At 45.9% G+C, this 1153433-nt stretch overlaps 2 protein-coding genes, 1 long non-coding RNA gene and 9 pseudogenes across 9 annotated transcripts in view; 8 read left to right on the top strand and 4 right to left on the bottom strand.

Moving 5' to 3' along the window:
- The window catches only part of STARD8 (StAR related lipid transfer domain containing 8), a 443153-nt gene extending 382307 nt beyond the window's left edge, over positions 1 to 60846 (top strand). For all 6 annotated transcript variants that reach the window (XM_063937082.1, XM_063937080.1, XM_063937081.1 and 3 more), the window contains 6 exons: positions 18565 to 18775; positions 19169 to 19283; positions 21534 to 21755; positions 54209 to 54426; positions 57976 to 58152; positions 58720 to 60846. In XM_063937082.1, the coding sequence (XP_063793152.1) occupies positions 18565 to 18775; positions 19169 to 19283; positions 21534 to 21755; positions 54209 to 54426; positions 57976 to 58152; positions 58720 to 58837 (1061 nt within the window). In that variant the 3' untranslated portion in view covers positions 58838 to 60846. The remainder of the gene's footprint in view (positions 1 to 18564; positions 18776 to 19168; positions 19284 to 21533; positions 21756 to 54208; positions 54427 to 57975; positions 58153 to 58719) is intronic.
- Positions 60847 to 62378: 1532 nt separating this feature from the next.
- Positions 62379 to 555787, bottom strand: LOC134948838 (relaxin receptor 1-like). Of its 2 annotated transcripts, XM_063937086.1 has the most exons (16): positions 555697 to 555787; positions 554433 to 554538; positions 554110 to 554181; positions 552772 to 552843; positions 551933 to 552004; positions 461341 to 461412; positions 460814 to 460888; positions 456651 to 456716; positions 283692 to 283763; positions 136562 to 136633; positions 127245 to 127316; positions 124017 to 124088; positions 97615 to 97844; positions 83850 to 84260; positions 65266 to 65481; positions 62379 to 63220 (listed from the first exon to the last, which is right to left on the bottom strand). In XM_063937086.1, exons 1-16 carry the CDS (start codon positions 555728 to 555730, stop codon positions 63033 to 63035), a joined length of 1902 nt encoding a protein of 633 aa, XP_063793156.1. In that variant the 5' UTR covers positions 555731 to 555787; the 3' UTR covers positions 62379 to 63032. The 2 variants fall into 2 exon arrangements, with proteins under 2 accessions (XP_063793156.1, XP_063793157.1); XM_063937087.1 differs by lacking the exon at positions 283692 to 283763.
- Positions 355812 to 356252, bottom strand: LOC134948839 (uncharacterized). Its single transcript, XR_010183043.1, has 2 exons — positions 356097 to 356252; positions 355812 to 355913 (listed from the first exon to the last, which is right to left on the bottom strand). It is a non-coding gene; the product is annotated as an uncharacterized LOC134948839 (long non-coding RNA).
- On the top strand, positions 400609 to 400726 carry LOC134950070 (5S ribosomal RNA; annotated as a pseudogene).
- LOC134950931 (5S ribosomal RNA) lies at positions 402235 to 402354 on the bottom strand (annotated as a pseudogene).
- Positions 402593 to 402712, bottom strand: LOC134952124 (5S ribosomal RNA; annotated as a pseudogene).
- Positions 406728 to 406847, top strand: LOC134952136 (5S ribosomal RNA; annotated as a pseudogene).
- On the top strand, positions 407086 to 407205 carry LOC134950943 (5S ribosomal RNA; annotated as a pseudogene).
- On the top strand, positions 413265 to 413384 carry LOC134952148 (5S ribosomal RNA; annotated as a pseudogene).
- Positions 413623 to 413742, top strand: LOC134950956 (5S ribosomal RNA; annotated as a pseudogene).
- A 570936-nt stretch (positions 555788 to 1126723) lies between the features above and the next one.
- On the top strand, positions 1126724 to 1126843 carry LOC134953120 (5S ribosomal RNA; annotated as a pseudogene).
- An 11556-nt stretch (positions 1126844 to 1138399) lies between these two features.
- Positions 1138400 to 1138519, top strand: LOC134953132 (5S ribosomal RNA; annotated as a pseudogene).
- The last annotated feature ends 14914 nt before the right edge of the window (positions 1138520 to 1153433 follow it).

Consider the following 1153433-nt stretch of genomic DNA (forward strand, 5'->3'; position numbering starts at 1 on the left):
TAATGTGTATAATCTGCTCTACGCTGTGGCATAATGTGTATAATCTGTTCTACGGTGTAGCATAATGTATATGTGTATAATCTGCTCTATGGTGTGGCATAATGTGTATAATCTGCTCTACGCTGTGGCATAATGTGTATAATCTGTTCTACGGTGTAGCATAATGTATATGTGTATAATCTGCTCTATGGTGTGGCATAATGTGTATGATCTGCTCTACGGTGTGGCATAATGTGTATGATCTGCTCTAAAGTGTGGAATAATGTGTCAGTAGCTGCTGTGCATGGGGACATGTGTCACAAGCTAGTGAGCATGGGGAGATATATGATAAATGCTGGTGTCCTGCGGAGGAGGAGTCTGTTGGGATACAGAATGCGTAATTTATCTTAAACTTTACTTTTGTTCTTATATTAAAACCAAAATACACAGTGTCCCAAATCTTCAGAATTTTTCAGAGTGGCCCTCTCAAAATCTTAATTCAATAGCCCTTCTATAGAGGCACGCTAGTTACCAACATATAGTCATCTGATCAGGTAACGGAAGTCTGTCCTCATAGTGATTGAGCGGGGGGCCCAAAGCATATTTTTGCACCTGGGCCCATCACTCGCTAGTTCTGCCACTGGGTGTGGTATGATATGTCGACATCCACAAATGTCAACATTTTACTTGTTGAGGTCAGAATGTAGGCATAACTTTTTTTTTTATGTGTTACTTAATCTTAATGTAAATATAACACTAAAATTTATTGTTGACATTTTGGTGTTGACATTCTGACCAGACACCATCAGGGGATGGACACTCTTCCCCATCCAGGCACCCAGAGACAAGCATCCTGGTTTGAAAAATTAGTCCATTGTTTCAAATGATTCAGCCTCTTAGATGTTTAACATAATAGTAAGGTCCCCTTTTTTGATACAGTAATTTGTCTAATTGCCAAATGGTATACACATTTTCTCTGGCTGGGTCCACAGGATAACATTGGGATATGGTTGAGCGACAGCGGAAATGGCACCAACACGGTCACGAGCTTTCTGGCCTCCCAGGATGCATCGGTGCCTTCACCATATAGTCCCGCCCACTGACTCAGTCAAATCCGTTTTTTGCTTGGTGCGGCAGGAAGCCGCATGGTCACAGGGCTGCTGAGATAAAGCAGCCTGAAGCTTTTATTATTTTATTTTTATAGACTTACTATGTTTTTTTGAGCGACTTTTCTTAACAGCGTCTTAAACGCATACTGGAAAGAGTCGCTCCAACAACTCCCCACCGGGTCGCAACAACGCTTACCTTCGCGGTAATAGTGATGTCTCGACGGGCGTCTGTGTCGGATGTTCTAGCAGGTCCAGCAGACGTAACCAGGCTGTGGCTGGAGCATGGGGGGACGGTAAGTCTATGGATTTCCTCTTACTAGGGGGGTCCGGACACAGCTACACTGTATTGGTGGAGACTACAAACAGTGTGTTGATGCGCCGAACATCTTGAGTGCGACAGCGCTACGCTCCATTGATCATAGGCGCCAGGACTAGGTAGAGGCCGCGATCCTTAGAGTTTAAGTCAACAGGGGGATTCAGACGCTCTCCTGGCCGCCCCTCCTCCGAGTTCATGACCAGTTTCCGCGCGTCTCCCGTCCATGAACTGGGGGTACTCGTCGCAGCTTAGACGCTGCGGTTGTGTACACTAGTGTACATTAGCGTCTGCATACACGTGGAAGTCGCTGAGCGTCCGTGTCCGTCAGTGAGTGACTGTGTCCGTTATCAGTTACAGGAGCGGTAGTGTACATCAGTAGCGTCTGAATCCACTCAGCGTCTTACGAACGCATTTGCTTGGATATGGAAGTGTGGTGAGTCTCCATGTATCCCACTCTACAGAGGAAGGGTATACAGTACTAAAAATTCTCTCTACTTGTTAGTATGAATTGTTAATTTTTAGTACATATTGCATATGAGATCTGTATATTACTGTGTTTTCTGCATGTTATGTTGAAAAAGAACCAGTTAAAAACAGAAGTACAATTTTCCTACTTACTTGTAAGTTGTTATGGGGGTTGTATTCTCATATGACAATGTCTAATGCTTTAACATGTGACTGACTGCTAGTCTGTGTGCTGACTTTTCTATGTAATGTCAGTCCTGTTCTGACCCTCAATTCAGGTGCACTGTGGTCAGATTGATCTCGCGTCTATATACTCATATATAGGTGATTTTCAGTCACAAATTGTGTAGTCATTAACAGATTTTCTCTGACGTCCTAGTGGATGCTGGGTACTCCGTAAGGACCATGGGGAATAGATGGGCTCCGCAGGAGACTGGGCACTCTTAAAAGAAAGATTAGGTACTATATCTGGTGTGCACTGGCTCCTCCCTCTATGCCCCTCCTCCAGACCTCAGTTAGAATCTGTGCCCGGCCAGAGCTGGATGCACCTAGTGGGCTCTCCTGAGCTTACTAGAAAAGAAAGTATTTGTTAGGTTTTTTATTTTCAGTGAGATCTGCTGGCAACAGACTCACTGCTACGAGGGACTGAGGGGAGAGAAGCAAACCTACCTGCTTGCAGCTAGCTTGTGCTTCTAAGGCTACTGGACACCATTAGCTCTAGAGGGATCGAACACAGGGCCCGATCGTCCGTTCCCGGAGCCACGCCGCCGTCCCCCTTGCAGAGCCAGAAGACGGAAGAACCAGGAGAAAATCGGCGGCTGAAGACTCCGGTCTTCAATAAGGTAGCGCACAGCACTGCAGCTGTGCGCCATTGCTCACACAGCACACCACACGCTCCGGTCACTGGTGGATGCAGGGCGCTGGGGGGGCGCCCTGGGCTGCAATAAGTATACCTTTTGGCACAAAAAGCACATAATACAGTGTGTAACACTGTATATGTGCAGAAACCTCCGCCATTATCATTATAAAAAGCGGGAGAAGCCCGCCGCTGAAGGGGCGGGGCTATCTTCCTCAGCACACCGGCGCCATTTTCTCTTCACAGCTCCGCTGGAAGGACGCTCCCCAGGCTCTCCCCTGCAGTATACACTACAAAAAGGGTAAAAAAGAGAGGGGGGGAACATAAATTTAGGCGCAAAAGGTGATATAAGCAGCTATTGGGGGAAAATTCACTTTGTCTTAGTGTAAATCCCTCTGTTATATAGCGCTCTGGTGTGTGCTGGCATACTCTCTCTCTGTCTCCCCAAAGGACTTTGTGGGGTCCTGTCCTCAGTCAGAGCATTCCCTGTGTGTGTGTGCGGTGTGTCGGTACGGCTGTGTCGACATGTTTGATGAGGACGCTTACGTGGAGGCGGAGCAGGAGCCGATAAGTGTGATGTCGCCCCCTGCGGGGCCGACACCTGAGTGGATGGATATGTGGAAGGTATTAACCGACAGTGTCAACTCCTTGCATAAAAGGTTCGATGATGTAACAGCTTTGGGACAGCCGGCATCTCAGCCCGCGCCTGCCCAGGCGTCTCAGAGGCCATCAGGGGCTCAAAAACGCCCGCTACCTCAGATGGCAGACACAGATGTCGACACGGAGTCTGACTCCAGTGTAGACGAGGATGAGACAAATGTACAGTCCACAAGGGCCATCCGATGCATGATTACGGCAATGAAAAATGTGTTGCACATTTCTGACATTAACCCGGTTACCACTAAAAAGGGTATTATGTTTGGGGAGAAAAAGCAGCCAGTGACTTTTCCCCCATCTGATGAGTTAAATGACTTGTGTGAAGAAGCGTGGTGTTCCCCAGATAAGAAATTAGTGATTTCTAAGAGGTTACTGATGGCGTACCCTTTCCCGCCAACGGACAGGTTACGTTGGGAAACATCTCCTAGGGTGGACAAGGCGTTCACACGCTTATCAAAAAAGGTGGCACTGCCGTCTCAGGATACGGCCGCCTTAAAGGAGCATGCAGATAGAAAGCAGGAGGCTATCCTGAAGTCTGTATATACACACTCAGGTACTATACTGAGACCTGCAATTGCTTCAGCATGGATGTGTAGTGCTGCAGCTGCTTGGTCTGATTCCCTGTCAGATAACATTGATTCCCTTGACAGGGATACTATTTTGCTAACCATAGAGCATATTAAAGACGTCGTCTTATATATGAGGGACATTTGCCGGCTGGCATCTAGAATTAATGCAATGTCCATTTCTGCCAGGAGAGTATTATGGACTCGGCAGTGGACAGGTGATGCTGATTCTAAAAGGCACATGGAGGTTTTGCCTTATAAGGGTGAGGAATTGTTTGGGGACGGTCTCTCGGACCTCGTATCCACAGCAACAGCTGGGAAGTCGACTTTTTTTACCTCAGGTTCCCTCACAGCCTAAGAAAGCACCGTATTATCAAGTACAGTCCTTTCGGCCTCAGAAAGGCAAGCGGGTCAGAGGCGCGTTCTTTCTGCCCAGAGGCAGGGGTAGAGGGAAAAAGCTGCACCAGACAGCCAGTTCCCAGGAACAAAAATCCTCCCCTGCTTCCACTAAGTCCACCGCATGACGCTGGGGCTCCACAGGTGGAGCCAGGTGCGGTGGGGGCGTGTCTCCGGAACTTCAGCGACCAGTGGGTTCGCTCACAGGTGGATCTCTGGGTTCTACAAGTGGTATCTCAGGGATACAAGCTGGAGTTCGAGGCGTCTCCCCCTCGCCGTTACCTCAAATCAGCCTTGCCAGCTGCTCCCAAGGAAAGGGAGGTAGTACTAGCGGCAATTCACTATCTGTACCTTCAGCAGGTGATAATCAAAGTTCCCCTCCTTCAACAGGGACGGGGTTACTATTCCACAATGTTTGTGGTACCGAAACCAGACGGTTCGGTGAGACCCATTCTAAATTTGAAATCCTTGAACACTTATATAAGGAAGTTCAAGTTCAAAATGGAATCGCTCAGGGCGGTTATTGCAAGCCTGGAAGAGGGGGGGATTTTATGGTGTCACTGGACATCAAGGATGCTTACCTACATGTCCCCATAAACCCCCCTCACCAGGAGTACCTCAGGTTTGTGGTACAGGACTGTCATTACCAATTCCAGACGTTGCCGTTTGGTCTGTCCACGGCACCGAGGGTATTTACCAAGGTAATGGCCGAAATGATGATACTCCTTCGAAAGAAGGGAGTTATAATTATCCCGTACTTGGACGATCTCCTTATAAAGGCGAGGTCCAAGGAGCAGTTGTTAGTCGGAGTAGCACTATCTCGGGAAGTGCTACAACAGCACGGCTGGATTCTGAATATCCCAAAGTCGCAGCTGATTCCTACGACGCGTCTGCTGTTCTTGGGCATGATTCTGGACACAAAACAGAAGAAGGTGTTTCTCCCGGAGGAGAAGGCCCAGGAATTGTCATCTCTGGTCAGGGACCTCCTGAATCCAAAACAGGTGTCGGTGCATCACTGCACGCGAGTCCTGGGAAAGATGGTAGCTTCTTACGAAGCAATTCTCTTCGGCAGGTTCCATGCAAGAATCTTTCAGTGGGGTCTGTTAGACAAGTGGTCCGGATCGCATCTTCAGATGCATCGGTTGATCACCCTGTCCCCGAGGGCCAGGGTGTCTCTGCTGTGGTGGCTGCGGAGTGCTCATCTTCTCGAGGGCCGCAGATTCGGCATTCAGGACTGGGTCCTGGTGACCACGGATGCAAGCCTCCGAGGTTGGGGGGCAGTCACTCAGGGAAGAAACTTCCAAGGACAGTGGTCGAGTCAGGAGACTTCCCTACACATAAATATTCTGGAACTAAGGGCCATTTACAATGCCCTGAGTCAAGCAGTAACCCTGCTTCAAAACCAGCCGGTGCTGATTCAGTCAGACAACATCACGGCGGTCGCCCATGTAAACCGACAGGGCGGCACAAGAAGCAGGATGGCGATGGCAGGAGCCACAAGGATTCTTCAATGGGCGGAGAATCACGTGCTAGCACTGTCAGCAGTGTTCATTCCGGGAGTGGACAACTGGGAAGCAGACTTCCTCAGCAGGCACGACCTCCACCCGGGAGAGTGGGGACTTCATCCAGAAGTCTTCAAGCTGATTGTAAATCGTTGGGAAAGGCCACAGGTGGACATGATGGCGTCCCGCCTCAACAAAAAGCTAAAAAGATATTGCGCCAGGTCAAGGGACCCTCAGGCGATAGCTGTGGACGCTTTAGTGACACCGTGGGTGTACCAGTCGGTTTATGTGTTACCTCCTCTTCCTCTCATACCAAAGGTACTGAGGATAATAAGAAAGAGAGGAGTAAGAACTATACTCATCGTTCCGGATTGGCCAAGAAGAACTTGGTACCCGGAACTACAAGAAATGATCTCAGAGGACCCTTGGCCTCTGCCGCTCCGACAGGACCTGCTACAGCAGGGGCCATGTCTGTTCCAAGACTTACCGCGGCTGCGTTTGACGGCATGGCGGTTGAACGCCGGATCCTAATGGAAAAGGGCATTCCGGATTAAGTCTTTCCTACGCTGATTAAAGCTAGGAAAGATGTGACAGCAAAACATTATCACCGCATATGGCGAAAATATGTTGCTTGGTGTGAGGACAGGAAGGCCCCAACAGTGGAATTTCAGCTGGGTCGATTTCTGCACTTCCTACAGTCAGGAGTGACTATGGGCCTAAAATTGGGATCCATTAAAGTCCAGGTTTCGGCCCTGTCTATTTTCTTTCAAAAAGAACTGGCTTCACTGCCTGAAGTTCAGACGTTTGTTAAGGGAGTGCTGCGTATTCAGCCCCCTTTTGTGCCTCCAGTGGCACCTTGGGATCTCAACGTTGTGTTGGATTTCCTAAAATCACATTGGTTTGAGCCACTTCAGACCGTGGAGTTAAAGTATCTCACGTGGAAGGTAGTCATGCTGTTGGCCTTGGCCTCAGCTAGGCGTGTGTCAGAATTGGCGGCTTTGTCCTGTAAAAGCCCATATCTGATTTTCCATATGGACAGGGCAGAATTGAGGACTCGTCCCCAATTTCTCCCAAAGGTGGTATCAGCGTTTCATTTGAACCAACCTATTGTGGTGTCTGCGGCTACTCGGGACTTGGAGGACTCCAAGTTGCTGGACGTAGTCCGGGCCCTGAAAATCTATGTTTCCAGGACGGCTAGAGTCAGAAAAACTGACTCGCTGTTTATACTGCATGCACACAACAAGCTGGGTGCTCCTGCTTCAAAGCAGACTATTGCTCGCTGGATCTGCAGCACGATTCAACTTGCACATTCTGCGGCTGGACTGCCGCATCCTAAATCAGTAAAAGCCCATTCCACGAGGAAGGTGGGCTCTTCTTGGGCGGCTGCCCGAGGGGTCTCGGCTTTACAACTTTGCCGAGCTGCTACTTGGTCGGGATCAAACACTTTTGCAAAATTCTACAAGTTTGATACCCTGGCTGAGGAGGACCTTGAGTTTGCTCATTCGGTGCTGCAGAGTCATCCGCACTCTCCCGCCCGTTTGGGAGCTTTGGTATAATCCCCATGGTCCTTACGGAGTACCCAGCATTCACTAGGACGTCAGAGAAAATAAGAATTTACTCACCGGTAATTTTATTTCTCGTAGTCCGTAGTGGATGCTGGGAGCCCGTCCCAAGTGCGGACTTTCTGCAATACATGTATATAGATATTGCTTAAGTATAGGGTTATTGTTATGAGCCATCTGTTGAATGAGGCTCAGTTGTTGTTCATACTGTTAACTGGGTATAGTTATCACGAGTTGTACGGTGTGATTGGTGTGGCTGGTATGAGTCTTACCCTGGATTCCAAATCCTTTCCTAGTAATGTCAGCTCTTCCGGGCACAGTTTCCCTAACTGAGGTCTGGAGGAGGGGCATAGAGGGAGGAGCCAGTGCACACCAGATATAGTACCTAATCTTTCTTTTAAGAGTGCCCAGTCTCCTGCGGAGCCCGTCTATTCCCCATGGTCCTTACGGAGTACCCAGCATCCACTACGGACTACGAGAAATAGAATTACCGGTGAGTAAATTCTTATTATTACCATGTCTGTGAGCTGCAAAAGTGACAAGGAGAATTTATCAAGCACTCCTACATCCCTAACATGCTTATCTTGTAAGACAGGGTTAATTGGTATGGACCAATTGGTCACTTATGAGGGCTTGTGTGCGAACTGTTTTGCTTTTCAGCAAAGTAAAAAACAGGAGTTAGTTCAGCCACCAACAGAGCCACCATGGAATATGTTCGCAAAGACTTTATCTTCAATAGCGGACAGGTTAACTCCGGTAGCACCACCTCAAGGGTTAGGTTACACTATTAACCCATACATGCAGCTCCCTTCCTACGGCTTGGTTCCAGTAGCCTCTACAAGCAACTAAGGGACAGGTAAGACTAAGACAGATGCAGACTACACAAGATGTGGTAGACTACATAAGATGATACAACAACAGATGATGATACAGTATATTCAAATATTCCGTATGATGATCAGTCGCAGAGTTTTAGTTCAGAAGATGTAGCTGAACTTATTATGCTGTGAAGGCTGTTCTCTCCTTGGAAGATCCAGCCAAGACAGTGTTAAAATCTAAAGCGCCTGTGTTTAAACGAACAAAATCAGTTAAAACTGAATTCCCAGCGTCAGATGAGCTGACGGAAATGATGACGGAAATGATGGATGAGTCTTGGGCAACGCCCAGTAAAAAGTATAAGATTCCGAAAAGATGGGATGCTTATTATCCATTTCCAGCTGTGGATTGTTCGAAAAGAGAAGTTCCTCCAAAAGTAGATGCACATGTACTGCGACTTGTGCATAAATCTGCTTTACCACTGTCATCTACCTCACTAAATGATGTCACAGACAGAAGGGTAGATAGTTTTTTGAAAAATTTATTTTCTCTAGTAGGAGCAGTGGTAAGACCTGCTATGGCTTCGGCCTGGGTAGCAAAGGCAATGGGCGAATGGATAGAGGAACTAGAGAATGACATCTCTTCTCCTACTAGGGAGCAGGAGTATCATTTAAGCCGTTTAAGACAATCTGCCCAATACTTGGAAGAAGCAGCAATAGATATGGGTACAGTTGCTTCTAAAGCTTCAGCCTTGACAGTAGCCGCTCGCAGAGCAGTTTGGTTACGTACCTGGAAAGCAGATGCGAAATCCAAGAAAGAATTGGAAGCATTGCCTTTTTAGCGAAAGCTAAAGAGGAGTCTAAGCAACCCCAGTTCAAAACCAGGGGTAGGAAGCAGTGGGCTAGCAAAAAGCCAGCTTCCAAGCCTGAACAGAAACCATCAACCTGAAGAGACGGGCCTCCGCCTGGAGGATTCCAGGGTTGGGGGCCGACTCCTTCATTTTGCACACATATGGCAACAGTCGACAACAGATGCTTGGGTGCAGAAGGTGGTATCTCAGGGGTATGGGTTCCCATTCAGGAGGCAGCCTCCTCAAAGATTTTTTTGCACCAGCCCGTCTCGTATAGAGTCGAAGGCCAATGCCCTGCAAGAAGCAGTCCAAAAATTGCTGCAGTCAGGTGTGATTGTCCCAGTACCTCCATCACAAAAGGGACAGGGGTTTTACTCCAATCTATTTCTAATCCAGAAGCCAAATGGGTCATATCGACCAATTCTCAATTTGAAAATGTTGAACAAATACATTTGGATTCCAAGGTTCCACATGGAGACGTTACGCTCCATAATGTTGGCTATGGAACTGGGAGATTACATGGTATCTCTGGATGTACGGGATGCTTACCTACATGTGCCTATAGCACTGTCTCATCAGTGTTACCTCAGGTTTGCCATCCTCCAGGAACATTTTCAGTTCCAAGCCTTGCCCTTCGGGCTAGCAACAGCACCCAGGGTGTTTACCAAAATGATGGTGGTTGTGGCAGCTTGTCTGCGCAAACAAGGGATAAGAATATTCCCATACCTCGACGACCTGTTAATCTTAGCACATTCGCAAGATTTACTTTTGAGCCATCTTCAACAGACAATAGTTTGTTTACAGAGACACGGGTGGCTCATAAATTGGGAAAAGTCGTCTCTGAATCCGTCACAGTGGATGGTTCATTTGGTGGGCATATTGGATTCAGACCTACAGAAAGTTCTCTTACCAGAGGAAAAGATAGTCAAGGCGCAGGTCATGGCTCAGGAAGCGTTGCACGCCCAGACAATGTCAGTCCATGCAGCAGTGCGACTGTTGGGTCTGATGGTATCAACCTTCGACATGGTGGAATATGCGCAATTCCACTCCAGACCATTGCAGCACCTTATTCTGACCAAATGGAACGGAAATCATCAGACGATAAAAAAGGTCTCTAGCGTGGTGGCTACAGACAGACCATTTAAACAAGGGGAGACCCTTTTGGATAAAAGAGTGGCAAGTCCTGACAACAGATGCCAGCCTGCAAGGCTGAAGTGCGGTACTCGGAAGCCTGTGGTTCCAGGGAAAATGGACCGCAAGGGAAAGTCGCCTGCCAATAAATCTGTTGGAAATAAGGGCCATTTACTTGGCTCTAGTTCAGGCAAATGACAGTCTGCAAGGAATACCGGTCCAGATTCGCTCAGACAATGCGACAGCAGTAGCGTACCTCAATCATCAAGGAGGAACTCACAGCAAGAGTCTGATGGAGGAGGTAACCCCCATTCTAAGATGGGCAGAACTCCATCTCCCAGGATTGGGGGTAATTCTGAGTTGATCGCAGCAGGAACTTTGTTAGCAGTTGGGGAAAAACCATGTGCACTGCAGGGGAGGCAGATATAACATGTGCAGAGAGAGTTAGATTTGGGTGGGTTATTTTGTTTCTGTGCAGGGTAAATACTGGCTGCTTTATTTTTACACTGCAATTTAGATTGCAGATTGAACACACCACACCCACATCTAACTCTCTCTGCACATGTTATATCTGCCTCCCCTGTAGTGCACATGGTTTTGCCCAACTGCTAACAAAGTTCCTGCTGCGATCAACTCAGAATTACCTCCATTGTCAGCAGTGTTTGTCCCAGGTGTACTGAACTGGAAAGCGGATTTTCTCAGTCGACACACCATTCAGGAAACCGAATGGGCATTACACCCAGAAGTGTTTCAGGCAATAGTGAACAGATGGGGTCTACCAGAGATAGACCTCATGGCGTCTCGTCTAAACAATAAAGTTCCAAGGTACGGATCGAGAACAAAGGATCCCGGAGCGGTCCTTGTAGACGCACTGTCAGTAGAATGGAAATTTCATCTGGCATATCTGTTCCCTCCAATATCTCTGTTACCCAGAGTAGTGAGAAAAATAAAGCAAGCAAAGGGAGCAATAATTCTAATAGCTTCAGCTTGGCCAAGAAGGCATTGGTATACAGATCTACTGAGGATGTCCGTGGAAGCACCAATACTGCTCCCTCAACGTCCAGATCTGCTAATGCAGGGTCCTTGTTGTCACAGCCATCTGGATCGCCAGTCTTTGACGGCGTGGCTGTTGAAACCTCTATCTTAGAAGCTAGAGGATTCTCAAAACAAGTAATCCAAACTATGCTTAGAGCAAGAAAGCCTTCTTCAAGCTTGTGTGTATCATAGACTATGGCAAGCCTATATTCATTGGTGTACTGGAAAAATTCTTAATCCAAGATCTTTCAAAGTATCCAGGATTTTGGATTTCCTTCAAGCAGGATTGGATAAAGGTTTGAAAGTTGCTTCCTTGAGAGTTCAAGTATCAGCATTAACTGTATGGTTTCAGCGAAAGATTGCTGATTTATAGGATGTACGTACTTTCCTTCAGGGAGTTGTACATATTCAACCTCCATTTGTTCCTCCTGCAGCTCCCTGGGATTTGAATTTAGTTCTTAAATTCCTCCAGGGTCCTCCGTTTGAACCACTTAAGAGAGCAGATCTTAAATGGTTAACGGCTACTTTCTCTTACGTCCTAGAGGATGCTGGGGACTCCGTAAGGACCATGGGGTATAGACGGGCTCCGCAGGAGACATGGGCTCTATAAAGAACTTTTAGTATGCGTGTGCACTGGCTCCTCCCGCTATGCCCCTCCTGCAGACCTCCGTTAGATTTTGTGCCCAGAGGAGATAGGGTGCATTACAGAGGAGCTCTACAGAGTTTCTCTAAATAAAGAATTTTGTTAGGTTTTTTATTTTCAGGGAGCACTGCTGGCAACAGGCTCCCTGCATCGTGGGACTGAGGAGAGAGCGCAGACCTACTTAAATGATAGGCTCTGCTTCTTAGGCTACTGGACACCATTAGCTCCAGAGGGAGTCTGAACGCTGGGCTCACCCCGCCGTTCGTCCCAGAGCCGCGCCGCCCCGCCGTCCTCCTCGCAGAGCCAGAAGATTGAAGCCGGGTGAGTATAAGAAGAAAAGAAGACTTCAAGGCGACAGAAGACTTCAGATCTTCATTGAGGTAAGCTGCGCGCCATTGCTCCCACACACTACACACACAGTACAGGCACTGATGGGTGCAGGGGGGGCGCCCTGGGCAGCAATAAACCTCGGGTATGGCATATCAGGAGGCATTAGGCTGCGGAGGCAGTAAATGGAGAAATCCCCCGCCATTTTTTACATATTGAAGCGGGACCGAAGCCCTCTGCACTAACAGCGCCATTTTCTCCACAGAACGCTGCAGAGAAGCTGGCTCCCCGGACTCTCCCCTGTTGAACTCGGTGACAGAGGGCTGGAAAGGGGGGGTGGGGGGGGGCATTTTCAAGGTGCAGTGAGTGTATTACACATTGATTGGTGATAAAAGCGCTATCTGGGTTATTTTCCAGTGTCTGTAGGTGCTGGGTGTGTGCTGGCATACTCTCTCTCTGTCTCTCCAAAGGGCCTTGTTGGGGAATCCAAGGAGGAGGTGGAGCGAATGAGTGGTGTGTCTCCGTCGGCAACGCCGACTCATGAATGGATGGACATGTGGCATATGTTAAATGCAAGTGTGGCCTCATTACATAAGAGACTGGACCCGGCAGAGTCCAGGGAAAGAGCTAGGGATCAATCCACTGATTGGGCTGGGTCACAGGGCCCGTCGGGGTCTCAAAAACGTCCCCTATCCCAAATAGCTGACACTGATACCGACACGGATTCTGATTCCAGTGTCGATTATGATGATGCAAGATTGCACCCAAGGGTGGCAAAGGGTATTCAGTGTATGATTATTGCAGTGAAAGAGGTTTTGCATATCACGGATGACCCCTCTGTCCCTGACACAAGGGTGCGCATGTATAACGAGAAGAAACCTGAGGTAACCTTTCCCCCTTCTCATGAGCTGAACGAGTTGTTTGAAAAAGCTTGGGAAACTCCAGATAAAAAACTGCAGATTCCCAAAAGGATTCTTATGGCATATCCTTTCCCTGCTCAGGACAGGGTGCGTTGGGAATCCTCTCCCAGGGTGGACAAGGCTTTGACGCGCCTGTCCAAGAAGGTGGCGCTACCGTCTCCGGACACGGCAGCCCTCAAGGATCCTGCTGATCGCAGACAGAAGACTACTTTAAAGTCTATTTATGCGCATACAGGTGTTTTGCTCAGACCGGCAATAGCATCGGCATGGATATGTAGCGCAGTTGCAGCATGGACAGATACCTTGTCAGAGGGCCTTGATACCCTAGACAGGGATACCATTTTATTAACATTAGCCCACATTAAAGACGCAGTCTTATTTATGAGGGACGCTCAAAGAGACGTTGGGCTGCTGGGTTCCAGAGCCAATGCGATGGCTATTTCTGCGAGGCGAGCTCTATGGACCCGCCAATGGACGGGTGACGCAGACTCCAAGAAACATATGGAGGTTTTACCTTACAAGGGTGAAGTGTTGTTTGGGGAGGGGCTCGCGGACCTGGTTGCCACAGCTACCGCGGGTAAATCTACATTTTTACCTTTTGTTCCCCAACAGCAAAAGAAAACTCCACAATATCAGATGCATTCCTTTCGGTCGCATAAGGCCAGAAGAGATCGGGGCTCCTCTTTCCTTGCCAGAGGTAAGGGTAAAGGGAAAAGAACACCTGCGTTGGCTAGCTCCCAGGAGCAAAAGTCCTCCCCGGCTTCTAAAAAATCCACCGCATGACGCTGGGGCTCCCCTAAGGGAGTCCGCACCGGTGGGGGCACGTCTTCGACTTTTCAGCCAAATCTTTCAGAAGTGGATCCTTGGGCAATCGAAATTGTTTCCCAGGGCTACAAGCTTGAATTCGAAGAGGTGCCCCCCCCGCCGATTTTTCAAGTCGGCCTTGCCAGCTTCGCCACCGGAAAGGGAGGTGGTGTTAGCTGCAATTCAAAAGCTGTGTCAACAGCAAGTGATGGTCAAGGTTCCCCTGGTTCAACAGGGAAAAGGGTATTATTCAACCCTGTTTGTGGTCCCGAAGCCGGATGGTTCGGTCAGACCCATTTTAAATCTGAAATCCCTAAACCTGTACTTAAAAAAGTTCAAATTCAAGATGGAATCGCTCCGAGCGGTCATATCCAGCCTGGAAGGGAGGGATTTTATGGTGTCACTAGACATAAAGGATGCATACCTTCATGTCCCCATATACCCTCCTCATCAGGAATACCTGAGATTCGCTGTACAGGGCTGTCATTACCAGTTTCAGACGTTGCCGTTTGGGCTTTCCACGGCCCCGAAGATTTTCACCAAGGTAATGGCAGAGATGACTGTGCTCCTGCGCAGGTAGGGAGTCACAATTATCCCATACTTGTACAATCTCCTGATAAAGGTGAGATCGAGAGACAAATTGCTGGAGAGCGTGTCGCTCTCCTTGAAAGTGCTGCAACAGCACGGTTGGATTCTCAATCTGCCAAAGTCACAATTGGTTCCAACGACTCGGCTATCGTTCCTAGGCATGATTCTGGACACGGAACAAAAGCAGGTTTTTCTCCCATTGGAAAAAGCCCAGGATCTCCAGAACATGGTCAGAGACCTGCTAAAACCAAAAAGAGTGTCTGTTCATCAATGCACTCGAGTTCTGGGAAAAATGGTGGCAGTCTACGAGGCCATCCCCTTCGGCAGGTTTCATGCGAGGACTTTTCAGTGGGAACTTTTGGACAAGTGGTCCGGGTCTCATCTACAAATACATCAGAAAATAACCCTGTCCCCCAGGGCCAGGGTGTCTCTCCTGTGGTGGCTGCAGAGTGCTCACCTTCTAGAGGGTCGCAGGTTCGGAATTCAAGACTGGGTTCTGGTGACCACAGATGCGAGCCTCCGGGGATGGGGAGCAGTCACACAAGGAAGAAATTTTCAAGGTATATGGTCAAGCCAGGAGGCTTGCCTACACATCAACATACTGGAATTGAGGGCCATATACAACGGCCTGCAACAAGCGGAGACTCTTCTTCGGGGCCTCCCGGTACTGATTCAATCAGACAACGTCACAGCCGTGGCTCATGTAAACCGCCAAGGCGGGACAAGGAGCAGAGTGGCGATGGCGGAAGCCACCAGGATTCTTCGCTGGGCGGAAAATCACGTAAGCGCTCTGTCAGCTGTCTTCATTCCGGTAGTGGACAACTGGGAAGCAGACTTCCTCAGCAGACACGATCTCCATCCAGGAGAGTGGGGACTTCATCAAGAAGTTTTTACAGAGATAACAGGTCTTTGAGGAATTCCTCAAATAGACATGATGGCATCACGCCTCAACAAGAAGCTTCGGAGGTATTGTGCCAGGTCACGGGACCCTCAGGCAGTAGCAGTAGACGCCCTAGTGACACCATGGGTGTTTCGGTCGGTCTATGTGTTTCCTCCTCTTACTCTCATCTCAAAGATATTGAGACTCATAAGACTAAAGAGAGTGCAGGCAATACTCATTGTCCCAGATTGGCCTCGAAAGGCCTGGTACTCAGATCTTCAGGAAATGCTCACAGAAGATCCGTGGCCTCTTCCTCTCAGGGAGGACCTGTTACAGCAGGGGCCATGTGTGTTCCAAGACTTACCGCGGTTACGTTTGACGGCATGGCGGTTGAACGCCGGATCCTAGCTGAGAAAGGTATTCCGGAGGAAGTCATCCCTACTCTCATCAAGGGTAGGAAGGAGGTGGCGGCTAAGCATTCTCACCGTATCTGAAGGAAGAATGTATCTTGGTGTGAAGCCAAGAATGCTCCTACGGATTATTTCCATTTGGGCCAATTTCTCCACTTTCTACAGACAGGAGTGGATATGGGCCTGAAGTTAGGCTCCATTAAGGTACAGATTTCGGCCCTATCTATCTTCTTTCAGAGGGAATTGGCTTCTCTCCCAGAAGTCCAGACGTTTGTGAAGGGAGTGCTGCATATCCAGCCCCCCTTTGTGCCCCCAGTGGCACCGTGGGACCTTAACGTGGTCTTAAAATTCCTGAGTTCTCACTGGTTTGAACCTCTTCAAACAGTTGAATTAAAATTTCTCACGTGGAAGGTGGTCATGTTATTGGCCTTGGCATCTGCAAGGCGGGTGTCAGAATTGGCGGCCTTGTCCCACAAGAGCCCCTATTTGAATTTCCATGTGGATAGAGCTGAGTTGAGGACGCGTCCTCAATTTTTGCCTAAGGTGGTTTCTTCTTTTCATATGAACCAACCTATTGTGGTGCCTGTGGCTTCGGGGGGACTGGGAGGACTCCAGGTCCCTGGATGTAGTCAGGGCCTTAAAGATTTATGTAGCCAGGATGGCTAGGGTTAGGAAAAGAGAGGCTCTGTTTGTCCTGTATGCAGCCAACAAGGTTGGCGCTCCTGCTTCTAAGCAGACTATTGCTCGCTGGATCTGTAACACGATTCAGCAGGCTCATTCTACGGCTGTATTGCCGTTACCAAATTCCGTAAAAGGCCCACTCCACTAGGAAGGTGGGCTCTTCTTGGGCGGCTGCCCGAGGTGTCTCGGCATTACAGCTTTGCCGAGCAGCAACTTGGTCGGGTTCAAACACCTTTGCAAAATTCTATAAGTTTGATACCCTGGCTGAGGAGGACCTTGCGTTTGCTCAGTCGGTGCTGCAGAGTCATCCGCACTCTCCCGCCCGGTTTAGAGCTTTGGTATAAACCCCATGGTCCTTACGGAGTCCCCAGCATCCTCTAGGACGTAAGAGAAAATAAGATTTTAAACCTACCGGTAAATCTTTTTCTTCTAGTCCGTAGAGGATGCTGGGCGCCCGTCCCAGTGCGGACTAAATCTGCAAGACTTGTATATAGTTATTGCTTGCTTAAGGGTTATGTTACAGTTTTGATCGGTCTTTGACTGATGCTGTTTGTTTCATACTGTTGACTGGTTCGTATAGTCCGGGTTATACGGTGTGGATGGTGTGGGCTGGTATGAATCTTGCCCTTGGATTAATATCCTTTCCTCATATTGTCCATCTCCACTGGGCACAGTGCTCTAACTGAGGTCTGGAGGAGGGGCATAGAGGGAGGAGCCAGTGCACACCCATACTTAAAGTTCTTTATAGTGCCTATGTCTCCTGCGGAGCCCGTCTATACCCCATGGTCCTTACGGAGTCCCTAGCATCCTCTATTGGACTAGGAGAAAAAGATTTACCGGTATGTTTAAAATCTTATTTTTTCTACTGGCAATGGCGTCAGCCAGAAGAGTGTCAGATTTAGGAGCGTTATCGTGTAAGTCTCCTTTCCTAAGTTTTTTTCCAGACAGAGCAGTTCTCAGAACGAGATCTGGTTATCTTCCAAAGGTGGTTTCAAGGTTTCACCTGAATGAAGAGATTGTAGTCCCAGCTTTTCAGGTATCGGGACTATCTGCAGGAGAAGCGTCGCTGGACGTAGTCCGAGCTTTAAGAATCTACATAGATCGTACTAGTGCCATCAGGAAAACAGATTCTCTCTTCATCCTCTACGGATTTCATAGAAGAGGATGGCCTGCTAGTAAACAGACGCTGGCGAGATGGCTCCGAATGGTAATATCAGAAGCTTATTCTCATGCAGATCTCCCTACTCCGGCTAATGTCTCTGCTCACTCTACACGTAAGTTAGGTCCTTCATGGGTAGCATAACAGGGTGCTTCAGCAGAACAGATTTGTAGGGCAGCCACATGGTCTTCCATAAACACATTCATTAGACATTATGTCTTGGATACTTTTGCCTCTCATGACGCAGACTTCGGGCGAAAGGTCCTCCTGTGTAATCAGGAGCGTCCCCACCACTAAAATTGGCTTTGGGAATCCCAATGTTATCCTGTGGATAATCCTGTGGACCCAGCCAGAGAAATAGACGTTATGGTAAGAACTTACCGTTGATAACGTGATTTCTCTTATGTCCACAGGGATCCCACCCTGACGCACCTGATTTGAGGATCTTGACAATCACTAAACCTCTTCCTTCTTGTATGGAAGGGTGTGCATGTGTGTTCTTAGCGCCTAAACAAGTCTCTACCTGATGCTCCTGCCTAAATCGCTGTGGAAAGAACTGATTTGACTGAGTCAGTGGGCGGGACTATATGGTGAAGGCCCCGATGCATCCTGTTCTGTTCTGTTCCTGATATCGCGGTATCCAATTAGAGGCTGCATTTGCGCCTCCAGTGGTCCCTTATTGCGGATTATGCTTCGGGTGCCTGAGGCACCCGAAGCATAATCCCTGATAAGTGCCAGCATCGGGCCTAATAGAATAGCCCCTGGCGATCCTATTGGCAGTGGGAAAGTACCGCTGCTAATAAGATACCGCCCTGTATAGTATACATACAAAAAAAATTTGAGAGAAATCTTTTTAACAGCATTGAGAGCCTCTACTTTCAAATCAACTTCTTCTTTGTCCACCTTTTTCAGATGTTCCCAAGGACCATAGGCTGCGTGCTGTGCAGGCCGCAATCCTGCTGATGCCAGATGAAAATAGAGAAGTTTTACAAACATTACTGTATTTTCTGAGTGACATCTCCTCTGCTCAGGAGAACCAGATGACCCCTGGGAACCTTGCTGTGTGTCTGGCTCCATCTGTTTTCCATCTCAACATCTCCAAGAAAGAGACCACTTCACCACGGTACGACCTGCTCAAATAGTAGCAACTCGAGGACTCTTCACACGCTAAGTTTATTGGTTGACTCTACTATGACTAGACCACTTAATTTATATTTGTCAGATGTCCCTGATGCTAAGAATTTGGAGTATTAGAAAATTACTATCTTTTGGTGTGTGCGTTGAGTATCAGGCATGGCCTATGCTGCAACTGCATAATCTGATTAAATACTATGCCTAGCTGCAAAATGTCCCTGAGTAGTGTGTTGACCTGTTAATGTAGCCTGCCTCTTCTTTCAAAAGGCTGCTTGAGATCTTGCACTGCACAGCTCCCTGTCGCATCACAAGCTTGTCTAAAACACTTTATGTAAGCTTCTCAGTAGCAGCTACAAGATAATTACGTTGGATCTTCCTGCAGGATCATGCAGAAGAGAGGAGCATCTGGAAAGCCAGATCATAAGGACCTCAGTGAGAACCTGGCCGCAACACAAGGGTTGCTCCACATGATCACAGAATGCAAGAAACTTTTCCAGGTGAGTGTGTGGAAGCACCCAACCATTTCAATGTAGGCAGCTCTTTCCTTCAAATATATGTGTTCCCCATGTTTTTGCAAAATATACAATACTGTGCAAAAGTTTTAGGAAGGTGTGGAAAGAAATGCTGCGTAAGAATGCTTTCAAAACTAGAAGTGTTAATAGTTTATTTTTATCAATTAACAAAATGCAAAGTGAAAGCACAGAAGAGAAATCAAATCAATATTTGGTGTGACCACCCTTCAAAACAGCATTTGATTTGATTTAGATTTCAGACCGTTTGTTCCCGTGCAACTTGTTAAACAGCCCTTTTTATGCGACTTTTTCACATTGAAATGCGTCTTATTAGCATAATGATGTGATTTTACTATCCTATGATGTACAAGCAGTTTTTGCTGATTAAAATGATACTGTATCTGCATATGAAATGCTACGCTACAGTGTTTCCTAGAAAACACTGTAACATAGCATTTCCTATGCAGATACAGGCGCAGTGGCAAACAATATAGACATGCTGCATATCATTTTATTCAGCAGAGTCCGCGTGTGCCTCTTATTCGCAATCGATGCGAATAAGACGATTTTTTTGCAAAAAAAAGACTCTTGTCCACCTCGCCTGTATCTGCATAGGAAATGCTATGTTACAATGTTTACTATGAAACACTGTAGCATAGCATTTCATATGCAGATATCATTTTAATTAGCAAAAACTGCTTGTACATCATAGGATAGTCAAATCGCATCATTTTGCTAATAAGACTCATTTTAATGTGAAAAAGTCGCACAAAAAGACGCTCAGCACTACCAAGTCATGTCACAGCATGGCGTAACTAGAAGGGCTGTTTACCAGGAGGCTACATGTATATGTACACATCTGTATATGCTGGTAGGATATTGGAAAATATTTAGTTGATTTTAATTTTCATTTGCAGAACTGTTGCGGTAACATGGTTTTTCGTTTGCTGCTTTTGTACTATGAGGTCATATGATAGTGCTAGCAGTTCTTTCAAAATAAACTTAGGGGAATATTTAGCAGTGCTTTGAGAGAGATACCAACCAATCCGTTCCTAACGGTCATGTTTTAAACACCGCTTATAAAATGACAGAAGCTGATTGGTTGGTACTTTATCTCTCTCCAAGAGACATCCCCCACTTAATGAGAATATTCTCTTGAACTTCATGTCTTTGTAAAAAGCATTTGATGAAAAATTTTAAAAGTTCCACCATGCTTGGTGCTGTGTGTAAAAAATCTGCTTTATTTTACTCACTGATACCCCTTTCAGACATGATCCTAAAACCAAGGTTTTTGAGTATGAACACGCATCGACCCAGGTCCAACATTCTGAAATGGTCTACCCGGGTTGAGAGTCCCGGGTCCGTGACCCTGTTTGCCAGCAAGGGTTTTCCCGGGATTTGCAACCCGGGTAGATGACCCCGGCTCAGGTCTGAAAGGTGTGACCCGGCTCGTGATGACCCGGGTAATGCCTAACAGAAAATGATTGGCTGGGGACGGTAGCAGGAGATTGGAGATGTGATCATGAGATCACCGGGTTTGGTGTGAAGGGGGACAACCTGGGAATAAACCGGGTCGTCACCCATGTATGAAAGGAGTAGCTCCGGCATCAACCCTTGCTCTATGTCCTGGGTCCAAACTGGGTTGAAGCCAGGATTTTATGTCTGAAAGTGGTATGAGTGACCATACACAGGAATGACAGACCTCGAGGCATGTAAATGAAAATTCTTAGTTATCCAAATGTACAGGTCCTCTTTCTAACTAAAGGGTTTATGTATAAAGCAGTGAAAAGAGAGAAGTAGAACAGTGGAGAAGTTGCCCATAACAACCAATCAGTATTTACCTATAATTTTATACTTTATAAAAGAGTCCTCAAAACAGATTGGTTGCTATGGGCAACATCTCCACTGGTCCACTTCTCCACTCTTTTCACTGCCTGATACATCAACCCCTAAATCTGTTGCTTTCATAGGAGACTTGTTTAGAACTTCAATAGTCTTCATGCTAATAGTGTTTTATAAAAAACACTACATATATTACATAAATATTCCTAAAACATGTATGTATAGATAAGGGAGCTACTGTCATATTAGACCTGATTCAGAATGGACGCAGTTTGCACAGCAGCTGCATCTTTGAAAAATCTGCAAAAGCATCAGAAAGTGTCATATTGTCCTCCAGTTATCTGGAGAGCCAGGGATGCATAATCACATTACTATGTATTATCTTTTCTATAGATCCCTCATGATATGATGCTCCAGTCCCGGAACTCCTATGTAGCTGCTGATGCTCAGCCTTTGTCTCTGGAGGATCTCTGTGCAGGCTCAGTAGGAGAAGCCGGGAACGTCTCTCCTCTTCTGGACAACACCATCCAAGGTTTTCTCCAGGAGTCTGCAGAACGCTTTAAAGGTTGGATAACCATGCCTGGCTCTGAGAACACAGAGCTGTCATGCAGGAAGGTGACTTACCTAGTTCTATTGCTGTAAACTGTTTATATCTCTTTGTACAGTATGTGGGTTCTCGTTGTTATTAGAGATGAGCGCCTGAAATTTTTCGGGTTTTGGTTTTGGGTTCGGTTCCGCGGCCGTGTTTTGGGTTCGAACGCGTTTTGGCAAAACCTCACCGAATTTTTTTTGTCGGATTCGGGTGTGTTTTGGATTCGGGTGTTTTTTTCAAAAAACACTAAAAAACAGCTTAAATCATAGAATTTGGGGGTCATTTTGATCCCAAAGTATTATTAACCTCAAAAACCATAATTTACACTCATTTTCAGTCTATTCTGAATACCTCACACCTCACAATATTATTTTTAGTCCTAAAATTTGCACCGAGGTCGCTGTGTGAGTAAGATAAGCGACCCTAGTGGCCGACACAAACACCGGGCCCATCTAGGAGTGGCACTGCAGTGTCACGCAGGATGTCCCTTCCAAAAAACCCTCCCCAAACAGCACATGACGCAAAGAAAAAAAGAGGCGCAATGAGGTAGCTGTGTGAGTAAGATTAGCGACCCTAGTGGCCGACACAAACACCGGGCCCATCTAGGAGTGGCACTGCAGTGTCACGCAGGATGGCCCTTCCAAAAAACCCTCCCCAAACAGCACATGACGCAAAGAAAAAAAGAGGCGCAATGAGGTAGCTGTGTGAGTAAGATTAGCGACCCTAGTGGCCGACACAAACACCGGGCCCATCTAGGAGTGGCACTGCAGTGTCACGCAGGATGTCCCTTCCAAAAAACCCTCCCCAAACAGCACATGACGCAAAGAAAAAAAGAGGCGCAATGAGGTAGCTGTGTGAGTAAGATTAGCGACCCTAGTGGCCGACACAAACACCGGGCCCATCTAGGAGTGGCACTGCAGTGTCACGCAGGATGTCCCTTCCAAAAAACCCTCCCCAAACAGCACATGACGCAAAGAAAAAAAGAGGCGCAATGAGGTAGCTGACTGTGTGAGTAAGATTAGCGACCCTAGTGGCCGACACAAACACCGGGCCCATCTAGGAGTGGCACTGCAGTGTCACGCAGGATGTCCCTTCCAAAAAACCCTCCCCAATCAGCACATGATGCAAAGAAAAAGAAAAGAAAAAAGAGGTGCAAGATGGAATTGTCCTTGGGCCCTCCCACCCACCCTTATGTTGTATAAACAAAACAGGACATGCACACTTTAACCAACCCATCATTTCAGTGACAGGGTCTGCCACACGACTGTGACTGATATGACGGGTTGGTTTGGACCCCCCCCAAAAAAGAAGCAATTAATCTCTCCTTGCACAAACTGGCTCTACAGAGGCAAGATGTCCACCTCCTCTTCACCCTCCGATATATCACCGTGTACATCCCCCTCCTCACAGATTATCAATTCGTCCCCACTGGAATCCACCATCTCAGCTCCCTGTGTACTTTGTGGAGGCAATTGCTGCTGGTCAATGTCTCCGCGGAGGAATTGATTATAATTCATTTTAATGAACATCATCTTCTCCACATTTTCTGGATGTAACCTCGTACGCCGATTGCTGACAAGGTGAGCGGCGGCACTAAACACTCTTTCGGAGTACACACTTGTGGGAGGGCAACTTAGGTAGAATAAAGCCAGTTTGTGCAAGGGCCTCCAAATTGCCTCTTTTTCCTGCCAGTATAAGTACGGACTGTGTGACGTGCCTACTTGGATGCGGTCACTCATATAATCCTCCACCATTCTATCAATGTTGAGAGAATCATATGCAGTGACAGTAGACGACATGTCCGTAATCGTTGTCAGGTCCTTCAGTCCGGACCAGATGTCAGCATCAGCAGTCGCTCCAGACTGCCCTGCATCACCGCCAGCGGGTGGGCTCGGAATTCTGAGCCTTTTCCTCGCACCCCCAGTTGCGGGAGAATGTGAAGGAGGAGATGTTGACAGGTCGCGTTCCGCTTGACTTGACAATTTTGTCACCAGCAGGTCTTTCAACCCCAGCAGACCTGTGTCTGCCGGAAAGAGAGATCCAAGGTAGGCTTTAAATCTAGGATCGAGCACGGTGGCCAAAATGTAGTGCTCTGATTTCAACAGATTGACCACCCGTGAATCCTTGTTAAGCGAATTAAGGGCTGCATCCACAAGTCCCACATGCCTAGCGGAATCGCTCCCTTTTAGCTCCTTCTTCAATGCCTCCAGCTTCTTCTGCAAAAGCCTGATGAGGGGAATGACCTGACTCAGGCTGGCAGTGTCTGAACTGACTTCACGTGTGGCAAGTTCAAAGGGCATCAGAACCTTGCACAACGTTGAAATCATTCTCCACTGCGCCTGAGACAGGTGCATTCCACCTACTATATCGTGCTCAATTGTATAGGCTTGAATGGCCTTTTGCTGCTCCTCCAACCTCTGAAGCATATAGAGGGTTGAATTCCACCTCGTTACCACTTCTTGCTTCAGATGATGGCAGGGCAGGTTCAGTAGTTTTTGGTGGTGCTCCAGTCTTCTGTACGTGGTGCCTGTACGCCGAAAGTGTCCCGCAAATCTTCTGGCCACCGACAGCATCTCTTGCACGCCCCTGTCGTTTTTTAAAAAATTCTGCACCACCAAATTCAAGGTATGTGCAAAACATGGGACGTGCTGGAATTTGCCCATATTTAATGCACACACAATATTGCTGGCGTTGTCCGATGCCACAAATCCACAGGAGAGTCCAATTGGGGTAAGCCATTCCGCGATGATCTTCCTCAGTTGCCGTAAGAGGTTTTCAGCTGTGTGCGTATTCTGGAAAGCGGTGATACAAAGCGTAGCCTGCCTAGGAAAGAGTTGGCGTTTGCGAGATGCTGCTACTGGTGCCGCCGCTGCTGTTCTTGCGGCGGGAGTCCATACATCTACCCAGTGGGCTGTCACAGTCATATAGTCCTGACCCTGCCCTGCTCCACTTGTCCACATGTCCGTGGTTAAGTGGACATTGGGTACAACTGCATTTTTTAGGACACTGGTGAGTCTTTTTCTGACGTCCGTGTACATTCTCGGTATCGCCTGCCTAGAGAAGTGGAACCTAGATGGTATTTGGTAACGGGGGCACACTGCCTCAATAAATTGTCTAGTTCCCTGTGAACTAACGGCGGATACCGGACGCACGTCTAACACCAACATAGTTGTCAAGGACTCAGTTATCCGCTTTGCAGTAGGATGACTGCTGTGATATTTCATCTTCCTCGCAAAGGACTGTTGAACAGTCAATTGCTTACTGGAAGTAGTACAAGTGGGCTTACGACTTCCCCTCTGGGATGACCATCGACTCCCAGCGGCAACAACAGCAGCGCCAGCAGCAGTAGGCGTTACACGCAAGGATGCATCGGAGGATTCCCAGGCAGGAGAGGACTCGTCAGAATTGCCAGTGACATGGCCTGCAGGACTATTGGCATTCCTGGGGAAGGAGGAAATTGACACTGAGGGAGTTGGTGGGGTGGTTTGCGTGAGCTTGGTTACAAGAGGAAGGGATTTACTGGTCAGTGGACTGCTTCCGCTGTCACCCAAAGTTTTTGAACTTGTCACTGACTTATTATGAATGCGCTGCAGGTGACGTATAAGGGAGGATGTTCCGAGGTGGTTAACGTCCTTACCCCTACTTATTACAGCTTGACAAAGGCAACACACGGCTTGACACCTGTTGTCCGCATTTCTGGTGAAATACCTCCACACCGAAGAGCTGATTTTTTTGGTATTTTCACCTGGCATGTCAACGGCCATATTCCTCCCACGGACAACAGGTGTCTCCCCGGGTGCCTGACTTAAACAAACCACCTCACCATCAGAATCCTCCTGGTCAATTTCCTCCCCAGCGCCAGCAACACCCATATCCTCCTCATCCTGGTGTACTTCAACACTGACATCTTCAATCTGACTATCAGGAACTGGACTGCGGGTGCTCCTTCCAGCACTTGCAGGGGGCGTGCAAATGGTGGAAGGCGCATGCTCTTCACGTCCAGTGTTGGGAAGGTCAGGCATCGCAACCGACACAATTGGACTCTCCTTGTGGATTTGGGATTTCGAAGAATGCACAGTTCTTTGCTGTGCTGCTTTTGCCAGCTTGAGTCTTTTCATTTTTCTAGCGAGAGGCTGAGTGCTTCCATCCTCATGTGAAGCTGAACCACTAGCCATGAACATAGGCCAGGGCCTCAGCCGTTCCTTGCCACTCCGTGTGGTAAATGGCATATTGGCAAGTTTACGCTTCTCCTCCGACAATTTTATTTTAGGTTTTGGAGTCCTTTTTTTACTGATATTTGGTGTTTTGGATTTGACATGCTCTGTACTATGACATTGGGCATCGGCCTTGGCAGACGACGTTGCTGGCATTTCATCGTCTCGGCCATGACTAGTGGCAGCAGCTTCAGCACGAGGTGGAAGTGGATCTTGATCTTTCCCTAATTTTGGAACCTCAACATTTTTGTTCTCCATATTTTAATAGGCACAACTAAAAGGCACCTCAGGTAAACAATGGAGATGGATGGATTGGATACTAGTATACAATTATGGACGGGCTGCCGAGTGCCGACACAGAGGTAGCCACAGCCGTGAACTACCGCACTGTACTGTGTCTGCTGCTAATATATAGACTGGTTGATAAAGAGATAGTATACTCGTAACTAGTATGTATGTATAAAGAAAGAAAAAAAAACCACGGTTAGGTGGTATATACAATTATGGACGGGCTGCCGAGTGCCGACACAGAGGTAGCCACAGCCGTGAACTACCGCACTGTACTGTGTCTGCTGCTAATATAGACTGGTTGATAAAGAGATAGTATACTCGTAACTAGTATGTATGTATAAAGAAAGAAAAAAAAACCACGGTTAGGTGGTATATACAATTATGGACGGGCTGCCGAGTGCCGACACAGAGGTAGCCACAGCCGTGAACTACCGCACTGTACTGTGTCTGCTGCTAATATATAGACTGGTTGATAAAGAGATAGTATACTCGTAACTAGTATGTATGTATAAAGAAAGAAAAAAAAACCACGGTTAGGTGGTATATACAATTATGGACGGGCTGCCGAGTGCCGACACAGAGGTAGCCACAGCCGTGAACTACCGCACTGTACTGTGTCTGCTGCTAATATAGACTGGTTGATAAAGAGATAGTATACTCGTAACTAGTATGTATGTATAAAGAAAGAAAAAAAAACCACGGTTAGGTGGTATATACAATTATGGACGGGCTGCCGAGTGCCGACACAGAGGTAGCCACAGCCGTGAACTACCGCACTGTACTGTGTCTGCTGCTAATATATAGACTGGTTGATAAAGAGATAGTATACTACTAATATTATATATACTGGTGGTCAGGTCACTGGTCACTAGTCACACTGGCAGTGGCACTCCTGCAGCAAAAGTGTGCACTGTTTAATTTTAATATAATATTATGTACTCCTGGCTCCTGCTATAACCTATAACTGGCACTGCAGTAGTGCTCCCCAGTCTCCCCCACAATTATAAGCTGTGTGAGCTGAGCAGTCAGACAGATATATAATATATATAGATGATGCAGCACACTGGCCTGAGCCTGAGCAGTGCACACAGATATGGTATGTGACTGACTGAGTCACTGTGTGTATCGCTTTTTTCAGGCAGAGAACGGATATATTAAATAAACTGCACTGTGTGTCTGGTGGTCACTCACTATATAATATATTATGTACTCCTGGCTCCTGCTATAACCTATAACTGGCACTGCAGTAGTGCTCCCCAGTCTCCCCCACAATTATAAGCTGTGTGAGCTGAGCAGTCAGACAGATATATATAATATTATATATAGATAATAGATGATGCAGCACACTGGCCTGAGCCTGAGCAGTGCACACAGATATGGTATGTGACTGAGTCACTGTGTGCTGTGTATCGCTTTTTTCAGGCAGAGAACGGATTATAAATAAAACTGGTGGTCACTGGTCACTATCAGCAAAACTCTGCACTGTACTGAGTACTCCTAATGCTCCCCAAAATTAGTAAATCAAGTGTCTCTCTAATCTATTCTAAACGGAGAGGACGCCAGCCACGTCCTCTCCCTATCAATCTCAATGCACGTGTGAAAATGGCGGCGACGCGCGGCTCCTTATATAGAATCCGAGTCTCGCGATAGAATCCGAGCCTCGCGAGAATCCGACAGCGTCATGATGACGTTCGGGCGCGCTCGGGTTAACCGAGCAAGGCGGGAAGATCCGAGTCGCTCGGACCCGTGAAAAAAAACATGAAGTTCTGGCGGGTTCGGATTCAGAGAAACCGAACCCGCTCATCTCTAGTTGTTATAGGCATGATATTTATCTGCAGACATTAGAGATCTTTTGTCTGTTCATTCGATAATGCCTAAGCATTCAACCGCAACCGGTGACACCATTCACACCAGGGGCATATATAGAAATGGCAACAAGGAAAGAAAAGGGATACTCTTTTTGTTGGGGCACGCTTGGAAGAACTGAAGAATTCATGTACTTTAGTTAAAACATCAGAAAAATCTTTTATTGGTATGCATTAAAAACAGGTATGGTTTCCATACATCACGACACTTGGTGCTTTATACAGGTACACAAAAACAAGACATACAGTATATTGTGATAAACAAAACATGAATGTTGCACAGCAAGCAATCTTTTTGATATATAATGATATAGAAAAATTACATGGTATGTAACAGCCAATTTTGTGGGTGGCTCTCAATAAAAGTGTAAGTCACTCTTTTTTTTTTATGGCTGTATTTATTGGTCATGTGCCGAAAAAACATATAATAACAATGGACAAAATTACGTAAACTTTTAAAATGAGGCAAAACATCTTTTGGTTTTGGATACCTGAGTAGTTTTAATAATTATTATATAATTCCTAGATATACGATATCCCCCCCAAAAAAAAAAAAAATATATATATATATATATATTGCACAGGCAAGTCTCGATTACTGATGAACAGTGATCTGATAGTAATTTATAAATACAAGTATTATACCATATCTTCTTTAGTGTATAGTTGATATTTGAGTATAGTCTTCCCTTAAGTGGGTAGTAAATGTAGTAAATGTCAAAAACTCACTCCCAATTGTCTCTGCATCTACTGCCCATTCGTGTGTTGCAAATGAACAGTGAACGAGTGGCTGAGATTAAAAGAGGACATTTCCGGAGTAGAGTGAAAGATAGATGGAGTGCGGAGAAGCTGCTTTTAAGACCTAAAACCAGTTACCCCACCACCACCCCACTGCCCACCCAGTGGAGAAACCAGTGCAGGGGGTGTGTGCCAGCACAGTCCCAATGAGAGACCCCCTGAATTTTGTTTATCATGTTTTGTTTACCACAATACATGTCTTGTTTTTGTGTACCTGTATAAAGCACCAAGTGTCGTGATGTATGGAAACCATACCTGTTTTTTTTTTTTGTTAAAGTTTTTTTATTGACCAGTGGTATATCAAAACAGTTGTAACAGCAATATGCATCATGTGACCAATACATTATATACATTCAGTAATAATACATGTCATTATACTCCGTATAGGCTATATTGGCCCAGGAAAATATTGGCATCCGGATCGCAGAGGGTGTGTGTTTACCGCTGAAATGAAGGAGGGTTATGTCATATCTTTATCTGATGTGTATCAGTATATTATCATGGGTTCAGATGTTTAGAGGTTCAGAAGGGAGGGGGTGCGGAGTCTAGTGTCTCTTGTAGGTACCATTTCGTATCTTTGAAACATTGTCTTAGGGCTTCCTTGGTAACCTGGGGGAGGCCTTGGACATAAGGTAGCCATATTTGGAAGAATTTCTCGGTCAGTTTGTCTTTCTGTAAAGTGGTGTTGGTCCAGTCAAGGTGGAATAGATGCGAGATTCTGGGATGTAGTAAGGATATGTGGGTTGGGTCAGTGGATATCCATTGTGATAGAATCGTTTTTTTTGTGGCTGCTGCTAGTTTAGTTAAGAGAATACGTTGTCCCTTGGACAGGTCTAGGGAGTGTTGTTTTGGGAGTATGCCCCAGAACGCCCACGTCTTTGTAACGATAAATTGTAGTTGTAAGACTGTTGTGATATACGATTGGAGTGCTTGCCATAGTGTATATACCTTGGGACATGACCATAGGCAGTGCACGAGGTCTGCTTCTGAAGCAGAGCATTTAAAGCAATGGGAGGACGAGGCTGCTCCGATGAGGTGTCGTAGTTTGGGGGTAACATACGCCCTGTGTAATATTTTTTGGTGCATTTCTGAGTATGTGACTGAGCCTAATGTTTTGTCTAAGTAGGTGTTTGCCTCCAAAATTTGCTTCATTGTGAGTTCCGGGAATTCTAGCCTCCATTTCAGGAGGCCTGTTGAGCCGGTGTCTACGTCTAGTAGAGTGCGAGAGTGTGTATATATGAGTGCTGTGGAAAAGTTACCGTCATGGGTGCGTCGTAGTGTGTTGTCCAGGGCATGTGATCTATCCTGTGTGGACAATGAGGATGTAACCTTTTGTACATAGCTGCATGCTTGAAGGAAGGGGAAAAACGGGATTGGTAAGGATGGGAAGCGTGTTATGAGTTGCGAGTGTGTGAGTAAGGTTAGGGTTTCTGAATGTAAGAAATGGTGAATGAATTTCAGCCCGCCGTCATACCAAGTCTGAAATATGGGGGAGGTGTTATGAGGTTTGAATTCTGGGTTATTCCAGAGAGGTAGAAATAATGATGTATGGCGGGTTAGTTTTAATCGTGAGCGGGTTTGTCTCCATGCAAGGCAGGTGGTGGAGATAAGTATGTTGCTTGACACACTGTGTGGTATGGAGGCAGGAGTGGTGTGTAGTAAGGCTGCCAGAGCCTGGGATGGGGCAAACGATTGCTCTAATTGCGTGTTAGCGTATACGTCTCGTCCGCCAATCCAGTCCAAGGCTATCCTGTAGTTCGCGGCCAGGGCGTAAGAATAAAGGCACGGTAGATTAAGGCCTCCAAGAGAGCGGGGTTGGCGTAGTTTGAATAATGAAAATCTGGGATGTTTGTCCGCCCATATGAATTTGGACAGGGCTTTGTCCAATTGAGCTAGCACATGTTTGGGCGGGATCAGTGGGAGCATCTGTAGCACATAAAGGAAGCGAGGGAAGCTAATCATCTTATACAGGTGGCTTCTGCCAGTATACGTAAGGGGGAGATGGGACCATTTAGCGAAGTCTGTGTATGTCCTGGTCAATAATGGGGGGAAATTAAGCGAGTATATTTTGTCTGGGTGATCAGGAAATTTGATGCCTAGGTATGTGATGCAATTGTCTGTGGCCCAATGGAATGGGAACGTGTCTCCCCAACCTGTCTTTGTTGAAGGAAAGAAGGCTAATGCTTCTGTTTTGGAGGGATTAATTTTGAAGCCAGAGACTAGTTCAAAAGAGTCTAGGATGTTGAGTAGATGTGGTATGGCTTCTCGGGGGTTGCTAAAATAAAGTAGGATGTCGTCTGCAAACGCTGAGAATTTGATTTCATGGTTGGCCAGTTTTATGCCATGCCATCTGTTTTCTCTGTAGAAGTGGCGAAGAAGGGGGTCTAAGGCTAAGTTAAACAATAGGGGGGATAAGGGGCATCCCTGTCTGGTGCCCCGATGTAGGGAGATTAGTCTTGAGTTGTGGCCATTCACCGTCAGAAATGCTTGTGGCGTTTGATAGATATTATGAAATACTTTAACAAAAGCAGTGCCAAAGTTTTGTAGTTTGAGTAGTCTGTCAATGTGGGCCCATGATACTCTATCAAAGGCTTTGTCTGCGTCACAGCTTAGTACCATATTGTCCAGCTCTGATGCGTCGTGAGTTTTGTACATGGCCGCCAGTAACGAGCGAACATTGTGCACTGAGTGTTTGTGTCTCATGAATCCTGTTTGCGCAGGATGTAGTAGTTTTGGTAAAACTGCTTGAAGGCGTGTGGCAAGAATCTTTGTGAATATTTTGTAATCTTGGTTCAGCAGTGATATTGGGCGATAGGATGACACTAAAGTGTGGTCTTTGTTAGGTTTCGGAAGGATTATGACTCTGGCCGTGTTAAAATCTGTTGGGGCGGGGTGTCCCTCTAAAAGTGTGTTATACACTTGTCTAAGGTGTTCGCTTAAGTGTGGGAGAAGTAGTTTGTAGTAGGATGCTGACATACCGTCAGGTCCCGGGGATTTCCCGTTTGGAAGGGATTTGATGGTTGCTTCCAGTTCTGCTGTGGTAATAGGGCTAGTAAGAAGGTCTCTTTCATTTACTGATAATGTGGGGAGCTTCGCCTGTGTCAAGAATTCTATGCCTGCTGCAGGGTCATCAGGTGGTGCAGTGTATAATTTCTCGAAGAAGGTTAAGAAAGTATCACTAATTTGTTTTTGTGTCGTTGCGAGAGGGCCGTCTGTGTCTTTGATTGTGGGTATGTATTTCGGTGTAGTATGAGTTTTTACCATGTTAGCTAATAGCTTCCCTGGGCGATTACCCCAGCGAAAGTATTTATTAGACTGAAAGGAGAGGAATAGTTTGGCTCTCTCAGTACATAGAGTGTCATATACTGATTTAGTGTCTTTATATAGTTTCCTGTTAGACTCTGATGGATCAGCTAATAATTGTGAATAGGTCGAGGCTACCTGAAGGGACGCCCCTGTCATCCTCTCCCTAAGTTGTTTTTTCCTGGCCGTCGTGTAGGAAATAATCTGTCCTCGGAGCACAGGTTTGGAGGCCTGCCAGAAAAGGTTTGGGTTATTAATATGTTCTGCGTTGTCTTGAGAGTAGTTGAGATATGCTTGTGTTAAAAATAATTTGAAGTCTTCAGTGTGGGTGAGATATTCCGGGAATCGCCAGGTATAGGAGTGTTGTCTAGGTGTGTTTAGTTCGATTGTTAAGGTAATGGGGGCATGGTCTGATATGAGTATGGCGGCTATGGTGGAATCTAGGATTCTATGTATGGCAGGGGCCGATACTAGCCAATAGTCTAGTCTGGAGAATATTTTATGTGGATAGGAGAAGAAAGAGTATTCCCTAGCATCGGGGTGCAGAAATCTCCATGGGTCTAACAGTTGTAGGGAATCTTGCAGTAGTGACAGGGATGGTGGTGTGGTTCTATTGTATGTCAGTTGTCTGGGGCCACCTGATACGTCAAGTAGTGGGTCTGCCACGACGTTAAGGTCTCCCCCCAAGATTAAGACTCCTTCTGTCCAATCTTGCAGTTTAACGTAGATGTCTGTGAAGAAGGAGGCGTTTGGCCCCGTAGGGGCGTAAACACATGCCAGCGTAAATAGTTCTCCCTCTACCTCCACCTTCAGGAACAGAAACCTGCCCTCACTATCCACCCAGTCGTCTTTGATCTTGTAGTTTAAAGATTTGCGGAATAAGAGAAGTACTCCCCTTGTTTTAGTCGTATAGGAAGCACTCTTGAAGTCTCCCACCCAGGCATCTCTAAGTGTATTGGGGTCGTTGAGTCGCCAATGCGTCTCTTGTAAGAATACTATATCGGGGTGAAATTTTTTAAGGTGGGTCAGTACCTTTTTCCTCTTGATTGGAGTATTTAAACCCTCTACGTTCCATGAGACTAGTTTCAGGGATGTCTTTAAGCCGTCTTTAGGGGTCTTATTGTCCCCAGGGGGCATCATTATCCAATTCCCATTCTAGCGAAGCGTAGAAAGAATAACCTTAAGTGGTAGTCCCCACCCCTGTCCCAGCTCGCTTGGGGAGGACTATGGTGATGTGTAGGATAACCCAACGGAGTGAAGACATATACAAGATAACTGAGCAATGCAGTGCAAAGAGATAGCAGTAGCCAATCTAGTGAAGGCCACCAGTCATAACATTTTACAACTTTTTGAACCTGGGGGGACAGTAATAATAACCGTCTACCTGTAATAGAAGCTTTAAGTTGGTTAGTAAGGGGGGGGGGGAGAAAAGTGATAACAACCGTAAAACAACTATCAACCATGTGCTATCCATTGAATAAGGGGAGAAGATGTAACAACGGAAAGAGATACTTAGGTTTGAGAAAGTCAGTCCGCGTCATCCATTCGAGGATCGGGTTGCGGTTTTGGTAGTGATTTGAGAAAGTTACGAGCTGCATCTGGATTGTCGAAAAAATAAGGTTTGCCGCCATGATGGATTCTTAGTTTTGCCGGGTACAGGAGGGCAAATCTGATGTTTTTGGTATGAAGTTCCTTACATATTGGGGAGAACTCCCGCCGTTGTGTCGAGACTTGAAAGGAGAAGTCCTGAAACAAAAGAAGTTTGGATTCCTTGTATCGTAGACCAGGGCATTTGCGATAGGCTTCCATGATTTTGACTTTGTCCAGGTAATTAAGTAGCCTGAAAATGACTGGCCAGGGACGTGGTGAAGAAGATTGTGAAGGTTGTTTGTCAGGACCGATGCGGTGGACTCTCTCCACCAGATATGAGGTAGGGGATGATGGAAGATTGAGAGCTGAGGGGAGCCAGTGTGTGACCAAGTCCATTAGGTCTGTTTGCCTGATGGTTTCTGGCAGACCAATCATCCGCAGGTTATTCCGACGATTCCGATTTTCTAAATCTTCGATTTTATCGGCCATGGCCACGAGGGTGTTATCATGTGATTGTTGTTGGGAGTGAATAGTATGGTAGTCGTCTTCTAATGTAGATATTCGGTCTTCGGCTTCAGCCAGTCGTTGTGTGTGTTGGGTCAGTTGTGCTGCTGCCGATGTGATAGCTTCCATCAGAGGAGCTAGTTTTGCGTCCAATAAAGGAGATATAATATCTGCTATTTCTTTGGCCCTTTGTATTGAGGAAGGACTGGCTTGGGTATCGGTGGGTATCGTGTCTTCTGTGGTTTGTCTGTTTGGGGAGTAAGGGGATTCCTGTGAGATAAGGCTGGACTCTCTTTCTTTAGCCGTTGCCTTATTTTTGTTTTGGGAGTTTTTATACGTGCGTGGTGTTTTGGCCACGTATTTTTCCATGATGAGGCGTATATCCTTTAGTGTGGTAGTAGGTTTTACACGTTGTCAGGTCTCGAATTGAGAGGCAAGGAGCCACTGCATCTGCGGTGGTATGATGTGTGGTGGTAGCACTCGGTTGTGTTGCCACGGGTTGGGGGTTAGGGGTGTCTTGGGATCCAAGGGGTTAGCAGTTAACAATCGCACGTTGTCGTGTACTGCCAGGGATCCCTCAGGTAGCCGGGTCAGCACTTTCTTTGCGACCCAAGATGGCCGCCGTCATTTACTTGCACACTTGCTTGTGTGCGTTTCAGTGGGGAAGGCAATGGGTGAGGCGAGCGAGCGGATCACAATTTTAGCTTCAAGTGGCTAGTGCGGGTGTATGTGGTCTCACCCCTGCTCGGGGGTTAATGATGTGGAACACGATGTCGGGGGAGCAGGTGCCCGGCGCACTCTATCATACGCCCGCGTATTCTGGTTCAGAGGCCAGTTCCCAGTAGCAGGTGTCTGGCGCCTCACGTCAATCGGGTCTGCACCCAGTCTCCGGGTAGTGATGCTTCGGGTAGGTGTTGGTGAGCGAGTCCCCCGGGGTGCACTGCCGCTGTTTGTTTCCAGGGGAACTTCGGGATTTAGCCGCTGGACAGAGCCCCGTTCCAGGCTTCCCGCTATGTTCGCCCGCTGAGGGATTGCGTAGGTGTCAGCAGCCGGGGGAGGGGGGGTAAGTTGTTCGGGGGGTCGGCTCACCTCTGTTGCGTGGGGCCGTCAGGCCGTCTGTTCGGCGTGCTGTCTTCCCGTTCTGTGCGCTCCGAGGCTCGGGACGCCCGCTGCCTCCGGCGCTCAGGGTTGTTCGTGGTGAGCTCTGGTGGTCTCTCTTCCTTCCCGTGGAGCCGGCCGATGGGCGAGAGGGTGTGCAGGGCAGGACGGGTCCCGGGTGATACCAGCCAGTGTGTCCTGAAGGCGATCTCCGGCCCCACCGTCCGTCCGGTCCGCAGCGTCTGCTTCCCAAATCGAGGCCCCGGCTTTGTGGTGGCAGGTAGGCCGCAATCCGCGGGAGCCAGTAGACCGGCTCCCCGATTCCGCGGCTCTATCCTATCACTGTGGGTTGTACCCACGGTTAGAGGGGTTAGTTTTAGTGAGGTTCAGCTGAGCAGGGGGAGAAATAAGGGGGTTTTATGTCGTTTTTGCCACGGAGCTGCTCATGCACGCTTCCTTCCACCTCAGCTTCCAGGCCACGCCTACCATACCTGTTTTTAATGCATACCAATAAAAGATTTTTCTGATGTTTTAACTACATAAATTCTTCATTTCTGCCAAGCGTGCCCCAACAAAAAGAGTTTCCCTTTTCTTTCCTTGTAGCCAGTTACAATTATAACTGTAGGGTGTACCACCAACAGAGTTATTAGACTAACCCTTTTGGAGTGTAACCGTAGAACGCTGGTTCTTACTGTGGTACCTGATATTTCTCTAGCATCCATAAGGGATATTGGGGACACATTAGTACGATGGGTATAGACAGGGTCCAAAGGAGCCAGTGCACTAAAAATTTCTTCCACTGGGTGTGCTGGCTCCTCCCCACTATGCCCACTCCCACAGGTAGTTTAGAAAAAGGTGCCCTCAGGAGAGGATGCACACTCTGCTAGCTCCAGAGTTTTTCTTCATTTTATTTTAAACTTTTGTTAATTTCTCTTACGTCCTAGAGGATACTGGGGTTCCATTTAGTACCATGGGGTATAGATGGGTCCACTAGGAGCCATGGGCACTTTAAGAATTTGATAGTGTGGGCTGGCTCCTCCCTCTATGCCACTCCTACCAGACTCAGTTTAGAACATGTGACCGGAGGAGCCGGTCACGCTGAAGGAAGCTCCTGAAGAGTTTTCTGCATTTATTTTATATGTTTGTTATTTTCAGGCAGGGCTGGTTGGCACTAGCCTGCCTGCTTCGTGGGACTTAGGGGGGAGAACGGCCCAACCTCTTGAAGGGTTAATGGTCCCGTTCCCCGCTGACAGGACACTGAGCTCCTGAGGGAACTATTCGCAAGCCCCACCACGGCGAGCGTACATTCCCGCAGCACGCCGCCACCCCTAATAGAGCCAGAAGAATGAAGAGTGGTGAGTACTGAGCCGGCGTCCCGGTTAGCAGGACGCCGGCCATTATGGCGGCACAAGGGTACGGAGACGCACGACTTCTCAACGGGGCGGAATGCATCTTCGGACACAGTACACAACTGCGTCTCTGTACACTGAACACAGTACCCAGACTGGCAAACACAGCCTTAAAACGGTTCTGCTCCATTTTAGGCACAAAAATTACTTCAGCCAGTATAAAAAAAGCGGGAAGACCGCACGCCATTGAAGGGGTGGGGCTTAACTATGAGAGAATCCAGCAGCTCACCAGCGCCATTTCCCCTCTGCTGTGGACACAGACGCTGACTGACAGGGACACGCAGCTCCTCCAGTGTGACTCCAAATTACCTCAGCGGTACCAGGGGGTCATAGCAGGGGGAGAGTCTATTAGTATCAGGGTACTTGGTCTGCGACCCAGCTAAGCTTGGCATTAGCAGTGAGGGCGCTGTGGGAGCTGGCTCCAACAACTCTGTGTCTCCCTGAAGGGCTCTTTGTGGGTTAATTGTGCTTAACCTTTTCCTGTGTGTGTGTCACATTTACATTATGTCAGGCAAAGAGTGTGTTTCATGTACAGCGGAGTGTATTTCCTCACCAGGAGGCTCACTACTGGGCAGTGCCCTAACTAGGCATTTTAGCGCTGTGTGCAAGAAACGACAGTGGCGCCCCCCATGGAAGACAGGGGAAGTGCGCGCCGTAGGCGCGCCAAAAAAATATAGGGGCGTGGCTTCACGGGGAAGGGGCGTGGCCACAAAATAATAGCAATTCATACTACGGTGCACAGTAGTCTACATTATTCAAATGACGCTGCACAGTAGCGCCACTACACCAGGTAGAGCCCCTTTTATACATTACAGCAGACAGTCCCCCTTTTTACACATTGCGGCAGCCAGGCCCCCTTTTTCACATTGCGGCAGCCAGTCCCCCTTTTTACACATTGCGGCAGCCAGGCCCCCTCTTTACACATTGCGGCAGCCAGTCCCCCTTTTTACACATGCGGTAGCCAGTCCTCCTTTTTACACATTGCGGCAGCCAGGCCCCCTCTTTACATATTGCGGCAGCCAGTCCCCATTTTTACACATTGCGGCAGCCAGGCCCCCTTTTTACACATTGCGGCAGCCACTCCCCCTTTTTACACATTGCGGCAACCAGGCCCCCTCTTTACACATTGCGGCAGCCAATCCCCCTTTTTACACATTGCGGCAGCCAGGCCCCCTTTTTACACATTGCGGCAGCCAGGCCCCCTTTTTACACATTGCGGCAGCCAGTCCCCCTTTTTACACATTGCGGCAGACGGTGTCCCCCTGAGAGAGAGAGAGAGAGAGAGAGAGAGACATACTTACCATCTCCCTGCTGGCAGTCAGGCTCCTCGTGCAGCTCCCTCGGTGCAGGCAGTGAGGTGAGAAGGAGGAGGAGGGAGGGGGAGCAGGGAGCCGCAGCAGCGCTATGTCATTGGTAGTAAGCGCCGCTGCAGCATCCCCCTCTCCTTCCGTATTGGCTGCCCGGCGCTGCTGTGGATGCTGGGATGGAGGAACCGCATCCCAACATCCACAGCAGCGCCGGGCAGCCAATACGGAAGGAGAGGGGGATGCTGCAGCGGCGCTTACTACCAATGACATAGCGCTGCTGTGGCTCCCTGCTCCCCCTCCCTCCTCCTCCTTCTCCGCTGCCCGGCGCTGGTCTCTTCTCCCTCCACAGCGCGGCACACGGCGCACACAGCAGAGGCAGCATGTAATGAGTCAATTTGACTCATTACATGCCACTGGCCGTGCGCCCTCAGGGCAACTGCGCTGTGTGCCAAGCCCACTTGGCACACACGTAGTTACGGCCCTGCTACTGGGTACTCAGGGCAGTGCACCTTCCCAGAATAGCGGGGCTGAACCGGAGTGGGTTAATTCTCTTAAAGAAATTATCTCCACTCTTTCTACAAAATTGTCCCGCAATGAGAAAGAGACACAATACTTAAGAGACTGTGGATGAGTTTATGAACAGAGACTCGGTCCCCAAAACAAAGACTCAGCCCCCAAAACAGTGTCTCAATCCCCTCCCATTTGTCCGCAAAAGCGATCTCTGGCCCATATCCTGCAGTCTTACTCTGACAGGTATGACACAGAGGAGGGTGAGGTGGATTTGGAGGGGGGGGGGGGGGGGGGGGGGCTGCAGTTCTGTCACAGGGAATAGAGGCTCTTATAGAGGTTATCAGAGATGTTCTGCATATTTCTGATAAGGTGTCAGAGGAGTGTGAGGAATCTTTTATTTTAATGTAAAAAAGAAGTCCTCAGTTACTTTTCCTGCGTCCAAGGAATTGAATACCCTGTTTGAAGAACCATGGGTTAATCCTGATAAGAAATTTCAAATCCCTAAAAGGTTACTCTCATCTTTTCCTTTGAAAGATAGGAAAAAATGGGAAAATCCGCCCATAGTGGACGCATCGGTCTCTAGGCTGTCACAAAAGATTGTATTGCCTGTCCCTGGTGCAGTCTCCCTAAAAGACACTGCTGGGGGAAGAGAGATGCAGATGCACACTCTTAGCACTAACACTGATAATAAAAATAATTTAAATAAACCCTCACAATTAACATGGAGTATAATTGAAGTTCTTAGCACACATTTGCGCAAATATGTGGTCCCATGTACCGCGGCCAGGTGACTTCATCACATGGGTCCCTAACATCTCTAATACTATCACATTCTATAATGTTAGGGACCCATGTGATGAAGTCACCTGGCCGCGGTACATGGGCCCGCAAATTTGCGCAAATGTGTGCTAAGAACTTCAATTATACTCCATGTTAATTGTGAGGGTTTATTTAAATTATTTTTATTATCAGTGGGGGTAATTCCAAGTTGATCGCAGCAGGATTTTTGATAGCAATTGGGCAAAACCATGTGCACTGCTGGGGGGGCAGATATAACATGTGCAGAAAGAGTTAGATTTGGGAGGGTTATTTTATTTCTGTGCAGGGTAAATACTGGCTGCTTTATTTTTACACTGCAAATTAGATTGCAGATTGAACACACCACACCCAAATCTAACTCTCTCTGCACATGTTAAATCTGCCTCCCCTGCAGTGCACATGGTTTTGCCCAATTGCTAACAAAAATCCTGCTGCGATCAACTTGGAATTACCCCCAGTGTTCTTAGTGCTAAGAGTGTGCATCTGCATCTCTCCTCCCCCAGCATAGTATTAGAAGCCTCAGCATGATAGCACCTCTTGATATCTTTAGTAATAGGATGTGCAATCCAGGTTCCCCCCTTTTTTCCACTATATTTGTGTATATATTGTACACTGGAAGGCAAGGCTTCCTTCCTCTGGATTGGCACTCCAACCATTCACCCTCAGGTGTTTTAATTAGCTGGGTTCCTGCATTTCAGATCACACATTGATAAGGCCCTATTTAGAGGTAAGTCCTGTATAAATTTATAGAATGTGATAGTATTAGGGATGTTAGGGACCCATGTGATGAAGTCACCTGTCCGCGGTACATGGGCCCGCATATTTGCGTAAATGTGTGCTAAGAACTTCAATTATACTCCATGTTAATTGTGAGGGTTTATTTAAATTATCTCTAAAAGACACGGCTGATCGTAAAATTGAGACTACACTCAAATCATTGTACACATGCTGCTGGGGTGGCCCAAAGACCCACTATTGCATGTGCGTGGATCACAAAAGCCATTGCTAAATGGTCAGGTAACCTAATTGAGGGGTTAGATTCCTTGTCTAGGGGGGATGTTGTTTTATTCCTGCAGCATATACAGGACTCTGCAAACTTTATGGTGGAGGCCATAAAAGAGATAGGCTTGCTTAACGCACGCACCACCGCTATGGCAGTGACGACATGCAGAGACTTGTGGCTACGCCAGTGGACTGCTGACGTGGACTCCAGGAAAGGCATGGAAGGCCTACCATTCAAGGGAGAGGCCTTGTTTGGAGATGAACTAGACAAATGGGTCTCCAAAGCTACCGCGGGTAAGTCTACGTATCTTCCTTCTGCAGCCCACCCCCCCAACCAAGAAGACTTATTCAGCTTCTAAGTTGCAGTCCTTTCGGACGGCCAAGTTCAAGGGCAAATCCAGAGGTACTTCTACGTCCTCCAGTGGCGCAAGAGGTAAACCATGCAAACCAGCAACTGCAGGCGCTCAGGAACAGAGCTCAGGCTCTGCTTCCTCAAAGGCTTTAGCATGACGATGGAGCGTAATGCCTGGAAGGCTGTCAGGTGGGAGCCCGACTACGATTCTTCAGTCAGATCTGGTCAAGTTCGTGCGAGGATCCCTGGGTCATGGATCTTATTTCCCAGGGCTACAGACTGGAGTTCCAAGAGCTCCCACCTCCCAGATTCTTCAAATCAGGCTTACCAATTTCACAAGAGGCAAGTATAACTTTACAGCATGCCATCGAAAAACTGGTATAGACTCAAGTCATTGTTCCAGTTCCACATCATCTGCAAAACAAGGGGTATTATTCCAACCTGTTTGTAGTACCAAAGCCGGACGGTTCGGTAAGGCCGATTCTGAACCTCAAGTCGTTGAACCCATACTTACGAGTGTTCAAATTCATGATGGAGTCTCTGAGAGCGGTAATCTCAGGTCTGGAGGAGGGGGAATTCTTAGTGTCTTTGGATATCAAGGATGTGTACCTTTACTTTCCGATCTGGCCGCCTCATCAGGCTTACCTACATTTTGCACTGCAGGACTGTCACTACCAGTTCCAGGCCCTGCCATTTGGTCTCTCCACGGCACAGAGGGTGTTCACCAAGGTGATCGCAGAGATGATGTTTCTACTCCGCAAACAGGGAGTGAGCATAATGTTGTACCTGGACGATCTACTGATAAAAGTACCGTCCAGGAAAAGGTTGCAGGTCAGCATTGGTCTCTCAACAAAACTCCTTCAGGATCACGGGTGGATTCTGAACCTTCCGAAATCTCACCTGGAGCCAACACGGTGGCTTCCATTCCTGGGAATGATACTGGACACAGAGGGGTAAATTTACTAAGATTCGTAATTCTCCCGATTTGGTGGGAGAATAATCACGAATGACATCGAAAGTGTAAAACTGCAACTTTTTGAATTTGTTACGATGGATTTACTAAGCTGCCGTATTTTGCCTTTTCGGGTTTTCCGATGTCGATGTCATTCGTTTTTTTTTTTCAGTTTTTTACGGCAGTGATTAGCAAAACACTGCCGACTTTGTTACAATGAATCTCGGCCGGATCTGTGTGATCCGTGCTGGGGTTCATTTTTTTTTTTTTTTTTAAAACACTGTAAAATCCTTAAAAAAAATTGCGTGGGGTCCCCCCTCCTAAGCATAACCAGCCTCGGGCTCTTTGAGCCGATGCTGGTTGCAGAAATATGGGGGAAAAAATGACAGGGGTTCCCCCATATTTAAGCAACCAGCATCGGGCTCTGCGCCTGGTCCTGGTTCCAAAAATACGGGGGACAAAAAGAGTAGGGGTCCCCCGTATTTTTAAAACCAGCACCGGGCTCCACTAGCTGGACAGATAATGCCACAGCCGGGGGTCACTTTGATATAGTGCCCTGCGGCCGTGGTATCAAAAATCCAACTAGTCACCCCTGGCCGGGGTACCCTGGGGGAGTGGGGACCCCTTCAATCAAGGGGTCCCCCCCCCCCAGCCACCCAAGGGCCAGGGGTGAAGCCCGAGGCTGTCCCCCCCCATCCAATGGGCTGCGGATGGGGAGGCTGATAGCCTTTTGTGATAATGAAAAGATATTGTTTTCAGTAGCAGTACTACAAGGCCCAGCAAGCCTCCCCCGCATGCTGGTACTTGGAGAACCACAAGTACCAGCATGCGACGGAAAAACGGGCCCGCTGGTACCTGTAGTACTACTACTAAAAAAATACCCAAAAAAAGACAAGACACACACACCGTGAAAGTAAAGATTTATTACATACATGCACACAAACATACATACATACTTACCTTATGTTCACACGCAGGTCGGTCCTCTTCTCCAGTAGAATCCAAGGGGTACCTGTTGAATAAATTCTACTCACCAGATCGCGGGTCCCAGGGTCCTCGGGGCATCCATTTGTAATCCACGTACTTGCATAAAATAACAAAACGGAAAGCCGAGCCACGAACTGAAAGGGGCCCCATGTTTTCACATGGGACTCCTTACCCCGAATGCCAGAAACCCACTCTGACTTCTGTCTAAGTGGGTTTCTTCAGCCAATCAGGGAGTGCCACGTTGTAGCACCCTCCTGATCGGCTGTGTGCTCCTGTACTGACTGACAGGCGGCACACGGCAGTGTTACAATGTAGCGCCTATGCGCTCCATTGTAACCAATGGTGGGAACTTTCTGCTCAGCGGTGACGTCACTTTAGGTCAACCGCAGGGCAGAAAGTTCCCACCATTGGTTACAATGGAGCGCATAGGCGCTACATTGTAACACTGCCGTGTGCCGCCTGTCAGTCAGTACAGGAGCACACAGCCGATCAGGAGGGTGCTACAACGTGGCACTCCCTGATTGGCTGAAGAAACCCACTTAGACAGAAGTCAGAGTGGGTTTCTGGCATTCGGGGTAAGGAGTCCCATGTGAAAACATGGGGCCCCTTTCAGTTCGTGGCTCGGCTTTCCGTTTTGTTATTTTATGCAAGTACGTGGATTACAAATGGATGCCCCGAGGACCCTGGGACCCGCGATCTGGTGAGTAGAATTTATTCAACAGGTACCCCTTGGATTCTACTGGAGAAGAGGACCGACCTGCGTGTGAACATAAGGTAAGTATGTATGTATGTTTGTGTGCATGTATGTAATAAATCTTTACTTTCACGGTGTGTGTGTCTTGTCTTTTTTTGGGTATTTTTTTAGTAGTAGTACTACAGGTACCAGCGGGCCCGTTTTTCCGTCGCATGCTGGTACTTGTGGTTCTCCAAGTACCAGCATGCGGGGGAGGCTTGCTGGGCCTTGTAGTACTGCTACTAAAAACAATATCTTTTCATTATCACAAAAGGCTATCAGCCTCCCCATCCGCAGCCCATTGGATGGGGGGGGACAGCCTCGGGCTTCACCCCTGGCCCTTGGGTGGCTGGGGGGGGGGACCCCTTGATTGAAGGGGTCCCCACTCCCCCAGGGTACCCCGGCCAGGGGTGACTAGTTGGATTTTTGATGCCACGGCCGCAGGGCACTATATCAAAGTGACCCCCGGCTGTGGCATTATCTGTCCAGCTAGTGGAGCCCGGTGCTGGTTTTAAAAATACGGGGGACCCCTACTCTTTTTGTCCCCCGTATTTTTGGAACCAGGACCAGGCGCAGAGCCCGATGCTGGTTGCTTAAATATGGGGGAACCCCTGTCAATTTTTTCCCCATATTTCTGCAACCAGGATCGGCTCAAAGAGCCCGAGGCTGGTTATGCTTAGGAGGGGGGACCCCACGCAATTTTTTTTAATAAAATAACAACTTTCCCACCCCTTCCCACTGATATACATGCACGGATCTCATGGATCCCTGCATGCCTATCCAATCACGGGAAAAAAAAGCAGGTCTGTTTTTTTTTAGCACTTTTTTACGAGTTGTAATTTTTCACGGCAGTGTTTGTTTTTTTTTTGCTTTGCACTTCTTAGTAAATTACCGAGATTCATACTTAAACAGCCGCGTTTTGACCGATGGTGTATTCATTCGTAATTTTATTCTTGGACTTGAAAAAAATTACGAATGCCCTCATCACTGCCGTGATTATTGCTTAGTAAATTACCGAGATGACACTTTGATGAAAAAACGGCATCTCGGTCAAAATCGGGACCTTAGTAAATTTACCCCAGAGTCGCAGAAAGTGTTCATTCCGTTGGCAATCCAGTTGATGGTTCGGGATGTCCTGAAGCCAACCCAGATATCGGTGCATCTATGCATTCGCCTTCTGGGGAAAATGGTGGCCGTTTACGAGGCGCTTCAATACGGAAGGTTTCATGCAAGAACCTTCCAGCTCGATCTGTTGGACAAATGGTCCGGATCGCATCTTCACATGCACCAGAAGATCCGTCTGTCGCCAAAAGCCAGGATCTCCCTTCTGTGGTGGCTACAGACTTCTCACCTCGTCGAGGGTCGCAGGTTTGGAAGTCAGAACTGGATTCTGTTAACCACAGACGCAAGTCTCGGAGGTTGGGGAGCAGTCACTCAGGGGGTGCAGTTTCAAGGAAGATGATCAAGTCAGGAAGTCATCCTTCCAATCAACTCAGGGCCATATACAACGCCCTTCTGCAGGCCTCTTATCTTCTTCAAGATCAGGCCATTCAGGTCCAGTTGGACAATGTGACGGCGGTGACGTACATAAACAGACAGGGCAGAATGAAAAGCAGAGCAGCAATGTCGGAGGTGTCAAGAAATCTCCTCTGGGCAGAAAAAAACGCTGTGGTGTTGTCAGCCGTTCTTCATTCCGGGAGTAGACAACTGGGAAGCAGACTTCCTCAGCAGACACGACCTGCACCCGGGGGAGTGGGGCCTTCACCTGGAAGTGTTCAGGTGCTTGACACGTTGAAGGGGATATCCACGGATCGACATGATGGCCTCTTGTCTCAACAAGAAGCTCAGGCGGTATTGTTCCAGGTCGAGAGACCCACAGGCAGTGGCGGTAGATGCCATGATGACTCCATGAGTCTATCAGATGGTGTATGTGTTTCCTCCACTTCTTCTGATCCCAAGAATTCTAAAGCGAATAAAAAGGGAAAAGGTTCAAGCAATACTCATTGCTCTGGACTGGCCAAGAAGGTTCTGGTATGCGGACCTTCTGGAGATGCTCCTCGAAGATCTGTGGCCTCTACCTCTTCGCGAGGATCCTCTGCAGCAGGGCCCATTCGTCTATCAGGACTTACCGCAGCTACGTTTGATGGCATGGAAGTTGAACGGCTGATTCTAGCCAGGAAAGGGATCCCTAACAAGGTTATCCCGACTATGGGGGTAATTCCAAGTTGATCGCAGCAGGAATTTTGTTAGCAGTTGGGCAAAACCATGTGCACCGCAGGGGAGGCAGATATAACATGTGCAGAAAGAGTTAGATTTGGGTGGGTTATTTTGTTTCTTTGCAGGGTAAATACTGGCTGCTTTATTTTTACACTGCAAATTAGATTGCGGATTGAACACACCACACCCAAATCTAACTCTCTGCACATGTTAAATCTGCCTTCCCTGCAGTGCACATGGTTTTGCCCAACTGCTAACAAAATTCCTGCTGCGATCAACTTGGAATTGCCCCCAATGATCCAAGCCAGGAAGGGGGTAACGTCTAAGCATTACCATCGTATTTGGAAGAAATACGTCTCTTGGTGTGAGAGCAGAAATTATTCTGCGGTAGAATTTCATCTGGGACATTTCCTGCTTTTTCTGCAGGCAGGTGTAGATGTGGGCCTACGTCTGGGCTCCATAAAAGTCCAGATTTCGGCCTTTTCCATTTACTTTCGATTACAACTGTCTTCTCTCCCTGAGGTCCAGACGTTCTTGAAAGGTGTTCTGCACATCCAACCTCCCTTTATGCCTTCCACGGCACCTTGGGATCTCAATGTGGTGCTGCAGTTCCTCCAATCGGACTGGTTTGAACCGTTACAGGAGGTGAACGTAAAATATCTTACGTGGAAAACAGTCACACTGTTGGCCTTGGCTTCATCAAGACGTGTGTCGGAGCTGGGGGCTTTGTCTCACAAAAATCCCTATTTAATTTTCCAAGAGGACAGAGGTGAACTCGGAACTCCTCAGCAATTTCTACCTAAAGTGGTGTCTGCGTTTCACATCAACCAACCTATTGGGGTTCCGGTTGTTAGCGACACCTCTGCTACTTCAAAGTCTTTGGATGTTGTGAGGGCTTTGAAGGTATATGTAAAGCGAACAGCTCGTCACAGAAAATTGGACTCGCTGTTTGTTCTTTATGATCCCAATAAAATTGTGTGTCCTGCTTCAAAGCAGACAATTGCACGCTGGATCAGGCTTACTATCCAGCATGCTTATTCCATGGCAGGTTTGCCATGTCCAAAATCTGTACAGGCCCACTCTACTAGGTCAGTGGGTTCTTCCTGGGTGGCTGCCCGGTGTGTGTCTGCTTTACAGCTCTGCCGAGTAGCTACTTGGTCAGGTTCTAACACGTTTGCTAAGTTTTACAAGTTCGATACTTTGGCCTCTGAGGACCTTCAGTTTGGTTGATCAGTTCTGCAGGAACCTCAGCACTCTCCCACCCGGTTTGGGAGCTTTGGTACATCCCTATGGTACTAAATGGAACCCAAGTATCCTCTAGGACGTAAGAGAAAACAGGATTTTAGTTACCTACCGGTAAATCCTTTTCTTGTAGTCCGTAGAGGATACTGGGGTTCCATTTAGTATCATAGGGATGTACCAAAGCTCCCAAACCCGGTGCTTCGTTTTTCCTGCACTGTTACTTAGTTAAGTAATGTTGGTTCAGACGTTGCTGTTCCTGTTTCAATTTGGTTAGTTTGGCTTTCCTCTTGTGTGTGCTGGTTCGGAATCTCACCACTATTCTTATCTATCCTTCTCTCAAAGTATGTCCGTCTCCTCGGGCACAGTTTCCTAGACTGAGTCTGGTAGGAGGGGCATAGAGGGAGGAGCCAGCCCACACTATCAAATTCTTAAAGTGCCCATGGCTCCTAGTGGACCCGTCTGTACCCCATGGTACTAAATGGAACCCCAGTATCCTCTACGGACTACGAGAAAATTATTTACCGGTAGGTAATTAAAATCCTATTTTCGGTATCCTATTTGGGCAACAGCTTACCTGCACCATGGGAGTTAGGGGAGGGGACGGTCACCAGCCTCACAAGGTGCAGAGCCGCTTCCCCGCTGCAGGACCACCGTCCTGAGGGGTTGTTTGTTCAGCGGGGCACTGCGCCTTTGCTATCGCAACCGCAGCACGCCGCGCACCCCTAACACTGCCTGAAGGTGATCGTCTGTGGTGAGTACACACCGGGGACCCCACTAGGGGGGTCCCCCAGTTCTTTGTGTGGCAGAAGCGCGGGTGAGGCATACGGGTCCCTCCTGGGGGGGACCGGCTGTAGCCCCTGCGTGAGACTGGCTAGCGATGGCTGTACTAAACATTTATGTGAGGCTACAGCATGGTTAGGAGACAGGGCCAGTATAACTCTATATAAATAATATTATTAGTACAACATTATCCAAATAAGGTGCCCTTATAAAATAAGAAAAGAATAAACATCTATTTTAAAACCTAAAATACATTTAACATGTGCATTTCTAGGCATATATCTCCTATATATTTGCCCAGATCTGTCACTCTGTGACTGTGTGGATAACGCTGGGTGGAGTCACAACGCTGGGCGGAGTCAGAGTAAATGAGTCACAGAGTCACAGATCTGAATGCATATAGGAAAAACACACACACACGCACAGTATAATGCATATAGGGCCTTAGTGCATGTTATGGGGCCAGCTGCAATGGTGAAACGTGGGGACAGGACTTTATAACGCCGTGACAGCAAGAGTCCTCTGTGACTCCCTAAAAGAGATTGGCAATATTAATGTTAGAACCACTGTGTCAGCATTTGGTTGCGTCAGTGGATTGCAGACACTGACTCCAAATGCAATGTGGAATCTCTTCCCTTTACAGGTGAATGGCTCTTCGGAGGCGAATTGGATGCATGGATCTCCAAAGCTTCTGCTGGGAAATCCGCGTTTCTTCCCTCCGGGGCTCCGCCTGCTACACGTACCTACCCGGGACCATCTACTCAGTCCTTTCGGTCAACCAGATTTCGATCTAGGGCCAGAGGTGCATCAAATGCAGCTAGAGGCACCAGGGGTAATCCTAAGAAACCAGACGTTGCCGGCTCTCAAAAACAGAGCACCAGTTCAGCTTCCGCAAAGACCTCAGCATGACGGTGCCCACCCACCTCGGGAGGATCTCGAGGTGGGAATCCAGTTACGTCACTTCAGCCACATCTGGGAAAGTTCTTGCCAGGACACCTGGGTAAGGGACCTTATTTCTCAGGGATACAAGCTGGAGTTCGACGGTGCTCCTCCCCAATGATTTTTCAAATCGAGCTTACCAGCTTTGGAAAATATGCGTGTTACACTACTACAGGCCACCACCAAGTTGGTCCAGTCCCAAGTCATTGTTCCAGTACACCTGCAACAGCAAGGACAAGGTTACTGCTCCAGTCTGTTCGTGGTGCCAAAACCAGACAGGTCTGTGAGGCCAATTTTGAATCTGAAGTCCTTGAATCCTTTCCTAAAGGTTTTCAAATTCAAGATGGAATCTTTGAGAGCAGTGATCGCAGGCCTGGAACGTCAGGAAATCCTAGTGTGCCTGGATATCAAGGATGCCTACCTCCATATCCCAATTTGGCCTCCTCATCAGGCCTATCTGAGGTTCGCCCTGCTGAACGATCACTACCAGTTCCAGGCGTTACCCTTTGGCCTATCTACAGCTCCGAGGGTGTTCACAAAGGTGATGGCGAAAATGTTGTTCCAGCTCAGGGTCCAGGGGGTCAACGTGGTCCCTACCTGGACAATCTCCTGATAAAAGCGAGTTCCAGGGAGCTCCTATTGCTCCATATAGATCGCACTATACATCTTCTGTCACACCACGGGTGGATCCTCATTTTACAGAAGTCCCACCTGGAGCCATCTTAGCGGCTTCTGTTTCTGGGAATGCTACTGGATACTGTAGCGAACAAAGTGAGAACTCTACAGGAAATGGTTTGCATGGTTCTCAGACCAACTCGAGTCTCCATTCATCTTTGCATAAGATTGTTGGGAAAGATGGTAGCCTCGTTTGAGGCCATCCAGTATGGACGGTTCCATGCCAGACCCTTTTAGCTGGACATCATGAAGTGGTTCGGTTCTCATCTGAATGGACCGGATGATTCAACTGTCACCCCGGGCCAGGATTTCACTCCTGTGGTGGCTGCAGTCTTCGGAATTCAGGATTGGATTCTCCTCACAACGGATGGGAGGATGGGGGGGATGTCACCCAAGGAGTGCAGTTCCAGGGCAGGTGGTCTGCCCAAGAGGCCCTACTTTCTATCGACATCCTTGAACTTCGGGCTATCTACAATGCCCTGATTCAGGCCTCCCTTCTGCTCCGGGATCAAGCAATCCAGGTACAGTCAGACAACGCCACGGCTGTGGCGTACATCAATCGACAAGGAGGGACAAAAAGCAGGGCCTGCATGCGAGAAGTATCAAGAATACTCCTCTGGGCAGAAAGAAATGCACTAGCACTGTCCGCAATCTTCATTCCGGGAGTGGACAATTGGGAGGCGGACTTCCTGAGTCGCCACAATCTCCATCCAGGGGAGTAGGGCCTACATCCTCAAGTGTTTCAACAGATCATCGACCGGTGTAGTTGCCCCCAGATCGACATGATGGCGTCTCGCCTCAACAAGAAACTTCGCTCCTATTACTCGCAAACCAGAGATCCTCAGGCATGCGCAGTGGATGCACTGACATCACCTTAATCTTATCAGCTGGTCTACATATTTCATCCGATTCCGTTGACCACAAAGATGCTCAAGAGGTTCCGGCACCAAGGAGTACAAGCAATTCTGCTTGCCCCGGAGAGCGTGGATCTTCTGGACATGTCCATCGAAGACCTTTGGCCTCTACCACTCAGAAGAGATCTTCTTCAACAAGTACCATTCGTCTACCCGGACTTACGGCGTCTTCGTTTGACGGTATGGTAGTTGAGCTGAACATCCTAGCTCACAAGGGACTTTCCAACAAGGCCATTGCCACTATGGTGCAAGCCAGAAAACCTGTGACGTCAAAACACTATCATAATATCTGGCGGAGATACGTCTCCTGGTGCGAGGAACGCACGTATCCATCTGCCGATTTTCACTTGGGAAGATTTCTTCATTTCCTGCAGGCTGGAGTGGATCAAGGCTTATGTCTGGGATCCATTAAGGTTCAAATTTCAATCTTCTTCCAAAAGAAGTTGGCTATACTGCCTGAAGTTCAGACCTTCTTGCAAGGGGTGCTTTGCATCCAACCTCCGTTTGTTAGTGTTCACTCTAGGATTTGGGCAGGGCAGGGCGCTTGACTGAGAGGGGCACAAGCGTGTGCGCACGCTGCGAAAAAGGGCGTGTCCATGCAAAATAGGGGGCGTGGTCATTTTGTCTAATAAAAGTGGGCGGTTCAGCCCTCAGACGTTAAAACGGGGGCATGGGCAGCCGGCGGCGTCACTGTTGGGGGCGTGCCCAGCACCTCCAAGCTCTCTCACAGCGTGAATGGATGCCGCGCGCATGCGCACTGCATTTTTACACGCTGGGAGGGCAGGAAGTGGGCGGCTGTTCTAGCAGGGCGCCGCAGAAAGGGCAGGGCGGACTTTGCCCTTCAAAAATCGGGCAGAGCGCGGCGCCCTGCTAAAACAGCCTAGCGTGAACACTAGTTTGTGCCGCCTACGGATCCTTGGGATTTGGATGTGGTATTACGATTTCTACAGTTCTCCTGGTTTGAACCTCTGATGACTGTAGAAGACAAGTACCTCACGTGGAAGACGGTGATGTTACTGGCCCTGGCTTCTGCTAGACGTGTCTCAGGATTGGGGGCCTTATCGTATAAAAGTCCGTATTTGGTCTTTTACGAGGACAGAGCGGAGCTCTGGACTAGACATCAGTTCCTGCCGAAGGTTGTTTTCCGCATTTCATCTGAAGCAACCTATTGTGGTTCCGTACTGTTCTGACGCTTCTGCTACTCCGGAGGTATTGGATGCTGTGCGTGCCTTGAAGATCAACGTCAAGTGTACAGCTCGGATCAGAAAGACTGATTCCTTGTTCTTGTTATATGATGTGCAGAAAAAGGGTTGCCCTGCTTCAAAGCAGTCCATTGCTCGTTGGATTCGAATTACTATCCAACAGGCCTATGTGTCGGCAGCCTTACCTGTTCCTAAGTCTCTAAAGGCCCACTCTACTAGATCGGTGGGCTCGTCCGGGGCGGCTGCCCGTGGATTCTCGGCCTTGCAACTATGCCGAGGCGCGACCTGGTCGGGGAAGAAAATCTTTGTGAAGTTCTACAAGTTTGATGCCCTGGCCAAAGAGGATACCCAGTTTGGGCAGGTGGTGCTGCAGCAGTCTCCGCACATTCCCGCCCATTCTGGAAGCTTTGGGACATCTCCATCATACTAACGCGTCCCCAATATCACTTATGGATGCTCGAGAAAATAGGATTTTAAATACCTACCGGTAAATCCTTTTCTCGTAGTCCATAAGGGATATTGGGCGCCCGCCTCGGTGCGGTGACTTACTGCAGGTTCTCTGGTAGGTGTTACCTGTTCAGCCGTTGCTGTTTTCTGTTGCCAGATGTTGCTGGCCCAGTTATGTTATGGTGTGCTGCGTATAAATCTCACCACACTTCTCGTTGTTACTGTATGTTCCTTCTCTCAAGTATGTAATTTCTCCTTAGGGCACTGTTTTACCTATAACTGCCTGTGGGGGGGGCATAGAAGGGAGGAGCCAGCACACCCAGTGGAAGAAATTTAAAGTGCACTGGCTCCTTTGGACCCCGTCTATAGCCAACGTACTAATGTGTCCCCAATATCCCTCATGGACTACGAGAAAAGGATTTACCGGTAGGTATTTAAAATCCTATTTTAAATAACACTGATTTAATAAAGTGGGTAAGTGCGGACCCCCCCCTCTTGCAGTGCATATCTAGAAATGTCTTTGTCCCATACACAATTGCCAGGAAGCCCTGTGCTGTACATACCAAAATTGCAGCTCAACGCCCAATCAGTATCTAATAGGAGAGAGTTGCATTAGTAGTAAGTAGCATAATAATACAGTAGTTTCTTTTATATATGTTCTACAATATCTGTGTGTGTAGATATCTATAATTTCCTTGTGTCTGGCAGTTGCACGCTGGAGCTGACTGGAGGCCTCCCTACCCCCTCACTCATAGCTCTCAGTGGCTGCTAGCCACAGATGGATGGCAAAGAGGAAGGGTCCCAAGAGAGAGCGGGCAGGGGCCAAGTAGGCAGGGCAGAGAAAAAGGTTTTCATGAAATGTAACAAGATGGCAGAACAGGCAGGAGGGTCCCAGGATAAGGGGGGCAGGGGAGGGGGTGGGGACGGGAGGGAGTATGGTAAAGCTGTCAAAGAAGAAGGGTCAAAGAAGAGAGAACAAGGTGGCAAGGCAGAGAGGAGGGGGATCCAGAGGACAGAAAGAGGGCACAAGGTGGCAGGGCAGAGAGGAGGGGTTCCAGGGGAGAGAGAGAGAGCGCACAAGGTGGAAGGGTAGAGCGGAGGGTTTCCAGGGGAGATAGAGAGGGCACAAGGTGGAAGGGCAGAGAGGAGGGGACTCCAGGAGAGGGGACAAGGTATCAGGCCAGAGAAGATGATTCCCCAGAGAGACAAAGGAGATGGGACAAGGTAGCATTGCAGAGATGAGGATCCCAGGAGAGAATATATGAGATGGGTCTTTTCTTTTTTTTTTTAAGCCAAAATCCAGGTTAGATTTGCCACTTTACATATCACTGCTGAACAACCAAAATCTTGCCATTTGTGGCAGCTCACAGGCTATTACATTTAGCCCAATGATTCTTGAAGCCTAATAAATGAAACATAAGATTCTACCAATCTGTTAACTTTTTGGGGGGAATCCAATCAGTTGCACTGTTTGCCACGCAGGGTATAGCTCCAGGTTTTTACACAGAGTTTTTCAATAATACTGCCTTTTCCCTGAGCTAACTCATACATTCAGCATAAAAGAAAAGGCCATATGGGTTTTCCTGCGCATTATGGGGGTCATTCCGAGTTGATCGCTCGCTGACGATTTTCAAAGCGCGGCGATCAGGTGAAAAAACAGCATTTATGCGCATGCGTATGCCCCGCAATGCGCACGTGCGACGTACGGGTACAAAGCCCTTTGTGGTTGTGCTCAGGTTCTAGCGAAGTTTTTCTTCGCACTGGCGGCCGCTAGAAGATTGACAGGAAGGGGGCGTTACTGGGTATCAACTGGCCGTTTTCAGGGAGTGTTTACAAAAACACAGGCATGTCTGAAAAAAACGCAGGCGTGGCTGGGCGGGTGTATGAAGGGAAATCCGGACACGAATAGGCTGAAGTGATCGCAAGTGCTGAGTAGGTTCAGAGCTACTCTGAAATTGCACAAACTGTTTTTGCAGAGCTCGACTGCACATGCGTTCGCACTTCTGCTAAGATAAAATACACTCCCCAGTGGGTGGCAGCATAGCGTTTGCACAGCTGCTAAAACTAGCTAGCGAGCGATCAACTCGGAATGACCCCCTAAACCCCCAGACGATTCCTTTTCTTGGCGCTCCTGAAGCTGTGAGGAAAAGTAACCCTCTGTGCTTTGAGTTGCGTAAACTGGATAACTGGACTGGATTCTCCCCTTTGAGTGCATTGCACATTATTTGACATTACCTTTGATGTATACTAAGAAATTAGCTCAGCAACGTGTATTCTCTTTAATGGTAATACAATCCCTCTAATACCTCATCCTCTTTCTTTGTAGGTTGGTGATGGGAATCCTTTGCGTCTGTGGAAAGTATCCACTGAAGTAGAAGCCCCACCGAGCTCATTACTTCATCGTGTTTTACGTGAGCGCCACCTATGGGATGAAGACCTTCTGCAAAGCAAAGTGGTAGAAACCCTTGAACAGAACACAGAGCTTTTCCATTACGTGACAGATAGCATGGCTCCACACCCACGGCGGCAATTCTTAGTACTGAGGTATGGTTTTACATATTTATCATCTCATTAGTGACATTTTTTGTCTCTCCGCATGAACACTGTCCGCAATTGTTTCTCAATAAACCATATGTAGTTTATGTAGTGTTGTGTAGCCTATTGTCAAAGTATTACCAACCTTTTATGAAAAAAAAAATATATATAATGTAAATTTTGCTGTTTAGTATGCGGTCTGTGAAATTCAAGTACATTACACTAACATAATTAGTTCTTGCCATGCATTAACGCAATGATTTCAAACTGAGAGACAGCTCTATGGGAAACATCAGAGTCTGTACTGCAGAATATTGTGATTGATCTACCCCAAATTCACTGAAATATATATGTGTGTGTGTGTGGTTGTGTGTGTGTGTGTGTGTGTATATGTATGTATGTATGTATGTATTTATTTATGTAGCAGGAACAAATAAGACAGCGGCACTCCAGGGCTTCCAATGATGCAATAATCAAGATTGTGTTTTCAAAATTCACATGTCAAAAACCAATGTTTCGAGGCCCGTAGCCCCTTTGTCAAGGTGTGAAATCGTGCAATAGAAAAACCACTCACCTTATAAAGCCAGTGACCACCACTTGTGAATAGGAGCATCGCCCGGCGTCTCGCAGACATGACGTGACGCATGGTTCATAGTTACCAGTTCCGCTTCCCAATGCACTTGCACGTGGACTCTGCAAGAACACCAGTAGTATGTTCAATAGACACAGCCCCATGTCATGAAAGAAATCAGATATGACTATGAATATGTTCTCACTACATAATTTATGTGCACACATTAAAATGCTTTACAGTGGTGTGACTATATTATATTGAATCTGTGTATAAAACGAAATTATTGATATAGTTAAATGTAATAGAATATAGTTATATATATATATATATATATATATATATATATATATATATATATACATAATATTTATTTATATATAGAAGTGAATATAGAGCTAGCCATAATAATCCCACCTAGTTATGGTGAGAATGCTCAATCAATAAGTCTTGTTTTATGTAGACTTATAAATACATCTACTATGTATTTATGTATATACTATTCTGCGGAGGGCACCCGGGCATTTAACCAAGTAGGACCAGGAGTGCCGGGCATCACATCTTGATAGATAGATAGATAGATAGATAGATATAACCAAGTAGGACCAGGAGTGCCGGCATCACATCTTGATAGATATATAGATATATATATATATCCAGCATGCAGGCGGCACTCACCGCGTGGAATAAAACAACAGACGCAAGTCTGGGATGCAAAATAAACGTTTCAATGTTAAGTAAACATTTTCGTCCTGACGAAAATGTTTACTTAACATTGAAACGTTGATTTTGCATCCCAGACTTGTGTCTGTTGTTTTATTCCACGCTGTGAGTGCTGCCTGCATGCTGGATATATCATTGGACACAGCGCTTGCTGTAACCACTGGAAGGCACCGGCTATCTTGTTTATTTCAAGCCCATGTACTGGCCTGTCTCCTGGTAGCGTCTCCATGCTCTGGACACTACGCTGACAGACACAGCAAACCTTATTGCCACAGCTCGCATTGATGTGCCATCCTGGATGAGCTGCACTACCTGAGCCACTTGTGTGGGTTGTAGGGAGGTCATACAGGCACGTGGAAGCCACAGACACTACTGAACCTCATTTTGACTTGTTTTAAGGTCATTACATCAGAGTTGGATCAGCCTGTAGTGTGTTTTTCCACTTTAATTTTGAGGGTGCCTCCAAATCCAGACCTTTCCATTGATATTTTTTGTGTGATTTTGTTGTCAGCACATTCAACTATGTAAAGAACAAAGTATTTAATAAGAATATTTCATTCATTCAGATCTAGGATGTGGAATTTTAGTGTTCCTTTTATTTTTTTCAGCAGTATATATATATAATCTGGAAAGTATTCACAGCGCTTCACTTTTTCCACATTTTGTTATGTTACAGCCTTATTCCAGTTTTTTTTTTAGATATTTTTGCAAATGTATTAAAACAAAAAATCACAGGTACATAAGCATTCACAGCCTTTGCTCAATACTTTGTTGATGCACCTTTGGCAGCAATTACAGCCTCAAGTTTTTCTGAATATGATGCCACAAGCTTGGCACACCTATCTTTGGGCAGTTTCGCCCATTCCTCTTTGCAGCACCTCTCAAGCTTCATCAGGTTGTATGGGAAGCGTCGGTGGACATCCATTTTCAGATCTCTCCAGAGATGTTCAATCGAAATCAAGTCTGGGCCACTCAAGGGCAATCACAGAGTTGTCCTGAAGCCATTCCTTTGATATCTTGGCTGTGTGATTAGGGTCGTTGTCCTGCTGAAAGATGAACCGTCGCCCCAGTCTGAGGTCAAGAGCGCTCCGGAGCAGGTTTTCATCCAGGATGTCTCTGTACATTGCTGCATTCATCTTTCCCTCTATCCTGACTAGTCTCCCAGTTGCTGCCGCTGAAAAACATCCCCACAGCATGATGCTGCCACCACCATGTAGGGATGGTATTGACCTGGGGATGAGCAGTGCCTGGTTTCCTCCAAACATGACGCCTGGCATTTACGCCAAAGAGTTCAATCTTTGTCTCATCAGACCATAGAATTTTGTTTCTCATGGTCTGAGAGTCCTTCAGGTGCATTTTGTCAAACTCCAAGTGGGTTGCCATGTGCTTTTTACTAAGGAGTGGCTTCCGTCTGGCCACTCTACCATACAGGCCTGATTGGTGGATTGCTGCAGAGATGGTTGTCCGTCTGGAAGGTTTTCTCCCTCCACAGAGGAATGCTGTACCTCTGACAGAGTGACCATCGGGTTCTTGGTCACCTTCCTGACTAGGGCCCTTCTCCCCGATCGCTCAGTTTAGACGGCCGGCCAGCTCTAGGAAGAGTCCTGGTGGTACCGAACTTCTTCCATTTATGGATGATGGCCAGTTTGCTCATTGGGACCTTTAAAGTAGCAAATATTTTTCTGTACCCTGCCCCAGATTTGTGCCTCGAGACAATCATGTTTTAGAGGGCTACAGAAAATTCCTTTTGACTTCATGCTTGGTTTGTGCTCAGACATGCACTGTCAAGTGTGGGACCTTATATAGAAAGGTGTGTGCCTTTCCAAATCATGTCCAATCAACTGAATTTACCACAGGTGGACTCCAATTAAGCTTTAGAAACATCTCAAGGATGATCAGTGGAAACAGGATGTACCTGAGCTCAATTTTGAGCTTCATGGCAAAGGCTGTGAATACTTAGGTACATGTGATTTCTTCGTTTTTTATTTTTAATAAATTTGCATAAAATCTCAAAAAAACTTTTTTCACGTTGTCATTATGGAGTATTGTGTGTAGAATTTTGAGGGAAAAATCAATTTATTCCATTTTGGAATAAGGCTGTAACATAACAAAATGTGGAAAAAGTGAAGTGCTGTTAATACTTTCCGGATACACTGTGTTTGTGCGTGTGTGTGTGTGTTTTTATTTATTTATATATATATATATAAAAAATTTCTTTCATTCATATACGGTTACTCACATTTTTTTTTTCCTCTTCAATATAGAAAATGGCGCATGGATCTTCCTAGGGGTGGGTGTGTTTTGGTTTCCACATCAATCGACCATGCCACGGACCAACCTGAGGATGGTGTCCAGGCCGTGGTTATGAGCTCACAATATCTAATGGAACCTTGTGGAATGGGACGATCAAAGCTAACCTATATCTGCCGAGCAGACCTTAGGTAATTTACTTTTAAAGCCTCATTCAATACATAAATTTAACATTCTAAATCATAATCTAGATTGCCTTCTTTCTGGGGCACTCAAATGGCCTCAGATTCATTGATTCACACACTTTTAATTTTGTTTTGGGGGAATTCAATTACTTGTGATGTGTCTGCAAGCAGCGGTACTCGGCTGTGCACATGTCGGCCAGTTACAGTACCCCACAACATCACAAAGTTTTCTGCACACAGCTATGTGGTGCCATTGCAAAACAACACATCACATCCCTCCACTGAATTGAACCGCCCCCCTAGAGTCCCAACAAACTGGAAGAAACATAGAATGAGAACTAGCAACACTCTGTACTGGCACACAAAACCACTCATACCCGTGCAGTTGGCACCAGTGCTGTTAAGTAAATTAAACCTGTTTATAACCATTCATACTGTGATATAACCTTCTTTACTCAGTAAATTATTTTGCACATGATGAATTCTTGATTTTAATACTAGGACAAGCATTTCTTTTGAAATAAAATGAATAATTCCCATTTACCCACATTTTTATTTATGTTTTGTCTGCAGGGGGCGATCTCCTGACTGGTACAACAAGGTTTTTAAGCACCTCTGTGCAATGGAGGTAGTCCGTATCCGAAACTCATTCCCTCCTCTGAGTCCAGGCGGGCCAGAAACAAAGCTATAAATATGAGAAAGACTCTGAGGAGTGAATGTACTATCAGGAAACAAGATGAACTGAATAATCTCGAAGAATTACTTGTTGCTGGAGATTTCAGCTTTCCTGGACGTTTCTGACCAGATGTGTAGTGCCATACAAACTAGAGTAATAGGCTGGTTTTTGTACCGCACTCACAGTACAGTCCATCATAGAACGTGATCCTACATCACTGTGAAGAAGACAAGGAGTACCTAAGATGTTAACAATGGCCTCAAGCATCCTTCAGTTTCGTAGCAACATGCTGCTTCAAAGGATGTCACCGGTCACTGTTTCCCTGCTTGCCTGAAGGAGGCAGTATTGTGCAAGACACTAATTACACAATGTTCTTGCGCTGCTTGTCAGGAAGATGTTAACAAAGATCAGTATTATTTGTGTTCTCTGTTTTTGTATATGTTCTTTTGACTCGGTGATGCCAGTAAGCAGGTTTTTGTATGTTCATAATGAAAGACGTATAGTGTGTGGATTACCCAAGGTGCTGAACTTGGGATGAAGCTAGTGTGATGTGATGTAAATGTGTGTGTGAATATTTATAATACCTGCTTGAGAGTAGAACTGGATTGACGTTAGCGCAAAACATGAATCTGACTGTCTTGTTTAAAGGGAATCTGCATGATTTTTTACATTAAATCAGGACAGCAGGTTTGCAAAACAGATCAATGTACATCATGCTGACTGCCATATTGATTCTGTTGTGGTAACATTTCAGTGAAATATCAGAATTATTAGAGGAGGGTATATTATTATTATTTTTTTGTATTATTACAGTTAATTCTTCATGCACTCTGCCCAAATTAAAATCTAAAATTGATTCGCTGGAAGTTAATCACATAGTTTGACCAGTAGAATTAGTTTTTGATTTTAAAATGTGTACATAACATTATTCTAGGTTCTGAGAGAACAGTATGCTAGGCCTTAAGGAAAAGTGGGGTTATTACATGTTGGTGACTTGGCTGAAACACATTGACAACTGCCCCCTGCTGGCAATGCAGCATGGGTAGAGCTGCAACTGATCTTCTCTGTTAGTGTTTGTTGTCCCAAGGACAGGGTTCTACTTTCCTTGTTAGGAATAGGACCCTTTCCTGAGGGGTTATGGTTTGAATTGCCTGCATCTGGGATGCCGGCGGTCAGAATACCAACTGCGGCGACCTGGAGATTGGAATTCCGACAGTGGAAGGTAAGTATACATACCTCCTCCCCTGGCCCCAGAATCCTAACCCTCCCTCCCCCCGCAGCCTGACCCTAATCCTCCACCCCCCCTCCCCCCTTCCTCCTGCAGCCTATCCCTAACTCTCGGCGGCGGTTCTTAAACCTAACCCCCCGCAGCCTAGTTCTAACCCTCCTAAGGAGGTGCCTAACCCTAATTACCCCCCCCCCCCCTCCCCCGCATGGCTTATTTTTCCGGTTTGTCATCACCGGAATGTTGATCCTATTCCGAATAGTGTTGGGATTCTGACTGCTGGGATCCCGACAGGATCCCTCCTGTGGGACTGCTGTTTCTCTGCACTGTCTATGATGAGGGATATCCTGAAATTAAGATGGGCATAGTGTGCTCTAGAGCAATGACATAAGTGAGTATGTGTAAGGATACTGTAGACATTTCATCTTTAATGGGACCAGCCAGTGCTGCAATAAGGAGTTATAATAATACAGTAATATTTGATTCTACAGAGAGACAGTGGGCACTAGGGCCGACCTTCTCCCATATGCACAATGATGTGGTTCCATTCCACTCAGTGAATTCATAATTTAACTTCTGGACTTTGGGAACCCTTCAGTACCTCTCTGCAGTATAATATGTCTAAAGTCGATTGATGTTATATAAATATTGTACAGATTAAATTTTATAATATATTCTTTTTGTATTGTTATGTCACCAAATGACTGTGCCAGGCTCAACACAGTTTCCTATCAGTGTTTCTATTTAAGGGACGTTTTGTAATGTAATTTGCTTTTATTGAAAGAAAATATAATAAAATCCCCCAAAATAACTTGTGGTTCAGATTCTTTTTGCCTGTGTCATTAAGCATACCTCCCAACACGACCCTCTCCAGGAGGGACACAATGCTCTGCTCCTGGACTTCTCTCTAAATGCATGCTTGCCATCACCTGTGGTGAAACACCTTTCTCGTCCATTACCTGTTCGACACAGGTGTCGGCAATCATACACTGAGAGGGAAGTCCAGGAACAGAGCATTGTGTCCCTCCTGGAGAGGGTCATGTTGGGAGGTATGCATTAAGGAATTGCAACATTAGAAGACTGTAACACTTATGCTTGTGTCAATATTTATATTTGTGTGTAATTAAGTTGAATTAGGGGCCAATAATTGTGGCTTAAAAAGATTTTGTTGCCTGTTACATCACACTTTTAAACCAATGGCTCTAGCTGGATGGCATGGCATGCATGATCTATATACTGTAACTGCGGGTTTTAAAGCAGTGTTTCTCAAACTCTGTTCTCAGGACCCCACACAGCTCACATTTCCCAGGTCACCCAGCAGGGTGCACAGGTGTATTCATTACTCACTGACACATTTTAAAAGATCCACAGGTGGAGCTAATTATTTCACTTGTGATTCTGTGAGACCTGGAATGGGTTGGGGTCAGGTGGCCGGTGGTCAGGATCCCGGCCGCCAGGATGCCGATGGGGGGGTGAGCACAACAAAGCGGGAATGGCCCTAGACAGCCACGAGTGGGAATGGCCCTGTGCCCCCTGCCGGCATCCTGGTGGCTGGCTCCTGGCGTCGTTATGCTGACTGCCAGGATCCCGACCGACGGTCACCTGACTACATCCCCCTTCAACACATGAACTGTTTGGGGTCCTGAGGGTTTAAGAACCTGTGTTTTACAGGTATGTACTACAAATTTATGCCAGTTCTGCAGCCAATGGGCGTCCTACTGAGATGCCCACCAGCTGCGTCTCTAATCCATTGATACGCACATTGATCAGATTTCGGCCATTAGAGCAACCCTATGGTTGCTCAGAATGTCCGACAGTACATGGCCGTTGGTGCCAGGGGAACAGCATCCTTTAATGCAGTCCCTGACACCGACAAACCCGCCAACAGTAGCCCCCTCCCCAACACCCCCCAGTCAAAATTGAATTAATCTCTATGAAATTCCAAAACTGTATCCCCTGCCGGTAACCATCAAGATGCATGTGCAGAAGTAAAACATTGGGAGCTTGCACCCTCTGAATCGGGCCCTTTGCCTGTCTGTGTCATTTTATTACAGTACATGGTCTCTGCACTGTCTGAACAACTGGTCTGGGAGTGAAACCACCTGGTATACACAACAAGCAGCATCACTGTCATTAGAGAATTGTGCTTTTCTGATAGTTTGGGATTAGCGAGGATAATCATTATTTATGAAGCAGAATACTGCAAATAGCTCGGGCAGGACAGGCTGTGTTCCTTTTGTTCTACTGTGAACCCTTCAGAACTAAAAGAAAAGTGAACTAGAAAGTATACTATTATACACATATCGGTCAAAAATGAAAATATACCAGGGCTTGTAATAAGGAATTTATAAATATATGTACACCTATATTCCCCCTTACATCATATTGTGTATATATAGTCCATAAATCCAACTCTTAACACTTATGTTGTTATCTGTTCAAGAGTCTTCAATTCAGCAACTTCTTTCTTCACTTTTGCCAAGTAGCAATGTTCCCCTGTTTATAAGTATGGTCCATGTCATTTTACAGTGAGTCTTTTCCAATGTTATCACAGCTGTAGTGAAGGATAGCTAAGCTCCCGTCCTATAAACTTGGGTGCAGTGTGGTGTTCACCTTGCTGATATCTGTGTTGGGGAAATATATCTCATCTTCAAAGTTTGCCAAGAGTCCATTATTCACAGGTGTCTTCTGGTATTTTAATGTCCACGTTAGTAATGTGAGACAGCATCGCCATTGAAAAGTGCTATGTGCCTCTAAGCAGCATAGTCCTAAACCCTATAGTTTTAGGACTGAAAGGCACAGTCATATGTCATGAGGTGTTGCCCCTAATTCCGCCACCAGAAGATGTTGTGTTCTTGTACTCCCTCTGGACTGATAACCAGGGATTTATAAAAGGCACAACTATTAGATAATAAATCGGAACCGCAGGGGTCCAGCAAGTGTTTAAGTTATGTAGTCTCTGTGCAGTGTACAATACTGGCAGAGTCAGGCGGTGTTGGTGTTTATAGAGACCAGAGTAAAGTTTTTGCCAGAATCTTGGAGTTGGTGTCTTTTACTTTGCAGACACTGCTTGAGTTTTTCCTGAAAGGATGACGTCGTCAGTGTGTACAGGATGGGATTCAGCGCACTGTTAATTGGCAGAATGAAGATCACAACCCATGAGGTAATGGTGCCTGGAAATCAAGAGAGAACGGTTTATTTATTTTGCCTAAAAACAAGGTTACAGTTTGTCTACTTTGTAGCAGGTTAGTCTCCCTTACTGACCCCTTCCTTCAGCTCTGTGTAATCCCGAATCCCTGCATGACCGCAATCCAACCGAAATAGATTCTGGACACCAGGGGCCTGATTTGAGAGTTAGTATCCATGCATGTAAACAATTATGCATATTTAGCTATATATAGAGATGTGCGCATCCTGCATTGCGTCTACCCACTGTCTGTACTCTTGGTTTCCTACCAATTAGCACCTGTCCTATGCCCTATACTAGTTGCAAAAGATATGCCTCTAACCAGGCATATTTACACCTACATCCAACTATTCATAGCCTGCTGTCACCCTCGCTGAACATCACCTACCTGATAGTGCTCCAATATATCCTAGTTACAGCTCTTCAATCTTAAGTGTAGATTCGATATAACACTCCATATGACACAGTGCGTACGGTTCAGGAACATGCGCAGTCTGAGAACATGCATATGTATATACGTTCAACTCGCCCTCTGCCCCCATATGTTCAGTGGCATATAATCCAGAGGAATAAACAGTGAGTAGCAGAAGTAAAGTTTTTAATATGAAAAGGGCAAGGGGATTTCTAAAGGTAACTTCATAACCAAATTACAATAATATGTAGATTTGACGATTCATGATCTCTGAAAAGCTTGTCTAAAGTGCAGACTTCAGCCAGCGGTCATTAGAGACAAAGAGATTATAGTGTTTAGAACCACTAAAGCCTAAGTTAAATCGACTTTGAAAGAAAAAAATCTATCTATGTAGAGGTATATGTGTGTGTGTTTATGTATGTATATATATATATAGTAAAAAAGAGGAGAAGAACAAGCGCCTATGGTGCAGTAAGTTTTGTATGTGTTGGACAACACTGAAAATGATGTATATAAATGCGTACCAGAGATTTTCTTTAAACCACGTCAAAATAGATAGATGTCAGTCAGGATATTTCTTGCTATCAACACCATCTAGAAGTCAAAGAAGACGAGATCGCCACATGGCGCAGTATTGCAGGATAGAAGATAATTTTCCCCAAAATAAACCTTATTAGGCGTACCAGATGAAGCCTTATTTGGCGAAACGCGTTGAGACCTGAGCAGATGATCAAACTGCCACTAAGCTAAGCTTTATTTTATATTTCTTTTAAAACTTATTTATATTTACATTTGAGTGTTGTTTTATAGCCATTTAATCTAAATAAATTTTCCAGTCTTCCGACTGATTTCACAAATACCCTGTGTACTGGACTGAATGGGATCTCTCTGGACACACAATTGATAGATGTTCATGCTGATTATACATCCAAAATCTGGTACGCCTAATAAGGTTTATTTTGGGGAAAATTATCTTCTATCCTGCAATACTGCGCCATGTGGCGATCTCGTCTTCTTTGACTTCTAGATGGTGTTGATAGCAAGAAATATCCTGACTGACATCTATCTATTTTGACGTGGTTTAAAGAAAATCTCTGGTACGCATTTATATACATCATTTTCAGTGTTGTCCAACACATACAAAACTTACTGCACCATAGGCGCTTGTTCTTCTCCTCTTTTTTACTACAGAATCCATGCCATACACCTCTGGTATACTGAGGAACTGAGCTGCCGCCCTGAAGAGCGGAAGGTGCTTAATATAACTTATTCAAAGCTCACGTGACTTTGCTAGGACTTATATAAATCCTATGAAACTTTGCTACTAGCCACTTTGCGGCTATTATACCACCGACTCTACATACACGGAAACACGGAAAAAGTTTTTTACCGTGCGGTCGAATCCAGAAGAAGCGCACCAGTCTACACACATCTTCTTTTTGTATATATATATATATATATATATATATACACACACACACACACACACACACACACACACACACACACACACACACATATATATACTGTATATATAATTTTTTTTTTATTATTTTCTTTCTTTTGTAAAATTCATGAATGAATCAGAGATTAATTGATATGGTCGTATTGTACTCCACCTGGAATCTCTGCCTCGGTGAGTGACACAGCCTTCAGCAGAAATATAGGAATCCAGCAGAGGGCATCGGTGAACACTATGAAGAAGAACCTCTTGGCTATGGTGACCTCGCGGGAGAGGACGCTCCGTTCTGCTGTTTTGGCACCGGTCTTGTGAATGGAGTAGAACATGCTGCTGTAGGAGAAGACGATGGTGATAAAAGCTAACAAGTTCAGTCCTGAGAAGAAATAAAGTGGGAGTAATGCTGGTTTAGCACTATTGTACTTCTTTAGAAATGCTTCAGCATGTCAGTATTACAATCCTCTCCTTCTCGTCACACAATCATAACAAACAATACAAACTTATGGAAAGTAAGGGAAACTATATCCTCTATTGCTGCTGAGCTTTTATTATTTAATTGCTCAGTTTTCCCCTTAACAAGAACCACTCATAACAATAAAGTTTAATTTATTTACTTCCAAATGTGATTGTTTAGAAAGTTTACATATTAGCAATAGGATTCAAATATGATACTGTATAACTACACTTTCCTAAGCAAGAACTGTAACTGACTTCCATAACGCTTGGAAAATTGAGGCTTTACATGGTCTTTACTTAACGGCTGATTCAGAGGTGGCCGCTATTTCGATGTTTATGCTATTGGATTTATGATGTCACTCATAGTGCCCCATGGCTGACATGCTGCTGGTGTTTGGTGGCGGAAAATGTTACTGTCCCAGCAGCATGATTTACCCGAAGATCCCGAGTAACCGGAGAGTTACTCAGATGTCAGATGGTCATGCACTTGATCCGATGCTATGTCTACAGATGCAGCAGCAGAACAGAGAAACCGGTTGGAGGCTTCTTTTTACACAAGACAACTCCTGCAGCAGCAGCACAACTGTTCGTGCACAACTGCTGCGTACAGAGATGTGGTGACAGCAGTGTCCACCCCTGAATCTTATCCACAGTCTGTGAGGGATTATGGGCCTAATTCAAAGCTGATCGCTGCAGCAAATTAGTTAGCTAATTGGCAAAACCATATGCACTGCAGGGGGGGACAGATATAACATGTGCAGAGAGAGTTAGATTTGGGTGTGGTGTGTCCAAACTGAAATCTAAACTGCACTGTAAAAGTAAAGCAGCCAGTATTTACCCTGCACAGAAACAAAAAATAACCCACCCAAATCTAACTCTCTCTGCACATGTTATATCTGTCCACCCTGCAGTGCACATGGTTTTGCCTATTAGCTAACAAATTTGCTGCTGCGATCAGGTCTGAATTCGTCCCTATGTCATTAGATCATTAATCTACCTACAATCCACTAAAAGCAGTCTCTTGCATAGAGTCTACTCAATGAGCTACAAGTGGCTATTACCGTGGCTATTACTGACACAGGTAACTCAGTGCCTCAGACCAGCCTCTTACCTTAAATGTGCATTCTAAGGGAATGTTTCTTACAGAACATTTGCTTTTTTCTTTTGGCGCATGGACCACAAATGCTGTAACCAAGCATCTTAAATCAAGCATTATTTCAAGAAATCATTCAATAATAAAAAAAATACCAGTTAGGTAAACTACTGTAAGTTCTTTCTTCTTCCTCCATAGCAGCATTTACCAAGGGGTTAAAAAACCCCCCCACCCCTTCCTTCCCCAGAGCCAGGACGGAAAAGAGACTAGGGTTGTCTATTAATGGGCAGTGTTTGGCAACCAACGATTCACAGTCAGAGGATTAATCATCGATGGAGGTGGGTCTGATGGTAATTTGCTCTCTGTGTATTTGTGTATTGTGTTTCTACACGATCTCCTCTGCTAATGTGTGGCCATGAGCCAACGATGGGAACCATTTTGGTGGGTAACCAAAGAAGAGACACTTGGAAGGTAGATAAGACAACACCTGACTCTTGTGTCTTTTACCTGTCCTTTGTCTACAGATATACTAGGTAGTACTGTTTTAAGATCTTGTAGCGAAGCCTCTGCCAGGAACAGTGATAAGAGGATGTGAGACACACTGCTGAAGTCCTGGCACATTTGCCTTTGCAGATTACAAACTGGGGAGAGGTGGTGCTAACGTCCTCATACCAGAGATATGCCTCAGGGAGAAAGTTTGTTTGCAGGGGTGTATCTACCTATTGGCCAGGATGGCACTCGCCAGGGGCGCCAGGCAAGGAGGGGGCGCCGCCTGGCTGTGCCACCCGCGGCCAAAGGATAGAAAAGCAGTACTGTCAGACAGGGGTGTATCTACCTATTGGCCAGGATGGCACTCGCCAGGGGCGCCAGGCAAGGAGGGGGCGCCGCCTGGCTGTGCCACCCGCGGCCAAAGGATAGAAAAGCAGTACTGTCAGACTGTACCTGGTGAGAGTCTGTTACTGCTGGAGCGGCGCTGGTGTCCGGCAGCACTGCACTTGTAATAAGACTCAAAATAAGCTACAGCTTCCAGCAGCCCTTGTTGTTGGAAGCTCCAGGCAGCAAGGGCTGCTGGGAACAGTAGTTTATTGTGAGTCTGATTACAAGTGTGGTGCTGCCGGACACTAGTCTGATCACTAGTGCAGTGCAGTGCTGCCGTACACTAGTCTGATCACTAGTGCAGTGCAGTGCTGCCGGACACTGGCGCCGCACCGGCAGTAACAGACTCTCACCAGGTACACAGCAATTGTTACATAGCACAGTGCTATAGATCTATTTGTTGTTGAAGATAATAAAAAAAGTGTCAGTGTTTGGGAGAAGGGACTGTAGTACCTGGAAAACTACACGATTTTCATGCATGTTAGATGTAATGTAAGTAAGTAGTAAGTAAGCGAAAACTTTAACTTGTTGAGTGTAATAAAGAAAATACATATCTTACCTATTTCATGGGGGTGGTCTTCAGTATGCCGACTGTCGGGATCCCGGCGCACAGGATCCCGACAGCTGGCATACCGACACTTATTCTCCCTTGTGGGGGTCCACGACCCCCCTGGAGGGAGAATAAAATAGTGTGGCGCATAGCGCGCCACCGTGCCCGTAGCGTGGCGAGCGCAGTGAGCCCGCAAGGGGCTCATTTGCGCTCGCCACACTGACGGTAAGCCGGCGGTCGGGCTCCCGGCACCGGTATGCTGGTCGCCGGGAGCCCGACCGCCGGCATATCGTAGTGAACCCATTTCATGGCCATGTTTAAGGAAATGTATATCAATTAATTGTATAATTGATCATTTTATCTTGGAAGTGATGGCACCCTGATGTTTTTTCTAACAGGAAGCACTTCTACCATCCAACTAATGGTGTTTGGTTAATGGCTGGCTCCATTTGAGGCTCATCTCACAGCAGCTCATTAGCATTTCATTCAGGATGCAGTCAAGATGCCGGCGTTTGGCATCCCGGCGGTCGGAAAGCTGACGCCAGCATCCCGAAACTGCTCGGAATGCTGATGCTGGCATCCCAACATAGATAGCGATGCAGAATGCCAAAATCCGGATTGAGTTGGTGCCAAAGACTCCACTGGCAAGCCACGTAGGAGGGTTAGGGTTAGGCTGCGAGGGCGGGAGGGCTAGGGTTAGGCTGCAGGGAGGGAGATTAGGGAGGGTGCGTTAGGGTTAGGCACCACTGAAGAGGCTTTTGGGGGAGGGGGGTGGGTTAAGGTCAGGCTGTGGGAAAGGTGGGTTAGGGGGGAGGGATGGTGTAACGTGAATACGAGACACTACTGTGCGGTGTAATGTGAATGAGGGACACTACTGTGTGGCATAATTTGAATTGGAAGTACTATTGTGTCCACACCCTTCCCCCACAAGACCGTGCCCCATTTCCAATACTCACACCTTATTCCAAATGTGTGTAGTGGGGGCGCCAGCCCCTTACTTTGCCAGGGGCGCTCGGACCCCTAGATACACCCCTGTTTGTTTGGTTTATTTATTAGTAGGGATTTTTTCTGCATATATTTTATGTGTCTGTCTTCGTTCTACAGAAACTAAGGATAAAACTGCAAGGGACACAGCTGAGAAGCCAGCCAAGAAACCGGAAATCCTGAATTGTTCTGATTGCTATAAAGATCTGCCAGAGGGAATTTCTGTAAAGAGATTTACTACTTGAATTTACCAACCACCCCCCACACACACATGCCAGAGCTTATTAACTGTATAAAGTTGGCTTTAGGCAATACTTTTGATACAAGAGTTGAGGCCAGCTAAAGCCCAGAAGAGCACACACTCTAATTAGCAATGTCACTGGCGCACTTGAATTAGGTGAAGCGCAACTAGTAGAGTCTGATTTCTCTGTTGCAGAATCAGCAGTGGTCTCAGATGAATGAATCTTAAATGTGATCAAGATTAGAAGGTCATGGACATAGAAGATGTCAGATACTGTGGAAACGGCCATAACAGGATGTACTATTTAGCGGTATATTTAGATGTATAAGAAAAAAAAGTTGTAACTTTTCTCTTAATATTTTTCCAGAGTGGAAATAGCTGTGAAAAACACATTTAATACAAACAGGTTAAATTCTAATTATTATTTTGCAGCAGAATAATTTAAATTCTATCATACCCTTAACTGTTCATTAAGAGGATGCAAATTCCTTTGGAGATGTAACGGATCGGAATATAGACGGGGTGTCGAGGAAACTAAACAATTGCTGGAGCAGCATTGAGGTCTAAAAGGTGGCTATGGTCACGTTTTACAAAGCCTTTACAAAGAAGATGGGCAACAGCAGCAGAATACTAGAGATGGCCATAGATGACAGAGGTGTGATGGTTCTCCACCATGGAGACTGAGTGCAGCAATGTTTTTCTCTTTTCTTTCACTTAACGCATGGAGCACTGTACATAGCTCTGTAGTCTGTACAAATGTGTGTTTACAGTGCGCTCAACCCTGATTTCTAGTTAACAATGTATATGTATAAACAAATAATGCACTGTTTGAATACGTTGCACAATTAACGTTTATTATATTGCAATATAAGTTGTTAGTAACGAGGTTCTGAAACTCTGTTATAATAAATTGTCCAAACTGAGCATATTGAGCATGCTGTGCTGTGCTGTGCTGGGTTTAATTAAGTAGTCTGTACCCCTGGATGAACCACATAGCCATTTTCCAAGTGATGTGTTGCCGCATTGCAGGGCCGCCGTCGCAGGACTCCGGAGGGGTAAATATACTCTATGCCCTCCTTACCTGATTGCTCTGCATGTACCACTTGCCACTCAGAGTCGCTGTCTGTTACTCTGTGTGGGATTAATGATAGTTATCGATGGTACAAGCCATTAGTGGTTTCCTGCCATTGGTGTAAACCACCAATGGAACCATCGGCGTACTGTAGCGCCATTCAAAGTACCATCCCTACAGAATTCCATATCGTGTTCCAGTCCTGTCAGCAAGACCGTAACTAGGGCGTAGCAAAAAGGGCCACTGCAAGCCTTCTGGGCGGCACCACCATAGCTGTTTACCAGTGCCGTAATTAGACATTTTAGCGCTGTGTGCAAGAAATGACATTGGCGCCCCCCCTTATTTAAAATAGGGCAATCATTATAGGGGCGTGGCTTCATAGGGAAGGGACGTGGCCACAAAAAATTACCAATTCATATTACAGTGCACAGTAGTCTCCATTATTCAAATTACACCGCACAGTAGCGCCACTCTACCAGGTAGAGACCCTTTTACACATTACGGCAGGTAGAGTCCCCTTTTTACACAGTACGGCAGGTAGAGTCTCCTTTTTATACATTATGGCAGACAGAGTCCCCTTTTACACATGACGGCAGGTAGAGTCCGCTTTTTACACAGTACGGCAGGTAGAGTCCCTTTTTATACATTATGGCAGACAGAGTCCCCTTTTACACACGACGGCAGGTAGAGTCCGCTTTTTACACATTACGGCAGGCAATGCATTCAATTATAATAATACTGCTAATAATAAAAAATGCTGCTTATAAGAAAACTTAGCAAATATGTCCAGAGCAGGTACGCTCTTGTCTGCTAATATACAGATAGAGATTTTAGAAAAAAAAGTACTTTAAAATGAAAAGGATCAGGACAAGAAAATAGACATGTCATTGCATGGCAGCACTGGAGCTATAAACTTTCTGCACTCTCCCCATACACGTCCCCAGATCTATTATCTTCAGGCCTCATACAACGTGTGTAATGATAGTACTGTAGGGACACACATCTGAGCCAGGACATGTTAGTTACTGGCAGAGCAGGCTGAGAAACACGGTGCTACTGTATGTCCAAACACAGACCCCCGCCCCAGGCACAAAACTGAGTGTGTCACTGCTCCTCACCTATCCATAACCACACAGCTATTGACCGGTGGGTGGTCGGGTTGCCAGGAGCGAGGAGAAGAGCAGCTCCGGGGGCAAGGCAGGAGGAGGTGGGAGAGGGATGCTAGAGAGCCACAGCATCGTAATGAAATTGGTGGCGGCGCCGCTGTAGCTGTCCCTCTCCTTCCACATTTGGCTGGCCGCCGCCGCTGTGAATGCTGAGATGTGGGAAGTACATCCCAGTGATCACAGCGGCAGCCAGCCAATGAGGAAGGAGAGGAACAGCTGCAGTGGCGCCGCCACCAATTACATTGCGCTGCTTCGGCTCTCACGTCCCCCTCCCTCCTCCTCCTGCCCTGCCCTGGCACTGCTCTTCTCACTCCGGTGGCAGTGCACAGTGCACACAGGCAGCTTGTAATGTGTCTGTCTGACTCATTACAATGCTGCTGACTTTAGAGGATGTGGGCAGTTGCGCCCCCAGGGCGACTGCACTGTGTGCCAGGCACCGCTGGCACACAAGTAGTTACGGCCCTGCTGTTTACCACTGTCCTGTTCCTTCTTGGTGACTGACTATAACATGGATGGCTTCTATTGGCATCTCTGGTGCTTTCTGGGGGTCTTCCCTAGTCATTGTAACATTCAATGCACCCTATGCAGTTCTCAACTCTGACTGCTGTACATTCTGTTTTGCTGCACACTGTAGCAATAATAAGTAGTGGCTGGATACTCCACCCTGATACCTGCTACCGTAGGCCTGTTCCCACAAGGCCCAGAAACAATGGGTTCAAGTCCTAGATGTTTAATGGATGGGTGGGCATTGTGTATAGGTCCTATCTCCTATGTTCCATTAGAAAGCTGCATACTATATTCAATTCCACCCAGGGTTGTTTTAAGAGAGGGGGGGACCCGCGTGCAGCTTCCATTGCAGACCCCCTCCTCTTTGGCATAAAGCCAAAGCCTACTGCGAATACGCAAATCACTCGTAAATGGACACGGCGGCCATTTTCCAAGTGATGTGTTGCCGCATTGCAGGGCCGCCGTCGCAGGACTCCGGAGGGGTAAATATACTCTATGGGTGCGGTGTGCCCCCCCCATGGACCCAGGGGCCCGTGTACACCACGCACACTGCACCCGTTATAGAAACGCCTATGATTCCACCTCCCATTACAGTCTGGACTCATCAGTGGCGCTGCTTAGTAGCCTGATCCTACTAGCTGCAGTTTTTTGGGCTGCCTGTTGTGACTTCTTTCTTTATGGCCTTCTAATGCTGGTTCTAACAATGTCACCGATGTGAGGCTGCTATACAGCCCTTCTGTGTCAGTTCCCAGCTGCAACCCCTTTTCAACCATCAACTGCATTTCTCCCTTTTATCACAAAAACAAAACCTGTAGTAATATATGGAAAATGTTCTTATACAGTCACACAAACTAAGATTACTGCCTTTTTATTTATTTATTTATTTGTGCTGTCTTGGTGCATTAAGGGCCTAATTCAGTAAGAATAGCAAATCCTGATAATTAGCAGAATTTGCTATCATTTGGATCGCATGCTGGGGGCCGCCCATCGCTGGGCTAGGCTGCCCAGCATGCTGACCGCCGCCTCCCCCAGTTCAACAAGCAGAAATTGCGAACACTTCGTAATTTCTGCTTGTTAGCAGAAACTGTGGAAGCCTCCTGCTGGCGCAGGTTAGTCGCACCCGCAGGAGTCCCACCGCCATGTTCACAATCATGGTGGCTGCGTGTGATGTCACGCAGCTGCCGTGATCACCCCCCCCGACACGTCCCTGTTTGGCCGCCTCCGCCACCATTCGTGCCGCACTACCCCAGCAACGCTCCATCTCCTCCCTGGAAACGAGACGTTGCCTGTAACCCCCCCCTCCGATTGACAGGCGGAGGCGAACGCATTTTCTGCAGCCCCACCCCGCAGAAAATGCGGCTGCATGCGCAGGACGGGCGCTGCGCATGTGCCCACATCTTTTTGGATCGCTTACTGCGATCTAACCTGACTTAGGTCCTAAATTGGCTATGTGGTACTTAATATGTACAAGTAAAACGGTCCACTCCCTATAGCACAGACCTCTATCTAAAGCTGTGTGTTATGTGCCACCATCAATGGTGACTACTATTGCCCCCACCCAAAATGGAAGGGGGAGAAGTAGGAACTAGACAGTGTGCCGCTGTATCATCATTAGAACCAATAATTATTTTGCCTTATGAATATGGCTAAAAAAATTTCATCATATTCTAGACTGGAAAATTACTTTAATACTGACAAATCTTAATTCCTTCTGCTACATGCAGATGATAGGGTCAGAATTTGGTGTAAACATCGATCCATGCTGCCTGGTTTGGCATCTAATGTAAACTGTACACACTCCCCTAGGCATCACTGTCACCTATGCGTAGCTTTGAACGCTGTAGATTGCCATGTGACTCTCACCTATGTGCATCTCTGTATGATATATATTGCTGTGTCACTCTGACCTGTGCAATTCTATGTACGGTATATATTGCTGTGTCTCACACTCCTCTAGGTGTGTTCATCAGTATATATTACTGTGTCACTGTTACCTATGCATATCTCTGTAGTGTCACTGTTACCTATGCATATCTCTGTAAGCTATATATACATATTAGTATGTCTCACACTCACCTTTGTGTGGTTATTGGTATATATTGCGGTGTCACTGTCACCTATGCATGCTATAGATTGCTGTGTCGCACACTCACTTATGTGAGTTCATCAGTATATATAACTATATGTCTCTCTCTTGCAGGAGAAAAAGGGTTCCAATCCCGTAAAAAGCTCTCTGTCACATTGGGATATCGGAACAGTTACCTTACCACGGTCATCTGCCTAGTATCCAGTTGTTTACTAGGACATGGCTTGGACCCCCAGTGTTGTGTAGGATATTATAATGTACATACTCTTGTGGTGTTTGGGTCGACTCCCAAGACATGTTTTCACAAGGGGAGGGCTGTCTGTCTGTTCACATTTGTTATTTTATTTTTCTTTGTAGATTTTAATTTTATTTGTTAGTGAGGTACTCTGCGCTGCTTACAGCAGACCACAGTGTGAGTAGAGCAGCTGCGGGAGCTGTTTCAGCTTGCCGGGTGCAGCTGCACAGACGGGGAGGGTATGCTGCGGCGGGGAGGGTACGCTGCCCCTCAGCACTCCATGCATTAAGTGAAAGAGAAGAGAAAAACATTGCTGCACTCAGTCATTAAGGGTGACTACTATTGCCCCCACCCAAAATTCAAGGGAGATAAGTAGGAACTTGTGTCTGCATGTAGTGCTCAACCAGAGCACTACATTGTCTAGGTACGGCTCTGCCTGTCAGGTAAGAACAGTAAATTGAGACAATAGAGGGCACTGGCTCACCACAATGCAACAGTTGATGTGTTTCCATTAATCAACTGTTGCATTGTGGTGAGCCAGTGCCCTCTATAGTCTCAATTTACTGTTCTTATCTGAGAGGCAGGGCGGGATGTACTAATCCTTAAAAAGTGGTAATTTCATGATGATAAAGTACTAGCCAATCAGCTTCCATGTCACAGACCGTGTTTGAAAAATAAGAGTGCTGACTGGTACTTTATCACTGTGAAATTATCACTTTTCAAGGCTTAGTACATCCCGCCCTTATAGAGGGTGCAGGAGCAGCGCAAAAAACAGGTTTTGCCTTGTAAATAATTGCCGCTTTAAAAAAAGTACGAGTTTGGTTAGAATCTTGGAGCCTCGACCGTCTCGCACTGCATTACATCTGGCCCATAACTGTTAAATACTCTATTATTTATTTGCATTTATATTTTAGGGTCTGTTTATAAATGTGTCAATATTATTTGGTTGATTTTCCTCTGAATTATTGATTACTTTGTAAATCAGCACATTACTACCATCAATACTGATTTTATATCATATTATATTGAGTACTATATACCCTTCTAGGGGTCATGTTATACTGTACTCACTCAAATATACATACAGTAGCGCTAGATAAGATCTAGTCCTGACAGCATTGAAGTACCAGAAAGCATAAAAAGTTCTCTGGGAAAGGTTGCTGGTGTATGATCAAAACTCAACTGCACAGATTAAGGGGCATATTCACCATCCTTTATTTATCTAATTTTCCAGAAATATCTGCTAATGCTAAACATATATTATATGGAACATCCAAGAAGTAGCTAGAAAAATAGGATTTTAATAACCTACCGGTAAACCCTTTTCTCGTAGTCCGTAGAGGATGCTGGGGTCCATTTTAGTACCATGGGGTATAGACGGTTCCGCAGGAGCCTTTGGCACTTTAAGACTTTTTGACAGTGTGAATTGGCTCCTCCCTCTTTGCCCCTCCTCCAGACCTCAGTATAGGAACTGTGCCCGAGGAGACGGACAACTTCGAGAGAAGAATTTACCTTAAGCTAGTGGCGAGATTCACACCAGCTCACACCATACAAAACATGCCGCAAAACATGGCCTTCAACATAACCCATGCTAACGTGCATGCATAACGCAACAGCAACAGCTGTGAACATCTTAACACATGAGAACCTGTGTAAAAAAGACAAAACGTAATTGCAGGAAAAAATGAGCACTGGGCGGGTGCCCAGCATCCTCTACGGACTACGAGGAAAGGATTTACAGGTAGGTTATTAAAATCCTATTTTCTCTTACGTCCTAGAGGATGCTGGGGTCCATTTTAGTACCAAAGCTCCCAGTACGGGCGGGAAAGTGCTGATGTTCCTGCAGAACTAACTTACCAAATTGAAGGTCGTCAGCAGCCAAGGTGTCAAACTTGTAAAACTTAGCAAACGTGTTTGCACCTGACCAAGTAACTGCTCAGCAAATCTGCAATGCCGAGACACCCCGGGCCACCGCCCAAGATGAACCCACTTTCCTGGTAGAGTGGGCTTTTACCGAACTCTGTAACGGCAATCCTGCCGTGGAATGAGCGTGCTGAATGGTACCTCTGATCCAGCGCGCAACAGTCTGCTTAGACGCAGGACACCCAATCTTGTTGGGGTCATAGAGGACAAACAAAGATTCTGTTTTCCTAATCCGAGCCGTTCTTGCAACATAAGTCCTCAATGTTCTGATGACATCCAAGGACTTTGAAACGGCTGAGGTGTCAGAAGCCCCTGGCACCACTATCGGTTGGTTGATATGGAAAGAAGACACAACCTTTGGAAGAAAGTGCTGACGCGTCCGCAGTTCAGCCCTATCTTCATGAAAAATCAAATAAGGACCCTTGTGAGACAGAGCCCCTAACTCAGACACTCGTCTGCCTTAGGCCAAGGCCAACAGCATGACCACTTTCCAAGTGAGAAACTTCAACTCCACTTCTTGCAGAGGCTTAAACCAGTCCGACTTAATGAATTGCAACACCACATTAAGATCCCATGGCGCCGCAGTAGGCACAAAGGGAGGTTGGATGCGCACAACACCCTTTACGAACGTCTGAACCTCGGGAAGGGAAGCCAACTGTTTCTGAAAGAAAATGGACAAAGACGAAATTTGGACCTTGATAGATCCTAATCTCAAGCCAGCATCCACACCCGCCTGTAGAAATAGGAGAAGACGTCTTAATTGAAACTCCACCGCAGGAAACTTCTTGGATTCACACCAAGATACATATTTTCTCCAAATACGTTGGTAATGCTTGGACGTTACCCCTTTCCTGGCCAGAATAAGTGTGGGAATGACTTCATTGGGAATACCCTTACGGGCTAGGATCCGGTGCTCAACAGCCATGCCGTCAAACGTAGCCGCGGTAAGTCTTGATAAACTAGCGGCCCCTACTGAAGTAGGTCCTCGCGAAGAGGAAGAGGCCGAGGATCTTCCAGTAGTAACTCCTGAAGATCTGGATACCAAGCCCTCCTTAGCCAGTCTAGGGCAATGAGAATTGCCCGAACCTTTGTTCTTCTGATGATCTTGAGAACTTTTGGAATTAGTGAAAGTGGAGGGAATAGATACACTGACACCAGGGCATCCACTGCTATTGCTTGTGGGTCTCTCGACCTGGAACAATATTTCTGAAGCTTCTTGTTGAGACGAGAAGCCATCATGTCTACTTGAGGAACGCCCCAATGACTTGTTAACCCCGCAAAGATATCTGGGTGGAGGCCCCATTCTCCTGGATAGGGATCGTGTCTGCTGAGGAAGTCCGCTTCCCAGTTGTCCACTCCCGGAATGAAGACAGAGCTCTTGCATGTCTTTCTGCCCTGAGGAGTATTTTTGTCACCTCTGCCGTTGCCGCTCTGCTTTTCATTCCTCCCTGACGGTTTATGTATGCTACCGCCGTCACATTGTCTGTATCTGTATGGGACAACCTTGAAGAAGATGCGCCGCTTGATGAAGGCTGTTGTACACAGCTCTCAACTCCATAATGTTTATGTGAAGAAGTACTTCTAGACTTGACCATCTTCCTTGGAAGCATTCCCCTTGCGTGACTGCTCCCCAACCTCGGAGGCTTGCATCTGTGGTCACCAGGATCCAGGCCTGAATCCCGAACCTGCGTCCCTCCAGGAGGTGAGAACTTTGTAGCCACCACAGGAGTGAAATTCTGGCTTTTGTCGACAGGATTATCCTCTGATGCATGTGTAGATGCGATCCGACCACTTGTCCAGTAGGTCCCACTGGAACACCCTGGCAAGGAATCGGCCATATTGTAGAGCCTCGTAGGACGCTACCATCTTCCCCAGCAGGCGGATGCATTGATGAATCGACACGCATGCTGGTTTCAAAACTTGTTTGACCATCTTCTGGATCTCCAGAGCCTTTTCCACCGGTAGAAATACTTTCTGTACCTCGGTGTCCAGTATCATTCCCAGATATGATAACCTCATCGTCAGTTCCAAGTGTGATTTTGGAAGGTTTATGATCCAACCGTGCTGTTGAAGGACCATCAGGGATAATGCAATGTTCTGCACTAACTTCTCCCTGGACCTCGCCTTTATGAGGAGATTGTCCAGGTAAGGAATTATGTCGGCTCCTTTCTTGCGAAGGAGGACCATCATCTCCGCCATCACCTTTGTGAACACCTTCGGAGCCATGGAGAGCCCGAAAGGTAAGGTTTGGAACTGGTAGTGACAGTCTTGCACCGCAAACCTTAGGTATGCTTGATGCGGAGGGTAGATGGGAACATGCAAATAAGCATCTTTGATGTCCACTGACACCAGAAATTCCTTTTCTTCCAAGCTGGAGATCACCGCTCTTAGGGATTCCATCTTGAATTTGAACCTTTTCAAATACAGATTTAGAGACTTCAGGTTTAGAATCGGTCTGACTGAGCAATCCGGTTTCGGTACTACAAAGAGGCTTGAATAAAAACCTTTTTCCTGTTGTATCACGGGAACTAAGGAAATTACTTCATCGTGACATAATTTTTGTATTGCGTTCAGCACTTTTGTTCTGTCCTGAACAGAAACTGGTAAGGCTGATTTTAAAAATCGGCATGGAGGAAGATCTTGAAATTCCAACTTGTAACCCTGGGATACTATCTGTAATACCCAAGGATCCAGATCTGAGCGTACCCAGACCTGGCTGAAAATGAGTAGACGCGCCCCCACCCGATCGTACTCCCGCAGGGGAGCCCCAGCGTCATGCTGTGGTTTTAGCAGAAGTAGCTGTTGACTTCTGCTCCTGCGAGCCTGATGGTTTTGTAGGTTTTCTACCTCTTCCCCGCCCTCTTCCTGCATACCTTTAGCCTTTTTGTACCTGTTGGGCCAAAAGGACTGCATCGTATGAGAATGATACCCTTTACTAGGGGGAACAGCTGCTGAAGGTAAAAATGCTGACTTGTCCGATGTAGTCGTGGAAATCATGGCATCCAGCTTATCGCCAAAGAGGACCTCCCCACTGTAAGGGAGCGCCTCAATATTCCTTTTTGATTCCACATCAGCATTCCATTGGCAAATCCATAATGCCCTGCAACCGGAAATCGCCATAGCGGAGGCTCTTGAACCCAGCAAACCAATATCCTTCATAGCCTCAACAAAGTAACCTGCAGCATCTTTGATATGGATGAGAATTAGGACTATGTCATCCTTATCAACTGTGTCTATATTAAATATCAAGTTGTCTGCCCACTTTACCCATCCACGCACAAGCAATGGTGGGTCTGAGCAATGTACCGTTAGCGGTATATATAGACTTTAATGTCGTCTCTAACTTACAGGCCGGGAGGATCTTTTAATGAAGCTGACCCTGGGGCAGGCAAAACGATTTTCTTAGACAGTCTAGAAACTGAGGTGTCTACCACTGGGGGTATCTCCCATTTGCGCCTGTCTTCCTCAGGGAAAGGGTACGCTACACGCATCCTCCTGGGGTTAGACCAGGATTCCTCTAAGAATGCATTAAGATCCTTTGACGGAGGAAAAGTCACCACCTGTTTCTTATTTAATTTAAAATAATCCTTTTCCTCAGGTGCAGGTGTTGTATCGGTAAATTCTAACACCTCTTTTATAGGGACTATCATACACTGAATGCTTTTTGCTAATTTGGGGTCTACCCCTCTCAAATCCCCAGAGTCGACTTCCGTGTCGAAATCTGTGTCTGTGTCCCCCTGCATTATCTGGGCCAGAGACCTTTTCTGGGAACTGGAAGGGACCCGAGTAGATGATATGGAGGGATCAGCAAACAGTGCATCCTCCACAGACTGCCTCCAATACATAGTCTGCTGTTAAGACTCAGAGAATTTTTGTGCAAGCATGGAAATATTACTCTGCAACATTCTCACCCACTCCGGCTCCTTCTGAGAGGGAAGAACCACCATATTACCCTCTTGTGCATCTAAAATGGGTACCTCTGGGGAAGAACCCCCTCCCGATGTCTGACATGTTATATACACACACACACACACACACACACACACACACACACACACACACACACACACACACACACACACACACACCACCCTTCCCCCCTTCCCCCCTTCCCCCTCTATGACACCCTGGTACTTGTATCAACCGTGTCTTGAGGAGAAATCTGCGTCTGGATCCTCACAGTGGCGTTCTGCAGGAGAAAATGGCGCGCAGTGAGTGAACTGTAGAATCTGAGGAGAAGCTCCGCCCCCTTGCAATGGCGCGATTCTGACTCAGAATGGGGAATCTTTATACTGGCCCTGGGGGTAGCACATCCTCAGGGACCAGGGATGTGCCCTAATTTTGCCAGTGAGAATTAGGTATACCCATGCCGCTCAGAGCGCGCATGCACCCGCTGCTGAGAGATATTGGTGCGCAGCATCCCTGCCGCTGCGCTGGTACTTGAATGCCGCCAATGATGACCGGAGGATCCCCTTTCTGCAGGACTCCGGTAGTATACTCACCAGCCTTCTTTCTTCTGGCTCTGTTAGGGGGTGGCGGCAGTGCTGTGGGAGTGAGCTGCAGCCAGGCTCGAGCTGTGTTCAGTACCCTTCAGGAGCTAATGGTGTCCTGTCAGCGGAAGCAGAACCATTAACTAATGGAGAAGTTGGTTCCTACTCCCCCCTAAGTCCCACGAAGCAGGGAAGCTGTTGCCAGCAGCTTCCCTGTAAAATAAAAAACCTAACAAAGTATTTTCCAGCAGAACTCTGTAGAGCTCCACTGGTGTGCATCCAGTCTATAGGGCACATTTTCTAAACTGAGGTCTGGAGGAGGGGCATAGAGGGAGGAGCCCGTTCACACGGTTAAAAAGTCTTAAAGTGCCCAAGGCTCCTGCGGAACTGTCTATACCCCATGGTACTAAAATGGACCCCAGCATCCTCTGGGACGTAAGAGAAATAAAGGTACAAAATTACGTAGTCAAGCAAATTTCTGGTCAGGGCAGGCAACCGACAGTGCAGAGGTCACAAGATGATAGCAGATCAATACAACGTTCTTCTGGAGCATAGAAGCATAACTGAGGATGAAACTATCACTGGCAATGAAGCAGAATCCTCAATGCCTACTTAAACCACAGTAACCTAAGGGGTCTATTTACTAAGCCTTGGATGGAGATAAAGTGGATGGAAATAAGGTACCAGCCAATCAGCTCCTAACTGCCATGTCTCAGGCTGTGTTTGAAAAATGACAGGAGCTGGTTGGTTGGTACTTTATCTCCTTCCACTTAATCTCTATCCAAGGCTTAGTAAATAGACCCCTCTCAGACTGCCCACACATGTGTATGTAATGAGAAACAATTTGCAGCCATAACAACTGCACTGCATAATGATGAGTGTCCGGGTCTCTAGTTAACCACTAGAAACTGAGTAGTAAAAAGTGTTGCATCACTAGTCACAAGCCGTCACATTCTAAAAGCAGAAGAATGGCAACATTTTCTGGCAGCACATCCCGGTAGGTATATTACAATAAAAATTCTGTCCGTTTTCAAGCACACAGATGTAATAATTCCTAATTCTTCTCTAATTTCCTCTGTGGTTCTTCCGCTCCTGCTTTTCCTCCTCACCTTCAGTGTGATTTGTATACTTTCTCAGGGGGTCTGGCAGATCACCCACTATCTTGGGAATTTTTAGATGGTATTTAGGCTAAAATGTATATATATGATATGTGGAATACCTCCAAATGGAAACAGACTGCAGTCATTGGATTTAAATGTTTAAATGATTGTATTGAAAACACAGTGTATATAAACTGTGTACAGTATAAACCAGTTTAGATTCCACTTTGAGAAGACAATGCAAATAGAACACCTGCTGCAGCTCATAAAATGGAATCATTAGCTAGCCTCTGATTGGTGGATAAAGGCTGCAGCACATACAGTAACTGCTCTTTGCGGTATGTTCATTTTAGAATCCTCATAGTGCATAAACTGCTATTCAGAGTGTAATTTGAATCTGAAGCTTTAATGTTAATTTAAAATGAAGCACAATGGCCCTCATTCCGAGTTGTTCGCTCGGTATTTTTCATCGCATCGCAGTGAAAATCCGCTTAGTACGCATGCGCAATGTTCGCACTGCGACTGCGCCAAGTAACTTTACTATGAAGAAAGTATTTTTACTCACGGCTTTTTCTTCGCTCCGGCGATCGTAATGTGATTGACAGGAAATGGGTGTTACTGGGCGGATACACGGCGTTTCAGGGGCGTGTGGCTGAAAACGCTACCGTTTCCGGAAAAAACGCAGGAGTGGCCGGGGAAACGGTGGGAGTGCCTGGGCGAACGCTGGGTGTGTTTGTGACGTCAACCAGGAACGACAAGCACTGAAATGATCGCACAGGCAGAGTAAGTCTGGAGCTACTCTGAAACTGCTAACTCGTTTGTAATCGCAATATTGCGCGTACGTCGGTCGCAATTTTAAGAAGCTAAGATTCACTCCCAGTAGGCGGCGGCTTAGCGTGTGTAACTCTGCTACATTCGCCTTGCGAGCGAACAACTCGGAATGAGGGCCAATGTTCTAAGGGCTTTATCTAGATTTGTTAGCAAACCAAAAAAGTTAGCAATTGGGCAAAACCATGGTGGTCATTCCGAGTTGATCGCTCGCTGACGATTTTCGCAGCACAGCGATCAGGCAAAAATCGGCATTTCTGCGCATGCGCATGGGCCGCAGTTTGCACGCGCAAAGTACTTTCACACAAAACTATGCAGTTTTACACAAGGTCCAGTGGCACTTTTCAGTCGCACTGCTGATCGGTGAGTGATTGACAGGAAAGAGGCGTTTCTGGGAGGTAACTGACCGTTTTCTGGGAGTGTGCTAAAAAACGCAGGTGTATCAGGTACAAACGCAGGCGTGCCTGGGGAAATGGGGCAGTGGCTGGCCGAACGCAGGGCGTGTATGTGACGTCACACCAGGAACCAAACAGTCTGCAGTGATCGCAATCTAGGAGTAGGTCTGGAGCTACTCAGAAACTGCAAGAAAAGATTTTACAGCAATTCTGCTAATCTTTCATTAGCAATTCTGCTAAGCTAAGATACACTCCCAGAGGGCGGCGGCCTAGCGTGTGCATTGCTGCTAAAAGCAGCTAGCGAGCGATCAACTCGGAATGAGGGCCCATGTGCACTACAGGTGGGGCAAATGTAACATGTAGAGAGAGTTAGATTTGGGTGGGGTGTGATCAAACTGAATTCTAAATTGCAGTGTAAAAATAAAGCAGCCAGTATTTACCCTGCACAGAAACAATATAACCCACCCAAATCTAACTCTCTCTGCACATGTTACATCTGCCCTACCTGCAGTGTCCCCTGGTTTTGCCCAATTGCTAACTTTTTTGGTTTGCAAACGAATAACCCCCTATTCAGAGCTTAGCAATGCCATCTCAAAAGACATATAGTTCTGCAAACGGGATTTACTGTACAATAATAAAGTACTGTGATGTACAGCAGTGCACTGGAGGTAGAAAGATGGCAACAAGAATAGTCACTGTGGTTCATTTATCATACGGCACAGTCTTGCAGATTGTTCCTTACCTAGGAATATGCTGATAGAATATCTTCTTGCTCCAAATTTCTCTGTGCTGTCTGACTGCAATGGAAAACAAACCCCATTCCTTCCATAGAAGTTGCCAAATGTGTCATAGCTAAAGAAAGGAATGATGGTAATAAAGAAGCCGAGTACCCAAATGGCTACAAGTGTGCCTAAGGTCTGTCCACGGCCTGCTCGGAAGTGGCTGAATGGAAAGACGATGCAAAGGTACTTTTCAAGAGTCATGTATGTCAGCATCATAACTGAAACCTCAGAGGACAACATGGCCAAAGAGCCAACCAGCTTACACTCCCAACTCTCCATCCATGCCTGGGCGTGTTTGTTGTATTCTCCCTGAAACTTTATATCAAAGGCACCGAGGCAGAAAAGGTAGAATCCCATCAGGCAGTCTGCACCTGTATAAATAAAGGGTGTGTTAGAATCCAGAATGTTACAAATCACTTGGTGACAATTATAGAATACCAAATTTTGCAGGATTTGCCAGTCCATAAGACCTGTGGAGTGGTGGCAGTAAAAGCCATGGTTTTGCATTGTCCTAACACTAAAAATATATATAATGAACACCAATGGGTACAGGGCTTTATACCAGTGATGAGCAACACGTGGCTCTTCAATTGCGGTCCTCATTCTAATTTAACTTCTGCTTTATGTTCAAGAATCAGATTTTTGTTCCAACCAGAAAGATTGGACAGATAATCTTATCATGTGTGTCTTGAGTTGTGTAGTAGTACTCGCCGGCTGTCAGGATCCCTGCGCCCAGCATACCTGGAATGCCGGCAGTGGCACGGTGCCGCTCTAAGCGCGCCACACTATTTATTCTCCCTCCAGGGGTGTCGTGGACACCCCAAGAGGGAGAGTAGGTGTTGGAATCCCAGCTGTCGGGATTCTGGCGCCGGTATGCTGAACACCGGGATCCCAACAGCCGGTATATCGAGTGCTTCCCGTCTTGAGGACCATGGTTGAGAACCCCTGCTGTAGGGGTATCCAGGGGATCCTTTGAGATGTGGGGGGTCTGAGTGGAAGGTTTATATGTATGTGGGATCAATTTGGGACAAGTGGGTGATGTGGGGAAGAGGAACTTATTTTGTGCATTTTTTGTTGTTCCTAAGATCATTTCTGACCATTTTAAAGGTAACAGGTCTGCACATATACAGTATCACACAGTTTATGTATAGTGATGTACAGTGCTTTCACAGGCACTGGCGAATCTATATTGGGTGCAGTGATTGCGGTGCGTATGGACGCCTCTGGTCCAGGGAGTCCGGCGTCCACTGTACAGCCCTGTAAAAGCACAGTGAAAATGGTGCGGTGGACATTTTCACTGCCATTTTGTGCATGCGCAGTAGAGGAATCACCAGGAAAATGGCCACCATGCAATTTTCCAGGAGCCCTGTGCATGAATAATAGACTCTAGCATAGCGCTAGAGTCTACTAGCAGATGCAGGCAAGAGAGAGGGGGGCCCGGACAGAGTTTGCACACGGCCCCCCTTCTCTCTTAAAATGCCCCTGTCCACAGGTGTAGTGCTTCGCTTGTAACAGGACTCTAGACAGTTTATGAAACAATTTACTTTAGTAAACATACTGTAGGTCCACATGTCGTAGCTCGACTATCACAAGTGTTTCAGTGATGTTCAAATTCCAATTATATGGATAAATAGCTTTTGAATATTATTTAATTCAGAAAGTGTCTCTCTCTGCTGGGTTGTTGATATGTGCAATTAAGGGCTGATTAACACTGAAAGTTATCTTTTCTCTACATAGTATATAATTAAGTCCCCAGTAGGCGTCTGTCTGTTCGGGCTAATCACGAAAACCACTAGACAAGTTTTGTCAAGGAAGGTTTAGGTATATGAAATATTAATCAATTCATACCTCCCAACTGTCCCGATTTTCGCGGGACAGTCCCATTTTTTGGGGACTGTCCCGCTGTCCCGCCCGCGGGCCGCAGTGTCCCACGGTGGTGGGGTGGGGGCTGCTGGGAGGCTCTGCTTAGCAGAGCAGCGGTGAATAGACGCTGTGCGCATGCGCACAGCGTCTATCCACTGGAGTAAGAGGGAGAGGGGGCATGCCAGACCGCTGGGCATGTCCCCTCAGTGACGGAAACGGGGCGTGGCTCGCGATTGCGGGTCCTCCCGCGAGGCTGCACCCCCTTTCATTAGACCACGCCCATTTTCGGCAGCGCGTGCGGCTTCACCGCGCGTGTGTCCCTCTTTCACGATATGGAAAGTTGGGAGGTATGATCAATTACAAAAGGGAGCCAAGCAGTGACGATTTTAGTGAAGCAAGTCAAAGAAAATACGGCTGTCCAAGCGCTTTCTTGGCTTACACTGCCTAACTGTTAAAGATACTGTTTAGTACAATGATGGACTTTATTTCATACTATATAAAGATTGATAAGTATTATCTGTTTTTTTCAGAAAAATTGATGTAAAGCCCTGTTTACTGATACAATATTTCAGTTTTTCCCTTTTCCCTGTTCATATTTCATTTATGTGAAAAACAATATTTTTTTCCTCAAAGTAACATTAAATTAGAATATTTGTTTCTCTATACATTTTTCTGTTTTTTTCTATACATTTTAGCTAAAGTCAATAGTAATGAAGGTCAAAAGGTGAAGGCCAAACCAACAGAGGATGTGGACAACTGTAGGCGCATGCGCAGCTGGCCGGTGTGATAGTATACACGGCACTCACCCATAGTAAATGCGTCTGTTGTTGCATCAACACTTTTATATTTGAGGAGCTCTTTAAATAAATGTAAATATAGTATTACCATTATGCCGAGATGGAAAGTAAAAATAGGTTGTAGTACAGATGTGTCCCCATGCATCTTTGCTGCAGTCACAGCAAACAGCCCCTCTTGGCACACCAGGTCACATAAAAATGTACTAGCAAGCGTTAAAGTTGACAGAAATGCAGATAGATGTTTTTCGGCTTAGGGCACTCTATGTGTGGTGTACTGATGAATATAGGCTACGCGATATTTTTGTATGCCCTCCTTTTGTTTTTGAAAATGTTTCTGTAATGCTTCTGAATACTGCTTTGACTAATAAAAACAGTTTACACAAAAAAAAAAAAATGTACTAGCGTCAGGTGTCTTTTTTGCTGAAAACACATTGTAGTTGCAATGCAATGTGACTAGGAGATCGTGCTGATTAATTTGATATATGACACTTGTAAATCTGTGTGTGACTGAGTCTCTGATCTGTATATGAAGTGCTACAATGTAGCAGCCACAGCTTTTTTCCAATACAATTCACACACAATATACAAGTGAAATACATTGGGGATTAACCCCTGGTGTCCCCCAGCACACCGATCTGTACCTGTACCAAGACATGAAAGACTGTATATATATATATATATATATATATATACACACATATACATACAATAGAAATCCAGAGGTCTTAGTTACATACAGTTTGCAAACGTAAAATTAGCCACCATGCCCCGTCAAGGCTCTTGTGATCCTGGTGGTCCCTAATTCTAGGTCTGGGCCCGGGGTGCAGAACCCCACAAACCAGCAAAGGCCAGCTACCCCAGGGCAGCACAACGAGAAAAGGTAAAGTGTTAGCATGTGTTAATAAATGGAAAACAAAATCTATATACAAAAATTAATATACTAGTAAAAGTGTAATTAAAAGACCAGAAGGATTAATAAATGTGTTAAGAGGGTGCTAAATAAGATCTTGCAGTGTGCTACCCCAAAGCAGCCCAGCCCCTCCAATCCAGGGAGAACCTCACCCAGACCTAGAGGTAGGGACCACCAGCATCAGAGGAGCCTTGTCAGGGCCTGGTGGCTTATCATACGTTTGCAAACTGTATGTAACTAAGACCTCCGGATTTCTATTGTATGTGTATATATATATATATATATATATATATATATATATCGCTATAGTCTTTCATGTCTTGGTACAGGTACAGCTCGGTGTGCTGGGGGACACCAGGGGTCAATCCCCAATGTATTTCTAGCTCAGATTATCCCCTTCCTTTCATGCACCTGAATTGTATTTCCTAATTGATTTGAGCAACTTACATTTTGTTCTGTTAGTATGAGGGGCATGGATGGGACCAGCGTTTGGAGGGTTTGCTGGTCTCTGTAGTGCCATTTGGAGTTCCCGGGGGTATCTACAGGTAAGTTAGCTATCAACATGTATACATTTGCTCAGATGCCATTATGAGGTGGCATTATGTTATATTACCCGGAAGGGTTGTTATTATTATTATTATTAGTACCTGGGGCGGGTCTGGGGTGCGGTTCCCCCTGGATTGGTGGGGCTGGGCTGCTTTGGGATAGCACACTGCGAGATCTATTTAGCATCCCCTTAACACATTTATTTATCCTTCTGGTCTTTTAATTACACTTTCACTAGTATATTATTTTTTGTATATAGATTTTGTTTTCCTTTTATTAACACATACTAATACTTTATCTTCTCGCATTGTGCTGCCCTGGGGTAGCTGGCCTTTGCCGGTTTGTGGGGTTCTGCACCCCGGGCCCAGACCTAGAATTAGGGACCACCAGCATCACAGGAGCCTTGATGGGGCATGGTGGCTAATTATATGTTTGCAAACTGTATGTAACTAAGACCTCTGGATTTCTATTGTATGTATATGTGTGTATATATATATATATATATATATATATATATATACATACAGTCTTTCATGTCTTGGGTACAGGTACAGCTCGGTGTGCTGGGGGACACCAGGGGTTAATCCCCAATGTATTTCACTTGTATATTGCGTGTGAATTGTATTGGAAAAAAGCTGTGGCTGCTACATTGTAGCACTTCATATACAGATCAGAGACTCAGTCGCACACAGATATACAAGTGTCATATAGACCTAGAGTTAGGGACCACCAGCATCAGAGGAGCCTTGACGGGGCGTGGTGGCTTATCATACGTTTGCAAACTGTATGTACCCAAGATCTCTGGATTTCTATTGTGTGTGTATATATATATATATATATATATATATATATATATATATATTCTTTCATGTCTTGGTACAGGTACAGCTCGGTGTGCTGGGGGACACCAGGGGTTAATCCCCAATGTATTTCTAGCTCAGACTACCCCCTCCCTTTCATGCACCTGAATTGTATTTCCTAATTGATTTGAGCAATTTACATTTTGTTCTGTTTCCTTGTGAGTCCTATAATTATTGTGACTAAGAAGCATTTTTTCGGCAAAAATAGATGCCAGAAGTTAGCAGGGTTGCATAAGCGGCTTACGCAGGCATCTCGTGCTGCATGGCATATTGAGGCTGGATGTATGAGGACACATCTGTACATCGTATGCTAAAAGAATTTGCTTATCATGCAATAATGAAACTGACCAAGAAAGAGAATCTCGGTTGTCAAATGACAGAGAAAGAGTTGGTTTACAAAGAGAAAGACAGTTGTCTGCTCAGCAAAATAATTGTCTTTCTGCAGATCGAAACAGACATAATTTTCCTTCCGGCATTCACCACACAAACTGATTTTTAAAGTGGGGGCTCCTATAATAATACGTAATCTAAACCTGCTGAAGTTATGGAATGGGATACAATTGCAAATAAAAACTTTGAAAAACGTTTTGATTGCAGGGCCGGATCTAGGGGGGGGGGGGGGTGAAGGGAGCGACTGCCCCCCATAACACAGTCATAGCCACGCCCACTTTTGAGCAGAAGAGAGCTCTCCGGGGAGAGCCTGAGGCAGAACGATGTGCTGCAGCTTATACCACAGCAGCACAGAGGAGCCAGGAGAGCAAGGGTTACAGAGCATTTGCCCCTCACTTGCTGGTGTGTGGGTACTAGGGCTAACAAATACAATTACCCCATAGCACAGTCACATGTACATAGAAACAATCACAAAGCTCTATCTCAGTCTCACTCAAAAAGTTCAGTCAGAATTGAGAGAGGAGGAGTTAGGATTGCAGATGGGAGGAGTTGGGACTGTAGAGGGAGGAGTCAAGATTAAACAGTAAACGGCCCCCCCTAAAGAAAAGTCTAGATCCGTCCCTGTTTGATTGAAGCTACTATTTTAACTGGCTGTGGCACTTGAGAAACTGTTTTAAAACCAAGAATACCAAAGATTCTACTATACTTCCCGTTTCATTTCAAACAAATCTAATTCCCGTAAGATCCTGCTTTGGCATAATAATAAATAAAGCACAGGGACACGCACTTAACGTGGCTGGAGTTGACCTAAGTAGAGAATGTTTTATTCATAGATTATTATTATTATTATCCTTTATTTATATGGCGCCACAAGGGTTCCACAGCACCCAATTACAGAGTACATATGCACATAATCAAAACAGGAAAACAGTGACTTACAGTTGAAGACAATATAGGACAAGTACAGGGTAACTAAGCATATCTACACCAGTAAATGACATAGAGATGAGTTCCAGGTGGCCAAAAAACTGCAGGATTTGGGCAGTTGAGGATTATTAAAGTAAGAAAAGTATAAGCACATGAGGGAAGAGGGCCCTACTCGTGAGAGCTTACATTCTAAGGGGAGGGGTAGAAAGACAGGTGTGACACAGATGGGGTACATAGAGAGCGTGGAACAGAGGGTTAGGATGAGATTTGGCTAGATTTGGTAAAGAAATGGGTCTTAAGAGCCCGTTTGAAGTTTTCTAGAGAGGTGGAGAGTCTGAGGGGGAGAGGTAAAGAATTCCAGAGAAAGGGAGCAGCACGTGAAAAATCTTGGAGATAAGAGTGGAAGGAAGTAATCAGAAGACAGGAGAGTCGGCGTGCATTAGCAGAGCGAAGAGGATGGGTGGGAGAGTAAAGGGAGATAAGGTCAGAGATGTAAATGGGAGAGGAGTGGGTGAGTGCTTTGTAAGTGAGTGTGAGAAGTTTGAATTGGATTCTGAAAGGGAAGGGAAGCCAGTGAACGGCCTGTAGGAAAGAGGGGACGTAGTGCGTTTGGTGAGGAAGAAGAGCCGGGCAGCAGCATTGAGGATAGATTGGAGTGGAGAGAGGTAATTGTCAGGGAGGCCAGTTAGGAGGAGATTACAGTAGTCCAGTCTGGAAATAATCAGTGAGTGAATAATGATCTTAGTGGCATCCTGGGTGAGAAAAGGTCTGATCCTGGACATGTTTTTGAGATGAAAATGACAGGTTTGTGAGAGGTGCAGAATGTGTGGTTTGAAGGAGAGGGAGGAGTCAAGGATTACGCCAAGACAGCGTACTTGGAGGCTAGGGGAGATAGTCGTGCCATCAATGGATAATGAGATTGTGAGAGGTGAGGTGGTGCGGGAGGGTGGGAAGATGATCAGCTCAGTCTTAGACATGTTGAGCTTAAGAAAGCGCTGGGACATCCAGGAAGAGATAGCAGAAAGACAGTTGAAGGTACGAGTGAGGAGAGCCGTGGAGAGATCAGGGGAGGAGAGGTAGATTTGAGTGTCATCAGCATAGAGGTGGTATTGGAAGTTAAAAGAACTAATGAGCTCACCTAAAGAGGACGTATAAAGAGAGAAAAGGAGAGGACCAAGAACAGAGCCTTGAGGGACACCAACAGTTAGTGGAAGTGGGGGGGGGGGAGGTAGCATCATGAGAGGAGACAGAGAAGGAACGATCAGAGAGGTAGGAGGACAGCCAGGAGAAGGCAGTATCACGCAGACCAAGAGAGTGAAGGATTTGCAGAAGGAGAGGGTGGTCCACAGTGTCAAAAGCAGCAGAGAGGTCAAGAAGAATAAGCAGAGAGTAGTGGCCCTTAGATTTGGCTGCATGGAGTTCATTGCAGACTTTTGTGAGGGCAGTTTCAGTGGAGTGGAGAGAACGGAAACCAGACTGGAATGGGTCAAGCAGTGAATGAGAGGAAAGAAAGGCAGTGAGGCGATTATAGACAATAGGCTCAAGAAGTTTGGAGGCAAAGGGAAGGAGAGAGATGGGTCGATAGTTGGAGAGAGTGTTAGGATCAAGGGTAGGTTTTTTAAGAATAGGGGAGACGAGCATGCTTGAAGGCAGAGGGGACAGTGCCTGATGAGAGGGTGAGATTGAGAAGGTGGACAAGATGGGAACAGGCTGAAGGAGAGAGGTAGCGGAGGAGGTAGGAGGGGATAGGGTCGAGTGGAGAGGTTGTGAGGGTGGAGGAATGGATGAGGGCCAAGACTTCCTCGTCAGATACATGGGAGAAAGATGTCAGAGTTGGTAAGAGGGAAGGGGAGGGGTGGCAAGGGATGGGCGGTGGCTGGTTGCTGGTCTGGTGGGATGTGATATCCTGATGTATGGAGTCAATCTTGGATGTGAAATAAGTGGCAAAGTCAAGAGCAGACACTGAGGAAGGGAGAGGAGGTGGTGGTGGGCAGAGGAGGGAGTTAACAGTGGCAAAGAGGCGCCGGGGGTTGGAACACTGGGTAGAGATGAGGATTTTGAAGTATGATTGTTTAGCGAGGGAAAGGGCAGCACTGAAGGATGAGAGCATGAATTTGAAATGGAGGAAGTCTGCTTTAGAGTGTGATTTCCTCCACTGTCGTTCGGCAGTACGTGAGCATTTTTGTAGATATCTGGTGCATTTGTTGTGCCAGAGTTTAGGTGTTGATCTGCGAGGGTGATTAGTGGTTGGCGGAGCAACAGGGTCAAGGGCAGAAGTAAGCGATGCATTGTATAGGGATGTGGCTTGTTCAGGGCATGTGAGAGAGAGAAGAGGAGAGAAGTGAGTCAAACAGGGAGGATAGGGATGAGGTGTCAATAGCCTCAATGTTACGGTTAGTGATGGTAGCCTTAGGAGGGAGAGATGGGGAAGCAGAGATAGATAAGTTGAAAGAGAGCAAGTGGTGGTCAGAGAGGGGAAAAGGGGAATTGGAGAAATCAGAAATATCACAGCGGTGAGTGAAAACCAGATCCAGTGAGCTCCCGTTCACATGGGAGGGTGAGGTGGTCCACTGGGAGAGACCACGTGAAGAGGTGAGGTTAAGAAGTTTAGAGGCAGGTGATTTTGTGGGGTTATCGATAGGGATGTTGAAATCACCTAGAATAATGGAGGGAATGTCAGAAGAGAGGAAGTGAGGTAGCCAGGAAGCAAAGTTATCGAGGAATTTGGAGGAAATGCCAGGTGGACGGTAAATGACAGCAACTCGAAGATTAGTAGGTTGGTAGAGGCGTATTGCATGGACCTAAAATGTAGAGAATGCAAGAGATGGTTCTGGAGGTATAAGTTGGTATGTGTAGCTTGAGGGTAAAAGGATCCCAACACCATCCCCATGGCGACCCCCAGGTTGGGGCGTGTGTGAGAATGTGAGGCCCCCAGCAGAGAGGGCAGCAGGAGAAGTGGTGTCATAGGGAGTAATCCAGGTTTCTGTAATGGCCAGGAGGTGCAGGGAGTTGGAAATGAAAAGGTCATGAGTGGGGGCCAGTTTGTTGCAAACAGATCTGGCATTCCAGAGTGCACAGGATAGGGGGTATGAGTTTGTGGGAGAGATGTGAATGAGATTATCAGGATTGCTGTAGTGTTGAGGTAGGAGTAATTTGGAAGGAAGGGATAAAGAGGGTGTAATGATGGTGCTGGGGCCTTGGCTAGGAGGGAGACTGCAGGAGTGAGGCAGGGAGGGAGTGCAGTATGATACTGGTGAAGGAGAGGTGAGGTGACAGGCAGAGGAGGGAGAGAGCAGGGTTGAGTGATGGGGTATAAATGGTGTGAAGGGGCAGAAGTGAATTGCAATGGGGAAACAGAAGAGGGGAAGGGAGGCAGACAGAGGAGAGAGGATTAGATGTAGGAGACTGGGAGAGAGGTGGTACCAGGGGACAGAATAAAAGATTAGGAAAACAAGGATTAATGGGGGATGTTGCCAGCCTGGCAATAGTGTGGATCTGGGGTAAATGGTGGTAGTAAAATGAGAATAGGAGGAGGAGTGGTGGCTGAATGACAGAGCAGTGAAGTTTGCAGAAATAAATACGATTTGCAAGTATTTAAAATGTCGTTAATATCTACAGGTTAACAGTAAGTCAAATATTTGCTGATGTTAGATGGAAAACTACACAGTGTTGGCAAACTGCAAGTCAGTGTAACTTCATTAAATTTGCTTCTCAATAAAACATTTGTTTTAGAGGTATTTGCAGGGTCAGAGTAAAAGTTGCATTGCAGGTGTTTGTGCAGAAAGTGAATGTATAGTTTCCTGAGTAGATAACTTTAAGTGGCCCTTTCGCATGTCACTTCAAAATGAAATCTGTTCGCGTTGATGTCAGTAGCAAAAACGAATAATGTCATCTTCAAGGAAATCTTATAAGACCTCGGTATAAAAAGTCTATCACTGTGAAGCCAAAATTGCTCCTGTGCGAAGCCGGGGCGGGTCACTAATCAGGTATATTTCACCCCAAACAGTGCATGTTATCCAGGTCTCCTCACAGAATCTATGGGGGGAGAACCTAGGACTGCAAACCCTAATTCCAAACATAATAAGAGGTGCTATCATGCTGAGACTTGTAGTTCCATACAGAAAAAAGAAAATGCAGATGTTCACTCTATAGTGCTAAGAACTGCTAATCAGAATAATTATAAAAAAACTCTGCAATCTAACATAGAGCAAAACTGAGGTGCTTAGCATCATTTTTGGCAAAAAATATATGGGCTCACCAACCGTGACCAGGTGACCTCATCTGGTAGGTCCCTAACACTAAGGTTAAAAGTCCAGGCCATGGGACCCCCCAAGTAAGCATTGGGGCATTCGGTGCATGTGCCAGCAAGTGTGCAATGGAGGCCTGGACAGGGGCGGATCCAGAAGAAAATGATAGGGGGGGCACCATGGAAGGGGCAAGTGCATTTGCGTGCGGCTTCGGTGCATGTGAGGTGGCGCTTCTTATACAATGCCCACAGTTGTAGCACTCATTACTCATTATGCAATGTCCACTGTACTGGTAGTGCCCCTTATATAGACCCCATAGTAGTGGTGCCCCTTATGCAATGCCCGTATTGCCCCCAGTAGTAATGTTGTCTGTAGTAATGCCCCCAGTCATTTAGCGCCCTAGTAGTTATGCCCCCAGTGGTAATGCCCCTGCAGTTATGACCCCAGTAGTTTACCCCCCCTTTAGTTTAGCCTCCCAGTGGTAATGCCCCCAGTAGTTTGCCTGCTTGTAGTTTAGTCACCAGTAGTAATGCCCCCCTGTAGTTTGCCCAATTGTAGTTTATCCTCTGTAGTTATGCCCCCCTTGTAGTTTAGCCCCCAGTAGTAATGCCCCCAGTAGTTTGGCCCCTGTAGTTATCCCCCAGTAGTTTGGCCCCTGTAATTATGCCCCCAGTAGTTTGGCTCCCCTGTAGTTTAGCCCCCAAGTAGTAATGCCCCTGTAGTTACACCACCAGTAGTAATGCCCCTGTAGTTACACCGCCAGTAGTAATGCCCTCCTGTAGTTTGCCCCCAGTAGTTAGCCCCTTTGTAGTTGGCCCCCAGTAATAATGTCCCCCAGTAGTTTGCCCCCAGTAGATGCCCCCCAGTAATAATGTCCCCCAGTAGTTTGCCCCCAGTAGTTGCCCCCCAGTAATAATGTCCTCCAGTAGTTTGCCCCCAGTAGTAATGCCCCTTAGGAGTTTGCCCCCAATAGATGACCCCCCCCAGTAGTAATGCCCCCAGTTGTAATACACCGAGTAGATGCCACCAGTAATAATGTCCCCCAGTAAAAATGTCCCCCAGTAGCTGCCCCCAGTAGTAATGCCCCAATAGATGACCCCCCAGTAGTAATGCCCCCAGTAGATGCCCCCAAGTAATAATGCCCCCAGTAGTTTGCCCCCAGTTGTAATGCCCCCCCAGTAGTAATGCCCCTTGTTGATGCCCCCCAGTAGTAATGTCCCCTTGTAATTTGCCCCCAGTAGGTGCCCCCGCTGCACTAAGGAAGAAAAACATTAAATCATACTTACCGAGCCCCGTTCCCGCTTCCAGACCGCTGCAGTCCTCCTCTCTTGGCGTCCTCTCCTCAGCACTATGAGAGAGATGTCATGACTGACGTCTCTTCCATAGCGCACGCCGCACAGTGACAGCGCCGGAAGCCGGAGCTCAATACTGAGCTCCTGCCTCCGGCTTTCGGTGAGGAGAGACGGGCGCCCGCTGGTAACACAATCTCAGCGGGCGCCCGTCATCTCCCTGTGCGGGGACTGGGGGCGGAGGCCACAAATGACAGGGGGGGCACGGGCCCGAGTGCCCTCCTCCTGGATCCGCCACTGGGCCTGGACTTGGGCATTTAGTTCTACTAAAATAATAAGACATTTCATTAAATAAAAAATAAAGTAAAACTTTTAAAAAAGGGATTTTTTTAAAAATAGTTTTACTTTTGTCAAAAATATTTATTTAACTGATAAACCATTTTTCCATTGCTGACCCACTGCCTTAGATGGCAATAGTAGTAAAAGAATTGTGTCAGTACAATCCCTTTAACAGGCTATCCCATGACTGCCATGTAGAAGCTATCACCAGAAGTAGCCATCAAAGGGTAGTAATCACCAGCCGTAGGCATCTTAAATAGGGAGAAGCCCTATCGCTAATAAAAACACCAATTTAGGACTTTTTTTACCCTATAATAAATAGATCCTTTAATTCTTAACTAAGTAATAATTTATTTTGATGGGCACTATGTGCAGTTCTATGTGAGAGACCAGGGGTGGTTTAAAGGGCGTGCTGACAGGGCCATCACCTGGAGCATTGTAGCTGGAAGGGTGCAGCCACAGTCAGCCTGACCCGTATGTCTCTGCATCATTCTGCCACCCAGGCCTGGCAAAAAGAGGTGTGCAGTGCTGTCACTGCTGAAATCAGCAGGGCACAGGCATGAAAGGAGGAGGAGCCCTTTCTCCGACCTAATCACCTGGCGGCAGCACAATAAAGTTTTCCCCCAATGTTTGTGACATCATGACATTGCGCCACTGGAGGGCTGATGTGGAGCTGCAAAGATAAGAGTAGCAGTACTGCAGGCAGAAGTCCAAGAAGGTAATTTCGGGTTTGGACTGCAGTAACACCTAAGGACTGTAAATATACAAGGTGCTGGAGTGACACAGAGGTGATGGGGCTGCAGTGACATGGGGAGGGGGGGGTTTGGAGTGACACAGGGAGTGGCTGAAGTGATACAGCGGTAGATGGAGTGACACAGAGGGGGGCTGGAGTGACGCATGGGGGGGAGCTGGAGTGACAGTGGAAAGCTGGAGTTTCACTTAGAAGGTTGGAGTGGTACCGGAGAGCTGAAGTGACACAAGAGGGAGCTGAATGTCATATGGAAAACTGGAGTGACAGGAGTGAGCTGGAGTGACACAAGGGGGAGCCCGCGTTACACAGGGTGAAGCTGGAGTGACATGGGGGAACTGGAGTGACAAAAAGGGGAGCTGGAGTAACACAAGTGGAAGCTAGAGGGAGTGAGCTGGAGTGACATAAGGCGGGGCTGGAGTGACACATGGAGGTGGGCTGCAGTGACACATGGGGGAGAGGCTGGAGTGACACATGTGGAGGGCTTTAGTGACACAGTGGAGAGCTGTAGTGACACAGGGGAGAGCTGGAGTGATACAAGGGAGAGCCAGAGTGACACAAGGGGGGAGACGGAATGACAAATGGGAGGCTGGAGGGGCACAAGGAGGGAGCTGAAGTGACACAGGTAAGGCTGGAATGACACAAGGGGAATGTTGGGGTAACATAAGAGGGAAGCCAGAGTGACACATGGGGGTGGGCTTGAGTGACACGTGTATGGTTATGATTAAACTGCCCATACGAATATTTGCCCTGGGCTCCAATTGGTCTAGAACTGGCCCTGTGAGAGACCGCATCAGTGTTACACTTACAGCAAAGAGATTTGATTGACAATGCATGCTGCAAGTTTTCAGTAACTATGAAGGACCTCATGCAGATCACAAACAGGTTTCCAAAGCAGGTTACACAGGCCATAACCCAGACAAAGACCCGGAGTAAAATGTTGGCCAGCAGATTTTCAAAGGAAGAGATGCCATCGCTGTTGGGCTTGCAGCTGCGCACGTGAGGAGCATAACTACAATACTGGAACTTTTTGAAGTATCTGCAGGAAAAAGATGAAGAAGATGCAATTTATTGCAGAAGTAATGACAGTAAGTATAACAGTTACTTTTAATGTTTTGAACATAGAATTTAGTTGGTGCGCTACTTTCCTTCTCAATTAATGAATTCAAAAAAGAGTCCAAGGTAGAATAACTTGCACTTCGGTTCCACAGGGTATTCCTGTAGTTGGCAGCTCAGTCCTTCAAGGTGTCACTAGGTTTAGTGACAAATTAATCTGGAAAAAGACAAGGGGGGAGGGACAAGCGCCTAATAGTGCAGTAACTTCACAACAAATTAGGTTGTGTATGATGTCGTATCTATAGGTAATATGCGTACCAGAAGTATGATTTATAATGGGCACATCAAACGCTATAATAGCTGGTGTTTTTGCACCGCAATTGGTCCCCTGGTTAGATGTCAATATGGATGTTCTCCAAATCGTCAATTTGCAAATTCGTCGGTCTGTAAATAATCAGAGCGAGAGGCGCCTCTCATAGTGCAGAAATCACTTTATAAATATTGAAATTCATAGAAAACGATAGGTATTAAGCGTACCAGAATATAAATACCAAACAGCTTTTAAATATGGACTTTTTTGTCAAGAGCGACTTTCCTTCATGTAGTTGGAGAGTATCAGACTTCGTGTATTGCCGTGTATAAATAAATATATCACTGGCTAAAAGATATATGGGTTTTAATTCATATGGTAAAAAGAAACATAAAAAATATAATAAAAAATATTCTCAAGGAGAAAGAGAGTTCATAAAGCTTATCTGGAATAGTCCGAGATTTTCTCAGTGGTCCGGGGTATATCCACCGTATAAGTCTGTGTCAGGGGTGTTCAGAACAGGTCCTCAACGCGTTTCACCTGTAAAAGGCTTCCTCAGGAGTGTCTATAGGGACTAACCATGTTCTGACTGTTTTTATCCCCTTAACTGCAGACCGGAAGTCGCGTCTTAAAGCGACTTCCGGTCTGCAGTTAATACATTTATATTCATTACTGTTATAAAAGATTGTCTCGTTTCCTATGTCTATGATTATTCTCTGTTGTTAACTACTCCATATGTTTATAAATCGCTCCTTTGTTACCTCGGAAGAGGTTTAAAAACCGGAAGTGATTTGCATAATTGGGTGCCACCCACTTATCTCTCAAGGGGATAAAAACAGTCAGAACATGGTTAGTCCCTATAGACACTCCTGAGGAAGCCTTTTACAGGTGAAACGCGTTGAGGACCTGTTCTGAACACCCCTGACACAGACTTATACGGTGGATATACCCCGGACCACTGAGAAAATCTCGGACTATTCCAGATAAGCTTTATGAACTCTCTTTCTCCTTGAGAATATTTTTTATTATATTTTTTATGTTTCTTTTTACCATATGAATTAAAACCCATATATCTTTTAGCCAGTGATATATTTATTTATACACGGCAATACACGAAGTCTGATACTCTCCAACTACATGAAGGAAAGTCGCTCTTGACAAAAAAGTCCATATTTAAAAGCTGTTTGGTATTTATATTCTGGTACGCTTAATACCTATCGTTTTCTATGAATTTCAATATTTATAAAGTGATTTCTGCACTATGAGAGGCGCCTCTCGCTCTGATTATTTACAGACCGACGAATTTGCAAATTGACGATTTGGAGAACATCCATATTGACATCTAACCAGGGGACCAATTGCGGTGCAAAAACACCAGCTATTATAGCGTTTGATGTGCCCATTATAAATCATACTTCTGGTACGCATATTACCTATAGATACGACATCATACACAACCTAATTTGTTGTGAAGTTACTGCACTATTAGGCGCTTGTCCCTCCCCCCTTGTCTTTTTCCTACTTTTAATGTTTACTTAACAGATTCAAGATCAACCTGTAGATGCTATCAATATGTTATCTATATGATGTTAAAAAAGGAGATTTATGGTAGACTTACCATAGTTAAATCTCTTTCTGCGAGGTACACTGGTTTCCACAGGGAATAACATCGGGGTGTAGAGATGGATCTTGATCCGAGGCACCAACAGGCTAAAGCTTTGACTGTTCCCAGGATGCACTGCACCACCTCCTCTATAGCCCCGCCTCGAGGCACTGGAGCTCAGTTTTGTTAACCAGTCCAGTGCAGTAGCAGGTAAGAGAGACGGTAGATATTAGTCACAAAGAACCACATTCTCACGACAGGAAAAGGGACTAGCGGCTAATGCCATACAAACCGAAAGAAGCTAAGTGCGTCAGGGTGGGCACCCTGTGGAAACCAGTGTACCTCGCAGAAAGAGATTTAACTATGGTATGTCTACCATAAATCTCCTTTTTTGCAGCAGGATACACTGGTATTTCACAAGGAATAACATCGGGGATGTCCTTTAGCAGTTCCTCATGGGAGGGTACGCACTGTAGCGGGTACAAGAACCCAGCATCCCAAGGAAGCATCCTAGGAGGCGGAAGTATCAAAGGCATAGAACCTGATGAACGTGTTCACTGAGGACCACGTAGCCGCCTTGCACAATTGTTCAGCAGACGCGCCACAGCGAGCCGTCCAAGAAGGTCCAACAGACCGAGTAGAATGGGCAGGAGCTGGTCAACCAGTCTGTGCATAAGCATGTGCAATCACAATTCTAATCCATCTGGCCAAGGTTTGCTTATTCGCAGGCCAGCCACGTTTGTGAAAACCAAAAAGTACAAAAAGGGGATCTGACCTCCTGATGGAGGCAGTCCTCTCTACGTAAATACGGAGAGCCCGTACCACATGCAAAGACCGCTCTTTGGAGGACAAACCAGAAGAGGTGAAGGCCGGAACCACAATCTCCTGGTTAAGGTGAAAAGATGATACCACCTTAGGCAAATAGCCTGGGAGGGTTCTAAGAACAGCTCGGTCACGGTGAAAAATCAGAAAGGGTGGACAACAGGACAAAGCGCCTAGGTCCGACACCCTCCTAGCAGAGGCAATAGCAAACAGAAACACGACCTTAAGCATAAGGCATTTAAGGTCCACAGACTCAAGAGGTCCAAATGGAGACTCTTGTAGGGCATTCAGAACAACATACAGATCCCACGGAGCCACAGGAGGGACATAGGGAGGCTGAATCCGTAGAACACCCTGAGTGAAAGTGTGAACGTCAGAAAGGGATGCAATTTTTCTCTGAAACCACACCGACAAGGCAGATATATGGACCTTGAGGGAGGCCAGATGAAGGCCCAAGTCTAGGCCCTGTTGTAGAAAAGCCAAAAGTCTGGAAGTTTTGAAAGTATATGCATCATAATTCTTAGTCGCACACCAGGTGAAGTAAGAATTCCAGACCCTTTAAGAAATCCGAGCCAAAACTGGTTTACGGGCTTTCAACATAGTTTGAATGACCACCTCAGAGAACCCTTTTGCTTTCAGGAGAGATGCTTCAAGAGTCACTCCATCAAAGCCAGTCTGGCCAGGTCCGGGTAGACACAAGAGCCCTGAACGAGAAGGTCTGGGCGTTGAGGAAGTAGAAGAGGACGCTCTATCGAGAGACCCTGCAGGTCTGAGAACCAATGCCGTCTGGGCCATGCTGGAGCAACTAGAAGTAGTATTCCTCCTTCCGTTTAACCCTGGGCAGGAGTGACACTGGAGGGAACACATACGGCAGCCGAAAGTTCCATGGAAATGCCAGTGCATCCACAAACACTGCTTGAGGATCCCTTGTCCTTGCTCCAAAGACTGGAACCTTGTGATTGTGTCGAGATGCCATCAGGTCTACATCTGGTAGGCCCCACTTGTCCACTAGGAGTTGAAAGACTTCTGGATGAAGACTCAACTCTCCGGCGTGCACGTCCTGACGACTGAGGTAGTCTGCTTCCCAGTTGAGGACTCCCGGAATGAACACTTCCAATAAGGCTGGTAGATGGTGTTCCACCCATTGGAGGATTTTTTTTTTTGACACTTCCATCATTGCCATGCGGCTTCGAGTGCCGCCTTGATGATTTATGTATACCACCGTGGTGGCGTTGTCTGATTGTACTTGAACAGGCCTGTTCTGTACCAGAGGCAGGGCCAGTGTCAACGCATTGAACACTACCCGCAATTCCAGAATGTTTATTGGGAGGAGAGATTCCTCCTTGGTCCACCGAACCTGGAGAAAGTGTTGCTCTAGCACCGCGCCCCAATCCCGCAGACTGGTGTCCGTAGTCAGTATAACCCAGTTGGAGATCCAGAAAGGATGGCCCTGCTCAACTGTTAGTCCTGTAGCCACCAGCTCAGTGACAGACGAACGTCCGGAGTCAAGGAGATCATTTGAGACCTGAACCGTCTCACTTGGAAAGGATTAACCTCTGCAGAGAGCGGGAATGAAATTGAGCGTACTCCACCATGTTGAAAGCCAACACCATGAGGCCTAGTACTTGCATCGCCGAGTGTATTGACACTCTTGGGCGAGAGAGGAAGTATCTGATCCTCTCCTGAAGTTTCAGGACTTTCTCCGAAGACAAGAACAGCCTTTGGCTGTGTGTGTCCAGCAGTGCCCCCAGGTGCACCATGCTCCGAGCAAGGAACAGCGAGGACTTCTTCCAGTTGATGAGCCACCCATGGGCTTGTAGGAAGTTTACTGTCAGTCATAGATGACTGAGTAGGACCTCGTGGGAGTTTGTCAGGATCAGCAACGGAGATGAGCCGTCATCACGCCCATAATCTTGGTGAAGATCTGAGGAGCCGTGGCCAGTCCAAACGGCAGAGCCTGAAACTGATAGTGAAGGTTGCCAACAGCAAACCACAAATAGTGCTGATGCGATATTGCAATAGGTATATGCAGGTAAGCATCTTGTACAACCAGAGATTCCATATAATCTCCGGGTTCCATGGCCAGTACAATTGAGCGCAGTTTTTCCAGACGGAACTTGGATGCTCTCACAACTTTTCAGTGATTTGAGTATAAGCTGGAAAGACCCATAGGGTTTCAGTACTAGAAACAGGGTCGAATAGTATCCTTTGACTCTTTGGGATAGAGGTACCGGCACCATCACTCCTGTATCCAGGAGGGAACTCACAACCAATGTTAGAGCTTGCGCCTTTAACGGATCCGAAAGGGTAACCGTTGTGCAAAACTGGCGATGGGGACGCCTCTTAAAAGAGACTGCGTACCCATGAGAGATAGCTTGTCGTACCCATGTGTCTGAAGTGGTCATTAACCAGACATGGGTGGTTCGCAGAAGTCGTCCTCCCACCCTGGGGACCCCCAGGGGGAGACCTGTCCCATCATGCAGCAGGCTTGTCATGTTTAGAAGCAGGCTGACGGACTGCCCAGGATTATTAGGCCGTGGGCTTAGGGGTTTTTGGGAGCACGAGATATGACCTTCGCTTTCCCATGAGGCCGAAAGCAGGTAAAGGTGGTACCTTTTGCCCTCTGTGCAGAAGGATTAGCATTTGAGAGAAAGGCAGACATAGTGGCCGTCGAGCCAGACCCAATTTTTAATTAGGTCTTCCCCAAAGAGGATGTCTCTAGTACAGGGGAATACCTCCAAGGACTTTTGGATTCCAGTTTCACCGTCCATGACCTCAACCACAGAATACGGCGAGCCAGGACAGACATATTCGACGCCTTGGCAGCCGACACACCCGCCTCAGGGGACGCCTCTGGGTGTAAAGAACAGGTGGCGGTAACATTGTGAGACAGGGAATGTCTGGCATTGACAAATATATCCTCGGGCAGCACATCCTCTAATGCCTAAACCAATCACCAATATATTTTGCAGCCCCAAGAGGATGCAATCGTGATCTATGTACAACACCTGTAAGGGAGTAATAGACTTTAGGCATCCCTCCACACGCTTATCTGTCGGTTCCTACAGTGAGGGGACAGTGGTGACAGGCAGAGTGGACGACACCCTATGGGTGACACATTAGTTCACTAGCAGTGAATTATCTATTTGTTATATAACTCTGCAGGGGGAGGATATCAAGCTAATGCCCGTTGTAGACAGGGGGAATGTCTTCCCTGGATTAGACCAGAGGTCTTGTCTGATGTACACTAAATGGTCAGAATGTGGTAACAGAATTTTATTCACACTCTGACGTGTGAACATATCAGTTTGCTTAACCACAGTAGGGGAATCCTCTTATCATGATTTGTAGGATTTGCTTCCCAGTAACCACAAGGGCAGTGGTATCATTTAGCAATGGAAAATCCATGTCAGAAACACCTAATATAGATACTGACAGGACAGCATGTTCACCCTCTCTTCAGATAAAGGGGTATATTCAATTAGCAGTGATAACGGACTTTTCACGTGAAAAGTCCGGTTTTCGGGTGAAAAAACGGACTTTTCACGTGAAACGCAATTACAGGCTATTCAATTATCCTGGAAAATTTATCGGTGATCATTTTTTCACTAATTTCACTTCACCTTCTCTGAAGCAGGTGAAAAGTTGGGAAAAGTCACTATTTTAAGGTAAAAATGTTTGGATATGGTACAGAACTCCTGGGACACCCCCCTTAATGACTAATTAGGCACGTTGAAGTTTTTAATTAATTTTAATTGGCCAATAATGACGTCATTTTTGGGGTGAAAAAGTAAAAAGTAATGGAAATTGGGGTTCAAGGTATGGGACAGGTATATTGGGGTGCTTTATGAGTGGGACAGGTGTTTTTTATTCTTGCAGATGGGAGTAATCGGTCTGTTTCCACTTTTTTTTAAAGTACCCTAAAATGACCCAAATATATACTTATACCCATTTTCATGTACCCCAAATTTAATGAGAGCATTTATTTTGCTCAAAAAAACTTGCTTTCTATAATTTTTTTGCATTTTAAAAAAAATGCATATAACAGCCATTTCACACAATTTAAGTCCCCAAAAACTCTCTAATGTGATCTCTAACACACTTCTCTTCTGTTTTCCTATGTTAGTTTAGCATTTTTTGGGGTACATGCTGATTTCCCCATTTTCACCTGCACTTTTCACTGCAAGAATTTTCACGTGAAACCCGGTCGGAATTGAATAGGTCGAAAAACGGAGCGTTTTCGCGGCAATTTTTGGCCGATTGCCGCGAAAAATTGCCGCGAATTTGCGGATAATTGAATACCCTAGAAAATATCTGAGAGATTACTGGATAGGTAGGAGGGAGCAGCCATCTTAGAAGACTCAGAGCCATGAAAGTGACCTGGAATAGGGTTTTGCCTGAGCAAGGGATGAGTCATAAACGACAACCTGTGAGGAAAAATGTTCCCGTCCAAAGCGGAGTAACCATGGGGACATCAGTGACTGTAATGTTACAGGTGGTCCCATAGGGGGCATAAAGCGTTCAGTTAGAGAACCCAGTAGGTTTGAGAAGACAGCCCAGGTTGGCTTCTGATTGATTACAGGAGCTGCGGACTGACTGGGAGATGTATGAGACATATTACACAGGCCATCACACAAAACTTCCCCCTCAATTAAATCCGTTGCGCATGCCCTGCAGGATGCCCAGATTTACTGTCCTACATGGTAAACATTATACACAAATGCAACAGAGCAGAGCGGCTTAGTACGATGAAGACAGAGTACAATACCTGCGAATAAATCTGTTAGCATGTGACTGAGTACCCAGTACACAACACCTGCGAATAAATCCGGTATTATGTGACTGAGTACACAGTATAATACACATAACAGGTAAATACTGTGACGCACTATATATGCACCCAGACGCACCTAGTCCCCAGGGTACAGTATACAGTGATAGATATATCCGGAATATACCACAGTGAATTACATAGCAGATGCAGGCACACATAATCACGTTTGCAATGTAGATAATTATTTTCATGACAATAAAATTGCATTGGATTATTATATTATGAACACATATAAATAAATAAAATAAATAAATATATATATATATATATATATATATATATATATATAAAACAATGTGCGGTCTGAGACCGGATGCATATATCAGAATACTCGTACAATATATTCTGGCACAGGTACACTTGTTCTTAACTAACGCTGTCTTAATAGTGACATGTAGAATACTTAAGTGTTTGTAAAACCATGGTGCTGATGTACAGGCGGGTTTACAAAGGAGACCTTGCCCTACAGTGCCGGAGACCAGTCGCATCTATTTTAGAAAATGGCGCCTAGCGTCTCAGTCAGGGAGTGAGGGAGAGTGTGAGGCAGCTCCAGAGCGGGAACAGCAGCAGTAGATGGCGCCTAGAGCTGGGGGAGAGGCTACAGATCAAGCGCCTTATCCCCTATGCTAGTCCTCACCACCTGGTACTATGGAGCCTTATTTAAAATGGATATATAGGTATCCGACCTGTGATCCCATGCCCTGGTGGATATAGTGGGGTCCCTGCATGGCCACAGTGTCCACGCCAGTGACGTGCGGTGGGGTGAGGCAGAGCCTTTCCTGTCATACTAACGTTTGTGCCAGAGGTTTGACTGTATAAAGTATATGATAAATACAAAGAATATGTTTGAAATATCTTCTTTTCATTATTCTAAACAATTTTATAGTCAAAACTCTGGAGTAAAAAGTCTATGGCAGGTGAGGCAGTGCCTCACCTGTCTATCTTTTCCACACATCTCTGTTCAAAACTCACCAAATTTCCTGGAGTTTATATTGCTGCGCCTGTGTATAATGACCAGACGTACCCTTTGGCTCATATATTGCGTGCAAATCTGGCTTTGGTGCTAGCCAGTGCCTCCCAAGCCATTTAGCTCACCACACGTCCCTGGTCCACGCCAGCATCGCGGTCCTTCTCCTTGGACCGCGACTGGACCACCTGGGGTCCCACCTGGGGTCCCTCCTGGGGTCCCTCTTACCTCCTCCCTGATGTGCAGCCACACGATCCAGGAGAGCGGAAGCGGCAGTGTGCCTAAAAACCGGTGCGTCTACGCTGCAAGTACCCGGGAACCAGGCCGCGGGAGTATGCAGCGCCGCTGAGGGAGGTGATGAAGCCCTTGAAGTCTTCTAAAAAAGCTCTTTTCAGGGCTGCCTAGCGCAGCCCCCCTGTTAGTGACCTGCACTGCAGGCACCAGCTTACAAACTGAGCTCCAGTGCCTGGAGGCGGGGCTATAGGGGAGGCGGTGCAATGCATCCTGGGAACAGTCAAAGCTTTAGCCTGTTGGTGCCTCGGATCAAGATCCATCTCTACACCCCGATGTTATTGCCTGTGGAATACCAGTGTACCCCGCTGCAGAAATACATGAATGGCTAAACTTTAGTAACTTCTGTATAGAATGTAGATAATACAATTCTATACAAATGTGAATAAAACCAGCAAACTAAAATCTTTCATTCCTTTTAGTTCATGTTTTTCTAGCTGTATTGTCAAAAAAAAAAAAAAAAGCCATCACACAACATAATGTGATGCGGGAGCTTATCTTGAGGAAACATCACATTATAGTGGCAACCAATAAAAAATTTCATTTCGCTGGCAAAATAACATCTACAGTACCATGTATGGCTGTGTATATACAGTGAAATGAGATACAGGAAATGTAAATGATCTACAGTACAGATAAAGTGTTGTTATGGGCAGAACGTGTTTGTCATTTTAAATCTCTGCACCCGCACAGTCCAATAATTACTACACATTTACCTTCGTTAGCAAACTACAGTGGAGTTCCCTTGCCTTGCTAATGAGGCTAGCTGGAGTGTCTCAGATGAGGGATAAAGTATGAGACTTTTGAAATGTTCTTTGTTACACTGTTGGGTTGCTGTTTGGAGGTGTAGCCATTCTGTTTTTTCATGTCCCTGAACCAGAATACACGGCAGAAGATGTATTCATATATAATATACTAGCTGGAGTACCCGGCGTTGCCCGGTATTTTAAGAATGTCTGTTTACAAAAATTAATTTAAATATTAAACACACAGTATAAATAACATTGTAGATAGCTGAATACCCGTGCTTCGCTACGGGATGAGGATGGTAAATTAGAATGATAGTTGTTCGCTAATTTACGTTGGTTGGAGATCTAGTATATAGGCATATCTTGCTTCCCTGATGCACTTTGTGTAGTGGCCGGACCAGAGGCGGAACTACCGCCAGTGCAAGCAGTGCGTTGCACTGGGGCCCGCCTCTGTCCAGGGGCCCAAAGCATGTAATGAGTCAAACTGACTCATTACATGCTGCTGTGTGCTGCGGGCAACCGCTGCCCGCAGCACACAGCCGCCCGGAGAGGAGAGGAGCGCAGCGGCACGGGGGTAAGGAGGAGGAGGGAGGAGGGAGCCGCAGCAGTGCTTTGTTACTGGCGGAGGCGCTGCTGCCCCTCTGCTTCACTATAGGCTGTCTTCCGAGAACAGCCTATAGTGAAACAGAGGGGCAGCAGCAGCAGCGCCTCCACCAATAACACAGCGCTGCTGCGGCTCCCTCCTCCACCTCCCTCCTCCTCCTTCTCTCCTGCCCGGGAATCGTCAGAAGCTGCACCGAGGAGCCTGAGCCAGCGGAGAGGGTAAGTATAATTCTTCTTTCTTTCTTTCTTTCTTTCTTTCTTTCTTTCTTTCTTTCTTTCTTTCTTTCTTTCTTTCTACTGCCTGCCGCAATGTGTAAAAATGGGGAATCTGCCTGCCGCCATGTGTAAAAATGGGGAATCTGCCTGCCGCCATGTGTAAAAATGGGGAATCTGCCTGCCGCAATGTGTAAAAAGGGGGAATCTGCCTGCCGTAATGTGTAAAAAGGGGGTCGCTGTCTGCCGTAATGTGTAACAAGGGCACGCTGTCTGCCGTAATGTGTAAAAAGGGGCTCTACCTGCCGTAATGTGTAAAAAGTGTACGCTGTCTGCCGTTATGTGTAAAAAGTGTACGCTGTCTGCCGCTATGTTTAACAAGGGCACGCTGTCTGCCGTTATGTGTAAAAAGTGTACGCTGTCTGCCGCTATGTGTAACAAGGGCCCGCTGTCTGCCGTTATGTGCAAAAGGGGACGCTGTCTGCCGTAATGTGTAAAAAGGGGACGCTGTCTGCCGTAATGTGTAAAAAGAGGAATCTGTCCACCGTAAGGTGTAAAAGGGTCCCTACCTGGTGTAGTGGTGCTACTGTGCGGCGTAATTTGAATAATGGAGACTACTGTGCACCGTTTTATGAATTGGTATTATTTTGTGGCCACACCCCTTCCCCACAAAGCCACGCCACTATGTATTTTTGCGCGCGCCTACGGCGCGCACTGCCCCTGTTTTGCATGCAGGGGTGGGGCTCTGATGCCGTTTCTTGCACACAGTGCTAAAATGTCTAGTTACGGCACTGTTGCTAGGTATCCATTTCTCTGGCCCTGAGCAGGTCCCCCTCACCAGATCCTCTCCAGGGGTGAGGGGGTGGACTTCGATGGGATGGGGGGGGGGACCCAAAGCATTTTGTCGCACCTGGGCCCACAGCTCGCTAGTTCCGCCACTGGGCCGGACCCCTTTTTGGTCCACCAAGGGACCCTGCTCTTCCCACTTTACAACTCTCAGTATGTGGCTTCCTGCTGCCTCCATTCCCCTCCTCACGTTATGTCAGTGCCCCTGTGAAATTATTGTTTTTTTACAGTTTCTTATATAGCGCAGCACATTACGTATTTCCTGATATACTCTGTGCTGCTGGGGGACCGTGCTACTTCCACTATAAAACTCTCTGTGTGTGGGTTTGTGCTACCTGCATTCCCCTGCTCACATCATGTCACTGGCCCTGTCCAGGGCCGTCTTTTCGTATGGGCTCAATGGGCTCTTGCCCAAGGGCCCCAGGAGTATAAGGGCCCTAATCTGATAGCTAAGGGTCCCCTCTTTCCAGGGGTACCAGATTTTTTAAAATCGGCCCTGGGGAACTGGAGATATTCGACTTGAAAGCAGTGGTCCCCATCCAAGCCTGTTAATTGCTCTTCCCAGAAAGATATCTTGGGTTCTGTCTGAGTTAGAGTTTATCTGAGGATATACTCCAAAAGGTGGGACTGTCCCCTTTTGGAGGACATTGGCAGCTTGTCTCAATTATGCCCAGAACCAGAGATATCAGCCTTCCAGCAGCTGGTCCCTGCTCCACACGCCTAATACGCAGTTTTATATTTTTGTTGGTGGATTGCTCTGGCTCCTGAGATCTGATCTCCAAGTCCCTAGTATCTCCTGAAAGGTGGGACTCTCTAGATTTTTTTATCCCATTCAAAGCTAAGAAATCTAATTTCAGGAACTTGAGATATCTTCAGTCAAGCAAGCTGCCCTCCCTCCAGAAAATTATGAATATTAAGCCCACTCCACTATCCACCCCTCCCCTACGTATTTAACACCCCTTACCACCCTGGAAGCCATATACAGGGGCCCCTTCATTCAGCCCAATGCCCCCTTAAAGGAGTAATTAGCAGAAATTACTGCTCCAGGTCCTACATGCTGAGCAGAAGATAGAACACCCCCTACCGCCCGCGGGACATCAAAGCTGCCGCTAAGAGCACCCCCCACCCCTACCGCTGGAGGATGGGTAGGGGGCCCAGTGCATTGCTGTGCCCAGGGGCCTACACTGCTGTTAAGACGGCACTGGCCCTGTCACATGCAGCCCTGTCATCACTGACATATCATGCATGTCCTGATATAGTCTGTGTTGCTGGCCTACCCCTAGGGGTGCTAGTGGTGTGTTACCCCCACAGTGTTTGTTCCCAGAGTGTAAGTCATATGTGTAGCAAGTTTTGTGTAAATTGCTTCAGGCATTCCAGAGTTATGCTGTCTGCTAAAAAACTCTGTGCTGCTGCCTCGCCCCTATGGGTGCTAGGGGTGTCTTACCCCCTCAGTGTTTGTTTCCAGCTTGTAAGTCATATGTGTAGCAGGATTGTTGTAAATTCATCCAGGCATTCGGGAGTTATGCTGTCTCCTGAAATACTCTGTGCTGCTTTCCCACGCCTAGGGGTGCTAAGGGTGTCTAACCCCCACAGAGTTTGTTCCCAGATTGTAAGTCATATGTGTACCAAGTTTGGTGTAAGTGCTCCAGGCCTTCCAAAGTTATGCTGTCTGCTGACATACTCTGCTGCTGCCTCACCCCTAGGGGGGCTAGGGGTGTCTTCCCCCCACAGTGTTTGTTTCCAGATTGTAAGGCATATGTGTACCAATTTTGGAGTATATGGGTCCAGCGATTCCGGAGTTATGCCGTCTCCTGATATACTCTGTGCTGCTGTCCTGCCCCCTAGTGGAGCTAGGGATTTCTAATTGTTTTAGTTGCCTCCAGCGTGTTTTAATACGCTCGTATGCCAAATTTCACGATCTTCGCTTGTAAACTGTGGATTTGTATAGAAAGACAGACAGAAGGACAAATTTTCACTTTTATATAGTAGATGTTCTGGTTTTGTTAGGGTCTCCTGCCCTGTGCTGCCACGTCGTCATGGCAACCGGGAGACAAGTGCTAGCGGAGTAACCTGAGCGCAGCTGATACTCCGGTTCGGGTCTTTTGCTGTGCAGTGGTTATAGGCTCTGTGCATGGCAGGGGATCCGGTGCTGGTTTTTGTGCTCACAGTCTGTGAGGTCTGAGTGGGGCGTGGACAGCACCTGCTTTATAAGGCCTCTTTTCAGGGTAAGCAGATGCTGCTGAATCTTTGTTGGTTAGTCAGTTTCTGAAAGTTAGCCAGTACTGTGTAGCTTTGTATTTGTTTGTTGCTTACTGCAAATAGGCCTGGGGATTTGGTATTACACTCTGCCAATCCAGACCTAGCAGTAAGACTGGAGTCAGTCGTTCAGCTTGCTGGGGTTCTGTTACTACTCTGTGAACTTAGCAAGTTTGCGGCTGTATTCTAAGACTTGCCTGTCTAATCCTGTCTCACTGTGCTAGGTGTCAGGGGTCAGTTTAGTGGCAGTAAACCGAACCTGTGCACTGCAAGTGAGAATTAGGATTGTGGAGAATCTCCTTGTGTCTATCATTCCATCTCTGACCAAGGAGTTTACTGCCACACCCGTTGGTAACCCTTTAGGGTTTTGCTGTTGCCCTTAGCAACAGCATTTCGGGTTTTCTATGTATTAAAAACACAACATCTTGCTTTTCACATCTGAGCAGTTCTAATACAAGGGAGATACCCTGTTCCTTAGCCTCTGGGCTTCTCTGTTCACGTTGTGTGTATTTTGTTACCCTTCCACCTTCTGTGTACGTTATGTCATATTCCCTAGTCTGTCTGTGAGTCCATGTGTTTTGCATAACAGTTCAAACACCAGTACATTCCTGCAGGCACTGGAGTGCATAACAGTCCTGACACCAGTACTTTCCTGCAGGCACTGGTGTGCATAACATATTCAGCAGCCCAATACTCCTGTTGAAATTTTGTGGGAATATGGAGCATACCCCTCAAAATACGTTGCAACAGGTGGTTGATCAGGTGCAGGTCCTGACTCAAAAATGTAATGATTTGTCTATTAAAATGCACACCTCCCAGGCTGCTGGCGGAGCTCCCGCAGCAGCAGCACCTGCAGGGGTTAAGGAGCCGAAAGTAAATCTCCCGGATCGTTTTTCTGGAGATCGCTCGCAGTTCTTTTGTTTCAAGGAGAGCTGCAAGCTATACTTCCGGCTTAGGCCTCAGTCTTCTGGGTCGGAGATTCAGCGGGTGGGCATAGTGATTTCCTTGCTACAAGGAGACCCACAGGTCTGGGCATATGGGTTGCAGCCTGACTGTCCGTCGCTTAAAAGTGTTGATGCTTTTTTTACGGCACTGGGCATGTTGTATGATGACCCTGACAAGACGGCCTCAGCCGAGGCTCAGATTTCGATCCTTAAGCAAGGGCGAAGGCCAGTTGAGGTTTACTGTACGGAGTTTCGGAGGTTGGCCCATGATACCCAGTGGAATGACCCAGCCCTGAGACACCAGTACCGAAGAGGTCTTTCTAACCAGATAAAGGACCAACTGGTACAACATCCCTTGCCTGATAGCTTGGATCAGCTCATGCAGTTATCCATCCGGGTGGATAGACGGCTGAGAGAGCGTAGGCTTGAAAGGGAGACTGAGATTTCCTTCCTTCCCAAGGGAACCTCAGACTCTGAGGAATTTTCCGAGGAGTCTATGCAGATTGGGGCTACCCGCCTCTCCTCGCGTGAGAAGATGCGGAGGAGACAGCAGGGGTTGTGTTTGTACTGTGGGAATAAAGGTCATGTGGTAGTATCATGCCCAGAAAAGCCGGAAAACTTCAGGGCCTGAGGGTGATGGGAAATATCCTGTCAGGCCAGAAGTCAGAATTTCCCAAGAAGACTTTTATCATTCCGGTGACCTTGAAGATCCTCGGTCAAACTGTCAAGACTGAGGCCTTTGTGAACAGTGGCGCCGACGGGGTTTTTATGGACCGCCAATTCGCCCTGAAACACTCTGTTCCCTTAGTACCCTTGGCATCGGAAATTGAGATTTGTGGGTTAAACGGGGAACCATTATCCCAAGGTAAAATTACCTCTTGCACTAGCCAGATTTCTTTGTTTATTGGAGCCACACACTCTGAAAAATTGTCCTTTTATGTGACTGTCTGTACTTTTGCCCCATTGGTGTTGGGGTTACCCTGGTTAAGGGCCCACAATCCTCAATTTGACTGGGTCTCTGGGGAGATTCTTAGTTGGAGTACTGATTGTTTCAGGAGTTGCTTGAGCCTTCCAGTCAGGTTCTCGCAGCTAAGTTTGCCAGGATTGCCAGGGTGTTATGCAGATTTTGCGGACGTGTTCTCCAAAAAAGTTGCAGAGGTACTACCTCCCCATCGCTCCTATGACTGTGCCATTGATTTGTTGCCAAATGCTAAGCTTCCCAAGAGCAGGTTGTACTCCCTGTCACGTCCTGAGACTCAGGCTATGGCAGAGTACATTCAGGAGAACTTGGCTAAGGGATTTATCAGACCTTCACAGTCTCCAGTTGGGTCGGGGTTCTTCTTCGTGGGTAAAAAGGACGGTTCGTTGCGACCCTGCATCGACTTCAGGGAATTGAACCGTATCACGATTAAAAACTCATACCCACTGCCTCTCATTTCGGTCTTGTTTGACCAGCTTCGTACTGCCACCATTTTTTCTAAGATTGACCTACGCGGTGCGTACAATCTAATCCGAATAAGAGAGGGGGATGAATGGAAGACTGCCTTTAATACCCACTCGGGGCATTATGAATATTTGGTGATGCCTTTTGGGCCCTGTAATGCCCCGGCAGTCTTCCAGGATTTCATGAATGATGTGCTCAGGGAATATTTGGATAGATTCTTAGTTGTATACTTAGATGACATCCTAATCTTCTCCCATTCCCTGGAGGAACATCGGAAGCATGTACGCTTAGTCCTCCAGAAACTCAGAGACCACCGGCTTGGGGCGAAGCTGGAGAAGTGCGAATTTGAAGTTCAGCAAATCGCATTTCTAGGATATATTATCTCCCCAGAAGGTTTCCAAATGGAGGGTTCCAAGGTACAGGCAGTCCTGGATTGGGTGCAGCCCACTAGTTTGAAGGCGCTTCAGCGTTTCCTGGGCTTTGCGAATTTTTATAGACGATTTATCGCTGGATTTTCGTCTATAGTGGCGCCCTTGGTGGCACTCACTAAGAAAGGGGCGGATGTTGCTCACTGGTCTTGTGAGGCTAAAGCGGCTTTTGCCCGTCTCAAAAGGGCATTTGTTTCGGCCAAGGTGCTGCGACACCCAGATCCAGAGCGTCCTTTTGTGGTGGAGGTGGATGCCTCTGAGATGGGTATTGGGGCAGTGCTTTCTCAGATGGGAGTGTCAGATAATCGCCTTCATCCCTGTGCTTACTTTTCCCGTAAATTTTCGCCTGCCGAGATGAATTATGACGTGGGTAACCGGGAATTGTTGGCTATTAAGGATGCACTCGAGGAGTGGAGACACTGGCTTGAGGGGGCTAAGTTTGTGGTCTCAATTCTCACTGACCATAAGAATCTGGCATATTTAGAGTCAGCGAAGCGTCTCAATGCCAGGCAGGCACGATGGGCTTTGTTTTTTGCTCGCTTTAATTTTTTGATAACATATCGCCCTGGGTCAAAAAACATCAAGGCTGATGCGCTCTCGCAGAGTTTTGCTCCAATCCAGGAGACCACCGAGGAGCCGTTGCCCATTGTTTCCCCATCATGTATTAAAGTGGGCATTACCCAGGACCTCTTATCATTAGTCCTTAGAGCACAGGAGCAGGCTCCTCCAGACCTTCCGGTAGGTCTTTTGTTTGTGCCTCCTAGGTTAAGACAGCGAGTGTTCCTGGAATTCCATGCCAAGAAGTCTGCAGGTCACCCGGGTATTGCCAGAACTCGGGAGTTGCTATCTAGGGCGGTGTGGTGGCCCTCGGTGGCTAAGGATGTGGATCAGTGGGTTCGGGCATGTGACATCTGTGCCCGAAATAAGACTCCTAGAGGGGTTCCTGTTGGCCCACTACATCCACTCTCTATCCCATCTAAGCCATGGACCCACATTTCAATGGATTTTGTGGTGGACTTGCCCAAATCCTCGGGGATGACAGCCATCTGGGTTGTCGTTGACAGGTTTTCGAAGATGGCGCACTTCGTTCCACTGGTTGGGCTGCCATCGGCCAGACGCCTGTCTGAATTATTTATGCTGCATGTTGTGCGTCTCCACGGGTTGCCACTTGATGTGGTCTCTGACCGCGGATCCCAGTTTGTGGCCAAATTCTGGAGGGCATTTTGTTCCGATCTCCAGATTTCTGTCAGCTTGTCGTCGGGCTACCATCCGCAGTCTAATGGGCAGACTGAAAGGGTGAACCAGTCCTTGGAGCAGTTCCTCAGGTGTTATGTCTCCAAGTGTCAGACTGACTGGGTTGCTCATCTGTCCATGGCGGAGTTTGCCTATAACAACGCGGCTCACTCTGCTACAGGGATCTCTCCCTTCCTTTGTGTGTATGGGCATCATCCTAAGGCCAATTCTTTTGACCCCCTGGACTCCACGCCTGGTGGTTCCTCTGTGGTTTCGGTCCTTAGAGGTATTTGGCGGAAAGTGAAGAAAGCCCTTGTGTCTGTGTCATTAGTGACCAAAAGGGTTTTTGATAAGCGGAAAAGACCCTGCAGCTTCAAATTAGGAGACTTCGTCTGGTTGTCTACCAAGAATTTGAAGTTGAGACAGCCATCTCATAAGTTAGGCCCCCGGTTCATCGGCCCTTATAAGATCACCAGGGTTATCAATCCGGTGGCATTTCAGTTAGATCTGCCCCGTTCTTTGGGTATCAATAAAACATTTCATTGTTCCCTTTTAAAACGGGCGATTAGTAATCCTTCTTCCAGTGGAAGACCTTCCCCTCTTCTGATACGTGGCCAGAGGGAGTTTGTTGTTGAAAGGATTCTTGACTCCAAGGTGGTTCGGGGTCGGCTGTCATTTTTGGTGCACTGGAAGGGGTATGGCCCGGAGGAGCGGTCGTGGGTGCGCAGTTGTGATCTTCATGCCCCCAGACTGATACGCTCTTTCTTCTCGCAGTTCCCCGATAAACCCGGTGGTAGGGGTTCTTTGACCCCTCGTCAGAGGGGGGGTACTGTTAGGGTCTCCTGCCCTGTGCTGCCACGTCGTCATGGCAACCGGGAGACAAGTGCTAGCGGAGTAACCTGAGCGCAGCTGATACTCCGGTTCGGGTCTTTTGCTGTGCAGTGGTTATAGGCTCTGTGCATGGCAGGGGATCCGGTGCTGGTTTTTGTGCTCACAGTCTGTGAGGTCTGAGTGGGGCGTGGACAGCACCTGCTTTATAAGGCCTCTTTTCAGGGTAAGCAGATGCTGCTGAATCTTTGTTGGTTAGTCAGTTTCTGAAAGTTAGCCAGTACTGTGTAGCTTTGTATTTGTTTGTTGCTTACTGCAAATAGGCCTGGGGATTTGGTATTACACTCTGCCAATCCAGACCTAGCAGTAAGACTGGAGTCAGTCGTTCAGCTTGCTGGGGTTCTGTTACTACTCTGTGAACTTAGCAAGTTTGCGGCTGTATTCTAAGACTTGCCTGTCTAATCCTGTCTCACTGTGCTAGGTGTCAGGGGTCAGTTTAGTGGCAGTAAACCGAACCTGTGCACTGCAAGTGAGAATTAGGATTGTGGAGAATCTCCTTGTGTCTATCATTCCATCTCTGACCAAGGAGTTTACTGCCACACCCGTTGGTAACCCTTTAGGGTTTTGCTGTTGCCCTTAGCAACAGCATTTCGGGTTTTCTATGTATTAAAAACACAACATCTTGCTTTTCACATCTGAGCAGTTCTAATACAAGGGAGATACCCTGTTCCTTAGCCTCTGGGCTTCTCTGTTCACGTTGTGTGTATTTTGTTACCCTTCCACCTTCTGTGTACGTTATGTCATATTCCCTAGTCTGTCTGTGAGTCCATGTGTTTTGCATAACAGTTCAAACACCAGTACATTCCTGCAGGCACTGGAGTGCATAACAGTCCTGACACCAGTACTTTCCTGCAGGCACTGGTGTGCATAACAGGTTTTAGTTCTTTGCGGTAAAAATATTTCATTTTCTTAAATGTATTTAATGCATGAATATTGTGTAATGAAAGACTTTGATAAATTGAGACTGCTACTCTGAAGATAGTGACAATTCTGTTTCTTGAAATAATTCTACTGTATATACCCTTTTTTGTTTGTGTGTTTTGGTGGTTAGGTACCTCAAATATGATTAAATAGGTTTAATAATAATCCATATAAATTAAGTTAAAGTATGTTGTAAAGAATTAGAAATGCATTCAGTACCTGCATGTGCTTCAGTGCATTATAGAAGATGCATTAAATGGGTATAAATGTATGCTACAGTAGCTGCTAATAAGCTGCGTGGTACCAATGTACAGTATAAGCACCTTGTCTGCTGGATAGAAGTGTGGTAGATGGGGTAACTGCTGTATGGTGACCAGAAAGCAGTGGTGCAAGTATGCAGGTACGCTCGGGTACGGAGTACCCTTAAGAATTTGGCAGCAGGTATGCAGTGCTTCACACTGCACACTTTGCACCTGTGACTGCCATTACCGCAATTATATAATACGCTGCTGAGCAACAAGATCATGGTGTTCAGCAGCAAGACGGCGCCTCCCACTTTGTCAGGGCTACAGGAAATGCGACGGTGACGTCTATTGTAATGTGGACACTACTATATATGTCTATTGTTATGGGGCATTACTATATAATTCTATAGTAATGTGGGACACTACTATATTTGTCTATTATTATGGGGCATTACTATATAATTATATAGTAATGTGGACACTACTATATATGTCTATTATTATGGGGCATTACAAAATAATTCTATTGTAATTTGGACACTACTATATATGTCTATTATTATGGGGCATTACTATATAATTCTATTGTAATGTGGGACACTACTACATATGGCTATTATTATGGGGCATCACTATATAATTCTATTGTAATGTGGACACTACTATATATGTTTATTATTATGGTGGCATTACTATATAATTCGATTGTAATGTGGGCACTACTATATATGGCTAATATTATGGGGCATTATTATATAATTCTATTGTAATGTGGGACACTACTATATATGGCTATTATTATGGGGCATTACTATATAATTCGATTGTAATGTGGAACACTATATATGGCTATTCTTATGGGGCATTACTATATAATTCTATTGTAATGTGGACACTACCATATATGTCTATTATTATGGGGCATTACTATATAATTATATAGTAATGTGGACACTACTATATATGTTTATTATTATGGGGCATTACTATATAATTCTATGGTAATGTGGGACACTACTATATATGGCTAATATTATGGGGCATTACTATATAATTCTATTGTAATGTGGACACTACCATATATGTCTATTATTATGGGGCATTACTATATAATTCTATTGTAATGTGGGTCACTACTATATATGGCTATTATTATGGGGCATTAATATATAATTCTATTGTAATGTGGGACACTACTATATATGACTATTATTATGGGGCATTACTATATAATTCTAATGTAAAATAGACACTACTATATATGTCTATTATTATGGGGCATTACTATATAATTCTAGTATAATGTGGGACACTACTATATATGTCTATTATTATGGGGCATTACTATATAATTCTATTGTAAAATAGACACTACTATATATGTCTATTATTATGGGGCATTACTATATAATTCTAGTGTAATGTGGACACTACTATATATGGCTATTATTATGGGGCATTACTATATAATTCTATTGTAATGTGGACACTACTATATATGTCTATTATTATGGGGCATTACTATATATTTCTATTGTAATGTGGGACACTACTATATATGGCTATTATTATGGGGCATTACTATATAATTCTATTGTAATTTGGACACTACTATATATGTCCATTATTATGGGTTATTACTATATAATTCTATTGTAATTTGGACACTACTATATATGGCTATTATTATGGGGCATCACTATATAATTCTATTGTAATGTGGACACTACTATATATGTTTATTATTATGGTGGCATTACTATATAATTCGATTGTAATGTGGACACTACTATATATGGCTAATATTATGGGGCATTACTATATAATTCTATTGTAATGTGGGACACTACTATATATGGCTATTATTATGGGGCATTACTATATAATTCTATTGTAATATGGGACACTACTATATATGGCTATTCTTATGGGGCATTACTATATAATTCTATTGTAATGTGGACACTACCATATATGTCTATTATTATGGGGCATTACTATATAATTATATAGTAATGTGGACACTACTATATATGTTTATTATTATGGGGCATTACTATATAATTCTATGGTAATGTGGGATACTACTATATATGGCTAATATTATGGGGCATTACTATATAATTCTATTGTAATGTGGACACTACCATATATGTCTATTATTATGGGGCATTACTATATAATTCTATTGTAATGTGGGACACTACTATATATGGCTATTATTATGGGGCATTAATATATAATTCTATTGTAATGTGGGACACTACTATATATGACTATTATTATGGGGCATTACTATATAATTCTAATGTAAAATAGACACTACTATATATGTCTATTATTATGGGGCATTACTATATAATTCTAGTGTAATGTGGGACACTACTATATATGTCTATTATTATGGGGCATTACTATATAATTCTATTGTAAAATAGACACTACTATATATGTCTATTATTATGGGGTATTACTATATAATTCTATTGCAATGTGGACACTACTATATATGTCTATTATTACTGGGCATTACTATATAATTCTATTGTAATATGGGACACAACTATATATGGCTATTATTATGGGGCATTACTATATAATTCTATTGTAATGTGGACACTACTATATGTCTATTATTATGGGGCATTACTATATATTTCTATTGTAATGTGGGACACTACTATATATGGCTATTATTATGGGGCATTACTATATAATTCTATTGTAATTTGGACACTACTATATATGTCTATTATTATGGGTTATTACTATATAATTCTATTGTAATTTGGACACTACTATATATGGCTATTATTATGGGGCATCACTATATAATTCTATTGTAATGTGGACACTACTATATATGTTTATTATTATGGTGGCATTACTATATAATTCTATTGTAATGTGGACACTACCATATATGTCTATTATTATGGGGCATTACTATATATTTCTATTGTAATGTGGGACACTACTATATATGGCTATTATTATGGGGCATTACTATATAATTCTATTGTAATTTGGACACTACTATATATGTCTATTATTATGGGTTATTACTATATAATTCGATTGTAATGTGGACACTACTATATATGGCTAATATTATGGGGCATTACTATATAATTCTATTGTAATGTGGGACACTACTATATATGGCTATTATTATGGGGCATTACTATATAATTCTATTGTAATATGGGACACTACTATATATGGCTATTATTATGGGGCATTGCTATAAAATTCTATTGTAATGTGGACACTACCATATATGTCTATTATTATGGGGCATTACTATATAATTATATAGTAATGTGGACACTACTATATATGGCTAATATTATGGGGCATTACTATATAATTCTATTGTAATGTGGACACTACCATATATGTCTATTATTATGGGGCATTACTATATAATTCTATTGTAATGTGGGACACTACTATATATGGCTATTATTATGGGGCATTACTATATAATTCTATTGTAAAATAGAAACTACTATATATGTCTATTATTATGGGGGCATTACTATATAATTCTAGTGTAATGTGGGACACTACTATATATGTCTATTATTATGGGGTATTACTATATAATTCTATTATAATGTGGGACACTACTATATATGGCTATTATTATGGGGCATTACTGTATATTTCTATTGTAATGTGGGACACTACTATATATGGCTATTATTATGGGGCATTACTATATAATTCTATTGTAATGTGGGACACTACTATATATGTCTATTATTATGGGGCATTACTATATAATTCTATTGTAATGTGGACACTACTATATATGTCTATTATTATACGGCATTACTATATAATTCTATTGTAATGTGGACACTGCTATATATGTCTATTATTATGGGGCATTACTATATAATTCTATTGTAATTTGGACACTACTATATATGTCTATTATTATGGGTTATTACTATATAATTCTATTGTAATTTGGACACTACTATATATGGCTATTATTATGGGGCATCACTATATAATTCTATTGTAATGTGGACACTACTATATATGTTTATTATTATGGTGGCATTACTATATAATTCGATTGTAATGTGGACACTACTATATATGGCTAATATTATGGGGCATTACTATATAATTCTATTGTAATGTGGGACACTACTATATATGGCTATTATTATGGGGCATTACTATATAATTCTATTGTAATATGGGACACTACTATATATGGCTATTATTATGGGGCATTGCTATAAAATTCTATTGTAATGTGGACACTACTATATATGTCTATTATTACTGGGCATTACTATATAATTCTATTGTAATATGGGACACAACTATATATGGCTATTATTATGGGGCATTACTATATAATTCTATTGTAATGTGGACACTACTATATATGTCTATTATTATGGGGCATTACTATATATTTCTATTGTAATGTGGGACACTACTATATATGGCTATTATTATGGGGCATCACTATATAATTCTATTGTAATGTGGACACTACTATATATGTTTATTATTATGGTGGCATTATTATATAATTCGATTGTAATGTGGACACTACTATATATGGCTAATATTATGGGGCATTACTATATAATTCTATTGTAATGTGGGACACTACTATATATGGCTATTATTATGGGGCATTACTATATAATTCTATTGTAATATGGGACACTACTATATATGGCTATTATTATGGGGCATTGCTATAAAATTCTATTGTAATGTGGACACTACTATATATGTCTATTATTACTGGGCATTACTATATAATTCTATTGTAATTTGGACACTACTATATATGTCTATTATTATGGGTTATTACTATATAATTCTATTGTAATGTGGACACTACTATATATGTCTATTATTATGGGGGCATTACTATATAATTCTATTGTAATGTGGACACTACTATATATTTCTATTATTATGGGGCATTACTATGTATTTCTATTGTAATGTGGGACACTACTATATATGTCTGTTATTATGGGGCATTACTATATATCTAATTCTATTGTAAAGTGGACACTACTATATATGTCTATTATTATGGGGCATTACTGTATAATTCTATTGTAATGTGGACACTACTATATATGGGTATTATTATGGGACACTACTATATATGGCTATTATTATGGGGCATCACTATATAATTCTATTGTAATTTGGACACTACTATATATGGCTATTATTATGGGGCATCACTATATAATTCTATTGTAATGTGGACACTACTATATATGGCTAATATTATGGGGCATTACTATATAAATCTATTGTAATGTGGGACACTACTATATATGGCTATTATTATGGGGCATTACTATATAATTCTATTGTAATATGGGACACTACTATATATGGCTATTATTATGGGGCATTACTATATAATTCTATTGTAATGTGGGACACTACTATATATGGCTATTATTATGGGGCATTACTATATAATGTGGACACTACTATATATGTCTATTATTATGGGGGCATTACTATATAATTCTATTGTAATGTGGACACTACTATATATGTCTATTATTATGGGGGTATTACTATATAATTCTATTGTAATGTGGGCCACTACTATATATGTCTATTATTATGGGGTATTACTATATAATTCTATTGTAATGTGGGACACTACTATATATGGCTATTATTATGGGGCATTACTGTATATTTCTATTGTAATGTGGGACACTACTATATATGGCTATTATTATGGGGCATTACTATATAATTCTATTGTAATGTGGGACACTACTATATATGTCTATTATTATGGGGCATTACTATATAATTCTATTGTAATGTGGACACTACTATATATGTCTATTATTATACGGCATTACTATATAATTCTATTGTAATGTGGACAATGCTATATATGTCTATTATTATGGGGCATTACTATATAATTCTATTGTAATGTGGGACACTACTGTAAATACCCAATCACTTTACATTCAGGTTTAAGGGGCAGATTCATTATGAAAAATTTTTTGAAATGAGAATTTTTAATTTTCATTGCAATCTCTAACAATTTTTTCATGATTCATCATGGCCCCATCATAAAATTATCACTCCTGAAAAACTGGACTTTTTGCGAACTCAGTTTTTCGAGAAGTGATAATTTTCCCCTCTGGCTGCCCGGCTACAGAATGGAGCACTGTAGTCGTGGTACTTTAGTATGGGGAGTGTAGAAATTGTGACAAATAAAGGATACTACATATAATAATACATATTGTTTAGGTTTAGTCCCAATTTATTATGCATTTGTTGCCTGTACACAATGGAGGTCCAGCCACAATTCATGGTAATAATGCCAGCCAATTCACTCGGAAGCAGTACTGAGACGCTTAAGGTATTTTCATGAGGAATGAGAATGACCAATATGAGAAAAGAGATCCTAGTGAAATGATAACCATTTGTTTAATATCTTTATAATTTGAGATCTCAATAATTCAAGTAGATGTCCAGCCAATGTGAGCTTCAATTGTATAACAATGAATATGTACTTACATGTGTGACAGGTTTACCAGACTAGAAAACATGCGATTATGAATGTTGGGAATCTCTATATCCTCCATGATTCTAGAAGCAAGAAAAATTAACTGTGTGAAAGAAATGTTGAGAGATGTTTACATCTCGTGTATTTTATACATAACTCATTATGGATTGGGTACGAAATCCCAGCAGTCGGGATCACGACAGTCAGAAGAACAACAGCAGAATCCTGATGGATCCTGGTAAATATTTTCACCATAACCTTAAGCCTAACCCTAACCCTAGCCTCCCCTCCCACATCCAAGCCCTAATTTTTTCCTCCAGCAGCCTAATCCTAACCGGTTATGGGTTAATGGGTCAACAGTCATAAGATTGACACCAAACGGTCAACATGCACAAAGTCGACATGGTGAAAAGGTCGCCAGAGTCAAAAGGTTGACACAGAAATGGTCGTCAAATGAAAAGGTTGACATGAGGTTTTTATTTTTGTGTTAAATTTTACCTTTGTTACGGGTTGCAACCGCAGATTGCAGTCTGTTCATGTTCTGATGCTATAATCTGTTTCTATTGGATCAGTTTGCCATGTTTTCCTGCATTCTCAGTGCATTTCATATTCCTGCAGGTTCCCAGCTTCAGCTGCAGTATAGTTAGGAGTTTTGTCTGTGTGTGTAGCTGAACAGATACATTCAGTCTCCTCAGCGGAGGGCATAGTTTTCCTGGCTGCTCTGATTGGCAATTGCTCCTAATATTACCCAGCCTGCCCTGAATCTTATGCTGGTTATAGCTTCTGCCTTCCTATTCTAGCCGTGTTCTTGTCTTGAAACATGAGGATACCTTGTCTGTTAGTTTACTCTTAGCTTCCCTGAGTTTTGGGCCTAATTCAGTAAGGATAGCAAATTCTGCTAATTAGCAGAATTTGCTATCCTTTTCCTAGCATGCTGGGGGCTGCCCATCACTGGGCAAGGCCGCCCAGCATGCTGACCGGGGCCTCCTCCCTTGGATAAAGCAGAAATTGCGATCGTCTTGCAATTTCTACTTCATCAAAGAAATTAGTGATGGCTCCTGCTGGCGCAGCTTAGCTGTGCCCGCAGGAGCCCCGCCGCCGCGTTCATGATGGCTGTGGCTGCGTGTGATGTCACGCAGCTGCCGTAATCATGCCCCCGACACGGCCCCATTTGGCCGCCTCTGCCACCGTTCGCGCCACCCCGCCCCTGCAACGCTCCATCTCCTCCCTGGAAACGGAGCGTTGCCCGCCCCGCGATCACCTCTGCATGATTGACAGGCAAAGGCGATCGCATTTTCTGTGCCCCCCCCCCGCAGAAAGTGCAGGCGCATGCGCAGGAATGGCGCTGCACATGCGCCCGCGGGGCCATCGTAAAAATTCCGGTTGGATCACAATTTGCGAACCAGCCTGAATTAGCCCCTTTATCCATGTCATTACCTGCTGTATCCAGAGCTTCCCCTCTGAACAGCTACCTGCAAAATACCACCAAGCAGTGTGTTTGGAGCCTCAGCCTGTAGTCTCAGCTACTTCTATAGCAGCACCTGGAGCTTACCCTCTGAACAGCTACCTGCAGTGTTTTCACAAGCTCCAGGTTGTCTATCTGTATGTGAGCTGCTCCCAAATTCAGCATCTGGACTCTAAGTACAAACCCTGTCCCTCCAGTCTTGTCTAGTTTTAGCCTGCGTGTGTTTGTCTGTAGCATCACTTCCAGTCCTTCAGTTATTGCTCACCAGCTTCCAGAAGTAGTCCCTGGACTTTGTGTTAGTACCCTTGTCAGTGCTACCTTATCCAGTCCTGTTTCTGTTGTGTGTTCGTACTTCTGTTATTCACCAGTACCTGCCAATCGAGTTTTGTCTAGTACTTGTCCACTGTATGCCCATGTGTTTAGCCTCAACCCAATCCATGCCAGGTGGGTGTCTACTCCAGGATATTTTCCTTGCATTTGCCCAGTCTTCAAGAGTTTCCTTGTCCACATTAAGACCTGGTGGCATCTGAATACTGGGTGGACATAATCCACCTGGGAAAAGCGGCTGCTAAAGGCGAAGCTTTAATACGCAGGTGACTAAAGGATTGCTGGGCTTACGTAACAACCTTACAGCACGTGGAACTGCAATTAGTGTAATGCATCCGCTCGCCATGCTTCGGGCAAGATGCATTGCTGCACATGGATGGTACAGTATGATAAAGTTGATTTAAAAAAACCCACTCATGTTGATCATGGTCATGTTGACCATTTGAATCTTTCAACCTTTTGACCATGTCAACCAAATGCATGTCGACCATTTGTTGTTAACCTATTGGCTGTAGACCTTTTGACTGTTGACCTATGAACCGGGTACCATCCTAACCTCCCCCCAGCCATAGCCTGACCATAACCATCCCCTACTGCAGCCCAACCCTAACCGCCACCCGCCACAGCCTAACCCTAACCTCAGTCACCCCCACAGCCTAACCCTAAACCTCCCCCTAGTGCCTAACCCTCCCCCTAGTGCCTAACCGTAACCCACAGCCCTGAATTTACCTCCAGGATCCGTCTGACATTCAGAATCACAACTGCCGGGATTCTGACCGCATCCCATCGTTATGTCATATTATATAGACTGTAGGTCAGTATTTGTGATGAAACCCACCTGGACATGTCTAACATGTTGGTATGAAAGGGTTAAATAAAAACAAAACCAGCTGGTTAAACCCAAAGTTCTGCCACCACTAATATTTTGTCCAAGAGTTGACAATCTAAAAAAACCTTTTATTACTCTCTGCATAATCCCAATCTGGCATCAAACTAATCTATTCAGAGTTACTGTAAAAAACAAAGAAATTCTCCCTGCCTGTATTGTAACATTATACAAACCTAACAAATATTTTTTAAGAACAAAGTATTATTGAATGCATTTTAATATGACGGACACAATGCTTATTATTGAAAAAATAAATGCGATGATGAATGTACTACTGTTTTTTGTTGCAGATATTTTTTTTTAAGGGGGGGGGGGGGGAGTTTATAATTTGATGTCCATAGAAGTATAAATGCCGTGCAGGTGTAGGACTTGATAGTGATGATAATCTGAGAATGTTTGCTCTGGAAACATCTACATATAAAATATTTTTCATGTTGCATGTATCATTATGGTACATGTAGCTCGATATTAATCCATGGATATTTAAGTGTACAGGGGTGTTCTCCATAATCTCTGGAGATTTATCATTAATGTATCATGTGAAGCCAAAGTACTTACAGAGACTGCAGGTTGGTCAAAAAATCAAACTGGTTGTGTAGGATGTGGTTCAGGGGGTTGGAGGAAATATTCCTAAAAAAAGAAAAAGAAAACACCATTAAAAAGTAAATTCATCTATATTTTACAGTTTGTTTTCACAGTTTTAGCTGTTCAAATGGAGTGTTCCAAATGAAAGCTAGGTAGAAGTAGTGTTATACCAGTATTTTGGGATAAATTCATGTGTTCATGTAATTAAAATGAGAAATGTGCAGTGAAGGTGTTTCAGGCTAAGATACATCAACTTTTTTCCATTATGGGACCAAGGGTAGAATAAATTATATTGGAATAAATTTGAAGGGGCAAAAATATCTCTTCTTCTCTTTTCTCATTTCTCACTTTTTTTTTTATTTCTTTTGTACTGTGATTACAAACTAATTTAGTAATACAATGGTTTACCTGGTGCGAGGGCCAGCTCTTATCTGTCCAAAAGCCCCAGTGAGAGCGAAAAGTCAATGTTATACTTCTGTTATAAATGTAAACAGTATTTGTCAGACTATTGGCAACCAAATACATTACAATACAGGGGCCGATTTACAAGGGGATGTGTTTGGCATCCTGGCGATTGGGATGCTGGATTCCTGACACCTCTTCAGAGACCGGCGCCAGGACACTGATAGGTGAGTATCGGGGTGGAGGTTTGGGTTAGGCACTGGGGAGGAGGGGGTAGCCGTAGCCATCACCCCTGGATGGTTAGCCATAGCCGACACCCCTGGGGAGTTAGCCATTGCCGACACACCCGGAGGGATAGGGGAGGGGTAAAATACTTACCCCCATCTGCTGTTGGGATTCTCAATGTTGGGGTGCCATGCTCGGTCATGTGATCACCGGCATCCCGTCCGCCGGCATTTCATAACCAACCCTTTACAGGCACACGCATTAGTTCTTCGTAATGTAAGCTGTCATGAATTTGATTGGCTTTCTGTCTATAATCCAGTAACTGGGCTCTCTCTATATAGGTGACCCTGTCTCTATGATCTCTGATCTGGAACCCCTGCTTATAAAGTTTTTCAAAGGGAGATTCAGGACTGCTTAAGCAAGAAGTCTGGAGATATTAATTGATAAAGAAATTAAAAGAAATTGCTAATATGTTTAAATCTGAGTCCAAGATTTGTGGCTCATTATCATGGGGTGTATGTACTAAACCTTGGAGAGAAATAAAGTGGAGAGAGATGAAGGTCTATGGTCCAAATGTATTAAGCCTTAAAAAGTGATAAGGTGAAGACGGATAAAGAGTTATAATGCACCAGCCAACCTGCTCCTAACTGTCATTTTCCATACACATCCTGTAATATGGCAGTTAGGAAGATGATTGGCTGGTCATTTATCACACTTTTGCCCTCATTCCGAGTTGATCACTAGCTGCCGTTGTTCGCTGCGTAGAGATCAGTTAAAAAAATGGCAAAACTGCGCATGCGTATGCACCGCAATGCGCACGCACGGTGTACGGGTACAAAGAGCATCGTGGTTTTCCACAGGTTCTAGCGACGCTTTCAGTCACACAGCCGATCGCAAGGAGATTGACAGAAAGTGGGAGTTTCTGGGTGTCAATTGACCGTTTTCTGGGAGTGTTTGGAAAAACGCAGGCATGGCCGGGCGTTTGCTGGGCGGGTATCTGACGTCATTACCGTATCATTCGTTGCAGCAATCATCGCACAGAATAATAAGATTTTACTCACCGGTAAATCTATTTCTCGTAGTCCGTAGTGGATGCTGGGACTCCGTAAGGACCATGGGGATTAGCGGCTCCGCAGGAGACTGGGCACAACTAAAGAAAGCTTTAGGACTACCTGGTGTGCACTGGCTCCTCCCACTAAGACCCTCCTCCAGACCTCAGTTAGGATACTGTGCCCGGAAGAGCTGACACAATAAGGAAGGATTTTGAATCCCGGGTAAGACTCATACCAGCCACACCAATCACACCGTATAACTCGTGATACTATACCCAGTTAACAGTATGATAACAACTGAGCCTCTCAACAGATGGCTCAACAATAACCCTTTAGTTAGGCAATAACTATATACAAGTATTGCAGACAATCCGCACTTGGGATGGGCGCCCAGCATCCACTACGGACTACGAGAAATAGATTTACCGGTGAGTAAAATCTTATTTTCTCGAACGTCCTAAGTGGATGCTGGGACTCCGTAAGGACCATGGGGATTATACCAAAGCTCCCAAACGGGCGGGAGAGTGCGGATGACTCTGCAGCACCGAATGAGCAAACTCTAGGTCCTCCTCAGCCAGGGTATCAAACTTGTAGACTCTTGCAAGAGTGTTTTAACCCGACCAAGTAACAGCTCGGCAAATTTGTAAAGCCGAGACCCCTCGGGCAGCCGCCCAAGAAGAGCCCACTTTCCTCGTGGAATGGGCTTTCACAGATTTAGGGTGCGGCATTCCAGCCGCAGAATGTGCAAGTTGAATCGTGCTACAGATCCAGCGAGCAATAGTCTGCTTAGAAGCAGGAGCACCCAGCTTGTTGGGTGCATACAGGATAAATAGCGAGTCAGTTTTCCTGACTCCAGCCGTCCTGGAAACATATACTTTTCAGGGCCCTGACTACGTCCAGAAAACTTGGAATCCTCCAAGTCCCAAGTAGCCGCAGGCACCACAATAGGTTGGTTCACATGAAAAACTGATACCACCTTAGGAAGGAATTGGGAACGAGTCCTCAATTCCGCCTTATCCATATAGAATACAGATAAGGGCATTTGTATGACAAAGCCGCCAATTCTGATACACGCCTGGCCGACGCCACGGCCCACAGCATGACCACTTTCCACGTGAGGTATTGTAGCTCCACGGATTTAAGTGGCTCAACTCAATGCGACTTCAGGAAATCCAACACTACGTTGAGATCCCACGGTGCCACTGGAGGCACAAACGGGGGTTGACTATTCAGCACTCCCTTAACAAAAGTCTGAACTTCAGGCAGTGAAGCCAGTTCTATTTTGGAAGAAAATTGATAGAGCCGAAATCTGGACCTTAATGGAACCCAATTTTAGGCCCATAGTCACCTCTGACTTGTAGGAAGTGCAGAAAACGACCTAGCTGAAATTCCTCCTTTGGGGCCATACTGGCCTCACAGCACGCAACATATTTCCGCCATATGCGGTGATAATGGTTTGCATTCACTTCTTTCCTAGCTTTAAATAGCGTAGGGATAACTTCCTCCGGAATGTCCTTTTCCTTCAGGATCCGGCGTTCAACCGCCATGCCGTCAAACGCAGCCGCGGTACGTCTTGGAACAGACAGGCCCCCTGCTGCAGCAGGTCCTGTCTGAGCGGCAGAGGCCATGGGTCCTCTGAGATCATTTCTTGGAGTTCTGGGTACCAAGCTCTTCTTGGCCACCCGGAACAATGAGTATAGTTCTTACTCCTCTCCTTCTTATTATTCTCATTACCCTGGGTATGAGAGGCAGAGAAGGGAACACATACACCGACTGGTACACCCACGGTGTTACCAGAGCGTCCACAGCTATCGCCTGAGCGTCCCTTGACCTGGCGCAATATCTTTGTAGCTTTTTGTTGAGGCGGGACGCCATCCTGTCCACCTGCGGCCTTTCCCCACGGTGTACAATCATTTGGAAGACTTCTGGATGAAGTCCCCACTCTCTCGGGTGGAGGTCGTGTCTGCTGAGAAAGTCTGCTTCTCAGTTGTCCACTCCGGGAATGAACACTGCTGACAGTGCTGACACATGATTTTCCGCCCATCGGAGAATCCTTGTGGCTTCTGCCATCGCCATCCTGATTCTTGTGCCGCCCTGTCGGTTTACATGAGCGACCGCCGTGATGTTGTCTGACTGGATCAGCACCGGCCGGTGTTGAAGCAGGGGTCTAGCCTGACTTAGGGCATTGTAAATGGCCCAAAGTTCCAGAACATTTATGCGTAGGGAAGTCTCCTGACTTTTCCATAGGCCTTGGAAGTTTCTTCCCTGTGTGACTGCCCCCCAGCCTTGACAGCTGGCATCCGTGGTCACCAGGACCCAGTCCTGTATGCCGAAACTGCGGCCCCCTAGAAGATGTGCAGTCACCACCACAGCGACACCCTGGCCCTTGGAGACAGGGTTATCCGCCGATGCATCTGAGAATGTGACCCGGACCACTTGTCCAACAGATCCCACTGGAAGATCCTTGCATGGGACTTGGCGAATGGAAATTCTTCGTAAGAAGCTACCATCTTTCCCAAGGCTCGCGTGCATAGATGCACCGATACCTGTATTTGTATTAGGAGGTCTCCGTCTAGAGACGCCAACTCCTTGGACTTCTCCTCCGGGAGAAACCCTTTTTATCCTGTTCTGTGTCCAGAACCATACCCAGGAACAGTAGACGCGTCGTAGGAACCAGCTGTGACTTTGTAATATTCAGAATCCAGCCGTGCTGTTGTAGCACTTCCCGAGATAGTGCTACTCCGACGAACAACTGCTCCCTGGACCTCGCCTTTATAAGGAGATCGTCCAAGTACGGGATAAGTACTTCGGCCATTACCTTGGTAAATACCCTCGGTGCCGGGGACAGACCAACGGCAACGTCTGGAATTGGTAATGACAATCCTGTACCACAATTTTGAGGTACACCTGGTGACGAGGGTAAATAGGGACATGCAGGTAAGTATCCTTGATGTCCAGTGATACCCTGAAATTTTCCAGGCTTGCAATAATCGCCCTGAGCGATTCCATTTTGAACTTGAACCTTCGTATATAAGTGTTCAAGGATTTCAATTTTAGAATGGGTCTCACCGAACCGTCTGGTTTCGGTACCACAACATTTTGGAATAGTAACCGTGGCCTTGTTGAAAGAGGGGTACCTTGATTTCACCTGCTGGAAGTACAGCTTGTGAATTGCCGCCAGTACTACCTTTCTCCGAGGGCAGCAGGCAAGGCTGATGTGAGGCAACGGCGAGGGGGAGTCGTCTCGAAGTCCAGCCTGTATCCCTGTGATACTACTTGCAGAACCTAGGGATCCACCTGTGGGCAAGCCCACTGATCCCTGCAGTTCCCGAGACGCGCCCCCACCGCACCTGTCTCCACCTGTGGAGCCCCAGCGTCATGCGGTGGACTCAGAGGAAGCGAGGGAAGATATTTGATCCTGGAACTGGCTGACTGGTGCAGCTTTTTCCTTCTTTCCTTGTCTCTGTGCAGAAAGGAAGCGCCTTTGACCCGCTTGCTTTTCTGGAGCCGAAAGGACTGTACCTGAAAATACGGTGCTTTCTTTAGGCTTTTGTGAGGAAACCTGAGGTAAAAAATTTTCTTCCCAGCTGTTGCTGTGGATACGAGGTCCCAGAGACCATCCCCAAACAATTCCTCACCCTTATAAGGCAGAATCTCCATGTGCCTTTTAAATGCAGCATGACCTGTCCACTGCCGGGTTTCTACTACCCTCCTTGCAGAATGGACATTGCATTAATTCTGGATGCCAGCCGGCAAATATCCCTCTGTGCATCCTTTATATATAAGACAACGTCTTAAATATGCTCAATGTTAGCAAATATTATTATCCCTGTCTTAGCGTATTAATATTATCTGACAGGGTGTCAGACCACGCTGCAGCAGCACTATTTATGCTGAGGCAATTGCAGGTTTCAGTATATAACCTGAGTGTGTAAATACAGACTTCAGGATCGCCTCCTGCTTTTTATCAGCAGGTTCCTTCAAGGTGGCCGTATCCTAAGACGGCAGTGCCACCTTTTGACAAACGTGTGAGCGCCTTATCCACCCTAAGGGATATCTCCCAACGTGACCTATCCTCTGGCGGGAAAGGGTACGCCATCAGTAACTTTTTAGAAATAACCAGTTTCTTATCGGGGGAAACCACGCTTCTTTACACACTTCATTCATTCATCTGATGGGGGAACAAAACAGTGGCTGTTTTTTCTCCCCAAAAATAAAACCCCTTTTATGTGGTACTTGGGTTTATGTCAGAAAATGCATAACACATTTTTCATTGCCGAGATCATGTAACGGATGTTCCTAGTGGATTGTGTATATGTCTCAACCTCGTCGACACTGGAGTCAGACTCCGTGTCGACATCTGTGTCTGCCATCTGAGGTAACGGGCGTTGTTTTGAGCCCCTGATGGCCTTTGAGACGCCTGGGCAGACGCGGGCTGAGAAGCCGGCTGTCCCACAGCTGTTACGTCATCCAGCCTTTTATGTAAGGAGTTGACACTGTCGGTTAATACCTTCCACCTATCCATCCACTCTGGTGTCGGCCCCACAGGGGGCGACATCCCATTTATCGGCCTCTGCTCCGCCTCCACGTAACCTTCCTCATCCAACATGTCGACACAGTCGTACCGACACACCGCACACACACAGGGAATGCTCTGACTGAGGACAGGACCCCACAAAGTCCTTTGGGGAGACCGAGAGAGAGTATGCCAGCACACACCAGAGCGCTATATAATGCAGGGATTAACACTATAACTGAGTGATTTTTCCCCAAATAGCTGCTTGTATACATATATTGCGCCTAAATTTAGTGCCCCCCCCTCTCTTTTTAACCCTTTGAGCCTGAAAACTACAGGGGAGAGCCTGGGGAGCTGTCTTCCAGCTGCACTGTGAAGAGAAAATGGCGCCAGTGTGCTGAGGGAGAAGCCCCGCCCCCTTTTCGGCGGACTTTCTCCCGCTTTTTCTGTGATACTGGCAGGGGTAATTTTACATCTATATAGCCTCTGGGACTATATATGATGTATATTTTGCCAGCCAAGGTGTTATTTATTGCCCTCAGGGCGCCCCCCCCCAGCGCCCTGCACCCATCAGTGACCGAAGTGTGAGGTGTACATGAGGAGCAATGGCGCACAGCTGCAGTGCTGTGCGCTACCTTGGTGAAGACCGAAGTCTTCTGCCGCCGATTTTCCGGACCTTCTTCGTGCTTCTGGCTCTGTAAGGGGGACGGCGGCGAGGCTCCGGGATCGAACACCAAGGTCGGGTCCTGCGGTCGATCCCTCTGGAGCTAATGGTGTCCAGTAGCCTAAGAAGCCCAAACTACCACCTGTTAGGTAGGTTCGCTTCTTCTCCCCTTAGTCCCTCGCTGCAGTGAGTCTGTTGCCAGCAGGTCTCACTGTAAAATAAAAAACCTAAATATACTTTCTTTCTAGGTGCTCAGGAGAGCCCCTAGTGTGCATCCAGCTCAGCCGGGCACAGAAATCTAACTGAGGTCTGGAGGAGGGTCTTAGTGGGAGGAGCCAGTGCACACCAGGTAGTCCTAAAGCTTTCTTTAGTTGTGCCCAGTCTCCTGCGGAGCCGCTAATCCCCATGGTCCTTACGGAGTCCCAGCATCCACTTAGGACGTTAGAGAAAAGTAACTACAGGGCTGGTCTTGTTCTGCACAAAATGTGTTTGCAGCCGCTCTGCTGCACAGGCGTTCGCACTCCTGCAAAGCGAAAATACACTCCCCCGTGGGCGGCGACTATGCGTTTCCATGGCTGCTAAAAGTAACTAGCAAGCGATCAACTCGGAATGAGGGCCATTATCCATCACAACTTTATCACTTTTTAAGGCTTAATACATTTGGGTCTATGTACTAAACCTTCGAAAGATATAAAGTGAACGGAGATAAAGTAACATCCAAACAGTTCCTAACTGTCATTTTTCAAAAACAGCCCGTAACATGGCAGTTAGGAGCTGATTAGCTGGTACTTTATCTCCATCCACTTTATCTCTCTACAAGACTAAGGGATCTATTTATTAAAATTATTTTTACTAAAATAATGTGAAAAGGGTGTGAAAACACCCTTTTTCACATTATTTTAGTATCACCTGAATGTATTAAAGGGCATTTGGAGCAGTTTTCATGAAAAACTGCTCCAAACCCTTTAATTCACTTTTTTTTAGTAACCCACATTGCAATCCCCATACTTATAACGGAAAATGTCATGTGGCCGAATTTACAAAAAAAAAAATGTGAAAAAATACCGTAGTGTGCCCTGTGATAAACTCGCCAGCTTAGTCTGGCGAGATCACAGGGCAGCACTGCGAAAAGCACCGTTTTGCCCCTGGCAGAGAAAGCTGAGCGGGGACCCGGCAGAGTGATCAGCTATGAGTGTCCAATGGACACACAAGCTGATCACCGTGTAAAAATAAAAAATAAAAATTACAAAAAAACAAAAAACCATACCCACCTGTCCAGGGAGCCGGTTTCCGCTGCCGGGCGCTGGGTCCCCCATGTGCTGTAAAGTGACCCCGATGCAGTAAAGTGATGCTGCAAAGTGGCAGCGCACTTTACAGCACCGGGGGTCACCGCAGCGCACAGAATCCGGCGCCAGGCAGCCCAGCAGGAACAGCACGGACTGGCTCCCTGGACTGGTGAGTATATTGATCTTCTGGGGGAGGGTCTGCGGCACGCGCGGGTAGTCGCAACGGGGGGTCGACCGAGCAGCGGCGGTAGTGCCGATTTTGGCGGGGGCGGCGCATGCGCAGCAGGACATCGGGGTATTTTTTCCAAAAAATACCCCGATGAGGCTGCGGAGTATCATCACAGGGACAGAGCTTGACCGCAAGCTCTGTCCCTACACACGATAATTGATACATCCCTGCGATGTAGTCAATTATCGCAGTGCGAGTTGGGGCGATTTTATCACCTGTCATCCGCATCCTGGATGCGGATGGTGATAAATAGGCCCCTTAGTACAAATACCACAAAATACTAACCAACCAGCTCCTAGCTGTCATTTTTCCATCACAGTGATGTGCGGTGAGGTGAATGGCTGGGGAGGCACACATGAGGATGGGACTGATTGCTGGGAGCCTGTCTCACCCTCTACTCACTGTAACTCTCGCCTCACTACACTATGCTACAGTGTGTATTGAGTTTTCTACCTGCATTCCTGTGTCTTCTCTTGCTGCTGGTGATTGAGCTCCGACTACAGTGCGCTTCCTGGTCACATAACACATCCAAGTGTCCATCAGGGCACAATGCACACCCCCACACTCAGAGGCATACCTCTTTTAGCTCCCTTTCTGTGTAACATTACTGCCCATGGTGTGGCCCCGCCCCCAGCTCTGCAAAGCAGTGTCTGACTGTAGAACCGAGGCAGGGGTGTTGCTGCCTCATCTCTCGTCTCCCTGCATCTCCAGGGATCGCCACAAAGCTGGTGAGTGCAAGCTATAAAAAGGATTACAATAATGAGGCGTTTGAAAGAGGGTATGACAGAGGAGACTCTGCCTACCCTTACTGCACATCCTTGTTACCTGCTATATGTAAGGCACAGGCTCATTCACATTGACAACTTTCTCATCCACGTGTGGAATGGGGAAAGGGCTGTTTGAGGGCAACACTTACAGTTGTTGAAGTTCTTGCAGGTTGCTGAATAATGGCAGAGGCAGGTTCACAATCTGGTTGACAGAAAGGTCTCTTAAGGGAAAAGACAAAATAATAAAAGATTAAGTATGTCACGAGAGAATACATTTGTAATAGGGTAATCATAATGTTATCTGAAGCAAATTTAGTTTGAGATTAAGCTATCGCTGGAATGTAGTGTACTCTTGGGCCTGTATAACCTTCTACAACTCTAATGTGCCATCTCTTTTGCGTTTTGCTGCCCATTGCCTGCATCACATGGGAGCTGGCAGAAGTCTGAGCTTGGGTTAAACAAACCAAAATGTGTAAAATGAAAAACCACCCGAATAAAACTGACCATACTGTGATATAATCTACAATATTCAGGACCTCCCCCAATGTCACAGCATGTGTAGTCTTAAAATCCCCATCTTTGACCACACATCTTCTATTTTGTGGAGAAGGATCAGCCAATAGCTAGCTAGCTTCAGCTCAGGTTGCAGTGTTCCGACCACTCACAGGTTTTGTTTTTCATACTGTATATAATAGTGGGAGAATCATCAGCCAAATGTAATAGGATCTGAGTTTTCAAAATGTGCGAGTTTAGCGCTAAACTCGCACAATTTGTAAACTCAACCAATGTAATAGAGTCCAAGAACATACAAATGCCCATGTTTTTAGGACTTTCACAACTCTAATGATTTAAACTCGCATCCAGATGTTTTCCATAAGAAAACATACAACTCGGTCACTGTAATAGGGTGCGAACTTTAAACTCTCACACAAAACCTTACCAAAAACTTGCCTATAAATAGACTAGCGTTTTATAGGCGAGTTCGGCAGAGGCATGCACAGATCAGTGAGATCTGTGCGTGCTTCTGTCTGAGAAAGTTTACACATAGTCAAAAAATATTTTTAAAAAATAGATGTGCTGTCCCCAACATCCCCCAAAGCATAACCAACCCATGGCTCTTTGAGCCGGTCCTGGTTGAAATAGGACAGGGAAACAAATGGCTGAGGTCCCCCTGTATTTTAACAACCAGCACCATGCTCTTGGACCAGTCCTGGTTCCCAAAAGATGGCGGAAAAAAGAATTAGGAGACCCCCTTTATTTTTGTAACCAGACTGACTAGCTGCTGGGGTGGGGGAGGGGGACCGGGGCACCAGGACCAATATAAACGTTTCCCCAGTAATTTTTATAAACAGGACCAGTCCATGAGCCCAGTGCTGGTTGTTAAAATAAAGGGAGACTTCAGTAATTTTTCCCCCTATATTTTATTTTTAACCAGGACCGTCTCAAACGGTGCGAGGCTGGTTATGCTTTTTTTTTTTTTTTGGGTGTGTGTGCATGTACATGTGATAAGGAATATAGATTGTAAGCTCCACTGGGGCAAGGACTGATGTGAATGGCCAAATATTCTCTGTAAAGCGCTTCGGAATGTTTGCGCTACATAAATAACTGGTAATAAATAATAAAATAAATAAATTAGTGTCCCCTATTCATACTGTACAACATTAGAGTGCTCTCCAGATTCTAATTATGTCAATTACAGTGTCCCTGTTCATATTAATCCACACTATAGTGCCTCCATTTCATATTGTGCCACATTAAAATGCCCAGTTCTTATTATGTAACATTGTAGTTCCCTCCACATTACAATGTGCAGATCAGATAATGAGACATTACAGTGGCCTCCAGTTCATATTGTGAATCATTACAGTGGCCTCCCGTTCATATTGTGACACATTACAGTGGCCTCCAGTTCATGTTGTGACACTTCATGTTGTGACACATTATAGTGACCTCCAGTTCATATTGTGAGACATTACAGTGGCCTCCAGGTCATATTGTGACACATTACAGTGGCCTCCAGTTCATATTGTGACACATTACAGTGGCCTCCAGGTAATATTGTGACACATTACAGTGGCATCCAGTTCATATTGTGACACATTACAGTGGCATCCAGTTCATATTGTGACACATTACAGTGGCCTCCAGTTCATATTGTGACACATTACAGTGCCCTCCAGTTCATATTGTGACACATTACAGTGGCCTCCAGTTCATATTGTGACACACTACAGTGCTATCCAGTTCATATTGTGAGACATTACAGTGGCCTCCAGTTCAAATTATGCCACATTACAATGCCGCCTTACCATTCTAACATCCACTACACACTCGTCTCACTGAAAATGTAATGTCACACAATTCAGGCAGGGCAATGGATCAGACCCAGTTGCTTAGCAAGCAAATCTGGGATATTGGTATGCAACTTTATAAGCTGGGTTCAGGTCCCCCTAAGCCTCTGGGAGCCATAGCAATGGCACCCTTACACCTACTATAGCAAAAGGGCAAGTAACCTTGCTTCCATTTTGCAATACATGTGGTTATTTTTTGCATGTAGTGTAAATACTGTCTGCTTTTGCATGTAGCCTACAAATACTGGGCAGCTTTATTATTACACAGCAATTTGATTTGATTTGTGTTTGGACATGCCCCTTTCACATCTAAAGCCCCCCATACATCTGCAATCGGCTGGGGCAATTTGCCAATTTGCATATGATTATATAAACCTACAATGTATATTCAGACCAAAAATCGATTGGGATTGTTAAATCAGGTTGTCCAACATGTTGGATTTCACAGATCAATTGGGGCTGTATATTGCTAGTGCATGGTAACAATCAGCAGATTTGCAGACCGTTTCTAGTAAACTGATGAGCCTTTTGTTATGCACACCAGTGCCTGCAGGAAAGTACTGGTGTCAGGACTGTTATGCACTCCAGTGCCTGCAGGAATGTACTGGTGTTTGAACTGTTATGCAAAACAAATGGACTCACAGACAGACTAGGGAATATGACATAACGTACACAGAAGGTGGTAGGGTAACAAAATACACACAACGTGAACAGAGAAGCCCAGAGGCTAAGGAACTGGGTATCTCCCTTGTATTAGAACTGCTCAGATGTGAAAAGCAAGATGTTGTGTTTTAATACATAGAAAACCCGAAATGCTGTTGCTAAGGGCAACAGCAAAACCCTAAAGGGTTACCAACGGGTGTGGCAGTAAACTCCTTGGTCAGAGATGGAATGATAGACACAAGGAGATTCTCCACAATCCTAATTCTCACTTGCAGTGCACAGGTTCGGTTTACTGCCACTAAACTGACCCCTGACACCTAGCACAGTGAGACAGGATTAGACAGGCAAGTCTTAGAATACAGCCGCAAACTTGCTAAGTTCACAGAGTAGTAACAGAACCCCAGCAAGCTAAACGACTGACTCCAGTCTTACTGCTAGGTCTGGATTGGCAGAGTGTAATACCAAATCCCCAGGCCTATTTGCAGTAAGCAACAAACAAATACAAAGCTACACAGTACTGGCTAACTTTCAGAAACTGACTAACCAACAAAGATTCAGCAGCATCTGCTTACCCTGAAAAGAGGCCTTATAAAGCAGGTGCTGTCCACGCCCCACTCAGACCTCACAGACTGTGAGCACAAAAACCAGCACCGGATCCCCTGCCATGCACAGAGCCTATAACCACTGCACAGCAAAAGACCCGAACCGGAGTATCAGCTGCGCTCAGGTTACTCCGCTAGCACTTGTCTCCCGGTTGCCATGACGACGTGGCAGCACAGGGCAGGAGACCCTAACAGTACCCCCCCTCTGACGAGGGGTCAAAGAACCCCTACCACCGGGTTTATCGGGGAACTGCGAGAAGAAAGAGCGTATCAGTCTGGGGGCATGAAGATCACAACTGCGCACCCACGACCGCTCCTCCGGGCCATACCCCTTCCAGTGCACCAAAAATGACAGCCGACCCCGAACCACCTTGGAGTCAAGAATCCTTTCAACAACAAACTCCCTCTGGCCACGTATCAGAAGAGGGGAAGGTCTTCCACTGGAAGAAGGATTACTAATCACCCGTTTTAAAAGGGAACAATGAAATGTTTTATTGATACCCAAAGAACGGGGCAGATCTAACTGAAATGCCACCGGATTGATAACCCTGGTGATCTTATAAGGGCCGATGAACCGGGGGCCTAACTTATGAGATGGCTGTCTCAACTTCAAATTCTTGGTAGACAACCAGACGAAGTCTCCTAATTTGAAGCTGCAGGGTCTTTTCCGCTTATCAAAAACCCTTTTGGTCACTAATGACACAGACACAAGGGCTTTCTTCACTTTCCGCCAAATACCTCTAAGGACCGAAACCACAGAGGAACCACCAGGCGTGGAGTCCAGGGGGTCAAAAGAATTGGCCTTAGGATGATGCCCATACACACAAAGGAAGGGAGAGATCCCTGTAGCAGAGTGAGCCGCGTTGTTATAGGCAAACTCCGCCATGGACAGATGAGCAACCCAGTCAGTCTGACACTTGGAGACATAACACCTGAGGAACTGCTCCAAGGACTGGTTCACCCTTTCAGTCTGCCCATTAGACTGCGGATGGTAGCCCGACGACAAGCTGACAGAAATCTGGAGATCGGAACAAAATGCCCTCCAGAATTTGGCCACAAACTGGGATCCGCGGTCAGAGACCACATCAAGTGGCAACCCGTGGAGACGCACAACATGCAGCATAAATAATTCAGACAGGCGTCTGGCCGATGGCAGCCCAACCAGTGGAACGAAGTGCGCCATCTTCGAAAACCTGTCAACGACAACCCAGATGGCTGTCATCCCCGAGGATTTGGGCAAGTCCACCACAAAATCCATTGAAATGTGGGTCCATGGCTTAGATGGGATAGAGAGTGGATGTAGTGGGCCAACAGGAACCCCTCTAGGAGTCTTATTTCGGGCACAGATGTCACATGCCCGAACCCACTGATCCACATCCTTAGCCACCGAGGGCCACCACACCGCCCTAGATAGCAACTCCCGAGTTCTGGCAATACCCGGGTGACCTGCAGACTTCTTGGCATGGAATTCCAGGAACACTCGCTGTCTTAACCTAGGAGGCACAAACAAAAGACCTACCGGAAGGTCTGGAGGAGCCTGCTCCTGTGCTCTAAGGACTAATGATAAGAGGTCCTGGGTAATGCCCACTTTAATACATGATGGGGAAACAATGGGCAACGGCTCCTCGGTGGTCTCCTGGATTGGAGCAAAACTCCGCGAGAGCGCATCAGCCTTGATGTTTTTTGACCCAGGGCGATATGTTATCAAAAAATTAAAGCGAGCAAAAAACAAAGCCCATCGTGCCTGCCTGGCATTGAGACGCTTCGCTGACTCTAAATATGCCAGATTCTTATGGTCAGTGAGAATTGAGACCACAAACTTAGCCCCCTCAAGCCAGTGTCTCCACTCCTCGAGTGCATCCTTAATAGCCAACAATTCCCGGTTACCCACGTCATAATTCATCTCGGCAGGCGAAAATTTACGGGAAAAGTAAGCACAGGGATGAAGGCGATTATCTGACACTCCCATCTGAGAAAGCACTGCCCCAATACCCATCTCAGAGGCATCCACCTCCACCACAAAAGGACGCTCTGGATCTGGGTGTCGCAGCACCTTGGCCGAAACAAATGCCCTTTTGAGACGGGCAAAAGCCGCTTTAGCCTCACAAGACCAGTGAGCAACATCCGCCCCTTTCTTAGTGAGTGCCACCAAGGGCGCCACTATAGACGAAAATCCAGCGATAAATCGTCTATAAAAATTCGCAAAGCCCAGGAAACGCTGAAGCGCCTTCAAACTAGTGGGCTGCACCCAATCCAGGACTGCCTGTACCTTGGAACCCTCCATTTGGAAACCTTCTGGGGAGATAATATATCCTAGAAATGCGATTTGCTGAACTTCAAATTCGCACTTCTCCAGCTTCGCCCCAAGCCGGTGGTCTCTGAGTTTCTGGAGGACTAAGCGTACATGCTTCCGATGTTCCTCCAGGGAATGGGAGAAGATTAGGATGTCATCTAAGTATACAACTAAGAATCTATCCAAATATTCCCTGAGCACATCATTCATGAAATCCTGGAAGACTGCCGGGGCATTACAGAGCCCAAAAGGCATCACCAAATATTCATAATGCCCCGAGTGGGTATTAAAGGCAGTCTTCCATTCATCCCCCTCTCTTATTCGGATTAGATAGTACGCACCGCGTAGGTCAATCTTAGAAAAAATGGTGGCAGTACGAAGCTGGTCAAACAAGACCGAAATGAGAGGCAGTGGGTATGAGTTTTTAATCGTGATACGGTTCAATTCCCTGAAGTCGATGCAGGGTCGCAACGAACCGTCCTTTTTACCCACGAAGAAGAACCCCGACCCAACTGGAGACTGTGAAGGTCTGATAAATCCCTTAGCCAAGTTCTCCTGAATGTACTCTGCCATAGCCTGAGTCTCAGGACGTGACAGGGAGTACAACCTGCTCTTGGGAAGCTTAGCATTTGGCAACAAATCAATGGCACAGTCATAGGAGCGATGGGGAGGTAGTACCTCTGCAACTTTTTTGGAGAACACGTCCGCAAAATCTGCATAACACCCTGGCAATCCTGGCAAACTTAGCTGCGAGAACCTGACTGGAAGGCTCAAGCAACTCCTGAAACAATCAGTACTCCAACTAAGAATCTCCCCAGAGACCCAGTCAAATTGAGGATTGTGGGCCCTTAACCAGGGTAACCCCAACACCAATGGGGCAAAAGTACAGACAGTCACATAAAAGGACAATTTTTCAGAGTGTGTGGCTCCAATAAACAAAGAAATCTGGCTAGTGCAAGAGGTAATTTTACCTTGGGATAATGGTTCCCCGTTTAACCCACAAATCTCAATTTCCGATGCCAAGGGTACTAAGGGAACAGAGTGTTTCAGGGCGAATTGGCGGTCCATAAAAACCCCGTCGGCCCCACTGTCCACAAAGGCCTCAGTCTTGACAGTTTGACCGAGGATCTTCAAAGTCACCGGAATGATAAAAGTCTTCTTGGGAAATTCTGACTTCTGGCCTGACAGGATATTTCCCATCACCCTCAGGCCCTGAAGTTTTCCGGCTTTTCTGGGCATGATACTACCACATGACCTTTATTCCCACAGTACAAACACAACCCCTGCTGTCTCCTCCGCATCTTCTCACGCGAGGAGAGGCGGGTAGCCCCAATCTGCATAGGCTCCTCGGAAAATTCCTCAGAGTCTGAGGTTCCCTTGGGAAGGAAGGAAATCTCAGTCTCCCTTTCAAGCCTACGCTCTCTCAGCCGTCTATCCACCCGGATGGATAACTGCATGAGCTGATCCAAGCTATCAGGCAAGGGATGTTGTACCAGTTGGTCCTTTATCTGGTTAGAAAGACCTCTTCGGTACTGGTGTCTCAGGGCTGGGTCATTCCACTGGGTATCATGGGCCAACCTCCAAAACTCCGTACAGTAAACCTCAACTGGCCTTCGCCCTTGCTTAAGGATCGAAATCTGAGCCTCGGCTGAGGCCGTCTTGTCAGGGTCATCATACAACATGCCCAGTGCCGTAAAAAAAGCATCAACACTTTTAAGCGACGGACAGTCAGGCTGCAACCCATATGCCCAGACCTGTGGGTCTCCTTGTAGCAAGGAAATCACTATGCCCACCCGCTGAATCTCCGACCGAGAATGTACTGGTGTTTGAACTGTTATGCAAAACAAATGGACTCACAGACAGACTAGGGAATATGACATAACGTACACAGAAGGTGGTAGGGTAACAAAATACACACAACGTGAACAGAGAAGCCCAGAGGCTAAGGAACTGGGTATCTCCCTTGTATTAGAACTGCTCAGATGTGAAAAGCAAGATGTTGTGTTTTAATACATAGAAAACCCGAAATGCTGTTGCTAAGGGCAACAGCAAAACCCTAAAGGGTTACCAACGGGTGTGGCAGTAAACTCCTTGGTCAGAGATGGAATGATAGACACAAGGAGATTCTCCACAATCCTAATTCTCACTTGCAGTGCACAGGTTCGGTTTACTGCCACTAAACTGACCCCTGACACCTAGCACAGTGAGACAGGATTAGACAGGCAAGTCTTAGAATACAGCCGCAAACTTGCTAAGTTCACAGAGTAGTAACAGAACCCCAGCAAGCTAAACGACTGACTCCAGTCTTACTGCTAGGTCTGGATTGGCAGAGTGTAATGCCAAATCCCCAGGCCTATTTGCAGTAAGCAACAAACAAATACAAAGCTACACAGTACTGGCTAACTTTCAGAAACTGACTAACCAACAAAGATTCAGCAGCATCTGCTTACCCTGAAAAGAGGCCTTATAAAGCAGGTGCTGTCCACGCCCCACTCAGACCTCACAGACTGTGAGCACAAAAACCAGCACCGGATCCCCTGCCATGCACAGAGCCTATAACCACTGCACAGCAAAAGACCCGAACCGGAGTATCAGCTGCGCTCAGGTTACTCCGCTAGCACTTGTCTCCCGGTTGCCATGACGACGTGGCAGCACAGGGCAGGAGACTCTAACACCTTTCAAGAGAATACATAGGATATACCGGCTGTCTGGATGCCGGCTGTCAGTATCCCGACAGCGGCATCCCGACAGCCAGCATACCAGCAGAGAGTGCAGCGAGTCCTCTCGTAGGCTCACTGCGCTCGCCACGCATCGGGCCTGGTGTGGGAATACGGGGCAGCAGTCAACATTTAGCCGCCTGTCAGGATTCTGGCATCGGGATCCTGGACGCAGAGTTCCCGACAGGTGGTATATTAACCACGTACCCTTTCAAGACTGTCAGGTCTGTATTTGCTGAAAATTATCTGCATATCACTGACAAATATCTAATGTATGGGTGCAGATTGGTGGATTGGGGAATCCATACATTTTTAAAAAATATCAATCTGCAATTTTTTTTTTTTTTGTGAGTGCTGATATATGGGGGCATTCACTCTGGGTGCAGGGTGCTTATCAGTGAGGAGGGAGGTAGTGTCACTCTGGGTGCAGGGTGCTGATCAGTGAGGAGGGAGGTAGTGTCACTGTAGGTGGAGGGTGCTGATCAGTGAGGAGGGAGGTAGTGTCACTCTAGGTGGAGGGTGCTGATCAGTGAGGAGGGAGGAAGTGTCACTGTAGGTGCAGGATGCTGATCAGTGAGGAGGGAGATAGTGTCACTCTAGGTGCAGGGTGCTAATTAGTGAGGATGGAGGAAGTGTCACTCTAGGTGGAGGGTGCTGATCAGTGAGGAGTGAGATAGTGTCACTGTATGTGCAGGATGCTGATCAGTGAGGAGGGAGATAGTCTCACTCTAGGTGCAGGGTGCTAATCAGTGAGGATGGAGGAAGTGGCACTCTAGGTCGAGGGTGCTGATCAGTGAGGATGGAGGAAGTGTCACTCTAGGTGGAGGGTGCTGATCAGTGAGGAGGGAGGAAGTGTCACTGTAGGTGCAGGGTGCTAATCAGTAAGGAGGGAGGAAGTGTCACTCTAGGTGCAGGGTGATGATCAGTGAGGAGTGAGGAAGTGTCACTCTAGGTGGATAGTGCTGATCAGTGAGGAGGCAGGTAGTGTCACTCTAGGTGCAGGGTGCTGATCAGTGAGGAGGGAGGAAGTTTCACTCTAGGTGGATGGTGCTGATCAGTGAGGAGGGAGATAGTGTCACTCTAAGTGCAGGGTGCTGATCAGTGAGGAGCGAGATTAAGTGCAGGGTGCTAATCAGTGAGGAGAGAGGAAATGTCACTCTAGGTGCAGGGTGCTAATCAGTAAGGAGGGAGGAAGTGTCACTCTAGGTGCAGGATGCTGATCAGTGAGGAGGGAGATAGTGTCACTCTAGGTGCAGGGCGCTGATCAGTGAGTAGGGAGATTGGGTCACTCTAATAGCAGGGTGCTGATCAGTGAGGAGGGAGATTAAGTGCAGGATGCTGATCAATGAGGAGGGAGGAAGTGTCACTCTAGGTGCAGGGTGCTGATCAGTGAGGAGGGAGGTTAAGTCACTCTAGGTGCAGGGTACTGATCAGTGAGGAGGGAGGTTAAGTGCAAGGTGCTGATCAGTGAGGAGGGAGATAGTGTCACTCTGGGTGCAGGGTGCTGATCAGTGAGGAAGGAGATAGTGTCACTCTAGTTGCAGGGTGCTAATCAGTGAGGAGAGAGGAAGTGTCACTCTAGGTGAAGGGTGCTAATCAGTGAGGATGGAGGAAGTGTCACTCTAGGTGAAGGGTGCTGATCAGTGAGGAGGGAGGAAGTGTCACTCTAGGTGGAGGGTGCTAATCAATGAGGAGGGACTAAGTGTCACAGTAGGTGCACACTGCACAGTGCTGATCAGTGAATAGGGAGGAAGTGTCACTGTAGGTGGAGGGTACTGATCAGTGAGGAGGGAGAAAGTGTCACTCTAGGTGCAGGGTGCTAATCAGTGAGAAGGGAGGAAGTGTCACTATAGGTGGAGGGTGCTGATCAGTGAGGAGGGAGGTTAAGTCACTCGGTGCAGGGTACTGATCAGTGAGGATGGAGGAAGTGTCACTCTAGGTGGAGGGTGCTGATCAGTGAGGAGGGAGGAAGTGTCACTATAGGTGGATGGTGCTGATCAGTGAGGAGGGAGGAAGTGTCACTCTAGGTGCAGGGTGCTGGTCAGTGAGGAGGGAGATAGTGTCACTCTAAGTGCAGGATGCTGATCAGTGAGGAGGGAGATTAAGTGCAGGGTGCTGATCAGTGAGGAGGGAGATAGTGTCACTCTAGGTGCAGGGTGCTGATCAGTGAGGAGGGAGATAGTATCACTCTAGGTGCAGGGTGCTGATCAGTGAGGAGGGATATAGTGTCATTTTAGGTGCAGGGTGCTGATCAGTGAGGAGGGAGGTTAAGTGCAAGGTGCTGATCAGTGAGGAAGGAGATAGTGTCACTCTGGGTGCAAGGTGCTGATCAGTGAGGAGGGAGATAGTGTCACTCTAGGTGGAGGGTGCTGATCAATGAGGAGGGAGATAGTATCACTTTAGGTGCAGCGTGCTAATCAGTTAGGAGGGAGGAAGTGTCACTCTAGGTGGAGGGTGCTAATCAGTGAGGAGGGAGATAATGTCACTGTAGGTGCAGGGTGCTGATCAGTGAGGAGGGAGGAAGTGTCACTCTAGGTGGAGAGTGCTGATCAGTGAGGAGGGAGATAGTGTCACTCTAGGTGCAGGATGCTAATCATTGAGAAGGGAGGAAGTGTCACTCTAGGTGGAGGGTGCTGATCAGTGAGGAGGGAGGAAGTGTCATTGTAGGTGCAGGGTGCTGGTCAGTGAGGAGGAAGATAGTGTCACTCTAGGTGCAGGGTGCTGATCAGTGAGGAGGGAGATTAAGTGCAGGATGCTGATCAGTGAGGAGGGAGATAGTGTCACTCTAGGTGCAGGGTGCTGATCAGTAAGGAGGGAGATAGTGTCACTCTGCGTTTAGGGTGCTGATCAGTGAGGAGGACGAAAGTGTCACTCTAGGTGGAAGGTGCTGATCAATGAGGAGGGAAATAGTGTCAGTCTAGGTGCAGAGTGCTAATCAGTGAGGAGGGAGGAATTGTCACTCTAGGTGGAGAGTGCTAATAAGTGAGGAGAGAGGAAGTGTCATTCTAGGTGGAGGGTGCTAATCAGTGAGGATGGAGGAAGTGTCATTCTAGGTGGAGGGTGCTGATCAGTGAGGAGGGAGGAAGTGTCACTCTAGGTGGATGGTGCTGATCAGTGAGGAGGGAGGAAGTGTCACTCTAGGTGCAGGGTGCTAATCAGTGAGGAAGAAGATAGTGTCACTCTAGGTGCAGGGTGCTAATCAGTGAGGAGAGAGGAAGTGTCACTCTAGGTGGATGGTGCTAATCAGAGAGGAAGGAGATAGTATCACTCAAGGTGCAGGGTGCTAATCAGTGAGGATGGATGAAGTGGCACTCTAGGTGGAGGGTGCTGATCAGTGAGGAGGGAGGAAGTGTCACTGTAGGTGCAGGGTGCTAATCAGTGAGGATGGAGGAAATGTCACTCTAGGTGCAGGGTGCTAATCAGTGAGGAGAGAGGAAGTGTTACTCTAGGTGCAGGGTGCTGATCAGTGAGGAGGGAGGAAGTGTCACTCTAGGTGGATGGAGCTGATCAGTGAGAAGGGAGGAAGTGTCACTCTAGGTGCAGGGTGCTGGTCAGTGAGGAGGGAGATAGTGTCACTCTAGGTGCAGGGTGCTGATCAGTGAGGAGGGAGATTAAGTGCAGGAAGCTGATCAGTGAGCAGGGAGATAGTGTCACTCTAGGTGCAGGGTGCTGATCAGTGAGGAGGGAGATAGTGTCACTCTAGGTGCAGGGTGCTGATCAGTGAGGAGGGAGGTTAAGTCACTTTAGGTGCAGGGTACTGATCAGTGAGGAGGGAGGTTAAGTGCAAGGTGCTGATCAGTGAGGAGGGAGATAGTGTCACTCTGGGTGCAGGGTGCTAATCAGTGAGGAAGGAGATAGTGTCACTCTAGGTGCAGGGTGCTAATCAGTGAGGAGAGAGAAAGTGTCACTCTAGGTGGAGGGTGCTGATCAGTGAGGAGGGAGGAAGTGTCACTCTAATTGGAGGGTGCTAATCAGTGAGGAGAGAGGAAGTGTCACTCTACGTGCAGGGTGCTGATCAGTGAGGAGGGAGGAAGTTTCACTCTAGGTGGATGGTGCGGATCAGTGAGGCGGGAGGAAGTGTCACTCTAGGTGCAGGGTGCTGGTCAGTGAGGAGGGAGATAGTGTCACTCTAGGTGCAGGGTGCTAATAAGTGAGGAGAGAGGAAGTGTCATTCTAGGTGGAGGGTGCTAATCAGTGAGGATGGAGGAAGTGTCATTCTAGGTGGAGGGTGCTGATCAGTGAGGAGGGAGGAAGTGTCACTCTAGGTGGATGGTGCTGATCAGTGAGGAGGGAGGAAGTGTCACTCTAGGTGCAGGGTGCTGGTCAGTGAGGAGGGAGATAGTATCACTCTAAGTGCAGGATGCTGATCAGTGAGGAGGGAGATAGTGTCACTCTAGGTGCAGGGTGCTGATCAGTGAGGAGGGAGATAGTGTCACTCTAGGTGCAGGGTGCTGATCAGTGAGGAGGGAGATAGTGTCATTCTAGGTGGAGGGTGCTGATCAGTGAGGAGGGAGGAAGTGTCACTGTAGGTGCAGGGTGCTAATCAGTGAGGAGGGAGGAAGTGTCACTCTAGGTGCAGGGTGCTAATCAGTGAGGAGAGAGGAAGTGTCACTCTAGGTGGATGGTGCTGATCAGTGAGGAGGGAGGAAGTGTCACTCTAGGTGCAGGGTGCTGGTCTGTGAGAAGGGAGATAGTGTCACTCTAGGTGCAGGGTGCTGATCAGTGAGGAGCGAGGTTAAGTCACTCTAGGTGCAGGGTACTGATCAGTGAGGAGGGAGGTTAAGTGCAAGGTGCTGATCAGTGAGGAGGGAGATAGTGTCACTCTAGATGCAGGGTGCTGATCAGTGAGAAGGGAGGAAGTGTCACTCTAGGTGGAAGGTGCTGATCAGGGAGGAGGGATAAAGTGTCATTCTAGGTGCAGGGTGCTGGTCAGTGAGGAGGGAGATAGTGTCACTTTACGTGCAGGGTGCTAATCAGTGAGGAGGGAGGAAGTGTCACTCTAGGTGGAGGGTGCTAATCAGTGAGGAGGGAGATAATGTAACTGTAGGTGCAGGGTGCTAATCATTGAGAAGGGAGGAAGTGTCACTCTAGGTGGAGGGTGCTGATCAGTGAGGAGGGAGGAAGTGTCATTGTAGGTGCAGGGTGCTACTCAGTGAGGAGGAAGATAGTGTCACTCTAGGTGCAGGGTGCTGATCAGTGAGGAGGGAGATTAAGTGGAGGATGTTGATCAGTGTGGAGGGAGATAGCGTCACTCTAAGTGCAGGCTGCTGATCAGTGAGGAGGGAGATAGTGTCACTCTGCGTTTAGGGTGCTGATCAGTGAGGAGGGAGAAAGTGTCACTCTAGGTGGAAGGTGCTGATCAATGAGGAGGGAGATAGTGTCAGTCTAGGTGCAGGGTGCTAATCATTAAGGAGGGAGGAAGTGTCACTCTAGGTGGAGGGTGCTAATCAGTAAGCATGGAGGAAGTGTCACTAGGTGGAGGGTGCTGATCAATGAGGAGAGAGAAAGTGTCACTCTAGGTGGATGGTGCTGATCAGTGAGGAGGGAGGAAGTGTCACTCTAGGTGCAGGGTGCTGGTCAGTGAGGAGGGAGATAGTGTCACTCTAGGTGCAGGGTGCTGATCAGTGAGGAGCGAGGTTAAGTCACTCTAGGTGCAGGGTACTGATCAGTGAGGAGGGAGGTAAAGTGCAAGGTGCTGATCAGTGAGGAGGGAGATAATGTCACTCTGGGTGCAGGGTGCTTATCAGTGAGGAAGGAGATAGTGTCACTCTAGGTGCAGGGTGCTAATTATTGAGGAGGGAGGAAGTGTCACTCTAGGTGCAGGGTGCTAATCAGTGAGGAGGGAGGAAGTGTCACTCTAGGTGGAGGGTGCTAATCAGTGAGTATCTAGGAAGTGTCATTAGGAAGAGGGTGCTGATCAATGAGGAGGGAGGAAGTGTAACTCTAGGTGCAGGGTGCTGATCAGTGAGAATGGATGAAGTGTCACTCTAGTTGGAGGGTGCTGATCCGTGAGGAGGGAGATAGTGTCACTCTAGATGCAGGGTGCTGATCAGTGAGAAGGGAGGAAGTGTCACTCTAGGTGGAAGGTGCTGATCAGGGAGGAGGGAGATAGTGTCATTCTAGGTGCAGGGTGCTGGTCAGTGAGGAGGGAGGAAGTTTCATTCTAGGTGCAGGGTGCTGATCAGTGAGGAGGGAGATAGTGTCACTCTAGGTGGAGGGTGCCAATCAGTGAGGAGGGAGGAAGTGTCACTCTAGTGGATGGTGCTGATCAGTGAGGAGGGAGGAAGTGTCATTGTAGGTGCAGGGTGCTGGTCAGTGAGGAGGAAGATAGTGTCACTCTAGGTGCAGGGTGCTGATCAGTGAGGAGGGAGATTAAGTGCAGGATGTTGATCAGTGAGGAGGGAGATAGTGTCACTCTAGGTGCAGGGTGCTGATCAGTGAGGAGGGAGATAGTGTCACTCTAGGTGGAGGGTGCTGATCAGTGAGGAGGGAGATAGTGTCACTCTAGGTGGAGGGTGCTGATCAATGAGGAGGGAGATAGTGTCACTTTAGGTGCAGGGTGCTGATCAGTGAGAAGGGAGAAAGTGTCACTCTAGGTGGAGGGTGCTGATCAGTGAGGAGGTAGGAAGTGTCGCTCTAGGTGCAGGGTGCTAATCAATGATGAGGGAGAAAGTGTCACTCTAGGTGCAGGGTGCTGATCAGCGAGAAGGGAGGAAGTGTCACTCTAGGTGGAGGATGCTGATCAGTGAGGAGGGTGATAGTGTCACTCTAGGTGCAGGGTGCTGATCAGTGAGAAGGGAGGAAGTGTCACTCTAAGTGGAGGGTGCTGATCATTGAGGAGGGAGGAAGTGTCATTCTAGGTGCAGGGTGCTGATCAGTGAGGAGGGAGATAGTGTCACTCTAGGTGGAGGGTGCCAATCAGTGAGGAGGGAGGAAGTGTCACTCTACGTGGAGGGTGCTGATCAGTGAGGAGGGAGATAGTGTCACTCTAGGTGCAGGGTGCTGATCAGTGAGAAGGGAGGAAGTGTCACTCTAGGTGGAGAATGCTGATCAGTAAGGAGGGAGGAAGTGTCACTCTAGGTGGATCGTGCTGATCAGTGAGGAGGGAGGAAGAGTCATTCTAGGTGCAGGGTGCTGATCAGTGAGGATGGAGATAGTGTCACTCTAGGTGCAGGGTGCCAATCAGTGAGGAGGGAGGAAGTGTCACTCTAGGTGGAGGGTGCTGATCAGTGAGGAGGGAGATAGTGTCACTCTAGGTGCAGGGTGCTGATCAGTGAGAAGGGAGGAAGTGTCACTCTAGGTGCAGGGTGCCAATCAGTGAGGAGGGAGGAAGTGTCACTCTAGGTGCAGGGTGCCAATCAGTGAGGAGGGAGGAAGTGTCACTCTAGGTGGAGGGTGCTGATCAGTGAGGAGGGAGATAGTGTCACTCTAGGTGCAGGGTGCTGATCAGTGAGAAGGGAGGAAGTGTCACTCTAGGTGGAGAATGCTGATCAGTAAGGAGGGAGGAAGTGTCACTCTAAGTGGATCGTGCTGATCAGTGAGGAGGGAGGAAGAGTCATTCTAGGTGCAGGGTGCTGATCAGTGAGGATGGAGATAGTGTCACTCTAGGTGCAGGGTGCCAATCAGTGAGGAGGGAGGAAGTGTCACTCTAGGTGGAGGGTGCTGATCAGTGAGGAGGGAGATAGTGTCACTCTAGGTGCAGGGTGCTGATCAGTGAGAAGGGAGGAAGTGTCACTCTAGGTGCAGGGTGCCAATCAGTGAGGAGGGAGGAAGTGTCACTCTAGGTGGAGGGTGCTGATCAGTGAGGAGGGAGATAGTGTCACTCTAGGTGCAGGGTGCTGATCAGTGAGAAGGGAGGAAGTGTCACTCTAGGTGGAGAATGCTGATCAGTAAGGAGGGAGGAAGTGTCACTCTAGGTGGATCGTGCTGATCAGTGAGGAGGGAGGAAGAGTCATTCTAGGTGCAGGGTGCTGATCAGTGAGGATGGAGATAGTGTCACTCTAGGTGCAGGGTGCCAATCAGTGAGGAGGGAGGAAGTGTCACTCTAGGTGGAGGGTGCTGATCAGTGAGGAGGGAGATAGTGTCACTCTAGGTGCAGGGTGCTGATCAGTGAGAAGGGAGGAAGTGTCACTCTAGGTGCAGGGTGCCAATCAGTGAGGAGGTAGGAAGTGTCGCTCTAGGTGCAGGGTGCTAATCAATGATGAGGGAGGAAGTGTCACTCTAGGTGGATGGTGCTGATCAGTGAGAAGGGAGGAAGTGTCACTCTAGGTGCAGGGTGCTGGTCAGTGAGGAGGGAGATAGTGTCACTCTAGGTGCAGGGTGCTGATCAGTGAGGAGGGAGATTAAGTGCAGGAAGCTGATCAGTGAGGAGGGAGATAGTGTCACTCTAGGTGCAGGGTGCTGATCAGTGAGGAGGGAGATAGTGTCACTCTAGGTGCAGGGTGCTGATCAGTGAGGAGGGAGGTTAAGTCACTTTAGGTGCAGGGTACTGATCAGTGAGGAGGGAGGTTAAGTGCAAGGTGCTGATCAGTGAGGAGGGAGATAGTGTCACTCTGGGTGCAGGGTGCTAATCAGTGAGGAAGGAGATAGTGTCACTCTAGGTGCAGGGTGCTAATCAGTGAGGAGAGAGAAAGTGTCACTCTAGGTGGAGGGTGCTGATCAGTGAGGAGGGAGGAAGTGTCACTCTAATTGGAGGGTGCTAATCAGTGAGGAGAGAGGAAGTGTCACTCTACGTGCAGGGTGCTGATCAGTGAGGAGGGAGGAAGTTTCACTCTAGGTGGATGGTGCGGATCAGTGAGGCGGGAGGAAGTGTCACTCTAGGTGCAGGGTGCTGGTCAGTGAGGAGGGAGATAGTGTCACTCTAGGTGCAGGGTGCTAATAAGTGAGGAGAGAGGAAGTGTCATTCTAGGTGGAGGGTGCTGATCAGTGAGGCGGGAGGAAGTGTCACTCTAGGTGCAGGGTGCTGGTCAGTGAGGAGGGAGATAGTGTCACTCTAGGTGCAGGGTGCTAATAAGTGAGGATGGAGGAAGTGTCATTCTAGGTGGAGGGTGCTGATCAGTGAGGAGGGAGGAAGTGTCACTCTAGGTGGATGGTGCTGATCAGTGAGGAGGGAGGAAGTGTCACTCTAGGTGCAGGATGCTGATCAGTGAGGAGGGAGATAGTGTCACTCTAGGTGCAGGGTGCTGATCAGTGAGGAGGGAGATAGTGTCACTCTAGGTGCAGGGTGCTGATCAGTGAGGAGGGAGATAGTGTCATTCTAGGTGGAGGGTGCTGATCAGTGAGGAGGGAGGAAGTGTCACTGTAGGTGCAGGGTGCTAATCAGTGAGGAGGGAGGAAGTGTCACTCTAGGTGCAGGGTGCTAATCAGTGAGGAGAGAGGAAGTGTCACTCTAGGTGGATGGTGCTGATCAGTGAGGAGGGAGGAAGTGTCACTCTAGGTGCAGGGTGCTGGTCTGTGAGAAGGGAGATAGTGTCACTCTAGGTGCAGGGTGCTGATCAGTGAGGAGCGAGGTTAAGTCACTCTAGGTGCAGGGTACTGATCAGTGAGGAGGGAGGTTAAGTGCAAGGTGCTGATCAGTGAGGAGGGAGATAGTGTCACTCTAGATGCAGGGTGCTGATCAGTGAGAAGGGAGGAAGTGTCACTCTAGGTGGAAGGTGCTGATCAGGGAGGAGGGATAAAGTGTCATTCTAGGTGCAGGGTGCTGGTCAGTGAGGAGGGAGATAGTGTCACTTTACGTGCAGGGTGCTAATCAGTGAGGAGGGAGGAAGTGTCACTCTAGGTGGAGGGTGCTAATCAGTGAGGAGGGAGATAATGTAACTGTAGGTGCAGGGTGCTAATCATTGAGAAGGGAGGAAGTGTCACTCTAGGTGGAGGGTGCTGATCAGTGAGGAGGGAGGAAGTGTCATTGTAGGTGCAGGGTGCTACTCAGTGAGGAGGAAGATAGTGTCACTCTAGGTGCAGGGTGCTGATCAGTGAGGAGGGAGATTAAGTGGAGGATGTTGATCAGTGTGGAGGGAGATAGCGTCACTCTAAGTGCAGGCTGCTGATCAGTGAGGAGGGAGATAGTGTCACTCTGCGTTTAGGGTGCTGATCAGTGAGGAGGGAGAAAGTGTCACTCTAGGTGGAAGGTGCTGATCAATGAGGAGGGAGATAGTGTCAGTCTAGGTGCAGGGTGCTAATCATTGAGGAGGGAGGAAGTGTCACTCTAGGTGGAGGGTGCTAATCAGTAAGCATGGAGGAAGTGTCACTAGGTGGAGGGTGCTGATCAATGAGGAGAGAGAAAGTGTCACTCTAGGTGGATGGTGCTGATCAGTGAGGAGGGAGGAAGTGTCACTCTAGGTGCAGGGTGCTGGTCAGTGAGGAGGGAGATAGTGTCACTCTAGGTGCAGGGTGCTGATCAGTGAGGAGCGAGGTTAAGTCACTCTAGGTGCAGGGTACTGATCAGTGAGGAGGGAGGTAAAGTGCAAGGTGCTGATCAGTGAGGAGGGAGATAATGTCACTCTGGGTGCAGGGTGCTTATCAGTGAGGAAGGAGATAGTGTCACTCTAGGTGCAGGGTGCTAATTATTGAGGAGGGAGGAAGTGTCACTCTAGGTGCAGGGTGCTAATCAGTGAGGAGGGAGGAAGTGTCACTCTAGGTGGAGGGTGCTAATCAGTGAGTATCTAGGAAGTGTCATTAGGAAGAGGGTGCTGATCAATGAGGAGGGAGGAAGTGTAACTCTAGGTGCAGGGTGCTGATCAGTGAGAATGGATGAAGTGTCACTCTAGTTGGAGGGTGCTGATCCGTGAGGAGGGAGATAGTGTCACTCTAGATGCAGGGTGCTGATCAGTGAGAAGGGAGGAAGTGTCACTCTAGGTGGAAGGTGCTGATCAGGGAGGAGGGAGATAGTGTCATTCTAGGTGCAGGGTGCTGGTCAGTGAGGAGGGAGGAAGTTTCATTCTAGGTGCAGGGTGCTGATTAGTGAGGAGGGAGATAGTGTCACTCTAGGTGGAGGGTGCCAATCAGTGAGGAGGGAGGAAGTGTCACTCTAGTGGATGGTGCTGATCAGTGAGGAGGGAGGAAGTGTCATTGTAGGTGCAGGGTGCTGGTCAGTGAGGAGGAAGATAGTGTCACTCTAGGTGCAGGGTGCTGATCAGTGAGGAGGGAGATTAAGTGCAGGATGTTGATCAGTGAGGAGGGAGATAGTGTCACTCTAAGTGCAGGGTGCTGATCAGTGAGGAGGGAGATAGTGTCACTCTAGGTGGAGGGTGCTGATCAGTGAGGAGGGAGATAGTGTCACTCTAGGTGGAGGGTGCTGATCAATGAGGAGGGAGATAGTGTCACTTTAGGTGCAGGGTGCTGATCAGTGAGAAGGGAGAAAGTGTCACTCTAGGTGGAGGGTGCTGATCAGTGAGGAGGTAGGAAGTGTCGCTCTAGGTGCAGGGTGCTAATCAATGATGAGGGAGAAAGTGTCACTCTAGGTGCAGGGTGCTGATCAGCGAGAAGGGAGGAAGTGTCACTCTAGGTGGAGGATGCTGATCAGTGAGGAGGGTGATAGTGTCACTCTAGGTGCAGGGTGCTGATCAGTGAGAAGGGAGGAAGTGTCACTCTAAGTGGAGGGTGCTGATCATTGAGGAGGGAGGAAGTGTCATTCTAGGTGCAGGGTGCTGATCAGTGAGGAGGGAGATAGTGTCACTCTAGGTGGAGGGTGCCAATCAGTGAGGAGGGAGGAAGTGTCACTCTACGTGGAGGGTGCTGATCAGTGAGGAGGGAGATAGTGTCACTCTAGGTGCAGGGTGCTGATCAGTGAGAAGGGAGGAAGTGTCACTCTAGGTGGAGAATGCTGATCAGTAAGGAGGGAGGAAGTGTCACTCTAGGTGGATCGTGCTGATCAGTGAGGAGGGAGGAAGAGTCATTCTAGGTGCAGGGTGCTGATCAGTGAGGATGGAGATAGTGTCACTCTAGGTGCAGGGTGCCAATCAGTGAGGAGGGAGGAAGTGTCACTCTAGGTGGAGGGTGCTGATCAGTGAGGAGGGAGATAGTGTCACTCTAGGTGCAGGGTGCTGATCAGTGAGAAGGGAGGAAGTGTCACTCTAGGTGCAGGGTGCCAATCAGTGAGGAGGGAGGAAGTGTCACTCTAGGTGGAGGGTGCTGATCAGTGAGGAGGGAGATAGTGTCACTCTAGGTGCAGGGTGCTGATCAGTGAGGAGGGAGGCTAAGTCACTCTAGGTGCAGGGTACTGATAAGTGAGGATGGAGGTTAAGTGCAAGATGCTGATCAGTGAGGAGGAAGATAGTATCACTCTGGATGCAGGGTGCTGATCAGTGAGGAGGGAGATAGTGTCACTCTAGGTGCAGGGTGCTAATCAATGAGGAGGGAGGAAGGGTCACAGTAGGTGCAGGGTGTTGATCAGTGAGTAGGGAGGAAGTGTCACTCTAGGTGGAGGGTGCTGATCAGTGAGGAGGGAGATAGTGTCACTCTGGGTGCAGGGTGCTGATCAGTAAGGAAGGAGATAGTGTCACTCTAGGTGCAGGGTGCTAATCAGTGAGGAGAGAGGAAGTGTCACTCTAGGTGCATGGTGCTGATCAGTGAGGAGGGAGGCTAAGTCACTCTAGGTGCAGGGTACTGATAAGTGAGGATGGAGGTTAAGTGCAAGATGCTGATCAGTGAGGAGGAAGATAGTATCACTCTGGATGCAGGGTGCTGATCAGTGAGGAGGGAGATAGTGTCACTCTAGGTGCAGGGTGCTAATCAATGAGGAGGGAGGAAGGGTCACAGTAGGTGCAGGGTGTTGATCAGTGAGTAGGGAGGAAGTGTCACTCTAGGTGGAGGGTGCTGATCAGTGAGGAGGGAGATAGTGTCACTCTGGGTGCAGGGTGCTGATCAGTAAGGAAGGAGATAGTGTCACTCTAGGTGCAGGGTGCTAATCAGTGAGGAGAGAGGAAGTGTTACTCTAGGTGCAGGGTGCTAATCAATGAGGAGGGAGGAAGGCTCACAGTAGGTGCAATGTGCTGATCAGTGAGTAGGGAGGAAGTGTCACTCTAGGTGGAGGGATCAGTGAGGAGGGAGATAGTGTCACTCTGGGTGCAGGGTGCTGATCAGTGAGGAAGAAGATAGTGTCACTCTAGGTGCAGGGTGCTAATCAGTGAGGAGAGAGGAAGTGTCACTCTAGGTGGAGGGATCAGTGAGGAGGGAGATAGTGTCACTCTGGGTGCAGGGTGCTGATCAGTGAGGAAGAAGATAGTGTCACTCTAGGTGCAGGGTGCTAATCAGTGAGGAGAGAGGAAGTGTCACTCTAGGTGGAGGGTGCTAATCAGTGAGGATGGTGGAAGTGTCACTCTAGGTGGAGGGTGGTGATCAGTGAGGAGGGAGGAAGTGTCACTCTAGGTGCAGGGTGCTAATCAATGAGGAGGAGGAAGGGTCACAGTAGGTGCAGGGCGCTGATCAGTGAGTAGGGAGAAAGTGTCATTCTAGGTGCAGGGTGCTGGTCAGTGAGGAGGGAGATTGGGTCACTCTAAGTGCAGGGTGCTGATCAGTGAGGAGGGAGATTAAGTGCAGGATGCTGATCAGTGAGGAGGGAGATAATATCACTCTAGGTAGAGGGTGCTGATCAATGAGAAGGGAGATAGTGTCAGTATAGGTGCAGTGTGCTAATCAGTGAGGAGGGAGAAAGTGTCACTGTAGGTGGAGGGGTCTAATCAGTTAGGATGGTGGAATTGTCACTAGGTGGAGGGTGCTGATCAGTGAGGAGGTAGGAAGTGTCGCTCTAGGTGCAGGGTGCTAATCAATGAGGATGTAGATAGTATCACTCTAGTTGCAGGGTGCTGATCAGTGAGGAGGGAGATTAAGTGCAGGATGTTGATCAGTGAGGAGGGAGATAGTGTCACTTTAGGTGGAGGGTGCTGATCAATGAGGAGGGAGATAGTGTCACTTTAGGTGCAGGGTGCTGATCAGTGAGAAGGGAGGAAGTGTCACTCTAGGTGGAGGGTGCTGATCAGTGAGGAGGTAGGAAGTGTCGCTCTAGGTGCAGGGTGCTAATCAATGATGAGGGAGAAAGTGTCACTCTAGGTGCAGGGTGCTGATCAGCGAGAAGGGAGGAATTGTCACTCTAGGTGGAGGATGCTGATCAGTGAGGAGGGAGATAGTGTCACTCTAGGTGCAGGGTGCTGATCAGTGAGAAGGGAGGAAGTGTCACTCTAGGTGGAGGATGCTGATCAGTGAGGAGGGAGGAAGTGTCACTCTAGGTGGATCGTGCTGATCAGTGAGGAGGGAGGAAGAGTCATTCTAGGTGCAGGGTGCTGATCAGTGAGGATGGAGATAGTGTCACTCTAGGTGCAGGGTGCCAATCAGTGAGGAGGGAGGAAGTGTCACTCTAGGTGGAGGGTGCTGATCAGTGAGGAGGGAGATAGTGTCACTCTAGGTGCAGGGTGCTGATCAGTGAGAAGGGAGGAAGTGTCACTCTAGGTGGAGGGTGCCAATCAGTGAGGAGGGAGGAAGTATCACTCTACGTGGAGGGTGCTGATCAGTGAGGAGGGAGATAGTGTCACTCTAGGTGCAGGGTGCTGATCAGTGAGAAGGGAGGAAGTGTCACTCTAGGTGGAGGATGCTGATCAGTGAGGAGGGAGGAAGTGTCACTCTAGGTGGATCGTGCTGATCAGTGAGGAGGGAGGAAGAGTCATTCTAGGTGCAGGGTGCTGATCAGTGAGGATGGAGATAGTGTCACTCTAGGTGCAGGGTGCCAATCAGTGAGGAGGGAGGAAGTGTCACTCTAGGTGGAGGGTGCTGATCAGTGAGGAGGGAGATAGTGTCACTCTAGGTGCAGGGTGCTGATCAGTGAGGAGGGAGGCTAAGTCACTCTAGGTGCAGGGTACTGATAAGTGAGGATGGAGGTTAAGTGCAAGATGCTGATCAGTGAGGAGGAAGATAGTATCACTCTGGATGCAGGGTGCTGATCAGTGAGGAGGGAGATAGTGTCACTCTAGGTGCAGGGTGCTAATCAATGAGGAGGGAGGAAGGGTCACAGTAGGTGCAGGGTGTTGATCAGTGAGTAGGGAGGAAGTGTCACTCTAGGTGGAGGGTGCTGATCAGTGAGGAGGGAGATAGTGTCACTCTGGGTGCAGGGTGCTGATCAGTAAGGAAGGAGATAGTGTCACTCTAGGTGCTGGGTGCTAATCAGTGAGGAGAGAGGAAGTGTTACTCTAGGTGCAGGGTGCTAATCAATGAGGAGGGAGGAAGGGTCACAGTAGGTGCAATGTGCTGATCAGTGAGTAGGGAGGAAGTGTCACTCTAGGTGGAGGGATCAGTGAGGAGGGAGATAGTGTCACTCTGGGTGCAGGGTGCTGATCAGTGAGGAAGAAGATAGTGTCACTCTAGGTGCAGGGTGCTAATCAGTGAGGAGAGAGGAAGTGTCACTCTAGGTGGAGGGATCAGTGAGGAGGGAGATAGTGTCACTCTGGGTGCAGGGTGCTGATCAGTGAGGAAGAAGATAGTGCACTCTAGGTGCAGGGTGCTAATCAGTGAGGAGAGAGGAAGTGTCACTCTAGGTGGAGGGTGCTAATCAGTGAGGATGGTGGAAGTGTCACTCTAGGTGGAGGGTGGTGATCAGTGAGGAGGGAGGCTAAGTCACTCTAGGTGCAGGGTACTGATAAGTGAGGATGGAGGTTAAGTGCAAGATGCTGATCAGTGAGGAGGAAGATAGTATCACTCTGGATGCAGGGTGCTGATCAGTGAGGAGGGAGATAGTGTCACTCTAGGTGCAGGGTGCTAATCAATGAGGAGGGAGGAAGGGTCACAGTAGGTGCAGGGTGTTGATCAGTGAGTAGGGAGGAAGTGTCACTCTAGGTGGAGGGTGCTGATCAGTGAGGAGGGAGATAGTGTCACTCTGGGTGCAGGGTGCTGATCAGTAAGGAAGGAGATAGTGTCACTCTAGGTGCTGGGTGCTAATCAGTGAGGAGAGAGGAAGTGTTACTCTAGGTGCAGGGTGCTAATCAATGAGGAGGGAGGAAGGGTCACAGTAGGTGCAATGTGCTGATCAGTGAGTAGGGAGGAAGTGTCACTCTAGGTGGAGGGATCAGTGAGGAGGGAGATAGTGTCACTCTGGGTGCAGGGTGCTGATCAGTGAGGAAGAAGATAGTGTCACTCTAGGTGCAGGGTGCTAATCAGTGAGGAGAGAGGAAGTGTCACTCTAGGTGGAGGGATCAGTGAGGAGGGAGATAGTGTCACTCTGGGTGCAGGGTGCTGATCAGTGAGGAAGAAGATAGTGTCACTCTAGGTGCAGGGTGCTAATCAGTGAGGAGAGAGGAAGTGTCACTCTAGGTGGAGGGTGATTATCAGTGAGGATGGTGGAAGTGTCACTCTAGGTGGAGGGTGGTGATCAGTGAGGAGGGAGGAAGTGTCACTCTAGGTGCAGGGTGCTAATCAATGAGGAGGAGGAAGGGTCACAGTAGGTGCAGGGCGCTGATCAGTGAGTAGGGAGGAAGTGTCATTCTAGGTGCAGGGTGCTGCTCAGTGAGGAGGGAGATTGGGTCACTCTAAGTGCAGGGTGCTGATCAGTGAGGAGGGAGATTAAGTGCAGGATGCTGATCAGTGAGGAGGGAGATAATATCACTCTAGGTAGAGGGTGCTGATCAATGAGAAGGGAGATAGTGTCAGTATAGGTGCAGTGTGCTAATCAGTGAGGAGGGAGAAAGTGTCACTGTAGGTGGAGGGGTCTAATCAGTTAGGATGGTGGAATTGTCACTAGGTGGAGGGTGCTGATCAGTGAGGAGGTAGGAAGTGTCGCTCTAGGTGCAGGGTGCTAATCAATGAGGAGGTAGATAGTATCACTCTAGTTGCAGGGTGCTGATCAGTGAGGAGGGAGATTAAGTGCAGGATGTTGATCAGTGAGGAGGGAGATAGTGTCACTCTAGGTGGAGGGTGCTGATCAATGAGGAGGGAGATAGTGTCACTTTAGGTGCAGGGTGCTGATCAGTGAGAAGGGAGGAAGTGTCACTCTAGGTGGAGGGTGCTGATCAGTGAGGAGGTAGGAAGTGTCGCTCTAGGTGCAGGGTGCTAATCAATGATGAGGGAGAAAGTGTCACTCTAGGTGCAGGGTGCTGATCAGCGAGAAGGGAGGAAGTGTCACTCTAGGTGGAGGATGCTGATCAGTGAGGAGGGTGATAGTGTCACTCTAGGTGCAGGGTGCTGATCAGTGAGAAGGGAGGAAGTGTCACTCTAAGTGGAGGGTGCTGATCAGTGAGGAGGGAGGAAGTGTCATTCTAGGTGCAGGGTGCTGATCAGTGAGGAGGGAGATAGTGTCACTCTAGGTGGAGGGTGCCAATCAGTGAGGAGGGAGGAAGTATCACTCTACGTGGAGGGTGCTGATCAGTGAGGAGGGAGATAGTGTCACTCTAGGTGCAGGGTGCTGATCAGTGAGAAGGGAGGAAGTGTCACTCTAGGTGGAGGATGCTGATCAGTGAGGAGGGAGGAAGTGTCACTCTAGGTGGATCGTGCTGATCAGTGAGGAGGGAGGAAGAGTCATTCTAGGTGCAGGGTGCTGATCAGTGAGGATGGAGATAGTGTCACTCTAGGTGCAGGGTGCCAATCAGTGAGGAGGGAGGAAGTGTCACTCTAGGTGGAGGGTGCTGATCAGTGAGGAGGGAGATAGTGTCACTCTAGGTGCAGGGTGCTGATCAGTGAGGAGGGAGGCTAAGTCACTCTAGGTGCAGGGTACTGATAAGTGAGGATGGAGGTTAAGTGCAAGATGCTGATCAGTGAGGAGGAAGATAGTATCACTCTGGATGCAGGGTGCTGATCAGTGAGGAGGGAGATAGTGTCACTCTAGGTGCAGGGTGCTAATCAATGAGGAGGGAGGAAGGGTCACAGTAGGTGCAGGGTGTTGATCAGTGAGTAGGGAGGAAGTGTCACTCTAGGTGGAGGGTGCTGATCAGTGAGGAGGGAGATAGTGTCACTCTGGGTGCAGGGTGCTGATCAGTAAGGAAGGAGATAGTGTCACTCTAGGTGCAGGGTGCTAATCAGTGAGGAGAGAGGAAGTGTCACTCTAGGTGGATGGTGCTGATCAGTGAGGAGGAAGGAAGTGTCACTCTAGGTGCAGGGTGCTGGTCTGTGAGAAGGGAGATAGTGTCACTCTAGGTGCAGGGTGCTGATCATTGAGGAGCGAGGTTAAGTCACTCTAGGTGCAGGGTACTGATCAGTAAGGAGTGAGGTTAAGTGCAAGGTGCTGATCAGTGAGGAGGGAGATAGTGTCACTCTAGATGCAGGGTGCTGATCAGTGAGAAGGGAGGAAGTGTCACTCTAGGTGGAAGGTGCTGATCAGGGAGGAGGGATAAAGTGTCATTCTAGGTGCAGGGTGCTGGTCAGTGAGGAGGGAGATAGTGTCACTCTAGGTGGAGGGTGCTAATCAGTGAGGAGGGAGATAATGTAACTGTAGGTGCAGGGTGCTAATCATTGAGAAGGGAGGAAGTGTCACTCTAGGTGGAGGGTGCTGATCAGTGAGGAGGGAGGAAGTGTCATTGTAGGTGCAGGGTGCTGGTCAGTGAGGAGGAAGATAGTGTCACTCTAGGTGCAGGGTGCTGATCAGTGAGGAGGGAGATTAAGTGGAGGATGTTGATCAGTGTGGAGGGAGATAGCGTCACTCTAAGTGCAGGCTGCTGATCAGTGAGGAGGGAGATAGTGTCACTCTGCGTTTAGGGTGCTGATCAGTGAGGAGGGAGAAAGTGTCACTCTAGGTGGAAGGTGCTGATCAATGAGGAGGGAGATAGTGTCAGTCTAGGTGCAGGGTGCTAATCATTGAGGAGGGAGGAAGTGTCACTCTAGGTGGAGGGTGCTAATCAGTAAGCATGGAGGAAGTGTCACTAGGTGGAGGGTGCTGATCAATGAGGAGAGAGGAAGTGTCACTCTAGGTGGATGGTGCTGATCAGTGAGGAGGGAGGAAGTGTCACTCTAGGTGCAGGGTGCTGGTCAGTGAGGAGGGAGATAGTGTCACTCTAGGTGCAGGGTGCTGATCAGTGAGGAGCGAGGTTAAGTCACTCTAGGTGCAGGGTACTGATCAGTGAGGAGGGAGGTTAAGTGCAAGGTGCTGATCAGTGAGGAGGGAGATAATGTCACTCTGGGTGCAGGGTGCTTATCAGTGAGGAAGGAGATAGTGTCACTCTAGGTGCAGGGTGCTAATTATTGAGGAGGGAGGAAGTGTCACTCTAGGTGCAGGGTGCTAATCAGTGAGGAGGGAGGAAGTGTCACTCTAGGTGGAGGGTGCTAATCAGTGAGTATCTAGGAAGTGTCATTAGGAAGAGGGTGCTGATCAATGAGGAGGGAGGAAGTGTAACTCTAGGTGCAGGGTGCTGATCAGTGAGAATGGATGAAGTGTCACTCTAGTTGGAGGGTGCTGATCCGTGAGGAGGGAGATAGTGTCACTCTAGATGCAGGGTGCTGATCAGTGAGAAGGGAGGAAGTGTCACTCTAGGTGGAAGGTGCTGATCAGGGAGGAGGGAGATAGTGTCATTCTAGGTGCAGGGTGCTGGTCAGTGAGGAGGGAGGAAGTTTCATTCTAGGTGCAGGGTGCTGATCAGTGAGGAGGGAGATAGTGTCACTCTAGGTGGAGGGTGCCAATCAGTGAGGAGGGAGGAAGTGTCACTCTAGTGGATGGTGCTGATCAGTGAGGAGGGAGGAAGTGTCATTGTAGGTGCAGGATGTTGATCAGTGAGGAGGGAGATAGTGTCACTCTAGGTGCAGGGTGCTGATCAGTGAGGAGGGAGATAGTGTCACTCTAGGTGGAGGGTGCTGATCAATGAGGAGGGAGATAGTGTCACTTTAGGTGCAGGGTGCTGATCAGTGAGAAGGGAGAAAGTGTCACTCTAGGTGGAGGGTGCTGATCAGTGAGGAGGTAGGAAGTGTCGCTCTAGGTGCAGGGTGCTAATCAATGATGAGGGAGGAAGTGTCACTCTAGGTGCAGGGTGCTGATCAGCGAGAAGGGAGGAAGTGTCACTCTAGGTGGAGGATGCTGATCAGTGAGGAGGGTGATAGTGTCACTCTAGGTGCAGGGTGCTGATCAGTGAGAAGGGAGGAAGTGTCACTCTAAGTGGAGGGTGCTGATCATTGAGGAGGGAGGAAGTGTCATTCTAGGTGCAGGGTGCTGATCAGTGAGGAGGGAGATAGTGTCACTCTAGGTGGAGGGTGCCAATCAGTGAGGAGGGAGGAAGTGTCACTCTACGTGGAGGGTGCTGATCAGTGAGGAGGGAGATAGTGTCACTCTAGGTGCAGGGTGCTGATCAGTGAGAAGGGAGGAAGTGTCACTCTAGGTGGAGGATGCTGATCAGTGAGGAGGGAGGAAGTGTCACTCTAGGTGGATCGTGCTGATCAGTGAGGAGGGAGGAAGAGTCATTCTAGGTGCAGGGTGCTGATCAGTGAGGATGGAGATAGTGTCACTCTAGGTGCAGGGTGCCAATCAGTGAGGAGGGAGGAAGTGTCACTCTAGGTGGAGGGTGCTGATCAGTGAGGAGGGAGATAGTGTCACTCTAGGTGCAGGGTGCTGATCAGTGAGAAGGGAGGAAGTGTCACTCTAGGTGCAGGGTGCCAATCAGTGAGGAGGGAGGAAGTGTCACTCTAGGTGGAGGGTGCTGATCAGTGAGGAGGGAGATAGTGTCACTCTAGGTGCAGGGTGCTGATCAGTGAGGAGGGAGGCTAAGTCACTCTAGGTGCAGGGTACTGATAAGTGAGGATGGAGGTTAAGTGCAAGATGCTGATCAGTGAGGAGGAAGATAGTATCACTCTGGATGCAGGGTGCTGATCAGTGAGGAGGGAGATAGTGTCACTCTAGGTGCAGGGTGCTAATTAATGAGGAGGGAGGAAGGGTCACAGTAGGTGCAGGGTGTTGATCAGTGAGTAGGGAGGAAGTGTCACTCTAGGTGGAGGGTGCTGATCAGTGAGGAGGGAGATAGTGTCACTCTGGGTGCAGGGTGCTGATCAGTAAGGAAGGAGATAGTGTCACTCTAGGTGCAGGGTGCTAATCAGTGAGGAGAGAGGAAGTGTCACTCTAGGTGCATGGTGCTGATCAGTGAGGAGGGAGGCTAAGTCACTCTAGGTGCAGGGTACTGATAAGTGAGGATGGAGGTTAAGTGCAAGATGCTGATCAGTGAGGAGGAAGATAGTGTCACTCTGGATGCAGGGTGCTGATCAGTGAGGAGGGAGATAGTGTCACGCTAGGTGCAGGGTGCTAATCAATGAGGAGGGAGGAAGGGTCACAGTAGGTGCAGGGTGTTGATCAGTGAGTAGGGAGGAAGTGTCACTCTAGGTGGAGGGTGCTGATCAGTGAGGAGGGAGATAGTGTCACTCTGGGTGCAGGGTGCTGATCAGTAAGGAAGGAGATAGTGTCACTCTAGGTGCAGGGTGCTAATCAGTGAGGAGAGAGGAAGTGTTACTCTAGGTGCAGGGTGCTAATCAATGAGGAGGGAGGAAGGGTCACAGTAGGTGCAATGTGCTGATCAGTGAGTAGGGAGGAAGTGTCACACTAGGTGGAGGGATCAGTGAGGAGGGAGATAGTGTCACTCTGGGTGCAGGGTGCTGATCAGTGAGGAAGAAGATAGTGTCACTCTAGGTGCAGGGTGCTAATCAGTGAGGAGAGAGGAAGTGTCACTCTAGGTGGAGGGATCAGTGAGGAAGGAGATAGTGTCACTCTGGGTGCAGGGTGCTGATCAGTGAGGAAGAAGATAGTGTCACTCTAGGTGCAGGGTGCTAATCAGTGAGGAGAGAGGAAGTGTCACTCTAGGTGGAGGGTGATTATCAGTGAGGATGGTGGAAGTGTCACTCTAGGTGGAGGGTGGTGATCAGTGAGGAGGGAGGAAGTGTCACTCTAGGTGCAGGGTGCTAAGCAATGAGGAGGAGGAAGGGTCACAGTAGGTGCAGGGCGCTGATCAGTGAGTAGGGAGGAAGTGTCATTCTAGGTGCAGGGTGCTGCTCAGTGAGGAGGGAGATTGGGTCACTCTAAGTGCAGGGTGCTGATCAGTGAGGAGGGAGATTAAGTGCAGGATGCTGATCAGTGAGGAGGGAGATAATATCACTCTAGGTAGAGGGTGCTGATCAATGAGAAGGGAGATAGTGTCAGTATAGGTGCAGTGTGCTAATCAGTGAGGAGGGAGAAAGTGTCACTGTAGGTGGAGGGGTCTAATCAGTTAGGATGGTGGAATTGTCACTAGGTGGAGGGTGCTGATCAGTGAGGAGGTAGGAAGTGTCGCTCTAGGTGCAGGGTGCTAATAAATGAGGAGGTAGATAGTATCACTCTAGTTGCAGGGTGCTGATCAGTGAGGAGGGAGATTAAGTGCAGGATGTTGATCAGTGAGGAGGGAGATAGTGTCACTCTAGGTGGAGGGTGCTGATCAATGAGGAGGGAGATAGTGTCACTTTAGGTGCAGGGTGCTGATCAGTGAGAAGGGAGGAAGTGTCACTCTAGGTGGAGGGTGCTGATCAGTGAGGAGGTAGGAAGTGTCGCTCTAGGTGCAGGGTGCTAATCAATGATGAGGGAGAAAGTGTCACTCTAGGTGCAGGGTGCTGATCAGCGAGAAGGGAGGAAGTGTCACTCTAGGTGGAGGATGCTGATCAGTGAGGAGGGTGATAGTGTCACTCTAGGTGCAGGGTGCTGATCAGTGAGAAGGGAGGAAGTGTCACTCTAAGTGGAGGGTGCTGATCAGTGAGGAGGGAGGAAGTGTCATTCTAGGTGCAGGGTGCTGATCAGTGAGGAGGGAGATAGTGTCACTCTAGGTGGAGGGTGCCAATCAGTGAGGAGGGAGGAAGTATCACTCTACGTGGAGGGTGCTGATCAGTGAGGAGGGAGATAGTGTCACTCTAGGTGCAGGGTGCTGATCAGTGAGAAGGGAGGAAGTGTCACTCTAGGTGGAGGATGCTGATCAGTGAGGAGGGAGGAAGTGTCACTCTAGGTGGATCGTGCTGATCAGTGAGGAGGGAGGAAGAGTCATTCTAGGTGCAGGGTGCTGATCAGTGAGGATGGAGATAGTGTCACTCTAGGTGCAGGGTGCCAATCAGTGAGGAGGGAGGAAGTGTCACTCTAGGTGGAGGGTGCTGATCAGTGAGGAGGGAGATAGTGTCACTCTAGGTGCAGGGTGCTGATCAGTGAGGAGGGAGGCTAAGTCACTCTAGGTGCAGGGTACTGATAAGTGAGGATGGAGGTTAAGTGCAAGATGCTGATCAGTGAGGAGGAAGATAGTATCACTCTGGATGCAGGGTGCTGATCAGTGAGGAGGGAGATAGTGTCACTCTAGGTGCAGGGTGCTAATCAATGAGGAGGGAGGAAGGGTCACAGTAGGTGCAGGGTGTTGATCAGTGAGTAGGGAGGAAGTGTCACTCTAGGTGGAGGGTGCTGATCAGTGAGGAGGGAGATAGTGTCACTCTGGGTGCAGGGTGCTGATCAGTAAGGAAGGAGATAGTGTCACTCTAGGTGCAGGGTGCTAATCAGTGAGGAGAGAGGAAGTGTCACTCTAGGTGGATGGTGCTGATCAGTGAGGAGGAAGGAAGTGTCACTCTAGGTGCAGGGTGCTGGTCTGTGAGAAGGGAGATAGTGTCACTCTAGGTGCAGGGTGCTGATCATTGAGGAGCGAGGTTAAGTCACTCTAGGTGCAGGGTACTGATCAGTAAGGAGTGAGGTTAAGTGCAAGGTGCTGATCAGTGAGGAGGGAGATAGTGTCACTCTAGATGCAGGGTGCTGATCAGTGAGAAGGGAGGAAGTGTCACTCTAGGTGGAAGGTGCTGATCAGGGAGGAGGGATAAAGTGTCATTCTAGGTGCAGGGTGCTGGTCAGTGAGGAGGGAGATAGTGTCACTCTAGGTGGAGGGTGCTAATCAGTGAGGAGGGAGATAATGTAACTGTAGGTGCAGGGTGCTAATCATTGAGAAGGGAGGAAGTGTCACTCTAGGTGGAGGGTGCTGATCAGTGAGGAGGGAGGAAGTGTCATTGTAGGTGCAGGGTGCTGGTCAGTGAGGAGGAAGATAGTGTCACTCTAGGTGCAGGGTGCTGATCAGTGAGGAGGGAGATTAAGTGGAGGATGTTGATCAGTGTGGAGGGAGATAGCGTCACTCTAAGTGCAGGCTGCTGATCAGTGAGGAGGGAGATAGTGTCACTCTGCGTTTAGGGTGCTGATCAGTGAGGAGGGAGAAAGTGTCACTCTAGGTGGAAGGTGCTGATCAATGAGGAGGGAGATAGTGTCAGTCTAGGTGCAGGGTGCTAATCATTGAGGAGGGAGGAAGTGTCACTCTAGGTGGAGGGTGCTAATCAGTAAGCATGGAGGAAGTGTCACTAGGTGGAGGGTGCTGATCAATGAGGAGAGAGGAAGTGTCACTCTAGGTGGATGGTGCTGATCAGTGAGGAGGGAGGAAGTGTCACTCTAGGTGCAGGGTGCTGGTCAGTGAGGAGGGAGATAGTGTCACTCTAGGTGCAGGGTGCTGATCAGTGAGGAGCGAGGTTAAGTCACTCTAGGTGCAGGGTACTGATCAGTGAGGAGGGAGGTTAAGTGCAAGGTGCTGATCAGTGAGGAGGGAGATAATGTCACTCTGGGTGCAGGGTGCTTATCAGTGAGGAAGGAGATAGTGTCACTCTAGGTGCAGGGTGCTAATTATTGAGGAGGGAGGAAGTGTCACTCTAGGTGCAGGGTGCTAATCAGTGAGGAGGGAGGAAGTGTCACTCTAGGTGGAGGGTGCTAATCAGTGAGTATCTAGGAAGTGTCATTAGGAAGAGGGTGCTGATCAATGAGGAGGGAGGAAGTGTAACTCTAGGTGCAGGGTGCTGATCAGTGAGAATGGATGAAGTGTCACTCTAGTTGGAGGGTGCTGATCCGTGAGGAGGGAGATAGTGTCACTCTAGATGCAGGGTGCTGATCAGTGAGAAGGGAGGAAGTGTCACTCTAGGTGGAAGGTGCTGATCAGGGAGGAGGGAGATAGTGTCATTCTAGGTGCAGGGTGCTGGTCAGTGAGGAGGGAGGAAGTTTCATTCTAGGTGCAGGGTGCTGATCAGTGAGGAGGGAGATAGTGTCACTCTAGGTGGAGGGTGCCAATCAGTGAGGAGGGAGGAAGTGTCACTCTAGTGGATGGTGCTGATCAGTGAGGAGGGAGGAAGTGTCATTGTAGGTGCAGGGTGCTGGTCAGTGAGGAGGAAGATAGTGTCACTCTAGGTGCAGGGTGCTGATCAGTGAGGAGGGAGATTAAGTGCAGGATGTTGATCAGTGAGGAGGGAGATAGTGTCACTCTAGGTGCAGGGTGCTGATCAGTGAGGAGGGAGATAGTGTCACTCTAGGTGGAGGGTGCTGATCAATGAGGAGGGAGATAGTGTCACTTTAGGTGCAGGGTGCTGATCAGTGAGAAGGGAGAAAGTGTCACTCTAGGTGGAGGGTGCTGATCAGTGAGGAGGTAGGAAGTGTCGCTCTAGGTGCAGGGTGCTAATCAATGATGAGGGAGGAAGTGTCACTCTAGGTGCAGGGTGCTGATCAGCGAGAAGGGAGGAAGTGTCACTCTAGGTGGAGGATGCTGATCAGTGAGGAGGGTGATAGTGTCACTCTAGGTGCAGGGTGCTGATCAGTGAGAAGGGAGGAAGTGTCACTCTAAGTGGAGGGTGCTGATCATTGAGGAGGGAGGAAGTGTCATTCTAGGTGCAGGGTGCTGATCAGTGAGGAGGGAGATAGTGTCACTCTAGGTGGAGGGTGCCAATCAGTGAGGAGGGAGGAAGTGTCACTCTACGTGGAGGGTGCTGATCAGTGAGGAGGGAGATAGTGTCACTCTAGGTGCAGGGTGCTGATCAGTGAGAAGGGAGGAAGTGTCACTCTAGGTGGAGGATGCTGATCAGTGAGGAGGGAGGAAGTGTCACTCTAGGTGGATCGTGCTGATCAGTGAGGAGGGAGGAAGAGTCATTCTAGGTGCAGGGTGCTGATCAGTGAGGATGGAGATAGTGTCACTCTAGGTGCAGGGTGCCAATCAGTGAGGAGGGAGGAAGTGTCACTCTAGGTGGAGGGTGCTGATCAGTGAGGAGGGAGATAGTGTCACTCTAGGTGCAGGGTGCTGATCAGTGAGAAGGGAGGAAGTGTCACTCTAGGTGCAGGGTGCCAATCAGTGAGGAGGGAGGAAGTGTCACTCTAGGTGGAGGGTGCTGATCAGTGAGGAGGGAGATAGTGTCACTCTAGGTGCAGGGTGCTGATCAGTGAGGAGGGAGGCTAAGTCACTCTAGGTGCAGGGTACTGATAAGTGAGGATGGAGGTTAAGTGGAAGATGCTGATCAGTGAGGGGGAAGATAGTATCACTCTGGATGCAGGGTGCTGATCAGTGAGGAGGGAGATAGTGTCACTCTAGGTGCAGGGTGCTAATTAATGAGGAGGGAGGAAGGGTCACAGTAGGTGCAGGGTGTTGATCAGTGAGTAGGGAGGAAGTGTCACTCTAGGTGGAGGGTGCTGATCAGTGAGGAGGGAGATAGTGTCACTCTGGGTGCAGGGTGCTGATCAGTAAGGAAGGAGATAGTGTCACTCTAGGTGCAGGGTGCTAATCAGTGAGGAGAGAGGAAGTGTCACTCTAGGTGCATGGTGCTGATCAGTGAGGAGGGAGGCTAAGTCACTCTAGGTGCAGGGTACTGATAAGTGAGGATGGAGGTTAAGTGCAAGATGCTGATCAGTGAGGAGGAAGATAGTGTCACTCTGGATGCAGGGTGCTGATCAGTGAGGAGGGAGATAGTGTCACGCTAGGTGCAGGGTGCTAATCAATGAGGAGGGAGGAAGGGTCACAGTAGGTGCAGGGTGTTGATCAGTGAGTAGGGAGGAAGTGTCACTCTAGGTGGAGGGTGCTGATCAGTGAGGAGGGAGATAGTGTCACTCTGGGTGCAGGGTGCTGATCAGTAAGGAAGGAGATAGTGTCACTCTAGGTGCAGGGTGCTAATCAGTGAGGAGAGAGGAAGTGTTACTCTAGGTGCAGGGTGCTAATCAATGAGGAGGGAGGAAGGGTCACAGTAGGTGCAATGTGCTGATCAGTGAGTAGGGAGGAAGTGTCACTCTAGGTGGAGGGATCAGTGAGGAGGGAGATAGTGTCACTCTGGGTGCAGGGTGCTGATCAGTGAGGAAGAAGATAGTGTCACTCTAGGTGCAGGGTGCTAATCAGTGAGGAGAGAGGAAGTGTCACTCTAGGTGGAGGGATCAGTGAGGAAGGAGATAGTGTCACTCTGGGTGCAGGGTGCTGATCAGTGAGGAAGAAGATAGTGTCACTCTAGGTGCAGGGTGCTAATCAGTGAGGAGAGAGGAAGTGTCACTCTAGGTGGAGGGTGCTAATCAGTGAGGATGGTGGAAGTGTCACTCTAGGTGGAGGGTGGTGATCAGTGAGGAGGGAGGAAGTGTCACTCTAGGTGCAGGGTGCTAATCAATGAGGAGGAGGAAGGGTCACAGTAGGTGCAGGGCGCTGATCAGTGAGTAGGGAGGAAGTGTCATTCTAGGTGCAGGGTGCTGGTCAGTGAGGAGGTAGATTGGGTCACTCTAAGTGCAGGGTGCTGATCAGTGAGGAGGGAGATTAAGTGCAGGATGCTGATCAGTGAGGAGGGAGATAATATCACTCTAGGTAAAGGGTGCTGATCAATGAGAAGGGAGATAGTGTCAGTATAGGTGCAGTGTGCTAATCAGTGAGGAGGGAGAAAGTGTCACTGTAGGTGGAGGGGTCTAATCAGTTAGGATGGTGGAATTGTCACTAGGTGGAGGGTGCTGATCAGTGAGGAGGTAGGAAGTGTCGCTCTAGGTGCAGGGTGCTAATCAATGAGGAGGTAGATAGTATCACTCTAGTTGCAGGGTGCTGATCAGTGAGGAGGGAGATTAAGTGCAGGATGTTGATCAGTGAGGAGGGAGATAGTGTCACTCTAGGTGGAGGGTGCTGATCAATGAGGAGGGAGATAGTGTCACTTTAGGTGCAGGGTGCTGATCAGTGAGAAGGGAGGAAGTGTCACTCTAGGTGGAGGGTGCTGATCAGTGAGGAGGTAGGAAGTGTCGCTCTAGGTGCAGGGTGCTAATCAATGATGAGGGAGAAAGTGTCACTCTAGGTGCAGGGTGCTGATCAGCGAGAAGGGAGGAAGTGTCACTCTAGGTGGAGGATGCTGATCAGTGAGGAGGGTGATAGTGTCACTCTAGGTGCAGGGTGCTGATCAGTGAGAAGGGAGGAAGTGTCACTCTAAGTGGAGGGTGCTGATCAGTGAGGAGGGAGGAAGTGTCATTCTAGGTGCAGGGTGCTGATCAGTGAGGAGGGAGATAGTGTCACTCTAGGTGGAGGGTGCCAATCAGTGAGGAGGGAGGAAGTATCACTCTACGTGGATGGTGCTGATCAGTGAGGAGGGAGATAGTGTCACTCTAGGTGCAGGGTGCTGATCAGTGAGAAGGGAGGAAGTGTCACTCTAGGTGGAGGATGCTGATCAGTGAGGAGGGAGGAAGTGTCACTCTAGGTGGATCGTGCTGATCAGTGAGGAGGGAGGAAGTGTCACTCTAGGTGGAGGGTGCTAATCAGTGAGGAGGGAGATAGTGTCACTCTAGGTGCAGGGTGCTGATCAGTGAGAAGGGAGGAAGTGTCACTCTAGGTGCAGGGTGCCAATCAGTGAGGAAGGAGGAAGTGTCACTCTAGGTGGAGGGTGCTGATCAGTGAGGAGGGAGATAGTGTCACTCTAGGTGCAGGGTGCTGATCAGTGAGGAGGGAGGCTAAGTCACTCTAGGTGCAGGGTACTGATAAGTGAGGATGGAGGTTAAGTGCAAGATGCTGATCAATGAGGAGGAAGATAGTATCACTCTGGATGCAGGGTGCTGATCAGTGAGGAGGGAGATAGTGTCACTCTAGGTGCAGGGTGCTAATCAATGAGGAGGGAGGAAGGGTCACAGTAGGTCTAGGGTGTTGATCAGTGAGTAGGGAGGAAGTGTCACTCTAGGTGGAGGGTGCTGATCAGTGCGGAGGGAGATAGTGTCACTCTGGGTGCAGGGTGCTGATCAGTAAGGAAGGAGATAGTGTCACTCTAGGTGCAGGGTGCTAATCAGTGAGGAGAGAGGAAGTGTTACTATAGGTGCAGGGTGCTAATCAATGAGGAGGGAGGAAGGGTCACAGTAGGTGCAATGTGCTGATCAGTGAGTAGGGAGGAAGTGTCACTCTAGGTGGAGGGATCAGTGAGGAGGGAGATAGTGTCACTCTGGGTGCAGGGTGCTGATCAGTGAGGAAGAAGATAGTGTCACTCTAGGTGCAGGGTGCTAATCAGTGAGGAGAGAGAAAGTGTCACTCTAGGTGGAGGGATCAGTGAGGAGGGAGATAGTGTCACTCTGGGTGCAGGGTGCTGATCAGTGAGGAAGAAGATAGTGTCACTCTAGGTGCAGGGTGCTAATCAGTGAGGATGGTGGAAGTGTCACTCTAGGTGGAGGGTGGTGATCAGTGAGGAGGGAGGAAGTGTCACTCTAGGTGCAGGGTGCTAATCAATGAGGAGGAGGAAGGGTCACAGTAGGTGCAGGGCGCTGATCAGTGAGTAGGGAGGAAGTGTCATTCTAGGTGCAGGGAGCTGGTCAGTGAGGAGGGAGATTGGGTCACTCTAGGTGCAGGGTGCTGATCAGTGAGAAGGGAGGAAGTGTCACTCTAGGTGCAGGGTGCCAATCAGTGAGGAGGGAGGAAGTGTCACTCTAGGTGCAGGGTGCTGATCAGTGAGGAGGGAGAAAGTGTCACTCTAGGTGGAGGGATCAGTGAGGAGGGAGATAGTGTCACTCTGGGTGCAGGGTGCTGATCAGTGAGGAAGAAGATAGTGTCACTCTAGGTGCAGGGTGCTAATCAGTGAGGATGGTGGAAGTGTCACTCTAGGTGGAGGGTGGTGATCAGTGAGGAGGGAGGAAGTGTCACTCTAGGTGCAGGGTGCTAATCAATGAGGAGGAGGAAGGGTCACAGTAGGTGCAGGGCGCTGATCAGTGAGTAGGGAGGAAGTGTCATTCTAGGTGCAGGGTGCTGGTCAGTGAGGAGGGAGATTGGGTCACTCTAGGTGCAGGGTGCTGATCAGTGAGTAGGGAGGAAGTGTCACTCCAGGTGGAGGGATCAGTGAGGAGGGAGATAGTGTCACTCTGGGTGCAGGGTGCTGATCAGTGAGGAAGAAGATAGTGTCACTCTAGGTGCAGGGTGCTAATCAGTGAGGAGAGAGAAAGTGTCACTCTAGGTGGAGGGATCAGTGAGGAGGGAGATAGTGTCACTCTGGGTGCAGGGTGCTGATCAGTGAGGAAGAAGATAGTGTCACTCTAGGTGCAGGGTGCTAATCAGTGAGGATGGTGGAAGTGTCACTCTAGGTGGAGGGTGGTGATCAGTGAGGAGGGAGGAAGTGTCACTCTAGGTGCAGGGTGCTGGTCAGTGAGGAGGGAGATTGGGTCACTCTAAGTGCAGGGTGCTGATCAGTAAGGAAGGAGATAGTGTCACTCTAGGTGCAGGGTGCTAATCAGTGAGGAGAGAGGAAGTGTTACTCTAGGTGGAGGGATCAGTGAGGAGGGAGATAGTGTCACTCTGGGTGCAGGGTGCTGATCAGTGAGGAAGAAGATAGTGTCACTCTAGGTGCAGGGTGCTAATCAGTGAGGAGAGAGAAAGTGTCACTCTAGGTGGAGGGATCAGTGAGGAGGGAGATAGTGTCACTCTGGGTGCAGGGTGCTGATCAGTGAGGAAGAAGATAGTGTCACTCTAGGTGCAGGGTGCTAATCAGTGAGGATGGTGGAAGGGTCACAGTAGGTGCAGGGCGCTGATCAGTGAGTAGGGAGGAAGTGTCATTCTAGGTGCAGGGTGCTGGTCAGTGAGGAGGGAGATTGGGTCACTCTAAGTGCAGGGTGCTGATCAGTAAGGAAGGAGATAGTGTCACTCTAGGTGCAGGGTGCTAATCAGTGAGGAGAGAGGAAGTGTTACTCTAGGTGCAGGGTGCTAATCAATGAGGAGGGAGGAAGGGTCACAGTAGGTGCAATGTGCTGATCAGTGAGTAGGGAGGAAGTGTCACTCTAGGTGGAGGGATCAGTGAGGAGGGAGATAGTGTCACTCTGGGTGCAGGGTGCTGATCAGTGAGGAAGAAGATAGTGTCACTCTAGGTGCAGGGTGCTAATCAGTGAGGAGAGAGAAAGTGTCACTCTAGGTGGAGGGATCAGTGAGGAGGGAGATAGTGTCACTCTGGGTGCAGGGTGCTGATCAGTGAGGAAGAAGATAGTGTCACTCTAGGTGCAGGGTGCTAATCAGTGAGGATGGTGGAAGTGTCACTCTAGGTGGAGGGTGGTGATCAGTGAGGAGGGAGGAAGTGTCACTCTAGGTGCAGGGTGCTAATCAATGAGGAGGAGGAAGGGTCACAGTAGGTGCAGGGCGCTGATCAGTGAGTAGGGAGGAAGTGTCATTCTAGGTGCAGGGTGCTGGTCAGTGAGGAGGGAGATTGGGTCACTCTAGGTGCAGGGTGCTGATCAGTGAGAAGGGAGGAAGTGTCACTCTAGGTGCAGGGTGCCAATCAGTGAGGAGGGAGGAAGTGTCACTCTAGGTGCAGGGTGCTGATCAGTGAGGAGGGAGAAAGTGTCACTCTAGGTGGAGGGATCAGTGAGGAGGGAGATAGTGTCACTCTGGGTGCAGGGTGCTGATCAGTGAGGAAGAAGATAGTGTCACTCTAGGTGCAGGGTGCTAATCAGTGAGGAGAGAGAAAGTGTCACTCTAGGTGGAGGGATCAGTGAGGAGGGAGATAGTGTCACTCTGGGTGCAGGGTGCTGATCAGTGAGGAAGAAGATAGTGTCACTCTAGGTGCAGGGTGCTAATCAGTGAGGATGGTGGAAGTGTCACTCTAGGTGGAGGGTGGTGATCAGTGAGGAGGGAGGAAGTGTCACTCTAGGTGCAGGGTGCTAATCAATGAGGAGGAGGAAGGGTCACAGTAGGTGCAGGGCGCTGATCAGTGAGTAGGGAGGAAGTGTCATTCTAGGTGCAGGGAGCTGGTCAGTGAGGAGGGAGATTGGGTCACTCTAGGTGCAGGGTGCTGATCAGTGAGAAGGGAGGAAGTGTCACTCTAGGTGCAGGGTGCCAATCAGTGAGGAGGGAGGAAGTGTCACTCTAGGTGCAGGGTGCTGATCAGTGAGGAGGGAGAAAGTGTCACTCTAGGTGGAGGGATCAGTGAGGAGGGAGATAGTGTCACTCTGGGTGCAGGGTGCTGATCAGTGAGGAAGAAGATAGTGTCACTCTAGGTGCAGGGTGCTAATCAGTGAGGATGGTGGAAGTGTCACTCTAGGTGGAGGGTGGTGATCAGTGAGGAGGGAGGAAGTGTCACTCTAGGTGCAGGGTGCTAATCAATGAGGAGGAGGAAGGGTCACAGTAGGTGCAGGGCGCTGATCAGTGAGTAGGGAGGAAGTGTCATTCTAGGTGCAGGGTGCTGGTCAGTGAGGAGGGAGATTGGGTCACTCTAGGTGCAGGGTGCTGATCAGTGAGTAGGGAGGAAGTGTCACTCCAGGTGGAGGGATCAGTGAGGAGGGAGATAGTGTCACTCTGGGTGCAGGGTGCTGATCAGTGAGGAAGAAGATAGTGTCACTCTAGGTGCAGGGTGCTAATCAGTGAGGAGAGAGAAAGTGTCACTCTAGGTGGAGGGATCAGTGAGGAGGGAGATAGTGTCACTCTGGGTGCAGGGTGCTGATCAGTGAGGAAGAAGATAGTGTCACTCTAGGTGCAGGGTGCTAATCAGTGAGGATGGTGGAAGTGTCACTCTAGGTGGAGGGTGGTGATCAGTGAGGAGGGAGGAAGTGTCACTCTAGGTGCAGGGTGCTGGTCAGTGAGGAGGGAGATTGGGTCACTCTAAGTGCAGGGTGCTGATCAGTAAGGAAGGAGATAGTGTCACTCTAGGTGCAGGGTGCTAATCAGTGAGGAGAGAGGAAGTGTTACTCTAGGTGGAGGGATCAGTGAGGAGGGAGATAGTGTCACTCTGGGTGCAGGGTGCTGATCAGTGAGGAAGAAGATAGTGTCACTCTAGGTGCAGGGTGCTAATCAGTGAGGAGAGAGAAAGTGTCACTCTAGGTGGAGGGATCAGTGAGGAGGGAGATAGTGTCACTCTGGGTGCAGGGTGCTGATCAGTGAGGAAGAAGATAGTGTCACTCTAGGTGCAGGGTGCTAATCAGTGAGGATGGTGGAAGGGTCACAGTAGGTGCAGGGCGCTGATCAGTGAGTAGGGAGGAAGTGTCATTCTAGGTGCAGGGTGCTGGTCAGTGAGGAGGGAGATTGGGTCACTCTAAGTGCAGGGTGCTGATCAGTAAGGAAGGAGATAGTGTCACTCTAGGTGCAGGGTGCTAATCAGTGAGGAGAGAGGAAGTGTTACTCTAGGTGCAGGGTGCTAATCAATGAGGAGGGAGGAAGGGTCACAGTAGGTGCAATGTGCTGATCAGTGAGTAGGGAGGAAGTGTCACTCTAGGTGGAGGGATCAGTGAGGAGGGAGATAGTGTCACTCTGGGTGCAGGGTGCTGATCAGTGAGGAAGAAGATAGTGTCACTCTAGGTGCAGGGTGCTAATCAGTGAGGAGAGAGAAAGTGTCACTCTAGGTGGAGGGATCAGTGAGGAGGGAGATAGTGTCACTCTGGGTGCAGGGTGCTGATCAGTGAGGAAGAAGATAGTGTCACTCTAGGTGCAGGGTGCTAATCAGTGAGGATGGTGGAAGTGTCACTCTAGGTGGAGGGTGGTGATCAGTGAGGAGGGAGGAAGTGTCACTCTAGGTGCAGGGTGCTAATCAATGAGGAGGAGGAAGGGTCACAGTAGGTGCAGGGCGCTGATCAGTGAGTAGGGAGGAAGTGTCATTCTAGGTGCAGGGTGCTGGTCAGTGAGGAGGGAGATTGGGTCACTCTAGGTGCAGGGTGCTGATCAGTGAGAAGGGAGGAAGTGTCACTCTAGGTGCAGGGTGCCAATCAGTGAGGAGGGAGGAAGTGTCACTCTAGGTGCAGGGTGCTGATCAGTGAGGAGGGAGAAAGTGTCACTCTAGGTGGAGGGATCAGTGAGGAGGGAGATAGTGTCACTCTGGGTGCAGGGTGCTGATCAGTGAGGAAGAAGATAGTGTCACTCTAGGTGCAGGGTGCTAATCAGTGAGGATGGTGGAAGTGTCACTCTAGGTGGAGGGTGGTGATCAGTGAGGAGGGAGGAAGTGTCACTCTAGGTGCAGGGTGCTAATCAATGAGGAGGAGGAGGAAGGGTCACAGTAGGTGCAGGGCGCTAATCAGTGAGGAGAGAGGAAGTGTCACTCTAGGTGGAGGGTGCTAATCAGTGAGGATGGTGGAAGTGTCACTCTAGGTGGAGGGTGGTGATCAGTGAGGAGGGAGGAAGTGTCACTCTAGGTGCAGGATGCTAATCAATGAGGAGGAGGAAGGGTCACAGTAGGTGCAGGGCGCTGATCAGTGAGTAGGGAGGAAGTGTCATTCTAGGTGCAGGGTGCTGGTCAGTGAGGAGGGAGATTGGGTCACTCTAGGTGCAGGGTGCTGATCAGTGAGTAGGGAGGAAGTGTCACTCTAGGTGGAGGGATCAGTGAGGAGGGAGATAGTGTCACTCTGGGTGCAGGGTGCTGATCAGTGAGGAAGAAGATAGTGTCACTCTAGGTGCAGGGTGCTAATCAGTGAGGAGAGAGAAAGTGTCACTCTAGGTGGAGGGATCAGTGAGGAGGGAGATAGTGTCACTCTGGGTGCAGGGTGCTGATCAGTGAGGAAGAAGATAGTGTCACTCTAGGTGCAGGGTGCTAATCAGTGAGGATGGTGGAAGTGTCACTCTAGGTGGAGGGTGGTGATCAGTGAGGAGGGAGGAAGTGTCACTCTAGGTGCAGGGTGCTAATCAATGAGGAGGAGGAGGAAGGGTCACAGTAGGTGCAGGGTGCTAATCAGTGAGGAGAGAGGAAGTGTCACTCTAGGTGGAGGGTGCTAATCAGTAAGGATGGTGGAAGTGTCACTCTAGGTGGAGGGTGGTGATCAGTGAGGAGGGAGGAAGTGTCACTCTAGGTGCAGGGTGCTAATCAATGAGGAGGAGGAAGGGTCACAGTAGGTGCAGGGCGCTGATCAGTGAGTAGGGAGGAAGTGTCATTCTAGGTGCAGGGTGCTGGTCAGTGAGGAGGGAGATTGGGTCACTCTAAGTGCAGGGTGCTGATCAGTGAGGAGGGAGATTAAGTGCAGGATGCTGATCAGTGAGGAGGGAGATAATGTCACTCTAGGTAGAGGGTGCTGATCAATGAGAAGGGAGATAGTGTCAGTATAGGTGCAGTGTGCTAATCAGTGAGGAGGGAGAAAGTGTCACTGTAGGTGGAGGGTTCTAATCAGTTAGGATGGTGGAATTGTCAAAAGGTGGAGGGTGCTGATCAGTGAGGAGGTAGGAAGTGTCGCTCTAGGTGCAGGGTGCTAATCAATGAGGAGGTAGATAGTATCACTCTAGTTGCAGGGTGCTGATCAGTGAGGAGGGAGATTAAGTGCAGGATGTTGATCAGTGAGGAGGGAGATAGTGTCACTCTAGGTGCAGGGTGCTGATCAGTGAGGAGGGAGATAGTGTCACTCTAGGTGGAGGGTGCTGATCAATGAGGAGGGAGATAGTGTCACTTTAGGTGCAGGGTGCTGATCAGTGAGAAGGGAGGAAGTGTCACTCTAGGTGGAGGGTGCTGATCAGTGTGGAGGTAGGAAGTGTCGCTCTAGGTGCAGGGTGCTAATCAATGATGAGGGAGAAAGTGTCACTCTAGGTGCAGGGTGCTGATCAGCGAGAAGGGAGGAAGTGTCACTCTAGGTGGAGGATGCTGATCAGTGAGGAGGGTGATAGTGTCACTCTAGGTGCAGGGTGCTGATCAGTGAGAAGGGAGGAAGTGTCACTCTAAGTGGAGGGTGCTGATCAGTGAGGAGGGAGGAAGTGTCATTCTAGGTGCAGGGTGCTGATCAGTGAGGAGGGAGATAGTGTCACTCTAGGTGGAGGGTGCCAATCAGTGAGGAGGGAGGAAGTGTCACTCTACGTGGAGGGTGCTGATCAGTGAGGAGGGAGATAGTGTCACTCTAGGTGCAGGGTGCTGATCAGTGAGAAGGGAGGAAGTGTCACTCTAGGTGGATGGTGCTGATCAGTGAGAAGGGAGGAAGTGTCACTCTAGGTGCAGGGTGCTGGTCAGTGAGGAGGGAGATAGTGTCACTCTAGGTGCAGGGTGCTGATCAGTGAGGAGGGAGATTATGTGCAGGAAGCTGATCAGTGAGGAGGGAGATAGTGTCACTCTAGGTGCAGGTTGCTGATCAGTGAGGAGGGAGGTTGAGTCACTTTAGGTGCAGGGTACTGATCAGTGAGGAGGGAGGTTAAGTGCAAGGTGCTGATCAGTGAGGAGGGAGATAGTGTCACTCTGGGTGCAGGGTGCTAATCAGTGAGGAAGGAGATAGTGTCACTCTAGGTGCAGGGTGCTAATCAGTGAGGAGAGAGGAAGTGTCACTCTAGGTGGAGGGTGCTGATCAGTGAGGAGGGAGGAAGTGTCACTCTAGGTGGATTGTGCTGATCAGTGAGGAGGGAGGTAGTGTCACTTTAGGTGCAGGATGCTGATCAGTGAGGAGGGAGACAGTGTCAGTCTAGATGCAGGGTGCTAATCAGTGAGGAGGGAGGAAGTGTCACTCTATGTGCAGGGTTCTAATCAATGAGGAGGGAGGAAGTGTCAAAGTAGGGGAAGGGTGCTGATAAGTGAGTAGGGAGGAAGTGTCACTGTAGGTGGAGTGTGCTGATCTGTGAGGAGGGATATAGTGTCACTCTAGGTGCAGGGTGCTAATCAGTGAGAAGGGAGGAAGTGTTACTCTAGGTGGAGGGTGCTGATAAGTGAGGAGGGAGGAAGTGTCATTCTAGGTGCAGGGTGCTGGTCAGTGAGGAGGGAGAAAGTGTCACTCTAAGTGCAGGGTGCTGATTAGTGAGGAGGGAGATAGTGTCTATCTAGGTGCAGGGTGCTAATCAGTGAGAAGGGAGGAAATGTCACTGTAGGTGCAGGATGCTGATCAGTGAGGAGAGAGAAAGTGTCATTCTAGGTGAAGGGTGCTGATCAGTGAGGATGGAGGAAGTGTTACTCTAGGTGGAGGGTGCTGATCAGTGAGGAGGGAGGAAGTGTCACTGTAGGTGCAGGGTGCTAATCAGTAAGGAGGGAGGAAGTGTCACTCTAGGTGCAGGGTGCTAATCAGTGAGGAGGGAGGATGTGACACTCTAGGTGGATGGTGCTGATCAGTGAGGAAGGAGGTAGTGTCACTCTAGGTGGAGGGTTCTGATCAGTGAGGAGGGAGGAAGTGTCACTCTAATTGGAGGGTGCTAATCAGTGAGGAGAGAGGAAGTGTCACTCTACGTGCAGGGTGCTGATCAGTGAGGAGGGAGGAAGTTTCACTCTAGGTGGATTGTGCGGATCAGTGAGGCGGGAGGAAGTGTCACTCTAGGTGCAGGGTGCTGGTCAGTGAGGAGGGAGATAGTGTCACTCTAGGTGCAGGGTGCTAATAAGTGAGGAGAGAGGAAGTGTCATTCTAGGTGGAGGGTGCTAATCAGTGAGGATGGAGGAAGTGTCATTCTAGGTGGAGGGTGCTGATCAGTGAGGAGGGAGGAAGTGTCACTCTAGGTGGATGGTGCTGATCAGTGAGGAGGGAGGAAGTGTCACTCTAGGTGCAGGGTGCTGGTCAGTGAGGAGGGAGATAGTATCACTCTAAGTGCAGGATGCTGATCAGTGAGGAGGGAGATAGTGTCACTCTAGGTGCAGGGTGCTGATCAGTGAGGAGGGAGATAGTGTCACTCTAGGTGCAGGGTGCTGATCAGTGAGGAGGGAGATAGTGTCATTCTAGGTGGAGGGTGCTGATCAGTGAGGAGGGAGGAAGTGTCACTGTAGGTGCAGGGTGCTAATCAGTGAGGAGGGAGGAAGTGTCACTCTAGGTGCAGGGTGCTAATCAGTGAGGAGAGAGGAAGTGTCACTCTAGGTGGATGGTGCTGATCAGTGAGGAGGGAGGAAGTGTCACTCTAGGTGCAGGGTGCTGGTCTGTGAGAAGGGAGATAGTGTCAGTCTAGGTGCAGGGTGCTGATCAGTGAGGAGCGAGGTTAAGTCACTCTAGGTGCAGGGTACTGATCAGTGAGGAGGGAGGTTAAGTGCAAGGTGCTGATCAGTGAGGAGGGAGATAGTGTCACTCTAGATGCAGGGTGCTGATCAGTGAGAAGGGAGGAAGTGTCACTCTAGGTGGAAGGTGCTGATCAGGGAGGAGGGATAAAGTGTCATTCTAGGTGCAGGGTGCTGGTCAGTGAGGAGGGAGATAGTGTCACTTTACGTGCAGGGTGCTAATCAGTGAGGAGGGAGGAAGTGTCACTCTAGGTGGAGGGTGCTAATCAGTGAGGAGGGAGATAATGTAACTGTAGGTGCAGGGTGCTAATCATTGAGAAGGGAGGAAGTGTCACTCTAGGTGGAGGGTGCTGATCAGTGAGGAGGGAGGAAGTGTCATTGTAGGTGCAGGGTGCTGGTCAGTGAGGAGGAAGATAGTGTCACTCTAGGTGCAGGGTGCTGATCAGTGAGGAGGGAGATTAAGCGGAGGATGTTGATCAGTGTGGAGGGAGATAGCGTCACTCTAAGTGCAGGCTGCTGATCAGTGAGGAGGGAGATAGTGTCACTCTGCGTTTAGGGTGCTGATCAGTGAGGAGGGAGAAAGTGTCACTCTAGGTGGAAGGTGCTGATCAATGAGGAGGGAGATAGTGTCAGTCTAGGTGCAGGGTGCTAATCATTGAGGAGGGAGGAAGTGTCACTCTAGGTGGAGGGTGCTAATCAGTAAGCATGGAGGAAGTGTCACTAGGTGGAGGGTGCTGATCAATGAGGAGAGAGGAAGTGTCACTCTAGGTGGATGGTGCTGATCAGTGAGGAGGGAGGAAGTGTCACTCTAGGTGCAGGGTGCTGGTCAGTGAGGAGGGAGATAGTGTCACTCTAGGTGCAGGGTGCTGATCAGTGAGGAGCGAGGTTAAGTCACTCTAGGTGCAGGGTACTGATCAGTGAGGAGGGAGGTTAAGTGCAAGGTGCTGATCAGTGAGGAGGGAGATAATGTCACTCTGGGTGCAGGGTGCTTATCAGTGAGGAAGGAGATAGTGTCACTCTAGGTGCAGGGTGCTAATTATTGAGGAGGGAGGAAGTGTCACTCTAGGTGCAGGGTGCTAATCAGTGAGGAGGGAGGAAGTGTCACTCTAGGTGGAGGGTGCTAATCAGTGAGTATCTAGGAAGTGTCATTAGGAAGAGGGTGCTGATCAATGAGGAGGGAGGAAGTGTAACTCTAGGTGCAGGGTGCTGATCAGTGAGAATGGATGAAGTGTCACTCTAGTTGGAGGGTGCTGATCCGTGAGGAGGGAGATAGTGTCACTCTAGATGCAGGGTGCTGATCAGTGAGAAGGTAGGAAGTGTCACTCTAGGTGGAAGGTGCTGATCAGGGAGGAGGGAGATAGTGTCATTCTAGGTGCAGGGTGCTGGTCAGTGAGGAGGGAGATAGTGTCACTTTACGTGCAGGGTTCTAATCAGTGAGGAGGGAGGAAGTTTCATTCTAGGTGCAGGGTGCTGATCAGTGAGGAGGGAGATAGTGTCACTCTAGGTGGAGGGTGCCAATCAGTGAGGAGGGAGGAAGTGTCACTCTAGTGGATGGTGCTGATCAGTGAGGAGGGAGGAAGTGTCATTGTAGGTGCAGGGTGCTGGTCAGTGAGGAGGAAGATAGTGTCACTCTAGGTGCAGGGTGCTGATCAGTGAGGAGGGAGATTAAGTGCAGGATGTTGATCAGTGAGGAGGGAGATAGTGTCACTCTAGGTGCAGGGTGCTGATCAGTGAGGAGGGAGATAGTGTCACTCTAGGTGGAGGGTGCTGATCAATGAGGAGGGAGATAGTGTCACTTTAGGTGCAGGGTGCTGATCAGTGAGAAGGGAGAAAGTGTCACTCTAGGTGGAGGGTGCTGATCAGTGAGGAGGTAGGAAGTGTCGCTCTAGGTGCAGGGTGCTAATCAATGATGAGGGAGGAAGTGTCACTCTAGGTGCAGGGTGCTGATCAGCGAGAAGGGAGGAAGTGTCACTCTAGGTAGAGGATGCTGATCAGTGAGGAGGGTGATAGTGTCACTCTAGGTGCAGGGTGCTGATCAGTGAGAAGGGAGGAAGTGTCTCTCTAAGTGGAGGGTGCTGATCATTGAGGAGGGAGGAAGTGTCATTCTAGGTGCAGGGTGCTGATCAGTGAGGAGGGAGATAGTGTCACTCTAGGTGGAGGGTGCCAATCAGTGAGGAGGGAGGAAGTGTCACTCTACGTGGAGGGTGCTGATCAGTGAGGAGGGAGATAGTGTCACTCTAGGTGCAGGGTGCTGATCAGTGAGAAGGGAGGAAGTGTCACTCTAGGTGGAGGATGCTGATCAGTGAGGAGGGAGGAAGTGTCACTCTAGGTGGATCGTGCTGATCAGTGAGGAGGGAGGAAGAGTCATTCTAGGTGCAGGGTGCTGATCAGTGAGGATGGAGATAGTGTCACTCTAGGTGCAGGGTGCCAATCAGTGAGGAGGGAGGAAGTGTCACTCTAGGTGGAGGGTGCTGATCAGTGAGGAGGGAGATAGTGTCACTCTAGGTGCAGGGTGCTGATCAGTGAGAAGGGAGGAAGTGTCACTCTAGGTGCAGGGTGCCAATCAGTGAGGAGGGAGGAAGCGTCACTCTAGGTGGAGGGTGCTGATCAGTGAGGAGGGAGATAGTGTCACTCTAGGTGCAGGGTGCTGATCAGTGAGGAGGGAGGCTAAGTCACTCTAGGTGCAGGGTACTGATAAGTGAGGATGGAGGTTAAGTGCAAGATGCTGATCAGTGAGGAGGAAGATAGTATCACTCTGGATGCAGGGTGCTGATCAGTGAGGAGGGAGATAGTGTCACTCTAGGTGCAGGGTGCTATTCAATGAGGAGGGAGGAAGGGTCACAGTAGGTGCAGGGTGTTGATCAGTGAGTAGGGAGGAAGTGTCACTCTAGGTGGAGGGTGCTGATCAGTGAGGAGGGAGATAGTGTCACTCTGGGTGCAGGGTGCTGATCAGTAAGGAAGGAGATAGTGTCACTCTAGGTGCAGGGTGCTAATCAGTGAGGAGAGAGGAAGTGTCACTCTAGGTGCAGGGTGCTGATCAGTGAGAAGGGAGGAAGTGTCACTCTAGGTGGAGGATGCTGATCAGTGAGGAGGGAGGAAGTGTCACTCTAGGTGGATCGTGCTGATCAGTGAGGAGGGAGGAAGAGTCATTCTATGTGCAGGGTGCTGATCAGTGAGGATGGAGATAGTGTCACTCTAGGTGCAGGGTGCCAATCAGTGAGGAGGGAGGAAGTGTCACTCTAGGTGGAGGGTGCTGATCAGTGAGGAGGGAGATAGTGTCACTCTAGGTGCAGGGTGCTGATCAGTGAGAAGGGAGGAAGTGTCACTCTAGGTGCAGGGTGCCAATCAGTGAGGAGGGAGGAAGTGTCACTCTAGGTGGAGGGTGCTGATCAGTGAGGAGGGAGATAGTGTCACTCTAGGTGCAGGGTGCTGATCAGTGAGGAGGGAGGCTAAGTCACTCTAGGTGCAGGGTACTGATAAGTGAGGATGGAGGTTAAGTGCAAGATGCTGATCAGTGAGGAGGAAGATAGTATCACTCTGGATGCAGGGTGCTGATCAGTGAGGAGGGAGATAGTGTCACTCTAGGTGCAGGGTGCTAATCAATGAGGAGGGAGGAAGGGTCACAGTAGGTGCAGGGTGTTGATCAGTGAGTAGGGAGGAAGTGTCACTCTAGGTGGAGGGTGCTGATCAGTGAGGAGGGAGATAGTGTCACTCTGGGTGCAGGGTGCTGATCATTAAGGAAGGAGATAGTGTCACTCTAGGTGCAGGGTGCTAATCAGTGAGGAGAGAGGAAGTGTTACTCTAGGTGCAGGGTGCTAATCAATGAGGAGGGAGGAAGGGTCACAGTAGGTGCAATGTGCTGATCAGTGAGTAGGGAGGAAGTGTCACTCTAGGTGGAGGGATCAGTGAGGAGGGAGATAGTGTCACTCTGGGTGCAGGGTGCTGATCAGTGAGGAAGAAGATAGTGTCACTCTAGGTGCAGGGTGCTAATCAGTGAGGATGGTGGAAGTGTCACTCTACGTGGAGGGTGGTGATCAGTGAGGAGCGAGGTTAAGTCACTCTAGGTGCAGGGTGCTGATCAGTGAGAAGGGAGGAAGTGTCACTCTAAGTGGAGGGTGCTGATCATTGAGGAGGGAGGAAGTGTCATTCTAGGTGCAGGGTGCTGATCAGTGAGGAGGGAGATAGTGTCACTCTAGGTGGAGGGTGCCAATCAGTGAGGAGGGAGGAAGTATCACTCTACGTGGAGGGTGCTGATCAGTGAGGAGGGAGATAGTGTCACTCTAGGTGCAGGGTGCTGATCAGTGAGAAGGGAGGAAGTGTCACTCTAGGTGGAGGATGCTGATCAGTGAGGAGGGAGGAAGTGTCACTCTAGGTGGATCGTGCTGATCAGTGAGGAGGGAGGAAGAGTCATTCTAGGTGCAGGGTGCTGATCAGTGAGGATGGAGATAGTGTCACTCTAGGTGCAGGGTGCCAATCAGTGAGGAGGGAGGAAGTGTCACTCTAGGTGGAGGGTGCTGATCAGTGAGGAGGGAGATAGTGTCACTCTAGGTGCAGGGTGCTGATCAGTGAGGAGGGAGGCTAAGTCACTCTAGGTGCAGGGTACTGATAAGTGAGGATGGAGGTTAAGTGCAAGATGCTGATCAGTGAGGAGGAAGATAGTATCACTCTGGATGCAGGGTGCTGATCAGTGAGGAGGGAGATAGTGTCACTCTAGGTGCAGGGTGCTAATCAATGTGGAGGGAGGAAGGGTCACAGTAGGTGCAGGGTGTTGATCAGTGAGTAGGGAGGAAGTGTCACTCTAGGTGGAGGGTGCTGATCAGTGAGGAGGGAGATAGTGTCACTCTGGGTGCAGGGTGCTGATCAGTAAGGAAGGAGATAGTGTCACTCTAGGTGCAGGGTGCTAATCAGTGAGGAGAGAGGAAGTGTCACTCTAGGTGGATGGTGCTGATCAGTGAGGAGGAAGGAAGTGTCACTCTAGGTGCAGGGTGCTGGTCTGTGAGAAGGGAGATAGTGTCACTCTAGGTGCAGGGTGCTGATCAGTGAGGAGCGAGGTTAAGTCACTCTAGGTGCAGGGTACTGATCAGTGAGGAGGGAGGTTAAGTGCAAGGTGCTGATCAGTGAGGAGGGAGATAGTGTCACTCTAGATGCAGGGTGCTGATCAGTGAGAAGGGAGGAAGTGTCACTCTAGGTGGAAGGTGCTGATCAGGGAGGAGGGATAAAGTGTCATTCTAGGTGCAGGGTGCTGGTCAGTGAGGAGGGAGATAGTGTAACTCTAGGTGGAGGGTGCTAATCAGTGAGGAGGGAGATAATGTAACTGTAGGTGCAGGGTGCTAATCATTGAGAAGGGAGGAAGTGTCACTCTAGGTGGAGGGTGCTGATCAGTGAGGAGGGAGGAAGTGTCATTGTAGGTGCAGGTTGCTGATCAGTGAGGAGGGAGGTTGAGTCACTTTAGGTGCAGGGTACTGATCAGTGAGGAGGGAGGTTAAGTGCAAGGTGCTGATCAGTGAGGAGGGAGATAGTGTCACTCTGGGTGCAGGGTGCTAATCAGTGAGGAAGGAGATAGTGTCACTCTAGGTGCAGGGTGCTAATCAGTGAGGAGAGAGGAAGTGTCACTCTAGGTGGAGGGTGCTGATCAGTGAGGAGGGAGGAAGTGTCACTCTAGGTGGATTGTGCTGATCAGTGAGGAGGGAGGTAGTGTCACTTTAGGTGCAGGATGCTGATCAGTGAGGAGGGAGACAGTGTCAGTCTAGATGCAGGGTGCTAATCAGTGAGGAGGGAGGAAGTGTCACTCTAGGTGCAGGGTTCTAATCAATGAGGAGGGAGGAAGTGTCAAAGTAGGGGAAGGGTGCTGATAAGTGAGTAGGGAGGAAGTGTCACTGTAGGTGGAGTGTGCTGATCTGTGAGGAGGGATATAGTGTCACTCTAGGTGCAGGGTGCTAATCAGTGAGAAGGGAGGAAGTGTTACTCTAGGTGGAGGGTGCTGATAAGTGAGGAGGGAGGAAGTGTCATTCTAGGTGCAGGGTGCTGGTCAGTGAGGAGGGAGAAAGTGTCACTCTAAGTGCAGGGTGCTGATTAGTGAGGAGGGAGATAGTGTCTATCTAGGTGCAGGGTGCTAATCAGTGAGAAGGGAGGAAATGTCACTGTAGGTGCAGGATGCTGATCAGTGAGGAGAGAGAAAGTGTCATTCTAGGTGAAGGGTGCTGATCAGTGAGGATGGAGGAAGTGTTACTCTAGGTGGAGGGTGCTGATCAGTGAGGAGGGAGGAAGTGTCACTGTAGGTGCAGGGTGCTAATCAGTAAGGAGGGAGGAAGTGTCACTCTAGGTGCAGGGTGCTAATCAGTGAGGAGGGAGGATGTGTCACTCTAGGTGGATGGTGCTGATCAGTGAGGAAGGAGGTAGTGTCACTCTAGGTGGAGGGTTCTGATCAGTGAGGAGGGAGGAAGTGTCACTCTAATTGGAGGGTGCTAATCAGTGAGGAGAGAGGAAGTGTCACTCTACGTGCAGGGTGCTGATCAGTGAGGAGGGAGGAAGTTTCACTCTAGGTGGATTGTGCGGATCAGTGAGGCGGGAGGAAGTGTCACTCTAGGTGCAGGGTGCTGGTCAGTGAGGAGGGAGATAGTGTCACTCTAGGTGCAGGGTGCTAATAAGTGAGGAGAGAGGAAGTGTCATTCTAGGTGGAGGGTGCTAATCAGTGAGGATGGAGGAAGTGTCATTCTAGGTGGAGGGTGCTGATCAGTGAGGAGGGAGGAAGTGTCACTCTAGGTGGATGGTGCTGATCAGTGAGGAGGGAGGAAGTGTCACTCTAGGTGCAGGGTGCTGGTCAGTGAGGAGGGAGATAGTATCACTCTAAGTGCAGGATGCTGATCAGTGAGGAGGGAGATAGTGTCACTCTAGGTGCAGGGTGCTGATCAGTGAGGAGGGAGATAGTGTCACTCTAGGTGCAGGGTGCTGATCAGTGAGGAGGGAGATAGTGTCATTCTAGGTGGAGGGTGCTGATCAGTGAGGAGGGAGGAAGTGTCACTGTAGGTGCAGGGTGCTAATCAGTGAGGAGGGAGGAAGTGTCACTCTAGGTGCAGGGTGCTAATCAGTGAGGAGAGAGGAAGTGTCACTCTAGGTGGATGGTGCTGATCAGTGAGGAGGGAGGAAGTGTCACTCTAGGTGCAGGGTGCTGGTCTGTGAGAAGGGAGATAGTGTCAGTCTAGGTGCAGGGTGCTGATCAGTGAGGAGCGAGGTTAAGTCACTCTAGGTGCAGGGTACTGATCAGTGAGGAGGGAGGTTAAGTGCAAGGTGCTGATCAGTGAGGAGGGAGATAGTGTCACTCTAGATGCAGGGTGCTGATCAGTGAGAAGGGAGGAAGTGTCACTCTAGGTGGAAGGTGCTGATCAGTGAGGAGGGATAAAGTGTCATTCTAGGTGCAGGGTGCTGGTCAGTGAGGAGGGAGATAGTGTCACTTTACGTGCAGGGTGCTAATCAGTGAGGAGGGAGGAAGTGTCACTCTAGGTGGAGGGTGCTAATCAGTGAGGAGGGAGATAATGTAACTGTAGGTGCAGGGTGCTAATCATTGAGAAGGGAGGAAGTGTCACTCTAGGTGGAGGGTGCTGATCAGTGAGGAGGGAGGAAGTGTCATTGTAGGTGCAGGGTGCTGGTCAGTGAGGAGGAAGATAGTGTCACTCTAGGTGCAGGGTGCTGATCAGTGAGGAGGGAGATTAAGCGGAGGATGTTGATCAGTGTGGAGGGAGATAGCGTCACTCTAAGTGCAGGCTGCTGATCAGTGAGGAGGGAGATAGTGTCACTCTGCGTTTAGGGTGCTGATCAGTGAGGAGGGAGAAAGTGTCACTCTAGGTGGAAGGTGCTGATCAATGAGGAGGGAGATAGTGTCAGTCTAGGTGCAGGGTGCTAATCATTGAGGAGGGTGGAAGTGTCACTCTAGGTGGAGGGTGCTAATCAGTAAGCATGGAGGAAGTGTCACTAGGTGGAGGGTGCTGATCAATGAGGAGAGAGGAAGTGTCACTCTAGGTGGATGGTGCTGATCAGTGAGGAGGGAGGAAGTGTCACTCTAGGTGCAGGGTGCTGGTCAGTGAGGAGGGAGATAGTGTCACTCTAGGTGCAGGGTGCTGATCAGTGAGGAGCGAGGTTAAGTCACTCTAGGTGCAGGGTACTGATCAGTGAGGAGGGAGGTTAAGTGCAAGGTGCTGATCAGTGAGGAGGGAGATAATGTCACTCTGGGTGCAGGGTGCTTATCAGTGAGGAAGGAGATAGTGTCACTCTAGGTGCAGGGTGCTAATTATTGAGGAGGGAGGAAGTGTCACTCTAGGTGCAGGGTGCTAATCAGTGAGGAGGGAGGAAGTGTCACTCTAGGTGGAGGGTGCTAATCAGTGAGTATCTAGGAAGTGTCATTAGGAAGAGGGTGCTGATCAATGAGGAGGGAGGAAGTGTAACTCTAGGTGCAGGGTGCTGATCAGTGAGAATGGATGAAGTGTCACTCTAGTTGGAGGGTGCTGATCCGTGAGGAGGGAGATAGTGTCACTCTAGATGCAGGGTGCTGATCAGTGAGAAGGTAGGAAGTGTCACTCTAGGTGGAAGGTGCTGATCAGGGAGGAGGGAGATAGTGTCATTCTAGGTGCAGGGTGCTGGTCAGTGAGGAGGGAGATAGTGTCACTTTACGTGCAGGGTTCTAATCAGTGAGGAGGGAGGAAGTTTCATTCTAGGTGCAGGGTGCTGATCAGTGAGGAGGGAGATAGTGTCACTCTAGGTGGAGGGTGCCAATCAGTGAGGAGGGAGGAAGTGTCACTCTAGTGGATGGTGCTGATCAGTGAGGAGGGAGGAAGTGTCATTGTAGGTGCAGGGTGCTGGTCAGTGAGGAGGAAGATAGTGTCACTCTAGGTGCAGGGTGCTGATCAGTGAGGAGGGAGATTAAGTGCAGGATGTTGATCAGTGAGGAGGGAGATAGTGTCACTCTAGGTGCAGGGTGCTGATCAGTGAGGAGGGAGATAGTGTCACTCTAGGTGGAGGGTGCTGATCAATGAGGAGGGAGATAGTGTCACTTTAGGTGCAGGGTGCTGATCAGTGAGAAGGGAGAAAGTGTCACTCTAGGTGGAGGGTGCTGATCAGTGAGGAGGTAGGAAGTGTCGCTCTAGGTGCAGGGTGCTAATCAATGATGAGGGAGGAAGTGTCACTCTAGGTGCAGGGTGCTGATCAGCGAGAAGGGAGGAAGTGTCACTCTAGGTGGAGGATGCTGATCAGTGAGGAGGGTGATAGTGTCACTCTAGGTGCAGGGTGCTGATCAGTGAGAAGGGAGGAAGTGTCACTCTAAGTGGAGGGTGCTGATCATTGAGGAGGGAGGAAGTGTCATTCTAGGTGCAGGGTGCTGATCAGTGAGGAGGGAGATAGTGTCACTCTAGGTGGAGGGTGCCAATCAGTGAGGAGGGAGGAAGTGTCACTCTACGTGGAGGGTGCTGATCAGTGAGGAGGGAGATAGTGTCACTCTAGGTGCAGGGTGCTGATCAGTGAGAAGGGAGGAAGTGTCACTCTAGGTGGAGGATGCTGATCAGTGAGGAGGGAGGAAGTGTCACTCTAGGTGGATCGTGCTGATCAGTGAGGAGGGAGGAAGAGTCATTCTAGGTGCAGGGTGCTGATCAGTGAGGATGGAGATAGTGTCACTCTAGGTGCAGGGTGCCAATCAGTGAGGAGGGAGGAAGTGTCACTCTAGGTGGAGGGTGCTGATCAGTGAGGAGGGAGATAGTGTCACTCTAGGTGCAGGGTGCTGATCAGTGAGAAGGGAGGAAGTGTCACTCTAGGTGCAGGGTGCCAATCAGTGAGGAGGGAGGAAGAGTCATTCTAGGTGGAGGGTGCTGATCAGTGAGGAGGGAGATAGTGTCACTCTAGGTGCAGGGTGCTGATCAGTGAGGAGGGAGGCTAAGTCACTCTAGGTGCAGGGTACTGATAAGTGAGGATGGAGGTTAAGTGCAAGATGCTGATCAGTGAGGAGGAAGATAGTATCACTCTGGATGCAGGGTGCTGATCAGTGAGGAGGGAGATAGTGTCACTCTAGGTGCAGGGTGCTATTCAATGAGGAGGGAGGAAGGGTCACAGTAGGTGCAGGGTGTTGATCAGTGAGTAGGGAGGAAGTGTCACTCTAGGTGGAGGGTGCTGATCAGTGAGGAGGGAGATAGTGTCACTCTGGGTGCAGGGTGCTGATCAGTAAGGAAGGAGATAGTGTCACTCTAGGTGCAGGGTGCTAATCAGTGAGGAGAGAGGAAGTGTCACTCTAGGTGCAGGGTGCTGATCAGTGAGAAGGGAGGAAGTGTCACTCTAGGTGGAGGATGCTGATCAGTGAGGAGGGAGGAAGTGTCACTCTAGGTGGATCGTGCTGATCAGTGAGGAGGGAGGAAGAGTCATTCTATGTGCAGGGTGCTGATCAGTGAGGATGGAGATAGTGTCACTCTAGGTGCAGGGTGCCAATCAGTGAGGAGGGAGGAAGTGTCACTCTAGGTGGAGGGTGCTGATCAGTGAGGAGGGAGATAGTGTCACTCTAGGTGCAGGGTGCTGATCAGTGAGAAGGGAGGAAGTGTCACTCTAGGTGCAGGGTGCCAATCAGTGAGGAGGGAGGAAGTGTCACTCTAGGTGGAGGGTGCTGATCAGTGAGGAGGGAGATAGTGTCACTCTAGGTGCAGGGTGCTGATCAGTGAGGAGGGAGGCTAAGTCACTCTAGGTGCAGGGTACTGATAAGTGAGGATGGAGGTTAAGTGCAAGATGCTGATCAGTGAGGAGGAAGATAGTATCACTCTGGATGCAGGGTGCTGATCAGTGAGGAGGGAGATAGTGTCACTCTAGGTGCAGGGTGCTAATCAATGAGGAGGGAGGAAGGGTCACAGTAGGTGCAGGGTGTTGATCAGTGAGTAGGGAGGAAGTGTCACTCTAGGTGGAGGGTGCTGTTCAGTGAGGAGGGAGATAGTGTCACTCTGGGTGCAGGGTGCTGATCATTAAGGAAGGAGATAGTGTCACTCTAGGTGCAGGGTGCTAATCAGTGAGGAGAGAGGAAGTGTTACTCTAGGTGCAGGGTGCTAATCAATGAGGAGGGAGGAAGGGTCACAGTAGGTGCAATGTGCTGATCAGTGAGTAGGGAGGAAGTGTCACTCTAGGTGGAGGGATCAGTGAGGAGGGAGATAGTGTCACTCTGGGTGCAGGGTGCTGATCAGTGAGGAAGAAGATAGTGTCACTCTAGGTGCAGGGTGCTAATCAGTGAGGATGGTGGAAGTGTCACTCTAGGTGGAGGGTGGTGATCAGTGAGGAGCGAGGTTAAGTCACTCTAGGTGCAGGGTGCTGATCAGTGAGAAGGGAGGAAGTGTCACTCTAAGTGGAGGGTGCTGATCATTGAGGAGGGAGGAAGTGTCATTCTAGGTGCAGGGTGCTGATCAGTGAGGAGGGAGATAGTGTCACTCTAGGTGGAGGGTGCCAATCAGTGAGGATGGAGGAAGTATCACTCTACGTGGAGGGTGCTGATCAGTGAGGAGGGAGATAGTGTCACTCTAGGTGCAGGGTGCTGATCAGTGAGAAGGGAGGAAGTGTCACTCTAGGTGGAGGATGCTGATCAGTGAGGAGGGAGGAAGTGTCACTCTAGGTGGATCGTGCTGATCAGTGAGGAGGGAGGAAGAGTCATTCTAGGTGCAGGGTGCTGATCAGTGAGGATGGAGATAGTGTCACTCTAGGTGCAGGGTGCCAATCAGTGAGGAGGGAGGAAGTGTCACTCTAGGTGGAGGGTGCTGATCAGTGAGGAGGGAGATAGTGTCACTCTAGGTGCAGGGTGCTGATCAGTGAGGAGGGAGGCTAAGTCACTCTAGGTGCAGGGTACTGATAAGTGAGGATGGAGGTTAAGTGCAAGATGCTGATCAGTGAGGAGGAAGATAGTATCACTCTGGATGCAGGGTGCTGATCAGTGAGGAGGGAGATAGTGTCACTCTAGGTGCAGGGTGCTAATCAATGTGGAGGGAGGAAGGGTCACAGTAGGTGCAGGGTGTTGATCAGTGAGTAGGGAGGAAGTGTCACTCTAGGTGGAGGGTGCTGATCAGTGAGGAGGGAGATAGTGTCACTCTGGGTGCAGGGTGCTGATCAGTAAGGAAGGAGATAGTGTCACTCTAGGTGCAGGGTGCTAATCAGTGAGGAGAGAGGAAGTGTCACTCTAGGTGGATGGTGCTGATCAGTGAGGAGGAAGGAAGTGTCACTCTAGGTGCAGGGTGCTGGTCTGTGAGAAGGGAGATAGTGTCACTCTAGGTGCAGGGTGCTGATCAGTGAGGAGCGAGGTTAAGTCACTCTAGGTGCAGGGTACTGATCAGTGAGGAGGGAGGTTAAGTGCAAGGTGCTGATCAGTGAGGAGGGAGATAGTGTCACTCTAGATGCAGGGTGCTGATCAGTGAGAAGGGAGGAAGTGTCACTCTAGGTGGAAGGTGCTGATCAGGGAGGAGGGATAAAGTGTCATTCTAGGTGCAGGGTGCTGGTCAGTGAGGAGGGAGATAGTGTCACTCTAGGTGGAGGGTGCTAATCAGTGAGGAGGGAGATAATGTAACTGTAGGTGCAGGGTGCTAATCATTGAGAAGGGAGGAAGTGTCACTCTAGGTGGAGGGTGCTGATCAGTGAGGAGGGAGGAAGTGTCATTGTAGGTGCAGGGTGCTGGTCAGTGAGGAGGAAGATAGTGTCACTCTAGGTGCAGGGTGCTGATCAGTGAGGAGGGAGATTAAGTGGAGGATGTTGATCAGTGTGGAGGGAGATAGCGTCACTCTAAGTGCAGGCTGCTGATCAGTGAGGAGGGAGATAGTGTCACTCTGCGTTTAGGGTGCTGATCAGTGAGGAGGGAGAAAGTGTCACTCTAGGTGGAAGGTGCTGATCAATGAGGAGGGAGATAGTGTCAGTCTAGGTGCAGGGTGCTAATCATTGAGGAGGGAGGAAGTGTCACTCTAGGTGGAGGGTGCTAATCAGTAAGCATGGAGGAAGTGTCACTAGGTGGAGGGTGCTGATCAATGAGGAGAGAGGAAGTGTCACTCTAGGTGGATGGTGCTGATCAGTGAGGAGGGAGGAAGTGTCACTCTAGGTGCAGGGTGCTGGTCAGTGAGGAGGGAGATAGTGTCACTCTAGGTGCAGGGTGCTGATCAGTGAGGAGCGAGGTTAAGTCACTCTAGGTGCAGGGTACTGATCAGTGAGGAGGGAGGTTAAGTGCAAGGTGCTGATCAGTGAGGAGGGAGATAATGTCACTCTGGGTGCAGGGTGCTTATCAGTGAGGAAGGAGATAGTGTCACTCTAGGTGCAGGGTGCTAATTATTGAGGAGGGAGGAAGTGTCACTCTAGGTGCAGGGTGCTAATCAGTGAGGAGGGAGGAAGTGTCACTCTAGGTGGAGGGTGCTAATCAGTGAGTATCTAGGAAGTGTCATTAGGAAGAGGGTGCTGATCAATGAGGAGGGAGGAAGTGTAACTCTAGGTGCAGGGTGCTGATCAGTGAGAATGGATGAAGTGTCACTGTAGTTGGAGGGTGCTGATCCGTGAGGAGGGAGATAGTGTCACTCTAGATGCAGGGTGCTGATCAGTGAGAAGGGAGGAAGTGTCACTCTAGGTGGAAGGTGCTGATCAGGGAGGAGGGAGATAGTGTCATTCTAGGTGCAGGGTGCTGGTCAGTGAGGAGGGAGGAAGTTTCATTCTAGGTGCAGGGTGCTGATCAGTGAGGAGGGAGATAGTGTCACTCTAGGTGGAGGGTGCCAATCAGTGAGGAGGGAGGAAGTGTCACTCTAGTGGATGGTGCTGATCAGTGAGGAGGGAGGAAGTGTCATTGTAGGTGCAGGGTGCTGGTCAGTGAGGAGGAAGATAGTGTCACTCTAGGTGCAGGGTGCTGATCAGTGAGGAGGGAGATTAAGTGCAGGATGTTGATCAGTGAGGAGGGAGATAGTGTCACTCTAGGTGCAGGGTGCTGATCAGTGAGGAGGGAGGAAGTTTCACTCTAGGTGGATTGTGCGGATCAGTGAGGCGGGAGGAAGTGTCACTCTAGGTGCAGGGTGCTGGTCAGTGAGGAGGGAGATAGTGTCACTCTAGGTGCAGGGTGCTAATAAGTGAGGAGAGAGGAAGTGTCATTCTAGGTGGAGGGTGCTAATCAGTGAGGATGGAGGAAGTGTCATTCTAGGTGGAGGGTGCTGATCAGTGAGGAGGGAGGAAGTGTCACTCTAGGTGGATGGTGCTGATCAGTGAGGAGGGAGGAAGTGTCACTCTAGGTGCAGGGTGCTGGTCAGTGAGGAGGGAGATAGTATCACTCTAAGTGCAGGATGCTGATCAGTGAGGAGGGAGATAGTGTCACTCTAGGTGCAGGGTGCTGATCAGTGAGGAGGGAGATAGTGTCACTCTAGGTGCAGGGTGCTGATCAGTGAGGAGGGAGATAGTGTCATTCTAGGTGGAGGGTGCTGATCAGTGAGGAGGGAGGAAGTGTCACTGTAGGTGCAGGGTGCTAATCAGTGAGGAGGGAGGAAGTGTCACTCTAGGTGCAGGGTGCTAATCAGTGAGGAGAGAGGAAGTGTCACTCTAGGTGGATGGTGCTGATCAGTGAGGAGGGAGGAAGTGTCACTCTAGGTGCAGGGTGCTGGTCTGTGAGAAGGGAGATAGTGTCAGTCTAGGTGCAGGGTGCTGATCAGTGAGGAGCGAGGTTAAGTCACTCTAGGTGCAGGGTACTGATCAGTGAGGAGGGAGGTTAAGTGCAAGGTGCTGATCAGTGAGGAGGGAGATAGTGTCACTCTAGATGCAGGGTGCTGATCAGTGAGAAGGGAGGAAGTGTCACTCTAGGTGGAAGGTGCTGATCAGGGAGGAGGGATAAAGTGTCATTCTAGGTGCAGGGTGCTGGTCAGTGAGGAGGGAGATAGTGTCACTTTACGTGCAGGGTGCTAATCAGTGAGGAGGGAGGAAGTGTCACTCTAGGTGGAGGGTGCTAATCAGTGAGGAGGGAGATAATGTAACTGTAGGTGCAGGGTGCTAATCATTGAGAAGGGAGGAAGTGTCACTCTAGGTGGAGGGTGCTGATCAGTGAGGAGGGAGGAAGTGTCATTGTAGGTGCAGGGTGCTGGTCAGTGAGGAGGAAGATAGTGTCACTCTAGGTGCAGGGTGCTGATCAGTGAGGAGGGAGATTAAGCGGAGGATGTTGATCAGTGTGGAGGGAGATAGCGTCACTCTAAGTGCAGGCTGCTGATCAGTGAGGAGGGAGATAGTGTCACTCTGCGTTTAGGGTGCTGATCAGTGAGGAGGGAGAAAGTGTCACTCTAGGTGGAAGGTGCTGATCAATGAGGAGGGAGATAGTGTCAGTCTAGGTGCAGGGTGCTAATCATTGAGGAGGGAGGAAGTGTCACTCTAGGTGGAGGGTGCTAATCAGTAAGCATGGAGGAAGTGTCACTAGGTGGAGGGTGCTGATCAATGAGGAGAGAGGAAGTGTCACTCTAGGTGGATGGTGCTGATCAGTGAGGAGGGAGGAAGTGTCACTCTAGGTGCAGGGTGCTGGTCAGTGAGGAGGGAGATAGTGTCACTCTAGGTGCAGGGTGCTGATCAGTGAGGAGCGAGGTTAAGTCACTCTAGGTGCAGGGTACTGATCAGTGAGGAGGGAGGTTAAGTGCAAGGTGCTGATCAGTGAGGAGGGAGATAATGTCACTCTGGGTGCAGGGTGCTTATCAGTGAGGAAGGAGATAGTGTCACTCTAGGTGCAGGGTGCTAATTATTGAGGAGGGAGGAAGTGTCACTCTAGGTGCAGGGTGCTAATCAGTGAGGAGGGAGGAAGTGTCACTCTAGGTGGAGGGTGCTAATCAGTGAGTATCTAGGAAGTGTCATTAGGAAGAGGGTGCTGATCAATGAGGAGGGAGGAAGTGTAACTCTAGGTGCAGGGTGCTGATCAGTGAGAATGGATGAAGTGTCACTCTAGTTGGAGGGTGCTGATCCGTGAGGAGGGAGATAGTGTCACTCTAGATGCAGGGTGCTGATCAGTGAGAAGGTAGGAAGTGTCACTCTAGGTGGAAGGTGCTGATCAGGGAGGAGGGAGATAGTGTCATTCTAGGTGCAGGGTGCTGGTCAGTGAGGAGGGAGATAGTGTCACTTTACGTGCAGGGTTCTAATCAGTGAGGAGGGAGGAAGTTTCATTCTAGGTGCAGGGTGCTGATCAGTGAGGAGGGAGATAGTGTCACTCTAGGTGGAGGGTGCCAATCAGTGAGGAGGGAGGAAGTGTCACTCTAGTGGATGGTGCTGATCAGTGAGGAGGGAGGAAGTGTCATTGTAGGTGCAGGGTGCTGGTCAGTGAGGAGGAAGATAGTGTCACTCTAGGTGCAGGGTGCTGATCAGTGAGGAGGGAGATTAAGTGCAGGATGTTGATCAGTGAGGAGGGAGATAGTGTCACTCTAGGTGCAGGGTGCTGATCAGTGAGGAGGGAGATAGTGTCACTCTAGGTGGAGGGTGCTGATCAATGAGGAGGGAGATAGTGTCACTTTAGGTGCAGGGTGCTGATCAGTGAGAAGGGAGAAAGTGTCACTCTAGGTGGAGGGTGCTGATCAGTGAGGAGGTAGGAAGTGTCGCTCTAGGTGCAGGGTGCTAATCAATGATGAGGGAGGAAGTGTCACTCTAGGTGCAGGGTGCTGATCAGCGAGAAGGGAGGAAGTGTCACTCTAGGTGGAGGATGCTGATCAGTGAGGAGGGTGATAGTGTCACTCTAGGTGCAGGGTGCTGATCAGTGAGAAGGGAGGAAGTGTCACTCTAAGTGGAGGGTGCAGATCATTGAGGAGGGAGGAAGTGTCATTCTAGGTGCAGGGTGCTGATCAGTGAGGAGGGAGATAGTGTCACTCTAGGTGGAGGGTGCCAATCAGTGAGGAGGGAGGAAGTGTCACTCTACGTGGAGGGTGCTGATCAGTGAGGAGGGAGATAGTGTCACTCTAGGTGCAGGGTGCTGATCAGTGAGAAGGGAGGAAGTGTCACTCTAGGTGGAGGATGCTGATCAGTGAGGAGGGAGGAAGTGTCACTCTAGGTGGATCGTGCTGATCAGTGAGGAGGGAGGAAGAGTCATTCTAGGTGCAGGGTGCTGATCAGTGAGGATGGAGATAGTGTCACTCTAGGTGCAGGGTGCCAATCAGTGAGGAGGGAGGAAGTGTCACTCTAGGTGGAGGGTGCTGATCAGTGAGGAGGGAGATAGTGTCACTCTAGGTGCAGGGTGCTGATCAGTGAGAAGGGAGGAAGTGTCACTCTAGGTGCAGGGTGCCAATCAGTGAGGAGGGAGGAAGCGTCACTCTAGGTGGAGGGTGCTGATCAGTGAGGAGGGAGATAGTGTCACTCTAGGTGCAGGGTGCTGATCAGTGAGGAGGGAGGCTAAGTCACTCTAGGTGCAGGGTACTGATAAGTGAGGATGGAGGTTAAGTGCAAGATGCTGATCAGTGAGGAGGAAGATAGTATCACTCTGGATGCAGGGTGCTGATCAGTGAGGAGGGAGATAGTGTCACTCTAGGTGCAGGGTGCTATTCAATGAGGAGGGAGGAAGGGTCACAGTAGGTGCAGGGTGTTGATCAGTGAGTAGGGAGGAAGTGTCACTCTAGGTGGAGGGTGCTGATCAGTGAGGAGGGAGATAGTGTCACTCTGGGTGCAGGGTGCTGATCAGTAAGGAAGGAGATAGTGTCACTCTAGGTGCAGGGTGCTAATCAGTGAGGAGAGAGGAAGTGTCACTCTAGGTGCAGGGTGCTGATCAGTGAGAAGGGAGGAAGTGTCACTCTAGGTGGAGGATGCTGATCAGTGAGGAGGGAGGAAGTGTCACTCTAGGTGGATCGTGCTGATCAGTGAGGAGGGAGGAAGAGTCATTCTATGTGCAGGGTGCTGATCAGTGAGGATGGAGATAGTGTCACTCTAGGTGCAGGGTGCCAATCAGTGAGGAGGGAGGAAGTGTCACTCTAGGTGGAGGGTGCTGATCAGTGAGGAGGGAGATAGTGTCACTCTAGGTGCAGGGTGCTGATCAGTGAGAAGGGAGGAAGTGTCACTCTAGGTGCAGGGTGCCAATCAGTGAGGAGGGAGGAAGTGTCACTCTAGGTGGAGGGTGCTGATCAGTGAGGAGGGAGATAGTGTCACTCTAGGTGCAGGGTGCTGATCAGTGAGGAGGGAGGCTAAGTCACTCTAGGTGCAGGGTACTGATAAGTGAGGATGGAGGTTAAGTGCAAGATGCTGATCAGTGAGGAGGAAGATAGTATCACTCTGGATGCAGGGTGCTGATCAGTGAGGAGGGAGATAGTGTCACTCTAGGTGCAGGGTGCTAATCAATGAGGAGGGAGGAAGGGTCACAGTAGGTGCAGGGTGTTGATCAGTGAGTAGGGAGGAAGTGTCACTCTAGGTGGAGGGTGCTGATCAGTGAGGAGGGAGATAGTGTCACTCTGGGTGCAGGGTGCTGATCATTAAGGAAGGAGATAGTGTCACTCTAGGTGCAGGGTGCTAATCAGTGAGGAGAGAGGAAGTGTTACTCTAGGTGCAGGGTGCTAATCAATGAGGAGGGAGGAAGGGTCACAGTAGGTGCAATGTGCTGATCAGTGAGTAGGGAGGAAGTGTCACTCTAGGTGGAGGGATCAGTGAGGAGGGAGATAGTGTCACTCTGGGTGCAGGGTGCTGATCAGTGAGGAAGAAGATAGTGTCACTCTAGGTGCAGGGTGCTAATCAGTGAGGATGGTGGAAGTGTCACTCTACGTGGAGGGTGGTGATCAGTGAGGAGCGAGGTTAAGTCACTCTAGGTGCAGGGTGCTGATCAGTGAGAAGGGAGGAAGTGTCACTCTAAGTGGAGGGTGCTGATCATTGAGGAGGGAGGAAGTGTCATTCTAGGTGCAGGGTGCTGATCAGTGAGGAGGGAGATAGTGTCACTCTAGGTGGAGGGTGCCAATCAGTGAGGAGGGAGGAAGTATCACTCTACGTGGAGGGTGCTGATCAGTGAGGAGGGAGATAGTGTCACTCTAGGTGCAGGGTGCTGATCAGTGAGAAGGGAGGAAGTGTCACTCTAGGTGGAGGATGCTGATCAGTGAGGAGGGAGGAAGTGTCACTCTAGGTGGATCGTGCTGATCAGTGAGGAGGGAGGAAGAGTCATTCTAGGTGCAGGGTGCTGATCAGTGAGGATGGAGATAGTGTCACTCTAGGTGCAGGGTGCCAATCAGTGAGGAGGGAGGAAGTGTCACTCTAGGTGGAGGGTGCTGATCAGTGAGGAGGGAGATAGTGTCACTCTAGGTGCAGGGTGCTGATCAGTGAGGAGGGAGGCTAAGTCACTCTAGGTGCAGGGTACTGATAAGTGAGGATGGAGGTTAAGTGCAAGATGCTGATCAGTGAGGAGGAAGATAGTATCACTCTGGATGCAGGGTGCTGATCAGTGAGGAGGGAGATAGTGTCACTCTAGGTGCAGGGTGCTAATCAATGTGGAGGGAGGAAGGGTCACAGTAGGTGCAGGGTGTTGATCAGTGAGTAGGGAGGAAGTGTCACTCTAGGTGGAGGGTGCTGATCAGTGAGGAGGGAGATAGTGTCACTCTGGGTGCAGGGTGCTGATCAGTAAGGAAGGAGATAGTGTCACTCTAGGTGCAGGGTGCTAATCAGTGAGGAGAGAGGAAGTGTCACTCTAGGTGGATGGTGCTGATCAGTGAGGAGGAAGGAAGTGTCACTCTAGGTGCAGGGTGCTGGTCTGTGAGAAGGGAGATAGTGTCACTCTAGGTGCAGGGTGCTGATCAGTGAGGAGCGAGGTTAAGTCACTCTAGGTGCAGGGTACTGATCAGTGAGGAGGGAGGTTAAGTGCAAGGTGCTGATCAGTGAGGAGGGAGATAGTGTCACTCTAGATGCAGGGTGCTGATCAGTGAGAAGGGAGGAAGTGTCACTCTAGGTGGAAGGTGCTGATCAGGGAGGAGGGATAAAGTGTCATTCTAGGTGCAGGGTGCTGGTCAGTGAGGAGGGAGATAGTGTAACTCTAGGTGGAGGGTGCTAATCAGTGAGGAGGGAGATAATGTAACTGTAGGTGCAGGGTGCTAATCATTGAGAAGGGAGGAAGTGTCACTCTAGGTGGAGGGTGCTGATCAGTGAGGAGGGAGGAAGTGTCATTGTAGGTGCAGGTTGCTGATCAGTGAGGAGGGAGGTTGAGTCACTTTAGGTGCAGGGTACTGATCAGTGAGGAGGGAGGTTAAGTGCAAGGTGCTGATCAGTGAGGAGGGAGATAGTGTCACTCTGGGTGCAGGGTGCTAATCAGTGAGGAAGGAGATAGTGTCACTCTAGGTGCAGGGTGCTAATCAGTGAGGAGAGAGGAAGTGTCACTCTAGGTGGAGGGTGCTGATCAGTGAGGAGGGAGGAAGTGTCACTCTAGGTGGATTGTGCTGATCAGTGAGGAGGGAGGTAGTGTCACTTTAGGTGCAGGATGCTGATCAGTGAGGAGGGAGACAGTGTCAGTCTAGATGCAGGGTGCTAATCAGTGAGGAGGGAGGAAGTGTCACTCTAGGTGCAGGGTTCTAATCAATGAGGAGGGAGGAAGTGTCAAAGTAGGGGAAGGGTGCTGATAAGTGAGTAGGGAGGAAGTGTCACTGTAGGTGGAGTGTGCTGATCTGTGAGGAGGGATATAGTGTCACTCTAGGTGCAGGGTGCTAATCAGTGAGAAGGGAGGAAGTGTTACTCTAGGTGGAGGGTGCTGATAAGTGAGGAGGGAGGAAGTGTCATTCTAGGTGCAGGGTGCTGGTCAGTGAGGAGGGAGAAAGTGTCACTCTAAGTGCAGGGTGCTGATTAGTGAGGAGGGAGATAGTGTCTATCTAGGTGCAGGGTGCTAATCAGTGAGAAGGGAGGAAATGTCACTGTAGGTGCAGGATGCTGATCAGTGAGGAGAGAGAAAGTGTCATTCTAGGTGAAGGGTGCTGATCAGTGAGGATGGAGGAAGTGTTACTCTAGGTGGAGGGTGCTGATCAGTGAGGAGGGAGGAAGTGTCACTGTAGGTGCAGGGTGCTAATCAGTAAGGAGGGAGGAAGTGTCACTCTAGGTGCAGGGTGCTAATCAGTGAGGAGGGAGGATGTGTCACTCTAGGTGGATGGTGCTGATCAGTGAGGAAGGAGGTAGTGTCACTCTAGGTGGAGGGTTCTGATCAGTGAGGAGGGAGGAAGTGTCACTCTAATTGGAGGGTGCTAATCAGTGAGGAGAGAGGAAGTGTCACTCTACGTGCAGGGTGCTGATCAGTGAGGAGGGAGGAAGTTTCACTCTAGGTGGATTGTGCGGATCAGTGAGGCGGGAGGAAGTGTCACTCTAGGTGCAGGGTGCTGGTCAGTGAGGAGGGAGATAGTGTCACTCTAGGTGCAGGGTGCTAATAAGTGAGGAGAGAGGAAGTGTCATTCTAGGTGGAGGGTGCTAATCAGTGAGGATGGAGGAAGTGTCATTCTAGGTGGAGGGTGCTGATCAGTGAGGAGGGAGGAAGTGTCACTCTAGGTGGATGGTGCTGATCAGTGAGGAGGGAGGAAGTGTCACTCTAGGTGCAGGGTGCTGGTCAGTGAGGAGGGAGATAGTATCACTCTAAGTGCAGGATGCTGATCAGTGAGGAGGGAGATAGTGTCACTCTAGGTGCAGGGTGCTGATCAGTGAGGAGGGAGATAGTGTCACTCTAGGTGCAGGGTGCTGATCAGTGAGGAGGGAGATAGTGTCATTCTAGGTGGAGGGTGCTGATCAGTGAGGAGGGAGGAAGTGTCACTGTAGGTGCAGGGTGCTAATCAGTGAGGAGGGAGGAAGTGTCACTCTAGGTGCAGGGTGCTAATCAGTGAGGAGAGAGGAAGTGTCACTCTAGGTGGATGGTGCTGATCAGTGAGGAGGGAGGAAGTGTCACTCTAGGTGCAGGGTGCTGGTCTGTGAGAAGGGAGATAGTGTCAGTCTAGGTGCAGGGTGCTGATCAGTGAGGAGCGAGGTTAAGTCACTCTAGGTGCAGGGTACTGATCAGTGAGGAGGGAGGTTAAGTGCAAGGTGCTGATCAGTGAGGAGGGAGATAGTGTCACTCTAGATGCAGGGTGCTGATCAGTGAGAAGGGAGGAAGTGTCACTCTAGGTGGAAGGTGCTGATCAGTGAGGAGGGATAAAGTGTCATTCTAGGTGCAGGGTGCTGGTCAGTGAGGAGGGAGATAGTGTCACTTTACGTGCAGGGTGCTAATCAGTGAGGAGGGAGGAAGTGTCACTCTAGGTGGAGGGTGCTAATCAGTGAGGAGGGAGATAATGTAACTGTAGGTGCAGGGTGCTAATCATTGAGAAGGGAGGAAGTGTCACTCTAGGTGGAGGGTGCTGATCAGTGAGGAGGGAGGAAGTGTCATTGTAGGTGCAGGGTGCTGGTCAGTGAGGAGGAAGATAGTGTCACTCTAGGTGCAGGGTGCTGATCAGTGAGGAGGGAGATTAAGCGGAGGATGTTGATCAGTGTGGAGGGAGATAGCGTCACTCTAAGTGCAGGCTGCTGATCAGTGAGGAGGGAGATAGTGTCACTCTGCGTTTAGGGTGCTGATCAGTGAGGAGGGAGAAAGTGTCACTCTAGGTGGAAGGTGCTGATCAATGAGGAGGGAGATAGTGTCAGTCTAGGTGCAGGGTGCTAATCATTGAGGAGGGAGGAAGTGTCACTCTAGGTGGAGGGTGCTAATCAGTAAGCATGGAGGAAGTGTCACTAGGTGGAGGGTGCTGATCAATGAGGAGAGAGGAAGTGTCACTCTAGGTGGATGGTGCTGATCAGTGAGGAGGGAGGAAGTGTCACTCTAGGTGCAGGGTGCTGGTCAGTGAGGAGGGAGATAGTGTCACTCTAGGTGCAGGGTGCTGATCAGTGAGGAGCGAGGTTAAGTCACTCTAGGTGCAGGGTACTGATCAGTGAGGAGGGAGGTTAAGTGCAAGGTGCTGATCAGTGAGGAGGGAGATAATGTCACTCTGGGTGCAGGGTGCTTATCAGTGAGGAAGGAGATAGTGTCACTCTAGGTGCAGGGTGCTAATTATTGAGGAGGGAGGAAGTGTCACTCTAGGTGCAGGGTGCTAATCAGTGAGGAGGGAGGAAGTGTCACTCTAGGTGGAGGGTGCTAATCAGTGAGTATCTAGGAAGTGTCATTAGGAAGAGGGTGCTGATCAATGAGGAGGGAGGAAGTGTAACTCTAGGTGCAGGGTGCTGATCAGTGAGAATGGATGAAGTGTCACTCTAGTTGGAGGGTGCTGATCCGTGAGGAGGGAGATAGTGTCACTCTAGATGCAGGGTGCTGATCAGTGAGAAGGTAGGAAGTGTCACTCTAGGTGGAAGGTGCTGATCAGGGAGGAGGGAGATAGTGTCATTCTAGGTGCAGGGTGCTGGTCAGTGAGGAGGGAGATAGTGTCACTTTACGTGCAGGGTTCTAATCAGTGAGGAGGGAGGAAGTTTCATTCTAGGTGCAGGGTGCTGATCAGTGAGGAGGGAGATAGTGTCACTCTAGGTGGAGGGTGCCAATCAGTGAGGAGGGAGGAAGTGTCACTCTAGTGGATGGTGCTGATCAGTGAGGAGGGAGGAAGTGTCATTGTAGGTGCAGGGTGCTGGTCAGTGAGGAGGAAGATAGTGTCACTCTAGGTGCAGGGTGCTGATCAGTGAGGAGGGAGATTAAGTGCAGGATGTTGATCAGTGAGGAGGGAGATAGTGTCACTCTAGGTGCAGGGTGCTGATCAGTGAGGAGGGAGATAGTGTCACTCTAGGTGGAGGGTGCTGATCAATGAGGAGGGAGATAGTGTCACTTTAGGTGCAGGGTGCTGATCAGTGAGAAGGGAGAAAGTGTCACTCTAGGTGGAGGGTGCTGATCAGTGAGGAGGTAGGAAGTGTCGCTCTAGGTGCAGGGTGCTAATCAATGATGAGGGAGGAAGTGTCACTCTAGGTGCAGGGTGCTGATCAGCGAGAAGGGAGGAAGTGTCACTCTAGGTGGAGGATGCTGATCAGTGAGGAGGGTGATAGTGTCACTCTAGGTGCAGGGTGCTGATCAGTGAGAAGGGAGGAAGTGTCACTCTAAGTGGAGGGTGCTGATCATTGAGGAGGGAGGAAGTGTCATTCTAGGTGCAGGGTGCTGATCAGTGAGGAGGGAGATAGTGTCACTCTAGGTGGAGGGTGCCAATCAGTGAGGAGGGAGGAAGTGTCACTCTACGTGGAGGGTGCTGATCAGTGAGGAGGGAGATAGTGTCACTCTAGGTGCAGGGTGCTGATCAGTGAGAAGGGAGGAAGTGTCACTCTAGGTGGAGGATGCTGATCAGTGAGGAGGGAGGAAGTGTCACTCTAGGTGGATCGTGCTGATCAGTGAGGAGGGAGGAAGAGTCATTCTAGGTGCAGGGTGCTGATCAGTGAGGATGGAGATAGTGTCACTCTAGGTGCAGGGTGCCAATCAGTGAGGAGGGAGGAAGTGTCACTCTAGGTGGAGGGTGCTGATCAGTGAGGAGGGAGATAGTGTCACTCTAGGTGCAGGGTGCTGATCAGTGAGAAGGGAGGAAGTGTCACTCTAGGTGCAGGGTGCCAATCAGTGAGGAGGGAGGAAGCGTCACTCTAGGTGGAGGGTGCTGATCAGTGAGGAGGGAGATAGTGTCACTCTAGGTGCAGGGTGCTGATCAGTGAGGAGGGAGGCTAAGTCACTCTAGGTGCAGGGTACTGATAAGTGAGGATGGAGGTTAAGTGCAAGATGCTGATCAGTGAGGAGGAAGATAGTATCACTCTGGATGCAGGGTGCTGATCAGTGAGGAGGGAGATAGTGTCACTCTAGGTGCAGGGTGCTATTCAATGAGGAGGGAGGAAGGGTCACAGTAGGTGCAGGGTGTTGATCAGTGAGTAGGGAGGAAGTGTCACTCTAGGTGGAGGGTGCTGATCAGTGAGGAGGGAGATAGTGTCACTCTGGGTGCAGGGTGCTGATCAGTAAGGAAGGAGATAGTGTCACTCTAGGTGCAGGGTGCTAATCAGTGAGGAGAGAGGAAGTGTCACTCTAGGTGCAGGGTGCTGATCAGTGAGAAGGGAGGAAGTGTCACTCTAGGTGGAGGATGCTGATCAGTGAGGAGGGAGGAAGTGTCACTCTAGGTGGATCGTGCTGATCAGTGAGGAGGGAGGAAGAGTCATTCTATGTGCAGGGTGCTGATCAGTGAGGATGGAGATAGTGTCACTCTAGGTGCAGGGTGCCAATCAGTGAGGAGGGAGGAAGTGTCACTCTAGGTGGAGGGTGCTGATCAGTGAGGAGGGAGATAGTGTCACTCTAGGTGCAGGGTGCTGATCAGTGAGAAGGGAGGAAGTGTCACTCTAGGTGCAGGGTGCCAATCAGTGAGGAGGGAGGAAGTGTCACTCTAGGTGGAGGGTGCTGATCAGTGAGGAGGGAGATAGTGTCACTCTAGGTGCAGGGTGCTGATCAGTGAGGAGGGAGGCTAAGTCACTCTAGGTGCAGGGTACTGATAAGTGAGGATGGAGGTTAAGTGCAAGATGCTGATCAGTGAGGAGGAAGATAGTATCACTCTGGATGCAGGGTGCTGATCAGTGAGGAGGGAGATAGTGTCACTCTAGGTGCAGGGTGCTAATCAATGAGGAGGGAGGAAGGGTCACAGTAGGTGCAGGGTGTTGATCAGTGAGTAGGGAGGAAGTGTCACTCTAGGTGGAGGGTGCTGTTCAGTGAGGAGGGAGATAGTGTCACTCTGGGTGCAGGGTGCTGATCATTAAGGAAGGAGATAGTGTCACTCTAGGTGCAGGGTGCTAATCAGTGAGGAGAGAGGAAGTGTTACTCTAGGTGCAGGGTGCTAATCAATGAGGAGGGAGGAAGGGTCACAGTAGGTGCAATGTGCTGATCAGTGAGTAGGGAGGAAGTGTCACTCTAGGTGGAGGGATCAGTGAGGAGGGAGATAGTGTCACTCTGGGTGCAGGGTGCTGATCAGTGAGGAAGAAGATAGTGTCACTCTAGGTGCAGGGTGCTAATCAGTGAGGATGGTGGAAGTGTCACTCTAGGTGGAGGGTGGTGATCAGTGAGGAGCGAGGTTAAGTCACTCTAGGTGCAGGGTGCTGATCAGTGAGAAGGGAGGAAGTGTCACTCTAAGTGGAGGGTGCTGATCATTGAGGAGGGAGGAAGTGTCATTCTAGGTGCAGGGTGCTGATCAGTGAGGAGGGAGATAGTGTCACTCTAGGTGGAGGGTGCCAATCAGTGAGGATGGAGGAAGTATCACTCTACGTGGAGGGTGCTGATCAGTGAGGAGGGAGATAGTGTCACTCTAGGTGCAGGGTGCTGATCAGTGAGAAGGGAGGAAGTGTCACTCTAGGTGGAGGATGCTGATCAGTGAGGAGGGAGGAAGTGTCACTCTAGGTGGATCGTGCTGATCAGTGAGGAGGGAGGAAGAGTCATTCTAGGTGCAGGGTGCTGATCAGTGAGGATGGAGATAGTGTCACTCTAGGTGCAGGGTGCCAATCAGTGAGGAGGGAGGAAGTGTCACTCTAGGTGGAGGGTGCTGATCAGTGAGGAGGGAGATAGTGTCACTCTAGGTGCAGGGTGCTGATCAGTGAGGAGGGAGGCTAAGTCACTCTAGGTGCAGGGTACTGATAAGTGAGGATGGAGGTTAAGTGCAAGATGCTGATCAGTGAGGAGGAAGATAGTATCACTCTGGATGCAGGGTGCTGATCAGTGAGGAGGGAGATAGTGTCACTCTAGGTGCAGGGTGCTAATCAATGTGGAGGGAGGAAGGGTCACAGTAGGTGCAGGGTGTTGATCAGTGAGTAGGGAGGAAGTGTCACTCTAGGTGGAGGGTGCTGATCAGTGAGGAGGGAGATAGTGTCACTCTGGGTGCAGGGTGCTGATCAGTAAGGAAGGAGATAGTGTCACTCTAGGTGCAGGGTGCTAATCAGTGAGGAGAGAGGAAGTGTCACTCTAGGTGGATGGTGCTGATCAGTGAGGAGGAAGGAAGTGTCACTCTAGGTGCAGGGTGCTGGTCTGTGAGAAGGGAGATAGTGTCACTCTAGGTGCAGGGTGCTGATCAGTGAGGAGCGAGGTTAAGTCACTCTAGGTGCAGGGTACTGATCAGTGAGGAGGGAGGTTAAGTGCAAGGTGCTGATCAGTGAGGAGGGAGATAGTGTCACTCTAGATGCAGGGTGCTGATCAGTGAGAAGGGAGGAAGTGTCACTCTAGGTGGAAGGTGCTGATCAGGGAGGAGGGATAAAGTGTCATTCTAGGTGCAGGGTGCTGGTCAGTGAGGAGGGAGATAGTGTCACTCTAGGTGGAGGGTGCTAATCAGTGAGGAGGGAGATAATGTAACTGTAGGTGCAGGGTGCTAATCATTGAGAAGGGAGGAAGTGTCACTCTAGGTGGAGGGTGCTGATCAGTGAGGAGGGAGGAAGTGTCATTGTAGGTGCAGGGTGCTGGTCAGTGAGGAGGAAGATAGTGTCACTCTAGGTGCAGGGTGCTGATCAGTGAGGAGGGAGATTAAGTGGAGGATGTTGATCAGTGTGGAGGGAGATAGCGTCACTCTAAGTGCAGGCTGCTGATCAGTGAGGAGGGAGATAGTGTCACTCTGCGTTTAGGGTGCTGATCAGTGAGGAGGGAGAAAGTGTCACTCTAGGTGGAAGGTGCTGATCAATGAGGAGGGAGATAGTGTCAGTCTAGGTGCAGGGTGCTAATCATTGAGGAGGGAGGAAGTGTCACTCTAGGTGGAGGGTGCTAATCAGTAAGCATGGAGGAAGTGTCACTAGGTGGAGGGTGCTGATCAATGAGGAGAGAGGAAGTGTCACTCTAGGTGGATGGTGCTGATCAGTGAGGAGGGAGGAAGTGTCACTCTAGGTGCAGGGTGCTGGTCAGTGAGGAGGGAGATAGTGTCACTCTAGGTGCAGGGTGCTGATCAGTGAGGAGCGAGGTTAAGTCACTCTAGGTGCAGGGTACTGATCAGTGAGGAGGGAGGTTAAGTGCAAGGTGCTGATCAGTGAGGAGGGAGATAATGTCACTCTGGGTGCAGGGTGCTTATCAGTGAGGAAGGAGATAGTGTCACTCTAGGTGCAGGGTGCTAATTATTGAGGAGGGAGGAAGTGTCACTCTAGGTGCAGGGTGCTAATCAGTGAGGAGGGAGGAAGTGTCACTCTAGGTGGAGGGTGCTAATCAGTGAGTATCTAGGAAGTGTCATTAGGAAGAGGGTGCTGATCAATGAGGAGGGAGGAAGTGTAACTCTAGGTGCAGGGTGCTGATCAGTGAGAATGGATGAAGTGTCACTCTAGTTGGAGGGTGCTGATCCGTGAGGAGGGAGATAGTGTCACTCTAGATGCAGGGTGCTGATCAGTGAGAAGGGAGGAAGTGTCACTCTAGGTGGAAGGTGCTGATCAGGGAGGAGGGAGATAGTGTCATTCTAGGTGCAGGGTGCTGGTCAGTGAGGAGGGAGGAAGTTTCATTCTAGGTGCAGGGTGCTGATCAGTGAGGAGGGAGATAGTGTCACTCTAGGTGGAGGGTGCCAATCAGTGAGGAGGGAGGAAGTGTCACTCTAGTGGATGGTGCTGATCAGTGAGGAGGGAGGAAGTGTCATTGTAGGTGCAGGGTGCTGGTCAGTGAGGAGGAAGATAGTGTCACTCTAGGTGCAGGGTGCTGATCAGTGAGGAGGGAGATTAAGTGCAGGATGTTGATCAGTGAGGAGGGAGATAGTGTCACTCTAGGTGCAGGGTGCTGATCAGTGAGGAGGGAGGAAGTTTCACTCTAGGTGGATTGTGCGGATCAGTGAGGCGGGAGGAAGTGTCACTCTAGGTGCAGGGTGCTGGTCAGTGAGGAGGGAGATAGTGTCACTCTAGGTGCAGGGTGCTAATAAGTGAGGAGAGAGGAAGTGTCATTCTAGGTGGAGGGTGCTAATCAGTGAGGATGGAGGAAGTGTCATTCTAGGTGGAGGGTGCTGATCAGTGAGGAGGGAGGAAGTGTCACTCTAGGTGGATGGTGCTGATCAGTGAGGAGGGAGGAAGTGTCACTCTAGGTGCAGGGTGCTGGTCAGTGAGGAGGGAGATAGTATCACTCTAAGTGCAGGATGCTGATCAGTGAGGAGGGAGATAGTGTCACTCTAGGTGCAGGGTGCTGATCAGTGAGGAGGGAGATAGTGTCACTCTAGGTGCAGGGTGCTGATCAGTGAGGAGGGAGATAGTGTCATTCTAGGTGGAGGGTGCTGATCAGTGAGGAGGGAGGAAGTGTCACTGTAGGTGCAGGGTGCTAATCAGTGAGGAGGGAGGAAGTGTCACTCTAGGTGCAGGGTGCTAATCAGTGAGGAGAGAGGAAGTGTCACTCTAGGTGGATGGTGCTGATCAGTGAGGAGGGAGGAAGTGTCACTCTAGGTGCAGGGTGCTGGTCTGTGAGAAGGGAGATAGTGTCAGTCTAGGTGCAGGGTGCTGATCAGTGAGGAGCGAGGTTAAGTCACTCTAGGTGCAGGGTACTGATCAGTGAGGAGGGAGGTTAAGTGCAAGGTGCTGATCAGTGAGGAGGGAGATAGTGTCACTCTAGATGCAGGGTGCTGATCAGTGAGAAGGGAGGAAGTGTCACTCTAGGTGGAAGGTGCTGATCAGGGAGGAGGGATAAAGTGTCATTCTAGGTGCAGGGTGCTGGTCAGTGAGGAGGGAGATAGTGTCACTTTACGTGCAGGGTGCTAATCAGTGAGGAGGGAGGAAGTGTCACTCTAGGTGGAGGGTGCTAATCAGTGAGGAGGGAGATAATGTAACTGTAGGTGCAGGGTGCTAATCATTGAGAAGGGAGGAAGTGTCACTCTAGGTGGAGGGTGCTGATCAGTGAGGAGGGAGGAAGTGTCATTGTAGGTGCAGGGTGCTGGTCAGTGAGGAGGAAGATAGTGTCACTCTAGGTGCAGGGTGCTGATCAGTGAGGAGGGAGATTAAGCGGAGGATGTTGATCAGTGTGGAGGGAGATAGCGTCACTCTAAGTGCAGGCTGCTGATCAGTGAGGAGGGAGATAGTGTCACTCTGCGTTTAGGGTGCTGATCAGTGAGGAGGGAGAAAGTGTCACTCTAGGTGGAAGGTGCTGATCAATGAGGAGGGAGATAGTGTCAGTCTAGGTGCAGGGTGCTAATCATTGAGGAGGGAGGAAGTGTCACTCTAGGTGGAGGGTGCTAATCAGTAAGCATGGAGGAAGTGTCACTAGGTGGAGGGTGCTGATCAATGAGGAGAGAGGAAGTGTCACTCTAGGTGGATGGTGCTGATCAGTGAGGAGGGAGGAAGTGTCACTCTAGGTGCAGGGTGCTGGTCAGTGAGGAGGGAGATAGTGTCACTCTAGGTGCAGGGTGCTGATCAGTGAGGAGCGAGGTTAAGGCACTCTAGGTGCAGGGTACTGATCAGTGAGGAGGGAGGTTAAGTGCAAGGTGCTGATCAGTGAGGAGGGAGATAATGTCACTCTGGGTGCAGGGTGCTGGTCAGTGAGGAGGAAGATAGTGTCACTCTAGGTGCAGGGTGCTGATCAGTGAGGAGGGAGATTAAGCGGAGGATGTTGATCAGTGTGGAGGGAGATAGCGTCACTCTAAGTGCAGGCTGCTGATCAGTGAGGAGGGAGATAGTGTCACTCTGCGTTTAGGGTGCTGATCAGTGAGGAGGGAGAAAGTGTCACTCTAGGTGGAAGGTGCTGATCAATGAGGAGGGAGATAGTGTCAGTCTAGGTGCAGGGTGCTAATTATTGAGGAGGGAGGAAGTGTCACTCTAGGTGCAGGGTGCTAATCAGTGAGGAGGGAGGAAGTGTCACTCTAGGTGGAGGGTGCTAATCAGTGAGTATCTAGGAAGTGTCATTAGGAAGAGGGTGCTGATCAATGAGGAGGGAGGAAGTGTAACTCTAGGTGCAGGGTGCTGATCAGTGAGAATGGATGAAGTGTCACTCTAGTTGGAGGGTGCTGATCCGTGAGGAGGGAGATAGTGTCACTCTAGATGCAGGGTGCTGATCAGTGAGAAGGTAGGAAGTGTCACTCTAGGTGGAAGGTGCTGATCAGGGAGGAGGGAGATAGTGTCATTCTAGGTGCAGGGTGCTGGTCAGTGAGGAGGGAGATAGTGTCACTTTACGTGCAGGGTTCTAATCAGTGAGGAGGGAGGAAGTTTCATTCTAGGTGCAGGGTGCTGATCAGTGAGGAGGGAGATAGTGTCACTCTAGGTGGAGGGTGCCAATCAGTGAGGAGGGAGGAAGTGTCACTCTAGTGGATGGTGCTGATCAGTGAGGAGGGAGGAAGTGTCATTGTAGGTGCAGGGTGCTGGTCAGTGAGGAGGAAGATAGTGTCACTCTAGGTGCAGGGTGCTGATCAGTGAGGAGGGAGATTAAGTGCAGGATGTTGATCAGTGAGGAGGGAGATAGTGTCACTCTAGGTGCAGGGTGCTGATCAGTGAGGAGGGAGATAGTGTCACTCTAGGTGGAGGGTGCTGATCAATGAGGAGGGAGATAGTGTCACTTTAGGTGCAGGGTGCTGATCAGTGAGAAGGGAGAAAGTGTCACTCTAGGTGGAGGGTGCTGATCAGTGAGGAGGTAGGAAGTGTCGCTCTAGGTGCAGGGTGCTAATCAATGATGAGGGAGGAAGTGTCACTCTAGGTGCAGGGTGCTGATCAGCGAGAAGGGAGGAAGTGTCACTCTAGGTGGAGGATGCTGATCAGTGAGGAGGGTGATAGTGTCACTCTAGGTGCAGGGTGCTGATCAGTGAGAAGGGAGGAAGTGTCACTCTAAGTGGAGGGTGCAGATCATTGAGGAGGGAGGAAGTGTCATTCTAGGTGCAGGGTGCTGATCAGTGAGGAGGGAGATAGTGTCACTCTAGGTGGAGGGTGCCAATCAGTGAGGAGGGAGGAAGTGTCACTCTACGTGGAGGGTGCTGATCAGTGAGGAGGGAGATAGTGTCACTCTAGGTGCAGGGTGCTGATCAGTGAGAAGGGAGGAAGTGTCACTCTAGGTGGAGGATGCTGATCAGTGAGGAGGGAGGAAGTGTCACTCTAGGTGGATCGTGCTGATCAGTGAGGAGGGAGGAAGAGTCATTCTAGGTGCAGGGTGCTGATCAGTGAGGATGGAGATAGTGTCACTCTAGGTGCAGGGTGCCAATCAGTGAGGAGGGAGGAAGTGTCACTCTAGGTGGAGGGTGCTGATCAGTGAGGAGGGAGATAGTGTCACTCTAGGTGCAGGGTGCTGATCAGTGAGAAGGGAGGAAGTGTCACTCTAGGTGCAGGGTGCCAATCAGTGAGGAGGGAGGAAGCGTCACTCTAGGTGGAGGGTGCTGATCAGTGAGGAGGGAGATAGTGTCACTCTAGGTGCAGGGTGCTGATCAGTGAGGAGGGAGGCTAAGTCACTCTAGGTGCAGGGTACTGATAAGTGAGGATGGAGGTTAAGTGCAAGATGCTGATCAGTGAGGAGGAAGATAGTATCACTCTGGATGCAGGGTGCTGATCAGTGAGGAGGGAGATAGTGTCACTCTAGGTGCAGGGTGCTATTCAATGAGGAGGGAGGAAGGGTCACAGTAGGTGCAGGGTGTTGATCAGTGAGTAGGGAGGAAGTGTCACTCTAGGTGGAGGGTGCTGATCAGTGAGGAGGGAGATAGTGTCACTCTGGGTGCAGGGTGCTGATCAGTAAGGAAGGAGATAGTGTCACTCTAGGTGCAGGGTGCTAATCAGTGAGGAGAGAGGAAGTGTCACTCTAGGTGCAGGGTGCTGATCAGTGAGAAGGGAGGAAGTGTCACTCTAGGTGGAGGATGCTGATCAGTGAGGAGGGAGGAAGTGTCACTCTAGGTGGATCGTGCTGATCAGTGAGGAGGGAGGAAGAGTCATTCTATGTGCAGGGTGCTGATCAGTGAGGATGGAGATAGTGTCACTCTAGGTGCAGGGTGCCAATCAGTGAGGAGGGAGGAAGTGTCACTCTAGGTGGAGGGTGCTGATCAGTGAGGAGGGAGATAGTGTCACTCTAGGTGCAGGGTGCTGATCAGTGAGAAGGGAGGAAGTGTCACTCTAGGTGCAGGGTGCCAATCAGTGAGGAGGGAGGAAGTGTCACTCTAGGTGGAGGGTGCTGATCAGTGAGGAGGGAGATAGTGTCACTCTAGGTGCAGGGTGCTGATCAGTGAGGAGGGAGGCTAAGTCACTCTAGGTGCAGGGTACTGATAAGTGAGGATGGAGGTTAAGTGCAAGATGCTGATCAGTGAGGAGGAAGATAGTATCACTCTGGATGCAGGGTGCTGATCAGTGAGGAGGGAGATAGTGTCACTCTAGGTGCAGGGTGCTAATCAATGAGGAGGGAGGAAGGGTCACAGTAGGTGCAGGGTGTTGATCAGTGAGTAGGGAGGAAGTGTCACTCTAGGTGGAGGGTGCTGATCAGTGAGGAGGGAGATAGTGTCACTCTGGGTGCAGGGTGCTGATCATTAAGGAAGGAGATAGTGTCACTCTAGGTGCAGGGTGCTAATCAGTGAGGAGAGAGGAAGTGTTACTCTAGGTGCAGGGTGCTAATCAATGAGGAGGGAGGAAGGGTCACAGTAGGTGCAATGTGCTGATCAGTGAGTAGGGAGGAAGTGTCACTCTAGGTGGAGGGATCAGTGAGGAGGGAGATAGTGTCACTCTGGGTGCAGGGTGCTGATCAGTGAGGAAGAAGATAGTGTCACTCTAGGTGCAGGGTGCTAATCAGTGAGGATGGTGGAAGTGTCACTCTAGGTGGAGGGTGGTGATCAGTGAGGAGCGAGGTTAAGTCACTCTAGGTGCAGGGTGCTGATCAGTGAGAAGGGAGGAAGTGTCACTCTAAGTGGAGGGTGCTGATCATTGAGGAGGGAGGAAGTGTCATTCTAGGTGCAGGGTGCTGATCAGTGAGGAGGGAGATAGTGTCACTCTAGGTGGAGGGTGCCAATCAGTGAGGATGGAGGAAGTATCACTCTACGTGGAGGGTGCTGATCAGTGAGGAGGGAGATAGTGTCACTCTAGGTGCAGGGTGCTGATCAGTGAGAAGGGAGGAAGTGTCACTCTAGGTGGAGGATGCTGATCAGTGAGGAGGGAGGAAGTGTCACTCTAGGTGGATCGTGCTGATCAGTGAGGAGGGAGGAAGAGTCATTCTAGGTGCAGGGTGCTGATCAGTGAGGATGGAGATAGTGTCACTCTAGGTGCAGGGTGCCAATCAGTGAGGAGGGAGGAAGTGTCACTCTAGGTGGAGGGTGCTGATCAGTGAGGAGGGAGATAGTGTCACTCTAGGTGCAGGGTGCTGATCAGTGAGGAGGGAGGCTAAGTCACTCTAGGTGCAGGGTACTGATAAGTGAGAATGGAGGTTAAGTGCAAGATGCTGATCAGTGAGGAGGAAGATAGTATCACTCTGGATGCAGGGTGCTGATCAGTGAGGAGGGAGATAGTGTCACTCTAGGTGCAGGGTGCTAATCAATGTGGAGGGAGGAAGGGTCACAGTAGGTGCAGGGTGTTGATCAGTGAGTAGGGAGGAAGTGTCACTCTAGGTGGAGGGTGCTGATCAGTGAGGAGGGAGATAGTGTCACTCTGGGTGCAGGGTGCTGATCAGTAAGGAAGGAGATAGTGTCACTCTAGGTGCAGGGTGCTAATCAGTGAGGAGAGAGGAAGTGTCACTCTAGGTGGATGGTGCTGATCAGTGAGGAGGAAGGAAGTGTCACTCTAGGTGCAGGGTGCTGGTCTGTGAGAAGGGAGATAGTGTCACTCTAGGTGCAGGGTGCTGATCAGTGAGGAGCGAGGTTAAGTCACTCTAGGTGCAGGGTACTGATCAGTGAGGAGGGAGGTTAAGTGCAAGGTGCTGATCAGTGAGGAGGGAGATAGTGTCACTCTAGATGCAGGGTGCTGATCAGTGAGAAGGGAGGAAGTGTCACTCTAGGTGGAAGGTGCTGATCAGGGAGGAGGGATAAAGTGTCATTCTAGGTGCAGGGTGCTGGTCAGTGAGGAGGGAGATAGTGTCACTCTAGGTGGAGGGTGCTAATCAGTGAGGAGGGAGATAATGTAACTGTAGGTGCAGGGTGCTAATCATTGAGAAGGGAGGAAGTGTCACTCTAGGTGGAGGGTGCTGATCAGTGAGGAGGGAGGAAGTGTCATTGTAGGTGCAGGGTGCTGGTCAGTGAGGAGGAAGATAGTGTCACTCTAGGTGCAGGGTGCTGATCAGTGAGGAGGGAGATTAAGTGGAGGATGTTGATCAGTGTGGAGGGAGATAGCGTCACTCTAAGTGCAGGCTGCTGATCAGTGAGGAGGGAGATAGTGTCACTCTGCGTTTAGGGTGCTGATCAGTGAGGAGGGAGAAAGTGTCACTCTAGGTGGAAGGTGCTGATCAATGAGGAGGGAGATAGTGTCAGTCTAGGTGCAGGGTGCTAATCATTGAGGAGGGAGGAAGTGTCACTCTAGGTGGAGGGTGCTGATCAGTGAGGAGGGAGATAGTGTCACTCTAGGTGCAGGGTGCTGATCAGTGAGGAGGGAGGCTAAGTCACTCTAGGTGCAGGGTACTGATAAGTGAGGATGGAGGTTAAGTGCAAGATGCTGATCAGTGAGGAGGAAGATAGTATCACTCTGGATGCAGGGTGCTGATCAGTGAGGAGGGAGATAGTGTCACTCTAGGTGCAGGGTGCTAATCAATGTGGAGGGAGGAAGGGTCACAGTAGGTGCAGGGTGTTGATCAGTGAGTAGGGAGGAAGTGTCACTCTAGGTGGAGGGTGCTGATCAGTGAGGAGGGAGATAGTGTCACTCTGGGTGCAGGGTGCTGATCAGTAAGGAAGGAGATAGTGTCACTCTAGGTGCAGGGTGCTAATCAGTGAGGAGAGAGGAAGTGTCACTCTAGGTGGATGGTGCTGATCAGTGAGGAGGAAGGAAGTGTCACTCTAGGTGCAGGGTGCTGGTCTGTGAGAAGGGAGATAGTGTCACTCTAGGTGCAGGGTGCTGATCAGTGAGGAGCGAGGTTAAGTCACTCTAGGTGCAGGGTACTGATCAGTGAGGAGGGAGGTTAAGTGCAAGGTGCTGATCAGTGAGGAGGGAGATAGTGTCACTCTAGATGCAGGGTGCTGATCAGTGAGAAGGGAGGAAGTGTCACTCTAGGTGGAAGGTGCTGATCAGGGAGGAGGGATAAAGTGTCATTCTAGGTGCAGGGTGCTGGTCAGTGAGGAGGGAGATAGTGTCACTCTAGGTGGAGGGTGCTAATCAGTGAGGAGGGAGATAATGTAACTGTAGGTGCAGGGTGCTAATCATTGAGAAGGGAGGAAGTGTCACTCTAGGTGGAGGGTGCTGATCAGTGAGGAGGGAGGAAGTGTCATTGTAGGTGCAGGGTGCTGGTCAGTGAGGAGGAAGATAGTGTCACTCTAGGTGCAGGGTGCTGATCAGTGAGGAGGGAGATTAAGTGGAGGATGTTGATCAGTGTGGAGGGAGATAGCGTCACTCTAAGTGCAGGCTGCTGATCAGTGAGGAGGGAGATAGTGTCACTCTGCGTTTAGGGTGCTGATCAGTGAGGAGGGAGAAAGTGTCACTCTAGGTGGAAGGTGCTGATCAATGAGGAGGGAGATAGTGTCAGTCTAGGTGCAGGGTGCTAATCATTGAGGAGGGAGGAAGTGTCACTCTAGGTGGAGGGTGCTAATCAGTAAGCATGGAGGAAGTGTCACTAGGTGGAGGGTGCTGATCAATGAGGAGAGAGGAAGTGTCACTCTAGGTGGATGGTGCTGATCAGTGAGGAGGGAGGAAGTGTCACTCTAGGTGCAGGGTGCTGGTCAGTGAGGAGGGAGATAGTGTCACTCTAGGTGCAGGGTGCTGATCAGTGAGGAGCGAGGTTAAGTCACTCTAGGTGCAGGGTACTGATCAGTGAGGAGGGAGGTTAAGTGCAAGGTGCTGATCAGTGAGGAGGGAGATAATGTCACTCTGGGTGCAGGGTGCTTATCAGTGAGGAAGGAGATAGTGTCACTCTAGGTGCAGGGTGCTAATTATTGAGGAGGGAGGAAGTGTCACTCTAGGTGCAGGGTGCTAATCAGTGAGGAGGGAGGAAGTGTCACTCTAGGTGGAGGGTGCTAATCAGTGAGTATCTAGGAAGTGTCATTAGGAAGAGGGTGCTGATCAATGAGGAGGGAGGAAGTGTAACTCTAGGTGCAGGGTGCTGATCAGTGAGAATGGATGAAGTGTCACTCTAGTTGGAGGGTGCTGATCCGTGAGGAGGGAGATAGTGTCACTCTAGATGCAGGGTGCTGATCAGTGAGAAGGGAGGAAGTGTCACTCTAGGTGGAAGGTGCTGATCAGGGAGGAGGGAGATAGTGTCATTCTAGGTGCAGGGTGCTGGTCAGTGAGGAGGGAGGAAGTTTCATTCTAGGTGCAGGGTGCTGATCAGTGAGGAGGGAGATAGTGTCACTCTAGGTGGAGGGTGCCAATCAGTGAGGAGGGAGGAAGTGTCACTCTAGTGGATGGTGCTGATCAGTGAGGAGGGAGGAAGTGTCATTGTAGGTGCAGGGTGCTGGTCAGTGAGGAGGAAGATAGTGTCACTCTAGGTGCAGGGTGCTGATCAGTGAGGAGGGAGATTAAGTGCAGGATGTTGATCAGTGAGGAGGGAGATAGTGTCACTCTAGGTGCAGGGTGCTGATCAGTGAGGAGGGAGATAGTGTCACTCTAGGTGGAGGGTGCTGATCAATGAGGAGGGAGATAGTGTCACTTTAGGTGCAGGGTGCTGATCAGTGAGAAGGGAGAAAGTGTCACTCTAGGTGGAGGGTGCTGATCAGTGAGGAGGTAGGAAGTGTCGCTCTAGGTGCAGGGTGCTAATCAATGATGAGGGAGGAAGTGTCACTCTAGGTGCAGGGTGCTGATCAGCGAGAAGGGAGGAAGTGTCACTCTAGGTGGAGGATGCTGATCAGTGAGGAGGGTGATAGTGTCACTCTAGGTGCTGGGTGCTGATCAGTGAGAAGGGAGGAAGTGTCACTCTAAGTGGAGGGTGCTGATCATTGAGGAGGGAGGAAGTGTCATTCTAGGTGCAGGGTGCTGATCAGTGAGGTGGGAGATAGTGTCACTCTAGGTGGAGGGTGCCAATCAGTGAGGAGGGAGGAAGTGTCACTCTACGTGGAGGGTGCTGATCAGTGAGGAGGGAGATAGTGTCACTCTAGGTGCAGGGTGCTGATCAGTGAGAAGGGAGGAAGTGTCACTCTAGGTGGAGGATGCTGATCAGTGAGGAGGGAGGAAGTGTCACTCTAGGTGGATCGTGCTGATCAGTGAGGAGGGAGGAAGAGTCATTCTAGGTGCAGGGTGCTGATCAGTGAGGATGGAGATAGTGTCACTCTAGGTGCAGGGTGCCAATCAGTGAGGAGGGAGGAAGTGTCACTCTAGGTGGAGGGTGCTGATCAGTGAGGAGGGAGATAGTGTCACTCTAGGTGCAGGGTGCTGATCAGTGAGAAGGGAGGAAGTGTCACTCTAGGTGCAGGGTGCCAATCAGTGAGGAGGGAGGAAGTGTCACTCTAGGTGGAGGGTGCTGATCAGTGAGGAGGGAGATAGTGTCACTCTAGGTGCAGGGTGCTGATCAGTGAGGAGGGAGGCTAAGTCACTCTAGGTGCAGGGTACTGATAAGTGAGGATGGAGGTTAAGTGCAAGATGCTGATCAGTGAGGAGGAAGATAGTATCACTCTGGATGCAGGGTGCTGATCAGTGAGGAGGGAGATAGTGTCACTCTAGGTGCAGGGTGCTAATTAATGAGGAGGGAGGAAGGGTCACAGTAGGTGCAGGGTGTTGATCAGTGAGTAGGGAGGAAGTGTCACTCTAGGTGGAGGGTGCTGATCAGTGAGGAGGGAGATAGTGTCACTCTGGGTGCAGGGTGCTGATCAGTAAGGAAGGAGATAGTGTCACTCTAGGTGCAGGGTGCTAATCAGTGAGGAGAGAGGAAGTGTCACTCTAGGTGCATGGTGCTGATCAGTGAGGAGGGAGGCTAAGTCACTCTAGGTGCAGGGTACTGATAAGTGAGGATGGAGGTTAAGTGCAAGATGCTGATCAGTGAGGAGGAAGATAGTGTCACTCTGGATGCAGGGTGCTGATCAGTGAGGAGGGAGATAGTGTCACTCTAGGTGCAGGGTGCTAATCAATGAGGAGGGAGGAAGGGTCACAGTAGGTGCAGGGTGTTGATCAGTGAGTAGGGAGGAAGTGTCACTCTAGGTGGAGGGTGCTGATCAGTGAGGAGGGAGATAGTGTCACTCTGGGTGCAGGGTGCTGATCAGTAAGGAAGGAGATAGTGTCACTCTAGGTGCAGGGTGCTAATCAGTGAGGAGAGAGGAAGTGTTACTCTAGGTGCAGGGTGCTAATCAATGAGGAGGGAGGAAGGGTCACAGTAGGTGCAATGTGCTGATCAGTGAGTAGGGAGGAAGTGTCACTCTAGGTGGAGGGATCAGTGAGGAGGGAGATAGTGTCACTCTGGGTGCAGGGTGCTGATCAGTGAGGAAGAAGATAGTGTCACTCTAGGTGCAGGGTGCTAATCAGTGAGGAGAGAGGAAGTGTCACTCTAGGTGGAGGGATCAGTGAGGAGGGAGATAGTGTCACTCTGGGTGCAGGGTGCTGATCAGTGAGGAAGAAGATAGTGTCACTCTAGGTGCAGGGTGCTAATCAGTGAGGAGAGAGGAAGTGTCACTCTAGGTGGAGGGTGCTAATCAGTGAGGATGGTGGAAGTGTCACTCTAGGTGGAGGGTGGTGATCAGTGAGGAGGGAGGAAGTGTCACTCTAGGTGCAGGGTGCTAATCAATGAGGAGGAGGAAGGGTCACAGTAGGTGCAGGGCGCTGATCAGTGAATAGGGAGGAAGTGTCATTCTAGGTGCAGGGTGCTGGTCAGTGAGGAGGTAGATTGGGTCACTCTAAGTGCAGGGTGCTGATCAGTGAGGAGGGAGATTAAGTGCAGGATGCTGATCAGTGAGGAGGGAGATAATATCACTCTAGGTAAAGGGTGCTGATCAATGAGAAGGGAGATAGTGTCAGTATAGGTGCAGTGTGCTAATCAGTGAGGAGGGAGAAAGTGTCACTGTAGGTGGAGGGGTCTAATCAGTTAGGATGGTGGAATTGTCACTAGGTGGAGGGTGCTGATCAGTGAGGAGGTAGGAAGTGTCGCTCTAGGTGCAGGGTGCTAATCAATGAGGAGGTAGATAGTATCACTCTAGTTGCAGGGTGCTGATCAGTGAGGAGGGAGATTAAGTGCAGGATGTTGATCAGTGAGGAGGGAGATAGTGTCACTCTAGGTGGAGGGTGCTGATCAATGAGGAGGGAGATAGTGTCACTTTAGGTGCAGGGTGCTGATCAGTGAGAAGGGAGGAAGTGTCACTCTAGGTGGAGGGTGCTGATCAGTGAGGAGGTAGGAAGTGTCGCTCTAGGTGCAGGGTGCTAATCAATGATGAGGGAGAAAGTGTCACTCTAGGTGCAGGGTGCTGATCAGCGAGAAGGGAGGAAGTGTCACTCTAGGTGGAGGATGCTGATCAGTGAGGAGGGTGATAGTGTCACTCTAGGTGCAGGGTGCTGATCAGTGAGAAGGGAGGAAGTGTCACTCTAAGTGGAGGGTGCTGATCAGTGAGGAGGGAGGAAGTGTCATTCTAGGTGCAGGGTGCTGATCAGTGAGGAGGGAGATAGTGTCACTCTAGGTGGAGGGTGCCAATCAGTGAGGAGGGAGAAAGTATCACTCTACGTGGATGGTGCTGATCAGTGAGGAGGGAGATAGTGTCACTCTAGGTGCAGGGTGCTGATCAGTGAGAAGGGAGGAAGTGTCACTCTAGGTGGAGGATGCTGATCAGTGAGGAGGGAGGAAGTGTCACTCTAGGTGGATCGTGCTGATCAGTGAGGAGGGAGGAAGAGTCATTCTAGGTGCAGGGTGCTGATCAGTGAGGATGGAGATAGTGTCACTCTAGGTGCAGGGTGCCAATCAGTGAGGAGGGAGGAAGTGTCACTCTAGGTGGAGGGTGCTGATCAGTGAGAAGGGAGGAAGTGTCACTCTAGGTGCAGGGTGCCAATCAGTGAGGAAGGAGGAAGTGTCACTCTAGGTGGAGGGTGCTGATCAGTGAGGAGGGAGATTGTGTCACTCTAGGTGCAGGGTGCTGATCAGTGAGGAGGGAGGCTAAGTCACTCTAGGTGCAGGGTACTGATAAGTGAGGATGGAGGTTAAGTGCAAGATGCTGATCAATGAGGAGGAAGATAGTATCACTCTGGATGCAGGGTGCTGATCAGTGAGGAGGGAGATAGTGTCACTCTAGGTGCAGGGTGCTAATCAATGAGGAGGGAGGAAGGGTCACAGTAGGTGCAGGGTGTTGATCAGTGAGTAGGGAGGAAGTGTCACTCTAGGTGGAGGGTGCTGATCAGTGAGGAGGGAGATAGTGTCACTCTGGGTGCAGGGTGCTGATCAGTAAGGAAGGAGATAGTGTCACTCTAGGTGCAGGGTGCTAATCAGTGAGGAGAGAGGAAGTGTTACTCTAGGTGCAGGGTGCTAATCAATGAGGAGGGAGGAAGGGTCACAGTAGGTGCAATGTGCTGATCAGTGAGTAGGGAGGAAGTGTCACTCTAGGTGGAGGGATCAGTGAGGAGGGAGATAGTGTCACTCTGGGTGCAGGGTGCTGATCAGTGAGGAAGAAGATAGTGTCACTCTAGGTGCAGGGTGCTAATCAGTGAGGAGAGAGAAAGTGTCACTCTAGGTGGAGGGATCAGTGAGGAGGGAGATAGTGTCACTCTGGGTGCAGGGTGCTGATCAGTGAGGAAGAAGATAGTGTCACTCTAGGTGCAGGGTGCTAATCAGTGAGGATGGTGGAAGTGTCACTCTAGGTGGAGGGTGGTGATCAGTGAGGAGGGAGGAAGTGTCACTCTAGGTGCAGGGTGCTAATCAATGAGGAGGAGGAAGGGTCACAGTAGGTGCAGGGCGCTGATCAGTGAGTAGGGAGGAAGTGTCATTCTAGGTGCAGGGTGCTGGTCAGTGAGGAGGGAGATTGGGTCACTCTAGGTGCAGGGTGCTGATCAGTGAGAAGGGAGGAAGTGTCACTCTAGGTGCAGGGTGCCAATCAGTGAGGAGGGAGGAAGTGTCACTCTAGGTGCAGGGTGCTGATCAGTGAGGAGGGAGAAAGTGTCACTCTAGGTGGAGGGATCAGTGAGGAGGGAGATAGTGTCACTCTGGGTGCAGGGTGCTGATCAGTGAGGAAGAAGATAGTGTCACTCTAGGTGCAGGGTGCTAATCAGTGAGGATGGTGGAAGTGTCACTCTAGGTGGAGGGTGGTGATCAGTGAGGAGGGAGGAAGTGTCACTCTAGGTGCAGGGTGCTAATCAATGAGGAGGAGGAGGAAGGGTCACAGTAGGTGCAGGGCGCTAATCAGTGAGGAGAGAGGAAGTGTCACTCTAGGTGGAGGGTGCTAATCAGTGAGGATGGTGGAAGTGTCACTCTAGGTGGAGGGTGGTGATCAGGGGGAGGGAGGAAGTGTCACTCTAGGTGCAGGGTGCTAATCAATGAGGAGGAGGAAGGGTCACAGTAGGTGCAGGGCGCTGATCAGTGAGTAGGGAGGAAGTGTCATTCTAGGTGCAGGGTGCTGGTCAGTGAGGAGGGAGATTGGGTCACTCTAGGTGCAGGGTGCTGATCAGTGAGTAGGGAGGAAGTGTCACTCTAGGTGGAGGGATCAGTGAGGAGGGAGATAGTGTCACTCTGGGTGCAGGGTGCTGATCAGTGAGGAAGAAGATAGTGTCACTCTAGGTGCAGGGTGCTAATCAGTGAGGAGAGAGAAAGTGTCACTCTAGGTGGAGGGATCAGTGAGGAGGGAGATAGTGTCACTCTGGGTGCAGGGTGCTGATCAGTGAGGAAGAAGATAGTGTCACTCTAGGTGCAGGGTGCTAATCAGTGAGGATGGTGGAAGTGTCACTCTAGGTGGAGGGTGGTGATCAGTGAGGAGGGAGGAAGTGTCACTCTAGGTGCAGGGTGCTAATCAATGAGGAGGAGGAGGAAGGGTCACAGTAGGTGCAGGGTGCTAATCAGTGAGGAGAGAGGAAGTGTCACTCTAGGTGGAGGGTGCTAATCAGTGAGGATGGTGGAAGTGTCACTCTAGGTGGAGGGTGGTGATCAGTGAGGAGGGAGGAAGTGTCACTCTAGGTGCAGGGTGCTAATCAATGAGGAGGAGGAAGGGTCACAGTAGGTGCAGGGCGCTGATCAGTGAGTAGGGAGGAAGTGTCATTCTAGGTGCAGGGTGCTGGTCAGTGAGGAGGGAGATTGGGTCACTCTAAGTGCAGGGTGCTGATCAGTGAGGAGGGAGATTAAGTGCAGGATGCTGATCAGTGAGGAGGGAGATAATGTCACTCTAGGTAGAGGGTGCTGATCAATGAGAAGGGAGATAGTGTCAGTATAGGTGCAGTGTGCTAATCAGTGAGGAGGGAGAAAGTGTCACTGTAGGTGGAGGGTTCTAATCAGTTAGGATGGTGGAATTGTCAAAAGGTGGAGGGTGCTGATCAGTGAGGAGGTAGGAAGTGTCGCTCTAGGTGCAGGGTGCTAATCAATGAGGAGGTAGATAGTATCACTCTAGTTGCAGGGTGCTGATCAGTGAGGAGGGAGATTAAGTGCAGGATGTTGATCAGTGAGGAGGGAGATAGTGTCACTCTAGGTGCAGGGTGCTGATCAGTGAGGAGGGAGATAGTGTCACTCTAGGTGGAGGGTGCTGATCAATGAGTAGGGAGATAGTGTCACTTTAGGTGCAGGGTGCTGATCAGTGAGAAGGGAGGAAGTGTCACTCTAGGTGGAGGGTGCTGATCAGTGTGGAGGTAGGAAGTGTCGCTCTAGGTGCAGGGTGCTAATCAATGATGAGGGAGAAAGTGTCACTCTAGGTGCAGGGTGCTGATCAGCGAGAAGGGAGGAAGTGTCACTCTAGGTGGAGGATGCTGATCAGTGAGGAGGGTGATAGTGTCACTCTAGGTGCAGGGTGCTGATCAGTGAGAAGGGAGGAAGTGTCACTCTAAGTGGAGGGTGCTGATCAGTGAGGAGGGAGGAAGTGTCATTCTAGGTGCAGGGTGCTGATCAGTGAGGAGGGAGATAGTGTCACTCTAGGTGGAGGGTGCCAATCAGTGAGGAGGGAGGAAGTGTCACTCTACGTGGAGGGTGCTGATCAGTGAGGAGGGAGATAGTGTCACTCTAGGTGCAGGGTGCTGATCAGTGAGAAGGGAGGAAGTGTCACTCTAGGTGGATGGTGCTGATCAGTGAGAAGGGAGGAAGTGTCACTCTAGGTGCAGGGTGCTGGTCAGCGAGGAGGGAGATAGTGTCACTCTAGGTGCAGGGTGCTGATCAGTGAGGAGGGAGATTATGTGCAGGAAGCTGATCAGTGAGGAGGGAGATAGTGTCACTCTAGGTGCAGGGTGCTGATCAGTGAGGAGGGAGATAGTGTCACTCTAGGTGCAGGTTGCTGATCAGTGAGGAGGGAGGTTGAGTCACTTTAGGTGCAGGGTACTGATCAGTGAGGAGGGAGGTTAAGTGCAAGGTGCTGATCAGTGAGGAGGGAGATAGTGTCACTCTGGGTGCAGGGTGCTAATCAGTGAGGAAGGAGATAGTGTCACTCTAGGTGCAGGGTGCTAATCAGTGAGGAGAGAGGAAGTGTCACTCTAGGTGGAGGGTGCTGATCAGTGAGGAGGGAGGAAGTGTCACTCTAGGTGGATTGTGCTGATCAGTGAGGAGGGAGGTAGTGTCACTTTAGGTGCAGGATGCTGATCAGTGAGGAGGGAGACAGTGTCAGTCTAGATGCAGGGTGCTAATCAGTGAGGAGGGAGGAAGTGTCACTCTAGGTGCAGGGTTCTAATCAATGAGGAGGGAGGAAGTGTCAAAGTAGGGGAAGGGTGCTGATAAGTGAGTAGGGAGGAAGTGTCACTGTAGGTGGAGTGTGCTGATCTGTGAGGAGGGATATAGTGTCACTCTAGGTGCAGGGTGCTAATCAGTGAGAAGGGAGGAAGTGTTACTCTAGGTGGAGGGTGCTGATAAGTGAGGAGGGAGGAAGTGTCATTCTAGGTGCAGGGTGCTGGTCAGTGAGGAGGGAGAAAGTGTCACTCTAAGAGCAGGGTGCTGATTAGTGAGGAGGGAGATAGTGTCTATCTAGGTGCAGGGTGCTAATCAGTGAGAAGGGAGGAAATGTCACTGTAGGTGCAGGATGCTGATCAGTGAGGAGAGAGAAAGTGTCATTCTAGGTGAAGGGTGCTGATCAGTGAGGATGGAGGAAGTGTTACTCTAGGTGGAGGGTGCTGATCAGTGAGGAGGGAGGAAGTGTCACTGTAGGTGCAGGGTGCTAATCAGTAAGGAGGGAGGAAGTGTCACTCTAGGTGCAGGGTGCTAATCAGTGAGGAGGGAGGATGTGTCACTCTAGGTGGATGGTGCTGATCAGTGAGGAAGGAGGTAGTGTCACTCTAGGTGGAGGGTTCTGATCAGTGAGGAGGGAGGAAGTGTCACTCTAATTGGAGGGTGCTAATCAGTGAGGAGAGAGGAAGTGTCACTCTACGTGCAGGGTGCTGATCAGTGAGGAGGGAGGAAGTTTCACTCTAGGTGGATTGTGCGGATCAGTGAGGCGGGAGGAAGTGTCACTCTAGGTGCAGGGTGCTGGTCAGTGAGGAGGGAGATAGTGTCACTCTAGGTGCAGGGTGCTAATAAGTGAGGAGAGAGGAAGTGTCATTCTAGGTGAAGGGTGCTAATCAGTGAGGATGGAGGAAGTGTCATTCTAGGTGGAGGGTGCTGATCAGTGAGGAGGGAGGAAGTGTCACTCTAGGTGGATGGTGCTGATCAGTGAGGAGGGAGGAAGTGTCACTCTAGGTGCAGGGTGCTGGTCAGTGAGGAGGGAGATAGTATCACTCTAAGTGCAGGATGCTGATCAGTGAGGAGGGAGATAGTGTCACTCTAGGTGCAGGGTGCTGATCAGTGAGGAGGGAGATAGTGTCACTCTAGGTGCAGGGTGCTGATCAGTGAGGAGGGAGATAGTGTCATTCTAGGTGGAGGGTGCTGATCAGTGAGGAGGGAGGAAGTGTCACTGTAGGTGCAGGGTGCTAATCAGTGAGGAGGGAGGAAGTGTCACTCTAGGTGCAGGGTGCTAATCAGTGAGGAGAGAGGAAGTGTCACTCTAGGTGGATGGTGCTGATCAGTGAGGAGGGAGGAAGTGTCACTCTAGGTGCAGGGTGCTGGTCTGTGAGAAGGGAGATAGTGTCAGTCTAGGTGCAGGGTGCTGATCAGTGAGGAGCGAGGTTAAGTCACTCTAGGTGCAGGGTACTGATCAGTGAGGAGGGAGGTTAAGTGCAAGGTGCTGATCAGTGAGGAGGGAGATAGTGTCACTCTAGATGCAGGGTGCTGATCAGTGAGAAGGGAGGAAGTGTCACTCTAGGTGGAAGGTGCTGATCAGGGAGGAGGGATAAAGTGTCATTCTAGGTGCAGGGTGCTGGTCAGTGAGGAGGGAGATAGTGTCACTTTACGTGCAGGGTGCTAATCAGTGAGGAGGGAGGAAGTGTCACTCTAGGTGGAGGGTGCTAATCAGTGAGGAGGGAGATAATGTAACTGTAGGTGCAGGGTGCTAATCATTGAGAAGGGAGGAAGTGTCACTCTAGGTGGAGGGTGCTGATCAGTGAGGAGGGAGGAAGTGTCATTGTAGGTGCAGGGTGCTGGTCAGTGAGGAGGAAGATAGTGTCACTCTAGGTGCAGGGTGCTGATCAGTGAGGAGGGAGATTAAGTGGAGGATGTTGATCAGTGTGGAGGGAGATAGCGTCACTCTAAGTGCAGGCTGCTGATCAGTGAGGAGGGAGATAGTGTCACTCTGCGTTTAGGGTGCTGATCAGTGAGGAGGGAGAAAGTGTCACTCTAGGTGGAAGGTGCTGATCAATGAGGAGGGAGATAGTGTCAGTCTAGGTGCAGGGTGCTAATCATTGAGGAGGGAGGAAGTGTCACTCTAGGTGGAGGGTGCTAATCAGTAAGCATGGAGGAAGTGTCACTAGGTGGAGGGTGCTGATCAATGAGGAGAGAGGAAGTGTCACTCTAGGTGGATGGTGCTGATCAGTGAGGAGGGAGGAAGTGTCACTCTAGGTGCAGGGTGCTGGTCAGTGAGGAGGGAGATAGTGTCACTCTAGGTGCAGGGTGCTGATCAGTGAGGAGCGAGGTTAAGTCACTCTAGGTGCAGGGTACTGATCAGTGAGGAGGGAGGTTAAGTGCAAGGTGCTGATCAGTGAGGAGGGAGATAATGTCACTCTGGGTGCAGGGTGCTTATCAGTGAGGAAGGAGATAGTGTCACTCTAGGTGCAGGGTGCTAATTATTGAGGAGGGAGGAAGTGTCACTCTAGGTGCAGGGTGCTAATCAGTGAGGAGGGAGGAAGTGTCACTCTAGGTGGAGGGTGCTAATCAGTGAGTATCTAGGAAGTGTCATTAGGAAGAGGGTGCTGATCAATGAGGAGGGAGGAAGTGTAACTCTAGGTGCAGGGTGCTGATCAGTGAGAATGGATGAAGTGTCACTCTAGTTGGAGGGTGCTGATCCGTGAGGAGGGAGATAGTGTCACTCTAGATGCAGGGTGCTGATCAGTGAGAAGGTAGGAAGTGTCACTCTAGGTGGAAGGTGCTGATCAGGGAGGAGGGAGATAGTGTCATTCTAGGTGCAGGGTGCTGGTCAGTGAGGAGGGAGATAGTGTCACTTTACGTGCAGGGTTCTAATCAGTGAGGAGGGAGGAAGTTTCATTCTAGGTGCAGGGTGCTGATCAGTGAGGAGGGAGATAGTGTCACTCTAGGTGGAGGGTGCCAATCAGTGAGGAGGGAGGAAGTGTCACTCTAGTGGATGGTGCTGATCAGTGAGGAGGGAGGAAGTGTCATTGTAGGTGCAGGGTGCTGGTCAGTGAGGAGGAAGATAGTGTCACTCTAGGTGCAGGGTGCTGATCAGTGAGGAGGGAGATTAAGTGCAGGATGTTGATCAGTGAGGAGGGAGATAGTGTCACTCTAGGTGCAGGGTGCTGATCAGTGAGGAGGGAGATAGTGTCACTCTAGGTGGAGGGTGCTGATCAATGAGGAGGGAGATAGTGTCACTTTAGGTGCAGGGTGCTGATCAGTGAGAAGGGAGAAAGTGTCACTCTAGGTGGAGGGTGCTGATCAGTGAGGAGGTAGGAAGTGTCGCTCTAGGTGCAGGGTGCTAATCAATGATGAGGGAGGAAGTGTCACTCTAGGTGCAGGGTGCTGATCAGCGAGAAGGGAGGAAGTGTCACTCTAGGTGGAGGATGCTGATCAGTGAGGAGGGTGATAGTGTCACTCTAGGTGCAGGGTGCTGATCAGTGAGAAGGGAGGAAGTGTCACTCTAAGTGGAGGGTGCTGATCATTGAGGAGGGAGGAAGTGTCATTCTAGGTGCAGGGTGCTGATCAGTGAGGAGGGAGATAGTGTCACTCTAGGTGGAGGGTGCCAATCAGTGAGGAGGGAGGAAGTGTCACTCTACGTGGAGGGTGCTGATCACTGAGGAGGGAGATAGTGTCACTCTAGGTGCAGGGTGCTGATCAGTGAGAAGGGAGGAAGTGTCACTCTAGGTGGAGGATGCTGATCAGTGAGGAGGGAGGAAGTGTCACTCTAGGTGGATCGTGCTGATCAGTGAGGAGGGAGGAAGAGTCATTCTAGGTGCAGGGTGCTGATCAGTGAGGATGGAGATAGTGTCACTCTAGGTGCAGGGTGCCAATCAGTGAGGAGGGAGGAAGTGTCACTCTAGGTGGAGGGTGCTGATCAGTGAGGAGGGAGATAGTGTCACTCTAGGTGCAGGGTGCTGATCAGTGAGAAGGGAGGAAGTGTCACTCTAGGTGCAGGGTGCCAATCAGTGAGGAGGGAGGAAGCGTCACTCTAGGTGGAGGGTGCTGATCAGTGAGGAGGGAGATAGTGTCACTCTAGGTGCAGGGTGCTGATCAGTGAGGAGGGAGGCTAAGTCACTCTAGGTGCAGGGTACTGATAAGTGAGGATGGAGGTTAAGTGCAAGATGCTGATCAGTGAGGAGGAAGATAGTATCACTCTGGATGCAGGGTGCTGATCAGTGAGGAGGGAGATAGTGTCACTCTAGGTGCAGGGTGCTATTCAATGAGGAGGGAGGAAGGGTCACAGTAGGTGCAGGGTGTTGATCAGTGAGTAGGGAGGAAGTGTCACTCTAGGTGGAGGGTGCTGATCAGTGAGGAGGGAGATAGTGTCACTCTGGGTGCAGGGTGCTGATCAGTAAGGAAGGAGATAGTGTCACTCTAGGTGCAGGGTGCTAATCAGTGAGGAGAGAGGAAGTGTCACTCTAGGTGCATGGTGCTGATCAGTGAGGAGGGAGGCTAAGTCACTCTAGGTGCAGGGTACTGATAAGTGAGGATGGAGGTTAAGTGCAAGATGCTGATCAGTGAGGAGGAAGATAGTATCACTCTGGATGCAGGGTGCTGATCAGTGAGGAGGGAGATAGTGTCACTCTAGGTGCAGGGTGCTAATCAATGAGGAGGGAGGAAGGGTCACAGTAGGTGCAGGGTGTTGATCAGTGAGTAGGGAGGAAGTGTCACTCTATGTGGAGGGTGCTGATCAGTGAGGAGGGAGATAGTGTCACTCTGGGTGCAGGGTGCTGATCAGTAAGGAAGGAGATAGTGTCACTCTAGGTGCAGGGTGCTAATCAGTGAGGAGAGAGGAAGTGTTACTCTAGGTGCAGGGTGCTAATCAATGAGGAGGGAGGAAGGGTCACAGTAGGTGCAATGTGCTGATCAGTGAGTAGGGAGGAAGTGTCACTCTAGGTGGAGGGATCAGTGAGGAGGGAGATAGTGTCACTCTGGGTGCAGGGTGCTGATCAGTGAGGAAGAAGATAGTGTCACTCTAGGTGCAGGGTGCTAATCAGTGAGGAGAGAGGAAGTGTCACTCTAGGTGGAGGGATCAGTGAGGAGGGAGATAGTGTCACTCTGGGTGCAGGGTGCTGATCAGTGAGGAAGAAGATAGTGTCACTCTAGGTGCAGGGTGCTAATCAGTGAGGAGAGAGGAAGTGTCACTCTAGGTGGAGGGTGCTAATCAGTGAGGATGGTGGAAGTGTCACTCTAGGTGGAGGGTGGTGATCAGTGAGGAGGGAGGAAGTGTCACTCTAGGTGCAGGGTGCTAATCAATGAGGAGGAGGAAGGGTCACAGTAGGTGCAGGGCGCTGATCAGTGAGTAGGGAGGAAGTGTCATTCTAGGTGCAGGGTGCTGGTCAGTGAGGAGGGAGATTGGGTCACTCTAAGTGCAGGGTGCTGATCAGTGAGGAGGGAGATTAAGTGCAGGATGCTGATCAGTGAGGAGGGAGATAATATCACTCTAGGTAGAGGGTGCTGATCAATGAGAAGGGAGATAGTGTCACTCAAGGTGCAGGGTGCTAATCAGTGAGGATGGATGAAGTGGCACTCTAGGTGGAGGGTGCTGATCAGTGAGGAGGGAGGAAGTGTCATTCTAGGTGCAGGGTGCTGATCAGTGAGGAGGGAGATTAAGTGCAGGATGCTGATCAGTGAGGAGGGAGGAAGTGTCAGTCTAGGTGCAGGGTGCTAATCAGTGAGGAGGGAGAAAGTGTCACTGTAGGTGGAGGGGTCTAATCAGTTAGGATGGTGGAATTGTCACTAGGTGGAGGGTGCTGATCAGTGAGGAGGTAGGAAGTGTCGCTCTAGGTGCAGGGTGCTAATCAATGAGGAGGTAGATAGTATCACTCTAGTTGCAGGGTGCTGATCAGTGAGGAGGGAGATTAAGTGCAGGATGTTGATCAGTGAGGAGGGAGATAGTGTCACTCTAGGTGGAGGGTGCTGATCAATGAGGAGGGAGATAGTGTCACTTTAGGTGCAGGGTGCTGATCAGTGAGAAGGGAGGAAGTGTCACTCTAGGTGGAGGGTGCTGATCAGTGAGGAGGTAGGAAGTGTCGCTCTAGGTGCAGGGTGCTAATCAATGATGAGGGAGAAAGTGTCACTCTAGGTGCAGGGTGCTGATCAGCGAGAAGGGAGGAAGTGTCACTCTAGGTGGAGGATGCTGATCAGTGAGGAGGGTGATAGTGTCACTCTAGGTGCAGGGTGCTGATCAGTGAGAAAGGAGGAAGTGTCACTCTAAGTGGAGGGTGCTGATCAGTGAGGAGGGAGGAAGTGTCATTCTAGGTGCAGGGTGCTGATCAGTGAGGAGGGAGATAGTGTCACTCTAGGTGGAGGGTGCCAATCAGTGAGGAGGGAGGAAGTATCACTCTACGTGGAGGGTGCTGATCAGTGAGGAGGGAGATAGTGTCACTCTAGGTGCAGGGTGCTGATCAGTGAGAAGGGAGGAAGTGTCACTCTAGGTGGAGGATGCTGATCAGTGAGGAGGGAGGAAGTGTCACTCTAGGTGGATCGTGCTGATCAGTGAGGAGGGAGGAAGAGTCATTCTAGGTGCAGGGTGCTGATCAGTGAGGATGGAGATAGTGTCACTCTAGGTGCAGGGTGCCAATCAGTGAGGAGGGAGGAAGTGTCACTCTAGGTGGAGGGTGCTGATCAGTGAGGAGGGAGATAGTGTCACTCTAGGTGCAGGGTGCTGATCAGTGAGGAGGGAGGCTAAGTCACTCTAGGTGCAGGGTACTGATAAGTGAGGATGGAGGTTAAGTGCAAGATGCTGATCAGTGAGGAGGAAGATAGTATCACTCTGGATGCAGGGTGCTGATCAGTGAGGAGGGAGATAGTGTCACTCTAGGTGCAGGGTGCTAATCAATGAGGAGGGAGGAAGGGTCACAGTAGGTGCAGGGTGTTGATCAGTGAGTAGGGAGGAAGTGTCACTCTAGGTGGAGGGTGCTGATCAGTGAGGAGGGAGATAGTGTCACTCTGGGTGCAGGGTGCTGATCAGTAAGGAAGGAGATAGTGTCACTCTAGGTGCAGGGTGCTAATCAGTGAGGAGAGAGGAAGTGTTACTCTAGGTGCAGGGTGCTAATCAATGAGGAGGGAGGAAGGGTCACAGTAGGTGCAACGTGCTGATCAGTGAGTAGGGAGGAAGTGTCACTCTAGGTGGAGGGATCAGTGAGGAGGGAGATAGTGTCACTCTGGGTGCAGGGTGCTGATCAGTGAGGAAGAAGATAGTGTCACTCTAGGTGCAGGGTGCTAATCAGTGAGGAGAGAGAAAGTGTCACTCTAGGTGGAGGGATCAGTGTGGAGGGAGATAGTGTCACTCTGGGTGCAGGGTGCTGATCAGTGAGGAAGAAGATAGTGTCACTCTAGGTGCAGGGTGCTAATCAGTGAGGATGGTGGAAGTGTCACTCTAGGTGGAGGGTGGTGATCAGTGAGGAGGGAGGAAGTGTCACTCTAGGTGCAGGGTGCTAATCAATGAGGAGGAGGAAGGGTCACAGTAGGTGCAGGGCGCTGATCAGTGAGTAGGGAGGAAGTGTCATTCTAGATGCAGGGTGCTGGTCAGTGAGGAGGGAGATTGGGTCACTCTAGGTGCAGGGTGCTGATCAGTGAGAAGGGAGGAAGTGTCACTCTAGGTGCAGGGTGCCAATCAGTGAGGAGGGAGGAAGTGTCACTCTAGGTGCAGGGTGCTGATCAGTGAGGAGGGAGAAAGTGTCACTCTAGGTGGAGGGATCAGTGAGGAGGGAGATAGTGTCACTCTGGGTGCAGGGTGCTGATCAGTGAGGAAGAAGATAGTGTCACTCTAGGTGCAGGTTGCTAATCAGTGAGGAGAGAGAAAGTGTCACTCTAGGTGGAGGGATCAGTGAGGAGGGAGATAGTGTCACTCTGGGTGCAGGGTGCTGATCAGTGAGGAAGAAGATAGTGTCACTCTAGGTGCAGGGTGCTAATCAGTGAGGATGGTGGAAGTGTCACTCTAGGTGGAGGGTGGTGATCAGTGAGGAGGGAGGAAGTGTCACTCTAGGTGCAGGGTGCTAATCAATGAGGAGGAGGAAGGGTCACAGTAGGTGCAGGGCGCTGATCAGTGAGTAGGGAGGAAGTGTCATTCTAGGTGCAGGGTGCTGGTCAGTGAGGAGGGAGATTGGGTCACTCTAGGTGCAGGGTGCTGATCAGTGAGTAGGGAGGAAGTGTCACTCTAGGTGGAGGGATCAGCGAGGAGGGAGATAGTGTCACTCTGGGTGCAGGGTGCTGATCAGTGAGGAAGAAGATAGTGTCACTCTAGGTGCAGGGTGCTAATCAGTGAGGAGAGAGAAAGTGTCACTCTAGGTGGAGGGATCAGTGAGGAGGGAGATAGTGTCACTCTGGGTGCAGGGTGCTGATCAGTGAGGAAGAAGATAGTGTCACTCTAGGTGCAGGGTGCTAATCAGTGAGGATGGTGGAAGTGTCACTCTAGGTGGAGGGTGGTGATCAGTGAGGAGGGAGGAAGTGTCACTCTAGGTGCAGGGTGCTAATCAATGAGGAGGAGGAAGGGTCACAGTAGGTGCAGGGTGCTAATCAGTGAGGAGAGAGGAAGTGTCACTCTAGGTGGAGGGTGCTAATCAGTGAGGATGGTGGAAGTGTCACTCTAGGTGGAGGGTGGTGATCAGTGAGGAGGGAGGAAGTGTCACTCTAGGTGCAGGGTGCTAATCAATGAGGAGGAGGAAGGGTCACAGTAGGTGCAGGGCGCTGATCAGTGAGTAGGGAGGAAGTGTCATTCTAGGTGCAGGGTGCTGGTCAGTGAGGAGGGAGATTGGGTCACTCTAAGTGCAGGGTGCTGATCAGTGAGGAGGGAGATTAAGTGCAGGATGCTGATCTGTGAGGAGGGAGATAATGTCACTCTAGGTAGAGGGTGCTGATCAATGAGAAGGGAGATAGTGTCAGTATAGGTGCAGTGTGCTAATCAGTGAGGAGGGAGAAAGTGTCACTGTAGGTGGAGGGTTCTAATCAGTTAGGATTGTGGAATTGTCAAAAGGTGGAGGGTGCTGATCAGTGAGGAGGTAGGAAGTGTCGCTCTAGGTGCAGGGTGCTAATCAATGAGGAGGTAGATAGTATCACTCTAGTTGCAGGGTGCTGATCAGTGAGGAGGGAGATTAAGTGCATGATGTTGATCAGTGAGGAGGGAGATACTGTCACTCTAGGTGCAGGGTGCTGATCAGTGAGGAGGGAGATAGTGTCACTCTAGGTGGAGGGTGCTGATCAATGAGGAGGGAGATAGTGTCACTTTAGGTGCAGGGTGCTGATCAGTGAGAAGGGAGGAAGTGTCACTCTAGGTGGAGGGTGCTGATCAGTGTGGAGGTAGGAAGTGTCGCTCTAGGTGCAGGGTGCTAATCAATGATGAGGGAGAAAGTGTCACTCTAGGTGCAGGGTGCTGATCGGCGAGAAGGGAGGAAGTGTCACTCTAGGTGGAGGATGCTGATCAGTGAGGAGGGTGATAGTGTCACTCTAGGTGCAGGGTGCTGATCAGTGAGAAGGGAGGAAGTGTCACTCTAAGTGGAGGGTGCTGATCAGTGAGGAGGGAGGAAGTGTCATTCTAGGTGCAGGGTGCTGATCAGTGAGGAGGGAGATAGTGTCACTCTAGGTGGAGGGTGCCAATCAGTGAGGAGGGAGGAAGTGTCACTCTACGTGGAGGGTGCTGATCAGTGAGGAGGGAGATAGTGTCACTCTAGGTGCAGGGTGCTGATCAGTGAGAAGGGAGGAAGTGTCACTCTAGGTGGAGGATGCTGATCAGTGAGGAGGGAGGAAGTGTCACTCTAGGTGGATCGTGCTGATCAGTGAGGAGGGAGGAAGAGTCATTCTAGGTGCAGGGTGCTGATCAGTGAGGATGGAGATAGTGTCACTCTAGGTGCAGGGTGCCAATCAGTGAGGAGGGAGGAAGTGTCACTCTAGGTGGAGAGTGCTGATCAGTGAGGAGGGAGATAGTGTCACTCTAGGTGCAGGGTGCTGATCAGTGAGGAGGGAGGCTAAGTCACTCTAGGTGCAGGGTACTGATAAGTGAGGATGGAAGTTAAGTGCAAGATGCTGATCAGTGAGGAGGAAGATAGTATCACTCTGGATGCAGGGTGCTGATCAGTGAGGAGGGAGATAGTGTCACTCTAGGTGCAGGGTGCTAATCAATGAGGAGGGAGGAAGAGTCACAGTAGGTGCAGGGTGTTGATCAGTGAGGATGGAGGAAGTGTCACTCTAGGTGGAGGGTGCTGATCAGTGAGGAGGGAGATAGTGTCACTCTGGGTGCAGGGTGCTGATCAGTAAGGAAGGAGATAGTGTCACTCTAGGTGCAGGGTGCTAATCAGTGAGGAGAGAGGAAGTGTTACTCTAGATGCAGGGTGCTAATCAATGAGGAGGGAGGAAGGGTCACAGTAGGTGCAATGTGCTGATCAGTGAGTAGGGAGGAAGTGTCACTCTAGGTGGAGGGATCAGTGAGGAGGGAGATAGTGTCACTCTGGGTGCAGGGTGCTGATCAGTGAGGAAGAAGATAGTGTCACTCTAGGTGCAGGGTGCTAATCAGTGAGGAGAGAGAAAGTGTCACTCTAGGTGGAGGGATCAGTGAGGAGGGAGATAGTGTCACTCTGGGTGCAGGGTGCTGATCAGTGAGGAAGAAGATAGTGTCACTCTAGGTGCAGGGTGCTAATCAGTGAGGAGAGAGGAAGTGTCACTCTAGATGCAGGGTGCTAATCAATGAGGAGGGAGGAAGGGTCACAGTAGGTGCAATGTGCTGATCAGTGAGTAGGGAGGAAGTGTCACTCTAGGTGGAGGGATCAGTGAGGAGGGAGATAGTGTCACTCTGGGTGCAGGGTGCTGATCAGTGAGGAAGAAGATAGTGTCACTCTAGGTGCAGGGTGCTAATCAGTGATGAGAGAGAAAGTGTCACTCTAGGTGGAGGGATCAGTGAGGAGGGAGATAGTGTCACTCTGGGTGCAGGGTGCTGATCAGTGAGGAAGAAGATAGTGTCACTCTAGGTGCAGGGTGCTAATCAGTGAGGATGGTGGAAGTGTCACTCTAGGTGGAGGGTGGTGATCAGTGAGGAGGGAGGAAGTGTCACTCTAGGTGCAGGGTGCTAATCAATGAGGAGGAGGAAGGGTCACAGTAGGTGCAGGGCGCTGATCAGTGAGTAGGGAGGAAGTGTCATTCTAGGTGCAGGGTGCTGGTCAGTGAGGAGGGAGATTGGGTCACTCTAGGTGCAGGGTGCTGATCAGTGAGAAGGGAGGAAGTGTCACTCTAGGTGCAGGGTGCCAATCAGTGAGGAGGGAGGAAGTGTCACTCTAGGTGCAGGGTGCTGATCAGTGAGGAGGGAGAAAGTGTCACTCTAGGTGGAGGGATCAGTGAGGAGGGAGATAGTGTCACTCTGGGTGCAGGGTGCTGATCAGTGAGGAAGAAGATAGTGTCACTCTAGGTGCAGGGTGCTAATCAGTGAGGAGAGAGAAAGTGTCACTCTAGGTGGAGGGATCAGTGAGGAGGGAGATAGTGTCACTCTGGGTGCAGGGTGCTGATCAGTGAGGAAGAAGATAGTGTCACTCTAGGTGCAGGGTGCTAATCAGTGAGGATGGTGGAAGTGTCACTCTAGGTGGAGGGTGGTGATCAGTGAGGAGGGAGGAAGTGTCACTCTAGGTGCAGGGTGCTAATCAATGAGGAGGAGGAAGGGTCACAGTAGGTGCAGGGCGCTGATCAGTGAGTAGGGAGGAAGTGTCATTCTAGGTGCAGGGTGCTGGTCAGTGAGGAGGGAGATTGGGTCACTCTAGGTGCAGGGTGCTGATCAGTGAGTAGGGAGGAAGTGTCACTCTAGGTGGAGGGATCAGCGAGGAGGGAGATAGTGTCACTCTGGGTGCAGGGTGCTGATCAGTGAGGAAGAAGATAGTGTCACTCTAGGTGCAGGGTGCTAATCAGTGAGGAGAGAGAAAGTGTCACTCTAGGTGGAGGGATCAGTGAGGAGGGATATAGTGTCACTCTGGGTGCAGGGTGCTGATCAGTGAGGAAGAAGATAGTGTCACTCTAGGTGCAGGGTGCTAATCAGTGAGGATGGTGGAAGTGTCACTCTAGGTGGAGGGTGGTGATCAGTGAGGAGGGAGGAAGTGTCACTCTAGGTGCAGGGTGCTAATCAATGAGGAGGAGGAAGGGTCACAGTAGGTGCAGGGTGCTAATCAGTGAGGAGAGAGGAAGTGTCACTCTAGGTGGAGGGTGCTAATCAGTGAGGATGGTGGAAGTGTCACTCTAGGTGGAGGGTGGTGATCAGTGAGGAGGGAGGAAGTGTCACTCTAGGTGCAGGGTGCTAATCAATGAGGAGGAGGAAGGGTCACAGTAGGTGCAGGGCGCTGATCAGTGAGTAGGGAGGAAGTGTCATTCTAGGTGCAGGGTGCTGGTCAGTGAGGAGGGAGATTGGGTCACTCTAAGTGCAGGGTGCTGATCAGTGAGGAGGGAGATTAAGTGCAGGATGCTGATCAGTGAGGAGGGAGATAATGTCACTCTAGGTAGAGGGTGCTGATCAATGAGAAGGGAGATAGTGTCAGTATAGGTGCAGTGTGCTAATCAGTGAGGAGGGAGAAAGTGTCACTGTAGGTGGAGGGTTCTAATCAGTTAGGATGGTGGAATTGTCAAAAGGTGGAGGGTGCTGATCAGTGAGGAGGTAGGAAGTGTCGCTCTAGGTGCAGGGTGCTAATCAATGAGGAGGTAGATAGTATCACTCTAGTTGCAGGGTGCTGATCAGTGAGGAGGGAGATTAAGTGCAGGATGTTGATCAGTGAGGAGGGAGATAGTGTCACTCTAGGTGCAGGGTGCTGATCAGTGAGGAGGGAGATAGTGTCACTCTAGGTGGAGGGTGCTGATCAATGAGGAGGGAGATAGTGTCACTTTAGGTGCAGGGTGCTGATCAGTGAGAAGGGAGGAAGTGTCACTCTAGGTGGAGGGTGCTGATCAGTGTGGAGGTAGGAAGTGTCGCTCTAGGTGCAGGGTGCTAATCAATGATGAGGGAGAAAGTGTCACTCTAGGTGCAGGGTGCTGATCAGCGAGAAGGGAGGAAGTGTCACTCTAGGTGGAGGATGCTGATCAGTGAGGAGGGTGATAGTGTCACTCTAGGTGCAGGGTGCTGATCAGTGAGAAGGGAGGAAGTGTCACTCTAAGTGGAGGGTGCTGATCAGTGAGGAGGGAGGAAGTGTCATTCTAGGTGCAGGGTGCTGATCAGTGAGGAGGGAGATAGTGTCACTCTAGGTGGAGGGTGCCAATCAGTGAGGAGGGAGGAAGTGTCACTCTACGTGGAGGGTGCTGATCAGTGAGGAGGGAGATAGTGTCACTCTAGGTGCAGGGTGCTGATCAGTGAGAAGGGAGGAAGTGTCACTCTAGGTGGAGGATGCTGATCAGTGAGGAGGGAGGAAGTGTCACTCTAGGTGGATCGTGCTGATCAGTGAGGAGGGAGGAAGAGTCATTCTAGGTGCAGGGTGCTGATCAGTGAGGATGGAGATAGTGTCACTCTAGGTGCAGGGTGCCAATCAGTGAGGAGGGAGGAAGTGTCACTCTAGGTGGAGAGTGCTGATCAGTGAGGAGGGAGATAGTGTCACTCTAGGTGCAGGGTGCTGATCAGTGAGGAGGGAGGCTAAGTCACTCTAGGTGCAGGGTACTGATAAGTGAGGATGGAAGTTAAGTGCAAGATGCTGATCAGTGAGGAGGAAGATAGTATCACTCTGGATGCAGGGTGCTGATCAGTGAGGAGGGAGATAGTGTCACTCTAGGTGCAGGGTGCTAATCAATGAGGAGGGAGGAAGAGTCACAGTAGGTGCAGGGTGTTGATCAGTGAGGATGGAGGAAGTGTCACTCTAGGTGGAGGGTGCTGATCAGTGAGGAGGGAGATAGTGTCACTCTGGGTGCAGGGTGCTGATCAGTAAGGAAGGAGATAGTGTCACTCCAGGTGCAGGGTGCTAATCAGTGAGGAGAGAGGAAGTGTTACTCTAGATGCAGGGTGCTAATCAATGAGGAGGGAGGAAGGGTCACAGTAGGTGCAATGTGCTGATCAGTGAGTAGGGAGGAAGTGTCACTCTAGGTGGAGGGATCAGTGAGGAGGGAGATAGTGTCACTCTGGGTGCAGGGTGCTGATCAGTGAGGAAGAAGATAGTGTCACTCTAGGTGCAGGGTGCTAATCAGTGAGGAGAGAGAAAGTGTCACTCTAGGTGGAGGGATCAGTGAGGAGGGAGATAGTGTCACTCTGGGTGCAGGGTGCTGATCAGTGAGGAAGAAGATAGTGTCACTCTAGGTGCAGGGTGCTAATCAGTGAGGAGAGAGGAAGTGTCACTCTAGGTGGAGGGTGCTAATCAGTGAGGATGGTGGAAGTGTCACTGTAGGTGGAGGGTGGTGATCAGTGAGGAGGGAGGAAGTGTCACTCTAGGTGGAGGGTGGTGATCAGTGAGGAGGAGGAAGGGTCACAGTAGATGCAGGGCGCTGATCAGTGAGTAGGGAGATTGGGTCACTCTAAGTGCAGGGTGCTGATCAGTGAGGAGGGAGATTAAGTGCAGGATGCTGATCAGTGAGGAGGGAGATAATGTCAGTCTAGGTGCAGTGTGCTAATCAGTGAGGGAGAAAGTGTCACTGTAGGTGGAGGGGTCTAATCAGTTAGGATGGTGGAATTGTCACTAGGTGGAGGGTGCTGATCAGTTAGGAGGTAGGAAGTGTCGCTCTAGGTGCAGGGTGCTAATCAATGAGAAGGTTGATAGTATCACTCTAGTTGCAGGGTGCTGATCAGTGAAAAGGGAGGAAGTGTCACTCTAGGTGGAGGGTGCTGATCAGTGAGGAGGGAGATAGTGTCACTCTAGGTGCAGAGTGCTGATCAGTGAGGAGGGAGATAGTGTCACTCTAGGTGCAGGGTGCTGATCAGTGAGGAGGGAGGTTAAGTGCAAGGTGCTGATCAGTGAGGAGGGAGATAGTGTCACTCTGGGTGCAGGGTGCTGATCATTGAGGAGGGAGATAGTGTCACTCTAGGTGGAGGGTGCTGATCAATGAGGAGGTAGATAGTATCACTCTAGTTGCAGAGTGCTAATCAGTGAGGAGGGAGGAAGTGTCACACTAGGTGGAGGGTGCTAATAAGTGAGGAGGGAGATAATGTCACTGTAGGTGCAGGGTGCTAATCAGTTTGGAGTGAGGTAGTGTCACTCTAGTTGGTGGGTGCTGACCAGTGAGGATGGAGGAAGTGTCACTGTAGGTGGATGGTGCTGATCAATGAGAAGGGAGATAGTGTCAGTCTAGGTGCAGGGTGCTAATCAGTGAGGAGGGAGAAAGTGTCACTGTAGGTGGAGGGTGCTAATCAGTTAGGTTGGAGGAATTGTCACTAAAAGTGGAGGGTGCTGATCAGTGAGGAGGGAGATAGTGTCACTCTAGGTGCAGGGTGCTAATCATTGAGAAGGGAGTAAGTGTCACTCTAGGTGGAGGGTGCTGATCAGTGAGGAGGGAGGAAGTGTCATTCTAGGTGCAGGGTTTTGGTCAGTGGGGAGGGAGATAGTTTCACTCTAGGTGCAGGGTGCTGATCAGTGAGGATGGAGATTAAGTGCAGGATGCTGATCAGTGAGGAGGGAGATAGTGTCACACTAGGTGGAGGGTGCTAATCAGTGAGGAGGGAGATAATGTCACTGTAGGTGCAGGGTGCTAATCAGTGAGGAGTGAGGAAGTGTCACTCTAGTTGGTGGGTGCTGACCAATTAGGATGGAGGAAGTGTCACTGTAGGTGCAGGGTGCTAGTCAGTGAGGAGGGAGATAGTGTCACTCTAGGTGCAGGGTGCTGATCAGTGAGGAGGGAGATTAAGTGCAGGATGCTGATCAGTGAGGAGGGAGATAGTGTCACTCTAGGTGCAGGGTGCTGATCAGTGAGGAGGGAGGTTAAGTCACTTTAGGTGCAGGGTACTGATCAGTGAGGAGGGAGGTTAAGTGCAAGGTGCTGATCAGTGAGGAGGGAGATAGTGTCACTCTGGGTGCAGGGTGCTAATCAGTGAGGAAGGAGATAGTGTCAATCTAGGTGCAGGGTGCTAATCAGTGAGGAGAGAGGAAGTGTCCCTCTAGGTGGAGGGTGCTGATCAGTGAGGAGGGAGGAAGTGTCACTCTAGGTGGATGGTGCTGATCAGTGAGGAGGGAGGTAGTGTCACTTTAGGTGCAGGATGCTGATCAGTGAGGAGGGAGATAGTGTCAGTCTAGGTGCAGGGTGCTAATCAGTGAGGAGGGAGGAAGTGTCACTCTAAGTGGAGAGTGCTGATCAGTGAGGAGGGAGGAAGTGTCACTCTAGGTGCAGGGTACTGATCAGTGAGGAGGGAGGTTAAGTGCAAGGTGCTGGTCAGTGTGGAGGGAGATAGTGTCACTCTAGGTGCAGGGTGCTAATCAGTGAGGAGAGAGGAAGTGTCACTCTAGGTGGAGGGTGCTGATCAGTGAGGAGGGAGGAAGTGTCACTCTAGGTGCAGGGTTCTAATCAATGAGGAGGGAGGAAGTGTCAAAGTAGGGGAAGGGTGCTGATAAGTGAGTAGGGAGGAAGTGTCACTGTAGGTGGAGTGTGCTGATCAGTGAGGAGGGAGATAGTGTCACTCTAGGTGCAGGGTGCTAATCAGTGAGAAGTGAGGAAGTGTTACTCTAGGTGGAGGGTGCTGATAAGTGAGGAGGGAGGAAGTGTCATTCTAGGTGCAGGGTGCTGGTCAGTGAGGAGGGAGAAAGTGTCACTCTAAGTGCAGGGTGCTGATCAGTGAGGAGGGAGATAGTGTCACTCTAGGTGCAGGGTGCTAATCAGTGAGAAGGGAGGAAATGTCACTGTAGGTGCAGGATGCTGATCAGTGAGGAGAGAGAAAGTGTCATTCTAGGTGGAGGGTGCTGATCAGTGAGGAGGGAGGAAGTGTCACTGTAGGTGCAGGGTGTTAATCAGTAAGGAGGGAGGAAGTGTCACTCTAGGTGCAGGGTGATAATCAGTGAGGAGGGAGGATGTGTCACTCTAGGTGGATGGTGCTGATCAATGAGAAGGGAGATAGTGTCAGTCTAGGTGCAGGGTGCTAATCAGTGAGGAGGGAGAAAGTGTCACTGTAGGTGGAGGGTGCTAATCAGTTAGGTTGGAGGAATTGTCACTAAAAGTGGAGGGTGCTGATCAGTGAGGAGGGAGGAAGTGTTATTCTAGGTGCAGGGTGCTGATCAGTGAGGAGGGAGATAGTGTCACTCTAGGTGCAGGGTGCTAATCATTGAGAAAGGAGGAAGTGTCACTCTAGGTGGAGGGTGCTGATCAGTGAGGAGGGAGGAAGTGTCATTCTAGGTGCAGGGTTTTGGTCATTGAGGAGGTAGATAGTTTCACTCTAGGTGCAGGGTGCTGATCAGTGAGGATGGAGATTAAGTGCAGGATGCTGATCAGTGAGGAGGGAGTTAGTGTCACACTAGGTGGAGGGTGCTAATCAGTGAGGAGGGAGATAATGTCACTGTAGGTGCAGGGTGCTAATCAGTGAGGAGTGAGGAAGTGTCACTCTAGTTGGTGGGTGCTGACCAGTTAGGATGGGGGAAGTGTCACTGTAGGTGCAGGGTGCTAGTCAGTGAGGAGGGAGACAGTGTCACTCTAGGTGCAGGGTGCTGATCAGTGAGGAGGGAGATTAAGTGCAGGATGCTGATCAGTGAGGAGGGAGATAGTGTCACTCTAGGTGCAGGGTGCTAATCAGTTATGATGGAGGAATTGTCACTGTAGGTGCAGGGTGCTGATCAGTGAGAAGGGAGGAAGTGTCACTCTAGGTGGAGGGTGCTGATCAGTGAGGAGGGAGATAGTGTCACTCTAGGTGCAGGGTGCTGATCAGTGAGAAGGGAGGAAGTGTCACTCTAAGTGGAGGGTGCTGATCAGTGAGGAGGGAGGAAGTGTAATTCTAGGTGCAGGGTGCTGATCAGTGAGGAGGGAGATAGTGTCACTCAAGGTGCAGGGTGCCAATCAGCGAGGAGGGAGGAAGTGTCACTCTAGGTGGAGGGTGCTGATCAGTGAGGAGGGAGATAGTGTCACTCTAGGTGCAGGGTGCTGATCAGTGAGAAGGGAGGAAGTGTCACTCTAGGTGGAGGGTGCTGATCAGTGAGGAGGGAGGAAGTGTCATTCTAGGTGCAGGGTGCTGGTCAGTGAGGAGGGAGATAGTGTCACTCTAGGTGCAGGGTGCTGATCAGTGAGGTGGGAGATTAAGTGCAGGATGCTGATCAATGAGGAGGGAGATAGTGTCACTCTAGGTGCAGTGTGCTGATCAGTGAGGAGGGAGATAGTGTCACTCTGCGTTTAGGGTGCTGATCAGTGAGGAGGGAGAAAGTGTCACTCAAGGTGGAGGGTGCAGATCAATGAGGAGGGAGATAGTGTCAGTCTAGGTGCAGGGTGCTAATCAGTGAGGAGGGAGAAAGTGTCACTCTAGGTGCAGGGTGCTGATCAGTGAGGAGGGAGATTAAGTGCAGGATGCTGATCAGTGAGGAGGGAGATAGTGTCACTCTAGGTGCAGGGTGCTAATCAGTTAGGATGGAGGAATTGTCACTAGTTGGAGGGTGCTGATCAGTGAGGAGGTAGAAAGTGTCACTCTAGGTGCAGGGTGCTGATCAGTGAGAAGGGAGGAAGTGTCACTCTAGGTGGAGGGTGCTGATCAGTGAGGAGGGAGATAGTGTCACTCTAGGTGCAGGGTGCTGATCAGTGAGAAGGGAGGAAGTGTCACTCTAAGTGGAGGGTGCTGATCAGTGAGGAGGGAGGAAGTGTAATTCTAGGTGCAGGGTGCTGATCAGTGAGGAGGGAGATAGTGTCACTCAAGGTGCAGGGTGCCAATCAGCGAGGAGGGAGGAAGTGTCACTCTAGGTGGAGGGTGCTGATCAGTGAGGAGGGAGATAGTGACACTCTAGGTGCAGGGTGCTGATCAGTGAGAAGGGAGGAAGTGTCACTCTAGGTGGAGGGTGCTGATCAGTGAGGAGGGAGGAAGTGTCATTCTAGGTGCAGGGTGCTGTTCAGTGAGGAGGGAGATAGTGTCACTCTAGGTGCAGGGTGCTGATCAGTGAGGTGGGAGATTAAGTGCAGGATGCTGATCAGTGAGGAGGGAGATAGTGTCACTCTAGGTGCAGTGTGCTGATCAGTGAGGAGGGAGATAGTGTCACTCTGCGTTTAGGGTGCTGATCAGTGAGGAGGGAGAAAGTGTCACTCAAGGTGGAGGGTGCAGATCAATGAGGAGGGAGATAGTGTCAGTCTAGGTGCAGGGTGCTAATCAGTGAGGAGGGAGAAAGTGTCACTCTAGGTGGAGTGTGCTAATCAGTAAGGATGGAGGAATTGTCACTAGGTGGAGGGTGCTGATCAGTGAGGAGGTAGGAAGTGTCGCTCTAGGTGCAGGGTGCTAATCAATGAGGAGGGAGGAAGTGTCACTCTAGGTGCAGGGTGCTGATCAGTGAGAAGGGAGGAAGTGTCACTCTAGGTGGAGGGTGCTGATCAGTGAGGAGAGAGATAGTGTCACTCTAGGTGCAGAGTGCTGATCAGTGAGGAGGGAGATAGTGTCACTGTAGGTGGAGGGTGCTAATCTGTTAGGTTGGAGGAATTGTCACTAAGTGGAGGGTGCTGATCAGTGAGGAGGGAGGAAGTGTTATTCTAGGTGCAGGGTGCTGATCAGTGAGGAGGGAGATAGTGTCACTCTAGGTGCAGGGTGCTAATCATTGAGAAGGGAGGAAGTGTCACTCTAGGTGGAGGGTGCTGATCAGTGAGGAGGGAGGAAGTGTCATTCTAGGTGCAGGGTGCTGATCAGTGAGGAGGGAGATAGTTTCACTCTGCGTTTAGGGTGCTGATCAGTGAGGAGGGAGATTAAGTGCAGGATGCTGATCAGTGAGGAGGGAGATAGTGTCACTCTAGGTGCAGGGTGCTGATCAGTGAGGAGGGAGATAGTTTCACTCTGCGTTTAGGGTGCTGATCAGTGAGGAGGGAGAAAGTGTCACTCTAGGTGAAGGGTGCTAATCAGTTAGGATGGAGGAATTGTCACTAGTTGGAGGGTGCAGATCAGTGAGGAGGTAGGAAGTGTCACTCTAGGTGGAGGGTGCTGATCAGTGAGGAGGGAGATAGTGTCACTCTAGGTGCAGGGTGCTGATCAGTGAGAAGCAGAGCTGGCCTTAGGCATAGGCAAACTAGGCAATTGCCTAGGGCATCTGGTATGCCTAGGGGCACAAGCAGCTTCTGCTGATTAAAATTATATGCGGCATGCCTATATTCTGTGTGCAGCATTTCGTATGCAGATACAGCCACAGTCGCACACAATATATAGGCATGCTGCATATCATTTTAATCAGCAGAAGCTGCTTGTGCATCCTAGCCACATAGCAATGCAAATAAGATGCATTTTCATAAAAAATAGGCACCCAACGTTAGCAGAGCTGCCAGTTGACTCACTTCAGGAACTATACGGATGGTGTAATGGTTAGCATTACTGCCTCACAGCACTGAGGTCATGGGTTCTATTCCCACCACAGCCCTAACTGTGTGGAGTTTGTATATTCTCCCCGTACTTGCGTGGGTTTCCTCCGGGTTCTCCGGTTTCCTCCCACAATCCAAAAATATGCTGGTAGGTTAATTGGCTCCCTACAAAATTAACCCTAGCGTGTATGTGTGTGCTTGTACATGTGGTAGGGAATCTAGATTGTAAGCTCCACTGGGGCAGGGACTGATGTGAATGGCCAAATATTCTCTGTACAGCGCTGCGGAATATGTGTGCGCTATATATATAATATATATAAATAAAATAAAATAAATATATGTGTCATTATTTGTATAAGGGCATTAATAATGTGTAACATATGTGTAAGGGGCACTATGTGTGTCATTATGTGTATAAGGGCACTAATAATGTGCGGCATATGTGTAAGGGACATTATGTGTGTCATTATGTGTATAAGGGCATTAACAATGTGGGGCATATGTGTAAGGGAAATGATGTGTATAAGGGTTGGCATAATGTGTAAGGCGCACTATGTTTATAAGGACATTAATAATGTGTGTAATATGTGTAAAGGCCAGTACTCACGGCCCGATGCTGGAGAGATGTGTGCTGAGCGAACCGCTCAGCACACATCTCTCCCGGCGCTCAGCACAGCGCGATCTGTGCTGAGCGTGCGGGGGGAGACGGGGGGGCCGCTCACTTCACCCAGCGGGTGAAGTGAGCGACCTGCTAGATTGGCCTGCATGCAGGCCAATCTAGCAGCAGCGATAGCGATGCGCGGGGCTGCGCATCGCTATCGCTGTTAGGGCTACACACGGAGCGATCTTGCTGAAAATCTAAGCAATCTAGTCAGATTGCTTAGATTATCGCTCCGTGTGTACCCCCCTTAAGGGGTATTACTGTGTGGTATTATGTGTATAAATGCATTACCAATGTGTGGCATTATGTATATAAGGTGCTCTACTGTGTGGCGTAACGTATAGAAAAGGCACTACTGTGTAGTCTAATGTGAATAAAGAGCAATATGGTGTGGTGTAATGAGAATAAAGGGGGTCATTCCGAGTTGTTCGCTCGGTAAATTTCTTCGCATCGCAGCGATTTTCCGCTTATTGCGCATGCGCAATGTTCGCACTGCGACTGCGCCAAGTAAATTTGCTATGCAGTTAGGAATTTTACTCACGGCATTACGAGGTTTTTTCTTCGTTCTGGTGATCGTAATGTGATTGACAGGAAGTGGGTGTTTCTGGGCGGAAACTGGCCGTTTTATGGGAGTGTGTGAAAAAACGCTACCGTTTCTGGGAAAAACGCGGGAGTGGCTGGAGAAACGGAGGAGTGTCTGGGCGAACGCTGGGTGTGTTTGTGACGTCAAACCAGGAACGACAAGCACTGAACTGATCGCACTGGCAGAGTAAGTCTCGAGCTACTCAGAAACTGCACAGAGAAGTCTTTTCGCAATATTGCGAATCTTTCGTTCACAATTTTGATAAGCTAAGATTCACTCCCAGTAGGCGGCGGCTTAGCGTGTGCAAAGCTGCTAAAAGCAGCTTGCGAGCGAACAACTCGGAATGAGGGCCAAAGAGCAATATGGTGTGGTGTAATGTGAATAAAGAGCAATTCAGCATGATGTTATGTTAATGAAGGGCACTACTGTGAGAAGTAACGTATATAAGGTAAATTGGTACTACTGTGTGATTTAATGTGAATAAGGGACACTATCGTATGATAAATTGAGAATAAAGTTGCACTACTGTGAGGCATAATTTGAATTGGGGGTACTATTGTGTGGCCATGCCCCTTGCCAGCAAAAACACATACCTAATTGGGCTGTGCGCCAAATGTGCTCACTGTTCTTATTTAAATTACAGAGGGTAGGAAAACAAAAAAAAGGACTGCTATGGGTGGGGGGTGATGGTGCTGGGATAGGGGTGCAGGGTCAGAGGCGGAACTAGCGGTGGTGCTAGGGGGCACCAGACAAAATCTTGCCTAGGGCATCATATTGGTTAGGGCCAGCTCTGGTGAGAAGGGAGGAAGTGTCACTCTAAGTGGAGGGTGCTGATCAGTGAGGAGGGAGGAAGTTTAATTCTAGGTGCAGGGTGCTGATCAGTGAGGAGGGAGATAGTGTCACTCAAGGTGCAGGGTGCCAATCAGTGAGGAGGGAGGAAGTGTCACTCTAGGTGGAGGGTGCTGATCAGTGAGGAGGGAGATAGTGTCACTCTAGGTGCAGGGTGCTTATCAGTGAGAAGGGAGGAAGTGTCACTCTAGGTGGAGGGTGCTGATCAGTGAGGAGGGAGGAAGTGTCATTCTAGGTGGAGGGTGCTGGTCAGTGAGGAGGGAGATAGTGTCACTCTAGGTGCAGGGTGCTGGTCAGTGAGGTGGGAGATTAAGTGCAGGATGCTGATCAGTGAGGAGGGAGATAGTGTCACTCTAGGTGCAGTGTGCTGATCAGTGAGGAGGGAGATAGTGTCACTCTGCGTTTAGGGTGCTGATCAGTGAGGAGGGAGAAAGTGTCACTCAAGGTGGAGGGTGCAGATCAATGAGGAGGGAGATAGTGTCAGTCTAGGTGCAGCGTGCTAATCAGTGAGAAGGGAGAAAGTGTCACTCTAGGTGGAGTGTGCTAATCAGTAAGGATGGAGGAATTGTCACTAGGTGGAGGGTGCTGATCAGTGAGGAGGGAGGAAGTGTCGCTCTAGGTGCAGGGTGCTAATCAATGAGGAGGGTGGATGTGTCACTCTAGGTGCAGGGTGCTGATCAGTGAGAAGGGAGGAAGTGTCACTCTAGGTGGAGGGTGCTGATCAGTGAGGAGGGAGATAGTGTCACTCTAGATGCAGGTTGCTGATCATTGAGAATGGAGGAAGTATCACTCTAAGTGGAGGGTGCTGATCAGTGAGGAGGGAGGAAGTGTCATTCTAGGTGCAGGGTGCTGATCAGTGAGGAGGTAGATAGTGTCACTCAAGGTGCAGCGTGCTAATCAGTGAGGAGGGAGGAAGTGTCACTCTAGGTGGAGGGTGCTGATCAGTGAGGAGGGAGATAGTGTCACTCTTGGTGCAGCGTGGTGATCAGTGAGAAGGGAGGAAGTGTCACTCTAGGTGGAGGGTGCTGATCAGTGAGGAGGGAGGAACTGTCACTCTAGGTGCATGGTGCTGATCAGTGAGGAGGGAGGAAGTGTCATTCTAGGTGCAGGGTGCTGGTTAGTGAGGAGGGAGATAGGGTCACTCTAAGTGCAGGGTGCTGATCAGTGAGGAGGAAAAAAGAAGTTATAATGCCACTGTATAGGTCATTGGTGCGGCCCCATCTGGAATACTGTGTCCAGTTCTGGAGACCATATCTCCAGAAGGATATAAATACATTAGAGAGTGTACAAAGAAGGGCAACTAAAATGGTGCATGGCCTACATCACAAAACGTACCCGGAAAGGCTAAAAGATCTTAACTTGTATAGTTTGGAGGAGAGAAGGGAAAGGGGGGACATGATAGAAACTTTCAAATATATCAAGGGTCTTAACAAAGTTCAGGAGGGAAACATTCTTCAAAGGAAGAGAAATATTAGAACTCGAGGACATACACTGAAACTGGAGGGGGGGAGGTTCAGGGGAAATTTAAGGTAAAATTACTTCACAGAAAGGGTAGTGGATAAGTGGAATAGTCTCCCATCAGAGGTGGTAGAGGCTAAGACTGTAGAGAAATTTAAACATGCTTGGGATAGGCATATGAATATCCTTACAAAGAATTAATGTTCAAAAAGGGTTGAGATTACCCAAAGGATAAAAAAAAAAAGGGTAGACTAGATGGGCCAAGTGTTTCTTATCTGCCATCAAATTCTATGTTTCTATGAGGGAGATAAAGTGCAGGATGCTGATCAGTGAGGAGGGAGATAGTGTCACTCTAGGTGCAGGGTGCTGATCAGTGAGGAGGGAGATAGTGTCACTCTAGGTGCAGGGTGCTGATCAGTGAGGAGGGAGGTTAAGTCACTCTAGGTGAAGGGTTCTGATTAGTGAGGAGGGAGGTTAAGTGCAAGATGCTGATCAGTGAGGAGGGAGATAGTGTCACTCTGGGTGCAGGGTGCTGATCAGTGAGGAGGGAGATAGTGTCACTCTAGGTGGAGGGTGCTAATAAGTCAGGAGGGAGGAAGTGTCACTCTAGGTGGAGGATGCTAATTAGTGAGGAGGGAGGAAGTGTCACTCTAGGTGAAGGGTGCTAATCAGTGAGGAGGGAGGAAGTGTCACTCTAGGTGCAGGGTGTTGATCAGTGATTAGGGAGGTAGTGTCACTCTAGGTGTATGGTGCTGACCAGTGAGGAGGAAGGTATTGTCACTCTATGTGCAGGGATCTGATAATTGAGGAGGGAGGTAGTGTCACTCCAGGTGGAGAATGCTCATCAGTGAGGAGGGATATAGTGTCACTCTAGGTGTAAGGTGCTAATCATTGAGAAGGGAGGAAGTGTCACTCTAGGTGGAGGGTCCTGATCAGTGAGGAGGGAGGAAGTTTCATTCTAGGTGCATGGTGCTGGTCATTGTGGAGGGAGATAGTGTCACTCTAAGTGCAGGGTGCTGATCAGTGAGGAGGGAGATTAAGTGCAGGATGCTGATCATTGAGGAAGGACATAGTGTCACTCTAGGTGCAAGGTGCTGATCAGTGAGGAGAGAGATAGTGTCTCTCTAGGTGCAGGTTGCTGTTCAGTGAGGAGGGAGGTTAAGTGAAAGGTGCTGATCAGTGAGGAGGGAGATAGTGTCACTCTGGGTGCAAGGTGCTGATCAGTGAGGAGGGAGATAGTGTCACTCTAGGTAGAGGGTGCTGATCAGTGAGGAGGGAGGAAGTGTCACTCTAGGTGCAGGATGCTGATCAGTGAGAAGGGAGGTAGTGTAACTCTAGGTGCAGGGTGCTGATCAGTGAGGAGGGAGGAAGTGTCACTCTAGGTTGAGGGTGCTAATCAGTGAGGAGGGAGGAAGTGTCACTCTAGGTTGAGGGTGCTAATCAGTGAGGAGGGAGGAAATGTCACTCTAGGTCGAGGGTGCTAATCAGTGAGGAGGAAGGAAGTGTCACTTTAGGTGCAGGGTGCTGATCAGTGAGGAGGGAGATAGTGTCAATCTAGGTGGAGGGTGCTAATCAGTGAGGAGGGAGGTAGTGTCACTCTAGGTGCAGGGTGCTGAGCAGTGAGGAGGGAGATAGTGTCACTCTAGGTGGAGGGTGCTAATCAGTGAGTAGGGAGGAAGTGTCTCTATAGGTGGAGGGTGCTGATCAGTGAGAAGGGAGATAGTGTCACTCTAGGTGCAGGGTGCTGATCAGTGAGGAGGGAGGAAGTGTCACTCTAGGTGGAGGGTGCTGATCAGTGAGGAGGGAGATAGTGTCATTCTAGGTGCAGGGTGCTAATCATTGAGAAGGGAGGAAGTGTCACTCTAGTTGGAGGGTCCTGATCAGTGAGGAGGGAGGGAGTATCATTCTAGGTGCAGGGTGCTGATCAGTGAGGAGGGAGATTAAGTGCAGGATGCTGATCAGTGAGGAGGGATATAGTGTCACTCTAGGTGCAGGGTGCTGATCAGTGAGGAGGGAGGTTAAGTGCAAGGTGCTGATCAGTGAGGAGGGAGATAGTGTCACTCTGGGTGCAAGGTGCTGATAATTGAGGAGGGATATAGTTTCACTCTAGGTGGAGGGTGCTGATCAATGAGGAGGTAGATAGTATCACTCTAATTGCAGAGTGCTAATCAGTGAGGAGGGAGGAAGTGTCACACTAGGTGGAGGGTGCTAATCAGTGAGGAGGGAGATAATGTCACTGTAGGTGCAGGGTGCTAATCAGTGAGGAGTGAGGAAGTGTCACTCTAGTTGGTGGGTGCTGACCAGTGAGGATGGAGGAAGTGTCACTGTAGGTGCAGGGTGCTGGTCAGTGAGGAGGGAGATAGTGTCACTCTAGGTGCAGGGTGCTGATCAGTGAGGAGGGAGATTAAGTGTAGCATGCTGATCAGTGAGGAGGGAGATAGTGTCACTCTAGGTGCAGGGTGCTGATCAGTGAGGAGGGAGATAGTGTCACTCTGCGTTTAGGGTGCTGATCAGAGAGGAGGGAGAAAGTGTCACTCTAGGTGGAGGCTGCTGATCAATGAGAAGGGAGATAGTGTCAGTCTAGGTGCAGGGTGCTAATCAGTGAGGAGGGAGAAAGTGTCACTGTAGGTGGAGGGTGCTAATCAGTTAGGATGGAGGAATTGTCACTAGGTGGAGGGTGCTGATCAGTGAGGAGGGAGGAAGTGTCACTCTAGGTGGAGGGTGCTGATCAGTGAGGAGGGTGATAGTGTCACTCTAGGTGCAGGGTGCTGATCAGTGAGAAGGGATGAAGTGTCACTCTAAGTGGAGGGTGCTGATCAGTGAGGAGGGAGGAAGTGTCATTCTAGGTGCAGGGTGCTGATCAGTGAGGAGGGAGATAGTGTCACTCTAGGTGCAGGGTGCCAATCAGTGAGGAGGGAGGAAGTGTCACTCTAGGTGGATGGTGCTGATCAGTGAGGAGGGAGATAGTGTCACTCTAGGTGCAGGGTGCTGATCAGTGAGAAGGGAGGAAGTGTCACTCTAGGTGGAGGGTGCTGATCAGTGAGGAGGGAGGAAGTTTCATTCTAGGTGCATGTTGCTGGTCATTGTGGAGGGAGATAGTGTCACTCTAAGTGCAGGGTGCTGATCAGTGAGGAGGGAGAATAAGTGCAGGATACTGATCATTGAGGAGGGACATAGTGTCACTCTAGGTGCAAGGTGCTGATCAGTGAGGAGGGAGATAGTGTCTCTCTAGGTGCAGTTTGCTGTTCAGTGAGGAGGGAGGTTAAGTGAAAGGTGCTGATCAGTGAGGAGGGAGATAGTGTCACTCTGGGTGCAAGGTGCTGATCAGTGAGGAGGGAGATAGTGTCACTCTAGGTGGAGGGTGCTGATCAGTGAGGAGGGAGGAAGTGTCACTCTAGGTGCAGGATGCTGATCAGTGAGGAGGGAGGTAGTGTAACTCTAGGTGCAGGGTGCTGATCAGTGAGGAGGGAGGAAGTGTCACTCTAGGTTGAGGGTGCTAATCAGTGAGGAGGGAGGAAGTGTCACTCTAGGTTGAGGGTGCTAATCAGTGAGGAGGGAGGAAATGTCACTCTAGGTCGAGGGTGCTATTCAGTGAGGAGGAAGGAAGTGTCACTTTAGGTGCAGGGCGCTGATCAGTGAGGAGGGAGATAGTGTCAATCTAGGTGGAGGGTGCTAATCAGTGAGGAGGGAGGTAGTGTCACTCTAGGTGCAGGGTGCTGATCAGTGAGGAGGGAGATAGTGTCACTCTAGGTGGAGGGTGCTAATCAGTGAGGAGGGAGGAAGTGTCTCTATAGGTGGAGGGTGCTGATCAGTGAGAAGGGAGATAGTGTCACTCTAGGTGCAGGGTGCTGATCAGTGAGGAGGGAGGAAGTGTCACTCTAGGTGGAGGGTGCTGATCAGTGAGGAGGGAGATAGTGTCACTCTAGGTGCAGGGTGCTAATCATTGAGAAGGGAGGAAGTGTCACTCTAGGTGGAGGGTCCTGATCAGTGAGGAGGGAGGGAGTATCATTCTAGGTGCAGGGTGCTGTTCAGTGAGGAGGGAGATAGTGTCATTCTAAGTGCAGGGTGCTGATCAGTGAGGAGGGAGATTAAGTGCAGGATGCTGATCAGTGTGGAGGGATATAGTGTCACTCTAGGTGCAGGGTGCTGATCAGTGAGGAGGGAGATAGTGTCACTCTAGGTGCAGGGTGCTAATCAGTGAGGAGGGAGGTTAAGTGCAAGGTGCTGATCAGTGAGGAGGGAGATAGTGTCACTCTGGGTGCAAGGTGCTGATCAATGAGGAGGTAGATAGTATCACTCTAATTGCAGAGTGCTAATCAGTGAGGAGGGAGGAAGCGTCACACTAAGTGGAGGGTGCTAATCAGTGAGGAGGGAGATAATGTCACTGTAGGTGCAGGGTGCTAATCAGTGAGGAGTGAGGAAGTGTCACACTAGTTGGTGGGTGCTGACCAGTGAGGATGGAGGAAGTGTCACTGTAGGTGCAGGGTGCTGGTCAGTGAGGAGGGAGATAGTGTCACTCTAGGTGCAGGGTGCTGATCAGTGAGGAGGGAGATTAAGTGCAGCATGCTGATCAGTGAGGAGGGAGATAGTGTCACTCTAGGTGCAGGGTGTTATGATTCCATAATAGAGACAGGGTGATAACAAGAGGCCCTCTAACTAAACAACCAGGCCAGGGGCTAAGCAAACTCAAAACTATAATATGTGCGGAGAAACCGCCAGGGAAAAGGACAACCAAAATATCCACTTGTCCAATTCTCCTACCCGGCACCGCCGAGTACCAGAGAGGACTTGTGGAAGCGGAACCCTCCGCAAATGCTCCAAACACAAAATATAAAAGGTAAAGCGGCTGAGCCGCAACACACGGCAGAGCCGCAACTCACGAACACCACTGGATATAAAACGGTGATCAGTCAGGACTCCAGGGAACCAAACGACCTCTTGGGATGAGATGACAACTCCCGAATACCGGACTTCTGAGGACTGGAATGACCGGATACAGCAGGACTGGAAACAGACTCTCAGCAAACAAAGGCAGCATGCAGGAAGCTATTACCGGCGTCTGTGAGAAGCCCTGGGAGTGTATTTAACAAGGAGTCCTCCAATCAGCTGCCAAAGGCTGATTAGAATAAATGCCGTGCAGCTGCCTTGCTGCACGGCCAGAGAGCAGGTGAATATCTTAATTTCCTAAAGCCTAGCAACGGGGAACGCGGTCCGCCAGTGGCGTCCCCATTGCTAGGGTCCGTGCGGCTCAGCACGCCCGGCGTCTAGCGTTGCTAGGGAGCCGGCGGCTGTACGCGCATGGCGTCTCTAGTTGCTAGGCGCCGGGCCGCGCAGACAAGCGGACCCCGGCGCCTAACAGTACCCCCCCCTTGAGGAGGGGTCAAGGAACCCCTAAAGCCAGGTTTCTGAGGAAATTCCCGAAAAAATGCCCTCTTGAGCCTCGGGGCATGAAGATCCTTATCCAGGACCCAAGACCTTTCCTCCGGACCATAGCCTTTCCAGTGAACTAGAAAATACAGCCGACCCCGGGACAATTTGGAATCGAGAACCTTCTCTACCAAGAACTCCTGTTGTCCCTGTACATCCACTGGAGATCTACCCTGAGAGATCTTCCGAGGAAATCTACTGGAAGAAACGTATTGTTTCAACAGGGAACAATGAAACGTATTTCCAATCCTGAGAGATCTTGGTAAACGTAACCGAAAGGCTACTGGGTTGTCTCTTTTAATAATAAGAAATGGCCCAATAAATTTGGGTCCCAGTCTAGCCGAGGATTGTCGAAGCCTGATGTTGCGAGTCGACAACAACACCCTATCTCCCACCTTAAAAGTGCAATGACGTCGGAGCCTGTCAGAAAATTTCTTCTCTCGAAAGGCCGCTTTTCTGAGAGCAAGGTGCACCTTTTTCCAAATGGCTCTGAGATGGGAGGTTAAGGTTAGCGAGGAGACTGAGGAATGATGAAAAAAAGAATTAGCTCTGGGGTGAAAACCAAAAACTGAAAAGAATGGAGACTCTTTAGTGGAGGAATGACAAGAATTATTGTAAGCAAATTCAGCCAACGGAAGAAACTCGGACCAATCATTCTGGAGTTTGGCTGAATACAAGCGCAAATATTGTTTCAATGATTGGTTAACTCGTTCGGTTTGCCCGTTGAATTGTGGGTGGTAACCGGATGTTAACGACAATTTCATCTTCAATGAGGCACAAAAACATTTCCAGAATTGTGCAATGAATTGTGGACCCCGATCAGAAACAATATCAGTAGGCAACCCATGAAGCCTGAATACATGGCGGAGAAACAAAACTGCCAACCATTGGGCAGAAGGCAATCGGGGAACAGCAATAAAATGAGCCATTTTACTAAAACGGTCCACTACCACCCATATGACTCGGAATCCGGCTGAAAGGGGAAGGTCAACCACAAAATCCATGGAAATATGAGACCACGGCCTGAGAGGAACATTTAAGGGCATAAGTTGCCCGATGGGCAAGGAACGGGGAACCTTATGCTGTGCACAAACCTGACATGAATAAACAAATTCCTTGACGTCTTTAGAAAGACCAGGCCACTATACTGAGCGAGAGACTAACTCCAATGTCTTAGAGACTCCTGGATGCCCTGAAACTTTGTTATCATGGAATTCCGTTAAAACAGTAGCTCTCAAAAACTCAGGGACGTAAAGACGACCAGCAGGAGTAATTCTAGGAGCTTGGTGTTGAAGCTGTTTTAACTGGGTAAATAAATCTTGTGTGAGGCCCGCCCAGATGACCGAAGATGGAAGTATGGGGGTAACAGGATTGTTATTGTGAACCGGAAGAAAGCTACGTGACAGGGCATCAGCCTTAGTATTCTTGGAACCAGGCCTGAAAGTGATTATAAATTTGAAACGCGTAAAAAATAATGCCCAACGTGCCTGCCGGGCATTAAGCCGCTTAGCCGATTCAATGTATTGCAGGTTCTTATGGTCAGTCAATACCGAAACAGTATGTTTTGCTCCCTCCAGCCAATGCCTCCACTCCTCGAAAGCCCACTTTACCGCCAGTAACTCCCGATTACCAACGTCATAGTTGGATTCAGCGGAGGAGAATTTCCTGGACATAAAGGCACAAGGATGTAACTCCAGAGACTCCGGATCCTTTTGAGAAAGGATAGCCCCCACTCCAACCTCCGAGGCATCAACCTCCACCACAAAGGGCAATTCCGGATTAGGATGTCTGAGGACTGGAGCCGATACAAAGGCTTGTTTCAAGGCCCGGAAGGACAACTCAGCTTCACGCGACCAGTTGGTAGGATCCGCTCCTTTCTTTGTCAGAGCTACAATGGGAGCAACCAGGTCAGAAAAAGAATGAATGAACCTCCTATAATAATTCGCAAACCCTAAAAAGCGCTGAATTGCTTTTAAATTGGTGGGTTGCGCCCAACTAAGGATGGCCTGGAGTTTCTTTGGTTCCATAGAAAATCCCTGAGGGGAAATTATGTACCCTAAAAAAGATACTTCAGTGACATGAAACTCACACTTCTCCAGCTTGGCATATAAATGATTCTCACGTAACTTTTGAAGAACCAGACGCACCTGGGTAACATGTTGTTCCATTGATTCAGAAAAAATCAGGATGTCGTCTAAGTAAACGACCACGAATTTCCCTAGGAAGTCACGGAGCACATCGTTAATGAGGTCTTGAAAAACTGCCGGAGCATTGGACAGGCCGAACGGCATCACCAGGTATTCGTAGTGACCCGACTGAGTACTGAAGGCCGTTTTCCACTCATCTCCAGATTTAATTCGGATGAGGTTGTACGCTCCTCTAAGGTCAATTTTAGAAAAAATCACAGCAGAACGTAACTGATCAAAGAGTACAGAAATCAACGGCAAAGGATAGGTGTTTTTAACTGAGATCTTATTCAGGGCTCTAAAATCAATGCAAGGTCTAAGCGAGCCATCCTTTTTCTCCACAAAGAAGAAGCCTGCACTTAAAGGAGATTTAGATGGTCTAATAAATCATTTCTCAAGGCTCTCCTTTACATAATCATTCATAGCCGCAGTTTCTGGCCCGGATAATGCATATAATCTTCCCTTTGGCAACGCGGCACCAGGAATTAACTCAATAGCACAATCATAAGGCCGATGGGGAGGCAGAATGTCCGCATTGCCTTTGGAGAAAACATCAGCAAACTCCTGGTATTCCACCGGAATGAGTTCTGGAATGATAGCTGCTACTCTGACTGGAAACGTGATACATTCCTTATCACAAAAAGTACCCCATTGTGAAATCTCCCCCGACCGCCAATCAATGGTGGGATTATGAAAGGCCAGTCAAGGGTGACCCAGAACAACTGGAACTGCTGAGCAATGTGTAAGAAAGAACTCGATTTTCTCGGAATGTAGAGCTCCTACTGTTAGTAGTACAGGGGGTGTATGGAGAGAAATAATCCCATTAGACAGCGGACTCCCATCTAAGCCATGCATGGTGACACACCTACCCAAAGGTAACTGAGGAATGCCTAAGGCCTTAGCCCAAGTTAAATCCATAAAGTTTCCTGCAGCTCCACTGTCAACAAAAGCCGACACCGAAGAACTGAGGCTGCCAAAGGAAACTTTAACTGGGACTAAAAGGGAGTTATTTGAGGAGATAAGCTGCAGACCTAGGTGAACCCCCTCACAATTCACCTGTTCAAAGCGTTTCCCGACTTGTTCGGACAATTACGAGCAAAATGTCCCTTACCCCCACAGTACAGACAAAGACCAGAATTTTGCCTTCTGGCTCTTTCTTCAGGAGACAGCCGATAGAGACCCATCTGCATGGGCTCCTCTACGTCTTCAGGAATGGAATATACACACGGACTTGACCTTACAGGTGCTCCTTTTTCAGCCCTCCGCTCTCTGAGACGACGATCAATCTTAATAGAAAGCTCCATGAGTTTATCGAGAGTCTCAGGAGCGGGGTACTGAAGGAGACTGTCTTTTATAGACTCTGATAAGCCGAGGCGAAACTGACTGCGCAGGGCTGGGTCATTCCAGCCACAGTCGTTCGACCAACGGCGAAACTCCGTACAATAAACCTCCGCAGGATTTCTACCCTGTCTGAGAGCGCGCAACTGACTTTCAGCGGACGCCTCTCTATCAGGGTCATCATACAAGAGCCCTAAAGACTCAAAAAAAGCGTCAACTGACAACAATGCCGGATCCTCTGCTCTTAAACCAAATGCCCAGGTCTGAGGATCCCCCTGGAGCAAAGAAATAATAATCCCGACCCGCTGAGATTCAGTACCCGAGGAAGTCGGTCTTAAACGAAAATAAAGTTTACAGGATTCTTTAAAATTAAAAAACTCTTTTCTATCACCAGAAAAACGGTCAGGCAAATGCATCTTTGGTTCAGGGACTACCCTTGGGGAAGCTCGCAAAAGATCTTCCTGCGACTTCACCCGAAGAGAAAGATCCTGAACCATCTGAGTAAGTTCTTGAATCTGGCTGACTAAGAGCTGACCAGGATTTGGCCCTAAACCTGTTGGATTCATAAGGCCGATAAACTCTCACAAAACTGAATGAGAAAAAATTAAACCCCGTTTAATTTTAAGTTTTGGTATGGCCGGTAATAATGTTATGATTCCAGCACTCTGGTCAGAGGAGATCTTATGGCAAGGACCGGAGCACAGGAACGGAATGCTGGGGAAGGGAGCAGGACAGGAAAATAGCCCCTGGCGCCCTAACTCTGTTGTCTCACCCGTGTTGTCAGAAATCCCCTGCGAGACTATGGTTTCTTGAGCCCTTGGCAGCAGCGTTTGAAGGGCGGATTATGTCTGCCCAACTTCGATGCCCCCCGGTCTTAATGAGAGACAAAGGGAAACCCGAGACAGGGTGATAACAAGAGGCCCTCTAACTAAACAACCAGGCCAGGGGCTAAGCAAACTCAAAACTATAATATGTGCGGAGAAACTACCAGGGAAAAGGACAACCAAAATATCCACTTGTCCAATTCTCCTACCCGGCACCGCCGAGTACCAGAGAGGACTTGTGGAAGCGGAACCCTCCGCAAATGCTCCAAACACAAAATATAAAAGGTAAAGCGGCTGAGCCGCAACACACGGCAGAGCCGCAACTCACGAACACCACTGGATATAAAACGGTGATCAGTCAGGACTCCAGGGAACCAAACGACCTCTTGGGATGAGATGACAACTCCCGAATACCGGACTTCTGAGGACTGGAATGACCGGATACAGCAGGACTGGAAACAGACTCTCAGCAAACAAAGGCAGCATGCAGGAAGCTATTACCGGCGTCTGTGAGAAGCCCTGGGAGTGTATTTAACAAGGAGTCCTCCAATCAGCTGCCAAAGGCTGATTAGAATAAATGTCGTGCAGCTGCCTTGCTGCACGGCCAGAGAGCAGGTGAATATCTTAATTTCCTAAAGCCTAGCAACGGGGAACGCGGTCCGCCAGTGGCGTCCCCGTTGCTAGGGTCCGCGCGGCTCAGCGCGCCCGGCGTCTAGCGTTGCAAGGGAGCCGGCGGCTGTATGCGCACGGCGTCTCTAGTTGCTAGGCGCCGGGCCGCGCAGACAAGCGGACCCCGGCGCCTAACACAGGGTGCTGATCAGTGAGGAGGGAGATAGTGTCACTCTGCGTTTAGGGTGCTGATCAGTGAGGAGGGAGAAAGTGTCACTCTAGGTGGAGGGTGCTGATCAATGAGAAGGGAGATAGTGTCAGTCTAGGTGCAGGGTGCTAATCAGTGAGGAGGGAGAAAGTGTCACTGTAGGTGGAGGGTGCTAATCAGTTAGGATGGAGGAATTGTCACTAGGTGGAGGGTGCTGATCAGTGAGGAGGGAGGAAGTGTCACTCTAGGTGGAGGGTGCTGATCAGTGAGGAGGGTGATAGTGTCACTCTAGGTGCAGGGTGCTGATCAGTGAGAAGGGAGGAAGTGTCACTCTAAGTGGAGGGTGCTGATCAGTGAGGAGGGAGGAAGTGTCATTCTAGGTGCAGGGTGCTGATCAGTGAGGAGGGAGATAGTGTCACTCTAGGTGCAGGGTGCCAATCAGTGAGGAGGGAGGAAGTGTCACTCTAGGTGGATGGTGCTGATCAGTGAGGAGGGAGATAGTGTCACTCTAGGTGCAGGGTGCTGATCAGTGAGAAGGGAGGAAGTGTCACTCTAGGTGGAGGGTGCTGATCAGTGAGGAGGGAGGAAGTGTCACTCTAGGTGGATCGTGCTGATCAGTGAGGAGGGAGGAAGTGTCATTCTTGGTGCAGGGTGCTGGTCAGTGAGGAGGGAGATAGGGTCACTCTATGTGCATGGTGCTGATCAATGAGGAGGGAGATTAAGTGCAGGATGCTGATCAGTGAGGAGGGAGATAGTGTCACTCTAGGTGCAGGGTGCTGATCAGTGAGGAGGGAGGCTAAGTCACTCTAGGTGCAGGGTACTGATAAGTGAGGAGGGAGGTTAAGTGCAAGATGCTGATCAGTGAGGAGGAAGATAGTGTCACTCTGGGTGCAGGGTGCTAATCAGTGATGAGGGAGATAGTGTCACTCTAGGTGGAGGGTGCTAATCAGTGAGGATGGAGGAAGTGTCACTCTAGGTGGAGGGTGGTGATCAGTGAGGAGGGAGGAAGTTTCACTCTAGGTGCAGGGTGCTAATCAATGAGGAGGGAGGAAGGGTCACAGTAGGTGCAGGGTGCTGATCAGTGAGTAAGGAGGAATTGTCATTCTAGGTGCAGGGTGCTGGTCAGTGAGGAGGGAGATAGGGTCACTGTAGGTAGAGGGTGCTGATCAATGAGAAGGGAGATAGTGTCCGTCTAGGTGCAGGGTGCTGATCAGTGAGGAGGGAGAAAGTGTCACTGTAGGTGGATGGTTCTAATCAGTTAGGATGGAGGAATTGTCACTAGGTGGAGTGTGCTGATCAGTAAGGAGGTAGGAAGTGTCGCTCTAGGTGCAGGGTGCTAATCAATGAGGAGGGAGGAAGTGTCACTCTAGGTGCAGGGTGCTGATCAGTGAGAAGGGAGGAAGTGTCACTCTAGGTGGAGGGTGCTGATCAGTGAGGAGGGAGATAGTGTCACTCTAGGTGCAGGGTGCTGATCAGTGAGGAGGGAGATAGTGTCACTCTAGGTGCAGGGTGCTGATCAGTGAGGAGGGAGGTTAAGTGCAAGTTGCTGATCAGTGAGGAGGGAGATAGTGTCACTCTAGGTGGAGGGTGCTGATCAATGAGGAGGTAGATAGTATCACTCTAGTTGCAGAGTGCTAATCAGTGAGGAGGAAGGAAGTGTCACACTAGGTGGAGGGTGCTAATCAGTGAGGAAGGAGATAATGTCACTGTAGGTGCAGGGTGCTAATCAGTGAGGAGTGAGGTAGTGTCACTCTAGTTGGTGGGTGCTGACCAGTGAGGATGGAGTAAGTGTCACTGTAGGTGCAGGATGCTGATCAGTGAGGAGGGTGATAGTGTCACTCTAGGTGCAGTGTGCTGATCAGTGAGGAGGGAGATAGTGTCACTCTGCGTTTAGGGTGCTGATCAGTGAGGAGGGAGAAAGTGTCACTCAAGGTGGAGGGTGCAGATCAATGAGGAGGGAGATAGTGTCAGTCTAGGTGAAGCGTGCTAATCAGTGAGGAGGGAGAAAGTGTCACTCTAGGTGGAGTGTGCTAATCAGTAAGGATGGAGGAATTGTCACTAGGTGGAGGGTGCTGATCAGTGAGGAGGGAGGAAGTGTTGCTCTAGGTGCAGGGTGCTAATCAATGAGGTGGGAGGATGTGTCACTCTAGGTGCAGGGTGCTGATCAGTGAGAAGGGAGGAAGTGTCACTCTAGGTGGAGGGTGCTGATCAGTGAGGAAGGGGATAGTGTCGCTCTAGGTGCAGGGTGCTAATCAGTGAGGAGAGAGGAAGTGTCACTCTAGGTGCAGGGTGCTAATCAATGAGGAGGGAGGAAGGGTCACAGTATGTGCAATGTGCTGATCAGTGAGTAGCGAGGAAGTGTCGCTCTAGGTGGAGGGTGCTGATCAGTGAGGAGGGAGATAGTGTCACTCTGGGTGCAGGGTGCTGTTCAGTGAGGAAGAAGACAGTGTCACTCTAGGTGCAGGGAGCTAATCAGTGAGGAGAGAGGAAGTGTCACTGTAGGTGGAGGGTGCTAATCAGTGAGGATGGAGGAAGTGTCACTCTAGGTGCAGGGTGGTGATCAGTGAGGAGGGAGGAAGTATCACTCTAGGTGGAGGGTGCTGATCAGTGAGGAGGGTGGAAGTGTCATTCTAGGTGCAGGGTGCTGATCAGTGAGGAGGTAGATAGTGTCACTCTAGGTGCAGCGTGCTAATCAGTGAGGAGGGAGGAAGTGTCACTCTAGGCGGAGGGTGCTGATCAGTGAGGAGGGAGATAGTGTCACTCTTGGTGCAGCGTGGTGATCAGTGAGAAAGGAGGAAGTGTCACTCTAGGTGGAGGGTGCTGATCAGTGAGGAGGGAGGAAGTGTAACTCTAGGTACATGGTGCTGATCAGTGAGGAGGGAGGAAGTGTCATTCTAGGTGCAGGGTGCTGGTTAGTGAGGAGGGAGATAGGGTCACTCTAAGTGCAGGGTGCTGATCAGTGAGGAGGAAAAAAGAAGTTATAATGCCACTGTATAGGTCATTGGTGCTGCCCCATCTGGAATACTGTGTCCAGTTCTGGAGACCATATCTCCAGAAAGATATAAATACATTAGAGAGTGTACAAAGAAGGGCAACTAAAATGGTGCATGGCCTACATCACAAAACGTACCCGGAAAGGCTAAAAGATCTTAACATGTATAGTTTGGAGGAGAGAAGGGAAAGGAGGGACATGATAGAAACTTTCAAATATATCTAGGGTCTTAACAAAGTTCAGGAGGGAAACATTCTTCAAAGGAAGAGAAATATTAGAACTCGAGGACATACACTGAAACTGGAGGGGGGGGGGTTCAGGGGAAATTTAAGGGAAAATGACTTCACAGAAAGGGTAGTGGATAAGTGGAATAGTCTCCCATCAGAGGTGGTAGAGGCTAAGACTGTAGAGCAATTTAAACATGCTTGGGATAGGCATATGAATATCCTTACAAAGAATTAAGGTTCAAAAAGGGTTGAGATTACCTAAAGGATAAAAAAAAAAGGGTAGACTAGATGGGCCAAGTGTTTCTTATCTGCCATCAAATTCTACGTTTCTGTGTTTCTATGAGGGAGATCAAGTGCAGGATGCTGATCAGTGAGGAGGGAGATAGTGTCACTCTAGGTGCAGGGTGCTGATCAGTGAGGAGGGAGATAGTGTCACTCTAGGTGCAGGGTGCTGATCAGTGAGGAGGGAGGTTAAGTCACTCTAGGTGAAGGGTACTGATCAGTGAGGAGGGAGGTTAAGTGCAAGATGCTGATCAGTGAGGAGGGAGATAGTGTCACTCTGGGTGCAGGGTGCTGATCAGTGAGGAGGGAGATAGTGTCACTCTAGGTGGAGGGTGCTAATAAGTGAGGAGGGAGGAAGTGTCACTCTAGGTGGAGGGTGCTAATCAGTGAGGAGGGAGGAAGTGTCACTCTAGGTGAAGGGTGCTAATCAGTGAGGAGGGAGGAAGTGTCACTCTAGGTGCAGGGTGCTGATCGGTGATCAGGGAGGTAGTGTCACTCTAGGTGTATGGTGCTGACCAGTGAGGAGGGAGATAGTGTCACTCTAGTTGCAGGGTGCTAATCAGTGAGGAGGAAGGTATTGTCACTCTAGGTGCAGGGATCTGATAATTGAGGAGGGAGTAAGTGTCACTCCAGGTGGAGAATGCTCATCAGTGAGGAGGGATATAGTATCACTCTAGGTGTAAGGTGCTAATCATTGAGAAAGGAGGAAGTGTCACTCTAGGTGGAGGGTCCTGATCAGTGAGGAGGGAGGAAGTTTCATTCTAGGTGCATGGTGCTGGTCATTGTGGAGGGAGATAGTGTCACTCTAAGTACAGAGTGCTGATCAGTGAGGAGGGAGATTAAGTGCAGGATGCTGATCATTGAGGAGGGACATAGTGTCACTCTAGGTGCAAGGTGCTGATCAGTGAGGAGGGAGATAGTGTCTCTCTAGGTGCAGGTTGCTGTTCAGTGAGGAGGGAGGTTAAGTGAAAGGTGCTGATCAGTGAGGAGGGAGATAGTGTCACTCTGGGTGCAAGGTGCTGGTCAGTGAGGAGGGAGATAGTGTCACTCTAGGTGGAGGGTGCTGATCAGTGAGGAGGGAGGAAGTGTCACTCTAGGTGCAGGATGCTGATCAGTGAGGAGGGAGGTAGTGTAACTCTAGGTGCAGGGTGCTGATCAGTGAGGAAGGAGGAAGTGTCACTCTAGGTTGAGGGTGCTAATCAGTGAGGAGGGAGGAAGTGTCACTCTAGGTTGAGAGTGCTAATCAGTGAGGAGGGAGGAATTGTCACTCTAGGTCGAGGGTGCTAATCAGTGAGGAGGAAGGAAGTGTCACTTTAGGTGCAGGGTGCTGATCAGTGAGGAGGGAGATAGTGTTAATCTAGGTGGAGGGTGCTAATCAGTGAGGAGGGAGGGAGTATCATTCTAGGTGCAGGGTGCTGTTCAGTGAGGAGGGAGATAGTGTCACTCTAAGTGCAGGGTGCTGATCAGTGAGGAGGGAGATTAAGTGCAGGATGCTGATCAGTGAGGAGGGAGATAGTGTCACTTTGGGTGCAGGGTGCTGATCAGTGAGGAGGGAGGTTAAGTGCAAGATGCTGATCAGTGAGGAGGGAGATAGTGTCACTCTGGGTGCAGGGTGCTGATCAGTGAGGAGGGAGATAGTGTCACTCTGTATGATGTAGAGTTTTTCTGAGGGTACATTTCAAAAGCTGGGACTCTCCACTTTTGGTGGACACTGGCAGCTTGTCTCTACTATGTCAAGAACCAGAGATATCAGCCTTCAAGCAGCTGGTCCCTGCTCCAGCTCCACACGCCTGGGATGCAGTTTTATATTTTCATTGGTGGATTGCTATGGCTCCTGAACTCTGATCCCCAAGTCCCCAGAACCTCCTGACAGGTGAGACTTTCTCATTTTTATCCCATTCAAATCTAAGAAATCATTTTCCAGGAACTTGAGATATCTACAGTCATGCAAGCTGCTGTCTCACCAGAAAATGATGAACATTAAGCCCACTCCTCTATCCACACCTCCCCTGTGTATTAAACACTCCCTGCCACCCTGGAGGTTATGTACCGGGCCCCTTCATTCAGCCCAATGCCCCCTTCTACAGTTTAGTGTTCTCCATCCTGCCCCATCTGTGCAGTAAAGGAGTAATTAGCAGATTACTGCTCCAGGTTCTACATGCTGAGCGGAAGATAGAACCCCCCTACCCCCGCAGGACATCAAAGCTGCCGCTGATAGCCCCCCCCCCCCCCCTGGAGGATGGGTAGGAGCCCCAGTACATTGCTGTGCCCAGGGGCCCACACTGCTGTTAAGACGGCCCTGTGCAGGGTGCTGATCAGTGAGGAGGGAGACTAAGTGCAGCATGCTGATCAGTGAGGAGGGAGATAGTGTCACTCTAGGTGCAGGGTGCTGATCAGTGAGGAGGGAGATAGTGTCACTCTGCGTTTAGGTGCTGATCTGATCAGTGAGGAGGGAGAAAGTGTCACTCTAGGTGGAGGGTGCTGATCAATGAGAAGGGAGATAGTGTCAGTCTAGGTGCAGGGTTCTAATCAGTGAGGAGGGAGAAAGTGTCACTGTAGGTGGAGGGTGCTAATCAGTTAGGATGGAGGAATTGTCACTAGGTGGAGGGTGCTGATCAGTGAGGAGGGAGGAAGTGTCACTCTAGGTGGAGGGTGCTGATCAGTGAGGAGGGTGATAGTGTCACTCTAGGTGCAGGGTGCTGATCAGTGAGAAGGGAGGAAGTGTCACTCTAAGTGGAGGGTGCTGATCAGTGAGGAGGGAGGAAGTGTCATTCTAGGTGCATGGTGCTGATCAGTGAGGAGGGAGATAGTGTCACTCTAGGTGCAGGGTGCTGATCAGTGAGAAGGGAGGAAGTGTCACTCTAGGTGGAGGGTGCTGATCAGTGAGGAGGGAAGAAGTGTCACTCTAGGTGGATCGTGCTGATCAGTGAGGAGGGAGGAAGTATCATTCTAGGTGCAGGGTGCTGGTCAGTGAGGAGGGAGATAGGGTCACTCTATGTGCATGGTGCTGATCAATGAGGAGGGAGATTAATTGCAGGATGCTGATCAGTGAGGAGGGAGATAGTGTCACTCTAGGTGCAGGGTGCTGATCAGTGAGGAGGGAGGTTAAGTCACTCTAGGTGAAGGGTACTGATCAGTGAGGAGGGAGGTTAAGTGCAATATGCTGATCAGTGAGGAGGGAGATAGTGTCACTCTGGGTGCAGGGTGCTGATCTGTGAGGAGGGAGATAGTGTCACTCTAGGTGGAGGGTGCTAATAAGTGAGGAGGGAGGAAGTGTCACTCTAGGTGGAGGGTGCTAATCAGTGAGGAGGGAGGAAGTGTCACTCTAGGTGAAGGGTGCTAATCAGTGAGGAGGGAGGAAGTGTCACTCTAGGTGAAGGGTGCTGATCAGTGATCAGGGAGGTAGTGTCACTCTAGGTGTATGGTGCTGACCAGTGAGGAGGGAGATAGTGTCACTCTAGTTGCAGGGTGCTAATCAGTGAGGAGGAAGGTATTGTCACTCTAGGTGCAGGATGCTGATAATTGAGGAGGGACATAGTGTCACTCTAGGTGCAAGGTGCTAATCAGTGAGGAGGGAGATAGTGTCTCTCTAGGTGCAGGTTGCTGTTCAGTGAGGAGGGAGGTTAAGTGAAAGGTGCTGATCAGTGAGGAGGGAGATAGTGTCACTCTGGGTGCAAGGTGCTGGTCAGTGAGGAGGGAGATAGTGTCACTCTAGGTGGAGGGTGCTGATCAGTGAGGAGGGAGGAAGTGTCACTCTAGGTGCAGGATGCTGATCAGTGAGGAGGGAGATAGTGTAACTCTAGGTGCAGGGTGCTGATCAGTGAGGAGGGAGGAAGTGTCACTCTAGGTTGAGGGTGCTAATCAGTGAGGAGGGAGGAAGTGTCACTCTAGGTTGAGGGTGCTAATCAGTGAGGAGGGAGGAATTGTCACTCTAGGTCGAGGGTGCTAATCAGTGAGGAGGAAGGAAGTGTCACTTTAGGTGCAGGGTGCTGATCAGTGAGGAGGGAGATAGTGTCAATCTAGGTCGAGGTTGCTAATTAGTGAGGAGGGAGGTAGTGTCACTCTAGGTGCAGGGTGCTGATCAGTGAGGAGGGAGATAGTGTCACTCTAGGTGGAGGGTGCTAATCAGTGAGGCGGGAGGAAGAGTCTCTATAGGTGGAGGGTGCTGATCAGTGAGAAGGGAGATAGTGTCACTCTAGGTGCAGGGTGCTGATCAGTGAGGAGGGAGGAAGTGTCACTCTAGGTGGAGGGTGCTGATCAGTGAGGAGGGAGATAGTGTCACTCTAGGTGCAGGGTGCTAATCATTGAGAAGGGAGGAAGTGTCACTCTAGGTGGAGGGTCCTGATCAGTGAGGAGGGAGGGAGTATCATTCTAGGTGCAGGCTGCTGTTCAGTGAGGAGGGAGATAGTGTCACTCTAAGTGCAGGGTGCTGATCAGTGAGGAGGGAGATTAAGTGCAGGATGCTGATCAGTGAGGAGGAAGATAGTGTCACTCTGGGTGCAAGGTGCTGATCATTGAGGAGGGATATAGTTTCACTCTAGGTGGAGGGTGCTGATCAATGAGGAGGTAGATAGTATCACTCTAATTGCAGAGTGCTAATCAGTGAGGAGGGAGGAAGTGTCACACTAGGTGGAGGGTGCTAATCAGTGAGGAGGGAGATAATGTTACTGTAGGTGCAGGGTGCTAATCAGTGAGGAGTGAGGAAGTGTCACTCTAGTTGGTGGGTGCTGACCAGTGAGGATGGAGGAAGTGTCACTGTAGGTGCAGGGTGCTGGTCAGTGAGGAGGGAAATAGTGTCACTCTAGGTGCAGGGTGCTGATCAGTGAGGAGGGAGATTAAGTGCAGCATGCTGATCAGTGAGGAGGGAGATAGTGTCACTCTAGGTGCAGGGTGCTGATCAGTGAGGAGGGAGATAGTGTCACTCTGCGTTTAGGTGCTGATCTGATCAGTGAGGAGGGAGAAAGTGTCACTCTAGGTGGAGGGTGCTGATCAATGAGAAGGGAGATAGTGTCAGTCTAGGTGCAGGGTTCTAATCAGTGAGGAGGGAGAAAGTGTCACTGTAGGTGGAGGGTGCTAATCAGTTAGGATGGAGGAATTGTCACTCTAGGTGGAGGGTGCTGATCAGTGAGGAGGGAGGAAGTGTCACTCTAGGTGGAGGGTGCTGATCAGTGAGGAGGGTGATAGTGTCACTCTAGGTGCAGGGTGCTGATCAGTGAGAAGGGAGGAAGTGTCACTCTAAGTGGAGGGTGCTGATCAGTGAGGAGGGAGGAAGTGTCATTCTAGGTGCAGGGTGCTGATCAGTGAGGAGGGAGATAGTGTCACTCTAGGTGCAGGGTGCCAATCAGTGAGGAGGGAGGAAGTGTCACTCTAGGTGGATGGTGCTGATCAGTGAGGAGGGAGATAGTGTCACTCTAGGTGCAGGGTGTTAATCAGTGAGAAGGGAGGAAGTGTCACTCTAGGTGGAGGGTGCTGATCAGTGAGGAGGGAGGAAGTGTCACTCTAGGTGGATCGTGCTGATCAGTGAGGAGGGAGGAAGTGTCATTCTAGGTGCAGGGTGCTGGTCAGTGAGGAGGGAGATAGGGTCACTCTATGTGCATGGTGCTGATCAATGAGGAGGGAGATTAAGTGCAGGATGCTGATCAGTGAGGAGGGAGGCTAAGTCACTCTAGGTGCAGGGTACTGATAAGTGAGGAGGGAGGTTAAGTGCAAGATGCTGATCAGTGAGGAGGAAGATAGTGTCACTCTGGATGCAGGGTGCTAATCAGTGAGGAGGAAGATAGTGTCACTCTAGGTGGAGAGTGCTAATCAGTGAGGATGGAGGAACTGTCACTCTAGGTGGAGGGTGCTGATCAGTGAGGAGGGAGGAAGTGTCACTATAGGTGCAGGGTGCTAATCAATGAGGGAGGGAGGAAGGGTCACAGTAGGTGCAGGGTGTTGATCAGTTAGTAGGGAGGAAGTGTCACTCTAGGTGGAGGGTGCTGATCAGTGAGGAGGGAGATAGTGTCACTCTGGATGCAGGGTGCTGACCAGTGAGGAAGTAGATAGTGTCGCTCTAGGTGCAGGGTGCTAATCAGTGAGGAGAGAGGAAGTGTCACTCTAGGTGCAGGGTGCTAATCAATGAGGAAGGATGAAGGGTCACAGTAGGTGCAATGTGCTGATCAGTGAGTAGCGAGGAAGTGTCACTCTAGGTGGAGGGTGCTGATCAGTGAGGAGGGAGATAGTGTCACTCTGGGTGCAGGGTGCTGATCAGTGAGGAAGAAGATAGTGTCACTCTAGGTGCATGGAGCTAATCAGTGAGGAGAGAGGAAGTGTCACTGTAGGTGGAGGGTGCTAATCAGTGAGGATGGAGGAAGTGTCACTCTAGGTGGAGGGTGGTGATCAGTGAGGAGGGAGGAAGTGTCACTCTAGGTGCAGGGTGCTAATCAATAAGGAGGGAGGAAGGGTCACACTAGGTGCAGGGTGCTGATCAGTGAGTAGGGAGGAAGTGTCATTCTAGGTGCAGGGTGCTGGTCAGTGAGGAGGGAGATAGGGTCTCTCTAAGTGCAGGGTGCTGATCAGTGAGGAGGGAGATTAAGTGCAGGATGCTGATCAGTGAGGAGGGAGATAGTGTCACTCTAGGTAGAGGGTGCTGATCAATGAGACGGGAGATAGTGTCCGTCTAGGTGCAGGGTGCTAATCAGTGAGGAGGGAGAAAGTGTCACTGTAGGTGGAGGGTTCTAATCAGTTAGGATGGAGGAATTGTCACTAGGTGGAGGGTGCTGATCAGTGAGGAGGTAGGAAGTGTCGCTCTAGGTGCAGGGTGCTAATCAATGAGGAGGGAGGAAGTGTCACTCTAGGTGCAGGGTGCTGATCAGTGAGAAGGGAGGAAGTGTCACTCTAGGTGGAGGGTCCTGATCAGTGAGGAAGGAGGGAGTATCATTCTAGGTGCAGGGTGCTGTTCAGTGAGGAGGGAGATAGTGTCACTCTAAGTGCAGGGTGCTGATCAGTGAGGAGGGAGATTAAGTGCAGGATGCTGATCAGTGAGGAGGGAGATAGTGTCACTCTGGGTGCAAGGTGCTGATCATTGAGGAGGGATATAGTTTCACTCTAGGTGGAGGGTGCTGATCAATGAGGAGGTAGATAGTATCACTCTAATTGCAGAGTGCTAATCAGTGAGGAGGGAGGAAGTGTCACACTAGGTGGAGGGTGCTAATCAGTGAGGAGGGAGATAATGTTACTGTAGGTGCAGGGTGCTAATCAGTGAGGAGTGAGGAAGTGTCACTCTAGTTGGTGGGTGCTGACCAGTGAGGATGGAGGAAGTGTCACTGTAGGTGCAGGGTGCTGGTCAGTGAGGAGGGAGATAGTGTCACTCTAGGTGCAGGGTGCTGATCAGTGAGGAGGGAGATTAAGTGCAGCATGCTGATCAGTGAGGAGGGAGATAGTGTCACTCTAGGTGCAGGGTGCTGATCAGTGAGGAGGGAGATAGTGTCACTCTGCGTTTAGGTGCTGATCTGATCAGTGAGGAGGGAGAAAGTGTCACTCTAGGTGGAGGGTGCTGATCAATGAGAAGGGAGATAGTGTCAGTCTAGGTGCAGGGTTCTAATCAGTGAGGAGGGAGAAAGTGTCACTGTAGGGTGGAGGGTGCTAATCAGTTAGGATGGAGGAATTGTCACTCTAGGTGGAGGGTGCTGATCAGTGAGGAGGGAGGAAGTGTCACTCTAGGTGGAGGGTGCTGATCAGTGAGGAGGGTGATAGTGTCACTCTAGGTGCAGGGAGCTGATCAGTGAGAAGGGAGGAAGTGTCACTCTAAGTGGAGGGTGCTGATCAGTGAGGAGGGAGGAAGTGTCATTCTAGGTGCAGGGTGCAGATCAGTGAGGAGGGAGATAGTGTCACTCTAGGTGCAGGGTGCCAATCAGTGAGGAGGGAGGAAGTGTCACTCTAGGTGGATGGTGCTGATCAGTAAAGAGGGAGATAGTGTCACTCTAGGTGCAGGGTGCTGATCAGTGAGAAGGGAGGAAGTGTCACTCTAGGTGGAGGGTGCTGATCAGTGAAGAGGGAGGAAGTGTCACTCTAGGTGGATCGTGCTGATCAGTGAGGAGGGAGGAAGTGTCATTCTAGGTGCAGGGTGCTGGTCAGTGAGGAGGGAGATAGGGTCACTCTATGTGCATGGTGCTGATCAATGAGGAGGGAGATTAAGTGCAGGATGCTGATCAGTGAGGAGGGAGATAGTGTCACTCTAGGTGCAGGGTGCTGATCAGTGAGGAGGGAGGCTAAGTCACTCTAGGTGCAGGGTACTGATAAGTGAGGAGGGAGGTTAAGTGCAAGATGCTGATCAGTGAGGAGGAAGATAGTGTCACTCGGGATGCAGGGTGCTAATCAGTGAGGAGGGAGATAGTGTCACTCTAGGTGGGGAGTGCTAATCAGTGAGGATGGAGGAACTGTCACTCTAGGTGGAGGGTGCTGATCAGTGAGGAGGGAGGAAGTGTCACTATAGGTGCAGGGTGCTAATCAATGAGGGAGGGAGGAAGGGTCACAGTAGGTGCAGGGTGTTGATCAGTTAGTAGGGAGGAAGTGTCACTCTAGGTGGAGGGTGCTGATCAGTGAGGAGGGAGATAGTGTCACTCTGGATGCAGGGTGCTGACCAGTGAGGAAGTAGATAGTGTCGCTCTAGGTGCAGGGTGCTAATCAGTGAGGAGAGAGGAAGTGTCACTCTAGGTGCAGGGTGCTAATCAAGGAGGAAGGAGGAAGGGTCACAGTAGGTGCAATGTGCTGATCAGTGAGTAGCGAGGAAGTGTCACTCTAGGTGGAGGGTGCTAATCAGTGAGGAGGGAGATAGTGTCACTCTGGGTGCAGGGTGCCAATCAGTGAGGAGGGAGGAAGTGTCACTCTAGGTGGATGGTGCTGATCAGTAAAGAGGGAGATAGTGTCACTCTAGGTGCAGGGTGCTGATCAGTGAGAAGGGAGGAAGTGTCACTCTAGGTGGAGGGTGCTGATCAGTGAAGAGGGAGGAAGTGTCACTCTAGGTGGAGGGTGCTGATCAGTGAGGAGGGAGGAAGTGTCATTCTAGGTGGATCGTGCTGATCAGTGAGGAGGGAGGAAGTGTCATTCTAGGTGCAGGGTGCTGGTCAGTGAGGAGGGAGATAGGGTCACTCTATGTGCATGGTGCTGATCAATGAGGAGGGAGATTAAGTGCAGGATGCTGATCAGTGAGGAGGGAGATAGTGTCACTCTAGGTGCAGGGTGCTGATCAGTGAGGAGGGAGGCTAAGTCACTCTAGGTGCAGGGTACTGATAAGTGAGGAGGGAGGTTAAGTGCAAGATGCTGATCAGTGAGGAGGAAGATAGTGTCACTCTGGATGCAGGGTGCTAATCAGTGAGGAGGGAGATAGTGTCACTCTAGGTGGGGAGTGCTAATCAGTGAGGATGGAGGAACTGTCACTCTAGGTGGAGGGTGCTGATCAGTGAGGAGGGAGGAAGTGTCACTATAGGTGCAGGGTGCTAATCAATGAGGGAGGGAGGAAGGGTCACAGTAGGTGCAGGGTGTTGATCAGTTAGTAGGGAGGAAGTGTCACTCTAGGTGGAGGGTGCTGATCAGTGTGGAGGGAGATAGTGTCACTCTGGATGCAGGGTGCTGACCAGTGAGGAAGTAGATAGTGTCGCTCTAGGTGCAGGGTGCTAATCAGTGAGGAGAGAGGAAGTGTCACTCTAGGTGCAGGGTGCTAATCAATGAGGAAGGAGGAAGGGTCACAGTAGGTGCAATGTGCTGATCAGTGAGTAGCGAGGAAGTGTCACTCTAGGTGGAGGGTGCTGATCAGTGAGGAGGGAGATAGTGTCACTCTGGGTGCAGGGTGCTGATCAGTGAGGAAGAAGATAGTGTCACTCTAGGTGCATGGAGCTAATCAGTGAGGAGAGAGGAAGTGTCACTGTAGGTGGAGGGTGCTAATCAGTGAGGATGGAGGAAGTGTCACTCTAGGTGGAGGGTGGTGATCAGTGAGGAGGGAGGAAGTGTCACTCTAGGTGCAGGGTGCTAATCAATAAGGAGGGAGGAAGGATCACAGTAGGTGCAGGGTGCTGATCAGTGAGTAGGGAGGAAGTGTCATTCTAGGTGCAGGGTGCTGGTCAGTGAGGAGGGAGATAGGGTCACTCTAAGTGCAGGGTGCTGATCAGTGAGGAGGGAGATTAAGTGCAGGATGCTGATCAGTGAGGAGGGAGATAGTGTCACTCTAGGTAGAGGGTGCTGATCAATGAGACGGGAGATAGTGTCCGTCTAGGTGCAGGGTGCTAATCAGTGAGGAGGGAGAAAGTGTCACTGTAGGTGGAGGGTTCTAATCAGTTAGGATGGAGGAATTGTCACTAGGTGGAGGGTGCTGATCAGTGAGGAGGGAGGAAGTGTCGCTCTAGGTGCAGGGTGCTAATCAATGAGGAGGGAGGAAGTGTCACTCTAGGTGCAGGGTGCTGATCAGTGAGAAGGGAGGAAGTGTCACTCTAGGTGGAAGGTCCTGATCAGTGAGGAGGGAGGGAGTATCATTCTAGGTGCAGGGTGCTGTTCAGTGAGGAGGGAGATAGTGTCACTCTAAGTGCAGGGTGCTGATCAGTGAGGAGGGAGATTAAGTGCAGGATGCTGATCAGTGAGGAGGGAGATAGTGTCACTCTGGGTGCAAGGTGCTGATCATTGAGGAGGGATATAGTTTCACTCTAGGTGGAGGGTGCTGATCAATGAGGAGGTAGATAGTATCACTCTAATTGCAGAGTGCTAATCAGTGAGGAGGGAGGAAGTGTCACACTAGGTGGAGGGTGCTAATCAGTGAGGAGGGAGATAATGTTACTGTAGGTGCAGGGTGCTAATCAGTGAGGAGCGAATAAGTGTCACTCTAGTTGGTGGGTGCTGACCAGTGAGGATGGAGGAAGTGTCACTGTAGGTGCAGGGTGCTGGTCAGTGAGGAGGGAGATAGTGTCACTCTAGGTGCAGGGTGCTGATCAGTGAGGAGGGAGATTAAGTGCAGCATGCTGATCAGTGAGGAGGGAGATAGTGTCACTCTAGGTGCAGGGTGCTGATCAGTGAGGAGGGAGAAAGTGTCACTCTAGGTGGAGGGTGCTGATCAATGAGAAGGGAGATAGTGTCAGTCTAGGTGCAGGGTTCTAATCAGTGAGGAGGGAGAAAGTGTCACTGTAGGTGGAGGGTGCTAATCAGTTAGGATGGAGGAATTGTCACTCTAGGTGGAGGGTGCTGATCAGTGAGGAGGGAGGAAGTGTCACTCTAGGTGGAGGGTGCTGATCAGTGAGGAGGGTGATAGTGTCACTCTAGGTGCAGGGTGCTGATCAGTGAGAAGGGAGGAAGTGTCACTCTAAGTGGAGGGTGCTGATCAGTGAGGAGGGAGGAAGTGTCATTCTAGGTGCAGGGTGCTGATCAGTGAGGAGGGAGATAGTGTCACTCTAGGTGCAGGGTGCCAATCAGTGAGGAGGGAGGAAGTGTCACTCTAGGTGGATGGTGCTGATCAGTAAAGAGGGAGATAGTGTCACTCTAGGTGCAGGGTGCTGATCAGTGAGAAGGGAGGAAGTGTCACTCTAGGTGGAGGGTGCTGATCAGTGAAGAGGGAGGAAGTGTCACTCTAGGTGGATCGTGCTGCTCAGTGAGGAGGGAGGAAGTGTCATTCTAGGTGCAGGGTGCTGGTCAGTGAGGAGGGAGATAGGGTCACTCGATGTGCATGGTGCTGATCAATGAGGAGGGAGATTAAGTGCAGGATGCTGATCAGTGAGGAGGGAGATAGTGTCACTCTAGGTGCAGGGTGCTGATCAGTGAGGAGGGAGGCTAAGTCACTCTAGGTGCAGGGTACTGATAAGTGAGGAGGGAGGTTAAGTGCAAGATGCTGATCAGTGAGGAGGAAGATAGTGTCACTCTGGATGCAGGGTGCTAATCAGTGAGGAGGGAGATAGTGTCACTCTAGGTGGGGAGTGCTAATCAGTGAGGATGGAGGAACTGTCACTCTAGGTGGAGGGTGCTGATCAGTGAGGAGGGAGGAAGTGTCACTATAGGTGCAGGGTGCTAATCAATGAGGGAGGGAGGAAGGGTCACAGTAGGTGCAGGGTGTTGATCAGTTAGTAGGGAGGAAGTGTCACTCTAGGTGGAGGGTGCTGATCAGTGTGGAGGGAGATAGTGTCACTCTGGATGCAGGGTGCTGACCAGTGAGGAAGTAGATAGTGTCGCTCTAGGTGCAGGGTGCTAATCAGTGAGGAGAGAGGAAGTGTCACTCTAGGTGCAGGGTGCTAATCAATGAGGAAGGAGGAAGGGTCACAGTAGGTGCAATGTGCTGATCAGTGAGTAGCGAGGAAGTGTCACTCTAGGTGGAGGGTGCTGATCAGTGAGGAGGGAGATAGTGTCACTCTGGGTGCAGGGTGCTGATCAGTGAGGAAGAAGATAGTGTCACTCTAGGTGCATGGAGCTAATCAGTGAGGAGAGAGGAAGTGTCACTGTAGGTGGAGGGTGCTAATCAGTGAGGATGGAGGAAGTGTCACTCTAGGTGGAGGGTGGTGATCAGTGAGGAGGGAGGAAGTGTCACTCTAGGTGCAGGGTGCTAATCAATAAGGAGGGAGGAAGGATCACAGTAGGTGCAGGGTGCTGATCAGTGAGTAGGGAGGAAGTGTCATTCTAGGTGCAGGGTGCTGGTCAGTGAGGAGGGAGATAGGGTCACTCTAAGTGCAGGGTGCTGATCAGTGAGGAGGGAGATTAAGTGCAGGATGCTGATCAGTGAGGAGGGAGATAGTGTCACTCTAGGTAGAGGGTGCTGATCAATGAGACGGGAGATAGTGTCCGTCTAGGTGCAGGGTGCTAATCAGTGAGGAGGGAGAAAGTGTCACTGTAGGTGGAGGGTTCTAATCAGTTAGGATGGAGGAATTGTCACTAGGTGGAGGGTGCTGATCAGTGAGGAGGGAGGAAGTGTCGCTCTAGGTGCAGGGTGCTAATCAATGAGGAGGGAGGAAGTGTCACTCTAGGTGCAGGGTGCTGATCAGTGAGAAGGGAGGAAGTGTCACTCTAGGTGGAAGGTCCTGATCAGTGAGGAGGGAGGGAGTATCATTCTAGGTGCAGGGTGCTGTTCAGTGAGGAGGGAGATAGTGTCACTCTAAGTGCAGGGTGCTGATCAGTGAGGAGGGAGATTAAGTGCAGGATGCTGATCAGTGAGGAGGGAGATAGTGTCACTCTGGGTGCAAGGTGCTGATCATTGAGGAGGGATATAGTTTCACTCTAGGTGGAGGGTGCTGATCAATGAGGAGGTAGATAGTATCACTCTAATTGCAGAGTGCTAATCAGTGAGGAGGGAGGAAGTGTCACACTAGGTGGAGGGTGCTAATCAGTGAGGAGGGAGATAATGTTACTGTAGGTGCAGGGTGCTAATCAGTGAGGAGCGAATAAGTGTCACTCTAGTTGGTGGGTGCTGACCAGTGAGGATGGAGGAAGTGTCACTGTAGGTGCAGGGTGCTGGTCAGTGAGGAGGGAGATAGTGTCACTCTAGGTGCAGGGTGCTGATCAGTGAGGAGGGAGATTAAGTGCAGCATGCTGATCAGTGAGGAGGGAGATAGTGTCACTCTAGGTGCAGGGTGCTGATCAGTGAGGAGGGAGAAAGTGTCACTCTAGGTGGAGGGTGCTGATCAATGAGAAGGGAGATAGTGTCAGTCTAGGTGCAGGGTTCTAATCAGTGAGGAGGGAGAAAGTGTCACTGTAGGTGGAGGGTGCTAATCAGTTAGGATGGAGGAATTGTCACTCTAGGTGGAGGGTGCTGATCAGTGAGGAGGGAGGAAGTGTCACTCTAGGTGGAGGGTGCTGATCAGTGAGGAGGGTGATAGTGTCACTCTAGGTGCAGGGTGCTGATCAGTGAGAAGGGAGGAAGTGTCACTCTAAGTGGAGGGTGCTGATCAGTGAGGAGGGAGGAAGTGTCATTCTAGGTGCAGGGTGCTGATCAGTGAGGAGGGAGATAGTGTCACTCTAGGTGCAGGGTGCCAATCAGTGAGGAGGGAGGAAGTGTCACTCTAGGTGGATGGTGCTGATCAGTAAAGAGGGAGATAGTGTCACTCTAGGTGCAGGGTGCTGATCAGTGAGAAGGGAGGAAGTGTCACTCTAGGTGGAGGGTGCTGATCAGTGAAGAGGGAGGAAGTGTCACTCTAGGTGGATCGTGCTGCTCAGTGAGGAGGGAGGAAGTGTCATTCTAGGTGCAGGGTGCTGGTCAGTGAGGAGGGAGATAGGGTCACTCGATGTGCATGGTACTGATCAATGAGGAGGGAGATTAAGTGCAGGATGCTGATCAGTGAGGAGGGAGATAGTGTCACTCTAGGTGCAGGGTGCTGATCAGTGAGGAGGGAGGCTAAGTCACTCTAGGTGCAGGGTACTGATAAGTGAGGAGGGAGGTTAAGTGCAAGATGCTGATCAGTGAGGAGGAAGATAGTGTCACTCTGGATGCAGGGTGCTAATCAGTGAGGAGGGAGATAGTGTCACTCTAGGTGGGGAGTGCTAATCAGTGAGGATGGAGGAACTGTTACTCTAGGTGGAGGGTGCTGATCAGTGAGGAGGGAGGAAGTGTCACTATAGGTGCAGGGTGCTAATCAATGAGGGAGGGAGGAAGGGTCACAGTAGGTGCAGGGTGTTGATCAGTTAGTAGGGAGGAAGTGTCACTCTAGGTGGATGGTGCTGATCAGTGAGGAGGGAGATAGTGTCACTCTGGATGCAGGGTGCTGACCAGTGAGGAAGTAGATAGTGTCGCTCTAGGTGCAGGGTGCTAATCAGTGAGGAGAGAGGAAGTGTCACTCTAGGTGCAGGGTGCTAATCAATGAGGAAGGAGGAAGGGTCACAGTAGGTGCAATGTGCTGATCAGTGAGTAGCGAGGAAGTGTCACTCTAGGTGGAGGGTGCTAATCAGTGAGGAGGGAGATAGTGTCACTCTGGGTGCAGGGTGCTGATCAGTGAGGAAGAAGATAGTGTCACTCTAGGTGCAGGGAGCTAATCAGTGAGGAGAGAGGAAGTGTCACTGTAGGTGGAGGGTGCTGATCAGTGAGCAGGGAGGAAGTGTCACTCTAGGTCCAGGGTGCTAATCATTGAGAAGGGAGGAAGTGTCACTCTAGGTGGAGGGTGCTGATCAGTGAGGAGGGAGGAAGTGTCATTCTAGGTGCAGGTTGCTGGTCAGTGAGGAGGGAGATAGTGTCACTCTAAGTGCAGGGTGCTGATCAGTGACGAGGGAGATTACGTGCAGGATGCTAATCAGTGAGGAGGGATATAGTGTCACTCTAGGTGCAGGGTGCTGATCAGCGAGGAGGAAGGTAGTGTCACTCTAGGTGCAGGGTGCTGATCAGTGAGGAGGGAGATAGTGTCACTTTAGGTGGAGGGTGCTGATCAGTGAGGAGGCAGATAGTGTCACGCTAGGTGCAGCGTGCTGATCAGTGAGGATGGAGGAAGTGTCACTCTAGGTGGAGGGTGCTAATCAGTGAGGAGGGAGGAAGTGTCACTCTAGGTGGAGGGTGCTAATCAGTGAGGAGGGAGGAAGTGTCACTCTAGGTGCAGGGTGCTAATCAATGAGGAAGGAGGAAGGGTCACAGTAGGTGCAATGTGCTGATCAGTGATTAGCGAGGAAGTGTCACTCTAGGTGGAGGGTGCTAATCAGTGAGGAGGGAGATAGTGTCACTCTGGGTGCAGGGTGCTGATCAGTGAGGAAGAAGATAGTGTCACTCTAGGTGCAGGGAGCTAATCAGTGAGGAGAGAGGAAGTGTCACTGTAGGTGGAGGGTGCTGATCAGTGAGCAGGGAGGAAGTGTCACTCTAGGTCCAGGGTGCTAATCATTGAGAAGGGAGGAAGTGTCACTCTAGGTGGAGGGTGCTGATGAGTGAGGAGGGAGGAAGTGTCATTCTAGGTGCAGGTTGCTGGTCAGTGAGGAGGGAGATAGTGTCACTCTAAGTGCAGGGTGCTGATCAGTGACGAGGGAGATTACGTGCAGGATGCTAATCAGTGAGGAGGGATATAGTGTCACTCTAGGTGCAGGGTGCTGATCAGCGAGGAGGAAGGTAGTGTCACTCTAGGTGCAGGGTGCTGATCAGTGAGGAGGGAGATAGTGTCACTTTAGGTGGAGGGTGCTGATCAGTGAGGAGGCAGATAGTGTCACGCTAGGTGCAGCGTGCTGATCAGTGAGGATGGAGGAAGTGTCACTCTAGGTGGAGGGTGCTAATCAGTGAGGAGGGAGGAAGTGTCACTCCAGGTGGAGGGTGCTAATCAGTGAGGAGGGAGGAAGTGTCACTCTAGGTGGAGGGTACTAATCAGTGAGGAGGGAGGAAGTGTCACTCTAGGTGGAGGGTGCTAATCAGTGAGGAGGGAGGTAGTGTCACTCTAGGTGTAGGGTGCTGATCAGTGAGGAGGGAGATAGTGTCACTCTAGGTGCAGGGTGCTAATCAGTGAGGAGGGAGGAAGTGTCACTCTAGGTGGAGGGTGCTAATCAGTGAGGAGGGAGGAAGTGTCACTCTAGGTGGAGGGTGCTAATCAGTGAGGACGGAGGAAGCGTCACTCTAGGTGGAGGGTGCTAATCAGTGAGGAGGGAGATAGTGTCACTCTAGGTGCAGGGTGCTAATCAGTGAGGAGGGAGGTATTGTCACTCTAGGTGCTGGGTGCTGATCAGTGAGGAGGGAGATAGTGTCACTCTAGGTGGAGGGTGCTAATCAGTGAGGAGGGAGATAGTGTCACTCTAGGTGCAGTGTGCTAATCAGTGAGGAGGGAGGAAGTGTCACTTTAGGTAGAGGGTGCTAATCAGTTAGGAGGGAAGAAGTGTCACTCAAGGTGGAGGGCGCTGATCAGTGAGGAGGAAGGAAGTGTCACTCTAGGTGGAGGGTGCTGATCAATGAGGAGGGGAATAGTGTCACTCTAAGTGCAGGGTGCTGATCAGTGAGGAGTGAGATTAAGTGCAGTATGCTGATCAGTGAGGAAGGAGATAGTATCACTCTAGGTGCAGGTTCTGATCAGTGAGGAGGGAGATAGTGTCACTCTAGGTGCAGGGTGCTGATCAGTGTGGAGGAAGATAGTGTCACTGTAGGTGCAGGGTTCTGATCAGTGCATCATGCTCCTGCTGCTTTACTAATCCAAACTGCATCCTAGGATGCAATATTGCAACATCTGTGACACCATCGGCCAGCTGTGTGACCCATGGGGTAGTGCAAGTCGGTCACTGCATCTACTACAAAGAAGCCAGGAAATCTCCATCCTCGGATGCAGATGCTTGCCCAGTCCCTTCCCAGTAATGGCGACGACATGCCCGCATTTTAGGAAATGGTGGCCGTTGCCACCCCCTCCCCACTTTCAAACAGCATCAGATTGTCAAACATTGAAATCTGCTGCCGATTTGCGCCTGACGTCGCAGACCCATATGTACGGTATGGCGCATATGCAAAGTGATTCGGGACCTGAATCAGGGCCATTGTTCACTGGATCTATAGGGCAACAAATGTTATATTGCTGCACCTTTGTATAATACTTACATGAACCATCGGGTTCATCGTATACATGTGTGTAAATCTGGCTCTTATACTAGCCAGGGCCTCCCCAGCCATTGACAGCACTGCATGTCACTGGAGGTTGGGAATCACTTCTCTAGAAGCATTGGGACAGGGGCCCTTTCAAAATGTTGCTATGGGGCCCACAAATTTCTGGCTTTGCCTCTGTCTTGTGCTCAAAGTCTTTTGCATTCCAAGAGTAGATATGATACTGTATTTTTAAAACTAGCTGAATACCAGAAAACCTCTTTTATATACATTGTACATATAGACATACAGGCACAAACTAAATAAGTTTCTAAAGTTACAAATGGTCCTGTGATTATGAAGACTGACACTACAGTATGTTAGTTGCATGATTGTAACAGCACAGAATTACTTACAGATCCACCAGTTTGCTCAGCTGGGAGAATGCTATCTGCTGGATTTTTCGTACCCTGTTTCTGCGCAGAATCCTTTGTGAAAAAGAATTAGTATGAGTACACAGTCACACAAAACGTTTAAAAAGGTTTAAAAGGGACTTCCGGTTCCGGTGCGGCTAATGTGAGGCGGCTTTCTCCGGTGCCGTCCGCCCACTTTACCCTGCTAGGGCCTCCTAGGTCCACCCAGCTGCTCCAGTGACCCTCCGTTACACCACGACAGCACCCGGGCACCATATGGACAAATTTCTGTCCACCCAGATGCCCGGAAAACACCCACGCCCGCATCTGGATGCTGACTGCAGCACAGCTCACAAGATGGCTGCCCGGACAGACGCTGGAGCGGAGGCATCCACTATCAGCCTCCCCGAGGTGCAATTACCTTCTACTGCCCCCTCTAAGGTCCAGCCACCTTCCACAGCCCCTGCAAAAACACACCATGCCTCCGCTGCTCTTTCCCTTTCGCCCCTCACCTGTGCTGATGTGCAGGCTGTGAGGGAGACGGTGCAGCCCATGTTAAAGGAACAAGCTGCAGTTAATGCAGCTGCTCTACAACATGCTGTTACAGACATTAAGAGCCAGTGCAAACAGCTGGCTAAGCAGGTCTTAGCAGTAGAACACACCGCTGGAGAAAACTTTAAAGCTATTTCCTCCATGCAAGATTTAACTGCGCAGCTGAAACAATCTGACATGCAGATCTGGGCTAAATTGGACGACTTGGAAAACCGGTCATGCAGGAACAACTTTAGGGTAGTGCAGTGGTTCCCAAACTGTGTGCCGTGGCACCCTGGGGTGCCTCAGAGCACTTGCAGGGGTGCCTTGGACCGGTGGTCCAGGACCAATTCCAATTATTTATTGTCAGTGTAATAGGTAAAAGCAGTGCTGGTAGTTGACAATCATAAAATATGCGGACAAACAGAAGCAAATCTTGTCCCTCAACACACAATTGAACCTAAGGATAACATATAAACACAATTTACGTAATTGAATATTTATTTCTAAATTTCTCAATAAGAAACTTTTGGCCCAGAGGTGCCATGAAAACAATTCTGATATTCTAGGGTGCCGTGATTCAAAAAAGTTTGGGAACCACTGGGGTAGTGGGTCTACCAGAGTCCCTTAAAGGGCCAGCCTTATACAGGTTGAGTATCCATTATCCAAAATTGAAAATCCCACAGTTTTGTTTACCCAACTGAGATAATGACACATATATATGTACATTATATTATATATCTATATATACACATAATATATTATATGTATGTCATTATCTCAGTAGGGGACCCAAAAATGCGGGATTTTGAATTTTGGATAAGGGATACTCAACCTGTACCACTTTTTGAAGCAGACCCTGCCTGAATTAGTTGAAATTTAAGATGTCTGTTCGGATCTTGTGATTGAACAGGCCCACCGAACGGGACAGCTGCGTGATACTTCATCATCTAGAGCTCGAGTTGTTTTGTTCAAATGCCTGAACTATATACACAAGGAAACTATCTGGTCCGCCTCTCGACGGAAAAGAGACCTCATGTGGAATGGTGCCAAGATTCTTGTTTTCCAAGATTATTCCCCTGAATTGACAAGGCTTTGTAGAGCCTTTACCCCAGTGTGCTCACAGTTGGCTCAGGAGGGGCAAAAGTTTGCCCTCCTTTACCCGGCTCGTCTGAGGATTTTCAACGGTTCATCCTTTAAGGATTTTACTTCAGCCGATGACACAAATGCAACAGCATTTGTGCGGGAGCAATCCCGTCCTATGGAGGAGGATGACACCTGAAAATATCTCCTGGTCTTATTGTCTCATCCTAATAGACATTCTCCGCCATCTGTGACATATTTCCATGGACTCCCTACTTCTTATGCCCTTCTATTTCAGAAGGGTGTACACGGACTTGGTTGTTCGCTGATTCCTCACTGCCATACAGCCGCTGTTAGCATTGGGACATGCTCCGTTGTGGTGACGTATCGGCCACGCATTTATTTTTAGCAATTTACTTGACTGTTTATTACTGCTGCATTTATCTATGTTATTTTTTTGCTGATCGCTATATTTGTATGCCATGTTTTCTGCTCTCCTAATTCCGGGAATGTGTTGTAGTATGGTATTGCAATGTCTCTTTGTTCTCTTTCAGGTATTGTGATGGCTCTATTACCTTTTCTGTTAATTAAATGTTGGTCACTGGTTTGGTTTTTGGAGGGAATACTCCTCCCTCTTCCATATTTTTAGGTAGGGCGGATTCGGCTGGAAGCTCCGTCTTCCAGAAATTAGTAATCTACAGATATGTGAATTGTGAAGTTCCTTTTCTTAAAAGTGTTGTTGGAGTATATTCCATGCTCCTTCCCTACCGTTTTCTCTTTTCCCCCTCCCTCTCTTTCCCCGCCCTGAGTTTTCCTGTTTTGTTTGCTATGGAGTCTAAGTCATCTGTTTACTTTATACGTTTTGGGATATATGGCATCGATTAGGGTGGGCTCTTGGAATGTGGGGGGTATTCACTCCCCAATTAAACAAAAAATGCTTCTTCTCTATTTAAATAAGATGTATTTAGATTTAGTACTACTGCAGGAGACCCATTTGTTGCTTCCAGAAACCTTGAAATTGCCCACCCTTAATTGGACGGTCCTTGCAGCTGCCCCTTATACTTCAGAAGCTAGGGGGTTGTTCTTCTGGCAAGGAAGCGACTTCCTATAGAAATACTGCACACCGATATTGACCCTGACGGTAGATATATCCTAGTAGACCTTAACCTTTTTACCTCTTGTTATACTTTTAGTAATATTTATGCCCCTAATTCCCACTCCACTCCATTGATATTGCGTAAACTGGCCCCCTTTATGTCTAATCGTTACTCTTGGGGGGTGACTTTAGTATTGTTTCCTCCCTGCTTATGGACTCTAATTCTTCTACCCTCAGAAGGCCACCCCCCAGGGTCGACATCCCTTTTATCACTCAACAATTACTGTTAACTGATGCATGGAGAGCGTTGCACCCCGTTGAAAGGGATTTCACATGTCTATCTGCTGCTCATGGTTCACTCTCATGAATAGACTATATTCTCCTATCAGACTCCGTATTTTCTAATATAATTGATGCATGCATTGAGCCGATGTTTCACTCAGACCACTCTTTTATCTGGTTCTCCTCTTCTTCCTCTTTAGAAGTGGGTTCTTATAAACTCTGGTGCTTTCCTTCATATTTTGCCTCCTCTTTAGGTTTCTGCAATAAACTTGATTTGTTTTGGGAGGAGTTCAAACTTGACAACCTTTCCACACTGGAATCTGATCCTGTCCTCTTTTGGCAGACCTCCTAAGGCTGTTAATAGGGTCCGTATAATTCAATATGTCTCCCAGGCAAAAAAAAGAACACTCTTCCTCATATAAACTGCTGCAATCTCAACTAACGGCGGCGTACCAAACTTATAAGACCGCCCGACTCCCAGTAATAAATCTAGTTTTGTTTTAGCAAAACACAAATTTGATGGCCTTCTTGCCTCCCTAGGTGATAGGCATACATTTTACAAAGATCACAAGTTCTATAGATTCGCCAACAAAACCGTCCTCTTACTCTCCAATTTAGTGGTCTTCTGCTCCCCCATTCCTTATACACTCTGTCCAGCTACCTGATGGCACTTATGCCTCCACTGGCAAGGATACTGCTTCTTTGTTCCAGGATTTTTATAGTGATATACACTGCTCAAAAAAATAAATAAAGGGAACACTTAAACAACACAATGTAACTCCAAGTCAATCACACTTCTGTGAAATCAAACTGTCCACTTAGGAAGCAACACTGATTGACAATCAATTTCACATGCTGTTGTGCAAATGGAATAGACAACAGGTGGAAATTATAGGCAATTAGCAAGACACCCCCAATAAAGGAGTTGTTCTGCAGGTGGTGACCACAGACCACTTCTCAGCTCCTATGCTTTCTGGCTGATGTTTTGGTCACTTTTGAAAGCTGGTGGTGCTTTAACTCTAGTGGTAGCATGAGACAGAGTCTACAACCCACACAAGTGGCTCAGGTAGTGCAGCTCATCCAGGATGGCACATCAATGCGAGCTGTGGCAAGAAGGTTTGCTGTGTCTGTCAGCGTAGTGTCCAGAGCATGGAGGCGCTACCAGGAGACAGGCCAGTACATTAGGAGACGTGGAGGAGGCGTAGGAGGGCAACAACCCAACAGCAGGACCGCTACCTCCGCCTTTGTGCAAGGAGGAACAGGAGGAGCACTGCCAGAGCCCTGCAAAATGACCTCCAGCAAGCCACAAATGTGCATGTGTCTACTCAAACGATCACAAACAGACTCCATGAGGGTGGTATGAGGGCCCGACGTCTACAGCCCAACACCGTGAAGAACGTTTGGCATTTGCCAGAGAACACCAAGATTAGCAAATTCACCACTGGTGCCCTGTGCTCTTCACAGATGAAAGCAGGTTCTCACTGAGCACATGTGACAGACGTGACAGAGTCTGGAGACGCCAAGGAGAATGTTCTGCTGCCTGCAACATCCTCCAGCATGACCGGTTTGGCAGTGGGTCAGTAATGGTGTGGGGTGGCATTTCTTTGGGGGGCCGCACAGCCCTCCATGTGCTCGCCAGAGGTAACCTGACTGCCATTAGGTACTGAGATGAGATTCTCAGACCCCTTATGAGACCATATGCTGCTGCGGTTGGCCCTGGGTTCCTCCTAATGCAAGACAATGCTAGACCTCATGTGGCTGGAGTGTGTCAGCAGTTCCTGTAAGACAAAGGCATTGATGCTATGGACTGGCCCGCCCGTTCCCCAGACCTGAATCCAATTGAGCACATCTGGGACATCATGTCTCGCTACATCCACCAATGCCACGTTGCACCAGAGACTGTCCAGGAGTTGGCGGATGCTTTAGTGCAGGTCTGGGAGGAGATCCCTCAGGAGACCATCCACCACCTCATCAGGAGCATGCCCAGGCGTTGTAGGGAGGTCATACAGGCATGTGGAGGCCACACACACTACTGAGCCTCATTTTGACTTGTTTTAAGGACATCAAAGTTGGATCAGCCTGTAGTGTGTTTTTCCACTTTAATTTTGAGTGTGACTCCAAATCCAGACCTCCATGGGTTAATAAATTTGATTTCCATTGATAATTTTTGTGTGATTTTGTTGTCAGCACATTTAACTATGTAAAGAACAAAGTATTTAATAAGAATATTTCATTCATTCAGGTCTAGGATGTGTTATTTTAGTGTTCCCTTTATTTTTTGAGCAGTGTATATACCCAACCACCTAGGTATGTCTCTGGTGAGCTTTCCTTTTGAGAGTCTATTGAAGCCCCCTCCATTCCAGCTGACTCACGAGCAACCCTTTGCGCCCCGTTTACGTCCCAGGAAATAGAGGCTGCTATAAAACATCTTAAACCTGTGAAGTCCCCTGGTCCGGATGGATTCTTGTGGAAGAAGCCCCCAGGCAGACCCATCCTATCTGGGGTGGGCAGTCTGACGGAGAATGCGAGCATTTACGTGGACTACCATCTCCGCAAACATGTGGTAACCTTACCTTCCTACATTCGGGACACAATGGATGTCCTGAACAAATTTAATAATCTCAATGTTAATCCGGAGTATGGCTTGTGACATGTGATGTAGAGAGTCTCTACACTAGCATTGACCACAAATACGGTATCAATGCCACCAAATATTTTCTGAATATGGAGGCCCAGAGTGAGCGAAACAACTTCTTCATCGAACTTCTGGAATTCTTACTATCTCACAATTACTTTACCTGCGATGAGCGCCACTACCTCCAGGTTAGAGGGACGGCGATGGGGACAGCTTGTGCCCCTACGTATGCCAACCTCTATCTGGGGTGGTGGGAGAGGCAGGTGGTCTTCCAGGAATCTTTGGAAAAATATACCACTAACATACTGGTATACTTGAGGTATATTGATGATATCTTAATATTGTGGGAAGGCCCTAAAAAAGAGTTGAATGAATTCATCGGCATCTTGAACATCAATCATTTCAATCTAAAACTGACTTTGGAAGCAAACCAGCGTTCAATCAACTTTTTGGATATAACCATCCGCATTGATGAGGATGGGAATATATCGACGGACCTCTACAGAAAACCAACAGCCACTAATAGTTTGCTACATGCAACAAGTTCTCATCTCCCAGCAACCATCAAAGGAATCCCCAAAGGGGAATTACTAAGAACAAAGAGGAACTGTTCTGATGATGATACATTCCAACTAAGGCAGAATGAATTGAGTGAGCGTTTCAATAAAAGAGGATACAGCAACAGACTGATAAAGAAATCTATCAAATAGGTTGAAGTGTATCCAAGAGACTCTCTGCTGAGACCTAAAACCAAAATCAAACAGGAAGAGCCAATTAGATATGTGGGAACCTTCAATATACATTGGAAGGAGATCAATCACATCCTTGATAAACACTGGTCAATCCTCCAGACAGATGAAGATCTAGCAAGAATACTTCGCAATAAACCATTGACTAGCTGAAGAAGGTCTAAAAACCTACGGGATAGAGCAGTACATAGTCATCTTTCCAAACCTAGGTCAGCTGAAATGGTAAAGAAAGGATCTTTTCCCTGCGGGAACTGCAAGGCCTGTAAATGTATGATTCCTACTAAGCATTTCTTTGACAAGTACAATAAGAAATGGGAAATATCCACAAAGATTACCTATACCTCAATAGGTGTTGTATACCATCTTGAATGTCCATGCTATAAAAAGTATGTCGGTAAGACATCACGACCACTGAAGGTCAGACTCCTAGAACATATTGGGAATATTCGAAATGCCAAGAAGGATGTCACCAAATTCAAAACATTGTCACCAGTAGCCAGGCACTTCCTCAACTACCACAATGGAGATCCGGCAGGTCTTAAGGTGTTTGGTATCAAACATGTACAGCTTGGTATCAGAGGAGGAGACCTGGATCAAGAATTGTTAAAATTCGAGACGAAAATGATCTTTTTACTAGATAGCATTTACCCACATGGGATGAATGAATACAACAGTTATACCCCTTTTCTGAGTTAATTGTAAATGTTTAGCCCAATACCTTTCAACGATAGGGACAACCATTGGCCCGTAATCACTAAACTTTCATTACACACATCATGTAATATCACAAATATTTTCTCTGCTCACTGACATGTTTAGTAGCATACATGAGTTTGCACATAGACCCGTTTTTTGGTTTTTTTGCACAGTTTTTATAATAATTTTTTGTGTTACTATTGTTCACCAGTTGTTATCACTTCCTACCTTTCACACCAAGAGGTTTTTGTCACCAATAATCTAAGTCTCACTATAGTTGAGGTGTATTTATGCCTCGCTATACACTACTAGCTTTATATGTAATCACCTTTTCCCTCAACCACTTTTCAGAGATGATATCAAAATCCTTCACTATTTTGACACTTCCTAGCACAATCAGGATCCAGTGGACAGATGTATAGTTCATCTTTGTCCCTTGATGAATGAAACCACAATAGATGAAAACAGGTATCATAATAGGATACTCTCTGGAAATTATCCAGACTATGGTCTTTCTCTGATAATTATTCCAGTTATAATGGACGGAACTTATTATAGATACCTAAGTTGATACCAGGTGGAAGAACTAAATTTATATACAATAACACATAACTAGAAAATAGACATATATGAATTTAATAGATTAATACATACAATACGTTTTGATGATTTGGATTGAATTATCCAGATATTCATGTCTTCATATACTCACTGTTACAATAAATTAGATTTTATCATTCGATGATTGGACCCTCGGAAGTACATGACTGGTCAGGAACGGATGCTTACATACCCAGTGGACTAACTCAGGTATTAGGTTCCTGGGATGCACAGGTAGTTCGTGTGGACGTCTATTTTTGAAATATACTTACCAGTATGGGAAATTTGATGTCACCATTGGGTGGTCGAACTCCTGGTAATGATTTGCTTCAAAACATTTATCCTCAAGGGAAATTAGATCCCATTAATGGGTGATTAAACTCCCATTAATTATTTGCATGAATAAATGAGGGATATGAAATACATACAAAACAATGAAAAATAACAATTTAGAAATAATAGCTCATATGTATAATTAGATATTTATTTCATTAATTATAATCCCAATAAAGTGGAACTATTGTCATATATACTATATATAGATAATGGTAATAAGGGGATGAGAATCAATATGGATACAAATTACCAGGATAGCTCTCTACCACTCTTTATATTTCTCTGACGTCCTAGTGGATGCTGGGGACTCCGTAAGGACCATGGGGAATAGACGGCTCCGCAGGAGACTGGGCACATCTAAAGAAAGATTTAGGTCTATCTGGTGTGCACTGGCTCCTCCCCCTATGACCCTCCTCCAAGCCTCAGTTAGATTTCTGTGCCCGGCCGAGCTGGATGCACACTAGGGGCTCTCCTGAGCTCCTAGAAAGAAAGTATAGTTTAGGTTTTTTATTTTACAGTGAGACCTGCTGGCAACAGGCTCACTGCAGCGAGGGACTAAGGGGAGAAGAAGCGAACCTACCTAAGTGGTGGTAGCTTGGGCTTCTTAGGCTACTGGACACCATTAGCTCCAGAGGGATCGCACACAGGACCCGACCTCGTCGTCCGTTCCCGGAGCCGCGCCGCCGTCCTCCTTACAGAGCCAGAAGCAAGAAGGTCCGGAAAATCGGCGGCTGAAGACTTCTGTCTTCTCCAAGGTAGCGCACAGCACTGCAGCTGTGCGCCATTGCTCCTCATGCACACCACACACTTCAGTCACTGATGGGTGCAGGGCGCTGGGGGGGGGGGGGGGGCGCCCTGAGCAGCAATATTAACACCTTGGCTGGCAAAACTGACACCATATATAGCCCCAGAGGCTATATAGGTGTAAATTACTCCTGCCAGAATAACACAAAAAGCGAGTGAAAGCCAGCCGAAAAAGGGGCGGAGCCATCTCCCTCAGCACACTGGCGCCATTTTCCCTCACAGCTCCGCTGGAAGGATCGCTCCCTGGCTCTCCCCTGCAGTCCTGCACTACAGAAAGGGTAAAAAAGAGAGGGGGGGGGGGCACAAATTTAGGCGCAGTATAATAATATATATGCAGCTATAAGGGAAAACACTCTTTATAGGTGATATCCCTGTGGTATATAGCGCTCTGGTGTGTGCTGGCATACTCTCCCTCTGTCTCCCCAAAGGGCTTTGTGGGGTCCTGTCCTCCGTCAGAGCATTCGCTGTGTGTGTGCTGTGTGTCGGTACCGCTGTGTCGACATGTATGATGAGGAAAATGATGTGGAGGCAGAGCAAATGCCTGTAAATGTGTTGTCACCCCCTGTGGGGTCGACACCTGTGTGGATGGACTTATGGAAGGAATTACGTGACAGTGTCAGCTCCTTACATAAAAGGTTTGACGACATAGGGCAGCCGGCTACTCAGCTTGTGACTGTTCCAGCGTCTCAAATGTCATCAGGGGCTTTAAAACGCCCGCTACCTCAGATGGCAGACACAGATGTCGACACGGATACCGACTCCAGTGTCGACGACGATGAGACTAGTGTACCCTCCAATAGGTCCACCCGTTACATGATTGAGGCAATGAAAAATGTATTACACATTTCTGATAGTACCCCAGGTACCACAAAAAAGGGTATTATGTTCGGTGAGAAAAAACTACCAGTAGTTTTTCCTGCATCTGAGGAATTAAATGAGGTGTGTGAGGAAGCCTGGACTTCCCCCGATAAGAAATTGATAATTTCTAAACGGTTATTGGCAGCGTACCCTTTCCCGCCAGAGGATAGGTCACGTTGGGAAACGTCCCCTAGGGTAGATAAAGCGCTTACACGTTTATCAAAACAGGTGGCACTACCGTCTCCGGATACGGCCGCCCTAAAGGATCCTGCTGATAGAAAGCAGGAGGCTACCCTAAAAGCTATATATACACACACGGGCATTATATTGCGACCAGCGATTGCATCAGCATGGATGTGCAGTGCTGCTGCTGCGTGGTCAGATTCCCTGTCGGATAATATTGATACCCTGGATAGGGACACTATTTTGCTGACAGTGGAGCATATAAAGGACGCTGTCTTATACATGCGTGATGCACAGAGGGATATTTGCCGGCTGGCATCAAAAATAAGCGCAATGTCCATTGCCGCCAGAAGGGGGTTATGGACTCGGCAGTGGTCAGGTGATGCCGATTCAAAAAGGCACATTGAAGTTTTGCCTTATAAGGGGGTGGAACTGTTTGGGGATGGTCTTTCAGACCTCGTTTCCACAGCTACAGCTGGGAAATCGACATTTTTGCCACAGGCTACCCCACAGCAAAAGAAGGCACCGTATTATCAAGTACAGTCCTTTCGGCCCCATAAACACAAGAGGGCGCGAGGCGCATCCTTTCTGCCGAGAGGAAAAGGTAGAGGGAAAAAGCTGCAGCATACAGCCAGTTCCCAAGAGCAAAAGTCCTCCCCCGCGTCCGGTAAGTCCACAGCATGACGCTGGGGCTTCACAGGCGGATCCGGGTACGGTGGGGGCCCGTCTCAGAAATTTCAGCACACAGTGGGCTCTCTCACAGGTGGATCCCTGGGCCCTTCAAGTAGTATCTCAGGGGTACAGGCTGGAATTCGAGACGTCCCCCCCCCCCGCCGTTTTCTAAAATCTGCCTTACCAGCAACTCCCTCTGCCAGGGAGGCAGTGTTGGTGGCTATCCAAAAACTGTATTCACAGCAAGTGATTGTCAAGGTACCCCTCCTTCAGTAAGGGAAGGGTTACTATTCCACAATGTTTGTGGTACCGAAACCGGACGGTTCGGTGAGACCCATCTTAAATTTAAAATCCTTGAAAACTTATATCAAAAGGTTCAAGTTCAAGATGGAATCGCTCAGGGCGGTTATTGCGAGCCTGGACGAGGGGGATTACATGGTCTCCCTGGACATCAAGGATGCGTACCTGCATGTCCCCATTTACCCTCCTCACCAGGAGTACCTCAGATTTGTGGTACAGGACTGTCACTATCAGTTCCAGACGCTGCCGTTCGGGTTATCCACGGCACCGAGGGTCTTTACCAAGGTAATGGCCGAAATGATGATACTCCTTCGCAAGAAGGGAGTTTTAATTATCCCGTACTTGGACGATCTCCTGATAAAGGCGAGGTCCAAGGAACAGTTGGTAGTGGGGGTAGCACTTTCTCGGGAAGTGCTACAACAGCACGGCTGGATTCTCAATATTCCAAAGTCACAGCTGGTCCCGACGACAGGTCTTCTGTTCCTGGGAATGATTCTGGACACAGACCAGAAAAAAGTGTTTCTTCCAGTGGAAAAAGCCGAGGAGTTGTCATCTCTAGTCAGAGACCTCCTAAAACCGGGACAGGTGTCGGTACATCAATGCACACGAGTCCTGGGAAAAATGGTAGCTTCATACGAAGCGATTCCATTCGGAAGGTTCCACGCAAGGACTTTCCAGTGGGACCTGTTGGACAAATGGTCCGGGTCCCATCTCCAGATGCAACAGCGGATAACCCTGTCGGCAAGGACCAGGGTGTCGCTGCTGTGGTGGCTGCAGAGGGCTCATCTACTAGAGGGCCGCAGATTCGGAATACAGGACTGGGTCCTGGTGACCACGGATGCCAGCCTTCGGGGCTGGGGCGCAGTCACACAGGGAAGAAATTTCCAAGGACTGTGGTCAAATCAGGAGATTTCGCTTCACATAAATATTCTAGAGCTAAGGGCCATTTACAATGCCCTAAGCCAAGCAAGGCCCCTGCTTCAGAACCAGCCGGTACTGATCCAATCAGACAACATCACGGCGGTCGCCCATGTAAACAGACAGGGCGGCACAAGAAGCAGGAGGGCAATGGCAGAAGCCACAAGGATTCTCAGATGGGCGGAAAATCATGTGTTAGCACTGACAGCAGTGTTCATTCCGGGAGTGGACAACTGAGAAGCAGACTTCCTCAGCAGGCACGACCTCCACCCGGGAGAATGGGGACTTCATCCAGAAGTCTTCCAAATGCTGGTAAACCGGTGGGAAAGACCACAGGTGGACATGATGGCGTCCCGCCTCAACAAAAAGCTGAAAAGATATTGCGCCAGGTCAAGGGACCCTCAGGCGATCGCTGTGGACGCTCTAGTAACACCGTGGGTGTACCAGTCGGTTTATGTGTTTCCTCCTCTGCCTCTCATTCCCAAGGTACTGAGAATAATACGAAGGCGAGGAGTGAAAACTATACTCGTGGTTCCGGATTGGCCAAGAAGAGCTTGGTACCCGGAACTTCAAGAGATGCTTTCAGAGGACCCTTGGCCTCTGCCGCTCAGACAGGACCTGCTGCAGCAGGGGCCCTGTCTGTTCCAAGACTTACCGCGGCTACGTTTGACGGCATGGCGGTTGAACACCGGATCCTGAAGGAAAAGGGCATTCCGGAGGAAGTCATCCCTACCCTGATCAATGCCAGGAAGGATGTCACCGTAAAACATTATCACCGCATTTGGCGGAAATATGTTGCTTGGTGTGAGGCCAGGAAGGCCCCAACGGAGGAATTTCAACTGGGTCGATTCCTGCATTTCCTGCAAGCAGGGGTGACGTTGGGCCTCAAATTGGGGTCCATTAAGGTCCAGATTTCGGCCCTGTCGATTTTCTTCCAAAAAGAACTGGCTTCACTGCCTGAAGTTCAGACTGTTGTCAAAGGAGTTCTGCGTATTCAGCCTCCTTTTGTGCCCCCAGTGGCACCTTGGGATCTCAATGTGGTTTTGGAGTTCCTGAAATCACATTGGTTTGAACCACTTAAGACTGTGGATTTGAAATATCTCACGTGGAAAGTGGTCATGCTGTTGGCTCTGGCTTCGGCCAGGCGTGTGTCAGAATTGGCGGCTTTGTCCTATAAAAGCCCTTATCTTATTTTCCATATGGATAGGGCAGAGTTGAGGACTCGTCCTCAGTTTCTCCCGAAGGTGGTATCAGCGTTTCACTTGAACCAGCCTATTGTGGTGCCTGCGGCTACTAGGAACTTGGAGGATTCCACGTTACTGGACGTAGTCAGGGCCCTGAAAATTTATGTTTCCAGGACGGCTGGAGTCAGGAAAACTGACTCGCTTTTTATCCTGTATGCACTTAACAAACTGGGTGCTCCTGCTTCTAAGCAGACTATCGCGCGCTGGATTTGTAGCAGTATTCAGCTGGCGCATTCTGCGGTGGGACTACCGCAGCCTAAATCTGTAAAAGCCCATTCCACAAGGAAGGTGGGCTCATCTTGGGCGGCTGCCCGAGGGGTCTCGGCTTTACAACTTTGCCGAGCTGCTACTTGGTCAGGGGCAAACACGTTTGCAAAATTCTACAAATTTGATACCCTGGCTGAGGAGGACCTGGAGTTCTCTCATTCGGTGTTGCAGAGTCGTCCGCACTCTCCCGCCCGTTTGGGAGCTTTGGTATAATCCCCATGGTCCTTACGGAGTCCCCAGCATCCACTAGGACGTCAGAGAAAATAAGAATTTACTCACCGGTAATTCTATTTCTCGTAGTCCGTAGTGGATGCTGGGCGCCCATCCCAAGTGCGAATTGTCTGCAATACTTGTAAATAGTTATTGTTACACAAATCGGGTTGTTATTGCGAGCCATCTGTTCAGAGGCTCCGTTGTTATCATACTGTTAACCGGGGTTCCTATCACGAGTTATATGGTGTGATTGGTGTGGCTGGTATGAGTCTTACCCGGGATTCAAAATCCTTCCTTATTGTGTCAGCTCTTCCGGGCACAGTGTCCTAACTGAGGCATGGAGGAGGGTCATAGGGGGAGGAGCCAGTGCACACCAGATAGACCTAAATCTTTCTTTAGATGTGCCCAGTCTCCTGCGGAGCCGTCTATTCCCCATGGTCCTTACGGAGTCCCCAGCATCCACTACGGACTACGAGAAATAGAATTACCGGTGAGTAAATTCTTATTTTTTCATATCTCTCATATTCTTAATTTTATTATTTTGTTGTTTGGTAGCTTCCTATTTATTTATTATTTATAATTTTCTATTCTTCATCTCTATACTCCGGAAAGAAGGAATAATTCCTAATGATATTAATAAAGTTAAAATGAGACATCTAATGAATTTATAGTGGTACTTTGTGGGTTAATATATACCACAATGGGAGATGCAGCCCAGGTTTGAGGAATACATGTTCCAGGCTGTATATGTGACAGAACCTAATGGGAATGCACCGACCCTGTGACCAGTATATATATACATATATTGATTGGAATAGAGATGTGGGCAATAGGATCCCATTAGATGAAATAGGATATGGACATACAGTATGGTGCGGGGACAACACAGTGGTAAATGGAATCAATAAGTATGATGTCTTCGGGAATCGTAAGGCATACTGAATGTATACAGGTACCGGGGTGCGGTGAGAATGAAATCCCCGTCCCGTGGATACTATTCAAGTTACTTCCTGACCGAGATTTGCGGGCCCTGATTGGAGAAAGGCATCACGTGACCGCGACCTATTGGCCGGTGGCCGCACGTGACCCTCCAAGACATACGAGATAGAGATAGGCCGGCGGTCGCACATGACCTATAGCGATGTGATGATTGGTCTATGCAAATCTGATTTATTTTCGTTCAGGTAAGGCGCTCGTGTTGCTCCCTGACGAAGCTGCCGTTAGTGCAGTGAAACACGCGTGTAGGGCACAGCGTGCCTGCGTGTGTCTGAATATATGATGTTTAAAAAAACAAATGTATTAATATCTATACCACTATGGCTGTTAGATTTAACCACTAGAGAGATTATACTAGGCTGTCCAGAATCAGATATCCATGCTGGAGGATAGGATACTTATTATCAGAATTTGCAACAAAGTGTCTCAGATAACAATTTGTAACTAATACCTTAAACACCACATGCTGACAGCAGCTGATGTCTTAGATATTATACACTGACAGCAGCTGACTCTCATTGATATAGATAGCTGTTGTGAATAGCAGAAAATCTGTATTTTTATACATGATAATAGGTCACCCGTATTAATATATGCTGGTGACTTTAATCACATTATTCTGAAGTAACCTATTTCAACTGTTTTAGACACCAGCTGCAGTATTTGTGTCATACCATTTTTATATTAAGTTGCTATAATGAGACATTCTTAGGAAATCAAGGGACAGTGATAGTAACAACACTAATATATTACATTGTTGCAAGCAATTTGGTAACACTTAAAACCAGATGGTGGCTGTATGATTGAACACTGAAATAGTGTAATACGAATATACTGTATTGTAGCCAATAATATGGCAACACTTAGAACTAAAAGGCAGCTGTCGAATCAATAGAACATTGAAACAGCTACTACTAGGAGAGTGTACAAATTGTGGAAGCTATAAATTCCATCAGTCTCCAGTGGGTAGCTAACCAATGTCTCTCTAAAACTATGATATACAATATTATAGTGGATACAAAGTACCACTTTATATAGGCACTACCCTACACTATATGTTTAATCACATCTTGGAAATGATACAGCATAAAGGGACATAATATATGGGGTTGATGTATACTGTGACTAGGAGTATTATCTCCTTGAATAACACAGTTTCATATCTCTGAATGAAATAAATAAACAGAGAGTGAATTTAGGCTGCTGTGATATATTGAAGTACATAGTACATATTTACATTGGAAATACATGTGGGCTATTGGAGATTAATATTGGGATTGCTATATCCCCTAAAAAGACCACATTGAAATGGGGACTGCCATATCCGGTAAGCAAATTTGATTTGAAGTACACAGAACCCATTTAGGGTGGAAATATATGTGGGTCACTGGAAATCAAAATTGGGACTGCTATATCCCTTAAAAGATCCACACAGAAGTGGGGACTGCTATATCCCTTAAGCCAATCTCTCCCTATATATATACCCAGATAATTGTGTGTGTAACAACACAGATAGCGAATGTGAGATAATATATCTTTGTGCCAATTATTTTAGAGACATAGATACCCATTCCTCAGCTGACCCTGGTCTAGGAGTATACTATATATAAGTATAACGGTGACAATTGGTGATACAAACTATTTAACCAACTCTCGAGTGGATTCAATTTCTATATTTGCATCTATTGACACTCACGGTCCCTATATTTAGGAGAATCTCTCAGGGGATATTTCTGTGGAGTGAATAGATATATATGAATTAATACTGACTCTTCGGAATCATTAGTCGGAAGAGTATTAACTATTACTATTCGCTGTAACAGCCATCAGATAAATAGAACTATATATATAATGGACCAAATATTGGTAACGTGAATAGATACAGTAATCTTACAAGAGATATTTGTACAAGACACACGCAGGATACGCTTTTTAAATCTCTTTAGTCACAATTTCCTATCTTGTATGTTCCACATATTTGTTAGTTTGTCTGATTTTAACTCTTATGTTTCACTGTAGTTTGGGTCAATAAATTTATATTTTAATGTATATTCAATAAAGGTTATATTTTAAGATAAGTCAATCTTTCCTAGTGCGTCAACTATACAGTTTCTTCTCACTTTCCCTCCCAACCTTACTGTATATGTACTGTAATTGACAGCACCCCCACATTACACTAAACATTGTTTGAGATAGGGGAAAAGAGGTTCCAACTAGTGACTGTATGTTGATGAGTCACATACACTCACATTATCAGAAAATAAGAATTTACTCACCGGTAATTCTATTTCTCGTAGTCCGTAGTGGATGCTGGGAACTCCGTAAGGACCATGGGGAACAGCGGGCTCCGAAGGAGGCTGAGCACTCTAGAAAGATTTAGGACTACCTGGTGTGCACTGGCTCCTCCCACTATGATCCTCCTCCAAGCCTCAGTTAGGACACCGTGCCCGGACGAGCAGACATAATAAGGAAGGATTTAGAATCCCGGGTAAGACTCTTACCAGCCACACCAATCACACCGTACAACTCGTGATACAATATCCAGTTTGACAGTATGAAAACAACTGAGCCTCTCAACAGATGGCTCAACAATAACCCTTTTGTTAACAATAACTATTTTACAAGTATTGCAGACAATCCGCACTTGGGATGGGCGCCCAGCATCCACTACGGACTACGAGAAATAGAATTACCGGTGAGTAAATTCTTATTTTCTCTAACGTCCTAGTGGATGCTGGGAACTCCGTAAGGACCATGGGGATTATACCAAAGCTCCCAAACGGGCGGGAGAGTGCGGATGACTCTGTAGCACCGAATGAGAGAACTCCAGGTCCTCCTCAGCCAGGGTATCAAATTTGTAGAATTTTGCAAACGTATTTGCCCCTGACCAAGTAGCTGCTCGGCAAAGTTGTAAAGCCGAGACCCCTCGGGCAGCCGCCCAAGATGAGCCCACCTTCCTTGTGGAATGGGCCTTTACAGATTTTGGCTGTGGCATGCCTGCCACAGAATGTGCAAGCTGAATTGTACTACAAATCCAGCGAGCAATAGACTGCTTAGAAGCAGGAGCACCCAACTTGTTGGGTGCATACAGGATAAACAGCGAGTCAGATTTTCTGACTCCAGCCGTCCTGGAAACATATATTTTCAGGGCCCTGACAACGTCTAGCAACTTGGAGTCCTCCGATTCACTAGTAGCCGCCGGCACCACAATAGGCTGGTTCAGGTGAAACGCTGACACCACCTTAGGGAGAAATTGGGGACGAGTCCTCAACTCTGCCCTATCCATATGGAAAATTAGATAAGGGCTTTTACATGATAAAGCCGCCAATTCTGACACTCGCCTGGCTGAAGCCAAGGCTAATAACATGACCACTTTCCACGTGAGATATTTCAGATCCACGGTTTTTAGTGGCTCAAACCAATGTGATTTTAAGAAACTCAACATCATGTTGAGATCCCAAGGTGCCACTGGAGGCACAAACGGGGGCTGAATATGCAGCACTCCTTTTACAAAAGTCTGAACTTCAGGTACTGAAGCTAGTTCTTTTTGAAAGAAAATCGACAGAGCCGAGATCTGTACTTTAATGGAACCTAGTTTTAGGCCCATATCCACTCCTGCTTGCAGGAAATGCAGAAATCGACCTAGTTGAAATTCCTCTGTTGGGGCCTTATTGGCCTCGCACCATGCAACATATTTTCGCCATATGCGGTGATAATGCGTTGCCGTAACATCTTTCCTGGCCTTAATAAGCGTAGGAATGACTTCTTCCGGAATACCCTTTTCCTTTAGGATCCGGTGTTCAATCGCCATTCCGTCAAACGCAGCCGCGGTAAGTCTTGGAACAGACAGGGCCCCTGCTGTAGCAGGTCCTGTCTGAGCGGTAGAGGCCACGGGTCCTCTGAGAGCATCTCTTGAAGTTCCGAGTACCGCGCTCGTCTTGGCCAATCCGGAACCACGAGAATTGTGTTTACTCCTCGCTTTCTTATTATTCTCAATACCTTTGGAATGAGAGGCAGAGGAGGGAACACATAAACCGACTGGTACACCCACGGTGTTACTAGAGCGTCCACAGCTATCGCCTGAGGGTCCCTTGACCTGGCGCAATATTTTTTTAACTTTTTGTTGAGACGGGACGCCATCATGTCCACCTGTGGTTTTTCCCAACGGTTTACCAGCATCTGGAAGACTTCTGGGTGAAGTCCCCACTCCCCCGGGTGGAGGTCGTGTCTGCTGAGGAAGTCTGCTTCCCAGTTGTCCACTCCCGGAATGAACACTGCTGACAGTGCTAGTACATGATTCTCCGCCCATCGGAGAATTTTTGTGGCTTCTGCCATCGCCATCCTGCTTCTTGTGCCGCCCTGTCGATTTACATGGGCGACTGCCGTGATGTTGTCTGACTGGATCAGCACCGGCTGGTGTAGGAGCAGGGATTTTGCTTGACTTAGGGCATTGTAGATGGCCCTTAGTTCCAGAATATTTATGTGAAGGGAAGTCTCCTGACTCCCCATAGTCCTTGGAAGTTTCTTCCCTGTGTGACTGCCCCCCAACCTCGAAGGCTGGCATCCGTGGTCACCAGGACCCAGTCCTGTATGCCGAACCTGCGGTATGCTGAGCCCGCTGTTCCCCATGGTCCTTACGGAGTTCCCAGCATCCACTAGGACGTTAGAGAAAAACATATACTGAGTGTGCAGATACCCAACCCGTGGGAGTATACTTCTGCCAAAACTCATAGATCCTTTGGCTTCAGTTTTTAATGCCCTCCTTGTCGCTCCTTCCATGCCCAAATATTTTACTGATGCTGTTATTCACTTACTGCCTAAGCCGGGCAGGAACCCCCACCTACCTGGCTCTTACAGGCCCATATCTCTACTCAACGTAGACTATAAACTGTTCACGATGCTTCTGGCGGACAAGGTAAAATATCTGCTTCCAGGAGTTGTTCATTCGGACCAGACAGGCTTCATTGTCGGCAGGCATTCCTCAGCTAACATCCGTAAGGTTCTCGCAGCCTCCCATTGGCTGAGCTCCACTATAGTTTCTAACACTTCCTACTTGCTATCGCTTGATGCTGAGAAAGCATTTGATCTAGTTTCTTGGGATCACTTATTTACCGCCCTTGATAAATTTGGCTTCCCTGATCAATTGATCTCTCTCTTGCGTATATTATACAATGACTCGCATTCTAGAATTATTTGTAATGGCTACCTGTCGGTCCCTATACCCTTGGGCGAAGGCACCAGACAGGGCTGTCCTCTCTCCCCACTTTTATTCGCACATGCCATTGAACCTCTAGCAATTGCTCTTCGCAACTTGCCTGAATTCACGGTATTCATATTGCCCACCACTCCCTCAATGTCATTCTGTTTGCGGATGATATGTTGCTGTTCCTTTCTGACACCCTCACCTCCATTCCAGCCATTCTTCACGTAATTAATTCGTTTGGCCTCTTTTCGGTGTTTAAAATTAATTATGACAAGTCTGAGCTCCTCCCACTGACCTCCCCTGCATCTTCTCTTCTTTCTTCCTCTCCCTCTTCTTCTGTCCTGTCTATTTTTAAACACAATACGTCTAAAATGAAATATTTAGGTATCTATATCCCACCCTCTCTGTCCGATGTCTATGCTCTTAATTTCACTCCCATACTACAAAAAATGATTACACAATTGGATGCCTGGTCATCCCTGCCCTTGTACCTCATGGGAAGGGTTGCTGTGCTGAAAAGCATTATTTTCCCTTAACTTTCCTACCTTCTCCAGATGCTAAAAAACGTTGTACTAAATTCCTATGGTCCGGCAAGAGACCTTGCATAGCTTTAGCCAAACTTAAGCTACGCAAAAGTGCGGGTGGTCTGGCCGTGCCAGATATATCCGCTTTTACCAAAGCTGTGACATTCAGATATGTGTTTGACTGGTTGCTCTCCTGCTCTACCTACTCTAATTATTCTTTAGAACAAACACTTTGCGCACCATATGATCTCCGTGCTTTACTTCATACCCCTAAAACTCTCCTTCCCTCCTCAGCTCGTACTAACCCTCTTTTTTGGAATGTTTACTTGGCATGGTGGTCTGTGAATAAATCGCTTAGAAGAAACCCGGCTCACTCCAAATTTATATATTTTTGTGGCAATCCATGTTTTCCAGCAGCTCTAGACAATGGCCCTCATTCCGAGTTGATCGCTCGCTAGCTGCTTTTTGCAGCAATGCAAACGCTAAGCCGCCGCCCTCTGGGAGTGTATCGTAGCTTAGCAGAAGTGCGAACGAAAGGATAGCAGTTTTGCTGTTAAATATATTTTCATGCCATTTCTGAGTAGCTCCAGACCTACTCCTACCTTGCGATCACTGCAGACAGTTTGGTTCCTGCTTTGACGTCACAAACACGCCCTGCGTTCGGCCAGCCACTTCCCCGTTTCCCCAGGCACGCCTGCGTTTTTACCTGACACGCTTGCGTTTTTTAGCACACTCCCTGAAAACGGTCAGTTACCTCCCAGAAACGCCTCTTTCCTGTCAATCACTCACCGATCAGCAGTGCGACTGAAAAGCGCAGCTAGACCGTGTGTAAAATAGCATGCTTTTGTGTGAAAGTACTTCGCGCATGCACACTGCGGCCCATACACATGCGCAAAAATGCCAAATTTTAGCCTGATCGCCGCGCTGCGACCGAAAGCAGCTAGCGATCAACTCGGAATGAGGGCCAATGTGCGGTTCTTTCACTGGCAGCAAAAGGGCATTGCATTAATCAAAGATGTATTCGACCCTGGAGGCATTTTACTATCCTTCTCTGAATTAATTGACAAATACCAGGTACCACGTGCAGACTTCTTTATGTATCTACAATTGAGACATTATGTCCTTTCCTTACCTCCCTCATATGACCCGACTCTGGACATTGACCCTCTCACACATATTGTTGCCTTGGTCACGCTTTCACCCTACAGAACTTGTTATCTTTACTGGGATATTTTGTCAGGGTTTGAAACGAAACTGTGGTCCCTGACTGTCAAGAGTTGGGAAGCCGACTACCTCTCTCCTATTACGTATAAGGTGTTGACAGATGATTTTGCTAATATTCTCAAAGCGCACCATTCAAGGCAGCTACAAGAGACTCATGTTAAATTTACACATAGAGCTTATATTACGCCTGGTCAGAGAAAACATATGGTCCCTTCTGAATCTGGGAAATGCCAAAAGTGAGGGACTCCCAATGCTTTATTTTTTCACTGTTTTTGGAGCTGCCCCAAAATAAAGAAATTCTGGTTCAAGGTTTTATGGTTCATCAATTCTACGTTTCTTCTCAAGTTGAATCTAGATTGCAAAGCAATGCTTGGTCTGCACTTTTCAAATTGGGGCATTCCATCACAAAAGAGACATCTTATTCCATTGTTATATGTTATTTTGACGTTGGGGAAAAAGTTAATACTTACTAATTGGATTATTAAATCACCTCCTAGGCTTGATACTTTGCGTTCTCGCCTTATTCGTACTTTATACTTGGATCGCCAGTCCACTCTGCCAAATGTGGACTGTAATGTTATATGTTTTTATAGAAAATGGGGCCCCTTTATAGAATCCTTGGACTCCTCCCACCAACAGCATGTATTATCTTTATTTGACTCGACAAAATGGTCCTTACTTCGTCAAATTGCCAGTGAGCCTTAGGGGTGATTGTCTGAGCATTTAACACTTGTCTCCACTCCTGTTCTATGGGTTCTGTCACAATTTTTGGTTTCATCTTGTCATCTGCCTGATACAAATGTTTTTCCTGTATTTACCGATTCTGACTCCGTATCCTATGTCCCTCCTTCCCCTTTTCTTTCTAGTTTTGTCTCTCTCGTTCCTTTAAAAAAAAAATGTTTTCTCTCTATTTTTATTGTTACTTGTTTAAGTAATATTTGTGTATGTCCATTATATTGATTGATTTCATGTCTGAATCTCGATTATACCTCCTTTGTTTCTGCAACAGTATTCATCATCAGATCCTGGTTTTATGAGCCCTTTATATGCTGCTATTATTGAGTACCATTGTATTACTATAGTTTTGTGCTGTGTTACTTGGATGTATTCCATACCCTTTCTCTGTGACTGCACAAATGTTTGTACCTCTCTATGGGGGTAATTCCAAGTTGATCGCAGCAGGTTTTTTGATAGCAATTGGGCAAAACCATGTGCACTGCAGGGGAGGCAGATATAACGTGTGCAGAGAGAGTTAGATTTGGGTGGGGTGTGTTCAATCTGCAATCTAATTTGCAGTGTAAAAATAAAGCAGCCAGTATTTACCCTGCACAGAAATAAAATAACCCACCCAAATCTAACTCTCTCTGCACATGTTATATCTGCCTCCCCTGCAGTGCACATGGCTTTGCCCAATTGTTTTCAAAAATCCTGCTGCGATCAACTTGGAATTACCCACTATGGGCCTAATTCTGAGTTGATCGCAGCAGCAATTTTGTTAGCAGTTGGGCAAAACCTTGGGGGTAATTCCAAGTTGATCGCAGCAGGAATTTTGTTAGCAGTTGGGCAAAACCATGTGCACTGCAGGGGAGGCAGATTTAACATGTGCAGAGAGAGTTAGATTTGGGTGTGGTGTGTTCAATCTGCAATCTAATTTGCAGTGTAAAAATAAAGCAGCCAGTATTTACCCTGCACAGATATAAAATAACCCACTCAAATCTAACTCTTTCTGCACATGTTATATCTGCCTCCCCTGCAGTGCACATGGTTTTGCCCAACTGCTAACAAAATTCCTGCTGCGATCAACTTGGAATTACACCCCATGTGCAGTGCAGGGGGGACAGATATAACATGTGCAGAGAGTGTTAGGTTTGGGTGGGGTATATTCAAACTGAAATCTAAATTGCAGTGTAAAAATAAAGCAGCCAGTATTTACCATGCACAGAAACAAAATAACCCACCCAAATCTAACTCTCTCTGCAAATGTTATATCTGCCTCCCCTGCAGTGCACATGGTTTTGCCCAATTGCTAACAAACTTGCTGCTGTGATCAACTCAGAATTAGGCCCTATGTTTTGTTATGAAAATTCAATAAATATATTTAAAAAAAAAGGTTTAGAAGAAAAAACATGTTTTATATATATATATATATATATATATATATATATATATATAACAGATGTGTGCTTGCCCCCGTTGTGGGTTTTGGATCTGTGTCTCCTTTGTGTTTTGGATCTGTATTTGGTTTTGACAGGAGCGCCCTTGTGGGTTTTGGTTTTAGATCTGTAATTTTTCGCAAAAGTCACAAAAACAGTTAAAATCACAGAATTTTGGTCTGTTTTTGTTCCTATAGTATTATTAAACTCAATAACATTAATTTCCACTTATTTCAGTTTTGACCACCTCACAGCTCACAATATTGTTTTCATCCATTGTAGGCCAAAAGTTTGCACTTAGATAGCTAAGCGACAGCAGTGGGAAACAGAATAGCACTGCATTGGCAGACAGGGTGGCACTTTAATAAACTATGAACTATGAAAATATTTGCTGTCTACACAAGAAGACAGTCTGCAGTGCTCCAAACAGTGCATAATGCAAAGAAAAGAGGTGCAAGATGGAATTGTCTTTGGCATGCTCCCACCCACCTTTATGTTGTATAAATTAAACAGGACATGCACAGTTTAACAAACCAAGCGACATGGAATGTCACTTGTGGCTGTCATAATTGATTTATTTGGGCCCAACAAAACAAGCTGCCAATGGGCACTGGACATTGCTGGTAATGATCTCTATGTGCACAAACTGGCTCTACATAGGCAAGATGTCATCATCGTCATTATCATCATCCGATTGCTCACCCATATCAGTATGTACATCTTCTTCACACACTATTAATTCATCCCCGATGGAATCCACCATTACATTTTTGGATGGACGTAATAGTCGGGAAAGGCCTTCCTCATGGAATTTGATGAATATGATCTTTTCCACATTTCAGGGAAGCAAACTTCTACGCCGATCGTTTACAAGGTTACTGGCTGTGCTGAAAATTCTTTTTGAGTACACACTGAAGGGTGGGCAACTTAAGTAAATGAAGACCAGTTGTGCAAGGGCCTCCAAATTGCCTTTTTTTCTGCCAGTAGTGAAACAGCTGTCCCTATTTGGATGCTAAAACTAAAATAATCATCAACCATGAATATTACACTGCGGTCTGGTCTACAGCATCACAATACGTGTATGAATATTAAGCTGCGGTTTGACCTGCAGCGTCACAGTATTTGTATGAAACTGGGTTATGACCTGCAGTGTCACAATACCTGTATGAATATTACACTGCGCTCTGGCCTACATCGTCACAATATGCGTGTGAATTTTAGGCTGCATTATGACCTGCAGCGTTACTTGTATGAAATTGGGGTACAACCTACAGTGTCACAATGCTTGTATGATTATAAGTACACTGTGGTCTGACTGGCAGTGACACAGAAAAATAATAGTATAGTACACTTTGCTATAGCACAACATTTTTATTTTTAATGATATTTAGCTTTTATTTTGTTTGAACTGGGAACCCCTAGATTGACAGAGCACCCATGGACGGACACAGCAGCCCGTTTATGGATGGACAGAGCACACGTGAAAGACACAGCAGCCCTTGATCGGACACAGCAGCCCCAGCCCCTTGATGGACAACACAGCTACACCTCTGGATGGACAACACAGCGCCCCTGGCAGGACACAGCGCAGACACGTCTAAGCAATACAAGCTTCACAGCCGGAGTGAAGATGGCGTGATCACCAGGGACCTTTAAAGAATCCAAAACCCTCTAGAATCCAACAGAGGGAGGATGACATTTTGCTTTGTTTTGCAGTTCGGAGTCAGGCTGGAAAACCTGAGCAGAACTCGAATCCATCTATATGGTGGATGCACTTGTTATCTCAGACTGTGTGTGTACGGTAGTTACTAAGGGATCCTGGTACCCCCTGAAACAGGCCTGTGTGCCACCCTGTGGTATGCATGCCATAGGTTGACGACCTCTTTCAGAGACATTCTTCATTTTTCATTCCGCTGAGTAATAATCCATGTTGCTATTACCAAATATCTGTGTCTTGCTAGGATTATTTTGTGTTTTAGAAGTGCTGCAGCAGTTAAGACACAGAAGCCTGTTCAGCTATTAGAGGGACACATAGCTCACAGCTTATCCACTATTGTATGGCAAACTATTGTGTTGAAATTAGAGATGAGTGGGTTCGCGGGACTTCCCACCAGACTCGGAAACCAGAACGAGGCAAAACGTCATCATCCCGCTGTCGGATTCTCACAGGTTTTGGATTCCATATAAGGAGCTGCACGTCACCGCCATTTCACTCCAGTCCTGGAGAGTGTAGCGAGAGGACGTGTCTCTCTCCTCAGTGTCTGTCTGTGCAGGTATGTAGTGTGGCGACCTGCTCTTATGTGTCATTCCAGTGCTGTTTTGTGCTGCATCAGTACAGTGGTGGTGTCTTGTGCTGCATCAGTCCAGTCACAGTGGGGTGTCCTGTGCTGCCATAAGTCCAGCGCTGCTGTAAAATTCCAGTGCAGTGGTGCTGTGTTGTGCTACATCAGTCCAGTGGTGGTGTCCTGTGCTGCTGCTGTATAAATCCAGTGCAGTGGTGCTGTTTTGTGCTGCATCATTCCAGTGGTGGTGTCCTGTGCTGCCATAAGTCCAGTGCTGTTGCTGTATAAGTTCAGTGCAGTGGTGGTGTCCTGTGCTGCCGTAAGTCCAGTGGTGGTGTCCTGTGCTGCCATAAGTCCAGTGCTGCTGTATAAATCCAGTGCAGTGGTGCTGTGTTGTGCTACATCAGTCCAGTGGTGGTGTCCTGTGCTGCCATAAGTCCAGTGGTGGTGTACTGTGCTGCTATAAGTCCAGTGCTGCTGCTGTATAAATCCAGTGCAGTGGTGCTGTGTTGTGCTGCATCAGTCCAGTGGTGGTATCCTGTGCTGCCATAAGTCCAGTGCTGCTGCTGTATTAGTCCAGTGCAGTGGTGGTGTCCTGTGCTGCCATAAGTCCAGTGGTGGTGTCCTGTGCTGCCATAAGTCCAGTGCTGCTGCCGTATAAGTCCAGGGGTACTGCCGTATAAGTCCTTTCCAGTGGTACTGTCGTATAAGTCCAGTGGTACTTCCGTATAAGTCCAGTGCTACTGCCATATAAGTCCAGTGGTACTTCCGTATAAGTCCAGTGGTGCAGTCGTATAAGTTCAGGGGTACTACCGTATAAGTCCAGTGGTGCAGTCGTATAAGTCCATTGGTACCGATGTATAAGTCCTTTCCAGTGCTACTGCCATATAAGTCCAGTGGTACTTCCGTATAAGTCCAGTGCTACTGCCATATAAGTCCAGTGGTACTTCCGTATAAGACCAGTGGTGCAGTCGTATAAGTTCAGGGGTACTACCGTATAAGTCCAGTGGTGCTGTCCTGTGCTGTATATTATTTACTCCAAATAAAGGGGTTATTAATATTTAATCCAAATATTTTTTACAGGGTTTGCCCTGTGTGGTATAGGGGTACGCTCTTCTGTGCCGCATATTGTTATAAAACTCCGTCCAAATAAAAGGGTTATTATTATCCAAATTATTTTTACAGGCTTTGCCATGTGTGTGTGGTTTAGGGCAACGCTTTTCTGTGCCGCATATTGTTATATATTTCCCTCCAAATAAAAGGGTTATTATTATCCAAATTATTTTTACAGGCTTTGCCATGTGTGTGTGGTTTAGGGGTACGCTCTTCTGTGCTGCATATTGTTATATAACTCCGTCCAAATAAAAGGGTTATTATTATCCAGATTATTTTTACAGGCTTTGCTGTGTGTGTGTGGTTTAGGGGTACGCTCTCCTGTGCCACCAATATTGTGCATGTATTACATCTGGGCAAATTCCAGCACATCCCGTGTTTTGCACATACAATTAATTTGGTGGTGCAGAATTTTTTGACAGGGGCGTTCAGGAGATGCTGTTGGTGGCCCGAAAAATTGTGGGCCACTTTCGACATTCAGCCACTGCGTGCCACTCCTAGATGGGCCAGGTGTTTGTGCCGCACACTTGTGTCACTTAGCTTAGTAATACAGCAACCTTGGCGCACCTCTTTTTTTTCTTTGCATCGTGTGCTGTTTGGGGACTAGTTTTTTTAAGTGCCATCCTGTCTGACACTGCAGTGCAACTCCTAGATGGGCCAGGTGTTTGTGCCTCACACTTGTGTCGCTTAGCTTAGTCATACAGCAACCTCGGTGCACATCTTTTTCTTCTTTGCATCATGTGCTGCTTGGGGACTAGTTTTTTTAAGTGCCATCCTGTCTGCCACTGCATTGCCACTCCTAGACGGGCCAGGTGTTTGTGCCGCACACTTGTGTCGCTTAGCTTAACCATCCAGCTACCTCATTGCAGCTCTTTTTCTTCTTTGCATCATGTGCTGTTTGGGGCCTATTTTTTAAATCTGCCATCTGCCTGTAATACCGACTGTATGGAATCAACTTGCTATGTGGTGACCTGCTGTGCAAAATAAACACCGAAAGTGTTCATCTAAGTCCCCATGTGTGTGATCCTTGTCACAAATATATATATATATATATATATATATATATATCAGTGAGGTGTGGTGGGGTGAGGCAGAGCCTTTCCTGTCATACTAACGTTTGTGCCAGAGTTTTGACTGTATAAAGTATATGAAAAATATAAATAATTTGTTTGAAATATCTTTTCCATTATTCTAATCATTTTTATAGCCAAAACTCTGGAGTAAATAGGTCTATGGTAGGTGAGGCAGTGCCTCTCCTGCCTATCTTTTCTGCACATCTCTGATCAAAACTCACCAAATTTCCAAGAGTTTATACTGCTACACCTGTATATAATGTCCAGATGTATCCTTTGGCTCATATATTGCGTGTAAATCTGGCTCTTGTGCTAGCCAGTGCCTCCTGAGCCATTTAGGTCACCGCACGACCCTGAGATATATATATATATATATATATATATACACTGCTCCAAAAAAAAAGGGAACACAAACAACACAATGTAACTCCAAGTCAATCACACTTCTGTGAAATCAAACTGTCCACTTAGGAGGCAACACTGATTGACAATCAATTTCACATGCTGTTGTGCAAATGGAATAGACAACAGGTGGAAATTATAGGCAAAAGCAAGACACCCCTAATAAAGAAGTTGTTCTGCAGGTGGTGACAGGTCATACAGCACGTGGAGGCCACACACACTACTGAGCCTCATTTTGACTTGTTTTAAGGACATTACATTAAAGTTGGATCAGCCTGTAGTGTGTTTTTCCACTTTAATTTTGAGTGTGACTCCAAATCCAGACCTCCATGGGTTAATAAATTTGATTTCCATTGATTATTTTTGTGTGGTTTTGTTGTCAGCACATTCAACTATGTAAAGAACAAAGTATTTACTAAGAATATTTCATTCATTCAGATCTAGGATGTGTTATTTTAGTGTTCCCTTTATTTTTTTTTGAGCAGTGTATATATATATATATATATATATATATATATATATATACGTATACACACACACACACACACACACACACACACACACACACACACACACACACACACAGGGCTGCCATCAGCAATTGCGGGGCCCGGGACTGACAAAATAGGCAAGCCCCCCCCACCCCACTGTAGAATAGCACCAGTTAACGCTGTGTGTGTGTATTATATGCACACACATGCATGCATACATACATGTGCGCTGTCCGTAGGGCCCGGGATGCTGATGCCTCTGCCTGCCCGCCTCCATCCCCGCTGTTCTGCTGCTCTCCTCCGTCCTCCTGCAGCTGTATTGAAAACGTCCCTCCCAAAATGGCCACCGCCACAAAGAAGACAGTTATTCAAGATACTAGAGGGCCCCTCTAGTATCTTGAATAACTGTCTCCTCTGTGGCGGCGGCTATTTTGGGAGGGAAGTTTTTCAATACAGAGCTGCTGGAGGGTCGGAGGACAGCGACAGAACAGTGGGGACGACCGCAGGGCGGCGTGGACGGCAGCAGGTGGGCAGGTTGCTGCATGAGCATCCGGGCCCTCCTCCCTCTGTCAGAGAGGCTGGGCCCGGGACAGCTGTGCCCCCAGCACCCACCTGATGGCGGCCCTGCACACACATATATATAAACACACAAGATGTATAGATTTACATATTGTGTGAATTTGTAGGGCTCCAGCTACACTCTGATTCAGTAGACTGCAGAATGCAGGGGTTCACTACGATATGCCGGCGGCCAGGCTCCCGGCGACCAGCATACCGGCGCCGGGAGCCCGACCGCCGGCTTACCGACAGTGTGGCGAGCGTAAATGAGCCCCTTGTGGGCTCGCTGCGCTCGCCACGCTACGGGCACGACGCGCGCCACACTATTTTATTCTCCCTCCAGGGGGGTCGTGGACCCCCACGAGGGAGAATAAGTGTCGGTATGCCAGCTGTCGGGCTCCCAGCGCCGGTATGCTGGGAATGCAGAATCAGCATTCAACAGCAGGTCCCATCTCACAGTCCACCAGCAGCGGTGGGTGCACCATCGGTTGATGCAGCGCAGGCTGAGCGGCGGGTGCACCATCAATTGAGGCAGCAAAGGCTGAGCGGGAGCCATTCTGTCCCCTATTGCAGGTGTTAGCAGGGCTCCTGGGACAGAGCAGATTTACTCTGCAGTATGTGTGCCGCAGACCTCCGTTGCAAGAGCAGCGAGCACACTTGGATCTTGTTGTGAACCACACAGGTGCTGCTGTACATGCAAGTGCCCATTGGGGGCTTCGAGCTAGGAGGCAGGTTTCTCCATTGCCTCTGGGAGTTACACCGCTGGTGTTCTTTATCTTCATGAGACAGTGACCTGCCTTGGACCTACATCCTCACACCCGCCTTTAAAAAATGTACTTGATTATTTATTAAAGCGGTTATGTGGCACTCCATCAGGGTTGCTACAGACATTTCTCTTACGTCCTAGAGGATGCTGGGGTCCATATTAGTACCATGGGGTATAGACGGGTCCACCAGGAGCCATTGGCACTTTAAGAGTTTAATAGTGTGGGCTGGCTCCTCCCTCTATGCCCCTCCTACCAGACTCAGTTTAGAAAATGTGCCCGGAGGAGCCGGTCACAGCTAGGGGAGCTCTACAGAGCTTTCCTGGTAAAAGTTTATCTTAGAGTTTATTTTTTTACAGGAGGCTGCTGGCAACAGCCTGCCTGCATCGAGGGACTGAGGGGGGGATCTGAGCCACTGACTCCACTGACTGGACATTGAGCTCCAGAGGGGACAGATTGCGCCCCGCCATAGGGGAATGCTCACCCCGGCAGCCAGCCACCACCCCCTTGCAGAGCTGAAGTGTGGTGATTGAGTCACTGTCCCCCCTTACAAGCGGGAGTTCAGTGTGAAGAGGGCGGCTTTATGGGTAGGAGCGCGGTTAATACCCGGACAGCTCAGCGGTACTGCGGTGCGGCGCTGTGAGGGGCGCCCTGAGCCAGCACCTAACCCTACACTGACCATTTCCAGCCTGTCGGGGTCCGCGGATCTTAGCCAGCAAACAAATCCTCAGGCCAGTATAATCTCTCAGGAGCGGGAAGACAGCGCCATTAAGGGGGCGGACCTTCTCCTCAGAGCGGACCCAGCAGTGTTCAGCGCCATTTTCCTGCCTGCAGCTCACTGCCAGTGGATGAACAGGTCCCTCCAGAGCACCTCCAGCTATCTGTACGGTACCAGCGGGTTGTAGAAGGGAGGGGAGGCTGTGTAAAGGGACACAATCAGCGCTGGTTAGGGTCTCCCTATACCTATAATAGCGCTGTGTGTGGGTTGGCTCCAATCTCTGTGTCTCTCTGCCATTCTTGGGGGGGGGGAAACTCTGTCTACCCAGTACCCTGTGTGTTTGTGGGGTGTTTGGTGTGTATGTGAAAACATGTCTAGGGACACTGTTTCATATGCTGCAGAGGATTTATCTTCTCAGGAAGACTCCATACCATGTAATCAGGATTGCACTGTTGTAGCGCAGATCCCAGCTAGATAGCCGGAATGGTTAGTCTCTCCGAGGGGGACTATTTCCCTGATTTCTGATAGGGTTGCTAGGACTGAGCATGCCACTCAAGTTCTGCAATCATCTATGGTTGTATGGTCTGATACTGCTGATACTGCATCCTCGGGGTCCCCAGCGGAACATTCTCACAAACGTGCACTTGCCAAACTTATGCAGGATGACACGGACACTGATTCTGACACTGCAGATGGTGACGGGGATGTGTTGAAGGAGACGGCTTCACTTGCTAAGGAGGTGCAGTTGATGATTGAAGCTGTACGGCAGAGGTGGCCAAACAGTAGATCGCGATCAACTGGTCGATCGCGGACATGCGACCAGTCGATCGCGATCCTCCGCCCAGCCACCCGAAGCCGCGCCTCTCCTGCCTCCCGCCCTGCCCCTCTGTCTGGTCTCCGGCAGTGACGGCGGAGTGTATGGCTCAAATCAGGTGCCGGTTCGTTAGCCAATGAGAGTTCGCGGACCGGCGCCTGATTTGAGACATACACGCTGGCTGCCGTCACCGCCGGAGATCAGACTGAAAAGCAGGGTGGCAGGCAGGAGAAGCGCGCGCTGCGCTGCGCTCACCACACAGTAACGGTGATCTCTACTATGGGGGCATATCTGGCATTGTGGGCACATGGCTCAGTGGGGGCATATCTGGCAATGTGGGTCATATGTGGCACTGTGGGGGCATATCTGGCTCTGCGGGCACATTGGCACTGTGGGGGCATATCTGGCACTGTGGGCACATGGCACAGTGGGGGCATATCTATAATCTGGCACTGTGGGGTCATATCTGGCACTGTGGGGTCATATCTGGCACTGTGGGGTCATATCTGGCACTGTGGGCACATGGCACTGTGGGGGCATATCTGTATCTGGCACTGTGGGGTCATATCTGGTACTGTGGGGGCATATCTGTATCTGGCACTGTGGGGTCATATCTGGCACTGTGGGCACATGGCACTGTGGGGGCCTATCTGTAATCTGGCACTGTGGGGGCATATCTGTAATCTGGCACTGTGGGGGCATATCTGGCACTGTGGGGGCATATCTGGCACTGTGGGCACATGGCACTGTGGGGGCATATCTATAATCTGGCACTGTGGGGGCATATCTAGCACTGTGGGCACATGGCACTGTGGGGGCATATCTGTATCTGGCACTGTGGGGTCATATCTGGCACTGTGGGGGCATATCTGGCATATCTGGCACTGTGGGCACATGGCACTGTGAGGGCATGTGTGTATCTGGCACTGTGGGAGCATATGTGTTTGAGGTTTTTACCTGTGGGGGCCAATGTGTTATTTCGTGTGAGGCAGTCATTACACTTTTTGTTATACCACGCCCACTTTTTGTTATGCCACGCCCCCTTTTCTGCACGCGCGCCTGTGGCGCGCGCTATTATTCCTCCTACGTAGATCACAAAAGCTTTTTAGCTTTCAAAGTAGATCGCCGACTCCAAAAGTCTGGCCACCCCTGCTGTACGGGATGTGTTACACATTACTGACACAGCTCCTGAGCAGGTAGAGGAGGCCTTTTTCATAGACAATAAACCCCCCCCCCCCCCTCACCTTCCCGGCATCCAAAGAATTAAATGCTATCTTTGAAAAAGCCTGGGAAAATCCGGAGAAGAAATTCCAGATCCCTAAGAGGGTCTTGGTGGCTTTTCCCTTCCCAGAGGAAGATAGAAAAAAATGGGAGTCCCCGCCGATAGTCGATGCCTCTGTCTCTAGGCTGTTCAAACAGGTGTGTGCTGCCAGTCCCGGGATCAACCGCGTTGAAGGACCTGGCAGATCGAAAGGTGGATGCTACGCTAAAATCCATTTACACGGCTTCAGGGGCTATATTGTGGCCTACTATAGCCTGTGCTTGGATTGCAAAAGCTATTGCCAGGTGGTCAATCACTCTGCAGGTGGAATCGACTACGCTGGATAGAGGTGACGTTGATTTATTTTTACGTAATATTCAGGACTCTGCAGGGTTCCTGGTGGATTCCATGAAGGACCTGGGTTCCATGGCGGCGGGGATCTCCTCCATGTCCGTCTCGGCTCGCAGGGGTCTCTGGCTGCGCCAATGGTTTGCGGATGCGGAATCCAGGAAGAATGTGGAGGGCCTACTCTATACAGGTCAGGCTCTCTTTGGGGAGGCACTGGATGCGTGGATTGCCACGGCTACCGCGGTTAAGTCACCTTTTCTCCCCTCATCTGCACCGGCTACGAAGAAGCCCTTCACACTGGCCACGTCACAGTCCTTTTGGCCCGCGAGGCCTAGAAAGAACAAGCCTTCGAACACCTTTTTCAGAGGTGGTCGTGCCAAGGGAAAGAAACCTGCTCCCGCAGGTTCCCAAAACCAGAAGCCTGCTTCTGATGCCCCCAAGTCCTCCGCATGATGGTGGACGACTGGGCCTGGAGGAAGGTCAGGTGGGCGCAAGACTCCGGCATTTCAGCCACGTCTGGGTGTCGTCTGGCCTGGACCCCTGGGTACTGGATATAGTGTCCAGGGGGTACAGACTGGAGTTTCAAGCTCTCCCACCTCACCATTTCTTCACCCCAGGCTTACCTGCTCTGCCGGCGGACAGAACTATTCTTAGGGAGGCCATTCAAAAATTGGTGGTGTCCGAGGTCATTGTTCCAGTTCCGCCTCAGCAGTGGAACAAAGGCTATTATTCGAACCTTTTCATGGTACCAAAACCAGATGGTTCGGAACGACCGATTCTGAACTTAAAGTCTTTGAACCCTTATGTCAAAGAGTTCAAATTCAAGATGGAATCTCTGAGAGCTGTCATTTCAGGACTGACGGAGGTGGAGTTCCTGGTGTCTCTGGACATCAAGGATGCGTACCTCCACATTCCTATTTGGTCATCGCATCAGGCACATCTCAGGTTTGCACTATTAGACGATCACTATCAGTGTTAGGCGCTGCTGTTTGGCCTCTCCACAGCACCGAGGATCTTCACCAAGGTGATGACGGAGATGATGGTTCTCCTTTGCAAGCAGGGGGTGAACATAATCCTGTATCTGGACGATCTCCTGATCAAGGCATCGTCCAGGGAGAAGTTGTTGCGATCCATTGCTCTCACGACACATCTGCTCAAGGAGCACGGTTGGATCCTGAACCTTTCGAAGTCTCATCTGGAGCCGACAAGGAGGCTGTCTTTCCTGGGGATTATCCTAGACACGGAAGTGCAGAGTGTGTTTCTGCCGGTGGAGAAAGCATTGGTGATTCAATCAATTGTCCGGGATGTCTTAAAGCCTACCCGGGTCTCGGTTCATCAGTGCATCCGCCTTCTGGGGAAGATGGTTGCCTCCTACGAGGCTCTACAATACAGAAGGTTTCATGCTCGATCCTTTCAGCTGGATCTCTTGGACCAGTGGTCGGGATCTCACCTACACATGCACCAGAGGATACGTCTATCGCCGAAAGCCAGGATTTCGCTCCTCTGGTGGATACAACTACCACACCTTCTGGAAGGCCGAAGGTTCGGAGTTCAGGACTGGATCCTTCTAACCACAGATGCACGTCTAAGAGGTTGGGGAGCAGTCTCTCAGGGGGAAACCTTCCAAGGACGGTGGTCAGCTCAAGAATCCTTTCTCCCGATAAACATTCTGGAGCTAAGAGCCGTATACAACAGTCTTCTGCAAGCAGCACACCTTCTACAGGATCGGGCTGTTAAGGTGCAGTCGGACCACGTGACCACAGTGGCCTACATAAACCGACAAGGCGAAACGAAGAGCAGGGCTGCAATGTCAGTGGTGTCAAGAATCCTCCTCTGGGTAGAAAGGCACGCAGTGGCGATGTCAGCTATCTCCATTCCGGGAGTAGACAACTGGGAAGCAGACTTCCTCAGCAGACACGAGGAGAGTGGGGCCTCCATCCGGAGGTGTTCGAGGAGGTAACCGGTTGGTGGGGGGTTCCTCACATAGACATGATGGCCTCCCACCTCAACAAGAAGCTGCGGAGGTACTGTTCCAGGTCGAGAGACCCACAGGCAGTGGTGGTGGACGCACTGGTAACACCATGGGTGTTCACGTCAGTGTATGTGTTCCCTCCACTTCCTCTGATACCAAAAGTTCTTCAACTGGTAAGAAGAACAAAGGTTCTGGCAATCCTCATTGCTCCGGACTGGCCAAGGAGGGCTTGGTACGCGGATCTACTGGATCTTCCGCTGGAAGATCCAAGGCCTCTACCTCTTCGGGAGGATCTGCTACCGCAAGGGTCCATTCGCTTATCAAGACTTACCGCAGCTACATTTGACGGCATGGCGGTTGAATGCCAGATCTTACCTCAGAAGGGTATCTCGAGTGAGGTCATTCCTACCTTGATACAGGCTAGGAAGGGGGTACCGTCTAAACATTACCATCGCATCTGGAAAAAATGTTTCTTGGTGTGAGTCCAAGAAGTTTTCTGTGGTGGACTTTCTACTTGGACGTTTTCTCCTTTTCCTGCAAGCAGGGGTGGATATGGGACTGAGATTGGGCTCCATCAAGGGCCAGATCTCTGCTTTGTCCATCTTCTTCCAAAATCAATTGGCTGTCCTCCCTGAGGTTCAGACCTTTTTAAAAGGGGTTTTGCACATCCAGCCTCCCTTTATGGCACCAACGGCACCCTGGGATCTTGATGTGGTGTTTCAGTTCCGGCAATCAGCTTGGTTTGAGCCTCTACAGGAGGCTGATATCAAGTTTCTCACGTGGAAGGCGGTCACTTTGTTGGCCTTGGCTTCTGCACAACGCGTGTCGGAATTGGGGGCTTTATCTTGTAAAAGTCCCTATCTGATCTTCCATGAAGACAAGGTGGAACTTCGGACTCGTCCACAGTTCCTGCCTAAAGTTGTATCGGCTTTCCATATCAACCAACCTATTGTGGTGCCAGTAGCTACTGCTCAATTGCTTCAAAGGCCTTGGATGTTGTGAGGGCTTTGAAGATTTATGTGAAGAGCATGGCTCGTCATAGGAAAAGTGACTCTGTTTGTCCTCTACGATCCCAAGAAAATTGGGTGTCTTGCTTCTAAGCAGTCGATTTCACGCTGGATCAGGTTCACTATCCAGCATGCTTATTCCACGGCAGGATTGCCGTGTCCAAGATCTGTAAAGGCCCACTTTACTCGTAAAGTGGGCTCTTCCTGGGCGGCTGCCCGGGGTGTCTCAGCTGTGCAACTCTGCCGAGCAGCTACTTGGTCTGGGTCGAACACGTTTGCCAAGTTTTACAAGTTCGATACTTTGGCCTCTGATGACCTCAAGTTTGGTCAAGCAGTATTGCAGGAGCCTCCGCGCTCTCCCTCCCATACTGGGAGCTTTGGTACATCCCCATGGTACTAATATGGACCCCAGCATCCTCTAGGATGTAAGAGAAAATAGGATTTTGGTTACCTACCGGTAAATCCTTTTCTCGTAGTCCGTAGAGGTTGCTGGGCGCCCGCCCAGCGCTGCGTTGCGTTTTCCAGCATTGGTCTTGTAGTTCAGTACTGCCTGGTTCCTAGGTAAGTTCTGCATTATTTACTGTTTCAGTACTGTTTCAGCTGTTGCTGAGATGTTCCGGCATGTTAGTCGGATTTGCCTGTTGTGTGAGCTGGTATGAATCTCGCCACTATCTGTGCAATTCCTTCTCTCAAAGTATGTCATCCTCGGGCACAGTTTCTAGACTGAGTCTGGTAGAAGGGGCATAGAGGGAGGAGCCAGCCCACACTATTAAACTCTTAAAGTGCCAGTGGCTCCTGGTGGACCCATCTATACCCCATGGTACTAATATGGACCCCAGCATCCTCTACGGACTACGAGAAAAGGATTTACCGGTAGGTAACCAAAATCCAATTTAACTTATTTCTGTGCACTTTCTTCCTCTAAAAAATGCAGCCTGGCTAAACACTTTGGGGGGAATTCAAATGTTTGAAAAGACTATTAGATAGGAAAAAATAGGCACCCAACTGACTTTTCAAACAATTGAATATCCCCCTTTGAGACTTCAGCAGGGAAAGGGTTAAGAACATTTTCTGTACTGTAGCTGGCATGTGCTGTGACAGTTAACAGCCGGGTGCCAAGTCTGTTGGCAGCTGGGCGGCAGCCATCTTAGAGGATGGAGAGAGTGGAACAGCCCTTTGAAACAGAAGGGGCTGAGGTGTACCTAACCTGATTTGGTGGTGTCCCCAGTGATCGGAGGAGGCTCCTAATCTGACAGGCACAAAGGTGGTCCCTTCTCTAGCAAGGCAGCCGGTGATCGATGAGGAGGAAGGGAGGCACCTTGTCAGAGTCCAGCAGCCAACAAAGAGAGAGTGTAAGGAGCGGTGAGCAGATTAGGGGGGTAATTCAGACCTGATCGCTAGGCAGCGATCTTTGCACTGCTGCGATCAGATAGTCGCCGCCTACAGGGGGAGTGTATTTTAGCTGTGCAAGTGTGAGAACGCATGTGTAGCAGAGCTGCACAAACTTATTTTCTGCAGTCTCTGCGCAGCCCAGGACTTACTCAGCTGCTGCGATCACATCAGCCTGTCCGGGACCGGAATTGACGTCAGGAACCCTCCCTGCAAACGCTTGGGCATGCCTGCGTTTTTCCAAACACTCCCAGAAAACGATCAGCTAACCACAAATGCCCTCTTCCTGTCAATCTCCTTGCGATCGCCCATGCGTTCGGAAATTTTGCACCATCCCATTCATGCGGTCCGTCGTGCCTGTGCATTGTGGTGCATAAGCATGCGCAGTTCAGATCTGATCACAGGCTGTGAGAAAATGCAGCCTAGCGATTAGGTCTGAATCGGCCCCCATGTCAGCCCTGAGGCAAAACAGCCATTTCTAGTGAGATCGGGGAGCCCCATTGCAGACTATACAGTCTCACACTTCAAATAGCAGGAGTCTCAGTAATTGCTGAATCATCCTGTTGACTGTCACAGACTCTCTCCTGAAATACCCTGCTATATTAGAGAACAGTTTTACACATTAAATTGGCCAGCTTTGTTACCAGCACCCTTTAGGAGACCGATAAGAGCCGTCAAATGGGAACAGGCACCTTGGTGCAGAAACAGACACTCCGCTATCACGTACTGCAGTTTTCTCCACACACAGCCAGAACTTTGTAGTGCAGTAATGAACAATACTGTCACAGTTACGCAGAAAGCCTCAAGGGATTCAGGTCTCCATATTACAGGGACCTGCAGCAGACGTTGTACTGCTCTCAGTCAGACAGAGATTAAATGTAACCATTGAGCACAGCAACCTTTTTGGAAAACAGGTCAGTAGCCCTGCGTCACTAACTACACATCACAAGCCCTTCCAGTGATAGACAGAGAGAGAGAGTGTGCTCATAACAGGGATAGAGACACCGTAGCTGCTTACTGTATATTGTGTTTAATGATGAGTCAGGACCAAGTGCCACAGGGGATTTGGTCTCTAGGTCGACAGTAACTAGGTCGACTACTATTGGTCTAAAGTAACTAGATCGACAGGGTCTCTAGGTCGCCATGTTCTAGGTCGACAAGTCAAAAGGACGACATGGGTTTTTCACAATTTCTTTTTTTGACCTTTTTCGTACTTAACGATCCACGCGGACTATGATTGGGAATAGTAACCTGTGCTGAGGGCAGTGGTAATCGAGTAAGGCACCTTGCCCGAGCGCGAGCCATGCGAGGGGACACGGTGCACTAATTGGGGTTCTTGGTCACTGTATGGAGAAAACGACACCAAACCCCCCCATAAAAAACGCATGTCGACCTACACCGTGTTGACCTAGAGACCCTGTCAACCTAGTTACTGTCGACCAATAGTGGTCGACCTAGTTACTGTTGACCTAGTTACTGTTGACCTTGCATACAACACCCGTGCCACAGTTGTAAGCAGTTATTGCCTTACACAGCAGCGTGGATATATCAGAGAGTTTCCATTATGGGAATAGTAACTACAATCACCTAATATAACATCCAACTAAGCATTACTACAGTGACAGTGCAGAGACCTGCAAATTAGACCCATATTTGCCAGAAGATATTGTGCTTCACTGCAAAAGGAGAGATTGTTATGGTGTAAAGCAATTGCCTACAGACAGGACAGAGTTGCAAAACCGCCTGGTTGAAGAGAACCACCTATACTTCATGTACTATGATCTATCCATTGCTACATTCATCCCAGATTATTAACTGATCTCAGGAGATAACTTTCTTAAGGCCCCCATCCACTAGGGAGTTTTATATCAGCAATGAGTTGGATCCATTATTCCTGCAATCTGTCTGGGAGCTTCCCGGGAGCCCTGCGATTGCAATTTGCTACTTCAGTGTATTTTTTACATGTGATTTATCTCATGCAATCTAACACTATTAAACCTATTTCTGTGCAATTGAATCCTCGCATCGCAATCGCACAAAAAGGACATGCAATGTGACACTTTTCATGCAATCCGTCTCATGCAATCCGTCTCAGCAATTCATCTCAATCACATAAAATCAGGCCATATCGCACTAGTGGATGGGGGCCGTTTGAGAAGTGCACTAAACTCAATGTAGCTAGCTACAAAATGACAGGTTTTACGGGGCCCCAATTATAAGAGTATTTTAAATGTGATTGTCAAATGTTGATGTTATTTCTTTTGCTTTCTTCTTTGCATGAAAAGGGTATGTGAATAACATACATATTGCCATTATATGTGATAATCTCCTCAAGTACTTAAAGCTGAGAAAAGCTTACAGAAATGCTTCAGTTGAATAAAATTCACATAGAGATATTCTGTAATTAATGTCTGAGTAATATATCTGGAACTGTATTGTGAGTTGCTGCTGAAACGTATTCCTGTTAGAAGCTACAGACACCAGGTCCAGGTGAGGAATACCAGAAGAAATAAAGTACAGGTTGAGTATCCCATATCCAAAATGCTTGGGACCAGAAGTATTTTGGATATGATTATCCATATTTTGGAATAACTGCATACCATAATGAGACATCATGGAGATGGGACCCAAGTCTAAGCACAGAATACATTTATGTTTCATATACACCTGATACACACAGCCTGAACATAATTTTGGCCAATATTTTTAATAACTTTGTGCATTAAACAAAGTTTCTTTTACATCCTAGGGGATACTGGGAATCCATTTAGTACCATGGGGGTATAGACAGTCCACTAAGAGCCATGGGCTCTTTAAGAAATTGATAGTGTATGCTGGCTCCTCCCTCTATGCCCCTCGTACCAGACTCAGTAACTGAAGAGTTTTCTGCATTTATTTTCTGTTTGTTGTTTTCAGGCAGGACTGGATGGCACCAGTCTGCCTGCTTCATGGGACTTAGGGGTGGGGGTGGCCCAACCTCTCTCAGGGTTAATGGTCCCGTTCCCTGCTGACAGGACACTAGCTTCTGAGGAAACTATTCGCAAGCCCCACCGCAGCGAGCGTACATTCCCGCAGCACGCCGCCACCCCTAACAGAGCCAGAAGAAAGAAGAGTGGTGAGTACTAAGCCAGTGTCCCGGTTAGCGGGTTACCGGCCATTATAGTGGCATGAGGGTACGGAGATGCACGGCTTCTAAACGGGGTGGACTGTGTCCCGCTGTGTAAGGACACAGACGCTGAACAGCGGACACAGTACCCAGACTGGCAACAAAGCCATAAAAGGTATCGGTCTCCATTTTATGCACTTAAACACATACAGCCAGTATAAAAAAGAATGGGAAGACCGTGCGCCATTGAAGGAGCGGGGCTTCACTATGAGCGGATCCAGCTGCTCACCAGCACCATTTTACCTCTGCATCTGACACAGACGCTGACTGATAGGGACGCGTAGCTCCTCCGGAGAGACTCCAGATTACCTCAGCGGTACCAGGGGGTCATAGCGGGGGGGGGGGGGGGGGGGGAGACAAATATTAGTGTACTAAGTCCCTAATCTAGGTACTTAGTCTGCGACCCAGCTAAGCTTGGCATTAGCATTAAGGGCACAGTGTGCTGGTTCCATACTCCCTCTGTTTCTCCCTGGAAGGGCTCTTTGTGGGTTAATTTTGCTTTTTTTTTAACAAAAATTTTTATGGAATTTTGTCATTGATATAGCCGTACAAAATAATTAAAGAAAAATGAATTGTGATTGGTTTATGTATATGATTAGCCTGCTAATTTGATTGGATCATGAAACGCTGTAATGACAAGTATATAGGATGAAACCAATGTGTCAATGTTCAGTTCATGATATTCTTTTATCGTGAGCCCTGTGAATTTCACAATGCAATAAATCTATCAAAGAGACTTCATTTTTCTTCAATTATTTTGTACGGCTATATCATTTTGGAGGTCTGTGCCACCGAGATCAACCCAACATTGACACACGAAGAAGGAAGGTGGGCTGGAGCCGGGACACCTGAATCAACAGTGGCCACAGGTAAGAGCTGTAATCTTACTTCTGCTCCATGTGTCCCTGCCTCGGTCTGCTGCCTTTGTGTGTTATTGTTGGTTTGTAACTCTTTGAAGTCTTTTTGGAGATTGTGAGTATGGAACCAAATTGAATTTAAGTGCATTTTATTATCAGTTACAATGATTTGTATAAAGTGTTAAGATTGCAATTTCTGTTGATATCATAGTTACAGATTACAATGGAATATTTTGTCTGCCATATCTTGCTAAATTTAGAGTGAAGTCTGTGAGTGATTGTGTGATTGGCCGAGGCTTCACGCCGGCAGAGTCTGGACAGGGCCCAGGTAGGAGAGAGGCTCCGGTCAAACTCTTCTATGCTGGATAGTATCAGGGATACTCACCCACTATGAAAAGCACCTTGTACACTAGAAGGCCAAGCTTACAGAGTGTGGAACACAAGTGCCTGTTCAGAGTTGTGGCACCTGACGAGGTGGTGAGGTTTCCTAAGTGGAGTAATATCTCTATAAATAAGGGGAGCGTCCCTGTTTACCATTGTATTGGACATTGAGGCTGGACTTTAAAATAAAGATTAGCCATTACAATGGGTCAAGAGATGTCCACACCAAAGGGTTCTTCTATGTTAGAGATCCCGCACGGCAGTCCAGCAAGTGTGACGTATCAGAGACATGGGAGTGCGGCTGTGAAACTTCTCAGGAAATGGCATGCAAAACAACCTGAAATACCTGTGATAGGAACCTTTGATATGCAGAAATGGACAGACTTAAGGGGTAAAATAAGAAAAAGGGAGGAGTAGAAAGCTTACACACTATGGCTGGAGGCATCTAATGTAACCCCGCCACCAGCCTATGTTGCACAAATGTCCTGTCATGTAGATAATGGAGGAACATGGCAATTACAACCCAGGCATGTTACAACACGACACTTATCTTGTAGGGGAAGATGGGATCTGGGTAGCGCAGATGGATTTGTTTGATGAGGATCACGAATTTGCTGGGATGTACATTTATGACCCCTTCACTAAGACATATAAAGCTCAGTATAATAATACAGATGGTGAAACTGTCACACACACTTTATGCAAGAACAAACCGGGAAATTTAGTTCCCTATGAAGACAAATTACCAGTGATGGGAGCGCATTTTGCAGACGTACACACATCGAACATTGTGGCCTCTGGCACTTGTAGCACATCCGCCCAGGGCAAACCAGTTGCAACAATGCCTCTGAGAGTGGTAACTACAGATCGGGGTGCACAGTGGTCCATACATGTTCCTTGGTCAAAGGCTGAATTACACCAAATTTGCACAGAACCAGCAGATTATAGCATAAAGCCAGCAGAAGTCAGAACCAAACTCAAGCGCCTATACAAAATACACCACCTAACACATAGTGACATAGCACAATTATTTACTGCTTTGCTGACAACTGAGGAATACAAGAAGCTCACAACAGACGCAGGGTGGGATGCAGAAGGGTTTAAGCCTGCCTTAGACGTTGCTAGAGATGAGCTGGACCGAGAATGGAAAAATTTAATGACAGCCTTTACAGAGCAGTTTCCTTGCCAGCCTAACTGGGGGAAAATAATGATGAATAAACAAGGTCCTACAGAAACAGTTAGAGATTATTGGGGAAGGTTCAAAACTGAGGTCCAAAATTATGGGGTCATTGAAGATATATTTGGCAAGGAAGTACTTCAGCCCATGTTATCTGGAGCTCTTGTGGAAGGTTTTAAGCCTCAGGTAAAAACCCGCTTGACCATCAATGATCCTCTATGGTGTAAAAAGTGTCCAGAAGATCTGGTCACTCTTGCTATATACCATGAGGACAATTTGGTGGTCAAGAAAATAAACACAGAAACCAAGCTTATGAACCTACAGGTCAAAGCTGCACAAGCCACCTGTGACCTAGCTAATAGACCAATTGATTACAGCATAGGTGCCAGGTGATCATCAGACAGATCACAACTTACTTGTTACAATTGCCAGAGGAAAGGACACTTTGCAAGGGACTGCAGACGCCCTAAGAAACCGAGGCAGTCCCAGGCAAAGAAGGGCACCACAGAAAGTGATGAGGATTTACAATGACAGGATACTGCAGCTCCCGCGAAGACAATGACTGTAATATCTTGTAACTCTCAAGAACCAACCATTGATTTAAAAATTGGAGACTCTAAACATTCCTTCCTGATTGACACGGTGCTGCACGATCCCTGATAGCTGACAAGGTCACTTTACCTAACACAAACAAAGTTGTACATGCAGTAGGTGTGGCAAATTAAGTAATCCCCTTAAGGGAGACACAAGATGTAAAAGTAACAGTTGGACCCTTAACAAGTGACCACTCCTTTTTGTTGGCAGCTGATGCCCCCACAAATTTACTGGGGAGGCACTTATTGTGTAAATTGGGATGCACTGTATTTTGCACTCCAGATGGGGTATACCTACAGGTACCAGATTCCAACAAAGACTTGCTCACTGATGCACTGCTCAGGTGACCCTCCTTCTCCAGAAAAGGTGGAACTGAATACCTTGTGTGTACTCTTCCCTGAAGTGTCTGAAATGTTATCAACAATTCCAGACCAGCTGTGGACCACGGGCTCCAATAATGTGGGGAAAATCCTAAATGCTCCACCAATAAGAGTCAAGCTCAAAGCAGGAGCAGTAATTCCCAGTAGACCACAATACCCCTTAAAGCCAGAAGCTGAACAAGGAGTGTTCCCAGTAATCCAAGAACTACTACAACAGAAACCCAGAGCCTGGCCAATACACCCATCTTTCCTGTGATGAAGAGTAATGGACGTGGTTATCGCTTAGTTCAGGACCTTATGGCAATTAATGCAATCGTTGAACCCTTGCACCCAGTGGTACCGAACCCCGCTACCATATTAATGCAGATCCCCGCAGACAGCACTTATTTTTCGGTAGTTGATCTGTGTTCAGCATTTTTCTCCATACCAATACATCCAGACAGTCAGTACCTTTTTGCATTTACCTATAGGGGTAACCAGTACACCTGGACAAGGATGGTTCAGGGCTATCTTAATACCCTGACAATATTTAGCCAGTCCCTTGCTGAAAACCTTTAAAAACTCATCTTTCCAGGTGGATCTACATTGATTCAGTATGTAGATGATCTGTTACTTTGTTCCCCAGATTTTGAAACATCACTTAAAGACACAGCTGAGCTTTTGAGGTTCCTTGCAACAAATGGACACAAGGTATCCAAAGACAAATTGCAATTATGTCAGACAAAGGTATCATATATAGGCCACTGTTTATCTGAAGGCCTCAGACACCTATCCCCAGATGGGATTGCAGCCATCCAAAGCATAAGGTTGCCCAGTAACAAAAGAAAGTTAAGGGGTTTCCTAGGAATGGTGGGTTACTGTAGAAACTGGATACCTAACTACTCACAGCTAACTGCACCCATGTATGAGCTGACCAAAGCTTCTGTACCAGAGCCCCTCATACATACAGAACAAACAACAATGTCATTTCAACAACTTAAAGATGACCTGACAGCGGCCCCTGCTTTGGGGCTGCCTAACTGTAAACAAGTATTTTCTCTGTTTTGTCATGAACACCTAGGCCATGCCACATGTGTCCTTCCACAGTTTCATGGTGAAAAACAAAGACCTGTTGCTTATTACAGTACCCAATTAGATCCAGTAGCGCGTGGCCTACCTGTTTGCCTGCGAGCCATAGCAGCAGCTGCATTATTGGTAGACAAGTCAGCAGACATTGTATTGGGCTGTGATCTAAAAGTTTATGTTCCCCATGCCGTAGCAGCCCTGCTTACCTGCCAAAAGACAAGACATGTCACTGGAGCACGCCTGACAAAGTGGGAATTGGCCCTCATTATCCCCACAAACATCACCCTCATTAAGTGCAATATTTTAAACCCTGCAACACTTTTACCGATAAATGAAACTGATGAGTTTCAGAGAGAGGAATGGGGGGAAGTAGAACAACATATCCCACATGATTTCTTAAAATATGTTGATGAACAATCCACCCCTAGGGTGGACCTGGAGGAAACACCACTGCAGAATCCTGATCTGGTTTACTATGTTGATGGTAGCTGCCACAGACAAACAGAAACGGGAGCTATTCAATCAGGATATGCTATGGTGGATGACACACAAACTGTTTTTTCCTCCCCTCTCCCACCACCACACTCAGCACAGTTGGCAGAGCTTAAAGCTTTAACCAAAGCATGTCAACTAGCTGAAGGAAAGACTGTAAATATACATACAGACAGCAGGTACGCATTTGGCGTTACACACGATTTTGGTGAACTCTGGAAACACAGAGACTTCCTCACAGCAACAGGCAATCCAATTGCACATGCGGAGGCAGTAAAAGAATTACTAGATGCTATACAACTGCCCTCACAGCAGTTAATAAATGTCAAGCTCACATGACTGGCCATGATGAAATTACAAAAGGGAACAGAAGGGCAGATGCCGCCGCAAAATTGGCAGCCCAAAAGAGGTTAAAATTGAAAATGTTTGTATGGTAACTGATGTATGCATACCAAGTGAACAGACATGAATCAATTTGCAAAAAGTTTGTGATTTACAGGAAAAGCCCAAGTGGGAAAGTGCAAAGTGTACCCAAGACAGCAAAGGCCTGTGGCACAGCTCTGAAGGTAGGCCTGTTGCCCCCATATCACTATTGCCAGCATTGGCACAGATGTCACATGGACTGACCCATGCAGGTAAGACGGCCATGATAAATCTAATTCAGACTTATTGGTATGCACCTGGCTCTGCACCAGTGGCAACCAAGTACTGTGCTTCTTGCATCACCTGCTTGCAGAAAAATGCTGGAAGGGCTGTTAAAACAATACCTTCACACATTCCCCAAACAACTGGTCCCTTCCAAATCCTACAAATTGATTACATTCAGCTTCCAAAGGTTAGGATGCTTCAGTATGTTTTGGTTTGTGTCGAAATATTTAGCGGTTGGGTGGAGGGATATGCTGTGGCTAGTGCAACAGCAGCAATCACAGCAAAGAAACTGATACAAGAATTTGTATGTAGGTATGGCATACCATATGTGATATCATCAGACCAAGGTACACATTTTACTGGACTAGTGTTCAAAAAGATGTGCTAGCTTCTTGGCATTAAACAGCTACACACCGCATACCATCCGCAATCGAGCGGTAAAGTGGAACGCTATAACGGGACCATTAAAAATAAGTTGGCCAAGACATGTAAAGAGACTAGCTTGCAGTGGCCAGAAGCTTTGCCATTAGTGTTGCACTCAATCAAAACAACACCAAGGAGTAGTTGAAAATTTCTCCCTATGAAATACTGTTTGGAAAATTGCTTAATGTTGCTTTTGCACCCGCATATGAACTCACTAAAACAAATGACTTAACTGTGAACTATCTTATTTCATTAAGCAATCAGCTAAAGAAGATCCAAGCTACTGTGACCAGCACACAACCAACTCCTGTGGAAGGTGCTTGTCATAATCTACAACCTGGTGATGAGGTGATGGTCAGAAATTTCCTGTGATCGGGCTCGCTGACAGACCGGTGGGAAGAACCTTACCAAGTCTTGTTGACAACCCCAACTGCTGTTAAGATAAAGGAGAAGAAATTGTGAATCCACTACTCTCACTGCAGAAAAGTCACGCCTCCTGAGACAGCACAAGCGGAAGATATTCTCCAAGACTCCTCTTCACTTCACCAGTAAAACCCAGCAAGTGAGTGGTTCGGGCATAATAATCCCTTGAGCCACTTGCCAACTCAGTATCTCTGTGGAGGGCACATAACTTCTGGAAGAGTACTGTGAAGATCAAGGACACCAAAGACAATGCTAAACAGGATGATGCTGACAGGCCAAAGGCCAGACCGTGGACTATGGGGGTGCATTCTCTCATGGGTATATCTGATTATAATCATACTCATTGTGCTTGAGTGTTGTGTATACATTCCAGGGTCTGTTAACAATGTGACCAGTGAAACAGGTAATGTAACATATAACAACAGTATGTTATTCAAGACACGTGTCTGTAGGGCCTTGCAAAAGAATAATTATGGAGAAGAATTTACAGGTAATTCCATGATAGCAATGCACAGCAACATTGCAAAGGCTCTCAACAAAAGTAAATGTTGGATTTGTACCCACCTACCCATCAGTGTAGATGCAGGTATACCCCTCCTAGCTCATTACATAAGCACACCAGACATGATAGACAGAGACTGGTCCTGTCATAAGCGAAAGAATGGTAGTCGCATTTGTGTAAATAAAACACCTAAAGTACAAAATATAGTAGACTTCCCATATTTGGATGTCTCAAACAAAGGTGTGCTGCATGCACCTGCTCTACAAGTAACTGCTGCCACAGGGAGGCCTGAATTTTGCTTAAGTGTCAATTCAAAGCCAGGCAAGTATACGTTAAGTAGGAGGAGAATTACAGTCAGGGTGAAAAGGCAAAACCTGGGATATACTAACTATACTGGAGCCACATTTGTAGTTCAAATGTCAACTAAGTGTTCACTGACAAGCCTTAGACCCTGTTGGCACTCAATAGACACAAATGGAGTACTAACACCTAATGACACCTTATACCAGTTACTGAGAGATGGGTGTACTCTTGATAACAGCACATGTGGAGATGTCAATGGCAATAACACAGGGTACTTTATGATATACATAGGAATCATTTACACCAAAATATTTGGAGTGCCTCTGCCTAAGGGTATGTATTGGGTTTGTGGTAAATGGGCATATTCATGGATTCCTTTAGGTGCCAAAGGACAATGTGTGCTCTCCTATGTAGTCCCCTTAGTAAGAGCCACTACTAAGCTGGATCAATACCCAAGAAATATCCCTGTAGAACATGATTTAGTGTCAAGTGACCTTACATATTTGAGACATCATAGCAAAAGAGAAGTGAAGAAGGGATGTATCTTTCAGATTTTCTGATGGTGAACGTACGGCTGGAACTTTATTTCCTCTGTCCACTATTTATCTTGTGGAAAAGGCTGTGTCCCAAACCTTAACGGTACTAGATCAGATGGTAGGGAAATTGGTGGTTTCAATCAATCAGACAGTGGAAGAGCTGGCTCAAGTAAGAAAAGTGGCTTTACAAAATAGGATGGCACTGGATCAGTTGTTGGCAGCAGAAGGGGGCACGTGTGCAGTAGTAGGACAAGAATGTTGTACTTATATTAAAGATCACAGAGCTGAAATAAGTGCTCATCTGAGCAAGGTGGGAGAGTTGCAGCAGGAAATGAGAAGGTTAGGTGCTAGTGAAGGGTTGGATCCACTTGGACGGCTAGGAGGAAGTATTGCAAAGCTTTTCTCTGGAATAGTGCAGTACATTGTGTTTTTTGCCCTGATTGTAGGAATCATATACCTTACCATCAAGTGTGGACCAGTAGTTTGTGTGCAATGTGGTAAAGGATTTAAAAGGTTGAAAGTGCACCATGAAATGACCATTGTGGTGGTAGATGATGAGGTTCCACTAGAACAGGCGACTCAGGGAACTAGTCAGGGGCAGCAGGAGAGACAGGTGGTATATACTGACATGAGCAAGTCTTATGAAAGTTTACAACTCCAGGAAGGTGACCCCATATACCAGATTTTAGAGGAGGATCAGGCAGGTAGAGAAAGTACACAACTTGTTAATTTTACTTATGAACTGGATAACAGGGTAGAAATTAACCAGGACAAGTATGTTAGGCATGAAATACAAGCGAGTTTCACTTAACTATTTCAAAAACCCTCTTAGCCAACACCGAAAGGTTCCCATAAAAAAATCAGGGATTCCCGTCCAGTGCGGTGAGCATTAGTGCCAGGCCCATCCCCGTGAACCTACCTTTTGCCTATGTTGTGCGTCTACCTAACCCTCATTAGGAATTGTGAAACTGAACCTTCTGATTTGTGTATTAGAGTGCCAAATATATTGGCAGAGAGAGTAATGATATGGATAAGTGAATACAAAATGGAAGCTGGATGTCAGTTTGCCTATTGCTTAAAAGAAACTGTTGTGAGAAAATGTGATTTTTATGTTTGCAGAAACTGTGATTTTTAGTCAAAACAAGAAGTTAAGGCCAGCTGCGCAGTGTATCATGAGACTGCGATCAGCTAGTGTTTTGCAAAATAAGGAATTGAATTTTGCAGAATAAAGATAATTAAAAGTAGGTGAAAGGTAAAATGTATTTTGATATTAAACAGTCATAATCACAAGATGTTGAGCTAATTAATTGGAAATTCCCCATAAGGGGAGTATATGAATTAATAATATATTCTGATAAATGAATTGTGATTGGTTTATGATTGGCCTGCTAATTTGATTGGATCATGTAACGCTGTAATGACAAGTATATAAGATGAAACCAATGTGTCAATGTTCAGTTCATGATATTCTTTTATTGTGAGCCCTGTGAATTTCACAATGCAATAAATCTATCAAAGAGACTTCATTTTTCTTCAATTATTTTGTACGGCTATATCAGTCATTATGGTCTCGGTAGCATACATCAAACAGAATACATGCAAACATGAATTTAAAGAGGGTAAAAAATTAAAAGAAAATTTTGCCAGACCTAGTCACTACCATTAAGAAAAAAAGACGGGTATGACCGCCTCAACAGCACATAATCGGAAAATACAGAAATAAGTTGTCATATACCTAATCAGTAACAGTACAGTACCATTATCGCACGGGCCTTCTACAGGGGAATCCAGAACAGTAAAGTCTAAGATAACGGAATGCCCCATTCGCTCACGGAACTCACCCCACTTAAACCACTTCATATGTCTAGAAGAGGCGGATGAGGAATATGCCGTCTCTGCCATTTCAAATAAATAGTGCCTGTGGACTTTATCTAAAACAGCAGTAGATGTAGGAATTAAACGGGATTTCCACAGTTGGGCAATGGAAGCCTTGGTGGCAATTAAAATATGTCCCATAAGGTACCTATCACCTTGGGATAGTGGCCCTGGATAAAAGTGAAACAGAGCCGTTAAGGGGTGTGCCGGAACATCGGATCTTAATACTTCACTGATCATACAAAATATTTCCTTCCAGAGCGGCTGTACGACCGGGCAAGCCCAAAAAACATGAAAGATATCTCCAATCGAGGCGCAGTTTCTCCAGCAGAACTGGGAGACTATAGGCCAGATTTTATGCAGCCGCTCCGGTGTGAAATAGGCCCTGTGGAGTAGTTTCAAAAACATCTCTGAGTGGTGAACACATTTGGAAACCTTAAAACAAGTGCGAAAGATGACATCCCAGTACTCATCAAACAAAGCTAGGGAGAGGTCCCTCTCCCATTTAACCAAAGAAGGCAGTTTCCCAGAGGCCCGTTCCGACAATAAAAACTGATACCACCAGGAGACAGTACCTCTCTGAGCTGATGATTTAAGTTTAGAAAGCAATAGGGGAGGGAAAGCTAAATTGGCTAAGCGTAGTGAGGCATGACTCTGAATCCAATGTCTCAACTGGAGATACTTATAAAAGTCCCGGGGTGAAATATTGGCCTTACTCTGGAGGTGAGAAAAGGGGACAGACCCTCTGCTCGGATCGCATCATTCAGTGAGGCCACCCCCCTTTCCGCCCACACATCCAGGTTTAGGGAAGGTATCAGGGCAGCTTTGGCAGATAGGGACAAGTCTAAAGAGGGTAGAGTAACCTCTGCTTGAGAGGATACAAATTTATGCCAAATCTGAAGAGTTGTGGCAATCGCCTTACAGGCGTGGGTCTGGTGGGGAGTTACCGTAGCAGGCAACCATAGGAGATCGGGGAGACCAAAGGGAGACACCATGGAACCCTCAATATTAGCCCACTGTTTAGGAGAACCGGAAAGGAACCAGTCTTTAACTTGACTCAGTATACAGGTGGATTGATAAGCCTCGAGATCTGGGAAGGCAGCACCTCCCCTAAGTTTTGGAAGGGAAAGGGTATGTCTAGCTATTTTAGGCTTAGAACCCTTCCATATATAGTTAATTAGAATTTGATTAAACTTGTGAAGTAATGGTCTTGGGAGAAGTCTAGGGATAGCTCTGTAAAGATACATCAACTTTGACAGTAGCACCATTTTAGAGGCCGCTATACAGCCCAGACAGAATACTTTGTGGAGCATCCAATCTTTGGTCAGAGTCTCGAAAGCCTGCAATAACGGTTTATAGTTGCAGTCAATCAAATCCCGTTCTCTAGCTAGGTTAATACCTAATTTTCTCATACATCCTAGAGCATGCTGGGGTCCACTTTAGTACCATGGGGTATAGACGGTTCTGCAGGAGCCATGGGCACTTTAAGACTTTTCAAGGGTGTGAACTGGCTCCTCCCTCTATGCCCCTCCTCCAGACCTCAGTTTAGAAATGTGCCCAGGCAGACTGGATGCACTCCAGGGGAGCTCTACTGAGTTTCTCTGAAAGACTTACATTAGGTTTTTTATTTTCAGGGAGGACTGCTGGCAACAGTCTCCCTGCTTCATGGGACTTAGGGGGAAGAAGTAGGAACCAACTTCATAAGTAGTTTCATGGCTCTGCTTCTGGCTGACAGGACACCATTAGCTCCTGAAGGGATGCTGAACGCTAGCTGCGGCTATGTGCTCTCTCCCACAGCCCGCCGTCACCCTCCTTACAGAGCCAGAAGTCAGAAGACTGGTGAGTGTAAGAAGAAAAGGATCTTCAGACATCGTGATGGCTGAAGGGTACTGCGCAGCAGGCGGGAACGCTGCGCGCCATGCTACCCACACACACAGGCACTGCAGGGTGCAGGGCGCGGGGGGGGGGGCGCCCTGGGCAGCATAAAACCTTGTAACACTGGCATATAAGGGGCATAAGATTCTGTGGCACAGCCCTACCCCGCCAGTATAAATATTAGTAGCATAAAGTCTGAGGGGAAACGCACCATTACGAGGGCGGGGCTTTCTCCTCAGGCAGCCAGCACACTACTCAGTGCCATTTTCTCTCCTTCCAGGCTGCAGAGAAGAACGCTGGTTCTCCTCCACTGCTGAACTAAGTATCAGGGTTCAAAACGGGGGGCACAGTGAAATTTGGTGCTATACATGGTGTAATTATCATTATAAAAGCGCTGCAGGTCTGTGGGCATTTTGTGTTTCACAGACATTTTATTGCTGGCGCTGGGTTGTGAACTGGCAAATCCTATCTGTGTCCTTCTGACAGATTTTACTGTGGGTCTGTCCCCTATAAGTCCCGGAGTGTCTGTGGTGTGGTTGTGCACATGTGTGACATGTCTGAAGCAGGGAGCTCTTCCCCTGAGGGAGCCATTTTAGGGACACAGAGTTGTAATGTGGTGGCTCTGCCGGCACACCATGAGCCTGAATGGGTGAAAGAATTACGTGATAGTGTGAATCATATCAGTAAGAGATTAGATAAGTCTGTGTCTCATGCAGAAAACTGTAGAAAATCAGTGGAAGAAGTGATTTTTAGTGGTTCTGCTTTTTCATCCACAGGCGACCCCTCTGGGTCACATAAAGGACCATTTGCACAAATAGTACAAACTGATACCGACACGGACTCTGATTCCTGTGTCGACACTAGTGATTCAACGGGAATAGATCCTAAATTGGCAAAAAGCATTCAATACATGATTGTTGCTATAAGGGAGGTTTTGGAAGTTACGGAAGCTCCTCCTGTACCTCAGGAGAAGGCTTATTTTTATTAAAAAAAAAGAAAATTAATGTAACTTTCCCTCCTTCTCACAAGCTAAATACTCTCTTTGAGGGAATTTGGGCAAACCCTGAAAAGAAATTTCAGATTCCCAAAAGGATTCAGGTTGCTTATCCTTTCCCGGCAGAGGACAGGAAAAGGTGGGAGTCACCCCTGTTTTAGACAGTGCCCTGTCACGCTTAACAAAAAAGGTGATTCTCCCTGCACCTGGGATGGCTTCACTAAAGGAGCCGGCAGACCGCAAATTGGAGACTACGTTAAAATCTATTTATGTGGCCAATGGTACACTGCTCAGGCACACCATTGCTTGCGCGTGGGTGAGTAGTGCTATCGAAAAATGGTCAGATAACTTGTCATCTGAAATTGACACGATAGATAGAGACGAGATTCTCCTAAAGTTAGGTCATATCAAAGACGCTGCTGCATACATGCTAGAAGCCATGAAGGATATTGGGCTTTTAGGTTCAAAAGCCGCTACCATGGCAGTCTCGGCTCAGAGGGCATTGTGGATTCGCCAGTGGAATACTGACGCAGATTCCAAAAGAAATATGAAGGCTCTCCCGTATAAAGGTGAGGCCTTGTTTGGAGATGGGCTAGATGCGTTGGTCTCTGCGGCTACCGCAGGTAAGTCGACATTTTTGCCTTAAGCTCCTGCATCGGCGAAAAAGACATATCAATCTCAGATGCAGTCCTTTCGGCATAACAAATACAAAAAGATCAAAGGTTCCCCCTTCTTTGCAGGTAGAGGGAGAGGACGAGGAAAAAAGCCCGCAGCGTCTCCCGGATCTCAGGAGCAGAAGTCCACCCCTGCTTCTGCCAAATCTGCAGCATGACGCTGGGGCTCCCTTGCCTTTTCAGTCAGGTCTGGGGTCAATCTGTCCTGGACCCATGGGTCTTGCAAATAGTGTCCCATGGATACAAACTGGAGTTTCAAGATGTCCCCCCATGCAGATTTTTCAAATCGACATTGCCAGCTTCTCTTCCGGACAGAGAAGTTGTAACAACTGCAATTCAAAATTATGTCAGGATCAAGTCATTGTCCTGGTTCCCATGTCACAGCAGGGAGAAGGGTTTTATTCAAGCCTCTTCGTAGTTCCGAAGCCGGACGGCTCGGTCAGACCAATTTTGAACCTGAAATCACTGAATCTTTACCTGAAAAGATTCAAGTTCAAGATGGAATCTCTGAGAGCAGGGATTTCCAGTCTGGAGGAAGGGGACTTCATGGTGTCAGTAGACATAAAATATGCTTACTTACATGTTCCCATTTATCCTCTTCATCAAACTTATCTGAGATTCACGGTACAGTATTGCCATTACCAGTTCCAGACGTTGCCGTTCGGACTCTCCGCGGCACCGAGGGTATTCACCAAGGTGATGGCGGAGATGATGGTCCTCCTTCGACAACAAGGAGTCAATATAATTCCTTACCTGGACGATCTCCTGATAAAAGCGAGATCCAAGGAACGGTTGGTGCAGAATATTGCACTCTCCCTGTCAGTACTCCAACGACACGGTTGGATCATGAAATTTCCAAAGTCACAATTGGAACCGACAACAAGATTGTCCTTTCTGGGGATGATACTGGACACAGAAGTACAGAGGGTATTTTTTCCAGTGGAAAAGGCTCTGGAAATCCAGAGACTGGTCAAGCAAATTTTGAAACCAACAAGAGTGTCGATCCATCAATGCATTTGGTTGTTGGGAAAGATGATAGCGGCCTACGAGGCCATACAGTTTGGCTGATTCCATGCCAGAGTGTTCCAGTGGGACCTGTTGGACAAGTGGTCCGGAACCCACCTGCACATGCAGGGACGCAGGTTCGGGATTCAGTACTGGGTCATAGTAACCACGGATGCAAGTCTCCGAGGCTGGGGAGCTGTCACACAGGGAAAAAGCTTCCAAGGAAGATGGTCAAGTCAGGAAACCTGTCTTCACATAAACGTGCTGGAACTGAGAGCCATTTACAATGGCCTTCTACAAGCGGTGCATCTTCTTCAAGATCAACCCATGCAGCAGTCGCGTACATAAACCGTCAGGGCGGAACGAAAAGCAGAGCAGCAATGGCAGATGTGACAAAGATCCTCCTCTGGGCAGAAAGACATACAAGAGCTCTGTCGGCAATTTTCATTCCGGGAGTGGACAACTGGGAAGCAGTCTTCCTCAGCAGACACGATCTCCATCCAGGAGAGTGGGGCCTCCACCAAAAAGTCTCCGTAGAGGTGACAAGTCTTTGGGGAGTTCTCAACAAGAAGCTTCAGAGATATTGTTCCAGCTAGAGAAATCCTCAAGCAATAGCAGTGGATGCACCAACCTATTGTGGTGCCAGTGGCTACTGACACTTTCACTGCGTCAAAGTCTCTTGATGTAGTTAGCTTTGAAAATTTATGTCGCAAGAACAGCTCGGGTACGGAAAACAGATGCTCTGTGTGTCCTGTATGCTCCCAACAAGATTGGGTGTCCTGCTTCTAAGCAGACCATTGTGAGGTTGGATCAGAGGGATGATTCAGCACGCTCATTCCACGTCAGGATTGCCGATACTAAAGTCGGTAAATGCCCATTCTACTAGAAAGGTGGGCGCATCCTGGGCATTACAACTTTGCCGAGCAGCTACTTGGTCAGGGGCAAACACGTTTGCAATGTTTTACAAGTTTGACACCTTGGTCGATGAAAACCTAAAGTTTGGTCAATCGGTGCTGCAGGGTCATCCGCACTCTCCTGCCCGTACTGGAGCTTTGGTATAACCCCATGGTACTAAAGTGGACCCCAGCATCCTCTAGGACGTATGAGAAAACAGGATTTTAATACCTACCGGCAAATCCTTTTCTCCTAGTCCATAGAGGATGCTGGGCGCCCGACCCAGTGCATTCTTTACCTGCAGTTGTTACATTCGTAGTTACACAGATGTAGGTTTGCAATTTTGCAGTGAAGAAGGGGATTTCCCAGGTTTAGGGATGGTCACTATAGATGCATCGAGCATTTCCTTCGGGAAACGCCCGTCCGACATGGCTTCGCCAAACAAGGACGCCAGAACTGGAGTCTGCTCTGCTTTAAAAGAGTTATAAAAGTTAGCGGGGAATCCATCTGGGCCAGGAGCTTTGTCAGATGGAAGCGAGTCAATGGTCGCAACTATTTGATCCATAGTCCAGGGGGAGCTCAGGGACAGGCAGGCTGCATGGTCTAAAGAAGGAAGGGATAAGGATTGCAGGAAAGCGTCAATATCTACTTGAGAGGGTTGGGGGGGGGGGGGGTGTCTAAATCATCCCAGAGGTTATAGAGGTTAGAGTAATAATCTGCAAACACGTTAGCAATTTGGTGCGGGTCATATATCTTAGTGCCTCGAGAGTTAAAAACATGGTGCACCCGATCCCTCACCTTTCGTCCCCTTAATTTACTGGCTAATAATCGACCGGCCTTATTATCGAAGACGTAGAATTTCTGGTTAAGTTGCGCTATGTTACGCTGCACTTCACGCAATGAAAAATAATTAACTTTTTCCCGAGCTAGGAGGAGTTATCTATAAAGAGTTTTATCAGTCGGATTCACTTTGTGAGCCCTCTCCAAATCAAGGGCCTCCAGTTCAGCCTGTTCATAAGTCCGGTTATAGTCCCTCTTCAATTTCGCAGCAATTTGTATAGCCGACCCTCTAACGACAGCTTTAAGAGAGCACCAATGATTAAATATCGAGGTGTCGTTGGGGTCATTTTCACTAAGATAGTGGGACACAGACTGCTGAGTAGCTTGTCGAGCCTTCGGATGGGAGAAGCCAGCAAATCCTAATCTCCAAGGCCCAGGGACAGCCCTCCTACCACCTATATCCCACACCAACAACAAGGGGGAGTGGTCCGACCATGTCATAGGTAAGATGTCAATTTTGCTAATAGAGGCTAACGTCCATCTGTCGGAAAAGGCCAAATCTATCCTAGAATATGATCGATGGACATGGGAGTAGAACGAATAATCTCTCACTGTAGGGTGCTGAGATCTCCAAATGTCGTAAAGGTCATATTCCGCTATCAAGCTACTAAAACCTTTAGTGAAATCATGAGGTTTGGGACTACATAACACGGTCGACCTGGACCTATCCATATTCGGGTCAAGAACCATATTAAAGTCCCCCAGGATCAAGATAGCACCGGTAGCATGAGTCCGTAATACTGAGAAAAACTTTTTACAAAAAGATAATTGTCTAGTGTTAGGGGCATAGCAGGACACCAGGGTGACATCTGCATTATCTAACTTCCCTACCAAAGTCAAATATCTTCCCTCGGGATCAGGATATTGAGCTAAGACACTGAGCAATGTTGGGAGATCAACATAGCGACACCCCCTTTCTTCTCCGGACCATTAGCCGTGTAACAATGAGGGGATTTAGAGTTCCGAAACAGAGGAGGTGCTGCCCCTTTTGAGTGGGTCTCTTGGACCGTGACAACATGTGCTTTGAGTCTGTGAAAGTAATTCAGGGCAAGCTTCCTCTTCTGAGGAGAGTTCAAGCCCTTAATGTTAAGAGAAACTACATTCAGCATTGTTAAAAGGAGAAAGGGTGCGATACATGACAAACATACATGGCAATATAATAGGATACAAGGTCTGGCAATAGGACAACATAATGAGGAAAATAAAGTACGGACAAACATATAAGGAAAAAATACAACTGAACTGACCCCACCAGGGGCCAAAACAGGCACACCATACCATGGTCGCCTGGAGAATTAACATGGGGGTTAGCGGCTAGAGCCCTGTCACCCTAAAATGAGAAACAGAAGGCATCCATTGGTGCCCCTCCGCGCCGTCCGAAGCAGAGACAAAATCCGTCTTCCACTTCGGAAAGGCAGCAACAGGCCAATAAGCTGCATATGAAAGCACTGAGGGCCCCCAATTCAGAATACCTAGACATAGTGAACAACAGTTATAACAATGTATAGTCTTAATATGAGAAGGAACATCACTCCAAAAGAAAAATTTCCCCCTCTCTGCTCCTGTTGCTAAAGAACTAAGCAAACATAAAATGAAGGGTTACAGCAGAGGGGCCAAGAGAAGCTAAGAAAGACCGCGGCTCATTAATCAGCCTGTTGAAGACCACGAGCCGGGGAGCCACAGCCTGAAGGACCGACCAAGTTCCATCTCTCCAACATTTTCATGCCATCCGGCACATTAGTGAGAACAATCGTGGAGCTGTCCTTAGATCTCATCAATTTAGTGGGGAATCCCGACCGGTAGCGGATGTTGGCCCTCCTAAGAGCGCTGGTGACTGGCTGAAAAAAACGTTGTTTCAGTAACGTTTCCCTGGAAAAGTCACCAAACAGTTGAAGGGAACCCAGCACCACTGCCGTATCCGAGGACGGTCGAGCCGCCTTCAATAAAGCCTCCTTCACGTGTAAGGCTTTCACGAAAAATTGTATTGCCTGTCCCAGGTGCAGCCTCCCTAAAAGATGCATCTGACTGCAAAATTGAGACTACGCTCAAATCCTTGTATACAGCTGCTGGGGTGGCCCAGAGACCCACTATAGCATGTGGGTTGATTACAAGAGCCATTGCCAAATGGTCGGGTAACCTGATTGAAGGGTTAGACACCTTGCCTCAGGAGGAGGTTATCTTGTTCCTACAGCATATACAGGACTCTGCGAATTTTATGGTGGAAGCCATAAAAGAAATAGGCTGGCTTAATGCACGCACTACGGCTATGGCAGTGCCTGCACGCAGGGGTCTATGGCTACGCCCGTGGACTGCGGATGCAGACTTCAGGAAAGGCATGGAATGCCTCCCTTTCACAGGCGAGGCCTTTTTTGGAGATGAATTAGACAAATGGATCTCCAAAGCTGCTGTGGGTAAGTCCACATACCTTCCTTCTGCAGCACTCCCAGCTGGGAAGGCCTACTCAGGTCTCAATTTACAGTCCTTTCGGACTGCCAAGTTTAGGGTCAAACACAGAAGTTCTTCTACAGCCACCAGAGGCGCTAGAGGTAAACCACGCAAACCAGCAACTGCCGGTTCACAGGAACAGGGCTCAAGCTCTGCTTCCTCAAAACCTTCATCATCACGGTGGACTTCGATGCCTGGAAGACTGGCAGGTGGGAACTAGTGATGAGCGAATTCGGTTTTACTCGGTTCTCAAAACGGCATCTTATTGGCTCACGGATGTCACGTGTTTTGGATAGCCAATAGGATGCCGTTTTGAGAACCGAGTAAAACCGAATCCGCTCATCACTAGTGGGAACCCGACTAAAATTCTTCAGTCACATCCGGACAAGTGCGTGCCAGGATCCCTGGGTCATGGATCTTATTTCCCAGGGCTGCAGACTGGAGTTCCAGGAGCTCCCACCTCACATATTCTTCAAATCAGGCTTACCAGTTTCACAAGAGGCAAGTATAACTTTACAGGACGCCATTCAAAAACTGCTACAGACTCACGTCATTGTTCCAGTTCCACCTCATCTGCAAAACAAGGGGTACTATTCCACCTTGTTTGTAGTACCGAAACCGGACGGTTCGGTAAGACCAATTCTGAACCTCAAGTCATTGAACCCGTACTTACAAGTGTTCAAATTCAAGATGGAGTCTCTGAGAGTGGTAATCACAGGTCTGGAGGAGGCAGAATTCCTAGTGTCTCTGGATATCAAGGATGCGTACCTTTCACATTCCGATCTGACCGCCTCATCACGCTTATCTACGGTTTGCACTGCAGGACTGTCACTACCAGTTCCAGGCCCTGCCACTTGGTCTCTCCACGGCACCGAGGGTGTTCACCAAAGGGATGGCAGAGATGATGTTTCTACTCAGCAAACAGGGAGTGAACATAATTCCGTACCTTGATGATCTTCTGATACAGGCACTGTCCAGGGAGCGGTTGTTGGACAGCATTGGCCTATCAACCAGACTACTCCTGGATCACGGGTGGATTCTGAACCTACCAAAATGTCACCTAGAACCAACACAAAGTCTTCCTTTCCTGGGAATGATACTGAACACAGAGGGGGTCATTCCGAGTTGATCGCTAGCTAAAAATGTTTGTTGCGCAGCGATGAGGCAAAAAAAGGCACTTCTGCGCATGCGTATGCGGCGCATTGCGCACGCGCGACGTACTTTCACAACGGCCGATATAGTTTCACACAAGGTATAGCGAGGCTTTTCAGTCGCAGTGCTGGCCGCAGAGTGATTGACAGGAAGGGGGCGTTTCTGGGTGTCAACTGATCATTTTAAGGGAGTGATCAAAAAACACAGGCGTGCCTGGAAAAATGCAGGCGTGGCTGGGCGAACGCAGGCCGTGCTTGTGACGTCAAATCCGGAATTAAACAGTCTGAAGTGATCGCAAGCTAGGAGTAGGTCTGAAGCTACCCTGAAACTTCACAATTTTTTTTCGTAGTCGCTCTGCGATCCTTTCGTTCGCATTTCTGCTAAGCTAAGATACACTCCCAGAGAGTGGCGGCCTAGTGTTTGCATGGCTGCTAAACACAGCTAGCGAGCGATCAAGTCGGAATGACCCCCAGAGTCTCAGAGGGTGTTCCTTCCCTTGGAAAAGGCAATGGTAATCCAGTCAATGGTTCGGGCTGTCCTGAAGCCAACCCAGATCTTGGTGCATCTGTGCATTTGTCTTCTGGGGAAAATGGTGGCCTCTTACGAGGTGCTTCAGTATGGAAGGTTTCATGCGAGGCCCTTCTAGCTAGATCTGTTGGACAAATGGTCCGGATCGCATCTTCACATGCACCAGAGGATCCGTCTGTCGCCAAAAACCAGGCTCTCCCTCCTGTAGTGGCTACAGACTTCTAACCTAGTCGAGGGTCGGAGGTTTGGGATTCAGAATTGGATTCTGCTAACCACAGACGCAAGCCTCAGAGGTTGAGGAGCAGTCACCCAAGGGGTGCAGTTTCAGGAAAGATGGTAAGAGTCAGGAAGTCATCCTTCAAATAAACATCCTGGAACTCAGGGCTATACACAATGCCCTTCTGCAGGCCTCATCTCTTCTTCAGAATCAGGCAATTCAGATCCAGTCGGATAATGTGATGGCAGTGACGTACATAAACTGACAGGGTGGAACGAAAAGCAGAACCGCTATGTCAGAGGTGTCAAGAATTCTTCTCTGGGTGGAAAAACACGCAGTGTTGTCGGCAGTCTTCATTCTGGGAGTAGACAACTGGGAAGCAAACTTACACAGCAGACACGACCTGCACCCGGGGGAGTGGGGCCTTCAAAAGGGAAAAGGTTCAAGCAATCCTCATTGCTCTAGCTTGGCCATGAAGGGTCTGGTATGCGTCTCTTCCTAGAGATGCTGCTCGAAGATCCGTGGCCTCTACCTCTTTGCGAGGATCTTCTGCAATAGGGCCCATTCATCTATCAAGATTTACCACGGCTATGTTTAACGGCATGGAAGTTGAATGGCTGATTCTAGCCAGGAGAGGGATTCCTGACAAGGTCTTCCTGACTATGATCCAAGCCAGGAAGGGGGTAACGTCTAAACATTATCACCATATTTGGAAGAAATATGTCTATTGGTGTGAGAGCAGACAATCGGGTTCAATCCGAGTTGATCGCTCGCTGCCGATTTTTGCAGCACAGCAATCAGGTAAAAAACTGCGCATACGTATGTACCGCAATGCGCAGGCGCATTGTACGGGTAGAAAGAGGATAGATGCTGGGCGATGGATTTAGCGAAGATTCCATTAGCACAGCCGAACGCAAGGTGATTGACAGAAAAAGGGCGTTTATGGGTGTCAACTGACCGTTTTTTGGGTGTTTGGAAAAACGCAGGCGTGTCCAGGCATTTGCAGGGCGGGTGTCTGACGTCAATTCCGGCACCAAAAAGACTGAAGTGATTGCAAGGGCTGACTAAGTCCAGAGCTGCTCTGAAACGGCACAAAATGTTTTTGCTGCGCTCGGCTGCAAAGGCGTTTGCACACTTGCAAAGCGAAAATGCACTCCCCCGTGGGCGGCGACTATGCATTTGCACGGCTGCTAAAAGTAGCTAGCAAGCGATCAACTCGGAATGACCCCCAATATTCTGCTGTGAATTTTCATCTGGGACATTTCCTACTTTTTCTGCAGTCGGGAGTGGGTGTGGGCCTACTTCTGGGCTCCATAAAAGTCCAGATTTCGGCCTTGTCTATTTTCTTTTAGAAACAATTGGTTTCTCTCCCTGAGGTCCAGACATTCTTGAAAGGTGTTCTGCACATCCAACCTCCCTTTGTGCCTCCCACGGCACCTTGGGATCTCAATTTAGTGCTGCAGTTCCTCCCGTCTGGTTTGAACCGTTACAGGAGGTTGACGTAAAGTACCTTACATGGAAGACCGTCACACTGTTGGTCTTGGCTTCAGCAAGACGTGTGTCGGAGCTAGGGGCGTTGTCTCATAAGAGCCCCTACCTAATTTCCCATGAGGACAGAGCTGAACTCAGAACTCATCAGCAATTTCTTCCTGCGTTTCTACGTTTCACATCAACCAACCTATTGTGGTTCCGGTGGTGTCTGCGTTTCACATCAACCGACCTATTGTGGTTCTGGTTGTTACGGACACCTTTGCTACTTCAAAGTCTTTGGATGTTGTGAGGGCTTTGAAGGTGTATGTAAAGAGAACAGCTCGTCACAGGAAAGCGCACTCGCTGTTCGTTCTCTATGATCCCAATAAAATTGGGTGTCCTGCTTCAAAGCAGTCCATTGCACGCTGGATCAGGCTCACTATTACCAGTTATTTTTTATATAGCGCACACATATTCCGCAGCACTTTACAGAGAGTATTTGGCCATTCACATCAGTCCCTGCTCCAGTGGAGCTTACAATCTATATTCCCTACCACACGCATACATTCATGCTAAGGTTAATTTGTAGGGAGCCAATTAACCTAGCAGTATATTTTTGGATTGTGGGAGGAAACTGAAGTACCCGGAGGAAACCCACGCAAGTACGAGGAGAATATACAAACTCCACACAGTTAGGGCCATGGTGGGAATTGAACCCATGACCTCAGCGCGGTGAGGCAGTAATGCTAACCATTACACCGTCTGTGCTGCCCATCCAGCATGCTTATTCCATGGCAGGCTTGCCGGTTCCTAAATATGTACAAGCCCATTCTACTAGGTCGGTGGGTTCTTCTTGGGCGGCTGCCCAGGGTGTCTCGGCTTTACAGCTCTGCCGAGCAGCTACTTGGTCAGGTTCGAACACGTTTGCTAAGTTCTACAAGTTCAATACTTTGGCCTCTGAGGACCTTCAGTTTGGTCAATCAGTTCTGCAGGAACCTCAGAACTCCCCCACCCAGTTTGGGAGCTTTGGTACTTCCCCAAGGCACTAAATGGATTCCCAGTATCCCCTAGGACGTAAGAGAAAATAGGATTTTAATTACCTACCAGTAAATCCTTTTCTCGTAGTCTGTAGGGGATACTGGGCGTCCGCCCGGTGATTTGTTCTTCCTGCACTGTTACTTGGTTAAGTATTCTAGTTTGTTCAGCTGTTGCTGTTCATGTTTCAAGTTTGGTTAGCATGGCTTTCCTCTTGTTTTGTGTGTGTTGGTTTATAATCTCACCACTATCCTTATCTATCCTTCTCTCAAAGTATGTCCGTCTCCTTGGGCACAATTTTCTAGAGTCTGGTAGGAGGGGCATAGAGGGAGGAGCCAGCGCACACTATCAATTTCTTAAAGTGCCCATGGCTCCTAGTGGACCCGTCTATACCCCCATGGTACTAAATGGATTCCCAGTATCCCCTACGGACTACGAGAAAAGTCCTATTTTGTGTACATACACACAATTCATTTATGTTTCATATACACCTTATACATACAGCCTGAAGGTCATTAAATACAATAGCTTTAATAACTTTGTGTATTAAACAAAGTTTGTGTGTATTGAGCCATAAGAAAATAAAGGTTTCACTATCTCAGTCTCGCTCAAAAAGTTCTGTATTTCGGAATATTCCGTATTTCAGAATATTTGGATATGGGATCCTCAACCTGTAACACATTTAATCAGGGGATCAACCTTCCTAATACTTATCTGTAAATTGTTAACATCCGTGATACCAACTCCTGGGTACGCATTACCAGCGGTTGGGATGCCGGCGGTCGGAAGACCAATAGCAGCATCCCAATGGTTAGAATCCTGACAGGTGTTCGGTAAGTATACTTACCCTACCCCTTTAACTCTAATCCTCTCTTCCTGCAGTCTAGCACTAACCCTCTCCCCTCACAGCCTAACCCTAACCCTCCCCGGTTGTGCCTAAACCTAACCACTCCTCCCCACAGCCTATCCCTAACCTCCCCCTCGCCTGCACCCTAAACCTCCTTGTGGTGCCTTTTCCTAACCCCTTTTCCCACAGCCTAATGCAAACCTTACCACCCCCGCAGCCTAGCCCTAAACCCCCCTAGTGTGTAAACCAGTGACGTGCGGTGAGGTCATTGGCTGGGGAGGCACTGATAGATATATATATATATATATATATACATAGCTGTATAACCCGGCACTCGCCCGCTCACCACCGGCATTAGCTTGCTCCCGTGCCTGCCAAAACCCGGGGTTTGAAGCCCGCAATACAGCATCGAAGATAGGCGGCACTTGGAGACTTTTAAACTTGCAAAATGTGCTTTAATGCAGTGCTGTCAAAATCACATCAACAGTTTCGGGGTCGCAGCCCCTTCGTCAGGATAACATTACATACAAACAATTAGTGTTTAAATACCTTAATCCACACCAGTCCTCCTCGCTGCCTCCAATCACGCTGCCCGGTTTCCGGTCATGTCCACCAGGAAGTGACACACACCTTGGTCCGACCAGCACACGTGTTGGGGCTGAAACAAGAGGTTACCATAGGAACCACTCTGTTAATACCAAACATGTACAATAAATACACTGTGAATAATGTATCAAAAAAATAATAAATAGTAAGAATAGCACAGTTGCATGTATCTTTACCACTAGAGATCATAAAAAGCTTACGTGAATACAAATAGTTTTTCTAAGTTGTTTCTATATGTTTTAAATAAACGTTTTTATCTCCCACTAATTGGTATCTCACATTGTCCCATATCCAGTGCTTTGTAATACAGCTCAGTTTCCCACCTGGTAAACATGATAACACTGTTACAATATGCCCCAACCAAATTCAAGCATTGCTTCAACTTGCTACAAATGTTTCAGTGACAAATGTGATTTTTACACTTATCACAAGAAACATCTAAGACTCAGGGACTCATTTAAGCCTTTTGGGTGTTGTGTATTTAATTTAAAAATCCACATTGCTTCTTTCTGTAAAAGTTTTTTGGACCTGTCACCACCCCTTAAGCTAGCATGGACCTGATCAATTATTTTGTAGCGCAGGGTTGCCATGTTATGTTTGGCTAATAAAAAATGTCTGGCCACAGGCTGATCACTGTGGCCAGATTTGAGCGCCTCCCTAATGGCATACCTATGCTGCGCCATTCTGATCTTAAACTCACAATCTGTCTTCCCCACATAGGTCATACCACATGGACAGGTGATCAGATAAACCACAAATTTAGAATCACAGGATAGCGGATAGCGTATATAGTATTTTTTCCCGGTATGTGGGTGTTGAAATGTATCACCCGTGCTTAAATAGCTACAGGTTGTACATCCACTACATCGGTAACAGCCATTTTTACATGTTAGAAAATGTTTCTTTGGTGTATTAAACCTAGATAGGTCAGTCTTAACCACCATGTCCCGTATACTTCTATTCTTGGAGTAACTGAACAATAGTTTAGACTGATAGGCTCCGCCCAGATCTTTATCTGTGGATACAATGGGCCAGAGTTTCTTGACACTCTTGGCTATTTGTGGGCTACTAGAGTTATATTGTGTCACCCAAGGATACCTCCCTTTACCCTGCTTTTTGATCCCTGGTTCCAGCAGCTTATCTCGTGGTTTACTTAGTGCTTTTTGTTTAGCCTTTTTAAGTTCAATCTCTGGGTAGCCTCTTTGTAGGAATTTCTGGAACATCTGCTCCAATTGACAGTCCCTTTCTACGAGGTCACTATTAATCCGACACACTCGTAAAAACTGCGAGTATGGGAGGCCTTGTACTGTAGACCTTGGGTGGAAACTGTCATATTGTAGCAGATTATTCCTGTCAGTAGGTTTTGAGTACATACTCGTTGTAATCCTACCATCCTTAATTGTGATGTTTACATCCAGAAAATTAATCTGGGAAAAATCACTCGTCATCGTGAACTTGATGGGACTATCTGTTAAATTATGTTGCTCAATAACTGTTTTTAGTGATACCTCCCCATCTTTCCACAAAATCAGCACGTCATCTATGTAACGTAAGTACAGCCAAATCTGGGATGAAACCTCTACATCCTGAAAAAACAATTCTCTCTCTACTCCCCACATATAAGAATTCGCAAAGGCCGGCGCTACTGCCGACCCCATCGCGCAACCGGTGCGCTGAATAAAAAAACTTTTTTCAAATAGAAAATAGTTATGTGTGAGTGTAAATTCTAGTAGGTCGAGAAAAAAAACAATGTCAGTGCCCTTGTACCGTGGGTTGTTAGTAATCAGATGTTTCACCACTAGGAGACCTGCCCCGTGGGGAATACACGTATAAAGACTGGTTACATCAATAGAGGATAGCATGATATTCCCAGGTACATCTTCAAGCATCGCCAGCCTACGTAATAATGTAGAAGTATCTAATAGATGTGTTGGCGTGTCTTGAATACAAGGTTGCAGAAAACTGTCACAGTATACAGAAAGGACTTCACACAATGAACCCCTGGCAGAAATAATAGGTCTGCCAGGGGGATTGAGTGAATCCTTGTGTAATTTCGGGATCACATAAAATATAGGGACCACTGGATGTTCGACCAGCAGGGCTTTGCATACTGACTCTGGAATAATACCATTAATAAAAGCCTGAGACAATAGGCCGTCCAATTCTGATTTAAAGATTTTTGTAGGATCTGCAGATAACCGTCTATAAGCTTCAACATCAGATAGTAATCTTGTACACTCCAATTTGTATTTGTCAGTGTCTAAGATCACTATAGCTCCCCCCTTATCGGCACTCCTGATTATAATATCCTCCCGTTTACCCCAATTTTTGAGTGCTCCAAATTCCTCTCTAGATAAATTAGGGTAAGGGGTAGCACGGCATTTGGCTGGTACCTCTTCTAATAATCTACTAAATGTTTTAATTGACGAATTAGTAGAATTGGGCTCAAAGCTGGATTTAGAGTAATTTCTCACCTTAAGGGGTAAAACAGTAGCATCAATGTCAGTCGGCACTGTTTCTTACTTACAAAAAAACTCTTTAATTTTTAATGACCTAGTCAATTTGTAAGAGTCCACTTTCCAATTAAAAGAGTCCAACGAACTGGTAGGGACAAACGAAAGGCCTCTACTGAGTACTTTATTCTCCAATGCAGATAGAGGTTTAGATGATAAATTGTAAATCAGTTGTTTCTCGCCCATGGTGGCTTCGAACTTCTCTTTCCTCCTTGCTTGCCTCCTCGCTTGTCCCCCTCGCCTCGTCGGGGGACCTGTCTTCCTGCTATTATAGCTCTGGTACGCACCCCTAAAGGGATGTCCCGATCTGGTAATGGGCTATCCATTCTGGTGTCCTCCACCTCACTTGCTGACGTACTGGAGTGATGATAATGTTGATTACGTCTCCTAAACTGTGCAGCCCGGCCCGAAGGACCTTTATTGAGATGGTTATTAAGCCAGTTGTATACCTTATGTTGCTCGTAATCCTGTTGGACCCGAACACGTTTTTGTTTCTTAAATTTAATAAGGTTCAGTTTATACGTCTCCACTTCCTCAGCCAGTTTGCTCATCCAATCAGGTACAGCCTCCGCAACAATGCCGTGCTCCTGCTTGAATAAATTGATTTTTTTTCTATAGTATTCTTGTGCTCCCTGGTTGACTCCTCAATAACCAGGAGCATCAAGTCCATAGAGCATTTATTGAGGACTGAAATCCACTTTTTACAGAATCCTGCATCAAAGCGTCCAATAGTGGGCATATTATGGACACGAAACCCTCTTGGGATCTGTTTAGCCCTGTGATAATCAGACAACGTCATCGCATGGTATAAGAAATCAATTTCCTTCTTACGCAGCTTTAATAGATCTCTATAGACATCCTCCTTAGTGAGTACAGCTTCTGTATCAAATAATGGCTCCTTGCACAGGATATTTTCAGCCTCTGCTTCAGAGAAGCTGAGAGTGTCACTTATATCACATTGAAGGAAGAAAGTCGGAGCTTCTACTGCGGCTCCGCTAGCATGAGCCATGCTGCACACTGGTAGATATAGATAACTTCTGGTAAAAGTTTATGCAGCCAATGCAAACTTACAGTTTCGTGCTCACCCGATATCACCTTCAGTGAAAACAACAAGTGTAGTGAGCCGTTGCTCAGTGCAATGTGAGAGGAGTCCTGGATGTACACAAACGGTGAAGTCGCGGTGCCTTGGTCAGAAGTCCTCGCTTCCCCTGCCAGGAATCCGAGTCTAGTTACATAGCTGTATAACCCGGCACTCGCCCGCTCACCATCGGCATTAGCTTGCTCCCGTGCCTGCCAAAACCCGGGGTTTGAAGCCCGCAATACAGCATCGAAGATAGGCGGCACTTGGAGACTTTTAAACTTGCAAAACGTGCTTTAATGCAGTGCTGTCAAAATCACATCAACAGTTTCGGGGTCGCAGCCCCTTCGTCAGGATAACATTACATACAAACAATTAGTGTTTAAATACCTTAATCCACACCAGTCCTCCTCGCTGCCTCCAATCACGCTGCCCGGTTTCCGGTCATGTCCACCAGGAAGTGACACACACCTTGGTCCGACCAGCACACGTGTTGGGGCTGAAACAAGAGGTTACCATAGGAACCACTCTGTTAATACCAAACATGTACAATAAATACACTGTGAATAATGTATCAAAAAAATAAATAAATAGTAAGAATAGCACAGTTGCATGTATCTTTACCACTAGAGATCATAAAAAGCTTACGTGAATACAAATAGTTTTTCTAAGTTGTTTCTATATATTTTAAATAAACGTTTTTATCTCCCACTAATTGGTATCTCACATTGTCCCATATCCAGTGCTTTGTAATACAGCTCAGTTTCCCACCTGGTAAACATGATAACACTGTTACAATATGCCCCAACCAAATTCAAGCATTGCTTCAACTTGCTACAAATGTTTCAGTGACAAATGTGATTTTTACACTTATCACAAGAAACATCTAAGACTCAGGGACTCATTTAAGCCTTTTGGGTGTTGTGTATTTAATTTAAAAATCCACATTGCTTCTTTCTGTAAAATTTTTTTGGACCTGTCACCACCCCTTAAGCTAGCATGGACCTGATCAATTATTTTGTAGCGCAGGGTTGCCATGTTATGTTTGGCTAATAAAAAATGTCTGGCCACAGGCTGATCACTGTGGCCAGATTTGAGCGCCTCCCTAATGGCATACCTATGCTGCGCCATTCTGATCTTAAACTCACAATCTGTCTTCCCCACATAGGTCATACCACATGGACAGGTGATCAGATAAACCACAAATTTAGAATCACAGGATAGCGGATAGCGTATATAGTATTTTTTCCCGGTATGTGGGTGTTGAAATGTATCACCCGTGCTTAAATAGCTACAGGTTGTACATCCACTACATCGGTAACAGCCATTTTTACATGTTAGAAAATGTTTCTTTGGTGTATTAAACCTAGATAGGTCAGTCTTAACCACCATGTCCCGTATACTTCTATTCTTGGAGTAACTGAACAATAGTTTAGACTGATAGGCTCCGCCCAGATCTTTATCTGTGGATACAATGGGCCAGAGTTTCTTGACACTCTTGGCTATTTGTGGGCTACTAGAGTTATATTGTGTCACCCAAGGATACCTCCCTTTACCCTGCTTTTTGATCCCTGGTTCCAGCAGCTTATCTCGTGGTTTACTTAGTGCTTTTTGTTTAGCCTTTTTAAGTTCAATCTCTGGGTAGCCTCTTTGTAGGAATTTCTGGAACATCTGCTCCAATTGACAGTCCCTTTCTACGAGGTCACTATTAATCCGACACACTCGTAAAAACTGCGAGTATGGGAGGCCTTGTACTGTAGACCTTGGGTGGAAACTGTCATATTGTAGCAGATTATTCCTGTCAGTAGGTTTTGAGTACATACTCGTTGTAATCCTACCATCCTTAATTGTGATGTTTACATCCAGAAAATTAATCTGGGAAAAATCACTCGTCATCGCGAACTTGATGGGACTATCTGTTAAATTATGTTGCTCAATAACTGTTTTTAGTGATACCTCCCCATCTTTCCACAAAATCAGCACGTCATCTATGTAACGTAAGTACAGCCAAATCTGGGATGAAACCTCTACATCCTGAAAAAACAATTCTCTCTCTACTCCCCACATATAAGAATTCGCAAAGGCCGGCGCTACTGCCGACCCCATCGCGCAACCGGTGCGCTGAATAAAAAAACTTTTTTCAAATAGAAAATAGTTATGTGTGAGTGTAAATTCTAGTAGGTCGAGAAAAAAACCAATGTCAGGGCCCTTGTACCGTGGGTTGTTAGTTATCAGATGTTTCACCGCTAGGAGACCTGCCCCGTGGGGAATACACGTATAAAGACTGGTTACATCAATAGAGGATAGCATGATATTCCCAGGTACATCTTCAAGCATCGCCAGCCTACATAATAATGTAGAAGTATCTAATAGATGTGTCGGCGTGTCTTGAATACAAGGTTGCAAAAAACTGTCACAGTATACAGAAAGGACTTCACACAATGAGCCCCTGGCAGAAATAATAGGTCTGCCAGGGGGATTGAGTGGATCCTTGTGTAGTTTCGGGATCACATAAAATATAGGGACCACTGGATGTTCGACCAGCAGGGGTTTGCATACTGACTCTGGAATAATACCATTAATAACAGCCTGAGACAATAGGCCGTCCAATTCTGATTTAGGGTAAGGGGTAGCACGGCATTTGGCTGGTACCTCTTCTAATAATCTACTAAATGTTTTAATTGACAAATTAGTAGAATTGGGCTCAAAGCTGGATTTAGAGTAATTTCTCACCTTAAGGGGTAAAACAGTAGCATCAATGTCAGTCGGCACTGTTTCTTGCTTACAAAAAAACTCTTTAATTTTTAATGACCTAGTCAATTTGTAAGAGTCCACTTTTACAGAAAGAAGCAATGTGGATTTTTAAATTAAATACACAACACCCAAAAGGCTTAAATGAGTCCCTGAGTCTAAGATGTTTCTTGTGATAAGTGTAAAAATCACATTTGTCACTGAAACATTTGTAGCAAGTTGAAGCAATGCTTGAATTTGGTTGGGGCATATTGTAACAGTGTTATCATGTTTACCAGGTGGGAAACTGAGCTGTATTACAAAGCACTGGATATGGGACAATGTGAGATACCAATTAGTGGGAGATAAAAACGTTTATTTAAAATATATAGAAACAACTTAGAAAAATTATTTGTATTCACGTAAGCTTTTTATGATCTCTAGTGGTAAAGATACATGCAACTGTGCTATTCTTACTATTTATTATTTTTTTGATACATTATTCACAGTGTATTTATTGTACATGTTTGGTATTAACAGAGTGGTTCCTATTGTTCAGCCTCTCACTAAGCCCTTTCTGGCAAATTTGAAGCCTACAGTATAACCACCTTTACTTTTCAATAATCTGTTCAGAAGAGGTGTTTGTAGAACGGTGTTTTATTATTCAGTAAAGGGATCACAGATATGATGCGTTGATTTGATGTACAATACGATATGATGATGTGTGATAATGAGGTAAAACTGTTAATGAAACAAGAATATGCAATTATGATATGCATGTGAAAAGCAAAATGGATATACACAAGTACATATAACATGGGCTGTGCAAACATGTGATTACATGTGCAAGTATAAACTACAGTGCAGCTAACATTACTCACTGGCTAAACAGGTTGAGATGAGACATTTAATATACAAACTCACCATCGAATGCTATATGAGAGTTGGACCCATGTAAAGCATGACTGTCTGGGACCATGAGGGAAGTAGAAAGGCTGATCCCAGCTTCTTCATCCCAGAATGCATTGCAAGACTGGCTACAAGAGGCTATGAGGGTCAAATTAATTGATGGGACTGACCACCAGATGGGGCAATAATACAACTTTCTGTAGTAAAAGTAATCAGATCTACACAAAGCAAATGCTGAAGGCATGACACCTATGGTAACCTCTTGTTTCAGCCCCAACACGTGTGCTGGTCGGACCAAGGTGTGTGTCACTTCCTGGTGGACATGACCGGAAACCGGGCAGCGTGATTGGAGGCAGCGAGGAGGACTGGTGTGGATTAAGGTATTTAAACACTAATTGTTTGTATGTAATGTTATCCTGACGAAGGGGCTGCGACCCCGAAACTGTTGATGTGATTTTGACAGCACTGCATTAAAGCACGTTTTGCAAGTTTAAAAGTCTCCAAGTGCCGCCTATCTTCGATGCTGTATTGCGGGCTTTAAACCCCGGGTTTTGGCAGGCACGGGAGCAAGCTAATGCCGGTGGTGAGCGGGCGAGTGCCGGGTTATACAGCTATGTAACTAGACTCGGATTCCTGGCAGGGGAAGCGAGGACTTCTGACCAAGGCACCGCGACTTCACCGTTTGTGTACATCCAGGACTCCTCTCACATTGCACTGAGCAACGGCTCACTACACTTGTTGTTTTCACTGAAAGTGAATTCGGGTGAGCACGAAACTGTAAGTTTGCATTGGCTGCATAAACTTTTACCAGAAGTTATCTATATCTACCAATGTGCAGCATGACTCATGCTAGCGGAGCCGCAGTAGAAGCTCAGACTTTCTTCCTTCAATGTGATACAAGTGACACTCTCAGCTTCTCTGAAGCAGAGGCTGAAAATATCCTGTGCAAGGAGCCATTATTTGATACAGAAGCAGTACTCACTAAGGAGGATGTCTATAGAGATCTATTAAAGCTGCGTAAGAAGGAAATTGATTTCTTATACCATGCGATGACGTTGTCTGATTATCACAGGGCTAAACAGATCCCAAGAGGGTTTCGTGTCCATAATATGCCCACTATTGGACGCTTTGATGCAGGATTCTGTAAAAAGTGGATTTCAGTCCTCAATAAATGCTCTATGGACTTGATGCTCCTGGTTACTGAGGAGTCAACCAGGGAGCACAAGAATACTATAGAAAAAAAATCAATTTATTCAAGCAGGAGCACGGCATTGTTGCGGAGGCTGTACCTGATTGGATGAGCAAACTGGCTGAGGAAGTGGAGACGTATAAACTGAACCTTATTAAATTTAAGAAACAAAAACGTGTTCGGGTCCAACAGGATTACGAGCAACATAAGGTATACAACTGGCTTAATAACCATCTCAATAAAGGTCCTTCGGGCCGGGCTGCACAGTTTAGGAGTCAACGTTATCATCACTCCAGTACGTCAGCAAGTGAGGTGGAGGACACCAGAATGGATAGCCCATTACCAGATCGGGACATCCCTTTAGGGGTGCGTACCAGAGCTATAATAGCAGGAAGACAGGTCCCCCGACGAGGCGAGGGGGACAAGCGAGGAGGCAAGCAAGGAGGAAAGAGAAGTTCGAAGCCACCACGGGCGAGAAACAACTGATTTACAATTTATCATCTAAACCTCTATCTGCATTGGAGAATAAAGTACTCAGTAGAGGCCTTTCGTTTGTCCCTACCAGTTCGTTGGACTTTTTTAATTGGAAAGTGGACTCTTACAAATTGACTAGGTCATTAAAAATTAAAGAGTTTTTTTGTAAGCAAGAAACAGTGCCGACTGACATTGATGCTACTGTTTTACCCCTTAAGGTGAGAAATTACTCTAAATCCAGCTTTGAGCCAAATTCTACTAATTCGTCAATTAAAACATTTAGTAGATTATTAGAAGAGGTACCAGCCAAATGCCGTGCTACCCCTTACCCTAATTTATCTAGAGAGGAATTTGGAGCACTCAAAAATTTGGGTAAACGGGAGGATATTATAATCAGGAGTGCCGATAAGGGGGGAGCTATAGTGATCTTAGACACTGACAAATACAAATTGGAGTGTACAAGATTACTATCTGATGTTGAAGCTTATAGACGGTTATCTGCAGATCCTACAAAAATCTTTAAATCAGAATTGGACGGCCTATTGTCTCAGGCTGTTATTAATGGTATTATTCCAGAGTCAGTATGCAAAGCCCTGCTGGTCGAACATCCAGTGGTCCCTATATTTTATGTGATCCCGAAATTACACAAGGATTCACTCAATCCCCCTGGCAGACCTATTATTTCTGCCAGGGGCTCATTGTGTGAAGCCCTTTCTGTATACTGTGACAGTTTTCTGCAACCTTGTATTCAAGACACGCCGACACATCTATTAGATACTTCTACATTATTACGTAGGCTGGCGATGCTTGAAGATGTACCTGGGAATATCATGCTATCCTCTATTGATGTAACCAGTCTTTATACGTGTATTCCCCACGGGGCAGGTCTCCTAGCGGTGAAACATCTGATTACTAACAACCCACGGTACAAGGGCCCTGACATTGGTTTTTTTCTCGACCTACTAGAATTTACACTCACGCATAACTATTTTCTATTTGAAAAAAGTTTTTTTATTCAGCGCACCGGTTGCGCGATGGGGTCGGCAGTAGCGCCGGCCTTTGCGAATTCTTATATGTGGGGAGTAGAGAGAGAATTGTTTTTTCAGGATGTAGAGGTTTCATCCCAGATTTGGCTGTACTTACGTTACATAGATGACGTGCTGATTTTGTGGAAAGATGGGGAGGTATCACTAAAAACAGTTATTGAGCAACATAATTTAACAGATAGTCCCATCAAGTTCGCGATGACGAGTGATTTTTCCCAGATTAATTTTCTGGATGTAAACATCACAATTAAGGATGGTAGGATTACAACGAGTATGTACTCAAAACCTACTGACAGGAATAATCTGCTACAATATGACAGTTTCCACCCAAGGTCTACAGTACAAGGCCTCCCATACTCGCAGTTTTTACGAGTGTGTCGGATTAATAGTGACCTCGTAGAAAGGGACTGTCAATTGGAGCAGATGTTCCAGAAATTCCTACAAAGAGGCTACCCAGAGATTGAACTTAAAAAGGCTAAACAAAAAGCACTAAGTAAACCACGAGATAAGCTGCTGGAACCAGGGATCAAAAAGCAGGGTAAAGGGAGGTATCCTTGGGTGACACAATATAACTCTAGTAGCCCACAAATAGCCAAGAGTGTCAAGAAACTCTGGCCCATTGTATCCACAGATAAAGATCTGGGCGGAGCCTATCAGTCTAAACTATTGTTCAGTTACTCCAAGAATAGAAGTATACGGGACATGGTGGTTAAGACTGACCTATCTAGGTTTAATACACCAAAGAAACATTTTCTAACATGTAAAAATGGCTGTTACCGATGTAGTGGATGTACAACCTGTAGCTATTTAAGCACGGGTGATACATTTCAACACCCACATACCGGGAAAAAATACTATATACGCTATCCGCTATCCTGTGATTCTAAATTTGTGGTTTATCTGATCACCTGTCCATGTGGTATGACCTATGTGGGGAAGACAGATTGTGAGTTTAAGATCAGAATGGCGCAGCATAGGTATGCCATTAGGGAGGCGCTCAAATCTGGCCACAGTGATCAGCCTGTGGCCAGACATTTTTTATTAGCCAAACATAACATGGCAACTCTGCGCTACAAAATAATTGATCAGGTCCCTGCTAGCTTAAGGGGTGGTGACAGGTCCAAAAAACTTTTACAGAAAGAAGCAATGTGGATTTTTAAATTAAATACACAACACCCAAAAGGCTTAAATGAGTCCCTGAGTCTTAGATGTTTCTTGTGATAAGTGTAAAAATCACATTTGTCACTGAAACATTTGTAGCAAGTTGAAGCAATGCTTGAATTTGGTTGGGGCATATTGTAACAGTGTTATCATGTTTACCAGGTGGGAAACTGAGCTGTATTACAAAGCACTGGATATGGGACAATGTGAGATACCAATTAGTGGGAGATAAAAACGTTTATTTAAAATATATAGAAACAACTTAGAAAAACTATTTGTATTCACGTAAGCTTTTTATGATCTCTAGTGGTAAAGATACATGCAACTGTGCTATTCTTACTATTTATTATTTTTTTGATACATTATTCACAGTGTATTTATTGTACATGTTTGGTATTAACAGAGTGGTTCCTATGGTAACCTCTTGTTTCAGCCCCAACACGTGTGCTGGTCGGACCAAGGTGTGTGTCACTTCCTGGTGGACATGACCGGAAACCGGGCAGCGTGATTGGAGGCAGCGAGGAGGACTGGTGTGGATTAAGGTATTTAAACACTAATTGTTTGTATGTAATGTTATCCTGACGAAGGGGCTGCGACCCCGAAACTGTTGATGTGATTTTGACAGCACTGCATTAAAGCATGTTTTGCAAGTTTAAAAGTCTCCAAGTGCCGCCTATCTTCGATGCTATATATATATATATATATATATATAGTGGTCGAAGTGGAAATTTTGAAGTGGGGGTATGCAAAAGTCAAGGATGCAATTATGCAGAAAAGGGGGCGTGGTCACCCAATAGGGGGTGTGTCCAGTGTAGTAGAACCCCTTATACTATCTAGTACTGGTGCCCCTTTCACCTTATAGCACGCGGTACGAGCTGAAATTCACATTATAGCACACGGTACGAGACGAAATTCACATTGTAGCACACGGTACGAGCCGACAGTCATATTGTAGCACACTGAATGAGCCGAAATTCACATTGTAGCACACTGAATGAGCCGAAATTCACATTGTAGCAAACTGAATGAGCCAAAATTCACATTGTAGCACACTGGATGAGCTGACATTCACATTATAGCACACTGAATGAGCTGAAATTGTGACAGCAGGGACAGTCAGAGTGACGACAGGGAGAGAGAGAGTGACGACAGGGAGAGAGAGAGTGACGTCAGGGAGAGAGAGTGACGACAGGGAGAGAGTGTAACGACAGTGAAGACAGGGAGAGTGACGACAGGGAGAGAGAGTGACGACAGGGAGAGAGAGTGACGACAGGGAGAGAGAGTGACGACAGTGACTACAGGGAGAGAGAGTGATGACAGGGAGAGACAGTGACGACAGGGAGAGAGAGTGACGACAGTGACAGCAGGGAGAGAGAGTGACAGTAGGGACAGGGACAGTAATGACAGGGAGAGAGGTGACAGCAGGGTAACATTACCTCATTTGTTGCAGGCAGCGGTGAGCGGTGGGCTGCTGTCGGCGGCGGGTGGCTGGCGACAGCGGGCGGCTGGTGGCGTGCGGATGGCGGTGGTGAGCAGCTGTGAGCTAATACAGTGCTCTACACAACCGCCAGCCGCTGCGCAGGGACGGGGAGCAAAGGATGTGCTATATTGAACCCACCACACCGCTGTAATTGCGGACCAATCCTCCTGTGCACTGCTTCTATCTAAGGTGCGCTGGGGAGCCCGCCGCCACTGCCACCTGAACTGTTGATGCTGTGGCTGTGGGTGGGAAGGGATGTGTCCCGCTGGGTGAGCGGCGGTGGAAGCCGCTGGCAGACTCACCCTCTTCCTATGTGAGGTGCGCTGAGGAACCCGCCGCCACTGAAGTCTGAGCTGCGGCTGGGAAGGGATGTGTCCCGCTGGGTGAGCGGCGGTGGAAGCTGCTGGCGGACTCACCCTCTTCATATGTGAGGTGCGCTGGGGATCCCGCCGCTACTGAAGTCTGAGCTGCGGCTGGGAAGGGATGTGTCCCGCTGGGTAAGCGGTGGTGGAAGCCGCTGGCGGACTCACCCTTCCTGCAGTGGTCAGGGGCAGTGGCAATGAATAAAGCGCACACTCTCCTCCGGATTATGCACCCCCCTGTAATCTGGCTCTGCTGCCGGGTCCCACTGCCACTCCCGCCCGCCGCGACGCATGGTTGATTGGACAGTGGATCCAGGCCTGGATCCACTGTCCAATCACAGCTGCCTCCTTGTCAACGCGACACTTATAGAAGTGCCACTTTCAGCATATTTTTTAATGGGCTGTTACAGCCCAAGTGCTTGGCCCCGCCCCCAGCATTTTCCCGTTCCCATTGTCAACGGGAGGCACTGCTATCAGTGCCTCCAAAACCAATTTAACGTTTTAAAATTAATTACATAATATAAAGATGATACTTATAGCACAAAATATGTGCCATAAGTATCTTCTTTGTATTATTTCAATCATTAATGACAGGGGAGGCACTGCCTCCCCTGACTGCACGTCCCTGGTGTAAACCTCAACTCTCCAGCGGCTAACCCTAACAGTCCCAGACATACTTATGATCAGGCTTCTGGCTGTCGGGATTCTGGCGTCAGCATTTCGACTGATGTTGGGATACCGCGCCTGTCTTTTGCCCGCATATCGGGATTCTGGCACCTAGATTTTGACTGCTGTCATCCCAACTACATCCTGAATACTGAGCCGGATTTAGACCTCATGGGGCCCAAGGCAAGATACCAGTTTTGGTTTGGGGAACCCGCTCTCAAACAGATATTAACTTCTTCCTTGTTATATATTGTATGCACCATCCATTCCCATGCTGCTCTCAGCTCTCCATAAACAATGGGAAATGTAAAGAACCACAATTTGTTATGAAAAATTCTATTTGCAATTTTTATCATGACATTAAAAATGGTTATAGTACACCAATGCATATACAGCTGCCATTTGTAAGCCTACGGACTTGCTAAACATCGCAAGTGAAGCAGCCACCCAGAGAAGAACAGAGACGTCCACTGGAGTCCACAGTAACTGTGTACATTGACTCCCCAATTGAGTCTATGGTCACACAGACTGGCCGTGGTAGAAGACTGGTGCCATGTTTCAACATAAACAAAATACTGTGCATACTATATGCTTGCTTATTTTGTATCCCTACATATTTTGTTGACTATATACAGCAACCCTGCATTATATATCTCCCGTAATTGCCTAAACAGCTCTCTCACAGGGCGGTATATGTCATTCATAAATATGCTGTAAAACCTCCTGGAAACTGCAGTTTTTCAGATATTTACTGCAATACTGTATATATTTTAATTTTAATCACCATATGTATTAAGACCATGTGTCACTTTCTAAAGCTTGTTATCGATAGCCAATGTCATCTATAGATGACAGGAGCGGATTGGGATGGAAAACTAGCCCAGAAAATTTATGGAAGCAGCCCTAATGGGGGTGTAATCTAATGAGGGGGTGGGCTCTGTTGATGGGGGCAGGATTCCTCCTTATGGGTGTGGTTCATTAGATCGACATGCATTAGGTTGACATACATTGTGTTGACCACTGAAGGTCGACATGCATTAGGTCGACATGGTCATTAGGTCGACATGTACAAGGTCGACATGGAAAAAGGTCGACATTCGTTTTTTGACTGTTTTTGGGGTCGTTTTCTTCGTAAAGTGATGGGGAACCCCAATTAGTGCACTGTGTCCCCTCGCATGGCTTGCTTCACTCGTGGATCGTTAAGTATGAAAAAATGAAACATTTTTAAAAAACTCATGTCGACCTTTTTGCATGTCGACCTAGTACATGTCGACCTAATGACCATGTCGACCTAGTGACCATATCGACCTAATGCATGCTGACCTTCAGTGGTCGACCCAATGTATGTTGACCTTATGCTTGTCAACCTAACGACCGCCTCCCCTCCTTCTAGGGCCTTATAGGGAATAACAGAATGAATGAAGACAATGCAGTGTACTGAGTGTGGTGGGCTGCCTGTCATGTGGGGGGTGAGGCCACATGACAACACACAGAGCAGGTCCCACAAACACGTTGGCCTACCAAGAATCTTCATGGTGAGCCCTATGGCCAATACGCCCCTGATAGATGATGTTGCCTATCGAAGTCTATGGACACCTTTACACAGCGAGTACATGCATGCACATTTCAGATATTCAGCAGGGTGAAATAAGAAGCTGTGTTCAAAAATATACATGTTTATGTGGAGACATAGAAACATTGAATTTGACGGCAGATAAGAATAATTTGTCCCATCTAGTCTGTCCTTTTAGGGTGCGGTTATTAGGGTAAGGGGTTAGAGTTGGATTAGGGGTTTGAGTTAGGGTATTAGGGTCAAGGTTGGGGTGTTAGGGTAACAGGATTAATTGTGAAAGTTGTGGGTATTAATGTTAGGGTCTAAGATTAAGGGCCTAATTCAGACCTGATCGCAGCAGCAAATTTGTTAGCTAATGGGCAAATCCATGGGGGTCATTCCGAGTTGAACACACTTTTTGCTGCCCGTGCGATCAACTAGACGCCGCCTATGGGGGAGGTTTTTTTTGCATAGCAAGGCTGCGAACGCTTATGGAGCTGAGCTATGCAAAAACATTTTATGCCGTTTCTGAGTAGCTCTGGAGTTACTTACCTGCTGCGATGTCTTCAGCCTGTCAGGTCCCAGAATTGACGTCAGACACTCGCCCTGCAAACGCCTGGACACGCCTGCGTTCGCCGCACCACTCCCAGAAAACGGTCATTTGACGCCCCGGAACGCCTTCCTCCTGTCAAATATTTCTTTGTTCTTCTTGTCGTTGCCCACCACACATGCGCAGAACCGACCCGTTCGCACCGCTGCGAAAAAAAGCAGCGTGCAATCAGGTCGGAATGACCCCCCATGTGCACTGCAGGTGGGGCAGACATAACATGGGCAGAGAGAGAGTTTGATTTGGGTGGATTATTTTGTTTCTGTGCAGGGTAAATACTGGCTGCTTTATTTTTACACTGCAAATTAGATTTCAGTTTGAACACACCCCACCCAAATCTAACTCTCTCTGCACATGTTATATCTGCCCCACCTGCAGTGCACATGGTTTTGCCCATTAACTAACAAATTTGCTGCTGCGATCAGGTCTGAATTAGGCCCTAAGTGTGAGAGTTAAGGTATTAGTGTTAGGGTATTAGATGTACACATACATACATATATACGCTACGGCTAATTTATTTGTCACAATTCATAAAATCTAACCAGAGCCGGCGCTAGCCGCTCAGCAAAGGGATGCAGTGCAGGGAGGCGCCAAACTGAAGAGGCGCTCAGCCTCTCCCTGCTCTGCATCCCTGCTGCTGCCAGTTGCCGCTGCGCCTGTCACACTGGATGATAGGTAGCGGCGCTGACAGCGAGCAGCGCAGCTCACCCCCTTTCTCCTCCTCCCGAGACAGCGTGCATGCAGTGTGCGGCCTCGGCCCGCACACAGCGCCGCTGCCACTGACAATCAGAGTTCCCTAGCGGGTTGGGGGCGTGGCCTAATCGCGGGCGCCGTGGCCATGCCCCTTTATAGGAAAAAATAGTTTTCAAAAAAAGTATTTGGTGTACAGAGCAGGGCAGGTGTACTCCCTGAACCCCCAGCCCTCAGACCCTGAGCCCCTCAGCCAGGGTCAATTCGAGGGGGGAGTGTGATCACTGTGATCACAATCCCCCCACCCACCCATACAGGAACAATAACAATAGCAGCAGCCTCTCTGCAGCACAGCACACTGCAGCATGTGCTGTGCTGCCAACATGAGAGCTGCTGCTGCCCAGTAAGGTGGGAGGGGGTTGGGAGTGCAGGGGACCAGGGCCCCTCCATCAGTCCCAGGCCCAAGTAATTAGTACCCGCTCCCTCCCCCTCTCAGGGTCACTGACAACATCCTACAGAGCCACTGGAGTAACAGATCCTGTGAGAAACCGGAGAAGAAGGGAGAGGAGGAGCAGCGCCCGAGTTGGGACCTCCTGCAGGTAACGGGGCCGGACTGTGGAGGGAATGAAGGCTGTACCTGGCATAGGGGGTCATTCAGAGATGAACGCAGATCGCTGCATACGCATCCGGATCTACGTTCATCTCTGCACATGCTCAAGGCCGCCCAGCCGGACACTACTGTGCGATGTAATGTGACTAGCGGACACTACTGTGCTGTGTAATGTGACTAGCGGACACTACTGTGCAGTGTAATGTGACTAACGGACACTACTGTGCTGTGTAATGTGACTAACGGATACTACTGTGGGGTTCACTACGATATGCCGGCGGTCGGGCTCCCGGCAAGCAGCATACCGGCGCCGGGAGCCCGACCGCCGGCTTACCGACAGTGTGGCGAGCGCAAATGAGCCCCTTGCGGGCTCGCTGCGCTCGCCACGCTACGGGCATGGTGGCGCGCTACGCGCACCACACTATTTTATTCTCCCTCCAGGGGGGTCGTGGACCCCCACGAGGGAGAATAAGTGTCGGTATGCCGGCTGTCGGGATCCCGGCGCCGGTATACTGTGCGCCGGGATCCCGTCAGTCGGCATACAGAAGACCACCCCTACTGTGCAGTGTAATGTGACTAACGGACACCACTGTGCAGTGTAATGTGACTAGCGGACATTACTGTGCAGTGTAATGTGACTAACAGACACTACTGTGCGGTGTAATGTGACTAACGGACACTACTATGAGGTGTAATGTGACTAACGGACACAACTGTGCTGTGTAATGTGACTAGCGGACACTACTATGAGGTGTAATGTGAAAAACGGACGCTATTATGCGGTGTAATGTGACTAACAAAATGTCTAGTTACAGCTCTGAGGATGAGATCGGTCACATTTGTATTTGTAGATAGGCGCAAAATTTATAGGTTGCAGGACGGCGCCGAACACCCTAGCACCGGCCCTGAACCAGTACGTTTTTGGATTCTGGGAGGAAACCAAAGTAACTGGAGAAAACCTGTGCATACGCACGAAGAACATACACACTCCACACACAGAGCATTGGTGGTAATTGAACCCTAGATTACAGCACTGTGAGACAGCAATGCTAACCACTGTGCCAACTATGCTGTCCATATATAAATACTTCACTTAAATATTGGTGTTTTTTTTAATAAAGTCTCTGTATATCAAATAGTTTGACAACATAAATATCAACAAAATAAAATTTCGAACAATCACCTATTAAAATAGAGTTGTGCACCGGACATTTTTCGGGTTTTGGTTTTGGATTCGGTTCCGCGGCCGTGTTTTGGATTCGGACGCGTTTTGGCAAAACCTCCCTTAAGAATTTTTGTCGGATTTGGGTGTGTTTTGGATTCGGGTGTTTTTTTCATAAACCCCTCAAAAACAGCTTAAATCATAGAATTTGGGGGTAATTTTGATCCTATAGTATTATTAACCTTAATAACCATAATTCCACTCATTTCCAGTCTATTCTGAACACCTCACAATATTATTTTTAGTCCTAAAAATTTGCACCGAGGTCGCTGGATGGCTAAGCTAAGCGACCCAAGTGGCCGGCACAAACACCTGGCCCATCTAGGAGGGGCACTGCAGTGTCAGATAGGATGGCACTTAAAAAAAATAGTCCCCAAACAGCACATGATGCAAAGAAAAAAAGAGGGGCACCAAGGTCGCTGGATGGCGGTCGCTGGATGGCTAAGCTAAGCGACCCAAGTGGCCGGCAAAAACACCAGGCCCATCTAGGAGTGGCACTGCAGTGTCAGACAGGATGGCACTTAAAAAAATAGTCCCCAAACAGCACATGATGCAAAGAAAAAAAAAGGTGCACCAAGGTCGCTGTATGGCGGTCGCTGAATGGCTAAGCTAAGCGACCCAAGTGGCCGGCACAAACACCTGGCCCATCTAGGAGTGGCACTGCAGTGTCAGACAGGATGGCACTTAAAAAAATAGTCCCCAAACAGCACATGATGCAAAGGAAAAAAGAGGTGCACCAAGGTCGCTGGATGGCGGTCGCTGGATGGCTAAGCTAAGCGACACAAATACCTCAATATCACAGGAATTATTCGTTCTATTCAATGGTATTATTTATTGGTCCAAATCACTGGAAGAAAATTACAAAATCACTAGAGTTAAAAGCCAGTATCACAGGAATTATTCGTTCTAATCAATGGTATTATTTATTGGTCCAAATCACTGGAAGAAAAAGACAAAATCACTAGAATGAAAAGCCAGTATCACAGGAATTATTCGTTCTAATCAATGGTATTATTAGTCCAAATTACTGGCAGAAAATGACAAAATCACTGGAATTAAATGGCAGTAATGTCGGGAATTATATCAAATGGCAGTACCACTGGACATATACGGACGTGTCAGACATGATGGCACTTTAAAAAAAACTTTTTTTTTATATGACAGGGACAAACCCACTGTCCTAACAACTGGCAGGGCTGATTAAACAAACAGCCAGGGGGAAACTCCTGAATCCAGTTTGTAACCCTGGGTAATAATTTTTATTACCCGGGATATAATTATAATCACTAAGGCTCCCCTGTAGTGATGTAGTTGAGATCCCCCCCCCCCCAGTGGACGCCCACATGGGAGTCCTTCCGCGTCACGCTGAGGACGCTAAGGGAGTAGAATCCAACCTCTGAACCCGTGCACCTGTAGAGGGTGCAGACTTTCTGCTCTTTCTATGGCCTAGCCTCGTGCAGAAGTAGGCTCTCCCGAATTTTCTCGATCTGGCAGCCCAAGGGGACTGCATCAGAGAAGCAGAGTTACGTCTTCTCATAGGTGGTGCTGCAGAAGGATTTGTATTCAGAGGGTCCCCAAGCGGTGTCTCACCTTTGAAGGGGAGTTACCTCTTGGATTCGGCGTCTGCGTTCCATTGGCGGATCCAGAGACCTCTGCGAGCCGCTACTGCCATGGAGGATGCTCTAGAATTCATCAGCCCAATGTCCCTCTTGGCTTTCACCATGAATTTAGCCTAATCCTTTATGTGACCTAGAATCAAGACAACATCGTCCCTATGGATTGTATCAAGGTCTTCTATTAAATTGTCTGACCATTTTAACATAGCCCTAGCCACCCAAGTGCATGCAATAGTGGGCCTAAGGGCAGCTCCAGTAGCCGTGTAAATGGATTTTAGAGTTGTCTCTATCTTGCGGTCAGTCTGCTCCTTTAACGCGGCCGAGCCTGGTACAGGTAATGCAATTACCCCTAATGGCCTGGACACCAAAATGTCCATTATGGGAGGAATCTCCTATCTCCTTCTATCCTCCTCAGGAAAGGGATATGTCTTAAGTACTTTATTGGGGATGTGAAAAACCTCTTCTGGGTTTAACCAGGATCTTTCAAATATTCAACTCTTCCGATACCGGGAATGTCACTAATGATTTTGCAGTTAGCATACAAGAATTTTCCTCTATTTGTATAGGTATTTCTAACACATCACTAATGGCATTGATAAATTGCTGAATTTTATATTCCAATCTATCATAGTGCCCCCCTCTAACTTCTGTGTCGATCCCTGTGTCGGCATCAATGTCCGCGTTGGCCTGCAAGACCTGTGTATCAGGAGCTGAGGGGGTCCTAGATGAAATGGACTGATCCATATCTAGAGCATTCTTCGTAGCTTTTTTCCAGTAACTTAATAGAGTATGCCCTAATGAACTCTGAGGAATCTTATTTCCTAGGCTATCCAGCCACTCTGTCTCCATCCTAATGGGATGAAACCACTCAAGGCAATCCTGAGTACCTGGTACAGACTCCTCTGAGGAAGACACCTCCACAACCTCCAAAACATTTTGTTCTGACATGACACTGACCAGTGATACTGAGCCCTGTTCAGGATACTAGAAGTGGCACGGAGCTGCAAGATACAGCAATGGCCTACTCTACTATACTACTATATACTGGTGGTCACCAAAATGCTGCACTGTACTACTATATACTGCTCACAACAATGCAGCACAGATATGGATACTTGAAGAGACACAGAGCTGCAAGATACAGCAATAGCCTACTGTACTGTACTACTATATACTGGTGGTCACCAAAATGCTGCACTATACTACTATATACTGCTCACAACAATGCAGCATAGATATCGATACTTGAAGAGACACAGAGCTGCAAGATACAGCAATGGCCTACTGTACTGCACTACTATATACTGGTGGTCACCAAAATGCTGCACTGTACTACTATATACTGCTCACAACAATGCAGCACAGATATGGATACTTGAAGAGACATGGAACTGCAAGATACAGCAATGGCCTACTGTACTGTACTACTATATACTGGTGGTCACCAAAATGCTGCACTGTACTACTATATACTGCTCACAACAATGCAGCACAGATATGGATACTTGAAGAGACATGGAGCTGCAAGATACAGCAATGGCCTACTGTACTGTACTAATATATACTGGTGGTCACCAAAATGCTGCACTGTACTACTATATACTACTCACAACAATGCAGCACAGATATGGATACTTGAAGAGACATGGAGCTGCAGGATACAGCAATGGCCTACTGTACTGTACTACTATATACTGGTGGTCACCAAAATGCTGCACTATACTACTATATACTGCTCACAACAATGCAGCACAGATATGGATACTTGAAGAGACACATAGCTGCAAGATACAGCAATGGCCTACTGTACTGTACTACTATATACTGGTGGTCACCAAAATGCAGCACTGTACTACTATATAGTATATACTAGTCACACAACAATGCAGCAGATATTGAGCGCTGATAAGGATACTAGAACTGAGTCTGACACGGAGCTGTAAGATACAGCAATGGCCTACTGTACTGTACTGTACTACTATAATATACTGGTGGTCACCACAATGCAGCACACTGAGCACAGATATTGAGCTTTTCAGGCAGGGAACGTAGCCACGTCCTCTCCGCTCAATCTACAATGCACGAGTGAAAATAGCGGCGATGTGCGGTTCTTTATATGGAATACAAATCTCACGAGAATCCGACAGCGGGATGATGACGTTCGGCCTCATTCAGGTTAACCGAGCAAGGCGGGAAGATCCGAGGCTGCCTCGGACCCGTGTAAACCACGTGAAGTTCGGGGGGTTCGGATCTCGACGAACCGAACCCGCTCATCTCTAAAAATAAGTTATTTTGCCTCTTTAATGTGGGCCATACGTCAGACCAAGTTTTCTCCTAAACTCCAACTTTCCAACTAAAACAGTGTTCCACACATTTAACCAACCTTTCATCAGACCATCCAACCTCCTGACTTTTTTAACTGACCAGCGAACCTCTGTTCAATCTGTGAAGTCACAGAAGTAGGTTGCCATTTTTGAATAAATCTTAGTTAAAAAAAAACCCCAAAACACACAAATAAATAAATAAATAGACATACCATGTTTTTTGGTAATTTGTTTATTTCTGTGAAACCGGGCACCATTAATTTCTTCCTATCATCCTAATATCCACCTATTTCTCATTCTACCATGTATTCCTATTATTCAAACTATTCCCTCCTGTCTCTCATTTTATCCATTCCCTCCTGTCTCATTCTATCTATCCATTCATTAGCCTTTAATTCAAACCATGGCAATCTTATCCCTCATTCCATCCATACACACTTTGCATTCTACTGATCCTCTTTTGCCTGTCATTCTATCAGTCTACTCCTGTGCTTCATTTTATCCATCACCTCTTGTCTCAAAATTTCCCTGTTTGTGCATTCTGCTTTCTGCCTGCTATTGGTCCAGCATGCTATGCCATTGTCACATCCATCTTCATGAATAAAGGAACCAGAGAGGAGCCTATCACTCTAATTTGATCCCCAAAAGCCATCACCTGCCAAAACAGAAGACAAAGAAAGCACTGTGCATCCTACATCTCTGCTCAGGTCCCCACCATTGTAAGAACACCCCACTTCTTCAGCAGCCGGCAGTACTTTCTGGCACCCTCAGCTTTAGCTTACCACGATGGGGGGGGGGGGGGGGGGGGGGGAGGGAGCGATGGGGCTCCTCAGATGGTGCAAACAGGGGTTCCTGCGAAGATGGGTCGGGGATGCCATGATGGTGGGGGGCATATGGAGTCCTGAGAGGAGAGACAGAGAATATGAGAGGGAGCTTATAAACGGGGGACTCAAGGGAGGAAGCCGATGGGAGAGGTGGGTAACCTAGGAAGCAGGAGTTAGCTGAGTGCTGGGGAAAGCAGGACCTGGAGGAGCTAAGCTAGTGGGCACCAGCATGTGTCACATTGTATGCCCACGTGTTTGAACTGCGGGCAGGAGGGGTAGTGGGCAGGGCTTCAGTGGGACGGCTGCAGGCAGACTGCTGTAACAAGAAAAAGATTTTTCTGTCTACAGAATGGATGGGCCGGATTCTGTGGGGCCCGGCCATGGCCCCCTCGGGACTCGGCGCGCCCTCAGTGGGTGCTAATTTGCCTTGCGGTAAATCCGCCCTTGCCCGGGTACGCTCATGCAGTCATTGCCAGGGAGGAATGAAGATCCGCTAGAGCTGCTGTCTCAGCTGTAAGGGACCATCTACACCTAACTTATCTGTGCCCACAACAACAGCATGGGTACCACCATTGTATTACTGTGATGGAGTGACTCCATGGTCACTGGAGTGGTTGGTATACTATAAGTTACAACACATTCATTACTTCCACCAGGATATTTTATTTTTATTTTAGTCAAGTAAAATATATGTAGTATTCCACAAGTTACACCATACCTCCCAAAGGTTCTGCATATCATGACAGTGCCACCATACTTGGAAGGGGTGAAACTGACAGACCCACCCTTTCCTCTATTAACTAGGCTGGGATAAATCCTTGAGTAGACTAAACTTGCTTATCCAGAAACCTTGTCATCTTTTGCAGTGTACTTACTTGCTTTGCACACATTGGGGGTCTTTCCGAGTTGTTCGCTCGCAAGCTGCTTTTAGCAGCTTTACACACGCTAAGCCGCCGCCTACTGGGAGTGAATCTTAGCTTCTTAAAATTGCGAACGAAAGATTCGCAATATTGCGAAAAGACATCTCTGCAGTTTCTGAGTAGCTCGAGACTTACTCTGCCAGTGCGATCAGTTCAGTGCTTGTCGTTCCTGGTTTGACGTCACAAACACACCCAGCGTTCGCCCAGACACTCCTCCGTTTCTCCAGCCACTCCCGCGTTTTTCCCAGAAACGGTAGCGTTTTTTCCCACACGCCCATAAAACGGCCTGTTTCCGCCCAGAAACACCCACTTCCTGTCAATCACATTACGATCACCAAAACGAAGAAAAAAACGTGAGTAAAATTCCTAACTGCATAGCAAATTTACTTGGCGCAGTCGCAGTGCGAACATTGCGCATGCGCACTAAGCGGAAAATCGCTGCGATACGAAGAAATTTACCGAGCGAACAACTCGGAATGACCCACTTTGGGCCCAATTCAGAGTTAATTGCAGCAGCAAATTTGTTAGCAGTTGGGCAAAACCATGGGGGTCATTCCGAGTTGTTTGCTCGCTAGCTGCTTTTAGCAGCATTGCACACGCTAGGCCGCCGCCCTCTGGGAGTGTATCTTAGCTTAGCAGAATAGCAAACGAAAGAGTAGCAGAACTGCTAATAAATAATTATTTGCAGTTTCTGAGTAGCTCCAGACCTACTCACAGATTGCGATCAGCTCAGTCCGTTTTTTTCCTGGTTTGACTTCACAAACACGCCCTGCGTTCAGCCAGCCACTCCCCCGTTTCTCCAGACACTCCCGCGTTTTTCCCTGACACGCCTGCGTTTTTTAGCACACTCCCGGAAAACGCTCAGTTACCACCCAGAAACGCCCCTTTCCTGTCAATCATTCACCAATCAGCAGAGCGACTGAAAAGCGCCGCAGGATCCACAGCAAATCTGCTAAGTTTTTAGTTAAATAACTAAGCGCATGCGCCCTGCGTACCTTGCGCATGCACAATTAGCAACAAATCGCAGCATAGCAAAAATCGGCAACGAGAGAACAACTCGGAATGACCCCCAATGTGCACTGCATGGGGGGCAGATATAACTTGTGCAGAGAGAGTTAGATTTGGGTGGGGTGTGTTCAAACTGAAATCTAAATTGCAGTGTAAAAATAAAGCAGCCAGTATTTACCCTGCACAGAAACTAAATAACCCACCCAAATCTCACTCTCTCTGCAAATGTTATATCTGCCACACCTGCAGTGCACATGGGGGGTAATTCTGAGTTGATCGCAGCAGGAACTTTGGGGGTCATTCCGAGTTGTTCGCTCGCTAGCTGCTTTTAGCAGTATTGCACACGCTAGGCCGCGCCCACTGGGAGTGTATCTTAGCATAGCAGAATTGCGAACGAAAGATTAGCAGAATTGCTATTAAATAATTCTTTGCAGTTTCTGAGAAGCTCCAGACCTACTCCTAGATTGCGATCACCTCAGTCCGTTTAGTTCCTGGTTTGACGTCACAAACACGCCCTGCATTTCTCCAACCACTCCTGCGTTTTTCCCTGACACGCCTGCGTTTTTTAGCAAATGCCGTGAAAACGCTGAGTGGCCGGCCAGAAACACCCACTTCCTGTCAATCAAACAACGAACACTCGAGCGACTGAAAAGCGTCGCTCGAGCATCAGTAAAACCACTAAGTTTTGTGTTAAATAACTAAACGCATGACCACCTTTGTTAGCAGTTGGGCAAAACCATGGCCCTCATTCCGAGTTGATCGGTCGCAAGGCGAATTTAGCAGAGTTACACACGCTAAGCCGCCGCCTACTGGGAGTGAATCTTAGCTTCTTAAAATTGCGACCGATGTATTATTGTATTCGCAATATTGCGATTACTAACTACTTAGCAGTTTCAGAGTAGCTTCAGACTTACTCTGCCTGTGCGATCATTTCAGTGCTTGTCGTTCCTGGTTGACGTCACAAACACACCCAGCGTTCGCCCAGGCACTCCCACCGTTTCCCCGGCCACTCCTGCGTTTTTTCCGGAAACGGTAGCGTTTTCAGCCACACGCCCCTGAAACGCCGTGTTTCCGCCCAGTAACACCCATTTCCTGTCAATCACATTACGATCGCCGGAGCGATGAAAAAGCCGTGAGTAAAATTACTTTCTTCATAGTAAAGTTACTTGGCGCAGTCGCAGTGCGAACATTGCGCATGCGTACTAAGCGGATTTTCACTGCGATGCGATGAAAAATACCGAGCGAACAACTCGGAATGAGGGCCCATGTGCACTGCAGGGGAGGCAGATATAACATGTGCAGAGAGAGTTACAGTAGATTTGGGTGTGGTGTGTTCAATGGGCCTTATTCTGAGTTGATCGCAGCAGCAATTTTGTTAGCAGCTGGCAAAACCATGTGCACTGCAGGAGGGGCAGATATAAAATGTGCAGAGAGAGTTAGATTTGGGTGGGGTGTATTCAAACTGAAATCTAAATTGCAGTGTAAAAATAAAGCAGCCAGTATTTACCCTGCACAGAAACAAAATAACCCACCCAAATCTAACTCTCTCTGCACATGTTATATCTGCCTCCCCTGCAGTGCACATGGGCCCTCATTCCGAGTTGTTCGCTCGGTAATTTTCTTCGCATCGCAGCGATTTTACGCTAATTGCGCATGCGCAATGTTCGCACTGCGACTGCGCCAAGTAAATTTGCTATGCAGTTAGGTATTTTACTCACGGCATTACGCGGTTTTTTCTTCGTTCTGGTGATCGTAATGTGATTGACAGGAAGTGGGTGTTTCTGGGCGGAAACTGGCCGTTTTATGGGAGTGTTTGAAAAAACGCTACCGTTTCTGGGAAAAACACGGTAGTGGCTGGAGAAACGGAGGAGTGTCTGGGCGAACGCTGGGTGTGTTTGTGACGTCAAACCAGGAACGACAAGCACTGAACTGATCGCACTGGTAGAGTAAGTCTCGAGCTACTCAGAAACTGCACAGAGAAGTCTTTTCGCAATATTGCAAATCTTTCGTTCGCAATTTTGATAAGCTAAGATACACTCCCAGTAGGCGGCGGCTTAGCGTGTGCAAAGCTGCTAGAAGCAGCTTGCGAGCGAACAACTCGGAATAAGGGCCATTGTTTTGCCCAACTGCTAACAAAGTTCCTGCTGCGATCAACTCTGAATTACCCCCATTGTACATAGCAGTGACTGCCATACAGTATACACAGCATACCAGAGATCATATTTGCAACACTTTCACTTCTGAGTAAGCACAATAATGTTCTTAAGGTGATGGGAATTAATGTTCATTGAAACATGAGAGCAGAGGCGTAACTAGTACGGGACGAGCAGAGCACGTGCCCTGGGCGCAATAGCAGGCCCAGCAGAGGGGGGCGCCATCGGCCCCTGCATGGCCCGCTCACCCCATGCGTCCTCCACAGTCTGTCTGGCTCTCCGTTCCTCCCAGCCCTGCCGCCAAGAGCACAGCATTTAGCTGTGTCTCCGAGTCCGTTCCCCCACGTCCTAGGCGGCTCAGCTTTTTATTAACAGCGGCCGCCGAGGAGCTTCAGTACAAAGTCTTGCTGGATAGTGACGTTACATCCCGCGAGACACTGTACAGGCTTGCCCCCAGCTGCTGCCATGACGGAGGAGCTGCAAAGATGCCGGCACACAGCGTGCTGTCCCGGCTCCCTGATCTCCCGTTCCCCCGCTCAGGGTGCTGCTGCTGCTCAAAGTGACCACACAGGTGAAGTAAGTGTGTGTGTGTGTGTGTGTGTGTGTGTGTGTGTGTGTGTGTGTGTTATTGGAGGCTCACGAGAGGGGGGTTGCATACATTTTTGTAATGGGGCCTCACCAATTTAGTTGTCCCTGGGCCCCCGCCGCCCTGTAATGCAAATCTCCCGGAGCTCAGCACACCGCCCTGTTCCAGGCTCCACCTCCGATGCAGACCCGGCCCCAGGCCATACATGCCAACACTCCCGCATTGTGCGGAAGGCTCCTAGTGTCCCACTGCCCCCACTCAAATCCCATTCAATCTACCAGATTCCCCCCCCCATGGCTGAATTCTGGAACGCGCAGGTCCACACCACACGCGATGAGGGCGGAGCTTGACGCACGGCACTGTACGGCGGGCAGCGTCGCAGGCCAGCAGAGTCTGCCACCGATGATGAGCTACAGACGGGGACGGTGCAGGCATGGAAGACAAACACCACCACCACAGCGCTTCTCTCTTGTGGCAGCAGCAGCGGCAGACCCTTTCCCCTCCTGTGCGCTGGGATCCACGGCAAGTGATTAAGACATCAGGGTGGGGGAGTGAGTGATCTTGGAGCTGGCCTGGTGTGCAGAGGCTACTGAGAGTGCAGATGAAATGGCAACACATGGGGTAGGTGATGGTGTGCTGAGTGACGACACAGAGGGTAGGTGATGGTGTGCTGAGTGACGACACAGGGGATAGGTGATGGTGTGCTGAGAGACGATACAGGGGATAGGTGATGGTGTGCTGAGTGACGACACAGGGGATAGGTGATGGTGTGCTGAGAGACAACACAGGGGATAGGTGATGGTGTGCTGAGTGACGACACAGGGGATAGGTGATGGTGTGCTGAGAGACGACACAGGGGATAGGTGATGGTGTGACTGAGAGACGTGGGGGGAGATGGTGTGGCTGAGAGATGCAGGGGGCAGGATGTGAGTTTGGTAGAACCGCTGTTGTATGATGCTGACCTTGTTAATATTCCTACACAACCAGTCATCTTCTGGACGATGTGATCTCCTACATGGATAGTGATTACCGGCTGAAGACGCCGTCCGCCTTAGAGGATACATTTCTCCAGAGGTTCCACATTGTGAGAAACCATCATACAGGTAAGGTGCATGTGCAATTAAAAAGAATGTTTCCATTGTGAAGTGAAACAGGTGGCGTGTCATGTCAGCACGCCCCATATTCAGTAGCCATGCCTCCGCTGGTGCATGACCATGCCCCTTCTGGTGCGGGACCACGCCCCCTCTGGTGCGTGACCACGCCCATTTTTTTTGCGCGCGTGCACATAGCTTGCTTCATGGGTCTTTTTTTTTTTTTTGGGGGGGGGGGGGGGGGGGGGGGGCGCCATTCATATTCATGCCCCGGGCTCCAAGAACCCTTGTGACGCCTCTGCATGAGAGACAGGAGAAATATGTTTTTTTGTGGAACAAAACTATATAAAACCTAATGTAGAAGACTTTCAGGCACAGCCAAGAGAGAGGGAAATAAAAGGGACTAATGGTCCTTCTATAAACTTGGCCTAACCCACTACTAAAATAGTAAAGTGCTGCAGAGAATGGTAGCGCCATATCAACAAAACTTGATAAAATCGTAACAAATAAATAAAAGTTAGGTTTTTTTTATGTAAGTCTACAATGATTGAAGACTGGGGTGATACAGATCTGACCGCTGCTGTGCGTATTCGCACAGCGGGTGAACAGGTCCTAACTGCGCATGTGTATGCACCGCAATGCATACACGTGTCGGACAACACCAAAGGGCATCGCCGGTCAGCGACGGGATAGTGCGAAAAATAGGATTTTAATAACCTACCGGTAAATCCTTTTCTCGTAGTCCGTAGAGGATGCTGGGGTCCATTTTAGTACCATGGGGTATAGACGGTTCCGCAGGAGCCTTCGGCACTTTAAGACTTTTTAAGAGTGTGAACTGGCTCCTCCCTTTATGCCCCTCCTCCAGAACTTAGTATAGGAACTGTGCCCGAGGAGACGGAAAACTTTGAGAGAAGAAGTTACATTCACTAGTGGCGAGATTCATACAAGCTCACACTATACCAACATGCCGCCTAACATGGCCATTAACATAACCCATGGCAACGTGCATGCATAACTTAACAGCAGCTGCTGCAAAACATCTTAATACATGAGAACCTGTGTAAAAAGACAAAACTTAACGTTGCAGAGAAATTGAGCACTGGGCGGGCGCCCAGCATCCCCTACGGACTACGAGAAAAGGATTTACCGGTAGGTTATTAAAATCCTATTTTCTCTTACGTCCCAGAGGGTGCTGGGGTCCATTTTAGTACCATGGGGATGTACCAAAGCTCCCAGTACGGGTGGGAAAGTGCTAATGTTCCTGCAGAACTGACTGACCAAATCGAAGATCGTCAGCAGCCAAGGTGTCAAACCTGTAAAACTTAGCAAACGTGTTTGCACCTGACCAAGTAGCAGCTCGGCAAATCTGTAATGCCGAGACCCCCCGGGGCAGCCACCCAGGACGAACCCACTTTTCTTGTAGAGTGGGTCTTTACCGAACTCGGTAATGGCAATCCTGCCGTGGAATGAGCGTGCTGAATCGTACCTCTGATCCAGCGCACAATAGTCTGCTTAGAAGCAGGACACCCAATCTTGTTGGGATCATAAAGGACAAACAAAGCCTCTGTTTTCCTAATCCGAGCCGTTCTTGTAACATGATTCCTCAATGCCCTGATGACATCCAAAGACTTAGAGACGGCTTAGGTGTCATAAGCCACTGGCACCACAACCGGTTGGTTGATATGAAGAGAAGACACAACCTACGGAAGAAATTGCTGACGCGTCCTCAGCTCAGCCCTATCTTCGTGAAAAATCAAATAAGGACTCTTGTGAGACAGAGCCCCCAACTCAGACACTCGGCTGCCAAGGCCAACAGCATGACCACTTTCCAAGTGAGAAACTTCAACTCCACCTCTTGTAGAGGCTCAAACCAATCTGACTTCAGGAACTGCAACACCACATTAAGATCCCATGGCGCCGCAGGAGGCACAAAGGGAGGTTGGATGCGCAGAACACCGTTCACAAACGTCTGAACCTAAGGTAGGGAAGCCAATTGTTTCTGAAAGGAAATGGACAAAGCCGAAATTTGGACCTTGATCGACCCTAACCGCAACACAGCATCCACACCCGCCTATAGAAATAGGAGAAACCGTCCTAATTGAAACTCCACCGCAGGAGACTTCTTGGATTCACACCAAGACACATATTTTCTCCAAATACGATGGTAATGTTTGGACGTTACCCCTTTCCTGGCCAGAATAAGTGTGGAAATTACTTCATTGGGAATACCCTTACGGGATAGGATCTGGCGCTCAACAGCCATGCCGTCAAATGTAGCTGCGGTAAGTCTTGATAGACTAATGGCCCCTGCTGAAGCAGGTCCTCGCGAAGAGGAAGAGGCCAAGGATCTCCCAGTAGTAACTCCAGAAGATCCGGATACCAAGCCCGCCTTGGCCAGTCTGGGGCAATGAGAATTGCCCTAACCCCCATTTTTCTGAAGGGCTTTAGAATTCTTGGTATTAGTGGAAGTGGAGGGAACAGATACACTGACCGGAACACCCACTGGGTCACCAGTGCATCCACTGCTATTGCTTGTGGGTCTCTCGACCTGGAACAATATGTCGGAAGCTTCCTGTTTAGACGAGATGCCATCATGTCTACTTGAGGAACACCCCAATGACTTGTTACCTCGCAAAGACCTCTGGGTGGAGGCCCCATTCTCCTGGATGGAGATCGTGTCTGCTGAGGAAGTCCGCTTCCCAGTTGTCCACTCCCGGAATGAAGATTGCCGACAGAGCTCTTGCATGTCTTTCTGCCCAGAGGAGTATTTTTGTCACCTCTGCCATTGCCGCTCTGCTTTTCGTTCCACCCTGACGGTTTATGTAAGCCACTGCCGTTACATTGTCTGACTAGATCTGTATGGGCCGATCTTGAAGAAGATGTGCCGCTTGTTGAAGGCAGTTGTACACGGCTCTCAACTCCAGAATGTTTATGTGAAGAAGTGATTCTCGACTTGACCATCTTCCTTGGAAGCTTTCCCCTTGCATGACTGCGCCCCAACCTCGGAGGCTTGCTTTCGTGGTTACTAGGATCAAGTCTTGAATCACGAACCTGCGTCCTTCCAGGAGGTGAGAACTTTGATGCCACCACAGGAGTGAAATTCTGGCTTTTGCCGACAGGATTATCCTCTGATGTATGTGTAGATGCGATCCGAACCACTTGTCCAGTAGGTCCCACTGGAACACCCTGGGATGGAATCGGCCAAATTGCAGAGCCTCGTAGGCCGCCACCATCTTCCCCAGCATGCGGATGCATTGATGAACTGACACGCGTGCTGGTTTCAAAACTGGTTTGACCATATTCTGGATCTCCAGAGCCTTTTCCTCCAGAACGAATACTTTCTGTACCTCGGTGTCCAGAATCATTCCCAGAAAAGATAACCTCATTGTCGGTTCCAATTGTGATTTTGGAAGGTTTAAGATTCAACAGTGCTGTTGAAGGATCGTCAGGGATAGCGCAATGTTTTGCTCTAACTTCTCCCTGGACCTCGCCTTTATGAGGAGATCATCCAGGTAAGGAATTATGTTGACCCCTTTCTTGTGAAGGAGCACCATCATCTCCGCCATCACCTTGGTGAACACCCTCGGAGCCGTGGAGAGTCCGAAAGGTAACGTTTGGAACTGGTAGTGGGAGTCCTGGACCGCAAACCTCAGGTATGCCTGATGCGGAGGGTAGATGGGAACATGGAGATAAGCATCTTTGATGTCCACTGACACCAGAAATTCCTTCTCTTCCAAGCTGGAGATCACCGCTCTTAGGGATTCCATCTTGAACTTGAATCGTTTCAAAAACAGATTTAGAGACTTTAGGTTCAGAATCGGTCTGACCGAGCCATCCGGCTTCAGTACTACAAATAGGCTGGAATGAAAACCTTCTCCCTGCTGTATCTTGGGAACCAAGGAAACTATCTTGTCTTGACACACCTTCTGTATCGCGTTCAGCACTTTTGATCTGTCTTGGACAGAAACTGGCAAGGCTGATTTGAAAAATCGGCATGTGGGATGATCTTGAAATTCCAACCTGTAACCCTGGGATACTATCTGTAATACCCAAGGATCCAGATCTGAGCAAAGCCAGACCTGACTGAAAAATATTAGGCGTGCCCCCACGCGATCGTACTCCCGCATGGGAGCCCCAGCGTCATGCTCAGGTTTTAGCAGAAGCAGCTGTTGGCTACTGCTCCTGTGAACCTGCAGGTGTTGTAGGTTTTCTACCTCTACCCCGACCTCTTCCTGTGAAGAAGGGGTACCTTTTGCCTTTTTGTACCTGTTGGGCCGAAAGTACTGCATGGTATGAGAATGATACCCTTTCTTAGGGGGGACAGCTATGGAAGGCAAAAATGCAGACTTGCCTGATGTAGTCGTGAAAATCATGGCATCAAGATTATCACCAAAGAGGGCCTCCCCATTGTAAGGGAGTGCCTCAATATTTCTATTTGATTCCGCATCAGCATTCCATTGGTGAATCCATAACGCCCTGCGGCCAGAAATCGCCATGGCTGAGGCTCTTGAACCCAGCAAACCAATATCCTTCATAGCCTCAACAAAGTAACCTGCAGCATCTTTGATATGGCTGAGAATTAGGACTATGTCATCCTTATCAACCGTGTCAATATTAACTATCAAGTTGTCTGCCCACTTCTCCGCAGCGTTACCTACCCACGCACAAGCAATGGTGGGTCTGAGTAACGTACCGTTAGCGGTATATATAGATTTTAATGTCGTCTCTAATTTACGGTCAGCAGGATCCTTCAAAGAAGCTGACCCTGGGGCAGGCAAAACTATTTTCTTAGACAGCCTAGAAACTGAGGTGTCTCTCATAGGGGGTGTCTCCCACTTGCGCCTGTCTTCCTCAGGGAAAGGGTACGCTACACGTATCCGTCTGGGAATAGTAAATTTCCTTTCTGGGTTAGACCAGGCTTCCTCAAAGAAAGCATTCAAATCCTTTGAAGGAGGAAAAATCACCATCTGTTTCTTATTTAATCTAAAATAATCTTTTTCCTCAGGTGTAGGTGTTGTATAGGTAAACTCCAACACCTCTTTTATAACGACTATCATGCATTGTATGCTCTTTGCTAATTTTGGGTCTACCCCTCTCAAATCCCCAGTCTCGGCTTCCTTGTCGGAATCTGTGTCTGTGTCCCCCATCATTATCTGGGCCAGAGACCTTTTTTGGGAACTGGGTGGGACCCGAGTTGATGATATGGAGGGGTCAGCAAACAGTGCATCCTCTATAGACTATCTCCAATAAATAGTCTGTTGCTCAGACTCTGAGAATTTCTGTGCAAGCATGGAAATATTATTTTGCAGCTTTTTTTCCCACTCATTACCCATTTGTGCCTCCAAAATGGGTTCTTCTGGGGAAGAGTCCTCCCCTATGTCTGACATGTTACACACTAGTACAATCACACACACACCCCCTGTCACACAGGTGTCAAAGTCTAAAAATATTGCAGTACATACATCACGTACAAACTACACACAGATGGCCTCCGTGGTCCTGCGCATTAGTACGTGGTATGGGTATTTACGGTAGAGTTTGTGAACGCATGGAAAAGCCATCGAAACACATTACATATTTAATCCAAATGTACACATAGTCTCCTCGCATCACACCAGCAAGTTACAACAGTTTAAATGGTATCAGAACAAAGGGATTCACCTTTACAGGATAGGAGGGGACAGAACAAGGTTATAAGGCGGTGTTTGGTATCCAGCTGTAGGGTATTTTAAGGGTAATATTCCGGTGTTGGTTTGCAGAAGATCGCACATTCCTGCGAATAGTTATGTGCAGGAGAAGAATATAGATATAAACTGTATTTACTGTACATTAAGTATGCGGCGGGAACCCAGAGGAGACCACCCACAAGTGCATCTTGAACAGACATCGCCCACCTATTCAAACCAACCTATGACCTGTCCTGTACTGTAAATGACAATCCCTGTGTCCAATGGACAAAGAGATTACAGTATCCATTGCGTTAAGTTTTGGAAGATTGTATAAAAGGAGCCAGCTGCAGGCCTGGACACACAAGACTCTCAAAGTTATCTATCTAGATGACCGAGGACCAGACTGGGTAGCGCGGCGAAATCCAAACAAGTATGTACCATTGACTGTAGCCATTATTCTGTTGTACTGTATTGCTTTGTTATTGTAACCCCCTTTCAGTAATAATATGTTGTGGTGTCGGAACCCAGCAGTTTAAATACAATCTGGTGTCGTGTTTTCCTTTCCCTGCTAAGGTTTAAAGTGTATTACTATCGCATGCATAGCTGTTAAGGGTTCACGGTGTATCTTTGGGTGTGTACGCGCTGCGTGTACTTTGTACAGCCAGCGCGGCATTTTTTACGCAAAGTCCGTACACGGTACGGGACTCTGTACGCTAATGGTGTAATAAGTACGTAGGTTGTGGATCAAGTATAGCGGCCGCAGCGGCTTCATTTTAAGTGTATGAAATGTCTTTTTAAAGTGTTGCTTTTAGTCCTGTACGTAAACCAGCGTTTACAATTGGGGGCTCATCCGATTTTCCACATACTCACAGCCTAACAGGTCATAGCAGACTTAATCTATCAGCAAAGGGCGGAAAGAAAGTATCCTACGTAAACTTTTCTTGGTCGGTGGATACTCTGAAAACCCTACTTGTGTGCTGATTAGATGACTTCTGCTCTGTGTGGTTTGCAGAGGTGCTGGTAGAACCCGTAAAACAACAGGAAAAAAAGCTATTTAAAAATCAGTTAATTTTTTTTGGCGCCAAATAGCGTACACAAAAGACACCCATTCTTTGCATACCCTCTCACATTGTTGCCATAAGACTCAGATTGCTAGATTCATTTAGATCTGTGTGAAACCAGATACGTTTGTTGCTATATAGTTAAAACTAAAATAATAGTGTTTAAGGAAGTAAATATAAAGCATAACACGCAAGTCTGGCCCGGTCGTTAAAGGTTACACAGAACAAGCGGTTGTGCTTGTGAGCGATTATAGTTAGCATTGCTCACATTTATAGAGCTGTGGGATTTGTTTTATTGTGGACGCACGGTTTTGTACAAGTGTCTCGGACAAAGTGCAGGACTGCGCATGCAGCGTAAGAGACACGCGCGGTCGCGTGTTTACGCAAAGTGCGTAAGAATGCGGGTGCTAAGTACAAATTACACAATAGTGTCGTTTAGTTCAAAGGTGGGACAGTAGCCATGCTACAATAGCACAAAACTACTCAGTTTCTAAAGCAGATTAGTATAAAACTTTTGTTTAAACTGTATTGCCTCTGGGGGTAAAGTTGCCTATCTGAATGAATTAAAATTTTCTGTACAGAAAAACCAAAGTGTATTTGAGTGAGCGAACGTAGGAGTGAGTGGATTTTGAACCCAGGGAATTCGGGATCCCGTAGTGTGGTACACCAAGTGAGTGGAGGCTTGGTGGCGTGAGGCGGCTGACTCACGTTAATATAGATTGAAATACGCAAATCGTGAGGAGATTTGCAGAGGAGCGTAATAGGGAATTGTGCATTGTGTAGTATTGAAGTATAAAGGTTTTTTGTTACGCTCCGAGCTGAGGGTCACAGTTTGCACATTGACCCGTGGTTGTACGGCAGATACGTAACAAGTACCTATACGCTGTGCGATTGGACCGCGCGTTTGTGGGTGCGATAGATAGCGTAACTTGATACCCTTTTTACGAGCTTTTTCGTAAAATCGCGGTATCATTAGCGCTGTATAGAGCATACGCAAGCGTGATTTGTGTATAAGTGTATAGGGAGTTTTCGCTGGTCTCTCTCAGGAAAATCTCCAGCGGTGGATATTTACTGAAAAAGGTAAGTTACTCCTAATACTTCCAGTAAATAGAAACCAATAGGGCTTCACTGGGTACGCGGTGTTCACTATTGGAGTGAGTCGTGGTACTTAGCAGAGAAGGAGCGAGTGAAAGCGCTAGGTGTCTTTCACCGTCTATCTGCGGTGTGCATTGGGGATTGCGTTTATTGGCAAAAAGTCTGCGATGGGATCCAATTGCACCAGCAGTGGGCGTTTGGTAGCTCGGGTTCAGGCTGAAGAAGTGAGACCGAGAAGGTCAGAATTGTGACCAAGAGGGTCAGCAAGGTTTATTATGTGTGAAAAGTATGGTTCACACATGGAGGCTTTTTGCAATGAATGGTTATGTATGACTGACAAAGATAGGGTACCATTCCCTTAGGTGGGCAGCTTTGAACCAGAGGTATTGCAGAACTTGAGGATAAGGATATGTCTGATAAAATCCAGAAAACAAAGGATTAGACATACAGATTGTTTAAATTTATGGCATCAAGAGGGGGATGTGCAAAGGGAATTAGCTCGCGCAGCAGGTTCCAAACCTAGCGGGAAAACAATGGTGACCGCACCACCACCACCATATATTGTTGGGGAGAAAGTGGCTACAAGCAATGGTGCATTGGTACAGGATAGAAATGTGATCGATAAATGTACTAATGCTAACCATTGCCAGCTGTATCCCGTTTTAAATTTCCCACAGGATTATGAGCAGCAAGATGATCCCAGCACGATATCGGCACTCTCTATAGCAGCCACCATAAAGATACTCAAGTGGGCACGGCCCAACCATCAAGAGTTGTAGCAAGGCCCCCTAGCGGAGGGATAAGTGAGGTCGTGTCCACAGGTAAGTACGGTACCATACACTATGCAGAAACAATAGCTCCCCACATTGTAGAATCAAACCAGAAGGACGTAATTGAACTAAATCCTGTCAGGGTGATTGCAGTTCCCAACAGGAGAACTGACGCTCAGGGAGTAACTCCCATCAGAAACACTGCCATGCATTGTCCCTGGTCCCGGGCAGAGTTAAGGTCAATTATGTCTGAATTTCCCGATCCCAGGAAAGATCTAGTCGAATGCCAGAGATTCATCAAAGAGTTAGGTAACGCCCATGAGCCTACAAATAAAGATTGGCGAACAGTGCTACGAGTGTGTTTACCCTCAAATATTGACACCACGAAATTCATAGCAGACAGTAAGTTAGATGCAGATGTACCTCTCACTGACGAATACAATCAGGAGAACGTACAGCAAATCAATCTGCAACTAGGAGTGTATTTCCCTACTGTTGTCAAATGGAATAACATTTTCTCCATAAGACAAAAGGAAGGTGAAATGGCATCCGAATATTTCCATCGAGCACTGCAGGAAATGGCTAGCTACACTGGGATCGAGGACATTAAAGATAATGCACATCACAGGGAGGTAGCTGTTACTGTATTAATGGACGGGTTGAAGGAGGCATTAAGAACAAGGGTACAAGCCTCTCTACCTAACTGGAGAGGTATCTCAGTGGCTGCATTGAGAGAGTCCGCTATCGACACAACCGGAACATCAGTAAGCACAGGGAGTCTCGGGGATAAACTGATGACAGTGAGTATAAATGCTCTTACAACAAAACCACATCAGCTAAAACCCCAGACCCCTGATGGTAAGCCACGTGTAGTAAAATGTTATAATTGTCAGAAGGAAGGACATTTTGCAGAGGATTGTAGGTATAAAGGTACACACAACGTATACCAACCCCCTAGACCAGAATACGAACCACACTACAATTCACATAATTGGGATCAGGGACCATATAGAAGAGATTATGAGCCACATAGAGAGGAAACAAGGAGGTACCCACCAAGGAGGGACTGACAGGCCTCCGAAAAACCACAGCTACCCCCCTCACATATTGTAGCTGCCAATGCGCTGCGAGAGGGTACCCATACACAATAGGGGTTGGGCCACACCTGTAGTCTGCAGCCAGTGAAATTGATTGCTAGCCTTGGTAGTGAACCTGAGGTCACGGTTGATGTAGCTGGTGTACCATTACCATTTCTTGTAGATACAGGGGCGGCCAGGTCAGTGTTGAATTCCACATCAGGTATAAAAACCACGGGAAAAATGATTTGAGCAATGGGAGTAACAGGAAAGGTGCAACAATACCCTTTGAGTAGACCTGCAGAGATTACGATAGGGCCCTTGCAAACCAAACATTCTTTTCTGCTGGCTGCATCGGCTCCGACTAATCTACTCGGCAGAGATTTATTGTGTAAAATGCGGTGTGTCATATACTGTACTCCTGAGGGTGTCTTCTTGGATATACCGGAGAACCACGCTCAAGAAGTGCAAGATATATTAGACACCCCTCAAAGGCTAATGTCGCATTCTACTGTTATAGACAGGTGTCCATCAAAGGTAGAGGAAATGATCTCACAAATACCGGGTTCCCTTTGGACCAAAGATGGAAAAGACACTGGATTGATGGCGAATGTAGCTCCAGTATTAGTACAAGTAAAAGATGGTAGAATAGCTCCAAAAATCCCTCAGTATCCTCTGAAGCCAGAGGTAGAATTAGGAGTGTATCCTGTCATAGAGTGGCTGCTACAGCAGGGCATTCTAGTCAGGACGTCCAGCACCGCCAATAGTCCCATCTTCCCTGTGAAAAAGAGTGGGGGGAGGGGTTACAGACTAGTGCAGGATCTTAGGGGGATAAACAAGATAGTTGAGAGCCAATTCCCCGTAGTGCCCAATCCAGCTGTCATCCTCATGCAAATTCCCTCTACTGCAAAATTCTTCACGGTCATTGACCTCTGTTCTGCTTTCTTTTCAGTCCCTCTTCACCCTGACAGCCAGTACCTTTTTGCCTTTACATACAGGGGAGTACAGTACACCTGGACTCGTCTTCCCCAAGGTTTCATTGACAGCCCAAGTATTTTCTCCCAGGCTTTGCATGACTGTTTACAATCCTTTCAACTTCAGAGTGGATCAGTGCTAATACAGTATGTCGATGACTTATTGTTGTGTTCTGACTCACTCGAATCGTCCTTGAAAGACATGAAACAGCTTCTGTTTCATCTTTCCCAAACGGGACACAAGGTTTCAAAGGATAAGTTGCAGTTATGCCGGACCAGGATCAAATAATTGGGACATTGCTTGACTCAAGGACTTAGACACCTCACTGCTGATAGAATACAGGCGATTCGCGACATGACTCTGCCACAAACGCAGCAACAGATCTGCACTTTCCTTGGAATGTGTGGGTACTGTAAAAACAGGATTCCAGGGTTCTCTATACTGGCTTTACCTTTGCAAGAAATGGTCTCTTCGAACAAACCAGAACGGATCTCGTACACAGATGAGTCCGAACTGGCATTTGAGAGACTCAAACAGTGCCTATCACAGGCACCTGCATTAGGTATGCCAGATTATGAGAAGCCCTTTGAATTGTACGGTACAGAAAGTGCAGGGTGTACGGCAGGGATTTTAACTCAGAGACATGGTGATGCCAGCAGACTGGTAGCTTACTACAGTGCACAGTTGGACACTGTAGCGCGGGCTCTCCCCACTTGCTTGCGAAGTGTTGCAGTGATAGCTTTGCTGGTAAGTAAAAGCGAGGACGTTGTGTTAGGACATGACCTGACCATTCATACACCTCATGCAGTATCAGCCTTACTGAACTCAGCCCAAACCAGACATGTCTCATCTGCTCGGTTTACAAAGTGGGAATTATCACTGATGGCCCCGGTAAACATCACCATTAAGAGATGCAGCTCACTAAATCCTGCAACTTACTTGCCAAGTGTGCCTGGACAGGCACAAAGGGTGGACGATGAGAATGTTGGTGAAGGAGGATTTAGTGACAACCCACTGGAAGGTGTAGACTTTACCTTCTACACTGATGGTAGTTGCCTCAGACAGACAGAATCGGGAGACTTGTGCACTGGATATGCAGTTGTAGATGACAAAGGTATCATAGATGCTGAACCCCTGGGCCCACCGCACTCAGCACAAGTTGCTGAGCTGGTCGCCCTAACCAGAGCGTGTGAATTGGCCAAGGGTAAGTCAGCTAATATATACACAGATTCTAGGTACGCCTTTGGAGTAGTGCATGATTTCGGGGTCCTATGGCGCCTTAAAAATGTCATGACGGCAGCTGGCACACCTGTAGCGCATGCGTCCCACATCAAAAGGCTTTTGACAGCAATACAGGAACCAGACAGAGTGGCTGTTATCAAGTGCAAAGCACACACTTACAACCAAGACCCAATTTCACTTGGTAACAGCCGGGCAGATGAAGCTGCTAAATCAGCAGCAAGCACCCCCATACAAACAAACATCACATCACTGATGACATTTAACACGATCAACACACAACAATTAATTGAAATGCAAAATTTGTGTTCCCTACAGGAAAAGGCAGTCAGGAGGGTAAAGGGGTATGGCCAGGAGTCCTCAGGACTGTGGACAGGTGGACACGGAAAGCCGGTGGCCCCCAGAGCATATCTTCCAAGCCTAGCTGAGGCGGCACATGGTCTGACTCATCTGGGCAAAGAGGGTATGTGCAAATTGGTAAGAGCCTACTGGTGTGCGCCAGGATTCTCTTCTCATGCAGGTAAGAGAGCAATGACATGCTTTACTTGCTTGAGGAAGAATATTGGAAAGACAATACCAACAGAGCCATCCCATATCCCTCCTACAGACGGACCTTTTCAGGTAATGCAAATCGACTCCATACAGTTACCACCCTGTAGGAATTTGAAATATGTGTTAGTTTGTATTGATGTATTTTCCAACTGGGTAGAAGCGTTTCCTGCTGCCACAAATACTGCTACGTTCACTGCAAAGAAAATTGTGCAGGAATTTGTGTGTAGATATGGTATCCCTAGAATAATTGAAAGTGACAGGGGTACCCATTTTACAGGTGAAGTCTTTCAGGTCATGTGCAAACTGATAGGATTTAATAGCAAGCTGCATATTCCGTACCGTCCACAGGCAAGTGCAAAGGTAGAGAGAGTGAACAGCACTATTAAGAACAAGCTGAGCAAATTAATGGCTGAGACTGGATTGTCGTGGCCAGAAGCTTTGCCACTAGTGTTGTACAACATCAGAACTACTCCCAGGTCTCCCCTTAACTTATCACCCTTTGAAATTCTTTTTGGCCGACAACCTCATGTAATGATAGACCCCCAGGATGATTTGAAATCAACAAAGAAATTTAAAGCTGGTGATTCCTGACCTACCGAACAGTAATTGTCATGACATTGAGCCTGGGGATTATGTGATGATTCGAAATTTCTTACGCTCAGGTTGCCTCATAGACAGGTGGGAAGGACCGTACCAAGTCTTGTTAACCAGCATGACAGCACTGAAGGTCGCCGAAAGAGAGACTTGGGTCCACTCGTCCCACTGCAAGAAGGTCGCTGACCCGGAGAGAACTCGTGACAAAAGAGCAGAGTATAGAGAATCTTGTATCACTGCAGTGTTTGTTCCAGGAAAGTTGAGAGGCAGGACTGTTGAAGGGCATCTGAGCACAGAGAGTAACAAGATCTTGAACGGTTGTCGCACCATTTTTTTTTCACCTCCCCCTGCATTTTCCTTTCTTTTCTCCTTATTTTCCTCCTTTCCCCTAACGAAATGGATCGATCACAAGAGACTGCGTTTCGGGTTCTGTTAGTAATTCTGGTTTTGATCAGGACAGTTTGTTTTGGTGAGGGTCCCAGAGAGGTCGAGCAGGGATCTGGAATGGGTACTGATGGCGAGTATGAATTTATAGGATCTCAGGAGCAGCACATCACTTTAGTAAAGGCTGGCATCAGTAAGCGCTCTGGTAGTCAGGGAGCTCGGAGGCACTGTGAGGGGTTATGGTCTGATGAATATTGTATTTGTAGGAATTGTGAGAATATAATAGAGGATGGGTGCATCCAGAGATGTCAGTCCAACCTTAATATCAACATGGACCGTCATCCGTTGAGTGATTACCACTCACTAGTGGGTTAGGTCTTAAACCAGACAGAATGCTGGGTGTGCTCACAAGTACCTCAAGGTCAGAGTAAGTCAGGATTAGTACCATACCCTTTAGCAATAGATGAGGTACTCGAATTGCGGGGTGGGAGACCGGTGGACAAGAAATTCAATATCTCTAGGCCCCCTAGTTTGAAGCTCCACCAGTATCATGTAGACAGGTCCTTATTGTGTTTTAATATTTCCAATTATCGAAAACCGGGAAATTGGGAAGTGATGTGGAATAACCAGACAATGACCTTTTCATACAGAGCTGATAGGATACCCATAGACTCTGAACTTGTACGCCAAATAGCCAACAGTGGGAGGTATTTCCGGTATAGGTATAATCGTGGAAGCAAGACCATGTGGGTTGGAAAAGTATCGTCAGGATATTGTGCTCATATCATCCAGCCCGATACTTGTACTGAGCAGATGGGAGAACTAGGGACTGGTTTCTTTACTTGGAAAATTTGTAATATGGTGATGTTATATTATGTTCTCCCAGATGATGCCCATTTCATATGTGGGAGGAAGGCGTACAAGTGGCTTGCCCTGAGCTCAGAGGGATTGTGTTATATTGGGAGAGTACTACCAGAGGTCATGACTATAACCCATGATAAAATGAAAGATGTTCACCGCAGTGCTCAGGCTCCTTATACTCATACCCACTATGAACAAATCATCAAGAGACACCTCATAGATAGGGCAGAGCACGCAGCCTCTGATTTGATCCACGAATCCACCGGGATTCAGTTCCTTCTCGCATTAGACATTACCTGTACTGCCAGAGGAACTATAAATTATAGGTATATCCATGCGCTAGCGAACTTGATAGATAATATCACTGAGATGTATGACGACACCTTCAGGTATACGGGAAGGGAGTTACAAGCTTACAAGAAGGAACTGATTCAGCACAGAATGGTCCTTAATTATGCCGCAGCCGTGACAGGTGGGTACTGTGTTACCCTGGCAACTCAATATGGTGTGAAGTGCTGTACTTATATTACAAACAGCACTGACGACCCAACGGAGATTATTGATCAAAAGATGGACGATATCTTGCAGTTGAAGTGGGAGTTCAGGAGGAGGCACAACCTTACCTTAGCGACTGTGAGTAATGAACTGACCGGCTGGGTCTCATGGTTGAACCCACACAAATGGTTCTCAGGTTTAGGAGAGTGGGCTCAGAATGTCATTATGAGTGTGGGGAAGTTTCTCCTTTGTATCCTGGGAGTAATTATTGGTTTGATATTTAGGTGTGTTCAAATTCTAATGCGGCGCAAGCACGGCACAAATTTTGAGTCTAAGGAGCGAGGGCACTGTTATAGCAGCAGATTTACTTTATGACCCATCCATAGAGACAGTGTTATGATAAGGATTTCAAATGAATTTCATGGCCTGTTTCTTTCACCCGTTTTTCTTTTTTCTCCCCCTCGCCCAGATACATCCATCCGGAAAAGACATCAGCCCTACCCAAAATGTTTATGTGAATGTATTTTTATATATGTGTCTTATCTTCATCTCTGCAACCTCCAGCTAATGGCACACATAGTCGACAGGTGATATCCACATATACTAGCACTCACATATGTTTCCCCCTCAATGTATCATCAACTAAATGTGCACTCCATTTGTTGGAACAAGAAGCCGAAAAGAGCTCGGTAGTGTTTGTTGACCCATTTACAGACCCTAATACGGGATGAGAAGGATTTAATGTATACTTCGCAATACCTCGAAGCTTATATAGAACATATACGGCACGATGATACATGCCCCTCAGACATGGATTCATACATACATGCTTTTACTATCCCACTAGGTCATATATTTCCCACCTACAACTCTCTCCCGACCATCCAAACTTCTGTAGATATTGTATAGATATTTTTCTGTTTATTGATTAGGTAGTGGCAGTTATTGGTGACTGTCAAAGTCGAAAAATATTGCAGTACACACATCACGTACAAACTACACACAGATGGCCTCCATGCGTGTACTTGTTCTGCTGTGCGTGCACATATTCGCAATTTGCGTATGGTCGCTCCCGCGATCCTGCGCATTAGCACGTGGTATGGGTATTTACGGTAGAGTTTGTGAACGCATGGAAAAGCCATCGAAACACATTACATATTTAATCCAAATAGTGCACAATGTACACATAGTCTCCTCGCATCACACCAGCAAGTTACAACAGTTTAAATGGTATCAGAACAAAGGGATTCACCTTTACAGGATAGGAGGGGACAGAACAAGGTTATCAGGTGGTGTTTGATATCCAGCTGTAGGGTATTTTAAGGGTAATATTCCGGTGTTGGTTTGCAGAAGATCGCACATTCCTGCGAATAGTTATGTTCAGGAGCAGAATATAGATATAAACTGTATTTACTGTACATTAGGTATGCGGCGGGAACCCAGAGGAGACCACCCACAAGTGCATCTTGAACAGACATCGCCCACCTATTCAAACCAACCTATGACCTCTCCTGTACTGTAAATGACAATCCCTGTGTCCAATGGACAAAGAGATTACAGTATCCATTGTGTTAAGTTTTGGAAGATTGTATAAAAGGAGCCAGCTGCAGGCCTGGACACACAAGACTCTCAAAGTTATCTATCTAGATGACCGAGGACCAGACTGGGTAGCGCAGCGAAATCCAAACAAGTATGTACCATTGACTGTAGCCATTATTCTGTTGTGCTGTATTGCTTTGTTATTGTAACCCCCTTTCAGTAATAATATGTTGTGGTATTGGAACCCAGCAGTTTAAATACAATCTGGTGTCGTGTTTTCCTTTCCCTGCTAAGGTTTAAAGTGTATTACTATCGCATGCATAGCTGATAAGGGATCACGGTGTATCTTTGGGTGTGTACGCGCTGCGTGTACTTTGTACAGCCAGCGCGGCATTTGTACGCAAAGTTCGTACACGGTACGGGACTCTGTACGCTAATGGTGTAATAAGTACGTAGGTTGTGGATTAAGTATAGCGTCCGCAGCGGCTTCATTTAAATTGTATGAAATGTCTTTTTAAGGTGTTACTTTTAGTCCTGTACGTAAACCAGCGTTTACACATGAGAGCTATAGGGGACAGCCACACACTGATGTCTGTCAGAGAGACACAGATGGATTTGCCAGCTCACACCCTGCGCCCCATAAGAATGTGCAGTACACAATTTCAGCGCATATATCAATTATTGGCCCGTAGACCTAATAACTATTAACACTCCTTCCCCCTCTATAACACCCTGGTGCTTGTATCAGCCGTGTCTTGAGGAGAAAAACTGCGTCTGGATCCTCACAGTGGCGTTCTGCAGGAGAAAATGGTGAGCAGTGAGTGAACTGTACTGTCTGAGGAGAAGCTCCGCCCCCTTGCAATGGCGAGATTTACACACTCAGAATGGGAATAATTTATACTGGTCCCGGGAGCAGCACGTCCTCTAGAAGCGGGGATGTGCCCTAATTTACCAGTGAGAGTCAGGTATACCATGCCGCTCAGAGCGGAGGACCCTCTCTCTCTACAGGGACTCCGGTAACATACTCACCAGCCTTCTTTCTTCTGGCTCAGTTAGGGGGTGGCGGCAGTGCTGCGGGAGTGAACGCTGGCCAGGCTTGAGCTGTGTTCAGTACTCTCAGGAGCTAATGGTGTCCTGTCAGCGGAAGTAGAACCATTAACTAATTGAGAATTTGGTTCTAACTTAAGTCCCACGAAGCAGGGAAGCTGTTGCCAGCAGCTTCCCTGTAAAATAAAAAACCTATCAAAGTCTTTTCCAGCAGAACTCTGTAGAGCTCAACTGGTGTGCATCCAGTCTCCTGCGCACATTTTCTAAACAGAGGTCTGGAGGAGGACATAGAGGGAGGAGCCAGTTCACACTCTTAAAAAGTCTTAAAGTGCCGAAGGCTCCTGCGGAACCGTCTATACCCCATGGTACTAAAATGGACCCCAGCATCCTCTAGGACGTAAGAGAAATTTTGATTGCTCTGGCGGTCGCAAGGTGATTGACAGGAAGAGGCTGTTTGGCAGTGGTAACTGACCATTTTCTGGGATTGTCAGGAAAAACGCAGGCGTGTCCAAGCGTTTTCAAGGAGGGTGTCTGACGTCAGCTCCAGACCCGATCAGCCTGTTCTCATCGCACTGGAGGAGTAAGTCCTGGGCTGCGCACAGACTGCACACAATGAATTTTCGCAGCTCGGCATACACATGCGATCGCACAATTGCACAGCAAATTTACACTCCCCCTGGGGACGGCAACTAACTGAACGCAGGACAGCAAATTTTGCAGCTCCATGATCAGATTTGAATTACCCCCTCTGTGTTCACACATTGTAGGACATAGGCTATAGCAAAACAAACTGGAATGTCCTATAATAAATAATAATCATTGGAAAGCAATAATATTTAATGGGCTTTAGGAAAGTTACTCTAATATTAAAAACATGAATAGGTAAGAGTAACACTAGTCAAAACATTGAGCCAACCATAATTTTAAAGGAGAGGCTTAGGGGTAAATTTACGAGATGGGAGTTCTATTTAAGATGGGATGTTTCCCTTAGCAACCAGTCAGATAACAGGTATTATCTTTTAGAAGGTGCTTGATAAATGAGAAGTAGATTCTGATTGGTTGCTATGGGCAACATCCCATCTTAATTTAAATAGACGCCCCATCTTAGTAAATTTACCCCTTATAATCTATCACAGTATTGGCAAATATATTTTAGTAAGAAAATAAGATATGTAACCAGGTTGGCATATTAGTAAAGGGGTTTGGTTAAATATGTCTACAATAAAAAGATAGACAGTCAAAAGGTCAACCCCAAATGGTCGACATACAAAAGGCTGACAGGGACAAAAGGTCGACATGGAAAATGTAGACAGTAGAAAGGGTCGACATGAAAATGGTCGACACGTGGTTATTTTATTTTTGCAACTACTCATGGGACCTGTGATTCACAACATGCGTGCCCACACTTCCATGAACAGTCCTACCCGTCAGCTCCTGAGACTTCTCAGGGCAGCCCTGCTGGGCGGCACAGTCTGCAGCACCTAGAGGTTTTGTCTCCTTCAAACACTAATATTACACATAATCGGCTAATCAGCCAGCAAACTTACTGAGTGCACTGTAGTTGCACTTAGCCTGTGAATATGAGCTCACTACTTTACAATCTTGTGTAATGCTTCACTCTCAGGTGAATGAAACGCTTAGTGACATCAGCAACAGCGCCATTTCCTTATATTATGGTTTTGTTTTTATTTTAAGACGAGTTCTAGTCAAATATTTGGGGACCTAATGCATAAACTCTCCATGGCTCATGCATTCCTACACTCCATGCACACCAACTTATCTATAAATAAATACACGGACAATTGTAATTGCGGTGAAATGGGTCAGCTTATTTATTGAGAGGGTTTAAACTAACTATTTTATTTATTTTTTAGAACTAACTAAGGTATGGTGGCGGGATAAGAACGGCCTAGCATAAGCGAAATATTCTTAACCATAACTATATGAACTTGGGCCAACTGCCCGACAGGCAAGGAAGGGCCAACTGCCACTTTCCTTGTCCATCTAAACTCGCCAAGGCAGGACCAACTGCCCACGCCTTGCAGGGACAACACTCCAAACTGATGAGGCCATCTGCCCACATCAGCATCGACTTGAGGCAGCAGTTCAGCCATGCGTAAGGAGAAAGGAGGCCCACCGGGTCCGATGATGTCCTCCGTTCCGCCCCTGCTTACCATGCCCATACTCCTCCGTGACTGAACTGCTCCCCAGGGAAAATGAACCAATGCCTACCCAAAACAATACCTAAGCCGTTCTGATACCGGCAAACACAAAGGTTTGCCAACAAATACACTAACACTTATGCTACAATTTACCCCTAACCTAATCCCCCTAAAGATATCCTCCAGGAATCTAGCCATCCCATCCTCTGACAGGTGCACGCCATCACCTCGGAACAGGGTACGTTCCCTATAGGAGATGGCTGGATGCGAGATCACGCCTCCCCCAGCAGCAACAACCGCGCGGCCCACCACCTCGTTCACTCTCCTCCGTACCAAATCTATGGCACCCGGCCTGTCGGCACCCTGCCATACCAAACGCGGTACAATATCCGACCAGATTACCTTGCAGAATGGCCATTCTGCCACCAACTCCACCAACTGACGCCTGATCTGGCATCTGAGGTCCTGGGATGACCTCGACGTCAGATCGTTGCCCCCAAGATGGACAATGAGGAACAACGGGAACCCAAAACTCTGTACCGCTTCCTCCAACCTTTGCTGGAAAGCCTCCCAGCGCATGCCTCTCCAACCAAGCCAGCGCATCAAACCGACTTCCGGGTAAGTGGCGCAATCCGCCAGCAATGATGAACGAGCCGCCCAGTACACAAACGAGGGCCCTAGCACCCAAATAAACTGCTCGTCAACATGCTTTCCTGTAGAAGAATATAAAATTTCATTAATAACCAGGACTTCACAAAACTTAAAATGTAAAAAACCAAACCAGCAACTGCCACTCAACAACAACCACTAAATCGAACAGAGGGTGCTAAAATGGGGCAACACTCCTAGCCCTAGCCGGTGACGGGACAGGACTTTAGTGGGCATGGGTCTCCTAACTTGACTTGAGGCAAAAAACGCAAACATCCGACAGCCGGTAGAAACCGTAACTAAAACTGCCGGTTAAACAAAAAATTCCTCAAGACCCCCGCCTAATGGCGACGAGTGGCTACTCCTCAAGTTAGGTTGCACCAACCAGGTCAACATCTGACGTATCTCCGAAATACTCCAGACCTCCACCTGCCAAGTGCCCGGATCTCGTCCGCGGACCAACCTGCCACGGCGGCAGCCATTGCGGCACCGATACGGAAGGAATGCGTACCGTAGACATCCGGCGAAAGACCCAGGTGGAAGATACAGCGCTTCAAGACCCACCCGAATTGATAACGGGTCAATGGGCTACCGTCGGCATGAATCAGCCAAAACCCAGGAATCGACGGACGCAGAACCACATAAGCCGCTGCCAAGGCCACAGGACAGATCCTGCTTTCCGAGCAGCGACCCATGGAGATCCAATGTCCTCTACCAACCTGATCCGTCTTGGACCGCTGCACCTGACACCACAAGGTATCGATTTGAAGCACAACATGGGACGTCGTCAGAGGAGAAGCCGACCGCTTTGAGGGTGCGACCAGCTCCCCACCCTAAACGCCCCATGGAAAGCCACCGAAAATGCCACTCTGAATAATGCCGCCTCAAACCGAGAAGCGCAAATCAGAGGTAAAGCACGTAGCAGTCGCCCAAGAAGGGGCGCATCTATAGGCAAATGCGTGTCCGGATGGGTAGGCGCTGTACGCGCCCAACCCTTTAGGACCCGCGACAAGAAGAAGGATTTGGTAATATCCTGTTCCCCCCGTATACGGAGGAAATAGGATATTCCCGCCAGCAGCTTAACGACGTATGCCCTGGACCTTCCCGACGAATAAAATTCCCAAACGAAAGTCAAAAGTAATGACATCTTACTCTTACCTCCAGCACCCCTGCGGATCAAAAAATTGCTCCACTGCTCCCAAGCGGCCAGGTAAGCCGCATAAGTCGCCGGGGCCAAGGAACGGTGGGCTAGTCCCTCCATGTCGGATGGATAACCTGCCATACATAAGGAGGGCAAGAGTCACCACATAAGTTAGCATTTGGAGCCAGCCGTCTAAACCGTGGCTAGTCAAAACGCGACAGTGCATCCGCAATCCCGTTATCCACGCCTGGGACATGCTGAGCGCTAAAGCCTGTTCTCGCTCCATCACGACTTTGCCAGGTCGATTAACCACTGCTGCAGATGTGAAAGCAGTTAACACACCCGTACCCCAGGAACATTGCTGGCACTAGGAGCTGCAAGCGAACCATTACCCGATGGGCCAGCTAAAGCGGAGGCCAATGCTGGCTCCAATGCACGCACTATTCGGGACGACACCGTCCCAGCATCCACGTCGCCACCCCCTAGCGCCTCACCGGGTCCGGTGGTAAGCAGGGGGACCAAGGCCACCACTACCGCCGCGCATATAGCCGACGCGCCCGTAGTATCTACTGATGCCCCCGGTGCTCGACCACTGTCTGGAGCCCTCTGTCCCCTTGTCCCCCTCCTGGCCGGAGACCTAACCACCGCGGCATACGACCGTCCATCTCGCAAAGAGGGAGCTGAGCCCCCCCTATTACGGGATGTGGGCGCACATGCCATAACAGAGTCATCCCCTAGCACTCTTCTCTCCGTGGAAGATACGCTGCTGCCTAACAGTGAGCTGCTGCTCTCATGCTGCCCATGGTGTCTAATTCTCCTGCGGGCCCTCGCATTGACCCCCATGTCCGAGTTAGTAGACCCAGACTCCTGCGTCTCCCTTCTACCTATAGGAGGGGCACCCCTGCCCGCGGGCCGCCTGGCCCTAAGTGCGCTGCTCGGAGCTGCCGCTCCGCCCCCTCCCCCATATGCGCCATTGCGTGATCCGTTACCGGAAGCGCATCCTACCGGTCGCTCCCGAGCTGACACCAGCTCAGAGCTGGCCCTACTGCCCCCGGCTCTGCCATCTTCCCTAACAGCCCCCCCGCGTCTCGGCCGAGACGCGCACCCAGCGGCCACTGCAGCAGGGGCTCGTCCCATAGAACCTGAAAGGCCACGGAGCGCAGCCCGGTCCCTGGGACGGCCCCTGCCCCTAACAGCTGGCATCACCATGTCAGTCACGGGCGCCGGCAGCCGCAAGCGCTCGCGACCTGCTCCCCCCCTGTCCCTCCTAAAATAAGAGGATCTGCTGCCAGCATTAGGCAAGGGCATACAGGCAAATGCCTGTTGCCAGTGGATCGCCGGTGAGAGTCCTGAATGTGCCAGACATATTTCAGCCATTTACTCATTCGGATCTCTTAAGTTATAATTTGTACCCACGATTTTTTCTATTTTCTCTTTTCCTCTTCCTTTTCCTCTTTGGCACATTCAGGACTCTCACCAGCGATCCACTGGCAACAGGCATTTGCCTGTATGCCCTTGCCTAACGCTGGCAGCAGATCCTCTTATTTTTCACCCATAAATACTTGAATTATTTATCTTTTTTATTCTATTTTATGTGAACTCTCATCAGCGATACCAGAGCTACTAGGGTAGTTGTACCCCTACTACCATACCACACTGTAAACGCCCGAATCCGTCTGATCTTGGAAGCAAATCAGTGTGGGCCTTATCAGTACTGGGGTGGGCGACCCCCCAGGAAGACCGGGTGTAGTAGAGGCCGGAGGCATTTAATGCTCTGAGCCTAAGGCTGACAGCAGATTCACTCCTACTTTTTGGTCTTTCTCTCACTTTTAGTTCTTTCATCCCCAGTCCACATGTTCACTCTAGTCCACCAAGTATTATCCTTACAATTACATACCACTTGCACGGTAGGCCCTTCGACTGGCAAAATCTGCAGGCACCACATTTTGGTCTCCCAATAGAGGGTATTATCAGCACTTGCTATTCATGAGAGACCATCCCTGTGGGACGAATTTTAATTAATTGTTAATTGTGACTGTTTATATTGTCTAATTGTGTATTTATATTGGATAGAACAACTGTTATTTTTAATATATAACATTAAATATATATGTTTTAAATTTTCAATATCATAGTCGTCTTTTGACTATTCTAAGAGTGCACCCACAAAGAGTCTTCTTTTTCTTTCTGGTGTTCAATTGATTAATTCATACTGACTCAGGGTGCACCACCAGTACTTAAATCTATAGGGATTTATCCATAGCATTTAATATATTTTGGTTTGCTTAGGCTGATAGGCCTAGTATCTTTGGTTTAGTGCGGTATCCCCCACCTCCATACGAGAACAGAAGGCTCTCTGTTACAGGCTGGGGGTCAGAACTCAGGGTAGGGTTGAGGCTAGATCCTCTTCAGAGAAGTGTCGGAAATACCGCCTGACCCGCGACAAGAGGAGGGAGGAGAGTAAGGAAGCAGTTGACTCGCCACCAGGTTACTAAAGGTAATAGATGGTGACGTGGATACTGAAACTGCTCTTCTTCCTGTGAGATGGTATTTCCCATGTTTTTTTAACTTCTCTAAAGAGGTTGTAGCTACTACCCTCAGGGGTAGGAGGAGAGGACTTGAAGAGAGGGAAGGGGCAGCCACCACACTGCCTGCATGTTCCATGTCAGTGCAGAGAGTCCAGTGCAGTGCAGTGTAGTGTTGGTGGGCAAAGGGAGGTTTGGAGGCTTGTCAGAAGAACCTTCCTGGCTGTCAGGTATCTGAATTCAGTGATATGGAACATGCAGGCAGTGTGGTGGCCACTCCTTCCCTCTCCTCAGTCCTTTCCTTCTACCCATGGAGACCTTCAGAAAAAACCAAAACAAAGAAGTGTTGGTAAGTAGACTCTTTTTTGGGAGCACTCTAATTCAAAGGATGGCAATGTAATTTGTTACTGATAAAACCATTTTTATTAGGTAACACGTAAAATAAGAATTAAGGAGTATCTGCATTGAAAGTTAAAAGCTTTGCGAAAATATGAAAAAAAGAGAGTTTATAAGTAATACGTGATATCCATATCACAATCTACCAATTGTCGGAAATTATGGCTGTGGTAACAAAATTCATTAATCATTGCACATTGTGACTCATGTATTGTATGACCATCATTTATTCAGCAGATATCCATTATGGATTGTGGTAAATGCAGAGAATTAAATCATAGGCCATATAAGAGTCCGGTACCCAATAGTATATGTCTAGGTGACACTATATAGGGGAGTCAACTTATTGCAGTACCAGGGTGTTCAGAGGTGGTCTCCCATCCTAGTACTAGCCCGGCCTTTCACTGCTTAGCTTCCAAGGTCAGAAGAGATTGGGCATCTCCAGTGAGGTATGACCGCAAATGTCGTACTCACCCTATTGAGTCACCCAAATGTGTGCAGCCAATTGGTTTAGTCACCTTGTGACATGGCAGCCACAGTGAAATATGAGCATGGGTGATGGCCTGTTTTGTGGAAAAAAGGTTTTTTTCAAAACACGCAATATCCACAATTAGGACTTGCCTATCACCGCTGCAAACCAATATTTTGAAAATTCAATTGCCCAATATTTTTAGTGCAGATGACACTATAGGGGAATCAATTTATTGCGGTACCAGGGTGTTCAGAGGTGGTCACCCATCCTATTACTAACCCGGCCTTTCACTGCTTAGCTTCCAAGGTCAGAAGAGATTGGGCATTCCCAGTGAGGTATGACCGCAAATATTGTTCTCACCCTTTTGAGTCATCCAGGTTCATGAGTATGTAACTGACATAATTGATATTTGTATGTCTATATAGTACAATGGTCAAAAAAATGAGATAATGTGCAGCCACCAGGCTTAGCTACCCTGTGACATATCAACCACAGACAATAATATACATATGAGTGAAGGCCTATTATGCGGGTAAAATTCCTGAACACCACACAATGTCCACAATTAGGACTTGCCTTTCACTCCAAGAAACGCCCAGAGGGCACCAGACCGGCCGTACCAAATTATACCGCTATATAAATGCAGGTTATAATTAAACTGCGCATCTTAAATGTGGCAGTAGGTTTTCAAAATAATAATTAGTGATAGTACACCCCTATGCACTTAACCAGATAATGGCTATAATGTGCCTTATGCCTGGAACCTGTAATCAGTACTTGTATGATTATAGGAAAGCAGGCTGTGACTAGATGCTTGTAGATACTTAGCACAAGTATTTGCTGAGGTTTACCATTGATATATTGGTGAGTTTCGAATGGAGAGACACACAGTCATTAGTACATATGAGTTAGTGGTAGCTTGCTATTGATGTTTGTAGCAAGTATGGATGATCCCAGCTTTGTATACCTTATTGCTGAGGGAGAAAAAATAATGCATTACTTATGATGTTGCTAGTTGGAACAGTTTATCCAGTTTAATTTGCAGTTGTGCATGGTTGTTTGACATGCATATATAGCTCGATGAATGTTGGTTGCTCAGGAAAATTGAATTGATTGTGCTAACAAGCTTAATAATTAAAGTGCAGTTCACAAAGTACAAAGTGCGGGGTATACGATACCAGCTCCGGTGTCGCTGTCACTGCGAGACCCGCTTGTTGCTGTGCCAGTGCTTCCAGGGCTGCAGCGGCGTGTGGCCGGGGTCTCCTCGTTCAGAAGACGGAGCTGTGCGGCCGTTGCCTGGTAACCGTCCTAGGGATTCCGGCTAATGCGGTCACGTGTGCGCATCACGTGATCGCGATACTTCCTCCTCCTGACGTACGTTTCGCATTGTATGCTTGATCACAGGACGTGAGATGTTAGCTGGGAGTTGCAGTTTTTAAACAGGAATACTGATGATTGATTGGACCTGATGATTGTTAAGCATTGGGTCAGCCCTTATTAGGTCAGCCCTTGTTAGGTCATTAGGTTACATAGCTGAGGGACCTGGATATTTCTTGTTGTTTGTTATAAGACAAAATTAAAGATATATTATAAAATATTTCTTAAGTTTCAGTAGGAGAATGATTGAAGAGGGTGGATTTGATGAATTGAAGAAATCTTAAATCATGATTAATTAAAGGCTTATTTAATTAATTTATTAAGGTAATTGTTATAAATAATGACATAAAAATTAATTAACGGATTTAATATGGAGCTTGTCTTGAGCATGTATGTATGTATAATCTAAGGTAAAATTGGCAATGATTATGCAAAATTTGCTAAGATTATGATTATGTGATATAATAGATGTACATGTGATGAAAATATTAGAACCCGGGTCTAGTGATTGAAAATTAGAGAGGAGAAAATTGGGTACTATGGGAAAGAGTGTATAGGTGGAAAATTGTCTATTAATAATTCATAGACAAAAATAATTGTGCAATTGATAGAAAATATTGAGAGAGAATTAAGAATAGAGTGTGTTAGAATCATGGGGGTGAGAGGAAATGGTTGTATTAAGTGAATATGTGCACCTGGAACTGTGAATATTTGTTGTGTTGTGATAAATATATTGTGAGAAGTGAAGAACTGTTAAAACATATGAGGGCAAGGTTAGAAAGGTTAGAAAAGCAATTCCATGATGAACTCGAACAAACGGCAGAGACAGAAGAGGAACCCAACACCAGACCAACCTGTAAGAAAAAGTCCACATATTTTCCCCAAGAGCAAATTTGTCCTGAAGTACAGGTTTTCATGAAATTGGTAGCTAAAGAGTTTGACCAAATTCACATAAATAAAAATAAATACCTGGGACTCTCTAACCTTACCCGACAAGAAAGAATTGCCATAAAAGAAATACAAACATGGCATGATGTTGTTATTAAGCCCTCAGATAAAGGGGGCAACATTGTCATCTGGCCTCAAATGGATTATATTAAGGAAGCAAGACGGCAACTGGAAACCACTAACTGCTACAAACGAATTTTACTTAACCCACTTCAAAATTATAAAACTATTTACGACAACATTATCAATCAAGCACAAGCACAAGGTACAATTACCAAACAGGAACATGATTATTTATCAACTCAGAATCCCAAAATTCCCACGTTCTATATGTTGCCCAAAGTTCATAAAAATATCCATAACCCACCAGGAAGACCCATCGTGTCTCTCTCAATATTTTCTTTCAATTGCACAATTATTTTTGTCTATGAATTATTAATAGACAATTTTCCACCTATACACTCTTTCCCATAGTACCCAATTTTCTCCTCTCTAATTTTCAATCACTAGACCCGGGTTCTAATATTTTCATCACATGTACATCTATTATATCACATAATCATAATCTTAGCAAATTTTGCATAATCATTGCCAATTTTACCTTAGATTATACATACATACATGCTCAAGACAAGCTCCATATTAAATCCGTTAATTAATTTTTATGTCATTATTTATAACAATTACCTTAATAAATTAATTAAATAAGCCTTTAATTAATCATGATTTAAGATTTCTTCAATTCATCAAATCCACCCTCTTCAATCATTCTCCTACTGAAACTTAAGAAATATTTTATAATATATCTTTAATTTTGTCTTATAACAAACAATAAGAAATATCCAGGTCCCTCAGCTATGTAACCTAATGACCTAACAAGGGCTGACCTAATAAGGGCTGACCCAATGCTTAACAATCATCAGGTCCAATCAATCATCAGTATTCCTGTTTAAAAACTGCAACTCCCAGCTAACATCTCACGTCCTGTGATCAAGCATACAATGCGAAACGTACGTCAGGAGGAGGAAGTATCGCGATCACGTGATGCGCACACGTGACCGCATTAGCCGGAATCCCTAGGACGGTTACCAGGCAACGGCCGCACAGCTCCGTCTTCTGAACGAGGAGACCCCGGCCACACTCCGCTGCAGCCCTGGAAGCACGGGCACAGCAACAAGCGGGTCTCGCAGTGACAGCGACACCGGAGCTGGTATCGTATACCCCGCACTTTGTACTTTGTGAACTGCACTTTAATTATTAAGCTTGTTAGCACAATCAATTCAATTTTCCTGAGCAACCAACATTCATCGAGCTATATATGCATGTCAAACAACCATGCACAACTGCAAATTAAACTGGATAAACTGTTCCAACTAGCAACATCATAAGTAATGCATTATTTTTTCTCCCTCAGCAATAAGGTATACAAAGCTGGGATCATCCATACTTGCTACAAACATCAATAGCAAGCTACCACTAACTCATATGTACTAATGACTGTGTGTCTCTCCATTCGAAACTCACCAATATATCAATGGTAAACCTCAGCAAATACTTGTGCTAAGTATCTACAAGCATCTAGTCACAGCCTGCTTTCCTATAATCATACAAGTACTGATTATAGGTTCCAGGCATAAGGCACATTATAGCCATTATCTGGTTAAGTGCATAGGGGTGTACTATCACTAATTATTATTTTGAAAACCTACTGCCACATTTAAGATGCGCAGTTTAATTATAACCTGCATTTATATAGCGGTATAATTTGGTACGGCCGGTCTGGTGCCCTCTGGGCGTTTCTTGGAGTGAAAGGCAAGTCCTAATTGTGGACATTGTGTGGTGTTCAGGAATTTTACCCGCATAATAGGCCTTCACTCATATGTATATTATTGTCTGTGGTTGATATGTCACAGGGTAGCTAAGCCTGGTGGCTGCACATTATCTCATTTTTTTGACCATTGTACTATATAGACATACAAATATCAATTATGTCAGTTACATACTCATGAACCTGGATGACTCAAAAGGGTGAGTACAATATTTGCGGTCATACCTCACTGGGAATGCCCAATCTCTTCTGACCTTGGAAGCTAAGCAGTGAAAGGCCGGGTTAGTAATAGGATGGGTGACCACCTCTGAACACCCTGGTACCGCAATAAATTGATTCCCCTATAGTGTCATCTGCACTAAAAATATTGGGCAATTGAATTTTCAAAATATTGGTTTGCAGCGGTGATAGGCAAGTCCTAATTGTGGATATTGCGTGTTTTGAAAAAAACCTTTTTTCCACAAAACAGGCCATCACCCATGCTCATATTTCACTGTGGCTGCCATGTCACAAGGTGACTAAACCAATTGGCTGCACACATTTGGGTGACTCAATAGGGTGAGTACGACATTTGCGGTCATACCTCACTGGAGATGCCCAATCTCTTCTGACCTTGGAAGCTAAGCAGTGAAAGGCCGGGCTAGTACTAGGATGGGAGACCACCTCTGAACACCCTGGTACTGCAATAAGTTGACTCCCCTATATAGTGTCACCTAGACATATACTATTGGGTACCGGACTCTTATATGGCCTATGATTTAATTCTCTGCATTTACCACAATCCATAATGGATATCTGCTGAATAAATGATGGTCATACAATACATGAGTCACAATGTGCAATGATTAATGAATTTTGTTACCACAGCCATAATTTCCGACAATTGGTAGATTGTGATATGGATATCACGTATTACTTATAAACTCTCTTTTTTTCATATTTTCGCAAAGCTTTTAACTTTCAATGCAGATACTCCTTAATTCTTATTTTACGTGTTACCTAATAAAAATGGTTTTATCAGTAACAAATTACATTGCCATGCTTTGAATTAGAGTGCTCCCAAAAAAGAGTCTACTTACCAACACTTCTTTGTTTTGGTTTTTTCTGACTGTCTAAATTTGACTCTGGGGAGCACCACTGGAAGCAACATTTATTGGGATTAGGATTAAATTTCCATATACCCCCAGTTGCTATATCTAGAAGCAATTCAGGGATAATTCAGTTTTTCAGAGGCTACTATTTATCAGATCAAGGACTTGTGCGGTTCCCAATATTTTTCTTTCTATAACTGTATACTGGCTGATAACTCAGCTTTTCTCGGGATACCTGCACAGTCATACTTCTTTGGTACAGGATTTGCCTTCTCTTAGGAAACCCTGTCCCTAGACGTAAATTCTATTTTTTGGAGTTTTTCTATTACATTATATTATGAGTTTCAGTTTAAAACAAGAACTCTGCTCTAGACGTAAAAATAAAGACAATCTAGATGATATTTTTCCGAGTGACCTGGTTGATACTGAACCCCATATTAGCTGGGAAGAGGACTTTCAAAAATTGAATTCTGTATTACGTAAACAAATTAGAACGAATTGGGATTTGACTACTCTTGAAAATTATATCAAAAACAAAATATCCCCACGCGGTCTGCGCCCAAGAGTTTTTCCAACATTTGATTTAGCGAGTGAGAACCTAAAAAAGGAATGGGAACATACCCTATTAAAATGTTCTAATGAACTTATGAACATTTTAATTAAACATAACAACCTAGTACTGGAAGAGTGTGAACACAACCTAGAGGACTTAAGCAAGAAATTAGAGAGCTGGGAGAAGGACTCTCAATTCCAGAGATGCTTTGAGAAAAATAAATTGGAACTCCAAGCTTACGAACAGACGATTATAGAAAGAAAGAAGACCAAATACGCCAGAGACAAAAGAGACTTTGCATCTGGGAAAATCTTTAAATGGCAGAAGTCATCTTGGAAAAGAGAACCTCCTAGACACACAAGCCAATACTCATCATCCGAGACTGAAACATCTGGAGCAGAAGAGACTCCTGAATACACCACGGATAGATACTCCAGTACTAGAAGCGATACATCCAATAATCCTCAGAACTCAACTTCTTCATCTTTTTTAGGCGATCCTCGAGGAGGAAGAGGCAGACAAAGAGGGGGAAGACAAGGCGGGGGAACAAGAGGAAGAAAAGGACCACAACAATGGGATTCCTCACCCCCCACGACCCGCAATACATACAGGAGACAACATCAACAGGACCGGTGGTAACCTCAACCACTGAAGACAATGACTTCAAACTTCAGATTATTAATTTATCTGATCACATTCTCACTGAAGCACAAGAATCCATATTGCAAAAGGGTTTGACCTTTTCTCCTACACAACACTTTGATCGATTCAAAGGAGAAACAGACCTTAAACTATTTTGCAGAAAACTGCTGTTAACCAAAGTATATTCAAACAAAGAGACACTCTTTCCACTGGCTCAATTGGAAGTAGAAGCCAAGGATGCAGCAACATCGGACACCTCATCTCCGGGCCTATTTCAGATAGAACAAGAAGCTCTTTTCGCACTACAAGAACTGGAACTCGAACAAACGGCAGAGACAGAAGAGGAACCCAACACCAGACCAACCTGTAAGAAAAAGTCCACATATTTTCCCCAAGAGCAAATTTGTCCTGAAGTACAGGTTTTCATGAAATTGGTAGCTAAAGAGTTTGACCAAATTCACATAAATAAAAATAAATACCTGGGACTCTCTAACCTTACCCGACAAGAAAGAATTGCCATAAAAGAAATACAAACATGGCATGATGTTGTTATTAAGCCCTCAGATAAAGGGGGCAACATTGTCATCTGGCCTCAAATGGATTATATTAAGGAAGCAAGACGGCAACTGGAAACCACTAACTGCTACAAACGAATTTTACTTAACCCACTTCAAAATTATAAAACTATTTACGACAACATTATCAATCAAGCACAAGCACAAGGTACAATTACCAAACAGGAACATGATTATTTATCAACTCAGAATCCCAAAATTCCCACGTTCTATATGTTGCCCAAAGTTCATAAAAATATCCATAACCCACCAGGAAGACCCATCGTGTCTGGTATAGGGGGCTTAACAGAAAGAGCTAGTATTTTCCTTGATTTGCACCTCCGGCAATTTGTCTTAGATCTCCCTTCATACGTTCAGGATACGACTGACATATTAAGGAAGGTACATGATCTTAAACTAGAGGACAATCAATATCTGGTATCACTAGATGTCGAGGCACTTTATACCTCTATAAGTCATCAAGATGGGGTAAGGGCTGTAGAGTATTTTCTACATAATGAAGGAAAGAAAGATTTTCATCTCTTTCTCACTAAGCTTCTTCACTTTGTACTACATTACAACTTCTTCACATTTAATGATCAATTCTACCTCCAAACAAGAGGCACGGCTATGGGGGCAGCCTGTGCACCCACATATGCCAACATATTCCTCGGATGGTGGGAGAGGGAAGTCGTCTTCAAGGATACTAATGATATCTTTACAACTCACGTTATCATGTGGAATCGCTATATAGACGATATCCTCATGATCTGGGAAGGTGATTTACTGTTACTGCATCAATTTATTGAACATCTCAATAATAACAATTGCAATATCCATCTCACGCACACTATAAGTCAGTCAGAATTACCCTTTCTAGATCTATTGATCTATAAAAATCCAGAAGGGATGATTGCAACAAATCTATATCGAAAGAGCACAGCAACAAATACATTGTTACACCAGACTAGCTCTCATTTCCCTCCCACTATAGAGAATATACCTAAAGGCGAATTTCTCCGTCTTCGCAGAAACTGCTCAGATGACAAAGAATTCAAAGTGCAAAGTATGGAATTGACTAAGAGACTATGTGAGAGGGGATACAGTAAAACTTCAACCAAAAAAGCCATCAAAACGGTCAAATCCATAAAAAGAGAAGATATCATCTTTAAAAAGGATCCTAAAGACAAGGGCACCAATAAAACCATTCGCTTCGTTGGGAATTTCTGTCAGGAATGGAGAAAGGTCCAGGAGGCTATACAGAAACATTGGCATATTTTACATGCAGATCCAACCCTGTCTAAAAATCTGGGCCCTAAAGTCGCCATGAGTTGGCGCAGATCAAAAAATCTGAGGGATAGATTCGTACGAAGTCATTTTCAGAAATTTCCTACTAAACAACCTGCAGTTACAGGCACATATCCCTGCGGAAGATGCAAAGCCTGTAAACACATTGATCCTATCAAGGAAATAGAGGATAAATATGGGGATACAATACAGATTGTTGATTACATGAACTGTTTAACTGAAGGGATCATCTACTGCCTTAGATGTAGCTGCAATCAAAAGTATATAGGCATGACAACGCGTCCCTTCAAACAGCGCATTCTGGAGCATATAGGATCTATCCGCAATGCCGCCTCAGATAAAGTCAAGATGAAACAACTGACATCTGTTGCCCGCCATTTCTATACGTATCATGGAAGCAGGTGGGAAGAACTAAAAATCTTCGGCTTGGAAAGGATACGACTGGGGATTCGAGGAGGTAATCTCACCGAAAGTCTGCTTAGAAAAGAGAGTGAGTGGATCTTCAAGCTCGGATCCATATATCCAGCAGGGATGAATGAAACTATAAATTATGGAGTATTTTTGAGTTAATGTCCATCAGCATTCATGACTACTAGCATCTTACTGACCTGGGACCATCATCATACATTATATAATTGATCACTGTAAATATAAAAAAATCCACAACATAACAATTGCATCACTTGTTTACATTATACATACACCACAATGTTCACGCAACATGCATAATTTTTACTTTAATAATCACATGTTTTACACAGTGGGCTCATCATGGAATTGCTTTTCTAACCTTTCTAACCTTGCCCTCATATGTTTTAACAGTTCTTCACTTCTCACAATATATTTATCACAACACAACAAATATTCACAGTTCCAGGTGCACATATTCACTTAATACAACCATTTCCTCTCACCCCCATGATTCTAACACACTCTATTCTTAATTCTCTCTCAATATTTTCTTTCAATTGCACAATTATTTTTGTCTATGAATTATTAATAGACAATTTTCCACCTATACACTCTTTCCCATAGTACCCAATTTTCTCCTCTCTAATTTTCAATCACTAGACCCGGGTTCTAATATTTTCATCACATGTACATCTATTATATCACATAATCATAATCTTAGCAAATTTTGCATAATCATTGCCAATTTTACCTTAGATTATACATACATACATGCTCAAGACAAGCTCCATATTAAATCCGTTAATTAATTTTTATGTCATTATTTATAACAATTACCTTAATAAATTAATTAAATAAGCCTTTAATTAATCATGATTTAAGATTTCTTCAATTCATCAAATCCACCCTCTTCAATCATTCTCCTACTGAAACTTAAGAAATATTTTATAATATATCTTTAATTTTGTCTTATAACAAACAATAAGAAATATCCAGGTCCCTCAGCTATGTAACCTAATGACCTAACAAGGGCTGACCTAATAAGGGCTGACCCAATGCTTAACAATCATCAGGTCCAATCAATCATCAGTATTCCTGTTTAAAAACTGCAACTCCCAGCTAACATCTCACGTCCTGTGATCAAGCATACAATGCGAAACGTACGTCAGGAGGAGGAAGTATCGCGATCACGTGATGCGCACACGTGACCGCATTAGCCGGAATCCCTAGGACGGTTACCAGGCAACGGCCGCACAGCTCCGTCTTCTGAACGAGGAGACCCCGGCCACACGCCGCTGCAGCCCTGGAAGCACGGGCACAGCAACAAGCGGGTCTCGCAGTGACAGCGACACCGGAGCTGGTATCGTATACCCCGCACTTTGTACTTTGTGAACTGCACTTTAATTATTAAGCTTGTTAGCACAATCAATTCAATTTTCCTGAGCAACCAACATTCATCGAGCTATATATGCATGTCAAACAACCATGCACAACTGCAAATTAAACTGGATAAACTGTTCCAACTAGCAACATCATAAGTAATGCATTATTTTTTCTCCCTCAGCAATAAGGTATACAAAGCTGGGATCATCCATACTTGCTACAAACATCAATAGCAAGCTACCACTAACTCATATGTACTAATGACTGTGTGTCTCTCCATTCGAAACTCACCAATATATCAATGGTAAACCTCAGCAAATACTTGTGCTAAGTATCTACAAGCATCTAGTCACAGCCTGCTTTCCTATAATCATACAAGTACTGATTATAGGTTCCAGGCATAAGGCACATTATAGCCATTATCTGGTTAAGTGCATAGGGGTGTACTATCACTAATTATTATTTTGAAAACCTACTGCCACATTTAAGATGCGCAGTTTAATTATAACCTGCATTTATATAGCGGTATAATTTGGTACGGCCGGTCTGGTGCCCTCTGGGCGTTTCTTGGAGTGAAAGGCAAGTCCTAATTGTGGACATTGTGTGGTGTTCAGGAATTTTACCCGCATAATAGGCCTTCACTCATATGTATATTATTGTCTGTGGTTGATATGTCACAGGGTAGCTAAGCCTGGTGGCTGCACATTATCTAATTTTTTTGACCATTGTACTATATAGACATACAAATATCAATTATGTCAGTTACATACTCATGAACCTGGATGACTCAAAAGGGTGAGTACAATATTTGCGGTCATACCTCACTGGGAATGCCCAATCTCTTCTGACCTTGGAAGCTAAGCAGTGAAAGGCCGGGTTAGTAATAGGATGGGTGACCACCTCTGAACACCCTGGTACCGCAATAAATTGATTCCCCTATAGTGTCATCTGCACTAAAAATATTGGGCAATTGAATTTTCAAAATATTGGTTTGCAGCGGTGATAGGCAAGTCCTAATTGTGGATATTGCGTGTTTTGAAAAAAACCTTTTTTCCACAAAACAGGCCATCACCCATGCTCATATTTCACTGTGGCTGCCATGTCACAAGGTGACTAAACCAATTGGCTGCACACATTTGGGTGACTCAATAGGGTGAGTACGACATTTGCGGTCATACCTCACTGGAGATGCCCAATCTCTTCTGACCTTGGAAGCTAAGCAGTGAAAGGCCGGGCTAGTACTAGGATGGGAGACCACCTCTGAACACCCTGGTACTGCAATAAGTTGACTCCCCTATATAGTGTCACCTAGACATATACTATTGGGTACCGGACTCTTATATGGCCTATGATTTAATTCTCTGCATTTACCACAATCCATAATGGATATCTGCTGAATAAATGATGGTCATACAATACATGAGTCACAATGTGCAATGATTAATGAATTTTGTTACCACAGCCATAATTTCCGACAATTGGTAGATTGTGATATGGATATCACGTATTACTTATAAACTCTCTTTTTTTCATATTTTCGCAAAGCTTTTAACTTTCAATGCAGATACTCCTTAATTCTTATTTTACGTGTTACCTAATAAAAATGGTTTTATCAGTAACAAATTACATTGCCATCCTTTGAATTAGAGTGCTCCCAAAAAAGAGTCTACTTACCAACACTTCTTTGTTTTGGTTTTTTCTGACTGTCTAAATTTGACTCTGGGGAGCACCACTGGAAGCAACATTTATTGGGATTAGGATTAAATTTCCATATACCCCCAGTTGCTATATCTAGAAGCAATTCAGGGATAATTCAGTTTTTCAGAGGCTACTATTTATCAGATCAAGGACTTGTGCGGTTCCCAATATTTTTCTTTCTATACCCATGGAGACCTGTCAATCACATAGCAGCTTCGTCCCTCCAGGCTAGAATGAGGAGCTGCTGTCCTCTTCTTGGTGACAATTGATGTGTGTATACTGTATGTGTATATATATATATATATATATATATATATATATGTGTGTGTTAATGTGTATGTGTGTTTATATGTGTGAGTGTATATGTGTGTGTTTATGTATGTATATACGTGCATGTGTATATGACTGGGTATACGTGTGTGTATATGTGTACATCTGTGTGTATATGTGTGTGAGAATCTATACACTCTGTGTGTGTGTGTGTGTGTGTGTGTGTGTGGGGGGGGGGGTGACATGAGCCTGCATCAGGTGTCATGGCTCTATGTTACGCCTCTGCCACAAATTAAAAAGTGCTTCCAGTGGTTCATACTTCAGAAAGCAGTTGAGTACTGTATTTGTATCACCTTGCATGGTAGGGAATTTTCTACAATTTATGTTGAGACATTAACTTGCTGCCAGTTATTTGGTGAAAACAGAAGATGATTTATAGTGGAAGAAAGGCTGCTGGAAGGCAAAGTGAAATTGAATGTGTCAAACAAGGATTACTCCTACACCACACTTCAACACAAATACTCTCCAGCGCTTGTTGCCCTATTTATTTCTCTGTACTCAAATTATGAAGCTTAAAACCTCTAACTTCATGTTGACTTATTGTCAACGTGGGAAGGAGCATCGATCTCTTATGCCACATGCTGGAGAGGAAATCTGGCTGGAGAGAAAACAGTGATCTGTAATGTTACTGGCTAGAGAGAAAATCCATGGAAATACACTGCCCAGGGACAACATTGGGGGTCATTCCGAGTTGATCGCTCGCTGCCATTTTTTGCAGCCAGCGAACAGGTTACTACTGTGCATGCGTATGCACCGCAATGCACACGCGCGTTGTACGGGTACGGTTGCGCGCTATGTGCGCCACACTATTTATTATCCCTCCAGGGATGTCGTGGACACTCTAAGAGGGAGAATAGTTGTCGATATCCTGGCGGTCAGGATTCCGGCGCCGGTATGCAGAGCGCCGTGATCCCGACAGCCAGGATACTTATTGAGGTAGTTCTTGAAAAGGCTGATGTGATTTGGTTACAAGAAATAAGTGGCATATTTAACTTCTGCTGCTAGGGAGGTTTATGTCACAAAGTCATGACCACTGTGCTGAAGAAATGATACAAATGTATATAGAGAAGTGACACAATAATCTGCCTTTCCACACAGGATTATCTATTCTGTGATATTTTCTCTGAAGCTTACTGATACAACTGCAGTACCTTGTATATACTAGTTCTAAGTAGAGATGAGCGCCTGAAATTTTTCGGGTTTTGTGTTTTGGTTTTGGGTTCGGTTCCGCGGCCGTGTTTTGGGTTCGACCGCGTTTTGGCAAAACCTCACCGAATTTTTTTTGTCGGATTCGGGTGTGTTTTGGATTCGGGTGTTTTTTTCAAAAAACACTAAAAAACAGCTTAAATCATAGAATTTGGGGGTCATTTTGATCCCAAAGTATTATTAACCTCAAAAACCATAATTTACACTCATTTTCAGTCTATTCTGAATACCTCACACCTCACAATATTATTTTTAGTCCTAAAATTTGCACCGAGGTCGCTGTGTGAGTAAGATAAGCGACCCTAGTGGCCGACACAAACACCGGGCCCATCTAGGAGTGGCACTGCAGTGTCACGCAGGATGTCCCTTCCAAAAAACCCTCCCCAAACAGCACATGACGCAAAGAAAAAAAGAGGCGCAATGAGGTAGCTGTGTGAGTAAGATTAGCGACCCTAGTGGCCGACACAAACACCGGGCCCATCTAGGAGTGGCACTGCAGTGTCACGCAGGATGGCCCTTCCAAAAAACCCTCCCCAAACAGCACATGACGCAAAGAAAAAAAGAGGCGCAATGAGGTAGCTGTGTGAGTAAGATTAGCGACCCTAGTGGCCGACACAAACACCGGGCCCATCTAGGAGTGGCACTGCAGTGTCACGCAGGATGGCCCTTCCAAAAAACCCTCCCCAAACAGCACATGACGCAAAGAAAAAAAGAGGCGCAATGAGGTAGCTGTGTGAGTAAGATTAGCGACCCTAGTGGCCGACACAAACACCGGGCCCATCTAGGAGTGGCACTGCAGTGTCACGCAGGATGTCCCTTCCAAAAAACCCTCCCCAAACAGCACATGACGCAAAGAAAAAAAGAGGCGCAATGAGGTAGCTGTGTGAGTAAGATTAGCGACCCTAGTGGCCGACACAAACACCGGGCCCATCTAGGAGTGGCACTGCAGTGTCACGCAGGATGTCCCTTCCAAAAAACCCTCCCCAAACAGCACATGACGCAAAGAAAAAAAGAGGCGCAATGAGGTAGCTGTGTGAGTAAGATTAGCGACCCTAGTGGCCGACACAAACACCGGGCCCATCTAGGAGTGGCACTGCAGTGTCACGCAGGATGTCCCTTCCAAAAAACCCTCCCCAAACAGCACATGACGCAAAGAAAAAAAGAGGCGCAATGAGGTAGCTGACTGTGTGAGTAAGATTAGCGACCCTAGTGGCCGACACAAACACCGGGCCCATCTAGGAGTGGCACTGCAGTGTCACGCAGGATGTCCCTTCCAAAAAAACCCTCCCCAATCAGCACATGATGCAAAGAAAAAGAAAAGAAAAAAGAGGTGCAAGATGGAATTGTCCTTGGGCACCCACCCTTATGTTGTATAAACAAAACAGGACATGCACACTTTAACCAACCCATCATTTCAGTGACAGGGTCTGCCACACGACTGTGACTGATATGACGGGTTGGTTTGGACCCCCCCCAAAAAAGAAGCAATTAATCTCTCCTTGCACAAACTGGCTCTACAGAGGCAAGATGTCCACCTCATCTTCACCCTCCGATATATCACCGTGTACATCCCCCTCCTCACAGATTATCAATTCGTCCCCACTGGAATCCAAGCATCTCAGCTCCCTGTGTACTTTGTGGAGGCAATTGCTGCTGGTCAATGTCTCCGCGGAGGAATTGATTATAATTCATTTTAATGAACATCATCTTCTCCACATTTTCTGGATGTAACCTCGTACGCCGATTGCTGACAAGGTGAGCGGCGGCACTAAACACTCTTTCGGAGTACACACTTGTGGGAGGGCAACTTAGGTAGAATAAAGCCAGTTTGTGCAAGGGCCTCCAAATTGCCTCTTTTTCCTGCCAGTATAAGTACGGACTGTGTGACGTGCCTACTTGGATGCGGTCACTCATATAATCCTCCACCATTCTATCAATGTTGAGAGAATCATATGCAGTGACAGTAGACGACATGTCCGTAATCGTTGTCAGGTCCTTCAGTCCGGACCAGATGTCAGCATCAGCAGTCGCTCCAGACTGCCCTGCATCACCGCCAGCGGGTGGGCTCGGAATTCTGAGCCTTTTCCTCGCACCCCCAGTTGCGGGAGAATGTGAAGGAGGAGATGTTGACAGGTCGCGTTCCGCTTGACTTGACAATTTTGTCACCAGCAGGTCTTTCAACCCCAGCAGACCTGTGTCTGCCGGAAAGAGAGATCCAAGGTAGGCTTTAAATCTAGGATCGAGCACGGTGGCCAAAATGTAGTGCTCTGATTTCAACAGATTGACCACCCGTGAATCCTTGTTAAGCGAATTAAGGGCTGCATCCACAAGTCCCACATGCCTAGCGGAATCGCTCCCTTTTAGCTCCTTCTTCAATGCCTCCAGCTTCTTCTGCAAAAGCCTGATGAGGGGAATGACCTGACTCAGGCTGGCAGTGTCTGAACTGACTTCACGTGTGGCAAGTTCAAAGGGCATCAGAACCTTGCACAACGTTGAAATCATTCTCCACTGCACTTGAGACAGGTGCATTCCATCTCCTATATCGTGCTCAATTGTATAGGCTTGAATGGCCTTTTGCTGCTCCTCCAACCTCTGAAGCATATAGAGGGTTGAATTCCACCTCGTTACCACTTCTTGCTTCAGATGATGGCAGGGCAGGTTCAGTAGTTTTTGGTGGTGCTCCAGTCTTCTGTACGTGGTGCCTGTACGCCGAAAGTGTCCCGCAATTTTTCTGGCCACCGACAGCATCTCTTGCACGCCCCTGTCGTTTTTTAAAAAATTCTGCACCACCAAATTCAAGGTATGTGCAAAACATGGGACGTGCTGGAATTTGCCCATATTTAATGCACACACAATATTGCTGGCGTTGTCCGATGCCACAAATCCACAGGAGAGTCCAATTGGGGTAAGCCATTCCGCGATGATCTTCCTCAGTTGCCGTAAGAGGTTTTCAGCTGTGTGCGTATTCTGGAAAGCGGTGATACAAAGCGTAGCCTGCCTAGGAAAGAGTTGGCGTTTGCGAGATGCTGCTACTGGTGCCGCCGCTGCTGTTCTTGCGGCGGGAGTCCATACATCTACCCAGTGGGCTGTCACAGTCATATAGTCCTGACCCTGCCCTGCTCCACTTGTCCACATGTCCGTGGTTAAGTGGACATTGGGTACAACTGCATTTTTTAGGACACTGGTGAGTCTTTTTCTGACGTCCGTGTACATTCTCGGTATCGCCTGCCTAGAGAAGTGGAACCTAGATGGTATTTGGTAACGGGAGCACACTGCCTCAATAAATTGTCTAGTTCCCTGTGAACTAACGGCGGATACCGGACGCACGTCTAACACCAACATAGTTGTCAAGGACTCAGTTATCCGCTTTGCAGTAGGATGACTGCTGTGATATTTCATCTTCCTCGCAAAGGACTGTTGAACAGTCAATTGCTTACTGGAAGTAGTACAAGTGGGCTTACGACTTCCCCTCTGGGATGACCATCGACTCCCAGCGGCAACAACAGCAGCGCCAGCAGCAGTAGGCGTTACACGCAAGGATGCATCGGAGGAATCCCAGGCAGGAGAGGACTCGTCAGAATTGCCAGTGACATGGCCTGCAGGACTATTGGCATTCCTGGGGAAGGAGGAAATTGACACTGAGGGAGTTGGTGGGGTGGTTTGCGTGAGCTTGGTTACAAGAGGAAGGGATTTACTGGTCAGTGGACTGCTTCCGCTGTCACCCAAAGTTTTTGAACTTGTCACTGACTTATTATGAATGCGCTGCAGGTGACGTATAAGGGAGGATGTTCCGAGGTGGTTAACGTCCTTACCCCTACTTATTACAGCTTGACAAAGGGAACACACGGCTTGACACCTGTTGTCCGCATTTCTGGTGAAATACCTCCACACCGAAGAGCTGATTTTTTTGGTATTTTCACCTGGCATGTCAACGGCCATATTCCTCCCACGGACAACAGGTGTCTCCCCGGGTGCCTGACTTAAACAAACCACCTCACCATCAGAATCCTCCTGGTCAATTTCCTCCCCAGCGCCAGCAACACCCATATCCTCCTCATCCTGGTGTACTTCAACACTGACATCTTCAATCTGACTATCAGGAACTGGACTGCGGGTGCTCCTTCCAGCACTTGCAGGGGGCGTGCAAATGGTGGAAGGCGCATGCTCTTCACGTCCAGTGTTGGGAAGGTCAGGCATCGCAACCGACACAATTGGACTCTCCTTGTGGATTTGGGATTTCAAAGAACGCACAGTTCTTTGCGGTGCTTTTGCCAGCTTGAGTCTTTTCAGTTTTCTAGCGAGAGGCTGAGTGCTTCCATCCTCATGTGAAGCTGAACCACTAGCCATGAACATAGGCCAGGGCCTCAGCCGTTCCTTGCCACTCCGTGTGGTAAATGGCATATTGGCAAGTTTACGCTTCTCCTCCGACAATTTTATTTTAGGTTTTGGAGTCCTTTTTTTACTGATATTTGGTGTTTTGGTTTTGACATGCTCTGTACTATGCCATTGGGCATCGGCCTTGGCAGACGACGTTGCTGGCATTTCATCGTCTCGGCCATGACTAGTGGCAGCAGCTTCAGCACGAGGTGGAAGTGGATCTTGATCTTTCCCTAATTTTGGAACCTCAACATTTTTGTTCTCCATATTTTAATAGGCACAACTAAAAGGCACCTCAGGTAAACAATGGAGATGGATGGATTGGATACTAGTATACAATTATGGACGGGCTGCCGAGTGCCGACACAGAGGTAGCCACAGCCGTGAACTACCGCACTGTACTGTGTCTGCTGCTAATATATAGACTGGTTGATAAAGAGATAGTATACTCGTAACTAGTATGTATGTATAAAGAAAGAAAAAAAAACCACGGTTAGGTGGTATATACAATTATGGACGGGCTGCCGAGTGCCGACACAGAGGTAGCCACAGCCGTGAACTACCGCACTGTACTGTGTCTGCTGCTAATATATAGACTGGTTGATAAAGAGATAGTATACTCGTAACTAGTATGTATGTATAAAGAAAGAAAAAAAAACCACGGTTAGGTGGTATATACAATTATGGACGGGCTGCCGAGTGCCGACACAGAGGTAGCCACAGCCGTGAACTACCGCACTGTACTGTGTCTGCTGCTAATATATAGACTGGTTGATAAAGAGATAGTATACTCGTAACTAGTATGTATGTATAAAGAAAGAAAAAAAAACCACGGTTAGGTGGTATATACAATTATGGACGGGCTGCCGAGTGCCGACACAGAGGTAGCCACAGCCGTGAACTACCGCACTGTACTGTGTCTGCTGCTAATATATAGACTGGTTGATAAAGAGATAGTATACTCGTAACTAGTATGTATGTATAAAGAAAGAAAAAAAAACCACGGTTAGGTGGTATATACAATTATGGACGGGCTGCCGAGTGCCGACACAGAGGTAGCCACAGCCGTGAACTACCGCACTGTACTGTGTCTGCTGCTAATATATAGACTGGTTGATAAAGAGATAGTATACTCGTAACTAGTATGTATGTATAAAGAAAGAAAAAAAAACCACGGTTAGGTGGTATATACAATTATGGACGGGCTGCCGAGTGCCGACACAGAGGTAGCCACAGCCGTGAACTACCGCACTGTACTGTGTCTGCTGCTAATATATAGACTGGTTGATAAAGAGATAGTATACTCGTAACTAGTATGTATGTATAAAGAAAGAAAAAAAACCCACGGTTAGGTGGTATATACAATTATGGACGGGCTGCCGAGTGCCGACACAGAGGTAGCCACAGCCGTGAACTACCGCACTGTACTGTGTCTGCTGCTAATATATAGACTGGTTGATAAAGAGATAGTATACTCGTAACTAGTATGTATGTATAAAGAAAGAAAAAAAAACCACGGTTAGGTGGTATATACAATTATGGACGGGCTGCCGAGTGCCGACACAGAGGTAGCCACAGCCGTGAACTACCGCACTGTACTGTGTCTGCTGCTAATATATAGACTGGTTGATAAAGAGATAGTATACTCGTAACTAGTATGTATGTATAAAGAAAGAAAAAAAAAACACGGTTAGGTGGTATATACAATTATGGACGGGCTGCCGAGTGCCGACACAGAGGTAGCCACAGCCGTGAACTACCGCACTGTACTGTGTCTGCTGCTAATATATAGACTGGTTGATAAAGAGATAGTATACTCGTAACTAGTATGTATGTATAAAGAAAGAAAAAAAAACCACGGTTAGGTGGTATATACAATTATGGACGGGCTGCCGAGTGCCGACACAGAGGTAGCCACAGCCGTGAACTACCGCACTGTACTGTGTCTGCTGCTAATATAGACTGGTTGATAAAGAGATAGTATACTACTAATATTATATACTGGTGGTCAGGTCACTGGTCACTAGTCACACTGGCAGTGGCACTCCTGCAGCAAAAGTGTGCACTGTTTAATTTTAATATAATATTATGTACTCCTGGCTCCTGCTATAACCTATAACTGGCACTGCAGTAGTGCTCCCCAGTCTCCCCCACAATTATAAGCTGTGTGAGCTGAGCAGTCAGACAGATATATAATATATATATAGATGATGCAGCACACTGGCCTGAGCCTGAGCAGTGCACACAGATATGGTATGTGACTGACTGAGTCACTGTGTGTATCGCTTTTTTCAGGCAGAGAACGGATATATTAAATAAACTGCACTGTGTGTCTGGTGGTCACTCACTATATAATATATTATGTACTCCTGGCTCCTGCTATAACCTATAACTGGCACTGCAGTAGTGCTCCCCAGTCTCCCCCACAATTATAAGCTGTGTGAGCTGAGCAGTCAGACAGATATATATAATATTATATATAGATAATAGATGATGCAGCACACTGGCCTGAGCCTGAGCAGTGCACACAGATATGGTATGTGACTGAGTCACTGTGTGCTGTGTATCGCTTTTTTCAGGCAGAGAACGGATTATAAATAAAAGTGGTGGTCACTGGTCACTATCAGCAAAACTCTGCACTGTACACTACTGAGTACTCCTAATGCTCCCCAAAATTAGTAAATCAAGTGTCTCTCTAATCTATTCTAATTCTAAACGGAGAGGACGCCAGCCACGTCCTCTCCCTATCAATCTCAATGCACGTGTGAAAATGGCGGCGACGCGGGCTCCTTATATAGAATCCGAGTCTCGCGATAGAATCCGAGCCTCGCGAGAATCCGACAGCGTCATGATGACGTTCGGGCGCGCTCGGGTTAACCGAGCAAGGCGGGAAGATCCGAGTCGCTCGGACCCGTGAAAAAAAACATGAAGTTCTGGCGGGTTCGGATTCAGAGAAACCGAACCCGCTCATCTCTAGTTCTAAGGTCTGTGTTGTGTAGTTATGACTTTTGTGTTGAAGTGGTGATAAGCTACTTCTACACACAATCACTATATTATCATGCAACAACCTTTTTCAAAGTTGTACATGTTGTGTAGTCATGACTGCTGTGTTGACCAAAACATTTAAGGGAAATTGATATAGTATTGATCATACACTGTGTAGAATTTGTGTTTTAAATATTGAAACAATATAGAACACAAGAGATCTCTCTGGAAGTATCAGTTATTCTGACTATCCACTCTACCTGATAAAAAAAGCCAGAACAGGAGTGTAGCTCTAACCGGAGTATATGAAATGTGTATGTAAATAATGTCTAGTGATATGATATTTTATTTATGATATCTCCAATATTGAGAAACTGCTAGGAACCCATGTTTTATATGCAGGAATTATGGGGGTAATTCTAAGTTGATCGCAGCAGGAATTTTGTTAGCAGTTGGGCAAAACCATGTGCACTGCAGGGGAGGCAGATTTAACATGTGCAGAGAGAGTTAGATTTGGGTGTGGTGTGTTCAATCTGCAATCTAATTTGCAGTGTAAAAATAAAGCAGCCAGTATTTACCCTGCACAGAAACAAAATAACCCACCCAAATCTAACTCTCTCTGCAAATGTTATATCTGCCCCCCCCCTGCAGTACACATGGTTTTGCCCAACTGCTAAAAAAAATTCCTGTTGCGATCAACTTGGAATTACCCCCTATATTCCTTAGAAATATTGCTAAACTGGGTCGACTAGTCTATGCAATTATTGCACTATTTGTAATATCAAAATAAATAATAATCGCCACCAATGAATGACAAGCCAGTAATTATCTTTGTTGATGATTAAATAAAAACGTAAGAATTTTTGAGATGTGATCCAGCTATGTTATATATATATATATATATATATATAGGAAATGGAGAACACAAACGCCCAGATGTGTTGTGATATTAAAAAAGGTGAAAGCGGGTGTATTGGGTGATAAATTTGACTGGATCACTTATCTGGTTTAGGTAGATATTGAGCTGTCGACCATCACTTGGAATTCAGTACATGAAAATAAAGAAACAGCAAAACATAGTGTGTACCATTCATAAATAAAACATATAACACTGTCTGGATTCAAGCGGCATTTTTAGGGAACTAGCATATTCCCATTTATAATCACTTAGCAGCCTCAGCAGTGAATTTTTTTTATTTTTTTTTAAGGTATAACTTTTTTTATTAAAACATTGCTTCATAATACATTGTTGGTTGCATCAACAATAAACAAATACATACGAATTGCATTTTAACACAATGAGATGAGAACATACAGTGATCATTGATGAGTCTTCTCATATATACTGCACAATCTCACCAACATCATAGAAAAGAAGTGCAAAGTAAAAATATAAACCACAGACCTACCAGTCCAACCGTAGCAGAGATATGAGGAGGCCAGGGTCTTGCGGCATCTCTAACCCCTAGTCAGTCAGCACTATGGGAGGATCCCCAACCGCCATACGTGTTTCATACCATTCCGTATTTTTTAATGAAATATGAATTCTAGTCTGGAAATCTACCGGAAGGGTTGCCACATAGCTCTCCCAGTATTCAAAAAATTGCCCCACCAGCCTGTCTTTTTGTAGAGATGTTTCTATCCAGTGCATCTGAAACACATGATGCAATTTCCCTTTGAACAAGGAAAGAGCCGGAGGTTCTTTATGTATCCAGGACTGCAGGATTGCCTTACGTGCAGCTGCACTGATTGCTAGTAGCAGCCTTCTACCCCCCTTCGTTATTCTTTGCCCAGTCGGAATTATTCCAAAAATTGCCCATTCCGCTGTAAAGGGAATGAAATTAACCAGATGGTCCATAGCATATTGGCGTAACTGAAGCCAAAAGTGGCGTAGAAGTGGGCATGACCAGAAACAATGAAACAAGTCCGCTTTAGGAGCGTGACATTTCAGACCTTTGTCCGAATCTGTCATTCCTGCCATACATTGTTTATATGGGCAAAAATAAGCTCTGTGAACTATATTATAAAACATCTCTTGGTATTGTGCTGAGGGCAAAAGTTTGCAGGAGTTAAGTAAACTTTTCAATAAAATATCGCAGTTTAGTTCAGGAAAGTCTAACAGCTATTTCTGTATTCCCGAGTTAGATTGAGAATGATCTAGTTGAATGCTTAAACGTTTGTAGTGTTGGGAAAGGGCTCTCTTCGTGGCTGGCGGGGCTCGCAACAGAGTATCTAGCTCATTATTCAAGTCCTCCCTCGATAATATTAAGTATCGAACAGGTATAATGTTGCAACTGGAGAAAAGCCAATGGATAATTGCATAGAAATGGAATTTTTTCTTGCGATTGAGTGAATGTGAGAGGTTTTCTTGTCTCTGTATTAATTATTTGTCCTATGTCCCGCAGACCCTCATTATGGAACATCGTAAAGGGGAACCCCGCCTCCCCACGCTGGAAGTCAGGATTACCTAGAAACCTTAGAAACAAAGATTTGTGTCTCCCCAAGTTACAGGACTGCCTCAAAGAGTGCCAAAGGCGATAGACCAACCACAGAAGGGGATTATCTTTCAGATCTTGATCACAGTCCGCCTCTATGCAATGAAGAAAGTTTGTCAAACTTTTGGATTGTATGAACTGTGTCTCAAGTTGTGTATTTGCATATGTGTCTTTATCGTTTAACCAGTCCCTCAGGATTCTCAATAAAGATGCGTGGTTATAAAGTAAAATGTTTGGGAAGTTAATTCCGCCATTAGCTTTTGGTTGTTGTAGTTTATGCATGGCAATACGAGGCCTCTTGCCTTTTCAAATAAACTGCCGCAACAGTTTAGTTATGTGGGTCAGATCCGAATTACTAAGTAACACCGGTAGGGACTGTAAGACATATAATAACCGTGGAAAGGTGCACATTTTTATTAAAGAAGCTCTTCCTAAATATGAAAGCATTAAATGGTTCCATCCTTCTAACTCCTTCGCTATATGGCTCACTGCCTCCTTTACATTCAGCCTATATAAATCCGAGGGATATTTCGGAAGTTTAATGCCTAGATATGTTATACGAGTGTTAGCCCAGTTTATAGGAACCTGTCTCCCCCATCCCGGGCGTTTTATCCCATGTCTCAAATATAGCCCTACAGATTTCGAGAGATTAACTTGGAAGCCCGAAATTTGTCCAAATTTATCCAATAAATCCAAAATGTCCTGCAATGAATCTTTGGGATTCCCTATATAAACTAACACATCGTCAGCGAATGCCGACAGTTTTATCTCTTTTTCCCCAATTGGGATACCCTGATAAATCGTTGAGTTTTGTAGTACTCGGAAGAGGGGATCAATGGATAAATTAAAGAGAAGGGGTGACGGGGCAACCCTGTCTTGTACCCCTGTGCATAGAAATCCTAGGACCCCGTTTGCCGTTAACCAGCAAAGAGTTCGTTGGATCAGTGTAGAGATACTTAATAATACCTATAAAATTCTCATGAAACCCTCTGTAGGACAATACATTAAACAGGTGATGCCATGACACGGTGTCAAAGGCCTTATGAGTATCTAGGCTTAAGAGCATGTGCTCCGAGTTAGGGGTATTTCTGGATGCCACTGTCACCGCTATAGCTGTACGGATGGCCTTGACAGACTGACGGTCCCGCACAAAACCATATTGATGATCTGTCAATAGATCAGGGAGGATTAGCTGCAATCTATTCGCTATGATTTTTGTGAAAATTTTGAAATCAGAGTTTAAGAGAGAAATGGGTCTATATGAATCCGCTAGTAGTGGGTCCTTGTCTGGCTTAAGGATAAGGGTAGTGTATGCCTGAGAGAATGTCGGGTAAGTGGGGTGTTCCCGATATATTTTATTATAAAGTTCCAATAACGTCGGCATGAGTTCCTGTTGCAGTAGTTTATAGTAAGTCCCAGTAAACCCAGCAAGTCCCGGTGATTTGTTGGGTTTCAAGGATGCTATGACCGCTCTAATTTCCTCTTCCCGAATGTCCCCATCTAATAATTCTCATTGTTCTGAACTAAGTGTGGGTAGACTCGCTAGAGACAAAAATTCCCTCTGCAACTCCTCTTGTGGGGAGATAGGGTTATAAAGTTTAGTGTAAAAGTCACTAAGATGTGCCAAGATATCGGTAGTTTTAGTGTGAGTTACATTCCGGGTATTATCTCTCAGGGCCGCAATAAAGGAACGCTTCCTCCTTGCTTTGGACATAGTGGCCAACAACTTCCCAGTTCTATTTCCCCATTTGTAGTAATGAAATTTAGTAAAATCTAAACGTTGTTGTGCCTGGGCCGTTAAAAAGGCATCGAGTAACTTTCTATCCCGTAGATATATGTCCAGAAGAACCTCGGAAGGGTTGGTTTTGTAAGCATTAAAACTATGGGACATAGCTGTATGCAATACATGATATTGTTTTGAGCTGTCTTTCCTTTTTTTTGCTATGTATCCAATTATGTGACCTCGCAGCACTGCCTTCAACGTCTCCCAGAACAGCACCGAGTTCCCCCAATGCTCTATATTATCGTCCACAAAATTGTTCCAGGAGTATAGTAGAAATTTCTTAAAATCATCTGTATTGGACAGATAGTCTGGGAAGCGCCAAAGGCAGTCCACACCCGCCCGGGAGCCCGCATATATCTCCAGCTGCACCGGTGCATGGTCTGATATAATTATGTCATCTAAAATAGCATTTTTGGTCTGGTCCAGAAAGTGGTCTGCTAACAAAATGTAGTCTATCCTTGACAGTGAGCCATGTACCCTGGATAGATGACTATAGGACCTGTCAGTTTGGTGTAATAGGTGCCACGGATCACTCAAGTGTAAAATGTCCTTCATTTTCTGTAAATATTTCCAGCATGGGGAGGACGGTCTCATGACGTAAGAGGATTTATCCAATGCAGGATCGTCTACAGTATTAAAATCCCCACCCACCACCAGGGTGTAATTAACCCTGCTAGCCAAGATCTGTGTAAGGCGGCGCAAAAAATCTCCAGTTGCCACATTAGGTGCGTATAGGTTTACTAGCGTAAATTTGTTACCCTCAATCAATGTATCTAATATTAAATAGCGACCCTCAGGATCCGCTATAGAATGCAGGATTTCATAACTCAGTTTTCTATGGAAAACAATCACCACCCCTCTAGACTTAGAAGAGTAAGAGGCTTGTACACACTCCGCTATCCAGGGGGCGCGTAAAGTAGACCCATCACCCAATCTCCAATGAGTTTCCTGTAAAAAGGTTATAGAGGGGCACTTCCTACGGAGGTGAGTGAGAATCTTTTTCCTTTTGATTGGGGTGTTCAGTCCTCCCACGTTCCAGGATAATATGGAACAGTGGGAGGTATCTCTAACATTGGGACGTCAGGAGTATCACCCGCCATTAGTAGAGAAAATAGGAGGGGAAGAACTACTACCCAACCCCTCTCCTTTGGTCCTTAAGGAAAACCTCCCCATTTCCAAAAGGGGTATTAGGTGGGTCCCAAGCACTAAGAGACATGAGCCCCAGCCTCCTCCCTCCACCTCACACCTCTGATTCTCTGACACATGATCAAGGCAGGTCAGTACAGTTTGGTAATGAAATTGAAGCAATACATTAACTGTTTTAGTATAAACATTTGAACCCGGGTCAACCAACAGACCCAAAATAAATAACTGAGGATCCCCAACTGTGTTGAAGGGGATGCTCCGTCTTGTCAAAAACCAAAATACAAGTAACAAGAACCACATTGATACTTTGTAAAATTGACAAAGTAACCTCAAGTCAAAGTGAAGAAAAATTTGGTGTTTTTCTAAAAATTTGTCCATAACACAATGGACCAAAATAGAGAGAAGCTGTAGGGCAGACACACATGCACGCTCAGCCGAAGAGCCCAGATGAATGAGTTATAGTCTTACTAAAATATGCAGGTTAGACCTTGTGGTTCACTCTAATATTTACATTTACATAAAATCACAAACCGACAGTAAGCGGTACCCCGTAGGAAAGCAAAGCGGAAGAGGGACCAGTCGCTGCTCTCCCGAACACTGTGAGGAGCACAGGCAGTTAAACACCGCGGCAATTTCTAACACAGTAAGGTGGAGAGACACTTAAATACAGAAACTGTAATATTGGCAAGGAAGCCGTGAAATCAGGATTTTGTAATATTTACGCGGTAATATATGCAAGAGACTTAATAATTAAAAGAGAAAAAAAAATTCACAATCTATCCACCAGGTGGCAGGGTGGGCAGCAAAGAAACTGAATAGGCCCAAAGGTAATACAGTTCCAATATGGTTGCGTCTAGATTCTCTTCGCGCTAAGGACCTTTCCCATAACCCCCTGGGTTCATGTCACAATCTATTTGGAATAGAAAAGTGTGGCGAGCGAAGCGGAGCCAGACACCGAGCCCGATGTGTGGCGAGCGAAGCGAGCCCGCAAGGGGTCCAATGCTGCATAGAAAAAAATAATACCCTAAACGAACGGAGAACGAAGGAAACATTTAGGAGCTGTAAGGGCGGAAGTTGTCTCCTGCCCACTCGTTTTGTCACGTCCAGGTCCTTTGCATGAAGGCAACATAGACACAACCGTTCCAATATCGTCACCAGGCGGCAGCCCAGACACAAAAATAAGTTACAGTAAGCCCTTAAATCAATCTAAAACAAATCTAGGCAAACCGAACACTAAAGGGTCAAGGGAAGTCCACTGATGCAGTGAGGGGAGAAGGTTCAACAGTTACTGAATGAGTTCAAGCAGCTATTGTCCCCTCCAGTGTACCAGGTCTTGCACGTAAACAGCAGCCGTGTAGCTATATATGGGAGAGGATCGCCAGGTGTAGTACACTTTGCAGCTCCCAGCAGGGTGCTGAATAGGAGACGGTAAACCCTTGGTCCCTGTTTATATAAAAAAAGCAGCAGAGGAGGGATACCAAGAGGAGACAAAGACGTGGTAGGGAGAAAATGGGGGGAGGGGGGGGGGCAGGGGACACACATTAGGGGGGGAATGGAACAAAGTATTGGGAGGTTTGTGCAAGAGGTGTTAATGGAAAGGAGAAAAGGGGGTATACATACAAGGTTAATGTCCGGTGGGGAGATATCTTTGTCGCTGTGGCCAGTATACTGGTGTTGAGGAGATCCGGGGCTGTGTCGTAGCAGGACTGATTAGCAGAGTCCAGGCTGCCCTCTACTTGCCGTCTCCCTCGCCGAGCATCAGGAAAGGAATGAACACCCCTCAACTCCCAGCTGTCATGACTGTGATTTTGTGAACCCGGTGTTAGTGAAGTCTGTGCGGGCGACTGGAGGACTATGTGAATACTTTCACCGACCTGGTTTGGGAGTGTTGTGGGCTCGGGGTTTCTTCCGGTGACCGGGAAGAGGAATCGCAGCAGAGATGGCCAAATCTAGGTTTTCCTCATGCAGGATTTGGTCGGCAGACAGGAAGCACGTATGGATGCTGGAGGTCTCCTGAAAGACAGAACTTGAAAAGGTGCTGAGGAATGAATTAAGGAGTACCGGATGCTGGAGACACCAACTACGCTTGTGAGCACTGGGTGTTTGGAGGCACTGAGGTGCTTGGAGGCACTGAGGTGCAGAAGTGCCTGGAGGCACGGAGGTGTTTGGAGGCACTGAGGTGCTTGGAGGCACTGAGGTGCTTGGAGGTGCAGAAGTGCCTGGAGACACAGAGGTGTTTGGAGGCACTGAGGTGCTTGGAGGCACGGAAGTGCTGAGGCACGGAGATGCTGAGGCACGGAGGTGCTGAGGCACAGAGGTGCTGAGGCACGGAGATGCTGAGGCACGGAGATGCTTGGAGGCACGGAAGCCACAGGGATACGGGAGCTCTGGAGATCACAACTACAACAGCAGTAAAGATGAAACACGGCAGCTGTGGTTTTCAGTTGAGACTATGGAATACAGTACTGTGCCTTTAAGATGAACCACTGCAGCTGTGCCTTTACATTGAGACTCGTGGAAATAGTGAATATCAGTGGCAACACAAAAATAAACCAAACGGGGTAACAAGGAAACAGAGTTTCCACAGGAACTAAAGTACAAAGGTTACCTTTAGGGAGCTCAGCTTTAAGACTCACACAGAGCTGTGTGTGACACGAGGAACTGGCCCAGTTTCCAACTCAGTCTCCCAACTTATACTTCCTGGTCCTTGGTGATTGGTGAGCAGGATTAGGTGATGCAGAGAGTCTCAGGCTGGCAGAGGATTGGACAACTCTGGGTCAGGTGAACAGTCACTGTCATGTGAGTACTCTAGACTAGGCTGTGATGTAGAATGAGGCCTAGCAGGCCGAGAGAACACTGAAGCCTGAACTTCTGCAAAACATAAGATGCTGGCTTTTAGGCCTAAACTTCAGATTACTGAATTCAGCCTCACACAGGAGATCACCACAGGTGGAGCTAATTAACCATTACCTTTCAGGCAGAGAACTCCGGAAAACTCATAGTGCTGACAAGCTATTTAACTCAGTGAGTAAAAAGACACAGGATCCGGGACAGATGGCAGAGGTAAGTCACCAAATATGAGAACTACAGTCAGGATCGTGACACCAGCACTCCGTGAGGTGCCGCACGACCCTGTCTCTCAGTATCTCCTGTATTAGCCGCCACCAAGCTCCCGCAGTGCAGATAGGGCCCCTCCGGATACCGCACCACCCGGGCAAAGTCAGGTCAAGGAGGCGCTCATTTACCCGCTACAGGCGGGCTGTATATCGTCCCCCAGCAGGCAGGTCCTCGTCCGGCGATTCCTTCAGGTAAGCAGGCAGGCTCCGTTGTTGTAGCGGCTAGACGGATTCCACCCCGCAGGGACGTCCCCTAGTCAGAGAGCCGCGCGTTCACCCGCTCTCGCCCGGCCAGTCGGGAAGTCCTCCGCTACTGCCTTGCTCGACCTAGTCGCTTGTTTCGGCGGCCTCCCCCCACACAAGCAAGGCTAGAGGGCGAGTGATTGTTGTCCTCAGTAATGTTGGGGCACTCTTCAGTGTCTTGGGGTTACGAGTGTCCCGGTTCCCCGTCCGACACCATTTCGCTCCAGCTCCATGCTGGCGGTCATACAAGCCGTCTATACCGATGGCCGGACTCCGGGGCTAAAATAAAATAAGCAGCTTTCACCTCTACTTGTTCCTTGCAGTATCCTCAGCAACAGTTAAGGGCCCTACACACTGGCCGATTTTTTTAAAGATATGAACGATCTCGTTCATAAATGAACGAGAACTCGTTCATATCTTTCAGTGTGGAGACTCCTGCGATGAACGATGCGCGGCCCCGCGCTCGTTCATCGCTGGTCTCCAGTCGGCTGTGCATGCAGGCCAATATGGACGATCTCGTCCATATTTGCCTGCACTTCAATGCAGCCGTGTGACGGGGGGAGTGAAGAAACGTATCCGCCGTCGGGCAGCTCGGCGGCGGGTCGGCCAGTGAGTAGGGCCCTTAAGTTGTGGTTATGGTGAAATAATTGCTGAGAATTGAGGATTGCAGAGGATAGTGCAGTAGCTCAAGGGAGCTGTGTTAAAAAGCAGCCATGCTTGCTGGCTTTTCTTGCACTGCTGAGGCTGCTAAGTGATTATAAATGGGAATATGCTAGTTCCCTAAAAATGCCGCTTGAATCCAGACAGTGTTATATGTTTTGTTTATGAATGGTACACACTATGTTTTGCTGTTAATTTATTTTCATATACTGAATTCCAAGTGATGGTCGACAGCTCAATGTCTACCTAAACCAGATAAGTGATCCAGTCAAATTTATCACCCAATACACCCGCTTTAACCTTTTTTAATATCACAACACATCTGGGCGCTTGTGTTCTCCATTTCCTATTTCTATTGTATGTGTCTAACAAACACAGCCTTCTGTTTCACAAGCTGCCACTCATACAAAATATGAGGAGTGTTATGTTTTAATACTAGGTTTTGTACACGTGTCTATATTTGCCTAGTGCCACGAATAGCACCTAAGCGCCGGTTTCTCTGCTTCTATACATATATATATATATATATATATATATATGCGCAATATAATGTATCCCTTTGATTGGTAATTTTATGCCAGAATCTGACCTCTTACTCATTTTAACACATACCTTATAAAAGTTATATTTTAATTGATACGTAATTATTATTGTAAGAGTGCCCCCCTCCCCCCCCCCCCCCCCCACACACACACACACACAAAAAAAGAGTCTTTTTCTCAGGTAAGTGTTCTATTTCAATCTGGTGCAAGGTTTCTCTTTTTTCATGTGGCACTCAGTGTTTTTTGAGAACCTCCAGAGCAGGTCCTATTTTTATGAATACAGTTGGAACAACAATAGTTATTTAATTTTAATATGTGGTTGGGGTGGCACTGGGAACATATACAGTAAGGGCAACTTCTGCTGTACAGCCGTGACATTTCATAGAACAGTTTTGAACATTTTTTATATGTTCATTTATATCTCCTATATAATAGCCCAGATCTGTGACTTTGTGATTCATTTGCTAACGCTGGGCGGAGTCACAACAGTGGGCGGAGTTAGTCAAATGAGTCACAGATCTGGCCAAATCTATAGGAGACTAGGAGCAGAAGCAGATAGTATGGGCATGGCACAGGCAGGAGTGCACACCTCCCAGCTTTCTGCAGGAGCTTTCTTCAGGCAGAAGGAGGGACAAACACTCGGCGAAAAGGGTGTGTGGCTTCACGGGAGGGCCCCGTTTTTGTCAATGAGGGGGCATGCCCAGTGCTCTGTGAGCTGCTGGCATGCCCCCAGGGGCTGATTATGAGTCCGGGGGGGCCAGGGCACTTGAGACAGGGGAGCCCTATCTCATTGCTGTGCCTGCTGTGGGTTGGGGGCGTGGCCTAATCGCGGGACGCGGTGCCACGCCCCCTTACGCAAATTCCGTTTTTTTTTTTTTAAATGGAATTTTGGCCCCTCAGCTAGGGGTAAATCCAGAGGTGGTGGTCGCTCCCCTCTACACACCCGCACAGGCAGAAGAAAGCAGGGAGACTGCTGCCTCCCTGCAACACCACAGACCTGCCAATACGCAGCAGCGTGTGCTGACAGTAGCACAATGCTGCCGTTGTTGCTGGCAGGACGGGGGGGGGGGGGTTCTGAGCTGGGACAGAGCTACTCGAGCCAGGGGGCCCCCTAAAACTGTGGGGCCAACGGTACGTACCCCCTGCCCCCCCCCCTTAATCCGGCTCTGCTGCTGGAACCCCCCCTTAATCCATACCCCCTGATGCCCCCTCTCCCTCTGTCTCCACTATTCACCGCTGCTCTGCTAAGCAGAACAGCGAGTACAGGAGCTTTCCAACTGACCCCCCCGTTACCGCGGGACACTGCGACCTGCGGGTGGGACAGCGGGACAGACCCCAAAAAATTGGACTGTCCCGCGAAAATCGGGACATTTGGGAGGTATGGGGGTGTGTGAGGGGGTATGCCGTACAGACAGACGGGCACCGGCTCACTGTGTGCTTGACCCCCCCCCCTCTCTGGCGCAGAGGAGCGTCACTTTCTGGCACACTCCACGCTTCTTAGCTGCAGTTTTGTGGGGCACCTGCCGCTGTGCAGGTTCCGTACTGCCTCTGTTATCTCCAGCCCCGGCAACCCCACCGCTAGCTGCAGCGCTGCCACCCACAGTGAGGTGCGCCCAGCTCCTTCACACACTTTAGCCGGCGGGTAACGCTGCAGAAGTCCGAGCTGCTTGCAGGCTCCGACCCCCTCCTCCCTCCAGCCGCAGCATCTCCTGGGGGCTAACCAGTCACTCCCAGTCTCCCCTTATCACAGTGCCCGGCAGCTGCGCGAGGTCTGCGGTGTGTGACTGAGGAGGGGGGGAGGGATGCGGACGGGCAGAGGAAGCAGGACTCCAGCCTAAGAGAGTCAGCCATGCCAAGTCTCCACCAGCAGCAGATCCCAACAGGTTGGAGTGGAACAGCAGCAGCCAGCAGCAGTGACTCCGGTAAGACACATCTGTCTGTCACCACTGTTTTGTCCCTAATACCAATCTCTCCCGTGCCCTGTGTTCTGTCATGTCCCTGTCACCCCTGGCCTTGCCCTGCCACCCTTATCCTGGCCCTTTCACCCTTATCCTGGCCCTGTCACCCTTATCCTGGCCCTGTCACCCTTATCCTGGCCCTGTCACCCTTATCCTGGCCCTTTCACCCTTATGCTGGCCCTGTCAACCTTATGCTGGCCATGTTACCCTTATGCTGGCCCTGTTACCCCTATCCTGGCCCTGTTACCCCTGTGCTTGCCCTGTCAACCCTATACTGGACCTGTCACCCCTGTCCTGTTCCTGCCACCCCTACCCTGGCCTGTCACCCCTATCCTGTCCCTGTCATTTCTGTCCTGGCCCCGTCGCCCCTGTCCTGGCCCCGTCACCCCTTTTCTGACCCTGTCACCCCTGTCCTGGCCCCGTCAACCCTGTTCTGACCCTGTCACCCCTGTCCTGGCCCTGTTACTGCATACCCTCCAACTACCTTTTTGGCAGGTACAATACCCGCAGCGCCTCCAGACCTCTCCCCAATGCACCACACCTCCGCACCTTCCCCTCCACCCCTCCCCCACACGCTGTGCCTCCAGACCTCCTACACCACCCGCGGCTCCCACTCCTCCGCCCCTTCACCACCCACAGCACCTCCAGGCCCCCTCCACCATCCACCCCCTTTATATGTCTCCCCCCACACCTGCCCCCCTCCACCCGCAGCATCTGCAGACACCCTCCTCCATCCGCGGTCCCCCCCTCACCCACCCCTCCCCCACCAATGGCTCCACCGCACCTGCCCCTCCACCACCAGCAGCACCTCCGGACCTCCTTCCCTATGTGCCGCACCATCAGTACCTGCCCCTCCCCTACCCATGGCGCCTGCGGACCCCTACCCCACCCCCGGCACTCCCGCCCCTTCCCATCCCACAGCACCTCCGGAACCCTTCACCCATCCACAACATCCCCACACCTGCCCCTCTCCCACCCATGGCACCCCTGCCCCTCCCCCACCTGCAGTGCCTCCGGACCCCTCCCCAATCTGCATCCCCCACTCCTCTGCCCCTCCCTCACCCGCAGCACCTCCCGACTCTTCCCCATCCGGGCCTCACCCCCACTTCAGCCCCCCCTCCACCTGCAGCATCTACAGACACCATCCGCAGTCCCCCCCGCACCCGCTACATTCTGTACATCGTGCCCTGCAGGTGCTGTTCACGCCGTCGCAAGGGGCTGCGCCTCCTTCACCATCGCACGCCCTTTCATTGTGCAATATTTAACCACTAACAAAGGAATGCAGGTAATACTTTATATAATACAAATATTGAACCCCAGAAAGGCATGCAAGGGTTAAGGGGGCGTAGCCCCTTGCGACGGTGTGAAGAGCGCCCGTAGGGCGCGATGAAGCACCTAGTCTTATTATATCTGTATTATTACCAGTCAATTATGGCATAAAGTCCCAGGTTATTAAACCAACTAGGTACATAGACATACAGTGTAAATATTTGAACATGCTTCTTTAGAGCCTGTAAAATGAGAATAAAATGGACGTATACAATATGTTGCTATTCTTGTGCAGTTCCAATCTGAGGTTATGGAAGGGGAGAGAGGAGACAGTGGCCCAATCCAGTAAGATGCCCAGACAACAGAAGAATAAAACTCCTACTTTGAACCGCTTCAAAGTAAAAACAAAGTGGGTCACCAGCGTTTCTTTTTCCCATCTGCCAAACTAAACTGTATTGAACTTAGTAATGTCCCCTTTAAATCATGCTCAATCTTTTTCATTTCCCATGGAAGCTGAAAAGGCAGCATAACAACAGATGCAGATAATTGCACCCATTATAAGACGACTATTTCACAAAGAATCCCTTGTTATGACACAATGCAAAGAATAGGCAAATAACAAAAATAATTGTAAACAGCAAAAACCCATTCTGCATTCATTGACAAACATATCCCTGGATTGCACTGACTATACAAATAAACAGCATATTCAGATTTAGCATTGTTTAAGGAATTTGAGCCTACAACTACTTCAGTAATTTTAAAGTAATATTAAAAATATAAAGAGACTTATCAAGAGTATGAAGTTTCCAGGACACTACTAAGCGATTTGTTTCTCATAAACATTATTTGTGACTCATTCAAGGGCATATGTTCAAATCAGGCACCCAGAGGCAGAAATAGATGGTGGTGCAATTGTGCAGTTGTGCGCGATGCAAAGAAATAGGGGCCTGATTCAGAGATGTACTCTAATGCTTCCACAGCTAAGAATTTCTGCAAGTCGCATTATCAAATTAACCCGCAAAGTCTCAAAATGCGCAAAAACTATGGGGTTACGCTAGCAGAGTCGCACAAGACCTCCCATGCTTGATGTGTCTGCAGTATTAATGTATGAGGACACATCTGTACTTCTCAAGAAAGAAGCATACCTCATGGGGGTGGGCTACTCTCCCTGGGAGCCTCTCAGACATTCTGGCAGAGTAGGCAAGTAAACTTACCAGGAACTCTGGAAATGCCAGTGTTGGGTAGTTTTCCTTGAGAAAGTTTTTTTTTTTTATAGCACAGACCCAATGAAAACATTGTTTTCTGATCAGTGGCGTAAGTGCCGGAGACCATGGAGTTGGTCAACACCGGGCGCCAGCTCTGAAGGGGGCACCTGGCCCGAATACCTCCATTGCTTCTGCTTAGCTCCCTCCAGCCACTATGCGTCAGCCACTATATGTTTTGAACAGAGCTGCAGCAGCATCATTACAGACTCTAAGTGGCAGAGAGGAGGCGGCGTTTGCCGGTACTGTCATGCAATGCGTTGCCTCCTGACAGCTGTACTGCCCATCATCCGCAGCCTGCTGACTCCCTCCTGCCGCCACACCCCTTGCAATGGCTCATACTATAAGTGAGGAGGCTATCTGACTATATGCGGCTGTCTATGTATGTATACAGGGCCGTTTCTAGACAATTTGGCTCCCAGTGCGAGATTTCAAAATGCGCCCCCCCCCCCCCTATTGCTCTAAAAAAAAAAAAAAAAAGTGTGCCCCCCCATATAGCCATAAAAAGAAAAAGCATGCGCGCGCCTACGGCGCGCGCGCTCCCGACAAGGGTGTGTGGCCTGATTAAAATGGGCGTGGCCTCATCTGATATCATCACACCCACCACAGTACGGAAAAAATAAAAATGTCCCCTTTTTACACATTACAGCAGGCAAGTGTCCCCATATTACACAGCGCGGCAGGCAGGTGTCCCCATTTTACACAGCGCGGCAGGCAGGTGTCCCCATTTTACACAGCACGGAAGGCTGGTATCCCCATTTTACACAGTACGCAGGCAGGTGCCCCCATTTTACACAGTACGCAGGCAGGTATCCCCATTTTACAAAGTGCAGCAGGCAGGTATCCCCATTTTACACAGCGCGGCAGGCAGATATCCCCATTTTACACAGCACAGCAGGCAGATATCCCCATTTTACACAGCACGGCAGGCAGATATCCCCATTTTACACAGCACGGCAGGCAGATATCCCCATTTTACACAGTACGCAGGCAGGTGCCCCCATATTACACAGTACGCAGGCAGATGCCCCCATATTACACAGTACGCAGGCAGATGCCCCCATATTACACAGTACGCAGGCAGATGCCCCCATATTACACAGTACGCAGGTAGGTGCCCAGATATTACACAGTACGCAGGCAGATGCCCCCATATTACACAGTACGCAGGCAGATGCCCCCATATTACACAGTACGCAGGCAGGTGCCCCCATATTACACAGTACGCAGGCAGGTGCCCCCATATTACACAGTACGCAGGCAGGTTCCCCCATATTACACAGTACGCAGGCAGGTGCCCCCATATTACACAGTGTGGCAGGCAGGTATCCCCATAGGCAGGTGCCCCCATATTACACAGTGTGGCAGGCAGGTATCCCCATAGGCAGGTGCCCCCATATTACACAGTGTGGCAGGCAGGTATCCCCATAGGCAGGTGCCCCCATTTTACACAGTGCGGCAGCGGCAGGCAGGTTTCAAGCTGAGGAGAAGGAAGGGGGAGAGAGAGAGAATACTTACGTCTTCCCGCTCTTCGGTCCCGCCGCCTCACGCCCCGCGCCGGCCGCCTCCTCCTTCTTGCTTCTCCTTCTCGCCTCTCCCGAGCGCTCCTGCTCGGGGGGCGGGGCTTTGCGGAATGACGCGTTTGCGTCGCGACGTCACGACGCAACGCGTCATTCCGCGAAACTCCGCCCCCCGAGCAGGAGCGCTCGGGAGAGGCAAGAAGGAGTAACTAAGTGCCGCGGCGGGCGCCCCGTGCAGTTGCACGGCTCGCCCGCCCCTAGAAACGGCACTGTATGTATATGTATGTGCTTGTGTGTGTGTATATGTGGCTATGTGTGTATGTGGTTGTGTTTGTGTATAGGTGGCTATCTGTGTATTTGTGACTGCGTATATATGTGGCTGTCTGCATATGTGGCTCAGTGGTGCAAGTATGCAGGTACGCTTGGGTATGGAGTACCCTTAAGAATTTAGCAGCAGGTATGCAGTACCACCCACTGCGTACTTTGAATTTGTAACTGCCATTACCGCAATTATAATGCGCTGCCAAGCAATAAGACTATGGTGTTCAGCAGCATGCCCCCCCCCCCAAAAAAAAAGGGGGATACTATTGGCCAATATCCCTCTATGTGCCTCCAATGCCCTATGTGTCACATGCTCCTCCAGCAGCGTGTTCAAATACATGCTCCACTGTGTGTCCCCATACATTGCACTATATCACTGCACTATACTGTATCATAACACTACATCAATACACTACATGCCCCTATACACTGCACTACATACCCTATGTGCTACACTACATCCCCTTATATGCTACACCACATCAGTGTTCTACATGTCCCTATATACTGCAATACATTACTACACTACATACATCACTGCACTACATCCCCTATAAGCTACACAAAATCCCCACATCTGGGAGGCAAAGCGGAGGTTGAGTCTGCTAACTGGGAGCACAGTGCCCAAAATAAAGTTCATCTTTAAACTCACAACAAAGCAGCTGTAGTAAGATTTGGAGGTTGTCCACGCTCTAAGTTTCCACTGTCAAGTGGATAGCTAGCAAAGTGAACCTTTGATTTCTGTAACATCGGTGACATAGCCTGCTGAAAAACACAGCACCAACAGCTCGCTTCTATAGCTTGTACGGTGCACTACATGCTAGTCGCAAAACTGCATGGCAAAGAGCATTTAAGACAGTAGCCAGCATAGGAGAGATCCCAGGTACTGGAGCTCACCCGCACAGTGTTGGAGCCAGCTCCGGACAGACAGGTGGGTCAGAGACACTGCCCCGGAAGCCGTCTGCTGTCTCACCGGAGCAGCACAGCACTGCCAGTAAAAACAAACAAAACCCTGCTCCTCTGTAACTCCTCAGAGCTCCCTCAAATACTGCACCCGTGGGAGAATGCCCCCTTAGCTCCCCCCCCCCCCCCCCCCGTTACGGCCCTGTCTTTTGTAATGTGGGACACTACTATGTATGTCTATTATTATGGGGGCATTACTACATATTTCGATTGTAATGTGGGACACTACTATATATGTCTATTATTATGGGGGCATTGCTATATATTTCTATTGTAATGTGGAACACTACTATATATGTCTATTATTATGGGGCATTACTATGTATTTCTATTGTAATGTGGGACACTATTATATGGGTGGTATTCAATTATTTTCACCCTCTTTCACACCTGTTCTGTTTCTGCTGACGGGCGTGGTATGTTCATTTCAGCTCGCTACCCTTGGGGTAACGAGGCGCCCAACCCTTTATGCAGCTGAACCTTATTACTATGGGCGCGATATGCGGGATCACTTTAGAAAGGAGATGGGGCGTGATATATCATTTGAATACCACCCTATGGAGGGTATTCAATAGTTTAAAAAGTCTGTTGGGTGATTGTTTTTTCCTATCTAATAGACAGGAAAAAACAGACACCCAACTGACTTTTCAAACAATTGAATTCCCCCCTATATGTCTATTATTATGGGGCATTACTATATATTTATACTGTAATGTGGGACACTAATATATATTTCTATTATACCAGGGGGCACTACTAAAGTATATATTCATGTTATAATGCGGGCATTACTGTGTATATTTTATTAAATTTGAGGCATTACAATATATTTCTATTATACTGAGGTTATTACTGTATATTTCTATTATACTGGAGGCAGTACTATATATTTTTAGCCTTGCCTCCAGAGTGCAAAGAAAAGGAACTATGCTGTATGGCCATACCCCTAGTGTAATGTAGCCACTCCCCATAGTGTCATGGGGTCATGCTCCCTCATGACACGTGACCATTCCCATTTTCCAGCACACTCGGTACCACTATGAAAATATTTTTACTTGCGCCATTGATGTGGCTATGTTTGTATGTGGCTATGGTGTACTGAATGTATATGAGGCTGTTTGTGTATATTTGGCTATGTGTGTTTGGCTGTGTGTATATTTGATGGTCTTTGTATGTTGCTTTGTCTGTGTTTATGTGGCTATCTGTGTGACTGTGTGTGCGTGCGGATGTGGTCGTGTGTGAGTTGGGAAGGGGGGGCATGCCATTGTCAAATTCGCCTTCAGGCATATGGTGTGAATTTACACCACTGTTCCTAATAAATTCCTGCTAAGGATTACATAGAAACAAATGGGGATAACGTTTTCACTGGAATATAGAATTTATGTATCATTTATTTTGTGTTTTTTTTCTCTTATTAAGAAATAATTTTATTATAGTTGGACAAACAGCAGTTTTCTTTGCAGCATGCTACAACTTCCATAACCACTAGCACAGTGTTAGTGGGTACGACAATGTTCAACTACTGGACAGGGGCAAAAGTTAAGTATATTAGAGAGGTAGTACAGAGCAGACTCCGCTGTACCACTTTGTATTTTCTCTCCAAGGGCTTCTGATCAGAAATGAGTTTGAGATTTGTTTTTCTGTAGTCTCAAGAACTCAGTGAGATTGAGATTAAAAACCTTGAGACCCGGACACGGGTGGTCAAGCTTCTAAAACATTTGTCAGATCTGATGGTCTGATTTGCATACTTATTATTTTAGTGACCTGACAAAGGGGGTCATTCCGAGTTGATCGTTCGCTGCCATTTTCCGCAGCACAGCGAACAGGTTACTACTGCGCATGCGTATGCACCACAATGCGCACGCGCATTGTACGGGTACAAAGCGGATCGTTGCTGGGTGATGAATTTAACGAAGAATCCATTTGCACAGCCAATCGCAATCGAGATTGACAGGAAGAGGGCTTTTGTGGGTGGCAACTGACCATTTTCTGGGAGTGTTTGGGAAAACGCAGGCATGTCCAGGCGTCTGACGCAAATTCCGGGACCAAAAAGACTGAAGTGATCACAAGGGCTGAGTAAGTCCAGAGCTACTCTGAAACTGCAAAAACTTTTTCGTCCCGCTCGGCTGCGCACGCATTCGCACACTTGCAAAGCGAAAATACACTACCCCGTGGGTGGCGACTATGCATTTTCATGGCTGCTAAAAGTAGCTGGCAAGTGGTCAACTCGGAATGACCCCCAAAGACCTAGGAAATACAGTTGTTTACAAGAGGACGGAAATGCTGCTGTTACCAAACACTTCTCACAGTTTTTTGAAACATTTTCCACATTTTTTCCACTGTAGGAATAATTACACTTGACTGTCTTTCAAGTGAGGTAATTTAGTTTGCATCAAAAATGAATTTTCTAGCTTCTAATTATATCTCTGTCATGAAACACTGTGCAGAGAAGCAGAAATATAAACATGGCCCAGTGTTTAAATTCATGAGCATTGCTGCAGTGACCGTGCTGACAGTTTTAGGAGGACGTAAAGCAGTTGTGAGAGGGGAAGGAGTTGGCTGTGGGAATCAGCTGTTACTTTATCTCTCCAAATTATTATTTATTTAGAAGACTGGGGCACTTTACAGGCAAAGGAAACTGATAGATTGTCTGTTGATGACTAAGCTCCACACGTATTTGTAGTTAGTAAAACCATAAAGATCTACGATCAGGCCACACACATGTAAAAATAAGGTTTTATGGAACTAGAAAATAGGAAACTTGATACAAAAATGTATTATCTAGTGATAGGTTTCTGAAATGTGTCCATGATTGCTGCCCACCATCACTGCGTCTTTCCTTAGGAGATGAGAAGTGCGTCGGAGTCCTCTGTTGACTGCAAGTGTGGCTCTTGGCTGTGACGTCATAGCCCAGCTTTACACTCCCATCTTGACATTGGGATTGAGGAGCAGCAGCTGACAGCTTCATAAGTAAGAAGCTGATAGCTACTTTTCCTTTATGTCAGCATCTGGCGCTCCAGGAGGAGGCACGTGGGAACATTAAAAACACCAGTGGCATTGTTGCTCTAGGCATCTAATGGTAGTACCGGCCCTGGAGGTGTCCCCCTTTTTTTTTGCAACTTCTCTCATTCCCAAATACCAGTAGAGTAAGTTTTGGTGGGGACTTTGTGTATTGAGGATTAGCTGAACATACTGTGATTATACAAATAACACTGATTGCCATAATATCAAAACCAGCTGCCTTATATTGTGCACCAAAACAGATTCATCACATCAAGGTATGGACTTTACATGATCTCTGAAGTGTCCTGTGGTATCTGGCACCAAGACGTTGGCAGCAAATCCTTTAAGTCCTGTTAATTGGGGGCATCTAAGGCTCGGACTTGTTTTTTCATGACATTTTACAGATGCTTGATGGGATTGAGATCAGGGAAATTTGGAGGCCAAGTCAATATGTTGAACTCTTTGTCATGTTCCTCAAACCATTTTTGAGCAATGTGTGCAACAGGGCGCATTGTCCTGCTGAAAGAGGCCACCGTCATCAGGGAATACTGCTGCCATGATGGGGTATACTTGGTCTGCAACAATGTTTAGGTAGTTGATATGTGTTAAAGTAGCATCCACATGAATGCCAGGACCCAAGGTTTCCTGCAGAACTTTGCCCAGAGCCTCACACTGCCTTTGCTGGCTTGCCTACTTCCCATAGTACATCCTGGTGCCATCTCTTCCCCAGGTAAACGATGAACACACACCCGGCTGTCCACATGATCGAAAAGAAAATGTGATTCATCAGATCAGGACACCTTCTTGCATTGCTCCATGGTCCATTTCTGATGCTCACATGCAATGGTGGTTCCTACTTAGTTTAAGTAGAGGGGCTGCCGCTTCCCCCAGCCAGTTAGTGGCACCTGCGCAATGGACCCGGCAGGTGCTGGCACATGTGCAGACATTGCGGTACTTGGTGATTAAATGCTGCGCTCGGCCCTATTCGTTGTGTGGGTGTCTCCTATATATACAATAGGAAAATGGCCAATGTGTAGAAATATGGACCTTGCACAATATAGGTAATAAATCTTTACTGATCAATTCAAAAAGTAATTAATGACATAGATCTTCCAAATAAATGAGAAATATAAGTAACGTAAGGATTAAATGCAGTTAATCCTGCAAATAAATTAAAAGTAAAGTAAATTAGAGTATAATGTCCCGCAACAAGTGATATTAACCTCCTGGTCAACATAGTAATGTGAGCGGTACCTGACCATTGGTGAGTGACCAAAGAGACTAAGGGAAACACAGTCTTGAATGTCCTTCGGACGGCGGCGGCCCGCTCGTCCGAGTAGCTACTTGCACTTAGGTATACCTTAAGGGAGTAGTTCTTCACGGTGTTCGGTGGGTATTGACCGGAGAACTCCGCTAACAAACACTACAAGGCGACACCAGAGGTAGAAGCCGGTGACGGGAGGCCATTATCGGCGGTGACAGGTGAGCAGAGTCAACTTCCCTACACGGCGAGGGGGGGCGGTCAGCGGTTCATTGAGCCGCGACTGTTCTTCATCCCCCATGCAGACGTTTCTTGCCTCCACGGCTGACTGATATCTGGTGAGCGTCCGTACACTGACGCGTCACTGGAGTTCAGGGCAGGGGTGGCTTGATTAGTCCCCCGTCCAGACAGTTCGTGCTTCAGCGGCTGACTGAGATCCGGCGAGCGTCCGTACACCGACGCGCCGCCGGAGTTCAGAGCCGAGGCAGCCTGACTAGTCCCCGGGGGGGTAGTTTGACAGACCCTATCCGTACGGCGGGGAACACGGCGAGCGTCGCACACAGCCGCTGCCGTGATACAGTCCCTGCCGAGACAGGTCCCTGCTTACACAGCACACGATCACCCAGGGAGCGCTGGTGAACCGGCGCCCTGCAGGGGAACGGGGCTGCAATAGGGTGGACCAGTCCGGAGGGTATTGCTCCCAACACACACCCGGTCAATACCCACCGAACACCGTGAAGAGCTACTCACATAAGGTATACCTAAGTGCAAGTAGCTACTCGGACGAGCGGGCCGCCGCCATCCAAAGGACATTAAAACTGTGTTTCCCTTAGTCTCTTTGGTCACTCACCAAGGGTCAGGTACCGCTCACATTACCGTGTTGACAAGGAGGTTAATATCACTTGTTGCGGGACATTATACTCTAATTTACTTTACTTTTAATTTATTTGCAGGATTAACTGCATTTAATCCTTACGTTACTTATATTTCTCATTTGTTTGGAAGATCTATGTCATTAATTACTTTTTGAATTGATCAGTAAAGATTTATTACCTATATTGTGCAAGGTCCATATTTCTACACATTGGCCATTTTCCTATTGTATATATAGGAGACACCCACACAACGAATAGGGCCGAGCGCAGCATTTAATCACCAATTACTGTCTATAGGTTAGTCACCTAAGTGCTGCAGCTAGCCCGAACAGGTATACTCGGTGCGCAGAGTCACGAACTTTCTAGACATTGCGGTACGACTGCGCATGTGCAAACCCAGCGGCTTCTGCATCGGCAAAGCCAGATTGGATTGCGTGAAAAGCAAGGAGTGGCTTCCTACAGGATTTTGCAGCCTATTGCAGCCCGGTCTGGCAGTCTGGAGGGACTGCCTTTTGTGTCTGTGACTGGCAAGTAGGACTTCCAATAGGAACACAGACTGCATCTTGCTAACTGACACTGAGAGGGACTGCCTTTTGTCTCTGGGACTGGCAAGTAGGACTTCCAATAGGAACACAGACTGCATCTTGCTAACTGACACTGAGAGGGGTGGCAGATTTTACCTGGGGGGGCTGCAGTACTGCAGCCCATAGGTAAAACTTACCACTGCTCATGTGCCTATTTTAGGCACTTTCGGTGGTGGACAGGGGTCATGACTAGTCTGCACATAAATGAGCCTTGGGTGCTCTTAACCACATTGCCGATTCACTGGTTGTCCTCCCATGGACCACTTTTGGTAGGTACTAACCACTTCATATAGGGAACACCCCATAAGACCTGCCATCACAATTTGTGTATATGTGCATATCCCCATGATGCAGTCTGAATACTGGTGAAATGCGTTGGGCTTGATGCACCTGGACCCCTAAATGGACAGATAAGCTCAAAATATTTTTTATCTTGTACATTTGAATTTTTACCATTTGTATGTATTTGTTGTATTAATTTTTTAAAAACCTTTCACTATTCCTGGCTGTGGATTACTAGTTTGGGACATGTTTGTCCATTGAAAAGGTTTTTATACAACTAAGCCTGCCAGTTTAAATCCACAATGGTATAAAACTGTACACGCTATGTTACATTTTTTTGCTTTTTATTTCATATCATGCCTGTGCTGGTCATTTGATTGAAGATTACTATGCCAGATAAGTAGTGCTTATTCATCATTAAGTTTATTTGGGTGATGTGCCACATTCATCTTGGACACTAGAAGGCGCCCTCTTCTTCACTATTTTTATATGTGCATATTACCTCAACTGAAAATAGAATTATATAGAGAAAATATTGAGGATTGATTTCAGATTATATTCTGCCAGGATCAGGTTTAAGCAGCACGTCCAGTAAGTATTCTCTCTCTCTCATGCCCTGAACAAGCCACTTCCACAAACAATGCATCCCTTTCTTCTGCTCTTGACTCTGTTGCTCCACCAACGATTATTCACCATCGCAAATTAACACCTCAACCCTGGCACACCAAATGCACCAGATATCTGCAAAAATGCTCACGTACTGCTGAGCAACACTGGAGGAAATTACGCTCTAAGGCAGACTTTCTCCATTTCAAACTTATGCTCTCATCCTTCAGTGCTGCCCTTTCTCTTGCTAAACAGTCATACTTAAAGAACCTCATCTCCTCCCAGTCTTCCAACCCCCGGCGCCTCTTTACCACTCTCAACTCACTCCTCTGCCCACCTCGTCTCCCTTCCTCACTCTCTGCTCTTGACTTTGCCACTTACTTCACATCCAAAATTGACTCCATACGTCAGGACATCACATCACACCAGACCATCAGTAACCAGCCTTCTCCCATCCCTTACCAACCCTCCCCATCCCTCGCACCAACTCTGACATCTTTCTCCCATGCATCTGGAGAGGAAGTCATGGCCCTCATTCGTTCCTGTCCCCTCACCACCTCCCGACTTGACCCTATCCCCTCCTGCTTCCTCCGCTACCTCTCTCCTTCTGCTTGTTCCCATCTTTCCCACCTCTTCAATCTCTCCCTCTCATCAGGCACTGTCCCCTCTGCCTTCAAGCATGCACTCATCTCTCCTATTCTTAAAAAAACTACCCTTGATCCAAACACTCTCTCCAACTACCGACCCATCTCTCTCCTCCCTTTGCCTCCAAACTCCTTGAGCGTATTGTCTACAACCGCCTTACTTCCTTTCTTTCCTCACACTCACTGCTTGACACATTCCAGTCTGGCTTCCGTCCTCTCCACTCCACTGAAACTGCACTTACAAAAGTATGCAATGACCTCCATGCTGCTAAATCTAAGGGACACTACTCTCTACTTATTCTACTGCTCTCTGCTGCTTTTGACACTGTGGATCATCCTCTTCTACTGCAAATCCTTCACTCCATTGGTCTGCGTGACACTGCCCTTTCTTGGCTGTCCTCCTACCTTTCTGACCATTCATTCTCTGTCTCCTCTTATGGCTCCACCTCCCCCTTATTTCCACTAACTGTAGGGGTACCCCAAGGTTCTGTCCTTGGTTCTCTCTCTATATGTCCTCACTAGGTAAGCTCATTAGTTCTTTTGGTTTCCAATATCATCTCTATGCTGATGACACTCAAATCTATCTTTCCTCTCCAGACCTCTCCCCTGCTCTCCTCACTCGTATCTCCAACTGTCTCTCTGCTACCTCTTCCTGGATGTCCCAGCGCTTTCTTAAACTTAACATGTCTAAGACCGAGCTGATCATCTTCCCTCCCTCCCGCATAACCTCACCTCCTACAATCTCATTATCTATTGATGGCACTACTATCTCCTCTAACCCCCAAGTGCGCTGTCTTGGAGTAATCCTTGACTCCTCCCTCTCCTTCAAACCACACATTCAGCACCTCTCACAAACCTGCCGTTTTCATCTAAAAAATATTTCCAGGATCAGACCCTTTCTGACCCAGGATGCTACTAAGACTCTTATCCACTCACTGGTCATCTCCAGACTGGACTACTGCAATCTCCTCCTGACTGGCATTCCTGACAAATACCTCTCTCCACTCCAATCTATCCTCAATGCTGCTGTCCGGCTCATCTTCCTCACAAAACGCACTACGTCCACCTCTCCTCTCTTACTAGACCTTCACTGGCTCCCCTTCCCTTTCAGAATCAATTTCAAGCTTCTCACACTTGCTTACAAAGCCCTCACCCACTCCTCTCCCATCTACATCTCTGACCTTATCTCCCTTTACACTCCCACCCATCCTCTTCGCTCTGCTAATGCACGCCGACTATCCTGCCTTCGGATCACTTCCTCTCACTCCTACCTCCAAGATTTTTCACGTGCTGCACCACTTCTCTGGAATTCCCTACCTCTCCCCCTCAGACTCTCCACCTCTCTACAAAACTTCAGACGGGTTCTCAAGACCCACTTCTTCACCAAACCCAGCCAAATCTCATCCTAAACCTCTGTTTCACGCTCTCTATGTACCCCATCTGTCTCACCCCTGTATGTCTACCCCTCCCCTTTAGAATGTAAGCTCTCACGAGCAGGGCTCTCTTCCCTCATGTGCTTATCCTTTTCTTACTTTAATAATATTCAACTGCACCAAATCCAGCAGTCTTCTGCCACCTGATACTTATTCCAGTGTTATCTGCTGATGTAACTATGTTTATTTACCCTGTACTTGTCCTATATTGTCGTCAACTGTAAGTTGCTGTTTTCCTGCTTGATTATTTGTTTATGTACTCTATAAATTGGGCGCTGCGGATCCCTTGTGGCGCCATATAAATAAAGGATAATAAATAATAATAATATCACCCATCAATGAGGAGTATTAGAGGGATTTTTTTAACACATTTCCTCACACAGTATTCCTTTTAAATTGCAATCCTTCTATATTAGTAATGGAGGGATTTCCTTCCTGAGAACAATATTTGCTAGTCAACATTTGCACCTACTATTCTTGCATACCTATTCACTCAAAAAGGTTCTGACACACTGTCAGCACAGATCCTACGTCTTTGAGCATAAAGCAGGAGATTTATCAGCAGATTACTCACTATTATTATGTTATTGGAACAATAATCATGCATGGAATATTATTACTGTAAAGCTTGCCACTCACATAATGATTGTCAGCCACTTTGATCAATTTTGTACACGTGACAAACCAGCAAATGCACTTCTGGTTGGAATAAGTTTGCTTCAGTGTAAAAAAAATTAATTGTTCTAATCTGAGCAATGAAACTGAGCCCTGAAAGTGAATGAGGGTCACCTACAAATGATTGGAATGTGCCAACAGTTATAGGCTGTGGGTCCTATTCATAATTGAGCCATAACACATGTGGAAATTTCTGAAAGTTTCGGAGTTTGCCTGTGAGATACTACACCATCTTCAGATTCCTCCACCCTTCCGGTCCTCCTTCCCCTGCAGCAGTGTGCATGTGTGAACTCAGGTCACGCATGCACATTAGTGTCAAATTCTACAGCTACTAATTAATGTCGGGATCATCTGTGTTATTGGCTGGGATACTCCAGTATTTACTTTGCATAGACAGCACTACAAATATATGAGGGAATGTATAATATTCCAGTCAATATTCCCCATCAATTGTGCCAGAACGGGATCCAGATGTTAAGTCGACAATACTAAGGTCGACAGTCAATAGGTCGAACACTAATGGTCGACATGCATTAGGTTGACATCAGGGATGTGCGGTGAGCTAAATGGATCAGGAGGCACTGGCTAGAACTAGAGCCAGAATTACACACAATATATGAGCCAAATGATACATCTGGTCACTATACACAGTTGTAGCAATATAAACTGCTGGAAATTTGTTGAGTTTTGATCAGAGATGTGTGGAAAAGATAGCCAGGTGAGGCACTGCCTCACCTGCCATAGACTTTTTACTGCAGAGTTTTAGCTATAAAAATGATTTGAATAATGCAAAGAAAATATTTCAAACAAATTCTTTCTATTTTTTATATATTTTCTACAGTCAAAACTCTGGCACAAATGTTAGTATGACAGGAAAGGCTCTGCCTCATCTCACCGCACGTCACTGGTCGACATTGGTCAAAAGGTCGACATGGTCATATTGTCAACATATCAATGATCAACAAAGCTTTTGGTTGATATGAGTTTTATTTCCAATTTTTTTCATTTTTCAACTTTTTTTACTTTACAATCCACGTGGACTACGAATGGGAATAGTGACCTGTGCCAAGCGCAGTGAGGCACCTTGCCTGCAGTTCGCTTGCCATGCAAGGGTACGCGGTGTACTAAGTAGCGTCCCTGATCATGTTTTGGAGTAAACGACACCCCCCCAAAAAATGTGTAAAAATTTATAAAAATGTCCTGTTTTTCCCTTTTCTGTGTCGACCTTCTTTCCATGTAGACCTAGGCACTGTTGACCTTTTCAAGGTTGACCTAATGATCTGCACCCTGCCAGAACACACAGTCCTCCTGTCTCACAGATTTCTATGATTCTTCTGGCAGCAGTAGCCTCATTTTCAGTCAAAGAGTTAGACAGGTACAAATCAGTGCAATTCAGGCAAATGCCTGTTTCATTAATAAGATCAGTGTCAGACTGGGGCATGAAGGGCCCTTCGGCGGGAATGCAGTTGTAGAGGCCCATTCTTAGGGGTGTGGCCAGTCTCCAAAGGGAGTGTAGCCGTCCCCACAGAGGCTTGGCTAACTATTAGAGAGTGCATGTTCTGGGCCCCTTGATAAATATATAAAGTAAATACTGCTAGTAAATGCACAATAATGTACCAGATTAATAACAGCAATGCATTGTAGAAAATACACCATAGTCCTGTGCAGTATAATGTAACATATTTATAATGTATAATTGGTGCACAGTCTGGAACCTGATCCCTAAATTAAGAAGAGTGCCCCCAGGCAGGGGGGGGGGGGGGGGGGGTGCCCCTGTGGGCCAGTTCGACCCTGAATAAGATGGAGAAGCTACATGGTTGGACACAGTACTCTTCTAATAAGGTAAGTTACAGTATGTAAGGTGACTCTAAAGCTTAATAGCCTACTTTTGAAAAAGCATTTTAGGGTGATTGCGGAAGCAATATAAACAGATGGTTCTTTATGCAAGTTATAGAACAGCCATTGGCGTTTCTATCATGGGTGCAATGTGTGCGGTAGGGCCCACACTGCACACATTGCACCCATGTTTTTGTAATACTTACCTTTCCAGGGTCCCGCGACGGGCGCTGCAGCCGCGACAAAAATCCCACCAAGAATGGCCACCACGTATGCGCAGTACGAAATTTGTCTCTGGACCATGGCGCAGCCATGTTTCTGGAGACCTGCACATGCACAGTAGACTCCGGCACAGTGCTGGAACCATGTAGGATAGGGGGCCCACCCGCCATGTAGAAGAGGGGGCCCACCCGGAGTCTGCACACGGGCTACCTCTTCTCTTAAAACGCCCCTGAGAACTGCTAGATAATTAATGTAATGAAATTAATGTGCAACTGTGATAGGTGCAAAATATTTAAGTTTTGCAAACCACGTGCAGCTGTCACAGTAAAAGAACAAAACATCTGCAATGGTCACACAAAGAGCCTTCAAAGATGGCAATAAATCAATGACTCTGCTCTGCAGTACATGAACTCACTAAAGAGAGACTATTCATTAAAACGTGACTATTCATTAAAAGTGTGCTACACCCTACTTTTTTCTAGCTAGTGCCCCCCTCTATAGGTGGCTACACATTAGAGCGACAGCCAATCATCCCGATGGTCAGGCAGAATACCGTTGAGTCCAGGCCAGCGGAGATTGGCCTACACACTAACCGATGCAATGAACGATGGAACAACATCATGTTCCTTCCTTCATTAAATTGTATGGATTGCATGCAAGATGCAGCATTTGACCCGCGGGAGCGTACAATCATGCATACACATTAGTCGGTAAGCACGATTTGTCGGCCTAATGTGTACCTATCCTCTCTTTTTTCCAACAGCTTCATGCAATTTATCACACACCCCATGTAATGAAGCACACATGCTAAACAATATACTTATATGCCACACGATGGAAAACATATGTTCAGTAAATAAGTACTTTTCCTTGGACATGTTGCCATCAGTGTGCTGCTTCTAGTAGCACTTCCTTATTCTTCTCACCAGAATTTCCTCCATGGTTGGCAGTGTGTAAGCACACAACTTTCCAGGGGCGAATTGGCCATAGATCTCACCAGCAAGATTCCTGGTAGGCTGACGTGTCTGTGGGGCTTCTATTGTGTGTTTGAGCTTCATGGCAAAGGCCGTGAATACTTATGTACATGTGAGTTTTAGTAAATTTGCAAAAATCTCAAAAAAACTTTTTTCATGATGTCATTATGGGGTATTGCGTGCAGAATTTTGAGGGAAAAAATAAATTTACTCCATTTTGGAATAAGGCTGTAACATAACAAAATGTGGATAAAGTGAAGCGCTGTGAATACTTTCCGGATGCACTGTAAGATGGCACATTTACTATTTCCACCCAAGCACTTTCTTTTAATTTAACATTACAAATGTCACAGAAACAATACATATGAATGTATTTATGTGTGTGTGTGTGTATATATATATATATATATATATATATATATATAAAAGCAGTGTACAGCGGCACTCGGAGAAATAGACTGGTACAGCAGAGTAGTATACTACTCTGCTGTACCAGTCTATTTCTCTGAGTGCCGCCGTACACTGCTTCTATTATTTGGACCTGCCGAAGGTACCTAGGAAGGCACCGGGACATTTGTTTTGGCATTGGGAGTGCTGCCCGAACGACTTCTATATATATATATATATATATATATATATATTCACACATTACATACACAGGGCTGGCCCAAGCTTTTTTTTTTTCATAAGCAAATATAAATTTTGGTGCCCCTATATGGGATAAACTATTTAAAGGGACAGGGCACTGAATGCAAAAAGGTGTGTGGTCTCACAGAAAGTGGCTTGACCACACAATTGTACCCCCAAGCATACAGGGCGATAGTGGGTGACCGGGAGATAGTAGGTAACTGGGGTGGCAGGGGTGACAGGGAGATAGTGGGTGACTGAGGAACCAGGGGCACACTGACACACTGCTACTAACTGCCGGGCGGGCCATCCGAGTCCTTGAGTCTGAGTCCCTACTGGCCGACCGAGTCCTCAGCTCCTGCCCAGCGCCTGAAACAGCGGCCACTCGGTGAGCCAGCCGGTAGTACCTAGCAACTGGGACGCTGGATGCCAGGCAATCAGGAAATTAGCGCCAGCATTCAGTGAGGACAGGCATCAGCGCAGCTGCATGTCCTTCAATAATAATTATTCTTTTTGGACTCCTGGGAGCTGATTGGAGCAGCTACCCTATGTATCCTCTCCATGCCACTCCCTCAGTGCTGGTTATAGTTTACTCTTGCTGTGTAAACCATTGATCCCTGTTACCTGTTTTTTTTCACTGTCCTGTGGATACTCTGCCGGAAGCCCTTCCTGTCAGTTTCTAGTACCTTGTCCTGCTTGCTATTACCCAGGTTTATCATTCTCCATCTGCCAACTTTAGCTCCCTGGCTGGGAACTTGCATACCACCTGCACTAAAGACACCTGCCCTGATAGAGGTTATTCCAGCGTGTGCTTCATACCTCAGACAGCCTTGTGCCTCACTCCCAGTTGCTACTCAAAGCTTCTTGGGTTTCTGTATATTGGGTGAGCTCCTACTGCTGGCAGTATCAAGTCCAGGGGTCCCCCTAAGTACTGGTGTGCACATCAAGCACTAAGGGAACAGTGGGGGGTTGCTATTGGTGAAACCCATCTTGAGAGCTCTAGGAGTTTCACCCCAGTAGTATTTGAAATTCCCCACTAATGTCTATCAAGCCCAAGTATCTTAACATCTATCAAGTCCAAGTATTTCCATGCATATCAAGTCCAAAAACCACAATTCTAAGCAACTTCAAGAGTCTCGACACCAAGTAAGTCCAAGGTTCTAAACTGCTAGTCAAAGTTACACACACACACACACACACACACACACACACACACACACACACACACACACACACACACACACACACATTGCACAGGGACCAGAGGTACACACACACACACACACACACACACACACACACACACACACACACACACACACACATTGTACAGGGACCAGGGGCACACTGACACACACATTGTACAGGGACCAGGGGCACACTGACACACACACACACACACACACACACACACACACACACACACACACACACACGCACACACACACTGTATGGGGACCAGGGGCACACTGACACACACACACACACTGACACACACCCACACACACACACACACATGCACACATTATACAGGTGGAGCTGGCAGCTATGCAGAGGGACATACCTTCCCGTATCTGTCATAGCAGCAGACAGGTGCATAACAGTGATTGTGAGGAGGTCCGAACTGTCATAGGCTGGGAGGCGCCGGCGTATGTGAATCGCCGACGGGCAGAGAGTGCCAGCAGTGGGTGATCAGTCCATGGCAGCGGCGGCAGGAGTTATCACGGGTGATGCAGGCTGTGATGGTGGCCTTAGAGCTTGGTGCCATACATGGCTGCATACCATGACGAATGGCCATATATACTGTATGTGTATATATATATATATATATATATATATATATATAGTTAATGCGATTGGTGTGGCTGCTGTAAAGGTAACAAATTATACCCACTGTGGATTTCTGTTCTGTTCTGAAATAAAAAGAGCCTGTAATTTAATATCCCCAACCCCCACCACTGCTATAATTGAATATGCCCCATATTGTCAAGCCTATAAACCTGATACCTAAAAAATGTTACTCTGCAGAGCATCATAATCTAGTACATACATTTTAACACAGTTAAACACCTCTAACCCCTATGGTTTATCTTGTGCAGATCATTCTATTTAAGTTTACAGGTATCTGCAGATGAGATATAGTGGGGGAAGTACTATGTTATGAGAAATGTCTCTGTAATTTACAGTAGACACTCCTGACATGCATGTTAAGTGTTCTGGAAATTCTTTTTACCTTTGCTAACAGATTAGAAAATACTATCTTGAGTTTCCATTCCCCTATTTAATCTTTTTAGCAGTATCATGTCATCTTTAACTCTTTATTTAAAAAATTACAATTCATGGAAATTGTAAGGTAAATGAGGAAGAGGCAATAATCCCAAATTCAGGTAAGTAGGCAAACATCCGACATCCAAATTTAGGGGTGAGGATGCCCCTGGGAACAAAGCCACCTCCCACCCCCACACACACCTAATTTGATTATTTTTATTTAAAAAAGCCACTATGACATTTTTTATTTTTTATTATGTACACATATTTACTAGTAAGGACACCTGACAGGGGCAGTATGTGCAAGTCCTACCGTTTACACTCAATGTAATATGGCATATATACAGTACAGTAAAAATTCTTTGCAGTTACTGTACTGGTACATTTTAGGCTGACAAGTACCAAATGCTGCCCCCAAACTAGTGCCGCCTCTAGGCATGTGCCTCACATACCTAATGGGAAATTCACCACTGCCCACATCTACTCATCGATGTGGTGGCAGGGCGCAATGATGTGATTTGCAGAGCCACACCCCTGCACCTCCCACTTGGACCTTCCTTTCCCTAGATCACCTGGAGCACAGATAGAAATAGTAGGTAAGTATGAAACATTTAAATTATAGATCACTTAAGCAGGGAATAGGATTGTACTCACAAGACAGTTATGGGCCCTACATATTTGGCGATATGCCGCCGAGGTGCCCAATGACTGATACGGCCGGCGGGCGACCTGGCGGCAGGATGGGGGAGTGAAGGGGGGAGTGAAGTTTCTTCACTCCCCCCGTCACCCGACCCCATAGCAATGCATGCTAATATGGACGAGGTTGTCCATATTGGCCTGCATGTACAAGCGACCCGGCACCAACGATGAACGAGTGCGGGACCGCGCATCGTTCATCGTTGGTGCCTACACACTGAACGATATGAACGAGTTCTGGTTCATTAATGAACGAGAACGTTCATATCGTTCAGTGAAATTGCCTAAATTGTAGGGCCTATTACACAGTCACAAGTTTGTATACTCACAAGACAGTTATGCACTCCTGAAACACAGAGTCACGAATTGTGTGCATACGATTTCCTTCCAGGTCCCTAATAACAAAAATATTCATTTATAAGGCAGAAGGTTAAATATTAATGGCAACATACAGTATATAGGGGGCTAATTCAGACCTGATCGTAGCTACGATCAGCCACCCTGACATGCGGGGGGACGCCCAGCACAGGACTAGTCCGCCCCGCATGTCTAGCTCTCCCCCCACCGCACGGGTGCGATAGCATTGCAAGGCAGCGACGCTAGTGCACCCGGCGAGTAAGTCCCTACCTGCACAGCATTGCTGCACTGGTAGGTGACTTTTCGCTGCGTCCTGGGTCGCAGCGGCTGCGTGTGACGTCATGCAGCCGCCATGGCCCGCCCCCCGCATGGTCCAGGCATGCCTGCGTTGCCCACACCACGCTCCCAAAACGGGGCTGAACGCCACCGTCCCGTCCCCTCCCGCCCAGAGAACACCTCTGCCTGCCAATCAGGCAGAGGCGATCGCTGTATGAAGAAATGAAATTGGCGCTAGAGAGCTGAATATATTTAAAAAATTATACACATTTAGTAATAAATTACGTAGTATTCTATTCTGGATCCTTTAGCATCAATTTCATCTGTTTAATATAGGCACAGTCCAGGCTATACTAAACAGATGAAATTGATGCTAAGGGTTCCAGCCCTTTATAATTGTTTGATATATCATCTATAAAAACAAAATTCAATGCAGTGCTATGATAGGCCCAATTTATGAATTTTTAAGTCTTGTTTTTATAATGTTGTAAAATTGGAATACTATGTAATTTATTAATAAACTAGGTGATTCATCGCGCCCTATGGGCGCTCTTCACACCGTCGTAAGAGGCTACGCCCCGGTAAACTCAACAGAAAAGTGAAGGAGTAGAATAGTAGATGGTGAAGTTGTGGTGGAATGGTGTGTTTGGAGGGTGCGTCTATTGTGTTTTTGTGGTAGCAGTAAGTGAATTGTTTATGTGTGTGGCAAGGTGAAGTGGATGTGGTGTTAGGGTGTTTGTTGGGGGTAGAGGTGTGTTATGTTAGCAGATGTTGGAGTTAGAATTGGCGTATTAGTGGCTTTAGGCTATGGGGGTAGTCTTGTGGGGTAGCTGGTGTTTTAATGGTTTGACTGAATTAGTTGGGTGCAGAGGGAGGGCGGTGGGTGTGCGATAGGGTTAGGGTGGTGTGTGGCTGGATTGTGGAGGGTGTTGAAGGGAATGTGTGTGGTGGAGTGTTTTTTGTGAAGGGTACGTAGTTTGGCGTGTGGTTTTATGAAATGCTGTGGGTAATGATTTATGGTCCTTGGGCAAGTGTGTGGAGAGGGGTCACTGCCTGTATATGTTTTTGCGTAGGGGTGAGGGATGGTGGTGGTGATAGGAGGTGTAGTGTGGGATGGAGTTGGGTGGCAGGGGGATGGGTGAGAGGGTTTAAAGTTGGCATGGGTGGAGGAGGTCCACATAGGATGGGTGGTTGGATGGTGGAGGGTTTTTGTGTGGGGGGGGGGGAAGGGAGGGGAAAGGGCAGTGGATGGTGCGTGCGTGTTGTTAGGAGTATGGAGGGTGAGTGTGTGCGTGGGGGGAGGAGTGGAGGGTGCGGGCGTGTTGTTAGGAGTGTGGAGGGTGAGTGTGTGCATGTGTAGGGGGGGAGGGGAAAGTGGAGGGTGTGGGCGTGTGTGTGTGTAGGGGGGAAGGGAAAGTGAAGTGGAGGGTGCGGGCGTGTTGGTAGGAGTGTGGAGGGTGAGTGTGTGTGGTTGGGGGGAGGGGAAAGTGAAGTGGAGGGTGCGTGCATGTTGGTAGGAGTGTGGAGGGTGAGTGTGTGTGTGTGTGTTGGGGGGAGGGGAAAGTGAAGTGGAGGGTGCGGGCGTGTTAGTAGGAGTGTGGAGGGTGAGTGTGTGCATGTGTAGGGGGGGAGGGGAAAGTGGAGGGTGTGGGCGTGTGGAGGGTGTGTGTGTGTGTGTAGGGGGGAGGGGAAAGTGAAGTGGAGGGTGCGTGCATGTAGGTAGGAGTGTGGAGGGTGAGTGTGTGTTGGGGGGAGGGGAAAGTGAAGTGGAGGGTGCGTGCGTGTTGGTAGGAGTGTGGAGGGTGAGTGTGTTGGGGGGAGGGGAAAGTGAAGTGGAGGGTGCGTGCGTGTTGGTAGGAGTGTGGAGGGTGAGTGTGTGTGTGTGTTGGGGGGAGGGGAAAGTGAAGTGGAGGGTGCGTGCGTGTTGGTAGGATTGTGGAGGGTGAGAGTGTGTGTGTAGGGGGGGAGGGGAAAGTGAAGTGGAGGGTGCGTGCGCATTGTTAGAAGTGTGTGTAAGGTAGAAGTGGTTGCAGTGTATGTGGTGATAGGTGTTGGTATGTGTGGGGCCATGAGGCTGCTACTTGTTTCCCCCCTTGTGATGGACAGGGTGCGAGTGGGGCTTGGTGCAAGTGGTAGGATGGGTGATATGGGGGACACGTCATACGCAAGTGGGTGAGTGGGGGCGCTGTCTGCACAACACGGGGTAACAGTAACACAGGCCATAGCTGTACATGCGGCATCACCCTGACAGCACGCCACACCTGACTCTGTACCAGCGCTATCTCTGTCGCTGCTGCTGGCTCGGACCCGACGACCCTGCTGGACGTTTGGAAACAGACAGATTCGTGGGGTCGGAGGCAGCAGCGGTGAGAGAGATAACGCTGGTACAGAGTCAGGTGCGGCGTGCTGTCAGGGTAATGCCGCATGTACAGCTATGGCCTGTGTTACCCCGTGTTGCGGACGGCGGGTCCCGGGCAGCGTGTCAGTGGCTGCATGTGGGAACAGGCGACAGGCTGGTGCAGAGGGAGGGGTGTGGGGTGCGGGTGTCAGTGGCCTCCCGGGCAGTGTGTCCCGTCTGTGGCATCGGTGGCTGGATGCTCTGCTCCCCCCACCGCCGGCTCCGATCCCTGCGGCACACAGCCGCAGCGGCCTCTGCTCCCCCGCACTGCCGGCTCCGATCCCCGCGGCACACAGCCGCAGCGGCCTCTGCTCCCCCGCACCGCCGGCTCCGATCCCCGCGGCACACAGCCGCAGCGGCCTCTGCTCCCCCGCACCGCCGGCTCCGATCCCCGCGGCACACAGCCGCAGCGGCCTCTGCTCTCCCCACCACCGGCCCCGATCCCCGGGTCATACATCCGCAGCGGCCTCTGCTCCCTCCACCGCCGGCCAGTGTGTGCAGCGGTAGTGGGGAGGGGGGAGCGGTGTGTGCGGCCTGGGTGTGGAGGGCGTTTAGTTGTGAGTGTGTGGCCGCGTCTGCAATCTTAAAGAGGTTAGCGGCGGCCTCGGTTGAGGGTGTGTGTCCCGCCGTGGTGGGGAAGGTGGGTGTTTGCAGGGGAAGGGTGGTGTGGGGTGCGCCTGGGTAGGTGGCCATGCTTACCTGGCAGTGTGGGGCGTAAGTGCGCTGCTGGCTTGTGGCAGGAAATGGTGGGTGGAATCTCTGGCTGGTGCTCCCTTCTGCTATTGGTGTGTGCTGTGCTGACACTGGGACAGGGCAGGAGCTGCTAAGTCCGCCCAGGTCTGTGACTCCACCCAGCGTTAGAAATGCAGCGACAGAGTCACAGGGCTAATATATAGGAGATGTGTATCATTTTTTAAATATATGCAGCTCTCTAGCGCCAATTTCATTTCTTCATATTGTTTTGTGTGGACTGACTATCCCGGTAATTATCGGCTGTTTCTAGTAAAACAGCTCACGATCAGCGCCAGGCAAATTACTTAGTAATTGAATTCCTTGCAGAGACAATCGCTGGGCTGAGATGCCGATCGTATCTCTTGCATGCACATGCGCACTGCGGCGCATGCGCAGTTCAGACCTGACCCCCCCCCCCCCCTGCTGTGTGAAAACGCACAGCAGTGATCAGGTCTGAATTAGCCCCATAGTGTATAGTTATATATCCAAACCCATGTGTCATCGCTGAATAAGGGCTTCTTATCAGGGATTATGCCCCCGATAGCCCTCGGCAAATCCATTAGCTGCAGTAAAGTATCGCAGCTAATTGGATACCCCCCTAGGAGTCTTCAGTGTCAATATGGCCATAAACAATTCTGATGACTGAATTCTCCAAAAACATTAATGTAATATAAATATAATACACCTAATGAATGATTATTGAATTCTGTTACCACAGCAGTTACTCACAGCCAGTTGAGACGAGGCATTTCTATGCATAAGGAATTCTTAGGGATTTCACTTATAGAATTGTTCAACATATACCTAAATGAGAACAAGAGATAAATACAAGATTGTTGGTATTGATAGGTTAATGCTACACCAACTTTGTCATTGAACATATTGAGAAATAACATGTTTTAGTTTCACTAGCCATGACGTTATCTGTCTTGATTGCTCTTATTGACATGAATGGAAAAGTAATGTAATCTTAAAGTTATGTTTCAATAGATTTAGCAAAACTCAGTCAGAATACAATATTCTGCCACTTCTCATTTACTAAGTGAAGCAGAAATCAATGTAATGTGTGAATAATGCTACATCAATTTGCAAGATTCCTGGGTATATCAGAACAGATAAGTACTCTATATCAATTAAAATTATTCTGATTCAAAATTTCCAATGCTGCGAGTATTGATGGCCTGCAAGTGATATACGCAGACTAAATCTTATCTGTCTTATTTCAATCATTATTAAGTATACAGCTGAAGACTTACAGGAAATATAGAGACTTCAGGCCTTTGAATGCTCCAGGAACAATTTTGGCAACTCTGTTATTATCTAATATCCTATCAAAACACATAAAAACCAGGGAATAGAAAAATTACTATGTAGCAGAAAAAAACATGGAAAAAACAGTTGTGAAAGAAAATGAGATTATCTGCAGAAAGCACATTCTAAAAAGCTAACGCCAATTGAACCATATACTTCTAGCATACAGTAGATAACAATGTCCACTCCATCCCTTGGTTAAGAACATGTATATGATGAGATGACTGAATTAGAAAATGTGACTTGTTTGGAAGAATTGAAATACAAAACTGTTAACACTGATTGGGTTGCAAAAGACATCAACGTTTTGGGGATGCACACCCCTTCATCAGGATATAAAGATATACCCTGACAAAGGGGTGTTGTGACAGGATGGTTCCGTACGAAAGCACTCACCGCTTTCGTGTCCCGTCTCCTGTGCACAGAATGGAAGGTTAGGTCACACGGGACCTGACCACATAGGGGATTCCCGCTTACCCTCAGTAACCGCCTGTTACTGACTCCACCCACTGCGCTGTGGGCGGGTTTATGCTGCCACCACCAAACTCCTAACCTGACGTGGCGTTTGGAACCACGGTTCTGCTCTGTATGTGCCGACACACTGCGTTACCACACCTGTGTGGCGGAAGGCGGAACTTGGAGAAGTTAGGTGCTTCCCTGGACAGCCGGAGGACGGGGCTATGTTTGGCATAACCCTGTAGGTCACAAGATGACGCGGTCTTCTTGAGGCAAATGGTATTTATTTGCAATAGTTCTAAAGAGAACTCTTCCCTATTGCTAGGGGAAACAGCATACAGCAAGATGTTCACAGCAGAAAGTAGTTGGTATCATACCCTCTGGAGGCACGCAGGCATCCTTTTTATGTCAATTTTCCACACAGTACAACAGGGGGGTCATGTCCTCCCTGAGCCCTTTCTATCCAATCAGGATATCTATAAAAATAAATTACATTTCAAAAGGAGGTAAGTGCAATAAAACAATATCCTCCTTCCTGTGACACAGACAACGTTTGGTATCAGATTAACATTCACTATTGATAAATTTATCACATAGCTTCAAAATACAAATGTTTCTGTCTCATTCACATCTCCAGGCAAACCCAGTCTTTGGGGTTACAACAGGAAAGGCTGCAACACATCAAACAGTCTTCCTTCCTGCATCTGCCATTCAGGGTTCGTATATCAATTAAATCATTACATGAAACAGGTTCCAAGCCCAGAACTACTTTACATATGGGATAAGGAGATCCCCCGTCAGTAACATCCCTCTCTAAGGAACTTACACATCAAAAGGTTTTGTCATTCACACCTCTCTGCTAGGACAGGGCCATTAGCATGCCACTTCCTACTGACAGGAGATGATTATTCAGACATCTATAGTAAGTGCATTTTTCCTTTAAATATACAGGTGACCACATCTTAAATATAAATACATTTAAACATGCATTCCTGCAATGGTGCACAGAGCACTACATATGACATGTTAAGACACATCATTAAACATATTTTTAAACAGTCTGCACCCAGCGCAGTAAGTACATTTAACAGTGATGCCAAGAGCCTATTGTCCGCAACATGGTGCCGGGCACTAGGGGTTAACCCCTTCAGTGCTGCAGCGGCCATTGTCCACGTGGGCTGGGGGTCTCTCCGGCCACACTCCCCCCATTCAAGCGGGTCAACCAGGGACCCATGTCCCAACGATTTGGTCCCTGGTCCCGCAGTCCTTTATGAGGTTACCAGGAGTTCTTTGGGGATTCAGGCTCCTCCTGACATGACAGTCCATCCGCATTGCTATGAGCCTTGCCTTGCTTGTGGATAATATGAAAGTCATAAACCTGAAGAGCAAGGCTCCACCGCAACAGTCTGCCGTTTTCCCCCGTGGTGTGCTGGAGCCACCGTAATGGATTGTGGTCCGTTACCACCGTAAAATGGCAGCCATACAAATAGGGCTGAAGCTTCTTCACAGCCCAAACAATAGCCAAACACTCCTTTTCAATTGTGGCATAACCCACCTCCCGCGGTAGCAGCTTTCTGCTCAAATAGGCCACAGGGTGCTCCTGTTCATCCGGCCCCTCCTGACTCAGTACTGCCCCGAGTCCGTACTGTGATGCATCAGTCTGTACAACAAAGCTTTTACTATAGTCCGGCGCCATCAGTACTGGGGCTTGTACTAGAGCTGTTTTCAACGACTGGAATGCCAACTCACATGCGGTCGTCCAGTCAACTATCTTGAGGAGTTTTTTCTTAGTCAGATCAGTCAGGGGTTTGGCCACGGAACTAAAGTCAGGGACAAAACGTCTGTAGTAGCCTGCGATCCCTAAGAAAGCCAAGACCTGTCTCTGGGTTGTGGGCCGGGGCCAGTCGCGGATTGTCTCCACCTTCGCTGGTTCAGGCTTCACCTTACCTCCCCCCACATGGTGTCCCAGGTACTGTACCTCTGACATCCCCATTTGGCACTTGTCTGCCCTGATGGTCAGACCTGCCCACCGAATCCTCTCTAACAGCAACCCCACGTGCCTCAGGTGCTCTTCCCAGGTTCGGCTGAAGACAGCAATGTTATCCAAGTAGGCCTGGGTGAAATCTCTGAACCCCTTCAGCATGTCATCGACCACACTCTGGAAGGTGGCTGGCGCATTCTTCATCCCAAATGGCATGGTTTTGAACTCAAACAAGCCAAAGGAGGTGATAAAGTCGGACCGTTCCTGAGCCTCGGGAGTCATTGGTATCTGCCAATACCCCTTGCTCAGGTCAAAAGTAGAGATGTATTTCACTACAGCCAACTCGTCTAACAGTGCGTCAATGCGGGGTAGGGGATAGGCGTCGGATTTGGTCACTTCGTTCAACCGGCGGTAGTCTACGCAGAACCTGGTTGTCCGGTCCTTCTTGGGAACCAGTACAACGGAGGCGGCCCAGGGACTGTCGAAGTGCGTGATTACGCCTAGCGCTAACATCTCCTGCACTTCCTGGTAGATACTCGCCTGCGCCTCTGGTGAGACCCGATACGCAGGTTGCCAAATCAGCCTATGCTTGCCAGTGTCTACATGATGGGCACATAGGGAAGTCAGACCGGGCTTCCTGCTGAACTGGGCCTCAAAGGACTGCAGCACTGACTCCAGCGGCTCCCTCTTGGGGTTACCAACTCACTGCTCCAGCTAACTTCCTCTACACCACCCTCACCCTTGGCATCCGCGAGGAGGTCAGGAATGGGATCTTTTCCTGGTTCCTCCATCGGCAGGCAGCACACAGCGGCTACCGATGCCATACGCTCGTGGTATGCCTTTAACATGTTTACATGGTAGGTACGCTGTCTCCTACCATCGCTGTCAAATGACACCACGTAGGTGATGTCGCTTAGGCGTTTTGTGACCGTGTACGGTCCCGCCCAGGCAGCCTGGAGCTTGTTCTGACGTGTGAAAAACCAGAACCAGCACCTTCTGCCCTACTCCAAAGACCCGAGCATGCGCGCCCTGGTCATACCAAGTCTTCTGCTTGGTCTGTGCTTCCGCAAGATTCGCTTGCGCTAGTCCCATGAGATTCTCTAACCGATCTCTTAGCTTCAACACATACTCCACCACAGACTCATCCTGGTGGATCAGCTCCCCCTCCAAAGACTCCCGGAACAGATCGAGAGGTCCACGGACTCTGCGGCCATATAGTAACTCGAAGGGCGAGAATCCGGTTGACTCCTGGGGCACTTCCCGATATGCAAACAGGAGGTGCGGCAGGTATCGCTTCCAGTCTCCCCCCTCCGAAGTCACAAATGCCCGTAGCATCTGCTTCAGAGTGCCATTAAATCTCTTGCAAAGTCCGTTAGTCTGGGGATGACAGGGGGCAGTACGGAGTTGACGCACTCTGCACCTCGCCCAGAGACACTGGACCAGATCACTCATGAACTGCGTCCCTTGATCAGTTAGGATCTCACTGGGGAAACCTACTCTACTAAATATGCCTATCAGAGCGTCCGCTACCTTTTCCGCAGTGATGGCGGACAGAGCCACAGCCTCTAGATACCGGGTAGCATAATCCACCACGGTGAGGATGTAGGGGACCTACTATGTCCACGGCCACTCGTTGGAAAGGTTCCCCGACTATTGGCAAAGACCTCATTGGAGCCCGAGCACTGGGGCGTCCAAGCCGTTGGCATACATCACAGGATTTACAGTAGGTCCGGACGTCATCCGACACTCCGGGCCAAAAAAAATTCTGCGTCAGGCGCCTCAGTGTTCGGTCCCTCCCCTGGTATCCCGCCAAAGGAATTTCGTGTGCAACTGACATCAGTTGCTCCCGAAAGCTCCTAGGAACCACCAGTTGAACTTGCTCCCGCACCGGCCTATCCCCTTCTACCTTGGCTACCCGGTACAGTAACCCTTTCCATCAGGTCACACTCCCTGCCCCCATCCCAGCAAGGCCGCGGCCAGCTTGGCGCCTCATACCGTCCAGGGATGGGTCAGAGTGCTGAGCTTCCCTAAACTCCTGCCTGCAGCCCTCACTTTCTCCTAAGTATGGACACTCTACAGGGGGAATATTGGGGTCAGTCAAGTTGGGGTCAGTCATGGTAGGGTCGGGGTGGTCGCTCATACTCACTGCCGGAGTTGGCAAACCACTAGGGACAGGAGCATCACTGGGCACCCCCACAGGATTCAACAAACTGGAACCGACATCCTCTGCGTTGCTAGGGGACTTAGGCCCACCAGAGGCAAGGGGCGGATGTGTTGATCTGGCCGCTGTGGTCTTTTCCTCTGGGCTGGGATGCGCTGGCAGAGAAGATGAATACTGCAGTCTGGCCGCTTGACTCCGGGTGATGGCGTTCGCAAAGGCAGTAACGATTCCTCCACCGAGATCATTCCCCAAGACGACATCAGTTGGGAGGCCATCCATTACAGCAACATCTCTTAGCTCTTGTCCAGCTCCCCAATCGAGGTAGACTCTGGCCATGGGCAATTCTCGCTCTAGCCCATCGGCCACTGTAACTTTTGCAGTGCAACCCTGCAGTACTGCAGCAGGATCGACAAGATGGGGGCTCACAACAGTTATGGAGGCCCCAGAGTCTCTTAAGCCTTCGCCCTGCAGGGACCCCACTTGGACCGGCTGCAGTTGCCGCCACATATTTGGTGGGGGCTTTTTAGCCATGCAGGTGACTCTCTCCGCAGAGTCTAACTGTTCCTCGCCACACCCCATCGGACTGACAGGAGGGGGTACAGTCTCTGTAGGCTCACCTCCACGGGTTAAACAAGCAATCCGGGCTCCAGCACTCGGATTTGGGGCACGAGTCTGGGGTGCTTGGGATGCAGGACAGTTCATCCTCAGATGTCCGATTTTCCAACAGCCATAGCACTTTTTGTCCAGGCGTGGCTCCGATGTCCTCTGATTACTGGCAGGGGCACTGCGGGGCGGTTGCTGGCCAAAAGCACCCGGGTTGGAAGATGCTTGCTTTGGGGGGCAATGAGCTGAAGAGGGGTGTCCCCCTGGTGGTACAGTCTTTTGGGGCTGGCTGCTGGGTGGGCGCTTCTGCCCCTGCGGCCGAATTGCCACATACTTGTCTGCTAACTGGGCAGCCATCTTTAAGCTGGGTGGCTCCCGGTCTAGCACCCACTCCTTCACTTCTGGGATGCACCTGCGGTAGAACTGCTCCCTGCAGATCAGGTCGATCAGTGCGTCCCATGTAGTGGCTTCCGAATCCTTCACCCACTTCACCATGTACTGCCGCAGCTGGGTGGCGAACTGCCCATGGGTGCGGCTAGGATTCTTGGGCAAGTCTCTAAACTTCTTCCTGTAAGACTCTGAAGTGATGAAGAATCGCTGGATGAGGGCCTTTGCAAATTCGTCGTAGTCCCCACAGTCCTCCGTGGCCACTCCTCGATAGGCCTCCAATGCCTCTCCATGCAGAATGGGCACAAGGTGTCTCACCCACTCTGACTTGGGTAGATCGTGTAGTTTACAAGTCCTTTCAAAAACTTGCAAATGTCCATCAATGTCCCCATCACTGTCTGCAAACTTGGTAAACTGAATGCGTCCCAATCTGTGCACAACAGCTGACAACGGCTCCCATGGTACCACGGCCTGTGGTGCCCGCTCATCACGCCACATCTGGATGATGATCAAGCACTCTTGCTCTGTTGCCCTTTCCCCCAATTCCGCTAGCCGATCTGCTAGGGTATCCGGGCCGTCCCCCCCTGGGACGTTGGAATCTTGGCCCTGCTAGGGATTGCTGGGAAACATGGCTGCTGCTAGAAGGGGCGGGGCTTGTGGGTCTCACCGGTTCCATACGAAGGTCTACTGGTGGGCCGTCCTCTGCGATGCTGACGCTGTCAGTGCTTTCCACCTCCACCCGATGGGACTTCTCCAAGCTCATGAGTGCCGCCTTCATGACGCTTCTGGACGCGTTGAAAGGGATATCCACACCATTCTCCTGGCACACGATCTCCAGATCGCCCTTAGACGTTCCACTGAAGTCTGTCATCTTGTGCGTTCTCCTGCGCTGCAGTTACTCCTCTCCTGAGTAACTCGGCTTCTCCAATCGGGTGACCGAAAAGCCACCTGGGATTATCCCACTGCTGCCACCAATTTCTGTGACAGGACGGTTCCGTACGAAAGCACTCACCGCTTTCGCGTCCGTCTCCTGTGCACAGAATGGAAGGTTAGGTCACATGGGACCTGACCACATAGGGGATTCCCGCTTACCATCAGTAACCGCCTGTTACTGACTCCACCCACTGCGCTGTGGGCGGGTTTATGCTGCCACCACCAAACTCCTAACCTGCCGTGGCATTTGGAACCACGGTTCTGCTCTGTATGTGCCGACACACTGCGTTACCACACCTGTGTGGTGTTGACGAATCCCCACTAGCCACTTGCTAGGCCTCTACCGGTAGCTGGCGGAAGGCGGAACTTGGAGACGTTAGGTGCTTCCCTGGACAGCCGGAGGACGGGGCTATGTTTGGCATAACCCTGTAAGTCACAAGATGATGCGGTCTTCTTGAGGCAAATGGTATTTATTTGCAATAGTTCTAAAGAGAACTCTTCCCTATTGCTAGGGGAAACAGCATACAGCAAGATGTTCACAGCAGAAAGTAGTTGGTATCATACCCTCTGGAGGCACGCAGGCCTCCTTTTTATGTCAATTTTCCACACAGTACAACAGGGGGGTCATGTCCTCCCTGAGCCCTTTCTATCCAATCAGGATATCTATAAAAATAAATTACATTTCAAAAGGAGATAAGTGCAATAAAACAATATCCTCCTTCCTGTGACACAGACAACGTTTGGTATCAGATTAACATTCACTATTGATAAATTTATCACATAGCTTCAAAATACAAATGTTTCTGTCTCATTCACATCTCCAGGCAAACCCAGTCTTTGGGGTTACAACAGGAAAGGCTGCAACACATCAAACAGTCTTCCTTCCTGCATCTGCCATTCAGGGTTCGTATATCAATTAAATCATTACATGAAACAGGTTCCAAGCCCAGAACTACTTTACATATGGGATAAGGAGATCCCCCGTCAGTAACATCCCTCTCTAAGGAACTTACACATCAAAAGGTTTTATCATTCACACCTCTCTGCTAGGACAGGGCCATTAGCATGCCACTTCCTACTGACAGGAGATGATTATTCAGACATCTATAGTAAGTGCATTTTTCCTTTAAATATACAGGTGACCACATCTTAAATATAAATACATTTAAACATGCATTCCTGCAATGGTGCACAGAGCACTACATATGACATGTTAAGACACATCATTAAACATATTTTTAAACAGTCTGCGCCCAGCGCCGTAAGTACATTTAACAGTGACGCCAAGCGCCTATTGTCCGCAACATGGCGCCGGACACTAGGGGTTAAGCCCTTCAGTGCTGCAGCGGCCATTGTCCATGTGGGCTGGGGGTCTCTCCGGCCACAGGTGTATATCCCTAAAATGTCAATAAGTACCTAATAAATCACTGCTGTTTGTACCATCTATAGTCTCTGAGTGCCACCTTCCTGGTGTTGCTGTATCTATCTATATATCTACAGTATATATATATATATATATATATATATATATATATAATTGTATATCATGGTCCGCACAACACTGTCCACATCTTATGCAGGGTGCCCGGTTTGGGGTCATTCAGATTAAACACTACCACACCATGAGGCTCTTATTGGGGCTTATGTTGTAGAAGAAAACCAGCACTCCTTAAATGTCCAAAAAGTACGTTTTATGCCAATTCGAATAAAGTGACAAACTTACAGTGCAAAATAGCAGCTTGGAGATACAATTCCATCAGTCATATAAATCTTACGTATCCTGAATCATGCTGGGGATACATGTCAGACCCAGCCGGGTCTCCCTACAGCTGTTTCGGCTACCGCCGTCTTCAGGGGAGCAGTTAACCTATTGTACCAAGCTCCCTATATTTATACCCACTAAATTAAGCTAATGTGCTCACCTGTCCTTATCGTTATCCTGAGTACCGCCTGGTGTTGTACGGGGGCGTGTGCGTGGAGCTGCCCGGATAACTGGACGGCAGTCCGTAACATCATCCGGTCGCACCACACTCTGCACAAGCGTCTCCCAGTGTCCCGTCCGTTGCCATGGAAATGTCTGTCCCACCCCCACACGCCACGTGACCGTGACGCGCGAGCGTGTCATACATCCCCCAGGCACACAGCGGTTCGCCCATTGGCCTACTCGTCCTAGCTTGCCGCCCTCCTAACATGATGTACAGCCCATAGCCTCCTTGTCACCTAGCGACCCGGCCTCATCACCCCACCCACCCAAAACGGCACCATCAGGACTAACACAGCGTGTATCAAAATTATTAAATCTAAATCAAAAAAATATCAAAAGATTGGGAAAATGTTATTCCCCAGGAACTGTCATCTAGGCAAATATATTACAGCACAATTCTAATTGGGGACATGTTAATCCTACCCATCTAAATGGCCGTTCTCACCCTTAACATCATCCTAGCCGTAATAATCACATCTTGGGGCTAGCCATATGTCAATGTACTAACATCTATTCACATGTCTTCTGTACACTGTAAATGCCTCTCAACCAATCTAAACCAAATCATAAAAAATACAATACATACACATTACATTAAAACACGAACGGGAGTATCAGTGTGGAGAAGGTATCCGCTATTAAATTGTAGTAAAATTAAAGCTAAGAACAGCAAACCTGGTTTCTAAACCACACATCCTCTATAGAAAACATGATAAAGTTAATTCCTCATTAAGCCCAACTGGGGCCATGGCATTTAGCAAATATATCCATCGACTTTCCTGCTTTAATAGCTGTTTATTTCGATCACCACCCCTCCTCAGTGGTGGTACATGGTCAAGAGGCATGAATTTGAAGTCCTTTATTTTATGACCACAGTTCGCAAAGTGTCTGGCCACCGGTGGTGTGCTTGGTTCCAATATTTGTAGTGCTTTTTTGATTGATGAACGGTGCATGGATATTCGTTCTTTAAGCATCCGAATTGTTTTGCCCACGTATACTTTTTTACAAGGGCATATGATAATGTATGTCACGTACCGGGTATCACAAGTCATTCTGTATCTTAGTGTATGTTTAACTCCCAGCTCGGGATGCACAAATTCTTTGCCTGTCAGCATAAACATACAGTTGGCACAGCCACCACATTTGAAGGCTCCCCTCTGGAGGCTCAGCCAATTTGAGTTTCCCATCACTCCAGGGCTGATGTCAGACTGCGTGATCCGTTCCTTAAGATTCTTGCTCCTCTTATAGCTAAAGAGGGGTGTATTGGCACAGAATCTACTCAAAGCAGGATCCGTCTGGACAATGTGCCAGTGTTTCAGTATAGACTTTTTGACAAGACCCGACGTGATTGAGTAGGTGCTTGAAAATACCAAACGTTCTATTTCCGCACTTTTCGTTTTGGGAACCAGCAGGTCCTCACGTTTGAGCCCCAGACATTTTGTAATTGCTTATTTCACTTCCAATGGGTCATAGCCCCGCTCAATGAATTTTTGCCCCATATTTGCTAAAGCCTCTGGCAGTTTGGTATGGTCCGAAGTAATACGCGTCACCCTTACTAATTGAGAGTAAGGGAGTCCATTCTTTAAAGGTTGTGGGTGAAAACTAGATGCGAGAAGAAGCGTATTCTTATCTGTAGGTTTTCTAAAAACGCTTGTGGTAAACCTTCCTTCGTCAATTCCTACCAACACATCCAGAAACTCCATTTTTACTTTATTAAATCGATACGTAAATCGAATAGAACCAGGTCTGCTGTTCAACCTTCCAACAAATTGAATCAATGCTTGCTCACCACCAGTCCACAGCATGAAAAGGTCATCTATAAATCTAACATAAAATGAGATGTATTTTGCAAAATCTACATCATTCATAATATTGTTCTTTTCAAAATTGTACATGAATAAATTGGCGTACGATGGGGCCATATTAGACCCCATCGCCGTCCCATGGAGTTGCAGAAAAAAGGAGTTATTGAATAAAAAATAATTCTTGTGTAAAATAATCTCAATCAATAATAACAAAAAATCAACTGGTGGACCCTCATAATGTGGACTGGTGGTGATAGCACTCCTAACCGACTCGATCCCTTCTGAATGGTCAATACTGGTATATAAACTAGAGACGTCCAACGTCACCAAAAGACAATCAGTTGGTGGTGGTCCAAATTGCTCCAATTTATTAATAAAGTCAGAGGTGTCTTTAATAAAGTAGGGAGTATGTTGAACTACAGGTTGTAAGTAATAATCGACATATTGTGACAAAGGTTGTCCCAATGACCCTCTGGAGGAGATGATGGGTCTACCCGGAGGATCCACCAGACTCTTGTGCACCTTCGGTAGGATATACAAAAGGGGGATCCTCGGGTAGTCCTGCACGAGAAATTTCTCGGTCTGCTCATCTATCCAGCTATTGTTACAGCCTGATTGAATGATGGAATCAATTTCCTTCTTGAAGTTAAATGTGGGGTCAAACTGGAGTCTTTTATAGCAGGTTTCATCTGACAGCTGCCTCATTACCTCCTCAATGTACTTAGATTTATTCATTATAACAATGCCCCGCCTTTATCGGTGGGGCGTATCACAATATCGTCATTGTTGTTTAAAGTCTTGATCGCTAATGACTCCTCCTTATTCAAATTTGAGTATTTGATCCTACTTTTACGTAAGATCGGTATCGTATCCATCCTCACTAAACGCATAAAGGTCTCGATTGATGCGTTAGTCGAGGGTGGATCAAAGGTGCTAGCAATTTTAAACGGAGTTGATTTATACTCAGAAGCTGTTCGCTTTGACTTTCTTATATTTACCTTTCTTAAAGGCTTATTCAGACATCTATAGTAAGTGCATTTTTCCTTTAAATATACAGGTGACCACATCTTAAATATAAATACATTTAAACATGCATTCCTGCAATGGTGCACAGAGCACTACATATGACATGTTAAGACACATCATTAAACATATTTTTAAACAGTCTGCGCCCAGCGCCGTAAGTACATTTAACAGTGACGCCAAGCGCCTATTGTCCGCAACATGGCGCCGGGCACTAGGGGTTAACCCCTTCAGTGCTGCAGCGGCCATTGTCCATGTGGGCTGGGGGTCTCTCCGGCCACAGGTGTATATCCCTAAAATGTCAATAAGTACCTAATAAATCACTGCTGTTTGTACCATCTATAGTCTCTGAGTGCCACCTTCCTGGTGTTGCTGTATCTATCTATATATCTACAGTATATATATATATATATATATAGTACCTTTCTTGTGCAGGAACAATGGGCCTAATTCATGTTTGTACACAATGCCGTTGTTCATGCAATAATGAGATCATCTGCAATCTGTGCATGGGCAGTGATCGCACCGCAAATGCACCAAGTTGCCATTGCAATCACACTTGGACTGAGATTTTTATGGCAGAGTGATTGAGAGGAAATGACCATTTAGGGGAGGTAATGGAGAGTGGCAGGAAAAACACCGGTGTGTCATGACCATTTTCAAGGCATGTATATGCTGTCAGCTGCAATCATGTATGTAAAAAAACATAACTCCAACGTCGCTACTGCTGCATCTGACCTGCGTAACCATAGTGCTACCCTACCAATTGATGTTCCTCGTCATTGCGTATAGGCTGGGTATGTGTACGCAGTTGCAAATGAGTTTGTGATGGCTCCTGTGGGCATCTATCTTCTTTACTGGGTGGCAGCTTCACTTGCAATGATTAGCAATTCCATAGCCTCAATATTCCCAATCCCATAGGAAAGTGCGCACAAACATGAATTAAGCCCAATGTGTTTTGCAACCCAAAGCAGATAAACAGTTTCAAACAAGTCCAAACAAGTCGCATATACTAATTCAAGGAAGAATTCGGGAGGAATAATATCCATGGTTCTACATACAGTATTTGCCTTCATACACAGGGCCGGCTCCAGGCCTACTAGCACCCTGAGCGAGAAAATGTAAAAGTGCCCCCCCCCCCCATGCGCGCGCCGAAGGCGCGCGCGCTCTTGGAAAAGTGGGCGTGGCCTCCTGAAAAAGTGGGCGTGGTCTCGTCCCCCAGCAGTGCCAGCTACACATGACATGCCCTCCAGCAGTGCCAGCTACACGTGCTAGTGTTCACTTTTTAGGGCAGGTTGCTGATCACAGGGAGGGCACATTTTTAAGTTAGGTGGGCAAAATGATGTACATACTGTAATGCTTGTTGTTCCCATTTCCACACGCTAAAGCATGGACAGTGCGCGCCGAAGGCGCGCAGCAAAAATTTAGGGGAGTTACTTCGTGGGGAAGGTGCGTAGCCACATTATAGTGGCAATTCACATTACACCACACAGTAGTGCAGCTAATACACATTGCACCAGGTAGAACCTCCTATAAGAGCACGTTAGACACATTGCGCCAGGTAGAGCACTGAGACACACTGCCCAGCCACAGACGCCTAGCGGGAACACTACATGATATGCCCCCCAGCAGTGCCAGCTACACATGACATGCCCCCCAGCAGTGCCAGCTACACGTGACATGCCCCCCAGCAGTGCCAGCTACATAAATGGCCACACAGTTCCAGATGGATAAATGCCCCCACAGCGCAGATATGCCCCCACAGTGCCACATACATTAATGCCCTCACAGTGCAAGATATGCCCCCACAGTGCAAGAAATGTCCCCACAGTGCAAGAAATGCCCCCACGGTGCCAGATACATAAATGCCCCCACGGTGCCAGATACATAAATGCCCCCACGGTGCCAGATACATAAATGCCCCCACGGTGCCAGATACATAAATGTCCCCACGGTGCCTGATACATAAATGCCCCCACGGTGCATGATACATAAATGCCCCCACGGTGCAGGATACATAAATGCCCCCACGGTGCCAGATACATAAATGCCCCCACGGTGCCTGATACATAAATGCCCCCACGGTGCCTGATACATAAATGCCCCCACGGTGCCTGATACATAAATGCCCCCACAGTGCCAGATAAATGCCCCCACAGAGCCAGATAAATGCCCCCACAGTGCCAGATATGTCCCCACAGTGCCAGATATGTCCCCACAGTGCCAGATATGCCCCCACAGTGCCTGATATGTCCCCACAGTGCCTGATATGTCCCCACAGTGCCTGATATGTCCCCACAGTGCCTGATATGCCCCCACAGTGCCAGAAATGCCCCCACAGTGCCAGATAAATGCCCCCACAGAGCCAGAAATGCCCCCACAGTGCCAGAAATGCCCCCACAGTGCCAGAAATGCCCCCACAGTGCCAGATATGTCCCCACAGTGCCAGATATGTCCCCACAGTGCCAGATATGCCCCCACAGTGCCAGATATGTCCCCACAGTGCCAGAAATGCCCCCACAGTGCCAGAAATGCCCCCACAGTGCCAGATAAATGCCCCCACAGAGCCAGATAAATGCCCCCACAGTGCCAGAAATGCCCCCACAGTGCCAGATATGTCCCCACAGTGCCAGATATGCCCCCACAGTGCCAGATATGCCCCCACAGTGCCAGATATGTCCCCACAGTGCCTGATATGCCCCCACAGTGCCAGATAAATGCCCCCACAGTGCCAGATAAATGCCCCCACAGAGCCAGATAAATGCCCCCACAGTGCCAGAAATGCCCCCACAGTGCCAGATATGTCCCCACAGTGCCAGATATGCCCCCACAGTGCCAGATATGCCCCCACAGTGCCTGATATGCCCCCACAGGGCCAGATATGTCCCCACAGTGCCTGATATGCCCCCACAGTGCCAAATATGCCCCCACAGAGCCAGATATGCAATGCCCCCACAGTGCCAGAAATGCCCCCACAGTGCCAGAAATGCCCCCCACAGAGCCAGAAATGCCCCCACAGTGCCAGAAATGCCCCCACATAACCAAAAATGCCCCCTGTGTGCCAGAAATGCCCCCACAGTGCGGTTCCCCCCCCCCCCCCAAAAAAAAAATACCTGCGGCGCTGGGGAGGAGTACTGCTGTCCGCCTGTGTGGGAGCGCTGGCGGGCGGGCGGGCGGGAGGCCGGGCGAGTGAGCCTGAGCCTGAGCCTGGGTCCGGGCTGGCGGGCGGGCGGCCACTTGTGCAGGCGGGCTATGCACGGCGCCGGCGTCTGACGTTAGATACCGGCGCCGCGCAGCGCGCATACACAGCGCGACCGCCAAATGCTGCAGCAGCACACACACAGGGCCGGCTCCAGCATCGAATATGGCGGCGCCAGCGCGTGGCGCCCATTAAGGGTGGCGCCCTGCGCGGCCGCTCTATTCGAACATGCCTAGAGCCGGCCCTGTTCATACACATATGCTCTAATAAAACAGAGTAATCCTAGAAATAGATTATTTCTAACAAATCTACTTTCAGACTGAGGGACAACTCTTATTATCATTTTTAAAAAGGGATTTCAGAATGATGTGCGTTATGGATTGTCTACTCTTCTGTAGACTGGAGCCCCACTCTCATCACAGCAGCAATGAAATGGTCTAACCTAATCTGAACACGTGCAGCAGCTCAAGTACTACAAAATCATTTTAGAATTAATTTGGTAAGACAGAACAGTGATAGTGACACATATTTATAATTTCATTTTTCCCTTCATATACATATGTATAAGATAAATAGTTATGGATTTGGTAATAAATGCCGAATGTTGGGATCCCGGCATTTGAAATGCAGACGCCGGAATCCTGACCTCGAGCGCAGCGTGTGCGCTCTCGGGTTCGCTATGCTTGCCATGCTTTGGGCTCAGTGGTGACTGAAAATTTATTACCCCTCAGGTGGTGGCGTGGACCAGAATACCGTCCACTGGCATTTCAACGGTTGTCAGGATTCCGGCGTTGGTATTTCGACAGCCGTGATCCTGACAGTCGGAAAATGAACTGTGTCCCATAGATATAGAAATAGATAGCTCAAGAGCACATGTAATGTACTGATTGATCTGTGCATGTAGGAGATATATTTGTTGCACAGTATCCAACAGTTAATAATAATTACTGAAGTGATGCACCAAGAGATGAGTTAATCAATTTGTCATGGCTTGAGATTCATCATATTTTGGTCTGTTCAGGTGGCCCCAAATCAATTTATAAACTGATCTCGGGAAATTCTCTCTTAATTAGTAGAAAATAATAATAAAATATAATATGTAAAAAATAAGATAGGCTGCCTGGTAACCTCTGCATTACTGACTTGTTATTATTACTTAGAATGTTTCATGCTCATAATTAAACACATTCAATACTTAATGTATATTCTCAAGTAGCACGGGATAAATATAAATTAGTACTCTGATGCTAAAATGATATAACTTTGCAAGTATAACTAAATATCCTGATTAAATGTTCTCAGTGTGTACTGCATACTCCTCAATAATAGTGTCACAGTGATACGTTGTGTGTAAGTAGGTTACTCCCAGCACTTTTTAAACAAAGAATGAATATACAGGTAATAATTCAAGAAAGTGTTTATTTATTTAAAAGAAGGAAATTATCATGAAGCATATACTTCAAATATCCAATAGCTTATAGATTTAGGATAATTATATATATGGTGTGTAAAAAGAGTAAAAGGAGAAAAAAAACGATAATATATTCAATCTCTAGTTATTATGAGGTCAAAAATGAAATGTATATTTTATATATATATATATATATATATGTGAAAAAAATGAAGTAAAACAAGTGCCTAATCGTGTTGGTGAAATAAAAACCTGTGCAGTCAGGTGCAGTTATTAAAATAAATAACAACTTAGCTTTAAAAACTTTCAGGCTGATGACATTTGGAAGCCGAACATGTAAAGAGAAAATAAAAGCAACATAGTGTGTACTGTTTTTAAGACACAATATTTTCTGGTGATATCAGAAATTAGGAATGTGGCTCATTCCAATTATATGAGTAAGCAGGATTGATGATAAAAACTGAAATGTATATAAGATAAAAGCTAAAAGAGACAAAAACATTTTTACAGCTTAAAAGCTAGGAATGTGGCTCATTCCAATTAATGTTAGGCAAATGTAATAAAAAATAACAATTTAATGGGCACAATCCTGCCACGCTTAAAAGTAACAAACGTACAAGACAATTAAAACAAGTAGGCAATTCATCTGTCCATAAGTGCAGGTAGCACACGTACAGGATTGAAAAATAAAAACGGCTTATCTGTCCGCATGAAGGGAGTCCAAGGGGTAAGTAGCAGGTCCCTGACCCAACGCGTTTTGTCCTATTAGGTGGACTTCATCAAGGGGATAATCATTATGGGCACAAAACAGGATATTTATAGTGCTAGTGAGAGGTCACATGTTGAACATGTGAGTGTGACATCACTTCCTACACATAAAAATCATAACCAATGTATAAAACAATAGGTAACTGCAGTAAATGTAGAGGAGATGTATAACAGAAGCAGATATTTTTTGAAACAATCAGAAAAATAAAGATAAAAGAGAGCAGAGATGGAAAACGGCAAGTGGTACGCAAAAACGCATAATTTCCGCCCGCGGTAGCTTTGGAACGCACCATGCGTCACTTCCGCTGAAACTATAAAAATAATGAACCTGGTGGTGTTAGGGTTTGTGCTGTCCGTGTTGTTTATATAGAAACAACCACAGACTGCAATGACATAGAAAACTTACACGGTGCAGGGATACGAATAGTGTATAGTATGTTAGGTGTACATTACGGCGGTGGAACGCAAACGTCACTTCCGCCTAGGGTTTGAGACGCACCCCCGTCATTTCCGCCAGGGGATAAAAATTAAAAGGACACATAATATACACACCGGTGAACTGCTACTATTAGCAGAGTGATTATATTAGTCTATATATAATGAAGAGCAATATAAATTAGAATTAACATAGTGCGGCGGTGGGACGCACATGTCTCTTACGTCTGGGGTTTGAGACGCATCTGCGTCACTTCCGACGAAAATATATCTAGTGACTGGTGTAGAGAGAAAGGGATTAGTGAATTAAACATAATAAAAGAATATAGAGAATAATATACTGTTCAACTAAATAAATTAATCCGTTAGGACTGTGGTTAGAGATAAAATAAATATGAGTTTATATTGAGTAGTTCATTGGCCGATGACGTCATGTTCAGATGTCTATAGCCGTAGATGGACCACATATTGAGACGCAAAAATACTTTCATATTTCTTTTAGAAGACAGTCTGAAGTCCATGGATCAGTTATTCCTGGTAGTTATAACATCCAATCAGTCCCAAATTTCATATTATGATGGATAGCAGGATCCTGTGATATACAGCTATAAAAATATGATAATATATTTCTTAAAAGATTTTTTATATAAAATATATTTATAATGAATATATGTGTTCTGTGGAGATCTACATAGGGTATTTAATAAATATTATTTAGGGCATGCAGAATGGTGGTCATGCATGGTGAAGGACAGTACTGTATAGAGAAAAGTATGGTGATAAAAGTGAAGGTGACTTAAAGGAAGGGTGCGATTTCAAATCCTTCATTAAAACCTAGAGGGGCCATGGTACTTAATTCAAAAATCCAGAACATTTCTCGCTTTGAGAGTTTATTCAGGATGTCTCCACCACGTTCTCCAAGGTTAACGACTTCTATGCCTTTGAAAGTAAGGTCATCGGGGTTGGAATGATGTTTTTCCTGAAAATGTCTGTATATTGCACGTGTCTGGATTTTATTTTTAATATTTCTTACATGCTCTTGAATACGCAGTTTTAAACATCTTTTTGTTTTCCCGACGTATCTGAGACCACAAGTGCACTCTAAAAGGTATACAACCATGGTTGAGTTGCAATTAATAAATTGCTTGATGGTGTATTCACATGAGTTGTCATTATTGAAAAATGTCTTCCAGTTCCTATTGACAAGTTTACAGCAGATACAGCTCCCACATTTGTGGCTTCCCTGGCATTTCCTTGTTGAGGTAGATGGTACAGGTTTATATAAGCTGGGTGCCAAGATATCTTTAAGGTTGCTGGTCTTTCTGAAAACAATCTGCGGTTTTGGGGGTAGAATGTCCTTAAGGATGGGGTCCATCAAAAGGATGTTCCAGTGCTTATTTAAGGATTTTCTGATGTTGGCTTCATGGCAGCTGTATGTTGTGATGAAGGGAGTGGTGTAGCGTGATTGACCCTGGTCCAAGGCTCCTTGATCATATTGTGGAGGATTTATATTGATTTTGTCGAGTGCTTTTGAAATGACATCTTTTGGGTATTCCCTTTCTTTGAATCTTTTGAAGTTGATGGTCTTGGTCTTCCTTTTGACTGCAGTTTCTTTGTACACGATGAAATTGAGAATATGGAATGTTGGTCTTCCAGTTCTTTTGGTGACAACTTTTATAATGCAGGTAGCTGTTTGTGTCGACCTTCTTGACAAAGTTACAGGTGGTGATCTTGGATTCTTTAGATGAAAGTATGAGGTCCAGGATTTCAATCTTGTCTTTGTCGTGCCTGGTTTACGGAGATATTCTGGAAGAAGTTGAAAAATGATGATTCTGTTCCATCCCAGATGATGAGGATGTCATCTATATACCTTTTGTATATAACCAATTGACTAGCGAATTGGTTGTTAGAATAGATATTTTCCTCTTCCCAGCTGCCCATTAGGAGATTCGCAAAGCTAGGAGCAAAAATTGTCCCCATAGCTGTGCCGCGTATCTGCAGGTAAAATGATTCCTTGAATTTGAAATAGTTGTGGCTGAGAATGAATCTGATGAAGTCGCAGATTGCTTGTTTGTGTAATGTGGTTAAATTGATGTCTCTGTCCAAAAATTTCCTGCATGCGGTGATTCCGGTTTCATGAACGATACATGTATATAGGCTTTCGACATCGATTGTTACCCACAGATATGTCTCTTTCCAGGGTTTGTTTTTCAAAAAGTCCAGCACGCTATTTGTGTCCTTAAGGTAAGATGGTAACTCCATGACATATTTTCTCAAAAAATGGTCTATATATTCAGAGAGATGAGATGTAAGCGAGTCAATTCCTGCAATGATTGGTCTCCCTGGAGGTTGCGTTATGTTTTTATGTATCTTTGGTAAAAAAAATAGAATATTGGGATGACTGGTGAAGTGGTTATAAGGAATTGATATTCATCTTTGTCCAAAACATAATGATGTAGATAGTGAACCAGTAATATTCTCAACTCATCTGTGTATTGTTGGGTTGGATCTTGTGGTAGCTTTTTGTATGAAATGATGTCACCTAAGAGGAGCATTGCCTCTTTTTCATATGCAGATCTGTCTAGAATGATGACTCCTCCTCCCTTATCAGCTTGTTTGATAACAATGTCAGGGTTGTTTTTCAGTTCTTTCAAGGCATGCGTTTCATGGTTCTTCAGATTATTCTGTTTGGCTGATGGCAGATCTTGTTCGCAGAGGTCTTTCTTGACAAGGTCGTGGAATACAGATATGTGGTGTCCTTTGGATTCTAGGGGATAATATTTTGATTTCCTCTTCAAGCCCGATTTGGATATGGTGATTAAGTCAGTGTTGGACTCCTTTTTAGCAAAATGTCTTCTGAGTGTGAGATTTCTGGTGAATTTATTAAGATCAATAAACGTGTTGAACTTATTCATATTGTTGGAGGGTGCAAATTTCAAGACTTTATTTAATAAGGAGATTTCAGATTCATTGAGCTTATGTTGTGAAAGGTTGAAGATCCCATTGGAGGTGGTGGCTATGTTGGTTGGTACCTCCTTTTGGCGGTGTTTCCGCCCGTTGCCTCTAGTTCCTCTTCTTCTAGGAGGTTTCTTTTTGTTGGTGATGGTTTCTTGAACCTCTCGCGAAAGAATGTTTTTCTCTGCGTTTGTGGATGGGTGATGTGTGGGTCAGGAGATAAAAAATCAGAGTCACTGATTGAGTCCTGTCTCTGGAGTACTGAAAATCTGTTATTCATCGCAAAGCTTCTTTGTGGCGGTGTATAAGTCCTTTGTGTTGTCTGATTCTGTTTTGTTCTGGGTTGATAAGGTGAATTTTTCCAACCTCGATTCCTGGGGTTTTGATAAACGGGAATTCTAACCGTTTTGTTGTCAAATCTGCTCCAATTTTTGACTCTGTTATTGAGGTAGTCCTGTTTGTCCCGTTGGAACTTCTTTTCTTTCCCTTTTATCACTTCCTCTTCAATCCGTTCAATTTTCTTTGTGAGGGTCAGATCATTGGCCATAAAAATCTCTTTGTCTTGATGTGGTGCCAGGAGAATGTCTTTTAGCTTCACGTCTTCTTCTAGTTTCTGGAGTGTCTTGGTTTTCTTCGTGATGATGAGTTTCATCAAATTTGTGGAAAACTCATGTAGAATATTGTCCCAGCTGGAAATGAAGCTGGGATCATCTATGCCAAACGTGGATTTTTTTTTGGATTCGGAGATCTCTCGGAATCCTATTAGCTGCTATGTAATGTTCTAGTCCTTTAATTTCCCACCAGGTCTTAATTTCCTTTGTTAATAATTTCTCTGTTTCCCAAAATAAGTCATCTATGTCATCAGTGCGTGGGACAGCCTTTTGGGCTGATGGGTTGTCTTCATTAAAATTTTTTTGACATAAGTCATTTCTTTTATCAAGTCCTCTATGTCTAAACATGATAGTGGTGTCTGTAGATAACCGGCAGCTATACAGTAATAAAATTGTTTGAGAGCAGTGGAGAACAGCGCCTAAGTATATCTAATAGAGACCAAGGTCAGGAGAAGAATTTTTTCTTTTTACACAACACTCCTCATCTATAAATGAGTGGCAGCTTATATACAGTATGTGGATAAAATGTGAAAAAAATGAAGTAAAGCAAGCGCCTAATCGTGTTGGTGAAATAAAAACCTGAGCAGTCAGGTGCAGTTATTAAAATAAATAACAACTTAGCTTTAAAAACTTTCAGGCTGATGACATTTGGAAGCCGAACATGTAAAGAGAAAATAAAAGCCTGTACGTGTGCTAACTGCACTTATGGACAGATGAATTGCCTACTTGTTTTAATTGTCTTGTACGTTTGTTACTTTTAAGCGTGACAGGATTGTGCCCATTAAATTGTTATTTTTTATTACATTTGCCTAACATTAATTGGAATGAGCCACTTTCCTAGCTTTTAAGCTGTAAAAATTTTTTTGTCTCTTTTAGCTTTTATCTTATATACATTTCAGTTTTTATCATCAATCCTGCTTACTTATATAATTGGAATGAGCCACATTCCTAATTTCTGATATCACCAGAAAATATTGTGTCTTAAAAACAGTACACACTATGTTGCTTTTATTTTCTCTTTACATGTTCGGCTTCCAAATGTCATCAGCCTGAAAGTTTTTAAAGCTAAGTTGTTATTTATTTTAATAACTGCACCTGACTGCACAGGTTTTTATTTCACCAACACGATTAGGCGCTTGTTTTATTTCATTTTTTTCACATTTTATCCACATACTGTATATAAGCTGCCACTCATTTATAGATGAGGAGTGTTGTGTAAAAAGAAAAAATTCTTCTCCTGACCTTAGTCTCTATTAGATATACCTAGGCGCTGTTCTCCACTGCTCTCAAAAATGTTATTACTGTATAGCTGCCGGTTATCTACAGACACCACTATCATGTTTAGACATAGAGGACTTGATAAAAGAAATTACTTATGTCAAAATTTTTTTTAATGAAGACAACCCATCAACCCAAAAGGCTGTCCCACAGACTGATGACATAGATGACTTATTTTGGGAAACAGAGAAATTATTAACAAAGGAAATTAAGACCTGGTGGGAAATTAAAGGACTAGAACATTACATAGCAGCTAATAGGATTCAGAGAGGTCTCCAGATCCAAAAAAAACCCCACGTTTGGCATAGATGATCCCAGCTTCATTTCCAGCTGGGACAAAATTCTACATGAGTGTTCCACGAAATTGATGAAACTCATCATCACGGAGAAAACCAAGACACTCCAGAAACTAGAAGAAGACCTGAAGCTAAAAGACATTCTCCTGGCACCACATCAAGACATAGAGATTTTTAAGGCCAATGATCTGACCCTCACAAAGAAAATTGAACAGATTGAAGAGGAAGTGATAAAAGGGAAAGAAAAGAAGTTCCAATGGGACAAACAGGACTACCTCAATAACAGAGTCAAAAATTGGAGCAGATTTGACAACAAAACGGTTAGAATTCCCGTTTATCAAAACCCCAGGAATCGAGGTTGGAAAAATTCACCTTATCAACCCAGAACAAACCAGAATCAGACAACACAAAGGACTTACACACCTACACAAAGAAGCTTTGCGATGAATAACAGATTTTCAGTACTCCAGAGACAGGACTCAATCAGGGACTCGGATTTTTTATCTCCCGACCCACACATCACCCATCCACAAACACAGAGAAAAACATTCTTTCGCGAGAGGTTCAAGAAACCATCACCAACAAAAAGAAACCTCCTAGAAGAAGAGGAACTAGAGGCAACGGGCAGAAACACAGCCAAAAGGAGGTACCAACCAACATAGCCACCACCTCCAATGGGATCTTCAACCTTTCACAACATAAGCTCAACGAATCTGAAATCTCCTTATTAAATAAAGGCTTGAAATTTGCACCCTCCAACAATATGAATAAGTTCAACACGTTTATTGATCTTAATAAATTCACCAGAAATATCACACTCAGAAGACATTTTGCTAAAAAGGAGTCCAACACTGACTTAATCACCATATCCAAATTGGGCTTGAAGAGGAAATCAAAATATTATCCCCTAGAATCTAAAGGACACCACATAACTGTATTCCACGACCTTGTCAAGAAAGACCTCTGCGAACAAGATCTGCCATCAGCCAAACAGAATAATCTGAAGAACCATGAAAAGCATGCCTTGAAAGAACTGAAAAACAACCCTGACATTGTTATCAAACAAGCTGATAAGGGAGGAGGAGTCGTCACTCTAGACAGATCTGCATATGAAAAAGAGGCAATGTGCCTCTTAGGTGACATAATTTCATACAAAAAGCTACCACAAGATCCAACCCAACAATACACAGATGAGTTGAGAATATTACAGGTTCACTATTTACATCATTATGTTTGGACAAAGATGAATATCAATTCCTTATAACCACTTCACCAGTCATCCCAATATTCTATTATTTACCAAAGATACATAAAAACATAACGCAACCTCCAGGGAGACCAATCATTGCAGGAATTGACTCGCTTACATCTCATCTCTCTGAATATATAGACCATTTTTTGAGAAAATATGTCATGGAGTTACTATCTTACCTTAAGGACACAAATAGCGTGCTGGACTTTTTGAAAAACAAACCCTGGAAAGAGACATATCTGTGGGTAACAATCGATGTCGAAAGCCTATATACATGTATCGTTCATGAAACCGGAATCACTGCATGCAGGAAATGTTTGGACAGAGACATCAATTTAACCACATTACACAAACAAGCAATCTGCGACTTCATCAGATTCATTCTCAGCCACAACTATTTCAAATTCAAGGAATCATTTTACCTGCAGATACGCGGCACAGCTATGGGGACAATTTTTGCCCCTAGCTTTGCGAATCTCCTAATGGGCAGCTGGGAAGAGGAAAATATCTATTCTAACAACCAATTCGCTAGTCAATTGGTTATATACAAAAGGTATATAGATGACATCCTCATCATCTGGGATGGAACAGAATCATAATTTTTCAACTTCTTCCAGAATATCTCGGTAAACCAGTTTAATTTGAAATTCACTGAGAGGCACGACAAAGACAAGATTGAATTCCTGGACCTCATACTTTCATCTAAAGAATCCAAGATCACCACCTGTAACTTTGTCAAGAAGGTCGACACAAACAGCTACCTGCATTATAAGAGTTGTCACCAAAAGAACTGGAAGACCAACATTCCATATTCTCAATTTCATCTTGTACAAAGAAACTGCAGTCAAAAGGAAGACCAAGACCATCAACTTCAAATGTTTGCAGAAAGATTCAAAGAAAGGGAATACCCGAAAGATGTCATTTCAAAAGCACTCGACAGAATCAATATGAATCCTCCACAATATGATCAAGGAGCCTTGGACCAGGGTCAATCACGCTACACGACTCCCTTCATCACAACATACAGCTGCCATGAAGCCAACATCAGAAAATCTTTAAATAAGCACTGGAACAACCTTTTAAAGGACCCCATCCTTAAGGACATTCTACCCCCAAAACCGCAGATTGTTTTCAGAAAGACCAGCAACCTTAAAGATATCTTAGCACCCAGCTTATATAAACCTGTACCATCTGCCTCAACAAGGAAATGCCAGGGAAGCTACAAATGTGGGAGCTGTATCTGCTTTAAACTTGTCAATAGGAATCGGAAGACATTTTTCAATAATGACAACTCATGTGAATACACCATCAAGCAATTTATTAATTGCAACTCAACCATGGTTGTATACCTTTTAGAGTGCACTTGTGGTCTCAAATAAGTCGGGAAAACAAAAAGATGTTTAAAACTGCGTATTCAAGAGCATGTAAGAAATGTTAAAAATAAAATCCAGACACATGCAATATACAGACATCTTCAGGCAAAACATCATTCCAAACCCGATGAACTTACTTTCAAAGGCATAGAAGTCGTTAACCTTGGAGAACGTGGTGGAGACATCCTGAATAAACTCTCCAAGCGAGAAATGTTCTGGATTTTTGAATTAAGAACCATGGCCCCTCTAGGTTTTAATGAAGGATTTGAAATCGCACCCTTCCTTTAAGTCACCTTCACTTTTATCACCATACTTTTATCTATACAGTACTGTCCTTCACCATGCATGACCACCATTCTGCATGCCCTAAATAATATTTATTAAATACCCTATGTATATCTCCACAGAACACATATATTCATTATAAATATATTTTATATAAAAAATCTTTTAAGAAATATATTATCATATTTTTATAGCTGTATATCACAGGATCCTGCTATCCATCATAATATGAAATTTGGGACTGATTGGATGTTATAACTACCAGGAATAACTGATCCATGGACTTCAGACTGTCTTCTAAAAGAAATATGAAAGTAATTTTGCGTCTCAACATACGGTCCATCTACGGCTACAGACATCTGGACATGACGTCATCGGCCAATGAACTACTCAATATAAACTCATATTTATTTTATCTCTAACCACAGTCCTTATGGATTAATTTATTTAGTTGAACAGTATATTATTCTCTATATTCTTTTATTATGTTTAATTCACTAATCCCTTTCTCTCTACACCAGTCACTAGATATATTTTCGGCGGAAGTGACGCAGATGCGTCTCAAACTCCAGACGTAAGAGACATGTGCGTCCCACTGCCGCACTATGTTAATTCTTATTTATATTGCTCTTCATTATATATAGACTAATATAATCACACTGCTAATAGTAGCAGTTCACCGGTGTGTATATTATGTGTCCTTTTAATTTTTATCCCCTGGCGGAAATGACGCGGGTGCGTCTCAAATCCTAGGCGGAAGTGACGTTTGCGTTCCACCGCCGTAATGTACACTTAACATACTATTCACTATTCATATCCCTGCACCGTGTAAGTTTTCTATGTCATTGCAGTCTGTGGTTGTTTCTATATAAACAACACGGACAGCACAAACCCTAACACCACCAGGTTCATTATTTTTATAGTTTCGGCGGAAGTGACGCATGGTGCGTTCCAAAGCTACCGCGGGCGGAAATGACGCATTTTTGGCATTCCACTTGCCGTTTTCCATCTCTGCTCTCTTTTATCTTTATTTTTCTGATTGTTTCAAAAAATATCTGCTTCTGTTATACATCTCCTCTACATTTACTGCAGTTACCTATTGTTTTATACATTGGTTATGATTTTTATGTGTAGGAAGTGATGTCACACTCACATGTTCAACATGTGACCTCTCACTAGCACTATAAATATCCTGTTTTGTGCCCATAATGATTATACCCTTGATGAAGTCCACCTAATAGGACAAAACGCGTTGGGTCAGGGACCTGCTACTTACCCCTTGGACTCCCTACATGAGGACAGATAAGCCGTTTTTATTTTTCAATCCTGTACGTGTGCTACCTGCACTTATGGACAGATGAATTGCCTACTTGTTTTAATTGTCTTGTACGTTTGTTACTTTTAAGCGTGGCAGGATTGTGCCCATTAAATTGTTATTTTTTCCACTTATGGACAGATGAATTGCCTACTTGTTTTAATTGTCTTGTACGTTTGTTACTTTTAAGCGTGGCAGGATTGTGCCCATTAAATTGTTATTTTTTAGTACATTTGCCTAACATTAATTGGAATGAGCCACTTTCCTAGCTTTTAAGCTGTAAAATTTTTTTTGTCTCTTTTAGCTTTTATCTTATATACATTTCAGTTTTTATCATCAATCCTGCTTACTTATATAATTGGAATGAGCCACATTCCTAATTTCTGATATCACCAGAAAATATTGTGTCTTAAAAACAGTACACACTATGTTGCTTTTATTTTCTCTTTACATGTTCGGCTTCCAAATGTCGTCAGCCTGAAAGTTTTTAAAGCTAAGTTGTTATTTATTTTAATAACTGCACCTGACTGCACAGGTTTTTATTTCACCAACACGATTAGGCGCTTGTTTTACTTCATTTTTTTCACATTTTATCCACATACTGTATATAAGCTGCCACTCACTTATAGATGAGGAGTGTTGTGTAAAAAGAAAAAATAATTCTCCTAACCTTGGTCTCTATTAGATATACCTAGGCGCTGTTCTCCACTGCTCTCAAACAATTTTATTACTGTATAGCTGCCGGTAATCTACAGACACCACTATCATGTTTAGACATAGAGGACTTGATAAAAGAAATGACTTATGTCAAAAATTTTTTAATGAAGACAACCCATCAGCCCAAAAGGCTGTCCCACACACTGATGACATAGATGACTTATTTTGGGAAACAGAGAAATTATTAACAAAGGAAATTAAGACCTGGTGGGAAATTAAAGGACTAGAACATTACATAGCAGCTAATAGGATTCCGAGAGGTCTCCGGATCCAAAAAAAACCCCACGTTTGGCATAGATGATCCCAGCTTCATTTCCAGCTGGGACAAAATTCTACATGAATGTTCCACGAATTTAATGAAACTCATCATCACGGAGAAAAACAAAGACACTGCATAAACTAGAAGAAGACCTGAAGCTAAAAGACATTCTCCTGGCACCACATCAAGACAAAGAGATTTTTAAGGCCAATGATCTGACCCTCACAAAGAAAATTGAACGGATTGAAGAGGAAGTGATAAAAGGGAAAGAAAAGAAGTTCCAATGGGACATACAGGACTACCTCAATAACAGAGTAAAAAATTGGAGCAGATTTGACAACAAAACGGTTAGAATTTCCGTTTATCAAAACCCCAGGAATCGAGGTTGGAAAAATTCACCTTATCAACCCAGAACAAAACAGAATCAGACAACACAAAGGACTTACACACCTACACAAAGAAGCTTTGCGATAAATAACAGATTTTCAGTACTCCAGAGACAGGACTCAATCAGTGACTCGGATTTTTTATCTCCCGACCCATACATCACCCATCCACAAACGCAGAGAAAAACATTCTTTCGCAAGAGGTTCAAGAAACCATCACCAAGAAAAAGAAACCTCCTAGAAGAAGAGGAACTAGAGGCAACGGGCGGAAACACCGCCAAAAGGAGGTACCAACCAACATAGCCACCATCTCCAATGGGATCTTCAACCTTTCACAACATAAGCTCAACGAATCTGAAATCTCCTTATTAAATAAAGGCTTGAAATTTGCACCCTCCAACAATATGAATAAGTTCAACACGTTTATTGATCTTAGTAAATTCACCAGAAATCTCACACTCAGAAGACATTTTGCTAAAAAGGAGTCCAACACTGACTTAATCACCATATCCAAATTGGGCTTGAAGAGGAAATCAAAATATTATCCCCTAGAATCTAAAGGACACCACATATCTGTATTCCACGACCTTGTCAAGAAAGACCTCTGCGAACAAGATCTGCAATCAGCCAAACAGAATAATCTGAAGAACCATGAAAAGCATGCCTTGAAAGAACTGAAAAACAACCCTGACATTGTTATCAAACAAGCTGATAAGGAAGGAGGAGTCGTCATTCTAGACAGATCTGCATATGAAAAAGAGGCAATGCGCCTCTTAGGTGACATCATTTCATACAAAAAGCTACCACAAGATCCAACCCAACAATACACAGATGAGTTGAGAATATTACAGGTTCACCATCTACATCATTATGTTTTGGACAAAGATGAATATCAATTCCTTATAACCACTTCACCAGTCATCCCAATATTTTTATTTTATTTTACCAAAGATACATAAAAACATAACGCAACCTCCAGGGAGACCAATCATTGCAGGAATTGAATCGCTTACATCTCATCTCTCTGAATATATAGACCATTTTTTGAGAAAATATGTCATGGAGTTACCATCTTACCTTAAGGAAACAAATAGCGTGCTGGACTTTTTGAAAAACAAACCCTGGAAAGAGACATATCTGTGGGTAACAATCGATGTCGAAAGCCTATATACATGTATCGTTCATGAAACCGGAATCACCGCATGCAGGAAATGTTTGGACAGAGACATCAATTTAACCACATTACACAAACAAGCAATCTGCGACTTCATCAGATTCATTCTCAGCCACAACTATTTCAAATTCAAGGAATCATTTTACCTGCAGATACGCGGCACAGCTATGGGGACAATTTTTGCCCCTAGCTTTGCGAATCTCCTAATGGGCAGCTGGGAAGAGGAAAATATCTATTCTAACAACCAATTCACTAGTCAATTGGTTATATACAAAAGGTATATAGATGACATCCTCATAATCTGGGATGGAACAGAATCATAATTTTTCACCTTCTTCCAGAATATCTCTGTAAACCAGTTTAATTTGAAATTCACTGAGAGGCACGACAAAGACAAGATTGAATTCCTGGACCTCATACTTTCATCTAAAGAATCCAAGATCACCACCTGTAACTTTGTCAAGAAGGTCGACACAAACAGCTACCTGCATTATAAGAGTTGTCACCAAAAGAACTGGAAGACCAACATTCCATATTCTCAATTTCATCTTGTACAAAGAAACTGCAGTCAAAAGGAAGACCAAGACCATCAACTTCAAATGTACGCAGAAAGATTCAAAGAAAGGGAATACCCGAAAGATGTCATTTCAAAAGCACTCGACAGAATCAATATGAATCCTCCACAATATGATCAAGGAGCCTTGGACCAGGGTCAATCACGCTACACCACTCCCTTCATCACAACATACAGCTGCCATGAAGCCAACATCAGAAAATCTTTAAATAAGCACTGGAACAAACTTTTGATGGACCCCATCCTTAAGGACATTCTACCCCCAAAACCGCAGATTGTTTTCAGAAAGACCAGCAACCTTAAAGATATCTTAGCACCCAGCTTATATAAATCTGTACCATCTGCCTCAACAAGGAAATGCCAGGGAAGCTACAAATGTGGGAGCTGTATCTGCTTTAAACTTGTCAATAGGAACCGGAAGACATTTTTCAATAATGACAACTCATGTGAATACACCATCAAGCAATTTATTAATTGCAACTCAACCATGGTTGTATACCTTTTAGAGTGCACTTGTGGTCTCAAATAAGTCGGGAAAACAAAAAGATGTTTAAAACTGCGTATTCAAGAGCATGTAAGAAATATTAAAAATAAAATCCAGACACATGCAATATACAGACATTTTCAGGAAAAACATCATTCCAACCCTGATGACCTTACTTTCAAAGGCATAGAAGTCGTTAACCTTGGAGAACGTGGTGGAGACATCCTGAATAAACTCTCAAAGCGAGAAATGTTCTGGATTTTTGATTTAAGAACCATGGCCCCTCTAGGTTTTAATGAAGGATTTGAAATAGCACCCTTCCTTTAAGTCACCTTCACTTTTATCACCATACTTTTATCTATACAGTACTGTCCTTCACCATGCATGACCACCATTCTGCATGCCCTAAATAATATTTATTAAATACCCTATGTATATCTCCACAGAACACATATATTCATTATAAATATATTTTATATAAAAAATCTTTTAAGAAATATATTATCATATTTTTTTATAGCTGTATATCACAGGATCCTGCTATCCATCATAATATGAAATTTGGGACTGATTGGATGTTATAACTACCAGGAATAACTGATCCATGGACTTCAGACTGTCTTCTAAAAGAAATATGAAAGTAATTTTGCGTCTCAATATGCGGTCCATCTACGGCTACAGACATCTGGACATGACGTCATCGGCCAATGAACTACTCAATATAAACTCATATTTATTTTATCTCTAACCACAGTCCTTATGGATTAATTTATTTAGTTGAACAGTATATTATTCTCTATATTCTTTTATTATGTTTAATTCACTAATCCCTTTCTCTCTACACCAGTCACTAGATATATTTTCGTCGGAAGTGACGCAGATGCGTCTCAAACCCCAGACGTAAGAGACATGTGCGTCCCACCGCCGCACTATGTTAATTCTTATTTAAATTGCTCTTCATTATATATAGGCTAATATAATCACTCTGCTAATAGTAGCAGTTCACCGGTGTATATATTATGTGTCCTTTTAATTTTTATCCCCTGGCGGAAATTACGCGGGTGCGTCTCAAACCCTAGGCGGAAGTGACGTTTGCGTTCCACCACCGTAATGTACACCTAACATACTATTCACTATTCGTATCCCTGCACCGTGTAAGTTTTCTATGTCATTGCAGTCTGTGGTTGTTTCTATATAAACAACACGGACAGCACAAACCCTAACACCACCAGGTTCATTATTTTTATAGTTTTGGCGGAAGTGATGCATGGTGCGTTCCAAAGCTACCGCGGGCGGAAATGACGCGTTTTTGCGTTCCACTTGCCGTTTTCCATCTCTGCTCTCTTTTATCTTTATTTTTCTGATTGTTTCAAAAAATATCTGCTTCTGTTATACATCTCCTCTACATTTACTGCAGTTACCTATTGTTTTATACATTGGTTATGATTTTTATGTGTAGGAAGTGATGTCATACTCACATGTTCAACATGTGACCTCTCACTAGCACTATAAATATCCTGTTTTGTGCCCATAATGATTATCCCCTTGATGAAGTCTACCTAATAGGACAAAACGCGTTGGGTCAGGGACCTGCTACTTACCCCTTGGACTTCCTACATGCGGACAGATAAGCCGTTTTTATTTTTCAATCCTGTACGTGTGCTACCTGCACCTATGGACAGATGAATTGCCTACTTGTTTTAATTGTCTTGTACGTTTGTTACTTTTAAGCGTGGCAGGATTGTGCCCATTAAATTGTTATTTTTTATTACATTTGCCTAACATTAATTGGAATGAGCCACATTCCTAGCTTTTAAGCTGTAAAAATGTTTTTGTCTTTTTTGGCTTTTATCTTATATACATTTCAGTTTTTATCATCAATCCTGCTTACTTATATAATTGGAATGAACCACATTCCTAATTTCTGATATCACCAGATAATATTGTGTCTTAAAAACAGTACACACTATGTTGCTTTTATTTTCTCTTTACATGTTCGGCTTCCAAATGTCATCAGCCTGAAAGTTTTTAAAGCTAAGTTGTTATTTATTTTAATAACTGCACCTGACTGCACAGGTTTTTATTTCACCAACACGATTAGGCACTTGTTTTACTTCATTTTTTTCACATTTTATCCACATACTGTATATATCATTTACAGATGAGGAGTGTTGTGTAAAAAGAAAAAATTCTTCTCCTGACCTTGGTCTCTATTAGATATACCTAGGCGCTGTTCTCCACTGCTCTCATATATACATATATATATATAAGTAGTCTTTATCCTAAAATATATGTATGTTCCTAATACCAGTATACATAAACAATTAGACACTTGACAACATATAAAAGTAGAATAAGGAAAAATAGTGAAGAGTTTGTATAGTGCTAAGTAGAAACGCTTATGCGGTTTGCTCTACTCAGACACATCTGTCAGAGAATGCTAGTTTGCTTCTGATTGATACTATGTTTAGTCAAGCTTGTTATTTGTATCAATTTCCATACAGGGTAAAGAGTCTCTCCAGTCAGGCAGAAGTAGTTAATTCGGAAAAATCTCCAAAGTTCACTCACCACTATTTTCCACTCTTGCTGGTGGTGTGTGGGACTGCTGTAAAGTTTTTTTGCAGGCAAATTCAGGCAGGTGTCTGCCGGCAGACAGAATGAAGGCAGCGACGGTGTTCAGCGATTGGAAGCGTGAAGCCAATCCGTGGCTCGGCGATCGACGCGTTTTGCCTGTATGACACTGGCTTCGCCAGGATGCCGGATCATTCTTCGTCCCGTCTTCTTGTTCGTCTCTGTGCCCTAACTTGCAGTCCATAGTTTACGTCATTTCCGCCCTTACTGTGCGCTAATCCTGCGCAATCCATAACAGAATTCCCTGCTCGCATTGTTTTTGCAGGGCAGGTTTCTGTATTCCATATGTGGTCCTATCGGGAACTTCATGAATTGTATTCATATGTGCAATTCTTACTGAGCACCATTATTTTATAATATCTCTAAAATAAAATGAATATAAATGGAGTTTTCATCTGTGTGTTTACTATTTTTTATTCTTATGTTAAAAGATACATCTTTTTATAAAAACCCAGTTAGAAAAAAATGAAAATTAATAAGGAAGGAAAAACATAAAATAAAGAATATAGGAAATAAACGAAGACGGTTGGCAGGAGTATGGAAATGACACACATAGAGAACATAAGACACATGTATCACACATATAACATAGATCTTGGAATAAAATGAAATTACCATAGCCGTATATATTTTTTATATATTTTATATAACGCTGGTTAGTAAATAAAATACACTTATAGATGAAATTCTTTATTGGGACTGTTTCTAAGTTTGCGGGAGGAGACATATTGGTTTATTAAGATTTTAGAGCGTTTTGTCTCTCTATGGATGTAATGTCCAATAATTTTTAGTGGACTCCGTTTATATTCATTTTATTTTAGAGATATTATAAAATAATGGCGCTCAGTAAGAATTGCACATATGAATACAATTCAAGAAGTTCCCAATAGGACCACATATTGAATACAGAAACCTGCCCTGCAAAAACATTGCGAGCAGGGAATTCCGTTATGGATTGCGCAGGATCAGCGCACAGTAAGGGCGGAAATGACGTAAACTATGGACGGCAAGTTAGGGCACAGAGAGGAACAAGAAGACAGGACGAAGAATGATCCGGCATCCTGACGAAGCCTGTGCCATACAGGTGAAACGCGTCGATCGCCGAGCCACGGATTGGCTTCATGCTTCCAAACGCTGAACACCATTGCTGCCTTCATTCTGTCTGCCGGCAGACACCCGCCTGAATTCGCCTATTTTTCCTTATCCTACTTTTATATGTTGTCAAGTGTCTAATTGTTTATGTATACCGGTATTAGGAACATACATATATTTTAGGATAAAAACTACTTATATATATATATATATATATATATATAAAAATATATATATATATATCCACCCAAAATCTGCTGGCACTCCAAATCTAATACAACTGCTCCGGTGCGCAGTAAAGGTAAATCAATATGAATCCACAAAGTAACTGGCACTCTGGAGTCTAGATAGATAGTTCAAAATAACTTTTATCCAAGTCAACGTTTCGGGGGTCTTAGCCCCGTCGTCAGAACATAACAGTGCTGTACTGTTATTTTGAACTATCTATCTAGACTCCAGAGTGCCAGTTACTTTGTGGATTCATATATATATATATATATATATATATATATATATAAAAAAAAAAACAGACAAAACAGATACTCTCCCTTTTGCGCTATTAAACAGAAAGTGAGAAAGGATTGGGTTAAGGCTGCCAAATTCCACTAAGTCCCTTGTTAGGAGGGACTAAAAAGATACAAATATGTGCCAATAGAGGAATGGGCGCACTTGGGTTGTTTTTCCACCCAATATTCAACGGGGAAAAACAGCAGTCTCCCTAAGATATTTACTCCTAATTTGTGAGCATAAAACCACATTTAACATGTTCCATGTAAAATTTATTACAACATAAAAGCAATGATACAAAACGGTATAGTATCTCTTCTTGCAGATAACACCATATAGTACAGAGGACCAGTTGAAATAACTTTGATAGATTCCTCCTTCTCCTTTGACAATTCGGAGATTTGATGTTTATGAACAAATAACCCGACGCGTTTCGTCTTACTCTAAGACTTCATCAGGGGTATGTCTCTAGTGCTTGATAAATACTGTTAGTGCATCAATAAAATGGCAATTACGTATTCTGGATACTTGAAAAAACCACACACCGGTGGGGTACACAGGTGAAAGTTAGATTAAGCCTTATGGTTAAGTGCTTGAATAACAAGTTCAAACGCATAGGCCTGAACGCAAGTTCAAATAGGTATGTGACCTTATGATTCAGGGATTTGGATAACAAGTTCAAATACACAGGTCTACCACAATTTCATATGCGTGTGTAACCTTGCCAGCAGCTACAATAGCTTCAAGTCACAACCAGTAATTGCCATTTTATTGATGCACTAACAGTATTTATCAAGCACTAGAGACATACCCCTGATGAAGTCTTAGAGTAAGACGAAACGCGTCGGGTTATTTGTTCATAAACATCAAATCTCCGAATTGTCAAAGGAGAAGGAGGAATCTATCAAAGTTATTTCAACTGGTCCTCTGTACTATATGGTGTTATCTGCAAGAAGAGATACTATACCGTTTTGTATCATTGCTTTTATGTTGTAATAAATTTTACATGGAACATGTTAAATGTGGTTTTATGCTCACAAATTAGGAGTAAATATCTTAGGGAGACTGCTGTTTTTCCCCGTTGAATATTGGGTGGAAAAACAACCCAAGTGCGCCCATTCCTCTATTGGCACATATATATATATATATATATATATATATATATATATATATATATAATTTCATTTTTTAACTCATAATAACTAGAGATTGAATATATTATCGTTTTACTCTTTTTACACACCATATATATAATTATCCTAAATCTATAAGCTATTGGATATTTGAAGTATAAGCTTCATAATAATTTCCTTCTTTTAAATAAATAAACACTTTCTTGAATTATTACCTGTATATTCATTCTTTGTTTAAAAAGCGCTGGGAGTAACCTACTTACACACATTCAATAGGGCTAGTGGAACCCTTTATCTTTCCCTAGCTGCTACTTAAACTTAAGGTGTTAGCGCAGCCCTCACAATACATCTTTTAAGAACAGTGATACGTTATTTTAGGCTGTACACAACAAAGATATATAATTTCAGCATCAGACTACTAATTTATATTTATCCTGTGTGACTTGCGAAATGTTTCAAATTATTTACAGTTGTGCTCATAAGTTTACATACCCTAGCAGAATTTGTGATTTTCTGGCCATTTGTCAGAGAATATGAATGATAACTCACAAACTTGTCTTTCACTCATGGTTAGTGGTTGGGTGAAGCCATTTATTGTCAAACAACTGTGTTTACTCTTCTTAAATCATAATGGCAGAAACTACCCAAATGACCCTGATAAAAAGTTTACATACCCTGGAGATTTTGGCCTGATAACATGCACACAAGCTGACACAAACGTGTTTGAATGGCTTGTAATCATTGTGTGTGTATAAAAGGTCAGTGAGTTTCTGGACTCCTGAAAGACCCTTGCATCTTTCATCCAGTGCTGCACTGACATGTCTGGATTCTGAGTCATGGGGAAAGCAAAAGAATTGTCAAAGGATCTGCGGGAAAAGGTAATCGAACTGTATAAAACAGGAAAGGGATATAAAAAGATATCCAAGCAATTGAGAAAGCCAATCAGCAGTGTTCAAACTCTAATTAAGAAGTGGAAAATGAGGCATTCTGTGGAAACCAAATCACGGACAGGTAGACCAACAAAAATTTCAGCCACAACTGCCAGGAAAATTGTTCGGGATGCAAAGAAAAATCCAAAAATAACTTCAGCTGGAATACAGGACTCTCTGAAAAAAAGTGGCGTGGTTGTTTCAAGATGCACAATAAGGAGGCATTTGAAGAAAAATGGGCTGCATGGTTGAGTCGCCAGAAGAAAGCCATTACTACGCAAATGCCACAAAGCATCCCGCTTACAATACTCCAAACAGCACAGAGACAAGCCTCAAAACTTCTGGAACAAAGTCATTTGGAGTGATGAGACCAAAATTGAACTTTTTGGCCACAACCATAAACGTTACATTTGGAGAGGAGTCAACAAGGCATATGATGAAAGGTACACCATTCCTACTGTGAAACACGGAGGTGGATCGCTGATGTTTTGGGGATGTGTGAGCTACAAAGGCACTGGAAACTTGGTCAAAATTGATAACAAGATGATTGTAGCATGTTATCAGAAAATACTGGAGGAAAATTTGCACTCATCCACCCGGAAGCTGCGCATGGGACGTACTTGGACGTTCCAACATGACAATGATCCAAAACACAAGGCCAAGTCGACCTGTCATTGGCTACAGCAGAATAAAGTGAAGGTTCTGGAGTGGCCATCTCAGTCTCCTGACCTCAATATCATTGAGCCACTGTGGGGAAATCTCAAACGTGCAGTTCATGCAAGACAGCCCAAGAATTTACAGAAACTGGAGGCTTTTCGCCAAGAAGAATGGGCAGCTTTACCATCTGAGAAAATAAAGAGCCTCATCCACAACTACCACAAAAGACTTCAAGCTGTCATTGATGTTAAAGGTGGCAATACACGGTATTAAGAACTGGGGTATGTAAACTTTTGATCAGGGTCATTTGGGTAGTTTCTGTTGTCATTATGATTTAAAAAGAGTAAACACAGTTGTTTCACAGTAAATGGCTTCACCCAACCACTAACCATGAGTGAAAGAAAAGTTTGCGAGTTATCATTCATATTCTCTGACAAATGGGCAGAAAATCACAAATTCTGCTAGGGTACGTAAACTTATGAGCACAACTGTAATGTGTTTAGTGAGCATGAAACATTGTTATATTGTTATTTGCTGTTTATATTCTTACTCTGATGGAATTGAAATATCGGTGTAGTTTGAATACGAATTACATTAGCTGGATCATTTTTGTAATATACTGTAATACCTACTCACACTCCATATACTAAGTGCGTTGGAAATTTACAACATTTTTGAATGATATCTTCAGAGGTTAAGAATATTTCCTCTACCATTTTTCTGATAGCATATTTATACTACATAAACCAAGTGACACAACGTGGGTATAACATGCCTAAGGATGCAGTGACTCATACAGTACATCTATTTGCTACATGCTTGTAATGCTCTAAAAATCAGCATTTATGTGACCTATGTGTGCGGCCTACATATTGCAGGGCACATGTACAAAGAATTAAACATACCACCCATCTCATTTCCCAATTAATATAGAGGGTGATTCAGACCTGATCGTGGATGTGCTAAATTTAGCAAATCTACAATCAGCTTCCCTGACATCCGGGTGGAGGCCCAGCACAGGGCTAGTCTGCCCCGCATGTCAGTCCCTGCCCCGTCGCACAAGTACAAAAGCATCGTACAGCGGCAATGCTTTTGTACTGTAGGAGTAGCTCCCTACCAGCGCAGCTCCTGCACGCTACTCATTGCTGCGGCTGCGTGTGATGTCATGCAGTCGCCACGGCCCGCCCCCCCAATGGTCCGGGCACGCCTGTGTTGCCCGGATCATGCCCCCTAAACGGCAGCTAAATGCCACCGGCCCGCCCATCAACTGCCTCTGCCTGTCAATCAGGCAGAGGCGATCGCTAACCTTAGATAGCCGTTGGCTGTCTGGCATGCGCCGGCGCACTGCGGCGTCGGCGCATGCGCAGTTCAGACCCGATCGCTGCTGTGCGAAAATGCACAGCAGCGATCGGGTTTGAATGACCCCCATAGTTTTTCCTTGGTAGTTTGATAAATATACATAGAGGGGCATATGTAATGCATCAAAGCTTGGAGAGAAATAAGGTACCAACCAATTACAGACTGTGTTTGAAAAATGACAGAAGCTGATTGGTTGGCAATTTATCTCTCTCCAAGCTTTGATACACATGCTTCACAATGTCTTTAACCAAATGTCACTATAGATCTTATTCTGAGTCAGACGCTGCAGCTTCCATGTGTGCATGTCTTGCTAGTATTGCTTCTGCGTCTATAACACAAACAACTACAGACCAGTGAGTCTTACATCAGCAGTAGGGAAATTGATGGAAACACTCTTAAAAGAAAGAGTTGTAGATTATCTCAAATCCGGCAATTTACTGGATCCCAAACAGCATGTATTCACTGGGGGGAGATCATGTCAAACAAATCTTATTGACTTTTTTGATTGTGTGACTAAAGTGATGGATAAAGGTGGAGGCATGGATATAGCTTATTTAGACTTTAGTAAGGCTTTTGACACTGTTCCACATCGCAGACTGCTAAATAAACTTGAAAGTTTGGGATTGGATATTAGGATTATTGAATGGATAAGATCTTGGTTGAAGGATAGAAAACAGAGAGTTGTGGTAAATGGAGTGCATTCACAGGAGGGAAATGTTACCAGTGGAGTACCCCAGGGATCTGTACTTGGACCAGTGCTTTTTAATATCTTTATTGGTGACATTGCAAATGGCATTAAAGGGAATGTATGCCTTTTTGCAGATGACACAAAGGTATGCAACAGGGTAGACACACCAGGTGGGGTAAAACAAATGATTGAGGATCTAGGTAGACTACAGGAATGGTCAAGAGTCTGGCAATTACAGTTTAATGCCAAAAAATGCTAAATCATGCACTTGGGTCTCAAAAATCCTAAAGCTAAATATAGTATTAATGACACTATACTGGAAACTACTGAGGAGGAAAGGGATCTAGGAGTCACTATTTCAGATGACTTAAAGGCAGGTAAGCATTGTAACAAGGCAATGAGGAAGGCTAGTCAGATGCTTGGCTGCATTGGGAGAGGAATCAGCAGCAGAAAGAAAGAAGTAATAATGCCACTGTATAGGTCATTGGTACGGCCTCATCTAGAATACTGTATTCAGTTCTGGAGGCCATATCTTCAAAAGGATATTAATACATTAGAAACTGTACAAAGGAGGGCAACTAAAATGGTGCATGGCCTACATCACAAAACATAACCAGAAAGACTAAGAAATCTCAATATGTATAGTTTGGAGCAGAGAAGAGAAAGGGGGGACATGATAGAAACTTTCAAATATATCAAGGGTTACAACAAAGTCCAGGAGGGAAGCATTCTCCAAATGAAGAGAAGCAATAGGACACGAGGACATGCACTTAGACTGGAGGTGGGGAGGTTCAGGGGAAATTTTCGGAAAAATTATTTCACAGAAAGGGTAGTGGACAAGTGGAATAGCCTCCCATCAGAGGTGGTAGAGGCTAAGACAGTAGAGCAATTTAAACATGCATGGGATAGACATAAGGGTATCCTTACAAACAAATAAGGATCAAATAAGGTTAGAGATAAAAATAATGTAAAAAAAAAAAAAAAGGGGCAGACTAGATGGGCCAAGTGGTTCTTATCTGCCGACAAATTCTATGTTTCTATGTTTCTATATGTAAATACCACAACAAACCCTTCTCTGGTGAACAGGTCTGCATCTGATTGTGCAAGGACTGAGATACCCACTTTAAGGTGTCTAAAGACGTTCAAGTACTGCTTGGTGCACCTTTAGACACAACTGTTGGTCACATCAACAAAACTTCCACCAATCCCAAGCTAGGTGCAGATTCTTGGTCAGAATTATGTGAATGATTATGCGTCTGCGTTCACAACCACTTCAGTGTGTCACTCCAATAACGCGTCCATAAGAAGGATTATTTCCTTGGGTCTACTTAGTCACCTCCTTCTCGCCTCCAAGGAACACCCAATACATTTTCAAGACATTTATGGGAGTGGGTAATAGGGAGAAATAGAGAGGAAGAGGCTGAGGCTGACAGGGATTATTACAATTACTTACTTTGGCCTGACAATGTCTATAATATTTGTCCTATTAAAAACACGTTAAAGGTTAAAGAACACAGTACGCAATTGGCGCAAAAAGTACCGCAAGGGTACTCCCTTAACTATACCTTAAGGAATGTACTTATACTGTAAACATTTGTGCAGTGACAATGTGTAGATGTAATGCAGTGTAACCTTGTTAGCTTAAAAGCTGTATGTGCGACTATGACGCTCTGAGAAACCTTTATGCATTTATAATAACCAATCAAATATCGGTCTAAGGTTCTAACGCCTTTAGTGAGAGAATGAACGTTCAAAAAGAATAATACAATACAAGCTATACACTACCAAAATAACATAGAATATCTAACCAAGTTACTACACATAAAATACAATAAAGACACAATTACTTTTAAAAGGGGAAGGAGAGAGAGAATGACTTATAACATTAAATAAGAGACAATATGGTTGCAGATAAAACTACACATGTGAGAAACAATCGCTGCGCAGTTATTCAATGCTGAGAATCTTTGTGGAGAAAATACTTGACCTTACCCATACTGGCTGTCCCTATATACACAACCCTACAATACCGCATGGGACAGAAGCTAGACTCCATTTTGAGAAAACTCCCATGAAGACTGCAACACATGGTTGAAAGGGGGAGGGGAAAACACCCGGCAGCAGCCATTTTAGATTTGCAGGTCCAAACACATGGCACTCTCTACTACACCACAATCACATAGCAGAAGACACAAGACTCCATTTTATTCCAAAATGTCCAAGCCTCAGAACAATGCATATGTTCTGATTTTACAATTCCAAACCATCTAAATCACCTTTCACAATTTCAATCCAACTTCCTAGAACCATCCCACTCACCCTCACACTCCAAACAACTCCAGCACCTCAACAACCAGAGCACACTCACCACAAGACCAGATCACAATGTAACCACACATCTCAGCCCGCCACTGCCACAAGCACATGCCCAAACGCAACTGCATGGTGGTATTTATGATTAACAAGATATATATTATAACTAACCAGTACAATCTATTTTAAATCACCATAGGCAAACAAATACCACAAATGCTATGCTACAGGTTGTCTAATGTCCCAGCTACCATCACAGATTCCCAGATCTATCACACAAACACCCAACAATCACACAACCAAGTTACAATATCCTATTTAAACCAGAAAGCAATCTGTCTATATTTCCTTATCTAGCCATGTGAATTCAATACTTAGCCTTTGGTGCCTGGTGATGATCCAGCCATGCTTCTGGGAGCTTTGTTCTGAGTGTCGCTTCATTACATCTGTTCTCTGAGGCCACCAGCAAAAAACTGACCCCCAACCCCCCCAGACAGGAACTATCCTCCTGTGTGTCTGTTCCTAGGGGAGGGGTCTCTCTCTCTCCTTTGTATATGTTAATCAGGTTCAGCCCTGAAAATCTTAGTAAAAGGTTGGCTTGATCATCCATTGTTCTCAACAAAGTGATCTCAGCTTTTATACATATAATCATATCTATCCGCTGCAATGTCCCACAACTTCACAACCAGCATCAAACTAACCCACACATCATTCTGCTTGCTTTAATACCAAACATGATGGGCGCATCTGGTTCTGTTCAGATAATACATATTCATGACATCAATTCATCAGCCAATTCTAAATCTCTATGATGTCTGGTGCTTGACATTATTATAACCATGTACTGTATGAAACAAGCGCCGAATCCATCTCCGTGCCATGTCCGAGCAAATGCGTGTGTTTCCATATATTGCTGTGCTCGCTGCGCATATTTGCAAGTATAGCGACTTAAATGTGTGTGTGGTTTGTATGTTCTCTCTATGTAATATTTTTGACTTTGACAGTCCACCCTTTGGCAGTCACCAATAACTGCCACTTCCTAAAACATTTCAAAAAGAGAAAAATATATGTCAGGGGTTAATACATTTCCATGGTTGGGTAAGGGAGGAGAGAGGAGAAGGTGTGAAGAGGGTATGACCTAGTGAGATAGCAGAAGCATGTGTGTATGAATCCGTGTTTGGGGGGTCATGTATCATCGTGCCGTACGTGTTTTAAATCAAGCTTCGAGGTATTGCGAAGTATACATTTGAATTCCTTCTTATCCCGTGGTACGGGTCTGTGGATGGGCTGTCAAACTTTACCGAGCTCTTTTCGGCTGTGGTTGTAACAAAATGGGGAAGCACATTTTAGTTGATGATACATGAATGGGGGAATATGTGCTTGCTGATATCTGTGCCTGTATTCCCTATCGACTATGTGTATAATTACCTGAGGGTTGTAGAGATGAAGATAAGACATAATTACGGTAAATGCAGTGGTATTCTATGTCAGGTTAATGAACATTCGTCGATTGAGGTCTTGTTCGGTGTCTGTTGAATGCAGTCTTCTTTGTGCTTTTGCCCATTAGGTGCGAGCAAAAAGCTTTGTCAATGTCCATAGATTTACAAAAATGTTGGGCTAGCGTAATTTTAAAATTTCTAGGGAAACTGGGGATCTATGGCAAAGTTCATCAAATCTCTGGGTATAAGGTTGTCAAAACTTCTTCTTTAATCCATCCGTTGTCTGTATACAGGATCATCAAACTCCTCGTCAAAAGTGGGTCTTTTTACCTTTGCTCGGTGCTTGTGTTGCTATTGGAAATTTACACCTCCGTCTTAGTCATTGGAACCTTTCTGGATCCTTTCTCGACCTCACTGGTACTCTCACCGAAACAGACTGCTCGGGTCAACGTCATGGTCAACAGGAAAATCCATATCACAGTCTCTCGGGGCAAGTCCATCTTACAGGAGGAGAAAAGAAGAAATTTGTAATGGGGTACAGAAAATCAGTTTGAGGGGGAGAGAAACTTGTTACGATAATTAGTTCTCTCGTCTTGTTGTTCTTCTTGTACTGCTGTCTTCTCAAAGGTGCTGTCTCTCAGTCTTCCAAACGAACATTCTGGTGATGCAATATTCCCTCCAAACCAGCGATCTTTCTGTAAGGAGCAAAAATCTTGCATTACCATTTGTCTAACTGATGGGTGACATACCATCTTTAAAACATGAAAGCATGAGTGAGAAGAGAGAGAAAACAACAACAGCAAAAAAAAACAAAAGAGAGAGAACAATTTATATGCATGTGTATATTACTTAAATCAACAATAGCCATCAATAGGAAAAGAGAAAAAAAACATTTTTCAAACATTTTAAAACATTGTCAGATCGTCAGGCTGTCATATCTACATGTCCAATGGTTTCTTTGCGCCGTCCCTCCCCCCCAGCACCATACTCCACTTTCTGTATCTGGCCAGGATACATTGATGCGGATAGGTCATGCTGGGGTTTGGTAGACTTCTGCAAAGACCAAGTATATATGCAATGTTTGAATCCTACCAATATTCGTCAGAGATGGGGAGAGAGAAAAAGAAACATTTCACAGATACATTTACAACGTTTCACCTGGTCATTCCTGTGTCTTCAGGGAATGACCTCCCAATTTATTAACCGTTACCTCAGGCTTACCATCAGTTCTAATGATCACCTTTCCTGACCACATATCATGGGTGTGGCCCAAAATTCTTCCTATATGATCCCTGATTATAATTTGGTGTGTCCTAACTTTTCTCATTTCTTGGTCTAGGGGGTCTGACTTTATGTGGGCTATTACAGTTGCTGGCATAATGCCCTTCTCTTTTGCAAAGATCACAAATCCTTGAGTTCCTCCATGTGCCAATGCCTGGGGTTTTGGTTGATTTGATGCCTCCTCAAACGCTTGGATGCTCATCACCATCAACCGCTTTCCCTGTACCTACCTGGTTCCTTGGATACCATGATTATGTCGTTGTCTAGGGGGTTCATATACCTTCTGTGAATCTTTGATCATACACTTAGATCTTTCCTAGGATCTGGGTAATCAGACATGATTGATCTCAATTCTGTCCGGGACCAGGGATGGCGCATTGCACTGTCCTTGACGGGAATGATTCCCTGATCGTCAGTCTTCCCATTGGGGACTGTGATTCACCCTGACAGGACTAAACTCAATTACATCACCTTGTTTTGGTCTTACAATATGGGGTACATTTGTTTGTGCGTGATATAAAACTTTGTACGTACCTGTGGACACGACCTCACCTGACCCTCCGTTAGGGGGTTTGATTATTGCCTTTACCGATTTGGTCGCGTCCACCTGGATGTCTTGTGTGATGGTTGCTGGGAGAGGTGCCGACATCGTGCTGGGCTCACTTTCTTGTTCGTATTCCTGAGGGAAGTTTGACATGGGGTGCGACTTGCACAGGTTAACATTTGTAATTTTTTACACTTTCATTTTCATAAACATTGTTACATTTTACACTTTCATTCTTAAGACAGTTACTAAGTGCGTTTTTATCGTACAACCTTGTGCCTTTCTCCGCAACCACAATTCTCTCCATTGCCATGTCTCTCCTCCCAAGATGAAAGTCAGATATGTCAGTTACCTCTCTTTGAAATTCACTTTCCTGTTGCCACAGGTTTAAACAATCATAATGTTTGCTCCGTCTCTTAGCTGATTTGATGAGACATATCCTCCTCCTTAAATTTTGCAACACTTCTGGGCTGAAGCTACCTACTCTTGGGAATTTCTCCCCGTCATGTACCGTCATTCTCTCCCATTCATCACATAAAGCTTCTGTGTGACTTCCGTATTTCTCACACATTACATACCTTGCCGACCCGACTGGTCGGTTCACTGAATCAACCCGAACCGAGGTTGATCGCCCCCTACCTGAACAAGTGGCCCCCATAGTTCGAAGGTGTTGCTTTATTCAGCCAACCCTTACGCAAACCAAAATGTTCAAAATAGGCTGACGGTGGCGGTTTACCGAGTACCCCACTCACTCGCCCACGCCGACCAATACGACCTGATCACACCGATATGGTGCTGGCGTACTCGACCCAGGGCCCCTGCGACCTGAACCTCTATTTACTGGAACCTGTGAGGGTGATCCGAAGAACACTTACTCTTTCCAGTTACTATTGGTTGTTGGATAGTTCCTGAGTGAGCAGCGAACCTCCCTTAAAATAAAAAAAATTACACAAATCACGTTAGAATGTACAAATAGCGTTTATGACCTTCGTACACAAATAGTACCGGTCAGGTTTACTAATGCACACAATTACGTGCGGTACAATCGTTCAGCACATAAGCAACTAATCTTATGTACTGAGCGACCAACGGAATCGAAAATTACGGCTGCGAATTCCTTCAGCCAGAGCTTGTATGGCCTATATGGGTGTTGCACCAACCCTTTCTTGGTGTTGTGCCTGTGGACTGTATAGCGGACTTCCTTGTCTGCTGTACCTAAACCTGCTGGTCTGCTATGACCTCCTGGTCTGTTACAGTATGACCTCCTGGTCTGCTACACTCTAATGCTCAAATTGTATGTTTTAACCAGGGATGCCTCCCTAGCCACCATGTACGTCACTTACACGCATGTACCTCACGAGAACTCGACTTTTCTTGTGGTTCAACCTCAAAAATTGTAAAAACAAACACTCACTCACCACATATACACTTTTGTTTCTATTTCTATTTCTGCGCAGAAATTTTCTTTAGACCAGATGTGTTGTGAATTTGGAGAAGGATCTGTTAATCTAAATTTCGGACACTAAAATAGACTTGCGCTACTTACCACGTTGCCACCTTTCCGCCTGTTGCAATAACACTATCGTGTGATTTGAGTTACGTGGGCGTACCCGGACGCTCCGTTGCGTAATATACGCTGCGTGCGTCGGCCTTTGAGTTGCGTACGCGAGTCTCAGCCCTTTGTTAGAGACACGTGCACGCAAAGCAAATATCCACCGTAACACAATGTACACTTTTATCAATGTAGATGATCCTCGATCATCTACCGCGCACCACACCAATCTCTCCTTATACCTTAGGTAGAGTTGCGTGTGGGCTTTTTACAATTATACCCTTAAATATTACTTTTTATCTTTTTAACTACTAATAGCAACAAATCTTTCTTAGCACGTTATCAATGCAAATGGCAAACAGGAAGGTGAGATGTGAAACTTACACAAATGAACATGCAATTCTAAATTAATCTAATAACATATATTGATGTAAGCACACGCATATAGATATTACATATATGAGACCCTATTAGTGCTTCTACTTTGCATATGAATGTGCAATTTCTTTCACTGCTGGGAGAGAAAAAAAAAACAACAAACCAGCCCCACAGGTCATTTGCATTTCAATGGCCATCCTACAAATAGCAGCGTTCAAACAGGTTCTTGAAGAGAGACAGTTACAAAAAAAAAAAAAAAACTACTTGTGTATTTCTTAAATCAAATATTTAATTATTAACTGTTATTAAACTCTATCTGAACTACTTATGATTGACTATGATATGGACTAAACAAATGCATAAAAAAAACTCATTAAATGATGATTTCTTTTTGACAGTGGATGGCTGATTATTTCCTGAGTCAACTGAAAATCAGCCATTCAAAAAAATATATATATTTTTTTTGACCTTCCCAAAATGGCTGCTGCTCCTCCCCCATCCATGAGGTTTACACAAAATGGGGGACAGACCTTTTGTCACAAAGAAAAATCATCATGCCAGCCCCTTTTAGTTATCACGCTATGCAGGGCGATTAAAAATAATTTTAAACCTATTTAAACAGACAAACCATCCAATCTGCGTGTGCAGTTGGCACCAAATAGAAATAAAAACCAGATTTACAAAGACAATAACGTACTGTTCTTACCTTCCAGTTCCCGAATTCCCTCAGCACTCCTTACCAAGTGAAGCAGGCGCTTATCTGGTCAGCACTGCAGTATCCCCGACCTCCAAACGGTTTAACGAGGGATACTACCTTCCACTCTTTGCTGACCGATAATGTCTGCTGAAGTTACCTAGTGCAGATATGTGAAGACCGGAGGAGCTCCCCAATTGACAATGTCTATAATATTTGTCCTATTAAAAACACGTTAAAGGTTAAAGAACACAGTACGCAATTGGCGCAAAAAGTACCGCAAGGGTACTCCCTTAACTATACCTTAAGGAATGTACTTATACTGTAAACATTTGTGCAGTGACAATGTGTAGATGTAATGCAGTGTAACCTTGTTAGCTTAAAAGCTGTATGTGCGACTATGACGCTCTGAGAAACCTTTATGCATTTATAATAACCAATCAAATATCGGTCTAAGGTTCTAACGCCTTTAGTGAGAGAATGAACGTTCAAAAAGAATAATACAATACAAGCTATACACTACCAAAATAACATAGAATATCTAACCAAGTTACTACACATAAAATACAATAAAGACACAATTACTTTTAAAAGGGGAAGGAGAGAGAGAATGACTTATAACATTAAATAAGAGACAATATGGTTGCAGATAAAACTACACATGTGAGAAACAATCGCTGCGCAGTTATTCAATGCTGAGAATCTTTGTGGAGAAAATACTTGACCTTACCCATACTGGCTGTCCCTATATACACAACCCTACAATACCGCATGGGACAGAAGCTAGACTCCATTTTGAGAAAACTCCCATGAAGACTGCAACACATGGTTGAAAGGGGGAGGGGAAAACACCCGGCAGCAGCCATTTTAGATTTGCAGGTCCAAACACATGGCACTCTCTACTACACCACAATCACATAGCAGAAGACACAAGACTCCATTTTATTCCAAAATGTCCAAGCCTCAGAACAATGCATATGTTCTGATTTTACAATTCCAAACCATCTAAATCACCTTTCACAATTTCAATCCAACTTCCTAGAACCATCCCACTCACCCTCACACTCCAAACAACTCCAGCACCTCAACAACCAGAGCACACTCACCACAAGACCAGATCACAATGTAACCACACATCTCAGCCCGCCACTGCCACAAGCACATGCCCAAACGCAACTGCATGGTGGTATTTATGATTAACAAGATATATATTATAACTAACCAGTACAATCTATTTTAAATCACCATAGGCAAACAAATACCACAAATGCTATGCTACAGGTTGTCTAATGTCCCAGCTACCATCACAGATTCCCAGATCTATCACACAAACACCCAACAATCACACAACCAAGTTACAATATCCTATTTAAACCAGAAAGCAATCTGTCTATATTTCCTTATCTAGCCATGTGAATTCAATACTTAGCCTTTGGTGCCTGGTGATGATCCAGCCATGCTTCTGGGAGCTTTGTTCTGAGTGTCGCTTCATTACATCTGTTCTCTGAGGCCACCAGCAAAAAACTGACCCCCAACCCCCCCAGACAGGAACTATCCTCCTGTGTGTCTGTTCCTAGGGGAGGGGTCTCTCTCTCTCCTTTGTATATGTTAATCAGGTTCAGCCCTGAAAATCTTAGTAAAAGGTTGGCTTGATCATCCATTGTTCTCAACAAAGTGATCTCAGCTTTTATACATATAATCATATCTATCCGCTGCAATGTCCCACAACTTCACAACCAGCATCAAACTAACCCACACATCATTCTGCTTGCTTCAATACCAAACATGATGGGCGCATCTGGTTCTGTTCAGATAATACATATTCATGACATCAATTCATCAGCCAATTCTAAATCTCCATGATGTCTGGTGCTTGACATTATTATAACCATGTACTGTATGAAACAAGCACCGAATCCATCTCCGTGCCATGTCCGAGCAAATGCGTGTGTTTCCATATATTGCTGTGCTCGCTGCGCATATTTGCAAGTATAGCGACTTAAATGTGTGTGTGGTTTGTATGTTCTCTCTATGTAATATTTTTGACTTTGACAGGCCCATGGGAGGGAGGGGCTGAGAGGACAGATTGGCTCCTCCTTCCCCTCTGTGTTCCATAGCAGCAGCGGCTTCAGGGCCTGGATGGCAGCAGTGGTGACAGCACTGGGCCACCATTGCTGTAACTAGTGCACTGGCAGGCAGCAGCCATGCGTAGACAGGGACAGCGGCATTTCAAATATGGCACTGCAACTCAGGGACTGGCAGCCAACCAGGAGCCTGCAGACATTTTTACTTGCAGGTGGTACAGATGTGTATCGGTGTGCATCTTGAAATGACATCGCTTCTTTTTTATTAACAAATATTGTTCCCTCGTTGTCGCTGACAGCACCCCAATCTTGCATTTAAGATGAATAAATACAGCAAATCATATGAATTTGTATGGGTCCCTATTTATATTCAGTTCTCTTTATAGAGAATCTGATTGGTGGGATATTAGTACTTCTGCGGTGGAGTGTGTTTTTTTCTTTTTGTCTATATAGGTGCTAGAGACCAAGAACAGGACCTTAAATAGGACAAGGGACGGTACTTGTGTACTTTACAGACTCATTTCCGGTCTCATTGCAGAGACATGAGTTTTTTTTTTTTTTTCAATTTTTTTAACTGTTTCATACTTTACGATCCACGCCGACTTTAATTGGGAATAGTAACCTGTGCCGAGCACAGCAAGGCACTGTGCCCGAAGCTTGGCGAGTACAGCAAGCCATGCGAGGGGATACTGTGCACTAATTGGGGTTTCCGGTCACTTTATGTAGAAAACGACACCAACAAAATTTATGTGGAGGTCTAGCCTAAATAATCGTGATCCTTGCAAAGTGATTTTTGAAGATATTTCCAGTTTTTGGTTCCCAAAAGTTCTATATAATAAGGTAATGAGTTCGTAAAGTACACAAGTACCCAAGGGACATCATGAGAATAACAAATTTTGGATGAGAAGATGTGAAACGAAGTCCAAAATGTGATCTGTCTATTGAGAGGCTCATTACTAATGTGAGAGATCCATGCTGCCTAATCTTGTGGATTTGTCGCCCATTATCAAGCTGTTGCAAAGTGAGTCTGTCTGATGAAGACTCGTCAAGTGGAACCTGGTGCACTGCTGTCCAGAACTGCAATGCTGGAAAATCTCTCAAGACATTCATCCTGTACTGAAGGCGATTTGTGGCTTAAAGGACACAAACATGAACAGGGTGGAACCAGGGCCCAAAAGTAGGATTTCTGTCACCCGGGGCAAGGCAGTAATTTTGCGTACCTCCCCCCCCCCAATTCAAATGACTCCACACAGAAATGCCTCTTATTCACGTTACACCGTACAGTAGTAGCCCTGATTCATGTTACACCACATAGTAGTAGCCCTTATAGTGTTCCCAGTGTGTGACTAGTACAAACAGTGTCCCCTGGGATCAGACTGAACAGAGAGTTATAGGTATACCAGCATCAGTAACTCACCCACCCAGGAGTACAGCTCATTCCAGTCCCCTGCACCAGAGTGGCCTTAGTCCCCAGCAGCAGCCAGGGCCCCCTGGACACGGAGCAAGAGCAGCGACCATCTTTGAAAGGGGCAATGCCTCATGGGATTTGTAGTTTATCGTTTACTGCTCAGAGTCTGAACAGCAAAGATTAACTACAAATCCCATGCCACTCCTCTTCCTTATCTTGCTGGTCGGTGGTTTATGTGTCCGGCATGGCCAGGTCCTGGCGCCTGAATCATGTGCCCCCCTAGCCCCCCCTAGTTGTGGCCCTGCTGGAACCAATATTACCCATCTCATCAGTGAGAGCCTGTAGGCTTTTCTATCCTGTGTTGCTTTATCAACCTTCATACAGGCTTCACAAGATATTCTGTCTAAAGACCAGCAAGTGCACTCGCCTCCACAATGTGTATTTGTGCAGGCATCCATCAGCGATCTGCTGAGCTGTTTTGGTGGGTTCATCTATCAAAGCTGTAACAAGTTGAAGCATCTGTCACCTATAGATTTTGTACTATTGCTTACAGCTATTGATGCTGGCAGGACGTAGGCTTCATCACCACAGCCAATGTGGTCTTCAGGGCCCCATACACTAGAACGATAAAGCCCGATTTGCGCCGACATATCGGGTGAAATTGGGCATTTTGGCGGTGTTCCCGATCCGATGCGCGTTCCCGTGAGTGTTGGTTTGGATCCCCTAGGTTGCTAGTGCTGCACTCCTGATATCGTGATCGCCTGGAATAGTATGGAAAAAGGTGTGTTTTTTTTGTGCCTGCGATATATCGCCTGCAATATGTTGTAGGAAGATTGACTGGCGTTCTCAGGACACTCCCATCAGCGGCAGCAGCAGCAGCAGCGATGCATCAGGAGAGCTCATCAGATAAATCAAATCAAATAGGATATTTTCTTGGCCCAAGTATGTATTTCCACACCGATGTAATCACACTGACCATCAATGTAATCACACTGACCACCAATGTAATCACACTGACCACAAATGTATTATAAATTATTGTTCACATTTTATTTATTTGTGTGTGCCCAAAGTCATTTTTACCCCCTAAAGCCATGTGTTTCCCCCGCCACTGTAGCCCCATGCTGCACCATGTGTTTCTGTGTGCCCAAAGTGATTTTAACCCCCAAATGGCCATGTGTTTTCTCCGCCACTGTACCCCAATGCTGTACCATGTGTTTCTGTGTGCCCAAAGTGATTTTTACCCTCAAATGGCCATGTGTTTTCACCACCACTGTACCCCTATGCAGCACCTTGTGTTTCTGTGTGCCCGAAGTGATTTTAACCCCCAAATGGCCATGTGTTTTCACCACCACTGTATCCCAATGCTGTACCATTGATGTTTGTATAATGAGGAAAGTATTTAAAAAAAATTTTTATTTAAAAAACATATATCATACAAATTTATTTTAAACACCATTTAACAAAAAAAATAATTTACCCATATAAACATTTAAACATATAACCATTTAACCATATACCTTAAGTAAAACCATTTGTAAAACACAAAATATAACAGCTTGTGCACCACTTTTTTTTTCATTATAGACATGTCTCTAGATTCAGACATTGACTTCATCACCGCCCTACTAGAAATGTACCGTGGATTGGAGTGTTTATGGAAGATCAAAGCCAAGGGCTATTCTGATAAAGTGCAACAGAATGCAGCCTTGGAGGAGCTAGTGGATTACAGCAGGCCCTTTGTGTCCGCTGCTGACAAAGAATGGGTCAAGTAAAAGATCCAGTACCTGCGTATGGTGTTCCTCAAAGAACACAAAAAAATGGAACAGTGTAAAAGGTCTGGAGCAGGTTCTTCCCAGATTTACAAGACCTCGCTCTACCCCATGCTGGAGTTTGATCTGGACCAGGAGGCTACCCGGACAGGTTTCACCTCCCTCCCTCGGACTGCCACACCAGAGCCTCAAGACGGTGACCTATCTCTGTCGGCATATGTAAGTATATTTTTTTAATACGTTTTTAAGTTTTTCCAAGTTCCACCATCAGTCCAACACAGTACACTGATTAAATGTGGGCCTCTTGCCAATCGACTGCACCCCGTGGCGCAGAAAAAGTTTCATGTGACAAAGATAAAAAATTCAAACAACTAAGTCTTTCCTGTGATTAGACCCATCAACAATTTCTTGGGTCTAATCACAGGAAAGACTTAGGGTGTGTACACACGGTGAGATCCCTGCTATGTTCGATTTTGACTATGCGATTTCCCTTGAACTCCCCCAGAGCCCAGATAGCACAGATTGTACAGATTTTGACTATCTGTGCTTGAGATTTTGTCTATGTACGATTTTGACTAAGTGCCAATTTTGACTATACTTTATACTAGATAGTACACTAGATAGTCAAGATTGTCTTGCCTGCACAGTCTATCTAGCCTTACGATACCGACCCCACGGGAGCGCGCATCGGGATCGAATCTGCCTAGCACCATGAGATATGCACTAACTTTTCATAAGATTTTGACTATATAGATTAATCTCACCGTGTGTACACACCCTTAGTTGTTTGAATTTTTTATCTTTGTCACATGTAACTTTTTCTGCGCCATGTGGTCTCTCTCGTTTTCGAGTACATCTGGTTATGGTTTGGTGAACCTCTGAGAGACCTGGGCTGCATCTAAAGCTGATTGCGCAATTGTTAAAGCTTTTTCTATCTATTTCTAATCGACTGCACATACCCCGTTAAAATAGGCCAGGTACTCGTCCCTGACCTGTTTTGCCCGTAGACTTGCCCTAAAATGGCATGGAGGTGGTTCCACAGAAGGAAATGGTGAATTCTTGTCTGGGTGTTCAGGGTCTGGGTCTCCTGGCGATTCTCTGGGCAGTGTCCTATGCTGGGTGGTTTTAATGCGCAAATAGTTATGCAGGACACAGCACGCAGTCACCACCCAATCTATCTTCTCCACCTGCAAATTGATAGCCATTAGGAATATCCGGAAGCGGCTAGACAGGATGCCAAAGTGTTCTCTACAATTCGTCGTGCCCGGGATAGCCTATAATTGTAGATGCGCTTCTACCTTGTCAGGTGCGTTTGGGGGTACGGCTTCATAATGTTCTCGTGGAGTGCGAATGCCTCATCAGCAACGAAAACAAAATTGAGGCCGTGCTGGGTTTGCTCCCTAGATGGCAAGTTCAGGTCTTTGTGGTGAGCCGCTCGTAGAAGGTGGTATTCTTCAGCGACCCACCGTCTAATGTACGTCTGTTTTTTGCCAACGTCAGTGAAGATGAATTCGTAGTTGGCATTCACCACTGCCATCAGCACGATGCTGAAATACCCTTTATAATTATAATAAAGGGATCCACTGTTTGCAGGAGGGTTGATGCAGACGTGTTTGCCATCTATCGCTCCCCCACAGTTGGGGAAATGCCAGGTGGTGGCAAACTCCTCTGCCACAGCTTGCCATTCTGATGTACCTGCAGGGAGCTATAAAAAAATAGAAATAAAAAATTAAAACATGTATTTCAACAGTGTATTTTTTTGAATCTACTACAGAGTGAAAGTGGGGAGATTCCTTCCACCCCAGACCTCAGCATCATCCAGAATACGGAGGAATCCCATCCCCAAGTTCCTACCCCTGAAACACCCGCTACCCCTGATACCTCAGCATCACCAGCTCCTCCACCACGCCCCCGGAAGAGAAGCCAAAAAAAAAAAAAACACCACCCAGGAGAACGAAGACCTAATTTTTGAGGAAATAAAGTCAAGACTTGCCCAAAAAAATTGTAGTAGTGCCCCCCCTGACCACTACTCCAAATTTGGGGAATTTATGGCATCTGCAATGCAAAACCTACCCCCGAGTCAAGCGGAGCAGATTCAGCGTCTCAGTTTGAAGATGCTGAACAAAGCCCGAAAATCCAAACTTCATGATGATGTTGTGCTATTCGACCGCCGTCCTCTCATTCTTCCTCCCACCCAATCCCATCCTATTCCGCTCACCCAACCCTATCTCATTCCGCCCACCCACAGCCTACTCCCCCACCCACCTGCTCCTCAGCCATATACTCTGCTATGCTGGAGGCAGAGGAGGACATGCCCCAGTTTGAAGATTTGTAGGCATCTTATAATTCCCAATAAATATGGTGTGGTATAGGCTATATGGTGTTTTGGGCACAGATTTTTGGGGTAGGATACACGCATGCTGTAGGTGCATAATAATGGGGCCAGGACCATTCATTCTGCACTTAACAGCATGTGTGTATTCTCCCAATCTAATCTGTGCCCAAAACACCATACAGCCCTCCATTTTAGGAGTGGAAGTACCGCTCCATACTTATTGGGAATGAAAAGTAAAATAAACTATTATTTAATCCTTTTAATTATTTCATTACATATAAATTTTTGGGTCTGTTGGAACAGCAAGACCATTGGGAAAAAGGCAGCCACCCTGACAAAAGAATAAAGACGGACACATCGTGGGAGTGTATCTAAAAATTAAGACCATCATTTGCTTCAAACGTAGGGGTTAGGTTGAGCGCCCTTTGTCACCCCATTACCATATATATATATATATATATATATATATATATATATATATATATATATCTCCAAATTGTGATATGCTGTTTTTTTACATTTTTATGTGCCATGTTGGCAACTAATTGCATAAAGTTCTATGTGCCATGTTGGCAAATAATTGCATAAATTTGCACAGCTGTTTTTTTCTAGAAACAGTTTAAAAGTAACTAAACAGGTGTGGTGTGTATTTTATTTACCTTTAAATACTATTCCAGCAGCACCTTCACAATGGCCTTGCAGGTGTCAGGTATTATCCGACCCAAAGCCTGGGGGAGATGAGGGTCCCGATCTTCATGTCCTCCAACGACCGCCCTGTAGCCAGGAACCTCAGCGTAGCAGTCAGCCTCTCCTCAGCAGTGATGGCCCTCCGCATCTTGGTGTCCTGCCTCTTGATGTAGGGAGTCACAAGGCCCAGCAACTCCTGGAAGGTAGCGTCATCCATTCGCAGGTAGTTCCGATAGTCCTCCGGGTTGTTCTCCCTAATCTCGGTTAGGAGCGACATGTGAGAGAGAGTCCCCCTCTTCAACAGCCACTCCTTGCTCCAAACCCTTTTCCATTTCAGATCCCTGTCACGTTTCAGCTTCAGATAGCCATAGGCTAACAGAAGTTGATACCTGTAGGAATCCATCACAGAACAGTATAAAGAACACTTTGTTCAGAAAAAACAAACAAAGCAAAGCACACTAGCAATGTGGAATGCTCGGAAGGTATAAACCAGCCTCACTAATCACAGAGCAGCAGTGTGCACATGGCTAAAATGGCTGCTGCTATTTATATGCCTATTTGGCCCACCCCCCTAGCACCAATCCAGCCAATCACATATTCTATAGCTGCAGTGTCCACAGGGCTAATGGCTGCTGCTAGTTATAATATGCCTTTGGGCCAGCCCCCATAGCACCCTAATCCAGCCCATCAGATATATCTTTTGGTACATGTGAATGCATTGCGATAAATTGCCTGCGATATGTTGCCGCGTGACATATCGCTGGCGATATATCGCATGCAAAAAAAGTAACACATGTACCAAATCATTTGGAATAGTATGGAACCACTCCCGGGAAGCTCCCGGGAGAGTTCAAGGGAAATCGCCTCCGACAAATCGTTCTAGTGTATGGGGCCCTATCTGCCAAGATATAATTTCTGTTGGAAATATGTGTGTACAGCAGAGGTTTGGCAGAGTAATGTACATTTGAGCGGAATTGTATTTGACCCAATCACAATCCCAGTTACTTGACCAGTAGTGTGGTTTATTGATAAGTGAACGTACATAAGCATAGCATGGTTGGAACAGCTCACCAGCCAGTTGCAGTCCTCCTGATGCAAATAGAGGTGCAAAATTCCTAACAGCTATATTGCAGTGTAAAGCAGCAGGTCATTTGGAGCTAAGGGGGAGAGTTGGCCAATGAGCAGAAACTACAGGCATCTCTGTCAACTTGTCTGGCAAGGAGACCCACTAAAGCCTTTCCTTGTTAAAAGCTCGAAGGAAGCCTTTTGGAGCCACTCCCTTTCTGTTATTAACCTAAAGAGCTCAAAGATGATGCACATCAACACTGACCCCTATTATTTCACCCAGATGTTTGTTGATGGTGGAAAGAAAGACATAAAAATGGTTTAGGACAGTTTTGGACAAGTAATCAACACACTGTACTTTGTCTCTGTTACTTATATGTACAATGGGGAGGCGGTCAAGATCCCGCTGGACGGAATCCCGGCGGTCGATATACCGACGCCGGAATCCCGACCGGCACAATCCCGACATATTCTCCCTCCGTGGGTGTCCACGACACCCATAGAGGGAGAATCTAATAGTGTGCCGAGCGTAGCGAGGCACCGTGCCCGCAAGGGGCTGTGTTCCACTTGCCACCCCTGTTGGGATTGTGTGGTCGGGATTCCGGCGTCGGTATTTCAACCGCCGAGATCCCGTCCAGCGGGATTTAGTACTGATCCCGTACAATGCTATAAGTACTATTTGCAGTATTTTTCATTTTTTTTTTATAAAATTGATTGTTGTATTGTATTCTTGACTGGTCTCATACATGGATAGGGTTACACTGCGAAATGTTCTGCAAAATGCTCACTGTAACAATGCTCTGCCGAACTGTGAAAGAAAACTGTTGCTTGGAGAGGTCTGGTGGGATATAAATGTTGATATAGTCTAAGATATAATTTGTTCTTGCTTTAATAACTCCCCAGATTTTCCACCCATCTCACTAAATTTCTAAATATTACATTAATTAACCAGAATTTAAAAAAAAACTGCATAAAAACTGTTTCGTTTTGTTTTTAGAGTAAATAATATAATCTTAAATGTATATTTAAATATTTTAGAAGAAAACAAAAATACACATATGAAATGGGGGTGGGGGGGTGGGGGGGGGGGGCTATAGGTTTTGGGAACAGTCTAGACAATTTTAGCCTTGTGGGACTATCAGAAATAACTGATTCTTGAGCAGTAGCCTATCCTCAAAATTTAATTTTAAAGTATAAATATCAGGAGCTGATTTTTAAAATGGTGAAAATCCCTGTGTACTTTAATGATTGCTCCTGCCAGGACCAGGCTGTACATAAAGCTTCAGTATGAATGACTGGCGGCTGGTATGCTGGCCGTCAGTAAACCGACAGCAGCATCCCGGCCACCAGTATGTGGCAGCAGGGCGAGCGCAAGAAAGCCCCTTACAGGCTCACTGCGCTTGACATGCTGTGGGCATGGTGGCTCGCTGAACTCGCCGACACCAATAGAGGGAGAATAACCTACCTCACCGCTATTCCGGTGGCATTTTATCGCTAGTCAGGATTCTGGCGTCAGCATTATGACCCCCGGGATCCCGACTAGCGGTATTTTAACTGCTTCCCATACACAAGAATAGTCCAGCCAATAGAGGACACAGAACGGAGGAGGTGAGTAGGGGGGAAATAGGGACAGCAGCATAGAGCAATGCCAGTGGTGGATTGGGAATCCAAAGTGGTAGGTAAGGGGAAAATTGTTAGTAGGTGAGGTCAACGCAACAGGATGCATACCCCTACATAGCAGCAATCATCAATTTTGCCCACACTAGAGAACTTAGCAACATTGCCCACATTATAGTAATTATCAATACCACCCACATTATTGTAATCATCAATACTGCCCACATTAGAGCATAAGCAACACTGTCCACATTATAGTAATCATCAATACCACCCATATTAGAGCATAAGCAACACTACCACATTTAGTATCGTCAATATCACCCAAATACAAAACCCTTTAACAGCATGCCAACCACACTCAACCCCTTTGCAGCCTAGGGATGGCCATCGACCATCAATGATTCAAAATCATCGATGGTCTATGACCAATGTCGCATACTTTTACCATCGATGGGGGAGAACCAGATGGTTTCAATCCATCAATGGCTAGGCCTAAATGAATATATATATTTATATTTTTACAAGGATGCCAGGACACGGAGCATAGCCCCGCCCCTGACACCCATGAAGCCCGGGCTGTGATTGTCCCGTGGGTCTTTCACAGAAATAACAGGGATGGCCATTGATGAGAGAAACCATCGATGGTCTCCCATAGCATAGTTAGTGACCATCGATGGCCACTCTCAGTTTCGCCATCAATGGCAGTCATCGCTGGCGAACACACCGATGGCCATCCCTATTGCAGCCCCTAAGTAAAAACTGCTGTTGCAACCCCCAGCTCTCTCCTTTCTCCCACAGTGAGTACAATTGCTAATAGCAGCTTCCTATTGGAAGCTCTTAGTTCTAATCAAAAGCCAGATAGGCAGTAGGAAGCTTATCCCCCTTCCTCCCTCATTGCTTCAAGGGGTTGCAGACTACAGTATGCAGTCCCTAAAAGTTGTTTTAAAGCTGCTGTACTTATGTGAGTAGTGATTTTGACAGGACCATGCGCAATGAATAGGGAGTAGGGAGGCAAATGAAACAGATCACCGACTGCAGCTACCCCACAGACAAAAGGTAGGTGCTGTGTCACTGGTAAATCTTAAAGTATAGCGCATAATGTCTCCACTGCCAATGTTTCTGTTCATTTTATATTCCACACAGTAATGAGGATATGTAATTTAGTCTCTACTAAATGGATGCTAAAGTACATAGACATGCCTAATACCAGAGTGTACTCGCTGCCAGAGAGGAGGGGGCCTGCAACCGAGGCTGCACACGGCCATTTCTCTTTAAAATGCTCCTGGTTAAACTAGAGATGAGCGGGTTCGGTTCCTCGGAATCCGAACCCGCCCGAACTTCAGCTTTTTTTACACGGATCCGAGCGACTCGGATCTTCCCGCCTTGCTCGGTTAACCCGAGCGCGCCCGAACGTCATCATGACGCTGTCGGATTCTCGCGAGGCTCGGATTCTATCGCGAGACTCGGATTCTATATAAGGAGCCGCGCGTCGCCGCCATTTTCACACGTGCATTGAGATTGATAGGGAGAGGACGTGGCTGGCGTCCTCTCCATTTAGATTAGAAGAGAGAGAGTGAGATTGAGACAGAGACACTTGATTTACTGGAGCTTAGGAGTACTAGAGAGTGCAGAGTTTACTAGTGACTGACCACTGACCAGTGACCACCAGTGCAGTTTTATTTAATATAATCCGTTCTCTGCCTGAAAAAAACGATACACAGTGACTCAGTCACATACCATATCTGTGCTCAGCCCAGTGTGCTGCATCATCTATGTATAATATCTGACTGTGCTCACACAGCTTAATTGTGGGGGAGACTGGGGAGCAGTTATAGGTTATAGCAGGAGCCAGGAGTACATATTATTAAAATTAAACAGTGCACACTTTTGCTGCAGGAGTGCCACTGCCAGTGTGACTGACCAGTGACCTGACCACACTGACCACCAGTATAGTATACTATATTGTGATTGCCTGAAAAAGTTAAACACTCGTCGTGTGACTTGTGTGGTGTTTTTTTATTCTATAAAAAACTCATTCTGCTGACAGACAGTGTCCAGCAGGTCCGTCATTATATAATATATACCTGTCCGGCTGCAGTAGTGATATATATATATTTTTTATATCATTATTTATCATCCAGTCGCAGCAGACACAGTACGGTAGTTCACGGCTGTAGCTACCTCTGTGTCGGCACTCGGCAGTCCATCCATAATTGTATACCACCTACCCGTGGTTTTTTTTTTCTTTCTTCTTTATACATACTACATCTCATTATCATCCAGTCTATATTAGCAGCAGACACAGTACAGTACGGTAGTCCACGGCTGTAGCTACCTCTGTGTCGGCACTCGGCAGTCCATCCATAATTGTATACCACCTACCCGTGTTTTTTTTTTCTTCTTTATACATACTACATCTCATTATCATCCAGTCTATATTAGCAGCAGACACAGTACAGTACGGTAGTCCATGGCTGTAGCTACCTCTGTGTCGGCACTCGGCAGTCCATCCATAATTGTATACCACCTACCCGTGGTTTTTTTTTCTTTCTTCTTTATACATACTACATCTCATTATCATCCAGTCTATATTAGCAGCAGACACAGTACAGTACGGTAGTCCACGGCTGTAGCTACCTCTGTGTCGGCACTCGGCAGTCCGTCCATAATTGTATACCACCTACCCGTGGTTTTTTTTTCTTTCTTCTTTATACATACTACATCTCATTATCATCCAGTCTATATTAGCAGCAGACACAGTACAGTACGGTAGTCCACGGCTGTAGCTACCTCTGTGTCGGCACTCAGCAGTCCATCCATAATTGTATACCACCTACCCGTGTTTTTTTTTCTTCTTTATACATACTACATCTCATTATCATCCAGTCTATATTAGCAGCAGACACAGTACAGTACGGTAGTCCATGGCTGTAGCTACCTCTGTGTCGGCACTCGGCAGTCCATCCATAATTGTATACCACCTACCCGTGTTTTTTTTTTCTTTCTTCTTTATACATACTACATCTCATTATCATCCAGTCTATATTAGCAGCAGACACAGTACAGTACGGTAGTCCACGGCTGTAGCTACCTCTGTGTCGGCACTCGGCAGTCCGTCCATAATTGTATACCACCTACCCGTGGTTTTTTTTCTTTCTTCTTTATACATACTACATCTCATTATCATCCAGTCTATATTAGCAGCAGACACAGTACAGTACGGTAGTCCACGGCTGTAGCTACCTCTGTGTCGGCACTCGGCAGTCCGTCCATAATTGTATACCACCTACCCGTGGTTTTTTTTTCTTTCTTCTTTATACATACATACTACATCTCATTATCAACCAGTCTATATTAGCAGCAGACACAGTACAGTACGGTAGTCCACGGCTGTAGCTACCTCTGTGTCGGCACTCGGCAGTCCATCCATAATTGTATACCACCTACCCGTGGTTTTTTTTTTCTTCTTTATACATACTACATCTCATTATCATCCAGTCTATATTAGCAGCAGACACAGTACAGTACGGTAGTCCACGGCTGTAGCTACCTCTGTGTCGGCACTCGGCAGTCCGTCCATAATTGTATACCACCTACTCGTGTTTTTTTTTTCTTTCTTCTTTATACATACTACATCTCATTATCATCCAGTCTATATTAGCAGCAGACACAGTACAGTACGGTAGTCCACGGCTGTAGCTACCTCTGTGTCGGCACTCGACAGTCCATCCATAATTGTATACTAGTATCCATCCATCTCCATTGTTTACCTTAGGTGCCTTTTAGTTGTGCCTATTAAAATATGGAGAACAAAAATGTTGCGGTTCCAAAATTAGGGAAAGATCAAGATCCACTTCCACCTCGTGCTGAAGCTGCTGCCACTAGTCATGGCCGAGACGATGAAATGCCAGCAACGTCGTCTGCCAAGGCCGATGCCCAATGTCATAGTACAGAGCATGTCAAATCCAAAACACCAAATATCAGTAAAAAAAGGACTCCAAAACCTAAAATAAAATTGTCGGAGGAGAAGCGTAAACTTGCCAATATGCCATTTACCACACGGAGTGGCAAGGAACGGCTGAGGCCCTGGCCTATGTTCATGGCTAGTGGTTCAGCTTCACATGAGGATGGAAGCACTCAGCCTCTCGCTAGAAAAATGAAAAGACTCAAGCTGGAAAAAGCACAGCAAAGAACTGTGCGTTCTTCGAAATCCCAAATCCACAAGGAGAGTCCAATTGTGTCGGTTGCGATGCCTGACCTTCCCAACACTGGACGTGAAGAGCATGCGCCTTCCACCATTTTCACGCCCCCTGCAAGTGCTGGAAGGAGCACCCGCAGTCCAGTTCCTGATAGTCAGATTGAAGATGTCAGTGTTGAAGTACACCAGGATGAGGAGGATATGGGTGTTGCTGGCGCTGGGGAGGAAATTGACCAGGAGGATTCTGATGGTGAGGTGGTTTGTTTAAGTCAGGCACCCGGGGAGACACCTGTTGTCCGTGGGAGGAATATGGCCGTTGACATGCCTGGTGAAAATACCCAAAAAATCAGCTCTTTGGTGTGGAAGTATTTCACCAGAAATGCGGACAACATTTGTCAAGCCGTGTGTTCCCTTTGTCAAGCTGTAATAAGTAGGGGTAAGGACGTTAACCACCTCGGAACATCCTCCCTTATACGTCACCTGCAGCGCATTCATAATAAGTCAGTGACAAGTTCAAAAACTTTGGCCGACAGCGGAAGCAGTCCACTGACCAGTAAATCCCTTCCTCTTGTAACCAAGCTCACGCAAACCACCCCACCAACTCCCTCAGTGTCAATTTCCTCCTTCCCCAGGAATGCCAATAGTCCTGCAGGCCATGTCACTGGCAATTCTGATGATTCCTCTCCTGCCTGGGATTCCTCCGATGCATCCTTGCGTGTAACGCCTACTGCTGCTTGCGCTGCTGTTGTTGCTGCTGCGAGTCGATGGTCATCCCAGAGGGGAAGTCGTAAGCCCACTTGTACTACTTCCAGTAAGCAATTGACTGTTCAACAGTCCTTTGCGAGGAAGATGAAATATCACAGCAGTCATCCTGCTGCAAAGCGGATAACTGAGGCCTTGACAACTATGTTGGTGTTAGACGTGCGTCCGGTATCCGCCGTTAGTTCACAGGGAACTAGACAATTTATTGAGGCAGTGTGCCCCAGTTACCAAATACCATCTAGGTTCCACTTCTCTAGGCAGGCGATACCGAGAATGTACACGGACGTCAGAAAAAGACTCACCAGTGTCCTAAAAAATGCAGTTGTACCCAATGTCCACTTAACCACGGACATGTGGACAAGTGGAGCAGGGCAGGGTCAGGACTATATGACTGTGACAGCCCACTGGGTAGATGTATGGACTCCCGCCGCAAGAACAGCAGCGGCGGCACCAGTAGCAGCATCTCGCAAACGCCAACTCTTTCCTAGGCAGGCTACGCTTTGTATCACCGGTTTCCAGAATACGCACACAGCTGAAAACCTCTTACGGCAACTGAGGAAGATCATCGCGGAATGGCTTACCCCAATTGGACTCTCCTGTGGATTTGTGGCATCGGACAACGCCAGCAATATTGTGTGTGCATTAAATATGGGCAAATTCCAGCACGTCCCATGTTTTGCACATACCTTGAATTTGGTGGTGCAGAATTTTTTAAAAAACGACAGGGGCGTGCAAGAGATGCTGTCGGTGGCCAGAAGAATTGCGGGACACTTTCGGCGTACAGGCACCACGTACAGAAGACTGGAGCACCACCAAAAACTACTGAACCTGCCCTGCCATCATCTGAAGCAAGAAGTGGTAACGAGGTGGAATTCAACCCTCTATATGCTTCAGAGGTTGGAGGAGCAGCAAAAGGCCATTCAAGCCTATACAATTGAGCACGATATAGGAGGTGGAATGCACCTGTCTCAAGCGCAGTGGAGAATGATTTCAACGTTGTGCAAGGTTCTGATGCCCTTTGAACTTGCCACACGTGAAGTCAGTTCAGACACTGCCAGCCTGAGTCAGGTCATTCCCCTCATCAGGCTTTTGCAGAAGAAGCTGGAGACATTGAAGGAGGAGCTAACACGGAGCGATTCCGCTAGGCATGTGGGACTTGTGGATGGAGCCCTTAATTCGCTTAACAAGGATTCACGGGTGGTCAATCTGTTGAAATCAGAGCACTACATTTTGGCCACCGTGCTCGATCCTAGATTTAAAGCCTACCTTGGATCTCTCTTTCCGGCAGACACAAGTCTGCTGGGGTTGAAAGACCTGCTGGTGAGAAAATTGTCAAGTCAAGCGGAACGCGACCTGTCAACATCTCCTCCTTCACATTCTCCCGCAACTGGGGGTGCGAGGAAAAGGCTCAGAATTCCGAGCCCACCCGCTGGCGGTGATGCAGGGCAGTCTGGAGCGACTGCTGATGCTGACATCTGGTCCGGACTGAAGGACCTGACAACGATTACGGATACGGACATGTCGTCTACTGGCACTGCATATGATTCTCTCCCCATTGAAAGAATGGTGGAGGATTATATGAGTGACCGCATCCAAGTAGGCACGTCACACAGTCCGTACTTATACTGGCAGGAAAAAGAGGCAATTTGGAGGCCCTTGCACAAACTGGCTTTATTCTACCTAAGTTGCCCTCCCACAAGTGTGTACTCCGAAAGAGTGTTTAGTGCCGCCGCTCACCTTGTCAGCAATCGGCGTACGAGGTTACATCCAGAAAATGTGGAGAAGATGATGTTCATTAAAATGAATTATAATCAATTCCTCCGCGGAGACATTGACCAGCAGCAATTGCCTCCACAAAGTACACAGGGAGCTGAGATGGTGGATTCCAGTGGGGACGAATTGATAATCTGTGAGGAGGGGGATGTACACGGTGATATATCGGAGGATGATGATGAGGTGGACATCTTGCCTCTGTAGAGCCAGTTTGTGCAAGGAGAGATTAATTGCTTCTTTTTTGGGGGGGGTCCAAACCAACCCGTCCTATCAGTCACAGTCGTGTGGCAGACCCTGTCACTGAAATGATGGGTTGGTTAAAGTGTGCATGTCCTGTTTTGTTTATACAACATAAGGGTGGGTGGGAGGGCCCAAGGACAATTCCATCTTGCACCTCTTTTTTCTTTTCTTTTTCTTTGCGTCATGTGCTGTTTGGGGAGGGTTTTTTGGAAGGGCCATCCTGCGTGACACTGCAGTGCCACTCCTAGATGGGCCCGGTGTTTGTGTCGGCCACTAGGGTCGCTTATCTTACTCACACAGTCAGCTACCTCATTGCGCCTCTTTTTTTCTTTGCGTCATGTGCTGTTTGGGGAGGGTTTTTTGGAAGGGACATCCTGCGTGACACTGCAGTGCCACTCCTAGATGGGCCCGGTGTTTGTGTCGGCCACTAGGGTCGCTTATCTTACTCACACAGTCAGCTACCTCATTGCGCCTCTTTTTTTCTTTGCGTCATGTGCTGTTTGGGGAGGGTTTTTTGGAAGGGACATCCTGCGTGACACTGCAGTGCCACTCCTAGATGGGCCCGGTGTTTGTGTCGGCCACTAGGGTCGCTTATCTTACTCACACAGCTACCTCATTGCGCCTCTTTTTTCTTTGCGTCATGTGCTGTTTGGGGAGGGTTTTTTGGAAGGGACATCCTGCGTGACACTGCAGTGCCACTCCTAGATGGGCCCGGTGTTTGTGTCGGCCACTAGGGTCGCTTATCTTACTCACACAGCGACCTCGGTGCAAATTTTAGGACTAAAAATAATATTGTGAGGTGTGAGGTATTCAGAATAGACTGAAAATGAGTGGAAATTATGGTTTTTGAGGTTAATAATACTTTGGGATCAAAATGACCCCCAAATTCTATGATTTAAGCTGTTTTTTAGGGTTTTTTGAAAAAAACACCCGAATCCAAAACACACCCGAATCCGACAAAAAAAATTCGGTGAGGTTTTGCCAAAACGCGGTCGAACCCAAAACACGGCCGCGGAACCGAACCCAAAACCAAAACACAAAACCCGAAAAATTTCCGGCGCTCATCTCTAGGTTAAACAATTTGCCTTAAAAATACCACAGTGCTATGTCAGTATTATGGCCGCACACATTATCCTTGAAATAAAGCCCCAAATTTTGAGAGAAAGGAAGACAACAGAAGTTAATCATTTAATAAAAGGTATAGGCCAGCATATATAGATGATTGAGGTATTGCATTATTGATTAATGATGGTTATTATAACTATATCTCTGTTGAGATACAAAAGTACATACAGTGGCATCAAGAGGGGAGGGGGGTACTAATTACCTGGGCCAAGACTGATGAAGCGGCCTAGGTCTGATGGAGGGGCCCAGTGTGGGCCTAGGTTATCCCCCCTTACCTGGCAGCAGCTGCAGCTGTACTCCTCAGCCCATCCTGGGCTGCAGTGCGGCCATGGAGGCACTTATAATACAATTTTTCTGTAGTGGCTCATGCGGCTCTTTCTTTATTCAAATGTGGCTCCCGACACTCAAAGTCACGTGACCACAACAGATTCGTAAACTGCTGCACTCCAGTCAGACAGGCAGCAGCAGCAGCAGCAGCACTAGGGAGACTGAGAACTGAGAGAGCCAGATAGTAGAGGTGAGATAACCACTGGCAAACAGAGGACACATAAGGGGCTGTTGCAATGGCGCAAGGTGTGTGTGTGTGTGTGTGTGCGGGGGGTGGGGGGCTGTAGTGACACATGAGGGCGCTGGCTGGAATGACACAGCAGGGTACTGGCTGGAGTGACCCATGAGGGAGCTGAAGTGTATTATGTGAATCTGGCTTTTTCAATATATTTTATGTGGATCTTTCTTTCTCAATTATTTTATGTGGAAGTGGCTTTTTTAAGTGTATTTTATGTTAGATCTGGCTTTAAAAATGTCTTTTATGTGGATCTGGGTTTTTAAATGTATTTTTTACCAGGGGCATGACCTAGCAGGCACAGGGGCGCACCCCATTTTTGCATGTGCGCTTTCGGCTCAGTGTCGGCTCTTTGACGTGCCTAACAAGATTTTTTGGCTCTGTGACTCTGACTGGTTGGCCACCCTTGCTCTATAAAGTATATACTTTTAAGAAGTGCTAAAAATTCTTCCAGTCTCCCGGTTTAAAAGAAAACTGCTTCATAAAAGTTAAGATATTGAGAACGTTTAAAATAGTTACTGTAACATGGATATAAAGATCACACGAAACACACAGGGGGGAATTCAAATGTTTGAAAAGTCGGTTGGGTGTCTGTTTTTTCCTATCTAATAGACAGGAAAAAACAGACACCCAACTGACTTTTCAAACAATTGAATATCCCCCACAGAGTGGAATCCTGATTATCTGGGGAAAATGAGGGAAGTAGTTGCATGGATAATCAAAATCACAGTTACTTCCTAATAATACATGTACAGTACCTACTGCAGTGACATAGGGGGAAGTTAGGGGTGCGACCACTCCTCCTGTTGGGAAACTAGTAAAAGTGGCACCTATGCGGTGCCCAAGTTCACAGTAAAGTGGGGCTACAGGGAGATGGTGCCACATGGTACACAATATGCCAACATCGATATGCACCTCCTGCCATTTATTAGGACCACTCCTTCCTTCCGTCTTTATGGCATCATCTGCTAGCTGGTCAGCACTGATCCTTCATCTGCACGCCCAAGTTCCCTTTCTAGGAGGACTGCATTTTCATCTAGTAGTCAGAGTCTACCAGTGTTTCCACTGGAAGGAAAGCAGCTGTTGGTATTCTGACAGAAAGTGTGGTGGGGGAACGTACATATCGACAAGTTGGCGATGAATTTCAGCTGCTGATGTACCCTTTAGACGCAGAAATATAATCACACTATGCACCTCAATGTTTGACCATGTTTCCACTAGTGATGAGCGGGTTCGGTTTCTCGGAAACCGAACCCCCCCGAACTTCACCCTTTTTCACGGGTCCGAGGCATACTCGGACTCTCCCGTATGGCTCAGGTAACCCGAGCGCGCCCGAACGTCATCATCCCGCTGTCAGATTCTCGCGAGATTCGGATTCTATATAAGCAGCCGCGCGTCACCGCCATTTTCACTCGTGCATTGCAAATGTTAGGGAGAGGACGTGGCTGGCGTCCTCTCCGTTATTGTTGAATTTGATTGTGCATTATTGCTTAATTCATTGTGGGGAGGACTGGGGAGCAGCTGTATAATATAGGAGGAGTACAGTGCAGAGTTTTGCTGATCAGTGTCCACCAGTTATCCGTTCTCTGCCTGAAAAAAACGCTCCATATCTGTGCTCAGTGTGCTGCATATATATCTGTGCTCACACTGCTTAATTGTGGGGACTGGGGAGCAGCTGTATTATATAGCAGGAGTACAGTGCAGAGTTTTGCTGACAGTGACCACCAGTATACGTTGTCTGCCTAAAAAACACTCCATATCTGTGCTCAGTGTGCTGCTTTATTTTAATGTGGGGACTGGGGACCACCAGTATAATAAATATTATATAGGAGGAGTACAGTGCAGAGTTTTGCTGACAGTGACAACCATTATACGTTGTCTGCCTGAAAAACACTCCATATCTGTGCTCAGTGTGCTGCTTTATTGTGGGGACTGGGGAGTCGGGACCACCAGTATAATATTATATAGGAGGAGTACGGTGCAGAGTTTTGCTGACACAGTGACCACCAGTATACTATATATAGCAGTACGGTACGGAAGGCCACTGCTGTACCTACCTCTGTGTCGTCATTAAGTATACTATCCATCTACATTCTATACCTGTGGTGCATTTTAGTTTTGCAGTTTGCTGAGACAGTGACCACCAGTATACTATATATAGCAGTACGGTACGGAAGGCCACTGCTGTACCTACCTCTGTGTCGTCATTAAGTATACTATCCATCTACATTCTATACCTGTGGTGCATTTTAGTTGTGCGCAGTATATATAGTAGTAGGCCATTGCTATTGATACTGGCATATAATTCCACACATTAAAATATGGAGAACAAAAATGTGGAGGTTAAAATAGGGAAAGATCAAGATCCACTTCCACCTCGTGCTGAAGCTGCTGCCACTAGTCATGGCCGAGACGATGAAATGCCATCAACGTCGTCTGCCAAGGCCGATGCCCAATGTCATAGTAGAGAGCATGTAAAATCCAAAAAACAAAAGTTCAGTAAAATGACCCAAAAATCAAAATTAAAAGCGTCTGAGGAGAAGCGTAAACTTGCCAATATGCCATTTACGACATGGAGTGGCAAGGAACGGCTGAGGCCCTAGCCTATGTTCATGGCTAGTGGTTCAGCTTCACATGAGGATGGAAGCACTCATCCTCTCGCTAGAAAAATGAAAAGACTTACTGTAAGCTGGCAAAAGCACAGTAAAGAACTGTGCGTTCTTCTAAATCACAAATACCCAAGGAGAGTCCAATTGTGTCGGTTGCGATGCCTGACCTTCCCAACACTCGACGGGAAGAGCTTGCGCCTTCCACCATTTGCACGCCCCCCTGCAAGTGCTGGAAGGAGCACCCGCAGTCCAGTTCCTGATAGTCAGATTGAAGATGTCACTGTTGAAGTACACCAGGAGAGGATATGGGTGTTGCTGGCGCTTGGGAGGAAATTGACAAGGAGGATTCTGATGGTGAGGTGGTTTGTTTAAGTCAGGCACCCGGGGAGACACCTGTTGTCCGTGGGACGAATATGGCCATTGACATGCCTGGTCAAAATAGAAAAAAAATCAGCTCTTCGGTGAGGAATTATTTCAACACAAATGCGGACAACAGGTGTCAAGCCGTGTGTTGCCTTTGTCAAGCTGTAATAAGTAGGGGTAAGGGCGTTAACCACCTCGGAACATCCTCCCTTATACGTCACCTGCAGCGCATTCATCATAAGTCAGTGACAAGTTCAAAAACTTTGGGTAACAGAGGAAGCAGTCCACTGACCACTAAATCCCTTCCTCTTGTAACCAAGCTCCTGCAAACCACACCACCAACTCCCTCAGTGTCAATTTCCTCCTTACCCAGGAAAGCCAATAGTCCTGCAGGCCATGTCACTGGCAAGTCTGACGAGTCCACTCCTGCCTGGGATTCCTCCGATGCATCCTTGAGTGTAACGCTTACTGCTGCTGGCGCTGCTGTTGTAGCTGCTGGGAGTCGATCGACATCCCAGAGGGGAAGTCGGAAGACCACTTGTACTACTTCCAGTAAGCAATTGACTGTCCAACAGTCATTTGCGAGGAAGATGAAATATCACAGCAGTCATCCTGCTGCAAAACAGATAACTCAGGCCTTGGCAGCCTGGGCGGTGAGAAACATGGTTCCGGTATCCACCGTTAATTCAGAGGCAACTAGAGACTTGATTGAGGTACTGTATCCCCGGTACCAAATACCATCTAGGTTCCATTTCTCTAGGCAGGCGATACCGAAAATGTACACAGACCTCAGAAAAAGACTCACCAGTGTCCTAAAAAATGCAGTTGTACCCAATGTCCACTTAACCACGGACATGTGGACAAGTTGAGCAGGGCAGACTCAGGACTATATGACTGTGACAGCCCACTGGGTAGATGTATTGCCTCCCGCAGCAAGAACAGCAGCGGCGGCACCAGTAGCAGCATCTCGCAAACGCCAACTCGTTCCTAGGCAGGCTACGCTTTGTATCACCGCTTTCCAGAAGAGGCACACAGCTGACAACCTCTTACGGAAACTGAGGAAGATCATCGCAGAATGGCTTACCCCAATTGGACTCTCCTGGGGATTTGTGACATCGGACAACGCCAGCAATATTGTGCGGGCATTACGTCTGGGCAAATTCCAGCACGTACCATGTTTTGCACATACATTGAATTTGGTGGTGCAGAATTATTTAAAAAACGACAGGGGCGTGCAAGAGATGCTGTCGGTGGCCCGAAGAATTGCGGGCCACTTTCGGCATTCAGCCACCGCGTACAGAAGACTGGAGCACCACCAAACAATCCTGAACCTGCCCTGCCATCATCTGAAGCAAGAGGTGGTAACGAGGTGGAATTCAACCCTCTATATGCTTCAGTGGATGGAGGAGCAGCAAAAGGCCATTCAAGCCTATACATCTGGCCACGATATAGGCAAAGGAGGGGGAATGCACCTGACTCAAGCGCAGTGGAGAATGATTTCAATGTTGTGCAAGGTTCTGCAACCCTTTGAACTTGCCACACGTGAAGTCAATTCAGACACTGCCAGCCTAAGTCAGGTCATTCCCCTCATCAGGCTTTTGCAGAAGAAGCTGGAGACATTGAAGGAGGAGCTAAAACAGAGCGATTCCGCTAGGCATGTGGGACTTGTGGATGGAGCCCTTAATTCGCTTAACCAGGATTCACGGGTGGTCAATCTGTTGAAATCAGAGCACTACATTTTGGCCACCGTGCTCGATCCTAGATTTAAAACCTACGTTGTATCTCTCTTTCCGGCAGACACAAGTCTGCAGAGGTTCAAAGACCTGCTGGTGAGAAAATTGTCAAGTCAAGCGGAACGTGACCCGTCAACATCTCCTCCTTCACATTCTCCCGCAACTGGGGGTGCGAGGAAAAGGCTAAGAATTCCGAGCCGACCCGCTGGCGGTGATGCAGGGCAGTCTGGAGCGAGTGCTGACATCTGGTCCGGACTGAAGGACCTGCCAACGATTACTGACATGTCGTCTACTGGCACTTCATATGATTCTGTCATCATTGAAAGAATGGTGGAGGATTATATGAGTGACCGCATCCAAGTAGGCACGTCAGACAGTCCGTACGTATACTGGCAGGAAAAAGAGGCAATTTGGAGGCCCTTGCACAAACTGGCTTTATTCTACCTAAGTTGCCCTCCCTCCAGTGTGTACTCCGAAAGAGTGTTTAGTGCAGCCACTCACCTTGTCAGCAATCGGCGTACGAGGTTACTTCCAGAAAATGTGGAGAAGATGATGTTCATCAAAATGAATTATAATCAATTCCTCCGTGGAGACATTCACCAGCAGCAATTGCCTCCACAAAGTACACAGGGACCTGAGATGGTGGATTCCAGTGGGGACGAATTAATAATCTGTGAGGAGGGGGATGTACACAGTGAAAGGGGTGAGGAATCGGAGGATGATGATGAGGTGGACATCTTGCCTCTGTAGAGCCAGTTTGTGCAAGGAGAGATTGATTGATTGCTTCTTTTTTTGGTGGGGGCCCAAACCAACCAGTCATTTCAGTCACAGTCGTGTGGCAGACCCTGTCGCTGAAATGATGGGTTCGTTAAAGTGTGCATGTCCTGTTTATACAACATAAGGGTGGGTGGGAGGGCCCAAGGACAATTCCATCTTGCACCTCTTTTTTCTTTCATTTTTCTTTGCATCATGTGCTGTTTGGGAACAATTTTTTTGAAGTGCCATCCTGCCTGACACTGCAGTGCCACTCCTAGATGGGCCAGGTGTTTGTGTCGGCCACTTGTGTCGCTTAGCTTAGTCACACAGCGACCTTGGTGCGCCTCTTTTTTTCTTTGCATCATGTGCTGTTTGGGGACTATTTTTTTGAAGTGCCATCATGCCTGACACTGCAGTGCCACTCCTAGATGGGCCAGGTGTTTGTGTCGGCCACTTGTGTCGCTTAGCTTAGCCATCCAGCGACCTCGGTGCAAATTTTTGGACTAAAAATAATATTGTGAGGTGTGAGGTGTTCAGAATAGACTGGAAATGAGTGGAAATTATGGTTATTGAGGTTAATAATACTATGGGATCAAAATGACCCCCAAATTCTATGATTTAAGCTGTTTTTTAGGGTTTTTGAAAAAAACACCCGAATCCAAAACACACCCGAATCCGACAAAAAAATTTCGGTGAGGTTTTGCCAAAACGCGTCCGAATCCAAAACACGGCCGCGGAACCGAATCCAAAACCAAAACACAAAACCCGAAAAATGTCCGGTGCACATCACTAGTTTCCACTAGCCCCGTCATATTACAACTGATGACTGCCTAAAGGCTGTGAGGGGAAGCAGTGGTTTCCCTGCTCTGGCCTGGCGGGAAATTAAAATGGAATAGGGAACATTACACACGTGAGAGGACTTGTTACCTTACTTATTAAACCACACTCGTAGCATATACTAAAAACTTCAGTTTAATAATATTAAAAATAGCAATTGAATAAAATGACGTTTAGCCTTAAAACAAAAACAAAAAAGAAACAAAAAACAAAAGTAAAATAAGAGTTTAAAATCAATAATAATGTAACTGTGTGGTATCCAAAAGCAATACGTTTCAAAGATTGCAGTCCACTTGCTCTGGCAGTTGATTACAGTTTTGTTTATTTTTAAACACAGTAGAATTTACTGATCCTGTCTGTGCACATATTAGAATACTAGCATTTGTCCTCGGTTTCGCTCGTGTGGGTTGCTCAGCGGAATTAATTTTACAAAGACAGTAGTGCCATCTAATATTGTGATGTATATATTTTATATTGTACACATTAATCACAACTTTTCTTTGTAAACAATATTTGCAATTTTCCTTCAAGGATTAACACAAAAAGATGCTTGGGGGTACTAACTCGTGCGCAATCCATGTAAAGCTGCCCATGAGAGAAGCAGCTGGTACTGTGGTCTACGCATACAGTCCTGAGCATTTTTTGGGGTGTGCAATATATGTATATATTGTATATTTATATACATACTAGCTGAATATTCGTGCTTTGCTACGGAATTTCAAGTATAATCACAAAGAGATGAAAAGCACTGGTATTTAAGTAAATTTAATACTGCTTTTACAAAGGCTCACTTGTGGTAGGATCTTGTTGAGAACTGGTACCATCAAAGTGCCCCTCCATAAAACCGCACGATAACACACCAAAATAATAAACGGATTTTATTGTATGGGAATCTATAGTTTCTGGGGGGAATTCAAATGTTTGAAAAGTCGGTTGGGTGTCTGTTTTTTCCTATTAGATAGGAAAAACAGACACCCAACTGACTTTTCAAACAATTGAATACCCCCCTATGTGTCTCATTTTCTGGACAACGGGATATACCTAAAGTTTTCTGGCTAGTTTAACACAGATGCTAAGGCAATTATACTTGCTCCCCCTGCCGGTGCCAATCTTTGTCAGGCCGCACCTCCGGGCGGGCCTTCTTAGATTGATGCTATCAAAAGGCTGGCGCTGAGGAGAATAATCTGCCTCTTTCTCTGCCCCGTCCCACCTCTAATGCTGCTGTGCTCAGTGCTGTAAATGCTGGGATGGCTGTATGTTAAATATGTAAGGTTTTCAGGGATAGGCTGACTCTACTCCAAAGGGCCCTAGGTCTCTTTGCTTAGTTTCTCGCTCTCCTTAGGGCTCCTCCTTTGAGGTAAACAAAGTAAATATTTTTGCACAACACTTAAGGTCACTGGGGTGAGCTGTCAGTACCCTTTACACAGCAGATAAGCAGTTGCTGACTATCAACCTTTACTTTAATGTATTTAAGAGTCAAAATAACTCTCCTTTCCTCCTACTGCTCTCTGAGAGATTCGGCAATGTTTAGTTCAAGTGACAGGTTAACTTCTGATAATTGGGACACTATCCTCTCCTGAATGGAAATAGGTTGGTTAAGTACTTATATGTGAAATCTATTTATATAAAAGGCAAATACTACTGACTCATCACATAATCTCCTGAACCATAAGGCTGGACTTCCTTGCCAGTGGCAGTTGCAGAGCAGTCTATTATTCAAATAGGGTAACAACACCCAGCTATGTTTGACAGTGTTTAGGGGTGGCAGTTGATGTGACTCCCCTATTTTGAATACTGTACTGCTCTGCAACTGCCACTGGCAAGGAAGTCCAGGAACAGAGCATTGTGTCCTCGCCCCTCCGTGAGTTGGTATCGCCGGCACTATGTATTTTTTATATCCCCGGTTGGGTGGGCTGTCTTAACTCTCCCCTTCCTCCCAATAATCATCTCGCCCCTTATAACCCCTTTGTGGGTGGAATTTTGAAAAAAACCCTTTTAGAGTTTCCAGTGCTTATGGTTCAGGAGATTTTATGATGAGTGGTATTTGCTACATAGATAGATAGATAGATAGATAGATAGATAGATAGATAGATAGTAATTTTTGTCTTGAGGAGCCTGCACACAGCTGAGTGCAAAGAGTCTGATTTTTCCTTTATTGCTCATCTCCCTGATGTCACATTGAGATAATACATACTTCAGTTTCTTTCTGGGTCACTAAGCTATACAATAGTGATACAGGTTGAGTATCCCTTATCCAAAATGCTGGGGACCAGAGGTATTTTGGATATCGGATTTTTCCGTATTTTGGAATAATTGCATACCATAATGAGATATCATGGGGATGGGACCTAAATCTAAGCACAGAATGCATTTATGTTACATATACACCTTATACACACAACCTGAAGGTCATTTTAGCCAATATTTTTTATCATTTTGTGCATTAAACAAAGTGTGTCTACATTCACACAATTCATTTATGTTTCATACACACCTTATACACACAGCCTGAAGGTCATGTAATACAATATTTTTAATAACTGTGTATTAAACAAAGTTTGTGTACATTGAGCCATCAAACAACAAAGGTTTCACTATCTCACTCTCACTCAAAAAAGTCTGTATTTCGGAATATTCCGTATTTCGAAATATTTGGATATGGGATACACAACCTGTAACACAATCCAAATTCATCCAGTAGTTTTTGTGTGATGCCGGAATGAACAGAGAACAGACACACACGTGTTTTTATTCTGTCTCTATAGTTCATAAACAGTCCCTAAAAGTATATTTCTCAAAAGAAAAATTGCTACAGTATGTACAGACACAACCCTTACAGTTTTATTATATGTACTCCAAGACAAGTATATTCAAAGTTTAATTATTCAATAAAGAGGATTTTGATCCTTTCTTGCAAGAGTGAATATTTGTTTTTGCAATACTGTAGCTCATGGTATTATCATATGTGAGTAAAATGATGTACCAGAGTTGGTTTCAGATTTGCCATTTGTTAGGGTTTTAGACAGAGCCAGAAACTGTTATTTGCATCTTCCCTCAGATGTTGTTTTGGGAGCTATTTCTGCATGAAGGCTACAGTTTATTTACCATATATCTTAAATTCACTTCCTATACATTGATGTCTATCATCAGCTATTCATTAATACAGTATATACTTCATCCACATTTTCACCTCCTGACACTTTTGATGCCATTTGGGATAGTTATGAAGATACAGTTGTACTTTCCGCAACTGACTCATCATTTAGACGACTTTGGATATATAACATTCTTCAGTTTCACTCTATGGATATTGCCTTCACTGCCCAAGTCCCAAACACACTTCCCGAAAGCTGCTAAATCTTTAGCTGCAATGTTCTTTTGCTCCAATAGCGATCTGTAGTTTCTATTCATAGTGGAAGTTGATTCGTGTGTTATAATAGCGATGTCACATTAGAAGGCAGAAATTTTAAAAATACTATTCCCATACTGTGACTTCAAAGCTGATGCTACAATATGAGATGGTGCATTGTCCAATAGAAGAACTGACCATTCTGGTAAACCTCAAGACTTCAAACTAATCATTGCATGAATTGTTGATGGAACCATACTGAAAAATTTGCCCTGCCCACCCACACTCCACTGGTATGTATCAGTGTTCTTTCTTGGCTGGCAATGATCGTGATCTGACAGCCCTGGATCATAATGGGGAGCCGACGGCTCTAGGTCCATTTGCTAGAGACACTGCTAGAAGTTTGGTGTGCTCGTCATATGGCGTGTCATGTGCACTCATAGTAACATAGTTAATGAGGTTAAAAAAGACACGTTGTCCATCGAGTTCAACCTTTATATAATGACCCTATACTATTCCCTATATAACCATAGCTTAACCCATAATGACTCAAATGTAGACCGTTTATCATCTAGTTAACAACTAGAATGCTTATTTTTCTAAAAATAAATATTTCTAGAATACACTATCTATATCTATATTTCCATAGATTAAACCCTAATGACTCAATTAAAGACCATTTTTCATCCAGTTGACAACCTAAATACATAGTTTTCTTAAAATACAATTTCTAAAATACATTCATTTAGAAGTTATATCCTTGGATATCTTTTTCAGTTAGAAATGTATCTAACCCGTTTTTAAAAGTATTGACCGAGTCCGACATTACTACATTCACTGGCAAAGAATTCCATATCCTTACTGCCCTTACTGTGAAGAACCCCCTTCTTTACCACTGGAAAGGAGGATGGCTGTTGTGGAAGGATGTATGTCTCCTACACATATAGGCCATCTTAGCTGTCTTTTTCAAGGATGAGTAGTGATCGGAAGCCGGGACTTTTAATAAGCTCTAGTACCGAGTTCTTGTGTTGCTCATAGGGCCACTAAAGCAGTTGTGTCCCAGACATGGTTGCTTTGTGATTCATTCTATGTCCTGTCAATCAGCTCGTGCAGGGAAAGCAAGATACTGACAGCAGCCCAGCTTTGTGTTCAGTTTATGGAATGTGGACTTTCCGTAAACACAAACAGTATAGAATGTGTGTTAGAGTAAACACAAAGGACACAGTGGGGAGGGGGAACGGGGGAAGGGGATGGTTGTGCTTTCAAACTGTTGCTATGGGGCCCACACAGTTCTAATTACACCCCTACCCGGTTGCCCCAGGTTTTGAGCACATAGCTATAGTTTCTGCTGAGCGATAGCTACAACTAGTGACCAACAAAGGGGGAGAGAGGACAGACATACAAAGTCAAAGTGACAGAAGTGGTACAAAATGAGCAGGTGAAAAATCAACATATAAACATGCTCTATGGTAAGGGCAGAAAACAAGATCAGCAATACAATAAGGAAACTCTGCAGTAACCAAGTCAGGAAGCAAAACCTGTAAGATGCGTGTATGTACAAGACGGTGTGGAAAATAAGTAGCTCCTGGTGATGTTAAGAAGATGCTGGACTGATAATTATCCTGCAATGTCTGCTCTAATGATGATTTCAAAGAATCGTCATAAAAATGTATTAAATATAAATGTACAGGTTTTTAGAAAATCATTTTGCCCATTCTCATTGAACTGTAGTTGCACTGTCAAGGCTTCATTTTTCCCATCCATTTAGCTGTGTACTTTTGCATTTTCAGAATAACAACTAGTGGGGACTAGGAAAATCTTATACAGTACATCTAGTTTCAGCCCATTCAAACTCAATTATACGCATACCTGAGAGAAGCCCAGAGGAAATGCAAGTGCGAATTCCACATTTCAGCACAATACAAGTTGATTACATCCAAACTACTCACTTACCTCTAAATTACATGTTCAATAATTAATTTTTGGATTAAAGGAATTTTTTGTAAACCCTGTGAGTGCCATGCGAAGTCTCCCTTACTATGCTTGGTGTTTGAGCCTGTTCAGTATAACTCTGAGAACACAGGAGGGTTAATGATTACTATGCACACTAAATTATCAAAATAGGTTTGTTTGTTTTTTGCCCAAAGTCCACAAAATGCCCTCAGGTTTGGTATATTTCCAACTCTTTGGACATCATCATTTAATATTATATTTGTCCTGGACAGTGAAACGCGTTGCAGTTTTAATGAGACACCTATTTTTAGCACATTGGTCTATTATTTAATTTATTGCTTTATATTTTTGTATCCTATCCCTTGTAAACTACTTTTCTGAGAAGTATTATGCAGTTACTTGGTACTGTAGATTTCAAATCGATACTATGAAATTTGCTCTACTGCTATTATATGGAAAAATCCACTATCTATTTACCTTAAGAGAGCACTGCATAAGCGTGAAGCAATACTAAGCACCCTTCCTGTGTAGTTTTTAGTGATTGAGGACTGTGGGGTCAGGATTGAAAGGTGCATATTTTATTAAAAATATTGGTTCGAGTCATGAAAAGTTTAGGGGCGGGTTTTAGGTTAGTTTTATTTTTCCATTTTGGATTCTATCCCCTCACCTTCCCTTGTGTTTGCTCTATCTTGTATTGTGCTCTTCCTTTTAGAGGAGGCACAATGCATCAGGAAGGTATTGCTCAAAGACAGCCAAATATGGCGCATAGGTGACTGACGGGCATATTCCTTTTGATTTCAGTGAGAATACCATTACCTTAGGGGCAGGCCTGGCCTGTGACTTGGGTTTGGGGCCAGTACTGGCCAATTAAGGGGAGATGGTAACTGGGTGGTCTTGGTTGCATCAGGGGCAGGGCTGAAACCCACCTTTTAGTCGTTCATGAATTATATCCTGGCTATTACAGGTGGGGGATGCTTGCTTGCCACACTGAAATTTTTTAAGAATTAAACGAATTAACTAAATAAAAACTGTGACCTCATTTACACCAAAATTGCTGTCTGACTCATTATTTCATATTTATTGATAAGTAGATCTAATGAGAATCTTATACCCCTTTCACACCGCCAATGCCGGATACCACCCGGGAATTGGAAACGGGTCCTTCACGCGTGGGATCCGGCATTGGATGCTGCTGCTGGCTTCCCCGATGCCGGGCGGGTTGCCATAGCAGCGGGGGTGGGGGGAGGGGCAGAGCTGGCAGCAGGGGCGGCGCTAGGAGCTTAGATCATCTCCGTGCCACCTCTCCCTGTTGAAGTGAACGGGTACCAGGTCGCATCGACCCAGGAGTTTGTTTACGCTGCCATTGACCCGGTATTCAACCCGGGTATAACACTGCTTTATTCCCTGGTTGAATTGCCGGGTCAGGGGACCCGGGATTTCTGCTTTGGCGCTTTCACACCGCACGCTGACCCATGATGACCCGGCAATATGCCGGGTGGATACTGGGTTATTTGTGCGGTGTGAAAGGGGTATTAGTTTCTAGTGTCTACAAAGCCTTCCACTTCAGACAGCTAATTACTTGAATTCCACTGGAATACTATTGTTAACATCTGAATAAAATATATATATATTTTCAATATGTGTTTATTGATTTTAAGTAACAAGTACACAAAATAGACATTTTGATTAGAGAAATTGTTACATCAAGTGGAGCATAATATTGATGATACGAATCCTATCAATTCAGATATGCACAAAATGCAACACAGATATCCAAAACAGTATCTATCATTGATCAAAACAACACATAAAAAAATAGACATATAAACCAAGACAGACAATTAGACATACACAAGGACGATATTGAACAGGAAAAGGCTTAGAGGTGGGGGTGTAGAGTTACAAGTTTGAAAGGGAGAGATGGTAGTAGTGTGTAGTAAGAGATGTTGGCACAGAAGTACGTTTGGAAAAAATGCTATAAACACATTTCCCATCTGCACAAACTGATATGAAGGCACAGACGGGTACACCCCGTTCAGACAACAAAATTAAGATATGCTTGTGAGGACTTAAATTCCAGCCAAGGATCCCAGGTAGCTGTGAAGCTTCGGATCCACTCCGGAGTCACTTGAAAATCTTCCATTGACATATACTGTACATGTCAATGCGAGTGAACCCTTCCTTAATGACAGAAGGGGATGTACTGTAGACCTCCAGCGAACTGGTATCACCACCTTGGCAGCACTACTAAAAAATTTCAATAGGGATTTTTTTTATAAGATGCTGGGGGGACTGAATAAGAATTAAGAAGCCAGAAAGAAGGAGTAGAAAGGATGTCAACACCAGTTACTGACCTAGAAATGGATAACGCTTTCCAGAAAGGAAGCAGAAGTCGACAACCCCACCATGGTGGTCATTCCGAGTTGTTCGCTCGCTAGCTACTTTTAGCAGCAATGCAAACGCAAAGCCGCCGCCCTCTGTATCTTAGCATAGCAGAATTGCTAACGAAAGATTAGCAATTCTGCTATTAAGTATTTCCTTGCAGTTTCTGAGTAGCTCCAGACCTACTCCTAGATTGCGATCACCTCAGTCCGTTTAGTTCCTGGTTTGATGTCACAAACACGCCCTGCGTTCGGCCAGCCACTCCCCCATTTCTCCAGCCACTCATGCCTTTTCTGCTGGCACGCCTGCATTTTTTAGCACACTCACGGAAAACGCTCAGTTACCACCCAGAAACACCCACTTCCTGTCAATCATTCTCCGATCAACAGAGCGACTGAAAAGCTTTGTTCGCCTGTGAGTAAAATAGCCTAGATTTGTGTGAAATTGCTTAGCGCCTGCGCCCTGCGGTGCATACGCATGAGCAGAACTGCCGGATTTTAGCCTATTAGAATTCTGCTAAAAATAGCAGCGAGCGAACAACTCGGAATGACCCCCCATGTGTGGGGGTAAATGTATGAAGCACTGATTAGAGTGAAGAAGTGAGCCAGTGGAGATCTTGCCCATGGCAGCCAATCAGCTGCTCTGTATAATTTTATAGTATGCAAATTATAAATGTTACTTCAATGCTGATTGGTTGCCATGGGCAATTTCTCCACTGGCTCACTTCTCCACTCTTATCACTACTTCATACATTTACCCCAAAGAGTTGTGAGCCAAGCCAAACTTCAGATTTCAACACCAACAGGTCTCAGATACCCTAGGAAACATCTTTGTTACAGTAAGGGGGCATCTATACCAGAGTGACAGTACTTTAAATTGAGCTTCAATTACGGAATAACTCACAGAACAAGCAAATGTATTTTGGAAAATCTTAGGGCCTAATTCAGACCTGATTGCTGCACAGCAGCCGATCAGGTCATAATCGCGCATGCGCCGGAGCCGTAGTGTGCCGGCGCATGCCAGACAGCCGATGGCCATCTCAGCCCTGCAGTCCTTGGGCGGGAGGGGGCGGGCCGGGGCGTTTGCCCGCCGTTTTGGGGGCACGGTTCGGGCAACGCAGGCGTACCCGGACCATGCGGGGGGCGGCTGTGTGACATCACACGCAGCCGCTGTGACAAGGACAGCGACGGGTAGTTCCCTGCCAGCGCGCAGGAGCTGCGCTGGTAGGGAGCTACTCGTCAAGTATAAAAGCATCGCTGATGTGCGATGCTTTTGTACTTGTGCGGGGGCGGGGTGGTGGTGGTTAGTGCCAGACATGCGGGGCGGACTAGCCCTGTGCTGGGCGTCCCACCGCATGTCGAGTAACTGATTGCTACAATCAGGTTTGAATTAGGCCCTTAGTCCACTTGTCCTCATACAAGACCAGTTGCAGATCTCTCATCCAATCTCTAGCATATTTGGGAAGAGCAGGGTACATATATTCGGTCAAGAGGCCATAACCCTTCGAGAGAAAGTGCATTGGATGCAGAGCTGCAGACACAAGTTCTCAAAAGGTGTCAAAGGTCTGATGGAAGCTGTACGCAAGTTCCCAGACTGCACAAAATGTTTCATTTATAGATAACGCCATATCTCAGAGGGAGGGAGTTCCCACTTAGCCTGCAATGTGGGGAAAGATGGCACACTCCCCCTGTCCACCAGCTGGCCAAACCTATGCACCCTCTGTTTCGTCCAGATTGCAAAGTTAGAACCGGCAACCCCCATGGTAAAGTCAGGATTATTAAACAATGGAGTCATAGGGGAGAATTTAGAGGACACTCAGGGTAAATTCCTCAGTCTGTTCCAATGAGCCAAAGTGGTGCCAATAGTAGGATGCAAAGTAACTGTGACTTTAGACCTCCATGGGTATTGTGCGAAATCAATGTGCAGGCTTTCCTGCTGTATATTAACCCTGCATGAGACCATTCTAGTATACTATGTAAAATAAAATATACAGTATATGGGTTACATTTAATAAGATGGGAGTTCTATGTAAGATGGGATGTTGCCCATAGCAACCAATCAGATTCCAGGTATTATCTTCTAGAAGGTGCTAGATAAATGAGAAGTAGAATCTGGTTGCTATGGGCAACATCCCATCTTAAATAGAACTTTCATCTTAGTAAATTTACCCCTATGTTTGAACCTGCAAAACTGGATGGACATTTTTATGTTTATGGCTCACTGAACTGTAGTTTGGAAAATGCCACTCAGTGGCATGCAGTGGAAATGAAGGGGTCTTATTTTGAGAAGTCAGCAGGAACCACAGCCATGCAGTACCATCAGGTGAACTTAGGCGGTTCACTGGAAGAAACTAATTCTAAAATATAACCTTTATTAGATATGTGTTAAAATATGATTATGATTGAATCATTTTCCCAAACTACAGTGAAACATAGAATTAAAATCACAGACAAACAGGTAAGTGAATCTAAACAAAGATTGGAAATTTGTGAATAAAGATTTAAAAAGCGTGTCCACGTGTATTTATAAGTGTATCCTTATACTCGGGGTTACTATATTGGTATAAATACCATCAGCATTCCTATATCCATCCAATATTATACGACTACTATCAGTATCTATAGTGTCGATACATACATATAATGTCGACCACTATCAGTATCTATAGTGTCGGTATCCATTACTTTGAGTTCAGGGACTTGGGGATCATATATAATATATGAAATTTTCAAATAAAGGTTACTCTGTTTAATTAACAGTTGGGGTGACTATGGGTCATCTATAAATACATTCCCAGGTCTAATTCCCCCTGAAGTTAAATCTCCATGTATTAAGAGCCTCTCACACCGGCTATCAATATTATTAGAGTATCTATTTATGCATGGGGACACGTTGCTTTAAGGGGTATAGCAATCCCTCCTTGCATCGAAAGCAACTGCCATATACAGTAATGTTATTCAATTATGTGATATCCAACTCTGTTGCACAAATTTCGGAGATACTGCTTATGTTAGGGGTGTAGCAACCCCAGTTATATTCCAAAGCAGGCTGTTTATAGTACGGTTTATTTCTTATGCGTCAGTTGTTATGCATACCCTCAATTGCCATAGTTTGTCTCCTGTCTATAGTGCCAGAGTGAGTTCGCCTAATCACTGTTATGCCTGTTAAAGGAAAATTCCTAATTTAATTGGCCAACAGTGCAAGTCTAATATTGTTGATACTGTATAACGGTCTCAATTTTTAAATAAAAATGATCCGCATGCATAACACTCTCGAGTAACAATAAGGAATGATTCCTATTTACCAGTGTCAATCAAATAAAAGGTTGCAGAGTAACCCATATATATATTTAATGGACCCCAATTTTATTGGACTCAGAATAATATATATTTTATTTCAGGTATTTGTTATTGGATGGAATTTTATATTCAAATTTATGGTATTCCCCAGAATATAAGGTATCTGTTTTGGCTGATAGTTATTGCATAATAATAAATTTAATATACATTGATAGGATTTGTGCGCTTCTCACACACTGCTTAGACAGTGATTACTTCAAATTACTGTGTTTATCTGTTGGTATAACTAACTACTTTACTACAGTATATGACACTTAGTATATCTTATTCAGAGCATGCAGCTGCTATGCTCCTGAATGTTACCAATTGTTGCAATGTAATAATAGATACTGTTTCAATTACAGCCACACTGTTGCCTGTATATATTGCAGTGGTGTGAAAATGCCTTAATATTCACAGTGCTTTAGTATGTGCAGTTGCAAATACAGGATTCAAAGTGACACAGACTACTTGGCCAGTAATAATAATACTGTTTCAATTACAGCCACACTATTGCCTGTATATATTATAGTAGTGTGAAAGCACCTCAATATTCACAGTGCTTTAAACATGTGTAGTTGCAAATACAGGATCCAAATTGACACAGACTTCTTGGCCAGTAATCACTTACTATCTGTGTTTATATGTTAACTTTGGGTATAACTGACTCCTTTGCTACAATGTATAACATTTAATATATCTTATTCAGAGCATGCAGCTGCTATGCTTCTGAATGTCACCAATTGTTGCAATGTAATAATTAATGCTATTTCTCTTACAGCCACACTATTGTCTAATATGTTGCAGTGGTGTAAAGGGCACCTGGATATTCACAGTGCTTTAATATATAGAGTTACAAATGCACACTCTGAAGTATGTGCTATAACTCTGACTGTCTTCAATCATCACAGTCTATATAGACAGATTTAGTGTGACACACAGACATCGGCATATGTGGCTAGTCTTCTGTAGCTTATTTTTCCTATCACTAAACTATCAGCTAACATGTCAAATTAATTCATATATTTGCATCATAGCTTAAACACTAGAAACCGCGTGGACACGCTGTCCATGCGGTTTCTAGTGTTTAAGCTATGATGCAAATATATGAATTAATTTGACATGTTAGCTGATAGTTTAGTGATAGGAAAAATAAGCTACAGAAGACTAGCCACATATGCCGATGTCTGTGTGTCACACTAAATCTGTCTATATAGACTGTGATGATTGAAGACAGTCAGAGTTATAGCACATACTTCAGAGTGTGCATTTGTAGCTCTATATATTAAAGCACTGTGAATATCCAGGTGCCCTTTACACCACTGCAACATATTAGACAATAGTGTGGCTGTAAGAGAAATAGCATTAATTATTACAGTGCAACAATTGGTGACATTCAGGAGCATAGCAGCTGCATGCTCTGAATAAGATATATTAAATGTTATACATTGTAGCAAAGGAGTCAGTCATACCCAAAGTTAACATATAAACACAGATAGTAAGTGATTACTGGCCAAGAAGTCTGTGTCACTTTGGATCCTGTATTTGCAACTACACATGTTTAAAGCACTGTGAATATTGAGGTGCTTTCACACTACTATAATATATACAGGCAATAGTGTGGCTGTAATTGAAACAGTATTATTATTACTGGCCAAGTAGTCTGTGTCACTTTGGATCCTGTATTTGCAACTGCACATACTAAAGCACTGTGAATATTAAGGCATTTTCACACCACTGCAATATATACAGGCAACAGTGTGGCTGTAATTGAAACAGTATCTATTATTACATTGCAACAATTGGTAACATTCAGGAGCATAGCAGCTGCATGCTCTGAATAAGATATACTAAGTGTCATATACTGTAGTAAAGTAGTTAGTTATACCAACAGATAAACACAGCAATTTGAAGTAATCACATTCTAAGCAGTGTGTGAGAAGCGCACAAATCCTATCAATGTATATTAAATTTATTATTATGCAATAACTACTATCAGCCAAAACAGATACCTTATATTCTGGGGAATACCATAAATTTCAATATAAAATTCCATCCAATAACAAATACCTGAAATAAAATATATATTATTCTGAGTCCAATAAAATTGGGGTCCATTAAATATATATATGGGTTACTCTGCAACCTTTTATTTGATTGACACTGGTAAATAGGAATCATTCCTTATTGTTACTCGAGAGTATTATGCATGCGGATCATTTTTATTTAAAAATTGAGACCGTTATACAGTATTAACAATATTAGACTTGCACTGTTGGCCAATTAAATTAGGAATTTTCCTTTAACAGGCATAACAGTGATTAGGCGAACTCACTCTGGCACTATAGACAGGAGACAAACTATGGCAATTGAGGGTATGCGTAACAACTGATGCATAAGAAATAAACCGTACTATAAACGGCCTGCTTTGGAATATAACTGGGGTTGCTACACCCCTAACATAAGCAGTATCTCCGAAATTTGTGCAACAGAGTTGGATATCACATAATTGAATAACATTACTGTATATGGCAGTTGCTTTCGATGCAAGGAGGGATTGCTATACCCCTTAAAGCAACGTGTCCCCATGCATAAATAGATACTCTAATAATATTGATAGCCGGTGTGAGAGGCTCTTAATACATGGAGATTTAACTTCAGGGGGAATTAGACCTGGGAATGTATTTATAGATGACCCATAGTCACCCCAACTGTTAATTAAACAGAGTAACCTTTATTTGAAAATTTCATATATTATATATGACCTTCAAGTCCCTGAACTCAAAGTAGTGGATACCGACACTATAGATACTGATAGTGGTCGACATTATATGTATGTATCGACACTATAGATACTGATAGTAGTCGTATAATATTGGATGGATATAGGAATGCTGATGGTATTTATACCAATATAGTAACCCCGAGTATAAGGATACACTTATAAATACACGTGGACACGCTTTTTAAATCTTTATTCACAAATTTCCAATCTTTGTTTAGATTCACTTACCTGTTTATCTGTGATTTTAATTCTATGTTTCATTGTAGTTTGGAAAATTGATTCAATCATAATCATATTTTAACACATATCTAATAAAGGTTATATTTTAGAATTAGTTTCTTCCAGTGCGTCGACAATACAGAATTCCCTCTCTCTTCTCTTCAAACACTGTAGTTCTGACATACTGTAGTTGACTGCACCCCCTAATTAAATCAACATGTGTTTAATACTAAATAGGGGTTTCTTATGAGTGAATGTATGGTGATGAATCACATACATTCACCCAGATTATTATAATATTGATTTCTGAGTGTGCAGATATCCAGCTTTTTGTGAACTTAGGCGGTTGCCTAGGCCACCTGTGTTTAGGAGGTACCAAAAACACTGATGAGTAAATAGCATAATGTCATTCATCCAGTGTTTTTAATGCTTTCATGTGTAGTACCAGCCGCAATGTCATGGCCAGGGGCACAGGAAAAACACAACTTCCATGAATGCTGAGTGACAACAAACTGTGCGATAGAAAGTGGATAATTTGAAATTTTTCGACACTGGCATACTGTGTGATAGCTTCTTAGCCTGTATGCAGGGCTCGTTTATTAAGAGGGTGACCGAAATCAAGACATTTAATAAGAGGGAAGAGGTACACTTGAGCAACTCTGTCATCAGTTGGAAGCCTAATATATTCTAAATAAAGCTGTTTCTGATTGGAATCGGTGGTTGGTAGCCTATCTGTTAGCTAAATCTAAAGGTCCATACACACTTAACGATATAATGAGCGACGTCGCTCATTTTCCCCCTCCTTGAGCGACGTCGCTCATTTTATCGTTAAGTGTGTATGCCGCCAGCGACGACCGATGCGCGGCCCCGTGGGTCGGCAACGATCGTCGCTGTCGGTAGGGCATGCATGAAGGATGTGGACTGTCGTCCACGACCTTCATGCAGGGCTGGCGGGGGCGTGACGTCACTGAGCGATTTGAGCGGTCATATCGCTCAGTGCGTACAGGCGGCCGCCGACCGGCCGGCCCGGGAGGGGGAAACGTTAGACGATGTCGCTCACAGAGCGACATCGTCTAATGTGTATGGGCCTTAAGTGTAGATTGGTCGGACTATCTGTTATATGCTCCAAACATTTGCAATACTCTCAGACGGAGGTCATGCTGTGTTCTCCAGCATGGCCCTCGCTAGCGATGTCTTCCATTGGCCAGGCATGCTGGGCTAACCGAGGATGTCACTCACAACACGCGGGAGCGCGCATCGTCAGCAACATAGTGTGTACTCACTTGATGACTTGGGTATTGTTTCGTTCCGATCCGTCAGAATCGGGCACATCGTTCACAATATTGTCTAGTTTGTACCCAGCATTGCACACTCCGTTTGGTGAAACTCCACCTGTGCTGTCCTCTTCTCCAGTTAAATCTATGGTCCAGGGCCTCGGTGGTCAGGGTCATATTTCCACTATTCCAGACTAAATGTTCATTCTCATGCGGCTTTATTTGACCCTCTCAAAATTGAAATGGGAAGCAGACCTTGGGACTGTTTCTGATGTCCACTGGGTGCAGATTTTGGCATCTATAAAGTATACCACTCCTTGTGTTCATTACCAACAAGTATATTTTTATGTCCTTCACAAAGTTTATCGCACTCCTGTTTCCTTGAAATTGGGTCTCCACACCACTGATAATTACCCGAAGTGTGATTTAGCAGAGGTGGGGTTTGGCACATACTATAGGACTAAGGTCTGGGATGATATTAGGGAAACTATCCCCTCCCTTCCTCCCTTGCACCTTGGAATTTAACTGCTTCCTGTTTATTTAGCCTGGATCTTAGCCCCCACAAACAATGCATTGAAGCATCTCCCAGGAACGCACCTATAACACCAGAGAACCTGCTTCAAACCCCAAGGGAACTACTAATATATACTAACACAGGTAAGTGGAAGCCACCCCTGGTACATTATAATTACACTGGAATGGTACTATCTTTTTGGGAGAGTCTGCACCGGAGGGTGCATGAACTTTTGGTATTTAGATATATTGATGCTGATGTATACCCATTTTTCCCTACCTTTATACTGCATTAATTTCTGTACCTAGTGTATACTGCTATACTTGTCTTTGATATATTGCTGCTAATCTGTAACCATATTTTCCTACCCTCCACTGCATGTTCTTTACCACATGTTGTACACCACCTGTTTATGCACCATTACTTTTTCATTGTAACACATACTATTCAATGTACTGACCCGCACTGTGACTGGAATACTCAGTAAATGGATTACCCACACTTTAGTGTCTGCATCCTATACGTTACAGTTAATCATATTAGAGCCAGCAACTGAGCACGGCACACCATACTACATGGATCTGGAAGAATCATAATTTGGTGATCCACTGCTATACCTTATGCATTACTACACTGGTGAAGGTTATTGTCGCTAGGACATGGTTTGCATGTGATCTCCTTGATATTTTTAAGGAGGACTTTAGTTAATGATGTTTTTGAATACAAACTGTTTCTATACAAGAGTTTTAACTCCTTGGTCAGTTATCATAAACAATAGGATAGATAGTGTCAATCCACGTTTGGTAATCAAAATGATAGCTTTTTGGACCCGTAATGTAAAGTCTAGGTTTTTGCCTTTTCATATTTTTCCCCACTTCCTGTTTTTTTATGTATTTATCTATTTTTTTACTTTTATGTGATCTGGGTTTACATGGTTACTATTTTTATACTATATCCAGATTATGCTATCCTGGGCCGTTCTGTCTACAGCCTTGATGTACGTTTGTTGACCCACTCTGTGGAACCTGTTACTGAGATGTCTTGTTTTTCCTTTTGTCTCTGTAAAATTGAAAACGTAATAAAAAATAACATGATTTAAAAATAAAAAACCTATCTGAGCGAGAGGGGTGAAACTCTGGAAGACATTTTATATCCAAGGAACATAGTGTACTGTAAATGTTGAAAGGAAAATGTATTCATGTAAATTTCAATGCATTCTACAATAAATCAGACCTGAAATGGTTAACAATATACTGGTAAATTCTGTCTGATAAACAATATCCCTGGAAGATTAGTTTGAGGACAACTAAGTGACTAAAATCACTCATTGAGATGTAAATAATAACAGACAGGTCTACACAAGTAAGATTTATAAGTCCCAAGCACATTCTTGCATTAAATATTAATGAGACCATAATGTTGTCTTGTAGGAAATGCTGAATAAGGTTCTAATAAGGTTAGAAGGTTATACAATATATTGTTTCCAACTTACAGCCATTCCAAGGAGTGAAGATCCTTGAACATATCAGCCTTCAGGGTCTTGATTCGATTGTCACTAAGGAAGCTGGCACAGAAGTAAGGTGTTACAGAGGTCAAGTGTTTTGTAAGAGGAAGGAGGTGCAGTAAGGAGCACTTTGTGGAGACACATAAAATTCATTGGAAGTACTGACCAACGGTTACAGAAAATTATATGTATCAAACAAAAATATTTTAAAGTAAAGAATAATATGTCAGCTCCAGCACTTGGCAGCAGAATCGCTGAAAATCAAGTAAATTGCAATAATAGGCAATAATAGGCAATGTTACCAAAAACGTAAATATAGAATACACTCTATGTATAATCTATAACTGTGTAAATTATACGGATAAACTTGGTGCATGGATAAAGCTGAGGCAGCCAGCCATATTTGTTATCCAATACTCATGAAAACACAGCCACACATCACGGAGACACAAACGGCTGTCTTAGATAAGAGTATGGGAGCTGCTATATTGCTTGCCCTGTGATGGTAACAGAAATCATAATGCAAAGTCATTCTTAGGTGGAGGAAATACAGTGTCCCCAGGTTTAAGTAAAACCACTCCTCTTTTCTCTGTAATAATACACTGTTAGACATGTTTGCTAGTTTCTAAATATAAATGTGCTTAATGTGATAACTCATAGGCATAGCTTTATTGTCTACTACTGATTCCCATCGTGCCTGCTTTTCGGTTTCATATGGTTACTGTGTTGTTATAAATGTGTACACATATATACAGTCTGCCACTTTTGTCAGTAGGTAATAAAGCAAAAAGAGCAAAACAAGAACAAAAAAGCATACAGTAACTCACAGCATCTGAAGACTGAAGAGTCCTGAAAACGTAAGGCGTGTGATGGACCGCAGTTTGTTGTTTTGAAGAAAGCTATAAAAAAATGGAATAACAAAAATGATAATTGTTATCCTGTCTTTACTCTAGACACAATAACCGCTGCTGATCCAGATTGCACTGGATACTACATTATTGTATATCTGTTATCATTAAGGTCTAGAGGTAAAATAAATAAAAAGCAGCTAATTGGTTTCTAGACGAAGGACTATAAACGTAATGGGTTATCTGCAACACATGTAAACAGCACATTTGAATATTTGTGATGTCAGGTAATCAGTTTGCTCTAGGTGCTATTCTTGCATATTTAGATGATAGATTTGTACTATTAGTAGGTGCAGGACAGTAAGCATCTGGGTAAATAAACTTTTTGCTCATTGAGTGAAGCAAAAAATGACACTGAATTGACAGCAGGATAATTCTCATATGCAGAAGTTGATCGATCTCATCTGTATGCAGTTTTTATGTTCTTCCCATGATTGTGTGGGTTTCTTCTTAAGCTCTAAAAACATAATTGTAGGCTAAATGATTCCGGCCTCTGTGAGATGCTCATCGGATCATCTGCATGAACTTCATCTGAGTAACCCTCAGGTTACTCAGGATGTCCGGTGATATTGTATTACCGGGGCCACCGAAGCTGTGTCCAAGGCTGCAGCCACTGGTTTCAGTACAACCAGAAAATTGGGCCACCACGCCCTCATTTTCTGGAACGCTGCCTGTTGTCCCCCCTCCCCCAATGCTAGCCACCTGTCACTCATACCGTGGTTTCTGCAGCACTGAAAGCAGCATTGCAGACTCAGACCCGCACATGTGCAATTCTTAAAGCATTGGAGATGTGGTTAACATCAAATTAACTTATATCTCTGAATGGGTATGGGACTCAGGGTCGACAGTGTCTAGGTCGACACCCATTAGGTCGACACCTATTGGTTGACAGTGGCAATGTCGACACTAGAAATAGGTTGTCATGGCCATTGGGTCGACGTAAACAAGGTCGACATGAAAGGCGGGTACTTTATAAGTGTCCACAGTTACAGTTGTGGTTGTATTAAGAATGTATGTAGTTCAAGAACATGGAGTTATACCACATGGTTTTAAAGGAACAGCATAGGTTTTTTACACAGTCCCTTCCAAAACACTATGAAAAGCAATATCTTTTTCTTTATGAATTTTCTTTCATTGAAAACAAGCAGTTTACACAGCATATTCAAGAAAAATGGTGCATTCATAAAATAGGCTGTAAGTAATAAGTCTGAGCTTCAGTTCTTATTGATAACTACTTGCACTTTTTGGCTCACTTACAGCTTCTCCAAGTTCTGGTAAAGACGAAAGACACCATCAGGCAATGATTTGATTTTGTTGTCTTTCAGATAACTAAAAAAACAGACACAAGTATCAACCCATGTATAAGATATTAGGAACAGTGCTGCGATATGCCAATATTTGGAAGGAAATTGTTTATTATTGTAGGTTTTTGGTTATCGAGCATTATTACTGCAGCGCTATCACACTTTTCTACTTTCATGGTACAGTAAAGGGTTAAATGCCATTCCCAATATTAAAGGATATATTTGTGCATGCAGCGGTCAGAGCTTACTGAGCCATGCGAGACGCTTTGTACTTACAGAGCTGTCACATTAGGAGATACCGGAGGGACAAACTGTAGTCCTTGGCTTGAGCAGTTGACAATTCGCTTCCAACAGTGGCATTGCTCAGGGTAAAATTCCAGTACTAAGAGGATGGAGATATGCACAGGTATAACACGGGTATGGTTCATTAAGTCAACCCCACTTTGGTTGACAGCCCTATATGGTCGACATGGTCAAAAGGTTAACAGATTCATTAGGTAAACAGGTAAAAGGCAAAAAATGGAAAAGGTTGACATGGAAAATGGTTGACATAAAAGGTCAAAACAAAAATATTTGTTTTTTTGGTATCAATTTCGCCGTCAAAGCACATGGAACCCCAAATAGTGTACCGTGTACCATGCGGGCAAGGTTACTAATCCCAATCATAGTCCACGTAAATGGTAAAGTATGAAAAAGTTGAAAGGAATGCAAAAAAACCCTTAAAAAGCGGTGTTGACCATATGTGTGTTGATCACTGTCATGTCAACCATTTGAACTTGTCGACCTTTTGTACATGTCGACCATAAGCACTGTTGACCTTTTGATCTAATGCATGTTGACCATTAGTGGTCGAACTATTGATTGTCAAACTTTTTACTGTCAACCTAGAGACCAGATACCGTATAACAGAAACAGGGCCTGTAATGCTATTCAAAAAGGTGCTATACATATGTGGTCACAAATAGCATATCTGTCCTTTTTTTAGCATATGTGTCAGTGTAGAGGGAATTTTGACAGATGTCATCAATCGATCCACCAGATATATTAGTAACGAGGACAAACAGCCTAATTCAGAATTGTATACAAACCCAATGTTTTCTAATACAACATTTGAATATTATCGCACAGTGGCTGCGTACACAGTAACAGCTGCGGCTGTATTAGTGTACAGCACTGATTCAGGCCCAACGTATTAAGCTACTGATCTTACTGTTATATATTCCAGGTCACCCTGGTATTACACCTAGAGATAATGAATTGTAGTATACACTGTCTTTGACTACAAGTACAAGTGCTGCAATCTGACAGCCAGACACACTTAATAGCACTTGGCATAGACATGGCATATTCTGTATACCATTATTCCTACATACTTACAACCTAGAAAAGGGTCTTTAAAGTCTAATTGCACATACCTCTGATGCAAATTATAATAATTACTTACATGTTAGACATAGCAATAGTATCATAAAGCACATTCTCAGTCTTATTATTAAAATATAACAATCACATCCATTACTCCAACAACATACTGACTTACAGCACTCAGAATTGTGTATCTCTTCATCCTCCATTGCTTGACTGCCTCGGGCACTCTGGATGGTATCAAACAGCTTGGTCCAGCCAGTGTTATCCACTGTAGGGAATATTGGACTATGAGCAGTTATATACAGACAATAGCAAATTGTTATACAAAGGCTGTGGTTTAAGAGGCGCTTCTCTACAAAACTTCTGCTGCCTCTTACCTACACCAGTGGATCTATCCCAAAAGACCCAGAAATGTCAAGGAATATGCGTGGTGGTTAGGTGTGGAAGGTGGCACTGTAGATTTTCGTCTAATTTAGTGCAAGGAAGAGGTGGAGGTCTGGCTATTAGCTAGTATAGGATGCAGTTTATCAAACCAATTAAAATATACTTTTCCAGTGGAGTTGAAGGTGCTTATTTGTTCTTTCAGTTTTGACTGTTGTATTTTTTGTTAAAGTTGAGGTTCTCTCAAAGAGTCATGGATACAGTGCCATTTTCCACACCTAACCACCATGCATATCCAATAGCAAATTGTTGCCTTTGTATTCCATAAAAACACTGAAATGTGATAATATTTATTACGTTTTTTTTTTATTAACCATTATATTGCCAGCAGTTTCCCCAGTCATATCCATTGTTCTGTAATGTGTAAGTTGCAACAATGATTTGTGGCAATTGTTTGTTTTATTAGCTTTTTAGGAGCTGGTGTCTTGTATGTTGACTTATATTTTATTACGTGTAACATTTTGCAGTGTAAAGGCCCATACACACTAGAAGATTTTTTCCAGCAATTTGAATCAAATCATCTAGTGTGTACACAGTGAACGATGAACAATGCGCACACCCGCGCTCGTTTGAAGTGGGTCATCAGTCTTCTATGCATGCAGCTCAATCCCCATTTGCAAAATCGCTCAAAATTTGATGTTCGATCTCTGAATATTTTGCTTTACAGCTTTAAAAATGTTGGTGATGCATAACATGTTAATTATAATAGAAAACACCATTGCATATGCTGGAAAAAGGGGGGATGGTGGGGGGCATGGACTGCACACCCTCTATTACTAAAGATATCAAGGGGTGCTATCATGCTGAGGCTTCTAATACTATGTTGGAGAAAGAGGGATGCAGATGCACACTCCTCACAATCCTGATGGTCGGCATGCCAACCAGCAGGGACTATTCCCACTCGTGGGTGTTCATGACAATAGGCATTGATACACAAGGATAGATGCTACCTGTTACATAATGGTCCACCAGATTGCTAGGTTCTTAATGGGTTGTATATGATATGATCACCCAGCAATGTTGGAAGACAAATATGTTAGGTTATGTGGACTGTACAGAAAGGATGTAGTTAGATAGGGAAGCACTGAAGGTTATGTGGGTGGGTGGGTCTGGAATTTGGCAGGCTTGTCTGAATAGGTGAGATTTCAGGGAACGTTTAAAGGTTTGGAGACTAGAGGTGAGTCTTATTGTGCGGGGGAGGGCATTGCACAGAGTGGGGGAAGCCCGGACAAAGTCCTGTAATTTTGAGTGGGAACAAGCAATACGTGTGGATGACAGATGCAGATCTTGTGCAGAGCGGAGAGGTCTGGTAGGGAGATATTTTGAGATGAGTGAAGAGATGTATGATGGTGAAGTTTTGTTAATAGACTTGTATGTACAGTAAGTAAAAGTATTTACTATTTAACACAGCAGAATACTGGTAACCAATGGAGGGACTGACAGAGCGGATCAGCAAACGATGAACATCTAGCGAGGAAGATTAGCCTCGCAGCTGCATTTAAAGTGGATTGTAGTGGTGAGTGCCTATGTTTGGGAAGACCAGTAAGGAGACTATTGCAATGATCAATGCGGGTGATGATGAGTGCATGGATTAGAGTTTTTGCAGTGTCTTGTGTAAGATAAGGACGTATTTTAGATATGTTTCTTAGGTGCATGTAACATGATTTAGAGAGAGACTGAATGTGTGGAACAAAGGACAGTTCAGAGTTAAGGATGACACCTAGGCAGAGAGCTTTTAGGGGTAGGGTGGATAGTCGCATTGTCAACATTTATGAAGATATCAGGTTGGTAACTACTCGTGGCTGGTGAGAAAATAATTCTGTTTTGGAAATGTTGAGCTTGAGGTGGCGAGATGACATCTGAGATGAAATGGCAATCAGGCATTCAGTGACATGAACCAATACAGATGGTGATAAATCTGGGGAGGATAGGTAGATTTGAGCATCATCAGCGTACAAATGACACTGAAATCTGAAGGAGCTGATTAGTTTACCAAGAGATGAGGTATAGATTGAGAAAAGCAGACTGAGCCTTGTGACTGAGCCTTGTGGTACTCCACCTGATACAGGTAGAGAAGCTGAGGTAGAATCAGAGAAGTGAACACTGAAAAAACGATTAGATAAGTAGGATGAGAACCCAGTAAGGGCTGTGGTCTGAAGACCTAGGGATTGTAGTGTTTGTATGAGAAGAGAGTGGTCAACAGTGTCAAGCGCAGCAGAGAGATCAAGAAGAATACAAAGTGTGTAATGGCTTTTAGATCTAGCAGTGACCAGATCGTTCACTACTTTGGTCAGTGCCGTCTCTGTGGAGTGTTGGGCACGAAAGCCTGACTGAAGTGGGTCCAGTAAGTTGTGGGAGTTAAGAAAGTGTGTAAGGCGAGTGTAGGCAGGTGTCTCAAGTAGCTTGGAGAGACATGGGAGCTGAGAGATGGGATGGTAGTTAGAGAGAGTGTTTAGGTCAAAATTGTGTTTTTTTCAGAATGGGAGTAATCACTACATGCTTAAACAGAGAAGGAAAGAACCAGTAGAGAGAGAGAGAGAGAGAGAGAGAGAGATTACAGATTTTAGTTAAGATTTGGATAAGCACAAGAGACAAAGTTTTACTGACTTGTGAGGGTATAGGATCAAGAGGAGAGGTAGTAGGAGGATGAAAAGAGTGTTAATACTTCCTCTTCACTTGTGGGATCAAATGAAAAGAAAGTGCCAGAGGGTTCAGGCAGGGAATTGAGCAGGTCACTGGCTGAGTTAGAGCATACCATTTCATCTCGGATTTTATCAATCTTATCCTTGAAGTAGGAAGCAAGTTCTTGTGCATGGATAGTAGATAGTGATGGATGTGAAGGAGGGTAAAGAAGTGATTTAAATGTATTAAAAAGTTGCTTGGGGTTGGTGGCATGAAAAGAGATGAGAGATTGGAAATATGTTTGTTTGGCAGTGTCCAGGGCCTGATGATAGGAGTGGTGGGTGGTCTTATATGTGAGAAAGTCACTTGGATTCTGAGATTTATGCCACTGATGTTCTACTTTACGTGACAGTTTTTGTAGGTGTCTTTTTGATTTAGAGTGCCACGGTTGGCATCTAAGCCTACGTGGACTATGATTGGCAGCTAGAGCCACTTCAACAAGGGCACGCTCTAGAGTCTGGTGCAGGTGGGATACAGCAGTCTCAGGTATGGTGAATGTAGAAATTGGTGACAGCAGTTGTAAATATATATTGGTAGTATTTCTTTGGGTTAGAGGAGGCTTGGTTGGTTTTAGTGTCATAGAGTTTAGAGTAATGGAAGAGATTGAAAAAGTGATCAGGTTGTGATCAAAGAGGGGTAAAGGAGTGTTAATGAATTCAGAAACTGAGCAGAGCCTGGTGAATGCAAGATGAAGGCAGTAGCCCTCCTGATGGGTAGAGGAGTCAGACCATTGGGTGAGGCCACGAGAGGAGGATAGAGAGAGGAGTTTGGAGGCATGAACAGATTGTGGACTGTCAAGAGCTATATTGAATCACCAATAATGATGGTGATGTCAAAGGCAGGGGCGTTTCTACATGTGCACCTCCGGGTGGGCCCCCTCCTCTGCACGGCGCTGTAGACTCTGGCAGGTCTCTGGAATCATGGCGCCCACCATGATCCGGAGACCAATTTGGCTACCGCGCATGCGCGGTGGCCATTTTGGCGGCGGTTTCCAGCACAATCACAGCTCCTGGTGCTGGACTCCGGAAAGGTAAGTATTAAAATGGGTGCGGTGTGGGCCCCCCTGGACCCAGGGGCCCGTGTGCACTGCACCCATTATAGAAATGCCAATGATCAGAGGATAAGAAGTGTGAGAGCCAGGCAGAAAATCTTCTGGAAATTGTTGTTTGGGTTGCCCAGGAGGGCGATAGATAGCTGCAACACGCAGAGAGAAGGGGGTGAAAATCCTGATAGAGCGAACGTCAAATGATGTGAATGCGAGTGATGGAATCTGAGGTATGTAATCTGTGTATGTAAAAATAAGAATTTACTTACCGATAATTCTATTTCTCGTAGTCCGTAGTGGATGCTGGGGACTCCGTAAGGACCATGGGGGAATAGCGGCTCCGCAGGAGACAGGGCACAAAAGTAAAAGCTTTAGGATCAGGTGGTGTGCACTGGCTCCTCCCCCTATGACCCTCCTCCAAGCCTCAGTAAGGATACTGTGCCCGGACGAGCGTACACAATAAGGAAGGATTTTGAATCCCGGGTAAGACTCATACCAGCCACACCAATCACACTGTACAACCTGTGATCTGAACCCAGTTAACAGCATGATAACAGCGGAGCCTCTGAAAAGATGGCTCACAACAATAATAACCCGATTTTTGTAACAATAACTATGTACAAGTATTGCAGACAATCCGCACTTGGGATGGGCGCCCAGCATCCACTACGGACTACGAGAAATAGAATTATCGGTAAGTAAATTCTTATTTTCTCTGACGTCCTAAGTGGATGCTGGGGACTCCGTAAGGACCATGAGGATTATACCAAAGCTCCCAAACGGGCGGGAGAGTGCGGATGACTCTGCAGCACCGAATGAGAGAACTCCAGGTCCTCCTCAGCCAGGGTATCAAATTTGTAGAATTTTGCAAACGTGTTTGCCCCTGACCAAGTAGCAGCTTGGCAATGTTGTAAAGCCGAGACCCCTCGGGCAGCCGCCCAAGATGAGCCCACCTTCCTTGTGGAATGGGCATTTACATATTTTGGCTGTGGCAGGCCTGCCACAGAATGTGCAAGCTGAATTGTACTACACATCCAACTAGCAATCGTCTGCTTAGAAGCAAGAGCACCCCGTTTGTTGGGTGCATACAGGATAACAGCAAGTCAGTTTTCCTGACTCCAGCCGTCCTGGAAACATATATTTTCAGGGCCCTGACAACATCTAGCAACTTGGAGTCCTCCAAGTCCCTAGTAGCCGCAGGTACCACAATAAGCTGGTTCAGGTGAAACGCTGACACCACCTTAGGGAGAAACTGGGGACGAGTCCGCAGCTCTGCCCTGTCCGAATGGACAATCAGATATGGGCTTTTGTGAGACAAAGCCGCCAATTCTGACACTCGCCTGGCCGAGGCCAGGGCCAACAGCATGGTCACTTTCCATGTGAGATATTTCAAATCCACAGATTTGAGCGGTTTAAACCAATGTGATTTGAGGAATCCCAGAACTACGTTGAGATCCCACAGTGCCACTGGAGGCACAAAAGAGGGTTGTATATGCAGTACTCCCTTGACAAACTTCTGGACTTCAGGAACTGAAGCCAATTCTTTCTGGAAGAAAATCGACAGGGCCGAAATTTGAACCTTAATGGACCCTAATTTGAGGCCCATAGACAGTCCTGTTTGCAGGAAATGCAGGAATCGACCGAGTTGAAATTCCTCCGTGGGGGCCTTCCTGGCCTCACACCATGCAACATATTTTCGCCAAATGCGGTGATAATATTGTGCGGTCACCTCCTTCCTGGCTCTGACCAGGGTAGGGATGACCTCTTCCGGAATGCCTTTTTCCCTTAGGATCCGGCGTTCAACCGCCATGCCGTCAAACGCAGCCGCGGTAAGTCTTGGAACAGACATGATCCTTGCTGAAGCAAGTCCCTTCTTAGTATCTCTTGAAGTTCCGGGTACCAAGTCCTTCTTGACCAATCCGGAGCCACGAGTATAGTTCTTACTCTTCTCCGTCTTATAATTCTCAGTACCTTGGGTATGAGAAGCAGAGGAGGGAACACATACACCGACTGGTACACCCACGGTGTTACCAGAGCGTCCCAGCTATTGCCTGAGGGTCTCTTGACCTGGCGCAATACCTGTCCAGTTTTTTGTTCAGACGGGACGCCATCATGTCCACCTTTGGTCTTTCCCAACGGTTCACAATCATGTGGAAGACTTCCAGATAAAGTCCCCACTCTCCCGGGTGGAGGTCGTGCCTGCTGAGGAAGTCTGCTTCCCAGTTGTCCACTCCCGGAATGAACATCGCTGACAGTGTTATCACATGATTTTTCGCCCAGCGAAGAATCCTTGCTGCCATTGCCCTCCTGCTTCTTGTGCCGCCCTGTCTGTTTACGTGGGCGACTGCCGTGATGTTGTCCGACTGGATCAGCACCAGTTGACTTTGAAGCAGAGGTCTTCCTAGGCTCAGAGCATTGTAACTTGCCCTTAGCTCCAGTATATTTATGTGGAGAGAAGTCTCCAGACTTGACCACACTCCTTGGAAATTTCTTCCCTGTGTGACTGCTCCCCAGCCTCTCAGGCTGGCATCCGTGGTCACCAGGACCCATTCCTGAATGCCGAATCTGCTGCCCTCTAGTAGATGAGCACTCTGCAGCCACCACAGAAGAGACACCCTTGTCCTTGGAGACAGGATTATCCGCTGATGCATCTGAAGATGCGATCCGGACCATTCGTCCAGCAGATCCCACTGAAAAATTCTTGCGTGAAATCTGCCGAATGGAATCGCTTCGTAAGAAGCCACCATTTTTCCCAGGACTCTTGTGCATTGATGCACTGACACTTGGCCTGGTTCTAGGAGGTTCCTAACTAGCTCGGATAACTCCCTGGCTTTCTCCTTCGGGAGAAACACCTTTTTCTGGACTGTGTCCAGAATCATCCCTAGGAACAGCAGACGTGTCGTCGGAATCAGCTGCGATTTTGGAATATTTAGAATCCATCCGTGCTGTCGTAGAACTACTTGAGATAGTGCTACTCCGACCTCCAACTGTTCTCTGGACCTTGCCCTTATCAGGAGATCGTCCAAGTAAGGGATAATTAAGACGCCTTTTCTTTGAAGAAGAATCATCATTTCGGCCATTACCTTGGTAAAGACCCGTGGTGCCGTGGACAATCCAAACGGCAGCGTCTGAAACTGATAGTGACAGTTCTGTACCACGAACCTGAGGTACCCTTGGTGAGAAGGGTAATTTGGGACATGGAGGTAAGCATCCTTGATGTCCAGGGACACCATATAGTCCCCTTCTTCCTGGTTCGCTATCACTGCTCTGAGTGACTCCATCTTGATTTGAACCTTTGTATGTAAGTGTTCAAAGATTTCAGATTTAGAATAGATCTCACCGAGCCGTCTGGCTTCAGTACCACAAATAGTGTGGAATAATACCCCTTTCCTTGTTGTAGGAGGGGTACTTTGATTATCACCTGCTGGGAATACAGCTTGTGAATTGTTTCCAATACTGCCTCCCTGTCGGAGGGAGACGTTGGTACAGCAGACTTCAGGAACCTGCGAGGGGGAGACGTCTCGAATTTCCAATCTGTACCCCTGGGATACTACTTGTAGGATCCAGGGGTCCACTTGCGAGTGAGCCCACTGCGCGCTGAAACTCTTGAGACGACCCCCCACCGCCTTTGAGTCCGCTTGTACGGCCCAGCGTCATGCTGAGGACTTGGCAGAAGCGGTGGAGGGCTTCTGTTCCTGGGAAGGGGCTGCCTGCTGCAGTCTTCTTCCCTTTCCTCTACCCCTGGGCAGATATGACTGGCCTTTTGCCCACTTGCCCTTATGGGGACGAAAGGACTGAGGCTGAAAGACGGTGTCTTTTTCTTTATACGGCAATACTTCCATGTGCCGTTTGGAATCTGCATCACCTGACCACTGTCGTGTCCATAAACATCTTCTGGCAGACATGGACATCGCATTTACTCTTGATGCCAGAGTGCAAATATCCCTCTGTGCATCTCTCATATATAGTAATGCATCCTTTAAATGCTCTATAGTCAATAAAATACTGTCCCTGTCAAGGGTATCAATATTTTCAGTCAGGGAATCCAACCAAGCCACCCCAGCGCTGCACATCCAGGCTGAGGCGATCGCTGGTCGCAGTATAACACCAGTATGTGTGTATATACTTTTTAGGATATTTTCCAGCCTCCTATTAGCTGGCTCCTTGAGGGCGGCCGTATCTGGAGACGGTAACGCCACTTGTTTTGATAAGCGTGTGAGCGCCTTATCCACCCTAGGGGGTGTTTCCCAACGCGCCCTATCATTTAATTTATCTGATTCAGGAAAAACTACAGGTAGTTTTTTCACACCCCACATAATACCCTTTTTTGTGGTACTTGTAGTATCAGAAATATGTAACACCTCCTTCATTGCCCTTAACATGTAACGTGTGGCCCTAATGGAAAATACGTTTGTTTCTTCACCGTCGACACTGGAGTCAGTGTCCGTGTCTGTGTCTGTGTCGACCGACTGAGGTAATGGGCGTTTTAAAGCCCCTGACGGTGTTTGAGACGCCTGGACAGGTACTAATTGGTTTGCCGGCCGTCTCATGTCGTCAACCGACCTTGCAGCGTGTTGACATTATCACGTAATTCCCTAAATAAGCCATCCATTCCGGTGTCGACTCCCTAGAGAGTGACATCACCATTACAGGCAATTGCTCCGCCTCCTCACCAACATCGTCCTCATACATGTCGACACACACGTACCGACACACAGCACACACACAGGGAATGCTCTGATAGAGGACAGGACCCCACTAGCCCTTTGGGGAGACAGAGGGAGAGTTTGCCAGCACACACCAAAACGCTATAATTTTACAGGGACAACCTTATATAAGTGTTTTCCCTTATAGCATCTTAATATGTAATAATATCGCCACAAAAATGCCCCCCCTCTCTGTCTTAACCCTGTTTCTGTAGTGCAGTGCAGGGGAGAGCCTGGGAGCCTTCCCACCAGCAGTTCTGTGAGGGAAAATGGCGCTGTGTGCTGAGGAGAATAGGCCCCGCCCCCTTTTCGGCGGGCTTCTTCTCCCGTTTTTCTGACAACCTGGCAGGGGTTAAATACATCCATATAGCCCCAGAGGCTATATGTGATGTATATTTAGCCAGCATAGGTACTTTCATTGCTGCCCAGGGCGCCCCCCCCAGCGCCCTGCACCCTCAGTGACCGTTGGTGTGAAGTGTGCTGAGAGCAATGGCGCACAGCTGCAGTGCTGTGCGCTACCTTAAGAAGACTGGGAAGTCTTCAGCCGCCGATTTCTGGACCTCTTCTCTCTTCAGCATCTGCAAGGGGGTCGGCGGCGCGGCTCCGGTGACCCATCCAGGCTGTACCTGTGATCGTCCCTCTGGAGCTAGTGTCCAGTAGCCTAAGAAGCCAATCCATCCTGCACGCAGGTGAGTTCACTTCTTCTCCCCTAAGTCCCTCGTTGCAGTGAGCCTGTTGCCAGTAGGACTTACTGAAAATAAAAAACCTAATAAAACTTTTACTCTAAGCAGCTCTTTAGGAGAGCCACCTAGATTGCACCCTTCTCGGCCGGGCACAAAAACCTAACTGAGGCTTGGAGGAGGGTCATAGGGGGAGGAGCCAGTGCACACCACCTGATCCTAAAGCTTTTACTTTTGTGCCCTGTCTCCTGCGGAGCCGCTATTCCCCCATGGTCCTTACGGAGTCCCCAGCATCCACTTAGGACGTCAGAGAAAAAGTGGAACAGTATTATTCCAACCCCACCACTTTTACTATTACCAGGCCTGGAGTTGTGTGTAAAGTGGAGACCACCATGTGATAGTGCTGCAGGAGAGTCTGTGTCTAATTGTGTGAGCCATGTTTCTGTTATAGCCAGTAGATTGAAGTTGTGAGAGATAAAGAGGTCATGGATGGATGTTAATTTGTTACAAACAGAGCGTGCATTCAATAAGGTACAATTTAATGACTTGTAGCGGGAAGGGAAACGTGATATTTATGAGGTTAGATGGATTTCTATGTTGTTTTGAAACAGCTGAGTGTGAGTGGGACAGGTGGTTGAGGCATGGATTTGGTGATATTTTTGGCAGAGTGTACTCGGCTATCTGGTGCAGTGACGTCAGTCCACACACTTAGTGACTTAAACAGTAACGCAGGTTTACTTAGTGTACACAGGTAACTCAGATGTAACACTGATATTGGTAATCAGGAGCCCATATATCACACAAGGTAACAGCATTAGGTAATGGTACTTATCAGGAGATGTCTGTGGTGGTGAAGCATGGAGGACTGCACAGCCATGCAGTCTGACTCCCACTGTAGAGCAGATGATCCATGCACTGGAACACTGTGAGTCTCTGTAGCTGAGATCTGCTCCCAGTCTCAGCTCTGCACTCTTGTACACCAGGACTCCGTCTCTCAGTCTCTGTGTGCCACACTCTCCTCACTCTCTCTGAGATGGAGGAACAGGAACTACTTCATATAACTCCACCTCCGAGTGACTCCTGGCACTAGAGGTCTAACACTAGGGGATGCACCCATAGACTGATACACAGAAGGAGACAGGTACAGAGCGCACCATATCCTAAGTTATATGTCACCAACTAATAAAAGCAGAAGAGTGAGATAAATATTGGTGGATGTTTGTGAGTGTTTATTATGGTGGCCAATTGTGGTTGTCAAAGTACTTGTAGAGAAGTAAGTATAAAGCTCATGAGTGTTTAGAAGAGGGGAGTGGATAATAGAATAATTAAGTGGATAATCTATGAATAATTTGCGCTATTCTTATCTAAATGACCAAAGTTGTTGCAGAATGAAATAACAATACATTTGGAACACAGGGGAAAGTGTTGGAATGTGATAGCATGCAAACATATTAGATTGGCAAAGGAAATTCAAGAGGGGAGTATATTTCAGGAAGGGACATACTACAACCAGAAATCATGCTCTGAATAACGAAATACATATTTCTTGCTGTATAATCAAGTATTCTGCCCATGGTTGTCTATATGTGCATTCATCCTTTTATGTTTATGCGTTTACAGTTTTATCAATCCATTCTCCCACATCTGTGTCGCCTCCTTGTCTGGCTTCAGGTTGGATTTCAAAAAATCTAGTTATCTTGCTCTATTTAAATAGTATTTTTTTTTTAAATATCAATTTCCTGCTGACAGTTTGAATTTGTGCGTGGTAAACATAGTTTTAGTATAAACACACATTCCAGCTGTCTGATGTATTTTAAGATTTCTGCCTAGTAATGAACCTATTGAGATTTAAACAGAGCTGCACATAAAATCTCCCTGGCACACATCCCTGGTGTGTTGATGGAGGAGGTGGCTAGATATGATAGATAAAAAAATGAAAAACTGCTGTTTCGTGACGTCAGTCATTTTTGGATGTGTGAATGTGTCTGGCATAAAAGGAAGCAAACAGATTAGCATATCATATTTGACATCTGCAGGATAGCAAAAGTTTTGGAACCTCTGTGGGTTTCTGAGTCTGAGTTTTGTGGGATGAAATTATTAAATGAAATTCTAGGGGTGGAAAGACACCTATAGCGGCCTTCACTATTATCAGAGTCATAGAGCATTCTTCTTCTTCTTCATACTGTAGGTTCTCTTATTAGTGTTTTACGAATTTTGGTCCTAATTCAGATGAGGTTGGAAAGAGCATCGCTGCTGCTTACTTGGAAGCAACAGTTACGTTCTGATATGGTAATGAAGCAGGAGATGTTTGAAATAAGTAGACGCCTCCTGGGACGCAACATCATCAGCTGGCTGCATGATCTATGGGGTCATGCATACTAGCCGCCACAGATCCTACCAAGGGACCAGGAATTCTCTGTCTTACCCAAAACTAAAACGGAGGCCATCGCCACCTCCTTCACGCCCCAAACAGCTGCAGACTGACAATCTTTGATATCTGCAGCCATACTTCATCTGATGACACAGGACCCGTACTGCATATGTGCAAAGTACCTGCGCCATGGTGTAGCAGATTATTATTATCCTTTATTTATATGGCGCCACATGGGATCCGCAGAGCCCAATTACAGAGTAAACAAATAAGCAAAGCATGAAGATAGTGACTTACAATTCAATACAATATAATATAGGACAAGTACAGGGTATATATAAACATAGCTGCGTCAGCAGACAGCACTGAAATAAGTGTCAGGGTGGTAGAAAACCGAGGGATTGGGTGCCATCAAAGTGAGTATTGAAAAGAAGATAGGTTAAGTAAGAGACGTAAAAGCACATGAGGGAAGAGAACCCTGCTCATGAAAGCTTACATTCTAAAGCAGATCTTTTGGGATCTGAATCAGATCGCATCTGTGTTGGTGACAAGGTACAATGAGGCATTAATAGCACCTTCATGGCATATATTTTAAGAGTAATCATATTTCTATGATTAAACGTTCACAAAACTGACAATCCCAACATCTCTTCGCTCTTGTGATTGATTTCAAATGAGACTAAGCCTGTATTTTAGAAAGAAAACTGTGATAGTTACCTTAAATCACATAGTTTTTAATATAAATATATGCAGTAAGACAACATTTATTACTCCACTAATTACTGCATATAGTTCAGCAGCACAACAACACATACAGTGCTACTGTATCAGGGATGGGAATACTCCAACTCCAACAATGAAAGAAGTTTGATCATACAGTGTTTGCAGATCATTTGGCCACCATTCCCTCTGTTTTTTTTTATTCTCTTTTGCCTGTCTGCCTAAACTGGGACTGCAGCGTTGATTACTTTATTACAGAAAGCTTTTAAATTACAGTTCTACAGTATTATTATTTTTTTTATTATTATCTTTTATTTATATGGCGCCACAAGGGATCCGCAGTGCCCATTACAAAGTACATAAAGAAATGGGCAAAACAAGAAAAAAGAACTTATAGTTTGGGAGAATTTAGGACAAGGTTATGTGCAATCTAAGGGAGTATTGAATATAAGATAGTGTAAGAAAGAGAAGGAAGGGCACATGAGAACACAAGGCTCTGCTCTTGTAAGCTAACAATCTAAAAGGTGAAGGGATAACATACCGCGGTGATACAGAAGGTGTAGACCATGAGCAAGGACAAGAGGCTTAGAAGGACAGTTGACTGGGTTTGGTGAAGAGCCCATTTGAAGTTTTGTAGAAAGGTGGAGAGTCGAATGGGGAGAGGTAGAGAATTCCAGAGATAGGGAGTAGCATGTGCAAAATCTTGTAGGTAGGAGTGGGAGGAGGTAATCAGTAGGAGAGGCAGCGTGCATTTGCAGAGGATGGTTGGGAGTGTAGAGAGAGATATATTGTCAGAGGTGTAAGAGGGAGAAGAGAGGGTGAGGGCTTTGAAGGTGAGTGTGAGAAGCTTGAATTTGGGCCCTCATTCCGAGTTGATCGGTCGGTATTTTTCATCGCATCGCAATGAAAATCCGCTTAGTACGCATGCGCAATATTCGCACTGCGACTGCGCCAAGTAATTTAACAATGAAGATAGTATTTTTACTCACGGCTTTTTCATCGCTCCGGCGATCGTAATGTGATTGACAGGAAATGGGTGTTACTGGGCGGAAACACGGCGTTTTATGGGCGTGTGGTTGAAAACGCTACCGTTTCCGGAAAAAACGCAGGAGTGGCTGGAGAAACGGAGGAGTGGCTGGGCGAACGCTGGGTGTGTTTGTGACGTCAAACCAGGAACGACAAGCACTGAACTGATCGCACAGGCAGAGTAAGGTTGAAGTTACTCAGAAACTGCTAAGTAGTTTGTAATCGCAATATTGCGAATACATCGGTCGCAATTTTAAGAAGCTAAGATACACTCCCAGTAGGCGTAGGCTTAGCGTGTGTAACTCTGCTAAATTCGCCTTGCGACCGATCAACTCGGAATGAGGGCCTTGATTCTTAATGGTAAGGGGAGCCAGTGAAGAGCTTGTAAGAGAGGGGAGGTAGATGTGGTATGTTTGGTGAGGAAGATGAGACGGACAGCAGCATTGAGGATAGACTGGAGTGGAGAGGGGCAAATGTCAGGGATGTCAGAAAGGAGGAGATTACAGTAGTCCAATCTGGAGATGACCAGCAGTGAGTGGATAATGGTCTAAATTTCATCCTGGGTGAGAAAGGGTGTGATCCTGAAAATGTTTTTGAGATGGAAATGGCAGGTTTGTGAGAGGTACTGAATGTGTGGTTTGAAGGAGAGGGAGGATTACTCCAAAACAGCTCACTTGGGGGCTAGAGGAGATAGTAGTGCCATCAATAGATAATGAAATTGTGGGAGGTGAGGTTATGCGGGAGGGAGGGAAGATGATCAGATCAGTCTCAGACATGTTAAGTTTAAAAAAGCGCTGGGACATCCATAATTAGATAGCAGAGAGACAGTTGGAGATATGAGAACTGACTCAATACTATCTGGGTGACACTAAGGGGAGATGTACTAAATCTTGTAGAGTGATAAGGTTGAGAGAGATAAAGTACCATCTAATCAGCTACTAACTGCCATGTTACAGGCTGTGTTTGATAAATGACAGGAGCTGATTGTCTGGTACTTTATCTCTCACCAAGGCTTAGTACATCTGCCACTAAGAGATTTGTGGGGTTCAAATCACCAGCCATTATTTCCAACTGCTTAAACTGCCTACTGGTAACACTGGCCTTGGTACTAAAGTGGATGTATGTTCAACTGGTTCACTGGTAATTTCTCTTACGTCCTAGAGGATGCTGGGATCCACATCAGTACCATGGGGTATAGACGGGTCCACTAGGAGCCATTGGCACTGTAAGAATTTGAGAGTGTGGGCTGGCTCCTCCCTCTATGCACCTCCTACCAGACTCAGTTTAGAAAATGTGCCCGGAGGAGCCGGTCACAGCTAGGGAGAGCTCTCCTGAGTTTTCCTGGTAAAATGTTGTTTTAGAGTTTTTTGTTTTACAGGGAAGCTGCTGGCAACAGCCTCCCTGCAGCGAGGGACTGAGGGGGGGAGCAGTGTCCGCCCTGCCGGGTCTGAGCCACTGTCTCCACTGACTGGACACTGAGCTCCAGAGGGGTCTGATTGTTCTCCGCCACAGTGGACCGCTCGCCCCAGCAGCATGCCGCCACCCCCTTGCAGAGCTGAAGAATCGGTGGCGAGTGAGACACCAACCCCCCTAGCAAGCGAGGGGTCAGTGTGACAATGGCAGCAACAGGGTAGGAGCGCAGTAGTAACTGCGGTCCAGGGATGGCTCAGCAGTACATGGTGCGCCGCTGTGAGGGGCACCCTGAGCCAGCACTACACCCTACACTGGTCCAGAAGACTGTCGGGGTCCCAGGATCTCAGCCAGCACTAAATCCACAGGCCAGTATAAGCAGAAGAAGAGCGGGAAGACAGTGCCATTTTGGGGGTGGAGCTTCTCCTCAGAGCAGACCCAGCAGCGTTTCAGCGCCATTTTCCTGCCTGCACAGCGCTGACCAGGAAAGAAGGTCCCTCCACAGCAACTCCAGCTATCTGTACTCGGTACCAGGGGGTTGTAGAAGGGGGGGGGGGGGAGGCTGCAATACGACTGTGTATCCTATTAAGGTGCACAGTCAGCGCTGACAAGGGGTCTCCCTTTGGTAAAAGCGGTGTGTGTGGGTTGGCTCCAATCTCTGTGTCTCTCTTGCTATTCTTGGGGAGGAGACTCTGTCTGCCCTCACGTGTGTGTGTGTGTGTGTGTGTGTGTGTGTGTGGAGTGTTTGGTGGTCTCCTTTAGCTATGTCCAGAGACACTGTGTCATATGCTGCGTAGGATATGTCCTCACAGGATGATCCCATTCCATCTAATCAGGATAGCACTGGTTTAGCACAGATTCCAGCAAGGGAACCTGAATGGTTTTCCTTTATCAAATCTTGGATTACTCAGATTTCCGACAGGGTTGCGAGTAATGAGTCTGCAACCCAGGTATTACAGAACTCCATGGCAGTATGGCTCGATTCTGGTACCTCAGGACTCCCCGCTATATACCCCCAAAAACGTGCGCTTGTTAACATCACGCAAGATGACACAGATACTGATTCTGATACCACAGACGGTAATGGGGATGTGTTGCGGGGGTCTGCCTCTCTTGTAAAGGGGGTGCAATTGATGATAGAGGCTATCAGGGATGTGATGAATATTAATAATACTACACCTGAGCAGGTTGAGGAGGCTTTTTTCACTGAAAATAAGAAAGCCTCGCTAACCTTCCCTGTGTCAAAGGAATTGAATGCTATATTTGAGAAAGCATGGGAAAACCCGGAGAAAAAATTCCAGATCCCTAAAAGGGTCCAGGTGGCGTTTCCTTTCCCTGAGTAGGATAGGAAAAAAATGGGAAAACCCGCCTATTGCTGACGCATCTGTGTCCAGACTCTCAAAAAAGGTGGTTTTACCTGTTCCAGGATCTACCGCCTTAAAGGAGCCAGCTGATAGAAAAATTGATAATACACTTAAATCAATGTACACTGCTTCAGGGGCCATATTACGTCCCACTATTGCTAGTGCATGGATTGCAAGGGCTATAGTAAAGTGGTCGGCTACCTTACTAGAGGATTTGGATACGATGGATAGAGGGGATGTTGAATTGTTTTTGCGTAACATTCACGATACAGCAGGTTTTATGGTAGAATCCATGAAAGATCTCTTCCATGTCTGTTTCAGCTCGTCGGGGACTGTGGCTGCGCCAGTGGTCTGCCGACGTGGAATCCAGAAAAAGTGTGGAGTCCCTACCCTACACAGGTCAGGCTCTCTTTGGGGAAGCTTTGGATGCGTGGATATCCACGGCTACAGCGGGTAAGTCTCCGTTTCTTCCCTCAGCTGCTCCTGCTCCGAAGAAATACTTCTCTTCATCAGCATCTCAGTCCTTTCGGACTAACAAGCCTAGAAAGGCCAAACCGTCCAATACCTTCTTTAGGGGAGGTCGAGTTAAATCCAAGAAACCTGCTGCTGCAGGTTCCCAGGAACAAAAGCCTGCTTCAGGTACGCCAAAGTCCTCCGCATGACGGTGGACTGCGCGGACTGGAGGTGGGGCCGGTGGGGGCGAGACTCAGACAGTTCAGTCACGTCTGGGTATCATCCAGCCTGGATCCCTGGGTGATAGATATTGTGTCCCAGGAATACAGGCTGGAATTTCAAAAGCTCCCTCCTCACTGATTTTTCAAATCAGGCTTGTCAGTTCTACTGGCAGACAGAACTGTACTACAGGAAGCTGTCCAGAAGTTGGTGGAGGCACAGGTCATTGTACCAGTTCCTCCTCATTTACAAACCACAGGTTACTATTCGAACCTTTTCGTGGTATCAAAACCGGATGGTTCGGTCAGGCCCATTCTGAACCTAAAATCACTGAACCCCTTTCTAAAGGAGTTCAAGTTCAAGATGGAGTCTCTCAGGGTGGTGATATCAGGTCTGGAAGAGGGGGAATTCCTGGTATCCCTGGATATCAAGGATGCGTACCTCCACTTTCCGATTTGGCTGCCGCATCAGGCTTATCTCCGATTCGCATTATTGGACTGTCATTTCCAGTTACAGGCCCTGCCATTCGGCCTCTCAACAGCACCGAGGGTGTTCACCAAGGTGATGGCAGAGATGATGGTTCTCCTCCGCAAACAAGGGGTGAGCATCATTCCATATCTGGACGATCTGCTGATAAAGGCTTCGTCCAAGGAGAAGCTGTTTCAGTCCATTGTTCTCACAACACACCTACTCAGAGTCCATGGTTGGATTCTGAATCTCCCAAAGTCACATTTGGAACCGACCCAGAGGTTGTCTTTTCTGGGGATGATCCTCGACACAGAAGTGCAGAGGGTATTTCAGGCATTGGTGATACAAACAATGGTCCGGGAGGTCCTGAAGCCAGCCCGGGTGTCAGTTCATCACTGCATTTGCCTTTTGGGAAAGATGGTGCCCCTTACGAGGCTCTCCAATACGGGAGGTTCCATGCTCGGTCCTTCCAACTGGATCTCCTGGACAAGTGGTCAGGATCTCATCTCCACGTGCACCAGAGGATTCGTCTGTCAATAAAGGCCAGGATTTCACTCCTCTGGTGGCTCCAGTTGCCTCACCTTCTGGAGGGACGCAGGTTCGGGATTCAGGACTGGGTCCTTCTAACCACAGATGTGAACCTTCGGGGCTGGGGCGCAGTCACTCAGGGGGAAACATTCCAAGGAAGGTGGTCAAGTCTGGAAGCCAGCCTGCCCATCAACATTCTGGAACTAAGTGCCGTCTACAGTGGTCTTCTTCAGGCGGCTCATCTTCTAAGAAATCGGGCCATTCAAGTGCAGTCGGACAATGTAACGACAGTGGCCTACATAAACCGACAGGGCAGAACAAAGAGCAGAGTTGCAATGTCAGAGGTGACAAGAGTCATCCTCTGGGCAGAAAGACCAGCGTTGGCGCTCTCAGCAATCTTCATTCCTGGAGTAGATAACTGGGAAGCAGACTTACTTAGCAGACATGATCTCCATCCAGGGGAATGGGGTCTCCATCCGGAGGTGTTCAAGGAAATTACAGACATTTGGGGGTTACCCCAAATAGACATGATGGCCTCTCGTCTCAACAAGAAGCTTCAACGCTATTGTTCCAGGTCGAGGGACCCACAAGCAGTGGCAGTGGATGCCCTGGTGTCTCCGTGGGTGTTCCGGTTGGTGTATGTGTTTCCACCTCTTCCACTCATTCTAAGAGTTCTAAAGCTCGTAAGGAGATCAAGGGTTCAGGCGATCCTCATTGCTCCGGACTGGCCAAGGCGGGCTTGCTACGTGGACCTTCTGAATCTCTTCCAGGAAGAGCCGAAGCCTCTTCCTCTTCGGGAGGATCTGCTGCTGCAGGGACCGTTCGCCTATCAAGACTTACTGCGGCTACGTTTAACGGCATGGAGGTTGAACGACTGATACTAGCTCGGAAGGGCATTCCGAAGAAGGTCATTCCTACCCTGATACAGGCTAGGAAAGGGGTAACGTCTAAACATTACCATCATATTTGGAAGAAATATGTTTCTTGGTGTGAATTCAAGAAGTTTCCTACGGTGGAGTTTCAACTCGGACGTTTTCACCTCTTCCTGCAAGCAGGTGTGGATAGGGGCCTGAGGTTGGGATCTGTGAAGGTCCAGATTTCATCCCTCTCCATCTTCAGAAACAATTGGCTGCCCTCCCTGAGGTTCAGACTTTTTTGAAGGGAGTTCTGCACATCCAACCTCCCTTTGTACCACCTACGGCGCCTTGGGACCTTAATGTGGTGTTGCAGTTTCTCCAGTCGGATTGGTTTGAACCTCTACAGGAGGTTGAGGTCAAATTTCTTACTTGGAAGGCGGTCACGTTGTTGACCTCAGCTTCTGCTAGACGTGTGTCGGAATTAGGGGCTTTGTCCTGTAAAAGTCCTTACTTGATCTTCTACGAAGACAGAGCTGAGCTCCGGACATGTCAGCAGTTTCTTCCGAAGGTTGTGTCGGCATTTCATATCAACCAACCTATTGTGGTGCCAGTAGCTACTGACTCCTCAATTACATCAAAGTCCTTGGATGTTGTAAGGGCTCTGAAAATATATGCAAAGAGAACTTCTCGTCACAGAAAGTCGGACTCTCTGTTTGTCTTATATGATCCCAAGAGGATTGGGTGTTCTGCTTCTAAGTAGACTATTTCTCGCTGGATTGGGTTCACTATCCAGCACGCTTATTCTATGGCAGGACTGCCGTGTCCAAAATCTGTTAAGGCCCACTCTACTAATAAGGTGGGGTCTTCCTGGGCAACTGCCCGGGGTGTCTCGGCATTGCAACTTTGCCGAGCTGCAACTTGATCTGGGTCGAACAAGTTTGCAAAGTTTTACAAGTTCGATACTTTGGCCTCTGATGATCTGAAGTTAAGTCAATCAGTTCTGCAGGAGCCTCCGCACTCTCCCTCCCATTCTGGAAGCTTTGGTACATCCCCATGGTACTAATGTGGGCCCCAGCATCCTCTAGGACGTAAGAGAAAATAGGATTTTGGTTACCTACCGGTAAATCCTTTTCTCGTAGTCCGTAGAGGATTCTGGGCGCACGCCCAGCGCTTCGTTTTCCTGCAACCGTTATCTGGTTCAGTACGACTTTGTTTAGTTATGTACTGCATTGTTACTTAGTAAGTAATGTTTCAGCAGTTGCTGAGTTTTGAAGCTAAGCTAGCTTGATGTGCCTTGTATGTGTGAGCTGGTATGAATCTCACCACTATCTGTGTTAAATCCTTCTCTCGAAGATATCCATCTCCTTGGCGCAGTTTCTAGACTGAGTCTGGTAGGAGGGGCATAGAGGGAGGAGCCAGCCCACACTCTCAAACTCTTAAAGTGCCAATGGCTCCTAGTGGACCCGTCTATACCCCATGGTACTAATGTGGACCCCAGCATCCTCTACGGACTACGAGAAAAGGATTTACCGGTAGGTAACCACAATCCTATTTTTATTGTCTCCACAATGAGCTTTTCTTACTGGCTCCTATAATCTGAAAATGCACTTTACAGGACAATCGGAGTTTGTGTAAGAAAAAAAATTAGGTGCATTTGCCAGTTTCATACTAGGGTATTTCTGTTCCCTGGGCCAGCGTCCTCCTTCCCCCAGTGCAAAGTCATGAATAGCAGAAAAAGATTCCAGGAGCAGGAAGCCGAAGCCATCCTCTGTAGACATTGCGGTGCCTCTCCAGGCAATCCACAAGCAGGAGGAGTAAGAAGCTGTAAAGGACACAGACATCATCACGCTTCAATCATGATGCCCTTGGCTCTGCAACCTGGGTGGCAGCATTAGTTGCACTGCCCTTGGTACAGCCTCTGTAGCATAAGTTATGAAGCCCCCTTACCTATTTCTCCAGTAGCCCTCTACACATATTTTTATAGTTTGATACCATACTCCCAGACAGTACAAGGCTTTACCAGACAATACAGAATTCCACCCTGCAAGCACATAGAGTACAGACCATCATCAGACTGGGGCCTTCTGCAGATTGGGGCATGACCTGTGTAGAACAAGCTGTTTCTTTCTTGATTTTTATCTTAATTTAGGAGTGAAAACTATGTCAAAACCAATGCTGTAATGTACATCTGTGCTAAAGTACCAGTCTCTTAAATGTAATGCAAGAAATGATCCCAGCACACAACTAAGGGTACATACACAGGATGAGATTTTGGCTATCTTCGATTGTGACTATGCGATATGGACTATGCGATATGGACTATGTGTGCTTGCGATATTGGCTGTGCGATTTTGACTAAGTGACAATTTTAACTATACTTTAGTATTAGATAGATAGTTAAGATTGACTTGCCTGCACAGTCTATCTAGCCTTGAAATACCGACCCCGCGGGACAGCGCATCAGTATTGCACGGTGGCTAACACCTTGCGATTTGCACTAACTTTCCTTGCGATTTTTACTTTATGGTCAAAATCACAAGGATAAATCTCATAGGCCAGATGTAGAAAACAGTTGTTATATTAGTCCTATGAATGGACAAGGCTCTGATGTATAGCTTGTAGTCAAAGTCCAAAGTCTTGCAGTAATTCAGCAGAGCCTCCTGTGGGGATATAATTAAATACCTTAAACACTGAATCTGCAGTACTTCCTTGCAAGGCTAGATAGACTATGCAGGCAAGTCTACAAGCTACGCATCAGAGGCTTGTCCATTCATTAAACTAATATAACAACTGTTTTCTACATCTGGACTATGCAGTTTTTGATACAAATATTCTACACATATTTTTTAATAACTTTTTTTTTCTCTCTGTCTCATTATTTTGTTTCCGTTCCACCTTTCTACCTTTCCTTCCCGTGTTGTATACCGGTATGAGTATACCTTTGATGTATGAAATTGTTTTTTAGTATAAATTCCTACTATTATTTGTAACCCCCAATAAATACGTAAATATTTTGTTGAATCATTCTACTTCCAATTTTCTTTTACTGATAGTTGTGCGCTGGGAACATTTCTTGCATTATCTTTTACTACAGCGGTTGAGGATCCTCTGTCTCAATAGCAGCAGACGGACAGTAATTTGCACATACTCACTGGGAGCGCAATCTGTGACCTATCCATTTACTGCTAAATGTAGTGGCAGTATCCTTTGATGACTGTCTTGACAATTAGGGGAATGTAGCAATCCTGCATCAGTAATGTTATTGATTTCTATTGAATTATCCCTCCCAACATTGGACCAACCAAACCTCCATTCATACCAAACTTCAATGATTTCTTTCTGAGGATTCTAAAATCCCAGGACTGACTGCAGACTATGGGAAAGGATTAGTGAATTCCATAGCCTCTGTCAGTGTGTGCAGGAGATACAATAACCAAGGTTAGCATGTCTCTCACTCCATCAGTGTTGCCATCTAAAATTATTACTATTCTGACACAACACAATCCATATGGATAATATTATGCTGTGCATCATGTTTGTGGTTATAAGCCATATAATGCAAACCAAACACACAGCTAATGACTGATCACATTATCGTAGTATAGGAGAATGTGATTGTTTTATTCAGCATAAGAACCCCAAATCTAATAAAACAATGTGTCTCATATTTGACTTAATCTAAATTTAATGTTTCTTTTTGAAGGGAATGTTGTTGACAAGTCCATTGCCATACTTTGCTGTTAATTTAGAATTCCCACTTGGATAAACGCGAGCACAGAAAGGCGCACTGACTGATGTAGTCTCCCACTTGCTTTATTCCTGTTGCAGAATCCATTCCTTATATTATTGACGTGACCTAACAAAGTTGAAACAGCAATTTTATGAAATACTGTAAAGTAGAACTGAAAACCTTATTTAAAATTCTAAGTAACTTAGTCTTATTTTTAATTATATATAATTTTATGCTGATTGCTGTCTGTTCTACAATCTCAGCTCTTTTTAACTGATGGCTTCCATACCAATCAATCTCAAAGCAGATGGAACTGTATTGTACAGTCAGTGTCGGACTGGGGCATGAAGGGCCCACCGGAGAAATGCAGTGGTAGGGGCCCATTCTTCGAGGCTTGGCAAACCATTAGTGCATGGTCTGGGCCCCTTGATAAATAATATATATAGTAAATACTGCTAGTGCATGCATGATAATGTTCCAGAATAATAACAGCAATGCACTGTAGAAAATACACCATAGTCCTGAGCAGTATAATGTAACATATTCATAATATATAAGTGAGAGGGTGGGTCCCCAGGCAGTGGGGCCCACCGGTGGTTTCCCCTGTACCCCTATGGGCCAGTCCGAGCCTGTGTACAGTACATGCCAATGATGGACAGTAGGCGGCCCAAGGGCCAAATTCAGCTCTCTGAGCCTTCACTTGCAACCCCTATATCTTTCCTTTTTTATAGCCTGCTGGTCCTTTTCACAACTTTATGTTACGCCACATTGAACCGACAGACTTCCTTGTTATAAAATGCTTACTGATAAACTATTACAGAATACTGTTTATTTATTTGGACTAAACTTATTGTTTTAACTTAATAAAGATATTGAGGGTAATGTGCGCCCCTTTGAAGGCTAGCGAGTCTCATCTGCAGCCCTTGAATTGTATCAGGTTACCTTTCACTGCTTTATACAGAAAGTCAAGAAAATTATATAATGATGAAAGCTGCCTAGATATGCCTCATGGTAGCTCAAGACATGCCTGTTTCTGATGCATCAGGTGTTTATAACTTCAGGAATGGCTCAATGTGTACAGTAAGCCCACTATGCATTAATAATACCTATTGTAAGATTGCATCTATCAAGTGTAAAGACAAACTGTCAAGGAACAGTGGGGGTCATTCCAAGTTGTTCGCTCATTGACGATTTTCGCAACGGAGCAGTTAAGGTGAAAATGAGCATGCGCATGGTACACAGTGCGCATGCGCTAAGTATTTTAGCACAAAACGTAGTAGATTTACTCACGTCCGAACGAAGAATTTCCACCGTTGAAGTGATCGGAGTGTGATTGACAGGAAGTGGGTGTTTCTGGGCGGAAACTGACCGTTTTCTGGGATTGTGCGGAAAAACGCAGGCGTGCCAGGATAAAACGCGGGAGTGTCTGGAGAAACGGGGGAGTGGCTGACCGAACGCATGGCGTGTTTGTGACGTCAAACCAGGAACGAAACGGGCTGAGCTGATTGCAGTGTAGGAGTAAGTCTCGAGCTACTCAGAAACTGCTAAGAATTTTCTATTCGCAATTCTGCTAATCTTTAATTCGCAATTCTGCTAAGCTAAGATACACTCCCAGAGGGCGGCGGCCTAGCATGTGCAATGCTGCTAAAATCTGCTAGCGAGCAAACAACTCGGAATGACCCCCAGTATACCTAGCAAGGTGTATCACGCTGGTCATGCTGCTGATAAACATGTCAGCATAAATAATAATAATAATACATAGCAAATGTTCTATAAAGTTGTGCTGTTTTTACTCACTTTGTCGCAAAGACTCAAAAAATAGGGGCGTGTTGAGTGTGAAGAATATGCTTAAAGTAGTTAAACTCTGAATACTGTACAAACAGATATTGAGTAAGGATTACATTGCCAACTAGTGAGGTTGTAGTCAACTCAGTGGAATGCTGAAACTGGGAAAATCGTGTCTTATAATTTCTACTAATTAATATAATATCATCCAGGTGACTTATGGGCAGATTTATTAAAAAAAATGTTTACTAAAATAATGTTACATTATTTTAGTGACACCTGAATTTATTGAAGGGCTTTTGGAGCAGTTTTTATGAAAAACTGCTCCAAACCCTTTAATTCTCATTTTCTTAGTAATCAGATCGCATTTCCCATACTTACAATGGGAAATGCGATCTGGCCAAACTTACTAAAATATTTTTTTTATAAAAACAATGCAGTGAGTTCTGTGATAATTACGCTATCTTCAGATAGTGTTACCAGGGGGCTCACAGTGAATCCTACTTCCTGCACAGCTTTCTCTGCCCGCTGAGAAGCTTTTTCTGCTCCCCCTGCAAACGTGGAGATGAGCAGCAGAAGTATAGCTGATGACATAGAAATTGAGGATGCCACCATGTAAATGCAAGAAGATGAGGGAGATATTTGTGTAGCTGATGCTGTCACCAATGAGGATGGTGAGTATGAGGATGTTGTTTGTGTATGTCAGGCACCAGTAGAAGCAGCTCTTGGCCATGATAAGAAGATGGCCATTGTCATACTTGGGCATAGGACCAACAAATCCACCTCTTATGTGTGGAATTATTTTTACCCAAATCCTGACTACATTTGTCAAGCCCTCTTTAGCCTTTGTGGAACCACAGTAAATAGAGGTAGTGAAGTAAAGCATCTAGGAACCTCCAACGTATTACGTCATTCAAAGTGCAAGGGAATTTGCTGCGCTATATAAAAAACAGTTAATAAATAAATAATAAATAAAAATACATTTGCAGCAAACTCATGACAAGTTTTTGATAACATCAGAAACTGGTGCTAAAAAAAAAAAGCAGTCTACCATCAGCTAGCTCCCTTCTCTCAACAAGATCCCAGCACCTGCAATCCCCATCACCAAAACCTTTATCCTCAATATCCTCTGTAATGATCAGAGGTAGCCCTGGATCCAATTTTTTAAGGCTAGGTGACTCCTCCCCATTCCAGGAGCTGCTGCTAATGCGGGTTGATCTTCATCCAAGAAGGTGGCCAAGAAGACTATTATTTATTTATTAACTGTTTCTTACATAGTGCAGCAAATTCCGTTGCGCTTTACAATTGTAAATAACAATGATATAACAAAACTGGGTAATAGCAAACAGTCATAGAGGTAGGAAGGCCCTGCTCGCAAGCTTACAATCTATAGGGAAATAGGCATGGATACACAAGGATAGGTGCTATCTATTGCATAGTTGTACATCAGATTTCAAAGGTTCTCGGTGGGTTGTATGATATGGTCACACAGCAATGATGAACTGGGGTCGGGAGGAACGGAAAGTGAAGAATGAAAAGAAATGTGAGGATATGTGTGGACTGTGCAGAGTGGATGCAATTTGATAGGAAAGTTTATGAAGTTATGAGGGCAGTACTGGAATTTGATACGCTGCCTGAAGAGGTGAGTTTTCAGGGAACGCTTGAAGGTTTGGAGACTAGAGGAGAGTCTTATTGTGCATGGTAGGGCATACCACAGAGTGGGTGCAGCCCGGAGAAAATCCTGTGAGTGGGAGCGAGTAATGAGTGTGGATGAGAGACGCAGATCTTGTAAAGAGTGAAGAGGTCTGGTTGGGAGATATTTTGAGATAAGCAAAGCGATGAACGTTTGTGTAGCTTGGTAATGGCCTTGTGTGTGAGTAAAAGTATTTTATATTGAATACGGTAGAATACAGGTAACCAATGGAGGGACTGACAGAGTGGATCTGCAGACGATGAACGTCTAGTGAGGAAGATTAGCCTTGCAGCTGCATTCAGAATGGATTGTTGTGGTGAGAGCCTCATTTTGTGAAGACCAGTTAGGAGACTATTTCAATAATCAATGCGGGAGATAATGGGCCTAATTCAGACCTGATGGTAGATGTGCTTACTGTCATGCGGGGAGGACGCCCAGCACAGGGCTAGTCCACCCCGCATGTCAGGCCCAACCCCCCCTTCCCTCCCCCGCACATGTACAAAAGCATCGCACAGCAGTGATGCTTTTGTACTTTAGGAGTAGCTCCCTACCAGCGCAACTCCTGCGCACTGGCAGGGAGCTACTCGTCACTGTGAGGGCCGAACCAGCTGTGTGTGACATCATGCAGCCACGCGGCCCGCCCCCCGCACTGTCCGTGCATGCTTGCGTTGCCCGGACCGCGCCCCCTAAATGGCGGCCAAATGCCGCCGGCCTGCCCCCTCCTGACAAGCGAACGCCTCTACCTGTCAATTAGGCATAGGCAATCGCAGGGCTGAGATGGACATCAGTTGTCTGGCATGTGCTGGTGTACTGTGACGCCGGCACATGCGCATTTCAGACCTGAAAACTCACAGAACCGATAAGGTCTGAATTAGGCCCAATGAGAGCATGGATTAGAGTTTTAGCAGTGTCTTGTGTAAGATATGGTCGTATTTTGTATATGTTTTTTAGATGCATGTAACATGATTTTGAGACAGATTGAATGGGGGAACAAAGGACAGATCAGAGTCAAGGATGACACCTAGGCAACGAGCTTGTGGGGTAGGGTTGATTGTCAAATTTTCAACAGTGATAGAGATATCAGGTTGGTACCTACTATTGGCCAGTGGAAATATAATTAACTCTGTTTTTGAAATATTAAGTTTGAGGTGGCAAGATGTCATCCAAGAAGGAAATGGCAATCAGGCATTTAGTGACGCGGCCCAGTACAGATAGAGACAAATCAGGGGAGGATAGGTAGATTTGAGTATCATCTGCGTACAGATGATACTGAAATCCAAAAGAGCTGATTAGTTTACCAAGAGATGAGGTATAGATAGAGAAAAGCAGAGGACCTAAGACTGAGCCTTGCGGTACTGCAACTGAAAGAGGTAGCGAAGAGGAGGTAGATTCAGAGAAGCGAACACTGAAGGAGTGATTAGATAGGTAGGATAGGAACCTAGAAAGGGCTGTGTCTTTAAGACCTAGGGATTGTAGTGTTTGTATGAGAAGAGAATGGTCAACAGTGTCAAAGGCAGAAGATAGATCTAGAAGAATAAGAAGTGAGTAATGGCCTTTAGACTTCATTGTGACCAAATCATTAACCACTTTAGTCAGTGCTGTCACTGTGGAGTGTTGGGAACGGAAGCCTGACTGAAATGGGTCCAATAAGTTGTGTGAGTTAAGAAAGTGTGTGAGTCGAGTGTAGGCAAGTTTCTCAAATAGCTTAGAGATACAAGGGAGTTGAGAGATAGCGCAGTAGTTTGAGAGAGATTTAAGGTCAGAATTTTGTTTTTTCAAAATGGGAGTAATCACTGCATGCTCGAACAGTGAAGGAAAAATACCAGTAGAGAGAGAGATAGATTACAGATGTTAGTTAAGGTAGGGATGAGCACCGGAGACAGAGCTTTACTTATTTGTGAGGGTAAAGGATCAAGAGGAGAGGTAGTAGAGAAGCAGGATGAGAAGAGTTATGATACTTCATCTTCATCTGTGGGATCAAATGAAGAGAGTGCCAGAGGGTTCAGGTGAAGAACTGAGCAGGTCACTTGCTGAGGAAGAGTATACCATTTCGTCTCAGATCTTATCAATCTTCTCCTTGAAGTAGGAAGCAAGATCTTGTGTCTTGATAGTGGTTGGTGGGGTAGGTGAGGGAGGATTTAGAAGTGATTTAAATGTATTAAAGAGTCATTTAGGGTTAGAGGCTTGAGCAGAGATGAGAGTTTGGAAATATGTTTGTTTGGCAGTGTCCAGGGCATTGCTATAAGAGTGGTAGACAGTCTTATATGTGAGGTAGTCACTTGAAATACGAGATTTACGCCACTGACGTTCAAGTTTCCGTGTGAGTTTTTGTAGATGTCTTGTTAATTTAGAGTGCCATGGTTAACATCTAGGCCTACGTGGAGTGTGATGGGTAGCTGGAGCCACTTCATCAAGGGTTATTTTTAGAGTCTGGTTCAGGTGTGATACTACTAGTGATGGCTATGCTAGTATTAGATCTGCATCCAATATCCACCATTAATGCAGTGTTTTTTTTCGCATTTAATTAAGGTCCAGTGTTCCCGTTACCAAAATCCATCTCGGTTCCATTGTAGTAAAAATATTGGCCTACAAAATGCCATTGTACCACTGCCAACTTAACCACAGATATATGGACAAGTGGTCGTGGGCAAACTAAAGATTACATGACTGTGACATCCCACTGGGTGGGTGAATCACCTCAACAGCAGCAGAAGCAGTATCTAACAAACAACAGCCGCTCATTCAGAGGCAGGCTACTCTGTGTATTGTCGAAGTCAGAAAATATTACAACACACACCTTACGTACAAACACCACATAGATGGCCTCCGTGTGCGTACGTATTCGGCTGTGCATGCACATATTCGCAAATTGCGTATGGTCGCTCCCGCGGTCCTGCGCATTAGAGCGTGGTATGAGTAATTACAGTGGAATTTGTACTCGCATGGAAAAGCCACAAAGACATATCATAAATCTAATCTATATATTGCATAAATCCCACACTGTCTGCTTCCTCTTCTAAATAGCATGAAGATCGGTCACACATAAATTAAATTCCCAGAGACTAAAATACAATGGCCTTATTTACACTAAGCTTTGAAATTCTATGAAGAAGGCAAACACCTTTGTTTACTAGGGTAGCCGAGTTTCTATTGAAAGCAATAAGAACTGTATTGTCATTGTCTTACCTGAAGACAAAACAAATAAAGAGACAATACCCAGAAACCCAGGCTGAGAGAAACTCAATTAGCAATAGCTAACAAAAATACAAACCAGACATTTAGAAATCTGAGATATTAACATTCATAGTCTAAACTCTTGGAGATGTATGTGTTTGTGTGTATATATATATATATATATATATATATATATATATATAAAATTCCTAACAAATTGTAATAGCAGGAGTATGTGTGTGTATGTGTATATATATATATATATATATATATGTATATATGAGTATATGGATATATGTGGATATATGTATATCTTGAGGATGGAAATAGATAATCATATCATGTGTGGGATCATATTGTTCAGAGTCACGTAAACATTAACCTGGTGGGAATAAGAATATTATTATATATTACCACATTAAGTTATTAATAATACCAGATTTATGTATGATTAATGTGATGGGTTTAACTGGTCATGGGGCGGGAACTCAGATGCAAACAACAGAAACCACATCTCAAGTCTTAGCCATCGCCCACTTTTTGAGCTGACCAATGATCCCCGGTGCACAGGATATGTCCCACCCCCGAACCAATGGAAGAAGAGCACACAGTGTCTATTGTATTATGTTTTGATCTACTGTATAAAGAGCCAGCTGCATGCCAGGTCACTATCACAGACTCTGAAGGTCATCACCCTTGATGACTGAGGACCGGACCGGGAAGCGCAGGCGAAACCAAAAGTATGTACCATTGACTGTAGCCATTATTCTTTTGTATTGTATTGCTTTGTGATTGTAACCCCCTTTCAGTAATAATATGTTGTGGTGTCGGAACCCAGCAATTTAAATACAATCTGGTGTCGTTTTTTCCTTTCCCTGCTAAGGTTTAAAGTGTATTACTATCGCATGCATAGCTGTTAAGGGTTCACGGTGTATCTTTGGGTTTGTACGCGCTGCGTGTACTTTGTACAGTCAGCGCGGCATTTGTACGCAAAGTCCGTACACGGTACGGGACTCTGTATGCTAATGGTGTAATAGGTACGTAGGTTGTGGATTAAGTATAGCGGCCGCAGCGGCTTTATTTAAAGTGTATGAAATGTCTTTTTAAAGTGTTGCTTTAGTCCTGTACGTAAACCAGCGTTTACAATTAGGGGCTCATCCGATTTCCACATACTCACAGGCTAACAGGTCATAGCAGACTTAATCTATCAGCAAAAGGGTGGACAGAAAGTATCCTACGTAACCTTTTTGTGGTCGATGGATACACTGAAAACCCTACTTTTGTGCTGATTAGATGACGTCTGCTCTGTATGGTTTGCAGAGGTGCTGGTAGAACCCGTAATACAACAGGAAAAAAGCTATTTCAAAATCTGTGACTTTTTTTTTGGCGACAAAAAGCGTACACAAAAGACACCCATACTTTGCATACCCTCTCACATTGTTGCCATAAGACTAAAACTTTTGTTTAAGCTGTATTGCCTCTCGGGTAAAGCTGCCTATCTGAATGAATTAAAATTTTCTGTACAGAAAAACCAAAGTGTATTTGAGTGAGCGAATGTAGGAGTGAGTGGATTTGAACCCCGGAAATCGGGTCCCGTGGTACACCAACTAAGTGGAGGCTTGGTGGCGTGAGGTGGCTGACTTACGTTAATATAGATTGAAATCCACAAATCGTGAGGAGATTTGCAGAGGAGCGTAATAGGGAATTGTGCATTGTGTAGTATTGAAGTAAAAAGGTTTTTTTGTTACACTCCGAACTGAGGGTCGCAGTTTGTACATCGACCCGTGGTTGTACGGCAGATAGGTAACAAGTACCTATACGCTGTGCAATTGGACCGCGCGTTTGTGGGTGCGATACATAGTGCAACTTAATACCCCTTTTACGAGCTGTTGCGTAAAATCGCGGTATCATTAGCGCTGTGTAGAGCATACGCAAGTGTGATTTGTGTATAAAAAGTGTATAGGGAGTTTTCGCTGGTCTCTCTCAGGAAAATCTCCAGCGGCGGATATATACTGGAAAAGGTAAGTCACTCCTAACACTTCCAGTAAATAGAAACCAATAGGGCCTCACTGGGTACGCGGTGTTCACTATTTGAGTGAGTCGTGGTACTCAGCGGAGAAGGGGCTATTGAAAGCGCTAGGTGTCTTTCACCGTCTATCTGCGGTGTGCATTGGGGATTGCGTTTATTGGCAAAAAGTCCGCGATGGGATCCAATTGCACAAGCAGTGGGCGTTTAGTAGCTAGGGTTCAGGCTGAAGAAGTGGGACTGAAAAGGTCAGAATTGCGACCGAGAGGGTCAGCAAGGTTTATTATGTGTGAAAAGTATGGTTCACACACGGAGGCTTTTTGCAATGAATGGTTACGTATGACTGACAAAGATAGGGTACCATTCCCTAAGGTGGGCAGCTTTGAACCCGAGGTACTGCAGAATGTAAGCAGTAAAATATGTCTTCTTAAATCCAGAAAACAAAGGATTAGACATAACGATTGATTACATTTATGACAGCAAGAGGGGGAGATGCAAAGGGAACAAACTCGTAAAGCAGGTTCCAAACCTAGCAGGAATGGAGACACGAAATCACCATTACCGACACAGGTCGTAGGGAATAAGATGGCTACAATCAATGGTTCATCTGTAAATGATAGTAGTATGCAAGAGCAATGTATTAACCCTAACCTTTGCAAGTTGTATCCTGTTTTAAAGTCTTTTCAAGGTCATAATTCACAGGAAGATGAAGGATCCAGCCAAATCACAGCTCTTATTCAGGCAATCGCTTTGCAGGAAACTCAGGTGGGGCCTGTCCACCCAGTTAGAGCAGTACCAGTGTTCCCCACTGAAAGAACTGGTGAGGTTACAGCTACCGGTAAGTGTGAGACGGGTCATTGCACAGAGACAACAACACCCTACAGTAAACAGATTAGAATCGGAATGGTAGGATTACATCCTGTCTTGGAAATAGTAACTCCCAATGGGGGAACCGATAGTCAGGGAGTAATCCTCACCAGGAATAATGCAATGTATTGCCCGTGGTCCAAAGCTGAGCTGCGGTCAATCATTTCAGAATTCCCCGATCCCCGGGAGTATTTAGCCAGATGTCAAAAGTTTATCAGAGATCTGGGTAATGCTTATGAACCAGCTAATAAAGATTGGCGGATACTTTTAAAAGCGTGCCTACCCCCTAATATTGACACCCAAAAATGTATCACTGATTGTAGGTTAGAGTCGGAAAGTCCTATGACTGACGGAAACAATCAGGAAAATATAGAACAAATTAATAGGCAACTAGAGCTGTGTTTCCCCATTACTGTTAAGTGGAGAAGAATTTTCTCCATAAAACAGAGGGAAAATGAAATGGCATCTGAATATTTCCATCGGGCCCTGCAAATAATGGATAGATACATTGGGGTATCAGATACAGGGAACGATGCGAATTACATGGAGATGGCTGTCTCTGTGCTAATGGATGGACTCAATAAGGCAGTTAGGGACAGGGTACAAGCATCTTTGCCTAATTGGAGAGGGGCAACAGTAGATTGTCTTAGAGCGTGCGCAATTGAACATCATAAGAATATTGCTAGGCGTAGAAAATAACAGGAGGAGAAGCTGAGGACAATAAGTCTACAAGCTCTTGCAGCAAAGTCTCATCAAGCTAAATCCCAAAACCCGGATAGTAAGAAAAGACCTAGGATATGTTACACTTGTAGGAAGGAAGGGCATTTTGCCAGAGATTGTAGATATAGTAGAACACATAGTCAATATAGACCCCTAGACAGAGAAAACAAGCCACAGTATTAAACACATAGACGGGATCAAGGGACATATAGTAAGGAATCACAAGCCATATAGAAAACACAGATTCGGTTAATGGGAATCACAGAATAAATGCAACTTTATCCTTTTGACAGAACTTGCTGGGGTTAAGAGGAGGCCTCTAAACTTTTGCTTCTTTCTCTAGCAGAAATGGCCCCTGATTAACATAACAGGAGTTTTGTTAGAGATGATATACATATAATGTGCTCCCGCCCAGGAAACACAAAGTATGTTGGATACCCACAAAGACTAATGTTGCATTTCACTGTTCTAGATGCATGTCCATCACAGGTAGAGAAAATTATCTCACAGATACCGGGTTCCCTATGAACTTAGGATGGACAGGACACTGGATTGATGGCTGGGATAGTCCCAGTAGAGATAAGACACACAGAATTTTTTTTTACGGGCATAGACAGTAGAGAATCACTTACCCATAGTGCACAATCCAGTTGTCAAATTTTATAAAATCCTCTGTGCCTCTACAAACTTATCTGTTACTAACATCTATGTGATTTTCCTTCAAAGTTTCCACCTCATTTCTTACATTCACCGACAGGAGGGTACAATACATGGACCCAATCACAGTTCAAACGCCACATGCCTAATCGGTCCTTCAGAGCCCTGCCCAAATCCAGTATATCTCACCAGCATAAGGACATAAGGACACCAGTATTAATGCAGTGTGCCTGGTCATGCACAAATTGTGGAGAATGAGAATACTGGTGAAGGGAGACTGTGTACAGACACCGATATGCATGATGGTGTGACAGCCTGTTGGTGAATGCCAAACCTGACATTTCCAAACCTGACATTTTCTTTTTTTTATTTTCTATTTTTTTCCTCTCTTTTCTCTCATCCAGAGACGGTTTACTTCACACAACTGATAACATACGATAGTAAATTAAAATGAAAAAAATTGTGTTCCCTACAGGAAGAGGCAGTCTGGAGGACAAAGGGGTATGGCCAGGAGTCCTCAGGACTGTGGACAGGTGGACACGGTAAGCCAGTAGCCCCCAGAGCATATCTTCCAAGTCTAGCTGAGGTGGCACATGGTCTGACTCACCTAGGCAAAGAGGATATGTGCAGGCTGATGAGAGCCTACTGGTGTGCGCCAGGATTCTCTTCTCATGCAGGTAAGAGAGACATGTTTTACTTGCTTGAGGAAGAATATTGGACAGACAATACCAACAGAGCCATCCCATATCCCTCCTACAGACGGACCTTTTCAGGTAATACAAATCGACTTCATACAGTTACCACCCTGTAGGAATTTGAAATATGTGTTAGTTTGTATTGATGTATTTTCCATTTGGGTAGAAGCGTTCCCTGCTGCCACAAATACTGCTACGTTCACTGCAAAGAAAATTGTGCAGGAATTTGTGTGTAGATATGGTATCCCTAGAATAATTGAAAGTGACAGGGGTACCCATTTTACAGGTGAAGTCTTTCAGGTCATGTGCAAACTGATGGGAATTAATAGCAAGCTGCATACTCCGTACCGTCCACAGGCAAGTGCAAAGGTAGAGAGAGTGAACAGCACTATTAAGAACTAGCTGAGCAAATTAATGGCTGAAACTGGATTGCTGTGGCCAGAAGCTTTGCCACTAGTGTTGTACAGCATCAGAACCACTCCCAGGTCTCCCCTTAACTTATCAACCTTTGAAATTCTTTTTGGTCGACAACCTCATGTAACCTCATGTAATGATAGACCCCCAGGATGATTTGAAATGTAATAATGAAGTGACTCTGAAATATTTGGTTGGGATGAGCCAGCAGCTGAGAAATCATCAAAGAAATTTAAAGCTGGTGATACCTGACCTACCGAACAGTAATTGTCATGACATTGAGCCTGGGGATTATGTGATGATTCAAAATTTTTTACGCTCAGGTTGCCTCATAGACAGGTGGGAAGGACCATACCAAGTCTTGTTAACCAGCACGACAGCACTGAAGGTCGCCGAAAGAGAGACTTGGGTCCACTCGTCCCATTGCAAGAAGGTCGCTGACCCGGAAAGAACTCGTGACAAAGAGCAGAGTATAGAGAATCTCGTATCACTGGAGTGTTTGTTCCGGGAAAGTTGAGAGGCAGGACTGTTGAAGGGCATCTGAACACAGAGAGTAACAAGATCTAGAACGGTTGTTGCACCATTTTTCTTTTTTCACCTCCCCCTGAATTTTCCTTTCTTTTCTCCTTCTTATTTTCCTCCTTTCCCCTAACGAAATGGATCGATCACAAGAGACTGCGTTTCGGGTTCTGTTAGTAATTCTGGTCTTGATCAGGACAGTTTGTTTTGGTGAGGGTCCCAGAGAGGTCGAGCAGGGATCTGGAATGGGTTCTGATGGCGAGTATGAATTTGTAGGATCTCAGGAGCAGCACATCACTTTAGTAAAGGCTGGCATCAGTAAGCGCTCTGGTAGTCAGAGAGCTCGGAGGCACTGTGAGGGGTTATTGTCTGATGAATATTGTATTTGTAGGAATTGTGAGAATATAGTAGAAGATGGGTGCATCCAGAGATGTCAGTCCAACCTTAATATCAACATGGACCGTCATCCGTTGAGTGATTACCACTCACTAGTGGGTAAGGTCTCAAACCAGACAGAATGCTGGGTGTGCTCACAAGTACCTCAAGGTCAGAGCAAGTCAGGATTAGTACCATACTCTTTAGCAATAGATGAGGTACTCGAATTGTGGGGTGGGAGACCGGTGGACAAGAAATTCAATAACTCTAGGCCCCCTAGTTTGAAGCTCCACCAGTATCATGTAGACAGGTCCTTATTGTGTTTTAATATTTCCAATTACCGAAAACCGTGACATTGGGAAGTGACGTGGAATAACCAGACAATGACCTTTTCATACAGAGCTGATAGGATACCCATAGCCAAAAGTGGGAGGTATTTCCGGTACAGGTATACTCGTGGAAGCAAGACCATGTGGGTTGGAAAAGTATCGTCAGGGTATTGTGCTCATATCATCTAGCCCGATACTTGTACTGAGCAGATGGGAGAACTAGGGATTGGTTTCTTTACTTGGAAAATTTGTAATATGGTGATGTTATATTTTGTCCCCTATGTTCTCCCAGATGATGCCTATTTCATATGTGGGAGGAAGGCGTACAAGTGGCTTGCCCCGAGCTCAGAGGGATTGTGTTATATTGGGAGAGTACTACCAGAGGTCATGACCATAACCCAAGATAAAATGAAAGACGTTCACCGCAGTGCTCAGGCTCCTTATACTCATACTCACTATGAACACATCATCAAGAGACACCTCATAGATAGGACAGAGCACGCAGCCTCTGATTTGATCCACGAATCCACCGGGATTCAGTTCCTTCTCACATTAGACATTACCTGTACTGCCAGAGGAACTATAAATTATAGGTATATCCATGCGCTAGCGAACTTGATAGATAATATCACTGAGATGTATGACGACACCTTCAGGTATACGGGAAGGGAGTTACAAGCTTACAAGAAGGAACTGATTCAGCACAGAATGGTCCTTAATTATGTCACAGCCGTGACAGGTGGGTACTGTGTTACCCTGGCAACTCAATACAAACAGCACTGATGATCCCACGGAGATCATTGATCAGAAGATGGATGAGATCTTGCAGTTGAAGTGGGAGTTCAGGAGGAAGCACAGCCTTACCTTAGCGACTGTGAGTAATGTACTGACCAGCTGGGTCTCATGGTTGAACCCACGCAAATGGTTCTTAGGTTTAGGAGCGTGGGCTCAAAATGTCATTATGAGTGTGGGGAAGTTTCTCCTTTGTATCCTGGGAGTCATCATAATTATTGGTTCGATATTTAGGTGTGTTCAAATTCTAACGCGGCGCTAGCACGGCACAGATTTAATGAGTCTAAGGAGCGAGGGCGCAGTTATAGCAGCAGATTTAATTTATGACCCATCCATAGAGACAGTGTTATGATAAGGATTGCAAATTAATTTCATGGCCTGTTTCTTTCACCCGTTTTTCTTTGTCTCGCCCTCTGCCCAGATACATCCAACTGGAAAAGACGACAGCCCTACCCAAAATGTTTATGTGAATGTATTTTTATATATGTGTCTTATATTCATCTCTGCAACCTCCAGCTAATGGCACATATAGTCGACAGGTGATATCCACATATACTAGCACTCACATATGTTTCCCCCTCCTTGTATCATCAACTAAATGTGCACCCCATTTGTTGGAACAAGAAGCCGAAAAGAGCTCGGTAGTGTTTGTTGGCCCATTTACAGACCCTTAATACGGGATGAGAAGGATTTAATGTATACTTCGCAATACCTCGAAGCTTATCTAGAACATATACGGCACGATGATACATGCCCCTCAGAAATGGATTCATACATACATGCTTTTTACTATCCCACTAGGTCATACATTTCCCACATACAACTCCCCCCCGATCATCCAAGTTTTTGTATATATTGTATAGGTAATATTTTTTTCCTGTTTATTGATTAGTTAGTGGCAGTTATTGATGACTGCCAAAGGGTGGACTGTCGAAGCCAGAAAATATTACAACACATACATTACGAACAAACACCACATAGATGGCCTCAGTGTGCGTACATATTCGGCTGTGCGTGCACATATTCGCAAATTGTGTATGGTCGCTCCCGCGGTCCTGCGCATTAGAGCGTGGTATGAGTAATTACAGTGGAATTTGTACTCGCATGGAAAAGCCACAAAGACATATCATAAATCTAATCTATATATTGCATAAATCCCACACTGTCTGCTTCCTCTTCTAAATAGCATGAAGATCGGTCACACATAAATTAAACTCCCAGAGACTAAAATACAATGGCCTTATTTACCCTAAGCTTTGAAATTCTATGAAGAAGGCAAACACCTTTGTTTACTAGGGTAGCCGAGTTTCTATTGAAAGCAATAAGAACTGGATTGTCATTGTCTTACCTGAAGGCAAAACAAATAGACAATACCCAGAAACCCAGGCTGAGAGAAACTCAATTAGCAATAGCTAACAAAAATACAAACCAGACATTTAGAAATCTGAGATATTAACATTCATAGTCTAAACTCTTGGAGATGTATGTATTTGTATATATATATATACATATATATATATATATAATTCCTAACAAATTGTAATAGCAGGAGTATGTGTGTGTGTATGTATGTATATATATATATATATATATATATATATATATATAACCACAGACAGCTGGGATGCAGGATGAATCTTACATGGCACAGGCATACAAAACACGATGCAGCATTTCGGGATGCATCAGGTCCCTTCCTCAGGTGATGCTAGTGCCCAGCAAACAGCGTAAAACAGACATACAACATTAAACTTACCTATATAGCACCCCCCTGTCAGCACACCTGGTCCAGGAGACGCGTGGAGCTTCCGGTCCGGCTGAGGCGCCTAGACGGTGACGTCATCGGGACGCGGCGGTTGCCGTAGAAACCCGATGTGCGGGGAATCACACGCTGTCCCTGGCTGGCTAGCCTGACAGGGGGAGCCACATACCTAATAAACAAAACATCATGTGAGAAGTGACATATACACAAATAGTGGAGATAAAAACACAGTATATAATGGCTATGCGCCACATATAATGTGGCTCATTGCTGTTGTATATCCAGGTCGCACAATTTTCATTATATACTGTGTTTTTATCTCCACTATTTGTGTATATGTCACTTCTCACATGATGTTTTGTTTATTAGGTATGTGGCTCCCCTTGTCAGGCTAGCCAGCCAGGGACAGCGTGTGATTCCCCGCACATCGGGTTTCTACGGCAACCGCCGCGTCCCGATGACATCACCGTCTAGGCGCCTCGGCCGGACCGGAAGCTCCACGCGTCTCCTGGACCAGGTGTGCTGACAGGGGGGTGCTATATAGGTAAGTTTAATGTTGTATGTCTGTTTTACGCTGTTTGCTGGGCACTAGCATCACCTGAGGAAGGGACCTGATGCGTCCCGAAATGCTGCATCGTGTTTTGTATGCCTGTGCCATGTAAGATTCATCCTGCATCCCAGCTGTCTGTGGTTGTGCTCACCCAGACAATGCATTGATGCAGGTTTTTGTCACATTAAACTACAAGCATTTATTGATTAGTCCTGGAGTGCCGTGTCCTGTTCTGAACATTCACTTGTTCTGACTGTACTACATACCATTGTTTGGACAAAGGCACACAGGCGGCTGAATTACTACCAGGAGTGCCGGATTATTTGGATATTGTATTGCATTGGGGTTTGGCTAATCCCCTAAGTATCCAGGCACCCACCGCACTTTATATTGTTTCCAACATCACTGTGCTAGTGATCCATTACCACTATTGGTGGAGAGCATACATAACATGGAAGACGCTGACATCAATAGAGGCGAAGGAAACAGTTCCACTCATATATCATCTCAAACTGGGGACACATTGAGTTTCAACAAAGCACAGGCTGATCGCATCTTGTTTGCAGTAGATTGTGTGCCAGAGGCGTCTGATGATACAGTCGACGACATATTTAAACAATTATTACGCCTAAAAAACGGGAGACTGACTATTTGTTACATGGCTCTACCTTATCTGATTATTTCAGACAAAAATTGATCCCCAGAGGGTTCCGCGTCCGTAATACCCCAACAATAGGGAGGACAAATCCCGAATTCTGCCGCAGATGGATTTCTGTATTGAATAAATGCAGCTTCGACTTGATGCTTCTCGTTATAGAGGAATCAGGACGAGAGCTGCTGATTGCCAAATCCAAAATAGAAGCCCTTAATGCCACACACATTGGAATCATTTCGGACCCAGAACATGCGGCCACCTGGTCTAAATTAACACAACAAATTACAACTACAGGAAAGAGCTGCTGAAATTCAAAAAATCAAAATTACAAGTAGTCCAGAATGACTATGAGGATTTCCAGGTGTACCGATGGCTAACGGGTACTGATTCGGTGAAGTCTAATTACAGAAACCAGGCACGTACATCATACCGGCAAAGAAGGGGACGTCCAGATAAAGGACATCATTCATCTAACAGTGATAGTGACTTCGTTGTCGCTGATTCAGATGATGCTATCTCTGCTAACCGTCCCCCTTTAGGGGCTACCACCAGGGCCAGAGCGGAGGCTGGCCCAAGCCAACGAGGCGCGGCGGACAAAACCAAAGGATCCACAAAAGGAACCAAATCCAAGAAAACAACTTGATCTTTAACTTATCCTCCAGGCCATTAACATCTATTGAAGAATCTGTTTTAAATAAAGGACTCTCCTTCGTCCCGACTAATCAACATGACCTTTTTGAGTGGCAAGCTGATTTACATCAAATGAATAGGAAACTAAGGCTACGGGAATTTTTTCAACATTCAACTAATCAACCGCAAACTGATTCGACCAGTAAAATTGTACGCAAGTACAGTACATCAACATTTGATCCTGTCTCCAACAATCCATCTCTGAAAACATTCGGGAGGCTAATGGATGACTCAGTGAATAGATTTATAGCGACTCCGAAGCCGATATATCATAACCTATCATTAGATCAGCGTCAAGCACTGAAAGATCTTAGTTCAGACAGGTCCATAATTATCCGTCCTGCGGACAAGGGCGGCAGCATTGTGCTGCAAGATCGGGCACAGTATATCGAAGAAATTATGAGGCAACTCGCATGTTCAGAAACCTATACTAAACTGGACAATGACCCGTCAATGAGGTTCCAAAAGGAACTCAACACTGTATTGGAACAGGCGGTGCAGAACAAGCTAATAGAACCTAAACTGAAAGAAGCTCTCCTTCCTAAGAATCCGATTGTTCCTTGCCTATACACATTACCTAAGGTTCACAAAGACTTAGTGAACCCCCCTGGCAGGCCAATTGTGTCTGCGAGGGGCTCCTTATATCAACCAATTGCTGAACTTTTGGACTCTCTCCTCCAACCACATGTGATCAAACGACGAACCTACTTAAAGGACACCACGACATTCCTTAGAAGAATTATGGAATTTGACGGACTATCAGATGATACCTTATTATGCACGATGGATGTCTCCTCTCTCTATACGTCAATTCCGCATAGAGAGGGTTTAGAGGCAATGAATAGATTCATTGGTAATCTTGATGACGAATTGGGCCTGGACACAACACTTTTTCTGAAGCTATTAGAATTAGTACTTACCAGGAATTATTTTTTGTTTAATGGTTTATTTTATTTACAGCTTGCCGGGTGTGCCATGGGCAGTAGTGTGGCACCGGCATATGCCAATGTTTTTATGTTCGATCAAGAACAGAAATTATTTTTTGATAATCTGCATTATAGTCAAAATATCGTGTGGTTTATCCGTTACATAGACGACTTATTTATGTTATGGAAAGGGAGTAAAGTAGCCTTTGAGGAGATGATGCATAATATCAATCACACACCAGGACCAATCAAATTTACTTTTGTTTGTAAATCAGATCAGATTGATTATTTAGATGTGACAATCCATTTGAAAGGGGGTCAATTAGTCTCGACAGTATTTTATAAGAACACGGACCGTAATTCTTTGTTAGATGCCAGTAGCCACCATCCAGTAGCATTAAAGAGGGGTCTCCCCTATTCCCAGATGTTAAGAGTGGCACGCATCACCAGTGATCCGACTCAATTAGATGACGCACTGCAAATAGTGGTCAATAAATTTAAGAAGCGGGGTTACAATCCCAAAGATCTAGAGATGACTAAAAATAAAGTAATGTGTCAAGATCGGACAGTGATGCTCCAAGACCCTCCCACTCAAAATCGTGTGGATGATAAATTCATCTGGTCTACCAGATACTCTACCTCTAGCCCTATTATACCACGTGCTAGCAAGGCTTTATGGCCCATCATCAAAACTGACAAGTCTTTACCGAGTTTTCAAAATACTCGAGTTATGACTAGTTATAAACGTGGCCGCAATTTGCGTGACCACCTAGTTAAAACTGACATCACAGACCATACCCCCCAACCTGGGCTGTTCGGATCAATTAAAAAGGCAGGCTGTTACAAATGCCCCTCATGCATCACATGTTCCTCTTTGATTACAGGTTCCTTCTTTACTCATCCCGTCACTAACCAAAAATTTTCGATTAGACATGTGTTAAACTGCACCACTAGATTCATTATCTACTACATTATCTGCCCTTGCTCATTAATGTATGTTGGTCTCACTACCCGCACATTGCGGGAGCGTATGGCTTTACACCGGTCCAACATCAATCAGGCTTTAACGGGCAAAGCCAACGATCAACCGGTGTCCAGGCATTGTTGTGCCAAAGCACACACGTTATCAGATTTGCGTTATCAAATGATAGATCACGTTCCACAATCATTGCGAGGAGGTGACAGGGTTTTGGCACTCCATAGATTGGAAGCCAAATGGATAGTTAGATTAAATACACTGCACCCTGCAGGTTTAAACGAAAAAATCAATTGGAATTACTTACGATATTATTGAGGTATATGATGAGGCTTCTATTTGGATTTATTATAGGAGGTTGTTGGCATAATAATGGTTTCTTTATATACTGCTTGTTTCATGCAGGGTGTACTAGTATTTTGTAAACTTATTGTGTTCCTCAGAATATAGTCATAGGAATTCATGTTCCCTTTGCTTCTTAGCCAGCGGTTAATCTATACCATGTTCTTTTAATGTGTTAGATGTGATTTGCATGTACTGGCAATGCGCCACATATAATGTGGCTCATTGCTGTTGTATATCCAGGTCGCACAATTTTCATTATATACTGTGTTTTTATCTCCACTATTTGTGTATATGTCACTTCTCACATGATGTTTTGTTTATTAGGTATGTGGCTCCCCCTGTCAGGCTAGCCAGCCAGGGACAGCGTGTGATTCCCCGCACATCGGGTTTCTACGGCAACCGCCGCGTCCCGATGACGTCACCGTCTAGGCGCCTCGGCCGGACCGGAAGCTCCACGCGTCTCCTGGACCAGGTGTGCTGACAGGGGGGTGCTATATAGGTAAGTTTAATGTTGTATGTCTGTTTTACGCTGTTTGCTGGGCACTAGCATCACCTGAGGAAGGGACCTGATGCGTCCCGAAATGCTGCATCGTGTTTTGTATGCCTGTGCCATGTAAGATTCATCCTGCATCCCAGCTGTCTGTGGTTGTGCTCACCCAGACAATGCATTGATGCAGGTTTTTGTCACATTAAACTACAAGCATTTATTGATTAGTCCTGGAGTGCCGTGTCCTGTTCTGAACATTCACATGTTCTGACTGTACTACATACCATTGTTTGGACAAAGGCACACAGGCGGCTGAATTACTACCAGGAGTGCCGGATTATTTGGATATTATATATATATATATATATATATATATGCGAACAAATAGAAACGGGGGGCGCTCAGGCATCACAGTGCACTACCAGTAATAAATACAAAGTCGAGTTCATACAGTAAGTGACACTTCCTCTAGAGTGAGAGTGGCTGCAACCTTAAGCAATAAATATGTGCTTGGAAAACACATAGAATTTTTTAGGAAGTGGAGAAAAAGGCGCCTACTAGTGTCTAATAAGATTATATAAAGTATAAAGTATAAAACTGGTGTGATTGAGAACAGGACGCTACTTATCTGGCATATAAAAGACTTTTTCTTCAGTCATAGGACCAATATAGGTACATGAAAAAAGAAAGAACAAAATAACATAGCGCGTACTGTTTTCACGCAATTTTCAATCCACAAATCAAATGAACCAATTGTGTATATAAAAAACTTTCTGGGTAAAAGCAAATCCCACAATTTGAAATCCACAGCCCGGGATCTTTTTAAAAGTTTTTCACAATATTTAATACAACACATAAAACATAAAAAATAGAAGTAATGCAATCATGATGAAGTCTAATTAATGATGAAACGCGTTGGTATGATGCACCTGAACTTCCCTTATGGGCAGATAAGCTGTTTTAATATTTATTTTTTGTACGTTTGAATTTTTACTATTTATTTTGGATGTTTATGGAAAATCAGATGTATCCCATTCCTGATATGGACAGATAAGCTTGTCATATATTCTATCCTGTACGCTTGCATTACTTCTATTTTTTATGTTTTATGTGTTGTATTAAATATTGTGAAAAACTTTTAAAAAGATCCCTGGCTGTGGATTTTAAATTGTGGGATTTGCTTTTACCCAGAAAGTTTTTTATATACACAATTGGTTCATTTGATTTGTGGATTGAAAATTGCGTGAAAACAGTACGCGCTATGTTATTTTGTTCTTTCTTTTTTCATGTACCTATATTGGTCCTATGACTGAAGGAAAAGTATTTTCTATGCCAGATAAGTAGCATCCTGTTCTCAATCACAACAGTTTTATACTTTATACTTTATATAATCTTATTAGACACTAGTAGGCGCCCTTTTCTTCACTTCCTAAAAAAAAATAATATATATATATATATGAGTATATGGATATATGTGGATATATGTATATCTTAAGGATGGAAATAGATAATCATATCATGTGTGGGATCATATTGTTCAGAGTCACGTAAACATTAACCTGGTGGGAATAAGAATATTATTATATATTACCACATTAAGTTAGTAATAATACCAGATTTATGTATGATTAATGTGATGGGTTTAACTGGTCATGGAGCAGGAACTCAGATGCAAACAACAGAAATCACATCTCAAGTCTTAGCCATCGCCCACTTCTTGAGCTGACCAATGATCCCCGGTGCACAGGATATGTCCCACCCCCGAACCAATGGAAGAAGAGCACACAGTGTCTATTGTATTATGTTTTGATCTACTGTATAAAGAGCCAGCTGCATGCCAGGTCACTATCACAGACTCTGAAGGTCATCACCCTTGATGACTGAGGACCGGACCGGGAAGCGCAGGTGAAACCAAAAGTATGTACCATTGACTGTAGCTATTATTATTTTGTATTGTATTGCTTTGTGATTGTAACCCCCTTTCAGTAATAATATGTTGTGGTGTCGGAACCCAGCAATTTAAATACAATCTGGTGTCGTGTTTTCCTTTCCCTGCTAAGGTTTAAAGTGTAATCCCTGCTAAGGTTTAAAGTGTATTACTATCGCATGCATAGCTGTTATGGGTTCATGGTGTATCTTTGGGTGTGAACGTGCTGCGTGTACTTTGTACAGTCAGCGCGGCATTTGTACGCAAAGTTCGTACATGGTACGGGACTCTGTACGCTAATGGAGTAATAGGTACGTAGGTTGTGGATTAAGTATATCGGCCGCAGCGGCTTTATTTAAAGTGTATGAAATGTCTTTTTAAAGTGTTGCTTTAGTCCTGTACGTAAACCAGCGTTTACAGTATCACCGGCTTCAATAAGAGGCATGCTGCTAACAACCTCTTAGAAAAACTAAGGGATGTCATAGCATGGCTTACCCCGGATGTATGTCACGCTCAGCTTGAGTTGAGGATCTTATGACTGACAATTGACTAAGGGAGCAGCTTTCGGCAAAGGAAGGAAATTAAGTGGCTGAATATAGTTCTTACTCATGGATTGAAGAGTTGGCCCGAAGATGAAGAGGGGTAGGCAATGAGGGCAATGACTGAGAACGATACACTGAAGAAAGATTAATTCAGTTTTAGTGAGACCTCAATCATACACAACGACTAGGAGATAAGTCAGAGTGAGCTCTGAAGAATGAAATATTCGTGACTTGTAGACGGTGCTGAAGAATACTGAATGGAGAAGTGACTTGTGATTTGTAAACAATGCTGAAATACACTGAATGAACAGATGACTTGTGATTTGTGAATGATGCTGAAGAACACTGAATGAAGAGATGACTTGTGATTTGTAAACGACGCTGAAGAACGCTGAATGAAAAGATGACTTGTGATTTGTAAAACGATGCTGAAGAACACTGAATGAAGAGATGACTTGAAGAACGATGTTGAAGAGAGGATCGCTGTGAGCACCGACAGCAAACAGAGACCCTCTACCAGATAGAGGACCCAGCAGTTAAACCGCAAGAGCAGGTGAACTGGGAGCAAAGGACTACAATAACAGAACTGACCACCGGGCAGCCTCCACAGAACCAGGATACCAAGGGTTAACCTGGGAGCACAGAGCTTGAGCACCTTACAGCAGCAAGTAACTTGAAGCACTGGCACCATAGCAAAGCATCAAACCCTTTTTATAAGGGAAGACTGCACAGGATTGGCTGGATGCGAACTGGGATATCTATTGGCTTGGTCTCCAACATGGCTGCTCCCTGCACAGAGGATACATGTGGAACCAGCACACAGCCACTATCTCTGGCCTCAGCCTCCCAAATGCCGCACTCCAGCAACAGGACACTTGAAAACAAACACCTCCCACTGCCATGCTCCGCTCCCCAGGACCCGGCCTCCAGACACCCGGCAGACACACCAGAGGACCTCGCTGCCGCAGCTCCTATCCACCGCAGTCACACCAGCCTGCTAAGAGGAAGGCCGCAGGGACCAGAACCGGAGGTAAAACTCTGGATGCTGACAAGGTAATGACGACCGAGAACACGGGAGATGCGAGACGCTGGCCGATCTCGTATGTTTATTAAAAGGGGCAATCACTTACATGGCAAAACCATAATCGTCCGGCATCTCGCACCTCCGGTGATCTCGGGCATCATTACATCTGTCCCCACGATGATCCTCAGGATTTGTGAATTCTGATAACGCCACAAATATTGTGAAGGAATTACAGCTGGGTGAATTCCAACACATCCCCTGTTTTGCTCACATTATCAACTCGGTGGTACAGCGTTTAAAAAAAAAATGACAGGGACATGCAGGAGAAGCAGTCTTTGGCCCGAAAAATTTTGAGACATTTTTGGTATTCAACTACAGCATGCAGGAGATTGTAGCACCTGCAAGAACAGTTTAATTTGCCCTTCCATCAACTGAAGCAAGATGCTTCAGTGGATGGAGGAACCGCAAAGAGTCATCCATAGCTATAAAACAAGCCATGACATTTGGAGATGAGTGGGAATGTACCTTAGCCAAGCACAGTGGAGAGTACTTTCTGTGTTTTGCAAAGTGCTCAAACCCTTTGAAGTAGCCACTTGTGAAGTGAGTTCCAACACTGATAGTTTGAGAAAGGTGATTCCCAGTGGTGCAAGTAGAAATATTTTCTTAGTGGTACTGAGTGACGAAAAATGGGCGTGGTCATGTGTTGTGAGGGTGTGTGTCCACATGCTGCTAGTGGGAGTGGCTACATTACACTAGCGGCGTGGCCACACGACAGACCCTTTTTTGGGGGGGAATTTGGAGGCAAGGCTAAAAATATATAGTAATGCCTCCAGTATAATAGAAATATATAATGCTACCTCCAGTATAATAGAAATATATAGTAATGCCCCCAATTTAATAACAATATATAGTAATGCCTCCATTATAACAGGAAAATACTGCCACTGTTGCACTCCCTGTAACCCTGACAAAGTGGGAGGAGCCGTCATACTGCCAAGCACCCTGATCTTGTTGCTTTGTGGCACATTATAATTGTGGTAATGGCAAAGTGTGTGGCAGGTGGTACTGCGTACCCGCTGCCAAATTCTTAATGGTACTCCGTACCCGAGTGTACCCGCAAACTTGCACCCCTGGTGATTCCCCATAATTAGGCTATTGGAAAATCAGCTGGAGAAATTAAAGGGGGAGAATAAACAAAGCAAATTAAGTTATTTATTTGCTTTATCAGGATCCATGGGTTGCCAATATCTTGAAATCTGATCACTACATTTTTGCAATTGTGCTTGATCTTAGGCTTAAGTCATACACTGTGTCTTTCTTTCCAACTGACCCAGATCTTAAGAGAAGCAAAGAACTGCTGGTGAGCAAATTGGCAGCTTAAGTAACACATGGCACTATGATGTCTACTCATTCAGTTTCTTCAGCAACAGCCAGAAAAAAACTCAGCTCTCCCAAAAGACCCAGTGGTGATGCAGATAAGTCAACCCAACATCCAACATTTTGACATCTGATTGGATCTAAAAGAATTGCCAAACATAAGTGACACCTCTACCATAACTCCATCTGATATGATCACTATCCAAAACATGGTGGAGGATTTCAATACTGGAAGTAAAATAAGTCCGTTTGGAGGCCTTCGTACAAACTGGCTTTGCATTACTTAAGCTGCCCACCCACCAGTGGGTACTCGTAGAGAGTTTTCAGAGCAGCCTGGAACCTTGTGAGCAAACAGCGGATACTTCCTTAAAATGTGGAAAAGATGATGTTAATCAAAATGAACTGGAAATTCGATGAAGAAGACCTTTCTCAGCAATTACATCAAAGTACAGAGACTTCTGTAATGGTGGATTCCAGCGGGGATGAATTAATATTGTGTGAGCATGATCTACACATTAATGATTGATGAGTGTGAGTATGGCAATGACTATGACATCTTGCCACTGTAGAGCTGTTGCCTTGAGCCGATTGGTAGCTTGTTTTGTTGGGGCCTAAACAAACCAAGCACATCAGCCACACAAGTGTCAGTCCCTGTCGCTAAAGTGCTTGGTTTGTTAAAGTGTGCATGTCCTTTTTAGTATCCAACATAAGGGTGGGTGGGAGGGCCAAAAGACAATTTCATCTTGCACCACCTTTCATTTTTGCCACTGCTATGTGACAATGGGGGTAATTCAAATCTGATTGCAGCAGCAAATTTGTTAGCTAATGGGCAAAACCATGTGCACTGTGAGGAGGGCAGATGTAATATGTGCAGAGATAGTTGGATTTGGGTGGGTTATTTTATTTTTGTGCAGGGTAAATACTGGCTGCTTTATTTTTACACTACAATTTCAGTTTGAACACACCCCACCCAAATCTAACTCTCTCTGCACATGTTATATCTGCCCCCCCCCCCCCCGCCGTGCACATGGTTTTGCCCATTAGCTAACAAATTGGCTGCTGCAATCAGATCTGAATTATGGTGTGTACACACAGTGCAATATTTTCTTACGATTTTGACTATATAGTCAAAATCGTAAGAAAAGTTAGTGCAGATCGCAAGGTGAAAGTCACCTTGCAATGCCGATTCAATGCCGATGCGCGGTCCCGATCAGGGACAAAAACGATCAGGTCACCTTCTCCTCCTAAATAAAACTTCAACATTCATTAGTACATATATAGGTTACAGTCATATTTTTCATATTTTTATTATTTTTTATAGTTTGTATGCTGACCGTAACTGCTTCCACATCTACATATGGCGGTGTACTTGCATTCTCTTTTTTTCTTCCTACTTGTTTATTGTTGCTACAAGTTCAAACAGTTCTTATATTTCCGTTCTTGTCTTATATGACTTTGGTTAGACATACCACCTGCAATACCTTAGGATCAAACTCACCAACCCCAGGGAATGATGCCTTATCTTCAGCAGTCATACGTACCCATTCATTGCAAAAAGCCTCCGTGTGTGAACCATATTTCTCACACATAATAAACCTTGCTGACCCTCTCAGCCGCAATTCTCCAGCCTGAACCCTGCATACTGAACGTCTCTCACTTGAGCAACTGGCTCCCGTATTTGTGGGTCTTGCCCTCTCGGCAGTTCCCACAAACACCAAAATACTCAATGCAAGCAGACGGTGAAAGTTACTCGAGCGACTTTCACTTGCTCTCGCCCACGCTGGCCAGTACTACGATACACTGTTGATAGTGGATCGCGATGTACCCAACTTAGGGCTCCTATAAGACCTTACAGCACCACAATTTCTTTTCGGTGGAGGCTGTTGGAATATTTTCCAGACAGAGGCAGCGAAAAATTCCTTTTTGGTATCTTTCCACTGGAATTCTTGTAGGATGAAAAACAGAGAAATTAGATAACTATTGTTCACCCTTTCCAATGGACTTCCACCAGGGAGATTTCCTGACGTTATCAAAGAAAAACCCCTTTGTCTATACAATCACGTCTGCGTATGCTTTTCCACAGCGCATATGACACAATGGTATCACGTTGTGCTGTGTAGAACACACGGACGTGCGATTCAATCGCACAGCCTATAGATACTAGTTATCTATATGCCCTACGATTGCTGTAGACCACCTAGAACACCTAGACCACTCTAGACCACCTAGATTTGGGACACCGAGACCACCTAGTTCTGATCACGCAAGGTAGCGAACTCTATGCCACCGGGCCTCTACTAACCCAGTGTTCACTGATGGGATCCCGAATTCCGGGGTTCAGCACCACTCACTCCGCTTTCACTCACTCAGATACACCTTGATTTTCTTTTCTGTACAGAAAATACCACTCTCTCCGATTGATGGTTTTAACCCAAAGGCAGTACCGTCTAAACAAAGTCTTACACTAATCTGCTTTTGAAATCGGATAGTTATGTGCTATTGTATTAAATTTATACTATCCCGCCTTTACTTGAACAATTATCGTGTGATTTGTACTTAGCGTCCGCAATCCTATGCAACCTTGCGTAAACACGCGACCGTGCGTGCCTTTTACGCCGCGTGTGCGACCCTGTACTTTGTCCATACCACGTGTACAAAAAGTGCGTCCGCAATTCAAAAAATTACACAGTCTCTATAAATATGAGCAATAAAAGCTACTATCGCTCATAAACACAACACCTAGTTTTTCTGTATAAACCTTTAACGACTAGACCAGAACTGCGTTTCATGTCTTTATAATTACTCCCTTAATACACTTATTTCAAATGTATCTATATAGCAAACAAATGTATCCGATTTCACACAGATCTATAATGACTAATAACCTATGATTTAAACGCTATGATTCAGACTGGATAGCTATCTTGCAGAACATACACTGATATAAATATACACATAATTATAATAATATTATATATATATATATATATATATATATATATATATAATTTACTGGCCTCCTATGAGACACCTCACCTCTTCACTGCCTCTAATTTGCATATCAAAGATATTTGCTTTTCACTACTACTAAAAAAAAGTAGTCACACAAGTTAATTTGAATGTCAATGGCTATACTCCACAAGTCTTGGAAGAAAAGAAAGAAAAAAAAAACAAATTCTTTTTTTTCTTTCTTTTTCACAGACAAGAAGAGAAAAAAACATTCACTTATCTCACCATTTACTCTCACTAGGCCCAGTTGAAACTATTTGTAATTGACTATGGCAGGGGTTAAATAAATTCATTGGTAACTCATAAATGGTGCTGGATGTGACAAAGGAAACTGATTGTTCTGAGCACACTGAAAATCAGCTATTTAGAAAGTGACCTTCTTAAAATGACCACTGCTCCTCCCCACTCCACATCCATGAGATTTACACAAGATGGTGGACACACCATGTGGCTAGTCCAAAATAGAGGACAGACCATGCGGCTCCCTTGTCACAAAGAAATCACACTCTATACAGGCACCAATATTACTTTAGGCCTGAGTTTAAAAATATACAAAATTTCTCAGCATGCTAACACAGCCATATCATGGATATGCAGCAACTTTTAAATGTACTTTTAAATCAACTTAACAATTAAATAATCCAATCTGAATAAAACACAATATGACTTATTTGAACTTTGTTTTGCAACAATAAAAATACGTTTTAGCATTTTAAATATTATGAGAAACACACTGTCCCTTGAATTTCATATCAGCGCCTTACTAATAACACAACAGAAAACACGGATGTGATTTGTCAGCGTCACGATGCGTCCACCGTTAGCTGATCGACCACAGCGTCGCGTTTGTAATGTACAGTGCATCATTAAGAACGTGATATCGCAGACGCAGCCCCCATCTGTAAATACCGAATTGCTTTCTAACAAATATTTAAAATGCCCGCTCTAATATATACTGTGGACTCCAGGCGCATCTTATTACCATGTACGATGAAAGTGCGCTGTATGTCGCAAAACACTACATCCCTTAAGAGAAAACAATACACGCACACATTGTCTGAGTTCCAAAGCTCATTGATGTATATATTTGATATTAAAAGGATATGTATACAATATATCACATGTACAGTATATATATAGTTACATGGTTACAATTTATACAGTAAGCAGTTATTAGTCTCATTCAAAATACAGCCACAGTCAGCAAATACATCACCATATCTTTCTCATATAAAGTCTCCCCTCCATATCACTCTCTCTCTGTAAAATCATGCAGGCACCGGACAGACAGCATCTCCATCATCATCTGGGACAAACAGGAAAGAAGCAGCCGGCTCTGTGTGTGTGATCACCTATATACTATGTATTTTGGGGGAGTGCACACATCTAGTCTAGGGGAGGGAACTTTCTCATTCATGATGAGTCACTGATCGGTTCATATGCAAACAAGGTCAGCCTTGATGGACAAATTACAGGAGATAGCCACTGGTCAGGCATGCTGTCTTCCAGGAAATCCATTGTTCTAATAAGAGTGACTTTAGCTTTCATACATTTAATCATATCTACTTGTTGTAATGAGTTACAACTTAATAACAGGCATCAAATTGATATACACATTAATCTGGTTGCTTTAATACCAAATACGATATGTCCATCTTGCTTCGTTCCAATAATACACATACATGTCGTTACTCCATTATATAATTAAAACATTATGATGTCTGGTGCTTGATATGTTCAAATTATGTGCTGTATGAAATATGTGTCGAATATATCTCTGTGGCATGTCTGTGTAAATGCATATGTTACCATATATTGCTGTGCTCGCTGCACGTATTTGCAAGCTTAGCGACTCATATGTATGTTCTCTCTATGTAATATTTTTGACTTCGACAGACTCTGTATGTGTGTTATGTATGTACAGTATGTATGTGTGTGTATGTGGTGTGTGTGTGTATGTATGACTGCGGCATTATGTGTGTAAGCGTCACTGATACAGAGGACGCTACGTGTGTATGTGTCACTGCTACAGGGGGTGTTATGTTTAAGCGTCACTGGTACAGGGGGCGTTACTTGTGTAAGCATCACTGCTAAAGGGGGCATTACATGTGTAAGCATCACTGGTACAGAGGACATTATGTGTGTAAGCGTAACTGGTACAGGGGGCGTTACGTGTAAGCGTCACTGGTACAGGGGGCATTACATGTAAGCATCACTGCTACAGGGGGGCGTTACATGTGTAAGCGTCACTGATACAGAGGATGTTAGGTGTGTAAGTGTAACTGCTACATTAATCTCTGTCTATCCATATAGGGATAGTAATATTGTGAGAGAAAGTAATCTGATTCTGATTGTTTGTATCTATACTGTTTCTTTTTGTTTTATTATATCTGTACTGGGGTTTTTTTTTGGAGGGGAAAAAAAAAAGTGTGAGGTGAAAAGCCAGAGGGGTTAACTCAGGTGTGAGTAATCAGTAGTAATCAGGAGGAGGAGGGGCTGATTAAAGCAGCTGGCTGAGCCTATATAAGCAGTGACTAGACTCTTGGAGCTTGCTCTGTGGACTTGTCTCTTCCAAGTGCTGCTTGGACTTCTAAGCGTGAGTTTTAAACAGCAAAAAGGTGAGTTAGAAATAGAATACAGAAAAAGGTGAGTTTTATAATACACAGTCAGGAACATACATTTGCAGTACCATTAAACTTCTGGTGAGGCTGCAAGGGGCTGACCTTGTGAGTGAGAGGGTCTCTTACCTGGAGTAGCAGAGGAACTGTGATTGTGCGTGTGTGAGGGGCTTTTTTTTTTTTCCTTTTTTTTTTATTAGCAGGAGCTGGAAGCCGAGTGAAAAGGAGGTGCAGTGAGCTGGAACAACTGCAACTGCTTAGTGGAGTATAGGTGCCACAGGAGAGAGTACTACGGCTGCATAAAAGTGAAGGACCAAGAACCGCACAAAGATAGATAAGTATAAGCCAGCTTAATTTATTGTATAAGTGAGATTGCTTGTCTTCTACTTTTTATTTTTGCTGCTTTTTCTGTGAGAGTAACAGGGAGTTAGACCTTACAAACAATATGGGAGGGGCTGTGATTGAGGACCTCACTCAGTGCATGTCGTGCAAGATGTATGCACACCTGGAGCTACCGGCCCAGTGTGATTACATCTGCACGAGGTGTGTGCGAACTGTTGCCCTGGAAGCCCAGGTAACTGATCTAGAGCAAACCGTTACGCGACTGAGGGAGATTCACAATCTCAAGCGTAGTTTAGACAGAACGGTGGAGGAGTTGCGGGAGGGGTCACTGGTAGAAGAGGATGATGATCAGGTAGCCAGTTGGGTCACAGTTAGAAGGTAGAAAAAGAGGGGGAGACACGACATCTCCGAACTATCAAACCCGAACAAATTTGCCCGATTGGACGAGGAATCGGAGGATGATAGTGAAGAAATGACGGAGCCGGAGGAGACTGCTCCCTCTAGCATCCAGAGGTGCGGTCCCTCTGGCACGGTTGGGATAAAAGATAGAGAGGTACCTAGTCAGATGGTGGTGGTAGGGGATTCTATCATCAGGAAGGCAGATAGAGCAATCTGCTACCGGGACCGTGATCGCCGTACAGTCGGTTGTCTCCCAGGTGCTCGGGTACGGCACATCGCGGACCGGGTAGATAGATTGTTGGGAGGGGCTGGCAAAGTCCCGGCGGTCTTGGTGCACGTTGGCACCAATGACAAAGTTAGCGGAAGGTGGGATGTCCTTAAGAAAGACTATAGGGACTTAGGAAAGAAACTGAAGGCAAGGACATCTAAGGTAATATTCTCTGAATTATTACCCGTGCCACGCGCTAGTCCAGGGAGGCAGAGGGAGATTAGAGAGGTAAATGTGTGGCTTAGGGATTGGTGCAGGAAAGAGGGGTTTGTGTTCCTGGAACACTGGGCGGACTTCTCAGTCAGGCGCCATCTCTTTTGTCGTGACGGATTGCACCTGACTGAGGAGGGGGCAGCTGTGCTGGGGGGGAAGGATGGTTAGAAGGTTGGAGGAGATTTTAAACTAGGAGCCTGTGGGGAGGGTTTAGCTAGAAACTACGGGTCATGCAGTGAGAATAGTGGGGATGGCGGTAGTAAACAAAATGGGGGAGAAGTTGGGGGGAGGGTAAGAGCAGGCGGTAAGGTTACTAACATGGGTACTAAAAGGGATTTTACCAAAGCACTAACCAATGACGATTACAGGTCATCCTTGCTACATAAGGTGAAAGATGTCCCTAACGCAAGGGAAAATACTTATCTTAGTTGTATGTATGTAAACGCCAGAAGCATTACTGGTAAAAAGGGTGAACTAGAAATACTTGCAGCAAGCAAACAGTATGATATTATAGGCATTACTGAAACTTGGTGGGATGAATCTCATGATTGGACAGTCAATCTAGAGGGCTATACACTGTTTAGGAGAGACAGACTAAATAAAAAGGGTGGAGGGGTGTGTCTTTACGTAAAGCTGTTTTTAAAACCTAATATACGGGAAGATATTCAGGAGGGGACTGTAGACACTGTCGAGTCATTATGGGTAGAAATTGCATGCGGGGAAAAAGGAATATGCTATAGGCCGCCTGGTATCAACGCATCTGATGACGAATTGTTACTAAAGCAAATTGAAAGAGCAGCAGGAGTAGGAGACATAGTAGTGATGGGAGATTTTAACTATCCAGAGATAAACTGGAAAAACGATTCATGTGATACTGCTAGGGGCAATATGTTTTTAAATACACTTAATGATAACTACTTAGTCCAACTAATTGAGGAACCAACTAGGTACAATGCAATCTTAGACCTGGTATTAACAAACAATGGGGATTTGGTATCAGGTATTATAGTAGGGGAACCCATAGGAAACAGCGACCACAATATGGTCACATTCAATATCAGTTTCTATAAACAGCCCTATCAACTAGGACTTTAAACTTTAGCAAAGCAAATTTTGAAAAGATGAGGGTATTTTTCATGGATATTGAATGGGAAGGTTTGTTTTTAGGAAAAAATACTACGGAGAAATGGGAGGTACTAAAATTCCTGCTAGCTAAAAATACACTCAAATGTATTCCTATGAGTAGCAAAAAAAGGAATAAAAATCATAAACCGATGTGGCTTAACAAAAAGATTAAGGAACTTATGGGCAAGAAAAGGCGAGCATTTAAAAAATACAAATCTGACGGGGAAGCAGAGTCATTTCAGCACTATAAGGAATGTAACAAAATTTGCAAAAAGGAAATAAGAGCGGCTAAAGTAGAAACTGAAAAAACTAGTAGCAAAGGAAAGCAAAGCGAATCCCCAAAAATTCTTTAAATACATTAATAGCAAGAGATTAAAGAAGGAAAGTATAGGCCCTTTAAAAGACAAGTTGGGAGTCTTAAGCAAAAATGATAATGACATAGCGGACACACTAAATGAGTTTTTTTCAACAGTATTCACTCGTGAGGACCCAATTCAGGAACTAACGCACAATCTCAATAATGAGAATATCACACTGATAGGTACTTATTTAAGCGAGGAAGTAGTCTGTGACCGATTAAAACATTTAAAGATTAATAAATCACCAGGGCCCGATGGTATTCATCCAAGGGTTCTAATGGAGCTTCACTCTGAACTGGCAAAACCGCTATCTTTGATCTTTAAGGATTCAGTTATATCAGGTATGGTTCCCAAAGACTGGCGTATAGCGGAAGTAGTGCCTATATTCAAAAAGGGAAGTAAAGCTGAACCAGGTAATTATAGACCAGTTAGTCTTACATCTATAGTGGGGAAAGTATTGGAAGGTATTCTAAGAGATAGTATTCAGAAGTTCCTTGAAACCAATAAGGTCATTAAAAGGAATCAACATGGGTTTATGAAGGACAGATCCTGTCAAACCAACTTACTTGGCTTTTATGAAACAGTAAGCGCAAACCTAGATCAGGGTAAAGACGTGGATGTAATCTTTTTAGACTTTGCCAAAGCGTTCGATACTGTACCACACATGAGACTTATCTACAAGCTACAAGAATCAGGGCTAGGAAGCACAATATGCACTTCGGTCAAAAACTGGTTAGATAATAGGAAGCAGCGCGTTGTGGTTAATGGATCTTTTTCAACTTGGACTGAAGTGCTAAGTGGCGTGTCGCAAGGCTCAGTATTAGGACCGCTATTGTTCAATATTTTCATTAACGACCTAACAGAAGGTCTAGAGAGCATGGTGTCAATTTTTGCAGATGATACCAAATTGTGTAAGGCTATAAATACAGAGGAGGATGCCGAGTCTCTTCAGAACGACTTAGTTAAATTAGAAGCATGGGCAGCCAAATGGAGAATGCGCTTCAACATAGACAAGTGTAAGGTAATGCACTGTGGTAACAAGAACATAAATTACACCTACCTACTAAATGGGGTAAAATTATGGGATTCTGTACTGGAAAAGGACTTAGGTGTCCTCATAGATAGCAAGCTAAGCAGTAGTACCCAAAGTAGGACTGCAGCAAAGAAGGCTAATAAGATATTAGCTTGCATAAAACGGGGTATTGATGCTAGGGACGAGAGTATTATACTCCCGTTATATAAATCACTAGTGAGGCCACACCTTGAATACTGTGTACAATTCTGGGCACCGTACTACAAAAAGGATATCCTGGAGCTTGAAAAGGTACAGAGGAGGGCGACCAAACTAATTAAGGGCATGGAGACGATGGAATACAAGGAAAGGCTTGAAAGACTAGGCATGTTTACATTGGAAAAGCGGAGACTAAGAGGGGATATTATCAACATCTACAAATATATAAGGGGACAATACACAGAGCTTGCGCAGGACCTGTTTTTGGTTAGATCAACACAGAGGACTCGTGGACACTCGCTCAGGTTAGAGGAGAGGAGATTCCGCACAATACGGCGTAAAGGCTTTTTCACGGTAAGGACAATACATGTTTGGAATTCCCTGCCCGAGGGAGTTGTAATGGCGGAATCTGTCAACACCTTTAAGAATGGGTTAGATAAATTCCTAATGGATAAGGATATCCAGGGGTATGGTGCATAGTCATGCATTATAGTTACTATAAATAGGGATAAAATGTAACGGCTGACAGCAGCATCAGTCAGAAATTTTAGTCAAATCATCATGCATAGGAGACCACAAATAGGTTGAACTCGATGGACAATTGTCTTTTTTCAACCTCAGATACTATGTTACTATGTTACTATGTTACAGGGGGCTTTATGTGTAAGTGTCACTGGTACAGGGGTGATACGTGTAAGCGTCACTGGTACAGTGGGTGTTATGTGTGTAAGCATCACTGCTACAGGGGGTGTTACGTGTAAGCGTCCCTGGTACAGGGGCGTTACGTGTGTAAGCATCACTGCTACAGGGGGCGTTGCGCATGTAAGCGGCACTGTTACAGGGGCGTTACGCGTGTAAGCATCACTGCTACAGGAGGCGTTACACGTGTAAGCATCACTGCTACGGGGGCGTTACACGTGCAAGCGTCACTGCACCAGGGGGCGTTACGCGTGTAAGCATCACTGCTACACAGGGCGTTACGCGTGTAGTTTCTGAGTTGCCCAGAACTTACTCAGCAGCTGCGATCACTTCAGCCTGTCCAGGCCCGGAATTGACGTCAGACACCCGCCCTGCAAACACTTGGACACACCTGCGTTTTTCCAAACACTCCCAGAAAATGGTCAGTTGCCACCCACAAACGCCTTCTTCCTGTCAATCTTTTTGCGATCGGCTGTGCGAATGGATTCTTTGTAAAATCCATCGCACAGCAACGATCCACTTTGTACCCGTGCTACGAGCCTGTGCATTGCGGTACATACGCATGTGCAGTTCTGACCTGATCGCAGCGCAGCGAAAAAACCTAGCGTGCGATCAGGTCTGAATGACCCCCAATGTTTCATAGACTGCTATAAACTGCCATGTGCTTGTGGCGCTGCTCTGTCGCTTAATAACCAGCCAGCTTGCTGCAGTCTTTGGCCTAAAGCGGACGAAACAATATTGTTAGCTGTGACGTGGTCAAAATTGACTGGTAATGACTGGAAATTAATGTTATTCAGGTTAACAATACCATAGAAACAAAAAAATTCCAAATGATGTGATTTTGTTTTGTTTTTTTTACACTTTTTGCAAAATAAAAATCTAATTACAAATACAAAACCAGTCACGGTGGTTTGGCAAATACAAATCCAAACCCAAAGCCAGACGACGAATCATAGTCAAATCCAAATCCAGCAAAAATGGTCCACATCTCTAATAGCAGAATGCTGTTACTTTCTGCACATATAGTATGTCATCCATTTGTTCTAGCACCTGAAAGAATATCTGAATGTCTGGAGTAGAGGTGTGTGGGCTCAGATCTCAGAGATCCGAGCCCACCCGAACCTTGCCGATGCGAAGGAATCCGAGCAGTGGTTCACGTTTTCCCACTTTGCTCAGATTCCAAAATGAGGCAAAACGTTCCTGTGGGTTTTTAATTCTATATAAAGACCCCGTCCTTACATAGAACACCCCGATGATCTTCAATGAATTTGTAGTTCATTTTCTGCTGCGGGGTACACTGGGCTCCACAAGGAATGACATTGGGGTGTAGAGTAGGATCTTTATCCGAGGCACCAACAGGCTCAAAGCTTTGACCTTCTTCCCAAGATGCATAGCGCCGCCTCCTATAACACCCCGCCTCTGTGCACAGGAGCTCAGTTTTGTAGTTGGTGCCATGCAGTAAGCAGCCATTTAACAGGGGGGCTGCTTCAGCAGCCCTAAAAGAAGCTTTTAAAGAAACACCCCCGCCAGTGGATTCACAAGTGGCGCGGCTGGTAGTATCCTCAGCTCTCCCTGTAACTACCGTTACGTCCTTGAGAGAGCCGACGGACAAGCATGTAGAGGGTTGTTTGAAGGCAATCTACACCCTAAACGGTGTGGTGCATAGGCCCACTATTGCAGCAACATGATCTGCAGAAGCTGTGGAAGCGTTGGCTCAGGAGCTGGAGGCGGATTTGCCTTCTAATGCTTCTGATCATGCTAGACAATGCCTGTCGTATATTGTTACAGCGTCTCATTACATTAAAGAGGCGGCTTCTGATGCCGGTATTCTGGCGGCCAAGGCTTCTACTACGTCCATTTTGGCTCGCCGAATTTTCTGGTTACGGTCCTGGTCTGTGGACATGGACTCTAAGAAAACCCTGGAGGTACTCCCCTTCAAAGGACCTCAACAAGATAGTGGCTGACTTAGCATTGTTATGAACCACAGGTAGTGGTTCATTCCTGTTTTCCGTATTTTATGTTTATAGTTGTCTTGCAGGCCAGGATTTCTTGTTGCTCTGGTTTAAGAAGACTCTTGTTTGCTGCCGGTGGTGAGTCTGTGTAATTGCAGCTTGTTCCCATGTGTTCAGCCTCACCTGTCTGTTAATTGCACCTCTCAGTTGTGCAGCAGGGCAGCTGCACGACATAATTAATTAGGACTCTCTGTTATATTCTGGCTCAGTGCAAATCACAGACGCTGGTGATAGTTCCAGAGTTCTTGAGTTCTGAGCTAGTCCCTGCCAGTTCCTGAGCTCCTGTCTAGCAGTGTCTGTCTAGCTGCTTCCAGTGTCGGTTCCAGTGTCGGTTCCAGTGTCTGATCCCGTGTCCTGCCGTGAAGCGTTCCTGTCCAGAAGTCCTGTGGCTTTGTCTGTGCCTGGTTGAGTATCTGGCTTCTTGGTGTCCACCGGTCTGTCGTTTGGGATTCTGCCTGTCCTCCGGTTCTGAGAGTCTGTGTCGGCTACATTGGGGGTTCCTGTCCGTTTGCCAGTATTTGTACCGGTTCCGTGAGTAGCGGCTTTGCCGCGTCCATCGGCCTAGGCCGCAGTATTCTTTGGTTATATTTTGTTACTGGTGTTTTGCAGAGGGTTCTGCTTATGCTGTCACCGCCGGTACACAACAGTATTGTGTCGGCGTGTGGACAGCATTTCCTTTGTTGTTCTTTTCCTTTGGCGGCGTGCCGCACATATATTTAGTTTTAGGGTTGTTAGTAGCCCCTAGCCTTCTGTTTGCTTTAGTTAGAGGTCCCCTTGTTATTATCCTTTCTCGGTTCACGCCTTGTATCACTCTAAGACCTGGGGGCATCGGAGTTGGGCAGACCTAATCCGCCCTTCAAACGCGGCTGCCGTGGGCCCAAGAAACCATAGTCACTCAGGCGTGAACTGACCACACGGGTGAAACAATGGAGGTAGGGTGCTAGGGGCTATTTCCACACCACACCTTATTTCAGCGTCACGCTCTGGTGCTCTGGACTCACTACATAACATCTCCCTTGTTCTGAGCACCAGGAACCTAACATTATCACCAGCCATACAACAAAAAAGAAACAAAGCTAAATAGTAGTATTTTCTTTTTTGGTCCAGTGTCTTGTCTAGAATTCAGTGTTTAGAATCCAGTCCTGTCTAGAATTCAGTGTGCAGAATCCAGTCCGGTGTTTAGAATCCAGTCCTGTCTAGAATTCAGTGTGCAGAATCCAGTCCGGTGTTTAGAATCAAGTCCTGTCTAGAATTCAGTGTGCAGAATCCAGTCCGGTGTTTAGAATCCAGTCCTGTGTAGAATTCAGTGTGCAGAATCCAGTCCGGTGTGCAGAATCTAATCCGGTGTGCAGAATCCAGTCTTGTCTTGTCTAGTTTAAAAGAAAAAATCCAGTCTTGTCTTGTCTAGTCTAGTTTAGTCTTGTCTTGTCTAGTTTAAAATCCTCCTATGCCAACTATGCAAGCCCTGCAGGCGTCTCTCTCAGTCCTGAACTCTGCTTTCAGTGCTTTGAAACCTGAGTGACTGTAAGTTTTGCAGCAATCCTTAAAGCAACTGCAAAACCTTCTGACTAAAATTTTGCTTATCTTGCCAGAAGTCATTGAGAGTTCATCTACCTCTAAAGAGACTCTTGCTCACAATATTGTGACAAGAGAATCCTCAGGTTCAGTTGGAGAGAAAAAGTTTAAAAGTTTTCTGCGGCCCAGGCTCTCAGAAGAGGAGCGTCTGCGTCGCAGAAACTTAGATTTATGCCTATATTGTGGGGGATTAGGTCACTATCTGCAGACCTGTGAGTTGCGCAAGCCAAAGTGTGGTGACAAGTCCTGCCCTCTGGCCAAGTTGAGTCAGGATACAAGACCTACTCCTGTCTCTACTGTGGCAGATGTACTTGTCACACAACCCACACTAAAAAGAACTCTGTCCTATAATTGGGGTCCTTGGGCTAGGGAGCCCCATTCTAGATTCAGGAACCAAAGGAGAATGTTTCTCTCCTCTCTTGATTTTCCTGTTGAAGCAGAGTTGCAAACCCCTGGAGCGGTGCCCGATGCCCGGGGTCCTGGAGCGGTGCCCGATGCCCAGAGTCCTGGAGCGGTACCCGATGCCCAGAGTCCTGGAGCGGTACCCGATGCCCAGAGTCCTGGAGCGGTACCCGATGCCCAGAGTCCTGGAGCGGTACCCGATGCCCAGAGTCCTGGAGCGGTACCCGATGCCCTGGGTCATAGAGGGACATCGAATATTATAGCTCAGGTCTCAATACCAGAAGGGGTCTCAGAAGCTGTTACCCCAGGTAGAGACTTGAAAAGCACAACTCTAGAGAAGGTGTCTAAAACCATAGTTCTAGAAGGGAACTCGAGAAGCAAAACCCCAGAAGGGATCTTTGAAGTAATATCCCCAAGTGCGGTCTCGAGAGACACAGCCCCAAAGAAGGGTCTAGAAGTTGCTTCCCCAGGAAAGGACTCAAGAGGCATAGCGTTAGTGGAGGTTCTGAAGGTTTTAGCTTCAGCAAAAGTCCCGGAAGTCATTGTCCCGGGAGAAATTTCGATAATTATCGACTCGGAGAGGCAGGCTGACGGCCCGGTCCCAGAGAGGGAGTCTGACGGCCCGGTCCCTGTAAAAGAATCCGAGATGCTGCCCCCAGCGGGGTTCCCGAAGGCCACTGCCCCGGGTGGGGTTCAGAAAGTCACTGCCCCGGGTGGGGTTCAGAAAGTCACTGCCCCGGGTGGGGTTCAGAAAGTCACTGCCCCGGGTTGGGTTCAGAAAGTCACTGCCCCAGGTGGGGTTCAGAAAGTCACTACCCCGGGTGGGGTTCCGAGGGCCACTGCCCCAGGTGGGGTTCCGAGGGCCACTGCCCCAGGTGGGGTTCAGAAAGTCACTGCCCCAGGTGGGGTTCAGAAAGTCTCTGCCTCGAGTAAGGTCAATAGTGACCAGGTCCTAGCAAAGCACTCTAGTCAGTCAGATGGGAAGGAAGCAGATCCTGACTCTGTTGATATCTCAACATCTATAATCTTTGATGGGGACTTAGTCCAATTTCTGGCGCTTTACAAACACTATTACATCATTATGTTGTCTAGACCATTTCTGGGCATCACTTCATAGAACCTTGTGCTCTATCTGATATATTCCTTTAGAGGGGAGCCTTTTGAGTGGGCATCCAATTTACTGAAAACTTAAGATCCCATTCTTCAGGATCCCCCAGCATTCAGTGATGCAGTTATTAAAAGATATGGTTCCAAAGAAATTGGTTCAGGTTCCTCTAGGTCACCCGTCTTATCTGCTAAGAGTTCACTGTATACTGTAAACTCGGCACAAGAGTCTCAGCCCGTTGCTTTGACTGCAGGATGTGCTTTTCTGTCTTCTTCTAATAGTAGTACTTTGCCTGAAAGTTCAGCTCCCAAGGTTAAGAAACCAATCTCTGATTTGAACCCAGCCTTGCTGGGAGGTACCATCAGTTCAGACAATGTTTGGGGAATTACCTTGGTCAGACCTCAAGAACTTTGTAAAAATAAGAAGAAGAAGAAGAAGAAGAAGAAGAAAAAGAAATAATTATTGACTCTTGCCTTGATATATATAAAAATATATATATATATTTTTCCTTGTCTTGTGTCCAGTGGCCACCGTCAAGAGGGGGGCACTGTTACAAGCTGTTGCCACAGCTTGTTTCTGTTTCTTGTCTTTGTCTGTTTGTTCCAGTGTCAGGTTTATTAATGTATACCTTGTTTTGGAAAACCTGAATTTTGGGGTCCTCAAGGGGGGGGGGGTACTGTTATGAGCCACGGCTGTGGCTCATTCCTGTTTTGCATTTTGGTTATGTATTTTATGTTATACTTCTGTTTATGTTCCCCGTGGGTGTCATGGGGTGTTCGGAGCTCACCCTTAAGGAGAGGGTACTGTTATGAACCACAGGTAGTGGTTCATTCCTGTTTTCCGTATTTTATGTTTATAGTTGTCTTGCAGGCCAGGATTTCTCGTTGCTCTGGTTTAAGAAGACTCTTGTTTGCTGCCGGTGGTGAGTCTGTGTAATTGCAGCTTGTTCCCATGTGTTCAGCCTCACCTGTCTGTTAATTGCACCTCTCAGTTGTGCAGCAGGGCAGCTGCACAACATAATTAATTAGGACTCTCTGTTATATTCTGGCTCAGTGCAATTCACAGATGCTGGTGATAGTTCCAGAGTTCTTGAGTTCTGAGCTAGTCCCTGCCAGTTCCTGAGCTCCTGTCTAGCAGTGTCTGTCTAGCTGCTTCCAGTGTCGGTTCCAGTGTCGGTTCCAGTGTCTGATCCCGTGTCCTGCCGTGAAGCGTTCCTGTCCAGAAGTCCTGTGGCTTTGTCTGTGCCTGGTCGAGTTTCTGGCTTCTTGGTGTCCACCGGTCTGTCGTTTGGGATTCTGCCTGTCCTCCGGTTCTGAGAGTCTGTGTCGAATACATTGGGGGTTCCTGTCCGTTTGCCAGTATTTGTACCGGTTCCGTGAGTAGCGGCTTTGCCGCGTCCGTCGGCCTAGGCTGCAGTATTCTTTGGTTATATTTTGTTAACTGGTGTTTTGCAGAGGGTTCTGCTTATGCTGGCACCGCCGGTACACAACAGTATAGTGTCGGCGTGTGGACAGCATTTCCTTTGTTGTTCTTTTCCTTTGGCGGCGTGCCGCACATATATTTAGTTTTAGGGTTGTTAGTAGCCCCTAGCCTTCTATTTGCTTTAGTTAGAGGTCCCCATGTTATTATCCTGTCTCGGTTCACGCCTTGTCTCACTCTAAGACCTGGGGGCATCGGAGTTGGGCAGACCTAATCCGCCCTTCAAACGTGGCTGCCGTGGGCCCAAGAAACCATAGTCACTCAGGCGTGAACTGACCACACGGGTGAAACAATGGAGGTAGGGTGCTAGAGGCTATTTCCACACCACACCTTATTCAGCGTCACGCTCTGGTGCTCTGGACTCACTACGTAACATCTCCCTTGTTCTGAGCACCAGGAACCTAACAAGCATCTGCTAAAACAGCATGTCTTCCTAGTACTGCTCCTTCGGTGCCGAAGGCTAAGAGTACTTCCTTTCGCTCCTTTCATCCTTCAGGGAAAGCAAAAGGTCAGGCGTACCCAATACAGGTTCACACTACCAAACCCAATAAGCCCAAACCCAAACGGGCCTGGGCTGCCCGTCAGCCTGCTTCCAAAACTGACAAGCCTGCTTCATGACAGGGTGGGCCTCCCTCTGGGGGATACCAGAGTGGGGGGCCAACTTCTAGGGTTTACCCAGGAATGGTTGAAGACCACTTCCGATGCCTGGGTACGGAAAGTCGTCACTCGAGGTTATGCCATATCCTTCAAGAATCGTGTCCCCCTCATCGATTTTGCCTAACAGACGTCCCTTCAGATCAGGTGAAGGCAAATACTCTTCATTTGGTGGTACAGTCCCTCCTGGACACAGGAGTGGTAGTACAGGTGCCACTAGCTCAGAGAGGCAAGGGGTACTATTCACCGCTGCTCCTAGTCCCGAAACCAAATGGGTCTTCCCGGCCCAGTCTCAATCTCAAATCCTTGAACACATTTGTGAAGGTCTCCAAGTTTCGTATGGAAACTCTTCGCTCTATTGTTCCGGCCTTGGAGCCTGGGGACTATATGGTCTCACTGGACATACGGATGCTTACCTGCATATTCCCATTGCAGTGTCGCATCAGCAGTACCTGAGGTTTTCGGTTGGCAACCTCCATTACCAGTTTCGGGCCTTACCTTTTGGTTTGACCATGGCTCCGCGAGTCTTCACCAAGGTCATGGCGGAAATTACGGCTGTACTCCGCCGTCAAGGGGTCAGGATCCTACTGTACTTGGACGACTTGTTGATCCTGGCAAATTCCCCAGAGATTCTCCTACTTCATCTGGATCTGAGTATCCAGTTTCTGCAAGCCCACGGGTGGCTCATCAACTGGAAGAAATCCTCCCTGGTCCCTGCTCAGAGCATGGTGCACCTGGGAGCATTGTTGGACACTCACAACCAGTGGTTGTTCTTGTTTCAGGAGAAAGTCCTGAAGCTTCAGGACAGGATTCAATGCTTTTTATCTCATCCGCAAGTGTCGATTCATTCTGCAATGTAAGTGCTAGGTCTCATAGTGTCAGCTTTCGACATGGTGGAGTACGCTCAATTCCATTCCCGCCCTCTCCAGAAGCTGATTCTTGCCAAGTGGGACGGCCTGCCTCACCGGATCAGGTATCAAATGATCTCCTTGTCTCCGGAGGTCCGTCTGTCACTGAGCTGGTGGCTCCAGGACCAACGATTGAGCAGGGGTCGTCCTTCTGGATCTCCAACTGGGTCCTTCTGACGAAGGACGCCAGTCTGTGGGGTTAGGGCGTGGTGTTGGAGCAACACTCCCTTCAGGGTCGGTGGCCCAAGGAGGAGTCTCTCTTCCCGATAAACATTCTGGAATTGCGGGCGGTGTTCAACTCACTGAACTTGGCCCAGCATTTAATACAGAACAGACCTGTTCAAGTACAGTCTGACATCGCCATCACGGTGGCGTACATCAGTCATCAAGGCGGCACTCGAAGCCGCATGGCAATGAGGGAAGTATCACGGATTCTTCAGTGGGCAGAACGCCATTTGCCAGCCATATCGGCAGTGTTCATTCCGAGGGTCCTAAACTGGGAAGCGGACATTCTCAGTCATAAGGACGTACATGCCGGAGAGTGGAGCCTCCATCCAGAAGTGTTTCAACTCCTCATGGACAAGTGGGGCCTTCCAGATGTGGACCTGATGGCGTCTTGACACAATCACAAGGTTCCGGTCTTCGGAGCAAGGACCAGGGGTCCTCAAGCAGCGTTCGTGGACTCACTGGCAATTCAATGGAACTTTCGGCTGCCATAAGTGTTCCCTCCGGTGTCACTCCTGCCCAGAGTAATAAGGAAGTTCAAGCAAGAAGGAGGAATCCTACTTCCGATCGCTCCAGCGTGGCCCAGACGGCGTTGGTTCTCAGACCTTCAGGGTCTCTTGATAAAGCGTCCCCTTCTACTTTCGCAGCGTCCAGATCTCCTCATTCAGGGCCCCAGTGTATATCAGGATTTAGCCCGATTGGCTTTGACGGCGTGGCTCTTGAAGCTTCCGTCTTAAGGGCCAAATGATTTTCTGAGGCGGTCATTCAAACAATATTGAAGGCCCGGAAACCGGCTTCTGTTTGGATTTATCATAGGGTCTGGAATTCTTACTTTGCTTGGTGCGCATCTAACAATCATGACGCTTACAAGTTTAGTATGGCCAAACTTTTGGCCTTTCTACAACAAGGCCTGGACTTGGGCCTTCATCTGGCCTCCATCAAGGTTCATATTTCTGCCTTGTCGGTTTGGTTTCAGAGAAAAATTGCGACATTACCTGATGTGCATACGTTCACTCAGGGTTCCTTTGCCTCTCCTGGTTTGTCTTCCAAAGAACGGGCTCTCCGTATCTACGTGAAGAGAACTGCCTCCATCAGGAAGTCAGTTTCTCTTTGTTCTGTTTGGTTTTCACAAACGTGGCTGGGCTGCTCACAAGCAGAACCTGGCCAGATAGATTAGAATGGTGATTGCACATGCTTCTGTACAGGCTGGCCTTCCAGCTCCTGCTACCATCAAGGCCCATTCTACTCAGTCGGTTGGACCTTCTTGGGCGGCTCGCCGTGGTGCGACCCTTGAACAATTGTGCAAGGTGGCTACGTGGTCCTCAGTGAACACGTTCATAAGGTTCTATGCCTTAGATACTTCCGCCTCTTAGGATGCTTCTTTTGGACGCCGGGTTATTGTGCCCGCTACGGTGCATCCCCTCCCATAAGGAACTGCTTTAGGACATCCCCAATGTCATTCCTTGTGGAGCCCAGTGTACCCCGCAGCAGAAAACGAGATTTATGGTAAGAACTTACCATTGTTAAATCTCTTTCTGCGAGGCACACTGGGCTCCACAAGGCGCCCACCCTGACGCACTTAGCTTCTTTGGGTTGGTATGGCATTAGCCGCTGACACTTTCTCCTGTCGTGAGAGTGTGGTGTATGTGGCTACTAACGGTTGCCGTCTCTTTTACCTGCTACTGCATTGGGCTGGTTAACAAAACTGAGCTCCTGTGCACGGAGGCGGGGTGATATAGGAGGCAGCGCTATGCATCTTGGGAAGAAGGTCAAAGCTTTGAGCCTGTTGGTGCCTTGGATCAAGATCCTACTCTACACCCCAATGTCATTCCTTTTGGAGCCCAGTGTACCTTGCAGAAAGAGATTTAACAACGGTAAGTTCTTACCATAAATCTTGTTTTTATAAATATAAGTCTTTTTCCACATTTCATTAGTTGCTATTTCAAATGTTTTTTTTTTTTTAGTAACTTGCATAAAGCAGAGAGTATTCTCCAGTGTCCTGGAGTAAGGTACATTCCCCCTCTTCTCCCTATGTTATAGCTTCTGCTTGTGTAGGTTTTGATGACTTGTTGCTGTTCATATGCTGAAGCATATAAAGGGTGCAATTCCACATGGTGGTCACTACCTCTTGCTTCAGTTGGTTGCATGGGAAATGGAACTGTTCTTGCAGCCACTGAAGTCAACTACTTGCAATTGATGACTGAATGCCGAAAATGTCCAGAAATTTTTCAGGGCAACAGATAGCATCTCCTCCATGCCTCTGTTATGTTATTTAAAAAAAAAAAATCAGAATCACCAAGTTCATCATGTGGGCAACACATGTGACGTCTTTAAATTCACCTAGTTGTAATGCTCTCATTATGCAAAATGCGTTATTGAAAGTGACAAATCCTGAGGAGAGTGTTAGCGGGGTAAGCCATCTTGCTATGACATCCCTGAGTTTTTCTAACAGATTGACACTTGTATGCTAACAATCCTTTCTTCTTTTACAACTAGGGCAGTATGGATGGTGTAATGGTTAGCATTGCTGCCTCACAGCTCTGAGATCATGGGTTCGATTGCCGCCATGGCTCTGTGTGGAGTTTATATATTCTCCCCATGCTTGTGTGGTTTTTCTCCGGACGCTCTGGTTTTATTTGATCCCACAATCCAAAAACAAACTGCTAGGTTGGTTGCTCACAGAAAAAAAAAGTATAATCATTAGATCGGCCAAGTTGTTCTTATCTGCCATCAAATTCTAAGCTAATCTTTCTTTCTTTCTTTCTTTCTTTCTTTCTTTCTTTCTTTCTTTCTTTCTTTCTTTCTTTCTTTCTTTCTTTCTTTCTTTCTTTCTTTCTTTCTTTCTTTCTTTCTTTCTTTCTTTCTTTCTCAGCACCCTATGCTGTCGCCTAGCTTAGTCAGCTAGATTGGTGTAACCTTTTGGCCTAAACTGGATGAAAATAATATTGTGAGCTGTGAGGTGTTCAAAAGTCAGCGAAAATGAATACTATTGAGGTTAATAATGTTGTAGGGACAAAAAAAGGCCCAAATTATGTAATTTTAGAAGTTTTTATGATTTAAATAAATAAATTAATTAATTAATAATAATAATAATAATAATAATAATAATAATAATATTAATAAAAAAATACATATCCAAAACCAAAACCTGTGAGGTGGTCACTTTTCATGTTTTGTGTTTTGGTTCTGGTTCCATGCTCGTGTTTTGCATCTGGATTGGTTTTGCCAAAACCACCCTTTCGTGTTTTGGTTTTGGATCTGGATGATTTTTGAAAAAAACATAAAAACAGCTAAAATCACAGAATTTGGGGGTAATTTTGATCCTACGGTATTATTAACCTGAATAAAATTCATTTCCACTCATTTCCAGTCTATTCTGAACACCTCACAATATTGATTTTAGGCCAAAAGGTTGCACCAAGGTGCCTGGATGACTAAGCTAAGCGACACAAGTGTGCGGCACAAACACCTGGCCCATCTAGGAGTGTCACTGCAGTGGCAGACAGGATGGCAGATTTAAAAAATAGTCCCCAAACAGCACATGATGCAAAGAAGAAAAAGAGGTGCAATTAGGTATCTGGATGGCTAAGCTAAGTGACACAAGTGTGCGGCACAAACACCTGGCTCCTCTAGGAGTGGCACTGCAATGGCGGACAGGATGGCACTTAAAAAACTAGGTCCCAAACAGCACATCATGGAAAGAAGAAATAGAGGTGCAATGAGGTAGCTGTATGACTAAGCTAAGTGACACAAGTGTGCGGAACAAACAACATGGGACGTGCTGGAATATGCCCAGATGTAATACATGCACAATATTGGTGGCACAGAAGAGCGTACCCCTAAACCACACACATACACACACAGCAAAGCCTGTAAAATTAATTTGGATAATAATAACCCTTTTATTTGGAGCTATTATAATAATATGCAACCCTGTAAAAATCATTTGGATTAATAATATAAGTAATGTATATAACACTTTTATTTGGAATAAATAATATACAGCACAAGACCCCACCACTGGACTGATGCAGCACGACAGCACCACTGGACTGGACTTATATGGCAGTACCCCATGTCTTATACGGCAGTACCCCTGGAGTTGTACGGCAGTGTCAGACAGGATGGCACTTTAAAAACTAGTCCCTAAACAGCACATGATGCAAAGAAGAAAAAGAGGTGCAAGATGGAATTGTCCTTGGGCCCTTCCACCCACCCTTATGTTGTATAAACAGGACATGCACACTTTAACAAACCAATCATTTCAGCAACAGGGTCTGCCATACGAGTTTGGCTGAAATGTCTGGTTTGTTTGGGTCCCCACCAAAAAAGAAGCAATAAATCTCTCCTTGCACAAACTGGCTCTACAGAGGCAAGATGTTGACCTCATCCTCATCCTCCAATTCCTCAGCCCTTTCAGTGTGTACATCCTCCACCTCACAGAGTATTAACTCGTCCCCACTGGAATCCAGCATCACAGGTCCCTGTGCACTTTCTGGAGGCAATTGCTGGTAAAGGTCTTCCAGGAGGAATTTATAATTCATTTTGATGAACATCATCTTCTCCACATTTTGTGGAAGTAACCTCCTACGCCAATCGCTGACAAGGTAACCGGCTGCACTAAACACTCTTTCGGAGTACACACTGGAGGGGAAGGGGGGGGGGGGGGGCAACTTAGGTAAAATAAAGCCAGTTTGTGCAAGGGTATCCAAAGTGCCTCTTTTTCCTGCCAGTATACATATGGACTGTCTGACATGCCTACTTGGATGCTGTCACTCATATAATCCTCCACCATTCTTTCAATGGTGACAGAATTATATGCAGTGACAGTAGACATGTCAGTAATCATTGGCAGGTCCTTCAGTCCGGACCAGATGTCAGCACTCGCTCCTGACTGCCCTGCATCACCGCCAGCAGGTGGGCTAGGAAATCTTATCCTTTTCCTCGCAGACCCAGTTGCAGGAGAAAATGAAGGAGGAGCTGTTGACGGGTCACGTTTCGCTTGAGTTGACAATTTTCTCACCAGCAGGTCTTTGAATCTCTGCAGACTTGTGTCTGCCGGAAAGAGAGATACATCGTACGCTTTAAACCTAGGATCGAGCACGGTGGCCAAAATGTAGTGCTCTGATTTCAACAGATTGACCACCCTTGAATCCTGGCAAAGCGAATGAAGGGCTCCATCCACAAGTCCCACATATTTTGCGGAATCGCTCCATCTTAGCTCCTCCTTCAATTTCTCCAGCTGCTTCTGCAAAAGCCTGATGAGGGGAATGACCTGACTAGCTGGCAGTGTCTGAACTGACTTCACGTGTGGCAAGTTCGAAGGGTTGGAGAACCATGCACAAGATGGAAATCATTCTCTACTGCACTTGAGTCAGGTGCATTACCCCTCCTTTGCCTATATTGTAGGTGGATGTATAGGCTTGAATGGCCTTTCGCTGCTCCTCCATCCTCTGAAGCATATAGAGTGTTGAATTCAACCTCGTTGCCACCTCTTGCTTCAGGTGATGGCAGGGCAGGTTCAGGAGTGTTTGCTGGCACTCCAGTCTTCGGCATGCGGTGGCTGAATGTCGAAAGTGGCCCGCAATTTTTCGGGCCACCGACAGCATCTCCTGTACACCCCTGTCATTTTTCAAACAATTCTGCACCACCAAATTAATTGTATGTGCAAAACATTTGATGTGCTGGAATTTGCCCAGATGTAATGCACGCACAATATTGGTGGCGTTGTCCAATATAACAACTCCCCAGGAGAGTCTAATTGGGGTAAGCCATTGTGCGATGATGTCCCTCAGTTTTCGTAAGAGGCTGTCAGCGGTGTGCCTCTTATGGAAAGCGGTGATACATAGCGTAGCCTACCTAGGAATAAGTTGGCATTTGCAAGATGCTGCTACTGGTGCCGCTGCTGTTGTTGCTGCGGGAGGCAATACATCTCCCCATTGGGCTGTCACAGTCATATAGTCCTAAGTCTGCCCTGTTCCACTTGTCCACATGTCCGTGGTTAAGTGGACAGTGGGTACAACTGCATTTTTTAGGACACTGAGGACACTTTTTCTGACGTCTCTGTACATTCTCGGTATCGCCTGCCTAGTGAAGTGGAACCTAGATGGGATTTGGTACCGGGGGGACACTACTTCCATCAATTCTTTAAGTCCTACTTTACTAATGGAGGATACCGGACGCACGTCTAACTCCAACATAGCTGTCATGGCCTCAGTTATCCGCTTTGCAACAGGATGACTGCTGTGATATTTCATCTTCCTCGCAAAGGACTGTTGGACAGTCAATTGCTTACTGGAAGTAGTACAAGTGGTCTTCCGACTTCCCCTCTGGGATGACGATCGACTCCCTGCAGCAACAACAGCAGCGGCAGCAACAGTAGTCGTACCACTCAAGGATCCTCTGGAGGAATCCTGGTTAAGAGAAGACTCCACAGTCTTGCCAGTGACATGGCCTGCAGGACTACTGATGTTCCTGACTGAGGAGGAAGTTGACATTGAGGGAGTTGGTGGTGTGGCTTGCAGGAGCTTGGGTACAAGAGAAAGAAGGGATTTAGGTGTCAGTGGACTGCTTACGCTCTTACCCAAAGTTTCACAATTTGACACTGACTCCTGATGAATGCGCAGCAGGTGACATATAAGGGAGGGTTGTTAACGTCTTTACCCCTACTTATTACATATTGACAGAGGCAACACACGGCTTGACACCTGTTGTCCGGTTTTGTGGAGAAATAATTCCACACCAAAGAGGTGGCTTTTTTGGTATTTTGCCCAGGCATCACAATGGGCCTATTCATCCCATGGACAACAGGTGTCTCCCCCGGTGCCTGATTTAAACAAACCACATCACCATCAGAATCCTCATCGTCACCTTCCTCCTCAGTGCCAGCAACACCCATATCCTCATCCTAGTGTACTTCAACAGTGACATCTTCAATTTGAATATCAGAAACTGGACTGTGGGTTGTCAAAAAATAGTACACACACACACATGCAAACTCCAAACAGATTGACCTCTGTTCGTGCGCGTTACCGCCATGCGTATGCATACACGCATGCTACGTACCCAGGCCTTGCGTATTAACGCATGGCAAGAGTATATACGGTAGCAAACGCACTCGCACAGAAAATCCACAAAGACATATTCAATACTTTATTCACATAGTGCATAATTTACACATAGTCTCCACACACTTTGTCAGCAACTTGCATACACTTAAAAGGTAAAACAACAGAGATATTCACATTTACATGAAGTGAGGGGATGGAGCAGTGTTAGGACTTAGTGTTTGGCAGGGCCGTAACTACGTGTGTGCCAAGTGGGCCTGGCACACAGCGCAGTTGCCCTGAGGGCGCACGGCCAGCGGCATGTAATGAGTCAAATTGACTCATTACATGCCGCCTCTGCTGTGTGCGTTGTGCGCCGCTGCGCTGTGGAGGAAGAAAAGAGCAGCGGAGAAGGAGGAGGGAGGGGGACTGGAGCCACAGCAGCGCTATTTCATTGGTAGCCAGCACCGCTGCAGCTGTCCCCTCTCCTTCCGTATTGGCTGCCCGGCGCTGCTGTGGATGTTGGGATGTGGTTCCTCCAGCACGAGGAGCCTGTCAGCGGGGAGATGGTAAGTATCTCTCTCTCTCTCTCTCTCTTTCTCTCAGGGAGACGCCGTCTGCCATAATGTGTAAAAAGGGGGACTGGCTGCCGCAATGTGTAAAAAGGGGTACACCGTCTGCCGTAATATGTAAAAAGGGGGCCTGGCTGCCGCAATGTGGAAAAAGGGGGACTGTCTGCCGTAATGTGTAAAAAGGGGGACTGGCTGCCGCAATGTGTAAAAAGGGGGACAGGCTGCCGCAATGTGTAAAAAGGGGGACTGTCTGCCGTAATGTGTAAAAAGGGGGACTGGCTGCCGCAATGTGTAAAAAGGGGGCCTGGCTGCCGCAATGTGTAAAAAGGAGGACTGGCTGCCGTAATGTGTAAAAAGGGGGCCTGGCTGCCGCAATGTGTAAAAAGGGGGCCTGGCTGCCGCAATGTGTAAAAAGGGGGACTGGCTGCCGTAATGTGTAAAAAGGGGGCCTGGCTGCCGCAATGTGTAAAAGGGGGGACTGGCTGCCGCAATGTGTAAAAAGGGGGACTGGCTGCCGCAATGTGTAAAGAGGGGGCCTGGCTGCCGCAATGTGTAAAAAGGGGGCTTGGCTGCCGCAATGTGTAAAAAGAGGGACTGGCTGCCGTCATGTGTAAAAAAGGGGCCTGGCTGCCGCAATGTGTAAAAAGGGGGCCTGGCTGCCGCAATGTGTAAAAAGGGGGACTGGCTGCCGTAATGTGTAAAAAGGGGGACTGGCTGTCGCAATGTGTAGAAAGGGGGCCTGGCTGCCGCAATGTGTAAAAAGGGGGACTGTCTGCCGTAATGTGTAAAAAGGGGGACTGGCTGCCGCAATGTGTAAAAAGGGGGACACTATCTGCCGTAATATGTAAAAAGGGGGCCTGGCTGCCGCAATGTGTAAAAAGGGGGACTGGCTGCCGTAATGTGTAAAAAGGGGGATGCTGGCTGCTGCAATGTGTATAAAGGGGGACATCGTCTGCCGTAATGTATAAAAACGGGGACGCTGTCTGCTGTAATGTGTAAAAAGGGGACGCTGTCTGCCGTAATGTTAAAAAAGGGGATGTTGTCTGCTGTAATGTGTAAAAAAGGGGGACGCTGTCTGCCGTAATGTGTAAAAAAGGGGACGCTGTCTGCCGTAATGTGTAAAAAGGGGACGCTGTCTGCCGTAATGTGTAAAAAGGGGGACTGTCTGCTGTAATGTGTAAAAAGGGGGACGCTGTCTGCTGTAATGTATAAAAGGGGCTCTACCTGGTGTAGCGGCGCTACTGTGCAGCGTAATTTGAATAATGGAGACTACTGTGCACCGTAGTATTGCTATTATTTTGTGGCCACGCTCCTTCCCCATGAAGCCACGCCCCTATATATTTTCCACGCGCCTACTGCGCGCACTGCCCCTATCTTACATGGTGTTGGTGGGGGGGCGCCAATGTCGTTTCTTGCACACAGCGCTAAAATGCCTAGTTACGGCACTGGTGTTTGGTATCCAGATGTTCAGTATTTTGAGATCTATACTCCGGTTGCTATTTGCAGTTGATCGCATGTTTCTGCGTGTAGATATACGCAGAAATATAATATTAGCAAACTGTTATGATACTGTACTCAGGATATTCGGCAGGAACCCAGTGGCGAACACCTGCAAGTACACCTGGACCAAGCATCGCCCATTTAAACCAACCTATGACCCCTCATGTACTGTAAATGACCTGTCCTCTGACCTATGAAAGAAGAGCTTACTGTACCCATTGTACTGTATTTGGACACATTGTATAAAAGAGAGGCCTCCTGACCAGGCTCAGTCTCTATTCTCTGAAGGTCATCTTGCTAAGACTGACTGAGGTCTGGATCCAGGAGCGCCCGCGATCAAACGTATGTATTATTGGTTGTAGCTCTTCTTTGTATATTGTTGTACTTTTTACATATATATATATATTTAAGTAAATACTGTTGATGCGTTGGACCACAACATAACATTTAACTACTGGTGTCGCATTACTTTCTAGTTTGGGGTAAAGTATATTCAGCCACACGTGTCGCTATATTGTGCGCATAATGTGTCGGCGGGAATACGCAACTTATATACACAGTATAGCGGTTATATGCATTTGATTAGCGGCCGCAGCGGCTCAAACCACAGTGTGCGTATGTATTGCATTTCTTTGTAAGTTAAGCAAACTTCACAGGGTGCTATTTCCGGCACTTGCAGAGGGCGTGCAAATGGTGGAAGGAGCCACCTCTTCCCGTCCAGTGTTGGGAAGGTCAGGCATCGCAACTGCCGACACACTTGGACTCTCCTTGGGGATTTGTGATACCATCTTAGAACGCACAGTACTTTGCTGTGCTTTTGCCAGCTTAACTCTTATCATTTTTCTAGCGGAAGGATGAGGGCTACCATCGTCATGTGAAGCTGAACCACTAGTCATGGACATAGGCCAGGGCCTTAGCCGTTCCTTGACACTCCGTGGGCAATATTTACTAATATTCGTGTTTTGGCCGTTTTGAAGGGTGTTTGAACTCGAATGGTATCGGGTGCATTTTACTGCAACTTTTTGAATCCTGATACGATCATTCACTAAGCTGCTGAGTTTTGCACAATCGTTTTTTCTGATGTCGATGTGATTCGTAATATCAGGCAGTGTTTTACGGGAGTGATGAGTAAAACACTGCCTGAAAAAACACAAGGAATCCCGGCCGGATCTGTGAGATCCGTGCAGGGCTTCATTGTGTACCTTAAAAAGTTGTTTAAAGTCTTTAAAAATCTAAAAAAAATTGCGTGGGGTCCCCCCTCCTAAGCATAACCAGCCTCGTGGCTCTTTGAGCCGGTCCTGGTTGAAAAAATATGGGGAAAAAAATGACCGGGGTTCCCCCATATTTAATCAACCAGCACCGGGCTCTGCGCCTGGTCCTGGTTCCAAAAATACGGGGGACAAAAAGCGTAGGGGTCCCCCGTATTTCTGAAACCAGCACCGGGCTCCACTAGCTGGGGAGATAATGCCACAGCCGGGGGACACTTTGATATCGGTCCCTGTGGCCGTGCCATTAAAACCCAAACTAGTCGCCCCTGGCCAGGGTACCCTGGAGGAGTGGGGACCCCTTCAATCAAGGGGTCCCCCCCCTCCAGCCACCCAAGGGCCAGGGGTGAAGCCCGAGGCTGTCCCCCCCATCCAAGGGCGGCGGATGGGGGGCTGATAGCCAAGTGTGAAATTGTGAATATTGTTTTTAGTAGCAGTACTACAAGTCCCAGCAAGCCTCCCCCGCAAGCTGGTACTTGTGGACCCCAATAAAAACAGGACACACACACTGTGACAGTACAACTTTATTACATACATGCACACCAACATACACACATACTTACCTATGTTCCCACGAGGCTCGGTCCTCTTCTCCATGTAGAATCCTAGGGGTACCTGTGAAAAAAATTATACTCGCATAATCCAGTGAAGAATCCGGCCTTTGAATAATCCACGTACTTGGCACACAAAAAAACGCAAACCCGACCACGCACTGAAAGGGGTCCCATGTTTACACATGGGACCCCTTTCCCCGACTGCCAGGACCCCCCCTGACTCCTGTCAAAGAGGGTCCCTTCAGCCAATCAGGGAGCGCCACGTCGTGGCACCCTCCTGATTGGCTGTGTGCTCCTGTAGTGTCTGTCAGGCAGCACACGGCAGTGATACAATGTAGCGCCTATGCGCTCCATTGTAGCCAATGGTGGGAACTTAGCGGTCAGCGGTTGACCGAAAGTAACCTCACCGAGCCCGAGGCTGGTTATGCTTAGGAGGGGGGACCCCACGCAATTTTTTTCCCCGTTTTTACACTAAACAGACCCTTAGATAACCATGCACAGATCTCACTGATCCGTGCATGGTTATCCAAACTCGACTGGAAAAAGCAGGTCTATTTTATTGCTGCTTTTTTTAATGAATCGAAAAAAACCAGACCCGCACTTGAGCACTCAGAAACTAACACCCAAATACGAATGAATAGTGAATGCCCGTATTCTATGAAATAACAGCCGCGTTTCACCTATGGTCTATTCATTCGTATTTGTGAACGTTGTCATTCAAACCATTATGAATAGTCCAAACACTGCCGAGATTGGTGCTTAGTGAATTCCCGGATTGGGACTTAGAAAAAACAAAACACAAATCGGGCAAACTCGGATTTTTAGTAAATACTGGCCCGTGTCGTAAATGGGATATTGACAAGTTTACGTTTCTCCTCAGACCATTTCAATTTATTTTTTTGAGTCTTTTTACTGAACTTTGGCTTTTTGGATTTTACATGCACTCTACTATCACATTGGGCATTGGCCTTGGCAAACGACGTTGATGGGATTTCATTGTCTATGTCATGACTAGTGGCAGCAGCTTCAGCACTAGGAAGAAGTGGTTCATGATCTTTCACTATTTTATCCTCCAAATTTTTGTTCTCCATTATTTTTCTGGAGATATATAACAATATGCGGTACAGGAGAGCGTACCACTACACCACACAGGGCAAACCCTGTGAAAATTATTTGGATTAAATATTAATAACCCCTTTTCTCTAACGTCCTAGAGGATGCTGGGACTCCGTAAGGACCATGGGGAATAGACGGGCTCCGCAGGAGACATATGCACTTTAAGAAAGACTTTAGACTCTGGGTGTGCACTGGCTCCTCCCTCTATGCCCCTCCTCCAGACCTCAGTTTTAGACTGTGCCCAGAGGAAGATGGGTGTACTGCAGGGAGCTCTCCTGAGTTTCCTGCTAAGAAATTATTTTGTTAGGTTTTTTTCTTATTTTCAGGGAGCTCTGCTGGCAACAGACTCCCTGCATCGAAGGACTGAGGAGAGAGGAGCAGACCTACTTAAATGATAGGCTCTGCTTCTCGGCTACTGGACACCATTAGCTCCAGAGGGAGTGGAACACAGGTTCGTCCTGGGCGTTCATCCCAGAGCCGCGCCGCCGTTCTCCTCACAGAGCCGGAAGAAACGAAGAAAGAAGGCTACTGAGGCGTCAGAAGCATTCGGGTGCTTCACTGAGGTAACGCACAGCACTGCAGCTGTGCGTCATTGCTCCCATACACCTCACACACTCCGGTCACTGTAAGGGTGAACGGCGCAGGGGGGGGCGCCCTGGGCAGCAATAGAATACCTCTCCTATGGCAAATGACTATATACATGTACAGGTGGGCACTGTACATATATATAAAAGAGCCCCCGCCATATTTTATTAAGTTTGAGCGGGACAGAAGCCTGCCACCGAGGGGGCGGGGCTTCTCCCTCAGCACTCACCAGCGCCATTTTCTCTCCACAGCACCGCTGAGAGGAAGCTCCCCGGATTCTCCCCTGCTTGACACACGGTGAAAGAGGGTTTTAAAGTAGAGGGGGCTCACATATTTGGCGATTATACATTACAGCAGCACTACTGGGTAAACATACTGTGTTTTTTCCTGGGTCATATAGCGCTGGGGTGTGTGCTGGCATACTCTCTCTCTGTCTCTCCAAAGGGCCTAGGGGGGAACCTGTCTTCAGATAAGAGATTCCCTGTGTGTGTGGAGTGTGTCGGTACGCGTGTGTCGACATGATTGACGACGAAGGCTCACCTAAGGAGGAGGGGGAGTGCATGGTTGTCAGGTCGCCGTCGGCAACGACGACACCGGACTGGGTGGATATGTGGAATGTCTTGAATGCAAATGTAAATTTATTGCATAAGAGGTTGAACAAGGCTGAGGCTAGGGAGCAGTCAGGTAGTCAGACCATGCCTGCCCCAGTGGCACCGGGACCTTCTGGGTCTCAAAAACGCAGATTACTGACACAGATACCGACACGGACTCAGATTCTAGTGTCGACTATGAGGATGCAAAATTACAGCCAAAGGTGGCAAAAGGTATTCGTTACATGATTATTGCCATTAAAGAGGTTTTGCATATCACTGAAGAACCCCCTGTCCCTGACACGAGGGTACACATGTATAAAGGGAAAAAGCCTGAGGTCGCTTTTCCGTCCTCATTTGAGCTAAGCGAATTGTGCGAAAAGGCTTGGGAATCTCCAGATAGGAGACTACAAGTTCCCAAAAGGATTCTTATGGCGTATCCCTTTCCACAAAAGGACAGGATACGATGGGAATCTTCGCCTAAAATAGAGAAGGCGCTGACACGCTTGTCCAAGAAGGTGGCACTGCCTTCCCAGGATACAGCTACCCTCAAGGATCCTGCTGATCGTAAGCAGGAGGTTACCATGAAGTACATTTACACACATTCCGGTACTATTGTTAGGCCGGCTATGGCATCGGCCTGGGTTTGTAGTGCTGTCGCAGCATGGACAGATTCCTTATCTACGGAGATTGACACCCTAGAGAAGGATACCATTCTAATGACCCTAGAGCATATCAAAGATGCAGCTTTATATATGCGGGATGCTCAAAGAGACATTTGTTTACTAAGCTCCAGAATAAATGCTATGTCTATTTCTGCTAGGCGACTCTTGTGGACCCGACAGTGGACAGGGGATGCCGACTCAAAGCGGCATATGGAGTCGTTGCCTTACAAGTGGGAGGAGTTGTTTGGAGAAGGCCTCTCGGACCTTGTCTCTACTGCTACGGCCGGTAAATCGAATTTCTTACCTTATGTTCCCCGCAACATACTAAGAAGGCACCTCGTTATCAAATGCAGTCCTTTCGTTCAAATAAAAGCAAGAAGGTACGGGGATCGTCATTTCTTGTCAGAGGTAGAGGCAAGGGAAAAAAGCTGCACACAGCTAGTTCCCAGGAGCAGAAGTCCTCCCCTACGTCTGCAAAATCCACCGCATGACGCTGGGGCTTCCCTGGGGGAGTCAGCTCAAGTGGGGGCACATCTTCGACTTTTCAGCCAAGTCTGGGTTCACTCACAGGTGGATCCCTGTAAAATAGAGATTGTTTCTCAGGGATACAGGCTGGAATTCGAAGAGATGCCTCCTCGCCGGTTTTTCCAATCGGCTCTGCCAGCTTCTCCGTCAGAAAGGGAGTTAGTGTTAACTGCAATTCAAAAATTGTACCTGCAACAGGTGATAGTCAAGGTTCCTCTTCTCCAGCAAGGAAAGGGGTATTACTCAACCCTGTTTGTGGTTCCGAAACCGGACGGTTCGGTCAGACCCATTTTGAATCTGAAATCCCTGAACCTGTACTTGAAAAAGTTCAAGTTCAAGATGGAATCACTCAGAGCAGTCATCGCCAGCCTGGAGGGGGGGATTGGATGGTTTCCCTGGACATAAAGGATGCTTACCTTCATGTTCCGATTTTTCTTCCTCACCAGGCGTTCCTGAAATTTGCGGTACAGGACTGTCATTACCAATTTCAGACGTTGCCGTTTGGGCTTTCCACGGCCCCAAGAATTTTCACCAAGGTAATGGCGGAAATGATGGTGCTCCTGCGCAAGCAGGGTGTCACAGTTATCCCATAATTGTACGATCTCCTCATAAAGGCGAGATCTCGAGAGAAGTTACTGGACAGCGTGTCACTGTCAGTGAGGACGTTGCAACAGCACGGCTGGATTCTCAATATTCCGAAGTCCCAGCTGGTTCCTACAACGCATCTGACCTTTTTGGGCCTGATTCTGGACACAGCTCTGGTCAGGAACCTATTAAAGCCAAAAAAGGTTTCAGTGCTTCACTGCACCCGTGTCCTGGGGAAGATGGTGGCATCGTACGAGGCCATCTCCTTCGGCAGGTTCCATGCGAGGACTTTTCAATGGAACCTACTGGACAAATGGTCCGGGTCTCATTTACAAATGCATCAAAGGATCACCCTGTCTCCCAGAGCCAGGATATCTCTCCTGTGGTGGCTGCACAGTGCTCACCTCCTGGAAGGCCGCAGCTTCGGCATTCAGGACTGGATCCTGGTGACCACGGACGCGAGCCTCCGAGGTTGGGGAGCAGTCACACAGGGAAGAAATTTCCATGGGCTTTGGTCAAGTCAAGAAACTTGTCTTCACCTCAACATCCTGGAACTAAGGGCCATATACAACGCCCTATGTCAAGCGGAGATCTTACTTCGCAATCGACCAGTTCTGATCCAGTCAGACAACATCACCGCAGTAGCTCATGTAAACCGCCAAAGCGGCACAAGGAGCAGAGTGGCAATGGCGGAAGCCACCGAATTCTTCGCTGGGTGGAGAATCATGTAAGCGCTCTGTCAGCAGTGTTCATTACGGGAGTGGACAACTGGGAAGCAGACTTCCTCAGCAGACACGATCTGCATCCGGGAGAGTGGGGACTTCATCAGGAAGTCTTTGCGCACATTGCAAGTAGGTGGGGACTACCCCAAATAGACATGATGCATCCCGTCTCAACAAAAAGCTACAAAGGTATTGCGCCAGGTCAAGAGACCCTCAGGCGGTAGCTGTGGACGCCCTAGTGACACAGTGGGTGTTCCAGTCGGTATATGTGTTTCCTCCTCTTCCTCTCATACCCAAGGTGTTGAGGATAATAAGAAAAAGAGGAATGAGAACAATTCTCATTGTTCCAGATTGGCAACGAAGGACCTGGTATCCGGATCTGCAAGAAATGCTCACAGAAGATCCGTGGCCTCTTCCTCTAAGGCAGGACCTGTTACAACAAGGTCCCTGTCTGTTCCAAGACTTACCGCGGCTGCGTTTGATGGCATGGCGGTTTGAACGCCGGATCCTAGCGGAAAAAGGTATTCCGGATGAGGTCATTCCTATGCTAATAAAGGCTAGGAAGGACGTGACGTCTAAACATTATCACCGAATATGGCGAAAATATGTTTCTTGGTGTGAGGCCAGGAATGCTCCTACGGAAGAATTCCATCTGGGCCGTTTTCTTCACTTCCTACAAACTGGAGTGAATTTGGGCCTAAAATTAGGCTCCATTAAAGTTCAGATTTCGGCCTAATCCATTTTCTTTCAAAAGGAATTGGCCTCTGTACCTGAAGTACAGATTTTTGATAAGGGAGTACTGCATATTCAGCCTCCTTTTGTACCTCCGGTGGCGCCTTGGGACCTTAACGTGGTGTTAAGTTTCCTTAAGTCACATTGGTTTGAACCACTTAAAACAGTGGAGTTGAAATATCTCACTTGGAAGGTGGTCATGTTGTTAGCCTTGGCTTCGGCTAGGCGAGTTTCGGAATTCGCGGCTTTATCACATAAAAGCCCCTATCTGGTTTTCCATATGGATAGAGCGGAGTTGTGGACCCGTCCTCAATTCCTACCTAAGGTGGTCTCATCCTTTCATATGAACCAACCTATTGTCGTGCCTGTGGCTACACGTGACTTGGAGGATTCCGAGTCCCTTGATGTGGTCAGGGCTTTGAAAATTTACGTGGCCAGAATGGCTAGGATCAGAAAAACAGAAGCACTGTTTGTCCTGTATGCAGCCAACAAGGTTGGCGGCCCTGCTTCAAAGCAGACTTTTACTCGCTGGATCTGTAACACGATTCAGCAGGCGTATTCTACGGCAGGATTGCTGTTACCGAAATCGGTTAAGGCCCATTCCACTAGGAAGGTGGGCACGTCTTGGGCGGCTGCCCGAGGGGTCTCGGCACTACAACTGTGCCGAGCTGCTACTTGGTCGGGGTCAAACACTTTTGCAAAGTTCTATAAGTTTGATACCCTGGCTGAGGAGGACCTCCTGTTTGCTCAATCGGTGCTGCAGAGTCATCCGCACTCTCCCACCCGTTTGGGAGCTTTGGTATTGTCCCCATGGTCCTTACGGAGTCCCAGCATCCTCTAGGACGTTAGAGAAAATAAGATTTTACACTTACCGGTAAATCTATTTCTCGTAGTCTGTAGAGGATGCTGGGCGCCCGCCCCAAGTGCAGACTTCTTCTGCAAGACTTGTATAAAGTTATTGCTTACATAAGGGTTATATTATAGTACATCGGTTTGGACCGAGACTATGTTGTTTGTTCATACTGTTAACTGGGTAGTTTATCACAAGTTATACGGTGTGATTGGTGTGGCTGGTATGAATCTTGCCCTTGGATTAACAAAAATCCTTTCCTCGTACTGTCCATCTCCTCTGGGCACAGTTTTTCTAACTGAGGTCTGGAGGAGGGGCATAGAGGGAGGAGCCAGTGCACACCCAGAGTCTAAAGTCTTTCTTAAAGTGCCCATGCCTCCTGCGGAGCCCGTCTATTCCCCATGGTCCTTACGGAGTCCCAGCATCCTCTACGGACTACGAGAAATAGATTTACCGGTAAGTGTAAAATCTTATTATTTGGAGTAAATAATATACAGCACAGGACAGCACCATTGAACTTATATGGCAGCACCACTGGACTGGACTTGTACGGCAGTACCACTGGAATTATACGGCAGTATCACTGAAATTATACAGCAGTGCCACTGGACTTATACAGCAGTACCACTGGACTGGATTTATACGTCAGTTTCACTGGATTTATACGCCAGTACCACTGGAATTATATGGCAGTATCACTGGAATTATACAGCAGTACCACTGGACTTATACGGCTGTACCACTCGACTTATACGGTAGTATCACTGGACTTATACGCCAGTACCACTGGAATTATATGGCAGTATCACTGGAATTACACAGCAGGACCACTGGACATATACGCAGTATCACTCGACTGGCTTTATACGGCAGTACCACTGGACATATACGGCAGTATCACTGGATTTATACGGCAGTACCACTGGACATATACAGCAGTATCACTGGATTTATACGGCAGTACCACTGGACATATACGGCAGTATCACTGGATTTATACGGCAGTGCCACTGGACATAAACGGCAGTATCACTGGACTGGATTTATACGCCAGTACCACTGGATTTATACGGCAGTACCAGTGGACATGTACGGCAGTATCACTGGATTTATACGGCAGTACCGCTGGCCATATGCGGCAGTGTCACAGGACATATACGGCAGTATCACTGGGCTGGATTTATACGGCATTACCACTGGACATATACGGCAGTACCAGTGGACATATACGGCAGTATCACAGGAATTATATGGCAGTACCACTGGACATATACGGCAGTATTACTGGACTGGATTTATATGCCAGTACCACTGGATTTATTCTGCAGTACCACTGGACATATACGGCAGTGTCATTGTATTTCTATGGCAGTACCACTGGACATATACATGAGTATCACTGGACTGGATTTATACGCCAGTACCACTGGATTTATATGTCATGACCACTGGACATATACAGCAGTATCACTGGACTGGATTTAAACGCCAGTACCGCTGGAATTATACGCCAGTACCACTGGATTTATACGGCAGTATCACTGAAATTAAACGGCAGTACCACTGGAATTATACAGCAGTACCACTGGACATATACGGCAGTATCACTGGACTGGATTTATACACCAGTACCACTGAATTTATATGTCATGACCACTGGACATATACAGCAGTATCACTGGACTGGATTTAAACGCCAGTACCGCTGGAATTATACACCAGTACCACTGGATTTATACGGCAGTATCACTGACATTAAACGGCAGTACCACTGGAATTATACAGCAGTACCACTGGACATATATGGCAGTATCACTGGACTGGATTTATACACCAGTACCGCTGGAATTATACGCCAGTACCACTGGAATTATACGGCAGTATCACTGGAATTATATGGCAGTACCACTGGACATATATGGCAGTATTACTGGACTGGATTTATATGCCAGTACTGCTGGAATTATACGCCAGTACCACTGGAATTATATGGCAGTACCACTGGAATTATACGGCAGTACCAGTGGACATATACAGCAGTATCACTGGACATATACGGCAGTATCACTGGACATATACGGCAGTATCACTGGATTTATACGGCAGTACCACTGGACATATGCGGCAGTGTCACTGGACATATACGGCAGTATCACTGGGCTGGATTTATACGGCATTACCACTGGACATATACGGCAGTACCAGTGGACATATACGGCAGTATCACTGGAATTATATGGCAGTACCTACGGCAGTATTACTGGACTGGATTTATATGCCAGTACCACTGGATTTATTCAGCAGTACCACTGGACATATATACGGCAGTGTCACTGTATTTCTATGGCAGTACCACTGGACATATACAGCAGTATCACTGGACTGGATTTATACGCCAGTACCACTGGATTTATATGTCATGACCACTGGACATATACAGCAGTATCACTGGACTGGATTTAAACTCCAGTACCACTGGAATTATACGCCAGTACCACTGGATTTATACGGCAGTATCACTGAAATTAAACGGCAGTACCACTGGAATTATACAGCAGTACCACTGGACATATACGGCAGTATCACTGGACTGGATTTATACACCAGTACCACTGGAATTATACGGCAGTATCACTGGAATTATACGGCAGTACCACTGAACATATATGGCAGTATTACTGGACTGGAATTATATGCCAGTACCACTGGAATTATATGGCAGTACCACTGGAATTATATGGCAGTACCACTGGAATTATATGACAGTACCACTGGAATTATATGGCAGTACCACTGGAATTATACGGCAGTACCACTGGAATTATACGGCAGTACCACTGGAATTATACGGCAGTACCACTGGAATTATACGGCAGTACCACTGGACATATACGGCAGTATCACTGGACATATACTGCAGTTTCACCGGACTGGATTTATATGCCAGTACCACTGGAATTATATGGCAGTACCACTGGACATATGCGGCATAATCACTGGATTTATACGGCAGTACCGCTGGACATATACGGCAGTATCACTGGACATATATGGCAGTATCACTGGATATATACGGCAGTACCACTGGACATATACAGCAGCACAGGGACACCACCACTGGATTGATGCAGCACAACACAGCACCACTGGACTGGACTTATACAGCAGCACTGGACATATGGCAGCTGAGGACACCACCACTGTGACTGGACTGATGCAGCACAAGACACTACCACTGAACTGATGCAAGACACTGAGGACGGAAACACGTCCTCTCCCTACACTCTCCAATGCAAGAGTGAAAATGGCGGGGATGCGCGGCTCCTTATATGGAATCCAACAGCGGTATGATGACGTTTTGCCTCGTTCTGATTTCCATGTGGGAAAACCTGAGCCTGACTCGGATCCGGGCTTGGGTAGTGAAGTTTTTAGGGTGGGGGTGGAGGTGGGGGTTCGGTTCTCAGAGAACCAAACCTGCTCATCTCTAACCAAAACATGAAGCTAATTCATATCCATAATCAAAACACGGTGTCGGCGTACGTCTCTAGTCTGGAGTGCCCATCTCTACCTATATATTGGAATACAGTGTGTGCCAACACAGTTCCTAAGGAGCAAAGGCACCTACATTATAAGTGTTTTCATAGACGGTTGCATAGCATTGGACTTGTACTTGCCTACTATCATGGAAATAGATAAAGCTTCTTCTCAACCTTGTGACCCGGCTGGATGTAGGGGAAATAACATCCTACTAGGAGAATCCTTAGCTTTACTGAGGAAGTAGCTAAGCATATTTTATTTAAAGAACATTTGTCCCATACAGACAGTAAACAAAGAGTTGAGAATCTATACCACCAATTAGTTGAAGAAAAAGGAAACTGACTTTTTATTACAAGAGCCTGTATTTTCTTTGTCTGACTATTATCAGGAAAAAAATATACCATGAGGTTTCAATGTTCTGACTATCAGAGATATAATCCCAATTTTGTAGAAAGTGGGTGGTAATCCTCAATAAATATGGAATCGATCTTATGTTGTTGGTTATAGATGAAGCTGGAAAGAAATTACAACAAACACAGGGGAAAATTATAATCTTTGAAAATCAACATAAAAATACATTGGAACATGATATAAAAGTGAACTAGAACCAGAAATTACATGTGCAATGTGTTACATGCAGGAAATATATTATTACTGTAAATGTAAGAACAAGCACCAAATTGTTAAAGCAGACTATAATGAACAGGCCCGCCATCAGGGGGGTGCTGCGGGCACAGATGTCCTCGGCCCGGCCTCTCTAACAGAGAGGAGAGGGCTCGGGCCGCTCATGCTGCCGTCCACCCGCCGCGATGCTCCACCCACTTTTCATTACCGAGTTCTGGCATTGTCAAAGGAGGGGGAGAGGACGCTGCAAGCTTCTATTGTAAACGTCCCTCCAAAAATGGCCGCCGCGTCAGAGGAGACAGTTATTAAAGATACTAGAGGAGGCTCCTCTTTTATCTTTAATAACTGTCTCCTCTGAGGCGGCAGCCATTTTGGCAGAGACTTTTCAATAGAAGCTTGCAGCATGCCTCCCCCCTCCTGTGACAGTGCCAGATCTTGTCATGAAAAGGGGGCAGAGCTACACGAACGGAGGGGGCAGAGCTACATGAACAGAGGGGCGGAGCTACATGGGACTAGGCTGCTACAGCTCCGACTAGCCTGTGATAGGTAAGTTGAGGGAGAGTGAAAGTGTGTGTGTATGTGTATATATATATATATATATATATATATATATATATATTTATTTTGTAAGTTTTTATTATATATAAAAATATTATTTTATTATTATTATTATTTTTATGGGGTTTTTTTTTTGGTGGGGGCTGCCTATTTTGTGAGTCCTGGGCCCCAGAATTTCTGATGGCAGCCCTGGCTCTGGCCTACTGTATTTAGGTCCAGACAAAGCTGGATACAAATAAAGATTTTGCTACATCTAACAGCGATAGTGATTTCATGTCCAAGATTCAGATGATGTGACTACAACCTCCAAAAATCCGTTTAAAGGGAACCAGTGGAAATACAAGAAACTATATTGCAGAATGCCCACCCATAGGGGTAGCCAGAAACAGAGGATTAAGAAAAACAGACAGAAAAAAGTACATCTAATGTAAAACTTGTCAGACAGAACTTGACAATCAAGTTCTGAGTATAGGTCTCACCTTTGTCCCTAATAATCCCCACAATGATTTTTGAGTGGATGATGGATTTACATCAGTTTTCTAGGAAACTTTGACTGCAGGAATACCAAAATAACATGGAAGGGAATACAAGAATACAGTTTGACAAATTCCTCTCTTGCACGGTTTTCTTTAATCCCCCATCTTCAAAACCTTTAGTATGTTATTGGACAACTCAGTAAATAAGAATGCTGCAGCCTCCCCACAATACATTATTATATAAAGCAAGTAGAAAAAGAGGCCTTACATCAATTGAGTGGCTATAGAGATTATTATTCACCCTATGGATAAGGGTGGGGCCAGGCCCGGCAACAGGAGGGAGTCAAAGAGGACTCCTGTACCATGCCCCAAGCATCAGAGGGGCCCCGAGGATCAGGCAGAAAAAAAAGTGACCACAGAGCCTGTTAATTATTGTGATACTGTTCGCTCCACTCACCGGGTCGGAGCGGACAATCAGCATGTCCCAATCGACCTCCCCTAAGTTCCTCCCCCACAGTTACTCGTCACTTAGGGGGTCATTCCGAGTTGATCGCTAGCTGAAAATGTTCGCTGCGGTGCGATTAAGGAAAAAACTGGCATTTATGCGCATGCGTATGCGGCGCAGTGCGCACCCGCGACGTACTTTCACAACGGCGATGTATTTTTACACAAGGTCTAGCGAAGCTTTTCAGTCACACTGCTGACCGCAGAGTGATTAACACGAAGTGGGCGTTTCTGGGTGGCAACTGACCGTTTTCAAAAAACGCAGGCATGCCAGGAAAAACGCAGGCGTGGCTGGCCGAACGCAGGGCGTGTTTGTGATGTCAAATTCGGAACTGAATGGGCTGAAGTGATCGCAAGCGCTGAGTAGGTCTGAAGCTACTCAGAAACTGCACAATTTTTTTTTGTAGCCGCTCTGCGATGCAATCGTTCGCACTTCTGCTAAGCTAAGATACACTCCCAGAGGGCGGCGGCTTAGCATTTGCACGACTGCTGAAAACTGCTAGTGAGCGATCAACTCGGAATGACCCCATTAGTCTGGTCCCAGTGACGTAGTAACGCATGCTGCTGCTTTGTTTCGGCTCTCCCCTGCCCTTCTGCCGCCGCCACCGCTGAGGAGCTCCGAGCATCCCCCCCCCCCCCCCCCCGAGCTCAGCAGCTGCTGCACTGAAGAACACAGGAGCAGTTGCCGCTGCCCACAACCACCTCCTCCATACCGCCGCCGCTTTCTCCACTCCGCCACTGCAGCTGCCCCCAGCCGCCTCCTCCGTACCGCCGACCAGTCTCCTCCGCACCGCGGCCTATTAGGTAATCTTAACCTGCTCCCTACTGTATGTCCTTCCTGTCCCTCTGACTGTCCCTCTGTCATCTCTCTGTCCCTGTGTCCCTGCTGTCACTCTCCTTGTCTCTCTGTCCCTGCTATCACTCTCCCTGTGCCTCTGTCATCTCTATGTCCCTGCTGTCACTCTCCCTGTCCCTCTGTCATCTCTCTGTTCCTATGTCCCTGCTGTCACTCTGCCTGTCCCTGCATTTTGGCTCATTACATGTAGTGTAATGTGAATTTTGACTCATTCCGTGTGGTGCAATGTGAATTTTGGCTCATTCCATGTGGTGTTATGTGATTTTTGGCTCATTCCACAATTAGAGAGAAGGGAAATATAAATACCAATCCAGAATAAAGTACCACCGAACCACCATTAGATGGTAGAGTGAAAATTTTCAATTTAAGTAACCACTCATTAACTAAAGAAGGGCTTTAAATATGCCCCTACAAATGGTCTTAAGTTTGAGACCTTTATAGATCTGCATAAATATATGAGGAAATTAACAATTAAAAAATTCTTTTTGAGCAAAGAAGAGGGTATAATGGAGGGCGAGAATACTCCACCTACCCCCTTTAGGCCAAAATTTTTTATCCCGTTTATATAAAGGGAATTTTTTTTGGATACTTGTTTCAACTTAGTACACAATAATATTAAGAGAATAGAGACTAACAAGGGCAGGTGCAATCTATCCTATAAGGAACGTCAGGCATTGAAAGTCCATAGAGACCTCACTGACGTTTTAATTAAGCCTGCCGATAAGGGCGGGGGGAGGGGGGGTGGTGGTCCTGATGGACAGAGCCAAATACCAAATGGAAGTATTTAGGCAATTAGAGGATAGGAGCACTTATCACAAACTAAGAGCAGAACCCACAGATAATACTATCTCCAGACTGCAACTTTTGATTGAAAAATACAGTAAAATGGGTATTCTAGAGGAGAAAGAACAAACATTTCTAATTAATTTAGAACCAGACACTCATGTCCTCTACGTTTTACCGAAAATGCATATAGACCCCCTGAACCCCCCTTGTAGGCCAATAGTATTGGGCATAAATTCAGTAATGGCTAATATGTCTGAGTTCATTGATTTTTATTTGTAACCATTAGTTGTCCTAAACAAATCTCATTTGAAGGACACTACAGCAGTTCTCAACTTGGTTGAGAATATAAAATGGCAAGATAACTTTATACTGGTGACAGCAGACGTAAGAGCGTTGTACACCATTATAGATCACCAGGAAGGGATCTCAGCGATTACGAACTGCTTGAAGAAAAGCAGCATAAGTTCACGCCTACAGGAATTTTTGGTGGAGGCGGTCAAATTCATCTTGACAAATAATTATTTTGTCTTTGATGAACAGTTCTATATACAGAAGGTGGGGACCGCCATGAGCACTAGGTTCGCTCCGAGCTATGCTAATATCTTTTTGGGGCAATGGGAGGAAACCCATATTTGGGGGGACCATCCCCACGGAGCGAACCTTGTGTCCAGGTCAAGGTATATAGGAGGAGGCGTCTCTATTGGAGTTCTGTTCATATTTGAACAACAATACCTCCAATATTGAATTCACTTTCCACAGTAGCAAGCAATCAGTTGACTTCCTGGATATTTCCATTTATGTGGATAATGGAGTGTTGCATACTAAAAATGTCACTAAACCAACTGATTCCCTTTGTTCTATAGGAGTAGATAGTTGCCACCACCATAATTGGCTAGGATCTATACCCGGAGGACAAATAAGACGAATAAGGAGAAAGTGTCAGGGAGAGAGAGGGAGAGACAGCGTCCGAGAGAAAGGGAGTATCAGAGAGAGAGAGAGATGGTGTCAGGGAAAAATACACAGTGTCAGGGAAAGAGACACAGTGTCAGGGAGAGATAGAGAGTGTCAGGGAGAGAGAGATAGAGAGTTATACAGTGTCGGAGAGAGAGTGTGTCAGGGAGAGAGAGACAGTGTCAGGGAGGGAGAGAGTCAGAGAAAGAGACAAACTGTCAGGGCGAAAGAGGGAGAGAGTCTAAGGAAGAGAGTGAGGGGGAGATAGAGAGTGTTGTCAGAGAGAGAGAAAGAGAGAGAGGAACAAGAGAGAGAGAGTGTCAGCGAGAGGGAGGGAGGGGGAGGGAGCACTACCTGAGACCAGCGGAGGTCTCTGATGGGGACAGGCACTCCCTGACATTAGGCCCCGCCCCCTAAGTACCCATGAATCGCGGGACTTGGAGACGGCCGTGTAGCTTCCCCCTTGCTGCATCCTCTATACGGCTGCTCTACCTTGGGAAAACGGGGCTATCTGATATCAGTGACACCTTTTTTAGCAAGGGTGAATGGGAGCTACGGATCTTGGGTGCAGGGGGAGCAGCATGCCCCATAGCAGCTGCACCCCCTGCACCCTCAGTAGTTACGCCACTGCCTACAAATATAATTATAAAAGGGAATTGTTTGGCATTTTGTTGGTGGCCAAAGAACATAAAGTTGTTTCCCAGAAAGAGTGGAAGTATTTAGCCCAAGATTTCCCTGTGGTACCTTTTCAGAGCAACTGTCCCTGCACTGGAGAGATACTGTATTGCTCCAGGAGTTAAATATTCACTGCGCAATTCACGGCAAGTTGAATACATTATCATCAGGGAGCCATCCAGCATGCAATGATGAGTGGGCCCATATATGTGAGATTCTACGGTTCCTTATCTATTTATTTCTGCAGCAATAGCTGGATATTCATCCACTTAATTCAAACACAATCGTTGAATTATCATGATTGAATCAGTATAATGAAAGTCCACTACAATTTTAGAATTTATATATGTGACTCTATAAAATGCATTGTTTCAATTAAAGTATTCATATTTTTTTTCTGCAATATGATTAATTAATCTTAAATTGGAACCCTTGGATTTAATTACTATAGTGAAAGTAACATTTACTGCTGTATGAAGACATTAATTATTAGCCTTAGAATTATTGTCTATTATGGGCATATAAAAAGCCAGCTTTCCACTTGTTGAAATCATTAATCAGAACATTATACAAATAATGTAGTTAGTGATGACCCATTTAATTGTTACCACCAGTTTCTTCTAATTGCCTGTAAAACTGGAATTATGCAAATCCTTTACAGAATAATTTGATCATCTAAATCAAAATACTGTAACTATCAATGTTTTCTGTTAATGCAAAGACCATCAGTATAATATTATATTATGTACTCTTTCATTGCCAATAACATTGGATAGAATTGTCTGTTGACATAGGCGTGCGCAGAACATTTAGGGGGTGCACCGTCAGAGGGGTGTGTTTGGCACCACCTACTGGGCGTGTCTAGCACCGCCTATTGGGCAATATAAAAGCAATATAAACATGCCCCCAGCGGTGCACCTTACTCTATACCCCCAGCGGTGCCAGATACACACTTGCCCCCGGCTGTGCCAGATACACACTTGCTCCCAGCAGTGCCAGATACACACTTGCCCCCAGCGGTGCCAGATACACACTTGCCCCCAGCAGTGCCAGATACACACATGCCCCCAGAGGTGCCAGATACACAAATGCTCCCAGCGGGGCCAGATACCTAAGCCCCCAGTGGTGCCAGATATATATGCCCCCAGTGGTGCCAGATACATAAATGCCCCCAGTGGTGCCAGATACATATGCCCCCAGTGGTGCCAGATACATAAATGCCCCCAGTGGTGCCAGATACATATGCCACCAGTGCTGCCAGATACATAAATGCCCCCAGTGGTGCCAGATACATATGCCCCCAGTGGTGCCAGATACATAAGTGCCCCCAGTGGTGCCTGATACATAAATGCCCCCAGTGCTGCCAGATACTGTACATATGCTCCCAGTGGTGCCAGACACATAAATGCCCCCAGTGCTGCCAGATACTGTACATATGCCCCCAGTGGTGCCAGATACATAAATGCCCCCAGTGGTGCCAGATACACATGCCCCCAGTGGTGCCAGATACATAAATGCCCGCAGTGGTGCCAGATACATATGCCCCCATTTGTGCTTACCCTCCTCTGTTGCCAGTGCCGCTGATTTCCATCTCTGCTGCTGAGGGGAGGAGAGTGCAGCGTGCATCTCTCCTGTGCCTCACTTCACTGAGTCCCTGGCTGTCTCCGGTGGCCATTTGAAATATAGGGCTGGCTTGTGAGCCAATCAAAGCTCACGGGCCGGCAGCCAATCAAGAGCCGGTCTGCGGGCTCTGATTGGCTGACAGCCGAGAGACATTGTAAATGACTGCCGGAGATGGGGACACACAGTGAGGGGCAGTAGAGATGCGCGCAGCGCTCTCCTCCCTTCAAGCTCAACGTCAGACTGAGACAGGAATCGGCGGCAGCAGCAACAGGCGTGCGCATGTGTGCGGGGGGTGCCGGACATTAGGGGGTGCCTGTGCGCACCAGGCACCCCCCGTGCGCACGCCTATGTCTGTTGACATATGTTTTTTAAACAGTGTATAATTGATTACCACACCATTTTGTGTGATTTTGAACTACCTATAGGAACATGTGTCAGGTTATATACAGACCCTAGTAACAATCGGACACATTCCTGAGGGAGCAGATGGGCAACATTTGACACCTCTAGAAGTGGAATATTTATAATTTTTTAAAAGACTTTTCCCCATTACCTGGATGGGTTGGGGCTGAAATGCCAGTGGTCAGAACATCGACCACAGCGTTCCTCTGTTCACAATCCCGGGAAGCAAGTTAGCCCTCACCCCCTTTACCTAACCCCCCCTGCACGCATCCTAAACCTAACCCCCCTTCCAACTACCTAAACCTAAATCCCCCCAGCCTAAACCTAAACCCCCCCGCTCAGCTTACCTCTCCGACGTCCCGGCAGTCAGTAGCTCGGAATCCCAGATGTCGGGGTGCCGGCATTGTGATCCTATACAGGATGTCAGCATCAGTCTTTTGACAGACAGGATTCTGACCAAATCCCCCTGGATAATTCATTGATAATTTGAGGCATAATAGAACTTTAAATAGGTTAGTGTAATAATGTAATAATGCCATTGTATAGGTCAGTGATGGCTAACATTGACACTCCAGCTGTTGTTGAACTACACATCCCAGCATGCCGTGCATCAGTTTTAGCATGGCCAAATAGCAAAACTGTAGCAGGGCATGAAGGGATGTGTTGTTCAACAACAGCTGGAGTGTCAAGTTTAGCCATCACTGGTATAGGTCATTGGTACAACCTCATCTAGAATACTATGTTCAATTCTGGAAGCACTGGCGTAACTAGGGGGCCGCAGCCACTGTGGTCGCTTGGAGGTGCAGGGCTGCGGGGGGTGCCGCCCTGCGCCTCCAAGTGACCACAGTGACTGCGGTCCCCTAGTGCGGCTGTTGTGGGAAGGACACGGAAGGCACAGTGCGCGCCGCCCCTGTGTGTCCCTCCTGGGTCTCCGGCAGCAGCGGCATGTCTGTTAAATGAAGTGCCTGTTCCTGAGCTCTGATTGGCTCACGAACCTGCACTTCATTTGACAGACACGCCGCTGCCGCCGGAGACGCAGGAGGGACACACAGGAGAGGCGCGCACTGTGCCCTCCGTGTCCTTCCCAGAACAGCAGCGGGGAGCCCGGGGGGGGGGGGGGGGGGGGGTCACTGGGGGGCATGTTTGGTACTGCAGGGGAATATTTGGCACTGGGTGTTTGTACCTGGCACTGGGGGGGGGGCATGTTTGGCACTGGGGGTTTGTACCTGGCACTGGGGGGGCATGTTTGGCACTGGGGGTATATGTGTACCTGACACTGGGGGGGGAGGCATGTTTGGCACTGGGGGTTATATCTGTACCTGGCAGTGGGGGGGCATGTTTGGCACTGGGGGTATATGTGTACCTGGCACTGGGGGAGCATGTTTGGCACTGGGGTTATATGTGTACCTGGCACTGGGGGGGCATATTTGGCTCTGGTAGTATATGTGTACCAGGCACTGGGGGGCATATTTGGAACTGGGGGTATGTGTGTAGCTGGCACTGGGGGGGCATATGGGGCACTGGGGGCATATGTGTATCTGGCACTGGGGGAATATCTGGCACTAGGGGCAAATGTGGCACTGGGGGCACAGGCCTAGCAACAAGCATTACCCCCTGGTTGCAAGCACAACTTCCAGCTCATGAAATCCCTGTCAACAAGCATTACCCCCTAGCAACGAGCATGACACCCAGTGCGTGAAACCCCTGGCAATGAATATTACCCTCTGGCAACAAGCTTGAAACCCAGCACATAATACCTCTGGCAACAAGCATAAAACCTACCGCATGAAACCCCTGGCAACGAGCAAGACACCCCGAGCAAGACACCCTGGCACCGTGCATGGAACCAAGAGAATGAAACACCTGGCAATGAGCAGATAATTTAAAAGTAATTAGAAGCCTTACTGTAGGACTTAATGTGTAATGGGCATTGCGGTGTGTGGCATAATGTATCACGGACATTGCGGTGTGTGTCATAATGTCTCATAGGGATTACGGTGTGTGGTATACTATATCAAGGGCATTATGGTATGTGGTATAATGTCTCAGGGGCATTGCAGTGTGTGGCATAATGTATAATGGGCATTGCGGTGTGTGGCATAGGGTATAACGGGCACTGCGGTATGTGTCACAGGCATTAGGGTGTGTGGTATACTATATCACGGGCATTGTGGTATGTGGTATAATGTCTCAGGGTCATTGCAGTGTGTGGCATAATGTATCACGGACATTGCGGTGTGTGTCATAATGTGTCACAGGCATGACGGTGTGTGGTATACTATATCACGGGCATTGTGGTATGCGGTATAATGTATACTGGGCATTACTATAAGGAGGAAAAATGTCAAATGCATGAATCAGGATTCTTTTTTCCCCCTGTGGTGGCCAACGTCTGGGCGGGGGGGGGGGGGGGGGGAGGGGCGCCAGTGAATGTTTTGACTTGGGGGAGAAAAATTTCTAGTTACGCCACTGTCTGGAAGCTATATCTTTAGAAGGATATTAATACATTAGAGATTATACAAAGAAGGGCAACTAAAATGGTGCATGGCCTACGTCGCAAAACTTACCTGGGAAGACTAAAAAATCTCAATACTGTATGTATAGTTTGGAGCAGAGAAGGGAAAGGGGAGAAATGATAGAAACTTGCAAATATATAAAAATATATAAAGAGTTTTAACAAGCTCCAGGAGGGAAACATTCTTCAAATGAAGAGAAGTTTTAGAACACAAGGACATGCTCTGAAACTGGAGGGAGGTAGGTTCAGGGGAAATTTGAGGAAAAACTACTTCACAGAAAGGGTAGCGGACAAGTGGAATAGCCTCCCATCAGAGGTGGTAGATGCTAAGACAGTAGAGTAATTTAAACATGCTTGGGACCGACATAAGGATATCCTTACAAAGAAATAAGGATCAAATACGGTTTGGAGTAACAATATGGTTAAAAAGGGGCAGACTACTGTAGATGGGCCAAGTGGTTCTTATATGCCATCACATTTCTATGCTTCTATGTTTCTATATTCTTTCTTTTTATTACACCACTTTACAAAATATACAGTGTAGTTTTCATTGTTTATTTGCAGTGGACTGAATTGAAGAACGATGCTTAAAGTAATTTCCGAATGAACACACACTTCCTACTTTAAACAAGCAACTGCAATATACTGTATCACACATTACTAAAATACATCGTAATTAATGTAAATAGTGACTATCCACTATATTTATGCTTTCTGTGTTTGAGCCCATCTGTGCCTAAGAGTTCAACGATACACCATCCACTGCGGAAGTTTTTGAGACTTCTATCAATTCAGGAAACAATATAAGGCATTTTATTCATATTCGATACTTAATATTTGTATTTTAATTTTAATCAACTGCCACAGATGCTCCTTGCACAAATATCCAAACCTCTAATTACAAGGCAGCACACTCTACTTTTTACCCTTGCTCTTGTGTTTATACAAGCACACACATATGGAAACAAATGATTCTGTGAAATATATTAGCGTACAACATACAGATTTGCCTATTACAACTTGGCTTTAGTTTAGTAGATACACTAATACTGACAGAGGACCTTATTCAGTAAGGGTTGCAATGTCTGCACAAAAGCAGTTGCTGCAATCAAATAGTTGTTGCCCAGAAATAGAGAAAAAAAACCCATCGCAGAAATTGCGAATGCATCGCAATATGTGGGATGATCGCAAAACCATACGCAATTCCTGGAACATCGAAGATCTTTCCTATTTGCACAATTCTTGCAACACAGGATTCTGGATGTGGTCATCGCTGACGTCAGAGGCCCTCCTTAAAAAACGCCTGGGCACACCTGTGTTTTTTCAGACATACCCAGAAAAGTCAGGTTTCCACACAGGAACGCCGGCTTCCTGTCAGTCAAACAGCGGCTGCATTGCGATGATGATGTGTACGCAATTTATGTTGCAGTCATTCGATAATCGTCCGGATTCCAAATTGCAAATTTAGCATTCCTTACTGAATGAGGTCTAGAGTATTTTCATTTTAGTAAATTGTTCTTGGCACAAAACAGTTCAATTGTATGATTCAATTCAAACACTCTCTGCACAAATCATGCAGCATGCTGCTGAATTCACATGAGAGAGAGATAGGGACGGCCATTGAACATTGATGATTTCAAATCATCAATGGTTTATGGCCGATCTCGAATATTTATGCCATTGACGGGGGAAAACGAGATGGTACAGATCCACCCGATGGTTCTATTATTTATTTTTAACAATGTACCAAGACACAGAGCATTGCTCTGCACCTCAACAACCGTGAAGCCCCGCCCCCAGGTTCTGATTGGACTATGGGCCAGTCATTGAAGGAACAAGGATGACCATCAGTTAGTTTGACCATTGATGGTCTTCCATTACATAGTCTACAACCATCGATAGTTACCATTTTACCATCAATGGTAACCATCAATGGAAAATAATAGGATTTTAATTACCTACCGGTAAATCCTTTTCTCGTAGTCCATAGAGGATGATGGGGTCCACATTAGTACCATGGGGTATAGACGGGTCTACTAGGAGCCACTGGCACTTTAAGAGTTTGAGAGTGCGGGCTGGCTCCTCCCTCTATGCCCCTCCTACCAGACTCAGTCTAGAAGCTGTGCCCGAGGAGACGGACAACTTCGAGAGAAAGATTTTACACAGATAGTGGCGAGATTCATACCAGTTCACACACACAAGGCAAACCAAGTAAACTAGCTTGAAACATCAGCAACGGCTGAACAATATTACTTAACCAAGTAACAAAACAGTACTAAACCAAGAACTAAATAGTACTGAACAAAGTAACCACTGCAGGAACACGAAGCGCTGGGCGGGTGCCCAGCATCCTCTACGGACTACGAGAAAAGGATTTACCAGTAGGTAATTAAAATCCTATTTTCTCTTACGTCCTAGAGGATGCTGGGGTCCACATTAGTATCATGGGGATGTACCAAAGCTCCCAGAACGGGAGGGAGAGCGCGGAGGCTCCTGCAGAACTGACCTACCAAACTTCAGGTCCTCAGCGGCCAAAGTATCGAACCTGTAGAACTTTGCAAACGTGTTCGACCCCGACCAAGTAGCCGCTCGGCAAAGCTGTAAAGCCGAGACACCCCGGGCAGCCACCCAGGAAGAACCCACCTTACGAGTAGAGTGGGCCTTAACAGACGCAGGACACAGCAATCCTGCCGTAGAACACGCATGCTGGATAGTGAACCTGATCCAGCGAGAGATCGTCTGCTTAGAAGTAGGACACCCAGGTTTCTTGGGATCATACAGGACAGAGAGTCCAATTTTCTGTGACAAGTAGTCCTCTTCACATAGATTTTCAGAGCCCTTACAACATCCAAGGACTTTGATGAAATTGAGGAGTCAGTAGCAACTGGCACCACAATAGGTTGGTTGATATGAAATACCGACACAACCTTCAGAAGGAACTGCTGACGTGTCCGGAGCTCAGCTCTATCTTCATGGAAGATCAAGTAGGTGCTCTTACAAGACAAAGCCCCCAGCTCTGACAAACGTCTAGCAGAAGCTAAGGCCAACAAAGTGACAGCCTTCCATGTGAGAAACTTGACCTCAACCTCCTGTAGAGGCTCGAACCAATCCGATTGGAGAAACTGCAGCACCGGGTTAAGATCCCATGGTGCCATAGATGGCACAAAGGGAGGCTGGATGTACAGAACCCCTTTCAAAAAGGTCTGAACCTCTGGGAGGGAAATCAACTGTTTCTGGAAGAAAATGGATAGGGCCAAAATCTGGATCTTTACGGATCCCAACCTCAAGTCCATATCCACACCTGCTTGCAGGAAGAGGAGAAACCGTCCCAGTTGAAACTCCACCATAGGAAATTACTTGGACTCACACCAAGATACATATTTTTTCCAAATACGATGGTAATTTTTAGACGTTACTCCTTTCCTAGCCTGTATCAGGGTAGGAATAACCTTGTTCGGAATGCCCCTCCGAGCTAATATCTGGCGCTCAATCTCCATGCCGTCAAACGTAGCCGCGATAAGTCTTGATAAGCAAACGGCCCCTGCTGCAGCAGGTCCCCCCGAAGAGGAAGAGACCTCGACTCTTCTAGCAGTAGATCCAGAAGATCCGCATACCAAGCCCTTCTTGGCCAGTCCGGAGCAATGAGGATCGCCTGAACTCTTGTTCTCCTTATGAGTTTTAGAACTATTGGAAAGAGTGGAAGTGGAGGAAACACGTACACCGACTGGAACACCCACGGAGTCACTAGGGCATTCACCGCCACGGCTTGCGGGTCCCTCAAACTGGAACAATACTGCCGAAGCTTCTTGTTGAGACGAGAGGCCATCATGTCTATTTTTGGTACACCCCAAAGATCTGTTACCTCCGTGAACACCTCCGGATGGAGTCCCCACTCTCCTGGATGGAGATCATGTCTGCTGAGGAAATCCCAGTTGTCTACTCCTGGAATGAAGATTGCTGACAGCGCCAACGCGTGTTTTTCTGCCCAGAGGATGATTCTCGTTACCTCTGACATTGCAGCTCTGCTCTTCATTCCACCCTGGTGGTTTATGTAAGCCACTGTCGTTACATTGTCCGACTGCACTTGAATGGCTCGACCTCGCAGAAGATGGGCTGCTTGGAGAAGACCGTTGTGGATTGCTCTTAATTCCAGAATGTTTATTGGTAGGCTGGATTCCAGGCTTAACCCCCTTCCTTGAAAGGTTTCCCCCTGAGTGACTGCACCCCAGCCCCGGAGACTTGCATCCGTGGTTAGAAGGATCCAGTCCTGAATCCCGAACCTGCAGCCCTCCAGAAGGTGAGGTAGTAGTAGCCACCAGAGGAGTGAAATCCTGACTTTTGGCGACAGACATATTCTCTGGTGCATGTGTAGATGAGATCCCGACCACTTTTCCAGGAGATCCAGTTGGAAGGGCCGAGCATGAAAACTTCCGTACTGTAGAGCCTCGTAAGGCGAATGCACTGATGAACCGAAACCCGGGCTGGCTCCGGGACATCCCGGACCATTGTTTGTATCACCAACGCTTTTTCCCCCGGAAGACACACCACCACCACTGCACTTCTGTGTTGAGGATCATTCCCAGAAAAGACAACCTCCTGGTTGGCTCCAAATGGGATTTTGGAAAATTTAGGATCCAACCGTGTTCCCTGAGCATATGAGGCGTGAGAACAATGGACTACAACAACCTCTCCCTGGGCGCTGCTTTTATCAGCAGATCATCCAGATATGGGATTACGTTCACCCCCTGTATGCGGAGGAGAACCATCATCTCTGCCATCACCTTGGTGAACACCCTCGGTGCTGTGGAGAGGCCGGATGGTAGTGCCCCAAATCGGAATGTTGAGGTACGCATCCTTGATATCCAGGGATATCAGAAACTCTCCCTCCTCCAGACATGAAATCACTGCTCTGAAAGACTCCATTTTGAATATCCAAATTAGTCTGACCGAACCATCCGGTTTCAGTACCACGAAAAGGTTTGAATAATAACCCTTGTTTTGCATATGAGGTGGAACTGGGACAATGACCTGTGATTTTCCCAATTTTAGGATGGCTTCCTGTAGGATAGCCCTGTTTGTCAGCAAAGCTGGCAAGCCTGATTTGAAGAATCGGTGAGGTGGGCGTTCTTGAAACTCCAGTCTGTACCCCTGGGACACAATATCATGTACCCAGGAATCCAGGCCGGATGACACCCAGATGTGGCTGAAACAGCAGATGTGGCTGAGTCTCGTACACACCAGCCTGTCCTCCAGGCTTTGAGGTCCACCGTCATGTTGAGGATTTTGAGGAACCAGAAACAAGTCTAAAGAATGTAGTAGAACGCTCGGGCTTTTTTGTCTTAGCGGTCTGAAAGGACTGCTGCACAGCTGAAGAAATGGTTTCTTCATAGAAGGAGTAGCAGAGGGAAGGAAAGGTGACTTACCCGCGGTTGCCGTGGAAATCCACGCACTCAACGCTTCCCCAAATAGAGCATGACCTGTGTAGGGTCGGTTCTCCACACTTCTCCTGGATTCCGCGTATGCAGACCATTGGCGTAGCCAGAGTCCCCTGCGAGCTGATACCTACATGGAGGATATACGTGCAGTCAGCGTACCCAGGTCTTTCATAGATTTCACCATGAACCCCTCAGAATCCTGTATGCGACGTAAAAACAATTCAATGTCACTTCTATCCATTGCATCCAAATACTCTAGTAATGTGCCTGACCACTTTACTATGGCTTTAGAATTCCATGCACAGGTAATAGTGGGCCTTAAGGCCACTCCTGTAGCAGTGTATATGGATTTGAGCGTAGTGTCAATCATACGATCAGCCAGTTCTTTAAACGTGGTAGAACCAGGGACAGGTAAAACCACCTTTTTAGACAATCTGGAGACAGATGCGTTTACAATTGGTGGGTTTTCCCATTTTTTTCTATCTTCCTCGGGGACGGGAAAAGCAACCAGAACTCTTTTTGGAAACTGGAATTTTTTCTCCGGGTTTTCACAGGATTTTTCAAATATAGCGTTTAATTCTTTAGACGCGGGAAAGGTTAGCGGGGCTTTCTTCTTATCAGTGAAGTAAGCCTCCTCAACCTGCTCAGGTGTAGTGTCATTAATATTTAACACATCTCTAATGGCCTCAATCGTGAGCTGCACCCCCTTTGCAAGGGATGCCGCCCCCCTCAGCACGTCCCCATCACCGTCTGAAGTATCAGAATCAGTATCCGTTTCATCTTACATAATTTGTGCAAGTGCACGTTTCCATGGGAACATGCTAGAGGGTTTTGCAGGAATAGGGACAGAGCCTGACCAAACTGCCATAGACTTCTTTAACACCTGAGTTTCAGTCTGACAGGGATATTCAATTTGGCCCGGGGTGCCGGGTGATAAGTATCGGCCGGTGGGGGCTATTTAATTGGCCCCGATAAGCCGGCGCGTGCCGCGGCTTATCGGGGGTTTTGCTTCACCTGCCTCCGGCAGGCGAAGCAAAATGCCCGATAACAGCCCCGTTTCACTGAACCTGTGTGTTTTCGGGTGTAAGAGGACTTGTTACCGGCCGAGCAAATAAAATAGCCCGACCGCAGCACCCGAAGAAACATCGGGGGTTTTTACTCCCGATGTCTCTTCGGACCAAATTGAATATCCCCCTTAGTATTAGCTTCAACAATAGGGATCTGAGACAAAGCATTACAATCCTGTGTACATGGAATGGATCCCTCCTGAGAGGAAATCTCTTCTGCAGCATACAGTATGACACAGAGTCCCTAGACCTGGCTATGTGAGATAGTAAACACACACACACACACACACACACACACACACACACACACACACACACACACACACACACACACACACACACACAGGGAAATGTCAGACACAGTTTCCCCCCAAGTCTGCCACAGAAAGACGCAGAGATTGGAGCCAACCCACACACAGCGCTTTTTAAGGTAGAACTAATGAAACTACCAGCGCTGTCTGTGTACCTTAATAGACTACACAGACTTTACACAGCCTCCCCCTCCCTTCTACAACCCCCTGGTACCGTACAAGATAGCTGGAGTTGACTTGGAGGGACAGCTCTCCCTGCCAGCGCTTCTGCAGTCAGGAAGATGGCGCTGAACGCTGCTGTGTGTGCTCTGAGAAGCTCCGCCCCCTTTCATGGTGCTGCTTCCCGCTCTTCTGAAGATTATACTGACCTGAGGAAAAGTGCTGGCAGCGATCCTGGGACCCTGACAGGCTTGTTGGTCAGTGTAGGGTGTAGGCGCTGGCTTAGTGTGCCCCTCACAGCGCAGCACTATGTACCGCTGAGCCCCGGAGTGCAGTTAGTACTGCACTCCATACCCTGTTGCCGCCATATTCACACCAGTTCCCCGCTTGCCAGGGGAGCCGGTGACTAACTCATACTTCCCAACTTTGAATGTTCCTAAATCGGGACACTCCGCGCGGCTAAGCCGCGCGTGCCCCAAAAGGGGCGTGGCCTCGTATGGGAGGGGCGTGGCTACAATCGAGTGGGCGTGGTCACACGTCGTGGGTCCGTTTTAGTCATTTTGGGGGCGTGCCCAGCGCTCCCTGAGCAGCTGGGCAGCCCCCTGCTCACTCCCTGCACTGAATAGATGCTGTGCGCGTGCGCACAGCATCTATTTAGAGATCACTCGCTGCTTTGCAGAGCAGAGCAGCGGGTGATCAAAGCCTCCCCAACTGCCCCCCCGCCCGCGGGACACTGTGACCCGCGGGAGGGACAGCGGGACAGTGTCTGAATAGCGGGACTGTCCCGCTGAAATCGGGACAGTTGGGAGGTATGACTAACTCGCCACTGATCTTCTGGCTCTGTAAGGGGGTGGCGGCATGATGCTGGAGTGAGCGATCCCCTGTGGCGGCGAAGGTTTGATCCCCTCAGGAGCTCAGTGTCCTGTCAGCGGAGATAGTGGCTCAGACCCCTCAGGGCGGACACTACTCCCCCCCTTAGTCCCACGAAGCAGGGAGGCTGTTGCCAGCAGCCTCCCTGTAAAATAATAAACTCTAAAAAAAAACGTTTACCAGAGAAACTCTGTAGAGCTCCCCTAGCTGTGAGCGGCTCCTCCGGCCACATTTTCTAAACTGAGTCTGGCAGGAGGGGCATAGAGGGAGGAGCCAGCACACACTCTCAAACTCTTAAAGTGCCAGTGGCTCCTAGTGGACCTGTCTATACCCCATGGTACTAATGTGGACCCCAACATCCTCTAGGACGTAAGAGAAATACTGATTGCCATCCATAGAGAGAGATAGATATTGCAATGTATCATGAAAGGTATAATTTTCAGCCACAGTCATTAAACACAGTGCTACTGTATAATGTTATTGCATTCTGCCACCAAAAATATGCATACTGCACATTAAAAACCATTACCGGATTCCCCAAAGCTCCATGAAATGTATTTGTGGTGTCACAATAAAAACAAAAACACAGACTTATTTGCTAAAGTTTTCTTTAGGAAAGATACTATTTAAAGATGGATTTACCTTTTAAAGTATTATTTAAAAGACAACTGTGGCTAGTTAACTAGCATTCACCAAAGATTGCTTGTCTCACCCATACAGTATCTGTCTTGCACAATCCAAAGGCCACATTTATTTGCTGCACTAGGATGTTCGGATCTTTTTTGACCCATATCAAATTACACCTTAGGTGTATGGTCCATTGCAACACCCTAGGAAGGTTAATGTTGCAGCCATGTTCATACACTGACCCACTTATAAATAATGAGAGTATGGCAAAAAAAGACTATAGGCATACAACATCATAGAAAGAGCATTAGACTTCTATTACTGTATTGTTCCATTAGGGTTAGAGTGCAATTATGTTGGAATAAAGAGAAAGTAAAATTACATTGCGGCAAGGGTAAACCTCAGAGTCTATCCTGGTCTACTGTATCCTTCTCGCGTCTACAATGTACTCTGATAGAGCTATTAGGAAATAATCTGTGGAATAAATTGGACTCTGGTCTTAAACACCAGTCATGTGTGACAGACACATTTGAAATGCATTGAACACGTTACAAAAAATCCATGTGAGTATACGTGTATATATTTTGTGCAAACACATATATATGCATTGTATACACTTTGAGATTAGGAAACAATTTACAGCTCTTTCACAGAACTTTACTAAATAATAAACCAGTATGTGTAAATAGAGCAGCAATCTATTAATAGACTAGGACTAAGAGACATACTGTTTAGTAAAGACGTGAGAATGTTTGGCACAATGATAATACAGGGTTTTATTTTATATACTGTACACATATATGTATGTATATATATATATATATATATATATATATATATTTACAGAAATAAGTCGGCACTCGCAGTACTGTCCCTTTAAGGAAATGCTCGGGTGCCCTCCTTGAGTCTGGCCGGACTCTATAACATGAACACCCTGGAAGGCGGCACTCACGGGACTTGATATGGACGAATAATCAGACGGACAGCGTCAACAGTTCAACCTTGAAAAAAGTCTAACAAGACTGAAACGTTGAACTGTTGACGCTGTCCGTCTGATTATTCGTCCATATCAAGTGTTCATATATATATATATATATATATACACTGCTCAAAAAAATAAAGGGAACACTAAAATAACACATCCTAGATCTGAATGAATGTAATATTCTTATTAAATACTTTGAACAAAATAGAATAGAATAGAAACCCTCCACATAGAATAGCGCACACATAAAAATACTTATTGATTTGATGGATCTTTCAAAGTCTCGTCTGACCTCAAAAAAACAAAAAAGAATGCATATAGTGTTATATCTTTAAAGCATTTCTACTAAGTCTTTATGGGGAAACTCGTACCCTTAACTTTGTCTATTGGATTAATGATAGACAAAAAAGCGTCTGAAACTCCAATTGATCACACAGGGTCCCTCCTCTTAAAGAATCCTCCTTCTGAGACTTTCAACCGTGCCTCCTCAGGATGTTACATGTGAAAACAGAGATTCGCCACCATAGTGTAAAACCATAAATTTATTTTCACAAACAAAGATAAAAATTAGCCTCCCACCCTTATAGGTGGTCTACTAATCGACAAGTAGACAAAACAGTTAAAAACAGCCAAGTTATGACATCTGCAAATATCGGACTCCTACCAGATGGAGTGTTCTATTCTGAAAAATAGACTTTTTCGCAGGATTAATGAAGAGACCTCAGGCGTCCCTGGAAACAGTCCTTCGTCCTGGGTAGTGGTCCTCCGTTCGCAGAGCCCCTCCTCACCAACGCGTTTCAATACACAAGGGTATCTTTCTCAAGGTGTATGGAGGACAAACATCCCAGGGTTTTTATACCCATCTCCTAAATCCTAATAATATCCCTAAAACTAGACATGGATCTCCTACACTTTCCCTATCTCTATACTTCTAATGGTGCGAATCCTCTCCACTAAGTCCGTTACAGTTTTTATAAGTGTTCAGTTTTCCCGCTTTCCGTCCTCCGGTGATGTGTATACATCGCGTCACTGACCGGAAGTGACGTTCCGCAACTCCCGCGACGTCACATCCTTAACCGGAAGTGAGTCGCGCATCTCCGGAGAATGCTCCCCGTCTCTCTCTGCTCATTCTTCACAGTTCCACACTGAAGTTGAGTCTCTTAACATATTGCGGGGGACGATCTCCATGAGGACTGAGTCCATTATTCTATTTCGGAACCGGGATAGTTAGATGTTCCTTAAATGTATAAACACACTGATTACAAACAGAATCATTTCCAGGTTTATATTAAAAATATCTAAATCCACAAAATTTATATAAATGAATAAAAAGAATAAAAATGAAAAATCAGAGGGAAAGGAAAAAAGGAACAGGAACAAAAAGATAGTCGAAGCCACCATTAGCTCCCTTGATGACCCAAAGATCTTTGGGTCATCATTCGTTACTTTTTACTGCCTACATCCGGACCAGAACTGGACGTTTACCGTTGCAGATGAATTGTGGCAATTAAGAACTTGTGACATCCAACAACTTACCACCTAAGGAGAAGGACACCGCAAAATACTGAGGAACCCCTTTTGGACGTTTGCATACATCAAAGATTCCCAAAGGACTTCACCTCTAGCGGCATTGGTAAAGTTGGATGGTCAGACTGCGCAGTCAGTCTCTCTGCACATTCAAGTCACTCATCTACTTACCCAGTTCACAATATAGGAACGGACTGCATATTATCAGGCAATCTAAGTTGAGACCCATACCATTTTATTCATTTATGAGCTGTGCACATTTCTTTTTAATTATGGCTTAAAATCGCCATCTTATTAAATATAAGGTTTTATCACTCAATCCATCAAGTGTTATTAATTAATTAGCGCTGCTATTGTTTGTTTGTACCTCTGGCGAACACATGGAGGGCTGTGCGGCCCCCCCAAAGAAATGCCACCCCACACCATTACTGACCCACTGCCAAACCGGTCATGCTGGAGGATGTTGCAGGCAGCAGAACGTTCTCCTTGACATCTCCAGACTCTGTCACGTCTGTCACATGTCCTCAGTGAGAACCTGCTTTCATCTGTGAAGCGCACAGGGCGCCAGTGGCGAATTTGCCAATCTTGGTGTTCTCTGGCAAATGCCAAACGTCCTGCACGGTGTTGGGCTGTAAGCACAACCCCCACCTGTGGATGTCGGGCCCTCATACCACCCTCATGGAGTCTGTTTCTGATCGTTTAAGTAGACACATGCACATTTGTGGCTTGCTGGAGGACATTTTGCAGGGCTCTGGCAGTGCTCCTCCTGTACCTCCTTGCACAAAAGCGGAGGTATTGGTCCTGCTGCTGGGTTGTTGCCCTCCTACGACCTCCTCCACGTCTCCTGATGTACTGGCCTGTCTCCTGGTAGCGCCTCCATGCTCTGGACACTACGCTGACAGACACAGCAAACCTTTTTGCCACAGCTCGCATTGAAGTGCCATCCTGGATGAGCTGCACTACCTGAGCCACTTGTGTGGGTTGTAGACTCCGTCTCATGCTACCACTAGAGTGAAAGCACCGCCAGCTTCAAAAGTGAACAAAACATCAGCCAGAAAGCATAGGAGCTGAGAAGTGGTCTGTGGTCACCACCTGCAGAACAACTCCTTTATTGGGGGTGTCTTGCTAATTGCCTATAATTTTCACCTGTTGTCTATTCCATTTGCACAACAGCATGTGAAATTGAGTGTCAATCAGTGTTGCTTCCTAAGTGGACAGTTTGATTTCATAGAAGTGTGATTGACTTGGAGTTACATTTTGTTGTTTAAGTGTTCCCTTTATTTTTTTGAGCAGTGTGTGTTGTCAAAGTCGAAAAATATCGTTATTCTCATGCCTTGTACTAACGCCATGCGCTTGCCCGCTGCATATGCACATTCTCTCCCGTGCGTGCGCATATTCGCAGTTGCGTGACGGCGCCTCCACGGACATGCGCTCAAGCGCGTGGTATGTGCATTTACGGTAGAGTTTGTGTGCGTCTGGCGGGCGACTCAATTGTCACATAGTTAATCCAAATAGTGTATTTTGTAGGTTATGGTCTCCTTAATAATATCAGTAAGATTGGTTAGTGTAACTGGTTCATGGACAGAGAAATCCCTCTTTACATGATACGAAGGGTCAGACAGGTTTTGAGCAGTGGTGTTTAGTATGCAACGGTAGAGTATATTATTAGTAACATTCCGGTGTTGGTTTGAGAGAAATTAATCGCTCCTGCGAATAGTTATGTTTATAAGAAGTTTATGGACATTTACTATATTTGCAGTTCATTATCCATGCTGCGGGAATCCTGAGATTCCCTCCCACCTGAGCAGTATGAAATAGTCACAGCCCACCTGTTTGAATCAACCTATGACCTTTTGTTATAATGTGAAGACAGATTCCTGTGTCCAATGAACAATGAGATTGTAGGCCCCTTTGTAGTGTACTGTATGCAGTGTATATAAGGCAGCCAGTTTGGGCCAGCTCAGTCTACTCTCCACAAAAGGTTTTCATCACTGACTAACTTGAGAGCTGGTACCAGGACTGCGCAGCGATCATTCCCCAGTGTGTAAGTTTTTCTCTGTAACCAACTTGTTCTCTGTTTGTATTTGCCATACTCTCTCTCTCTGTTATTGTTACGCTGTTGTATATTGTATATGTGTAGTTATTATGTTTAGATATTGATGTTAGTCTGTAGTATATAAGATGTTAACTGTATTTTCCCTTTTTACATAACTAAATCTCGTTAGTAAAGGTTTTGGAACCTTAGCAAGGTATTGTGTGTTTATTACATCACTGAGGGTATTCGGAGCATCTCAATCGCTCAAGTGGCTTTTATATAATAGAGGTTAATTAGCATTGCATTGTGTTCACATTACAAAACCAAGGTTTACAGTATAGGCTCAGCCTTTCATTGTGTTGCATACAAGGTTTACTGTGTGTCATCCTGTGAGCGTCTGCGTCGCTCGTGTTCCTCTTGTGGGTGCGGCGTCCGCTGCGCTAGTAGCGTAGCATTACGGTACTCGGACCGCCTATAGCTTGCTCGATACCCAGCGTATGCCGTGAGCGAACGTGTCGCTCGTGCGTCTCGACCACGGCCTAGCGTCTGCTACGCTAAGTGCGTACCCTTACGGTACCCCGTACGCCCATTGCGTACTGAGTCTCTTACCAATATATAGTGAATGTTATAAGATAAATATTTAGCTTTATCAATTGGTGGCTCGTCCGTCCTCCACATATCCGCTCTAGCGAACACAAGCAGACTTTATCTGTCAGCAAAGGGCGGGAAGGCGTATCCCTTTGTATCCGTGTTGGTGGTGAGGGATACGGTAGTGCTGACTAGATAAGCGTCTGCATCGCTACGCTGTAGGAGTGCTGGTGGAATCCGGAACCGGAAGGTAAGAACAGTACGCTATTGTCTTTAAAACTGTTTTATTTCTGTTTGATACGCATTGCGTACGCAACACACGCACACACCTGCATTTGTCATTTGTGTAATTTTCACATCTCGCCTTCCTGTTTACCATTTATCATTAATAACGTGCTGAGAAAGATTTGTTGCTATTGGTAGTTAAAAGTAAAATTAATACGTAAGGGAGTAATTTGTAAAACACGCACACGGCTTGCCTAAGATACAAGGAAGTTCTGTGTGGTGTTCAGTAAATGATTACAGTTAAAGATCATTTACATTGATATAAACGTGTTACTTGTGTTACTGTGGACGTGTCTGGCCTGTGTACACGTGTCCCTAACAAAGGGCGGGACAAGCGTACGCGACGCAAGGGCTGACGCACGTAGCGTATATCACGCAACGGAGCGTATGGGTATGCCCACATAATACAAATCACGATAGTATTGTTTTAGTAGGCGATACGGAGGCAATGCGATAATAGCGCAAGTCAATCTCAGTTTCCTAAATTTTAGCGTAAATAATCCTTCTCTAGTTGTAACTCCTTTCGGGACTAGACTGTGATACTGAATGAAAGGGATTTCTGCGCAGAAACGAAAGTAAAGAGTATATGAGGTGAAAGAGTGTGTATACATATAAGTTTCTCATTTTTGGGTGGAATCACAGGAAATCGAGTTCTCGTGAGGTACATACGTGAAAGTGACAGCACGGTGGCTTGGGAGGCATCCCTTGTTAACATATTAAAATAAGAGCATTAGAGATAACGGACCAGGAGGTCCAGAGACAAACCAGGAGGTCTAGGCACAGCGGACTAGGAAGTCCGCTACAGATAGAGTCATGAAGCACAACACCAGGAGGGTTGTTGCAATACCCATATAGGCCATTAAGCTCTTGCTGAAGGAATTCACAGCCACAATTTTCGATTCCACTGGTCGTTCCGCACATAAGATTAGTTGCTTATGTGCAGAACGATTGTACCGCATGTAATTGTGTGCATTAGTTAGTAGCTTGACCCAGTACCATTTGCGTACGCTAGAGGGGTCATAAACGCTATTTGTACATTCTAACGTGATTTGTGTAATTTTTTTTATTTTAAGGGAGGTTCGCTGGTCACTCAGGAATTCTCCAGCAACTGATGTTTACTGGGAAGGGTTAAGTGCTCTTCGGATCACACCCACATGTTCCAGTAAATAGAGGTTCAGGTCGCAGGGGCCCTAGGTTGAGTACGCCAGCGCTAAGGCAGTGTGTGGGCGTATTGGTCGACGTGGGTGAGTGAGTGGAGGTACTCGGTAAACTTTCACCGTCAGTCTACCCCGGACATCTTGGTTTTTGTAAGGGTTCGCCGAAGACCCTGATTTGAAGGTCAGAGGTAGCGAAAGCAACATCTGCAAAGATGGGGGCCAGTTGTTCAGGTAGGGGGCGATCAACTCTGGTCCAGGTTGATTCAGTAAACCGACCAATCAGGTCGGCAAGGTATATCATGTGTGAGAAATACGGTTCACACACAGAGGTTTTGTGCGATGAATGGGAAAGAATGACTGTGCATGATGGGGAAAAGTTCCCACGGGTAGGCAGTTTTAGCCCCGAGGTGTTACAAAATTTAAGGAGAAGGATATGTCTCATTAAATCTGCAAAGAATCAGATCAAACATTATGATTATTTACAATTATGGCAACAGGAAGGTGAAATACAGAGAGGATTGGCTCAAGCGGCTGGATCTAACCCTATCAGGAAACTGATAGCCACCGCTCCACCACCACCATACATAACAGGAGAGAAAGTGGTTACAGAGAATGGCACACTGGTGTATGATAAACATGCACTTAGTAACTGTATAGATATTAAGAATAATGTAACTAAGATTGTTGATGCTAATACTAACTCGTGCAAGCTGTACCCTGTTTTAAACTTTCTCCAGGATTGTGACCAAGAGGATGAACCCACAACAATATCGGCACTCTCTCTAGCAGCCACCATAGCAGAAACAACAGTGGGCACGTCCCAACCAGTAAGAGCAGTATCAAAGGCCCCTAGTGGAGGGACAGGTGAGGTCGTATCAACTGGTAAGTACGGCACTGTACACTATGCTGAAACCATTACACCACATGTTGTAGAATCTACTCAGAATGATGTTATTGAACTTAATCCCGTTAGGGTAATTGCAGTACCAAATGGGAAAACTGACACTTCAGGAGTCACTCCTGTCAGAAACATCGCCATGCACTGCCCCTTTTCCCGAACGGAATTAAGATCAATGGTGTCTGAATTCCCTGATCCTAGAAAAGATCTAGTTGCAAGCCAGAAGTACATTAGAGAGCTAGGACATACTGTGGAGCCCAATAACAAAGATTGGCGGACATTGCTGAGGGCATGTTTACCCTCCAATGTCGACTCAGCGAGTTTTATAACTGACTGTAGACTAGATGAAGAAGTACCCCTTACTGAGGAGTACAATCAAGATAATGTGAAAAGAATTAATTTGCAGCTGGGAGTATATTTCCCAGCTGTTGCTAAATGGAACAAAATTTTCTCCATCAAGCAAAAGGAGGGAGAAACAGCTGCTGATTATTTTCATCGGGCACTACAGGAAATGACTAAGTATACAGGGATAGAAGACATTAAGACAAATGTGAATCATAGAGAAGTAGCAGTATCTGTGTTAATGGATGGTTTAAAGGAAGTATTGAGGACGAGGGTACAGACCACCCAACCATGTTGGCAAGGTTTGTCGGTGGCTACCTTGAGAGAGGCCGCTATTGATCATGATCGGAACATCACCAGACACAGGGAGTCGCAGAGTGATAAGCTGATGGCTGTAAGTATACAGGCCCTTACCACAAGGCCAACTCAGCATAAGTCTCAGACCCCTGTGGGTAAGTCAAATGTGGTAACTTGTTATTACTGTCATAAAGAGGGACATTTTGCACGAGACTGTAGATTTAAAAGTGCACAAAACTCATATCAACCCCCTAGACAACGACATGACACACGAAATTGGGATCAAGGACCGCAGAGACGGAGTTATGAGCCACACGCAGGGGAAACAAAAAGGTATCCCCCAAGAAGAGACTGGCAAGTCTCTGATAGTTCCCATTTACCCCCTTCACAGGTAATAGCTGCCAGCGCAATGCAGGGAGGTCACCACATACAATAGGGGTGGGGCCACACCTGTAGTCTGCAGCCAGTGAAATTAATTGCAAGCCTTGGAAGTGAACCCGAGGTCACAATTGATGTAGCTGGTAAATCTCTAAATTTCCTTGTAGATACGGGGGCGGCCAAGTCAGTGATAAATTCGACCGTGGGCATGAGAACCACTGGTAAAACAATTCCAGCCATGGGAGTAACAGGAGTAGTACAACACTACCCTTTAAGCAAACCTGCAGAGATTACGATAGGGCCTTTGCATACCAAGCATTCTTTTCTGCTGGCTGCATCGGCTCCGACTAATCTCCTAGGGAGAGATTTACTGTGCATAATGGGATGTGTCATATATTGTACTCCTGAAGGTGTGTTCTTGGACATACCCGAAAACCACGCTCAGGAAGTGCAGGATATGCTAGACTCCCCAACAAGATTAATGTCACACACTGTTGTTGTAAATAGGTGTCTGTCCAAGGTAGAGGAGATGATTTCCCAGATACCGGAATCACTTTGGACCAAGGATGGACAAGACACTGGATTAATGGCAAACGTAGCCCCAGTAGTTGTACAAGTAAAAGATGGTAGGATAGCTCCAAAAATCCCACAATACCCTCTGAAGCCAGAGGTGGAGTTAGGAGTTTACCCTGTAATAGAGCGCTTGCTACAACAGGGCATTCTGGTAAGAACGTCCAGCACTGCCAATAGTCCCATCTTCCCTGTTAAAAAGAGTGGGGGGAGGGGTTACAGATTAGTGCAGGAACTAAGAGGGATCAACAAAATAGTTGAGAGTCAATTCCCCGTAGTGCCAAATCCAGCTGTCATCCTTATGCAAATCCCTCCCACTGCCAAATTTTTCACTGTGATTGACCTCTGCTCCGCCTTCTTCTCGGCACCTCTGCACCCTGACAGTCAATACTTATTCGCATTTACATACAGAGGAGTTCAGTACACCTGGACTCGATTACCACAAGGTTTCATTGACAGTCCAAGTATTTTCTCACAGGCCTTGCATGATTGTTTACAGTCTTTTCAACCTGAGAGTGGATCAATATTAATACAGTACGTGGATGACCTACTGCTGTGTTCAGATTCACTGGAATCATCTCTGAGAGATACGAAACAACTCCTGTTTCATCTTTCAGACACCGGACACAAGGTTTCCAAAGACAAGTTACAATTATGCCAGACCAAGGTAAAATACTTGGGACACTGTCTGACACAAGGACTGAGACACCTCACCGCTGATAGAATTCAAGCAATTCATGACATGACCCTGCCACAAACCCAGCAACAGATTAGAACGTTTTTAGGAATGTGTGGGTATTGCCGTAACTGGATCCCAGGTTTTTCCATACTGGCCTTGCCTTTACAGGAGATGGTCTCCTCAAACAAACCTGATCGGATTTCGCACACAGACGAGTCTGAGATGGCATTTGAGAGACTTAAAACAGTGCCTAACGCAGGCACCAGCATTAGGCATGCCAGATTATGGAAAACCCTTTGAGCTGTACGGAACAGAGAGTGCTGGGTGCGCGGCAGGTGTCTTAACCCAGAAGCATGGTGATGCCAGCAGGCCGGTAGCCTACTATAGCGCTCAGCTAGACACGGTAGCGCGATCTCTCCCCACATGCTTGCGAAGCGTTGCAGCAATAGCATTGCTAGTAAGTAAAAGCGAAGATGTAGTGCTAGGACACAACCTCACAATTCATACACCACATGCAGTGTCAGCTTTACTGAATTCGGCCCAAACCAGACACGTCTCATCAGCACGGTTTACAAGATGGGAATTGGCGTTGATGGCCCCCGTAAACATCACCATAAGGAGATGCAGCGCACTAAATCCTGCAACATATCTCCCAGGTGTGCCTGGACAGGCACAAAGGGTGGAGGATGAGAGTGATGGTGAAGGAGGATTTAGTAAGGAAAATGACACACATGATTGTATGGAATATTTGGCCCAAAATTTCACGGCAAGGCCTGACATCAGTGACAACCCACTGGAAGATGTAGATTTTACTTTCTACACTGACGGCAGTTGTCACAGACAGACGGACTCGGGAGACTTGTGTACTGGATACACAGTCGTAGATGACCAAGGTACCATAGAAGCGGAACCCCTAGGCCCACCACACTCAGCACAAGTTGCTGAACTGGTTGCCCTAACCAGAGCATGCGAACTGGCTAAAGGCAAGTCAGCCAATATCTACACAGATTCTAGGTACGCCTTCGGAGTAGTCCATGATTTCGGGGCCCTATGGCGCCTCAGAAATTTCATGACGGCAGCTGGCACACCCGTAGCACATGCAGCCCACATCAAAAGACTTCTAACAGCGATACAGGAACCCGACAGAGTGGCTGTTATTAAGTGTAAAGCTCACACGTATAGCCAAGACCCGGTATCACTTGGTAACAGCCGAGCAGACGAAGCTGCTGAATCAGCAGCCAGTAACCCCATACAGACAGACAGCACACAACTGATGGTATTTAATACTGTAAACACACAGAAATTATATGAAATGCAAGATTTGTGTTCACCACAAGAAAAGGCAGTTTGGAGGTCAAAAGGATATGGCCAGGAGTCCTCAGGACTCTGGACAGATGGACAGGGTAAGCCAGTGGCACCCAGAGCATACCTTCCAAGTCTAGCGGAAGCGGCACATGGACTGACTCATCTAGGCAAAGAAGGAATGTGTAGGTTGGTAAGAGCTTATTGGTGCGCCCCAGGATTTTTTTCCCATGCGGGTAAAAATAAGAATTTACTTACCGATAATTCTATTTCTCGTAGTCCGTAGTGGATGCTGGGACTCCGTCAGGACCATGAGGAATAGCGGCTCCGCAGGAGACAGGGCACAAAAGTAAAAGCTTTAGGATCAGGTGGTGTGCACTGGCTCCTCCCCCTATGACCCTCCTCCAAGCCTCAGTTAGGATACTGTGCCCGGACGAGCGTACACAATAAGGAAGGATTTTGAATCCCGGGTAAGACTCATACCAGCCACACCAATCACACTGTACAACCTGTGATCTGAACCCAGTTAACAGCATGATAACAGCGGAGCCTCTGAAAAGATGGCTCACAACAACAATAACCCGATTTTTGTAACAATAACTATGTACAAGTATTGCAGACAATCCGCACTTGGGATGGGCGCCCAGCATCCACTACGGACTACGAGAAATAGAATTATCGGTAAGTAAATTCTTATTTTCTCTGACGTCCTAGTGGATGCTGGGACTCCGTCAGACCATGGGGATTATACCAAAGCTCCCAAACGGGCGGGAGAGTGCGGATGACTCTGCAGCACCGAATGAGAGAACTCCAGGTCCTCCTCAGCCAGGGTATCAAATTTGTAGAATTTTGCAAACGTGTTTGCTCCTGACCAAGTAGCAGCTCGGCAAAGTTGTAAAGCCGAGACCCCTCGGGCAGCCGCCCAAGATGAGCCCACCTTCCTTGTGAAATGGGCATTTACATATTTTGGCTGTGGCAGGCCTGCCACAGAATGTGCAAGCTGAATTGTACTACACATCCAACTAGCAATCGTCTGCTTAGAAGCAAGAGCACCCAGTTTGTTGGGTGCATACAGGATAACAGCAAATCAGTTTTCCTGACTCCAGCCGTCCTGGAAACCTATATTTTCAGGGCCCTGACAACATCTAGCAACTTGGAGTCCTCCAAGTCCCTAATAGCCGCAGGTACCACAATAAACTGGTTCAGGTGAAACGCTGACACCACCTTAGGGAGAAACTGGGGACGAGTCCGCAGCTCTGCCCTATCCTAATGGACAATCAGATATGGGCTTTTGTGAGACAAAGCCACCAATTCTGACACTCGCCTGGCCGAGGCCAGGGCCAACCGCATGGTCACTTTTCATGTGAGATATTTCAAATCCACAGATTTGAGCGGTTTAAAATGTGATTTGAGGAATCCCAGAACTACGTTGAGATCCCACAGTGCCACTGGAGGCACAAAAGGGGGTTGTATATGCAGTACTCCCTTGACAAACTTCTGGACTTCAGGAAGTGAAGCCAATTCTTTTTGGAAGAAAATTGACAGGGCCGAAATTTGAACCTTAATGGACCCCAATTTGAGGCCCATAGACACTCCTGTTTGCAGGAAATGCAGGAATCGACCGAGTTGAAATTTCTTCGTGGGGCCTTCCAGGCCTCACACCACGCAACATATTTTCGCCACATGTGGTGATAATGTTGTGCGGTCACCTCCTTCCTGGCTTTAACCAGGGTAGGAATGACCTCTTCCGGAATGCCTTTTTCCCTTAGGATCCGGCGTTCCACCGCCATGCCGTCAAACGCAGCTGCGGTAAGTCTTGGAACAGACATGGTACTTGCTGAAGCAAGTCCCTTCTTAGCGGCAGAGGCCATGAGTCCTCTGTGAGCATTTCTTGAAGTTCCGGTTACCAAGTCCTTCTTGGCCAATCCGGAGCCACGAGTATAGTTCTTACTCCTCTACGTCTTATAATTCTCAGTACCTTGGGTATGATAAGCAGAGGAGGTAACACATATACCGACTGGTACACCCACTGTGTTACCAGAACGTCCACAGCTATTGCCTGAGGGTCTCTTGTGTTCAGGCGGGACGCCATCATGTCCACCTTTGGTCTTTCCCAATGGTTTACAATCATGTGGAAGACTTCCCGATGAAGTCCCCACTCTCCCGGGTGGAGGTCGTGCCTGCTGAGGAAATCTGCTTCCCAGTTGTCCACTCCCGGAATGAACACTGCTGACAGTGCTATCCCATGATTTTCCGCCCAGCGAAGAATCTTTGCAGTTTCTGCCATTTCCCTCTTGCTTCTTGTGCCGCCCTGTCTGTTTACGTGGGCGACTGCCGTGGTGTTGTCCCACTGGATCAATACCGGCTGACCTTGAAGCAGAGGTCTTGCTAAGCTTAGAGCATTGTTTTATGTGGAGAGAAGTCTCCAGACTTGATCACACTCCCTGGAAATTTTTTCCCTGTGTGACTGCTCCCCAGTCTCTCTGGCTGGCATCCGTGGTCACCAGGACCCAGTCCTGAATGCCGAATCTGCGGCCCTTTAGTAGATGAGCACTCTGCAGCCACCGCAGAAGAAACACCCTTGTCCTTGGAGACAGGGTTATCCGCTGATGCATCTGAAGATGCGATCCGGACCATTTTTCCAGCAGATCCCACTGAAAAGTCTTGCGTGAAATCTGCCGAATGGAATCGCTTCGTAAGAAGCCACCATTTTTCCCAGGACCCTTGTGCAATGATGCACTGACACTTTTCCTGGTTTTAGGAGGTTCCTGACTAGCTCGGATAACTCCCTTGCTTTCTTCTCCGGGAGAAACACCCTTTTCTGGACTGTGTCCAGAATCATCCCTAGGAACAGCAAATTGTCGTCGGAAACAGCAGCGGTTTTGGAATATTTAGAATCCACCCATGCTGTCGTAGAACTACTTGAGATAGTGCTACTCCGACCTCCAACTGTTCTCTGGACCTTGCCCTTATCAGTATATCGTCCATTTTCTTTGAAGAAGAATCATCATTTCGGCCATTACCTTGGTAAAGACCCGGGGTGCCGTGGACAATCCAACCGGCATCATCTGAAACTGATAGTGACAGTTCTGTACTACGAACCTGAGGTACCCTTAGTGAGAAGGGCAAATTGGGACATGGAGGAAGCATCCCTGATGTCCCGGGACACCATATAGTCCCCTTCTTCCTGGTTCGCTATCACTGCTCTGAGTGACTCCATCTTGATTTGAACCTTTGTATGTAAGTGTTCAAATATTTCAGATTTAGAATAGGTCTCACCGAGCCGTCTGGCTTCAGTACCACAATATAGTGTGGAATAATACCCCTTTCCTTGTTGTAGGAGGAGTACTTTGATTATCACCTGCTGGGAATACAGCTTGGGAATTGTTTCCAATACTGCCTCCCTGTCGGAGGGAGACGTTGGTAAATCAGACTTCAGGAACCTGCGAGGGGGAGACGTCTCGAATTTCCAATCTTTACCCCTGGGGTACTACTTGTAGGATCCAGGGGTCCTGTACGGCCCCAGCGTCATGCTGAGGACTTGGCAGAAGCGGTGGAAGGCTTCTGTTCCTGGGAATGGGCTGCCTGCTGCAGTCTTCTTCCCTTTCCTCTATCCCTGGGCAGATATGACTGGCCTTTTGCCCGCCTGCCCTTATGGGGACAAAAGGACTGAGTCTGAAAAGACGGTGTCTTTTTCTGCTGAGATGTGACTTAGGGTAAAAAAGGTGGATTTTCCAGCTGTTGCCGTGGCCACCAGGTCCGATGGACCGACCCCAAATAACTCCTCCCCTTTATACGGCAATACTTCCATGTGCCGTTTGGAATATGCATCACCTGACCACTGTCGTGTCCATAAACATCTTCTGGCAGATATGGACATCGCACTTACTCTTGATGCCAGAGTGCAAATATCTCTCTGTGCTCTATAGTCAATAAAATACTGTCCCTGTCAAGGGTATCAATATTTTCAGTCAGGGAATCCGACCAAGCCTCCCCAGCGCTGCACATCCAGGCTGAGGCGATAGCTGGTCGCAGTATAACACCAGTATGTGTGTATATACTTTTTAGGATATTTTCCAGCCTCCTATCAGCTGGCTCCTTGAGGGCGGCCGTATCTGGAGACGGTAACGCCACTTGTTTTGATAAGCGTGTGAGCGCCTTATCCACCCTAAGGGGTGTTTCCCAACGCGCCCTAACTTCTGGCGGGAAAGGGTATACCGCCAATAATTTTCTATCGGGGGAAACCCACGCATCATCACACACTTCATTTAATTTATCTGATTCAGGAAAACTACATGTAGTTTTTTCACACCCACATAATACCCTTTTTTGTGGTACTTGTAGTATCAGAAATATGTAACACCTCCTTCATTGCCCTTAACATGTAACGTGTGGCCCTAAAGGAAAATACGTTTGTTTCTTCACCGTCGACACTGGAGTCAGTGTCCGTGTCTGTGTCTATGTCGACCGACTGAGGTAAATGGGCGTTTTAAAGCCCCTGACGGTGTTTGAGACGCCTGGACAGGTACTAATTTGTTTGCCGGCCGTCTCATGTCGTCAACCGACCTTGAAGCGTGTTGACATTATCACATAATTCCTTAAATAAGCCATCCATTCCGGTGTCGACTCCCTAGAGAGTGACATCACCATTACAGGCAATTGCTCCGCCTCCTGACCAACATCGTCCTCATACATGTCGACACACACGTACCGACACACAGCACACACACAGGGAATGCTCTGATAGAGGACAGGACCCCACTAGCCCTTTGGGGAGACAGAGGGAGAGTTTGCCAGCACACACCAAAACGCTATAATTATACAGGGACAACCTTTATATAAGTGTTTTCCCTTATAGCATCTTAATATATAATCATATCGCCAAATAAGTGCCCCCCCTCTCTGTTTTAACCCTGTTTCTGTAGTGCAGTGCAGGGGAGAGCCTGGGAGCCTTCCCACCAGCAGTTCTGTGAGGGAAAATGGCGCTGTGTGCTGAGGAGATAGGCCCCGCCCCCTATTCCGGCGGGCTCTTCTCCCGGTTTTTCTGAGACCTGGCAGGGGTGAAATACATCCATATAGCCTCAGGGACTATATGTGATGTATTCTTTAGCCAGAAAAGGTATTAACATTGCTGCCCAGGGCGCCCCCCCCAGCGCCCTGCACCCTCAGTGACCGCTGGTGTGAAGTGTGCTGAGAGCAATGGCGCACAGCTGCAGTGCTGTGCGCTACCTCATGAAGACTGAAAAGCCTTCAGCCGCCGGTTTCTGGACCTCTTCTTACTTCGGCATCTGCAAGGGGGTCGGCGGCGCGGCTCCGGTGACCCATCCAGGCTGTACCTGTGATCGTCCCTCTGGAGCTAGTGTCCAGTAGCCTAAGAAGCAAATCCATCCTGCACGCAGGTGAGTTCACTTCTTCTCCCCTAGGTCCCTCGTTGCAGTGAGCCTGTTGCCAGCAGGACTCACTGAAAATAAGAAACCTATCAAAACTTTTACTCTAAGCAGCTCTTTATGAGAGCCACCTAGATTGCACCCTGCTCGGACGGGCACAAAAACCTAACTGAGGCTTGGAGGAGGGTCATAGGGGGAGGAGCCAGTGCACACCACCTGATCCTAAAGCTTTTACTTTTGTGCCCTGTCTCCTGCGGAGCCGCTATTCCCCATGGTCCTGACGGAGTCCCAGCATCCACTAGGACGTCAGAGAAAGAGCGATGACATGTCTCACCTGCTTGAGGAAGAATATCGGAAAGGCAATACCAACAGAGCCATCCCATATCCCTCCTACAGATGGTCCTTTCCAGGTAATACAAATTGATTTCATACAATTGCCACCTTGGAGAAATTTAAAATATGTATTGGTTTGTATTGACGTGTTCTCAAATTGGGTTGAAGCATTTCCAAGGTACAAAGACATCAGCTTGGAAGAAGAATTTGACAACCTCTTTTATACAGACCATTGATGAACTATGCTACAAGCCCCCAATATCCCTAGTGACTTTAACTTTTACGATAGCCCAATACTTTAGAGACTGTAATTTTATGGACAATGGAAAAGCTTTTGCTCGCTATTTATAGCAAAAGCACCGAGAGACATCAGAGAACATGTACATCAAGACAAGACATCAGACAAGACCTCAATCGGCGACTGTTTATATAAACTCACATAGTTTACGACTGCATTTATAACGATTGTTTCTTATCTTCATCTCTACAACCTCCAGGTAATGACACACATAGTCGACAGGGAATATAGACACATATATCAGCATTCACATGTCCCCCCCTTCATGTATCATCAACTAAATGTGCTTCCCCATTTGTTGCAACCAAAAGCCGAAAAGAGCTCGGTAGAGTTTGACAGCCCATCCACAGACCCTTGATAAGGGATAAGAAGGATTCAATATATACTTCACAATACCTCGAAGCTTGATTTAAAACACGTACGGCACGATGATACATGACCCCTCAAACATGGATTTCATACACACATGCTTTTACTATCTCACTAGGTCATGTTTTTCCTACCTTCTCCTCTTCTCCCCTTACCCAATCAAAAAAGGTGTTTACATGATGACATATATTTTTCTGTTTTGTTTAGGAAGTGGCAGTTATTGGTGACTGCCAAAGGGTGGACTGTCAAAGTCGAAAAATATCGTTATTCTCATGCCTTGTACTAACCCCATGCGCTTGCCCGCTGCACGTGCACATTCTCTCCCGTGCGTGCGCATATTCGCAGTTGCGTGACGGCGCCTCCACGGACATGCGCTCAAGCGCGTGGTATGTGCATTTACGGTAGAGTTTGTGTGTGTCTGGCGGGCGACTCAATTGTCACATAGTTAATCCAAATAGTGTATTTTGTAGGTTATGGTCTCCTTAATAATATCAGTAAGATTGGTTAGTGTAACTGGTTCATGGACAGAGAAATCCCTCTTTACATGATACGAAGGGTCAGACAGGTTTTGAGCAGTGGTGTTTAGTATGCAACGGTAGAGTATATTATTAGTAACATTCCGGTGTTGGTTTGAGAGAAATTAATCGCTCCTGCGAATAGTTATGTTTATAAGAAGTTTATGGACATTTACTATATTTGCAGTTCATTATCCATGCGGCGGGAATCCTTAGATTCCCTCCCACCTGAGCAGTATGAAATAGTCACAGCCCACCTGTTTGAATCAACCTATGACCTTTTGTTATAATGTGAAGACAGATTCCTGTGTCCAATGAACAATGAGATTGTAGGCCCCTTTGTAGTGTACTGTATGCAGTGTATATAAGGCAGCCAGTTTGGGCCAGCTCAGTCTACTCTCCACAAAAGGTTTTCATCACTGACTAACTGTTAGGATCTCCTGCTCTGTGCTGCCACGTCGCCATGGCAACCGGGAGGCAAGTGTTAGCGAAGTAACCTGAGCGCAGCTGATACTCCGGTCCGGGTTTTTACTGTGTAGTGGTTACAGGCTCTGTGCACGGCAGGGAATCCGGCGCTGGTTTTGTGCTCACAGTCTGTGAGGTCTGAGTGGGGCGTGGACAGCACCTGCTATATAAACCATCCTCTCAGGCTAGGCAAATGCTGCTGAATCTTTGTTTGTTAGTCAGTTCCAGAGAGTTAGCTAGTACTGTGTGACTTTGTATTTACTTGTTGCTTACTGCGAATAGGCCTTGGGATTCGGTACTTCATTCTGCCAATCCGGACCTAGCAGTAAGACTGGAGTCAGTTGTTTGACCTGCTGGGGTTCTTTTGCTATTCTGTGAACCCAGCAGGTTTGCGGCTGTACTCTCAGACCTGCTTGCTTAATCTTCCCTCACTGTGCAGGGCGTCCAGGTGTCATTTTAGTGGCAGTAAGCTGAACCTGTGCCCTGCAAGTGGGGGTTAGGATTGTGGATACTCTCCTTGTGTCTATATTTCTATCTCTGACCAAGGAGTTTATTCCCACACCCGTTGGTAACCCTTTGGGGTTTTTTCTGTTGCTCTTAGCAACATAATTTCAGGTGCTCCACATGTTAAATCACTACACATCGCTTCATTGTCCGCTCTATTCCATCTGAGCATTCCTGACACTAGGGAGACACCCAATTCCTGAGCCTTTGGGCTTCTCCGTTCACTTTGTGTTTATTAGTTATTCCATCACCTCCTGTGTATGTTATGTTATACTGTCTGTGAGTTCGTTTGCTTCGCTTCCCTCTCTGTTCATACACCGGTATACTCCTGTTAGCACTGGTGTGCGTAACATACTCCTGTTAGCACTGGTGTGCGTAACATATTCAGCAGCCTTACTCCTGTTGAAATTTTGTGGGAGTATGGAGCATACCCCTCAAAATACTTTGCAACAGGTGGTCGATCAGGTGCAGGTCCTGACTCGACAATTTAATGAGATGTCCATTAAAATGAACACCCCGCAGGCCGCTAGCGGAGCTCCCGCAGCAGCAGCAGCAAGTTCAGGGGTTAAGGAGCCAAAAGTAAATCTCCCGGATCGTTTTTCTGGAGATCGCTCGCAGTTCTTTTGTTTCAAGGAGAGCTGTAAGCTATATTTCAGGCTTAGGCCCCAGTCTTCTGGGTCGGAGATTCAGCGGGTGGGCATGGTGATTTCCTTGCTACAAGGAGACCCACAGGTCTGGGCATATGGGTTACAGCCTGACTGTCCGTCGCTTAAAAGTGTTGATGCTTTTTTTACGGCACTGGGCATTTTGTATGATGACCCTGACAAGATGGCTTCAGCCGAGGCACAGATTACGGTTCTTAAGCAAGGGCGACGGCCAGCTGAGGTTTATAGTACGGAGTTTCGGAGGTTGGCTCATGATACCCAGTGGAATGACCCAGCCCTGAGAAACCAGTACCGAAGGGGCCTTTCTGACCAGATAAAGGACCAACTGGTACAATATCCCTCGCCTGATAGCTTAGATCAGCTCATGCAGTTATCCATCCGGGTGGATAGACGGCTGAGAGAGCATAGGCTTGAAAGGGAGATCGCAGTTTCCTTTTTTCCCAAGGGAACCTCAGACTCTGAGGAATATTCCGAGGAGCCTATGCAGATTGGGGCTACCCGCCTCTCCTCGCGTGAGAAGACGCGGAGGAGACAGCAGGGTTTGTGTTTGTACTGTGGGAATAAAGGTCATGTTGTAGTATCATGCCCAGAAAAACCGGAAAACTTCAGGGCCTGAGGGTGATGGGAAATATCCTGTCAGGCCAGAAGTCAGAATTTCCCCAAAAGACTTTTCTCATTCCGGTGACTTTGGAGAGCCTCGGTCAAACTGTCAAGACTGAGGCCTATGTTGACAGTGGGGCCGATGGGGTTTTCATGGACCGTCAATTCGCCCTGGAACACTCTGTTCCCTCAGTACCTTTGGCATCAGAGATTGAGATCTGTGGGTTAAACGGGGAACCATTGTCCCAGGGTAAAATTACCTCCTGCACCAGCCAAATTCCTTTGTTTATTGGAGCCACACACTCTGAAAAATTGTCTTTTTATGTGACTGTCTGTTCTTTTGCCCCATTGATTTTGGGGTTACCCTGGTTAAGGGCCCATAACCCTCAATTTGACTGGGTCTCTGGGGAGATTCTTAGTTGGGGTAGTGATTGTTTCAGGAGTTGCTTGAGCCTTCCAGTCAGGCTCTCGCAGCTAAGTTTGCCAGGATTGCCAGGATGTTATGCAGATTTTGCGGATGTGTTCTCCAAAAAAGTTGCGGAGGTACTACCTCCCCATCGCCCCTATGACTGTGCCATTGATTTGTTGCCGGATGCTAAGCTTCCCAAGAGCAGGTTGTACTCCCTGTCACGTCCTGAGACTCAGGCTATGGCAGAGTACATTCAGGAGAACTTGGCTAAGGGATTTATCAGACCCTCACACTCCCCAGTTGGGTCGGAGTTCTTTTTCGTGGGTAAAAAGGACGGTTCGTTGCGACCCTGCATCGACTTCAGGGAATTGAACCGTATCACAATTAAAAACTCGTGCCCACTGCCTCTCATTTCGGTTTTGTTTGACCAGCTTCGTACTGCCACCATTTTTTCTAAGATTGACCTACGCGGTGCTCACAATCTAATCCGAATAAGAGAGGGGGATGAATGGAAGACTGCCTTTAATACCCACTCAGGGCATTATGAATATTTGGTGATGCCTTTTGGGCTCTCTAATGCCCCGGCAGTCTTCCAGGAATTCATGAACGATGTGCTCAGGGAATATTTGGATAGATTCTTAGTTGTTTATCTAGATGACATCCTAATCTTCTCTCATTCCCTGGAGGAACATCGGAAGCATGTACGCTTAGTCCTCCAGAAACTCAGAGACCACCAGCTTGGGGCGAAGCTGGAGAAGTGCGAGTTTGAAGTCCAGCAAATCGCATTTCTAGGGTATATTATCTCCTCAGAAGGTTTCCAAATGGAGGGTTCTAAGGTACAGGCAGTCCTGGATTGGCTGCAGCCCACTAGTTTGAAGGCGCTTCAGCGTTTTCTGGGCTTTGCGAATTTTTATAGACGGTTTATCGCTGGATTTTCGTCTATAGAGGCCCCCTTGGTGGCACTCACTAAGAAAGGGGCGGATGTTGATCACTGGTCTTGTGAGGCCAAAGCGGCCTTTGCCCGTCTCAAAAGGGCATTTGTCTCGGCCAAGGTGCTGCGACACCCAGATCCAGAGCGTCCTTTTGTGGTAGAAGTGGATGCCTCTGAGATAGGTATTGGGGCAGTGCTCTCTCAGATGGGGGTGTCTGATAATCACCTTCATCCCTGTGCTTAGTTTTCCCGTAAATTTTCGTCTGCCGAGATGAATTATGATGTGGGTAACCGGGAATTGTTGGCTATAAAGGATGCACTCGGGGAGTGGAGACACTGGCTTGAGGGGGCTAAGTTTGTGGTCTCAATTCTTACCGACCATAATAATCTGGCATATTTAGAGTCAGCGAAGCGTCTCAATGCCAGGCAGGCACGATGGGCTTTGTTTTTTGCTCGCTTTAATTTTTTGATAACATATCGCCCTCTCGCTGAGTTTTGCTCCAGTTCAAGAGACCACCGAGGAGCCATTGCCCATTGTGTCCCCATCATGTATTAAAGTGGGCATTACCCAGGACCTCTTGTCATTAGTCCTTAGAGCACAGGAGCAGGCTCCTCCAGACCTTCCGGTAGGTCTCTTGTTTGTGCCTCCTAGGTTAAGACAGCGAGTGTTCCTGGAATTCCATGCCAAGAGGTCGGCAGGGCATCCGGGTATTGCCAGAACTCGGGAGTTGCTGTCTAGGGCGGTGTGGTGGCCCTCGGTGGCTAGGGATGTGGATCAGTGGGTTCGGGCATGTGACGTTTGTGCCCGAAATAAAACTCCTAGAGGGGTTCCTGTCGGCCCATTACATCCACTCTCTATTCCGTCTAAGCCATGGACCCACATTTCCATGGATTTTGTGGTGGACTTGCCCAAATCCTCGGGGATGACAGCCATTTGGGTTGTCGTTGACAGGTTTTCGAAGATGGCGCATTTCGTTCCACTGGTTGGGTTGCCATCGGCCAGACGCCTGTCTGAGTTATTTATGCAGCATGTTGTGCGCCTCCACGGGTTGCCACTTGATGTAGTCTCTGACCGTGGATCCCAGTTTGTGGCCAAATTCTGGAGGGCATTTTGTTCTGATCTCCAGATTTCTGTGAGCTTGTCGTCAGGCTACCATCCACAGTCTAATGGGCAGACTGAGAGGGTGAACCAGTCCTTGGAGCAGTTCCTCAGGTGTTATGTCTCCAAGTGTCATACTGACTGGGTTGCTCATCTGTCCATGGCGGAGTTTGCCTATAACAACGCGGCTCACTCTGCTACAGGGATCTCTCCCTTCCTTTGTGTGTATGGGCATCATCCTAAGGCCAATTCTTTTGACCCCTTGGATTCCACGTCTGGTGGTTCCTCTGTTGTTTCGGTCCTTAGGGGTATTTGGAGGAAAGTGACCAAAAGGGTTTTTGATAAGCGGAGAAGACCCTGCAGCTTCAAATTAGGAGACTTCATCTGGTTGTCCACCAAGAATTTGAAGTTGAGACAGCCATCTCATAAGTTTGGCCCCCGGTTCATCGGCCCTTATAAGATCACCAGGGTTATCAATCCGGTGGCATTTCAGTTAGATCTGCCCCGTTCATTGGGTATCAATAAAACATTTCATTGTTCCCTTTTAAAACTGGCGGTTAGTAATCCTTCTTCCAGTGGAAGACCTTCTCCTCTTCTGATACGGGGTCAGAGGGAGTTTGTGGTTGAAAGGGTTCTTGACTCCAAGATGGTTCGGGGTCGGCTGTCATTTTTGGTGCACTGGAAGGGGTATGGCCCGGAGGAGCGGTCGTGGGTGCGCAGTTGTGATCTTCATGCCCCCAGACTGATACGCTCTTTCTTCTCGCAGTTCCCCGATAAACCCGGTGGTAGGGGTTCTTTGACCCCTCGTCAGAGGGGGGGTACTGTTAGGATCTCCTGCTCTGTGCTGCCACATCGCCATGGCAACCGGGAGGCAAGTGTTAGCGAAGTAACCTGAGCGCAGCTGATACTCCGGTCCAGGTTTTTACTGTGTAGTGGTTACAGGCTCTGTGCACGGCAGGGAATCCGGCGCTGGTTTTGTGCTCACAGTCTGTGAGGTCTGAGTGGGGCGTGGACAGCACCTGCTATATAAACCATCCTCTCAGGCTAGGCAAATGCTGCTGAATCTTTGTTTGTTAGTCAGTTCCAGAGAGTTAGCTAGTACTGTGTGACTTTGTATTTACTTGTTGCTTACTGCGAATAGGCCTTGGGATTCGGTACTTCATTCTGCCAATCCGGACCTAGCAGTAAGACTGGAGTCAGTTGTTTGACCTGCTGGGGTTCTTTTGCTATTCTGTGAACCCAGCAGGTTTGCGGCTGTACTCTCAGACCTGCTTGCTTAATCCTCCCTCACTGTGCAGGGCGTCCAGGTGTCAGTTTAGTGGCAGTAAGCTGAACCTGTGCCCTGCAAGTGGGGGTTAGGATTGTGGATACTCTCCTTGTGTCTATATTTCTATCTCTGACCAAGGAGTTTATTCCCACACCCGTTGGTAACCCTTTGGGTTTTTTTCTGTTGCTCTTAGCAACATCATTTCAGGTGCTCCACATGTTAAATCACTACACATCGCTTCATTGTCTGCTCTATTCCATCTGAGCATTCCTGACACTAGGGAGACACCCAATTCCTGAGCCTTTGGGCTTCTCCGTTCACTTTGTGTTTATTAGTTATTCCATCACCTCCTGTGTATGTTATGTTATACTGTCTGTGAGTTCGTTTGCTTCGCTTCCCTCTCTGTTCATACACCGGTATACTCCTGTTAGCACTGGTGTGCGTAACATACTCCTGTTAGCACTGGTGTGCGTAACACTAACTTGAGAGCTGGTACCAGGACTGCGCAGCGATCATTCCCCAGTGTGTAAGTTTTTCTCTGTAACCAACTTGTTCTCTGTTTGTATTTGCCATGCTCTCTCTCTCTCTCTGTTATTGTTACGCTGTTGTATATTGTATATGTGTAGGTATTATGTTTAGATATTGATGTTAGTCTGTAGTGTATAAGATGTTAACTGTATTTTCCCTTTTTACATAACTAAATCTCGTTAGTAAAGGTTTTGGAACCTTAGCAAGGTATTGTGTGTTTATTACATCACTGAGGGTATTCGGAGCGTCTCAATCGCTCAAGTGGCTTTTATATAATAGAGGTTAATTAGCATTGCATTGTGTTCACATTACAAAACCAAGGTTTACAGTATAGGCTCAGCCTTTCATTGTGTTGCATACAAGGTTTACTGTGTGTCATCCTGTGAGCGTCTGCGTTGCTCGTGTTCCTCTTGTGGGCGCGGCGTCCGCTGCGCTAGTAGCGTAGCATTACGGTACCCGGACCGCCTATAACGTGCTCGATACCCAGCGTAAGCCGTGAGCGAATGTGTCGCTCGTGCGTCTCGACCACGGCCTAGCGTCTGCTACGCTAAGTGCGTACCCTTACGGTACCCCGTACGCCCATTGCGTACTGAGTCTCTTACCAATATATAGTGAATGTTATAAGATAAATATTTAGCTTTATCAGTGTATATATATATATATATACATACAGTGTATATATATATACAAACATTGATGCAAAGCTATATATATATATATATATATATATATAAATGAAACATTTGGCGTGCTGTTTGGCATTGTGCACTTACTGCCAAGTTCTCTTACTTTAAAATGGTTTGCCTCATTACCAGCCTGCAGCAGATCTTTTACAGCAGTTTTAAAAACCTTATTCAACATGAAATATTTAATCTTATTAATCAATAAAGATGTCATAACAGATCTACATTGATATATTGATTCTGTGTTTTATACATCCTTTATTGTAGTGCTGAAAATGGAAAAGGGGGTATTATAAAGTTCCTAGTTTTGGTAGTGTGGGCAATATAAATAAAACTTAAACTATATCATTATAATCAGTGGTGTAAATGAACAGATATATGGGGCCGGATGTACTGAAGTCCGAATTCGGTGGCTGTGCGGGATGCCGCCTGAACTTGTACGTTTTTTTTTTTAGCAGGCAATCATTTACAAGGCTAAACCATGCCTTGTAAATGATTGCCCCTTTAAAAAAAATGTCCTAGTGTGGTTACTATCCCACACGGCCGCTGAACTCGGATTTCATTAGTGATTTGTAAGGACATAAAAAAAAATGAATGTGGTTAAAACCAGAGCCGGCCATAGGCATAGGCAAACTAGGCAATTGCCTAGGGCATTTGATATGCCTAGGGGCATCAGCAGCTTCTGCTGATTAAAATGATATGCAACACGCCTATATTCTGTGTGTAGCATTTCATATGCAGATACAGCCACAGTCTCACACAGTATGTAGGCATGCTGCATATCATATGAAATCAGTAGAAGCTGCTTGTGCATCCTAGCCACATAGCAATGCAAATAAGATGCATTTTCATTCGAAAAAGGTGCCAGATGTTAGCATTGAGGCAAGATTTATGAGGACACATCTGTATCCAAGCAGAGGCAGAGGTCACAGTGTTAGTGGCAGTGTGATTGCTCTGTGCATGTGAGTGGGTTGGTTGTGCAGTAGTGTTCGGAATATGTGTAAAGAGCATTATGTGTGTCATGTAAAAATGCATTAATTGCAACATATGTGTAAGGGACACTATGCGTGTCATTATGTGTATAAGGGCATTAATAATGTGCGGCATATGTGTAAAAGGGTACTACTGTATGTGTGTCATTATGTGTATAGGGGTACTAATAATGTGCAGCAAATGTGTAGGGGGCACTATGTGTAAAAGGGCATTAATAAAGGTTGTCATAATGTGTAAGGTGCATTATGTTTATAAGGACATTGATAATGTGTCTCATATGTGTAAGGGGCATTACTGTGTGGAATTATGTGTATAAATGCATTACTAATGTGTGGCATTATGTGTATAAGGTGCTCTACTATGTGGCGTTGCGTATAGAAAGGGCACTACTGTGTCATCTAATGTGAATCAAGAGCAATAGGGTATGGTGTAATGTGAATAAGGAGCAATTCAGTGTGATGTAATGTGAATAAGGGGCTCTACTGTGAAGAGTAACGTTTATAAGGTAAAGTGATACTACTGTGGGATGTAATATGAATTATGGACACTATCACATGACCAAATGTGAATGAAGTTGCAGTACTGTGTGGCGTAATTGGAATTGGGGTTACTATTGTGTGGCCATGCCTCTTGCCAGCAAAAACACACCCCTTTTTGGGCTGTGCGTCAAATGTACAAACTGTTCATATTTAAAATTTAGGTGGTACAACACCAAAATAAGGACTGCTATGGGTGAGGGGTGATGGTGCTGGGAAAGAGGTGCAAAGTCAGAGGCGGAACCAGCGGTGGTGCTAGGGGGCACCAGCCAAAATCTTGCCTAGGGTATCATATTGGTTAGGGCCGGCTCTGGTTAAAACACACCTAAAGTACACAATGAATGACAAAATATGTAGTAGTACTCTCTCTCTATCTCCCCTCCCCCCCCCCCCCCCCACCTATCTTTCTAACTTCCCATCAACAGCTAGAGGCACCTTATTGGCGGACAGCTCACCATTGGCAACCACATAGTACAAAAGCATCATTAAGAAAATATATATAAAACGGTGAATATAGCATGTGCAAAACAATTAAAGTACAGTTAAAACCTCTCTTGTCAGAAATCACAGCTTCCAAATACTTTTTGTAGTACTTTATAAATTTATTTTACCACTTTTACGGAACGTTAATGTGCAACATATTTCAAATCTCCCCATACATTTTCAACAATATTCAAGTCCAGGACTGTGAAAACATCATTCCAAAACCTTTATCTTATGTTCCTGCAATCCTTTCATGATTGAGTTTGAAGATTTATTTGAAAGACCAAACATCTCTTCAGCTTTATTTCTTCATTAACGCCAGCAATAGCTACTAGGATTTGCTGATATTTAGTTAATTTCATCCTTCCTTCAACATGGACATATGCTTAATTAATGCAGGGTGTTCTTTAAATGTTTTACCTGTTTCTCCACAAATGTATCTTTTGAGGTTGTGACTAAAAGTTTATAATCACTATTTTGACAACATCAGATATGGGAAATAAGGCAGTAGTAAAAATGTCATTATGGTAAATCTTCCTTGCAGATCAATTATGCGTAAAGCCCCATACACACGGGGAAGATGTGTGCTGAGCGATCTAGCACAGACCGCTCAGCACACATCTCTCCCCCCGCTCAGCACACAGCTCAATGTGTGCTGAGCGAGGAGGGGGGGGGGGCTCTCCCTTCACACAGCGGTGAAGTGAGCGATCTACTAGATTTGGCATGCATGATGCACGCCAAATCTACAGTCAGCGATAGCGACGCGCCATCGCTATTGCTATGGGCATACACACGTAGAGATCCGTGCTTAATTTCTAAACAATCTAGTCAGATTGCTTAGAATTTAAGCACGGATCTCTCTGTGTGTACCCCCATTAAAGGCCAGTACTCACGGCCCGATGCTGGAGAGATGTGTGCTGAGCGAACCGCTCAGCACACATCTCTCCAGGCGCTCAGCACAGCGCGATCTGTGCTGAGCGTGCGGGGGGAGACGGGGGGCCGCTCACTTCACCCAGCGGGTGAAGTGAGCGACCCGCTAGATTGGCCTGCATGCAGGCCAATCTAGCAGCAGCGATAGCGATGCGCGGGGCTGCGCATCGCTATCGCTGTTAGGGCTACACACGGAGCGATCTTGCTGAAAATCTAAGCAATCTAGTCAGATTGCTTAGATTATCGCCCTTTAGTGTACCCTATTATGTCTACCCCTACTACTGTGACAGCTGAATCCATTCCTTTGCATGGAAATGTAGACTCTGCTTTGCATATCTGGCAGTTTTTGAGCAGTACCAAACAGTATATTTGCTGATCTTCCAGATCTTGCTTTCGCTGAAAGAGGAGTGCGCTACTGCTATTACCTGCAGGGCTGTAACTAGGGTGGGTGGAGCTTGCCGCCACCGGAATTTGCTGAGCACCCGCTGTAATGTGTATTACTAATATACATCTCAGCAGTTTTTCTAACATATCTCTAGCACCAGTGTATAAATTATGGTTTCTAATTTTTTGGTGCTAGTTTTTTACTTGCTAACTTCTATGTTTTTCTGCAAAAAATGATTTTCGAGAAAATTATTATATTATTGAATTATATTAATTGATTATTGTTGGAGGGAAAAAAAGTTTTTTTAGCACTAGTATATGAAATATGTTTTTCCCGGCAATAGTTTCAGACACTAGTTTTTATATTGCTAAACGCTCTTCACAAGCTATTTACACGGTGGCTTCTGACGCAGAGGAGAGGGGGATCTCACACTGCAGCCACGACCCACACCTCCGCTCTTTCCCCCCGCCACCTTCATTACCGTGGGCTGTCTGGCTGCAGAGCCCACACAGCAGCCATGACCCCCCGCCTCCGGCACCCCGCCGCTGACAGCTTTGTTACCAGGGGCTGGCCGACTGCATAGATCACACCCCTGGTAACAAAGGTGCTCTAGTAAAATTATATACTACTGCTATTGTGGTCATCATTTAAGCGTCTGGTCAGGTACTTGGAAACCCCCCTTTTGCTTGCCTATGTGGCGGTCTCCTCTTGCACCCAATTTAAACACAATTAACATCCAGCGTACTCAAGCATTTTTACGTATGACCCTGATTATCCTGGGTATTAAAATCCATGGGCAGGGCCGCATTACTCATGACACTGCGGCCCAGTGAATTTATCAGGATTTTCCATGCTGTGCAGCCCCTGTGTTCAATGTATCCTATTACCATGGATACTTGCAGCTCTGAGTGATCACCTGATTATGAGAATAATGTTGGTAGGAGCAATTAGCCCTTTAAAGCCTGGCTTCACTGGCTGCTGGTGATATGTGATATTCTGTTATATCATGTTGTACAGTATTCTGAGGACATTCTGATGTTTGATGCACTTTTGTCTTGAAGCATTGCTAAGAGATCTTCGTGTCTGTTCACTGTTTCAAGCTTTGAATCATGTTTACTCACAATTTTATGTAGGGAATCATGTCCGCCCACATTTTCAAGATTGGATTTGTGTCTGGTTGTTCCTTGTTTGCAACAGACTATTGAACCTGCTTATTATTACATTGAATCATGATCAAGTTTATATGTGACTGTGTTTCTGATATTCTCCCTGCACTGAATAATGGTGAGCAATTGAACTAGAGATGAGCGCCGGAAATTTTTCGGGTTTTGTGTTTTGGTTTTGGGTTCGGTTCCGCGGCCGTGTTTTGGGTTCGACCGCGTTTTGGCAAAACCTAACCGAATTTTTTTTGTCGGATTCGGGTGTGTTTTGGATTCGGGTGTTTTTTTCCAAAAAACCTAAAAAACAGCTTAAATCATAGAATTTGGGGGTCATTTTGATCCCAAAGTATTATTAACCTCAAAAACCATCATTTCCACTCATTTTCAGTCTATTCTGAATACCTCACACCTCACAATATTATTTTTAGTCCTAAAATTTGCACCGAGGTCGCTGGATGACTAAGCTAAGCGACCCTAGTGGCCGACACAAACACCTGGCCCATCTAGGAGTGGCACTGCAGTGTCACGCAGGATGTCCCTTCCAAAAAACCCTCCCCAAACAGCACATGACGCAAAGAAAAAAAGAGGCGCAATGAGGTAGCTGTGTGAGTAAGATAAGCGACCCTAGTGGCCGACACAAACACCGGGCCCATCTAGGAGTGTCACTGCAGTGTCACGCAGGATGTCCCTTCCAAAAAACCCTCCCCAAACAGCACATGACGCAAAGAAAAAAAGAGGCGCAATGAGGTAGCTGTGTGAGTAAGATAAGCGACCCTAGTGGCCGACACAAACACCGGGCCCATCTAGGAGTGTCACTGCAGTGTCACGCAGGATGTCCCTTCCAAAAAACCCTCCCCAAACAGCACATGACACAAAGAAACAAAGAGGCGCAATGAGGTAGCTGTGTGAGTAAGATAAGCGACCCTAGTGGCCGACACAAACACCGGGCCCATCTAGGAGTGGCACTGCAGTGTCACGCAGGATGTCCCTTCCAAAAAACCCTCCCCAAACAGCACATGACGCAAAGAAAAAAAGAGGCGCAATGAGGTAGCTGTGTGAGTAAGATAAGCGACCCTAGTGGCCGACACAAACACCGGGCCCATCTAGGAGTGTCACTGCAGTGTCACGCAGGATGTCCCTTCCAAAAAACCCTCCCCAAACAGCACATGACGCAAAGAAAAAAAGAGGCGCAATGAGGTAGCTGTGTGAGTAAGATAAGCGACCCTAGTGGCCGACACAAACACCGGGCCCATCTAGGAGTGTCACAGCAGTGTCACGCAGGATGTCCCTTCCAAAAAACCCTCCCCAAACAGCACATGACGCAAAGAAAAAAAGAGGCGCAATGAGGTAGCTGTGTGAGTAAGATAAGCGACCCTAGTGGCCGACACAAACACCGGGCCCATCTAGGAGTGGCACTGCAGTGTCACGCAGGATGTCCCTTCCAAAAAAAACCTCCCCAAACAGCACATGACGCAAAGAAAAAAAGAGGCGCAATGAGGTAGCTGTGTGAGTAAGATAAGCGACCCTAGTGGCCGACACAAACACCGGGCCCATCTAGGAGTGTCACTGCAGTGTCACGCAGGATGTCCCTTCCAAAAAACCCTCCCCAAACAGCACATGACGCAAAGAAAAAAAGAGGCGCAATGAGGTAGCTGTGTGAGTAAGATAAGCGACCCTAGTGGCCGACACAAACACCGGGCCCATCTAGGAGTGTCACTGCAGTGTCACGCAGGATGTCCCTTCCAAAAAACCCTCCCCAAACAGCACATGACGCAAAGAAAAATTAAAGAAAAAAGAGGTGCAAGATGGAATTGTCCTTGGGCCCTCCCACCCACCCTTATGTTGTATAAACAGGACATGCACACTTTAACCAACACATCATTTCAGTGACAGGGTCTGCCACACGACTGTGACTGATATGACGGGTTGGTTTGGACCCCCACCAAAAAAGAAGCAATTAATCTCTCCTTGCACAAACTGGCTCTACAGAGGCAAGATGTCCACCTCATCATCATCCTCCGATATATCACCGTGTACATCCCCCTCCTCACAGATTATCAATTCGTCCCCACTGGAATCCACCATCTCAGCTCCCTGTGTACTTTGTGGAGGCAATTGCTGCTGGTCAATGTCTCCGCGGAGGAATTGATTATAATTCATTTTAATGAACATCATCTTCTCCACATTTTCTGGATGTAACCTCGTACGCCGATTGCTGACAAGGTGAGCGGCGGCACTAAACACTCTTTCGGAGTACACACTTGTGGGAGGGCAACTTAGGTAGAATAAAGCCAGTTTGTGCAAGGGCCTCCAAATTGCCTCTTTTTCCTGCCAGTATAAGTACGGACTGTGTGACGTGCCTACTTCGATGCGGTCACTCATATAATCCTCCACCATTCTTTCAATGTTGAGAGAATCATATGCAGTGACAGTAGACGACATGTCCGTAATCGTTGTCAGGTCCTTCAGTCCGGACCAGATGTCAGCATCAGCAGTCGCTCCAGACTGCCCTGCATCACCGCCAGCAGGTGGGCTCGGAATTCTGAGCCTTTTTCTCGCACCCCCAGTTGCGGGAGAATGTGAAGGAGGAGATGTTGACAGGTCGCGTTCCGCTTGACTTGACAATTTTCTCACCAGCAGGTCTTTCAACCCCAGCAGACTTGTGTCTGCCGGAAAGAGAGATCCAAGGTAGGCTTTAAATCTAGGATCGAGCACGGTGGCCAAAATGTAGTGCTCTGATTTCAACAGATTGACCACCCGTGAATCCTTGTTAAGCGAATTAAGGGCTCCATCCACAAGTCCCACATGCCTAGCGGAATCGCTCCGTGTTAGCTCCTCCTTCAATGTCTCCAGCTTCTTCTGCAAAAGCCTGATGAGGGGAATGACCTGACTCAGGCTGGCAGTGTCTGAACTGACTTCACGTGTGGCAAGTTCAAAGGGCATCAGAACCTTGCACAACGTTGAAATCATTCTCCACTGCGCTTGAGACAGGTGCATTCCACCTCCTATATCGTGCTCAATTGTATAGGCTTGAATGGCCTTTTGCTGCTCCTCCAACCTCTGAAGCATATAGAGGGTTGAATTCCACCTCGTTACCACTTCTTGCTTCAGATGATGGCAGGGCAGGTTCAGTAGTTTTTGGTGGTGCTCCAGTCTTCTGTACGTGGTGCCTGTACGCCGAAAGTGTCCCGCAATTCTTCTGGCCACCGACAGCATCTCTTGCACGCCCCTGTCGTTTTTTAAAAAATTCTGCACCACCAAATTCAAGGTATGTGCAAAACATGGGACGTGCTGGAATTTGCCCATATTTAATGCACACACAATATTGCTGGCGTTGTCCGATGCCACAAATCCACAGGAGAGTCCAATTGGGGTAAGCCATTCCGCGATGATCTTCCTCGGTTGCCGTAAGAGGTTTTCAGCTGTGTGCGTATTCTGGAAACCGGTGATACAAAGCGTAGCCTGCCTAGGAAAGAGTTGGCGTTTGCGAGATGCTGCTACTGGTGCCGCCGCTGCTGTTCTTGCGGCGGGAGTCCATACATCTACCCAGTGGGCTGTCACAGTCATATAGTCCTGACCCTGCCCTGCTCCACTTGTCCACATGTCCGTGGTTAAGTGGACATTGGGTACAACTGCATTTTTTAGGACACTGGTGAGTCTTTTTCTGACGTCCGTGTACATTCTCGGTATCGCCTGCCTAGAGAAGTGGAACCTAGATGGTATTTGGTAACGGGGGCACACTGCCTCAATAAATTGTCTAGTTCCCTGTGAACTAACGGCGGATACCGGACGCACGTCTAACACCAACATAGTTGTCAAGGCCTCAGTTATCCGCTTTGCAGAAGGATGACTGCTGTGATATTTCATCTTCCTCGCAAAGGACTGTTGAACAGTCAATTGCTTACTGGAAGTAGTACAAGTGGGCTTACGACTTCCCCTCTGGGATGACCATCGACTCCCAGCAGCAACAACAGCAGCGCCAGCAGCAGTAGGCGTTACACGCAAGGATGCATCAGAGGAATCCCAGGCAGGAGAGGACTCGTCAGAATTGCCAGTGACATGGCCTGCAGGACTATTGGCATTCCTGGGGAAGGAGGAAATTGACACTGAGGGAGTTGGTGGGGTGGTTTGCGTGAGCTTGGTTACAAGAGGAAGGGATTTACTGGTCAGTGGACTGCTTCCGCTGTCGCCCAAAGTTTTTGAACTTGTCACTGACTTATTATGAATGCGCTGCAGGTGACGTATAAGGGAGGATGTTCCGAGGTGGTTAACGTCCTTACCCCTACTTATTACAGCTTGACAAAGGCAACACACGGCTTGACACCTGTTGTCCGCATTTCTGTTGAAATACTTCCACACCGAAGAGCTGATTTTTTTGGTATTTTCACCAGGCATGTCAGTGGCCATATTCCTCCCACGGACAACAGGTGTCTCCCCGGGTGCCTGACTTAAACAAACCACCTCACCATCAGAATCCTCCTGGTCAATTTCCTCCCCAGCGCCAGCAACACCCATATCCTCCTCATCCTGGTGTACTTCAACACTGACATCTTCAATCTGACTATCAGGAACTGGACTGCGGGTGCTCCTTCCAGCACTTGCAGGGGGCGTGCAAATGGTGGAAGGCGCATGCTCTTCACGTCCAGTGTTGGGAAGGTCAGGCATCGCAACCGACACAATTGGACTCTCCTTGTGGATTTGGGATTTCGAAGAACGCACAGTTCTTTGCGGTGCTTTTGCCAGCTTGAGTCTTTTCAGTTTTCTAGCGAGAGGCTGAGTGCTTCCATCCTCATGTGAAGCTGAACCACTAGCCATGAACATAGGCCAGGGCCTCAGCCGTTCCTTGCCACTCCGTGTGGTAAATGGCATATTGGCAAGTTTACGCTTCTCCTCCGACAATTTTATTTTAGGTTTTGGAGTCCTTTTTTTACTGATATTTGGTGTTTTGGATTTGACATGCTCTGTACTATGACATTGGGCATCAGCCTTGGCAGACGACGTTGCTGGCATTTCATCGTCTCGGCCATGACTAGTGGCAGCAGCTTCAGCACGAGGTGGAAGTGGATCTTGATCTTTCCCTAATTTTGGAACCTCAACATTTTTGTTCTCCATATTTTAATAGGCACAACTAAAAGGCACCTCAGGTAAACAATGGAGATGGATGGATACTAGTATACAATTATGGATGGACTGCCGAGTGCCGACACAGAGGTAGCTACAGCCGTGGACTACCGTACTGTACTGTGTCTGCTGCTAATATAGACTGGTTGATAATGAGATGTAGTATGTATAAAGAAGAAAGAAAAAAAAAACCACGGGTAGGTGGTATACAATTATGGATGGACTGCCGAGTGCCGACACAGAGGTAGCTACAGCCGTGGACTACCGTACTGTACTGTGTCTGCTGCTAATATAGACTGGATGATAATGAGATGTAGTATGTATAAAGAAGAAAGAAAAAAAAAAACCACGGGTAGGACTAGGTGGTATACAATTATGGATGGACTGCCGAGTGCCGACACAGAGGTAGCTACAGCCGTGGACTACCGTACTGTACTATGTCTGCTGCTAATATAGACTGGTTGATAATGAGATGTAGCATGTATAAAGAAGAAAGAAAAAAAAAAACCACGGGTAGGTGGTATACAATTATGGATGGACTGCCGAGTGCCGACACAGAGGTAGCTACAGCCGTGGACTACCGTACTGTACTGTGTCTGCTGCTAATATAGACTGGATGATAATGAGATGTAGTATGTATAAAGAAGAAAGAAAAAAAAACCACGGGTAGGTGGTATACAATTATGGATGGACTGCCGAGTGCCGACACAGAGGTAGCTACAGCCGTGGACTACCGTACTGTACTGTGTCTGCTGCTAATATAGACTGGATGATAATGAGATGTAGTATGTATAAAGAAGAAAGAAAAAAAAAAACCACGGGTAGGTGGTATACAATTATGGATGGACTGCCGAGTGCCGACACAGAGGTAGCTACAGCTGTGGACTACCGTACTGTACTGTGTCTGCTGCTAATATAGACTGGTTGATAATGAGATGTAGTATGTATAAAGAAGAAAGAAAAAAAAAACCACGGGTAGGTGGTATACAATTATGGATGGACTGCCGAGTGCCGACACAGAGGTAGCTACAGCCATGGACTACCGTACTGTACTGTGTCTGCTGCTAATATAGACTGGATGATAATGAGATGTAGTATGTATAAAGAAGAAACAAAAAAAAAAACCACGGGTCGGTGGTATACAATTATGGATTGCCTGCCGAGTGCCGACACAGAGGTAGCTACAGCCGTGAACTACCGTACTGTGTCTGCTGCTAATATAGACTGGTTGATAATGAGATGTAGTATGTATAAAGAAGAAAGAAAAAAAAAACCACGGGTAGGTGGTATACAATTATGGATGGACTGCCGAGTGCCGACACAGAGGTAGCTACAGCCGTGGACTACCGTACTGTACTGTGTCTGCTGCTAATATAGACTGGATGATAATGAGATGTAGTATGTATAAAGAAGAAAGAAAAAAAAAAACACGGGTAGGTGGTATACAATTATGGATGGACTGCCGAGTGCCGACACAGAGGTAGCTACAGCCGTGAACTACCGTACTGTGTCTGCTGCTAGTATAGACTGGATGATAAATAATTATATAAAAAATATATATATATATATATATCACTACTGCAGCCGGACAGGTATATATTATATAATGACGGACCTGCTGGACACTGTCTGTCAGCAGAATGAGTTTTTTAATTTTTATAGAATAAAAAAAACCACACAAGTCACACGACGAGTGTACTTTTTCAGGCAGACATTCAATCACAATATACTATACTGGTGGTCAGTGTGGTCAGGTCACTGGTCACAGTGGTCAGTGGTCAGTCACACTGGCAGTGGCACTCTGGCAGCAAAAGTGTGCACTGTTTAATATGTACTCCTGGCTCCTGCTATAACCTATAACTGCTCCCCAGTCTCCCCCACAATTAAGCTGTGTGAGCACAGTCAGATATTATACATAGATGATGCAGCACACTGGGCTGAGCACAGATATGGTATGTGAGTGTGACTGAGTCACTGTGTATCGTTTTTTTCAGGCAGAGAACAAGAACAGAACGGATTATTAAATAATAATAAATTATAAAACTGCACTGGTGGTCAGGTCACTGGTCATCAGTCACTAGTATAACTCCTCCTAAGCTCCAGTAAGTAAATGAAGTGTCTCACTCTCACTCTCCTATCTATTTTAATTTCTAAACGGAGAGGACGCCAGCCACGTCCTCTCCCTATCAATCTCAATGCACGTGTGAAAATGGCCGCGACGCGCGGCTCCTTATATAGAATCAGAGTCTCGCGATAGAATCCGAGCCTCGCGAGAATCCGACAGCGTGATGATGACGTTCGGGCGCGCTCGGGTTAACCGAGCAAGGCGGGAAGATCCGAGTCGCTCGGACCCGTGTAAAAAAACATGAAGTTCGGGCGGGTTCGGATTCAGAGAAACCGAACCCGCTCATCTCTAAATTGAACATGCACTTTCTCTTCATGCTGATTGCGTACTGTCCATGAAATAAAACCAGAATCTTTTCAACACTACTGCAGTTATATGTTTTCTGAGAACTCTGATATTTAGTTTTATGTACACTGCAATTTGGGTTTGACCTTGTTCCTAACACTGAGATGTTGTTTACTTAATTACAATATACGAAACTCCTTAGCGTTTCAGAGCTTGCACATTGAGGTGATCGCTAGTGTGCAGGGGGAAGGCTGAAAATAGCATTTGCATATTATCACTCCCGCCATTCCAGCAACAGCTGCTAGAGCGGATGCAGCAACATCAGCCTTTGAATCAGGAGTGTTCCTGAGCTCAGACAATGTCATATCTAAAGAGACACCCATACACAAACCCCCTCTAGCAGCATGCTGCACTTAGTACTTTAGTTTTCACCAACCATTGTAGGACACACCCCTTATTGGCAAGAGATATGCCCATCAATGGAGCTAGACCCTCCCTGTGGGCGGAGCATGACACACCCTCTCAGTGGTGAGGCACATTCTACTACCAGCTAAAATCTCCCTGACACTAGTTTTCAGAAGTAGACAAGTATGACATACTCAGTGGTGCAAGTAGAAAAAATGTCTTACGGGTACTGTGCCTTCGGCGCGCGTGCAAAAAAAAATGGGTGTGGCCAAATGCCACATGGGGCGTGGCCAATGAAAATGGGGGCGTGATACACATATGGGGGAGGGGCAGATACACGTATGACCCCAATAGTGCCAGATACACGTTGCCCCACAGTGCCAGATATACATTGCCCCACAGTGCCAGATACACATTGAATAACAGTGCCAGATACACATTGCCCCACAGTGCCAGATACAGAAATGCCCCCAGAGTGCCAGATATACATTGCCTCGCAGTGTCAGATACACGTTGCCCCACAGTGCCAGATATACATTGCCCCACAGTGCCAGATACACATTGCCCCACAGTGCCAGATACACAAATGCTCCCACTGTGTCAGATATACATTGCCCCCCGTGCCAGATACAGAAATGCCCCTACAGTGCCAGATATGCCCCCAGTGCCAGATATCCCCCAGTGCCAGGTATACATGCCCCCCCAGTGCCAGATATCCCCCAGTGCCAGGTATACATGCCCCCCTGTGCCAGATATCCCCCAGTGCCAGGTATACATGCCCCCTGTGCCAGATATCCCCCAGTGCCAGGTATATATGCCCCCCAGTGCCAGATATCCCCCAGTGCCTGGTATATATGCCCCCCAGTGCCTGAAATCCCCCAGTGCCAGATAGAAATGCCCCCCAGTGCCAGATATCCCCCAGTGCCAGATAGAAATGCCCCCCCAGTGCCAGATATCCCCCAGTGCCAGATAGAAATGCCCCCCCCCAGTGCCAGATATCCCCCAGTGCCAGGTATAACATGCCCCCCCCCCCCCTTCCCTGCTCACCGCTGCCGCTGGCCGCTGCCGTCCTGTGTGAGGGAAGGAGAGCGCAGCCTGTGCCTCTCCTTCCCCTCAGTCTCTGGCGGGTGTCTCACAGTTTAATTCAGCGCCGATCCGTGAGCCAATCAGAGCTCGCACCGCGAGCTCTGATTGGCTCACGGATCGGCGCTGAATTAAACTGTGACACCCGCCGGAGACTGAGGGGAAGGAGAGGCACAGGCTGCGCTCTCCTTCCCTCACATCAGCGGCGGTGCGAGGAGCGGCGGCCCGTCGGTGTGGGTACGGCGTACCCACGGCTGAATTCTTACGGGTACGCCGTACCCACCCGTACCCGCCCACTTGCACCACTGGACATACTGTATATATGGACAGCAAACTGTCGTGGGTTGGTTACCATATGGTGTATTACAAACCAATCCAGGCAAACTCCATCAAACCTCTCCCCCACAACAGTTTGCTGTCTATTACGATTTCACCTTACTGGCTTTTGACTGTTTTTAAGTAATGTGTGACTGTGAATAAATACACTTATGCACTATAGAGCACCCCTTTCTTATCTTTGTCTGACAGATTTGGGTTCTCCTGGGAAATTGTGTGAAAAGAATGGGAGCAGTGGTCCTTATAAATAAAACACTCCAGTGCTGGATAGAATCCACAAGTGACTGTATACTCTGTATGCTGGACATTGGTATATACAGCTGAATGCATATTCATGTACCCCAGCTATATATAATAATAATAATAATAATAATAATAATAATACTAATAATAATACTAATAATAATTTTATTTATATAGTGAGTGCTCTTTCTCCAACAGGACTCAAGGCGCTTTACAGATATCAAAAACAATGCACATAATACAGAGGATTTGAGTAATACAGCAATAGATCAGCAACACAGACATAAAAGAAAACCTTAAGCACACAGAAAGCATAATGCATGATTGGTGTAGACATTTTCGGTAATAACTTCCAAGGGTTGTGTATTCCACCATCACAAGGTACCAGGTGCGGCAGCCATCTTGGGCGCACAGCGTAGGATTACCCAGGTGGAATAGTCTACCCCTAGAAGAGATTACACAAAATGGGGGTGATTTCAGAGTCCTATAGTTCAGAGTAGGGTTCCATCAAAACCACCAGGCCCATGTTTTTTTTTTTTTTATCCCATCCACAAGTGTACCATATGGGGCAGCCGTGTTGGGCGCACTTCGAAGGTTACACTGTGGGAGGTGAGCAATACAAGGGCCAAGTGCATATATGGGAAAACTGACACTTATGCAATAGTATGATGTACCCTATATGTAGGGCGAAATGGCAGGGTGTGCAATCAGTGGAGGTAAACATTACAGGAGAAGCACACGGTGGGGTGGAAGAGAGAAAAAAAAAACATGGGTGTATATATCAATCAATCTATATCTTTCTATCTATCTATCTATCTATCTATCTATCTATCTATCTATCTATCTATCTATCTATCTATCTATCTATCCAGTATATATCAATCTATATCTATCTATCTATCTATCTATCTATCTATCTATCTATCTATCTATCTATCTATCTATCTATCTATCTAAATGTTGCAAGGTGGGAAAAATCATGTCCAGCAGTACAGTAAAAAAGTGGATTTTTTATTTGCATCACCTTAGCAGCCACTGCACAAGTATGGTATTACCACAGGTCACAAGCACCATACAAGGTGAAGCAGACATAGTACCAAGTTTGCCACTCTGGCTCACAGATGGCATGCATAAGATCTGTGGCCCATCCAGGCCCTAGCATCCTAATGCTAACTACCACCCTGGCCTATTTCCTGGCCAGCTTGTTTGGCGTCATGAGCACTGTGTTCTGTTTGCAGCAAAATTTAATCCCAGCTCAAAGATGGCCTGATTGCATGGTGTTGAACGTCAGTACACTGCAAAACGTGGACTGGGCCTGACAACCAGCCCACACCAAGGTAGTCAGGTTGTGAGTATTGCCTCTGACTTATGGCACCGTGCCCTCCCCTGCAACAAGATATATATATATATATATAGTTACCAGTGTCTTTGTAAAAAAACGAGCCGGCACTCCCAAATTCCATAAGTAAGGATTAGTGTATTAAATATACATCATAGTTGTCATAAGCGTCGTCAACGTTTCAAGGCACACAGGCCTTTTCGTCAGGACGTCTGGTTAAGTGCAAGTGCAGGAAACATATCAAACAACCGTGTTAATCATACCTTTTATAAGATGCATATCGCCCGGTGTGGACGCTCGCTGCTCACGCCCGGCCGTTGGTGGGAGGGATTCCTGTGCTGACGTACATCCTGCCCGTCTGTCACTAGGGACGCACCACCCCGCCTACTCCGGTTACTAAGGAGACAGCATCGCGATCGCTACACAGGGCTACACGCAATCAAGTTCAAGTTGTTAATGTGAATTCAAGTTGTTAATGTGAATTACCAAAATACATTGTGCTCATATATCTTAAAGTGCTAATACAAAGTGCATGTCCAATAATAAAATTTTTTTAAAAATGGAGTCCGAAGAGGTTAATCTGAAGTCAAGCTATCGTTAACTTATTTTACAAAATTAGTTATATCTAGTATGCAAGAAAATTTCATGCTCATGCCGAATGCTACCAATCATATATATCAGTATTGAACTAAATAGTTCGAGTCTTACCTAGGACAAATAGGTTCACTATTATATCATACTAGGCCAGATTATCCATCAAGGTTCTACAAGAATATATTCCAGGAAATCTTTTCATTAAGACCTCTAGGGGAGATAGTATCTAAAATGTGAATCCATTTGGATTCACATTGGCTAAGTTGCTTTTTGCGATCGCCCCCCGGACATCTATAGGAATGTGGTCAATAATCTTATGTCTCAAGGAGGTCAAACTATGTTGGACCTCCTTAAAATGACGGGCCACCGGTTGGTCACATTCCTTGTTTTCCAATGCTGCCTTAATGGCCGAGCGGTGCAGAGCCATCCGCTCTCTAAAGGTGCGAGTGGTCTGTCCCACATAATATAGCCCACAAGGGCACATTATTATGTAGACCACAAATTGTGTTGTGCAGTTTAAAACGTGATTAATTTTAAACTTGCGCCCCGTATGAGGATGTTTAAAATAGGAACCTGGCTCCATGAAACTACATGTTGTGCAAGATGCACATCTATAGGATCCCATCTTCTTCTTCTGCAACAGGAATGAGATGTTAGAATATACGGGAGTGTATGTGATATTAGTTTTAACTAACAAATCACGTAAATTTCTTCCCCTTTTATAACATGGCATTATGCTCTTATTCTTGAAAGCCGGTAAATCACTGTCTCCCGAGACAATAGGCCATAGTGCTTTAGTGGCGTGCGGTAAAACCTGGCTGGCTCTTGTAAATTCGGACACTAACGGGATCCTATTCTGTTTTCCTTCTGTTCTTCTAGATTCCAATAAACTATATCTAGGAATTTTTAATGTTTGCTGTTTAGCTTTCTCAAGGACCGAGAGTGGATATCCTCGTCTAGCGAATTTATTAGACACTAGGTCTAAAGCTGGTTCAAGTAAATTAATATCACTAGTGATTCTGGCCGTTCTAAGCATTTGGGATTTGGGGAGAGCTTTTTTTAAAGAAGGTGGATGGCAATTGCTATGATGTAGCAAAGTGTTGCGATCTGTTTTTTTATGAAAGATCTCAGTCGAAATGCTGTTATTTTTAACACTGACCATTACATCTAAATAGTTTATTTCTATTTGACTGTATTGAAATGTAAATTTTACTGGATGGTTTAAAGAATTAATATGTGTAATAAGGTTAGATAATTCTGTTTCTGAGTCAGTCCAAATTAGAAAGAGGTCATCTATGTATCGTGTATACATCATGATCTTTTTTGACACCTCAACATCTGTGAAGAAGAAATGACGCTCTTGTTCGAACATGAACACATTGGCGTACGACGGGGACACATTTGTCCCCATCGCACAGCCGGTGCGTTGTAAATAATATTTACCATTGTGCAAGAAGAAATTTTTTGTTAAAATGAACTCCGACATATCCAAAAACAAAGAGATATCAAAGTCAACAAACTGGTTAGATTGTAAAAATACTTTCATACAATCAAGACCCATCTTATGCGGAATGATCGTATATAGATTTTTAACATCCAAGGTACACAAGAACACCCCAGTTGGAATATGTTTTAATTCTCCCAACTTCAACAAAAATTGTGTGGTGTCTTTTAAAAATGTACTCTGTCTTGTTACCAACGGTTGTAATAGGTAATCAAGAAATTGTGAAATTGGCTGTAATAATGAGCCTCTCGCCGATATGATCGGCCTACCTGGGGGCTTCTGGGCGTCCTTGTGTACCTTGGGAATGGTATACAAAATGGGGGTGATAGGATGGGACTGAGTCAGCACATCAAACAATTTTTTATTAATTCTACCATCCCTCACCGCCAATGTCAACATCAAATCTAATTCCCGCTTGAACTGATCATTAGGATTAGACGATAGCCTCATATATGTATTTGAATCCGCTAATTGCTGATCTATATCTACCATATATTTGTCTATATCCATAATGACTATCGCCCCGCCTTTATCTGCGGGGCGAATGACAATGTCCGAATATGACTTTAAATCCCGCAGTGCTTGTTGTTGTTGTTTGGTCAAATTTTTAAAATGCTTCTTAGGCGCCATGTCATATTTAGTAACCGATTCATCCAGTAACCGTGAGAAAGTTTTCAATGAAGGGTTATTCGATGGAGGGTCAAATTTAGATCTAGAATGCTTAACAAAAAATCCTGAAATACATCCTCTTTATCCGGTGGTTTATCTTGGAAAAATTCTTTGATACGTAATGAGCGATTGAACCGATGTAGATCAACTTGAAATCATTATGGGGGTTACTGGGGATAAATTAAAGTCCTTTGTTTAGAACCGAAATCTCAGTAGCAGAGAAATTACGTGATGATAAATTGAACACTAGGTCCTGGCCTTGTTCCTGTTTGCTGGTGGCTTTGAATATTCTTTTTGACTGCCCCCCCCAGGAACAAGGCCAGGATGCTGTCTCCTTAGTAACCGGAGAAGGCGGGGTGGTGCGTCCCTAGTGACAGACGGGCAGGATGTACGTCAGCACAGGAATCCCTCCCACCAACGGCCGGGGGCGTGAGCAGCGAGCGTCCACACCGGGCGATATGCATCTTATAAAAGGTATGATTAACACGGTTGTTTGATATGTTTCCTGCACTTGCACTTAACCAGACGTCCTGACGAAAAGGACTGTGTGCCTTGAAACGTTGACGACGCTTATGACAACTATGATGTATATTTAATACACTAATCCTTACTTATGGAATTTGGGAGTGCCGCCTCGTTTTTTCACAAAGACACTGGTTTGCTCCAGGATTTGATCCCACTTAAACCAAGCTATCTAAGAGACACTAGTGATTTCTAGCAGAAAATCAGGGAATTAGGGACTCTCCTGATGGGGTACTACTTGCTACACTTGATGTGTCATCCCTGTACACGATTATACCACGTACTTTGGATTTAAACTCAGCAAGGAAGCGCATGACTTTATCCATGAGACCAATGGGGATATTCAATTTGCCCCGAAGAGACATCAGGAGTAAAAACCCCCGATGTTTCTTCAGGTGCTGCGGTCAGGCTATTTGATTAGCTCGGCCGGTAACAAGTGCAGTTACAGTTACACCTGTAAACACACAGGTTCAGTGAAACCTGTGTGTTTTCGGATGAAATGGCCCTGTTTTCGGATGAAAACGGGGCTGTTATCAGGGATTTTGCTTCACCTGCAGGAGGCATGTGAATCAAAATCCCCAATATGCCGCAGCACGTGCCGGCTTATCTGAGCTAATTAGTTAGCCCTCCGGTGGCAATACATTACACCCGACTTGCTGTCGGGGTAATTGAATATCCCAGCAAGTCTGCCGGTTGAATGCATTCCTGAATTACTTGAGTTGATATTGGTGAATAACCATTTACTGTACCAGGAAGAGTACTTTATCCAGTGCTTAGGCACTGCAATGGGCTCTAACATGGCCCCTGATTATGTGGTATCTTCATGCATATCTTACCTGTCTATGGCACTAAGATCATCTACTACCAGTGTTTTATAGATGATATTTTTTTTTATGGAAAGGCACTGACGGGGACTTTAGTTTGATGTTGGAAGAGCTTAATGGATTGGAGTCAACTGTGCATTTTACTGAACACTCTAGTCTGGAGTCCATTAACTTTCTTGATGTTATGGTATTTTGTGATGATGCTCGGCTGGGCACCACTCTCTATAGATAGGAAACTGACCGTAATACTATTTTGCATGCAATGAGTAAACACCCACCCAGCCTCAAAGCTAGTCTTCCCATATCACAGTTTATGCATGTGTTACGCAACAATACCAACTGGATTACAGCTGAGGGGAAGATTTTGGAGATGGGGGGTACAGGCGATTTCGGGGGTACAGGCGAAAGACTATTGACAGTTGCCTAGTTAAGGCATGTACCAGGCTTGTGTCTAAATGATCTAAAAAGATGAACCGTATGATCTTTGTTACACAATTTGATGATAAAGCCATCACAAGCTCTATCAGGAGACATTGGCCTCAGGTGCGATCAGAACCAAGGTTATGCCAGATATTGAGTGATCCACCGATGTTGGCATTCAGACACAGATGTAATCTAAAGCAATTTCTTATGCACCCTACTCGTCATTCTGCCACCAGTGACAATACCTGGCTGAACATGTAAAACCAAGATGCGTTAAATGCACGAGTTGTGTGAGTTGTCATTCAATGATCACAGGAAGTACTTTTCCACATCCACAATATAGTAAATCTATTGATATATGATATAAACTCCACTGCAGTGGATCATGTGGTGTATATTTTACTATGTCCCCATGGATTGGTCTACATAGGAATGACTACGTGCACCTTTCGGGAAAGTATGGCGAACCGCAGAAGTTCAATACATCAGGCCTTGTCATCGGGTATTATAGATAAGCCAGTGGCCCAACACTTCTTGGAGGCGGGGCACCAAGTGGTATCACTTCAATGCAGGTGTCGTGTTTGGAGGAAACCGGGCACCATTCATAACCAGGCTAATACCATCCCTACACTGAAGCATGGTGGTGGCAGCATCATGCTGTGGGGGTATTCAATCTTTGTCTCATCAGACCAGAGGATTTTGTTTCTCATCAACAGGATATACAGGCTTCCATAGGAAAAACACACACACACACACACACACACACACACACACAATGTCAGATGATGGAGTTAGCTATTAGGACCTTTTTCACCCAAACTCTGCAGAGCATTTTTAATCCTGCCTCCAACTGCAATGGGATATATATATATATATATATATATATATATATATATATATGTGGTAACTGGCGACTATCTTAGTAATCAAAAACGCTTAGTAAGTGTCCTTTCAAAAAAAGTTTAGATTTCTTTCCCGTAGTGCACTCCCCGGACTTTCCAGCACCTGCCACACACCGGATCCTACATTCCAAGTAGGCAGAATTTCTGTGGTAAAACAAAAGACAAGACGCACCTCCTAGTGCAACACAATAGTGACTTCTTCTAGAATATATAGACATAATGACCACATGTACCATAAATTAACCCAAAGAATTTCCTTGGGTATATGTGCTTTGTGATAGAGGAATACCAGGGCCCAATTTCTCCACATATATATATAACATAAGTGCAAAAAAAACAAATGACAGAAAATATAGTATAGTATATTTAAAAAAAGTTAATTTATTACATAAATAAAAAATATTAAGCGTACAATGAATAAATGCAGTGCTTATCTGTGCCTAATGGGCATCAGGAATAGGAGGTCCCAAAACCAGGAACAGCCTCAACGTGTTTCATCCCTATTTATCAACCAGGATGTTCCTGATGAAGTCAGACAGAACCCGAGATATCTGGCTTTGAAGAGCAATTAACAGGCTTGCTTGGGGACCACTGCTATGAAGTCGGATATCACCAGTTCCCCAGGGCTGATTTTCCAAAACTTGGTACTCTCGGAAAAAGGGAACTCTCAGCTATCAGCCTATGACCCTTATACGCCTGGGGCCCTTGGGCAACTGCCAATTGAGCCCATAAAAAAAGACAGCCCTGGTTTGAGTCATCTGCTGGTGTGTGCATACAGTATCAGTGTGTCTACAATATCAACACCTGCACACAGATGATTTCCAACAGCCATGACTCTGACAGTCCCCTTAACTTCCATTTAAAGAAAAAAATATTTCTGTAAATTCCTACAGTACTTATATATAATGTTATACCCTTCCCCGGCTTTGTCTATTATATTTTCAAGTTCTCGGTCACCTGCATAGGGAAGCACAAAGTTGTGAAAGTTAACTTCCTCAAAGTTAGATATATTATAATATTTATTAGACTCTGGAATTGACTTCCCTTAGTTTACTTTAAAGCCTGATGAGTCAATCAATTTTCAAAGACTTCAAAAACTATAATCATGAAATCAACTAGAATAGTGTCCAAACTTTTGTACCATTATCATTATCATCACTGTTTTAGTAATTTTTTCAATCTGCTGAATTCAGCAAATAGTTCATTCAACTGTACATGTCAAGATGTGACTAGTTAGAACTATGGTGATAGATGTACAGATAACATTGAACATGTGTACCATTGTCTCCCCAGGATCACTGGGCTTTTGTTGATAGAAACACTAATTAATCTATTTGTTAACACCCAGTCTTGTTATATTACTATATTTGTTCCCAGTTGTAAAGCACTGAGAAGTATGCTAATCAAAACATTTTAATAAATAATACCTTTCATGCAGTGATGAGCTTATTGAAGTGTTGACATCTTAACCCACTTTCCAATAATACACATACTACAGTGCTCATCTGTAATCTGCAAACAAACACACTTGATGCCAATCTGTGCATTTGGAAAGAAGCTTCTGTTGTTAATAATGAATATATTTTGAAACAGTCACAATCTATAACCTAAGGGTATATTTACAATAGTTTACTGTTTTCTACAATTTTCAGCAGCTTTAAGGGCTGGATTTAAAAGGGCAATACTAATAAGAAACAGAAACAGTCTTGTTTTGTGTATATTACTAATGCTCGTTTAAAGGAAACCTTTTAAGCCACAGAAAATTGGCTGCTTCGACAAACAGATCTTTAGTAAATATACTCCCTAATTTCAAAACTTTGTGGTATATTTGATGTGTTTCAGGATCACCTGACCCCTTCTCTGAAGTAGACGTGGGGACTCATGCAGAGTTGAATGAGTGTATTTTGCATCTTTTGGCAATATGCAGAAGCAGAAAGGGGCATATTCATCGTTCTTAAAATGTCACAATTTCTACACTCCCCAGGGCATGTAGAAATTGTGACATTCATCAAACTCAGAAAAAGCATTTTTCTCGAAGTTTGACTGTGAAACTGTTCACCATCCTGAGATGGCGAACAGCCCCAGAATCTCTTCACAAGCTATTTACACGGTGGCTTCTGACGCAGAGGAGAGGGGGATCTCACACTGCAGCCACGACCCCCACCTCCGCTCTTTCCCCCCGCCACCTTCATTACCGTGGGCTGTCTGGCTGCAGAGCCCACACAGCAGCATTGACCCCCCGCCTCCGGCACCCCGCCGCTGACAGCTTTGTTACCAGGGGCTGGCCGACTGCATAGATCACACCCCAGGTAACAAAGGTGCTCTAGTAAAATTATATACTACTGCTATTGTGGTCATCATTTAAGCGTCTGGTCAGGCACTTGGAAACCCCCCTTTTACTTGCCTATGTGGCGGTCTCCTCTTGCACCCAATTTAAACACAATTAACATCCAGGGTACTCAAGCATTTTTACGTATGACCCTGATTATCCTGGGTATTAAAATCCATGGGCAGGGCCGCATTACTCATGACACTGCGGCCCAGTGAATTTATCAGGATTTTCCATGCTGTGCAGCCCCTGTGTTCAATGTATCCTATTACCATGGATACTTGCAGCTCTGAGTGATCACCTGATTATGAGAATAATGTTGGTGGGAGCAATTAGCCCTTTAAAGCCTGGCTTCACTGGCTGCTGGTGATATGTGATATTCTGTTATATCATGTTGTACAGTATTCTGAGGACATTCTGATGTTTGATGTACTTTTGTCTTGAAGCATTGCTAAGAGATCTTTGTGTCTGTTCACTGTTTCAAGTTTTGAATCATGTTTGCTCACAATTTTATGTAGGGAATCATGTCCGCCCACATTTTCAAGTTTGGATTTGTGTCTGGTTGTTCCTTGTTTGCAACAGACTATTGAACCTGCTTATTATTAAATTGAATCATGATCAAGTTTATATGTGACTGTGTTTCCGATATTCTCCCTGCACTGAATAATGGTGAGCAATTGAACATGCACTTTCTCTTCATGCTGATTGCGTACTGTCCATGAAATAAAATCAGAATCTTTTCAACACTACTGCAGTTATATGTTTCCTGAGAACTCTGATATTTAGTTTTATGTACACTGCAATTTGGGTTTGACCTTGTTCCTAACACTGAGATGTTGTTTACTTAATTACAATATAAGAAACTCCTTAGCGTTTCAGAGCTTGCACATTCAGGTGATCGCTAGTGTGCAGGAGGAAGGCTGAAAATAGCATTTGCATATTATCACTCCCGCCATTCCAGCAACAGCTGCTAGAGCGGATGCAGCAACATCAGCCTTTGAATCAGGAGTGTTCCTGAGCTCAGACAATGTCATATCTATAGAGACACCCATACACAAACCCCCTCTAGCAGCATGCTGCACTTAGTACTTTAGTTTTCACCAACCATTGTAGGACACACCCCTTAGTGGCAAGAGATATGCCCATCAATGGAGCTAGACCCTCCCTGTGGGCGGAGCATGACACACCCTCTCAGTGGTGAGGCACATTCTACTACCAGCTAAAATCTCCCTGACACTAGTTTTCAGAAGTAGACAAGTATGACATACTGTATATATGGACAGCAAACTGTCGTGGGTTGGTTACCATATGGTGTATTACAAACCAATCCAGGCAAACTCCATCAAACCTCTCCCCCACAACAGTTTGCTGTCTATTACGAGTTCACCTTACTGGCTTTTGACTGTTTTTAAGTAATGTGTGACTGTGAATAAATACACTTATGCACTATAGAGCACCCCTTTCTTATCTTTGTCTGACAGATTTGGGTTCTCCTGGGAAATTTTGTGAAAAGAAGGGGAGCAGTGGTCCTTATAAATAAAGCACTCCAGTGCTGGATAGAATCCACAAGTGACTGTATACTCTGTATGCTGGACATTGGTATATACAGCTGAATGCATATTCATGTACCCCAGCTATATATAATAATAATAATAATAATAATAATAATAATAATAATAATAATTTTATTTATATAGTGCTCTTTCTCCAACAGGACTCAAGGCGCTTTACAGATATCAAAAACAATGCACATAATACAGAGGATTTGAGTAATACAGCAATAGATCAGCAACACAGACATAAAAGAAAACCTTAAGCACACAGAAAGCATAATGCATGATTGGTGTAGACATTTTGGGTAATAACTTCCAAGGGTTGTGTATTCCACCCTCACAAGGTACCAGGTGCGGCAGCCATCTTGGGCGCACAGTGTAGGATTACCCAGGGTGGAATAGTCTACCCCTAGAAGAGATTACACAAAATGGGGGTGATTTCAGAGTCCTATAGTTCAGAGTAGGGTTCCATCAAAACCACCAGGCCCATGTTTTTTTTATCCCATCCACAAGTGTACCATATGGGGCAGCCGTGTTGGGCGCACTTCGAAGGTTACACTGTGGGAGGTGAGCAATACAAGGGCCAAGTGCATATATGGGAAAACTGACACTTATGCAAAAGTATGATGTACCCTATATGTAGGGCGAAATGGCAGGGTGTGCAATCAGTGGAGGTAAACATTACAGGAAAAGCACATGGTGGGGTGGAAGAGAGAGAGAAAAAACAGGGGTGTATATATCAATCTATCTCTATCTATCTATCTATCTATCTATCTATCTATCTATCTATCTATCTATCTATCTATCTATCTATCTATCCAGTATATATCAATATCTATCTATCTATCTATCTATCTATCTATCTATCTATCTAAATGTTGCAAGGTGGAAAAAATCATGTCCAGCAGTACAGTAAAAAAGTGGATTTTTTATTCGCATCACCTTAGCAGCCACTGCACAAGTATGGTATTACCACAGGTCACAAGCACCATACAAGGTGAAGCAGACATAGTACCAAGTTTGCCACTCTGGCTCACAGATGGCATGCATAAGATCTGTGGCCCATCCAGGCCCTGGCATCCTAATGCTAACTACCACCCTGGCCTATTTCCTGGCCAGCTTGTTTGGCGTCATGAGCACTGTGTTCTGTTTGCAGCAAAATTTAATCCCAGCTCAAAGATGGCCTGATTGCATGGTGTTGAACGTCAGTACACTGCAAAACGTGGACTGGGCCTGACATCCAGCCCACACCAAGGTAGTCAGGTTGTGAGTATTGCCTCTGACTTATGGCACCGTGCCCTCCCCTGCAACAAGACATATATATATATATATATATATATATATATATATATATATACTGTATATATGACAGTAACTTCAGGCAGAGGGAAGTGACAGCAGGAGATCACCTATATTTCTCCAACGTACAACACTCCGATCTATTTCTAAGGTATCTCCAGCAACCCAGGAGAAGACCTCCATAGAGAATAACCTGAATACTGAGGGTATTATTATATATTATATAATTTTCTTGGCTAAAGGCATCACTTTTGTACACTAATAACACAGGGTGTTTTTTTCCACACCACTTGATGCATGTTTTTCAAATAGCATCTATTGCACTAAATAAGAGCACTATCACTCCACATAGTGGAAATACTACACTATCACTGTCCATCAATTTGTTTTCCATATTCTGGTTGGTGCCTTGGAATATCGGAGAAATTGGAAGACCGAGTAACCAGGACGATTGTAATTCCTAAAGGCATGTGTATGAGCTGAAAATCCATTGGTTTCCGGTATGCATACTCTGTTACTACTCACACTTGGAGAACTTTGAATCACTGAAGGCGCTGGGTCCTACCACTTTTTTCATATATTTATATATATAATTTATATATTTGCAATAGGGTCACACTTACATCTTCCAACTTGCTGACACTTCTACGTACATTAAATGTACTGTATGTCGAACCCCATGTCTCAGCCAGGGGTCCCTGCTACAGCCTTCAGCTATTTTTGTGGATAGTTTGCTCCAGGATTTGATCCTACTTAAACCAAGCTATCTAAGAGACATTAGTGATTTCTAGCAGAAAATCAGGGAATTAGGGACTTTCCTGATGGGGTACTACTTGCTACACTTGATGTGTCATCCCTGTACACGATTATACCACGTACTTTGGATTTAAACTCAGCAAGGAAGCGCATGACTTTATCCATGAGACCAATGGGGATATTCAATTTGCCCCGAAGAGACATCAGGAGTAAAAACCCCCGATGTTTCTTCAGGTGCTGCGGTCAGGCTATTTGATTAGCTCGGCCGGTAACAAGTGCAGTTACAGTTACTGTTATGCACACCAGTGCCAGCAGGAATGTACTGGTGTCTGAACGGTGAGGGATGCAAAACAAATGAACTCACAGACAGACTGGGGAATATGACATTACATACACAGAAGGTGATAGGGTAACAAAATAAACACAAAATGAACAGAGAAGCCCAAAGGCTAAGAAACTGGGTGTCTCCCTAGTATTAGGAATGCTCAGATGGAAAGAAGAGAGATGTAGTGATTTAATACGTAGAGAACCCGAAATGCTGTTGCTAAGGGCAACAGCAAAAACCCTAAAGGGTTACCAACGGGTGTGGCAGTAAACTCCTTGGTCAGAGATGGAATAATAGACACAAGGAGAGTCTCCACAATCCTAGTCCTCACTTGCAGTGCACTGGTTCAGCTTACTGCCACTAAACTGACACCTGAACACCTTGCACAGTGAGAAAGGATTTTGGCAGGCAAGTCTGAGAATACAGCCGCAAACTTGCTAGGTTCACAGAGTAGCAAAAGAACCCCAGCAGGTTAAACGACTGACTCCAGTCTTACTGCTAGGTCTGGATTGGCAGAGTGTAATACCAAATCCCAAGGCCTATTTGCAGTAAGCAACAAACAAATACAAAGTTTACACAGTACTAGCTAGCTTTCAGGAACTGACTAACCAACAAAGATTCAGCAGCATCTGCCTAACCTGAGAAGAGGGTTTATATAGCAGGTGCTGTCCACGCCCCACTCAGACCTCACAGACTGTGAGCACAAAAACCAGCACCGGATCCCCTGCCGTGCACAGAGCCTGTAACCACTGCACAGCAAAAGACCCGAACCGGAGTATCAGCTACGCTCAGGTTGCTCCGGTAGCACTTGTCTCCCGGTTGCCATGACGACGTGGCAGCACAGAGCAGGAGACCCTAACAGTTACACCTGTAAACACACAGGTTCAGTGAAACCTGTGTGTTTTCGGATGAAATGGCCCTGTTATCGGGGATTTTGCTTCACCTGCAGGAGGCAGGTGAATCAAAATCCCCAATATGCCGCAGCACGTGCCGGCTTATCGGAGCTAATTAGGTGGCAATACATTACACCCAACTTGCTGTCGGGGTAATTGAATATCCCAGCAAGTCTGCCGGTTTAATGCATTCCTGAATTACTTGAGTTGATATTGATGAATAACCATTTACTGTACCAGGAAGAGTACTTTATTTATTTATTTATTATTATTTATTAGCAGTTTCTTATATAGCGCAGCATATTCTGTTGCGCTTTACAATTAGAAGAACAGTTATAGAACAAAACAGGGCAAAGACAGACATAGCAATATGAAGGCCCTGCTCGCAAGCTTACAATCTAGAGGGAAATAGGTATTGATACACAAGGATAGATGCAACCTGTTACATAATGTTTCGCCAGATTGCTAGCTGCTTAGTGGGTTGTATGATATGATCACCCAGCAATGTTGGAAGACAAAATGTGAGGTTATGGGGACTGTGCAGAGGGAATGTAACTGGATAGGGAAGCATTGAAGGTTATGTGTGTGGGTCAGGAATTTGGTAGGCTTGTCTGAAGAGATGAGTTTTCAGGGAACGTTTAAAGGTTTGGAGACTAGTGGAGATTCTTATTGTGCGTGGGAGGGCATTCCACAGAGTGGGTGAAGCACGGATAGAGTCTTGTAATTTTGAGTGGGAACAGGTAATACATGTGGATGAGAGATGCAGATCTTGTGCAGAGCGGAGGGGTCTGGTAGGGAGATATTTTGAGATGAGTGAGGAGATGTATGATGGTGCAGTTTGGGTAATAGCCTTGTATGTAAGTAAAAGTATTTTATATTTGACACGGTAGAATACCGGTAACCAATGGAGGGACTGACAGAGCGGATTAGCAGACGAAGAACGTCTGGCGAAGAAGATTAGCCTCGCAGCTGCATTTAAAATGGATTGTAGTGGTGAGAGCCTATGTTTGGGAAGACCAGTAAGAAGACTATTACAATAATCAATGCGGGAGATAATGAGTGCATGGATCAGAGTTTTTGCAGTGTCTTGTGTAAGATAAGGGCGTATTTTAGATATGTTTTAAGGTGCATGTAACATGATTTAGAGACAGATTGAATGTGTGGAACAAACGACAGTTCAGAGTCAAGGATGACACCTAGGCAGCGAGCTTGTGGGGTAGGGTGGATAGTTGCATTGTCAACAGTTATGGCAATATCAGGTTGGTAACTACCCTTAGCTGGTGGGAAAATAATTAATTCTGTTTTGGAAATGTTGAGTTTGAGATGGCGAGATGACATCCAAGATGAAATGGCAGACAGGCATCCAGTGACACGAGCCAATACAGATGGTGATAAATCTGGGGAGGATAGGTAGATTTCAGTATCATCAGCGTACAAATGATACTGAAATCCGAAGGAGCTGATTAGTTTACCAAGAGAGGAGGTATAGATTGAGAAAAGCAGAGGACCTAAGACTGAGCCTTGCGGTACTCCAACTGATAGAGGTAGAGAAGAGGAGGTAGAATCAGAGAAGCGAACACTGAAAGATCGATTAGATAGGTAGGATGAGAACCAAGTAAGGGCTGTGTCCTGAAGACCTAGGGACTCTAGTGTTTGTATGAGAAGAGAGTGGTCAACAGTGTCAAAAGCAGCAGAGAGATCTAGAAGAATAAGTAGTGTGTAATGGCCTTTTGATCTAGCAGTGACCAGATCATTCACTACTTTGGTCAGTGCCATCTCCGTGGAGTGTTGGGCACGAAAGCCTGACTGAAGTGGGTCCAGTAAGTTGTGGGAGTTAAGAAAGTGTGTAAGGCGAGTGTAGGCAAGTCTCTCAAGTAGCTTGGAGGGACAGGGTAGCTGAGAAATGGGACGGTAGTTAGAGAGTGTGTTTGGGTCAGAGTTGTGTTTTTTCAGAATGGGAGTAATCACTACATGTTTAAACAGAGATGGAAAGATGCCAGTAGAGAGAGAGAGATTACAGGTTTTAGTTAAGGTTGGGATAAGCACAGGAGACAAACCTTTGCTGACCTGTGAGGGTATAGGATCAAGAGGAGAGGTAGTGGAGTAGGAGGATGAAAAGAGTGTTGATACTTCATCTTCACTTGTGGGATCAAATGAAGAGAGAGTGCCAGAGGGTTCAGAAAGGGATTTGAGCAGGTCACTGGCTGAGTTAGAGCATACCATTTCATCTCGGATTTTATCAATCTTATCCTTGAAGTAGGAAGCAAGTTCTTGTGCACTGATAGTAGCTAGTGGGGGAGGTGAGGGAGGGTAAAGAAGTGATTTAAATGTATTAAAAAGTCGTTTGGGGTTGGTGGCATGATAAGAGATAAGAGATTGGAAATATGTTTGTTTGGCAGTGTCCAGGGCCTGACGATAGGAGTGGTAGGTAGTCTTATATGTGAGAAAGTCACTTGGATTCTGAGATTTCCGCCACTGACGTTCTACCTTACGTGACAGTTTTTGTAGGTGTCTTGTTGATTTAGAGTGCCATGGATGGCATCTAAGCCTACGTGGAGTGTGATGGGTAGCTGGAGCAACTTCATCAAGGGCACTCTCTAGGGTCTGGTGCAGGTGGGATACAGCAGTGTCAGGTGTGGTGAATGTAGAGATTGGTGAGAGACGTTGTTGCAGAGAAGTGGAAAGTTGTTGGAAATTTATATTGTTAGTATTTCTGCGTGTTAGAGGAGGCTTGCTTGGTTTTAGTGTCTTAGAATTTAAAGTAATAGAAGAGATTGTGAAGGTGATCAGGTTGTGATCAGAGAGAGGGAAAGGAGTGTTAATGAGTTGGGAAACTGAGCAGAGCCTGGTGAACACAAGATCAAGGCAGTGGCCCTCCTGGTGAGTAGAGGAGTCGGACCATTGGGTTAGGCCAAGAGAGGAGGTTAGAGAGAGGAGTTTGGATGCATGAACAGATTGTGGACTGTCAAGAGCTATATTGAAATCACCCATAATGATGGTGGAGATGTCAGAGAATAAGAAGTGTGGGAGCCAGGCAGAAAAATCTTCTAGAAATTGTTGTTTAGGTTGCCCAGGAGGGCGATAGATAGCTGCAACACGCAGAGAGAAGGGGGTGAAAATCCTGATAGAGTGAACTTCAAATGATGTGAATGCGAGTGATGGAACCTGAGGTAGAACAGTGTATGTGAAAAACTGTGACAGTAAGATTCCAACCCCACCACCTTTATTATTATTAGTCCTAGATGTGTGTGTGAAGTGGAAACCACCGTGTGACAGTGCTGCAGGGGAGGCCGTGTCTGATTGTGTGAGCCATGTTTCTGTTATAGCCAGCAGATTAAAGTTGTGAGATATGAAGAGGTCATGGATGGATGTTAATTTGTTGCAAACAGAGCGTGCATTCAATAAGGCACATTTTAGTGACTTGGAGGGGGATGGGAGACACGTGATATTTATGAGGTTAGATGGATTTCTATGTTGTTTTGAGACAGCCGAGTGTGAGAGGGAAAGGTGGTTGGGGCCTGGATTTGGTGATATGTCACCAGCTAATAAAAGCAGAAGAGTGAGATAAATATTGGTGGATGTTTGCGAGTGTTTGTTCTGGTGGCCAATTGTGGTTGTCAAAGTTCTTGCAGAGAAGTAAGTATAAAGCTCATGAGTGGTTAGAAGAGGGGAGTGGAGAATAGAAGCTGTAATGTGCACAGAGGGGTGAGTTTCTGGGTGAGTGTAAAATGTGTGAAATTTGGTGAGAATTCCATGAATGGAAATAAGAAACAGTAGTTGATGAACATGCTGTGGTTGTTTGTGTTTTCTTGGGTTAAAGTGGAGTAGGAGTAAGTTATAAAAGTAAGTTACCTTTCCTTGATGTTTTTCAATGCTTTTTTCAACTGTTTTTTTTAACTGTTCGGATAACACACTTCTTAAATCCACACTTATTAAAATCTACGCAAGCTACCCCCAGCAAGCTGACCCCTTAACTAAACCTAAAGAAATACTGTCTCTGATTAAGAATAGGCCTACCTCTGAACATTTGGTCACCTGATTGAAATGCTAATTGATCAAAGAACAAATTGCACAGGGTGGGTAATCAGACTAAAACTACTCTAGCTATCCACAATAAATGCAATCATATACATAGGAAATGGCAAGAGAAACATCACATACATTTAAACATATGATGTGGATTGCTAGCAGCCTGTGTGTCAATCTGAGCCTGGTAGTGTGAGAGCAATGAATTCACATACATTTAAACATATGATGTGGATTGCTAGCAGCCTGTGTGTCAATCTGAGCCTGGTAGTGTGATAGCAATAAATTCACATACATTTAAACATATGATGTGGATTGCTAGCAGCCTGTGTGTCAATCTGAGCCTGGTAGTGTTAGAGCAATGAATTCACATACATTTAAACATATGATGTGGATTGCTAGCAGCCTGTGTGTCAATCTGAGCCTGGTAGTGTGAGAGCAATGAATTCACATACATTTAAATATATGATGTGGATTGCTAGCAGCCTGTGTGTCAATCTGAGCCTGGTAGTGTGAGAGCAATGAATTCACATAGCTGAGAGATGAGAAGGAAAAAAAAAAAGATGATTAGTCCAGTCCCAAGAAGAATAACTGTTTTTTTAACTGTTCGGATAACACACTTCTTAAATCCACACTTATTAAAATCTACGCAAGCTACCCCCAGCAAGCTGACCCCTTATCCAGTGCTTAGGCACTGCAATGGGCTCTAACATGGCCCCTGATTATGTGGTATCTTCATGCATATCTTACCTGTCTATGGCACTAAGGTCATCTACTACCAGTGTTTTATAGATGATATTTTTTTTTATGGAAAGACACTGAGGGGGACTTTAGTTTGATGTTGGAAGAGCTTAATGGATTGGAGTCAACTGTGCATTTTACTGAACACTCTAGTCTGGAGTCCATTAACTTTCTTGATGTTATGGTATTTTGTGACGATGCTCAGCTGGGCACCACTCTCTATAGATAGGAAACTGACCGTAATACTATTTAGCATGCAATAAGTAAACACCCACCCAGCCTCAAAGCTAGTCTTCCCATATCACAGTTTATGCATGTGTTACGCAACAAAACCAACTGGATTACAGCTGAGGGGCAGATTTTGGAGAGTGGGGGTACAGGCGATTTCGGGGGTACAGGCGAAAGACTATTGACAGTTGCCTAGTTAAGGCATGTACCAGGCTTGTATCTAAATGATCCAAAAAGATGAACCGTATGATCTTTGTTACACAATTTGATGATAAAGCCATCACAAGCTCTATCAGGAGACATTGGCCGCAGGTGCGATCAGAACCAAGGTTCTGTCAGATATTGAGTGATCCACCGATGTTGGCATTCAGACACAGATGTAATCTAAAGCAATTTCTTATGCACCCTACTCGCCATTCTGCCACCAGTGACAATACCTGGCTGAACATGTAAAACCAAGATGCGTTAAATGCACGAGTTGTGTGAGTTGTCATTCAATGATCACAGGAAGTACTTTTCCACATCCACAAAATAGTAAATCTATTGATATATGATATAAACTCCACTGCAATGGATCATGTGGTGTATATTTTACTATGTCCCCATGGATTGGTCTACATAGGAATGACTACGTGCACCTTTCGGGAATGTATGGCGAACCGCAGAAGTTCAATACAGGCCTCGTCATCGGGTATTATAGATTAGCCAGTGGCCCAACACTTCTTGGAAGCGGGGCACAAAGTGGTATCACTTAAATGCAGGTGTCATGTTTGGAGGAAACCAGGCACCACTCATAACCAGGCTAATACCATCCCTACATTGAAGCATGGTGGTGGCAGCATCATGCTGTGGGGGTATTCAATCTATCGCTCATCAGACCAGAGGATTTTGTTTCTCATCAACAGGATATACAGGCTTCCATAGGAAAAACAAACACACACACACACACACACACACACACACACACACACACACACACACACACACACACACACACACTGTCAGATGATGGAGTTAGCTATTAGGACCTTTTTCACCCAAACTCTGCAGAGCATTTTTAATCCTGCCTCCAACTGCAATGGGATAGATCTATATATATATATATATATATATATATATATATAAATAGTGGTAACTGGCGACTATCTTCGTAATCAAAAACGCTTAGTAAGTGTCCTTTCAAAAAAAGTCTAGATTTCTTTCCCGTAGTGCACTCCCCGGACTTTCCAGCGCCTGCCACACACCGGATCCTACATTCCAAGTAGGCAGAACTTCTGTGGTAAAACAAAAGACAAGACGCACCTCCTAGTGCAATACAATAGTGATTTCTTCTAGAATATATAGACATAATGACCACATGTACCATAAATGAACCCAAAGAATTTCCTTGGGTATATGTGCTTTGTGATAGAGGAATACCAGGGCCCAATTTCTCCATATATATATAACATAAGTGCAAAAAAAACAAATGACAGAAAATATAGTGTAGTATATTTAAAAAAAGTTAATTTATTACATAAATAAAAAATATTAAGCGTACAATGAATAAATGCAGTGCTTATCTGTGCATAATGGGCATCAGGAATAGGAGGTCCCAAAACCAGGAGCAGCCTCAACGTGTTCCATCCCTATTTATCAACCAGGATGTTCCTGATGAAGTCAGACAGAACCCGAGATATCTGGCTTTGAAGAGCAGTTAACAGGCTTGCTTGGGGACCACTGCTATGAAGTCGGATATCACCAGTTCCCCAGGGCTGATTTTCCAAAACTTGGTACTCTCGGAAAAAGGGGACTCTCAGCTATCAGCCTATGACCCTTATACTCCTGGGGCCCTTGGGCAACTGCCAATTGAGCCCATAAAAAAAGACAGCCCTGGATTGAGTCATCTGCTGGTGTGTGCATACAGTATCAGTGTGTCTACAATATCAACACCTGCACACAGATGATTTCCAACAGCCATGACTCTGACAGTCCCCTTAACTTCCATTTAAAGAAAAAAATATTTCTGTAAATTCCTACAGTACTTATATATAATGTTATACCCTTCCCCGACTTTGGGGTATATTTACTAACATTCGTAATTTTCGGAAAAAGGTCAAAGTTCAATCACGAATGACATCGAAAGTGTAAAACTGCAACTTTTTGAATTTATTACGACTAATTTACTAAGCTGTCGTATTCGGATTTTTCATTTGTTCCGATGTCGATGTCATTCGTGTTTTTTTTACCTTTTTTACGGCAGTGATTAGCAAAACACTGCCGACTTTTTCAAAATGAATCTCGGCCGGATCTGTGTGATCCGTGCTGGGGTTCTTTTTTTTTTTTTTTTAAATAAACACTGTAAAACGGAGAAAAAAAATGCGTGGGGTCCCCCCTCCTAAGCATAACCAGCCTCGGGCTCTTTGTGCCGACCCTGGTTGCAGAAATATGTGGAAAAAAATGACAGGGGTTCCCCCATATTTAAGCAACCAGCATCGGGCTCTGCGCCTGGTCCTGGTTCCAAAAATACGGGGGACAAAAAGAGTAGGGGTCCCCCGTATTTCTAAAACCAGCACCGGGCTCCACTAGCTGGACAGATAATGCCACAGCCGGGGGTCACTTTTATATAGTGCCCTGCGGCCGTGGCATCAAAAATCCAACTAGTCACCCCTGGCCGGGGTACCCTGGGGGAGTGGGGACCCCTTCAATCAAGGGGTCCCCCCCCCAGCCACCCAAGGGCCAGGGGTGAAGCCCGAGGCTGTCCCCCCCATCCAATTGGCTGCGGATGGGGGGCTGATAGCCTTTTGTGAAAATGAAAAGATATTGTTTTTAGTAGCAGTACTACAAGGCCCAGCAAGCCTCCCCCGCATGCTGGTACTTGGAGAACCACAAGTACCAGCATGCGGCGGAAAAACGGGCCCGCTGGTACCTGTAGTACTACTACTAAAAAAATACCCAAAAAAAGACAAGACGCACACACCTTGAAAGTAAAGATTTATTACATACATCCACACAAACATACAAACATACTTACCTATGGCCCCACGCAGGTCGGTCCTCTTCTCCAGTAGAATCCAAGGGGTACCTGTTGAATAAATTATACTCACCAGCTCCAGGGTCCCAGGCTCCTCGTAGCATCCATTTGTAATCAACGTACTTGAATAAAATAAAAAAACGGACACCCGAGCCACGCACTGAAAGGGGACCCATGTTTGCACATGGGTCCCCTTTCCCCGACTGCCAGAAACCCACTGTGACTTCTGTCTAAGTGGGTTTCTTCAGCCAATCAGGGAGCGCCACGTTGTAGCACCCTCCTGATCCGCTGTGTGCTCCTGTACTGACTGACAGGCGGCACGTGGCAGTGTTACAATGTAGCGCCTATGCGCTCCATTGTAACCAATGGTGGGAACTTTCTGCCCTGCGGTTGACTGAAAGTGACCTCACCGCTGAGCAGAAAGTTCCCACCATTGGTTACAATGGAGCGCATAGGCGCTACATTGTAACACTGCCGTGTGCCGCCTGTCAGTCAGTACAGGAGCACACAGCCGATCAGGAGGGTGCTACAACGTGGCGCTCCCTGATTGGCTGAAGAAACCCACTTAGACAGAAGTCACAGTGGGTTTCTGGCAGTCGGGGAAAGGGGACCCATGTGCAAACATGGGTCCCATTTCAGTGCGTGGCTCGGGTGTCCGTTTTTTTATTTTATTCAAGTACGTGGATTACAAATGGATGCTACGAGGAGCCTGGGACCCTGGAGCTGGTGAGTATAATTTATTCAACAGGTACCCCTTGGATTCTACTGGAGAAGAGGACCGACCTGCGTGGGGCCATAGGTAAGTATGTTTGTATGTTTGTGTGGATGTATGTAATAAATCTTTACTTTCAAGGTGTGTGTGTCTTGTCTTTTTTTAGGTATTTTTTTAGTAGTAGTACTACAGGTACCAGCGGGCCCGTTTTTCCGCCGCATGCTGGTACTTGTGGTTCTCCAAGTACCAGCATGCGGGGGAGGCTTGCTGGGCCTTGTAGTACTGCTACTAAAAACAATATCTTTTCATTTTCACAAAAGGCTATCAGCCCCCCATCCGCAGCCAATTGGATGGGGGGGACAGCCTCGGGCTTCACCCCTGGCCCTTGGGTGGCTGGGGGGGGGACCCCTTGATTGAAGGGGTCCCCACTCCCCCAGGGTACCCCGGCCAGGGGTGACTAGTTGGATTTTTGATGCCACGGCCGCAGGGCACTATATAAAAGTGACCCCGGCTGTGGCATTATCTGTCCAGCTAGTGGAGCCCGGTGCTGGTTTTAGAAATACGGGGGACCCCTACTCTTTTTGTCCCCCGTATTTTTGGAACCAGGACCAGGCGCAGAGCCCGATGCTGGTTGCTTAAATATGGGGGAACCCCTGTCATTTTTTTCCACATATTTCTGCAACCAGGGTCGGCTCAAAGAGCCCGAGGCTGGTTATGCTTAGGAGGGGGGACCCCACGCATTTTTTTCCCCGAAAATAACCACTTTCCCACCCCTTCCCACTGATATACATGCACGGATCTCATGGATCCGTGCATGCCTATCCAATCACGGGAAAAAAAAGCAGGTCTGTTTTTTTTTAGCACTTTTTTACGAGTTGTAATTTTTCACGGCAGTGTTTTTTTTTTTTTTGCTTTGCACTTCTTAGTAAATTACCGAGATTCATACTTAAACAGCCGCGTTTTGACCGATGGTGTATTCATTCGTAATTTTTTTCTTGGACTTCCAAAAAATTACGAATGCCCACATCACTGCCGTGATTTGAGTTTAGTAAATTACCGAGATGACACTTTGAAGAAAAAACGGCATCTCGGTCAAAATCGGGATCTTAGTAAATATACCCCTTTGTCTATTATATTTTCAAGTTCTCGGTCACCTGCATAGAGAAGCACAAAGTTGTGAAAGTTAACTTCCTCAAAGTTAGATATATTATAATATTTATTAGACTCTGGAATTGACTTCCCTTAGTTTACTTTAAAGCCTGATGAGTCAAACAATTTTCACAGACTTCAAAAACTATAATCATGAAATCAACTAGAATAGTGTCCAAACTTTTGTACCATTATCATTATCATCACTGTTTTAGTAATTTTTTCAATCTGCTAAATTCAGCAAATAGTTCATTCAACTGTACATGTCAAGATGTGACTAGTTAGAACTATGGTGATAGATGTACAGATAACATTGAACATGTGTACCATTGTCTCCCCAGGATCACTGGGCTTTTGTTGATAGAAACACTAATTAATCTATTTGTTAACACCCAGTCTTGTTATATTACTATATTTGTTCCCAGTTGTAAAGCACTGAGAAGTATGCTAATCAAAACATTTTAATAAATAATACCTTTCATGCAGTGATGAGCTTATTGAAGTGTTGACATCTTAACCCACTTTCCAATAATACACATACTACAGTGCTCATCTGTAATCTGCAAACAAACACACTTGATGCCAATCTGTGCATTTGGAAAGAAGCGTCTGTTGTTAATAATGAATATATTTTGAAACAGTCATAATCTATAACCTAAGGGTATATTTACAATAGTTTACTGTTTTTTACAATAGTTTACTGTTTTCTACAATTTTCAGCAGCTTTAAGGGCAGCATTTAAAAGGGCAATACAGGTTGAGTATCCCTTATCCAAAATGATTGGGACCAGAGGTATTTTGGATATGGGATTTTTCCGTATTTTGGAATAATTGCATACCATAATGCGATATCATGGTGATGGAACCCAAGTCTAAGCACAGAATGCATTTATGTTTTATATACACCTTATACACACAGCCTGAAGGTAATTATGGCCAATATTTTTTATAACTTTGTGCATTAAACAAAGTGTGTGTACATTCACAAAATTCATTTATGTTTCAAATACACCTTATACACACAGCCTGAAGGTCATTTAATACAATATTTTTAATAACTTTGTGTATTAAACAAAGTTTGTGTACATTGAGCCGTCAGAAAACAAAGGTTTCACTATCTCACTCTCACTCAAAAAAGTCCGTATTTCGGAATATTCCGTATTTCGGAATATTTGGATATGGGATACTCAACCTGTACTAATAAGAAACAGAAAAGGTCTTGTTTTGTGTATATTACTAATGCTCGTTTAAAGGAAACCTTTTAAGCCACAGAAAATTGCCTGCTTCGACAAACAGATCTTTAGTAAATATACTCCCTAATTTCAAAACTTTGTGGTATATTTGATGTGTTTCAGGATCACCTGACCCCTTCTCTGAAGTAGACGTGGGGACTCATGCAGAGTTGAATGAGTGTATTTTGCATCTTTTGGCAATATGCAGAAGCAGAAAGGGGCATATTCATCATCCTTAAAATGTCACAATTTCTACACTCCCCAGGGCATGTAGAAATTGTGACATTCATCAAACTCAGAAAAAGCATTTTTCTCGAAGTTTGACTGTGAAACTGTTCACCATCCTGAGATGGCGAACAGCCCCAGAATCTCTTCACAAGCTATTTACACGGTGGCTTCTGACGCAGAGGAGAGGGGGATCTCACACTGCAGCCACGACCCCCACCTCCGCTCTTTCCCCCCGCCACCTTCATTACCGTGGGCTGTCTGGCTGCAGAGCCCACACAGCAGCCATGACCCCCCGCCTCCGGCACCCCGCTGCTGACAGCTTTGTCACCAGGGGCTAGCCTACTGCATAGATCACACCCCAGGTAACAAAGGTGCTCTAGTAAAATTATATACTACTGCTATTGTGGTCATCATTTAAGCGTCTGGTCAGGCACTTGGAAACCCCCCTTTTGCTTGCCTATGTGGCGGTCTCCTCTTGCACCCAATTTAAACACAATTAACATCCAGGGTACTCAAGCATTTTTACGTATGACCCTGATTATCCTGGGTATTAAAATCCATGGGCAGGGCCGCATTACTCATGACACTGCGGCCCAGTGAATTTATCAGGATTTTCCATGCTGTGCAGCCCCTGTGTTCAATGTATCCTATTACCATGGATACTTGCAGCTCTGAGTGATCACCTGATTATGAGAATACTGTTGGTGGGAGCAATTAGCCCCTTAAAGCCTGGCTTCACTGGCTGCTGGTGATATGTGATATTCTGTTATATCATGTTGTACAGTATTCTGAGGACATTCTGATGTTTGATGTACTTTTGTCTTGAAGCATTGCTAAGAGATCTTCGTGTCTGTTCACTGTTTCAAGTTTTGAATCATGTTTGCTCACAATTTTATGTAGGGAATCATGTCCGCCCACATTTTCAAGATTGGATTTGTGTCTGGTTGTTCCTTGTTTGCAACAGACTATTGAACCTGCTTATTATTACATTGAATCATGATCAAGTTTATATGTGACTGTGTTTCTGATATTCTCCCTGCACTGAATAATGGTGAGCAATTGAACATGCACTTTCTCTTCATGCTGGTTGCGTACTGTCCATGAAATTAAACCAGAATCTTTTCAACACTACTGCAGTTATATGTTTCCTGAGAACTCTGATATTTAGTTTTATGTACACTGCAATTTGGATTTGACCTTGTTCCTAACACTGAGATGTTGTTTACTTAATTATAATATAAGAAACTCCTTAGCGTTTCAGAGCTTGCACATTGAGGTGATCGCTAGTGTGCAGGGGGAAGGCTGAAAATAGCATTTGCATATTATCACTCCTGCCATTCCAGCAACAGCTGCTAGAGCGGATGCAGCAACATCAGCCTTTGAATCAGGAGTGTTCCTGAGCTCAGACAATGTCATATCTAAAGAGACACCCATACACAAACCCCCTCTAGCAGCATGCTGCACTTAGTACTTTAGTTTTCACCAACCATTGTAGGACACACCCCTTAGTGGCAAGAGATATGCCCATCAATGGAGCTAGACCCTCCCTGTGGGTGGAGCATGACACACCCTCTCATTGGTGAGGCGCATACTCAAAGAAAAAAAACTCGGCGCTTATTGATCTTGGCAGGGCTTTCTATAAAAACACACAATTATTTTATAGCAATGGTAAATTTATAATTAGTCAAATGAAACACGTCTCCTTCAGCTGCTGTTGCATAGAGGCTATTCAACCTCTATTTTACGACACAATACAAAAACAAAAACAGCGCTTCCATAGAATCGTGTAAAATTAATTCAGTTACACATATAAATAAAATAAAACTAAAATCACAATACCGGCCAGTATTAAATCTTTAAATAACTATCTCATATAAATAGGTAGTAAATTTACATAACCACGTGCATAAAATTTTAAAACATCAGTATAGCAACTTCTCAATGGACAATTCAATCCAAATCCATAGGTATATTAGTCCTGGTGTTAGTAAGACTCCAAGGATTATTAAAGTTCCTACGAGCAGCAGAAATCAGTGCACTGATATTGAAGCAGATGTTAATCAAGCTGTGTTAGTATGTTATTTAGCAATTTCAATGCATTTATTTTGCAGAGAAACAATAGTGCTATACAGCGTAGCAAGAGCGGCTTTTATCACCTGATTAACCAGTCTTTTAAATGGGTGGTTAATTACTTCTACCGGCTCCTAGTGCTTTCTAACCTTGAAACGGTGCCATATCTGGAGGGTCCAATTCGGGGACTGTTTGTGGTGAATTCCGCGTGCTGTGTAGAAATAGCCATTACCGGACCAAGGTGACGTCTTACACGTTTCTCCGCCTACAACGCATCGGTGGCTTCCTCAGAGACACACACACACACACACACACACACACACACACACACACAGTGCATCCGGAAAGTATTTACAGCACTTCACTTTTTCCACATTTTGTTATATTACAGCCTTATTCCAAAATGGAATAAATTAATTTCCCCCCTCAAAATTCTACATGCAATGCCCCATAATAACAACGTGAAAAGGTTTTTTTGAGATTTTTGCACATTTATTAAAAATAAAAAACTAAGAAATCACATGTACATAAGTATTCACAGCCTTTGCTCAATAATTTGTTGATGCACCTTTGGCAGCAATTACAGCCTCGAGTCTTTTTGAATATGATGCCACAAGCTTGGCACACCTATCATTGGACAGTTTTGCCCATTCCTCTTTGCAGCACCTCTCAAGCTCCATCAGGTTGGAGGGGAAGCATTGATGCACAGCCATTTTCAGATCTCTCCAGACATGTTCAATCGGATTCAAGTCTGGGCTCTGGCTGGGCCACTCAAGGACATTCACGTAGTTGTCCTGAAGCCACTCCTTTGATATCTTGGCTGTATGCTTAGGGTCATTGCTCTGCTGAAAAATGAACCGTCGCCCCAGTCTGAGCTCAAGAGCGCTCTTGAGCAGGATGTCTCTGTACATTGCTGCATTCATCTTTACCTCTATCCTGACTAGTCTCCCAGTTCCTGCCACTGAAAAACACCCCCACAGCATGATGCTGCCACCACCATGCTTCAATGTAGGGATGGTATTAGCCTGGTGATGAGTGGTGCCTGGTTTCCTCCAAACATGACGCCTGGCATTCACGCCAAAGAGTTCAATCTTTGTCTCATCAGACAACAGAATTTTGTTTCTCATGGTCAGAGAGTCCTTCAGGTGCATTTTGGCAAACTTCAGACTGGCTGCCGTTTGCTTTTTACTAAGGAGTGGCTTCCGTCTGGCCACTCTACCATGCAGGACTGATTGGTGGATTGCTGCAGAGATGGTTGTCCTTCTGGAAGATGGTTGTCCTTCCACAGTGGAATGCTGTAGCTCCGAAAAAGTGACCATTGGGTTCTTGGTCACCTCCCTGACTAGGGCCCTTCTCCCCTGATCGCTCAGTTTAGATGGCCGGCCACAGTGGCGTAACTGGAAATTTTTCTCCCCCAAGCCAAAACATTCTCTGGCACCCCCCCCCCCCCATAATTGCCACAATTACGCATCACAAAAAAAGGGGCATGGCCTTGCTGACACGGGCGTGGCTTTGCATAAAGGAGTGTGGCAATGCAGGAAAAGACTACCTTATACCCCAGTTTTGCAATTTGCACTCCCAGACGTTGGCCACCACAGGAAAAAATATAATCCTGATTCATGCCCCTTACATTATTTGTAATTTTTCCTCCTTACAGTAATGCCCATTATACATTATGTCACATACTGCAATGGCCCTTAGACATTATGCCACACACAATAATGTCCATGACACAATATGCCACACACCATAATGCTCCCGACACATTATGCCACACACAGTAATGCCTGTGACACGTTATGACACGCAATGCCCATTATACATTATGTTACACACTGCAATGCCCCTGATACATTATAGCACATACAATGCCTGTGACACATTATGACACACACCGCAATGTCCGTGATACATTATGCCACACACTGCAATGTCCGTGATACATTATGCCACACACTGCAATGACCCTGAGACATTATACCACATACCACAATGCCCGTGATATAGTATACCACACACCGTAATGCCTGTGACACATACCGCAATGCCCGTTATACCCTATGCCACACACCGCAATGCCCGTTATACATTATGCCACACACTGCAATGCCCCTGAGACATTATACCACATACCACAATGCCCGTGATATAGTATACCACACACCGTAATGCCTGTGACACATTATGACACACACCGCAATGTCCGTGATACATTATGCCACACACCGCAATGCCCATTACACATTAAGTCCTACAGTAAGGGTTCTAATTACTTTTAAATTACCTGCTCGTTGCCAGGGGTTTCATGCTCTTGGTTCCATGCTCGTTGCCAGGGGTTTCATGCGGTAGGTGTTATGCTTGTTGCCAGAGGTATCATGTGCTGGGTTTCAAGCTTGTTGCCAGGGGGTAATATTCGTTGCCAGGGGTTTCATGAGCTGGGTGTTGTGCTTGTAACCAGGGGGTAATGGTTGTTGCTAGGGCTGTGCTTCCAGTGCCACATATGCCCCTAGTGCCAGATATTCCACCACAGTGCCAGATACACATATGCACCCAGTGCCCCATATGCTCCCCCCAGTGCCAGCTACGCACATACCCCCAGTGCCAGGTACACGTATACGACCAGTGCCAAATATGCCCCCCCAGTGCCAGCTACACATATACCCCCATTGTCAAACATGCCCCTCCAGTGCCAAGTACAGATATACCCCCAGTGCCAAATATACCCCCCAGTGCCAAATATGCCACCCCAGTGCCAGGTATACATATACCCCCAGTGCCAAACATGCCCCCCCCAGTGCCAGGTACAGATATACCCCCCAGTGCCAAATGTGCCGCCCAGTGCCAGGAACACACATATACCCCCAGTGCCAAATATGCCCCCCCCAGTGCCAGGTACACCCCCCCCCCCCGGGCTTCCCCGCTGCTGTGCATTTTCGGAAGGAGACGGAGGGTGTATCCCCCCAGTGTCTTCAGCGGCGTGTCTGTCACATGAAGTTCCGGTTCATGAGCCAATCAGCGCTCACAAACCAGCACTTCATTTAACAGACACGCCGCTGCCGCCGGAGACCCAGGAGGGACACACAGGAGAGGCGCATACTGTGCCCTCCGTGTCCTTCCCAAAACAATCAGTGGCGGCGCCTCCGCAGCCCTGCACCTCCAAGCGATCGCAGTGGCTGCGGGGCCCTAGTTACGCTGCTGGCCTGCCAGCTCTAGGAATAGTCCTGGTGGTTCCGCGGGGCCCTAATTACGCTGCTGGCCTGCCAGCTCTAGGAAGAGTCCTGGTGGTTCCGCACATTTACGGATGATGGAGGCCAACGTCGCTCATTGGGATCTTCAAAGCAGCAGATTTTTCTTTTACGTCCTAGAGGATACTTGGGTTCCATTTAGTACCATGGGGTATAGACAGGTCCACTAGGAGCCATGGGTACTTTAAGAATTTGATAGTGTGGGCTGGCTCCTCCCTCTATGCCCCTCCTACCAGACTCAGTTTAGAAAATGTGCCCGGAGGAGCCGGTCACGCTTATGGAAGCTCCTGAAGAGTTTTCTGCATTTATTTTTTATGTGTGTTATTTTCAGGCAAGGCTTGCCTGCTTCGTGGGACTTAGGGAGGGGGGGGGACGGCCCAACCTCCCAAACGGTTAATGGTCACGTTCCCCGCTGACAGGACACTGAGCTCCTGAGGGAACTATTCGCAAGCCCCACCGCGGCGAGCGTACATTCCCGCAGCACGCCGCCACCCCTAACAGAGCCAGAAGATAGAAGAGTGGTGAGTTTTAAGCCGGCGTCCTGACTAGCGGGTTGCCGGCGATTATAACGGCATGAGGGTACGGAGACGCACGGCTTCTAACCGGGGCAGAATACGTCTCCAGACACAGTACACAGCTACGTCTCAGTACACTTTACACAGTACCCACACTGGCAAAAACAGCCTTAAAACGTTTTTCTCTCCATTTTATGCAACAGATTACCTCAGCCAGTATAAAAAAAGTGATAAGACCGCACGCCATTGAAGGGGCGGGGCTTCACTATGACAGGATCCAGCAGCTCACCAGCGCCATTTTCCCTCTGCAGTTGACACAGACACTGACTGACAGAGATGCGCAGCTCCTCCAGTGTGACTCCAGATTACCTCAGCTGTACCAAGGGGTCATAGCAGGGGGGGAGCGATTATTAGTGTACTACAGTAAGTCCCCTATCAGGGTACTTAGTCTGCGACCCAGCTTAGCTTGGCATTAGCGATAAGGGTGTGGTGGGGGCTGGCTCCAAATTACTCTGTGTCTCCCTGAAGGGCTCTTTGCGGGTTAATTGTGCTTAACCTTTTCCTGTGTGTGTGTGTGTGCTGTCACATTCACATTATGGCAAAGAGAGTGTTTCTTGTACAGCGGAGTGTTCCTCTTCACCAGGGGGCTCACTACTGGGTACTCAGGGCAGTGCACCTTCCCAGAATAGCGGGGCTGAACCGGAATGGGTTAATTCCATTAAGGAAATGATCTAAAATATTTCTACATAGCTCTCCTGCAATGAGAAAGAGACGCAATACTTAAGACAGACCATGGATGAGTTTATGAATAGAGACTCAGTCCCCAAACCAGCGTCTCAATCCCCTCTCATTTGTCCGCAAAAAAGCGATCTATGGCCCATATCCTGCAGTCTGACTCTGACGTTGACGGGTCAGACATGGAAGAGGGTGAAGTGGATTTGGAGGGGGGGATGCTACTCTGTCACAGGGAATAGAGGCTCTTATAGAGGCTATCAGAGATGTTCTGCAAATTCCTGATAAGGTGTCAGAGGAGTGTGAGGAATCTTATTTTAATGTAAAAAAGAAGTCCTCTGTCACTTTTCCTGTGTCAAAGGAATTGAATACCCTGTTTGAAGAACCGTGGGTTAATCCTGATAAGAAATTTCAAATCCCTAAAAGGTTGCTCTCATCTTTTCCTTTTCCTCTGGAGGATAGGAAAAAATGGGAAAATCCAACGATAGTGGATGCATTAGTCTCTAGGCTGTCACGAAAAATTGTATTGCCTGTTCCTGGTGCAGCTTCCCTGAAAGACACGGCTGATTGTAAAATTAAGACTACACTCAAATCATTGTACACAGCTGCTGGGGTGGTGCAAAGACCCACTATTGCATGTGCGTGGATCACAAAACCATTGCTAAATGGTCAGGTAACCTAATTGAGAGGTTAGATTCCTTGTCTAGGGGGGATGTTGTTTTACTCCTGCAGCATATACAGGACTCTGCGAACTTTATGGTGGGAGCCATAAAAGAGATCGTTTGCTTAACCACTTAACTGACAATTTATTTCGCCGAAAACTGCTCAGAAATTGGCGGATTTTTTTATGAGTGAATTAGGTGAAGAACATGACTTTAACCATATCCCAAATGATTTTAGTTAAAAAAAATGAAAAAAAAAATATTTTTTTAAATTTTACCCAAACATCGAAACATTGACCGGGAACATTACGACCATCAGAACATCGGGAACATCGCGACCATAGTGGCTTTTATTTTGAAAGCCGGGACAGCCTGCAGGTATAAGCAGTGATCGGCAGCACGGCAGACACAGGGGGAGAGTGCAGGGAGGCAGCAGCGGAGGGAATTTTCTCTTCCCTGCCGCTGCTAACGCTCTGACTGGTTGCATCCTGTGCGACCAGGTCAGATAGAGCACTTGCAGGCATGGTCGCATCTGATGCGACCATGCCAGGCAAGTGGTTAATGCACGCACCACCGCTATGGCAGTGTCAGCACACAGGGGCCAGTGGACTGCTGATGCGGACTCCAGGAAAGGCGTGAAAGGCCTACCATTCACAGGAGAGGCCTTGCTTGGAGATGAACTAGACAAATGGATCTCCAAAGCTACTGCAGGTAAATCTACGTACAGTATCTTCCTTCCGCAGCTCTCCCAACCAGGAAAGCTTATTCAGCTTCAAATTTACTGTCCTTTCGGACAGCCAAGTTTAAGGGAAAATCCAGAGGTGCTTCTACGGCCTCCAGAGGCGCAAGAGGTAAACCATGCTAACCAGCAACTGCAGATGTTCAGGAACAGAGCTCAGGTTCTGCTTCCTCAAAGCCTTCAGCATGACGGTGGGCCGCGAGGCCTGGAGGTCTGTCAGGTGGGAGCACGACTACAATTCTTCAGTCACATCTGGTAAAGTTCGTGCCGGGATCCCTGGGTAATAGATCTCATTTCCCGGAGCTACAGACTGGAGTTCCAAGAGCTCCCACCTCACAGATTATTCAAATCAGGCTTACTAGCTTCACAAGAGGCAAGTATAACTTTACAGCAGGCCATCCAAAAACTGGTACAGACTCAAGTCATTGTTCCAGTTCCACCTCATCTACACAACAAGGGGCACTATTCCAACTTGTTTGTAGTACCAAAACCGGACGGTTCGGTACGACCAATTCTGAACCTCAAGTCCAGAATTGAGTGTTCAAGTGAAAGATGGAGTCTCTGAGAGCGGTGATCTCAGGTCTGGATGAAGGGGAATTCCTTGTGTCTCTGGATATCAAGGATGCGTACCCTCACATTCCGATCTGGCTGCCTCATCAGGCTTATCTACGGTTTGCACTACAGGACTGTCACTACCAGTTCCAGGCCCTGTCATTTGGTCTCTCCACGGCACCGAGAGTGTTCACCAAAGTGATGGCAGAGATGATGTTTATACTCCGCAAGCAGGGAATAAACATAATTCCGTACCTGGATGATCTTCTTGATAAAGGCGCCGTCCAGTCAAAGGTTGCTGGACAGCATTGGCCTCTCAACCAAAGTTCTCCAGGATCACGGGTGGATTCTGAACCTTCTGAAATCTCATGTAGAGCCAACACAGAGGCTCCCATTCCAGGGAATGATACTGGACACGGAGTCGCAGAAAGTGTTTCTTCCATTGGAAAAGGCAATGGTAATCAAGACGATGGTTCGGGATGTCCTGAAGCCAACGATATCGGTGAATCTATGCATTCGCCTTCTGGGGAAAATGGTGGCCTCTTACGAGGTGCTTCAATACGGAAGGTTTCACGCAAGATCCTTCCAGCTCGATCTGTTGGACAAATGGTCCGGTTCGCATCTTCACTTGCACCAGAGGATGGCTACAGACCTCTCACCTCATCGAGGGTTGGAGGTTCGGAATTCAGGAATGGATCCTGTTAACCACGGACGCAAGCCTCCGAGGTTGGAGAGCAGTTACCCAGGGGGTGCAGTTTCAGGGAAGATGGTCAAGTCAGGAAATTGTCCTTCCAAACAACATTTTGGAACTAAGAGCCATATACAACGCCCTTCTGCAGGCCTCTTATCTTCTTCAGGATTGGGCCATTAAAGTCCAGTCGGACAATGTAACGGCAGTGACGTACATAAACCGACAGGGCGGAACAAAAAGCAGAGCAGCAATGTCAGAGGTGTCAAGAATTCTCCTCTGGGCAGAAAAAAACGCTGTGGCGTTGTCAGCGGTCTTCATTCCGGGAGTAGACAACTGGGAAGCAGACTTCCTCAGCAGACACTACCTGCATCCGGGAGAGTGAGGCCTTCACCTGGAAATGATCAGGTGTTTGAAACGTTGGTGGGGATATCCACAAATCGACATGATGGCCTCCTGTCTCAAAAAGAAGCTCAAGTGGTACTGTTCCAGGTCGAGAGACCCACAGGCAGTGGCGGTAGACGCTCTGACGACTCCATGGGTCTATCAGATGGTGTACGTGTTTCCTCCACTTCCCCTGATCCCAAGAATTCTCAAAAGAATAAAAAGGGAAAAGGTTCAAGTAATCCTCATTGCTACAGACTGGCCAAGAAGGACTTACTGCTGCTACGTTTGATGGCATGGAAGTTGAACGGCTGATTCTAACCAGAAGAGGGATCCCTAACAAAGTTATTCTGACTATGATCCAAGCCAGGAAAGGGGTAACGTCTAAACATTACCACTGTATTTGGAAGAAATATGTCTCTTGGTGTGAGAGCAGAACTTATTCTGCGGTGGAATTTCACCTGGGACGTTTCCTGCTTTTTCTGCAGGCAGGTCTAGATGTGGGCCTACGTATGGGCTCCATAAAAGTCAAGATTTCGGCCTTGTCCATTTTCTTTCAAAAACTATTGGCTTCTCTCCCTGAGGTCCAGATGTTTTAGAGAGGTTTTAGAGAGGTGTTCTGCGCATCCAACCTCCCTTTGTGCCTCCCACGGCACCTTGGGATCTCAATTTGATGCTGCAGTTTCTCCAATCGGACTGCTTTGAACCTTTACAGGAGGTGGACGTAAAATATCTTACATGGAAGACCGTCACACTGTTGGCCTTGGCTTCAGCAAGACGTGTGTCGGAGCTGGGGGCTTTGTCTCACAAAAGCCCTTATTTAATTTTCCATGTGGACAGAGCTGAACTCAGAGCTCGTCAGCAATTTCTTCCAAAGGTGGTGTCGGCATTTCACATCAACCAACCTATTGTGGTTCTGGTTGTCACCGACTCCTCTGCTACTTCAGAGTCTTTGGATGTTGTGAGGGCTTTGACAGTGTATGTAAAACGAACAGCTCGTCACAGAAAATTGGACTCGCTGTTTGTTCTTTATGATCCCAATAAAATTGGCTGTCTTGCTTCTAAGCAATCCATTGCATGCTGGATCAGACTCACTATCCAGCATGCTTATTCAATGGCAGGCTTGCCAGTTCCAAAATCTGTACAGGCCCACTCTGCTAGGTCGGTGGGTTCTTACTGGGTGGCTGCCCGGGGTGTCTCGGCTTTACAGCTCTGCCGAGCAGCTACTTGTTTTGGTTCGAACACGTTTGCTAAGTTTTACAAGTTTGATACTTTGGCCTCTGAGGACCTTCAGTTTAGTAAATCAGTACTGCAGGAACCTCTCAGCAGTCTTCCACCCAGTTTGGGAGCTTTGGTACATCCCCATGGTACTAAATGTAACCCCAGTATCCTCTAGGACTTACGAGAAAATCAGATTTTAATTACCTACCGGTAAATCCTTTTCTCGTAGTCCGTAGGGGATACTGGGCACCCGCGCAGTGCTTCATTCTTCCTGCATTGTTACTCTGTTAAGTATTGTTGGTTCAGCTGTTGCTGTTCCTGTTTAAAGTTGGGTTAGCATAGCTTTCCTCTGTTTGTGTGTGCTGGTTCGGAATCTCACCACTATCTTTATCCTTCTCTCAAAGTATGTCCATCTCCTCGGGCATAGTTTCCTAGACTGAGTCTGGTAGGAGGGGCATAGAGGGAGGAGCCGGCCCACACTATCAAATTCTTAAAGTGCCAATGGCTCCTAGTGGACCCGTCTATACCTCATGGTACTAAATGGAACCCCAGTATCCTCTACGGACTATGAGAAAAGGATTTACCTGTAGGTAATTAAAATCCTATTTTTTCTGTACCCTTCCCCAGATTTGTGCCTCGAGACAATCCTGTCTCAAAGGTCTACAGACAATTCCTTTGACTTCATGCTTGGTTTTTGCTCAGACATGCACTGTCAAGAGTGGGACCTTACATAGACAGGTGTGTGCCTTTCCAAATCATGTCCAGTCAACTGAATTTACCACAGGTGTACTCCAATTAAGCTGCAGGAACATCTCAAGGATTATCAGTGGAAACAGGATGCACCCAAGCTCAATTTTGAGCTTCATGGCAAAGGCTGTGAATACTTACGTACATGTGATTTCTTAGTTTTTTATTTTTAATACATAAGCAAAAATCTCAAATAAACTTTTTCCATGTTGTCATTATGGGGTATTGTGTGTAGAATACCAGGAATAGCAGGACACCAGGTATCTGCACTTATGTGTAGAATGATTGACTGGGTGCCTGCACCCATGAGGGGGGGTGACCGTGCTTTGATCCTGAAGAAGTTGGAGGTGAGATGGATTTTTAGACTTGGCACACTGGCCCCAAATGGGCTAAATGAGTCCAATCCCTTGACAATCTTTCTACGCTAAAAAAGTTTTTATGACCAATGCACTCACTAGCTAAGATTGTATTATGTCATATATGTATGTTTGTCTTATTTTAAAAATGTAGAGATTTTAATACATGTTCTAATGTGTTGCTGTTTCTTCTATGCATCCCCGGCTCCTACTATCCCATTTATACATAATAATGGTTTTACATATACAATGGTATGCTTTTGTCACATGGTGAGTCTATATGGTATTTAGCATGGAATTTATACCTTTTGACGAGTTCCATATTTGTAACTTTGCCCATATTTGTAGCCTGCCCCCACTGCTTAATGAAAATAGCCACTACAGTTATGCAGTCCGGGACGTCACTTACGGCCGCGGACGGTGTGTTCCACGGCAACCGGATGTTGACTGTGTGTTCCAGCTGAAACGAGTGCTAATTAGTGCCACTCTACTCTAAGGTGGATGTAAGTATCTCTCTGAGGACATTGTGTATCGTCTAGCTCAGTGGTGGCCAACACGTGGCTCTTGAGCCACATGCGGCTCTTTCTTCATTCAAATGTGGCTCCCAACACTCAAAGTCACGTGACCACAAGAGATCTGTAAACCGCTGCACTCCAGCCAGACATGCAGCAGCACTACGTAGAATGAGAACCGAGGGAGCCAAATACGCACGGGGGAAGCTGGCTGGAGTGACACAGGCGGGTGCTGGCTGGAGTGACACATGGGGGAACTGAAGTGTATTATGTGAATCTGGCTTTTCAATATATTTTATGCGGATCTGGCTTTTTCAATTATTTGATGTAGAAGTGGCTTTTTCATTGTATTTTATGTTGGATCTGGCTTTTTCAATGTATTTTATACCAGGGGCGTGGCCTAGCAGGCACAAGGTCACACCCCATTTTTGCAAGTGCGCCTTCGGCTCGAAGTCGGCTCTTTGATGCACCTAACAAGATTTCTTGGCTCTGTGTCTCTGACTGGTTGGCCACCCCTGGTCTAACTGTTTGGGGCAATTGTGTATTTTTGAGCTGCTTGACAAGATGCCATGAGAAGCACCCATGTGGCTACTAACATTGTATATTTAATTACTTGTTTAGGTACTGCTATGTGACATCATTATGACGTGATTGGCGCCCGGCTTTGGCACTTTTTGTTTGCTCTGGGATAGATAAGGAGCCGGGGAGGCATGTCCTGCTTTGCTGTTGGATTCTTGTGGGATTGGATGGGAGAGCTGATGTGCGGCAATGTCTCCTGATGACGGTCATTTTATGACCGAAAACGTTTGAGAAATGGAATTATTCATACAGAATCTGTGCTGAGTATATGCTATCTGGATAATAAATCCCTTGTGTTTATGCATATGAAAAATCCTGGTGAGTGCTCCATTCTTCAGTTCTATACTCTCTCTCTCTCTCTCTCTCTCTATATATATATATATATACAGTTGAGGGAACTGTCACTAAAGGGCCCCATACACTAGGACGATAATGCCCAATTTCATCCGATTTTGGGCATTCGGCCCGATATATCGGATGAAATCGGGCATTTTGGAGGCGTTTCCGATCCGATGCGCGTTCCCGTGAGCATCGGATCGCATCCTCCAGATTGAATGTGCTGCACATTCAATCTGGTCCGACCCCGCAGGCATGGCTGGGATGCCCAGGATCGCCCAAGATACATCGTATGCAAAAGGACAGCATACCATGTATCTTGGGTGATCCTGCCCCCCCCGGGAGGCTGCCAAGGGTGATCGCCCGCGACATGTCAGACGGACATGTCGAGGTAGTGTATGGGCCCTTTATTTAATACAATAACAAGATCCCCTAGACTCTTAGTCATACAGGGTCCTCTCTGCAGCAATATTCATAAACATATGATGGCACTCATGGTCTTAAAAGATGTATTTAGCCAACAAGTGGTGCACTAGACAGGATGTTGTTGGCTTCCCGACGTTCACGTCGCCGGTGGTCAGAAGACCGCCAATGGAATCCCAACACCGCTCAGAAGCCCGACAGTCAGAATCCTGAACATAAATACTGTATGCTGGGGAGGGTTAGGGATAGCCTGCCGGAGGAGAGGTTAGGCACTAGAGGGAAGGTTAGAGTTAGGTTGCAGGAGGGTTAGGCTGCAGGTACAGGGGGTTAGGGTTAGGCTGCAGGTACAGGGGGTTAGGGTTAGGCTGCAGGTACAGGGGGTTAGGGTTAGGCTGCGGTTAAGGAGGGTTTAAGATGAATAAGAGGGTAAGGGCTAGGGTTAGCTTACCTTTCAAAAAGTGTTGAGATTCTAATTGTCGGGATGCCGCTGTTGGTATTCTGACTGTCAGCATCATTGTCATGATCCCTTACTCATCCCCACTAGGCATAAACTATTCAGTGGGGCTGTACCTAGTGTGCAGGTCATAGATTAAACTCTATATTATGGGTGCTCAAACATGCGTCCCTCCAGCTAGTGTGGAACTACACATCCCAGCATGCCTTGCCACTTTTTTAGCATTCCCTAATATACTGAGAATATTTTATCGTTTTAAATGATCAGCCTGATACAAATCATTGACATTTGTCTTATTTACAATGTATATAAAAAGACACTGATACTGTATATGTAATCCATTATATACAGTATTGTTTTGTATTTTTTTTATTTGTAGATATTGAAGCTTGGTTTATTGTGCTATATTTTCATTTACTAATTTGCTAGAGTTTGTAATCTTCCACTCGTTGCTAATAGACCAGTAATTCAATATTTGTATATTAGGTACAGTATTATTATGTGTGTGTTTGCATTAATAGCACATCTAGCATAAATAGTCACTGGGGGCCAAATGTAATAGAGTGAGAGTTTAAAAAAGTGAGAGATTTGGTAATGTTTTGCAGTTATTTTTAAAGTGGCAATCATTTACACAGCAAGATCAACCTGGTTTTGCAGTGTATATGATTGCCACTTTAAAAAAACAACTGAAAAACCTTACCAAATCTCTCACTTTCTGAAACTCTCACTCTATTACATTTGGCCCTACGTGTCTGACAACTGCACCCTGAAGGTAAACTGGACATTTATCATAATGTGAGGGCTTCTACATTATAACATTTTATACTGACATTCATTGGGCCGCGAGCTGACGTTAGACCCAGATTACTGTTATCTATCTCCGCTGATGTCAGCACTGTTAGAGCGTAGATATTACTGTAGGTTATACAGTCTATAACTCACCTGGGTTACCCTTGGGTTAAAGCTAAATAAATTGATCACGTCTCTACATGTAATAAATATTCAGGAAGACATACTTTATAACAATAATCCAGTTTTTTCACAATTGTACCTGCAGCCCCTTAACTGCCATATGCCAGTGACACGTCCCTGCCCTATACTGTATCTTGGAAAACACACTGCAAATAACTAGTGTCAGCAAAAGTAGCTTAGTACATTTAGGTGGATATTTTAGTATTTTGCATTTATTTTAAATATGTAAACATACATAATTATGGTCAGAATTATGCTTCGTTCTATATTAATCCCATATTAAAAGAATATTCATCTAAAAGAATAATTGCTAACCCTGGTGTGATTTTATATATATATATATATATATATATATATCTTTTATAAGCAATTGAAAAAAATAAAAATAACATGAGATAAAAGAATCAAATTACAAGGCACTTTACATACACTGGGCTAAACAAACCTGGTTTTGCCTTGTACATGGTTGCCATTTAAAAATTTGGGCATTCTCGCACAAAGTCCCGCACCTCTGGCTTCCCTCAGGCTATTACATTTAGCCATTTATCACACATGATGTCACAATAATTATCCATGACTGTCCTACAGGGATGCGGCAAAGATCCCGGCGGTTGGCATCCCGGCAGTCAAAACACTGACACCAGAATCCCGACACTTCTCGGAATGCCCACACCAGCATCCCGAATAGGGTCACAAGCCCAGCGCCAGAATGCTGACCGCCGGGACCTCGATTGAGCATTTGCCGGCCCATCTGAGAGGTCTGTCGGGGTTATGGTTAGGCTGTGAGGAGGGGTGGTTAGGTTTAGGCTGCGGGGAGGGGTGTTAGGGTTAGGCTGCTGGGGGGGTTAGGTTTAGGCTGCAGGGAGGGGGATAAGAGGGCCATTGGGGGAGGTAAGTATACTTACCTTCTTACTGTCGGGGTTCTCAACATCGAGATGCCGCGGTGAGTATTCTGACCGCCGGCATCCAGACTGCCGACATTTCAATCGCAACCCATCCTACAAAGGCCTGGTAACTATATAATTACCCCTCCAGCACTAACTTCTCAGCCGACTACAGTAACTACAGTGACCACATATAGGGCCTGAATCTGCGTCACACCCAATCTACAAGTAATGCTGATGTCGAATTGAGTCATTATTTGCAACTGTGCATGACCTTTCGAACACCTCTATGGCGTATACGTTACACAGAGTACACACAAAGGTGCTGTTGCGTTTGGGTCAGATGATATCAGAAATGTGGCAGCAAAGCGATGGGTGCTCCTGGGCAATAACTGCATGGTGCACATACAAAACAAAGAGGTCCGTTCAGTGGGCTTGTCATGGAAATGTCACAGGCGATACAATGCAGAAGCAGGCATAGGAAACCATTGTCAGACGGAGAAACTGCATCTGCCATAGGGCTGTGACCGATGGTAGCATATCAGGACGCATCTCTTGCCATTACATCGTGCACAAGAGCTAAAAGTGGGCGTCTCAGAACTTGCACATTTGGCTGCACAGACATACACAAGGGAAGGAGTTTGTAGAGGCATTGGCGTATACTCACATATGGGCGACCGCCAGTAGATGCAGCTGCGTTCACTCTTGCGTTAGGCCTATTGCATCAAACAAGAGGAAGCCAAAACCACCTTCACAATACCTTCTAAACTTACTAATTACAGATCATTTATGTAGCTACATAGGGACCAAAGACATATCATGACTAAGTTGTGTCGCTAACCCGCTGAATTACGAGATCTGCAGAATGTAAAATATATACTGTATACCATTATTTATACAGTTAGGCAGGCCATATGCCTAGATGTTTTCTGAGCTCACTTGTTAGGATCACTATCCGCCATTAATGAATGGGGTTCTGGCCTCCTAAACTGCAAACTGCATATGTGATCTGTTCAATAGTGCCTATGTGTGGGCAGTGTTGTTATTGCCCATGAGTACGTCACCAGTGGCAACGCTATATGATGTTATCCATGATTAGCTTTGGTTTTGGACTGACTCCAGCTGAACATATGAGCCAGCATCAATGTAATTTCGAACAGAGATCACCCAAGGATAGTACATACTGTACTCTGCATATGTCACTCTAGTTCATCCTTTCATGCTAAATAAGTAACTAATAAAGCATAGTCCACGTTAACAGATTTCTTTGTTTTATAAATATTTGATTTTATGTGTTGTCATAGTAATTACCTTCATTTGCAATAGAGATAGAAGGACTTAATAATGCAGATATGAACTAATCAATGGTTTGAACTGATTTGTCTCAATTACTTTAAATACTGACACTGGAAGAATGTTTACATCTCTACTCAAGTGGTGAGCACATCTCTTTTACAATTAATCATGGATTAACACTTTCAGCCTGATTCTGAGTTGGGAATAAAGTAAGAAAGAGCAAGTACAGTAACTGTGCACCTAGGCAAAACTTTTCGTATGGGCTCAATGGGCTCTTTCCCAAGGGCCCCAGGAGTAAAAGGGCCCTAGACTGATAGCTGAGGGTCCCCTCTTTCCAGGGGTACCAGATTTTTGAAAATCGGCACTGGGGAACTGGAGATATCTGACTTGAAAGCAGCGGTCCCCATCCAAGCCTGTTAATTGCTCTTCCCAGCCAGATATCTCGGGTTCTGTCTGACTTAGAGTTTTTATGAGGGTATACTCCAAAATCTGGGACTCTCCACTTTCAGTGGACACTGGCAGTTTGCCTCTACTATGCCCAGAACCAGAGATATCAGCCTTCCAACAGCTGGTCCCTGCTCCAGCTCCACACGCCTAATATGCAGTTTTAGATTTTCGTTGGTGAATTGCTCTGGCTTCTGAACTCTGACCCCCAAGTCCCTAGTACTTTCTGAAAGGTGGGACTCTCTAGTTTTTTTATCCCATTCAAATCTAAGAAATATATTTTCAGGAACTTGAGATATCTGCAGACAAGCAAGCTGCCCTCCCACCGTAAAATGATAAATATTAAGCCCACTCCACTATCCACTCCTCCCCTGCATATTAAACACCCCCTACCACCCTTGAAGTCATGTACCAGGGCCCCTTCATTCAGCCCAATGCCCCCTTCTACAGATTAGTGTTCTCCCTCCCGCTCCATCTCCCACCATCTGTGCAGTAAAGGAGTAATTAGCAGAAATTACTGCTCCAGGTCCTACATGCTGAGCGGAAGATAGAACACCCTCTACCGCCCGCGGGACATCAAAGCTGCCGCTGGAGGATGGGTAGGGGGCCCAAGGCATTGCTGTGCCCTGGGGCCTACACTGCTGTTAAGACGGCACTGGCTGCAATGCAAGTGGGGCAGATGTAATATGTGCAGAGAGATGTAAATGTGAGAGGGGTTTGTCTAAACACAAATCTAAATTGCAGTGTAAGAATACAGCTGACCAACATTTGTGGGCTACATGCAAAAGCAGCCAGTACTTATTCTGCATTATAAAAAGTAAAACTGGACATTGACTGCTGAAGGTGGAAAGCTGGTCTACAGGTAATGCAGCTAAACTGAAGATTGACAGCACTTTAGCCAATTACTGTGTATCTCATTAACATTGCATTCTTTTTGTGGTTTCTCCTATGGGAGCTGCAACCAATTACAAAGTGCTTCAAATGGACTTGTTTCTTTGACCCATTAATTGGTTTAAGACAATTTGATATAGTGTTACACTTGCTCCTGGGATCTCCAACTAATTGGGATTGAGAATTCCCTACAGATTTATAAATTTCACCTTTGACAGCAAGTTTTTTTAAACATAATTTAATATTTTTGTGTTTTGAGATGAAATCATATTTTATAAATTCATTGTATAAAAATGGTGTCTGTTTAGCGCTGCCAATATTTTGTGTGTTTTTCTTTCCCTTAGTATACAGTACATTTAAAGGAATATCACACTTTCCATTTTGGCAGCTGCTGTATAATCTCACCTAATTTACCAAAACTGTGTTGTTTTGTGTTACTCATATTTAGGAAAATTAAGGCAAGGTATCCCTTTTCTTGTTTGATCACATTGTGCTTTTTTATCTGTACATCTGGGATGCTTTGAGTATTACCAAATGGTACATGACATATTAAAATGAGAAAAATTAAAAGAAGACGAGATTTAATTACAAAATATTGTTTACAGGAGAGTATTGTCTCTACAGAAGAACATAAGGGATTTTTTAGATGTTTACATATACTGGAGGATTTTAATAAACAGGAAACTGGTGGGATACAGTCTTTTCCACTGATAATTGAATAACCAATTAAACTAATGTTACAGTATTTCTCATTAATGCAACTGCTGATAGAATACAAAGATAAAAAAATTGTCTTTACTGAAGATGAGAAAACTACACCCTGGATACTTTTAAAAACTACTCATTGTATAATGAAAAAAATATGCCGAAGCATTTTGAGAAGGATCTCATAGCTTTATAGAACAAAAAATATTTTTGAGATTAGAAGGGTCACCAAAATGCACAAATATGTATAAACCATAAAAATAAAATCAATATATGAATGTAACTTAAATCATATCTAAGAAAATTCTCCATCAAGATGCTCCGCCCAGTAAAATGAAAAGGCAGAGTTATAAAGAAATAGGGTAGACAGACACTTTCCAATACTATAAGAAAAATATACCCATTAAAAGAACCTCAATCTCTAAATATGATAAACTTGATAGGTTCCTCCAAAAACAGAAACCACTAAATTATGGGTAAGATCCAAAACAATAGATGCTTAAAGTAGTGACCATTTATTTTGCGTAGCAGATGGAAACTGAACAGATCTATTATCAACAAGAATCATTTTGAATGTCCAACTGGTACAAGTCTTTGTATCTTGGTAACCCTAAAAGAAATAATAAGAATTTACTCACCGGTAATTCTATTTCTCGTAGTCCGTAGTGGATGCTGGGACTCCGTAAGGACCATGGGGAATAGCGGCTCCGCAGGAGACTGGGCACAACTATAAAGAAAGCTTTAGGTCTAACTGGTGTGCACTGGATCCTCCCACTATGACTCTCCTCCAGACTTCAGTTAGGATACTGTGCCCGGAAGAGCTGACACAATAAGGAAGGATTTTGAATCCCGGGTAAGACTCATACCAGCCACACCAATCACACCGTATAACTCGTGATACAATACCCAGTTAACAGTATGATAACAACTGAGCCTCTCAACAGATGGCTCAACAATAACCCTTTAGTTAAGCAACAACTATATACAAGTATTGCAGACAATCCGCACTTGGGATGGGCGCCCAGCATCCACTACGGACTACGAGAAATAGAATTACCGGTGAGTAAATTCTTATTTTCTCTGACGTCCTAAGTGGATGCTGGGACTCCGTAAGGACCATGGGGATTATACCAAAGCTCCCAAACGGGCGGGAGAGTGCGGATGACTCTGCAGCAAAGAATGGGCAAACTCTAGGTCCTCCTCAGCCAGGGTGTCAAACTTGTAGAATTTTGCAAATGTGTTTGACCCCGACCAAGTAGCTGCTCGGCAAAGTTGTAGAGCCGAGACCCCTCGGGCAGCCACCCAAGAAGAGCCCACCTTCCTCGTGGAATGGGCTTTTACTGATTTTGGATGCGGCAGTCCAGCCGCAGAATGTGCAAGCTGAATCGTACTACAGATCCAGCGAGCAATAGTCTGCTTTGAAGCAGGTGCGCCCAACTTGTTGGGCGCATACAGGATAAATAGCGAGTCAGTTTTCCTGACTCCAGCCATCCTGGAAACATATATTTTCAGGGCCCTGACTACGTCCAACAACTTGGAAGCCTCCAAGTCTTTTGTAGCCGCAGGCACCACAATAGGTTGGTTCAGATGAAACGCTGATACCACTTTAGGGAGAAACTAGGGACGAGTCCTCAATTCTGCCCTATCCATATGGAAAATCAGATAAGGGCTTTTACATGAAAAAGCCGCCAATTCTGATACACGCCTGGCCGAAGCCAAAGCCAACAACATGACCACTTTCCACGTGAGATATTTTAAATCCACGGTTTTCAGTGGCTCAAACCAATGTGACTTCCACGTTGAGATCCCAAGGTGCCACTGGAGGCACAAAAGGGGGGCTGAATATGCAGCACTCCCTTAACAAAAGTCTGAACTTCAGGTAGTGAAGCCAGTTCTCTCTGGAAGAAAATCGATAGAGCCGAAATCTGGACCTTAATGGAACCCAATTTAAGGCCCATAGTCACCCCTGACTGTAGGAAGTGCAGGAAACGGCCCAGCTGAAATTCCTCCGTTGGGGCCTTCCTGGCCTCACACCACGCAACATATTTTCGACATATGCGGTGATAATGGTTTGCGGTTACTTCTTTCCTAGCCTTAATCAGCGTAGGAATGACTTCCTCCGGAATGCCCTTTTCCTTCAGGATCCGGTGTTCAACCGCCATGCCGTCAAACGCAGCCGCGGTAAGTCTTGGAAGAGACAGGGCCCCTGCAGCAGCAGGTCTTGTCTGAGCGGTAGAGGCCATGGGTCCTCTGAGATCATTTCTTGAAGTTCCGGGTACCAAGCTCTTCTTGGCCAATCCGGAACAATGAGTATAGTTCTTACTCCTCTTCTCCGTATTATCCTCAGTACCTTTGGTATGAGAGGAAGAGGAGGGAACACATAAACCGACCGGTACACCCACGGTGTCACTAGAGCGTCCACAGCTATCGCCTGCGGGTCTCTTGACCTGGCGCAATACTTTTCTAGCTTTTTGTTTAGGCGGGACGCCATCATGTCCACCTGTGGCCTTTCCCAACGGTTTACAATCATTTGGAAGACTTCTGGATGAAGTCCCCACTCTCCCGGGTGGAGGTCGTGCCTGCTGAGGAAGTCTGCTTCCCAGTTGTCCACTCCCGGAATGAACACTGCTGACAGTGCTAACACGTGATTTTCCGCCCATCGGAGAATCCTTGTGGTTTCTGCCATTGCCGTCCTGCTTCTCGTGCCGCCCTGTCGGTTTACATGGGCGACCGCCGTGATGTTGTCTGACTGGATCAGTACCGGCTGGTTTTGAAGCAGGGGTTTTGCCTGACTTAGGGCATTGTAAATGGCCCTTAGTTCCAGAATATTTATGTGCAGGGAAGTCTCCTGACTTGACCATAGTCCTTGGAAGTTTCTTCCCTGTGTGACTGCCCCCCAGCCTCGAAGGCTGGCATCCATGGTCACCAGGACCCAGTCCTGTATGCCGAATCTGCGGCCCTCTTGAAGATGAGCATTCTGCAGCCACCACAGCAGAGACACCCTTGTCCTTGGAGACAGGGTTATCAGACGATGCATCTGAATATGCGATCCGGACCACTTGTCCAACAGGTCCCACTGAAAGGTTCTTGCATGAAACCTGCCGAAAGCAATCGCTTCGTAGGTAGCTACCATTTTTCCCAGGATCCGCGTGCAGTGATGCACCGACACCTGTTTTGGTTTTAGGAGGCCTCTGACTAGAGATAACAGCTCCTTGGCCTTCTCCTCCGGGAGAAACACTTTTCTCTGTTCTGTGTCCAGAACCATCCCCAGGAACAGTAGACGTGTCGTAGGGACCAGCTGTGACTTTGGAATGTTTAGAATCCAGCCGTGCTGTTGTAGCACTTCCCGAGATAGTGCTACCCCGACCAACAACTGCTCTCTAGACCTCGCCTTTATCAGGAGATCATCCAAGTACGGGATAATTAAAACTCCCTTCTTTCGAAGGAGTATCATCATTTCGGCCATTACCTTGGTACAGACCCTCGGAGCCGTGGATAGACCGAACGGCAACGTCTGGAATTGGTAATGACAATCCTGTACCACAAATCTGAGGTACTCCTGGTGAGGATGATAAATGGGGACATGCAGGTTAGCATCCTTGATGTCCAGTGATACCATGTAATCTCCCTCGTCCAGGCTTGCAATAACCGCCCTGAGCGATTCCATCTTGAACTTGAATTTTTTTATATATGTGTTCAAGGATTTCAAATTTAAAATGGGTCTCACCGAACCGTCCGGTTTCGGTACCACAAACATTGTGAATTAGTAACCCCTTCCTTGTTGAAGTAGGGGCACCTTTACTATCACTTGTTGTGAATACAGCTTGTGAATTGCCTGTAACACTGCCTCCCTGCCTGAGGGAGTGGTTGGCAAGGCAGATTTGAGGAAACGGTGGGGGGGAGACGTCTCGAATTCCAGCTTGTACCCCTGAGATACTACTTGAAGGATCCAGGGATCCACCCGTGAGCGAGCCCACTGATTGCTGAAATATTTGAGACGGGCCCCCACTGTACCTGGCTCCGCCTGTGGAGCCCCAGCGTCATGCTGTGGACTTAGGGGAAGCGGGGGAGGACTTTTGCTCCTGGGAACTGGCTGTATGCTGCAGCTTCTTTCCCCTACCTCTGCCTCTGGGCAGAAAGGACGCGCCTTTAACCCGCTTGCCCCTATTGGGCCGAAAGGACTGTACCTGATAATACGGTGCTTTCTTTGGTTGTGAGGGAATATGGGGTAAAAATGTAGACTTCCCAGCTGTTGCTGTGGATACGAGGTCCGAGAGACCATCCCCGAATAACTCCTCACCCTTATAAGGCAGAACTTCCATGTGTCGTTTGGAATCTGCATCTCCTGTCCACTGCCGAGTCCATAACCCTCTCCTGGCAGAAATGGACATTGCACTAATTTTGGATGCCAGCCGGCAAATATCCCTCTGTGCATCCCTCATGTATAAAAGTGCGTCTTTTATATGCTCTACGTTTAGCAATATAGTGTCCCTGTCTAGGGTATCTATATTTTCTGACAGGGAATCTGACCACGCAGCAGCAGCACTGCACATCCAGGCTGAAGCAATAGCCGGTCTCAGTATAACACCTGTGTGTGTATATATAGATTTCAGGATAGCCTCCTGCTTTCTATCAGCAGATTCCTTCAGGGCGGCAGTATCCGGAGACGGTAGTGCCACCTTCTTTGACAAGCGTGTGAGCGCTTTATCCACCCTAGGGGATGTTTCCCAGCGTGCCCTATCCTCTGGCGGGAAAGGGTACGCCATTAGTAACCTCTTAGAAATTACCAGCTTTTTATCAGGGGAAGCCCACGCTTCTTCACACACTTCATTTAACTCTTCAGATGGAGGAAAAGCTACTGGTAGTTTTTTCTCTCCAAACATAATACCCTTTTTTTTTGTGGTACCGGGGGTAACATCAGAAATGTGCAACACATTTTTCATTGCCTCAATCATGTAACGTGTGGCCCTACTGGAAGTTACATTAGTCTCATCGTCGTCGACACTGGAGTCAGTATCTGTGTCGACATCTTTGTCTGCCATCTGAGGTAGCGGGCGTTTTAGAGCCCCTGATGACTTTTGAGATGCCTGGGCAGGCACAGGCTGAGAAGCCGGCTGTCCCACATTAGGTATGACGTCATACCTTTTATGCAAGGAGTCGACACTGTCGCGTAATTCCTTCCACAGCACCATCCACTCAGGTGTCGACCCCGCAGGGGGTGACATCACGTTTACAGGCATCTGCTCCGCCTCCACATAAGCCTCCTCATCAAACATGTCGACACAGCCGTACCGACACACCGCAAACACACAGAGAATGCTCTGACAGAGGACAGGACCCCACAAAGCCCTTTGGGGAGACAGAGAGAGAGTATGCCAGCACACACCAGAGCGCTATATAACACCGGGATCCCACTATAAATGAGTGTTTTCCCTTATAGCTGCTTTTTTATATATCATATATATATATATATCTATCCTGCGCCTAAATTTAGTGCCCCCCCTCTCTTTTTTACCCTTCTGTAGTGTTCAGACTGCAGGGGAGAGCCAGGGAGCTTCCTTCCAGCGGAGCTGTGGGGGAAAAATGGCGCCAGTGTGCTGAGGGAGATGGCCCCGCCCCTTTTTCGGCTGACTTTCTCCCGCTTTTTCTGGAATACTGGCAGGGGTAATTTTACATCTATATAGCCTCTAGGACTATATATGATGTAGATTTGACAGCCAAGGTGTCATATATTGCCCTCAGGGCGCACCCCCCCCCCCCTGTTAGGTAGGTTCGCTTCTTCTCCCCTTAGTCCCTCGCTGCAGTGAGTCTGTTGCCAGCAGATCTCACTGTAAAATAAAAAACCTAAATATACTTTCTTTCTAGGAGCTCAGGAGAGCCCCTAGTGTGCATCCAACTCAGCCGGGCACAAGATTCTAACTGGGGTCTGGAGGAGGGTCATAGTGGGAGGAGCCAGTGCACACCAGTTAGACCTAAAGCTTTCTTTATAGTTGTGCCCAGTCTCCTGCGGAGCCGCTATTCCCCATGGTCCTTACGGAGTCCCAGCATCCACTTAGGACGTCAGAGAAAAGGGACTCAGATATAGAATCTCCTGGGGAGAATATAAAACATAAAAGAAACCATTTGGAATACTCCTAAAATCCAGAGCAATTTCCAATGTATACTTCAAACAATTGACTGGCTCATAGGAAAAAATTTGAATGAAAGGATTAAAATTTGTCCCCCCTCATCTTAAGGGCCCCATACACTACTGCGACATGTCCGTCTGACATGTCGCAGGCAATCACCCCGGCAGCCTCCGGGCACCAGGATCGCCCAAGATACATTGTATGCTGTCCTTTTGCATACGATATAGCTTGGGTGATCCCAGCCATGCCTGCGGGGTCCGACATATCACGAGTACAGCACGTTCAATCTGGAGGATCCGATGCTCACGGGAACGTGCATCGGATCGGATCAGAAACACCTCCAAAATGCCCAATTTCACCCGATATATCGCGCCAAATGCCTGAAATCGGATGAAATCGGGCATTATCGTTCTAGTGTTTGAGGCCCTTAAGACCAATATTTTTTTTTTTACATTTTCATTTAATAATACAACAAAACCTTATGTCATGAAAAAAAACTTGCAATGAATAAAATGATAGATAAAGAGAATGTGGAAAAATATTTAGTATGGTGCACTTGGTAGTGGGCAATTATCATTAGCGTTAGGGACCACCAGAGTGGGAGCTATTATCATGTAGTGTTAGGGACCACCAGTATCAGAGAAGCCTTAATGTGGCCTGGTTGCTTAACAATATCTTTGCAAATAGAATGTATGCAGCTACGATTTCTGACTTTTCTATTATCATGTAGTGTTCAAGTCTTATTGCTAACACTTTTTCGGTGTGCTGGGGAAAACCACTTTTTTCTCTTTTTCTTTTTTAGAATAACCCCTCTCTTTCATGTACCTGAAAAGTATTACTGAATTGACTGAGCAGCTACTATTTTATATTGCACTTGGGATCAATAGTAAATTGTTAAAATTCAAACTGTGTTGACAGTTTCATTAAAACAATAACATGGTTATGTTTTTAACAAATATTGGAATGAAGTTTGAATTTTGATTTACTATATTGATCATACAAAACAATAAATAACTTTTTACAGTTTCCATTTTTTTCACATTATAATGGGAACAGCCCACCTCTGTTTCTATGTGGAGTGATTTTTAGCACCGGTTATTCCAGTGGGAAAAATAAGACAGGGATATACATATTTTCACAGCATCTCTGGTGTGGGATATTCCATGTGTTTTCAGATTAAAAGAAATGAGAGATACAAAGAAATCCCTTTCTGTCAATCATGAAAGATGAGAATGGTGTATGGATTTTGCAATGGTTAGCAATGAGGTTATGGGTTCGATTCCCACCATGGCCCTAACTGTGTGGAGTTTATATTTTCTCCCTGTGCTTACATGGGTTTCCTCTGGGCACTCCAATGTCCTCCCACAATCCTAAAATATACTGGTAAATTGTGTGTGTGTGTGTGTGTGTGTGTGTGTGTGTGTGTGTGTGTGTGTGTGTGTACATGTGTTTAAGGCAGACTAGATGGGCCAAGTGGTTCTTATCTGCCATCATGTTTCTATGTTAAGATGACACAGTCGGTTTCGACACCCTGCTTAGTCTTTTGGAGGAAATTGAAGCTTTAATTGAACCAAGGGATATAAATGATAAATTCTTAATATTTGATATAAATTGTTGAGATCAAATTATGACAGCTTTAAATACTTCAAATTGAATTCAAAATCCATTTTTTTCTCATTCTAACCCTTAATTCTATTTTTTTTTTACAAAACTACATTAGAGGACAAAGGGATTATATGTGAAAGATTAAATTGAAAGAGGCCTAAGAACCCCAATCTAGCAATTCAAAAACAAAAAAGTCCCTAAAAAATGATCAATTCATATCAATGTAACAATTTAATCTGCACGCAAAGGCTGGGGATGGTTACTGAGATATTTAAGATAATTTATCTGCATTTTACTGCCAGTTGTGTGATTTGAAAATGTATAGGTTGATACAGTGTGACACAAAAATTACTTATCAATAAGTATTGTGGCAGGGACAGCAACATTCCACATGAGGTTAATGTGGAACTGCAGGCTTTTGCAGGATTGGAAAAGCAGCAACAGGTCTGATGGAATCCAGTCCAGGGTTTAGCTGAGTCTTTGGTAAGCCGAAGCTGGGCTAATCACTTCACCTTGTTTGCTGTCTTTAAAACTGTGTTTTGTTCAGTATGTCATGGCTCTTGATGCCAGCAAGTGGCCAGGCGATAGATGGGAGTCTAGAGTTACATTAGGAGAAATTTGAAAAATATGAACTGTTTGTGATTACCAGAATTTGGAATGTTATTCTGCTGTTTTAAGAACTGCCTGTAAAACTTGACCTGCAAAACCTGCATGTAAAGCTGTATCTTGCCTGAGGTGGAAATAAAGTGTGTTGGATTATACTGCGTGTATGTTATTCCTGTCACTGTATTTAAAGATTTATGAACTAGAGCACTAACAGAGGTAGCACTAACAGGAAAGCAATATTCTTGCAAGAAAGCAATTATTATTTTGTGTTTGCACCATCATCCCCACATATTATCAACTCTCAAAAACACATAAAACACAGCATTCCACCTGGCTGCTTTATGATGTCTGGTATTGGGCCACTCACTGGTAATATATCACTTTTTGTAACCTTGCACTGCCTATCTTAGATCATATATTCAGGATACCATATACTTTCAATTTAACAAACAGGAAGTGGAGCCTCATTTATTACTTGAGCATCTGTGACATGTAATCTGTATACACTAATAAACTGCAGCAAAATGGCATAAAAGCAATTAAACACTATATTTTGAGATAAACTAATGTCTGGGAGACAACATGAGTATATCATTCACCTCATTTCAGTTAATTCTTTGCACAATTACTTTTTTTCACCAATTTTATGTACAAATTCTTGGCACAGCAATGGGTGCCAAGTTTGACCCGACTTTCAACAACCTATATATCTTTACATGAATAGTGGATTATTTGGGGTGGTAAACCTACTCATCTATGTTACTATATAGATGATCTCTCTTTTATTTGGAATGTTAATTAAGTTTTTATTAAATGTTGCAAACAATTTCCTACAATATCAAACAACAGCTATAAGTGCTTGCATGCAGGGCAATCTAGCACCGGCGATAGCGATGCGCAGGGCTGCACATCGCTATCGCAGGGGGCATACACACGAGAGATCCATGCTTAAAATCTAAGCAAACTAGTCAGATTGCTTAGATTTTAAGAAAGGATCTCTCCGTGTGTAACCCCCTTTAGAGTAAGCTGAACAATACTACAGTTGGATGAACTGACCTCAGATGAAAAATTTTATGGCACAATTTCACTTCATTACAATGCGTATACTGTTTACTTCAATTAAGATAAGGAGAAGATGTTGGCTAAACAATGAATTAAACACTACAAAAAAAAAGAAAGTAATATAGACACGTCTATGCCATATATCACTAAATTTAAAAAAATCTTTGCTTTATCAGATCCATCAAAACCTAATCTAAAATACTGTGCTGCTTAATGTATTGTTTTTTTTTTGTTTTTTTTTTTAAACCTAACATTTTACATACAGTAACATAGTTGCTCCTAGCTTCAGAAATATCAAATGATAGGAAAGGCGTAACAGTAACTGTTGGTTACCCCCAGATGTGGGAGTTTATAATGCATAACAGTTCATATATACAACAGTGATAATTGTATGTTGAATAAAACACATCAAAGAATAAGTTCCTAATGTGGGGGTAAAAACCAGTATAATGGGAGCACCACCCGAGTCCTCAGAAGAAGGTGTCTCAAACAAAGATGACATTTCTGTAAAACATGTAAACCTACTTTCTCACAACTTTTATGTGATGTACATGAGCTCATGAAATAAAATATTACCGGTACTCTACAGGGTATATCAAACTACTACACAAGTGTCAGTTTTCCCATATGTGCTTTGGGCCCTCAGTGTAACCTTCGTAGTGTGCCCAACATGGCTGCCTCATCTGGGACACTTGGAGGTGGTATGAAAAATACATGGACCTGATGGTTTTGTTTAGATCCTATTTTAAGCATTAGGACACTACAATCACCCCATTTTGTGTCATCTCTTCTAGGGGTAGACTATTCCACCCTGGGTAATCCTATCCAGCACGCCTATGATGGCTGCCTTACCTGGTACCTGTGAGGGTGGAATACGCAACCCATGGAAGTTATTACCCAAAATGCCTGCACCAGTCCTGCATTATGCTTACTGTGCACTTGAGGTTTACTTTTGATGTCTGTGTGGCTTGACTATTGCTGTATTACTTAAATCATCTGTATTATGTACATTGAGTACTGTTGGAGAAAGAGAGCTATATAAATAAAATTATTATTATTATTATTATTATTATTGTTAAACATATTCCCCCACCATGAAGGGATAGGGGGGGGGGGGGGGTATCAGTTTTCAGCAATTATGAATAGGTACTGGATCCATAGACTTGGGATTCTACAGATTTAGATTTTTTTTTATATAAGATCCTCACTAATATAATTACTCCATCATATTGTATGTCCCATTATCTCTTATTGTCCTCAGAGTAAAACTAGGTACACACTGTCCAATTGTTTGCATGTGCCGACAATCTGTTTTTTTTTTTCCAGGAAATTGAAGGCAATAATATCTCAGCTACACTCAGATAGAAAAAAATAGGATTTTAATTACCTACCGTTAAATCCTTTTCTCTTAGTCCGTAGAGGATACTGGGAAATTATCCATTTAGTACAATGGGGTATAGACATATAGGATCTTCCCTATACTTTCAAAGGAAGGTTGGAGAGCCAAAAATCGGTACAGACCATAAAAAAAAGGTACTGTACCTGACAAAAAGATACTGCTGGAGGGTATACCACTGCATCTGCAGCAAGTCTCTGCGCTGTAGATAGGGGGGGGGGGGGGAAACCTTTTACTGCAGTGTCCTATGTCTTGCTGGCAGTCCGCCTGCCCCCTCCAGCATCAACAATCCCCACTCCCTAGCCGCGGCGCAGGTGAAACAAAAGCTGCTGCGGCCACCGGCATAGATGTGTATGAAAGCGGCGCAGCGGAAGGCTTTCATAGCCCTCCCTGCGCCGCATACTCTCTGAGCCCTAATGCCTCCTCTGCGCGTGATGTCACAGTAGTGCCTCCCCACCACAGCCACGCCCAGATCCCCAGAGGCCCTGACTCCGCAACACAGCACCTGGGCTGCCGGCCTGGAAGCCCTGAGATGGCTAATGTAACGTATAGAGTGGGTGATATCGTGGAGGGTAATGTCTGGACGCTGAATCAATGTAAAAGGTGACAGTGCTGTGCAGTGCATACCTCCCAACATTTGATCATTTGACAGCGGGACATCTTTCTGCGCCCGTGCGTCCGAAAAGGGGGCATGGCCTATGGAAAAGGGCGTGGCTTCACGGAGGGCCCGCGATCGCGAGCAATGCCCCCATTTTTGTCACTGAGGGGGCATGGCCAGCGCTCTTTGAGCTGCTGGCATGCCCTCTCTCCCTCTGTCTACTGTGAATAAGCAGAGCAGTGAGTGCAGGAGCCTTCCAACTGCCCCTTACCCCCACCGCAGGACACTGCTGCCTGCGGTTGGGACAACGGGACAGTCCCAAAAAAAGGGACTGTCCCGCAAGAATCGGGACAGTGGGGAGGTATGCAGTGCAGTGGGTGTGCAGTGTCACTGACACTGCACAGCACTCTCACCTTTTGCATTGATTCAGCGAGTCAGTCAGTTCTGCCAGCCAGTCAGTATTATTAGCGCCGGTGTCTTAACGCGCCACATTACAGGGAAGTAGACGCACTAAATAAACTACAGCTCCCAGCAGCCCTTAGCGTCGATGCATTCCGGCCCTTAGGGCTGCTGGGAGATTAGTTAATTGAGTGTATCTTCTCTCCTGCAATGTAGCGCGTTAGTACACCGGCGCTAACAATAGTGACTGGCTGCTTGGCTGCTGTACGAGTCTCCGGGAGAGCCACTGCCAAAGAGAGGACCGCAGCTTAGCTGCTTCCAGGAGGAGAAGCAGGAGAAGCATTACCTGTCCCTCCCCCACTCGCAGTAACTCCGGGCCCCATCCGTGGCACCCCCACACACCCCCTCCTGCACTCGCAGTGGCTCTGGACCCCCACCCGTAGCACACCCGCAGCCGCCCCTCCCACCAGCGGTGTCTCTGGAACCGCACAAGTCCGTGGCACCACCGCCCCAGCCCCTCCCCCCGCACTGCGAAAGAGAGGACCGCAGCTTAGCTGCTTCCAGGAGGAGAAGCAGGAGAAGCATTACCTGCCCCTCCCCCACTCGCAGTAACTCCGGGCCCCATCCGTGGCACCCCCACAGCCGCCCTCCTGCACCCGCAGTGGCTCCAGACCCCCTCCCCCACCCGCAGCACCCCCGCACCAACCCCTCCCACACCCGTGGTACAACTGCACCTGTCCCTCCGCCACCCGCAGCACCCCCGCAACCGACCCTCCCCCACCCACGGTACCCCGGGACCCCATCCGCGTCTCCTCCGCATCTGCCACTCCCCCAACCACAGCACTGTTCACGCCGCTGCAAGGGGCTTCGACCCCTTAACCATTGCACGCCCTTTGTCCGTCCAATATTTAACCGCTCACACAATTATGATTGGAGGTAATACTCCATATAATAAAAATATTGCACCCCACAAGGGTGTGCAAGGGTTAAGGGGGCGTAGCCCCTTACGACGGTGTGAAGAGCGCCTGTAGGGCATGATGAATCACCATTTTTTTTATATATAATTTGGTTTCTTCGCCTTATGTCTAGAGAGGTTAAATAGGGATGCATAAGCAGAAGCTGAGTACAGTACAAGGATGTATACATGCAACTGCAACACAATTAGCCATGGGCACTTCTGTACTTATTTTTGTGTGTATGTATTGCAGGTACTAGAGGAATAATAGAACAATATAAAATGATGATGTTGACTATCAGCGTGAATATGTAGCCACATTTGATTGGTTGATTGTGTATTAACTCATCCTGCTGATATCACTTTAATTGCTAATATTGTAGTGATAATATATCAGTCAGCATTAAGCAATTATAATAAGTCATAGCCAAATATTTGAATTATTTTATGCATATTTTCAACTGGAGTACTGCGTCCTAGTGTATGTGAACTTTACTGTATATTAGTAAACAATGTGACATCAGATCCAATGCATGAAAAACATAACAAAAATAAGCCATGGTGTAATCTATGTGGAATCAATGTAATTTTAGCAAACAGCAGTAATGTGTTCACCTGATGCAGGTGAGGATGAAGCCTTAAATTATTTGATATTGCAGCTTTTCTGCAGTGCAAGAACTCAGTTATCAAGAAGTACTCACATGGAAAAGTAAATAAACATGGTATGTTTACTCCAATATAATTTCTATTCAGTTCTCAACAAGGTAGAGTTTGCCGTCACCTAAAAAAATATTTTTTTTATTTGGAATATAAAGATTTATTTTCCAATTATTGTAGCTGCAGACTGAGAAACATCCTCTTCAGACACCACTTCGACGCGTTTCTCTGATAAAGCTAGCAGCAGCCTGTGAAACGCATTGAATTGCTATCTGAAGAGGACTTCTGACAGTCTGTAGCTACAACAATGGCCCTCATTCCGAGTTGTTCGCTCGCAAGCTGCTTTTAGCAGCATTGCACACGCTAAGCCGCCGCCTACTGGGAGTGAATCTTAGCTTAGCAGAATTGCGAACGAAAGATTTGCAATATTGCAAAAAGATTTTTCTGTGCAGTTTTTGAGTAGCTCGAGACTCACTCTTCCAGTGCGATCAGTTCAGTGCTTGTCGTTCCTGGTTTGACGTCACAAACACACCCAGCGTTCGCCCAGACACTCCCCCGTTTCTCCAGCCACTCCCGCGTTTTTCCCAGAAACGGCAGCGTTTTTTCACACACTCCCATAAAACAGTCAGTTTCCGCCCAGAAACACCCACTTCCTGTCAATCACACTCCAATCAACAGAACGAAGAAAAAACCTCGTAATGCCGTGAGTAAAATACCAATCTTCTTAGCAAATTTACTTGGCGCAGTCGCAGTGCGAACATTGCGCATGCGCAATTAGCGGAAAATCGCTGCGATGCGAAGAAAATTACAGAGCGAACAACTCGGAATGAGGGCCTATGATCTTAAAAATTCTTACATATTTTTTTTATCTACTTTCTAAAATGCAGAATTCTTTTGTTAGCACAGTTGACACCCTATTTTTCTGAATGGTGATATAAAATATTATGGGATCTACAGTGCATCCAGAAAGTATTCACGGTGCTTAACTTTTTCTACATTTTGTTATGTTACAGCCTTATTCCAGAATGGAATACATTAATTTTTCCCTCAAAATTCTACACACAATATCCCATAATGAAAATGTGAAAAAAGTGTTTTCGAGATTTTTTGCAAATTTATTAAAAATAAAAAATTAATAAATCACATGTGCATAAGTATTCACAGCCTTTGCTCAATACTTTGTTGATGCACCTTTGGCAGCAATTACAGGCTCAAGTTTTTTTGAATATGATGCCACAAGCTTGGCACACCTATTTTTGGGGAGTTTTGCCCATTCCTCTTTGCAGCACCTCTCAAGCTCCATCAGGTTGGATGGGAAGTGTCGGTAAACAGCCATTTTCAGATCTCTTCAGAAATGTTCAATCAGATTCAAGTCTGGGCTCTGGCTGGGCCACTCAATGACATTCACATAGTTATCCTGAAGCCACGCCTTTGATATCTTGGCTGTGTGCTTAGGGTCGTTGCCCTGCTGAAAGATGAACCATCACCCCAGTTTGAGGTCAAGAGTGCTCTAGAGCAGGTTTTCATCCAGGATGTCTCTGTACATTGCTGCATTCATCTTTCCCTCTTTCCTGACTAGATTCCCAGTTCCTGCCACTGAAAAACATCCCCACAGCATGATGCTGCCACCACCATGCTTCACTGTAGGGATGGTATTGGCCTGGTGATGAGCGGTGCCTGGTTTCCTCCAAACATGTCGCCTAGCATTCACGCCAAAGAGTTCAATCTTTGTCTAATCAGACCAGATAATTTTGTTTCTCATAGTCTGAGAGTCTTTCAGGTGCATTTTGGCAAACTCCAGATGGGCTGCCATGTGCTTTTTACTAAGGAGTGGCTTCCGTCTGGCCACTCTACCATACAGGCCTGATTGGTGGATTGCTGCAGAGATGGTTGTCCTTCTGGAAGCTTCTCCTCTCTCCACAGAAGAATGATGTAGCTCTGACAGAGTGACCATCAGGTTCTTGGTCACCTTCCTGACTAGAGCCCTTCTCCCCGATCGCTCAGTTTAGATGACCGGACATCTCTTGGAAGAGTCCTGGTGGTTCTGAACTTATTCCATTTACGGATGATTGAGGCCACTGTGCTCATTGGGACCTTTAAAGCAGCAGATATTTTTCTGTACCCATCCCCAGATTTGTGCCTCGAGACAAGCCTGTCTCAGAGGTCTACAGACAATTCCTTTGACTTCATGCTTGGTTTGTGCTCAGACATGCACTGTCAAGTGTGGGACCTTATGTAGAAAGGTGTGTGCCTTTCCAAATCATGTCCAATCAACTGAATTTACCACAGGTGGACTCCAATTAAGATCATTTCAAGGATGATCAGTGGAAACAGGATGCATCTGAGCTCAATTTTGAGCTTCATGGCAAAGGCTGTGAATACTTGTGTTCATGTGATTTCTTAGATTTTTATTTTAATAATAAAAATCACAATAAAGCTTTTTTTTTACGTCATTATGGGGTATAGTGTGTCGAATTATAGCAGAAAAAAGAATTTATTCCATTTTGGAATAAGGCTGTAACACAACAAAATGTGGAAAAAGTGAATCGCTGTGAATACTGTCTACATACTGTACTGTATGTAGGCAGTTTTAGAGTGATTTTAACTCAGCATGTGCAAATTTTAGAGCCACAAACATATATATATATATATATATATATATGAAATAGTGGGAGTATGGCGCCACAGGTATATGTGGATAGATTATAAATTAGGGTTGTAAAATACTATAATAAAGACACTCCTTTAGGGATATAAGGTGTCAGCTGGCCCCTAATAAATTAGTCAGTTATAAGCTGCCTTGCAAAAAGTGAGAACAGGAATAGGGGTATTAGCGACCGACAGTGTCTAGTAAAATTAGATAGATATGAAGAATTTGACAGGATATGTTTTATAAAAAAGGCTGAAGTACATTTATTTATAAACAAAATACTAAAACAGGATGGCCTAAAAACATATATTATTGTGGAGGATACATATTAGTAAAATCCAGGGTAACAAACAATAAAATATATGATGTAAAAGGGTATATATATATATATATATATATATATAATGAGTATAAAAAAATCACTAAAAGCATAAAAACTTCTAAGATAAGGGAAGGTTTGCTTATCTTGAGAATGAAGGGTCAATTGAGGTATGGCCAACGCGTTTCGTCCATCAGACTTCATCATTATATATATATAAATATTGGTGGTATCTAGCGCTACACCCACACAGTACAGGTTATCCAGAAAAAAAAGAATATATATATATATATATATATATATATATATATATATATAAAAACATATATGCAGTTGTGCTCATAAGTTTACATAACCTAGCAGACTTTGTGATTTTCTGGCAATTTGTCAGAGAATATGAAATATGAATGATAACTCACAAACTTTTCTTTCACTCATGGTTAGTGGTTGTGTTAAGCCATTTATTGTCAAACAACTGTGTTTACTCTTTTTAAATCATAATGACAATAGAAACTACCCAAATGACCCTGATCAAAAGTTTACATACCCCAGTTCTTAATACCGTGTATTGCCCCCTTTAACATCAATGACAGCTTGAAGTCTTTTATGGTAGTTGTGGATGAGGCTCTTTATTTTCTCAGATGGTAAAGCTGCCCATTCTTTTTGGCAAAAAGCCTCCAGTTCCTGTAAATTCTTGGGCTGTCTTGCATGAACTGCACGTTTGAGATCTCCCCAGAGTGGCTCAATGATATTGAAGTCAGGAGACTGAGATGGCCACTCCAGAACCTTCACTTTATTCTGCTGTAGCCAATGACAGGTCGACTTGGCCTTGTGTTTTGAATCATTGTCATGTTGGAACGTCCAAGTACCATCCCATGCGCAGCTTCCGGACTGATGAGTGCAAATTTTCCTCCAGTATTTTCTGATAACATGCTGCATTCATCTTGCCATCAATTTTGACCAAGTTTCCAGTGCCTTTGTAGCTCACACATCCCCAAAACATCAGCGATCCACCTCCGGGTTTCACAGTAGGAATGGTGTACCTTTCATCATAGGCCTTGTTGACTCCTCTCCAAATGTAACGTTTATGGTTGTGGCCAAAAAATTACATTTTGGTCTCATCACTCCAAATGACTATGTTCCAGAAGTTTTGAGGCTTGTCTCTGTGCTGTTTGGAGTATAGTAAGCGGGATGCTTTGTGGCATTTGCGTAGTAATGGCTTTCATCTGGCGACTCGACCATGTAGCCCATTTTTCTTCCAATGCCTCCTTATTGTGCATCTTGAAACAACCACACCACTTTTTTTCAGAGAGTCCTGTATTTCAGCTGAAGTTATTTGTGGATTTTTCTTTGCATCCCGAACAATTTTCCTGGCAGTTGTGGCTGAAATTTTTGATGGTCTACCTGACCGTGATTTGTTTTCCACAGAATCCCTCATTTTCCACTTCTTAATTAGAGTTTGAACACTGCTGATTGGCATTCTCAATTGCTTGGATATCTTTTTATATCCCTTTCCTGTTTTATACAGTTTGATTACCTTTTCCCGCAGATCCTTTGACAATTCTTTTGCTTTCCCCATGACTCAGAATCCAGACACGTCAATGCAGCACTGGATGAAAGATGCAAGGGTCTTTCAGGAGTCCAGAAACTCACTGACCTTTTATACACAGACACTGATTACAAGCAAACAGATCACAGATGAGGATGGTTACCTTTAGTAACCATTCAATCCCGTTTGTGTCAACTTGTGTGCATGTTATCAGGCCAAAATCTCCAGGGTATGTAAACTTTTGATCAGGGTCATTTGCGTAGTTTCTGTTGTCATTATGATTTAAAAAGAGTAAACACAGCTGTTTGACAATAAATGGCTTCACCCAACCACTAACCATGAGTGAAAGAAAAGTTTGTGAGTTATCATTCATATTCTCTACCAAATGGGCAGAAAATCACAAATTCTGCTAGGGTATGTAAACTTATGAGCACAACTGTATATATATATATATATATATAAATATGGTGATGTAATTAGCGCTTCTACCTATCATACAAGTCTAGTGTAAATTAATAAATGTACAGTACGTATAGTGAGTGTGACAAAATCACTTCTCCAATTTTTGGATGGCTGCTGTAAAAAAATCCTCTAAAGATGGACCCTATCTTGTTGAGTCCAGAATACAGAAATGGAAAAAGTGGTAGGACCCAGCGCCTCCAGTGATTCGGAATTCTCCAAGTGTGGATAGTAAAATAATATGCGTACCGGAAACCAATGGGATTTTCAGCTCGTGAATATGCCTCTAGAAATTAAGGTCGTCCTGGTTACTCGGTCTTCCAGTTTCTCCAATATTCCAAAGCACCAACCAGAATATGGAAAACAAATTGATGGACAGTGATAGTGTAGTATTTCCACTATGTGGAGTGATAGTGCTGTTATTTAGTGCAGTAGATGCTATTTAAAAAACATGCATCAAATGGTGCGACAAACACCCTGTGTTATTTAGTGTACGAAAGTGGTGCCTTTAGCCAGGAAAATGATATAATATATAATAATACCCTCAGTATTCAGGTTATTCGCATGTAGTAGGTTCTCTATAGAAGTCTTCTCCTGGATTGCTGGAGATACCTTAAAAATAGATATGGTAACTCGGACTGTTATCCTCCACGTGGGGAAAATTACTGTACCCCGACGCTACCATATCTATTTTTAAGGTATCTCCAGCAATCCAGGAGAAGACTTCTATAGAGAACCTACTACATGCGAATAACCTGAATACTGAGGGTATTATTATATATTATATCATTTTCCTGGCTAAAGGCACCACTTTCGTACACTAAATAACACAGGGTGTTTGTCGCACCATTTGATGCATGTTTTTTAAATAGCATCTACTGCACTAAATAACAGCACTACCACTCCACATAGTGGAAATACTACACTATCACTGTCCATCAATTTGTTTTCCATATTCTGGTTGGTGCTTTGGAATATTGGAGAAACTGGAAGAACGAGTAACCAGAACGACCTTAATTTCTAGAGGCATATTCACGAGCTGAAAATCCCATTGGTTTCCGGTACGCATATTATTTTACTATCCACACTTGGAGAATTCCGAATCACTGAAGGCGCTGGGTCCTACCGCTTTTTCCATATATATATATATATATATATATATATATTTATATATATATATGTATATATATATATGCGTGTATATATATATATATATATATATATATATACAAGGGATGCCAAATAGTGTAATACAACTTAACAGTATTTATTTCACATAAACAAATACAATGCCCATACATCAAATAATAAGAATAAAAGCTTATCTGGTGATAGAAGGATTGCTTCCTCAGGAAGTCCAGCCAAAAAGCACAAAGGACGAAATGCATTAAGGGTATCCAGCTTTTTATTTGTTTATGTGAAATAAATACTGTTAAATTATATTACACTATTTGGTGCTCTCTTTTCCTCTGTATATGCATCGCACCAGATGGATTCATAAGAGAAACTGTCAGCAGAGAAATGAGTGATGTGGCCTGATCCAGGAGACTGCTACTATATTTAAGCAGTGGATGCAATTTAACAAGTGGTCTTGAACCACTTAATATGGTACACGTCTACTATTTAGGGTGTGAATTTATGGTGGAGGACACCTGTTTTTACTATTCGTGACATACTACACCAGAGGGCGCCTGTCTCACTCTTTTTTACACACACACACACACACACACACACACACACACACACACACACACACATACACGCACACACGCACACACGCACACACGCACACACGCACACACACATGTTTAGGCAGTATAGAATGGCGCTAATGCATCTAAGATGTTCTCAGACAGCAACTTATATAGACCAGCTCACCACTCCTTGATTTAGTATTCAGTCTCACAGCACTAGAGTCCAGCTCAAATATACATAGACAGATTCCTAGAAAGAGAGTACCCAAAACAAATTATCGATTCATCTATGAAAAGGGCCAGAAATTCAGAGACGGAAACTCTACTACAGTATAAATCTAGGGAAATCAAAACAGAAAGTCGAAAGTCTGACTGCCAAGAAAAAGATATCACGAAGATCTTTAAAAATTGTTGGCATGTCCTAAAATTGGATCCAGTTTTGAAGGATCATCTTTCGGATAGGCCAAAAAGTGATCTATAAAAAGGCCAAAAGTATTAAATTGATGAGTCAGAAGTAATTTGTAGTAAACCTGTTGAATCTTCATTCTTGGAAATTAAGGGATGCTTCCCTTGTGGTCGTTGTAAGATTTGCCCCTATTTCAAAAAGGGTCTGAGATTAAAACCTGTCAAGATCCTATGGGTATGAAGATTAAGAGTTTTCTGAATTGGAATTCCACATATGTGGTATATTTGCTCTCCTGCCATTGTAACACATGAGGTATATAGGTAAAACCAAATGGCCACTTAAGAACAGGGGTTCAGTATAATTTATCGACGGACACAATTCCAACGGTCATAATCCTGACAGCCATTGACCTACAGTCAAAATACCGACACGTTCAAAATACCACCATTCATTATGCAGACATGTTCAAAATGCCGACATAGTCAGAATACCGACATGTCAAAATGCAGATGGGAGTATTTCTTTTTTTTTGTCACTGTCGACATAGGTTGACAGTGGTTCGCTGCGCTTAACATGCTTCTGAGAACAGCATAGCTGCATTAGCTCCAATCAATTCTGCCTATATTTTGTTGTGTTTGAAGTATCCAAACTGGTTTGTGCTGCTTTTCATCTGCAGTGTATATATTTGAAAAATGTTCAGATTCAGAGAATTGAATGTTAAAAGATCACAGGAATGTTTACGAAGTTTCAATGAAAATGTATCTGCAACTAAATCTATTGCTACAGTATATCTGATACATGTGAAGATTGAAGAAATTGTTGATAATGGGAACAAAGACGAGGAAGGATATTAAAGGATTAGATAATTATCTTAACTGTGGTAGGAACCCACATGGACTAAGGCTCAATAAAACACCCACAATTGGTTATGATAGCAAAAAATGTATGAAAGAATTGTACCATATCCTTGATGAGTGTTCTTCTGAATTGATGAGATTATTAATTTCTGAGAAAAATAAAGTATTAAAGGAAGTTGAAAAGAGTTAAAACTATTAGAACCTGAGTTGGGAAAAAACAAAACAAAAACAGGAGTTGTTTACTGCAACAAAAATAGAGACAGAAAAAAAGGTCTCTAATATTGAAACTAAAATCATTGAGACAAAGCATACATTTTTTTTACGTGATAAGGCGGATTATGCTAAACAGCAGGTAAGCTGGCATCAAAATAGTAGAGGAGATGGTAGTTATCAGAAAATAAAGGTTTAAAAGCATCCTCTGAAAAACAATACAAATTATAGGAAAATTGAGCCTAATAAAATGAATAGAGATCCACAAATGCCTCTTTCAAATACTTAAGGTAGAACGCTCTTCTTCTAATAATAGATGGCAAGTGCAGAATAAATCATATACAAAGAATACCTGAATCAAAGGGTTTTGAACATAATAATAGGTTTGAAAGATTACGGTCACTGAATGATGAAACAAATTGTTTTTAGGCTGAGACAAAGATAGACCGACAGAAATGTAGATGGTGTACACCTGTGAGTGTAAAAAGAAGACGGGGAGAAGGAGAGAATAGAGAGCTACAAAGAAGGGCCCCCAAAAAGAGGAACGTCTAAGAACTGTAGATACAAAAGTTTTTTTTTAATATTTCTAAAAAGGAGCTTACATCTGATGAAATAGAGGTCCCGTCCCAAAGAATGGGTTGTTGTTTGCACATTCTAAAGGACAATTAAGTTTAACTTGTATGTTGTTTTAAATCTATTTGTGAGAAAACTCACTTCAAAACGGCACTTATTAAGGAAATCTGATGCCCTTATTAGGAATTGGGAAATGGATAAAGAAGTATCTGCATCAGGCCTTCTTAAACCAAAATCCACATATTACCTGTTAGAGTCTAGGGGACCATGGTGGTCATTCCGAGTTGATCGCTCGCTAGCTGCTTTTAGCAGCAGTGCACACGCTATGCCTCCGCCCTCTGGGAGTGTATCTTAGCTTAGCAGAATTGCGAACGAAAGATTAGCAGAACTGCTACTAAATAATTCCTTGCAGTTTCTGAGTAGCTCCAGACCTACTCCTAGACTGCGATCACCTCAGTCCGTTTAGTTCCTGGTTTGACGTCACAAACACGCTCTGCGTTCGGCCAGCCACTCCCCCGTTTCTCCAGACACTCCTGCGTTTTTCCCTGACACGCCTGCGTTTTTTAGCACACTCCCGGAAAACGCTCAGTTACCACCCAGAAACGCCCCTTTCCTGTCAATCACTCACCGATCAGCAGTGCGACTGAAAAGCGCCGCATGAACAACAGCAAAACTGCTAAGTTTTTTGTTAAATAACTAAGCACATGCGCTCTGCGTACCATGCGCACGTGCATTTAGCAGCAAATCGCAGCATAGCGTAAATCGGCAATGAGCGAACAACTCGGAATGACCACCCATATGTGGAGATGTTTTCTAAGCTTGTAAAAAAGATATTGATCAATGAAAAACTACAAACACTGGCCATAAGAATTTGACTAAAAATGAATTTGAAACCTTAAAAGATCTAGCTGCTAATACTAAAGTGGTAATTAAGAATTCAGATAAAGGTAGAGGCATAGTAGTACTGGATGGTGATTACTGTGTAAAAGAGTCCTATAATCTTTTATCGGATGAAACATCATATAAAAGAACTTGATAAAGATCCCACTTCAATGTTTTTGAAGGAGCTAGAAATATTGTTGAAACGTGGGCTGGATAGTAAAATTCTTACAGCAGAAGAATACATATATCTATTTGATACTACATTATACCACATTCAACTATTTTTAGTTCCTAGATGAGTGGTTCCTCTAAATTTGGGGGACAGCTATGGGAACAATTTGTGTGCTAAACAAAATGGTTCCTTTAGACAACCTCTAGATTGCGCAGAGAAATCACAGGGCAGCTTCTAGGTACACAATCCCCAGGGGGTACCTCTCCAAAATACCCCAAAGTCTAAGGGATAATAAAGGATAATGAAGATGTGTTCCCTTGAGCGCCCACTACTGAAAATTTGCCACAAAAATACGGGACAAGAGAAAATACAAAAGGAAAAATACAACCCTTATCCTTAGATGGACATCCACATAAGTCCGTCCTCAGTCAGTATATTTCCATAAGCAGGTTAACATGCAAAAGAGAAATGAGCATCATGTGTGGTAAATTCACAATTTAATTGACTTCACCTTGAGAAAGACCCATAGCATTTCGGGTGGAAATGCGTTGGTACTGAGGGGCATACAGCGGACTCCATAGTTCCTGTCTACTAACATCTGGATAGCTGAACTTTACCAGAAATTTACTCCAATGCACTTTTCTGGAGAGACGCTTGGTGACTATTAAAGAACTTGTTTGAGAGCTGTTTATTCGGTTCTCAGACCTGCTGGTAATTATTTTGGCTCTCTGCTATAGCAGGACTGTGGCAGCCCTCTCTGCATATTTTATGTTTTATGTTTTTCCATGTGTGTCAATATGAAAAATTAAATTGTGAATTTACCACACATGATGCTCATTTCTCTTTTGCATGTTATCCTGCTTATGGAAATATACTGACTGAGGACAGACTTATGTGGATGTCCATCTAAGGATAAGGGTTGTATTTTTCCTTTTGTATTTTCTCTTATCCTGTATTTATGTGGCAAATTTTCAGTGGTGGGCGCTCAAGGGAACACATCTTCATTATCCTTTATTATCCAATTTGTGCGCTAAGTTTAGCTAATTTGTATATGAGTAATTGGGAGACATGTATGTTAATTGGTGAAAAAGTTGATAAAGTAGTTTTATTTAAACACTATATTGATGATGTTTTAGTAATATGGAGTGGGAATGAATTAGAGTTTAATGCTTTTATTAAAGATCTAAATGTTAACTCATAATTTTAAATTTAAATAAAATTTTCAGACAAAGACAATAGAATTTGTGAACCTTGTGCTGCGTGTAGAAAATGTTCCTAGTACTCCCTCTATTGAAACCTTTTCTCATTTTAAAATAGTTGACAGCAATAGTTATTTACAATATAATAGCTGTCATTTTTCACCTTGGAAAAATAATATCCCATAGTCTCAGTTTTTAAGACTGATGCGGAATTGTACTAACCTAGAGAAGTTTGATGAAGAAGATCAAATATATTTAGACATATTCCTAGAAAGAGGGTACCCAAAACAAATGTTTGATTCACAAATGATTGATTCATCTATGAAAAGGTCAGAAATTCAGAGACGGAAGCTCTACGACAGTATAAATCTAGGAAAACCAAAATAGAAAGTGAAAAGTCTGCTTGTTTGTCACAAGTGCAATAACAAAGAAAAAGAGAGCACCAAGATCCTTAATAATAATTGGCATGTCCTTTAATTAGATCCAGTTTTAAAGGATCATCTTCCAGATAGGCCACAAGTGATCTATAAAGGGTCAAAAGTATTAAAACAATGATTTAAAAGAATCAAAAATAATTTGTAGTAAATCTGTTGAATCTTTATTCTTGAAAATTAAAGGATGCATGCCTTGTGGTCATTGCAAGATTTGCCCCTATACTGAAAAAGGGTCTGAGATTAAAACCTGTCAAGATCCTATGGGTATGAAAATTAAGAGTTTTCTGTATTTTAATTCAACATATGTGGTATATTTTCTCTCTAGGCATTGTAACATGAAGTATATAGGTAAAACCAAGTGGTCACTTAAGATCAGGGCCCTGGAACACCTTCGTAATATAAAAAATTATGTCACTAATCATAGTGTACCTAGACATTTAAACAATATCGTAATGGTATACAGGAATGGAGATGTACAACCGCGCCTGAGTCAGTTATCTTAATAGATGCGTACACAAATAATTATCATGAAATGAATGATGGATTACTAGTATAAATAATAACTGAAAAGATAACCTACACAATGTATTCTTATGGGATTTAAAACATATTTTTAATCAGAAAAATAGTGTATTTGAAATTCACCTGATGCATACATGTAGGAATATGATGCAAGGTGTAAAAGGGAAGGGGAGAAAAAAAAAAGGGGGGGGGGCGGGGGAGAGTGGAAGACGGGTTTTAGGAAAAAGAAAAACAGTTTCTGCAGTGTTCAGGGGGAGGAAACAGTAGCAGAAATGTCACTGTTTGGTGGGTTTGAAAGTGATATACACTGCAGTGATTAGTCTGTATTACACTCAGACCGGTGGCGTCCCACCTCTGTAGTGTTATGTCCTTCTGAATGTCTATGTGACCAGAGCCGATGAGGTGATGTATCTGATAGTCCTGTGGAGGTTCCGGAATGTGGGGTACCCCTGGTGGGCAGCTGGCAATGTGGGATATGACTAGGGCTGGTACTACGGTAGTTAGGACTCCGGACGCACCGCTTTCCCTTGCGCCCTGATCAGCCGCGGTGTCGCCCTGACAAGTGCACCATGGTTCTCTGGGCAGCTGGGATGTGGTCACCGTCTTGGAGAGAGAGAAGGGAAAATGCTTCTAGCCCTGTTCGGCTGTCCGCTTTGCCTTCTCCTCTCCTACGGGGTCCCTTACCTTATTCCCTCAGCTCCGTCTGTCCTCTTCTTGCCCGCAGCCGGTATCTCTTCTCCTTGGTAACCTCTCTTCCTTCCGGGTCAGTCCGGTCACGTGACCGCAGCGGTTGTTCTCTCCGTATGCTGTCCCTTCGTTCGTTCGTCCTCTGTTGCCTCTCCTTCTCCACGGCTCTGTCTGTAATTAGTGATTAATAGGATGTAATAATGAATGCAAAGTCTGCTCCTACGCGTGTCGACCCTTCTGGGTCTTCCTCAGGGAGTCCTTGAATGCCATCTTGAGTATGGGCTATTTATGCCCATACTTGCTTACATCACAAATGAGGGGGGAGGGGTGTGTTTCCTTGGTTTGCACCAAGGATTGGGGGGAATGCCTAACAGTCACACATATATATATGAGACAGTAGACTAAACATAAATTAAAAATAGAAGATAGTAGGGATATAGGTAGAAAGGGTCTAGAATGAATTATTTACAAATTAAGAGAAATATCCACTAATAAGTAAATAATAAGATAAATAGAAAAAATTAATAATGTTGGTTGTTCAGTAAGAATTTGTTTATATATAATATTAAAAGACATCTCTAAAGCTATCGTTCACTGTCCTTCTTGCTAAACATAAGTCTGGTGGTAAATATTCTTAATATAATAGTGCATTAGTAAAGACTATAATTGGTGAGCAATATCTTTAAATGTATAGTTCCTGGATTGTCCTCGTTGGACTGAGCAGTCTAAGACTACCAGAAAGAAAGATGTCTGTTGATAACTATTAGGACTGTTGCTGATATGGGAATGAGGTCTACAGATGTTTGTGACCTGGTTGGTTCTATATTCTGATGTTGGGTTCAGTCCGTGATCATGATATTAGTGACCTGGTTAGTTCTATATTGTATTAATGGGTTCAGTCCGTATTAAGACACTGTCATTGTGGGAAATTAATTTGTAACTACTGATCTCACCTCATTATCTAGATTGAGGCCTCGTGGTCTAAGTGTCTTTAAAGTGTAGATTCACCTCAACTCCTCTGTATTGATTTGTTTCAAGAAATCCCCTCCCCTTCAGTGTGGTGATACTGATTTGATCCCCAAAACTCTCAGTCCCGCAGGGTCCCTGTAATGTGCTTCTCTTAAGTGATTGGACAGGTTGTGTGTCTCTAGGCCCTTTTTCACGTTCCTAATGTGTTCTGAGATTCTTACTTTCAGGGGTCTTATGGTTCTTCCTACATACTGTAGTTGGCATGGGCATTCTATGAGATATATCACTCCCTTACTCTGGCAGGAGATGTGTTCCTGTATGTCGAAACTCTCTCCTGTTCTGGTGGACTCGAAACTAACTATTTTCTTTGTGGTGACTTTATGTGTTTTGCAGTAGCTACAGGAGCCGCAATGGAAGAAGCCCTTACTAAGTTTCTGTCCTGTTAAGGTGGTCTGTACCACTTCTGTCCTACTTAGATGCCTGTGTGATCATTTTGATTTCACATCCGGTGCTCTTCTGTACACTACTTTTGGCCTGGAAGAAAGGATGTCAGCTAATGCATCATCTTCTAAAAGAATATGGTAGTGTCTGGAAAGGATCTTCTCCAGTTGTCTGTTGTTGGTACTATATTGCGTTAGAAAGACTGTCTTGAAGTCCTCACTAGTCGTCTTTTTTTGTTTATATGTCAGGAGGGTATCTCTATCAATTTTTGTGGCAAGATGTAGATCTTTATCAAGTGTTTCTTCTTTATAGCCTTTCTCTAGAAATTGGTACTTCATTTCCCCTGCTTGTTCCTCAAAATCCTCTATTTTTGTGCAGTTTCTCCTCAGTCTCTTGAATTGGCCTAGTGCGATGCTTCTCAACCAATTGGGATGATGTCCGCTATTGTTCAAGATATAACTATTGACATCTATGCTTTTCTGAAAGGTCTTCGTGTGTAAGTTAGAGTTTTCCACAAATATGTTTATGTCCAAAAAATTCACTGTAGTTTTGCTGTAATCTGTGGTGAATACTAAATTATTATTGTTTGAATTGATGTATGTCAGAAATTCTAGTAGTTTTTCTTCTGTGCCTTGCCAGATGAAGATGACATCGTCTATATATCTTCGCCAGAGGACTAGGTTTGCTCCAAAGTCATGACCACACCAGATGTTAGTGTCCTCCCACCTGCTCATAAACAGGTTGGCATAACTTGGAGCAGGTTTGCCAGATAAAGATGACATCGTCATCGTCTATATATCTTCGCCAGAGGACTAGGTTTGCTCCAAGTTATGCCAACCTGTTTATGAGCAGGTGGGAGGACACTAACATCTGGTGTGGTCATGACTATGGAGCAAACCTAGTCCTCTGGCGCAGATATATAGACGATGTCATCTTCATCTGGCAAGGCACGGAAGAAAAACTACTAGAATTTCTGACATACATCAATTCAAACAATAATAATTTAGTATTCACCACAGATTACAGCAAAACTACAGTGAATTTTTTGGACATAAACATATTTGTGGAAAACTCTAACTTACACACGAAGACTTTTCAGAAAAGCGTAGATGTCAATAGTTATATCTTGAACAACAGCGGACATCATCCCAATTGGTTGAGAAGCATCCCACTAGGCCAATTCAAGAGACTGAGGAGAAACTGCACAAAAATAGAGGATTTTGAGGAACAAGCAGGGGAAATGAAGTACCAATTTCTAGAGAAAGGCTATAAAGAAGAAACACTTGATAAAGATCTACAACTTGCCACAAAAATTGATAGAGATACCCTCCTGACACATAAACAAAAAAAGACGACTAGTGAGGACTTCAAGACAGTCTTTCTAACGCAATATAGTACCAACATCAGACAACTGGAGAAGATCCTTTCCAGACACTGGCACATTCTTTTAGAAGATGATGCATTAGCTGACACCCTTTCTTTCAGGCCAAAAGTAGTGTACAGAAGAGCACCGGATTTGAAATCAAAATTATCACACAGCCATCTAAGTAGGACAGAAGTGGTACAGACCACCTTAACAGGACAGAAACTTAGTAAGGGCTTCTTCCATTGCGGCTCCTGTAGCTACTGCAAAACACACAAAGTCACCACAAAGAAAATAGTTAGTTTCGAGTCCACCAGAACAGGAGAGAGTTTCGACATACAGGAACACATCTCCTGCCAGAGTAAGGGAGTGATATATCTCATAGAATGCCCATGCCGACTACAGTATGTAGGAAGAACCATAAGACCCCTGAAAGTAAGAATCTCAGAACACATTAGGAACGTGAAAAAGGGCCTAAAACTCTCCCAAAACTCTCAGTCCCGCAGGGTCCCTGTCCAATCACTTCAAATAAGCACATGACAGGGACCCTGCGGGACTGAGAGTTTTGGGGATCAAATCAGTATCACCACACTGGAGGGGAGGGGATTTCTTGAAACAAATCAATAAAGAGGAGTTGAGGTGAATCTACACTTTAAAGACACTTAGACCACGAGGCCTCAATCTAGATAATGAGGTGAGATCAGTAGTTACAAATTAATTTCCCACAATGATAGTGTCTTAATACGGACTGAACCCATTAATACAATATAGAACTAACCAGGTCACTAATATCATGATCACGGACTGAACCCAACATCAGAATATTGAACCAACCAGGTCACAGACATCTGTAGACCTCATTCCCATATCAGCAACAGTCCTAATAGTTATCAACAGACATCTTTCTTTCTGGTAGTCTTAGACTGCTAAGTCCAACGAGGACAATCCAGGAACTATACATTTAAAGATATTGCTCACCAATTATAGTCTTTACTAATGCACTATTATATTAAGAATATTTACCACCAGACTTATGTTTAGCAAGAAGGACAGTGAACGATAGCTTTAGAGATGTCTTTTAATATTATATATAAACAAATTCTTACTGAACAACCAACATTATTAATTTTTTCTATTTATCTTATTATTTACTTATTAGTGGATATTTCTCTTAATTTGTAAATAATTAATTCTAGACCCATTTCTACCTATATCCCTACTATCTTCTATTTTTAATTTATGTTTAGTCTACTGTCTCATATATATATGTGTGTGACTGTTAGGCATTCCCCCCAATCCTTGGTGCAAACCAAGGAAACACACCCCTCCCCCTCATTTGTGATGTAAGCAAGTATGGGCATAAATAGCCCATACTCAAGATGGCATTCAAGGACTCCCTGAGGAAGACCCAGAAGGGTCGATACACGTAGGAGCAGACTTTGCATTCATTATTACATCCTATTAATCACTAATTACAGACAGAGCCGTGGAGAAGGAGAGGCAACAGAGGACGAACGAACGAAGGGACAGCATACGGAGAGAATAACCGCTGCGGTCACGTGACCGGACCGACCCGGAAGGAAGAGAGGTTACCAAGGAGAAGAGATACCGGCTGCAGGCAAGAAGAGGACAGACGGAGCTGAGGGAATAAGGTAAGGGACCCCGTAGGAGAGGAGAAGGCAAAGCGGACAGCCGAACAGGGCTAGAAGCATTTTCCCTTCTCTCTCTCCAAGACGGTGACCACATCCCAGCTGCCCAGAGTACCACGGTGCGCTTGTCAGAGTGACACCGCGGCTGATCAGGGCGCAAGGGAAAGCGGTGCGTCCGGAGTCCTAACTACCGTAGTACCAGCCCTGGTCATATCCCACATTGCCAGCAGCCCACCAGGGGTACCCCACATTCCGGAACCTCCACAGGACTATCAGATACATCACCTCATCGGCTCTGGTCACATAGACATTCAGAAGGACATAACACTACAGAGGTGGGATGCCACCGGTCTGAGTGTAATACAGACTAATCACTGCAGTGCAGGGGCGGATCCAGAAGAAAATGATAGGGGGGGCACCATGGAAGGGGCAAGTACATTTGCGTGCGGCTTCGGTGCATGTGAGGTGGCGCTTCTTATACAATGCCCACAGTTGTAGTGCTCATTATGCAATGTCCACTGTACTGGTAGTGCCCCTTATACAGACCCCCAAGTAGTGGTGCCCCTTTTGCAATGCCCGTATTGCCCCCAGTAGTAATGTTGCCTGTAGTAATGCCCCCAGTCATTATGCCCCCAGTGGTAATTCCCCTGCAGTCATGACCCCAGTAGTTTACCCCCCCCCGTTTAGTTTAGCCTCCCAGTGGTAATGCCCCAGTAGTTTAGCCACCAGTAGTAATGCCCCCCAGTAGTTTGCCCCATTGTAGTTTAGTCCCTGTAGTTATGCCCCCTTGTAGCTTAGCCTTCAGTAGTAATGCCCCCAGTAGTTTGGCCCCTGTAGTTATCCCCCAGTAGTTTGCCCCCCCTGTAGTTTAGCCCCCAAGTAGTAATGTCCCTGTAGTTAGGCCGCCAGTAGTAATGCCCCTTATAAGTTTGCCCACAATAGATGACCTCCCAGTAGTAATGCCCCCAGTAGATGCCCCCCAGTAATAATGCCCCCAGTAGATGCCCCCCAGCAATAATGCCCCCAGTAGATGCCCCCCAGTAAAAATGTCCCCCAGTAGCTGCCCCCAATAAATGACCCCCCAGTAGTAATGCCCCCAGTAGTAGATGCCCCCCAGTAATAATGCCCCAGTAGCTGCCCCCAATAGATGACCCCCCAGTAATAATGCCCCCCTACGAGTTTGCCCCAATAGATGACCCCCCTGTAGTAATGCCCCCAGTAAAAATGTACCCCAGTAGCTGCCCCCAATAGATGACCCCTCAGTAGTGATGCCCCCAGTAGATGCCCCCAGTTATAATGCCCCCAGTAGTAATGCCCCTTGTTGATGCCCCCCCAGTAGTAATGTCCCCCGTAGTTTGCCCCCAGGAGATGCCCCCGCTGCATTAAGGAAGAAAAAAACATTATACTTACCGAGCCCCGTTCCCGCGCCGCTGCAGTCCTCCTCCTCCCTGGGCGTCCGCTCCTCAGTCAGTACTATGAGAGAGACGTCATGACTGACGTCTCTCCCATAGCGCACAGCGCACAGTGACAGCGCCGGGAGCCGGAGCTCAGTACTGAGCTCCTGCCTCCGGCTGCCGCTGTGCAGGGAGACGGGCGCCCGCTGGTAATACAATCTCAGCGGGCGCCCGTCATCTCCCTGTGCGGCGCCGGGGGAGAACGGGGGAGCGCAGGTGGAAGGAGGCCAGAAATGACAGGGGGGGCACGGGCCCGAGTGCCCCCCACCCCTGGATCCGCCACTGCTGCAGTGTATATCACTTTCAAACCTACCAAACAGTGACATTTCTGCTACTGGTTTCCTCCCCCTGAACACTGCAGAAACTGTTTTTCTTTTTCCTAGAACCCGTCTTCCACTCCCCCCCCCCCCCCCCTTTTTTTTTCCCCTTCCCTTTTACACCTTGCATCATATTCCTACATGTATGCATCAGGTGAATTTCAAATACACTATTTTTTTGATTAAAAATACGTTTTAAATCCCATAAGAATACATTGTGTAGGTTATCTTTTCAGTTATTATTTATACTAGTAATCCATCATTTCATGATAATTATTTGTGTACGCATCTATTAAGATAACTGACTCAGGCGCGGTTGTACATTTCCATTCCTGTATACCTTTAGAGGTTTGGGTTTTTACTTCTTTCACAACCTTGCTGCCGTAACAGATATCCATACGAGCAGGGCGCTAGGTACGAACCTTATTATTAATATAGTAATGGTAACCCTGAGGGTTTTAAAATCAAGGGTATTGAAATAGTGCCACCATATAAAAGGAGTGGAGATAAGAACAGTACATTACTAAAGAGAGAAACCTTCTGGATCCTTACCTTGGACACAATCAGTCCTGTCGGTTTAAATGAGGGATATGAAATGACACCTTTTATTGATAATTAAAAGGAATAGTAAATAAGGATTTTTATGATTCACACAGATGTTTCTTAATATATGTAAGGTATGTTTGGTGCATACAGTATATATATATATATATATATATATATCTATATATATATAGAAGAAAGGATTAATATTGCGCCATGTGTGATGGGGAGAAAGGTATCAGATATCTTGTATAAATTAAATCTGTAAAATGTTAGACACTCCCTCAAAAAAGAACAGAGACGGTAATTTCCCTGAATAAATAAAATTTGTTAAAGAAAGGGATGAGGGGTTGCAGCGACCACTGGTGTCCGCAATAAGGTGGTATACCAAATTGACAGATAAATAATTAAAATTTATTAACATTAAGTACATTTAAGAAAAAATGGTACAAAATATAAAAACACAGCTGATCTGTGGCACTTAAAAAACTATAGTTAAAAGACTGTAGTAAAAGTACTAAAATGGTTATTCCTTATCTGGGTGTGAGGTCAGCACAGATTCTTCAACGCGTTTCGTCAAATAGACTTCAACAAGGGGTTGAGATGGAATGGGACAGAATGATATTTATACTAGTACTAATCAGGGATTACTTGTGACATCACTTCCTGTTGGGAATGTAGCTAATCATAAAGCTGCTTTAAAATTATTATAAGTTTGTTCCATATACATGCTACACAGAGTTTGTAGTAGTTGTAATAGAAAACGAGCTTGTTTAACATTAAAAAACAGTCAAACTGTCAGTATGTCTTTGTGAGTTATCATTAAAAATGCCTGTTGGATTTTATTGGTGAGTGCCTGCATTTTCCAATTTATAATATATTAAATATATATTATTTGTCATATATATATATATATAAAAAAAAGATGACACCTTGCTTGGTTTTATGTAAATGAATTTATATTAATGTATATTCAGCTCTGTCAGTAAAGAACACAGGCAGATTATGTTATGTTTTGGTGTGTATCAGTAGTATATACATGGTACTGTATGTCCATTTAGGTATATTTTTTATTTATTATTGTTGTTAATGGTATATTAGTGTACAGGTACACAGAAATAATTAGTGTAGAAATTATATTTATTGCAGCAGATTATGGTCTGGTCCCGATTTGGATGGGAGACCTTGTAAACAGATAGTAGTTTTTGTTGCCATTTATCAATGGAAGATAATGTGTTCATTTTTATCATGGTCACCAGTGCTGGTAATCACCAGTATATGAATATAACTGTGATGGATATATGTGATAGCTTTGGTGAGGGATTAATCTTATGTGCATGCGCACATTCAGGTGCATGTTCATATCTACTTGGGTTCGTTTGTGTAGCAATGGCTATTTTGCAGCACCATGCGTTATCTGCATTTCAGCTTATTGGTAGAGATGTACGGCGGGCACTTTTCATGTTTTGTGTTTTGGTTTTGGTTCTAATTCCACTTTCGTGATTTGGTTTTGGCTTGGTTTTGCCAAAACCACCCTTTTGGGTTTTGGTTTTGGATCTGGATGATTTTTGAAAAAAACATAAAAACAGCTAAAATCACAGAATTTGGGGGAAATTTGCTCCTACGGTATTAATAACTTCAATAACATTCATTTCCACTCATTTCCAGTCTATTCTGAACACCTCACAATATTTAGGCCTAAAAGTTGCACCGAGGTGGCTGTATGACTAAGCTAAGCGACACAAGTGTGCGGCACAAACACCTGGCCCATCTAGGAGTGGCACTGCAGTTGCAGACAAGATGGCACTATTCAAAAACTAGTCCCCAAACAGCACATGATGCAAAGAAGAAAAAGAGGTGCAATGAGGTAGCTGGATGGCCAATCTATGCGGCACAAGTGTGCGGCAAAAAAACCTGGCCCATTTAAGAGTGGCACTGCAGTTACAGACAGGATGGCAGATTTTAAAAATTGGCCCCAAACAGCACATGATGCAAAGAAGTAAAAGAGGTGCAATAAGGTAGCTGTATGACTAAGCTAAGCGACACAAGTGTGCGGCACAAACACCTGGCCCATCTAGGAGTGGCACTGCAGTGGAAGACAGGATGGCAGATTTTAAAAACAGGCCCCAAACAGCACATGATGCAAAGAAGAAAAAGAGGTGCAATGAGGTAGCTAGATGGCCAAGCTAAGCTACTCAAGTGTGCAGCGCAAACACCTGACCCATCTAGGAATGGCACTGCAGTTACAGACAGGATGGCACTTAAAAAAGTCCCCAAACAGCGCATGATGCAAAAAATAAAAAGAGGTGCAAGATAGAATTGTCCTTAGGCCCCCCCACCCACCCTTATGTTGTATAAACAGGACATGCACACTTTAACAAACTAATCATTTCAGTGACAGGGCCTGCCACACGACTGTGGCTGAAATGACTGGTTTGTTTGGGCCCCCACCAAAAAAGAAGCAATCAATCTCTCCTTGCACAAACTGGCTCTACAGAGGCAAGATGTCGACCTCATCCTCATCCTCCGATTCCTCACCCCTTTCACTGTGCACATCCTCCTCCTCACAGAGTATTAATTCGTCCCCACTGGAATCCACCATCACTGGTTCCTGTGTACTTTCTGGAGGCAATTGCTGGTAAAGGTCTTCCCGGAGGAATTTATAATTTATTTTGATGAACATCATCTTCTCCACATTTAGTGGAAGTAACCTTGTACGCCGATCGCTGACAAGGTTACCGGCTGCACTAAACACTCTTTCGGAGTACACACTGGAGGGGGGGCAACTTAGGTAAAATAAAGCCAGTTTGTGCAAGGGCATCCAAATTGCCTCTTTTTCCTGCCAGTATACATACGGACTTTCTGACATGCCTACTTGGATGCTGTCACTCATATAATCCTCCACCATTCTTTCAATGGTGACAGAATCAAATGCAGTGAAAGTAGACATGTCAGTAATCATTGGCAGGTCCTTCAGTCCATACCAGATGTCAGCTTTCGCTCCTGACTGCCCTGCATCACCGCCAGCGGGTGGGCTAGGAAATGTTATCCTTTTCCTTGCAGCCCCAGTGTCGGGAGAAATTGAAGGAGGAGCTGTTAACGGGTCACGTTCCGCTTGAGTTGACAATTTACTAACTAACAGGTCTTTGCACCTCTGCACACTTGTGTCTGCTGGAAAGAGAGATACAACGTAGGCTTTAAACCTAGGATCGAGCACGGTGGCCAAAATGTACTGCTCTGATTTCAACAGATTGACCACTCTTGAATCCTGACAAAGCGAATGAAGGGCTCCATCCACAAGTCCCACATACTTTGCGGAATCGCTCCATCTTAGCTCCTCCTTCAATTTATCCAGCTACTTCTGCAAAAGCCTGATGACGGGAATGACATGACTCAAGCTGGCAGTGTCTGAACTGACTTCACGTGTGTCAAGTTCGAAGGGTTGGAGAACCTTGCACAAGACGGAAATCATTCTCCACTGTGCTTGAGTCAGGTGCACTACCCCTCCTTTGCCTATATCGTAGGTGAATGTAAAGGCTTGAATAGCCTGTTGCTGCTCCTCCATCCTCTGAAGCATATAGAGTGTTGAATTCCACCTCGTTACCACCTCTTGCTTCAGTTGATGGTGGGGCAGGTTCAGGAGTGTTTGCTGGTGCTCCAATCTTCGGCACGCAGTGGCAGAATGCCGAAAGTGGCCCGCAATTTTTCGGGGCCACTGACAGCATCTCCTGCACACCCCTCTCATTTTTCAAAAAATTCTGCACCACCAAATTAATTGTATGTGCAAAACATGGGACATGCTGGAATTTGCCCAGATGTAATGCATGCACAATATTGGTGGCGTTGTCCGATATCACAAATCCCCAGGAGAGTCCAATTGGGGTAAGCCATTCTGCTATGATGTTCCTCAATTTCCGTAAGAGGTTGTCAGCTGTGTGCCTCTTAAGGAAAGTGATGATAGCGTAGCCTGCCTAGGAACCAGTTGGCGTTTGCGAGATCTTGCTACTGGTACCGCTGCTGTTGTTGCTGCGGGAGGCCATACATCTACCCAGTGGGCTGTTAGTCATATAGTCCTTAGTCTGCCCTGTTCCACTTGTGCACATGTCCGTGGTTAAGTGGACACTGGATACAACTGCATTTTGTAGGACACTGGTGACTCTTTTCCTGACGTCTGTGTACATTCTCGGTATCGTTTGCCTAGAGAAATGGAACCTAGATGGGATTTGATACCGGGGACACAGTTCCTCAAACAATTCTCTAAGTCCCACTGAACTAATGGTGGATACCGGACGCACCTCTAACACCAACATAGCTGTCAAGGCCTCAGTTATCCACTTTGCAAAAGGATGATTGCTGTCATATTTCATCTTCCTCACAAAGGACTGTTGGACAGTCAATTGCTTACTGGAAGTAGTACAAGTGGTCTTCCGACTTCCCCTCTGGGATGACGATCGACTCCCAGCAGCAACAACAGCATTGGCAGCAACAGCAGGCGTACCACTCAAGGATCCTATGGAGGTATCCCGGTTAGGAGAGGACTTCTCAGTCTTGACAGTGACATGGCCTGCAGGACTACGGATGTTCCTGACTGAGGAGGAAGTTGACGTTGAGGGAGTTGGTGGTGTGGCTTGAAGGAGCTTGGGTACAGGAGGAAGAATGGATTTAGGTGTCAGTGGACTGCTTACGCTCTTACCCAAAGTTTCACAACTTGACACTGACTTCTGATGAATGCGCAGCAGGTGACGTATAAGGGAGGCTGTTCCTAGGTGGTTAACATCCTTACCCCTACTTATTACAGATTGACAGAGGTATACACACACGAGAAGAAGACTCTATTATGGGGGCACTCAAAATGAATTTCTTCAAAGCCAAATTGGACCAGTCAACTAAAATAGAGTATATTAAAATTTAACCTTTATTGATACCATTAAAATGGGCACAGGGGTTAGACTAGGACATACACAACGTATACACACATAAGAAATATAAAGCACATAACCTGTGAACCTAAGTCCAGTGCTAATGTGCAAGTTAAACACCTCAAATAGGAATTATTCACCGAAAAAAATTGTACATATTTCCAAAATCAAATTGATTTGAGGGGTATATCACAGACCAATCATAATTATCCGGATATTGTCCGTATTAATCCATGCTCAAGTAGTACCACGGGATTATATACTATGTTATAGAGCCATATTGCCCCTCGTATATACAAAATAAAACAGTGCTCCTGTCGTCAGTTCTGTAAGAGTTTGAACACACCTCAATGGTGTTGAAATATTGAGCCGATATAGGTATATTGTCCTCCTATTTACACTCCAACTTTAATAAAACAGCAAAAGATATAATCCTAGATACTTGCTGACAGTATAATGAATCATATCATAAGTGCCTGATTTTCACAGCACTGTCAACCTTTACCCTAATTAGGATTGGGGTATATTGGAGTCATAATAATTCCCAAACCTTCCTATAAATCATACTATGACAAGCATCAAAGGATATTCAACCATGGTAAGTATTGAGATTGTCGCTGTAGTCACAGTATTGCCCTTTATGCAGCTATAAATCATAGAATAATCCCCAACGGAATTCAAGTGGGAGGAAAATTACAGTGTGCCCATCGATCCCATTGGTGAATTACTACTGCTGTCACACCGTCTTGGCAGCCAGTCGCCTATACTGGTCCAGCGGCCGGTGGATAAGAGAGCGACAGCCGGGGAACAGCCGGGTAGGAAGGAAGGAAAGAAAGCCGTACTGCTTTCCTTGTTAGAGCGATAGTGACAGCCTGTTGTCTATTAACATTGCAAGGTGACACTCCGCAATTCAACGATGAGAGCTGGCAGAAAGAGGATTAGTTACCTATTCAGCATTAACCCATGAGGGAACCGGAGCATTGGAGAGTCATTGGTCCGTGATGCCCATGTAGTTCAGACACAATTGGAGTGCGGAGTGCTTTCCTTGGGGATTTGTGATACCATCTCAGAATGCACAGTTCTTTTCTGTGCTCTTTCCAGCTTAACTCTTTTAATTTTTCTAGCTGGAGGATGAGGGCTTCCATCGTCATGTGAAGCTGAACCACTAGCCATGAACATAGGCCAGGGCCTCAGCCGTTCCTTGCCACTCCGTGTCATAAATGGCATATTGGCAAGTTTACGTTTCTCCTCAGACGATTTAAATTTCTTTTTACTGAACTTTGGCTTTTTGGATTTTACATGCCCTCTACTATCACATTGGGCATCGGCCTTGGCAGACGACGTTGATGACATTTCATCGTCTATGTCATGGCTGGTGGCAGCAGCTTCAACACTAGAAGGAAGTGGTTCTTCTTGATCTTTCCCTATTTCATCCTCAAAATTTTTGTTCTCCATTATTTTTTGGGAGTTATATGAGACAATGGGGGTAATTCCAAGTTGATCGCAGCAGGAATTTTTTTTAGCAGTTGGGCAAAACCATGTGCACTGCAGGGGGGGGGGGGGCAGATATAACATGTGCAGAGAGAGATAGATTTGGGTGTGGGGAGTTCAATCTGCAATCTAAAATGCAGTGTAAAAATAAAGCAGCCAGTATTTACCCCGTATAGAAACAAAATAACCGACCCAAATCTAACTCTCTCTGCAAATGTTATATCTGCCCCCCCCTGCAGTGCACATGGTTTTGCCCAACTGCTAAAAAAATTCCTGCTGCGATCAACTTGGAATTACCCCCAATATGCGGCACAGGAATGACTGATGGACAGGACACTACCACTGGTCTGATGCAGCACAACTCAACAACACTGTAAGGGACTTGTGGTTGTTGTTATAATTATTATACGGCAGCAGTGGACATAAAGCAGCAGCGTATATTGTCACTGGAATGACTAATGAACAGGACACTACCACTGGTCTGATGCAGCACAACACAACAACACTGTAAGGGACTTGTGGTTGTTGTTATAATTATTATACGGCAGCAGTGGACATATAGCAGCAGCGTATATCGTCACTGGAATGACTGATGAACAGGACACTACCACTGGTCTGATGCAGCACAACACAACAACACTGTAAGGGACTAGTGGTTGTTGTTATAATTATTATACGGCAGCAGTGGACATAAAGCAGCAGCGTATATCGTCACTGGAATGACTGATGGACAGGACACTACCACTGGTCTGATGCAGCACAACACAACAACACTGTAAGGGACTTGTGGTTGTTGTTATAATTATTATACGGCAGCAGTGGACATATAGCAGCAGCGTATATCGTCACTGGAATGACTGATGAACAGGACACTACCACTGGTCTGATGCAGCACAACACAACAACACTGTAAGGGACTTGTGGTTGTTGTTGTTATAATTATTATACGGCAGCAGTGGACATATAGCAGCAGCGTATATCGCCACCGGAATGACTGATGAGACAGGACACTACCACTGGTCTGATGCAGCACAACACAATAACACTGTAAGGGTCTTGTGGTTGTTGTTGTTATTATTATTATTATACGGCAGCAGTGGACATATAGCAGCAGCGTATATCGTCACTGGAATGACTGATGAACAGGACACTACCACTGGTCTGATGCAGCACAACACAACAACACTGTAAGGGACTTGTGGTTGTTGTTATTATTATTATACGGCAGCAGTGGACATATAGCAGCAGCATATACCACTGTGACTGCCTCGTCACTAGAATGACTGATGAGACAGGATACTACCACTGGTCTAATGCAGCACAACACAACACCACTTTATACAGCTACACTGGATATATGGCAACAGAGGACACCAACACTGTGACTAGCTGGACTGATGCAGCACAATACACTGACTACACTGGACTGGACAGTACAACATAGCACCACTTTATACAGCTACACTGGATATATGGCAGCAGAGGACACCAACACTGTGACTGGCTGGACTGATGCAGCACAATACACTGACTACACTGGACTGGACAGCACAACACAGCACCACTTTATACAGCTACACTGGATATATGGCAGCAGAAGACACGAACACTGTGGCTACACTGGACTGGACTGAGCAGCACAACACAGCACAAGACTCGCCACCCCGCTTTCCCGCCCCCATACAGACACTGAACACTGAGGACACGTCCTCTCAATACACTCTCCGAGAATGGAGTGAAAATGGCAGCGATGCGCGGCTCCTTATATGGAATCCAATTCCCACGAGAATCCGACAACGGGCAGCGGGATGATGATGTTTTGACGCGTTCAGGTTTCTGAGTCAGGCGGGAAAACCCAAGCCGGGCTCGGAACCGAACTCGGAAGGCAAAGTCCGGTAGGATCCGGTTCTCTGAGAACCGAACCCGCACATCTCTACTTATTGGATATTTAACCCCACGAGAGCGACCGCCCCGAGGGGTGTTTTGACTAGGCACCTGCACGTGAGGAAGTATTGTTTACGTTTTGATCGGTGGCCACATTCACTAATGCTGACAGCATCTGCATATGTGCATCATCTGACAGCACCTGTGACACATGCAGCCTCAGCCGTAACCAGGCGGGGAGCAAGGTCTGTTTACCTTAGTTACACAGCTGTCGGGCCACAGTTGTTGGATGTATCACTAATGGATTTGTATTGAAGATTAAATCCTCTTCTGCTTTCAACTGAATCGTGAGTGCTGGTTTTTGCATTTTTTCTCTATGGGAAAGTGAGTGATATTATAATACTTTTTGACCTGGCACCACACTAATGCTTAACCGTTTTTTTTTGGACTGAGTGCTGTCATTTTCTATGTATATATATATATATATATATATATATATATATGCAAAGCTTGGTTTGGCAGCACTCACGGCGTAAAAGGAAAACAGACAGCCAGTCTGGATGTTCAATGTCTCAATGTTATGGCAACATTTTCATGATGAAAATGTTGCAATAGCATTAAAACGTTGAACATCCAGGCTGGCTGTATGTTTTCCTTCTACGCCGTGAATGCCGCCGAATTAAGCTTTGTATATTACTGGTCACAGTGCCACTGTTACCCTTGGAGGGCACCGGCTGCTTCTTACATGTTGCAAGTATATTGGAAATAGGAGTGCTGTTAACTGCTCTCTCTCTCTCTCTCTCTCTCTCTCTCTCTCTCTCTCTCTCTATATATATATATATATATATATATATATAAAACAATGATCTACTTGTTACACATAGATTCTAGTTTCAGTGACCACAACTCTAAAGTATATTTTCAAACTTACCACAGTTTTCCTCGTCAGCACCATTATCGCAGTCCTTGTGTCCATTGCAGTGCAGTAGTTGAGGCAAACACACTGACAGATTGCCACATGGGAACTGGCCTAGAGGACAAGTCCCACTGTCCAAGTTGGATGGAATCATTAAGGTGTCTGTAAAACATGAAGAGCAGGAAAGGTGGATTGGAGAACTGTATCAGTGGTAACAAATCAGCAAATCTCGCTAATGGTGCTTTAACCTTTACTAAATTAAGTAATTAATAGGAAGTTTTTAAAATACAAAAAGATGGCACTACTGTAGTTGCAAGGATTTCAGTTATTTCAAGCAACAGCTTCAGGCTTTCACATCCCTTGTGATGCATACAGCCGAATCCTCCTGTTGCAGGTGTAACTGTATACCTCTTCAACAATTGCCTTAGTATTGTACCATGTAAGGTGGGGATAGGTAAAGTGCCACTAAAAGACTAGACAGTGGTCCAAGAGGCCTATAGAACTGAAATGTGAAACGGGGCTGCACTGTGTATGTTGAGGCCCTGCGGATGCCAAATGGCAGAGCATGATTTCCTGGACCATTCTTGCTGGGCACTACACCCAGGGCCGTGACTAGGTGTGTGCGGAGTGTGCGACTGCACATAGCACTGCAGAGTAGAGGCCACTGTTGACAGCACTTGTCAATGATCTCTTTTACTCACTTTCACTTGCAGCTTCCCACCTTTTTGAAGCCCAGCATCTCCTGATCTCCTGTCTCCTACCCCCAACCATTCTGTCACTAATACCTATACAGCCTTCATGAACTTAACTTGATATCTTTTTGATGTTCAGTCAAACTGCTCTTTACTACATTTTGTGATGCTGATTATTTATTATTTATTATTTTATCACCAGTTATTTATATAGTGCACACATATTCCGCAGCGTTTTACAGAGACTATTTGGCCATTCACATCAGTTCCTGCCCCAGTGGAGCTTACAATCTATATTGTCTACCACATTTACATGCACCCACATTCACTCTAGGGTTAATTTTTGTTGGGAACCAATTAACCTACCAGTATATTTTTGGATTGTGGGAGGAAACCGGAGTACCCGGAGGAAACCCACGCAAGTATGGGGAGAATATACAAACTCCACACAGTTAGGACCATCGTGGGAATCGAACCCATGACCTCAGTGCTGTGAGGCAGTAATGCAACCATTACACCATCCGTACTGCTGATGTGCCTGGGATCCATTCGCCTATGGCATTGCAGTCAGACACTATATTCATTGAGCTATCTGCCCTTGCATAGAATGCTAGAGAATTCCATGCTGGAGAGTTCTTATTATTTACCTTGTACTTTGTGAAGGACTGATGAACGTTACTGCTGGACAGATCTATATAGTGTGTGACTACTAGGAATTGGATGTGTGACTGCATACTGCATGGATCTGCTCGATTATGGTGGTGATTATTTTTTGATGGGTAATGGTAGCTTTATATACAGTAGTTAAAAATCTGATAGTTTCTTTGCAGGATCAAGTGGCTCGTGGGTGTGGTGTTTGGCTAGGATGCAGCAGGTTATGGGTTTGAGTCCTGGGTGTGGCAGTACATTGAAATGTGTTATTTAATGAGGGGTATTGTGGCTAAATGGCGGCAAGCTCTCAAGTTGAGAATGTGGTATAGAAAGGATTTGTGTCCAATTCCAGTTTCTTGCGATGTTCTATAAATGTGTGTGTATAATTTAGAGATGTGCGACGGGTACTTTTTGTGTTTTGTGTTTTGGTTCTAATTCCATTTTCGTGTTTTGGTTTTGGCTTGGTTTTGCCAAAACCACCCTTTCGCGTTTTGGTTTTGGATCTGGATGATTTAAAAAAAAAAACCCCATAAAAACAGCTAAAATCACAGAATTTGGGGGTAATTTTGCTCCTACAGTATTATTAACCTCAATAACAATCATTTCCACTCATTTCCAGTCTATTCTGAACACATCACACCTCATAATATTGTTTTTAAGCCTAAAAGTTGCACCGAGGTGGCTGTATGACTAAGCTAAGCGACACAAGTGTGCAGCACAAACACCTGGCCCATCTAGGAGTGGCACTGCAGTAGCAGACAGGATGGCAGATTTAAAAAATAGGCCCCAAACAGCACATGATGCAAAGAAGAAAAAGAGGTGCAATGAGGTAGCTGGATGGCCAAGCTAAGCGACCCAAGTGTGCGGCACAAACACCTGGCCCATCTAGGAGTGGCACTGCAGTTACAGACAGGATGGCACTTAAAAAACTAGTCCCCAAACAGCACATGATGCAAAGAAGAAAAAGAGGTGCAAGATGGAATTGTCCTTGGGCCCTCCCACCCACCCTTATGTTGTATAAACAGGACATGCACACTTTAACAAACCAATCATTTCAGCGACAGGGTCTGCCACACGACTGTGGCTGAAATGACTGGTTTGTTTGGGCCCCCACCAAAAAAGAAGCAATCAATCTCTCCTTGCACAAACTGGCTCTACAGAGGCAAGATGTCCACCTCATCATCATCCTCCGATTCCTCACCCCTTTCACCGTGTACATCCTCCTCACTGAGTATTAATTTGTCCCCACTGGAATCCACCATCACAGGTCCCTGTGTACTTTCTGGAGGCAATTGCTGGTAAAGGTCTTCCCGGAGGACTTAATAATGAATTAATTTTGATGAACATCATCTTCTCCACATTTAGTGAAAGTAACCTCCTATGCTGATCGCTGACAAGGTTACTGGCTGCACTAAACACTCTTTCGGAGCACACACTGGAGGGTGGGCAACTTAGGTAAAATAAAGCCAGTTTGTGCAAGGGCATCCAAATTGCCTCTTTTATCTGCCAGTATACGTACGGACTGTCTGAAATGCCTACTTGGATGCTGTCACTCATATAATCCTCCACCATTCTTTCAATGGTGACAGAATCATATGCAGTGACAGTAGACATGTCAGTAATCATTGGCAGGTCCTTCAGTCCGGACCAGATGTCAGCTTTCGCTCCTGACTTCCCTGCAGCACCGCCAGCGGGTGGGCTAGGAAATGTTATCCTTTTCCTTGCAGCCCCAGTGGCGGGAGACATTGAAGGAGGAGCTGTTGATGGGTCACGTTCCGCTTGAGTTGACAATTTACTAACCAGCAGGTCTTTGCACCTCTGCACACTTGTGTCTGCTGGAAAGAGAGATACAACGTAGGCTTTAAACCTAGGATCGAGCACGTGGCCAAAATGTAGTGCTCTGATTTCAACTGATTGACCACCCTTGAATCCCGGCAAAGCGAATGAAGGGCTCCATCCACAAGTCCCACATACTTTGCGGAATCGCTCTGTCTTAGCTCCTCCTTCAATTTATCCAGCTGCTTCTGCAAAAGCCTGATGAGGGGAATGATCTGACTCAAGCTGGCAGTGCCTGAAGTGACTTCATGTGTGGCAAGTTCGAAGGGTTGGAGAACGTTGCACAAGACCGAAATCATTCTCCACTGCGCCTGAGTCAGGTGCATTACCCCTCCTTCACCTATATCGTAGGTGGATGTATAGGCTTGAATGGCCTTTTGCTGCTCCTCCATCCTCTGAAGCATATCGAGTGTTGAATTCTACCTCGGTACCACCTCTTGCTTCAGTTGATGGCGGGGCAGGTTCAGGAGTGTTTGCTGGCGCTCCAGTCTTCGGCACGCAGTGGCAGAATGCCGAAAGTGGCCCACAATTTTTCGGGCCACCGACAGCATCTCCTGCACACCCCTCTCATTTTTAAAAAAATTCTGCACCACCAAATTAATTGTATGTGCAAAACATGGGACATGCTGGAATTTGCCCAGATGTAATGCACGCACAATATTGGTGGCGTTGTCTGATATCGCAAATCTACAGGAGAGTCCAATTGGGGTAAGCCATTCTGCGATGATGTTCCTCAGTTTCCGTAACAGGTTGTCAGCTGTGTGCCTCTTATGGAAAGAGGTGATACATAGCGTAGCCTGCCTAGGAACAAGTTGGCGTTTGCAAGATGCTGCTACTGGTGCCGCTGCGGGAGGCCATACATCTACCCAGTGGGCTGTTACAGTCATATAGTCCTTAGTCTGCCCTGTTCCACTTGTCCGTGGTTAAGTGGACACTGGATACAACCGCATTTTTTAGGACACTGGTGACTCTTTTTCTGACGTCTGTGTACATTCTCGGTATCGCCTGCCTAGAGACGTGGATCCTAGATTGGATTTGATACTGGGGACACACTATCTCCATCAAATCTTTAAGTGACTCTGAACTAATGGTGGATACCGGACACACCTCTAGCATCAACATAGCTGTCAAGGCCTCAGTTATCCGCTTTGCAAAAGGATGACTGCTGTCATATTTCATCTTCCTCACAAAGGACTGTTGGACAGTCAATTGCTTACTGGAAGTTGTACAAGTGGTCTTCCGACTTCCCCTCTGGGATGACGATCGACTCCCAGCAGCAACAACAGCAGCGGCAGCAACAGCAGGCGTAACACTCAAGGATCCTACGGAGGAATCCCGGTTAGGAGAGGACTCCTCAGTCTTGACCTTGACATGGCCTGCAAGACTACGGACGTTCCTGGCTGAGGAGGAAGTTGACGTTAAGGGAGTTGGTGGTGTAGCTTGCAGGAGCTTGGGTACAGGAGGAAGAAGGGATTTAGGTGTCAGTGGACTGCTTATGCTCTTACCCAAAGTTTCTGAACTTGTCTACCACTTCTGATGAATGCGCAGCAGGTGACGTATAAGGGGGAATGTTCCTAGGTGGTTAACATCCTTACCCCTACTTATTACAGATTGACAGAGGCAACAGATGGCTTGACAGCTGTTGTCCGGATTTGTGGAGAAATAATTCCACACCGAAGAGGTGGCTTTTTTGGTAGTTTGCCCAGGCATCACAATGGGCTTCTTCGTCCCAAGGACAACAGGTGTCTCCCCCGGTGCCTGACTTAAACAAACCACATCACCATCAGAATCCTCATCGTCAACTTCCTCCTCAGCGCCAGCAACACCCATATTCTCTTCCTGGTGTACTTCAACAGTGACATCTTCAATTTGAATATCAGGAACTGGACTGTGGGTGCTCCTTCTGGGTGCTCTTTCCAGCTTTACTCTTTTAATTTTTCTAGCGGGAGGATGAAGGCTTCCATCGTCATGTGAAGCTGAACCACTAGCCATGAACATAGGCCAGGGCCTCAGCCGTTCCTTGCCACTCCATGTCGTTAATGGCATATTGGCAAGTTTACGTTTCTCCTCAGACGATTTAAATTTCTTTTTTTGGTTCTTTGACTTTTTGGATTGATAATGCTGATTTATATACAGGAATGAAAAGCTATACCTTAAACACACTTTAAATACACTTTACCATGGAGCCGCTGCGGCCGCTATACTTAATACACACTCTACGTACTCTTTACGCTGTTAGCGTAAAGAGTCCCGCACTGTGTATGGACTTTGTGCACAAACGCCGCGCTGACGGTACAAAGTACACAGCGCGTACACACCCAGAGATACACCGCAAACCCTTAACAGCTATGCAATGCGATAATAAATACACTTTAAACCTTAGCAGGGAAAGGAAGACACGACACCAGATTGTAATTAAACTGCTGGGTTCCGACACCACAGCATATTATTACTGAAAGGGAGTTACAATATATACAATACAATACAACAGAATAATGGCTACAGTCAATGTTACATACTTGTTTGGATTTCGCTGTGCTACCCAGTCTGGTCCTCCGTCATCTAGATAGATAACTTTGTGAGTCTTGTGTCTGACCAGGCCTGCAGCAGGCTCTCTTTATACAATTCTTCCAAAACCTAACACAATGGATACTGTAATCTCTTTGTCCATTGGACACAGGGATGGTCATTTACAGTACAGGAGAGGTCATAGGTCGGTTTGAATAGGTGGGCGATGTCTGTTCCAGATGCACTTGTGGGTGGTCTCCTCTGCATTCCCACCGCATACATAATGTACAGTAAATACAGTTTATATCTATATTCTGCTCCTGCACATAACTATCCGCAGGAACATGCGATCTGCTGCAGTCCAACACCGGAATGTTACCCTTAAAATACCCTACAGCTGGATACCAAATACCACCTTATAACCTTGTTCTGTCCACTCTTATCCTGTACAGGTGAATCCCTTTGTTCTGTTACCATTTAAACTGCTGTAACTTACTGATGTGGTGCAGGGATACTTTGTGTACATTGTGCACTATTTGGATTAAATATGTAATGTGTTTTGATAGCTTTCCATGCGTTCACAAACTCTACCGTAAATACCCATACCACGCGCTAATGCACAGGACCGCGGGAGCGACCATACGCAAATTGCGGATATGTGCACGCACGGCAGAATAAGTACGCGCACGGAGGCCATCTGTGTGTAGTTTGTACTTGATGTGTGTACTGCAATATTTTTTGACTTTGACAGGATTTTACACGCCCTCCACTATCACATTGGGCACCGGCCTTGGCAGACGACGTTGATGGCATTTCATCGTCTATGTGATGGCTAGTGGCAGCAGCTTCAGCACTAGGAGGAAGTGGTTCTTCTTGATCTTTCCCTATTTTCTCCTCAAAATTTTTGTTCTCCATTATTTTTTGGGAGTTATATGACACAATAAGCATCACAGGAATGACTGGAATTACTGATGACACAAGACACTACCACTGGTCTGATGCAGCACAACACGTTGTTGTTGTTATAATTATTATACTGCAGCAGTGGACATATAGCAGCAGCGTATATCGTCACTGGAATTACTGATGACACAGGACACTACCACTGGTCTGATGCAGCCCAACAGGTTGTTATAATTGTTATACTGCAGTAGTGGACATATAGCTGCAGCGTATATCGTCACTGGAATTACTGATGACAAAGGACACTACCACTGGTCTAATGCAGCCCAACAGGTTGTTATATTTGTTATACTGCAGCAGTGGACATATAGCAGCAGCGTATATCGTCACTGGAATTACTGATGACACAGGACACTACCACTGGTCTGATGCAGCACAACACGTTGTTGTTATAATTGTTATACTGCAGCAGTGGACATATAGCAGCAGTGTATATCGTCACTGGAATTACTGATGACACAGGACACTACCACTGGTCTGATGCAGCCCAACAGGTTGTTATAATTTTTATACTGCATCAGTGGACATATAGCAGCAGCGTATATCGTCACTGGAATTACTGATGACACAGGACACTACCACTGGTCTGATGCAGCCCAACAGGTTGTTATAATTTTTATACTGCAGCAGTGGACATATAGCAGCAGCGTATATCGTCACTGGAATTACTGATGACACAGGACACTACCACTGGTCTGATGCAGCCCAACAGGTTGTTATAATTGTTATACTGCAGCAGTGGACATATAGCAGCAGCGTATATCGTCACTGGAATTACTGATGACACAGGACACTACCACTGGTCTGCACAACACAGCACCACTTTATATAGCTACACTGGATATATGGCAGCAGAGAACACCAACACTGTGACTGGCTGGACTGATGCAGCACATTACACTGACTACACTGGACTGGTCTGCACAACACAGCACCACTTTACAGCTACACTGGATATATGGCAGCAGAGAACACCAACACTGTGACTTGTACAGCACAATACAATGACTAAACTGCACTGGTCTGCACAACACAGCACCACATTACAGCTACACTGGATATATGGCAGCAGAGAACACCAACACTGTGACTGCCTGGACTGATGCAGCACAATACACTGAGTGACTACACTGGACTGGACTGAGCAGCAGACTGAACACTGAGGACACGTCCTCTCTATACACTCTCCGAGACTGGAGTGAAAATGGCTGGGACGCGTGGCTCCTTATACGGAATCCAAATCCCACGAGAATCCGACAGCGGGATGATGACGTTTTTCCGCATTCGGGTTTCCGAGTCAAGAGGGAAAATCCGAGCCTGGCTCGGATCCGGACTCTGAAGGCATAGTCCGGTAGGGTACGGTTCTCTGAGGACCGGACCCGCACATCTCTAGTATTATTATGTATATATATATATATATATATATATATATATAAACATATATACAACACTGAAAAATGCTCACCATCGAGCATAAACAAATAACCAGCACACCACCTTATTATGAAAATACAACAAAGTCCATTTAATGTGTATAAAATGATCAGGACATCAAGTCTTAAATATCACAGCAGCATGATAATCATCAATTCAGAGGTACAGGTACTCGGTATACATAGCTATATATGTCCGAAACGGACTGTCAGGATTGTATTCCCTGGCTGCTTACCTTGCACAACTTTTCTGCTGCTACGTCCTGAGGAAGGTCCTCCTAGGGACCAAAACATTGACTACATGCACTTTATGATGTGAACTCTTATGATATTTAAATTCCTTTCATGATGGTTAGTGCCCGAACAATTAAATATATATATATATATATATATATATACATATATATATATATATATATATATATATACTGTATATATATATATATATATATATATACTGTATATATGTATGGTTTAGCATTGACATTGTGAATCATGTCATCCACCAGGGTGCTACTTAAGAGTGTCCACTATTCTGTGGTTAACTCAATAATATCCATCAAATCTGCTCATTTGTAGAAGGAAAGGAAATTATTTAGTCAAGTATTCTTCATGGCTTTATTACATGCAGGGTAGTTGACGTTTCGATTCCACACTGGAATCTTTATCAAGGCATCAATAGTACAGTCATAATACTTGTGTCAGGGTTTCTGATCAGCCTGCACAACAACCGCTAACCGAATATGCCCCATAGTCTGTGTGGGCTAGTGGTATGAGCACTGTGCCATCTTCCCAAGTCTCACTGCCAATATGGTGCTATTTGAAGAGTTGGGACCCGCTTCCCGAAAGCAAGGAAGGAATCTGTGCCCTCCCGTGCGCCCCCTGCATTAGAATGGCGCCCTGCAATAGTTATGCAAAGCTCCTGTCCTTTACCTCTATGCCCATGTTTACCGGGCCCCTACAACAATCCCAAACCAGGGTAATTAATACCAGCCCCACCCCAATCACGGCAGCCCTGAATGTAACATATATATAATGGACACTCTTAAGTAGTACCCTGGTGGATGATATGATTTACGATGTCAGTGCTGAACCATACATATATACAGTGTGTGTATATATATATATTTCAATAAGTAGGCACTCTCCAGTCCAAAGAAATGTGCTTGAAGAAGATTTAATACATCATACTTCCGCTGTAATGACTCTGCTGTAATGCTATGTTGGTGGCTTGTATTGGTGACATGCTTGACAGAGGTCCGGAGGGACAGAAACATTGCTGTTGATCTATATGCAATACTAACGCCTTGCATTTGTACCTTTGTGAGTATGATATATTAAATCTTCTTCAAGCACATTTCTATGGACTGGAGAGTGCCTACTTATTGGAATCTATGTATATCAGAATAGCCTGTGTAGGGGATTATCTGTGTAGAGCACCCCAAAGATGGACTTTTTGATGAGAGTGCGGGACTTCCCCATTGGATATATATATATATATATATATATATATATATATGTATATATATATTACAAAGCATAAATAAGGCATTCTACATAAAACCCTTTATGAACAATAACATTTAAAGCAAAGATTTATTTGAAAATCATCCTAACCAATTCACTACAGTTATCTGTGCTAAGGAAGATAGATAAAATACAACTACAGGTTGAGTATCCCATATCCAAATATTCCGAAATACGGAATATTCCGAAATACAGACTTTTTTGAGTGAGAGTGAAATAGTGAAACCTTTGTTTTTTGATGGCTCAATGTACACAACCTTTGTTTAATACTAGAGATGAGCGGGTTCGGTTCCTCGGAAACCGAACCCGCCCGAACTTCATGTTTTTTTACACGGGTCCGAGCGACTCGGATCTTCCCGCCTTGCTCGGTTAACCCGAGCGCGCCCGAACGTCATCATGCTGTCGGATTCTCGCGAGGCTCGGATTCTATCGCGAGACTCGGATTCTATATAAGGAGCCGCGCGTCGCCGCCATTTTCACACGTGCATTGAGATTCATAGGGAGAGGACGTGGCTGGCGTCCTCTCCGTTTATAGAGAAGAGAAGAAGAGAGTGAGACTAGAGTAGAGAGAGACACAGTAGTAATTTTGGGGAGCATTAGGAGGAGTACTACTACTTGCTGAAGTGATAGTTAGATAGATAGTGTGACTGTATAATGTATATCTGACTTGTGGGGGAGACACTGACAGTGGGGAGCAGTTAGAGTCTGAGAGCAGGACTCAGGAGTACTACATATAACGTACAGTGCACACTTTTGCTGCCAGAGTGCCACACTGCCATTGTGACCACACTGACCACCAGTATAATATATATTGTGATTGTCTGCTTAGGAGTACTACTTGCAAGTTGCTGATAGTGTGACCAGTGACCTGACCACCAGTTTAATAATCACCACCAGTTTAATATATATATATATATATATATATATAATTGTATATAATATATATATATAATATTGTATACCACCTACCCGTGTTTTTTTTTTTTTTTTCTTTCTTCTTCTTTATACATACTACTATAGTAGCTTACTGTAGCAGTCTGCGGTGCTGCTGAGCTGACAGTGTCCAGCAGGTCCGTCATCAGTCATTACATAATAAATATATATACCTGTCCGGCTGCAGTACTAGTGATATTATATATATATATATATTAATTTCATCTCATTATCATCCAGTCTATATTAGCAGCAGACACAGTACGGTAGTCCACGGCTGTAGCTACCTCTGTGTCGGCAGTCGCTGGTCCATCCATAATTGTATACCACCTACCCGTGTTTTTTTTTTTTCTTTCTTCTTCTTTATACATACTACTATAGTAGCTTACTGTAGCAGTCTGCGGTGCTGCTGAGCTGACAGTGTCCAGCAGGTCCGTCATCAGTCATTACATAATAAATATATATACCTGTCCGGCTGCAGTACTAGTGATATTATATATATATATATATATATATATATATTAATTTCATCTCATTATCATCCAGTCTATTTTAGCAGCAGACACAGTACGGTAGTCCACGGCTGTAGCTACCTCTGTGTCGGCAGTCGCTGGTCCATCCATAATTGTATACCACCTACCCGTGTTTTTTTTTTCTTCTTCTTTATACATACTACTATAGTAGCTCACTGTAGCAGTCTGCGGTGCTGCTGAGCTGACAGTGTCCAGCAGGTCCGTCATCAGTCATTACATAATAAATATATATACCTGTCCGGCTGCAGTACTAGTGATATTATATATATATATATATTAATTTCATCTCATTATCATCCAGTCTATATTAGCAGCAGACACAGTACGGTAGTCCACGGCTGTAGCTACCTCTGTGTCGGCAGTCGCTGGTCCATCCATAATTGTATACCACCTACCCGTGTTTTTTTTTTTTTCTTTCTTCTTCTTTATACATACTACTATAGTAGCTTACTGTAGCAGTCTGCGGTGCAGCTGAGCTGACAGTGTCCAGCAGGTCCGTCATCAGTCATTACATAATAAATATATATACCTGTCCGGCTGCAGTACTAGTAATATTATATATATATATATATATATATATTAATTTCATCTCATTATCATCCAGTCTATATTAGCAGCAGACACAGTATGGTAGTCCACGGCTGTAGCTACCTCTGTGTCGGCAGTCGCTGGTCCATCCATAATTGTATACCACCTACCCGTGTTTTTTTTTCTTCTTTCTTTCTTCTTCTTTATACATACTACTATAGTAGCTTACTGTAGCAGTCTGCGGTGCTGCTGAGCTGACAGTGTCCAGCAGGTCCGTCATCAGTCATTACATAATAAATATATATACCTGTCCAGCTGCAGTACTAGTGATATTATATATATATATATATATATATATATATATTAATTTCATCTCATTATCATCCAGTCTATATTAGCAGCAGACACAGTACGGTAGTCCACGGCTGTAGCTACCTCTGTGTCGGCAGTCGCTGGTCCATCCATAATTGTATACCACCTACCCGTGTTTTTTTTTTTTTTTCTTTCTTCTTCTTTATACATACTACTATAGTAGCTTACTGTAGCAGTCTGCGGTGCTGCTGAGCTGACAGTGTCCAGCAGGTCCGTCATCAGTCATTACATAATAAATATATATACCTGTCCGGCTGCAGTACTAGTGATATTATATATATATATTAATTTCATCTCATTATCATCCAGTCTATATTAGCAGCAGACACAGTACGGTAGTCCACGGCTGTAGCTACCTCTGTGTCGGCAGTCGCTCGTCCATCCATAATTGTATACTAGTATCCATCCATCTCCATTGTTTACCTGAGGTGCCTTTTAGTTGTGCCTATTAAAATATGGAGAACAAAAATGTTGAGGTTCCAAAATTAGGGAAAGATCAAGATCCACTTCCACCTCGTGCTGAAGCTGCTGCCACTAGTCATGGCAGAGACGATGAAATGCCAGCAACGTCGTCTGCCAAGGCCGATGCCCAATGTCATAGTACAGAGCATGTAAAATCCAAAACACCAAATATCAGTAAAAAAAGGACTCCAAAATCTAAAATAAAATTGTCGGAGGAGAAGCGTAAACTTGCCAATATGCCATTTACCACACGGAGTGGCAAGGAACGGCTGAGGCCCTGGCCTATGTTCATGGCTAGTGGTTCAGCTTCACATGAGGATGGAAGCACTCAGCCTCTCGCTAGAAAACTGAAAAGACTCAAGCTGGCAAAAGCACCGCAAAGAACTGTGCGTTCTTCGAAATCCCAAATCCACAAGGAGAGTCCAATTGTGTTGGTTGCGATGCCTGACCTTCCCAACACTGGACGTGAAGAGCATGCGCCTTCCACCATTTGCACGCCCCCTGCAAGTGCTGGAAGGAGCACCCGCAGTCCAGTTCCTGATAGTCAGATTGAAGATGTCAGTGTTGAAGTACACCAGGATGAGGAGGATATGGGTGTTGCTGGCGCTGGGGAGGAAATTGACCAGGAGGATTCTGATGGTGAGGTGGTTTGTTTAAGTCAGGCACCCGGGGAGACACCTGTTGTCCGTGGGAGGAATAGGGCCATTGACATGCCTGGTCAAAATACAAAAAAAATCAGCTCTTCGGTGTGGAAGTATTTCACCAGAAATGCGGACAACATTTGTCAAGCCGTGTGTTGCCTTTGTCAAGTTGTAATAAGTAGGGGTAAGGACGTTAACCACCTCGGAACATCCTCCCTTATACGTCACCTGCAGCGCATTCATCATAAGTCAGTGACAAGTTCAAAAACTTTGGGCGACAGCGGAAGCAGTCCACTGACCAGTAAATCCCTTCCTCTTGTAACCAAGCTCACGAAAACCACCCCACCAACTCCCTCAGTGTCAATTTCCTCCTTCCCCAGGAATGCCAATAGTCCTGCAGGCCATGTCACTGGCAATTCTGACGAGTCCTCTCCTGCCTGGGATTCCTCCGATGCATCCTTGCGTGTAACGCCTACTGCTGCTGGCGCTGCTGTTGTTGCTGCTGGGAGTCGATGGTCATCCCAGAGGGGAAGTCGTAAGCCCACTTTTACTACTTCCACCAAGCAATTGACTGTCCAACAGTCCTTTGCGAGGAAGATGAAATATCACAGCAGTCATCCTGTTGCAAAGCGGATAACTGAGGCCTTGACAACTATGTTGGTGTTAGGCGTGCGTCCGGTATCCGCCGTTAGTTCACAGGGAACCAGACAATGTCTTGAGATAGTGTGCCCTCGTTACCAAATACCATCTAGGTTCCACTTCTCTAGGCAGGCGATACCGAGAATGTACACGGACGTCAGAAAAAGACTTACCAGTGTCCTAAAAAATGCAGTTGTACCCAATGTCCACTTAACCACGGACATGTGGACAAGTGGAGCAGGGCAGGGTCAGGACTATTTGACTGTGACAGCCCACTGGGTAGATGTATGGACGCCCGCCGCAAGAACAGCAGCGGCGGCACCAGTAGCAGCATCTCGCAAACGCCAACTCTTTCCTAGGCAGGCTACGCTTTTATCACCGGTTTCCAGAATACGCACACAGCTGAAAACCTCTTACGGCAACTGAGGAAGATCATCGCGGAATGGCTTACCCCAATTGGACTCTCCTGTGGATTTGTGGAATCGGACAACGCCAGCAATATTGTGTGTGCATTAAATATGGGCAAATTCCAGCACGTCCCATGTTTTGCACATACCTTGAATTTGGTGGTGCAGAATTTTTTAGAGATGCTGTCGGTGGCCAGAAGAATTGCGGGACACTTTCGGAGGACAGGCACCACGTACAGAAGACTGGAGCACCACCAAAAACGCCTGAACCTGCCCTGCCATCATCTGAAGCAAGAAGTGGTAACGAGGTGGAATTCAACCCTATATATGCTTCAGAGGTTGGAGGAGCAGCAAAAGGCCATTCAAGCCTATACAATTGAGCACGATATAGGAGGTGGAATATACCTGTCTCAAGCGCAGTGGAGAATGATTTCAACGTTGTGCAAGGTTCTGCAACCTTTTGAACTTGCCACACGTGAAGTCAGTTCAGACACTGCCAGCCTGAGTCAGGTCATTCCCCTCATCAGGCTTTTGCAGAAGAAGCTGGAGGCATTGAAGGAGGAGCTAAAAGGGAGCGATTCCGCTAGGCATGTGGGACTTGTGGATGGAGCCCTTAATTCTCTTAACAAGGATTCACGGGTGGTCAATCTGTTGAAATCAGAGCACTACATTTTGGCCACCGTGCTCGATCCTAGATTTAAAACCTACCTTGGATCTCTCTTTCCGGCAGACACAAGTCTGCTGGGGTTCAAAGACCTGCTGGTGACAAAATTGTCAAGTCAAGCGGAACGCGACCTGTCAACATCTCCTCCTTCACATTCTCCCGCAACTGGGGGTGCGAGGAAAAGGCTCAGAATTCCGAGCCCACCCGCTGGCGGTGATGCAGGGCAGTCTGGAGCGACTGCTGATGCTGACATCTGGTCCGGACTGAAGGACCTGACAACGATTACGGACATGTCGTCTACTGTCACTGCATATGATTCTCTCCCCATTGAAAGAATGGTGGAGGATTATATGAGTGACCGCATCCAAGTAGGCACGTCAGACAGTCCGTACTTATACTGGCAGGAAAAAGAGGCAATTTGGAGGCCCTTGCACAAACTTGCTTTATTCTACCTAAGTTGCCCTCCCACAAGTGTGTACTCCGAAAGAGTGTTTAGTGCCGCCGCTCACCTTGTCAGCAATCGGCGTACGAGGTTACTTCCAGAAAATGTGGAGAAGATGATGTTCATTAAAATGAATTATAATCAATTCCTCCGTGGAGACATTGACCAGCAGCAATTGCCTCCACAAAGTAGTACACAGGGAGCTGAGATGGTGGATTCCAGTGGGGACGAATTGATAATTTGTGAGGAGCGGGATGTACACGGTGATATATCGGAGGATGATGATGAGGTGGACATCTTGCCTCTGTAGAGCCAGTTTGTGCAAGGAGAGATTAATTGCTTCTTTTTCGGTGGGGGTCCAAACCAACCCGTCATTTCAGTCACAGTCATGTGGCAGACCCTGTCACTGAAATGATGGGTTGGTTAAAGTGTGCATGTCCTGTTTATACAACATAAGGGTGGGTGGGAGGGCCCAAGGACAATTCCATCTTGCACCTCTTTTTTCTTTCATTTTTCTTTGCGTCATGTGCTGTTTGGGGAGTGTTTTTTGGAAGGGCCATCCTGCGTGCCACTGCAGTGCCACTCCTAGATGGGCCAGGTGTTTGTGTCGGCCACTAGGGTCGCTTATCTTACTCACACAGCTACCTCATTGCGCCTCTTTTTTTCTTCTTTGCGTCATGTGCTGTTTGGGGAGTGTTTTTTGGAAGGGCCATCCTGCGTGACCCTGCAGTGCCACTCCTAGATGGGCCAGGTGTTTGTGTCGGCCACTAGGGTCGCTTATCTTACTCACACAGCTACCTCATTGCGCCTCTTTTTTTCTTCTTTGCGTCATGTGCTGTTTGGGGAGTGTTTTTTGGAAGGGCCATCCTGCGTGACACTGCAGTGCCACTCCTAGATGGGCCAGGTGTTTGTGTCGGCCACTAGGGTCGCTTATCTTACTCACACAGCTACCTCATTGCGCCTCTTTTTTTCTTCTTTGCGTCATGTGCTGTTTGGGGAGTGTTTTTTGGAAGGGCCATCCTGCGTGACACTGCAGTGCCACTCCTAGATGGGCCAGGTGTTTGTGTCGGCCACTAGGGTCGCTTAGCTTAGTCATCCAGCGACCTCGGTGCAAATTTTAGGACTAAAAATAATATTGTGAGGTGTGAGGTGTTCAGAATAGACTGAAAATGAGTGGAAATTATGGTTTTTGAGGTTAATAATACTTTGGGATCAAAATGACCCCCAAATTCTATGATTTAAACTGTTTTTTAGTGTTTTTTGAAAAAAACACCCGAATCCAAAACACACCCGAATCCGACAAAAAAAATTCGGTGAGGTTTTGCCAAAACGCGGTCGAACCCAAAACACGGCCGCGGAACCGAACCCAAAACCAAAACACAAAACCCGAAAAATTTCAAGTGCACATCTCTATTTAATACACAAAGTTATTAAAAATATTGTATTAAATGACCTTTAGGCTGTGTGTATAAGGTGTACATGAAACATAAATGAATTGTGTGAATGTAGACACACTTTGTTTAATGCACAAAGTTATAAAAAATATTAGCTAAAATTACCTAAAGGGCTGTGTGTATAAGGTGTATATGAAACATAAATGCATTCTGTGCTTAGATTTAGGTCCCATCGCCATGATATCTCATTATGGTATGCAATTATTCCAAAATACGGAAAAATCCGATATCCAAAATACCTCTGGTCCCAAGCATTTTGGATAAGGGATACTCAACCTGTAATAGAAATCTATAACGCCCAAGTATCCTATGTGTCTAAACAAGAAAATGTAATTCCAACGGAACAGCATGTAACAAAGGGGGTAATTCCAAGTTGATCGCAGCAGGAAATTTTTTAGCAGTTGGGCAAAACCATGGCCCTCATTCCGAGTTGTTCGCTCGGTATTTTTCATCGCATCGCAGTGAGAATTATCTTAGTGCGCATGCGTAATGTTCGCACTGCGCATGCGCCAAGTAACTTTACTAAGAAGAAAGTATTTTTACTCACGGCTTTTTCATCGCTCCGGCGATCGCATTGTGATTGACAGGAAATGGGTGTTACTGGGCGGAAGCACGGCGTTTTAGGGGCGTGTGGCTGGAAACGCTACCGTTTCCGGAAAAAACGCAGGCGTGTCTGGGGAAACGGTGGGAGTGCTTGGGCGAACGCTGGGTGTGTTTATGACGTCAGCCGGGACCGAAAAGCACTGAATTGATCGCACAGGCAGAGTAAGTCTGGAGTTACTCTAAAACTGCTAACTCGTTTTTGATCGCAATATTGCGCATACATCGGTCGCACATTTAAGAAGATTAGATTCACTCCCAGTAGGCGGCGGCTTAGCGTGTGTAACTCTGCTGAAATCGCCTTGCGAGCGAACAACTCGGAATGAGGGCCCATGTGCAATGCAGGGGGGAGCAGATATATCATTTGCATAGGGAGTTAGATTTGGGTGGGTTATTTTGTTTCTGTGCAGGGTAAATACTGGCTGCTTTATTTTTACACTGCAATTTAGATTGCAGATTGAACTCACCACATCTAAATCTATCTCTCTCTGCACATGTTATATCTGCCTCCCCTGCAGTGCACATGGGCCCTCATTCCGAGTCGTTCGCTCTGTATTTTTCTTCGCATCGCAGCATTTTTCTGCTTAGTACGCATGCGCAATGTTCGCACTGCGACTGCGCCAAGTAATTTTGCTATGAAGATAGTATTTTTACTCACGGCTTTTTCTTCACTCCGGCGATCGTAGTGTGATTGACAGGAAATGGGTGTTACTGGGCGGAAACACGGCGTTTTATGGGCGTGTGGATAAAAACGCTACCGTTTCCGGAAAAAACGCGGGAGTGGCTGGAGAAACGGAGGAGTGTCTGGGCGAACGCTGGGTGTGTTTGTGACGTCAAACCAGGAACGACAAGCACTGAACTGATCGCAGATGCCGAGTAAGGTTGAAGCTACTCAGAAACTGCTAAGTAGTTTGTAATCGCAATATTGCGAATACATCGGTCGCAATTTTAAGAAGCTAAGATACACTCCCAGTAGGCGTAGGCTTAGCGTGAGCAACTCTGCTAAATTCGCCTTGCGAGCGATCAACTCGGAATGAGGGCCATGGTTTTGCCCAACTGCTAACAAAATTCCTGCTGCGATCAACTTGGAACTACCCCCAATATTTCCAGACTATCTTTGATATATTGAATATTCCTCAAAACCATAAAAGCAGGATCTACATAAAGGCCATACACGCTAGAAGACTTGAAAGATGTTAAAGATTAACAATTTGGAAGATGAGCGATTTCCCTTGTACTTCCTGGAGTCCCTGACAAACTATATTGAGTGTACACACTGAGCATTTTACAAATGATCTGACCGATGAATGATCTACTGGGAATCGTTTGTGAAGCTGGTTTTGGTGCTTTATTTAAATTAGAGATGTGCGGCGGGCACTTTTCGTGTTTTGTGTTTTGGTTTTGGATCTGGATCCCCCCTCATGTTTTGGATCTGGATTGGTTTTGCCAAAACCACCCTTTCGGGTTTTAGTTTTGGATCTGGATAATTTTGGAAAAAAACATAAAAACAGCTAAAATCACAGGATTTGGGGGTAATTTTGATCCTACGGTATTATTAACCTGAATAAAATTCATTTCCACTCATTTCCAGTCTATTCTAAACACCTCACAATATTGTCTTTAGGCCAAAAGGTTGCACCGAGTTTGCTGGATGACTAAGCTAAGCGACCCAAGTGGGTGGCACAAACACCTGGCCCATCTAGGAGTGGCACTGCAGTGTCAGACAGGATGGCACTTTTAAAAACTAGGCCCCAAACAGCACATCATGCAAAGAAGAAAAAGAGGTGCAATGAGGTAGCTGGATGACTAAGCTAAGCGACACAAGTGTGCGGCACAAACATCTGGCCCATCTAGGAGTGGCACTGCAGTGTCAGACAGGATGGCACTTTTAAAAACTAGGCCCCAAACAGCACATCATGCAAAGAAGAAAAAGAGGTGCAATAAGGTAGCTGGATGACTAAGCTAAGCGACAAAAGTGTGTGGCACAAACACCTGGCCCATCTAGGAGTGGGGGAGGGGTCCTGGGGTGCACACCGGTAATGAGAGGTGCGACCCTGCGGAGACCTTTCAGTAGAACTGCATACAAAGAAAAAGGTTGCAGGTGCACAATTCAAACATTACCAATTTATTAATAATAATAATTGCAATAAAATTTTGCATTTTAAGCGAGGTTCTTCGCATAGTTATGGCCATAAGTAACGGCTTGCCCACCGCGTCCAGGTGACCTCATCAGTCGGGCAAGTCCCTAACATTTTGGGGGGTACAAATCTAGGGTGCGGGACCCCCCAAAATGAAGCAGCTGAGTGACCCCAGGGCAACACAAAAGTGAAAAAATATATAGTGAAAAAGTGAAAATAGGTTAGTGAGAGAGACTGCTGAAAACAGCAGGGGTAAATTAGTGAGAGGTAATGAAGGGGGAGATAAAGTAGTGAGAGGTAAAGTAGTGAAAAGTGAAGGTAGGAAATGAATTACATTGAAACAAAACACACGATAGGGATGAAAGTAAATATGAAAATAAGTGTTAATATGTGTTGCTCCTGAGGTAAAACAGCCACAACAGTCCAGGGGGACCCACACCCCGGAAATGCACCCCCATCTGATAATCCAATATACATTTGTGCAGGACTCACCTTGCTCTGCATGCAGTCTAAGAAATGTCAGGAACCTAATTAAAACCAATATATAGGACAATATGTTAGGGACTTGCCCGACTAATGAGGTCACCTGGACGCGGTGGGCAAGCCGTTACTTATGGCCATAACTATGCAAAGAGCCTCGCTTACAATGCAAAATTTTATTGCAATTATTATTATTAATAAATTGGTAATGTTTGAATTGTGCACCTGCAACCTTTTTCTTTGCATGCCATCTAGGAGTGGCACTGCAGTGTCACAGCATGGCACTTTTAAAAACTAGGCCCCAAACAGCACATCATGCAAAGAAGAAAAAGAGGTGCACTGAGGTAGCTGGATGAATAAGCTAAGTGACATAGGTGTGCGGCACAAACACCTGGCCCATCTAGGAGTGGCACTGCAGTGTCAGACAGGATGGCACTTTTAAAAACTAGGCCCCAAAAAGCACATCATGCAAAGAAAAAAAGAGGTGCAATGAGGTAGCTGGATGACTAAGCTAAGCGACACAAGTGTGCGGCACAAACACCTGGCCCATCTAGGAATGGCATGCAGTGGCTGAATGTCGAAAGTGGCCCACAATTTTTCGGTCCACCGACAGCATCTCCTGCACGCCCGTTATTTAAAAAAAAAATTTTGCACCACCAAATTAATTGTATGTGCAAAACATGGGACGTGCTGGAATTTACCCAGATGTAATGCACACACAATATTGGTGGTGTTGTCCGATATCACAAATCCCCAGGAGAGTCTAAGTGGGATAAGCCATTGTGCGATAATATCCCTCAGTTTCCATAAGAGGTTGTCAGCGGTGTGCCTCTTATGGAAACCGGTGATACACAGCATAGCCTGCCTAGCAACGAGCTGGCATTTGTGATATGCTGCTACTGGTGCCGCTGCTGTTGTTGCTGTGGGAGGCTATACATCTACCCAGTGGGCTGTCACAGTCATGTAGTCCTTAGTTTGCCCTGCTCCTCTTGTCCACATGTCTGTGGTTAAGTGTACACTGGGTACAACCGCATTTTTCAGGACACTGAGGACACTTTTCTTAATGTCCCTGTACAGTCCGGCAATTGCTTTCCTAGTGAAGTGGAATCTAGATGGGATTTGGTACCAGGGACACACTACCTCCATCAATTGTCGAAATCCCACTGCACTAATGGCAGATACCGGATGCACGTCTAGCACCAACATAGCTGTCAAGGCATCAGTTATCCGCTTTGCAACAGGATGATTGCTGTCATATTTCATCTTCCTCGCAAAGGACTGTTGCTTAGTTAAAGTAGTACAAGTGGTCTTCCGACTTTCCCTCTGGGATGACGATCGACTCCCAGCAGCAACAACAGTATCGGCAGCTGTGGTATTGGAATCTTGGTATTGGTATTGGAAAGTGGTATTTGATCTTTCCCTATTTTATCCTCCAAATTTTTGTTCTCCATTATTTTTCTGGAGTTATATAACAATATGCGGCACAGGAGAGCGTACCCCTACACCACACAGGGCAAACCCTGTAAAAATTATTTGGATTAAATATTAATAACCCCTTTATTTGGAGTAAATAATATACAGCACAGGACAGCACCACTGGACTTATACGGCAGCACCACTGTACTGGACTTATACGGCAGTACCCCATGACTTATACGGCAGTACCCCTGGACTTATACGGCGGTACTACTGGACTTATACAGTAGTACCCGGGACTTATACAGCAGTACCCCTGGACTTATACGGCAGTACCACTGGACTTATAAGGCAGTACTTCTGGACTGATACGGCAGCAGCACTGGACTTATGGCAGCACAGGACATCACTACTAGACTTATGGCAGCACAGGACACCACCACTGGATTGATGCAGCACAAAACAGCACCACTGGACTAGACTTATACAGCAGCAGCACTGGATTTATGGCAGCACAGGACACCACCAGTGCCAGATTAAGGTCCACATGGGCCTGGAGCTGAACTTTACAAAGGGCCTACTGTGTGCTGCTGCAGGGGGCGTGGCTAGTGGGCAGCATGACCAGTGGTGTGGGGGGTGCGGCATGCTTCATGAACCATGGAAAGTGCCTTCCTTCAATCACCTCAACTGCCCTCCCCACTTCACTTATATCAACAGTGTAATGTGAAAGTCAACAAACAAAAGGAAACCCCACTTACTAACGTGACAAAAAAAATAATAATAAAAAAAATATGGCACTTAGAAAATCCCTATTTTAAGGTAAAAATGTCGGGAGTTAGTTCAGAACCCCTGGTACTCCCTTATGACTAATTAGGCACTTAGAATTTCTTTATTTTATTTTGCCCATTAATGACGTTATTTTTGGGGTGAAAAATTGCAGAATTGAGAATAATGTGTTTAAAGGTGCAGGACAGGTATGTGGGGGTTTTAAATGAATGGGACAGGTGATTTTAACATTGTAGGTGTATATTACAGGTGTTTTTCCTTTATTTTTAAAAGTGGATTTAAATGACACAAATATATACGTATACCCATTTTTATGTACACCTAATCTAATGGAGCATTCATTTTGAAGAAAAACTTGCTTTCTTTAAAAAATTTTCACTGTTTTAGAAAAATGCATAACACCTATTTAAAACAATTGGAGGAACCCAAATACATTTATTATGGCCACTACTAGAATCCTATACGATTATCCAATATTAGTTTGTCTACTTTTGGGTGTCCAGGCAGATTTCACCATTTTCACAGACACTTAACGCATTTTATACCAGCAAGAATTATCATGTGAATTCTGTCTTCGCACATTTCTAAGTGAATTGTGCCATAGATGGGTGTGCACATACAGACTGTGGGGTATATTCAATTGCTGTCGGGTCCTTTCCCCGATAACACTCTATTCAATGCTGGGCCAAACCTGACAAGTTTGGCCGGTTCCCGACAACGTCAATCCGACTTTTATAAAAGTCGGATTGACATTGTCGGAAACGGGGCAAAAACCTGTCGGGTTTGGCCCCGCTTCCGACAATACACGCGGCTTGGCGGCTCGTGTATTCCGACAGCTTTCTAACAAGTCGGATTTCCCGACTTCTCGGAGAAACTGAGCCAAGATTAAATAGGTCGGACTCGGAACCCTTTCCGACCTACTCCAGTCGGAAACTGCTGTCTTTCCGACAAGACGGCAGTTTCCGACTCTAATTGAATACCCTATGTAGTAAAAGTGATGTGCACCGGACATTTTTCGGGTTTTGTGTTTTGGTTTTGGATTCGGTTCCATGGCCGTGTTTTTGATTCGGACGCGTTTTGGCAAAACCTCCCTGAAAATTTTTTGTCGGATTCGGGTGTGTTTTGGATTTGTGTGTTTTTTTACAAAAAACCCTCAAAAACAGCTTAAATCATAGAATTTGGGGGTAATTTTGATCCCATAGTATTATTAACCTCAATAACCATAATTTCCTCTAATTTCCAGTCTATTCTGAACACCTCACACCTCACAATATTATTTTTAGTCCTAAAATTTGCACAGAGGTCGCTGGATGACTAAGCTAAGCGACCCAAGTTGCCGACACCAACACCTGGCCCATCTAGGAGTGGCACTGCAGTGTCAGACAGGATGGCACTTCAAAAAATAGTCCCCAAACAGCACATGATGCAAAGAAAAAAAGAGGTGCACCAAGGTCGCTGTGTGACTAAGCTAAGCGACCCAAGTGGCCGACACAAGCACCTGGTCCATCTAGGAGTGGCACTGCAGTGTCAGACAGGATGGCAGATTTAAAAAATAGTCCCCAAACAGCACATGATGCAAAGAAAAAAAGAGGTGCAATGAGGTAGCTGTGTGACTAATCTAAGCGACCCAAGTGGCCGACACAAACACCTGGCCCATCTAGGAGTGGCACTGCAGTGTCAGACAGGATGGCAGATTTAAAAAAATAGTCCCCAAACAGCACATGATGCAAAGAAAAAAAGAGGTGCAATGAGGTAGCTGTGTGACTAAGCTAAGCGACCCAAGTGGTCGACACAAACACCTGGCCCATCTGGGAGTGGCACTGCAGTGTCAGACAGGATGGCACTTTAAAAAATAGTCCCCAAACAGCACATGATGCAAAGAAAAAAAGAGGTGCAATGAGGTAGTTGGATGACTAAGCTAAGCGACACAAGTGTGCGGCACAAACACCTGGCCCATCTAGGAGTGGCATGCAGTGGCTGAATGTCGATGCAAAGATAAATTAAAGAAAAAAAGAAGTGCAAGTTGGAATTGTCCTTGGGCCCTCCCACCCACATTTATTTTGTATAAACAGGACATGCACACTTTAACAAACCCATAATTTCAGCGACAGGGTCTGCCACACGACTGTGACTGAAATGACTGGTTGGTTTGGGCCCCCACCAAAAAAGAAGCAATCAATCTCTCCTTGCACAAACTGGCTCTACAGAGGCAAGATGTCCACCTCCTCCTCATCGTCCGATTCCTCACCCCTTTCACTGTGTACATCCCCCTCCTCACAGATTATTAATTCGTCCCCACTGGAATCCACCATCTCAGGTCCCTGTGTACTTTCTGGAGGCAATTGCTGGTGAATGTCTCCACGGAGGAATTGATTATAATTCATTTTGATGAACATCATCTTCTCCACATTTTCTGGAAGTAACCTCGTACGCCGATTGCTGACAAGGTGAACGACTGCACTAAACACTCTTTCGGAGTACACACTGGAGGGGGGGCAACTTAGGTAAAATAAAGCAAGTTTGTGCAAGGGCCTCCAAATTGCCTCTTTTTCCTGCCAGTATACGTACGGACTGTCTGAGGTGCCTACTTGGATGCGGTCACTCATATAATCCTCCACCATTCTTTCAATGGTGACAGAATCATATGCAGTGACAGTAGTCGACATGTCAGTAATCGTTGGCAGGTCTTTCAGTCCGGACTAGATGTCAGCACTCGCTCCAGACTGCCCTGCATCACCGCCAGCGGGTGGGCTCGGAATTCTTAGCCTTTTCCTCGCAGCCCCAGTTGCGGGAGAATGTGAAGGAGGAGCTGTTGACGGATCACGTTCCGCTTGACTTGACAATTTTCTCACCAGCAGGTCTTTGAACCTCTGCAGACTTGTGTCTGCCGGAAAGAGAGATCCAACGTAGGTTTAAAATTTAGGATCGAGCACGGTGGCCAAAATGTAGTGCTCTGATTTCAACAGATTGACCACCCTTGAATCCTGGTTAAGCAAAATAAGGGCTCCATCCACAAGTCCCACATGCCTAGCGGAATCGCTCTGTTTTAGCTCCTTCTTCAATCTCTCCAGCTTCTTCTGCAAAAGCCTGATGAGGGGAATGACCTGACTCAGGCTGGCAGTGCCTGAACTGACTTCACGTGTGGCAAGTTCAAAGGGTTGCAGAACCTTGCACAACATTGAAATCATTCTCCACTGCGCTTGAGTCAGGTGCATTCCCCCTCCTTTGCCTATATCGTAGGTAGCTGTATAGGCTTGAATGACCTTTTGCTGCTCCTCCATCCTCTGAAGCATATAGAGGGTTGAATTCCACCTCGTTACCACCTCTTGCTTCAGATGATGGCGGGGCAGGTTCAGGATTGTTTGCTGGTGCTCCAGTCTTCGGCACGCGGTGGCTGAATGCCGAAAATGGCCCGCAATTCTTCGGGCCACCGACAGCATCTCTTGCACGCCCCTGTCGTTTTTTAAATAATTCTGCACCCCCAAATTCAATGTATGTGCAAAACATGGGACGTTCTGGAATTTGCCCACATGTAATGCACGCACAATATTGGTGGCGTTGTCCGATGTCACAAATCCCCAGAAGAGTCCAATTGGGGTAAGCCATTCTGCGATGATCTTCCTCAGTTTCCGTTACAGGTTGTCAGCTGTGTGCCTCTTATGGAAAGCGGTGATACAAAGCGTAGCCTGCGTAGGAACAAGTTGGCGTTTGCGAGATGCTGCTACTGGTGCCGCCGCTGCTGTTCTTGCTGCGGGAGGCAATACATCTACCCAGTGGGCTGTCACAGTCATATAGTCCTTAGTCTGCCCTGCTCCACTTGTCCACATGTCCGTGGTTAAGTGGACATTGGGTACAACTGCATTTTTTAGGACACTGGTGACTCTTTTTCTGAGGTCTGTGTACATTCTCGGTATCGCCTGCCTAGAGAAATGGAACCTAGATGGTATTTGGTACCGGGGACACAGTACCTCGAACAATTCTCTAGTTTCCTGTGAATTAACGGTGGATACCGGAAACACGTTTAACACCACCCAGGCTGCCAAGGCCTGAGTTATCCGCTTTGCAGCAGGATGACTGCTGTGATATTTCATCTTCCTCGCAAAGGACTGTTGGACAGTCAATTGCTTACTGGAAGTAGTACAAGTGGTCTTCCGACTTCCCCTCTGGGATGACGATCGACTCCCAGCAGCAACAACAGCAGCGCCAGCAGCAGTAGGTGTTATACTCAAGGATGCATTGGAAGAATCCCAGGCAGGAGAGGACTCGTCAGACTTGCCAGTAACATGGCCTGCAGGACTATTGGCTTTCCTGTCTAAGGAGGAAATTGACACTGAGGGAGTTGGTGGTGTGGTTTACAGGAGCTTGGTTACAAGAGGAAGGGATTTAGTTGGCAGTGGACTGCTTCCGCTGTCACCCAAAGTTTTTGAACTTGTCAATGACTTCTGATGAATGCGCTCCAGGTGACGTATAAGGGAGGATGTTCCTAGGTGGTTAACGTCCTTACCCCTACTTATTACAGCTGGACAAAGGCAACACACGGCTTGAAACCAGTTGTCCGCATTTCTGTTGAAATAATTCCACACCGAAGAGGTGATTTTTTTCGTAATTTGACCAGGCATGTCAATGGCCATATTCGTCCCACGAACAACAGGTGTCTCCCCGGGTGCCTGACTTAAACAAACCACCTCACCATCAGAATCCTTGTCAATTTCCTCCTCAGCGCCAGCAACACCCATATCCTCATCATGGTGTACTTCAACAGTGACATCTTCAATTTAACTGTTAGGAACTGGACTGCGGGTGCTCCTTCCAGCACTTGCAGGGGGCGTGCAAATGGTGAAAGGCGCCACCTCTTCCCGTCCATTGTTGGGAAGGTCAGGCATCGCAACCGACACAATTGGACTCTCCTTGGGGATTTGTGATTTAGAAGAACGCACAGTTATTTGCTGTGCTTTTGCCAGCTTAAGTCTTTTCATTTTTCTAGCGAGAGGATGAGTGCTTCCATCCACATGTGAATCTGAACCACTAGCCATGAACATAGGCCAGGGTCTCAGCCGTTCCTTGCCACTCCGTGTCGTAAATGGCATATTGGCAAGTTTACGCTTCTCCTCAGACGCTTTTAATTTAGATTTTTGGGTCATTTTACTGAACTTTTGTTTTTTGGTTTTTACATGCTCTCTACTATGACATTGGGCATCAACCTTGGCAGACGACGTTGATGGCATTTCATTGTCTCGGACATGACTAGTGGCAGCAGCTTCAGCACGAGGTGGAAGTGGATCTTGATTTTTCCCTATTTTACCCTCCACATTTTTGTTCTCCATTTTTTAATGTGTGGAATTATATGCCAGTAAAATATCCATAGCAATGGCCTACTGTACCGTACTGCTATATATTATATACTGGTGGTCAGCAAAATTATGCACTGTCCTACTACTGTGCACAACAACTAAAATGCACCACAGGTATGGATGGATAGTATACTTGACGACACAGAGGCAGGTAGAGCAGTGGCCTACTGTACCGTACTGCTATATATTATATACTGGTGGTCAGCAAAATTATGCACTGTCCTCCTACTATATATACTGCGCAAAACTTAAATGCACCACAGGTATGGATGGATAGTATACTTGATGACACAGAGGTAGGTAGAGCAGTAGACTACTGTACCGTACTGCTATATATTATATACTGGTGGTCAGCAAAATTATGCACTGTCCTCCTACTATATATACTGCGCACAACAATTAAAATGCACCACAGGTTTGGATGGATAGTATACTTGACGACACAGAGGTAGGTAGAGCAGTGGCATACTGTACCGTACTGCTATATATTATATACTGGTGGTCAGCAAAATTATGCACTGTCCTCCTTCTATATATACTGCGCAAAACTTAAATGCACCACAGGTATGGATGGATAGTATACTTGACGACACAGAGGTAGGTAGAGCAGTGGACTACTGTACCGTACTGCTATATATTATATACTGGTGGTCAGCAAAATTATGCACTGTCCTACTATATATACTGCGCACAACAACTAAAATGCACCACAGGTATGGATGGATAGTATACTTGATGACACAGAGGTAGGTAGAGCAGTGGACTACTGTACCGTACTGCTATATATTATATACTGGTGGTCAGCAAAATTATGCACTGTCCTCCTACTACTGCGCACAACAACTAAAATGCACCACAGGTATGGATGGATAGTATACTTGACGACACAGAAGTAGGTAGAGCAGTGGACTACTGTACCGTACTGCTATATATTATATACTGGTGGTCAGCAAAATTATGGGCTGTCCTCCTACTACTGCGCACAACAACTAAAATGCACCACAGGTATGGATGGATAGTATACTTGACGACACAGAGGTAGGTAGAGCAGTGGGCTACTGTACCATACTGCTGTATATTATATACTGGTGGTCAGCAAAATTATGCACTGTCCTCCTACTACTGCGCACAACAACTAAAATGCACCACAGGTATGGATAGATAGTATACTTGACGACAGTGGCAGCAGTGGCCTACTGTACCATACTGCTATATACAACTAAAATGCACCACAGGTATGGATGGATAGTATACTTGACGACAGTGGCAGCGGTGGCCTACTGTACCGTACTGCTATATATTATATACTGGTGGTCAGCAAAATTATGCACTGTCCTCCTACTATATATACTGCGCAAAACTTAAATGCACCACAGGTATGGATGGATAGTATACTTGATGACACAGAGGTAGGTAGAGCAGTAGACTACTGTACCGTACTGCTATATATTATATACTGGTGGTCAGCAAAATTATGCACTGTCCTCCTACTATATATACTGCGCACAACAATTAAAATGCACCACAGGTTTGGATGGATAGTATACTTGACGACACAGAGGTAGGTAGAGCAGTGGCATACTGTACCGTACTGCTATATATTATATACTGGTGGTCAGCAAAATTATGCACTGTCCTCCTTCTATATATACTGCGCAAAACTTAAATGCACCACAGGTATGGATGGATAGTATACTTGACGACACAGAGGTAGGTAGAGCAGTGGACTACTGTACCGTACTGCTATATATTATATACTGGTGGTCAGCAAAATTATGCACTGTCCTACTATATATACTGCGCACAACAACTAAAATGCACCACAGGTATGGATGGATAGTATACTTGATGACACAGAGGTAGGTAGAGCAGTGGACTACTGTACCGTACTGCTATATATTATATACTGGTTGTCAGCAAAATTATGCACTGTCCTCCTACTACTGCGCACAACAACTAAAATGCACCACAGGTATGGATGGATAGTATACTTGACGACACAGAAGTAGGTAGAGCAGTGGACTACTGTACCGTACTGCTATATATTATATACTGGTGGTCAGCAAAATTATGGACTGTCCTCCTACTACTGCGCACAACAACTAAAATGCACCACAGGTATGGATGGATAGTATACTTGACGACACAGAGGTAGGTAGAGCAGTGGGCTACTGTACCATACTGCTGTATATTATATACTGGTGGTCAGCAAAATTATGCACTGTCCTCCTACTACTGCGCACAACAACTAAAATGCACCACAGGTATGGATAGATAGTATACTTGACGACAGTGGCAGCAGTGGCCTACTGTACCGTACTGCTATATACAACTAAAATGCACCACAGGTATGGATGGATAGTATACTTGACGACAGTGGCAGCAGTGGCCTACTGTACCGTACTGCTATATATTATATACTGGTGGTCAGCAAAATTATGCACTGTCCTCCTACTAAATATACTGCGCAAAACTTAAATGCACCACAGGTGTGGATGGATAGTATACTTGACGACACAGAGTAAGGCAGAGAGATGGACTACTGTACTGTACTGATATAGTACTGGTAGTCACTTGTCAGCATAATTCTGCACTGACCTCCTACTATATAAAACAATGCAGCACAAATATGGAGCGTTTTTCAAGCAGAGAACGTAGATATTTTCAGCACACTGAGCACAGATATTTGCAAGCACACTGAGCACAGATATTTGCAGCACAGTGAGCACATATATTTGCAGCACACTGAACACAACTGAGAGAACGCTGCACACGTCCTCTCCCTATCATCTCCAATGCACGAGTGAAAATGGCGGCGACGCGCGGCTCCTTATATAGAATACGAATCTCGCGAGAATCCGACAGCGGTATGATGACGTTCGGGAGCGCTCGGGTTAACCGAGCAAGGCGGGAAGATTCGAGTCCGCCTCGGAACCGTGTAAAATGGGTGAAGTTCGGGGGGGTTCGGATTCCGAGTAACCGAAACCGCTCATTACTAAGTAAAACTACTTGTCACCACCAAGCAATGTGATGCCCTGGACTGCCACCTCTCTCTGCTTCCAGTACAATGCTAGAAATATGAAGAGCAATATCTTGCCAGCAAGAATGTTTTTCACAAACTTACTATAACCTAACCATTGGGAAAAAAATGAAATAGCTTTAGACAGGATCAAAACTCCCACAAACATTTTAATCACCCCAATATGACTATTCATCTCCACCTCCATTAACAACCCACATTTACCCCCAGCTACCCCTCCCCCCATGCAGGAATTTAGGGCAGGCAGGTGTAGGCAGCCGATGCACCACAAGCACGTACCTCCTCACCCTCTTCACTGTGTCGGCTACATGTCTTTCCATGTGTGTAGCGTCATGACGGGTCACTCGCACGACACAAGCGATCGCTGGAGGCTGAGCCAGCATTCGGCAGCTGTAATCACTGCCAGCCAGCCAGGAGTATTAAGCCAGCACAGCGCTTGGACATGATCTCTTAGTCCGCCCAGGCAAAGTAAGGGACTGCCTTCCACCCATTTCTGAAATAGAGAAGGCATGCATGCCAAAAAAGGGGAGTAAGCACACAATCGTACCCCCAATTGAAGTGACTCCACATATGTGCCCTTACTCACAATACACTGCATACTAGTGTCCTTTATTCATGTTACGCTGCACAACAGTACCCCTTATTCATGTTACACTAAAAGTAGTACCCCCCCTAATCACATTATGCCACACAATATTGCCCCTTATGCACTGTGTGTGTGCTCCAGCTCCCACTGGGATGTCGTCACCTTCATTACATGCTGGGACATAGAAAGTGTCATTCTCCTATTCTCCCTACCCATCCCATGGCTGTAGCAGCACCAGCCCATCACCGGCACTAAGCTGTGGCTGTAAAGCAGGGTTGAGCAATTATTCCGGCTTGGGGGGCATTTGGCAGGTTTGGCGAATGGTTAAGAGCTGCAAGTGTTGAGCCAGACCTGTAGGGTCCACATGCATTCCCCAACATTCCCCCGTCAGTATGTGTGTATGTATGTATAAATGTATAAATAAAATATATACATATGGCTGCGCTAATTACATATGGCGGGCTCAGTATGATTTCCCAGTGGATGGGATGCCGGCGGTCAGGATACCGACAGTGGCATCCCATCCATCAGAATCCCAACAGTACCCTAACTAAAGTACCCTAACCCTCCCCTGCCACCTACCCTAGCCCTCCCTTGTGAGTGCCTAAACCTAACCATCCCTGGTGATGCCTAACCCTAACCCTCCCTTCCCCGCTGGCTAAACCTAACCCTCCCCACGTGGTGCCTAACCCTAACCTCCCCTTCTATGTGTCTAATCTTAACCCTCCCTCCCGGTTCCTAACCCCCCTTCTCATGTCTAAACCTAACCTCCGCCAACGTGGCAGGATGCCAGCGCATGGACGTTCGTGATTCCGGCTGTCGCTAATGTGACTGCGGTATCTTATACAGCGTCGCTATTTAGATGCTGGGATTGCGGCGTCCTTCAGTATCCCAGTGTCGGTATATTGACCGCCGGGATCCTGTCAGCCGGAAAGGTAACTGCTTCCCCATATGGCTGCTCTAATTAGAAGCAGCTGATAAGCATACTGCTTTTAAGCAGCAGATCTGCAATTTTCCTTTCAATTTAGTTAAATTATGGTGTGGTAAAGCGTACATTCTATAGAGATGGCAAGTAGCTTTACTTGTAGCCTTTCTGTCAGTGCAGGTAGGGCCACCGCTGGGGCTGTATATAGTCTTCTGTGACGGATGTGTTCTCCTGCAGCTTATGCGAGGCTGCTTCCGAGTAATGATCTACTCTAAGAATGAGGGCAGATAGATATCAGCGCCCTCCACTGGTATGTGCCCACCAAGCTGGGCATTCTACATCAAAGTGCATGGTGGGAGAGTTAAGGCCCTTACACATTAGACGATGTCGCTCTGTGAGCGACATCGTCTAACGTTTCCCCCTCCCGGGCCGGCCGGTCGGCGGCCGCCTGTACGCACTGAGCGATATGACCGCTCATATCGCTCAGTGACGTCACGCCCCCGCCAGCCCTGCATGAAGGTCGTGGACGACAGTCCACATCCTTCATGCATGCCCTACCGACTGCGACGATCGTTGCCGACCCGCGGGGCCGCGCATTGGTCGTCGCTGGCGGCATACACACTTAACGATAAAATGAGCGACGTCGCTCAAGGAGGGGGAAAATGAGCGACGTCGCTAATTTTATCGTTAAGTGTGTATAGACCTTAAGGGTGTATCTAGGGCAGGGTTGCCTACCCTCCCGCATTTAGCGGGAGGCTCTGATTTTTAAGTGAGCCTCCCGCTGCCCCGTTTACCTTGCCTGCCCTCCCAGTTTTTAAAGCAGCTCCTTGTAAACCCGGACAGCGCACGCGCGAGTCTGGAAATGCGGGGGACAGAGCTTGCGCTGAATAGGTCACAGCTGGCGGCCACCGCGGGGTTGTGGGTACGTGAGGTGAAAGAGAAAAAGGCTGGTGACGGTGAGGGCACTGGGTAGGCAGAGGATGTGTCCAATACTCTTACTGAATCCAGGTGGGTGTTAGATACTGTATGTTGGGATTGAAGGAGAGGCCGGTGGTGTGTAATAAAATAGGCTGGCTGGGGTGGGGGGGTGGGGATGGAAGGCTGTAGTTACTTATAATGGTGTGTGTATGCAAAGCATGCTATATGCATGTATAGTGTGTGTGTATGTATACTATGAATGCATGTATATTGTGTATGTATGCTTTGTATATGTATACTGCATATGTATGTATACAGTGTGTATGTATGCTGCGTGCATGTATACTGTATGTATGGTATGTGCATGTATACTGTATGTATGCTGCATGCATGTATGTCTGTGTGTGTGTTTGTATGCATGCTGTGTGCATGTATACTATGCAAAGTCACAGCATATCCACGTTTCGGGGGCCTGTTGCCCTGACATGTTGATATGCTGTGACTTTGCATCATTACAGTTTTTTTCGTAAAATCTGAGTGCACCTGCCTTTTTTACTGGGATTATATACAGTATATTCTTCATACACAGTACATGTATACCCACCCACACATATACGTATACAAACACATGAATACATACATGTACGGAAACCCCCCCATGGAAATCCTGCGTTTGCCAATGCTGGATATGCTTATGCCCAAACTGTGCTATTCCAATGGCCATCTGCTCCCATATATGTCAGATGAAAGACAGCAGCATGTTAAATATTTGAATTTCACTGAAAATTTGCATAGTTAATTGACTAGAAAAATATTAACTGAGTGCAAGGAACATTAAAAAAAGGCACACTACCCTTCATTCAACTCGGCATTTACAACACTCATTCCATAGGGGGGTAAAGAAAGACCTTCAAAAAGAGTCCTCCTATCGCTTGATAACTCTGTTAAATCTGCACTGCAAGATTTTGGCCACAATTATGGCAAATAAATTGCAGTCTATTTGCGCCAGTGTGCTGACAGAACATCAACTTGGTTTTGTATCGGGGAGACACTTGGTCAATGATATCAGAACCGCAATTGCAGCTATTATGAAATCTCAGAGGCCATTTCAAAAATCCCAACCTAGTATATTGCTCAGTCTGGATGCTCATAAAGCTTTCGATACTACAGTATATCATGGCCCTAATATAAAGTATTAAGAATAAGGGAATTCAGAGAAAGATTTACAAATTGTATTCATTTTCTTTATGAATCCCCTTATCTGAACCTTTTGGTGAATGGGCACATCAGCCAATAAGTAAAAATGAACAGGGGCACAAGACAGGGATGCCCACTTTCCCCTCTCCTGTTCCACTTGGTGTTGGATCCCATGTTCTGATACTTGCAGGAGTGGCCAGTTTTTGGAGGTACAGGGGTAGGAACAAAGGAAATTAAAATAAAAGCCTTCACTAATGATCTTTTGCTCTATGTGACAAATCTGAGGTCCTCCCTAACCACCCTAATGCTAAAACTCATTGAATTTGGAAAAGCTTCTGACTTTACAGTAAATTTAGAGAAGTCTATGGCAATGTATCTTAAGGCGGGATGTAGAAAACGGGCTAGGGCAGAAGATTTAACTATTAAATGGGCTTCTAAAAATATATATCTTACTTACGTGTAAAACTCCCGAAAGATATAAGTTTATTATACATTTTGAATATAAAAACAGCTATAAAGGAATGTGAAAAACAACTCACGGGATGGAGAGATCTCCCCATCACGTTACTGGGGCGGGTTAATTTGATAAAAATGGTATCCTTTCCAAGACTTTTATACTTCATAGTCGTTACCAATGGTACGCACACGAAATGATGTGCGTGAGATTAATTCATTATTTAGTGGATTTATATGGGAAGGGAAGAGGTCTAGAATAGGAATTGTTAAATTGCAACAACCAACATCTAATGGTGAAGTTAACTTGCTGAACATAGAATTATATAATTACTTGGCACAATTGCGCTATATCCGTGATTGGATGTTGGATAGTGATATCTACACATATACCTTATTGGAGGTGTCTTTCTTCAGTAAAATGGGATTAGTGGCATTTCTTCATGCCCTAGAGTGTGAAGTAAAATTAGAAATTAGGGACAATCCCCTCCTGATGTCCACAAGGAAAGTCTGTCATATATTGTGCCATAGATTTAAATTACATCCTCATGTATCGATCCACCTTCCCTTCCTGGATAATCCTAACATCCAGGAGAGGCCGTTTCTTCTTTTAGTATATGGAAGAGGGCAGGACTGGACAAGGTAGGACAATTTATAGATGTTCAGACAAGAAAGCCGAAAAACTTTTAGACAAGCAAGTATAGAATTTGAGTCAATTATCTCTTTCAATTTAACATTTATCCAAGCACAACACTACGCAAGTAGTGTGTGCCAAGTACTTGGTGAGAATGATTGGGCAAATTAATTCGATAAGATTCTTGCCCAAAGAAACCCAAACTGTAAAGCTATATGAAAACATTACACAGTATTAAGAACATTGGTGGATTATACGGAATTGGGGACAGGTTTGGGAAAATGGAGGTAAAGTTTTCCAAATGTATCTGTGGAGCAATTGTTGGGTGCTCTAAAAAATTAATTGACACTTCTTCCAGCTCCAACTTATGAGGAAATGTTCCTCAAAATATATCATAGGGCTTATCTCTCTCCACAGAGAAGGTGGGGAATGGGATTAACCGCATAATCTAAGTGCTTAAAATGTGGAAACGTTAGGGTAGATCTGTTCCACTGTTTATGGAACTGCCCTTCTATAAAGAGATTTTGGAGGAGAATAGGCAGCTTTATATGTTCTCTTATGGAAACCAGTTTTCATATTATGCCTGAGTGGGCTATTTTTGGTATACTCCCTCTGGAAAGGAGGGGTATAGAAGGGAGATGGAAAATATTGTTGGCTATTTCCGCAGCTGCTAGGAAAACGATACTGCAAATGTGGACCCAACCAGTCATTCCCCCAATGTCAATGTTTTTTGACAAATTATATTAAATATTCCGTATGGATTTGGTGGAAGCCTCTCTACATAAAGACAGAAGTATAAGAAAGTTCTTTGGTACATGGGGGAATTATATATTATTATTATTATTATTATTATTATCTCCAGCTCTACAGCAACATATCAGAGAGTGTTTTACAGAAACGGGCTGGACTTACACACTTGGTGTAAATGCCAACACACTTGAATAGGAGAATTTATTTTATTTTATTTTTTTCTCTCTTTTTCTTCTACCTTTCTCCTTTTCTCTTCCTCCTCATTCATGTGCCACTGTTTGGATGTGGCAAGGTAGGGGAAGGGTTGTGGAGAGAGTGGGGGGAAGGGGGGGGGGAGAGAAGAGAAGGGGGAGAAGAGGGCCTAAATACATGAATATACATATAAAATGACGGGAAAAGGGGGGGTGCATGAAGGAGCCAATAGTTTAAATTTCCTATCTCCCTAGATAGCTTTGAAATTTATAGAACCCAATGGTCATTTAAATTCACAATCTGATTAAATGTTTACTGTATAATACAATGTATCTTATATATGTTGGATACTTCTCTTGTATTAGGCTCAATGCTAATGCAAATTTTAAAGCTTGTGTTTTTCTTTTACTATTTTTGCTTTTTTGTCTTTGTATCGATTGTGAACATACCTGATCATAAATTGCTGTATGTTTTATGTATTAAATGTGCAAGTAAAAATTAAAAACAAACAAAACAAAAACAAAAGGATACGTGCTTTGAAAACAATCTATTAAAAGTGTTATACATTGTAAACGGATACTTATAACATATATAAAAGCAGTCAGGTTCTAAGGAATTATTATTATTATTATCATTATTATTGTCGTCACAATTAAATCTTAGAACAGAACAAAAATACAGCTAGTAGATGAAAACACATAAGTACTAGTTAATGTACAGGTCTCCTACGGCTCCCAGCGCTAATGGACCAGTGCTTTCCAAATCAATTAAATGAACTAGTGCTGCTGTGTAGCTGCTTTAGACTTTATTATGTTCTATGCCACCAAGGTGCTTTTGACTTAATCATCAGGTTAATCTCTGCTCTGTTTTGTACGTCATTTCTTTGTGTGTCATTTATGGCTTTTTAAGATCATATTTATGTTCGTTTTTCAGATTAATATACTGTATATGTTTAAGATATTGCAGATTACACTTTTGGGCCTTACGCTGAGTTGGATGCATGTCCATTTGCTAGTGTATGCAGATTCGCACACATTTGACACTTGTGACAGCTTGACCAGTAACTGGAATCGAGGGACGGGAGAGTAAGGGGACAGTCTCATATAGGCCAAGTACAGTAAGGGCGTTTGTGCAGTTGTGAACGGACACAGACTTAAATGAGGGCACACGCGCCTGTCAGTACCCATGTCAACAGTGTGTGCCTGAGGGCTGAGATAAATACACACTGATGATTAACGGATTCCTGCACCTGCTAGATTCTTATTGGCTGATTGAAAATTCAACTCTGAAGCTGCTGTCTTCATTGACCGCGGATAAAGTACATGATTTTGTGTGCAGATTTTATTTATTATTTTGATACTTTTGTTCGGAGAAAACATTTTATATTAGCTGTATTATAGAGCTAGATTTAAAAATAAAACTGTCTAATTTATGTCATGTGCTCTTGACCTAGTTGTGTGTGCTTGTATGTATGTATGCCTGCGTAAAGCTGGCAGATATGCTGCTGGTGCTAAGCAGGAGATGTTACTTACATTTCCTATGCTTCGGTATATGGGGATAAATATTAGTGATGTGCACAGGCAATTTTTCGGGTTTTGTGTTTTGGTTTTGGGTTCGGTTCCGCGGCCGTGTTTTGGGTTCGAACGCGTTTTGGCAAAACCTCACCGATTTTTTTTTGTCGAATTCGGGTGTGTTTTGGATTCGGGTGTTTTTTTCCAAAAACCCTAAAAAACAGCTTAAATCATAGAATTTGGGGGTCATTTTGATCCTATAGTATTATTAACCTCAATAACCATAATTTCCACTCATTTTCAGTCTATTCTGAACACCTCACACCTCACAATATTATTTTTAGTCCTAAAATTTGCACCGAGGCCGCTGGATGGCTAAGCTAAGCGACACAAGTGGCCGACACAAACACCTGGCCCATCTAGGAGTGGCACTGCAGTGTCAGACAGGATGGCCCTTCAAAAAAATACTCCCCAAACAGCACATGACGCAAAGAAAAAAAGAGGCGCAATGAGGTAGCTGTGTGACTAAGCTAAGCGACCCTAGTGGCCGACACAAACACCTGGCCCATCTAGGAGTGGCACTGCAGTGTCACGCAGGATGGCCCTTCAAAAAAATACTCCCCAAACAGCACATGACGCAAAGTAAAAAAAGAGGCGCAATGAGGTAGCTGTGTGACTAAGCTAAGCGACCCTAGTGGCCGACACAAACACCTGGCCCATCTAGGAGTGGCACTGCAGTGTCACGCAGGATGGCCCTTCAAAAAAATACTCCCCAAACAGCACATGACGCAAAGAAAAAAAGAGGCGCAATGAGGTAGCTGTGTGACTAAGCTAAGCGACCCTAGTGGCCGACACAAACACCTGGCCCATCTAGGAGTGGCACTGCAGTGTCACGCAGGATGGCCCTTCAAAAAAATACTCCCCAAACAGCACATGACGCAAAGAAAAATAGAGGCGCAATGAGGTAGCTGTGTGACTAAGCTAAGCGACCCTAGTGGCCGACACAAACACCTGGCCCATCTTGGAGTGGCACTGCAGTGTCACGCAGGATGGCCCTTCAAAAAAATACTCCCCAAACAGCACATGACGCAAAGAAAAAAAGAGGCGCAATGAGGTAGCTGTGTGACTAAGCTAAGCGACCCTAGTGGCCGACACAAACACCTGGCCCATCTAGGAGTGTCACTGCAGTGTCACGCAGGATGGCCCTTCAAAAAAATACTCCCCAAACAGCACATGACGCAAAGAAAAAAAGAGGCGCAATGAGGTAGCTGTGTGACTAAGCTAAGCGACCCTAGTGGCCGACACAAACACCTGGCCCATCTAGGAGTGGCACTGCAGTGTCACGCAGGATGGCCCTTCAAAAAAATACTCCCCAAACAGCACATGACGCAAAGAAAAAAAGAGGCACAATGAGGTAGCTGTGTGACTAAGCTAAGCGACCCTAGTGGCCGACACAAACACCTGGCCCATCTTGGAGTGGCACTGCAGTGTCACGCAGGATGGCCCTTCAAAAAAATACTCCCCAAACAGCACATGACGCAAAGAAAAAAAGAGGCGCAATGAGGTAGCTGTGTGACTAAGCTCAGTGACCCAAGTGGCCGACACAAACACCTGGCCCATCTAGGAGTGTCACTGCAGTGTCACGCAGGATGGCCCTTCAAAAAAATACTCCCCAAACAGCACATGACGCAAAGAAAAAAAAAGGCGCAATGAGGTAGCTGTGTGACTAAGCTAAGCGACCCTAGTGGCCGACACAAACACCTGGCCCATCTTGGAGTGGCACTGCAGTGTCACGCAGGATGGCCCTTCAAAAAAATACTCCCCAAACAGCACATGACGCTAAGAAAAAAAGAGGCGCAATGAGGTAGCTGTGTGACTAAGCTAAGCGACCCTAGTGGCCGACACAAACACCTGGCCCATCTAGGAGTGGCACTGCAGTGTCACGCAGGATGGCCCTTCAAAAAAATACTCCCCAAACAGCACATGACGCAAAGAAAAAAAGAGGCGCAATTAGGTAGCTGTGTGACTAAGCTAAGCGACCCTAGTGGCCGACACAAACACCTGGCCCATCTAGGAGTGGCACTGCAGTGTCATGCAGGATGGCCCTTCAAAAAAATACTCCCCAAACAGCACATGACGCAAAGAAAAAAAGAGGCGCAATGAGGTAGCTGTGTGACTAAGCTCAGCGACCCAAGTGGCCGACACAAACACCTGGCCCATCTAGGAGTGGCACTGCAGTGTCACGCAGAATGGCCCTTCAAAAAAATACTCCCCAAACAGCACATGACGCAAAGAAAAAAAGAGGCGCAATGAGGTAGCTGTGTGACTAAGCTAAGCGACCCTAGTGGCCGACACAAACACCTGGCCCATCTAGGAGTGGCACTGAAGTGTCACGCAGGATGGCCCTTCAAAAAAATACTCCCCAAACAGCACATGACGCAAAGAAAAAAAGAGGCGCAATGAGGTAGCTGTGTGACTAAGCTAAGCGACCCTAGTGGCCGACACAAACACCTGGCCCATCTAGGAGTGGCACTACACTGTCACGCAGGATGGCCCTTCAAAAAAATACTCCCCAAACAGCACATGACGCAAAGAAAAAAAGAGGCGCAATGAGGTAGCTGTGTGACTAAGCTAAGCGACCCTAGTGGCCGACACAAACACCTGGCCCATCTAGGAGTGGCACTACACTGTCACGCAGGATGGCCCTTCAAAAAAATACTCCCCAAACAGCACATGACGCAAAGAAAAAAAGAGGCGCAATGAGGTAGCTGTGTGGCTAAGCTCAGCGACCCAAGTGGCCGACACAAACACCTGGCCCATCTAGGAGTGGCACTGCAGTGTCACGCAGGACGGCCCTTAAAAAATACTCCCCAAACAGCACATGACGCAAAGAAAAAAAGAGGCGCAATGAGGTAGCTGTGTGACTAAGCTAAGCGACCCTAGTGGCCGACACAAACACCTGGCCCATCTAGGAGTGGCACTGAAGTGTCATGCAGGATGGCCCTTCAAAAAAATACTCCCCAAACAGCACATGACGCAAAGAAAAAAAGAGGCGCAATGAGGTAGCTGTGTGACTAAGCTCAGCGACCCAAGTGGCCGACACAAACACCTGGCCCATCTAGGAGTGGCACTGCAGTGTCACGCAGGATGGCCCTTCAAAAAAATACTCCCCAAACAGCACATGACGCAAAGAAAAAAAGAGGCGCAATGAGGTAGCTGTGTGACTAAGCTAAGCGACCCTAGTGGCCGACACAAACACCTGGCCCATCTAGGAGTGGCACTGAAGTGTCACGCAGGATGGCCCTTCAAAAAAATACTCCCCAAACAGCACATGACGCAAAGAAAAAAAGAGGCGCAATGAGGTAGCTGTGTGACTAAGCTAAGCGACCCTAGTGGCCGACACAAACACCTGGCCCATCTAGGAGTGGCACTACACTGTCACGCAGGATGGCCCTTCAAAAAAATACTCCCCAAACAGCACATGACGCAAAGAAAAAAAGAGGCGCAATGAGGTAGCTGTGTGACTAAGCTAAGCGACCCTAGTGGCCGACACAAACACCTGGCCCATCTAGGAGTGGCACTACACTGTCACGCAGGATGGCCCTTCAAAAAAATACTCCCCAAACAGCACATGACGCAAAGAAAAAAAGAGGCGCAATGAGGTAGCTGTGTGACTAAGCTAAGCGACCCTAGTGGCCGACATAAACACCTGGCCCATCTAGGAGTGGCACTGCAGTGTCACGCAGGATGGCCCTTCAAAAAAATACTCCACAAACAGCACATGACCCTTCAAAAAAATACTCCCCAAGCAGCACATGACGCAAAGAAAAATGAAAGAAAAAAGAGGTGCAAGATGGAATTGTCCTTGGGCCCTCCCACCCACCCTTATGTTGTATAAACAGGACATGCACACTTTAACGAATCCATCATTTCAGCGACAGGGTCTGCCACGCGACTGTGACTGAAATGACTGGTTGGTTTGGGCCCCCACCAAAAAAGAAGCAATCAATCTCTCCTTGCACAAACTGGCTCTACAGAGGCAAGATGTCCACCTCATCATCATCGTCCGATTCATCACCCCTTTCACTGTGTACAGCCCCCTCCTCACAGATTATTAATTCGTCCCCACTGGAATCCACCATCTCAGGTCCCCGTGTACTTTCTCTGGAGGCAATTGCTGCTGGTGTATGTCTCCACGGAGGAATTGATTATAATTCATTTTAATGAACATCATCTTCTCCACATTTTCTGGAAGTAACCTCGTACGCCGATTGCTGACAAGGTGAGCGGCGGCACTAAACACTCTTTCGGAGTACACACTGGAGGGAGGGCAACTTAGGTAGAATAAAGCCAGTTTGTGCAAGGGCCTCCAAATTGCCTCTTTTTCCTGCCAGTATACGTACGGACTGTCTGACGTGCCTACTTGGATGCGGTCACTCATATAATCCTCCACCATTCTTTCAATGGTGAGAGAATCATATGCAGTGACAGTAGACGACATGTCAGTAATCGTTGGCAGGTCCTTCAGTCCGGACCAGATGTCAGCACTCGCTCCAGACTGCCCTGCATCACTGCCAGCGGGTGGGCTCGGAATTCGTAGCCTTTTCCTCGCACCCCCAGTTGCGGGAGAATGTGAAGGAGGAGCTGTTGACGGGTCACGTTCCGCTTGACTTGACAATTTTCTCACCAGCAGGTCTTTGAACCCCTGCAGACTTGTGTCTGCCGGAAAGAGAGAAACAAGGTAGGTTTTAAATCTAGGATCGAGCACGGTGGCCAAAATGTAGTGCTCTGATTTCAACAGATTGACCACCCGTGAATCCTGGTTAAGCGAATGAAGGGCTCCATCCACAAGTCCCACATGCCTAGCGGAATCGCTCTGTTTTAGCTCCTCCTTCAATGTCTCCAGCTTCTTCTGCAAAAGCCTGATGAGGGGAATGACCTGACTCAGGCTGGCAGTGTCTGAACTGACTTCACGTGTGGCAAGTTCACAAGGTTGCAGAACCTTGCACAACGTTGAAATCATTCTCCACTGCGCTTGAGACAGGTGCATTCCACCTCCTTTGCCTATATCGTGGGCAGATGTATAGGCTTGAATGGCCTTTTGCTGCTCCTCCATCCTCTGAAGCATATAGAGGGTTGAATTCCACCTCGTTACCACCTCTTGCTTCAGATGATGGCAGGGCAGGTTCAGGCGTTTTTGGTGGTGCTCCAGTCTTCGGTATGCGGTGCCTGTACGCCGAAAGTGGTCCGCAATTCTTCTGGCCACCGACAGCATCTCTTGCATGCCCCTGTCGTTTTTTAAATAATTCTGCATCACCAAATTCAAGGTATGTGCAAAACATGGGACGTGCTGGAATTTGCCCAGATGTAATGCACGCACAATATTGCTGGCATTGTCCGATGCCACAAATCCCCCGGAGAGTCCAATTGGGGTAAGCCATTCTGCGATGATCTTCCTCAGTTGCCGTAAGAGGTTTTCAGCTGTGTGCGTATTCTGGAAAGCGGTGATACAAAGCGTAGCCTGCCTAGGAACGAGTTGGCGTTTGCGAGATGCTGCTACTGGTGCCGCCGCTGCTGTTCTTGCAGCGGGAGGCAATACATCTACCCAGTGGGCTGTCACAGTCATGTAGTCCTGAGTCTGCCCTGCTCCACTTGTCCACATGTCCGTGGTTAAGTGGACATTGGGTACAACTGCATTTTTTAGGACACTGGTGAGTCTTTTTCTGAGGTCTGTGTACATTCTCGGTATCGCCTGCCTAGAGAAATGAAACCTAGATGGTATTTGGTACCGGGGACACAGTACCTCAATCAAGTTAATAGTTGGCTCTGAAGTAACGATGGATACCGGAACCACGTTTCTCACCGCCCAGGCTGCCAAGGCCTCAGTTATCCGCTTTGCAGCAGGATGACTGCTGTGATATTTCATCTTCCTCGCAAAGGACTGTTGGACAGTCAATTGCTTACTGGAAGTAGTACAAGTGGTCTTCCGACTTCCCCTCTGGGATGCCGATCGACTCCCAGCAGCAACAACAGCAGCGCCAGCAGCAGTAGGCGTTACACTCAAGGATGCATCGGAGGAATCCCAGGCAGTAGAGGACTCGTCAGACTTGCCAGTGACATGGCCTGCAGGACTATTGGCTTTCCTGGGTAAGGAGGAAATTGACACTGAGGGAGTTGGTGGTGTGGTTTGCGGGAGCTTGGTTACAAGAGGAAGGGATTTACTGGTCAGTGGACTGCTTCCGCTGTCGCCCAAAGTTTTTTAACTTGTCACTGACTTATGATGAATGCGCTGCAGGTGACGTATAAGGGAGGATGTTCCGAGGTACTTAACGTCCTTACCCCTACTTATTACAGCTTGACAAAGGCAACACACGGCTTGACACCTGTTGTCCGCATTTGTGTTGAAATAATTCCACACCGAAGAGCTGATTTTTTTGTATTTTGACCAGGCATGTCAATGGCCATATTCGTCCCACGGACAACAGGTGTCTCCCCGGGTGCCTGACTTAAACAAACCACCTCACCATCAGAATCCTCCTTGTCAATTTCCTCCCCAGTGCCAGCAACACCCATATCCTCATCCTGGTGTACTTCAACACTAACATCTTCAATTTGACTATCAGGAACTGGACTGCGGGTGCTCCTTCCAGCACTTGTAGGGGTCGTGCAAATGGTGGAAGGCGCAAGCTCTTCCCGTCCAGTGTTGGGAAGGTCAGGCATCGCAACCGACACAATTGGACTCTCCTTGGGGATTTGTGATTTCGAAGAACGCACAGTTCTTTGCTGTGCTTTTGCCACCTTAAGTCTTTTCTTTTTTCTAGCGAGAGGATGAGTGCTTCCATCCTCATGTGAAGCTGAACCACTAGCCATGAACATAGGCCAGGGCCTCAGCCGTTCCTTGCCACTCTGTGTCGTAAATGGCATATTGGCAAGTTTACGCTTCTCCTCAGACGCTTTTAATTTTGATTTTTGGGTCAATTTTTTACTGATCTTTTGTGTTTTGGATTTTACATGCTCTGTACTATGACATTGAGCATCGGCCTTGGCAGACGACGTTGATGGCATTTCATCGTCTCGGCCATGACTAGTGGCAGCAGCTTCAGCACGAGGTGGAAGTGGATCTTGATCTTTCCCTATTTTTTTAACCTCCACATTTTTGTTCTCCATATTTTAATGCGCACAACTAAAAGCCACCACAGGTATACAATGTAGATGGATGGATAGTATAGTATTATATTACTTATGGACGACGACTGACGACACAGAGGTAGGTACAGCCGTGGCCTACAGTACTGCTATATATATATAATATACTGTATAATAATAACGGACCTGGTGGACACTGTCAGCAGACTGCTGAACTAGTATGAAGAAAAAAAAAGCCACCACAGGTATACAATGTAGATGGATGGATAGTATAATATTATATTACTTATGGACGACGACTGACGACACAGAGGTAGGTACAGCCGTGGCCTACCATACTGCTATATATATAATATACTGTATAATATAATAACGGACCTGGTGGACACTGTCAGCAGACTGCTAAATTAGTATGAAGAAAAAAAAAGCCACCACAGGTATACAATGTAGATGGATGGATAGTATAGTACTATATTACTTATGGATGACGACTGACGACACAGAGGTAGGTACAGCCGTGGCCTACCGTACTGCTATATATATATAATATACTGTATAATATAATAACGGACCTGGTGGATACTGTCAGCAGACTGCTAAACTAGTATGAAGAAAAAAAAAGCCACCACAGGTATACAATGTAGATGGATGGATAGTATAGTATTATATTACTTATGGACGACGACTGACGACACAGAGGTAGGTACAGCCGTGGCCTACCGTACTGCTATATATATATAATATACTGTATAATATAATAACGGACCTGGTGTACACTGTCAGCAGACTGCTAAACTAGTATGAAGAAAAAAAAAGCCACCACAGGTATACAATGTAGATGGATGGATAGTATAGTATTATATTACTTATGGAGGACGAGTGACGACACAGAGGTAGGTACAGCCGTGGCCTACCGTACTGCTATATATATATATATAATATACTGTATAATAATAACGGACCTGGTGGACACTGTCAGCAGACTGCTAAACTAGTATGAAGAAAAAAAAAGCCACCACAGGAGTGTTTTTCAGGCAGACAAACGTATACTGGACTGGTGGTCACTGTCAGCAAAACTGTGCACTGTACTCCTGCTATAACTGCTCCCCAGTCCCCACAATTAGGCAGTGTGAGCAGTGCACTCAGCACAGATATATGCAGCAGTGCAGCACACTGAGCACAGATATGGTGGAGCGTTTTTTTCAGGCAGAGAAACAACGGATTAAACTCACTGGTGGTATTATAATCAAAACCCTGCACTGTACTCCCTAACAGCTGCTCCCCATCCCCAATCCTCCCCACAATTATAACTAAGTCACTCTTTTCTATTATAACGGAGAGGACGCCAGCCATGTCCTCTCCCTATCAATCTCAATGCACGTGTGAAAATGGCGGCGACGCGCGGCTGCTTATATAGAATCCGAGTCTCGCGAGAATCCGACAGCGGGATTATGACGTTCGGGCGCGCTCGGTTTACCAGAGCCACATGGGAGAATCCGAGCACGGCTCGGACCCGTGTAAAAAGGCTGAAGTTCGGGGGGGTTCGGTTTCCGAGAAACCGAACCCGCTCATCACTAATAAATATGCCAGTTTTTGAGTGCATCTAGCCCTATGAGTGTGATTGAATTCTTTAGTGGATATCAGAGTCTCTCTATAAAATTAGAGATGAGCGCCTGAAATTTTTCGGGTTTTGTGTTTTGGTTTTGGGTTCGGTTCCGCGGCCGTGTTTTGGGTTCGAACGCGTTTTGGCAAAACCTCACCGAATTATTTTTGTCGGATTCGGGTGTGTTTTGGATTCGGGTGTTTTTTTCCAAAAACACTAAAAAACAGCTTAAATCATAGAATTTGGGGGTCATTTTGATCCCAAAGTATTATTAACCTCAAAAACCATAATTTACACTCATTTTCAGTCTATTCTGAATACCTCACACCTCACAATATTATTTTTAGTCCTAGAATTTGCACCGAGGTCGCTGTGTGAGTAAGATAAGCGACCCTAGTGGCCGACACAAACACCGGGCCCATCTAGGAGTGGCACTGCAGTGTCACGCAGGATGTCCCTTCCAAAAAACCCTCCCCAAACAGCACATGACGCAAAGAAAAAAAGAGGCGCAATGAGGTAGCTGTGTGAGTAAGATTAGCGACCCTAGTGGCCGACACAAACACCGGGCCCATCTAGGAGTGGCACTGCAGTGTCACGCAGGATGGCCCTTCCAAAAAACCCTCCCCAAACAGCACATGACGCAAAGAAAAAAAGAGGCGCAATGAGGTAGCTGACTGTGTGAGTAAGATTAGCGACCCTAGTGGCCGACACAAACACCGGGCCCATCTAGGAGTGGCACTGCAGTGTCACGCAGGATGGCCCTTCCAAAAAACCCTCCCCAAACAGCACATGACGCCAAGAAAAAAAGAGGCGCAATGAGGTAGCTGACTGTGTGAGTAAGATTAGCGACCCTAGTGGCCGACACAAACACCGGCCCATCTAGGAGTGGCACTGCAGTGTCACGCAGGATGTCCCTTCCAAAAAACCCTCCCCAAACAGCACATGACGCAAAGAAAAAAAGAGGCGCAATGAGGTAGCTGTGTGAGTAAGATTAGCGACCCTAGTGGCCGACACAAACACCGGGCCCATCTAGGAGTGGCACTGCAGTGTCACGCAGGATGTCCCTTCCAAAAAACCCTCCCCAAACAGCACATGACGCAAAGAAAAAAAGAGGCGCAATGAGGTAGCTGTGTGAGTAAGATTAGCGACCCTAGTGGCCGACACAAACACCGGGCCCATCTAGGAGTGGCACTGCAGTGTCACGCAGGATGTCCCTTCCAAAAAACCCTCCCCAAACAGCACATGACGCAAAGAAAAAAAGAGGCGCAATGAGGTAGCTGACTGTGTGAGTAAGATTAGCGACCCTAGTGGCCGACACAAACACCGGGCCCATTTAGGAGTGGCACTGCAGTGTCACGCAGGATGTCCCTTCCAAAAAACCCTCCCCAATCAGCACATGATGCAAAGAAAAAGAAAAGAAAAAAGAGGTGCAAGATGGAATTATCCTTGGGCCCTCCCACCCACCCTTATGTTGTATAAACAAAACAGGACATGCACACTTTAACCAACCCATCATTTCAGTGACAGGGTCTGCCACACGACTGTGACTGATATGACGGGTTGGTTTGGACCCCCCCCAAAAAAGAAGCAATTAATCTCTCCTTGCACAAACTGGCTCTACAGAGGCAAGATGTCCACCTCATCTTCACCCTCCGATATATCACCGTGTACATCCCCCTCCTCACAGATTATCAATTCGTCCCCACTGGAATCCACCATCTCAGCTCCCTGTGTACTTTGTGGAGGCAATTGCTGCTGGTCAATGTCTCCGCGGAGGAATTGATTATAATTCATTTTAATGAACATCATCTTCTCCACATTTTCTGGATGTAACCTCGTACGCCGATTGCTGACAAGGTGAGCGGCGGCACTAAACACTCTTTCGGAGTACACACTTGTGGGAGGGCAACTTAGGTAGAATAAAGCCAGTTTGTGCAAGGGCCTCCAAATTGCCTCTTTTTCCTGCCAGTATAAGTACGGACTGTGTGACGTGCCTACTTGGATGCGGTCACTCATATAATCCTCCACCATTCTATCAATGTTGAGAGAATCATATGCAGTGACAGTAGACGACATGTCCGTAATCGTTGTCAGGTCCTTCAGTCCGGACCAGATGTCAGCATCAGCAGTCGCTCCAGACTGCCCTGCATCACCGCCAGCGGGTGGGCTCGGAATTCTGAGCCTTTTCCTCGCACCCCCAGTTGCGGGAGAATGTGAAGGAGGAGATGTTGACAGGTCGCGTTCCGCTTGACTTGACAATTTTGTCACCAGCAGGTCTTTCAACCCCAGCAGACCTGTGTCTGCCGGAAAGAGAGATCCAAGGTAGGCTTTAAATCTAGGATCGAGCACGGTGGCCAAAATGTAGTGCTCTGATTTCAACAGATTGACCACCCGTGAATCCTTGTTAAGCGAATTAAGGGCTGCATCCACAAGTCCCACATGCCTAGCGGAATCGCTCCCTTTTAGCTCCTTCTTCAATGCCTCCAGCTTCTTCTGCAAAAGCCTGATGAGGGGAATGACCTGACTCAGGCTGGCAGTGTCTGAACTGACTTCACGTGTGGCAAGTTCAAAGGGCATCAGAACCTTGCACAACGTTGAAATCATTCTCCACTGCACTTGAGACAGGTGCATTCCATCTCCTATATCGTGCTCAATTGTATAGGCTTGAATGGCCTTTTGCTGCTCCTCCAACCTCTGAAGCATATAGAGGGTTGAATTCCACCTCGTTACCACTTCTTGCTTCAGATGATGGCAGGGCAGGTTCAGTAGTTTTTGGTGGTGCTCCAGTCTTCTGTACGTGGTGCCTGTACGCCGAAAGTGTCCCGCAATTTTTCTGGCCACCGACAGCATCTCTTGCACGCCCCTGTCGTTTTTTAAAAAATTCTGCACCACCAAATTCAAGGTATGTGCAAAACATGGGACGTGCTGGAATTTGCCCATATTTAATGCACACACAATATTGCTGGCGTTGTCCGATGCCACAAATCCACAGGAGAGTCCAATTGGGGTAAGCCATTCCGCGATGATCTTCCTCAGTTGCCGTAAGAGGTTTTCAGCTGTGTGCGTATTCTGGAAAGCGGTGATACAAAGCGTAGCCTGCCTAGGAAAGAGTTGGCGTTTGCGAGATGCTGCTACTGGTGCCGCCGCTGCTGTTCTTGCGGTGGGAGTCCATACATCTACCCAGTGGGCTGTCACAGTCATATAGTCCTGACCCTGCCCTGCTCCACTTGTCCACATGTCCGTGGTTAAGTGGACATTGGGTACAACTGCATTTTTTAGGAGACTGGTGAGTCTTTTTCTGACGTCCGTGTACATTCTCGGTATCGCCTGCCTAGAGAAGTGGAACCTAGATGGTATTTGGTAACGGGGGCACACTGCCTCAATAAATTGTCTGGTTCCCTGTGAACTAACGGCGGATACCGGACGCACGTCTAACACCAACATAGTTGTCAAGGACTCAGTTATCCGCTTTGCAGTAGGATGACTGCTGTGATATTTCATCTTCCTCGCAAAGGACTGTTGAACAGTTAATTGCTTACTGGAAGTAGTACAAGTGGGCTTACGACTTCCCCTCTGGGATGACCATCGACTCCCAGCGGCAACAACAGCAGCGCCAGCAGCAGTAGGCGTTACACGCAAGGATGCATCGGAGGAATCCCAGGCAGGAGAGGACTCGTCAGACTTGCCAGTGACATGGCCTGCAGGACTATTGGCATTCCTGGGGAAGGAGGAAATTGACACTGAGGGAGTTGGTGGGGTGGTTTGCGTGAGCTTGGTTACAAGAGGAAGGGATTTACTGGTCAGTGGACTGCTTCCGCTGTCACCCAAAGTTTTTGAACTTGTCACTGACTTATTATGAATGCGCTGCAGGTGACGTATAAGGGAGGATGTTCCGAGGTGGTTAACGTCCTTACCCCTACTTATTACAGCTTGACAAAGGGAACACACGGCTTGACACCTGTTGTCCGCATTTCTGGTGAAATACCTCCACACCGAAGAGCTGATTTTTTTGGTATTTTCACCTGGCATGTCAACGGCCATATTCCTCCCACGGACAACAGGTGTCTCCCCGGGTGCCTGACTTAAACAAACCACCTCACCATCAGAATCCTCCTGGTCAATTTCCTCCCCAGCGCCAGCAACACCCATATCCTCCTCATCCTGGTGTACTTCAACACTGACATCTTCAATCTGACTATCAGGAACTGGACTGCGGGTGCTCCTTCCAGCACTTGCAGGGGGCGTGCAAATGGTGGAAGGCGCATGCTCTTCACGTCCAGTGTTGGGAAGGTCAGGCATCGCAACCGACACAATTGGACTCTCCTTGTGGATTTGGGATTTCAAAGAACGCACAGTTCTTTGCGGTGCTTTTGCCAGCTTGAGTCTTTTCAGTTTTCTAGCGAGAGGCTGAGTGCTTCCATCCTCATGTGAAGCTGAACCACTAGCCATGAACATAGGCCAGGGCCTCAGCCGTTCCTTGCCACTCCGTGTGGTAAATGGCATATTGGCAAGTTTACGCTTCTCCTCCGACAATTTTATTTTAGGTTTTGGAGTCCTTTTTTTACTGATATTTGGTGTTTTGGTTTTGACATGCTCTGTACTATGCCATTGGGCATCGGCCTTGGCAGACGACGTTGCTGGCATTTCATCGTCTCGGCCATGACTAGTGGCAGCAGCTTCAGCACGAGGTGGAAGTGGATCTTGATCTTTCCCTAATTTTGGAACCTCAACATTTTTGTTCTCCATATTTTAATAGGCACAACTAAAAGGCACCTCAGGTAAACAATGCAGATGGATGGATTGGATACTAGTATACAATTATGGACGGGCTGCCGAGTGCCGACACAGAGGTAGCCACAGCCGTGAACTACCGCACTGTACTGTGTCTGCTGCTAATATATAGACTGGTTGATAAAGAGATAGTATACTCGTAACTAGTATGTATGTATAAAGAAAGAAAAAAAAACCACGGTTAGGTCACTGGTATATACAATTATGGACGGGCTGCCGAGTGCCGACACAGAGGTAGCCACAGCCGTGAACTACCGCACTGTACTGTGTCTGCTGCTAATATATAGACTGGTTGATAAAGAGATAGTATACTCGTAACTAGTATGTATGTATAAAGAAAGAAAAAAAAACCACGGTTAGGTCACTGGTATATACAATTATGGACGGGCTGCGGAGTGCCGACACAGAGGTAGCCACAGCCGTGAACTACCGCACTGTACTGTGTCTGCTGCTAATATATAGACTGGTTGATAAAGAGATAGTATACTCGTAACTAGTATGTATGTATAAAGAAAGAAAAAAAAACCACGGTTAGGTCACTGGTATATACAATTATGGACGGGCTGCGGAGTGCCGACACAGAGGTAGCCACAGCCGTGAACTACCGCACTGTACTGTGTCTGCTGCTAATATATAGACTGGTTGATAAAGAGATAGTATACTCGTAACTAGTATGTATGTATAAAGAAAGAAAAAAAACCACGGTTAGGTCACTGGTATATACAATTATGGACGGGCTGCCGAGTGCCGACACAGAGGTAGCCACAGCCGTGAACTACCGCACTGTACTGTGTCTGCTGCTAATATATAGACTGGTTGATAAAGAGATAGTATACTCGTAACTAGTATGTATGTATAAAGAAAGAAAAAAAAACCACGGTTAGGTCACTGGTATATACAATTATGGACGGGCTGCGGAGTGCCGACACAGAGGTAGCCACAGCCGTGAACTACCGCACTGTACTGTGTCTGCTGCTAATATATAGACTGGTTGATAAAGAGATAGTATACTCGTAACTAGTATGTATGTATAAAGAAAGAAAAAAAAACCACGGTTAGGTGGTATATACAATTATGGACGGGCTGCCGAGTGCCGACACAGAGGTAGCCACAGCCGTGAACTACCGCACTGTACTGTGTCTGCTGCTAATATATAGACTGGTTGATAAAGAGATAGTATACTCGTAACTAGTATGTATGTATAAAGAAAGAAAAAAAAACCACGGTTAGGTCACTGGTATATACAATTATGGACGGGCTGCCGAGTGCCGACACAGAGGTAGCCACAGCCGTGAACTACCGCACTGTACACTGGTTGATAAAGAGATAGTAGTATACTCGTAACAACTAGTATGACGACGGTATAAAGAATGAAAAAAAAACCACGGTTAGGTGGTATATAATACAATTATGGTTGGACGGACTGCCTGCCGAGTGCCGACACAGAGGTAGCCACAGCCGTGAACTACCGCACTGTACACTGGTTGATAAAGAGATAGTAGTATACTCGTAACAACTAGTATGACGACGGTATAAAGAATGAAAAAAAAACCACGGTTAGGTGGTATATAATACAATTATGGTTGGACGGACTGCCTGCCGAGTGCCGACACAGAGGTAGCCACAGCCGTGAACTACCGCACTGTACACTGGTTGATAAAGAGATAGTAGTATACTCGTAACAACTAGTATGACGACGGTATAAAGAACGAAAAAAAAACCACGGTTAGGTGGTATATATTATAATACAATTATGGATGGACGGACTGCCTGCCGAGTTCCGACACAGAGGTAGCCACAGCCGTGAACTACCGCACTGTACACTGGTTGATAAAGAGATAGTAGTATACTCGTAACAACTAGTATGACGACGGTATAAAGAACGAAAAAAAAACCACGGTTAGGTGGTATATATTATAATACAATTATGGATGGATGGACTGCCTGCCGAGTGCCGACACAGAGGTAGCCACAGCCGTGAACTACCGCACTGTACTGTGTCTGCTGCTAATATAGACTGGTTGATAAAGAGATAGTATACAATACTACTAATATACTGGTGGTCAGGCACTGGTCACCACTAGTCACACTGGCAGTGGCACTCCTGCAGCAAAAGTGTGCACTGTTTAATTTTAATATAATATTATTTATCATGTACTCCTGGCTCCTGCTATAACAACCTGCAGTGCTCCCCAGTCTCCCCCACAATTATAAGCTTTATATACAATACATTGATGTGCAGCACACTGGGCTGAGCAGTGCACACAGACTGAGTCACTGTGTGACTGTGTATCGTTTTTTTCAGGCAGAGAACGGATATATTAAATAAAACAAACAACTGCACTGTCTCTGGTGGTCACTGGTCACTGTGGTCGTCAGTCACTAAACTCTGTCTGCACTCTGCACTCTCTTCTAATCTACAGTATCACAGCAATCTCTCTCTCTCTCTCTCTTCTAAATCTAATCTAAATGGAGAGGACGCCAGCCACGTCCTCTCCCTATCAATCTCAATGCACGTGTGAAAATGGCGGCGACGCGCGGCTCCTTATATAGAATCCGAGTCTCGCGAGAATCCGACAGCGTCATGATGACGTTCGGGCGCGCTCGGGTTAACCGAGCAAGGCGGGAAGATCCGAGTCGCTCGGACCCGTGAAAAAAAAAGTGAAGTTCGTGCGGGTTCGGATTCAAAGAAACCGAACCCGCTCATCTCTATATAAAAAGTTGTTCCTCTCTGACAAATTCTCATCTTCCAAAGCCTGATGACAAGGGACTTATCTATAAAACCTGTAGCCTGAGCATGAGCTTAATCAGGTTAGCCTGAACTCTATGCTGATGGTGAACACACTGAAACTGTTCCCCTTTTCTGTTTGTCACCATCTGCAGTATATGTTTCATATTAATATAAAATGTTATCTACATTGTCTAAATTATGTTTATGTGTAGTTTTCATGTCATTATAAGAACCTTCTGTAATACACTGAAGTATTACAGGAATTGGGGACCCCCTGTTTTTTTTATTATGGAAGTTTAAATACTGTCCCTATACAGCCCTATGGTATGACAGGGCTGAACTTTACCTGACCCTGTCAGCTCTGGCAGGGAGAAGTTTGGCGCCACTGTATGTTATTTTTAGCCCCCTCACTCAGCAACTCAGTTCCCTGGGAAACTGGCCCCTCATTGATTGGCCCCCGGGGTTGCAGGGTAGAAAATCTCTGGGGCGGGTTGTTGCTGGGGCTTAGGAGCCAGTGGGGACCCAGGAGAGGGGAGGTCCAGGGAGAGAGACCCCTACAAAAGAGTCAACACAGCGCTGGAGAGGAGCCCCTGGAGGAATGGGAATATGTACCTGGGGAAGTGGAGCCATGTAGTGTCCAGAGCCTGAAGACTGGAGTATGCAGCGCTGGGAGGATCGCTGCCTGAGGAGCCTGGGAAGCCAGAGGATTCGGGAGCCGCGGTGTCATCAGGACCGTTGTGGAGGAGTTCAGCCAGCCAGAGACCCAAAGAGGACCAGCGCCGAAGAGAGGGGCTGCCTGTGATGCTGCCAGACAGAGCGGAGGATGGGTGCTGAGGACCGGTGGCCCGCGGGAGAAGAGACAGCCTGCTGCAGGAGTACCCGCTGCCGAGGACCAGTGCAACCGCTGGTAGCCGAGGATGGAAAGAGGACCAGAGATGGAAGACAGCAGGCACCGCGGAGGACACCCGTCGCACAGAGCAAAAGATCCGGGAGGACCCCTGGCGGCTATAAAAGGAAATTGGGGATCGGCGGCTGGCGTCAGGAAGAAGATGACTCTCTGGACGGCGAGACTGGAGAGGACAGCGGAGACGGATGGCAGATGAAGAGGAGACGACCCTCGGAAAGACAGCGGACCTCAGATCAAGGGCACATCCCCGGAGCGGTGCTCTGCATCTCGGGTGGCACCGAAGACGGAAGCCGGGTCGCAGGGGCAGAAGCGCAGCAACTGTGGTACTACTGCACCCCTTCCGCTGCCACACTCTGCATAGTTAACCCCTTCCGCTGCCAAACTCTGCAGGTACCACACACTAGTAGAAAAGGGGGTAGGCTTCCCTTAACTCCGCCCAGCAGTGTGAAAGTTAATGTTAATGCATTTATCTGTTACTAAGAAATGCTGGTACTGATAGTTCTTTTATGCAAGCTCCGCCCAGCAGTGTGAAAACTAATGTTAATGCATTTATCTGTTACTAAGGAATGCTGGTACTGATAGTTCTTTTATGCAAGCTCCGCCCAGCAGTGTGAAAACTAATGTTAATGCATTTATCTGCTACTAAGGAATGCTGGTACTAATAGTTCTTTTATGCAAGCTCCGCCCAGCAGTGTGAAAGCTAATGTTAATGCATTTATCTGTTACTAAGGAATGCTGGTACTGATAGTTCTTTTATGCAAGCTTTGCCCAGACTGTGCTCGGTTTAGTAACCAGCTTGCTTACCTGTCCCTGCATCATACTTGCTGAACTGTTCACGCTGGTTGTACGAGACTGTGCTTTATTTAGTAACCAGCTTGCTCACCTGTCCCTGCTTCATACCTGCTGAACTGTTCACGCTGGTTGTACGAGACTGTGCTTTATTTAGTAACCAGCTTGCTCACCTGTTCCTGCTTCATGGCCCTCATTCCGAGTTGTTCGCTCGGTATTTTTCATCGCATCGCAATGAAAATTCGCTTAGTACGCATGCGCAATGTTCGCACTGCGACTGCGCCAAGTAACTTTGCTATGTAGAAAGTAATTTTACTCACGGCTTTTTCATCGCTCCGGCGAACGTAATGTGATTGACAGGAAATGGGTGTTACTGGGCGGAAACACGGCGTTTCAGGGGCGTGTGGCTGAAAACGCTACCGTTTCCGGAAAAAACGCAGGAGTGGCCGGAGAAACGGTGGGAGTGCCTGGGCGAACGCTGGGTGTGTTTGTGACGTCAACCAGGAACGACAAGCACTGAACTGATCGCACAGGCAGAGTAAGTCTGGAGCTACTCTGAAACTGCTAAGTAGTTAGTAATCGCAATATTGCGAATACATCGGTCGCAATTTTTAGAAGCTAAGATTCACTCCCAGTAGGCGGCGGCTTAGCGTGTGTAACTCTGCTAAATTCGCCTTGCGACCGATCAACTCGGAATGAGGGCCCATACTTGCTGAACTGTTCACGCTGGTTGTACGAGACTGTGCTTAATTTAGTAACCAGCTTGCTTACCTGTCCCTGCATGATACCTGTTGAACTGTTCACGCTGGTTATACGAGACTGTGCATTAATGAATAACCAGCTTGCTTACCTGTCCCTGCATTATACCTGCTGCGAATCCTGTTAATTTTGTTAAAATAATAAAATGAAGTTGGATCCTGTATATTTGTTTGTCATTGTGTCTGAGGGGTAAAGCAGGTCTGCCGCTCTGATCACCCGAACCTGATTCTTATCACATTAGCACCCCACAATTAGTTTAAGTTTCCGGCACCGTATTTGTGGGTGTTACACTTCCATATTAAAAGTCCTCTTTCACCTACATTTGGCAAATGTGTGTGTGTGTGGGGGGTTTCGTACAATATATATTATAAATACGGTCACAACATGTAGTATAAGGGAAGGGACAGAGCTGCTGTGCAAGCCAAGTAGTAGCATCTACTCCTGCCAAGTCTGGTGTGTGTGTGTGTGTGTGTGTGTGTGTGTGTGTGTGTGTGTGTGTGTGTGTGTGTGTGTGTGTGTGTGTGTGTGTGTGAATCTGAGTGCTCAGTCAACACATTGGACTATATTACATACACTAGTATTCATTGTATAAGGAGACCAATGTGTACATGTCTGTCCACAGAGCAAGGAACTAGTATTGTGGAGTGGTGTCTACATCCGGTGAAAAAAAAACCTGACTCTGCTCACACAGGGAGTGGTCTTCTGTATGCCGGCGGTCGGGCTCCCGGCGCTCAGTATACCGGCGCCGGGAGCCCGACAGCCGGCATACCGACACTTATTTTCCCTCGTGGGGGTCGCCACCGTGCCCGTAGCGTGGCGAGCGCAGCGAGCCCGCAAGGGGCTCATTTGCGCTCGCCACACTGTCGGTAAGCCGGCGGTCGGCCTCCCGGCGCCGGTATGCTGGTCGCCGGGAGCCCGACCGCCAGCCAGCCGTAGTGAGCCCCACGCAGGATAACCTACTGCTGCATAAAACAGCTTAGCGTGTTTGTTGGTCCTGTATATGCCAGAAGTAGTATATAAACTGCACTATGTATGATGCAGATGATAGCGTGATAAGCTAATTATGCCCCCTTCATGTGTAGGCCTCATTTGCTCTAAAGTCAAGCATTTGGATCCCCCTTCAGATAATCCCGTATTGCCACTGATAGTAATGGTGTAATTGAAGTAGTCCAGTGATTTGACTACTCTTTCCTGGCAGTACAGGAAAGAGTAATTATTGTAATGGAGGCAGAGGCCTGTTTTGGTCTTTTTGTTAAAATGGTTTCATGTTTTGTAGTACAGAATATGTGAGAGACACAATATAAGTACTGGTGAATGTAGTGGGAATATACAGGAGAACAGGGTGATATAGGCCCGGTCATGTGAATTTTCAATCTGACATGGAGTAAAGAGGTGGGCAGAGGGAGGAAGGGTCAGCAATAAGGTGAGAGACTGGTAGTTTTTGATTAAGAGTTGTTTTTAAGGAGTATTTATAACAGAGGGTGGCAGACAGTCTAGGTTGAGGGGTGTATTCAACAGGTGGGGAGCTGTAGAGGATAAGTCTTTGACATGAGGATTGGCATCTGGTTATCAGTGGGGAGATGAGGCCATTAATAGACTGCAAAGGACGTCAAGAAGTGTGTGAGATTGTCAGAGGGGTGGGATGTCTAAGGACTTTTAGGTGAAGAGTTTGAATTGGATTCTATTTGGAACAGTTCGCCAGTGTAGGGAAAGCAGAGTGGTAAGGCAGAGGTGGAGCAGTGGGAGAGGATATTCATGCTCATCATGGAGAGAAGATGGACCAAAGTGGGTAAATACAGTTGATGGGGAGGCTACAGAGGAGAAGAGATTGGAAATAACGAGTGGGGGGGGGGGGGGGGGGGGGGTTGAGAGCTTTGGTAGCATCAAGTGTGAGTAAGGGTTGCATCCAGGTGACCAATGATGGTAGCATACGTTCTGAGGCAGGCTGGATATGGGGAGAGGAGAAAGGGGAAGACCCAGGCAGTGGTCAGGAGAGTGGTGTTGTCCAGAGTGAGAAAATGTGGTGCGGGTCAGAGATTATATTAGGGGGGGAAATTATAAACTTGGTTTGAGACACATTGGATTTTAGATAGGAACTGCATTAAGAGATGGAGAGACAGCTGGATACATGGCAAAATAGAGAGATTGGGGAGTAGGGATAGAATTGGGTTTCATCAACTTAGAGGTGGTTCTAGAGATCAAGGGAGTCAATTAGTTCTCCAAGGGGGGAAATATACAGTGAGAAGAGCATAGGGCAGTGGATGGAACCTTTTAGGACTCCAACAGATAGAAGGAAGGAGAGGAAGAAGAAATGATGAAAGATTGGTGAGAGAACAAAAAAAAATACACTGAGGTGGATGTGTGCATGCTTTATAAACTTAGTCCCTGTGCTAGTTAAGATCAATACTGTTACTACATGATTTCACGGTAAAATGTAGACATGCAAATGGAATAAACTCCACAATAATGTGACTGGAAAAAGGACCCCACCAAACACATTCGGTAGATGTTTATCAAGTCAGAAACACTTTGATAAATAAGACCCTTAACAGAAACACTACAACATGCATAATGTTGATATTATAAACAAGTAGGAGTTAATTTAATATGCTTTTATACAGATTTTGCGTAGGTTGCAGAAATCTAAACAAAAAGTAAATTGTCATATGCATTGTTCTGTATGATAGTATACTTTACATTCCCTACCACACACATATACACACGTGGATCCATTTTTGTCAGAAGCCAAATAACTCACCAGTATGTTTTGGGACTGTGGGAGGAAAACTAAGCACCTGGAGGAATCCCAGTCAAACACAGGATGAAGACAAAAACACCTCACAGATGGTTGGATAGCTAGGACTTGAACCCATGAACCCATGGCCCCAGCACAGTGAGACAGCAAAACTGACCTCTATGCTACAGCACATTAACAAAATAATTGCAGATAACACAATAGGAGGAACCTGAAGTGAAGAATTGTAAAATGTTTATTCTGTCTTTAAAATTAACATTTCCCACGGAGTTATACTTTGTCATCACTGGCATAGTGCACCAACACTTAATTGCAAATTAACTACCTATCTTGGTATTTTATATTCCCTATCGAACAAATGAAATTACTTTGTGTTACACACAGAGATACATTGCCAGATCCAAGGGGTTTTAGTAATTGCTGCAAGGGCCAGATTAACAATGGGGCAGATGGAGATACAGCCACCACATAAAAATAGGCCCATCATCCTGGTTGCAAGATGATGATCAGCTGTACGGCTGGCCAAACAATCAATCACAAATCATAAGTATTAAAATTGGATTTATAATTTCTCAAAAAATTATGCAATTTTTCTATATTTATGTATTTAGGGTGACATTGAGGCTCATAGTGTATATGCCCACATGGCACTGGCCACACCTACACAGCAGTTTTCACTAGTGATGAGCGGGTTCGGTTTCCGAGAAACCGAACCCCCCCGAACTTCACCCATTTTACACGGGTCCGAGGCAGGTTCGAACCTTCCCGCCTTGCTCGGCTAACCCGAGCGCGCCCGAACGTCATCATCCCGCTGTCGGATTCTCGCGAGATTCGGATTCTATATAAGCAGCCGCGCGTCGCCGCCATTTTCACTCGGGCATTGGAGATGATAGGGAGAGGACGTGGCTGGCGTCCTCTCCGTTTATTGTAGAAGACAGTTGATTCTTGTTTGTTTTTTATTGCTTAATTGTGGGGAGGATTGGGGAGCAGCTGTTAGGAGTACAGTGCAGAGTTTTGCTGATAAGTGACCACCAGTTTTTTTATCCGTTCTCTGCCTGAAAAAAACGCTCCATACCATATCTGTGCTCAGTGTGCTGCATGATATATCTGTGCTGAGTGCTCACACTGCTTAATTGTGGGGACTGGGGAGCAGCTATAGCAGGAGTACAGTGCAGAGTTTTGCTGACAGTGACCACCAGTATACGTTGTCTGCCTGAAAAACACTCCATATCTGTGCTCACAGTGTGCTGCTTTATTGTGGGGACTGGGGACCACCAGTATAATTAATATTATATAGGAGTAGTACAGTGCAGAGTATACTATCCATCTGCATTGTATACCTGTGGTGCATTTTAGACTAGTTTAGCAGTTTGCTGACAGTGTCCACCAGTATACTATATATAGCAGTACGGTAGGCCACTGCTGTACCTACCTCTGTGTCGTCACTCGTCATCCATTAAGTATACTATCCATCTACATTCTATACCTGTGGTGCATTTTAGACAGTTTTGCAGTTTGCTGACAGTGTCCACCAGTATACTATATATAGCAGTACGGTAGGCCACTGCTGTGTACCTACCTCTGTGTCGTCACTCGTCATCCATTAAGTATACTATCCATCTACATTCTATACCTGTGGTGCATTTTAGACAGTTTTGCAGTTTGCTGACAGTGTCCACCAGTATACTATATATAGCAGTACGGTAGGCCACTGCTGTGTACCTACCTCTGTGTCGTCACTCGTCATCCATTAAGTATACTATCCATCTACATTCTATACCTGTGGTGCATTTTAGTTTTGCAGTTTGCTGACAGTGTCCACCAGTATACTATATATAGCAATACGGTAGGCCACTGCTGTACCTACCTCTGTGTCGTCACTCGTCATCCATTAAGTATACTATCCATCTACATTGTATACCTGTGGTGCATTTTTTTAGACTAGTTTAGCAGTTTGCTGACAGTGTCCACCAGTATACTATATATAGCAGTACGGTAGGCCACTGCTGTACCTACCTCTGTGTCGTCACTCGTCATCCATTAAGTATACTATCCATCTACATTCTATACCTGTGGTGCATTTTAGTTTTGCAGTTTGCTGACAGTGTCCACCAGTATACTATATATAGCAATACGGTAGGCCACTGCTGTACCTACCTCTGTGTCGTCACTCGTCATCCATTAAGTATACTATCCATCTTCATTGTATATCTGTGGTGCATTTTTTTAGACTAGTTTAGCAGTTTGCTGACAGTGTCCACCAGTATACTATATATAGCAGTACGGTAGGCCACTGCTGTACCTACCTCTGTGTCGTCACTCGTCATCCATTAAGTATACTATCCATCTACATTGTATACCTGTGGTGCATTTTTTTAGACTAGTTTAGCAGTTTGCTGACAGTGTCCACCAGTATACTATATATAGCAGTACGGTAGGCCACTGCTGTACCTACCTCTGTGTCGTCACTCGTCATCCATTAAGTATACTATCCATCTACATTCTATACCTGTGGTGCATTTTAGTTTTGCAATTTGCTGACAGTGTCCACCAGTATACTATATATAGCAATACGGTAGGCCACTGCTGTACCTACCTCTGTGTCGTCACTCGTCATCCATTAAGTATACTATCCATCTTCATTGTATACCTGTGGTGCATTTTTTTAGACTAGTTTAGCAGTTTGCTGACAGTGTCCACCAGTATACTATATATAGCAGTACGGTAGGCCACTGCTGTACCTACCTCTGTGTCATCACTCGTCATCCATTAAGTATACTATCCATCTACATTCTATACCTGTAGTGCATTTTAGACAGTTTTGCAGTTTACTGACAGTGTCCACCAGTATACTATATATAGCAGTACGGTAGGCTACTGCTGTGTACCTACCTCTGCGTGGTCACTCGTCATCCATTAAGTATACTATCCATCTACATTCTATACCTGTGGTGCATTTTAGTTTAGCAGTTTGCTGACAGTGTCCACCAGTATACTATATATAGCAGTACGGTAGGCCACTGCTGTACCTACCTCTGTGTCGTTACTCGTCATCCATTAAGTATACTATCCATCTACATTGTATACCTGTGGTGCATTTTTTTAGACTAGTTTAGCAGTTTGCTGACAGTGTCCACCAGTATACTATATATAGCAGTACGGTAGGCCACTGCTGTGTACCTACCTCTGTGTCGTCACTCGTCATCCATTAAGTATACTATCCATCTACATTCTATAACTGTGGTGCATTTTAGACAGTTTTGCAGTTTGCTGACAGTGTCCACCAGTATACTATATATAGCAGTACGGTAGGCCACTGCTGTGTACCTACCTCTGTGTCGTCACTCGTCATCCATTAAGTATACTATCCATCTACATTCTATACCTGTGGTGCATTTTAGACAGTTTTGCAGTTTGCTGACAGTGTCCACCAGTATACTATATATAGCAGTACGGTAGGCCACTGCTGTGTACCTTCCTGTGTCGTCACTCGTCATCCATTAAGTATACTATACATCTACATTCTATACCTGTGGTGCATTTTAGTTTTGCAGTTTGCTGACAGTGTCCACCAGTATACTATATATAGCAGTACGGTAGGCCACTGCTGTGTACCTACCTCTGTGTCGTCACTCGTCATCCATTAAGTATACTATCCATCTACATTGTATACCTGTGGTGCATTTTAGTTTTGCGCAGTACATATAGTAGTAGGCCATTGCTATTGATACTGGCGTATAATTCCACACATTAAAAAATTGAGAACAAAAATGTGGAGGTTAAAGGGAAAGATCAAGATCCACTTCCACCTCGTGCTGAAGCTGCTGCCACTAGTCATGGCCGAGACGATGAAATGCCATCAACGTCGTCTGCCAAGGCCGATGCCCAATGTCATAGTAGAGAGCATGTAAAATCCAAAACACAAAAGTTCAGTAAAATTACCCAAAAATCAAAATTAAAAGCGTCTGAGGAGAAGCATAAACTTGCCAATATGGCAAAAGCACAGCAAAGAACTGTGCGTTCTTCAAAATCACAAATCCCCAAGGAGAGTCCAATTGTGTCGGTTGCGATGCCTGACCTTCCCAACACTGGACGGGAAGAGCTTGCGCCTTCCACCATTTGCACGCCCCCTGCAAGTGCTGGAAGGAGCACCCGCAGTCCAGTTCCTGATAGTCAAATTGAAGATGTCACTGTTGAAGTACACCAGGATGAGGATATGGGTGTTGCTGGTGCTGGGGAGGATATTGACAAGGAGGATTCTGATGGTGAGGTGGTTTGTTTAAGTCAGGCACCCGGGGAGACACCTGTTGCCCGTGGGAGGAACATGGCCCTTGACATGCCTGGTCAAAATACAAAAAAAATCAGCTCTTCGGTGTGGAATTATTTCAACACAAATGCGGACAACAGGTGTCAAGCCGTGTGTTGCCTTTGTCAAGCTGTAATAAGTAGGGGTAAGGACGTTAACCACCTCGGAACATCCTCCCTTATACGTCACCTGCAGCACATTCATCATAAGTCAGTGACAAGTTTAAAAACTTTGGGTGACAGCGGAAGCAGTCCACTGACCACTAAATCCCTTCCTCTTGTAACCAAGCTCCTGCAAACCACACCACCAACTCCCTCAGTGTCAATTTCCTCCTTACCCAGGAAAGCCAATAGTCCTGCAGGCCATGTCACTGTCAAGTCTGACGAGTATTCTCCTGCCTGGCATTCCTCCGATGCATCCTTGAGTGTAACGCCTACTGCTGCTGGCGCTGCTGTTGTTGCTGCTGGGAGTCGATCGTCATCCCAGAGGGGAAGTCGGAAGACCACTTGTACTACTTCCAGTAAGCAATTAACTGTCCAACAGTCCTTTGTGAGGAAGATGAAATATCACAGCAGTCATCCTGCTGCAAAGCGGATAACTGAGGCCTTGGCAGCCTGGGCGGTGAGAAATGTGGTTCCGGTATCCATCGTTAATTCAGAGCCAACTAGAGACTTGATTGAGGTACTGTGTCCCCGGTACCAAATACCATCTAGGTTCCATTTCTCTAGGCAGGCGATACCGAAAATGTACACAGACCTCAGTAAAAGACTCACCAGTGTCCTAAAAAATGCAGTTGTACCCAATGTCCACTTAACCACGGACATGTGGACAAGTGGAGCAGGGCAGACTCAGGACTATATGACTGTGACAGCCCACTGGGTAGATGTATTGCCTCCCGCAGCAAGAACAGCAGCGGCGGCACCAGTAGCAGCATCTCGCAAACGCCAACTCGTTCCTAGGCAGGCTACGCTTTGTATCACCGCTTTCCAGAATAGGCACACAGCTGAAAACCTCTTACGGCAACTGAGGAAGATCATCGCAGAATGGCTTACCCCAATTGGACTCTCCTGGGGATTTGTGACATCGGACAACGCCAGCAATATTGTGCGTGCATTACATCTGGGCAAATTCCATCACGTCCCATGTTTTGCACATACCTTGAATTTGGTGGTGCAGAATTATTTAAAAAACGACAGGGGCGTGCAAGAGATGCTGTCGGTGGCCCGAAGAATTGCAGGCCACTTTCGGCATTCAGGCACCGCTTACAGAAGACTGGAGCACCACCAAACATTCCTGAACCTGCCCTGCCATCATCTGAAGCAAGAGGTGGTAACGAGGTGGAATTCAACCCTCTATATGCTTCAGAGGATGGAGGAGCAGCAAAAGGCCATTCAAGCCTATACATCTGGCCACGATATAGGCAAAGGAGGTGGAATGCACCTGACTCAAGCGCAGTGGAGAATGATTTCAACGTTGTGCAAGGTTCTGCAACCCTTTGAACTTGCCACACGTGAAGTCAGTTCAGACACTGCCAGCCTGAGTCAGGTCATTCCCCTCATCTGGCTTTTGCAGAAGAAGCTGGATACATTGAAGGAGGAGCTAAAACAGAGCGATTCCGCTAGGCATGTGGGACTTGTGGATGGAGCCCTTAATTCGCTTAACCAGGATTCACGGGTGGTCAATCTGTTGAAATCAGAGCACTACATTTTGGCCACCGTGCTCGATCCTAGATTTAAAACCTACATTGTATCTCTCTTTCCGGCAGACACAAGTCTGCAGAGGTTCAAAGACCTGCTGGTGAGAAAATTGTCAAGTCAAGCGGAACGTGACCCGTCACCATCTCCTCCTTCACATTCTCCCGCAACTGGGGGTGCGAGGAAAAGGCTAAGAATTCCGAGCCCACCCGCTGGCGGTGATGCAGGGCAGTCTGGAGCGAGTGCTGACATCTGGTCCGGACTGAAGGACCTGCCAACGATTACTGACATGTCGTCTACTGTCACTGCATATGATTCTCTCACCATTGAAAGAATGGTGGAGGATTATATGAGTGACCGCATCCAAGTAGGCACGTCAGACAGTCCGTACGTATACTGGCAGGAAAAAGAGGCAATTTGGAGGCCCTTGCAGAAACTGGCTTTATTCTACCTAAGTTGCGCTCCCTCCAGTGTGTACTCCGAAAGAGTGTTTAGTGCAGCCGCTCACCTTGTCAGCAATCGGCGTACGAGGTTACTTCCAGAAAATGTGGAGAAGATGATGTTCATTAAAATGAATTATAATCAATTCCTCCGTGGAGACATTCACCAGCAGCAATTGCCTCCAGAAAGTACACGGGGACCTGAGATGGTGGATTCCAGTGGGGACGAATTAATAATCTGTGAGGAGGGGGCTGTACACAGTGAAAGGGGTGATGAATCGGACGATGATGATGAGGTGGACATCTTGCCTCTGTAGAGCCAGTTTGTGCAAGGAGAGATTGATTGCTTCTTTATTGGTGGGGGCCCAAACCAACCAGTCATTTCAGTCACAGTCGTGTGGCAGACCCTGTCACTGAAATGATGGGTTCGTTAAAGTTTGCATTTCCTGTTTATACAACATAAGGGTGGGTGGGAGGGCCCAAGGACAATTCCATCTTGCACCTCTTTTTTCTTTCATATTTCTTTGCATCATGTGCTGTTTGGGGACAATTTTTTTGAAGGGCCATCCTGCCTGACACTGCAGTGCCACTCCTAGATGGGCCAGGTGTTTGTGTCGGCCACTTGTGTCGCTTAGCTTAGTCACACAGCCACCTTGGTGCGCCTCTTTTTTTCTTTGCATCATGTGCTGTGTGGGGAGTATTTTTTTGAAGGGCCATCCTGCCTGACACTGCAGTGCCACTCCTAGATGGGCCAGGTGTTTGTGTCGGCCACTTGTGTCGCTTAGCTTAGTCACACAGCCACCTTGGTGCGCCTCTTTTTTTCTTTGCATCGTGTGCTGTTTGGGGACAATTTTTTGGAAGGGCCATCCTGCCTGACACTGCAGTGCCACTCCTAGATGGGCCAGGTGTTTGTGTCGGCCACTTGTGTCGCATAGCTTAGTCACACAGCGACCTTGGTGTGCCTCTTTTTTTCTTTGCATCATGTGCTGTTTGGGGACAATTTTTTGGAAGGGCCATCCTGTCTTGATTGACACTGCAGTGCCACTCCTAGATGGGCCAGGTGTTTGTGTCGGCCACTTGTGTCGCTTAGCTTAGTCACACAGCCACCTTGGCGCGCCTCTTTTTTTCTTTGCATCATGTGCTGTTTGGGGACTATTTTTTTGAAGGGCCATCCTGGATGCCTGACACTGCAGTGCCACTCCTAGATGGGCCAGGTGTTTGTGTCGGCCACTTGTGTCGCTTAGCTTAGCCATCCAGCGACCTCGGTGCAAATTTTAGGACTAAAAATAATATTGTGAGGTGTGAGGTGTTCAGAATAGACTGGAAATGAGTGGAAATTATGGTTATTGAGGTTAATAATACTATGGGATCAAAATGACCCCCAAATTCTATGATTTAAGCTGTTTTTTAGGGTTTTTTGAAAAAAACACCCGAATCCAAAACACACCCGAATCCGACAAAATTTTTTCGGTGAGGCTTTGCCAAAACGCGTCCGAATCCAAAACACGGCCGCGTAACCGAACCCAAAACCAAAACGCGAAAAATTTCCGGTGCACATCACTAGACTTTTCACAAGTCCTGCCCTTCTCAGTATATGACCTTGAAAATTTTCAACTCCAGGCCCATGTGACCCTTAATCTGGCCCTGATTGCTGCTGTCAGTTCTGGTAATGCCATCCTGAGAAGGCTTAACCTTAACTGCCATAAAGTGGTACCAGTACTACAGAGATACTTGTTAAGTAGGCACTACTTTGCAAATGTGTGGAGGAGCCTTCTCTGCCAACGCTAGTTATCAAACGCAATATTGTAGCCACTGTCTGCTATAGCCCCTTTGATACATAAGGTGATTCCATAATTCATCTGATGACAGGAATTCAACCCAATATTTTCAAACTACAATTTCTTTTTTACACCACTTTAGCTCTGAAAACATGTAACAGTGTAAAGCATGTTTGTGACTCAATTATGTACATTCCACTTTGTATACTGTTGATGTCCTTCAAAATTCTAGGGAACCAGCAGGAAATAGGCTCTTAGGAACTTCCTGTGGACTCAGCACTTGTCCTATTAAATTACGTCAACCTCAAGAGTGGAACAGGATGGTGTCATAAATCTTTCACCATTCTCTTAATGCTGTTTGCTCAAAAATAACATACGTTTTTTTATTGTGTAATAGCAGCAGTAGTAGTAATAATAATAATAATAATAATAACAACAGTAGTAGTAGTAGTAGTAGTAATACTAAATAATAATAATAATAATAATAATAATAATAATAATAGCAGCTATATATAAGCCATATAACATTTTTCTAAAGAGGAATGGAAAGGGCTGGCCAAACCATGTTGTTATACAAGGGTAACAAATTCACCTAGCACATATCACGCCCAATCTTCTTTCTAAAGTGATCCCCATTATCGTGCATATCGCGCCCATAGTAATCAGGTTTAGCTGCGTAAAGGGTTGGGCGCCCTTGCTACCCCGGGGGCAGCAAGCTGAAATAATTATACCACGCCCGTCAGTAGAAACAGAACCGGTGTGGAAGGGGGTGAAAAGACTTGAATACCACCCATACACTGAGGGGTTGATGTAGCAAGCAGTGAAAAAGTGGACCAGTGGAAAAGTTGTCCATAGCAACCAAGCAGACTGTACCTATCATTTTATAAAATGTACTTAATAAATGCTACCTGGAAGCTGACTGGTCGCTATGGTCATCTTCTCCACTCTTTTCACTGCTTGATGCATCAACCCCTGAGTCACAAAATCTACACTGTGAGCTAGGATGTCTCTCCCAACGCTAAGATGCCTATTTTTTAATACTGCTTATGCCAATCACTACACAGTATAAAATATGTAACTGCTGAATATGGTTACTAGGTGTTCTTTTGTGTTGAAGATTCCAGCCCCAAGTAGCTGCTGTCCCTGGAAACTGTATAAAACCCTGCACAGTATGCTGGTACTATAAAGAATGTGTTAAAAATAAATAAAAGTCCATGTATAAATTCCAGCCTGTCGAATAATCACAGGCGGATTAACTACAAGGCAGACCTGAGGGGGTTTAGATGCTGCCTGTGTGTGTTGACAAGACAGCACCCATGGCCAGACTGAGTCGTGCCACTCACTGACCAGCAAGAAGGCAATGGTGGTGGTGGGAGACCTCAGCTGTGGATGCACTTTGAACCAGAGAATTCAGAAAACAAAGGGGCAGGACAGACAAGAGAAAACTAGCAGAAAGGGGGAAAAGATGGAAACACAGTGAGGCAGAAGGGGACACAGATAGATGGAAATGTGTCATCGGGATAAACATTACATTTCTTCAAAAGTTATATCATGCTAGGAGCTCCATTTAACATCAATCCTTATTACAGGTGGCATATTGTGTTTAGTATCACAGTGATATTCCGCCAGCATTTAGGCGAGGTCTCGTGGCATTCACTTCCTTTGCACCATCCTCCCCTCTGCTGCTGACTGCCTAGTGCTAACAGCGATAGGCTGCTATGTAACGAGCATGTGTGATGGACTTCTGCGCATGAGCACTAACTTTCTCCCAGCAGGGGACACAGCATGGAAAGTTTTTTGAAGCCAGAAAGGATGTTGTTCCGATTGCCTATACTTCCTAACCATCCCACTTTTTGGGCACTGTCCCGCCATCTTACCCGCGATAAGGTAGGTGGGAGCTTGGGAGGTCCCCTCTCACCTGATGCTTTGCTTAGCAGAGCAAACAGTAAATCGGGGACATGCAGTGAGGTAAATGGCTCAGGAGACACTGGCCAGCACCAGAGCCAGATTTACACGCAATATATGAGCCAAAGGGTACATCTTCGCATTATACACAGGTGCAGCAGTAATAACTCCTAGAAATTTGGTGAGTTTTGATCAGAAATGTGCGGAAAAGATAAGCAGGTGAGGCCATAGACTTTTTACTGCACCGTTTTGGCTATAAAAATGATTAGAATAATGCAAAGAGGATATTTCAAACATATTCTTTGTATTATTTTCATATACTTTATGCAGTAAAAACTCTGGCACAAATGTTAGTATGACAGGAAAGGCTCTCTCACACCTGCCTCACCCCACCACAGCATGTCACTGCAGTGAATAGATACATGTGCGTGGCATCTAGTCAGGGGATAGACGGACTGGGGACATGACCAGCAGGTTCCGGAGTGCATTGTATGCCCCCAGCATGCCGAAACAAGTGTGTGTGGGGAAGGGGGGGGGGGATTCGGGGGGGAGAGGCCAGACTCATGGGTGTGGCATTTATCACAAGGTAATGCCCCTTTCCACACGGCCACTCCCCTTTTTTCCATGTGCATGTCAAAGAGTCCTGACAGGAGAGTTGGGAGGTATGCCTTTGCCAGCTAATGGCACTGCATCTTGCAACACTCGCGGCCCGCTCTCAGACTGAATTCGCACATTTGTGCTTGCAGTTTTGTGTACGGTCAGGCCATAAGGGGCGGCTGTTGCCAAGTTAACTCACACCCACGAACGTCGAATACATCACGGGTAATTGGATTGACCCTTATGACTAATGAGTAAATGTACATCTGAAACACTGTTTCTATTCAATGCAAGAAAGTATTCCCTGATCATTTTAAGCTTTTCCTTGTAGCTGTCTAATAGTGGTTACTGCACAGAGACAGTAAAATCATTAATAAATAAAAGACAGTCTTTTAAATATGATCTGGCAGTGCATTTCATTACAGCATTAACATACAAGACGATTACAATACTTCTCTATACTGTTATATTAAACCAATAGATAGGAGTATATCACTCAGGATAATTAAAAAGAAATAACCACAATCTTTCATTAACTGTAACATTACTATTAGCATAACAAATCTTTCTAAATCTCATATATATGTACTGTAGTATGAATCAGTATTATATAATAGATATTGAGTAATGTTTTTAAAAATACACTGTAGGATTTTGGATACTAATCCCTGAATCTGGAGCAATATATATTTAGTAAGATTCTTTTTACCTCACCAGTATCTTTGTACTGTATAGACAACAATTATTAGCATTTCTCTAAATGGTATGCGATTATGCGATACTGACAGTCGGGATTCCGGGGATCACAATACAGACTACGCATGTGTATGAGTCGCAGTGCGCACGCATAGGGAGTGATTTGTGAGTGAGGTCACAGCATAATATTAATTGCAAAGAGAGTGACAGGAAGTCAGAGTTTGGGGGTGGGAAGGGGGAGGGGCCATGCAAACGCAAACATGTTATGGCCATTCGGATGGCATTTTCTCGTGCATGCATATATTAGAAGCTGCAATCACACTTTTTACTGGAGAGGCCTGTGCATCCCGGGAGAGCAGATCAGCCTATGCGTCTTCAGAGTAGAGATGAGTGGGTCCAGTTGTCCAGGACCAGTTTAAAGTTGGTGCATGCAAAATCAAAGAAGCAATATTATTTCTCTAACGTCCTAGTGGATGCTGGGGACTCCGTAAGGACCATGGGGAATAGACGGGCTCCGCAGGAGACTGGGCACTCTAAAGAAAAATTTAGTACTATCTGGTGTGCACTGGATCCTCCCTCTATGCCCCTCCTCCAGAAATCAGTTAGAATCTGTGCCCGGACAGAGCTGGGTGCTTTTAGTGAGCTCTCCTGAGCTTGCTAATAAGAAAGTATTTTAGTTAGGTTTTTTATTTTCAGAGAGCTTCTGCTGGCAACAGACTCTCTGCTACGTGGGACTGAGGGGAGAGAAGCAAACCTACTAACTGCGGCTAGGTTGCGCTTCTTAGGCTACTGGACACCATTAGCTCCAGAGGGATCGAACACAGGACCTGACCTTGTCGTCCGTTCCCGGAGCCGCGCCGCCGTCCCCCTCGCAGAGCCAGAAGACAGAAGCCGGCAGAAGCAGAGAAGACATCGAAATCGGCAGCAGAAGACTCCTGTCTTCACATGAGGTAGCGCACAGCACTGCAGCTATGCGCCATTGCGCCCACACTAACCCACACACTCCGGTCACTGTAGGGTGCAGGGCGCAGGGGGGGGGGGCGCCCTGGGCAGCAATTGATACCTCCTGGCGAAAGCTGCATATATACAGTTGGACACTGTTATATGCATGAGCCCCCGCCATTAATTTTACACAAAATTGCGGGACAGAAGCCCGCCGCTGAGGGGGCGGGGCCTTCTTCCTCAGCACTCACCAGCGCCATTTTACTTCCACAGCTCCGCTGAGAGGAAGCTCCCCAGGCTCTCCCCTGCAGAATCACGGTAGAAGGGTAAAAAAGAGAGGGGGGGCACATAAATTTAGGCGCATTAATCATAATACAGCAGCTACTGGGTAAACACTAAGTTACTGTGTGATTCCTGGGTCATATAGCGCTGGGGTGTGTGCTGGCATACTCTCTCTCTCTGTCTCTCCAAACGGCCTTGTGGGGGTCCTGTCCTCATTTAGAGCTTCCCCTGTGTGTGTGGTGTGTCGGTACGCGTATGTCGACATGTTTGACGAAGAGGGCTATGTGGAGGCAGAGCAAGTGCAGTTGAATGACGTGTCGCCGCCGACGGTGCCGACACCTGATTGGATGGATATGTGGAAGGTGTTAAATGATAATGTAAACTCCTTACATAAAAGGTTGGATAAAGCTGATACCTTGGGCCAGTCAGTGTCTCAACCCATGCCTGATCCTACAGCGCAGAAGCCCTCAGGGTCTCAAAAGCGCCCACTATCCAAAATGGTTGACACAGATGTCGACACGGATTCTGACTCCAGTGTCGACGACGATGATGCAAAATTGCAACCGAAAATGACAAAAGCTATCCGCTACATGATTATAGCGATGAAGGATGTTTTACACATATCAGAGGTAAACCCTGTCCCTGACAAGAGGGTTTATATGTATGGGGAGAAAAAGCAAGAGGTGACTTTTCCCCCTTCACATGCGTTAAATGAGTTATGTGAAAGAGCGTGGGATTCCCCTGATAAGAAAGTCCTGATTTCCAAAAGGTTACTTATGGCGTACCCTTTCCCGCCAGAGGACAGGGTGCGCTGGGAATCCTCCCCTAGGGTAGATAAAGCTCTCACACGCTTATCTAAGAAGGTGGCCCTGCCGTCACAGGATAAGGCCGCCCTAAAGGATCCTGCAGATAGAAAGCAGGAAAGTATCCTGAAATCTGTTTATACACATTCAGGGACTCTACTGAGTCCGGCAATTGCGTCGGCGTGGATGTGTAGTGCTGTAGCAGCGTGGACAGATAATCTGTCTGAGGAAATGGATACCTTGGACAGGGATACCATTATGCTGACCCTGGGGCATATAAAAGACACTGTCCTATGTATGAGGGATGCCCAGAGGGACATTTGCCTACTGGGCTCTAGAATTAATGCAATGTCAATTTCTGCCAGGAGGGTCCTGTGGACTCGGCAGTGGACAGGTGATGCCGACTCCAAAAAACACATGGAGGTGTTACCTTACAAGGGTGAGGAATTGTTTGGGGACGGTCTCCCGGACCTGGTTTCCACAGCTACTGCTGGGAAGTCAAACTTTTTGCCATATATTCCCTCACAACCTAAGAAAGCACCGTATTACCAAATGCAGTCCTTTCGCGCACAAAGAAGCAAGAAGGTCAGAGGTGCTTCCTTTCTTGCTAGAGGCAGGGGTAGAGGAAAAAAGCTGCACCTTACAGCTAGTTCCCAGGAACAGAAGTCCTCCCCGGCTTCCACTAAATCCACCGCATGACGCTGGGGCTCCACGTGTGGAGCCAGGAGCGGTGGGGGCGCGTCTCCGACATTTCAGCCACCAGTGGGTTCGCTCACGGGTGGATCCCTGGGCTATACAGATTGTGTCTCAGGGAAACAAGCTGGAATTCGAGGTGATGCCCCCTCAACGTTACCTAAAATCGGCCCTGCCAGTTTCCCCCATAGAAAGGGAAGTAGTGGTAGCGGCGATTCACAAGCTATTTCTCCAGCAGGTGGTGGTAAAGGTTCCCCTTCTTCAACAGGGAAAGGGATACTATTCCACAATGTTTGTGGTACCGAAACCGGACGGTTCGGTCAGACCTATATTAAATTTAAAGTCCCTGAACATTTATCTGAAAAGATTCAAGTTCAAAATGGAATCGCTCAGAGCGGTCATTGCAAGCCTGGAAGAGGGGGATTTTATGGTGTCTCTGGCTTACTTGCATGTCCCCATTTATCCGCCTCATCAGGAGTACCTCAGATTTGTGGTACAGGACTGTCATTACCAATTCCAGACGTTGCCGTTTGGGCTCTCCACGGCACCGAGAATATTTACCAAGGTAATGGCAGAAATGATGGTGATCCTGAGAAAGCAAGGAGTCACAGTTATCCCATACTTGGACGATCTCCTCATAAAGGCGAGGTCAAGGGAGCAGTTGCAGATCAGCGTAGCGCACTCTCAGGAAGTGTTGCAACAGCATGGCTGGATTCTGAATATCCCAAAGTCGCAGCTGATTCCTACGACGCGTCTGCCCTTTCTGGGCATGATTCTGGACACAGACCAGAAGAAGGTGTTTCTCCCGGAGGAGAAGGCTCAAGAGCTCGTGACTCTAGTCAGAGACCTCTTAAAACCGAAACAGGTGTCGGTGCATCGCTGCACGCGAGTCCTGGGACAGATGGTGGCATCGTACGAAGCCATTCCCTTCGGCAGGTTCCAATGGGATCTGTTGGACAAATGGTCCGGATCGCATCTTCAGATGCATCGGCTGATCACACTGTCCCCCAGGGCCAGGGTGTCTCTTCTGTGGTGGCTACAGAGTGCTCACCTTCTCGAGGGCCGCAGGTTCGGCATACAGGACTGGGTCCTGGTGACCACGGATGCGAGCCTCCGAGGGTGGGGGGCAGTCACTCAGGGAAGAAACTTCCAAGGGTTGTGGTCAAGTCAGGAGGCTTGTCTGCACATAAATATCCTGGAACTAAGGGCCATATTCAACGCCCTGAGTCAAGCGGAGCTCCTGCTTGGCAACCAACCGATGCTGATTCAGTCAGACAACATCACCGCGGTGGCTCATGTAAACCTCCAGGGCGGCACAAGAAGCAGAGTCGCGATGGCGGAAGCCACCAGGATTCTTCGGTGGGCGGAGAATCACGTGCAAGCACTGTCAGCAGTGTTCATTCCGGGGGTGGACAACTGGGAAGGAGACTTCCTCAGCAGGCACGACCTTCACCCGGGAGAGTGGGGACTTCATCACGAAGTCTTCACTCAGATTACAAATCGATGGGAACTGCCACAGGTAGACATGATGGCGTCCCATCTCAACAAAAAGCTACAAAGGTATTGCGCCAGGTCAAGGAACCCTCAGGCGATAGCTGTGGACGCCCTGGTAACACCGTGGGTGTTCCAGTCGGTCTATGTGTTTCCTCCTCTTCCTCTCATACCCAAGGTGCTGAGAATCGTAATAAGAAGAAGAAGTGAGAACAATACTCATTGTTCCGGATTGGCCAAGAAGGACTTGGTACCCGGAACTGCAAGACATGCTCACAGAGGACCCATGGCCTCTGCCTCTCAGACAGGACCTGTTGCAACAGGGGCCCTGCCTGTTCCAAGACTTACCGCGGCTGCGTTTGACGGCATGGCGGTTGAACGCCGGATCCTAGCGGAAAAAGGCATTCTACGCTGATAAAGGCTAGGAAGGACGTGACAGCAAAACATTATCACCGCATATGGCGAAAATATGTTGCTTGGTGTGAGGCCAGGAAGGCCCCTACAGAGGAATTCCAACTGGGCAGATTTCTGCACTTTCTACAGTCTGGAGTGACTATGGGCTTGAAGTTGGGATCCATAAAGGTCCAGATTTCGGCCCTATCCATTTTCTTTCAAAAGGAACTGGCTTCTCTTCCTGAAGTTCAGACGTTTGTTAAGGGAGTGCTGCATATTCAGCCCCCTTTTGTGCCACCAGTGGCACCTTGGGATCTCAATGTGGTGTTGGGTTTCCTGAAATCCCACTGGTTTGAGCCACTTAAGACCGTGGAGCTAAAGTATCTCACGTGGAAGGTGGTCATGTTATTGGCCTTAGCTTCGGCTAGGCGTGTGTCAGAATTGGCGTCTTTGTCGTGTAAAAGCCCCTATCTGGTTTTACATATGGACAGGGCAGAATTACGGACTCGTCTGCATTTTCTGCCGAAAGTGATGTCATCTTTTCATTTGAACCAACCTATTGTGGTGCCTGCGGCTACTCGTGACTTGGAGGATTCCAAGTTGCTTGATGTAGTCAGGGCTTTGAAGATTTATGTAGCCAGGACGGCTGGAGTCAGGAAGACTGACTTGCTGTTTATCCTGTATGCATCCAACAAGCTGGGTGCTCCTGCTTCAAAGCAAACTATTGCTCGCTGGATCTGTAGCACGATTCAGCAGGCTCATTCTGCGGCTGGATTGCCGCATCCAAAATCAGTGAAAGCCCATTCCACAAGGAAAGTGGGCTCTTCTTGGGCGGCTGCCCGAGGGGTCTCGGCATTACAGCTTTGCCGAGCAGCTACTTGGTCGGGTTCAAACACATTTGCTAAGTTCTACAAGTTTGATACCCTGGCTGAGGAGGACCTTGTGTTTGCCCATTCGGTGCTGCAGAGTCATCCGCACTCTCCCACCCACTTGAGAGCTTTGGTATAATCCCCATGGTCCTTACGGAGTCCCCAGCATCCACTAGGACGTTATAGAAAATAAGATTTTACTCACCGGTAAATCTATTTCTCGTAGTCCGTAGTGGATGCTGGGCGCCCGTCCCTAGTGCGGACTTTCTGCAATACGTGTATATAGTTATTGCTTAATAATGGGTTATGTTATGTTGGCATCCATTGTTTGATGCCCTATTGTCGTTTATACTGTTGACTGGATAAGTGTATCACAAGTTATACGGTGTGATTGGTGTGGCTGGTATGAGTCTTACCCGGGATTCCAAAATCCTTTCTTTATAATGTCTGCTCTTCCGGGCACAGTTTCCTTAACTGAGGTCTGGAGGAGGGGCATAGAGGGAGGAGCCAGTGCACACCAGATAGTACTAAATCTTCCTTTAGAGTGCCCAGTCTCCTGCGGAGCCCGTCTATTCCCCATGGTCCTTACGGAGTCCCCAGCATCCACTACGGACTACGAGAAATAGATTTACCGGTGAGTAAAATCTTATTTTTACATTGGTAAATAAAATAAATCACAAGTAAAGTTAGCTGCAGAGAAACATAAAATTGGCAATATGCCATTAACTACACAAAGTGGCAAGGAAAGGCTAAGGCCTTGGCCTTTGTTTATGACTAGTGGTTTTGCGTCTCATAATGGTGATGTAAGCCCTTCTCTCTGTAGAAGAGTTAAAAGAATTAAACTTGCACAGGAGCCAACTGTGCACTCAGAAATATCCCAGAGGAGAGTCCAAGTGTCTCCGTTGGTGCCATGTGTGAGCATGATGTTTCCAATACTGTACTGGAAGAGAAGGCTCCTTCCACCATTTGCACACCCTCTGCAAGTGTCGAGAGGAGCAGCACAATTCAACATGCTGACATTGAAATTGAGGATGTCACTGTAGAGGTACACCAGGATGAGGAGGATATTTATGTAGCTGGCGCTAAGAAGAATGTTGATGATAAGGATGTTGATGATGAGGATGTTGTTTGTTTAAATAAGGCACCTGTGGAGACAGTTGTTGCCCATGGTATGAAAAAGCCCATTGTCATGCCTGGGCAAAAGACAAAAAAATCCACATCCTATGTGTGGAATTATTTGTAAACAAATCTGGACAACAACTGTCAAGCCATCTGTAGCATTTGCAAAGCCATACTAAGTAGAATTAGGGACCTTACCTAGGAACATCCCCCCATTACGTCATTAGCAGCGCATTCATCACAAGTTTTTGACAAATTCAGAAACTTTTGCTAAGCAGTCCAGCGTCAGCTAACTCCCAAGCACCTGCAATCTCCACCACCAACACCCAAATCACCACTTTCCCTAATCACGATCGGAAACAGTCCTGCATACAATTTCATAAGCATGACTGACTCCTCTCCTATCTGGGATTCCTCCAACGGATCCTTGAGTACTACGCCTGCTGATGCTGCTGTTGCTGCTGGGAGTTGATCGTCATCCAAGAAGGGGACCAAAAGACTACTTGTAACAAACCAAAATCAAATAATCCTTTGCAAGGCAGATTATGTATGACAGCAGTCACCCAGTTGCACAGCGGATTACTGAAGCCATAACAACTATGCTGGTATTAGATGTGCATCCAGTATCCACCATTAGTGCAGTGGGTTTTAGACAGTTGATTGAGATACTGTGTCACTGGTACCAAATCCCATCTAGATTCCACTTCACTAGAAAAGCAATTCCCAGCCTGTACAAGGATATTAAAAAAGCATTGTGTCCTTAGAAATGCCGTTGTACCCACTGTCCACTTATCCATTGATATGTGGACAAGTGGAAGAGGGCAAACTAAAGACTACATGACTGTGACGGCCCACTGGGTAGATGTGTTGCCTTCTGAACAACCAACAGAAGCAGCTCACAAATGCCAGCTCATTCAGAGACAGGCTACTCTGTGTATCACCGGTTTCACTAGGAGGCATACCACTGACAAACTCGTAGAAAAACTCAGGGAAATCATTTACAATGGATTACCCCACTTGGACTCTCCTCTGGATTTGTAATTTCTGACACGACCACCAATATTGTGGGAGCATTATATCTGTGCGAATTTTAACACGTCCCATGTTTTGCTCACACAATTAATTTGGTGGTGCTTTTTTTTTTTTTTTAAATGACGAGCATGCAGGAGATACTCTCGGTGGCGCGAAAAATTTCTGGACATTTTCGACATTCAGAATGTCACTGACCTGGGTTGGAGATGTTGTGGACTCGGGGGTTCTTCCGATGGTCGGGAAAAGGAACCACAGGTGGGTCGGAGCAGGGATGGTCGGATATAGGATTTCCTCATACAAGACTCTGATAGTTAGGTTTGGTGAAAGAATGCTGAGGAACTTTATTAAGGGAATGGAGCAATACAGCGGCACATGAAAGAAAGTGAACTTGTGGGCAATGTCAAAAAGTTACTGGAGAATTCGTGAGCAATGTTCAACTGATGAATGAAGAACTTGTGAGCGATGATGAAAGACACTGAAGAATTTGTGAGTGATGTTAAAAGACACTGATGACTAAAGAACTTGTGAGCGATGGTGAATGAGACTGAAGAATTGGTGAGCGAAGTTTAAGGACGCTGACGAATGAGGAACTTGTGAGCGATGGTAGATGACACTGAAGAATTGGTGAGCGATGTTTAAGGACACTGACGAATGAGGAACTTGTGAGCGATGGTAGATGACACTGAAGAATTGGTGAGCGATGTTTAAGAACACTGATGAATGAGGAACTTGTGAGCGAAGGTAAATGACACTGAACGCTGGAAACACTAAAGTTGGTTCGGCCCGCAGGCCTTGCTGAATCCAGGGAGCGCTGGCAACTGCACTGCAGAGGAACACACTAGTTGCTCGGATCACTGGAGAGAGTGCTGCAGGAAGGCACCCTGAATGCTAGATGCACTGGAGTATAGCTGCTGGGAAACACACTGCGTACGGGAGCTCTGGCATCCACTTCAGAAAAGAGACGATACTCAGGCGCCGAGGCTCTGCCCGGCGTCCGGTTTTGAATCTCCCGCCTCTATTGGATTGGTGAAGCGAGTTCGTGACATCACCTGCTCCCGCCCACGTGACGCCGGCTGTCATGGCGGCGCCCACGCTCCGGGGAACCGCCGGGAGCCGCACCAGCCAGACGCCGGGACCCGAGGACCGCCGGAGGCGAGGACCGCCAAACGGACCAGCAGCCACGCAGGGGTAAGCGCGGCGGCCGCTGCCCCTGGCGTGTGACAGTACCCCCTCCTCCAGGAGTGGCCCCTGGACACTTTCCGGGCTTTGTTGGATGTCTGGAATGAAAGATCTGCACCAGTCGGGGGGCCGTAACTTCAGTAGCTTTGACCCAGCTCCTCTCCGCAGGGCCATAACTCTTCCATTCTACCAAGTACTGCAAATTCTTGCAAAGATAACGAGAGTCAAGAATAGCTTTAATTTTAAATTCCGTTCCGGCTTCAGTCTCTACAGAGGTTGGCTTAGGTGACTCTGAATGGAACCGATTTTAAATAAGGGGGCGAAGGAGAGAAACATGGAAGGAATTTGGTACCCGAAAGTGGGAAGGCAAACCCAATTTGCAGACAACCGGGTTCAGAACTTGCAACATGGGATAAGGACCAATGAACCTCAGGGCAAACTTCATAGCGGGCACTCTTAAACGAAGATTGCGGGTAGAGAGCCATACTCTATCACCAACTTTGTATTGGGGAGCTGCTCGTCGCTTCCTATCCGCAAAGAATTTGTAGCGGCAGGAGATTTTCTTGAGGTTAACATAAACCCTACTCCAGATTTGACTGAAGTGCCGAAGAGTAGAAGCTGCAGCAGGAACATCTTCTGGAGGACAGACGGGTAATTTTGGAACTTGAGGATGGAATCCATAATTAATGAAGAATGGGGACTCACCAGTGGAAGAGTTGTACAAATGATTATGGGCAAACTCGGCCCAGGGCAACAGTTCCACCCATTCATCTTGTGAAGGAGAGAGATAAACGCGGAGAAAAGTCTCTAAATCTTGATTGACGCGTTCAGTTTGCCCATTGGTCTGAGTATGGTAGGCAGATGAAAACTTAAGTTTTATTTGTAAGGCTGAACAGAGAGCCCTCCAGAATCTTGCAGTGAACTGCACCCCCCGATTAGAGACTATTTCCTGAGGTAACCCATGCAGGCGGAAGTGTTCACGGATAAATAATAAAACCAATTTGGGAGCTGACGGTAACCCGGTCAAAGGAACAAAATGTGCCATTTTAGAAAAGCGGTCAATAATCACCCAGACGGTATTGTGACCCTTGGAGAGGGGCAGTTCGGTGACAAAGTCCATAGAGATATGGGTCCAAGGCCTCTTAGGAATGGACAGTGGATGAAGCAACCCTGCAGGAGGCAGACAAACAATTTTGTGCTGAGCACATTGAGGACAAGAGTTGACATAATCTTGTATGTCCTTCTTCATAGTGTCCCACCAGTATGACCTTTATAGAAACTCCCACATTTTTTGAACTCCAGGATGACCGGAAAACTTGGAGGTATGAGCCCACTGCAACAACTTAGGTCGGAATTCAGCTGGTACAGACATTCTCCCAGGAGGAGGACCCAAAGCGGTGGGAGCTGCCGAAATAGAAACTGGACTGAGAATCAAAGCCTTTCCAATGGAATTCTCCTCATCTGAAGCCGTCAAGGAACGAGATAAAGCATCAGCTTTGGTGTTAAGTGTCCCCGACCGGTACTTAATGACAAACGAGAATCGAGTGAAGAAGAGCGCCCATCTAGCTTGACGGGGATTCAAGTACGGGCTGTCTTGAGATACAGCAAGTTCTTGTGATCGGTATAAATCGTAATTAGGTGTTTAGCACCTTCCAATAGATATCTCCATTCTTCCAGGGCAGATTTTATTGCCAAGAGTTCCTGGTCTCCGATGGTGTAGTTTCGTTCAGCAGGAGAGAACTTGCGAGAATGGAAACCACATGGATGTAACTTCCCGTCAGAGGAATACTGTGAAAGCACGGCACTGATGCCGACCGAGGAAGCATCGACCTCCAAGAAGAATGGTTTTGAAAAATTCGGTTGCAGGAGTACCGGAGCGGACATAAAGGCTGCTTTCAACTGGGCGAACGCTGCTACAGCTTCAGAAGACCAGTGACTTGGGTCAGACCCCTTTTTGGTTAGAGCAGTAATAGGTGCCACAATGGTAGAGAATCCCTTTATGAATTTCCGGTAGTAATTCGCAAAACCCAGAAATATTTGTACCGCTTTCAAAGATAGAGGCTGAGTCCAGTCCCAAATAGCCGTGAGTTTTTCCGGATCCATGCGAAGCTCCGTACCTGAGATGACATAACCAAGAAATGGAATTGAAGGAACCTCAAAGGTACATTTGGAGATCTTACCGTAGGGATGATTCCTTCGTAGACGAAGAAGTACCTCCTTGACCTGATTTCTATGCTCCGTGAGATTCTTAGAAAATATCAGAATGTCATCCAAGTATACCACTACACTTAGGTATAACATATCCCGGAAGATTTCATTCACAAAACCTTGGAAGACGGCAGGGGCATTACTGAGCCCAAACGGCATTACCAGATATTCGTAATGCCCGTCCCTGGTATTGAAGGCCATCTTCCATTCATCCCCCTGTCGAATACGAATCAAATTATAAGCTCCCCTTAAGTCGAGCTTCGTGAAAACATGGGCTCCGCGAACCCTATCAAATAGTTCCGTGATGAGCGGCAAAGGATATTTGTTCTTAATGGTGATCTCATTTAAGCCGCGGTAGTCAATGCATGGTCTCAACCCTCCGTCCTTCTTCTTCACAAAAAAGAAGCCTGCTCCCGCCGGGGAAGTAGAGGGGCGAATGAATCCTTTCTGCAGATTAGACTTGATATAGTCCGACATGGCTTGGGTCTCGGGCAATGACAAAGGGTAAATGCGCCCCCGGGGTGGCATCTTCCCTGGGATGAGCTCAATGGGACAGTCCCAGGGTCTATGGGGTGGTAACTGATCGGCCGCCTGCTCCTAAAACACGTCTGCGAACTCCCGATAGGCCTCCGGAATGAGCTCCTCCTCCGACTTGGAAGATACACGGAGCGGGTAGACAGGAGTGAGACAATTAGAATGACAGAATGAACTCCAAGATACTACTTGTGACGACTTCCAGTCGAGGTGAGGGTTGTGTACTTTAAGCCAAGGAAGACCAAGAACCAGATCGTGAGGCATCTCCCGAATCCCTAGGAACTCCAGATGTTCTTGATGTAGAGCTCCAACCTGCAGTTTGATTGGCACTGTGCGACTTGAAATAAGACCATTAGAAATTTGGGTACCATTGATGGCAGTCAGCATAATAGGTCGTTCAACGGATTGTAACTGTAAACCCAGGTTTTGGACGCAAGAAAGAGAAACAAAATTCCCTGCAGCCCCGGAGTCCAGCAGGGCCTTAACAGGTTTGGTTATAGACCCAGAAAACAGAGACACGGAGAGTAAACAGTCCACTGTCGGAGAAGGTTTAGATGTAACCCCTAACTCGACTCCTCCAGAACAAGCTAGGACTGCCCGTTTCCTGGACGGGACTTACAAAACTTGAGAAAGTAATCCGCAGCTCCACAGTAGAGGCAGTGTCTACCCTCACGACGGCGCTGTCGTTCTTCCGGGGACAGCCGAGATCGATTAATTTGCATAGGTTCGTCTGGACTTGGGGTGATCGTTTGCTTAGTCGGGAGAGACCGGAATCTGGATCGTTCTGTCCGACTACGTTCACCACCTCGTTCCTGCATACGAAGATCCACCTTTACACAGAGTGAGATCAACTCTTCTAAGGAATCTGGCAAGTCCCTAGTGTTCAGTACGTCCTTTAGTCGGTCAGAGAGCCCATTCCAGAAATCAGCCCGGAGAGCATCATTATTCCAGCGCAGTTCCGAGGCTATGGTTTGGAAATGAATCACATACTGTCCCACTGAACAGGAGCCTTGTCGGACTCGGAGCAAATCCGAGGAAGCAGCGGTCGTTCTGCCGGGCTCATCGAAGATCCTACGGAATGACGTGATGAAATTGGTGTAACTGGAAACCAACGGGTCAGAACGCTCCCATAACGGAGACACCCAATCCAACGCTGAACCTTCAAGCAAGGAAATAATGTACGCCACCTTGGACCGATCTGTGGGGAAGTTGTATGAGAGAAGTTCAAAATGTACCTCGCATTGGTTGAGAAAACCACGGCAATTCTTTGGATTCCCATTATAGCGAGAAGGAGTGGGAAGCTGAAGGCGTGACCTGGTTCCAGACAGGGATTGAACATTACTAGGGACAACCACAGGAGCGGGTACTGGAGCTGGAGCCGGAACTACTGAAGCCAGAGTAGCCTTAATTTGATCCAGCCGACCAGATAACTCCTGGAGATACTGCATCACTTGGCTTTGTGCCGTCTCCTGACTTTGAACTCGGGAAACCAGATCCTGGATGGCGCTTGCCTCTGGGTTCCGATCCCCCGGGTCCATGTGGCCTGAGTATACTGTCACTGGCCTGGGTTGGGGATGTTGTGGACTCGGGGGTTCTTCCGATGGTCGGGAAAAGGAACCACAGGTGGGTCGGAGCAGGGATGGTCGGATATAGGATTTCCTCATACAAGACTCTGATAGTTAGGTTTGGTGAAAGAATGCTGAGGAACTTTATTAAGGGAAGGGAGCAATACAGCGGCACATGAAAGAAAGTGAACTTGTGGGCAATGTCAAAAAGTTACTGGAGAATTCGTGAGCAATGTTCAACTGATGAATGAAGAACTTGTGAGCGATGATGAAAGACACTGAAGAATTTGTGAGCGATGTTGAAAGACACTGATGAATGAAAAACTTGTGAGCGATGGTAAATGACACTGAAGAATTTGTGAGCGATGTTTTAAAGACACTGATGAATGAAGAACTTGTGTGCGATGATGAAAGACACTGAAGAATTTGTGAGCGATGTTTAAAGACACTGATGAATGAAGAACTTGTGAGCGATGATGAAAGACACTGAAGAATTTGTGAGTGATGTTAAAAGACACTAATGAATAAAGAACTTGTGAGCGATGGTGAATGAGACTGAAGAATTGGTGAGCGAAGTTTAAGGACACTGACGAATGAGGAACTTGTGAGCGATGGTAGATGACACTAAAGAATTGGTGAGCAATGTTTAAGAACACTGATGAATGAGGAACTTGTGAGCGAAGGTAAATGACACTGAACGCTGGAAACACTAAAGTTGGTTCGGCCCGCAGGCCTTGCTGAATCCAGGGAGCGCTGGCAACTGCACTGCAGAGGAACACACTAGTTGCTCGGATCACTGGAGAGAGTGCTGCAGGAAGGCACCCTGAATGCTAGATGCACTGGAGTATAGCTGCTGGGAAACACACTGCGTACGGGAGCTCTGGCATCCACTTCAGCAAAGAGACGATACTCAGGCGCCGAGGCTCTGCCCGGCGTCCGGTTTTGAATCTCCTGCCTCTATTGGATTGGTGAAGCGAGTTCGTGACATCACCTGCTCCCCGCCCACGTGACGCCGGCTGTCATGGCGGCGCCCACGCTCCGGGGAACCGCCGGGAACCGCGCCAGCCAGACGCCGGGACCCGAGGACCGCCAAACGGACCAGCAGCCACACAGGGGTAAGCGCGGCGGCCGCTGCCCCTGGCGTGTGACAGTACCCCCTCCTCCAGGAGTGGCCCCTGGACACTTCCCGGGCTTTGTTGGATGTCTGGAATGGAAGATCCGCACCAGTCGGGGGGCCGTGACTTCAGTAGCTTTGACCCAGCTCCTCTCCTCAGGGCCATAACCCTTCCATTCTACCAAGTACTGCAAATTCTTGCGAAGATAACGAGAGTCAAGAATAGCTTTAACTACAAATTTCCGTTCCGGCTTCAGTCTCTACAGAGGTTGGCTTAGGTGACTCTGAATGGAACCGATTTTAAATAAGGGGACGAAGGAGAGAAACATGGAAGGAATTTGGTACCCGAAAGTGGGAAGGCAAACCCAATTTGCAGACAACCGGGTTCAGAACTTGCAACATGGGATAAGGACCAATGAACCTCAGGGCAAACTTCATAGCGGGCACTCTTAAACGGAGATTGCGGGTAGAGAGCCATACTTTATCACCAACTTTGTATTGCGGAGCTGCTCGTCGCTTCCTATCCGCAAAGAATTTGTAGCGGCCAGAGATTTTCTTGAGGTTAACATGAACCCTACTCCAGATTTGACTGAAGTGCCGAAGAGTAGAAGCTGCAGCAGGAACATCTTCTGGAGGACAGACGGGTAATTTTGGAACTTGAGGATGGAATCCATAATTAATGAAGAATGGGGACTCACCAGTGGAAGAGTGGTACAAATGATTATGGGCAAACTCGTCCCAGGGCAACAGTTCCACCTAATCATCTTGCGAAGGAGAGAGATAAACGCAGAGAAAAGTCTCTAAATCTTGATTGACGCGTTCAGTTTGCCCATTGGTCAGAGGATGGTAGGCAGATGAAAACTTAAGTTTTATTTGTAAGGCTGAACAGAGAGCCCTCCAGAATCTTGCAGTGAACTGCACCCCCCGATTAGAGACTATTTCCTGAGGTAACCCATGCAGGCGGAAGTGTTCACGGAAAAATAATAAAACCAATTTGGGAGCTGACGGTAACCCGGTCAAAGGAACAAAATGTGCCATTTTAGAAAAGCGGTCAATAATCACCCAGACGGTATTGTGACCCTTGGAGAGGGGCAGTTCGGTGACAAAGTCCATAGAGATATGGGTCCAAGGCCTCTTAGGAATGGACAGTGGATGAAGCAACCCTGCAGGAGGCAGACAAACAATTTTGTGCTGAGCACATTGAGGACAAGAGTTGACATAATCTTGTATGTCCTTCTTCATAGTGTCCCACCAGTATGACCTTCGTAGAAACTCCCACATTTTTTGAACTCCAGGATGACCGGAAAACTTGGAGGTATGAGCCCACTGCAACAACTTCGGTCGGAATTCAGCTGGTACAGACATTCTCCCTGGAGGAGGACCCAAAGCGGTGGGAGCTGCCGAAATAGAAACTGGACTGAGAATCAAAGCCTTTCCAACGGAATTCTCCTCATCTGAAGCCGTCAAGGAACGAGTTTAAAGCATCAGCTTTGGTGTTAAGCGTCCCCGACCGGTACTTAATGACAAACGAGAATCGAGTGAAGAAGAGCGCCCATCTAGCTTGACGGGGATTCAAGCACTGGGCTGTCTTGAGATACAGCAAGTTCTTGTGATCGGTATAAATCGTAATTAGGTGTTTAGCACCTTCCAATAGATATCGCCATTCTTCCAGGGCAGATTTTATTGCCAAGAGTTCCTGGTCTCCGATGGTGTAGTTTCGTTCAGCAGGAGAGAACTTGCGAGAATGGAAACCACATGGATGTAACTTCCCGTCAGAGGAATACTGTGAAAGCACGGCACTGATGCCGACCGAAGAAGCATCGACCTCCAAGAAGAATGGTTTTGAAAAATTTGGTTGCAGGAGTACTGGAGCGGACATAAAGGCTGCTTTCAACTGGGCGAACGCTGCTACAGCTTCAGAAGACCAGTGACTTGGGTCAGACCCCTTTTTGGTTAGAGCAGTAATAGGTGCCACAATGGTAGAGAATCCCTTTATGAATTTCCGGTAGTAATTCGCAAAACCCAGAAATATTTGTACCGCTTTCAAAGATAGAGGCTGAGTCCAGTCCCAAATAGCCGTGAGTTTTTCCGGATCCATGCGAAGCTCCGTACCTGAGATGACATAACCAAGAAATGGAATTGAAGGAACCTCAAAGGTACATTTGGAGATCTTACCATAGAGATGATTCCTTCGTAGACGAAGAAGTACCTCCTTGACCTGAATTCTATGCTCCGTGAGATTCTTAGAAAATATCAGAATGTCATCCAAGTATACCACTACACTTAGGTATAACATATCCCGGAAGATTTCATTCACAAAACCTTGGAAGACGGCAGGGGCATTACTGAGCCCAAACGGCATTACCAGATATTCGTAATGCCCGTCCCTGGTATTGAAGGCCGTCTTCCATTCGTCCCCCTGTCGAATACGAATCAAATTATAAGCTCCCCTTAAGTCGAGCTTCGTGAAAACATGGGCTCCGTGAACCCTATCAAATAGTTCCGTGATGAGCGGCAAAGGATATTTGTTCTTAATGGTGATCTCATTTAAGCCGCGGTAGTCAATGCATGGTCTCAACCCTCCGTCCTTCTTCTACACAAAAAAGAAGCCTGCTCCCGCCGGGGAAGTAGAGGGGCGAATGAATCCTTTCTGCAGATTAGACTTGATATAGTCCGACATGGCTTGGGTCTCGGGCAATGACAAAGGGTAAATGCGCCCCCGGGGTGGCATCTTCCCTGGGATGAGCTCAATGAGACAGTCCCAGGGTCTATGGGGTGGTAACTGATCGGCCGCCTGTTCCGAAAACACGTCTGATAGGCCTCCGGAATAAGCTCCTCCTCCGACTTGGAAGATACACGGAGCGGGTAGACAGGAGTGAGACAATTAGAATGACAGAATGAACTCCAAGATACTACTTGTGACGACTTCCAGTCGACGTGAGGGTTGTGTACTTTAAGCCAAGGAAGACCAAGAACCAGATCGTGAGGCATCTCCCGAATCACTAGGAACTCCAGATGTTCTTGATGTAGAGCTCCAACCTGCAGTTTGATTGGCACTGCGCGACTTGAAATAAGACCATTAGAAATTTGGGTACCATTGATGGCAGTCAGCGTAATAGGTCGTTCAACGGATTGTAACTGTAAACCCAGGTTTTGGACGCAAGAAAGAGAAACAAAATTCCCTGCAGCCCCGGAGTCCAGCAGGGCCTTAACAGGTTTGGCTATAGACCCAGAAAACAGAGACACGGAGAGTAAACAGTCCACTGTCGGAGAAGGTTTAGATGTAACCCCTAACTCGACTCCTCCGGAACAAGCTAGGACTGCCCGTTTCCCGGACGGGACTTACAAAACTTGAGAAAGTGATCCGCAGCTCCACAGTAGAGGCAGTGTCTACCCTCACGACGGCGCTGTCGTTCTTCCGGGGACAGCCGAGATCGATTAATTTGCATAGGTTCGTCTGGACTTGGGGTGATGGTTTGCTTAGTCGGGAGAGACCGGAATCTGGATCGTTCTGTCCGACTACGTTCACCACCTCGTTCCTGCATACGAAGATCCACCTTTACACAGAGTGAGATCAACTCTTCTAAGGAATCTGGCAAGTCCCTAGTGATCAGTTCGTCCTTTAGTCGGTCAGAGAGCCCATTCCAGAAATCAGCCCGGAGAGCATCATTATTCCAGCGCAGTTCCGAGGCTATGGTTTGGAAATGAATCACATACTGTCCCACTGAACAGGAGCCTTGTCGGACTCGGAGCAAATCCGAGGAAGCAGCGGTTGTTCTGCTGGGCTCATCGAAGATCCTACGGAATGACGTGATGAATTGGTGTAACTGGAAACCAACGGGTCAGAACGCTCCCATAACGGAGACACCCAATCCAACGCTGAACCTTCAAGCAAGGAAATAATGTACGCCACCTTGGACCGATCTGTGGGGAAGTTGTATGAGAGAAGTTCAAAATGTACCTCGCATTGGTTGAGAAAACCATGGCAATTCTTTGGATTCCCATTATAGCGAGAAGGAGTGGGAAGCTGAAGGCGTGACCTGGTTCCAGACAGGGATTGAACATTACTAGGGACAACCACAGGAGCGGGTACTGGAGCTGGAGCCGGAACTACTGAAGCCAGAGAAGCCTGAATTTGATCCAGCCGACCAGATAACTCCTGGAGATACTGCATCACTTGGCTTTGTGCCGTCTCCTGACTTTGAACTCGGGAAACCAGATCCTGGATGGCGCTTGCCTCTGGGTTCCGATCTCCCGGGTCCATGTGGCCTGAGTATACTGTCACTAACCTGGGTTGGGGATGTTGTTTACTCGGGGGTTCTTCCGATGGTCGGGAAAAGGAACCACAGGTGGGTCGGAGCAGGGATGGTCGGATATAGGATTTCCTCATACAAGACTCTGATAGTTAGGTTTGGTGAAAGAATGCTGAGGAACTTTATTAAGGGAAGGGAGCAAAACAGCGGCACATGAAAGAAAGTGAACTTGTAGGCAATGTCAAAAAGTTACTGGAGAATTCGTGAGCAATGTTCAACTGATGAATGAAGAACTTGTGAGCGATGATGAAAGACATTGAAGAATTTGTGAGCGATGTTTAAAGACACTGATGAATGAAAAACTTGTGAGCGATGGTAAATGACACTGAAGAATTTGTGAGCGATGTTTTAAAGACACTGATGAATGAAGAACTTGTGAGCGATGATGAAAGACACTGAAGAATTTGTGAGCGATGTTTAAAGACACTGATGAATGAAGAACTTGTGAGCGATGATGAAAGACACTGAGAATTGGTGAGTGATGTTAAAAGACACTGATGAATAAAGAACTTGTGAGCGATGGTGAATGAGACTGAAGAATTGGTGAGCGAAGTTTAAGGACACTGACGAATGAGGAACTTGTGAGCGATGGTAGATGACACTGAAGAATTGGTGAGCGATGTTTAAGGACACTGACGAATGAGGAACTTGTGAGCGATGGTAGATGACACTGAAGAATTGGTGAGCGATGTTTAAGGACACTGACGAATGAGGAACTTGTGAGCGATGGTAGATGACACTGAAGAATTGGTGAGCGATGTTTAAGAACACTGATGAATAAGGAACTTGTGAGCGAAGGTAAATGACACTGAACGCTGGAAACACTAAGGTTGGTTCGGCCCGCAGGCCTTGCTGAATCCAGGGAGCGCTGGCAACTGCACTGCAGAGGAACACACTAGTTGCTCGGATCACTGGAGACTGTGCTGCAGGAAGGCACCCTGAATGCTAGATGCACTGGAGTATAGCTGCTGGGAAACACACTGCGTACGGGAGCTCTGGCATCCACTTCAGAAAAGAGACGATACTCAGGCGCCGAGGCTCTGCCCGGCGTCCGGTTTTGAATCTCCCGCCTCTATTGGATTGGTGAAGCGAGTTCGTGACATCACCTGCTCCCCGCCCACGTGACGCTGGCTGTCATGGCGGCGCCCACGCTCCGGGGAACCGCCGGGAGGCGCGCCAGCCAGACGCCGGGACCCGAGGACCGCCGGAGGCGAGGGCCGCCAAACGGACCAGCAGCCACGCAGGTGTAAGCGCGGCAGCCGCTGCCCCTGGCGTGTGACACAGAAATTGCATGTCAAAGATTGCAGCACCAGCAAGTACTGTTGAATTTGCCCTGCCATCAGCTGAAGCAAGAGGTAGTTGCAATGTTGAATTATACCCTTTATTTGCTCAGTGGTTGGAGGAGCAGCAAAAGGTCACTCAAGCCTGCACATCCGCCCATGACATAGGGAAAGGAGCGGGAATTCACCTTAGTCAAGCACAGTGGAGAATAATTTCCATGTTATGCAAGGTTCTCAAACCTTCAAAGTTTCCACATGTGAAGTTAGTTCAGAGACTGCCAGCTTGAGTCAGGTCATTCCACTTAGCAGGCTTTTGCAAAAGCAGCTAGAGAAAGTGAAGGAGGAACTGAAACGGAGCAATTCCGCTAGGTATGTAGGACTTGTAAATCAAGCCCTTCATTCCCTGTGCCAGGATCAAAGGGTCATCTATCTCTTCGATCAGATCACTATATTTTGGCGACAATACTTGATCCTAGAATGATTCAAAAGGTTTCAAGGAAAAATCTTAGTGCGCATAAAGTGAGCTGCTGGACACCCCCCCCCCCCCCTCAAAGAAGGTTCCCACTCCCTTCATGCAAAGGTGCATGCAAGACAAATAGTATAGAAGGGGACTTATCCTGCGCTCCACAATGAAATCACAGTTCAAGTGCTTCTGGAGTTATTTGAAAACTCACATAAGTACCATGTAAAGAAGAAATGTACATATGGTGAAGTACAGTTTTAATAAAACATTAAACACAATACAAAATGTTAACAATCTCTTAAAAAATCCATTGGTTAAATAAATAGCAGCATAAATGATAGCAGCATGTGTTTGAGCAGCACAAATGCATGGACTGTAAAATGAGGAGCAATGGGGAATTACCAGAGGTGTAGAACTGTGAATACAGTTCAAAGTCAGCTTGCGGGTTTAATTAGTGCAGGGAAACCTGGGAATCCCCTGTACCACGCTGTACTGGAATGGTCAATCCTCTGCTACTCCACCGCTCACAGTCCTCCGTTCACCAACGCGTTTCTACCTCTCACAGAGGTCTTTGTCCGATGTTGTTAACCAGAGTTCCTTTGGTTAACTTAACTTTTATTTCGTAGGACATAAGTATGCATCCTCATGGTGTTTACACAAGTCTTTTACTGAGTCCAAATCGTCCATACATACTGAACGAGTCTCTGGCCGCCGGGCGGCGTCACGTCACTTCTGGTCAGTGTTTGTTATGTAAACCCAGTCCTTATCTTTCTCTGGATTGCGTAACGTCACTTCCGGTGACAGGTATAAATAGTGGCAACATGTTCTCCGTATTGTATACTAGATATGAACAAAAAAATTTTTTTATAAAAAGTAAACACAGTATCAGTTGCTTCCCACTACTTATCATGTGCATAAGCCTATATATAGACTATAATTGGTATTGATAAAAAAGAACTTATAAAAAATAGTAAATAACAGTTATAAGGGCAGGTGATGCCCATGATTACTCAAATCACAAAATAACACTGTATAATAAAAATCTGTTGTTAATAAAAAAAGTGAGGACACACACACAGGGTAAAGCATGTCTGAAAGGGAAATGATAGAAAATATTTATAAAATTCTTATAAAAACCATTTAATTTCGAAGTCACTATTCAAGCCCTCTATTTTCAACGTCCCTAACTCATATATCGCTCTCATCTCTGCTTTAGCCCATCTGGGTCGCTAGATCTTTGCGCCTCCAGTCTCCTTTGATGTGTCTTAAACCACAGAACTGTTTAATTGCACTACAGTTACTTTGGTGGGTCACACGAAAGTGTTCCGATAGAGCGTGGGTAGTAAGGGATTTTTTTATATTCCTGAGGTGTTCCCCTAATCTTACTGCCAGACCCTTTAATACCCCTGCACCCCAGAAGTTGTCTGGGGTGCAGGGGTATTAAAGGGTCTGGCAGTACGGTCACAGAGGTGGCTATCAATAAAACAAAATTTAAGATATCAGACTTTATCACCTGCAACATCAGCAATGTTGTTTACGCAATCGAGTGTGATTGCGGTTTTTGTTATATAGGGAGAACTTCCCGACCCCTTAAAACAAGATTAGGGGAACACCTCAGGAATATTAAAAAATCCCTTACTACCCACTCTGTATCGGAACACTTTCGTGTGACCCACCAAAGTAACTGTAGTGCAATTAAACAGTTCTGTGGTTTAAGACACATCAAAGGAGACTGGAGGCGCAAAGATCTAGCGACCCAGATGGGCTAAAGCAGAGATGAGAGCGATATATGAGTTAGGGACGTTGAAAATAAGTAACTGTAGTGCAATTAAACAGTTCTGTGGTTTAAGACACATCAAAGGAGACTGGAGGCGCAAAGATCTAGTGACCCAGTTGGCAAAAGCAGAGATGAGAGCGATATATGAGTTAGGGACGTTGAAACCAGAAGGCTTAAATAGTGACTTAGAAATTAAATGGTTTTTATAAGAATTTTTATATATTTTCTTTCATTTCCCTTTCAGACATGCTTTACCCTGTGTGTGTGTCCTCACTTTTTTATTAACAACAGATTTTTATTATACAGTGTTATTTTGTGATTTGAGTAATCATGGGCATCACCTGCCCTTATAACTGTTATTTACTATTTTTTTTATCAATACCAATTATAGTCTATAATATATAGGCTTATGCACACGATAAGTAGTGGGAAGCAACTGATACTTTGTTTACTTTTTATTCAATTTTTTTTTTTGTTCATATCTAGTATACAATACGGAGAACATGTTGCCACTATTTATACCTGTCACCGGAAGTGACGTTACGCAATCCAGAGAAAGATAAGGACTGGGTTTACATAACAAACACTGACCGGAAGTGACGTGACGCCGCCCGGCGGCCAGAGACTCGTTCAGAATGTATGGACGATTTGGACTCAGTAAAAGACTTGTGTAAACACCATGAGGATGCATACTTATGTCCTACGAAATAAAAGTTAAGTTAACCAAAGGAACTCTGGTTAACAACATCGGACTTTCCCGCAACCGGAAGTTCATAGCGGTTGTCATGGCAACATAGAGTGTCAGGAAGTAGCAGTGAGCAGCAATGGACCACGGGACTCAGTGAGGTAATTAAATGTATAGGGTCCAGCTGCGGACACTGCAAAACGATTGGCTGTGAGTTGTTCAAATAGACTCTCACCAACAGCACACTTGACCATTCTGCACCTTGACAAAGACCTCTGTGAGAGGTAGAAACGCGTTGGTGAACGGAGGACCGTGAGTGGTGGAGTAGCAGAGGATTGACCATTCCAGTACAGCGTGGTACAGGGGATTCCCGGGTTTCCCTGCACTAATTAAACCCACGAGCTGACTTTCCCCATTGCTCCTCATTTTACAGTCCATGCATTTGTGCTGCTCAAACACATGCTGCTATCATGTATGCTGCTGTTTATTTAACCAATGGATTTTTTAAGAGATTGTTAACATTTTGTATCGTGTTTAATGTTTTATTAAAACTCTACTTCACCATATGTACATTTCTTCTTTACATGGTACTTATGTGAGTTTTCAAATAACTCCAGAAGCACTTGAACTGTGATTTCATTGTGGAGCGCAGGATAAGTCCCCTTCTATACTATTTGTTTTGAATACTTGATCCTAGGTTTAAGTCATACGTTGTGTCTTTCTTTCCAATAGACACAAATCTGCACAGATGCAAAGAGCTGTTGGTGAGAAAATAGTCAGCTCAAGGGGAATGTGACATGGCAACATCCCCTCCTTTCTTCAGCAATTGTGGCTGCGAGGAAAAAACTAAATTTTCCTAAGAGACCCGCTGGCGGTGATGCCGATCAGTAAGGAAAAACTTTTGACATTTGGTCCAGACTGAAGGAGCTGCCTACAATTACTGACATGTCTACTGTCACTGCATATGATACGGTCCCCATTCAAAGAATGGTTGATGATTATTTCAGTGATAGCATCCAAATTGGAATGTCAGACTGTCCGTTTCAATACTGGCAGGATAAAAAGGCAACTTGGAGACCCTTGCATAAACTGGCTTTGTTTTACTTAAGTTGCCCACCCTCCAGTGTGTACTCTGAAAAAGTTTTCAGCACAGCCGGGAACCTTGTCAGCAATCGGCACAGGAGGTTACTTCCCCAAAATGTGGAAAAGATGATGTTCATCAAAATTAATTACAAATTCCATGAGGAGACCTTTACCAGCAAGTACCTCGAAAAAATACAGAGGGACCTGTGATGGTTGATTCCAGCGGGGAAGAATTGCTAGTCTGTGAAAAAGAGGATGTACACACTGATGGGGATAAGGAATCAAGATGCTGATGACGATATCATACCTATTTAAAATACTAAAGCCAGTTTGTGCACTGCCCATTGCAAGCTTGTTTTGTGGGGGTCCAGTGGCGGATTTAGGGGGGGGGCACCAAGGCACGTGCCCCCCCTGTCATTTTTAGTTGATTTTTGTATTTTTTTTATATTTTCTTTTGTGCGCACGCCGCGGCGCACCCACCCGACCTGAGGCTGCTGCTGCTAGTCCTGAAGGAATCTCAGTGGCGTAACTCCTGCCCCCGCAGCCCTCGCGGTGGCTTGGGGGCGAGGGGCTGCGGGGTCGCCACTGATTTAGTGCAGACTGACATGCGGACGAGCGTCCGCATGTCAGTCTGCGGTCTCGTTTCCTCCGCTGCTGTTAGGAGGGACACGGAGGGCACAGCGCACGCCTCCCTGTGTCCCTCCTGGGTCTCCGGCGGCCGCGGGTCTCATAAAGGAAGTGCCGTTCGTGAGCACTTCCTTTATTAGAGTGACCCGCGGCCGCCGGAGACCCAGGAGGGACACAGGGAGGCGCGCACTGTGCCCTCTGTGTCCCTCCTAACAGCAGGGGAGCGGGGGGAGCGGCGGCGGAGGAAGCGGGGGGGGGCGCACTGAGGGGGCATATCTGGCACTGGGGGGGAATATCTGGCACTGGGGGCATATTTGGCAGGGAGGGGGGGGGGGGGGGAGAATATCTGGCACTGGGGACATATATGGCACTGGGGGGAATATCTGGCACTGGGGGGGGGATATCTGGCACTGGGGGCATATGTGGCACTGGGGGGGGGAATATCTGGCACTGGGGGCATATGTGGCACTGGGGGGGAATATCTGGCACTGGGGCATATGTGGCACTGGGGGCATATATAGCACTGGGGGGGGGATATCTGGCACTGGGGGCATATGTGGCACTGTCGGGGAATATCTGGCACTGGGGGCATATGTGGCACTAGGGGGGTATATGTGTACCTGGCACATGGGGGGGGCTATATTTGGCACTGGGGGCATGTGAGTACCTGGCACCGTGGGGGAATATCTGGCACTGGGGTCATATGTGGCACTGGGAGCACAGCCCTAGCAACAAGGACTACCTCCTAGCAACGAGCATGACACCCAGTGCATGAAACCCCTGGCAACGAGCATGACACCCAGTGCATGAAACCCCTGGCAACGAGCATGACACCCAGTGCATGAAACCCCTGGCAACGAGCATGACACCCTGAGCATGAAAACCCCTGGCACCGTGCATGGAACCAAGAGCATGAAACCCCTGGCAACGAGCATGACACCCAGTGCATGAAACCCCTGACAACGAGCAGGTATTTGAAAAGTAATTAGAAGCCTTACTGTAGGACTTAATGTGTAATGGGCATTACGGTGTGTGGCATAATGTATCACGGACATTGCGGTGTGTGTCATAATGTGTCACAGGCATTACGGTGTATGGTATACTATATCGCTGGCATTGTGATATGTGGTATAATGTCTCAGGGTCATTGCAGTGTGTGGCATAATGTATCACGGACATTGCGGTGTGTGTCATAATGTGTCAGGCATTACGGTGTGTGGTATACTATATCACGGGCATTGTGGTATGTGGTATAATGTCTCAGGGTCATTGCAGTGTGGCATAATATATAACGGGCATTGCGGTGTGTGGCATAGGGTATAACGGGCATTGCGGTATGTGTCACAGGCATTACGGTGTATGGTATACTATATCACGGGCATTGTGGTATAATGTCTCAAGGTCATTGCAGTGTGTGGCATAATGTGTCACAGGCATTGTATGTGCTATAATGTATCGGGCATTGCAGTGTGTGGTATAATGTATCACGGACATTGCAGTGTGTGTCATAATGTGTCACAGACATTGTATGTGCTATAATGTATCAGGGGCAGTGCAGTGTGTAGCATAATGTATAACGGGCATTGCAATTCCTGTCATAATGTGTTACAGGCATTATAGTGTGTGGCATAATGTGTCGGGGGCATTACGGTGTGTGGCATAATGTGTCGGGGGCATTACGGTGTGTGCATACTGTGTCATGTGCATTATTGTGTGTGGCATAATGTCTAAGGGCCATTGCAGTATGTGGCATAATGTATACTGGGCATTACTATAAGGAGGAAAAATGACAAATAATGTAAGGGGCATGAATCAGGATTATTTTTCTTTCCTGTGGTGGCCAACGCCTGGGCGTGCAGGTTGCAAAACTGGGGTATAAGGTAGTCTTTTCCTGCAATGCCACGCCCATTCCAATGAAGCCACGCCCATTCCAACGAAGCCACACCCCTTATGGTGCCCCCCCTGTAATTTTTTTCTGGATCCGCCCCTGTGGGGGTCCAAACAAACCAATAATTTTAGCCACAAGTGACAGTCCCTGTCACTGAAATGATTGGTTTGTTAAGATGTGCATGTCCTGTTTAATATATACAACATAAGGATGTTTGGGCCCAAGCACAATTCCATGTTGCACCTCTTTTCTTTTCATTACGGGCCTAATTCAGTAAGGATTGCAGATTCTGCTTTTTAGCAAAATCTGCAATCCTTGCAATTGCATGCTGGGGGCTCCCAGGGCAAGGCCGTCCAGCATGCTGCCCACCTCCCACCAACTGCGATCACGCTCTAATTGCAATCACAACGTGGTCACAGAAACTATGGAAGCCTCCTGCCGGCACAGCCTGGCTGCGATGGCTAGTACTCCCGCCACCATTTTCTCATTCGGAGCAGCTGAGTGTAATGACAAGCCCCATAATGCCGCCGACTTGCCCTTGTTACCCCGACGCCACCCCGAAAATGCTTGGTCACTGCCTCCCGCCTGCCCAGCGAACACCTCTGTCTGTCAATCAGACAGAAGCATTCGCAGTTAATGCGGGCCGACCACATTAACTGCTTGTGCACGAGCAGGACGGGACCTGTGCATGCGCGGTGCATAGCCCTCTCAGAAACTGCGGTCGCATCACGATTGCAATGCTACCTGAATCAGTCCCTATGTGCAGTTTGGAGCATTGCTGTGTTTTTTGCGTAGTTTATTGAACTGCCATCCTGTCTGCCACTGCAGTGCCACTCCTATATGTGCCATGATGGAAGTTTAAATGCCACTTGTTTGTCCTGCCCACTGCTGTCGCTTAGCTTAGTCATCCAGCTACCTTGGTGCAATCTTTTGGCCTTATCTAGATGAAAACAGTATTGTGAGCTGTGAGGTGGTCAAACTTGACTGAGTGGAAATGAATGTTTTTGAGGTTAATAATACTGTAGGAACAAAAACACCCCCAAATTTTGTGATTTTAGCTGTTTTTATGAGTTTTGTCAAAAATAAAATACAGATCCAAAACCAAAATCAAAACCTGCAAGGGTGGTTTTGCCAAAACCCAATACAGATTCAAAACATGAAGGAGAACCAGATCCAAAACCCATGACGTGGGGCGGCGCACATCTCCACTTCAGAGGCACTCAGGCTCTGTGTGGTGACCCGATGTGCAATGATGTTAATGTGACACTCTGAACTGGACCCCCTTAATTTGTACTACAAAGGGTATGCATTGCAGGCAACTGTCAGACTGGATAAGACATGAGTGAGGTCCCCTAATTTTCCCCTTGCTGTGCTTCGATTACTACCCATCCTTTTATTGCTGAAGGGGTTAACACTCACTTCTGCTGTTGCCTGGGAGACACCATCAGGGCCAGTGAGCAGATAGGCACTAGGACCCTTGGACTGACTTATAATGGAGGAGGGAGTGAAAAGGCTGATGGAGTTTTGATTGGCTGTGGCGGAGTGGGAAAAAGAGGAGGTGGGGTTCGCACCAGTGTGTGTAAGAGGAGACACGCTGTGGAGAGTGGAGCTGCCGCTGAGGAGACCGCTGTGAGGAGACACGCTGTGGAGAGTGGAGCTGCCGCTAAGGAGACCGCTGTGAGGAGACACGCCGTGGAGAGCGGAGCTGCCGCTGAGGAGACCGCTGTGAGAGCTGCCATCCGCTGCAGTGACACCAGCCTGCCCAGTACTGAGAGAAGCTGACGGGAAAGGTCTCAGGTGATAGAGGGGAGTGGGCGAGGCCGCTGAAAGCAGACACTCCAGCTAATGCCTTCAGTTAGAAACCCAGAGTCACCCAGCTCTGCATACACAGCTGAATAGGGGTCAGATGAGAGAGAGAGAAAGAGACGCTCTTCCTTTTACTTGGCAGACACAGCTATTAAGAGCACTGGACAGTATTAAATATTGTACCTTTTAACAGGGGAGTCCATTTAATGACCAGCACAACCCTTTTTGGATATAATTTACCTCAGGAAAGGCAGGCGCCAGATAGCAAAAGAAACTCTAAGCTGCCTTAGTGAACAGGGTGACAGGAAAGAGCAGACCCCTTGTGTATTTTAGACACCCCACAGCTTGTATCAGCCAGCTTTATTATACCTTGCCTGCAATCTATCTGCAGCTTTCATGTGACGCTGAACTGTATTGTGAACACACTCTAGCTATTCAGAGCCTCAGCTACCAATATAGCCTGCAACTACCAGCTGTGCTTAAATTCTTACGGCTTTGACTGAAAACTGATCTTTAAGGTGTGTACACATGGTGAGATTTTTTCTTGAGATTTTGACTATATAGTCAAAATCGCAAGAAAAGTTAGTGCAAATCGCAAGGTGAAAGTCACCTTGCGATCCCGATGCGCGGCCCCGCCAGGTCGGCATCACAAGAAAAGATAGACTGTGCAGGCAAGTCAATCCTTGCTAGATCGGTGTACTATCTAGTTCATCTCACATGTCAATGACATCTCACATAAGCCAAAATCTCACATAAGCCAAAATCGTAAGCACACATAGTCCATATCTCAAGAAAAGTTACTCAAAATCTGTACTATCTGGGCTCCGGGGAGTTCAAGGGAAATCGCAAGTAAAAATCGAACATAGCAAGGATCTCACCGTGTGTACACACCCTTAGTTACATTCTCATTGAACCCTGCAGCTGCCTGTATGTTATCGGTCCTCTGACCTACTCATCTGCAATCACCTGAGTGCCTGCATGTTTCACACCTACCTGCTTTTAAGTTGGAGACTGCATGAATTTGTTAGCCGGCTCCCACTGTGACTAGCCAGAGTCCTATGCTTGCTGTTTGCAACCAACTCACTTACCTGTCTGTTTGGATACGTTATCACATACTAAAAGTGAATGGTATATTGGGGTCTTACACCTGTGCAAGGAAATTTCATGCTGATATTTGCAATACAGGTTGAGTATCCCTTATCCAAAATGCTTGGGACCAGAGGTATTTTGGATATGGGATTTTTCCGTATTTTGGAATAATTGCATACCATAATGAGATATCATGGTGATGGGACCTAAATCTAAGCACAGAATGTATTTATGTTACACATACACCTTATACACACAGCCTGAAGGTAATTTTAGCCAGTATTTATTATAACTTTGTGCATTAAACAAAGTGTGTCTGCATTCACACAATTCATTTATGTTTCATATACACCTTATACACACAGCCTGAAGGTCATTTAATACAATATTTTTAATAACTTTGTGTATTAAACAAAGTTTGTGTACATTGAGCCATCAAAAAACAAAGGTTTCACTATCTCACTCTCAGTCAAAAAAGTCCGTATTTTGGAATATTCTGTATTTCGGAATATTTGGATATGGGATACTCAACCTGTACTACTGTTTGTTCAAGTTTGTATTACTTGCTTATGTTATGAATTGCTTTGCCTCTTAACTAATTAATTCCACAGCGGTGACCATTCAGATCCTGAGTAATAAATATTTCTGTCACCGTCCTAACGTGTGGTGACTATTGTGTTGGGTTATCTGGGGTGGGGGTTCCTCATCCCTCTGTCTAGGGTTCCCGCAGTGAGATCCGGTTCAGGAGGTGTTTCCGGGTGAAGAATCCAGGTACGTCCACCGACACCTGCACTCACAACAACACTCCACCGATACTTACCTGTTACATTAACAATGTTTCTGCAGTCATGCGATGCCATATGCAAATGATGCAATAGCAGTGGGCATCCTTTTGTATGGGTTAGCTTCTGCCCATATTAGCATATAATCGTAATTGCATACCGCAAATCTTTGCAACAGAAATAGGAGGAAAAACCACACCTGAATAACCCCGAAATGCCTGACTCAATCTAATCTGTGAATTGTAAGAGATATGTAGGGGCATATTGAATTAGCCGTGGGGCTAACCATGGGCTTGTTGCAGTACCCTCGAGGCTATCCACCTCAGTTAGCCCCATGGATAATTGAATATGCCCCTTAGTTTGGATCCTGAATATTTTCTCCATCTTGCTAGAATCTACATGAACAGTAAGGTTCTTATTTAACCACTATCTTTTATATTAAATATATCTGTTACAAAGGTTAATTAGAGATAGGCATACATATACGAGTATACGGATATAACATTGTGCATGTTATATTGGATCCAGAAGATAATACCAGGGCCTAGGCACAGCTGAAGTCACTATGCTGACTCTATCTGAGCTTCACAAAAATAGATTATTATAGATATATTATTATAATTATAATAGATCTGTGTGCAGCTGAATAGTATTCTTACTGGATGATTGTATATGCCAAATTACATATATAGCTAATTGCAGACAAAAGATTTGATCCCCACACACAGATTAAATAACATCAAGGGAATTAGCTCCTGAATTATCTATTACGTGCACATTTTTGAACTTTTATTCATACCTTTAATTTTTCTTTAAATCTGAGCTGTAATATTCTAATGAGTTTTGATATTTAGGCACAGAAGTGATCTATACACTTCAATGTTATCTCAATATTCTTCCTTGTGTTAATTATACTCCCAGTATTATCTGAGTTAATGCAGAGACAGAGCGGTCCTCTATACTAGAACATACAGTATATATGTAATAGGGTCCAAATTTACCATAGGTGTGGGATCTATGCTGAGAATGGTCATATTTTTAAAGTGGCAATCATTCACAAAGCAAAAGCTAAATTGGTTTTACCTTAGAAAATGATTACCGCTTTAAAAATACAGTCATTCTCAGCTTACATCCTGCACCTCTGGTGAACTCGCACCTTTTTACATATACAGATGTAGCCAACTTTATCTTGACTGATTCTCCGCCTAGACGGACGTTTAGTCACGCTAAGGCGATAGCTGAGTTTAATCACAGGTAGGCGCGTTGAGGCGATCTAGATACTCATCATGCATTACACATCTCCACCACTGTGTGGCTAATGCTCCACTAATCCAGTACTTTCGATCGTACAGTATAGCGGCGGATTGATCTACAGCTCTGGCAATTGGTCAGTGACGACTGTAATGTTAATACTGTAGGCGTAACGGGAGGCGGTGGAAAAAAGATGGTGACCTACTGTAGAGTACTGTATGTGTATGGAGTACTGTATGTGTATGGAGACGCAACTAATTGTGTAAAAGGAAGAATGTACAGGACAATGTATAAACACCGTGCTTTTAAAATACATGAGCGTCTGAGTTCGCTAATGCATAATGGGAATGGAGGGCTAGCAGGAGGCGGTGGAAAATACCGTGCTTTACAAATGCGAGCGTCCGAGTCCTCTAAGGCATGAACCTAACATACTGTACAAAATTCCTAATCTTGAGAGGCAATAGTCAACTTCTAACACATCCATTTGCGACAGTGTACACTACTGGTTTTATGTTGTTTTGTCTGCGGGACTTGGACGCTCACATATTCATAAAGTACTGTAGATGGATCATATACTGTATGCTGTACTATTTGCGTCTGTCGTATATACTGTATTAAATAATGCAGCGTAATGAGTATTTACTGTATGCAGCGTAATGTGACGCCTTAGTAAAGTAGTCCTTATTATATATTTCAGTATTGTATTTTACGGGAGACCACACGCATGCTCAGTGGTGATTGTAAAAAGCGACATCTGGTGGCTGATCGCAGGTATTACACATAAAGGTAACGCCAAACGCTCTGTCTGCCTCCGTGCAATTAGGTACGCCTCTCTGTGACTAGGCGCGCCTCCCTACGCTGCGTATGCTCGATCGGGACAAACGCCTCAGCCACTCAAGATAAAGGTGGCTACATCTGTACCTCATTAAATCTATCTATATATATTTGCATATATACACATATACTCTAGTGTGTACCCAGCCTTAGAAAGCCTTTCCTCTATGACAGTCCAGTCACCCAGTGGGTGAGGTAAAGCATATCATGACATTAATTATGTTAGCATCTCACTCCCCACTCATTGATCACTGTGGTGAGCAAGGCTTGCAGACATAATTCATGTGAAGCGGGCAGGGTAAAATATATGATGTTACAAATCGTCTGATCATGCCCTGATCATATCTTGTGACAGTGCACTGCCAACCCATCTAGGTGTCCAAAGGTTTCACTGTAATCCAGTACTATTGGATATCTCAGAAAAGCAAACCCTATGGTCATTACTTGCGAAGCAGTAGCCTCCCAGCTGGTAGGTGGTGAACATTTAAAATGTCACTCGTAGTCAGTGTAACGTATGCCAGACTTTACACAGACTTTGAGTGCCATTTTAAATTTTCATCTTCAATCCATGGTTAGAAGGCTAAAATATAAATTTATATTACAACATGACTTAGTATCTATATCCACAGTGCTAAAAGGAAATGACCAATTACTGTATGTGTAATCTTATACATTTATAATACTGCTGGGGAAAGCGTATAACAAGTTCTCTTTTCAATCCAGACAGCACCAAAAAAACATTTATGGCTCCAATAGGCCAAGCTGTATAAGGGTTCTGGGCCTTCAACTATCGGTTGCTCATTTTCTGCTACTAGCTGTTTAATAAGGTAAATTGAGCAATGTTATGTTACTCTCTTATCTGCTATCAATGACATAATTTTCCATGTTTGGTTTAATATTTCTCTAACGTCCTTGAGGATGCTGGGACTCCGTAAGGACCATGGGGAATAGACAGGCTCCGCAGGAGATAGGGCACTTTAAGAAAGCTTTGGACTCTGGGTCCTCCCTCTATGCCCCTCCTCCAGACCTCAGTTTTCAACTGTGCCCAGAGCAAGATGGGTGCACTGCAGAGAGCTCTCCAGAGTTCTCTGCCTAGAAGCATTTTTGTTTGGATTTTTTTCTACCTGTTACTACTTTTTCACAGGGAGCACTGCTGGCAACAGGCTCCCTGCATCGAGGGACTGAGGAGAGAGGAGCAGACCTTCTTGTCAAAGATAGGCTCTGCTTCCTCGGCTACTGGACACCATTAGCTCCAGAGGGGGTGAACGCAGGTTCTTACTGGGCGTCCACCCCCGAAGCCGCACCGCCGTTCTCACAGAGCTAGAAGTACAGAAGACAGAAGTCGTCAGGCGGCAGAAGCCTTCAGCTTCACCGAGGTAACGCACAGCTGTGCGTCATTGCTCCCATACACCTCACATACTCCGGTCACTGTAAGGGTGCAGGGCGCAGGGGTGGGGGGCGCCCTGGGCAGCAATATAAACCTCTGCATGGCTAAAAGACTATATACATGTACAGGTGGGCTCTGTACATATATATAAAAGAGCCCCCGCCATATTTTACTAAGTTTGAGCGGGACAGATGCCCGCCGCCGAGGGGGCAGGGCTTCTCCCTCAGCACTCACCAGCGCCATTTTCTCTCCACAGCACTGCTGAGAGGAAGCTCCCCGGACTCTCCCCTGCTTACACACGGTGAAAGGGTGCTTAAAAGAGAGGGGGGGGGGGGGGGGCACATAATTGGCGGTTTACATATTATACAGAGCTGCTGGGGAAAAACATTTTGTGTTGGTCTCCAGGGTTATTGCGCTGGGGTGTGTGCTGGCATACTCTCTCTCTGTCTCTCCAAAGGGCCTTGACAGGGATACTGCCTTCAGGAAAGGGGTTCCCTGTGTGTGTGTGTGAAGTGTGTCGGTACACGTGTGTTGACATGTTTGACGAGGAAGGCTCGCTTAATGTGGAGGGGGAGTGCTTGAATGTCAGGTCGCCGTCGGCAACCCGACACCGGAATGGGTGGATATGCTGAATGTCTTGAATGCAAATGTCAATCTATTGCATAAAAGGTTAGACAAGGCAGAAGCTAGGAATCAGTCAGGTAGCCAGTCCATGCCTGTCCCTGGGGCGCCAGGTCCTTCGGGGTCTCAGAAGCGCACCATATCCCAGATCGATGACAGATACTGACTCTAGTGTCGACTATGAAGATGCAAAATTACAGCCAAAGGTGGCTAAGGGTATACGGTACATGATTATTGCCATTAAAGAGGTTTTGCATATTACTGAGGAACCCCCTGTCCCTGACACGAGGGTACACATGTATAAGGGAAAAAGCCTGAAGTCACTTTTCCATCCTCATTTGAATTAAGTGACTTGTGCTAAAAGGCTTGGGAATCTCCGGATAGGAGACCACAAGTTCCCAAAAGGATTCCCATGGCGTATACTTTTCCACAAACTGATAGGGTACGCTGGGAATCTTCGCCAAAAGTTGACAAGGCGCTGACATGTTTGTCCAAAAAGGTGGCACTGCCTTCTCAGGATACGGCTTCCCTCAAGGAACCTGCTGATCACAGGCAGGAAATTACCTTAAAGCACATTTACAATCATTCCGGTACTATTGCTCGACCGGCTATGGCGTCGGCCTGGGTTTGTAGTGCGGTTGTGGCATGGGCAGATTCCTTATCTACGGAAATTGACACCTTAGATAGGGACGCCATTCAAATGACCATAGAGCATATCAGAGATGCTGCCTTGTATATGAGGGATGCTCAGAGAGACATTTGTTTATTAAGCTCCAGAATAAATGCTATGTCTATTTCTGCTAGACGGCTCTTGTGGACCCGACAGTGGACGGGAGATGCCGATTCAAAGCGGCATATGGAGTCCTTGCCTTACAAAGGGGTGGAGTTGTTTGGAGACGGCCTCTCGGATCTTGTCTCTACGGCTACGGCTGGTAAGTCAAATTTCTTACCTTATGTTCCCCCGCAGCATACAAAAAAGGCACCTCATTATCAAATGCAGTCCTTTCGTTCCAATAAAAACAAGAAGGTACGTGGATCATCCTTTGTTGCCAGAGGGAAAGGCAGGGGAAAAAAGCTGCATGCAGCTAGTTCCCAAGAGCAGAAGTCCTCCCCTGCGTCTGCAAAGTCCACCGCATGATGCTGGGGCTTCCCGAGGGGAGGCAGATCTGGTGGGGGCTCATCTTCGGTTTTTCAGCCACGTCTGGGTTCACTCGCAGGTGGATCCCTGGGCATTAGAGATTGTTTCTCAGGGATACAGGCTGGAATTCGAAGACTTGCTTCCTCGCCGATTTTTCAAATCGGCTCTGCCGGCTTCCCCATCAGAGAGGGAGCTAGTGTTGGCAGCAATCCAAAAATTGTATATTCAACAGGTGATTGTCACAGTTCCTCATCTCCAGCAAGGGGTGGGATATTACTCAACCCTGTTTGTGGTCCCGAAACCGGACGGTTCGGTCAGAACCATTTCTCTAACGTCCTAGTGGATGCTGGGGACTCCGTAAGGACCATGGGGATAGACAGGCTCCGCAGGAGACTGGGCACTCTAAGAAAGATTTAGTACTACTGGTGTGCACTGGCTCCTCCCTCTATGTCCCTCCTCCAGACCTCAGTTAGAATCTGTGCCCGGAAGGAGCTGGGTGCATTTTAGTGAGCTCTCCTGAGCTTGCTATTAAAGTATTTTAGTTAGGTTTTTTATTTTCAGAGAGCTTCTGCTGGCAACAGACTCTCTGCTACGTGGGACTGAGGGGAGAGAAGCAAACCTACTAACTGCGGCTAGGTTGCGCTTCTTAGGCTACTGGACACCATTAGCTCCAGAGGGATCGAACACAGGAACTTAACCTTGGTCGTCCGTTCCCGGAGCCGCGCCGCCATCCCCTTCGCAGAGCCAGAAGACAGAAGCCGGCGGGTTGAAGCAAGAAGACGTCAAAATCGGCGGCAGAAGACTCCTGTCTTCATATGAGGTAGCGCACAGCACTGCAGCTGTGCGCCATTGCTCCCACACTAACCCACACACTCCGGTTACTGTAGGGTGCAGGGCGCAGGGGGGGGGCAGCAATTGAGTACCTCCTGGCAAAAAGCAGCATATATACAGCTGGGCACTGTAATATGCATGAGCCCCCGCCATTATTTTTACACAAAATCGCGGGACAGAAGCCCGCCGCTGAGGGGGCGGGGCTTCTTCCTCAGCACTCACCAGCGCCATTTTCTCTCCACAGCTCTGCTGAGAGGAAGCTCCCCAGGCTCTCCCCTGCAGAAGCACGATAGAGAGGGTGAAAAAGAGAGGGGGGGCACATAAATTTGGCGTAAAAACAATATATACAGCAGCTACTGGGTTAACACTAAGTTACTGTGTGATTCCTGGGTCATATAGCGCTGGGGTGTGTGCTGGCATACTCTCTCTCTGTCTCTCCAAAGGGCCTTGTGGGGGAACTGTCTTCAAATAGAGCATCCCCTGTGTGTGTGGTGTGTCGGCACGCGTGTGTCGACATGTCTGAGGTAAAAGGCTCCCCTAAGGAGGAGATAGAGCAAATATGTGTGTGAGAGGGTGTCTCCGTCGACAACGCCGACACCATATTTGGATATGTGTAAGTGCTAAGGTGAATTTATTGCACAAAAGATTAGAGAACAGACAGGAAATCTACCCATGTCTGTCCCTATGGCGCAGAGACCTTCAGAGTCTCACAATGCTCACTATCCAAAATAATAAACACTGATATCGACATGGAGTTTGACTCCAGTGTCAACTACGATAATGCAAAGTTACAGCCAAAATGGCAGAAAAGTATTCAATATATGATTATTGTAATAAAAGATGATTTGCATATCACTGATGACTCATTTGTCCCTGACACAAGGGTGCACATGTTTAAGGGGAAGAAAGTTGAGGTAAATTTCCCTCCTCTCATGAGGAAAAAGAGCGGGAATCTCCAGACAAGAGACTGCAGCTTCCCACAAAGAATTCTCAGGCAGTATCCTTTCCCCACTAGGGCCAGGATGTGATGGGAATCTTCCCCTAGGGTGTCACGTTTGCTCAGAAGGTAGCCCTAGCTATTCTCAGGGATCCTGCAGATAGCGTGCACATTCTGGTACACTACTCAGACCGGCGATTGTGTCGGCATGGGTTTATAGCGCTGGAGGCGGCGTGGACAGGTACCTTATCAGCAGAGAAGAACAATTCCAGACGCGCTGTCACAGCTGCCAGCAAGGGATTGTCAGTCCCAATACAAAGTTTTTACAACAAAAGGCAATTAAGCTGGCGCTGGCTGTTTTTCCAATAATTAAAACAACTATGGATGATTAAAAAACACTTGTATTTATTAACTGACACTAATTAGTGAAATAAAAACATGAATAAAATATAAAATTCACACAATCATATAAAATTATAGGGCATATATGGAGCTGAGAGAAAATTCAAATGTGCTGCTAAGAAGCAATAAAAATATTGACAGAAGATCACACTATTATAATAAAAGAAGCCGATAAGGGGGGGGGGGGGGGGGGATAGTAATTCTTGACCTTTCAGACTATATAAGTGAGTCTTTAAGACAATTAAGTAATATATATGTACATTATATACTGTAATATACAGTAATATATATGTATATATATTAAAGATGCTGTCTTAAGAGATATATATAATCAAACATGCCCAAAGAGACATGAGTATACTGGGTCCTAGAGTCAAAGCTATGTCGATTTCTGCTTGACGTGTCCTGTAGAATATGCAATGGACAGATGATGCCAACTTAAGTGGCATATGGAAGGCTGAGGATTGTGTGGAGAAGGGTTCTCGGACCTGGTCTCCACGGCTATAGCTGGTAATTCGGATATTTTGCCTTATATTCCTGCACAGCCTAGGAAAGCACGTCATTATCAAATGCAGCTTTTCGAACAAAGAAACAAGAAAGTCCGAGATGCGTCCTTTCTTTCCAGAGGCGGGGCCAGAGGAAAGAAGCTGCACAACACAGCTAGTTCCCAGGAACAGAAGTCCTCCCCGGCCTCTATGAAAATCCACCGCATGTCGCTGGGGCTCCACAGACGGAGCTAGGCCCGGTGGGGGCACGCTTTCGTAAGTTCTGCAACAAGTGGGTTCACTCCCTGTTAGATCCCTGGGCAATAGATATTGTGTCTCAGGGATACAAGCTGGATTTTGATAAGATGCCTCCTCACTGACGGCCCTGCCGGCTTCCCCCCATGAGAGGGAAACAGGGTTAACTGCAATTCACAAATTGTATCTTCAACAGGTGGTGGTCAAGGTTCCCCTCCTTCGACAAGGAGGGGGTTATTATTCGACCATGTGGTAGTCCCGAAACCAGACGGTTCGGTCAGACCCATATTGAATTTAAAATCCCTGAACATATACCTGAAAAGGATCAAGTTCAAGATGGAATTGCTAAGAGCGGTCGTTACAAGCCTGAAAGGGGGAGATTTTATCGTGACTCGGGACATAAAGGAGGCATACCTTCATGTCCCCATTTATCCACCTCATCAGGCGTACCTCAGAATTGCGGTACGGGATTGTCATTACCAATTTCAGACGTTGCCGTTTGGTCTCTCCACGGCCCCGAGAATATTCACCAAGGTAATGGCGGAAATGATGGTGCTCCTGCGGAAGCAATGTGTCACTATTATCACGTACTTGGACGATCTCATAAAAGCGAGATCAAGAGAGCAGTGGCTGAACAGCGTATCACTTTCTCTGGAAGTGTAACGGCAACACGGCTGGATTCTATATATTCCAAAGTCACAGTTGGTTCCTACAGCTCATCTGCCTCTCCTAGGCATGATCCTTGACACAGACCAGAAAAGGGTTTATCTCCCGATAGAGAGAGCTCAGGAGCTCGTGACACTGGTCAGGATTCTATTAAAACCAAAACAGGTGTCAGTGCATCACTGCACTCGAGTCCTTGGAAGGATGGTGGCATCATACGAGGCCATTCCTTTCGGCAGGTTCCATGAGAGGACCTTCTAATGGGACTTACTGGACAAAGTGGTCCGGATCACATCTTTAGATGCATCGGTTAATCACCCTATCCCCCGGGGCCAGGGTGTCTCTCCGGTGGTGGCTGCAGAGTACTCACCTTCTCGAGGGCCGCAGGTTCGGCATTCAGGACTGGGTCCTGGTGACCACAGATGCAAGCCTCCGAGGGTGGGGGGCAGTCACTCAGGGAAGAAGTTTCCAAGGACTGTGGTCAAGTCAGGAGACTTGCCTTCACATCAATATCCTGGAACTAAGGGCCATATACAACGCCCTAAGTCAAGCGGAGACCCTGCTTCGCAACCAATCGGTGCTGATCCAATCAGACAACATCACCGCAGTGGCTCATGTAAGCCGCCAAGGCGGCACAAGGAGCATGGTGGCGATGGCGGAAGCCACCAGAATTCTTCGATGGGCGGAGAATCACGTACGAGCACTGTCAGCAGTGTTCATTCCGGGAGTGGACAACTGGGAAGCAGACTTTCTCAGCAGGCACGACCTCCACCAGGAGAGGGGGAACTTCATCAAGAAGTCTTCGCGCAGATTGTAGGTCGGTGGGAACTGCCACAGGTGGACATGATGGCATCCCGCCTCAACAAAAAGCTACAGAGGTATTGCGCCAGGTCAAGAGACTCTCAGGCGATAGCTGTAGACGCACTGGTGACACCGTGGATGTTCCAGTCGGTTTATGTGTTTCCTCCTCTTCCTCTCTTACCCAAGGTGCTGAGAATCATAAGGAAAAGAGGAGTGAGAACAATACTCATTGTTCCGGATTGGCCAAGAAGGACTTGGTATCCAGAGCTGCAAGAAATGCTCACAGAGGACCCATGGCCTCTGCCTCTAGGGCAAGATCTGTTGCAGCAGTGACCTTGTATGTTCCAAGACTTACCGCAGCTGCGTTTGACGGCATGGCGGTTGAACGCCGGATCCTAGTAGAAAAAAAGGGATTCCGGATGAGGTTATTCCTACGCTGATAAAGGCTAGGAAGGACATGACGGCTAAACATTATCACCGTATACGGCGAAAATATGTTGCTGGGTGTGAGGCCAGGAATGCCTCTACAGAGGAATTCCAGCTGGGCCGTTTCCTTCACTTCCTACAGTCGGGAGTGACTTTGGGCCTAGAATTTGGGTCCATTAAGGTCCAGATTTTGGCCCTATCCATTTTCTTTCATAAAAAACTAGCTTCTCTACCTGAAGTTCAGACGTTTGTAAAGGGAGTGCTGCATATTCAGCCCCCTTTTGTGCCACCAGTGGCACCTTGGGATCTTAACGTGGTGTTGAGTTTCCTGAAATCTCACTGGTTTGAGCCGCTTAAGACCGTGAAGTTAAAATATCTCACGTGGAAAGTGGTCATGCTATTGGCCTTAGCTTCGGCTAGGTGTGTGTCAGAATTGGCGGCTTTGTCATGTAAAAGCCCCTATCTGGTTTTCCATATGGACAGGGCAGAATTACGGACTCGTCCGCAATTTCTGCCAAAGGTGGTGTCATCTTTTCATTTGAACCAACCTATTGTGGTGCCTGCGGCTACTCGTGACTTGGAAGATTCCAAGTTACTAGATGTAGTCAGGGCTTTGAAGATTTATGTAGCCAGAACGGCTGGAGTCAGGAAAACTGACTCGCTGTTTATCCTGTATGCATCCAACAAGCTGGGTGCTCCTGCTTCAAAGCAAACTATTGCTCGCTGGATCTGTAACACGATTCAGCAGGCTCATTCTGCGGCTGGCTTGCCGCCTCCAAAATCAGTAAAAGCCCATTCCACAAGGAAGGTGGGCTCTTCTTGGGCGGCTGCCCGAGGGGTCTCGGCATTGCAGCTTTGCCGAGCAGCTACTTGGTCTGGTTCAAACACTTTTGCAAAGTTCTACAAGTTTGATACCCTGGCTGAGGAGGACCTTGTGTTTGCTCATTCGGTGCTGCAGAGTCATCCGCACTCTCCCGCCCGTTTGGGAGCTTTGGTATAATCCCCATGGTCCTTACGGAGTCCCCAGCATCCACTAGGACGTTAGAGAAAATAAGATTTTACTCACCGGTAAATCTATTTCTCGTAGTCCGTAGTGGATGCTGGGCGCCCGTCCTAAGTGCGGACTTCTTCTGCAATACTTGTATATAGTTATTGCTTAAATAAGGGTTATGTTATGGTTGCATCAGGTTTGTCTGATGCTCTGTTGTTGTTCATACTGTTGACTGGGTATGTTATCACAAGTTATACGGTGTGATTGGTGTGGCTGGTATGAGTCTTACCCTGGATTCCAAAATCCTTTCCTTGTAATGTCAGCTCTTCCGGGCACAGTTTCCTTAACTGAGGTCTGGAGGAGGGGCATAGAGGGAGGAGCCAGTGCACACCAGTAGTACTAAATCTTTCTTAGAGTGCCCAGTCTCCTGCGGAGCCCGTCTATCCCCATGGTCCTTACGGAGTCCCCAGCATCCACTACGGACTACGAGAAATAGATTTACCGGTGAGTAAAATCTTATTTATAAACCTGAAATCTCTGAACCTGTACTTGAAGAGGTTCAAGTTCAAAATGGAATCACTCAGGGCGGTCATCGCCTGCCTGGAGGGTGGGGATTGGATGGTGTCCCTGGACATAAAGGATGCTTACCTTCATGTTCCGATATTCCCCTCGCATCAGGCGTTCCTGAGATTTGCAGTGTAGGACTGTCACTACCAATTTCAGACGTTGCCGTTTGGGCTTTCCACGGCCCGAGAATTTTCACCAAGGTAATGGCGGAAATGATGGTGCTCCTGCGCAGACAGGGGGTCACAATTATCCCATACTTGGACGATCTCCTCATAAAGGCGAGATCTCTGGAGAGGTTGCTGGACAGCGTGTCTCTGTCCATGAAGACGTTGCAGATACACGGCTGGATTCTAAATATACCGAAGTCCCAGCTAGTCCCTACAACGCGTCTGACCTTTTTGGGGCTGATTGTAGACACAGACCAGAAAAAGGTTTTCCTTCCGATCGAAAAGGTTCAGGAACTCATAGCCATGGTCAGGAACCTATTAAAACCAAAAAAGGTTTCAGTGCATCATTGCACGCGGGTCCTGGAGAAGATGGTGACTTCCTACGAGGCCATCCCTTTCGGCAGGTTCCATGCGAGGACTTTTCAATGGGACCTCTTGGACAAGTGGTCCGGGTCCCATTTACAAATGCATCAAAGGATCACCCTGTCTCCCAGGACCAGGGTATCTCTCCTGTGGTGGCTGAATAGTGCTCACCTACTAGAAGGTCGCAGGTTCGGCATTCAGGACTGGGTCCTGGTGACCACGGACGCAAGCCTCCGAGGCTGGGGAGCAGTGACACTGGGAAGAAATTTCCAAGGTCTCTGGTCAAGCCTAGAGTCTTGTCTCCACATCAACGTCCTGGAGTTGAGGGCCATATACAACGCCCTGCGTCAAGCGGAGGAATTGCTTCGGAGAAAACCGGTTCTGATTCAGTCAGACAATGTCACGGCAGTGGCTCATATAAACCGCCAAGGCGGAACAAGGAGCAGAATGGCCATGGCAGAAGCGACCAGGATTCTACGCTGGGCGGAAGGCCATGTAAGCGCGCTATCAGCGGTGTTCATCCCGGGGGTGGACAACTGGGAGGCGGACTTCCTTAGCAGGCACGACCTGCATCCGGGAGAGTGGGGACTTCATCAAGAAGTCTTCGCACAGATCACGGATCGTTGGGGACTGCCTCAAATCGACATGATGGCATCCCGTCTCAACAAAAAGCTTTAGCGGTATTGCGCCAGGTCAAGGGACCCTCAGGCGGTAGCGGTGGACGCTCTGGTGACACCTTGGGTGTTCAGATCGGTCTATGTGTTTCCTCCTCTTCCTCTCATACCCAAGGTGTTGAGAATAATACGAAGAAGCAGGGTCAGAACAATACTCATTGTTCCGGATTGGCCACGGAGGACTTGGTATCCGGAGCTACAAGAGTTGCTCGCAGGGGATCCGTGGCCTCTTCCTCTAAGGCAGGACCTGCTACGGCAGGGGCCCTGTCTGTTCCAAGACTTACCGCGGCTGCGTTTGACGGCATGGCGGTTGAACGCCGGATACTAGCGGAAAATGGGATTCCAGGGGAAGTCATTCCTACCCTGATCAAGGCTAGGAAAGACGTGACGTTAAAACTAGAGATGAGCGGGTTCGGTTCCTCGGAATCCGAACCCGCCCGAACTTCAGTTTTTTTTACACGGGTCCGAGCGACTCAGATCTTCCCGCCTTGCTCGGTTAACCCGAGCGCGCCCGAACATCATCATCACGCTGTCGGATTCTCGCGAGGCTCGGATTCTATCGCGAGACTCGGATTCTATATAAGGAGCCGCGCGTCGCCGCCATTTTTCACACGTGCATTGAGATTCATAGGGAGAGGACGTGTCTGGCGTCCTCTCCGTTTATAGAGATTCGAGAAGAGAGTGAGACAGAGAGAGACACAGTAGTAATTTGGCGAGCATTAGGAGGAGTACTACTACTACTAGTACTTGCTGAAGTGATAGAGAGAGATAGTGTGACTGTATTATCTGACTTGTGGGGGAGACACTGACAGTGGGGAGCAGTTAGAGTCTGAGAGCAGGACTCAGGAGTACATATAACGTACAGTGCACACTTTTGCTGCCAGAGTGCCAGCCACACTGCCATTGTTTGTGACCACACTGACCACCAGTATAATATATATTGTGATTGTCTGCTTAGGACTCAGGAGTACTACTTGCAAGTTGCTGATAGTGTGACCAGTGACCTGACCACCAGTTTAATAAATCACCACCAGTTTATGAGTTTAATATATATTATATATATATATATATATAATTGTATATAATATATATATAATATTGTATACCACCTAGCACCTACCCGTGTTTTTTTTTTTTTTCTTTCTTCTTTATACATACTACTATAGTAGCTTACTGTAGCAGTCTGCGGTGCTGCTGAGCTGACAGTGTCCAGCAGGTCCGTCATCAGTCATTACATAATAAATATATAATATATACCTGTCCGGCTGCAGTACTAGTGATATTATATATACATATATATTGATTTCATCTCATTATCATCCAGTCTATATTAGCAGCAGACACAGTACGTTAGTCCACGGCTGTAGCTACCTCTGTGTCGGCACTCGGCAGTCCATCCATAATTGTATACCACCTACCCGTGGTTGTTGTTTTTTTCTTTCTTCTTTATACATACTACTATAGTAGCTTATTGTAGCAGTCTGCGGTGCTGCTAAGCTGACAGTGTCCAGCAGGTCCGTCATCAGTCATTACATAATAAATATATAATATATACCTGTCCGGCTGCAGTACTAGTGATATTATATATACATATATATTGATTTCATCTCATTATCATCCAGTCTATATTAGCAGCAGACACAGTACGTTAGTCCACGGCTGTAGCTACCTCTGTGTCGGCACTCGGCAGTCCATCCATAATTGTATACCACCTACCCGTGGTTGTTGTTTTTTTCTTTCTTCTTTATACATACTACTATAGTAGCTTACTGTAGCAGTCTGCGGTGCTGCTGAGCTGACAGTGTCCAGCAGGTCCGTCATCAGTCATTACATGATAAATATATAATATATACCTGTCCGGCTGCAGTACTAGTGATATTATATATACATATATATTGATTTCATCTCATTATCATCCAGTCTATATTAGCAGCAGACACAGTACGTTAGTCCACGGCTGTAGCTACCTCTGTGTCGGCACTCGGCAGTCCATCCATAATTGTATACCACCTACCCATGGTTGTTGTTTTTTTCTTTCTTCTTTATACATACTACTATAGTAGCTTACTGTAGCAGTCTGCGGTGCTGCTGAGCTGACAGTGTCCAGCAGGTCCGTCATCAGTCATTACATAATAAATATATAATATATACCTGTCCGGCTGCAGTACTAGTGATATTATATATACATATATATTGATTTCATCTCATTATCATCCAGTCTATATTAGCAGCAGACACAGTACGTTAGTCCACGGCTGTAGCTACCTCTGTGTCGGCACTCGGCAGTCCATCCATAATTGTATACCACCTACCCGTGGTTGTTGTTTTTTTCTTTCTTCTTTATACATACTACTATAGTAGCTTACTGTAGCAGTCTGCGGTGCTGCTGAGCTGACAGTGTCCAGCAGGTCCGTCATCAGTCATTACATAATAAATATATAATATATACCTGTCCGGCTGCAGTACTAGTGATATTATATATACATATATATTGATTTCATCTCATTATCATCCAGTCTATATTAGCAGCAGACACAGTACGTTAGTCCACGGCTGTAGCTACCTCTGTGTCGGCACTCGGCAGTCCATCCATAATTGTATACCACCTACCCGTGGTTGTTGTTTTTTTCTTTCTTCTTTATACATACTACTATAGTAGCTTACTGTAGCAGTCTGCGGTGCTGCTGAGCTGACAGTGTCCAGCAGGTCCGTCATCAGTCATTACATAATAAATATATAATATATACCTGTCCGGCTGCAGTACTAGTGATATTATATATACATATATATTGATTTCATCTCATTATCATCCAGTCTATATTAGCAGCAGACACAGTACGGTAGTCCACGGCTGTAGCTACCTCTGTGTCGGCACTCGGCAGTCCATCCATAAGTATACTAGTATCCATCCATCTCCATTGTTTACCTGAGGTGCCTTTTAGTTGTCCTTATTAAAATATGGAGAACAAAAATGTTGAGGTTCCAAAATTAGGGAAAGATCAAGATCCACTTCCACCTCGTGCTGAAGCTGCTGCCACTAGTCATGGCCGAGACGATGAAATGCCAGCAACGTCGTCTGCCAAGGCCGATGCCCAATGTCATAGTACAGAGCATGTAAAATCCAAAACACCAAATATCAGTAAAAAAAGGACTCCAAAACCTAAAATAAAATTGTCGGAGGAGAAGCGTAAACTTGCCAATATGCCATTTACCACACGGAGTGGCAAGGAACGGCTGAGGCCCTGGCCTATGTTCATGGCTAGTGGTTCAGCTTCACATGAGGATGGAAGCACTCAGCCTCTCGCTAGAAAAATGAAAAGACTCAAGCTGGCAAAAGCACCGCAAAGAACTGTGCGTTCTTCGAAATCCCAAATCCACAAGGAGAGTCCAATTGTGTCGGTTGCGATGCCTGACCTTCCCAACACTGGACGTGAAGAGCATGCGCCTTCCACCATTTGCACGCCCCCTGCAAGTGCTGGAAGGAGCACCCGCAGTCCAGTTCCTGATAGTCAGATTGAAGATGTCAGTGTTGAAGTACACCAGGATGAGGAGGATATGGGTGTTGCTGGCGCTGGGGAGGAAATTGACAAGGAGGATTCTGATGGTGAGGTGGTTTGTTTAAGTCAGGCACCCGGGGAGACACCTGTTGTCCGTGGGAGGAATATGGCCATTGACATGCCTGGTGAAAATACCAAAAAAATCAGCTCTTCGGTGTGGAAGTATTTCAACAGAAATGCGGACAACAGGTGTCAAGCCGTGTGTTGCCTTTGTCAAGCTGTAATAAGTAGGGTTAAGGACGTTAACCACCTCGGAACATCCTCCCTTATACGTCACCTGCAGCGCATTCATAATAAGTCAGTGACAAGTTCAAAAACTTTGGGTGACAGCGGAAGCAGTCCACTGTGCAGTAAATCCCTTCCTCTTGTAACCAAGCTCACGCAAACCACCCCACCAACTCCCTCAGTGTCAATTTCCTCCTTACCCAGGAATGCCAATAGTCCTGCAGGCCATGTCACTGGCAATTCTGACGAGTCCTCTCCTGCCTGGGATTCCTCCGATGCATCCTTGAGTGTAATGCCTACTGCTGCTGGCGCTGCTGTTGTTGCTGCTGGGAGTCGATCGTCATCCCAGAGGGGAAGTCGGAAGACCACTTGTACTACTTCCAGTAAGCAATTGACTGTCCAACAGTCCTTTGCGAGGAAGATGAAATATCACAGCAGTCATCCTGCTGCAAAGCGGATAACTGAGGCCTTGACAACTATGTTGGTGTTAGACGTGCGTCCGGTATCCGCCGTTAGTTCACAGGGAACTAGACAATTTATTGAGGCAGTGTGCCCCCGTTACCAAATACCATCTAGGTTCCACTTCTCTAGGCAGGCGATACCGAGAATGTACACGGACGTCAGAAAAAGACTCACCAGTGTCCTAAAAAATGCAGTTGTACCCAATGTCCACTTAACCACGGACATGTGGACAAGTGGAGCAGGGCAGGGTCAGGACTATATGACTGTGACAGCCCACTGGGTAGATGTATGGACTCCCGCCGCAAGAACAGCAGCGGCGGCACCAGTAGCAGCATCTCGCAAACGCCAACTCTTTCCTAGGCAGGCTACGCTTTGTATCACCGCTTTCCAGAATACGCACACAGCTGAAAACCTCTTACGGCAACTGAGGAAGATCATCGCGGAATGGCTTACCCCAATTGGACTCTCCTGTGGATTTGTGGCATCGGACAACGCCAGCAATATTGTGTGTGCATTAAATCTGGGCAAATTCCAGCACGTCCCATGTTTTGCACATACCTTGAATTTGGTGGTGCAGAATTTTTTAAAAAACGACAGGGGTGTGCAAGAGATGCTGTCGGTGGCCAGAAGAATTGCGGGACACTTTTGGCGTACAGGCACCACGTACAGAAGACTGGAGCACCACCAAAAACTACTGAACCTGCCCTGCCATCATCTGAAGCAAGAAGTGGTAACGAGGTGGAATTCAACCCTCTATATGCTTCAGAGGTTGGAGGAGCAGCAAAAGGCAATTCAAGCCTATACAATTCAGCACGATATAGGAGGTGGAATGCACCTGTCTCAAGCGCAGTGGAGAATGATTTCAACGTTGTGCAAGGTTCTGATGCCCTTTGAACTTGCCACACGTGAAGTCAGTTCAGACACTTCCAGCCTGAGTCAGGTCATTCCCCTCATCAGGCTTTTGCAGAAGAAGCTGGAGACATTGAAGGAGGAGCTAACACAGAGCGATTCCGCTAGGCATGTGGGACTTGTGGATGGAGCCCTTAATTCGCTTAACAAGGATTCACGGGTGGTCAATCTGTTGAAATCAGAGCACTACATTTTGGCCACCATGCTCGATCCTAGATTTAAAGCCTACCTTGGATCTCTCTTTCCGGCAGACACAAGTCTGCTGGGGTTCAAAGACCTGCTGGTGAGAAAATTGTCAAGTCAAGCGGAACGCGACCTGTCAACATCTCCTCCTTCACATTCTCCCGCAACTGGGGGTGCGAGGAAAAGGCTCAGAATTCCGAGCCCACCCGCTGGCGGTGATGCAGGGCAGTCTGGAGCGACTGCTGATGCTGACATCTGGTCCGGACTGAAGGACCTGACAACGATTACGGACATGTCGTCTACTGTCACTGCATATGATTCTCTCACCATTGAAAGAATGGTGGAGGATTATATGAGTGACCGCATCCAAGTAGGCACGTCACACAGTCCGTACTTATACTGGCAGGAAAAAGAGGCAATTTGGAGGCCCTTGCACAAACTGGCTTTATTCTACCTAAGTTGCCCTCCCACAAGTGTGTACTCCGAAAGAGTGTTTAGTGCCGCCGCTCACCTTGTCAGCAATCGGCGTACGAGGTTACATCCAGAAAATGTGGAGAAGATGATGTTCATTAAAATTAATTATAATCAATTCCTCCGTGGAGACATTGACCAGCAGCAATTGCCTCCACAAAGTACACAGGGAGCTGAGATGGTGGATTCCAGTGGGGACGAATTGATAATCTGTGAGGAGGGGGATGTACACGGTGATATATCGGAGGATGATGATGAGGTGGACATCTTGCCTCTGTAGAGCCAGTTTGTGCAAGGAGAGATTAATTGCTTCTTTTTAGGTGGGGGTCCAAACCAACCCGTCATTTCAGTCACAGTCGTGTGGCAGACCCTGTCACTGAAATGATGGGTTGGTTAAAGTGTGCATGTCCTGTTTATACAACATAAGGGTGGGTGGGAGGGCCCAAGGACAATTCCATCTTGCACCTCTTTTTTCTTTCATTTTTATTTGCGTCATGTGCTGTTTGGGGAGTGTTTTTTGGAAGGGCCATCCTGCGTGACACTGCAGTGCCACTCCTAGATGGGCCCGGTGTTTGTGTCGGCCACTAGGGTCGCTAAGCTTAGTCACACAGCTACCTCATTGCGCCTCTTTTTTTCTTTGCGTCATGTGCTGTTTGGGGAGGGTTTTTTGGAAGGGACATCCTGCGTGAGACACTGCAGTGCCACTCCTAGATGGGCCCGGTGTTTGTGTCGGCCACTAGGGTCGCTAAGCTTAGTCACACAGCTACCTCATTGCGCCTCTTTTTTTCTTTGCGTCATGTGCTGTTTGGGGAGGGTTTTTTGGAAGGGACATCCTGCGTGACACTGCAGTGCCACTCCTAGATGGGCCCGGTGTTTGTGTCGGCCACTAGGGTCGCTTATCTTACTCACACAGCTACCTCATTGCGCCTCTTTTTTTCTTTGCGTCATGTGCTGTTTGGGGAGTGTTTTTTGGAAGGGCCATCCTGCGTGACACTGCAGTGCCACTCCTAGATGGGCCCGGTGTTTGTGTCGGCCACTAGGGTCGCTAAGCTTAGTCACACAGCTACCTCATTGCGCCTCTTTTTTTCTTTGCGTCATGTGCTGTTTGGGGAGGGTTTTTTGGAAGGGACATCCTGCGTGACACTGCAGTGCCACTCCTAGATGGGCCCGGTGTTTGTGTCGGCCACTAGGGTCGCTTATCTTACTCACACAGCTACCTCATTGCACCTCTTTTTTTCTTTGCGTCATGTGCTGTTTGGGGAGGGTTTTTTGGAAGGGACATCCTGCGTGACACTGCAGTGCCACTCCTAGATGGGCCAGGTGTTTGTGTCGGCCACTAGGGTCGCTTAGCTTACTCACACAGCTACCTCATTGCGCCTCTTTTTTTCTTCTTTGCGTCATGTGCTGTTTGGGGAGTGTTTTTTGGAAGGGCCATCCTGCGTGACACTGCAGTGCCACTCCTAGATGGGCCCGGTGTTTGTGTCGGCCACTAGGGTCGCTAAGCTTAGTCACACAGCTACCTCATTGCGCCTCTTTTTTTCTTTGCGTCATGTGCTGTTTGGGGAGGGTTTTTTGGAAGGGACATCCTGCGTGACACTGCAGTGCCACTCCTAGATGGGCCCGGTGTTTGTGTCGGCCACTAGGGTCGCTTATCTTACTCACACAGCTACCTCATTGCGCCTCTTTTTTTCTTTGCGTCATGTGCTGTTTGGGGAGGGTTTTTTGGAAGGGACATCCTGCGTGACACTGCAGTGCCACTCCTAGATGGGCCAGGTGTTTGTGTCGGCCACTAGGGTCGCTTATCTTACTCACACAGCTACCTCATTGCGCCTCTTTTTTTCTTTGCGTCATGTGCTGTTTGGGGAGGGTTTTTTGGAAGGGACATCCTGCGTGAGACACTGCAGTGCCACTCCTAGATGGGCCCGGTGTTTGTGTCGGCCACTAGGGTCGCTTATCTTACTCACACAGCTACCTCATTGCGCCTCTTTTTTTCTTTGCGTCATGTGCTGTTTGGGGAGGGTTTTTTGGAAGGGACATCCTGCGTGACACTGCAGTGCCACTCCTAGATGGGCCAGGTGTTTGTGTCGGCCACTAGGGTCGCTTAGCTTACTCACACAGCTACCTCATTGCGCCTCTTTTTTTCTTCTTTGCGTCATGTGCTGTTTGGGGAGTGTTTTTTGGAAGGGACATCCTGCGTGACACTGCAGTGCCACTCCTAGATGGGCCAGGTGTTTGTGTCAGCCACTAGGGTCGCTTAGCTTACTCACACAGCTACCTCATTGCGCCTCTTTTTTTCTTCTTTGCGTCATGTGCTGTTTGGGGAGTGTTTTTTGGAAGGGACATCCTGCGTGACACTGCAGTGCCACTCCTAGATGGGCCAGGTGTTTGTGTCGGCCACTAGGGTCGCTTAGCTTAGTCATCCAGCGACCTCGGTGCAAATTTTAGGACTAAAAATAATATTGTGAGGTGTGAGGTATTCAGAATAGACTGAAAATGAGTGGAAATTATGGTTTTTGAGGTTAATAATACGTTGGGATCAAAATGACCCCCAAATTCTATGATTTAAGCTGTTTTTTAGTGTTTTTTGAAAAAAACACCCGAATCCAAAACACACCCGAATCCGACAAAAAAAATTCGGTGCGGTCGAACCCAAAACACGGCCGCGGAACCAAACCCAAAACCAAAACACAAAACCCGAAAAATTTCAAGTGCACATCTCTAGTTAAAACATTATCACCGTATATGGCGGAAATATGTTTCTTGGTGTGAGGCCAGAGCTGCTCCTACGGAGGAGTTCCATTTGAGCCGTCTACTTCACTTCCTCCAAACAGGAGTGACTTTGGGCCTAAAATTAGGGTCCATAAAGGTCCAGATTTCGGCCTTATCCATTTTCTTTCAAAGAGAATTGGCCTCTATTCCTGAAGTACAGACCTTTGTGAAGGGGGTGCTGCATATTCAGCCTCCCTTTGTGCCTCCGGAGGCGCTTTGGGATCTTAACGTGGTGTTACGTTTCCTCAAGTCACCTTGGTTTGAACCACTCAAAACTGTGGAGTTGACATACCTCACGTGGAAAGTGGTCATGTTGTTGGCGTTAGCTTCGGCAAGACGTGTTTCCGAATTGGCGGCTTTATCACATAAAAGCCCTTGCTTGGTTTTTCACGTGGATAGGGCAGAGTTGAGGACTCGCCCTCACTTTCTGCCAAAAGTGGTCTCATCTTTTCATGTGAACCAACCTATTGTCGTGCCTGTGGCTACACGGGACTTGGAGGATTCCGAGTCCCTGGATGTAGTCAGGGCTTTGAAGATTTATGTGACCAGAATGGCTAGAATCAGGAAGACTGAAGCTTTGTTCGTTCTGTATGCGGCCAACAAGGTTGGCGCTCCTGCTTCAAAGCAGACTATTGCTCGCTGGATCTGTAACACGATTCAGCAGGCGCATTCTACGGCAGGATTGCCGTTACCGAAATCGGTTAAGGCCCACTCCACTAGGAAAGTGGGCTCTTCTTGGGCGGCTGCCCGAGGGGTCTCGGCATTACAGTTGTGCCGAGCAGCTACTTGGTCGGGGACAAACACCTTTGCAAAGTTCTATAAGTTTGATACCCTGGCTGAGGAGGACCTCCTGTTTGCTCAATCGGTGCTGTCATCCGCACTCTCCCGCCCGTTTGGGAGCTTTGGTATAATCCCCATGGTCCTTACGGAGTCCCAGCATCCTCAAGGACGTTAGAGAAAATAAGATTTTACTTACCGGTAAATCTATGTCTCGTAGTCCGTAGAGGATGCTGGGCGCCCGTCCCAAGTGCGGACTTCTTCTGCAAGACTTGTATATAGTTATTGCTTACATAAGGGTTATGTTATAGTTTTTCGGTTGAACCGTGGCTATGTTGTTGTTCATACTGTTAACTGGGTAAGTTTATCACAAGTTATACGGTGTGATTGGTGTGGCTGGTATGGATCTCGCCCTTAGATTTACAAAAATCCTTCCTCGTACTGTCCATCTCCTCTGGGCACAGTTTCCGTAACTGAGGTCTGGAGGAGGGGCATAGAGGGAGGAGCCAGTGCACACCCAGAGTCTGTGTCTTGACCAACCCCTGGTTCCATTAATACAGAAACCCTGTACTGGTCAGGGGAAATGGGGGTATGACAATTCAATGTCTACAACCTTTCCAAATACTCTTTGAAACAAAGAGACCAGAACAATTTTAATATTTTTTCAAATCTGTATTTTCTGTCATAGATCTTTGGGAAGGGTATCTTCGTTTTAACGATCTTATTAAAAGTTATGTCTTAAGCATCTTACAAATTGTCATATATTATCAACTTTCTTCCTAAGAGTGCGCCCACACAAGAGCCTTCTGTTGTCTCCCATTGTAAGTCTACGTACTTTCTGGCTCTGGGTGCACCACCAACCAGGACAGCATACCAAAGATAAAACGGTTATATACGTTGTTTTCTCCCTATTAGCAAGGGTAACACACTGTCCAACTTTGGTTTGTTTCTTTCTAATTCACAAACTATCATATCTAGATAAACCCTGTGCCAGATCGCCCTTTGTCTTTCTGCACACCCAGAGTCCAAAGCTTTCTTAAAGTGCCCTATCTCCTGCGGAGCCCGTCTATTCCCCATGATCCTTACGGAGTCCCAGCATCCTCTTCGGACTACGAGAAATAGATTTACCGGTAAGTAAAATCTTATTTTATTGAGCCTTTATGTCCTTTGTTACACAGAGTTCCAGTATCAGGAGGCTTTTCCATGTTTACTCCTCTGCCTTAGGTCCACTGAGCAATTTTATAAAAGCCAGAGACAGGGGATACAAGGTAAATGAGTTGACAGCATCTCATTGCACCAGACCCAAAGTACATTTCATGCTAATGTGCAACCAAGAATCAGACCTTATCTGTCCCTACGCCTCCGTTCTAATGTGTGTGTGCTTTATCCTCAGATTGTATCCCACTGCAAGCTCTTAGTTGTGCAAAATAGGGTTTTGTGTCTGTGTGGTTATTGTGTTTGTAACCCTTTTCCTTATAGGTATGATAATAATAGCTTGTTCCCCTTATACTGTGCCTCCACCCAAGTATTTTATCTTATTCGTTAGAGGAATTAGAATCGGGGTATACTTGGGAACACCCCTTTTTATATAAATATAGGTATGTATTAATATATCTATACTAGTGATGTTCTGAATTCGTTAACGGTGGGTATATCTACATATATAATTTTTTTTTCTTTTTACAGGAGTACCTGACCTGCGTAATGATCTTAAATGCCTCTTACTGGACCGACCCAGGTAAGTTATCTCTCATACTCCATTAACAATACTTTTTAATTAAAGATTTATTTGAAGTGTCATCACATATCTTCAACCACACTTCGATTAATAATTATACATCGGTATATTTCTTAACGTGAAATTATACCACCTCTTATGCACTAACTATCTATATTCTGAAACCTATACATCCAGATCTATATATTTATATACATACATATAGACATATTCATATAGACATTAATAATAATACTTTCACATAGTCCCTTACATCAGTGTTCAATTGTCCTTTAGGATAGGTCTAAATCCTGGAAGCAGATGCCTGGGAAACTTGTATCTAGTTTTAGTATTATATATGCATATATAAAGAAGGTGGATTCCTGTAGGTTTTCTTTTCTTTTGTTAGCAAGATATATATATATACAGATATCTATATATATTTAGTTGGATCTTATCCCTAACTGTTTCCTTTAGCTAGGGGTTAACTCTCCTCAGGGTTGAAACAGTAGATAAAACAATTCCTGGAGAGGGCTACACTGTAGATCATTATTTTCTTTTCCTTTACAATGTAGCAGTTACATTTGCAAGAGTATCCGCTGCTTATAATTTATAGATATTGTATCCACTAGGTCTAGACAGCCAGGGGTGATACTGTGAGCTGTACTTTCTCTGAGTGGTGCTACTAGAAACTCCTCAGTGGTCGATCTATTTATAGTCAATAATAAAACTGAAGAGTGGTTTTATCCTTATGTCCAATTATGTAATTATATAGTATACTGTGCAGATCTTAGGCCACAGTATTTTATATAGATATATCTATCAAGTTATCCTTTCCTATATATTTGGTTAATTGTTCTATTGGAGCTCCTCAATTTGTGTAGTCCAGCAACAATCAATATATCTATTGTGCTCCAATATAAGGATAACGATAGAAATTAAATAGTAGCCACTAATAACAGTATTTAAAGATGGTAAAAAGATGCCTGAAGTAAAGCAATCCCTGGTGTAGTGTTCCTGGTGATTAAGTGCAAATATAATAGATTTACAGACCTCAGTTGTCTTCAGTGAGTGACTCCTGTCACTCACCATATAGTATACAGGTAGCTCCGCCCCCTCTTCACTTCATTGGTGGGCAGTGAATCTGCTAAGTGGAGGCTTGTCATTAGCGGCGATGGACATTGGCCGCTCTCTGCTGTTGGTGTCTCCCCTCTGCTGGGGGCCGGTAACTGCTCCCCCGGCTCGCTGGCTCTGTGCGGCTCCGGACGTCGTCTTCTCTCAGCTGCGGGCGCCGGTAACTGCTCCCCCGGTTCTCTGGCTCTGTGCGGCTCCGGACGTCGTCTTCTCTCTGCTGGATACCGGTAACTGCTCCCCCGGCTCTTTGACTCGGTGCGGCTCCAGACGTCGTCTTCTCTCTGCTGTATACCGGTAACTGCTCCCCCGGCTCTTTGACTCGGTGCGGCTCCAGACGTCGTCTTCTCTCTGCTGCTGTTGCCGGTAACTGCTCCCCCGGCTCTCTGGCTCTGTGCGGTTCCTGATGTCAGAGTCTCTCAGCTGCTGGTGCCGGTGGTTGCGCTGATCTCCGCTCTCCCCAGCTCTTGATCCCGCTGACGGCTGAAGGAGATGCCGGTTTCTGCTTCCCCGGCTATCAGCATTTCACAGCTCCCGCTGCTCACCAACTGCCGCGCTGGATCTTCAGTGTGCTTTCGCTCGCTGGAGTCCTCTATCCATCTCCACTGCGCCGCCAATGTTTACAGGACAGCTCTTTGAGGCGGCAGGGAGAGGAATGAGTTACCCCTTCAGAGGCGCACACACAAGTCCCGTTGCAGCGTTTCAGCTCCCCTTTTTATACAGGAGCCCCAGGGGCCACGAGACGAGTCCCAGTCCTCGTGAAGCCTCCCTTTCCCGCCGACAGCACGAGCTGTTTTCAAAGGTTCCTCGTGCCCTGCTGTTTGATGAGGCACTACCATAGTTAAAGAAAATCTATATACAGTCCCCATAAATATCCATTTGTACCGCAGATTATATACACATATATATATATTAAATGATGAAAGGGGTCATTTCAGATAGCAGTAATGTTTATCAAATAAAATTTATGTACTATTAGGTATAATTGTCCGGAAAATACCTCATGGCATGCTCAACTCTTCCTCATCACATATGGTATTATCATATAACATAAGGACACTACTGTACCCATATATAAATGGAATGAGAAATATAACTATATACATTTATACGAATATAGGGGTAGGTCTATACATCTATTAAGCGTAACCATTTCCCTATATCACCACATTTTAGAGTACATGAATAGAAACGGCTACATTTCTCCCCCTGGTAATCCGAATTAATTGGTACTATAAATTCGAATAACCACTATAAAATTTAATACATAGGGATTGTTTGACTTCCCAAGTACCCAAAGTAAGGCCAAGTAGATATAATGCTAGTACAAACTACTCTAGGCTCATTACATGAATGCCCCAGCTGGTCATATGTGAGGATCATAGGGGGTTTACATTCCCTTCGTGGTCTGGTGTGTTCATCAATTTCCATCGTACCAAAAGGAGTAGGTACTTCAACCTCAGGGCGGTTATAATGAGAGTCATCCTCCCATGGAGGATCATCGGGTTCCTGTATATTCCATGGCTCGGTTCTTAAATTAATTATAGATTCAGAGGGTTGAAGAGGATTATCTCGGGTATCCCCTTTGCCTCCACTTGAGATAACGGGAACCTCTTGATAGAAGAATCCTGGATCTTGTCTTGATCTTTCAGACCATTCAGGTAGTGGGGACTCAGTAGAAGGATAGACTGTAGAACTTGAGTCTTTTATTTCATTAGGTTTCACAATCTCTTGTTCCACAGTGAAAGAAATGTCTTGACTGATGGGTAACAAATGTTGACGGTGGTATGTTAGTATGGGCCCATCTTTACCCTCAGGTACCAGTTGATAAACCGGAATGTTAGGTAATTGCTTTAGTACTCTGTAGGGAATTTCTTTCCATCGATTAGATAATTTTTGTCTTCTAGGAGTCCCCAGTCGTCTCAAGAGAACTCGATCACCAGGAATTAACACGTGTTCTTTAACTTTAGCATCATACCGCTGTTTATTCTTATCACCATGTCTTTGAGATGCTCTTTGAGCAACTTCATGAGCAGCTTTTAACTCCTTCCTTAAATTGTTGACATAAGTATTATAAGTAGACGGGTTCTTTGAGGATACAGAAAGGCCTAAAGAAATGTCTATAGGCAATCGTGCTTCCCGTCCGAACATAAGGGAATAAGGTGAATACCCAGTCGATTCATTTCGAGTACAATTATAGGCATGAACAAGTTGATTGATGTAACGTTTCCATTGAAGCTTGTGTTTGGGATTCAAGGTTCCCAACATATTTAGCAGTGTTCTGTTGAATCGCTCCGGTTGCGGATCCCCTTGTGGATGATAAGGTGATGTTCTTGACTTCTTTATCCCGCAACAGATGCATAACTCTTTAATCAGCTTACTCTCAAAGTCCCTCCCTTGATCTGTATGAATGCGGGCAGGGAGTCCATAATGCACAAAGAAATGATCCCAAAGAGTCTTGGCTACTGTCAACGCTTTTTGATCCCGAGTAACATAGGCCTGTGCATAACGTGTGAAATGATCGGTGATTACCAAAATATTACTTTCCCTCCCATTGGGCCCTTCTAATGATAGATAGTCAATGCAAATCAATTCCATAGGCCCAGAGCTACTTAAATTGACCATAGCTGCTGTAGGGGTAGGTAATGTTTTTCTCAGAACACAATTCTTACAAGTTTTACAATAGTATTCAATATCCTTACTCATATAAGGCCAGTATACTCTCTCTTGTACTAAGTGTAATGTCTTATCCATACCCAAATGTCCATGTTTATCATGCAGCGAATGGAGAATCATAGGAATATGAATATTGGGAAGAACCAGTTGATATTTATCATACCCCTCTCTGGTAATAGTTTTTCTAAATAGAATTCCGTGCTTGAATACTAATCTCTTTCTCTGCCGCAGGAGAGCTTTGCTTATGAAAGAAACATTATCTCCCAAAGTTCTTTTATAATTTTTTTAAATATTCCATTACAATAGCAATATCTGGGTCTTGATGTTGATCTTGTTTCAGTTGTTCTTTAGAAATGAGTGGTAAATCTTCTAACTCAGGAGTGTTAATCCTACAATACATGGAAGGAATTGAATTTTCAGTGGCTCCCAATGAGTGTACTGCTCCAGAAGAACTACTGGGTAGCAACCTAATTTGATGACACAATCCTTGAAAAGCAGGAGCCGGTATTTCCACCCAATCATCATTTGTGCTCACAACAAGAGGATGAGGAAGTCGGGATAGAGCATCAGCATCGATATTCTGAGTACCGGGTTTATATTTTAATGAGAACTGGTAATTAGAAAGAGCGGCTAACCACCTATGCCCGGTGGCGTCCAATTTAGCCGTAGTATTAATGTATGTTAAAGGATTATTGTCGGTGAGCACAGTAAAAGGTACGCCATACAAATAATCATGGAACTTATCCACTACCGCCCACTTTAACGCTAAAAACTCTAATTTATGGACAGCATAGTTTTTCTCGCTTGTGGATAAACCACGGCTAACATAGGCAATGGGTTTTAACTCAGTTTCTTGTAGTTGGTATAAAACTCCCCCTATTCCTTCAAATGAGGCATCAACATGTAATTCATACGGCAGTTCAGGATTTGCATAAGCCAGAACAGGAGAATGTGTTAGATGAAATTTTAATTTTTCAAAAGCCTCCTCACATGTTGGCGTCCATCTATCACCAAAAACTTCTTTTGGCTTGTGATAGTCTTTTGGATTGTTTCCAGTATCCTTGGGTTGTCGATGGTGTTTAGATGGGTATCCTTTGGTTAAATCATTTAAAGCACGAGCAATTCTGGAATACTGTGGCACAAACCTCCTGTAGTACCCACAAAAGCCTAGAAAGGACCGAAGGTCTTTTAAAGTATTGGGTCGCGGCCAATTCTGTACAGCTGCAACCTTATCAGGATCAGTTGATATTCCGTCACGACTAACAACATGGCCCAGATATTTCACGGTGGTTTGGCAAAATTTGCATTTGTCAACAGATAATTTTAAGCCTCTTTTCTGTAGCCGGTCTAAAACTTTCAACAATCGGTGGTTATGTTCTTCCAGAGTTCGTCCAAATACAATAAGGTCATCTAAATATACAAGGACTTCTCTATAGCACATGTCCCCGACTGTTTGTTCCATAGTTCTCTGGAAAGTGGCCGGGGCTCCCTTTATCCCTTGTGGCATCTTTAGAAACTCGAAGAAGCCAATGGGACAAATAAAAGCCGTTTTAGATTGGTCATCAGGATGCATCGGTATCTGATAATAACCACTTCTCATATCCAGAACAGAAAACCATCTACTCCCCTGCAAACAATCCAAAGCTTCCTCCACTTTGGGTACGGTATACTGATCAGGAATGGTACGATTGTTTAATGTTCGATAGTCCACGCATAATCTTATATCTCCATTCTTCTTTCGAGCTACTACAATGGGAGATGCATAAGGACTATCCGAATCAGCTATTACTTGATTTTCCAATAACCCTTTCAAATGCTGCCGGACGTCATCAAAATCAGCGGGAGCCAAACGGCGAGATCTTTCTCTAAAAGGGGCTTCATTGTTCAGGTGTATGCGATGTTCTATTCCAATGGCGGTGCCCAAATCCCATTCATGGAGAGAAAAAACAGGCTTTCTAGTTAGGAGTTGGAAAATTAATTGATTTTTTTCATCCATAGTAATATCGCTGTTCTGAAAACACTGGGAAACTCTATTAATAAATTCCGTTTCAGGGTCACAAAAAGTAGCAGGTATTACTGAAGTAGTGGGGTTTACATCACACTCCACCCGGCGTACTTTCCCAGAATCTAGCTCATGGACACCAATTGAGGCTGGAGTATATAGCTGTTGTTGCGCCAAACACCAATCAGATAGCATTTTAAACAAATTTGAATTAGTGCCCACAATTACTGATATTACTCCTTTATCTCCAGGGGAGTCAGGACACACTAATGCCAAAAAAAGGTAAGGGGTCATTAGAACCAGAGTGCTTTTGAGGGAATTCTATTTGAGTAATTACATATCCCAGATAGGGATACTTCTGTTCACTTAATCCCCAAATAGTTAATCCATCAAAAGGCATCAAAGGAACGTCATATAGATATTGAGCATACCAGCTTTCAAAAATAATGGAAACTTGAGATCCACTATCAAGCAAAGCAGTACACGGATGTCCATTTATTACCACAGTCATCAGAGGGGCCTGTCCCATCATTCCATCTGGAACAAGAGTAGGCCACTGAGTACTCCCCATTGTGCAGACTATTATGGGTTGGGAGTCGGTGCGGGGTTCATCGACCTCCCTTCGACGTTTTCCGACGGTCCATGCTGATGTCTATCAATGGTATCTGGGAGTGAAAGGAAATTTCTGCCTTGACTACACTCAAAGGACCTATGTCCTAATTGTCCACATTTGAAACAAGTGATATTAGAATTATCCACAGGTCTCCTACTGAATCCTCTGCCCCGACCAGACGAGGGAACTCTTGACATGGCCGATGAGCTATTTTGTAAAGAAATAAGCTGATCTAATTTCTTATTTTGTTCCTCTATTAGCTTTAATAATTGATCATTTACTGAAGAAACTTCAGGGGTAGGAACAATCACTTTAACCCGTTTTAAGTTTTTCTCTCTGTTTTCAATTTGGACTTCTTCTAGTTTGACTTCTTTTATTAATTCACCTAAAGTTGGGGCAGGCACCCGTGGCAAACTACACCTTAAACGTTGTGCTACAGGATTCGTAGTCAAAGCCCCTCTCAAAATATGTTTCAATCTCCTCTCATCAATTTCATGTGGATTAATCCCTCCTTTGTCCAAAAGTTTGTAGAGAATTTTGTCTAATCGGTAAATATAGTTGGTGAGGGTTTCATGTGGCTCTTGATAAGTTTGATTTAATTTAGATAAAAGGTCCCCTACATCTTCCAGAGTTCCAAAAGAATAGTCCAGGGCTTCAAAATAATCTTTCAGAGTTGATTTTGGGTTACTCCTCCTGGTAGCATGAATTATTCCCATTGCTGGACCCCTCAAACTTTCCACAATTCTTTGTTGTTTAATATGCTCTGGACATCTCCATTCCTCTGAATGTTGTATAGCGGCCTCTCTCCATACTTCATAGCTCTCTTCTCCTGTAGGAACAGGACTTACTCCCGAAAATATTCTCAATCTCCTATAACCCCCTTCATAATGCCAGCGTTCAAAATGACTAACCACTTTATCCATCACATTCTCAACTTGAGGATCTATTTTCTCTTTACTTCCAGACTCTTCTCCAGCTGTCTGACTGTTATTATTATAACATCCCGCACTAGTACTCTCTCCTTTACTATCCTCCTTAACTATGGTCTTCTCTCTTCCCTCCGCATATCTCTCCACAGGCCACATTACTTTCCATTTCTTACCAGGGGCCTTTTCAATTAAAATATTAGCTGGGATTACAGAAGCATCCAGCGGATTATCATTACTAATTAAAATGGCACATATTTCATCATTAACTCCTTTCCATTTATCTACTATATATGGTTGTTTGATTCCATACATTTTCTTTACTTCACTGACAATATCTTCATCTAATATTTCCATAAAATCTCCCAAAATGCTGACACTTTTCTGTACATCTACACCTTTGCTTCTACACCAGCTATATATATCTTCTCCTTTTATAATCTCCATTTTCATCTATTTATTCCGATCTCAGCTGTAGTGCCTCCAAATGTAACCCTTTTCCTTATAGGTATGATAATAATAGCTTGTTCCCCTTATACTGTGCCTCCACCCAAGTATTTTATCTTATTCGTTAGAGGAATTAGAATCGGGGTATACTTGGGAACACCCCTTTTTATATAAATATAGGTATGTATTAATATATCTATACTAGTGATGTTCTGAATTCGTTAACGGTGGGTATATCTACATATATAATTTTTTTTTCTTTTTACAGGAGTACCTGACCTGCGTAATGATCTTAAATGCCTCTTACTGGACCGACCCAGGTAAGTTATCTCTCATACTCCATTAACAATACTTTTTAATTAAAGATTTATTTGAAGTGTCATCACATATCTTCAACCACACTTCGATTAATAATTATACATCGGTATATTTCTTAACGTGAAATTATACCACCTCTTATGCACTAACTATCTATATTCTGAAACCTATACATCCAGATCTATATATTTATATACATACATATAGACATATTCATATAGACATTAATAATAATACTTTCACATAGTCCCTTACATCAGTGTTCAATTGTCCTTTAGGATAGGTCTAAATCCTGGAAGCAGATGCCTGGGAAACTTGTATCTAGTTTTAGTATTATATATGCATATATAAAGAAGGTGGATTCCTGTAGGTTTTCTTTTCTTTTGTTAGCAAGATATATATATATACAGATATCTATATATATTTAGTTGGATCTTATCCCTAACTGTTTCCTTTAGCTAGGGGTTAACTCTCCTCAGGGTTGAAACAGTAGATAAAACAATTCCTGGAGAGGGCTACACTGTAGATCATTATTTTCTTTTCCTTTACAATGTAGCAGTTACATTTGCAAGAGTATCCGCTGCTTATAATTTATAGATATTGTATCCACTAGGTCTAGACAGCCAGGGGTGATACTGTGAGCTGTACTTTCTCTGAGTGGTGCTACTAGAAACTCCTCAGTGGTCGATCTATTTATAGTCAATAATAAAACTGAAGAGTGGTTTTATCCTTATGTCCAATTATGTAATTATATAGTATACTGTGCAGATCTTAGGCCACAGTATTTTATATAGATATATCTATCAAGTTATCCTTTCCTATATATTTGGTTAATTGTTCTATTGGAGCTCCTCAATTTGTGTAGTCCAGCAACAATCAATATATCTATTGTGCTCCAATATAAGGATAACGATAGAAATTAAATAGTAGCCACTAATAACAGTATTTAAAGATGGTAAAAAGATGCCTGAAGTAAAGCAATCCCTGGTGTAGTGTTCCTGGTGATTAAGTGCAAATATAATAGATTTACAGACCTCAGTTGTCTTCAGTGAGTGACTCCTGTCACTCACCATATAGTATACAGGTAGCTCCGCCCCCTCTTCACTTCATTGGTGGGCAGTGAATCTGCTAAGTGGAGGCTTGTCATTAGCGGCGATGGACATTGGCCGCTCTCTGCTGTTGGTGTCTCCCCTCTGCTGGGGGCCGGTAACTGCTCCCCCGGCTCGCTGGCTCTGTGCGGCTCCGGACGTCGTCTTCTCTCAGCTGCGGGCGCCGGTAACTGCTCCCCCGGTTCTCTGGCTCTGTGCGGCTCCGGACGTCGTCTTCTCTCTGCTGGATACCGGTAACTGCTCCCCCGGCTCTTTGACTCGGTGCGGCTCCAGACGTCGTCTTCTCTCTGCTGTATACCGGTAACTGCTCCCCCGGCTCTTTGACTCGGTGCGGCTCCAGACGTCGTCTTCTCTCTGCTGCTGTTGCCGGTAACTGCTCCCCCGGCTCTCTGGCTCTGTGCGGTTCCTGATGTCAGAGTCTCTCAGCTGCTGGTGCCGGTGGTTGCGCTGATCTCCGCTCTCCCCAGCTCTTGATCCCACTGACGGCTGAAGGAGATGCCGGTTTCTGCTTCCCCGGCTATCAGCATTTCACAGCTCCCGCTGCTCACCAACTGCCGCGCTGGATCTTCAGTGTGCTTTCGCTCGCTGGAGTCCTCTATCCATCTCCACTGCGCCGCCAATGTTTACAGGACAGCTCTTTGAGGCGGCAGGGAGAGGAATGAGTTACCCCTTCAGAGGCGCACACACAAGTCCCGTTGCAGCGTTTCAGCTCCCCTTTTTATACAGGAGCCCCAGGGGCCACGAGACGAGTCCCAGTCCTCGTGAAGCCTCCCTTTCCCGCCGACAGCACGAGCTGTTTTCAAAGGTTCCTCGTGCCCTGCTGTTTGATGAGGCACTACCATAGTTAAAGAAAATCTATATACAGTCCCCATAAATATCCATTTGTACCGCAGATTATATACACATATATATATATTAAATGATGAAAGGGGTCATTTCAGATAGCAGTAATGTTTATCAAATAAAATTTATGTACTATTAGGTATAATTGTCCGGAAAATACCTCATGGCATGCTCAACTCTTCCTCATCACATATGGTATTATCATATAACATAAGGACACTACTGTACCCATATATAAATGGAATGAGAAATATAACTATATACATTTATACGAATATAGGGGTAGGTCTATACATCTATTAAGCGTAACCATTTCCCTATATCACCACATTTTAGAGTACATGAATAGAAACGGCTACATGTTGTTTGCATATCCACAGAGATAGCAGTAGCTGTACAACAGCGCACATTTGTGTGACTGGAAATAGCTGGTCAGGTTAAATTATACAGTACTGTATGTCATTTGTGTGACATATTTTGTGTTGTAATATGCATGGCATGCTTTCATACAAATGTATCATGGGTGAAAATAAATATATCCATATCAAGTGACTTATTTATATTTGTAGAAAAAGAGAAAACTGTCATATTTTTGATTAATTCCCATTGCTGTCAATTTAAGTCAACATGGTAAGCTTTGCAATCTGCTTCACTCATCATCTTGAATAAATAATTTCATTTCAGACTCCTGACAGCAGATTACATATAGGAAGTATAGCAGGAGATGTGAAATTGCGGTGTACAGTTTGATCACAAGTGAAATAATTTAAATGAGTCATCCAGTGGTTATCTTGTCTGGCAGACCTGTATTTCACCACAAAATATATTAAAAATGAACTCTGCGTAAATAGGTATTATGTTCTTTCATATGGACAGGAAAGCCTATGGACACTGGGGCTAATTCAGAGTTGTATGCTAATGCAATTACAATTGCTATTTTACAAGCTATACAACTGCTAATGTTAGCAAGTGAAGCTGCCGCACAGAAAATAAAATAGATGCCCACCGGAGCGAACGCAAATCATTTGCAATTTGTAACAGTGCATGCGCAGTCATCCGATGATCGCTCAATTGTGAAAACATCGGCATAGCATATAACTCTGAATTAGGCCCACAGTGTATTCGTTTACTGCATATTCACATAATGCATATTAGAAGTATTAGCGGTAAAGCCTTTTCATAGGCAGCCACAGCCACTTTATCTACTAAAGTGGCAGAACTGCAGTGCCCAACAGGTTTTACTGCAAGATACCCATGCAGCCAGTACCAGTATTGGCCACTTCTCCAGGGCTTGAACAAATGGAGCTACAGCAGCTGTCCAATCAATGTTATGAAAACAGTTCACTAAGAACTTTATGTATCTGAACTTCTTCAAGGTAATGATTTCTGGAGAGGGGAATGTTACTAGCATGGCAAATAATTTGGGAACTTGGAGGTCTTGCCAGGTGAATGACGGGTAAATAGAGAAAAAAAAACCTACCACAACACCTTATATTGCTCCTTTAAAGTAATAAAAACATGCCTGCAATTCTGCAATTGCGCTCTCTCTCTCTCTCTCTGTATATATACAGATGTAACCATGCTCATCTGGGTGTGGTTTATAGGGTCGACCACACTTAGGTCGACAGTGTCTAGGTCGACCACTATTGGTCGACAGTGACTAAGTCAACACACAAAATAGGTCGACAAGCATATAGGTCGACATGAGGTTTTTTGTTTTGTTTTTCTCGGTAGAGTGACCGGGAACCCCAATTAATGCTTCGGTCGCCATGCTTCAGGCAAGGTTATCGTTCCCAACTGTAGTCCACGTGGATCGTAAAGTATGAAAAAGTTAAAAAAAATGAAAAAAAATTATGAAAAACTCATGTCGACCTTTTGTCATGTCAACCTCGTACATGTCGACCTAGTGACCATGTCGACTTAGAATCCCTGTAGACCTAATGCATGTTGACCAATAGTGGTCGACCTAACGACTGTCAACCTAGAGACCGGATACCGCTCATCTTACTATGATGTGGCATGCTGCATGGCGTGCCAGGCTGCAACTATTCGCAGCTGACGATCGCTTCATTAATTCCTTTAGGAATTATGGCACTGCAACCCAAAATTATTATAATCTGGCACCATTCATGGTAAACTCAAACCTATAACTTGAACACAGTCTAAAAGGGCTGGAGACCCACCAAAGGTACAATGGGATCTATTCATGAAGCAGTGAAAAGAGTATAGAAAAGGCCAGTGGAGAAGTTGTCCATGGCAACCAATTAGCTTTGAAGGAAGCCTTTATTAAGATAATTTTATAAAATGTAAGGGAGATGCTGACGGGTTGCCATGAGCAACTTATCCACTGGTCTGTTTCTCTACGTTTTTCGCTGCTTCACGAATAGAACCCAATATACTGTAGTGTAAGAACTGAAGTTGGACCTCATAATTCAGGAAAGGCACCAGAGATAACTCGGAGCTGGCAACTGCAATAGTTACACAGCCTGGAACTTCACTCTGAACCAGGTCTGGAACCAAAACTCAGAAACTGAAAACTCGGATTGGGAAACTCGGGACCTTGTAAGTAACATTGTGCATGCCAAGAAAACCTGCTGCATGTATATGTGGCTAATGCTATGCAGCCACTTGCGCCTAAAGAGGAGAGAGTCTGTCAGAAAGACATTTATGCTGTAGGCTGTGCAAAGCCGGTTGGCTGTGCATTTATTATTTAAGCGTGCATTTTTATCAAAGGGTGATAAAATTGACACATAACAGCAGCGTTCCATCAGCGTTCAATCGAAGTGAAAAAGAAGGAAAACAGAAGCACACCAATCTAACAAAACAAAGAAAACTGAAGAACTAATAACAAATGTGAGTCACTTACTCTTCATATCACTCACCTCCTTGTTGCATCTGATTAAATAGCACAGAACTACCTTACTTGGACATTTCAAAAACCATCCATTTCACCAACAAACGCTTGTATCTGTATTTTTGTAATTTGTTTATTATGCACAGCTGCACCAATGCAATTTTACCTACAAACACTTTAAAAACTTTACAGAATTACCATTGCTTTTTAACCCTATCACAATCCTTATATTTCTTACAGTCCAAATACATTTCTGCACCCACTTTATCTGCGCTCTTGATTCACTTCAAACTAAATCTACACCCATTGAGCCTACACTGCTTTTCTCACCTGCATTTCTGCAATTCTTCTGCTCTGATTCCCTTACAGCCTACACTCCTACTTCCAGTTTCCCTCAACCTATTTGCCTACTTAACACTATGTCAAGGTTTTCTTCTACTCCCCACATCACTCAGTGTCTACTTAATCATGTATCTTTTTTCTTCCCCCCTACTCTCCTACACCTCCTCCTCTCTCCCCTCCTCTGTCTCCTCTCCATCTCTCTGTTTCCTTTCCCCTCCTTTCCTGTTACCCCACTTTCACTCACCTCTGCCCCATGGTCCTGCTACCCCACAACTATGCCCTGCTCCCTCCATCCCTTCCCTGTCACCACCCCACACCCCCATCCACATCACACTGAACTCCCCCCCTGCCCACCTCCTGCAGTTTCCCCTCCTAGCTCAGGCACCCGCACCATCACTACTCTCTCATCATCCCTATACGCCTCTTTCAACCAGTCCATCTTAGAGTAGCTATCATTTACCGCCCCCCTGGCATTGCTTCCAAATGAATTGACAACTTTGCTTCCTGGCTTCCTCACTACCTCTCTTCTGACACTCGCTCCATTATCTTAGGCGATTTCAACATCCTTATCGACATCCCCACACAATCCCCTGCCTCTAAACTCCTTAACCTCACCTCTTCACTTGGTCTCTCCCAGTGGACCTCCTCACCCTCCCATGTGAATGGGAGCTCCCTGGATCTGGTCTTCACTCACCGCTGTGATATTTCAGATTTTTCAAACTTCCCATTTCCCCTCTCTGACCACCACCTTCTCTCCTTTAACCTATCTCTCTCTGCTTCCCCATCTCTACCTCCTAAGGCTACCATCACTAAGCGTAACATTGAGGCTATCGACACCACATTCCTTTCCTCCCTGTTTGACTCACTTCTCTCTCCTATTCTCTCTCTCTCTCATGCCCTGAACAAGCCACTTCCATATACAATGCATCTCTTACTTCTGCTCTTGACTCTGTTGCTTCACCAACCACTATTCACCCTCGCAAATTAACACCTCAACCCTGGCACACCAAATGCACCAGATATCTGCAAAAATGCTCACGTACTGCTGAGCGACACTGGAGGAAATCACGTTCTAAGGCAGACTTCCTCCATTTCAAACTTATGTTCTCATCCTTCAGTGCTGCCCTTTCTCTTGCTAAACAGTCATACTTCAAGTACCTCATCTCCTCCCAGTCTTCCAACCCCCGGCGCCTCTTTGCCACTCTCAACTCACTCCTCTGCCCACCTCCACCTCGTCTCCCTTCCTGACTATCTGCTCTTGACTTTGCCACTTACTTCACATCCAAAATTTACTCCATATGTCAGGACATCACACCAGACCATCAGTAACCAGCCTCCTCCCATCCCTTACCACCCCTCCCCATCCCTCTCACCAAATCTGACATCTTTCTCCCATGCATCTGGTGAGGAAGTCATGGCCCTCATTCGTTCCGGTCCCCTCACCACCTCCTCACTTGACCCTATCCCCTCCCGCCTCCTCCGCTACCTCTCTCCTTCTGCCTGTTCCCATCTTTTAGCATCTCTGCATGCTGTAACACTGCCAGTGAGTCTTCACAAGCCGCCATCGGTGGAACATTGCATGCACCATCCACACTTGCACCCAGGTGCAAACGGTTTCTAGAGGGGGGTTTCCAAATACAATCCACAATCTACCACTCTGCAGAGCATTGGAGCAAGTGCGAGAGTCTAGGGGAGCGGTAGAAGAACATGATACTGACCCTGGACATTAATGTACACATTGGTCTTTCTATACACAGGATACTGTATGGAATACAGTATTAATATTTAACATTATAGATTGACTATGTGTCGGACTGGGGCGTGTAGGGCCCACCGGGGAAATGCAGTGGTAGGGGCCAGTGTTAGGGGTGTGGCCAGTCTGCAGAGGGGGTGGGGTCTGCCACCTCATTGGTTTGACTAACCATTAGAGAGTGCAATGTCTGTGCCCCTTCATAAATATGTACAGTAAATTCAGCTGCTGCATGCATGATAATGTACCAGATTAATAACAGATTAATAACAGCAATGCACTGTAGAAAATACACCATAGTACAGTGTAAGGTAACATATGTATAATGTATAATTCAAGTGCACAGTTTGGAATCTGATCCTTAGAGCAGAAGGTGGGCCCCAGGCAGGAGGGCCCATCGGTGGTTTCCCCTGTACCCCTGTGGGCCAGTCCAAGCCTGACTATAGTATAGGCTGTATCAAACATATTTAGCTAATATAAGTCAGGAAAAGGTTAAACATCCCATAAGAAATAAATACTAAAACATAACAGGACCAGTAGGAGATAGAACTGCACTTTCTAAGCACATTCTCCCATGTCATGGTAAGGCTCCTGTCCCTTCTTATGGGCAACTAATCTCTTGTCCAGTGCAGGGCTCAGATCCACACACACAGTAAACTTGGTAGAAGAAGTTGCTACTACTGGTCATGTGCAGCAGCTCTGCTCTGTCCCTTAAACTGCATGTTGTGGGAACAGCTATAGTAAATGTATTATATACTATAATATCTGAACATGCCTCTGCGGAAGTGACTGTGTGTCTGAGATCGCTGCCGCTTTCACTGACACATTCGAAACACTTCTATAACGCCCACGAGATGGACTTAATTGTCTTTACTGCAGGCCACCTCCCAGGCACTTCCATCATTCTGCTTCTCCGTTTCTGATACTGTCTGACCAGAACCCATCAGCACCTTCGTGTGTACACTCTGTGTGATGTACACTCTGTGTGATGTATGTGCCATAGAGGTTACTTAAAATGTTGTTTCTCTGTTTACATAAGTTTAATACTGAGTCAGCAAATGAGAGACCAACAATTTAATTAATCTGTATTCAAATAGGAATTACTAGACACCCAGATCTTTTAACACATGTTGACAGACACACACAAAGTCACAGCATCCTGTTATTTATTACAGTAGTTTATTCTATCTGACAGGAAGTCATACTTTTGATAACCTTCAATATTACCTCTGCGGCTAACTCAAATGACACAATAGTAAAAGTAGCTGAGATTTTCTCTGGATGCCAGCAATTGCAATTCAATTTACACTGCCAGCACTGATATTACAAAGAAATATACCCCAACCCCTAGCCAGGGTCATCTTAACAGCAGTTTAGGCCTCTGGGCAAAGCAATGCACTGGGGTCCCTACCCATCCCCCAGCGGTGGTGGTGCTGTCAGCGGCAGCTTTGATGTCCCGTGGGCGGAAGGGAGTGTTCTATCTTCCGCTCAGCACAGATGATGGGAGATGGGGTGGGAGGGAGAACACAAAAACTTTAGGAGGGGGCATAGTGCTGAATAAAGGGGCCCTGGTTTATGACTTCCAGGGTGGTAGGGAGTATTTAATATACAGGGGAGGGGTGGATAGTAGAGTGGGGTTGCAGTTATGTGACTGGCGGTCTCCTCACAATACCGGTTCCTAAATCCCACCTGCTCACAGACCCGTTGGTTGGCATGCTGACCTGCAGGGACTATATCCACTCATGCCGAGCGCAGCGAGCCCGCAAGGGGCTTGTTCTGCTTGCCCTCCCCTCCACCGGAATTCCGCTGCTGGGATACCCGCATCAGTATGCTGACCGGCGGTCTCCTGGGTTCCGGTCACGCATACCCAACCCGTACAGTGGGCTTAATATTCATAATTTTCCAGTGGGAGGGCAGCTTGCTTGACTGTAGATTATAAGACAGCCAGGGGCCCCATATTTTGTCAAAAGATTTAGAGGAATGTTTAATGACACTGGTCATATACGCCAAGCGATGACCTGACCAAACCGTAGTGATAACTGAGGTAAGGGTAGGTGGGTGGGGCTGTTTACAATCGGCTGCTAGTTGACAAGTGGCTGCCGAGAGGACATGCCTAATAAGTTTATTCTGATAGTAGTTAGCTTCTGGGAAGGGCAATGGTAGGAGGAAAAATTTAGGATCTAGGGGAAGCGAGAGATGAAGAAGGGAGGAGAGAAAGTTCCTAATATCAGACCAGAAAATGGAGAGCTTGGGGCAGCTCCACCAAATGTGGAGAAATGAGCCTTCCAACCTGCAACCTCGCCAGCACTGATTAGAGGCCTCAGGGAATATCCTAGCTATCCTGGAAGGAACCAAGTACAATCTATAAAGAATTTTGTAGATGTTTTCTTTTATTCTAACACATATAGAGCTAGGCACAGCTCCCCCTCTAATATCATCCCCATCTTCGGGATCCAAGGACTCATCCAAAACCCGTTCCAAAGCAAGCTCAAAAGTGTCCCGTGTGTGCTGTGAGGGAGATGACAATTCAGAATACAAGGAAGAGATAAGACCAGATGTGGAGGATTGACGGAGGGAAAGCGATTCAAAAGATGTTAAAGGGCGGGAAATAAGACGGTGTTTGGAGGTATTCTGAAAATTACGGAGCTGTAGGTATTATAAAAAAAAGTTCAAACTTGCGAATGGACAAGTCCCAAATTGATAAAGAGTGGGAAACAATGACATGATCATGGACCTTCTTTGGGTGACGGGCTCGTGGCATCCAAAGAAGGGAAGCTGGGGAAAGCAATCCCAAAGACTCAGCCTCAAGGTCTTCGCTTCGGCCTACACACACAATTAATAATACATCACAAAATGATAGCATGGACCATGAGGCGTTTGGGCAAAAAAACACAGACCATAACTAAAAATGAGATGTTTAATTTTAAGAATATCTTCAGAACTTCAGTTACAAAAAAGAGTTACAAAGATTATGAGAAATATTTAAAAGTACACACCGATTAGGATACAATTTCAAATAAACAAAAGAGGATAATAATTTCAGAAGTCTAACTTACTCAGCAGTAGGTGAGCCTTCTGTGTGGAGGGATTTCACAATGTAAGATATATGGTGCATCCCAGCTCTTGGCTATTCCCTCAGTAATGAACAACCCAGTGTGGGTGAGAGGGGCAGATATAACCCCCTCACAGCAAGATGCTGGAAGGCTGATGTCTCTGGTCCTGGGCATAGTAGAGAGAAGCTGCCAGTGTCCACTGAAAGAGACAAGTCCCAGCTTTTGGAGTATATCCTCAGAAAAACTCTAAGTCAGACAGAAACCGAGATATCTGGCTGAGAAGAGCAATTAACAGGCTCGGATGGGGACCACTGTTTTGAAGTCAGATATCTCCGGTTCCCCAGGGCCAATTTAAAAAAATCTGGTAGCCCTGGAAAAATGGGACCCTCAGCTATATGCCAAGAGCCCTTATACTCCTAGGGCCCTTAGGCAACTTCCCATTGAGCCCATATGAAAAAAACGGCCCTTCCCCTAAAAAACAGATCTTTTTTTTTATTTCCCATAGTTACACCTCTGACCAGAAGCATCAAGCGATGAGAAACCTGGAAGTCAAGGCATCAAAATTATATCCATGGCACTCATGTCTCTCAATCAAGAGAAACTGGCCCATGGAAAGTCACTATATTTTTAGTACACAGGGCCGTAACTAGTGGCGTGCTAGTGGTGACTGGCACACACTGCATATGCGGTGTGGGCACAGACACGCCAGCAGCACCTGCATGGCCGCACTGCTACTGCACTAGCCCGGCTACTTGTCACACAGGTAGCTGGGCAGCACTGCAGCTTTACATGTCTCCTTATGCTCTGCCCCTCCTGACTTGCCTGCAGCATTTGAGAACACACAGCTGAAACTGCTGCTCTGGAGCCAAATGGAAGTATAACACACACACACACACACACACACACACACACACACACACACACACACACACACACACACACACACACACACACACTCTCTCTCCCTCTCTCTCACTCTCTGGCATTATAAAAGGGGCTCTAACAGGCATTATGTGTAAAAGGGGGCTCTACCTGGTGTAATTGTTTTTATTGTCTTCTATGACTGAACATTGTAAAGGGTAACAATTGCAAGGATACAACAGAACCATACATAACAGTTTCATATAAAGAACAGTTTAACATAGGATACCGCACCAAGATATTGCCGTAAGCAATAATAGGAAAAAAGTTCACACTTACAGTCTAGGATAACCAACAATTGCACAGTGCATAGTGGAACAAGTTGGCTTTGGCTTTTATGACTCAGGGGGTAATTCAGACCTGATCGCTCGCTAGCTGTTTTTTGCAGTCCTGCGATCACATATTCGCCGCCCACCAGGGAGGGGATTTTAGCTGTGCAAGTGTGCGATCGCATGTGCAGCCGAGAGGTACAAAAAGATTTTGTGCAGCTTCTGAGTAGCCCAGGATTTACTCAGCCGCTGCGATCACTTCAGCTTGTCCGGGACCGGAATTTACTCCAGACACCCGCCCTGCAAACTCTTTGGAACACCTGCATTTTCCAACCACTTCCAACGGTCAGTTGACTCCCAAAAATGCCTTCTTCCTGTCAATCACCATGCGATCGCCCGTGCGAATGGATTCTTCGCACAAACCCATCGCAGAGCAACAATCCGCTTTGTACCTGTGCGACACGCCTGCGCATTGAGGTGCATACACATACGCAGTTCTGACCTGATCGCAGCACTGCAAAAAATGCTAGCAAGCGATCAGGTCTGAATTACCCCCTCAGTCGCAGGTAACCAGCATTAGCGTTAGATAGCAGGCAGGTGAAACAAGAAACTGGTGCACAGTGAAACAGGCTGTCTTTGGCTTTTAATTCAGTCTCGGGTGACCAGCATTAGCAGTGGCACTTTTGCATCACTACATTGACATTAACTAGTATAAATATGCATTAACACATTACATTCCAATACACACTTCTGCAAATAGACTGTCAGCAAGAGATGCACTTAGACATAACACATTAGCATAAGTACTACACAAAACACTAGGAGAGTGCGGGATCGCTTCACAGGAAAGAGGGGCTCCCAGGAACCTATCCCTGTACAGTCTGACTGACCCTAAAAAAAATGGGGGCCTATGCCCTAATCACCTTTTCTCTCTGGGAAGGACCAAAACAAGGGGAGCCTACCCCTTTATGCAACTGTAATGCGTGAGCCCAAGAAGGGGGCCTGTCTTCCCTGATTTAACCAACAGGGCACTCTAGGTAAAAAAAAACCCTACCTAGACTATATTGCAGGGGCACTGGGGATAAAAGGGCAGCCTACCCCCTTTTCAATGTCCCCAAAGCAGAGTCTTGCAGTGGAAGGGTTTCAGCAGGGGCAGGGTTTTGAAGCAGAAGGGTTACCCAGATAGCTCACCCAAGTTGCTGTGCTTCTGCCCCCTACGATTGGCTCCCAATCTTCGGGTCCACCCGAGATGCTAGGCACCACACCGGGGGCTGCACCCTTGCACAAACGTCTGCTGTGAGTTCTCTTCGGCTCCAGCCATGTTATCCTGGGGCTCCTCCCCGGGTCCTTCTTTGGGTCTCCAGATGCGTCGTTCTTGGTTCTTTCCTAGGGGTCTTCGTACGGTCTTCCTTCCAGGTGGGCGGGGTATCCATGGCGGTACCGGTGTCTCACCTCCCTGGCTGTCGCTGCCTCTACACTTCTTCCCCTCAGGATGCCAGCTTCCCGCGGGGTCCCGATCTTCCGGCTACTATTCTGGTCCAGTGCTTCCTTGGGTCCTCTCTGTTGGTGTACCGCAGTCTTCTATGCACCATCAGGCAATGTTGCAGGCAGCTTTCTCATCCTGTGGAGTCCTCCCCTTACTCTCCATGCCACAAGGTCCTTCTTTCCAACTCCGGTCCAAGGCCTCCTCAGCTAGGCGAATCGATCCCAGTACAAGAGGCGACGTCCTCACCCTCCAGTCGGCACTCCCTTCCTCTCCCAGCCTCTCCCCCTGCACTGTGGTCCACCTTTATAGGGCTCAGCTACCCAGGACCACCCCCGCACTGCCCGATCAATGGCTCTTGGGGTCCCAGCAACAGGCCGCCTTAGGGACCTTCTGCCCTACAAATAGGGAACCCAATCAGTTGGGGGGCCTTTTTGCAGACCTGTTGCTAGCCAAAAGGAGGAACAGTCTGGTGAAAGTGGCACCAAACTCTCTCTTGTCAAGCTGAAATAAGGGGTCCATCTATTAAAAAAAATAAAAAAAAATATTTTATATATATATATATATATATATATATATATATTAGAGATGAGCGCCTGAAATTTTTCGGGTTTTGTGTTTTGGTTTTGGGTTCGGTTCCGCGGCCGTGTTTTGGGTTCGAACGCGTTTTGGCAAAACCTCACCGAATTATTTTTGTCGGATTCGGGTGTGTTTTGGATTCGGGTGTTTTTTTCCAAAAACACTAAAAAACAGCTTAAATCATAGAATTTGGGGGTCATTTTGATCCCAAAGTATTATTAACCTCAAAAACCATAATTTACACTCATTTTCAGTCTATTCTGAATACCTCACACCTCACAATATTATTTTTAGTCCTAAAATTTGCACCGAGGTCGCTGTGTGAGTAAGATAAGCGACCCTAGTGGCCGACACAAACACCGGGCCCATCTAGGAGTGGCACTGCAGTGTCACGCAGGATGTCCCTTCCAAAAAACCCTCCCCAAACAGCACATGACGCAAAGAAAAAAAGAGGCGCAATGAGGTAGCTGTGTGAGTAAGATTAGCGACCCTAGTGGCCGACACAAACACCGGGCCCATCTAGGAGTGGCACTGCAGTGTCACGCAGGATGGCCCTTCCAAAAAACCCTCCCCAAACAGCACATGACGCAAAGAAAAAAAGAGGCGCAATGAGGTAGCTGACTGTGTGAGTAAGATTAGCGACCCTAGTGGCCGACACAAACACCGGGCCCATCTAGGAGTGGCACTGCAGTGTCACGCAGGATGGCCCTTCCAAAAAACCCTCCCCAAACAGCACATGACGCAAAGAAAAAAAGAGGCGCAATGAGGTAGCTGACTGTGTGAGTAAGATTAGCGACCCTAGTGGCCGACACAAACACCGGGCCCATCTAGGAGTGGCACTGCAGTGTCACGCAGGATGTCCCTTCCAAAAAACCCTCCCCAAACAGCACATGACGCAAAGAAAAAAAGAGGCGCAATGAGGTAGCTGTGTGAGTAAGATTAGCGACCCTAGTGGCCGACACAAACACCGGGCCCATCTAGGAGTGGCACTGCAGTGTCACGCAGGATGTCCCTTCCAAAAAACCCTCCCCAAACAGCACATGACGCAAAGAAAAAAAGAGGCGCAATGAGGTAGCTGACTGTGTGAGTAAGATTAGCGACCCTAGTGGCCGACACAAACACCGGGCCCATTTAGGAGTGGCACTGCAGTGTCACGCAGGATGTCCCTTCCAAAAAACCCTCCCCAATCAGCACATGATGCAAAGAAAAAGAAAAGAAAAAAGAGGTGCAAGATGGAATTATCCTTGGGCCCTCCCACCCACCCTTATGTTGTATACACCCACCCTTATGTTGTATAAACAAAACAGGACATGCACACTTTAACCAACCCATCATTTCAGTGACAGGGTCTGCCACACGACTGTGACTGATATGACGGGTTGGTTTGGACCCCCCCCAAAAAAGAAGCAATTAATCTCTCCTTGCACAAACTGGCTCTACAGAGGCAAGATGTCCACCTCATCTTCACCCTCCGATATATCACCGTGTACATCCCCCTCCTCACAGATTATCAATTCGTCCCCACTGGAATCCACCATCTCAGCTCCCTGTGTACTTTGTGGAGGCAATTGCTGCTGGTCAATGTCTCCGCGGAGGAATTGATTATAATTCATTTTAATGAACATCATCTTCTCCACATTTTCTGGATGTAACCTCGTACGCCGATTGCTGACAAGGTGAGCGGCGGCACTAAACACTCTTTCGGAGTACACACTTGTGGGAGGGCAACTTAGGTAGAATAAAGCCAGTTTGTGCAAGGGCCTCCAAATTGCCTCTTTTTCCTGCCAGTATAAGTACGGACTGTGTGACGTGCCTACTTGGATGCGGTCACTCATATAATCCTCCACCATTCTATCAATGTTGAGAGAATCATATGCAGTGACAGTAGACGACATGTCCGTAATCGTTGTCAGGTCCTTCAGTCCGGACCAGATGTCAGCATCAGCAGTCGCTCCAGACTGCCCTGCATCACCGCCAGCGGGTGGGCTCGGAATTCTGAGCCTTTTCCTCGCACCCCCAGTTGCGGGAGAATGTGAAGGAGGAGATGTTGACAGGTCGCGTTCCGCTTGACTTGACAATTTTGTCACCAGCAGGTCTTTCAACCCCAGCAGACCTGTGTCTGCCGGAAAGAGAGATCCAAGGTAGGCTTTAAATCTAGGATCGAGCACGGTGGCCACAATGTAGTGCTCTGATTTCAACAGATTGACCACCCGTGAATCCTTGTTAAGCGAATTAAGGGCTGCATCCACAAGTCCCACATGCCTAGCGGAATCGCTCCCTTTTAGCTCCTTCTTCAATGCCTCCAGCTTCTTCTGCAAAAGCCTGATGAGGGGAATGACCTGACTCAGGCTGGCAGTGTCTGAACTGACTTCACGTGTGGCAAGTTCAAAGGGCATCAGAACCTTGCACAACGTTGAAATCATTCTCCACTGCACTTGAGACAGGTGCATTCCATCTCCTATATCGTGCTCAATTGTATAGGCTTGAATGGCCTTTTGCTGCTCCTCCAACCTCTGAAGCATATAGAGGGTTGAATTCCACCTCGTTACCACTTCTTGCTTCAGATGATGGCAGGGCAGGTTCAGTAGTTTTTGGTGGTGCTCCAGTCTTCTGTACGTGGTGCCTGTACGCCGAAAGTGTCCCGCAATTTTTCTGGCCACCGACAGCATCTCTTGCACGCCCCTGTCGTTTTTTAAAAAATTCTGCACCACCAAATTCAAGGTATGTGCAAAACATGGGACGTGCTGGAATTTGCCCATATTTAATGCACACACAATATTGCTGGCGTTGTCCGATGCCACAAATCCACAGGAGAGTCCAATTGGGGTAAGCCATTCCGCGATGATCTTCCTCAGTTGCCGTAAGAGGTTTTCAGCTGTGTGCGTATTCTGGAAAGCGGTGATACAAAGCGTAGCCTGCCTAGGAAAGAGTTGGCGTTTGCGAGATGCTGCTACTGGTGCCGCCGCTGCTGTTCTTGCGGCGGGAGTCCATACATCTACCCAGTGGGCTGTCACAGTCATATAGTCCTGACCCTGCCCTGCTCCACTTGTCCACATGTCCGTGGTTAAGTGGACATTGGGTACAACTGCATTTTTTAGGAGACTGGTGAGTCTTTTTCTGACGTCCGTGTACATTCTCGGTATCGCCTGCCTAGAGAAGTGGAACCTAGATAGTATTTGGTAACGGGGGCACACTGCCTCAATAAATTGTCTAGTTCCCTGTGAACTAACGGCGGATACCGGACGCACGTCTAACACCAACATAGTTGTCAAGGACTCAGTTATCCGCTTTGCAGTAGGATGACTGCTGTGATATTTCATCTTCCTCGCAAAGGACTGTTGAACAGTCAATTGCTTACTGGAAGTAGTACAAGTGGGCTTACGACTTCCCCTCTGGGATGACCATCGACTCCCAGCGGCAACAACAGCAGCGCCAGCAGCAGTAGGCGTTACACGCAAGGATGCATCGGAGGAATCCCAGGCAGGAGAGGACTCGTCAGACTTGCCAGTGACATGGCCTGCAGGACTATTGGCATTCCTGGAGAAGGAGGAAATTGACACTGAGGGAGTTGGTGGGGTGGTTTGCGTGAGCTTGGTTACAAGAGGAAGGGATTTACTGGTCAGTGGACTGCTTCCGCTGTCACCCAAAGTTTTTGAACTTGTCACTGACTTATTATGAATGCGCTGCAGGTGACGTATAAGGGAGGATGTTCCGAGGTGGTTAACGTCCTTACCCCTACTTATTACAGCTTGACAAAGGGAACACACGGCTTGACACCTGTTGTCCGCATTTCTGGTGAAATACCTCCACACCGAAGAGCTGATTTTTTTGGTATTTTCACCTGGCATGTCAACGGCCATATTCCTCCCACGGACAACAGGTGTCTCCCCGGGTGCCTGACTTAAACAAACCACCTCACCATCAGAATCCTCCTGGTCAATTTCCTCCCCAGCGCCAGCAACACCCATATCCTCCTCATCCTGGTGTACTTCAACACTGACATCTTCAATCTGACTATCAGGAACTGGACTGCGGGTGCTCCTTCCAGCACTTGCAGGGGGCGTGCAAATGGTGGAAGGCGCATGCTCTTCACGTCCAGTGTTGGGAAGGTCAGGCATCGCAACCGACACAATTGGACTCTCCTTGTGGATTTGGGATTTCAAAGAACGCACAGTTCTTTGCGGTGCTTTTGCCAGCTTGAGTCTTTTCAGTTTTCTAGCGAGAGGCTGAGTGCTTCCATCCTCATGTGAAGCTGAACCACTAGCCATGAACATAGGCCAGGGCCTCAGCCGTTCCTTGCCACTCCGTGTGGTAAATGGCATATTGGCAAGTTTACGCTTCTCCTCCGACAATTTTATTTTAGGTTTTGGAGTCCTTTTTTTACTGATATTTGGTGTTTTGGTTTTGACATGCTCTGTACTATGCCATTGGGCATCGGCCTTGGCAGACGACGTTGCTGGCATTTCATCGTCTCGGCCATGACTAGTGGCAGCAGCTTCAGCACGAGGTGGAAGTGGATCTTGATCTTTCCCTAATTTTGGAACCTCAACATTTTTGTTCTCCATATTTTAATAGGCACAACTAAAAGGCACCTCAGGTAAACAATGCAGATGGATGGATTGGATACTAGTATACAATTATGGACGGGCTGCCGAGTGCCGACACAGAGGTAGCCACAGCCGTGAACTACCGCACTGTACTGTGTCTGCTGCTAATATATAGACTGGTTGATAAAGAGATAGTATACTCGTAACTAGTATGTATGTATAAAGAAAGAAAAAAAAACCACGGTTAGGTCACTGGTATATACAATTATGGACGGGCTGCCGAGTGCCGACACAGAGGTAGCCACAGCCGTGAACTACCGCACTGTACTGTGTCTGCTGCTAATATATAGACTGGTTGATAAAGAGATAGTATACTCGTAACTAGTATGTATGTATAAAGAAAGAAAAAAAAACCACGGTTAGGTCACTGGTATATACAATTATGGACGGGCTGCCGAGTGCCGACACAGAGGTAGCCACAGCCGTGAACTACCGCACTGTACTGTGTCTGCTGCTAATATATAGACTGGTTGATAAAGAGATAGTATACTCGTAACTAGTATGTATGTATAAAGAAAGAAAAAAAAACCACGGTTAGGTCACTGGTATATACAATTATGGACGGGCTGCGGAGTGCCGACACAGAGGTAGCCACAGCCGTGAACTACCGCACTGTACTGTGTCTGCTGCTAATATATAGACTGGTTGATAAAGAGATAGTATACTCGTAACTAGTATGTATGTATAAAGAAAGAAAAAAAAACCACGGTTAGGTCACTGGTATATACAATTATGGACGGGCTGCCGAGTGCCGACACAGAGGTAGCCACAGCCGTGAACTACCGCACTGTACACTGGTTGATAAAGAGATAGTAGTATACTCGTAACAACTAGTATGACGACGGTATAAAGAATGAAAAAAAAACCACGGTTAGGTGGTATATAATACAATTATGGTTGGACGGACTGCCTGCCGAGTGCCGACACAGAGGTAGCCACAGCCGTGAACTACCGCACTGTACACTGGTTGATAAAGAGATAGTAGTATACTCGTAACAACTAGTATGACGACGGTATAAAGAATGAAAAAAAAACCACGGTTAGGTGGTATATAATACAATTATGGTTGGACGGACTGCCTGCCGAGTGCCGACACAGAGGTAGCCACAGCCGTGAACTACCGCACTGTACACTGGTTGATAAAGAGATAGTAGTATACTCGTAACAACTAGTATGACGACGGTATAAAGAACGAAAAAAAAACCACGGTTAGGTGGTATATATTATAATACAATTATGGATGGACGGACTGCCTGCCGAGTTCCGACACAGAGGTAGCCACAGCCGTGAACTACCGCACTGTACACTGGTTGATAAAGAGATAGTAGTATACTCGTAACAACTAGTATGACGACGGTATAAAGAACGAAAAAAAAACCACGGTTAGGTGGTATATATTATAATACAATTATGGATGGACGGACTGCCTGCCGAGTTTCCGACACAGAGGTAGCCACAGCCGTGAACTACCGCACTGTACACTGGTTGATAAAGAGATAGTAGTATACTCGTAACAACTAGTATGACTATGACGACGGTATAAAGAAAGAAAAAAAAAACCACGGTTAGGTGGTATATAATACAATTATGGATGGACGGACTGCCTGCCGAGTGCCGACACAGAGGTAGCCACAGCCGTGAACTACCGCACTGTACTGTGTCTGCTGCTAATATAGACTGGTTGATAAAGAGATAGTATACAATACTACTAATATACTGGTGGTCAGGCACTGGTCACCACTAGTCACACTGGCAGTGGCACTCCTGCAGCAAAAGTGTGCACTGTTTAATTTTAATATAATATTATTTATCATGTACTCCTGGCTCCTGCTATAACAACCTGCAGTGCTCCCCAGTCTCCCCCACAATTATAAGCTTTATATACAATACATTGATGTGCAGCACACTGGGCTGAGCAGTGCACACAGACTGAGTCACTGTGTGACTGTGTATCGTTTTTTTCAGGCAGAGAACGGATATATTAAATAAAACAAACAACTGCACTGTCTCTGGTGGTCACTGGTCACTGTGGTCGTCAGTCACTAAACTCTGTCTGCACTCTGCACTCTCTTCTAATCTACAGTATCACAGCAATCTCTCTCTCTCTCTCTCTCTTCTAAATCTAATCTAAATGGAGAGGACGCCAGCCACGTCCTCTCCCTATCAATCTCAATGCACGTGTGAAAATGGCGGCGACGCGCGGCTCCTTATATAGAATCCGAGTCTCGCGAGAATCCGACAGCGTCATGATGACGTTCGGGCGCGCTCGGGTTAACCGAGCAAGGCGGGAAGATCCGAGTCGCTCGGACCCGTGAAAAAAAAAGTGAAGTTCGTGCGGGTTCGGATTCAAAGAAACCGAACCCGCTCATCTCTAATATATATATATATATATATATACATACATATATAGTGTATTACAGGGGGCTCTAACTTGCCTAATGTGTTAAAGGGGGCTCTACCTGGCATAATGTGTAAAGGGGCGCTCTACCCGCAGTAATGTGCATAAGGAGCTCTACCTGGTGTAATGTGTATAAGTGGCACTACTGTGTTGCATAATTTGTATAATGGAGACTACTGTGCGGTGTACTATGAATTAGTATTATTTTGTAACCACGCTACTTGCCCATGAAGCCACACTCCTATGTTTTTACAGTGCACCTTCGGTGAGCACTGTCCCTATTTTAAATATGGGGGGTAACCAATTTTTATTGTAGCACAGGGCGCTAAAATGTCTAGTTACGGCTCTGTTAGTACACCTAGGCTCACTTAGGCACGCAACCTCAAAAATCAAAAGAAACCAATGGAAACATGCAGGTCAGCTGCAGTAAAATACTACTAATGACATCTCAGTTTATTAGAAATTAATAGTAACTGAGAATGTATATTGTTATTATACTGTATACTGAACGCAACGCAAACAAAATTAGCTAAAATGGGCAAATTCAGTTAGTTGTGGGACTTACCACTTGGCTATAGTTCTGCCCCAAGCTATTCAGCTACTACCCACTATGCTGTGGGGTGAGCCCTGAGGGTGCACTTAACGTGTTAAGTGCACCATCTGTGACATACTGCACAGCATAATTCTTTAGCTCTGGACACTTATCCTGGGAGCTATGAGTTAACATGTTAGCTGCATGCTTACCGTGCATGGAAATTGCCTGATAATTAAAAACCCGGAAGCTGCAGCCATGAGGTAAGTCCTGCAGCTAACTGAATGTGCCCCAAAAAGTTTCACAAATAATAGGGCCACAGGACGCACACACAAGTAACCTTTTCTTAATGGCATATCAGTTGCTGCACATAATAGGATTTTAATTACCTACCGGTAAATCCGTTTCTCGTGGTCCGTAGAGGATGCTGGGGTCCATATTAGTACCATTGGGTATAGAAGGCTCCCTTGGGAGCCATGGGCACTTTAAGAGTTTAATAGTGTCGGCTGGCTCCTCCCTCTATGCCCCTCCTACCAGACTCAGTCTAGAAACTGTGCCCGAGGAGACGGACATACTTCGAGAGAAGGAAATACACAGATAGTGGTGAGATTCACACCAGCTCACACATAACAAGGCAAGCCAAGCTAACTAGCTCGAATAAGTCAGCAACAGCTGAACAACAGTACTTAACCAAGTAACAATGCAGTACTTAACCAAGGAACAAGGTAGTACCGAACCAAGTAACAACTGCAGGAGAACGAAGCGTTGGGCGGGCGCCCAGCATCATCTACGGACTACGAGAAAAGGATTTACCGGTAGGTAATTAAAATCCTATTTTCTCTTTTACGTCCTAGAGGATGCTGGGGTCCATATTAGTACCATGGGGATGTGTACCAAAGCTCCCAGTACGGGAGGGAGAGCGCGGAGGCTCCTGCAGAACTGATCAACCAAACTGTAGGTCCTCAGAGGCCACAGTATCGAACTTGTAGAACTTAGCAAACGTGTTCGACCCTGGCCAAGTTGATACTCGGCAAAGCTGTAAAGCCGAGACACCCTGGGCAGCTGCCCAGGAAGACCCCACTTTACGAGTAGAGTGGGCCTTAACGGATTTAGGACACGGCAATCCTGCCGTAGAATAAGCATGCTTGATAGTAAACCTGATCCAGCAAGAAATTGTCTGCTTAGAAGCAGGCCACGCAACCTTGTTGGGATCATAAAGGACAAACAGAGCGTCCGACTTTCTGTGAACAGAAGTTCTCTTCACATAAATCTTCAAAGCCCTCACAACATCCAAAGACTTTGAAGTAATTGAGGAGTCAGTAGCCACTGGTACCACAATAGGTTGGTTGATATGAAAAGCCGACAGAACCTTCGGAAGAAATTGCTGACGCGTCCTGAGCTCAGCTCTATCTTCATGAAAAATCAAGTAGGGGCTCTTGTAGGACAATGCCCCCAATTCCGACACACGTCTAGCAGATGCTAAAGCCAACAGTGTGACAGTCTTCCAAGTAAGAAACTTGACCTTCACCTCCTGCAAAGGCTCGAACCAATCCGATTGCAGGAACTGCAGTACCACGTTAAGGTCCCAAGGTGTCGTAGGAGGCACAAAGGGAGGTTGGATGTGCAGCACCCCTTTCAAGAAAGTCTGAACCTCAGGGAGGACAGGCAATTGTTTCTGGAAGAAAATGGACAAGGTCGAAATCTGGACTTTTAGAAAGAGTAGAAACCGACCAAGTTGAAACTCCACTGTAGGAAACGGATTCGCACCAAGACCCGTACTTTTTTCAAATCCGATGGTAATGTTTTGACGTTACTCCTTTTCTAGCCTGTATCAGGGTAGGAATAACTTTGTTCGTAATGCCCTTCCGAGCTAAGATCTGGCGTTCAACCTCCTTGCCGTCAAACGTAGCCACGGTAAGTCTTGTGATCGACCCCAGTTGCAGAAGGTCCTCTCGTAGAGGAAGAGGCCTCGGATCTTCCAGCAGTAACTCCAGAAGATCCGCATACCAAGCTCTTCTTGGCCAGTCTGGAACAATGAGGATCGCCTAAACTCTTGTTCTCTTTATTAGTTTGAGAATCCTTGGGATGAGTGGAAGTGGAGGGAACACATACACTGACTTGAACACCCACGGAATTACCAGGGCGTCCACCGCCACTGCCTGTGGATCCCTCGACCTGAAGCAATACCTCCAAAGCTTCTTGTTGAGGCGTGAGGCCATCATGTCTATTTGAGGTACGCCCCAAAGACTTGTCACCTCTGCGAACACCTTTGGGTGGAGGCCCCACTCTCCCGGATGGAGATCGTGTCTGCTGAGGAAGTCCACTTCCCAGTTGTCCACTCCCGGAATGAAGATTGCTGACAGCGCCACCACGTGCTTTTCCGCACAGAGTATGATTCTTGTGCCACTTGTAGAAGACTGTTGTACACGGCCCTTAGTTCCAGAATGTTTATCGGAAGGATGAATTCCAGACTTGACCACCTTCCTTGGAAGTTTTCCCCCTGGGTGACTGCTCCCCAACCTCTGAGACTTGCATCCGTGGTTAGGCGGAACCTGCGGCCCTCTAGTAGGTGAAAAGTATGCAGCCACCAGAGGAGCAATATTCTGGCTTTCGGTGACAGACGTATCCTCTGGTGCATGTGCAGGTGAGATCCCGACCATTTGTCCAGGAGATCCAGTTGGAAAGACCGTGCATGGAATCTTCCTTATTGTAGTGTCTCGTAGGAGGCAACCATCTTCCCCAGAAGGCAAATGCTCTGATGAACCGATACCCGGGCTGGCTTCAGGACATCCCAGACCATCCTGGAGTAGTTGAGTCGTGAGAGCAATGCTGTGTAACAGCTTCTCCCTGGAAGACGCTTTTATCAGTAGGTCATCCAAATAAGGAATTATATTCACACCCTGCATGCGGAGGAGTAGTATCATCTCCGCCATCACCTTGGTGAACACTCTTGGTGCCGTGTGAGGCAGCCAGATCGGGATGTGAGGGTACGCATCCTTGATATCCAGGGATACTAGGAATTCCCCTTCCTCCAGACCTGAGATCACCGCTCTCAGAGACTCCATCTTGAATTTGAATTCCCTCAAGTAGGGGTTCAATGACTTTAGGTTTAATATTGGTCTTACCGAACCATCGGTTTCGGTACCACATACAGGTTTGAGTAATAACCCTTGTGGTGTAGATTAGGTGGAACCGGAACAATGACATTGGACCTCAGCAACTTTTGAATGGCTTCCTGCAGGATAGCACTTTCTGTCAGCAAAGCTGGCAAGCCCGATTTGAAGAATCTGCGAGGCGGGAGTTCTTGAAACTCCAGTCTGTACCCCTGGGTAACAATTTCCGTTACCCAGGGATCCAGGCAAGAGGACGCCCAGAAATGACTGAAATTTCTTAGTCTTGCTCCCACCTGCTTGATCTCCAGGCTGGGGGGTCCACCGTCATGCCGAGGATTTTGAGGAAGCAGAACCAGGTTTCTGTTCCTGGGAACCTGTGGTTGTAGGTTTTCGGGATTTCCCCCGGCCACCTCTAAAGAAAGTGGATGGGGATTTGGACTTTTTTGCTTTAGTGGTCCGAAAGGACTGCATCGCAGACGTAGAATATGATTTCTTAGTCTATGGTGTAGAAGAGGGAAGAAAGGTTGACTTACTGTACCAGCAGTTGCCGTGGAGATCCACGCATCTAACGCTTCCCCAAACAGAGCCTGACCTGTGAAGGGTAGGTTCTCCACACTCTTCTTAGATTCCGCGTCCGCAGACCATTGGCGCTGCCCTGCGTGCCGAGACCATGAAACCTGCAGAATCCTGTATATGACGTAAAAACATTTCAATGTCACTTCTATTCATAGTATCTAAATCCTCTAGTAATGTGCCTGACCACTTTACTATGGCTTTAGAAAGCTATGCACAAGCGATAGTGGGCCTTAGCGCCACGACTGAAGCCGTGTATATGGATTTAAGCGTAGTCTCAATCTTGCGGTCTGCTGGCTCTTTCAAAGCGGTAGACCCAGGGACAGGTAAAACCACCTTTTTAGACAATCTAGATACAGAAGCGTCTACTATAGGGGGGTTTTCCCACTTTTTCCTGTCCTCTTCAGGGAAAGGAAAAGCAATGAGAACCCTTTTTGGGATCTGGATTTTTTTCTCTGGGTTTTCCCAGGATTTTTCAAACAGTGCGTTTAATTCTTTGGACGCAGGGAAGGTAAGGAAGGATTTCTTACTGTCAGTAAAGTAAGCCTCCTCGACAACACGACAAAACCTCTACAGATTTCCTCAAAACCTGTGTTTCAGTCTCATTATGAGTTATCCTAGATGAAATCTGGGATATCATTCCCATAATTGAAGCCACCCACAATGGTTCGGATTCAGCAGGTTGAGACATTATATTACATTCCTGAGTACATGGAATGGATTCCTCTGGAGAAGATACACACTCTGCAGCACAAGATACAGAATCCCTGGACATGGCAATGTGAGATATGTGTACACACACACACACACACACACACATGAAAATGTCAGACACAGTTTCCCCCAAGTACCTTCAGAGAGACACATAGTTAGGGAGACAGCACACACAGCGCCCCAGTAGGCAGTTATAGAATAAAAGCCTGGCGCTGACTGAGTAACCTTAATAGACTACACAGTTGTTATGTGATTAAAAAATACTCCCCCCCCCCCCCCCCCCCCCGCTTCTATAACCCCCTAGTACCACACAGGATAGCTGGAGTTATGTGGGAGTCAGCGCTCCCTGCCAGCGTCTCTGTCTGTGGAACTGCAGGGAGAAAATGGCGCTGGTGAGTGCTGGATCCGTTCTGAGGAGAAGCTCCGCCCCCTTGTAATGGCGCGTCTTCCCGCACTTTAGAAGATTATACTGGCCTGAGGTAATACATTGCTGGCAGTAGACACAGTCCCTGATAGCTCGAGTGACCAGTTTGTAGGGTATTGCGCTGGCCCATGGCGCCCCTCACAGCGCCGCACAGTGTGCCTCTGAGCCATCCGGAGCGCAGCGTGAGCACTGTGCTCCCACCATGATGCCGCCATCCTCACCAGCTCCCCGCTTGTCGGGTCACCAGTGTCCTACTCACCACTCGACTTCTTCTGGCTCTGTTAGGGGGTGGCGGCAGTGCTGCGGGAGTGAGCGGTCGCCTCGGGGCTTGCGATCATCACCCTCAGGAGCTTAGTGTCCTGTCAGCGGAGATAGTGGCCATTAACCTCTAGGGTTGGACACTACTCCCCCTCTAAGTCCCACGAAGCAGGGAGGCTGTTGCCAGCAGCCTCCCTGCGCCTAAACTCTTTAAAAAACAACAAAACTAAGAGAACTAGGAGCTTCCCTAGCTGTGACCGGCTCCACCGGGCACATTTTCTAAACTGAGTCTGGTAGGAGGGGCATAGAGGGAGGAGCCATCCCACACTATTAAACTCTTAAAGTGCCCATGGCTCCCAAGGGACCCGTCTATACCCCATGGTACTAATATGGACCCCAGCATCCTCTAGGACGTAAGAGAAAATAACTTTTAAACTTTAGTTCAGTGATTCAAATCTAATGAGAGGATCCACCATTGCTGACACATTTTTAAGTATAATAGGAGTTGGAGGAGGAGTATCGTCATAAGAGAGGAGGTTGGAGAAGTAGTGAAAGGAGGAGTGGCTAAGGGCTATGTAAGTAAAGGGGAACAGTATGAAGTATATAAGGGAAAGATAACCAGTGTAGGGTTTAGCAGAGATAGGAAGCAGAGTAGGTAGCACCGGGTTTCTGAAAGCCAGTCCTCATGGAACCCTAACAAATAACAATGCATGTTCTCCACATCATCTAGAGCACAGGTGTAATCCTTACTGACTGACACATTTTAAAGATCCACTGTTAGGGTTACCTGAGGATCAGACCTGAGGACTTTAGTGTAGCCACAGCATTGTGGATGTTCTGAAGTGAGGAGAGATGAGTGAGAGGGTGGCTAGACAGGTTGCTGTTGCTGCAGTCAAGGCAAGAGATAATGAGGAGGCTGTTAAGATTTTTGGTGGTATCATCCTGGTGATGATATGAAGGTGGAAGTGGCAAGTTTGGGAGAGGGACTGAATTTTGGTAGTGAAGTTCAGGAAGGAGAATTCCCTATATATTGTATTGGACGTTATATTGTGCTTTTTAGATACCCACTATTGTCATTTTGATATACAGTATACACAAGTATATTACTTGTTTGAGTATCCAAACCTATTTATTGTGATTGCTATCAGGGGATAAGTACCAGCACATTGTATTGGTACATTTATATAATGGCGCACCATTCATAGCTTACCCCAATTTATTTTTTTTGCAGCTATTATTCAGAGGTTGGTAACCCTCTCGGGGTGTGGCTGAGGAAGGCTGCTTCTTTATTTCCATAATTTGTGAAGTTTTCTTTTTCTGTACAGAGAATGTAGAGTCTGAATGGAAACATCTATGTAAGAAAAATCAAATATGGACATTGGTGGTGCACCCTAGTAGTAAGTGTAATAGATACAGTACATTTAGAGAAATTTCCTGATCCATAGAGGGTGAGACGAAAACTCCTTGGTAGGGCACTCTAGTCTTAATACAAAATATCTAATGAAGCTACATTAAAAATGAACTTTTAATTTAATAGAAACTTACAACTAAAAATGTATACAAACACATCTAGAATAAGAACTATGGGCTAAATTTACCAAGTGGATGGTTTTATGGGGGTCATTCCGACCTGATCGCACACTAGAATTTTTTGCTGCGCTGCGATCAGGTCAGAACTGCGTATGCACCGCAATGCGCAGGCGCGTCGTACGGGTACAAAGCGGATTGTTGCTGAGCGATGGATTTAACGAAGAATCCATTCGCACAGCCGATCGCAAGGAGATTGACAGGAAGAGGGCGTTTGCAGGTGTCAACTGACCGTTTTCAGGGAGTGGTTGGAAAAACACAGGCGCGTCCAAGCGTTTGCAGGGCGGGTGTCTGACATCAATTCCGAGCCAGAACAGGCTGAAGTGATCGCAGCGTCTGAGTAAGTTCTGAGCTACTCAGAAACTGCACAAAACTTTTTTGTACCGCTCGGCTGCATGTGCGATCGCACACTTGCAAAGCAAACATACACTCCCCTATAGGCGGTGACTAACTGTTCGCATTGCTGCAAAAAAATAGCTAGCGAGTGATCAACTCGGAATAACCCCCTATATCCTAGCATTTGTGATGGTTCTGCAACTCGCCGGTTCATTGAGGCCAAAACCCCTGCAAAACTGCAGAGGAAGCACACTTTAGAATAGAAAAGAATTTCAAAGCACCATTGATGTTTTAGACCACTGAGAGAATAGAAACCCCAGATTTATCAAACAGCGGTTATAAAAATGGCAGTGCAACCGGCAGTTAACTCAGCCCAAACAAATGACTGGGCACAGGACAGTCGTGATTGCTGAAAAGCAGGTAAATTAATTACTTTTGACAAGCAAGAGTTATTGACAGGAATATAATCCAATTGGGCTATGTAGGATTATGATACCACTTACAAGAAATGACTGAACTTTAACAGAAACACACAAGCGAAATTATGAAACATAAAAAGCACACAATCAAACCACACCCATAAAAAAATACACACAGTATCTATCTATCTATCTATCTATCTATCTATCTATCTATCTATCTATCTATCTATCTGCTGCACCTGTGTATAATGCCCAGATGTACCCTTTGGCTCATATATTGCATGTAAATCTGGCTCTGGGGTTAGCCAGTGCCTCCTGAGCCATTTAGCTCACCGCACGTCCCTGCTATCTATCTATCTATCTATCTATCTATCTATCTATCTATCTATCTATCTGTCTGTCTGTCTGTCTGTCTGTCTGTCTGTCTGTCTGTCTGTCTGTCTGTCTGTCTATCTATCTACAGATGTGTTCACATACATCTTTGCTATATCCCGCCATGTATGGCACAGTTTTGCATGCCATGGACTCAGAGATTTAGCCATGCCTTGTGATTTCTCTTAATTTGCTTCTTTATAATGTTATTTTATACATATTCTATTATGGCAAACCAAAATTTCTCTAACGTCCTAGAGGATGCTGGGGACTCCGTAAGGACCATGGGGATAGACGGGCTCCGCAGGAGACATGGGCACTTTAAGAAAGACTTTAGGTCTGGGTGTGCACTGGCTCCTCCCTCTATGCCCCTCCTCTAGACCTCAGTTTGATACTGTGCCCAGAGGAGATGGGTGCACTACAGGGAGCTCTCCTGAGCTTCCTGTCAGAAAGTATATTTGATAGGTTTTTTATTTTCAGGGAGCCTGCTGGCAACATACTCCCTGCATCGAGGGACTGAGGAGAGAGAAACAGACCTACTTCTGTGAGTTTCAAGGCTCTGTTTCTTAGGCTACTGGACACCATTAGCTCCAGAGGGATTGGTACGCAGGTCTCACCCTCGCCGTCCGTCCCAGAGCCACGCCGCCGTCCTCCTCGCAGAGCCGGAAGATAGAAGCCGGGTGAGTATGAAAAGAAAAGAAGACTTCAGAGGCGGCAGAAGACTTCATGATCTTCAGCTGTGCGCTATTGCTCCCATACACCTCACACACCGCAGACACTGTAAGGGTGCAGGGCGCAGGGGGGGCGGGTGGGGGGGGGGGCGCCCTGGGCAGCAATAAAACCTCTCCATTGGCAAAATAAGTATATACATGTACAGATGGGCACTGTACATGTATATAACAGAGCCCCCGCCAGTTTTCAGGAATTTTGAGCGGGACAGAAGCCCGCCACCGAGGGGGCGGGGCTTCTCCCTCAGCACTCACCAGCGCCATTTTCTCCACAGCACAGCGCTGATAGGAAGCTCCCTGGACTCTCCCCTGCTTATACACGGTGATAGAGGAGTTTTAAGAGGGGGGGGCGCACAAATTTGGCGTATAAAAAGTATAAACAGCGCAACTGGATAAACATTTAGTGTTTTTCTCCAGGGTCATATAGCGCTGGGGTGTGTGCTGGCAAACTCTCTCTCTGTCTCTCCAAAGGGCCTGGTGGGGAAACTATCTTCAGATAAGAGGTTCCCCGTGTGTGTGGTGTGTCGGTACGTGTGTGTCGACATGTCTGAGATAGAAGGCTCACCTAGGGGGGAGGGTGAGCGTATGAATGTGAGGTCTCCGTCGGCGGTGCCGACACCTGACTGGATGGATATGTGGAATGTTTTAAGTGCTAATGTGAACTTATTGCACAAAAGATTAGACAAAGCTGAAGCTAAGGAACAGTCAGGGAGTGAACCCATGCCTGTCCCTATGTAGCCGGGACCTTAAGGGTCTCAGAAGCGCCCACTATCCCAAATAGCAGACACTGATACTGACACAGATTCGGACTCCAGTGTCGACTACGATGATGCAAAGTTACAGCCAAAAGTAGCTAAATGTATTCGATATATGATTATTGCAATAAAAGAAGTGTTGCATATCACAGAGGAACCCCCTGTCCCTGACACGAGGGTACACATGTATAAGGGAAAGAAACCTGAGGTAACTTTTCCCTCCTCACATGAGTTGAACGAATTATGTGAAAAAGCTTGGGAATCGCCAGACAAGAAACTGCAGATTCCAAAAAGGATTCTTATGGCGTATCCTTTCCCGCCAACGGACAGGATACGTGGGAATCCTCCCCTAAGGTGGACAAAGCATTGACACGCTTGTCAAAAAAGATAGCGCTGCCATCCCAAGAGACGGCTACCCTTAAGGACCCTGCTGACCGTAAGCAGGAGGTTATCTTGAAATCCATTTACACACATTCTGGTACATTACTCAGACCGGCAATTGCGTCGGCCTGGGTTTGTAGCGCGATAACAGCATGGACAGATTCCTTATCGGCGGAGATTGAGACCTTAGATAAGGATACCATTTTATTGACCCTAGGCCATATAAAGGATGCTGTCTTATATATGAGAGATGCTCAAAGAGACATTAGTTTACTGGGTTCAAGAATAAACGCTATGTCAATCTCTGCTAGACGAGTCCCCTGGACCCGACAGTGGACAGGTGATGCCGACTCAAAAAGACATATGGAGGTTTTACCTTACAAGGGTGAGGAATTGTTTGGAGAAGGTCTCTCGGACCTGGTCTCCACAGCTACGGCAGGTAAATCGAATTTTTTGCCTTATGTTCCCTCACAACCTAAGAAAGCGCCACATTATCAAATGCAGTCCTTTCGTTCAAATAAAAGCAAAAGAGTACGCGGATCCTCCTTTCTTGCCAGAGGTAAGGGCAGAGGTAAAAAGCTGCACAGCACAGCTAGTTCCCAGGAACAGAAGTCCTCCCCGGCCTCTGCAAAATCCACCGCATGACGCTGGGGCTCCGCTGAGGGAGTCCGCCCCAGTGGGGGCACGTCTTCGACTTTTCAGCCACATCTGGGTTCACTCACAGGTGGATCCATGGGCAATAGAAATTGTTTCCCAGGGATACAAGCTGGAATTCGAAGAGGTGCCTCCTCGCCGGTTTTTCAAATCGGCTCTACCGAGTTCTCCCCTAGAAAGGGAGATAGTGTTAAATGCTATTCACAAATTGTGTCTTCAACAAGTGGTGGTCGAAGTTCCCCTGCTTCAGAGAGGGAAGGGATACTACTCAACCCTGTTTGTAGTTCCGAAACCGGACGGTTCAGTCAGACCCATATTGAATTTAAAATCGCTGAACCTATACTTAAAAAGGTTCAAGTTCAAGATGGAATCGCCAGCCTGGAAGGGGGGGATTTTATGGTATCTCCGGACATAAAGGATGCATACCTTCATGTCCCCATTTATTTACCTCACCAGGCGTACCTGAGATTTGCGGTACAGGATTGTCATTACCAATTTCAGATGTTGCCGTTTGGGCTTTCCACGGCCCCGAGGATTTTCACCAAGGTAATGGCGGAAATGATGGTGCTCCTGCGCAAGCAGGGTGTCACAATTATCCCATACTTGGACGATCTCCTCATTAAAGCGAGATCATGAGAGAAGTTACTGAACAGCGTGTCACTTTCATTGAAGGTGTTACAGCAACACGGCTGGATTCTCAATATCCCGAAGTCACAGCTGGTTCCTACGACTCGTCTGACCTTCTTGGGCATGATTCTGGACACAGACCAGAAAAGGGTTTTTCTCCCGATAGAAAAAGCTCAGGAACTCATGACTCTAGTCAAGAACCTATTGAAGCCAAAACAAGTGTCTGTGCATCATTGCACTCAAGTCCTGGGAAAAATGGTGGCAACAATCGAAGCCATTCCCTTCGGCAGGTTCCATGCAAGGACTTTTCAATGGGACCTATTGGACAAGTGGTCCCGGTCACATCTACAAATTCATCAGCTGATCACCATGACCCCCAGGGCCAGGGTATCTCTCCTGTGGTGACTGCAGAGTGCTCACCTTTTGGAAGGACGCAGGTTCGGCATTCAGGATTGGATCCTGGTTACCACGGACGCGAGCCTCAGAGGGTGGGGAGCAGTCACACAGGGAAGAAACTTCCAAGGACTTTGGACAAGTCAAGAGACGTGTCTTCACATCAACATCCTGGAACTGAGGGCCATATACAACGCCCTACGTCAAGTGGAGAACTTGCTTCGCGACCAACCAGTTCTGATCCAGTCAGACAACATCACCGCAGTGGCTCATGTAAACCGCCAAGGCGGCACAAGGAGCAGAGTGGCGATGGCGGAAGCCACTAAGATTCTTCGCTGGGCGGAAAATCATGTAAGCGCACTGTCTGCAGTGTTCATTCCGGGAGTGGACAACTGGGAAGCAGACTTCCTCAGCAGACACGACCTGCATCCAGGGGAGTGGGGACTTCATCGGGTAGTTTTCGCACAGATTGCAAGTCAGTGGGGACTGCCCCAGATAGACATGATGGCATCCCGCCTCAACAAAAAGCTACAGAGGTATTGCGCCAGATCAAAAGACCCTCAGGCGGTAGCTGTAGATGCCCTAGTGACACCGTGGGTGTTCCAGTCGGTCTATGTGTTTCCTCCTCTTCCTCTCATACCCAAGGTGTTGAGAATAATAAGAAAAGAGGAGTGAGAACAATTCTCATTGTTCCAGATTGGCCACGAAGGACCTGGTATCCGGATCTGCTGGAAATGCTCACAGAAGATCCGTGGGTTCTTCCTCTACAACAGGACCGGTTACAACAGGGACCATGTCTGTTTCAAGACTTACCGCGGCTGCGTTTGACAGCATGGTGGTTGAACGTCGGATCCTAGCGGAAAAGGGCATTCCGGATGAGGTCATGACAGCTAAACATTATCACCGTATATGAAAATATGTTTCTTGGTGTGAGGCCAGGAATGCTCCTACGGAAGAATTCCATCTGGGCCGTTTCCTTCACTTCTTACAGACTGGAGTGAATTTGGGCCTAAAATTAGGCTCCATTAAGGTTCAGATTTTGGCCTTATCCATTTTCTTTCAAAAATAATTGGCTTCTTTCCCAGAAGTACAGACTTTTGTGAAGGGAGTGCTGCATATTCAGCCTCCTTTTATACCTCCGGTGGCGCCTTGGGACCTTAACGTGGTGTTGAGTTTCCTTAAGTCGCACTGGTTTGAACCACTTCAAACGGTGGAGTTAAAATATCACACTTGGAAGGTGGTCATGTTATTAGCCTTGGCTTCAGCTAGGCGAGTGTCGGAATTGGCGGCTTTGTCTCATAAAAGCCCCTATCTGGTTTTCCATATGAATAGGGCGGAATTGCGGACCCGTCCTCAATTCTTGCCTAAGGTGGTGTCATCTTTTCATATGAACCAACCTATTGTGGTGCCTGTGGCTACACGATATTTGGAGGATTCCGAGTCCCTTGCTGTAGTCAGGGCTTTGAAAATGTATGTGGCCAGAATGGCTAGAGTCAGTAAAACAGACGCACTGTTTGTCCTATATGCAGCCAACAAGGTTGGCGCTAGAGATGAGCGCCTGAAATTTTTCGGGTTTTGTGTTTTGGTTTTGGGTTCGGTTCCGCGGCCGTGTTTTGGGTTCGAACGCGTTTTGGCAAAACCTCACCGAATTATTTTTGTCGGATTCGGGTGTGTTTTGGATTCGGGTGTTTTTTTCCAAAAACACTAAAAAACAGCTTAAATCATAGAATTTGGGGGTCATTTTGATCCCAAAGTATTATTAACCTCAAAAACCATAATTTACACTCATTTTCAGTCTATTCTGAATACCTCACACCTCACAATATTATTTTTAGTCCTAAAATTTGCACCGAGGTCGCTGTGTGAGTAAGATAAGCGACTCTAGTGGCCGACACAAACACCGGGCCCATCTAGGAGTGGCACTGCAGTGTCACGCAGGATGTCCCTTCCAAAAAACCCTCCCCAAACAGCACATGACGCAAAGAAAAAAAGAGGCGCAATGAGGTAGCTGTGTGAGTAAGATTAGCGACCCTAGTGGCCGACACAAACACCGGGCCCATCTAGGAGAGGCACTGCAGTGTCACGCAGGATGTCCCTTCCAAAAAACCCTCCCCAAACAGCACATGACGCAAAGAAAAAAAGAGGCTTTTTACTGATATTTGGTGTTTTGGATTTGACATGCTCTGTACTATGACATTGGGCATCGGCCTTGGCAGACGACGTTGCTGGCATTTCATCGTCTCGGCCATGACTAGTGGCAGCAGCTTCAGCACGAGGTGGAAGTGGATCTTGATCTTTCCCTAATTTTGGAACCTCAACTTTTTTGTTCTCCATATTTTATAGGCAGAACTAAAAGGCACCTCAGGTAAACAATGGAGATGGATGGATTGGATACTAGTATACAATTATGGACGGACTGCCACGGTTAGGTGGTATAAAAAAACCACGGTTAGGTGGTATATATTGTAATACAATTATGGATGGACGGACTGCCTGCCGAGTGCCGACACAGAGGTAGCCACAGCCGTGAACTACCGCACTGTACACTGGTTGATAAAGAGATAGTAGTATACTCGTAACAACTAGTATGACTGACTATGACGGTATAAAGAATGAAAAAAAAACCACGGTTAGGTGGTATATATTATAATACAATTATGGATGGACGGACTGCCTGCCGACTGCCGACACAGAGGTAGCCACAGCCGTGAACTACCGCACTGTACACTGGTTGATAAAGAGATAGTAGTATACTCGTAACAACTAGTATGACACTATGACGGTATAAAGAATGAAAAAAAAACCACGGTTAGGTGGTATATATTATAATAATACAATTATGGATGGACGGACTGCCTGCCGACTGCCGACACAGAGGTAGCCACAGCCGTGAACTACCGCACTGTACACTGGTTGATAAAGAGATAGTAGTATACTCGTAACAACTAGTATGACTATGACGACGGTATAAAGAAAGAAAAAAAAATACCACGGTTAGGTGGTATATAATTATACAATTATGGATGGACGGACTGCCTGCCGAGTGCCGACTGCCGACACAGAGGTAGCCACAGCCGTGAACTACCGCACTGTACTGTGTCTGCTGCTAATATAGACTGGTTGATAAAGAGATAGTATACAACAATATACTACTATACTGGTGGTCAGGCACTGGTCACCACTAGTCACACTGGCAGTGGCACTCCTGCAGCAAAAGTGTGCACTGTTTAATTTTAAATTAATATAATATTATGTACTCCTGGCTCCTGCTATAACAACCTGCAGTGCTCCCCAGTCTCCCCCACAATTATTATAAGCTTTTATACATTGATGTGCAGCACACTGGGCTGAGCTGAGTGCACACAGACTGAGTCACACTGTGTGACTGCTGTGTATCGTTTTTTTCAGGCAGAGAACGGATATAGCAGAGAACGGATATATTAAATAAAAGTTAACTTAACAACAACTGCACTGGTCACTGTGGTAAACTCTGTCTGCACAATCTCTCTCTCTCTCTTCTAATCTATTCTAATGGAGAGGACGCCAGCCACGTCCTCTCCCTATCAATCTCAATGCACGTGTGAAAATGGCGGCGACGCGCGGCTCCTTATATAGAATCCGAGTCTCGCGAGAATCCGACAGCGTCATGATGACGTTCGGGCGCGCTCGGGTTAACCGAGCAAGGCGGGAAGATCCGAGTCGCTCGGACCCGTGAAAAAAAAAGTGAAGTTCGCGCGGGTTCGGATTCAAAGAAACCGAACCCGCTCATCTCTAGTTGGCGCCCCTGCTTCGAAGCTTGATCTGTAATAAGATTCAGCAGGCGCATTCTACGGCTGGATTGCCGTTACCAAAATCGGTCAAGGCCCATTCCACCAGAAAGGTGGGCTCATCTTGGGCGGCTGCCCGAGGAGTCTAGGCACTACAACTGTGCCGAGCTGCTACTTGGTTGGGTTCAAACACCTTTGCAAAGTTCTATAAGTTTGATACCCTGGCTGAGGAGGACCTAAGGTTTGCTCATTCGGTGCTGCAGAGTCATCTGCACTCTCCCGCCCGTTTGGGAGCTTTGGTATAATCCCCATGGTCCTTACGGAGTCCCCAGCATCCTCTAGGACGTTAGAGAAAATAAGATTTTAAACCTACCGGTAAATATTTTTCTCGTAGTCCGTAGAGGATGCTGGGCGCCTGTCCCAAGTGCGGACTTCTTCTGCGAGACTTATATATAGTTTTGCTTACATAAGGGTTATGTTATAGTTTCATCAGGTTGGACTGATGCTACGTTGTTTTTTCACACTATTAACTGTTTAATAGATACACAAGTTATACGGTGTGATTGGTGTGGCTGGTATGAATCTTGCCCTTGGATTAACAAAAATCCTTTCCTCGTACTGTCCATCTCCTCTGGGCACAGTTTCTCTAACTGAGGTCTAGAGGAGGGGCATAGAGGGAAGAGCCAGTGCACACCCAGACTAAAGTCTTTCTTAAAGTGCCCATGTCTCCTGCGGAGCCCGTCTATCCCCATGGTCCTTACGGAGTCCCCAGCATCCTCTACGGACTACGAGAAAAAGATTTACCGGTAGGTTTAAAATCTTATTTTTTAAATTCATCCACTCGCTAGTCGTGAAAAACAGTTTAGCCGTGTTTTGCATGTTGTGCCAAATTGGTAAAAAAGCAAAGATGTAAGTGGACACATCTATATCTATCTATCTATCTATCTATCTATCTATCTAGCCATGTATCCAGAGCCAGCCCTAGGCATAGGCAAATGCCTTGGGCATTTGGCATGCCTAGGGGCACAAGCAGCTTCTGCTGATTTAAAATGATATGTGGCATGCATATATTCTGGGTGTGACTGTGGCAGTATCTGCATATGAAATGTTATGATACAGTTTATTCCTGGAAATCACTGTAACGTAGCATTTCACATACAGATACAGCCACAGTGTATGTTTATAAGGACATTAATAATGTGTGTCATATGTGTAAGGGGCATTACTGTGTGGGATTATGTGTATAAATGCATTACTAATGTGTAGCATTTTGTGTATAAGGTGCTCTACTGTGTGGCGTAACGTATAGAGAGGGCACTACTGTGTGGTCTAATGTGCAAGCAATATGAGAGCAATATGTAATGTTGTAATGTGAATAAGGAACAATACTGTGTGGTGTAATGTGAATAAGGGGCACTACTGTGAGAGTAACGTATATAAGGTAAAGTGGTACTACTGTGTGATATAACGTGAATAAGGGACACTATCGCATGATAAAAGATGAGTAAAGTTGCACTACTGTGGCGTAATTTGAATTGGGGGTACTATTGTGTGGCCAAGCCCCTTCCCAGCAAGAATATGCCACTTTTTGGGTTGTGTGCCGAATGTGTGCACTGTTTCTATTTAAAATATAGGGGGTAGGAGGACCAAAATGAGAACTGCTATCAGCGAGGGGTGATGGTGCTGGGAAAGGGTGCAGGGTCAGAGGCGGAACTAGCAAAAATCTTGCCTAGGGCATCATAATGGTTAGGGCCGGCTTTGTATCTATCTATCTATCTATCTATCTATCTATCTATCTATCTATCTATCTATCTATCTGTCTGTCTGTCTGTCTGTCTGTCTGTCTGTCTGTCTGTCTGTCTGTCTAGCTATCTTTATTTAGATATACTTGCATGTAGAAGGGCACTTTCCTAGAATCCATAAAATTTCCTTCTTAGAGTTTCACACGGCAATGATAGCCCTGCACAGCAAGCAATGATGAGGTGGCACTCTATGGACTTTATAAGTGTTTAGTGAATTTTTAATCCATTAAATCTACATTTCAAGATCAAAACTGTCTTTCACCAGGATATACAATGATGAAAATAAAAATTAAATAAGTGCTTACTTATATACAGCAGCAGTGGCGGAACTACCACCAGTGCAAGCGGTGCCTTGCACTGGGGCCCGGCGCTGTGAAGGGGCCCAAAGCCAGCGGCATGTTAGAAGTCAAACTGACTCATTACATGCCGCCTGCCGCTGTGTGCTGCGGGCCGCCGAAGAGGAGAGGAGGACAGCAGAGAGACGCAGCCACGGGGGGAAGGAGGAGGGAGGGGGACTCGGGAGCCGCAGCAGCGCAATGTAATTGGTGGAGGCGCCGCTGCAGCTGTCCCTCTCCTTCCACATTTGCTAGCCGCCGCCACTGTGAATGCTGGGATGCGCTTCCCTCATTACAGCGGTGCCCTTCCTATGTGGAAGGAGAGGGACAGCTGCAGCGGCGCCTCCACCAATTACATTGTGCTACTGCAGCTCCCGAGTCCCCCTCCCTCCTCCTTCTCCCCTGCCCGGGATCTGCCTGACTGCCTGCACCGAGGAGCCTGACTACCTGAGCCAGCGGAGACAGTAATTATCATTCTTCCTTCCTTCCTTCCTTCCTTTCTTTCTTTCTTTCTTTCTTTCTTTCTTTCTTTCTTTTTTTCTTCCGTAATGTGTATAAAGGGGACGCTCTCTGCCGTAATGTGTAAAAAGGGGACGCTGTCTGCCGAAATGTGTAAAAGGTGGACTCTGTCTGCCGTAATGTGTAAAAAGGGCTCTACCTGGTGTAGTGGTGCTACTGTGTGGCGTAATTTGAATAATGGAGACTACTGGGCACCGTAATATGAATTGGTATTATTTTGTGGCCACATCCCTTCCCCATGAAGCCACATCCCTATATTTTTTGCACACGCCTATGGCGCGCACTGCCCCCATTTTACATAAAGGGGGGGGGGGGCGCTGATGCCATTTCTTGCACACAGCGGTAAAATGTCTAGTTACAGCACTGTTGCTAGGTATCCATTTCCCTGGCCCTGAGCATGTCACCCTCACCAGAACCTCTCCAGCACAGTGCCCCCATTACATTCAAATAATCACCCCCCTCTCCACATCCTAAATCTAGGACACATCCACATCCTAAACCTGAATGGATCCCATCTGTATGTGTATCTCTACCCTGTTATGTCATACTGTACTTTGCATCCCTGAGTGCCGCTGAATATTTGTCAGTCAAGAGTTTCCAGCTTAGTTTGTGAAGATACTCCCTCTCGAGCTCGCACCTTGATAAAGGTGAGGGAGTATCTAGAGTTAAGACCACACAACAAACACACTGGTTGTCCTTTACTGGCATTATTATTATTTTTAAATTGTATATCTGTAAACATTACATGATGAATTTTATGTAAAAATTGCATTTGTCTAAATGTATGTTATTAAAACAATTTTTTGTAATTGGCCTTGGGCCTCTTGTTTGGGTGACTATTTTGGTGAGGGGTGTCCGTTACAGGTTCCCAGACATAATTCTTCTCCAGTACTCAACTCTTACCTGCGGAAACAACACTGGAAGAATCTTTGTAGATACATTTTTATCCCTTTTTTAAATAATATATCAATATCTATACATAAACATGATATATATATATATATATATATATATATATATATATATATATATATATACAGGTTGAGTATCCTTTATCCAAAATGCTTGGGACCAGAGGAATTTTGGATATCGGATTTTTCCGTATTTTGGAATAATTGCATACCATCATAAATAGATATTATGGTGCTCAAAATCTAAGCACAGAATGCATTTATGTTTCATATACACCTTATACACACAGCCTGAAGATAATTTTAGCCAATATTTTTTATAACTTTGTGCATTAAACAAAGTGTATCTACATTCACACAATTCATTTATGTTTCATATACACCTTATGCACACAGCCTGATTTAATACAATATTTTTAATTACTCTGAGTATTAAACAAAGTTTGTGTATATTGAGTCATCAAAAAACAAAGGTTTCACTATCTCAGTCTCACTCAAAAAAGTCCGTATTTCGGAATATTTGGATATGGGATACTCATCCTGTATATACAGAATGCAGACGTGGCAAGGTAACAACACTGAATCAATGGATACAGAATGATCACATTTGTTCATTTAGACCTTTAGGATGCATAACATCTAGCCAGATGTTATGCATCCTAAAGGTCTGAAGGAACAAATGTCTTCTGCTTGTTTTCTTAAATAATTGCAGCGTTTATGTTAAGCTGTGTATACATCTTGATGCAGTACCTGTTAGATATTCGTACTTCATGCCATAGTGTTACAATGTATAAAGAGATGCTTTTAGCAACTAATTATGTTGTGTTTCTGTGATCATTCTGTATCCATTGATTCAGTGTTGTTACCTTGGTGATGGGGTAATTGTTTATTCTAGCACGCTTTGCATTTGATTTTAATTAACCGGCCAGGTGTGTGATGCCGGAAGGGGAGGCGGGTCTTTCACTGGTCAGTGGTATATAAAGGTAAACTGTTCTTTAATAAAGCCTGACGACAGTGGCGCAGACCACTTGAACGTTGCAGTAACTAAATTGGATTTGTGATCTTTGTGTGAACAACCGTGAGTGCCACGTCTGCATTCTGTATACTCACCTTCACGGAGGCACTGGTGTTTGCCACTATAGACATATATATAGCATGCAAAAAATCCCTAATTTGGAGTTGGGGGTGAGGGGGTGGACCTGGATGGGATGAGAAGGGGGGGGGGGGGGGGGGGCAAAGCATTTTGTTGCACCTGGGCCCACAGCTAGTTCCTCCACTGTACAGCAGCAAATCCAATAACCACTCTAAGGCAAACTGTGAATTGCCACCATTGCTGCGGAGGGTCGCTGAACGTGATGTTATGTAGATAAATATAAATAAAATAGCTTCTATTTTACAGTGGTCTGTTTGTTTATGATGTCAATTTACTGTTTCTATAAAATCACTATTAAATGAATATGAATAGAATAGCTTCTAATCCACCATAGTTTCAATGGTTGTCATTTAGAGCCCAGACATGCAAACATATCCGTTTATAGGGTTGGGCAAGCTGTGCAATCATATGGAGTACTGTGGCCAGTGTCTCCAGCAGTATTCAATACGGTCTAGCCAACAGAATACTGATGAAAATGTCCCACACAAAATGGGCACCGCCTTAGAGTTCTACTGGACCTCTTGCATCTAGCAGGGAAAAGAAAATGATACCAATACCCAGAAGTTCCGGCAGATGCCGGGGAGCCACTGGGGAGATGCTGCAATGACTGTGGGCGCCAAACCGGAGACGGCTCGCAGCATGAAACCCCCTGACAATGAGCAAAAAGGTACCGATACTGTGGTGCATATTAAGGTGTCAGAGCCAGGGCATACGTAAATGTGGGGCATAATAATTTGGCTCATGGTGGAGAAGGCATTACTGAGTGGTGCATAATATGGTGGTATTTTTTTTCCTGTGGTGGCCGAGGTTTGGGGGTACAGGGTCAAAAAATGGGGTGTAAGGTAGTCTTTTCCTGTGAGGCCATGCCCATTTTTGTGAGGCCACACCCATTTTAATGAGGCCATGCTGCCTCTTTGGGGACGCGTGTGCCTTCATCGCTAGGGTGGCCAATCCTGGGATTGGGATCAGCATGATCCCGGGATCCCAGCATAAAATTGACTGGGATTCAATCCCGGGGATTTTGGGATTGGCCCACAACCTATTTTTGGATATGTCGGGCAGCGTTGAGCGTCCTCAGGACGCTCAGACACTGCCCAGCTCCCCCTGCTCACCTCCTCCGGCATCGGTGGTGAGATCCGGCAGCTGTGCATTGTGACCTCCAAATTTACGTCATGCTGCGCAGCCGCAGGACCTCACCGCCGCACTGTCCACCCAGCCGCCAGAACATGAGGGACGTGTCCCTCCCTTGCCCCTGGTTAGTTTGTTGTAATTTATCTGGCATGAGCAGGACAGGGTGGTGGTGGTGGTGGGGGGAATGGGGAAATGCAGCCAATCCCGGGTATCACGGGAATCCCGGGATTGAACATTTTTCAATCCCGATTCCCGGGATTGAATAAAATTGGATTTTAATTACCTACCGGTAAATCCTTGTCTCGTAGTCCATAGAGGATACTGGGGTCCACATTAGTACCATGGGTATAGATGGGTCCACTAGGAGCCATGGGCACTTTAAGAAATCAATAGTGTGGGCTGGCTCCTCCCTCTATGCCCCTCTCCTACCAGACTCAGTCTAGAAACTGTGCCCGAGGAGACAGACATACTTCGAGAGAAGGATTTAATTGAACAGTGGTGAGATTCGAACCAGCACACACAACAAGAGGAAAGCCATGCTAACCAAACTTGAGCAGGAACAGCAACGGCTGAACCAACAATAACACTTAACCAAGTAACAGTGCAGAAAAACGAAGCACCGTGTGGGCGCCCAGTATCCTCTACGGACTACGAGAAAAGGATTTACCGGTAGGTAATTAAAATCCTATTTTCTCTTACGTCCTAGAGTAGGGGTGGGCAAAATACGGCCTGCAAACCGATCCTGCCCGGCCCACTGCCTCCCACCAGCGAGTAATGACAAGCGGCCCGACCGGCTGAGCTGCTTGTCATTGCTCTGCACTGCAGTACCTCCTAGCTGCCGGCGGCGCCTCTCTCCCCTGCTGCGTTGTAACAGCCTCCTCCTCCTCCCGTCCACAGTGACAACGGCTGTGTTCAGCCGAAAAGGGGGCAGAGCTATGTGCCGATGGGGGGGGGGCCTACACGGGACCTCAGGGGGCGGAGCTACACAGGACAAGAGGCAAACTGCTACAGATCCATCCTTCCTGCCACTGCCAGCCAGATCAGTAAGTAAATGGGAAAAGTGAAAGAAAGTGTGTGTGAGAGAGAGAGTGTGTGTGTGATAGTGTGTGTATATTTGTGTGTGCGGGCAGTGGCGTCAGACTTTTTTTAGGTTGCAGGGAGAGAACTTTAGCTCTCACTGTACCATCCCCTCCTGTGTTCTGTCACCATGTCACCCCTGTGTTCTGTCACGTGTCACCCCCCCATGTTCTGTCACCGTGTCATCCCCGTGTTCTGTCACAGTGTCACACCCCCCATGTTCTGTCACTGTCCCCCCCCGTGTTCTGTCACTGTGTCACACCCCTGTGTTCTGTCACTATCACCCCCCCGTGTTCTGTCACTGTGTCACCCCCTCGTGTTCTGTCACTGTGTCACCCCCCCGTGTTCTGTCACTGTGTCACCCCCCCGTGTTCTGTCACTGCGTCACCCCCGCCGTGTTCTGTCACTGTGTCACCTCCACCATGTTCTGTCACTGTGTCACACCTTTCCCCAGGGGCTATAAGACACTGGATAAATTGCTTGCTGCGCAATAATTATCCTAAATAAAATGTTAATGTGTAAAAGGGGGCTCTACCTGCTGTAATGTGTAAAAGGGGGCTCTAACTGCCGTAATGTGTTTAAAAGGGACTTTACCTGGTGTAATGTGTGTAAGTGGCGCTGTGTGGCGCAATTTGAATAATGGAGACTATTGTGCAGCCTTATATGAATCTGTATTATTTTTTGCCCACACCCCTTCCACATGAAGCCACGTCCCTATATTTTTGGCAAGTGGGGGGAGCTGCTATTTTGTTTGTGGCCCTCGGATACTGACAGGAAATGTGAAGTGGCCCCTCAGCTGAAATAATTGCCCACCCCTGTCCTAGAGGATACTGGGTTCCACATTAGTACCATGGGGATGTACCAAAGCTCCCAAACTGGGTGGGAGAGTGCTGAGGTTCCTGCAAAACTGACAGACCAAACTGAAGGTCCTCAGAGGCCAAAGTATTGAACTTGTAGAACTTAGCAAACGTGTTCGATCCTGACCAAGTAGCTGCTCGGCAGAGCTGTAAAGCCGAAACACCCCGGGCAGCCACCCAGGAAGAACCCACTGACCTAGTAGAGTGGGCCTGTACTTTAGAAACCGGCAATCCTGCCGATGAATAAGCCTGCTGGATAATAAGCCTGATCCAGCGAGCAATAGACTGCTTTGAAGCAGGACACCCAACTTTGTTGGGATCATAGAGAACAAACAGCGAGTCAGATTTCCTGTGACAAGCTGTCCTCTTCACGTAGATCCTCAAAGCCCTCACAACATCCAGGGACTTTGAGGTAGCAGAGGTGTCAGTAAGCACCGGAACCACAATAGGTTGTAGGTTGGTTGATATGAAACGCAGACACCACCTTAGTAAGAAATTGCTGACGAGTTCTGAGTTCAGCTCTATCCTCATGAAAAACCAAATAGGGGCTTTTGTGAGACAACGCCCCCAGTTCGGACACACGCCTTGCGAAAGCCAAGGCCAACAGTGTAACAGTCTTCCACATAAGAAACTTAATGTCAACCACCTGTAAAGGTTCAAACCAGTCCGATTGCAGAAACTGCAACACCACGTTAAGATCCCAAGGTGCTGTCTGAGGCACAAAGGGTGGTTGGATGTGCAGAACACCCTTCAAGAATGTCTGAACCTCAAGGAGGGAAGCCAATTGTTTCTGGAAGAAAATGGACAAGGCTGAAATCTGGACTTTCAAGGAGCCCAAACGTAGGCCCACATCCACACCTGACTGTAGAAAAAGGAGAAAACATCCCAGTTGAAATTCCACCGCAGGAAATTTCCTGTTTTCACACCACGAGACATATTTTTTCCAAGTACAGTGGTAATGTTTAGACGTTACCCCTTTCCTACCTTGGATCAGGGTTGGAATAACCTTGTTTGGAATGTCTTTCCGAGCTAAAATCTGACGTTCAACTTCCATGCCGTCAAACATAGCCACGGTAAGTCTTGATAGAAGAACGGCCCCTGTTGCAGAAGATCTTCTCACAGCGGTAGAGGCCACGGGTCCTCCAGGAGCAACTCCAGTAGATCCGCATACCAGGCCTTTCTCGGTCATTCTGGAGTAATGAGAAGTGCTTGAACCATTTCCCTTTTTATTCTTTTGAGAATTCTTGGGATTAGTAGAAGAGGTGGGAACACGTAAACCATCTGGTAAACCCATGGAGTCACCAGAGCGTCCACCGCCACTGCTTGTGGGTCCCTCGACCTGGAACAATAGCGCTTTAGCTTCTTGTTGAGACGAGAGGCCATCATGTCTATCTGTGGAATTCCCCACTGACTTGTTAAGGACTCGAACACCTGCAGGGGAAGGCCCCACTCTCCTGGATGGAGGTCGGGTCTGCTGAGGAAGTCTGCTTCCCAGTTGTCTACTAATGGAATGAAGATTGCGGACAGTGCCACCGCGTGTCTTTCTGCACAGAGGAGAATTTTTGTTACCTCTGACATTGCAGCTCTGCTCTTCGTTCCTCCCTGTCGGTTTATGTACGTTACGGCCGTCACATTGTCCGACTGAACCTGAATGGCTTGATCTTGAAGAAGATGCGATGCCTGTAGAAGGGCATTGTATATGGCCCTTAGTTCCAGACTGTTGATCAGAAGAATGGCTTCCTGACTTGACCATTTTCCTTGGAACTGTTCCCCTTGAGTGACTGCTCACCAACCTCTGAGGCTAGCGTCCGTGGTTAGCAGAATCCAATTTTGAATCCCGAACCGTCGACCCTCGGTCAGGAGAGAGGTCTGGAGCTACCATGGATGAGAAATCCTGGCTTTTGGCGACAGACGATACGTGCACGTGAAGATGTGATCCAGACCATTTGTCCAACAGATCCAGCTGGAATGGCCTTGCATGAAACCTTCCATACTGCAGAGCCTTGTAAGAGGCTACCATCTTCCCCAGAAGGTGAATGCACAGATGCACCGATATCCGGGTTGGTTTTAGGACATCCCACACCATTGACTGGATTACCAATGTCTTTTCCAATGGAAGAAACACCTTTTGTTCCTCTGTATCCAGGATCATTCCTTGGAACAGAAGCCTCCATGTTGGTTCCAGGTGGGATTTTGGCAGGTTCAGAATCCACCCGTGATCCTGGAGAAGTCTGGTTGAGAAGGCAATGCTGTCCAACAAACTCTCCCTGGAAGGTGCTTTTATCAGCAGGTCATCCAGGTATGGTATGATGTTCACTCCATGTTTGTGGAGGAGAAACATCATCTCTGCCATCACCTTGGTGAAAACTCTCAGTGCCGTGGAGAGGCCAAATGGCAGGGCCTGAAACTGGAAGTGACAGTCCTGCAGTGCAAACCTTAGATACGCATCATGAGGCGGCCAAATCGGAATGTGAAGGTATGCATCCTTGATGTCGAGAGACACCAGGAATTCCCTCTCCTCCAGACCTGAGATCACCGCTCTCATAGACTCCATCTTGACCTTGAACACTCGTAAGTAAAATGGGCCTTACTGAACCGTCCGGTTTCGGTACCATAAATAGCTTGGAATAAAAACCTTTGTTTTGCAGGTGAAGAGGAACTGGAACAATGACCTGTTTCAGTACCAGTTTTTGAATTGCTGTTTGTAAGGTCAAACTGGCTTCTGGAGAAGCTGGTAAGCGGGATTTGAAGAATCTGGGAGGTGGGAGTTCCTGAAATTCCAGTCTGTATCCCTGTGCTATAAGATCTTTGACCCAGGGATCCTGGCATGACGTTGCCCAAATGTGACTGAAACAACGTAACCGGGCTCCCACCTGCCTGTCTTCCAGGCAGTGTGTTCCACCATCATGCTGAAGGCTTTGAGGAAGCAGTCCTGAGGCCTGTTCCTGAGTACCTGCAGCTGCGGATTTTCTGGGATTACTTCTATTACCTTTGAAGGCTGTAGAAGAACCCTTGGATTTGCCCTTGAATTTAGCTGTCCGAACAGAGTAGGCTTTCCTAGCCGGGGTAGCTGCGGAAGGAAGGTATGTAGACTTACCCGCCGTAGCCTTGGATATTAGCTTATCCAGTTCATCCCCGAACAGGACCTCTCCTGTGAAAGGCAGATTTTCCACTCCTTTCCTGGAGTCCGCATCCGCAGTCCACTGGCGTAGTCACAATCCCCTGCATGCTGAAACTGCCATGGCAGTGGTGCGTGCGTTGAGCACACCAATTTCTTTTATGTCTTCCACCATAAAGTTAGCAGAGTCCTGGATATGCTGTAGGAGTAAAATAATATCGTCCCTGGTTAACGAATCTAAACCATCAATTACCTGACCATTTAGTGATGGCCCTAGTGATCCATGCACAAGCAATAGTGGGTCTCTGGGCCACCCCCGCCGCCGTGTATAAAGATTTAAGAGTGGTCTCAAGCTTGCGGTCAGCCACGTCTTTTAAGGATGCAGCCCCGGGAACCGGTAAGACTATCTTACGCGACAACCTGGACACCGATGCGTCCACAGTCGGCGGGTTCTCCCATTTCTTCCTATCATCTAATGGAAAGGGAAAGGAAGATATCAACCTTTTAGGGATCTGAAATTTCTTGTCAGGGTTTACTCAAGCCTCTTCAAAGAGGGCATTCAATTCCTTTGAAGCTGGAAAAGTAGCTGAGGATTTCTTTTTAGTATTAAAATAAGATTCCTCCTCTACCTCATCTGTCCTGTGAGGAATGTGCAGGACAGTTCTGATAGCCTCAATGAGGGCCTGAATCCCCTGTGACAGGACAGCATCCCCCCACTCGCATCCACTTCACCCTCTTCTGGATCTGAAGTATCAGGATCAGTATCATCCTGCATGATTTGGACCAGAGTACGCTTTTGTGGGCAAATGGTGAGGGCTTGAGATGTAGGCATGTGAGCTGAATCTCTATTTATCAGGTCATCCATAGACTGCCGTAAGAATTGCGTCTCCTTCTCATTATGAAACAGTTTAGTGGAAATATTAAAAATCAACCCTTTTATGGAGGCTAACCATGGGGGTTCAGCCCCACTGGACTGGGAGTGAGCACTATCCTGGGTACAGGGTAGTGAGTCCCCAGGGGATGAGGGACATTCCGCTGTACAATAAACACAGTCCCTGGACATGATTGTGAAGGGACACCCGCACACACACACACACACACACACACACACACACACACACACACACACACACACACACACACCAGGTGAAAACACAGTATATGTAGGCAGGGTCTTCAGAGAGACACAGAAGTCAGAGCCAGCCACACAGCGCCCCTTTAGTAAAAGTGAAACTTAGCTGGGTCGCAAGAACTAACACCTCAGTAGTGCTTATAATCTTAACACTGCTCCCCCCTTCACTAAGAACCCCTGGTACCGCTGAGGAGACTTGGAGTCCTTGTGGAGGAGCTGCGCTTCCCTGTGAATGCTGCCTGTATGAGCTGCAGAGGGAAAATGGCATCGGAGAGCTGTAGGATCGGCTCTGAGTGAAGCCCCGCCCCCTGTAATGGCGCGTGGCTTTCTGCATTTATTAAACTGGCCTGAGGTAATAGAATGTCCAACCAAGGGTTAAAACCCCAGTTAGATAGTTGTGGCCAGTGTGGGTATCAATGGTGGCTCTGCGCACCCCTCACAGCGGGACCCACTGCAGTGTGTGTCTTCTGAGCCCCCTGGATCACAGCCTGTACTCAGAGCTGCACTCCCACCCTTGTGCCGCCATTCCCACCAGCGATACGCTAACTGGGACGCCGGCGCTGTACTCATCACTCTTCTGTCTTCAGGCTCTGTTAGGAGGTGGCGGCGTGCTGCGGGAGGGTACGCTGAGCAGTGGTATGGCTTGTGAATGGCTCCCTCAGGAGCTCAGTGTCCTGTCAGCAGAGAAACAGGACCATTAACTCTAAGGAAGCTGCCCCACGAAGCAGTCAGACTGCTGCCAAAGACCTCACTGAAAAAAAAACCCATTTAAAATAAAGGTGGAAAACTCTTCAGGAGCTCTCCAAAGCGTGACCGGCTCCTCCGGGCACATTTTCTAAACTGAGCCTGGTAGGAGGGGCATAGAGGGAGGAGCCAGCCCACACTATTGATTTCTTAAAGTGCCCATGGCTCCTAGTGGACCTGTTTATACCCATGGTACTAATGTGGACCCCAGTATCCTCTAGGACGTAAGAGAAATGGCCAGGGATTGGCCACCCTATTCATTGCGTACAAAAAAATACATTTTAGCATGTCTATGGGATGGGGAGGGGCATTTTTTTAATGTTTGCACTGGGAGTCAAATTGTCAAATTGTCTAGAAACAGCCCTGCAGACTGGGTACGGTTTATACAGAAAACCGCTGCTTAATAAGAATGCCATATTATACCTGAAATCAACCAAGTAGTGGTGATTTCCAAATGACCAGCCACTTAGTAAATTTAGCCCCTTGTCGATGTTTGATCCCTCTATGAGACGTAGGTCTTTCTTTATTTGATCCCCATTCAGTGTGCTGTAAGGTGCATTTGGAGTGATATACCTCTCATTGCCGCAGACTAGCTCTCCTCAGAAAGTGGGCAATACCTGAGTAGGGGTTCCTGTTCATGCAGTCTTTATAATAGTATGTTATGGAAACAGGGTTACACAGTGATGCAGCAACAGTTCCTGTTGAAATGATTTGGGTGCAAGACCTTCTCTTATTAAAATCTAACTACTACTATGCTCAGTGTCCGATTAAGGTCCACATGGGCCTAAAGCAGAAATTTACAAAGTGCCTAGTTGTGTGCGGCAACAGGGGATGTGGCCTACCTTCAATCACCTCAACTGCCCTCTCCTCTTCACCTATATCAACAGTATAATGTGAAAGTCAACAAACAAAAGGAAACCACTGTGAATAGCGGTGGTGCTTAAACACATAATAATGCCCACAGAATCAGTGCCGCTTATACATATAATGGCCACGGTAGCAGTGCTCTTATACAAATATTAATGCCCACAGGAGCAGTGCCGCTTATACACATAATAATGGCCGTGATATCAGAGCCGCTTATACACATAATGCCCACAGAATCAGTGACACTTATATACATAATGCCCACAGTAGCAGTGCTCTTATACACATAATAATGCCCACAGTAGCAGTGCCGCTTATACACATAATAATGCCCATGGTATCATTGCCCCTTATACACATAATAATGCTCACAGTAGCAGTGCCACTTATACCCAAAGCAATGCCAATGGTAGCAATGCCGCATATACACATATTGCCCACAGTATCAATGCCCCTTATACACATAATAATGCCCACAAGGTATCAGTGTCGCTTATACACATAATAATGCCCACAAGGTATCAGTGCCGCTTATACACATAATAATGCCCATGGTATCAGTGCTTCTCATACACATAATGCCACGATATCAGTGCCTCTTATACAAATAATGCCCATGGTAGCAGTGCCGCTTATACACATAACAATGCCCACAGTAGCAGTGACGCTTATACACATAATGCCCATGGTAGCAGTGCCACTTATACATATAATAATGCCCACGGTAGCAGTGCCTCTTATACACATAATAATGCCCACGGTAGTAGTGTCGCTTATACACATAATGCCCATGGTAGCAGTGCCGCTTATACACATAATAATGCCCATGGTAGCAGTGCTGCATATACACATAATGATGCCCATGGTAGCAGTGCCACTTATAAACATAATGCCCATGGTATCAGTGCCACTTATAAACATAATAATGCCCGCGGTAGCAGTGCAGCTTAAACCCATAACAATTACAGCAAAGAAAGGGAAAATACAACTCTGCGCTGGACAACAAAAGGCAGCGAACACAATACCTGCTGGTGTTATCAGACCAGAAAAACAAGTATACAACAGGGGAAGGAGATATAAAAGAAACCGATATAGGAGTGGACATCGCCTACTTCAAGTAAGCATACATGTACGATTTTATACCGGATGATTAAGAATATTTAAAGATACCTTTATATGTATGGATCCAGCTTTTTAGTGTAAGCATGAAAGTGAGCATCATGTATTATTGAGACACACGTTGTGGGTGACCCTTAAACGTTTAACAACACGGTTTTGAGGGCGACTATAACCTCCTTTCCAAGAGATCATTTAATACGGTATTACACATTGGAATACCCTTTTTGTTTCCACCTTTATATGTATCCTGTGGAGGGTGCCTGCATAAGATTGTTTTAGAAGATGCTTTCCCAGGACCTAGTCAAAGATACCTTTATATGCATGGACCAGACTTTTTGAAAGTAAGGTTTGAAGTGAGCATCACCTCCTTTGACTCCTACACCGATTGGGTGATCCCATTACGCCTTTCCATCACTATATATGTGGAGGATTTGAAGATCTTTCTTATTATTTCCTTGACCCTTTGACTTTTATTATCAAGACATTATTATACATTGGGACTTCTTTCTTTTTGTTTCTTTTCCATATAAACATTCTCTTTGATGAGCCAACACACTGGTGAAGACAGATTAACCAGTTCTAGTAAGAAGTTGACTACATATATCTCCATTTACCGTCAAAGATTGGCGCGATCCGATACTACCATTTACATTGTAAACCCATAACAATGCCCACAGTATCGGTGCCGCTTATACACATATAATATCACCTGTCAGTGTGCCACCAACTGTACTCCTTGTGGTCCCATTCCCACCACAGCCCAGCGCCATTGGAAGGGGACCGCCCCATCTATTAATGCAGGAGCCATGGCTCACAGAGAGGAGATAGCACTGCCTGTACAGATAGTCCCATTGCCAGGTGGAGGAACGCATACTGCCTCCACATAAAACGCAGTTCCGCCCCACTTTAACCCCTGCCTACCACCACATATACACACACAGTACACACACCAAACACATACAGTACACACGCACCCATCACCAGATATACACACAGTATTTACTACAAACACATACAGTACACACACACACACACACACACACACACACACACACACACACACACACACACCACCACATATACACACATATAAAGTACACACAACCACCACCACCACTGAATATACACACACAGTACACCAACACACACCACCACATACACACACACACACACACACACACACACACACACACACACACACAGTACACACTACACAAATATAAAGTATTATTATTACATTTTATTTATAAGGTGCCACAAGTGTTTTGCAGCGCCGTACAAAGGACAGTACAGGGAGACAAAACTTATCATTACAGTAAATAAATAACAGAAATAGAGTACAGGTAACAAAGAGCACCACAATTCTCAAGACATAATACAGCTAAGATGTAAGTAGTGAGGGAGTGATCATCATACTACCAGGGGCTGGTGGCCATAGATGGAGATGAGCCTTTCCCAGCAGGAGAAAAAGCGGGTAAAGATGGTTGCTAAGTAGGGGAGAGCTGCGAGTGAAATGTGTCGAGAAGAGCGCTTAGATAACAAGATGAAAGAGGGCCCTGCTCTGAAGCGCTAACAATCTAGTGGGAGGGGTCGACAGACAGATGACATGAGGTGCAAGCAAGCGGGAGGTAGCCTGATGGCAGTATTTAAGCAAAGCTGAGATGTTCAAGGCATGAAGCGGGGGATGGAGGAGCGGCTTCAGGACTAGATTATGCGTCGGGAGGGTATGCTTTGATGAATAGGTGGGTTTTTAGTGCCCATTTGAAGCTTTGCAAGGTCAGGGAGAGTCTAATGGAGCTGGGGAGTGCATTCCACTGAAGGGGTGCAGCACGGGCATAGTCTTGAACTCGAGCATGGGAAGCAGTGACCAGGGCGGTGGAGAGGCGACGGTCATTGGTCGACCGTAGGGAGCGGGAGGGAGTATGAAGGGAGAGGAGGTCGGAGATGTAGGGAGCAGTGGAATTAGAGATGGCCTTTTATGTGAGGGTGAGGAGTTTGAAGAGGATTCTGTAGGGGAATGGGAGCCAGTGTAGATTTTGTCAAAGAGGAGTGGCAGATGTGGAGTGGTGGGAGAGGAAGATAAGCCTAGCTGCGGAGTTCAGGACAGATTGGAGGGGAGCAAGATGGGAGCAAGCGAGGCCAGTGAGGAGAACATTGCAGTAGTCGAGTCGTGAGATGACCAGTAAGTGGATGATAAGTTTAGTTGCACTCTGGGAGAGAAATGGCCTGATGCGAGCAATGTTGTGTAATTGGAACTAACAGGATTGTGCCAGAACTTGGATGCGGGGTGCAAAGGAGAGGGAGGAGTCAAGAGTGACGCCAAAGCAGCGGAGTTGGGGAACGGGGGAGATGGTGGTGTTGTCAACAGTGATAGAGATATTGGTAGGGGGAAAGATGATGAGTTCTGTATTGTCCATGTTGAGCTTCAGAGAGTGCTCAGACATCCAGGAGGAGATTGCGGAGAGGCAGCTGGAAACCTGAGACAGAGGGTGGCAGATCAGGAGAGGTAGAGTTGTGTGTCATCAGCATAGAGGTGGTATTGAAGGCCAAAGGAGTTAATGAGCGCACCCAGGGAAGAGGTATACAGGGAGAACAGAAGGGGGCCAAAGACCTGTTGGTGTCCTGAGGGACACCAACAGGAAGGATGGAAGTGTGTGAGGTGGTGCCGGAGGCAGACACAGAGAAGGAGTGGTTAGAGAGGTAAGAAGAAAACCAGTCAAGGACAGTGCTAGAGAGGTCAGCGTTTTAGAGTGTGTGGAGGAGGAGAGGATGATCCACAATGTCAAAGGCCGCAGAAAGGTCCAGAAGGATGTGCAGAGAGAAGTGGCCCCTGGATTTGGCTGAAAGCAGGTCATTGGTGACTTTTACCAGGGCAGTCTCAGTGGAGTGGAGTTGGCGAAAGCCAGATTTTAGTGGACCGAGGATGGAGTTGTCAGAGAGGTAGCTTGTGAGACGGCTATAGACCAGTCGTTCAAGTAGCTTAGAGGCGAAAGGGAGAAGAGAGATAGGGCAGTAGTTAGTGGGTGATGAAGGGTTGAGGTTGGGTTTTTGAGAATAGGTGAGACCAGAGCATGTTTGAATGGTGAGGGGAAGATGCCGGTAGAGTGCGATAGGTTAAAGAGGTGAGCAAGGTGGGAGCAGGCAGTGGGGGAGAGGGAGCAGAGAAGACGAGAGGGAAGGGGGTCCAAGGGGCAGGTGGAAGAGGGGAGGATAAGATGAGGGAGTGGACTTCCTTGTCTGAAGTGGGACGGAAGGAGGACAGGGTGGGATAGATGGAGGGGAGGGATGATGGGGCAGGGGGGCAGCAGAGGGGTGACGGGGGGAAATGTCGTGGTCGGATATCCTCAATTTTGGAGATGACAAAGGAGGCAAAGTCAGTGGCAGTGAGGGAGGATGGCAGGGGAGGAAAAGGGGGCGAAGGAGAGTGTTGAAAGTTTCAAAGAGACGGCGTGGACAGGATGACTGAGAAGATATGAGTACTTGGAAAAAGGATTGCTTGGCGAGGGACAGAGCAGAACTGTAGGAGGAGAGAATAAACTTGAAATGGAGGAAGGCCGGCAGAGAGTGAGATTTCCTCCAGGAGCGTTCTGCGGAGCGTGAGCATTTTTGTAAGAAGCATGTTAGTTTGGTGTGCCAGGGTTGGGGTCTGGAGCGGCAGAGGGGGACAGAGGAGAGGAGGGTCACAGAGTCAAGAGCAGTGGTTAGGGAAAAGTTATAGACTGCCTGGTTGGGACAGGTCATGGTGGAAAGAGGAGATAGGAAAATCTCAAGGGAGGACATGAAAGTGGGGTTGAGACACCCGAGATTGCTTCTGGTGATGGTAGGTCTGGGCGTGGAGAGGAGAAAGGAGGATGAGAGGGTGAGAGAAAGCAGATGGTGGTCAGAGAGAGGGAAGGGAGAGTTTGAGAAATCAGAGAGATCACATTGGTGGGTGAAGACAAGGTCGAGGGAGTGGCCGAGATTGTGACTAGGGGTGGAGGTCCATTGAGAAAGTCCAAAGGAGGTGGAAAGGGCGAGAAGATTAGTGGAAGTAGCATTAGTGATGTCAATAGGGATGTTAAAGTCACCAAGGATGACAGAGGGGAGGTCAGAGGAGAAAAAGTGGGGAAGCCAGGCAGCAAAGTTGTCAAGAAAAGTTGAACAGTGACCAGGGGGGCGGTATATCACTGCCACAAGATGAATAGGGTAGAAGAGGCAGATAGTGTGGACCTCAAAGGTGGAGAAGGTGAGGGGGGGGGGGCTCAGGTGGGATGACACGAAAGGTGCAGTTTGGGGAGAGAAGGATGCCCACGCCTCCACCCTGGCGCTCATCAGGTCTGACCGTGTGGGTGAAGCAACTTCAGTCAAAATTTTATACAAAATAATCATGCATAGGAGACCACAAATAGGTTGAACCCGATGGACAATTGTCTTTTTTCAACCTTAGATACTATGTTACTATGTATAGACAATGAGGCTTTTTCACATGTGGAGAATTAGGACACAGATCTACTGAATGCAGTCAAAGTCCGGGAAACCAAACAAACACTGATCAGGTCACGGAAAGGGGAAACTGGCGAGGGTGGCCTGTGACCCCCGCACTGGCCCCCTAGATATCAGCGTGAGCGCAATGGGGAATTCGTGGTGGAGTGGAGTACTGCCCGAAGGTATATTAGGACCCATCCCAATGACAGAGGCTAGAATTAATGGACATCCCTGCAAGGTACTGTTTGATAGCGGTTCCCAAGTATCTATTATATTTGAACCGTGGTATAGAGATAAGTTATCAGGGGTACCAATAAAACCCTTAACTGGACTCGTGATATGGGGATTAAGTACAGAAAGGTACCCATATTTAGGATACATCAAGACAGAAATTTAATTTATAAATGAGTCCAGTAGGAATGCAGTACAAATACAATTCATTGCACTTATATGCCCTGAGGTACCACAGGGAGGAGAAGATGTGTCCATAATTGTAGGAACCAATACACAATTGTTTGGTGCCCTTATGGAGTGGTGCAGCAGTAAAGAATCACAGTGCCCTGTGACCACATCTGTTGCACTTATACAACCTGAGCTTGAGGAAATAAGGGATGAATTTGACAGGTGTTTTGATGGGAGCAGTATATCAGAAAGGGAAAAACACAAATTAATTAAAAGCCTGAAAGAGAAGGAAGGGGTATATTCTGTGGGAGAATGGGATTTGGGCAAAGTAAAAGGAGTAGAACATCAAATAAAATTGACAAACGATACTCCATTCAGAGAGAGATCCCGCCGAATTGCCCCTGCAGACTTTGAAGACGTACAAGCTCATTTAAAAGGACTAGTAGAAAACCAAGTTATTATTGAGTCAAAGAGTCCCTATGCATCACCAATAGTAATCGCATGAAAGAAAAATGGAAAGCTTAGAATGTGCGTAGATTATAGGACTCTTAAACAACGAACAGTACTGGATCAATATGTAGTTCCTAAAATAGACGAAGCCTTAGACTGCCTACAAGGGAGTTGCTGGTTTTCAGTGCTAGATCTTCGTAACGGATTCTACCAAATTCCCATGTGTTCAAAGGATAGAGAAAAAACAGCTTTTATCTGTCCTTTAGGATTTTTTGAGCATGCCCCATGGGATTAAAGGTGCTCCAGCTACTTTTCAAAGAATGATGGACAAGGGGCGTGGCCAGGACGGGCATGGAGTAGCACTCATATTGTGCAGCTCTCCAGCCAATTCATCCTCTAATTACATCCTGTACCCCCCTCTGGGTCCGACTTTGCAGCCACCGACCTATGAGTGTCCCCTGCCTCCCCCTGGAGTGAATTTGTGCCTGCTGCCGCTGTGTCTGGAGGTCCGGGAGCTTTGGACGCCGGCGGGCCCTGATCCGTCCCGGGAGCTGCTGCCTCGTGCAGGGACCGGAAGTTCGGCTCTGCTCCTGTCTCGCTTGCTGCTCGCTGCGGACGTCTGGAGCGCCGGGGAGTGAGAGTGCCGTGCTCTCATCTGTTGCCCTGCTGAGTCTCTGTGTGGTCCGGGGGAAGCCGCGGGTGGAGTTCCCTGAGCCGTCTCCTCTGCTGCGGGGATGCGCTCCCCGCGAAACCGGAAGTGCGGCTCCGCTGTCCGCCGCCGCCTACACCAGCCTGTCGGGACACACTTGCGGGGCCTATAACTATATGTGAGGCACCCATACACCTGTGGGGGAAGTCTGGACGAGTGTGGGGTCCCCTGAATTTCTGCGGGGTAACTGCCTTGGCGGCCATTTTCTGGACTCAGTCTGCTATACTGGGACTCAGGTGCTGGGGAAGCTGGTGGATACTGGGATGCATATGACCCTCTCCCTCCTTCTATTTTAATCCTCAAGTGCCGGGAATCGATTTTATATGTCCTGCAGCTCTGGTTGGGAGTGATAATCCCTGCACCCCTGCTGAAGTGGTCGGTCACTTTGCATTACATCCAGAGATTGTGGCCCTACTGGCTATTTATACATATCTATAGTTTGCCTGACGCCCGTTTGCCGGCTGGGGTGGGCACCCCCCCTTTCTTTGCCTATATTTGCTTTGATACGTCCTGCGGACCAGGAGAACCAACACCGTGCTGTCCAAAATGGTGAAGGGTCGCCAGACCGGTGCGGCGGCGGGAGCGATGGATAAGTTTGTTCGTGACCAGGGCCCCCAGCAGCGGAGAGGGGAGACTACAAGATCCGAGGCATCGGCCCCATCTCCTGCTTATAGCTCCGTCTCCTCTGACCCTCCAGATGCTGCACTGCAGAGAGTACTGGATGCGGTAACTGCCAGTGAAGTGCGTCTGGCTGATAAAATCGGGCAGGTGCAGTCCGACCTCTCCATTATTCATCAGGACCTTCAGCGGGTGAGAGAGAGAGTGGGAGAAGCGGAGACCCGTATTTCCAATATTGAAGATTCCGTCGGCCCGTTGGGTCGTCGCACTGATGCTTTGGAGTCTCAGATGAATGATGTGCGCAAAAAGCTCACGGACGTGGAGGGGCGTCTGCGGCACCACAACGTCCGCTTCATTGGCCTGCCTGAGAAAGAAGAAGGCTCCGCTCCTGAAGAGTTTCTCGTAAAATGGCTCCGTGATTCTTTCGGATCTGAGGAATTCTCGCCTTATTTCACTGTTGAACGGGCCCATAGAGTTCCAATGCACCCGCTGCCGCAAGTTCCTTCATTACCGTGATCGGGACACAATTCTGAGGCTGGCTCGTACTAAAGGCCCTCTGAAATGGAATGGATCGCCAATATCGGTATTTCCGGATTTTGCGGTGGATGTACAAAAAGATAGGGCTCAGTTTATACCTGTCAAGAGGAGACTCCGTGAACTTGACCTGCCGTATGCCATGCTATTCCCATCCAGACTGCGGGTAGTGGCGGATGGGGAAACAAAGTTTTTCACGACCCCTCGTGAGGCCATGATGTGGCTGGACAGACGATTCCCGGCGAGACGTGCCCTTGCGGATTAGTGAATATCCAGCTGATCCTGGAAGCTGATTCTCTCCTGTTCTCCTTTTATGGCTACTTAATTTGTCTGTTTTAGATATATATGTTAGATATTGCGAAGCGATAGGATGCGGGCCTGTTTGAGTGCTGTTAATGCTTCCTTTAGCCCCCGCTACATTGTTCTCGCAGTTCAGACAGGATATATGTATATTCTTTAAGTCAGCCATGATATACTTGGTATGCTCTTGTTTATGACTGTACCTTGGGGTTTTTGTTCTCTTTTCTTCCTGTTATACTTTCGATCTCTGTGTGGGAGGTGGGGGGGGGGGGATTGCTAAATATTTGACCTGATATGGGTGGTTTTATGACATCCGAGTATGTTTTATTTTGGGTATTAGATGGACCTAGAGGGCGGGTCTTTATGATCCCCCCTCATTTGTTTTTGTTTTCGAGGGGGGAATGGTTGGTGGCTGGGAGCTACCTCCTAATTTTTCTGTTTCCTAGTTGTTCTCTATTCCCGAGAGTCATTACATTCTTGGCCCCGATTAAGGAGTGTTTGCACTGGTCGATGGTGCAACAAAGTTTGGTTTATTTTTATTTTTAGGTATGTACACTCAGTTCTGGGATCCAGGTATGCTGCATGTTGGGGGTGGTATACAGGGGTGGGGGGGTGGGGGGGATGTTGGGTTATATTTACTTTTTGAGCGGAAATGTATGTTGTGAAAGTACATGGTTTACTACTGTGCAATATAAGCAATGGTGTCTGGTCACTGAATCTGTACGTGGCGGGGCTGGCCGGCCGCGGGGTGATGCATCGATTATATTTTTGTTGTACTATGACGGGGATTAAGGTGTTATTGTGGAATGTGAGAGGCCTCAATGATAAAGTTAAGAGGTCTCTCGTACTCCGACAGATCAAACTCTATGCCGCTGATATTGTCTGTCTTATGGAAACACACTTGGTGGGGAGTAAGATTCTCTCACTGAAGAGACCCTGGGTGGGTTGGGCATACCACTCTATGCACACGTCCGCCTCACACGGGGTTTCGGTCCTTATTAAGCGGACCGTCCCTTTTGTAATGGAATCTATACAAACGGATCCTTGGGGGAGATATGTGTTTTTGAAATGTAGATTATTTTATGTTCCTGTCCTCCTGCTAGCGGTCTATGTGCCCCCTCCATACTCTCCCGATGTTCTTAAGAGGGTTGCTGGGTTCATGACCTTATCCCCCGGGGTGTCTGTTATTTGCCTAGGGGACTTCAATAATGTGCTGGATGCGGTAATGGATAGGCTCTCCATGTCTCCGTCTGCTGCATGTCCTGGAAGATCTGGTTTTGCAAATGTGGTGTCGGGGTTGGGCCTGGTTGATCCATGGAGACTGAGACACCCTTCTCTTAAACAATACTCGTGTTTCTCACACTCTCATTCTTCGTTCTCTAGGATTGACCTGGCCCTCCTCTCGAGCGACATGGCTCCCCGCGTCAGTAATATTAGATATGAGACTAGGGGTATATCAGATCACTCCCCTTTAACCTTTAATTTAGACTTTAATTGCGATAGGGGCCAAGCTGTGTGGAAATTTAACCCATTTTGGCTTGTTCACATGGGGGACGGCTCTGATCTGGTGGCCGCATGGCAGGAGTTCTTTGAGCTGAATAGTGCCGACCAGGCTATCTCTAATCTATGGGACACATTTAAGGCCTTTCTACGGGGGAGTTTGATTAAACGGGTGTCTGATTTGAAATCTTTCTATAAGAGAAGGGAGGCTGAGTTGGAGGTCCGGAGTGTCGCTGCAGAGCTGCAATACTTGCAAGATTCTTTGATCAGTTCCAGGTCAGCCTGGTTGTCGGCTCAGAGGGAATGGAGAGATTACCTAATGGAAAAAACTCAGCATAGACTCCTCTTCTCATCTCATACCTTTTACGCTACTGGGGACAGGCCGGGGACATACCTGGCCTCTTTGGCTCGGGGAGACAGACCTACTAGTGTAGTGGTTGAGATTGTGAGCGCTGAAGGTGTTCACCTGACCCAGACTCCACAGATGACGGCTGAATTTGTATCCTTCTATAGTCGCTTGTATGAATCTAAATTGGATTGTACCTCATCGCAATTGAACGATTATTTGGACGGTGTCTGCTTCCCCACCCTTTCCAGGGAGGCTTGTGACCTTTTGGAGGCGCCTATTTCCCCCGATGAAGTTAGGGCAGCGATTGAGGCCTCCCCTAGTGGTAAAGCCCCGGGCTTGGATGGAATACCCTCTGAGGTCTATAAGCATAACTTGGATTTTTTTGTCCCACGCCTACTTGAGTTATATGGCCAGATTTTTACACAGGAGTCTCTCCCCCCGTCTATGGCGGAGGCAGTGATTGTGGTTCTCCCTAAACCTGACAAGGATCTTAAGAAAGTAGAGTCCTACCGTCCTATATCCCTCCTACCCACTGACATTAAAATTTTGGCTAAGGTGATGGCTGGCAGATTAAATACAGTTATATCCCACATTATACACCCGGATCAGACGGGATTTATGCCTAATAAATCGACCTCCATTAATCTAAGACGTCTGTTTACTCACCTACAAATCCCCCGGGCGGACCCTTCTTCCTCCATAATCGTTTCGTTGGATGCCGCTAAGGCTTTTGACTCTGTGAAGTGGGAGTATTTATGGGAAGTTATGCGTAGATTTGGTATTGACCCGAAATTTATTAAATATGTTCGGCTGATGTACTCCTCTCCCTCGGCAAGGGTGGCGGTTAATGGCTTCGTATCTCACTCCTTTCCCTTATCTAGAGGCACGCGACAGGGTTGTCCCTTGTCCCCCACCCTGTTTGCTATGGCCATCGAACCCCTTGCATGTCTTCTGAGAGCAGATGCGGGTATCTATGGACTTAAAGTGGGTGCCCGGGAGGACAGGGTGGCCCTATATGCTGATGACGTTCTGATGTTTGTGGACCGCTATGCTGAGTCTATGCCTAGGATCTTGGAAATTGTTGTTGGGTTTGGGCGATACTCTGGTCTCCTGATAAACTGGGAGAAATCCTTTATTATCCCACTTAAGGGCGAAGTCCCTGCCTTCCCGTTGGTGGCTCTTCCATTGAGGTGGGTGGAATCCTTCAAATATTTGGGTATTTGGGTGTCTAATGACCCTCAAAGATTCTCTTCTCTTAATATTACCCCTCAAATAATGTATCTCCGCGGCCGGGTGCAGACGTGGGGTAAGTTGCCTTTAACGGTCACGGGGAGGGTTAATATGGTTAAAATGGTCTTCCAGCCCAAACTTCTCTATGTCTTGCAGCAATCTCCTGTTTATATTCCACAGAAGGTTTTTAAACAAATAGACGGGTTGCTTTCCTCCCTGGTGTGGGCCAGTAAACGAGCACGATTAAAACTAGATACCATGACCAGATCACGAGAAATGGGGGGTTTGGCCCTCCCCAACTTCCGTTTCTACTATTACGCGGCGCAACTGACGCATATCTGGGAGTGGGTTAATGACCTTGATGCCCTGGCTCTGCATTCACTGATGCTGCATCATGACTACCCGGGGGGCTCCCCACTACAACTACTTCTCTGTGGTAGCGTTAAAATGTCCACATTACCGCTTATTAAGCAATCCCTTCTAATATGGAAAATGGTGCACTCTGTGATGCGGGGCCATGGCGTTGACCCTGACACCCCACTGGATAACATATATGGGTTACCGGAACTGTGTCATCTTCAGGTCCGAGAAGTTTGGGGAAGATGGGGAGTATCATCTTTGGGCCATTTATATAGTGATGGGACTCTTAACTCATTCCAGCAACTTCAGCGCGCACACAACATTCCCTTAAGGTTCTTTTTTCAATTCCTACAGTTGAGACACGCGCTGGCAGCCCAGTTCCCAAATGGCCCTCCAGTCTTGGCTGACTCCCCAGTTAAATTAATGCTGCAAACGCTAGACTCTGGACATTTAGTCTCTAGGATATATGGTCGTATCCTGCAAATGCACCACAATGACCCTCTTACGGCTCTTCGGGGTAGATGGGTGTCAGATGTGGGTATGCTATCGGACGATGCATGGAATACTGCTATGGGAGCCCATAGGATCTCCACTTCCTCTGTTAGATACCAGCAAATACAACTATACATTCTACACAGGGTGTATATGACCCCGGTGAGGTTAGCGCATATCGGGGGTTCCCACAGCTCGCAATGCCCTAGATGTGGAGCCGTGGATGCAGATTTCTGGCACTTACTGTGGGTGTGCCCTGGCGTGTCTGTGTTTTGGACGGCTGTTATACGTACCCTGTGTGACACAGGTATTCCCTCCTTCGTATGTACTCCTGCGCTCTGTACACTGCTGATTGTGGACGAGGAAGTTTTAGATCCGCCTAGTAGGCGATATGTTATTAATTTATGCGCCTTAGCTAGGGTTTGTATTGCCCGGCTATGGCTGGCCAGTGAGGCCCCGGCATCTAGGGCGTGGATATCCCTGGTCAATGAAACAATTGCGCATGAAAAATTTGTGTTTCTGGCTAGGAAGGTGGAGAGGAAATGGTCCACAATATGGGGCAGATGGATGGACTCTAAATACTACAAAGATAGGTAATGACTAGACCTGTATTCTTCCCCGTGTATTGGTCTGGGATGTTGTGGGAGGGGGGCGCCCTCGCGGACGGTCTTGCCTTGCTACGATATATGTAACATACTATGCCAATTCTGCTATGCTTATGAGTTTAAGGAAACTGTTATGTATAGGATATGTTGAACTAGGACACCATTGCTCTGTGATTATATGTTCTACGAGAAATAATATCTATTAGATGCATTATATGCTGTATACATGTACTGCTGTCTCTACACATGTTGTGTGTGGATAATGTATGTGAGTTGTTTGTGTGAAATGTTAAAGCAAAACTGAAAAACTTCAATAAAAAACATTGAATTTAAAAAAAAAAGAATGATGGACAAAATCATTGGGGACATGAATTACAGAGAAGTCATTGTATACCTAGATGACATTATAGTGTTTGGTAACAGCCTGGAGGAGCATAACAGGAGATTGTTGAAAGTGCTGGACAGATTAAAAGAAGGGGGATTGGAAATTGTCTCTAGACAAATGCAGGATATGCCAGTCCTCAGTTAAATACCTGGGGCATATTGTAAGCAAAGATGGAGTGTCTACAGATCCATCTAAAGTTGAGGCAGTGAATAAATGGCCACGACCCACAAAATTGAGGGAGTTAAGGTCATATTTGGGATTTTGTGGATATTATGGATGGTTCGTACCAAATTACTCCAAAATAGCCAAACCACTTACTGATCTTACTAAGGGGTATCCTAGTAAACAGAGTAAGAAGGTGAAAGGGAAAGCAGAACCTGCTCAGTTTAAGTTCAAAGTGAATGATTTATTCGGAGACAAGTGGATGCCTGCATGTGAGGAAGCATTTCTGAATTTAAAGCACTGTTTAACAAATGCCCCCATATTGGTTTATGCCGATCCCAAATTACCATATGTGGTACATGTAGATGCTTCACTAGAAGGGATAGGAGTGGTATTGTACCAGAAATGTTCTGATGAACTTAAACCTGTATCATTTGCTAGCAGAGGGTTGTCGAAAAGCGAGAGGAGGTATCCAACCCATAAATTGGAGTTTTTGGCCCTTAAGTGGTGTATTGTGGAGAAATTCCACAATTATCTATATGGAGTAACTTTTGAAGTGCATACAGACAACAATCCTCTCACTTACATCAAACCACCGCCAGATTAGATGCCACTGGTCACTGGTGGTTAGCGGCTTTGGCAATATATGATTTCAATTTAAAATACTGTCCTGGCATAAACAATATTGATGCTGATAGTTTATTACAAATTCCAGGTCAAGTAGTAGAAGATACCCAGGGTGAAGAGTGGGTAGAGGTACCAGCTGGGGAAATAAAAGGCATCTGTCGAGAAACTTGTGTGGTACAAAATACAATACCTAAGCATGAAGGATATATATATATATATATATATATATATATATATATATATATATATATATGTTAGGAGCCAAGTCCAATGTATTGCTTTTGTCCTTCTGTTGGATATGTCAAATGGAAATGTAGGGGTTACCCAGAATTAGCAGCAAATGAGAAGGGAACAATATCAAGACCCTCAAATAGGATATGTAATTTCTCATTTAAATGTTAGTAGGAAAGACAGAGATCTGCTATATAGCCAACGAAAAAATTTGATTATGATAGATGGGTTGCTCTATAGGCAAAAGCAGAAGTTCGGAAAGCGAGAAGGATACCAACTATTACTACCTAAGAAATTCAGAGAAATGGTATTGCAAGCCTTGCATGACAAACATGGTCATTTAGGGAGTAAAAAAACAGCAGGATTGGTAACAGACAGGTTTTATTGGCCTGGAGTGGAAAGGGATGTTGAAAACTATTGTAAAACATGTGTAAATTGTATTGCACGGAAAACTCTTCCAACAAAGCGGGCACCATTAGTTACTGTTCATAGTAATGGGCCTATGGACTTATTCTGTATGGACTATTTGACTTTAGAAGTAGAACCAGAAAAGAAATGTCATATATTAGTGGTAACAGACCATTTCGCTCGTTACGCGCAAGCGTATGTAACACCTAATCATAAAGCTGTAACAGTGGCAAATACTTTTTGGGAGAAATTTTTCATCCACTAAGGATTACCCAACAGATTACACTCAGATCAGGGAAGGGAGTTTGAGAGTAAACTAATAGAAGAACTGTGTAACTGTTGTGGGGTTGTAAAGTCTCGAACCACCCCATATCACCAACAAGGAAATCCCCAGCCAGAAAGATTCAATAGAACTTTACTTAACATGTTGGGAACATTGAATCCTTTTGATAAGTGGCATTGAAAGAGACATATTAATCGGTTAATCCATGCGTACAATTGTACCAGAAATGTGACAACAGGTCATTCACCTTACTACTTAATGTTCGGAAGGGAAGCCAAACTCCCCATTGACGTCAGTCTAGGTGTAACTCCCACTAAGAAATCACCTATCTCTCACACTAAGTATGTAGAGAAGTTACGTCAAGAGCTAGATCAAGCATACGAATTAGCAACACAAATTGCTAATGAACTGGAAAATAAAACCCGTTATGATAGGAACATAAGAGATGTGGAATTAGTTCCTGGAGACAGGGTGTTGTTGAGAAAGCTTGGGGTTAGTAGGAAATTTAAAATTTCCAATAGATGGAAAGAAGACCCTTTCATAGTAGTCGAAAAGTTTGTTGACTTACCGGTGTACAAAATCAAACCTGAGTCAGGAGAGGATATAATCCTTACCTATCACAGACAACATCTGTTACCTATAGGAAGAGAGGTATGCTTGGATGGATGTAGAGAGGACTCAAACAGTGTTGTCCCAAAGGAAAGTAGAGAAGAGTGTAGAGAAACATCAAAACATGAAATAGAAAGTGAGGTAGAGGAAGAAGATGCAGGATATGGTTGTTATTATAAAGATGTTGACACTACTTCTAATGATGTTATCAGAATGTCAAATGTTGAGCCGCAACCTGAACCTGTACATGAGAATGAGGTTGATAGGGATAGACCGGATAATGAGTCAGAACCTTGTGTTAGGCATATCTCACACTTAGAAAATGTGGAGAAGAGGGAAGAAGAAGATATATTTCTGGATTGTGAATCCGAATCACAGTCACAGCATAGTGATATTGATGTAATACACGAAGGGAGAATAAGGGAGCGTTCAAAAAGGGTGTGACATCCACCTTTAATTCTAACTTATGACCAGTTAGGATGGCCCACTGAAACTTATAAGGATACATGGCAATAAGATATCAATTAGACAATGATATTAATGGTGATCTTAGTTTTAGGAGATTGTTCTAATATAGGAGATCACCAGAGGGAGAGTATAGCCATGTATATAGATAAATACAGTAATATAATAATAATAATAATAATAATAATAATAATAATAATAATTCATGAATTGATTTACAAGTATATATAACACATTAGTATAATAATTTAAATAGGGAGTTAATAAATAATATAATACAACTAAAATGTAAATTTAGTTAATATGAATTATAACTATTTATGTGAATTAATAATATTTATGTGTATGCAGTGGTATGGTTAGGATACACGTGTTTGGCGATGCATATATGCTTGCTCTGAGGTGATCCATGGGAGGTATGTGCCCGAGACAGGTCATCGCTCTCTCATAGTAAACTTAAGGCCCATACACACTTGACGATAAAATGAACGACGTCGTTCATTTCAGCCCTCATCAACGATGTCGCTCATTATATCGTCAAGTGTGTATGCATCCGACGACCACCGATGCGCGGCCCCGCGGGACGTTAACGACCCTCACTTATCTGTGGAGCATGTATGCTCAATTTCCACTATGGTCGTTATCGACCAGAGACGTCGTTGAATGTGTATGGTGTGAAAGACCAACGACCAAGCCACTGTTCACCAGCCCTGTTCCCAGCTCATTATTTTAATAAACTGTTCAGCTTGGATGCTTCAACGATGAATGGTTTATGGTCTTTGTTCTTTTGTCTTTGGTCTTTCGTCTTTGGTCGTTGGTAGTGTGTATGCTCATGTCGTTTGCTCAGCTGTTCAAGGGAAGTTCAAGGGAAGTCGTTAACGACGGTCGTTAACGATGTGTGCATCGTCAAGTGTGTATGGGCCTTTACAAGTTACAGTTGAGAGTGATGGTCTGTGGGAGCGGTAAAGACAGCTTCCTCGCGCTGATCAGGCTGATCACAAGCCGCTGGAGTAATACCCTGCAGGGCGGCAAAGTGGTTCTCCTCGCGCTGATTGCGAGCGGCTGTAACAGAGTGATTGCGGAGGGGAGAGGGACCCAATGAGAGTCAACTGAACAGTGCGAGCCTGTCTAACAAGGCTGCCGCTGCCGCTCCCCCGCTGTAAACATTAGGTGAGCAGATAGGCGACTGGCGGTGTAGTCGTCTATGCATGCCCAGGGAATAAGTGCTTTACTCGCTTCACCTGCTGCCGCTCACATCTGGCTGTAAACAGTGAGCAGGTAGTGGGAGGCTGAGGACGCTACCCTGTGGCACTTAATATAGCTGGGCACATCCAGGATGCTCTGAGACCTCCTGCAGATGCAAGCTATATATATAGGGCAGGAGAGCAGGGCACCTTAGGGTGTTAATGCCAATAGAAGAAAAGGTGTATCGCAGAGTCTGACGCAGTGGAAGAGGTCATCAGGAGCTCAAGCCAATCTTCCCTACAGAGGCTGAGTGTAGTCAGACTAGGTGCCAATAGGGAGCAGGAGGTCGAGGGAGAGAATAATCCCACACTACCCAGAGCAGCATATGGAGAGCCAGTCTGAGAAAGAGTGCAGCTGAACGTGGATTAGTGAGAACTGAAACTGCACTTACCTACATTATCTATAGACATTTTAGTTTATACAGCTAATTAGACTCCAAGGGACATCATTGACATTGACATCTATTAGCAGCAGTTTAAAATATACCTTGGTATCTGGACAATTAAATTTAGTACACTACCTGGGAGATATCACTAAAAGCTGCCAGACAAGTAACATAGACTTTGAGACTTTGGCAACATACAGTATTTGGATACAAAATATGCAGTCTGGTTAGACAAAGTAACTATTAGACTCTTGGAGCACTGCCAGACAACCTAGCAGCATTGGATACTGCACTACTACTACTACTTGTTACAAAATTGTAACAAGTTCTGACTACTGAAGCAAAGTACTGTGTCTTGAGGAGACTCCTAATTTGCAGGTCGCACAATTCAACGCATAAAATAAGTTACATGCAAATATACAGGATATACGGATTCCTAAGCTATCATACAGTCTATCAAATGTAGACAAACACTTAAAGAGGACATTTAGTAGGTGTCTACAGCGTCCACAATCAGAAAGATATATATAGTAAGGTGTATACTTACCTACCTTTTGAGTCCAGATTTTACATAACATATGTTATTGAAGGTGGTCATGCATGACATTTAATTTGCAGCCCAGGTGTACACCTAGGAATATTTTTTTTATTTGCTTAGGCAAATTCCGGTAGCTACCAAAAGGTAATTTTTGTATTGCATGCAGGATAACTGTATAGGCCTTGAGGGTAGGATTAGAAGGGGAGGTGTAATATACAAATAGCATTCTTCTGTTATTTTACTATCCATGTGGTAATATATTACTATATTCTAATTAAATAATATCACATTTAATCAAAGCACTAGTAAATGGAGTGTGAATATTTTATTTAGCATAAGGAATAAATAGAATCTTTTGGCTGTCCCAAGCCAGCTCTGTAAAGTATAGAATACTAGGATATTAAATTGAGCTTGGGTGGAGGCACAGTGTACTGAAAGTATAGTAGTGCATAGTACACCTTAATATACGTAACCATAGGTTACATACAGATAGTCACACACATATCTGCCTCTACTGCACATCTTCTCCTTCATATGGGATAGCAGTACACAGCATATTTGCCTACTCTCCCACAAGTTGTGAGAGAATCACTATATTTAGGGCAGTACCCCACACCCATGGAAGAGAGGACAGATCCCCGGCAACCTGCAGCCTTCCTAGTAAAGATAGCAGTATGATAGATCATACACGGAATTTGCACTGCAGTAATAAATGGGGTTGGGCCCATATGCGTGCGCAGCTAATTTTATTAGGGGGTGCACTGCCGGAGGGGTGTGTCTAGTACCGCCTTTTGGGCATGTCCAGCACCGCCCAGGGACATGTCTAGCACTATTTTACATTCTCTCAGTAAAATCACATGGCTTAATGTAATTTCTTTCTAGTTCCTAATAATAAAGTAGATATAATACACACCAGAGAAATAAAATGAAACATATTGGTGCAACCACCGGCCGGTACTGACTTTCCGCTACGGCATATTTCTGAGTCCTAGCTGCCACTGCACCCTATCGCTGCTCACACTTCCCGAACCTAACCCTAACCCAGTAGCGGCACTATAGAGTGGGACCTAGTTCATATACATTCCCCTCCCCACCTCACACACCCCACCACTTGCACCCCCTAGCACCTACACCCTGATTTTGAGTGGGCCACTCTGAAAAGTACAAGAGATTTAGGTGGCCCAACATTTAAGTTTTAATATAACACAAGTAAAGTTTAAAATATACACATATGCCATCAGAGTTACATTTGCCACTTTCTATGCCATCAGACCTCAACTATGCGGGACACCAGCATTTGTCACACATATACCCATGCTCACCAGCTACTAACAGTAGTGCCTCTTATTCACATTACGCCACACAGTATGAACCGAAATTCACATTACGCCACACAGTATGAACCGAAATTCACATTACGCCACACAGTATGAGAAGAAATACACATACCACACGGTATGAGCCGAAATTCACATTATATTACATGGTCTGAGCCGAAATTCACATTATACCACACGGTATGAGTCGAAATTCTCATTATACCACAGAGTATGAGCCAAAATTCACATTATACCACACAGTATGAGCCAAATATCACATTATACCACACAGTATGAGCCAAATATCACATTATGCCACAAAGTATGAGCCGAAATTCACATTACCCCACATAGTATGAGGCGAACTTCACATTATGCCACACAGTATGAGCCAAAATTCACATTATACCACACAGTATGAGCCAAAATTCACATTATGCCACACAGTATGAGCCAAAATTCTCATTATACCACACAGTATGAGCCAAATATCACATTAAGCCACAAAGTATGAGCTGAAATTCACATTACTCCACATAGTATGAGGCGAAATTCACATTATAGCACACAGTATGGGCCGAAATTCATATTGCGCCACACAGTATGAGCTGAAATTCACATTATACCACACAGTATGAGCCAAAATTCACATTATACCACACAATATGAGCTGAAATTCACATTATACCACACAGTATGAGCCAAAATTCACATTATGCCACACAGTATGAGCAACATTCACATTACACCACACAGTATGACCTGAGTTCACATTACGCCACACAGTATGACCTGAATTCACATTATACCACACAGTATGACCTGAATTCACATTACGCCACACAGTATGAGTTAAATTCACATTACACCACACAGTATGAGGCTGTTATTCCCTCTGGCTGGCCAGGCTAAATACAATAAGTTACAAAAAAGGAAAGAATGAGATCTATAGGTGCACTCAGGAAACTACTGAGTGTTTGGATCTCTGGCTAATATATTTATGTAACCCTTTTCTTCTTTTAATTTTTTTGCCAGAGTGCACCCACAGATGTTTTTTTTTTTTTTTTTTAATTGTAACTTCACCACATTTATACAGTACATGTTGTTTTATTCCCCCTGGCTGGGCTGTCCTTGCCCCCTCTCTTTTCCCTGCAGAAGCAGGCTGCAGCACTGAGCGTTTCACACACAGACTTACTGCCTTTGTGACACACACTCCGAGACCTCAGTGAACTCTCTCTCTCCCTCTCTCTCTGTTTTCTTCTGCTAAGTGTGTGTCCTCTGGCTCCGAGTCCTCATTAGAGTAATGTTGCCTGTGGTGCTGGCGTGGTGGCTGCGGCACTTGAGGATTGGAGCGCCGGTGAGAGAAGAGACTGAGCGCAGGCGGGGATGAAAGGAGCGCGGACACGGTGTGACATCTTAATGTCACATAGTGAGGCAGAGCCTGGAAGAAGCATCCATGTACCCAGTGTGGCCGGCAGCCAATAGTAGTACAAAGCGCTGCGGCGGCGGGCGGGAGGGCCGGGGCACAGGATGACTATCGATCGCTGTGCTGCAACAGGCGAGGGGGGTGCCGGACATTAGAGGGTGCCTGTGCACACCAGGCATCCCCCGTGCGCACGCCTATGGTTGGGCCTAAATGACGCAAATTTATGTGTAACTTCCTCCATCTGGACCCCCTCCTCTCTAGCTGGTAGTGCAGTAGAGTCTGAGCACTAGGGGCACAGACTCTATTTATCTCCAGGGAAATTGCGTGCTGGCCATGTTCCGGAGATTTCCTTACTGCGCATGTGCAAAATGCTGGGAAAATGCCATTTTCCCTGTGATTTATGGAGAGGTGCTGCCACCAATGGCAGACTCTAGAGAGGTGAGTATTGAAAAAATGGGTGTACAGTGGACTCAGGGACCCATGTGCACTGCACATCCTACACCCATTATAGATACGCCACTGGCTCTTACCCTCTCCTGGTACTGCATGGTGGAGATGTCACTGGGCTCCTCGCACTGCAAGCTTCTGGCTGCTGATTCTCTCATCACTCAGTCTTTGTTTGTGGTCTCTCTCCAGACCTTTCTATTGGTCTTTCTCCTGGGGCATTAAATAGGCATCCTGGAAGCAACCACGGCCCTGTCCATCTACCCTGCCTGGGGAGTGCAGGAGCTACCGCCCTACTCCCCAGCTCTAAGATGTCTCTTTCAAAGGCAGTAAAACCTGTCCCCTTTATAGTTTAAGTTTCCACTCTGCCCTTAATGATGTTTCCCATTTAGCCACATCACTTTTTTGGGGTGTGACCATGCCCCTTTTCCCTGCATAACCCTCATGGTCAAATACATGAAGTATCTGCATGTAACACTTGAAAGGGTGTTACAGTTACATATTTGTTTGTATACATTTTTTGGTTGTAATTATTTGTAGTTTCATTTCATATTTTGCATTAAGTGACCCACCAAGGAGTTTTCTTCTTCCTGTCTCAGCCTCTGTGGATCAAAAAAAATTTCTTTGACCTTTCCTATTTGTCTTTTAAAGTGTGTTTTACCTGAATATCATTAATGCTAGAATTGCTGGTGGTAAGAACAGCCACTATAGTACCTACTAGCTGTCAGGTTACAAATAAAACCATGGGCTCAGAGCCAGCAATGTAGTTTCTCTTTAAGCTGCTCATAATTTGGAAATTAAAAATCTCCTTTCATTGCATTATTTCAAGAAACGCTGTACTGCTATAAAGATACTTGTGCTGTCTGACACCAGCAGGAGATGAGGACAAATCAGATTGTATCATATCAGGGACTGCTGGCAGCTTTGAAAATACTTGGATAGAAGCTGTGCTGTTAGTGATATGTTATTATACTAATTAGAGGAATGAAAATCCTTTCTACAAACATAGGTGATAGAGAGCCAGAAAGCAGAGAGTGAAAAACGTACAGCACTGAAGAGTGAAAACAGAAGACTGACAATATTTGTTAAGTTAGTGAACGTATTACAATGTTTTGTTAAGATTTATTTGCGGATCTATATGGATGAAAGGTGTGTGTGGGGGGTGCTGCAGCCAACAGATTCACCATGCAGCACCCCCCCTTCCCACACACACATACCTATAATTGCTGCTGGTGACGCCATGTTTATAGTAATGTCTGCAAAAAGATGGCTCTGGCATAGGAGATAGCCAAGGCTCTGACACTATGGGTGGGATGTAATGAAGTTCGAGATCACCGGAGGTGAGAGATGCTGGCCGATCTCAGACATTTTGTAAAGGGCAAGGTGACTTACAAGTAGAGATGAGTGGGTTCGGTTCTCTGAGAACCAAACCCTACCGAACATCACGTCCTGAGCCCAGATCCGAGTCCGGCTTGGGTTTTCCCGCCTGACTCGGCAACCAGAACGAGGCAAAAAGTAATCCTCCCGCTGTCGGATTCTCGCGGGTTTTGGATTCCATATAAGGAGCCGCACTTCGCCGCCATTTTCACTCCTGTCCTGGAGAGTGTAGTGAGAGGACGTCTCTCTCCTCAGTGTCTGTCAGTGTCTGTCTGTGCGGGAAAGTGGTGTGGCAATCTGCTCTGTCTTATGTGTGTCATTACAGTGCTGTGTTATGCTGCATCAGTCCAGTCGTGGTGTCTTGTGCTGCATCAGTCCAGTCACAGTGGTGGTGTCCTCTACTGCTATATGTCCAGTGCTGCTGTATAAGTCCAGTCCAGTGGTGCTGTGTTGTGCTGCATCAGTCCAGTCGTGGTGTCTTGTGCTGCATCAATCCAGTCACAGTGGTGGAGTCCTCTACTGCTATATGTCCAATGCTGCTGTATAAGTCCAGTCCATTACAGTGGTGCTGTGTTGTCCTGCATCAGTCCAGTGGTGGTGGTGTCCCTGTGCTGCTGAATAAGTCCAGTGGTACTGCCGTATAAGTCCAGTGATACTGCCGTATATGTCCAGTGATACTGCCGTATAAGTCCAGTGGTACTGCCGTATAAATTCAATCCAGTGGTACTGCCGTATAAGTCCAGTGAGACTGCCGTATATGTCCAGTGGTGCTGCCAAATAAATCCAGTGGTACTGCCATATAAATCCAATCCAGTGGATTTTAACTCTGATTGGTTGATTGAATTTACACCAATCAGACCATTGCCTATATAAAACACATGATTACAATCATGTTTGTTCTCTACCTGAACAGACAGGACACGCTGCACTCCAGGGGTATGTAACTGGTTTGATGCTTAAGTTTGTTTGAATAGTTTTATAATGAAGTCAAAACTCTCTATGACTGTTGGTAAATATCATCAGGTTTTAAAATAGGAAAATGTTGTTTAGAAAGAGTTAAATAACAATGTCAGTATGTTTTAGAAAATATATGGAATCACTGTATGTTTATTATTGGTCAAGTGGGACCTAATTTCAACTTGTATTTCTAGTGATTACACACTGTGAATCTTGAAAAAGACGCTGCATAGCGTCGAAACGCGTCGACACAGTGTGTTGTTGTGGGTGACAGATTTGACTATCCATAGTGGGGGATAAATAGCTATTGGTATCCGGACCCATTGCTATTGGCTATTAACATCATCCTGCCTTTTCCCACATGGTATGGTTTTTTTCTGTTCACTCTTTTGTTTGTACTCTAATAAAGAGTGTCCTTGTCCTAATTGGATTGTATCTCTGGCTTTGATTTGTTACGAGGGATATTGGGGTCCATCTACCTATATGAAGTGATCGCAAGGCCAACAAAAGAAACCTTTATGAGTTTTCATCACGTCTTACAGAAGTAAGCTTACATGTAAGCGTCCATCACCATAAATCCTGCATATCACGTTGGGTGCCTTGAAAAAGAGGTGGAAGCTTGAACTTTCCAGTTTTGGGACTATATCCACATTTCCATTCCCTGTATTACACAGTGGTGAAAGATCTGGTCTCAATGCAGTATTATACTATGTTGCATTTTTTTCTTTTTCATATTGAATGAACTACATCGGTCCACTGTGGCAAAACTGAATTTTCTGGACATTGAGCGCAAAAGTGAGATCGTACTTTTTTCTTTTTCTACAAGGTTGTATAGATTGGTGTTCTATTTAGTACTTTCCTGTGCAGCTCATTTGCGGCACCCAGAGAGGAATTATTTTCTTATTGCTTGGATATACCTAAAACCTGGACAGTTGGGGTGCCTTGAGGACTGTGTTTGATGTGGACTGTGTTTGATGTGGACTGTGTTTGATGAGGACTGTGTTTGATGACGACTGTGTTTAATGACGACTGTGTTTGATAACACTGTGTTTGAGAACCTCTGAATTAATGGAAGGGTTGTAAACAGTATGCAGGCTTTGAAGTGACTTTGCTACTCTTTCGATTATCTGTAATTTCAGCTGGACCTGTATTCCCACAAAAGTAGCCATGTAGTTGTTTTATACTCTAGGTTAAAAAGATGTACAATCTCTTTCCAAAAATCTGAGCACTGGCTTCCCGTCACATGTTTATGACTTCCTTTTGCTTTATTTAGAGGTTTGGGGTTTAGTTACAGTATTAAACAGATTCTGTTCTGTAAGAAAACCACTTGGTCTTTTGTGAAAAGCCCATTTCTACATTTTTATTTTTGTGTTGGCTGTCAGTCATTGCTAAGGTACTTAGTACAGCAATCTGGGATTTATTCAGTGTACAGTATCTGTGGGACTTTACCAGTTCATGTTTATTTGGAATGAGCTGTACTGTCATACCATTCAACTGTACCTTTTTGGCAGGTACAGTACCTTTTTTGATGGTCTGTACCTGCCAAAAAGGGCTTTGTACCGATTTTTAACTATCCAAATTTACATTGAAAGTATAGGAAAGGGGGCTTTGGCCACGCCCCATTTACCAGTGACGACACCCCCTTTCCTAAATTTGTACCGGTTTTTATGTGTAAAATGTTGGAGGGTATTAACTGTATCTGTTTCATTTTAAGGTTGCTAGCAGGCAGCCAGGGCTCTGTGATTAACAGTGCTAGAATGGAATAATCTGTCTAGGGTAAAACTGGCATGGATTCTAGGTCAGTGTTATTATTTTGGCTAGATTGTTTCTTGTCATGTGTCTTTGACTTATTTTTTTCTTGTTAGCTTATTCTTTCCTGCCTGTATTATGACATATTATGAGGGTGATTCAATAAAATAAGGTAACACAACCTTTCATTGCGCAAATGTATTCAACTAGTACAGGCATGTCAAACTCAAAATCCCAACTGGGCCAAATAAACAAGGTCTAACTCTTGTGTGGGCTGCATCAAAAAAAGGAAAAGTCTTAAATGCAATTTTGAAAGGTTTATTAGAAAACCCAACAATAAAGTATGGTCAAAGAGATGTCAAGTATCGGGAAGAAAACAACTTTTATAGTGTGAGCTGGGAGCAGTGATATTCTCCCCTCATATATCCCTGTACGGTCCCCTCTCCCCTCTATAATAATAATACCACATATCAGTGTGAGCTGGGAGTGGTGTTATTCCCCCTCATATATCACTGTGCGATTCCCTCTTCTCTATAATACATATCATTGTGAGCTAGTAAATAGTGTCCCATCCAGCCCCCCTCTGTTTGTCCATTCCAGTCACATGCCCCCTGGTATCCCCTCTCAGTGGCGTAACTAGAAATCTTGCTCCCCCAAGCCAAAAAAGTTTCTGGCACCCCCCCACCATTGCCATAAAAAGTAAGGGATTTGCCTGTGCCATAGGCGCACTGCAAAAAAGGGCGTGGTCTTACGGCAATGGGCGTGGCCTCACTGCAAGGGGCATGGCATTGCAAGAAAATGCTACCTTATACCCCAGTTTTGCAACCTGCATGCCCAGACATTGGCTACCACAGGAAAAAAAAAAATCCTGATTTATACCCCTTACATTATTTGTCATTTTTCCTCCTTATAGTAATGCCCCTTACATATTATGCCATACACCGCAATGCTCATTACATGTTATACCACACATTGTAATGCCCCTTACACATTATGCCACACACCATAATGCCCATTACAAAATATGCCACACACTGTAATGCCTGTGACACATTATGCCACACACTATAATGCCCATTACACAATATGCCACACAGCTTAATACCCCTGACACATTATGCCACACACCATAATGCCTTTGACACATTATGACACACCAGAATGCCCCTGACACATTATGCCACACACCACAATGCCTCTGACACATTATGCCACACACCACAATGCCTCTGACACATTATGCCACACACTGCAATGCCCCTGACACATAATGCCACACACCACAATGCCTCTGACACATTATGCCACACACTGCAATGCCCCTGACACATTATGCCACATACCACAATGCACGTAATACATTATGCCCCACAGTAAGGCTTCTAATTACTTTTAAATTACCTGCTCATTGCCAGGGGTTTCATGCACTGGGTTCCATGCTCATTGCCAGGAGTTTCATGCTCTGGGTTCCATGCTCATTGCCAGGGGTTCCATGCTCGTTGCCAGGGGTAATGCTGCCGTGCTGTGCAGGGACAGGGGAGTCAGATGATAGAGGTCAAGTGTGACCTCTAGCATTTGTCTCCTCCAAGGTGAGGGACATTTTAGGAGGGGCATTAGCAGAGGCTGGCTGGCAACTTTTAGCCTGGGGGGCAAATGCAAGTGGCCCCAGCTTTTCTACCCATGCTCAGCAACAGAAACACGGGCATAGACTAAGTGTACACAAGTACAGGAGATGCAGAGTCGTTCCATTTCACGCACATCTGCACTTACAGCTGAATGGTCATAACCATAGCTCTCAACCATCACGATTTTAGCGGAACAGTCCCTCTTAGCTGTGCAGAGCAGCGGAGACAGTGAATTTGACAAGATGCCATACAATCCCAGTTTTACTTTGTTATTTTACTTTAAATTTTTACTTTTTTATTTAAGTACTTTACTTCCCAATTTTACTGTGCTGGGTGAGAGAGAGCACTGTCACGTGGAGGGACCTGATGGTATAAAAGTGGCATGTGTCTGTGTGGTATTTAAGTGTGGTAAAAATGTAAAAAATAAAAATAAAATAAAAAGATTGCAGCAATACTGCTCCAAAAAGGAGGAATATGCCATATCCAGTGAATGTCTATAGTGTTTCTTTGATTATAGTTGCACATGCTAGTTACACATATATAATTAATAAATGCACCCCCAATCCTTTCCATATATATCTATAATAATTTTGTGTACCCCATCATTTATATATACTGTATTTAATAATTCTGCACTGAACCCTTCCTGTGGGATGGTATCAGGATCCCAGCGCTTTGGATGCCAGTGGTCAGAAGACCGACAGTGGCATCAAGATGTGTAGAATCCCGACACCTGCTAAGTAAGTATAATAACCCTCCCCCTCTACCCCCCCTAACCCTTTCCCCCCGCAGCCTAAACCTAACCTTGACTGTAGTGCCTTAACCTAACCATTCCTCCCCGCAGCCTAAACCTCACCCATTAGTGCCTAATCCTAACCTCCTCCCGGTAGTGCGTAACCCTAACCCCTCTCCCTGCAGCCTATCTTCCAACCCCCCGCAGCCAAACCCTAACCCTGATTTTTATTGCCTGACCCTCCCTCCCTGCAGCCTAACCCTAACCCCTCGCCCCTGCAGCCTAACCCTAACCCCTTCACAGCCTAACCCTAACCCCTTCCCCCCCCCCACCATAGGCATTATTAGGGGGTCACTGCCAGAAGGGCATGTCTTGCACCGCCCAGGAACATATCGTTACATTCTCTCAGTTAATGTCCGGTGGTGCCGGACATTAGGAGGTGCACGTGCGTACCAGGCAGCCCCCGTGCACCTGCCTATGCCCCCTGTGCAGTCTAACCATAACGTTCCTCTCCCCCACCTCAGCCTTACGCTAATCATACAATCATACATATGATTGGGATCGATGGAATCCCGGCGTCGGTATTCTGACTGTCGGCATCCTAAAAAATCCTTTCCCATATATATATTTACACAAACACATATATATGTTGTATTAGAAGTTTGTTTATGGCAATCACTCGTTTCACCCCCCTCCCCTTTTACTGTATATACAATATGCCACACACCACCAAACTCCCCCCCCTCCCTCCCGCCCACCTTATATCTTTTATGATATAATGCCAAGCACTATTCTTTGTGTGCAGATTGTGACGATTGTGATTGGGAGCTGTTAATCCAAGTGAGGATCCATGGAAAGCAGTGGAGATGCTCTCCGCAAGCTGAGTTCTCTACCTGAAGGGGAAGGAGGCGGAGCCAATAGGGAGCCAAGGCCCCGTAGCGTTTCATGCTCCGGTGTCGGCTGAGAGCTGCGACTTCCTCTCCCTGAGCTGTGCCGTGGAGCCCGATCGATCACCAGGGCTGCAGGCATATGAAGGGAGGAGGAGCTTGTGGAAGCACTAAATGTACTGGGAGGAGGGAACAATACTGATGCTGCTGCGCTGCTAGGCTAGCCTGGCAACAACATCGGACAAAGCAGTAGGCTGATAAGTGGGCAGCACTGCAGTCCAAAAAGCTTTAAAGTATAGTGACCCGCCGGGGGAGGCAAATGTCACCCTGACCCAGCTCAGCCTGCCACTGGACATTAGCAGATTAACATGCGGACGTCTAGTCTGCATGGGAATCTGCTGTGCCCCCCACAAGCCTGGCGCCTCCAAGCACCTGCAGTGGCTTTGGGGGCTGTAGTTACGCCAGTGTCCCCTCTTGCTCCTTGTGTCCCCTCCAGCCACAAGTCCTCTGTGCCTCCAGTGTCTATTCAACCTCCAACCCCTGTATCAGCCACCTCCAATTTACCTTCTTCGTTGAGAGACGTTTTTCTATCCAGATTCTAGAAGAATCCTTCTGCAATTAGGGCATGCGCAGTGGACATTTCCTCATCTCTATCACTATCTTCTCGCTCATGTGCAGAACAGTGAATACTGCCCGATAGTAGCTGAGCTCCGATCACAGCAGATGGGCCAACAATAACTCATCTGGCAATGGCGGGCCGCATTCTATTGGTTTTTAAAAAGTAAGCTTGGTTCACAAAAGTATGCATTGTGGGCCGCATGCAGCCCACAGCTTTGACCTGTCTGAACTAGTACATATACTATAATCAACAGTACGGCCTTGGTACAGATTATTTTTCCACATAGGCCTCATACTTGTCGAAGCATTTGTTCCAATGGTACACCAAGGCATCGATCCCAGTATAGAAGAATTCAGTGTCAAGCGCCTGAAAGCAAAACATGACGGCTTGCTGAACTTCACTTTTGCAAATTGCCTTCCAACCATGTGCTTCTTCAATGGTCCAAAGAGATGGAAATCACTAACTCGAATGTGACTGTCCTCCTGGATCAGACCTTCAATGTGGCATAAATTGTCATCTGTAAGGACATGCTTGGCCAGCTGTATCGCTGCTCATCTTGAACGTGCACCAAACCCAAACCTATTTCCATGACCTGACATTATCACCATACATCTCGACAAATTGGTGAGGATTTTCAGCTGCTGATTGCCCTTTAGACGCAGAAATTTGATCACACTACGAACCATGTGTCTGTCAACCTGCCATTTTATGGGATTCGGTCAGGATCACAGCAGGTCGGGATACCGGCAGTCGAAATAACAGCACTGGAAAACTGAGCCCACTCAGAATGCCAATAATTAGGGTCACAAGCCTGGCGCCAGAATCCCGACCGCTGGGATACCAAATGAGCATGCATCGGCCCGTCTGCCAGGTAAGCCATGGGGGGAGGTGTTAAGTCTGCAGGAAGGGGGATTAGGTTTAGGCTCCACTTGGGAGGGTTAGGCTGTGGTGGTGGGGAGGAGGGTTAAGTTTAGCCTGCTGCAAGGGAGGGTTAGGGGGCCATTGGGGGAAGGTAAGTATACTAACCTTCTCCCTGTCAGGATTCTCAAGATCAGGATGCCACGGTTGGTATTCTGACCACTGGCATCCTGACTGCCAGCATTTCCATCCCAACCCCATCTTACAACTGATTTTGGGATAGTATGACTGATAGGAAGTGCAGTCTAATGGCCGTGAGAAAAAGCAGTGGCCTACCTGCTCTGGCCTGGCAGGAAATTGGAATGATATACATTACAGAGAACATTACACACGTGAGATGTCTTGTAATCTTACTTATTGAACAACCCTTGTATATTAAAGAGAAAGAGGAAAAGAAGTGATAGTCATATGGTTGTTGCTTAAGGTGCCCACACATGATTCAGTATTACAGCCTACAGTATATCGGGCAACTGATATAAGGTTTAATATAAGTGAAAGACAGAAGCCCAGTAGCAGAATCGCAACCCACTTGCATCTCGCTCACCCTGTCTTTTATGAAGACACTAATTAGAAATAAACTGTAAACATAGACATACTGTTAGGCACGGCGGCTCTCTGAGTAACAGTCACGGCCGCCGCGCCTCCCTGTTCTCCCGCACGGTGCCTAGCAATGCCAGGACGCCAGGCACGCTGAGCCGCCGGGTCCCTGGCAACGCTAGGACACCGTGCGCGTCGAGCCGCTGGGTCCATGGCAACAGGGACGCCACAGGCGGACCGTGTTCCCTGTTGCCATGTGAATCTAATACACCTGTTTAGCTATGAGTCATGCAGCAAGGCAGCTGTACGACATTACCAATTAGGTTCTCTGCAGCTATTGGAGGGCTCCCTGTTATATTCTGTCTCAGTGCATTACTCAGACGCCGGTGATAGCTTCCTGTGAGCTGTTCCTGCTCTGGAGAAGATTCCCTGTCCTGTGTTCTGTAGTCCAGTCATCTTGTTCCGGTGGTACTGACTCCTGGTGCCGAAAGTCGATCGTTGTACTTCTCCCTGCCTTCCTGCCGGTCGTCTCCTGCATTAGAGATCTGAAGATTCCGGTTCGCTTACGGTTGTTCCCGGTGTTGTGAGTAGCGGCCTTGGCCGTGGAATTCCGGTTATTCTAGTTCCTTTTGGTGTTTTTGCGGAGGTGTTCTGCCATAGCTGTCCTTCCTGGTATACAGCGGTGCTGTGTAGGGTTTGGATAGCGTACCTTGGTTTTCTTTCCCTTTGGCGGCCGTGCCGCGCATACTATTAGTTTGTTGTTCTGAAGTAGCCCCTAGCTCAGTTTTTGTGTTTAGTTAGAGGTCCCCTAGTTATCATCCCGTCTCCATTTACGCCTTGTCCCATACTTAGACCGGGGGGCATCGGAGTTGGGCAGACCTAATCCGCCCTTCAAACGCGGCTGCCATGGGCCCAAGAACACATAGTCTCGCAGGCGTAGATGGACCACGCGGGTGAAACAACGGAGTTAGGTTGCTAGGGATTATTGTTTATACCAAGTCATCATTTCAGCGTCACGTTCTTGTGCTCGGGACTTACCACTCCATATCATTCGTTAGGAGCACAAAGAACGTAACACATACAAGGAATGCTTGTGAAGACAAATTAAAATACATAGTGCCAAACAGGCAAGTCCTAAGTTCGACTGGCTGTGAAAGCTCATTAGCAACAAACAAATTTGATGGTGCTCCAGGCGATCAGCTGCTGTCATTTTTCAAACACATGATAGTTAGGAGCGTTTTGGCTGAAGCACCGTTTATCATATACATGTAATACCCAGCTGGGTGTGTTATTTGGTTACCTGTTTTTCTTGCTTCACCAGGGAGGTAAGGAGGGTTGTCCAGACACAGATAATTATCTCAGTTTAATATATAAGATAGTTTCTTCCAAAATATTTAACTAGCAGACAAATGGCTAACATCTTTACAACAATATATTATTTGCAACGAAGTACATTCACAAGTAATTTACACATGTAGCAAAATTAATATTTCATTGTACTGGAACTCTGCAATGGCTGAAGTTTCCCTTCACTGACACTGCCAAACTCTTGCCTAGATCAAGTAAATGCAGTTCTACTATACCTGTTCACATATAATCGCAGTTACGTGACTGAGGGATATTCACAATCTCGAGCAATGCTTAGATAGAACAGTGGAGGAGTTGCAGGGGGTGACACCGGTAGATGAGGATGACCAGGCAGCCAGCTTGGTCACAGTTAGAAGGAAGAAAAAGAGGGTAAGGCACAACATCTCTGAACTTCCAAACCCCAACAAATTCGCCCGTTTGGACGAAGATTCGGTGGATGATAGTGAGGAAATGACAGAGCTGGAGGAGACTTTTCCCTCTAGCAACCTGAGAAGTGGTCCCTCTGGCGCAGTTGGGATAAAAGATAGCGAGGTACCTAGTCAGATTGTGGTGGTAGTGAATTCTATTGTCAGGAAGACAGATGGGGAAATCTGCTACGGGGACCGTGATGGTATCCGTTTGGATGGTAAACCATGTTAAGGTTGACAGTCATTAGGTCAAACACTATTGGTCGACATTGACATGGTCAACATGGACATATGGTCGACACATGAAAATGGTCGACACATGAAAAGGCTGACATGGCTTTTAAAAAATATATTATTATTTTTACTTTTTCATACTTTACAATTCACGTGGACTATGATTAAGAAGGGTAACCTGTGCGGAGCGCAGCGGTAGCAGAGCGAGGCACCTTGCCTGCAGCATGGTGAGCGAAGCGAGCCATGCAAGGGGCCGCGGTACACTAATTGGGGTTTCTGGTCATGTTACAGAAAAAATGACACTAAAAACAGTTAAAAAAATCCATGTCGACCTTTTCATGTGTCGACTATTAGTCCATGTTGACCATGTCTATGTCGACCAATAGTGGTCGACCTAATGAATGTTGACCTTAACATGGTCAACCATTCATACCGGAACCAACTGTGATCTCTGTACAGTCTGTTGTCTCCCGGGTGCTGGAGTATAGCACATCGCGGACCTAGTAGAAAGCTTTTTGGGAGGAGCTGGGAACGACCCGGTGGTCTTGGTGCATGTTGGAACCAACAACAAAGTTAGTGGAAGGTGAGATGTCCTTAAGAAAGATTATAGGGACTTAGGCAAGAAACTCAAGGCAAGGACATCTAAGGTAATATTCTGCGAAATATTACCCATGCCACTCGCTAGCCCAGGGAGGCAGAGGGAGATTAGGGAGGTAAATGTGTGGTTTAGAGATTGGTGTAGGAAAGAGGGGTTTGTGTTCCTGGAACACTGGATGGACTTCTCAGTCAGGCGCCATCTTTTTTAGCATGATGGATTGCACCTGAATGAGGAGAGGGCAGCAGTGCTGGGGGGGAAGGATGGTTAGAAGGTTGGAGGAGTTTTTAAACTAGGTGTCTGGGGGGAGGATTTAGCTAAAACTACGGGTCATGCAGTGAGAATAGTAAGGATGGAGGTAAACCAAAAGGGGGGGAGAAGGGGGGAGGGAAAGAGCAGCCTGCAAGGGCCTTAACATGGGTACTAATAAGGGCATTACCAAGGGTATTGACATAACACTGACTAATGACGATTATGGGTCATCGTTACTGCATACAGAAAATGATGTCCCTAGTGCAAGGGGAAATACTAATCTTAATTGTATGTATGTAAACGCTAGAAGCATTACAGGTAAAAAGGTGGAACTAGAAGTCCTTGCAGCAAGCAAACAGTGCGATATTATAGGCATTACTGAAACTTGGTGGGACGAATCTCATGATTGGTCAGTTAATCTAGAGGGTTATGCGCTGTTCAGGAGAGACAGATCAAACTAATGGGGTGGAGGAGTATGTCTTTACGTAAAGCCGTTTTTAAAACCTGGTGTCAAGATATTCATGGGGAAACTGTAAATACTGTTGAGACGTTATGGGTAGAAATTGCAGGCGGGGGAAAGGGGAAAAAATATAGTATTGGGGCTATGCTACAAGCTGCCTGGTATTGATGTGTCTGATGAGGAAATGTTCCTGAAGCAAATTGATAAAGCGGCAGGAGTAGGAGACATAATAGTAATGGAGATTTTAACCATCCGGAGATAAATTGGACAAACGATTCATGTGATACTGCTAGGGGTAATATGTTTTTAAACACTAAATGATAACTACTCACTTAAACTAATCGAGGAACCAACTAGGTACAATGCAATCTTAGACTTGGTATTAACAAACACTGGGGATTTGATATCAAATATTATAGTAGGGGAGCCCATAGGAAACAGTGACCACAATATGGTCACATTCAATATCAGTTTTCATAAGCAGTCCTATATAGGCTCAACTAGGACCTTAACTTTAGCAAAGCCAACTTTGACATGAGGAGGGAAGCTTTAAGGGACACTGAATGGGAGATTTGGTTTCCAGGAAAAAAACACTACGGAGAAATGGGAGGTGTTTAAATTTCTGCTCGATGAGAATACTCGTAAATTTATTCCTATCGGCAGCAAACAAAACACTAAAAATTCCAAACCAATGTGGCTTAACAAAAATATTAAGGAACTAATAGGCTAAAAAAGGCGAGTATTCAAAAAATACAAATCAGACAGGAAGGCAGAGTCATACCAGCACTATAAGGATTGCAACAAAATATACAAAAAAAGAAATATGAGCGGCTAAAGTAGAAACTGAAAAGCTAGTAGCAAAGGAAAGTAAATCAGTAAATCAAACCCCAATTATTTTTTTTTAAATATATCAACAGCAAAAGATTAAAGAAGGAGAGTTTAGGCCCTTTAAAAGACAAACTGGGAGTCTTAATCAAAAATGATACAATAGAGGACCAGATGCAGGAATTGACACCCAACCTTAATAATGATAATGTCCCACTGCTAAGTGCCTATTTAAGTGAGGAGGAAGTCTGTGACCGATTAAAAAATAACTAAGATTAATAAGTCACCTGGTCCCGATGGTATTCACCCAAGGGTTCTCATTGAGCTACACTCCGAACTAGCAAGACTGCTATTTTTGATCTTCATTGACTCACTTACATCAGGAATGGTTCCCAAAGACTGACGTATAGCGGAAGTAGTGACGATTTTCAAAAAGGAAAGTAAAGCCGAACCAGGCAATTATAGACCTGTTAGTCTTACATCTATAGTGGGGAAAGTACTGGAAAGTGTTCTAAGGGATAGTATACAGCAGTTCCTTGATGCCAACAAGGTTATTAATAGGAACCAACATGGATTTGTGAAGGATAGATTATGTCAAACAAACTTACTAGGCTTTTATGAGACAGTTAGTGCGAACCTAGATCAGGGTAAGGTGGTGGATGTAATCTTTTTAGACTTTGCTAAAGCTTTCGACACAGTACCACACGTGAGACTTATCTATAAGTTACAAGAACTGGGGCTAGGGAGCACAATATGCACTTGGGTTAGTAATTGGTTAGATAATAAGCAGCGCGTTGTGGTAAATGGAACAAATTTGACAGAAGTACTAAGTGGTGTGCCACAAGGGTCTGTACTTGGACCACTATTGTTCAACATTTTCATAATCGATCTGGCAGTAGGTCTAGAGAGCAGGGTGTCGATTTTTGCAGACAATACCAAACTATGTAAGGTTATAAATTCGGAGGGAGATGCTGGGTCTCTCCAGAACGACTTAGTTAAACTGGAATCATGGGTAGCAAAATGGAGAATGAATTTCAATACAGACAAGTGCAAGGTAATGCACTTTGGTAGCAAGAACAAAAATAACATAATATTTAATGACTGCAGTATTACCCTGCTAAGTCTAGTGTTTTTATTTAGCGATACAGCTTGTAATGTACAATTGAAATATTGTTACATAGTTACATAGTTTCTGAGGTTGATAAAAGACAATTTGTCCATCGAGTTCAACCTGTTTGTGTTCTCCTACGCTGTATTAGTTTCAGGACTAATTTTATCTGTTGCTAAAGTCAGCCGTTGTGTTTGCTCCTCATTTTATTATAACTATAGTTATAGTGATCTATGCACCATAACCCTGTATATCCTTATCCATTAGGATTTTATCTAGCCCATTCTTAAAAGTAACCGAGTCTGCCATTACTACTCTCACAGGCAGGGAATCCCAAACTCGTATTGACCTTACTGTGAAAAACCTTTTCTAATATCTGTGTGTGGAATCTTCTCTCCTCTAACCTAAGCGGGTGTCCACGTGTCCTCTGTGTTGATCTTACCAAAAACAGATCCCCCGCAGGCTCTGTGTATTGTCACCTTATATATTTGTAAATGTTGATCATGTCCCCTCTTAGTCTCCTCTTTTCCAGTGTAAACATGTCTAGCCTTTCCTGGTATTCCAGCATCTCCATCGCCTTAATTAGTTTGGTCGAACGCCTCTGTACCTTTTCTAGTTCCAGGATATCTTTTTTGCAGTATGGTGCCCAAAATTGTGCACAGTATTCCAGATGTGGCCTCATTAGGGATTTATATAGTGGGAGTATAACACTCTCATCCTTTGCATCAATCCCCCTCTTTATGCATGCTAGAACCTTGTTTGCCTTTCTTGCTGCAATCCTACATTGGATACTGCTGCTAAGTTTGTTATCTATGTAAACCCCTAAGTCTTTTTCCAGTACAGAATCCCCTAAAATCACACCAATGAAATATATATATATATATATATATATATATATATACACAATATATATATATATATATGTACACAATATATATATATATATATATATATATATATACACACATACACTAAGTCACCATTAACTAAATGCATTAGACCATAACATATGTCTCTGCTGTGGTGCCACATACGCAACGAGTGATAACTAGAATACTACTTTTTATTATTAAATATGCCCCATATATGATGGCTGGAGGAAGACAATACTACTGTACTTAACTCAGTCACATACAAGTTGCGGTCCAAAGCAGTGGGTTCTATTCTGCACAAAAGCTATTTCCTTAAATTTTCACCTTGATCTTATGAAAATATGTGTTACCTAAAAGATTCTTTTGTCAAAGAAAATATATGTATGATATTCATTTTCCAACTAAGCACCTTTTTAAAATCTATTAATTTGTTTTTTTTAAATTTCAGACACTTGTATACCTGTGTGCTGTGTGAGTGTGTGTGTGTGTGTGTGTGTGTCTGTCTGTGTGTGTGTGTGTGTGTGTGTGTGTGTGTGTGTGTATATATATATATATATATATATATATATACAGAGAACCCTGCACTTTCCTCGGCAGCCTCGTGGAGTGGGCCGCAAGCTTACATGCATTGTACAATTCATACCAAAACCCCATTGTTTATTCAGATGTATACTAAAGCATTAAAGGTGAATGAAGCTGCCGAGGAGAGTGCAGGGTTCTCTGTATATGTATATTTGAGTTTGGTGGTCACAGCCCACCGCACCCCAATCTAGGGGTGGGGAGTATGTGAGTGCACCCCTGTCCTGGGAATGGAGAGTGCAGTGGATACTCGTGTGTGTGTGTGTGTGTGTGTATATATATATATATATATATATATATATATATATACACTGCTCAAAAAAATAAAGGGAACACTAAAATACTTTGTTCTTTACATAGTTGAATGTGCTGACAACAAAATCACACAAAAATGATCAATGGAAATCAAATTTATTAACCCATGGAGGTCTGGATTTGTAGTCACCCTCAAAATTAAAGTGGAAAAACACACTACAGGCTGATCCAACTTTGATGTAATGTCCTTAAAACAAGTAAAAATTAGGCTCAGTAGTGTGTGTGGCCTTCACGTGCCTGTATCAGCGTTCAATGGTGGGTACCATCATTCAGCAGCACCCCCACACCCCCCTTAAATAAATAAATAAATACTTATTACTTATTGCAGTGGCTTGTTGATTTTTGGGGTTATACCACATTTGTTAGAAAATTGGACCCAAAAAGAGAATATGAGGGGCTCCTAGATTTAAGGATTTCTTACAATTTTAAAGAGAATCTGTCTCTTGTACACTGTTTTTTTTTTTTGGCTTATTATTGGCTTATTATTATGGAAGCAACCACCCTCTCTGTTTCTGTTTGTTTGTGACCCCTCCCCTTTTTTAGCACCTGATATATAATTATCTCCAGGAATGATTGAGCAGCTACTACTGTTTGTCTGCATGTGTCAGAAGTCATTGAATGGGAGCAGCATTTGGAAGGCATGCTGGTCCTTGTATTGCAAAAGGGAGATCTAGGGGTGGCTCCCAGGTAAGTTAGCCCTCTGTCTGGATGCAGTTTTGTATGAGCCTTTATCATGAGGCCTTATTGTAGATGAATCACATGGCCCTATGTGGGCACTGCTATTATGTAGTGTAATAGGCCCTACACACTGGGCGATAATACTCAAAGATATGAACGATCTCGTTCATTAATGAACGAGATACCGTTCATATCTTTGAGTGTGGAGGCACCAGCGATGAACGATGCGCGGCCCTGCATTCGTTCATCGCAGGGGCCCCGTCGCCTGTGCATGCAGGCCAATATGGACGATCTCGTCCATATTTGCCTGCACTTCTATGGGGCCGGGTGACGGGGAGTGAAGAAAATTCACTCCCCCCGTCACTGCCCCCCGCCGCCGGGTCACCAGTCAGCCATTTCCGCCGTCGGGCAGCTCGGCGGCGGATCGGTCAATGTGTAGGGCCCTTTAGCACTGCTGATATCGGAGAAGCTAAACATGTCTTTGCAAACGCATGTGACCAATTTCTCTGAAATTCTACTAACAGATAGGTTCAGGTATTGTTACAGGTAATTGTCAGTGTGCTGGTGGGATACCAGGGGGGAAAAAGAACCCCCTTTCTCTGTTAGTACTGTAGATTAGGAAGTGTTTCAAGGAAAATGATGTCATATGATACATTCCAACCGTGGGCACAGTAAAGCACCCTGGTGTGCCATAATTATATAACCCTGCCCCACCTCCCCAAATTACTACAGTTAATGTTGGGAGATATGATAGGTCTGTTCTTATTTTAATATCTGTGTACAGTATCCTCTGATAGTAAATATATTTTTATTAATATGTAATACAGTGTATAGGAATTACTCATGTTTTGATAGATTTTCGATTATATAGTGATTATAGGCCAATGTATCAAAAACGGTTTGTTTTTTATGATAAATATGTGTAACCAGCATTTTCCACATGTATTTATTTAAATCTTTGTATTATAAGACAGATTTTTTAAAGTGTTAACCCAGAGATATCACACACATCTCTTGCATAACACTGCCGTTGCCATAGATCCTGACTATAGCAATATTTTCAGTATCAAGTTCTGAAAGGCATATTTATTTGGAGCTACAGTATAGTAGAACTCTTATATCAGTAACATACATAGGGGATCTCTATATATCCCTTCCTTGCGTGTCAGCCAGTGGAGTATCTATAATGGGTGTAAGGTGTGTGGTGCACACGGTCTACTGGGTCCACGGGGGCCTACACTGCACACCCTGCACCCATTTCTTGAAAAATTACCCTACTGGAGTGGAGTCCCATGTTGCCAGCAGCAGCGCTGCACAAGTCAACTGGTAAATAGCATGGAGGACATTTTCCCAGTGTTTCGCACATGCGCAGTGAGAAAATCACTGGGAAAATCACAGAGGCACCATTTCCCTGGAGACCTGTGCATGCACATTAGACTCTGGCAAAACGCTAGGGTCTCCTAGAGACCCTAATGCTCAGAAACTACTGTGCTGCCGACTAGAGAAGAGGGGGCCCAAATGGAGACTGCACATGACCCCCCTCCTCTCTTAACCACTTAACAGGCTAATAGCATTTCCAGAAATGTCCCCAAAATGTCGATTTTTAATTTAAATTATCAAATTCTGTAAATAATAGCTATTTAAACCTGATTCAATATACAAAATCAAGTTTAAATAGCTACTATTTACATAATGTGAAAAATAAAATAAAATTTAGGACATTTTTGAAAAAGGTTTCATAGTTAAGAAAAGTAAACATAATATATTTACATACATCTAAAGGTCTATCTCATGTCCTCAATGCACGTGCTGTGGAACCCCAACCTTTCCCATTGCGATAGAGATGGGACAGACCTACAAATAGTGATGGCCACCGATGGCTGTACCATCAATGGTTGATTAATTTTTACCATAGTTGATGGTTAGTCATTGATTTCTGGCTGCTGCATATATGCCCAGACCTCACCATCGGTGACCGCCATCAATGATGTGGCATCTGAGCCGCATCACTGATTGCAAAACACTTGCCGTCAACTGCAGATTATCGATGGTTGATGGCCATCCCTACCTACTGTAGAAGAGGATATAACAGGAACAGATTAAGCATAGGAAGTGGGACGGGGTGGAACAGAGTTTAAGGGACAGGGACGGAGATGGGGAGGATCATCTGAAATAGCGGGGACAGAGCAATGGCAGAATGGGAGGTGGAGCTGGACAGAGTGGAGGGTGGTATAGGGCAGAGCCTGAGATGGCCAATATGCTAATAATATATGTGTATGTATATATATATATATATATATATATATATATACAGACAGAAAGTTCAGCACTCACTCTGTCTGTATGTATTTGGCATGGTGGCCATGGGCTGCATGCACCCCACCTTGTGAGTGGTGAGTGCAGACACTGCACCCTGCTTCTGGGGTGGTGAGTGCTGTGGTTTTCCAGATTTGTTTGTATATATATATATATATATATATATATATATTTTTTACAAAAGAAATGTCCAAAATATGTGCACTTCTCTCAGCAGCACCACAGGAAGAACCTCTGTTAGCAGGAACCATTAATGTGATAGCAATATGTGATATTTTTCTTGGTGCGCTATATCCAGTTCCAAAATGTACAGAACCAATATTAGCAGACTTTGTCTCTGAGGTATGGAATATAGGGGTACCTATAATGACATACCCTCACACCAAAGAATCACCCAACAAATAGAATACCAAAGGCTGAATTAGTGGTCAACAATATTTGAACATTTATTAAAAACACATAAAATAGTATACACTGGTTCGATTACAATTGGCAAAAACAGAAACATCAACAGTCCCTACAACAGTGGTCTTGATGGTAAACAATACCCTCCCTCACCTCAAAAAGGTGTGAGCTCTTGGGAGGGTGATAACGCCACTATGTAAGGGCCCATACTAGATGACCTATGCGTTTTGTCAGAATCGACTTCTTCAGGGGTTCAAGAATTCAGTAAAGAGCACACCAATACTGTACATTTTGAAACTGGATATAGCGCACCAAAGAAACACACACACACACACACACACACACACACACACACACACACACACACACACACACTATATACATACAGTAAAACTGCAGGAGAAACCAGCTGCTGCTGTGATGGTGGCTGAGAAATTTTCTTCCAGCAGCCACTCAGTGGGCGTTTGTGGCTGGTTGGTTTGGAGGATTGAAACGCGTAGGTGGGGAACCTGTGCCACGAAAGGGACATTATCTGGAGAGGAGAGGACTCTGGGATTGCTCAAACGAGGGCCCCGTTCTGCGCATTTATCAACAATTCCCTGGACAATCTCCAATCTGGGTATGTCCCCTAGAGTTTTAAAGAAATTGTGATTTTTAAATAAAGGGTTTTATACTATCCCAAACCGGTATCATTTCACTTTACTTCGAGGATTCATTCTAAGAGGTGAATGTGGATTTCTAAAGAAGAGTAAAAGACCCACCTACCCTGCATTTTATACAAGATCCAGTGTGTGAGTGTCTTGCTGAAGGGGGCATCCCCTGATTTCTTTCTCTTTGGAGTAATGAGATAGAACTGTTTATGCCTATATACAAGTAATATATTGTGAGTTTACCATTGAAGGGGGCATCCCCTGAATTATTCTTTGATTTGATGGAACTATAAGATAGAATTATTCTATATGCCTACATGCAAGCCTTTATTTGTGAGTTCACTGTTGTAGGGGCACCCCCTGAAAATATCATTCCTGGCTTCTGTGCTTTTATTGATGGAAGATAATTATTAAGCATTTTCTTCCATCTCTGATTGTGAGTGGTTGGATTTAGGGGTTAAAACCCCGACATAAGTCATTAAACCAGTACAGGTTGAGTATCCCATATCCAAATATTCCGAAATACGGAATATTCCGAAATACGGACTTTCTTGAGTGAGAGTGAGAAAGGGAAACCTTTGTTTTTTGATGGCTCAATGTATACAAACTTTGTTTAATACACAAAGTTATTAAAAATATTGTATTAAATGACCTCTAGGCTTTGTGTATAAGGTGTATATGAAACATAAATGAATTGTGTGAATGTAGACACACTTTGTTTAATGCACAACGTTATAAAAAATATTGGCTAAAATTACCTTCAGGCTGTGTGTGTAAGATGTATATGAAACATAAATACATTCTGTGCTTAGATTTAGGTCCCATCACCATGATATCTCATTATTGTATGCAATTATTCCAAAATATGGAAAAATCCGATATCCAAAATACCCCTGGTCCCAAGCATTTTGGATAAAGGATACTCAACCTGTATTAATAAAGTGGTTTAATTTAATTTGATAAGTGCAATTATACCTAACAGTATTACACGAGGATCCCTGTGTTTTGTTCTCTCTTTTATGTCAAAACATCATTTCTAGAAGACTGACAAGTGGGGTCATTAGAAAACACATGAAACCAGGGGAGTACATCTATTTATCACTTGTGATCATTTTGTTTGGGCGCACATATGAGCCAGAGATAAATTTGTTTTTCTGTATTCGTTGTTGGGGACCCTAGGTGTGATCCCATATCTCTTGGCTCATTAGAGCTGCCCAATTGTGCGCACTTAAAACAGTACCACCACACATTTTTGTTTGTGCACCAGTCATCCGTCCGACACCACGCAATAGACCCTAACACACAAACAACAAAGCTTGCCAGGTTAAACCCCTCGCTGGCGACCCCAGTCACCTCTTATGTACGTCGTAAAATGAATGATGCCGCTGGATACTGTGTGCTCATGCTGGCTCTTCTGTGTTAATTCCTGCTCCCTGTTGCCAGGGCCATCGCAGAGTAGAAGGAAGCGACATGGCTGGCTGTAAGTCCAGCGATGCAAGCTGCAGCAGCACTGTCTGCTCCCCTGCCTGCAGACACCCTCCCCATTTCATTTACATTCTAATGTAATTATATAATCTTTCCTGGATTCTAGTTCAGGGAGGGAAGTATGTGAGGGGGAGTCGAGGGGCAGAGACATAAGTGTACTGGGCCCTGAGATTTTTGATGCTGGCCCTGCGCACATGAGAAGTCTTTTGGAAATGCCTAATGATAGGTACACACTCTACGATAGTGTGTGCCAATACGATAAACACTCTGATCCAACAGAACGATTACCAGATCAGTGAGCACCCATACACTGAGTAATTTCTTACTCAGTGTGTGCTTTCTGTTGATCTCTAAGATGGTATCGGGAGGTCAGGAACAATATAGCATGTGCAGCAAACAATGTATATCATTCACCTAATCAGGAGAGTTTTCAGCGCTTGTCAGCTTATCGGGCCGATCAGCCAATTATCAGCCTGATAATTGGATAGTGTGTACATAGCTTAACTATGATGTGCTAAGTGTCGCAGGCTTCTTCACCTGGACAGTATTTAGAAGAACTGTCACTGCTATGCAGCATTAATACATAGCTACAATAACATAATTGTTTTTGTCGTGATAAGCACATACATTTTGGGGGGAGTTTTGCTAATAATCGGCCCAATACCTTCTTTACTATCTTCTGCTATTTATAGTTATTTATACCAATTTGCTGTAGGGATACCATTGCTGTTTTTTTTATTTTTTATTTTTGTATTTTGTAGCAATAGGAATAGCAGAGGTTGCAGTAGCAGCAGGATCCAGGGCCCTCATTCCGAGTTGATCGCTCACTAGCTGCCTTTAGCAGCAGTGCAAACGCTAGGCCGCCGCCCTCTAGGAGTGTATCTTAGCTTAGCAGAAGTGCGACCGAAAGGATCGCAGCGCTGCTACAAAAAAAGATTGTGCAGTTTCTGAGTAGCTCGAGACTTACTCCTAGCTAGCGATCACTTCAGTCTGTTTAGTTCCTGTTTTGACGTCACAAACACGCCCTGCGTTCGGCCAGCCACGCCTACGTTTCCCCAGCCACTCCTGCGTTTTTATCTGACACGCCTGCATTTTTTCACACACTCCCCCAAAACGGTCAGTTACCACCCAGAAACACCCACTTCCTGTCAATCACTCTGCAGTCAGCAGTGCGACTGAAAAGCGTCGCTAGACCTTGTGTGAAACTGCATCAGCTTTTGTGAAAGTATGTCGCGTGTGCGCACTGCGCACCATACGCATGCGCAGAAGTGCCGCTTTTTCACCTAATCGCCGCGCTGCGAACGAAAGCAGCTAGCGATCAACTCGGAATGACCACCCAGGTTCTCTTGGGACTTGCTTAGTAGCCCAAAATCCTACACAGACTCAGGGCTGTTTGGTGCTTTGCATTTCTTTGTGACTGTGGAAACACATGTATTGCCTTTTCATCAGTCAAAGCAGCTTATCTGTATCATGAACTCTCCTAGTTGATCGTTCGCTAGCTATTTTTTGCACTGATACGAACAGATAGTCGCCGCCTATGGGGGAGTGTATTTTCGCTTTGCAAGTGTGCGAACGCTTGTGCAGCCGAGCACTACAACACAGTTTTGTGCAGTTTCTGAGTAGGTCTGAACTTACTCAGCCGCAGCGATCACTTCAGCCTGTCCGGTCCCGGAATTGACGTCAGACACCCGCCCTGCAAATGCTTGGACACGCCTGCATTTTAATTTTTCCAACCACTCCCTGAAAACGATCAGTTGACACCCATAAACGCCTTCTTCCTGTCAATCTTTTTGCAATCGGCTATGCGAATGGATTCTTCGTAAAATCCATCGCCCAGCACGGATCCGCTTTGTACCCTTACGACGTGCCTGCGCATTGCGGTGCATACGCATGTGCAGTTTTGCCTAGCTTTGACCTGATCGCAGCGCTGCAAAAAATAGCTAGCATGCGATCAGGTCGGAATGACCCCCTCAATGCGATGACACCGACACAACAAAGCAGTCCTGTTCAAAACTAGAATATTTTCAATAGTTACAAGTAGAGAGGTACACTGGCACAAATTTTGGGTTTTGGTTTTGGATCTTTATCTCCTTCATGTTTTTGATCTGTATTGGTTTTGACAAAACCAAACTTGTGTGTTTTGGCTTTGTTTTTGTTTTGTTTTTTTAAAAAAACATAAAAGCAGCTAAAATCACATAATTTGTTCCTACAGTATTATTAACCTAAATGACATTAATTTCTAGTTATTTCCAGTCAATGTTGTTCTAATCTGTTTTAGGCCAAAGGCTGCAGCGAGCCGGCTGGTCACTAATAGAGATGTGCGGCGGGCACTTTTCGTGTTTTGGTTTTGGATCTGAATTCCCACTCGTGTTTTGGATCTGGATTGGTTTTGGCAAAACCACCCTTTTGAGTTTTGGTTCTGGATCTGGATAATTTGTGAAACACCCCCCCCCCCCAAAAAAAAAAAAAAACACCACAGCTAAAATCAGAGAATTTGGGGGTAATTTTGATCTTACGGTATTATTAACCTCAATAACATTAATTTCCAGTCTATTCTGAACACCTCACACCTCACAATATTGTTTTTAGGCCAAAAGTTTGCACCGAGGTAGCTGGATGACTTTGCTAAGTGCCACAAGTGTGCGGCACAAACACCTGGCCCATCTAGGAGTGGCACTGCAGTGACAGACAGGATGGAACTTTTAAAAACTAGTACCCAAACAGCACATCATGCAAAGAAGAAAAAGAGGTGCAATGAGGCAGCTGGATGGCTAAGCTAAGCGACACAAGTGTGCGGCACAAACACCTGGCCCATCTAGGAGTGGCACTGCAGTGTCAGACAGGATGGCACTTTTAAAAACTAGTTCCCAAACAGCACATCATGCAAAGAAGAAAAAGATTTGCAATGAGTTAGTTGGATGACGAAGCTAAGCAACACGAGTGTGCGATACACATACACCTGGCCAATCTAGGAGTGGCACACAGTGGCTGAATGTCGAAAGTGGCCTGCAATTTTTCGGGCCACCGACAGCATCTCTTGCACGCCCCTGTCATTTTTCAAAAAATTTGGCACCACCAAATTAATTATATGTGCAAAACATGAGACAAGCTGGATTTTGCCCAGATGTAATGTACACAATATCGGTGGCGTTGCCAATGTCACAAATCCCCTGAGTGGTGTAAGCCATTCTGCGATGATGTCCCTCAGTTTCCGAAAGAGGTTGTCAGCTGTGTGCCTCTTACGGAAACCGGTAATACACAGCGTAGCCTGCCTAGGAACGAGCTGGCGTTTGTGAGATGCTGCTACTTGTGCCGCTGCTGTTGTTGCTGCGGGAGGCAATACATCTACCCAGTGGGCTGTCACAGTCATGTAGTCCTTAGTTTGCCTTGCTCCACTTGTCCACATGTCCGTGGTTAAGTGGACACTGGGTACAACCGCATATTTCAGGACACTAAGGACACTTTTCTAAATTTCCCTGTACTGTCCTGGAATCTCTTTCCCAGTGAAGTGGATTCTAGATGGGATTTGGTACCGGGGACACACTACCTCCATCAATTGTCTAAATCCCACTGCACTAATGTCGGATACCGGACGCACGTCTAACACCAACATAGCTGTCAAGATCTCAATTATCCGCTTTGCAAAAGGATGACTGCTGTCATACTTCATCTTCCTTGTAAAGGACTGTTGGACAGTCAATTGCTTAGTTGATGTAGTACAAGTGATCTTCCGACTTACCCTCTGGGATGACGATCGACTTCCAGCAGCAACAAATGCAGCGGCAGCAGTAGGAGGAAGTGGTTCTTGATCTATCCCTATATTATCCTTCAAATTTTTGTTCTCCATTATTTTTCTGGAGTTATATAAAAATATGCTGCACAGGAGAGCGTACCCCTACACCACACAGGGCAAACCCTATAAAAATTATACAGATTGAATATTAATAACCCCTTTATTTGGAGTAAATAATATACAGCACAGGTCAGCAACACTGGACTTATATGGCTGCACCACAGGACAGGACTTATATGGCAGTACCCCTGGGCTTATACGGCTGCAGCACTGGACTGGACTTATACGACAGTACCCCTGGAATTATATGGCAGCACCACTGGACTGGAATAATACAGCAGTACCCCATGACTTATATTGCAGCATACCTTGACTTATACGGCAGAACCCCTGGACTTAAACAGTAGCACCACTGAACTGGAATTATACAGCAGTACCCCATGACTTATACTGCAGTATACCTTGACTTATACGGCAGAACCCCTGGACTTAAACAGTAGCACCACTGAACTGGAATTATACGGTAGTACCCCTGGACTTATACGGATGCACCAATTGACTGGACTTATATGGCAGTGTCCCTGGACTTATACAGCAGTACCCCTGGACTTATATAGCAGCACCACTTGACAGAAATTTTACGGCAGTACCCCTGGACTTATACGGCTGCACCACTGGAATGGACTTACACGGCAGGACCCCTGGACATATACGGCAGTACCCCTGGACTTATACAGCTGCACCACTGGACTGGACTTATTCGGCAGTACCCCTGGACTTATACAGTACTAACCCTGGACTTATACGGCTGCACCACTCAACGACTTATACGGCAGTACCACTGGACTTATACGGCTGCACCACTAGACTGGACTTATACGGCAGTACCCCTGGACTTATATGGCAGTAACCCTGAACTTATACAGCTGCACTCCAGGACTGGACTTATATGGCAGTACCCCTGGACTTATATGGCTGCACCACTGGAATGGACTTTTACGGCAGTACCCCTGGACATATACGGCAGTACCCCTGGACTTATACAGCTGCACCACTGGACTGGACTTATCCGGCAGTACCCCTGGACTTATATGGTAGTAACCCTGGACTTATACGGCTGCACCACTCAACTGGACTTATACGGCAGTACCCCTGGGCTTATACGGCAGTACTCCTGCACTTATACGGCAGAACCCCTGGACTTATATGGCTGCACCACAGGATTGGATTTTTTCAGCAGTACCCCTGGACTTATACGGCAGTATTTCTTGGCTTAAACAGCTGCACCCAAGGACTGGACTTGTATAAGTATATTAGTATGGCAGTACCCCTGGACTTTTACGGCAGCACCACTGGACTGGACTTATACAGCAGTACCCCTGGATTTATACGGCAGTATCCCTGGACTTATATGGCTGCACCACTGGACTGGACTTATACGGCAGTACCCCTGGACTTATTCGGCTGTACCCCTGAACTTATATGGCTGCACCACTGGACTGGACTTATGTGGTAGTACCCCTGGACTTTTGTGGCAGTACTCCTGGACTTATACACCAGCACCACTAAACTGGACTTATATGCCAGTACCCCTGAATTTATATAGCTGGGCTCCTAGACTGGACTTATTTGGCAGTACTCCTGGACTTATACAGCTGAACCACTGGTCTTATACGGCTGCAACACTGGACTGGACTTATACAGCACCACTGGACTGGACTTATGCAGCAGTACCACTGTACTTATATTGCAGCAGCATTGGACTGGACTTATATGGCAGTACCCCTGGACTTATATGGCTGCACCACTGGACTGGACTTATATGGCAGTACCCCTGGACTTATACGGCAGTACCCCTGGATTTATATGGCAGTACCCCTGGACTTATATGGCTGCACCACTCGACTGGACTTATATGGTAGTACCCCTGGACTTATACGGCAGCTCCACTGGACTGGACTTATATGTCATTACCCCTGGACTTATATGGCAGTACCCCTGGACTTATACAGCAGTACCCTTGGACTTATACGGCTGCACCACTGGACTGGACTTATACCGCAGTACCCCTGGACTTATACGACAGCACCCCCTGGACTTAAATGGCAGTATCCCTGGACTTATCTGGCTGCACCACTGGACTGGACTTATACAGCTGTACCCCTGGACTGATACGGCTGCACCACTGGACTGGACTTATACAGCAGTACCCCTTGACTTATACGGCAGTACCCCTGGACTTATTCGGCAGTATCCCTGGACTTATATGGTGGCACCACTGGACTGGACTTATACAGCAGCACCACCCTTGGACTTAGTCAGCAGCACCAGCACAGGACACCACCACTCTACTTATGGCAGCACAGGACACCACCACTGTACTGATGCAGCACAAAACAGCACCTCTGCATGGGATTGGACTTATACAGCTGCACTGGACTTATGGTAGCCCAGGACACCACCACTGTGACTGGACTGATGCAGCACGAGACACCACCACTGGACTGATGCAGCACAAGACAGCACTGGAATGACACAAAAGAGGTTGTCGCCACTGCACGTGCCACACCACTTTCCCGCATAGACTCTGAGGAGACATGTCCTCTCATTACACTCTCCAGGACTGGAGTCAAAATGGCGGTGACGCGCGGCTCCTTATATGGAATCCAAAAACCCATGAGAATCCAACAGCGGGATGATGATGTTTTGCCTCGTTCTGGTTTCCGAGTCAGGCAGGAAGTCCCAAAGTCCCGAGCCGGACTCGGATCCGGGCTCGGGACATGGTGTTAGGGGGGGGGGGGGAATAGTTCTTAGGGAACCAAACCCGCTCGCCCCTAGTCACTAACCATCAGAGCATCGGCACAAACACGTGGCAGTTTATAGCACATTTATGAAACACTGCCACACAGCAGTGCACAAATGAAAAGTGGTGCAAGATGGAATTTTCCTTGCCCCTCCCCTTATGTTGGATATTAGTAAGGGCATGCAAAGTGTAACAAGTCAAGCACGCAGGGACTGACACCTTTGTGGCAGAAGTGCTTGCTTTGTTTGGGCCCCCACAAAACAATTTTTTGGAAGGACTACCGCCAATCACTAATGAGGAGTTTGGTGATGAGGGTGTTAATTACATTTTAATTTTGTCAAATAAATTTCATGAATTCGCCGCAACTGACATAACATGGGAGGACATGCCTAGATGGTTAACATTCCTACCTCTACTAACTTTTGCCTCACAAATGGAGCCGATGGCTTCACAATCATTGTCAGGATTTCTGGAAAAATTATTCAGTACCCAAGAGATGGCTTTTCTTGTCTTATGCCCAGGCATCACAATGGTTTTCTTTTTATCACAGGCAAGAACTGCAGTCACTGGTGGCTGACTTACACTAACACATGTAACTGTGACAGGGAAGGTGGCCCCTCCCAGCTCTGGGCCCCATAGCAGCTGCTCTCCTTGCATCCTCAGTGTCAGATAGCAGTTGTATACACATATCCCCCTCATTCTGTTCCACTACCACACATGAATCCTCAATTTCTTTTATGCCCTCATCACCATCTTTATATGTGTACTGCTCCCCACATGTGCAGATGGTGCAGATATGGTGGAAGGAGATGAAAGAGGCTTCTCTATGAGGACAATGTGAAAAATGTCAGACTCACATATAGTTAACATGTACACCCCTAAACGTTCCTCAGGAATGTGTGATATTTATGAACGCACAGTTTGTTCTACTGCTTTAATTGTTTTCATTTTTTTGACACCTCTTCTAGACTCTGAGTGAAAAGTTCTTGTATCGTCATGAGAAGCAGAAAAAGATGCCTCACTGACAGTTGCAGAACCACCACTTATAAGGAGTCTCTCCTTGCCACTTTGTGTGAGGAATGGCATATTGCAAATGTTATGTAACTCTCCAGCTAACTTTCCTTGATGTTTTTTTTCTTTACCACTGTAAAATTACATTGCTACTTTGATTTTACATGCCCTGACTTAAGTCCTCTATGTCCTTGGACATCAATCTTAGTAGATGATGTTGACGGACTTGTATTGTCATGGCTGGTAGCAGCAGCTGCAGCACTAGTATGTGCTTCCTGCTCTCCTCTCAATTGTTCATCCTCCATATCTATCAAGTATCAACACACGAACATTGTGGGGTACAGCACACACCACAATTTGTACAAAAATGTACCACCTACAGTCACATTAGGTGTATGAGTCAGAAATACTGTAGTAATCAAACACTGCAGATAATTTAACCCTCAGTGTGGCACTATACGTGTATGAGTATGCAATAAAATATATTACTATGGTACCACCTTCACCGTCAGTGTCACACAATACGTGTGTGAGTCAGAAATAGTAAATCAAACACTGTGGTTTAATTTCACCAACAATGTTGCACAATACGTGTATGAGTATGAAATAAAATATATTACTGTGGTACCACCTTCACCCACAGTGTCTCACAATATGTGTATGAGTACGAAATAATGATATACTGCGGTCTGACCGGCAGTGTCCCAGTACTTATGAAAATAAAATCAAAATTGTATAGTACAGTGAGGTACAGAACATATATATATATATATATATATATATATATATACAGGTTGAGTATCCCATATCCAAATATTCCAAAATATGGAATATTCTGAAATACGGACTTTTTTGAGTGAGAGTGAAATAGTGAAACCTTTGTTTTTTGATGGCTCAATGTACACAAACTTTTTTTAATACACAAAGTTATTTAAAATATTGTATTAAAGGACCTTCAGGCTGTGTGTATAAGGTGTATATGAAACATAAATAAATTGTGTGAATGTACACACACTTTATTTAATGCACAAAGTTATAAAAAAATATTGGCTAAAATTACTTTCAGGCTGTGTGTATAAGGTGTATATGAAACATAAATGCATTCTGTACTTAGACTTGGGTCCCATCACCATGATATCTCATTATGGTATGCAATTATTCCAAAATACGGAAAAATCCGATATCCAAAATACCTCTGGTACCAAGCATTTTGGATAAGGGATACTCAACCTGTATATATATATATATATATATATATATATATATATATATATATATATAATTATATTTTAGGCTTTTTTGCTTTTATTATTTTAATTTTACACTGGGGCGGAGCCCCCAGTTGGATGGACAGATCACCCCTGTACAGACTCAGCAGCCCCTGGATGTATACTTGGATATAGCACAAAAAATAAACAAATATATATATATATATATATATATATATATATATATATATACATATTTTTTTATTAATAAAATATTAGTTTTATTTTTTAACACTGGGGCAGAGAACCCCTATACAGAAACAGTAGCCCCTGGATGTATACTGGGGTACATCAGAAAAAATATATATATTTAAAATTAATAAAATATTTGTTTTTTTTAACACCGAGGCAGAGCCCCTGGATGTATAGACAGATCATCCCTAGGTGGACAGAGCACCCTTGGAGGACACAGCAGCCCATTGTCAGATACAGCAGGTGACAGACAGAGCACCCCTGGACTGATACTGATAGGACACTCCAGACCCTGGATGTACACAGTATCCTGGGTTTTTAATTAACACTGGGGCATAGCCCCTGGATGTATGGACAGATCACCCCTAGGCAGACAGAGTACCCGATGTCAGATACAGCAGACGACAGACAGAGCACCCCTGGACTTATACACCAGCCCCACAGCAGCCCTATGTCCCACAACCCAGCACTGAGACAGACACGTCCATTCAGTACACTCTCCACAGCCAGAGTGAAAATGTCAACGATCACCGGGACCTTTATAGAATCCAAAACCCTGAGAGAATCCAACAGCGGGATGATGACGTTTTGCCTCGTTTTGGGATCCGAGTCTGGTGGGAAACGCTGAGACGGACTCGAATCCGGACTCGGATACCAAAGTTCGGGTAGATTTGGTTCTTGAAGAACCTGGCCTGCTCAACTCTAAGTACTAGGCAGCATTCATGCGTCTGCATACATAATGATTTAGCGGACGAGGTAGGTGTGGTATTCCTGTGTGGTAGGTGTTAGTAATGGGAAAGGAGACAGCTGTATTTTTACAGTAATTAGCCCTTCAAACAGATATACTTGAAAGGACAGAAAAGTTATCATGCGTTCTTCATGCATTATTCACCATGAGAAATACTGAGAAGAAAAGGTTGGGATACAAACCTTAGCGCCGAGCTGAGCGATGTTGCAACACGTTACAAGTTTAGCAGCAAAACTGGTCATTTTACGTAAGCACAAAGTACCTGCAATAAAAGGTTTGAACTATGCTTTTGCTGTGCTATTTTATGCTGGTTTCTCTCTGAGGGTCTGGTGTAGGGATGGGAGGGCCGGCTCAAACATTATTTTACATGTAAGTGAATATAGATTTTGGTGCCGCTTTGGTGAAATAAATGCTCATATTTTACGTAACTGTCATCTGCTTGGTGTCAAAATATAGTGCAAGCTTTGCATGAAAAAAAGCCACACACAGACCATCACAGGAAAAAAACACATACATGCAGTAGGTTTTGCATGAAAAAAAACAAACACACACACTTAGTCCACCACACGTGACAGCACCCCCATTGCATACCTCCAAACTTTTGATTTCATATATAGTAGTTGGGAAGCTCACACGGCATAGCTGCACGCAACTCGAATAGGGGGATTTGACTCCGATGGGAGGGGAGTGGCATCGGTCAAAAGGGCGTGACCATGTGTCACAGACCTGTTTTTCATCATTTTGGGGGCGTGCCCAGCGCTCCCCGAGCAGCTGGGCAGCCCCCTGCTTCCCACCCATCACTGAATAGATGCCATGCACATCTATTCAGAGATCAATCGCTGCTTTGCAAAGAAGAGCAGCAGGTGATCAAACCCTCCCCCAACTACACCCTCATTCGCGGGAAATTGCTGCCCGTGAGTGGGACAGCGGGACATAGGCTTTGCATGAAAAAGTAAAAAACCCATAGGCTTTGCATGAAAAAAAATCACATAGGTTTTCATTAAAAAACAAACACATACCTGTAGGATTCGCATGAAAAAAACAACACACAGGCTTTGTATAAAAAAAACAATCAGACATACATGGGTCAAAGAAAAAATACTCTTAATTTTGCGCTAAACTACAAGCAGCACTGGAGATAGAACCCCTGTTAGTAGGAACCTGAAACATTCATACAACCACAAACGATATCTTTGTGCGCTAATATATACATAGCAGTAAATACAGTTCAGAGTAGATAGATTTGCCTCAATGGACCAATCCAACGTTCAGTATATCAACGATTTGTTCGGTGGCTCAAAGCAGTGTTCCCTAAAAATAGACCATCTCACCAAAAATCACCCAGAAAAAGAATTGTCAGACATTAACATTTATTATGCAAAAATTTTCCTTTACTTTTTTTAAAAAAATCTTAAAATGACATACAATTTGTCATGAAACCAATAATCCATATACATGTCCGAGTAAAGAAGTTGGAATATATCCCACCCTCACCTTTAACAAAGGTGTAAGCTCTTGGTGGAAATCACATACACCAAGACATGATGAATATTGATTAGTGAACCCTATGCGTTTTGTCTTAAGGACTTCATCAGTGGTATAAAACAAATAGATTTTAAATTTAGTGTGTAGACACGCCCATTCCTTGGATAAGTCCTGAAGACCATGAATCACTTAGAATAGTGACACAGTTTCTTTACAATAGATGTTTTTAGACGAAATTGGAAAATGGCATCCATAAAATGCCCTATGTTAATACAACACTTTTAGTCTGATGACCAATATCGTCACTGAATGCATTCTATTCAGACTGGCGACCCATGCACATGCATTGATTTAGAGCCTTGTATTAAACAATTGTGATTCCACTACACTATACCAGTGAGCATATTAGTCAACAGACATTTTTTGGATGTTGTTTTACAATTTCATCTAAAAACGTCTATTGTAAAAAACCATACTGTACAGTGGTGCTTGAAAGTTTGTGAATTTAGAATTTTCTGTATTTCTGATGACATTTTGCACAAACTATCTCAGATTACACAAGTTTCATCTTTGCATCATGTGCTGTTTGGGGCATGGTTTTTTAAAGTGCCATCCTGTCTGACACTGTCGTATAAGTCCAGGGGTACAGCTGTATTAGTCCAGGCAGAGCCAGCCCTAACCAATATAATGCCCTAGTCAAGATTTTAGCTGGTGCCCCCTAGCACCGCCGCTAGTTCTGCCTCTGACACTGTGCCTGTTTCCCAGCACCACCACCCTTCACCCATAGCAGTCCTCATTTTGGTGCTCTTACCTCCTATATTTTAAATAGGAACAGTGCGCACATTAGGCGAACAGCCCGAAAAGGGGTGTGTTCTTGCTGGGAAGGAGCATGGCCACACAATAGTATCCCCAATCCAAATTAAGCCACACAGTAGTCAACTCTTTTCACATTTTATTATGCAATAGTGTCCCTAATTCATGTTACATCACACAGTAGTGCCACTTTACCTTATATACGTTACTACTCACAGTAGTGCACCATATTCACATTACATCACACTGAATTGCTCCTTATTCACATTACATCACACCATAATGCTTTTTATTCACATTAGACCACACTGTAGTGCCCTTTCTATACAACATGCCACACAGTAGAACAACTTATACACATAATGACACATATTAGTAATGAATTTATACACATAATACCACACAGTAATGCCGCTTACATATATGACACAAATTATTAATGTCCTTATAATCATAATGCGCCTTGCATATTATGCCAACCTTTATTAATGCCCTTATACACATAATGTCCCTTACACATATGCCGCAAAGTATTAGTGCACTTATAAACATAATGACACACATAGTGCCCCTTACACATTTGCCGCACATTATTAATGCATTAATACATATGACATACATAATGCCCCTTGCACATATGCCGAATCCTACTGCACAACCAACCCACCCGCACACAGCACTCACATGGCTGCTAACACTGTGACCTCTGCCTATGCTTGTATACAGATGTGTCCACATACATCTTGTCTCATGCAGCTGGCGATGCCTGGCGTGAGTCAGCTGGCAGCTCTGCTAACGTCGGGCATGTTTTTGGATGAAAATGCATCTTATTTGCATTACTATGTGGTTAGGATGCACAAGCAGCTTCTGCTGATAAAAAATGATATGCTGCATGCCTATATTCTGTGTGCGACTGTGGCTGTATCTGCATATGAAATGCTACGTTACAGTGATTTCCAAGAATACACTGCAACGTAGCACTTTGTATGCAGATACAGCCTCAGTTACACGCAGAAAATAGGCATGCAACATATCATTTTTATCAGCAGAAGCTGCTTGTGCCCCATGGCATACCGAATGCCCTAGGCATTTGCCTAGTTTACCTATGCCTAAGGCCGACTCTGAGTCCAGGGGTACTGCCGTATAAGTCCACCAATTGCAGAATTTTTGAAAAATGACAGGGGCGTGCAGGAAATGCAGTCAGTGGACTTAAAAAATGCGGGACACTTTCGACATTCAGCCACTGCATGTCACTACTAGATGGGCCAGGTGGTTGTGTCGCTTAGCTTAGTCATACAGCAACCTCGGTGCACTTTTTTGTCTTCTTTGCATCATGTGCTGTTTGGGGACTAGTTTTTTAAAGTGCCATCCTGTCTGACACTGCAGTGTCACTCCTAGATGGGCCCCATGTGTTTGTGCCACAGACTTGTGTCGCTTAGCTTAGTCATACAGCAACCTCATTGCAATTCTTTTTCTTCTTTGCATGATGTGCTGTTTGGGGCCTTTTTTTATATCTGCCATCCTGTCTGCCACTACAGTGCCACTCCTGGATGGACCAGGTGTTTGTGCCGCACACTTGTGACGCTTAGCAGAGTCATACAGCAACCTCATTGCAATTCTTTTTCTTCTTTGCATGATGTACTGTTTGGGGCCTATTTTTTAAATCTGCCATCCTGTCTGACACTGCAGTGCCACTCCTAGATGGGCCAGGTGTTTGTGCCACACACTTGTGTCGCTTAGCTTAGTCATACAGCAACTTCATTGCAATTCTTTTTCTTTGCATGATGTGCTGTTTGGGGCCTATTTTTTAAATCTGCCAGCCTGTCTGCCACTCAGTGACGTGCGGTGAGCTCACCGGCTGGGGAAGCACTGGCAGCTAACCCCCCCCCCCCCCCCCCCCCCGAAAAAAAAAAAGTGCAGTCCCCCCACACACCACTAAAACCAGCACCAGGCAGAACTAGCCAGAAGGGGGGGGGGGGGGGTAATGCCATAGCAGGGGAGACACTCAGTGTGGAGTCCCCCTGCCATAACATTAATCACCCCTCAAGCCAGTCAGCTCGGGGCTGGATTTCCTCGGAAAGTGGGGCCCCCAAAAAATAAAAATGGGGTCCCCCCTCTCCACTGATAGCCCAGTGCTATGCCCCGCACCCCTGGTAGCGGTGAGTGCGGGGTTCATTGTATGCTAATATTGTTCTTTACAGGTGGCCTACAGGTCCCAGCAAGCCTGCCCCAGCATGCTGGCACTTGGAGAACCAAAAGTGCCAGCATGCCTGGACATAAAGGGCCCGCTGCACCTGTAGTCCACCTGTAAAGAAAATATTAAAAAAACACACTACATGGTCTTTAAAAAAGCTTTATTACACAGGGTCTTCACCTGGGGGCGGCGGCCTTTAAGCTCTTTTGCATGGCCGCCGCCTTCCCAGGACTTCCAGCGTCTTCACCTGGGGGGGCGCCACCTGAGAGGCGACGGCCTTTAAGCTCTTTTGCATAGCCACCACCCATCCAGGACTTTCACGGCGTCGTCTGTCTTCAGGAGCTCTTCTCTGCTCCTCCTCCGCCGCCGGACTGACAGCCGCTGCCTCGCGCTGACTTATATAAGTCAGCGGGAGGGGGCGGGGCAATGACGCGGCGAGCCATGATTGGCTCGCGGTGGCCATCTTGAATTAAGAAAATTACGCTGAGGTGCCATTTTTTAAATGGGTTACCGCTCCGCTGCCAAACTTTGCTGAATGGCCCTGACTGCCGCGTCCCGCCACCGCCACCCGCATCTCCATCACATCCCGTCGCCCGCACCTCTGCTGCCCGGCACGCCGCATCCCGCACCTCCACCGCCCGCACCTCCGCCACCACCGACGCCCACACAGTGATTGACAGTGGATCCAGTAACGTATCCGCTTGCAAATCACTGTGGCCTCACTCACATGGGCGTGCTTTCATAGTTTGAAAGCACTTCCCTGTATGAAAGCGGCACCTCTAATGGTGCCGCTTTCCCATGTTATTTCAATGGGCTTTTCCTGCCCTTTGCTAGGCCCCGCCCGCGCCCACCCCACGCTCCCATATCTTTCCCCATTCACTACGGGAGGCACCACGATCGGTGCCTCCAAAACACACTACAAACTTTATAATGATGAGTTAAATAATAAAGGAGATTCTTATGACACAGAATATGTGTCATAAGTATCTTCTTCGTATTATTTTACTCATTAATGGCAGGGGAGGCACTGCCTCCCCTGACTGCACGTCCCTGCTGCCACTGCAGTGCCACTTCTAGATGGGCCAGGTGTTTGTGCCGCACACTTGTGTCACTTAGCTTAGTCATACAGCCACCTTGGTGCAACCTTTTAGCCTAAAAACAATATTGTGAGGTGTGAGGTGTTCAGAATAGACTGGAAATGAGTGGAAATGAATGTTATTGAGGTTAATAATACCGTAGGATCAAAATTACCCCCAAATTCTGTGATTTTAGCAGTTTTTATGTGTTTTTTTTAAATCATCCAGATCCAAAACCAAAACACGAAAGGGTGGTTTTGGCAAAACCAATCCAAAACCAAAACAAGAGCGGGGAATTAGAACCAAAACACAAAACACGAAAAGTGCCCGCCGCACATCTCTAATATTTACTAAAGTGCAGGTTTTTAGAAGTGGAAATGTTTCCCATGGCAACCAATCAGATTCTACTTATCATTGATCGAACACACTCTAGAAGATAATGGGGGTCATTCCGAGTTGATCGCTAGCTGCTTTCTTTCGCTGCGCAGCGATCAGGCCAAAAATTGGCACTTCTGCGCAGGCGTATGTGGCGCAATGCGCACGTGCGTCGTACTATTACAACGAACGATGTAGTTTCACACAAGTTCTAGCGAAGCTTTTCAGTTGCACTGCTGGCCGCAGAGTGATTGACATGAAGTGGGCGTTTTTGGGTGTCAACTGACCGTTTTCAGGGAGTGTTCTGAAAAACGCAGGCGTGCCAGGAAAAATGCAGGTGTGGCTGGGCGAACGCAGGGCGTGTTCGTGACGTCAAAACAGGAACTGAATAGTCTGAAGTGATCGCAAGCACTGAGTAGGTCTGAAGCTACTCTGAAACTGCACGAAAAAAGTTTTCCGCCGCTCTGCGATCCTTTCGTTCGCACTTCTGCTAAGCTAACATACACTCCCAGTGGGAGGCGGCATAGCGTTTGCACGGCTGCTAAAAACTGGTAGCGAGTGATCAACTCGGAATGACCACCCATGGCAGCTCCTGATTGGTTTCTATGGGTAACATGTCTATTTCTAAAAACCCGCACTTGACCCCATAGGCCCCCAGAGGAAAAAAACAAATACTGTAAGCTTTGCATGAAAAAAACCCACACACACATAGGCAAATATGTCAGACTAACATTAAGTGATCTAAATATAATGGTTAGGCTTGTGCCTAACCATTACCTTATACTTCCTTTCATGCAAATAATGTGATTCCATTTTCATGGAGAAACAGGGAGTTGTGGTCGGTGCATCTCGTGCTAGTACTACAGTGCTTTAATTAACCTGTAAGCATTATCCTTTGGCCTAAAATAATATATAGGCTGGCAGTAAACAGATTGGTAACCTCACCAATCTCTTTAGTTCCAGCCTATTTATTATCCTACAGTATGTCAATGGATAATGCTTTTTACCGAACAGCCAAATTTCCTTTAAAAAAAATAAAATCAAAACTTGCATTCATCAATATAAATGGTAACACTGTCTGTCAGCCTCAGGCTGTGAGCAAGGGCATAGCCAGAACTTTCTGGGTCACATAGCAACATTTTATAGGGGCCCCTGATCCAATGGTTCTAAAATGACATCCCTCCGCAACAGTTGTTCATTTTATGCCCCATAATAGTGCCCTAGTTCATTTTCTGAACCATGGAAGTGCCGAAATTAATGGTATGCCCCATAGTATTTCCCTATTTCACAATACAGGGCTGCCAGTACACATTATGCAACACAGTACCCCCAGTTCACATCAGAATCAGTCAGTGTCATTGACTCACTCAGCAGTGGCTAAGAGAGCACCCTCACAGAATGGTGCAGTACGTGGCTTCATATTAAGCATAATTTGCTGGCCCTAAGGGTTGGACAGAAATACAGATGTACAGTACATTGCATCCACAAAAACCACAGGCATTATCTTGATGAGCGGGTTCGGTTCCTCGGAATCCGAACCCGCCCGAACTTCATGTTTTTTTACACGGGTCCGAGCGACTCGGATCTTCCCGCCTTGCTCGGTTAACCCGAGCGCGCCCGAACGTCATCATGACGCTGTCGGATTCTCGCGAGGCTCGGATTCTATCGCGAGACTCGGATTCTATATAAGGAGCCGCGCGTCGCCGCCATTTTCACACGTGCATTGAGATTGATGGGGAGAGGACGTGGCTGGCGTCCTCTCCATTTAGATTAGAAGAGAGAGAGTGAGATTGAGACAGAGACACTTGATTTACTGGAGCTTAGGAGTACTAGAGAGTGCAGAGTTTATTAGTGACTGACCACTGACCAGTGACCACCAGTGCAGTTTTATTTAATATAATCCGTTCTCTGCCTGAAAAAAACGATACACAGTGACTCAGTCACATACCATATCTGTGCTCAGCCCAGTGTGCTGCATCATCTATGTATAATATCTGACTGTGCTCACACAGCTTAATTGTGGGGGAGACTGGGGAGCAGTTATAGGATATAGCAGGAGCCAGGAGTACATACATATTATTAAAATTAAACAGTGCACACTTTTGCTGCAGGCAGGAGTGCCACTGCCAGTGTGACTGACCAGTGACCTGACCACACTGACCACCAGTATAGTATACTATATTGTGATTGCCTGAAAAAGTTAAACACTCGTCGTGTGACTTGTGTGGTTTTTTTTTTTTTATTCTATAAAAAACTCATTCTGCTGACAGACAGTGTCCAGCAGGTCCGTCATTATATAATATATACCTGTCCGGCTGCAGTAGTGATATATATATATTTTTTATATCATTATTTATCATCCAGTCGCAGCAGACACAGTACGGTAGTTCACGGCTGTAGCTACCTCTGTGTCGGCACTCGGCAGTCCATCCATAATTGTATACCACCTACCCGTGGTTTTTTTTTTCTTTCTTCTTTATACATACTACATCTCATTATCATCCAGTCTATATTAGCAGCAGACACAGTACAGTACGGTAGTCCACGGCTGTAGCTACCTCTGTGTCGGCACTCGGCAGTCCATCCATAATTGTATACCACCTACCCGTGGTTTTTTTTTTCTTTCTTCTTTATACATACTACATCTCATTATCATCCAGTCTATATTAGCAGCAGACACAGTACAGTACGGTAGTCCACGGCTGTAGCTACCTCTGTGTCGGCACTCGGCAGTCCGTCCATAATTGTATACCACCTACCCGTGGTTTTTTTTTCTTTCTTCTTTATACATACATACTACATCTCATTATCAACCAGTCTATATTAGCAGCAGACACAGTACAGTACGGTAGTCCACGGCTGTAGCTACCTCTGTGTCGGCACTCGGCAGTCCATCCATAATTGTATACCACCTACCCGTGGTTTTTTTTTCTTTCTTCTTTATACATACTACATCTCATTATCATCCAGTCTATATTAGCAGCAGACACAGTACAGTACGGTAGTCCACGGCTGTAGCTACCTCTGTGTCAGCACTCGGCAGTCCATCCATAATTGTATACCACCTACCCGTGGTTTTTTTTTCTTTCTTCTTTATACATACATACTACATCTCATTATCAACCAGTCTATATTAGCAGCAGACACAGTACAGTATGGTAGTCCACGGCTGTAGCTACCTCTGTGTCGGCACTCGGCAGTCCGTCCATATTTGTATACCACCTACCCGTGGTTTTTTTTTCTTTCTTCTTTATACATACATACTACATCTCATTATCAATCAGTCTATATTAGCAGCAGACACAGTACAGTACGGTAGTCCACGGCTGTAGCTACCTCTGTGTCGGCACTCGGCAGTCCATCCATAATTGTATACCACCTACCCGTGGTTTTTTTTTCTTTCTTCTTTATACATACTACATCTCATTATCATCCAGTCTATATTAGCAGCAGACACAGTACAGTACGGTAGTCCACGGCTGTAGCTACCTCTGTGTCGGCACTCGGCAGTCCATCCATAATTGTATACCACCTACCCGTGGTTTTTTTTTCTTTCTTCTTTATACATACATACTACATCTCATTATCAACCAGTCTATATTAGCAGCAGACACAGTACAGTACAGTAGTCCACGGCTGTAGCTACCTCTGTGTCGGCACTCGGCAGTCCATCCATAATTGTATACCACCTACCCGTGGTTTTTTTTTCTATCTTCTTTATACATACTACATCTCATTATCATCCAGTCTATATTAGCAGCAGACACAGTACAGTACGGTAGTCCACGGTTGTAGCTACCTCTGTGTCGGCACTCGGCAGTCCATCCATAATTGTATACCACCTACCCGTGGTTTTTTTTTCTTTCTTCTTTATACATACATACTACATCTCATTATCAACCAGTCTATATTAGCAGCAGACACAGTACAGTACGGTAGTCCACGGCTGTAGCTACCTCTGTGTCAGCACTCAGCAGTCCATCCATAATTGTATACCACCTACCCGTGGTTTTTTTTTCTTTCTTCTTTATACATACTACATCTCATTATCATCCAGTCTATATTAGCAGCAGACACAGTACAGTACGGTAGTCCACGGCTGTAGCTACCTCTGTGTCGGCACTCGGCAGTCCATTCATAATTGTATACTAGTATCCATCCATCTCCATTGTTTACCTGAGGTGCCTTTTAGTTGTGCCTATTAAAATATGGAGAACAAAAATGTTGAGGTTCCAAAATTAGGGAAAGATCAAGATCCACTTCCACCTCGTGCTGAAGCTGCTGCCACTAGTCATGGCCGAGACGATGAAATGCCAGCAACGTCGTCTGCCAAGGCCGATGCCCAATGTCATAGTACAGAGCATGTCAAATCCAAAACACCAAATATCAGTAAAAAAAGGACTCCAAAACCTAAAATAAAATTGTCGGAGGAGAAGCGTAAACTTGCCAATATGCCATTTACCACACGGAGTGGCAAGGAACGGCTGAGGCCCTGGCCTATGTTCATGTCTAGTGGTTCAGCTTCACATGAGGATGGAGGCACTCAGCCTCTCGCTAGAAAAATGAAAAGACTCAAGCTGGCAAAAGCAGTAGCACCGCAAAGAACTGTGCGTTCTTCGAAATCCCAAATCCACAAGGAGAGTCCAATTGTGTCGGTTGCGATGCCTGACCTTCCCAACACTGGACGTGAAGAGCATGCGCCTTCCACCATTTGCACGCCCCCTGCAAGTGCTGGAAGGAGCACCCGCAGTCCAGTTCCTGATAGTCAGATTGAAGATGTCAGTGTTGAAGTACACCAGGATGAGGAGGATATGGGTGTTGCTGGCGCTGGGGAGGAAATTGACCAGGAGGATTCTGATGGTGAGGTGGTTTGTTTAAGTCAGGCACCCGGGGAGACACCTGTTGTCCGTGGGAGGAATATGGCCGTTGACATGCCTGGTGAAAATACCAAAAAAATCAGCTCTTCGGTGTGGAACTATTTCAACAGAAATGCGGACAACAGGTGTCAAGCCGTGTGTTCCCTTTGTCAAGCTGTAATAAGTAGGGGTAAGGACGTTAACCACCTCGGAACATCCTCCCTTATACGTCACCTGCAGCGCATTCATAATAAGTCAGTGACAAGTTCAAAAACTTTGGGTGACAGCGGAAGCAGTCCACTGACCAGTAAATCCCTTCCTCTTGTAACCAAGCTCACGCAAACCACCCCACCAACTCCCTCAATGTCAATTTCCTCCTTCCCCAGGAATGCCAATAGTCCTGCAGGCCATGTCACTGGCAATTCTGACGAGTCCTCTCCTGCCTGGGATTCCTCCGATGCATCCTTGCGTGTAACGCCTACTGCTGCTGGCGCTGCTGTTGTTGCTGCTGGGAGTCGATGGTCATCCCAGAGGGGAAGTCGTAAGCCCACTTGTACTACTTCCAGTAAGCAATTGACTGTTCAACAGTCCTTTGCGAGGAAGATGAAATATCACAGCAGTCATCCTGCTGCAAAGCGGATAACAGAGGCCTTGACAACTATGTTGGTGTTAGACGTGCGTCCGGTATCCGCCGTTAGTTCACAGGGAACTAGACAATTTATTGAGGCAGTGTGCCCCCGTTACCAAATACCATCTAGGTTCCACTTCTCTAGGCAGGCGATACCGAAAATGTACACGGACCTCAGAAAAAGACTCACCAGTGTCCTAAAAAATGCAGCTGGACCCAATGTCCACTTAACCACGGACATGTGGACAAGTGGAGCAGGGCAGGGTCAGGACTATATGACTGTGACAGCCCACTGGGTAGATGTATGGACTCCCGCCGCAAGAACAGCAGCGGCGGCACCAGTAGCAGCATCTCGCAAATGCCAACTCTTTCCTAGGCAGGCTACGCTTTGTATCACCGCTTTCCAGAATACGCACACAGCTGAAACCCTCTTACGGCAACTGAGGAAGATCATCGCGGAATGGCTTACCCCAATTGGACTCTCCTGTGGATTTGTGGCATCGGACAACGCCAGCAATATTGTGTGTGCATTAAATATGGGCAAATTCCAGCACGTCCCATGTTTTGCACATACCTTGAATTTGGTGGTGCAGAATTTTTTAAAAAACGACAGGGGCGTGCAAGATATGCTGTCGGTGGCCAGAAGAATTGCGGGACACTTTCGGCGTACAGGCACCACGTACAGAAGACTGGAGCACCACCAAAAACTACTGAACCTGCCCTGCCATCATCTGAAGCAAGAAGTGGTAACGAGGTGGAATTCAACCCTCTATATGCTTCAGAAGTTGGAGGAGCAGCAAAAGGCCATTCAAGCCTATACAATTGAGCACGATATAGGAGGTGGAATGCACCTGTCTCAAGCGCAGTGGAGAATGATTTCAACGTTGTGCAAGGTTCTGATGCCCTTTGAACTTGCCACACGTGAAGTCAGTTCAGACACTGCCAGCCTGAGTCAGGTCATTCCCCTCATCAGGCTTTTGCAGAAGAAGCTGGAGACATTGAAGGAGGAGCTAACACGGAGCGATTCCGCTAGGCATGTGGGACTTGTGGATGGAGCCCTTAATTCGCTTAACAAGGATTCACGGGTGGTCAATCTGTTGAAATCAGAGCACTACATTTTGGCCACCGTGCTCGATCCTAGATTTAAAGCCTACGTTGGATCTCTCTTTCCGGCAGACACAAGTCTGCTGGGGTTGAAAGACCTGCTGGTGAGAAAATTGTCAAGTCAAGCGGAACGCGACCTGTCAACATCTCCTCCTTCACATTCTCCCGCAACTGGGGGTGCGAGGAAAAGGCTCAGAATTCCGAGCCCACCCGCTGGCGGTGATGCAGGGCAGTCTGGAGCGACTGCTGATGCTGACATCTGGTCCGGACTGAAGGACCTGACAACGATTACGGACATGTCGTCTACTGTCACTGCATATGATTCTCTCCCCATTGAAAGAATGGTGGAGGATTATATGAGTGACCGCATCCAAGTAGGCACGTCACACAGTCCGTACTTATACTGGCAGGAAAAAGAGGCAATTTGGAGGCCCTTGCACAAACTGGCTTTATTCTACCTAAGTTGCCCTCCCACAAGTGTGTACTCCGAAAGAGTGTTTAGTGCCGCCGCTCACCTTGTCAGCAATCGGCGTACGAGGTTACATCCAGAAAATGTGGAGAAGATGATGTTCATTAAAATGAATTATAATCAATTCCTCCGCGGAGACATTGACCAGCAGCAATTGCCTCCACAAAGTACACAGGGAGCTGAGATGGTGGATTCCAGTGGGGACGAATTGATAATCTGTGAGGAGGGGGATGTACACGGTGATATATCGGAGGATGATGATGAGGTGGACATCTTGCCTCTGTAGAGCCAGTTTGTGCAAGGAGAGATTAATTGCTTCTTTTTTTGGGGGGGTCCAAACCAACCCGTCATATCAGTCACAGTCGTGTGGCAGACCCTGTCACTGAAATGATGGGTTGGTTAAAGTGTGCATGTCCTGTTTATACAACATAAGGGTGGGTGGGAGGGCCCAAGGACAATTCCATCTTGCACCTCTTTTTTCTTTTATTTTTCTTTGCGTCATGTGCTGTTTGGGGAGGGTTTTTTGGAAGGGCCATCCTGCGTGACACTGCAGTGCCACTCCTAGATGGGCCCGGTGTTTGTGTCGGCCACTAGGGTCGCTTATCTTACTCACACAGTCAGCTACCTCATTGCGCCTCTTTTTTTCTTTGCGTCATGTGCTGTTTGGGGAGGGTTTTTTGGAAGGGCCATCCTGCGTGACACTGCAGTGCCACCCCTAGATGGGCCCGGTGTTTGTGTCGGCCACTAGGGTCGCTTATCTTACTCACACAGTCAGCTACCTCATTGCGCCTCTTTTTTTCTTTGCGTCATGTGCTGTTTGGGGAGGGTTTTTTGGAAGGGGCATCCTGCGTGACACTGCAGTGCCACTCCTAGATGGGCCCGGTGTTTGTGTCGGCCACTAGGGTCGCTTATCTTACTCACACAGTCAGCTACCTCATTGCGCCTCTTTTTTTCTTTGCGTCATGTGCTGTTTGGGGAGGGTTTTTTGGAAGGGCCATCCTGCGTGACACTGCAGTGCCACTGCTAGATGGGCCCGGTGTTTGTGTCGGCCACTAGGGTCGCTTATCTTACTCACACAGTCAGCTACCTCATTGCGCCTCTTTTTTTCTTTGCGTCATGTGCTGTTTGGGGAGGGTTTTTTGGAAGGGCCATCCTGCGTGACACTGCAGTGCCACTCCTAGATGGGCCCGGTGTTTGTGTCGGCCACTAGGGTCACTTATCTTACTCACACAGTCAGCTACCTCATTGCGCCTCTTTTTTTCTTTGCGTCATGTGCTGTTTGGGGAGGGTTTTTTGGAAGGGCCATCCTGCGTGACACTGCAGTGCCACTCCTAGATGGGCCCGGTGTTTGTGTCGGCCACTAGGGTCGCTTATCTTACTCACACAGTCAGCTACCTCATTGCGCCTCTTTTTTTCTTTGCGTCATGTGCTGTTTGGGGAGGGTTTTTTGGAAGGGACATCCTGCGTGACACTGCAGTGCCACTCCTAGATGGGCCCGGTGTTTGTGTCGGCCACTAGGGTCGCTTATCTTACTCACACAGTCAGCTACCTCATTGCGCCTCTTTTTTTCTTTGCGTCATGTGCTGTTTGGGGAGGGTTTTTTGGAAGGGACATCCTGCGTGACACTGCAGTGACACTCCTAGATGGGCCCGGTGTTTGTGTCGGCCACTAGGGTCGCTTATCTTACTCACACAGTCAGCTACCTCATTGCGCCTCTTTTTTTCTTTGCGTCATGTGCTGTTTGGGGAGGGTTTTTTGGAAGGGACATCCTGCGTGACACTGCAGTGCCACTCCTAGATGGGCCCGGTGTTTGTGTCGGCCACTAGGGTCGCTTATCTTACTCACACAGTCAGCTACCTCATTGCGCCTCTTTTTTTCTTTGCGTCATGTGCTGTTTGGGGAGGGTTTTTTGGAAGGGACATCCTGCGTGACACTGCAGTGCCACTCCTAGATGGGCCCGGTGTTTGTGTCGGCCACTAGGGTCGCTTATCTTACTCACACAGTCAGCTACCTCATTGCGCCTCTTTTTTTCTTTGCGTCATGTGCTGTTTGGGGAGGGTTTTTTGGAAGGGACATCCTGCGTGACACTGCAGTGACACTCCTAGATGGGCCCGGTGTTTGTGTCGCCCACTAGGGTCGCTTATCTTACTCACACACCGACCTCGGTGCAAATTTTAGGACTAAAAATAATATTGTGAGGTGTGAGGTATTCAGAATAGACTGAAAATGAGTGGAAATTATGGTTTTTGAGGTTAATAATACTTTGGGATCAAAATGACCCCCAAATTCTATGATTTAAGCTGCTTTTTAGGGTTTTTTGAAAAAAACACCCGAATCCAAAACACATCCGAATCCGACAAAAAAAATTCGGTGAGGTTTTGCCAAAACGCGGTCGAACCCAAAACACGGCCGCGGAACCGAACCCAAAACCAAAACACAAAACCCGAAAAATTTCAGGCGCTCATCTCTAGCATTATCCACAATCTTCAAATGGTGTTAGCCGCTGTGGCCTATGGGCTACATTTAGCAAAACTTACCAGGAGAGGTTTCCTCTGGAACCCTCCCCAGAATGTATGCCACACATGAGTGGTCAGCAGAACCCCAAAGGAGAATTTAAATGATTGCATTTGCTATTATTTCACTTTTTACACAATGCAGGGATGGGTTCCCCCTGTATGTAAAGAAAAATACATACGGGCAATGTATAGCTTCTTATGGCTGCAAATAGTGGTTGTAATAATAATAATAGACAAGGCTGTAACTAGGTGTGTGTCAGCGATGGCTGGCACACAGCACATATGCACTGTGGGCGCAGAACCGTCGGCAGCACCCGCAATGCCATACCGCACTAGTGAAGTCTGCCTCTACCAGCCACTAGGTAGTTTTGAATAGAAAATGGTCAACCACCTGCACGCTTAGCTGTGAAAGGCTGCTGGAACTGGGTGTGAATATCACCAATCACAAAAACATGGATACAACAACGATACAGTAGTTCCTGCGCATTTGTCAATATGGTATATGATGCAATGAATTTATCATCACTATATGTTTTCAAGAAATAAAACAAAAAAACCTTGTTACTGTAGTCATAAAAAGTCTTTTCTTTAAAAATACTTAGTTCATTCAGTCCACATAACAAGCCACTTTTTCGCAAAAAATAATCCTGATTCCTCCAACTTTGTCAGTATCAGATACACTTAATCTGTTGTCTCCAGCTTTGTCTATTTTAACTTCAAATAAGATGCATGAAAGACAAAAAGGTGGAAGATTATAGTGCAAACTGTACACATTTATTATTAAAAGCCATAAATAATGCAAAAAACATGCGTACCAGAAAAAACCTTCTGTGGAAGGCACACAATGAGCATATAAGTTTTTTTTTAGAAGCTTCTCCTATTAAGCTTTACCTAATTCAGGTCTCAGGTCGCAGCAGTAGGCAAAACCAACGCGTTTCAACCTCTGTGGGGACTTTATCAAGGTGTAAACTGTTAAACAGGCTGTGCTGATGCTTCTGCAGTCACAAGGAGAGACACACAATAAAGCAGCCATTTGTCCATCTTGGAGTCACATTGGATCCCAGAACGGGAGATGGTTTATAGATCGACAGTCAATAAACCGACACCACAGGGTTGACAGGATTAAAAGGCTCGACTAGGTCAAAAGGTTAACATGAATAGGGCCTATATAAATATGGTTGACACATTTTTAAAATGTTTTTTTTCATGTTTTTACAACTTTTGCTAAGCATGTCACAAACTATTACCTTTAGTATCCCTGTGGCGAGTGAAGCGGAGTGAGCCCATGCCCAAAGCGTGGCGAGAGAAGCCAGCCCACGAGAGGATGCATTTCACAAGTTTGGGTGAAACATGTTTAAATACACAAAATAACACAAAAAAAGTTGACTTTTTTGTGTCAAACTTTTGACACTGTCGACCTTTTGACTATTAATCTTTTGTACCTTTCAACCTAATGACTGTCTGCCTAATGCGGTCTACTTAATCACTGTCAAACTTTATAATATCTATCTTCTGTATCACCCCCCCCCCCCCCAGAACTCAGGGGGTTATTCAGACCTTATTGCTAGGTGCATTTTTTGCATGCCTGCGATCAGGTAGTCACCGCCTACAGGGGGAGGGTATTTGCTGTGTGCAGGGGTGCGATCGCACTAGTTTGTGCAGTATCTGCTCAGCCCAGGACTTACTCTGCTGCTGCGATGATCGGGGGCCGGAGCTGACGTCAGAAAACCTCCCACCAAACACCTGGTCCCTCCTGTGTTTTCCCAGATACTCCTACAAAACGGTCAGTTGCCACCCACAAATGTCAACTTGTCAGTCATGTCAGTCACCTTGCGATTGCCCGTGCGATCGTTTGTTTCGCTCCATCCCGTCGATATGCACCGATGCCTGGTGCAGTCGTACGACATGTCGGCGCATTGCGGTGCATAACATGCACAGTACAGACCTGATCGCCCGCTGTGCGAAAATGCACAGCAGCGATCAGGTCTGAATTACCCCCTCAGTGCGGTTGCTGCCTCTGTTGCTGTGACACTGATGGGTCTAGGGCTAATGGACTCCTAAGATTAACTAACTCAGCCATGCAAAGCCAAAAGTAGCTGATTACACTGTCAGGAAAATGCTCAGATTTATCTGTGGGAAGTTCAAACAGAGCCTACTTCAATCACTGGTTATTTACAAAGGCACAAAGGAAAATGTGTTTTCACAGTATTAATCAAATATCTGCTTAACCTTTTCTTGCCCAGACAGGGCATTTGTAAGACATTCTAATACTAGGTATACATCATAATGTTATACAGCAGGATACTGTATATAAATGGTTTACTAAAACCATTCCTGTGAGTAGTATAATAATTTCACAGTAACATTTCAAGGTAAGTACTACCTACTGTACGTTGTGAAACAGTTTAACAATGCAAATGGCAGACCATCAAATATGGTTTATGTGCTCTGGGTGACAATTGTTTATTGTGTATTTCATCACAATCATGTTTCTATATTCACAATGCCGACACCGGGATCCTGCACAGTGGTACAATGCCAGCACTGGAATCCCGGCGCCACAGGCTGTTCTCCCTCTATGGGTGTCCACGACGAGCGCAGCGAGCCCGCAAGGGGCTTTCTAGCGCTAGTCCCACTTCCGGCATCCCGCTGTCTGTATACTAACCCGGCCATCGGTATTACATACTAAATCCAGCTGATACTACCAAAAATACCACTGTAATACTACCTACAGTGCTCGTTATATAGTAGCTAATACTACCTACTCGTTATACAGTAAATAATACTACCTACAGTAGCTGGATACTATCTACTTGTTATACAGTTGATGATACTGCCTACAGTACCAGTGTAATACTCAGTAACGCAGAGATGGGAGGGTACTAATTACCCGGGCCCTGGTCTGATTTAGGGGCCCAGTGGAGGCCCAGGTCCCCTCCTTACCTGGCAATGGCAGCTGCAGCTCTTCTCAGCCTGACACATGCTACTATGTACTAAGCTGCAGTGTGGCCAGGAAGGTACTTAAAATACAATTCTTTCTGTATTTTTTTCTAAGGGTGCATGGCTATGCCTCCTGTGATTAGGCCACACCCCCTGAAAAGTACCTGGTCCAGCCAGGCTCTCTATACCCTGGTAATACTACCTACTTGTTGTACACAGGCTGCCAAAAGAAATCCTGGGCCCCAGAACAGTAACTTCCCAGGCCCCCCCCCCCCTGCAGGGGGTATGGCTACAACCTGTTAGCTGCATGGCTGCACCACTTTGGGGTCATGTCTAGCACATGAGAAGTACCCACTCACAGGAGCATGACATACCTCCCAGCAGTTGGGACACAAGTGTTCACTATTAGGATGGTAGGACAGTCACATAAAAGATGCATTGGTTGCAGAGCGTATTCCGTGGAACACCATCATTTTGTGAAAGTGGATTCTTCATTGTAATTTTGGGATATAGGATGTGCTATAGCATGTAAGTGCAATCACTGCATATACACATGTGGTACCCCGCTACGGAGCCCCCAAGTAACTGTTTATAAGGCTCTTATCCCCCCTAATTGAACTATCTGCTGCCGACTATGTGAACCACTGGTGCTGCCAGGGTTAACAAATTCCCCCCATAACTGATGACTGCAGCAGTAATGCAAAGGACATTAGGACACAGAGGAGAGCAGGTGCAGAGTCCAGAGAGCAGGAGGACAGCTGTGTGGCAGTTGGTTGACCCCTGAACTGGGGGGCATGGTCTAGAGAGCAGAAACCGAAAAAAGGCGGAGTTATCGCTCTGAGGGAGAGGGTTGGTGAAAAAAAGGAGAGCTAATGAGAGAACGCACGCTTCGAAAAGAGCCCTGCCAAGTGTTGTAAGGGGGCAGGGGAAGCCACCGATGTGCTGCCCGGAAGCCACTGATGTGTGACTGAGTGAGAGAGAGAGCTGCCGCAGATTAAGCAGTGCTGACCGGTCCGTGGTTAGGCAGCCCAGGAGGTGTGAGGTGCAGAGCTGCGTGCAGCTAAAGTGATTGGAACAGCAGGAGATCTCCACCACACGCACTGAGCATGCACGTGAGCTGAGGAAGCAATAGGGAGAGACCTACCGTGATGTTAAGGGAGTTAAGTAGGGAGTCAGAGACACTTCTCCTGTCAGACTCAGGAATTCAGTACCTGTCATTCCCAGTAACAGCCAGCTAATAGTAACAGCTCCTCAGCCAAAAGACATTCCAAGCCAGCAAGAGACGTATACCCACATAATACTGCATTGACTGAGGACAGTGAGGTTGTATTTCTAGACGGTCAGCTGCAGGAGAGAGAGAGAGCAGACTGCCAGTGGAGAGCCTATTCAGCTAGCGGGGAAGACTATACTACTTTTAGGACCCTGCCAAGCAGAGAGAGACTTGTTGTAGCTTCAGCAGTCACAGGGAGACCCCGACGTCTATTTGGATTTATTACCCCTGTATAAATAGACTTAGCCAGCAGGTGTCTGCACAAGCTTAGTTCATTAACCTTGAGGCTGTATTGCTTCTCCAATTCATTGCCTGAGCTGCATCACCTGTTTTGACTCACTGATAACCATCAGCTCTCATATGCTTGCCTATAATACAAAGGAACCGTACTGCTTAATCCTACTTACTGCTTTGAAAACTACTTTAACCTACACGCTATCTTCTGCTTTAAGACTGTACTGCCTACTGCATGCTGGTTCTAATGCTAAGGATTTGCACAGCACTGCTCATTGCTTTTCAATCTTCTTTATACACTGATTCACCACTGCCCAGGACCTAGTAGGGGAACAGTTATTATCTTTTAGGCAGAAGACTTTATTTATGAGGGACATCGACATATTTACAGGTGTACCAGGTTCAGAGACTGAGCGATAGAGAGCTCTAGCCACCACCCTGTGGACAGTTTAGAGTACTACAGCATGACCAAGTTAAATTCACAGCGGTAACCAGTTATTCTGCCCGTCAAATAAATATTCAGTCACCATCCTAACGTGTGACATTTATTGAGGGTTCTCTGGGGGTCCTGAGCCTTCTGCCTGAAGCCGGTAGGTGAGATCCGGAAGAAGCCGATATCATGGGGGATCAGGTACGGCCAACATCAGCACTGACACTTCACTACCACCTACTTACCTTACCTTGGTAGTATCACATTTGGCGTCTACGAACATGATCGGAACAAGATGTTGGAACCCCAGACTCCACCATCAATTTCAGACCAAGGGCTGTTACCGACATCACTCAGTCATGGAACCCCATCCATGGCAACGGCATCGCCCATCATAATGCCGTATTATTTTGGAGCCGATATATACTGGAAATGCATGTTTCCACAGTTCCGGTACCTTCAAAGAATTCCGGGACAAAATGTACTCCATATTCCGGTTTTACCTGCTCAGTGAATTACAGAAAGTGGAGATCCTTATGGGGCAACTGAAAGGCCCTGCATTGCGCAAGGCGAACACATGATCTGATGTCGAGAAAGAGACTGTAGAAATTATATTCAAAAAGTTGGTGAGCATCTTTGACTCAAAGACCGTTTCCAAGCTCAAAGTCCATTTCTATCCAAGAAAACAGCAGCCCAATGAATCTCTGAGAGAGTTTGCTCTAGGATTGCAAGAAGCTATGAAGGCAGTTCAAGCCTTGGACCACCGGGAAGTTCACCAGGTTGGTGAAACCTTAATTAATTTGTTTATAGAAGGAGTACAAGGAGAGGCGACTCACTCTCTGCTTCAAATGTGGAAACACCAACTGCCGGACAGCTACTTCTCTGAGTTTAAAGAAAAAATACTTCAAATTCTGGGGCTCAACGATGCAGAGTGTAACACGTCATCAGAACCACTCAATGACAAGGTTCCCAGGGAGGTCAAACCGCATACAAGGCCTGACACCCTAGTACCAAAGGGAACGGTCACCCAACAGACACAGGCACCATCTGGGTAGGATCCAATTGAGGCTATCAACAGCAAGCTCATTGAGTTAATGCTGAACCTGTCCAGGATGGAGCAAAAGCTGCAGGAACTTCACAAGAAATATGTCTGAACCAGATGTAGAGAATGCCGCCTAGGTCAAGGAGTGAGAGAACCATCAACATGGGAGACTGAAAGACGTCTGACTGACCAGTTGGATGCCCAAGAAAGACCCATATGTCAGCAGTCCTTGGGAACAGCAAAGAGAGTGGGATCATCCCAGCAAGAATAACCCAGAGTTGCAAGTTCAAACTTGGTGTTCCAGATCCAGGTGAGAGTGTCTGGTGTACCATCTAGAAGTGATGTTCAGTGAGCCATCGTGAGCAAAATTGCGGGCAAAGTTGTGTGGTTCAGTGTAACACGCGGCTACGGATTCATAAAGCGAAATGACACCAAAAGGAGGGTATACGTGCATTATACAGCCATTTAGAAGATCAGCCCTGCAAGGTGCTTCCGGAGCCTGAGAAGCGGTGAGATGGTCGAGTTTGAATTGGCAAATGGAAAAAAAGGGCATCAAAGCTGTTAATATGACTGGTACTGTTGGTTTTCCGGTACTAGGCCACAAATAAGCAACAGATCATAATCAACAATGGCGCTTCCAGTGTTATGGAAATCCTCCATGCAATGTTCAGCGAAATTATCAATACAGCAACTGTGGAGAAAGGCCAAGAGAAGTTGACAGTGCAACTGACAGAGGAGGTTACATTCCTTCACAGCCTTACCAGAGGTGTCAGCGACCTGGTGGATACGGACAACAAGGACCAGACATCTCAGAGCAGCGAGACCTGTTGGAGAGAACCCCCAAGCAGGGTGAATCATTGAGGAGAATGAATGAACTATGGCCCTCATTCCGAGTTGTTCGCTCAGTAAAAATCTTCGCATCGCAGTGATTTTCCGCTTAATGCGCATGCGCAATGTCCGCACTGCGACTGCGCCAAGTAAATTTGCTATGCAGTTAGGATTTTTACTCACGGCTTTTTCATCGTTCTGGCGATCGTAATGTGATTGACAGGAAATGGGTGTTACTGGGCGGAAACAGGCCGTTTTATGGGCGTGTGGGAAAAAACGCTACCGTTTCCGGTAAAAACGCAGGAGTGGCTGGAGAAACGGGGGAGTGTCTGGGCGAACGCTGGGTGTGTTTGTGACGTCAAACCAGGAACGACAAGCACTGAAATGATCGCAGATGCCGAGTAAGTCTGAAGCTACTCAGAAACTGCTACGAGGTGTGTAATCGCAATATTGCGAATACATTGTTCGCAATTTTAAGATGCTAAGATTCACTCCCAGTAGGCGGCGGCTTAGCATGAGCAAATCTGCTAAAATTCACTTGCGAGCGAACAACTCGGAATGAGGGCCTATATGTGGAAAAACTAGTGAAATGGTGCAGGATGTAGTCAGGCCCGAACTACCTCAAGAGCCAACATGTGAGAGAACACCAAAAGTGAAAGACACAGATTCCAGTACTGCCAACCCCAGTCAGGCAAACTCAAGTACCACTGACCAGATAAGAGATACTGAATTTGTCCAAATGGCCATTGCAGAGGGATCAGGGACCCTTAAACCCCAAAGTGCAGATTTGGTAATGTCACAGTCCAAATCGATGGTCCATGTAGAAACCTCTAGTGTAGATAGGGAGGACAAGACACATTCTTATGTAGAAAAGTGTGGCCCGGATAATGGGTACACCACAATAACTGGTGAGGAATTTGCCTTAATGGTGCAGCAGGCTATATGGAGGTCTAAGAAAAGTAACAAAATAGCTACCTGTGTTGTATAGACAATAACCTGTGATGTGGAGGTAAATCTTTATATACTGTGTAATTACCTGTGTATGAATTTACCCATTGTTGTAAAGTTAAGTGTTAAATCATTAATTCCTTGAACTGTGTAAAAAAACTGTTGTACAGGACTTATATACCCAGAAAGTTGCGTGAGGACATGCAAGGTTTTAGTGGGTTATGTGGTACCCCGCTACAGAGCCCCCAAGTAACTGTTTATAAGGCTCTTATCCCCCCTAATTGAACTATCTGCTGCCGACTATGTGAACCACTGGTGCTGCCAGGGTTAACATATTCCCCCCATAACTGATGACTGCAGCAGTAACGCAAAGGACTTTGGGACACAGAGGAGAGCAGGTGCAGAGTCCAGAGAGCAGGTGGACAGCTGTGTGGCAGTTGGCTTACCCCTGATCTGGGGGGCATGGCCTAGAAAGCAGAAAATGAAAAAAGGTGGAGTTATCGCTCTGAGGGAGAGTGTTGGTGATAAAAAGGAGAGTTGAGGAGTGAATGCATGCTTCGAAAAGAGCCCTGCCAAGTGTTGTGAGGAGACAGGGGAAGCCACTGATGTGCTGCCCGGAAGCCACTGATGTGTGACTGAGTGAGATAGAGAGCTGCCGCAGATGGAGCAGTGCTGACTGGTCCATGGTGAGGCAGCCCAGGAGGTGTGAGGTGCAGAGCTGAGCGCAGCTAAAGTGATTGGAGCAGCAGGTGATCTCCACCACACGCACTGAGCATGAACGTGAGCTGAGGGAGCAATAGGGAGAGACCTACCGTGATGTTAAGGGAGTTAAGTAGGGAGTCAGAGACACTTCTCCTGTCAGACACAGGAATTCAGTACCTGTCATTCCCAGTAACAGCCAGCTAATAGTAACAGCTACTCAGCCAAAAAGACATTCCAAGCCAGCAAGAGACGTATACCCACATAATACTGCATTGACTGAGGACAGTGAGGTTGTATTTCTAGACGTCAGCTGCAGGAGAGAGAGAGCAGACTGCCAGTGGAGAGCCTATTCAGCTAGCCTCAGCCTTGTTCCTATTAAGCGGGGAAGACTATACTACTTTTAGGACCCTGCCAAGCAGAGAGAGACTTGTTGTAGCTGCAGCAGTCACAGGGAGACCCCGACGTCTATTTGGACTTATTACCCCTGTATGAATAGACTTAGCCAGCAGGTGTCTGCACAAGCTTAGTTCATTAACATTAAGGCTGTATTGCTTCTCCAATTCATTGCCTGAGCTGCATCACTTGTTATGACTCACTGATAACCGTCAGCTCTCATATGCTTGCCTATAATACAAAGGAAACGTACTGCTTAATCCTACTTACTGCTTTGAAAACTACTTTAACCTACACGCTATCTTCTGCTTTAAGACTGTACTGCCTACTGCATGCTGGTTCTAATGCTAAGGATTTGCACAGCACTGCTCATTGCTTTTCAATCTTCTTTATACACTGATTCACCACTGCCCAGGACCTAGTAGGGGAACAGTTATTATCTTTTAGGCAGCAGACTTTATTTATGAGGGACATCGACATATTCACAGGTGTCCCAGGTTCAGAGACTGAGCCATAGAGAGCTCTAGCCACCACCCCGTGGACAGTTTAGAACACTACTGCATCATTCTTCTTGAAAGTATATCTCACCTGCATTGTTGTGATTGTTATGTTATGTCAGGTTCATTGAAAGTGTATGTGCCCATTGTGTTACTTTTTGACAGATAATGTTATATCACAAATTCTTGCAAAGCTTGACCAAGTTAAATTCACAGCAGTAACCAGTTATTCTGCCCATCAAATAAATATTCAGTCACCATCCTAATGTGTGACATTTATTGAGGGTTCTCTGGGGGGTCCTGATCCTTCTACCTGAAGCTGGTCGGTGAGATCCGAAAGAAGCCGATATCATCAGGTACGGCCGACATCAGCACTGACACTTCACTACCACCTACTTACTTTACCTTGGCGCGCACACACACACACACACACACACACACACACACACACACACACACACACACACACACACACACACACACACACACACACACACACACACGGGAAATTGTGCAGTATTTTGGTCAGAGTGCCAGCCATGACATGTATAGATATAGATAGATAGATAGATAGACAGACAGACAGATAGACACACATACACACGTATATACTGTATATAGATAGATATTACACACAAACATACAGGGTAGTAGAGAGTCTGGCTAGGCCCTGGCACTTTTCAGGGGCCGTAGCCTATTCACAGGAGACATGGTCATGCACTCTTTGAAAAAATATAGAAATAATGGTATTTTAAGCGCCACCATGACCACACTCCAGTCCAGCACACAGCAGCGTGTGCTGGGCTCAGGAGAAGAGCTGCAGCTGCTGCTGCCAGGTAAGGGGGAGGAAGCTCAGGGCCCCACAGGGCCCTCACTGGGCCCCTCCATCAGACCTGGGCCCGGGTAATTTGTACCCTCACTCCCCCTTTCCAGGGGCGGATTGGGAACAAAAAGCGGCCCTGGAAAAATTTGTACTAGTGGCCCCACATGGGCAGCACGAGAGGTGTAAGGTCTAGCCATGGGCCATGGCAGCAGCACCTTCCCCCCAAGACTTTCCAGAAATTATGAGCACATTATATGATACACCTAGAATATAGAATTTAGGAAACTATATCATTCTTTAGTAAGATATATTTTCTTGCTTATTACACCAACCGTATCCCAATCACTATTCACTCAAACTTATATGTCAGCCAAGCAGGCAGACAGAGCATTCACTAGATCATCTGCAATCACAGGCTAAGTGGCAGTCATTTTCATATATGCAAATTGTGTGGCATCTTATTCATTATAAATAGGACCACATGTCCTCAAACAAAACAGGCCCCGCGGGTGCGTCAGCCCACCGGGAATCTTCCCTGTGGGCCCTATGGCCAATCCGCCTCTGCCCCTTTCTCTGTACCACTGGTTGTACAGTAGCTAATACTACCTACTCAATATACAGTAGCAAATACTACCTACATGTACATGTACCTACCATGTATTCTCAAACAGTAATAGCAGCTTTTAAGCTACAGTATGCTCTTGTACTGTATATGTTCTAAAAATGTTATTAAAAATTTAGAAAAACTAATGTGTGTATTTAGTAGAGATGAGCGGGTTCTGTTCTCAGAGAACCAAAACCTACCGAACTTTGCCTTCTGAGCCCGTATCCGAGTCCGGCTCGGGTTTTCCCGCCTGACTCGGAAACCCGAACGCGGCAAAACGTCATCATCCTGCTGTCGGATTCTCGTGGGATTTGGATTCCATATAAGGAGCCGCACGTCGCGGCCATTTTCACTCCAGTCTCGGAGAGTGTATAGAGAGGACATGTCCTCAGTGTTCAGTGTCTGTGTGTTGGGGCGGGAAAGTGGTGTGGCTAGTGTTGTCCAGTCCAGTGTAGTCACTCAGTGTATTGTGCTGCATCAGTCCAGGCAGTCATAGTGTTGGTGTTCTCTGCTGCCATATATCCAGTGTAGCTGTATAAGTGGTGCTGTGTTGTGCAGACCAGTCCAGTGTAGTCAGTGTATTGTGCTGCATCAGTCCAGCCATTCACAGTGTTGGTGTTCTCTGCTGCCATATATCCAGTGTAGCTGTATAAGTGGTGCTGTGTTGTGCAGACCAGTCCAGTGTAGTCAGTGTATTGTGCTGCATCAGTCCAGCCATTCACAGTGTTGGTGTTCCCTGCTGCCATATATCCAGTGTAGCTGTATAAAGTGGTGCTGTGTTGTGCAGACCAGTGGTAGTGTCCTGTGTCATCAGTAATTCCAGTGACGATATACGCGGCTGCTGTATGTCCACTGCTGCAGTATAATAATTATAACAACAACGTGTTGTGCTGCATCAGACCAGTGGTAGTATAATGTGTCATCAGTAATTCCAGTGACGATATACGCTGCTGCTATATGTCCACTGCTGCAGTATAATAATTATAACAACAACATGTTGTGCTGCATCAGACCAGTGGTAGTGTCCTGTGTCATCAGTAATTCCAGTGACGATATACGCTGCTGCTATATGTCCACTGCTGCAGTATAATAATTATAACAGCAACGTGCTGTGCTGCATCAGACCAGTGGTAGTGTCCTGTGTCATCAGTAATTCCAGTGGCGATATACGCTGCTGCTATATGTGCACTGCTGCAGTATAATAATTATAACAACAACCTGTTGTGCTGCACCAGACCAGTGGTAGTGTCCTGTCTCATCAGTCATTCCAGTGACGATATACGCTGCTGCTATATGTCCACTGCTGCAGTATAATAATTATAACAACCACAAGTCTCTTACAGCATTGTTGTGTTGTGCTGCATCAGACCAGTGGTAGTGTCCTGTCCATCAGTCATTACAGTCATTCCTGTGTCGCATATTGTCTTATATAACTCCCAAAAAATAATGGAGAACAAAACTTTTGAGGATAAAATAGGGAAAGATCAAGAAGAACCACTTCCTCCTAGTGCTGAAGCTGCTGCCACTAGCCATGACATAGACGATGAAATGCCATCAACGTCGTCTGCCAAGGCCGATGCCCAGTGTGATAGTAGAGGGCATATAAAATCCAAAAAGCCAAAGTTCTGTAAAAAGAACCAAAACATTTTTTTTAAATCGTCTGAGGAGAAACGCAAACTTGCCAATATGCCATTTACGACACGGAGTAGCAAGGAACGGCTGAGGCCCTGGCCTATTTATATGACTAGTGGTTCAGCTTCACATGACGATGGAAGCCCTCATAACTGAGGCCTTGACACTTATGTTGGTGCTAGACGTGCATCCAGTATCCGCCATTAGTGCAGTGGGATTTAGACAATTGATGGAGGTATTGTGTCCCCGGTACCAAATCCCATCTAGATTCTACTTCACTAGGCAGGCGATACCGATATTTTACCATTTAATTCCAGTGATTTGGACGTATAATTATTAATTCCAGTGATCTTGCCAATTAATTCCAGTGATTTGGACGCATAATTCCAGTAATTTTGCCAATTAATTCCAGTGATTTGGACGTATAATTCCAGTGATTTTGTCAATTAATTCCAGTGATTCGGACGTATAATTATTAATTACAGTGATCTTGCCAATTAATTCCAGTGATTTGGACGTATAATTACAGTGATCTTGCCAATTAATTCCAGTGATTAGCACATATAATTCCAGCGATTTTGCCAATTAATTCCCGTGATTTGGATGTATAATTATTAATTACAGTGATCTTGCCAATTAATTCCAGTGATTTGGACGTATAATTACAGTGATTTTGCCAATTAATTCCAGAGATTTGGACGTATAATTATTAATTGCAGTGATTTTGCCAATTAATTCCAGTGATTTGGACATATAATAACAATGATTTGGCAATTAATTCCAGTGATTTGGACATATAATTATTAATTCCAGTGATTTTGCCAATTAATTTCAGTGATTTGGACGTATAATTCCAGTGATTTTGCCAATTAATTCCAGTGATTTGGACGTATAATTATAAATTACAGTGATTTTGCCAATGAATTCCAGTGATTTGGATGTATAATTATTAATTACAGTGATCTTGCCAATTAATTCCAGTGATTTGGACTTTTAATTACAGTGATCTTGCCAATTAATTCCAGTCATTTGGACGTATAATTCCAGTGATTTTGCAAATTAATTCCAGTGATTTGGACGTATAATTCCAGTGATTTTGCCAATTAATTCCATTGATTTGGACGTATAATTCCAGTTGGTATTGTTTGTGTCGCTTGGCTTAGTCATACAGCTACCTCTTTGCACATCTTCAACATCTTTGCATGAGGTGCTGTTTGGAGCCTAGTTTTTGAAAAGTGCCATCCTGTGTGATACTGCCATATGAGTCCAGGGGTACTACTGTATTAGTCCTGGGGTACTGCCGTGTAAGTCCACCAATTGCAGATTTTTTTTAAAGTGACTGGAGCATGCTGGAGATGCTGTCAGTGGACCGAACAATTGCGACCCACTCTCGACATTCTGCCAATGCGTGACACTACTAGATGGGCCAGGTGGTTGTGTCGCTTAGCTTAGTCTTACAGCAACCTCGGTGCACCTTTATTTCTTCTTTGAATCATGTGCTGTTAGGGGCCTTTTTTTGATATCTGCCCTCCTGTCTTCCACTGCAGTGGCACGCCTAGATGGGCCAATTGTTTGTGTCGCTTGGCTTAGTCATACAACTACCTCACTGCAATTCTTTTTCTTCTTTGCATTATGTGCTGTTTGGGGCCTTTTTTTATATATGCCCTCCTGTCTGCCACTGCAGTGCCACTCCTAGATGGGCCAATTGTTTGTGTCGCTTGGCTTAGTCATACAACTACCTCATTGCAATTATTTTTCTTCTTTGCATGATGTGCTGTTTGGGGCCTATTTTTTTATATCTGCCCTCCTGTCTGCCACTGCAGTGTCATGCCTAGATGGGCCAATTGTTCGTGTTGCTTGGCTTAGTCGTACAACTACCTCATTGCAATTCTTTTTCTTCTCTGCATGATGTGCTGTTTGGGGCCTTTTTTTTAATATCTGCCCTCCTGTCTGCCACTGCAGTGCCATGCCTAGATGGGTCAATTGTTTGTGTCGCTTGGCTTAGTCATACAACTACCTCATTGCAATTCTTTTTCTCTTTGCATGATGTGCTGTTTGGGGCCTTTATTTAATATCTGCCCTCCTGTCTGACACTGCAGTGCCACTCCTAGATGGGCCAGGTGTTTGTGTTGTCCACTTGTGTCGCTTAGCTTAGTCATCCAGCAACCTCGGTGCAACCTTTTGGCCTAAAAACAATATTGTGAGGTGTGAGGTGTTCAGAATAGACTGGAAATTAGAGATGAGCGCCTGAAATTTTTCGGGTTTTGTGTTTTGGTTTTGGGTTCGGTTCCGCAGCCGTGTTTTGGGTTCGAACGCGTTTTGGCAAAACCTCACCGAATTTTTTTTGTCGGATTCGGGTGTGTTTTGGATTCGGGTGTTTTTTTCAAAAAACACTAAAAAACAGCTTAAATCATAGAATTTGGGGGTCATTTTGATCCCAAAGTATTATTAACCTCAAAAACCATAATTTACACTCATTTTCAGTCTATTCTGAATACCTCACACCTCACAATATTATTTTTAGTCCTAAAATTTGCACCGAGGTCGCTGTGTGAGTAAGATAAGCGACCCTAGTGGCCGACACAAACACCGGGCCCATCTAGGAGTGGCACTGCAGTGTCACGCAGGATGTCCCTTCCAAAAAACCCTCCCCAAACAGCACATGACGCAAAGAAAAAAAGAGGCGCAATGAGGTAGCTGTGTGAGTAAGATTAGCGACCCTAGTGGCCGACACAAACACCGGGCCCATTTAGGAGTGGCACTGCAGTGTCACGCAGGATGTCCCTTCCAAAAAACCCTCCCCAATCAGCACATGATGCAAAGAAAAAGAAAAGAAAAAAGAGGTGCAAGATGGAATTGTCCTTGGGCCCTCCCACCCACCCTTATGTTGTATAAACAAAACAGGACATGCACACTTTAACCAACCCATCATTTCAGTGACAGGGTCTGCCACACGACTGTGACTGATATGACGGGTTGGTTTGGACCCCCCCAAAAAAGAAGCAATTAATCTCTCCTTGCACAAACTGGCTCTACAGAGGCAAGATGTCCACCTCATCATCACCCTCCGATATATCACCGTGTACATCCCCCTCCTCAGAGATTATCAATTCGTCCCCACTGGAATCCACCATCTCAGCTCCCTGTGTACTTTGTGGAGGCAATTGCTGCTGGTCAATGTCTCCGCGGAGGAATTGATTATAATTCATTTTAATGAACATCATCTTCTCCACATTTTCTGGATGTAACCTCGTACGCCGATTGCTGACAAGGTGAGCGGCGGCACTAAACACTCTTTCGGAGTACACACTTGTGGGAGGGCAACTTAGGTAGAATAAAGCCAGTTTGTGCAAGGGCCTCCAAATTGCCTCTTTTTCCTGCCAGTATAAGTACGGACTGTGTGACGTGCCTACTTGGATGCGGTCACTCATATAATCCTCCACCATTCTATCAATGTTGAGAGAATCATATGCAGTGACAGTAGACGACATGTCCGTAATCGTTGTCAGGTCCTTCAGTCCGGACCAGATGTCAGCATCAGCAGTCGCTCCAGACTGCCCTGCATCACCGCCAGCGGGTGGGCTCGGAATTCTGAGCCTTTTCCTCGCACCCCCAGTTGCGGGAGAATGTGAAGGAGGAGATGTTGACAGGTCGCGTTCCGCTTGACTTGACAATTTTGTCACCAGCAGGTCTTTCAACCCCAGCAGACTTGTGTCTGCCGGAAAGAGAGATCCAAGGTAGGCTTTAAATCTAGGATCGAGCACGGTGGCCAAAATGTAGTGCTCTGATTTCAACAGATTGACCACCCGTGAATCCTTGTTAAGCGAATTAAGGGCTCCATCCACAAGTCCCACATGCCTAGCGGAATCGCTCCGTGTTAGCTCCTCCTTCAATGTCTCCAGCTTCTTCTGCAAAAGCCTGATGAGGGGAATGACCTGACTCAGGCTGGCAGTGTCTGAACTGACTTCACGTGTGGCAAGTTCAAAGGGCATCAGAACCTTGCACAACGTTGAAATCATTCTCCACTGCGCTTGAGACAGGTGCATTCCACCTACTATATCGTGCTCAATTGTATAGGCTTGAATGGCCTTTTGCTGCTCCTCCAACCTCTGAAGCATATAGAGGGTTGAATTCCACCTCGTTACCACTTCTTGCTTCAGATGATGGCAGGGCAGGTTCAGTAGTTTTTGGTGGTGCTCCAGTCTTCTGTACGTGGTGCCTGTACGCCGAAAGTGTCCCGCAATTCTTCTGGCCACCGACAGCATCTCTTGCACGCCCCTGTCGTTTTTTAAAAAATTCTGCACCACCAAATTCAAGGTATGTGCAAAACATGGGACGTGCTGGAATTTGCCCATATTTAATGCACACACAATATTGCTGGCGTTGTCCGATGCCACAAATCCACAGGAGAGTCCAATTGGGGTAAGCCATTCCGCGATGATCTTCCTCAGTTGCCGTAAGAGGTTTTCAGCTGTGTGCGTATTCTGGAAACCGGTGATACAAAGCGTAGCCTGCCTAGGAAAGAGTTGGCGTTTGCGAGATGCTGCTACTGGTGCCGCCGCTGCTGTTCTTGCGGCGGGAGTCCATACATCTACCCATTGGGCTGTCACAGTCATATAGTCCTGACCCTGCCCTGCTCCACTTGTCCACATGTCCGTGGTTAAGTGGACATTGGGTACAGCTGCATTTTTTAGGACACTGGTGACTCTTTTTCTGAGGTCTGTGTACATTTTCGGTATCGCCTGCCTAGAGAAATGGAACCTAGATGGTATTTGGTACCGGGGACACAGTACCTCCAACAAGTCTCTAGTTGGCTCTGCAGTAATGATGGATACCGGAACCACGTTTCTCACCACCCAGGATGCCAAGGCCTCAGTTATCCGCTTTGCAGTAGGATGACTGCTGTGATATTTCATCTTCCTCGCAAAGGACTGTTGAACAGTCAATTGCTTACTGGAAGTAGTACAAGTGGGCTTACGACTTCCCCTCTGGGATGACCATCGACTCCCAGCGGCAACAACAGCAGCGCCAGCAGCAGTAGGCGTTACACGCAAGGATGCATCGGAGGAATCCCAGGCAGGAGAGGACTCGTCAGAATTGCCAGTGACATGGCCTGCAGGACTATTGGCATTCCTGGGGAAGGAGGAAATTGACACTGAGGGAGTTGGTGGGGTGGTTTGCGTGAGCTTGGTTACAAGAGGAAGGGATTTACTGGTCAGTGGACTGCTTCCGCTGTCACCCAAAGTTTTTGAACTTGTCACTGACTTATTATGAATGCGCTGCAGGTGACGTATAAGGGAGGATGTTCCGAGGTGGTTAACGTCCTTACCCCTACTTATTACAGCTTGACAAAGGGAACACACGGCTTGACACCTGTTGTCCGCATTTCTGGTGAAATACCTCCACACCGAAGAGCTGATTTTTTTGGTATTTTCACCTGGCATGTCAACGGCCATATTCCTCCCATGGACAACAGGTGTCTCCCCGGGTGCCTGACTTAAACAAACCACCTCACCATCAGAATCCTCCTGGTCAATTTCCTCCCCAGCGCCAGCAACACCCATATCCTCCTCATCCTGGTGTACTTCAACACTGACATCTTCAATCTGACTATCAGGAACTGGACTGCGGGTGCTCCTTCCAGCACTTGCAGGGGGCGTGCAAATGGTGGAAGGCGCATGCTCTTCACGTCCAGTGTTGGGAAGGTCAGGCATCGCAACCGACACAATTGGACTCTCCTTGTGGATTTGGGATTTCGAAGAATGCACAGTTCTTTGCTGTGCTGCTTTTGCCAGCTTGAGTCTTTTCATTTTTCTAGCGAGAGGCTGAGTGCTTCCATCCTCATGTGAAGCTGAACCACTAGCCATGAACATAGGCCAGGGCCTCAGCCGTTCCTTGCCACTCCGTGTCGTAAATGGCATATTGGCAAGTTTACGCTTCTCCTCCGACAATTTTATTTTAGGTTTTGGAGTCCTTTTTTTTCTAATATTTGGTGTTTTGGATTTGACATGCTCTGTACTATGACATTGGGCATCGGCCTTGGCAGACGACGTTGCTGGCATTTCATCGTCTCGGCCATGACTAGTGGCAGCAGCTTCAGCACGAGGTGGAAGTGGATCTTGATCTTTCCCTAATTTTGGAACCTCAACATTTTTGTTCTCCATATTTTAATAGGCACAACTAAAAGGCACCTCAGGTAAACAATGGAGATGGATACTAGTATACAATTATGGACTGCCTGCCGAGTGCAGACACAGAGGTAGCCACAGCCATGAACTACCGTACTGTACTGTGTCTGCTGCTAATATAGACTGGTTGATAAAGAGATGTCTATGTAACTATGTATGTATAAAGAAGAAAGAAAAAAAAACCACGATTAGGTGGTATACAATTATGGACGGACTGCCTGCCGAGTGCCGACACAGAGGTAGCCACAGCCGTGAACTACCGCACTGTACTGTGTCTGCTGCTAATATATAGACTGGTTGATAAAGAGATAGTATACTCGTAACTAGTATGTATGTATAAAGAAAGAAAAAAAAAACCACGGTTAGGTGGTATATACAATTATGGACGGGCTGCCGAGTGCCGACACAGAGGTAGCCACAGCCGTGAACTACCGCACTGTACTGTGTCTGCTGCTAATATAGACTGGTTGATAAAGAGATAGTATACTCGTAACTAGTATGACTATAAAGAAAGAAAAAAAAACCACGGTTAGGTGGTATATACAATTATGGACGGGCTGCCGAGTGCCGACACAGAGGTAGCCACAGCCGTGAACTACCGCACTGTACTGTGTCTGCTGCTAATATATAGACTGGTTGATAAAGAGATAGTATACTCGTAACTAGTATGTATGTATAAAGAAAGAAAAAAAAACCACGGTTAGGTGGTATATACAATTATGGACGGGCTGCCGAGTGCCGACACAGAGGTAGCCACAGCCGTGAACTACCGCACTGTACTGTGTCTGCTGCTAATATATAGACTGGTTGATAAAGAGATAGTATACTCGTAACTAGTATGTATGTATAAAGAAAGAAAAAAAAACCACGGTTAGGTGGTATATACAATTATGGACGGGCTGCCGAGTGCCGACACAGAGGTAGCCACAGCCGTGAACTACCGCACTGTACTGTGTCTGCTGCTAATATATAGACTGGTTGATAAAGAGATAGTATACTCGTAACTAGTATGTATGTATAAAGAAAGAAAAAAAAAACCACGGTTAGGTGGTATATACAATTATGGACGGGCTGCCGAGTGCCGACACAGAGGTAGCCACAGCTGTGAACTACCGCACTGTACTGTGTCTGCTGCTAATATATAGACTGGTTGATAAAGAGATAGTATACTCGTAACTAGTATGTATGTATAAAGAAAGAAAAAAAAACCACGGTTAGGTGGTATATACAATTATGGACGGGCTGCCGAGTGCCGACACAGAGGTAGCCACAGCCGTGAACTACCGCACTGTACTGTGTCTGCTGCTAATATATAGACTGGTTGATAAAGAGATAGTATACTCGTAACTAGTATGTATGTATAAAGAAAGAAAAAAAAACCACGGTTAGGTGGTATATACAATTATGGACGGGCTGCCGAGTGCCGACACAGAGGTAGCCACAGCCGTGAACTACCGCACTGTACTGTGTCTGCTGCTAATATAGACTGGTTGATAAAGAGATAGTATACTCGTAACTAGTATGACTATAAAGAAAGAAAAAAAAAAAAACCACGGTTAGGTGGTATATACAATTATGGACGGGCTGCCGAGTGCCGACACAGAGGTAGCCACAGCCGTGAACTACCGCACTGTACTGTGTCTGCTGCTAATATATAGACTGGTTGATAAAGAGATAGTATACTCGTAACTAGTATGTATGTATAAAGAAAGAAAAAAAAACCACGGTTAGGTGGTATATACAATTATGGACGGGCTGCCGAGTGCCGACACAGAGGTAGCCACAGCCGTGAACTACCGCACTGTACTGTGTCTGCTGCTAATATATAGACTGGTTGATAAAGAGATAGTATACTCGTAACTAGTATGTATGTATAAAGAAAGAAAAAAAAACCACGGTTAGGTGGTATATACAATTATGGACGGGCTGCCGAGTGCCGACACAGAGGTAGCCGCAGCCGTGAACTACCGCACTGTACTGTGTCTGCTGCTAATATATAGACTGGTTGATAAAGAGATAGTATACTCGTAACTAGTATGTATGTATAAAGAAAGAAAAAAAAACCACGGTTAGGTGGTATATACAATTATGGACGGGCTGCCGAGTGCCGACACAGAGGTAGCCACAGCCGTGAACTACCGCACTGTACTGTGTCTGCTGCTAATATAGACTGGTTGATAAAGAGATAGTATACTCGTAACTAGTATGACTATAAAGAAAGAAAAAAAAACCACGGTTAGGTGGTATATACAATTATGGACGGGCTGCCGAGTGCCGACACAGAGGTAGCCACAGCCGTGAACTACCGCACTGTACTGTGTCTGCTGCTAATATAGACTGGTTGATAAAGAGATAGTATACTCGTAACTAGTATGACTATAAAGAAAGAAAAAAAAACCACGGTTAGGTGGTATATACAATTATGGACGGGCTGCCGAGTGCCGACACAGAGGTAGCCACAGCCGTGAACTACCGCACTGTACTGTGTCTGCTGCTAATATATAGACTGGTTGATAAAGAGATAGTATACTCGTAACTAGTATGTATGTATAAAGAAAGAAAAAAAAACCACGGTTAGGTGGTATATACAATTATGGACGGGCTGCCGAGTGCCGACACAGAGGTAGCCACAGCCGTGAACTACCGCACTGTACTGTGTCTGCTGCTAATATATAGACTGGTTGATAAAGAGATAGTATACTCGTAACTAGTATGTATGTATAAAGAAAGAAAAAAAAACCACGGTTAGGTGGTATATACAATTATGGACGGGCTGCCGAGTGCCGACACAGAGGTAGCCACAGCCGTGAACTACCGCACTGTACTGTGTCTGCTGCTAATATATAGACTGGTTGATAAAGAGATAGTATACTCGTAACTAGTATGTATGTATAAAGAAAGAAAAAAAAAACACAGTTAGGTGGTATATACAATTATGGACGGGCTGCCGAGTGCCGACACAGAGGTAGCCACAGCCGTGAACTACCGCACTGTACTGTGTCTACTGCTAATATAGACTGGTTGATAAAGAGATAGTATACTCGTAACTAGTATGTATGTATAAAGAAAGAAAAAAAAACCACGGTTAGGTGGTATATACAATTATGGACGGGCTGCCGAGTGCCGACACAGAGGTAGCCACAGCCGTGAACTACCGCACTGTACTGTGTCTGCTGCTAATATATAGACTGGTTGATAAAGAGATAGTATACTCGTAACTAGTATGTATGTATAAAGAAAGAAAAAAAAACCACGGTTAGGTGGTATATACAATTATGGACGGGCTGCCGAGTGCCGACACAGAGGTAGCCACAGCCGTGAACTACCGCACTGTACTGTGTCTGCTGCTAATATATAGACTGGTTGATAAAGAGATAGTATACTCGTAACTAGTATGTATGTATAAAGAAAGAAAAAAAAACCACGGTTAGGTGGTATATACAATTATGGACGGGCTGCCGAGTGCCGACACAGAGGTAGCCACAGCCGTGAACTACCGCACTGTACTGTGTCTGCTGCTAATATAGACTGGTTGATAAAGAGATAGTATACTACTAATATTATATATACTGGTGGTCAGGTCACTGGTCACTAGTCACACTGGCAGTGGCACTCCTGCAGCAAAAGTGTGCACTGTTTAATTTTAATATAATATTATGTACTCCTGGCTCCTGCTATAACCTATAACTGGCACTGCAGTGCTCCCCAGTCTCCCCCACAACTATAAGCTGTGTGAGCTGAGCACAGTCAGATATATATATATACATTGATGCAGCACACTGGGCTGAGCAGTGCACACAGATATGGTATGTGACTGAGTCACTGTGTGTATCGTTTTTTTCAGGCAGAGAACGGATATATTAAATAAAACAAACAACTGCACTGTCTGGTGGTCACTGTGGTCGTCAGTCACTAAACTCTGCACTCTCTTCTACAGTATCACAGCCTCAGGTCAATCTCTCTCTCTCAACCCTAATCTAAATGGAGAGGACGCCAGCCACGTCCTCTCCCTATCAATCTCAATGCACGTGTGAAAATGGCGGCGACGCGCGGCTCCTTATATAGAATCCGAGTCTCGCGATAGAATCCGAGCCTCGCGAGAATCCGACAGCGTCATGATGACGTTCGGGCGCGCTCGGGTTAACCGAGCAAGGCGGGAAGATCCGAGTCGCTCGGACCCGTGAAAAAAAACATGAAGTTCGGGCGGGTTCGGATTCAGAGAAACCGAACCCGCTTATCTCTACTGGAAATGTGTGGAAATGATTGTTATTGAGGTTAATAATACCGTAGGAGCAAAATTATCCCCAAATTCTGTGATTTTAGCTGTTTTTATGTTTTTTCAAAAATCATCCAGATCCAAAACCAAAACACGAAAAGGGAGGTTTTGGCTAAACCAAGCCCAAAACCAAAACATGAAAGTGGAATTAGAACCAAAACCAAAACACAAAACACGAAAAGTGCATATATATTAGAGATGAGCGGGTTCGGTTCCTCGGAAACCGAACCCCCCCGAACTTCACCCATTTTACACGGGTCCGAGGTATACTCAGATTCTCCCGTATGGCTCTGTTAACCCGAGCGCGCCTGAACGTCATCATCCCGCTGTCGGATTCTCGTGAGATTCGGATTCTATATAAGGAGCCGCGCGTCGCCACCATTTTTCACTCGTGCATTGGAAATGTTAGGGAGAGGACGTGGCTGGCGTCCTCTCCGTTTATTAATCTTGATGCAAAAATATTTGTGCTTATTCCATAATTGTGGGGACTGGGGAGCAGCTGTATTATATAGGAGGAGTACAGTGCAGAGTTTTGCTGACAGTGACCACCAGTATACGTTGTCTGCCTGAAAAACACTCCATATCTGTGCTCAGTGTGCTGCATATATCTGTGCTCACACTGCTTAATTGTGGGGACTGGGGAGCAGCTGTATTATATAGGAGGAGTACAGTGCAGAGTTTTGCTGACTGTGACCACCAGTATACGTTTTCTGCCTGAAAAACACTCCATATCTGTGCTCAGTGTGCTGCATATATCTGTGCTCACACTGCTTTATTGTGGGCACTGGGGACCACCAGTATATTATATTGGAGGATTACAGTGCTGAGTTTTGCTGACCAGTGACCACCAGTATACGTTGTCTGCCTGAAAAACACTCCATATCTGTGCTCAGTGTGCTGCATATATCTGTGCTCACACTGCTTAATTGTGGGCACTGGAGACCACCAGTATATTATATAGGAGGAGTACAGTGCAGAGTTTTGCTGACCAGTGACCACCAGTATACGTTGTCTGCCTGAAAAACACTCCATATATGTGCTCAGTGTGCTGCATATATCTGTGCTCACACTGCTTAATTGTGGGGACTGGGGAGCAGCTGTATTATATAGGAGGAGTACAGTGCAGAGTTTTGCTGCCAGTGACCACCAGTATATATAGCAGTACGGTACGGAAGGCCACTGCTCTTTTCTACCTCTGTGTCGTCAAGTATACTATCCATCCATACCTGTGGTGCATTTCAGTTGTGCGCAGTATAGTAGTAGGCCATTGCTATTGATACTGGCATATAATTCCACACATTAAAAAATGGAGAACAAAAATGTGGAGGGTAAAATAGGGAAAGATCAAGATCCACTTCCACCTCGTGCTGAAGCTGCTGCCACTAGTCATGGCCGAGACGATGAAATGCCATCAACGTCGTCTGCCAAGGCCGATGCCCAATGTCATAGTAGAGAGCATGTAAAATCCAAAAAACAATTCAGTAAAATGACCCAAAAATCAAAATTGAAAGCGTCTGATGAGAAGTGTAAACTTGCCAATATGCCATTTACGGCACGGAGTGGCAAGAAACGGCTGAGGCCCTGGCCTATGTTCATGGCTAGTGGTTCAGATTCACATGAGGATGGAAGCACTCATCCTCTCGCTAGAAAACTGCAGTGCCACTCCTAGATGGGCCAGGTGTTTGTGTCGGCCACTTGGGTCGCTTAGCTTAGTCACACAGCTACCTCATTGCGCCTCTTTTTTTCTTTGCATCATGTGCTGTTTGGGGACTATTGTTTTGAAGTGCCACCCTGCCTGACACTGCAGTGCCACTCCTAGATGGGCCAGGTGTTTGTGTCGGCCACTTGTGTCACTTAGCTTAGTCACACAGCAACCTTGGTGCGCCTCTTTTTTTCTTTGCATCATGTGCTATTTGGGGACTATTTTTTTGAAGTGCCATCCTGCCTGACACTGCAGTGCCACTCCTAGATGGGCCAGGTGTTTGTGTCGGCCACTTGTGTCGCTTAGCTTAGTCACACAGCGACCTTGGTGCGCCTCTTTTTTTCTTTGCATCATGTGCTGTTTGGGGACTATTTTTTGAAGTGCCATCCTGCCTAACACTGCATTGCCACTCATAGATGGGCCAGGTGTTTGTGTCGGCCACTTGTGTCGCTTAGCTTAGTCACACAGCGACCTTGGTGCGCCTCTTTTTTTCTTTGCATCATGTGCTGTTTGGGGACTATTTTTTTGAAGTGCCATCCTGCCTGACACTGCAGTGCCACTCCTAGATGGGCCAGGTGTTTGTGTCGGCCACTTGTGTCGCTTAGTTTAGCCATCCAGCGACCTTGGTGCACCTCTTTTTTTCTTTGCATCATGTGCTGTTTGGGGACTATTTTTTTGAAGTGCCATCCTGTCTGACACTGCAGTGCCACTCCTAGATGGGCCAGGTGTTTGTGTCGGCCACTTGTGTCGCTTAGCTTAGCCATCCAGCGACCTCGGTGCAAATTTTAGGACTAAAAATAATATTGTGAGGTGTGAGGTGTTCAGAGTAGACTGAAAATGAGTGGAAATTATGGTTATTGAGGTTAATAATACTATGGGATCAAAATGACCCCCAAATTCTATGATTTAAGCTGTTTTTGAGGGTTTTTTGTAAAAAAACACCCGAATCCAAAACACACCCGAATCCGACAAAAAATTTTCAGGGAGGTTTTGCCAAAACGCGTCCGAATCCAAAACACGGCCGCGCAACCGAATCCAAAACCAAAACACAAAACCCGAAAAATGTCCGGTGCACATCACTAATATATATATATATATATATATATATATATATATATATATATAAAAGAAGAAATATCTCTATGGAGCGCTCTTATTCTATAATCTGATATAATTAGATGACTGTTGGTGGACGTTATATAAAGAGAGGATGACCTTACACATTTATACACCCATATTAGAATCACATATATCTCTTTATTAAAAGATTTTGATATAAAACTTATCATAAAACTTTTCCTTTTCTTTTACATTGGAGATACAATTGTATATTTCAACATTATTTGTATAAGGAAAAAAACAACAATATAATGAGCTTTCACCCAACGCGTTTCGTCTATATCGACTTCTAAACAAAAAATATATAAAACAGGCATGAATAAGAAGGAACACAAAACCCGAAAAATGTCCGGTGCACATCACTAATATATATATATATATATATATATATACAGTATACATATAATATTCAGCGGCACTCAGGTATGCAAAGTACAGTATGACATAACAGGGTAGAGATAATCATACAGATGGGATTCGTTCAGGTTTGGGATGTGGATGTGTCCTAGATTTAGGATGTGGAGAGGGGGGTGATTATTTGAATGCAATGGGGGCACTGTGCTGGAGATGATCTGGTGAGGGTGACCTGCTCAGGGCCAGGGAAGTGGATACCTAGCAACAGTGGCGTAACTAGACATTTTACCGCTGTGTGCAAGAAACGGCATCAGCGCCCCCATTTGTAAAATGGGGGCAGTGCGCGCCGCAGGCGAGCGCAACAAATATAGGGGCGTGGCTTCATGGGGAAGGGTTGAGGCCAATAAATAATACCAATTCATTTTCTGGTGCACAGTAGTCTCCATTATTCAAATTACGCCACACAGTAGCGCCACTTCACCAGGTAGAGCCCTTTTTACACATTACGTCAGATAGCGTCCCCTTTTTACACATTACGGCAGACAGAGTTCACCTTTAACACATTATGGCAAACAGCGTCCCCTTTTTACACATTACGGCAGAGTCCCCTTTTTACACATTACGGCAGACAGTCCCCCTTTTTACACATTATGGCAGAAAGCATCCCCTTTTTACACATTATGGCAGACAGAGTCCACCTTTTACACATTACGGCAGACAACGTCCCCTTTTTACACATTACGGCAGAGAGCATCCCCTTTTTACATACTACAGCAGACAGTATCCCCTTTTTACACATTACGGCAGACAGCGTCCCCTTTTTACACATTACGGCAGCCAGTCCCCCTTTTTTACACATTATGGCAGACAGTCCCCCTTTTTACACGTTTACGGCAGACAGCGTCCCCTTTTTTGCACATTACGGTAGACTGAGTCCCTTTTTTACACATTACGGCAGACAGCGCGCCTTTTTACACATTACGGCAGACAGAGAAAGAAAGAAAGAAAGAAAGAAAGAAAGAAAGAAAGAAAGAAAGAAAGAAAGAAAGAAAGAAAGAAAGAAAGAAAGAAAGAAAGAAAGAAAGAAAGAAAGAAGAGAAAGAAAGAAAGAAAGAAAGAAAGAAAGAAAGAAAGAAAGAAAGAAAGAAAGAAAGAAAGAAAGAAAGAAAGAAAGAAAGAAAGAAAGAAAGAAAGAAAGAAAGAAAGAAAGAAAGAAAGAAAGAAAGAAAGAATGATACTTACTGTCTCCGCTGGCTCAGGCAGTCAGGCAGATCCCAGTCAGGGGAGAAGGAGGAGGAGGGAGGGGGACTTGGGAGCCGCAGCAGCGCAATGTAATTGGTGGAAGCGCCGCTACAGCAGTCTTTCTCCTTCCACATAAACTGGCCGCCGCTGCTGTGATGAGGGAAGCGCATCCCAGCATTCACAGTGGCGGTGGCAGCCTATGTGGAAGGAGAGACGCCCCTATATTTGAGTTTGACTCATTACATGCCGCTGGCTTTGGGCCCCTTCACAGTGGCGGGCCCCAGTGCAAGGCACCGCTTGCACTGGTGGTAGTTCCGCAACTAGGTAGCATGGTGGGGAACAGTGATTAGCAGTGCTGTCTCATAGCGCTGAGGTCATGGATTTGATTCCACCCAAGGTCCTATATGCGCATACAGTAGTTTGTTTGTTCTCCTTGTGTTCACATGAGGTATTCCATTTACCCCCACAATCAAAAGACATACTGCTAGGTTAATTCAGAATATAGAGGTCTATTTACTAAGCCTTGGGGAGAGATAAAATGTAGATAGATGAAGTACCAGCCAATCAGCTCCTAACTGCCATGTTACAGGCTGTGTTTGAAAATATCAGGAGCTGGTTGGTTGGTACTTTATCTCTCTCCACTTTATTTCTCCCCCAAGGCTTTTAAATAGACACTGTAGATTAAACTCTACTGGGACAGGGACTGATATGAATAACTGAAAAATATCTGTAAATAAAGCACTGTATACTATGTGTGCACTATGGCCCTCATTCCGAGTCGTTCGCTCGTTCTTTTTTTTCGCATCGCAGTGAAAATCAGCTTAGAGCGCATGCGCAATGTTCGCACTGCGACTGCGCTAAGTAATTCTGCTATGAAGAAAGGATTTTTACTCACGGCTTTTTGTTTGCACCGGCGAACGTAGTGTGATTGACAGGAAATGGGTGTTACTGGGCGGAAACACGGCGTTTTATAGGCGTGTGGCTGAAAACGCTACCGTTTCCGGAAAAAACGCAGGAGTGGCCGGAGAAACGGGGGAGTGTCTGGGCGAACGCTGGGAGTGTTTGTGACGTCAAACCAGGAACGACAAGCACTGAACTGATCGCACAGGCAGAGTAAGTCTGGAGCTACTCTAAAACTGCTAAGTTTTTTTTGTTCGCAATATTGCGTAAACTTCGTTCGCACTTTTAAGATGCTAAGATACACTCCCAGTAGGCGTAGACTAAGCGTGTGTAACTCTGCTAAATTCGCCTTGCGACCGATCAACTCGGAATGAGGGCCTATATAAATAACTAATAATGGGCATTTGTTTCCATTCAGTTGATCCCTTTTTTGTGATTTCTAAAACATGAGTAAACTGCAAATTATTGTTAATATTTTAAGTACACTTACATCTATAGCTGACCTGTTTCCAAGCTACAACTTTCTGATAACACTGCTATGTTGCTATTGTTATCATTGTTTACTTAACCATCTGCAGTGTGTTGCCCTTGTTGCATTCATATTATCAGTGCCATAACCAGACATTTTAGCGCTGTGTGCAAGAAACAGCATTGCCGCACTTCCCCATATACAAATCATGGGCAGTGCGTCAAAATATTGGGGTGTGGCTTCATTGGGAAGTAACGTGGCCACAGAGCTCCCTTTTACACATTATGGCAGGCATAGCTCCCTTTTATACATTACGTCAGGTAGCGCTCACTTTTACACAGTAGGGCAGGTAGAGTCCACTTTTACACAGTACGGCAGGTGGTGCCCCCTTTTACACAGTGTGGCAAGTAGAGTCCTCTTTTTTTACACATTATGGCAGGCAGTCCCCCTTTTTAAACACATTATGACAGGCAGTCCCCCTTTTACACATTATGGGATGGAGGGGAGAGAGTGAGAGAGAGAGAGAGAGAGAGAGACAGAGAGAGAGACAGAGAGAGAGAGAGAGTTAAGACATACTCACCTGTGACCAGTAGGCATTCCTCTCCTGTCCTCTTCCCCCCCTACGCTGCGCTCTTCGCAGTACAGGACATTGTGGGTGGGCTGGGAGGGACATCATCTCTCCCAGCATACAGGGAGAGGGAGCAGGGGCGGAGGGGAGCTGCAGCGCTCCCCAGCTACCTATGTGAGTGGTAGCCGGGCATGCCGGATGTGGGCGGCAGCGAGGGAGCAGCCCGGCGGGTGTTGCTAGTGGTCCTGCGCCTCCAGTGCATCTGCATACACCTAGTTACGGCCCTGCATATTATTTTAGCTTTACTGCTGCATTTTCAAATCCTGTCTAGCTGAGAGAGCTCTAACGACCTCCTCTCAAAAGTAACTGTGATTATTGGATTTTGGTATCAGCTACTTGATCTTTTGAAAGCACTACCAACAAGGTTAGTGACAGCGTAAGTGGCTGATTGTAACATGATTTATAAAATATGTAATTTTGCATACTGTTTTCCTTATATTTCAATGTAAATATAGTGTGAGTAAAGACAGAACAGTCCCTTCTGAAAAACCCATCACGAGTCAAAAAATACTTCATTACTGTATACAACACTTTACCCTCGCACCAGAATAATAGTAAGAAGAGCATATTGACTAGATAGGAAAGGAGAGGGTTAAACCTCAGAGGTTGGGTAGGGCCTTGTATGATATCAGGTGGTAATTTTAATCCAATAGTGAATCAAGGATCAAGATAGTTTTAATCTTTAGGGCTTGTTTGGGGTGAAGTCAGCCTTTTTTTACTTTTGTCTTCCCACGCTCCCTCCCCTTTTTTGTTGGTTTTGCTTTAATTTAGATGTTGCGTTAGCTGTGGTTGGCGGGCAAGAACAGCAGGTTACCTGTTTTAGGATGTATATAGATTGGTTTTTGATTGGTTCTTAGTTGTTGGTGCGCTCACCTTTGTCTGCTGGACCACCCTAATGGGGGGCAGCCTCATTACCCATATGGGTGGGTAGTCAAGGTAGAAGGTTGAGTGGATACCATTATGGGTTTAGCTGGTTTTGTTTATGGTTGTGATGATGCTGTCAGTTTTTGCGGGTTGTGGAAGGAATTTAGCCATTCTTTCATTGCCACCATTCTCTAATACTTTTTCCTTACAGCTATTTAAAGTTATAGCTCATTGAAATAAATAAGCTAACAGCTTCTGCCAAATATAAGTCTCCGTGTTGTTATTTTATTTAAGGTTAAAGTGTTATCACTGATTCATGCACAGGGCCATCAACAGCCCTTAGGAGGTTTATATACTGTATGTTGGAGAATGTACAATCCCAAATAAAGCTAGACAAATTCATGATAAACAAAATGAATGTAAGCAAACAATAAATAAAGGGACTTTAAATTTCTTATAGATAGAAACATGCTGTACAGCGAATTATTCTCAAGTAGATTTAGCTAGTGGTGCAGTGTTTGTGGTTACAAATAAGGGTATTCAGCCGGGAGGCAATCAATTTGCCGGCAGTCGGTTTCCCAGTGGTCAAGATACAGCCGACAATTGTTACAGCTGGAATACCAGCTCACAGGGGCTATTCACACTCCATGACACCAATAGAGTGGGAATAGATCCTGTGATGAGCTCAGCGAGCCACCGAGCCCGCAGCGTGGTGAGTGCAGCCGCTGTCGGCATTCTGGCGGGCTGGATGCCGGTGTTGAGATACTGACATATGGCATCCCGTCTGCTGGGAATACACATGTATTTCATTCAGCCAGCACCTCATACTTTAAACACAAATGATGCGCTACTGTCAGCATACTGTAAACAAAGTAAACAAATATAAAAACCAGCCTAGCCTCACTACTTCTGCACTCTCTATACATGGGCAGGGGATGAAATCATTAGGTACACAATACAAATGTTGACAGTTATGATGTTGACATTTTTTAAATGGCAACAGGCAACATTTCAACATTCTCAGAATATTGACATGTTCACAACATTGATATCTGAAATGTCAACATGGTAAACTCCGATATTCTCAGAATGTTGACATTAGGGATAGGCGACGGGATGGGAGGGCTAGGGCTAGGCACTAGGGTGATGGATGGGGTAAGGCTTCTGGTGGGGGTGGGGGAAGGGGAAAAATTAGAGTTAGGCAATAGAGGGAGGGGCAGGGATTAGGGTTAGGGCCAGTGTACTCACCAGAACGCTGCCCCATCAGATGACTCTCACACTCACAGCCACATGACCGCTGGGGCCTGGAATACGTCTCGGCATGATGAATGTTGACATTGTCAAAGTCAATATGATAAGCATGTCAGCACTGTGACCATGTGGTGGCCAACTACCAGGGAGAAGTAGCCATTTCTGTTCTTATGCTCTCTCTCTCACTTACATATACTATAAGTTGTTATAGATTGTAAATAAATGGTATAAGAAAAAATATATTCAGTTGGGGACATAAAAATAAATACTTAACTTAATACATATAAAAGGATCCCAGACAATGAACATACAGATGTAGCCATGTTCATATTTGCTACGATGTAGCATGCTGCAACACAGCTTGCTGCATGGAGTGCCAGGCTGCGACTATTCGCAGCCGGGGATCGCTCAATTAATTCCATTAGGATTCATGCTGGCTTTGGTTGGGAGAAGGGATGGTAAAGAAAGATGCCCAACATTAGCAAAGCTGCCCGGGAACTGACAGCTCACTCACACCAGGCATCTCTCCATCTCTCGGTGCATGCACAATGCTAACATGCCTTACAAATGAACATGCATTCTATGCCTTCTGGGATCCCTTGCCTCAACCAAAGCCAGCATAAGCCATTCATTTACATACAGTATTGTACCGGCTGTGTTGTGTTTGTTATTTACTAAGCAGTACACCCAGTCTGTGAAATCACAAGTCTCGCATGGGGTGGGATTAGGGGAGGCTGCCTATTAAAGCAATGGGAACGCCCAAAAAGAAGTACAGTAAACTCAGTCTCATAAAGAGAACATTCTCATAATTTGAAAAGACACGCTCTGTGTAAAAAGTAGCATTCACAGCTTTTTTTGCAGTTTTCCCAAAACAAGTTCTGTCATGCTTCGTATACAGACTCAGACATGCACACAGATATACAGTCAAAATTGGGAAATGCTACTTTTTACATATATATACAAGTGTTACTTTTCACATTACGAGAGACTTATCTTTATGAGACTGAGTTTACTGTACTACTTGCCGAGCCTCCCCATTGCTTTACTAGGCAGCCAACCCATCCTGAATCCCACTCACCCCCTGTGAGACTTGTTATTTCACTTACTGGGTGTACTGCTTAGTAAAACACAACATGGTTGGTACACTACTGTATGTAAATGAATGGCTCATGCTGTCATTTACTAAGCAGCAATCATTTACTAAGTCATTTACTAAGCAGAAATCACAAGTCTCAAAGGGGGTGGAATTGGGGGTGGGGGAGTCTACCTATTAAGTAATGGAGAGGCCCAGGAAAAAGTACAGTAAACTCTGTCTCATAAAGAAAAGACTTTCATAAGTTGAAAAGCTACACTTGTATTGTATAGCTGTGTAAAAAGTAGCATGTACAGTTTTTTTTGCTTATTTTGAATGTATGTCATAGTAACATAGTAACACAGTTAATGAGGTTGAATAGAGGCAAAATGCCCATCAAGTTCAACCTGTATTCTGAGTTAAGTTGTGCACCTAATAATGTGCCTGCTGAAGTAATGGTTTAGTACCAATTAACAACTATGACTCCTACCACTCCCAGATAGTTACTGTCAATATCTTAAATGCTATAGCCTTGGATACTTTTTTCAGTTAGAAACGTGTCCAGTACATTTTTAAATGCATTTACAGAATCCGCCATTATTACCTTCTCCGGCAGGGAGTTCCAAATCTTTATTGCCCTTACTGTGAAGAACCCTTTCCTACGTTGTGTACGGAATTTTCTCTCCTCAAGCCTGAGCAAGTGCCCACGTGTCCTATACAGAGTTCTTTGCTAAACAAATCCCCTGCTAACTCCTTGTAGTGACCTTTTACATATTTGAAGCTATTAATAATGTCTCCTCTTAGACGCCTCTTTTCTAGTGTATACATATTTAACCTAGTAAGCCTTTCCTGGTACTAGAGTGCCTCTAACCCTTTTATCAATTTAGTAGCTCTCCTTGAACTCTTTCTAGTTCCCTTATATCTTTTTTACAATATGGTGCCCAAAATTGAACACAATATTCCAAGTGCGGATTTGTACAGCGGCAGGATTATATCCTCGTCCCTTGTCTCAATACCGCGTTTCATGGGGTTCATTCCGAGTTGTTCGCTCACTAGGTGTTTTTAGCAGCATTGCAAACGCTAGGCTGCCGCCCTCTGGGAGTGTATCTTAGCTTAGCAGAATTGCTAACGAAAGGTTAGCAGTTCTGCCACTAAATATTTCTCTGCAGTTTCTGAGTAGCTCCAGACCTACTCCTAGATTGCGATTACTGCAGACTGTTTGGTTCCTGGTTTGACATCACTAACACGCCCTGCGTTCGGCCAGCCACTCCCCCGTTTCTCCAGCCACTCCTGCGTTTTTACCAGGCACGCCTGCGTTTTTTAGCACACTCCCGGAAAACGGTCAGTTTCCGCCCAGAAACACCCACTTCCTGTCAATCACACTACGATCACTCGAGCGATGGAAAAATGTTACTCGAGCTTGTGTAAATCTACTAAGTTTTGTGTAAAAGTACTTAGCACATGCGCGATGTGTACCATGCGCATGCACATTTTTGCCATTTTTTCACCTAATCGCTTCATTGCGAAAATCGGCAACTAGCGATCAACTCGGAATGACCACCCATGCACTCAAGCACCTTATTTGCCATCTTTGCAGCATTTTGACATTGTGTACTGTTATTAAGTCTATTATCTATGACCACCCCCAAATCTTTTTCTGCTACTGTTACCCCTATATTTTCCCATTTAATGTGTAGGATGCAAGTTTGTTTTTTATCCCAAAATGCATAATTTTGCATTTTTCTATATTGAAACTCATTCCCCATATAGATGCCCAGGTTTCAAGTTTAAACAAGTCATTCTGTAGAGATGCCAAATTAGTTTAGTATCATCTGCAAAGATTGACACTGTGCTTTCCAGGCCAATTCCTAGATTGTTAATAAATATATTGAACAGTAGCTTGCCGAGTACGAACCCTTGTGGTATTCCACTGACTACTGTTGCCCAGCTGGAGCACATCCCATTGACCACTACTCGTTGTACCCTGTTATCCAGCCAGTTACTTATCCATGTACAAATAGTATTTCCTAGGCCAAGCTCCCTTAGTTTCATGATCAGTCTCCTGTGAGGCACTGTATCAAAGGCTTTTGCGAAATCTAAATAGACCACATCCACTGCTTTTCCCTGGTCAAGATTAACGCTCACTTCCTCGTAGAAGCTAATTAAGTTAGTTTAACATGATCTGCCCCTCACAAACCTATGCTGACTCTTGCTAATAATCTTAGTAGCCTGCAGATAATCGTCTATGCTATCCCTCAAAATTCCTTCCAATATTTTACACACTATAGAGGTTAAACTAACTGGTCTATGGTTACCAGGATGATTTTTAGTAGAGATGTGTGGTGGCCACTTTTCGTGTTTTGTGTTTTGGTTTTGGTTCTGGTTCCATGCTCGTATTTTGGATCTGGATTGGTTTTGCCAAAAGCACCCTTTTGTGTTTTGGTTTTGGTTTTGGATCTGGATGATTTTTGAAAAACAAACAACATAAAAACAGCTAAAATCTCATAATTTGTGGGTAATTTTGATCCTACGGTATGATTAACCATAATAACATTAATTTCCACTCATTTTCAGTCTATTCTGAACATCTCACACCTCACAATATTGTTTTTAGGCCAAAAGGTGGCACCGAGGTGGCTGGATGACTAAGCTAAGCGACACAAGTGTGCAGCACAAACACCTGGCCCATCTAGGAGTGGCACTGCAGTGGCAGACAGAATGGCAGATTTAAAAAATAGGCCCCAAACAGCACATGATGCAAAAAATAAAGAGGTGCACCGAGGTAGCTGTATGACTAAGCTAAGCGACACAAGTGTGCGGCACAAACACCTGACCTATCTAGGAGTGGCACTGCAGTTGCAGACAGGATGGCAGTTAAAAAAACTAGGCCCCAAACAGCACATCATGCAAAGAAGAAAAAGAGGTGCAATGAGGTAGCTGTATGACTAAGCTAAGCGAAACAAGTGTGCGGCACAAACAACATGGGACTTGCTGGAATTTTCCCAGATGTAATACACGCACTATATTGGTGGCACAGGAGAGCATACCCCTAAACCACACACAAACACACACACACATACACACACACACACACGGCAAAGCCTGTAAAATTAATTTGGATAATAATAACCCTTTTATTTGGAGCTATTATAATAATATGCAGCACAGGTGAGCGTACCCCTACACCACACAGAGCAAACCATGTAAAAATTCTTTGGATAATAATATAAGTAAGGTATATAACCCTTTTATTTGGAGTAAATAATATACAGCACAGGACACCACCACTGAACTTATGGCAGCACTAGACACCACCACTGGACTGATGCAGCATAAGACAGCAACACTGGACTGGACTGGACTTATACGGCAGAATCCCTGCACTTATACGGCAGTACCCCTGGAGTTGTACGGCAGTGTCAGACAGGATCGCACTTCAAAAAACTAGTCCCCAAACAGTACATGATGCAAAGAAGAAAAAGAGGTGCAAGATGGAATAGTCCTTGGGCCCTCCCACCCACCCTCCCACCCACCCTTATGTTGTATAGGACATGCACACTTTAACAAACCAATCATTTCAGTGACAGGGTCTGCCACATGACTGTGGCTGAAATGACTGGTTTGTTTGGGCCCCCACCAAAAAAGTAGCAATCAATCTCTCCTTGCAAAAACTGGCTCTACAGAGGCAAGATGTCGACCTCATCCTCATCCTCCGATTCCTCACCCCTTTCAGTGTGTACATCCTCCTCCTCACAGATTATTAATTCGTCCCCACTGGAATCCAGCATCACAGGTCCCTGTGTACTGTCTGGAGGCAATTGCTGGTAAAGGTCTTCCCTGGCAATTTATAATTCATTTTGATGAACATCATCTTCTCCACATTTTGTGGAAGTAACCTCCTACGCTGATTGCTAACAAGGTTACCGGCTGCACTAAACACTCTTTCGGAGTACACATTGGAGGGGGGGCAACTTAGGTAAAATAAAGCCAGTTTGTGCAATGGCCTCCAACTTGCCTCTTTTTACTGCCAGTATAGATACAGACTGTCTGACATGCCTACTTGGATGCTGTCATTCATATAATCCTCCACCATTCTTTCAATGGTGACAGAATCATATGCAGTGACAGTAGACATGTCAGTAATCATTGGCAGGTCCTTCAGTCCGGAACAGATGCTCCTGACTGCCCTGCATCACCACAGGCGGGTGGGCTAGGAAATCTTATCCTTTTCCTCGCAGCCCCAGTTGCGGGAGAAAATGAAGGAGGAGCTGTTGACGGGTCACGTTCTGCTTGAGTTGACAATTTACTCACCAGCAGGTCTTTGAACCTCTGCAGACTTGTGTCTGCCGGAAAGAGAGATACAACGTAGGCTTTAAACCTAGGATCGAGCACGGTGGCCAAAATGTAGTGCTCTGATTTCAACAGATTGACCACCCTGGAATCCTGGTAAAGTGAATGAAGGGCTCCATCCTCAAGTCCCACATACTTTGCAGAATCGCACCATCTTAGTTCATCCTTCAATTTCTCCAGCTGCTTCTGCAAAAGCCTGATGAGGGGAATGACCTGACTCAAGCTGGCAGTGTCTGAAATTACTTCACGTGTGGCAAGTTCGAAGGGTTGGAGAACCTTGCACAAAACGGAAATCATTCTCCACTGCGCTTGAGTCAGGTGCATTCCCCCTCCTTTGCCTATATCGTAGGTGAATGTATAGGCTTGAATGGCCTTTTGCTGCTCCTCCATCCTCTGAAGCATATAAAGTGCTGAATTCCACCTCGTTACCACCTCTTTCTTCAGGTGATGGCAGGGCAGGTTCAGGAGTGTTGCTGGCGCTCCAGTCTTCGGCACACGGTGGCTGAATGTCGAAAGTGGCCTGTAATTTTTCGGGCCACCGACAGCATCTCCTGCACGCCCCTGTCATTTTTCAAAAAATTATGCACCACCAAATTAATTGTATGTGTAAAACATGGGACGTGCTGGAATTTGCCCAGATGTAATGCACGCACAATATTGGTGGCGTTGTCCGATATCACAAATCCCCAGGAGAGTCTAATTGGGGTAAGCCATGATGTCCCTCAGTTTCCGTAAGAGGTTGTCAGTGGTGTGCCTCTTACGGAAAGCTGTGATACATAGCGTAGCCTGCCTAGAAACGAGTTGGCATTTGCGAGATGCTGCTACTGGTGCCACTGCTGTTGTTGCTGCGGGAGGCAATATATCTACCCAGTGGGCTGTCACTGTCATATAGTCCTTAGTCTGCCCTGTTCCACTTGTCCACATGTCCGTGGTTAAGTGGACAGTGGGTATAACTGCATTTTTTAGGACACTGAGGACACTTTTTCTGATGTCTCTACATTCTCGGTATCGCCTGCCTAGTGAAGTGGAACCTAGATGGGATTTGGTCCAATGGGGACACTACCTCCATCAATTCTCTAAGTCCCACTGAACTAATGGCGGATAACGGATGCGCGTCAAACACCAACATAGCTGTCAAGGCCTCAGTTATCTGCTTTGCAACAGGATGACTGATGTCATATTTAATCTTAATCACAAACGACTGTTGGACAGTCAGTTGCTTACTGGAAGTAGTACAGGTGGTCTTCCGACTTTCCCTCTGGGATGATGATCGACTCCCAGCAGCAACAACAGCAGAGGCAGCAACAGCAGCAGTAGGCATACCACTCAAGGATCCTCCAGAGGAATCCTGATTAGGAGAGGATTCCTCAGTCTTGACAGTGACATGGTCTGCAGGACTACTGATGTTCCTGACTGAGGAGGAAGTTGACGTTGAGGGAGTTGGTGGTGTGGCTTGCAGAAGCTTGAGTACAAGAGGAAGAAGGGATTTAGGTGTCAGTGGACTGCTTACTCTCTTACCCAAAGTTTCACAACTTGACACTGACTTCTGATGAATGCGCAGCAGGTGACGTATAAGGGAGGATGTTCCTAGGTGGTAAACGTCCTTACCCCTACTTATTACAGATTGACAGAGGCAACACACGGCTTGACACCTGGATTTGTGGAGAAATAATTCCACACAGAAGAGGTGGCTTTTTTGATATTTTGCCCAGGTATCACAATGGGCTTATTCATCCCACGGACAACAGGTATCTCCCCCAGTGCCTGATTTAATCAAACCACATCACCATCAGAATCCTCATCGTCAACTTCCTCCTCAGCGCCAGCAACACCCATATCCTCATCCTGGTGTACTTCAACAGTGACATCTTCAATTTGAATATCAGAAACTGGAATGTGGGTGCTACTTCCAGCACTTGCAGGGGGCGTGCAAATAGTGGAAGTAGCCACCTCTTCCCGTCCAGTGTTGGGAAGGTCAGGCATCGCAACCACTGACACACTTGGAAACTCCTTGGGGATTTGTGATACCATCTTAGAAATTGAATGCACAGTTCTTTGCTGTGCTTTTGCCAGCTTAACTCTCATAATTTTTATAGTGGGAGGATGAGGGCTTCCATCATCATGTTAAGCTGAACAACTAGTCATGAACATAGGCCAGGGCCTTAGCCATTCCTTGACACTCCGTGTCGTAAATGGCATATTGGCAAGTTTATGTTTCTTCTCAGACCATTTCAATTTATTTTTTGGGGTCTTTTTACTGAACTTTGGCTTTTTGGATATTACATGCCCTCTACTATCAGATTGGGAATCGGCCTTGGCAGACAACGTTGATGGCATTTCATCATCTATGCCATGACTAGTGGCAGCAGCTTCAGCACTAGGAGGAAGTGGTTCTTTATCTTTCCCTATTTTATCCACCAAATTTTTGTTCTCCATTATTTTTCTGGAGTTATATAACAATATGTGGTACAGGACAGCATACCTCTACAATACACAGGGCAAACCCTGTGAAAATTATTTGGATTAAATATTAATAACCCCTTTATTTGGAGTAAATAATATACAGCACTGGACTGGACTTATACGGCAGTACCACTGGAATTATATGGCAGTATCACTGGAATTATATGGCAGTATCACTGGAATTATATGGAAGTATCACTTGAATTCTACGGCAGTATCACTGGAATTATACGGCAGTACCACTGAACTTATACGGCAGTACCACTGGACTTATACAGCAGTTCCACTGGACTGGATTTATACGGTAGTTTCCTTGGATTTATACGCCAGTATCACTGGAATTATATTGCAGTATCACTGGAATTATACGGCAATATCACTGGAATTATATGGCAGTACCACTGGATTTATATGGCAGTACCACTGGACTGGATTTATACGGCAGTATCACTGGACTTATACGCCAGTACCACTGGAATTATATGGCAGTAACACTGGAATTATATGGCAGTATAACTGGAATTATACGGCAGTACCACTGGACTTATATGGCAGTATCACTGGACTGGATTTATACGGCAGTATCACTGGACTTATATGCCAGTACCACTGGAATTATATGGCAGTATCACTGGAATTATATGGCAGTATCACTGGAATTATGCGACAGTACCACTGGATTTATACAGCAGTAGCACTGGACTGGATTTATATGGCAGTATCACTGGATTTATACACCAGTACCACTGGAATTATACGGCAGTATCACTTGAATTATACGGCAGTACCACTGGATATATACGGCAGTATCTCTTGATTTATATGGCAGTAACAATGGACATATACGACAGTATCACTGGACAGGATTTATACGACAGTACCACTGGATTTATACGGCAGTACCACTGGATATATACGACAGTATCACTGGAATTATACAGCAGTACCACTGGACATGTATGGCAGTATCACTGGACTGGATTTATATGTCAGTACCACTGGATTTATACGGCAGTACCAGTGGACATATATGGCAGTATCACTGGACATATACGGCAGTATCGCTGGATTTAAATGGCAGTACCGCTGGACATATACGGCAGTAATACTGGACATAGACGGCAGTAATACTGTACTGGATTTATACGCCAGTACTATTGGACATATACGGCAGTACCACTGGACATATACGGCAGTATCACTGGAATAATATGGCAGTACCACTGGACATATATGGCAGTATCACTGGACTGTATTTATACACCAGTACCACTGGACTTTTACGCCAGTACCACTGGAATTATATGGCAGTATCACTGGAATTATACAGCAGTACTACTGGATTTATATGGCCGTATCACTGGACTGGATTTATACGGCAGTATCACTGGACTTATACGCCAGAACCACTGGAATTATATGGCAGTATCACTGGAATTATACGGCAGTGTCACTGGAATTATACGACAGTATCACTGGATTTATACAGCAGTAGCACTGGACTGGATTTATATGGCAGTATCACTGGATTTATACGCCAGTACCACTGGAATTATACGGCAGTATCACTTGAATTATACGGCAGTACCACTGGATATATACGGCAGTATCTCTTGATTTATATGGCAGTACCAATGGACATATACGACAGTATCACTGGACAGGATTTATACGCCAGTACCACTGGATTTATACGGCAGTACCACTGGATATATACGGCAGTATCACTGGAATTATACAGCAGTACCACTGGACATGTATGGCAGTATCACTGGACTGGATTTATATGTCAGCACCACTGGATTTATATGGCAGTACCAGTGGACATATACGGCAGTATCACTGGTCGTATATGGCAGTATCACTGGACATATACGGCAGTATCGCTGGATTTAAATGGCAGTACCACTGGACATATACGGCAGTATCACTGGACATATACGGCAGTAATACTGTACTGGATTTATACGCCAGTACTATTGGACATATACGGCAGTATCACTGGAAAAATATGGCAGTACCACTGGACATATATGGCAGTTTCACTGGACTGGATTTATACATCAGTACTGCTGGAATTATACGCCAGTACCACTGGAATAATATGGCATTATCACTGGAATTATACGGCAGTACCACTGGACATATACGGCAGTTTCACTGGACTGTATTTATACGACAGTACCACTGTATTTATACGGCAGTACCACTGGACATATACAGCAGTATCACTGGATTTATATGGCAGTACCACTGGACATATACGGCAGTATTACTGGACTGGATTTATACGTCAGTACTGCTGGAATTATACGCCAGTACCACTGGAATTATATGGCCATATCACTGGAATTATACGCAGTACCACTGGAATTATACGGCAGTACCACTGGACATATACGGCAGTTTAACTGGACTGGAATTATACGCCAGTACCACTGGAATTATACGCCAGTACCACTGGAATTATATGGCATTATCACTGGATTTATACGCCAGTACCACTGTAATTATATGGCAGTACCACTGGACATATACAGCAGAATTACTGGATTTATACGGCAGTACCGCTGGACATATACGGCAGTATCACTGGACATATACGGTGTCGAAGTCAAAAATATTACATAAAGAGAACATACAAACTACACACATATAAGTCGCTATACTTGCAAATATGCGCAGCGAGCACAGCAATATATGGTAACACACGCATTTACACAGACATGCCACAGAGATGGATTCGACACTTATCTCATACAGTACATAATTATAATAATATCAAGCGCCAGACATCATGATGATTTAGAATTGTAGATGATGGAGTGGTGTCATGTATGTGTATTATTTGAACGAAACCAGATACACCTGTCATGTTTACTATTATAACAACCAGCTTAGGTGTAGATTAATTTGATACTTGTTATTAAGTTGTAGGACATTGCAACACGGAATTATGATTACATGTTTAAAAGCTAAAATCACTTTTATTAGAACAATAGAAGCTCCAAACAGGTAATGAACAGGAAACTCAGGCCAGCCCCTTTGGATGTCTTCAAGGCTGAATCTGATTACCATATACAAAGGAACAGGTGACTCATCATGAGTCCCCTCCCCCAGAAACTAGATAACACATAAGCTGACCACACAGGAGGTCAGTTACGTGCTTTTTGGTCTCAGAGGATGATGGAGGAGTTGCTGGCAGTTCAGTTCCTGTATTTATTTACAGAGAGAGGGAGACATAAGCTGCATTGGAGGGAATGGTAATTGTATCGCTGGCATGTAACTGAAACTGTATGTAATGGCATATAACTGTATGTAATTGTATGTTCTAACTGCTTACTGTGTGAGTGTAACCATGTAACTATAGGTATACTGTACTTTGTAATATATATTGAATCCATATCCTTTTTAATAACAAATATATACATCAATGAGCTTTGGAACTCAGATAATGTGTGGGTGTATTGTTTTCTCTTATGGGATACAGTGTTTTGCGATGTACAGCGCACTTTTGTGGAATATGGTAATAAGATGCGCCTGGCGTCTGCAATATATATTAGAGCGGGCATTTTAAATATTTGTGAGAAATCAATTTGGCATTCTTAATTGGGGGCTCTCACGGGATATCACGTTCTTAATGATGCACTGTACATTACAAACGCGGCTGTAATTGACCAGCACCAATGGACGCATTCAGAAGCTGATGAAAATAACATCCACGTTAATGTATTGTTGTGGTATCAGTAAGCCGCTGATATGAAATTCAAGGGACAATGCGTTTTCTCATAATATTTAAGATGCTAAAATGTATTTTTATTGTTGCAAAACAAGGTTCAAATAAGTCATATTGTGTTTGATTCAGATTGGATTGCTTATCTGTTAAATAGGGTTAAAAGTACATTTAAAAGTTGCTGCATAGCCTTGATATAGTTTTTATTTTTAACTCAGGCCTAAAATAACTTCTGGTGCTTGAATGATGTGTGATTTCTTTGTGACAAAGGAAGCCGCATGGTCTGTCCTCCATTTTGGACTAACCACATGGCCTGTCCACCATTTTGTGTAACCCTCATGGATGTGGAAGGGGGAGGAGCAGCGGCCATTTTGGGAATGTCATTTTTCTAAATGGCTGATTTTCAGTCTGCTCAGAATAATCAGCTTTCCTTGGTCACATGAAACACGATTTATGAGTTACCAATGCATTTATTTAACCCATGCCATAGTCAATTACAAATAGTTTCAATTGGGCCTAGTGAAAGTTAATAGTGAGATGAATACTTAGTGTAAGAATTACACACAGATATAAAAAAAGTTTTTTTTTTTCTTTTACCTTTAGGATTCAGTTAACTCTGCTTGCTAGTTTAGGATAGCCATTGAAATGTTAATTAACCTGTCCCACTACCCTCTTGAACAGGCATATGAACCTCTGTTGATATGCAAATTAGAAGCACTGAATGGGTAAATGAGTCTCATAGGAGACCCGTGAATGGTACATATATATATATATATATATATATATATATATATATATAATATTATTATAATTATGTGTATATTTATATCAGTGTATGTTCTGCAAGATAAAGAGAAAACAGCTAGCAGCGCTGATATGTATATTAATAAAAATGGAAAAGAAGGATTGAGTGCTAGTACACAATAATTTAATCAAACATAATAAGTCACTAACACAAAAACAAGATAAGGATAAAAAAATGACAATTTCTAAAAAAAGTTACTAAAATTAAGGGGTCACAATATAAGCTGCCTGCTTTATGTGTAGTCCGTTCCTAATAAATATAGACCGGATAGTGCACAGATGAATGGTCGTCCCTGGACTGACAGCGCAGTCTATGGGTTTTTGGTTATTTACCACAATTAGCCGCTGGAGGAAAGAGTCCCTTAGAGATGTTATTGCGGGTCCTCACTGCATCGCGGTGTCTCCTTATTTGGAAATGAGTGGTGGTAATTCTGTTGATGAAAAGTTCATGCAATCTTGAACTTAGCACAATGTCAGTCCTGGTCCGGATACACTTGGCAGCAGATCTCAAATAGATAGTGACCCCCAAAGGCTTGTTCCCTTTGGGGGTCACTATCTATTTGAGATCTGCTGCCAAGTGTATCCGGACCAGGACTGACATTGTGCTAAGTTCAAGATTGCATGAACTTTTCATCAACAGAATTACCACCACTCATTTCCAAATAAGGAGACACCGCGATGCAGTGAGGACCCGCAATAACATCTCTAAGGGACTCTTTCCTCCAGCGGCTAATTGTGGTAAATAACCAAAAACCCATAGACTGCGCTGTCAGTCCAGGGACGACCATTCATCTGTGCACTATCCGGTCTATATTTATTAGGAACGGACTACACATAAAGCAGGCAGCTTATATTGTGACCCCTTAATTTTAGTAACTTTTTTTAGAAATTGTCATTTTTTATCCTTATCTTGTTTTTGTGTTAGTGACTTATTATGTTTGATTAAATTATTGTGTACTAGCACTCAATCCTTCTTTTCCATTTTTATTAATATACATATCAGCGCTGCTAGCTGTTTTCTCTTTGTTGTGTATATATTGGGGGTGACTTACCCAATTTTATAGCAGCTGCTTTTTGAGCAACAGTACATATAAGCGCCCGATCCTTTTTATCTTATTGATAGAACAATTCCTATGTTCTGCAAGATAGCTATCCAATCTGAATCATATCATTTAAATTATTGATTATTGCTAGAGTCATTATAGATCTGTGTGAAATAGGATACATTTGTTGCTATATAGGTAAATCTGAAATAACAGTATTTTAAGGAAGTAAGCGTAAAGACACAAACGCAGTTCTGCATAAACGTCTATACAGAACAAGTTGTGTCTAGTGGGCAACAGTAATTAGTATTGTTCACATTTATAGAGCTGTGTGATTTATTGCGGACGCAGGGTTTTGTACACGTGTCTCGGACAAAGTTAAGGACTGCGCACGCAGCGTAAGGGACACGCACGGTCGCGTGTATGCGCAAAGTGCGTAAGAATGCAGGCACTAAGTACAAATTATACAATAGTGTTGTTTAGTTCAAAGGTGGGATAGTAGACATTTAATACAATAGCACATAACTATCAGATTTCAAAAGCAGGTTACTCTAAATTTAGTTTAAAAACTGTATTGCTTCTGGGGTAAAGCTGCCTATCTGAATGAAAATATTTTCTGTACAGAAAAACCAAAGTGTATTTGAGTGAGCGAACGTAGGAGAGAGTGGATTTGAACCCCGGAAGTCGGGTCCCGTGGTACATCAAGTAAGTGGAGGCTTGGTGGCGTGAAGTGGCTGACTCACGTTAATATAGATTGAAATACGCAAATCGTGAGGTGATTTGCAGAGGAGCGTGATAGTGCATAGTATTGCGATTGAAGTTAAAAGGTTTTTGTATTACGCTCCAAACTGAGGGTCGCAGTTTGTACATCGTCCCGTGGTTGTACGGCAGAAAGGTAACAAGTACCTATACGCTGTGCGATTGGACCACGCATTTGTGGGTGCGATATATATAGCGCAACTGGATACCCCTTTACGAGCTTTTGCGTAAAATCGCGGTATCATTAGCGCTGTACAGAGCTTACGCAAGTGTGATTTGTGTATAGGTGTATTGGGAGTTTTCGCTGGTCTCTCTCAGGAAATTCTCCAGCGTCAGATATTCACTGGAATAGGTAAGTCACTCTTAAACACTTCCAGTGAATAGAAACCAGTTAGGGCATCGCTGGGTACGCGGTGGTCACTATTGGAGTGAGTCGTGGTACTCAGTGGAGAAGGAGCGAGTGAAAGCGCTAGGTGTCTTTCACCGTCTATCTGCGGTGTGCATTGGGGATTGCGTTTATTGGAAAAAGTCCGCAATGGGATCCAATTGCACAAGCAGTGGGCGTTTGGTAACTAAGGTTCAGGTTGAGGTGCCGCGGCCCAGGGGGTCAGCGAGGTTTATTAGGTGTGAACAATATGGTTCACACACGGAGGCTTTTTGCAATGAATGGGTATATATGACTGACAAAGATAGGGTACCATTCCCTAGGGTCAGGGCCGGCTCGAGGCATGTTCGACTCGAGCGGCCGCGCAGGGCGCCACCCTTAAAGGGCGCCGCGCGCTGGCGCCGCCATGTCGGAGCCTGGAGCCGGCCCTGATCTCCCCTGCTGTCCTCCCGCTGTGTGCGCAGTGTGCGCTATGCGGCGCCGGCGTCTGATGTCAGACACCGGCGCCGCACAGCGCGCACAGTTCTGTGTCAGACAGCGGCGCGCACAGCAGCACTCCCCCTCCCTCGGCACAGTAGGTACTGGGGGGCCTGGGGGCATATGTGGCACTCTGGGGGGCATTTATCTGGCACTGTGGGGGGGGGCATTTATCTGGCACCGTGGGTGCATTTATCTGTGCACTGTGAGGGGGCATTAATGTATCTGGCACTGTGGGGGCATTTCTGGCACTGTGGGGTCATGTATCTATCTCGGACTGTGGGGGCATATCTGGCACTGGGGGGGGGCATTAATGTATCTGGCACTGTGGGGGACATTTATCTGGCACTGTGGGGGCATTTATCTGTGCACTGTGAGGGGGCATTAATGTATCTGGCACTGTGGGGGCATTTCTGGCACTGCGGGGTCATGTATCTATCTGGGACTGTGGGGGCATATCTAGCACTGGGGGGGCATTAATGTATCTGGCACTGTGGGGGACATTTATCTGGCACTGTGGGGGGCATTTATCTGGCACTGTGGGAGGGCATTCATTTATCTGGCACTGTGGGGGGGGCATTAATGTATCTGGCACTGTGGGGGGGCATTTATCTGGCACTGTGGGGGCATTTATCTGTGCACTGTGAGGGGGCATTAATGTATCTGGCACTGTGGGGTCATGTATCTATCTGGGTCTGTGGGGGCATACCTGGCACTGGGGGGGGGGGCATTGATGTATCTGGCACTGTGGCGGCATTTATCTGGCACTGTGAGGGGGCATTAATGTATCTGGCACTGTGGGGGCATTTATCTGGCACTGTGAGGGGGCATTAATGTATCTGGCACTGTGGGGTCATTTATCTATCTGGGACTGTGGGGGCATATCTGGCACTGTGGGGGCATTTATATATCTGGCACTGTGGGGGGTATTTATGTATCTGGCACTGTGGGGGGCATTTATGTATCTGGCACTGTGGGGGGGCATTTATGTATCTGGCACTGTGGGGGGGCATTTATATATCTGGCACTGTGGGGGGCATTTATGTATCTGGCACTGTGGGGGCAATTATGTTTCTCGCACTGCTGGGGGGGCATGTCATGTGCATTTGGCACTGCTGGGGGAGCATGTCATGTGCATTTGGCACTGCTGGGGGGCATGTCATGTGCATCTGGCACGGCTGGGGGGCATGTCGTGTCTAGCTGGCACGGCTGGGGGGGATATCATGTAGTGTTCCCATGTCTCAGTGCAATACCTGGCGCAAAGTGTCTAACGTGCTCTGCCTGGCGCAAAGTGTCTAACGTGCTCTGCCTGGCGCAAAGTGTCTAACGTGCTCTGCCTGGTGCAAAGTGTCTAACGTGCTCTGCCTGGCACAAAGTGTCTTAACGTGCTCTACCTGTCGCAGTGTGTATAGGAGGTTCTACCTGGTGCAATGTGTATTAGCTGCACTACTGTGTGGTGTAATGCGAATTGCCACTATTATGTGGCCGCGCCCCTTCCCAACGAAGCAACGCCCCAAACTTTTTGTCCATGGTTTTGAACGGGGCAACAAGCATTACAGTATGTACATAATTTTTCCCTTCTAACTTAAATATGTGCCCTCCCAAATGCAAAATGTTCCCTCCCCGTGATCAGCAACCCTGCCCTAAAAAAATCCTAGAGTGAACACTATCATGTGTAGCTGGCACTGCTGGGGGGCATATCATGTGTAGCTGGCACTGCAGCAGGGCATGTCCTGTCTATCTGGCACTGCTGGGGGGTATATCATGTCTATCTGGCACTGCTGGGGGGCATGTCGTGTAGCTGGCACTGCTGGGGGCATGTCATGTGTAGCTGGCACTGCTGCGGGGCATGTCATGTCTATCTGGCACTGCACTACTGTAGACATTATGTGTAGCTGGCACTATACTGGAGACATTGTGTGTAAGGAACACTACTGTAGCTGTTATGTGTAATGCTGCTAATTGTGTGCCTAGAGGGGGTGTGAAAATATATTTATTTATTTATAGTGTGATAATATGAAGTTGTGAGGCCCCACCCACTTTTTCAGAGGCCACACCCACTTTTACGGGAGCACACGCGCCGAAGGCGCACGCATAGAGTATGGGAGGGGGCGCTTTTACATTTTCTCGCACAGGGTTCTAGTAGGCCTGGAGCCGGCCCTGCCTAGGGTGGACAGCTTTGAACCAGAGGTATTGCAGAACTTAAGGATAAGAATATGTCTGATAAAATCACAAAAACAAAGGGTCAGACATACAAATTGTTTAAACCTGTGACAGCAAGAGGGGTTGGTGAGTTTGATCCTAAGGTATTGCAGGTGGTATGTCTAACCAAAGTCATATAAGACAAGAATGGAAATATAAGAACTGTTTGAACTTGTAGCAACAATAAATAAGTAGGAAGAAGAAAAAAAAAAAGAGAATGCAAGTACACCGCCTTATGTAGATGTGGAAGCAGTTACGGCCAGCATAAAAACTATAGAAAATAATAAAAATATGAAAAATATGACTGTAACCTATATATGTACTAATGAATGTTGAAGTTTTATTTAGGAGGAGAAGGTGACCTGATCGTTTTCAGCCATTTCTCATGCACCCAGAGGAGTATCCAACTGGTAAAAGAAGAGCAGTTACCTGTGGGGGAAGTGGCTGAGACCAGTGGAACAGGTAAGTATGGTATCATTCGTGTACATATATAGTAAAAAAAAAAAAAAAAAATCAAGAAAGTAACGTCAGAAATGGAGAAAACCTGTCCGCACATTAGTATTAGTAAAGATGAGCTTGGAAATGTTTGTTGGACCACGTACAGACCCTTAATACGGGATGAGAAGGATTGAATGAAATACTTTGCATGACCTAGAAGCTTGTTAAACTTTTTTTTTTTTTTGTCTCTTGCAGTAATAGAAAACTCTCCATCTGGATAAGACAACTGGTAAACACTAATTCGGCAAATGGGAGGTGGCTGTCTCTGTGCAAATGGACGGGCTCAATAAGGCATTGAGTGTCAGGGTGCAGACTTCTTTGCAAAATTGGAAAGGGGTCACAGTAGCTAATTTTAGATAGTGTGCTACTGAACATCACAAGAATAGTGCTAGGCGCAGAGAACAACAGGTGGAGAGGTTGAGGACGGTTAGTATACTGGCACATACAGGAAAGACCCATCAGTCCAAACCCCAGATCCCTAATGGTCAATAATATGTTACACTTGTAGGAAGGAAGGGCATTTTGCCAGAGATTGTAGGAGTAGTAGGACACATAGTCAATATAGATCCCCTAGACAGAAAACACAAGCCACATTATTAAACACATAGACGGGACCAAGGGACATATAGTAAGGAATCATAAGCCATATAGAAAACACAAATTCGGTTAATGGGAAGAACAGAATAAATGCAACTTACTAATGTTACATTTCACTGTTCTAGATACATGTCCATCACAGGTAGAGGAAATTAACTCACAGATACCGGGTTCCCTATGAACTTAGGATGGACAGGACACTGGATTGATGGCTGGAACAGTCCAAGTAGAGATAAGACACACAGAATTTTTTTTGAAGGGGTATAGACCAAGTGGAGAATCACTTCCCCGTAGTGCCCAATCCAGTTGTCAAATTTTTATAAAATCTTCTCCACCTCTACAAACTCATCTTTCACCAACCTCTATTCTGTTTCTCTAAGTTTTCCTCTTCATCTTTTGCGTTCACACAGGGTGGTACAATACATGGACCCAAGTACAGTTCAAACTCCACATGCCTAGGTCCTTCAGAGTTCTGCCCGAACCCAGTATATCTCAACAGCATGATGACACCAGTATTACTGCAGTGTGCCTTGTCAGGCACAAAGGGTGGAGAATACTGGTGAAGGGAAATTTTGTATAGACACTAATATGTCTGTTGGTGAATGGCAAACCTGACACTGACTTTTGATGAATGCGCAGCAGGTGACGTATAAGGGAGGATGTTCCTAGGTGGTAACCGTCCTTACCCCTACTTATTACAGATTGACAGAGGCAACACACGGCTTGACACCTGGATTTGTGGAGGATTAATTCCACACCGAAGAGGTGGCTTTTTTGGTATTTTGCCCAAGTATCACAATGGGCTTATTCATCCCACGGACAACAGGTATCTCCCACGGTGCCTGATTTAATCAAACCACATCACCATCAGAATCCTCATCGTCAACTTCCTCCTCAGCGCCAGCAACACCCATATCCTCATCCTGGTGTACTTCAACAGTGACATCTTCAATTTAAATATCAGAAACTGGAATGCGGGTGCTACTTCCAGCACTTGCAGGGGGCGTGCAAATAGTGGAAGGAGCCACCTCTTCCCGTCCAGTGTTGGGAAGGTCAGGCATCGCAACCACTGACACACTTGTACTCTCCTTGGGGATTTGTGATACCATCTTAGAAATTGAATGCACAGTTCTTTGCTGTGCTTTTGCCAGCTTAACTCTTACCATTTTTATAGTGGGAGGATGAGGGCTTCCATCATCATGTTAAGCTGAACAACTAGTCATGAACATAGGCCAGGGCCTTAGCCATTCCTTGACACTCCGTGTAGTAAATGGCATATTGGCAAGTTTATGTTTCTTCTCAGACCATTTCAATTTATTTTTTGGGGTCTTTTTACTGAACTTTGGCTTTTTGGATATTACATGCCCTCTACTATCAGATTGGGAATCGGCCTTGGCAGACAACGTTGATGGCATTTCATCATCTATGTCATGACTAGTGGCAGCAGCTTCAGCACTAGGAGGAAGTGGTTCTTTATCTTTCCCTATTTTATCCTCCAAATTTTTGTTCTCCATTATTTTTCTGGAGTTATATAACAATATGCGGTACAGGACAGCATACCTCTACACGACACAGGGCAAACCCTGTGACAATTATTTGGATTAAATATTAATAACCCCTTTACTTGGAGTAAATAATATACAGCACAGGACAGCACCACTGAACTTATATGGCAGCACCACTGGACTGGACTTATACGGCAGTACCACTGGAATTATATGGCAGTATCACTGGAATTATACAGCAGTATCACTGGAATTATATGGAAGTATCACTAGAATTATATGGCAGTATCACTGGAATTATACGGTTGTACCACTGGACTTATACAGCAGTACCATTGGACTTATACAGCAGTTCCACTGGACTGGATTTATATAGTAGTTTCATTGGATTTATACGCCATTACCACTGGAATTATATTGCAGTATCACTGGAATTGTACGGCAATATCACTGGAATTATAGGGCAGTACCACTGGACTTATATGGCAGTACCACTGGACTGGATTTATACGGCAGTATCACTGGACTTATACGCCAGTACCACTGGAATTATATGGCAGTAACACTGGAATTATATGGCAGTATAACTGGAATTATACGGCAGTACCACTGGACTTATATGGCAGTATCACTGGACTGGATTTATACGGCAGTATCACTGGACTTATACGCCGGTGTCACTGGAATTATACGACAGTACCACTGGATTTATACAGCAGTAGCACTGGACTGGATTTATATGGCAGTATCACTGAATTTATACGCCAGTACCACTGGAATTATATGGCAGTATCACTGGAATTATACAGCAGTATCACTGGAATTATATGGAAGTATCACTAGAATTATATGGCAGTATCACTGGAATTATACGGTTGTACCACTGGACTTATACAGCAGTACCATTGGACTTATGCAGCAGTTCCACTGGACTGGATTTATATAGTAGTTTCATTGGATTTATACGCCATTACCACTGGAATTATATTGCAGTATCACTGGAATTGTACGGCAATATCACTGGAATTATAGGGCAGTACCACTGGACTTATATGGCAGTACCACTGGACTGGATTTATACGGCAGTATCACTGGACTTATACGCCAGTACCACTGGAATTATATGGCAGTAACACTGGAATTATATGGCAGTATAACTGGAATTATACGGCAGTACCACTGGACTTATATGGCAGTATCACTGGACTGGATTTATACGGCAGTATCACTGGACTTATACGCCGGTGTCACTGGAATTATACGACAGTACCACTGGATTTATACAGCAGTAGCACTGGACTGGATTTATATGGCAGTATCACTGAATTTATACGCCAGTACCACTGGAATTATACGGCAGTATCACTTGAATTATACGGCAGTACCACTGGATATATACGGCAGTATCTCTTGATTTATATGGCAGTACCAATGGACATATAAGGCAGTATCACTGGACAGGATTTATACGCCAGTACCACTGGATTTATACGGCAGGACCACTGGATATATACGGCAGTATCAGTAACGTGGGGTGGGGTGAGGCAGGTGAGGCAGAGCCTTTCCTTTCATACTAACGTTTGTGCCAGAGTTTTGACTGCATAAAGTATATGAAAAATACAAAAAATATGTTTGAAATATCTTCTTTGCATTATTCTAATAATTTTTATAGCCAAAACTCTGGAGTAAAAAGTCTATGGCAGGTGAGGCAGTGCCTCACCTGTCTATCTTTTCCGCACATCTCTGATCAAAACTCACCAAATTTTTAGGAGTTTATACTGCTGCACCTGTGTATAATGCCCAGATGTATGCTTTGGCTCATATATTGTGTGTAAATCTGGCTCTGGTGCTAGTCAGTGCCTCCTGAGCTATTTAGCTACTGCACATCCCTGGGCAGTATCACTGGAATTATACAGCAGTACCACTGGACATGTATGGCAGTATCACTGGACTGGATTTATATGTCAGTACCACTGGATTTATACGGCAGTACCAGTGGACATATACGGCAGTATCACTGGTCATACTGTATATGGCAGTATCACTGGACATATACGGCAGTATCGCTGGATTTAAATGGCAGTACCGCTGGACATATACGGCAGTATCACTGCACATATATGGCAGTAATACTGTACTGGATTTATATGCCAGTACTATTGGACATATACGGCAGTACCACTGGACATATACGGCAGTATCACTGGAATAATATGGCAGTACCACTGGACATATATGGCAGTATCACTGGACTGTATTTATACACCAGTACCACTGGATTTATACGCCAGTACCACTGGAATTATATGGCAGTATCACTGGACATATATGGCAGTTTCACTGGACTGTATTTATACGACAGTACCACTGTATTTATACGGCAGTACCACTGGACATATACGGCAGTATCACTGGATTTATATGGCAGTACCACTGGACATATACGGCAGTATCACTGGACTGGATTTATACGTCAGTACTGCTGGAATTATACGCCAGTACCACTGGAATTATATGGCCATATCACTGGAATTATACGCAGTACCACTGGAATTATACGGCAGTACCACTGGACATATATGGCAGTTTAACTGGACTGGAATTATACGCCAGTACCGCTGGAATTATACGCCAGTACCACTGGAATTATATGGCATTATCACTGGATTTATACGCCAGTACCATTGTAATTATATGGCAGTACCACTGGACATATACAGCAGTATTACTGGATTTATACGGCAGTACCGCTGGACATATATGGCAGTATCACTGTACATATACAGTGTCGAAGTCAAAAATATTACATAAAGAGAACATACAAACTACACACATTTCAGTCGCTATACTTGCAAATATGCGCAGCGAGCACAGCAATATATGGTAACATACGCATTTGCATGGACATGCCACAGAGATGGATTCAACACGTATCTCATACAGTACATAATTATAATAATATCAAGCGCCAGACATCATGATTATTTAGAATTGTAGATGATGGAGTGGTGTCATGTATGTGTATTATTTGAACGAAACCAGATACACCTGTCATGTTTACTATTAAAACAACCATCTTAATGTGTAGATTAATTTGATACTTGTTATTTAGTTGTAGGACATTGCAACACGGAATTATGATTACATGTATCAATGCTAAAATCACTTTTATTAGAACAATTGAAGCTCCAAACAGGTAATGAACAGGAAACTCAGGCCAGCCCTTTTTGGATGTCTTCAAGGCTGAATCTGATTACCATATACAAAGGCACTGGTGACTCATCATGAGTCCCCTCCCCCAGAAACTAGATAACACATAAGCTGACCACACAGGAGGTCAGTTACTTGCTTTTTGGTCTCAGAGGATGATGGAGGAGTTGCTGGCAGTTCAGTTCCTGTATTTATTTACAGAGAGAGGGAGACATAAGCTGCATTGGAGGGAATGGTAATTGTATCGCTGGCATGTAACTGAAACTGTATGTAATGGCATATAACTGTATGTAATTGTATGTTCTAACTGCTTACTGTGTGAGTGTAACCATGTAACTATAGGTATACTGTACTTTGTAATATATATTGAATCCATATTCTTTTTAATAACAAATAGATACATCAATGAGCTTTGGAACTCAGATAATGTGTGGGTGTATTGTTTTCTCTTATGGGATACAGTGTTTTGCGATGTACAGCGCACTTTTATCGTATATGGTAATTTGATGCACCTGGCGTCTGCAATATATATTAGAGCGGGCATTTTAAATATTTGTGAGAAATCAATTTGGCATTCTTAATTGGGGGCTCTCACGGGATATCACGTTCTTAATGATGCACTGTACATTACAAACGCGGCTGTAATTGACCGGTTCCAATGTATGCATTGAGAAGCTGATGAAAATAACATCCACGTTAATGTATTGTTGTGGTATCAGTAAGCCGCTGATATAAAATTCAAGGGACAATGCGTTTCTCATAATATTTAAGATGCTAAAATGTATTTTTATTGTTGCAAAACAAGGTTCAAATAAGTCATATTGTGTTCGATTCAGATTGGATTGCTTATCTGTTAAGTAAGGTTAAAGGTACATTTAAAAGTTGCTGCATAGCCTTGATATAGTTTTTATTTTTAACTCAGGCCTAAAATAACTTCTGGTGCTTGAATGATGTGTGATTTCTTTGTGACAAAGGAAGCCGCATGGTCTGTCCTCCATTTTGGACTAACCACATGGCCTGTCCACCATTTTGTGTGACCCTCATGGATGTGGAAGGGGGAGGAGCAGCGGCCATTTTGGGACGGTCATTTTTCTAAATGGCTGATTTTCAGTCTGCTCAGAATAATCAGCTTTCCTTGGTCACATGAAACACGATTTATTAGTTACCAATGCATTTATTTAACCCATGCCATAGTCAATTACAAATAGTTTCAATTGGGCCTAGTGAAAGTTAATAGTGAGATGAATACTTAGTGTAAGAATTACACACAGATATAAAAAAAGTTTTTTTTTCTTTTACCTCTAGGATTCAGTTAACTCTGCTTGCTAATTTAGGATAGCCATTGAAATGTTAATTAACCTGTCCCACTACCCTCTTGAACAGGCATATGAACCTCTGTTGATATGCAAATTAGAAGCACTGAATGGGTAAATGAGTCTCATAGGAGACCCGTGAATGGTACATATATATAATATTATTATAATTATGTGTATATTTATATCAGTGTATGTTCTGCAAGATACCTATCCAATCTGAATCATTTCATTTACATTATTGATTATTGCTAGAGTCATTATAGATCTGTGTGAAATAGGATACATTTGTTGCTATATAGGTAAATCTGAAATAACAGTATTTTAAGTAAGCGTAAAGACACAAACGCAGTTCTGCATAAACGTCTATACAGAACAAGTTGTGTCTAGTGGGCAATAGTAATTAGTATTGTTCACATTTATAGAGCTGTGTGATTTATTGCAGACGCAGGGTTTTGTACACGTGTCTCGGACAAAGTAAAGGACTGCGCATGCAGCGTAAGGGACACGCACGGCCGCATGTTTGCGCAAAGTGCGTAAGAATGCAGGCACTAAGTACAAATTATACAATAGTGTCGTTTAGTTCAAAGGTGGGATAGTAGACATTTAATACAATAGCACATAACTATCAGATTTCAAAAGCAGGTTACTCTAAATTTAGTTTAAAAACTGTATTGCCTCTGGGGTAAAGCTGCCTATCTGAATGAAAATATTTTCTGTACAGAAAAACCAAAGTGTATTTGAGTGAGCGAACGTAGGAGAGAGTGGATTTGAACCCCGGAAGTCGGGTCCCGTGGTACATCATGTAAAGTGGAGGCTTGGTGGCGTGAAGTGGCTGACTCACGTTAATATAGATTGAAATACGCAAATCGTGAGGTGATTTGCAGAGGAGCGTGATAGTGCATAGTATTGCGATTGAAGTTAAAAGGTTTTTGTATTACGCTCCAAACTGAGGGTCGCAGTTTGTACATCGACCCGTGGTTGTACGGCAGATAGGTAACAAGTACCTATACGCTGTGCGATTGGACCGCGCATTTGTGGGTGCGATATATATAGCGCAACTGGATACCCCTTTATGAGCTTTTGCGTAAAATCGCGGTATCATTAGTGCTGTATATAGCATACGCAAGTGTGATTTGTGTATAGGTGTATTGGGAGTTTTCACTGGTCTCTCTCAGGAAATTCTCCAGCGGCAGATATTCACTGGAATAGGTAAGTCATTCCTAAACACTTCCAGTGAATAGAAACCAGTTAGGGCCTCGCTGGGTACGCGGTGGTCACTATTGGAGTGAGTCGTGGTACTCAGTGGAGAAGGAGCGAGTGAAAGCGCTAGGTGTCTTTCACCGTCTATCTGCGGTGTGCATTGGGGATTGCGTTTATTGGAAAAAAGTCCGCAATGGGATCCAATTGCACAAGCAGTGGGCGTTTGGTAACTAGGGTTCAGGTTGAGGTGCCGCGGCCCTGGGGGTTAGCGAGGTTTATTAGGTGTGAACAATATGGTACACTCATGGAGGCTTTTTGCAATGAATGGGTATGTATGACTGACAAAGATAGGGTACCATTCCCTAGGGTGGACAGCTTTGAACCAGAGGTATTGCAGAACTTAAGGATAAGAATATGTCTGATAAAATCACAAAAACGAAGGGTCAGACATACAAATTGTTTAAACCTGTGACAGCAAGAGGGGTTGGTGAGTTTGATCATAAGGTATTGCAGGTGGTATGTCTAACCAAAGTCATATAAGACAAGAATGGAAATATAAGAACTGTTTGAACTTGTAGCAACAATAAATAAGCAGGAAGAAAAAAAAAAAGAATGCAAGTACACCGCCTTATGTAGATGTGGAAGCAGTTACGGCCAGCATAAAAACTATAGAAAATAATAAAAATATGAAAAATATGACTGTTACCTATATATGTACTAATGAATGTTGAAGTTTTATTTAGGAGGAGAAGGTGACCTGATCATTTTCAGCCATTTCTCATGCACCCAGAGGAGTATCCAACCGGTAAAAGAAGAGCAGTAACCGGTGGGGGAAGTGGCTGAGACCAGTGGAACAGGTAAGTATGGTATCATTCGTGTACATATATAGTAAAAGAAATAAAAAAAAAAAAATAAAACTAAAAAAAATCAAGAGAGTAACGTCAGAAATGGAGAAAAACCTGTCCGCACATTAGTATTTTCCAGTAGGAAAGCGGACAGAGACAAGGTAACCCCAGGGTATTTCTTTCAGTTACCATATAAGAAGTATTCATTCCTAGTAATGCCCCTAGTAAAGATGAGATTGGAAATGTTTGTTGGACCACGTACAGACCCTTAATACGGGATGAGAAGGATTGAATGAAATACTTTGCATGACCTAGAAGCTTGTTAAACTTTTTTTTTTGTCTCTTGCAGAAATAGAAAACTCTCCATCTGGATAAGACAACTGGTAAACAGTAATTCGGCAAATGGGAGGTGGCTGTCTCTGTGCAAATGGACGGGCTCAATAAAGCACTGAGTGTCAGGGTGCAGACTTCTTTGCAAAATTGGAAAGGGGTCACAGTAGCTAATTTTAGATAGTGTGCTATTGAACATCACAAGAATAGTGCTAGGCGCAGAGAGGTGGAGTGGTTGAGGACGGTTAGTATACTGGCACATACAGGAAAGACCCATCAGTCCAAACCCCAGATCCCTAATGGTCTTACACTTGTAGGAAGGAAGGGCATTTTGCCAGAGATTGTAGGAGTAGTAGGACACATAGTCAATATAGATCCCCTAGACAGAAAACACAAGCCACATTATTAAACACATAGACGGGACCAAGGGACATATAGTAAGGAATCATAAGCCATATAGAAAACACAGATTCGGTTAATGGGAAGAACAGAATAAATGCAACTTACTAATGTTACATTTCACTGTTCTAGATACATGTCCATCACAGGTAGAGGAAATTAAGTCACAGATACCGGGTTCCCTATGAACTTAGGATGGACAGGACACTGGATTGATGGCTGGGATAGTCTCAGTAGAGATAAGACACACAGAATTTTTTTTTAAGGGGTATAGACCAATCCAGTTGTCAAATTTTTATAAAATCTTCTCCACCTCTACAAACTCATCTGTCACCAACCTCTATTCTGTTTCTCTACAGTTTTCCTCTTCATCTTTTGCGTTCACACAGGGTGGTACAATACACAGACCCAAGTACATTTCAAACTCCACATGCCTAGGTCCTTCAGAGTTCTGCTTGAACCCAGTATATCTCAACAGCACGATGACACCAGTATTACTGCAGTGTGCCTTGTCATGCACAAAGGGTGGAGAATACTGGTGAAGGAAAATTTTGTATAGACACTGATATGTCTGTTGGTGAATGACAAACCTGAAATTTTCTTTTTCATTTTCTTCTTCCTTCTCTCCTCTCGAGATGTTTCTTTTTTCTTTTTTTTTTCTTTTTGAGTTATGCTCATGGTTCTCTACATTGCAAACACACGATAGTTAAATTAAGATACAAAAATTTGTGTTCCCTGCAGGAAGAGGCAGTCTGGAGGACAAAGGGGTATGGCCAGGAGTCCTCAGGACTGTGGGCAGGTGGACACGGTAAGCCAGTAGCCCCCAGAGCATACCTTCCAAGTCTAGCTGAGGTGGCACACGGTATGACTCATCTAGGCAAAGAGGGTAGGTGCAGGCTGATGAGAGCCTACTGGTGTGCGCCAGGATTCTATTCTCATGCAGGTAAAGAGAGCAATGACCTGTCTTACTTGCTTGAGGAAAAATATTGGTAAAGCAATACCAACAGAGCCATCCCATATCCCTCCTGCAGACGGATCTTTTCAGGAAATACAAATCGACTTCATACAGTTAACACCCTTTAGGAATTATTGTTATGTATTGGTGTGCACTGATGTTTTCTCAAACTGGGTAGAGGCATTTCCTGCCACCACGGATGCTGCTGTGTTTACCGCAAAGAAAAATTGCGCAGACATTTTTGTGTAGATAATGGTACCCATAGAAGTAGGAGAAAAGCTTGAAATTGTACTATTGTGATCATAGATACTGCCACTAGTATTATGTAGCTTCGGAACCACTCCCAGATCTTCACTCGATGAATCACCCTCTTCGAAATTTGTTTTTGTTTTGGTATTTGTGTCTTTTTGGTTGTTTTTGGAAGACAACCTCATGTCATGATTGATCCGCACAATGATCAGAAATACACCAATGAGGTGACAGTACAGTACCTTGTTGAGATGAGCCAGCATTTGAGAACTTGACAAAGAACTTGAAACTGTTGATTGCTGGTATGCCAAATGCTAACTGTATTGATTATGAACCAAGAGACTGTGTGATTGCACTTACGCTCAGGTTGCCTAATAGACAGGTGGGAAGGACCATACCAAGATTTGTTGACAGCACTAAAGGTCGCCGAAAGAAAGACTTGGGTCCACTCGTCCCACTGCAAGAAGGTCGCTGACCCGGAGAGAACTCGTGACAAAGTAGTTTATTGCTCACATTCATCGAGTTTGTGAACTGTGTGTTCGTAGTGAACTGTGTGTTCCAAGTGAACTGTGTGTTCAAAGAGCAAGGCGGAGAGCAAAGTGAACTGTGTGTTCTAAGTGAGCTGTGTATTCAAAGAGCAAGGCAAAGAGATCGCAAAAGTATCACCAGAGACTCTGTTCCGTGAAGACTGAGAGGCGGCACTGTTGAACACTACCTGAGCATACTAAAGGACTGCAGAAAGATCAGTCATTGTAATTGATTTGTTATGAACAAGAGTTGTTTTGTTCTATTTCCCTTTTCTCTCTTTCCCACTGACAAACATTTTCTTTCAGGATATTCTATTTTTGCGAGGTTTTTTTTATGAGGAGTCGAATGTGGGACTGGAACTGGTTCTGTAGGAAGGAGTGATTTCCTTATAGGATCCCAGGATTAGCCGATCAGTTTGTTAAAGTCAGAGAAAAATCAAAGGTCTAGTAGTTATGAAGTTCAGAGGTAATCAGGAACAATCAGACAATGGCTATTCACACATTGCAGATAAAGAGCTCACTAATATATGTGGAAGAAAGGTTTATGAGTGGCTCTCCCCGAACACTGAAGGTTTATGTTATTTAAGAAGGACACTACTTATAACCCTTGTTCAATGATTAAACAGACCTAGCATACGTTCCAGAAATGGAAACAATGTTCAGAAAATGATAGGAATATGTAGATCATGAAAATTTTATATGTCACTGTCACGATTTGTTTGTGTCTTCTTCACCTACCCAGCCGAACCTCAATTGAATCCAAACATCAGTGTACAAAGACGTAGGTACATGTATGTGTGAAATGTTCGTCGCAAATCAGACATTATAGGCCAAAGCACTGTCCCAGCATACTCTATAGGTTGAATGTTGTCCCACACCCAACCAGTGGTCCCATGACCGCCGAGTGCACATAGGGGATGTCTCGTCCTCCTCCCTGTCTTACCCAAATATAGTCAAGCGTCTGATTTGCGAAATGCATAAATACTTGTGTCTAGGTCACCGATTATGGTATGAAATATTTTTTTCTTATGTTAATAATTGATGGCAGTTATTGTTTACTGCCAAAGGGTGGACTGTCGAAGTCAAAAATATGACATAAAGAGAACATACAAACTACACACATTTAAGTCACTATACTTGCAAATATGCGCAGCGAGCACAGCAATATATGGTAACACACGCATTTACACGGACATGCCACAGAGATGGATTCGACACTTATCTCATACAGTACATAATTATAATAATATCAAGCGCCAGACATCATGATGATTTAGAATTGTAGATGATGGAGTGGTGTCATGTATGTGTATTATTTGAACGAAACCAGATACACCTGTCATGTTTACTATTAAAACAACCATCTTAATGTGTAGATTAATTTGATACTTGTTATTAAGTTGTAGGACATTGCAACACGGAATTATGATAACATGTATCAAAGCTAAAATCACTTTTATTAGAACAATAAAAGCTCCAAACAGGTAATGAACAGGAAACTCAGGCCAGCCCTTTTTGGATGTCTTCAAGGCTGAATCTGATTACCATATACAAAGGCACTGGTGACTCATCATGAGTCCCCTCCCCCAGAAACTAGATAACACATAAGCTGACCACACAGGAGGTCAGTTACTTGCTTTTTGGTCTCAGAGGATGATGGAGGAGTTGCTGGCAGTTCAGTTCCTGTATTTATTTACAGAGAGAGGTAGACATAAGCTGCATTGGAGGGAATGGTAATTGTATCGCTGGCATGTAACTGAAACTGTATGTAATGGCATATAACGGTATGTAATTGTATGTTCTAACTGCTTACTGTGTGAGTGTAACCATGTAACTATAGGTATACTGTACTTTGTAATATATATTGAATCCATATCCTTTTTAATAACAAATATATACATCAATGAGCTTTGGAACTCAGATAATGTGTGGGTGTATTGTTTTCTCTTATGGGATACAGTGTTTTGCGATGTACAGCGCACTTTTATTGTATATGGTAATAAGATGCGCCTGGCGTCTGCAATATATATTAGAGCGGGCATTTTAAATATTTGTGAGAAATCAATTTGGCTTTCTTAATGGCAGTACTACTGGACATATACAGCAGCAAAGAGACACCACCCCTGGACTGATGCAGTATAACACAGCACCACTGCAATGGACTGGACTTATACAGCAGCACTGGACATATGGCAGCAGAGGACACCACCACTGTGACTGGACTGATGCAGCACAAGACACTACCACTGTACTGATGCAGGACAACACAGCACCACTGCAATGGACTGGACTTATACAGCAGCACTGGACATATGGCAGCAGAGGACACCACCTCTGTGACTGGACTGATGCAGCACAGAACACCACCACTGGACTGATGCAGCACAACACAGCACCACTGGACTGGACTTACACAGCAACACTGTACATATGGCATCAGAGGACACCACCACTGTGACTGGACTGATGCAGCACAAGACACTACCACTGAACTGATGCAGGACACTGAGGACGGAGACACATCCTCTCTACACTATCCAATGCCGAAGTGAAAATGGCGACGACGCGCAGCTCCTTATATGGAATCCAAACCCCATGAGAATCTGACAGTGGGATGATGACGTTTTGCCTTGTTCTGATTTCCGAGTCAGGCGGGAAAACCGGAGCCTGACTCGGATCCGGGCTTGGGTAGTAAAGTTTGAGGGGGTTCTGTTCTCAGGGAACCGAACCCGCTCATCTCTAATTTTTAGATCCCTTTTTAAACAACGGCACTGCCTCAGTTATATGCCAATTCTTTGGTACCATTCCTGATGTAAATGAATTATAAAAATCATGTATAGGGGTCTTGCTAGCTGTGACCTAAGCTCCATGATAACTCTCGGGTGAAAACCATCTGGGCCAGGTTATTTATATACCTTTCTCTTGTTTAGTCTCTCCAGGACTAATTCCTCGCTTAAACAAGCCTCTAACCAAGGGGGTCATTCTGACCCGATGGCACGCTGCACTTCCTCGCAGCAGTGCAATCGGGTCGGAACTGCACATGCGCTGCGTGCGCATTGCACATTCGCGTCGTTGCCCGGCGACCTCTTTTGCCGGGCAACAACGCTGGAAACGAAGAAAGCGGTCGCAGCGGCGACCACAAGAAGATTGACAGGAGGAAGGCGTTCTGGGGCGTCACCTGTCCGTTGGCGGCCGTTTTCGGGGAGTGGTAAGGAAAATGCAGGCGTGTCCAGGAGAATGGAGGGCGGATGTCTGACGTCAAAGCCGGGACCTGCATCGCTGAGATCGTCGCACTGGGTAAGTATGTCCAGGGCTACTCTTCTTTTACACAAAACTTTTTTAGCTAAGCAGGGCTGCACAAGCGTTCGCAGCCCTGCTGAGCTAAAATACACTCCCCCATAGGTGTGGATTAGTTGATCGCAACAGCAGCAAAAAGTTACTGGCTGTGATCAACTCGGAATGACCACACAAGAGTAATTTCCTTCACTGTCGTTATGCACTACTATCGCCGTCTGATCCTCCCTGGTAAACACTGAAGAGAAAAAAAATTGTTCAGTATTTCTGCTTTTTTTTTGTCATCGTTTATCAAGACTCCCAGTTCGTTTTTTAATGGGCCTACGCTCTCCTTTTTTAACCTTTTACTGTTTATGTATTTATAAAACTTCTTGGGATTGGTTTTACTCTGCAACTCTACCCCTCCATTAGATTTAAATGCTTTAAAAACGCGCCTCTTTTTAGCCATTGCTTCTTTGACCTCCTTGTTAAGCCACATTGGTTTAAGTTTAGTACTCCTGCGTTTACTGCCCATGGGTATGAATTTGTGAATATTGCTATCGAGCAACCCTTTTAAAGCATCCCACATTTCCGATGTGTCTTTGGTATGAAAACACAACTTCCCAGTCAATGTCGTTTAGTGCCTGTCTCAGCATATTGAAGTTAGCTTTTCTAAGTTTAATGTTTTGGTTGATCCCTTATAGCTATGTTTCTTGAAACTGATGTTGAATGTGATCATACAGTGATCACTGGCCCTCATTCCGAGTTGTTCGCTCGTAAGCGGATTTTAGCAGATTTGCTCATGCTAAGCCGCCGCCTACTGGGAGTGAATCTTAGCATCTTAAAATTGCGAACGATGTATTCGCAATATTGCGATTACACACCTCGTAGCAGTTTCTGAGTAGCTTCAGACTTACTCGGCATCTGCGATCAGTTCAGTGCTTGTCGTTCCTGGTTTGACGTCACAAACACACCCAGCGTTCTCCCAGACACTCCTCCGTTTCTCCAGCCACTCCTGCGTTTTTTCCGGAAACGGTAGCGTTTTTTCCCACACGCCCATAAAACGGCCTGTTTCCGCCCAGTAACACCCATTTCCTGTCAATCACATTACGATCGCCAGAACGATGAAAAAGCCGTGAGTAAAATTCCTAACTGCATAGCAAATTTACTTGGCGCAGTCGCAGTGCGAACATTGCGCATGCGCATTAAGCGGAAAATCGCTGCGATGCGAAGATTTTTACCGAGCGAACAACTCGGAATGAGGGCCACTGTTACTTAAGGTCTCCCCAACTTTAGTGTTTGATATAATGTCCTCATTATTGGTAATAACTAGGTCCAGAATAGTTTTACCTCTAGTTGGGTCCTCGACTAATTGAGACTAGTAGTGACTGTCATGATCCGGGTAATTAGTCACCACTGCTTATCTTCCAAGTGTCTCCTGGGACTGGCCCAGCGCTCCAAGCCTGGATTCCACCTGCGCTGTCTGCGTGCAGCGCGCTGCACAACTTTTCCTCAGTCTCCTCTCCGTGATCCCGGCAGCGCTGTCATGGCAGCTACACAGTTAATCCCTTTTGTTATAGTGAATGGCGTCTCCTGTCACCACTGATTTCCACATGCTAAAGTTCAAACAGACTTTCCATCCAGATTCAAACATGGGCGCAGCTATGTTTGATTTCATCACATGACATTCTACAGCCTATCCCCTGCACTCTGGACTCTGCCTGATTACCCAGCCAATACCTGTTTCCCATCTGGTATAAATATCTTGAATCAAGGCTGTCGAATCGTCAGTGCTTTGGTTGTCTAACCCAGTTACACATGTCTCTCCTGTTTGTGGATTCTCCAGCTTGTGTTTCCAGGTATTCCAGCTCCTGCTATCTCGCTCCACTAAGAGACCCGCACCAGTTACGATCCTGCGGTGCAGCCTGACTTCTGCAGTGTTCCAGCATTGCTCCTAATCATCTGCAGCGATCCGTCACCGGCTTCCAGCTTACAGCATTGGTCCTGCATCGCACCCAGCTTCCAGCGGTGTTCGGATATCACTCCCATCTTTCATTGCCTACAACATCGCTCTCTGTGCTCCATAGTGAATTTGTCACTGGCTTCCAGCTTCCGGCGTTGCTCCAACATCGCTTCCAGCTTCCAGCAGTGTTCCTGTGTCACTATCAGCCTTCAGTGGTGTTCTTCATCATCTTCAGTACCACTCTCCATCTCCAGCGGTATTCCAGTATCGCTCTGCCTCATCTGCCACACAACATCGAACCAGTCTCCATCGATACACACCATCGGACTTTAAACTTCAGCGGTGAGTTCAGCACACCTTCCGTTTGCACCGGTTCCATCTGGTAGTCTCTGGCAGTTCTTCCAAGTACCACTTCAACCTCTGTGCCCTGTGCCTATCCCAGCTTCCTGTGTATCATCTGCTGGGTAGTACCAGCTCGTTCCTTATTACAGTGGTTAGCTGTGGCCTATGGACTTACCTACTCCGGGTCTTGCAAGGACCTTGTCTTCTTGTTCTGCATAGCCACAGCACTCATTACCATTGCGCTCCTAGGAACTGTACTGTTATATCAATCTGCACATCTACAGTTGAAGTCATTGAATTGCCAAGGTGTCAATACTGTGTGTTCAATAAGCTGACTTTGTTTTTACATACTCCGTTGTTGTGGTGCTTAGATCTCCTGTATGTCCAGGAACCCTATTCTACCTTCACGGTTCACATACACGCCAGCCCCTATATCTGAGGCTTTCCCAGGTCAGCCTCAGCCCTCAGTTGTGACAGTGATCCTTTAACATATTTAAGAACCTATTGCCCCTCATTTATATCAGGATAGTTAAAATCCCCTATCACTAGGATGTCCCCATTCCTGCAGATTTTAAAATTTGCTGCAAGAGTTGTTCTTCCTCATGTATGCTGATATCTGGCTGTTTGTAGCACATACCTATGACTAGTTTTTTTGCTTCAATGCCCCCACTTGTGATCTCAACCCACAGTGACTCCACGTTATCCCTAATTTCCTCATAAAAAACCTCTTTTAAGTTTGGTTTTAGAGATGGTTTTACATAGAGACATACCCCTCCTCCCCTTTTTGGTGGCCCTATCCCTTCTGAAAAGAGAATATCCCTCCAAATTTGCAACCCAGTCGTGAGAGTTGTCCCACCATGTTTCCGTAATACCTATAATATCATACTGATACTTTGATGCAAGCCATTCCAATTCCCCCATTTTACCTGAAAGGCTTCTTGCATCGCAAGCATACATTTTAGCTTAATATTTCCCCTGCCCGTTTGTTTTAATGGTATCTTATCTATATTTACAAGTGCATTTCTATAATTACCCTTACTGTTATTCTCCTCCCTCCCTTTCCACCCCCATCATACTTAATACAGCCTTCCTTACTACTATTTCTGTATGACCTATTAAGTCCTTCCAAACCTCCCCAATGTAAGTATTTTCCCTTGTGCAATGGGCATTATTTTCTATATGTCATACTGCTGAACCATAGTCGTCATTAGGTAATAAATGTGGAATTCCTTGGATTATTCCTGTGTCAGTAATTTCTGGGTCAATGTCCATGTAAATATCCTTGCCCTTGCCGGCTGATCTTTCCCTCCCTCCTTCTCCACCCCCATTTTGTTCGCTACCCCCATCTTTACTGTACTCAGTGTTTGACCCATAGTTTCTAGCTAAACTCTCCCCCCAGGCTCCTAGTTTAAAAGCTCTTCCAACCTTCTAACCATCCTGCCCCCCAGCACCGCAGCCCCCTCCTCATTCAGGTGCAATCCATCGCGACAAAAAAGATGGCGACTGACTGAGAAGTCCGCCCAGTGTTCCAAGAACACAAATCCCCCCTTCCTACACCAGTCTCTAAGCCACACATTTACCTCCCTAATCTCCCTCTGCCTCCCTGGCCTAGCGTGTGGCACTGGTAATATTTCGGAGAATATTACCTTAGATGTCCTTGCCTTAAGTTTCTTGCCTAATTCCCTATAGTCTTTCTTAAGGACATCCCACCTACCACTAACTTTGTCGTTGATGCCGACGTGCACCAGACCACCGGGTCGTTTCCAGCCCCACCCAACAATCTATCTACCCGGTCCGCGATGTGCCATACCCAAGCACCCGGGAGACAACAGACTGTACGGCGATCACGGTTCCGGTAGCAGATTGCCCTGTCTGTCTTCCTGATAATAGAATCCCCTACCACCACAATCTGACTAGCTACCTCACTATATTTTTTCCCATCTGTACCGGAGGGACCACTCCCCTGGTTTCTAGAGGGAACAGTCTGCTCTGGCTCCATCATTTCCTCACTGCCATCCTCAGAGTCTTCGTCCAGTCGTGCGAATTTGTTGGGTTTTGGCAGATCAGAGATGTCCTGTCTCCCCCTCCCCTCTTCTTCTTCCTTCTAACCGTGACCCAGTTGTGTAACGGTCTGCTCTAGATCAGTTACCTGGGCTTCCAGGGCAGCCATTCGCTCGCATCTCGCACAGATGTATTCACACTCGGACTGTTGTTCCAGGTGTGCATACATCATGCACGACCCACACTGAATGAGATTCTCAATTGCGGCTCCACCCATTTTTAATAAGTGCTAACTCCCTGCTACAGTACCTTCAGAAAATAGAAAAATAAAAAATCAGTACCTTCAGAAAAAAAAAAAAAAAAAGAGAGAAGGACAATATCTGTGTGCATGTCTGAGTCTGTATATGAAGCACAACAGTTATACTCACCCCCCTCCAAACAAAAAAAACTTTCCTGTATTGTGCTCCTCCCAGATTATGTAATTGCATGTGATAATGGAGACCGACAGTTGATAACTATGTATAACTAGCAGATTTGGACTAACCATGATGTGTCTGTCTGGTACGACACTTCCAGCTCTTATCTCTTCAAGGAGCGAAGGTAGCCAAAGATGGCCCCCGAAGCCAGATAAGGGGGAGGGGCACAAGGCAGCTCATGGGGGCAATGGTGGGAGCCCCCCAGGCAGGGGGGATGGGGGGGGTAGCAGCCAGCACACCGGTCCCCCTTTAGCACCTGGCTGATCATAACGCCCAGTGAGGGTTAGAGGATTTAATTGCAGGGGAGTGGGCAGCAGGAGGTTTATATGCTGGGAGCCGGGGGGGCTGAGTGCATTCACACCCCAGCAAGGACAAGACGCAGAACAACAGCAGCAGCAGCTACCTCCAGCCAGAACAAAGGGACAAGCCAGATTCCAGGCAGCAAGGGTATTTTGGTCTGCATCCACATCTAATCAACAGCAGAGGCATCGGATTACATCCAGCCACATCCAGGCAGGAAAGCAGGGACACATCATACAGTGAGGGGGCATGGAGGTTAATCACACAGCCCCAGCAGTCCAGGGCATCAATCAGGCAGCACGGAATGCAGGAGGTTGGCCTGAGCGGAGGAGAAATCAACCCACTCGGTACATAGAGCACGTGGGCAGCATACACAGAGGCACTTCCCGTCCAGGGAGCATACAGCCCAGCAAGAGGAAAGGGAGCAGAGGGGCACCACCTGGTGGTCGGAGAGCGGAAGGACGGACACAGGCAGGGCATCCGAGCAAGAGAGTGGTGTGCAGAGGGGTAAGCAGTGCCAGGGACAAGGATGCAGCTGCAGAAGTGGAGAGCCAGCGCATGCTGGTGGACGTGTTGGCAGAGGGCACGGAGTCGGACGGGCATGAATCAGGGGAGGAGGAGCGGGGCAGCAGCATGGTGCTGCAGGAGAAAAAACAGCCATCCACAGGATCATATCATCAGCAGCGCTCGCCTACATCACGGGCAGCCAGCCACCACGTATCGAGGCACAGGGGAGGTAGCGGAAGCAGCAGAGGCAGCCGAGCAAGGTCACCAGAGATGAGGGGAAAGTGGGTCTTTCTTGCGGAAACCCAGAAATACAACAGCCCCGCACGGCAGCCAGGATTCACCCCCCAGCCGCCAGGGATATATGGAGCATCACCGGGCGACATCAGAGGACAACAGATCCCGGGAGGGTAGGCAGGTGTTCTTCACCCATTACCCCCGGTTGATCTCTTCCCCCAGGAGAGGTTACCACGACCTTACTACCCCCTCCAGCGGACAACAGGCGATGCAAGATTTTCTGACGGAAGCCAGAGGAGGCGGGACGGCGAACCAAAGCGTGCCCAAGAGCATCGCGGCACTGGCCTCTTCCAGCCGGGAAGCAACACAGTCGGGCGCCGCGGCAAGCGCAGCAGAGGGGCTGAGGACAGAGGCCGTCGCCCAGGCAAGCGCGGCGCTGGGATGCAACGAATCGCCATCACACAGGAACGGTGAGTTAACTATTGCGTGTAATGCTTATGCTGTAAATGACATGTTAGTGCAGGGTAATAGCGTACAAAGTTTGCAGTTTCCAATTTAGCGCAGGACGGTTTGCATAGCATTGTGCAGAGCTCAGGGGCATTGGGGGCGATGAATATGAATATGTTGAAGTACATTAACCTCATCTACTCCATGTATAAGGATCAAGGGGGACAAGCTTGGCGCAAATATGACGAGGCGTTCAGGCTCAGAGTGCAGGGACAGAAGCCAATTAAGTTTGGCGCGAGAGACATTGGGCTATGGTTTAAAGCGCAGGCGAGAAGGGTAGCGCGACGCAAAAGCTAGCAGGGAGGCCTGGCACGGCCAAGCAAGGCAAGCTTAAATGCTATGCTTTTAATGATGTGCGTTGTACCAGACCCTCCTGTAGATTTAAACATGCTTGCACCCTCTGTAACGTGAGTCACCCAGCAAAAGAGTGCTTAAAGCAGAAAGGACAGCAAGGTGAGAAGGTATCCGGAGCAACTGTCTCTGGCAAAAGCAACTAGCCCAGTGAGGTTAGGGGGAATCTGGGAGTGGCTGTCCAGATACCCCATGCGGGCAGAAGCCAAGCTGCTACAGGAGGGCTTCCTGGGGGGTTTTAGGATCCCCATAAGGAAGCCCGTCACCCCAAGCACATGCACCATGAACCTGCACTCCATCTGCGCGCAGCCAGAGGCGGCACGTGAAAAAATTGTTAAAGAATTGGCCCTAGATAGGATGGCGGGTCCGTTCAAGGCCCCACCGCTGCCAGGCTTAGTAATTTCCCCTTTGGGCCTAGTACCGAAGAAAGCAGTAGGGAAGTTCAGGCTCATTCAGCACCTTTCTTTCCCGGAAGGGGAGACAGTAAATGACGCCCTAGACGAGGAGCAATGTTCGGTGCAATACCAGTCATTTGATCAGGCGATTGCTATGGTTAAAGGGCAGAGGAAATGAGCATTGTTAGCAAAGCTAGACATTGAATCAGCATTTAGATTGCTCCCCCTGCACCCAGACAGTTTCCATCTCATAGGGTTTTGCTTTGACGGTTATTTTTTCATAGACAAGTGCCTGCCCATGGGCTGCACCATATCCTGCGCATTGTTCGAAAAATTCAGCTCGTTCCTGCAATGGTGCCTGGAGGTGCGCACAGGGCGCAAGGCGGTGGTGCATTACTTAGATGATTTTCTCCTGGCAGGTCCAGCGCAATCAGATCAATGCGGGCAGTTGCTGCAGGAGCTAGAGCGTATGCTAGGCGAATTCGGGGTTCCAATTGCCACGGAAAAGACGGAAGGCCCAAAAACAGTCATTTCTTACCTGGGCATAGAGATAGACACGGTGAGAATGGAGTGCCGGCTTCCAGCAGAGAAGGTGCAGAAGCTAGGCTACGAAGTAGGGGCATGCGCCCGGGCTAACAAAGTCACCCTAGAGAGGATGCAATCGTTGCTAGGCCTCCTCAATTTTGCCTGCCGGGTAATCCCCATGGGTAGAATTTTCAAAAGACGATTATAGAGGGCCACTGCTGGTGTGAAGAGAAGACACCACCTCATACGCATCAGCAGGGACCTGAAAAATGATTTGTTGGTATGGGAAGGGTTTTTGCAGCACTTCAATGGCGTGCGCATTTGGCCTAAGGCTGCGCAGTCAAGCTGCGCATTGGAGTTGTTCACGGACGCGGCGGGGGCCACAGGTTTTGGGGCATATTGGCAAGGCGAATGGTGTGCAGAGTTATGGCCGGACAGGTGGAAGGAGAAAGGCCTCACAAAGAACCTGCCAGCCTTAGAGTTATTTCCCATAGTGGTAGCGGTAGGAATCTTTGGCCAGAGGCTCGCGAACAGACGTATTAAATTTTGGTTCGAAAACATGGGAGTGGTGCAAGCAATAAACAATCAGTCTGCTTCGTCACCCCCGGTAGTAAAATTACTGCGAGGTTTAGTGGCGGCATGCCTCCGCCACAACATCACGTTCAGGGCAAAGCAAGTGCCCGGTGAGCAGAATGTGATCGCAGATGCGCTGTCACATCATAAATGGGAGCTATTTAGGGCAGCAGCACCGCTTGCACAGGAAGAAGGCTTAACATGCCCCTCTCATCTTTGGCAGATAGTCGAGCCTGTCTAGGCGAGCTGGTGGAAAGGTCCCTGGCACCCAAGACGTGGAAAGCCTACAGGGCAGCTTGGGGGAAGTGGCAGCAATTTCAGGGGAGAGGAGCCTCACAAGGGCAAGACCCCTTGCGCCAGTTACTGTCCTTTCTGGGTAAGATGAGGCAAGAAGGGGTGTCGAAAGCCTCGGCCAGCACCACACTAGCAGGTATTTCCTTCTTTTCAAAGTTGCACGGCAAAGGGGACGATACTAAAGTCTTTTTGGTGCGCACCGTGATGAGGGGATGGGCCAGGGCAGAGCCAAGGAGGCCGGATAAGCGCGAGCCAGTAACTGAGGAAAGGCTCAGGAGCATTACCCGCGTCATACAGGGTGTGTGCACTGATAAGTATGAGGCAAAGCTGTTCAGGGCAGCTTTTACTATGGCGTTTGGTGGAGCATTTAGAGTGGGGGTGTTAGTAGCGCAATCAAGCAAGACAGCAGTAACCGGCCTGCTATTCAAAAACGTGGTGGTGAACGAAGACATGGTCTTGTGCAGGATCCACAGGTCAAAGACGGACCAAGGGGGAAAAGGGAGATGGATCCGGCTAGGCCGGCACCGGGACTCAGCAATTTGCCCGGTTGTGGCAGCGCTAAAGTTTCGGGGGTCAGGCCAGCAGGAGGGGAAAATTTTCACCAGGTACCAGTTTGCAGCAGTTTTCAAGAGATGCGTGGCAGCATTGGGCTGGAACGCAAGCAAGTATGGGACGCATTCCTTCAGGATTGGCGCGGCTACGTGCGCAGCCAGTCAAGGGCGCACCGCGGAGGAGATCAAGGGGCTGGGGAGGTGAAGGTCAGACAGTTATAAGAAGTATGTCAGGCCAGCGATGGGGTGCACCTGTCCGACATAGGCCTGGACATTTTCCACAATTCCTTGCAGGACGCCCTGGAGCGAGTAAGGTGGTAGCGCAGGGTGGGGGCTTCGGTCTCCGCCCTGTGGGGACCTCGTGTGGCGGGGAGGGAGCGGTGCACAAGGCATGAAAGTAGGGGATTTACAGAATGCCTCGCCAATTCACCAATAGGTGGCTGCACGCCTGGTTCCAGCATTAATACGGCAGGGGCCATACGGGTTGCGCGCCAAGGTATGGTGCTGTGCGGATGGTAGCTGGTCCCAAAATGGTAGGGGGCGTGGTCCCGTAACCACATGGTGGGGTCGGGTACGCCCCGGGTAGTACCAAATTGTAGGAGGCGGGGCCGCATACCCACGAAGGCGGAGCGGCCACGTCTCAGGTGGTACAACGTTGCGTGAGCATGGCGCACCGCTCCCCTTGTTTTTTCGTGCCCTGCAGTTTGTTTTGGTTGTGATTATGTATTTAATCAATAAACCTGTGACCTTTTGATTTGCCCAAGAAACAAAGTTGTCTTGTCTCAGTTATTGGTTGACCAAAGAGAGGTGCTGGCATGTCGCCCTCTCCCTCCTTAAAGGGGCGAAGGTAGCCAAAGATGGCCCCGGAAGCCAGATAAGGGGGAGGGGCGCAAGGCAGCTCATGGGGGCAATGGAGGGAGCCCTCCAGGCAGGGGGGATGTGGGGGAGGTAGCAGCCAGCACACCGGTCCCCCCTTTAGCACCTGGCTGATCATAACGCCCAGTGAGGGTTAGAGGATTTAATTGCAGGGGAGTGGGCAGCAGGAGGTTTATATGCTGGGAGCCGGGGGGGCTGAGTGCATTTACCCCCCAGCAAGGACAAGACGCCCGTCCACCCAGCCCGGTGAGTTAAAAAGGTAGAGGTGTCTAGCGGTCATAGGCGGCAGCCAGGAGGTGTGAAGAATTATGTAACGATGTTGGATATTGCATATCATTGTTTTATATATAATTAAAAAAAAAAAAGAACAAAAATAAACATTTGTGATTTTTCAAGTTCATGTTCTTACATTGCTGTATAGGTTGTTGAGAAGGATGTTATTGTCACAGTTGGTCGGCGAGGAGGGAGCGGTGCACAAGGCATGAAAGTAGGGGATTTACAGAATGCCTCGCATATTCACCAATAGGTGGCCGCACGCCTGGTTCCAGCATTAATACGGCAGGGGCCATACGGGTTGCGCGCCAAGGTATGGTGCTGTGCGGATGGTAGCTGGTCCCAAAATGGTAGGGGGCGTGGTCCCGTAACCACATGGTGGGGTTGGGCACGCCCCGGGTAGTACCAAATTGTAGGAGGCGGGACCGCATACCCACGAAGGCGGGGCGGCCATGCCTATGGTGGTACAACGTTGCGTGAGCATGGCGCACCGCTCCCCTTGTTTTTTCGTGCCCTGCAGTTTGTTTTGGTTGTGATTATGTATTTAATCAATAAAGCTGTGACCTTTTGATTTGCCCAAGAAACAAAGTTGTCTTGTCTCAGTTATTGGTTGACCAAAGAGAGGTGCCGGCATGTCGCCCTCTCCCTCCTTATCACTCCTGGCTCCTCCCTCCTGTTTCTCTCACTCAACTGACATCCACAACAGCTGTGCAGCCCAACTCCTCATTCTCTCTACTGATGCCAGTGACCATACATAGAAACAGAATTTGATGGCAGATGAGAACCACTTGGCTTATCTAATCTGTATAGCAGAGCCTAACTATACCAATTAACCCCCCACCCCTCCCCCCGCCACTCCATGTGTGAAACAGTTCAGTCCAACATCTTCTATCGTCCACTGACTCCTTCTGCTCCCAGGCATGTCAGGACATTGCATGCTGGTCACTGAAAGTAGAAATTTACCAACAGTTTGCACAAGCGTGATATAGGGTGGTTTCTGAGGCAGCTGGCTTCCCAGAATTTTCCAAGGCCCTGGTGGGTCAGATCGGCCTTAGCTAGTTTGCATAACACCTTTAGGGGCAGATTTACTAAGTCTCGGAGAGTGAAAAAGTAATGAGAGATAAAGGGGGGAATTCAAATGTTATCGTCCCTGATCTCCCGTCTAAAGTGACGGGAGATCGTAGGCGGCGTTTTAAATTTGATGCCCCTTATCGCACTGATCGCGGCCATTAGTGTCGGGTATAGCCATGTAAAGCAGCTAAACCCGACTAAACTAATAGGCGCGATTGGGAAAAGTGCCGTTTGGGTGCCCAAATGGATCACTTTTCACACACTTCAGCTCGCCGACTCCAGCGGGTGTGAGCCGAAATGTAGACGCCGGCAGGTGATCGCGCATGAATGGAGCTATATTTTAATATTTCCGTTGGGCGCCATCTAGTGGCTGCCAGAGTCAATAACATTTGAATCTTGGCTATAGTATCAACCTGTAATTTTTGAAACACAGGGGTAAATGTATAAATGTACACTTCCTGCTTCGCCTCATTAGTATATCATCACCTGCAGCTGTCGATATCGATAGCTGCAGGTGTCGGAACAGTCACCACTGCTGACCGTTCATACTTTGCCCCCGTATTTCAGCATGCTACTTTTAGATAGCAGCGCAGATATGGGCACTGAGCTATGTCACTGAGCCCACACCGCCGATGTAATACATGGGGGTGAAGCACTAATACCACTTCTCCGGCATAACGGATCTTACATTTACCCCAACGTCACAAGTCACCTCCTTGTCTGTCCACAACTAGTTTTTTCTCTGGATCTAACGGATTACAGTTCTGCTGGGAAAGATTATCCTATCTGTCTCCACAAGGTCCTCTGTAGCTTTTCTGCCTCTTGTAGGTCTGGCCGTCAGCGTCACATACAGATGGGTCCACGTTTATCTTGGCCTTTAATAGGATTACTTGAGCCAGGTCCGTCAGACTTAATCCCCTGCTGTAATGACTTAATCCCCTGGTGTATTGTTCTCTGTATTGTATTGTAGCTGAGAACAATAGATGAAGGGTTTATGTTAATAAACCATGGTGTGCCTAGGCGCAGCAAAGAAGTCAAGATAAAGGTGGACCCATCTGTAGGTGTAGTCTAGTCACTCCACTTTCAGTCTTATGGGGAAGAGTCTATCATCCCAGCACTGGAGAAGTAGCTTACTAGCGCCACCTAGGTTGAGTCTACCACTACAATATAAGAAGCAAAAAAGGTATTTTTTATTTTTACATGAGAAACATGAGGGTCAACCCGACACTCTAAGGGTCAGCTTTACTCAGCCTTTCCGAAATTAGTGCTTGGGTGTATGTATTTGTTATTACACATTTTAATTAGTGATGAGCGAGGTTCGGTTTTACTCGGTTTTACTCGGTTTTACTCGGTTCTCAAAACGGCATCTTATTGGCTATCCAAAACACGTGACATCCGTGAGCCAATAAGATGCCGTTTTGAGAACCGAGTAAAACCGAATCCGCTCATCACTAATTTTAATCGAATTAACAAATGTATATAAGTGGGATGTTATTCTGTCATTGCAATTTCTTAGCATTTTTCAATTTTTTACGTCTGTAGTTAATATTCTCATTTCAGTCATTAGCAATCAAAATTATATTAGGAATAACATTAACCTAAGGGGTCTATTTACTAAGCCTTTGCTGGAGATAAAGTCGCTGGAGATAAAGTACCAGCCAATCGGCACCTAACTGTCATTTTTCAAACACACCCTGTGGCATAGCATTAGGAGCTGATTGGCTGGTACTTTATCTCCAGCAAAGGCTTAGTAAATAGACCCCTTAGTGAGGAGCCTTTATCCTGCAGATTATCTAAATTTTGCCACCTAACACTGCCATGAGTAGTAATAGTAGTAATTTATAAACAATACAAGTAGAAACATTGATATAATTGTCCTCTAAATGGTATTGTTTAGTAACACAGATCACATTTGTATGAATAAAATAAGCTAGTTAAAAGATAATTAAAGCTAATTGCAAGTTTTGAATAGCAATGAATCACCAAGCAAAACAGACCACGTTAATATTAGAAAAACAAAGGAAGGGAAAAAAATGCTTTAGGTCTACAAAAGGCCATTAAGCACTGCTAACTGTGTACCCTGCTATAGGCACTCATTGTTATCGTACATCCTCTCACCTCCATGGAGGACACACAAATGCCTGGCTGCACCACATGAACATACATCAAGAGGCCACCGCTGAGCACTCATTTCAGAAGCAAATGCTCTTCAACTCACCCTAACAGCGTGATTAAATAAAACTATTTCATAAACATCTACCAAGCAAACACAACATTAATCACTTTAAACTTGGTCCATGCGTCTGAGGACAAAGGTAAGTCACAGTGAGGACAAAGGTAAGTCACAGTGAGGACAAAGACAAGTCACAGTGGTAGTGTACAATTCATTTTATCTATATGAAAGAAAAACAATACAAAGGATTTGCATTTTATTTGCATATCCATTAAACTAAAAAAGATGGGGGTTATTCGGATTTATAAGCAAACCAAAACAGCAAACTAATGGGCAAAACCATGTGCACTGCAGGTGGGGCAGATGTAACATGTGCAGAGAGAGTTAGATTTGGGTGAGGTGTGTTCAAACTGAAATCTAAATTACAGTATAAAAATAAAGCAGCCAGTATTTACCCTGCACAGAAACAAAAGAACCCACCCAAATCTAAAGGGGCCTACACACTGGTCGATGTTGGCGATATTATCGACCATCGATAATATTGATTGTTGATTTTTTTCACCAACGATTTCAAGCCTACACACTGGACAATATCGATGGGCAATTTGGATGATATGAGAATACAGACATCTATATAGTCCAAATTGACTGGCATGTTTAAACAATGATCGTTCATTAATAAACGATTGCGGGCACACACATCGTTCATATTGAAGCATCCACACTGAAAGATATGAACGATTTATCTTTCCTTTATGAACGACATCGTTCATATTTTTCAAATATATCGACCAGTGTATAGGGCCCTTAACTCTCTCTGCACATGTTATATCTGCCTCACCTGAAGTGCAACATGGCTTTGCCCAATTATTAACTTTTTTGGTTAAAATTGTTAAATTTGCTTTCATAGAAATAAAAAAAATCCTTGTTCACAAACTCATTATTGAAAAAATAAATATTCTTCATGTAGACCAACCATCGGGATCCCGAAGGGACTGTTTGGATTTGGCTGCGGGGAGGGGGGGGGGGGGGGGGGGGTTGGGTTAGGTGCCACCCGGGGAGGTTAGGGTTAGACTGCGGGGCAGGGGGAGGTTAGGGTTAGGCACTAAGGGGGAGGGTTAAGGTTAGGCTGCAGAAAGGAGGGTTAGGTTTAAGTTAGGGTTAGGCACAAAGAGGGGATGTTAGGGTTAGGCTGCGTTAATGGAGGGTTAATGGTGTAGGGAGGGGAGGTAGCATACTTACCTCACGCATGTCAGGAATGTGAACATCTGGATGTCAGCGTCTATATTGTTACCGCCAGCATCCCATCCGCCGGGATCACATACCAATACCTTTGAAAGGATGGAAATGGAACAGGCAATGTCCACTCGTATCTGGATTAATGTTGGAACAGTCAGCAATGAACGAGGTGAACGGTTCCACCAGGGTATTTCTATAATGGAAAAGCGGTATCAGGGCAAGTGGAGTCCAAGTATGCTAGCTGACTACTGATGAATGGGATGCTCCTGAGGCAAAATACAGCAGAAAATGCTAAACTTTTACATTTTAAGTGAGTTAATCGTTTACTATGTATGTATTGTTAATAGAGATGAGCGGGCTTGGATCTCAGAGGATCGAGCTCAGGGTTTAAAGTGAGCCGGAAGGGGGCGGAACTGCGTTCCGTCAGTTCCACTTGGAGACGGAACGCAGTTCCGCCTCCTTCCGGCTCACCTAAACCGATGTGTGCCGGCGCCGCAGGGAGATGCCGGGTGCCCACTGAGATTGTGTTACAAGCGGGCACCCGGCTCTCTCTCTTCACAGCGGAAGCCGGTGGCAGGAGCTCACTACGGAGCTCCGGGTCCCGGCTCAGTCATGACGTCTCTCTCATAGTGCTGGGGAGCGGACGCCAAGAGGATCTCAGTGGTCGGATGCGGGAGCGGGGCTTGGTAAGTATGGGGTTGTTTTTTTATTTATTAACTGTGTTAGCGGCGTGTGTACTGGGGAAAGCTACTGGGGGCAAGTTACAGGGGGCAAACTACAAAGGGTAAACTACTGGGGCAAAATACAGGGGCACATTATTACTGGGGGCATTACTACTTGGGGCAAACTCCTGGGGGCAAAACTATTTGGGTGCTAAACTACAATGGAGCAAACTACAGGGAGCATTACTACTGGGGGCTAAACTACAAGGGGGCTAAACTACTGGGGGCATTACTACTTGGGGCAAACTACAGGGGCGCATTACTAGGGACATAACTACAGGGGCGCATTACTACTGGGGGCATTACTACTTGGGGCAAACTACTGGGGGCATAACTTCAGGGGCTAAACTACTGGGGAGCATTACTACTTGGGGGCATTACTACAAGGGGGCATTACTACTGGGGGCATTACTACTGGGGGTTAAACTACAAGGGGGCTAAACTACTGGGGGCAAGCTACATAGGATTAACTACTGGGGGCATTACTACTGGGGGCATAACTACAGGGGCGCCTTAATACTGGGGGCATAACTACAGGGGGGCTAAACTACAATGGAGTAAACTACAGGGGGCATTACCAATGGGGGCTAAACTACAAGGGGGCATTACTAATGGGGGCTAAATTACAAGGGGGCATTACTACTGGGGGCTAAACTACAAGGGGGCTAAACTACTGGGGGCATTACTACTTGGGGCAAACTACGGGGGGCGAGCTACATGGGACTACTGGGGGCAAACTACAGGGGTGCCCTACTACTGGGGGCATAACTACAGGGGAGGCTAAACTACAAGGGGGCATACTACAAGGGGCATAACTACAGAGGCTAAACTACTGGGGACATTACTACTTGGGGCAAACTACTGGGTGGCTAAACTACTGGGGGCATAACTGCAGGGGCTAAACTACAGGGGGCATTACCACTGGGGCTAAACTACATGAGGACAAAACTACAGGGGCTAAACTACGGGGGGCATTACCACTGGGAAGCTAAACAAAAGTGGCGGTAAACTACTGAGGTCATAACTGCAGAAGCATTACTACTGGGGGCAAAACTACAGGGGGCTAAATGACTGGGGGCATTACTACAGGCAACATTACTACTGGGGGCAATACTACACAGGGGCATTACCATTAGGGGCACTACTAATGGGGGCACTACTGAGGGCATTGTAAAGGGGGCACTTCATAAGGGGCATCACTTCTGGGGACATAAGGGGCACTACTACTGGGGGGCATTGCATAAGGGGCTCTATATAAAGGGCACTACCACTGTGGGCACTACCAGTACAGTGGACATTGCATAAGGAGCACTACTACTGTGGTCATTGTAAAAGGGGTGCTGCAGCTGTGGGCATTGTGTATTACGGGGTGCTACTACTGTGGGCATTATGTGTATTAGGGGTGCTATGACTGTGGGCATTATTACTATTGTGTGACCACGCCCCTTACTTTTGGAGACCACGCCCCTTTTTGGGGCGCACGTGCGCAATTCTTTTATTGTATGGGCACCGGGGGGAGGGGGGTAAGTTCTACCACCTCTCTAAGACCACTTTAAGCACTGACCAAGCCCATCTGAACTTCCAGGATCTGAGGAGATCCAGATTGGGACTTGGATCTCCTGGCCTGCCTCAGATCCCAAAATGAGGCAAAATGTAATCTTCCTATTGTAGGATCTCGGATCTCTCAGGTTTTGGATTCAGGCATCATTTAAAAAATTCAGTGTTCCCTCTCTGGATTTGGTTCCCATGCTGCGACTGCTATAATGTATGTATATGGGGGGTAATTCTGAGTTGATCGCAGCAGGAACTTTGTTAGCACTGCAGGGGAGGCAGATATAACATGTGCAGAGAGAGTTAGATTTGGGTGGGTTCAGAGGTGGAACTACCGCCAGTGCAACCAGTGCGTTGCACTGGGGCCCGCCACTGTCCAGGGGCCCAAAGCATGTAATGAGTCAAACTGACTCATTACATGCCGCTGTGTGCTACGGGCAACCACTGCCCGCAGCACACAGCCTCCCACAGGACACAGGAGAGGAGCGCAGCGGCACGGGGGTAAGGAGAAGGAGGGAGGTGGAGGAGGGAGCCGCAACAGCGCTTTGCTACTGGTTGAGGCGCTGCTGCTGCTGTCCCTCTGCTTCACTATAGGCTGTCTTCCGAGAACAGCCTATAGTGAAGCAGAGGGACAGCAGCAGCAGCGCCTCCACCAATAACAAAGCGCTGCTGCAGCTCAATCCTCCACCTCCCTCCTCCTCCTTCTCTTCTGCCCGTGAATCGTGATCTGCCAGAAGCTGCACTGAGGAGCCTGAGCCAGCGGAGAGGGTAAGTATAATTCTTTCTTTCTTTCTTTCTTTCTGCAAAAAGGGGGACTGTCTGCAGCAATGTGTAAAAAGGGGGAGTCTGCCTGCCGCAATGTGTAAAAAGGGTGAATCTGCCTGATGTAATGTGTAAAAAGGGGGAATCTGTCTGCCGTGATGTGTAAAAAGGGCACGCTGTCTGCCGTTATGTGTAAAAAGTGTACGCTGTCTGCCGCTATGTGTAACAAGGGCACGCTGTCTGCCGCTATGTGTAACAAGGGCACGCTGTCTGCCGTTATGTGTAAAAAGTGTACGCTGTCTGCCACTATTTGTAACAAGGGTACGCTGTCTGCAGTTATGTGTAAAAAGGGGACGCTGTCTGCCGTTATGTGTAAAAAGTGCACGCTGTCTGCCGCTATGTGTAAAAAGGGGACGCTGTCTGCCGTTATGTGTAAAAAGTGCACGCTGTCTGCCGCTATGTGTAAAAAGGGCACGCTATCTGCCGTTATGTGTAAAAAGGGGGACGCTGTCTGCTGTAATGTGTAAAAAGGGGACGCTGTCTGCTGTAATGTGTAAAAAGAGGAATCTGTCCGCTGTAAGGTGTAAAAGGGTCTCTACCTGGTGTAGTGGTGCTACTGTGCGGCGTAATTTGAATAATGTAGACTACTGTGCACCGTTTTATGAATTGGTATTATTTTGTGGCCACACCCCTTCCCCACGAAGCCACGCCACTATGTATTTTTGCGTGCGCCTACGCCGCGCACTGCCCCTGTTTTGCATGCAGGGGTGGGGCTCCGATGCCGTTTCTTGCACACAGTGCTCAAATGTCTAGTTACGGCACTGTTGCTAGGTATGCATTTCTCTGGCCCTGAGCAGGTCCCCCTCACCAGATCCTCTCCAGTTAATAATACTGTAATAACAAAACAAGGCCCAAAATTATGTGATTTTAGCTGTTTTTATAAAAAATTTTAAAAATACAGATCCGAAACTAAAACCAAAACACGGGGATCGGCGCACATCTCTAACTGTTAATAAACGTTATATTGTAAAATTTATTTAGGTGTCACTCAAAATCCTTACATGATAGAGACATTCTAAAATGTTTGAATTCAGTGCAGAAAATACTGTTAGATTTACTTACAGTATATTAACTCTTGAGACAAAAAGAAAGAAAAAGTTTGCTAACCAGTGTATAATTTGCTATTATTTTCAATCACATTAGCCGTGAAGGCCCAAGAATAATAACTTGCAAGTTGTAGAAAGTTGAAAATTTGTCTCTGAAAAAAATAGCATCTTTATATTTCATGGCTAAATCACTGACATCTCAGCAGCAACAACAAGGATACTACATTTGGCCCATGGAGTCTATAGTATGGGACTGTGGGGTTATTCAGGTTTGTTAGCAAACCAAAAATGTTAGCAATTGGGCAAAACCATGTAGCACTGCAGGTGGGGCAGATATAACATGTGCAGAGAGAGTTAGATTTGGGTGGGGTGTGCTCAAACTGAAATCTTAATTGCAGTGTAAAAATAAAGCAGCCAGTATTTACCATGCACAGAAACTGTATAACTCCCCCAAATCTAAATCTCTCTGCACATGTTACATCTGCCCCACCTGCAGTGTAACATGGTTTTGCCAAATTGCTAACTTTTTTGGTTTGCTAACAACTCTGAATAACCCGGTATTTTCCCATCAGTGCAGTGTTCAGCAAACTACAGAGCAAAAACAATATGTGACAGAGAAAATGTGTCTCAGAACAGAACATTTTCCTCCATGATGGGAAACATTGAGACGGCAGAAAGATCCTCTGATAAGCGTTCTTATTCCTAGCAACAATCCTTTGGGAGATGACAGCCATCATATATGCTCAAGGGAAAAATAAATTTGAATACAGTCTTGATCTGAGCTAAGAGCAAATTATAACTAGCTAATAAAGAACTTGTAACAACAGCAACGTGCACATATTTATGTCTATTTAGTTTCATAGCCTTACAAAGTAGGACATGATTTATCATATAAAACAATGTTTACTACTAATAAAAATAACTAAAATACGTCACATGGGAAAGTATAACAAAGCATACAGTACAGTGAATCCCTAGAAAGAAAAAACTTTTGTTGAACAGAAACTACAGATACTATAGAGCAGTGGTACTCGCTCAGCCCACTTGTCTATCCCTCCTCAACCGGTTTGTGTAGCCCCTCAGGGTTTGATTATTGATGGACCAAACTTACCTTTCTTTTAGTTTTTAAATAGAATTTAAATAAAAACTTGGCAGCCATGAGTTATAGCAGTACTTGCATAGGTGAGAAGAAGTGGTCCCTCAACATTTCACACTTTTATATGCTCCCCTCATCCATCCTACCACCCCGATGGGGCTCAGGCACCCAGACTCCCAGCACCAATGAAGTGTACTGATGCCCATAACTTTCACACATCCCCTAGTCACTGGTGTTGTTGCAAGAGGAGAGCGCTACTGCACTTACTACAGTCTACCTATTCTCCTAGAATGCTCCATGCTCTTTCCCAAGATGGCCACTGAGATCCCTACTGACCATGTGTTATCTTGAGACTGTGTAAGACCATGTAAGAGCATGACAGTGGAAGATTATCTGCAAGCAGGGCTGGCGACAGGAGGGGTCAAAGGGGACACTTGTACTGGGCCCCAATGATCAGAGTGGTCCCAAGAATATGCTGCTTAGTACCCAGGGATGTGAGTTGTCTTGTCCAAATAGGGCAGTGAGCTGTAGGCAGTGTGGGCGCAGCCTCAGAGTTACAGGAGCCTCACACACAGTGACTCCGCTGGCCAGGATTCCACACGCAGGTGCTGCCTCACATCACCTGGTCTGCCTCAGAACAATAAATTCCCCTTCACCAGTTAGCAGGGAAATTGCAATTACGATACAGCAGTAGAAGCAACTGTTTCAAAACGGCATCTAATACAACACACATAATAACAGCTCAAAAAAATATTACAAAAGAGAGAGGCAAACAAATATTTTTTATTTAGCAGAAAATAAAGAACCAGATGCCTGGGACTGTGGAGTTTATATACAAAGGAAAACGTGTGTTATTGCTTTCCAGCTATATGATAGAGAGCTCCATCATACTAGGAATTGGAAAGCAGTAATGATTCTATTGCACTGCTAGTCTGAGAGAATATTTTAGTATTAGTGTGTAATATGTACCTCCTGATTATCAGCTTCATTTTGTGTTACACTCTATTTACAGTACATTTATTATATTGGTACAGTAACCAATGATGTTGGATTTAAGGTTGTTTTACAGTTTGAATTTTATTTCATTACAAAAAAACCCACTTTGGACTGGTCAGTACCTTATAGATAAGATGCATACTTACAGTGCCATTGAACATTTTAGTGAGTGCTAATGCTATTTAGGGGGCAGAATGTTCTAGAAAAATTGCAACTGAAGACAAGCGGTGCTTGCATGATGGGAAGCATTAAAACTAATGTTACATATAGGGGTTATTCAGAGTCCATAGCAGTTTTTGCTAAAATAGCAAATACTACTATGGATCAAATCGCCTGCTGGGGGCCGCCCAGCACAGGGCAAGCTGCCCAATATGTGTAGTGCTGCCCTGCATTGTGATAGCATTTAAAATGTGGAAGCATCACAAAAATTCTGAAATAGAGGTAGACACGCCTGCTCTTTCTGCTCCAATCTCCCCCAATGCCGCATCGCAGCCACCAACTGCCCGTCGCCTGTCAATCACTTTGTGATCGAATCCTTCCAGGTTGCGATCGCATTTTGAATGTCCGTGCATGCGTGCTGCGGACTCTGCACATGCACAGATGGGCAAAAATTGTCCATTTGTGATATTGCAAAAACAGCATCCTCATCTAAATAACCCCCTTAGTATATACTGATAATGGCCAGGAACTTCCCTCAACATTTAACACAAAGCACTTTGTAATACCACAGCATAACATGTAGTGGGCAAAAGTATACTGTATACCCTCCAACATTTTACACCTAAAAATCTGTACCACTCCTCCCCCACCCACGGTGGCTCTGGACCCCTCCCCCACACATGGCACCACCGCACCAGCCCCTCCCCCACCTGTGGCACCCCCGCAACCACCCCTCCCCCACCCGCATCTCTCCTGGTATACCCTCCAACATTTTACACCTAAAAATCTGTACCGCTCCTCCCCCCACCCACGGTGGCTCTGGACCCCTCCCCCACACATGGCACCACCGCACCAGCCCCTCCCCCACCTGCGGCACCCCCGCAACCACCCCTCCCCCACCCGCATCTCTCCTGGACCCCCTCCCCCATCTGAGTCTCCCCCGCATCCGCCACTTCCCCAACCACAGCACCTACTAGGCTCTTCCCACCGTTGTAAGAGGCTACGACCCCATAACCATTGCACGCCCTTTGTCCGTGCAGTATTTAACCACTCAAACAATTATGATTGGAGATAATACTCCATATAATAAAAATATTGCACGCCACAACGGCTTGCAAGGATTAAGGGGGCGTAGCCCCTTACGACGGTGTGAAGAGCGCCCGTAGGGCGCGATGAATCACCTAGTTTTTCATAAAAGGAAAAGCATGGCACCAGTGGCTTCTAGCTGACCTGATAAATAAACTACTGATGTTTTATTGTTGGATTTAGAAAAACTATGCTGCAAGGGATGTGCACCAAATAGAACAGTGTTTCCAGAGCCATCCCTAACCAAATTGATTCCCTAGGCAAGATTTTGATTAATGACCCCAAGAATTGCCACTAGTTCTGCCTCTGACCCAGGACCCTTCTCCCAACACAGTATCTATCACCCAGCGGCACAGATCACATCAGCAGTAACATTTTGGTGCCCTGTGGTGCCCCATCCCCCATATTTTAAATAGAGACAACATGTGCCGAAGGCACGTGCACAAAAAAGGGGTGTGGTCTTGCTGGGAAGGTGCGTGGCCACCGAATAGTACCCCCAATTCAAATTATGCCACACGGTAGTGCAACTGTCTTCACATTACATCACACAATAGTGTCCTTAATTCACATTATGTCACACGATAGTATCCCTCATTCATGTTACGGCGCACAGTTGTACCCCTTTACCTTATACACTTTACGCCTCACAGTAGTGCCCCTTATTCATGTTATGCCACACAGTAGTACCCCTTTACCTGATACATGTTACGCCTCACAACAGTGCCCCTTATTCATGTTATGTCACACAGTAGTGTCAGTTATTCGCATTACACCACACGTATTGCTCCTTATTCATAATACACCACAGCATATTGCTCCTTATTCATATTACACCACACAGTAGTGCACCTTATACACATATTGCCACACAGTAGTAGTTTCCATTATACACAAATACCACACAGTAATGCCCCTAACACATTATGCCACACAATATTAATTCCTTCATACACATAATACCACAGAGTAATGCCCCTTACACATTATGCCTCAGATTAGTAATGCCCTCATACACCATAATGCCACATAGTAGTATTGCCCCTTACACATATACCATACTGTAATTGCACCCCTTCTACACAAATGCCACACAGTAATGTCCCTTACATATTATGCCTTCCAAAATGCTCTTGTAAATAAGTCCAAGAAAATAGAAGGTTCCAAAAAAGTTCTTCCCAAGATAAAACAGTATTTATTAATAGTCCAAAAAATTAACATTTAAAAATATCACATTAAAAAAATCACTTGTAAGTAAGACTGAAACAATCCTTTAAATGGGCATAGGGCAGAGAGAGCACTACAATGCATATATGCTAATCAGACCTTTGTAAGCCAAAATATATGCAGGGGTGGTGGTAATTATGCATCCTGGGATTTCAGTAGGATCAGAGAGCCAGAGAAAGTGTGGGGACCTCAGAACTGATAGCCGCTGGCCTTCATATTCTGGTCCGTGATCCAAGTGCCGCAAACAGCCTCCTCCATAATATGTGCTTGTGGTGGAGGAATGCTGTAGGGTGCGCTGTACAGATGTAAAAGCTGCCATTTTCTCCATGGTCTGTGCTCACACCAGGGCGCACACCTTTGCTGCCCACTGTCAAGCTGAGAAAGCCGTAGACATGGAATGTGTGCCCGGTGGCATTTTCCTAGTTTTCCTATGCCTAGGGCTGGCTCTAAGTGTTTTTCAGCCGTGAACCTCAGGACCCTTAACAGCCCCAATTTCAAGACCAACCAAAAAGTGCTCAGGTGTATTGCCACCTGTCACATTTTAAAGATCCACAGATGATCAGGAAAACATGAACTGTTTGGGGTAATGAGAATGCCGCTTGAGAAGCAATGAAATAGGATAACACAGTTGTGGCAGAGTATATAAATAAAACCTGGTAGCAATCTTCCCTGACGTCTTGTATGAGCCTGCCACCATGTTATGCTGCAAAGGCCTGGTGACATTGTTTGTTGGTGAACAACATGCTGCCCGTCCAAAAAGAGTGAGGAGTGTACAGTAAGCATTGTGGACCAGTGATGTGTGGTGAGGTCAATGGCTGGGGAGGCACTGGTTACCCTCGATAGATATATATATAGATATCTATAGATATCCTGGCCCCCAGTATGCTGCATAAGAAAGCTGACGAGGAATCAAGAATGCCAAAGTGTACTGGATCATTCAAATGTGGCCGATGCAACATCTGTAAGTACCTACACCCAGCAAGGAAAACATTCACGGACATAGAAAAGAAGGAGGTATACAAGATTAAAGACTTCATAAACTGCAATACACAATCTGTGATTTATTTATTAGAATGCAACTGCGGGAAACAATATGTGGGCAAAACGAAGAGACCACTGAAAATGAGAATCCAAGAGCATGTCCGCAATATAAAAAATAAAATGGAGAACCACGCAGTGTCTAAACACTTTAACCTTGTACACAACTCCAATCCGGAGGCACTAACTTTTAAAGCTATTGAACTAGTGAAGCTGGGAGAAAGAGGTGGCGATTTGGCCAACAAACTATCACGCAGAGAAATGTACTGGATCTTTCAATTACAAACACTCCAGCCGAAGGGATTTAACGATTATTACGAAATCGCTCCGTTCCTGTGAAACTATATGGCCATTGGATTATCACGGTTGTATCCTGTTACACCCCCGCCTCATATCATCTCTTTCCCCCCCCCCTCCCCTCCCCACCCACCTCCTATACCTTTATTATAAATCCACACACCCCTCCCGATACCCACCCCTACCCACCGACAGCACCCTATTCCCATCCACACCACTTCCGCACCAATTATGTGATGAGATATTAAATCTGACAAATGTATGGTAAAAAGTTTATTACAGTCATACCTCACTGGAAAGGCCCAATCTCGCCCGATCTTGGAAGCGAAGCAGTGTCGGGCCTGATCAGTACCAGACTAGGGAGACTATCTGGGAAGATCAGGTACTGTAAACAAACTATTGTTAAATAGCCTACATGAGCATGTCAATTTAGTATTAAGCCTCACACTTTCTATTAAATATTAATTTTTTATTCTGCACCCTGCACTTTATATTTATATAATTATATACTTATTTTACATATATATCCATATATTTTATATATTATTAAATTCACTACTGGATATACCTTTAACAATATATATTAATGTATACTAATAAACAAATGTTAGTGATTTAGCTATTAACAGCTGTGCCATAACTGATCAAATCCCATTTTCTATTTATTTGTATGTCTACAATACCGGAGAATTGAGATAAATGTCCCCGATTATGGACTCCCTAAATATGGCCGCCGTATGAAGTTACATATGAGCAAACCCCTACAAAGATGGCCGCCGCAAGGAAACTCACTGAGAAAAAACATCCTAGGACTGTTGAACTCCAAACGAATCCTGCAGCCGCGGGCGCATGCGCAATCGCGCACCGGAAGTGGGGCGGAAATGACGCGACGGCCCGAAACCGGAAGTGGGGCAGAAAAGGTCCGCCGGCGCATTTACATGACAGTTTTTAAAGCTCTCCACCACCAAACCTGCCTTTTAAATCCACATCTAATATTATGTTTACATACACTATCAAATTGTGTTATTGTATAAGTTTAAATAGAAGTTTCTTATGCTCTGTTCAAACATATGCCTGAGTAACAGGAAGTGATGTCATAATTACTATGAGACTATCACTGGTATAAATAGAAGTCTGGTCCCACTTTACATTTACCCCTTGATGAAGTCTGACTGACGAAACGCGTTGGGCTACCTGGCAGTGACCTCATACCAAGTTAAGTTAAAATTGTTTTACATATTTTAACATATTTTTAACTGGTATTACTATGCATTGTGTCTGTTGCTTTTATCCCATCTTTTAAGAAATCTTTTGCTGCTCAAATTTTAGCTTAATTAATAATTGTCTGTTTTAATGTATCAATTAAATTTTTTTAGATTAATTTTTTATTTGTTTATTACTTATTAGATTTATTATATCTGTGTAGATCCACTTTTATTTCGAAATATTCTAAGACACCATTGGTCGCTTTATCCCCCACCCCTCGTGTGTTATTAATCCTTTGCTACAGGGAACCACCATCCCTGTTTTATTTGGGGGACAGCTGATGCCCTATACCAACCTATAGGGAGTGTTATTTAATCTGACTATACGTGATTATTTTATTATTTGGAGTTGTACACAAGTGGCGCAATAATCTCTAGAGATGAGCGGGTTCGGTTCCTCGGAATCCGAACCCGCCCGAACTTCATGTTTTTTTTCACGGGTCCGAGCGACTCGGATCTTCCCGCCTTGCTCGGTTAACCCGAGCGCGCCCGAACGTCATCATGACGCTGTCGGATTCTCGCGAGGCTCGGATTCTATCGCGAGACTCGGATTCTATATAAGGAGCCGCGCGTCGCCGCCATTTTCACTCGTGCATTGAGATTGATAGGGAGAGGACGTGTCTGGCGTCCTCTCCATTAGAATAGAGATAGATTAGATAGAGAGAGAGAGATTGTGCAGAGTCGCAGACAGAGTTAGTTTACCACAGTCAGTGACCAGTGCAGTTGCTAGTTAACTTTTATTTAATATAATATATCCGTTCACTTCTCTCTGCTATATCCGTTCTCTGCCTGAAAAAAAAAACGATACACAGCACAGTCAGTCACACAGTGTGACTCAGTCTGTGTGCACTCAGCTCAGCCCAGTGTGCTGCACAGTCATCAATGTATAAATTAAAAGCTTATAATTAATTGTGGGGGAGACTGGGGAGCACTGCAGGTTGTTAGCAGGAGCCAGGAGTACAATTATATTAATTAACAGTGCACACTTTTGCTGCAGGAGTGGTGACCAGTGCCTGACCACCAGTATAGTATTGTTGTATACTACTAATATCTCTTTAAATATCAACCAGTCTATATTAGCAGCAGACACAGTACAGTGCGGTAGTTCACGGCTGTGGCTACCTCTGTGTCGGCACACGGCAGGCAGTCCGTCCGACCAGAATTGTATTATTTATTATTATATACCTACCACCTAACCGTGGTTTTTTTTTCATTCTTTATACCGTCATAGTGTCATCCTAATTGTTACGAGTATACTACTATCTCTTTATCAACCAGTGTACAGTGCGGTAGTTCACGGCTGTGGCTACCTCTGTGCCGGCACACGGCAGGCAGTCCGTCCGACCAGAATTGTATTATTTATTATTATATACCTACCACCTAACCGTGGTTTTTTTTTCATTCTTTATACCGTCATAGTGTCATCCTAATTGTTACGAGTATACTACTATCTCTTTATCAACCAGTGTACAGTGCGGTAGTTCACGGCTGTGGCTACCTCTGTGTCGGCACACGGCAGGCAGTCCGTCCGACCAGAATTGTATTATTTATTATTATATACCTACCACCTAACCGTGGTTTTTTTTTTCATTCTTTATACCGTCATAGTGTCATCCTAATTGTTACGAGTATACTACTATCTCTTTATCAACCAGTGTACAGTGCGGTAGTTCACGGCTGTGGCTACCTCTGTGTCGGCACACGGCAGGCAGTCCGTCCGACCAGAATTGTATTATTTATTATTATATACCTACCACCTAACCGTGGTTTTTTTTTTCATTCTTTATACCGTCATAGTGTCATCCTAATTGTTACGAGTATACTACTATCTCTTTATCAACCAGTGTACAGTGCGGTAGTTCACGGCTGTGGCTACCTCTGTGTCGGCACACGGCAGGCAGTCCGTCCGACCAGAATTGTATTATTTATTATTATATACCTACCACCTAACCGTGGTTTTTTTTTCATTCTTTATACCGTCATAGTGTCATCCTAATTGTTACGAGTATACTACTATCTCTTTATCAACCAGTGTACAGTGCGGTAGTTCACGGCTGTGGCTACCTCTGTGTCGGCACACGGCAGGCAGTCCGTCCGACCAGAATTGTATTATTTATTATTATATACCTACCACCTAACCGTGGTTTTTTTTTCATTCTTTATACCGTCATAGTGTCATCCTAATTGTTACGAGTATACTACTATCTCTTTATCAACCAGTGTACAGTGCGGTAGTTCACGGCTGTGGCTACCTCTGTGTCGGCACACGGCAGGCAGTCCGTCCGACCAGAATTGTATTATTTATTATTATATACCTACCACCTAACCGTGGTTTTTTTTTCATTCTTTATACCGTCATAGTGTCATCCTAATTGTTACGAGTATACTACTATCTCTTTATCAACCAGTGTACAGTGCGGTAGTTCACGGCTGTGGCTACCTCTGTGTCGGCACACGGCAGGCAGTCCGTCCGACCAGAATTGTATTATTTATTATTATATACCTACCACCTAACCGTGGTTTTTTTTTTCATTCTTTATACCGTCATAGTGTCATCCTAATTGTTACGAGTATACTACTATCTCTTTATCAACCAGTGTACAGTGCGGTAGTTCACGGCTGTGGCTACCTCTGTGTTGGCACATGGCAGGCAGTCCGTCCGACCAGAATTGTATTATTTATTATTATATACCTACCACCTAACCGTGGTTTTTTTTTCATTCTTTATACCGTCATAGTGTCATCCTAATTGTTACGAGTATACTACTATCTCTTTATCAACCAGTGTACAGTGCGGTAGTTCACGGCTGTGGCTACCTCTGTGTCGGCAGTCGGCAGGCAGTCCGTCCATCCATAATTGTATTATTATTATAATATATACCACCTAACCGTGGTTTTTTTATACCACCTAACCGTGGCAGTCCGTCCATAATTGTATACTAGTATCCAATCCATCCATCTCCATTGTTTACCTGAGGTGCCTTTTAGTTCTGCCTATAAAATATGGAGAACAAAAAAGTTGAGGTTCCAAAATTAGGGAAAGATCAAGATCCACTTCCACCTCGTGCTGAAGCTGCTGCCACTAGTCATGGCCGAGACGATGAAATGCCAGCAACGTCGTCTGCCAAGGCCGATGCCCAATGTCATAGTACAGAGCATGTCAAATCCAAAACACCAAATATCAGAAAAAAAAGGACTCCAAAACCTAAAATAAAATTGTCGGAGGAGAAGCGTAAACTTGCCAATATGCCATTTACCACACGGAGTGGCAAGGAACGGCTGAGGCCCTGGCCTATGTTCATGGCTAGTGGTTCAGCTTCACATGAGGATGGAAGCACTCAGCCTCTCGCTAGAAAACTGAAAAGACTCAAGCTGGCAAAAGCACCGCAAAGAACTGTGCGTTCTTTGAAATCCCAAATCCACAAGGAGAGTCCAATTGTGTCGTTTGCGATGCCTGACCTTCCCAACACTGGACGTGAAGAGCATGCGCCTTCCACTATTTGCATGCCCCCTGCAAGTGCTGGAAGGAGCACCCGCAGTCCAGTTCCTGATAGTCAGATTGAAGATGTCAGTGTTGAAGTACACCAGGATGAGGAGGATATGGGTGTTGCTGGCGCTGGGGAGGAAATTGACCAGGAGGATTCTGATGGTGAGGTGGTTTGTTTAAGTCAGGCACCCGGGGAGACACCTGTTGTCCGTGGGAGGAATATGGCCGTTGACATGCCAGGTGAAAATACCAAAAAAATCAGCTCTTCGGTGTGGAGGTATTTCACCACAAATGCGGACAACAGGTGTCAAGCCGTGTGTTCCCTTTGTCAAGCTGTAATAAGTAGGGGTAAGGACGTTAACCACCTCGGAACATCCTCCCTTATACGTCACCTGCAGCGCATTCATAATAAGTCAGTGACAAGTTCAAAAACTTTGGGTGACAGCGGAAGCAGTCCACTGACCAGTAAATCCCTTCCTCTTGTAACCAAGCTCACGCAAACCACCCCACCAACTCCCTCAGTGTCAATTTCCTCCTTCCCCAGGAATGCCAATAGTCCTGCAGGCCATGTCACTGGCAAGTCTGACGAGTCCTCTCCTGCCTGGGATTCCTCCGATGCATCCTTGCGTGTAACGCCTACTGCTGCTGGCGCTGCTGTTGTTGCCGCTGGGAGTCGATGGTCATCCCAGAGGGGAAGTCGTAAGCCCACTTGTACTACTTCCAGTAAGCAATTGACTGTTCAACAGTCCTTTGCGAGGAAGATGAAATATCACAGCAGTCATCCTACTGCAAAGCGGATAACTGAGGCCTTGGCATCCTGGGTGGTGAGAAACGTGGTTCCGGTATCCATCATTACTGCAGAGCCAACTAGAGACTTGTTGGAGGTACTGTGTCCCCGGTACCAAATACCATCTAGGTTCCATTTCTCTAGGCAGGCGATACCGAAAATGTACACAGACCTCAGAAAAAGAGTCACCAGTGTCCTAAAAAATGCAGCTGTACCCAATGTCCACTTAACCACGGACATGTGGACAAGTGGAGCAGGGCAGGGTCAGGACTATATGACTGTGACAGCCCACTGGGTAGATGTATGGACTCCCGCCGCAAGAACAGCAGCGGCGGCACCAGTAGCAGCATCTCGCAAACGCCAACTCTTTCCTAGGCAGGCTACGCTTTGTATCACCGCTTTCCAGAATACGCACACAGCTGAAAACCTCTTACGGCAACTGAGGAAGATCATCGCGGAATGGCTTACCCCAATTGGACTCTCCTGTGGATTTGTGGCATCGGACAACGCCAGCAATATTGTGTGTGCATTAAATCTGGGCCAATTCCAGCACGTCCCATGTTTTGCACATACCTTGAATTTGGTGGTGCAGAATTTTTTAAAAAACGACAGGGCCGTGCAAGAGATGCTGTCGGTGGCCAGAAGAATTGCGGGACACTTTCGGCGTACAGGCACCACGTACAGAAAACTGGAGCACCACCAAAAACTACTGAACCTGCCCTGCCATCATCTGAAGCAAGAAGTGGTAACGAGGTGGAATTCAACCCTCTATATGCTTCAGAGGTTGGAGGAGCAGCAAAAGGCCATTCAAGCCTATACAATTGAGCACAATATAGTAGGTGGAATGCACCTGTCTCAAGTGCAGTGGAGAATGATTTCAACGTTGTGCAAGGTTCTGATGCCCTTTGAACTTGCCACACGTGAAGTCAGTTCAGACACTGCCAGCCTGAGTCAGGTCATTCCCCTCATCAGGCTTTTGCAGAAGAAGCTGGAGGCATTGAAGGAGGAGCTAACACGGAGCGATTCCGCTAGGCATGTGGGACTTGTGGATGCAGCCCTTAATTCGCTTAACAAGGATTCACGGGTGGTCAATCTGTTGAAATCAGAGCACTACATTTTGGCCACCGTGCTCGATCCTAGATTTAAAGCCTACCTTGGATCTCTCTTTCCGGCAGACACAGGTCTGCTGGGGTTGAAAGACCTGCTGGTGACAAAATTGTCAAGTCAAGCGGAACGCGACCTGTCAACATCTCCTCCTTCACATTCTCCCGCAACTGGGGGTGCGAGGAAAAGGCTCAGAATTCCGAGCCCACCCGCTGGCGGTGATGCAGGGCAGTCTGGAGCGACTGCTGATGCTGACATCTGGTCCGGACTGAAGGACCTGACAACGATTACGGACATGTCGTCTACTGTCACTGCATATGATTCTCTCAACATTGATAGAATGGTGGAGGATTATATGAGTGACCGCATCCAAGTAGGCACGTCACACAGTCCGTACTTATACTGGCAGGAAAAAGAGGCAATTTGGAGGCCCTTGCACAAACTGGCTTTATTCTACCTAAGTTGCCCTCCCACAAGTGTGTACTCCGAAAGAGTGTTTAGTGCCGCCGCTCACCTTGTCAGCAATCGGCGTACGAGGTTACATCCAGAAAATGTGGAGAAGATGATGTTCATTAAAATGAATTATAATCAATTCCTCCGCGGAGACATTGACCAGCAGCAATTGCCACCACAAAGTACACAGGGAGCTGAGATGGTGGATTCCAGTGGGGACGAATTGATAATCTGTGAGGAGGGGGATGTACACGGTGATATATCGGAGGGTGAAGATGAGGTGGACATCTTGCCTCTGTAGAGCCAGTTTGTGCAAGGAGAGATTAATTGCTTCTTTTTTGGGGGGGGTCCAAACCAACCCGTCATATCAGTCACAGTCGTGTGGCAGACCCTGTCACTGAAATGATGGGTTGGTTAAAGTGTGCATGTCCTGTTTTGTTTATACAACATAAGGTGGGTGGGAGGGCCCAAGGATAATTCCATCTTGCACCTCTTTTTTCTTTTCTTTTTCTTTGCATCATGTGCTGATTGGGGTGGGTTTTTTGGAAGGGACACCCTGCGTGACACTGCAGTGCCACTCCTAGATGGGCCCGGTGTTTGTGTCGGCCACTAGGGTCGCTAATCTTACTCACACAGCTACCTCATTGCGCCTCTTTTTTTCTTTGCGTCATGTGCTGTTTGGGGAGGGTTTTTTGGAAGGGACATCCTGCGTGACACTGCAGTGCCACTCCTAGATGTGCCCGGTGTTTGTGTCGGCCACTAGGGTCGCTAATCTTACTCACACAGTCAGCTACCTCATTGCGCCTCTTTTTTTCTTTGCGTCATGTGCTGTTTGGGGAGGGTTTTTTGGAAGGGCCATCCTGCGTGACACTGCAGTGCCACTCCTAGATGGGCCCGGTGTTTGTGTCGGCCACTAGGGTCGCTAATCTTACTCACACAGCTACCTCATTGCGCCTCTTTTTTTCTTTGCGTCATGTGCTGTTTGGGGAGGGTTTTTTGGAAGGGACATCCTGCGTGACACTGCAGTGCCACTCCTAGATGGGCCCGGTGTTTGTGTCGGCCACTAGGGTCGCTTATCTTACTCACACAGCGACCTCGGTGCAAATTTTAGGACTAAAAATAATATTGTGAGGTGTGAGGTATTCAGAATAGACTGAAAATGAGTGTAAATTATGGTTTTTGAGGTTAATAATACTTTGGGATCAAAATGACCCCCAAATTCTATGATTTAAGCTGTTTTTTAGTGTTTTTTGAAAAAAACACCCGAATCCAAAACACACCCGAATCCGACAAAAAAAATTCGGTGAGGTTTTGCCAAAACGCGTTCGAACCCAAAACACGGCCGCGGAACCGAACCCAAAACCAAAACACAAAACCCGAAAAATTTCAGGCGCTCATCTCTAATAATCTCCCCCCCCTTTGTTTTCCACAAATCTTCTGGTACTAATTTTTATTTGCTGCCTGGTACACTACAACCCATTTAAAATGTGGAGAAACTTAGATCGGGCAACTCAGAGACAAAACTGGTGCCAAAAAATATTTAATGAAAAACGCCAATCTAGCGAACCCTGCCCACCAGATGATCTAGATGATTTGTTTTGGGGTATAGAAAGACTCCTTACTAAAGAAGTTAAAACATGGTGGGATATAAAGGGCCTAGAGCATTACATTTCAGTTGATAGAATCCCTAGGGGGCTTAGACTGCTAAAACAACCCACATTCGGCAACCTGGATGCAGCTTTTTTAGAAAAATGGGATAAAACACTACACAATTGTTCCATTGACCTAATGAAACTTCTGATTGATGAAAAGAAGAACTCGCTTATAGAATTGGAGAAGAATATCAAAATTAAGGAAACGGAACTTGAACCCTTCAAAGATAAAGAGGATTACAAGATTAATGAGAAGGTTCTCTCCAAAAAAATGGAACGTATCGAGGAAGAGGTCACTAAGAACAAAGAGAAAAAGTTTATGAGGGACAAAACAGACTATGAACAAGGAAAAATCAAAAACTGGAGCAGGTTTGGAACCACGAACCAACAAACGAACAGAACAAATAAACAATACTGGAAAACTGTACCAATCAAAGGTAAATCACTACGGAATCCAGAAACAAACACACCATCACCAACCTTAAGGATGCAGAATAGATTCACAGCACTGCAAAGACTTAATTCTAACAGTGATCAGACTTTTTTAGCCCAAAGAACAGGAACACGACCAAAAGAAGCAACAAGAAATCCCCTGAAGGAAGATGTTCACCATGCCTCACCTCTCAAACGAAGATATACAGAAGACGAGGAAAACGGGGCAGTAGGAGGGAACGACAACAAAAAAAGAACATTCTAGTGACGGAAACAAAAGACAAAGGAATTTTTAATCTATCAGAACACACGTTGTCGGAACCAGAAATATCCTTACTGAACAAAGGCCTGACATTTGCACCCACGGGAGGGCTTAACAAGTTTGAGACCTTCATCGACCAAAATAAATTTATTAGAAAATTGACACTCAAAAGGCATTTCTCAAGGAAAGAAGATGCGGTCATCAGCAACTACGAGAATCAATCAAAGTCAGGTCTCAAACCGACTTCCAAATTTTATCCATTGGAGTCAAAGGGGAGCAACGCAAGTATTTTTTATGAACTGGTAAAAAAGGATCTTTGTGAGACTAATTTGGAAATAATTAAAGAGAAGAACATCACAAACCGAGAAAGTGAGGCTCTAAAAAAACTGCAGAAAAATCAGGGAATTGTTATTAAACAAGCTGATAAAGGGGGGGGGCCTGGTGATTATGGACCGTGATAAGTACACTAAGGAAGCACTGAGACTATTGGGAGATGATGTTTCCTACGCAAAACTGTCTGGTGACCCCAAAGATACGTTCGTCGGAGAACTAAGAACACTTTTAATACACGGTCTATGAACTGAGATACTTACAAAGGAGGAATTCCAATTTTTAATGAAATCAGACCCCACTACCCCTATTTTTTATTTCTTGCCTAAAATTCATAAAAACCTGATAAATCCACCTGGAAGGCCCATCGTGGCGGGCATTGATTCACTCACATCAAATTTATCAGAGTATGCTGATGTCTTCTTAAAACCATACGTGAAAGAGCTACCATCATATTTGAAGGACACGACTGCAGTACTTAACTCCCTGAAAGACTTTGAATGGAAAAACACCTATAGATGGGCAACAATAGATGTGCAATCATTATATACATGCATAAACCACGACAAAGGTGTAACAGCATGTAGAGCATTTATGGAAAATGACACCTCACTAACGACTATACACAAAGATTTTATTTGTGATGTCATGTATTTTATTCTTCAGCACAACTATTTTACATTTTTAGATCATTTTTACTTGCAACGCTGTGGGACCGCAATGGGCACGATTTTCGCACCGAGTTTTGCTAATCTTTTTATGGGTAGCTGGGAGAAGGATTTTTATCTATGGTAACCATGTTTTTAAGAACCACATTGTCTTTTATCGTCGTTACATAGATGACATTTTAATTGTTTGGGATGGCACGGAAGAATCCTTTTTCAATTTCCTGGAATTCCTGAGCACCAACGAAATGAATCTTTTATTTACTTCTAAAACCAACAAAGAGTCAATTGAATTTCTCGATGTGATTTTAACGGGGGTGGAAGGAAGAGTCGAAACCAAGAACTACATTAAGCAGGTTGACACTAACAGTTACCTGCATTACAAAAGTAACCACTTGAAGAAATGGAAAAATAACATCCCCTTTTCACAATTTAACAGGATAAAGAGAAACTGCAGTAATCAGAAAGAATGCGACACCCAAATAGAGAAGTATAAAGAGAGATTCAAGAATAAAGAATACCCAGCCACCATTGTGGAAGAAGCAGCCACCAGAGCAAAAACACTTGAGAGATCAACACTGTTAGAATATAAAAATAAGAAAACCAAGAAAGAATCAGTTCCGTTTATTACCACCTATAACCGTCATGAGAAAGTTATTAGAGACTCACTAAACAATCATTGGGGAATTTTATTAATGGACCCAGTCCTCAAGGAAATACTGCCTCCTCGCCCTGAGATCGTCTTCAGGAAATCGAAAAATCTAAAAGATATCCTGGCCCCCAGTATGCTGCATAAGAAAGCTGACGAGGAATCAAGAATGCCAAAGTGTACTGGATCATTCAAATGTGGCCGATGCAACATCTGTAAGTACCTACACCCAGCAAGGAAAACATTCACGGACATAGAAAAGAAGGAGGTATACAAGATTAAAGACTTCATAAACTGCAATACACAATCTGAGATTTATTTATTAGAATGCAACTGCGGGAAACAATATGTGGGCAAAACGAAGAGACCACTGAAAATGAGAATCCAAGAGCATGTCCGCAATATAAAAAATAAAATGGAGAACCACGCAGTGTCTAAACACTTTAACCTTGTACACAACTCCAATCCGGAGGCACTAACTTTTAAAGCTATTGTACTAGTGAAGCTGGGAGAAAGAGGTGGCGATTTGGCCAACAAACTATCACGCAGAGAAATGTACTGGATCTTTCAATTACAAACACTCCAGCCGAAGGGATTTAACGATTATTACGAAATCGCTCTGTTCCTGTGAAACTATATGGCCATTGGATTATCACGGTTGTATCCTGTTACACCCCCGCCTCATATCATCTCTTTCCCCCCCCCCTCCCCCCCCCCACCCACCTCCTATACCTTTATTATAAATCCACACACCCCTCCCGATACCCACCCCTACCCACCGACAGCACCCTATTCCCATCCACACCACTTCCGCACCAATTATGTGATGAGATATTAAATCTGACAAATGTATGGTAAAAAGTTTATTACAGTCATACCTCACTGGAAAGGCCCAATCTCGCCCGATCTTGGAAGCGAAGCAGTGTCGGGCCTGATCAGTACCAGACTAGGGAGACTATCTGGGAAGATCAGGTACTGTAAACAAACTATTGTTAAATAGCCTACATGAGCATGTCAATTTAGTATTAAGCCTCACACTTTCTATTAAATATTAATTTTTTATTCTGCACCCTGCACTTTATATTTATATAATTATATACTTATTTTACATATATATCCATATATTTTATATATTATTAAATTCACTACTGGATATACCTTTAACAATATATATTAATGTATACTAATAAACAAATGTTAGTGATTTAGCTATTAACAGCTGTGCCATAACTGATCAAATCCCATTTTCTATTTATTTGTATGTCTACAATACCGGAGAATTGAGATAAATGTCCCCGATTATGGACTCCCTAAATATGGCCGCCGTATGAAGTTACATATGAGCAAACCCCTACAAAGATGGCCGCCGCAAGGAAACTCACTGAGAAAAAACATCCTAGGACTGTTGAACTCCAAACGAATCCTGCAGCCGCGGGCGCATGCGCAATCGCGCACCGGAAGTGGGGCGGAAATGACGCGACGGCCCGAAACCGGAAGTGGGGCAGAAAAGGTCCGCCGGCGCATTTACATGACAGTTTTTAAAGCTCTCCACCACCAAACCTGCCTTTTAAATCCACATCTAATATTATGTTTACATACACTATCAAATTGTGTTATTGTATAAGTTTAAATAGAAGTTTCTTATGCTCTGTTCAAACATATGCCTGAGTAACAGGAAGTGATGTCATAATTAATATGAGACTATCACTGGTATAAATAGAAGTCTGGTCCCACTTTACATTTACCCCTTGATGAAGTCTGACTGACGAAACGCGTTGGGCTACCTGGCAGTGACCTCATACCAAGTTAAGTTAAAATTGTTTTACATATTTTAACATATTTTTAACTGGTATTACTATGCATTGTGTCTGTTGCTTTTATCCCATCTTTTAAGAAATCTTTTGCTGCTCAAATTTTAGCTTAATTAATAATTGTCTGTTTTAATGTATCAATTAAATTTTTTTAGATTAATTTTTTATTTGGTTATTACTTATTAGATTTATTATATCTGTGTAGATCCACTTTTATTTCGAAATATTCTAAGACACCATTGGTCGCTTTATCCCCCACCCCTCGTGAGATATATATATATATATATATATATATATATAACAATGGAAATGTTGACGGCACTCACAGACTTTTGTCAAAGTCGAAAAATATTGTAATGCATACATCATGTACTAACCACACACTCATGCCCGCTGCGCGTGCACTTGTTCCGCCATGCGTGCACATATCTGCAATTTGCGTATGATCGCTCCCGCATTCCTGCGCGTGGTATGGGTATTTACGGCGGAGTTTGTGAGCACATAGAGGGTTATCAGAACATTACATATTTAACCCAAATAGTGCACATTGTACACATAGCCCCCCTGCACCACATCAGCAAGTATCAACAGTTTAAATGATTCCAGGACTCGGGAATTCGCCTTTACATGATAGGAAGGGACAGACTAAGGTTACAAGGTGATGTCTAGTATCCAGCTGTAGGGTATTTTAAGGGTAACATTCCGATGTTGGTTAGAGAAAGATCGCATGTTCCTGCGTATAGTTATGTGCAGAAGTAGAATATAGATATAAACTGTATTTACTGTATATTATGTATGTGGCGGGAATTCAGAGGAGACCACCCACAAGAGCAGTTGGGAAAGACATCGCCCACCTTTTCAAATCAACCTATGACCTCTCCTGTAATGCGGAGATGCATCTCTGTGTCCAATGGACAATGAGATTGCAGTAACCATTGTATTGTTTATGGAAGTAGTGTATAAAAAGCCTGTTGCTGCCTGGCCGGTCAGAAGACTCTGAACGCTGATGAGCGGAGGACTGGTCCAGGTTGCGCAAGCGAATATTCTCACTTATTTACATTGACTGTAGCCATTATTCTGTTGTAGACTATCTTGTTAGCCTTGTAGTGTATAATTTGTATTGTTATCCCCTTTCAAATAATCCACTGTGGTGTTAGAACCCAGCGGTTAACTACAAATCGGTGTTGTGTCCTCATTTCCCTGCTAAGGTTTAAAGCATATTACATTACTTAACTGTATAAGGTTTAAAAGTGTATTGATAAGGTGTGTACGCGCTGCGGGTACTTTGTACCGTCAGCGCTGCATAAGGTTTAAGGTGTAACATCATTGCAGTGCTTTGCTGCATAAGGTTTAAAGAGTAATCATATCATTGCATTGTATTACTAATAAGGTTTAAAGTTTATCAATTGAGTGTGCGCACGCTGTGTATACTTTGTACCCCCAGCGCGGCGTTTGTACGCTAAGTCCGTACAATGTATGGGACTCTGTACGCAAATAGCGTACAAAGTGCGTAGCGTGTGTATTAAGTCTAGCGGCCGCAGTGGCTCCATGGTAAAACTGTGTTTAGAGGTATAGCTTTATGGTTTAAGATAATATCGACATTATCACTTTCAACCATAAGAATCATAAGTCGATCCTCTATATTACAATGTTTCGGTTTAGTATAAAGAGCAAATACAAAATTCTTACTTTTTATACATATTATTTCACCACATGCATAGTGCTGTGTGCATACAATTCCCGTAAGTTTGCTGACATCTTCCATTGCAGACCATCTCCGGTGTCAGTGCCCATCACCATGAAACTATGCAATAAACCATATACACATACCAGGACATGAGAAGTTCAATAGATATTCAAATCAACATATTATACCCACGTAGCAGTCAGAAATCATAAGACGCAGCTTAGTGACAATGTTTCATTTAGACCATTCGGGTAAATAGTATTCAACCTATGTATCTATTTCACATCTTTCTGTAAGAGTATTCTGCCCCTATCACCTCCTCTTCTATCCTCTGGTACACAATCTTTAACAAAGATTTTTTTCTGCAGACGCTTGGATGCGCGATGGGTTCATGCTTCGCACCAACGTATTGGCCTCTAGCCATCATCCTGAACCCCTGCAGAGGGGCTTGCCATTTTTCCAATATCTGCAAGTGCATCGGACATGCAGTGATCCAGAATAAGAGATAAAACAGATGGAACTAATGACCATTAAATTCCTTCAAAGGGGATATACAAACAACATCTGACTGCAGGAGGGCATTGCAAATTGTTTCTACCAAGGTAAAGACAAAAAGGTTCCGGGCGCTGAATGGATGTTGCTTTTCTAATGCTGCTGCTAAAAAAATGGGGTAGTCAGACCCAAAAACACAAGCAAATAAACAAATAGAATAGCAGCGCTATATGGATTATATATAAATAAGAATAAGAAGGATTGAGTGAAAAAAATAAATCACAATTTAATTATACATAATTCTAAAAACACATAAAAAACCATGGTATGGCCACTTCTATAATATAACATTAATGACTGCTGCCTTTCTGGTTTAGTCCGTTCCTATTAATGAGTAGACTGGATAAAGACTTTGCAAATGAAACACTGGAAATGGACAAAGGTGTAGTCCCACATAGATTGTTACCACATTAGGCCGCTGGAGGTGTAGTCCCTTGAGATTGTCCTTTTGTTGGACTCAAACCCAAGCAAGGGTTGAGAGGGATCCTCACTGCAATGCGGTTCCTCCTGTTGTACAGAGGATGAGTGGTATTCCAGATGAATTCTTTCTTTATAAGTTGAATGCTCCAGTCCTGGTTCGGACACACCAAGGTAGCTGAAATGGTGAGAAGTAGTGGCCTGGCAAGCCTCCTTACGCGTTTCACTGCAAGGCACTGCAGCTTTATCAAAGTGAAACGCGTAAGAAGGCTTGCCAGGCCACTACTTCTCACCATTTCAGCTACCTTGGTGTGTCCGAACCAGGACTGGAGCATTCAACTTATAAAGAAAGAATTCATCTGGAATACCACTCATCCTCTGTACAACAGGAGGAACCGCATTGCAGTGAGGATCCCTCTCAACCCTTGCTTGGGTTTGAGTCCAACAAAAGGACAATCTCAAGGGACTACACCTCCAGCGGCCTAATGTGGTAACAATCTATGTGGGACTACACCTTTGTCCATTTCCAGTGTTTCATTTGCAAAGTCTTTATCCAGTCCACTCATTAATAGGAACGGACTACACCAGAAAGGCAGCAGTCATTAATGTTATATTATAGAAGTGGCCATACCATGGTTTTTTATGTGTTTTTAGAATTATGTATAATTAAATTGTGATTTATTTTTTTCACTCAATCCTTCTTATTCTTATTTATATATAATCCATATAGCGCTGCTATTCTATTTGTTTATTTGCAGGAGGGCATTGGCTGAGAATAAAATTAAAGAGACAAGCACTGATATAGTAAATATAGCGGAACGTTCTGTTATATGGGTCAATGGCTATACAACAGCTAGCCAAAAATTGACTACTATGGCTAAAAGAATCTGGCCCATAATCCAGGTAGACCCAGATTTGGGGGTGTTATCTGATCAAACAATGCTTCCCTTTTATACGCGTGGGAGAAACATTAGAGACATGGTAGTGCACTCAGATATATCAAACTTTATGAGCAATATGAAGGAACATTTTCTTAGTAAAAAACCTGGCAGTGATAAATGCTTAGGGGCATTACCTGCACTTACAAGTAGAGATGAGCGGGTTTGGTTCCTCGGAATCCGAACCCACCGAACTTCACCCATTTAACACGGTTCCGAGGCGGACTTGAATCTTCCCGCCTTGCTCGGTTAACCCGAGCGCGCCCGAACGTCATCATCCCGCTGTCGGATTCTGGAGAGATTCATATTCTATATAAGGAGCCGCGCGTCACCGCCATTTTCACTCGTGCATTGGAGATGATAGGGAGAGGACGTGTGCAGCGTTCTCTCAGTTGTGTTCAGTGTGCTGCAAATATCTGTGCTCAGTGTGCTGCAAATATCTGTGCTCAGTGTGCTTGCAAATATCTGTGCTCAGTGTGCTGAAAATATCTACGTTCTCTGCATGAAAAACACTCCATATCTGTGCTCAGTGTGCTGCAAATATCTGTGCTCAGTGTGCTAATTGCTTTATTGTGGGGACTGGGGACCTGCAGTATTATATAGTAGGAGGACAGAGCAGAGTTTTGCTGACCAGTGACCACCAGTATTATACGTTCTCTGCCTGAAAAACGCTCCATATCTGTGCTGCATTGTAGTATATAGTAGGAGGACAGTGCAGAATTTTGCTGACCAGTGACCACCAGTATTATATCAGTACAGTACAGTAGTCCACTGCTCTACCTACCTCTGTGTCATCAAGTAAACTATCCATCCATACCTGTGGTGCATTTTAGTTGTTATGCGCAGTAGTAGGAGGGCAGTGCAGAATTTTGCTGACCACCAGTATATAATATATAGCAGTACGGTACAGTAGTCCACTGCTCTACCTACCTCTGTGTCATCAAGTATACTATCCATCCATACCTGTGGTGCATTTAAGTTGTTGTGCGCCGTAGTAGGAGGACAGTGCATAATTTTGCTGACCACCAGTACATAATATATAGCAGTACGGTACAGTAGTCCACTGTTCTACCTACGTCTGTGTCATCAAGCATACTATCCATCCATACCTGTGGTGCATTTAAGTTGTTGTGCGCAGTAGTAGGAGGACAGTGCATAATTTTGCTGACCACCAGTATATAATATATAGCAGTACGGTACAGTAGGCCACTGCTCTAACTACCTCTGTGTCGTCAAGTATACTATCCATCCATACCTATGGTGCATTTTAGTTGTTGTGCGCAGTAGTAGGAGGACAGTGCATAATTTTGCTGACCACCAGTATATAATATATAGCGGTACGGTACAGTAGTCCACTGCTCTACCTACCTCTGTGTCATCAAGTATACTATCCATCCATACCTGTGGTGCATTTTAGTTTTGCGCAGTATATATAGTAGGAGGACAGTGCATAATTTTGCTGACCACCAGTATATAATATATAGCAGTACGGTACAGTAGTCCACTGCTCTACCTCTGTGTCGTCAAGTATACTACAAAAGTTCAGTAAAATGACCCAAAAATCAAAATTAAAAGCATCTGAGGAGAAGCGTTAACTTGCCAATATGCCATTTACGACACGGAGTTGCAAGGAACGGCTGAGGCCCTGGCTTATGTTCATGGCTAGTGGTTCAGATTCACATGAGGATGGAAGCACTCATCCTCTCGCTAGAAAACTGCAGTGCCACTCCTAGATGGGCCAGGTGTTTGTGTAGGCCACATGGGTCGCTTAGCTTAGTCACACAGCTACCTCATTGCACCTCTTTTTTTCTTGCATCATGTGCTGTTTGGGGACTATTTTTTAAATCTGCCATCCTGTCTGACACTGCAGTGCCACTCCTAGATGGGCCAGGTGTTTGTGTCGGCCACTTGGGTCGCTTAGCTTAGTCACACAGCGACCTTGGTGCACCTCTTTTTTTCTTTGCATCATGTGCTGTTTGGGGACTATTTTTTAAATCTGCCATCCTGTCTGACACTGCAGTGCCACTCCTAGATGGGCCAGGTGTTTGTGACGGCCACTTGGGTCGCTTAGCTTAGTCATCCAGCGACATCGGTGCAAATTTTAGGACTAAAAATAATATTGTGAGGTGTGAGGTGTTCAGAATAGACTGGAAATGAGTGGAAATTATGGTTATTGAGGTTAATAATACTATGGGATCAAAATGACCCCCAAATTCTATGATTTAAGCTGTTTTTGATGGTTTTTTGTAAAAAAGCACCCGAATCCAAAACACACCCGAATCCGACAAAAAAATTTCAGGGAGGTTTTGCCAAAACGCGTCCGAATCCAAAACACGGCCGCGGAACCGAATCCAAACCAAAACACAAACCCGAAAAATGTCTGGTGCACGTCACTACTTACAGGTGACTATAGTCTTCATCCCCATATGGGTCAAAGAAATAAGATTTTGCATACCTTATCCTGCTCATCGAGATGTTATTTATTGTATAAAATGCCCCTGTAATCTGTACTATACTGACAAAACTATTTGCCAATTTAAGGAGCACTGCAGCGCCATAAAGCAAGCTTTGGAGGGCAAGCCCATAGACCAGCGGGTGGCAAAACACTTTAAGCAGTTTGGACATAGCCTCTCCAGTCTAAGGTATAAAATGATAGATTGTGTACTTACAGAAAGAAGTGAAATGGATACATAGATTGAATACTATTTCTCCGAATGGTTTAAATGAAACATTGTCACTATGCTGCTTTTTTTGATTTTCTGACTGCGACGTGGGTATAATATGTTGATTTGAATATCTATTGTGCTTCTCATGTCCTGCTATGTGTATATGGTTTATTGCATAGTTTCCATGGTGATGGGCACTGACACAGGAGATTGGCATCATCATTACAGAATGGTCTGCAATGGATGACGCCAACAAACTTCCGGGAATTGTATGCACACAGCACTATGCACTTAGTGAAATGATATGTATAAAAGGCAAGGATTTTGTATTTGCTCTTTATAGCTGAGGACGGTTGAATAAACCGAAATGTCGTAATAAAGGATTGGCTTGTGATTCTTATGGTTGAAAGTCTGTGAGTCCCACCAACATTTCCATTGTTTTGTATGAATTTACATGGAGGGCACTCAGCAGGTTGAACACTGAAAGGAAAGGAGTGCTGAGTATATCGAATTGCTATATAAATTGGAACAATATTGTGATAATTATAACACTCCTCACTGTTTATGTGAGTGGCTGCTCTCAACCAGTTCTATGTGATGGCACATAGAAAAATGGAAACAGTAGGAAGAGTAGAGTGCCTAATAGTGTATAGTGCATATCAAAATATATATTGTACCACAACTTTAGGTGTGAACAATTTGAAGAGAGTGATATATCATATATACTGTGTGTATATATATATATATATATAATATATATATATATATATATATATATATATATATATATATATATATATTGATAATGTCGATATTATTTTAAAACATAAAGCTATACCTTTAAACACACTTTTACCATGGAGCCTCTGCGACCGCTAGACTTAATATGCACTCGACGTACCTTTTGCGCTATTTGCGTAAATGAGTCCCGTACTATGTATGGACTCTGCGTACAAACGCCGCGCTGACTGTACAAAGTACTCGCAGCGCATACACACCCAATTAATATGCTTTTAAACCTTATACAGTTAGGCAATGTAATACACTTTAAACCTTAGCAGGGAAAAGAGGACACAACACCGATTTGTAGTTAGTCACTGGGTTCCGACACCACAGAGTAATATTTCTGAAAGGGGGTTAACAATACAAATTATGCACTACAATACAACAGAGTAAATGGCTACAGTCAATGTACATACGTGAGAATATTCGCGTGCGCTTCCCGGTCCGGTCCTCCGCTATCAGGTTGATAGCGTTGAGAGTCTTGTGTGTCCGGCCAGGCTGCAACAGGCTTTTTATACAATACTTCCAAAAGCAATACAATGGATACTGTAATCTCATTGTCCATTGGACACAGGGATGCACTTTTACAGTACAGGAGAGGTCATAGGTTGATTTGAAAAGGTGGGCGATGTCTTTCTCAACTGTTCTTGTGGGTGGTCTCCTCTGGATTCCCGCCGCATACATAATATACAGTAAATACAGTTTATATCTATATTCTGCTTCTGCACATAACTATCCGCAGGAACATGCGATCATCCTCAAACCAACACCGGAATGTTACCCTTAAAATACCCTACAGCTGGATACCAAACACCACCTTTTAACCTTAGTCTGTCCCCTCCTATCCTGTAAAGGTGAATCCCTTTGTTCTGGAATCATTTAAACTGTTGATACTTGCTGATGTGGTGCAGGGGGACTATGTGTACAATGTGCACTATTTGGATTAAATATGTAATGTTTTGATAGCTCTCCATGCGTTCGCAAACTCCGCCGTAAATACCCATACCACGCGCAGGACCGCGGGAGCGACCATACGCAAATTGCGGATATGTGCACGCACGGCGGAACAAGTGCACGCGCAGTGGGCATGTGTGTGTATTTTATACGTGCTGTGTGTTCTGCTAAATTTTTCAACTTTGACAATATATATACACACCGGTAAATATATATATATATACATACATACATGTGTGTGTGTAGTCAGTGAGTATCAACCCAAATCAGTCTTGCAGCCCCAGTGGAAAGTAGGAGGGAGGCATTCATCGGATTTATGTAAAAACACTCTCCTCCTTTCCACTGGACCATCACATCTCGGCAACCGCACCAAGAACGCCCTGCACTTTTCAGACACATTGCTGGTATTGTGCATCACAATCCCAACAACAGGATGGTATTTGGAACCCGGTGCTTGAGATGCCAGCGCTTGGGATGTCGGCGGACAGAAGATCGACAGCAGCATCCCGATGCGCAGAATCCCGACACCTACTAGGTAAGAAAAATTGCTCAACTATGTTGTTGAACATCACTATTATATATGGCTCTGTATCAGGCCTATAATGTCATAAGAAATCGGAATAAATTAGAACCCGTCAGCATATGCGGGAGCAATTGCTTTGCAGTGTTAGATTTTATAGATTTAAGAATATTTCCTAAGCTAGATGTTATATGATGCTTTAGTTAAAAACATGTCTGTTAAGATGTGACTGGCACCAATACTGTATACATTTCATGTCATGTTTAATGCACAATTACATTTAAATTAAGACTTCACTAATGTTGTGTAGGTTGGGGTCATTTCCTATGCATGTTAATAGATATTAAAAAGGTTTATTGGTCATGTACTTTATGTATTATTTCCGCCTACAAAAAGGATGTATAAGCAGGTTGTCTTTCATTCACAAGTAGTCAGGTAGAAATTGAAATTTAATGGTTGTAAACAAATAAAAGATCCACTATAGAACTAAAGTACAAATGTAAGACATTGCTTTAATTGAACTGGGTGACTGGCCCACACAATACAATACCAAGAACTTTCAAACAAACTTTTGCACATGAGCAGAAAAATCAGAAGATTTCCTGTCATAAATGAACTACCTCAGTAAAATGTTGTAAACACAATGTAAAATATCCTTGCATAATAAACAGGATGGACACAAATATACTGAATTGAGGAGCTGAACAAGCATTTTGTATAAATGATGGGGTGTAGCCTCTTTTATCTCCATTATATATCCAAAGATGAACAATAATTTTATGGATGAGCGTTGTTTTACAGAGATTGCGTTGATACAATCTCTGCTTCTACCTCTCCATTACACACTGTTTGTAAATCTGTATTTTGTGGAATTCATAGTCTCAAAGTACAATTAGGCCCTCGGTCTGTACTGCTATAACTTACTTTAATATACACCACTCAAGACTGCTGCTGCCACATATGCACACGCACCTGTTTCCGTCCTCTGCCCGTTGTATGTTGGGACATGCGTAATAATAATAATAATAATAAGCAAGATCTTGCAGATGTGGTTGCAGGGCCAGTCACTGCAAAAGTGGAGACTTGTAAAATATTCACTGCGGTCCCATAACCCCTTCCCTACATAATCCTACTTTGTGCTTTTTAGGTTATTTATTTCCATCAAAATACTCAGAATAGTTCTTCATGCTTCTTTCTCACTGTTGGCAGATAGAGTTGGAGAACAAGTTTTATATGGCTACTATTATGGGTACTGTAGTTCTGTTTGCAACTACTGTACATTCCAGCTGCAATGCCAAGCATGCAGCAATGATTTCAGCATCTGTAACAATGACAGCTGTTGCACAGCGAACGTGAAAGTGACTGTTATGGTGTGTACACACGGTGCGATATGCACTGAACTTTTCTTACGATTTTGACTGTATAGTCAAAATCGTAAGGAAAGTTAGTGCATATTGCACAGTGGGGGGTCATTCCGACCTGATCGCACGCTGCAGATTTTCACAGCGCAGGGATCAGGTCCGAACTGCACATGTGTATGCACTCCAATGCGCAGGCGCGTCGTACGTGTGCAAAGCGGATCGGCGCCTAGCGATGGATTCTACGACGAATCCGTTTGCACGGACTTTCGCAAGGAGATTGACGAGAAGGAGGCGTTTCTGGGTGTCAACTGACCGTTTTCCGGGAGTGGTTGGAGAAACGCAGGCGTGTCCAGGCGTTTGCTGGGCGGGTGTCTGACGTCAATTCCGGGACTGAACAGACAGAAGTGATCGCAGCGGCTGAGTAAGTTCTGAGCTACTCAGAAACTGCACAAATTGTGTTTCATCTCTTGGCTGCAAAAGCGATCGCACCCTTGCACAGCAAATATACACTCCCCGGTGGGCAGCGACTATGCGTTCGCATGGCTGGTAAAAACAGCTAGCAAGCGGGATCAGCATCGCAAGCAAAAATAGACTGTGCAGGCAAGTCAATATTGACTATCTCGTGTAAAAGATAGTCAAAATTGTCACTCAACCAAAATCGGTATCGCAAGCAGAGTAATCTTTGCTTGCGATACTGACCACACTGTCCATGTCGCATAGCGAGAATGGGGCATAGCTCGAATCTCACCGTGTGTATGGACCTTTAGGCCAGGCAGAGAGCACTGAACCAGGATGCTGGGTTAATTGGTAAACAGCAGTAACAGGATATTCAGGAGCACAGTGGTAATAAAGGAAGTTTAACAGTAGTGGTATCAAAGAGTGGTTAATAGCATCAGGTATTAAGTTTGTCACCTCAGGAGCTAAGTACTGTGTGCTTACACAGCACTGTGTAAATCTACACATTAAAGAAGATGGCTGCAGTCTGCCCATGTGCAGTAGCACATGTGGAAGAGGTCACACTGCCCTGCAGACTCTGGGACCTAGAGCCCAGTATGTACTCTCCCAATACACATTACACATTGTCACCAAACACAGTAAAAAATAAGTGACATTCTCTTGTCATACTAGGCAGGGTAAGAATCAGTTTTTTATAGCTCTTTTTTCCATTCTAATCTTCATTTACTTTTATTATTTTTTTTGTAACAGATGTTACTATTTACAGTACATTTACACTTTCTGTTAGCATTATTAGATCCAATGTAATCTGACTCTAATAGCACCTGGCCTCTCTGTGATGATCAGTGAGTAGAACATGAAACTTTGAGCTGTTTTGTTATTTCACTTGCTGGGGAAGAGCTCTACCATAATCTGAAAGCCCAGAGGAGAAGCTGTTTTGAATACTACTCATCCCTGCAGCAGCTTGGACGGCAACAAAATGTAAACATTTTATTTATTTATTTTTAGCACATTTTGGAAAAATTAAGTAAATAGAAATATTAATTAACAACCACATTGTTTAAATTACATCATTTATAATTTGTAAATGTATCAAAAAGTAAAAGTATCAGCAATCAGATGGCAATGTGAAATGCAAATTGGAAAAATGGAGAATGATTTCATTGACCTTGATGTTTCAGTTTAATGTTTTTATTCTTTTTTATTGCAGGTCTATAAATGTACTGAATTGTCTTACCGCCAGCCCCGTACACCTCTACTCTCTATTACACTGGACAGCAGAAGAATGTGAATAAGAGCATACATTTATTTGTATTTATTCACCCAGTGCCAGAGCAGGGTTCTGTGCCAGGCACCAGGAAGTAGAGCACTTCCCAAAACATCATTTGAATGCCCTAGGTGGCTCTACAGCTCTGCAGCAGTGCTGCTGGCTGCTGTTCCAGGTACTCTGCAAACCAAATGCTCAGGAGCAAAGGACTCTTAAAACATTTTTTACTTTTCAGGTTTCCCGAACACAGTGAGACCTGGAATAGCTTTTGTGCATACTACCAATACTACTAATAATGCACATCCAGCTGGTTAGCATAAACGCCATATAAAGTGGTATGGGAGGGAGATGCTTTTGTGTACCTGGCAAAAATGTAATATATTCTTTAATATTAAACACTGTAGTCTTTATGTCAAACTGGTCTACTCTCCTGGAATTACCAGGAGGCTCCTGAATTACAGTGAACTCTGGCTCCCAAGAAAGCAGGCCATCCTTCCAAAACTACTCTCTTCCCTATTGAAAAGAGCTGTATGGAGGCTTGATGACATGATTCATGGCAAATTGAATCATTATGGATCCTCCTGATGTAACTAATCATGGCAACAAATTACTCCATGTTGCCGGTGCAATACTCCTCCTCTCCTTTTCTGGTGGTCTCCCCCATTGCTGCAGTGTTATCTATTGAGGAAGTTGTGCTCTTACGGTGTGCTACCCCTCTCTTACTGCACATGACAAAGAAAGGACAGAACACCATCAGTTATTATAAGCATGTACATTGCCATAGAAGGGTGCTAAATATGTTTTCGGATGTGCAGCGCATAGGTAGAGTAGACAAAATCTGACCGTCTTGTTGTGAACTGTAATCATGACACAGAACCGTATATATGCAGCACTGCACACTGAAGAAGTCAGCATGTTCACTTCCTTGATGAACGCGTGATGAAGCTCAAAATAGGCCACTAGAAAGCCATGATCTTCTACGACTACAAGAGTGATCTGTTACACAAGGAGAGTTTTGACTGACTGCAAGCTGCTTTTGGGGCAGAAGCACTGTCCCAAACCACTGTGTTGGCCAACCTGTGTCTGCCATCAATGAGGACAAGTTGCTGCTGTGCAGGCCATAGTTGAAGTAGACACCAGAATGATCATGGACCAGTTAGAGAAAGAGGTAGGCATCACATTGGGATCCATCTGCTTGATACTAAATGAAACGTTTTGCCCGAGCTTTGTTCCTGTATGCTGGGTGCCCCATCAGCTGATACAAGAGCAGAAGTAGTCTCGGGTAACATGGTGCCATAACATGCTGGCCAGATTTGATGGCGGTTCCTCAAGGTCTTTCTGAAAGATCAGTGGCGATGAATCCTGGATCTACAGTTTTGACCCCAAAACCAAACAACAGTCGGCCCAGTGGACCCCAGTTGGAGGTGCGCAGCCATAGAAGTTCCAATGTGAGCACAGCATGGCCAAGCAGATGGTGGCTGTTTTTGTGAACAAGACTGGTCATGTAGCTACTGTATCACTCATGCAGCAGCACACCATCACTGGGAACTGGTATGCTAAACAATGCCTGCTGCAAATGCTGGAAGCTGTCCTTGTGGTGCCCTTCTCCATTACAACAATGCACTGGCCCACAAGTCTCTCTCAAAAAGTGGTGGATTTTCTGGCTCATAAATGCATCCAGTAGCTTAGTCATCTGCCATACAGTCTGGACCTGGACCCCTGCGAATTCTTCGAGTTCTCACAAATTAAGCGCAAGATGCATGGGATTTATTTTAAGTCACTGGAAGCTGCAGTGTGCAGTGGAGACCTTCAATCAGCATGTAGAAGACATACCTCCTTTGGATTGGTCCAGCTGCTTCACCAAGTGGTTTGAGAGCATGCAACTTTACATAGACTCCTCTGGCGAATATTTAAAAAAAAAAAATGTAATGTTCACTTTGTGTGTAAAAATAGTACTTTTTGTACATCTGGAAACCAATTGCACACCCCTGGTATGTACATATAACTGTTACAGTATCTTTTCCAAATCCCACATTTGGAAAAATGTATAACATTTTCTCTGTACTGTAATTGAAACCCGTTTGTGAACAATGGGACGGGAAAATCATTATCAATTAAATGCAGTTGTATGTTGCATGTATGGGCATTGGACTTGTTTCAGAGGTGGATGCAGTGCACACAGCAGCTGTGTATTTGGACTCAGCTGCTGTGTGAATATAAGCTAATGCAGGAGGAGGCGTCCTGTATAAAGAGACACCTTTTACCGGCTTCTGTGATCCACTACTGTTCCAGAAGGCGCAGCATTGGATCATCTGCATTGTCGAAGGACACAGACCATGGCTTCGACACGCCTCCAAAACGGTGGCCAATATGCCCCGTTTTGTAAAAAACTCACCATTGCTGCTGGAGCCCCACCCCCAAACAGCTGCAGCATGTCAATTATGATGTGACTTAGGGGCCTCGGGGTCATCGTTGCATCCACAGAT

The sequence above is a fragment of the Pseudophryne corroboree genome, chromosome 8, assembly GCF_028390025.1.
Source record: "Pseudophryne corroboree isolate aPseCor3 chromosome 8, aPseCor3.hap2, whole genome shotgun sequence".
Taxonomy (NCBI): Eukaryota; Metazoa; Chordata; class Amphibia; order Anura; family Myobatrachidae; genus Pseudophryne; species Pseudophryne corroboree.

Excerpts from the sequence above, each read along its gene's own strand:
- LOC134948838 (XM_063937086.1), bottom strand. The coding sequence starts at position 555,730 with ATGGAGGATGAAGAGATACACAATTCTGAGTGCT. Across the intron at positions 554,182-554,432 it reads TCTCCTAATGTGACAGCTCT|TTATCTGAAAGACAACAAAA; the intron begins GTAAGTACAAAG and ends CTGTTTTTTTAG. Across the intron at positions 136,634-283,691 it reads CTGAGCAAACTGGTGGATCT|AGACCTTTCTGTCAACCAGA; the intron begins GTAAGTAATTCT and ends TTTTCCCTTAAG.